This window comes from Panulirus ornatus, chromosome 29, assembly GCF_036320965.1.
Source record: "Panulirus ornatus isolate Po-2019 chromosome 29, ASM3632096v1, whole genome shotgun sequence".
Taxonomy (NCBI): domain Eukaryota; kingdom Metazoa; phylum Arthropoda; class Malacostraca; order Decapoda; family Palinuridae; genus Panulirus; species Panulirus ornatus.
Window position 1 is genome coordinate 84,330 of NC_092252.1, and position 1,082,500 is coordinate 1,166,829.

At 42.1% G+C, this 1,082,500-nt stretch overlaps 12 protein-coding genes, 2 long non-coding RNA genes and 1 pseudogene across 31 annotated transcripts in view; 8 read left to right on the top strand and 7 right to left on the bottom strand.

Moving 5' to 3' along the window:
* The first annotated feature begins 28,769 nt into the window (after positions 1-28,769).
* Positions 28,770-29,267, top strand: LOC139757978 (uncharacterized). Its single transcript, XM_071678915.1, has one exon. It carries the CDS (start codon positions 28,770-28,772, stop codon positions 29,265-29,267), a length of 498 nt encoding a protein of 165 aa, XP_071535016.1.
* A 13,816-nt stretch (positions 29,268-43,083) lies between these two features.
* Positions 43,084-171,065, top strand: bdg (sodium-dependent transporter bedraggled). Its single transcript, XM_071678933.1, has 18 exons — positions 43,084-45,519; positions 70,619-71,391; positions 78,865-79,023; positions 91,030-91,160; positions 96,560-96,695; positions 101,611-101,677; positions 103,503-103,627; positions 110,923-111,074; positions 119,665-119,747; positions 120,157-120,296; positions 131,291-131,467; positions 134,768-134,928; positions 144,054-144,185; positions 144,341-144,418; positions 154,305-154,496; positions 154,858-155,007; positions 157,876-158,087; positions 165,049-171,065. The coding sequence occupies exons 1-18, from the start codon at positions 43,181-43,183 to the stop codon at positions 165,656-165,658; spliced, it is 5,817 nt and encodes a 1,938-aa protein (XP_071535034.1). The 5' UTR covers positions 43,084-43,180; the 3' UTR covers positions 165,659-171,065.
* On the bottom strand, positions 168,361-209,096 carry LOC139757988 (COX assembly mitochondrial protein homolog). 2 transcript variants are annotated; one of them, XM_071678931.1, is made up of 4 exons: positions 208,966-209,096; positions 193,522-193,626; positions 177,980-178,092; positions 168,361-173,769 (listed from the first exon to the last, which is right to left on the bottom strand). In XM_071678931.1, exons 1-4 carry the CDS (start codon positions 209,018-209,020, stop codon positions 173,668-173,670), a joined length of 375 nt encoding a protein of 124 aa, XP_071535032.1. In that variant the 5' UTR covers positions 209,021-209,096; the 3' UTR covers positions 168,361-173,667. The 2 variants fall into 2 exon arrangements, with proteins under 2 accessions (XP_071535032.1, XP_071535033.1); XM_071678932.1 differs by lacking the exon at positions 208,966-209,096 and adding an exon at positions 198,664-198,981.
* A 6,483-nt stretch (positions 209,097-215,579) lies between these two features.
* Reg-5 (Rhythmically expressed gene 5) lies at positions 215,580-233,641 on the top strand. Its single transcript, XM_071678920.1, has 4 exons — positions 215,580-215,849; positions 216,063-216,129; positions 231,438-231,623; positions 231,820-233,641. The coding sequence occupies exons 1-4, from the start codon at positions 215,754-215,756 to the stop codon at positions 232,197-232,199; spliced, it is 729 nt and encodes a 242-aa protein (XP_071535021.1). The 5' UTR covers positions 215,580-215,753; the 3' UTR covers positions 232,200-233,641.
* A 21,767-nt stretch (positions 233,642-255,408) lies between these two features.
* LOC139757985 (acid phosphatase type 7) lies at positions 255,409-341,350 on the bottom strand. Of its 4 annotated transcripts, none has more exons than XM_071678922.1 (11): positions 341,220-341,346; positions 330,647-330,794; positions 319,117-319,311; positions 311,587-311,719; positions 303,117-303,192; positions 302,312-302,409; positions 297,636-297,819; positions 272,265-272,407; positions 269,444-269,584; positions 262,432-262,600; positions 255,409-257,006 (listed from the first exon to the last, which is right to left on the bottom strand). In XM_071678922.1, the coding sequence occupies exons 1-11, from the start codon at positions 341,268-341,270 to the stop codon at positions 256,917-256,919; spliced, it is 1,428 nt and encodes a 475-aa protein (XP_071535023.1). In that variant the 5' UTR covers positions 341,271-341,346; the 3' UTR covers positions 255,409-256,916. The 4 variants fall into 4 exon arrangements, with proteins under 4 accessions (XP_071535023.1, XP_071535025.1, XP_071535026.1 ...); XM_071678924.1 differs by lacking the exon at positions 341,220-341,346 and adding an exon at positions 332,274-332,426; XM_071678925.1 differs by lacking the exon at positions 341,220-341,346 and adding an exon at positions 330,990-331,763.
* LOC139757987 (uncharacterized) lies at positions 279,898-293,612 on the top strand. 2 transcript variants are annotated; one of them, XM_071678928.1, is made up of 6 exons: positions 279,927-280,379; positions 283,062-283,355; positions 284,027-284,133; positions 286,828-286,911; positions 290,675-290,852; positions 293,405-293,612. In XM_071678928.1, the coding sequence occupies exons 1-6, from the start codon at positions 280,218-280,220 to the stop codon at positions 293,549-293,551; spliced, it is 972 nt and encodes a 323-aa protein (XP_071535029.1). In that variant the 5' UTR covers positions 279,927-280,217; the 3' UTR covers positions 293,552-293,612. The 2 variants fall into 2 exon arrangements, with proteins under 2 accessions (XP_071535030.1, XP_071535029.1); XM_071678929.1 differs by lacking the exon at positions 286,828-286,911 and having other exon boundaries at positions 279,898-280,379.
* Positions 341,351-341,623: 273 nt separating the features above from the next.
* Positions 341,624-422,457, top strand: LOC139757986 (activator of 90 kDa heat shock protein ATPase homolog 1). 2 transcript variants are annotated; one of them, XM_071678926.1, is made up of 9 exons: positions 341,624-341,843; positions 350,872-350,954; positions 370,891-371,090; positions 372,278-372,398; positions 389,363-389,466; positions 393,343-393,471; positions 405,787-405,888; positions 418,464-418,600; positions 421,908-422,457. In XM_071678926.1, the coding sequence occupies exons 1-9, from the start codon at positions 341,764-341,766 to the stop codon at positions 421,993-421,995; spliced, it is 1,044 nt and encodes a 347-aa protein (XP_071535027.1). In that variant the 5' UTR covers positions 341,624-341,763; the 3' UTR covers positions 421,996-422,457. The 2 variants fall into 2 exon arrangements, with proteins under 2 accessions (XP_071535027.1, XP_071535028.1); XM_071678927.1 differs by lacking the exon at positions 405,787-405,888.
* Positions 422,458-427,489: 5,032 nt separating this feature from the next.
* LOC139757992 (uncharacterized) lies at positions 427,490-445,731 on the bottom strand. Its single transcript, XR_011714747.1, has 2 exons — positions 445,536-445,731; positions 427,490-428,030 (listed from the first exon to the last, which is right to left on the bottom strand). It is a non-coding gene; the product is annotated as an uncharacterized lncRNA (long non-coding RNA).
* A 14-nt stretch (positions 445,732-445,745) lies between these two features.
* On the top strand, positions 445,746-611,439 carry Klp61F (Kinesin-like protein at 61F). Its single transcript, XM_071678934.1, has 21 exons — positions 445,746-445,945; positions 455,642-455,789; positions 455,940-456,089; positions 464,857-465,014; positions 473,416-473,638; positions 492,933-493,096; positions 504,229-504,421; positions 504,922-505,104; positions 505,242-505,387; positions 515,290-515,415; positions 519,906-520,045; positions 531,111-531,226; positions 550,636-550,821; positions 553,523-553,690; positions 557,442-557,702; positions 574,301-574,480; positions 575,267-575,489; positions 576,548-576,693; positions 585,886-586,002; positions 599,955-600,059; positions 605,816-611,439. Exons 1-21 carry the CDS (start codon positions 445,866-445,868, stop codon positions 605,966-605,968), a joined length of 3,366 nt encoding a protein of 1,121 aa, XP_071535035.1. The 5' UTR covers positions 445,746-445,865; the 3' UTR covers positions 605,969-611,439.
* On the top strand, positions 537,818-543,490 carry LOC139758209 (uncharacterized; annotated as a pseudogene).
* A 4,049-nt stretch (positions 611,440-615,488) lies between the features above and the next one.
* On the top strand, positions 615,489-743,699 carry LOC139757993 (armadillo repeat-containing protein 2). 8 transcript variants are annotated; one of them, XM_071678935.1, is made up of 20 exons: positions 615,489-616,022; positions 616,158-616,399; positions 638,961-639,420; positions 640,660-640,777; positions 646,930-647,005; positions 647,586-647,689; positions 649,382-649,477; positions 651,850-652,071; positions 653,567-653,744; positions 661,784-661,912; positions 667,053-667,231; positions 670,344-670,619; positions 677,551-677,747; positions 679,066-679,234; positions 679,430-679,570; positions 711,203-711,419; positions 714,572-714,685; positions 715,674-715,806; positions 719,102-719,262; positions 742,687-743,699. In XM_071678935.1, exons 3-20 carry the CDS (start codon positions 639,134-639,136, stop codon positions 742,848-742,850), a joined length of 2,961 nt encoding a protein of 986 aa, XP_071535036.1. In that variant the 5' UTR covers positions 615,489-616,022; positions 616,158-616,399; positions 638,961-639,133; the 3' UTR covers positions 742,851-743,699. The 8 variants fall into 8 exon arrangements, with proteins under 8 accessions (XP_071535036.1, XP_071535038.1, XP_071535041.1 ...); XM_071678937.1 differs by having other exon boundaries at positions 667,056-667,231; XM_071678940.1 differs by having other exon boundaries at positions 653,570-653,744.
* An 87-nt stretch (positions 743,700-743,786) lies between these two features.
* LOC139757994 (uncharacterized) lies at positions 743,787-812,868 on the bottom strand. 3 transcript variants are annotated; one of them, XM_071678946.1, is made up of 7 exons: positions 812,520-812,868; positions 776,871-777,621; positions 775,822-775,980; positions 764,946-765,099; positions 759,340-759,444; positions 753,274-753,463; positions 743,787-746,191 (listed from the first exon to the last, which is right to left on the bottom strand). In XM_071678946.1, exons 2-7 carry the CDS (start codon positions 777,617-777,619, stop codon positions 745,980-745,982), a joined length of 1,569 nt encoding a protein of 522 aa, XP_071535047.1. In that variant the 5' UTR covers positions 777,620-777,621; positions 812,520-812,868; the 3' UTR covers positions 743,787-745,979. The 3 variants fall into 3 exon arrangements, with proteins under 3 accessions (XP_071535047.1, XP_071535045.1, XP_071535046.1); XM_071678944.1 differs by lacking the exon at positions 743,787-746,191 and having other exon boundaries at positions 753,212-753,463; positions 812,525-812,868; XM_071678945.1 differs by lacking the exons at positions 743,787-746,191; positions 759,340-759,444 and having other exon boundaries at positions 753,212-753,463.
* LOC139757995 (uncharacterized) lies at positions 746,249-750,370 on the bottom strand. Its single transcript, XR_011714748.1, has 2 exons — positions 750,234-750,370; positions 746,249-749,943 (listed from the first exon to the last, which is right to left on the bottom strand). It is a non-coding gene; the product is annotated as an uncharacterized lncRNA (long non-coding RNA).
* A 6,350-nt stretch (positions 812,869-819,218) lies between the features above and the next one.
* On the bottom strand, positions 819,219-847,390 carry LOC139757979 (transmembrane protein 179). Its single transcript, XM_071678916.1, has 5 exons — positions 847,180-847,390; positions 839,170-839,346; positions 837,246-837,376; positions 831,129-831,278; positions 819,219-822,787 (listed from the first exon to the last, which is right to left on the bottom strand). The coding sequence occupies exons 1-5, from the start codon at positions 847,287-847,289 to the stop codon at positions 822,627-822,629; spliced, it is 729 nt and encodes a 242-aa protein (XP_071535017.1). The 5' UTR covers positions 847,290-847,390; the 3' UTR covers positions 819,219-822,626.
* A 41,929-nt stretch (positions 847,391-889,319) lies between these two features.
* The window catches only part of LOC139757996 (terminal nucleotidyltransferase 5C), a 268,910-nt gene continuing 75,729 nt past the window's right edge, over positions 889,320-1,082,500 (bottom strand). Inside the window, exons 2-5 of one of the 3 annotated variants that reach the window (XM_071678949.1) lie at positions 1,008,592-1,008,630; positions 963,360-965,768; positions 922,263-922,302; positions 889,320-895,706 (exon numbers count right to left, since the gene is read on the bottom strand). In XM_071678949.1, coding sequence (XP_071535050.1) covers positions 964,485-965,768; positions 1,008,592-1,008,630 — 1,323 coding nt within the window. In that variant the 3' untranslated portion in view covers positions 889,320-895,706; positions 922,263-922,302; positions 963,360-964,484. The remainder of the gene's footprint in view (positions 895,707-922,262; positions 922,303-963,359; positions 965,769-1,008,591; positions 1,008,631-1,082,500) is intronic. The other 2 variants (XM_071678948.1, XM_071678950.1) reach the window with 2 other exon arrangements.

Below are 1,082,500 nucleotides of genomic sequence, written 5' to 3' on the forward strand. Positions count from 1 at the left end.
GGAAACGGTTCCCGCTATTCACCCATCTGCTCACCTGAGGCACAGCGGCAGATGGAGCGAGAGCTGCACCGTCGACGGTGCTGACCAGGTTGGCCCTCCATACCTGCTGGCGTTCGGATTTACTACCCGCCTGTCGACCAGCAATGCATGCGGGTCCAGACCAGCGCTGCAGCTTGCTCAACACTGCAGGCTCCCGGACAGCCGCCTGAATCACTGGGTCGGTCGAACCGCGCTTGTTTATTTAGCCGGACGGTTGAAACAAAGTCTGGTATACCCAGCCCACCATCTCCAGTTGCCGAGTGGAAGAATGCACAGGGCACGTCATGGGCTAGGCGCAGCCAACGGCGGACCGCCACTCGCACTTGCCTGTCCATGCGTGCTCTGGTGATGTTTCGTAGCCCCTCTTCTAGCAAAGCCCCGTATGACTTACGCCGACCCCCGGCCCTGACAAGAATCCCGAGGTACTTGTATTCGTCCTCAGCACTCATGGATCCGACAGCGCTCTCCAAGACTTGGAACGCCCTGTTCTTATTGACGTACCAAGTCTTGCGCTTGTCGTCGACCTCCATGCTGAGGGTACGACACTTCCCTGGGTTGACGTGAAGCCCATGCCCCCGCGAGGGTCGCAGCCATCACGTCCATTGCCTTCTGCAAGCCAGTGGGCGTCTGCGCAACCAGAACCAAATCATCGGCAAAAGCCAATGCTGACACTGTTTTGTCCCCCAACTTAACCCCTACACCGGTCTCCTTCACCCTTGCGATTCCCTCGTCAGAGTCATAGTTACTCCTGCCGTTTACCCGCGCTTGGTTGAATCTCTTCACTTTGACATTCAGAGCACTGGGCAGAAATCACATTGCGTCAACATCCATTACAACCATCGCAATGCTTTGTTTTAATTACAGTCGGATTCCCCTTGTCCGTGCCAGTTCTGAGCTGATTGCTTGATGCCAGCCGAGGTGGGACTAAAGTGAACCCAAAAGGCAACTGTTATAGTCCATCAACCCACAATCAACCGGGTTCCTGTACAGGTATGTCACGACTGCAGCCGCAACAAAATTATCAACGGCATTCCCATGCACGCTGCTGCCATAAACTCCAACTCCCCCTCCTCCTTCTACTAATCCTGCTAATGTTGTTGCTGCTGGTGGTGATGATGCAAGAAGCAAGCATTCAGAGACAGACAGTCGTACAACGGACACAAGACGTAGAAGTATTAAGAAGAAGAGGAGCAAGGCAGTCAGACCATGTTACATCGAGAAGCTTTTCGATGCTGCCACAGTCACCTGTTTGGTGTCCGGGGCCAGGTTGCGGAATTATAACCGTATTCCCTTTCGCTACTGAACCCATCTAGCAACACCCGGTGGGGTATCAAGGAACTAATGTCAACAAAAAATGGGTCTCGTAATAACAGCAGCAATATCATGATTACTGTTACTACTAAGGCCGGTGTCAACACGTCATTCCATGACAATTCGCAACCGCTCACCTTTGCGGGAAAAAGACGAAGAGGCCACGGCAGCAGCAGCAGCTCTGAGCTGTAAAGCTTCAAAAACTACGACTACTACTACTACCAACCAACCAACCCCTCCACTTTCTCGCTTGTGGTCGTTGCCTCTAACGTGGGATCAGGCTCTCGCCTTGGGCTTAGGATCGACTAACCCATGTCCAACTGATGTTCACATGGAACCCTTCTCCGCCTCGGCCTTCGAGGAGAGTCTCTCTTGATGATTTGCTACTACCACCAAGATCTGCACCAGTGGCGGCTCCAGGCCGGCCCACGCCGTACCCTTCAACGCACACCACAGCGACCCTCCTACTCACCGGGGCTTCGAGGCCCGACCACATACGTGTCGGACCATTAGTGCCCCGGCGGTCGAGTATCGGGAGAATGCTAGTTGCTTCGGCAGGTGAGTTGTTACACACTCCTTAGCGGATTCCAACTTCCATAGCCACCGTCCTGCTGTCTATAGCAACCAACACCTTTTGATGGGATCAAAACAGGCATTCATTTAGGCCCCTTAACTCGAAGTTTTGGTCCGTGTTCTGCTAACTAGTCATAATAATGATAAACACTTGGCCGGCGGCGGCTGCTGCTGCTCCGGTGTAAGACGCTAGAGGATATGATGCAAAACAACCAACCTCTCACGGCGTAAGTACACCCACAACTACATCACTACGCCGCACTCACAACAATGCATGCATGCCATCAGATTCTTTAGTGTTCTCACTGAAGAGGAGTCAGGAGGAGGAGGAAGTTGCACTGAAGGAGGCTGCTGCAGAATTAGGGGAAGATCACTGTTACTACAATTCGAATGCGCAAGGCCAAGCCATCGATGTTATACTTGCCGAGGTGCCGAGGTAGAAACTCGGCTCACTCACCCCCTGTACTTGCACAACACAACAACCTTCTTAAGCAAACGACCGACCGACCAACTAACCAACCAATCTCACCTCGCCTCAAACAAATGAGACATTCTTATTTCTCTTTCTGTCCATCATCAACTTCGATGCCTCTATGGTAACAGAAGTCAACTTTACTTACATTGCTTCTGCACACACACGTGCCAAGCAACGCCCTTTAACATCATTCTTGGAGAACACAAACATTTCATTTGCTGCTCCATCATAATACTCCTTTCCGTTACGGTTGTCGCTCAAGAGAGGCATTTGCTCTTGCCGCAACGGAGTCACAAACCAGCCGGGTCAGGATGAGAGAGGAAAAAATATAAGGTTTTCCTTTCTTTAGCACAAGACTAATAAGAAAGTTTCCTGATAGATCAAGAAAAAAGAGCGTTGACTTGAAGGCGACGGAGGAAGGCAGGCCGCGCTTACACCAGGAAGAAAGACACTTACGAAAAGTACTTATTACTTCCACGGTGAGGCGTCGTCTCCCCCGTGCCGCAGCATATGCCGTGACGGTTCCATATAATGGAGGAAGAAGATAGTAGTAGTAGTAATAGTACGTCTTCGAAAAGACACACCAACGATATCATTTCTTCTCATTCATAAGGAGGAGGACGTTGCATTGAAGGAGGCTCCTGTGGTTTTGGGGCAGATCACTGTTACTACGATTCGCACGCGCACGGCCAAGCGACATGGTGTAGCATGTACCTGCCCAGGCGCCGAGGTAGAAACTTAGGTCTCCCCGTACCGTCGTCTCACAAACCAACAACAGTTATTACCTTATCTTAAGCAAAACACCTCACAAACATAGGGGCCATGCTTTTTTCTAATTTTCTCTTTCTCCATCATCAACTCCCCACGGTTGTACCAGTAATAACACAGACCGTGGGTAGAGATGTTTGTCCCAGTCCTCCTCCTCAGATACATTTGGCACCTGTAGTCCTGGTGAGGCAGCAGCCAAAAGCAGTCGGAGGAGCTTCATATTATCTCTCTCTTGGTTAGCGCGCACAGAGTGTCGGAGCGCAAAAATGCCACCAGAAGCGCTCCGTAAATTTGCGCTCCTTACCTCTCAGGTTAGCGCGCACAGAGTGTCGGAGGGCAAAAATGGTCCCGGATGCGCTCCGTCACCTTCCGTTCCCTACCTCTCAGGTTAGCGCGCACAGAAGGTTGGAGCGCAAAAATACCACCAGAGGCGATCCGTAAATTTGCACTCCTTACCCCTCAGGTTAGCGCGCACAGAGTATCGGAGGGCAAAAATGGCCTTGGATACGCTACGTCACTTTCCGCTCTTTACCTCTCAGGTTAGCGCGCACAGAGTATCGGAGGGCAAAAATGGTCCCAGAGACGCTCCGTTACTTTTCGCTCCTTACTACTCAGGTTACCGCGCACAGAGTGTCGGAGGGCAAAAATGGTGCCGGAGACGCTCCGTTACTTTTCGCTCCTTACCTCTTAGGTTAGCGCCCACAGAGTGTCGGAATGCAAAAATGCCGCCAGAGGCGATCCGTAAATTTGCACTCCTTACCCCTCAGGTTAGCGCGCACAGAGTATCGGAGGGCAAAAATGGTGCCGGAGACGCTCCGTTACTTTTCGCTCCTTACTACTCAGGTTACCGCGCACAGAGTGTCGGAGGGCAAAAATGGTGCCGGAGACGCTCCGTTACTTTTCGCTCCTTACTTTTCGGCCTATCACGCACATAGTGTCGGAGGGCAAAAATGATCCCGGAGACGCTCAGTTACTTTTCGCTCCTTACCTCTTAGGTTAGCGCCCACAGAGTGTCGGAATGCAAAAATGCCGCCAGAGGCGATCCGTAAATTTGCGCTCCTTACCTCTCAGGTTAGCGCGCACAGAGTATCGGAGGGCAAAATTGGTCCCGGAGACGCTCCGTTACTTTTCGCTCCTTACTTCTCAGGTTACCGCGCACAGAGTGTTGGAGGGCAAAAATGGTGACGGAGACGCTCCGTTACTTTTCGCTCCTTACCTCTCGGCCTATCACGCACATAGTGTCGGAGGGCAAAAATGGTCCCGGAGACGCTCCGTTACTTTTCGCTCCTTACCTCTCAGGTTAGCGCGCACAGAGTGTAGGAGGGCAAAAATGGCCTCGGATGCGCTCCGTCACCTTCCGTTCCCTACTTCTCAGGTTAGCGCGCACAGAGTGTCGGAGCGCAAAAATGCCACCAGAGGCGCTCCGTAAATTTGCGCTCCTTACCTCTCAGGTTAGCGCGCACAGAGTATCGGAGGGCAAAAATGGCCTTGGATACGCTCCGTCACTTCGCGCTCCTTACTTCTCAGGTTAGCGCGCACAGAGTGTCGGAGGGCAAAAAATGGTCCCGGAGACGCTCCGTTACTTTTCGCTCCTTACCTCTCAGGTTACCGCGCACAGAGTGTCGGAGGGCAAAAATGCCCGGAGAGAGCTCCGTTACTTTTCGCTCCTTACTCTCAGGTTAGCAGCGCACAGAGTGTCGGGAGGGCAAAAATGGCCGGAGACGCTCCTCACTTCGCGCTCCTTACCTTCTCAGGTTAGCGCGCACATAGTGTCGGAGGGCAAAAATGGTCCCGGAGACGCTCGTTACTTTTCGCTCCTTACCTCTCAGGTTAGCGCGCACAGAGTGTCGGAGGGCAAAAAATGGCCTCGGAGACGCTCCGTCACTTCCGCTCCTTAACTCTCAGGTTAGCGCGCACAGAGTATCGGAGGGCAATAATGGCCTTGGATACGCTCCGTCACTTCGCGCTCCTTACTTCTCAGGTTAGCGCGCACAGAGTGCCGGAGGGCAAAAATGGTCCCGGAGACGCTCCGTTACTTTTCGCCCCTTACCTTTCAGGTTAGCCCGCACAGAGCGTAGGAGGGCAAAAATGGCCTCGGATGCGCTCCGTCACCTTCCGTTCCCTACCTCTCAGGTTAGCGCGCACAGAGTATCGGAGGGCAAAAATGGCCTTGGATACGCTCCGTCACTTTCCGCTCCTTACCTCTCAGGTTAGCGCGCACAGAGTGTCGTAGTGCAAAAATGGTCCCGGAGACGCTCCGTAAATTTGCGCTCCTTACCTCTCAGGTTAGCGCGCACAGAGTATCGGAGGGCAATAATGGCCTTGGATACGCTCCGTCACTTCGCGCTCCTTACTTCTCAGGTTAGCGCGCACAGAGTGCCGGAGGGCAAAAATGGTCCCGGAGACGCTCCGTTACTTTTCGCTCCTTACCTCTCGGCCTAACACGCACATAGTGTCGGAGGGCAAAAATGGTCCCAGAGACGCTCCGTTACTTTTCGCTCCTTACTACTCAGGTTATCGCGCACAGAGTGTCGGAGGGCAAAAATGGTGCCGGAGACGCTCCGTTACTTTTCGCTCCTTACTTCTCGGCCTATCACGCACATAGTGTCGGAGGGCAAAAATGGTCCCGGAGACGCTCCGTTACTTTTTGCTCCTTACCTCTCGGCCTATCACGCACATAGTGTCGGAGGGCAAAAATGGTCCCGGAGACGCTCCGTTACTTTTCGCTCCTTACTTCTCAGGTTACCACGCACACAGTATCGGAGGGCAAAAATGGTCCCGGAGACTCTCCGTTACTTTTCACTCCTTACCTCTCGGCCTATCACTCACAGAGTGTCGGAGGGCAAAAATGGTCCCGGAGACGCTCCGTCACCTTGCTCTCCTTGTCTCTCAGCCTATGGGACATTGAGGGTCGGAGCTGAAAAACATGACAAAGGTGCTCAGCTAACCATTGCTGCTGCTGCACCCTCCTCCTCCTTGCATGGAAGGTAAGGGGGAAACATCACCTCACAATTATCGACGCCAGTAGCGTCCGCAGCGAGTTTCCTTACCTGAGAACATTATACGAGTCACAAGGGGAGGGAAACCACTTTTAATGCCTGGTGGCGTGTCTGATCAATAGTTCCTCTTATAGCAGAGGTAAGGGACGATATTTTTGGGGCGACATTCTCACCTAGAGCAATGAACCCACATCTGTGATGTGAGGAGGAGGTACGGAAAGGAGCGACTGATGGAGTGACCCAACAGGAGGATACAGGGAAATTTTCAGACGAAAAATTTCCCCAAGTTTTTCCTCCGTTAACCAAGGGCTCTCTCTCTCCATACGTATGGTGGTGAACATCATCATTAGTGGACCTCTCTGAGGTGAGGAGGTACGTAAGGGAGCGATCGGCTGGCTGACATTTTTGCTCCCTCCCCGAGCGCGCATACATACCCACCACACACACACACACACACACACACACAATCCTCACTGTCTCTCTCATCATCAGTTTCGAGTACCTGCCTGTCGTTGAAAATAGCTCGAGTGTGTTTTATATCTATATATGTAGGATGTTGCCATCGATTGGCGTGACAAATCCCCTAACCTTTTTGGGGTTAAACCTTAGCGGATCGCACCTAACCTAACCTAAGCGAGAGAGCGGCGGCGGCCGATCCCCCTCCCTCCAGCGCGCATACCACACACACACACACACCGAGCCAGCCAGCCACCACCTCCTCACTCTCGCTTTCGATGACGCGCGGCCGACCCACCTCCCTCCCTTCCTCACCCACGGTGGTGAACATCAGTGGCCCATTATCGATCGACCCACATTGCATCCGAGGAGTTTGACATCACTCACTAGATTGGCGGTTGTTTTAGTAACGTATTCGTACGCGAGCGAGAGAGCGGGAGGTGGCGGGGGCGGAGGAGGAGGAGGAGGAGGACCGCCACCCCCCCCCCCCCCAACCTCCACACCCCGCGCGGTCTCGCATTCCATACCACACACACCCAGCCAGCCACCCCCTCCTCACTCTCAATGCCGGCGTAGGGGGTCCACTTACGTTAGGTTAGTTGTACATTTACATACGTACAATGCTATTGACTTGTACGATTACTTACGGTGGCGAAATACACATGTCGATGGCATATAAATAAAACGTAAGTAAATGTACGGGCGCATACCACACATACACCGAGCCAACCAGCCAGCACGCCACCTCCTCACTCTCGCTTTCGATGACGCTCGGCCGACCCACCTCCCTCCCTTCCTTACACACGTTGGTGGTGGTGGTGACCATCAGTGAACCATTGTCGATCGTCCCACATTGCATCCGTGGAATCTGACATCACTCACTAGATTGGCGGTTGTTTTAATAACATTGTCGTACGTGAGCGAGGGAGCAGGCCGGTGGCGGCGGAGGAGGAGGAGGGCGGCAAACCCCCCCCCACCCCCCACCCAAGCGCCTCCCTTTCCCCCACCGCCCGCGCGCTCTCACATTCCGTACCACACACACCCAGCCAGCCTCCTCCTACGCCGGCATTGAAAGTGAGGGCCAGAGGGAGGTCCAGTTACGGTGGCGAAATACACAACTCATCTTAATCCATATGTCTACTATGCAGGGGCTTTTGCCATCGATTGGCGTGACAAATCCCCTAACCTTTTTCCGGGTTAAACCTTAGTGGATCGCAGTGAGGAGACTGCTCTGCCACTCACGGCACCCAGGCTGATACGCAAGTCGTATGCAAACGGTTCGGTACAGCACATCAGGTTTTGGTTGATCCGTATTTGGGATGGGATAAAGCAGCAACTGTAGCTCTCAACTCTACCCAATTTCCTCCCTTTGCTGCTGCTGGGGCATTGGTGTACAACACTAAGACCTACGATTCGCAAGCGCACGGTCAAGCGACATGATGCATGTACTTGCCGAGGCAGAAGCTCTGGTCTAATCATCACCGTCTAATCATCATCATAACAATTGGCTGGAGAGGGTGCCACCACAACATCCCGCACCTTTTTAAAACAAGGAGAAAATCCCATCTTGTGGAATTCTCAGGAAATGTGCTGCATTGAAGCGTCGGGGGAAGGTAGGCAACTCTCACAATAGGAAAAAGTCATAAACGGCAAGGCGTCGTCTCCCCCGTGCTGCAGCGGGGGCCATGACGGTTCCATACGGAGAAGAATGTCTTCGAAAAGACAGACCAAGGATATAATTAGACTGGGTCTAATGGAATTGAAGAGGGATACTACTAATGCAGCTGCCGCTGATGTTGTTGCGGCGACGGCATTGGGGTCGAACACTAATACTACGATTCGCACGCGCATGGCCGAGCGACAGGATGCATGTACTTGCCGAGGCAGAAACTTAGACGACAGGTACAGGGAGACCTAACAAACCAACAACAAAAAGGAGAATCAAGCTCCTACGACCAAGGAACTCCACAGGCATTCGTACAAGTATGACAAGACTCTTATGGTTTTCGTGCCTAACCTAACCTAACCCAACCGCCCCAGGCGCATACCACACACAAACCGAGCCAGCCAGCCAGCCACCACCTCCTCCTCCTCACTCTCGCTTTCGATGACGCGCGGCCGACCATCCCTTCCTCACACACGGTGATGGTGGTGAACATCAGTGAACCATTATCGATCGACAAGTAAATGTACAAGTCGATGGCATGTACATTTACTTACGTTTTATGTATGTTATCGACTTGTACATTCACTTACGTTTTATCTTTATGTCATCGACTTGTACAAGTTGATGGGTAATAAATAAAAGGCAAATGTACGATTTGCTGGCATATAAATGAAACGTAAGTAAATGTATAAGTCGATGGCATATATATAAAACGTAAGTATATGTACAAGTCGATGGCATACATATAAAACATAAGTAATTGTACAAGTCGATATATATAGAGTAACGTATCCCAACACCTTAAACCCTAAAAAATTTTTACCATTTTCTGTGATTATCATGTCAAGCCTAACGTAACCTAACCTGTCGATGGCATATAAATAAAACGTAAATAAATGTAGAAGTCGATGACATATAAACAAAACGTAATGTTCGAGTCGCTGGCAAATAAATAAAACGTAATTAATTGTGTAAGTCGATTGCATATAAATAAAACGTAAGTATATATACAAGTCGATGGCATATATATAAAAGATATGTAATTGTAAAAGTCGATATATGCAGAGTAACGTATCCCAACTTCTTACACCTAAAAAATCCAACATGTTTGTAGAAAAAGGTAAAATTTTTAGGGGTAACAAAGACCAATTTTTACCATTTTCTATTATTATCATTTCAAGCTTAACGTAACCTAAAATGTGGTTGGCATATAAATAAAATAAGTAAATATACGAGTCGCTGGCATAAAAATGAAACGTAAGTAAATATATAATCTAATGGCATATAAATAAAACGTAAATAAATGTACAAGTCGATCGCTTATAAGTCAAACGTAAACAACGTACAAGTGAATGGTATATAAATAAAACGAAAGTAAATGTACAAGTCGATATATATATAGAGTAACGTATTCCAACTTCTTAAACCACCCAAAAATTCATAACGTGTTTGTAGGAAATGGTAAACTTTTTTTGGCGTAACAATGACTAATTTTTACCATTTTCTGTGATTATCATTTCAAGATTAACGTAACCTAACCCGTCAATGGCACGTAAATTAAACGTAAGTAAATGTACATTTCCTTACGTTTTATTTATATGCCAGCGACTCGTACAAGTCGATGGCTTATAAATAGAAAGCAAGTTAATATACAATTCGATGGCATATAAATAAACCGTAAGTACATAAGTTGATGGCATATAAATATAACGTAAGTAAATGTAGAAGACGATAGCTTATAAATAAATAGTAAGTAAATGTACATGTCGATGGCATATAAATAAAACGAAAGTAACTGTACCAGTCGATGTCATATGAATAAAACGTAAGTAAATGTAGAGTCGCTGGCATATAAATGAAACGTACGTAAATATACAAGTCGATGGCATACAAATAAAACGAAAGTAAATGTACAAATCGATTGCATATAAATAAAACGTAAGTATATGTACGAGTCGCTGGCATATAAACAAAACGTAAGAAAATGTACATTTACTTACTATTTATATGCCATCTAGTTATACAAGTCAATGGCTTATATATAAAATGCAAGTAAATGTACGAGTAGATGGCATATAAATAAAACGTAAGTAAATGTACAAGGCAATGTATGTAGAGTAACGTATCCCAACTTCTTAAACCCTAAAGAATTCCTAACATTTGTTTCTTACCCTTAAAAATTTTACCATTTTCTACAATGACTGATTTTTACCATTTTCTGTGATCATTTCAAGCCTAACGTAACCTAACCTGTCGATGGCATATAAATAAAATGTAAGTAAAATTACAATTCGTTGTCATATAAATAAATCGTAAGTAAATGTACAGGTCGATGGCTTATAAATAGATTTTAAGTAAATGTACATGTCGACGGTATGTTAATAAAATGTAAGTAAATGTAAAAGTCGATATATATATATATATTATATTTTTTTATGTGTCGGAGGTGGAGGGAACGAGGAGAAGAGGGAGACCAAATTGGAGGTGGAAAGATGGAGTGAAAAAGATTTTGTGTGATCGGGGCCTGAACATGCAGGAGGGTGAAAGGAGGGCAAGGAATAGAGTGAATTGGAGCGATGTGGTATACCGGGGTTGACGTGCTGTCAGTGGATTGAATCAAGGCATGTGAAGCGTCTGGGGTAAACCATGGAAAGCTGTGTAAGTATGTATATTTGCGTGTGTGGACGTATGTATTTACATGTGTATGGGAGGGGTTGGGCCATTTCTTTCGTCTGTTTCCTTGCGCTACCTCGCAAACGCGGGAGACAGCGACAAAGTATAATAATAAATATAATATATATATATATATATATATATATATATATATATATATATATATATATAGTAACGTACTTCTTAAACACTAAAAAATTCCTAACATGTGTTTGTTAACCCTTAAAAGTTTACCATTGTATACACTGAATAACTTACCATTTTCTGTGATTATGATTTCAAGCCCAACGTCACCTAGACTATCGATCGCACATGAATAAAATGTAAGTAAATGTAAGAGTCGCTGGTATAAAAATAAAACGTAAGTGAATGTATAATTCGATGGCATATAAATAAAACTTATGGAAATTTACAAGTCGATGCCTTATAAAAACGAAAGTGAATGTACAAGTATATATATATATATATATATAGAGTAGCGTATCCCAACTTCTTAAACCCTAAAAAATTCACATGTTTCTTACCACTAAAAATTTTAGCATTTTCAACAATTACTATTTTCTACCATTTTCTGTGATTATCAATTCAAACCTAACGTAACCTAACCTGTCGATGGCATGTAAATAAAACGTATGTACAAGACATATGTATAGAGTAACGTATTCCAACTTCTTAAACACTAGATAACGTGTTTGTAGAAAATGGTAAACTTTTTAGGTGTAACAAGGAATAATTTCTACCATTTTATGTGATTATTATTTCAAGCCTAACATATCCTAACCTGTCGATGGCAAATAAATCAAACATAAGTAAATGTACAAGTCGATGGTATAAAAATAAAACGTAAGTGAATGTATAATTCGATGGCATATAAAAAAACCTAAGTAAATTAACAAGACGATTGTTTATAGATAAAACGTAAGTAAATGTACAAGTCGATGGCAAATAAATCAAACGTAAATAAATGTAAAAGTCAATATATATATATATATATATATATATATATATATAGAGAGAGAGAGAGAGAGAGAGAGAGAGAGAGAGAGAGAGAGAGAGAGAGAGAGAGAGAGAGAGAGAGAGAGAGAGAGAAACGTATCCCAACTTTTTAAACCCTAAAAAATTCATAACATGTATCTGTTACCCCTAAAATGTTTACCATTTTCTACAAGGACTAATTTTCACCATTTTCTATGATTATCATTCAAGCCTTACATAACCTAACCTGTCGATGGCATATAAGTAGAACGTAAGTAAATGTACAAGTCGATGACGTATATAAAACATTTATATGTAAAAGTCGATGGCATATAAATAAAACGTAAGTAAATGTACAAGTCGAAATATATAGAGTAACGTATCCCAAACATAGCACATGACATCAAAACCTAGTTATTGTCAAGTTCTATCAGAGACACTGGGCGTGTATTTTGCAACCGTATCGCCAAATCCCTTACCTTATAAGAACACTCAAATCGTTGCACGGTAATTACAAAGTAGACCCAGTCACTTTTACCCAGATCAAATGATACACTTACTGGTAACTATTACGTTCAACGGTGTCTAATTTCTCCTAAAATTTCAATTTCTGACATTCCTGATAACACCATTAAATGTATTACCGCGCTCTTCACACCACAAGACAACTAAAGGCAAGCTAAAGAAGTTTGTCGCACCCAGACTTAAGGTAAAAAAGTTCTTAGCAGCCAGACATTTTAATGAAAGAGTTGTAACATATGACGTTGGACACCACAGGAGCTATTCACCAAGAGTCGTTCAAAGTGGTGGAACCATCTGATGAGTTGTCAATGCTTATTGCCAAAGCAAAGAAGGCTCGCTTTATTGAAGACTTGAAATCATTCTTGTAGAGTCATGCAAATATTGTGCTTAGCGGCGCAGAGCCACAAAAAGTTACCCAAGATTTCACTTTTTGGTAACACATTGAAGCGTTGCGTTGATGAACTTTTAGACATTACAAAACGAATCATGATACAGATAATCCCACTGTTTTGGAACACAGTACGATGAAACCACTGATGCTGATCAAAGCTTTCAACTGCTTGTTTATCCTCGATTAGAGGATGGAGTTGCGAAATACGAAATGATTTTCTCGAAAGCACTGGAAACCACATGAAAAGCTTTCGGTGTCAATGAAAGTCTTTTTTTCAAGAGAATTACATTTCATGGGAAACGATTGTCGGAGTCTCCAATGACTGTGCACTAACGATGCTTATGTCTCGCTCGGATTCATAGAATTGTTCAAAGAAATGAATGGATCCGTAACTGGGACTCTTGCATCATCCACAGAGGAGCACTTGCTGCCAAGACTCTACAGAAAACATAAGTAATTCAACTTCCTAATGACCTACGCAATTTGCTGAATTTGGCAATAAAAGTTGTTTATTTTGTAAAGAGCTCTTTATATTCTTTGCATCTCTGCACAGATGTTGGACCTCATCACAAAGCTCTCCCGTTTCCACATGGATGTCATCTGACCTTCAAAATGATATATGCAGGGTCGGCTCTATGAACGCCAAGATAGAGAGCAATTCTTTTCAATAAAGCCATAAACAAGTAGAACTGTAAGACGCATTTACAGGAGAAAAGTTTTAGTTTTCACGAGCGTACCTTGTGCACATTTCTGGGTATCAACAACCTCAATCTACAAGTTAGAAACGCAATTACCATAGCGTATTATGCAATCAAAAGTTTCAAGGAGAAAACTGCTTCGGAAACATCTGGACCTTTTCATAGTCTCAAGAAACTCCAAACAAATTTCAATGACTTCCTCACGCTTCAAACAAAAATGCATGTAGGTTTTTTAAAATCCATTTTCCTGAGCAAAGAGGTTACGTAGTTTTTTTTTTTTTTTTTTACTTACAACAAACAACAACCTACCAACTTTAAAGACTCCTGAACTTGTTGCTTCCCTTTCCAACAACCACTCACTCCCCACTAAAAATCTTACCAATCATCCTGACATCCCCGCTTCCCTAAGCTCTATCACAAATCCAACGTCCCAGGCCACCACCAGCACTACTGCAAAGCTTTCCTCAATTTCCCTAAAATTCTACATTCTTTACCACGACTCCCATCACCTCCCAGACCATCACTTACTCCAGGTCCCCACTTATCAATTCCTCTCCTCCTTCCTCCCCCACACTGAACCTGGTCTTCCCGGAGGACCTCCAGAATCAGACCGTTAACTCATCCGATAACTTCTCCATCAATACACTTTCCAACATTGAAATTCAATACCTCGACGAAGACACTTCCCCGTCAAACCCCAGACCGTCCTCGACCCATGACCAGACAACTCGTCAAAAATAATCACAATCGAATGAAATTGGGTTATCTAGGCAAACTTAAATCATTTGACTTCTTCCAAAAATAAAATACCTAAAATATTGCAATCCAACGTGTTCGGCTACTACAATAACCACCGCCTGACCGCTACTCTCCTTGAACACGTAAAAGCAGACCAGACATTGTCTTCAGCAGTGGGGCAGCAATTACCTTCAGCATTTCTATCTCCCAGGTCTCTATGGGGTTCCGATTACATTCCCTTCTACCTTCAACTCTCATCTAATAACCTCATTATCATTACAAGAAGTCCCATTGGGACACTTTCAGAAACTCACTAATCACACATACGCGAAAAATTGCCATTATCAATCCGTCACATTCACAGACACAGAGATAGGGTCATACATCAGCAAATCATATGCAGCTGTCAACAGTCTCTAAATCACACTCTCCCCAAGATACTACTCCTTCCCTGCTACCAAAACCAAGTCTTCTCTGGTGCTACCGTCGATGATGTGACCAAAACTGACACCGATTAGGCCTAACACACTGGGATCTCACTACCCTAAGCAGCCACATAATGAACAACCTCAGAGCAACCACATAATGAACAGCCTTAGACAGAGCCTAAGAATTCAGTAATCACCACAGCAGAGAAAAAAACACAATCTCAAGACTTTTAGAAGCAAATCCATTAATTTAAAAGTACACCCAAAACAGACGTCAACAGGCTAAAAAATAGCACTTAACATCAAACCCTCAAGACACTCAACATCTTTTAGAAACATTGGAAGGGTATTTATCAACCACATCCCCAACACTCAGATAGTTGCACAGCACATACAAAGTAGACCCAGCCACTTTGACCCAGTCAAGTCATACACTTATCCTTCCTCACAGAAGACCACTTATTCCCAACTATTACGTTTACCGATGTCAAATTTCTCCTACTTAAAAATCCCTTTAACTAGCCCAGGTTGTCTCGAGCATTGGTTATCAATTCCTCACACATATTCCTGACAACAATACTAAAGTCATTACCGCGAAATTCAAACCACAAAGCAACCAAAGGTCAGCTAAAGAAGTTCTTTGGAGCCAGACAGAATTGAAACATGACTGTGGACACCACGGGAGCTTTTCACCAGGAATCGTTCAAAGTGGTGGAAGCATCTTACGAGTTGCTCACTGCTTATTGCCAAAGCAAAGGCGGCTCACTATTGAAGAGATTAATGAAATCATGCTCGAGACCTACAAATATTGTGCTTGGCGCAGATCCACAAAAAGTTATCCAAGATGTCACTTTCTGGTAACACTGAAGCGTCGCGTTGATGAACTTCTAGATGACAAAGTACAAATTATACAAATGAGAATCCCAGCGCTTTGGAACAGTACAACAAAACCACTGATGCTGACCAAAGCTTTCAACTGCTTGTTTATCCTACATTAGAGGATGAAGGAGTTGTGAAAGAATCTTTCTCTGGAAAGCACTGGAGACCACGTGAAAAGCCTCTAGTGTCTTTGAAAGTTCCCCAAGAAAATTATCTTCCATGGGAAACGCATGTCGGAGTGTCCAATGACTGTGCCCTAACAATGCTTGTCTCTCGTTGGGGATTCATAGAATTGGTCAAAGAAAAGAATGGAGCCATAACTGGGACTCTTGCCTCATCCACAGATGAGCACTTGCTGGTAAAACCCTTTAAGAAAACATGTAATTCATCTTTCAAGATGACCTACGCAATTCATTGAATTGGTTAATAGAAGTTGATTATTTTGTGAACATCTTTATATTCTGGCCTCTTTGCAGCTCTCTGCACAGATTTAGTTGCTGATCATAAAATTCTCCTGCTTCCACATGGAAGCCCGCTGGCCTTGAAAAGGAATCGTGTCGAGTCGGCTCTATGAACGTGGCAAATATGAAGAGCAACTCTTCCCAATAAAGCCAGAAACAAGATCTGTATGACGCATTTACAAGCGAAAAGATTTAGTTTTCACTAGCGTACCTTGTACATATTTCAGAGACCATCAACAAACTCGATTTACAATTACAAGGCATTGTGCATTATGATGTAATCAGAGGTCTCAAGGAGGAGAAAACTCGGTTTTGGAAACGGCAGAACATTTTCATAGTCTCATCTCAAGGAACTCCATGCTGACAGGAAAGATCATGATCAGTATGGTCTGGACACAAAGAAAAAATCTATCCCATCTGGATTCCGTTTCCAAGGAATCTATGCGCCATTTTCCATCTCTTTGTGTTGGAAATTGGCGTGGTATCCATTTAACATTGATGTAGGGTAGTTAACGAATCCTGTGCAAGAAGCAGCCATCGAATTTATGCGCGACGCGAGTGCAAATGATAAGTTTGAAACCATGAGTATGGAAGAGCTCTGGGTAAAATAACTCCCAGTCTACCCAAAACTTGGCGAGGGAGCACTTCGTTTCAGGATTTTCTCTTCTATTTATCTCTGCCAAGTTGGCTTTTCAACTCTCATTGTACTGGACACAAAACAGCGTAATCTAACGAATCCTAGAAAACTACTTGCGTAGTGCTCTTTTATCCCGGAAACCTATAATTTCTGAAAGAATGGCAGCAGCATCCACCTCGCTGAATGCACAAGATTCAAATCATCCTTTAATTCCAGTATGGTAATAGTTGAATATTAGATTCGACAGTTTTAATTCGTTTGCATATAATTTGTTTGTTCTAATGGGTTTACAAGATTTAACGTGTTTTTGGTTTCTATGATATTGGGTGTAATTTGGCTTTGGCTCACCTAAGTGTTGGCCAAAATGAATACTTATACACTTGATACATGTTATGTTTTGACATTATTTCTATCTAATTTGTCTTCATCCATGCTCACGAGATACAAGGCTACATAAATGAACTAGCTGATCCTCAATACTAAAGCACAACACAAAATGTCAAATTCTTCAAAAGAAATGGGGGGGGGGGTGAGCGAGTATTTCGTGAAAGCCAACAGGCGAGAGTCATGAAAGCTTGAGAAACACTGATCCAAGTGTATCAGACGATAAAACTAAACTTATCCAAGAAAAAAAAATCGCCAAGGAAACCTGCAACGAAAATTTCGTTCATTTACTGTAACAACTGCCCGGCAGCTATGACCGAACTCTGAAAATCTTCACTATTTGTTAATGGACCGAATACGTAAACGCCTATAGGTAGAGCATTAGGAGAAAATAATATTTATCAGAGTCAGTCATGCAAACCAACAATACAGAACTTACTAACACTTATGCCTATTACGTCCTGCTTTGTAAATCTAACTTCTGAAATGCAGATATGTTAAGGATGAGCAGAGATAATACACTAATTCAATTTACGATGAACAAGGAATATTATGATCCGAGTTACCCAACGTGAACTTGCCGTAGCCCGGGAGGATGGTACCACCTGCTACATTACTACGCAATCCTCGTCTTGCACTATATATAAGAGTCAAGTGGCAGATTACCTCTAGGACGACTACTAGTATCATCCTAATACCTAAACAACCAACTACCCTTCATATCTACGAGATGTTATGCTAAACCTTTTGAGAGTATGGTCCTCTGTCGTCATTTAGAGAACGAGAGATCCATTCTACAATGAACCTTTAACCATCCAAGACACCATAAAAATTAATGTAAACACTAGATAATAGTAAAAACTGTTACATCTAGCTGGATATCATGGCGGCTATATAAACATTATACCATCACAAGGACTTTTCCGAGGTTAGTTAAAAGAAAAAAAATATGGCAGAAAGGAAAATAACAGTACTATAATGTAAACCATCGGGTGGATGTCCTGTCTATGGAAAAACCCGCAGTCGGATATCTGGCAGTCTTTGTATCATTTTCAGGACGAGTTACCGATTCAATCAATTCCTCCTCCATGTTGCATAATTCACAATAAGTTTGTTAGTGGTTCCTTCGTTATGGGTAGGAAATTGTTACAATAGGTTTGATAATCGTTAATATTCTTACTAACGGTAATCTTTAGGTTACGCTTGGCTAACGTTAGACTTCGTAACGTTGACTAAATTGTGTTTGGTCTTGTTATGGGTCGTTAGGCTTCGTAATGTTAAGTTAGGCTGGGATTGATTACGTTTCCAGTTAGGTTAAGGTAGGACGGTGGTGTGTCAGTTTATATATTTGTAATCCAGTATTCCCCTCTTTCTAAAGCCCAACCATCCCACCCACTGTGTGGAACTCAAAGGTCTTGTACACTTTTTTTTTCACGTCATTTCCGTATTTAAACAAGACGAACTGCTCCGGATTATAATACTGCGATGTTTCTCCCAGAAATAACGATGACAATAATAGTTAAAAAAAAAAAATAGCATAAACGAAGTTCCTACATACAATTTTAACAAGACATCAAAAATGAAAAATAAAGAAACAACGCAACTCAAATACTTAATACGTCCTGCGCTTTATGACAACTGAAACAGCAGCGCTGTGGCGCTTCCCTCATGCAGTGTTGTGGCAGCGAGGAGGTAATGGAACAGCAAAGCAGGATTTTGTTACTGTGCATGAAAGCCGATGTGTTGTGTTCAATGGTTTGCTATATCTTATCGCGCTTACTGTTACTTTCACTTTCAGAACGAAAAAGGCTTCCAAGCTCTTACATCAATGGACAGGACAATTTCTGCTGTGTAAATGGAGTTTTTACGCCTAAATCACAAACAAGACAAATATCACACCAAGTGAAAATCTTCTACTAATTGTATTTTGGTGTGAAGATGGGAGACCAAGATGGGCACCGCACGTTGTTAGGTTACATTATCTGTGAATAACTATGAATATAATGCGTTCATGGATAACTGCATTATTTTTCTTTGGTCGTTACATAAATCTATATATTAGAAAATGGTAACGTTTCCAGTCAACTTATGCACTGCATAAAATAATGACGTCCTACGTGACTTTGAAAGCCAGATCTGAATGCAGCAAGTCTGGATCGATCAGAAATTTTTTAGAAAAACATTAGCATAAATACCCAAATGACCAGACAACCAGCTACAGAAAGACTAGTGGAGGAAATCAACACCGAAACACTAAAATCAAGTAAAAATATAATCAACTCCTTCATGGATAAGCGGAAAAAAATAAACGTTTCCCAGAATACATGAAGGATCTCACCTGGACGTGGGCGAAATTCTAGCATGATGAATCAACAGAAATGTTCGAGTATTACGGACGACCCTCACACGAAAATATTATACACAAAACATACCTGAAAAATGAGAGAAAAATATATCAGAATTAAGAAAAATATACAATTTCTTGTTTAGTTGTATTGTAAAGGTTCAAGAAAACCCTGTGAAACTTTATAAGGAAACCAAGTTATGATAATGGCGTTAATGTTAACCTACTTGCTGAAATAGGCATCTTCAAAATTATGAAACTAGATAATCCCATACACATATAACCCTTAAATACCTTTTGGATGTGGTGGTACAAAGACACGGGTAACATTCCATTATACGACCGAACGTTAACAATTCTTACTTAAAAATCGTAACATATTCGTCCAACTCCGAGTGGCACGTATGAACGATCATTATAGTAATATTCCTCACACCATATAAACTCAGAACTTATCTAAATATTTACCACAGTGTACATGACATTTACGTAGATAGTTCGAGCCCAACGTGTCCACACATAACTGACCTGCCACATCCTGCAACGAACACGAGTCCTGGTACTGGCAGATGTAATACCAGCACAAACATTACTCTCACTTAGGCTGTTGTCAGTACATATTCTCTGCACACTTCCACACGATCAGGTGTTTCCCACAGCAGCCCAGTTTGAATATACTTCTCGACAAACACAGAGATCAACACGCACCGCGACCCGCTCGTCCAGCTGACGTTTACCCTACTTCTATCTGGAGCACCGGCAGCGGTGGTGGCATTATGGGAGACTTCAGCTGCACCAATCATCGGCCACAATGCTTTGTTTACATTTGCTGGGCGACAACGACTGCTCTTAACTACCTCTTATCGTCAAGGTACAATTACACGGTAGTGGGTCAAACTTTTCTTTTTATTCATAAATGAGATAACCTAAAGAGCACAATTAACAAACGACAGTTCTCCAGGACTCAGGTAAGTAAGACAATCTTCCATCAGTACAATATTGATGACGCCTGAACTAGCCCGCCCACCGCGTGTTGACTGGTGCTTCGATACGGAGGATGAACCAATAGCAAGACCTTACAATAACGTATCTCTTATTTGTACAGTTCATTATTGGCGAATCCATCTGTATGATTACAGCATCACATGCAGTTGTGAAATTAAGAGAAACTGAACTTTGTTGTTTTTACGAGGTTACATATTCCTTGTAGTAGTAAATTCTGACGTTAGCCTTTTTTTTTTTTTTTTTTGCCAATGTCCAGCTGTGAAACCCGGCCTGACAGTGTCGTCGGGTTCGCACCGACAACATTTCAACAACGACGAGTCATTAACCCAGGTGCAATCCGCGCTTCGGGTTCACTGCTGGACCCAGCTAATAATTTTGCTTAAGGTTTATCCAAGATCCCATTATGAACCTTACTTCAGGTTCACTAATGAACCTTGCTGCGAACTTTACTTCAGCTTCACCCAAGATCCCACCATGAACCTTCAGATTCACTAAAGAACCTTGCTTCGAACTTTGCTTTAGGTTCACCCTAGATCGTGCCATGAACCTCGTTTCAGATGCACTGAATAATAACAAAGAATTTCTAAGTAAAGTCAAGACTCATGAGCCCTGTATCTGATCCTCATAGTTCCTCATATTCCTCTCTATGCGAAGATAACCATATATCAGGTTACACCGTCCCTGTCCTTAAGAAAGGACCAGACACATGGACCATGACAGATCACAAGCAGCAGAGACGATACCCCTCAAGGTGATGCTCAGACAACAAGGAGCGACATAACTACGAACACAGTAATGACATAAGTAATCACGTTACCAAGGTTACTGGGAGGAATGGAAAGTGATAAAGCTGAAGGTGTGGTGTGGGCACTATGAACAGACACCGCACTCTACTACCACACTCAGCACTGACATGGAGAGTGTCCAGGGGAATATCTATCAGAAGTAACCGAAAAAGATAAGAGAGCGAGACACATTCGCATGGGAAACTGCAGAAGTTGGTGTCAGAGTTTGGGAGAGTGTATGAAAGGAGAAACGTGAGAGTAAATGTGGATAAAAGCATGGTTATTCAGGTTTAGCAGTACAAAGAGACAGGTTACCTGAAGTGCGAGTTTCAATTGCAAAAAAAGGAGAAAGTGGGGTGTTTTAGATACCTGGGACAGCGAATGGAACCTTGGAAGTGGAGATGAGTCACAAGGTGTGTGAGTGGGTGAATGTTCTGGGAACACCGAGCAAAGTGTGGAAAGCGAAGCGACCTTTGAGAAGGTGAAAATGGGTATCCTTGAAGGTATAGTACCTCCCAATGCCTAAAAACAGATGATAGGAAAGCTATAAAGGACCTTTAATGCTAACTGGAACCTCAGAGTACGATATTGCTGCGTAATGAATGTAGGTGGTGTTGGCTGGCGCGTAAGTTTTCGTTTGCACGTGTACAAAGTACACGTTTTAGAAATACAGTTTTGCCATGACCATAACTCGTCTTTCATAATTTTACTCTGTAACCCAAAAAAATAACTTTATAACTTGTGAAACACCATCATGTACATACATATATACATTTCATTCAGGATATATACCAATGAACTGATCCGCAAAAAGGGACTACAGTTGTATATTTTTCAAAAATAATGCGAGACGAAATGGCTTTTTCTCATGTACACCTCAATCTGAAAGCAAGAAAACATGGTCGGACGTTCTCACTGCTGTGTTGTGAGCAGAATATCCACACACACACACACACACACACACACACACACAATATATGAAAGAAAGCGATCGGTAAGTGCTATTGTTTACTCTTAACGTGCGCTTATTGACCAATAACCCAGGAGTAACAATCTAGAATAGGCCTAACCGGTAGCTGTGAATATGTGATACCATGGGAATTTTCGTTTATTCATATTTGTTAACCTCTTAATTGGGAAGAATTCCCGATTGCGGTAATTGTTTCTGCAGGTGATTCGTGTGGCAGTATGCTGTCTGTGTGCCTTATATTATGAATGTGAAAGCAGAAAAGTTGCACAGAAGCTACAGGGTTTGCGGTCATCATTTTCTATCAAAGAAATTACGTGAATGGACAGACATCCTTCAAACTGAAACACGACGCTTCCTGGTTTGTTGGGCGTTCAGTAAGTGCATGCTTTTGAATTTTACAGAGTAGGTCTATGCCTGCAGTCCTTACTGTAATGCTATATCAAACATCAAAGCCAATCTTTGTTATCCATAATTCATGTGGTATGCAGGTGGTTATTGAAATCCTATTTATGTAGTGGTGATTGGTAAGGTCTGTGTGCTTAACATGCTGTTAATTGCAGTACACTGTGTGACTTGTTGATTTCATTATTCATGATATATCAAATAATTGGGGAAAATTTGGAGAGAAATGAAATTAGGAGAAGACAGAGAAAAATATCCAATACAGAGATTGCGGATGAGGGATAAATAATCATAATCATATGACTGATCAACAACATACAGGATAATACACGCAGACAGTAGTGATCAAAATATGTTACATAACAAGGTTAAAGAAAATGCATATACTGCTAACAGATAAATGATAAAGCAGACTGGAAGAAAAGCAAATAAGTTAGATTTCCAATACGTCAACTGAATGATGGGAACTATAAAAGCCTGTACTCCTGTCATTGACCATATATGTACTGGGAGAAGATATCAAGGAGAAACTTCGCACCTACCTAACACCAGGATGAGTGAAACAATATACTGCCGTTAATGTGTATTAATGATTAATACTTGTTGCCCAAGAAGAATAAGGATATGCGTAACGACCATAGTGGGCAGGAGAGGTGGCCACAGTTGCCAATACGTACTTTGATTATCCATTTTTCTATTGGTTGCAGCAGTCACTTTCCTATCATCGTTTGTATAGTCATTGGTAGCGCCAACGATGCTGTATGAGAACACACGAAAAAGGGTGGATGTTTGGAAATGTTTCAGGACAACTTGTGGTGTGAGAAGGGTTGATACGGTAAGAAAGAGGTGTGGTACTAGAGGAGTGTGGTTGAGAGTGCTGAAGAGGGTGTGCTGAAAGACTTTGGATATGTAGAGAGAATAAGCGAGGAAAGGTTGACATACAGGATATATGTGGCAAAAGTGGAGAGGACAAGAGAAGGGAGATCAAAGTGAAGATGTAAGGTTGGAGCGAAAAAAGATTTTGAGTGAGCGGAGCCAGAATATGGAGGATGGTGAAAAGGCGTGCACAGGATACAGTGCATGGGAAATATGTGGTATACAGGTGACGACGTGGTGTCCATGGACTGAACTAAGGCATATGAAGCAGAAGGAGAAACCGCGTAAAGGTCTGTGGGGCCTGGCTGTGGACATGGGGCCATGGTTTCGGTGCATTACGCACGAAAGTTTAAGGATGTATGTGAGGGAATGAGGTCTTTCCTTCATCATTCCTGGCACAATCTCCCTATCGCGGGGCATCAGTAAACAAGTCTGAAAGATAAGCAAGAGAGAGAAATATAACAGACACAAAACTTTCCTTATGTCAGGTTTAAAACGGAGACGAGCATGTCGTAACTATACGAGTACCTCCAGTGTGTGCACAGGCTACACTTATTGTAGTGAGTGAGTACGGTTATTCAAGTGAAGTTACAAGTTACAAGTCTGTCTATTTAAAGAACACTAATATCTTATTTCTTATGTAACACAAAGGATTGGGAAGTGTTTATGTGCAGCTCATGACAATTTTTGGACAAGTTCACCAATGGCCATCAGAATTATATATAAAAAGTTTCATTTCAATCTATAAGTAATTGTAAGAGGAACTGACTACACCAAACAGATAGATACTGTGCAACGTAATATAGCTGGAAAAAGTATCATGGAAGTTTCTGCAAGTCCTTTCTAATGCCACTATAACTTCACATGCATGTTTAATATACATATGATGCACTTAAGAAAATTTCTGCTGAATCCTAGTAAGAATACCTGTGTGGGAAGGCGGGTACACATAACAGGTACCGTACTCACTAACACGGGTAAACGCGTAAGCAAAATCATTATATATCTCCGTTTATGATTTCCATGTCACAAATCAGTATAGTTCCATTTTATTCAACTGACAATCGTAATCGTAAGCGAGAGCGTTGATTATACAAATTATAACACCCTCACTCGGGAGGAACACAGACAGACAGGTGTAATAAAGCAATATACCCTCTAATTACTTCGTAGCGGGCGCATGATAACTTGGGCCATGAGAAAACAATCATCCACCAGTACTGAATAATAAGCCAGTCAGATGAGCTTGACGTGCTTACCACAACGTCACAGTGGCCCGGGGCGCGACCAACGCACCAACCAGTTCAGTATCTCTGGGAGACGTACGAGATTAATCATGTTCTCAGATACAAGAGTTTGTGTGTTATTTAATACAAGAATGATGGCGTCCCCTTGATTAACGATAGAGTCTGAGAGAAAATTATCGCCAAAGTGAATAAGAATATCTCCTGGAAAGCTAGGATCTTTCCTGAGTTTCATACCAGAAAAAAAAATTACATCAGGATATCTTTTCAGCACGTTATGATTTGAAAGTAAACAAACCTGCATAAACGCATAAACAATATTGGAGAAAAACTATTGACAGAAAAATATAAAGCTAGTAAACGGAACCATGCAGAATAAATGCCAGGACAATAATAAAGTCCCGAATTAAGCACATCTCTCCCAATTTGTTAATGTGCCTAAGTCGAATTAAGTAGACCAACGAGGTGACTATTACAGATTACACAACAGCCTTGCGCGTCGGCATGGCGATCTTGGGAATAAAATATGAGGCGGGTACATAATTACCAAAGGAAAATAACAAAGGACCTCATCTCAATCTCAGTAGGACCGGCGTTATTCATGCTAGTGAGATGCATCACCCTAGGGGAATGGAGACATAGTCGCTCCCACAGTTTTGCATCCTTCAGTAATGTTTTGATGCAAGACATGAAAATTATCGTACATTTGTAAAGTGCTTCAAAACATATCATAAAATGATGCGAGTATGCTTCGAATTACGCCTAATATACCATTAATACGTGTTTCTGGTGCCACACGGATTTTCAGACGCTCGCAAACACATCTGTATACATTAATGCATGCATGCATATTGACAGGTAAACAAACACAAATATCATTCACAGTAAAAAAACACACTGATAAACAAGAACACAAATACAGGCACACAAATATGAACGCAATCTGATGAACATACTACCTAAAAACTCACATGCATATGACATTATATTTGAGATCACAAACCCAAAAATACGTCCAAGATATCTGAAGAATTAGTAGCTTAATAAGAGGATGATTACACTGTGGCTCCTTACCCTGGACATGGTCGTCTTCATAAGCCTTCAGCACGACCAGCCAATACCTCGGCATTGCCACCCTGGCCTGCAATTTATAGGTCACTTGGTCTCGACATAATTTCGTGTATTTACCACAAAACTAAGTCACTTATACTCTCTAACACTTGATATAACTCATGTACACACACACACACACACGCATACACACACACACACACACACACACACACACACACACACACACATACACATATATATATATTATTATTTTGCTTTGTCGCTGTCTCCCGCGTTTGCGAGGTAGCGCAAGGAAACAGACGAAAGAAATGGCCCAACCCACCCCCATACACATGTATATACATACACGTCCACACACGCAAATATACATACCCATACATCTCAATGTACACATATATATACACACACAGACACATACATATATACACATGCACACAATTCACACTGTCTGCCTTGATTCATTCCCATCTACACCTCGCCACACATGGAATAACATCCCCCTCCCCCCCTCATGTGTGCGAGGTAGCGCTAGGAAAAGACAACAAAGGCCCCATTCGTTCAAACTCAGTCTCTAGCTGTCATGCAATAATGCCCGAAACCACAGCTCCCTTTCCACATCCCGGCCCTACACAACTTTCCATGGTTTACCCCAGACGCTTCACATGCCCTGATTCAATCCATTGACAGCACGTCGACCCCGGTTTACCACATCGATCCAATTCACTCTATTCCTTGCCCGCCTTTCACCTTCCTGCATGTTCAGGCCCCAATCACTCAAAATCTTTTTCACTCCATCTTTCCACCTCCAATTTGGTCTCCCACTTCTCCTTATTCCCTCCACCTCCGACACATATATCCTCTTGGTCAATCTTTCCTCACATTCTTTCCATGTGCCCAAACCATTTCAAAACACCCTCTTCCGCTCTCTCAACCACGCTCTTTTTATTTCCACACATCTCTCTTACCCTTACATTACTTACTCGATCAAACCACCTCACACCACATATTGTCCTCAAACATCTCATTTCCAGCACATCCACCCTCCTGCGTACAACTCTATCCATAGCCCACGCCTCGCAACCATACAACATTGCTGGAACCACTATTCCTTCAAACATAGCCATTTTTGCTTTCCGAGATAATGTTCTCGACTTCCACACATTCTTCAGGGCTCCCAGGATTTTCGTCCCCCTCCCCCACCATATGATTCACTTCCGCTTCCATGGTTCCATCCGCTGCCAGATCCACTCCCAGGTATCTAAAACACTTCACTTCCTCCAGTTTTTCTCCATTCAAAGTTACCTCCCAGTTGACTAGTCCCTCAACCCTACTGTACCTAATAACCTTGCTCTTATTCATATTTACTCTCAGCTTTCTTCTTTCACACACTTTACCAAACTCAGTCACCAGCTTCTGCAGTTTCTCACATGAATCAGCCACCACGCTGTATCATCAGCGAACAACTGACTCACTTCCCAAGCTCTCTCATCCACAACAGACTGCATACTTGCCCCTCTTTCCAAAACTCTTGCATTCACCTCCCTAACAACCTCATCCATAAACAAATTAAACAACCATGGAGACATCACACAACCCTGCCGCAAACCTACATTCACTGAGAACCAATCACTTTCCTCTCTTCCTACACGTACACATGCCTTACATGCTCGATAAAAACTTTTCTCTGCTTCTAACAACTTGCCTCCCACACCATATGTTCTTAATACCTTCCACAGAGCATCTCTATCAACTCTGTCATATACCTTCTCCAGATCCATAAATGCTACATAAAAATCCATTTGCTTTTCCAAGTATTTCTCACATACATTCTTCAAAGCAAACACCTGATCCACACATCCTCTACCACTTCTGAAACCACACTGCTCTTCCCCAATCTGAAGCTCTGTACATGCCTTCGCCCTCTAAATTAATACCCTCCCATATAATTTCCCAGGAATATTCAGCAAACTTATACCTCTGTAATTTGAGCACTCACTTTTATCCCCCTTGCCTTTGTACAATGGCACTATGCAAGCATTCCGCCAATCCTCAGGCACCTCACCATGAATCATACATACATTAAATAGCCTTACCAACCAGTCAACAATACAGTCACCCCCTTTTTTAATAAATTCCACTGCAATACCATCCAAAATCCGCCGCCTTGCTGGCTTTCATCTTCCGCAAAGCTTTTACTACCTCTTCTATGTTTACCAAATCATTCTCCCTAACCCTCTCACTTGGCACACCACCTCGACCTAACCTAACCTAACCTGACAACAAGCCAGAGCGGAGGCAACGGCGGCGGCCAACCCTCCTCCCTCACCGCGCGCATACCACACACACCGAGCCAGCCAGACAGACAGTCACCTTCTCACTCTCGCTTTCGATGACGCGCGGCCGACCCACCTCCCTCCCTTCACGGTGGTGGTGGTGGTGGTGGTGAACATCAGTGGCCTTTTATCGATCGACTCACATTGCGTCCGCGGAGTTTGACATCACTCACTAGATTGCCGGTTGTTGTTTTAGTAAGTAATGCGCGAACGAGGGAACGGGCGGGTGGCGGTGGAGGAGGAAAAGGCCGGACGACCCCCCCCCCCCCCTCCCGCGCGCTCTCGCATTCCATACTACACACAAACACACACCCAGCCAGCCTTCTCCTCCTCCTCCTCCTCCTCCTCCTCCTCACTCTCACTTTCGATGCCGGCGTAGGAGGTCCAGTTACAGTGGCGAAATACACAACTCTTAATCTACATGTCGACTATGTTGGGGCTTTTGCCATCAATAGGCGTGACAAATCCCCTAACCTTTCTCCGAGTTAAACCTAACCTAAGGCCTGATTCACACTAGCGGTTTGACCCGCGGCGGATTCGCGGCGGTTCCAACCGCTAATGTGAACGGAGGAGGCAGTTTCACCAGGCGGGAGCCGCGACACTGATCAGCTGGGCAGGAGTCCTGCCACTGTATAGTATCAACATGGACGTAGAGGAGGCAGCATGTCTCTGGCTCTTGCATCGGCGACAAGAACGTCGCAGAAAGAGAAGACAGCACTGGATTCACCCTGTTATAGAGGACAGGCTGTCCCATGGGATGTACGTAACATTGTACCAGCAGTATTCCATAATTCAATGCTTTACAAGAAACTTATGGAAAATACTATGAACCTACCAGATGCAAAGCCTATTTTCAGCAACAACACAACATGCTTACCACATGTTATTGTTGGAGATGAGGCCTTTGGAATAATGAAGCACATCATGAGGCCCTATAGTGGAAAGCATCTGACATACAAGAAAAAGATCTTCAATTACAGATTGTCAAGAGCACGTCAGTATATCGAATGCACGTTCGGTATACTGGCCAACAAGTGGCGTATATTCCATAGGCCCCTCAATGTTGAAATGCTTTTCGCTGAAAATATAATAAAGGCATGCTGCATATTGCACAATTATGTCAGGGAACGAGATGGATATAAGTTTGAAGACACTGTTTGAAGCACCAATGGCAGACCTGACAGAAGGAAATGCAACAAGAGGAAGCGTATCTGCAAATCAAGCTAGAGATATGTATGCAGACTACTTCGTCACTGAAGGCAGATGTGCATGGCAGGATAAAATGATCTAGTGTTGAGAGAGAGAGAGAGAGAGAGAAAGAGAGAGAGAGAGAGAGAGAGAGAGAGAGAATAAAATTATCTAGTGTTGAGAGAGAGAGAGAGAGAGAGAGAGAGAGAGAGAGAGAGAGAGAGAGAGAGAGAGAGAATAAAATTATCTAGTGTTGAGAGAGAGAGAGAGAGAGAGAGAGAGAGAGAGAGAGAGAGAGAGAGAGAGAGAATTGAGAGAGAGAGAGAGAGAGAGAGGGAGAGAGAGGTACTATAGCAATGTAACAAAACGGAAAGAAAATAAAACTTGTTCAGCTACACAGATTTTTACTAACACATCAATTGTAACGAAAATAGATACTTAAATATTGGCCATATCACTTACTAGCATTTTCCTTATCCTCTGACTCCGCAGAACTGCAGAAAACCTCCACTATCTCCTCCCAGGAACGCTTCTTTGCTCCCCTGTCCTTATAAACACTTGAACTCATGTCCCATATTGCTGGACGCTTTTCCACTTCATCAATCAACAGGTCCGTGTCGAAGCGGTCACACTCCATGCCGGTAGACTTCTAGTGGTATACTGCCCAGATACCAATAAAAAATAAATAAAAGTCAACTTGCACTTCCGTAGGTGTTGCCATACATCAGGAGCATACTCCACGTGGATATCTGTGCTGGTTGTCATGACAACAGACCAGCGTTCTTCTGATTGGCTAGAAGCACGGGGTAAGCTAGCCAATGGAAAGCCATTCTGGCCTTCAAACCGCCTTGAAACCGTCAAGTGTGTACGCTCCCATTGGAACACATGTAAATCGACCCGCCGCGGATCCGCAGCGGGTGACTATAGATCTCGACCCGCCGCGGTTCCGCCGCGGGACGCGGTTGTGTGTGAACAACTCCATTGAGTTACATAGAAATATACCCGCCGCGGTTCGAACCGCGGCGGGTCAAACCGCTAGTGTGAACAGGCCCTAAGAGAGAGGGCGGCGGCCGACCCTCCTCCCTCCCCGCGCGTATACCACACACACCGAGCCAGCCAGCCAGCCAGCCACCTCCTCCTCACTCTCGCTTTCGATGACGCGCGGCCGACCCACCTCCCTCCCTTCCTCACACACGGTGGTGGTGGTGAACATCAGTGGACCATTATCGATCGACCCACATTGCGTTCGCGGAGTTTGACATCACTCACTAGATTGCCGGTTGTTTTGATAACGTCGTACGCGAGCGAGGGAGCGGGAGGGTGACGGCGGAGGAGGAGGAGGAAGGCTGATCCCCCTACCTCCCGCGCGCTCTCGCATTCCATACCACACACAAACACACACAACCAGCCAGCCTCCTCCCCCTCACTCTCACTTTCGATGCCGGCGTAGGAGGTCCAGTTACGGTGGCGAAATACACAATTCTTAATCTACCTCCCGCGCTCTCTTGCATTCCATACCACACACAAACACACTCCCAGCCAGCCGCCTCCTCCTCCTCCTCCTCACTCTCACTTTCGATGCCGGCGTAGGAGGTCCAGTTACGGTGACGAAATACACAGCTCTTAATCTATATGTCTACTATGTAGGGCCTTTTGCCATCGATTGGCGTGACAAATCCCCTAACCTTTTTCCAGGTTAAACCTTAGTGGATCGCAGTGAGGAATCTGCTCTGCCACTCACGGCACCCAGGCTGGTACGTAAGTCGTATGCAAACGGTTCGATACAGCACATCAGGGTTTGGTTGATCCGTATTTGGGATGGGATAGAGCAGCAACTGTAGCTCTCAACTCTACCCAATTTCCCCCCTTTGCTGCTGCTGCGGCATTGGGGTAGAACACTAAGACCTACGGTCAAGCGACATGAAGCATGTACTTGCCGAGGAGCCGAGGTAGAAGCTTAGGTCCCCCCCTTACCGTCTCATCATCATCATCATAACAATTGACTGGGGCAGGTGCCACCACAACATCCCGCCCCTTTTAAAACAAGGAGAAAATCCCATCTTGTGAAATTCTCAGGAAATGTGCTGCATTGAAGGCGTCGGAGGAAGGCAGGCAACACTAACAATAGGAAAAAGCCATAAACGGTGAGGCGTCGTCTCCCCCGTGCCGCAGCTGGTGCCATGACGGTTACATATGAAGAAGACTGTCTTCGAAAAGACAGACCAAGGATATCATTAGACTGGGTCTAATGGCACTGAAGAAGGATACTACTGATTCTGCTGCTGGTGGTGTTGTTGTTGCGGCGGCGGCATTGGGGTCGAACACTAATACTACGATTCGCACGCGCACGGCCAAGCGACATGATACATGTACTTGCCGAGGTGCCTAAGTAGAAACTTAGGTCTCCCCGTACCGTCGTCTAACAAACCAACAAAAAAGAGGAGAACCAAGGCGCCTACGACCAAGGAACTCCACAGGCATTCGTACAAGTATGACAAGACTCTTATGGTTTTCATGCCTAACTTAACGTAACCTAACCTAACCTAACCTAACTTAATTTATAATGTCGATGGCATATAAATAAAACGTAAGTAAATGTACAAGTCGATATATATAGAGTAACGTATCCCAGTTTCTTAAACCCTATAGAATACATAACGTTTTTTACCCCTAAAATGTTTACCATTTTCTACAATGACTAATTTCTACCATTTTCTATGTTTATCATTTCAAAGCAAACGTCCACAGTCGATCTTTGTTGTAATTTCTATATACGTGAGTTTAAGCTTATTTTGGCAAGATCCATGTACACTGGAGATTTATTTACATATATTTTACTGAAAATAGGACATAAATATATAGCCGTGTGTATGTGTAAAGATTAGCTTTGGAACTGTAGAGCTAAACAAACGAAATTCTAACACCAGTAATGCCGTTGATATTTGCATTCACTGTGAATGAGTATAATGATTAGCCCATATATATGACTACAAATCTGAAAATATTTTCCCACTGCCAAATGAAAGACACATGCACATGAGATGATACAATGCACCATACCTAACCTAACCTAATCATTTTTAATCATAGTAATTAACTACAAGCATGTAGATGGCATGTAAATAAAACGTAAGTGAATGTACAAGTCGATATATATAGAGTAACGTATCCTAACTTCTTAAACCCTTAAAAATACATAACGTGTTTGTTACCCCTAAAAAGTTTACCATTTTCTACAATGACTAATCTTTACCATTTTCTATGATAATCATTTCAAGCCAAACGTCCATAGTGGATCTTTGTTGTATTTTCTATATACGTGAGTTTAAGCTTATTTTGGCAAGATCCATGTACACTGTAGATTGACATATATTTTACTGAAAATAGGACATAGATGTATAGCCGTGTGTATGTGTAAAGATTAGATTTGTAACTGTAGAGCTAAACAAAAGAAATTCTAACACCAGTAATGCCTTTGATATTTGCATTCACTGTTATTGAGTATAATGATTATCCCAGATATATGACTGCAAAACTAAAAATGATATTTTCCCACTGCCAAATGAAGGACACATGCACATGATATGATACAAATGCACCATCTGATACTTGTGCTGGAAATCATATAAATTCTCTTATAGCCTCCTCATCTATGGAATTTTGCAAATTATGAGTATTTAAGCGATCTCTCTTGTCTATAGAAAAAGATGAGTCAAACCTACGAGTTCCGCTATGAGCCATGATTTGAACGTCGCTCGTTTTGTTAAAAGGTGTAGACGACGCCTAAAGCAATACCTTTGCTAGTCCTGCCATCTATCAATATACTACTTAATTAAAGTGATTCCAATGATTATTCTCCTATTGCTGCTATATGTCGCCATTGTCGTCACGCGAAGAGTTAGATGAGTTACGCTTCTTTCTCAGCCTTAATCTTATTTATAAACAGTGATTGAGTGTGATGGACCGAGTGGCTTGATAAACACTCTTGTGTCAGCTTCCAAATTCTGTTTTCAGGCCCATCGGAAGTCTGAGAGGCTTACCTACTTGTGTATAAGGATTTATGGATAAGGTAAGTACCACTGAACATCTTTCGTGCTGGGAATCTAACTATTTGTTTGTGGTAGGTCGCGTGTGCCTAAGTCTCCAGGGAGCGGGCTGCCTGGGTCCACCACAATGTGTTTGAGGCGGGTGCGGGGGGGGGGGGGTTAGTCCTTTTCTTGTCTATAATTATTTCTAGCTTAATTAGTCAATTACATCGTCGGCCATGTACAGAAAGAGGCTGATCGTTAACAATCGCTACGACCGTTGCCTGTTGTTCGGGTCCTTTTCAGCAAAGTGTCGTCATGGTGTTTGGTAGAAGGGTAATTTGAAATGGTTGATTAAACGTATAGTTTAATCTACATGACTTGTATTGAACTGTTGACCCCAATTATCGACACATTTGAATTGTAGCGTTCCATTCCGTGGTCCACTGGACAGATAAGATTCTGGAATGGACTAGTTCAGGCGAGTATCACATACCTAAAATGGTTCTCAACCTGACCTAACCTAAAATAACCCTCATAAGAGAGGGTTTCTGAGTTGGCTGGCCTTCCAATGTTATGCGGGCCGTGGGTTTGGTTTGGCTGGGCGGGTTGTGGGGAGCATTTTTCGCAGATCTGCTTTCAAACAGTAATTCATAAGCTCGGTTGCGGTGCTGGCCTGGATACCCAAGGTGACGTCACGAGTGGGCGGAGTCTGGTGCCAGTTGTCGGGGCTGAGGGGAAGGGCCATTGGAAGCGAGTTCCACAGATCTGGTTTAAAACAGTGTTTCATAAGAGAACTCTGGCAATCCAAGGTGACGTCATGAGTAGGTGGAGTTACGCCGTGATAGTCGTTATTGTTGTTCAGAGCACCGCCTACCGGTGACGTCACCAGGGAGATGAAGTAGCAACCCATACATATGATTTACTGTTCAAAAATCCTCCCTCATCTTCCTGACCGCATAATTCACACAACAGAATCGCTGTTTTCTGTAGTGACGTCGATAAATTATAATAGTTCATAAAAGATAATGAAAAAAATGTATATGTTCATCTCAATTCCTTATGTAAGGCTCTTAGATGTTGATGCTAAATTTTTTTCGGCTTGTGATGTTCATCGTTTACCTTGGATGATGGGGCTAATTTTTTATGTTTAATGTTATTTTAATAGGAAAAACTCGCCTTTGACCGATTCCTCCGAATAGACGAGAAGAGCGGCACATGTAGTAGTAAATATCTTTCAATATATATCATAACATATATCATTAATAGTGGTTCCAACAATGTTGTATGGTTGCGAGGCGTGGGCTTTGGATAGAGTTGTGCGCAGGAGGATGGATGTGCTGGAAATGAGATGTTTGAGGACAATGTGTGGTGTGAGGTGGTTTGATCGAGTAAGTAACGTAAGGGTAAGAGAGATGTGTGGAAATAAAAAGAGCGTGGTTGAGAGAGCAGAAGAGGGTGTTTTGAAATGGTTTGGGCACATGGAGAGAATGAGTGAGGAAAGATTGACCAAGAGGATATATGTGTCGGAGGTGGAGGGAACGAGGAGAAGAGGGAGACCAAATTGGAGGTGGAAAGATGGAGTGAAAAAGATTTTGTGTGATCGGGGCCTGAACATGCAGGAGGGTGAAAGGAGGGCAAGGAATAGAGTGAATTGGAGCGATGTGGTATACCGGGGTTGACGTGCTGTCAGTGGATTGAATCAAGGCATGTGAAGCGTCTGGGGTAAACCATGGAAAGCTGTGTAGGTATGTATATTTGCGTGTGTGGACGTATGTATATACATGTGTATGGGGGTGGGTTGGGCCATTTCTTTCGTCTGTTTCCTTGCGCTACCTCGCAAACGCGGGAGACAGCGACAAAGCAAAAAAAAAAAAAAAAAATCATTAAATTTTAGGGAGAATAAAAAGTTCTGGAAGGAGGTAAAGTGCGTAAGCCAAGGGAGCAAATGGGTACTTCAGTGAAGGGGGCTAATGGGGAGTTGATAACAAGTAGTGGTGATGTGAGAAGGAGATGGAGTCAGTATTTTGAAGGTTGGTTGAATGTGTTTGATGATAGAGTGGCAGATATAGGGCGTTTTGGTCGAGGTGGTGTGCAAAGTGAGAGGGTTAAGGGAAAGGCTTTGGTAAACAGAGAAGAGGTAGTAAAAGCTTTGCGGATGATGAAAGCCGGCAAGGCAGCAGGTTTGGATGGTATTACAGTGGAATTTATTAAAAAAGGGGGTGACTGTATTGTTGACTAGTTGGTAAGGTTATTTAATGTATGTATGATTCATGGTGAGGTGCCTGAGGATTGGCGGAATGCGTGCATAGTGCCATTGTACAAACGCAAAGGGGATAAGAGTGAGTGCTCAAATTACAGAGGTATAAGTTTGTTGAGTATTCCTGATGAATTATATGGGAGGGTATTGATTGAGAGGGTGAAGGCATGTACAGAGCATCAGAATGGGGAAGAGCAGTGTGGTTTCAGAAGTGGTAGAGGATGTGTGGATCAGGTTTTTGCTTTGAAGAATTTATGTGAGAAATACTTAGAAAAGCAAATGGATTTGTATGTAGCATTTATGGATCTGGAGAAGGCATATGATAGAGTTGATAGAGATGCTCTGTGGAAGGTATTAAGAATATATGGTGTGGGAGGCAAGTTGTTAGAAGCAGAGAAAAGTTTTTATCGAGCATGTAAGGCATGTGTACGTGTAGGAAGAGAGGAAAGTGATTGGTTCTCAGTGAATGTAGGTTTGCGGCAGAGGTGTGTGATGTCTCCATGGTTGTTTAATTTGTTTATGGATGGGGTTGTTAGGGAGGTGAATGCAAGTTTTGGAAAGAGGGGCAAGTATGAAGTCTGTTGGGGATGAGAGAGCTTGGGAAGTGAGTCAGTTGTTGTTCGCTGATGATACAGCGCTGGTGGCTGATTCATGTGAGAAACTGCAGAAGCTGGTGACTGAGTTTGGTAAAGTGTGTGAAAGAAGAAAGTTAAGAGTAAATGTAAATAAGAGCAAGGTTATTAGGTATAGTAGGGTTGAGGGTCAAGTCAACTGGGAGGTAAGTTTGAATGGAGAAAAACTGGAGGAAGTAAAGTGTTTTAGATATCTGGGAGTGGATCTGGCAGCGGATGGAACCATGGAAGCGGAAGTGAATCATAGGGTGGGGGAGAGGAAATGAGATGTTTGAGGGCAATATGTGGTGTGAGGTGGTTTGATCGAGTAAGTAATAATAGGGTAAGAGAGATGTGTGGGAATAAAAAGAGTGTGGTTGAGACAGCAAAAGGGGTGTTTTGAAATGGTTTGGGCACATGGAGAGAATGAGTGAGGAAAGATTGACCAAAAGGATATATGTGTCGGAGGTGGAGGGAACTAGGAGAAGTGGGAGACCAAATTGGAGGTGGAAACATGGAGTGAAAAAGATTTTGAGTGATCGGGGCCTGAACATGCAGGAGAGTGAAAGGCGGGTAAGGAATAGAGTGAATTGGATCGATGTGGTATACCGGGGTCGACGTGCTGTCAATGGATTGAATCAGGGCATGTGAAGTGTCTGGGGTAAACCATGGAAAGTTCTGTGGGGCCTGAATGTGGAAAGGGAGCTGTGGTTTCGGGCATTATAGCATGACAGCTAGAGACTGAGTGTGAGCGAATGGGGCCTTTGTTGTCTTTTCCTAGCGCTACCTCGCACACATGAGGGGGTGAGGGGGATGTTATTCCATGTGTGGCGATGGGAATGAATCAAGGCAGACAGTGTATATATGTATGTGTATAAATGTATGTGTCTGTGTGTGTATATATATGTGTACATTAAGATGTGTGGGTATGTATAATTGCGTGTGTGGACGTGTATGTATATGCATGTGTATGGGGGTGGGTTGGGCCATTTCTTTCGTCTGTTTCCTTGCGCTACCTCGCAAACGCGGGAGACAGCGACAAAGCAAAATAAAAAAAAAATATATATATATATATATATATATATATATATATATATATATCCTCCCTGGGGATAGGGGAGAAAGAATACTTCCCACGTATTCCCTGCGTGTCGTAGAAGGCGACTAAAAGGGGAGGGAGCGGGGGGCTGGAAATCCTCCCCTTTCATTATTTTTTTTTTTTTTTCCAAAAGAAGGAACAGAGAAGGGGGCCAAGTGAGGATATTCCCTCAAAGGCCCAGTTCTCTGTTCTTAACGCTACCTCGCTAACGCGGGAAATGGCGAATAGTTTGAAAGAAAAAAGAAATATATATATATATATATATATATATATATATATATATATATATATATATATATATATATATATATATATATTGTTACATTACCGTCTGTATCCTGGCAAGGTCGCCAATCGTTACGTTACGATTCCTATCCAGGCAGTGTCGCCAATTCTTGTTACAAGAATCATTCTGGTGGTCCGTCAATCATATTTACTATGCGCACTGGGTAACACTATATTAACACTATGGGATTAAAGCAAACACCAGGGTTAAAGGTACACATGATACAAGAAATAAGAATACAAGATGACAAACACATTAATCGGGTACAAACACTTTCGTTAACACTTAACATTCAATATTCCACATTCTACATTCCAGGTAAGATTTCAGACCAGGAGATCTCCTTCCTTTATGACAAGTTGACTATAAAAGCATGACACAAGCCACTTATTCGTTGGCAATTCTATGACACGTTTTCATACATCGTTACACTTAGACCTGACGTGACACAGTATAACATCTTACAATCTAGGGCAGCGGTGGTTACGGGCTCGAGACAGGGAAAGCCTACTTTACCTTACTGGGCACGGGACTGCCGAAGGAATCGGCTCGCAGATTGTTGTTGTTGTTGTTATTGTTAAGATCGTCGGACCTGTTGGTGCGACACGGGCCTTTGCCTGTTGGCGGCCTGTTCCCTAGTTTCTACTAGTCTTGATTTATTCTCATTTGGGAGGTGGGCATTCCCTTATGGTCTGTAATAGGTGTCCCATGGCTCCCAGACGATCGTCTGAGCCTTTCATCTGGAGGAGCAATAAGGCAGGAACAGCTAGTGTTGCCAAATTAACAATAAACTTCCGGTAGTACCCAACCATACCCATAAAACGTCTCAGTTTTCTTCTAGATCGGGAGGCACCCATCTGGGATAAAGCTTGGACTTTTGCAGTCGGTGGGGCTAGTTAAATTTGCCCGATCACATAGCCCAAATATTTTGCACCTTTGCCTTCACAAATTCGCATTTCTCCCAATTGAGTGAGAACCGGGTTAGCCTCATTCAAGACCGTCAGAACGTTGTCAAGTCTCTGTAGATAAATATCCGTCCCAACTCTGACTGTATGTATATCATATTATCATCCAGGTAGACGACACAACCAGGCAGGTCTCTGATGAGGATGTCCATAAGTCGTTCAAATGTGGCAGGGGTATTCTTCATACCAAAAGGCATCACTTTACACTTATAAGTCCGTCCTAACACTACAAAGGTGCTAATGTCTTGTGCTTTCTCCATCAATCTAATCTGCCAATACGCTTTTGTTACGAAAGTGTGCGCGTGTGCCCACATGTTCGTGTATATAACGTGTGTGTGTCCTTGTGTATGGTGATGTAATCCTGTTTTGAAGCAAGATGGCCATTTGTCCTTGAGTTGTCAATTAGTTACGGAATATTTCACCACCGTACGGGACATGTCATCGCTGCAGGTTTAAACAGGAGGACCAAAGGAGGGTAATCTACGCAGATTGTACGCTAGGATACTCCAACCAATCACAAGTGCTCTTAGTCCCATAGCCAATCAAGGGTAGCGTTATATCTAGCAGGGCGGGGACGCCCTGTAAGGCGCTCCATGTTGGTGTTTCCCTCTTGATGTTCATATAGGGAGGGACTCATGAAGTACGCAATCGATGCTAAATGTATTAGGTATGTTTTCTTCCTGCTTGGCGAAGGTGGAAGTCTACTCTAACAATTTAATGTGAACAGACACACCTCAAGAATAATGATTACTTCCCTGATAAATATACTCAAATATGCATTAGAAACCTAAGAATGGCGTTCCTACTAAAAAAGATATTATGAGGCTCTGAACGGGACCCATATGATACTGAAAGGCTTGATTGAATTATTTAAAGAGTAACATTCATACATTTCTATACGTTCCCGAATTCGATTATTGCTGTGATCTGGTTAATAATGAAATTTACGGAACAAACCTCGACAATATCATGAATGATGGAAAGAAGGATAATATGAAGTAAATAAAACAGCAGAATAAAGAGGAGGATTCGTGTATGGTGCAAAAGCCTTTCCATGTCTTATATTCCTTCAATTTGATTTCCAGAATAGTATTAGGAATACATATACAATTATGATTTTGATGTTTCCTCATTTTTCACAAACGTTCCAGTTGATGACCTTTTAGAATATCTATTTGATGTTTTGAATGATATTCATTTACCTGTTTCAAAGTCTGTTTTCACTGAACTGATAAAATTGTATATAAAAGACTGTATTTCAATTCAATGGAGATTATTATGCTCAAAAATTTGGTATGGCAATAGGTAACCCACTTTCACCTGTACTAAGTAAACTTTATATGGATTTTGTTTAAACGAAATCGCTAAAGGATATCTTACCTTCTAATGCAGTTTGTTTAGGTATGTAGATGATGTTCTTTGTATTTGGCCAACAAATGAAAATTTACAAACATTTCTCCCCTCACTAAACAATTTAGTGCCTTTCATCAAATTTACTGTAGAAAATGAAAATAATGGTGTGTTACCATTTTTAGATTGCATGATCCATAGGCAAGGAAACCTAGAGAAAACCTACCAATGTATGCTCATATATCCATTATTACTCATCTCAACATGACAGAGTTAAACCATGATCATTTCAATCTATGTTCCTTAGGGCATTACGTATTTGCAGTCCAGAGTATATTGATGATGAGTTTGAGAAGATATATTCTATTGGATCTAAGTTAAAGTACCCTAGATCTTTCATTGATAAATCCCTTAAGTTAGCAAAGAAATCATATTATATAGTTGAGCCCAAACTACCCATTGACACCAAGAATCTTTTAGTTTTCCATTTTAATGATGATCTTACTTTACTTCCCATGTTGCTTAAATCCTTTTTGTAAATATTGCCTTCAGTAACAATAATATTATAGAGAATATCTTAACCAGGAACTCGCCAGAAGATTCTCCTGGGTGCATTCATAAAGTGCCATGTAGAAATTGTGATAAGTTTCATATTGGGCAGACTGGTAAGAATCTTTCTGTTAGACTTAAGCAACATAAGTATAGTATAAGAACGGAACAAGAATCAAATGCCTTGTTTAATCACGTTAAAAACTATGATCATTGTATTGACTGGAGTAATGCCACCCCAGTTATTAACTCTATTTCCAGTACCACGAGAAACATCATTGACTCTTCTATTATTAAATACACAAAGAATTATAATCTTAATATTAGTGATGGTCTATATAAATTGGATAACTTTATTGTTGATAAAATTTGTAAACAATTCACCATGTCCACATAATAAGTTTATGATACGCTCGTTGTCTGTCTTAGACAATCGCATGTTTACCAAATGGCGTCCTACTACGTCTCTTCGTTGTATATCAACTGACTGTTATATTTCTCTCTGTCTCCCCTGATGTGATTATTACACGAAAGTACACTTGGGAACTTATCGTGTTTCATTTTCCCCGTGGACTCATACGAATATATATATATATGTATATATATATATATATATATATATATATATATATATATATATATATATATATATATATATATATATATATTTTTGCCGCTGTCTCCCGCGTTTGCGAGGTAGCGCAAGGAAACAGACTAAAGAAATGGCCCAACCCACCCCCATACACATGTATATACATACACGTCCACACACGCAAATATACATACCTACACAGCTTTCCATGGTTTACCCCAGACGCTTCACATGCCCTGATTCAATCCACTGACAGCACGTCAATCCCGGTAAACCACATCGATCCAATTCACTTTATTCCTTGCCCGCCTTTCACCCTCCTGCATGTTCAGGCCCCGATCACTCAAAATCTTTTTCATTCCATCTTTCCACCTCCAATTTGGTCTCCCACTTCTCCTCGTTCCCTCCACCTCCGACACATATATCCTCTTGGTCAATCTTTCCTCACTCATTCTCTCCATGTGCCCAAACCATTTCAAAACACCCTCTTCTGCTCTCTCAACCACGCTCTTTTTATTTCCACACATCTCTCTTACCCTTACATTACTTACTCGATCAAACCACCTCACACCACACATTGTCCTCAAACATCTCATTTCCAGCACATCCACCCTCCTGCGCACAACTCTATCCATAGCCCACGCCTCGCAACCATACAACATTTTTGGAACCACTATTCCTTCAAACATACCCATTTTTGCTTTCCGAGATAATGTTCTCGACTTCCACACATTCTTCAAGGCTCCCAGGATTTTCGCCCCCATCCCCCACCCTATGATTCACTTCCGCTTCCATGGTTCCATCCGCTGCCAGATCCACTCCCAGATATCTAAAACACTTCACTTCCTCCAGTTTTCCTCCAAACTTACCTCCCAATTGACTTGACCCTCAACCCTACTGTACCTAATAACCTTGCTCTTATTTACATTTACTCTTAACTTTCTTCTTTCACACACTTTACCAAACTCAGTCACCAGCTTCTGCATTTCTCACATGAATCAGCCACCAGCGCTGTATCATCAGCGAACAACAACTGACTCACTTCCCAAGCTCTCATCCACAACAGACTTCATTCTCGCCCCTCTTTCCAAAACTCTTGCATTTACCTCCCTAACAACCCCATCCTTAAACAAATTAAACAACCATGGAGACATCACACACCCCTGCCGCAAACCTACATTCACTGAGAATCAATCGCTTTCCTCTCTTCCTACACGTACACATGCCTTACATCCTCGATAAAAACTTTTCACTGCTTCCAACTTGCCACCCACACCATATATTCTTAATACCTTCCACAGAGCATCTCTATCAACTCTATCATATATATATATATATATATATATATATATATATATATATATATATATATATATATATATATATATATATATATGTCACCTTTTAGAGACGGGTCACTAGCGCCGAAAATTCTTCGCACGATGTATTCGAACCTTACATTTTGATCTTCAAGAAATCTTAATGACGTAAAGGTTGTAAAACATATATCATAATTAGAAACTCATCACATTAACAAACATTACATATGGTTTATTCTCTTGGAATGCGTATTGACGGGAAGCGTTTGTTTCGTTCTGTTGTCATGTGCTGGTCGTTGCCCGGGGCAACCAATGGGCTCAACCTAGCTTATTATTTTCCGTTCTTATATCAAAATGCAGCCACATATATGCTTTTATTCATTCTACTTTCATTTGATTATGTTAGTGAAGTACAAATAGAAGAAACGATACGTTTGCATGAAAAGTTGAACTAATTAACGGAGGAAGAATTGCAGGTCATGGCAATGAGCAGATTAACGCTGAAATCGGTCAGATGTTTGACAGACGTACGATACACATGGTCGTCAATCCTTACTTGTAGCATTTTGTTTTATTTTCAAACATTTACTCAAAGAAATTTTATCAAATATTCAAGGAAACAAATAATACAAATCAAAACAAAATCAATTTACTGAAAAAGCCATTAAACCTAAACGTAAACATACTTATATGTACGATATCAGCGCCCACGCTACGTTCCATCGACAGGTATACGGTCACACGTTGCTAACGGCAGTCGTGGTTGTGTGAGAGTTAAGTAAGGTTGTTGAAGTTCATGTACATGTCACCTTAGGATACCTTTGAGCACTATGGCTAGTGCCGTAGGTGTACTGGTGGATGAGGTGATGTTAGGTTGTGCTGTAGATGATTGCTTCTCTTTCATCAATGAGGAAAGGGATGCTGACGCTTTAAGTGGTGAGAGCGTGGCTAACTCCGCGGTAAGTTGTTCCTTCGTGGAAAGTCCTATCATTCCTAACTATCTAAGCAATCCTGTAAACCAACATATCCGCCAGGAACAAGACCAGATGGATGCCTCCGAAGTATTGTCAACCGAAGGGCTTACACCCGATGTGAGCACTACTTACAGCAGCGGAGGGGTTGATTTAACTCGTGCAGGAAACAGTGCCATGGGTACACATTTTCAGACTTCAGTGCATTATATGGAAAATCTAAATGTCGAAGGTACGGCAACAGTTGAACCCTCTTTGAAAAAGTTTAAGAAAGGAAATCCAGTTAGGAATGGGTGTGATAATGGCACAGTCCCATTATCGCTGGGCTTCCTGAACACTTTTCCTGCAGAACCCGTGAAGGGTACGGACGACACCATCGCCCACCCCATGCCCATGATAAGCTCTCAAATAAGCAGCGATTTGAAGCCCAAACAATATTCGAACACTAATACCAACATTCAGCAGAGCCTCCAAAGCGACTACGAAATGGAACCAATACACGAGCCGTCAGTGGTCACCTTGCCCGCCCATTCCATGGTTACTGAACCGGAAGTCAGGAAGCCAGATCCCGAGGCCAGCACCGTTACGCCAATCTCGGAGGATAACGCGCAGTCCATTTATGTGAATGGCGATGCCCAGCAACGGGGCTTGAAGGCTACCTCGGTTTATTTAAATGCAGAAGGGAATAGAGTGGATAATTATGTTCCTCCTTATGATAGGTCGGCTCCAGTTACCATCAAAATTTCCCCAAGTCCCAGCATTTCTGATCATTTTTCAAAGTTGGACTGTATATCACTGAACAACAATTTCGAAAGGTCCACAGAAGTGCATAAAACTTTAAGGACTGATGATTGTGATAACAGTGGTGGTGCTAGAGTGCAGTGCGTAGATGAAATACAGAAACCTTTTGCGAATAGTGGCTTCGGCAAACTTGAGAGTGACTGTGATGGTGAGAGACGCGGTAGTGTGAATGCGTGTGATGATGAGTCGGTGCTCCACGTTGGAGATATACACTGTGATATTTTGGATGAACTGTTTGACGACATAATGAAGAACGAAGCTAAAATGATGCAGCAACTAATAGACTCAGAAGGGATTTCATTAGGTAGCAAGACAATGGAGGACGTTGCTGACCAAGACGAGGAAAAGAATGACGTGAACATGGATGAATGCAGAGATGTGTGTGGTCATTCTAAGCAGGATTTTCAGGATGGTATTGCGAGTAAGCGGACACTGAGAAGTTCAAAGCCAATGTATAGTGCCTCTGAAACAGAAAAATCCTTGAACTTTGTCGTGCCGACGAGGACACTTACAACTCGGACATTGGAATGTGCCATCCCAGGCGAGACTTGTGAGGAATCGCTTGTGGAGTGTGCAGCGTGGGGCAGCCCCAGCCCTCGGGGTGACGGTTGGGAGGAGGGCGGGACGTGGGGTGAGGGACCTGTTGCTCCACACGCTGTTATCGGGAGTGATGACCGGAGTCTGGCATGTAATTTAGATCACGAGAACGCAGAGAGAGGATGTGCAGACCATTGTATCAAAAAATGGGGTGCTGAGGAGAGTACAGGAGCACAGGAAACACCCCACGATCAAGCACACAAGCCAGATTCAAGCCAAAACATCGAAACCGACACGGATGATGTGATCGGATATAATTTCACTGCATCTGCTCCTGCCGGCGTGATGAACGAATCCTTAAACCTTCCAGCATTGACCTCGTCTCCATCTGTGTGCGGTGACAGTGAGGATCGTTCACGGCATGAGACTGGGCTGATGGGGGACCCAGATGGATGGCGTGATCATGCAGATTCACCCAACATCACGCAGACCATCCGTGGCAATGATTTCGATGCTGACTGTGAATCCAGTGAAGACAACAGGACTGGGCTGGCTGCGGCTGTGTCGAGAGTAGTTCGGCAGAGTATGCGACGCATGGGGCGCATGCGTCTATCCGGTCGCCGATCACCTCGCCGCATCTGCCGTGGGAATAACGAGGTGGGTGGCAACGCTGGAATGAGCGAGGAGACTGAGGTGCGGCGCGATCTGCCGGTAGCTCCTGTCAGGGGGCTATCCACCGTACGCTCTCCCGCTGCGGCCTCGATCATCGTAACCTCCTTGATGGCCGCCCTAGCTCCACCTCCCCTCCACGCCCCAAGGGAAGTGCTCGATCCCCCGCCAATAAATACTTCAATACGCAGGTAAGCCCTTGCGTACGTTATAATTATAGAGAGGAGTTTGCTTTCTGGACCATCCTAGAAAAGTTTTGTGTGGTGTCGCACAGCTTGCCAAACAAGATAAAACATTTAGTCTACAGACTTTTTTCTTCAAATATGTTCTTGTAATTCTTGCTGTTCGTTTTTTTTTACATGATAATATATGGTTATAGTATGCAGAAACACCTCTAGGGAAACACGAGAATCCTGAGAGCTTTCGTGTATTACCACATCTTAGCTATTTACAGAGGAGATACAATGCAGGCCATATATGCGGTACAGGAGGAAACATGGAATGGGGTCAAGTGACCATGTAATTACTGAGAGGCGAAGTTGGCAGAAGGTCCTGTGTGACCTACCCTCAACATGACCTTTAGTTGACAACTTCTGGATGCCCTACATAAGTAAAACCGTAGACAGGGTTCACTTAGATAATGTAACCTATATCCAAGTAAGTGGTAAACTTAGAATTTATTCTAAAGTTACTGGATCTGATTTGTTTTTGCCTTGACTGATATTCAGTAATTATCCTCATTGTGTTTAATTATGCTAGATTCTGTTATATTTCTTCGTCCTTATCCCCACATTTAACAATGACCTTGGCATTTTTCCATTCGACTGAGTGATTATTTATGCTAAGATGCATAAATAATGCATGTTACATTCCTGGCCAGTACGTATACTTTATATATGCTGTTTTGTTCTAGAATCCCTTTTTCACCTATGTAGGGAAGGGGTTGGAGCGGTCAGTGGTCAAGTAGGGTGATAGGTAAATGGTTTGAAATTGTCAGTGTTTAGGCGGTAAGTAGTGTTGTGGTATGGAAGGGGGTTGGGGCAGTCAATGGTGAACTGAGGTGGTAGGTAAGGGGGTTGGATTGGTCAGTGTAAGAGTGTGATAGTAAGTAAAGTTATCAGTTGTAGGTTTGGCTGGTTGGAGAGTTCATGATTGTAGTTGGTAAGATGGTCGCTGTAGATGGAGATACCTGAACTCGGCCTGGGTCAGTGAACGTTTTATAACATTTGTAACTCAAGGTCAGTGAACGTAGTCAACATCTGTAACTTAGGGTAAGTGAACTTAACATCTGTGCTACTGCTCAACTGGCGTTTGTCGTATTACGGTTAATTTTCAGTTTATTTCGTTTCTTGATGTTTGTCGTCCTATGGCTACTGGTTAGACCTTCTGTCATTCTGTGGCTGCTGGTTGGTTAGAATGTCTGTCATCCTGTGGCTACTGGTTAGACTGTCTCATCCTGTGGCTGCTGGTTGGTTAGACTGTTTCATTCTGTAGATCCTGGTTAGACTGTCACATCCTGTGGCTGCTGGTTGGTTAGACCGTTTGTCGTCCTGTGACTGCTGGTTGGTTAGACTGTCTGTCATCCTGTGGCTACTGGTTAGACTGTCTCATCCTGTGGCTGCTGGTTGGTTAGACTGTGTCATTCTGTAGATCCTGGTTAGACTGTCACATCCTGTGGCTGCTGGTTGGTTAGACCGTATGTCGTCTTGTGACTGCTGGTTGGTTAGACTGTCTGTCATCCTGTGGCTGCTGATTGGTTAGACTGTCTTTCATCCTGTGGCTACTGGTTAGACTGTCTCATCCTGTGGCTGCTGGTTAGTTAGACAGACTGTCATCCTGTGGCTACTGGTAGACAGTCTATTTCTTTGGCTTCTGGTTGGTTAGACTGTATTTCTGTGGCTACTGGTTAGACAGTCTTTATGCCTGTGGCTACTGGTTTGACTGTATATTTCTGTGGGTACTGATTAGACATTGTGTATTCCTGCTGCTACTGGCTGGTTGGACATTGTGTATTCCTGTGGCTACTGGTTTGTTAGACTGTGTGTATTTCTGTGGCTACTGGTTGGTTGGACAGTGTGTATTTCTGTGACTACTGGTTGATTGGACAGTGTGTATTCCTGTGGCTACTGGCTGGTTGGACAGTGTGTATTCCTGTGGCTACTGGTTGGTTGGAAAGTGTGTATTCCTCTGGCTACTGGCTGGTTGGAAAGTAAGTATTCCTGTGGCTACAGGCTGTTTGGACTGTGAGTATTTCTGTGACTATTGGCTGGTTGGACATTGTGTATTCCTGTGGCTACTTGTTGGTTGGACAGTGTTTATTCCTGTGGCTACTGGCTGGTTGGGCAGTGTTTATTCCTGTGAATACTGGCTGGTTGGACAGTGTGTATTCCTGTGGCTACTGGTTGGTTAGACAGTGTTTATTCCTGTGGCTACTGGTTGGTTAGACAGTGTTTATTCCTGTGGCTACTGGTTGGTTGGACAGTGTGTATTCCTGTGGCTACTGGCTGGTTGGACAGTGTGTATTTCTGTGGCTACTGGTTGGTTGGACAGTATGCATTCCTGTGGCTACTGGTTGGTTCGACAGTGTGCATTCCTGTGACCACTGGCTGGTTGGTCAGTGTGTATTCCTGTGGCTACTGGTTGGTTGAACATTGTGTATTCCTGTGGCTACTGGTTGGTTGGACAGTGTGTATTTCTGTGGCTACCGGCCAGGAAGTAGGTATCTTTCTATCCCTTGTTTTTATCCAGGTTAATGCCGTTTTAGTTTTTCGTGTGTGGTTAACAGACGTTGAATATATTACTTTTATAGTTAAGATTATTATATCAAGATAAGAGACGGTAAGATCATTATATTATTCTTTAAAGTAAGGGGCTGCAATATCATTACTTGCTGTTTTGTTTTTAGTTTTTTTTTCTTAAAGTTACAAGAGGGTAAGATCTATTTGGTATTGTTGAAGATACGAAACTTGGAGATCATTATATTAGATGCACTAGTGTTCGCTCCGGACACTTTCCATGTACATTTCAACATACAAGACAAACAATGGTAATCGTGTTTTTAAATGTACATTAAACCAATGAACTTTAGTGTATTATGGATATAGTATCCTGTGTCTTTCTAATTGTGAATGTGTCATGCATGTCATGTATTACGCATCTTACTGTAGCAGTAGTGTGGCCCGACATTATACCTGTAGGAGGTTATGTCTGTTATCTCTTGCCCTGTTCCTGCAGTGGGCGTACGTGTAGGAGGTTGTTCCCGTTATGTGCGAGTGTATGTTGTCTGTTACTGCGGTAGGCGCCACAGTTCGTGTGGGAGGTTGTGCCCGTTATTCGTAAGCATATCTGTCGTATGTTGCACTGTTGCTGTACTAGGCGCCACTGTACCAGTAGGAAGTTGTTCCCGTTATATGTGAGTGTAGGTTGTGTTGAGTGGTATATCAAATCTGGCCTGAGTAGTGTAATCGGTGTGGTATACCAAGTCTGGAGGAATAGTATTCCAGGTCTGGTTTGGATTTTTATATCAGGCTTAGTCGAAGATTTGTACTAGAGCTAATGGGAGTGGTATACCAGGTCTGGCCGGTGTGGTATACCAGGTCTGGTTGGAGTGTTACACCAGGTCTGGCTGGTGTGGTATACCAGGTCTGGTCAAAGTTTTATACCTGATCTGGTCGGAGTGGTAAACCACGTCTGGTCGGAGTTTTATGCTAGGTCTAGTAGGAATGTTATACCAGGTTTGGTCGGTATGGTGTAGCAGGTCTCATCAGAGTGGTATGCCAGGTCTGTTCGTAGTTGTATGCCAGGTTTGGTCAAAGTGTTATACCAGGTCTGGTCGGAGTGGTATACCACGTGTGGTCGGGGTGCTGTACTAGGTCTAGTCGGAGTTTTATACCAGATTTGGTCGGTGTGATGTACCAGTTCTCGTCGGAGTGGTGTACCAAGTCTGGTCGGAGTGGTATACCAGGTCTGGTCGGAATGTTATACCAGGTCTGGTCGAAGTAGTACACCATGTCTGGTTAGTGATATACCAAGTCTGGTCAGAGTATTATACTTGGTATTATACTCGGTTTGGTTGGAATTGTATACCAGGGCTTAACAGAGATATAGCAGGTCTGGTTGGATTGGTGTACCAGGTCTTGTGGGAATGTTATACTAGACCAGGTCGGAGTGGTATACCATGTCTGGTCGGAATGATGTACCAGGTCTGGTCGTTATATAGGTTCTGGTCAGAGTGGTTATTGATGGCAAATTTTGCACAGGCCACTGACGTAACTACTTGCTGTGTTAGATGGTTCCAGCAACTGCACTACGTAGTTACAAACGGGATTAAGTAGGAAGCAACTGTATCGAGCAGTTAGCAGAAATACTGGTCATTTAGAAACCATCAATTACTTAGCAGCTATTCCAAATAGCTACTGTACAGAGTACTTACTTACTGCACAAAGGAGTTAGCAGCTTTATCAAGCAGTTAGCTGCTGTACCTAGCACCTAGCTGTTGCACCAAACAATTAGCAGCCGCACCAAGTATTTTGTTAGTCTCAAACGGTTAGCAGCTGTAAATAGTAACTACACCAGGCAGATAGCAGTTGTACCAAGCAGTTAGCAGCTGCATCGAGAGGTTGAATACTGTATGGAGCATTTAAAGTTAGCAACTGTTCTAAACTGTTAGAACCAAGCCGTTAGTTAACAACTTTACCAAGCAATTAGAAGCCGTACCAAGCTGTTTGCAGATACACCAAGCAGTTTACAGTCCTATCAAACTGAGTTACTTTACCAAGTAGTAGCAGATGTACCAGACATTTATCGAAGGACCTTATTGAGTAGTTAGCTGCTGTACCAAACAGCTGACAGTTTCACCAGGAATTTAGCAGCTACACTAAGCTCTTAGCAGCTGCACCAAGTATTTAGCATCAGCACCAATCATTTAGTTATATCCTGTACCAAGCAGATAACATCGCCACCAGACAGTTGGCAACATCACCAATCATTTAGTAAGTTGCTGTAACAAGCAGTCAACATCATCACCACCAGGTAGTTGGCAACAGCACCAATGATTTAGTTATCTCTTGTGCCAAGCAGATAACATCACCAACAGACAGTTGGCTACAGCACCAATCATGTAGTAAACTGCTGTGCCAATCATTTATCATCAACAGCAGCACCAGGCTGTTAGCAACTGATTCAAGACGTTAGGTGCAGCACCAAGAGCTTAACAGTTGCATGAAAGTGCTGCCTCAGTTTACAGGTGCACTTAGTAGTCAGTCAGCAAGTGTGCCAAGAGGTTAACAGCTGCAACAAGGAGTTACTTAACAGCTGTATCAGTCATTTAGCAGTATCACCTGTCAGTTAACAGTTGCACCATGGAGTGAATATTTATGCAGTGCACTTAGTTAGCAGTTGTACCAAGCAGTTAGCAGCTGCACCAGTCAGTTAATGGCGTCACTGTACAGTTTACATTTATACAATAAGGCAATTAGCAGCTGTACCAAGCATTTAGGTGTTGCACTAAGCAGATAGCAGCTGCACCATGCATTTAGCGTGTGCACCAACCATTTAATTAGCTACAGTATAGTTAGTAGCAGCAGGAATTAGCAATTGATCTTAGCAGTTAGTTACAAACTGTATAAAGCATTTAGCAGCTGCACCAATCAGTTGGCAGGTGGATCGATTAGTTGTCAACTGTATCAAGCAGTAAGCAGCTGCGCTAGGCAATTAGCAGCTATAACAAGCACTTACAGCAGCATCAAGTAGGTAGCAACTGTATCAAGAAGTTAACCGCTGTACTAAGCTGTTAGCAGCTACAGTAAGCCGGTAGCAATTGTACTAAGTAGTTAGGGGCAGTATTAATCGTTTATCAGCTGCACCAGTTAGATAGCAGACATACCCCGTGTACTGACGTGTCTGTACTGTAATGTATCTGAAGGGTAACCCAGGTTCTGATGTGTCTGTACTGTAATGTATCTGAGGGGTAACCCAGGTATTGACGTGTCTGTACTTTAATGTACCTGAAGGGTACCCCAGGTAATGACGTTTTTGTACTGTTATGTACCTGAAGGGTACTCAGGTACTGACGTGTCTGCAGTGTATCTAAAGGGTAAGCCAGGTACTGACCTTTCTGTACTGTTATGCACCTGAAGGGTACCACAGGTACTGACGTGGCTGTACTGTAATGTATCTGAAGGGTAACCCAGGTACTGACCTTTCTATACTGTTATGTACCTAAAGGGTACCCCAGGTACTGACGTGTCTGTACTGTAATGTATCTGAAGGGTAACCCAGGTACTGACCTTTCTTTACTGTTATGTACCTGAAGGGTACCCCAGGTACTGACGTGTCTGTACTGTAATGTATCTATAGGGTAACCCCGATACTGACGTGTCTGTACTGTAATGTATCTGAAGGGTACCCCAGGTACTGACGTGTCTGTACTGTAATGTATCTATAGGGTAACCCAGGTACTGACGTGTCTACTGTAATGTACCTGAAGGGTAACCCAAGTACTGAAGTATCTTTTCTGTTATGTACCTGAAGGGTAACCCAGGTACTGACGTGTCTACTGTTATGTACCTGAAGGGTAACCCAGGTACTGACGTGTCTGTACTGTAATGTATCTATAGGGTAACCCAGGTACTGACGTGTCTACTGCAATGTACCTGAAGGGTAACCCAGGTACTGAAGTGTCTTTACTGTTATGTACCTGAAGGGTACCCTAGGTACTGACGTGTCTACTGTAATGCACCTGAAGGGTACCCCAGGTACTGAAGTGTCTTTACTGTTATGTACCTGAAGGGTACCCCATGTACTGACGTGTATACTCTTATTTACCTTAAGAATTTCCGAGGTTCATGTGTGTCTTTACCCCTAACGTCGTTAGACGCTACGTCAGACAGTGACGTGTTAGTACCATTATGAAGTGTTCCCCTGGTAGTAGCGTGTTTCTACCAATATGTTGTTGAAGGTTACTCCATGTACTGACGTGCCTGTGCCTTTATGTTAGTGAAGGGTTCCCCAGGTACTAGCGTGTTTGCATGGTACCCTAGGTACTGACGTGTCTTCTAGTCTCTTGTTACTAGTTTTTATAGAACATCATTCATGCAATCTTCTACACAAAACTGTCTATGGTTGCCGTAGGCTAATCCATACGAAGGATGAGTTTTACTATGTTATCAGATGATAGATCCATTTGAGGTCAACTTAGGGACCAGTTTATGGCCACGATGTATGAAACCCTCTAAGACAGGGTCAATTATTCCATCTATACTTAATCTTCGTCACTTCCTGATTTCCGCTAAGTGTGGATCCGGCCTCGTTCCAGGGGCAACTAGCAGGAAGAACCCAAGGTAATGATTGTCAGCTTTTTGTCTTCTACCATGTCGTCCTTTGTCTTTACTTCCAGTGATCGTAACGTTCTCATTTCCAGCGATCGTCCTTCATGTTACTGTACAGCGATCGTCACTATCGTTTTCATCCCAAGCGATCATCCTGTGTTTTCATATGGTGATCGTCATAGTATTATCATGATTTGTAACTTATGTACACACGGAGAGGCGATGTATTAGATATGGAGGTGATGGCCCTATATTGATTTTTATGCTGATGTAATCACCCTATAGTATTGTTTGCACCTGAGGTGCTAGTCTTATAGTGTTGTTTACAGCTGAGATGATGGTTCCATAGTATTTTTCAACAGCTGAGGTATTGGTCCTCTAGTATTGTTTAACAGCTGAGGTGTTAGTTTTATAGAAATGTTTGCGACAATAAATGAGGAATGTGCAGATGACATGACCACTTTGGTACTTCAAGCATGCAACATACATATCCCAGCGAGAAAGAAGCAGAAGAGGTTTAGATTAGAACGAGGAAGACGATCACTTTACAGGAGGCGGGAAAAAGAATTAGACCTTGTCAAGGAGCCACAACACACCAGCAGAGGAAAGACACTCGATTATCAGTACATTATCGACCATAAACTAAAAATACCGTATGAAACACAGGAAAAAGAAGAAAAAAACAATATCGAAATAAGACGTAACCCAAAATACTTTTACACAAAGGTAAAATGCAAACTTAGGACCACAAACTCCATTGACCCAGTTAGAACAGAATTATGTATTTTTATATACGACTGCCAGGAGATGAGTGAGATTTACAAAAGGCAATATGAATCGTATTCAGTGAGCCAAAAACCACATTAAAGATAAATGACCCCACAGACTTCTTCTTCAACAGTAATTCCCCAAGTTTACACATAACAGGTATACCTTGCTCAATGCAGTCAGCCTCAGGCGTGGACTAATGGAACTTCAGTCTTCATAAAGAAGTCCAGGACACCTTTAGCAAGTGCACTAGATATCCTATGCAGAAAAGGTCAGATTCTGATATTCCGAAGAGTCTGAAATTGACCCATATCGTCCTACTCCACAAAGATGGAAGCAAAGCAGTCCTAAAAAAAAACTGTCGACCTATAGCATTAACTCTGCACTACATTAAAGTCTTCTAAAGAGTCCTAAGATGCAAGCTGACTGAAATTATGGAAGTGAACAGTCTACATAACCCAGGACAACATGATTTCAGGGCAAAAAGATCGTGCTTCTCTGTTCCTTGACCACTGTGTATTTAATGATAGAAGATTCAATATTTCTCGTGGTAATAGAGTTGGAGTAAACAGAGAAGAGGTAGTAAAAGCTTTGCGGAAGATGAAAGCCAGCAAGGCTGCAGGTTTGGATGGTATTGCAGTGGAATTTATTAAAAAAAAGGAGGGTGACTGTATTGTTGACTTGTTGTTAAGGTTATTTAATGTATGTATGATTCATGGTGAGGTGCCTGAGGATTGGCGGAATGCGTGCATAGTGCCATCGTACAAAGGCAAAGGGGATAAGAGTGAGTGCTCAAATTACAGAGGTATAAGTTTGTTGAGTATTCCTGGTAAATTATATGGGAGGGTATTGATTGAGAGGGTGAAGGCATGTACAAAGCATCAGATTGGGGAAGAGCAGTGTGGTTTCAGAAGTGGCAGAGGATGTGTGGATCAGGTGTTTGCTTTGAAGAATGTATGTGAGAAATACTTAGAAAAGCAAATGGATTTGTATGTAGCATTTATGGATCTGGAGAAGGCATATGATAGAGTTGATAGAGATGCTCTGTGGAAGGTACTATGGTGTGGGAGGCAAGTTGTTAGAAGCAGTGAAAAGATTTTATCGAGGATGTAAGGCATGTGTACGTGTAGGAAGAAAGGAAAGTGATTGGTTCTCAGTGAATGTAGATTTGCGGCAGAGGTGTGTGATGTCTCCATGGTTGTTCAATTTGTTTATGGATGGGGTTGTTAGGGAGGTGAATGCAAGTGTTTTGGAAAGAGGGGCAAATATGAAGTCTGTTGTGGTATGAGAGAGCTTGGGAAATGAGTCAGTTGTTGTTCGCTGATGATACAACTCTGGTGGCTGATTCATGTGAGAAACTGCAGAAGCTGGTGACTGAGTTTGATAAAGTGTGTGAAAGAAGAAAGTTAAGAGTAAATGTGAATAAGAGCAAGGTTATTAGGTACAGTAGGGTTGAGGGTCAAGTCAATTGGGAGGTAAGTTTGAATGGAGAAAAACTGGAGGAAGTAAAGTGTTTTAGATATCTGGGAGTGGATCTGGCAGCGGATGGAACCATGGAAGCGGAAGTGAATCATAGGGTAGGGGAGGGGGCGAAAATTCTGGGAGCCTTGAAGAATGTGTGGAAGTCGAGAACATTGTCTCGGAAAGCAAAAATGGGTATGTTTGAAGGAATAGTGGTTCCAACAATGTTGTATGGTTGCGAGGCGTGGGCTATGGATAGAGTTGTGCGCAGGAGGGTGGATGTGCTGGAAATGAGATGTTTGAGGACAGTATGTGGTGTGAGGTGGTTTGATCGAGTAAGTAATAATAGGGTAAGAGAGATGTGTGGAGCCTAGGAGCCTTGAAGAATGTGTGGAAGTCGAGAACATTATCTCGGAAAGCAAAAATGGCTATGTTTGAAGGAATAGTGGTTCCAACAATGTTGTATGGTTGCGAGGCGTGGGCTATGGATAGAGTTGTGCGCAGGAGGGTGGATGTGCTGGAAATGAGATGTTTGAGGACAATATGTGGTGTGAGGTGGTTTGATCGAGTAAGTAATAATAGGGTAAGAGAGATGTGTGGAAATAAAAAGAGCGTGGTTGAGAGAGCAGAAGAGGGTGTTTTGAAATGGTTTGGGCATATGGAGAGAATGAGTGAGGAAAGATGACCAAGAGGATATATGTATCGGAGGTGGAGGGAACGATAAGAAGTGGGAGGCCAAATTGGAGGTGGAAAGATGGAGTGAAAAAGATTTTGAGTGACCGGTGCCTGAACATGCAGGAAGGTGAAAGGCGGGCAAGGAATAGATAGAGTGAATTGGATCGATGTGGTAAACCGGGGTCGACGTGCTGTCAATGGATTGAATCAGTGCATGTGAAGCGTCTGGGGTAAACCATGGAAAGTTGTGTGGGGCCGGGATGTGGAAAGGGAGCTGTGGTTTCGGGCATTATTGCATGACAGCTAGAGACTGTGTGAACGAATGGGGCCTTTGTTGTCTTTTCCTAGCGCTACCTCGCACACATGAGGGGGGAGGGGGATGTTATTCCATGTGTGACGAGGTGGCGATGGGAATAAAGGCAGTGTGAATTGTGTGCATGTGTATATAAGTATGTGTCTGTGTGTGTATATATATGTGTACATTGAGATGTGTGGGTATGTATATTTGCGTGTGTGGACGTGTATGTATATACATGTGTATGGGGGTGGGTTGGGCCATTTCCTTCGTCTGTTTCCCTGCGCTACCTCGCAAACGCGGGAGACAGCGACAAAGCAAAATGAATATAGATAAATATATATATATATATATATATATATATATATATATATATATATATATATATATATATATATGCTACCTTGCTGACAGGAAATGGGAATCAAGTATCAAATACATGTTTGAGGACAATATGTGGTGTGAGGTGGTTTGATCAAGTAATGGAGGGGTAAGAGAGAGACATATGCGTGCGTGGGCGTTTATGTATATACATGTGTATGTTGGTGGGTTGGGCCATTCTTTCGTGTTTCCTTGCGCTTCCTCGCAAACCCGGGAGACAGCGACAAAGTGTGATGAGAGAGAGAGAGAGAGAGAGAGAGAGAGAGAGAGAGAGAGAGAGAGAGAGAGAGAGAGAGAGAGAGAGAGAGAGTTACTGAACTCCGCCTGCTTTTGGTTACACGGCAAGTTAAAAGTTACCTTTGGCGAAGCTGTAATCGGTAGTTAACGAAACAGAACATAGACTTGTCAAAGAATTTCTCGCTTCTTAGGAGGCCATTTTGTCCTTACTTCTGAGTATAGCGCAGCTGCAATAGTCTCTGGTTCACTGTGAAGGGGGTCATGGGATTGTACAATAATGATATTCTTACCTACCTTCCTACCCCAGAAGTCCTTCTTGTGTGTCTGGGAGAATGTGGAACAGTTGTACGTGGGAAGGATAGATGATATGGGATCTAATGATTTATAACGAGGTTGTATGTGAAAAGAAATATCTTACTGTAGTTACAGAAACAGGATAACAAAGCACAATGCATCTCTCCCTCAGGCTCAACTGTAGGCAGGAGAAAGATGAGAAAGTAATGCCATGCAGTTCAGTAGTCAGATACTGCCATAGAAATTGAATATGTCCATCTATGCAACTGTTTAACATATATAAGGTAACGTTTCTGGTTGCACTTGTGGTTATAGTTACACAAACTCGCGAGCAAACAATTTACTTGGAATAAGGCAAAATTTTCCACCTTCTACGAAATTGTTAACTTAGGGTAATGAGAGTAAGTAAGAGCAGCAACATACCTATGTATGTTTGTAAACAGACTTAACAAGTATTTCATCAGTGTCTGTTTCTGTTAGAGCTCTTCCAAACTTACTGTTTCATATTCATTGTTGTTAGTAAGCTGTCGTCGTGATCCATTTCTTCGATATTACTTGTGAAGTCTGTAAAGTCACTCCGTCCTGTTAATTTCCTATTGTTTGGTCGGTGTCCAGACAACACAGCAATGTTTCATTTTTAATCATCACATTGAGTGTCTTCATCGACAGCTTTATTTATCTAAGTAAAAATTATTTTCATGATACAGAAAACTGACGAGAAAAATGTTAAGTATGTACAGAGAGAGAGAGAGAGAGAGAGAGAGGTGAGTGTGCGTCAGGTGTTATCATGTGTAGGCGGTCCCGTTCTTCCAGACTTGAACTAAACCTTCCACATTTGACATCCTGTTCTTGCTGTAGCAAATAGAATCAAACAGTAATTTTAGTGAATTTAGTAAGCACATCGTCATAAAGATTGGTAAAACTTATTACCAAGGTAAGACGCGACCCAAAATGTTTGTAAAGAGAACAATGGTGGTGGTCGGCAATGAGCCATAACGGGAACCAAAGCCAGGCTGCCTCCCGCTTGGCCTTAGTTGAGGCGGCAGTAGGTGGCGGGTATGATGGGCTAGGGGCCATGAACGGGTTGCTAGGTCCCTGGGCGGGATGTGCTTCGGAAGGGTCCATGGGTAGAGTGAGCTGGGGTACGCCGTGACCATGGGTGGGGTGTGCTGGGGCAGGGACCGTCGGCGAGGTGTACTGAAGTAGGGACCATGGAAGGGGTGCGTTGGTGCCTATAGGTACCATGGTCAGGGTGTTCTTGGGTAAGGACCGTGCGAGGTGGACTGGGATATGGACCATGGGTTAGATCTGCTGGTGTAGGGACCGTGGGTGGAGTGTTTGGGGTATGAACCATGGGCGGGATGTTTTGGTGTAGGGACCATGGACGGGGTGTGCTTAGGTAGGGGCCATGAGCGAGATATGCTGAGTAGCGACCATGGGCGACATTGGGTAGGACCTTGGGCGGGGTGTGCTGGAGTTGGGACCATGAGCGGGTTGTGCTGGAATAGGTGCCATGGGCGGGAAGTGCTGTGGTTGGGACCATTGGCTGGGTCTATTGGGGTAGGGATCATGGGCATGGTATGTTGGGATAAGGACCATAGGCGAGGTAGATTGGATTAGGGACCATGAGTGAGATATGGTGTGGTAGGGACCTTTGGCGAAGTATGTAGGCTCTAACCTCACAACATTACAAGGTTGTTGTGAGTGTATGACACAGCAGGCTCTGACCTCACAACATTATAAGGTTGTGAGTGTATGATACAGCAGGTTCTGACCCCACAACATTATAAGGTTGTTGTGAGTGTATGGCACGGCAGATTCTGACCCCACAACATTATAAGGTTGTTGTGAGTGTATGGCACGGCAGACTCTGACCCCACAACATTATAAGGTTGTTGTGAGTGTATGACAGCAGACTCAGACCCCACAACATTATAAGGTTGTTGTGAGTGTATGGCACGGCAGACTCTGACCCCACAACATTATAAGGTTATTGTGAGTGTATGGTACGGCAGACTCTGACTCCACAACATTATAAGGTTGTTGTGAGTGTATAACAGCAAACTCAGACCCCACTTCATAATATGACTGTTGTGGGTGTATGGCACAGCAGACTGTTGTAAATAGTATTTGTTGTATTACCTCATGAGAAGTCTAAGATTACGGCTGATGACAATGAATATGAGAGAGAGAGAGAGAGAGAGAGAGAGAGAGAGAGAGAGAGAGAGCAAAACGTAAAGAGTGAATTAAGAACAATATCTGTATCAAAACGTTTTCTGAATAGTTAATATATGAATGTGTAAAGGCTGCTTTGACCTTGCTGACCCTTCTTGGAGGAAGGAGGGGAATAATCAGGAGTTTATGGGAAAGAGGTTATCTACTGGAGGACAGTAAAAGTTATGATGCCGTTTGTGGAAGAGACATGATCTTAAAGCAGAAGTCGCTCCCTCTGGCATGGAAATCTTATGTAACGTGTGCTGTCATGGAATTCTGTATAGCATTGGGAGTGTATTATTACCATGAGCGGACTTCTCGCCCAGCAGGCATACATGATTTATCAGAAAAAGATATTGGTTGAATTTTAAAACTTTTTGATGTTTTCATCTGAAGGGTCATATTTGATTATAATAGATATCACTGAGATATTTGTCTAACCTTGATTTAAAGGTATTTTTAGGTTTCATAGAACATCTCTTAATCATTTTTCCAAAGTTTTACAACTCTACAACGGAAAAAATCACCTTTTGAAAATATACAGTTATTTCTCGTTATCAAATCTCTCTGATGAGAAGGGAGGAGTGGAAGTATAGGTAGGCAGGAGTATGGGAAGGAGGAAGAAGTGTAGGAGAGAGGGGGATGAGGGAAGAGAGTAGAAAGGAAGTGCTGTACATAGGAAGAAAGAATGCAAGGAGGAGAGAGGAGTTGGGGTAAGATTAGTGTAGGGGAGAAGAAGGATTTTAGGTAGGAAGAAAGCGTTTAGGGAGTAAAGAGGAGTGTGGGAGGGAGAAACTTTGCAGGAAGGAGGAAGGATTGTGGGTAAGAGGAGTATAGGGTTGAGGAAGGAGTGTGGGTAGGAGTATAGGGTGGAGAAAGGAGTGTGGGTAGGAGGAGCATAGGGGGAGGAAGGAGTGAGGGTAGGAGGAGTATAGGGTGGAGGAAGGAGTTTGGGTAGGAGGAGTATAGGGTGGAGGAAGAATTGTGGGTAGGAGGAGTATAGGGTGGAGGAAGGAGTGTGAGTAGGAGGAGTATAGGGTGGAGGAAGAATTGTGGGTAGGAGGAGTATAGGGTGGAGGAAGAATTGTGGGTAGGAGGAGCATAGGGTGGAGGAAGAATTGTGGGTAAGAGGAGTATAGGGTTGAGGAAGAATTGTGGGTAGGAGGAGTATAGGGTTGAGGTAGGAGTTTGGGTAGGAGGAGTATAGGGTGGAGGAAGAATTGTGGGTAGGAGGAGCATAGGGTGGAGGAAGGAGTGTGAGTAGGAGGAGTATAGGGTGGAGGAAGAATTGTGGGTAAGAGGAGTATAGGGTTGAGGAAGGAGTTTGGGTAGGAGTATAGGGTGGAGGAAGAATTGTGGGTAGGAGGAGCATAGGGGGAGGAAGGAGTGTGGGTAGGAGGAGTATAGGGTGGAGGAAGGAGTTTGGGTAGGAGGAGTATAGGGTGGAGGAAGAATTGTGGGTAGGAGGAGTATAGGGTGGAGGAAGGAGTGTGGGTAGGAGGAGCATAGGGTGGAGAAAGGAGTGTTGGTAGGAGGAGCATAGGGGGAGGAAGGAGTGAGGGTAGGAGGAGTATAGGGTGGAGGAAGGAGTTTGGGTAGGAGGAGTATAGGGTGGAGAAAGGAGTGTGGGTAGGAGGAGTATAGGGTGGAGAAAGGAGTGTTGGTAGGAGGAGCATAGGGGGAGGAAGGAGTGAGGGTAGGAGGAGTATAGGGTGGAGGAAGGAGTTTGGGTAGGAGGAGTATAGGGTGGAGAAAGGAGTGTGGGTAGGAGGAGTATAGGGTGGAGGAAGAATTGTGGGTAGGAGGAGCATAGGGTGGAGGAAGAATTGTGGGTAAGAGGAGTATAGGGTTGAGGAAGAATTGTGGGTAGGAGGAGCATAGGGTGGAGGAAGAATTGTGGGTAGGAGGAGCATAGGGTGGAGGAAGGAGTGTGGGTAGGAGGAGTATAGGGTGGAGGAAGAATTGTGGGTAGGAGGAGCATAGGGTGGAGGAAGAATTGTGGGTAGGAGGAGTATAGGGTGGAGGAGGAATTGTGGGTAAGAGGAGTATAGGGTTGAGGAAGGAGTTTGGGTAGGAGGAGTATAGGGTGGAGGAAGAATTGTGGGTAGGAGGAGCATAGGGTGGAGGAAGGAGTGTGGGTAGGAGGAGTAAAGGGTGGAGGAAGAATTGTGGGTAGGAGGAGCATAGGGTGGAGGAAGAATTGTGGGTAGGAGGAGTATAGGGTTGAGGAAGAATTGTGGGTAGGAGGAGTATAGGGTGGAGGAAGAATTGTGGGTAAGAGGAGTATAGGGTTGAGGAAGGAGTTTGGGTAGGAGGAGTATAGGGTGGAGGAAGAATTGTGGGTAGAAGTATAGGGTGGAGGAAGGAGTGTGGGTAGGAGGAGTATAGGGTGGAGGAAGAATTGTGGGTAGGAGGAGTATATGGTGGAGGAAGAATTGTGGGTAGGAGGAGTATAGGGTGGAGGAAGAATTGTGGGTAGGAGGAGTATAGAGTGGAGGAAGGAGTTTGGGTAGGAGGAGTATAGGGTGGAATGTGGGTAGGAAGAGAGAGTAAAGGGAGGAGCACAGAGTGTATCTTCAGTAGCGGGTCTTGTCACAATAACATAGATACTTCCCTATGTAATAATATTACACGTTGCTTCTTGTCTGTGACACAGTCCCTCTCTACAGTTCCTACACCCTAAGCTTGAATATTATTAGCAACATTTTGTGTTGAACTTTGTCGGAAAACTTTTGGAAGTACAAGCATCAAATGGTATTTTGGAATCCCATTTCTTATGTGTATGACTAAAGAATTTTAATCATTCTTAATATTTCATATTTCAGATCCCTAAATGTTCCCTAAACTGAAGTAAGGGCGAGAGTACAGTAGTTCGAGGTGCATTTCCTGTGACCGTTTTTGAAAATTGGAGTGAGAGAGGGAAGTATAAGGGAGAGGAAAGGAAGTGTGGAGAGGGAGGGATATGGGAGAGTGTGCCGGGGATGAACCTCCTCTTCCGGACTATTGTTTAATTAAACAAGGGAAGTCTTTGTTGATACTGTTATGTAACACCGTTTTCAGCACTACGACCTCTTGTTTCCTGCATCCTGTATGGCTCGCAGTTTTACAGGCTGTGAGAAGCCTTCCGTCCTGTACACCTGCTGGGTCCTGTAGACTGTGTGAGGCCTTCAATCTTGCATACTTCGTGCAGGATATGTGACGTCTGCCCTCCTGCATACCTGCAAGCTGTGTGAGGCCAACCGTCCTGTGCACCTGCTGGGTCCTGCAAGCTGTGTGAGGCCTGCCGTTCTGCATACCTGCTGGGTCTTGCAAGCTGTGCGAGGCCTGCCGTTGTGCATACCTGCTGGGTCCTGCAAGCTGTGTGAGGCCTGCCGTTGTGCATACCTGCTGGGTCCTGCAAGCTGTGTAAAGCCTTCCGTCCATCACACCTGCTGGGTCCTGCAAGCTGCGTGAGGCCTGCCGCTCTACGCATCTGCTCGGTCCAGCAAGCTGTGTAAGACCTGCCGTCCTGCGTTCCTGCTGGATCCTGCAAGCTGTGTGAGGCCTGACGTCTTGCGCATCTTCTGGGTCCTGCACACCTGCTGAGTCCAGCAAGCTGTGTGAGTCCTGCCGTCCTGCACACCTGTTGGGTTGAGCAAGCTGTGTGAGGCCTGCCCTCCTGCACACCTGTTGGGTCCAGCAAGCTGTGTGAGGCCTGCCGTCGTGCACTCATGTTGGGTCCAGCAAGCTGTGTAAGGCTTGCCGTTGTGCACTCCTGTTGGGTCCAGCAAGCTGTGTAAGGCTTGCCGTCGTGCACTCCTGTTGGGTCCAGCAAGCTGTGTAAGGCTTGCCGTCGTGCACTCCTGTTGGGTCCAGCAAGCTGTGTGAGGCCTGCTGTCTTGCACACCTGTTGGGTCCAGCAAGCTGTGTGAGGCCTGCCGTCTTGCACACCTGTTGGGTCCAGCAAGCTGTGTGAGGCCTGTCGTCCTGCACTCCTGTTGGATCCAGCAAGCTGTGTGAGGCCTGCCGTCCTACACACCTGTTGGGTTCAGCAAGCTGTGTGAGGCCTGCCGTCCTGCACACCTGTTGGGTTCAGCAAGCTGTGTGAGGCCTGCCGTCCTGCACTCCTGTTGGGTTCAGCAAGCTGTGTGAGGCCTGCCGTCCTGCACACCTGTTGGGTCCAGCAAGCTGTGTGAGGCCTGTCGTCCTGCACATATGCTGGGTCCAGCAAGCTGTGTGAGGCCTGCCGTCGTGCACACCTGTTGGGTCCAGCAAGCTGTGTGAGGCCTGCTGTCCCGCACACCTGTTGGGTTCAGCAAGCTGTGTGAGGCCTGCCGTCCCGCACTCCTGTTGGATCCAGCAAGCTGTGTGAGGCCTGCCGTCCTACACACCTGTTGGGTTCAGCAAGCTGTGTGAGGCCTGCCATTCTGCACACCTGTTTGGTCCAGCAAGCTGTGTGAGGCCTGCCGTCCTGCACATATGCTGGGTCCAGCAAGCTGCGTGAGGCCTGCCGTCCTGCACACCTGTTGGGTCCAGCAAGCTGTGTGAGGCCTGCTGTCCTGCACATATGCTGGGTCCAGCAAACTGTGTGAGGCCTGCTGTCTTGCACACCTGTTTGGTCCAGCAAGCTGTGTGAGGCCTGCCGTCGTGCACCGTTGGTCCAGCAAGCTGTTTGAGGCCTGCTGTCTTGCACACCTGTTTGGTCCAGCAAGCTGTGTGAGGCCTGCCGTCCCACACACCTGTTGGGTCCAGCAATCTGTGTGAGGCCTGCTGTCCCGCACACCTGTTTGGTCCAGCAAGCTGTGTGAGGCCTGTCGTCTTACACACCTATTGGGTTCAGCAAGCTGTGTGAGGCCTGCCGTCCTGCACACCTGTTGGGTCCAGCAATCTGTGTGAGGCCTGCCGTCCTGCACATATGCTGGGTCCAGCAAGCTGTGTGAGGCCTGCCGTCGTGCACACCTGTTGGGTCCAGCAAACTGTGTGAGGCCTGCCGTCCTGCACACCTGTTGGTTTCAGCAAGCTGTGTGAGGCCTGCTGTCCTGCATTCCTGTTAGGTCCAGCAAGCTGTGTGAGGCCTGCTGCCTTGCACACCTGTTTGGTCCAGCAAGCTGTGAGAGGCCTTCCGTCCTGCACACCTATTGGGTCCAGAAAGCTGTGTGAGGCCTTCCGCCCTGTGCATCTGATAGGCCCTGCAAGCTGTGTGAGGCCTACTGTAATGCAAACCTGCTGGGTCCCGCAACCTGTGTGAGGCCTGCCGCTGGGTCCTGTAGACTGTGTGAGGTCTTCCTGTCCTGCACACATGCTAGGTCTAGCAAGCTGTGTGAGGTCTCCTGTCTTGCACATCTGCTGGGTCCTGCAAGCTGTGTGAGGCCTGCCATCCTGCAAAACTGTTGGGTCTTGCAAGCTGTGTGAGGCCTGCCACCTTGCCCTCCTGCTGGGTCCTGCAGACTATGTGAGTTTTGCCGTCCTGCACATATGCTGGGTTCAGCAAGCTGTGTGAGGTCTGCCGTCCTACACATATGCTGGGTCCAGCAAGCTGTGTGAGTCCTGCTGTCTTGCTCACCTGCTGGGTCCTGCAAGCTGTGTGAGGGCTGCCATCCTGCATACTGCTAGGTTCTGCAATCTGTGTGATGCCTGCTGTCCTGTACACATGCTGGGTCCAGCAACATGTGTGAGGCCAGCCATCCTGCACACCTGCTAAGTCTTGCAGACTGTGTGAGACCTGCTGTCCTGTGCATCTGCTGGGTCCTGCAGAATGTGTGACACCTGCCCTCCTGCACATCTGCTAGGTCCTGCAAGCTGTGTGAGGCCTGTTATCTTTCGCATCTGCTGGGTCCTGCAAGTGGTGTGAGTCCTGCCATCCTGCAGACCTTTTGGGTCTAGCAAACTGTGTGAGGCCTGCCATCCTGCACACCTGGGTCCAGCAAGTTGTGTGAGGCCTGCCATCCTGCACATCTGCTGGATCCTGCAAGCTTTATGACCCCTGCCATAGTACACACCTTCTGGGTCCAGCAGGCTGTGTAAGGCCTGCCATCTTGTGCAGCTGCTAGGTCATGGAGACTCTGTGAGACCTGCCATCCTGCACACCTTCTGGGTCCAGCATGCTGTGTAAGGCCTCCCGTCTTGCACTCCTGCTGGTTCCTGCAGGCTGTGTGAGGCCTGTTGTCCTGCACACTAGCTGGATCCTACAAGCTGTGTGAGGCCTACCTTCTTGCATACCTGCTTGGTCCTGCAGGCTGTGAGGCCTACCATCTTGCAAACCTGCTGGTTCCTGAAGGCTATGTGATGCCTGCTGTCCTGCTGGTTCCTGCAGGCTGTGTGAGGTCTTCCATCGAGCACACCTGCTGGGTCCTGCAAGCTATGTGAGGTCTGCCATCCTGCGCACCTGTTGGTTTGTGCAGGCTGCATGAAGCCTGCCATCCTGCAAACCTGCTGGATCCTTCAGGCTATGTGAGGCCTACCATCCTTTGTACCTGCTGGGTCCTGCAGGCTGTGTGAGGCCTGCCTTCCTGCATACCTGCTGGGTCCTGCAGGAGGCCTGCTGTTCTGCATACCTGCTGGGTCCTGTAGACTACAAGTCTGCACCGTACCATGATAGAGTGTATGTCCTCACATAGCATGATGATATGTACATCCTTGCCATAGCAAGGTACACTGTACACATCCTTAGCATAGCATGGTAGTGTTTGCATCTATGCCATAGCATGATGGACTTTACAAGTCCTTACCATAGCATCGTAATGTGTGCGTCCATGCCATAGCATGGTAGGCTGTACAAGTCCTTACCATAGCATGGTTGTGTGTATATCCTTGCCATAGCATGGTAGTTGTATGTCCTTATCATAGCATGGTAGTATGTATTTCCTGACCATAGCATGGTAGACTGAACAAGTCTTTGCCATAGTATGGTAGTGTGTTTTTTCTTGCTATCATAGCATGGTAGGCTGTACAGTGCCATACCATAGCATGGTAGTGTGTAAGTCCTTGCCATAGGATGGTAGACTGTACAAATCCTTACCATAGTATGCTAGTGTGTACATCCTAACCATAGCGTGGTATGCTGTACAAGTCTATGCTCGAGCTAGTTCACCAAATCATTCCATTGTGTTGCATATTATCAAGATTTTTATCATAAGATTCCCTTTATTTACTGTTTGAAGGGACTTCTGCCTGTCAGTAGCTCTTGAAACTTTAGGTTATGTCTGATTAGCAGAATCCTCTCTTCCTTTACTCTTCTTTCCTTCCTTTCTACCTATTATGTATTCCATGGGGAATGCATAATGTAAGCCTCCTTCATGTTCAGCTTTATCTCAGCATTACCTGTAATATATGATCTGACTGTATCCCATCATTACCTGTAACATATGATTTGACTTTATCATAGTTGTACCTGTAATATAGGGTTTAACTTTATCCCAACAGTACTTGTGATATAGGATTTCACTTTTTCCCAGCAATATCTGCAGTATATGGTTTGACTTTATCTCAGCAATACCTGCACTGTATACTGTGACAATATCCCAGCAATACCTGTAATATATGGTTTTGATTTATCCCAGCAATATCTGTAATATATGGTTTGACTTTATACCAGCAATACCTGTAACTTATGGTTTTGACTTTATCCCAGCAATACCTCTGATATATAGTCTGACTTTAGCCCAGCAATACCCATAATATATGCTAACTTTATACAAGCAATAGCTGTTGTATATGGTTTGACTTTATCCCAGCAATACCTGTGATATATAGTCTGACTATCCCAGCAGTACCCATAATATATGGGTTGGCTTTATACCAGCAGTACCTATTGTATATGGTTTGACTTTATCTCAGCAATACTTGTAATATATGGTTTGCCTTTATCTTGGCAAACCTATAATGTATGGTTTGGATTTACCAAAACAATACTTGTAATATATGGTTGACTTTCCTTGTGTCATGCCTAAATTGCTGTTGTTGGCAATTATTACTGATCCAGTAAGACAGATGAGAACCACTCTTCTTTTCTGCTACTGGTCCATCATCTTCATCTCTTATGGACAAATGTCTCAATCTCCCCTCTCCTGCCACTGGTCTACCATCCTCATCCCTTATTGGACATATGTCTACCACTTTCTTCTCTCTTGCCAGTGGCCTACCATCCCCATCCATTATTGGACAAGTGTCTACCACTTTCTCCTCTCTTGCCACTGGTCCATCATCGTCATCCCTTATTGGACAAATATCTACCACTTTTTCCTCTCTTGCCACTGGTCCATTGTCCTCATCCATTATTGGACAAATGTCTACCACATTCTCCTTTCATGCAATAGTTCCCTCATCTCAACCCTTATTGGACATATGTCTACCACTTTCTCCTCTCTTACCAGTGGCCTACCATCCTCATCCATTATTGGACAAGTGTCTACCACTTTCTCCTCTCTTGCCACTGGTCCATCATCGTCATCCCTTATTTGACAAATATCTACCACTTTTTCCTCTCTTGCCACTGGTCCATCATCCTCATCCATTATTGGACAAATGTCTACCACATTCTCCTTTCATGCAATAGTTCCCTCATCTCAACCCTTATTTGACAAATATCTACCACTTTCTCCTCTCTTGCCACTGGTCCATCATTCTTATCCCTTATGGACAAATGTCTATCAATCTCTCCTCTCCTGTTGCTGGCTTATCATCTTCATCCCTTATTGGACAGATGTCTACCATTTTCTCCTTTCTTGCCACTGATCCATCATCCTCAGCCTCTATTGGACAAATGTCTACCACTTTCTCCTTGCCATTGGTCCATTATCCTCATCCCTTATTGGACAAATGTCTGCCTCTCTCTCTCTTCTCTTGCCATTGGTCCATCATCCTCATCCCATATTACACAAATGTCTACCTTTTTCTTCTATCATGCCATTGGTCCGTCATCCTTATCCTTTATTGGACAAATGTCTACCACTTTCTCCTCTCCTGCCTCTGATCCATCATCCTCATCCCTTATTGGATAAATGTCTACCACTCTCTCTTCTCCTGCCACTGGTCCATCACCCTCATTCCTTATTTGACAAATTCCTCCCACTTTCACCTCGTCTTCCACTGTCCATCATCATTATCCCTTATTAGTCATATATCCACCATTTTATCTTCTGCTATTCGTCCATTATTCTTATCCCATATTTGACAAATGTCTGCCATTCTTTCCTCGCCTGCCACTGGTCCATCATCCTCATCCCCTATTGGATAAATATCTACCACATTCTCCTCTTTTGTCACTGGTCCATCATCCTCATCCCTTATTGGACAAATGTCTACCACTTTCTCCTTTCCTGTCACTGGTCCATCATTGTCATCCCTTATTGGACAAATGTATACCACTTTCTAATCTCCTGTAACTGGTCCATCATCCTCATCCATTATTAGGCTATTGTGATCAGGTTTTGTTGCTCAGTGTTTCATCTGTTTGCTTTTTTGATGGTTTTCACTTCCTTTTTCATCTTCTTGGATGATCTTTGGTTGATAAGATTTCAGTGACTTTATATTATTATCATTGTTGTAGTAGTGTCAAGTGTTTCTGCTTCGTTATTTCAAAACCTTTACAGATATTATATACCCATCATTTTATAATTATGTTAACCTCTGTTGTTTCATTCATCCTCCAAGACTGTTTACGTCTCCATTCCATCTCATTGATGTGCGGGGTATAGTGTCTTCCAGTACAAAAACAGACTTGTACTTAATATATAATAATCATCTTCTACATCCCTAAGCCTGATTAAGTGTTCTTTAACTGAAAATTAACTCCTGATAATTGTATTGATGTCTAAGCCTGATTAAGTATTCTTTAACTGAAAATTAACTCCTGTTAATTGTATTGTATTTGAGAGTGTGAAGGCATGTACAGAGCATCAGATTGGGGAAGAGCAGTGTGGTTTCAGAAGTGGTAGAGGATGTGTGGATCAGGTGTTTGCTTTGAAGAATGCATGTGAGAAATACTTAGAAAAGCAAATGGATTTGTATGTAGCATTTATGGATATGGAGAAGGCGTATGGTAGAGTTGATAGAGATGCTCTGTGGAAGGTATTAAGAATATATGGTGTGGGAGGCAAGTTGTTAGAAGCTGTGAAAAGTTTTTATCGAGGATGTAAGGCATGTGTACGTGTAGGAAGAGAGGAAAGTGATTGGTTCTCAGTGAATGTAGGTTTGCGGCAGGGGTGTGTGATGTCTCCATGGTTGTTTAATTTGTTTATGGATGGGGTTGTTAGGGAGGTGAATGCAGGAGTTTTGGAAAGAGGGGCAAGTATGAAGTCTGTTGTGGATGAGAGAGATTGGGAAGTGAGTCAGTTGTTGTTCGCTGATGATACAGTGCTGGTGGCTGATTCATGTGAGAAACTGCAGAAGCTGGTGACTGAATTTGGTAAAGTGTGTGAAAGAAGAAAATTAAGAGTAAATGTGAATAAGAGCAAGGTTATTAGGTACAGTAGGGTTGAGGGTCAAGTCAATTGGGAGGTAAGTTTGAATGGAGAAAAACTGGAGGAAGTAAAGTGTTTTAGATATGTGGGAGTGGATCTGGCAGCGGATGGAACCATGGAAGCGGAAGTGGATCAGAGGGTGGGGGAGGGGACGAAAATCCTGGGAGCCTTAAAGAATGTGTGGAAGTCGAGAACATTATCTCGGAAAGCAAAAATGGGTATGTTTGAAGGAATGGTGGTTCCAACAATGTTGTATGGTTGCGAGGCGTGGGCTATGGATAGAGTTGTGCGCAGGAGGGTGGATGTGCTGGAAATGAGATGTTTGAGGACAATGTGTGGTGTGAGGTGGTTTGATCGAGTAAGTAATGTAAGGGTAAGAGAGATGTGTGGAAATAAAAAGAGCGTGGTTGAGAGAGCAGAAGAGGGTGTTTTGAAATGGTTTGGGCACATGGAGAGAATGAGTGAGGAAAGATTGACCAAGAGGATATATGTGTCGGAGGTGGAGGGAACGAGGAGAAGTGGGAGACCAAATTGGAGGTGGAAAGATGGAGTGAAAAAGATTTTGTGTGATCGGGGCCTGAACATGCAGGAGAGTGAAAGGAGGGCAAGGAATAGAGTGAATTGGATTGATGTGGTATACCGGGGTTGACGTGCTGTCAGTGGATTGAATCAGGGCATGTGAAGCGTCTGGGGTAAACCATGGAAAGTTGTGTGGGGCCTGGATGTGGAAAGGGAGCTGTGGTTTCGGGCATTATTGCAGGACAGCTAGAGACTGAGTGTAAACGAATGGGGCCTTTGTTGTCTTTTCTTAGTGCTACCTCGCACACATGAGGGGGGAGGGGGATGGTATTCCATGTGTGGCGAGGTGGCGATGGGAATGAATAAAGGCAGACAGTGTGAATTGTGTGCATGGGTATATATGTATGTGTCTGTGTGTGTATATATATGTGTACATTGAGATGTATAGGTATGTATATTTGCGTGTGTGGATGTGTATGTATATACATTGTGTATGGGGGTGGGTTGGGCCATTTCTTTCGTCTGTTTCCTTGCGCTACTCGCAAATGCGGGAGTCAGTGACAAAGCAAAATAAAAATAATAAAAAAATAATTGTATTGATGTGTGTGTTTCACCAGAATTTTAATTTCAGTGGTGATGTATCAGAATTAACCTAACTAACATTTTACATCTTCCTCAGTCAAGGAGGCCGTCGTCGTCCATCAAGGCACTATCGAAACTCATCTGTGGAGCATTATGACCCTCCTACTGAGCCCTCAGCACCCTTAAGTCTGGAGGTGGAGGTGGGCGGGTACCTTCCCATTAGTCCAGTGAACCTAGATTCCGAGCTTTATACACTCAGTTCCCCACCTAGTTTGGTGACGGAGGGGACAGAGGGGACATGGGAAGTGGCAGCTGCAATTCCTCGTCCCAGCTTCACGTCCTCTGCCCACGTCCAGCGCCTCAGTTCCAGTCACCATGCACACAGTATCACTGCTTCACCAGGAGGAGAAGGAGAAAGTTCTGAGGCATCTAGGGATGCAGCAGAGATAAGAAGGGCTCATAGAAGATCTGATCATGTATCAGGTGATACTAATAGTAATAGTAATAACAGCAACAGTAGTGATAGTAGCAATGTGCCCAGCACCAGTTCATCCAGTAGTGGTAGAGTGAACAGCACCATTACCAATGAGGCACACCACAGAAGTAGTAACAACACCCTTGAGGGCACCAGAAGGAGCAGCCACATCAGCCAGGGAGGTAACACAAATATCACTGAAAGAAGTAGCAGAAGTAATGAAGAGAATACTAGAAATACCAACAGTAGTGAGAGAAACAACAGAAGTAACAGCAACAGAGATAACAGAAGTAACAGGAACAGAGACAACAGAAATAGCAGCAGCAGAGACAGTGGAAGTAGCAACAGCAGAGACAACAGTGAGCAACAGAACCCCAGGAGGAATGCTTACACAGGTTGGTGTTTTGTGGTATTTTTTCCTGTATATCTTTTCTGTGATGGTTATAACAGTTTTTTGCTACTACATTTCCATTCCATAACTATCCTAGGAATTATAACTTTCTCCATTCCTGTTTACATTATTATTATCATTATTATTATTACCATAGGGTAATATCATAGGGTGGGGGAGGGGGCGAAAATCCTAGGAGCCTTGAAGAATGTGTGGAAGACGAGAACATTATCTCGGAAAGCAAAAATGGGTATGTTTGAAGGAATAGTGGTTCCAACAATGTTGTATGGTTGCGAGGCGTGGGCTATGGATAGAGTTGTGTGCAGGAGGGTGGATGTGCTGGAAATGAGATGTTTGAGGACAATGTGTGGTGTGAGGTGGTTTGATCGAGTAAGTAATGTAATGGTAAGAGAGATGTGTGGAAATAAAAAGAGCGTGGTTGAGAGAGCAGAAGAGGGTGTTTTGAAATGGTTTGGGCACATGGAGAGAATGAGTGAGGAAAGATTGACCAAGAGGATATATGTGTCGGAGGTGGAGGGAACGAGGAGAAGTGGGAGACCAAATTGGGGGTGGAAAGATGGAGTGAAAAAGATTTTGTGTGATCGGGGCCTGAACATGCAGGAGGGTGAAAGGAGGGCAAGGAATAGAGTGAATTGGATCGAGGTGGTATATCGGGGTTGACGTGCTGTCAGTGGATTGAATCAGGGCATGTGAAGTGTCTGGGGTAAACCATGGAAAGTTGTGTGGGGCCTGGATGTGGAAAGGGAGCTGTGGTTTTCGGGCATTATTGCATGACAGCTAGAGACTGAGTGTGAACGAATGGGGCCTTTGTTGTCTTTTCCTTGTGCTACCTCGCACACATGAGGGGGGAGGGGGATGGTATTCCATGTGTGGCGAGGTGGCGATGGGAATGAATAAAGGCAGACAGTGTGAATTGTGTGCATGGGTATATATTTATGTGTCTGTGTGTGTATATATATGTGTACATTGAGATGTATAGGTATGTATATTTGCATGTGTGGACGTGTATGTATACACATTGTGTATGGGGGTGGGTTGGGCCATTTTCTTTCGTCTGTTTCCTTGCGCTAGCTAGACTTTGTTAGAATTTCTTTGTGTACTGCAGGATGTTTGTGTATTATCTGTGTCCCTATTGACATTCCTGTCCTGCATCTGTGATGTGTCCCTCCTGCAGTGACAGTCGTCTCCTTCATCAGCACCCCTGTCCAGTATCAAAAAGTCCTCCTGTTTGGCATCAACACTGTTAACTGTAGTCAACTCCCTGTCCTGCTTCACTTGTTGACGGGCCTTCTGCCCTATGATGAGACTCCTCTTCATTCTCAATGTTTCTTCTCTCTTGAGTCAGTACCCCTATCTCGTATCAACATTTTCTCGACACTTTGGGTCAATACCCTAGTTCATTTGAAAACCCTCTTGACACTTCTGTCTTGAGTCAGTACCACTATCTTGTGTCAAAACTTTCTCAGCATTCCTCCCGTCTTCAGTCAGTACCAATGTCTCATGTCAACACTTTCTCAACACTCTTGTCTTGAGTCAGCTTCTTTATCTCGTGTCAACACTTTCTTGACACTCCTCTTGTCTTAAGTAAGTACCCCTATCTTGTGTGAACAATGTGAGTCAGTAATGCTATCTCTTGTCAGCACTTTCTTGACACTTCTGTCTTGAGTCAGTACCATTATCTTGTGTCAACTCTTTCTCGATACTACTTCTGTCTTAAGTCAGTACTCCTGTCTTGTGTCAACACTCTCCTTGGCTTGAGTCAGTACCACTATCTCATGCCAACATTTTTTCAACACTTCTCCTGTTTTGAGACATTACCCCATCTCATGTCAACACTTTCTCATCTCTCCATCTGTATTGAGTCAGTACCACTATCTTGTGTCAACACTTTCTGTAAACTCTCATGCCAACACTCTCTTGACACTCCTGTCTTGAGTTAGTGCCACTATCTCGTGTCAACACTTTTTCGATACTCCTGTCTTGAGTCAGTACCACTGTCTTGTGCCAACACTTTCTTGTCACTTCTCCTGTCTCAAGTCGGTACTCCTGTCTCTTGTCAACTTTTTTCAACATTCCTTCTGCCTTGAGTTAGTACCACTGTCTCCTGTCAACACTCTTTTGACACTCTTCTTGTCATGTTCTTGACCATGACACATTCATGGGACCCCCATGGTCAAGTTCATTAGTTTGAATCTTGGTTGCAGCAGTTGGTCCACAGTCAACCCAGCTGTTGCGCCACCTAAAGAGGTTGGTCAGAAAATGAGTACCTGGCTCAGGCTCAGGTATGAATATATACAGCCTTGATTAGGACCTCAGTTGCCTGTGCCATCTCAGCTAACTTCAAGAAATGCATAATTTTGTTGAGTGATTCATTATGTAAGGGAATCAGAGAACAGAGAGTTCTTCAGTAGCACCAGATGAATCAAACAGTAGAGAATTCTTCAGTGATACCATATGAATCAAACAGTAGAGAGTTCTTCTGTATCACCAGATGAATCAAACAGTAGAGAATTCTTCAATAGTACCCGATGAATCAAACAGTAGAGAATTCTTTAGTAGCACCAGATGAATTTAACAGTAGAGAATTCTTCAGTAGCACCAGATGCATCAAACAGTTATGAGTTCTTCAGTGGCACCAGATGAATCATGCAGTAGAGAGACCTTCAGTAGCACCAGATGAATTAAACAGTTGAGAGTTCTTTTGCAGCACCAGATGAATCAGACCATACACAGTTCTTCAATAGCATTAGATGAATCAAACAGTAAAGAGTTTTTCGGAAGTAGATCAAAGATTCATTAAAACAAGCTGGCCAGATGTGCATATGATTAAAACATTATGTATTTATGCCACCACTACAATAGTGTTAGTGGTACATTATGTATGTGACACTACTAAAAAGGTGCAGTGGGACATTGATAAAGTGCCACCACTTCAAGAGTATGATTGAACATTATATATGCGTCATCACTACAAAAATGAAGTTGAACATAGTTTGTGCCATCAATACAAAAGTGTGCTGGAACATTATATTTGTGCTACCACTGCAAATGAGTAGTGGAACATTATGTATGTGCCACCATCATAAAAGTGTTGCGGAATGTTATGCATGTGCCACTTCTTCAAAAGCATGTTGGAATATCATATTTGTGCTACCACTACAAAAGAGTAGTGGAACATTATGTATGTGCCACCATTACAAAGATGTAGTGAGATGTTATGTATGTGCCACCACTACAAAAGTTTAGTGTCACATTATGTATATGCCACCAAAGCAAAGGTGCTGTGGGATATTATGTATGTGCCCCCACTACAAAAGTTTAATGGAACATTATGTATGTACCACTACTTCAAAAGTGTTGTGGAACATAAGGTATGTGCCACCACTACAAAATAGTAGTGGGACAGTATGTATTTACCACCACTACAAAAGTGCAGTGGAACATGTATGTGCCACCACTTCAAAAGTGTAGCAGGACAATATGTATGTTGCACCATTACAAAAGTGGAGTTAAACATTATGTATGTGCCACCTCTTCAGAAGTGTAGTGGGACAATATGCATGTTGCATCATTACAAAAATGGAGTTGAACATTGTGTGTGTGCCACCACTATGAAAGTATAGTGGAACATTATGTATGTGCCACTATCATAAAAGTGTTGAGACATTAGGTAGGTGCCACCACGACAAAAGTGTAGGGGGCATTATGTGAGGGCCACCACTACAGAAGTGTAGTGGGTCATTATGTGAGTGCCACTGCCACAAAAGTGTAGTGGAACATTATGCATGTGCCACCACTACAAGAGTGTTGTGGAACATTAGGTATGTGCCACCACTACAAAAAGTAGTGGGACATTATGTATTTGCCACCACTGCAAAAGTGTAGAGTAACATTATGTATGTGCCACCATTACAAAAGTGTAGTGGGACGTTATGTATGTTACACCACTACAAAAGTGTTGTAGGATATTATGTATGTGCCACCACTATAAAAGTGCAGTGGGATATTATTTATGTGCCACCATTACAAAAATGCAGTGGGATATTATGTATGTTGCACCACTACAAAAGATTAGTGGGACATTATGTATATGCCACCATTACAAAAGTGCAATGGGTTGTTATGTATGTGTCACCACTACAAAAGTGAAGTGGGACTTTATGTATATTGCATCATAAAAGTGTTGTGGGATATTATGTATGTGCCACCACTTCAAAAATACAATGGGATATTATGTATGTTCCACCAATACAGAAGTGCAGTGGGATATTATGTATGTTGCATCCCTACAAATGTGTAGTGGGACATTATGTATATGCCACCATTACTAAAGTTTATTGGGACATTATGTATCTGCCACCACTACAAAAGTGTAGTGGGACATTATGTATGTTGCACCACTACAAAAGTGTTGTGGGATATTATGTAAGTTGTACCACTACAAAAGTGTCGTGGGATATTGTGTTTGTGCCACCACTACAAAAGTGCAGTGGAATATTATGTATGTTGCACCACTACAAAAGTGTAGTGGGACATTATGTATGTGCCACCATTACAAAAGTGTAGTGGGACATAGTATGTGCCACCACTACAAAAGTGTAGTGGAACATCATGTATGTAACACCACAACAAAAGTGTAGTGGAACAATATGCTTGTTGCACTATTACAAAAGTGTAGTGGAATATTATATATGTGCCACTGCTACAAAAGTGTTGTGAGACATTATGTTTGTGCCATTACTACAAAAGTATAGTGGTGATGTCATTATGTATGTGCCTTCACTAAAAAAGTGCTGTGGGACATTATGTATGTGTCACCACTGCAAAAGTTTAGTGGGACTTTATGTGTGGCCACCATTCTAAAAGTGTAGTGGAACATTTGTATATGCCACCACTAAGAAAGCGTAGTGGGACATTATGTATGTGCTACCCTTACTAAAGTGTAGTGGAACATTATGAATGTGCCTCTACTTCAAAAGTGTAGTAGAACATTATGGATGTGCCACCTTTACAAAAGTGCAGTGGGACATTATATATAGGCTTCTACAGAATTGTAGTACCACCACTACAAAAATGCAGTGGAACAATATGTATGTGCCACCATTATGAAAGTGTAATGTAACATCATGTATGTGCTACCACTACAAAAGTGTAGTGTTATATTATGTATAAGCTACTACTACAAAAGTGTAGTGGAGCATTATGTGTATGCCACCACTACAAAAGTGTAGTGGAACATTATGTATGTGCCAATATTATGTCGTCACTCCTGAGTCAGTGTCTGTAGAATTGTTCTTTTTGGCATGATAACAAGAATGTTACATAACACCCTTGGTACCTCTGTGTAAGTAAACAGCTAATGTTCTTTGGGATATGAAAATTTGCATGTCCAATTATTTCTTCAGTTGTTATGATTTAGGAGCACTGAATTATGGGAATTTCAAAGTTATAAGCATATAGGACTGAGGCAGATATCGAGGCATTTATATTTTGACAAATTTTCACTTTTGGGAGCACATTAAGTATCTCTTATTTACTTGATACTATATTGAACATTTGAGGCAATTACTATTCCTCAGAAATATGAATGATGTTAATGATTCTGACATTAAAATGTTTATACAAAAAAATGGCCATAATGTCTGTGGGTAGCATTATCTCAAATGCAGACCACATTCATAAAGTAATAGTTGATGTGTCTCACAGGAACCAGTCATCCCAGCTCACATCAACCCCCCATTTGCTATCGTCCCAGGCAACTAAACAGGAAATTCCATTCAAGTCTACTACTCATATTTGCTACAATGAAAACTGGATGTCCAGAACATCTTACTTTCATGAGAAAATCAGTGTCATTATACTGGACATGACAGTGATGTTCCATAATGCTCCTTCACAGATTACAGTACTGCCTTACCGTCCCTCATGCTCACTAATGCTACTCCACAAGTTACAGTACTGCCTTACCTTCCTTCATGCTCAGTAATATTTCTCCACAGGTTACAGTACTGCCTTACCTTCCCTCATTCTCCATAATGCTACTTCACTGGTTGCAGTACTGCCTTATCTTGCCTCATGCTCAGTAATGCTAATCCACAGGTTACATTACTGTCTTACCTTTCCCTGTGCTCAGTAATATTACTCCACAGATTACAGTACTGCTTTACCATCCCTCATGCTCATTAATTCTTCTCCACAGATTACAGTGCTGCCTTACCTTTTCCCATACTCAGTAATGTTACTCCACAGATTACAGTACTCCCTTACCATCCGTCATGCTCATTAATGCTACTCCACAGGTTACAGTGCTGCCTTACCATGCCATATGCTCAGTAATGCTACTCCACAGATTACAGTACTGCCTTACCTTCCCTCATGCTCATTAATGTCACTCCACAAGTTATAGTACTGCACCTTCCCTCATGCTCATTAATGTCACTCCACAAGTTATAGTACTGCCTTTCCTTTCCTCATGCTCAGTAGTGCTACTCCAAGGTTATAGTACTCCCTTACCTTCTCTCATTATTGCTCAGTAATGGTACTTCACAGGTTACAGTACTGCTTTACCTTCCCTCATGATCAGTAATGCTACTCCACAGGTTATAGTTCTACCTTACCTTCCTTCATGCTGAGTAATGCTTCTTCACAGGTTACAGTACTGCCTTACCTTCCCTAAAGCTTAATAATGTTGCCTTACAGGTTACAAAACTTCCTTGCCTTCCCTTATGTTGATGCACATGACAGCTAGGGACTTTTTCATATAGTCTGTAATCAGAGATTGTGTACTAGGTAGTAGTTGATAGGCAGCCAACGAACAGGGGGGAATGTTACCTGTACTACCCGCCTGGGCATCAGGAGGGTTAGTGAAATCTGCTTAGTGAGCCAGCACTTTAGCGGTTGTCAAGTTACATGCCTTTGACCCTGTTAGCTGTCTTTTCTTTCAGCCTTACTAACATGCAGACTACTGGCATTCTTTCCTCAAACATACAATCTCTCTGTCTTACGTAACACTAGACAGCACTTAACTCACGCAGCTTATTCTTTGTAATTCTAGGTTTTCCTATGGTGAGTACTATGTGCTAGCCCTGCCTTTTGGCAAAATTATGAGCAGTAGATAGAAGAAGTAGGTAGGAATATTTAGGCAGGAGCATTAGGTATTAGTAGTTAGGAGCATCAGATAGAAGTAGTCATTAGGAACATTAGATAAGAGCCTCTGCTAGACTTGCCCTCTACCAGTGGCCTGTTAAGGATGAGGCACTAAAGGCTAAAAAGTAGCACTGGAGTTCTTTAGTTATGGATACTCTGTTGCTATGGCCACCCCTTAGGAAGTTCCAACTGGAACAGGCATCAGAGATATAGATAGATAGACATAGATTGTGAATATTATTGTGTCTGTTGAGGACATTAGTGAAGCATTTGATTTATTAATTAAAGATGTTTCTCTCGCCGGGGAAAGTGGCTGCATCAGGAGTTGGCGTGGAGGTAGCAGAGCAGACGGGGCAGCTGGCAGGCACCACATGGGGACACTCCCACTCGGGGCTCCTTGCCTCCCTTGCTGTCACTGTCACAACCTTCAACATCTCCAGATTCGCCATCCTGGGTGCCAGATTTGGATGTAAGTCCTTGCCAAGTTTTGTTGATAGGATCCCCAGGAATGAGCATATGGGTATGGTGTGTGTAAGGGGTTCCTACATGTGTGTGTAATTACTTGTTTGTACTGTGCATTTGTGAGGCCCCATCTTTTGAACCTTCTCCTTTATCACAACTTTTTAAACATATGTATGGTATGTATGCTGTCTGCATCGTGTCCTAAGTAATTTTATTCCAATCACCTACTGCTCATGCTTTAAAAACACTTCTTTACTTTCTTTTGTTTTTAGCTTAATCTCTTGTCGTGTCCTCTGGTTGTTCTATCCCTACATCTCTCACGTAATTGTTCACTATCCATTTGTCGATCAGTTTTAAAGATTTAAAGGTTATGATCAGGTTACCCCTCGTGCTTATTTCCTGCTAGATGATAACCATATTGAGGGCTTCTTACACTTTGTCCCATCCTCATTACTTTACATTTGCTCAGGCTGAATCTCATCAGCCTATATATATATATGAAACCAAGTTTGGAATCTGTGTAGGGCACCTTCTAAGTCAATGCAATCATCCTCACTTTCTGCTTTCCTTATGACCTTTGCATCATCTGCAAACATATTTAGGTTGGAGTCAACACTTTCTAGCAAGTCATTTACATAGATTCAAAAGAATAATGGTCCCAGAACATAACCCTGTGGTACACCAATGATTACTTCAACCCCACTTTGGAGAAGGCTCTTCTAACATGCATCCTCTCTTGTCTAATGCTTAGGTAATCTATCCATTGAGAGATTTCCCCTTATTTCTGTCTGGAGATCCAACTTCCTGACCAGCCTCCCTTGCAGAACTGTGTCAAATTTTTCTGGCAGTCCACTTAAATTTGACAGAGTTCTGGAAGTTCAGTTGCAAGCAACCACCAGTCCTCCCCTTTAGTTTGAGACAGAGCTCTCTTTCTATCAAAAATGTTTGTTACACATGATTTCTTCTCCCTTAAGTCATGCTGTCTCTCACTTAGGTTATTTTTCCCCTGTAGAAAGTCATCCATTTCCATTCTTTTTTCCAGAATCTTACAGACCATGTTTGTGTTTGTTCATGGCCTCCTTTTCTAGCAGATAGTTATGATGATTCTCTTTTACATTCCCATGGCACTCTGTTTCTCTCCACTGACATCTTGAACTGTATTTCAAGAGGGTTATCTAGCAAATCTGCACACATCCTCAGCATATATGATGAAATTTCTTCAAGACAATGATCCTTGCATTGGTCAAGACCTTCTAGTTTTCTGTTAAAAGTCTTTTCTATATATCTGAATGCTTTTTAGAATCTCTTTCCTATTCCATCTCACTTGTTTTGGAGCTAAAGTGTCTTCCATTTTGAAACCACTGTTGAACTTGTTAATCAGTTCCTCACATATCTTCCTATCATCCTCTGCAGTTCGTTCCTCTGAATTCATTATCCTGATTAGCTGCTCTTTAGCTTTCCCCTTAACATTCTTTGCAAAGTTTTTTGTTCCTCCTGTGTTATCATGGTAAACTCATTCTTTGCTCTTTATCAAATGTTGGCTGACTGGAGTGTGATCTGTATCTTCGCCACAGCACGCCATGAAGCTCTTGCTTTTTGACACTTTAGACATCTTTTTTACCATTCTTTTCACTTTCTTACCATTTCCTCTATTTTGAGGGTTAAGGTATCCATGTGCCTACTACATCATTGTTAACTGCACAGAACCTTTCACTACAAAGCTCTGTTTCTTGGTTACTAAACATTTCCTAATCTAAGTTACCAGAGAAATGGTTGAGGTGTGTGTATATTCCACCATTATATCTGCTCCGTATACCTTATCTCAAATCTGCTCTTTTAATGACTTCATATATCATAGTCAAACCAGCATTACATGATCACTTCTCCATTTGGTGTATCATATTCAATATTCTCATTCTAACAGTATGTATGAAGAGAATACCTAGCAATGATGTGTATCCATCCCTCTCATTCTAGTTTGCTCTCTGACACGTTGGTATTGGAAATTTTCCCATATACAATTAAAAAAACATGTCGTTGTGACTTTCCATCTCCTTGATAATCCAAATTTTCCTAGTCTGTCTCTCTGAAACTGAACTTCTGCATTATGAGTACTTTGCCTTCTAAGAAAAGTGAGTGTTTACACATTTAGATACCATCTTCATTATTCCATCAATGTTATCATTGTAAGTTTGGTTTAGATCGTTGCAATATTTTTTGAAACTTTTTTTTTTTTTTTTTTTTTTTTTTTTTTTTTTTTTTTTGCTGTCTCCCGCGTTTGCGAGGTAGCGCAAGGAAACAGACGAAAGAAATGGCCCAACCCACCCCCATACACATGTATATACATACGTCCACACACGCAAATATACATACCTACACAGCTTTCCATGGTTTACCCCAGACGCTTCACATGCCTTGATTCAATCCACTGACAGCACGTCAACCCCGGTATACCACATCGCTCCAATTCACTCTATTCCTTGCCCTCCTTTCACCCTCCTGCATGTTCAAGCCCCGATCACACAAAATCTTTTTCACTCCATCTTTCCACCTCCAATTTGGTCTCCCTCTTCTCCTCGTTCCCTCCACCTCCGACACATATATCCTCTTGGTCAATCTTTCCTCACTCATTCTCTCCATGTGCCCAAACCATTTCAAAACACCCTCTTCTGCTCTCTCAACCATGCTCTTTTTATTTCCACACATCTCTCTTACCCTTACGTTACTTACTCGATCAAACCACCTCACACCACACATTGTCCTCAAACATCTCATTTCCAGCACATCCATCCTCCTGCGCACAACTCTATCCATAGCCCACGCCTCGCAACCATACAACATTGTTGGAACCACTATTCCTTCAAACATACCCATTTTTGCTTTCCGAGATAATGTTCTCGACTTCCACACATTCTTCAAGGCTCCCAGAATTTTCGCTCCCTCCCCCACCCTATGATCCACTTCCGCTTCCATGGTTCCATCCGCTGCCAGATCCACTCCCAGATATCTAAAACACTTCACTTCCTCCAGTTTTTCTCCATTCAAACTCACCTCCCAATTGACTTGACCCTCAACCCTACTGTACCTAATAACCTTGCTCTGATTCACATTTACTCTTAACTTTCTTCTTTCACACACTTTACCAAACTCCCTAACTATATGATATTAATATTTCAGTGGAAATGGATTACAAGAGATGAGTTATTATTAATGCTTATGCACCTGGCCATGGGAAGAAAAATGAAGAAAGGCAAGTGTTTTAGAAGCAGCTGAGTGAGTGTGTCAGCTGTTTTCTTGCAGGTAATAGTAATGGGTGATTCAGATGCAAAAGGGAGTAATATGGCAGTTGAGGTTATAATTGGAGGCATTCAGTAAGGTGAAAGGAAATGGTAAACAGCTTGTAAAAGGACTGGTGACTGGGAATACCTTGTTAAAGATGAGGCACACACAATATAGGTGGGTGAGTAGGAAAGATGGTAAGTAGGCAGTAGTGAATTACATGGTAATTGATAGGTGTGCAAAGGAGAGACTCCTGGATGTGAATATGCTGAGAAGGGCAGCTGATGGGATGTCTGATCATTACTTGGTCAAGGCAAGAGAGAAAATTTGTTAAAGCTTTCAGGGAAGAGGAAATGATATGTGTTAGAAGAGGATGGTGAAAGTAAGTGAGCTTGGAAGAGAGACTTGTATGGAGAAATACTAGGAGAGATTGAGTGTAGGATGGCAAAAGGCAGTGGTAAATGAAACTACAGGAATGCATGAGGAACTTGAGGTATTTAAGAAATTAGTGCTGTCATGAGCAAGAGAAGGTTGTGGCATGTGGAAGGTGGGAGATGGGAAGGTGAGGAGGGGTAGTGAATGGTGAGATGACTTAAGTAAGGTTGCTATTGAGAAAAGTTTAAAGATGGTTCTTTTTTGGTATGAGTGCAAGTGATGAGATGTACAAGAGAAAGCAGGAGGAAGTCAAGAACAAGGTGTAAGGACTGAAAAAGGCCGAATGAGAGTTGGCTTGAGTAACAACAAACTTAGGGAGAATAAGATATCCTGGAAGGAGGTTAATAGTATGAAAAAACAAGAGAACAAAGCAATCATTATTGAAGGAAGCAACTGAGGAAGTGGTAACAGGTAGTGATGAGGTGAAAAGAAGACGTGAGTATTTTGAGTGTTTGTTGAATGTGTTTCATCATTTGGTGGCAGATGTAGTGTGATTGGCCCAAGGAGGTAAGTGAAGTCAGTGTCCTGGACAGTTGTTTAGTGAGAAGAGAAAGGGTGGTGAAAGCCTTGAATAAGATGAAATGTGGCAGGAGTGGTTGGTATTGCAGTTTAATTTCCTAAGAAAGGGGATGACTGTTGTTGATTGGTTTGGTAGGATTTTCAGTGTATGTATGGGTCATGGTGATGCGACTGAAGACTGGCAGGAGGCATTTATAGTGCCATTGTGTTAATGCCAGGGGGACAAAGGTGTGCTCAAATTATATAGATATTAGTCTTTTGAGTGTAACTGGTAAGCTGTATGAACAGGTGTTGATTGAGAAGGTAGTTGCATGCGCAGAGCATCAGACTGGGAAGGAACAATGTGGTTTCAGGAGTGGTAGAGATGTGGATCAGGTGTTTGTATGCTTCGAAGAATATGTGCAAGAAATACTTTAGGAAACAGAAGGATTTGGAGAAAGCATATGATAGGGTTGAACAGGATATTATGTGGAAGATGTTATGAATTTATGATATAGGAGGAAAGCTATATGAAGCAATGAGGAGTTTTTTATCAAGAATGTAAGGTGTGGACAGAAAGGAGGGTGAGAGGTTCCAGGTGAAGATGGGTCTGTGGCAGGGCTGTGTGGTGTCACCATGGCAGTTTAACTTCTTCATGAGGGGGTGAATGCAAGGGTCTTGGAGAGAGGAGTATTAATAAAGTCTGCACCTGGAGGGGAGAGAGAGAGAGAGGTAAGTCAGTTGTTTTCTGATTATACCGCAATTATGGCAGATTCGAATGTGCAGGTATAGAGGCTGATGTCTGAGTTTGGGAGAGTGTGTGTATGGAGAAAGTTGAGAGTAAATGTGAATAAAAGCAAGGTTTTTATGTTTAGCAGTGAAAAGAAACAGGTTATTTGTTTACGCAACATGTGAAATATACACATGCACTTTTCCTTATACAGTCCTTGAATTCCAGCTCTTTATCATTGACTGTTAATCCATAAACATGTGAATACATTTCTGTGAGTTTGACATTACCATCTCCTGACCTACTCAGGTGTTACTGATGGGGCTGTCCTTCTCTCACCTCAGTTGGCATCGCCTTTTTTTTTTATGTATTCTTTGCTTCTCTTCCTTCTCTTTTCTTCCTGCATGATGAATACCCAACTAGATTCTGCCTTGTCTATGTTTCTTAGTTTGCCTGAATACCTCATGGCTAAATGACTCGAAGTTGAGCATAACCAGACTGATTGCTCCATTACCTCCCACCACAAAGCCCTGGTTCCTGCCTGCTGAACATTGCCCAATATTTTACCATGAAAATTATTGAGATTTTGGTATATTTGATGATTATACATCCTATTAAGTCTAGCCTACTCTTTTCATGTTCTCATTTACCATGTAATCAAACCAGCTTTACATGATCACTTTTTACAGTTGGTGTAATAGTATATGATACTCAATATCTGGGCCAGTATGTATGGAGATAGGATCAAGCAATGATGGCATATCAGTCCCTCAAGCAAGTGTGCTCACTGACATATTGGTAAAGGTAATTTTCCTGTATACTCTCTTAAAACTTGTGTCTCCATGACTTCCCATCACCACAAGAATCCCAATTTTCGTGGTCTGTCTGTTTACTTTGAGATTCCCCATTATCAGTACTTTACCATCTCTGAGAAGTTAGTGTTGTACTGCTTCATGTTATATCCTGATTTTCTGTCAGCTGTGTTTACAGAATACCTTGTTAAAACTGTAATATGTTTTATGTTGGGAAGACTGGTAACGATCTTTATCTTGTACTTAAGCAACAAATATAGTAAAAGAACAGACAATCAAATGCTCTGTTTAATCACGTTAGAAATGATGACCATTGTATTGACTGGATTAACAGTAATTCAGTTGTTGACTGTAACTTCTTTACTATGAGAAATACCATTGAATCCCCTATTATCAAATACATGAAGAATTGTATTATTGATATTAGTGAAGGTCTATACAAACTGCATAGTTTTGTCCTGGGCAAAATTTGTGAGCAGTTCCCTTTCCTGTCCACATAATAAGGATTTTATGACAGGCATATTGCCAGACCCGAACACCACCAACCCAAACTCCACCATCCGGTAACACTTGTTTACCAGTGGTATCTGAGCTACGTCTCTTCCTTGTATATCAGTTGTCTGTTCTTTGTCTTCTATCTCATTCTTGTATTTCCCCTGACAATGTGATCATTACACGAAAATTCACTTTTGAACATTGTATTTCATTTTCCTCATGTTTTATGCATATACTAGATCACAGTTGTCTATTGATGTTTTCACTGGTCCCTTTTTCGTATTTGATTGTAACCTCTACTCATGATTCCAGTTCATGGGTGGTGTTCGTGCTTATTCCAACATAAACACACCTTTTGCATGCCTCAAGGACCTTGAGTCTCCAAAATTTGATGTTATGTGGCTCAAAGTCTGTCTTCCTACTATCACATTTGTCCTGTGTTTCACCTATTGCTCTCCTAATGCTACAAGTTTTATATCTTTCTTCAACTATCTAAACTCCTGCTATGAGACTGTGATATCCTCTCACCCATAGGCTGAGATCTATCTCTTTGGTTGTTGATGGATCAGCCTTAACCCTTCTCTACATCAACAGCATTGTCCCTCAAGTTTCTGTCCTGTCTCTTACACTTTTTCTCCTCTTTTTCAATGATTTCCTCTCCACAAAAATCCAGTGCACTCATAGGCTGATGACTCAACACTGCATTCATCCACATCCTTCAATTCTGCTCCTCTTCTCTCACTTGATTTGCATCTTATCTTGACACAGCTTTCTCTCAGGAAATTCAGACTTGGACAGGATATCTCAGTAGGGGTACACAAAATCTTGTTAAGTTTAATTCCTCCAAAACCCAATTTCTATCATCTCTATATTGAAAACTCCTCACAACTCTCTTCTCTTCTTTGATGGTTCTGTAATTCCACCTTTTGACTCAATGAACATACTTGGTATTACTGTAACATCCACTCTTTCTTGGAAACCCCCACATTACAGGAATAGCTAAGTCTGCCTCTAAGAAACTGGGTGTCCTGTTTAGATGTCAAAACTTCTCTTCTGAGCAGTAGCTCCATTTATACAAGGGATTGATTCATCCGTATGGATTACTGCTCTAACATTTTGGGTGGTTCTAGCTCTGTATCCTTACTTGACAGAGTTGTTTTGAAAGCAATCCAACTTATAAACTGCCCCAGGCTAACTTCCAGTCTTGACCATCCTTGCCCTATGCCACTATGTTGGTTCACTTTCCCTCTTCTGTAAGTATTACTTTGGTTTGTGCTCCCGAGAACTGGCTCTTGGTGTGACTCCCACCACTAGCTAGATCATGTAATACTTGGCAGGTTGCTGTGTCACATGATTATTGTGTGGCCATCAGCAACTCAAGGGTGTGCTGTTTTGATACGTGCTTCATCCCGTACACATCAAAGCTTTGGAACTCTCAACTTTCTCATGTCGTTCCCAATAACTATGACCTGTCACATTTCAAAAGACAGGTCTTTTACTTTCTCAGAAATTCATAAATACTTTCTCAGAAATTCGTAAATACTCTCTTGTCTTTTCTTTTTCCGTTTCATAATTCTGTTTATATTTCAATTAAGGTCTGGCCTTGATATGGACTTTTGTCTGTGTCTGGGGCCCTCAACATAAAAAAATAATCATTGCTGATCACTAAACCACCATTGTTTCATATTTTCAGCCTTTGGCAGTTGCAAGGTCAATAAACTATTAATTGATACTATTCATTATTATGATGTCGTAATGTTTCCCCAAAGATTGTCATGCCAGTGATGTCAAAATGTGCCCTTAATGTAGTTCATGATAATATCATAAGTTCCTCTGGGTATTTGTGATGTTTTTGACATCATAAGTTCCTGGGGATAGGGGGGAAAGAATACTTCACACGCATTCCTCACGTGTTGTAGAAGGTGACTAAATGGGATGGGAGCAGGAAGCTAGAAACCCTCCCCTCCTTGTATTTTAACTTTCTAAGAAAAAGGAGTCGCGGGGAGTACTCATCCTCCTCGAAGGCTCAGATTGGTGTGTCTAAATGTGTGTGGATGTAACCAAGATGAGAAAAAGGAGAGATAGGTAGTATGTTTGAGGAAAAGAACCTGGATGTTTTGGCTCTGAGTGAAACGAAGCTCAAGTGTAAAAGGGAAGAGTGGTTTAGGAATGTTTTGTGAGTAAAGTCAGGGGTTAGTGATAGGACAAGAGCAAGGGAAGGAGTAGCACTACTCTGAAATAGGAGTGGTGAGAATATGTGGTAGAGTGTAAGAAAGTAAACTAGATTGATATGGGTAGAACTGAAAGTGGATGGAGAGAGATGGGTGATTATTGGTGCATATGCACCTGGGCATGAGAAGAAAGATCATGAGAGGCAAGTGTTTTGGGAGCAGCTGAGTGAGTGTGTTCATAGTTTTGATGCATGAGACCAGGTTATAGTGATGGGTGATTTGAATGCCAAGATGAGTAATGTGGCAGTTGAGGGAATAATTGATGTACATGGGATGTTCAGTGTTGTAAATGGAAATGGTGAAGGGCTTGTAGATTTGTGTGCTGAAAAAGGACTGGTGATTGGGAATACCTAGTTTAAAGAGAGAGAGATTTTTTTTTTTTTTTTTTTTTTTCTCGCTGTCTCCCGCGTTTGCGAGGTAGCGAGTTTAAAGAGAGAGATATACATAAGTATATGTATGTAAGTAGGAGAGATGGCCAGAGAGCATTATTGGATTATGTGTTAATTGATAGGTGCATGAAAGAGAGACTTTTGGATGTTAATGTGGTGAGAGGTGCAGCTGGAGGGATGTCTGATCATTATCTTGTGGAGGTGAAGGTGAAGATTTGTAGAGGTTTTCAGAAAAGAAGAATGTTGGGGCAAAGAGAGTGGTGAGAGTAAGAGAGCTTGGGAAGGAGACTTGTGTGAGGAAGTACCAGGAGAGACTGAGTGCAGAATGGAAAAAGGTGAGAGCAAAGGACATAAGGGGAGTGGGGGAGGAATGGGATGTATTTAGTGAAGCAGTGATGGCTTGCGCAAAAGATGCTTGTGGCATGAGAAGCGTGGGAGTTGGCAGATTAGAAAGGGTAATGAGTAGTGGAATGAAGAAGTAAGATTATTAGTGAAAGAGAAGAGAGAGGCATTTGGACGAGTTTTGCAGGGAAATAGTGCAAATGACTGAGAGCTTTTAAAAGAAAGAGGCAGGAGGTCAAGAGAAAGGTGCAAGAGGTGAAAAAGAGGGCAAATGAGAGTTGGGGTGAGAGAGTATCATTAAATTTTAGGAAGAAGAAAAAGATGTTTTGAAAGGAGGTAAATAAAGTGCATAAGACAAGAGAACAAATGGGAACATAGGTGAAGGGGGCTAATAGGGAGGTGATAACAAGTAGTGGTGATGTGAGGAGATGGAATGAGTATTTAGAAGGTTTGTTGAATGTGTTAGATGATAGATTGGCAGATATAGGGTGTTTTGGTCGAGGTGGTGTGCAAAGTGAGAGGGTTAGGGAGAATGATTTGGTAAACAGAGAAGAGGTAGTAAAAGCTTTGCGGAAGATGAAAGCCGGCAAGGCAGCTTCTTTGGATGGTATTGCTGTGGAATTTATCAAAAAAAGGGGGTGACTGTGTTGTTGACTGGTTGGTGAGGATATTTAATGTATGTATGACTCATGGTGAGGTGCCTGAGGATTGGCAGAATGCATGCATAGTGCCATTGTGCAAAGGCAAAGGGGATAAAGGTGAGTGCTCAAATTACAGAGGTATAAATTTGTTGAGTATTCCTAGGAAATTATAAGGGAGGATATTGATTGAGAGGGTTAAGGGATGTACACAGCATCAGATTGGGGAAAAGCAGTGTGGTTTCAGAAGTGGTAGAGGATATGTGGATCAGGTGTTTGCTTTGAAGAATGTATGTGAGAAATACTTATTAAAGCAAATGGATTTGTAAGTAGCATTTATGGATCTGGAGAAGGTATATGATAGAGTTGATAGAGATGCCCTGTGGAAGGTGTTAAGAATATATAGTGTGGGAGGCAAGTTGTTGGAAGCAGTGAAAAGTTTTTATCGAGGATATAAGGCATGTGTATGGGTGGGAAGAAAGGAAAGTGATTGGTTCTCAGTGAATGTCGGTTTGCGGCAGGGGTGCATGATGTCTCCATGGTTGTTTAATTTGTTTATGGATGGGGTCGTTAGGGAGGTGAATGCAAGAGTTTTGGAAAGAGGGGCAAGTATCAGTCTGTTGTGGATGAGAGAGCTTGGGATGTGAGTCAGTTGTTGCCCTCTGATGATACAGCGCTGGTGGCTAATTCAGGTGAGAAACTGCAGAAGCTGTTGACTGAGTTTGGTAAAGTGTGTGAAAGAAGAAAGCTGAAAGTAAATGTGGATAAGAGCAAGGTTATTAGGTACAGTAGGGTTGAGGGACAAGTCAATTGGGAGGTAAGTTTGAATGGAGAAAAACTGGAGGAAGTGCAGTGTTTTAGATATCTGGGAGTGGATTTGGCAGCAGATGGAACCATGGAAGCGGAAGTGAGTCACAGGGTGTGGGAGGGGGCGAAAGCTCTAGGAGTGTTGAAAAATGTGTGGAAGGTGAGAAGATTATCTCGGAAAGCAAAAATGGGTATGTTTGAAGGAATAGTGGTTCCAACAGTGTTATATGGTTGCAAGGCGTGGGTTACAGATAGAGTTGTGCGAAGGAGGGTGGATGTGCTGGAAATGAGATGTTTGAGGACAATATGTGGTGTGAGGTGGTTTGATTGAGTAAGTAATGAAAGGGTAAGAGAGATGTGTGGTGATAAAAAGAGTGTGGTTGAGAGAGCAGAAGAGGGTGTTTTGAAATGGTTTGGTCTCGTGGAGAGAATGAGTGAGGAGAGATTGACAAAGAGGATATATGTGTCAGAGGTGGAGGGAATGAGGAGAAGTGGGAGACCAAATTGGAGGTGGAAAGATGGAGTGAAAAAGATTAAAACGATCGAGGCCTGAGCATGCAGGAGGGTGAAAGGCGTGCAAGGAATAGAGAGAATTGGAACGATGTGGTATACTGGGGTCAACATGCTGTCATTGGATTGAACCAGGGCATGTGAAGCATTTGGGGTAAATCATGGAAAGTTTTGTGGGGCCTGGATGTGGAAAGGGAGCTGTGGTTTCGTTGAATTAAAAATGACAGCTAGAGACCGAGTGTGAACGAATGTGGTCTTCGTTGTCTTTTCTTAGCGCTACCTTGCGCGCATGCAGGGGGAAGGGGTTGTCATTTCATGTGTGGAGGGGTGGCAACGGGAATGAATAAAGGCAGCAAGTATGAATTATGTACATGTGTATATATGTATATGTGTGTTGGAAAGGATCACAATTTTGCACGTGATCAAGATATTCCTATGAGTCCACGGGGAAAATGAAATTAAAATATCACGTTTACCAAATGGCGTCCTAGCTTCGTCTCTTCGATGTATATCAACTGACTGTTATATTCCTCTCTTGTGTCTCCCCTGATGATGTGATTATCACACGAAAGTGCACTTGGGAACTTTTGGTGTTTCATTTTCCCCGTGGACTCATAGGAATGTATATGTGTATGTATATATATGTATATGTTGAAATGTATAGATATGTATAGGTGCTTGTATGGACGTGTATGTATATACATGTGTATGTGGGTGGGTTGGGCCATCCTTTCATCTGTTTCCTTGTGCTGCCTCGCTAATGCGGGAGACAGCGACAAAGTATAATAAAATAAGAAATAAATTCCTTGGCCATTCTTAGTGCTAATGAGGTTATAATTTTTCCCAGGGCCATTCGTGGTGCAATGGTTGGTTGTATCGGCAGTGCTTGGACTTCCGCTCATGACCTTCCATGCCACTGTGGGCCAGTACCTAGGAGCTGGCGTCGTTGACATGTGGAAGATCTCACCCATCTTCCAGGTAAGTGAGAGGCTTAAGTTAGTGTTTCACGTGAAGAGGGAAATATTTCTCCTTATATTTTGAGATTTTAAGTCCCTTATGGTCTCACAAACCACCATCCATATCTCTTTGACTGGAAACACAAACCACCAGCCTTGCCCCCATTTTTTGAAACAAACTACCAGCCTGGATCCCATGCCTGGCTAAAACAAACCACCAACCTTGCCCCTGTGCATGTAAACAAACTACTAGGCTCACTCAAATGCTTGGAAACACAAATCACCAGCCTCACCCATGTCTGGCAAAAACAAATCAACCACCTCACTCCTGTGCCTGGAAATACAAACCACCAGCCTTTCCTCCATGCCTGGAAACACAAATCACCAGCCTTTCCTCCATTCCTGGAAACACAAACCACCAGCCTCATCCCATGCCTGAAAACACAAACTACCAGCCTCTTCCCCATGTCTGGAAATACATACCACAAGCCTCACCCCCATGCTTGCAAGGACAGATCACAAGCCTTGCCCCCACACCTGGTAAAAGCAAACCACCAGCCTTGCCTCCATGCCTAGAAACACAAACTACCAGTCTCACCCTTGTACCTGGAAACACAGACCACCAGCTTTGCCTCTATGCTTATAGACACAAACCATAGCGCCCCCCCCCAAAACAAAAACAAAAAACAAAAAAACAGCCTCGCTCTAGTGCTTAGAAATGAAAACCACCTACCTCATCCCCATGCCTCAAAACACAAACCACCAGCCTTAACCAGCCCCATGCCTGGAAACACTAACCTCCACCCATGCCCACCTTGCCTGGAGACAAATTACTAAACACTTTTTTTTTTTGCCACGAAACATTTAGCCACCGGCCTAGCCCCCTTGCCTAGCAACACTAGTCCCTAATGCTGGGAAATGCAAACCACTAGCCTCACCCTGAAGCCAGAAAACACAAACCACCAGCCTTACCCATGTCTTGGGAAACACATGCCAATAGCATCTGAGACTTTAGCTGCCGACCTTTAAGATGGGCAACCATCTCCTGACCATGCATGAAGGTTAGTTATGGAGTGGTTTAGGTTGGAGGGGTTGCACAGCTTTGGGTGCTGAGCATATTAAGGGGGGGTTGTATTGGAGGGATCTTTCATTCAGTGTGCATGTCTGAAGCCCCTTCCCAGGTATCCCATAATTCTTTTGAGTGCTCAAATTTTTATGGTTAACATCTTTGTTATTTTTCTTTTATTGGGTTGAAAGACCACACATGTGAGATGTAGTTTAAAACAGAGCAGATAAATTGTTTGTAGAGGATGCTAAGGGATTATTTTTCTTGTCCATTTCTGGTACCAGTTAGTGTTCTTATGGCATTTAGTTTGTGTTGATTTTGTGATGATGTTACTGGTGTGGGAATTAATGTAATGTATTTGTCTTTTATGCTGGTTGTGTTTGGTAAAGTGGGAGGGATTAAGTGACTAAGGTGGTGTTAGCTCAGTTCATGTGTCTGGGGTTAAGATAGGTACTGAAGACTTTTGTGGAGATTTAGGCATTCTGTTCTGAGTGAGCCATTATACCAGTTGTGTAAAATGGTGCTGCATGTTTGTTGTTGATGCCGTGATGTCAGGGTGTTGTGATGTAGCTGTGGGGTTGTCTGCTTATGAAAGGATCATGTTGTGGTTTCTTGGAGGTAATAGGAGGCCAAGCTCAAAGAAGGCTTCAGACAGAAATGCTCCTTTGGGAACTCCACTGTAGACTTGCATGTTTTAGAGATGAATCTATTGTGACTCTGACATGGTGGCTGGCTATGAAATTGGCCAACCACTTTTTGTCATTGTTGTGGAGAGTAGTGTCAAGTGTCTTTAGTGAAAGGATATGTCAAGGACAATGTCAAATTCTTTGTTGATGCTTTTATGCCATTAGTAATGTGCAGGACAGGGGTTAAGGTTAGTTGAAGATGCAAGGATATGTTGTGTAATGTCAGTGGAGTTGTTGGGTTTGAAGCAATGTTGTGTTGGTGAGATTGGGATATTTTGCTTGATTCTGTAGTGGATCAGTTTTTTAGAGTTTGGATACTGAAGACAATTACTAATATATGATGGTTAAAGGAGAAGACTTAGGTTGTTTGGAGAGCTTTTGACTGGTATTACATCAGTAAGTTTCCAAATGTTAGGGATTTTGTTGTGTAGCCAGGAGTGGTCGAAGATGTCTGTAAGTTCTTGTATTGCCATTGGGCCAAAGTGTTGTATGTGAAAGTTAGATATGTTGTTAGGGCCTGTTGCAAGAGAGTTCTTTGTTTTAATTGCATTACATGTATCATTTGGGGTGAAGGGCAGGAGAGCAGTTGTTTCTGGATGGATTTTGAGCTTTTGATATGGATTTCCTGTTTATGGGTAAGGTTGATTTGGGGATGATTTTTTTTAGTAGTGTCTCAGAAATATGTTCTGTGTATTTTTTAAAAGGAATATCATTGGTATGAATCAGAAGTGCTTCATGAGCAGCAGCTCTATTAGTGCAGAAAGTGCAGATATTCTTTAACATTTGCAAGAGTTGGCTACTTCATGTGTTTGTTTTATGGTTCTAAAGGGATACTAGTTTGCAGTTTCCCTTTCTGTGAATTGTGTGGTAATTGTGTTATTTAGATATTGGATATGTAATCTGATTTTGATTGATAGTAAGTGGTTGTCTGAGGTGGTTTCTTTGTTTTATGAGTTGTGTAACATGTGGGGAGAAGTTTGGGTTATATTTCTTTCTATGTCCTTGTAATTACCTGTTTCTGCTGTACGGGAGGCATTTTACAGTTTTGGGACCCCATGTCTTGAACATTTTCTATCATACAACTTATCATATGTGTCCCCAGTCATTCTCTTCCATTTATCCATCACTGTTACTCAATAAAGGTACTTCTTTACATCTATTTCAGAAAGAAACCTTCATAATTTCATGTTATGTCCTTTGGTTGCTCTATCCCCATATCTTTTGAGGAACTGCTCACTGTAGGAGCATATCCAGGTGGGGGATGGGTGCTTTCCTCACTTGAGCTATAAGATATACAATAAATTTTCTCATCAAGAGGAATGATTAAAACATTCTTACAGTTATTCTGATCCATTTAGTCCTTTAAAAGGAAAAAGTATATTTAACTTTCATTCTATAGATATCAGACTTTTACTGACTTATATTAGTGACCAATGAAACAACCTTGTAAGTTTAACCACCTTCCCATAACACTGACAAGTTTATGATAATGAAATTTTTTGTCCCTACAAATGCATATTAATTTTTTCAAATTAAACCCCCTTTATTATTCCTAGCAGCCATTATGTTATCAAATATCATAGATTATCTTCATTCAAAACTAGTTGCCAGTCTTGTGAAAAGTTTATTGCATTTCAACAGGTTTATTCAGATTTATGTAAATTTGATCAATATTAGTAATTGAATTTAACATCCAAGGAAACCAAAAACACCAAGGCCTTCAAGATACAATGAGTTCTTTTATATCACTTATGCTTGTAGCATGCTGGGTTTCCTGGGATCATCCCACATTGTCTTAGCAATTTCATAATTTGCCCCCTACCCCCACCCTTGACTAAACCCTGAATACACACTTGGTTCATTGTCCACATCATCAACTTGTTTTAAACACTTTAAAGTTAGTGATCAGGTCACACATCACTCTTCTCTCTCTCCTAAGGTAGGCAAATCTAAATCTTTGGCCTTTTCCTATAGGTCAGCACTCTTAATTCTATTCATTGTGATGTGTGCTTTTTGCTGACTTGGTTGGAAATGTTAATGAAGTGTGAGACTGAATGATTTAGGGATGAGAAATCATCTATACTGTGTGAAGCTGGCTATTCTGCTTTCCTGTAGTTTGTTGTAAGTCTTTTTGATGGTTACCTGGGTTGGACGAGCCAGATAGTGATTTTAAGATTGGGCAAGTGGTCAGAAGATATTTTGTTTAATATGCTGCAATTGTTCCTTGTGTATAGTGGTGGTGAGCAGGTGATGTCTGGTGAGGTCGGCAGCTGGAAATGGTGGGTTAGGAGTCTGGTTTGCAGGTGGCGTAGGTTGAAGTTCTTAAGAGGTTGCAGTTGGTTTATGAGTAGTTCAGCTCAAGGTTATAGAGTGTGTTGAGCCAACAGTTGGTTTATGAGTAGTTCAGCTCAAGGTTATAGAGTGTGTTGAGCCAAGTTAGATGGTGGGCACTGAAATTTTCAAAGGGATAGATCTTGAGTTTGCTGGTCAGATTTTGCAGTTGGGGAGTATATCTGGGGTACTATGTGAAATGGGAATGTATGTAGGTGTTGATGATGGTGTTAGTGCTGTGAAGTTCTTTATTTTGCATTTCTAGGGTGATGTCATTATTTGAGTTGTTTTGTAATGTCATTGGTGTTGAAGAATTATATGGTTTGATGGCATATTCATAACCATTTTCTCAGTGACAGTGTATCCATCATTCTAATCCATTCTCTTTCAAAAAATGTGAGCCACCTTGAACCTGTTTTGTTAGTGTTTGTTTGTTTTCCAAGCATAATTATCTTTCAGTACATTTATCACATATTCTCACCCTTCCATGCAACCACTCCCCCACACTTACCTTTTTTTCCAGTCGTACTGTAACAGATCACAGTTTCCTGTTTCCCCTGTTCCTGACATGTTTATCTTAATAATTTGTGGTCTACAATAATGTAATCTTCACTCTGTTTTATTTCTTCACTGCAAAAGTGTTTTTAAGCCTTTATGATATATGATGATCATGTGAGTTAATTTTCTTTTTCTTGAAGATTAAGGAGTCTTGAGTTTGAAAGGTAAATGGTTATGAATGCTTAATTGCCACAAGACAACTGGTCCTGACCACCAATTTTTTTTACATTAACACTAAATGTTAATTTTCCCAGTGAGTCATCAACAACAGCATCATGGTCTGCATCCTTGGCATTGCCTTAGTTATTATATCTCTTTAGCACAGTATTCTTTATACTGTATCCTTTTTCAGTGTATCCTTGTGTCATCCTGTTTGTCACAATGCCCACTGCTGTGTCTTGGGTCATAGTATCCCTTCATTGCAATACTGTGCATCTTTTTACACTTCATCCTTTCATTGTATTTTACTGTATCCTTTTTCACTGTATTCTTGTCTGTGTTGCTTTTTTCTTATATCACTATGTTTCAGCCTCAGTGTTGTGTTATCCATGTATCCATGAATTCCAGCCAGTCTATGATTATATATCTTATTTTCTTTTTATTCCTGTCCAAATTTATTTTTGTACCTGGTATGCTGATGGAGTTCTTTTGATACATAACTGTAGCCCAGTATCACTCTGTCCTTGTATCCTTGATTTTTCACAAAGTGACAGCATCATTATGGTACAAGTCACTGGGGCTCTGATACTGTGTGCTTCAGGCATTTTATCTTCTATACAGGGCGTTGGCTACAGTATCCTGGTGGCACAGACACTAGTAGGTCTCTATTGCTGTGTACCCATTGCCTGGCTCTTCATCTTCTTCAGAGATTCATTCATCACCCACAACAACATGTTCAGATGGGCTGACTGTCGCTGTGAGTACTACCGCCTGTGAACCACTCATTGTTATAGTTTGTATTACAAGCCATAATACTATTTATCTTTGAGGGATTTAAATGTCTATCCTTTAGAGGAATATTTGAGGAATTTCTTTACTTTTTTCTCATACAGTATAAATGAATATGAAGTTTTGTGTGTTTGTGAATGGGCTTTGTCTGTCTAATATGCATCTATGATTAGGTTGTGTGTTTCTGGTGAGATCTGCCCAAGTCTTTGAGAAAGTTGTACACATCTACATCTTGGCAAATGTTCAAGCAGGAATTGTCATTATCTAATATGAGAAGTGTCTGTGTATGTAAAAATGTCATTTGTCTCTATGTGTGAGTTTTCATTATCCATGATAATGAACATGTTGTTTACTGATAAAGGTGCACTTGTCTTAAATGAGTCTGTATTGGTTAGAAGCATTTTGGTTTAGGAAGCTGATTGACTTTTTCTGTTACTTTCTTTCTAAGAAGAGAATTGTATATTTTTGAAGTGGTTGTCTGTGCCAAAGAGTTGCCTGTCAGTGTCTTCTTGTAGGTATCTTTTTGTAGGTAACCTGTCTCTGGGAGTTGTTTTTGTTTATGAAGGGATTGCATATATCTTAAAGAAGGCTCAGTATATCTGTGAATGGGGTGATTTTTTTTTTCTTCGAAAAAGGATGTATCTGTCAGTGAAGGGGTTGTTTGTTTCTTTGGAGTTGGCTCTATGTATGAGAAATAAAGCAAATCAGAGTAAACATAATGTATTCAGACCATCAAAGGGAAGTTTTGTGTTATGTTAGGGAGGCTGCATGTCTTGGTGAAGGAGGTTTTCTTTATGAGGGATGGGATGTCATTGCAGATTTATGTTAGTGAGGAAGGTTGCTTGTATCAGTGAAAAAAAAGATGTGTTTATCTGTAAAATGGTTTCCTTGTGGCTGACAGATAATTATTGATTCAAAGGAGAAGAATTGGCTGTCTTCTTGAAAAGATGCATGTCACTGAAGGGATTACTTACAGTAGTCAGTGAGGAAATAACCTTTCTGTAAGGAATGGTTTTTTCCATGAGGGGATTTTTCTGCATCAGAGAGCACTGTCTGTGTTAATTGTTCATGTCACTCTGGGCCATTTCTATGTCAGTAAGGGAGATTATTCTAACTGAGAGAGTTAAACGTGCTATTGAGTGGAGTAATTTGTACTAACAAGGGGATTATTATCATTTATTAGGGAGATTTTTTATTCCATATGAGAATGGAAATTGTGCGTTACGTTTGAAGCACATTTTGCAATGTGTATGGGAGGTTATATTGGCTGTGAAAAGTCATTGTTTGGTTGTGTATGCATTGGCTCTGTATGTATCTTTGAATAGAAGATGCCAATCTTTGAGCAGGTTGTCTCTATCTGTGGGGGATCAGTATAATGCCCCTAACAATTATTTTTGTGTCTTCATTGAATACAATAACAACTGCAAGGGATTATCTGAATAATCAGTAAGACTACTACTTCATTGGTGATTGATGTAACCCTTGATAACCCCATGACATTAGGTAGATCTCCAGTTCAGAAACAACTGAAATGCTAATGCTCATTAATTATTATATCTCGCTAAATATGTATGAATCTCTGAAGGTTGCTGCTATGTTTTCCTTGCACTACTGAAGCCCACATCACCATTTCATCATTGTTTTCCCACTCAGAATTTGAGGTTGTAGTGACCCAAGTTTTTTCACCTAATTCAATGGTTTTTGCACTTATTTTGGTCATATAATGGTGTTCAACAAGCATCCAAGCAATACAGGTAGTACTGGATGTATTGATGTGAAGAGGAAACAAGTTACAGTATGCTCTTCATTATGTAACAGACCACTTATATTACAGAATCAAAGATGAATTTTTGGTAAGTACAATAAGTAAGGGTTTGATGTGGTATATATTCACATGTATTACATGCAGATAACATTTAAAAGCTATATCTGATGTAACATTTAAAAGCTATATCTGATGTAAGGGGAGTGGGGGAGGAATGGGATGTAAATAGGGAAGCAGTGATGGCTTGCGCAAAAGATGCTTGTGGCATGTGAAACGTGGGAGGTGGGCTGATTAGAAAGGGTAGTGAGTATTGGGATGAAGAAGTAAGATTATTAGTGAAAGAGAAGAGAGAGGCATTTGGACGATTTTTGCAGGAAAAAAATGTAAATGAGTGGGAGATGTATAAAAGAAAGAGGCAGGAGGTCAAGAGAAAGGTGCAAGAGGTGAAAAAGAGGGCAAATGAGACTTGAGGTGAGAGAGTATCATTAAATTTTAGGGAGAATAAAAAGATGTTCTGGAAGGAGGTAAATAAAGTGCGTAAGACAAGGGAGCAAATTGGAACTTCAGTGAAGGTGGCTAATGGGGAGGTGATAACAAGAATTGATGATGTGAGAAGGAGATGGAGTGAGTATTTTGAAGGTTTGTTGAATGTGTTTGATGATAGAGTGGCAGATATAGGGTGTTTTGGTCGAGGTGGTGTGCAAAGTGAGAGGGTTAGGAAAAATGATTTGGTAAACAGAGAAGAGGTAGTAAAAGCTTTGCGGAAGATGAAAGCCGGCAAGGCAGCAGGTTTGGATGGTATTGCAGTGGAATTTATTAAAAAAGGGGGTGACTGTATTGTTGACTGGTTGGTAAGGTTATTTGATGTATGTATGATTCATGGTGAGGTGCCTGAGGATTGGCGGAATGCTTGCATAGTGCCATTGTACAAAGGCAAAGGGGATAAGAGTGAGTGCTCAAATTACAGAGGTATAAGTTTGTTGAGTATTTCTGGTAAATTATATGGGAGGGTATTGATTGAGAGGATGAAGGCATGTACAGAGCATCAGATTGGGGAAGAGCAGTGTGGTTTCAGGAGTGGTAGAGGATGTGTGGATCAGGTGTTTGCTTTGAAGAATGTATGTGAGAAATACTTAGAAAAGCAAATGGATTTGTATGTAGCTTTTATGGATCTGGAGAAGGCATATGATAGAGTTGATAGAGATGCTCTGTGGAAGGTACTAAGAATATATGGTGTGGGAGAGAAGCAGTGAAAAGTTTTTATCGAGGATGTAAGGCATGTGTACCAGTAAGAAGAGAGGAAAGTGATTGGTTCTCACTGAATGTAGGTTTGTGGCAGGGGTGTGTGATATCTCCATGGTTGTTTAATTTGTTTATGGATGGGGTTGTTAGGAAGGTGAATGCAAGAGTTTTGGAAAGAGGGGCATGTATGCAGTCTATTGGGGATGAGAGAGCTTGGGAAGTGAGTCAGTTGTTGTTCGCTGATGATACAGCGCTCGTGGCTGATTCATGTGAGAAACTGCAGAAGCTGGTGACTGAGTTTGGTAAAGTGTGTGAAAGAAGAAAGTTAAGGGTAAATGTGAAAAAGAGCAAGGTTATTAGGTACAGTAGGGTTGAGGGTCAAGTCAATTGGGAGGTAAGTTTGAATGGAGAAAAACTGGAGGAATTAAAGTGTTTTAGATATCTGGGAGTGGATCTGGCAGCGGATAGAACCATGGAAGCGGAAGTGAATCATAGGGTGGGGGAGGGGGTGAAAATTCTGGGAGCCTTGAAGAATGTGTGGAAGTCGAGAATTATCTCGGAAAGCAAAAATGGGTATGTTTGAAGGAATAGTGGTTCCAACAATGTTGTATGGTTGCGAGGCGTGGGCTATGGATAGAGTTGTGCGCAGGAGGGTGGATGTGCTGGAAATGAGATGTTTGAGGACAATATGTGGTGTGAGGTGGTTTGATCGAGTAAGTAATGTAAGGGTAAGAGAGATGTGTGGAAATAAAAAGAATGTGGTTGAGAGAGCAGAAGAGGGTGTTTTGAAATGGTTTGGGCACATGGAGAGAATGAGTGAAGAAAGATTGACCAAGAAGATATGTGTCGGAAGTGGAGGGAACGAGGAGAAGTGGGAGACCAAATTGGAGGTGGAAAGATGGAGTGAAAAAGATTTTGAGTGATCAGGGCCTGAACATGCAGGAGGGTGAAAGGCAGGCAAGGAATAGAGTTAATTGGATCATTGTGGTATACCAGGGTCGATGTGCTGTCAATGGATTGGATCAGGGCATGTAAAGCGTCTGGGGTAAACCATGGAAAGTTGTGTGGGGCCTGGATGTGGAAAGGGAGCTGTGGTTTCAGGCATTATTACATGACAGCTAGAGACTGAGTGTGAACGAATGGGGCCTTTGTTGTCTTTTCCTAGCACTACCTTGCACACATGAGGGGGAGGGGGATGTTATTCCATGTGTGGCGAGGTGACAATGGGAATAAATAAAGGCAGACTATGAATTATGTACATGTGTATATATGTATATGTCTGTGTGTGTATATGTGTACATTGAGATGTATAGGTATGTATGTTTGAGTGTGTGGACATATATGTATATATATTGTGTATGTGGGTGGGTTGGGCCATTTCTTTCGTCTGTTTCCTTGCGCTACCTCGCAAACGCGGGAGACAGCGACAAAGCAAGATAATAAAAAAAAAAATCTGATGTACAAAAACAGTAAAAGATACAAACTAAATGGACTTCTGTCTGGGCCCATCAGAAAGATTGATAGCTGTGTTGAGGAAAAACAATTATTTTAATATACTTTGTCCCCAAGAATTCTGGTTGGATATTCTCTAACCATTACTTCTGTTTTGGATTGCACTTTATTTATGCAACACACCAGATGAATACCAGAAAATTGATTCATGAGCCTTACTACTCTAGGCAAAGAACGGGAATGCAGCTACAGAAGTAGTATGAACTCTAACAAAAGTAACAGTAGCACCCAGTATAAAGAGAAAATCAGATTTCTGGCAAGGATCTCAGTCAGTCATAAGAGTAAGAGTACAGGTAACAAAATTGATAGTGATAGATATGATTACAGATTTCCTTAGTACTTAAAGCCATACTCTTCTTTACAGTAGTGAATTGTTCTGTGTTCAACAACTTCAGCACTATCATCATAGAAGGAGTCCCCAAGTATTTCAAGTAAGTTGATAGTATAATGAATCTTGAGAACTTCATATAGTCTTAAGCTAGCTTAATAATTATTAATTTTTTAATGAGCACCCTGAGAGAGAAAATAAGGATCTCTCCCATGCAATGATTAAGTTTTCCAAAAGATTTATCTGCAGAAAACAAAACAAAAATTCTTTCTCTTGCAAGAATTAGCTTGCTGTAAATGTGATTTGATATATTTCTATGATTATATTATTGTTACTTTACCCCTTTTTCAGAAATTATTTTTGGCCTAATTAAGAAGTGGATAAAGCAACTCACCATTACAGTACAAAGATTTATTTGATTCAAAATGATGAGTAAGGCTTTTACAGAATCCCTTGCATTTGTGGGAAAGATATGCATTAGATTTTGTGATCATCTACAACTACACAACCATTCCATGAAGTAGGAATTTTTTGGCATAAGGATGTTTTTTCTTTACAGAAAGTGGTTTTGTGAGGAATTTTAATCAAAGTTTAAATATAGTTTTTTGTGAGCATTAATCTGACTTATCCTTATTAACACTTCTTTTCTATTATTCAAATAACTAACAACTTGTGCTGAAATTTAATGATTTTTTTTATGAAGATATCATAGTTGTATCATTATGAATATTTTGAAGAGTGTAGAAGTTTTGATATATTTTTTACCAGTTATTATCAGATACCTCTATTGTATAGCCAGTAATTGTTTTAAATCCCATTTATATATGTAAATCTGAATTTTATGAAGTTCCTGTCCATTTTTTTACTAGTTTTACATTCTAAAAGGCATCAGTTAGTGAACAAGGGAAATTAAAGAACCCTGCCATGTTTAGTAATAATACAGTATTTTTTTTTCTTACTGTAATCCGGTAATATCCCCCTAAAGTCCTTTGGATAAACCCACCATCTGCACCTAAGGACAGGATCACCTTGCATGATCCAAAACTCACGACCATCTCCTCAATACAAGTAGGCTGACATCACAGGTCCAAAGCTGGAATATATGCAAATGAGCACAGTCATCTCATTTCTTGCTCTGGGCTCACATAAGCAACACCCCATGAATTATACTTTCATTTTAGGCCCTTTTTTCATATATGGCCACACATATCAAATATATCTTGGAAGGCCTATTGTGTCTCAAATGACAGAGCCCTTGATATCAGAAAAGTGGCTTTCTCTCTAGCCTTTCTGATGAACCTCTCACTCGAGGATATTCTTAATAGAAAACCATGGAGCTCATCCAGCAATTTTGTTTGGATCTACCAGGTCCTTTTTCTAACAGATACTTACTGTTTGATTTTTACCCTACTTGATTTCAAGAGTTTGCCACAAACCTCCTTTTGGCTTACATTTTCCTTGCAAATTGGCTGACTCCTATTAGGAAGGAAGTGATTTTTGAACTCCTGAAAAGCAGTTTCTTTTAACAGAAAAGACTAATATGAAAGCCCCTTTTCTTTTTTTACTCCCTCTCTCCTCTTTAACCTTTATCATTTCCTTTATTGTACTTTCGGCTTTTGTAGGAACTAATTGATTATGTGCATTTGTGTATAGCCCTACATTAGACATGTGGCATCAATCATCTTCTGTTTAGGAGATAGTGTCTTTTGTAGTTTGTGCACAATGATCCTATTCCTAGGGGCAGTTTGTGTGTTTCCCTACAGGATTTTTTTTTTGGATATTATATTATTCCCATAGAGTGGATCATTCTCATTTTCCCTGCTAACTTGCCTACTCAGTAGGAAGAAATAGCTTTTCACAAGCTTAAAACTCACTATTTAGCCTTTTATTCATTTCCCTTGATCACTATATGCATGTTATATTTTTAGTTCTCAAGTCCTTCAACGGGGAGATGGAGAATCTACATGGCTTCAGGAGTTAGGCTCACTGAAGTTTGACATGGCCTTCAACATTGCTCTTATTTGGCTCATTACCCTCACTGCACTCAGTAGAGGTGATTCAGTCTGTTAATGTATATAGAATGCATATAGATTATGATTACTCGAAAAAGTATTACCATATTCTTATTCACATTCATATATGTCATGACAGTATGCTTTTACAGTATTCTTCTACATTTTGTAAATGTTTAACGATAGTCTGTATTTTTGTGTGCTACTTTTAGTGTATGACAAATATATTTAAACATGAAATATCGCATGACTATTCATAGATTAGATAAATAGTAACTCCTTCATGTATGATTTGATTCCTTAAGTCATTTTGAGATTAGTGCTTTAACTTGCATCATCACTCATAACTAAGATTGTTCAGGTGGTAAAAGTCTTAGCTACAAAACATGTGAAAAGAGTGCATGCATGAAATAGCCTGTAATATGCATTCCTCTCTATATATGTATGTCTCTGTTATCCATTCCTTCTGGGAACTCCTGTCAAGGGCTGTCCATGGCAAAAGAGTCTCCACTTATCCATGTCCTTACATGCCTCCCTTGCATACACTATTTTACTCATTCTTCCATTTCTCTCCCTCAAATATTCTTGCACAGTATATGCTCTTGTCACAGTTGTCTTCCCCTCACACTTACCCCTTTGATTGTACTATCATACATTCTCCTTGTAAACTCCCAGTCTTGCACTCTTTCCACATGCACAAACCACTTTGAAGTATTATGAATTATGGAATGGTACTCCATAATTCATTCCCCTTTTGCAGTACCTGCCATACCACATCTTTTGAACAACTTTTCATTTCTTTCTTCATTCCATCTAGTCACACCGCATGCTTTTCTCAACTAGCTCATTTCCACAGCATGGATTCTTGACCTCAGTGACTCAATACATGTCCTCTCTTTACTTCTACCCACTATGCTGTCCCTTAATCCTCTCTTAACTTCTGTACTTACATCTCTACCCTTCCTTATTCTAATAAGGGACCCAATGACTCTTCTACCTTATACTGCTCTCTCCCATATCTCTCCTTCCATATCACCAAACTTACCCAAGACAGCTCCTAAATACTTAAATTCTCTCCCCTCTTCCAGTCTTTCTCTCCCCATTTCCAAACCACAGTTTAGTACACTTTCTTCTTTCACTTTATTTGGTTTTACAAAATCTATATTTTCACTCTGTTTCCATTCATGCACCATTACTTTACTTTTACTTCCATTTACCATCAATCACTTATGCTTACACACACCATAAAACACATTTACAACCTTCTGCAACTCCTCTTCACATCACAGCAAAAACACAGTATGATCTGCAAACAGGCTTGCCACTATCCACCACATCTCACCACCACACTCCATCTCTGCATCCTTTTTCTCAATTTTTGCTTTCATCTCTCTTACCACTCTATCCTTTGTTGTCTTTTCCTAGCACTACCTCGCACACATGCGTGAGGGGGGGTTGCAATTTCATGTGTGGCGGGGTGGCAGTGGGAATGGATGAAGGCAGCATATATGAATATGTACATGTGTATATATATGTATATGTCTGTGTATGTATATATTGAAATGTATTTTTTTTTTTTTTTTCAATTTTGCTTTGTCGCTGTCTCCCGCATTTGCGAGGTAGCGCAAGGAAACAGACGAAAGAAATGGCCCAACCCACCCCCATACACAATGTATACACACACACGTCCACACACGCAAATATACATACCTATACATCTCAATGTACACATATATATACATACACAGACACATACATATATACCCATGCACACAATTCACACTGTCTGCCCCCATTCACTCCCATTGCCACCTCGCCACACATGGAATACCTTCCCCCTCCCCCCTCATGTGTGTGAGGTAACACTAGGAAAAGACAACAAAGGCCCCATTCGTTCACACTCAGTCACTAGCTGCCACGCAATAATGCCCAAAACCAGAGCTCCCTTTCCACATCCAGGCCCCACACAACTTTCCATGGTTTACCCCAGATGCTTCACGTGCCCTGGTTCAGTACACTGACAGCACGTCAACCCCAGTATACCACATCGATCCAATTCACTCTATTCCTTTCCCTCCTTTTACCCTCCTGCATGTTCAGGCCCCGATCACACACAATCTTTTTCACTCCATCTTTCCACCTCCAATTTGGTCTCCCACTTCTCGTTCCCTCCACCTCCGACACATATAGCCTCTTGGTCAATCTTTCCTCACTCATTCTCTCCATGTGCCCAAACCATTTCAAAACACCCTCTTCTTGTCTCTCAACCACGCTCTTTTTATTACCACACATCTCTCTTACCCTTACATTACTTACTCGATCAAACTACCTCACACCACACATTGTCCTCAAACATCTCATTTCCAGCACATCCACCCTCCTGCACACAACTCTATCCATAGCCCACGCCTCGCAACCATACAACATTGTTGGAACCACTATTCCTTCAAACATAGCCATTTTTGCTTTCCGAGATAATGTTCTCGACTTCCACACATTCTTCAAGGCTCCCATGATTTTCGCCCCCTCCCCCACCCTATGATTCACTTCCGCTTCCAATGAACAATGAACACATATATATACACACACAGACACATACATATATACACATGCACACAATTCACACTGTCTGCCTTTATTCATTCCCATCGCCACCTCACCACACATGGAAATAACATCCCCCTCCCCCCTCATGTGAGCGAGGTAAGGTCGACCCCGGTATACCACATCGATCCAATTCACTCTATTCCTTGCCCGCCTTTCACCCTCCTGCATGTTCAGGCGCCAATCACTCAAAATCTTTTTCACTCCATCTTTCCACCTCCAATTTTCTCTCCCACTTCTCCTCGTTCCCTCCACCTCCGACACATATATCCTCTTGGTCAAACTTTCCTCACTCATTCTCTCCATGTGCCCAAACCATTTCAAAACACCCTCTTCTGCTCTCTCAACCATGCTCTTTTTATTTCCACACATCTCTCTTACCCTTACATTACTTACTTGATCAAACCACCTCACACCACATATTGTCCTCAAACATCTCATTTCCAGCACATCCAACCTCCTGTGCACAACTCTATCCATAGCCCACGCCTCGCAACCATACAACATTGTTGGAACCTCTATTCCTTCAAACATAGACATTTTCGCTTTCGGAGATAATGTTCTCGACTTCCACACATTCTTCAAGGCTCCCAGGATTTTCGCTATGGCAGGTAGCGCTAGGAAAAGACAACAAAGGCCCCATTCGTTCACACTCAGTCTCTAGCTGTCATGCAATATTGCCTGAAACCACAGCTCCCTTTCCACATCCAGGCCCAACAGAACTTTCCATGGTTTACCCCAGACACTTCACATGCCCTGATTCAATCCATTGACAGCACGTCGACCCCGGTATACCACATCGATCCAATTCACTCTATTCCTTGCCCGCCTTTCACCCTCCTGCATGTTCAGGCGCCAATCACTCAAAATCTTTTTCACTCCATCTTTCCACCTCCAATTTTCTCTCCCACTTCTCCTCGTTCCCTCCACCTCCGACACATATATCCTCTTGGTCAAACTTTCCTCACTCATTCTCTCCATGTGCCCAAACCATTTCAAAACACCCTCTTCTGCTCTCTCAACCATGCTCTTTTTATTTCCACACATCTCTCTTACCCTTACATTACTTACTTGATCAAACCACCTCACACCACATATTGTCCTCAAACATCTCATTTCCAGCACATCCAACCTCCTGTGCACAACTCTATCCATAGCCCACGCCTCGCAACCATACAACATTGTGGAACCTCTATTCCTTCAAACATAGACATTTTCGCTTTCGGAGATAATGTTCTCGACTTCCACACATTCTTCAAGGCTCCCAGGATTTTCGCCCCCTCCCCCACCCTATGATTCACTTCCGCTTCCATGGTTCCATCCGCTGCCAGATCCACTCCCAGATATTTAAAAGACTATACTTCCTCCAGTTTTTCTCTATTCAAACTTACCTCCCAATTGACTTGACCCTCAACCCTACTGTACCTAATAACCTTGCTCTTATTCACATTTACTCTTAACTTTCTTCTTTCACACACTTTACCAAACTCAGTCACCAGCTTCTGCAGTTTCTCACATGAATCAGCCACCAGCGCTGTATCATCAGCGAACAACAACTGACTCACTTCTCAAGCTCTCTCGTCCCCAACAGACTTCATACTTGCCCCTCTTTCCAAAACTCTTGCATTCACCTCCCTAACAACCCCATCCATAAACAAATTAAACAACCATGGAGACATCACACACCCCTGCCACAAACCTACATTCACCGAGAACCAATCACTTTCCTCTCTTCCTACACGTACACATGCCTTACATCCTCGATAAAAACTTTTCACTGCTTCTAACAACTTGCCTCCCACACCATATATTCTTAGTACCTTCCACAGAGCATCTCTATCAACTCTATCATATGCCTTCTCCAGATCCATAAATGCTACATACAAATCCATTTGCTTTTCTAAGTATTTCTCACATACATTCTTCAAAGCAAGTACCTGATCCACACATCCTCTACCACTTCTGAAACCTCACTGCTCTTCCCCAATCTGATGCTCTGTACATGCCTTCACCCTCTCAATCAATACCCTCCCATATAATTTACCAGGAATACTCGACAAACATACCTCTGTGATTTGAGCACTCACTCTCATCCCCTTTGCCTTTGTACGATGGCACTATGCAAGCATTCCGCCAATCCTCAGGCACCTCACCATGAATCATACATACATTGAATAACCTTACCAACCAGTCAACAATACAGTCACCCCCTTTTTTAATAAATTCCACTGCAATACCATCCAAACCTGCTGCCTTGCCGGCTTTCATCTTCCGCAAAGCTTTTACTACCTCTTCTCTGTTTACCAAATCATTTTCCCTAACCCTCTCACTTTGCACACCACCTCGACCTAAACACCCTATATCTGCCACTATATCATCAAACACATTCAACAAACCTTCAAAATACTCACTCCATCTCCTTCTCACATCACCACTACTTGTTATCACCTCCCCATTAGCCCCCTTCACTGAAGTTCCCATTTGCTCCCTTGTCTTACGCACTTTATTTACCTCCTTCCAAAACATCTTTTTATTCTCCCTAAAATTTAATGATACTCTCTCACCCCAACTCTCATTTGCCCTCTTTTTCACCTCTTGCACCTTTCTCTTGACCTCCTGCCTCTTTCTTTTATACATCTCCCACTCATTTGCATTTTTTTCCCTGCAAAAATCGTCCAAATGCCTCGCTCTTCTCTTTCACTAATAATCTTACATCTTCATCCCACCATTCACTACCCTTTCTAATCAACCCACTTCCCACGTTTCACATGCCACAAGTATCTTTTGCGCAAGCCATCACTGCTTCCCCAAATACATCCCATTCCTCCCCCACTCCCCTTACGTCCTTTGTTCTCACCTTTTTCCATTCTGTACTCAGTCTCTCCTGGTACTTCCTCACACAAGTCTCCTTCCCAAGCTCACTTACTCTCACCACTCTCTTCACCCCAACATTCTCTCTTCTTTTCTGAAAACTCCTACAAATTTTCACCTTCGCCTCCACAAGATAATGATCAGACATCCCTCCAGTTGCACCTCTCAGCACATTAACATCCAAAAGTCTCTCTTTCGCGCGCCTATCAATTAACACGTAATCCAATAATGCTTTCTGGCCATCTCTCCTACTTTACGTATACTTATGTATATCTCGCTTTTTAAACCAGGTATTCCCAATCACCAGTCCTTTTTCAGCACATAAATCTACAAGCTCTTCACCATTTCCATTAACAACACTGAACACCCCACTTATACCAATTATTCCCTCAACTGCCACATTACTCACCTTTGCATTCAAATCACCCATCGCTATAACCCGATCTTGTGCATCAAAACCACAAACACACTCATTCAGCTGCTCCCAAAACACTTGCCTCTCATGATCTTTCTTCTCATGCCCAGGTGCATATGCACCAATAATCACCCATCTCTCTCCATCAACTTTCAGTTTTACCCATATCAATCTAGAATTTACTTTCTTACACTCTATCACATACTCCCACAACTCATGTTTCAGGAGTAGTGCTACTCCTTCCCTTGCTCTTGTCCTCTCACTAACCCCTGACTTCACTCCCAAGACATTCCCAAACCACTCTTCCCCTTTACCCTTGAGCTTCGTTTCACTCAGAGCCAAAACATCCAGGTTCCTTTCCTCAAACATACTACCTATCTCTCCTTTTTTCTCATCTTGATTATATCCACACACATTTAGGCACCCCAATCTGAGCCTTCGAGGAGGATGAGCACTCCCCGCGTGACTCCTTCTTCTGTTTCCCCTTTTAGAAAGTTAATATACAAGGAGGGGAGGGTTTCTGGCCCCCGCTCCCGTCCCCTTTAGTTGCCTTCTATGACACGTGAGGAATGCGTGGGAAGTATTCTTTCTCCCCTATCCCCAGGGATAAAATGATGATATAATATTTTTTTTCTTTTTTTTTATAAATATGAAAATATAACATATTTTTTTTGTTTACTGTCACTGTCTCCCGCGTTAGCAAGGTAGTGCAAGGAAACAGAGGAAAGAATTGCCCAACCCCCCACATACACATGTATGTACATAAACACCTACACATGCACATATACATACCTATACATTTCAATGTAAAATGCAGATACATACACAGACATATACATATATACAGATGTACATATTCATACTTGCCTTCATCCATTCCCATCACCACCCCGCCACATATGAAGTAGCATCCCTCCTGAGGGAACACTAGGAATAGACAAAATAAGGCCATGACACACACACACACACACACACACACACACACACACACATGCGCACACATATTCTTTTATCTGTGAAGTAATATTATATTGCATTTTCTACTACTTTTATCTGCTCAATTTTTCACAAGATAGCCATTTGCAAAGCAGAGATAATTAAGCATACATTATTTTTTTTCATTGTAAATTAGGTAAGATATTTAGCATTTTATTTTTTGGTTATTCTGAATATTTTCAAATTCTTAATTGAATGTATATATCAAACTATGTTTATATTGAAGTTCCATCACTTTTCATAATTTTTATTAATAGATTTTGAAAAGACTGTGTTTTGTATAGTGGAATTCACCATCTTTAATGCATTCCTTTATTCTCAAGTAGACTGCACATATGATGTCAATAAATGTTATATAAAATTATACTCATTAATGTCATTGGTTAGATTTTCTTAAGAATTTGCAATGCTGTTATAGGTAACAAGAAATTCATTTTTATATTCTAACAGGTAACCAAACGTATGGAAAGGTGTGCTACATAGTATTCCTTCTTCCGTTACTGTGCTACTTGGTTGTGTGCCTTTATTTGGCATCATGGACCAAAGATGATCTTTACATCAACGATGTTACAAAATTTAATGAATTGTTCATGAATAGTCGTGTGAGTACTAATTGTAGAGAAATTGTTAGTTCAAGTTCAGGTGGTAGTTAGTCATAAATGAATTGCAAGGTTCTTTATTTCCTGATTTTCTTTGAAAAGTTATCATACAGCACAATAATTAATAGGTCAAACTCTTTTCCAGTCTTTTTTCCACTTCCTACATAATACATATTTAATGGTAGAGTATTCAAAAGTACACCATTCATGTATCTTTACCTCCTCTTAGGTGTGGTAATCTCAGATGATGTAATGCCAAGTCAGCAGTGTATGAAAGCATTATAAAAGGCAAACAGATTCATGGATTCATTGATGGGGCATTTAGATGTAAGTGTTAGATACTAATCCTCACTCTTTACAATGCATTGGTGTGTCCCCACCTTGAATACTATATTAAAAGACAAAGACAGAATAGAGAAATTACAATGGCAAGCTACATAGATGATTCCCAGACTGAAAAAACAGACTGTATGAGCCAGTGAAATTACTTAAATATTTCGCTTAAGAAAGAAGATAAATGGGGATTTGATACAGATATTCACTCAAACCATTGCATACAAACTCATGGGAAAATGTTTTCCTTTAACGAGTTACAGCACCTTTCTTTTCAACATGATTATCATAAAGTTTCATTTACCATTTATGGTTGTTGAAGATGGCATCTTAGATATGTTTAAGAATAGACAATAGATATTTTGCTTCAAGTCCATGACTAACATGATTTGTGCCTCTTTAGTTACATGTAATGCCTACAGGTATTTCTCTTTAACCCAGTGACTGCAAGTACTTTAGATATCCAGTGTTCTCTCAGATGGCACTTTTTGAAAAAAAGAAAATTAATATTTTTTGTTTTTTCTATTTGATGAAGTTATTTTTTCTAAAACAAATGATATGATAACAAAAACACTTACTTTATTTTCACAATTCAATAACCTTTACTGACAGATCCCTGACTACACACTGATAAAACATGTACACACCGAAATGACCCAACAGCAACTGAACAGCCACCCATCCAACTCAGTATTAGGTGCAGTCCCACCAGACAGAGATATGCCAGTGTGAAACCACAATTTCTTGGGATGTATGAATTACACTTTCTTGTCTGCACTCTGGACACCACCTATCCCTAAACCATTATAAACAGTGATGTAGCATGTCTCAAGACCCTTCATTCCCATGATGCACATACCACAATGAAAACACAGAACACTTAATATGCTCATTTACCCCTCACTTTCCTCCAATAGACACAGATGCAACATTACTAGATTTGCTGACCTAAGAAGAGAGAAGAATGATGAGTGGTTGGTTCACAACCTCGTAAGTTTTTCAAACAGATTGATGATGTAGACAATGAAAAGTTTTTCAAGAGATGTGGGGATGGATCAACCAGAGGATATAACTTGAGAATTAAGCTAGAAACTTATTAGAATAGAGGTAAAGAAGTACAGTTATATTATAAGAGTGGTGGATGAGTGGAATAGAATGGCTGAGGATATGCTTAATGCAGACAGTTTAGAAATTGTATGATAGTAGAAAATTCTCAGTAGTTAGGGCCTCTCAAGTCTAAAACTTGCATCTTATATAGTACAGATAGGTAATTACTATCTTGCGCTACCTCGCAAACGCGGGAGACAGCGACAAAGTATATAAAAAAAAAAAAAAAAAAAAAAAAGGTAATTACTGATCTTTATGATTTGTGGTCCTTCCTGGTGGACTTTGCTGACTTCCTGATCACTGTGAGAGCTCCATAAGGTTAGAAGGAGATCCTGAGGCTGGAAGGTAGGGTAAGGTAAGGTGGTAAAACTTTGACTACAAATTTGGCGTACATCCTAAATGAATAAGTGTTCATGCTGCAACTCTACCAGCTGTTTAATTTAAGCCATCCTTGTGTGACATTGTAAGTGTATATTATATTATTTATTTATTTATTTATTTATTATACTTGATCACTGTTTCCCGCATCAGCAAGGTGGCACCAGGAAACAGACAAAGAACAACCCATCCACTCATAAATACATATGTATACATAAATGCCCATATATACATACATATACATATCAACATATACACTTATATGTACGTGCACATTCACAGACATATACATATAAACACGTGCATACTCTTGCTTGCCTTCAATCCATTCCCAGCACCATCCCACCCCACAGGAAACAGCATTGCTGCCCCCCACTTCAGTGAGGTAGTGCCAGGAAAACAGACAAAAAAGGCCACATTTGTTCACACTTAGTCTCTAGCTGCCATGTGTAATGCACCAAAACCACAGCTCCCTTTCCACATCCAGGCCCAACAAAACTTTCCATGGTTTACCCCAGACACTTCACATGCCCTGGTTCAATCCATTGACAGCACGTCTACCCCAGTATACCTCATCGCTCCAATTCACTCTATTCCTTGCACACCTTTCACCCTCCTGTATGTTCAGGCCCCGATCGTTCAAAATCTTTTTCACTCCATCCTTCCACCTCCAATTTGGTCTCCCACTTCTCCTCGTTCCCTCCACCTCAGACACATATATCCTCTAGGTCAATCTTTCCTCACTCATTCTCTCCATGTGACCAAACCATTTCAATACACCTTTTTCTGCTCTCTCAACCACACTCTTTTTATAACCTCACATCTCTCTTACCCTTTCATTACTTACTCAGTCAAACCACCTCACACCACATATTGTCCTCAAACATCTCATTTCCATGACAAAGCAAAATAAATAAATATATTTATTTATTTATTTATTTTGCTTTGTCGCTGTCTCCCGCGTTAGCGAGGTAGCGCAAGGAAACAGACGAAAGAATGGCCCAACCCACCCACATACACATGTATATACATACATGTCCACAAACGCACAATATACATACCTATACATCTCAATGTACACATATATATACACACACAGACATATACATATATACACATGTACATAATTCATACTGTCTGCCTTTATTTGTTCCCATCGCCACCTCGCCACACATGGGATAACAACCCCCTCCCCCCTCATGTGTGGGAGGTAGCGCCAGGAAAAACACCAAAGGCCCCATTCGTTCACACTCAGTCTCTAGCTGTCATGTAATAATGCACCGAAACCACAGTTCCCTTTCCACATCCAGGCCCCACACACTTTGCATGGTTTACCCCAGACGCTTCACATGCCCTGGTTCAATCCAGTGACAGCACGTCAACCCTGGTATACCACATCGTTCCAATTCACTCTATTCCTTGCACGCCTTTCACCCTCCTGCATGTTCAGGCCCCGATCACTCAAAATCTTTTTCACTCCATCTTTCCACCTCCAATTTGGTCTCCCACTTCTCCTCGTTCCCTCCACCTCTGACACATATATCCTCTTGGTCAATCTTTCCCCACTCATTCTCTCCATGTGACCAAATCATTTCAAAACACCCTCTTCTGCTCTCTCAACCACACTCTTTTTATTTCCACACATCTCTCTTACCCTTACGTTACTTACTCGATCAAACCACCTCACACCACATATTGTCCTCAAACATCTCATTTCCAGCACATCCACCCTCCTGCGCACAACTCTATCCATAGCCCACGCCTCGCAACCATACAACATTGTTGGAACCACTATTCCTTCAAACATACCCATTTTTGCTTTCCGAGATAATGTTCTCGACTTCCAAACATTCTTCAAGGCTCCCAGAATTTTCGCCCCCTCCCCCACCCTATGATTCACTTTCGCTTCCATGGTTCCATCCGCTGCCAGATCCACTCCCAGATATATAAAACACTTCACTTCCTCCAGTTTTTCTCCATTCAAACTTACCTCCCAATTGACTTGACCCTCAACCCTACTGCACCTAATAACCTTGCTCTTATTCACATTTACTCTTAAATTTCTTCTTTCACACACTTTACCAAACTCAGTCACCAGCTTGTGCAGTTTCTTACATGAATCAGCCACCAGCGCTGTATCATCAGCGAACAACAACTGACTCACTTCCCAAGCTCTTTCATCCACAACAGACTGCATACTTGCCCCTCTTTCCAAAACTCTTGCATTCACCTTCCTAACAACCCCATCCATAAACAAATTAAACAACCATGGAGACATCACACACCCCTGCCGCAAACCTACATTGACTGAAAACCAATCACTTTCCTCTCTTCCTACACGTACACATGCCTTACATCCTTGATAAAAACTTTTCACTGCTTCTAACAACTTGCCTCCCACACCATATATTCTTAAAACCTTCCACAGAGCATCTCTATCAACTCTATCATACGCCTTCTCCAGATCCATAAATGCTACATACAAATCCATTTGTTTTTCTAAGTACTTCTCGCATACATTCTTCAAAGCAAACACCTGATCCACACATCCTCTACCACTTTTGAAACCAATTTGCTCTTCCCCAATCTGATGCTCTGTACATGCCTTCACCCTCTCAATTAATACCCTCCCATATAATTTACCAGGAATACTCAACAAACTTATACCTCTGTAATTTGAGCACTCACGCTTATCCCCTTTGCCTTTGTACAATGGCACTATGCACGCATTCCACCAATATATATATGACTCATATATATATATATATATATATATATATATATATATATATATATATATATATATATATATGATATATATGATAGAGATGCTCTGTGGAAGGTATTAAGAATATATGGTGTGGGAGGCAAGTTGTTAGAAGCAGTGAAAAGTTTTTATCAAGGATGTAAGGCATGTGTACGTGTAGGAAGAGAGGAAAGTGATTGGTTCTCAGTCAATGTAGGTTTGCGGCAGGGGTGTGTGATGTCTCCATGGTTGTTTAATTTGTTTATGGATGGGGTTGTTAGGGAGGTGAATGCAAGAGTTTTGGAAAGAGGGGCAAGTATGAAGTCTGTTGGGGATGAGAGAGCTTGGGAAGTGAGTCAGTTGTTGTTCGCTGATGATACAGAGCTGGTGGCTGATTCATGTGAGAAACTGCAGAAGCTGGTGACTGAGTTTGGTAAAGTGTGTGAAAGAAGAAAGTTAAGAGTAAATGTGAATAAGAGCAAGGTTATTAGGTACAGTAGGGTTGAGGGTCAATTCAATTGGGAGGTGAGTTTGAATGGAGAAAAACTGGAAGAAGTGAAGTGTTTTAGATATCTGGGAGTGGATCTGGCAGCGGATGGAACCATGGAAGCGGAAGTGGATCATAGGGTGGGGGAGGGGGCGAAAATTCTGGGAGCCTTGAAGAATGTGTGGAAGTCGAGAACATTATCTCGGAAAGCAAAAATGGGTATGTTTGAAGGAATAGTGGTTCCAACAATGTTGTATGGTTGCGAGGCGTGGACTATGGATAGAGTTGTGCGCAGGAGGATGGATGTGCTGGAAATGAGATGTTTGAGGACAATGTGTGGTGTGAGGTGGTTTGATCGAGTAAGTAACGTAAGGGTAAAAGAGATGTGTGGAAATAAAAAGAGCGTGGTTGAGAGAGCAGAAGAGGGTGTTTTGAAATGGTTTGGTCACATGGAGAGAATGAGTGAGGAAAGATTGACCAAGAGGATATATGTGTCGGAGGTGTAGGGAACGAGGAGAAGAGGGAGACCAAATTGGAGGTGGAAAGATGGAGTGAAAAAGATTTTGTGTGATCGGGGCCTGAACATGCAGGAGGGTAAAAGGAGGGCAAAGAATAGAGTGAATTGGAGCGATGTGGTATACCGGGGTTGACGTGCTGTCAGTGGATTGAATCAAGGGATGTGTATGGAGGTGGGTTGGGCCATTTCTTTCGTCTGTTTCCTTGCGCTACCTCGCAAACGCGGGAGACAGCGACAAAGCAAAATAAAAAAAAAAATAATAATATATATGAATGTAGGTTTGCGGCAGGGGTGTGTGATGTCTCCATGGTTGTTTAATTTGTTTATGGATGGGGTTGTTAGGGAGGTGAATGCAAGAGTTTTGGAAAGAGGGGCAAGTATGAAGTCTGTTGGGGATGAGAGAGCTTGGGAAGTGAGTCAGTTGTTGTTCGCTGATGATACAGCGCTGGTGGCTGATTCATGTGAGAAACTGCAGAAGCTGGTGACTGAGTTTGGTAAAGTGTGTGAAAGAAGAAAGTTAAGAGTAAATGTGAATAAGAGCAAGGTTATTAGGTACAGTAGGGTTGAGGGTCAATTCAATTGGGAGGTGAGTTTGAATGGAGAAAAACTGGAGGAAGTGAAGTGTTTTAGATATCTGGGAGTGGATCTGGCAGCGGATGGAACCATGGAAGCGGAAGTGGATCATAGGGTGGGGGAGGGGGCGAAAATTCTGGGAGCCTTGAAGAATGTGTGGAAGTCGAGAACATTATCTCGGAAAGCAAAAATGGGTATGTTTGAAGGAATAGTGGTTCCAACAATGTTGTATGGTTGCGAGGCGTGGGCTAAGGATAGAGTTGTGCGCAGGAGGATGGATGTGCTGGAAATGAGATGTTTGAGGACAATGTATGGTGTGAGGTGGTTTGATCGAGTGAGTAACGTAAGGGTAAGAGAGATGTGTGGAAATAAAAAGAGCGTGGTTGAGAGAGCAGAAGAGGGTGTTTTGAAGTGGTTTGGGCACATGGAGAGAATGAGCGAGGAAAGATTGACCAAGAGGATATATGTGTCGGAGGTGGAGGGAACGAGGAGAGGAGGGAGACCAAATTGGAGGTGGAAAGATGGAGTGAAAAAGATTTTGTGTGATCGGGGCCTGAACATGCAGGAGGGTGAAAGGAGGGCAAGGAATAGAGTGAATTGGAGCGATGTGGTATACCGGGGTTGACGTGCTGTCAGTGGATTGAATCAAGGCATGTGAAGCGTCTGGGGTAAACCATGGAAAGCTGTGTAGGTATGTATATTTGCGTGTGTGGACGTATGTATATACATGTGTATGGGGGGGGTTGGGCCATTTCTTTCGTCTGTTTCCTTGCGCTACCTCGCAAACGCGGGAGACAGCGACAAAGTATAATAAAATAAAAATAAAAATATATATTACATGATAGCTAGAGACTGAGTTTGAACGAATGGGGCCTTTGTTGTCATTTCCTAGCTCTACCTCACATACATGAGAAGGGAGGGGGTTGTTATTTCATGTGTGGCAAGATGGCGATGGGAATGAATAAAGGCAGACTATGAATTATGTACATGTGTATATATGTATATTTCAGTGTGTGTATATATATGTATACGATGAGATGTATAGGTATGTATATTTGCGTGTGTAGACGTGTATGTATATACATGTGTATGTGGGTGGGTTGGGCCATTCTTTCGTCTGTTTCCTTGCGCTACCTCGCTAACATGGGAGACAGCGACAAAGCAAAATAAATAAATAAATGGCAGAATGCTTGCATAGTGCCATTTTACAAAGGCAAAGGGGATAAAAGTGAGTGTTCAAATTACAGAGGTACAAGTTTGTTGAGTACTCCTGGGAAATTATATAGGAGGGTATTGAATGAGAGGGTTAAGGCATGTACAGAACATCAGATTGGGGAAGAGCAGCGTGGCTTCAGAAGTGGTAGAGGATGTGTGGATCAGGTGTTTGCTTTGAAGAATGTTTGTGAGAAATACTTAGAAAAGCAAATGGATTTATATGTAGCATTTATGGATCTGGAGAAGGCATATGATAGAGTTGATAGAGATGCTCTGTGGAAGGTATTAAGAATATATGGTGTGGGAGGCAGGTTGTTAGAAGCTGTGAAAAGTTTTTATCGAGGATGTAAGGAATGTGTACGTGTAGGAAGAGAGGAAAGTGATTGGTTCTCAGTGAATGTAGGTTTGCGGCAGGGGTGTGTAATGTCTCCATGGTTGTTTGATTTGTTTATGGATGAGGTTGTTAGGGAGGTGAATGCAAGAGTTTTGGAAAGAGGGGCAAGTATGAAGTCTGTTGTGGATGAGAGAGCTTGGGAAGTGAGTCAGTTGTTGTTCGCTGATGATACAGCGCTGGTGGCTGATTCATGTAAGAAACTGCAGAAGCTGATGACTGAGTTTGGTAAAGTGTGTGAAAGAAGAAAGTTGAGAGTAAATGTGAATAAGAGCAAGGTTATTGGGTACATTAGGGTTGAGGGTCAAGTTAATTGGGAGGTAAGTTTGAATGGAGAAAAACTGGAGGAAGTAAAGTGTTTTAGATATCTGGGAGTGGATCTGGCAGTGGATGGAACCTTGGAAGCGGAAGTGTATCATAGGGTGGGGGAGGGGGCGAAAATTCTGGGAGCCTTGAAGAATGTGTGGAAGTCGAGAACATTATCTCGGAAAGCAAAAATGGGCATGTTTGAAGGAATTGTGGTTCCAACAATGTTGTATGGTTGCGAGGCGTGGGCTATGAATAGAGTTGTGCGCAGGAGGGTGGATGTGCTGGAAATGAGATGTTTGAGGACAATATGTGGTGTGAGCTGGTTTGATCGAGTAAGTAATGTAAGGGTAAGAGAGATGTGTGGAAATAAAAAGAGTGTGGTTGTTGGATCCAAATGGTCTTACAGTACCCTGTAACTCTTATCATGTGAAATATAGGAATATATTCAAACTGATGGTTTAGTTCCATTTTAAAAGGTAATGAACCAAGGGTTTTACCTGACACTTGATTAAGGCTTTTTTTCTCCATCTTTTTCAGTCATGGATGGCAGCTAGTCGAGAAGTTTTCTTAGTGTGGGGTTTCCATGGAGCTGTTCTTCAGCAGATGGCAGCTCATAATAAGTATGTCAATAATTATCTTGATTTGCCTTCTCACATTTTATTGTATTGTAGCTTATGCTTGCATATATCATAGTTTTAGAAGTCTATAATCATCAAATTCAGGTAATTTGTTTTAATATTGACTTTTATTTGAACCTTTTACCATTATAACAGGCTGATGACCTGCTTAATTGTTAAATTATTTTGAAAGTTTTTCATGCATTAGAATGAGAATAGAATGAAAGAGTTCCTGTGACATAACCACAGACATTGAAGAAACTATTGAAAAATAGGAATGTACAAGGTACTTTGTATATTTTTTATTTTACCTTAAGTATCATCACAGTTGATTACACACATAGAAAGATTCTTTATATACTATAGAAGTGAATGCCAGTACTGAAGTCAATAAATATTTTTCCACCATCAGGAGAGGACATGCTTTGTACAGAGACACAACAATATTGTCGGTGGTCACAGCTCTGGTCCTAGTGCTTGCAGCTGTCACTGGTTCCTCCTGTGTATCAGGATTGCATCAGAATAACTTGCACTACAAACCATCCTCTTTTGGTGAGATGTGTTTTGGAATATGAGATTCATTTTTTCATCATGTAAGAAAAAAATTGAGAGCAATCTCAGAAATACTCCTTGTTTTGAACCAGTTCCCTCCCTTGCCCTCCTTCATATATTTCTCCCTACAGAGCTGTCTAATTTAGATAGCGAGGTGAGCGGTTGTATGACTAATAATACTGCCTTCACATAAAGTGCACACAAAAAGAATAATTATATAGTGTTGGAGGCTGCCAACACAGTAGTGCTTTACTCCAGGATGAAGCCTCTCATGATCACCACATAGATTGGAGTAACACTTCTGCCATCATGAATCAAAAATATGTTCGGAAAAGAAATATTATGGATTTCTGTTTAATTGCTTATAAATTTAGAAAAAAGTAATGTATGATTTGGATATTTTAGTTCAGTTGATCCTGATTTTCGAAAGATATTTACTAGGTCAGATATGGTTGCCCAGGTTACTTGAGACCACCTTACCATGGCATCTGTGTGTTCTTTGCATATGGATTGTCTGACATACATAATTTCTCTCTTTAAATATGTAATACACAAAAGGTCTCACAAAATTTTTCTTTGCTCATGTTATTATTGGTACGTAATTTATACCAAGAACTGTGTTTTTATCATGGATGTAGGCAAGCAAGTATGAATATGTTCTTGTTGATATAAAAATATGAATATGTACATGTGCATATATGTATATGGCTATGTATGTGTATGTATAGGTATGTATATTTGTATATTTGTATATGGGGACAGGGGAGAAAGAATACTTCCCACGTATTCCCTGCGTGTCGTAGAAGGCGACTAAAAGGGGAGGGAGCGGGGGGCTGGAAATCCTCCCCTCCCGTTTTTTTTAATTTTCCAAAAGAAGGAACAGAGAATTGGGCCAGGTGAGGGTATTCCCTCAAAGGCCCAGGCCTCTGTTCTTAACGCTACCTCGCTAATGCGGGAAATGGCGAATAGTTTGAAAGAAAAAGAAAAAGATGTATATGTATGTGTGTGTGCTGGAAATCCTCCCCTCTCGTTTTTTAATTTTCCAAAAGAGGAACAGAGAAGGGGGCCAAGTGAGAATATTCCCTCAAAGGCTCGGTCCTCTTTTCTTAACGCTTCCTCGCTAATACGGGAAATGGCTAATAGTATGAAAAAAAGAGAGAAAAAGAATATATATATATATATATATATATATATATATATATATATATATATATCTTTTTATCGAGGATGTAAGGCATGTGTACGTGTAGGAAGAGAGGAAAGTGATTGGTTCTCAGTGAATGTAGGTTTGCGGCAGGGGTGTGTGATGTCTCCATGGTTGTTTAATTTTGTTTATGGATGGGGTTGTTAGGGAGGTAAATGCAAGAGTTTTGGAAAGAGGGGCAAGTATGAAGTCTGTTGGGGATGAGAGAGCTTGGGAAGTGAGTCAGTTGTTGTTCGCTGATGATACAGCGCTGGTGGCTGATTCATGTGAGAAACTGCAGAAGCTGGTGACTGAGTTTGGTAAAGTGTGTGGAAGAAGAAAGTTAAGAGTAAATGTGAATAAGAGCAAGGTTATTAGGTACAGTAGGATTGAGGGTCAAGTCAATAGGGAGGTGAGTTTGAATGGAGAAAAACTGGAGGAAGTGAAGTGTTTTAGATATCTGGGAGTGGATCTGGCAGCGGATGAAACCGTGGAAGTGGAAGTGGATCATAGGGTGGGGGAGGGGGCGAAAATTCTGGGGGCCTTGAAGAATGTGTGGAAGTCGAGAACATTATCTCGGAAAGCAAAAATGGGTATGTTTGAAGGAATAGTGGTTCCAACAATGTTGTATGGTTGCGAGGCGTGGGCTATGGATAGAGTTGTGCGCAGGAGGATGGATGTGCTGGAAATGAGATGTTTGAGGACAATGTGTGGTGTGAGGTGGTTTGATCGAGTGAGTAACGTAAGGGTAAGAGAGATGTGTGGAAATAAAAAGAGCGTGGTTGAGAGAGCAGAAGAGGGTGTTTTGAAGTGGTTTGGGCACATGGAGAGAATGAGTGAGGAAAGATTGACCAAGAGGATATATGTGTCGGAGGTGGAGGGAACGAGGAGAAGAGGGAGACCAAATTGGAGGTGGAAAGATGGAGTGAAAAAGATTTTGTGTGATCGGGGCCTGAACATGCAGGAGGATGAAAGGAGGGCAAAGAATAGAGTGAATTGGAGCGATGTGGTATACCGGGGTTGACGTGCTGTCAGTGGATTGAATCAAGGCATGTGTATGGAGGTGGGTTGGGCCATTTCTTTCGTCTGTTTCCTTGCGCTACCTCGCAAACGCGGGAGACAGCGACAAAGCAAAATAAAAAAAAAATAATAATATATATGAATGTAGGTTTGCGGCAGGGGTGTGTGATGTCTCCATGGTTGTTTAATTTGTTTATGGATGGGGTTGTTAGGGAGGTGAATGCAAGAGTTTTGGAAAGAGGGGCAAGTATGAAGTCTGTTGGGGATGAGAGAGCTTGGGAAGTGAGTCAGTTGTTGTTCGCTGATGATACAGCGCTGGTGGCTGATTCATGTGAGAAACTGCAGAAGCTGGTGACTGAGTTTGGTAAAGTGTGTGAAAGAAGAAAGTTAAGAGTAAATGTGAATAAGAGCAAGGTTATTAGGTACAGTAGGGTTGAGGGTCAATTCAATTGGGAGGTGAGTTTGAATGGAGAAAAACTGGAGGAAGTGAAGTGTTTTAGATATCTGGGAGTGGATCTGGCAGCGGATGGAACCATGGAAGCGGAAGTGGATCATAGGGTGGGGGAGGGGGCGAAAATTCTGGGAGCCTTGAAGAATGTGTGGAAGTCGAGAACATTATCTCGGAAAGCAAAAATGGGTATGTTTGAAGGAATAGTGGTTCCAACAATGTTGTATGGTTGCGAGGCGTGGGCTAAGGATAGAGTTGTGCGCAGGAGGATGGATGTGCTGGAAATGAGATGTTTGAGGACAATGTATGGTGTGAGGTGGTTTGATCGAGTGAGTAACGTAAGGGTAAGAGAGATGTGTGGAAATAAAAAGAGCGTGGTTGAGAGAGCAGAAGAGGGTGTTTTGAAGTGGTTTGGGCACATGGAGAGAATGAGCGAGGAAAGATTGACCAAGAGGATATATGTGTCGGAGGTGGAGGGAACGAGGAGAGGAGGGAGACCAAATTGGAGGTGGAAAGATGGAGTGAAAAAGATTTTGTGTGATCGGGGCCTGAACATGCAGGAGGGTGAAAGGAGGGCAAGGAATAGAGTGAATTGGAGCGATGTGGTATACCGGGGTTGACGTGCTGTCAGTGGATTGAATCAAGGCATGTGAAGCGTCTGGGGTAAACCATGGAAAGCTGTGTAGGTATGTATATTTGCGTGTGTGGACGTATGTATATACATGTGTATGGGGGGGGTTGGGCCATTTCTTTCGTCTGTTTCCTTGCGCTACCTCGCAAACGCGGGAGACAGCGACAAAGTATAATAAAATAAAAATAAAAATATATATTACATGATAGCTAGAGACTGAGTTTGAACGAATGGGGCCTTTGTTGTCATTTCCTAGCTCTACCTCACATACATGAGAAGGGAGGGGGTTGTTATTTCATGTGTGGCAAGATGGCGATGGGAATGAATAAAGGCAGACTATGAATTATGTACATGTGTATATATGCATATTTCAGTGTGTGTATATATATGTATATGATGAGATGTATAGGTATGTATATTTGCGTGTGTAGACATGTATGTATATACATGTGTATGTGGGTGGGTTGGGCCATTCTTTCGTCTGTTTCCTTGCGCTACCTCGCTAACATGGGAGACAGCGACAAAGCAAAATAAATAAATAAATGGCAGAATGCTTGCATAGTGCCATTTTACAAAGGCAAAGGGGATAAAAGTGAGTGTTCAAATTACAGAGGTACAAGTTTGTTGAGTACTCCTGGGAAATTATATAGGAGGGTATTGAATGAGAGGGTTAAGGCATGTACAGAACATCAGATTGGGGAAGAGCAGCGTGGCTTCAGAAGTGGTAGAGGATGTGTGGATCAGGTGTTTGCTTTGAAGAATGTTTGTGAGAAATACTTAGAAAAGCAAATGGATTTATATGTAGCATTTATGGATCTGGAGAAGGCATATGATAGAGTTGATAGAGATGCTCTGTGGAAGGTATTAAGAATATATGGTGTGGGAGGCAGGTTGTTAGAAGCTGTGAAAAGTTTTTATCGAGGATGTAAGGAATGTGTACGTGTAGGAAGAGAGGAAAGTGATTGGTTCTCAGTGAATGTAGGTTTGCGGCAGGGGTGTGTAATGTCTCCATGGTTGTTTAATTTGTTTATGGATGGGGTTGTTAGGGAGGTGAATGCAAGAGTTTTGGAAAGAGGGGCAAGTATGAAGTCTGTTGTGGATGAGAGAGCTTGGGAAGTGAGTCAGTTGTTGTTCGCTGATGATACAGCGCTGGTGGCTGATTCATGTAAGAAACTGCAGAAGCTGATGACTGAGTTTGGTAAAGTGTGTGAAAGAAGAAAGTTGAGAGTAAATGTGAATAAGAGCAAGGTTATTGGGTACATTAGGGTTGAGGGTCAAGTTAATTGGGAGGTAAGTTTGAATGGAGAAAAACTGGAGGAAGTAAAGTGTTTTAGATATCTGGGAGTGGATCTGGCAGTGGATGGAACCTTGGAAGCGGAAGTGTATCATAGGGTGGGGGAGGGGGCGAAAATTCTGGGAGCCTTGAAGAATGTGTGGAAGTCGAGAACATTATCTCGGAAAGCAAAAATGGGCATGTTTGAAGGAATTGTGGTTCCAACAATGTTGTATGGTTGCGAGGCGTGGGCTATGAATAGAGTTGTGCGCAGGAGGGTGGATGTGCTGGAAATGAGATGTTTGAGGACAATATGTGGTGTGAGGTGGTTTGATCGAGTAAGTAATGTAAGGGTAAGAGAGATGTGTGGAAATATAAAGAGTGTGGTTGTTGGATCCAAATGGTCTTACAGTACCCTGTAACTCTTATCATGTGAAATATAGGAATATATTCAAACTGATGGTTTAGTTCCATTTTAAAAGGTAATGAACCAAGGGTTTTACCTGACACTTGATTAAGGCTTTTTTTCTCCATCTTTTTCAGTCATGGATGGCAGCTAGTCGAGAAGTTTTCTTAGTGTGGGGTTTCCATGGAGCTGTTCTTCAGCAGATGGCAGCTCATAATAAGTATGTCAATAATTATCTTGATTTGCCTTCTCACATTTTATTGTATTGTAGCTTATGCTTGCATATATCATAGTTTTAGAAGTCTATAATCATCAAATTCAGGTAATTTGTTTTAATATTGACTTTTATTTGAACCTTTTACCATTATAACAGGCTGATGACCTGCTTAATTGTTAAATTATTTTGAAAGTTTTTCATGCATTAGAATGAGAATAGAATGAAAGAGTTCCTGTGACATAACCACAGACATTGAAGAAACTATTGAAAAATAGGAATGTACAAGGTACTTTGTATATTTTTTATTTTACCTTAAGTATCATCACAGTTGATTACACACATAGAAAGATTCTTTATATACTATAGAAGTGAATGCCAGTACTGAAGTCAATAAATATTTTTCCACCATCAGGAGAGGACATGCTTTGTACAGAGACACAACAATATTGTCGGTGGTCACAGCTCTGGTCCTAGTGCTTGCAGCTGTCACTGGTTCCTCCTGTGTATCAGGATTGCATCAGAATAACTTGCACTACAAACCATCCTCTTTTGGTGAGATGTGTTTTGGAATATGAGATTCATTTTTTCATCATGTAAGAAAAAAATTGAGAGCAATCTCAGAAATACTCCTTGTTTTGAACCAGTTCCCTCCCTTGCCCTCCTTCATATATTTCTCCCTACAGAGCTGTCTAATTTAGATAGCGAGGTGAGCGGTTGTATGACTAATAATACTGCCTTCACATAAAGTGCACACAAAAAGAATAATTATATAGTGTTGGAGGCTGCCAACACAGTAGTGCTTTACTCCAGGATGAAGCCTCTCATGATCACCACATAGATTGGAGTAACACTTCTGCCATCATGAATCAAAAATATGTTCGGAAAAGAAATATTATGGATTTCTGTTTAATTGCTTATAAATTTAGAAAAAAGTAATGTATGATTTGGATATTTTAGTTCAGTTGATCCTGATTTTCGAAAGATATTTACTAGGTCAGATATGGTTGCCCAGGTTACTTGAGACCACCTTACCATGGCATCTGTGTGTTCTTTGCATATGGATTGTCTGACATACATAATTTCTCTCTTTAAATATGTAATACACAAAAGGTCTCACAAAATTTTTCTTTGCTCATGTTATTATTGGTACGTAATTTATACCAAGAACTGTGTTTTTATCATGGATGTAGGCAAGCAAGTATGAATATGTTCTTGTTGATATAAAAATATGAATATGTACATGTGCATATATGTATATGGCTATGTATGTGTATGTATAGGTATGTATATTTGTATATTTGTATATGGGGACAGGGGAGAAAGAATACTTCCCACGTATTCCCTGCGTGTCGTAGAAGGCGACTAAAAGGGGAGGGAGCGGGGGGCTGGAAATCCTCCCCTCCCGTTTTTTTTAATTTTCCAAAAGAAGGAACAGAGAATTGGGCCAGGTGAGGGTATTCCCTCAAAGGCCCAGGCCTCTGTTCTTAACGCTACCTCGCTAATGCGGGAAATGGCGAATAGTTTGAAAGAAAAAGAAAAAGATGTATATGTATGTGTGTGTGCTGGAAATCCTCCCCTCTCGTTTTTTAATTTTCCAAAAGAGGAACAGAGAAGGGGGCCAAGTGAGAATATTCCCTCAAAGGCTCGGTCCTCTTTTCTTAACGCTTCCTCGCTAATACGGGAAATGGCAAATAGTATGAAAAAAAGAGAGAAAAAGAATATATATATATATATATATATATATATATATATATATATATATATATATATATCTTTTTATCGAGGATGTAAGGCATGTGTACGTGTAGGAAGAGAGGAAAGTGATTGGTTCTCAGTGAATGTAGGTTTGCGGCAGGGGTGTGTGATGTCTCCATGGTTGTTTAATTTTGTTTATGGATGGGGTTGTTAGGGAGGTAAATGCAAGAGTTTTGGAAAGAGGGGCAAGTATGAAGTCTGTTGGGGATGAGAGAGCTTGGGAAGTGAGTCAGTTGTTGTTCGCTGATGATACAGCGCTGGTGGCTGATTCATGTGAGAAACTGCAGAAGCTGGTGACTGAGTTTGGTAAAGTGTGTGGAAGAAGAAAGTTAAGAGTAAATGTGAATAAGAGCAAGGTTATTAGGTACAGTAGGGTTGAGGGTCAAGTCAATAGGGAGGTGAGTTTGAATGGAGAAAAACTGGAGGAAGTGAAGTGTTTTAGATATCTGGGAGTGGATCTGGCAGCGGATGGAACCATGGAAGTGGAAGTGGATCATAGGGTGGGGGAGGGGGCGAAAATTCTGGGGGCCTTGAAGAATGTGTGGAAGTCGAGAACATTATCTCGGAAAGCAAAAATGGGTATGTTTGAAGGAATAGTGGTTCCAACAATGTTGTATGGTTGCGAGGCGTGGGCTATGGATAGAGTTGTGCGCAGGAGGATGGATGTGCTGGAAATGAGATGTTTGAGGACAATGTGTGGTGTGAGGTGGTTTGATCGAGTGAGTAACGTAAGGGTAAGAGAGATGTGTGGAAATAAAAAGAGCGTGGTTGAGAGAGCAGAAGAGGGTGTTTTGAAGTGGTTTGGGCACATGGAGAGAATGTGTGAGGAAAGATTGACCAAGAGGATATATGTGTCGGAGGTGGAGGGAACGAGGAGAAGAGGGAGACCAAATTGGAGGTGGAAAGATGGAGTGAAAAAGATTTTGTGTGATCGGGGCCTGAACATGCAGGAGGGTGAAAGGAGGGCAAGGAATAGAGTGAATTGGAGCGATGTGGTATACCGGGGTTGACGTGCTGTCAGTGGATTGAATCAAGGCATGTGAAGCGTCTGGGGTAAACCATGGAAAGCTGTGTAGGTATGTATATTTGCGTGTGTGGACGTATGTATATACATGTGTATGGGGGTGGGTTGGGCCATTTCTTTCGTCTGTTTCCTTGCGCTACCTTGCAAACGTGGGAGACCGACAAAGCAAAAAAAAAAATATATATATATATATATATATATATTTAGAAAAGCAAATGGATTTGTATGAAGCATTTATGGATCTGGTGAAGGCATATGATAGAGTTGATAGAGATGCTCTGTGGAAGGTATTAAGAAAATATGGTGTGGGAGGCAAGTTGTTAGAAGCAGTGAAAAGTTTTTATCAAGGATGTAAGGCATGTGTACATGCATGAAGAGAGGAAAGTGATAGGTTCTCAGTGAATGTAGGTTTGCAGCAGGGGTGTGTGATGTCTCCATGGTTGTTTAATTTGCTTATGGATGGGGTTGTTAGGGAGGTGAATGCAAGAGTTTTGTAAAGAGGGGCAAGTATGAAGTCTGTTGTGGATGAGAGAGCTTGGGAAGTGAGTCAGTTGTTGTTCGCTGATGATACAGCGCTGGTGGCTGATTCATGTGAGAAACTGCAGAAGCTTGGTAAAGTGTGTGAAAGAAGAAAGTTAAGAGTAAATGTGAATAAGAGCAAGGTTATTAGGTACAGTAGGGTTGAGGGTCAAGTCAATTGGGAGGTAAGTTTGAATGGAGAAAAACTGGAGGAAGTAAAGTGTTTTAGATATCTGGGAGTGGATCTGGCAGCAGATGGAACCATGGAAGCGGAAGTGAATCATAGGGTGGGGAAGGGGGCGAAAATCCTGGGAGCCTTGAAGAATGTGTGGAAGTCGAGAACATTAGCTCGGAAAGCAAAAATGGGTATGTTTGAAGGAATAGTGGTTCCAACAATGTTGTATGGTTGCGAGGCGTGGGCTATGGATAGAGTTGTGCGCAGGAGGGTGGATGTGCTGGAAATGAGATGTTTGAGGACAATGTGTGGTGTGAGGTGGTTTGATCGAGTAAGTAATGTAAGGGTAAGAGAGATGTTAGGAAATAAAAAGAGCGTGGTAGAGAGAGCAGAAGAGGGTGTTTTGAAATGGTTTGGGCACATGGAGAGAATGAGTGAGGAAAGATTGACCAAGAGGATATATGTGTCGGAGGTGGAGGGAACGAGGAGAAGTGGGAGACCAAATTGGAGGTGGAAAGATGGAGTGAAAAAGATTTTGTGTGATCGGGGCCTGAACATGCAGGAGGGTGAAAGGAGGGCAAGGAATAGCGTGAATTGGATCGATGTGGTATACCGGGGTTGACGTGCTGTCAGTGGATTGAATCAGGGCATGTGAAGCGTCTGGGGTAAACCATGGAAAGTTGTGTGGGGCCTGGATGTGGAAAGGGAGCTGTGGTTTCGGGCATTATTGCATGACAGCTAGAGACTGAGTGTGAACGAATGGGGCCTTTGTTGTCTTTTTCCTAGTGCTACCTCGCACACATGAGGGGGGATGGGGATGGTATTCCATGTGTGGCGAGGTGGCGATGGGAATGAATAAAGGCAGACAGTGTGAATTGTGTGCATGGGTATAAATGTATGTGTCTGTGTGTGTATATATATGTGTACATTGAGATGTATAGGTATGTATATTTGCGTGTGTGGACGTGTATGTATATACATTGTGTATGGGGGTGGGTTGGGCCATTTCTTTCGTCTGTTTCCTTGCGCTACCTCGCAAACGCGGGAGACAGCGACAAAGCAAGATAAATAAATATATATATATGTGTGTGTGTGTGTGTGTGTATATATATAAGTGGATGGGTCATACCTCATTTGTTTCCTGGCGCTACCTAACTCACGTGAGAAATGGCAATCAAGTATAATGAATAAATGTATGTTTATTTATTTTATTGAAAATATATCCCAAACGCCTCACATGCCCTGTTTCAGTCCATTGACAGCATGCCAACCCTGGTATACCACATCGTTCCAATTCACTCTATTCCTTTCATGCCTCTCGCCCTCCTGTATGTTCAGGCCCCAATCGCTCAGTCTTTTTCACTTCATCCTTCCTCCTCCAGTTTTGGTCTCCCACTTCTTCTTGTTCCCTTCCCCTCTGACACATATATCCTTTTTGTCATTCTTTCCTCACTCATTCTTTCCATATGTTCAACCCATTTCAACACACCCTCTTCTGCTTACTCAACCACACTCTTTTTATCTCCACACATCTTCCTTACCTTTCATTACTTACTAGATCAAACCACCTCCTATCACGTATTGTCATCAGACATTTCATTTCCAACACATCTACCCTCCTCCATACAACCCTAGCTATAGCCCATGCCTCACAACCATATAACATTGTTGGAACTACTATTCCTTCAAACATACCCATTTTTGCTCTCTGAGATAATGTTCTTCTTCCACACATTCTTCATTGCTTCCAGAACCTCCCCCCCACCCACCCACCCACCGTGTGACTCACTTCTGCTTCCATGGTTCCATCCTCTGCTAAGTCCATTCCTAGGGCATATGAAACAACTAGGGAAAACCATAAAAAAGGTCTGTGGGACCTGGTTGTAGATAGGGGGCTTTGGTTTCAGTGTATAGTACATGACACCTAGAGAATGGATGTGAGCAGATGAGGCTTTTTCTCTTTCTGTTCCTGACACTACATTGCTAACACAGGAAACAGCAAACAGGTTTAGAAAAAATTAACCCAGGACCTTTCCATCTTCCTAAGAAAGAGTCCTGTGTTACCAAGGCTATCTATGTAGAAGATTCTGCATCCCAAGGCTGCACTAACTCCAGTTGCAGGGAAATATGTTATTAAACATATTATAATCAGACGTTAACATATTTATGGGTATAATGGTTTTAGTCTGTAATAACAAAGAAAGGAGAGATAAATCTCCAAAGGTTTATTGGTACCCATGTTGTCTCAAATATGGTATGTGATTTGGTCATAACTTTTTAGAGCTACACAACTTTGGCAATGGTCAAAAATAGTTTATTAATGCAAATCATGATGTATTGCAGAGAATGCAGAGAATGCTCAGTTCCTGTTAGAGTCTAAGGTCCAGCACAAGAAAATGTTTGAGACATTACTTAAACATTTCCACATGGGAAATTTACCTCCTCACTTTCTTGCTGAGTACATGTACCACGATAACTTTTATGCTGGTATTAGAATACGGCCACCAAAGATAGGAAACGGTATGATGTCATTCACTTGTAGTTTTAACTTATTTATTTCCTTGCAAAGTGAAGTAACCCTTTGATTAAAAGTAGAGCACTCAAAAATAGTACAGCATTAATGTATGTTTGTATTTTCTGATGAATTTTTATTGACATTTTACTTCCCCTTGCAATATGTTATGTAATTCAGTCATTTACTAAATTTATAACTTTTATCTGTCTGTGTATATATGTATATATCTATGTAATTATCTAATTTTCTTTATATCTATCTATCTTTCTATCTGTCTGTTGATCTGTTTATCTATCTTATTATTATTATATTTTGCTTTGTCGCTGTCTCCCGCGTTAGCGAGGTAGCGCAAGGAAACAGATGAAAGAATGGCCCAACCCCATCCACATACACATGTATATACATACACGTCCACACATGCAAATATACATACCTATACATCTCAACGTATACATATATATACACACACAGACATATACATATATACACATGTACATAATTCATACTGTCTGCCTTTATTCATTCCCATCGCTACCTCGCCACACATGTAATAACAACCTCCTCCCCCTCATGTGTGCAAGGTAGTGCGAGGATAAGACAACAAAGGCCCCATTTGTTCACACTCAGTCTCTAGCTGTCATGTATTAATGCACCGAAACCACAGCTCCCTTTCCACATCCAGGCCCCACAGAACTTTCCATGGTTTACCCCAGGCGCTTCACATGCCCTGGTTCAATCCATTGACAGCACATCGACCCTGGTATACCACATCGTTCCAATTCACTCTATTCCTTGCATGCCTTTCACCCTCCTGCATGTTCAGGCCCAGATCACTCAAAATCTTTTTCACTCCATCTTTCCACCTCTGATTTGGTCTCCCACTTCTCCTCGTTCCCTCCACCTCTGACACATATATCCTCTTGGTCAATCTTTCCTCACTCATTCTCTCAATGTGACCAAACCATTTCAAAACACCCTCTTCTGCTCTCTCAACCACACTCTTTTTATTACCACACATCTCTCTTACCCTATTATTACTTACTCGATCAAACCACCTCACACCACATATTGTCCTCAAACATCTCATTTCCAGCACATCCACACTTTTCGGCACAACTCTATCCATAGCCCACGCCTCACAACAATACAACATTGTTGGAACCACTATTCCTTCAAACATACCCAATTTTGATTTCCGAGATAATGTTCTCGACTTCCACACACTCTTCAACGCTCCCAGAATTTTCACCCCCTCCCCCACCCTATGATTCACTTCCGCTTATCTGCTGCCAAATCCACTTCCAGATATCTAAAATGCTTTACTTCCTCCAGTTTTTCTCCATTCAAACTTACCTCCCAATTGACATCAGCGAACAACAACTGCCTCACTTCCCAAGGTCTCTCATCCACAACAGACTGCATACTTGCCCCTCTTTCCAAAACTCTTGCATTGACCTCCCTAACAACCCCATCCATAAACAAATTAAACAACCATGGAGACATCACACACCCCTGCCACAAACCTACATTCACTGAGAACCAATCACTTTCCTCTCTTCCTACACGTACACATTCCTTACATCCCCGATAAAAACTTTTCACTGCTTCTAACAACTTGCCCTCCACACCATATATTCTTAATACCTTCCACAGAGCATCTCTATCAACTCTTATCATATGCCTTCTCCAGATCCATAAATGCTACATACAAATCTATCTATCTCACATCTATCTAATCAGTATTACTATTATGATTACCCAAGGGCCAATTTCTGTGAAAGAAATCTTGATGTTACCCAGGACCCTTCTAAAGGCTCCTGCAGCCCAAGACTGCACTACTTCTAGTAGCAGGGAAATGTAGACTCCATTAAAATGAGAATATCTTTGATGAAAGTGTACTCCCAGTGGCACAGCCTCTCCAAAGATGTTTTTTCACTCATAGTGTAACCTTGAGCAGATAGATTCTAGTAACACCTGTCTGTACATTTTATTGATTTATAATTACATGGAACAAATTTCTGTGAACAAGTCCGAGTGCTACCTAGGGACTTTCTGTTGGTTATTGCAGCCCAAGGCTGTGCTACTTTCAGTATGTCATATGCTTATACTCACAGTAAACCTCAGACATGTATAGCCTTTGAAAATATGTGGGTGGTGAACAATGTATTTTGTGGACACTGTGTATACATACATTTACTCTACACTAATTATCTGTACATGTGTGAATAATTAGCTGTACAGAATGTTGACCATCATACAGATGCATGTAATGACATACACTAGTACACCAGAGAATCATGTTAAAGTCACATATTTATTACCATTTATATTTGAATATGTCTATAAGAATATTTGTTTTTTACCACTGAAATTAATAAGTGACTCAAAATTTATCTAAAGATGCACCTTTTTAGGAGCTCTATAAGCATTAGAATCATCTTCATGAGCATGCTTGGGATCCATAATCACTGAAATTTTAACTCCTTAGAATATAAAGCACTGTGGTTATAGATGTACACACTTTTAAAACTCCCTCCCTATACAGTACAGATAGATAATTAAGGACTGACCTCAGAAGACATAGGACTGTCAGATTGCAGGTAACAGTGCCTTACCATATTCTTTTGGTATCTGCTACTCACCTTGATTGATCTAGACTTCATATGCAGTATACAGGCTTACCATTCATGCATACTTTTCTCTTCCTATTCTCATTCCATAGTGTATGGTTCAAGTTCTTTCTATCTTTTATGATGGTTTATATGTTTTGAGTATGAAATATTGTTCACGTTTCCTTACAATTTTTGTTTCATCTTGCATGGTTTACTGTATTTATGATTATTGTTTTGCTCTTACTTATGATTAATGGTTTACCTCACAGGAAACTTTTACATTTAAATTTGTTCACAAATATTGTGCCTTTAATTGCCTGTTGTTGTGCACTTGAGCTCCCCCTTCTGCATGGAAAATGACTAAATGATGATAAATCACCATTTTCATTTATCATAGCTCTCTTTTGTATGACTTTGTTCTACTTTTTTCCTTTCTGCATATAGGCTGCATTGCTTTTACTGTTATGTTTCAGAGTATATGTATATGTTTTGTTGTTTTGTGCCCTCTGAAACACAAAGCCAGCTCTCCTTACATATATATCACAGCTAGTTCTGTCACTGAATATGTTGATACTATGCTATGTCTGTTTTTGGTTAAAAAGGAGAAATTTTTCCCTTCTGTATACATATAAATTTTGGAGAAAAATTCCTTCAGCTACAGAATTCTTCATGAAGTTAATATCAAACTTTCAGTGAAAAGAACAGAAGCTGATGACCAAAGTGGTTATCAGAGTCTGCGTTTGGCCACAGAACTGTTCCCAGCACTTCTGGCTGTCAATGGGGCACAGCATATCTCACCATTCTGGTCATCTTTATTCTACTTGAGCTTACTTCTGTTTGGAATTGCTCAGCAGGTAAGCTGTTGTGTGTATTTTTGATAGAATTTTTAAGAATGATAATAATTTTGGAGTTTTTTTTACCTAAATATTTAACATATAGTCAGATAGTACCAGGAACAAACAAAGAATGGCATCATTTGCTCACATCCACTCTCTAGCTGTCATGTATTTTGCACCATGATTAGGGCCCCCTATCCACAGCCATGCCTCACAGACCTGTTTGTTGTTTCCCCTGGCCATTTTACATGCCCTTTTTCAGCCCACTGACAACACATCATCCCTTTATACCACATCACTCCAATTTGCTATATCACATATGTATCTCACCCTCCTGTATGTTTATTCCCTGATAACTCAAAGCATCTTTCACTCCATCTTTCCATCTCCTCATCCTCTCTTCTCCCTCCAATTTTGACATAAATATCCTCTTAGTCAGTCTAGCATCACTCATATCCACATGTCCACATCTTTTCAACACACCCTGTTCAGCTCTCTCAGTCATACTTGCCTTACTACCACACTTTTGTCTTACACTATCATTCCTTATCCAATCAACCCTCTTCACACCACATATTATCCTTTAATATTTCATGTCTAACACATTTGGCAGAGTATTAGATGAGAACATTAGGCCTTTTTTTTTGAATGAGATAAACTACTCAGGAGAGCAAATTATAGTCAAGCCAATGAAGGAACTAGGAGAATGGGGGAAGGTGAGGGGGTAGCTGTGGGAGGTAGGTCAGTGCAAGGGAAGTATGATTGTGAAAGGGATCTGAGGAATAAGGCGTCCAGTTTGACCAATGTAAGGGTAGCAGTAGAGGATGGATGGGACTGTCTGATGTCGTATATATAAAGTGCCAAAGGGCTTTCGATAAAGTACCTCATAAGAGACTTTTACATAAACTCAAAGCACACAGAATCGGTGAGGAAGTCTTATGTGGATCAGAGGCTGGCTTACCAGAAGAAGTCAGCATGTAATATTAAACAGCGAGGCCTCAGATTGGCAAGACGTAATGAGTGGTATGCCACAGGGGTCAGTCCTAGGCCCAATTCTTCTTGTGATATACATTATTGACCTAGAACTCAGTCTCATATCTAAGATCTAACTTTGCTGATGGTACTAAACTAGGAGGTAAAGCTTTAAACAGGTGGGACTGTGAAATGATTCAGAGATATCAGCTTACTAGCAGAGTGGTCAGACAGATGGCAAATGAATAGTAAATGAAGAAAAGGACATTGGAGTTGTCATCAGCAACAATCTGAAGTAAACTAAACAGTGTCAAACAGCAAGTAAAAAGGCAACCAAGTGTTAGGTTTCATAGCCAGGAACATAGATTACAAGACACCAGAAACAATTCTTCTTTCATACTATTCGCCCTTTCCCGCATTAGCGAGGTTGCGTTAAGAACAGAGGACTGGGCCTTTGAGGGAATATCTTCACCTTGGCCCCCTTCTCTGTTCCTTCTTTTGGAAAATTAAGAAAAAGAAAAAAAACAAGAGGGGAGGATTTCCAGCCACCCGCTCCCTTCCCTTTTATTCGTCTTCTACGACACACAGGGAATATGTGGGAAGTGTTCTTTCTCCCCTATCCCCAGGGATAATATACATATATATATATATATATATATATATATATATATATATATATATATATATATATATATATATATATATATATCATCAGCGAACAACCACTGACTCACTTCCCAAGCTCTCTCATCCCCAACAGACTTCATACTTGCCCCTCTTTCCAAAACTCTTGCATTCACCTCCCTAACAACCCCATCCATAAACAAATTAAACAACCATGGAGACATCACACACCCCTGCCGCAAACCTACATTCACTGAGAACCAATCACTTTCCTCTCTTCCTACACGTACACATGCCTTACATCCTCGATAAAAACTTTTCACTGCTTCTAACAACTTGCCTCCCACACCATATATTCTTAATACCTTCCACAGAGCATCTCTATCAACTCTATCATATGCCTTCTCCAGATCCATAAATGCTACATACAAATCCATTTGCTTTTCTAAGTATTTCTCACATACATTCTTCAAAGCAAACACCTGATCCACACATCCTCTACCACTTCTGAAACCACACTGCTCTTCCCCAATCTGATGCTCTGTACATGCCTTCACCCTCTCAATCAGTATCCTCCCATATAATTTACCAGGAATACTCAACAAACTTATACCTCTGTAATTTGAGCACTCAACTCTTATCCCCTTTGCCTTTGTACAATGGCATTATGCACGCATTCCGCCAATCCTCAGGCACCTCACCATGAGTCATACATACATTAAATAACCTTACCAACCAGTCAACAATACAGTCACCCCCTTTTTTAATAAATTCCACTGCAATACCATCCAAACCTGCTGCCTTGCCGGCTTTCATCTTCCGCAAAGCTTTTACTACCTCTTCTCTGTTTACCAAATCATTTTCCCTAACCCTCTCACTTTGCACACCACCTCGACCAAAACACCCTATATCTGCCACTCTATCATCAAACACATTCAACAAACCTTCAAAATACTCACTCCATCTCCTTCTCACATCACCACTACTTGTTATCACCTCCCCATTTGCGCCCTTCACTGAAGTGAGAAACTGCAGAAGCTGGTGACTGAGTTTGGTAAAGTGTGTGAAAGAAGAAAGTTAAGAGTAAATGTGAATAAGAGCAAGGTTATTAGGTACAGTAGGGTTGAGGGTCAAGTCAATTGGGAGGTGAGTTTGAATGGAGAAAAACTGGAGGAAGTAAAGTGTTTTAGATATCTGGGAGTGGATCTGGCAGCGGATGGAACCATGGAAGCGGAAGTGGATCATAGGATGAGGGAGGGGGCGAAAATTCTGGGAGCCTTGAAGAATGTGTGGAAGTCGAGAACATTATCTCGGAAAGCAAAAATGGGTATGTTTGAAGGAATAGTGGTTCCAACAATGTTGTATGGTTGCGAGGCGTGGGCTATGAATAGAGTTGTACGCAGGAGGATGGATGTGCTGGAAATGAGATGTTTGAGGACAATGTGTGGTGTGAGGTGGTTTGATCGAGTAAGTAACGTAAGGGTAAGAGAGATATGTGGAAATAAAAAGAGCGTGGTTGAGAGAGCAGAAGAGGGTGTTTTGAAATGGTTTGGGCACATGGAGAGAATGAGTGAGGAAAGATTGACCAAGAGGATATATGTGTCGGAGGTGGAGGGAACGAGGAGAAGAGGGAGACCAAATTGGAGGTGGAAAGATGGAGTGAAAAAGATTTTGTGTGATCAGGGCCTGAACATGCAGGAGGGTGAAAGGAGGGCAAGGAATAGAGTGAATTGGAGCGATGTGGTATACCGGGGTTGACGTGCTGTCAGTGGATTGAATCAGGGCATGTGAAGCGTCTGGGGTAAACCATGGAAAGCTGTGTAGGTATGTATATTTGCGTGTGTGGACGTATGTATATACATGTGTATGGGGGTGGGTTGGGCCATTTCTTTCGTCTGTTTCCTTGCGCTACCTCGCAAACGCGGGAGACAGCGACAAAGCAAAAAAAATATTTATATATATATATATATTTTTTTTTTTTTTTTTTTTTTTTTTTTTTTTTATATACTTTGTCGCTGTCTCCCGCGTTTGCGAGGTAGAGTGAATTGAAGCGATGTGGTATACCGGGGTTGACGTGCTGTCAGTGGATTGAATCAAGGCATGTGAAGCGTCTGGGGTAAACCATGGAAAGCTGTGTAGGTATGTATATTTGCGTGTGTGGACGTATGTATATACATGTGTATGGGGGTGGGTTGGGCCATTTCTTTCGTCTGTTTCCTTGCGCTACCTCGCAAACGCGGGAGACAGCGACAAAGCAAAAAAAAATATATATATATATATATATATTTTTTTTTTTTTTTTTTTTTTTTTTTATACTTTGTCGCTGTCTCCCGCGTTTGCGAGGTAGCGCAAGGAAACAGACGAAAGAAATGGCCCAACCCCCCCCATACACATGTATATACATACGTCCACACACGCAAATATATATTTTTTTTTTTTTTTTTTTATACTTATATATATATATATATATATATATATATATATATATATATATATATATATTTTTTTTTTTTTTTTTTTTTTTTCATACTATTCGCCATTTCCCGCGTTAGCAAGGTATCGTTAAGAACAGAGGACTGGACCTTTGAGGGAACATCCTCACCTGGCCCCCTTCTCTGTTCCTGCTTTTGGAAAATTAAAAAAAAAAAAACTGAGAGGGGAGGATTTCCAGCCCCCCGCTCCCTTCCCTTTTAGTCGCCTTTTACGACACGCAGGAAATACGTGGGAAGTATTCTTTCTCCCCTATCCCCAGGGAATAATATATATATATATATATATATATATATATATATATATATATATATATATATATATATATATATATATATATATATATATATATACATACATACATACATACATACATACATACATTCTTTCTTTCTTTCAAACTATTCGCCATTTCCCGCATAACTGAGGTAGTGTTAAGAACAGAGGACTGGGCCTTTGTGGAATATCCTCACCTGGCCCCACTCTCTTCCTTCTTTAAGAAAATTAAAAAAAAAAAAATGAGAGGGGAGGATATCCAGCCCCCACTCCCTTCCCTTTTAGTCGCCTTCTACGACACGCAGGGAATACGTGGGAAGTATTCTTAATCCCTTATCCCCAGGGATAATACAATTCTTACACTTTATAATTCTTTAGTAAGACCACACCTTGAATATGCAGTTCAGTTTTGGTCCCCAGACTATAAAATAAGACAAGGAAAAATTAGAGCAAGTACAAAGACATGCAACAAAATTGATCCCATCCCTTAGAAATGTGGCATATGAAGAGAGGCTAAAACAATTGAATCTTTTCTCCCATAAAAAATGTAGACCGCAGCGACTTAATCCAAATGTTCAAAATTCTGAACAAGTTCGATTAAGTGAATCAAGAACATCTTTTTGAAATACAAGAAAATACAGTTATCAGGACAATTGGTTTAAAACTCAAAGCTAAAAGATGTAGTAAGGTCGTGGGAAGACGCTTTTCCTATAGGTGTGTTGAGCACTGGAATAAGTTACTGTCAGATAGTGAATGCTAAGACTATAAATACCATCAAAAGTTGTTTAGACATATATTTTATAAACTCAGGTATACTCTGGGAAGAATGTAGGAAAAACTATAAACAACAGCAGTAACAGGGACACCAGAAGGCTAATATGTGCAGCAGCAGGGAGTCAGTGGTAGCTTAAAAACTGCTGAGCTGATTTTTTTTTTTTTTTTTTTTTTACCAGACAACCCAGTCATGGGCCAGTTAGGCCTCCTGTTGTCTGTCTTTCTCATGTAAACTCATGTACTATACTATACTGTCAGACTTGCATGTTTGGCCTTACAGACAGTGGCCTCTTCCTTCCATACACCCCTCAGTGCATTTGGTTTGGGTTGGGGATGTATGCAAAGTGAATAATGGAAAGAGGTTTGGTGAAGAGAGAAGGGGTAGCAAAAGCCTTCAGTTAGATGAAAAGTGGCAAGATGAATGGATGGTATTGCAGTTGAATTTCATTAGAAAAGGGGTGACTGTGTTGTTGATCACTTAGGATTTTCAGTGAAGATATGGATCATGGTGAGGTGTCTGAGGGATTTCGGAATGCATGTATAGTGCCATTGTATTAAGGCAAGGGGAACAAAGGTAAGTATTCAGACTACGGAGTTATAAGTTTCTTGAGTGTATCTGGCAAGTTGGTAGTTCCCAGAGGGGACAAGTTTGAGTGTGGCAATGAGGTATGGTGGCTAGTGACAAGTATGTTTGTGGATGTTAAGTTGTTTTTTGCTGAGAGTGGAGTTGCAGAAGGTTGTAAATGTATTTATTGATGTGTATAACCATAGACAATTGAAGGTGAATGCTAGTAAATGTAAAATAATGGTGTATGAAAGGAAACAGTGAAAGTATAGATTTTCCAAAATCTTGTAGAGTGAAAGAAATTGTACTAAAGTGTGTTATAGATGTAAGGGGAGAAAGACTGGAAAAGGTGAAAGAATTCAAGTATTCAAAACCTATCTAAAGTATAGATTTTCCAAAATCCTATAGAGTGAAAGAAATTGTACTAAAGTATGTTATAGATATAGGGGGAGAAAGACTGGAAGAGGTGAGAGAATTCAAGTATTTAAAACCTATCTTGGGTAAGTTTGGTTATATAGAAGGAAAATTAAGAGAGAGAGCTGTACAGGGTAGAAGAGTCATTGGATTCCTTAATAGAATAATGAAGGGTAGTGATGTAAGTATAGCAGTGAGGAACAGAATAAGGGATGGCACAGTCTTCCCAACCCTGACACATGCAGCCAATACACGGACATAGAATGAGTCAAAGAGGTCAAGAATCCAGGCTGTAGAAATGAACTATTTGAGAGAAGCATATGGTATGACTAGATGGAATAAAGAAAAAAAAATTGGGTGTATGAAAGATTTGGTATGGCAGAAAATACAAAGGAAATGAATTGTGGAGGGGTAGAGTGGATGAAATGTAATACTTTGAGGTGGTTTGGGCATGTGGAAAGAATGTAAGAAGAGGAGTTTGCAAGGAGAGTGTGTGATAGTACAAGTAAATGGGTTGGTGTAACAGGGAAACCAATCGTGACATGGGGAAATAGAAGGAAAGAATAGTGGAGGAAAAGAAATGGTGAAAGAATAAGTGGAACAGTGTATGCGAGGAAGGCACGTAAGGATAGGGATAAGTGGAGATTCTTTTGCTATGGCCACCCCCCTTGATGACAATTCCTGGAGGGAATGGGCATCAGAGATATAGATAAGTAGATAGAATGTTATTAGGTTACGTAGGGCAGAGAAACAGGTTGGAAGAAATGTGAGTTTAGAGATATAGATAAGTAGATAGAATGTTATTAGGTTACGTAGGGCAGAGAAACAGGTTGGAAGAAATGTGAGTTTGAATGGAGAAAATGTAGAAGTGAAATTTTTTAGATACCTGGAAGTGGACACAGCACCAAATGGAACCATGGAAGCAGAAGTGAGTCATAGGATGGGTAGGTAAAAGAGGTGCAGGTTCTTGGGACATTGAGGAATGTGGAGGAGAGGTCGTTATCTGAGAATGCAGAAATGGGTGTTTATGAAGGTATAGTAGTCCCAGTTATGTTGTTTGGGTGTAAGGCATGGATTGTAGATAAGGATGTGCAGAAAGTTGTTGGAAATGAAATGTTCAAGGACAATATGTAGTATAAGGTGGTTTCATCAAGTAAGTAATAATAGGGTAGAATAGAGGCTTGGTTATAAGAGTGTGGTTGCGAGAGTTGAGGAGGACGTGCTGAAATGGTGTAGATATAATGAGTGCATGGGTGAGGACAGGTTAACAAAGAGGATATATGTGTCAGAAGTGGAGGGGACAAAGAGAGAGAAGATGACCAAATTGGAGATGGAGAGATGGAAAAAAAATTTTTTTGAATGACCAGTGCCTGAACATGCAGTAGGGTGAAAGTCATGCTTGGGTTGAGTGAATTGGAATGATGTGGCATACAGGGGGCAATGTCCTGTCAATTGACTGAACCAGGGCATGTGAAACAGCTGGGGGAAGGAAAGGTCTGTAGGGCCTGGGTTTGGATTTGGGGTTGTGGTTTCAGTACATTGCATATAACAGCAAGAGCATGGATGTGAGCAAATGCAGCTTTTCTTATCTGTTCCTGGCACTACCTTGCTGCTGCAGTACATGGTTGACAGATATAAAAAATAAAGAAAAATATGTACATTATGTACATATACATATATATATTTTCATACTTTATCACCATTTCTTGCAGTAGCAAGTTAGCACCAGGAACAAATGAAGAACAGGCCATATCCACTCGCGTCCATTCTCCAAGTGTGTGTAGTGCACCAAAACCATAGCTCCCTGTTCACAACTAGGCCCCATTGACTTTTCCATGGTTTACCCTGGATGCTTCACATGCCCTGTTTCAGTCCATTGGCAGCATGTCAACCTCAGTATACCACATCTTTCGAATTCATTTTATCATCTTCTTGCATTACAGGCCCCGATCATTCAAAATCTTTTTCACCCCATCCTTCCATCTCCAATTTGGTCTTCCCATTCTCCTTGTTCCCTTCACTTCTGACACATATATCCTCTTTGCCAACCTTTCCTCACTCATTATTTCCATGTGTCCAAACCATTTTAGCATAGCCCCATCAGCTGTCTCTACCACACTCTTTTTATTACCACACATCTTTCTTACCCTTTCATTACTTAGTCTACCTATTCTTTCAAACCACCTCACACCACATATTGTCCTCCCCCACCCCCCCACCATTTGCATGCCACATGCATTTCTTGCACATGCCAACACTGCTTCCTAAATACTTTCCATTCCTCAAGCACTCCCCTAGCTTCATTTGTTCTCACCCTTTTCCATTCTACACTCAATCTCTTCTGCTATTTATTCACATAACTTGTGTTTCCAAGCTCATTTACTTTCACCATTCTTCTCACTGACACTGTTTCAGTGTTTCCTCGTTTCTTAAAACTTCTATAAATCTTCATCCTCACATCCACAAAATAATGATCAGATATCCCATCAACTGCCCCTTTCAGCTCATTTACATCCAGAAGTCTCTCTTTTACATGTCTATCAGTTAACATTTAATCCAATAGTGCCTGCTGACCATCCCTCCTACTTACATACATTTAGTTGGGGTTGAGAGGTATGTATAGGTTAGATCAGACTGGAACATTGTAGTATATGAGTGGTAACATGCTGTCATTGGTCTGAACCAGGTCACATTAAGCAGATGGGAAAAAACAGAATATGTCAGTCGGCCTTGACTGTGCATGATAGGCTCTTGTTCTTTATACATGATAGTTAGAGAGAGGATTTGAGCAAATGAGGCTTTTATTTCATCTGCTCCTGGTACTAACTACCCTGTAAAGTGGAAAATGGCAAACATGTATAAAAGATAAGGAAGATGTTAAGTTGCTCTTGTACTGATATTTTTGCTATGGTACACCATTTTACTGAAATCATTTAGAGACTAGAATGACATATATTCTTCAGTGTAAACTGTAAATATAATACTTCTAACTTTATAAAAAGAAATTCATATATACCCCTTCCAATAGTTGGCAGTATGGCGCACAATTGTAGAAGCTGTAATACGTATAAACCAAGAACGATTACAGGCTTGGGAGACGTTCATCACATTCCTTTGTTGTCTCTTTGGTTTTTCAGCAGCACTACCAATGGCCACAGGAGTAAGTTTTCATGTTATGCTTTTCAGAATTAATGATTGCTGATATTTTTATATTCTAAAGTGCATAATTTCTGAAATTTGCATAAAGGTGCTGAAAAAATCAAATGCATTCCATTGTTTTCAGCAGTAATATAACATGTGATTACATCATTGCAGGCTGGCATTCACATTCTATACTTCTTTGACTATGTAGTGAGCTGTGGCTGGTGGCTCATGATTATACAACTTGTTCAGGTAAGTTTCAGTATTTATGTAAGCCCAAGAAGCCCATCAACTGGTAATTTAATGAGCAAAACTTTAATCATCAACTTAAACCCTATACATGATATTGTGTTAAAAAGTAGGATAAACCCTATACATGTTATTGTGTTAAAAAGTACGACAAGCCCTGTACATGTTATTATGTTAAAAAGTAGGATGGGCTCCACGTGCTGTGTGTGATCTTTGTACAATTCTCCTCATATGTCACTCAGTCATATTTTGGAAACTTTGATGCAAAACTAAGAGAAAATAATCTGTTTCACATACCAGACATCAAATGCAACACTGTAGCATTTCATATCCAGCATCTTTGACTTTCCTTTCTGTTAAAAGTTTATAACTACCAGTGTTCAAAGTTTATTTATGAGTAATTGTCTTTAAGATTATATATCTGTCTGTCCTTCTGTCTACTTATCTGTCTGTCTGTATATTTATCTGTCTTTGTGTGTCTGTCTTTCATCCATATTTATCTGTATTTGTAATGAATCTTTGTCATCCATATTTATCCATATTTCTAATGAATCTGTTTATATATCTGTCTGTCTATCTATTGTATATTTGTGTATGTAGCCATTTGTCTTTGTATATATTTATCTATGTATCTGTCTGTTAGTTTACCTATCTATTTGTTTTATTAGTGTAACCACTCCAAGTTCCAACTCAAAATCCACAAACATCTGGAAACAAGTCAAAATAGTACCCATCGTGTAACACTCTGAACCCCCACCCCTGCTTTCTCCCACAACAACTGCTGTCATCAGTATCTAAACCCTTCAAAAAACAAAACAAACAAACAAAAAAAAGATAACTGAAATAACAGAGTCAGCCAGATATCCCATTTTCACCCACAGAGCACACAGCTTCAGACCTATCACTCCACAACCACAGTGCAAACAAACTGTGCACAACAGATCCTGGATGGTTTCAACCAGATATAACCACCTTCCTGCACAATGCCAGCAGCAACAGACATTAGCAAAGCATTTTGGACCCTTTTCTGACGTAACCTTATAGACAGGTTTCTTGACACCACCTTCCAGAAAAAGAACAGAATATGGATATTCATCTTCATGACTGGCCACCAAATTTGAATCATCCACAAAGGCTTTGATATATATATACTCAAGCTCTACAGCAGAGTACCCTAGAAAGTAGTTCATTCCCCAACCCTTTTCAGTTTCTTTTTACACTGCCCTTTACACATCTCAATGTGAAGGTCCTTTGATATGAAAATGTCTTTATGTTGAAGGCTTTCGTCACAAACAAAAGTCCACATCAAGGCTGTGCCTTAATTGAGTCACATACAAAAGTCCACATCAAGGCCAGGCCTTAAGTGAAATATAGAGAATAATGAAAGGGAAAAAGAAAAGACAAGGGAAAGTATTTACAAATTTTGGAGGAAGTGAAAAACCTGTCTTTTAGAATGGGAAAGACATGAGAAGATAGAGAGTTCCACAGCTCTGACATGTAGGGAAAGAAGCAGTTGTGAAAACGGCCCACCCCTGAGTTGCCAATGGCCACACAGTAATCACATGATGCAGCAGCTTGCCAAGTATTGCATGGTCTACCATTGTTGGGAACACACAAGTAGCCATCTCTTAGGAGTGGGAAACAACATTGTGGCATGGGCCAAGAGTGTCAAGCTTGGAAGTTAGCCTGAGACAGTTATAAGTCCGACTGCTTTCAACTCAACTCTCAAGTAAAGATGCACAGCTAGAACTACCCCAGATGTCAGAGCAGCACTCCATGCAAGGATGAATCATTCCTTTGTGTAAACTGAGTAACTGACTAGAAGAAAATAAGTTTCATCATCTAAACAGGACACCCAGTTTTTTAGAGGCAGGCTTAGATATTCCCACAATATGGGGTTGCCAAGAAAGAGTGGATATTAAAATAGTACCAAATATGTTCATTGAGTCAAGAGGTGGAATTACAGAACCATCAAAGGAGAAGCAAGAGGTGTGAGGAGTTTTTGATAGAAAGATGGGTAGAAACTAGGTCTTAGAGACATTAGATTTCACTAGATTTCCTATTCCCCACTGAGATACCATGTCCAAGTGTGAGTTTATTGATGCTGTTAAGAAGAGATGCAGATCCAGTGAGAGAAGAAGGAGCAGAATTGAAGGATATGGATGAATACAGTATTGAGGTATCAGCATATGAGTGCAGTTGATTGTTTGTGAAGGAGAGAAAATTGCTGAAAAAGAGAAAAAGTATAGGGTGTTAGGACAGAACCTTGAGGGACAAGACACACCACTGTTGATGGAGAAAAAGGGTAGTAGATTGACTGTAGAGGAAGCTAGATATGAAGGAGCAAAGTGAGGGAGGGAAGGCAAAACAGCAGGGGAACTTAGAGGCAAGACCCCAATCCCATACCTTTTGGATATGTCAAGGACAACTACATGATTCCCAAAAATCTTTCGAGAATGGTGACTAGACATTAGTAAGTTTGCCACAATGTTCCTCTGCAATCATACTGTATACAGTAAGCACTTGTAAACTGTGCATTTCATTTACAAGTCCCACGGGCAGCACCATGTCATGCTTCTTAGAGGAAGGAAATGTTTGGATCTCTTCACAGGCAAAATAGGTTAGCAAGTATTAGAGCTAGCTCATAGGCACATTCACTAAGGACAAGAGTAGGTATGCCATCAAGGCCATGCACTTTGTCTACCCAGAGCTAGGAGAGTACTTTGAAGACCTTGCACATATATGATCTTTCTGTTTGTGATTTTCAACTCCTTTCCCATTTCCATGGGTTGGATCAAATGCATATGGCCTGTCATTGTACGAACACATGTTCTCAACCCATGTTGAGTGTGCTAAAGTGAATCATAGAATTTCATACATTATTTTTTCATACTTGATTACCGACAGCCATATCCTGCATTAGTAAGGTAGTGCCAGGAACAGATGAAGAAAGACCGTATTTGCTCACATTCATTCTCTAGGTGTTAGGTATAATGCACTGAAACTACAGCTTTATACATATATGTGTTTTAAGCTTCTTATTTGAGTAACTTGTTCTGATTTGTCAGGTGAAGATGAAATCCATTCACACTACCTTCACACAAAAATTGACTCCATTGCACACAGTCAGTTATCATTCCTTCTGCATTTTCTTCTGAAATACATCTTGCTGTAATCATTTCACTCACTGGATCTGTCCAATTCTGCTTATTCCTTTAACTTTACTACCATATGTCATTTAGACTATCTCATAATTTGCTCTGTGTTCTACATGACCATATCATCTTAATCACTCTCATCCTTGTCTTTTTTTTTTTATTATTTCTTCACATCACATGTCCATTTTCCCTTTACTTGATTTCCCTATTTTCCATTCACTATAGCCTTTGGTATACCGTAGGTTTACAGTGCCTGAATATATTCCTAGCTTCACCTTTCCATTTATATCCTTACTGGTTATCTTTCCTGAACTTTATCATATGTACTGGTATGAAAATTATATTGGGGCAGAAGTCCCTACTAAGCCTATTCTGTTCTACACCAGCACATATGTTTCATTAATCAATGATTTATTCCCTCTGGTTACTAACTTATTATTATTATTATTATTTATTCTATTTATATTCTATTATACTTTGACGCTGTCTCCCGCTTTAGCGAGGTAGCCTAAGGAAACAGACGAAAGAATGGCCCATCCCACCCACATACACATGTATATACATACACATCCACACACACACATATACTTACCTATACATTTCAACATATACACACATATACATACAGATATACACATGTACATAATTCATACTTGCTGCCTTTATTCATTCCCGTCGCCATCCCGCCACACATGAAATGACAATCCCCTCCCACCCGCACAAGTACGAGGTAGCACTAGGAAAAGACAACAAAGGCCACATTCATTCACACTCATTCCCTAGCTGTCATGTATAATGCACTGAAACCACAGGTCCCTTTCCACATCCAGGCCTCACAAAACTTTCCATGGTTTACCCCAGATGCTTTGCATGCCCTGGTTCAATCCATTGACAGCACGTCGACCCCAGTACACCACATTGTTCCAATTTACTCTATTCCTTGCATGCTTTTCACCCTCCTGCATGTTCAGGCCCCAGTCGCTCAAAATCTTTTTCACTTTATCCTTCCACCTCCAATTCGGTCTCCCACTTCTCCTCATTCCCTCCACCTCTGACACATATATTCTCTTTGTCATTCTTTCCTCACTCATTCTCTCCATGTAACCAAACCATTTCAGTACACCCTCTTCTGCTCTCTCAACCACACTCTCTCTTACCGTTCCATTACTTACTCGATCAAAACCACACCACACCACATATTTTCCTCAAACATCTCATTTCCATCACATTCACCTTCCTCCGCACAACCCTATCTATAGCCCACACCGTGCAACCATCTAACATTGTTGGAACCACTATTCCTTCAAACATACCCATTTTTGCTTTCTGAGATAATGTTCTCACCCTCCACACATTTTTTAACACTGCCAGACCTTTCGCCCCCACCCCCACCCTGTGACTCACATCTACTTCCATGGTTCCATCTGCTGCCAAATTCACTCCCAGATATCAAAAACACTTCACTTCCTCCAGTTTTTCTCCATTCAAACTTACCTCCCAATTGACTTGTCCCTCAACCCTACTGTACCTAATAACCTTGCTCTTATTCACAATTACTCTCAGCTTTCTTCTTTCACGCACTTAACCAAACTCAGTCACCAGCTTCTGCAGTTTTTCACCCGAATCAGCCAACTGCTGTATCATCAGCATACAACAACTGATTCACTTCCCAAGCCTTCTCATCCACAGCAGACTGCATACTTGCCCCTCTCCAAAACTCTTGCATTCACCTCCTTAACAACCCCATCCATAAACAAATTGAACAACCGTGGAGACATCATGTACCCGTGCCGCAAACTGACATTCTTTGAGAACCAATCAATTTCCTCTCTTCCTACTCATACACATACCTTACGTCATTGATAAAAACTTTTCACTGCTTCTAGCAACTTGCCTCTCACACCATATACTCTTAATACCTTCCACAGAGCATCTCTATCAACTCTGTCATATGCCTTTTCCAGATCCATAAATGCTATGTACAAATCCATCTGTCTTTCTAAGTATTTCTCACATACATTCTTCAAAGCAAACACCTGATCCACACATCCTCTACCACTTCTAAAACCACACTGCTCCTCCTCAATCTGATGCTCTGTACATGCCTTGACCCTCTCAGTCAATACCCCCACATATAATTTCCCAAGAATACTCAACAAACTTATACCTCTGTAATTTGAACACTCACCTTTATCCCCTTTGCCTTTGTACAGTGGCACTATGCATGCATTCTACCAATCCTCAGGCACTTCACCATGAGCCATACATACATTGAGTATCCTCAACAACACAGTCACCCCCTTTTATATTAAATTCCACTGCAATACCATCCAAACCCGCCGCCTTGCCGGCTTTCATTTTCCGCAAAGCTTTCAATACCTCTTCTCTGTTTACCAAATCATTCTCCCTGACTCTCTCACTTCACACACCACCTCGACAAAAACACCCTATATCTGCCACTCTATCATCTAATACATTCAACAAACCCTCAAAACACTCATTCCATCTCCTTCTCACATTACCACTACTTGTTATTACCTCCCCATTAGCCCCCTGTACCAATGTTCACATTTGTTCTGTTGTCTTACGCACTTTATTTAGCTCCTTCCAAAACATTTTATTCTCCCTATAATTTAATGATATTCTCACACCCCAACTCTCATTTGCCCTCTTTTTCACCTCTTCCATCTTTGTCTTGACCTCCTGCCTCTTTCTTTTATACGTCTCCCAGTCATTTGCACTATTTCCCTGCAAAAATCGTCCAAATGCCTCTCTCTTCTCTTTCATTTACAATCATACTTCTTCATCCCACCACTCACTACCCTTTCTAATTTGCCCACCTCTGACGTTTCTCATACCACAAGTATCTTTTGTGCAAGCCATCACTGCTTCCCCAAATACATCCCATTCCTCCCCCACTCCCCTTACTTCTTTTACTCTCAGCTTTTTCCATTCTGCACTCAGTCTCTCCTGGTATTTCCTAACACAAGTCTCCTTCCCAAGCTCACATACTCTCACCACTCTCTTCACCCCAACATATGCACTATTTCCATGCAAAAATCGTCCAAATGCCTCTCTCTTCTCTTTCACTAATAATCTTACTTCTTCATCCCACCACTCACTACCCTTTCTAATTTGCCTACTTCCGACACTTTTCATACCACAAGCATCTTTTGTGCAAGCCATCACTGCTTCCCTGAATACATCCCATTCCTCCCCCATTCCTCTTACATCCTTTGCTCTCACCTTTTTCCATTCTGCACTCAGTCTCTCCTGGTACTTCCTCACACAAGTCTCCTTCCCAAGCTCACTTACTCTCACCTTTTTCTTCACTCCAACATTCTCTCTTCTTTTCTGAAAACCTCTACAAATCTTCACCTTCGCCTCCACAAGATAATGATCAGACATCCCTCCAGTTGCACCTCTCAGCACATTAACATCCAAAAGTCTCTCTTTCATGCGCCTATCAATTAACATGTAATCCAATAACACTCTCTGGCCATCTCTCCTACTTACATACGTATACTTATGTATATCTCTCTTGTTAAACCAGGTATTCCCAACCACCAGTACTTTTTCAGCATAGGGAGGATAGGGGAGAAACAATACTTCCCACACATTCCCTACATGTCGTAGAAGGCGACTAAAGGGGACGGGAGAGGGGGCTAAAAGCCCTCTCCTCCTTGTATTTTAACTTTCTAAAATAGAAGGAGTCATGTGGGAAGTGCTCATCCTCCTCAAAGGCTCACATTGGGGTGTCCAAATGTGCGTGGTTCTAACCAAGATGAGAAAAAAGGAGAGATAGGTAGTATGTTTGAGGAAAGGAACCTGGATGTCTTGGTTCTGAGTGAAATGAAGCTCAAGGGTAAAGGGGAACTGTGGTTTGGCAATGTTTTGGGAGTAAAGTCAGGGGTTGGTGAGAGGACAGCGGCAAGGGAAGGAGTAGCACTGCTCCTGAAACAGAGTTGTGGGAGTATGTGACAGAGTTTGAGAAAGTGAGCTCTAGATTGATATGGGTAAAACTAAAAGTGGATGGAGAGAGAGATAGTGATCATTGGTGTCTATGCACCTGGGCATGAGAAGAAAGATCATGAGAAGCAAGTGTTTTGGGAGCAGCTGAGTGAGTGTGTTAGCAGTTTTGATGCACGAGACCGGGTTATCGTGATGGGTGATTTGAATACAAAGGTGAGTAATGTGGCAGTTGAGGGAATGATTGGTGTACATGGGGTGTTCATTGTTTTAAATGGAAATGGTGAAGAGCTTGTAGATTTGTTTAATTTGTTTATCGATGGGGTTGTTAGGGAGGTGAATGCAAGAGTTTTGGAAAGAGGGGCAAGTATGCAGTCTGTTGTGGATGAAAGAGCTTGGGAAGTGAGTCAGTTGTTGTTCGCTGATGATACAGCGCTGGTGACTGATTCATGTGAGAAACTGCAGAAGCTGGTGACTGAGTTTGCTAAAGTGTGTGAAAGAAGAAAGCTGAGAATAAATGTGAATAAGAGCAAGGTTATTAGGTACAGTAGGGTTGAGTGACAAGTCAAGTGGGAGGTAAGTTTGAATGAAGAAAAACTGGAGGAAGTGAAGTGTTTTAGATATCTGGGAGTGGATTTGGCAGCGGAAGTGAATCATAGGGTGGGGGAGGGGGCGAAAGTTCTGGGAGCGTTGAAGAATGTGTGGAAGTCGAGAACATTATCTCGGAAAGCAAAAATGGGTATGTTTGAAGGAATAGTGGTTCCAACAGTGTTATGTGGTTGTGAGGCGTGGGCTATGGATAGAGTTGTGCGCAGGAGGGTGGATGTGCTGGAAATGAGATGTTTGAGGACAATATGTGATGTGAGATGGTTTGATCGAGTAAGTAATAATAGGGTAAGAGAGATGTGTGGAAATAAAAAGAGTGTGGTTGAGAGAGCAGAAGAGGGTGTTTTGAAATGGTTTGGTCACATGGAGAGAATGAGTGAGGAAAGATTGTCCAAGAGAATATATGTGTCAGAGGTGGAGGGAACAAGGAGAAGTGGGAGACCAAATTGGAGGAGGAAAGATGGAGTGAAAAAGATTTTGAGTGATCGGGGCCTGAACATGCAGGAGGGTGAAAGGCGTGCAAGGAATAGAGTTAATTGGAAAGATTTGGGATACCGGGGTCGACATGCTGTCAATGGATTGAACCAGGGCATGTGAAGCGTATGGGGTATACCATGGAAAGTTCTGTGGGGCCTGGATGTGGAAAGGGAGCTGTGGTTTCGGTGCATTATTACATGACAGCTAGAGACTGAGTGTGAATGAATGGGGCCTTTGTTGTCTTTTCTTAGTGCTACCTCGTGCACATGAGGGGGAAGGGGGTTGTTATTTCATGTGTGGCAGGGTGGCGATGGGAATGAGTAAAGGCAGACAGTATGAATTATGTACATGTGTATATATGTATATGTCTGTGTGTGTATATATATGTATACGTTGAGATGTATAGGTATGTATATGTGCGTGTGTGGATGTGTATGTATGTACATGTGTATGTGGGTTGGTTGGGCCATTCTTTTGTCAGTTTCCTTGCGCTACCTCACTAACGCAGGAGACAGCGACAAAGCAAAATAAATATAAATATATATTTATATTCTCCCTGGGGATAGGGGAGAAAGAATACTTCCCACGTATTCCCTGCGTGTCGTAGAAGGCGACTAAAAGGGGAGGGAGCGGGGGGCTGGAAATCCTCCCCTCTCTTTTTTTTTTTTCCAAAAGAAGGAACAGAGAAGGGAGCCAGGTGAGGATATTCCCTCAAAGGCCCAGTCCTCTGTTCTTAACACTACCTCGCTAATGCGGGAAATGGCGAATAGTATAAAAAAAAAAAAAAAAAATAAATAAATATTGGAGGTGGAAAGATGGAGTGAAAAAGATTTTGTGTGATCAGGGCCTGAACATGCAGGAGGGTGAAAGGAGGGCAAGGAATAGAGTGAATTGGATCGATGTGGTATACCGGGGTTGACGTGCTGTCAGTGGATTGAATCAAGGCATGTGAAGCGTCTGGGGTAAACCATGGAAAGCTGTGCAGGTATGTATATTTGCGTGTGTGGACGTATGTATATACATGTGTATGGGGGTGGGTTGGGCCATTTCTTTCGTCTGTTTCCTTGCGCTACCTCGCAAACGCGGGAGACAGCGACAAAGTATAATAATAAAAAAAAAAAAAAAAAAATATATATATATATATATATATATATATATATATATATATATATATATATATATATATATATATATATATATATATATCCCTGGGGATAGGGGAGAAAGAATACTTCCCACGTATTCCCTGCATGTCGTAGAAGGCAACCAAAAGGGAAGGGAGCGGGGGGCTGGAAATCCTCCCCTCTCAATTTTTTTTTCTTTCTTATTTTCCAAAAGAAGGAACAGAGAAGGGGGCCTGGTGAGGATATTCCCTAAAAGGCCCAGTCCTCTGTTCTTAACGCTACCTCGCTAATGCGGGAAATGGCGAATAGTATGAAAGAAATATATATATATATATATATATATATATATATATATATATATATATATATATATATATTATTATTATTATTATTGTTGTTGTTTTTATTACTTTTTCCAGTATAATTCTTTTTTCAGGAAGTGCTTTTTGGTATATTATTATGAACCAGCCTTTTCTCTTGAGTGTCCCAATCCCAGGAAATTTATCTGACATGGTTTACTATGATAAACTGTTAGATATGTACATTTTATTCCAGATTTTTGCGCTACTGTTTGTAAGAGGAAAACCTTACAGTGGACAAGACATAGTCAGTGAACTGATGGGCAAAAATGAACAGTGCCGCTCCCTGTGGCTTGGTCCGCTCACCTCCTTTGCTTGGAACATTATTGTACCTGTGGGCCTTTTAGTTCTTTCTATATCATCCTTCAAGTCAGGGCAATACAGAGATGTGAGTCTGGATTATTTTAAAAGAATGATAATCATGTATATTGGTCCTGTTAGATATATTCCCAATCAGTCAAGATTTGAATGAATAATTAAAATACAGATATCCATATGCAGCCTTGGTGCTTGTTTGCCTTTCCAGCTGCAAACTTTAAAAAACAGTATGCAACAAGTTAGTAGAAATTATAGAACAATGTACTTTTGGTCCAGATAATTATGTTTCCAGTCATTCTAAATTTGAATTAATAAATGAAATACAGATATCCATATGCACCCTTAGTGATTGTTTGCTTTTCAGCAGTAAATTGTATAAAACAGTATGCAACAGATTGATAGAAATTATAATAAGATGTCACATGATTCAGGTGTTTGCATGGGGAAGTGACAGCTACTGGCCTGTGTGGGTGTGTCAGCTAGCTTCAGCACTCCAGTTGTTCCCCATTCTTCTAGTTCCTCTAATAGGACTCATTCAGACATGCCGATACCTTGCTGCAACAGATGATGATCTGTTTGAGGTTTGTTTACACATTGCTCTACTAACTGATTTTGAATGTAGATTTTACATCTCCTACAAAGTTTACTTGTTACTTTGCTAAGCAGTGTAATCCTTAAATGGTAAATACTACCTGTTATGTTTTTTAGAGAGCCAGTTTGATTTTCCATTTTTTTTTTTTTTTTATAATGACCGATATGTTATAGGCTTATCATACCCAGTCATGGCCAACTCAGGTGATAGGAATATAGGGTAAGAAAATGAATGAAGACATTACTGAGAAATCCTCTGGTGTTTGTAGACTCAACACCTAAAGGTAGAAAGGTAATAGAATGAGAGTAAGATGAAAGGAGAAAGAGTTTCATAGCTTCACTATTTAAAGGAAGAATGAGATATCATAATGGTCACTCCTTGTATGACTTATCTCCACACAGAAACTATGAGAACCAGCAACCAGATGTGAGTCATAAGTCCAAGCCCAGGTGGCAAGGACACATGCAAACAGATAATAAGAGCAGAGGTCATAATAGCACCTGCAGATACGGAGAGGGCAGTAACATCAAGGCAGAGTGTGGTGGTTGGAGAGGTGATTCCAGGTGAATTAATGAGATAAAAGACTTTTGATTTTACTTTGGGTAATAAAAAGGTGAAGGAAGAACCACTCCAAATATGTGAGCCATTCTCAATACTGAGTCAAATAAGAACTCAGCAGATATGAAATAGTTGATCGTAAAAGAATTGATTATGGACCTATACAAAACCCCCCAACTTTTAGAAAGTATATTTGCAATGTTGATATATGGGACTTCCAGGACAGGGGGGAAAGATATGATTATGCATTACATGTTTATGGTATCGCAAGGATAAACTGTTGTATTTTGAAGGTCAACAGAGAGAAACATGTTTCATTAAGGAGAAATAGTTAGTAATTGAATTTTCACATTATCAATTTTTAACCTAGATATTGCCCAGGTCTGAATAAAGGGAGATGTGCTTAGTATGAGAAAGAAAACAGGGAGGAAAAATTAGTTGAAGGATATGTAAAGTTGAGTCATCAGCATAAGTCAGTATTGTTTAATGTTAAAAATCAGATATTTATGGAGAAAAAATAGTGTTAATGATAGGACATACCTCATAGGGACACCATTGTTGACAATGAGAACGGAATACGTCACTTTATCAATGACAGCTGCAATGGATTGGAGAAGGATGAATAGAGATAAGTCACATAGGAGTGATCACCGGTAGACCTTGCACTGCAAAAGCCATATTGGTGATCTGAAAGAAGGGAAGGGATTCTAATTCTAAAGTGTTTGAAAAAGTGAGAGCAGTAGAGTTACAGTAAGAAGAGTTAGAATGGTCCTCTTCTTTAGAAATGGGCTGTACTAAAACTTGCTTCCTCGAAGAAGGATGATTTTGGGTTTTGAAACAATTGAAAGAGGGAGATAAGGATCAGGGCTAGCTCAGAGGCACTCTTCCTAGGATTTGAGATGGTATGCCACCTTATTCACTTGAATCTGGTAAGGTAATCAGAAGACCTGGCTCAAGGAAAGTATAGTAGAGAACATAGGTTCAGCAGGAAAGGTGGACTAGATACAGAATCTTCTAAAGGAGAATTATAGGATTTCATCAGCTAGAGATTAGCTGTAGATTGATCAGGTTAGAAGAGAGGAGGAAAGGTTGAGTTATAGAAGTTACAGGAGATACATTTAGTCAAGGACCAGAAAGATTCTGATTTGACTTCTAATGGAGTCAGATTGGGAAAAAAAAAATTATGAAGGTTCACTTTACAAAGAACTGCTTTGCAGTAATTCAAGTTAGAAATTAAATAATAGTGGGATTCAGGGGAAGGGAAGAGTTTCATGCCCCAGTACACACTATCCCTAATGTACATGGCATCAGAACAGGAGTAATTGAGCCATGATTTGGGGGAGAAAGACATTGTACAATAAGGGATATATGACTCTATCCCAGAAAAGATAACCTCTATCACACCATTAACTCAGCTAGAAGCATCTTGGCTAGCAAGGCAGTACCTGTAGCAGGGAGTCAGTAAAGAACTTGTGATCCTACCCAATGTTCCTACTGACTACTTTTATCAAATGCTAGTACCAAGTACTTCTACCTAATATTTCTAGCCAGTGCTCCTGCCTAAATGTTCCTACCTACTACTACTATCTACTGCTCCACCATTTTGCCAAAAGGCAGGGCTAGCACTTACTGCTCACCACAGGAAAAACTAGTTATGAAGAATGAGCTGTGCGAGTTAAGTGTTAAGTGTTACATATGACAAGAAGAGATTGTACATTTGTGGACAGAATACCAGTTGTCCACATATTGGTGAGCAAGAAAGAAAAGACAGCTACCTGGGTCAGAGGAGTGCAACCTGATAACCACTGAAGTGCTGGCCCATTAAGCTGGTGTCACTAACCCTCCCGACACCCAGATGGGCAGTACTGGTAATATACCTCCCTGGTCGTTGGCTGCCTACCAACCATATGTCAAGACATTCATAGTTAGTGTTGCCCACAGATGGCAGCACACACAGAGATATGGCAGGGCTTTCAGTGATGAGGGTGTTTCCCTATGCCGCAGTTACAGAAAAAGTTTTCGTGAGGCTGTGGGGTAAACCTACTCCCTGCATAAAGTGGTTATGAATGTCAAAGCAGTCAAGCATCAAAAGGGTTAAGCTGCTTTATTATTACATGTAATTGATTTTTCTAATCAACTGAGATTCTGAATCTGTTTCATTTACAGTAGATAATTGGGGGAATATTTCAGTCTTGCTGGAACACCTCTAAAACTGTCATGGAGTATAGACTCTATAGTTCTTATTCATCACAGTTTCTTCTGAGCTGAAGAAGTTATAATGAATTGCTTTACATTGCAGAGAATACAGCTGTTATATAGACCATCATTAAGGCAGCACACCAATGGAAATGACAGCTTCCTTTCTGTCACAGAAGAATCAGAGTTAGATGGACTTGGAGGTGCCAGGGACGGCCAACAGGAATCAGGAACAACCCTTACTCCTCGGCCATTCAGTGACCCACCACCAAAGTACACACCTCCACCTTCTTACTCTACAGCTACTGGAGTTAGGTTAGATATCTTTGTATCATTTGATAACAGATAAATTGAGATTGATTAGATAGGTAACAGTAGACCTATTGGCCTTCACTAAGGATTTTTGTCAAGTAACTGAAGATGTTTTTGTTTGGTCAGTGATAACTAGCATACGAAAAATAATCTAGTCTCTCTTGAATGAGTCTTTGTAAAGAAATATATCCCAGTATTAGTGTTAGTTTTCTTATCTTCAAGCCAAACCCCATTATTTCTTTTACAAGGTCCCATTGTACTTTGAATACTTTATTGTTGGTGTAATTTTTTTTAACCTTGGAAACTTATGTTACCATGGCTCTTTAGCTTCTGTACAGTGAATGGTTGAATTTCCTTTAATCATGCTTCAAATGGCTTGTTTGCTTGTTTTATTCTTGATACTCTTTTAAGGAATTCTCCAAATCTTTTTGATAGTGTGAAACCCAGCTTTGTACCTCATACTCAGTATGTGATCTTATTAGAAGTCAACAGTATTTATAGCAATTCACAGAACTTAAGCCTTTCATCCATTTTGTTTAATGCTTCTGACTTGTTACAACTTTCAATCAGCATAAGAAGTTCCTGTATGCATCTAGACCAGAAAAAAGTTTATTGCATGGCTTTTTATAGTTTAGGTAGTAATTTTCACTTCCTGCATCTTGAATGGAACAAATAGTTTAAAGGACTTTACCCAGACTGTGGGAGCATCCCAACTTTCTCCATTGTAGCTTACCCAGACTGTGGGAACTTCCCACCTTTCCCCAGTGTAGCTCCATTCTGCCCTTTGAACTTGTGATGAAGACAGAGTACATGTTGAAATTTGGACCAGAGAAACTGTTAAGGGTGCCAAGTAAAAAGTAAACATACCCCCTCTGGCATGTTGAGAATGAACTTGATCAGTGGGAACAAACCATTGCATCTCATAGCTTGAGTAAGATGAGCCCCTGAGTCCTCAAGCCATGCAGGTTAAGGTGAGGGTTATGAGTGCAGGTGGAATGGTCAGCACTGCGCATGGTAATGAGGTGTTTCCCAGGCTGGAGGTTGAGCTTTTCTGGAATCTCCTCCCCCCAGGATCTAGAGCTCCTCCCCACCCACCAACACCCTTACCAAACTCATCAAGAGGAAAATTTGTAGGCCAAAAGTCATTTCCAGTAGGAAAATATGGTCAGAATTACCATACTCAAAAGTTTCCTTCAAAGAATTATAGCACTCTGCGTTTTGAGTGGCAGACACACTGTTTTAAGTAATTGCCACACTTTTCTTAGTAGGTCTCATCATAATTGGGTACTGTACTATGTTTTAGTGCATTGCCATCATATGATGTCTTATGTAAGTACCAACTTTCCCTTACCCAAAATAAAAAACATTGATTAGTTTTACAATAATGAAACAATTACTATAGTGTTAATGCTTATATTTTGGTGATTAGAAAACTTTACGTACTTGTATTTAAGTAACTTCAGTTTTGCCAGTGTAAATAATAAGTTATACATGTGTGTGTAGTGTTCTTCGCATATATAGTGTGAAACCACACTTGGCGAGAAAATATGGTCTTTAATGTGCTTAGTGTATTACTGTGAAATTACACCAGGTAAAAAAATTATACTAACATACACAAAATATCCATTATCAATATAGGTAGAGAGGGTGTGTTGAAATGCTTTGGTTACAGGGAGGGAATGATTGAGGAAAGATTGACAAAGAGGATATATGTGTCTAGAGGTGGAGGGAATGAGAAGTGGGAGACCAAACTGGAGGTGGAAGGATGGAGTGAAAAAGATTTTGAACAATCGGGGCCTGAATGTACAGGAGGGTGAAAGAGGTGCAAGGAATCGAGTGAATTGGAATGATGTGGTATACTGGGGGTCGACGTGCTGTCAATGGATTGAACCAGGGCGTGTGAAGCGTTTTGGATAAACCATGGAAAGTTTTGTGGGGCCTGGATGTGGAAAGGGAGCTGTGGTTTCAGTGTATTACACAAGACAGCTAGAGACTTGAATGTGAATGAATGTGGCCTTTGTTGTCTTTTTCTAGTGCTAACTTGCACACACGGGGGGAGGGGAGTGCTGTTTGATGTGTGGCGGGGTGGCGATAGGAATGGATGAAGGCAGCAAGTATGAATATGTATATGTCTGTATGTTTATGTATGTATACGTTGAAATGTATAAGTATGTATATGTGCGTGTGTGGGCTTTTATGTATATGCATGAGTATGTGGGTGGGTTTGGCCATTCTTTCCTGTTTCCTTGCACTACCTTTCTAACGTGGGAGACAGTGACTAAGTATAATAATTAAAAAAAAAAAAAATATATATATATATATATATATATATATATATATATATATATATATATATATATATATATATATATATATATATATATATATATTCATTTTGCTTTGTCGCTGTCTCCCGCATTTGCAAGGTAGCGCAAGGAAACAGACGAAAGAAATGGCCCAACCCACCCCCATACACATGTATATACATACACGTCCACACACGCAAATATACATACCTATACATCTAAATGTACACATATATATACACACAGACATATACATATATACACATGTACATAATTCATACTGTCTGCCTTTATTTATTCCCATCGCCACCTTGCCACACATGAAATAACATCCCCTTCCCCCATCATGTGTGCGAGGTAGCACTAGGAAAAGACAACAAAGGCCCCATTCATTCACACTCAGTCTCTAGCTGTCATGTAATAATGCCAGGAACCACACCTCCCTTTCCACATCCAGGCCCCACAGAACTTTCCATGGTTTACCCCAGACGCTTCACATGCCCTGATTCAATCCATTGACAGCACGTCGACCCCAGTATACCACATCGATCCAATTCACTCTATTCCTTGCCCACCTTTCACCCTCCTGCATGTTCAGGCCCCGATTACTCAAAATCTTTTTCACTCCATCTTTCCACCTCCAATTTGGTCTCCCACTTCTCCTCGTTCCCTCCACCTCCGACACATATATCCTCTTGGTCAATCTTTCCTCACTCATTCTCTCCATGTGCCCAAACCATTTCGAAACACGCTCTTCTGCTCTCTAAACCATGCTCTTTTTATTTCCACACATCTCTCTTACCCGTACATTACTTACTCGATCAAACCACCTCACACCACATATTGTCCTCAAACATCTCATTTCCAGCACATCCACCCTCCTGTGCACAACTCTATCCATAGCCCGCGCCTCGCAACCATACAACATTGTTGGAACCACTGTTCCTTCAAACATACCCATTTTTGCTTTCCGAGATAATGTTCTCGACTTCCAAACATTCTTCAAGGCTCCCAGGATTTTCGCCCCCTCCCCCACCCTATAATTCACTTCCGCTTCCATGGTTCCATCTGCTGCCAGATCCACTCCCATATATCTAAAACACTTTACTTCCTCCAGTTTTTCTCCATTCAAACTTGCCTCCCAATTGACTTGACCCTCAAACCTACTGTACCTAATAACCTTGCTCTTATTCATATTTACTCTTAACTTTCTTCTCTCACACACTTTACCAAACTCAGTCACCAGCTTGTGCAGTTTCTCACATGTGAGGTGGTTTGATCGAGTAAGTAATGTAAGGGTAAGAGAGATGTGTGGAAATAAAAAGAGCGTGGTTGAGAGAGCAGAAGAGGGTGTTTTGAAATGGTTTGGGCACATGGAGAGAATGAGTGAGGAAAGATTGACCAAGAGGATATATTTGTCAGAGGTGGAGGGAACGAGGAGAAGTGGGAGACCAGATTAGAGGTGGAAAGATGGAGTGAAAAAGATTTTGAGTGATCGGGGCCTGAACATGCAGGAGGGTGAAAGGTGGGCAAGGAATAGAGTGAATTGGATCGATGTGGTATACCGGGGTTGATGTGCTGTCAGTGGATTGAATCAAGGCATGTGAAGCGTCTGGGGTAAACCATGGAAAGCTGTGTAGGTATGTATATTTGCGTGTGTGGACGTATGTATATACATGTGTATGGGGGGGGTTGGGCCATTTCTTTCTTTCGTCTGTTTCCTTGCGCTACCTCGCAAACGCGGGAGACAGCGACAAAGTATAAAAAAAAAAAAAAAAAAAAAAAAAATATATATATATATATATATATATATATATATATATATATATATATATATATATATATATATATATATATATATATGTGTGTGTGTGTGTGTGTGAGAAATACTTAGAAAAGCAAATGGATTTGTATGTAGTATTTATGGATCTGGAGAAGGCATATGATAGAGTTGATAGAGATGCTCTGTGGAAGGTATTAAGAATATATGGTGTGGGAGGCAAGTTGTCAGAAGCAGTGAAAAGTTTTTATCGAGGATGTAAGGCATGTGTACGTGTAGGAAGAGAGGAAAGTGATTGGTTCTCAGTGAATGTAGGTTTGCGGCAGGGGTGTGTGATGTCTCCATGGTTGTTTAATTTGTTTATGGATGGGGTTGTTAGGGAGGTGAATGCAAGAGTTTTGGAAAGAGGGGCAAGTATGAAGTCTGTTGGGGATGAGAGAGCTTGGGAAGTGAGTCAGTTGTTGTTCGCTGATGATACAGCGCTGGTGGCTGATTCATGTGAGAAACTGCAGAAGCTGGTGACTGAGTTTGGTAAAGTGTGTGAAAGAAGAAAGTTAAGGGTAAATGTGAATAAGAGCAAGGTTATTAGGTACAGTAGGGTTGAGGGTCAAGTCAATTGGGAGGTGAGTTTGAATGGAGAAAAACTGGAGGAAGTGAAGTGTTTTAGATATCTGGGAGTGGATCTGGCAGCGGATGGAACCATGGAAGCGGAAGTGGATCATAGGGCGGGGGAGGGGGCGAAAATTCTGGGAGCCTTGAAGAATGTGTGGAAGTCGAGAACAGTATCTCGGAAAGCAAAAATGGGTATGTTTGAAGGAATAGTGGTTCCAACAATGTTGTATGGTTGCGAGGCGTGGGCTATGGATAGAGTTGTGCGCAGGAGGATGGATGTGCTGGAAATGAGATGTTTGAGGACAATGTGTGGTGTGAGGTGGTTTGATCGAGTAAGTAACGTAAGGGTAAGAGAGATGTGTGGAAATAAAAAGAGCATGGTTGAGAGAGCAGAGGAGGGTGTTTTGAAATGGTTTGGGCACATGGAGAGAATGAGTGAGGAAAGATTGACCAAGAGAATATATGTGTCGGAGGTGGAGGGAACGAGGAGAAGAGGGAGACCAAATTGGAGGTGGAAAGATGGAGTGAAAAAGATTTTGTGTGATCGGGGCCTGAACATGCAGGAGGGTGAAAGGAGGGCAAGGAATAGAGTGAATTGGAGCGATGTGGTATACCGGGGTTGACGTGCTGTCAGTGGATTGAATCAAGGCATGTGAAGCGTCTGGGGTAAACCATGGAAAGCTGTGTAGGTATGTATATTTGCGTGTGTGGACGTATGTATATACATGTGTATGGGGGTGGGTTGGGCCATTTCTTTCGTCTGTTTCCTTGCGCTACCTCGCAAACGCGGTAGACAGCGACAAAGCAAAAAAAAATATATATATATACATACATATATATATATATATATATATATATATATATATATATATATATATATATATATATATATATATATATATATATTATCCCTGGGGATAGGGGATTAAGAATACTTCCCACGTATTCCCTGCGTGTTGTAGAAGGCGACTAAAAGGGGAGGGAGCGGGGGGCTGGAAATCCTCCCCTCTCTTTTTTTTTTTTTAATTTTCCAAAAGAAGGAACAGAGGGGGCCAGGTGAGGATATTCCAAAAAAGGCCCAATCCTCTGTTCTTAATGCTACCTCGCTAATGCGGGAAATGGCGAATAGTTTGAAAGAAAAGAAAGATATATATATATATATATATATATATATATATATATATATATATATATATATACATATATATATATATATATATATATATATATATATATATATATATATATATATTATTATTATTATTATTATTATTATTATTATTTTGCTTTGTCGCTGTCTCCTGTGTTAGTGAGGTAGTGCAAGGAAACAAACGAAAGAATGGCCCAACCCACCCACATACACATGTATATACATACATGTCCACACACGCAAATATACATACCTATACATCTCAATATATACATATATATACACACACAGACATATACATATATACACATGTACATAATTCATACTGTCTGCCTTTATTCATTCCCATCGCCACCCTGCCACACATGTAATAACAACTCCCTCCCCCCTCATGTGCGCAAGGTAGCGCTAGGAAGACAACAAAGGCCCCATTCGTTCACACTCATCTCTAGATGTTATGTAATAATGCACCAAAACCACAGCTCCCTTTCCACATCCAGACCCCACAGAACTTTCCATGGTTTATCCCAGACGCTTCACATGCCCTGGTTCAATCCATTGACAGCATGTTGACCCCTGGTATACCACATTGTTCCAATTCACTCTATTCCTTGCCCGCCTTTCACCCTCCTGCATGTTCAGGCCCCGATCACTCAAAATCTATTTCACACCATCTTTCCACCTCCAATTTGGTCTCCCACTTCTCCTCGTTCCTTCCACCTCTTGACACATGTATCCTCTTGGTCAATCTTTCCTCACTCATTCTCTCCATGTGACCAAACCATTTCAAAACATCCTCTTCTGCTCTCTCAACCGCACTTTTTATTACCACACATCTCTCTTACCCTATTATTACTTACTCGATCCAACCACCTCACATCACATATTGTCCTCAAACATCTCATTTCCAACACATCCACCCTCCTCCGCACAATTCTCTTCATAGCCCATGCCTCACAAGCATATAACATTGTTGGAACCATTCATTTTAGACTTTGCTTACTTTATGCTTATAACAAGGTGACTAATGTAGTATCTCACGCAGCACAACTACCAGAATATCATTTTTTTATATTTAAGCCTGGTAATCTGGATACATATTTTACTCAATTACAGATTTGCAAAACTTCTGAATCGTAGTCTGCGTGAGAGTATTAGACGTCTTCGTGGTACTGTACGTCATGGCACAGAGATTAATACAAACACAGATGCTGAAGGAACTCCACAAGCAGATGAATGTGGTGAGCCCAGCACAACAGCTGCTCGGATAGCCACTCCATACATCCCTCCACCTGACTATGTAACAGCTGTGACTGAGTGTGGGACAGACAGAAATCAAAGTTCCACGTCGTATGATTCACCTCCACAATATTCTACTCTAGATCCTTTACGAAGACAACAAGCTCTGGCAGCTTTGGCTAATCCTGCTTCTTCTGGTAGGTGTGCTAAAACAGACGGTGAGACAGAACTTCCATTACCCACATCAGTACTTCACAGAAATAATAGCTTACGTAGGTCAGGGCTAAGACGTAGCATAGCCTCAGGAGTGAGGCGGAGTGCTCGGCGTCTAGCAGTGACACTTGGTATGGGAGGAGGTGAGGATGGAGCCACATTAGTAAACAGTGAGACTCCAGTAGGTCAGGATAGTCATATGGGCCGAGAAGCTGGCCAGCCACATCCATTTGCTTATACCAATTTTGAACTGGTCTCTCACTCAGATGCATGAAGTTGATTTTTAATGTTCCAAAAATGAAAATAAGGCATTAGTATGTATAGAACCAAAAATATGTAAATGTTAATTTTTTTTTTTTTTTTCGCTGTCTCCCGCGTTTGCGAGGTAGCGCAAGGAAACAGACGAAAGAAATGGCCCAACCCACCCCCATACACATGTATATACATACATCCACACACGCAAAATATACATACCTACACAGCTTTCCATGGTTTACCCCAGACGCTTCACATGCCCTGATTTAATCCACTGACAGCACGTCAACCCCGGTATACCACATCGCTCCAATTCACTCTATTCCTTGCCCTCCTTTCACCCTCCTGCATGTTCAGGCCCCGATCACTCAAAATCTTTTTCACTCCATCTTTCCACCTCCAATTTGGTCTCCCTCTTCTCCTCGTTCCCTCCACCTCCGACACATATATCCTCTTGGTCAATCTTTCCTCACTCATTATCTCCATGTGCCCAAACCATTTCAAAACACCCTCTTCTGCTCTCTCAACCACGCTCTTTTTATTTCCACACATCTCTCTTACCCTTACGTTACTTACTCGATCAAACCACCTCACACCACACATTGTCCTCAAACATCTCATTTCCAGCACATCCATCCTCCTGCGCACAACTCTATCCATAGCCCACGCCTCGCAACCATACAACATTGTTGGAACCACTATTCCTTCAAACATACTCATTTTTGCTTTCCGAGATAATGTTCTCGACTTCCACACATTCTTCAAGGCTCCCAGAATTTTCGCCCCCTCCCCCACCCTATGATCCACTTCCGCTTCCATGGTTCCATCTGCTGCCAGATCCACTCCCAGATATCTAAAACACTTCACTTCCTCCAGTTTTTCTCCATTCAAACTCACCTCCCAATTGACTTGACCCTCAACCCTACTGTACCTAATAATTAACCTTGCTCTTATTCACATTTACTCTTAACTTTCTTCTTTCACACACTTTACCAAACTCAGTCACCAGCTTCTGCAGTTTCTCACATGAATCAGCCACCAGCGCTGTATCATCAGCGAACAACAACTGACTCACTTCCCAAGCTCTCTCATCCCCAACAGACTTCATACTTGCCCCTCTTTCCAAAACTCTTGCATTCACCTCCCTAACAACCCCATCCATAAACAAATTAAACATCCATGGAGACATCACACACCCCTGCCGCAAACCTACGTTCACTGAGAACCAATCACTTTCCTCTCTTCCTACACGTACACATGCCTTACATCCTCGATAAAAACTTTTCACTGCTTCTAACAACTTGCCTCCCACACCATATATTCTTAATACCTTCCACAGAGCATCTCTATCAACTCTATCATATGCCTTCTCCAGATCCATAAATGCTACATACAAATCCATTTGCTTTTCTAAGTATTTCTCACATACATTCTTCAAAGCAAACATCTGATCCACACATCCTCTACCACTTCTGAAACCACACTGCTCTTCCCCAATCTGACGCTCTGTACATGCTTTCACCCTCTCAATCAATACCCTCCCATATAATTTACCAGGAATATATATGAAATACTTTATACTTTATTTTTCATTACCATTATTAAAGTACTGAAGCACAGAAAAATAAGATGCTTCATTACAAAATGAACTCCCATTTTTATATATAAATGGCTGAAAATGTAACCTATTATTATTATTATTATTATTATTATTATTTTTGTTACTGTTATATAACCCCAAGACCCCTTCTCCTGGGGCTTCTGGAGCTTCAAGGCTGTGCTACAGTCTGTAGCAGGAAAATTATTGACCCCAGTGGAGCGAGTTCTTAACAAGGTTGTATTCTGATAACTGATAAATCACTATGGAAAAGTTAGATCTAGTTTTTAGTTTGTAGAATTTGGAATATAATCATTTTGTTATTTTTTCCATCTGATAGTATTTATCATAAATTACTAGCTCCTTGCATTTGTAGTGTCAACTGACAAAATATGAGAGAACTGAAGTTTCATATGAAAGCTTCCTTAATGTGTAAAGGTAGTTATGGGAAATTATTTCTTAGCTGATCTTGCTTAATATTTATCACATGGTGTTTCAACTAGAACCATTTGCAAATTTATGTAAAAGGTACTCTTTCTTGTGATTCCACTAGTTTTTGCATTGGTTCATAAACGTTTTTAGAGGTGAAAATTATCCTTGCTCAAATAATGTAATGGGGATATTGTATGTAGAGCATTTTAAGTTAAACCTACCTTTTACCTAATGGAGTATGATACAGCCACAGAAACAAATCATATATTTTAAAACTTCATTTTCCAACATGTTTGAAAACTGGCTCCTTATTTTTTATAAGTTGGGGCTAGTATCCTTATAATCATCTCTAGTCACTTCTACTTTCCAGTATGAGTCATTTAATATATTACTGGCTGTTTTGGGCCATGTTTTTCAGAACCAGTAGGAGACCAGAACCCAAAATTTTGGACTTAGCTTGGATTTTGACAGAAGCATTATTTTCCTGAACTGTGCAGACAACTGATTAATGGAAATTAAGTTTAAACATAAAAACAAATTGCTTAACAGACAATGGCAACATGCCATATAACAATATGATGAACATAATTTTGATATTGTCTTAAACATCAGAAGATTTGGTAATTGGAAACTTAGCTTAGAACACTGATTACAAACAAAAGACAATAGGTTAGAAAACTGAAACACTGATACGAACAAAAGACAATAACATTTTTCAACCAAGATGATGACAGACTACAGCAACATTGCCATTACATAATACACCTGCAGTTTTTTTGCTGCCATATAAGAATTCATGCTTGGTAATTCCCATATGTTCAGATTCAGAAATTATGATCTAATGGTTACTCAGTTCATACCACAAGGAAAATGTTTCTAAAACGGAAATGAAGTATCAATAATGACCATATGACATATTTACACTGAAATGATTTTACAAGCTGCACATCCTGATTCTGGTCCTAGAATAATTCAGGTGTCATGAGGCTTTCCATTTTTCACGTACGTATAAAAAAAAATTAAAAATTTATTTTCATATAGGTTTGAATGTAATTCATCAGTTTGAAAAAACATTTTGCTCAATCTATGCTCTAATTACTAGCATGTACCTAAGCATTTATTTGTGGTTTTGATAAATATATGCCAAATGTAATTCCTTATGCATTGTTCCCACCAGAATTTGAAACTGGTCAACCTGGCCCCCCCCTTTTTTTTTTTAACTCTGATGGACTTTATAAAACATGAGACCCTCCATGTTGCATCTGCATCACTTTTTAAACCTCCTTTTTGAATAATACCAACTGACCATTTCTGGCTGCCTTTCATTATCATCTTTGATGATGCAGATGTGGCTTTTCTCAAAGACATATTGAAACTGGTACTACTGTTTTACAGGATTCATTAGTGTTGTCATGCACCATGCAGTTTTACTTTGACAAGTAAATTAATGCTCAAGAAGTCAGCCACATCCATAAACCATTGGCTAGGACAGTGGATTATGAACAGTGGTGATGTGTCTATCTGGGTAGAGTAGGTGCTGAGTTGCATTTGAGCAAGTGGCATCCTATATTTTGGAATGATGTTTGTTATGCTGAAAAAATGGGTATTCTCCATAGGACAGACATGCTAGTGTGACAGTTTTATCGTATGAGTGCAGTTTCATATGGGTGTGTGACTGATGAAATGGAATCCAAGATTGAGTTGGAGGACAGTTGTTTTATATTTGTCGGATCATTTAAATGTGTTGGAGTGTGTTTTGTAAGTGTGGTGTTTGCTGGGGGTATTCTGTTCGTACAGGTGGCTGAAGTATGAGGGTGGGACAAGCTTTTTATCTTTGTTTGAATGTTGGTGGGAGCTTATGAAGTGGCTTGGATGGGAAAGGGCCAATGCTGTTGCACAAATCTGGGCGCCAAGCTTGTTAAAGTCACGTATTATCTTTGTTTCGCTGTACAAGTGTTAAATTTTATTGGCTATTATGCAGATGATTGTCCTGAATGACCTGACAGGAAGAGCATAGTTTAGAGTAGTGCAAATATATTGTTGACAGAGGATACAGTGCTTAGGGATTCCATGATTGGTACTAGTGAGTGTTCTAAGGGAATTTATTTTGTATGTGGATTGCACACTGATGTCTGTGATGTGGAAGGTAAAGGTCGCAAGTGTTTTTAGTTTCTTGTTTTGTATGAACAACCATGTGTTGGTGATGTTCCTCTTTTTTTATACTTAGATGAATATCCCACCTTAATAACATAGGGGATAGGGGAGAAAGAATACTTCCCACGTATTCCCTGCGTGTCGTAGAAGGCGACTAAAAGGGGAGAGAGCGGGGGGCTGGAAATCCTCCCCTCTTGTTTTTTTTTAATTTTCCAAAAGAAGGAACAGAGAAGAGGGCCAGTTGAGGATATTCCCTCAGAGGCCCAGTCCTCTGTTCTTAACGCTACCTTGCTAACGCAGGAAATGGCGAACAGTTTGAAAAAAAAAAAAAATCAAATGAACAATATCTTCATTTGTATGAAATGTTCTGAAACCAAAGCCAAGCCCAACAGACTATTCCATGTACCTAAAATTAATTTTGACTTTTGAAAAGAACAGAGCAAAGAATTCAAGTCTCAGACAGGTGACAGACTTCATATAACAGCTACCATTTAATTCACTATTCATCTCTCCTAAATCTTTTAACAATCTAAGAAATAACACCAATATACTGTTTACTTGAAAGCAGGATGGCAGCTGAACAGCCATAAAAATTACTTCACATTTAAGATTATAACTTGAAGAAATAATTTGTCACCAAATTTTCTTAAGACTGCTTTCTTGATTGCCATTTATTGTAAACTTCTACTTTCATAAATCAGCCTCTTCATTATTGTTTATTGCTGCCCTTAATATTCATGTAATGAAATAAATGGGTTCCTGATCCATTTTGAAGCTAAAAGATTTTTATCTTTTCATGATTGTTTAACAATTATGAGTATCTTCCAGCATTTGAATTTATACTGTCATCAGCAACGTTAAACTGTAAAAGAGGGTTACGTGGAACAGATCCTATTCATCAATCATGTAACTACCAAGCAGAACTGCCAAAGGGGAAAGTTTTAAATATGTGTAATTTCCTATAACTGTTTTATGTCAACAGTTGGCTAGCTCTATCCATTTGAGTCACAGGATAAACTCATTTGGATAATGCTAATGGTATAGGGTGTTCCCTAACTAGTTCACAGTAAGTGCCTACACATATTGCATATGGACCGTTGATAAATGTATTGTAGTCTCTTAATAATCTAGCCAGATAAAGGATAAGCCAAAGTTTACTATGTAGTATAAAGCTGCTATGTTAAATGTTTCATGCCGTCCAATATTCCTGTGTACTTATTTATTAATAAAACTGGTAAAGACATAGTAATTTTTCATGATGATATGCCTTCAGAGACTATCTGCTTACCCACATATCTATTTATTGCCTTCACTTCATTCCCAAATTAATGGGGTGGTTCAAGTAAATGCTGCCTCTGCAACATCACTTGCATACATCTTCAACCAATGCCCTGTGTTAAATGAAACATGTACTTCTACATTTACAAAATTGCTTGTTGCTTTTTCACATTATACACTGAGCTGACTTATCAAGCAAGACCTCCATTCATACTATCTCCATACACAAAATGCTTCCAATTCAATCTATCCCCATTTATTTCTCTAGTATATTCAGTGAAAATATCCCTTACTCTTATCAACTTTCTCACTACTTTATCAATCTTTTGCACACTACCTCTGAGATCAACATGCTGATACTGACAGGGAAATTATGGAGCAGTAGAGTAAATGCAAATAATACAAGTAATACAAAGCATGGAACATAATGCAAAAGTTGTGTTCAAACACACACACTTATATATATGTATTTATATATTTTTTTTTATTGGAGGTGGAAAGATGGAGTGAAAAAGATTTTGTGTGATCGGGGCCTGAACATGCAGGAGGGTGAAAGGAGGGCAAGGAATAGAGTGAATTGGAGCGATGTGGTATACCGGGGTTGACGTGCTGTCAGTGGATTGAATCAAGGCATGTGAAGCGTCTGGGGTAAACCATGGAAAGCTGTGTAGGTATGTATATTTGCATGTGTGGACGTATGTATATACATGTGTATGGGGGGGGGGCGCATTTCTTTCGTTTGTTTCCTTGCGCTACCTCGCAAATGCGGGAGACAGCGACAAAGTATAATAATAATAATAATAATAATATTTTTTTTTATATTTAGTTGCCATCTCCCGTGTTAGTGAGGTTGTGCTAGGAAACAGATGAAAGAATGGCCCAACCCGACACACATGAAATGGCAACCCCCTCCCCACCGCGTGTGCACAAGGTAGTGCTAGGAAAAGACAACAAAGGCCACATACGTTCACACTCGGTCTCTAGCTGTCATGTGTAATGCACTGAAATCACAGCTCCTTTTCCACATCCAGGCCCCACAAAGCTTTCCATGGTTTACCTCAGACTCTTCACATGCCCTGGTTCAATTCATTGACAGCACATCAACCCCGGTATAACACATCGTTCTAATTCACTCTATTCCTTGCACACCTTTCACCCTCCTGTATGTTCAAGCCCCAATCACTCAAAATCTTTTTCACCATCCTTCCACCTCCAATTTGGTCTCCCACTTTTCGTTCCCTCCACCTCTGACACATATATCCTCTTTGTCAATCTTTCCTCACTCATTCTCTCCATGTGACCGAACCACGACTCTCACTTTACATACCACCCTGACCCAAACACCTTAAATCTTGAGAAATGTTAAATGTATATTCCTTATATGCAGTCTCCAAGTCTGGAAAGACCCAAGATAATGAGGCCTCTTTTTTATTAGTGACTGACACAGACAAAACATGCACCAATCAAGGCCATCTTGGATGAAAAGAAAAAAATAAGAGAAAAAATTAAAAACTTACTCAAGGCCCTTAAAGGTAAAGAGGTCATACAAAGAGGGGAAAAAAGGAAACAAATTGCACAGCTTCAGCACCTAAGGAAGAAGGAAGAGTCACACAACTTCAGCATCTGAGGACAGGAGGAATAAAAACAGTCATCCCTCATGAGGACAGTCTCAACACTAAAACTATGGGAAGCAGCACCCAGACATATGCCTTGGGTCTAAGCTTTGGTAGCAAGGACAGAGAAAGTGGAAGCTTGTGAAATATAAACCTTTTATAATGATATGCATGGTTGACTGAGGCATGTAATATTTTTTCAGCTATGGTAGGAGAATGCTCATGACTTGTACAGAAAAGAGGTGGAATCAAATATTAGTTGGGAATTCATATGATTATGGGAACCACTAAATTGTCAGCTGAAAATAGCATTGAACCATGTATCATCAACTGAAGATTATAATAGTCTGTGGGTTAAGATTACTTTTAGAAGTCAGTGTTCTTTCTTCGACCCTTCATTATTAGAGAGCTTACTCAATTCATCTAAAGCAATTGCTGACTATAATTCCAAGGACCTCTTTCTAACCAAAGCTCACCTAGTTACTTCTACGATATGTCAGTTTCTTATTGGCCTAAATCTGGCTAAACTTTCCTTGTTGCTGATGAAAAAATGAAAATGAAAAGTTATTTCTTTCTACAAGGAAGACCTAGGAGCAAAACTTTTTTCTCCCATCCTTTCTTCTCCTTTTTACTCCCTCATATTACCTGTTTGAGACTGCAGCAATGACTGATTCATTTGTGTTATTGAGATCTGGCTTATGATTCCAAAAGAGAGCTTGGTTCTCTCATTTCTTTTGATCACTGGCCTCTTTTGTAAAAGAATCAGCTTTTTGTGAGTTGATACTCAGATTTTACTCAAGAACATTTCATCTTCAAATCAATGTAACAAGCTAGAATAGTACACAATATATTGAGAAAAAAAATAGGGCACAATTTCCAAACCTACAATCATAATCTCAAGTACCTGTCCCTGATTTGTATACATAATGTACAATGTTATGAGTTCTAAATATTTCATATACCCTTTGCAGAAGATGGCTTATTCCTCTCTTTCTTAGTCAGACCTGTTCTTCGGTACTCACTTCGTTCTTCAAGATATTCTCTGGTGCAATGTTTCTATAAATAAAGAAAAATATATATATACACACACATGCCATATACTTATCAACGAATACTACTTACACATTTGCATGATGCAAAAGATGATTAAGTGGGATGGGAGCAAGGTGAAAATTCAACAACTTCTGTATTACCACTTTCTAACAGGAAACAGAAAAAGTTGGGCAAGGATTTTTACTTAAAAGCCCATTTCATTCATACTTAATTCTACCTTACAGAGGTGGGACATGGTAAAGTCACTAAAAAATAATGCATATGTTGAATAACAAAAATTTTCTCTACATACAAATCCAAGGGGCAACTGGAGGGATGTCTGATCATTATCTTGTGGAGGCGAAGGTGAAGATATGTAGAGGTCTTCAGAAAAGAAGAGAGAATGTTGGGGTAAAGAGAGTGGTGAGAGTAAGTGAGCTTGGAAAGAGACTTGTGTGAGGAAGTACCAGGAGAGATTGAATACAGAATGGGAAAAGGTGAGAACAAAGGAGTTAAGGGGAGTGGGGGAGGAATGGGATATATCTAGGGAAGCAGTGAGGGCTTGCACAAAAGATGCTTGTGGCATGAGAAAGGTGGGGGGTGGGAAGATTAGAGAGGGTAGTGAGTGGTGGGAGAAGAAGTAAGATTATTAGTGAAAGAGAAGAGGGAGGCATTTGGATGATTTTTGCAGGGAAAATAGTGCAAATGACAGGGAGATGTATAAAAGAAAGAGGCAGGAGGTCAAGAGAAAGGTGCAAGAGGTGAAAAAGAGGGCAAATGAGAGTTGGGGTGAGAGAGTATCATTAAATCTTAGGGAGAATAAAAAGATGTTTTGGAAGGAGGTAAATAAAGTGCGTAAGACAAGGGAACAAATGGGAACTTCAGTGAAGGGGGCTAATGGGGAGGTGATAACAAGTAGTGGTGATGTGAGAAGGAGATGGAGTGAGTATTTTGAAGGTTTGTTGAATGTGTTTGATGATAGAGTGGCAGATATAGGGTGTTTTGTTCGAGGTGGTGTGCAAAGTGAGAGGGTTAGGGAAAATGATTTGGTAAACAGAAAAGAGGTAGTAAAAGTTTTGCGGAAGATGAAAGCCGGCACGGCAGCGGGTTTGGATGGTATTGCAGTGGAATTTATTAAAAAAGGGGGTGACTGTATTGTTGACTGGTTGGTAAGGTTATTTAATGTATGCATGATTCATGGTGAGGTGCCTGAGGATTGGCGGAATGCTTGCATAGTGCCACTGTACAAAGGCAAAGGGGATGAGAGTGAGTGCTCAAATTACAGAGGTATAAGTTTGTTGAGTATTCCTGGTAAATTATATGGGAGGGTATTGATTGAGAGGGTGGAGGCATGTACAGAACATCAGATTGGGGAAGAGCAGTGTGGTTTCAGAAGTGGTAGAGGATGTGTGGATCAGGTGTTTGCTTTGAAGAATGTATATGAGAAATACTCAGAAAAGCAAATGTATTTGTATGTAGCATTTATGGATCTGGAGAAGGCATATGATAGAGTTGATAGAGATACTCTGTGGAAGGTATTAAGAATATATGGTGTGGGAGGCAAGTTGTTAGAAGCAGTGAAAAGTTTTTATCGAGGATGTAAGGCATGTGTACATGTAGGAAGAGAGGAAAGTGATTGGTTCTCAGTGAATGTTGGTTTGCGACAGGGTTGTGTGATGTCTCCAAGGTTGTTTAATTTGTATATGGTTGGGGGTGTTAGGGAGGCGAATGCAAGAGTTTTAGAAAGGGGCAAGTATGCAGTCTGTTGCGGATGAGAGAGCTTGGGAAGTGAGTCAGATGTTGTTCGCTGATGATACAGCACTGGTGGCTGATTCGGGTGAGAAACTGCAGAAGCTGGTGACTGAGTTTGGTAAAGTGTGTGAAAGAAAGCTGAGAGTAAATGTGAATAAGAGCAAGGTTATTAGGTTCAGTAGGGTTGAGGGATAAGTAAACTGAGATGTGAGTTTGAATGGAGAAAAACGGAGTGGATTTGGCAGCGGATGGAACCATGGAAGCGGAAGTGAGTCACAGGGTGGGGGAGAGGGCAAAGGTTCTGGGAGCAATGAAGAATGTGTGGAAGGTGAGAATATTATCTTGGAGAGCAAAAATGGGTATGTTTGAAGGAATAGTGGTTCCAACAATGTTACATGGTTGTGAGGCATGGGCTATAGATAGGATTGTGTGGAGGAGGGTGGATGTGTTGGAAAGGAGATGTTTGAGGATAATATGTGGTGTGAGGTGGTTTGATTAAGTAATGTAAGGGTGGGAGAGATGTGTGGTAATAAAAAGAGTGTGGCTGAGAGAGCAGAAGAGAGTGTATTGAAATGGTTTGGTCACATGGAGAGAATGAGTGAGAAAAGATTGACAAAGAGGATATATGTGTCAAAGGTGGAGGGAACGAGGAGAAGTGGGAGACCAAATTGCAGGTGGAAGGATGGAGTGAAAAAGATCTTGAATGATTGGGCCTGAACATACAGGAGGGTGAAAGGCGCATAAGGAATAGAATGAATTGGAATGATGTGGTATACCAGGGTTGACGTGCTGTCAGTGGATTGAACCAAGGCATGTGAAGCATCTGGGGTAAACCATGGAAAGTCTTGTGGGGCCTGGATGTGGAAAGAGAGCCGTAGTTTTGGTGCATTACACATGACAGCTAGAGACAGTGTGAACAAATGTGGCCTTTTGTCCTTTCCTAGCACTACCTCCGGGGGGAAGGGGGGATGCTATTTCATGTGTGGCAGGGTGGCGATGGAAATCAATAAAGGCAGCAAGTATGAATTATGTACATGTCTGTGTATGTGTATACATGTATACGTTAAAATGTGTATGTATATGTACGTGTGTGGACGTGTATGTATATGCATGTGTATGTGGGTGGGTTGGGCCATTCTTTCATCTGTTTCCTTGCACTACCTCGCTAACGTGGGAGACAGCAACAAAGTATAACAACAGAAAATAAAAACAAATCAAAATGGATTTTGGAGTGAGAGGGTCTTGGAAAAGACAGTACTCCTTTTTACCTAATGATAATGATACAACCTTACCAAAGGTCTAAATAATCTTAGCACACCCTCTCCAGATCTATCAAGCATACTCTTCTTACTACCACACCTCTCTCTTGCTCTCTCAATTCTTCCTCGATCAACCCTCCTCACAACACATTTTGTCCTCAAGGATTTAATTTCCAACACATCCACACTTTTCCAAATACAACACAATTGGGACTACTATACCATCAAACATACCTATCTTTGGTCCTCACTAACAATGACCTCTCCACACACTCTTCAACATACCAATCTCTGAGCACCCCCTCAACCACCCAATGGCTTACTTTAATTCCTACAGTTTCATCTGCTGCCTTGTCCATTCCCAGGTATCTAGAACACTCCATTTCCTCCAGATTTTCTTCATTCAAACTCATACTCCACCCAAAGTCTGTCACCCATGCTAAACTTAATAACCTTACTTTTGTTCACATTAACTCTACCCATTTTTCCAAACTCAGACACCAGCTTCTGCAGTTTCTCACTTGAATCTGCCGTCATAGATGTGTCATCAGCAAACAGCAATTTTCTTATCTCCCCCCAATAGACTGCAAATCTACCCCTTTCTCCAAGATCCTCACGAGTTCAGGAGCTAAGGTGATATTAATCACCACTGCCATGGATCCACCTTCACCTACACCCACTTACCCACTTCTCTTCCTGCATGGATGGAATGGGTCAAGAATAGTGTGGGTGAAAGACTGGAATTGTGAGGTAAGGTACATGTATATGCACCTTTGAATGTGAAGACTGAGGATGAAAGGAAGTGTTTCTGGAGAAATTTAAAAGACTGTATACATGGTTTTGAGAATGAAAGGTGGTTGTATTAGGTAACATGAAGAAATCTGGTTTCCTAAATATCTTTTACTATTTTATGGCTGAAAAACTACAATTAACATTCAAAACATCTGCTAAAGAATTCTGATGCTGTTCCCAATTCTATAAGGTGGATCAGGCAGATACAACCTCTCAAATCAATTAAACACACTTTAACAGAATTCCCAGTATATTAACAGTGATAACAGAAGTGTAACACACTAATCTTATCTCTTAACATTTTTGTGCTGATCCACTAACAAATGACAAAGCAGCATTTGCAATAAATTTTCCAAACACAACAGTACTGACATTATCTCCATATTCCCATAAATGTACGATGATACATCATTTAAAACACACACACTTACCTTGAACTCTTCATCATAGAACCATTTAGTGACACAGTCCCAAAGAGCCGTGTTCTCTGGCCTACACTTAACTGACATTGCAAGGCTCGAAGTCTTACAGCACTGTGTAAATTCTGCAGGAAAAAGTAATAACAGAAAAAAAATATTTCTTCTGTAACTTGACTAATAATCAAAATATGTCTGAATCTTATATTAATAAATGATTCCAAATATATGAGAGATTTGTATGAGACTTGGTATGGCAGGCAATGCAAGGAAGATGAATTTTGGGGAGGCAGAGTGGGTGAAACCTAATACTTTGAGGTGGTTTGGGCATGTGGAAAGAATGAAAAATAGGGAGATTATATGGAAAATGTATGATGTACAATTAAAGGGGTTGGTGAGAGAGGAAGACCAATTGTAATATGAGGAATACAGAAAGGAAGAGTACTGGAGGGAAAGAAATGATGGAAGAATGCAAATGATGTATGCAGGTGTGTGTGTGTGTGTGTGTGTGTGTGTGTGTGTGTCCATAAATGCTACATACAAATCCATCCGTTTTTCGAAGTATTTCTCACACACAAAATTCTCCAAAGCAAACACATGATCCACACATCTTCTACCACTTATGGAACCACACTGCTCTTCCCCAATCTGATGCTCTGTACATGCCTTCACCCTCTCAATCAAAACCCTCCCATATAATTTCCCAGGAAGACTAAAAAAAACTTATGCCTCTGTAGTTTGAACACTCACCTTTATCCCCTCTGCCTTTGGACAATGGCACAATGCACGCATTCTGCCAATCCTCAGGCAATTCACCATAGTCAATACACACAGCGAATATCCTTACCAACCAATCAACAACACACGTCACCCCCTTTTGTAATAAATTCTACTGCATTATCATCCAAACCCGCAGCCTTGCCAGATTTCATCTTCCGCAATGCTTTCACTACCTCTTCTCTCTTAACCAAACCATTCTCCCCAACCCTCTCACTTTGCACTCCACTCCAATCAAAACACCCTATTCCTGCCACTCTATCATCAAACGTATTCAACAAACCAAAATACTCACTCCATCTCCTTCTCACTGCATCACTACTTGTTATACTTTCCCACTTTCCCCCTTCACCAATGTTCCATTTGTTCTCTTGTCTAATACACATTATTTACCACCTTCCAAAACATCTGTCTATTCTCCCTAAAGTTTAATGGTACTCTCTCACCTCAACTCTCATTTGCCCTCTTTTTCAACCCTTATACTTTTCTCTTGACCTCCTCCCACATTCTTTTATACATCTCCGAGTCATTCGCACTCCTTCCTTGCAAATGTTGTCCAAACACCTCTCTTTATTATTTATTAACAACTATAATTCTTCAACCCACCACTCACTACCCTTTCTAATCTCCCCACCTCCCACCTTTCTCATGCTACATGCATCTTTTGCACAAGCCATCACTGCTTCCCGAAATACATCCCATTCCTCACCCATTCCCCACATGTCTTTTGCTCTCACCTTTTGCCATTCTACACTCAATCTCTCCTGGTACGCCCTTCCACAAGTCTTCTTTCCAAGCTCACTTACCCTCTCCACTCTCTTCTCCCCAATATTCTCTCTTCTTTTTTGAAAACCTCTATAAATCTTCACCTTCACTTCCACAAGATAGTGATCAGACATTCCTCCAAATGCCCCTCTCTGCACATTAACATCCAAAAGTCTCTCTTTTAAATGCCTATCAATTAACACATAATCCAATAAGGCCCTTTGACCATCTCACCAACTCACATACGTATACTTATGTATGTCTCTCTTTTTAAACCAGGTATTCCCATTCATCAGTCTTTTTTCAGCACACTAATCCACAAGCTCTTAACTTTTTCCATCCACAACACTGAATACCCCATGTACACCAATTATACCTCCCACTGCCACATTACTCAACTTTGCATTTAAATCATGCTTCACTAAAACCCGGTCTCATGCATCAGAGCTGCTGACATGCACTCAACTGCCCCTAAAATACTTGTCTCTCATGATCTTTCTTTTCATGACTAGGTGCATATGCACCAATAATCACCCATCTCTCTTCATCCACTTTCAGTTTTACCCACATCAATCAAGAGTATACTTTCTTACACTCTATCACATACTCCCACAACTCCTGCTTCAGGAGTAGTGCTACTCCTTCCTTAGCTCTTATCCTCTAACCAACACCTGACTCTACCCCCCAAGACTTTCCCAAACCACTCTTCCCCTTTACCCTTGAGCTTCATTTCACTCAGAGCCAGAACATCCAGGTTTCTTTCCTCAAACATACTACCTATCTCTCCTTTCTTCTCATCTTGGTTACATCCACACACATTCAGACATCCGTCTGAGCCTTCAAGGAGGATGAGCACTCCCTGCTTGACTTCTTCTGTTTCCCCTTTTAGAAATTGAAATACAAGGAGGGGAGGGTTTCTAGTCCCCCGTTCCCGTCCCCTTTAGTTGCCTTCTACGACATGCAGAGAATACATGGGAAGTATTCTTTCTCCCCTATCCTCAGGAATAAGAATAGTAAGGAAGTGGAATGATAGAATGAAAAAGATTTTGAGCGGAACAGGGCCTGAACATACAGGAGGGTGAGAGGCAGGCAAGGAATAGAGTGAATTGGAACGATGCATTATACTGGGCTCGATGTGCTGTCAATGGTCTGAACCAGGGCATGTGAAATGTCTGGGGCAAACCACGGAAAGGTCTGTGGGGCCTGAATGTGGATAGGGAGCTGTGGTTTTGGTGCTTTACCCATGACAGCTAGAGACTGAGTGTGAACAAATGAGGCCTTATTTTGTTTGTTTTCCTGGCGCTACCTCGCTGAAGCAGGGGGGTAGCAATGCTGTTTCCTCTGGGGCGGAGTGATGCCAAGAATGGATGAAGGCAAGCAAGTATGAAAATGTAAACGTGTATATATGTATATGTGTGTATGTTGATATGTATATGTATGCATATGTGTGTGTATGGGCATTTATGTATATATATGAGTGTATGAGTGGATGGGCCGTTCTTCATCTGTTTCCTGGCACTACCGCGCCGATGCGGGAAATAGCAATTAAGTATAAATGCATAATTTCTCTACACTTAAATTTAAATTGAATCAAATAATTTTGTTCACTCTTTTCACTACTTGTGTTACTCACTTGGTTTTACACCACCAGAAATTAAAATAAAAAATGGGAGAGGAGGATTTCCAGCCCCTTGCTCCCTCCGTTTTTAGTCGCCTTCTACGACACACAGGGAATACGTGGGAAGTATTCTTTCTCCCCTATCCCCAAGAATAATACTAGTAAGATGTTTTTACCAATACACTCCCACAACTAATATCTTTTGCTTCCCTCTAGGTAAGCATAAGGCCATATCACTTGTTTCATTATTTCATTATTCTTATATTCTTATATGTTTTTCATCTTATAAGAGAAATATTTTACTACTATACTATTTTGGAGTTAAAGATGTATTTTCTCCCTTTTGCACACCTATCAATTAGTATGTAATCCAATAATATTCATTGACCATCTTTCCTATTCACATAAATATACTTCTGTATACCCCTCTTTTTATACCAGGCATTTCCAATCACAGTCCTCTTTCCACATACGCAACTCTACAAGCTGTTCACCATTTCTATTCATAATACTGAATACTCCATGCCCCCAATTCATACCCTCAACATCAACATCCCTAATCTTCACATTTAAATCACCCATCATTAATAATCAATAGCAAGTCTCTTACATAAAAACACTTTTTTTTTTATACTTGATTGCCATTTTATATGTCAGCTGAGCCAGGAACAAATGAAGAAAGGCTGCATCCACTTATATCCATTCTCTGGCTGTAATGTATAATGAACTAAAACCACAGCTTCCTATCCACAACCAGGCCCCACAGACCTTTCTATGGTTTATGCTAGCCACTTCACATCCCCAAGTTCAGTCCACTGACCCCTGTATACTATACCGCATTGTTCCAATTCACTCTATCCTATGCTCGCCTTTTACCCTAGTTCATGTTCAGTTTGGTCTTTCCATTCTCCTTGTTCCCTTCACTTCTAATGCATATACAGGTTGTTCCTCTTTAATCCAGCAACCTTGGGATGTGGCCATTGCCAGACCACAGAAAATGCCAGAAAACAGAAACTGACCCCTAAGTCATACACAGTTGATGATCCAATCTCATATTACTCACACAAAGCCTTTACAGAAGTTCCTTTATCTAATTTTTCAGTAAAACCACCTTTTCCGCCATGGATAATGTGTTATGCTTATGCTTATTAGCATTAGCACCATCTTCTGCACCTCTTGGTCTCTTGGATGTCATCCTGAGGGGCTAAAATACAGCTGAATATAAGAAATTAACAGGACTGTTAATTAGCTCGGCTGCAGTGTAAACAAATTTTGGTGCCTTATCACTGCTCAAAGTGCCACCCTGGTGGCAGATACACAAACTAATAACTAATGGAAGCAGATTCAAAATGTGCCAGACCACAGAGCACAGGACTAGAGAGGTACAACCTGTACCCTTTGGTAACCTTTCCTCACTCATTCTTTATCTTCTTCAGCTCTCTCAAGCACACCCTTTTTATTACCACACCTCTCTCTTACCCTTTCATTACTTACTCAATAAAAATATTTCAAACCACATACTGTCATCAAACATTTCATTTCCATTATGTCCACCCTACTCTGCACAGCCTTATCTATAGCCCTTGCCTTGCATCCAGATACTATTGTTAGAGCTAATATACCAAAAATACCCTTTTTTGCCCTCCCAGATAATGATCACTCTTTCCACACATTCTTCAGTGCTCCTAGAAACTTCACTCCCTCACCCAACCTATGATACAATTCCACTTCCATGATTCTCTTCACTGCCATGTCCACTCCCAGATATCTATAACTCTTCACTTCCTCCAATTCTTCTCCATTCAAACTCACATCCCAACTAACCTGTCTTTTATTCACGTTACAGAGCTATATCATCAGTAATCAACAAGTGACTCACTTCCTAGGCCCTCTCATCCCCTACAAACTGCATATGTATCCTTCTCTCCAAGACTCTCACATTAACCTCTCTCATCACCCCATCCATAAATAAATAATAATAAAAAAAACACCCCTGCTGTAGTTCAACCTTCACTTGGAACCATTCACTCTTCTTTCTTCTTATTCGTACACATGCCTTACACCCATGATGAAAACTTTTCTGCTTCTAGCAGCTTTTCTTCCACTCCATATTTTCTTAAGACCTTCAATAAGGCATCTCTATCAACCCTATCATATGCTTTCTCCAGATCCATAAATTCCACATGCCAGCCTATCTCTTTCTCTAGGTATTTCTTTCACACATCCTGTAAAGCAAACACCTAGTCCACAGATCCTCTACCACTTCTGAAACCAATTTGCTCCTCCCCAGTCTGATGCTCCATACATGCCTTCACTCTTACAGTCACTATTTTCCCATATAACTTACCAGGTACACTCAACAAACCTATACCTCTGTAATTTGAACACTCAGCTTTATCCCCCTTGCCCTTGTGCAATAGCACTATACATACATTCTCTCAACCCTCAGGCACCTCACCATTATCTATACATGGTGAAAATCTTAACTAACCAATCAATAACAGTCATCCACTTTCTTAATAAATTCATCTGCAGTACCATCTATTCCAGCTACCTTGCCTCATTTCATCCTATGTAAGGCTTTCAGAACCTCTTCCCTCTTCACCAAACCATTCTCCATGACTCTCACTTTGCATACCACCCCAAGTCAAACACCTTACATCTGCCACCCTATCATCAAACACATTCAGCAGTCATTAAAAATACTCACTCCATCTCACTTCATCACTACCTGTTACCACTTCCCCATTTGCCAACTTCACTGTTCCTATTTGTTCTCTTGTTTTTATCACAATATCAACCTTCTTCCTATCCATCTTTTTATTCATCCCATAATTTACTGATACTTACCCACCCCAACTCTTTTTCCAGTCCCTACATCTTCCTCTTTACATTACTGCTACTTTCTTTTACATCCTCCAATCATTTGCAGTCTTTCCCTATAAGTATCACCCAAATGCCTCTCTTTTTTCATTCACTTGCAACTTTACTTCTTCATCCCACTAGCACTAATGAGAGTTGGGGGGTTTATCAGCAAACTTAAGGAACAATAAGAAAATGTTTTGACAGTATGAGAAAACAAGAGAACGTATGGGAACACTGGTGAAGGAGGCAAATGGGGAAGTAGTGACAGTTAGTGATGAGGTGAAGAGATGAGATAGATACTTTGAAGAATTGTTGAATATGTTTGATAATAAGAGTGGCAGCTGTAGGGTGTTTGGGTCATGGAATCATGCTAAGTGAGAGAGAGTAATGGCAGGGGTTTTACTGAAAAGAGAATGGATGGTAAAAGCCTTGTGTATGATGAAATGTGGCAAGGCAGCAAAAGTGAATGGTACTTTAGATGAATCTCTAAAGATGACTGTGTTGTTGACTGGTTACTTAGGATTTTTCATGTACATATATGGATCATGGTGAGGTGCCTGAGGCTTGGTGGAATGCATGTACAGCACCAGTATATATAAAGGCAAAAGGGACAAAAGTGATTTTCAAATTAAAGAAGTATAAGTTTGTAGAGTTTGATGCACAAGACCGGGTTATAGTGATGGGTGATTTGAATGCAAAGGTGAGTAATGTGGCAGTTGAGGGAATAATTGGTATACATGGGGTGTTCAGTGTTGTAAATGGAAATGGTGAAGAGCTTGTAGATTTATGTGCTGAAAAAGGACTGGTGACTGGGAATACCTGGTTAAAAAGCGAGATATACATAAGTATACGTATGTAAGTAGGAGAGATGGCCAGAGAGCGTTACTGGATTACGTGTTAATTGATAAGCGCGCGAAAGAGAGACTTTAGGATGTTAATGTGCTGAGAGGTGCAACTGGAGGGATGTCTGATCATTATCTTGTGGAGGCTAAGGTGAAGATTTGTAGGGGTTTTCAGAAAAGAAGAGAATGCTGGGGTGAAGAGAGTGGTGAGAGTAAGTGAGCTTGGGAAGGAGACTTGTGTGAGGAAGTACCAGGAGAGACTGAGTACAGAATGGAAAAAGGTGAGAACAAAGAAGGTAAGGGGAGTGGGGGAGGAATGGGATGTATTTAGGGAAGCAGTGATGGCTTGCGCAAGAGATGCTTGTGGCATGAGAAGCGTGGGAGGTCGGTTGATTAGAAAGGGTAGTGAGTGGCGGAATGAAGAAGTAAGATCATTAGTGAAAGTGAAGAGAGAGGCATTTGGACGATTTTTGCAGGGAAAAAATGCAAATGAGTGGGAGATGTATAAGAGAAAGAGGCAAGAGGTCAAGAGAAAGGTGCAAGAGGTGAAAAAGAGGGCAAATGAGAGTTGGGGTGAGAGAGTATCATTAAATTTTAGGGAGAATAAAAAGATGTTCTGGAAAGAGGTAAATAGAGTGCATAAGACAAGGGAGCAAATGGGAACTTCAGTGAAGGGGGCTAATGGGGAGGTGATAACAAGTAGTGGTGATGTGAGGAGATGGAGTGAGTATTTTGAAGGTTTGTTGAATGTGTTTGATGATAGAGTGGCAGATATAGGGTGTTTTGGTCGAGGTGGTGTGCAAAGTGAGAGGGTTAGGGAAAATGATTTGGTAAACAGAGAAGAGGTAGTAAAAGCTTTGCGGAAGATGAAAGCCGGCAAGGCAGCAGGTTTGGATGGTATTGCAGTGGAATTTATTAAAAAAGGGGGTGACTGTATTGTTGACTGGTTGGTAAGGTTATTTAATGTATGTATGATTCATGGCGAGGTGCCTGAGGATTGGCAGAATGCTTGCATAGCGCCATTGTAAAAAGGCAAAGGGGATAAGAGTGAGTGCTCAAATTACAGAGGTATAAGTTTGTTGAGTATTCCTTGTAAATTATATGGGAGGGTGGCGGATTCATGTGAGAAACTGCAGAAGCTGGTGACGGAGTTTGGTAAAGTGTGTGGAAGAAGAAAGTTAAGAGTAAATGTCAATAAGAGCAAGGTTATTAGGTACAGTAGGGTTGAGGGTCAAGTCAATTGGGAGGTGAGTTTGAATGGTGAGAGGCTGGAGGAAGTGAAGTGTTTTAGATATCTGGGAGTGGATCTGTCAGCGGATGGAACCATGGAAGCGGAAGTGGATCATAGGGTGGGGGAGGGGGCGAAAATTTTGGGAGCCTTGAAAAATGTGTGGAAGTCGAGAACATTATCCCGGAAAGCAAAAATGGGTATGTTTGAAGGAATAGTAGTTCCAACAATGTTGTATGGTTGCGAGGCGTGGGCTATGGATAGAGTTGTGCGCAGGAGGATGGATGTGCTGGAAATGAGATGTTTGAGGACAATGTGTGGTGTGAGGTGGTTTGATCGAGTAAGCAACGTAAGGGTAAGAGAGATGTGTGGAAATAAAAAGAGCGTGGTTGAGAGAGCAGAAGAGGGTGTTTTGAAATGGTTTGGGCACATGGAGAGAATGAGTGAGGAAAGATTGACCAAGAGGATATATGTGTCGGAGGTGGAGGGAACGAGGAGAAGAGGGAGACCAAATTGGAGGTGGAAAGATGGAGTGAAAAGGATTTTGTGTGATCGGGGCCTGAACATGCAGGAGGGTGAAAGGAGGGCAAGGAATAGAGTGAATTGGAGCGATGTGGTATACAGGGGTTGACGTGCTGTCAGTGGATTGAATCAAGGCATGTGAAGCGTCTGGGGTAAACCATGGAAGGCTGTGTAGGTATGTATATTTGCGTGTGTGGACGTGTGTATGTACATGTGTATGGGGGGGGTTGGGCCATTTCTTTCGTCTGTTTCCTTGCGCTACCTCGCAAACGCGGGAGACAGCGACAAAGTATAAAAAAAAAAAAAAAAAAAAAAAAAATTGATTGAAAGGGTGAAGGCATGTACAGAGCATCAGATTGGGGAAGAGCAGTGTGGTTTTAGAAGTGGTAGAGTATGTGTGGATCAGGTGTTTGCTTTGAAGAATGTTTGTGAGAAATACTTAGAAAAGCAAATGGATTTGTATGTAGCATTTATGGATCTGGAGAAGGCTTATGATAGAGTTGATAGAGATGATCTGTGGAAGGTATTAAGAATATATGGTGTGGGAGGCAAGTTGTTAGAAGCAGTGAAAAGTTTTTATCGAGGATGTAAGGCATGTGTACGTGTAGGAAGAGAGGAAAGTGATTGGTTCTCAGTGAATGTAGGTTTGCGGCAGGGGTGTGTGATGTCTCCATGGTTGTTTAATTTGTTTATGGATGGGGTTGTTAGGGAGGTAAATGCAAGAGTTTTGGAAAGAGGGGCAGTATGCAGTCTGTTGTGAATGAGAGAGCTTGGGAAGTGAGTCAGTTGTTGTTCGCTGATGATACTGCGCTGGTGGCTGATTCATGTGAGAAACTGCAGAAGCTTGTGACTGAGTTTGGTAAAGTGTGTGAAAGAAGAAAGTTAAGAGTAAATGTGAATAAGAGCAAGGTTATTAGGTAAAGTAGGGTTGAGGGTCAAGTCAATTGGGAGGTAAGTTTGAATGGAGAAAAACTGGAGGAAGTAAAGTGTTTTAGATATCTGGGAGTGGATCTGACAGCGGATGGAACCATGGAAGCGGAAGTGAATCATACGGTGGGGGAGGGGGGCGAAAATTCTGGGAGCCTTGAAGAATGTTTGGAAGTCGAAAACATTATCTCGGAAAGCAAAAATGGGTATGTTCGAAGGAATAGTGGTTCCAACAATGTTGTATGGTTGCGAGGCGTGGGCTATGGATAGAGTTGTGCGCAGGAGGGTGGATGTGCTGGAAATGAGATGTTTAAGGACAATATGTGGTGTGAGGTGGTTTGATCGAGTAAGTAATGTAAGGGTATGAGAGATGTGTGGAAATAAAAAGAGTGTGGTTGAGAGAGCAGAAGAGGGTGTTTTGAAATGGTTTGGTCACATGGAGAGAATGAGTGAGGAAAGATTGACCAAGAGGATATATGTGTCAGAGGTGGAGGGAACGAGAAGTGGGAGACCAAATCAGAGGTGGAAAGATGGAGTGAAAAAGATTTTGAGTGATCGGGGCCTGAACATGCAGGAGGGTGAAAGGCGTGCAAGGAATAGAGTGAATTGGAACGATGTGGTATACCGGGGTCGATGTGCTGTCAATGGATTGAACCAGGGCATGTGAAGCGTCTGGGGTAAACCATGGAAAGTTCTGTGGGGCCTGGATGTGGAAAGGGAGCTGTGGTTTCAGTGCATTGTTACATGACAGCTAGAGACTGAGTGTGAACGAATGGGGCCTTTGTTGTCTTTCCCTAGCGTTACCTCACACACATGAGGGGGAGGGGGTTGTTATTCCATGTGTGGCCAGGGGGCGATGGGAATAAATGAAGGCAGACAGTATGAATTATGTACATGTGTATACATGTATATGTCTGTGTGTGCATATATATGTGTACATGGAGATGTATAGGTATGTATATTTGCGTGTGTGGACGTGTATGTATGTGTATGTGGGTGGGTTTGGCCATTCTTTCGTCTGTTTCCTTGCGCTACCTCGCAAACGCAGGAGACAGCAAAAAAAAAAAAAAAAGTTTGTTGAGTGTAGCTGGTAAGTTGTATGGACAACTGGTGATTGACTGGGTGGTGGCATGCACAAGCATCTGACTGGAGAGAAACAACATGTTTTCAGAAGTGGTAGAGGATGTGAATCAGCTGTATTCTTTATTGAATACTTGAAAAAAATACTTAAGAAAATGGACATGCATGTTGCACTTATGGATCTGGAGAAAGCATATAATTGGGTTGACACAGATTTTCTGCATAAGGCTCTATGAATATATGGTGTGAGAGTTAAGCTATCAAAAATTATGAGATTTTATAAAGAGAGTAAGGTGTATGTGTGTGAGTAGGGATAGAGGTTGAGCAGCAAGCTTTGGAACCTTTTGGATCATTGCTTTTCACTTAGGTTCATAGATTTCAGTCTTGATGAGGACCTAATCAGAAATTTACATCCTGCTCATGGTTTGATGCCAAAAAAGCCAGGCATTCTATTTACTTCAGTAGTATTTTATTTATTTTGCTTTGTCACTGTCTCCCGCGTTGCAAGGTAGCGCAAGGAAACAGACGAAAGAAATGGCCCAACCCACCCACATACACATGTATATACATACACGTCCACACACGCAAATATACCTACCTATACATCTCAATGTACACATATACATACACACACAGACATATACATATATACACATGTACATAATTCATACTGTCTGCCTTTATTTATTCCCATCGCCACCTCGCCACACATGGAATAACATCCCCCTCTCCCCTCATGTGTGTGAGGTAGCACAAGGAAAAGACAACAAAGGACCCATTCATTCACACTCGGTCTCTAGCTGTCATGTAATAATGCCAGGAACCACAGCTCCCTTTCCACAACCAGGCCCCACAGAACTTTCCATGGTTTACCCCAGACACTTCACATGCCCTGATTCAATTCATTGACAGCACGTCGACCCCGGTATACCACATTGATCCAATTCACTCTATTCCTTGCCCGCCTTTCACCCTCCTGCATGTTCAGGCCCCGATCACTCAAAATCTTTTTCATTCCATCTTTCCACCTCTGATTTGGTCTCCCACTTCTCCTCGTTCCCTCCACCTCCGACACATATATCCTCTTGGTCAATCTTTCCTCACTCATTCTCTCCATGTGCCCAAACCATTTCAAAACACCCTCTTCTGCTCTCTCAACCACACTCTTTTTATTTCCACACATCTCTCTTACCCTTACATTACTTACTCGATCAAACCACCTCACTCCACATATTGTCCTCAAACATCTCATTTCCAGCACATCCACCCTCCTGCGCACAACTCTATCCATAGCCCACGCCTCGCAACCATACAACATTGTTGGAACCACTATTCCTTCAAACACACCCATTTTTGCTTTCGGAGATATGTTCTCGATTTCCACACATTCTTCAAGGCTCCCAGGATTTTCGCCCCCTCCCCCACCCTATGATTCACTTCCACTTCCATGGTTCCATCTGCTGCCAGATCCACTCCCAGATATCTAAAACAGTTTACATCCTCCAGTTTTTCTCCATTCAAACTTACCTCCCAATTGACTTGACCCTCAACCCTACTGTACCTAATAACATAAACTAAAATTAAGAAAACAAGAGATATTTATTCATTTTGCTTTGTCGCTGTCTCCCGCTTTTGCGAGGTAGTGCAAGGAAACAGACGAAAGAAATGGCACAACCCACCCCCATACACAATGTACACACACACATGCCCACACACGCAAATATACATACCTATACATCTCAATGTACACATATATATACACACACAGACACATACATATATACCCATGCACACAATTCACACTGTCTGCCCCTATTCATTCCCATCACCACCTCGCCACACATGGAATACCATCCCCCTCCCCCTCATGTGTGCGAGGTAGCACAAGGAAAAGACAACAAAGGCCCCATTCGTTCACACTCAGTCTCCAGCTGTCATGCAATAATGCCCGAAACCATAGCTCCCTTTCCACATCCAGGCCCCACACAACTTTCCATGGTTTACCCCAGATGCTTCACATGCCTTGATTCAATCCAATGACAGCACGTCAACCCTGGTATACCACATCGATCCAATTCACTTTATTCCTTGCCCTCCTTTCACCCTCCTGCATGTTCAGGCCCCAATCACACAAAATCTTTTTCACTCCATCTTTCCACCTCCAATTTGGTCTCCCACTTCTCCTCGTTCCCTCCACCTCCGACACATATATCCTCTTGGTCAATCTTTCCTCACTCATTCTCTCCATGTGCCCAAACCATTTCAAAACACCCTCTTCTGCTCTCTCAACCACGCTCTTTTTATTTCCACACATCTCTCTTACCCTTACATTACTTACTCGATCAAACCACCTCACACTACACATTGTCCTCAAACATCTCATTTCCAGCACATCCACCCTCCTGCGCACAACTCTATCCATAGCCCACACCTTGCAACCATACAACATTGTTGGAACCACTATTCCTTCAAACATACCCATTTTTGCTTTCCGAGATAATGTTCTCGACTTCCACACATTCTTCAAGGCTCCCAGGATTTTCGCCCCCTCCCCCACCCTATGATTCACTTCCACTTCCATGGTTCCATCCGCTGCCAGATCCACTCCCAGATATCCAAAACACTTTACTTCCTCCAGTTTTTCTCCATTCAAACTTACCTCCCAATTGACTTGACCCTCAACCCTACTGTACCTAATAACCTTGCTCTTATTCACATTTACTCTTAACTTTCCCTTTACCTATCCCCTTTACTATTTTTCTTTGTGGGGGGTTAGGGCATAACCTGAGTATTTATGTAAATCCTTGAAGTAGAGAAGTATCTGGGATCTTGAGAATAAACACATCTGGCAAACTGATATATAAGTATCTGGGATCTTGAGAGTAAACACATCAGGCGAATTGATGTATAAAGAAGATTTTCTGAATTTTGTTGAAATTTAAGTCTTTCATTTTGTAACAGAATATTTCCTTTATCAGTTGTGGTAACAAATATGATATTATCAGCTACATTATTTATGGATAAAACTGTGGGATAAAAGTTCATGTCCTTTAAAACATTGGCACACTTCAGAAGGGATACAAGTACTTTAATACACTAAAAACACCAGGTAAATTAAAAAACTAGCAACATAACTCAAGCAATCCCTATCAAACTGCATGAAGTCAACACAAAAAATAATTCTAAAAACGCAAGTCTAGTCTTTTTTGTAAGGTCCAATTACTTTGGTGGAAGTCCGATTCAATATCAACAGAAATCTTTCCTCTGTGGATGCAAATTCGTCAGTAAATGTTAATACATGGGAACTTATAAATGCAATTGCAAAAACCTATTTATTTCAGTACAAGTGCTCCCCATGAAATGTAATGAATGAAAGTTAAGGGTGCAGAACACTGTATAGAGCTTTCTTTCTTTTTCTTTTTTTTCGCTGTCTCCCGCGTTTGCGAGGTAGCGCAAGGAAACAGACGAAAGAAATGGCCCAACCCACCCCCATACACATGTATATACATACGTCCACACATGCAAATATACATACCTACACAGCTTTCCATGGTTTACCCCAGACGCTTCACATGCCTTGATTCAATCCACTGACAGCACGTCAACCCCGGTATACCACATCGCTCCAATTCACTCTATTCCTTGCCCTCCTTTCACCCTCCTGCATGTTCAGGCCCCGATCACACAAAATCTTTTTCACTCCATCTTTCCACCTCCAATTTGGTCTCCCTCTTCTCCTCGTTCCCTCCACCTCTGACACATATATCCTCTTGGTCAATCTTTCCTCACTCATTCTCTCCATGTGACCAAACCATTTCAAAACACCCTCTTCTGCTCTCTCAACCACGCTCTTTTTATTTCCACACATCTCTCTTACCCTTACATTACTTACTCGATCAAACCACCTCACACCACACATTGTCCTCAAACATCTCATTTCCAGCACATCCATCCTCCTGCGCACAACTCTATCCATAGCCCACGCCTCACAACCATACAACACTGTTGGAACCACTATTCCTTCAAACATACCCATTTTTGCTTTCCGAGATAATGTTCTCGACTTCCACACATTCTTCAAGGCTCCCAGAATTTTCGCCCCCTCCCCCACCCTATGATCCACTTCCGCTTCCATGGTTCCATCCGCTGCCAGATCCACTCCCAGATATCTAAAACACTTCACTTCCTCCAGTTTTTCTCCATTCAAACTCACCTCCCAATTGACTTGACCCTCAACCCTACTGTACCTAATAACCTTGCTCTTATTCACATTTACTCTTAACTTTCTTCTTTCACACACTTTACCAAACTCAGTCACCAGCTTCTGCAGTTTCTCACATGAATCAGCCACCAGCGCTGTATCATCAGCGAACAACAACTGACTCACTTCCCAAGCTCTCTCATCCCCAACAGACTTCATACTTGCCCCTCTTTCCAAAACTCTTGCATTCACCTCCCTAACAACCCCATCCATAAACAAATTAAACAACCATGGAGACATCACACACCCCTGCCGCAAACCTACATTCACTGAGAACCAATCACTTTCCTCTCTTCCTACACGTACACATGCCTTACATCCTCGATAAAAACTTTTCACTGCTTCTTTATAGCAGCATTTAACCAAATAGTTAAAATCTCTCCAATGAAAAATATCAAATACATCATAAAGTGTCATGTGTCATGCCTGCAAAAAGGTAATTATTCCTTCTATAAATTCCAAATACTGCTGTGAGTTAGTTATCTCTAAAAAATTACTTATGATAATGACTAAGGGCCAGCTACCCAAGTTTTCAGCTATTCAGCAAATCAAAACTGGAAAGTCTCAAAGAAACAATTTCAGTACTTGGAATGTACAGCCATTAGATAAACAAATGACCTTTAACAACTCTACTTAAATGTATGCACCATGAAAAGGAAGATAAATTCATACCTTCCACCTCCTTTGTGCATTTTTCCATACGAGCAATTTCACGCATCTTTTTTGGTATGTAAACCTCAGTTTCCACTTTCCGTAGTGACTTATCATCAGGATCACCTGTTAAAATACAATTTTTTTAAAAATGATTCACTGTCCCTAATTCTCAACTTAACAAAAACTTACAATCATACAGCAAAATAAAACTTCCCGAATTTAGGCAACATATATTGCAAGGTCTAAATTATCTACCAATTCTAAATCATCATGTGAATTACTTGCCAATTTGTTTTCCCTAACATCAAGCAAATTTAACAGGATCTTCAAGATTACTTACGACCATCATGAAACATACACATCTGACAAATAGTCTTGATCTGCATAAAGGAAGATACTATTTTATTTATATTCATTTTGCTTTGTCGCTGTCTCCCGCGTTTGCGAGGTAGCGCAAGGAAACAGACGAAAGAAATGGCCCAACCCACCCCCATACACATGTATATACATACACGTCCACACACACAAATATACATACCTATCAATCTCAATGTACACATATATATACACACACAGACACATACATATATACACTGTCTGCCTTGATTCATTCCCATCGCCACCCATGGAATATCATCCCCCATGTGTGCGAGGTAGCGCTAGGAAAAGACAACAAAGGCCCCATTCGTTCACACTCAGTCTCTAGCTGTCATGCAATAATGCCCGAAACCACAGCTCCCTTTCCACATCCAGGCCCCACACAACTTTCCGTGGTTTACCCAAGACGCTTCACATGTCCTGATTCAATCCACTGACACCACGTCTACCCCAGTATACCACATCGATCCAATTCACTCTATTCCTTACCCGCCTTTCACCCTCCTGCATGTTCAGGCCCCGATCACTCAAAATCTTTTTCACTCCATCTTTCCACCTCTGATTTGGTCTCCCACTTCTCGTTCCCTCCACCTCCGACACATATATCCTCTTGGTCAATCCTTCCTCACTCATTCTCTCCATGTGCCCAAACCATTTCAAAACACCCTCTTCTGCTCTCTCAACCACGCTCTTTTTATTTCCACACATCTCTCTTACCCTTACATTACTTAATCAATCAAACCACCTTACACCACACATTGTCCTCAAACATCTCATTTCCAGCACATCCACCCTCCTGCGCACAACTCTATCCATAGCCCATGCCTCGCAAACATATAACATTGTTGGAACCACTATTCCTTCAAACATACCCATTTTTGCTTTCCGAGATAATGTTCTCAACTTCCACACATTCTTCAAGACTCCCAGGATTTTCGCCCCCTCCCCCACCCTATGATACAGATACAGTAAAAGTGTACAATGTGAAAAATGTATGCAGAGCACTTTGCACCTGCAGATGTGAATTTCAGATTTTCGAGATGATGTTTCTCTTTTTGGCTCAGTGTTCACAGTTAATGTAATTAAATAAGCATTATCTGAATCACAGTTTGGTTTACAAAATTTTGATTAATTAGTGTTATCCAAACCATGAGCCTATTATCAAAAATATTTACAAAGTTGGAAAGGGAGTAGGGCAGTAAAAGAAGAGAGCAAAATGGAAAAAGAAGAGTGAATAAGGAGGAGGAATGAAGAGATAAAAAGAGGAAGAAACAAGACAAGAATGCTCATCATAAATTATATAAGTGACCTCTTTTACAAGCCTGAAATTTGCCTGAGGAGAACTCTCTTACAACCAAAAAGCAAAAGATTCCCAAGGGAGATGTACTGAAGCCTAAAAGAAACCTATCTGGGTAACCAGGAATCAAGCTGAACTCTCTTTCAATTTAGTACCTTTACCTACAAATAGGAGTTACATGTAACCTTATCTGAGAAACTCAGTCAGGTCTTAGAGCATTAAGGATGCTGTTACTTTTGACTGACATGCAGGACAAAGGTTCACATATGAGGAGATGTTTTTACAAATTACAGTTTTGATGAGTGTAAACAAGCAAACTAAAGATAAACTGTTAGCATGTGTTTAAGAATGCTTGTATCGATGAAGAAATCAATCCTCGAAACTTTCCTCTTGCCTCTGACGGTTCTGTAAATCCACCTCGACTAAATGAACATACATGGTATTACTGTAATATCCACTCTATTTAGGAACCCCCACCCTCCTCATTATGGAAATATCTAAGTCTGCCTCTAAGAAACTGGAAGTCCTGTTTAGATGTCAAAATTTGTTTTCCTCCAAACAGTTGCTCTGTTTATACAAAGGAATGATCTGTCTTGTATAGAGTACTGCTCTCACATCTGGGGTGGTTCAAGCTCTGCATCCTTACTTGACAGAGATGAATCAAAAGCGGTCCAGTATATAAATTCTCTCAGGCTAACTTCAAAACTTGACCCACTTACCCTGCATCACAATGCTGGCTCACTTTCCTTCTATGGGTATTAGTTTGGTTTTTGCTCCTGAGAGCATGCTGCTTGTATCCCCCCACCACTGGCTAGACCATGCAAAAACTTGGCAAACTGCTGCATCACATGATTGCTTTGCAGCCATTGGCAACTCAAGGGTGGGTCATTTTGATAATCATTTCTTTCCCCATCTCGAAGCTTTGGAACTCTCTACCCTTTCATGTCTTGCCCAATGACTATGACCTGGCGACATTTTAGAATACAAGTTTATATAGCCCTACAATACTCCAGCTACACCTCTTCCCATCTTGTGTTTAACATTTGCACCACACTGCCCCTGCATATGTAGGGGAGCTTTTCTTTTTTTCTCAGATATTTCTATCTACTTGTTCCTCACACTATGAGGCTCATGAGCTGAAGCTCCAGTTATTCTCAACTGTAGTCATGCACTGGTCTCTCTATACAGAAAATTTCATTAAAACAGAAAGTCAACTTTAAACCTCCTTTACTTAAAAAAGTACTCGCATCTGAATTTTAACTCCATAAAATTTTGTCATAAGATAGTTCACTACATCATTTACTAAGACTGTCATTTTCAATTCTACAGTATGACTTTTTTTAACTGTATAATGATTTTTTCACAGACTGCTTTTTATCGGCCTGTTGTTTTATTAAATAACATAAAGAAGCATAAAGAGAAAAGGCAGGTATACAGGCAAGACTAAAGGGAAGGAGTGCAAATGACTGAGGTGTATGAGACGACTAGGAGATTATAAGAGAAAGTGGCAGGAGGTCATGAGGAAAATGCAGGGGCTGAAAATGAGGGCAAATGAGATTTGGGGTGAGTATCAATACAATTCAGAAATATACGATGTTCTAGAAGAGGATAATAGCGTGAGAAAAAGAAGAGAACAAATGGGAAATCTGGTGAAGGGGGCAGATAAAGAAATGGTAACAGGTAGTGATGAGGTGAGGAGAAAATGGAGTATTTTGAAGGACTGTTGAATGTTTTTGATGATAGGGTGACAGGTGTAGGGTGTTTGGGTCAGTGAGGTATGCAGAAAGAGAGAGACATGGAGAGTAGTTTGGTGAAAAGGGAAGTGGTGAAAGCCTTTCATATGATGAAATGTGGCAAGTTGGCAGGAGTGGATGGTATTGCAGTTGAACTTCTTTAGAAAGGGGGTAACTGTGTTGTTGACTGGCTAGTTAAGATTTTCAGTGTTTGTATGGATCATGGCGAGGTGCTAGATTGGCAGAATGCATGTAAAGTGCCATTGTACAAACGCACAGGGGACAGAGAAGACTGTTCAAAATACAAAGGTATAAGTTCATTGAACATCCGGAAATTGGATGTAAGAGTGGTGACTGAAAGGGTGAAGGCATGCATAGGGCATCAGATTGGGGAGGAACAATGTGGTTTCAGAGGTGGTAGAGGATAAATGTCATTACTTCCATCATTTCTGATTGCTCAAAGATGCCTTAAAGTATTCTGACTTACTGACTACAAGTGCCTTATAATATTCTGGTTTATGGTGCAATTTTATGAAGTTTTGTTGACATCCAGCACCAAGTTGGTATTGTATTGTTATGAGCGTGGTAATCATCATCAATTAAAATGATAAAAATTAACATAAACCTCGACTGCTAAGGAGTTTAAGTGGGATTTTATAACTTCTGTTACTTTTTAAAAGAGTATTACCTGCATTTACTTAAAGTAACCCATTTTCTCAGAAATAATGCTGCTCTGGAGACTTCATAAGTACCAATCACATGAAGGGTAAAAGTCTAGAAAAGAGATGCCACTGTTATAGCTTTTATATCTTAGTTCTCCTCTTATCAAATCTTTGTTGCTACTGTAAGGAATAATATAAGAATGTGGGATTTTGCTTTACTACCCTTATAAACAATCTTTCGATATTAACTGGTTACTAGTAGGGTCATGAGAGATGTAGGATATGTGGTGTTATATATCATAAAATGTTGAAATCATATCATATGCACTTTAAACATTCAAAAAGTGCATCTGAGAAGAACTCCTCAATATCATTATGTACTATCACAAAAAAAAAGGTACTGTACTCCACTTTTCTCTAGCATGTTCTTTGGTTCACAATGCAAACTGGGAGTTCAAATGTCTCAAGATGTATAAGAAACTGACCCTGTATGGGAAAGAGCTCATTCTTACAGCATTATTTGCTTTTCCATCGACATACAAACAAAATACAGGCTTACAGAATCCGAACAAATATTAGATGAATGTTTTTGGTCAGTCATCCGCAAGATGTTCACTTTTCCATTAAAAAAATTATGGCCCCCATAGGCGTCCCTCCCGTCCCTTTACTACTTGCAAGATTTTAATGAGTTACAACAGTGCTAAATTTGAGTAATTTGGCCCATAATTTCGTTCTATTTCAAAGCCCTGCCCACCATGTGAAAACTTAAAACATAGCATTACAGGTGCTACATCAAAAATCCCAGACTAATATCACTTCTACACAAAACAGCGATATATTCCTAAAAATTTTGTTGATTTCTATCAGCAATAGAGGAGGCGTCCATGAACTAAGAAAATCTTAAACATAAGAAGCCATTTCCCAGAGGTAGTTTCGATGCAGAGCTACGACAGACTATACGCAAAAAAAATCATTCCTAATCGAAGTGTGTTTTGGCCAAAGGTGATTTTCATTACTAAATTACTTGTCTACATATAAAAGGCAGTTTAAAATACATATATTCTGCTACATCTATTCCATGGCATCTTACCTAAACCATAAGGTCCTCCCGTGTTCTTAAAAGCTTTCATTATGATGAAATGTCTTGTTTTTTATCCTATTATAAGCACTTTAATACCATCAGATTACAGCATACTACGTTGATCATCATCACTTGGTTCAAGATAGTTCTCCTGGTTCACAAATGAATCACTGGCTCTCATCAGCTGAGCTGCAGTCCCAATACTGCTGTATAAAATCTTCACACACCCCAATTTTCCGTGGTACATTTATCTATATTTATTTGTTTATTTGACTACATTTTTATTGGACATAAGAACTAAGTTTCAGCTTCTTACTGACAAGCAAATAAACCTTAATCCAAGCTGACGTATGTTTATAGTTCAGTCCCCTTAAATCAACTAAAGTATGACCGTTACTACACATTCATTGTTACGTATCGGTTTCATTAATTCAAGTTAGGGTACTTATATCGTCTAGTCTCCTTAACCCAAACTGAGGTATATATATAGTAAAGTCTCCCTACTCCAAGGGAGGGTACCTAATGACAATTTTCGCTAAAACTAAGTGTTGTGCCCAATATCCCAGGCCGAAAATTAGACCATCTTACTAAGCTTCTTTACCTCAATTCAAGAAAGTTTTGCCTTTTTCCTAATCTACCTAATTTTCTTGATCAATCATTAATTACTTAGCTCTGCAAAGCAAATTAAGAAAATTTGATAGGGTGGCCTAGCCCGGCCTCCATAAATGTTTTATGTACGAATACATTCTTTGGCCAAGCTGCCTCACCAAACTTACGTAACCAAGGATGACGGAGCTAACTTAATTAGCTTACCTAATCCAACCTTTCTGGTAATCATATTCCTCAGCCTCCCTAACCCATGCTTGCACATGTTACCTAATATGTTGCAGCAGTCACCCAAACTATACAATACAATGTCCTGTTTTCACAATTGGGAAGACCATATCTTTGTCTCCCAATATTTACTTTAAAAAATGAACGTAAAATTTCTAACTTTCCAACTACCCCAGTCACATTTCAGAGCTTGACCCAGTTGTCTTGCGTCAAAATACAGGTTCTGAAGGATTGCTAAGCCTATTTACATTGTTGGGACGGAGCTAGTGTACCTGCGTACCTGCATTTTGAGTTCCTCAAAGCCTACTCGAACGGAGAGAAATGGGAACCCCTATGACTATATAGTACTTCTTGAAGCAAGCGTATGTTATTCGTAGCTTCCTTGCCGAATGAAAGGATTAAAGAGACTACTACATGAAGTGCATCAGTCATCCCTCATTCCGTTTTCTGTATTTGCATCCTGCGATCGAGGACCGTCCTCAAAATTCCAGCGTAAGTGACCTAATGCACAGTAACACAGAGGGGAAAGAAGTGGACGGGCAACAGTGGTATATTAGCTCCGCCCCAGCATCAGATATAGACTTCAATCCTTCAAAGCCTGAATTTTAGGGGCTGGGACGTTCACTGGTGTACCTCCGCTGAATGACAAGTGAAGGACCGCAGAAAGCAACAAGATCAACATCATAGCAAGGCCCCTTTCCTACAGTCTTTATTCATAGTAAAGTCAGTGACCTAATCGGCTCGCTGAAGAAACCCCGCTAGGTAGGATAAAAACTCAGCTCATTCATGCCTGAACGAAAATATAGAAGTAACAAAAAATAACATAGCTAATGCCAACATCCGTCAACAGTGAGCTACCTATACCCTAAAGTACTCACATTCAGTTCAAAATGGTGAAGTGCCATAGCCACAAGCCGTGTGTCGTCTAAGTCACACTGCTAGGGACCTCTTGCAGAAAGAAACTGTGGAATGCCACTGTCCCACTTCCATCACTTGTCCCTGTGATTTTGTGCGTAGTAATGCACGGGTGGACACAATCCGTTCAACTTCATGTGCCACTGGCAGTTTCCCAGGATCGGCCGTCTCAATACATTTCCGTATAATGAGTGTAATTGGACTAGGTATTCCTAATTACCACCCCTTTTTCAGCACACAACTTCACAAGCTGTTTCTCGTTACCATTCAATTCAGAATATCTCATGTCCCCCAACTATACCCTAAACAGCCACATTGCTCACTCTCGTATTTAAATCACCCACCTTTACTCCCTGATCTCTTGCATCAAAACTGGTGACACACTCACTCACCTGTTCCCAAAACATTTGCCTTTCATGGCCAGGCCCATAAGCACTACTAATCTCTCGCAATTCAATTCCATTTTTTACCTCCATCAGTCTCGATCTCACTGCCTTACACTCACATTCCAACATAACTCCTTCTGTAGTAGTACTACCCCTTTCTTAGCACTTCCCTCATATTTTTCTTTAATGTTGAGGCTCCAGTCACGGACGAAAGTCCACACCAAGGATCTGTAGTCTGGAGGGGATGTTGGTGGCAAGTTCTAAACTCGAGTGTGAATGGAGAAAGCAGAGAGTAAATATGAATAAAAGCAAGGTATATTCAGCACTGGAGAGACAGATTTGTTTGTGTGTGTCTAAATTGAGAAAGCTGTGAAGAAGGAGAGTGTTTCAGATACCTGGGAGTGGACATCGCAGTTAATAGAACTGTGGGAGCTAAAGGGAGTCGTTGGGTGGGGGAGGGGACAAAGGTTCGAGGATCCTGCATTGAGGAATTTGCTGAAAAAGAGGTCATTCAAGAAAGGGCAAATATGGAAAGTTTGTAGGTATGGTAGTCTTGACGGTGTCGTATGGAAAGGATGGGCTATACATAAATGAGGTAGTACGGAAAAGTGTGAATGTGTTGAACATAAAGCGATATGTCACCAGCTAGCAATAGCTGACTCACCTCCTAATCACCAACATCCCCTCCAGACTACAGATCCTTGGTGTGGACTTTCGTCCGTGACTGGAGCCTCAACATTAAAGAAAAATATGAGGGAAGTGCTAAGAAAGGGGTAGTACTACTACAGAAGGAGTTATGTTGGAATGTGAGTGTAAGGCAGTGAGATCGAGACTGATGGAGGTAAAAAATGGAATTGAATTGCGAGAGATTAGTAGTGCTTATGGGCCTGGCCATGAAAGGCAAATGTTTTGGGAACAGGTGAGTGAGTGTGTCACCAGTTTTGATGCAAGAGATCAGGGAGTAAAGGTGGGTGATTTAAATACGAGAGTGAGCAATGTGGCTGTTTAGGGTATAGTTGGGGGACATGAGATATTCTGAATTGAATGGTAATGGGCAATATGCGGTGTGAGGAAGGTTGATCGAGTAAGAAATGATAGGGTGAGAGTGACGCATAGTAATAAGAAGAGATCAGAAAAAGGTGCGCCGAGATGGTTTGGAAATAAGGTGAGAATGAGTGAAAAAATGCTGGGAAAGGATATAGTGACGGAAGTGGAGACAACAAGATGAGGAAGATCGAAGTGTTAATAGGATGGAGTGGGAAAGGTTTTTAGCCGAAAGAAACTCTGAAAAGGTCCGTGGTGCCTGGATGTGATTTCGATCCATTAAACATTACGGGTAGATAATGGATGGGAGAATGAGGCTCTTTCTTCTGTTCCTGGAGCTACCTTGCTCCTGTGGGAAACAAGTAGTGGTGATGTGAGAAGGAGATGGAGTGAGTATTTTGAAGGTTTGTTGAATGTGTTTGATGATAGAGTGGCAGATATAGGGTGTTTTGGTCGAGGTGGTGTGCAAAGCGAGAGGGTTAGGGAAAATGATTTGGTAAACAGAGAAGAGGTAGTAAAAGCTTTGCGGAAGATGAAAGCCGGCAAGGCAGCAGGTTTGGATGATATTGCAGTGGAATTTATTAAAAAAGGGGGTGACTGTATTGTTGACTGGTTGGTAAGGTTATCTAATGTATGTATGACTCATGGTGAGGTGCCTGAGGATTGGCGGAATGCGTGCATAGTGCCATTGTACAAAGGCAAAGGGGATAAGAGTGAGTGCTCAAATTACAGAGGTATTATAAGTTTGTTGAGTATTCCTGGTAAATTATATGGGAGGGTATTAATTGAGAGGGTGAAGGCATGTACAGAGCATCAGATTGGGGAAGAGCAGTGTGGTTTCAGAAGTGGTAGAGGATGTGTGGATCAGGTGTTTGCTTTGAAGAATGTATGTGAAAAATACTTAGAAAAGCAAATGGATTTGTATGTAGCATTTATGGATCTGGAGAAGGCATATGATAGAGTTGATAGAGATGCTCTGTGGAAGGTATTAAGAATATATGGTGTGGGAGGCAAGTTGTTAGAAGCAGTGAAAAGTTTTTATCGAGGATGTAAGGCATGTGTACGTGTAGGAAGAGAGGAAAGTGATTGGTTCTCAGTGAATGTAGGTTTGCGGCAGGGGTGTGTGATGTCTCCATGGTTGTTTAATTTGTTTATGGATGGGGTTGTTAGGGAGGTAAATGCAAGAGTTTTGGAAAGAGGGGCAAGTATGAAGTCTGTTGGGGATGAGAGAGCTTGGGAAGTGAGTCAGTTGTTGTTCGCTGATGATACAGCGCTGGTGGCTGATTCATGTGAGAAACTGCAGAAGCTGGTGACTGAGTTTGGTAAAGTGTGTGAAAGAAGAAAGTTAAGAGTAAATGTGAATAAGAGCAAGGTTATTAGGTACAGTAGGGTTGAGGGTCAAGTCAATTGGGAGGTGAGTTTGAATGGAGAAAAACTGGAGGAAGTAAAGTGTTTTAGATATCTGGGAGTGGATCTGGCAGTGGATGGAACCATGGAAGCGGAAGTGGATCATAGGATGGGGGAGGGGGCGAAAATTCTGGGAGCCTTGAAGAATGTGTGGAAGTCGAGAACATTATCTCGGAAAGCAAAAATGGGTATGTTTGAAGGAATAGTGGTTCCAACAATGTTGTATGGTTGCGAGGCGTGGGCTATGGATAGTGGTGCGCAGGAGGATGGATGTGCTGGAAATGAGATGTTTGAGGACAATGTGTGGTGTGAGGTGGTTTGATCGAGTAAGTAACGTAAGGGTAAGAGAGATGTGTGGAAATAAAAAGAGCGTGGTTGAGAGAGCAGAAGAGGGTGTTTTGAAATGGTTTGGGCACATGGAGAGAATGAGTGAGGAAAGATTGACCAAGAGGATATATGTGTCGGAGGTGGAGGGAACGAGGAGAAGAGGGAGACCAAATTGGAGGTGGAAAGATGGAGTGAAAAAGAATTTGTGTGATCGGGGCCTGAACATGCAGGAGGGTGAAAGGAGGGCAAGGAATAGAGTGAATTGGAGCGATGTGGTATACCGGGGTTGACGTGCTGTCAGTGGATTGAATCAGGGCAGGTGAAGCGTCTGGGGTAAACCATGGAAAGCTGTGTAGGTATGTATATTTGCGTGTGTGGACGTATGTATATACATGGGTATGGGGGTGGGTTGGGCCATTTCTTTCGTCTGTTTCCTTGCGCTACCTCGCAAACGCGGGAGACAGCGACAAAGCAAAAAAAAAAAAAAAAAATATATATATATATATATATATATATATATATATATATATATATATATATATATATATATATATATATATATATATATATATATAAGGAAGAAAAAAGGATGACAACTTAAGTGTGGCCAGGAGTTGCCCGCCCTTCAGGGAAGAGAAATAAATAATGGTGAGCTTCATGACCAATCTCACGTGGCCAGATGACACGAAGTGAGCTAACCTTCCGCTGCCTCTACAATGTACCCCCACCGGCTGCCCCAGGCAGGAAAATCCCGACACATGAAGCGAGTACAGAGCCTCTTCAGATAAGACAAAAAGAAAATAAATACTATGAGAGAGAGAGAGAGAGAGAGAGAGAGAGAGAGAGAGAGAGAGAGAGAGAGAGAGAGAGAGAGAGAGAGAGAGAGAGAGAGAGAGAGAGAGAGAGGCAAGCAAAGATGGTTTAAGAAATTAGCTTAAAGAGAGAGATAGGAAAGAAGTTGCAGTAAACGTGAGAAACCGTTGAAATAACGCTGGTATGGTGGAGAGGCCGGGAAGAGGAGGGGAAGGGAGGACGCGGAAAACCCCGGCTAGTTGGTCGTCGGACATTTGGATTCCAACCAAAGATCGTGGCGGCCGACCTTGCGGCGCCAGTCTGTCGGCCGCCACGATGACGCGAGCTGACTTTTCCTGCGAATCTAGATTGGAATTTTGTGGTTTCGTTTCCAGTTTCAATAAACATAAATATTTCAATAAAGTTCATAAGAGAAAATGTAAAATAAAGAACCATACTTTTGTATATGCCTAAATTTCTCTTAGCAACATACTGCTTATTCAAAATGACTGAAGGTTTCAATAGGAATTTCAAATATTATATGCTATCTGTCACCACCTGGGATGATCCTTAGGTTTGGTCTGATAGAGAAGTCTTAAGATACTTGCCTGACCACACCACATGCTATATGTCAAGTAAGGGAATTTAGCAGTTGTATCAATGTGAACAGCATGCTCCTCAGAAAACATGGCTGCATCGGGTCACAGATGGTGATGTGTGAGGAGCCTCACCTGATATAAGTTCCCAGATGGTGATGTGTGAGGAGCCTCACCTAATATAAGGTCCAAGATGGTGATGTGTGAGGAGCCTCACCTAATATAAGGTCCAAGATGGTGATGTCTGAGGAGCCTCACCTGATATAAGGTCCCAGATGGTGATGTGTGAGGAGCCTCACCTAATATAAGGTCCCAGATGGTGATGTGTGAGGAGCCTCACCTAATATAAGGTCCAAGATGGTGATGTGTGAGGAGCCTCACCTAATATAAGGTCCAAGATGGTGATGTCTGAGGAGCCTCACCTAATATAAGGTCCAAGATGGTGATGTGTGAGGAGCCTCACCTAATATAAGGTCCAAGATGGTGATGTGTGAGGAGCCTCACCTAATATAAGGTCCAAGATGGTGATGTGTGAGGAGCCTCACCTAATATAAGGTCCAAGATGGTGATGTGTGAGGAGCCTAACCTAATATAAGGTCCAAGATGGTGATGTGTGAGGAGCCTCACCTAATATAAGGTCCAAGATGGTGATGTGTGAGGAGCCTCACCCGAGTTGGGTTCTAGATGTTGACAATCCACACCCGATATACAGTCACCTGTGAAGAGGCTCCCCTGACAACTTCACAGATGGTGACCTGGGAGGAGCCTAACCCGACAAATTCATAAAAAAGAAAAAATCTTGACAAGAGGCGGAACCCATCAGGACATCTCCCATTAAGTCACGCTCTCCAAGGGCGTCAAGTTTCTTTTTTTCTTCTTTAATGTGGAGGTTGGAGTAGGCTCCAACTGTCCTACCATACACAACTGTCGCACAGGATAACGCCTCAACCAGGAACCAGCCAGGACAGGTTTCTTCCCGTGTTAAAGATGTAGGACTTAGGACGAGTTCGAACACAATAAACATATCAACCCTTTCCTCATTGCGTTTGACTCTTTTGTTATATCACTCACCTACTATATCACGAAACTACTGCATCATGCACCTACTGCATCATGCAACTACTACATCACTCACCTACTGCATCAATAAAATACTGCATTATTCACCTACTGCATCACTCACCTACTGCATCACTCACCTACTGATTTACTCACCTACTGCATCACTCACCTATTGCATCATTCACCTACTGCATCACTCACCTACTGCATCATTCACCACTACATCACTCACCCACTACATCACTCACCTACTACATCACTCACCTACTGCATCACTCACCTACTACATCACTCACCTACTACATCATTCACCTACTGCATCTCTCACCTACTGCATCATTCACCTACTACATCACTCACTCACCTACTGCATCACTCACCAACTACATCACTCACCTACTGCATCACTCATCTACTACATCCCTCACCTACTACATCACTCACCTACTGCATCTCTCACCTACAGCATCAATCACCTACTGCATCACCCATCTACTGCATCATTCACATACTGCATCATTCACCTACTGCATCATTCACCTACTGCATCACTCACCTACTGCATCAATCACCTACTACATCACTCGCTTACTGCATCATTCACCTACTACATCACTCACCTACTGCATCATTCACCTACTACATCACTCACCTACTGCATCATTCACCTACTACATCACTCACCTATTGCATCATTCACCTACTATATCACTAACCTACTGTATCATTCACCTACTACATCACTCACCTACTACATCAATCACCTACTACATCACTCATCTACAGGCATCATTCACCTACTGCATCACTCACCTACTACATCATTCACCTACTGCATATTTCACCTACTACATCATTCACCTACTGCATCATTCACCTACTGCATCACTCACCCACTACATCACTCACCTACTACATCACTCACCTACTACATCACTCACCTACTACATCATTCACCCAATGCATCTCTCACATACTGCATCATTCACCTACTACATCACTCACTCACCTACTGCATCACTTACCTACTACATCACTCACCTACTGCATCACTCACCTACTATATCTCTCACCTACTACATCACTCACCAACTGCATCTCTCACCTACTGCATCATTCACCTACTGCATCACTCACCTACTATATCATTCACCTACTGCATCATTCACCTACATCACTCATCTACTGCATCATTCACCTACTATATCACTCACCTACTGCATCTCTCACCTACTACATCACTCATCTATTACATCACTCACCTACTGCATCATTCACCTACTACATCACTCACTTACCTACTGCATCACTCATCTATTACATCACTCACCTACTGCATCATTCACCTCTACATCAGTCACCTACTACATCACTCACCTGCATCATGAATTCACCTACCACATCACTCACTGCATCATTTACCCACTACATCACTCACCTACTGCATCATTCACCTAGTACATCACTCACCTACTGCATCATTCACTTACTACATCACTCACCTACTGCATCATTCACCTACTACATCACTCACCTACTGCATCATTCACCTACTACATCACTCACCTACATCACTCACCTACTACATCACTCACCTACTACATCACTCACCTACTACATCACTCACCTAGTACCTCACTCACCTATTACATCACTCACCTACTGCATGATTCACCTACTACATCATTCACCTACTGCATCATTCTATATCACTCACCTATTACATCCTCTCCTACATCACTCACGTACTACAATATTCACCTACTACATCACATTACTTAACTACTACATCACTCACCTACTACATCATTCACCTACTACATCACTCAATTACTACATCACTCACCTACTATATCATTCACCTAATACATCACTCGCTTACCACGTCATCCACCTACTACATCACTCACCTACTGCATCATTCACCTACTACATCACTATCCTACAGCATCATTCACTGCCTACATCACTCAGCTACTACATCACTCACTGCATCATTCACCTACTACATCACTCACTCACCTACTGCATCACTCATCTATTACATCACTCACCTACTGCATCATTCACTTACTACATCACTCACCTACTGCATCATTCACCTACTACATCACTCACCTACTGCATCATTCACCTACTACATCACTCACCTACATCACTCGCCTACTACATCACTCACCTACTACATCACTCACCTACTACCTCACTCACCTATTACATCACTCACCTACTGCATGATTCACCTACTACATCATTCACCTACTGCATCATTCACCTACTACATCATTCACCTATCGCCTCACTCACCTACTACATCACCCACCTAGTACATCACTCACCTACTACATCATTCACCTACGACATCACTCACTACCTCACTCACCTATTACATACTCACCTACAGCATCATTCACCTACTACATCACTCACCCATTACCTCACTCACCTCCTGCATCATTCACTTACGATATCACTCACCCATTACCTCTCACCTACTATATCTCTCACCTACTGCATCACTCACCTACATCATTCACCTACTACATCACTCACCTACATCATTCACCTACTACATCACTCACCTACTACACCACTCACCTACTACATCACTCACCTACTGCATCACTCACCTACTACATCATTCACCTTCTACATCATTCACCTACTACATTACTCACCTACTACATCACTCACCTACTACATCATTCACCTACTACACCACTCAGCTACTGTATCATTCACCTACTACATCACTCACCTACTACATCACTCACCTACTACATCACTCACCTTATACATCACTCTGCCTCATTCACCTACTACATCACTCACTGCATCATTCACTTACTACATCACTCACCTATTACCTCACTCACCAATTACCTCACTCACCTATTACCTCACTCACCAATTATCTCACTCACCTATTACCTCACTCAACTACTTACATGAAGGGTTAATGAAGTTTAGCAGAAATATCGACAGGTGGGTGCACGAGGCCATGGTTCTCCCACAGCTCGCAGGAGAGGAGGCGAGCGGGTGTACGGTATGTGGGAGGTAAGCAACCTGGGTATTCCCAGACCAGCAGGTGTCTGAACCCCCCCCCCCCCCCCCTGTCACCACACACACACACACACACACTGGCGGCCTCGACCTTAACCCCAACACCCTCCCTCCCCGCTACCCACATTCTCTATGACAAATATTGTTAACCAGGAAACCACATATTCTCTGACCACGTGTTCTACTTCTGTCTCATGAAGCTTACTTCAAATGTGCTACTGTTCTACATGTGCTACTGCTTCAAATGTGCTACTGTTCTACATGTGCTACTGCTTCAAATGTGCTACTGTTCTACATGTGCTACTGCTTCAAATGTGCTACTGTTCTACATGTGCTACTGCTTCAAATGTGCTACTGTTCTACATGTGCTACTGCTTCAAATGTGCTACTGTTCTACATGTGCTACTGCTTCAAATGTGCTACTGTTCTACATGTGCTACTGCTTCAAATGTGCTACTGTTCTACATGTGCTACTGCTTCAAATGTGCTACTGTTCTACATGTGCTACTGCTTCAAATGTGCTACTGTTCTACATGTGCTACTGCTTCAAATGTGCTACTGTTCTACATGTGCTACTGCTTCAAATGTGCTACTGTTCTACATGTGCTACTGCTTCAGATGTGCTACTGTTCTACATGTGCTACAGCTCCAGATGTGCTACTGTTCTACATGTGATACTCCTTTAAATGTGCTACTGTCCTATATATGCCTGGGATGATCATATATCCCACCCTCCCAGTTTCCTGGGATGATCATATATCCCACTTGTCTGGGATGATCAAGTACATTATTCATGTCCATAACATGTCGACAGTCATGTCTTCTCTACCTCTTCTTCTTGTACTTTCTTGAGTCGTGTTTTACATGCCGAGCAGCTTAGCAATAGCCATAAGGTCGACATGTATATATCGTAATGAAAGACTTTCGTCCATGCACATTTCTAATGACTTCTTCCCGCCATATAATCTTCTCACATCTTCATTATTTCTCTTCTATTTCCAACCATATTACCCATGTGTAGCGCTCTTATGCTGAGCCATGTACTCTTGACTCTCATGGACCACAGCTTTCAGTACATCCCAATAATTTTCCCTTGCATGACTTTACTTTGTAATGTCTCTTTCCCACTATAATCCTAAATAGACTTTACAGCCAAATATTCAGTTCTTTACCAGGCAAAGTGATACCTTCTTTTTCATTACCTTCCGTCTTTTATATGCATTAACTTTCTGCATTCTCCTCCTCCTACATACATCATCGAACTGGCTCACCATTTTATCCAATTCTTCCTCTAGTTTAGCTACCAACACAGCGTCATCTGCATATAACTTCAGCAACTCATGGTTATGTATCACAAGTAAATCAGCTCATTATAACCAAGGTGACATACGCATTCCTCACGTATTCCAACATTCATATCACACCGTTCATTCATAATCCTAATCTCAAAGATGCCATATTTCCATAATAAAATGCGTTCTCCTGCACACTACACAGGACTAAAAATTCCCAAAATGCCTACCTATTTACATCATAATGTGGGACCGGAAGGAAAAGTAGAAAGGATAGGAATTCCAGGTAGGGTTAGTGAGGTCTGAGTGGGGAAGCCACGTCGGCTGCCGACCACCTCACAGGGAATCCCAACAAGTACAGCCAGCCAGTCCTGGCCAAACATCAAAGCTTAAATATATTTTGAATGTTCTCTCGGTAAAGTGGTTAGTAATTCTGCATTATTATCTTTATTACCATTATCATCATTATTATTAATATTATTATCATTATCATTATTATTATCATTATCATTATTATTATCATTATTATCATTATTATTATTATTATTATTATTATTATTATTATTATTATTATTATCATTATTACTATGTGGCAATAATGTATCATTAATATTTTCTTTGATTTGTTTTTTAAGTATATACTCATCTACATTTGTTTATTGAAAGTGAGGCTGCAGGCAACCTAAGGTGTACCGTCCTGCCTGTTGGAGACCAGAGGATGAGTAACGTCCCCCACTTACCTGGGGATGAGAATGCAGCAGTATCCTCCACTCACCAGGAGAAGAGAGGGCAGCAGTGTCCCCAACTCACCTCCGGATGAGAGGACAGCGGTGTCCCCCAACTCACCCGGGGATGAGAGGGCAACAGTGTCCCCAACTCACCTGGGTATGAGAGGGCAGCAGTGTCCCCCAACTCACCCGGGGATGAGAGGGCAAGTGTTCCCCACTCACCTGGGTATGAGAGGTTAGATTTACTTTGACTATTCAAGGAAGTGTTCTGTGTATGGCAGTGTGGCTGAGACCGGCAAGATAAAGAGTGGTTTAACACTGATACTATACAGAGCCAGCAAACTTGGCCGACAAAGTAATTCGTGTACCTTGACTATCGTTAAATCAATAAATATACTGAAAATCCTTCCTAAAATTTCAAGAAACGTGTAAACATTTTATCCAGAACATTTGTTATGTAACTTGTTTTATGATACAGTTTTTGTGGCTCATCTTTTTCTTCGTAAACACTATGTATTGTTGACCAACGCTTGTATATAATTTTCTTAGCATGTAGCCTTGCAATGTAACTCGTTGAATGAGTCATTCATTGTTACAGTGGTCCCTAACTTGGAATAATCATAATGGTCATCACAGCGGTCCGCACCTAGTTGGCATCATAACATAAAGGTCATCACAGTGGTGGCCACCTTGGAAGAATCATAACATAATGGTCATCACATTGGTCCCCAACTTGGGAGCATCATATCGTACAGCGCTTTTTTTTCCAGTTACTTGGCACTTTGCCTTTCTCCAGCGACATACTGAACGGTTGAGTTGTGTAGTGTATTTGTACACATCTTTAGTACATGGTGAAATTTCATAAAGACCATGTACTTACCAGAAGTGATATCATAACCGTAGGTTTTCTGTAATCTGTCCTTCCTGAGTACACTAGCTAGCTAGAATGGAACCTTAAAAACCTAGCTGTAACACCCAGCAGCCACGATGGAATTTCAGGAGACCAGCTCTAACAAACATTGGCTCCGAAACTCAGCAGTCCAGCTTTAACATTCAACAGGGAGGCTGGAACAAGCCTAGCCATAGCCTATATTTGACCCGGAACCTCAAGACCCTAGGATACCATAAATCGGCCCTGGAACATTAGAAATCACGTTCTGACATACATAGGGCAGACTGGAACTTTCAACGTATCCTTAGATAATAATCTTATGCGTCGAGTAAGCTTGCTGCTGGTCATCATAAACTCCCTCTTTGACTGGTATAGACCTTCTTCATACTGAATCTTGAGACCCTTGCAGTCTCATCAATAATCTCCTTGGTAGAATTCGGTTCAATTTTGGGCTATACTTAAAGGATTTAACCTGGACAGTCAATGATGTCTGAATTTAGAGGCGCAGTTATCGGTCTGAATTTGAATAAACATTGATCAGTTGGAACTCTGAAGCATTTTTCAGATTCAAACTGAGGAAACATTCATCAGCCCCATCCCACCGTCCTGCCCAGCCACGTCCCACCGTCCTGCCCAGCCACGTCCCACCGTCCTGCCCAGCCACGTCCCACCGTCCTGCCCAGCCCCGTCCCACCGTCCTGCCCAGCCACGTCCCACCGTCCTGCCCAGCCACGTCCCACCGTCCTGCCCAGCCCCGTCTCACCGTCCTGCCCAGCCCCGTCTCACCGTCCTGCCCAGCCCCGTCTCACCGTCCTGCCCAGCCCAGCCTCACCGTCCTGCCCAGCCCAGTCTCACCGTCCTGCCCAGCCCCGTCCCACCGTAATTCCCAGCCCCGTCTCACCGTCCTGCCCAGCCCTGTCTTCTATGGGTGGAGGAAGTTCAGTGATCTACAAATGAATCAAGGTCAATACTCTCCCAGTGATGAAGCAAATGTAACGATATTTTACGGATGAAGCATGTTTAATGGTCACCAAGTGGTAAAGCAAGTTTAAAGATATCCTACTTGTGAAACAAGTTCAATGATTCCCTACCAATGAAGCATATTCAACGATCTCCAATTAGTGAAGCAAATTCAGCGATCTGTCGGTAGTGAAGTATGTTCAACTATCTTCTTTTGGTGAAGCAAGTTCAATGATCTACTGGTCAAGTAAGTTTAACGGTCTCCTAGCAATGGAGCAAGTTCAACAATCTCCTACAAGTGAAGCAGGTTCAGAGATCTACTAGTGAAACAAGTGCAACCTCTCTTACTAGGGAAATAAGTTTACTGGTCTTCTACTACTTAAGCAAGTTCAACGACCTTTTACCGGTGAAGCAACTTCAACAACATTCTACTAGTGAAGCAAGTTCAACGATATCCTATTAGTAAAGAACGTTCAACGATCTTCCACAAGTAAGTTTAACGATCTACGCTTGCAACAAGTTTAACTGTCTCCTAATGGTTAAACGAGCTAATTGGTCTTCTACAAGTGAAGCAAGTTCACTAGGTTCCTATTTGTGAAGCAACTTAGCGTTTTTCTACTAGTAAAGCAGATTGAACGATATTTTACAGCTGAAGGATGTTCAACGATCTACTTGTGAAGCAAATTCAACGATCTGCCGGTGAAGCAAGTTATATCACTTTCCTGGTGGGCTTCAGTCATGTCACTATCCTGGTGGGCTTCAGTCATGTCACTTTCCTGGTGGGCTTCAGCCATGTCACTTCCTGGTGGGCTGCAATTACATCAGTTTCCTGTTGGGCTTAAGTTACGTCTCTTTACTGGTGGATTTCAGTTATATCACTTTCTTGATGGACATCAGATAGGTCACTATCCTGGTGGGCTTGTTATATCACTTTCCTGGTGGACTTGTTGTATCCCTTTACTGGTGGACTTGAACTATGTCACTTTCCTGGTGGACTTCAACTGTGTCACTTTCCTGATGGGCTTGTTGTATCACTTTCCTGGTGGACTTCAGTTATATCACTTTCCTGGTGCGCCTTTTGTATTACTTTCCTGGTGGACTTCAGCTGTCACTTTCCTGGTGGACGTCAGCTTGTCACTTTCCTGATGGGCTTCTGGTGGACTTCAGCTATGTCACTTTCCTGGTGCGGTTGTTGTATCACTTTCCTGGTGGGCTTCAGTTATGTCACTTTTCTAATTAGCTTCAGATATTTCACTCTTGGTGGACTTCAGTTATACCACTTTCATGGTAGGCTTCAGGTATGTTGTTTTTCAGAGTGCTTCAGTTGTGTCACTTTGGTAGTAGCTTCAGATAAGGCACTTTCGTGGTAGGTTTCAGTTATATCACTTTCCTGCTGGACGTCAGTAATATCACATTCCTGTTGGGCTTCAGTAATAACACTTTCCTGGCGGACTTCAGTTATCTCACTTTCGTATTGGACTTCAGTTATGTCACTTTCCTGATAGGCTTCAGTTATCATTCTGTAAGGACGACGCACCTGTAGAACTCTAGGAGTTCCTCGATCTCGTTTTAACATTCCAAAGACTTCAAAGTTTCCATCCAAGATGTTTTACTAAGAGAGAATAGTTACCTTGTTCCAAGTTATCATTTACTTCTGTAAAGAAATCAGTTGCCTTATACAGGAAATTTGGTTATCTTAAAACATATTCAGTTATTTCACACAAGACATTCGGTTATCTATTACACAAAGGTTGCGTTTGTGTCATTTATTTGGCTCACCTACTAAAGTCATTTCCACAGGGATTTGGCTCACGACGCTGGAAAGAATCATCATCATCATTATCATTATCATCATTAAATATACCGTTCAGAGGTTTATCTAGCACTAATGGGGTTCACATGTTATAGCACTTAATAGTTCAATTGTTTATGCACTTGAGGGCTCATTTGTTGTAACACTTTCAGGGGCTAGTTATAGCATTTAAAGGGTGTAATTCTTATAGCACTTAAAGAGTTTAGTTTTTATATTACTTGATGGGTTCAGTTGGCATAGAATTTCAAGATTTCAATTGTTATAGCTATAAAGATTCAGTCGTTAAGGCACTTAAAGGGTTCACGTATCATGTATAGCAGGCACTATGGTACCAACCTTCATGGAGGCAGAGTCGCTCCTCACGACATTGAGTCAAGGGACGAACCATCATAGATGGGATGCAGGGTCGTTCATCACGACGGTGAGTCACTTTCTCGTGTTGGCGCCAGTCAGGCGACACGAGGGAAGGCTTGGTGGGAGCGTTGGTTTGTTTGGGTCGTGTGGAATGGCAGCTATGTTGTCCTCCGGCCCCCTCCCCCTCCTCATCCTTTCCACCGCTACCCAGCCGGCCTCCGTCTGACGCTTGCGCTAAATGTACTGGAACTGTGATATGTAATTTGACTTTTTCGTAAGAAAACTATAGATTTATAATGTATAATGAAATGATATAAGAGCTATGTACATGATTGATGTATGTTTTTCATAGTGTTTGAATACTGCTTATGACATAGGCAAGGCCATTGTAGATGTGGCACAGATGGAGGGCGGGCGGGAGGACATATAGCTCCCGCATGCCGTCAGCCAGTAACAGTTTCTTGCTAGCTTTCGTTCTAGTAAGTTGTACCATTAAGTTCCACACCAGGTGTGAGACCTGCAACCGCGTTTACAGAACTTTGTACTGCGGCATCCTCTACAAGAACCTGTATATCGAAACTTGCCGCTTGTTCCTCAACGTCATCATAACATCGGCAAGGCGCTCAACCTAAAGATGTTGGCACTGAACACGTTGGTGGTGGTGTCACTGGCCACCTCAGTATCCTCGTCAGCCATTCCCATCTGGGAACTTCTCACTCGGCAAGAAAAGGTAAGTTCGGAATCAGTTTCTCAGAAACAAAAGTCAAGAAGTAAAATTTTCTTAGTATTTACATACAAAAAGAAACATTTATTGTTTTATGATAAAATATGAACAAAAATAACTGACTAAAACAGAGACACGTGACAACGAAGTTCAGAGCCCGTCTGAAGCGTGCACATCTGACCATAACAAGTCGTTAACGTGTTTGTGTTTTGTTTTCAGATGGGACGCCTGATGTACGTGTTCATCCATCTGGTGGAGCAATACTGCAAGGAATCCACAATCCCCGGTAAGCTGTAAGCCACAGTACTTAGGATAAATTACCTGTAGGTGTCAACACTTATCAACCGGCACATTAAAAACACTGCTGTACCTTATATCAGATGTCAAGGGAGTATCATGGAAGTTTCACAGCACCTCAGAAGCAGAACACACTCTCCTCACCCGTCTTGACACCAACTGATCAAAGAGCACATCACGGGTCTTACTGTTTGTAGGAAATACGTCTTCTCATTCTACCTCGTAATTGATTGATTATTTAACGATTTATTTACCTTTCCAACCGTCTGGTTACCCATCCACTGAACCTTCTACCCATACACCAACACATATAACCTAACCCAACCCAACCGAATCTTTTACTGTTTGTCAAACTGTGGCAGCCGACGTTCATAACCCCCGCCCCAACGCGACTCCAGCCGCTACACGTCCCAACCTTGGCAGCCGACGTGCATGACCCCCTTCCCCCATCCCAACGGCGGCTCATACTGCTAAACGACCCTCAAGTCAATAAATCGACGGTGCTAATGATAGTCACCTACCAAATGGCAGCAGTACCAGGGATGGTCATCTACCTAAAGTCAACAGTACCACGTATGGTCATATAGTACAAGACAACAGTCCCAGGTATGGCCATCTCCCATAAGACAGAATTATCTATCACTATCCAACGGTACCAGGGATGGTCAATAACCACAAATCAACCTCAGTTCAACAGTACCAGGAATGGTCATCAAGCACCAGTCAGCAGTAACAGGAATAGTCATCTACCACAAGTCAACAGTACCAGGATTGATCACCCACCACACATCAACGGTACCAGGGTTGGTTATTTACCTCAAGTAAACAGCACTAGGGATAGTCATCTACTGCAAGTCGACAGTACAAGGGATGGGCATTTACAAGTTAACACTACCGGGAATGGTCACCTGCCACATAATAACAGTACAAGGGATGGTCATCTACAACAAGCAAAGTGTACCAGGAATGGTTATGCACCAAAGCTAAACACTACCAGGAATTGACATCTTCCATGTCTCCACAAGTCAACTGTGCTACAAATGGTCCTGCACTAGGTCAACATTACATGGGATGATCATCAACCACAAGTCAACAGTACTACGGATGGTCCTGTACTAGGTCAACAGTACTACGGATGATCATCAACCACAAGTCAACAGTATCAAAGAAGCTCATGTACTACAACTCAACACTACCAAGGATGGTCATTTATCACAGTTCAACAGTACCAGATATGGTCATCTGCCACAAGCCAGCAGTACCAGGGATGGTCATCTATCACAAGCCAGCAGTACCAGGGATGGTCATCTATCACAAGCCAGCAGTACCAGGGAAGGTCATCTACCACAAGCCAGCAGTACCAGGGATGGTCATCTACCACAAGCCAGCAGTACCAGATATGGTCATCTACCACAAGCCAGCAGTACCAGATATGGTCATCTACCACAAGCCAGCAGTACTAGGGATGGCCATCTTCCACAAGCCAGCAGTACTAGGGATGGCCATCTTCCACAAGCCAGCAGTACTAGGGATGGCCATCTTCCACAAGCCAGCAGTACTAGGGATGGCCATCTTCCACAAGCCAGCAGTACTAGGGATGGCCATCTTCCACAAGCCAGCAGTACTAGGGATGGCCATCTTCCACAAGCCAGCAGTACTAGGGATGGCCATCTTCCACAAGCCAGCAGTACCAGGGATGGTCATCAACCACAAGCATTGCAAACATATTCTAAACAATATGATTTTCTTTAGAACTTTATCTTCGATTGACGACAAGTATTATTTTTCCATACCTTTCCTTCCTCATACCATCACACACACACACACACACACACACACACACACACACACACACACACACTGAAGTTGGTCTGAAACATTGTTGAAGACGTTCAACCTGAGGAAATATAAAGTAGCGAAGACTTGGCAAGCTGAAAGAAAGCCTCAATATTATTGAATTTCTAGCAGGAAATAAGCTTCATAACTTTGTGTGCGAGAATTTGGGAGTCAGCATCATCCCTAGCCTCTCTAGTCTCGCATTAGGAGTGATAGTAAAGGAGACAAACTGTTTTTAAGCAAATATCAGAATAGCTTTCAAGTATGTGGGTAACAAAATATTTAGCAAGCTTTTCATATCTTACATAAGGCCAAAGCTAGAACATGCTTTTCATGTTAGGGTCACTACACATAAAGACGCAAAAGAGCTAAGAGAGAAGGTCGAGAGAATGGCAACAAAGATGAAACCAGAATTGGGAGAAATAAGTTATGGGGAAAGATTTGAGGCTTGAATTTACCCACCTCGGAAGAGAGATGAGTGAGGGGTAACCTGATCATAAACTATAATGTTTTAAAACATATCGATGTAGTGGATAGTCTCGCAAGTCCTTCGAGAGATGCAATGATAGAGCAACCAGAGGATGTCATAACACGAAGTTAAGCAATACATTTCTAAAAAGGATACAAAGAAATGCTATGTTAGTATTAGAGTGATGGATGAATACAAGAGAATGACTGAGGGCATGGATAATGCAGACATAGTTCATAGAATTTCAGAGGTATGACAGTGGAAAATGTACAAGAAATTGGGGACCACGATTGTAAAACTTCCTCCTGTACAATGCATGCATGTAATTACCTAATTATCATTTTTGTTCACGACAATCCCCCAATATATATATATATATATATATATATATATATATATATATATATATATATATATATTTTTTTTATTTTGCTTTGTCGCTGTCTCCCGCATTTGCGAGGTAGCGCAAGGAAACAGAAGAAAGAAATGGCCCAACCCACCCCCATACACATGTATATACACACACGTCCACACACGCAAACCTACACACCCATACATCTCAATGTACACATATATATACACACACAGATACATACATATATGCCGATGCACACAAACCACACTGCCTGCCTTTATTCATTCCCATCGCCACCTCGCCACCCATGGAATACCATCCCCCTCCCCCTCATGTGTGCGAGGTAGCGCTAGGAAAAGATAACAAAGGCCCCATTCGTTCACACTCAGTCTCCAGCTGTCATGCAATAATGCCCGATACCACAGCTCCCTTTCCACATCCCGGCCCCACACAACTTTCCATGGTTTACCCCAGACGCTTCACATGCCCTGATTCAATCCACTGACAGCACGTCAACCCCGGTATACCACATCGATCCAATTCACTCTATTCCTTGCCCGCCTTTCACCCTCCTGCATGTTCAGGCCCCGATCACTCAAAATCTTTTTCACTCTATCTTTCCACCTCCAATTTGGTCTCCCACTTCTCCTCGTTCCCTCCACCTCCGACACATATATCCTCTTGGTCAATCTTTCCTCACTCATTCTCTCCATGTGCCCAAACCATTTCAAAACACCCTCTTCTGCTCTCTCAACCACGCTCTTTTTATTTCCACACATCTTTCTTACCCTTACATTACTTACTCGATCAAACCACCTCACACCACACATTGTCCTCAAACATCTCATTTCCAGCACATCCACCCTCCTGCGCACAACTCTATCCATAGCCCACGCCTCGCAACCATACAACATTGTTGGAACCACTATTCCTTCAAACATACCCATTTTTGCTTTCCGAGATAATGTTCTCGACTTCCACACATTCTTCAAGGCTCCCAGGATTTTCGCCCCCTCCCCCACCCTATGATTCACTTCCGCTTCCATGGTTCCATCCGCTGCCAGATCCACTCCCAGATATGTAAAACACTTTGCTTCCTCCAGTTTTTCTCCATTCAAACTTACCTCCCCAATTGACTTGACCCTCAACCCTACTGTACCTAATAACCTTGCTCTTATTCACATTTACTCTTAACTTTCTTCTTTCACACACTTTACCAAACTCAGTCACCAGCTTCTGCAGTTTCTCACATGAATCAGCCACCAGCGCTGTATCATCAGCGAACAACATCTGACTCACTTCCCAAGCTTTCTCATCCACAACAGACTTCATTCTTGCCCCTCTTTCCAAAACTCTTGCATTCACCTCCCTAACATACCCATCCATAAACAAATTAAACAACCATGGAGACATCACACACCCCTGCCGCAAACCTACATTCACTGAAAACCAATCACTTTCCTCTCTTCCTACACGTATACATGCCTTACATCCTCGATTGGGGAAGAGCAGTGTGGTTTCAGAAGTGGTAGAGGATGTGTGGATCAGGTGTTTGCTTTGAAGTTTTGAAAAATGTATGTGAGAAATACTTAGAAAAGCAAATGGATTTGTATGTAGCATTTATGGATCTGGAGAAGGCATATGATAGAGTTGATAGAGATGCTCTGTGGAAGGTATTAAGAATATATGGTGTGGGTGGCAAGTTGTTAGAAGCAGTGAAAATATATATATATATTTTGGTCACATGGAGAGAATGAGTGAGGAAAGATTGACCAAGAAGATATATGTGTCGGAGGTGGAGGGAACGAGGAGAAGAGGGAGACCAAATTGGAGGTGGAAAGATGGAGTGAAAAAGATTTTGAGTGATCGGGGCCTGAACATGCAGGAGGGTGAAAGGAGGGCAAAGAATAGAGTGAATTGGAGCGATGTGGTATACCGGGGTTGACGTGCTGTCAGTGGATTGAATCAAGGCATGTGTATGGGGGTGGGTTGGGCCATTTCTTTCGTCTGTTTCCTTGCGCTACCTCGCAAACGCGGGAGACAGCGACAAAGCAAAAAAAAAAAAAAAAAAAATATATATATATATATATATATATATATATATATATATATATATATATATATATATATATATATATATATATATTATCCCTGGGGATAGGGGAGCAAGAATACTTCCCACGTATTCCCTGCGTGTCGTAGAAGGCGACTAAAAGGGGAGGGAGCGGGGGGCTGGAAATCCTCCCCTCTCATTTTTTTTTTTAATTTTCCAAAAGAAGGAACAGAGAATTGGGCCAGGTGAGGGTAGTCCCTCAAAGGCCCAGTCATCTGTTCTTAACGCTACCTCGCTAATGCGGGAAATGGCGAATAGTTTGAAAGAAAGAAATATATATATATATATATATATATATATATATATATATATATATATATATATATATATATATATATATAGGGAACTTATCGTGTTTCATTTTCCCCGCGGACTCATAGGAATATATATATATATATATATATATATATATATATATATATATATATATATATATATATATATATATATATATATATATATCATTCTTTCATACTATTCGCCATTTCCCGCGTTAGCGAGGTAGCAATAAGAACAGAGGACTGGGCCTTCGAGGGAATATCCTCACCTGGCCCCCAATCTCTGTTCCTTCTTTTGGAAAATTGAAAAAAAAAATCAAATGAGAGGGGAGGATTTCCAGCCACCCGCTCCCTCCCCTTTTAGTCGCCTTCTACGACACGCAGGGAATACGTGGGAGGTATTCTTTCTCCCCTATCCCCAGGGATATATATATATATATATATATATATATATATATATATATATATATATATATATATATATATATATATATATATATTTTTTTTTTTTTTTTTTTTTTTTTGCCGCTGTCTCCCGCGTTTGCGAGGTAGCGCAAGGAAACAGACAAAAGAAATGGCCCAACCCACCCCCATACACATGTATATACATACGTCCACACACGCAAATATACATACCTACACAGCTTTACATGGTTTACCCCAGACGCTTCACATGCCCTGATTCAATCCACTGACAGCACGTCAACCCCGGTATACCACATCGATCCAATTCACTCTATTCCTTGCCCTCCTTTCACCCTCCTGCATGTTCAGGCCCCGATCACACAAAATCTTTTTCACTCCATCTTTACACCTCCAATTTGGTCTCCCACTTCTCCTCGTTCCCTCCACCTCCGACACATATATCCTCTTGGTCAATCTTTCCTCACTCATTCTCTCCATGTGCCCAAACCATTTCAAAACACCCTCTTCTGCTCTCTCAACCACGCTCTTTTTATTTCCACACATCTCTCTTACCCTTACGTTACTTACTCGATCAAACCACCTCACACCACACATTGTCCTCAAACATCTCATTTCCAGCACATCCATCCTCCTGCGCACAACTCTATCCATAGCCCACGCCTCGCAACCATACAACATTGTTGGAACCACTATTCCTTCAAACATACCCATTTTTGCTTTCCGAGATAATGTTCTCGACTTCCACACATTCTTCAAGGCTCCCAGAATTTTCGCCCCCTCCCCCACCCTATGATCCACTTCCGCTTCCATGGTTCCATCCGCTGCCAGATCCACTCCCAGATATCTAAAACACTTTACTTCCTCCAGTTTTTCTCCATTCAAACTTACCTCCCAATTGACTTGACCCTCAACCCTACTGTACCTAATAACCTTGCTCTTATTCACATTTACTCTTAACTTTCTTCTTTCACACACTTTACCAAACTCAGTCACCAGCTTCTGCAGTTTCTCACATGAATCAGCCACCAGCGCTGTATCATCAGCGAACAACAACTGACTCACTTCCCAAGCTCTCTCATCCCCAACAGACTTCATACTTGCCCCTCTTTCCAAAACTCTTGAATTCACCTCCTCAACAACCCCATCCATAAACAAATTAAACAACCATGGAGACATCACACACCCCTGCCGCAAACCTACATTCACTGAGAACCAATCACTTTCCTCTCTTCCTACACGTACACATGCCTTACATCCTCGATTGGGGAAGAGCAGTGTGGTTTCAGAAGTGGTAGAGGATGTGTGGATCAGGTGTTTGCTTTGAAGTTTTGAAAAATGTATGTGAGAAATACTTAGAAAAGCAAATGGATTTGTATGTAGCATTTATGGATCTGGAGAAGGCATATGATAGAGTTGATAGAGATGCTCTGTGGAAGGTATTAAGAATATATGGTGTGGGTGGCAAGTTGTTAGAAGCAGTGAAAATATATATATATATTTTGGTCACATGGAGAGAATGAGTGAGGAAAGATTGACCAAGAAGATATATGTGTCGGAGGTGGAGGGAACGAGGAGAAGAGGGAGACCAAATTGGAGGTGGAAAGATGGAGTGAAAAAGATTTTGAGTGATCGGGGCCTGAACATGCAGGAGGGTGAAAGGAGGGCAAAGAATAGAGTGAATTGGAGCGATGTGGTATACCGGGGTTGACGTGCTGTCAGTGGATTGAATCAAGGCATGTGTATGGGGGTGGGTTGGGCCATTTCTTTCGTCTGTTTCCTTGCGCTACCTCGCAAACGCGGGAGACAGCGACAAAGCAAAAAAAAAAAAAAAAAAAATATATATATATATATATATATATATATATATATATATATATATATATATATATATATATATATATATATATATATTATCCCTGGGGATAGGGGAGCAAGAATACTTCCCACGTATTCCCTGCGTGTCGTAGAAGGCGACTAAAAGGGGAGGGAGCGGGGGGCTGGAAATCCTCCCCTCTCATTTTTTTTTTTAATTTTCCAAAAGAAGGAACAGAGAATTGGGCCAGGTGAGGGTAGTCCCTCAAAGGCCCAGTCATCTGTTCTTAACGCTACCTCGCTAATGCGGGAAATGGCGAATAGTTTGAAAGAAAGAAATATATATATATATATATATATATATATATATATATATATATATATATATATATATATATATATATATAGGGAACTTATCGTGTTTCATTTTCCCCGCGGACTCATAGGAATATATATATATATATATATATATATATATATATATATATATATATATATATATATATATATATATATATATATATCATTCTTTCATACTATTCGCCATTTCCCGCGTTAGCGAGGTAGCAATAAGAACAGAGGACTGGGCCTTCGAGGGAATATCCTCACCTGGCCCCCAATCTCTGTTCCTTCTTTGGAAAATTGAAAAAAAAAATCAAATGAGAGGGGAGGATTTCCAGCCACCCGCTCCCTCCCCTTTTAGTCGCCTTCTACGACACGCAGGGAATACGTGGGAGGTATTCTTTCTCCCCTATCCCCAGGGATATATATATATATATATATATATATATATATATATATATATATATATATATATATATATATATATATATATATTTTTTTTTTTTTTTTTTTTTTTGCCGCTGTCTCCCGCGTTTGCGAGGTAGCGCAAGGAAACAGACAAAAGAAATGGCCCAACCCACCCCCATACACATGTATATACATACGTCCACACACGCAAATATACATACCTACACAGCTTTACATGGTTTACCCCAGACGCTTCACATGCCCTGATTCAATCCACTGACAGCACGTCAACCCCGGTATACCACATCGATCCAATTCACTCTATTCCTTGCCCTCCTTTCACCCTCCTGCATGTTCAGGCCCCGATCACACAAAATCTTTTTCACTCCATCTTTACACCTCCAATTTGGTCTCCCACTTCTCCTCGTTCCCTCCACCTCCGACACATATATCCTCTTGGTCAATCTTTCCTCACTCATTCTCTCCATGTGCCCAAACCATTTCAAAACACCCTCTTCTGCTCTCTCAACCACGCTCTTTTTATTTCCACACATCTCTCTTACCCTTACGTTACTTACTCGATCAAACCACCTCACACCACACATTGTCCTCAAACATCTCATTTCCAGCACATCCATCCTCCTGCGCACAACTCTATCCATAGCCCACGCCTCGCAACCATACAACATTGTTGGAACCACTATTCCTTCAAACATACCCATTTTTGCTTTCCGAGATAATGTTCTCGACTTCCACACATTCTTCAAGGCTCCCAGAATTTTCGCCCCCTCCCCCACCCTATGATCCACTTCCGCTTCCATGGTTCCATCCGCTGCCAGATCCACTCCCAGATATCTAAAACACTTTACTTCCTCCAGTTTTTCTCCATTCAAACTTACCTCCCAATTGACTTGACCCTCAACCCTACTGTACCTAATAACCTTGCTCTTATTCACATTTACTCTTAACTTTCTTCTTTCACACACTTTACCAAACTCAGTCACCAGCTTCTGCAGTTTCTCACATGAATCAGCCACCAGCGCTGTATCATCAGCGAACAACAACTGACTCACTTCCCAAGCTCTCTCATCCCCAACAGACTTCATACTTGCCCCTCTTTCCAAAACTCTTGAATTCACCTCCTCAACAACCCCATCCATAAACAAATTAAACAACCATGGAGACATCACACACCCCTGCCGCAAACCTACATTCACTGAGAACCAATCACTTTCCTCTCTTCCTACACGTACACATGCCTTACATCCTCGATAAAAACTTTTCACTGCTTCTAACAACTTGCCTCCCACACCATATATTCTTAATACCTTCCACAGAGCATCTCTATCAACTCTATCATATGCCTTCTCCAGATCCATAAATGCTACATACAAATCCATTTGCTTTTCTAAGTATTTCTCACACACATTCTTCAAAGCAAACACCTGATCCACACATCCTCTACCACTTCTGAAACCACACTGCTCTTCCCCAATCTGATGCTCTGTACTTGCCTTCACCCTCTCAATCAATACCCTCCCATATAATTTACCAGGAATACTCAACAAACTTATACCTCTGTAATTTGAGCACTCACTCTTATCCCCTTTGCCTTTGTACAATGGCACTATGCACGCATTCCACCAATCCTCAGGCACCTCACCATGAGTCATACATACATTAAATAACCTTACCAACCAGTCAATAATACAGTCACCCCCTTTTTTGATAAATTCCACTGCAATACCATCCAAACCTGCTGCCTTGCCGGCTTTCATCTTCCGCAAAGCTTTTACTACCTCTTCTCTGTTTACCAAATCATTTTCCCTAACCCTCTCACTTTGCACACCACCTCGACCAAAACACCCTATATCTGCCACTCTATCATCAAACACATTCAACAAACCTTCAAAATACTCACTCCATCTCCTTCTCACATCACCACTACTTGTTATCACCTCCCCATTTGTGCCCTTCACTGAAGTTCCCATTTGCTCCCTTGTCTTACGCACTTTATTTACCTCCTCCCAGAACATCTTTTTATTCTCCCTAAAATTTAATGATACTCTCTCACCCCAACTCTCATTTGCCCTCTTTTTCACCTCTTGCACCTTTCTCTTGACCTCCTGTCTCTTTCTTTTATACATCTCCCACTCATTGCATTTTTTCCCTGCAAAAATCGTCCAAATGCCTCTCTCTTCTCTTTCACTAATAATCTTACTTCTTCATCCCACCACTCACTACCCTTTCTAATCAACCCACCTCCCACTCTTCTCATGCCACAAGCATCTTTTGCGCAATCCATCACTGATTCCCTAAATGCATCCCATTCCTCCCCCACTCCCCTTACTTCCATTGTTCTCACCTTTTTCCATTTGGTACTCAGTCTCTCCTGGTACTTCCTCAAACAAGTCTCCTTCCCAAGCTCAATTACTCTCACCACCCTCTTCACCCCAACATTCACTCTTCTTTTCTGAAAACCCATACAAATCTTCACCTTAGCCTCCACAAGATAATGATCAGACATCCCTCCAGTTGCACCTCTCAGCACATTAACATCCAAAAGTCTCTCTTTCGCGCGCCTGTCAATTAACACGTAATCCAATAACGCTCTCTGGCCATCTCACCTACTTACATACGTATACTTATGTATATCTCGCTTTTTAAACCAGGTATTCCCAATCACCAGTCCTTTTTCAGCACATAAATCTACAAGCTCTACACCATTTCCATTTACAACACTGAACACCCCATGTATACCAATTATTCCCTCAACTGTCACATTACTCATATATATATATATATATATATATATATATATATATATATATATATATATATATATATATATATACCTCAATTGCCACATTACCCACTCTCACATTCAAATCACCCATCACAAATGCATGATCTCTCGCATCAAAATTGCTGACACACTCACTCATCTAATCCCAAACTCTCATTGGTTTTTCTTGTTATTCCTCACATTTCCAAGTGTTTAAGCAATAATAATCACCCACGCAGTCCAGCTTCATTTTTGACCCACAACAGTCTGGGGCTCACTACCTTACATTTACACGTCACATCAGTTAGACTAGTTTAGATAAGGTTGGACTAGCTTACATAATGCTGAATTAAGTCACAATAAACCAAATACCGCTCTCCTTGACCTTCCCGCCCACCGGTCAGTTCTTCCCCTCCACCTGAATTTTCCACCCACCTGGCACTATTTTCTCTGACCTCGCTCACCAGCCACTGTTTTCACTGACATTTCTATCCACCAAATGTTGCAGTATCCTCACCTTCCCGCCCACCAGGCACCGTACGATGCAACTTGACCGTTCCACCCAGCAGACAATATAGTTCCTTGACCCTTTCACCTACCAGACAATATAACTCCTCACTCACCAGACACTATAACTCCCTAACCTTCCTGCCCAACAGACACTGTACCTACATGACCGTGTCATCCGCTAGCCACTGTATCACTTTGACACTTTTACCCATTAAACACTGTGACACCCTGACCTTCCCGCCCACTAAACACTGTATCTCCCTGACCTCATCCCCTAGACGATATATTTCCCTGATCTTCCCGCCAACCTAACATTACCTTCCAGACTTTCCCACCCACCAGACCTTTCCACAATTACACAGTATATCACCCTGACCTTCTTGCCCACTGGACAGTTTATCTCCCTGACCTTCCCATTCATTAGAGATTGTATTTCCCTGACCTTCCGCCCACCTGACACTGTCTCCCTGACCTTTCCACCCACCAGACACTGTCTAGCTGTTCTTCCCACCAATTAGATACTATCTGACTTTCCCGCCCTCGAGATACCGTACCACCCTGACCTTCCCGCCCACCAGGCACTAGATTTCCCCTGACCTTCCCGCCCACCAGACACTCTATCTCCCTGGCCTTCCCTCTCACTAGACATTGTATTTCTGACCTTTCCACCCTCTAGACAGTGCATCTCCCTGATCTTCCTGCTCATTAGAAATAGGACCTCCCTGACCTTGTCCATCACACACGGTATCTCCCTGACCTTCCCGTCCCCAAGACACTATTTCTTTGACCTTCCCGCTCAGTGGAAACTATCTTCATGACTATCTTGCACACTCTACACTACCTTCTTGACCTTTCCCCCCAGTATACATCAGATCTCCCTGATCTTCCCCCCCCCCCCTCAGTATACATCAGATCTCCCTGATCTTCCCCCCAGTATACATCAGATCTCCCTGATCTTCCCGCCCAGTATACATCAGATCTCCCTGATCTTCCCCCCAGTATACATCAGATCTCCCTGATCTTCCCCCCCCCCCCCCCAGTATACATCAGATCTCCCTGATCTTCCCGCCCACTACAAGTTGTATCTCCTTGACCTGCCCGCTCAACAGATATTCTATCTCCCTGGCCTTCCCGTTCACCAGACCTTCCCACCCACTGGAACTTGTATCTCACTGACCATCTCGTCCATTAGATTTTACACCTCCCTGACCTTACCGCCCACTGAACACTATTTCCCTGATCTTCTCGCTCACGTGACTCTGTATCTTCCAGAATTTCCGGCCTACCAGACATTGAATGTCCCTGACCTTCCCGCCCACTAGACACTGAACTTCCCTGACCTTCCCGCTTACCAGACATTGTATCTCCCTAACCTTCCCGCCTACTAGATACTGGATCCGTCGGCCAGTCTCTTTCTTGGAAGGGCACGTGCAAAAAAATTCCCAAACAGCCAAGAGGTTCGAGTGGCCGGGAAATAAAGGGGTAATTTATATGTTGAGGTCTGGCCTCAGAGACCTTTTTGAGCTTTATGTAAAACTTCAGGTGGGAAAACCCAGTGTATCTCCTCTGTAGTTTGTCCTTAAAATGTTAGAAACACTTAAATGTTAGCAGCATCAAGGGTTCTAAACCGCCTACAGAATCTTCAGCTAATACTTCAAGCATGATGGAAAGCGTGGAGGATACCTTACTGGGTCGTTCAGGAAATTTAAGCATACCCCAGCACGTGAAACTTCCTGAGCCAGAGCCGGGGTCGTAGATGGTGGGTATTCCCAGCTGTTCGGGTCGGATAACGCCTGCCCAACATTCCTTGTCCTTCAGGCCACATCTTGTAGTTTCTTCGTGTTAGTCTTTGAACGGTTGACGGGAGAACTGCACGCCCTACAGGCGACAGTTGAAGAAGACCCACCGTCAACGGACCTGGCTTGAGAAGACCTCATCTCAGTGGGCATGACTGTAGAAGACCTCACTCTAGTGGGTGTCACTGGGAAAGATCTTGCCCAGCAGATGTGACTAGGGAATACCTTGTCGTGTGGGCGTAACTGGGGAAGACCTCACCCCATTAGGTGTGAATCATCTTAACGCAGCCTGTTATGAAAGAATATCTCTTCCACCTCTTTTTCCTCCCTCACTTCCCCGTCTATCTTTCTCGTCCTGACCTCCACATTTTACCCGCCAATTAGCTGGGTATTTCCTAGTGTCAAAATGACCATCGGTATTTATCGCCTTTCAAATACTTCCTTGTCCACTCTGGACCTTAGAATCTTACCCTCAAAAGAAACGAAGACAAGGTTTAAACTAGATGGGATGACGCAACTTGAAAGAAGCGAGATAATTATCGTAAAATATATATAACAGAATTACCACCCGATTCCGTAGGTTGGAATCTTTCGTTTATTTCTGGACATCCTAACTACTTAAAGGGTTCTAGGTCGTGTTGCGGATGTTGCAGTAGCATGAAGTGGTTCCAAAGACTGGTATGTAGTTGTGGTTCCAGGGGATGGTAAATATATCTGGTTCCAGAAGCTGGTGTACCGTTGTGCTTCCAGGGACTGGTATATGATTATGGTTCCAGGAATGCTATATAGTTATGATTCCAGAGGCTGGTGTATAGTTGTTCCAGAGGCTGGTATACAGCTATGATTCCAGAGGCTGGTATACAGTTGTGGTTCCAGGGACTGGTGTACAGTTATGATTCCAGAGGTTGGTATATAGTTGTGGTTCCAGAAGCAGGTATATAGTTATGGTTCCAGAGGCTGGTATATCGTTATGGTCCCAGAGGCTGGTAAATAGTTATGATTCCAGAGGCTGTTGTACAGTTGTGGCTCCTGGGACTGGTATATAGTTATGGTTCCAGGGGCTGGTACATGGTTATGGTTCGAGGCTGGTATATGATTGTGGTTCCAGAGGCTGGTATACGATTGTGGTTTCAGGGGCTGGTATATGATTGTGGTTCCAGAGGATGGTATACAGATGTGTTTCCAGAGGATGGTATATTGTTATGGTTCAGAGGCTGGTACATAGTTGTGGTTCCTGAGACTGGTATATTGTTATGCTTCCAGAGGATGGTAAATGATTATGGTTACAGAGGTTGGTATTCCATTGTGGTTCCAGAGGCAGATATAAAGTTGTAGTTCCAGACACTGATGTGAAGTTCAACAGGACGATAAATAGGTTAGGACTAATCTTTTTTTTGTATGCTTAGATATGCCTAGCGCTATACAGTTAATAGTTTCATGCTAATTAACATCAGTTTTCTACTTTATGGAATAGAATTTCATCCAGCCGACTTATCCCCATCAGAAAAAAATAAAATGTTACTGAAGGAGCAGATTAAATTTGATAGAGAAGATTTTATCAACATTATTCTGTCACTTTTCGAAATTAATGATCTCAGACGTGCATGGCATCCTGTTGAGATATTGGAAGACGTGAGTGGCAGCCAGTTGGATTATTTATATACCTTCGACACCTCCTCCCTCCGAAAGGCGACTCCTCTTTTTGAGGAAGGTTATTGGAAAGGATGTATCTTGGAGAGATCATCTATATGACTTCCTTCAGAGTGTCCTAGTAACACCAGACTATCCTTGTAACATCAGCCTTTGAGTAACACCAAATAGTCCCAGTAATACCAAATTGCCCCAATAATACCACTCTATCCCAGTGACGCAAGACTGAGTAATACCAGGTTTTCCGTGTAAAACCAGCTGTCCTATTAACACCAGACTGTCCAAGCCAAACCAGACTGTCTGAGGATACGTTGCTGTCCCACTAAAACCAGACTACTATTACTGTCATCCAGCAAATAATCTCTATACACCGTAAAGTCTTATGTTATCTGGTCTACACAATGTATCTCAGTGATATTAGGTAATCCCAGTAACATCAGGGTATCCCACCAACACCAGACCAAGTACGAAACTGTCCTAGTACGACCAGTAAGACCAACTCCCCTCTTTGTTGCAGACTGTCAGAAGGTGTTGACGCTGTACGGAATGTCCAATCTGGTAAACGAAGAAGAAGATTCTCTCGATCACATGGATCCCTACCAGAGGAATGCCCGCAGCATCATCTGGGAGAAAGTCATGAAGGGCAGTTTTAAATTGCCTTCCTCTAAGAATTTTTACCTTGAAGACTCCATTAGTAATGAAGGTATGTGTTTCACAGCTAGGTTATATGCTTTAATTATAGTCATATATTACATTTATAGCAATCAGAAATGCAGATTTGTTCTATGTGGAAGAATATATGAAATATAGCTTTGTCAGTAAGGAAGATAGAGCACCGGATTCACAGTGGCCCTCTATACTTTCTCACATCATTCATTACTCAATTTTCTTTATCACAGATTATGACCTGGTGAACGAAGTTCAGGACGACCCTTACCCCCCATCTGGCCTCAGCCAACACAAGGCCTTCAGTGATCCTCACCCTTACTCCGTCCGTGTCCCTGCTCCTACTAAGATCGCCGCAGCCCATACCTCCAGCAGCCACCCATATGCTGTTCGAGTGGCTCCTGAGGTTACCACCGAGGCCCCTTTACCCGTAGGTATCAAGGCCAGTGCTGACTTCGAGCCAATGATGACCGAGAGTCGAACATCATTGTCTGCTGTCCAACGCCTTCTTCCTAGTCTTTCTGCTCCGCGCCTGGTACGCTCAAGACGCGCTTCTAATGTATTCCCCGAAGAAGAGATGAAGGAACTTCTTTCTCGCATCTTTAGAAAATGAAAATTTTGAACTTATTCTCTCCAGCAGTACATTTTATGTCTGCAACATTACAATAAGAGGACGCTTATTGTGCATGTGGTCAGTCCCAGCTGTTTCTTCAGGAGCTTCTGGAAACCTCTCACCACTGTACTAATGCTTTATGACTCGTAGTCAAGGACGCTTCCAGACGAACCAGTGTTCCAGTTCTAAGAGGCTTTTAGACTTTAATGCTTTATTCATATCTAAAAGGCAAGTCTGCCATTGTAAATAACAATGTAAATAGTATTTATGACTTGTGTATATCTAGTCAAGAGGACCAATGATGTTCCCTTAGACGGACTGCGACGTGGTTCCTCGTCGGCTCTTGAAGGCCATCGCAAGGGGTCCATCATTAACAATAATGCGCAATGAAACTTTATGACAGTTTCTAGATCATAAGGTTTGAAAAGCCCCCTAAAGCTTTCAACTCTGAGTAACTCTCAAGGTAAACCAATACCTGAGTAATAATTGATGGAGTAGTTGGTGACATCTTGGCAACACCACCACCTTCTCTTCAGTGGATGCAAACATCACCTCGCTATATCTTATCACCACCGTCTTTAATACCATCAAGATGTAGAGTACAGTCTCACTGAGCAACACCTTCACTTACCACTGTTATTGTCTTTATAAACCACCATCTGTCATATGACAGAGGTACCATGATTCCTTTTGCTTGGTAGCCAGTAATACGGCAACTTTTCCAAATTGTTCCCAAAACATTCACTGGACAGATATTTCCAGATCATCATCAAAACCTTTCATGTTTATGGAGAGGAGAGATACGCCAAGTTACTCCTGCGTCAAGTTGGAAGAAAATAGTCATTTCCCCCGTGGGCTTCGACTGCAACAGCTGCCAGTGAAGATCTTTGCGTTGCAAGAAATGAAGCCACTTGACGCCAAGTCTAGTAGAATGTAAGTATTTTATCATGTAATTCCTGATACAAGAAATATGGATAATAGGTCATATACCTCCAGGCAATTTGTGGCTACTGTGGCGCTGCTAAAATAGTTTCCTCTCCCATAACAGAAAAGTTAAAGGTCTGAAATACTGAATGTCGAGAACCTCAATTACAATGTTTGTATACTTTAACAACCAACGGTCAGATTTTTTAATTAGATTTTGGGAATGAACTGTTCCTTCAGTATGGTTGAAGAATCCTTCATTAAAACTGAAGAATCTTTCGTAGGGCCGAAAAAGCTCTCAAGAGAGCTGAAGAATCCTTCAGTAAGGCTGAAAAAATCATTTGTAGATAGGATGTGCGGTTACAAGTTGCCAAATGTTATATACTCCGATCTGTCAAGTCGGATCTACATATGTTGTTATCATTTCAGTTCTATTATGTCGTCATTGTTAACTGTGTGATGATCATTTACTGAAATGTTACTTTTGTAAATATTGTATAAATAAAGATATGTTATTACTTGAAAGAACTATATACCACACCCCCTTAACGAACTTGATCACCAGACAACCAGGTAAATCCCCAACGAGGGCTGGCGAAGACATTCGACATATTTAGCTCGCAATAAAAGAAAATATGAATAATTATCACCAATCAGGTTGAAGTATTCATATAACTTGAGCATGAGTGTATACTCTCCTGATACCCCGGACATTCTACCACTAACTTAGAACTCTTAACAAAGATTAAACTTTGGAGATGTTTCTTCAAATATTCAAATGCTAGAATACGAGACTTGAATCCCAGTGTTACAATACGAGACTTAAAGTCCGAGCGTCAGAGTCCGACACTTGAAGCTTTGAAAACAGCGTCAGGATCTGTTTCTGCTTCTGCTGATCTAGATATGATAGCAGATGATCTTTTGATTCTGCTGATTTAGATGTGGTAGCAGAGTCTCTGCTTCTGCTGATCTATATACGTTAGCAGATGAGCCCCAGCTTCTGCAGATTTGGATATGCTAGCAGATGACCCTCCGCTTCTGCTGATGTAGATATGTTCGATGAATCTCTGCTTCTGCTAATCTAGATATGTTATCAGATGATCCTCTGCTTCTGCTGATGTAGATACGTTAGCAGATGAATCTCTGCTTCTGCTGATTTAGATATGTTATCAGATGATCCTCCGCTTCTGCTAATGTAGATACGTTAGCAGATGAATCTCTGCTTCTGCTGATCTAGATATGTTATCAGATGATCCTCCGCTTCTGCTGATGTAGATACGTTAGCAGATGAATCTCTGCCTCTGCTGATGTAGATATGTTATCAGATGATCCTCCGCTTCTGCTGATGTAGATACGTTAGCAGATGAATCTCTGCCTCTGCTGATGTAGATATGTTATCAGATGATCCTCCGCTTCTGCTGATGTAGATACGTTAGCAGATGAATCTCTGTTTCTGCTGATCTAGATATGTTAGCAGATGATTCTCCGCTTCTGCTGATGTAGATATGTTCGCAGATAAGCCTTTCTGCGGATGTAGATATGTTAGCAATTGAGTCTCCTCTTTGCTGATCTAAATATGTTATCAGATAAGCCTCCGCTTCTGCTGATGTAGAAGCTAAAAAAAAAGTAAGCTGTCAAGGGAGATGAATTATATGTACAATAAAAGAATAAAGAAATATAAAATACTTAAAGATGGGGCCACAGGACAATGATACCCCCCTCCCCACAATACGCACACACACACACACACACACACACACACACAGTGCACAACATACAGGATGAATGCTTGTGAGCAAAAAGAGAATATACATGGAAAGCCAATGGCACAGCAGATGAAACTCAGCTGATGGATTCAGCTAGAAAGTGGGTGGCAAGTAAATTAGAAAGATCATTAACCAGCAGCTCGTTATACGTAAATCTTTGTTATTTTTGGACTGAATGAAGAACATACACCAGATAAAGAAGATAGGGGAAAGAGAGAAGAAATGTTCACCATAGAGATTACTAAAAGTAATAGAATAACCAGATGCAATCTCACTGTGATAAGGGAAAGATAAATTGGTGGTTTGGATCCAGTCATGAAAGGGCGACCATTTATAGTTACGTTTGATTTTGAGTCTTCTAGCCAGGAGGCACTTAGAAAGGCTAAAACAAAATGGAAAAACAGGGTAGAAATCAATGGAGTAATAAAATGTGACAGACCAATGAAGGAGAGGGAAAAAACAAAAAATACAGTTAAAGGCAAAGTAGAGAATACTCCAAACGAGGAAATGGGACAGACCAGCCACGTCAGCATTGCAGAGAGGTCTGGAATGGTAGTGTTACACTGAAAGTATGTATACAATGCTGATGCATCAATAGTTTATGGTAGAAAGCTGGAATGTAAGGATCATATATGGGAAAACGCACATGATACTGTTGGACCTGTGGAATATAAGCTTACCAAAGAGATTAGATCTCATCTGTCCTGTCTAGAGGGGTATATGACAGTAAGATAAAGTAGCTGGAGGACTAGCCCTCCTAATGAGCTTCAGGAAACGGTAGTAGATGTCCTGTTCAGACAAAGCATAATGTGAAGGGTAACTATAGGAAAGCAGTGCATTGTGTTGTTGAAATATAATCCTCCAGAGAATTTTAACGATCCAGGACAAATATACAATAACTACAACCAAAGAACAATCAGGATGGTACACTAAAACATGCACTTCTCAGAGAGGGTAAAGCACCGACAGTAGGGAATTTCAATTAAAACTAGACAGAATGGCAAAATCTGAATTCTCATGATGACAGGGAATTGTAGAAACATAAGTTCCTGAGTGTGCACAAAAAATATGCAAAATCAGCATGTCAGTGAACACACTAGGATGAGGGACTGATACATAATCAATATTAGATCTTATATTTAACTGAATAGGCATAGATATTCAAAATATCACATATAGTACAATTGCAAAAAAGTGACTGTCATGCTTAAGTATAATCATATCGTAAACGAAGTTAACTGAGAAGTGATGAAACAGGACTTGAAGAGGAGGTATAATCACGGAAACCGCACACAGCTCAACAATTTCTGTGGTAACACAGATTAAGAAATGGAGTTCAGCAGTTACGAACCACGCAGTACAGTGAAAAGTCAATTGAAATTCACAATGGAGTCGAACGTTGTGTACCTCTAGCCTCAAATACAGAGGGAAGAATTGTCTAATGAAAACTATCTGAAAGCAAGGGAGCTTCGAGATATTCAGTGGTGGATATATAAGCAACACTTCAGCCAGCCAGCAAGGTAAGAAAAAAAGAGTAGGGAATGAGGATGGCAGGACAAGAAAGAACAAAGAAACTTTTAAAAGGATATTGAGGACAAGGCAGATGAAATTCCAAAACTTTCTCATAAATTCACCATGAGTAGATTGTCAGTTAAAGAGCAGGAAATCAGGCAAAGGGATTCAGAGTGAAGAATAGTTGAGGACGAAGTACGGATAATTGAGGAACTGAATAACAAGTTCAAGTGTTTCGCTATAGCCCCAGCACTAGTGAGGTGGAATGGGTAGGAGGATTTAAAAAGTACTGAGATACCTAAAGAGACGTTAACATAAAACTAAAAGGACCTGACTCACACAAAGATCATAGTCCTGGTGAAATATCACCTTATGTGCTGAGAATGTGTGCACATACACTTGACAGATCTCTTAAAATACTGCTCAAGTTGTCGCTGGAGAAATGCAGTCAAGGAAGTGGAAAAGAACAAACGTTATATCCATCTATAAGTAAGGGGACCGAGAAGAAGCGGTGAACTACAGACCAGTCTCTCAGATGAATGTGGTTTGCAAGCTGATAGATCAAAGAATATATCTGAGTAGCAACACGGTTTTAGGAAAAGGAGGTCATGTGTAACGAACTTATCAGATTTCCGCTAGAGTGAGATCTGTCTTAGATTTAAGGGAAGGCCGAGTGAACATTTTGTATCTTGACTGCCAGAAAGCATTTGACACTGTCCTGCACGAGAGGCTAATCAAAAAGTTGTATCATCAAGCAGGAAAATTGGGGAGACTCTTCCGACGGACAGAAAATTATTCAATTGGAAGGGAGCATAGCACGCACGTTAGACAACCGTTCTCCAAATGGGTGGAGGTCAACAGTAGAGAGCCTCAGGGTTCTGTTTTGGGACCGTTACTTTTCTTGACCTATGTAAATGTTTGCAGATGATGCAAATGTAGTCGTGAGGATGGAACAAAGTGAAAGAAGGCCTTAGCATAATTATCGTATAGCATCGAATAAGCATCAGGATTCGCTGGAATGGACTTGGGAGTTGACATATCCCTAACCTGTCGTCAGTACCCATATCAAAAGAATAGTAAAGCAGACTGTCTGCTGGCAAATTTTGGAACAATTCTCAAGTATATGGATAAGGAATTATCTTGCAAGCTGTACATATCCTACGTAAGGCCACCAGAGAAGGGTGGCCTGATCACAGTCTTTAAACCATGGTGTAACGGTTAGCGTTCCTGCCCGTGATTTTCACGGGCGGTCCAGGGTCGAGCGCATAGGTGTGAATCCTGGTTGCGTCAGTAAATCCACAGTCAACCCAGCTGTTCATCCATCTCTAGGTGTTGGTCGATAAAATGGGTACCTGGCTCAGGCTTGATTTGGGCCTCAGCTGCCCGTTCTGTCTCAGCTAACAAAAAAAAAAAAAGTTCTTAGAGAGATGTAGGAATAGAATAACCAGAGGATATCACATGAAGTTAAACGAAAATAAAATGAAAAATTGTGACGTACTTTCAAAACGGCGGATGAACGGAATAAGATGCCTCAGGACATGGTTTATACAGACAGCATATGTAAATATAAAAAGTTGTTTGATAGTGTTAAAAATTATGGGGACCCGCGTGTAAAAACTACCTTCCCTTGTATTAATATTAGTAAAAATGCACGAAGTAAAACACACTCGTTACCCCTACAACAGATAACATACTTGAAAGGTACTGATACCACCAGCATCATAACAAGAATCAGGTAATCGACATGCAGTAACAACAAAATTAATGTGACAAACCCAAGCAAGAGTAGGCGGCTACACCAGCACCAAGGGTCATCTGGCATGACCTTGAGACCATGTCTTGCCCTCAGGCTCCTTTCTTCCCCCGCCCAGAACGTTCTAACGGTCAGCTTTTGCGTCTCAGACACCGAGTTATTCATCCAGCCGTAGATATTGTAGGTTCATAGTATCAGGCTATGACTACAGCCTGAATATGATGTTTTGGCCATGACTATCGAAAGCAGAGGGTGTCCATCTGCGCCTTATCACAGATAAGGGGTGCCTATCTGTGCCTGTCATTGGTAAAGGGTGTCCATCAGCGACTATCGCAGATACAGGGTGTCCATCTGTGACTGGCACAGATAGAAGGTGTCCATCAGAGACTAACGTAGGTAGAGGGTATCTATCTGTGACTATTGTCACTAGAGGGGTGTCTATCTATGACCATAGTAGGTAGAGGATGTCCATCTCTGACTATCGCAAGTATAGGGTGTCCATCTGTGACCCCCAAGGGGAACCGGGGTTTTAGGTAGGGGAAATCAGAGGAAGAAGTGATTTGCGATAAATATGAAGTTAAGAACCGTCTAGACATGAAAGCCACCGAAAAAACAATATCAATCAAATCAGGCCTTACACAACCAAGGCCTAACGTACATCAAGCACAGGTGTGCTTACCTTAATCAAACTCAGATTTAGAACTGGGGTCGTCGTAGGCTCCTCGTCTACATGTCGCACTGGCCGCTGCTTCTCCAACTGCGGGGATAAGAGCTTGCTGCCAGTGACAGAACTTCACCCACTCAATAATGTCCCTCCATAACTGATTGATATTCTGCGTGTGGATATCAGAGTCACGGGAATCAAAATTCTCGGAGTGGTTGATCACAAGGTGGTATATCCGTGGCTCTCTAGGCGGTTGTAGGCAACCCACTTGTCGCTCACAACTGTTGTCCCTGCTTGATAAGAAGAATCACTGAAGCAGCGTCGTGTTTGAGGACAACTGGCTCTACCAGAGGAATGACGTGAAATTTCTTGCACTGCTTCTTAATGTCGCCAAACACTCAGATGTCACTCAGAACATGGCATCTCTCATATTTCCTCTTTCCAAATTACGACCCGTCAATTTTCACAGTAGTACTAGGACCTGCCTCTGCCTGTTGATGGTCAAACCAGTATTCCGACACTTTCGAAGAGAAACTGCACCAGGCAACACTCGTACTGCAAGACACTTGGCGGCATGATGATCCCAGACCTTACCGAGCCAATTATTGATAAATGAAATCAGTTCCTACAACTCTAGATTTGCACCATCGACAAATGTTCCTTTAGAATGTGACAATTGATAATTACACTTCTTCCTCTCCTTCCAATACTGTCACAAAACCAAATGCTTGTCAGCTCGATAACTGCAAGAATGTTACTCTTTACGCAGTTCACTCAAGTAGGGAGGATACCTTGTTCTTGAAATTTCCATGCTTCGCCTATATCGAGCTGTGACTGGTCGATGCAAATTTATACCGACAAATGCACATGCGTACTGCAGCCTCATACCCTGTACGAACACACAGGAGCTCTGTCGGACACTCATCACGTTGGAAATGGACTGAAAAAATACTATGATATTCCAACACACGTATCGTATCCTAGGAAGTAATCATTTGCGGGAGAAATGGTAAAGAAGGAAAGGGTCTTGAAATTACCTAAACTACTGATTCCAAGACTTCTGAAAATCCCAAAATTCGCCGGATGTCCGAAACGGTAATAACACCGTAACAGTTTATTACGCTGGAAGCATTAAAGTAGGAGGATAAGATGGATAAGATGTAACAGGGATAGGCTGGAAGCATCGGTGTGTCAGTAGAGGGGGAAGATGTAACCGTTTACTGGAAGGAAGATGTAACCGTTTACTGGAAGGAAGATGTAACCGTTTACTAAGGGAAAATGTAACAGTTTACTAGGAGGAGATGTAACAGTCACTAGGCAGGAAGCATCGGCGTTACAGTAGGGGTGGAAGATGTAACACTTAACTAAGCTGGAAGCATAAATGTTACAGTAGGAGGGGGAACGTAACAGCTAACTACGCTGGAAGCAATAGTGTAACAAAAGGAGAGGAAGATGTAATGTTGACTACGCTTGAAGCATCACTGTTATAGTAAGAGGGAAAGACATAACAGTTTATTAAGTGGCTGGGAGGATCAGTATTACAATAGGAGAGGAAGATGTTAACAGGACTAGGCTGGAGGGATCAGTGTCACAAGAGGAGGGGAAGCTGTAAGTTGAGTAGGCTGGATTTTTCAATGTTACAGCTGGAGAGGAAGAAGAATTAACAACTGACAAGGCTGAAAGCATCATTGTTACTGTTGGAGAGGAAGATATAACAGTTGACTCGGTTGGAAGCATCAGTATTACAATAGAAGGGGAAGATGTAACAGCTTACTAGGCTGAAAACATCAGTGTTACAGTAGGAGAGGAAGTTGTACCATACTATGTTGGAAGATTCATTGTTACAGTAGGAGGGGAAGATATAACAACTACCTAAACTGAATGGATCAGTGTTAAATTAAGAGAGGAAGATGTAATAGTTAACTAGGCTGGAAGGATCAGTGTTACAGTAGGAGAGGAAGATGTAAAAGTTGATTAATTTGAAAGAATCGGTGTTATAGTACAAGAGGGAGTTGTAACACTGTTCTCGGCTTACGGATGTAACGTTACCCGTGACACACATCGCTACCATTCACCACTGACACCAGAGCCAATATCACAGACGTACCGTGTGAGTTATACTTTAAGATACATTTGTTTCAACCCTTACTTTTTGATGTCTTAATTGAAATCACACGTATTACTAAAATCTCAAATGGTGTGACACTAGAGGTGAAACTGATCTTGACAATGGACAACTGGTTTTGACAATGGTGGTGAACTGGTGCGGACATTAGTAAAATTGGTGTTGACACCGAAGGTGAAATTGATGTTGACATTGAAGGTGAAACTGTTGTTGATAAAGGAGGTGCAACTAATATTTTGACACTAAAAGTAAAATTGGTGTTGACACTGAAGGTGAAACTGTTGATAAAGGAGGTGCAACTGATGTGACACTAGAGATGAAACTGGTGTTGATACTGGAGGTGCAACTGGTGTTGGCATTGGATGTAAAAATGGTGTTGGTAATGGAGGTGCAACTGATGTGATACTAGAGGTAAAACTTGTTAACAATGGAGGTGTAACTGATATTGTGACAACAGATTAAACTGGAGTTGACACGAAGCGCAACTGGTGTTAACACTAAAAGTGAAACGTGTTGAAACTGGAGGTGCATCTAATATTGACACTAGGTAAAACTGGTGTTGACACTAAAGGTGAAACGACCACAAAGGAGGTGCAGTTAACGATGACACTAGATATTTAACTGGTGTTCACAAGAAGGGCAACTGTATCAACAATGAAGGAAACTGGTGTTGAAATTGTAGGTGCATATAATATTGACACTCCAGGTAAAATTGGTGTTGACACTAGTGGTGCAACTGGTGTTGACACTGGAGGTGCACCTGGTGTAAACATGGTGCAACTGGTATTGACACTGTAAATGAAACTGGCGTTGACAATGGTGGCGCAACTGATGTCGTGACACTAAACGTGAAACGTGTTGATACTGTACATGAAACTGCTGACAATAAAGATGCAACTGACGTGACATCATAGGTGAAATTAGTGCCGAAATTGGAAGTGCAACTGGCATTGACACCAGAGGTGAAATTGGTATTGACACTTGAAGTGAAATTGATATTGACACTGGAAGTGCAACTAGTAGTGACACTACAGGTTAAACTGGTGTTGATACTGAAAGTGAACCTGGTGTTGAAATTGGAGGTGCAACTATACTCTTACAATATAGGTAGAATTGGTATTGACACTGGTGAAAATGGCGTTGAAACTGATGTTGTGACACGAGAAAAACTGATGTTGGCATTGGAGGTGAAACTGGTGTTGACAGTGGAGGTACAACTGGTGATGACACGAGGTAAAACTGATGTTGACACTAGACATGCAACTGGAGTTGACACTGAGTGCATTTGGTGTTGACACTGGAGGTGCAACTGGTATTAACGCTGAAGGTGAAATTGGGGGATTGAAATTGCGGTGCAACTAATATTGTGACATTATATGGTAAAGTTGGTGTTGACACTGGAGGTGAAACTGGTGTTGATGATGGAGGTGCAACTGATTTTGATGATGGAGGTGCAACTGATGTTGTGACACGAGGGGAAACTTGTATTAACATTGGAAGTGCAACTGGTGTTGACAGTGAATGTGTAACTGGTGTTTGACACTGGAAGTGAAACTGGTGTTAACACTGAAAATGAAATTTGTGTTGAAATTGACATTATATGGCAAAATTGGTGTTGGCGCTAGAGGTGAAACGTGTTGATAATGGAAGTGCAACTGAAGTTGCGACACGAATGAAACGGCTGTTAACATTGTAGGTGAAACTGGTGCTGATAATGGAAGTGCAACTGATGTGACACGAACGAAACTGCTGTTAACACTGGAGGTGCAACTGGTATTTGACACTGGAAGTGAAACTGGCGTTGACACTAGAAGTGCAACTGATATTGACACGTGAAACTTGTTGACAGTGGAGCTGCAACTGGCACTGACACTAGATGAAACGTGTTCACTGGTGAAACTAGTGCTGACACTAGAAATTAAACCTGTGTCGACAGTGGAAGAACAACTGATATGACACTAGTGAAATTGGTGTTGAAACTGGAAGTCCAAATGGTGTTTCACGAGGTGACTCTGGTGTTCAGGCTAGATATGAAATGGTGTTGACTTTGGAGATAAAACTGGTCTTTGACAATGGAGGTGCAACTAAAGTGACATTCGGTGAAACCGATGTTGATAATGCAGGTGAAACTGGCGTTGACACTTGAGGAGCAACAGGTGTTAGCACTGTTGGTGCGACTGGTGTTGACAATGGGATCAAAGTTGTGCTGAAAAGCAGATGAAACTAGCGTTGACACTGCAGGTGAAACTGGTGGCCCACTGTACGTGAAACTGATGTTAATGTGAGATATGAAACTGGTACTGACACAGGTGGAACCGTTGTGACACAGGACGCGCAAATGCTGTTGACAGTGCAGGTAATACTTGAGTTGACACTGTAAGTGAAACTGGTGTTGATGCTATTGGTGAAACTGGATGTTGACAATAGAGGTGAAGTACTGTTGACGCTGAAGGTAAAATAAGTGTTAACACTGAAGATGATACTGGAGGTGAAACTGGTATTGATAATAAAGACAAAATTGTTGTTGATGGTTCCGGCCATGAATATCTAGTAAACAACACTGTGCATAAAGTTTTTCCGGACGCAGGAAAAATTCAACAGCCAAATACTAACTCCATCAACCTTAAAACATGGGCATTAATGTAAAGAGGCATCTAACAACATCTACTGGTTTATTTTAGAATCATGAAACATCTGAAATATTTTTGGTGTTCTCAGAAAAATAGAATAATACCAAGCGAGGAGCAGGATGTGGTTGGTTGTGATGTGCGGGCGTGAGGCTGGTGTAGGTCGTCTGGCCTGGCCTGGGGCCACACACACTACTGCGCCAGGGTCGTCCAAGGACGTTGCTCATCTCTACACCGCCACCCACAGCTAACCCGACACAACCCACCAACCTCCCTCTATATCCTCTCTAATATATATATATATATATATATATATATATATATATATATATATATATATATATATATATATATATATATATATTTTATCCCTGGGGATAGGGGATTAAGAATACTTCTCACGTATTCCCTGCGTGTCGTAGAAGGCGACTAAAAGGGGAGGGAGCGGGGGGCTGGAAATCCTCACCTCTCGTTTTTTTTTTTTTTTAATTTTCCAAAAGAAGGAACAGAGGGGGCCATGTGAGGATATTCCAAAAAAGGCCCAGTCCTCTGTTCTTAACGCTACCTCGCTAACGCGGGAAATGGCGAATAGTTTAAAAGAAAGAAAAAAAAGAAATATATATATATATATATATATATATATATATATATATATATATATATATATATATATATATATATATATATGTATATATATATATATATATATATATATATATATATATATATATATATATATATATATATATATGTATATATATATATATATATATATATATATATTATCCCTGGGGATAGGGGAGAAAGAATACTTCCCACGTATTCCCTGCGTGTCGTAGAAGGCGACTAAAAGGGGAGGGAGCGGGTGGCTGGAAATCCTCCCCTCTCATTTTTTTTTTTTTTAATTTTCCAAAAGAGGGAACAGAGAAGGGGGCCGGGTGAGGATTTTCCCTCTAAGGCCCAGTCCTCTGTTCTTAACGCTACCTCGCAAATGCGGGAAATTGCGAATAGTATGAAAAAAAAAAAAAAAAAAAATTATACATATATATATATATATATATATATATATATATATATATATATATATATATATATATATATATATATATATATACACACACACACACACAAAGACGTATACATAAATACACGTACATAATTCATACTTGCTGCCTTTATTCATTTCCCTACCCAACCCGCCACACATGAAATGACCCACCCCCCCTGCCCCGCACGCGCGCGAGGTAGCGCTAAGAGAAATTAAAGGCCACATTCGTTCACACTGTCTCTAGCTGTCATGTATAATGCACCGAAACCACAGCTTCCTTTCCACATCCAGGCCCCACAAAACGTTCCATGGTTTACCCTACACGCTTCACATACCCTGGTTCAATCCATTGACAGCATTGACATCGACCCCGGTATACCACATCGTCCCAGTTCACTCTATTCCTTGCATGCCTTTCACCCTCCTGCATGTTTAGGCCCCGATCGCCCAAAATCCTTTTTCACTCCATCCTTCCACCTCCAATTCGTTCTCCCACTTCTCGTTCCCTCCACCTCTGATACATATATCCTCTTGGTCAATCTTTCCTCACTCATTCTCTCCATGTGACCAAACCATTTCAATACACCCTCTTCTGCTCTCTCAACCACACTCTTTTCATTACCACACATCTCTCTTACCCTTTCATTACTTACTTGACCAAACCACCTCACACCAAATACCGTCCTCAAACATCTCATTTCCAACACATCCACCCTCCTCCGCACAACCCTATCTATTGCCCACGCCTCGCAACCATATAACATTGCTGGAACTACTGTTCCTTCAAACAAACCCATTTTTGCTTTCCGAAATAATTTTTTCGCCTTCCAAACATTCTTCAACGTTCCCAGAACCTTCGCCCCCTCACCACCCTGTGACTCACTTCCGCTTCCATGGTTCCATCGGCAGCCAAATCCACTCCCAGACATTCAAAACACTTCACTTCCTCGTTTTTCTCCAAACTTACCTCCCATTCTGTACCTAACAACCTTGCTCTTATTCACATTTACTCTCAGCTTTCTTCTTTCACACTTTTTATATATCCCTGGGAGAAGGGGAGAAAGAATACTTCCCACGTATTCCCTGCATGTCGCAGAAGGCGAATAAAAGGCGAGGGAGCGGGGGGCTGGAAATCCTCCCCACTCTTTATTAATTTTCCAAAAGAGGGAACAGACAAGGGGCCAAGTGAGGATACTCCCTCAAAGGCTCACGCGGGAAATGGCGAATAGTATAAAAAAAAAATGGGGATAGGGGAGAAACAATACTTCCTACGCATTCCCTGCGTGTCGTAGGTGACTAAAAGGGGAGGGAGCGGGTGGCTGGAAATCCTCCCCTCTCGCTTTCTTTTTTCTTTTAATTTTCCAAAAGAGGGAACTGAGAAGGGGGCCAGGTGAGGATATTCCCTCAAAGGCCCAGTCCTCTGTTCTTAACGCTACCTCGCTAACGCGGGAAATGGCGAATAGTATGACATATATATATATATATATATATATATATATATATATATATATATATATATATATATATATATATATATATATATATTAGGTATAGTAGGATTGAGGGACAAGTCAATTGGGAGGTAAGTTTGAATGGAGAAATACTGGAGGAAGTGAAGAGTTTTAGATATCTGGGAGTGGATTTGGCAGAAGATGGAACCATGGAAGCGGATGTGAGTCACAGGCTGGGGTAGGGGGCGAAAGTTGTGGGAGCGTTGAAAAATGTGTAGAAGGCGATAACATTATCTTGGAAAGCAAAAATGGGTATGTCTGAAGGAATAGTGGTTCCAACAATGTTATATAGTTGCGAGGCGTGGGCTGTAGATAGAGTTGTGTGGAGGAGGGTGGATGTGTTGGAAATGAAATGTTTGAGGACGGTATGTGGTGTGAGGTGGTTTGATCGAGAAAGTAATGAAAGGGTAAGAGAGATGTGTGGTAAAAAAAGAGTGTGGCTGAGAGAGCACAAGAGAGTGTGGCTGAGAGAGCACAAGAGAGTGTTTTGAAATGGTTTGGTCACATGGAGAGAATGAGTGAGGAAAGATTGACAAAGAGGATATATGAGTCAGAGGTCGAGGGAACGAGAAGTGGGAGAAAAATTGGAGGTGGAATGATGGAGTGAAAAAGATTTTCAGCGATCGGGGTCTGAACATGCAGGAGGGTGAAAGGTGTGCAAGGAATAGAATGAATTGGAACCATGGGGTATACCAGGGTCGACGTGCTGTCAATGGATTGAACCAGGGTATGCAAAGCGTCTAGGATACAATCATGGAAAGTTTTGTGGAGCCTGGATGTGGAAAGGGAGCTGTGGTTTCGGTGCACTATACATGACAGCTAGAGACTGAGCGTGAACTAATGTGGCCTTTGTTGTCTTTTCCTAGCGATACCTCGCTCGCATGCGGGGGGAAGGGGTTGTCTTTTCATGTGTGGCGGGATGGCGACAGGAATGAATAAAGGCAGCAAGTATGAATTATGTACATGTGTATATATGTATATGTCTGTGTATGTATATATATGTATACGTTGAAATGTATAGGTACATATATGTGCGTGTGTGGACGTGTATGTTTATACATGTGTATGTGGGTGGGTTGAGCCATTCATTCGTCTGTTTCCTTGCGCTACCTCGCTAACGCAGGAGACAGCGACAAAGCATAATAAATATAACTATATATCTTTCCTTCTTTCATACTATTCGCCATTTCTAGAACAGGTCACTCAACCTTAGCGTGAAAACTCTCCTGGCCCCATTCTCTGTTTCTTCTTTTGGAAAAGTAAAACTGAAGGGGAGAATTTCCAGCTCCCACTCCTGCCCCTTAAGTCGCGTTCTACGACACGCGGAGAATGCGTGGGAAGTATTCTTTCTCTTCCATTCCCAACACATATATACATAAACGCCCATACACGTACATATACACACACATACATGTACATATCAACATATACACATATACATATAAACATAAGTACATATTCATACTTGCTTGCCTCCAGTCCATTTCCGGCGACACCCCGCCCCACAGGAAACAGCATCGCTATTCCCCGCTTCAGCGAGGTAGCGCCAGGAAAACAGACAAAAAAGGCCACATTCGTTCACACTCAGTCTCTAGCTGTCATGTGTAATGCACCAAAAAAACACAACTCCCTATCCACATCCAGGCCCCACAGACCTTTCCATGGTTTACCCCAGACGTTTCACATGGCCTGGTTCAGTCCATTGACAGCACGTCAACCCCGATATATCACATCGTTCCAATTCACTCTATCTCTTGCACGTCCATCAACCTCCGGTATGTTCAGGCCCCGATCGCTCAATGTCTTTTTCACTCCATCCTTCCACTTCAATTTAGTATCCCGCTTCTCCTTGTTTCCACCAACTCTTGACACATATATCCTCTTTGTCAACCTTTCCTCACTCATTCTCTCCATATGTCCATGTGACCAAACCATTTCAACACACCCTCTTCTGCACTCAACCACACTCTTTTTATTACCGCACATCTCCCTTAACCTTTCATTACTTAAACCACCTCACACCACTTATTGTACTCAAACATTTCAACACACCCACCCATCTCCGTACAACCCTATCTATAGCCCACGCCTCGCAACCATATAACATTGCTGGAACTACTATTCCTTCAAACACACCCATTTTTGCTCTCTGAGATAACGTTCTCTCCTTCCACACATTCTTCCACGACAGTGGTGACGGATTCAAGTGAGAAACTGCAAAAGTTGATGGCTGAGTTTGGAAAAGTGTGTGAAAGGAGAAAGTCAAGAGTAAATGTGAATTAGATCAAGGGTATTAGGTTCAGTGGGGTTGAGGGACAAGTTAATTGGGATGTAAGTTTGTATGGAGAAAGTTTGGAGGAAGTGAAGTGTTTCTGATATCTGGGAGTGGACTTAGCAGCAAATGGAACCATGGAAGCGGAAGGGAGTCACAGGCTGGGGGAGGGGGCGAAGGTTTTGGGAGCGATGAAGAATGTGAGGAAGGAGAGAACGTTATCTTGGGGAGCAAAAATGGGTATGCTTGAAGTAATAGTAGTTCCAACCATATCATATGGATGCAAGACATTGGCTATGGATAGGGTTGTGCGGAGGAGGGTGGATGTATTGGAGATGAAATGTGTGAGGACAATATGTGGCGTGACGCGGTTTGATCGAGTAAGTAATGAAAGGGTAAGAGAGATGCGAGGAAATAAAAAGAGTGTGGTTGAGAGAGAAGAGTGTTGAAATGATTCGGACATATGGAGAGAATGAGTGAGGAAAGATTGACAAAGAAGATGTACGTGTCAGAGGTGGAGGGAACAAGAAGTGGAAGGCCAAACTAGAGGTGGAAGGATGGAGTGAAAAAGATTTTGAGCGATCGGGGCCTAATCATGCAGGAGGGTGAGATGCGTGCAAGGAACAGAGTGAACTGGAACGGTGTGATACACCGGGGTAGACGTACTGTCGATGAACTGTACCAATGCATGTGAAACATCTGGGGTAAAGTATGGAAAGGTCTGAGAGCCTAGACATGGATGTTTAATTTGTTTATGGATAGGGTGATTGAAATGATTTAGACACATGGAGAGAATGAGGGAGGAAAGATTGACAAAGAGGATATATGTGTTAGAGGTGGAGGGAACAAGAAGCGGGAGACCATATTGGAAGTGGAAGGATGGAGTGAAAAAGATTTTGAGGGATCAGGACCTGAGCATACAGGAGAATGAAAGGTGGTCAAGGAATAGAGTGAATTGGAACGATGTGTTATATCGGGGTCGACGTACTGTCAATGGATTGAACCAGGGCATGTGAAGCGTCTGGGGTAAACCATGGAAAGGTGTGTGGGGCCTGGTTGTGGAAAGGGAACTGTGGTTTCGGTGTATTACACATGACAGCTAGAGACTGAGTGTGAATGAATGTGGCCTTTGTTGTCTGTTCCTGTTCCTGTTGTTCTGTTCTCGCTGGGGAGGGGGATGCTATTTCGTGTGTGGCGGGGTAGCGACGAGAATGGGCTAAGGCAGCAAGTATAAATATGTACATGTGTATATATGTATACGTCTGTATATGTATATGTGCGTTTATGTATATACATATGTATGTGGGTTGGTTGGGCCATTGACTGTGGCAACTGACTGTACTGGTCTTGGCTGTTGCTACTGACTTTCACAAGTTAGTGGCTGTGGCCACCGACTGTACTGGTCTTGGCTGTGCCCACTGACTGTACTGCTCTGGGTTGTAGCCACTGACCATTTATCTTGGCTGTGGTCACTTACTGTATTTTTTAATATTCTTAGCTGATAACCCAATATTGTGTTCAACATCGTCTTTATCTGTTGCACTTGGATAAAGTACCAACTTTACTACGCTCTCGCAGACCCACACGAGTGAAAATCCATTACAGAACCAAAACCACACTAGCCAGCTCCATTAAAACATAAAGCAGCCATACCCAAACCTGAAAATCCTTAGTCACTATCGGTCAAATAGAAAAACTAACTTAGGTAGGAGAATACATGATCCTTTAATAAACGAATACTCATTTTCTAAATAATCTTCAAGCACCACTCTCAAAATCTTTAGAAAAATAGAAAGCACTAAGCCATTCAGTCGCCAGCAAAACTAAATAAAACATTAAACCAAAAGTTTTTGAGGCAATATCTGTATCATAAGCTACTACATAGGAAGATGGAGGGAAGGTTCAGTAGCTGACCAAGGTAATCGGACACAGGGTACGGACATTCCATAGCCGGACGACTCCACAAGGTCGATACAAGAGACATTTCGCTCCCGGGGATGTAGTAGCTTCTTCCTTATTTTCTCTATAACTCATTCACTGCCATAATGTTGTTTGGTAAAATTGTAAAGGTTCGAGCAGTATGTGTCTGTTTGATTAGATATTTGTTTGTATGTTAGGTTTACATTTGTGGGAAGCCATAACCTTCTACTGTCATACATTTCACCACTTTTTACACTGCAAGTTGTATCCTTTTCTCTGGACACTAAACTCCTCCCGGGGAGTGATCCTTCATTTAAGTTTATAAGTTTTTTTTTTTTTCAAGGTTATCACTAATAATGAACAACCCACGTGAAATTTCTTGTTTAGGAGGACAGCGGTATCTTACATAGTGTTCTCGAGATATCTAAAGTGATTGTTTAAAAAAGAAGAGGCTTCCATGTTCAAAATGTTTGACAGAGATTGATCCTTTGACTTTAGTGACCTCATAACCCTTACAGCTCAGTCTAGTTGCCTGTTATTGGTATGGTTGTCGCTTCCTGCAAGTTCGTTTTTTTTTTTTTTTTTTGTTACCGCACTGATAATTCAAATATTTTCTGTTTCTGGCGTTGCCAACAATTTTTGTATTTATCTAATTTATCCCTCTCTTACCCAGTTCAGCGATCCTTTGTACGGCAATCTCGTAAACTCCTTTCAAGTAACAACAAATACAGTTTGACAAGCAAAAGGTCTGTATTATAAGGGAAAAATAAGTTAAATGTCCGTTAATAATATGAAACTAAAACTTACCATCGAGACATCAAAGAATGTATTTTTTTTTTTTTTTTTTTTTTAATAAAACTGGACTGCTCCGCGCGGTAAACTTTGTCCAAGCATTATGGCACTTTCGTGAGAAACGATGGTAGTGGTCAACTTTCAATCATAATTTTTCCCTACTTCCCACACTCTTCTCTTGCGCTTGCATATAGCTAAGCCGAAACACTTTATAAAATCTAAAAAGCTCTCTTCAGATCCTTAAAAAGAATGTAATCTGGATCAGGCCATTGGCATATGAAAAAAGGAAAAAGCAGGTGGAAGTGGACATACCAGAGGCGTGGCCTCGTCTGGGTTAGGCGCCAGCATGGCGGCTGCCGACCCAAAAGTACCCTAACCTTTTTCAGGGTATCGTCTGTGTCACCAGGGATCGTACCATTCTCTCTCTCTTCTTCGTATGTTAGGGTATGCAGGTTGTACGTTTCTTATGTTAGCAAGCGACAAATGTAATGCCGAGTTGCAGGAGTCTGGAGGTTTCAAGTTTGGTAGCTAATTAAATTACAAAAAATACAATAACTTGTTTCCTTATCATGATAATCGACTTCTGTTTATTCTTAATACTTACACAATATTCTGAGTAAGATACAACAATGGCTCGCCTAGTTATGAAGAATTAATTTATTCGTAGGCGAAGTTGGGGTCTTTATCAGCAAGCTCAGAAAGCAGCATTGTAGTCGAAGCGAGGTTCAGCCGCATTATTTTATTGCATAAGTAAGCAAAGTTCTGTGCGCATGTTAGCATACATAACGTAGTGCAAACTTTTCTTTGTTGATCTGAACCTGTATGAGCGTTAACTTTGCTGTTCTTGACGGCTATGAACTATTTTAGTTATTCTATCTATCTATATCTCTAACGCCTGTTCCAAAAGGAACTCCCGTAACGGCATGGCCACAGCAAGTCGCCATAACAAGTGTACGTAAGTGCCACTTCTTAGCCTTTATGCCTCAACCGTAACAGGCCATCGGCAAAGGGCAACTCTACCTCAATATTTGCAAAGGCTCCTATCTCATGTTCCTACTTACTACTTCTACATAAAGTTCCTTCCTACTATTACTTCTACTTAATGTTTCTCCCTAATGCCCCTTCCTAAACGTTCCTACCTACTACATCAATCTACTGTTCCTACCGTTTTACCAAAAGGGATTGCGCTTAGTTATGAAGAATGAGATGTGTGAATAGTGTTGTGAAGTGTTATGTATGACGGAGAGATTTTATGTTTGTGGACAGAATGCCAGAAGTCCACGTGTGAGTGAGGCAGAAAGAAATGACAGCTACCTGGGTTAGAGGAGTGCAACTTGATTTTTGCATAATTAACAAACCATGAACTCATGTGGACGTCCGTCAGTTATGGTCCTGAGGGGGACACACAGCATGCTTAAGGCCATCAAAAGCAATCAATAAAATTCAAGTGAACTAAAAAACATCCAAATGTTACAAACCTTTATCACATTTACGTTTCTGCACTTTTGATGATAGAATTTTCCACAATTCTAGCACATGATGGAGTAAACTTAAAATCATAGCCCTTTCAGTAGTTTTCCCTGACCACCTCACATCCCCTGGTTCAGCCCAGTGACAGCACATTACCCACTTGTATACTCCACGCCAATTAGCCAATTCGCTCTATCCCTTGCATGACTCCTCCTCCTCCTCCAAGTTCTGGCCCTGATATCCTATAGCCTCTTTCATTCCATCCTTCCATCTCCAACTCAGTCTCCCCCTCCTCCTTGCTTCCTCCACTTCTGACCCATACAGTATATCCATTGAATCAGTATCCCTTAACTCATCCTCTCCATATTCATCAGACCACTTCAGTACACCCCTTTCAGCTTTCTTGGTCATATTCAGTTTACTATCACACCTCTCTTTTACACAATCATTCCATGCATAACCACTTCACATTACACACTTTCTTCAAACATATCATTTTCAACATATCCACTCTCTTCTGTTCTACTGTATTTTGGGGTACAGTTACACCCACACAGCACTGTCAGAACAATTATATCACAAAGTTTCATGTTTGCACACTTGTATCTTATGTAACTGGATGCTGGCCGATTCATATACCTGGATAAAAGCACTGACCTGGTACATACTCTTAAATACAATATTCCCTTTGGTGCAAGACAGGCCATACCATCATTTACATAGTTCTCAGATCTTGTTTTTCAGCAAGTTAAAAACAACAAATCCAAGTATGAAAAGGTGTAGCAACTACATTTTAAGGAGTTGGGCATCCATGCCCTTTGTTTGCCTGCAGGGTTATGCTCAGGCATTCTAGATCTGCAAACTTCATTCCCACAAGAGGTGCATACTATACCTATATGCAGTTGATTCAGCCCATGTGAATGGGAGTGAATTCCATGAGAATGGACAGATAGCGAGACCAGTTTTGTGTAAACAAAAATATTTCTGAATAGCTTGACTATCTATATCTCTGATGAATGTTCCCAACTGGAACTTCCTCATAGGAATGGTCACAACAATAGTCTCCATAACTAATTAACTCCTTTGCCTCTTCTTAGCCTTTAGTGCCTCACCCTTAACAGGCCACTGGCAGAGGGCAACTCTAGTGCACTGTTTTCAGAGGCTAATACCTAATGTCTCTAGTGAGTACTTCTACTCATGCCTACTAATCCTACCAACTACTTCTACCTACTGCTCCTGCCTAAATGTTCCTACCTACCTCTTCTATCTACTGCTTCTACCATTTTGCCAAAAGGCAGCACTAGCACATAGTGCTCGCCACAGGAAAATCTCGAGTTATGAAGAATGAGCTGTGTGAATTACATGTTGTCAAGTGTTATGTACAACAATGAGAGATTGTATGTTTGTCAAAAGGATGCCAAAGTCCACAAGTGGGTGAGGGAGAAAGAAATGACAACTACTTGGGTCAGAGGAGTGCAACTAGACAACAACTGAAGTGCTGGCTCACTACGCAGCCATCACTAACCCTCCCAATAACCTGGTGGATAGTACTGTTAATATACCTCCCTGGTTGTTGGCTATGATTTTTCCTATAATATTAAATGAACATATATATATTCTGGAATTTTTTTACTATGAACTACAAACAGTTTGATTATTGAAAATGTTAAACCATAAATATCTAACATCCATAACATCTTGTAAAAAAATTATCATTGGACTGAGGCCATAAGGCAAATATGAGCATCCAATAATTTTGATACAATATAAAACTTCAAACCCACTGTAAATCACTACTAACAGGTAAGAGCTTTCTTGAATAAATGTACCAACATCCTCAATGCTGTCTCCCCCTTTTGTAAGCAAGAAAATTCTGCTATTCCAAGGACATAGTTGAGTGACACTGTCCTGCCAATGCTGCTGAGTCACAAGCTCAATCCCACATCCTAAGGACTGTGAACTGAGAGCATTACCTATCAGTTTACCTATATCTCTGCCACCAGTTTCCTTTGAGAACTCCCTAAAAGGGATGGCCACAGCAAAAGTACCCATAACAGGTGAAATCCAGTGTTACTTCTTAGCCTTATGTGCCTCACCCTTATCAGGCCACTGCCAGAGAGCAACTCTAGTGCAGTATTTTCAGAAGCTCCTACCTAATATTCCCACCAGCTACTATTACCTACTGTGTCTAACTAATGTTCCTGCCTACTACTTCTACCAAATGCTCCAAGCTAAATGTTCCTACCTACTATTTCTACCTAAATGTATCTACCCTAATGCTCCTGTCTAATGTCCCCACTTACTGCTTCTATCTATTGTTCCTACCACTCTGCCAAAATGCAGGGCTAGTGCACAGCACTCACTGCAAAAAAAATCTAGAGTTCGGAGAAATGAGTTGAGTGAGTTCAGTGTTTATCAAGTGTTAAGTGTGACTAGAAGAGATAGTATGTTTGTGGGGAGAATGCAAGCAATCCCCATGTGGTTGAGGCAGAAAGATAAGACAGCTACCTGGGTCAAAGGATTGCAACTTGACAACCACTGATGTTGGCTCACTATGCAGCCATAACTGACCCTCCCAATACCCAGGCAGGCAGTACTAGTAATATACCTACTTAGATGGTGGCAGCCTATCTCCATAGCATCAAATCAAGAAATTAGCTCAGAATACTTAAAAATTACCTTATACAATAGTTTACAGAGCAAAATGTTTTCATATATGAAGTAATAAAATTCAAAGTGGATATTCCCCATACTAAAATTAAAAACATGTACTAAATATGATTTGCAATAATAACTAACAAACTAGAAAACAATAGAAAATGACATTGAATGCAGATAAAGATACTTTACTATGATGACAACCTTACAAGAATAAACTGTACTTCTGATACTATCACACATTTTCTACTTCTCTTCTGTGTCTTCTGTTGTATCTTTTTTGCTTAGTCGAAGTCATATAATGCTGCAGGGATAATATACCAGCGGAGTAACAATAGATTAAAAAAAAATTATCTTCTGTTCTGATTATTTACCATGATCAGTGAGCACTAACTTTCAGAGTATGCGAAAAACTAGCCATTTTCACATTCAGATGCTACAAATCAGCCACAGTTTCTTGTGTATTTCTTTACTCAGTATCATATCAAAAGAAAAATGTCATTTTTTTATACAAAACATCATGTGTGAGAAACTTTTGCACAAAGATCAAATAATGCAGACATAATACTTATGATATAACTAAGGCAACACTATTTTCAACTATGCTGTTTTGATTAAATACATCACTTAATACTGAGCATGTCCAGTATATACTAAACAATACTGTATTTCGGACATTACTCCAACTGGTATATATTTCCACAATATTTCTGAATTCTAAGAAACAGATATAAAATCTCCAGTAAATGCGTTTCCCTCAACCATTAATGTCTGTATGTTTCATATGAATCAGTCAATTATTTCTATAAAATACACATCCTGCAGAGATAAGTCACACATGGCATTCACTCGCCACACCAAGAACATAAACACAAAAGTAACACATACACTTAATGCCTTCAGAGCACTAACTGGCATCAGATTTGGACAAGAAAAAATCCCTTAACATCTTAAACAAACATTTCATCCACTCTACTTTAATCTATGCCTCACCTGCCTGGTCTTCCACCCTCTCAAAAACAAATATAACAAAGCTGCAAACCACACAAAATGCACTCTAAACAATAAATGGCTACCTAGCAACCACAAACATTCTACACCACAATGAAACAACAATCTTCCCAATACAGACCCACCTCAACAAGGTCAGCGCCTAATCTTATGAAACAGCCCACTCACCAAAACCACTCTATAACTAAAAACCAACCTTCAAACAAAAATAAAAAGCCTCCCCCTTCCTCACACTTCCGTAACCTCTGCTTACAAACCCCACCACCCCCAACAAATATGGCCAAGACAAAGCACATACAAGCTAAAATAGCATACCAAGCACTAAACAGCCGACCTCCCAATTCAGTTTTAAAACTCCAACCCATCAGAAATACACCCATTAGAAACCAAAGGACTATGGTACCAAACATCAGTATTAACTACTGGGTTTGACGATACCTATAGCAAAAGAAAAGAATGAATCAAATCATGATACTGGTAATAACTTCATAATCAAGGTCATCCTTATGATCCAAATTATACATAGAATCACTACTTCTCAATCAAAGTACACCTTATGTTGCCAGTGGTAACAGAAGTAGCTTTAGCCTAAAGGAAACCATAACAATAAAGATAGAGGCAAGGGAATTACAGATATCTCTCCTCAAATGGTTGAAGATGTGAGCTACAGTGTCTCAATGTCCTCCTGGCGGATCTTCTTATATGAGATATGCCTGTTCCGCACTAGCCACACACTGTCAATTACTTTTCCATTCTGAAAAGGCAAGGAATCATATCAAAATAGCCCTTAGCACTCATATAGGTATTGAATAACAAAAGGATTATATTAGATTAATCTCAGACACCATAACCTCAGGCAAGAATGTGTATGAGAGTTTGAAATGTATAGCCTGTGCCTTCAAGGAGGATGAACACTCCATGTTTGACTCTTTCTTCTTTTCCATCTTTTAGAAATTGAAATACAAGAAAAGAAGGGTTTCCAATCACCCTGCTCCCATCCCCTGTAGTCACATTTCACAACAAGCAGGAAATACAGGGGTAGAATTCTTTCTCCTCTATCCAAAAGACTGTGAAAATACATCAGCACTGCTGGATGGCATATTTATGCAGCAACTACTGTCGATGATTTTACAGTAAAAGAAACAATATTCCGTGTATTCTTGTTTGTATACTTTTATGATCATTAAGTTCTTTTCTATTAATTAATATTTTGCCTGTGTAAATGGTATGTAAACATGTAAAAAAAAAAAGAAAAAACTCTCATCATGCTTGATTACTGTTTCCTGCAATAGGAAGGTAGTACCAGGAACAGACAAAGAAAGGCTGCATTTGCTCACATCCATTCCCTAGTTGTCATATATGGTGCAGTGAAACCATAACAGGGAAAATCTAAAAAATGCATAATATATATATATATATATATATATATATATATATTTTTTTTTTTTCATACTATTCGCTATTTCCCGCAATAGCGAGGTAGCGTTAAGGACAGAGGACTGGGCCTTTGAGGGAATATCCTCACCTGGACCTCTCCTCTGTTCCTTCTTTTGGAAAAAAAAAAAAAACGAGAGGGGAGGATTTCCAGCCCCCCGCTCCCTTCCCTTTTAGTCGCCTTCTACGACACGCAGGGAATACGTGGGAAGTATTCTTTCTCCCCTATCCCCAGGGAAATATATATATATATATATATATATATATATATATATATATATATATATATATATATATATATATATATATATTTTCTTTTTCTTTCAAACTATTCGCCATTTCCCGCATTAGCGAGGTAGCGTTAAGAACAGAGGACTGGGCCTTTGAGGGAATACCCTCACCTGGCCCAATTCTCTGTTCCTTCTTTTGGAAAATTAAAAAAAAAAAAACGAGAGGGAAGGATTTCCAGCCTCCCGCTCCCTCCCCTTTTAGTCGCCTTCTACGACACGCAGGGAATACGTGGGAAGTATTCTTTCTCCCCTATCCCCAGGGATATATATATATATATATATATACATATATATATATATATATATATATATATATATATATATATATATATATATATATATATATCCCCGTGTAGGAAGAGAGGAAAGTGACCGGCTCCCAGCGAATATATTTATATATATATATATATATATATATATATATATATATATATATATATATATATATATATTTTTTTTTTATACTTTGTCGCTGTCTCCCGCATTAGCGAGGTAGCATTAAGAACAGAGGATGAGGACTGGGCCTTTGAGGGAATATCCTCACCTGGCCCCATTCTCTGTTTCTTCTTTTGGAAAAAAAAAAAAAAAAAGAAGAAAAAAAAAAAAAAAAAAAAACTGCAGAAGCTGGTGACTGAGTTTGGTAAAGTGTGTGAAAGAAGAAAGTTGAGAGTAAATGTAAATAAGAGCAAGGTTATTAGGTACAGTAGGGTTGAGGGTCAAGTCAATGGGAAGGTAAGTTTGAATGGAGAAAAACTGGAGGATGTGAAGTGTTTTAGATATCTGGGAGTGGATTTGGCAGCGGATGGAACCATGGAAGCGGAAGTGAATCATAGGGTGGGGGAGGGGGCGAAAGTTCTGGGAGCCTTGAAGAATGTGTGGAAATCGAGAACATTATCTCAGAAAGCAAAAATGGGTATGTTTGAAGAAATAATGGTTCCAACAATGTTGTATGGTTGCGAGGCGTGGGCTATGGATAGAGTTGTGCGCAGGAGGGTGGATGTGCTGGAAATGAGATGTTTGAGGACAATATGTGGTGTGAGGTGGTTTGATCGAGTAAGTAAGAGAGTAAGCAAGTAAGAGAGATGTGTGGTAATAAAAAGAGTGTGGTTGAGAGAGCAGAAGAGGATGTTTTGAAATGGTTTGGGAACATGGAGAGAATGAGTGAGGAAAGATTGACAAAGAGGATATATGTGTCAGAGGTGGAGGGAACAAGGAGAACTGGGAGACCAAATTGGAGGTGGAAAGATAGAGTGAAAAAGATTTTGAGTGATCGGGGCCTGAACATGCAAGAGGGTGAAAGGTGTGCAAGGAATAGAGTGAATTGGAACGATGTGGCATACCAGGGTCGACGTGCTGTCAATGGATTGAACCAGGGCATGTGAAGCATCTGGGGTAAACCATGGAAAGTTCCGTGGGGCCTGGATATGGAAAGAGAGCTGTGGTTTCGGTGCATTATTACCTGGCAGCTAGAGACTGAGTGTGAATGAATGGGGCCTTTGTTGTCTTCTAGCGCTAGTGCACATGAGGGGCGAGGGGGTTGTTATTTCATGTGCGGCAGGGTGGCGATGGGAATGAATAAAGGCAGCTAGCATGAATTATGTACATGTGTATATATATGTATATGTCTGTGCGTATATATATGTATACGTTGAGATGTATAGGTATGTATATTTGCATGTGTGGATGTGTATGTATATACATGTGTATGTGGTGGGTTGGGCCATTCTTTCGTCTGTTTCCTTGTGCTACCTCGCTAACGCGGGAGACAGCGACAAAGCAAAACAAATAAATAAATAAATGTAAATGAATTTGTAAACCATGCCTGGTAAAAAATATAAATTGTGTATATTCTTACGATGTATGTAGAATGAAATTACACCTAAAATAATAATCATCATACAATTATATAAATGAGGAGGATCTGTGCTGCCATCAGTGGTCCCCACACCAAACACTTAACACCCTCCCATACCAATATAGAGAAAAGTGTACAGGCTTTGGGGATATTTTTCTTAATTAAATATAATATAGAGACATTTGCAAGAGGGAAATTATTTTCATGCACATGGGTTAAGCACCTTAGCTGATGAAATATACAATGAAACTTAAAGGAATCATCCTCAATACATGAAATGATATGAATAATGTATCTACATCCCTATTTGTAATATAAACATCATCTCCCACAATTAAATCAGGGTAGTGCATACAAAGTAATCCATAAATCTTTCTAATATTAATAACAGCCCATGAAGGAACACTGAACAAAAATTATCACAGAGCACTTACAAAATTAGCTTATTATTACTTAATGATGATCATAATGTATCAACCTGAGGAACTCATCAAAATCTTTCTTATAATTTTATGAAATAGACAGTCTCAACATCATACACCACAGAATTACAAAGCATTATTCTCATGAGTTCAACATCTTTTATCACTGATCACTGATCATCATAAAACAACATGCAGCTCCCTCAGGAGCTGGGATCTTGCCCTTCTTTGGGAAGACATCTTTACATCTTTGGCAACGTCTGTGGACCAGCATGACCATCATCAACAAAGCCAAATCATAATAGTGGCATGGCCAACTTCCTATAGGCAGAACAGGGGAGAAGAAGTGGCACTGGCTCACTTAAGGACAAACTGCACTGTAGTCACAAATCTTAAACCATTCAGTAGTAAATGTCTTCCTCCAAGCTGCCCTAGCTGCAATCACATTACAACAATAGAACACATTATCAACAGATGTCAAATGCAACCAAAGGACTTAACATGAAATCAAGCTAAAACTTTTTCAAAAAGACATAAAGAAGTACTTTTATAGCATAAGTGAGGTGGATGTATGGAGTAGATGGCTAAAAATAAAGTTTATGCAGACAGCACACATAAATCTAAAAGTGTGATAAAGAATGTTCAAGAGTTGGGGCCCCCACAACTGTAAATGTCCTCCCATACAATACATTACCTAATTACACACACATTAGAGACTCAAAATCATCATTGTAACAAATAACAAATAAACCACTAAAAAACAAACCATCTGATAGCACTGATTCAATAAAGAAACTGATACTCTTCAAAGAAACCGAAATAATCAAGATGACATAAAGTTGCATACTGTAGTGGTTCTGCTCTGTAATGGAGCCAGATTCAGAGAAAGAATGTTTATGTTTTGGATTGGATGTGTGGAGAGTGACCATATCAACTTGTTAAGACTACTAGTCTGAAACAAACATGGTACATCTTCAGAGCGAGTCTCACTGTGGTGTGGGATTGGTGGACAGCTGATATATAAATACTGTTTACCAGAATGAGTTCTATATCCCATGTTAAAGTGAAGACCTGTGTTTAATCTATCCTGTCCTTTCATAGAGGAAGATGTTGTACCAACTGGGTGGTTTTTGCCATCATGTTGGTGGAATGTCCACCTTTATCTTTTATTCCCTTTTTTTTTCTAAAGAATGAAAAATATAAAAGTAAACATGAAATAAAAATATAACTATATATGTAAATTCACTATTCTTTTTATGTGGTCAGAATTCATTACTATGGAGGTGATTGACTGTGGCAGAAAGTGCATCAAACCTTCAACAAGGGATGATTGGTGGAGTAAGCTTTGGTCCTAGGTGGAATGTACCAAGTTCCTGCCAGCAGGTCATTTTTGCAGTTACCACTGTTGTATGTGAATCTGTGCTTATCTGTGATTTGGATATTCCTGTTATTGTGATTTTCCTGCAACCTGCTAGGCCTGTGTTTGTTAATATAGCATCCAAACGTCCAGCAACATCGACTCCTACTCCAGAACCATCAGTTAAATGGAAGAGACACCTCTATGACCTTAGAAACACAGCTAAAAAAATCTCACAATGCACTAATGCTAATGAGGAAGGATCAGCACCTGCATGTGATTACCTCCTGGGTGAGTCTACAATCCACAATACAAAAAATTATTTATTCCTAATGTACTACTATGATGAAAATCTGGTAAAAATACATTTGGGACATTATACTTCACTCTGTTGCACACATCCCATTATTCTCTGTATGTATGTCTATTAATCTTCTATAAGTGTCTTCTATTTACGTGAGGTTTTCACAGATCAAAATCCCTGCATACAGCAAGGAATGAGTGCACAGGATATAAAATCAAAAAGGGTTGCAGGGCTAATGGCCATCCTTGTTAGTCCCTTGCCAGTAATCTCATCAAACAACATATACTCGTAAAGTCATAATTCAAAATAATACTGCTATCATGCTGTACTATGACTATAAGATCATGCAACTATTCTTAAATGATCATGAGCCATTATACCAAAATTATTACTTGCAGTACCATAAGTTACTATAACCATATCCCAACTAAAGATCAACATATTTCAAAGATCATCATTCAGAGACCACCAAAGATACAAAAAAGTTACATCTAAAAGAGCATAATATTTCACCAACCTGATCATCAGAGACCTGCTCCCAGTACATGTGGGTGGTGTTGTAGACTTTTAGGCGTGTATAACCATAATCAATGGAACGGATGGCAGACCAATATGGTTTTTCTGGCATAAAATGGTCGTGGATCTCATCACAGCCTGCTGATCCTGTAGTAAAGTGTACTGGAGCCCTAAAAACAAAATTTACATGTATTATAAAAGTTACAATTGAAATGAGGCACTGACAAGTGCTGTACATACATACTACATGAACTTCATCAGCAGTTCAGTGCCTTGAAAAAGAAAAGAAACATACACAACAACAATTGGTTACTAAACCAACTTTGATCCACTACCTGCAAGTGCATTATAAATGCATAAGAACTCCATTCCACCAGACATACAGTCCTCTAAAAATACTTTCCCTACACATATACAAATTAAATTTCCTCGGCTACACTCTGGACACCACACCACCAATCTCTTCAACATTATAAACTGATTCAACGTGTTGTATGACCCCTCATGCATTAGATACAACCTCCAAACTGCAGATGCAGAACACCCTGCTACAGACTCTCTTAACCTTCCTCTACTCCTACTTGCCCATATAGCTTATACTCTAGATAAAAACTCTTTACTTCTAACAGTTTTCCTCCTACACCACATATTCATAACACTTTCCACACAGCATCTCTATCAACACTATCATACATATTCTCCATACCCATAACCTTTACATACAAGTCCTTTTTCACTCATTCTCCAAATCAAACATCTGATCTACACAACCTTTACCAATCATGAAGCTACATGGCTCCTCTCCAGTCTGAAACTCTGCCTACCACCATCCTCTCAATTACTCTTCTCCCATACATATTACTAGGTACTCTCAATAAACTTACATCTCTGTAACTTGAACATTAACTTCTGCCCCTTTGCTTTCCTACAATGGCACTATATGGGCATTCCACTAATCCTTCGGCACCTTGCCTTGAGCCATACATATAGTGAAAATCCTAACAAATCACCAACACAAACATCCCTTTTCTTAATAAATTCAACAAAAATCCCATCTACTAAAGCTGCTTTGCCAAAAGTCACCTTATGCAAGGCTCCACCACCTCTTTCCTTTTCACCAAACCACTTTCCATTTCTCTCTCACTTTTCATACTTACATGTGCAAAACATCCTGCATTTTCTACCCTATCACTGAACATATTCAACAATCCTTTAAGGCACTCACACCATTTCCTCTCAACTTTATTTCTGTCTGTTACCACTTACCCATTTGCATCCTTCACCAAAATTCTTATCTTGTTCTCTTGTTTTTCTCACACTATTGAACCCCTTCCAAAATATTTACTTAATCTCCTTGAATTTCCTGATTCTCACTCACCACAACTCTTATATACCCTCTTTTTCAAGCACTGCACCTTCCTTATGACCTACTGCAATATTTTCTTATTCATCTCCAAATTACTTGCACTCGTTATCAACAAATAATGCCCATACACCTCTCTTTTGTCTTTCAAGAGAAACTAAGATTTCTCATCCCATTACTCATTACTCTTTTTCACCTGTCCAACTCTCACCTTTCATATGCCACAACTTCTCTCGCTGTTTTCTGGTGCTATCTCGATGATGCGGGAAACAGTGACCAAGTATAATAATAGTAACAGATTGATGTGGGTAAAACTGAAAGTGGATGGTGAGAGATGGGTGATTATTGGTGTTTATGCAACTGGTCATGAAAAGAAAAATCTTGAGAGGCAAGTGTTTTGGGAGCAGAGTGAGTGTGTATTTTCTTGTATTTCAAAAAGATGTTTGTGATTAACTTTATCAAATTTATTCAGAATTTTGAACACTTGTATTAAGTCATGGCAAAGTCACAGGGTATTAGTGATGGGTGCTTTACATAAGAAGGTGAGTAATGCGGTAGTTGAGGGTATAATTGGTGTACATGGGGTATCTAGTGCTGTGAGTGGAAATGAAGAGCTTGTGAATTTGTGTTCAGAAAAAAAAAATAGTAATTAGGAATACCTGGTATAAAAGGAAAGATAAACACAAGCATATGTATGTGAGTAGAAGAGATAGTCAAAGGGCATTATCAGATTACATGTTAATTGATAAGCATGAAAAAGAGAGACGTTTGGATGTTCATGTGCTCAAAGGGGCATCTGGTGGGATGTATGATCACTATCTTGGGGAAGTGAAGGTGAAGATTTACAGAGGTTTTCAAAAAAGATGAGAGAATGTCAGAGAGAAGAGGGTGGTGGGAGTAAGTGAGCTTGGAAAGGGAGCTTGTGTGAGGAAGTACCAGGTGAGACTGAGTGCAGAATGGCAAAAGGTGAGAGCAAATGATGTAAGGAGAGTGGGTGAGGAATGGGATGTATTTAGAGAAGCAGTGATGGCATGTGGCATGAGAAAGGTGGGAGGAGGGAAGATAAGAATGGGTGGTGAGCGACGAGATGAAGAAGTAAAGTTGCTGGTGAAAGAGAAAAGAGAGCTGTTTGGATGATACGAGCAGGAAAGGAGTGCAAATGACCAGAATATGTATAAGTGAAAGCGGCAGGAGGTTAAGAGGTAAGAGCAAGAGTTGAAAAAGGGGACAAATGAGTTAGGGTGAGAGTGTATCATCGAAATTTAGGCAGAAAAAAAAGTTGTTTTGGAAGGAGGCAAATAATGTACGTACGATATGAGAACAAATGGGAACATCAGTGAAGGGGGAAAGGGGGGAAGTGATAACAGGTAGTGATGAAGTGAGGAAGAAATGCAGTAAGTATCTCAAAGGTCTGTTGAATGTGTTTGATAACAGAACAGCAGGGACGGTATGCAGAAAAATTCTTAGATTTCTGCTATTTTTATGCTTAGCTGAGCAAGTGACTAAAGTGTCACACAGAAAAGGACTAAGCACGATGCTTAGCAAAACTCAAGTATAATATTTAAGAAGTATGAAATGCAGTTTGGGTCAAAATATTTGTCGTCTGCTAAGCAAATACTTAAGCGTAAGGCAGCTTTCAGAAACATGCTTAGCAAAATTCTTAGTTAAGTAAAATTCTTTGGGTTTAAGCATACTTAAGCATTCTAAGAAGTTTTCTGCATACGGCCCCAGATGTAGTGTGTTTTGGTAGGGGTGGTGTGCAGAGTGAGATAACCAGGAGAGTGGTTTGGTGAAGAGAGAAGAGGTGGTGAAGGCTATATTTATATTAAAAGATTTAAGCAACCTAGGAAGTAATGTAAAATTATCACTAAAAGGGAGAAGTTAAAGATTCTTGGTATCAAGGGGAGGTTTGGGTTTAACTCTATAAAATGATTTCTTTGCCAACTTAAGGGATTCATCAATAAAAGATCTAGGATACTTTAACTTGGATCCAACAAAATATATCCTCTCAAACTCATCATCAATAAATTCCAGACTGCATATACAAACTGTCCTAAGGAAATTCAACTGGAATTATGATAATTCAACTGTCATGTAGAGCTGAGTAATAAAGAATATTTGAAAAAAACATTGGTGGGTTTTCTTATACTAAACTTGAATATGTTTCTATCCCTATGGATCATGCAGTCTAAAAATGGTAAGACAATTATTTTCCACTTCTACAGTAAAGTTAATAGAAGGCACTAAATTGTTAAGTAAAGAGAGAAATGTTTGTAAATTTTCATTTGTTGGCCAAACTGAAAGAACATCATCAATATAGCTACACCAAATTGCTTTAGAGGGGAAGGTATCCCTTAGTAATTTTGTTTCACAGACTTTCATGTAAAGATTACTTAGTACTAGAGAAAGAGGGTGATGATGGAATAGGTTCAGCTATTATGCTGCTATATGTTGATGGCTGGTTCTCCACATGAGTGTCCTTTTTCTTCAAAAAAAAAAAAAAAAAAACCTAGTATTATCTGTTTTGCCTTCATCATCTCAAGGTGGATTTCTTTAATACTAGAGAAGAGGGTAATGATGAAATGGGTTCAGTTATTATGCTGCTAAATGTCGATGGCTGGTTCTCCTCATGAGTGTCCTTTTTCTTTAAAAAATAAACCTAGTATTATCTGTTTTGCCTTCATCTGTTTTGCCTTCATCATCATCTCAAGGTGGATTTCTTTATAGTACCTGATGTCAGCTAAGACATTTTGGGTCACACTTGAACTGTGTCTTGGTCATCCTCGTCAAATATACCAAGAGTAATATTAATGTGGTGAAACTCTTCAGCTAACCTCTTCCAAGAGAGAGAGAATGCAATCCTAGCCACACCTCCACATCGCCCTCCTCATTTCCATAATGTGTGCACATTCTTGATACATCATTGTTGACATCCAAACCCTGGAATCCATAAACATACAAAGGGAAAAGCTTCTGCCACACACTGTTCATACATACACCGATACTTTCCTTCCAAGCTTCACCAATGATCCTGATGGCATCTCCGATGGTAATGGACTTACAATATTCCTTCACAGTCATATGGTCTTTCTCTGTAGCCTTCATGAGCTTCGCAAATGTTCTCCGTAAGTAGCAGGCCTTGAAATTTGACATTACCCCCTAGTCCAATGGTTGAATTAAAGATGTATTTAGAATGGAAGAAAGATTACTTTGATGTTCCCACTAAGGTCCTGTACTGAAGGTGGATGGCCTGGGGGATTATCAATGAGAAGGAGAATCTTAAAACTTACATTCTCCTTCACAGAAAGAACTTTGCAACAAAATGATCACAGAAAACTTTGCTTGTTATCCACTCCCTCAGATTATAGTAATAAGTCAGGTATAAATTGTTTCAGGTATCCCTTAAGAGCTCTGGGATTTTCGGAATGGTAGAATGGTTTATGCTTGCAATCTACCTATCCATCTATATCTCTGAAGCCTGTTCCAACTGCAACTACTTCAAAGGGGTAGCAACAGCAATAGAGTCACCATAACAAGTGAACTCCATTTCTTAGCCTTTAGTGCTTCACCCCTAACAGGCCACTGGCAGAGGGCAACTCTAGCACAGTGTTTGCTGAGGCTCCTACCTAATATCCCTACTGACTATTTCTGCACAGTGTTTGCTGAGGCTCCTCCCTATTGTTCCTACTGACTATTTTTACCTAATGCTCTTACCAATTACTTCTACCTGATATTTCTACCTAATGCTCCTGCCTAAATGTTCCTACCAACAACTACTATCTGCTGCTCCTACAATTTTGCCAAAAGGCAAGGCTAGTGCATAGTGCTCACGGCATGAAAAACTAGATTTATGAAGAAAGAGCTGTGTGAGTTCAGTGCTGTCAAGTGTTACACATGACAAGGAGAGGTTGTATGTTTGTGGACAGAATGCCAGTAGTTCAGGTGTGAGTGAAGCAGAAAGAAAGCACAGTTACCTGGGTAAGAGGAGTGCAACTTGACAACCACTGAAGTGCTGACTCATTAACCAGATGTCACTAAATCTCATGATACCCAGGCGTGTAGTACTAGTAACATACCTCACGGATTGTTGGCTGCGTACGATCTACTACCTACCGGCTTACAATCACCTTTGGTGATGCATCCTCCACTCCTTGGTAGTATGAACATAATCTCGGCAGCATTGCATCCAGCACATTCTTTAAGGTAACCTCTTCCAAAATAATAAGATCTCGTCTACATTAACAATCTGCTTTGGAGAACGAACAGCTTCCTTGATAATGGTATTGAGGGTCCCTAGGAAATTTTTGGCAGCAACATCAGCAGATGCAACCTTTCCAGTCATCTTGATGTTGTGGTAATCGTAGTTTCCTAAAATGCTCAAAACAACATGAACTTCCTTTAAATATCTTCACTGCACCTTCTTCCACTGCCAAGTCATCACATATACTCCAGGCCTTTGCTTGTATCACACACATCTTGACAGAAACATTTTCAAGAGTTTGGTGTTCAATCCTTGAGCTCAATATTTGATCCATTCTCTCCAGGAGGGGACTTCAGGAATACGAGTTCTTATATGCAATGATAGATGTTCCACTCTAAGCACTGTCCTTGGTTTTCTCTTCACTATCACAAATGGTCCATACAGCAGACTTACTTAGTCTCTCTCTCTCTCTCTCTCTCTCTCTCTCTCTCTCTCTCTCTCTCTCTCTCTCTCTCTCTCTTACATTGGAGGCTCCTGTCACAGAGAAAAAAAAAATCCACATCAAGGCCTGGCCTTAAATGAAATACAGAGAGGTCAATGAAAAGGTAAAACAAAAAAGAGACAAGGGAAAGTATTTATGAATTGTGGAGGAACTTAAAAACATGTCTTTTAAAATGTGCCAGATTATAGTTTTTGGGAAAGACATGAGAGAGTAGAGAGTTCCATAGCTTTGAGGTGTAGGGAAAGAAACAGATATCCAAATGGCCCATCCTCTAGTTGCCAAAGACCACACAGTAATCATGTGATGCAGATGCTTCCCAAGTATTGTGTAGTCTAGTTAGTGGTGAGGACAACATGACCAGCCAGTTCTTGGAACAAAACCCCAAGTAGCACCTATCGCAGGGGAAAAGTGAACCAAAATTGTAGTATATGTTATGTGGGTCAAGTTCTGAAGTCAGCCTTGGAGAGTTGATAAACTGGCCTGCTTTTGACTCAGCTCTGCCAGGAAGCATACAGAGATAAAACCAACCAAGACATGATAGCAGTACTCTACACTACACAGAAGATGGAAGAAATTGCAATTCTGACTTAAAGTTTTCTACATTAATCCTGCTAGAATGAATGTCTCTGAGCTGGGTGTAAATGTCACAATGAGACCACTTTTATAATGATTCACGTAGGTATGTCCAACAACATAACATTCTAGACAATGGTATCTATTCTTTTCTATAGTTTATTCATCATCTATCAATTAAGCTGAAAATACTGTCTATACACCTGAATTTATTGTCCAATTTGTGTAAGTCCCATGAACTGAAAAAAAAAAAGCCTAGCATATTAACTGGATGAAATGCCTAGCTCAAATTTTCAGCCACTCAAAACAATTCACAGATTCAATCATATGACATTCTAGACACTTAACATAATAACACATCCCATGTAACTTACTTTGGGTTGGTGTAAGGCTCAGAAGTTGAACCATTCATAACAGTATAGTTGAACATTGGCCATAATCTCTCATAAGAATGCTCATGTGCCCAGACAGCCAAATCCACTCCATATTTGTCAAGAAGTTCTTCCATTGCATATCTGTGGAATATTATGACAGAAATTACAAAAGGAATACAATGAAATACAAAGGAATTCAAATAGCAATAAATCACTGGGTCTTTTTGAGGCTCTTTGTGATAGGCAAAGATATCAGAAGCTCAAAGATTACTCCAGTAAAGGCTGGAGGGCATGCAGATAATTCAGAATGAAAAACCTGCAAATTGTCAATGTAACCAAGGAAGAGCAAATAACTGAAGTCATGGACTTAAAATATTCATCATCTAAAATTAAACATATCTATAGTACTACTTTCAACTATTCTAACTGGAAAAGCATGCCATGTGTTACAAATCCCCTTGAAGAAAAAGTACTTTGTCTCATTTGAGGTAACATGTTTGCCTGAGTGCATATCCATTACTTTGAGTATAATCAGACAAATTACATCAAATCAAGCAGCTTCTTAGATCAAGATTATACAAGACTTTCATAAATCTTTTAATGCTTGAATTAGATCACCTCTCAATCTGCTCTTTTCTAAGCTAACCAGATTCAAGTCATTTAGTCAGCTTTCACAGAATTTGTTCTTCACTCTAGGAATCATCTTGGTGGCTTAACACTGCACTCTCTCGATTTTGCCTACATCTTTTTTGAAGCAGGGTGACCAAACTTGAATACAATATTCAAGACTGAGACAAAGTAATGAACTGTACAGAGAAGGATGATTCCCGAGACTTAAATTCAAAAGCCATACCTATGAATCCAAAAATGTTTTTTCTTCACTGTACCCATGTATTGCTTACTTGGTTTTACATCACCAGTGATATTACACAAAACTTTTTCCTTTTTACCTTTTGCAGTTTAACATTATACATACTGCAGCTTATCTTTTCATTTTTACTACTGATGTGTAAATCTTTCCACTTAACAATATCAAAATTCATTTGCCACCTATAAGCCCAGTATATAAGTCTGCCTGTCAGTTTGAAGCTGCAAATGTTCAAGTTCATTTGTAGATTCATTTTCCAGTTCAGAATCCTCTTAAAATTTTGATATCTTGCAGTGCAGCCCATGATCAATGTCATCAATATATATGAGACTGGTAATCTGTCCCAAGAATGATCCTTGTGGCAAACCATTTGTTGCGTTTAACCATTTCGAGGCTTGACCATTAACCACAACTCTTTTTTGAAGGTCGGCCAACTAATTTTCTATCCACTGAAGTATAATGGTATCAATTCTGCATGATAATTTTTGTTGGTAACCTTTAATGCAGAACCACATCAAATGCCTTTTGAAAATATAGATAGGTGACATTAACTGCTTCATTTTCATCATGCATGTTAATTACATCATACATCAAGCAGATTTGTCATACATGAGCAATTTCATCAAAGACCATGCTGAGAATCATTTATTAAATGGTGGTCCTCTAAATGGTTTACAATTCTGTCTTGGATAATCCTTTCCAAAGTTTTCCAACTACAGAAGTTATGCTAATTGGATGATAATTTCTTGGCACTGGCTTATTACCTTTCTTGAATATTGGTATTACACTGGCAAACTTCTATTCACCTGGAACTTTTCCTATAACAAGTAACTTATTCAAAAGAGCAGTCATGGGTTTTTGTATTTCATTTTTCACCTCTCATTGTCCTTCGATAAAACTTAACAGGACTTCCCATTTCATCTATTTTCATTCCATCTATTGCTGGCTGTATTGAGCATTTATGTCAATTTGTTGCAGGCTGTCCTCATCTCCTATCTATGGAACTGGTTTCAGGGTAAAAGTTCAAAAGTCAATTATGATTCTTGCCATGGTTTTGTTGTCTTAAACCAAGTCTCCAATTTCCATAATTAATGGACCAATGGACTGGGTAATGACTCTTGCTTCAAACATAACTATAAAACTCTTTGAGATTTCTTTTGCTATTCTTGGCAATATACACTTCATATTAATGTTTACTCTATTATATAAGTCTCATAGACTCTCTATGCAAATTTACATAAATTACTATCATACTGGTTACTGGTTGCTTTGGGTTTCTTATGAGCTACTTTCTTACACACTAGTCACTTCTTTATTTCACCATTCCACCATCTTGGCTTTGTTTTAGAAAGACCATCTACTATGCATCGGCACATACATTCTCTCTCCTGCTTTGAAGATTTTGCTGAAGGTTTTCCAAGCTATATTCATGTTGTTTTCATTGACATTATCATCCCAGAACTGCCAGTAAAGAGCAATGCAATGATCATTAAAATCTGCAAGTATAAAATCAGACATTTTTTGCATGGAACTCAAATGACGTCACTTATTCAACAAGCAGCACCTTTCTTTTGAATACTTTACAAAAGCAACAATCAACAGGAAATTTATGAAAAGAATTCCTGCATTATAAAAATCCCAAGATATACTAAAAAAACAGTCATATACAACATACAAGCCACAATCAGTGATTCAGTTGATATAAGAGTTTTTACACGATAAAGCCAATAATATATCATTCACAAAAGCTTCAGCAAAGAAAAGAGCAATTAACAAAGTGTTGGTGTCATTATATGTAGCTATATCTATTATTCATATCCATAAAATTGTGGAATAGCCAACCCTACCATTTATAGGTTCTAGTATGTTAAAATATGTGAAACATGCCATACTGTGACTAACAAGGTCAACACATAAAAGAATCTCTGTCAAATACTTATCTCTATGACTTACGTGTGTATCAGTGGCAGACCAACACGAGTGAGGCAGTTTACCCTGGTACAGTCATCATGATCATTATTGGAGCAATACATAGGTCGGTGGCCAAACAAGATAATCCATGGATGCTCAGCACGAACTTCAGGTTTTGTTGCTTCCTGTAATAAAAATTCATATAAAGCACACATTATTCATACTACAATGTTTGATGTATTCCTCTCTGATTTCTAAATTTTTCAAACAACATTCTAGACTTCCATTAGGAAAAAATTACACAGCAGATAACCTGTAATAGTCAGGTGTGAAAGTTTTCTATTCATACAAGTTTGCCATTTTCTGTATTAGCGAGGCAGCACCAGAAACAGACTAAGGAAGGTCAAACTTGTCTACATCCATTCTCTTTCCATCATTTGTAATGCACTACAACCAAAACCCTCTATCAATAACAAGGCCCCACACACACCTTTTCATAGTTTTCCCCAGCTGCTTCATATACCCTGGTTCAGTCTACTGAAAGCAGGTCGCCCCATATGTATGACATAGCTTCAATTATTTCTTTCCCATGCACACCTCTCCTGCATGTTCTGGCCGTGCGCACTCCAAATCTATTTTTCACTCCATCCTTCCATTTCAGTCTGGTCTCACCCTTCTCCTTGTTCCCTCTACTTCTGTCAAATATATCCTCGTTGTCAATCTCTTCTCACTCACTTTCTCTCATGTCCAAACCATTTTGGCACTCCCTCTTCAGCTTTCTCAACAATATTCTTCTTATCACCACACCTCTCACTTATCTGTTCATTACTTACTCAACCAAGCTACCTCACGCTACATATTGTCCTCAAACATATCACTTCTTGCATCCATATAACAGCACTGGGACTGCTATACCTGTGAACAAGAAAACAAATGGAAACATCGGTGAAGGGGGTTAATGGGGAGGTAATAACAAGTAGTGGTGATGTGAGAAGGAGATGGAGTGAGTATTTTGAAGGTTTGTTGAATGTGTTAGATGATAGAGTGGCATATATAGGGTGTTTTGGTCGAGGTGGTGTGCGAAGCGAGAGGGATAGGGGGAATGATTTGGTAAACAGAGAAGAGGTAGTAAAAGATTTGCGGAAGATGAAAGGTGGCAAGGCAGCTGGTTTGGATGGTATTGCATTGGAATTATTTAAAAAAGGGGGTGACTGTGTTGTTGACTGGTTGGTAAGGATATTTAATGTATATATGATTCATGGTGAGGTGTCTGAGGATTGGCGGAATGCATGCACAGTGCCACTGTACAAAGGCGAAGGGGATAAAGGTGAGTGCTCAAATTACAGAGGTATAAGTTTGTTGAGTATTCCTGGGAAATTATATGGGAGGGTATTGATTGAGAGGGTGAAGGCATGTACAGAGCATCAGATTGGGGAAGAGCAGTGTGATTTCAGAAGTGGTAGAGGATGTGTGGATCAGGTGTTTGCTTTGAAGCTTTGAAAAATGTATGTGGCAAATACTTAGAAAAGCAAATGGATTTGTATGTAGCATTTATGGGACTGAAAAAAAGGCATATGATAGAGTTGATAGAGATGCTCTGTGGAAGGTATTAAGAATATATGGTGTGGGAGGCAAGTTGTTAGAAGCAGTGAAAAGTTTTTATCGAGAATGTAAGGCATGTGTACGAGTACTAGGAGAGGAAAGTGATTGGTTCTCGGTAAATGTCGGTTTGCGGCAGGGGTGCGTGATGTCTCCATGGTTGTTTAATTTGTTTATGGATGGGGTTGTTAGGGAGGTGAATGCAAGAGTTTTGGAAAGAGGGGCAAACATGCAGTCTGACGTGGATGAGAGGGCTTGGGAAGTGAGTCAGTTGTTGTTCGCTGATGATAAAGCGCTGGTGGCTGGTTCATGTAAGAAACTGCAGAAGCTGGTGACTGAGTTTGGTAAAGTGTGTGAAAGAAGAAAGCTGAGAGTAAATGTGGATAAGAGCAAGGTTATTAGGTACAGTAGGGTTGAGGGACAAGTCAACTGGGAGGTAAGTTTGAATGGAGAAAAACTGGAGGAAGTGAAGTGTTTTAGATATCTGGGAGTCGATTTAGCAGTGGATGGAACCATGGAAGCAGAAGTGAGTCACAGGATAGGGGAGACGGCGAAAGTTCTGGGAGCATTGAAGAATGTGTGGAAGGTGAGAACATTATTTCAGAAAGCAAAAATGGGTATGTTTGAAGGAATAGTGGTTCCAACAATCTTATATGGTTGCGAGGCGTGGGCTTTAGATAGAGTTGTGCGGAGGAGGGTGGATGTGCTGGAAATGAGTTGTTTGAGGACAATATGTGGTGTGAGGTGGTTTGATCGAGTAAGTAATGAAAGGGTAAGAGAGATGTGTGATAATATAAAGAGTGTGGTTGAGAGAGCAGAAGAGGGTGTTTTGAAATGGTTTGGTCACATGGAGAGAATGAGTGAGGAAAGATTGACCAAGAGGATATATGTGTTAGAGGTGGAGGAAACGAGGAGAAGTGGGAGACCAAATTGGAGGTGGAAGGATGGAGTAAAAAAAGATTTTAAGCGATTGGGGCCTGAACATGCAGGAGGGTGAAAGGCATGCAAGGAAAAGAGTGAAATGGAACGATGTGGTATACCGGGGTTGATGTGCTGTCAATGGATTGAACAAGGGCATGTGAAGCGTCTGGGGTAAACCATGGAAAGTTTTGTGGGGTGTGCTGTCAATGGATTGAACAAGGGCATGTGAAGCATCTGGGGTAAACCATGGAAAGTTCTGTGGGGCCTGGATGTGAAAAGGGAGCTGTGGTTTCGGTGCATTATACATAACAGCTAAAGACCGAGTGTGAATGAATGTGGCCTTTGTTGTCTTTTCCTAGTGCTACCTCGCGCACATGAGGGGGGAGGGGGTTGTCATTTCATGTGTGGCGGTGTGGCGACGAGAATGAATGAAGGCAGCAAGTATGAATTATGTACATGTGTATATATGCATATTTCTTTGTCTTTATATGTATGTATACATTGAAATGTATGTATGGATATGTGCGTGTGTGGACGTGTATGTATATGCATGTGTATGTGGGTGGGTTGGGCCATTCTTTCATCCATTTCCTTGCGCTACCTCACTAACACGGAAAACAGTGACAAAGTATAATAGAAAAAAAAATATATATATATATATATATATATATATATATATATATATATATATATATATATTCTTTTTTTTTTTTTTTTTTTCTATACTTTGTCGCTGTCTCCCGCGTATTGCGAGGTAGCGCAAGGAAACAGACGAAAGAAATGGCCCAACCCCCCCCATACACATGTACATACACACGTCCACACACACAAATATACATACCTACACAGCTTTCCATGGTTTACCCCGGACGCTTCACATGCCTTGATTCAATCCACTGACAGCACGTCAACCCCTGTATACCACATCGCTCCAATTCACTCTATTCCTTGCCCTCCTTTCACCCTCCTGCATGTTCAGGCCCCGATCACACAAAATCTTTTTCACTCCATCTTTCCACCTCCAATTTGGTCTCCCTCTTCTCCTCGTTCCCTCCACCTCCGACACATATATCCTCTTGGTCAATCTTTCCTCACTCATTCTCTCCATGTGCCCAAACCATTTTAAAACACTCTCTCCTGCTCTCTCAACCACGCTCTTTTTATTTCCACACATCTCTCTTACCCTTACGTTACTTACTCGATCAAACCACCTCACACCACACATTGTCCTCAAACATCTCATTTCCAGCACATCCACCCTCCTGCGCACAACTCTATCCATAGCCCACGCCTCGCAACCATACAACATTGTTGGAACCACTATTCCTTCAAACATAACCATTTTTGCTTTCCGAGATAATGTTCTCGACTTCCACACATTCTTCAAGGCTCCCAGGATTTTCGCCCCCTCCCAAACCCTATGATCCACTTCCGCTTCCATGGTTCCATCCGCTGCCAGATCCACTCCCAGATATCTAAAACACTTTACTTCCTCCAGTTTTTCTCCATTCAAACTTACCACCCAATTGACTTGACCCTCAACCCTACTGTACCTAATAACCTTGCTCTTATTCACATTTACTCTTAACTTTCTTCTTTCACACACTTTACCAAACTCAGTCACCAGCTTCTGCAGTTTCTCACATGAATCAGCCACCAGAGCTGTATATATATATATATATATATATATATATATATATATATATATATATATATATATATATATATGAAGTCAGTTGGGGATGAGAGAGCTTGGGAAGTGAGTCAGTTGTTGTTCGCTGATGATACAGCGCTGGTGGCTGATTCATGTGAGAAACTGCAGAAGCCGGTGACTGAGTCTGGTAAAGTGTGTGAAAGAAGAAAGTTAAGAGTAAATGTGAATAAGAGCAAGGTTATTAGGTACAGTAGGGTTGAGGGTCAAGTCAATTGGGAGGTGAGTTTGAATGGAGAAAAACTGGAGGAAGTGAAGTGTTTTAGATATCTGGGAGTGGATCTGGCAGCGGATGGAACCATGGAAGCGGAAGTGGATCATTGGGTGGGGGAGGGGGCGAAAATTCTGGGAGCCTTGAAGAATGTGTGGAAGTCGAGAACATTGTCTCGGAAAGCAAAAATGGGTATGTTTGAAGGAATAGTGGTTCCAACAATGTTGTATGGTTGCGAGGCGTGGGCTATGGATAGAGTTGTGCGCAGGAGGATGGATGTGCTGGAAATGAGATGTTTGAGGACAATGTGTGGTGTGAGGTGGTTTGATCGAGTAAGTAACGTAAGGGTAAGAGAGATGTGTGGAAATAAAAAGAGCGTGGTTGAGAGAGCAGAAGAGGGTGTTTTGAAATGGTTTGGGCACATGGAGAGAATGAGTGAGGAAAGATTGACCAAGAGGATATATGTGTCGGAGGTGGAGGGAACGAGAAGAGGGAGACCAAATTGGAGGTAGAAAGATGGAGTGAAAAAGATTTTGTGTGATCGGGGCCTGAACATGCAGGAGGGTGAAAGGAGGGCAAGGAATAGAGTGAATTGGAGCGATGTGGTATACCGGGGTTGACGCGCTGTCAGTGGATTGAATCAAGGCATGTGAAGCGTCTGGGGTAAACCATGGAAAGCTGTGTAGGTATTATATTTGCGTGTGTGGACGTATGTATATACATGTGTGTGGGGGTGGGTTGGGCCATTTCTTTCGTCTGTTTCCTTGCGCTACCTCGCAGACGCGGGAGACAGCGACAAAGCAAAAAAAAAAAAAAATATATATATATATATATATATATATATATATATATATATATATATATATTCTATCCCTGGGGATAGGGAAGAAAGAATATTTACCACGCATTCCTCACGTGTAGAAGGCGACTTAAGGGAACGGGTGCTGGAGGCTGGTAACCCTCCCCTCCTTGTATTTTGACTTTCTAAAAGGGGAAACAGAAGGAGTCACGCAGGGAGTGCTCATCCTCCTCGAAGGCTCAGATTGGGGTGTCTAACTGTGTGTGGATGTAACCAAGATGAGAAAAAAGGCGAGATGGGTAGTATGTTTGAGGAAAGGAACCTGGATGTTTTGGCTCCGAGTGAAACGAAGCTCAAGGGTAAAGGGGAAGAGTGGTTTGGGAATGTCTTGGGAATAAAGTTAGGGGTTAGTGAGAGGACAAGAGCAAGGGAAGGAGTATATATATATATATATATATATATATATATATATATATATATATATATATATATATATATATATATATATATTTTTTTTTTTTATACTTTGTCGCTGTCTCCCGCGTTTGCGAGGTAGCGCAAGGAAACAGACGAAAGAAATGGCCCAACCCCCCCCCATACACATGTATATACACATGTCCACACACGCAAATATACATACCTACACAGCTTTCCATGGTTTACCCCAGACGCTTCACCTGCCTTGATTCAATCCACTGACAGCACGTCAGCCCCGGTATACCACATCGCTCCAATTCACTCTATTCCTTGCCCTCCTTTCACCCTCCTGCATGTTCAGGCCCCGATCACACAAAATCTTTTTCACTCCATCTTTCCACCTCCAATTTGGTCTCCCTCTTCTCCTTGTTCCCTCCACCTCCTACACATATATCCTCTTGGTCAATCTTTCCTCACTCATCCTCTCCATGTGCCCAAACCACTTCAAAACACCCTCTTCTGCTCTCTCAACCACGCTCTTTTTATTTCCACACATCTCTCTTACCCTTACGTTACTCACTCGATCAAACCACCTCACACCACACATTGTCCTCAAACATCTCATTTCCAGCACATCCATCCTCCTGCGCACAACTCTATCCATAGCCCACGCCTCGCAACCATACAACATTGTTGGAACCACTATTCCTTCAAACATACCCATTATATATATATATATATATATATATATATATATATATATATATATATATATATATATATATATATATATTTTTTTTTTCTTTGTCGGTCTCCCGCATTTGCGAGGTAGCAACATATATATATATATATATATATATATATATATATATATATATATATATATATATATATCCCTGGGGATAGGGGACTAAGAATACTTCCCACGTATTCCCTGTGTGTCGTAGAAGGCGACTAAAAGGGGAGGGAGGAAGCGGGGGGCTGGAAATCCTCCCCTCTTTTTTTTTTTTATTTTTCCAAAAGAAGGAACAGAGGGGGCCAGGTGAGGATATTCCAAAAAAGGCCCAGTCCTCTGTTCTTAACGCTACCTCGCTAACGCGGGAAATGGCGAATAGTTTAAAAGAAAAGAAAAAAGATATATATATATATATATATATATATATATATATATATATATATATATATATATATATATATATATATATATATAATATATATATATACATATATATATATATATATATATATATATATATATATATATATATATATATATATATATATATATTGCGCTACCTCGCAAACGCGGGAGACAGCGACAAAGTATAAAAAAAAAAAAAAAAAAAAAAAAAAAAATATATATATATATATATATATGTTTTAGTTAAATTCCTGACAGCTTTGTACTTACGAGCAGTTGGCTCAGCTGTTCATCCTCCCCTAGGGTTGGTCATTGATAAAGGTATCTGGTTTTATATATTTTTTTTTTTTTTTTTTGCTTTGTCGCTGTCTTGCGCTACCTCGCAAACGCGGGAGACAGCGACAAAGCAAAAAAAAAAATATATATATATAAAACCAGATACCTTTATCAATGACCAACCCTAGGGGAGGATGAACAGCTGAGCCAACTGCTCGTAAGTACAAAGCTGTCAGGAATTTAACTAAAACATCACATGATTGGATGACTAGATCTGCCAACATCACCAGAATGGTTACATCCAAGTAGTAACCTTGCATTTCTTTTTACTTATTCATTTTTAAATGTGTTCATTATCAAATGTTACATTTTAAACATAAACACCTCATAGAATGTTCATGGTAGCTAATTCCACATGCTACTTAATTTCGATAAAAAAAATCGTGTAAATACTGTTCACTGTCATCATCCTGACCGGAATGATACGGCCACACGAAGTAATACAATAAGATAACTAGTATTACTATGTGCTTGATATTCTTTTACTTCATGAATTTCATGAAAGTTTAACTAAATATAATCTTGAAAAAAACATTCTACGTTTTATTCCCGGTGTTCTAAAAATTATTCCCAAGAGAACCAATGCGTACGCATCAAATGTAAATATAACACTTGATCCTCAATTTAAATTAAATTACCTGTGTATCTGACAAAACCCGCCGAACCCAGCTGACAGTGCACATAATCTAGCTGTCCCAGGGCACCCATCCCGACCGTCAAGACACGAACCTTTTAATATATATTACGTATTCTATAACCCCTTACCAAGTACAACAAACAACAGGGAAACGTCTGATAACTGAAGGAAACAGCACAACAGATCACTACAAAACAGACTCCAACAGAAAATTGTGGTAGGAATGGAGAAAGATTTGGACAAGAAAAAATCCATCCTGAAAATTGGCGTTGAAAAAAAAGGCAGTAAACGACTTACATTTGCCTCTGCTCATCACCAAACAATGGACAGCCCTATTGTAGGAACTCGACGCTCCATTAACGAAATTGTGTCAACCAATATGAAGGTTAGAGATGTTCCTGCCTTTTTCTAAGGTTTTGAGCCGTGGTTATTTCTTCTGGTAAACGACATCGTAGGTCAGATATTTAGTACCCAGATTGATTAATATGAGACTGAGGTCATTGCATAATTATATTTAAAGGTAAGAAAACTTGTACTTCAGCATTCCCATTTGTCTGGAATACCTACTGATATGCATTGGCAGTGTAGTGAATATATTACCAGTTTAGCTACGCATCTGAACAAGTTTTAAATACTAAGTGATTTTGTATTGCATTGGTAGAGTTGTGTTTAAAGAACACTTTTTTATGCTGAACATTATTTTATTTCTTACATTTATTAAATGAGAAAGAGGTAAGGGTTATGAGTACAAGGAGGCAGATTCGAGTTAGAAATGCAAAAGAATGTCTAAGGGTGAGAGTGTGAATGAAGAAATGTGAGAATAAATGTGAATAATAAAAAGGCAGTTAGATTTAGCTATGCAAAGAGACAGGTTAGCTGGGGTGTGTGTTTGATATAAGAGTGGGATTTTAAACTGTCGATATTAACTGGCTTGTTAGTGGTAGGGTCAAGAGGGCTAGAGAAAATTTAATGCTTAAAGGCTGCATTTGTGAATTTCTCAATATCATATATTTCTATGAAAAATGCTCTCTCTCTCTCTCTCTATGTAAACAGTGAGTTCAGATGTCTAGAGATATAAGAACCTGACTCTATGTGGGATATATCTCATAGGCATTAACATGAGCCCTAAATTTGCATATTTGCAAAACTTAAAGTCGAATTCATACATCACTTAGCATGGCAACATTCACTGATATGTATGGATAATAATAAAGGACAATAAAAATTTCTCCACTCCACAGGCAAGTTTTTAGTTTTATTACAGCAGCATTTGCTTTGTATGTTGACATATGAACTGAATTAAGCTCTATAGAATCCTAACAAGTGCCAGATGAATGTTTTCGGTCAGCTGTCTACAGGATGGTCACTTTCCTAATGTCCTTACACTATGTGAAAGAAAAACGCCACAAAAGTTCTTCCTTTTCATTTACTGTTTGCAAGATTTCGACAAAATTTATATAAATGCATCACTTAAACTGTCCACTTTTGATTTTGAGTGTTTTTGCCTCACACTTTCCCTCTACTTCATAGCCCTGCCCACTTTATGAAAACTTAAAACTGGTAGAGTTACAGGTGCTATACCTAAAATCCCACATCCTATATCACTTTTACACACTGTAAAGGAGCATTGGTAAATATTAAGTACATTACAACCACCTACTACAGTAACATGTTTTCTAGAACACTATCAACAATGTGATATGTTTTAGATAAAATTTCAGTTTATGGAAATGCATGTTCTGGCTGTCAAAATTTGATAAAAACAGTCCCAAGGGATTCCTTACCATTTCTAGAGTTGGTATAGAGTGGGATTTTAGGTGCAGTACCTCCTACTCCACCTCCTACTCCCATCAATTTTCAGTTCTTGTAAATTGGGCAAGGCTTTATTGAAGTAGTGAGAAATTTGGGTTAAAAACACTTTATATCAATGGCTGAGTGTGTAACAAATGTATTGGTAATGAAATCATCATAACCTAGCCAGTAGGAAGCAAACAGGAGGGATGCTACAGCATCCCAACACCATTGCCTATTGTACTTGTGCTACACATGAGGGCAATAGAAAAGTGACCATCCAGCTGACAGAAAACCACCTGGTGCTTGTTTAAATTATATAGAGCTTTATTTGGTTTGTAAGTCAACATACAAACAAAAAAAAGCTTTACTGCAACAATAAAACCTGCCTGTACAATCTAGAAATACCCAATTTCCTTTTTTATTAATGCAATCCATTGACTTCTACCAAGCATCATTGTGTCTGAAGCTAACAATCAAAGTTTTCCAAATATGTTACGCAAGTTCAGATACCTATAAAGATATAGGGATCAGATTAATGCTAATAAGGTATCTACCACATGGTCAGATTCCAATATCTATAGACATCTGAACTCACTGTTTACCTTACAAATGAAAAGATTCATGAAGCGATCGATTGGGCCATTAATTACAAAAAAATGGTGACTTGCTTCAAGCCACTGCAAAAATTTTAAATGATTTTTATGCATCAGTAATTTCATTTGAAGATACAACTCATCTCACAAATCCATTCCACTGCTTAGAGGGGACACTGTTTTGCGACATTTTGTACTAAAAGATGAAGATGTACCATGTGGTAAACAGAATGAAAATCATTGTTACTGCAGGCCCAAATAAGTACTTTTGTATTGGTGTGACATCCTAAGATAAACTTACTCAGTGAACAGCCAGTTAGATTTTTAAATGTAAATTTATATTTCTTTATTTACTATACTTTGTCGCTGTCTCCCGAGCAAGCGGGGTAGCACAAGGAAATAGACGAAAGAATTGCCCAACCCACCCACATACACATGTATATACATACACACCCACACACGCACATATAAATACTTAAACATTTCAACGTATACATACATATAGACAAATACATATATACAAATGTACATATTCATACATATACAGAAAAGTAATAAATCTACTAGCTCTGTGTAGGCTCCATGAATTCTCTTTTTTTAAGCTGTACCAGGTACTGTACATCCAATAATGGATTCTCAATGACAGTTGATTAAAAAATATATATTATTTACCAACACAGGACAAGTTAAAAGATCTTGAAGTCACCCCACAGAAGAAAAAGGAAGAGCAAAAATTAATTGGATCCATAGTTTCTGAAAACCAGTCAGATTTTTTGGACATCACTTCCACTGCTACACCTACCAGTGAGTGCATTAAGCGAACTCCCATGGGCTTATGTTATGTTCCAGAGAAAATATCTGGACAGTCAAAGACTCACTACCAGGAGACTGCCCACATGAAAAATAATAAAAGAAATAATTTTGGGGCTGTGCTGAAAAGTATATCTACGACTGGTCCTACAGCAAATGTTTTGGTAAGAAATTTCAGTGTTTCCACTAAATTGTATGTGATTTGTGGTTGACCAAATAATGCATAAAGAATTCACTCTTTTGAAATGTCTAAGGCATAAAGTCAGGGGTGAGTGTGAGGGCAAGATCTATGGAAGCAGTTGCACTGCTGCAAAAGGAGGAGTTGTGGGAATGTGTGAAAAAGTGTATAAGATGAGCCCCAAAATGATGTGGGTGGAAATGAAAGTGGATTACAAGAGGTGAGAGATTAGTGCTTATGCACCAAGAAATGAGAGGACTAAAGAAGAGACCAAAGTTTTGTGAGGAGCTGAGGGAGGGTGTCAGCAGTTTTGCTGCAGGAGGCTGAGTATTAAAGATGGGTGATTTGAATGTGAGAGTGGGTAATGCTGCAACTGAGGGTATAATTGGGGTAGCATGGGATAAGTGGTGTTGTGAATTAAAATGATGAACAGCATATGAAGCTGTGTTGTGAGAAAGCCCTGTTGATGGGGAATGACTGGTTTAAAAAGACGGATATAAATAAGTATACATGGACGAGTAGAAAAGATGGTAAGGGGGCATTATATAAAATCTAAATATCATTAGATTTAAGATGTTTGCATCTTATTTATGTAAAATTATCTATTACATAAAATGCACAATAAATTTATCTTAATTTTATTTTTCCTACTTTCAGATCATTGGAGATAAAATTCGTAGTGAGAAGCTCAAAACAAATTTATTGAATGTTCAAAGTCTACAGCTTACACCAAGGAGCCTTGGCTGTAACATCATCCTAAATATGTAGGTTGATTTACTTACAGTATTTGTGAACACTTAGTGGTAGCACTTAAAGAAATTCTTAAGTAAAGACAATTTACAAAAAAAATCAGAGGATAGGGGAGAAAGAAAACTTCCTATGTATTTCCTTGTGTGAAGAAGTACCAGGAGAGATTGAGTGTAGGATGGCAAAAGGTGAGAGTAAATGAAGTAAGGGGACTGGGTAAGGAATGGAAGTTTAGGGATGCAGTGATGACATGTGCAAGAGATGTGACATTCAAAAGGTGGGAGGTGGGCAGATTAAAAGGTAGTGAGTGGTTGGATGAAGAAGTAAGTTTGCTAGTGAAACAATAAAAGAGGCATTTGGGTAGTACTTATGAGGAAGGAATGCAAATGATTGGGAGATGTATAAAAGAAAGAATGGCAGGTGAAGAGGAAGGCATGGGTTGAAAAAGAGGGCAAATTAGAGTTAGGGTGAGCAACTATCAGTAAACTTACGGTAGAATAAAATGATGTTTAGGAAGGAGATAAATAATGTGCAAAGACAAGAGAATAAATGAGAATAATGGTGAAGGGGGCAAAAGAGGAAGTGATAACAGGTAATGAAGGAGTGAGGAGATGGAATCAGCATTCTGAAGGACGGATAAGTGTGTTTGATGACTAGAGTGGCAGAAATAGTGGGTTTTGGTCGGGGTGGTATACAAAATAAGAGAGTCATGGAGAGTGGTTTGGTGAAGAGAGAAAAGGTGGTAAAAGCCGTGTGCAAGATGAAATTTGGCAAGGCAGCTTGAGTGGATGGTATTGCTATTGAATTTATTAAGAAACAGGGTGTCTGTGTAGCTGATTGGTTGGTAAGGATATTAACAGTACGTATGGATCATGGTGAGGTGTCTGAGGATTGGCAGAATGCATGTATAGTAAGATGGTATAAAAGCAGGGGGATAAAGGAAAGTGTTCAGATTACAGAGGTATTTGTTTGTTGAGCATACCTGCTAAATTATATGGGAGGGTACCAAGTAAGATGGTGAAGGCATGTACAGAGCATTAGAATGGGAAGGAGCAGTGTGGTTTCAGAAGTGGTAGAGGATGTGTGGATCAGGGGTTTGTTTAAAGAATGTGTGAAAGAAATATTGAAGAGAATTAGATAGATTTGTAAGTGGCATTTTTGGATATGGAGAAGGCAAATGATAGGATTGATAATGATGTGTGGAAGATATTAAGAATATACTGTTAGAAGCAATGTGAATTTCTTATCAAGGGTGTAAGGCTTGTGTATGAGCAGAAAGAAAGGATAGTTAATGGTTCCCAGTGAAGGTTGGCCTGCAGCAGGGGTGTGTGATGTACCATGGTTGTTTAATTTGTTTATGGATGGGGTTGGTGAGGGAGGTAAATGTGAAAGTCTTGGAGAGAAAGGCGAGTATGCAGTTTCTGGGGGATGAGAGGGTCTGGGAAGTGAGTTAATTGTTGTTAGCTCTTGATACCGCACTAGTGTCAGATTCAAGTGAGAAAATGCAGAAGAGTGTGTGAAAGGAGAAAGCCAAGATTGAATGTGAATAGAAGCAAGGTTATTAGGTTCAGCAGTGTCAAGGGACAAGTTAGTTGGGGTGTATGTTTGAATGGAGAAAAATTGGAAGAAATGAGGTATTTTAGATATATGGGAGTGGACACAGCAGCGAATGGAACCATGGAAGTGATGAGTCAAAGAGTGGGGAAGGGGGCAAAGGTTTTGGGAGCTATAAAGGATGTGTGGAAAGTGAAAATGTTATTTGCAAGGGCAAAAATGGGTATGTATGAAGGAATGGTAGTCCCAACACCATCATAAGGATGCAAGGTATGGGCTATAGATAGGGTTGTATGGAGGAGAGTGGATGTGTTGGAAAAGAAATGTTTGAGGACAATATGTCGTGTGAGGTAATTCAATTGAGTAAGTAATGAAAGGGTAAGAGAGATGTGTGATTGAGAGAGCAGAAGAGGGTATCCTGAAGTGGTTTGAACATATGGAGGGAATAAGTGAAGAAAGATTGACAAAGAGGATATATTTGCTAGAAGTGGAGGGAACAAGGAGAATGGGGAGACAAGACTGGAGATTGGAGGATTGAGTGAAAAAGATTTTGAGCAATCAGGACAGTGAAAAGTGTGCAGGGAATCAAGTGAATTAGAGCAATGTGGTATAATGAGATTGACGTGTTGTCAGTGACAGCTGGGTTAACTGTGGACAGACTTCTGCAGTCAGGATTTGAACCTTTGTACTTGGCCCTGAGCAGCTACACTAACCACTACACAAAGGAGGTCCCAGTCACTCACACTCCCCCTTTTATTAGTACTGCCCATACCCCTGCCTTTTCTGTTTCACCAAAAACAATACTTTGTCATCCCACCTCTCACTACCCTTTCTCACCTACCAACCCACCTCCATCCTTCAGTGTGCTGCACACTTTTCTCAGACATGTCAGCACTGCTTCCCTAAATACCCACTATTTTTCACCCATTCTCATAGTTTCATTTACTATCAACTTTTTGTTATTGTACAGTCATTCTTATGGTATAACTTCACACAAGTCCTGTTGGAAAAATAAAATGATTTTTGCTCATACTGTGGTAGTCAGGTCTAACTATAACAGCAGTTCAAGGGTTAAAATGGGATCACCTGCAGAATCCTTTGCTCGTGGCAAATTATTTTGAAACCTATTTAATTTACTTACCTCAATCTATTTCCAGAATATGTGAAGAGAGTCTATCCCCAAACACTGTGCCAGATGTCAGCTTTTTTATATTTCTCATTAGCCTAGATAAACTTGAAAGGTAAGCACAATATGAACTTTATACTAAATAAAACCCTTCATAAGCACAATAGAAACTTAAATGTTAAATTAAACCCTTCATATGTGGGAAAGTTATAAAACACTGGAATGAGAATGTTTCTCTACAATTGAGGCTGTGCACACCATGATGCACTTGCAAACTGAGGCACATAAAATGTATGACCTACAGTATTCTGATCTACATAAACCATTTGAATAAGAAACACTTGTACTGACCATAAACCAAGTATATATTGATGACTGACTGTAATCAAATATTTTTGGATCCTTAGATGATACTGCTAGGTCATGTAGATATACCTACAATATTCTGATTTACATAAATCATTTGAATCAGCAGAACAACTGTAAGGGCCTTGAGCCAAATATGCAGAGTGATAACTGACAGTGATATCATATTTTTAGACTTTTATATTACTAGGTCATGACGATATACCTAATTCTTTCTTTTTGTGCTGGGTGAAATCTTTGTTTATTTACTTTCTTGCCCCAGCATTTATTTCTGAAGGACTCCCTTGATCTGTCTTTGTTTAAATGTTATCATTATTATTATAATAACCAGAGGAATCCCTTCTGCAGGAGTTCCTGCAGTTTTAAGGGTGTGCTACAGTCAATAGCAGGGTAAGGATGGGCTCCTTTGGAGTAAAAATGTTCTTCAGCGAGATTCTACTCTGATGATACAAGCTCACCAAGGTGACCTCTTATTCACATTGTAACCAAAAATGAGTCCAGCAATGCCTAGACCACAGATCATAATATTCAGTGATATGTTTGTCTATGTGGGAAGACCACTCCCACCACTCACTACCCTTTCTAATCTGCCCACCTCCCACGCTTCTCATGCCATAAGCATCTTTTGCGCAAGCCATCACGGCTTCCCTAAATACATCCCATTCCTCCCCCACTCCCCTTACATCCTTTGTTCTCACCTTTTTCCATTCTGTACTCAGTCTCTCCTGGTACTTCCTAACACAAGTCCCCTTCCCAAGCTCACTTACTCTCACCACTCTCTTCACCCCAACGTTCTCTCTTCTTTTCTGAAAACCTCTACAAATCTTCACCTTCGCCTCCTCAAGATAATGATCAGACATCCCTCCAGTTGCACCTCTCAGTACATTAACATCCAGAAGTCTCTCTTTCGCACGCCTATCAATTAACACGTAATCCAATAACGCTCTCTGGCCATCTCTCCTACTTACATACGTATACTTATGTATATCTCTCTTTTTAAACCAGGTATTCCCAATCACCAGTCCTTTTTCAGCACATAAATCTACAAGCTCTTCATTTCCATTTACAACATTGGACACCCCATGCATTCCAATTATTCCCTCAACTGCCACATTACTCACCTTTAAATTCAAATCACCCATCACTATAACCTGGTCTCATGCATCAAAACCACTAACACACTCATTCAGCTGCTCCCAAAACACTTGCCTCTCATGATCTTTCTTCTCATGCCCAGGTGCATATGCACCAATGAGCACCCATCTCTCTCCATCACTTTCAGTTTTACCCATATCAATCTAGAGTTTACTTTCTTACACTCTATCACATACTCCCACCACTCCTGTTTCAGGAGTAGTGCTACTCCTTCCCTTGCTCTTGTCCTCTCACAAACCCCTCACTTAACTCCCAAGACATTCCCAAACCACTCTTCCCCTTTACCCTCGAGCTTTGTTTCACTCAGAGCCAAAACATCCAGGTTCCTTTCCTCAAACATACTACCTATCTCTCCTTTTTTCTCATCTTGGTTACATCCACACACAGTTAGACACCCCAATCTGAGCCTTCGAGGAGGATGAGCACTCCCCACGTGACTCCTTCTGTTTCCCCTTTTAGAAAGTTTAAATACAAGGAGGGGAGGGTTTCTAGCCCCCCACTCCCGTCTCCTTTAGTTGCCTTATACGACACGTGAGGAATGCGTGGGAAGTATTCTTTCTCCCCATCCCTTAAAATATTTATATATATTTATTTATTTATTATACTTTGTCGCTGTCTCCTGCGTTTGCGAGGTAGCGCAAGGAAACAGACGAAAGAAATGGCCCAACCCCCCCATACACATGTATATACATACGTCCACACACGCAAATATACATACCTACACAGCTTTCCATAGCTTACCCCAGACGCTTCACATGCCTTGATTCAATCCACTGACAGCACGTCAACCCCGGTATACCACATCGCTCCAATTCACTCTATTCCTTGCCCTCCTTTCACCCTCCTGCATGTTCAGGCCCCGATCACACAAAATCTTTTTCACTCCATCTTTCCACCTCCAATTTGGTCTCCCTCTTCTCCTTGTTCCCTCCACCTCCGACACATATATCCTCTTGGTCAATCTTTCCTCACTCATCCTCTCCATGTGCCCAAACCACTTCAAAACACCCTCTTCTGCTCTCTCAACCACGCTCTTTTTATTTCCACACATCTCTCTTACCCTTACGTTACTCACTCGATCAAACCACCTCACACCACACATTGTCCTCAAACATCTCATTTCCAGCACATCCATCCTCCTGCACACAACTCTATCCATAGCCCACGCCTCGCAACCATACAACATTGTTGGAACCACTATTCCTTCAAACATACCCATTTTTGCTTTCCGAGATAATGTTCTTGACTTCCACACATTCTTCAAGGCCCCCAGAATTTTCGCCCCCTCCCCCACCCTATGATCCACTTCCGCTTCCATGGTTCCATCCGCTGCCAGCTCCACTCCCAGATATCTAAAACACTTCACTTCCTCCAGTTTTTCTCCATTCAAACTCACCTCCCAATTGACTTGACCCTCAACCCTACTGTACCTAATAACCTTGCTCTTATTCACATTTACTCTTAACTTTCTTCTTCCACACACTTTACCAAACTCAGTCACCAGCTTCTGCAGTTTCTCACATGAATCAGCCACCAGCGCTGTATCATCAGCGAACAACAACTGACTCACTTCCCAAGCTCTCTCATCCCCAACAGACTTCATACTTGCCCCTCTTTCCAAAACTCTTGCATTTACCTCCCTAACAACCCCATCCATAAACAAATTAAACAACCATGGAGACATCACACACCCCTGCCGCAAACCTACATTCACTGAGAACCAATCACTTTCCTCTCTTCCTACACGTACACATGCCTTACATCCTGGATAAAAACTTTTCACTGCTTCTAACAACTTTCCTCCCACACCATATATTCTTAATACCTTCCACAGAGCATCTCTATCAACTCTATCATATGCCTTCTCCAGATCCATAAATGCTACATACAAATCCATTTGCTTTTCTAAGTATTTCTCACATACATTCTTCAAAGCAAACACCTGATCCACACATCCTCTACCACTTCTGAAACCACACTGCTCTTCCCCAATCTCATGCTCTGTACATGCCTTCACCCTCTCAATCAATACTCTCCCATATAATTTACCAGGAATACTCAACAAACTTATACCTCTGTAATTTGAGCACTCACTCTTATCCCCTTTGCCTTTGTACAATGGCACTATGCACGCATTCCGCCAATCCTCAGGCACCTCACCATGAGTCATACATACATTAAATAACCTTACCAACCAGTCAACAATACAGTCACCCCCTTTAAATATATTAGCGTTAAATGCTGTTTTCTAAGAATGCAACCCTTATGTAAGGTGAGGAAGGCCTGTACTAACAGTTTCCTCATATAGTCAAGTTTAATTGTTCAATGCCTTAAAATGTTTTTTCTTTTTTTTGCAGTCTGGTACAACTCTCAAATATCTTCATGAAAATTAATAATGTAGGTATACCTAGTACACGCAAACTAGTTCTGTCTGTATCTTCTGCACAAGGATTTCACAAAAATGTCATCGGCCAAGAGGAATATGAAATCTTCCTCGACTGTCACCAACTTGTATGCCTTCCATGGGAAGAACAGGTTTGTGAATGCCTCATGGTAGAATATTGAAAATCCATAGTCCTTGGAACTATGCAATGCTCTGATTTTGGAATTTTATGATTTTAGAAATACATGGGCCACAGACTGTGATCTGAACATACTATAACTATAATCTCTCATTCCTCAGCTTCATCTATTTTTGTATTCCATCCAGTTTTTTTTTTTTTTCAAAAAAAAAAAAAAATACTCTTTAAATTAACAAATTTAAAAGATGTAAAACATCAATAGAAAGTAAAAACAAAACTTCATCACTATAATAAGAGTCCTGACAGCTGTGAAATTTGAGGATGAGTGATTACTGCTGTTGTTATATGTACCATATAGCTCATGGCTGCTCCCCTTTACCCTTGAGCTTCGTTTCACTCAGAGCCAAAACATCCAGGTTCCTTTCCTCAAACATACTACCTATCTCTCCTTTTTTCTCATCTTGGTTACAGCCACACATATTTAGACACCCCAATCTGAGCCTTCGAGGAGGATGAGCACTCCCCGCATGACTCCTTCTTCTGTTTCCCCTTTTAGAAAGTCAAAATACAAGCAGGGTAGGGTTTCTGGCCCCCTGCTCCCATCCCCTTTAGTCGCCTTCTACGACACGTGAGGAATGAGTGGGAAGTATTCTTTCTCCCCTATCCCCAGGGATAAATATATATAAATATATATATATAATCTTTCTTTCTTTCAAACTATTCGCCATTTCCCGCATTAGCGAGGTAACGTTAAGAACAGATGACTGGGCCTTTGAGGGACTACCCTCACCTGGCCCAATTCTCTGTTCCTTCTTTTGGAAAATTAAAAAAAAAAATGAGAGGGGAGGATTTCCAGCCCCCCGCTCCCTCCCCTTTTAGTCGCCTTCTACGACACGCAGGGAATACGTGGGAAGTATTCTTGCTCCCCTATCCCCAGGGATAATATATAATATATATAATATAATCTATTTATATTTATAATCTATATATATTTATATATAATCTATTTATTATTATACTTAATCGCTGTTTCCCGTGTCAGCAAGGTAGCACCAGGAAACAGACAAAGAATGGCCCATCCACTCATATATACACACACACATATACATAAATGTCCATACACACACATATACATATATACATATTCATAGTTACTTGACTTCATCCATTCCTGTTGCTACCCTGCCCCACAGAAAAAAGCATTGCTACCTCTTGCTTCAGGAAGGTAGCGCCAGGAAAAACAGACATAAAAGGCCACATTCATTCACACTCAGTCTCTAGCTGTCATATGTAATGCACAGAAACCACAGCTCCCTATCTACATCCAGGCCTCACAGACCTTTCCATGGTTTACCCCAGACATTTCCCATGCCCTGGTTCAGTCCATTGACAGCATATCGACCTCAGGATACCACATCATTCCAATTCACTCTATTCTTTGCACGCCTCTCACTCTCCTGCATATTCAGGCCCCAATTGCTCAAAATCTTTTTCACTCCATCTTTATTTATTATACTTGATCGCCATTTCCCACATCAGTGAGGTAGTGCCAGGAAACAGATGAAGAATGGCTCATCCACTCATATACACATTTATATACATAAACACCCATACATGCACATATACATACATATAAAAACATGTACATATTCATACATGCTTGCCTTCATCCATTCCTGGTGCTTCCCTGCCCCACAGGGAACAGCAGTGCTACCTCCTGCCTTACATATAAAAACATGTACATATTCATACATGCTTGCCTTCATCCATTCCCGGTGCTACCCTACCTCACAGGGAACAGCAGTGCTACCTCCTGCCTGAGCCAGGTACCCATTTTATCAACCAACCCCTAGGGGTGGAAGAACACTGGGTTGACTGTGGAATGACTGCCACAACGAGGATTCGAACCTATGCACTTGACCCTGAGCAGCTTGTAAATGTGTCATGTTCAGGAACGGTAACCACTGCACCACATATTATGCCAGACCCAAACACCCCCATCTGGTAATGCTAGTTTACCAATGGTGTCTTAGCTATGTCTCTTTCTTGTATATCAACTGACCATTCCACGTCTTCTACCTCATTCTTGTTTCTCCCCGATGATGTGATCATCTCACTAAAGTGCACTTGGGAACATCGTGTTTCAATTTCCTAGTGGTTTTGTGCACATACTAAATCACGCGCATCACTGAGACCTATTGCATACATGTAAATATTCATACTTACTCGCGTTCCCCCATTCCCGGGGCCACCCCACCCCTTTTAACTTGTCCTTTACTTTTACATCCTTCATCTTGCAGTGTTTAACATAATTTGAAGACCTTATTTTCTTGTTCATATTGCAAAATGAACTTTCTGAAAGTTTTCCATCGCTTAAGGTGCTAATAGCACTTTACTGATTGACAGGAAGCCAACTTTGTGAGTTGTAAGCCATTAAACATGGAATTTCATTCAGGGCAGGGCTGCTTGATGGATTAGTCTTTCATCTTTTGTAAATTTTGATTTCAGCATGAGACTGTTTACTTAAAGCTTTCCTCTTGATGACTGACTGATTATTTTTTTTAGGGTAGGCCTGATGACCAGCAAATGATAAAGCTGTTGATCCTCATCTACAGCAGTGTGGGGTACTACAGAGGGTCATCATTGTTAATGAAGTATGTAATGCAGCAAGGCATCAAAGAATACCCTGAAGACAATACCATGTTCTACTGAGGATTTACAATTGTGCCTTTCACATTCATTGATTGCAGATAGTATTAAAAATATGAAAAGATCCTTTGTTATCAATCCGATTCCAAAAGAATACACAAATGACTCTCAAGAGAACATTAAAGTCTAACAGAATGAATCACTATGTCAAATTTTCATTTGAAAATCAAAATGTATTCATTTCTGTATTAAAAGTTTAAAGGCAGTAGTATGCTTTATCAGCCTGAATAATCTGTACTTTAGTTGTTTTTCATACTTAATTGCCATTTCATGCATCAGCAAGGAAATGCCAAGTACAGATAAAGAAAGGCTGCATCCACTCATGTCCATTCTCTAGCTGTCATGTGCAATGCAACAAAATCACAGCAACCTATCCACAACCAATTTATCCCATGCACACCTTTCACCCTCCTACATGTTCAGGCCCCATGTGCTCAATATCTTTTTCACTCCATCCTTCCATCCCCAATTTGGTCCCCCATTCTCCTTGTTCCCTTTCACTTCCAACAAATATATATCTTCTTTGTCAACCTTTCCTCACATTTTCTCTCCATATGTCCAAGCCATTTCAGCACACCATCTTCAGCTCTCTCAACCACACTCTTTTTATTACCACACCTCTCTCATACCCTTTCATTACTTACTCTATCAAACCATCTTGTACCACATATTGTCCTCAAACATTTCATTTCCAACATCCCACCCTCCTCTGCATAATCTTATCTACTGTCCATGCCCCACATCCATATAACAATGCTGGGACTTCTTTCACTCCAAACATATCCATTTTTGCCATAACAGAAAACAATCTCTTTTCACTCACTCTTCAGTGCTCACAGAACCTTCACCCTCTCACCCACCCTATGACTCACTTCCACTTTCATGGTTCCATTCACTGACATGTCGATTCCTAGGTATGTAAAACAATTCATTTCCTCCAATTTTTCTCCATTCAAACACACACCTCAACTAACCTGTTCCTTCAACACTGCTAAACCTAATAACCTTGCTTTTCACATTTATTCTCATCTCCGTCCTTTCACACACACTTCCAAACTCAGTCACCAACTTTCGCAGTTTTTCTCTCGAATCTGCCACTGATATTGTATAAACATTAAAAAACAACTGACACTTCTCAGGCCCTCTCATCTCTCACAGACTGCATGCTCTCCCCTCTCTCCAATCATTTAGCCAAGAAACAGGGCTGGCACATAAATGCTAACTGAAGGAAAATATAGTTACAAAGAATGAGCTGGTTAGCTAAGTGATGTCAAGTGTTGTGTGTGACAAAGAGAGATTGAATTTTTTGGGCAGAATACCAGTAGTCCACATAGGAAAGATGGAAAGAAAAGACAGCTACCTGGGTCAAAGGAATGCACCCTCACAACCACTGAAGTGCTGGCTCACTACACAGCTGTCACTAACCCCTGTGATACCCTGGCAGATTAATACTGTTGATATACCTCCCTGGTCATTGGCAGCCTACCAACCACTATCCAGTATTGCAGTAGAATTTACCAAAAATGGGAGTGACGGTGTTGTTGACTTGTTGGTAAGGATATTCAGTGTATGTATGGATCATGGTGAAGTGCCTGAGGATTGTAGGAATGCATACATTGTGTCAATGCATAAAGGCAAAGGGGATAAAGCTGGATGTTCAAACTACAGAGACATAATTTTGTTAAGTATGCTTGGGAAATTATATGGAAGGGTATTGATTGAGAGGGTGAAGGCATGTACAGAGAATCAGATTAGGGAGGAGCAGTGTGGTTTCAATCGTGGTAGAGGATGTGTGTATCAGGTGTTTGCTTTGAAGAATGTATGTGAGAAATACTTACAAAAACAAAGGGGTTTGTATGTAGCATTTATGGCTCTGGAGAAGGCATATGATAAGGTTGATAGACATGCTTTGTGGAAAGTCTTAAGAGTATATGGTGTGGGAGGTAAGTTGCTAGAAGAAGTGAAAAGTTTTTACCAAGGATATAAGGCATGTGTACAAGTAGGAAGAGAGGAGAGTGATTGGTTCCCAGTGAATCTCAGTCTGCGGCAAGGGTGTGTGTGATGTCCCCATGGTTGTTAATTTGTTTATTGAGTGATCATTCAGGGGTGACAATTAGTAAGTATGATTTCCAAGGCTATATGCACCATAAGCACCTGGATGTGTATGACTTTTCTACCAAGGATGCAAGGCATGTGTACGAGTAGGAAGAGAAGAGTGATTGGTTCCCGGTGAATGTCGGTCTGTGGCAAGGGGTGTGATGTCCCCATGGTTGTTTAATTTGTTTATTGGGTGATAATTCAGGGTTGACAATTTGTAAGTATGATTTCCAAGGCTATATGCACCATAAGCACCTGGATGTGTATGACTCCAGAGACTGTATGTACTTGATCCAGCCTATGAAAATTCTTAATATTGTTAATGATGACTGATTGATAGACAGACTGGTAGAAGAAAATTTGTATAAGTTATTCAGCTAAAAAATAGATAAATTCTGGATAAGTTATTCTGCTGAATAATGAAAGACAAAAAATTAGGTATACAGTATATAAAGGGACGAATGATATGGGCGAAGGTATTTTTGAGCAGTCTAAATACAGTAGGATGAGTAACCGAGTGAATGTCTGGGTTAAACAAGTCTTGGGCTGGAGGATGCCAGTTATCAAGAAAACATGCAGTTTTCTGTCAGACAGTTTTACTTTTCATGTTAAGCTTCCCAGATTTCTTCATTGCTATCAAAAACCAGAGTAAAATCAACTTAGAACTTTCATCAGAGAAAAGTTATTTGTAATGTTCACTGGGACTTGATATCTATAGATGTGGGGAAGCAAGTCAGTTGTTGTTCGCTGAAGATACAGCGCTGACAGCTGATTTGGGTGAGAAACAGCAGAAGTTGGTGACTGAGTTTAGTAAAGTGTGTGAAAGAAGAAAGCTGAGAGTAAATGTGAATAAGAGCAAGGTTATTAGGTACAGTAGGGTTGAGGGACAAGTTAATTGGGAAGTAAGTTTGAATGAAGAAAAACTGGAGGAAGTGAAGTGTTTTAGATGTCTGGGAGTGGATTTAGCAGGGGATGGAACCATGGAAGCGGAAGTGAGTCACAGGGTGGGAGAGGGGGCTAAGGTTCTGGGAGCATTGAAGAATGTGTGGAAGGCGAGAACATTATCTCGGAGCAAAAATGGGTATGTTTGAAGGAATAGTGGTTCCAACAATGTTATGTGGTTGCGAGGCATGGGTTATAGATAGGGTTGTACAGAGGAGGGTGGATGTGTTGGATATGAAACGTTTGAGGACAATATGTGGTGGGAGGGGGTTTGATCAAGTAATGAAGGGGTAAGAGAAATGTGTGGTAATAAAAAGTGTGGTTGAGAAGGCAGAAGAGGCTGTATTGAAATGGTTTGCTCACATGGAGAGAATGAGTGAGGAAAGATTGACAAAGAGGATATATGTGTCAGAGATGGAAGGAACGAGGAGAAGTGGGAGACCAAATTGGAGGTTGAAGGATGGAGTGAAAAAGATTTTGAGCGATAGGGGCCTGAACATACAAGAAATGGAGTGAATTGGAACAATGTGGTATACCAGGGTCAACGTGCTGTCAATGGATTAAACCAGAGCATGTAAAGCGTCTGGGGTAAACCATGGAAAGTTTTGTGGGGCCTGGATGTGGAAAGGGAGCTGTGGTTTCGGTGCATTACACTTGACAGCTAGAGACTGAATGTGAACGAATGTGGCCTTTGTTGTCTTTTCCTGGCACTACCTCGCATGCGTGCAGGGGAAGGGGAGTGCTGTTTCATGTGTGGTGGGGTGGCGACGGGAATGGATGAAGGCAGCAAGTATGAATATGTACATATGTATATGTCTGTGTATGTATATGTATGTTTACGTTGAAATGTATAGGTATCTGTGTATGTATATGAATGTTTACGTTGAAATGTATAGATATGTACATGTGCGTGCATGGGTGTTTATGTATATGTATGTGGGTGGGATGGGCCATTCTTTCGTCTGTTTCCTTGCGCTACCTTGCTAATGCGGGAGACAGCAACTAAGTATAAAAAATGAAATAAATTAATAAAAAACTAGCTACTTACTTCCAAGTCATTGATGAGCCACTCATACTGCCGAGAAAGAGGCTTAAGTCCAAACTCCAAGAAGTAGTAGGCCTCAGTATTGACAGCTATAAAATGTACAGGACCCATATTCCAGCTAAAGAAGAAACTCTCTGTGTCCTCATAGTTTGGCATGCTAAACCTTGCTCGGTAGTTGCTGAAATTGCTGTAAGAATAAGAGTAATGTATGAAATTTTTTGTGCAAAACTAAATTGAATGTGAGAAATAAAGCTAAAAATATACTTATATCTATTCATCATTGATTATACTTAATGGCTGTTTCTTGTGTCAGCGAGGCAACACCACGAAATAGACGAAGAATGGCTCATCCACTCATATACACACCTGGGCATGAGAAGAAAGATCATGAGGCAAGTGTTTTCGGAGCAGCTGAACGAGTGTGTTGGTGGTTTTGATGCACGAGACCGGGTTACAGTGATGGGTGATTTGAATGCAAAGGTGAGTAATGTGGCAGTTGAAGGAATAATTGGTATACATAGGGTGTTCAGTGTTGTAAATGAAAATGGTGAAGAGCTTGTAGATTTATGTGCTGAAAAAGGACTGGTGATTGGGAATACCTGGTTGAAAAAGAGATATACATAAGTATACGTATGTAAGTAGGAGAGATGGCCAGAGAGCGTTACTGGATTACGTGTTAATTGACAGGTGCGCGAAAGAGAGACTTTTGGATGTTAATGTGCTGAGAGGTGCAACTGGAGGGATGTCTGATCATTATCTTGTGGAGGCTAAGGTGAAGAATTGTAGAGGTTTTCAGAAAAGAAGAGAGAATGCTGGGGTGAAGAGAGTGGTGAGAGTAAGTGAGCTTGGGAAGGAGACTTTTGTGAGGAAGTACCAGGAGAGACTGAATACAGAATGGAAAAAGGTGAGAACAAAGGAGGTAAGGGGAGTGGGGGAGGAATGAGATGTATTTAGGGAAGCAGTGATGGCTTACGCAAAAGATGCTTGTGGCATGAGAAGTGTGGGAGGTGGGCAGATTAGAAAGGGTAGTGAGTGGTGGGATGAAGAAGTAAGATTATTAGTGAAAGAGAAGAGAGAGGTATTTGGACGATTTTTGCAGGGAAATAATGCAAATGAGTGGGGGATGTATAAAAGAAAGAGGCAGGAGGTCAAGAGAAAGGTTCAAGAGGTGAAAAAGGGCAAATGAGACTTGGGGTGAGAGAGTATCATTAAATTTTAGAGAGAATACAAAAATGTTTTGGAAGGAGGTAAATAAAGTGCATAAGACAAGGGAACAAATGGGAACTTCAGTGAAGGGGGCTAATGGGGAGGTGATAACAAGTAGTGGTGATGCGAGGAGATGGAGTGAGTATTTTGAAGGTTTGTTGAATGTGTTTGATGATAGAGTTGCAGATATAGGGTGTTTTGGTCGAGGTGGTGTGCAAAGTGAAAGGGTTAGGGAAAATGATTTGGTAAACAGAGAAGAGGTAGTAAAAGCTTTGCGAAAGATGAAAGCCGGCAAGGCAATGGGTTTGGATGGTATTGCAGAGGAGTTTATTAAAAAAGGGGGTGACTGTATTGTTGACTGGTTGGTAAGGTTATTTAATGTATGTATGACTCATGGTGAGGTACCTGAGGAATGGCAGAATGCTTGCATAGTGTCATTGTACAAAGGCAAAGGGGATAAGAGTGAGTGCTCAAATTACAGAGGTATATGCTTGTTGAGTATTCCTGGTAAATTATATGGGAGGGTATTGATTGAGAGGGTGAAGGCATGTACAGAGCATCGGATTGGGGAAGAGCAGTGTGGTTTCAGAAGTGGTAGAGGATGTGTGGATCAGGTGTTTGCTTTGAAGAATGTATGTGAGAAATACTTAGAAAGGCAAATGGATTTGTATGTAGCATTTATGGATCTGGAGAAGACATGTGATAGAGTTGATAGAGATGCTCTGTGGAAGGTATTAAGAATGTATGGTGTGGGAGGCAAGTTGTTAGAAGCAGTGAAAAGTTTTTATCGAGAATGTAAGGCATATGTACGTGTAGGAAGAGAGGAAAGTGATTGGTTCTCAGTGAATGTAGGTTTGCGGCAGGGGTGTGTGATGTCTCCACGGTTGTTTAATTTGTTTATGGATGGGGTCGTTAAGGAGGTGAATGCAAGAGTTTTGGAAAGAGGGGCAAGTATGCAGTCTGTTGTGGATGAGAGAGCTTGGGAAGCGAGTCAGTTGTTGTTTGCTGATGATACAACGCTGGTGGCTGATTCATGTGAGAAACTGCAGAAGCTGGTGACTGAGTTTAGTAAAGTGTGTGAAAGAAGAAATCTGAGAGTAAATGTGAATAAGAGTAAGGTTATTAGGTACAGTAGGGCCCAGTTTAAGTCCAGTGACAGCATGTCAACCCTGGTATACCACATCGTTCCAATTCACTCAATTATTTGCATGCCTCTCACCCTCCTGTATGTTCAGGCCCCAATCACTCAAAATCTTTTTCACTACATCCTTCCACCTCCAATTTGGTCTCCCGCTTCTTGTTCCCTCCACCTCTGACATATATATATATATATATATCCTCTTTGTCAATCTTTCCTCACTCATTCTCCATATGTCCAAACTATTTCAACACACCCTCTTCTGCTCTCTCAACCATACTCTTTTTATTTCCACACATCTCTCTTACCCTTACATTACTTACTCGATCGAACCACCTTACACCACATAACGTCCACAAACACTTCATTTCCAACACATCCACCCTCCTCTATACAACCCTTTCTATAGCCCATGCCTTGCAACCATATAACATTGTTGGAACTACTACTCCTACAAACATACCCATTTTTGCTCTCTGCGATGACATTTTCTCCTTCCACACATTCTTCATCGCTCCCAGAACCTTCAGAATAAAATCCATATCCTCTTCCACTTCTGAAACCACACTGCTCCTCCCCAATCTGATGCTCTATACATGCTTTCACCCTTTCAATCAATACCCTTCCATACAGTTTCCCAGGAATACTCAAGAAATTTGTGCCTTTGTAGTTTGAACACTCAACTTTATCCCCTTTGCCTTTGTACAATGGCACTATGCATGCATTCCATCAATCCTCAGGCACTTAACCATGATCCATACATACAGTGAATGTCCTTGCCAACCAATCATCAACACAGTCACCCCATTCCTTAATAAATTCTACTGCAATACCATCCCAACCCACCACCTGGCTGGATTTCATCTTCCACAAAGCTTTTACTACCCCTTCTCTCTTAACCAAACCACTCTCCCTGACCCTCTCACTTTGCACACAACCCAGACCAAAACACTAACTCTGAAACTCCATCACTAAAGACACTTAACAAACCTTCAAAATATTCATTTGATCATTCCCAGTTATTACTCCTCCCCCCATTACTACACTTGATTGCTGTTCCCACGTCAATGAAGTAGCACCAGGAAACAGACAAAGACCCATCCACTCATACATAAATATACATATCAACATATACACATATACATACACAAACATACACATGTATACACATGTACATATTCGTATTTGCCTGCCTTCATCCATTCAAGGCGCTACCCTGCACTACAATAAACAGCATTACCACTCTCTGCTTCAGTGAGGTAGTGCCAGGAAAAAAGACAAAAAAAGGCCACATTCATTCACACTCAGCTTCTAGCTGTCACACGTATTGTATCAAAACCACAACTCCCTATTCATATCCAGGCCCCACATGCCTTGGTCCAGTCCATCAACAGCACTTTGACCCCTGTATACTACATCATTCCCATTCACTTTATTCCTTGCGCACCTCTCACCCTCCAGGCCCCAATCGCTCAAAATCTTTTTCACTCTATCCTTTAACCTTCATTTTGGTCTCTCGCTTCTCCTTGTTTCCTCCACCTCTGACATATATATATATCCTCTATGTCAACCTTTCCTCACTCATTCTCTTTATATGTCAAAACCATTTCAACACATCCTCTTCTGCTCTCTCAACCACACTCGATTTATTACCACACATCTCTCTTTCCTTTTCATTACTTACTTGATCAAACCACCCACACCACATACTGTCCTCAAACATTTCATTTCCAACACATTCATCCTCCTCCATACAACCCTATCTATAGCCCATGCATCACAACCATATAATATTGTTGGAACTACTATTCCCTCAAACATATCCATCTATGCTCTCCAAAATAACATTCTCTCTTTCCACACATTCTTCATTGCTACCAAAACCTTCGCCCCCTCCCCTGACTGTAGCTACAACTCACTTCCACTTCCATGGTTACATTCAATGCTAAGTCCACTCAGATACCTAAAACACTTCACTTCCTCCAATTTTTCTCCATTTAAACTCACATCCCAACTAACTTGTCCCTCAACCCTGCTAAAACTAATAACCTTGCTCTTATTCACATTTACTCTCATCTTTCTCCTTACACATGCTTTTCCAAACTGAATGTATGACAGAATGAAGGCTGCCTAATTAGCAGACACTAAAAAGAAGGTAGAAGCGATGAAGCAGGTCACAGAAATAAACTAGCTTTTATATAAATTTCTGGTAAAAGGATCTTGAAGTTTTTATTGAACAATCCAGAGTGAATGATTTCTGGTTTCATAAAATTCATAAGATCAAATTTAGGAAGGTAATATAAAAAGTGCCTTCTAGACTTAAAACTGAACTTACTATGCATATTCATGGTTACCCGGGCAAGTCATGTATGGAACATACGCAGCGATCGGTTGAATCTGTCGCATGAACTCATCACCAACACGAGCATTGTCCTAGTAATAAAAGCCACATTAGATCATACATTAAATATTATATGGATACAATATTCAGATAACATTATATGTTACAAGATAATGAAAATACCAGAAGCAGTATTAAACAATATTAAATGATATGTTAATTAGCTGCCCATTTCCATCTCCCACACTAAGTATTAGATCATACATTAAATATTATATGGATACAATGTTCAGATAACATTATATGTTACAAGATAATGAAAATACCTGAAGCAGTATCAAATGATATTAAATAATATGTTAATCAGCTGCCCATTTCCATCTCTCACACTTAGTATTGCAATGTATTCTAAGTAAACAGAGTTTGATTATGACCATTTGTCCTATATTGTGTATTGTTGATACTTTACTGCCATGCAATTTTTTCTTTTTAATCAGTTTATCTTATACCTGTTTACAATTTCCCCTCTCAGCAAAGTAGAATAAGGAACAGATAACTAAGTCTTAGGGGAGAAATCCTCATTTGGTTCATTCCTCTTTTCCTTTGTTTGGAAAGTAATAACATAAGAGGCCAGAATTTCCAGCACCCTATTCGTGCCCTCAATTGCTTTTTATGACATGCAAGAGGCACGTGGATAGTACTATCCATGACTGGAGCATTAAAAAGGAAAAAAATATCCCCAGGGATGTTTTATTAGTACTGTATATTAAACTAATATAACAGCATCAAAAATACTTACAGAATCCATATCATATGCAAAGTCGCCCACGTGAATCACAGCATGATACATTCCATTCTGTGTCTCCTTCTGTAGCCTGAAAATATCACCGATTACAGATACATTATGAAATTAAATCCAGCTGTTCTCCTTTGGCCATATCATATGATGGAAAGTATCTTTTTATCATCATTAACTTCATCCCAATTTTCATGGTTTGGATCAGATATATACAGCCTCTGAAAATCACTCACATATATCCTCAAATCTACACTCAGTATGTTAAAGTAGAAAATACTACATTTTTAATTTACAGACTTAAGTGAATTGTTAAATAAAACCAATATAAACACCACCTCCATGTACAAAATGCTTCCATAGCATCTGATCCCCAGTCATTCCTCTAACATCTTCACCTGAAATATATTTTCTGTACATCTATCCATCTCTTCCACAGCCTACCTCTCCTTGTACCTTCTACAGTAAAACATAAAGACATCCTTTAACAGTAGTTAACAACTCCATCTGTAAGTGGTGAGAATTCACCTTTGGAAAGGCTGTACTATCATCCACAGATGGAAAGAAGCATAATCTTGCTAAGAATCTCCTTGTTCCACAAGAATGTTCTATTTCCCTGTTCTTAAGTGGTTTGAAGCCTGAAAGCTACAGAATCCCAATAAAAGAGGCCCTAAGGTTGTATTATGATGATATCAGTCTTTCCCAATCTATCATCTACAACACATAATTATCTTTATTAACTTATCATTTGTAATATATTCATAATAACTATACCATCTCAAAAAGCCCTTCATCCATACACCTTTCATATTATTTCTTTACGTCATCCATCCATCTCAAATCTTCACTCCAGTCTACCTCTCCTCCTAATTGCAACTATATTGTACAAAAATCATCTATCTCTCCTGCTGTTATTGTTACCTGCCCTAATTTATATCAATATGGGTGTCATATCCATATATGAGGAATGAGACAATTACTCCACGCAAGCTTCTTTCACATCCTCTAATTAAACTTTTCAATTCACCACATCTTTCAGTGCATCTCTAATTTTTCTCCCTTGCATGAATCCACTCTTAACTTTAGCTTTCCTACTACCATCCTTTCTAAACTTTACTCCTAAATATCTAAATTCATTAGGCTGGCAGAATCTATTTTCATCAAATATATAATTTTAAAGTGGCTTTTGGTGCCCAAGAAGTAAATGCTTAGAATCATATAAAGTTTAAAATATTTATGCCATGCCTGATCTCAACAAATGTGATTTTAAATGACTCAGTACTCTTTTTTTATTATTTTTTTCTGCTCATCCTTAGGAGACACCATGACCCATTAAAAATGGATTGATATCCCATGAAACACTGATACTATGATAAATCCCCTGGGTGGTCTTAAAGTTATCAGAGAGATATTGAAGTTTTATCTATATTGTTTCTAACAACTTGCCTCCCACACCATATATTCTTAATACCTTCCACAGAGCATCTCTATCAACTCTATCATATGCCTTCTCCAGATCCATAAATGCTACATACAAATCCATTTGCTTTTCTAAGTATTTCTCACATACATTCTTCAAAGCAAACACCTGATCCACACATCCTCTACCACTTCTGAAACCACACTGCTCTTCCCCAATCTGATGCTCTGTACATGCCTTCACCCTCTCAATCAATACCCTCCCATATAATTTACCAGGAATACTCAACAAACTTATACCTCTGTAATTTGAGCACTCACTCTTATCCCCTTTGCCTTTGTACAATGGCACTATGCACGCATTCCGTCAATCCTCAGGCACCTCACCATGAGTCATACATACATTAAATAACCTTACCAACCAGTCAACAAAAGTTTTTATTGAGGATGTAAGGCATGTGTACGTGTAGGAAGAGAGGAAAGTGATTGGTTCTCAGTGAATGTAGGTTTGCGGCAGGGGTGTGTGATGTCTCCATGGTTGTTTAATTTGTTTATGGATGGGGTTGTTAGGGAGGTGAATGCAAGAGTTTTGGAAAGAGGGGCAAGTATGAAGTCTGTTGGGGATGAGAGAGCATGAGAAGTGAGTCGGTTGTTGTTCGCTGATGATACAGCGCTGGTGGCTGATTCATGTGAGAAACTGCAGAAGCTGGTGACTGAGTTTGGTAAAGTGTGTGAAAGAAGAAAGTTAAGAGTAAATGTGAATAAGAGCAAGGTTATTAGGTACAGTAGGGTTGAGGGTCAAGTCAATTGGGAGGTGAGTTTGAATGGAGAAAAACTGGAGGAAGTGAAGTGTTTTAGATATCTGGGAGTGGATCTGGCAGCGGATGGAACCATGGAAGTGGAAGTGGATCATAGGGTGGGGGAGGGGGCGAAAATTCTGGGAGCCTTGAAGAATGTGTGGAAGTCGAGAACATTATCTCGGAAAGCAAAAATGGGTATGTTTGAAGGAATAGTGGTTCCAACAATGTTGTATGGTTGCGAGGCGTGGGCTATGGATAGAGTTGTGCGCAGGAGGATGGATGTGCTGGAAATGAGATGTTTGAGGACAATGTGTGGTGTGAGGTGGTTTGATCGAGTAAGTAACGTAAGGGTAAGAGAGATGTGTGGAAATAAAAAGAGCGTGGTTGAGAGAGCAGAAGAGGGTGTTTTGAAATGGTTTGGGCATATGGAGAGAATAAGTGAGGAAAGATTGACCAAGAGGATATATGTGTCGGAGGTGGAGGGAACGAGGAGAAGAGGGAGACCAAATTGGAGGTGGAAAGATGGAGTGAAAAAGATTTTGTGTGATTGGGGCCTGAACATGCAGGAGGGTGAAAGGAGGGCAAGGAATAGAGTGAATTGGAGCGATGTGGTATACCGGGGTTGACGTGCTGTCAGTGGATTGAAGCAAGGCATGTGAAGCGTCTGGGGTAAACCATGGAAAGCTGTGTAGGTATGTATATTTGCGTGTGTTGACGTATGTATATACATGTGTATGGGGGTGGGTTGGGCAATTTCTTTCGTCTGTTTCCTTGCGCTACCTCGCAAACGCGGGAGACAGCGACAAAGCAAAAAAAAAAAAAAAAAAAAAATCTATATAGTGCTAATAATAGTGTGTCAATCATAGAGTCAGTTGGGCTCATAACTTTGGAATGTCAGCATAAGGTAGTTGCAACTTTGATTCAACAGATAAGAGGATTTAATATTTTTCTGCCACTAATGAAGTGCTGCATCATATTTCTCATAATAGTTGTTCATTCATAAAGTCAGCCGGGCTCATAACTTTGGAATGTCAGCATAAGGTAGTTGCAACTTTGATTCAGCAAATAGGAGGATTTAATATTTTTTCTGCCACTGATCATATTTCCCTGCGTGTCTTAGAAGGCGACTAAAAGGGAAGGGAGCTCCTCCCCTCTCAGTTTCTTTTTAATTTTCCAAAAGAAGGAACAGAGAAGGGGGCCAGGTGAGGATATTCCACAAAGGCCCAGTCCTCCACAAAGGCCCAGTCCTCTGTTCTTAACGCTACCTCGCTAACGCGGGAAATGGCGAATGGTTTAAAAGAAAGAAAGAATATAATTTTCTCATCAAGATCAATACAAATTGTGTTCTTACAAATTGTGTTCTTCCTAAAACAGTTACCTGTTAGAACATTTAGACATATTAGGTAAAAGTAGTTGGTGGGATCAATAGGTAGGAGCCTCTGAAAGCATTGCGCTAGAGTTACCCTCCGCCAGAGGTCTGTTAAGGGTGAGGCACTAAAGGCTATGAAGCAGCACTGGAGTTCACCACTTATGGAGACTCTTTCGCTGTGGCCACCCATTTAAGGGATTTCCCAAGGGAACAGGCATCAGAGATATAGATAGATAGCTAGTCATTTACTTGATCTATTGCCAAGAAGTAGTTCTCTGCCATGGCATCACTAGACTTAGTCCAGTTCCTTCTGACATAGCAATTAATACCTATTGTTTATTATCTTCAGATTTACTTTCATGAATATGTAATTTTGAACTGTGTACCTGTTATCACTCTCATCTATTTCTCTGGCATTCAAGGTTCACTGAATCTCCTGTTTATATGAACCAAACTATTTTCATAATTTTATTCATTCTGCTCTTATTTTCATTGTGTCCCTATTTTTCTCCTTTTCCATTCTTTTCATGTACATTTTATACATCTCTTTACTATTCATAAGTAATTATCAGACACTTACACTCCTCAACATTGACAATTTTTACAGCATATTTTCAAACAGAAATTGGTCTCACTTCATGAATCAGCCTAGCATATAAAGTGAAAATGTAAGAAGCTATTCTATTAATGTCCATGTTTCAATGTTCAAAACCTGATGTGTGAGAATCAGATTAAGAAATGAAAACAAGCTGACACTGTTATTTCTACATATTTCTATAGTCTTTTTTTGCCAATATGAGATCAGATATTACCCTGGATTTGGTTTTGATCCTTATTTTGAGTAACCAAACTGAGCATCAATTTCAAACTTCAAAAATATCATTCAAGTAAAAGTATACCCCTACATTTCTAAAGCCACAAATAATAATCTTAATAGGTCAACTTTTTCATGGGTGTACATGGCAGATGGTTGCATGAAGGCAGAGGGACAGATGGTTAGGGATCAGACACACATTGGCTGATGAAACTGGCATGCTGACATGGGAAGGATCAGACATACATACATACTCTGATTAATATCTAGCATGAAATAAACTTCCATATTCTGTGTGTGACAAGGACTTTAGAATCACCACCATCCCTATTGTCATAGTCTCACATTAGGAAAACACTGTTTTTCTATCAAATATCAGAATAGTTTTCAAGTATATGAATAAGGAAATAATTAGCAAGATGTTCATGTCCTACATACATACTATATGCTTCTCAAGTTTGGTTGCTGCATTTAAACACATAAAACTAATAGAGAAGGTCCAAATGAAGGGAACAAAGATTATAACAAAATCAAGAAAGCTAAGACACAGGTAAAGGCTAAAGGTTTTAAATTTGCCCATCTTGGAAGATACAAGAGAGGGGTAACCCAATCACAATCGCTCTGATCTTTAAAACAGCATGATATTGTAGAAGGGAACAGTTCTTTAAGAAAGGTAGGGATAGAAGAACCAGAGGATATAACATGAAATTAAGCAAGAAACTTGTTAAAAAAGATGTAAAGAGGTAATTCTATAGTAAAAGAATGGCAAATGGATGGAACAATGACAGGAGATGTCGCTACTGCAGACAGCATTCGTAAATTTAATAGCTATATGATAGTAAGAGAATGCTCAAGAAAAGGGGCCCCATGACTGTAAAACTCCCTCCCTACATAGTACAAATAGGTAACTTCATATGGTCAATTACAAAATCCAGAAAAATATGCAAGAGGAAGGGATAAAAAATGTAGAACCAAAGAACACAGGTTTGGAGTTGTTGGTTGAAATAGTAAAAAAAACAGGATCAGAGGTTAATGAAACTGAAGATGGAAGTTAAAAAACTAAAAAATTCAAAGATTGTGAAGTTGTCATGAAGTGAAAGAGGAACTCAGGGGATTAAAAATTAAGATAAATGATCAAAAGCACAGATTAGCATCAGCTAAGGGGGTTGATAAAACATGTATCCAGAATAATGAACATGAATAATTAAAGAGCAGAAGTCAGAAGGGCCTCTTTTAGAGGTCCTAGAGGCTGCCGAACAGGAGGAAATGCCCATAATGCTAAATACAGATAAATCTTGAAAATAGAGGAGAAAAAATTCAGTTTCTGGCTGAGCAACAGACTTGGAGCATATTGATTGATGCAGCAGGATAGGAACCTGGGGACACTGAAATTGGGACACCTGGGCACTGAGTGAGGCTGCAGACAGAATAACATGTACTGTTAGAGAGAGAAAAATTAGCAAAATTTATGGTCCAGTAGACAAAATTTTCTTAAAAGTGTAGAGCACAGAGAGTTTATTAGCAAAGAGGAAGATTTAGAGAAAGCCTGAGACAGAGGTTGATGAAAAACAACTGTTGGACGAGCTGCAAGGTGTGTGGCACCTAAATTTGAAAGATTATTTAACAAGGAACTTGACAGATGCAAATCTTTGATTATTTTTGAGCTGGATGAAGAACATAACCAAATACAGAGGAAAGGGGAAAAGAGTGAGCTCTGTCTAAGACAAAGATGAAAGCTGGGTAGATTGCTTATATCTAGACTGCCAGACACCAGTACCACGTGGAAGGCTGATTAAGAAGCAAGAATACCAGGCAGGAATAAGGGGCAGACTAATCTGATGAATAGATTATCTTTGAGGAGTTTAAAAAAGGACACTTGTCAGAGAAGCCATCTCCAAATGGGTGGAGATCATTAGGAGAAAGCTGTGGGATTCTGTGTTGGTACCATTACTCTCCTCTATGTGAATGACTTGCCTGAAGGTATGGACTCCTACCTAAAAATGTTTGCAGATGATGCAAAAGTCACAAGGGAAGTGAAAAAATAAGGATTACATCAGCTTATATGTGGAACTAAACAGACCCTAAAATTGGTCTGATACATGGAAGATGAAATTCAACACCACCAAAACATAGTGTAATGAAAGGTCTTAATATGATTATTATCTAAGAGAATGCTTTAGAATTATGCGTGTGCTAGAGTCCCACATTACAAGAATAATAAGACAAACTGTCTTCTGGTAAGTATCAGAATAGTTTTCAAGGACATGCACAAGGAAATATTCAGCTAGCTGTTCATATCCTAAGTAAGGCCAAAACTAGAAATGCTTCTTTGGTTTGGTCATCGCACCTAAGGAAGCACATAGGGCCAATAAAGAAGTCCCTGAGGAGGGCAACAAAAATGGTACCAGAATTAAGAAAGCTAAATTACATGGAAAGAGTAAAAGCTTTTAATTTGCCCATCTTGGAAGAAAGAAGAGTGAGGGGGTGACCTATCACAACCTTTAAGTTTTTAAACAAGATCAATGACATGGACAGCAAACAGCTTTTAAAGTTATTTAGGGATAGAGCAACCACAGGATATAACAGAAAGCAAGAAACCTGTTAAAAAAAGACGTAAAGTTCTTCTATCAGTATAAGACTGGTAGATGAATGGAACAGAATGACTGAGGATACAGTTTATGCAGACAGCATTCATAAATTCAAAAAGCTGTATGATAGTAGAGAATGTTCAAGTGATAGGGCTCCACTAGTGTAAATCTCTCTTAGAATTCACTGCAAATATTTAATTATACACACACACACACACACACACACACACACACACACTGATGATAATACAGGGCAGGGAAGTTTAGAAGGAGCAATTTCTGCATTTGATCAACAGAGTGTGAAGAGTGAAAAAGATTATAGACCATGGATGAGACAAACTGAGGTACTAAGGAAATCAAGTGAAGTGGTTGAAATAATATGTACTGTTAAGAGATGAAGCAATCAAGGAAGTCTATGGGCTAGTTGATGGAAAGCTTAGAAAAGTACAGAGCATACAGGACCAGTACTTGCCAGCTACAAGAGAAATTACAAAGAAACTTAGGGATACAAAGGTTGACACTTCCACACTGAAAAATCTAGATGAAAAGTTGGTGGTACCAAAATCAGAAAGATCAGTAAAGCAGGAGGCCGAGACATAAATCCCTGAGATAAGATCTCACTTTCTGCCCAGACCATTACTTGATAGAGAGGTGAAAAGAGGACAAAGGAGGACAACTGATTCTTCTAACAGGATATAGCCATAAGTTTCAGGAAAAAAAGGAGCAGACAATACCTCTTGCAATGAAAATGGACCACCCTGGACATGCTCTAACACGCATCCTCCTACTCCTCACTCAACACTTTACCAAAGGATTTTACATCGTATTTTTGTGTATTTCTTTATTCCTGCATGCTAATCTAACAATTAACAAAAAAAAATTTTCTTCCATTTGTGAGTACTTTATAGACTTAAGCCACAGGTATGTGTAACAAGAATCTTCCTTGCCTCCTGAATTTTGTCATGAGGCTCCTTTAAGCTGCTGTTATTAAATGTACAAGTAAGTTCCTGATTGGCCAATGCTTTAAGTTATATCTTGACTGATCAATATTCTGTTTAATGAGGTCATATTTGTTAGTAACAGGGCAAAACAAGTTAGAAAAGCATAGCCTACGCCAATGAAGTGTATCTCTCGTGAAAATGTAGCTTTATTCATACCAAACCAGCTATCTTGCTTTGTTTGTCTTTAATGGTATGCATTTGATTAATAACCATTTATTCAAGAGATTCTTGACATGGTGGACTCATGAATCATGCATCTTTATGTATTCATAAGGCCTGCTGGAATTTTATGGCCTGCTGGAATTTTATATTTGCTTTTTCATTCTTCAGTCAAATATAAAGAAGAAACCAGACTCAGCACTTCATACTGAATCTAATCTAGATATGATACTAGTCAACATAGAAACTAACTAGGATGATTGCATTGGTGCATCACCAATACTAAACTATACCGATTAACAGAAAAAGCATCACTAACACACCTTGAGAGTGACTGTGCATTGACAGCTCCCATGTCCCCATACATGGCAACAGAGACAGGCCAGTCAGTGCCATTTTTCCAGGTCTTGAAGACAAAAACCTCAGACCAACCAAGAGGACTTCCACAGTGGTAAACTGCAATTAGAAAAATGGTTTAATAAGAGTTTTTTGAAATTCAATGAATGGGAACCTGCAATCAAAGAACTTTTATCATGCTTAATAGCATGAGAGGTTGGACAAACATAAAATAACTGATATACTATTACTGCAACTAGTGCTAAAGTGATCATTATCTATCTTATCATGAATGTTGATAATTCTTTATTATATGGAGAAAAGAAATTTGTTCCAATCAGACTTCTTTATTTTACATCTAACTGCTTTTCCCAACTTAGTCGGGTAACATGAGGCACAAACAAACAATGGCCTCACCTACACGCATGAATCACTAGCCTTTACGTTTAATGCGCTGAAACCAGATTCCATCATCCACTGACATGCCCCAGAGACCACTCCATGGTTTATCTTCACTTAATCTGCTCTAGTTCATTCTACTAACAGCAAATCACCCCCTCCCCCCATATGCACCACTGGTAAAATTATTCCTATCTAATCCAAACCTCTTATCCACCTGAATGGTCAGGCTCCATAACCCAAAACCTTCCCATCTCAGTTTTCCATTTCCCCTTGCTCCCTCCAATCTTTCTTCATTCATCCTCTCCATCTTCCCAAATCCTTTCAATAATTTCTGGTTTGCTGTCTAAATCAGAGTGTGTCCACTATCACACCTCTCTGACACTGTCATTCCTTAAAAGGTCAATCCATCTCACATAACAGATTATCCTTAGGTATTTCATTTCCAACACATCCATCCTCTTCCTTTACCTAGCATTCAAGACTTAAGGCTCAACCATAAAACACTGTAGGGACCACTTTACCTTTAACATACTCACCTTTGCCCTTAGAGACAGCAATCTATCCTTCCATACACTCCTAAAAGCACCCATGTTCTTAGCCCCTTTTTTCAACCTAACAATCACTACAGCCCCCATGGTTCTATTCACTACCAGGTCCATTCCCAGGTATCTAAAACACTTCACTTACTACAGGTCCCCCCCAATATAAAGTTAAACTCAAACCATTTCGTCTCTATTTCTCTACAAAAGACAGAAACTCATTGATGAAAATGTTTAATGTACTTATGATAAGAAGCAAAACTGAATACTCCTGTGATGTATGGTTACCAGCAAACCGATTAAGAAAAAGAATTCAGAAGCACTTTACAAGCAAAATCAAGGGGATGGAACATATGACTACTACAAAATGCTCAAAGAACTGCAACATTGCAATAAATTGAAGGTATAAAAGATATGTGTTAAACCTTAAAGCCTCTCAAAAGGGAAGATACAATTGTTAAGTACTATGAAACAACCCCCAAATATACATTAGACAAAAATGTGAATCATAGGGTGGGGGAGGGAGCGAAAATCCTGGGAGCCTTGAAGAATGTTTGGAAGTCGAGAACATTATCTCGGAAAGCAAAAATGGGTATGTTTGAAGGAATAATGGTTCCAACAATATTGTATGGTTGCGAGGCATGGGCTATGGATAGAGTTGTGCGCAGGAGGGTGGATGTGTTGGAAATGAGATGTTTGAGGACAATATGTGGTGTGAGGTGGTTTGATTGAGTAAGTAATGTAAGGGTAAGAGAGATGTGTGGAAATAAAAAGAGCGTGGTTGAGAGAGCAGAAGAGGGTGTTTTGAAATGGTTTGGGCACATGGAGAGAATGAGTGAGGAAAGATTGACAAAGAGGATATATGTGTCAGAGGTGGAGGGAACGAGGAGAAGTGGGAGACCAAATTGGAGGTGGAAAGATGGAGTGAAAAAGATTTTGAGCGATCGGCACCTGAACATGCAAGAGGGTAAAAGGCAGGCAAGGAATAGAGGGAATTGGATCAATGTGGTATACCAGGGTCGACGTGCTGTCAATGGATTGAATCAGGGCATGTGAAGCGTCTGGGGTAAACCATGGAAAGTTGTGTGGGGCCTGGATGTGGAAAGGGAGCTGTGGTTTTGGGCATTATTACATGACAGCTAGAGACTGAGTGTGAACGAATGGGGCCTTTGTTGTCTTTTCCTAGCGCTACCTCGTACACATGAGGGGGGAGGGGAATGTTATTCCATGTGTGGCAAGGTGGCGATGGGAATAAATAAAGGCAGACAGTATGAATTATGTACATGTGTATACATGTATATGTGTGTGTGTATATATATATGTGTACATTGAGATGTATAGGTACGTATATTTGCGTGTGTGGACGTGTATGTATTTACATGTGTATGGGGGTGGGTTGGGCCATTTCTTTCATCTGTTTCCTTGCGCTACCTCGCAAACGCGGGAGACAGCGACAAAGCAAAATAAATAAATAAATATAAATAAATATAAAAAATGCTTTGAAGAATGCATGTGAGAAATACTTAGAAAAGCAAATGGATTTGTATGTAGCATTTATGGATCTGGAGAAGGCATATGATAGAGATGCTCTGTGGAAGGTATTAAGAATATATGGTGTGGGAGGCAAGTTGTTAGAAGCAGTGAAAAGTTTTTATCAAGGATGTAAGGCATGTGTACATGTAGGAAGAGAGGAAAGTGATTGGTTCTCAGTGAATGTAGGTTTGTGGCAGGGGTGTATGATGTCTCCATGGTTGTTTAATTTGTTTATGGATGGGGTTGTTAGGGAGGTGAATGCAAGAGTTTTGGAAAGAGGGGCAAGTATGAAGTCTGTTGGAGATGAGAGAGCTTGGGAAGTGAGTCAGTTGTTGTTCGCTGATGATACAGCGCTGGTGGCTGATTCATGCGAGAAACTGCAGAAGCTGGTGACTGAGTTTGGTAAAGTGTGTGAAAGAAGAAAGTTAAGAGTAAATGTGAATAAGAGCAAGGTTATTAGGTACAGTAGGGTTGAGGGTCAAGTCAATTGGGAGGTAAGTTTGAATGGAGAAAAACTGGAGGAAGTAAAGTGTTTTAGAGTGGATCTGGCAGAGGATGGAACCATGGAAGCGGAAGTGAATCATAGGGTGGGGGAGGGGGCAAAAATCCTGGGAGCCTTGAAGAATGTGTGGAAGTCGAGAACATTATCTCGGAAAGCAAAAATGGGTATGTTTGAAGGAATAGTGGTTCCAACAATGTTGTATGGTTGCGAGGCATGGGCTATGGATAGAGTTGTGCGCAGGAGGATGGATGTGCTGGAAATGAGATGTTTGAGGACAATGTGTGGTGTGAGGTTGTTTGATCGAGTAAGTAACGTAAGGGTAAGAGAGATGTGTGGAAATAAAAAGAGCGTGGTTGAGAGAGCAGAAGAGGGTGTTTTGAAATGGTTTGGGCACATGGAGAGAATGAGTGAGGAAAGATTGACCAAGAGGATATATGTGTCGGAGGTGGAGGGAACGAGGAAAAGTGGGAGATCAAATTGGAGGTGGAAAGATGGAGTGAAAAAGATTTTGTGTGATCGGGGCCTGAACATGCAGGAGGGTGAAAGGAGGGCAAGGAATAGAGTGAATTGGATCGATGTGGTATACCGGGGTTGACGTGCTGTCAGTGGATTGAATCAGGGCATGTGAAGCATCTGGGGTAAACCATGGAAAGCTGTGTAGGTATGTATATTTGCGTGTGTGGACGTATGTATATACATGTGTATGAGGGTGGGTTGGGCCATTTCTTTCGTCTGTTCCCTTGCGCTACCTCGCAAACGCGGGAGACCGGCAAAAAAAAAAAAAAAAAATGTATGACAGACCAACCAGGAAACTTACAGGGATTATTCAGTGTACTGCCAGGAGAAAGAAGAAACATGCATGGAACAATTAAAGAAACATCTAAAAGAACACTTGACAAATGGTTGAAATCACTTCCAGATGAAAAAATTATGAACTATGTAAGTAGGTATGTACTCTCTGTCACAGTACTGCTTTGTCCCTGGTAAAAGCATGCACACACAACCAATAGCCCATTATAATGACATTTACAAAAGTTTAAAGGTAAAGAAAAGAATGGACACTTTTTTCTTGATTTTACGATAGCATATGATAAGCTACTGAGTGTTACCTTCATACTTTATGGCCATTTCCCATGCTAGTGAGGTAGTGCTAAGAACAGACAAGGAAAGGACACATTTACTCACATCCAACCTCTCCTCACTCACTCTCTCCCTATGTCCAAACCATTTTAGTAAACCCTCCTCTGCTCTCTGAAGCACGCTCTTTCTATTACCACACATCTCTCTTCTCCTTTTATTAATTACATGAGCAAATATCTCACACCACACAGCGTTCTTCAACAATATATTTCCAATACCTTTCCTCTTGTCCACACACCCTCATCTACAGCCCATGCCTCACATCCATATAATACTGTTAGAACTAATATATCTTCAAACATACCTATATATGCCCCCCAAAAACAATGACTTCACTTTATACATTTCATAATGCTCCCACAACCTTTACCCCCACTCATCCACCCTAAGACTCATTTCCATTTCCATGTTTCCACTCGCTGCCATGTTAACTCCAAGGTATTTAAAACACTTCACTTCCTTCAATTTTTCTCCAGTAAAGAAAAACCTAAAGAAAGTGGTAAGTCAAAATATGAGCAAAAATAAGAAAATATATATCAAAAAATTTTAAACCAACAAAAAATTTAATGAAGTTGCAAACAGAAACATATCTGGCCACAATACTCTCTGTTATCATGAGCTCAGACAAATGTTTTGCAGATAACACAAGACTAAGTTAAGCAATAAAGAGTGTTGAAAATACGGAAAAGTTTCGAAGAAATCACGATACTATCTAAAGATGAGCTGATGAAAAGAAACATGAATGAAACAACTACATAGATACTATCTACAGATGAGTTGATGAAGAGAAATATGCATGAAACAACTATAGAGACATTTAAGAGAAAACATGACACATGGCTGAAATTAGTCCCAGATGAACCAAGAATCAATAACCATGTAATGCATGTGGCAGCTGAGAAGGATAATCTTACGTATTAAGCGAGACATGTGGTGAGCGCTTTGCACTAGCCTAGCTATTTTGTTTAGATCAAGCAAGATGTGTGGTAAGCACTTCTTGCTAGCCCTGCTATGGTGTTTAAAGCTTGTTGTAGTTATTTGTATGTTGGTAGGTTTTCACTCTCTCATCATGGGTTTAGTTCCTGGTAAAAGCACACATATACAAGTAATAACCCTTTATAACAACAGACTAAAGTTTGAAGGTAAGAAAAAGACTAGACACAGTTTTTTCTCAGTTTTGCAAAGACATTTGATAAAGTAAACTAAGGAGTGTTAATAAAGGAAGTGGTAAGTCAAAACATAAAAGCAAAAATTGGAAAATAGATTAATGGATTTTTAACCAACAAAGAAATTCAAAGCAAATCCAAATGAAAACATATCTGAGGAAGATGTATTGTTTGGGTATCGCAAGGAACAGTTCTCACTGAAATACTCTTTGTAGTCATTATCTCATACAGATATGTCAGCAAGAGAGAGTGTAGTCAGACGTTTCACAGAAGACATGAGAGTAAGTTAAGCAATAGAGTGTAGAAAATCAAGAAAATCTTCAAAGAGATCTAGATAATACCCACAGACGGGTTGATGAAAAAAAACATGACATATGGTTGAAAGTAGTCCTAGAACAGCCCTTCACACTAGCCACACCATTTTGGCTAAATCTCATTGTATGTACTTGTAGGTTGGTACTCTCTCTCCCTTATACTTACGGCAAACCAAAAAAACAGGTAAAAAGAGATTGGACTATTTAAGGTAGGAGGTAGACCTGAAAATGACTTCAAGGAAATGTAAATTGGTATTCAGTTCAAATGTTCAATGTGGAACAACTTGTACCCTCCCAATCAAATCAGCCTAGAAACAGCCACCCATTCACACTTATGCCAATGAAACCACTGGTATAAAGCTTGATCTACATCAAAGATCTTTCCTCAATGTAAATTTTTTGCTTATACACTTGGGCACATCACAGCCTACAGAAAAATTTTCAAATTCTTATTTTCTGTTTCTGGAGATCAAAAATTGTTTAAGTATCAATATCATAATCATCACTGAGCCTCTTCAAGGATATACCTTTCCCATTTTTCTTTAATTACTCAACTTTCTTTCATAAGTTTGATCACACTGTTTGTGCATCACAGACACACTGAGCACTATTTCACACTTTCTTTGAAGACACTGTTTTTGTATATGAGAAGCAAGATAATGAAAAAATTATCACATGCCTCAAAAGGATGGAATATGCCTCAGTAAACAATGAAGTCCAAAGTACCAATGAATTTGTGGCTACTTCTTATACTATCACTCCCACTTTTTTTCCAATTATCTCATAGATTTCATCAGCAAAAAATTGCTAGTTTTCTTGTGAAATGCTGGTTTTCTTAAGAAACTAGTTTTGAATAAGATATTTGTTAAAATGTTCCTGCTCATTCAGCAGGGATGATAAAATGGGAGCTAATACTCAAAAGACACTTCTGAAAACCAAACAAATCACAGATTCTTGGATAGAACAATGACAGCCTAAAATGTGAGCCATCAGAAATAGCAAGGGCTACAGAATGAATGGTGCAAGCCACACTTTCACAAGCTAGTAAAATGACGGTACGTGGAATAACTACAACACTGTAAGCAAGTGATATAAATTTTCTGAAAAAACACATAAAGAGGAAAATGCATAAAGTGGTAGAAGTATTCATTAGGAACATTGGGTACAAGCCTCTGCAAAAACTGCACTAGAGTTGCCCTCTGCCAATGGCCTATTAAGGGTGAGGCACCAAAGGCTAAGAAGTGGCACTGGAGTTCACTAGTTATGGAGACTATTGCCATGGCCACACCCTTGAACGAGTTCCAGTTGGGAACAGGCATCAGAGACAGGTGGATAGACAGAAGCATAAAGTGGATGTCACTACGATAAAAAAAAGGAAATATTACATTTTGGTTGTTGCTCACAAAGTAAAAGACAGTGCTCTAATAGTCTGCAAACATGAAGAGAAAGGTTGAGAGGATGCACTTGTAAACGGTGAGTGTGAACAGACTTAAGGGTTAATGTGGCAAGTGTGAACATGAGCAAAGGAAGACCAAAGGTAGGACAGAAGGATAAGGATGAAAGAAAAACATGCTGAGGAAGGGTGCTCTGATGAGGAAATCAAATGAAATGTGCAAGGAAAAGGGTGTATAAGGAAGCCTCCACATGAACCATCACATTACGTTGTGAGAGAAATCATAAAGTAGAGAGAGAATACATGGCATACATATAAGTACCATATATCCAATACAATTCTTTTATGTATGCTGTAACCTCTACTCACAGTACTAAGAATCTGATACAACTATATGTCAGAAAAAATCTTACATTGTATCATGTGTCTTGTGCAATTTTCTTACAGCAGTACATATACATTACAAGTATACTAAGGTGTCATATACCTGACATACTTTTATTTACAACATCATGTATGTGTACTTACAATATCGAGTATCCGGAAGTAGGTCCTTCAGAGTCACTCTATGTATCCACATCTTGCGGTGTTCAGAGCCACCGTCAGTAAAACTCAGGGCAATACCATGTGCAGAATCATTCAAACTTTCTCTTCCAAATTCAACTACAGATAATGATGTCTCACTTGGTGTTGTCCATGTGATTACCATATCTTGTGCTGATTCTAATTATAAAAAGTAAACAAAGTGTTAAAGGAGATAAAAACTGCAATATTCTTACAAAAAGATGGCAATTATCTTTAACTTTTCTGTACAACAGCAGCTGTTACAAGCAACATTATGACACATCTGGAAAAAAATACTTTTAAAGAGTGTTATCATGCAAGCACTATCCATAATGTTAAAACAAATGCTTAATATACCATATCTATTGATGGTATTTTGGAGAAATTATGGGCAGAAGTTCAGACAGAGGTTTACAATTATCATATGGGGATGATATAGTTATGATGACAAAACAGCACTGGAGCCACAATCATTGGTTTAGGTATTTAGACGAGTGTTACAAAGGAGAGCAATGTGCATATACATAAATGGTTTGTTGTGTATGTGTTACTGAATGAGCAACAGTTTGATACTTCCAACAAATATGATGATAGGGATGTTCAGGTAATCACACTGTATTTCAATATGCAAACAAAACTGTACGAATTTTTGGGAATACGTTGAATGGAGAAAGTTTTGAGACACCATGTGTGGAAAAGTTTGCAAGAACAAAAGATTCTAATAATTCTGTAATTAAAAAATGGGAGAAAAGTGAAAATAGCAAGGAAGGATTCCACTGTATGAACTTCAGGATTGGAAAATAGACTAAAGAATGAGAGGAAAGGATAGGAGATATAATAAAGGATACTAATTTGGTATAACATGTGAAGAGGATGGAAAGGGAAAGAACAACTATACCTGAGTGAGGTAATTAAGGAAATATTTACATAAGAAAATTCAATGTTGGACAAAATGACAAAGATACAAGTCAAAGGCAAGATCATCGTCATGGGAAAATGATCAAAGACAATGGTACCAAGAAGAGCTTATGCATGAATCACTGATATACAATGAAATATGGTTCATAGAACACTGAAAGAATAAATGATAATACACTTTTGTGTACTGAGGCACCATGGCAGGATCAGTAAAGCTAAAACTCAAGTATAAAATTCAGACACAAGTTTTATTACAGGATGGAAGTGTGACCTTAAGCAGTAAATGTACAGTGTAGCAGCTGGCACCCACTGCTTCTGCTATTCTATACTAATACTAGTAAAATGGCAGCCAACTACTGGCAGGAATGTACTACTGCCTGGGAGGAATAGTAGCCGCAGTACAGTGAACTAGCACTGTGGCATTTGTTTTGCACCCCCGTTCAGGCCCAGATTGCTGTCTTTTTTTCTTTGCCTCAACCATATGTGGGTTGCTGACATCCAACCCCATTGCCACACACTTTTTTCACATACACAACACTTAACAACACACGACCCACACACACATCTATCTCTTTTCAAATTTTTTTCTTGCTTTGCAAACTATAATTCACAGCAGTACAATCATCACAGAACTCTCAATCACGAACTGGAGTGGTGTTACCAGCTGAGAGAGGTTGGGGGGATCCTAAGGCCCATCTTGACCACCATCTGGTAACAGGTATCCATCCCACTTCCACAATTACAGCTCCTAGACATATTCATATTTGCTGCCTTCATCTATTCCTGACCACCCCGTCACACATGAAACAGCACCCCCTCCCCCCATGGATGCACAAGGCGGCACTAGGAAAAGACAACAAAAGGCCACATTTGTTCACACTCAGTCCTGGCTCTTTTCCTATCCATTTGTGCAACATTCCAAGTCTTACTTCTAACATTCCCTCTGTTGAACACCTGATTACCTCCTCCCTGATCTTTAGCTTCTCACTGATATCCAGCTACCCAAGGATGCTTCTGCTCTATAATATCAGATCTCCATCTCTAATCTCTATCATCATTTCCACTTCAAGGTGGAGTTTATGCCCACTGTAATACAAAAACACCCAATGCTTACCTCATGGATCTTGAGTCTCCTAACTTTGATGTCATTTGGATCAAAATCTTTCTACTTTTATTATTCTGCTTTTATTTTTCTTTATATCCACCATAATTCCTCCAATGCTGTAGAACTTTTCAACATTTAACCTCTTACCATGAAGCTCTACTCTCTTCTCATCCACACTTTGAGATCCTCTATGCAAGAAATTCCAATGTACAACATCTGTAATGGTTAGGCTCTGACCAGGATGATCCTGGTGGAGCCAAGGCCTTTTCTTTTTCGCTCCCTAATGATCCGGAATATTCAATCAGATACCCCACCCAAATTCATGGCGATTCTTTTAACACACTTGACCTTTTTATTACCTTAGAAACCTCCCAACAAACATAAGCCATTTCTGTCCCCTTAAGGGTTCTTTTACTAGAATCTTATTTCTATTACTTCTAATTGGGCATTCCTATCCTCTATACCCCCCTCGAAACACTAACTCTGGCACTTTGGGAAAGCTCATTGGTTATCCCTATGTAGTTTCTTTATTGACCTTCCCTTCCCTGGAATGGGTACTACTTCTCTGGTTTCATGTTGTGCAAACACATAGCAGAGGTTATCCTGACTGGGATGGAGGCCTACATCCCATCTTCTTCTAAATCTTTTTCTCCTCAATTGTGGTGTGATCGCATCTGCTCTGATGCTTGTCACATCAGGGACAGTGCATATCTGACCATAAAACTCATTCCTTCCCTAAAAACCCAATCTTCTTTCATTTCTGCTCAGAATCATTGTGAAGCTATTCTTCGAAGTGTCAAGCACACATTCATAAAAAGAAAATGTGATGACTTGACTTCTTCTTCTACTGACAAATCATTTTGGTCCATAACCAAAAACATTTCCAACAACTTTTGCTATTCAACCTGATCAATCTACTGTTAACTATCCTATGGATAAAGCTGTTCTTTTTGGCACCTTTTTTTCCCCTAACTCAACTCTGGATGATTCAAATTCTAATCCTCCAGCCCCATCTCCTCTCTCTAGACTATGTCATCTATATTTTCCTTGTGCAGGGTCTTCCACGTCTTCTCCAAGATCCAGGTGGACAAGGCATGTGGCTCATATGGCATGCCTCCCCTTGTTCAGAGTAAATGTGCCTCTGAGCTAGTACCAGTCCTTGCTCACCTGTTCCACATCTGTCTAAAACCAAGACTTTCCTTTCTGCTTGAAAGAACACCTGGTCCAGTTAATTCATAAGAAAGGAGACTGCTCTAACCCCTCCAATCATTACTCCACTGTTCTCACTTCTACTATCATCATAGTCTTTGAAGCCCTCCTAAACTCTCACTTTCTCAGAAACTTAGAATCCAATCCCCTCCTCTCAGATCACAGATATGGATTTTGTTGTGACTCACCTCTGGTCTTCCTTTCTCAAGGATTTTGGAGAAAATTTTGCTGTAGCCCTCAACATCTCAAAAGCATTTGCCAAGGTGCAGTATTAGTCTTTGCATTCTGGACTCCCTTCCTCTGGTTTCCCTGCCTCGCTCTGTTCTCTAATGCACAGTTCCCTCTCAGGCCATCCATTGCAGTAGACATCAACAGAGTGACTTACTCCTCCTATCTTATCAATAGCAGTGCTCTTCAGGGTTCAGTCCTATCACCTACTCTCTTCCTTCTCTCAATAAATGATCCTCTCTCTTCTACTTCTAACCCTATTCACTCTTATACTAATGGCTCCACTTTACAAACTTCAATACTTTTCTTCTCCTCCTCCCTTAATGCTCATTCTCTGTCTTGTACTGATCATATTTCCTTTTTCAGTTCGGATCTGTGCAGCATTTTGGAAAGGGAAGCAGCAACCTTGTAAAAATTTAAGGGTGCTAAAATGCAATTTCTCCAAATATCTCTTTCTAAGAGTCATTTGGTTCCCTATATTCTATTTCAAAATGCCTTTATCTTAGACTCCCCACATAATCAACATCACAGTCTGCTTCCTAAAAGCTGGGAGTGTTGTATACATCAGAATTATCTTTCTTGTGAGCAGCTGTTTCACATCTACATGGGTTTTATTCGCCCACATATGGAACAGTGCTTACACATCTGGGAAGGATCATCCTCTACCAGTATCAGCTAGAGTGGAATCAAAAGCTGTCCATCTCATCAATTATTGCAGCATCACCTATATTCAACCTTACCTTTCTGAACTTCATGATGTTGCCGCTCTCTCTATCTCTGTTCTTTAGGTATTACTTTTGCCATGAACTGTCAGCATGTCTCAATCCCCAATGTTTGGATCCATGGCACACATTTGGCTGCTGCTTCCCACAACTTCTGTGTGGACACCAGCCACTTAAGGATTGGCAGTTATTATGCCTCCTTTTTCCCTTAAACTTGATACCTCCTTCTTCCCTCTTACAGCTAAGCTGTGAAATTCTCTTCCTTCTTTTGTCTTTCTCTCTTCATACAACCTTTTTCTCCATTAAGAATCAGATCTATCAATACTTATAGAGCCCTGACTGATTTCTTCTTTCTTTATCTATACCATTTATCTTTCACCCAAGATGGCCTGACATCTGTTAACATGTTACTTGCTCATGCCATGCCAGTCTCTAGAGAATAAATCTTTCACTGTGGCTGGGACATAAATACTCCAGTAATTTTATTTTCTCTTTACTGCTGCTGAAACATATATACCAAAGTACTTTTTTTCTGTTTACTACAGCTGAGGTGTTATAAACAGCCATTATTGGTTGTAATGTATCCTATGCACTGTTTCCAGACACTACAGTCTATTTTCTATCAATGGTCAATAGAGGTGGAAATGCCAAGGAAGGTTGTATGTGATCTGCATCCACACATCATGTAATAGTTTTCAAAGCTGTGTCACTCTTACAAGATAATATATATTAAGGATGAAAACTGTTAGTAAACATATCTGCTTGTGACAAAAAACACTTCCAAAAATACAATGCAACTCATTTTGTATGTTTGAAAATACTCCTGAAGTACCTCATATGCTAGACAGTATAACAGTGTAAGTGAAAAGCTGTAAACTACATGCAAATAATACCTCATCAGGCTGAGTCATATCATTTCATTCATGAAATCTTATTCTAATCAAAAGGTCATAACAAACTTGATATATTTCTTTAGAATAATTGAGAATATCATATACACACAGTGAAAGGGTCAAATGGGGTTATGACATTATGATACAGGATTGTTCAAAGATACACAAAGCATGCACAAGAGTGAGTGACAAAACTCTGGTTATGGTATTAAATTTCACAAAGAAAATAAAAGGGATTCTTTTAATTGATATAAGGTACAAGGAAATGTTCCACTTAGGGGTAAAATGAAGAATATTCAAATAAGGACATGATAACAATAATATTCTTCAAAAGGATCTATTGTAAACAACCCAAACATGATAGAAACAAATCAAATGCTTTTTCTGCCATCATATTAGAAAGAGCAGTTATACATTAAAACTTGTGGTTTAGTTACCCAATTATTCACCTGTGGACAAGCCCTACAAGCATAATAACTTGCTTGGAGGGAAGTTAAAACACCATTTCACCCTATGAAATATATAGATGTATCCATAAGGATTCACTCTCCTCAATCTCCATAATATTTGTGAGGCCAGCAGATCCTTATCAACAGAGACCCTACCTGCTCAGGTATCTGTCGGTATGGCACAGTGCTGATGTGGTAACTAACAACTACCTAACCACACCTAATCAAATGTTCCCCATTTATGCAGTGGCTTATTAAGAATTTGGAAGCCCTGAGGTCAAAATATTCTTGCCCTTCCTTGGCAAATCTTTAAAAAGTGTAATGACTCCAAATATGAGATATAAAGTATATATTTTTTTTTTTTTTTCATACTTTGTCGCTGTCTCCCGCGTTTGCGAGGTAGCGCAAGGAAACAGATGAAAGAAATGGTCCAACCCCCCCCCCCATACACATGTATATATATACGTCCACACATGCAAATATACAGCTTTCCATGGTTTACCCCAGATGCTTCACATGCCTTGATCCAATCCACTGACAGCACGTCAACTCCGGTATACCACATCGCTCCAATTCACTCTATACCTTGCCCTCCTTTCACCCTCCTGCATGTTCAGGCCCCGATCACACAAAATCTTTTTCACTCCATCTTTCCACCTCCAATTTGGTCTCCCTCTTCTCCTTGTTCCCTCCACCTCCAACACATATATATATCCTCTTGGTCAATCTTTCCTCACTCATCCTCTCCATGTGCCCAAACCACTTCAAAACACCCTCTTCTGCTCTCTCAACCACGCTCTTTTTATTTCCACACATCTCCCTTACCCTTACGTTACTCACTCGATCAAACCACCTCACACCACACATTGTCCTCAAACATCTCATTTCCAGCACATCCATCCTCCTGCGCACAACTCTATCCATAGCCCACGCCTCGCAACCATACAACATTGTTGGAACCACTATTCCTTCAAACATACCCATTTTTGCTTTCCGAGATAATGTTCTCGACTTCCACACATTCTTCAAGGCCCCCAGAATTTTCGCCCCCTCCCCCACCCTATGATCCACTTCCGCTTCCATGGTTCCATCCGCTGCCAGATCCACTCCCAGATATCTAAAACACTTCACTTCCTCCAGTTTTTCTCCATTCAAACTCACCTCCCAATTGACTTGACCCTCAACCCTACTGTACCTAATAACCTTGCTCTTATTCACATTTACTCTTAACTTTCTTCTTCCACACACTTTACCAAACTCAGTCACCAGCTTCTGCAGTTTCTCGCATGAATCAGCCACCAGCGCTGTATCATCAGCGAACAACAACTGACTCACTTCCCAAGCTCTCTCATCCCCAACAGACTTCATACTTGCCCCTCTTTCCAAAACTCTTGCATTTACCTCCCTAACAACCCCATCCATAAACAAATTAAACAACCATGGAGACATCACACACCCCTGCCGCAAACCTACATTCACTGAGAACCAATCACTTTCCTCTCTTCCTACACGTACACATGCCTTACATCCTCGATAAAAACTTTTCACTGCTTCTAACAACTTTCCTCCCACACCATATATTCTTAATACCTTCCACAGAGCATCTCTATCAACTCTATCATATGCCTTCTCCAGATCCATAAATGCTACATATGTCAGAATAAAACTAAACGAGCAGTCAATTTCTGGTAAACACTTCTGATCACATACATTCTAAAGAAGTGCTAGGGTAAAAGGAGAAATACTAGGCATCAGACCCCAACCATTTGTAAGTTTATCACAATCAAACAGGCTAGATGACAATTCACAAGCTTGACAGGGTCGGAAACTATTAAAGCACCTATAATTTAAAGAAAGTCAGACCTTATTGTTTTCTGGACCCCTTCAATAGCCCTGGGATAATTAAGGAGAGTTGGATCTTCTCATTTTCAGCACCCACAAAGTGTCAGCCCTAGAAAGTCGAATCCTCTCATTTTTAGCCCTTACTCCTAGGATACTGAGCCTCGGGACGATATTAGAAAAACTGGATGATCTCATTCTCAGGACACCCATAAACTGTCAACCCCTGAGGCTTGTCCCTCACCCATAGTATACCACTGCACTCATGCAATATAGGATTGTTAACTACTGTTTTATGTCTGTTTTCACTTTTGCACCTGGCCCTCAGAGATGTTGGATTTGTATCTATTTCTCAAGGACCAAATCATAAGTATTTTGTGATCCGTATCTATTTCTCAAAACCAAACATAACTATTTTGTCATTTCATGAGAGTTAAAGCACCTGCAGACAACATCACTGTCTGCCATCATATTATGGCACAAATAAAAGACTTTTGTTTTGGTTGAGGAGTTAGCCTGCTCATTACTTTGTTTTTCAAAGTTTTAAATTGTTTTTTCCAAATATATGTTTTCCATTATCTTTTGAACCCTCAAATGACAGTGACTTCCAAAATGTTGACCAAAAAATCAAAAGGAAAAATTTTAAATTTTCCATTTTCCATCGTAATATGAATAAAATGCATGTAACATTTTTTTTTAAACTCAATCCCCACTTCCCATGTTAGCACCAAGAACAGACAAAGAAAGGCCACATCCTCTCACATAGATTCTCTAGCTGTCATGTGTAATGCAAAGAACCCACAGTTCCCTATCCACATCCAGGACCCACAGACCTTTCCATGGTTTACCCCAGACACTTCACAAGCCCTGGTTCTGTCCAATGACAGAACATGGACCCTAGGATACCACATCATTCCAATTCACTCTATCCCATGCCCGCCTTTCACCCTCCCGCATATTCTGACCACAACCGTTCAAAAACTTATTCACTCCATCCTTCCATCTCCAATTAGGTCTTCCTGTTCTCATTGTTCCCTCTACTTTTGACACATATATCCTATTTTTCAACCTTTCGTTACTCATTCTCTTCACATGTCCAAATCATCTCAGCACACCCATCTCCTGCTCTCTCAACCACTCTCTTTTCAATACCGCACATCTCTCTTACCCTTTCATTTCTTACTTGATCAAACCTGCTCACACCACACACTGTCCCCAAACATTTCATTTCCAACACATCCACCATCCTCCACACAGCATTATGTAGAGCCCATGCCTCACATCTCCTGCTCTCTCAACCACACTCTTTTCAATACCACCAATCTCTCTTACCCTTTCATTCCTTACTTGATCAAACCCCCTTACACCACACACTGTCCCCAAACATTTCATTTCCAACACATTCACCATCCTCCCCACAACCTTATGTACAGCCCATGCCTCACATCTGCTCTCTCAACCAAACTCTTTTCGATACCACACATCTCTCTTACCCTTTCATTTCTTACTTGATCAAACCCCTACACACCACACCACCACACACTGTCCCTAACCATTTAACTTCCAACACATCCACCATCCTCCCCACAGCCTTATGTAGAGCCCATGCCTCGCATCCATATAATATTGTTGGGACTCCTACTCTTTCAAACATACCCAATACTACTCTCCCAGATATGTATTCACTTTCCACACATTTTTCAGTGCTCCCAGAACTTTCGCCCCTCCTAACCCTATGACTCACTTCTGCTTTTATGGTTCCATTAACTGCCATGTCCACTCCCAGATATCTAAAATACTTCAATTCCTCCAATTTTTCTCCTTTCAAACTCACACCACAACCAACCCATCCATCAACCCTGCTGAACCTAACAACCTTACTTTTATTCATATTCACTCTCAACTTTTTCCTTTCAAATACTTTCACCCCTCCCCTACCCTAAGACTCACTTCTACTTTTATGGTTCCATTCGCTGCCATGTCCACTCCCAGATATCTAAAATACTTCAATTCCTCCAATTTTTCTCCTTTCAAACTCACACCACATCGAACCCATCCATCAACCCTGCTGAACCTAACAACCTTGTTTTTATTCATATTCACTCTCAACTTTTTCCTTTCACATACTATTCCAAACTCAGTCACCAACTTCTGCAGTTTCTCACTCAAATCTTCCTCCACTGTTATATCATTAGCAAACAACAACTCATTCACTTCCCAGGCCTCTCATCCCCCAACAACTGCATACTCACACCTCTCTCCATGACTCTCACATTTACTTCCCTCACCATCTCATCAATAAAGAAACTGAACAATCATGGTGACATCACACACACCTGCCATACACCAACCTTCACTTGGAACCCTCACTCTCTACTCTTCCCCACTAGTTCACAAGCCCTACACCCTTCATAAAAAATCTTCACTGCTTGAAGCAGCTTTCCTTCCACACTGAATATTCTTAAGATCTTCCAAGCAGCATCTCTGTCATCCCTATCATATGACTTCTTCAGACATAAATTTCTCAAACATATTCTTTAAAGAAAACACCTGACCCACACATCCCCTAACACTCCTGAAACCATACTGCTCCTCCCTCAATCTGATGCTGTGTACATGGCTTCACCCTCTCAATAAATACCCTTCCATACAACTTACCACGCATACTCAACAAACTTATCTCTGTAGTCTGAACACTCACCTTTATCCCCTTTGCCTTTATACAATGGCACTATACATGCAATCTGCCAATCCTCAGGCACTTCACCATGATCCATACTTTCACTGAATATACTTACCAACCAGTCAACAACAGAGTCACCCTCTTCCTTGAGAAAATCAACAGCAATACCACCCACTCTTGCCATCTCGCTGCAACTCATCTTACACACTGCTTTCACCAAACAACTCTCCATGACTCTCATTTCGTATACCACCCTGACCAAAACAACCTACATCTGTCACTCTATCATCAAATACGTTTGTGTGTAAAAAGTCAAACCCCATCTTACAAATCCAAAAGATGCTAACCAAAGGTTAAGAACATACGATAGGGTACTTGTGCTGTTAAAAAACTAGAGCCTTGTTTGCTGAGAGATGAAGCAAACCTGCTAAGGAGTAATGACTGACCCCAAACAAAGTGAACTTCTTATCCATAACAAGCAGTTTTTTCAATATCAAGTGGAGACCTGCTCTCAAAAACACACAACTATGATGAAGTGACTTACTTTGACCGATACTGTATATCCTTCTTCTAAACCTGCTACAACCAATGATATCAGTCTGGTTAAAGGATCTGACCTTGTTAAAAATCTGAAGTGCTTTACTTCACATGAAAGTCATCACTCCAAATCATCAAGCTTTCTTGCATATGTAGGCTAGTTCTTAAGATCTTCCCAATCATTGGATAAATTTACATATAACAGTAAGCATCTGCTCTTGCTGTTAGATTCACTTAATCTCCTGGCAAGAGCCACCAATCACAATGATGGTCAGTTTAGAGAGCAATAACCATCCTTCTAATCTAGACCTGGTCCAAACAGTAGATAAAACACTCATTGTTATATATGCCTTTTCATAATAAAAAAAGATGCAATCACTCTAAAATGAAAAGAAAGAATGAAAAACATGAACAAAAAGTAGTGGTTTGGGCAAACATATCAATACAGTCTAAGTTGCTTTTTTACTGTGGCAAGTGATACAAGTCCTCATGATCTAAATAAAATATCTATAGTTCATGTAATGAAAAGCCCCATATAAAGGTTGGTCATATCCACCAATAATGAAAGTGCAGACAATGCAGGCAAACATCATACAACAAATAGTAGGTCTATATTATCAGCAAGGATGCTTAAGTGTGGATGAAAAGTCACTAGTCCTATCTGAACTACAGGCCTGGAGATTTGGTTTTATTTTCACCGAGTCCTGTGAACAAGTATTTCACAGCCTAAAATGTTTTTGATGGTCAAAAGGGGTGAATCCTCATGAATGAACCTCATTTTGTAGAGTATAACTTCTTCAAGCCCCTACCTAACACTTCAAACCCCTATCTGACAAGTACTCTCTCTCATGCTCATAAAGCTTTGTCTGTAGATGAGAAACTATTTCAGACTTTAAAAAATACTTCCATACCTCCAATGGCAATGTGAATCTGCTGAGGTTGAAAATCATCCGTCCTTACTTCACCGATGTCAAACATAAATGGTAGAGAGGCCAGCACTTGGCTCAGCATAGCTGGCACCATTAAAATGCAACCCAATGCTTTCATCTCTCCAAATACCTGAAGGTATATCAAGAAAGTTTTAAGAGTCTAATATCTTCACCCTATCTATATAATTTTGGAAAGACTTATTACAACCAATTCTCTGTTCATTTCACCTCTCAAATAAATCAGAACATCCAGGAGACAAATCATCATTATATATTTTCATTCTTCACAAAAGTCATAATTATGTTTACAAAAATTGGTACCTACCTAGTGAGGCTATTAAATACTATAACATGGTGGCAGATACATTATCATAATATCTACTGATAGTAAGTGACTACTGACGAGAACCAGCAAATACCAAATTTATATTTCTACCATGCTTTCTCTGACTGGAGAGCATGATTATGAGCATTTCTTTGTTACCATTACTGTCTCAGACATCCAGCAACTTTCGTTAGGTTAAGTTTGGTGTGGTTGAAAATGTTTCCCTAATGGTTTCTTGATGTCTTTTACATGATTATAACCCTTGCTATTAAACATTCAGGCTGATGTTAAAAACAGTAATTTTTACCTTTTTTTTCAATTTCAGAAAAAAAGAAAATCAATTAGCAATAAAGGCTATGATAAAGGAAAATGTAAAAGCACCATATGTGAACCATACATCAAAATAACCTACAAAAACCTCACTCAGCTTAACCTAACATCCAAAATATACTTTATTTTCATTGTATCTAAAATGAAAATATTTCTTTTTGTCTTTTTATTTTATTGCTGGGAGTTTTGAGTGATGTTTGAGGCTACATCTAGAAAAAGCTGTCCCAGAATTCGCACAGAAGTCCATGGAAGGTTCTTCACTATGTGGTGGCAGAGTAAAGATAGCAAAATGGATGACATATTTTGACTATAATACCGCATGTTACAGTAAATCTTGTTTGCTATGAAATGCCAGGTGAAGTTGTCACAGGTCCTGTTGATTTCTACAATTATTTTACTTATTCTAAAGTTAATCAATCACAGCATCCCTGATCTTAACAGCCTTCCCCACTGCTGACTTTAATCTGGAGTCGAATAATAAGTTTCCAAAAAATTATCATGATCATGCTTTCCCGTCTTAACTTCCATAATAAATCCCACTGTTTCATCAGAAATACTATTAGACTCCACAGTTAATAAAGTGGCAAGACTATGGTTAAATATCATCTAAGTTAAGGCTCCACCCTCTTTGTTGAGGAGTGTAGATAAACTTTTCCTGATTAATACAGTTTTCTCAAAATCTTAGATATGCTGTGATTTCCAGTTAGTGGTAGGTTATTCATTTAAATACCATAATAAGAAAACTGTCAATTATATGAAGCAATACTACAATCAAAAATACATAAACAAATCCAAGGAGTTATATATGTAACTGCGCCTTGATGGTATTTAGTAAATGACATCACTCAATAATATTAAAACAAGTTTCTCAACACAATTATCAAAACAGTTTTACGCTTGCTTACATCATTCTGTTTACCACTTATATTAATATGGGACAAGCAAAAAGCTTACCTAGAAATTTTTAAAATATCACAAAATGGTTGGATTTCAAGTGACTGACTTCCTACACTTAAACGTGTAAGTTAGTGACACTTAAGAACGACATCCACGGCTTTATAAACAACTGCTCACGTGATGACTGTTGTCATAGTAACCAAGATATGGTGGCAGAATATATATATATATATATATATATATATATATATATATATATATATATATATATATATATATATTACTGGCTTTGGAGGGCGTGTGAATGTGTGGGTATAAATACATGGGAATAAAGACCGGATACATAAATTCAAGGCCGCAGGGCCCGAGATGAATTTTTTTTCGGAACCCCTTCCCTTCTCCATTGTCATCCTGTTTTTATCCACTATGGTTTCATGTCATGAGCTGTAAGGCCAAAAGGGCATGGAAGATGAGAGGGGTGGAAGTGAGCGCTCTGTAGATTTTCTGAGATCCCAACGAATTTCCGAGGCCTCTTTTGGTCACCGAGACTAGATCCAATGTACTCGGCAACACACCTCAGAGGCCTTCTGCTACTTACAAGGGTAAGTCTAGGAAACGCGACAACACGAGTGAAAAATTGTGCCATCAGCGTCTACATACGCGGTTTTATGTTTTAGGGGCGTAGTTTCCTTACACTGTAAAACTGAAGTTTAAGAAGTTCGTAAACACGGACACTGTTCTACAGGCGAATACAGGAAAATATCAAACGGGGCCAGCTGCTTCTACAGATGTAGGAGTACGAGGAATAGTTTTTTTTTCTTTTTTAAGGAAAGTAATTGCCTACGTAAACACAGAGAAGGAAGACCACCTGTCCAGTGGTACCTACGACGAGATATTTACATGATGGCAGGGCTAACGCGTAGCTTCTTTGTTGAATTTGTTGTTTAAGCCTGCGTGTCTTGGTTGTTGGAGTGGTAAAACTGAAAAACACGCAAACACGTTAAACGACGATAACAACAATGCTCTAATGGCTAAGGTACATAAGGTGCAATAACTGAAAAAAGACTGGTGACTGGAATACATGGTATAAGAGGGAGGGGTGTCGACAAGAATAAGTAAGATAGATGTACCGAGTGATAGCGCGTCATCCCTGTATATCATATCACGCCTTCCCATGCATGCCTTCCATCATCTTGAGTGTTCAGGTCCCAATAACAAGGCCTCTATCACTCGACAGTTAGAACTGTCAGCTATAAAACGGAGACAATACTCACTTTTCATAGTGCCTTGGTGATACCTCGTTTCGAATACACCATTCAGTTCTGGTCAGCAAACTTGGAGAAATGTGAAAAAGTTTAGAACGAAATGAAGTAAGATCAACGGCGTTAGCTGCATCACTCAGAAGTAAGCCCCATAAAGAAATACAAAGAAATCTAAAATGAATCATCCTCAGAAAAAAAAGATATCTGAAGAATCTTTCAGAATACGAAACTATTTCGAAAAACGAGATACGAAAAATTCAAGTCATGTGGAATGTGACCAAAATAAACGTTATTAAATCAAAAGGATATACAATATCAACGCTGAGCAAAGGTTCATTCATCTGTAGAGTTAACAGAACATTGGAATCAACTACCACCATGTGTAGTGAATGTGAAGATTATCAATTACCATAAATCGAAACTAAAGTTGATAACTTTAGGTATGCATGTTTCCAGTAAAAAGTACTGTATCAAGATGCAATCTTTTCTGAGACGATGTTTCTGAAATTGAACTGTTTCAGAGTTTAGCAAAAGCCCACTGTAGTTGGAATTGGGAACTTTTCCCGTTCATACTTTTCAATATGGTTTTCATGGCGGTTCTCTGTAGTATATGGTCCTTCTGTTCAGACTTTACTCCTGTCGTCTGTTGAGCTGGGGGAAATTGTTGATAGGGATATGCCTCCTGCTTTACTATCCTGTTTCTACAGCAGATAACCGTCTTGAACTATCATGTCTTGATATATATCATTTCCGAGAAATACCGTAACACCCAATCATCTTACTTCCACAGCAACATCCAGCATCCCTCCTATAGTAACAACCAGTAACCTTTTGTCTCATGGAACACCAAGTCACCTTCCTTCCCATGGTAACAACTTGAACTTTTCCCTCTCCGCACTCGGCAGGTGACAGCACGACGCGATGCGGTGGCTTGCGGCCCTGAGAACAGCCCCACATGTGCATATCCACACACTCATCTTCCCCACATCACTTGACTCACACGGGTTTTTCAGTATTCTCTGGTAAACAATACTGGGACGGCAAGGTCACCAGTGGTTGGGTACGGGACTGTGCGCAGGTTCGAAATGAGAAAAGAATTATGTTCAGCCCCAGATCAGCGCGAGTATTAGGAGGAAGAAAATGAGACTACGGGTGTAATTTAGAATCCTCAGCATAAGAATGAATTGGGCTGAATCAAAAGAGATAATTTTTGGTGAGAAAAGAGTAAGTGATACATAGCTGTTGGTAGAATAGAAGGGGAAAGTCGCTCTATCAGGGAACACCCACAGAAGAAACTATACATTAGGAAACAGAAAAGCATGAAAGCCAAAGGGAGTTTAAAAATCAAAAATATAAAAACAGCTATATTCTGTCAGATGCTTTGGAGATATCGAGAGATACGAAGACATCAAAATTCCTTGAGGGGGTGGGCATCAGAAGAAAGGCATTAGAAAAAGAATATTGTCGACAAGGCAGGCAAAAATCCAAAATCTTTCCATAAATTCGTCAGGAGTAGGTTGTCAGGTGCAGAACAGCTAGTCAGGCTGAGAAATTCAAAAGGAAAATAGCTAAAGATGACGTTAAAAATATGAGGGACTGACTAAAAAGTTCTGTGTTTTCACTGTGGAAGAAGACACTATTAAGATGTTATGGTGTTATGGTGAAGAGGCTTTAGAAAACATTGATATCTAGAATGGAATACCAAAATATACTTGACCCATTCAATGATTATGATCCTGAGAAAATTTCACGATTTGTGTTGAAGGTGTGTGCAGATACACTAGACAGACCCCTTGAAATGCTGTTCAGATTGTTTGCAAAGGATTCAAAAGTCATGAGGGAAATCAAAAGCGAGCAAGATTGGATACACTTATAAGGGGACCTAGACAGACTCCAAAGTTGGTCTGAAACATGATTGATGAAATTTAGTTAGAGCAAATGTAAGGTAATGAGGATGGGCCTCAATATAATCATCATGTGGCAGTAAATAATCTTCAGGAACTTGTGTGTAAGAAGGAATTGGAAGTCAGCATCATCCCTAACTTACCGCCATAGTCTGACTTTAGCAGCACAGATAAGAGAAAAATGGTCTTATGACAAATTCTATAATAGCTTCAGAGTCTATGGATAAAGAAATATCTACCAAGATGTTCAAATCCTGAAGAATGCCAAAGGTAGAATATGTTGCTCGGATTTGGCAATAAAACCTAAAGAATGAATGATGGCGAATATATATATATATATATATATATATATATATATATATATATATATATATATATATATATATATATATATATACAATGTTGTATGGTTGCGAGGCGTGGGCTATGGATAGAGATGTGCGCAGGAGGATGGATGTGCTGGAAATGAGATGTTTGAGGACAATGTGTGGTGTGAGGTGGTTTGATCGAGTAAGTAACGTAAGGGTAAGAGAGATGTGTGGAAATAAAAAGAGCGTGGTTGAGAGAGCAGAAGAGGGTGTTTTGAAATGGTTTGGGCACATGGAGAGAATGAGTGAGGAGAGATTGACCAAGAGGATATATGTGTCGGAGGTGGAGGGAACGAGGAGAAGAGGGAGACCAAATTGGAGGTGGAAAGATGGAGTGAAAAAGATTTTGTGTGATCGGGGCCTGAACATGCAGGAGGGTGAAAGGAGGGCAAGAAATAGAGTGAATTGGAGTCATGTGGTATACAGGGGTTGACGTGCTGTCAGTGGATTGAAGCAAGGCATGTGAAGCGTCTGGGGTAAACCATGGAAAGCTGTGTAGGTATGTATATTTGCGTGTGTGGACGTGTGTATGTACATGTGTATGGGGGGGGGGGGGGTTGGGCCATTTCTTTCGTCTGTTTCCTTGCGCTACCTCGCAAACGCGGGAGACAGCGACAAAGTATAAAAAAAAAAAAAAAAAAAAATATATATATATATATATATATATATATATATATATATATATATATATATATATATATATATATACACACACATATATATATATATATATATATATATATATGTGTGTGTGTGTGTGTGTGTGTGTGTGTGTGTATTTATTCATTTGTTGTACTTTGTCGCAGTCTCCCGCGTTAGCGAGGTAGCACACCAGGAAATAGACGAATGGCCCAACCCACCCCATATATACATACATACACGTCCACACACGCAAATATACATACCTATACAATATACATACCTATACATCTCAACGTATACATATATATACACACATAGACATATACATATATACACACGTACATAATTCATAGTCTGCCTTTATTCATTCCATCGCCACCCCTCCACACATGAAATAACAACTCTCTCCCCCCTCATGTGCGCGAGATAGCACTAGGAAAAGACAATATAAATATATAAATATATATGTATATATGTATATATATATATATATATATATATATATATATATATATATATATATATATATATATATATATATATATATATATTGTCCCTGGGGATGGGGGAGAAAGAATACTTCCCACGTATTCCCTGCGTGTCGTAGAAGGCGACTAAAAGGGAAGGGAGCGGGGGGCTGGAAATCCTCCCCTCTCGTTTTTTTTTTTTTTTTAATTTTCCAAAAAAGGGAACAGAGAAGAGGGCCAGGTGAGGATATTCCCTCAAAGGCCCAGTCCTCGGTTCTTAACGCTACCTCGCTATCGCGGGAAATGGCGAATAGTTTGAAAAAAAAAATATATATATATATATATATATAAATTATATGGGAGGGTATTGATTGAGAGGGTGAAGGCATGTACAGAGCATCAGATTGGGGAAGAGCAGTGTGGTTTCAGAAGTGGTAGAGGATGTGTGGATCAGGTGTTTGCTTTGAAGAATGTATGTGAGAAATACTTAGAAAAGCAAATGGATTTGTATGTAGCATTTATGGATCTGGAGAAGGCATATGATAGAGTTGATAGAGATGCTCTGTGGAAGGTATTAAGAATATATGGTGTGGGAGGCAAGTTGTTAGAAGCAGTGAAAAGTTTTTATCGAGGATGTAAGGCATGTCTACGTGTAGGAAGAGAGGAAAGTGATTGGTTCTCAGTGAATGTAGGTTTGCGGCAGGGGTGTGTGATGTCTCCATGGTTGTTTAATTTGTTTATGGATGGGGTTGTTAGGGAGGTAAATGCAAGAGTTTTGGAAAGAGGGGCAAGTATGAAGTCTGTTGGGGATGAGAGAGCTTGGGAAGTGAGTCAGTTGTTGTTCGCTGATGATACAGCGCTGGTGGCTGATTCATGTGAGAAACTGCAGAAGCTGGTGACTGAGTTTGGTAAAGTGTGTGGAAGAAGAAAGTTAAGAGTAAATGTGAATAAGAGCAAGGTTATTAGGTACAGTAGGGTTGAGGGTCAAGTCAATTGGGAGGTGAGTTTGAATGAAGAAAAACTGGAGGAAGTGAAGTGTTTTAGATATCTGGGAGTGGATCTGGCAGTGGATGGAACCATGGAAGCGAAAGTGGATCATAGGGTGGGGGAGGGGGCGAAAATCCTGGGAGCCTTGAAGAATGTGTGGAAGTCGAGAACATTATCTGGGAAAGCAAAAATGGGTATGTTTGAAGGAATAGTGGTTCCAACAATGTTGTATGGTTGCGAGGCGTGGGCTATGGATAGAGTTGTGCGCAGGAGGATGGATGTGCTGGAAATGAGATGTTTGAGGACAATGTGTGGGGTGAGGTGGTTTGATCGAGTAAGTAACGTAAGGGTAAGAGAGATGTGTGGAAATAAAAAGAGCGTGGTTGAGAGAGCAGAAGAGGGTGTTTTGAAATGGTTTGGGCACATGGAGAGAATGAGTGAGGAAAGATTGACCAAGAGGATATATGTGTCGGAGGTGGAGGGAACGAGGAGAAGAGGGAGACCAAATTGGAGGTGGAAAGATGGAGTGAAAAAGATTTTGTGATCGGGGCCTGAACATGCAGGAGGGTGAAAGGAGGGCAAGGAATAGAGTGAATTGGAGCGATGTGGTATACCGGGGTTGACGTGCTGTCAGTGGATTGAATCAAGGCATGTGAAGCGTCTGGGGTAAACCATGGAAAGCTGTGTAGGTATGTATATTTGCGTGTGTGGACGTATGTATATACATGTGTATGGGGGGGGTTAGGCCATTTCTTTCGTCTGTTTCCTTGCGCTATATATATATATATATATATATATATATATATATATATATATATATATATATATATATATATATATATATATATATGATCCCTGGGGATAGGGGATTAAGAATACTTCCCACGTATTCCCTGCGTGTCGTAGAAGGCGACTAAAAGGGGAGGGAACGGGGGGATGGAAATCCTCCCCTCTCTTTTTTTTTTTTTTTTTTTTTCCAAAAGAAGGAACAGAGAATTGGGCCAGGTGAGGGTATTCCCTCAAAGGCCCAGTCCTCTGTTCTTAACGCTACCTCGCTAATGCGGGAAATGGCGAATAGTTTGAAAGAAAAAGAAAAGATATATATATATATATATATATATATATATATATATATATATATATATATATATATATTTTATTTTTTTATTATACATTGTCGCCGTCTCCCGCGTTTGCGAGGTAGCGCAAGGAAACAGACGAAAGAAATGCCCCCCCCCCCATACACATGTATATACATACGTCCACACACGCAAATATACATACCTACACAGCTTTCCATGGTTTACCCCAGACGCTTCACATGCCCTGCTTCAATCCACTGACAGCACGTCAACCCCGGTATACCACATCGCTCCAATTCACTGTATTCCTTGCCCTCCTTTCACCCTCCTGCATGTTCAGGCCCCGATCACACAAAATCTTTTTCACTCCATCTTTCCACCTCCAATTTGGTCTCCCTCTTCTCCTTGTTCCCTCCACCTCCGACACATATATCCTCTTGGTCAATCTTTCCTCACTCATCCTCTCCATGTGCCCAAACCACTTCAAAACACCCTCTTCTGCTCTCTCAACCACGCTCTTTTTATTTCCACACATCTCTCTTACCCTTACGTTACTCACTCGATCAAACCACCTCACACCACACATTGTCCTCAAACATCTCATTTCCAGCACATCCATCCTCCTGCGCACAACTCTATCCATAGCCCACGCCTCGCAACCATACAACATTGTTGGAACCACTATTCCTTCAAACATACCCATTTTTGCTTTCCGAGATAATGTTCTCGACTTCCACACATTCTTCAAGGCCCCCAGGATTTTCGCCCCCTCCCCCACCCTATGATCCACTTCCGCTTCCATGTTTCCATCCGCTGCCAGATCCACTCCCAGATATCTAAAACACTTCACTTCCTCCAGTTTTTCTCCATTCAAACTTACCTCCCAATTGACTTGACCCTCAACCCTACTGTACCTAATAACCTTGCTCTTATTCACATTTACTCTTAACTTTCTTCTTCCACACACTTTTCCAAACTCAGTCACCAGCTTCTGCAGTTTCTCACATGAATCAGCCACCAGCGCTGTATCATCAGCGAACAACAACTGACTCACTTCCCAAGCTCTCTCATCCCCAACAGACTTCATACTTGCCCCTCTTTCCAAAACTCTTGCATTTACCTCCCTAACAACCCCATCCATAAACAAATTAAACAACCATGGAGACATCACACACCCCTGCCGCAAACCTACATTCACTGAGAACCAATCACTTTCCTCTCTTCCTACACGTACACATGCCTTACATCCTCGATAAAAACTTTTCACTGCTTCTAACAACTTGCCTCCCACACCATATATTCTTAATACCTTCCACAGAGCATCTCTATCAACTCTGTCATATGCCTTCTCCAGATCCATAAATGCTACATACAAATCCATTTGCTTTTCTAAGTATTTCTCACATACATTCTTCAAAGCAAACACCTGATCCACACATCCTCTACCACTTCTGAAACCACACTGCTCTTCCCCAATCTGATGCTCTGTACATGCCTTCACCCTCTCAATCAATACCCTCCCATATAATTTACCAGGAATACTCAACAAACTTATACCTCTGTAACTTGAGCACTATATATATATATATATATATATATATATATATATATATATATATATATATATATATATATATATATATATATATGGTTTCAGAAGTGGTAGAGGATGTGTGGATCAGGTATTTGCTTTGAAAAATGTATGTGAGAAATACTTAGAAAAACAAATGGATTTGTATGTAGCATTTATGGATCTGGAGAAGGCTTATGATAGAGTTGATAGAGATGCTCTGTGGAAGGTATTAAGAATATATGGTGTGAAAGGCAAGTTGTTAGAAGCAGTATATATATATATATATATTTATATATATATATATATATATATATATATATATATATATATATATATATATATATATATATATATATATATATGCTTGGCACTCAATTCTGTGCGACAGCATTAGACTCTCCCACTTAAGTCATTCTATAACAAACTACCACTAACTCCCAAGTAGAAGTAAGAACCTTACCCCAGCCTCACACCTTTTCTCATGGAAATAACCTGACAAGCCCCAAACAACCGACCTTCTTACTCATCCTTAAGCTCCATCCCACCTGACATATACCCATCAGAAACCAAACTCCCCAATTAATCATGAGTCACACTTTCCTGTGTAAGCTCTAGACCTCATCCATTACAACAATAGTTCAAACATCATTTCAACATATCCCAAGGCCTTTCATGCACCATGATGCAACTACCAAAAAGAAATCGCAGGAACACTTACTATTAAGATGTCCTGCACTCTTTGCATGAAGACACAAGCCCAACAGAACATCACTTCATAACTTGTGGTCCTGACTGGTGAACTTGGCGCAATTCCTAACTGCTACAGAATAGAAAAGACGTCTGGGGAAGTATATATATATATATATATATATATATATATATATATATATATATATATATATATATATATATATATATATATATATATATACAATGTGTGTGTGTAATAATGATACTAGTAGTTTTAGTGAATGAAATCTCTTAGCGGATAATATTTTTTCCATAATCTACGATGCTTATATTTCTACTTTAAAGAGATATCTTTTCTGAATCGAAATTAACACATATTATGAGTATCTTCATTTTTAGAATTATCTTCGAGAACTTAGTGTTTGGTGGTATATTCTGGAATATTCTCGTTGTGTCGTCAGCTGGTTGAAGTAAACATTGGGCGACCGGCCACAGTCGCACACTTTAGGTTAAACTTCTGTTGACACGGGTTAATTGTGGCTCATCTAAGGTGATATTTTTAGTATTTCAGAATGGCCAAATGGGGGGAAGGTGACCCTAGATGGATCGTGGAGGAGCGACCGGACGCTACTAACGTTAATAACTGGCACTGGTGAGTGTAATGACCCACTTAACGGCATAAGATGGAAATTTTAAGTATTATGAAATTATGCATTGAATAACCTCAGAAATTTGGTAAATCTAGAGCCATAAGGCTCCTAATTTACCCACTTTATGTTCACTGTGTAAGTTATTAAGGTAATAAATTTGTTTACTTTAGTTGGCAAGGTGTATGGTCATCGGAGATTTTTCTCATGACACGTACTTGTCAACCTCATGAGCGGGATTGTTACGATGACAGTTTGACCCAAACCGCAAGTCGTCATAGATCATGCTCAAGGTTCATACCGTCATGTGTGAGATCCTGAATGGAAATGGGGAAGTGTACTTCAGAAGTTAAAAACCGAAATTGGATAAAGTCCCAGTTTAGAGGCACAAGAAAACCACCGTAGAAAGAAACTCATATTGGTAGACCCTCGATAACTTTTAGAAGTGGTTTGTGCCGGGGAGCTTTAGTAAGATGATATTTTTTATTGGTAATTATGGTTTAGCTCTGCATCGCTATTAGCTATGAATTTCGAGTGATTTTCTTCAAGGAATATTGTGTAGTTGGTGGATACTGTAATAGTTGAGATGGAATTTGAGCATTATATTTTATTGAACCATATTAGATAAATTAGTAGTAATATATCAGAAAATTTGAATTGATAAATTTAAGGTAGAGGTAATCTGTAGAATAGCTTAACTCTGAGGATTAACTGTGTTCTTTAGGGTTGGCCAACACTTCCCTACATTGGTTTCGGTTAGATCTGGTTTGGTGTAATAAGGTATTGTGTAGATAGGTTAAGTTTGTTTCAGACTTCATCAGGTAAATTACATTTTGTTTTGTTTTGTAGGGGTACATTATGCAAGGTTTACGTAAGTTACATTAGGTTAGGTTTATCTAAGTGTCTTAATATAAGGGGAAGAACTTTCTATAGATGCTGAAGTTTCAATAGATATTAGATGAACTGTTAATAGAAGTGTCTCATGTCATCTTTGAGGTTTTATTGTTTAGTGAATCCAGGAATGGTTGTGAAGTATGATTTGGAGCATTCATTTTATTGAATGATATTAGATAAGTCATCAAGGATGATGTATATCAGGGGGAATGTTGGGTTGATGAATGTAAAAGTAGGTTCAGTAATTAATTTGTGAAATATTATTAGAATCTGCAAAAATCTCACCAAGTAACTGAAATGATATTGGCAAGAAATGTATTAACATTATATGCATCTCTTGTGAAGTGCCTAGGGTAAACCATGGAAAGTTTTGTGGGGCCTGGATGTGGAAAGGGAGCTGTGGTTTCGGTGCATTATACGTGACCGCTAGAGACTGAGTGTGAACGAATGTGGCCTTTGTTGTCTTTTCCTAGTGCTACCTTGTGCACATGTGGGGGGGTGGGGGTTGTCATTTCATGTGTGGTAGGATGGCGACGGGAATGAATAAGGGCAGACAGTATGAATTATGTACATGTGTATATATGTATATGCCTGTGTATATATATGTATATGTCTGTGTGTATATATATGTATATGTTGAGATGTATAGGTATGTGTATGTGCTGTGTGTGGATGTGTATCTTTGTACATGTGTATGTGGGTGGGTTGGGCTATTCTTTCGTCTGTGTCCTTGCGCTACTTCGCTAACGTGGGTGACAGCGACAAAGTATAATAATGAAAATATATTGTTTGGGACTGCATGACCACATACTCTGTCAGCTGTTTCTTTATATCTAACTGGCCCCAGGCAGCTCATGAATGCGACATGGTTAGTTACACTAATCGCTACACCATGAAAGTCCATCATTATCACAGGACCTCTTTCTCAGAAAGAATCCGGGTGTTATTCAGGACCTCTTTCCAGGGGCTCCTGGAAGCTTGCATGTATTTTAAAGTATTAATGAACTGTGCATTATTCTATATATGACATAAACCACATATGCATAAATCAAGGAGTGTCAGAAGTGGAGGGAACATGGAGAATGGGGACACCAAATTGGAAATGGAAGGATGGAGCGAAAAGATTTTGCTTGATCAGGGCCTGAACAAGCACTGGGGTGAAAGGTGTGCATGGGATAGAGTGAATAGGAACAGTGCGATATACTGGGGTCAGTGTGCTGTCGCTGGACAGAACCAGGGCATGTGAAGTGTCTGGGGTAAACCAAGGAAAGCTTTTTTGGGCCTGGTTGTAAATAGGAGCTGTGGATTTGGTGCATGACACAGGCAGTTAGAGATGGATGTGAGTAGATGTGGCCTTTCTTCATCTGTTCCTGGTTTTACCTTACTAACATGATAAACAGCAATCAAGGATGAAATATATATATATATATATATATATATATATATATATATATATATATATATATATATATATATGGGGGAGAAAGAATACTTCCCACATATTCCCTGCATGTAGTAGAAGGGGACTGAGAGGGGAGGGAATGGGGGGCTGGAGATCCTCCCCTTTCGTTTTTAATTTTCCCAAAGAAGGAACAGAGAAGGGGGCCAAGTGAGGATATTTACTCTGAGGCTCAGTCCTCTGTTCTTAACGCTACCTTGCTAACATGGGAAATGGCGAATATGTATAAAATAAATATTTATTTTAGTTAGCATACTTTGTCGCTGTCTCCCACGTTAGCGAGGTAGCGCAAGGAAACAGGCGAAAGAATGGCCCAACCCACCCACATACACATGTATATACATACACGTCCACACATGCACATATACATACCTATACATTTCAACAGATACATATATACATAGACAGACATATACATATATACACATATGTACATAATAATGATAAATAATGCATATGTACATATATACATGTATGTACATAATTCATACTTGCTGCCTTTATTCATTCCCGTTGCCACCCTGCCACACAGGAAATGACACCCCCCCTCCCCCCACAAGTGCGCGAGGTAGCACTAGGAAAAGGCAACAAATGCCACATTCGTTCACACTCAGTCTCTAGCTGTCATGTATAATGCACCGAAACCGCAGCTCCCTTTCCACATCCAGACCCCTCAAGACTTTCCTTGGTTTACTCCAGAAGCTTCACATGCTCTGGTTCAGTCCATTGACAGCACGTCGACCCTGGTATACCACATTGTTCCAATTCTCTATATTCCTTAGATGCTTACCTTCCTGCTATGTTCAGGCCCCAATCGCCCAAAATCTTTTTCATTCCATCCTTCCACCTCCAGTTTGGTCTCCCACTTCTCCTTGTTCCCTCCACCTCTGACACATATATCCTCTTTGTCAATCTTTCCTCACTCATTCTCTCCATGTGACCAAACTATTTCAATACACCCTCTTCTGCTCTCTCAACCACACTCTTTTTATTACCACACATCTCTCTTACCCTTTCGTTACTTAGTCAATCAAACAACCTCACACCACATATTGTCCTCAAACATCTCATTTCCAGCACATCCACCCTCCTCTGCACAACTCTATGTGTTATTATACTTAATCGCCGTCTCCTGTGTCAGTGAGATAGCACAAGGAAACAGACAAGGAATGGCCTAACCCACCCACATACACATGTATATACATAAACACTCTTACATGCACATATACATACATATACATTTCAACATATACCTACATATACATTTCAACATATACCTACATATACATACGCAGAAGTATACATATATGCACATGTACATATTCATACTTGCTGCCCTCATCCATTCCCATTGCCACCCAGCCACACATGAAAATAGCATCCCCCCCAAGTGAGGTAGCACCAGGAAAAGACAAAAAAAAGGCCACATTTGTTCACACACAGTCTCTAGCTATCATGTGTAATGCAACAAAACCAGAGCTCCCTTTCCACATCCAAGCCCCACAGACCTTTCTATGGTCCACCCACCCCCAGCAAGGTAGCACCAAGAAAAGACAAAAAAGGCCACATTCATTCACACACAGTTTCTAGTTGTCATGCATAATGCACTGAAACTACAGCTCCCTTTCCACATCCAGGCCCCACAGATCTTTCTGGGGTTTACCCAAGATGCTTCACATGCCCTGGTTCAATCCATTGACAGCAGGTCAACCCAGGTATACCACATCATTCCAATTCAATATATTCCTTGCATGCCTTTCACCCTTCTGTATGTTCAGGCCCCGATTGCTCAAAATCCTTTTCACTCCATCCTTCCACCTCCAATTTTGGTCTCCCGCTTCTCCTTGTTCCCCCCACCTCTTACACATATATCCTTTTTGTCAATTTATCCTCACTCATTCTCTCCATATGTTCAAACCATTTCAACACACCCTCTTCTGCTATCTCAACCACACTCTTTTGATACCACACATCTCTCTTACCTGTTCATTACTTACTTGATCAAACCACCTTGCACCACATATTGCTCTCAAACATTTCATTTCCAACACATCCACCCACCTCTGTACAACCCAATCTATAGCCCATGCCTCACATCCATATAATGTTGGCACTACTATTCTTTCAAACATACCCATTTTTGACCTCCGACTTAATGTTCTCTATTTCCACACATATTTCATCACTCCCAAAACTTTTGACCCCTCCCCCACTGTATGACACTTCCCCTTATGGTTCCATTCACAGATATTTCATCACTCCCAGAACCTTTGCCACCTGCCCCACTGTATGACTCACTTCCTCTTCCATGGTTCCATTAGCTGCTAAGTCCAATTCCAGATAACTAAAATACTTCACTTCCTTCAACTTTTCTCCATTCAAACTCACATCCCAACTAACTTGTCCCTTAACCTTGCTGAACCTAATAACCTTGATCTTATTCACATTTACTCTCAACTTTTTCCTTTCACACACTTTTCTAAACTCAGTCACCAACTTCTGCAGTTTCTAATTCAAATCAGCAGCCAGTGCTATATCATTGGCAAACAAGAACTGACTTACTTCCCAGGCCCTCTTATCCCCAACAGACTGCATACTTGCCCCTCTCTCCAAAATTCCTGCATTTACCTCCCTAACCACCCCATCCATAAACAAATTGAAACCCATGGGGACATCACACACCCTTGCCACAGACCAACCTTCACTCATAACCAATCACTCTCTTCCTACTCGTACACATGTCTTACACCCTTGATGAAAACTCACTGCTTCTAGCAGCTTACTTCCCACACCGTATACTCTTAAGACCTTCCACAAAGCTTCTATCCACCCTATCATATTCCTTCTCCAGATCCATAAGTGCTAAATACATATCCATCTGTTTCTCTTAAGTATTTCTCACACACATTTTTCAAAGCAAACACCTAATCCACACATCCTCTCCCACTTCTGAAACCACACTGCTCCTCCCAATCTGATGCTCTGTACATGCCCTCCCCCTCACAATCGGTACCCTCCAATACAATTTTCCAAGAATACTCAACAGACTTATTCCTCTGTTGTTTGATCACTCACCTTTCTCCCCTTTGCCTTTGCACAGTGGCTAGGTTATGGTTCTGGAGAAAGCTTTTGATATGGTTGATAGATATACTTTGTAGAAGGACTTAAGATCCATGGTCCATACATACATTGAATAACCTTACCAACCAATCAGCAGTCACCCCCTTTCTTAATACATTCTGCAATACCATCCAAACCTGCTGCCTTGCCGGATTTCTTCTTCTGCAAGGCTTTCACCACCTCTTCTCTCTCCACCAAACTACTCTTCCTGACTCTCACTTTGCACACCGCCCCAACCAAAACAGTCCATTTCCTCTTCACCTCATTATCACCTGTTGTCACTTCCCCCTTGCCTCCTTCATTGATGCACCCATTTGTTCTCTTGTCTTATGCACGTTATTTACCTCCTTCCAAAACTACTTTTATTCTCCCTAAAGTTAATGATACTCTCTCACCCCAACTTTCATTTGCCCTCTTTTTCAACTCTTGCACCCTCTTATTGACCTCCTGCTGCTTTCTCTTATATATCTCCCTCATTTGCACTCCTCCCTTGCAAGTATCATCCAAATGCCTCTTTTTTCTTCTCTCTTCACCAAACCATTCTCCATGACTCTCTCACTTCACACACTACTCTTACCAAAACACCCTGTATCTCCCCTCAATCATCAAACACATTCAGCAAACCTTCAAAGTACTCACTCCATTTCCTCCTCACCTCATTACCACTGTTATCACTTCCCCCCTTGCCTCTTTCATTGATGCACCCATTGTTTTCTTGTCTTATGCACGTTATTTACCTCCTTCCAAAACAACTTTTATTCTCCCTAATGTTTAATGATACTCTTTCACCCCAACTCTCATTTACCCTCTTTTTCAACTCTTGCACCCTCCTATTGACCTCCTGCTGCTTCCTCTTATATATTTCCCAGTCATTTGCGCGCCTTCCTTACAAGTATCATCCATACACCTCTTTTTTCTTTCACTAGCAACTTTACTTCTTCATCCCACCAATCTCTGTCCTTTCTAATCTGCCCACCTCCCACCTTTCTCATGCCACATGCATCTCTTGCACATGCCATCACAGCTTCCCTAATTACATCCCATGCCTCACCCATTCCTCTCATGTCATTTGCTCTCACCTTTTGCCATTCTACACTCAATCTCTCCTGATACTTCCTCACACTCGTCTCCTTTTCAAGCTCACTCACTCTCATCTCCTTGACATTCTCTCACTGTCAGCACATTGACATCCAAAGGTCTCTCTTTTCCACCCCTATCAATTAAACACGTAATGTAATAATGCTCTTTGACGATCTCTTCTACTCACATACATACACGTGTATATCTCTTTTTAAACCATTTATTTCCCGTCACCTGTGTGTTCAGCACACAAATCTACAAGCTCTTCACCTTTTCCATTCACAGCATTGAATACCCAATGTACACCAGTTATACCCTCAACTGCTACTTTACTCATCTTCACATTTAAATCAACCATCACTAGTACCTGATCTTGTGTACCAAAATTGCTGACACTCACTCAGCTGCTCCCAAAAAACTTGCCTCTCATGATCTTTCTTCTCATGGCCAGGTGCATAAGCACCAATAATCACCCATCTCTCCATCCACTTTCAGTTTTACCCACATCAGTCTAGGATTTACTTCCTTACAATGTATCACACACTCCCTCAACTCCTGCTTCAGGAGTAGTGCTACTCCATCCTTAGCTCTTGTCCTCTCACCAACCCCTGACTTTACTCCCAAGATGTTTCTGAACTGTTCTTCTGCTGTACCTTTGAGCTCCGTTTCACTTGTTGCAAGAGCATCAAAGTTTCTTTCCTCAAACGTACTCTCTTTTTCTTCTCATCTTGGTTACATCCACACACATTAAGACACCTCAATCTGAGCCTTCAAGGAGGAGGATGAGCACTCCCAGCTTGATTCATTCTTTTGTTTCCTTGTTTAGAAATTTAAATACTAGAAGGGGAGGGTTTCCAGTCCCCAGCTTCTAGCCCCTTTAGTCACCTTCTACGACATATGGGAGAATATGTGGGAAGTATTCTTCGATATCCACTTGTTCCAATTTACTGATGGACTCTGCAGGTACATTTTTTGCATGTATAGGGAGGTCAGACATCATTTTTTTTCTCACTTGATATATGGAGCTGAGAATAAGCAAAAAACACTGAGTAATGCACATAGGGCTGGCAGTGATGATAGTTTGTAATAAACTGGTGCCAAGTGTCAGAGCCCAGCATGGGCAAGTGAGGTTAGGTGTGGTATTTTCCACTTGTAATGTCATGTTGCCACTCAAAACATTTTGCATTTTGGAGCATTTCAGATTTCAGATTTTTTGGATTAGGGATGCTCAACCTATATTTATTTGAAGTAGTCTCAGTGTTATAATTGTATTTTAGTTGACTTTTGTTCCTTTCTCTTTTTTTTTTTTGAACTCCTACATATACACACACAGTAGTGAAAGAATAAGCTATTATGAAATGTTTGGGAGAAAATTCATTTGATATAATGAATTTTGTGATGTTGTACTAGTTGTCCACGTTTCCCTTCCCTAGCTGCTGTGAACATGAGTAAGTCAATTGCCATGCTAGCAATAGCTTTCAGTACAACACTGGTAGCATTATGACTGTTTTAACTAATCTTTCTCAATAAATTACCATTTCTATAATTTCCCAGTGAAGCATTTGAAAGAGTATCATTTGTGAAGTCATCAGCCCTTTCATCTTCAAGGTATCATATTTTGCTGGATTCCCTCTTTTGGACCTGTCCACACTCTTAAGCTTTTGGTGTGAGGTTAGCCATATATTACTTTTCTATTTGCAACACCCAAGGGAGCTTATGACTGAAAGCTTGATTTGCATCACATAATTCTTATATATTTATTTATTTATTTTGCTTTGTCGCTGTCTCCCGCGCCTTCGAGGTAGCGCAAGGAAACTGACGAAAGAAATGGCCCAACCCACCCCCACACACATGCACACACGTCCACACACGCAAACATACACACTCACACATCCCAACGTACACACATATGTACACACACAGACACACACATATACACGCACACAATTCACACTGCCCCTACTCACCCCCATCGCCACCCCGCCACACATGGAATAACATCCCCCTCCCCCCTCATGTGCGCGAGGCAGCGCCAGGAAAAGACAACAAAGGCCCCATTCGCTCACACTCAGTCTCCAGCTGTCATGCAATAATGCCCGAAACCACAGCTCCCTTTCCACACTCAGGCCCCACAGAACTTTCCTCCCCTCCTTGTATTTCAACTTTCTAAAATGGGAAACATAATTCTTACCTTCACAGAAGTGCAAAGTTTGTCAGGCTCCCCAACCAAGTTTGAAGATTATATTTTCAGGCTAAGCTCATCTGATGGTTCATTTTTCATTTTTTTTTTTTTTTTTTAACATTTTTTTTTGTAGTACCACTGTTGCAAAATGTTCCAATTTGTGATGTGCTGAGGGGTGTAATGGTGAGGCTGCTGTACATGCATATTTATGTTATGTGAAGAACATGCAGAAATAGAGAAAGATTATTGCACTGCTATATGATTTATTGTAATGTGTTTTCTGTTTGTCTTTCTGAAGGTCAGAGAAAAATGCCAGTGGTTGGAGTAAAGAGAAACTTAAGTCACTTTTTGAGGACATGACTCTTGAAGAACCTGGATTAGGTAAGTTACATCATATAGTCTGGTTATTTGTTGTTAAGGGACTCTGCTTATAGGAGAGTGTGCCCAGTAAAGTATAATAATGTAAGGAATGATTCACCAGGAAATTGTAATGGTTTTAACATATTATCCCTAAAATGGCAGGTTTGGCTGGAAATTCCATCACCATGTGCACCATTGAATAGAAATTTTTCACATGAATTGATAGATTGGCCTGTGAATGTAAAAGAAAATACAGAAAAATTATATTACAGGTTGAGCATTCCTAATCTGAAATCCGAAACTTTTTGAGTGGTGACATGATGTCACAAGTGGAAAATACCACACCTGACCTCACTTGCCCATGCTGGACTCTGATGATGTTCTGTTGGTGCTAGTTTGCTATAAACCCATCGTCACTGCTGGACCTATGTGCATTAGTTTGTTTTTTCTTTTCTTATTCTCTGCTCTGCTTCAAAGAAATTGTTGAACATGTCATAAAGGCCTGTAGATAATGAGGCTCCAGTTGTTCATTCACTGACTGATAGTGCCATAACTGAATTAGTTTTAAATCAAAGTGGTCGTTATAAGAGATGTTGAAGACGACTTTGTTAGCACTGAAGAAAAAGTGCCTATAGATGACATGGTAAAAATGTGTGATGGACTTACTGAAGGACTAGAGCAGTGTGCATTCATAGCAGGACAAGAAATCATGTTAGTTGATAAAATCAGAGAGAGACTTCTAAGACAAATACCAGATAACTCTGGAGGAAGCATTTAAAAAAGCTAAGGTTGTGACACCTTAGTTTTCTGATGGTTCATTGTTACACAAACATTGTTTCATGTGCAAAATTCTTAAGAATATTGTATGAATTACCTTCAGGCTGTGTGTATAAGGTGTGTATGAAACATGAATGGATTTTGTGTTTAGACTTGAGTCCCATCCCCAAGATATCTCATTATCTATTATCCTTCATGACAGATATGGAAAATAGAATGGTATGGAAACAAATAGGTTAGAGCTGAGGCATACCTCAACGTTTCAACTGTTCAGCAGCATTCCTTAGGAGATACTGATTCCAGCATTCAGCAAGTGATGGTCACCCAGTCGGATGTCTTGTTGTGTCACTTTCTGATTGGATCGCTTTTCCTGCACGAGGGCCTAAGTAAATAAATATGAAATACATTAGAAATGGCTTACATCACTACCAAAGACAACGTTAACACAAGGCCTGGGTTCATCTGTTGGCCATGTCAGGCAGCAGAGATTGCTGTGAATGAGTGGAGGTAGCAGGACAAGTGACCCAATCAGAGAGCAACATGCCAAGGTGTCTTGACTGAGTGACCATCCTTGCTGGGGAATACGGCCCTGCTGAATGCTGGAATCAGCATCTCCTGAGGAACTCCGTTGCATGGTCAAAATGTTGAGGTATGTCTCAGCTCCAACCCTTTGTTTCCATACCATTTCCCATAACATATTATGTATATATAAATACTCCAAAAGCTGAAACACTTCTGGTCCCAGGCATTTTGGATAAGGGATACTCAACCTGTACTGCCTTTGAGCTAGCCTGGTGGAGTGCTGAGTAAGTAGGAGGAAGGATGGGGTTGACACTTCTGACAACATGAGTGCTCTTATTTTTTACACAGGCACAGCATTTGTGGTGAATAACATGAATATATGTGGAAATATTACACTTGCATACCAAGAATGCAAGAGTTTTGGAAAGAGGGGCAAGTATGCAGTTTGTTGTGGATGTGAGAGCTTGGGAAGTGAGTCAATTGTTGTTCGCTGATGATACAGCGCTGGTGGCTGATTCATGTGAGAAACGGCAGAAGCTGGTGACTGAGTTTGGTAAAGTGTGTGAAAGAAGAAAGTTAAGAGTTAATGTGAATAAGAGCAAGGTTATTAGGTACAGTAGGGTTGAGGGTCAAGTCAGTTGGCAGTAGGGTTGAGGGTCAAGTCAATTGGGAGGTAAAGTTGAATGGAAAAAAACTGGAGGAAGTAAAGTGTTTTAGATATCTGGGAGTGGATCTGGCAGCAGATGGAACCATGGAAGCGGAAGTGAATCATAGGGTGGGGAAGGGGGCGAAAATTCTGGGAGCCTTGAAGAATGTTTGGAAGTCGAGAACATTATCTCGGAAAGCAAAAATGGGTATGTTTGAAGGAATAGTGGTTCCAACAGTGTTGTATGGTTGCGAGGCGTGGGCTATGGATAGAGTTGTGCGTAGGAGGGTGGATGTGCTGGAAATGAGATGTTTGAAGACAGTATGTGGTGTGAGGTGGTTTGATCGAGTAAGTAATGTAAGGGTAAGAGAGATGTGTGGAAATAAAAAGAGTATGGTTGAGAGAGCAGAAGAGGGTGTTTTGAAATAGTTTGGTCACATGGAGAGAATGAGTGAGGAAAGATTGACCTAGAGGATATATGTGTCTGAGGTGGAGGGAATGATGGGAAAGATGGAGTGAAAAAGATTTTGAGTGATTGGGGCCTGAACATGCAGGAGGGTGAAAGGCGTGCAAGGAATGGAGTGAATTGGAATGATGTGGTATACCGGGGCCGACATGCTGTCAATGGATTGAACCAGGGCATGTGAAGTGTCTGGGGTAAATCATGGAAAGTTGTGTGGGGCCTGGATGTGGAAAGGGAGCTGTGGTTTCGGTGCATTATTTCATGACAGCTAGAGACTGAGTGTGAACGAATGGGGCCTTTGTTGTCTTTTCCTAGTGCTACCTCGCACACATGAGGGGGGAGGGGGTTGTTATTCCATGGGTGGCGAGGTGGCGATGGGAATAAAGGCAGACAATGAATTATGTACATGTGTATATATGTATATGTCTGTGTGTGTATATATATGTATACACTGAGTTGTATAGGTATATATATTTGCGTGTATGGACGTGTATGTATATACATGTGTATGTGGGTGGGTTGGGCCATTCTTTCTTCTGTTTCCTTGCGCTACCTCGCTAACGCGGGAGACAGCGACAAAGTAAAATAAATCAATAAAAACCATAAAAACCAAGAATAAGTGAGAGGAAGGGGTATGGCTGGCAGGAGTAGGCTGATCCAGAGGGAAGGACAAGAAGAGTATGTTTGTTTGTATTGTACTTCACCCATATTTCTTTTTTAGGTATAGCATTGCTGGTGAATAATATGAGTATAAGTGGAAATGTTACACCTTGCACTGTAAAAATGAGTGGGATGAGTTATTGCCAGTATTTTCAGTCTAGTACTTTCTCACCTTGAGTTAAGAATGAACATGGAGATCCTGTTTATTTGTATCAAACTCTATTCTTATTTCTTACAGAGGCTCAGCAGTAGTGGTGAATTACAAGATCATTTTTATTTTCTTTCCCCAGGAACCCCCTTTTGTGAATTGATACCAATATATGGAGAAATTTTACACAAAAAAATTATACTGTAGTAGTAGATATCAACAAAGCATTTGACAATGTACCAACATATCCTCATATAAAAGATACTTGATAAACTTCACCCTTCACAAAAACAACATGAAGGATTAACCAGTTTCATAGATGGCCAACAAACATTTAAAGAGGCTTCACCTTCAGAACCCGTAAACTCTACTGTGGAGTTCCTTAAGGAGCACATCTTTCTCCAACCTTCTCCAGTTTCTTCCTACAAGACCTCTCTACTTCTCCCACAGGCCACAATGTGAAAGACCTAACATGTGCAATTACATTTTGACACCCAGACACTACTCATGCTAGAACATACATGTGCACCTTTATATCGGACAGTTAGAACATTGGTTCATCAGAATAAAATGTCTGCATCCCCACAGTAATCCATTATTTCCCTCAACCCCAGACAAACACAAATACAACTTGCACCTTCCCAAAACCCAGAATGATCAGTCATTTCCATGCCACAGAACTCCATCCTTGGTATCACATATGACACTTGATATATACACCCCACTCAACAAATATCAGCAAATGCCTTCTGCACATTTGCTGGCACCCGTTTTGGACAAGGAAAAGAATCCCACATGTTCCACGTTATCCATATTATCAAAATAAACACCAGAATTGCAAACCACTCAAAACAATGGCTGGCTGGATGGCAACCACAAGCACTTGCCACAGTGAAACAAATGTGCTTCCCATATAGTCTTGCCTCAGTATGCTCTGCACCCATTTTTTGCAGTGGTCCTAGTCCTTTCCCTTGCCAACCAAACCATAACTAACCACTGACCCCTAAAGTAGAAACAGAAAACTTGTACTTTGTTCACACTTGTACTAATCTGTGCTCACAGATTACCCCCTCCCCCAAAAAAAAGAACATTGACATGCTCACAGTAATGATTGATAAAGCACTAAATAACTGCCCTCCTTACCTAACTTGCACCTTCCCAAAACCCAGAATGGTCAGTCATTTCCATGAAACAGAACTCCAGCCATTCTTGGTATCACATATGACACACATGATATATACACCACACTCGACAAATATAAACAAATGCCCTCTGAAGATTTGCTGGCACCCATTTTGGACAAGGAAAAGAATCCCACATGAAACCACTCAAAACAATGATTAACAGGATGGCAACCAGAAGAACTCACGACAGTGAAATGAATATGCTTCCCATATAGTTTCGCTTCAATGTGCTCTGCACCCATTTTTTGTGATGGTCCTAGTCCTTTCCCTTGCCAACCAAAGCATAGCTAACCACTGACCCCCAAAGTAAAAACAGAATACTTATGCCTACTTCACACTTGTACTAATCAGTCCTCATAGATTCCCCCCTTCCACCAAACAAACATGACCTTGACATGCTCACAGTAATGACTGAAGAAGCACGAATTAACTGCCCTCCTGACCAAGTCTTGAATCCCCATGCTCACACACACACATGCATCTACCCATCTTAAACTATACTACTCAGGCATGTGTAAGTGATTCTTTCTCCATCTGTGTTCTGAAAGCATCTTTTCTCAACACTATTGCTAACACAGATTCAGTGCATCACAACCCTTCATACTGGTGATGTGACTTTCATTCTGAAGACATTAAGTACTTACATCTTAATCATCCTACATTCACTTCACACATAAAACTACATATCCCTATACATCTTGAACTTTGCTCTTGTCTGGTGGACATGGCCAGGTTCCTATATATTGTGAGAGGTCCATAGAAGGGATTTCTGGGGCACAAAAATAAGTATTACACTACACATACCAAACTACACTGTGCACTACAGTACTTCATAAAATGGTTCTTTGCAGTCAAAATATACCTGGGAACATTCAAGCTATTAACTATCATCTTTTACTAAAGTTCTCCATCACTCTAGGATTATTATATATTTTATTATACTTTGTCGCTGTCTCCCGCGTTAGTGAGGCAGCGCAAGGAAACAGACGAAAGAATGGCCCAACCCACCCACATACACATGTATATACATAAATGCCCACACACGCACATATACATACCTGTACACTTCAATGTATACATTCATATACATATATACACATGTACATGTTCATACTTGCTGCCTTCATCCATTCCCGTCGCCACCCCGTCACACATGAAATGGCACTCCCCTCCCCCCACGTGTGTGCAAGGTAGTGCTAGGAAAAGACAGCAAAGGCCACATTCATTCACACTCAGTCTCTAGCTGTCATGTGTAATGCACTGAAACCACAGCTCCCTTTTCACATCCAGGCTCCACAAAACTTTCCGTGGTTTACCCCAGACACTTCACATACCCTGGTTCAATCCAATGACGGCACATCGACCCTGGTATAACACATCGTTCTAATTCACTCTATTCCTTTCATGCCTTTCACCCTTCTGTATGTTCAGGCCTTGATCGCTCAAAATCTTTTTCACTCCATCCTTCCACCTTCAATTTGGTCTCCCACTTCTGGTTCCCTCCATCTCTGACACATATATCCTCTTTGCCAGTCTTTCCTCACTTATTCTTTCTATGTGACCAAACCATTTCAAAACACCCTCTTCTGCTCTCTCAACCACACTCTTTTTATTACCACACATCTCTCTTACCCTTTCATTACTTACTCGATCAAGCCACCTCACACCACATATTGTCCTCAAACATCTCATTTCTAACACATCCACCCTCCCCCACACAACCCTATCTATAGCCCATGCCTTGCAACCATATAACATTGTTGGAACTACTTTTCCTTCAAACATATCCATTTTTGCTCTCCAAGATAACATTCTCACCTTCCACACATTCTTCAACGCTCTTAGATCCTTTGCCCCTTCCCCCACCCTGTAATTCACTTCTGCTTCCATGGTTTCATCTGCTGCTAAATTCACTCCCAGATATCTAAAACACCACTTCCTCCAGTTTTTCTCTGTTCAAACTTACCTCCCAATTAACTTGTCCCTCAACCCATCTGAGCCTAATAACCTTGCTCTTATTCACATTTACTCTTAGCTTTCTTCTTTCACCCTAGGATTACATGAAGGAAAATCAAGGGTAGTTGTCTCATAACCTCTGAGTATGAGGGTGCTGGGGTCCTATGCTGTCCTCCATCCTCTTTACTCCTAATATAACTCTCTGAATCACTTATTTCTTCAAATTTCACCTGTTATTCATCTTCACTTTCCTTAGCTATTGATCAGTATTATTAAGTGTTCCTCCCCATCTCTTCAGGTATCCAAAAGTCCACATATTTTTTTCGGGGTCAGAAGTTGATAGGCATGCACCTACGGGGTTGAGTGTAGGGTTACTGAGAGCAGTTTTTTTCTGTGATTACATAGTGATAGATGTAGAACTTTCTAGGCCTCTAATGTGAATGTAAATCAGCTGGATACTTAAACGGGTGGACAAGTAAAATTGTCATGCTACGATTGCTGCCATCCATGGTCAGATCATCAGTTGATGGTAGCCATCATATATTCATTTTTTTATCTATTTATTTTTTTTTAAGGAGTATAAAAAGATGTTTTGGAAGGAGGTAAATAAAGTGCATAAGACAAGGGAACAAATGGGAACTTCAGTGAAGGGGGAAAATGGGGAGGTGATAACAAGTAGTGGTGATGTGAGAAGGAGATGGAGTGAGCATTTTGAAGGTTTGTTGAATGTGTTTGATGATAGAGTGGCAGATATAGGGTGTTTTGGTCGAGATGGTGTGCAAAGTGTAAGGGTTAGGGAAAATGATTTGGTAAATAGAGAAGAGGTAGTAAAAGCTTTGCGGAAGATGAAAGCCAGCAAGGCAGCGGGTTTGGATGACATTGCAGTGGAATTTATTAAAAAAAGGGGGTGACTGCATTGTTGACTGGTTGGTAAGGTTATTTAATGTATGTAATGTAATGTATGTATGGAAAAAGGTGAGAACAATGGAAGTAAGGGGAGTGGGGGAGGAATGGGATGTATTTAGGGAATCAGTGATGGATTGCACAAAAGATGCTTGTGGCATGAGAAGAGTGGGAGGTGGGTTGATTAGAAAGGGTAATGAGTGGTGGGGTGAAGAAGTAAGATTATTAATGAAAGAGAAGAGAGAGGCATTTGGACGATTTTTGCAGGGAAAAAATGCAATTGAGTGGGAGATGTATAAAAGAAAGAGACAGGAGGTCGAGAGAAAGGTGCAAGAGGTGAAAAAGAGGGCAAATGAGAGTTGGGGTGAGAGAGTATCATTAAATTTTAGGGAGAATAAAAAGATGTTCTGGAAGGAGGTAAATAAAGTGCGTAAGACAAGGGAGGAAATGGGAACTTCAGTGAAGGGCGCAAATGGGGAGGTGATAACAAGTAGTGGTGATGTGAGAAGGAGATGGAGTGAGTATTTTGAAGGTTTGTTGAATGTGTTTGATGATAGAGTGGCAGATATAGGGTGTTTTGGTCGAGGTGGTGTGCAAAGTGAGAGGGTTAGGGAAAATGATTTGGTAAACAGAGAAGAGGTAGTAAAAGCTTTGCGGAAGATGAAAGCCGGCAAGGCAGCAGGTTTGGATGGTATTGCAGTGGAATTTATTAAAAAATGGGGTGATTGTATTATTGACTGGTTGGTAAGGTTATTTAATGTATGTATGACTCATGGTGAGGTGCCTGAGGATTGGCGGAATGCGTGCATAGTGCCAATGTACAAAGGCAAAGGGGATAAGAGTGAGTGCTCAAATTACAGACGTATAAGTTTGTTGAGTATTCCTGGTAAATTATATGGGAGGGTATTAATTGAGAGGGTGAAGGCATGTACAAGAGCATCAGATTGGGGAAGAGCAGTGTGGCTTCAGAAGTGGTAGAGGATGTGTGGATCAGGTGTTTGCTTTGAAGAATGTACGTGAGAAATACTTAGAAAAGGAAATGGATTTGTATGTAGCATTTATGGATCTGGAGAAGGCATATGATAGAGTTGATAGAGATGCTCTGTGGAAGGTATTAAGAATATATGGTGTGGGAGGCAAGTTGTTAGAAGCGGTGAAAAGTTTTTATTGAGGATGTAAGGCATGTGTACGTGTAGGAAGAGAGGAAAGTGATTGGTTCTCAGTGAATGTAGGTTTGCGGCAGGGGTGTGTGATGTCTCCATGGTTGTTTAATTTGTTTATGGATGGGGTTGTTAGGGAGGTAAATGCAAGAGTTTTGGAAAGAGGGGCAAGTATGAAGTCTGTTGTGGATGAGAGAGCTTGGGAAGTGGGTCAGTTGTTGTTCGCTGATGATACAGCGCTGGTGGCTGATTCATGTGAGAAACTGCAGAAGCTGGTGACTGAGTTTGGTAAAGTGTGTGAAAGAAGAAAGTTAAGAGTAAATGTGAATAAGAGCAAGGTTATTAGGTACAGTAGGGTTGAGGGTCAAGTCAATTGGGAGGTAAGTTTGAATGGAGAAAAACTGGAGGAAGTAAAGTGTTTTAGATATCTGGGAGTGGATCTGGCAGTGGATGGAACCATGGAAGCAGAAGTGGATCATAGGGTGGGGGAGGGGGGCGAAAATTCTGGGAGCCTTGAAGAATGTGTGGAAGTCGAGAACATTATCTCGGAAAGCAAAAATGGGTATGTTTGAAGGAATAGTGGTTCCAACATTGTTGTATGGTTGTGAGGCGTGGGCTATGGATAGAGTTGTGCGCAGGAGGATGGATGTGCTGGAAATGAGATGTTTGAGGACAATGTGTAGTGTGAGGTGGTTTGATCGAGTAAGTAACGTAAGGGTAAGAGAGATGTGTGGAAATAAAAAGAGCGTGGTTGAGAGAGCAGAAGAGGGTGTTTTGAAATGGTTTGGGCACATGGAGAGAATGAGTGAGGAAAGATTGACCAAGAGGATATATGTGTCAGAGGTGGAGGGAACGAGGAGAAGTGGGAGACCAAATTGAAGGTGGAAAGATGGAGTGAAAAAGATTTTGTGTGATTGGGGCCTGAACATGCAGGAGGGTGAAAGGCGGGTAAGGAATAGAGTGAATTGAATCGATGTTGTATACCGAGGTTGACGTGCTGTCAGTGGATTGAATCAGGGCATGTGAAGCGTCTGGGGTAAACCATGGAAAGCTGAGTAGGTATGTATATTTGCGTGTGTGGACGTATGTATATACATGTGTATGGGGGTGTTTTGGGCCATTTCTTTCGTCTGTTTCCTCGCGCTACCTCGCAAACGCGGGAGACAGCGACAAAGGAAAAAAAAAAGACTCATGGTAAGGTGCCTGAGGATTGGCAGAATGCTTGCATAGTGCCACTGTACAAAGGCAAAGGGGATAAAAGTGACTGCTCAAATTACAGAGGTATAAGTTTGTTGAGTATTCCTGGTAAATTATATGGGAGGGTATTGATTGAGAGGGTGAAGGCATGTACAGAGCATCAGATTGGGGAAGAGCAGTGTGGTTTCAGAAGTGGTAGAGGATGTGTGGATCAGGTGTTTGCTTTGAAGAATGTGAGAAATACTTAGAAAAGCAAATGGATTTGTATGTAGCATTTATGGATCTGGAGAAGCCATATGATAGAGTTGATAGAGATGCTCTGTGGAAGGTATTAAGAATATATGGTGTGGGAGGCAAGTTGTTAGAAGCAGTGAAAAGTTTTTATCGAGGAAGTAAGGCATGTGTGTGTAGGAAGAGAGGAAAGTGATTGGTTCTCAGTGAATGTGGGTTTGTGGCAGGAGTGTGTGATGTCTCCATGGTTGTTTAATTTGTCTATGGATGGGGTTGTTAGGGAGGTGAATGCAAGAGTTTTGGAAAGAGGGGCAAGAATGCAGTCTGTTGTGGATGAGAGAGAGCTTGGGAAGTGGGTCAGTTGTTGTTCGTTGATGTTACAGCGCTGGTGTCTGATTCATGTGAGAAACTGCAGAAGCTGGTGATGAATTTGGTAAAGTGTGTGAAAGAAGAAAGCTGAGAGTGAATGTGAATAAGAGCAAGGTTATTAGGTACAGTAGGGTTGAGGGACAAGTCAATTGGGTGGGAAGTTTGAATGGATAAAAACTGGAGGAAGTGAAGTGTTTTAGATATCTGGGAGTGGATCTGGCAGTAGATGGAACCATGGAAGTGGAAGTGAATCATAGGGTGGGGGAGGGGGCGAAAGTTCTGGGAGCGTTGAAGAATGTGTGGAAGTCGAGAACAGTATCTCAGAAAGCAAAAATGGGTATGTTTGAAGGAATAGTGGTTCCAACAATGTTATATGGTTGCGAGGCGTGGGCTATAGATAGAGTTGTGCGGAGGAGGGTAGATGTGCTGGAAATGAGATGTTTGATGACAATAAGTGGTGTGAGGTGGTTTGATCGAGTAAGTAATAATAGGGTAAGAGAAATATGTGGTAATAAAAAGAGCATGGTTGAGAGAGCAGAAGAGGGTGTTTTGAAATGGTTTGGTCACATGGAGAGAATAAGTGAGGAAGGATTGACAAAGAGGATATATGTGTCAGAGGTGGAGGAAACGAGGAGAAGTTGGAGACCAAATTGGAGGTGGAAAGATGGAGTGAAAAAGATTTTGAGTGATCGGGGCCTGAACATGCAGGAGGGTGAAAGGCGTGCAAGGAATAGAGTGAATTGGAACGATGTGGTATACCGGGGTCGACGTGCTGTCAATGGATTGAACCAGGGCATGTGAAGCGTCTGGGGTAAACCAAGGAAAGTTGTGTGGGGCCTGGATATGGAAAGGGAGCTGTGGTTTCGGTGCATTATTACATGGCAACTAGAGACAGTGTGAGCGAATGGGGCCTTTGTTGTCTTTTCCTAGCGCTACCTTGCGCACATGAGGGGGGAGGGGTTTGTTATTTCATGTGTGGAGGGTTGGCGATGGGAATGAATAGAGGCAGACCGTATGAATTATGTACATGTGTATATATGTATATGTCTGTATGTGTATATATATGTATACATTGAGATGTATAGGTATGTATATTTGCGTGTGTGGACGTGTATGTATATACATGTGTATGTGGGTGGGTTGGGCCATTCTCTCGTCTGTTTCCTTGCGCTGCCTCGCTAACACGGGAGACAGCGACAAAGCAAAATAAATAAAAATAAAATATTTTTTTCCTGAACTCAGAACACAAAAGAATTTGGAAATATCCACATTTATAATATGGATTTCTCTACTGTTGTTATGCATTTGATGCATTGATGTCTTCACTTGAATTGAAGATTAATCAGATTGGAATTTTATGCATATGATATAGTGACTACTTATGAAATATTGTGAACAGTAACTGTTTTCTATATCAGAATAAAGCATAGATTGGAAAATGCCTTTGGCATCAATTTTTTAACTACAATTGAAATATTGTATGTAAAGTGTAGCCATTTCATCTACCATACTTTCTCATCTTTGTTTTCTCATTAATACTACCTCATTACCAATATCTAAGAGAGTCCTCTTGTTACCCAGGATCTTTTTTCAGAGGGTCAAGCAACCCAAGGCAGCACTACTTCAGTTTCAGGGAAATATGCTTTGTGGTGAGAAGTTTTTTGATGAGACTGGACTCTCAGTGTTACAGCCTCACCAAATTGACTCTTCACTCTCAGTGTATCCTTGTGCAGGCAGAGTTGAGTAACATCTCCCTGTCTTTGTATATCCATATGTTTCTTGGACAACTTTTGTTATGTGCTTCCTCATTCTTTTATTTCATGTTGCATTGTTTCTCCGTGCTTTCTCATTCTCTGACTTCTTATATACTATTTTATTTCCATGATGTTTTGGAAGGAGGTAAATAAAGTGCGTAAGACGAGAGAACAAATGGGAACACCAGTGAAGGGGGCAAATGGGGAGGTAATAACAAGTAGTGGTCAAGCGAGAGGGAGATGGAGTGAATATTTTAATGGTTTGTTGAATGTGTTTGATGATAGAGTGGCAGACATAGGGTGTTTTGGTTGAGGTGGTGTGCGAAGTGAGAGGGTCAGAGAGAATGATTTGTTGAGCAGAGAAGAGGTATTGAAAGCTTTGCGGAAGATGAAATCTAGCAAGGCGGCGGGTTTGGGTGGTATTGCTGTGGAATTTATTAAAAAAGGGGAGACTGTGTTTTTGATTGGTTGGTGAGGATAGTCATTGTATGTATGGTTCATGGTGAAATGCCTGAGGATTGGCAGAATGCATGCATAGTGCCATTGTACAAGGGAAAGGGGATGAAAGTGAGTGTTCAACTTACAGAGGTATAAGTTTGTTGAGTATTCCTGGGAAAGTATATGGGAGGGTATTGATTGAGAGGGTGAAGGCATTTACAGAGCATCTAGATTGGGGAAGAGCAGTGTGGTTTTAGAAGTGGTAGAGGATGTGTGGGATCAGGTGTTTGCTTTGAAGAATGTATATGAGAAATACTCAGAAAAACAGATGGATTTGTGTGTAGCATTTATGGATCTGGAGAAGGCATATGATAGAGTTGATAGAGATGCTGTGTGGAAGGTATTAAGAGTATATGTTGTGGGAGGTAAGTTGCTAGAAGCAGTAAAAAGTTTTTATCGAGGATATGAGGCATGTGTACCAGTAGGAAGAGAGGAAAGTGATTGGTTCCCAGTGAATATCGGTTTGCGGCATGGATGTGTGATATCTCCATGGTTATTTAATATGTTTATGGATTGGGTTATTAGGGAGGTGAATGCAAGAGTTTTGGAGAGAGGGGCAAGTATTCAGTCTGTTGTGGATGAGAGGACTTGGGAAATGAGTGAGTGTTCACTGCTGATACAGCGCTGGGAAATGAGTGAGTGTTCACTGCTGATACAGCGCTGATGACTGATTCGAGTGAGAAACTGCAGAAGCTGGTGACTGAGTTTGGTAAAGTGTTTGAAAGAAGAAAGCTGAAAGTAAATGTGAATAAGAGCAAGGTTATTAGGTTCTGTAGGGTTGAGGGACAAGTCATTTGGGAGGTAAGTTTGAATGGAGAAAAATTGGAGGAAGTGAAGTGTTTTAGATATCTAGGAGTGGATTTGGCAGCAGATGGAACCATGGAAGCGGATGTGAGTCACAGGTTGGGGGAGGGGGCAAAGTTTCTGGGAGCATTGAATAATGTGTGGAAGGTGAGAACGTTATCTTGGAGAGCAAAATGGGTATGTTTGAAGGAATAGTGGTTCCAACAATGTTATATGGTTGTGAGGCATGGGCTATAGATACGGTTGTGCGGGGAAAGGTGGATGTGTTGGAAATATATGTTTCAGGACAATATGTGGTGTGAGGTGGTTTGATGGAGTAAGTAATGAGAGGGTAAGAGAGATGTGTGGTAATAAAAAGAGTGTGGTTGAGAGAGCAGAGGAGGGTGTGTTGAAATGGTTTGGTCACATGGAGAGATTGAGAGAGGAAAGATTGACAAAGAAGATATATGTGTCGAAGGTGGAGGGAACGAGGAGAAGTGGAAGACCAAATTGGAGATGGAAAGATGGAGTGAAAAAGATTTTGAGCGATTGGGGCCTGAACATACAGAAGGGTGAAAGGTGTGCAAGGAGCAGAGTGAATTGGAATTATGTGGTATACCGGGGTCGACGTGCTGTCAATGGATTGAACCAGGGCATGTGAAGCGTGTAGGGTAAACCAAGGAAAGTTTTGTGGGGCCTGGATGTGGAAAGGGAGCTGTGGTTTTGGTGCATTATACATGACAGCTAGAGACTGAGTGTGAACGAATGTGGCCTTTGTTGTCTTTCCCTAGTGCTAACTTGCACCCATGCTGGGGGGAGGGGAGTGCCATTTCATGTGTGGTGGGGTGGTGGTGGGAATGGATGAAGGTAGCATGTATGAATATGTACAGGTGTATATATGTAAATGTCTGTGTATGTATATGATTGTATATGTTGAAATGTATAGGTATGTGTATATGCATGTGTGGGCATTTATGTATATGCATGTGTATGTGGGTGGGTTTGGCCATTCTTTCATGTGTTTCCTTGCACTACCTTGCTAACGCGGGAGACCGACAAAGTAAATGAATAAATATGACAGGTAGAGACTGAGCATGAACGAATGTGGCCTTTGTTGTCTTTTCCTAGCGCTACCTCACGCACATGCGGGGGGAGGTGGTTGTTATTTCATGTGTGGCAGGGTGGCAACGGGAATGAATAAGGGCAGACAGTATGAATTATGTTTTTTTTTTTTTTTTTTTTTTTTTTCGCTGTCTCCTGCGTTTGCGAGGTAGCGCAAGGAAACAGACGAAAGAAATGGCCCAAAACACCCCCATACACATGTATATACATACATCCACACGCAAATATACATACCTACACAGCTTTCCATGGTTTACCCCAGACGCTTCACATGCCCTGATTCAATCCACTGACAGCACGTCAACCCCGGTATACCACATCGATCCAATTCACTCTATTCCTTGCCCTCCTTTCACCCTCCTGCATGTTCAGACCCCGATCACACAAAATCTTTTTCACTCCATCTTTCCACCTCCAATTTGGTCTCCCACTTCTCCTCGTTCCCTCCACCTCCGACACATATATCCTCTTGGTCAATCTTTCCTCGCTCATTCTCTCCATGTGCCCAAACCATTTCAAAACACCCTCTTCTGCTCTCTCAGCCATGCTCTTTTTATTTCCACACATCTCTCTTACCCTTACGTTACTTACTCGATCAAACCACCTCACACCACACATTGTCCTCAAACATCTCATTTCCAGCACATCCATCCTCCTGCACACAACTCTATCCATAGCCCACGCTTCGCAACCATACAACATTATTGGAACCAATATTCCTTCAAACATACCCATTTTTGCTTTCCGAGATAATGTTCTCGACTTCCACACATTCTTCAAGGCTCCCTGGATTTTCGCCCCCTCCCCCACCCTATGATCCACTTCCGCTTCCATGGTTCCATCCACTGCCAGATTTACTCCCAGATATCTAAAACACTACTTCCTCCAGTTTTTCTCCATTCAAACTTACCTCCCAATTGACTTGACCCTCAACCCTACTGTACCTAATAACCTTGCTCTTATTCACATTTACTCTTAACTTTCTTCTTTCACACACTTTACCAAACTCAGTCAATAGCTTCTGCAGTTTCTCACATGAATCAGCCACCCGCGCTGTATCATCAGCGAACAACTGACTCATATAATTTTTTTTTTTTTTTCCGCTGTCTCCCGCGTTTGCAAGGTAGCGTAAGGAAACAGACAAAAGAAATGGCCCAACCCACCCCCATACACATGTATATACATACGTCCACACACGCAAAATATACATACCTACACAGCTTTCCATGGTTTACCCCAGACGCTTCACATGCCCCGATTCAATCCACTGACAGCACGTCAACCCCGGTATACCACATCGCTCCAATTCACTCTATTCCTTGCCCTCCGTTCACCCTCCTGCATGTTCAGGCCCCGATCACACAAAATCTTTTTCACTCCATCTTTCCACCTCCAATTTGGTCTCCCTCTTCTCCTCGTTCCCTCCACCTCCGACACATATATCCTCTTGGTCAATCTTTCCTCACTCATTCTCTCCATGTGCCCAAACCATTTCAAAACACCCTCTTACTGTCCTCAAACATCTCATTTCCAGCACATCCATCCTCCTGCGCACAACTCTATCCATAGCCCATGCCTCGCAACCATACAACATTGTTGGAACCACTATTCCTTCAAACATACTCATTTTTGCTTTCCGAGATAATGTTCTCGACTTCCACACATTCTTCAAGGCTCCCAGAATTTTCGCCCCCTCCCCCACTCTATGATCCACTTCCGCTTCCATGGTTCCATCCGCTGCCAGATCCACTCCCAGATATCTAAAACACTTCACTTCCTCCAGTTTTTCTCCATTCAAACTCACCTCCCAATTGACTTGACCCTCAACCCTACTGTACCTAATAACCTTGCTCTTATTCACATTTACTCTTAACTTTCTTCTTTCACACACTTTACCAAACTCAGTCACCAGCTTCTGCAGTTTCTCACATGAATCAGCCACCAGCGCTGTATCATCAGCGAACAACAACTGACTCACTTCCCAAGCTCTCTCATCCCCAACAGACTTCATACTTGCCCCTCTTTCCAAAACTCTTGCATTCACCTCCCTAACAACCCCATCCATAAACAAATTAAACAACCATGGAGACATCACACACCCCTGCCGCAAACCTACATTCACTGAGAACCAATCACTTTCCTCTCTTCCTACACGTACACATGCCTTACATCCTCGATAAAAACTTTTCACTGCTTCTAACAACTTTCCTCCCACACCATATATTCTTAATACCTTCCACAGAGCATCTCTATCAACTCTGTCATATGCCTTCTCCAGATCCATAAATGCTACATACAAATCCATTTGCTTTTCTAAGTATTTCTCACATACATTCTTCAAAGCAAACACCTGATCCACACATCCTCTACCACTTCTGAAACCACACTGCTCTTCCCCAATCTGATGCTCTGTACATGCTTTCACCCTCTCAATCAATACTTTCCCATATAATTTACCAGGAATACTCAAGAAACTTATACCTCTGTAATTTGAGCACTCACTCTTATCCCCTTTGCCTTTGTACAATGGCACTATGCACGCATTCCGCCAATCCTCAGGCACCTCACCGTGATTCATACATACATTAAATAACCTTACCAACCAGTCAACAATACAGTCACCCCCTTTTTTAATAAATTCCACTGCAATACCATCCAAACCTGCTGCCTTGCCGGCTTTCATCTTCCACAAAGCTTTTACTACCTCTTCTCTGTTTACCAAATCATTTTCCCTAACCCTCTCACTTTGCACACCACCTCGACCAAAACACCCTATATCTGCCACTCTATGATCAAACACATTCAACAAACCTTCAAAATACTCACTCCATCTCCTTCTTACATCACCACTACTTGTTATCACCTCCCCATTTGCGCCCTTCACTGAAGTTCCCATTTGCTCCCTTGTCTTACGCAGTTTATTTACCTCCTTCCAGAACATCTTTTTTTTTTTTTTTTTTTTTTTTTATACTTTGTCGCTGTCTCCCGCGTTTGCGAGGTAGCGCAAGGAAACAGACGAAAGAAATGGCCCAACCCCCCCCCCCCCATACACATGTATATACATACGTCCACACACGCAAATATACATACCTACACAGCTTTCCATGGTTTTCCCCAGACGCTTCACATGCCCTGATTCAATCCACTGCCAGCACGTTAACCCCGGTATACCACATCGCTCCAATTCACTCTATTCCTTGCCCTCCTTTCACCCTCCTGCATGTTCAGGCCCCGATCACACAAAATCTTTTTCACTCCATCTTTCCACCTCCAATTTGGTCTCCCTCTTCTCCTCGTTCCCTCCACCTCCGACACATATATCCTCTTGGTCAATCTTTCCTCACTCATTCTCTCCATGTGCCCAAACCACTTCAAAACACCCTCCTCTGCTCTCTCAACCACGCTCTTTTTATTTCCACACATTTCTCTTACCCTTACGTTACTCACTCGATCAAACCACCTCACACCACACATTGTCCTCAAACATCTCATTTCCAGCACATCCATCCTCCTGCGCACAACTCTATCCATAGCCCACGCCTCGCAACCATACAACATTGTTGGAACCACTATTCCTTCAAACATACCCATTTTTGCTTTCCGAGATAATGTTCTCGACTTCCACACATTCTTCAAGGCCCCCAGAATTTTCGCCCCCTCCCCCACCCTATGATCCACTTCCGCTTCCATGGTTCCATCCGCTGCCAGATCCACTCCCAGATATCTAAAACACTTCACTTCCTCCAGTTTTTCTCCATTCAAACTCACCTCCCAATTGACTTGACCCTCAACCCTACTGTACCTAATAACCTTGCTCTTATTCACATTTACTCTTAACTTTCTTCTTCCACACACTTTACCAAACTCAGTCACCAGCTTCTGCAGTTTCTCACATGAATCAGCCACCAGCGCTGTATCATCAGCGAACAACAACTGACTCACTTCCCAAGCTCTCTCATCCCCAACAGACTTCATACTTGCCCCTCTTTCCAAAACTCTTGCATTTACCTCCCTAACAACCCCATCCATAAACAAATTAAACAACCATGGAGACATCACACACCCCTGCCGCAAACCTACATTCACTGAGAACCAATCATCTTTTTATTCTCCCTAAAATTTAATGATACTCTCTCACCCCAACTCTTATTTGCCCTCTTTTTCACCTCTTGCACCTTTCTCTTGACCTCCTGTCTCTTTCTTTTATACATCTCCCACTCAATTGCATTTTTTTTTTTTAAAAAATCGTCCAAATGCCTCTCTCTTCTCTTTCACTAATAATCTTACTTCTTCATCCCACCACTCACTACCCTTTCTAATCAATCCACCTCCCACTCTTCTCATGCCACAAGCATCTTTTGCGCACTCCATCACTGATTCCCTAAATACATCCCATTCCTCCCCCACTCCCCTTACTTCCATTGTTCTCACCTTTTTCCATTCTGTACTCAGTCTCTCCTGGTACTTCTTCACCCAAGTCTCTTTCCCAAGCTCACTTACTCTCACCGCCCTCCTCACCCCAACATTCACTCTTCTTTTCAGAAAACCCATACAAATCTTCACCTTAGCCTCCACAAGATAATGATCAGACATCCCTCCAGTTGCACCTCTCAGCACATTAACATCCAAAAGTCTCTCTTTCGCGCGCCTGTCAATTAACACATAATCTAATAACGCTCTCAGGCCATCTCTCCTACTTACATACGTATACTTATGTATATCTCTCTTTTTAAACCAGGTATTCCCAATCACCAGTCCTTTTTCAGCACCTAAATCTACAAGCTCTTCACCATTTCCATTTACTACACTGAACACCCCATGTATACCAACTATTCCCTCAACTGCCACATTACTCACCTTTGCGTTCAAATCACCCATCACTATAACCTGGTCTTGTGCATCAAAACCACTAACACACTCATTCAGCTGCTCCCAAAACACTTGTATATGTTGAGATGTATAGGTATGTATATGTGCATGTGTGGACGTGTATGTATACACATGTGTATGTGGGTGGGTTGGGCCACTCTTTCTTCTGTTTCCTTGTGCTACCTCGCTAATGCGTGAAACAGCGACAAAGTATAATAATAGTATGATATGAACAGTTCCATTTCAACTGGGTAGCAAGGCAGCAAGTTGTTTCCTGGGAATTGGGCATTCTTGCCCCTTTTGCGTGATATAGGGTTGGAAATGCCAGTTCTGCAAAACAAATACCCAATTAGAAATGGAATTGAAGATATTAGAAAATTCCCACATTATTCATGCTGCTTGCTCTAAGCATTTCAGCTCAGTACTTTTTCAATCTTTACTTCCCTATGTTTCGTCCCTTTACCTTACATTCATTGTTTTACTTTTCTCGCAACCTTCCTTGTCTCTTACTCATACCTTTTTAGAATTTGATTTGACAGTGGAAAAAGATGTAAACACAAATAAGCTTTGGTACAAAGAGCTGTTTGTCAGTATATTGTAATAAAAATGTGATTCACAGTAATTTTCTTTTGTACTTTTTTTTGGTACAAAGAGCTGTTTGTCAGTATATTGTAATAAAAGTGTGATTCACAGTAATTTTCTTTTGTACTTTCAGCTACAGTAACAATAAAAGAAATATCAAAATGTGAGGGAGAAGCCACTGCTAGCAACCGCAAAGGAAAGCTTATATTCTTCTATGAGTGGGTGTTGAAGATGGACTGGATAGCCATACTACATGAAGATCCCCAGAAGGATGTCAAGGGTTCCATTGAAATACCAAACTTATCTGAGGAGAATGACCCAGAAGAGATTGAGGTAAGTAACTAAAATACAGTATTTGTTTTCAGTTCACATATTAAAGGGGTTATAGAAAAGAATGAGGAAATCACAAATGATGCAGTAAGAGATGAAAATTTTCTTAGAAGGATTATATTTTTTCTTCACAATATTAAAGGAATCTCAGAAGATTAGAGGAGGAAGATAGCATTAGGAAATTTTGAATAGAGTTTGTTATAATCACTTGCGAACAGTTTTTAGAAAGTGTATGGGAACAAGAAAGAGTTGCCAAATTTACTTAAACTACAGTTGAACTTTTTGGTTAAGAGGGGCATGTCAGCAGACTTAGAAGGGTAGAACAAACATTTTTAAGTTAATGGGTTTGGAGGGACTGAATTTTGTTGGAGATTTTATAGCTTGAGAAAGGTTAAGGTGATGTCTATTGATTTATAGTTAAAACAGAAGGACCAAACATTTGAGGAATACTTGTACTGATATGTTTCCAAGAGTAGGGGTGAGGAGCAAAAATATGTGAATCTGTGAAGGATTAAACTAATTTTAAGGCCCATTGTATCAGAATCATAGGAAGACTGCAGTTATAGAAGGGGTTAATTGGAATATGGGTGTTGGAAGCTGACAAAACTGTCCGTATGCAAAATTTAGTGTTTGGCTTAGGAGAGGATTGGCAGGCAGGTTTGGCTAATTAGGGACATGAATGCCATTTACTTCTCTTTATCAAGAATCAAGGATCTGTGCCATATCTTGAGACACAAGTTCCAGCATTGAGATGATGAGTGTGGTTGTGCCATTTGCTGGATCATCAACCTCATCCCTAAAACTATGGTAAAGAAACACAGAAGCTTGTAACTGTTGAATTGGGCATGAAGACTTTCAGGCATAGAAACTGATTTTGAAAAGAATTTATGGTGTTTTATGTTTCATGCTCTTATTTATGCATTGTTTCCTGTGTTTCCATAGCTTACGGGCATTTTATGGTCATCTAACAAGACAGATGAACTAAGGAGGAGTGGCAGGTTTTCTGGTACAAACGATTTGATGAGCTGTCAAACAAAGCCATGGATAATAGTTTCAGTTGCAAATTAGTTACCTGTGCTTGACCATAAAACCTACTTATCCAGAACACCTAGCTGCATCCAAACAGATTACCAGTTATAATATTAATCCAATTGATTTCCTTAATAGTTAGATATGATTTGATATTTCAGGTATCTGTATTGGTTTCTTCTGGAGGGTCAGCAGGGGACAAAGTGAAGGAATTCCTCAGAAAAAAAGGCATTCTTGATATTCAGGGAAAAATTAGGGAATATATTGACACGCTAAAGAAAGGTCAGTGTTTGATTCTTTCTGAGAGACTGATGTGTTGACCCCTCATTTTTTATATGACTTTTCACATAAAGCCTGTTAGGAATATGGTTAGTTTGACTGTAAGCTTTGCTTGTTGTTTTAGGAAATGTATTACTGCATGTTTACTGTAGGTGAGATTAGTAAGGTGTTAGATTCACACAGTACTAACCTTTTAGTGCGGTAGATGTATTTTCAGTTTTTAGGCAAAAGCTCAAAGAAAACTGCCTGTCACTTTTCTCAGTTGGAGTGCTTTATTCCAATAGCTTGAAATATATTACTTCATTGTGTGTATTAGTATGGAAGGCTACCTTCCTTACATTCTTGTTGTGCAGGCTTAGATTTCCTAGTCCTTATTCACTTTATCTTTGATTTGTTTGTTGTACTACTCTTGCTGAAGAAATGTTTCGCACGTCCCTCCTGAGGCTTTTCTTGCCCAGTTTTCTGTTATATTATTTGGTTGTAACTTCTGATTCAAAGAACTGGTTGTGATAACATCATCTTACCCCAGAGATATGAGTTGGTATACATGTCTTCCTCAGTCCTCTTTTTCCTCCAACTTAAGTAGATTAAGGACCTTCCTTTTCTCCTCATAACACTGTTCACTTAATTGTAGCAGAGCTGCATTATTGCATGTTGAGATGCAGATGAGATAAAGATGTGTTATATGTACAAAGTTGCACCCTCTAAATGCAGTAGATGAATTTCTAGTTATACGGCTAATGATTGTGAAGAAAACTGCCCTTCTCTTCTCTCTCTTTATCATAATGAATTGGTTGTAACAGCTTAGAATATATTGCTTTCCTTGATGTATGTGTGTGGGGCATTTGTCATCTTTACATTTCAGTTTCATGGAAGCGGAAGTGAATCATAGAGTGGGGGAGGGGGCGAAAATCCTGGGAGCCTTGAAGAATGTTTGGAAGTCGAGAACATTATCTTGGAAAGCAAAAATGGGTATGTTTGAAGGAATAGTGGTTCCAACAATGTTGTAAGGTTGCAAGGCGTGGGCTATGGATAGAGTTGTGCGCAGGAGGGTGGATGTGCTGGAAATGAGATGTTTGAGGACAATGTGTGGTGTGAGGTGGTTTGACCGAGTAAGTAATGTAAGGGTAAGAGAGATGTGTGGAAATAAAAAGAGTATGGCTGAGAGAGCAGAAGAGGGTGTTTTGAAATGGTTTGGGCACATGGAGAGAATGAGTGAGGAAAGATTGACCAAGAGGATATATGTGTCGGAGGTGGAGGGAACGAGGAGAAGTGGGAGACCAAATTGGAGGTGGAAAGATGGAGTGAAAAAGATTTTGAGTGATCAGGGCCTGAAAATGCAGGAGGGTGAAAGGCGGGCAAGGAATAGAGTAAATTGGATCGATCTGGTATACCAGGGTCGACGTGCTGTCAATGGATTGAATCAGGGCATGTGAAGCGTCTGGGGTAAACCATGGAAAGTTGTGTGGGGCCTGGATGTGGAAAGGGAGCTGTGGTTTCGGGCATTATTACATGACAGCTAGAGACTGAGTGTGAACGAATGTGGCCTTTGTTGTCTTTTCCAAGCGCTACCTCGCACACATGAGGGGGGAGGGGGATGTTATTCAATGTGTGGTGAGGTGGCGATGGGAATAAATAAAGGCAAGACAGTATGAATTATGTACATGTGTATATATGTATATGTCTGTGTGTGTATATATATGTGTACATTGAGATGTATAGGTATGTATATTTGCGTGTGTGGACGTGTATGTATATACATGTGTATGGGGGTGGGTTGGGCCATTTCTTTCGTCTGTTTCCTTGCGCTACCTCGCAAACGCGGGAGACAGCGACAAAGCAAAATAAACATTTCAGTTGTACAGATTTCATTTTTTTAGTCCAGGAGTGATCATATATGAGAAACTTGAATTCAAGGGGAACATAGGTATCATGTTACTACAAGCCACGTAATGGTTGGTATGGTAACGAGGACTTTCATAATGAGAGACAGAAAAGTAAAAATGAAAATATTTAATGTATACAAAAGTAAGATTGACCTGCATATCATGGTCACCAGTCCAACTTATGAAAATAAGTTAAAGGGAAATAGAATTGTTAGTCTTGAGCATATGAACTATTTCAAGATTTTGATAAGTTGAAAGATCTCAGTTTTCAAAAAGAAGAAGAAAAAATACATGATAATCTATTCATTTTTTTTTTTTTTTTTTAACTATTCGCCATTTCCCGCGTTAGCGAGGTAGCGCCAAGAACAGAGGACTGGGCCTTTTTTGGAATATCCTCACCTGGCCCCCTCTGTTCCTTCTTTTGGAAAATTTAAAAAAAAAAAAAAAATATTCATATCAACAAATTAAGAGCATCAAGGTGAATGTACTAGGTTTAAAGGCATGTCAGCAAGGAAGATACAGAGTTAACAGGTTTGTAATGATATGTGGGAATATGCCTGAAAGATCTTACTTGTTTTTTGTTTTCCATGTTATCAAAGTAGTACCAGGAACAGATGAAGAAACATCACTCAGTTGCTCACATCCACTCTCCAGCCGTTCTGTATAATGCACCAAAACCAGAGATTGCCTAATCCACGGCTAAGCCCCACAGACCTTTCTGTAGCTTTCCTTACCACTTCATATGCCTTGGTTCAGCCCATTGGCAGTACATAACTCCATGTGCACCACATAGCTCCAAAGTCTCCAATTTGCCATATCTCTTGTGTAACTCACACCCTCCTACATGTTCAGGTTTTGGTAACTCAAAGCAGGTTTCACTCTATCTTTACATATCCATGGTATATATGAAAAAATGAATAATGTATATATGAAAAAATGAATAATGTATATAAGAAAATGAAATAAAAAGTTTCAAAAACTGTGAATAGTCATAATGGATTGTTTGCTCTCCAAACAATCATTATCTTGTGGAAGCATCCAGCAAATTGGATACTGTATGTTTTCCATGAAAAGATACATAAGTTAGTGTAAGGTCTATGAGAAAAAGTATCACTCTCCTTGGGTTCGATGGAATCCAAATTAAGCAGTGTTTTATCAGTTGTCTTTATAAGTAGTCCCTTTCTCTTTCTTTATTCTTTGATTTGAATCTATGAAGTATTTTTTTCATACTCTTTTGCCATTTTTACCATTTGCAAGGTAGCATTAGGAGCAGATGAAGAAAAGCTTTATTTGCTTTCATACATTCTCTACCCATCATGTGTAGTGCATTGAAACCACAGTCTCTTGTCCATAACTAGGCCCTACAGACCTTTCCATTGTTATCCCTTGGCTGCTTAATATGCCTTTTGAAATATCATTAGATATATGTTGGCTCTAAGTGAAACGAAGCTCAAAGGTAAAGGGGAAGAGTGGTTTAGGAATGTCTTGGGAGTAGAGTCAGGGGTTGGTGAGAGGACAAGAGCAAATGAAGAAGTAGCACTCCTGAAGCAGGAGTTATGGGAATATGTGATAGAGTGTAAGAAAGTACATTCTTGATTGATATGGGTAAAACTGAAAGTGGATGAGGAGAGATGGGAGTGCACCTGGCCATGAGAAGAAAGATCATGAGAGGCAAGTGTTTTGGGAGCAGCTCAGTGAGTGTATTAGCAGATTTGATGCACGAGACCAGGTTATAGTGATGGGTGATTTGAATGCAAAGGTGAATAATGTGGTAGTTGAGGGAACAAGTGGTGTACATGGGGTGTTTAGTGTTGAAAATGGAAATGGTGAAGAGCTTTTGGATTTGTGTGCTGAAAAAGGACTGGTGATTAGGAATACCTGGTTTAAAAAGAGAGATATGTATAAGTATGTGAGAAGGAGAGATGGCCAGAGGGCATTATTGGGTTACTTGTTGATTGATAGGTGTGTGAAAGAAAGACTTTTGGATCTTAATGTGCTGAGAGGGGCAGCTGGAGGGATGTCTGATTACTATTTTGTGGAGGCAAAGGTGAAGATTTGTAGAGGTTTTCAGAAAAGAAGAGAGAATGTTGGGGAGAAAAGGGTGAGAGTAAGTGAACTTGGAAAGGAGACTTGTGTGAGGAAGTACCAGGAGAGATTTAGGGCAGAATGGCAAAAGGTGAGAGCAAATGACATAAAGGGAGTGGGGAGGAATGAGATGTATTTAGGGAAGCAGTGATGACTTGTGCAAGGGATGCTTGTGGCATGAAAAAGGTGGGAGGTGGACAGATTAGAAAGGGTAGTGAGTGGTGAGATGAAGAAGTAAGATTATAAGTGAAAGAAAAGAGAGAGGCATTTAGACACTTTTTGCAGGGAAGTATTGCAGATGACTGGGATATGTATAATAGAAAGTGTCAGGAGTTCAAGAGAAAGGTATGGGAGATGAAAAAGAGGGCAAATGAGAGTTGGGTTGAGAGAGTATCATTAGCTTTTAGGGAGAATAAAAAGATGTTTTGGAAGGAGGTAAATAAAGTGCTTAAGACGAGAGAACAAATGGGAACATTGATGAAGGGGGCTAATGGGGAGGTAGTAACAAGTACTGATGATGTGAGAAGGAGATGGAGCGAGTATTTTGAAGGTTTGTTGAATGTGTTTGATGATAGAGTGGCAGGTATAGGGTGTTTTGGTCAGGATGGTGTGCGAAGTGAGAGGGTCAGGGAGAATTGTTTGATAAACGGAGAAGAGGTAGTGAAAGCTTTGTGGAAGATGAAAGCTGGCAAGGTGGCAGGTTTGGGTGGTATTGCAGTGGAATAGATTGAAAAAGGAGGTGACTGTGTTATTGATTAGTTGGTAAGGATATTCAGTGTATGTATGGATCATGGTGAAGTGCCTGAGGATTGGCAGAATGCATACATAGTACCATTGTACAAGGCAAAGAGGGTAAAGGTGAGTGTTCAGATTACAGAGGCCTAGGTTTGTTGAGTATTCTTGGGAAATTGTATGGGAGGGTGTTGATTGAGAGGGTAAAGGCATGTACAGAGCATCAGATTGGGGAAGAGCAGTGTGGTTTCAGAAGTGGTAGAAGATGTGTGGATCAGGTGTTTGCTTTTTAAGAATGTATGCGAGAAATACTTAAAAAGTCAGTTGGAATTGTATGTAGCATTTATGGATTCGGAGAAGGCATATGACAGGGTTGATAGAGTTGCTTTCAGGAAGATCTGAAGAGTATATGGTGTGGAAGGTATGCTGCTAGAAGTAGTGAAAAGTTCTTGTGGATGAGAGGGCTTGGAAAGTGAGTGTGTTGTTGTTTGCTATGTTCGCTGATCGCTGATGATACAGCGCTGGTGGCTGGTTAGGGTGAGAAACCGGAAAAGTTGGTGGCTGAGTTTGGTAAAGTGTGTGAAAGAAGAAAGCTGAGATTAAATGTGAATAAGAGCAAGGTTATTAGGTTCAGTAAGGTTGAGAGACAAGTTAATTGGGAGGTAACTTTGAATGGAGAAAAACTGGAGGAAGTGAAGTGTTTTAGATATCTGGGAGTGGACTTAGCAGCAGTTGGAACCATGGAAGCAGAAGTGAGTCACAGAATGGGGGAGGGGGTGAAGGTTTTAGGAGCATTGTAGAATGAGTGGAAGGCAAGAACATTTTCTTGGAGAACAAAAATGGGTATGTATGAAGGAATAGTGGTTCCAACAATGTTATATGGTTGCGAGGCATGGGCTATAGATTGGGTTGTGTGGAGGAGGGTGGATGTGTTGGAAATGAAATGTTTGAGGACAATATGTGGTGTGGGGTGGTTTGATTAAGTAATGAAAGGGTAAGAGAGATGTGTCGAAATAAAAAGAGTGTGGTTGGTAGAGCAGAAGAGGTTGTGTTGAAATGGTTTGGTCACATGGACAGAATGAGTGAGGAAAATTGACAAAGAGGATATGTGTGTCAGAGGTGGAGGGAACATGGAGAAGCAGGAGACCAAATTGGAGGTGGAAGGATGGAGTGAAAAAGATTTTGAGAGATCGAGGCCTGAACATATAGGAGGGTGAAAGGCGTGCAAGGAATAGAGTGAATTGGAACGATGTGGTATACCAGGGTCGACGTTCTGTCAGTTGGTTGAACTAGGGCATGTGAAGCATCTGGGGTATACGATAGAAAGGTCTGTGGGGCCTGGATGTGGAAAGGGAGCTGTGGTTTCAGTGCATTACACGTGACAGCTGGAGACTGAGGGTTAACAAATGTGGCTTTTTTTTTTCTTTTTTTTTTTTAGCACTACCTTGCTGGAGGATGGGGGGTGGATGATATTTCATGTATGGAAGGGTTTAGCTGGGAATGGATGAAGGCAGCAAGTATGAATATGTACATGTGTATATATGCATATGTCTGTTTATGTATATGTTTGTATACATTGAAATGTATATGTGCATGGTGGATGTTTATGTATATACATGTGTATGTGGGTGGGTTGGGCCATTCCTTATTTGTTTCCTTGCACTACCTTGCTAATGCAGGAGACAGCAATTAAGTATGATAATATAATGCAAAGTGAGAGGGTTAGGGAAAATTATTTGGTAAACAGAGAAGAGGTAGTAAAAGCTTTGCGGAAGATGAAAGCCAGCAAGGCAGCAGGTTTGGATGGTATTGCAGTGGAATTTATTAAAAAAGGGGGGTGACTGTATTGTTGACTGGTTGGTAAGGTTATTTAATGTATGTATGACTCATGATGAGGTGCCTGAGGATTGGCGGAATGCTTGCATAGTGCCACTGTACAAAGGCAAAGGGGATAAAAGTGAGTGCTGAAATTACAGAGGTATAAGTTTGTTGAGCACTCCTGGGAAAGTATATGGGAGGGTATTGATTAAGAGGGTCAAGGCATTTACAGAGCATCAGATTGGGGAAGAGCAGTGTGGTTTCAGAAGTGGTAGAGGATGTGTGGGATCAGGTGTTTGCTTTGAAGAATGTATATGAGAAATACTCAGAAAAACAGATGGATTTGTGTGTAGCATTTATGGATCTGGAGAAGGCATATGATAGAGTTGATAGAGATGCTGTGTGGAAGGTATTAAGAGTATATGGTGTGGGAGGTAAGTTGCTAGAAGCAATGAAAAGTTTTTATCGAGGATGTAAGGCATATGTACCAGTAGGAAGAGAGGAAAGTGATTGGTTCCCAGTGAATATCGGTTTGCGGCATGGATGTGTGATATCTCCATGGTTATTTAATTTGTTTATGGATTGTGTTATTAGGGAGGTGAATGCAAGAGTTTTGGAGAGAGGGGCAAGTATGCAGTCTGTTGTGGATGAGAGAGCTTGGGAAGTGAGTCAGTTGTTGTTCACTGACGATACAGCGCTGGAGGCTGATTCATGTGAGAAACTGCAGAAGCTGGTGACTGAGTTTGGTAAGTGTGTGAAAGAAGAAAGCTGAGAGTAAATGTGAATAAGAGCTAGGTTATTAGGTACAGCAGGGTTGAGGGACAAGTCATTTGGGAGGTAAATTTGAATGGAGAAAAACTGGAGAGAGGTAAGTTTGAATGGAGAAAAACTGGAGGAAGTGAAGTGTTTTAGATATCTGGGAGTGGATTTGGCAGTGGATTGAACCATGGAAGCGGAAGTGAATCATAGGGTGGGGGAGGGGGCGAAAGTTCTGGGAGCATTGAAGAATGTGTGGAAGTCGAGAACGTTATCTCGGAAAGCAAAAATGGGTATGTTTGAAGTAATAGTGGTTCCAACAATGTTGTATGGTTGCGAGGCGTGGGCTATGGATAGAGGTGTGCGGAGGAGGGTGAATGTGCTGGAGATGAGATGTTTGAGGACAATATCTGGTGTGAAGTGGTTTGATCGAGTAAGTAATGAAAGGGTAAGAGAAATGTGTGGTAATAAAAAGAGTGTGGTTGAGAGAGCAGAAGAGGGTGTTTTGAAATGGTTTGGTCACATGGAGAGAATGAGTGACGAAAGATTGACTAAGAGGATACATGTATCAGAGGTGGAGGGAACGAGGAGAAGTTGGAGACCAAATTGGAGGTGGAAGGATGGAGTGAAAAAGATTTTGAGTGATCTTGGTCTGCACATGCAGGAGGTTGAAAGGCGTGCAAGGAATAGAGTGAAATGGAACGATGTGGTATACCGGGTCGACGTACTGTCAATGGATTGAACCAGGGCATGTGAAGTGTATGGGGTAAACCATGGAAAGTTCTGTAGGGCCTGGATGTTGAAAAGGAGCTGTGGTTTCGGTGCATTATTACATGACAGCTAGAGACTGAGTGTGAACGAATGTGGCCATTTGTTGTCTTTTCCTAGCGCTACCTCGCGCACATGAGGGGGGAAGGGGTTGTTATTTCATGTGTGGCAGGGTGGCGATGGGAATGAATAAAGGCAGACAGTATGAATTATGTACATGTGTGTATATATATATATATATATATATATGTCTGTGTGTATATATATATATGTATACGTTGAGATGTATAGGTATGTATATTTGCGTGTGTGGATGTGTATGTATATACATTTGTATGTGTGTGGGTTGGGCTATTCTTTCGTTTGTTTCCTTGCGCTACCTTGCTGACGCGGGAGACAGCGACAAAGCAAAATAAATGATAAATAAATTTTTTTTTCTCATACTATTCGCCATTTCCCGCGTTTGCGAGGTAGCGTTAAGAACAGAGGACTGGGCCTTAGAGGGAATATCCTCACCTGATGTTGATATTAAGTGTGATTGGAAGTAAGGTTATCAGGTTTAGCAGAGCAGAACAGGTTGGATGAGAAGAATTTTAATGGAGAAAATGGAAAGAAATGGAGTGTTTTGAAAACTGGGAGTGGAAATGGCATTGAATGGAACTGCTAAAGTGAAAGTGTGTCATAGCGTGGGTTAGGGGACAAAGGTTTTGGGAACACAGAGGAATATGTGGAAAGAAAGGTTATCTTTGAGTGCAAAAATGGGTATGTTTGAAGTTATGGTAGCCCCAGTGACATTGTTTGGATGCCAGACATGGGCAGTAGATAAATACATGGTGAAGTCTTCAGGGGTCTTCACTGTTTGGATGCCATACATGAGCAGTGGATAAATACATGGTGAAGTCTTCAGGGGTCTTCACCCCCCAGCCCATGCTGTTGGACTGGGTCATTGATCAGCTAAAGCTGTTGACCAAGCATATACTCCCAAACAGATGAAGTAGATTTTAGTATGTAGCATAATCATAAACCCTAATTACAAAAGATAAAACAAATAAACCCCAGATACTTGGGATGATCCAAATATACCTAAGAATTTGCAATATATTAAAGACTTTGTGGTTATTGTTAGATTTCAGAGCATTTTATGCAGTTTTGGAGCACTTGCACTAACATGAAAGGGATTCTTTTTGTTGGGAACAGTCATTTGGACGATTAGACGATCCACTTAGTGTAACATTTTGTTTCCCTCAAAGTCTTGCAGGGCTATTCAGTATCCTGATGTAGTTTATACAACTCCTCTTAAAGTCAGGATGTTCTCATTCTTGTGCTTGAGAGTTTGCTGGATCTTCTCTTTATGTTTTTGGTGAATGAAATAATTGCTTATTGCTTGCTAAGCTTGTCTACCTCCTCCTTTGGTATAGAGCTCTGTTCAAAGAGGCTAGCTTTATTAGCTTTATGAGCTTCCAGCTGTTCTTTGAATGGCTAAATGATTTTTTCAAGATATTGGAACTTGTTTTTTTTTTGGAGTTGACCTCCTCAAGTAATGCTGTTTTAGTGTTTTTCTAATCCTTGTTATTAACCTCAAACATCTAAGTAGTGTGGAACACTTTTACAGGCTTTTCCTCATTATATGTGGCCTCTAATCTGGACAGGTAGTTTTTTGGTAAAACAAGGGTGGTTAGAGATTGTGAGCCATGCTGCTTCTTTCTGCTTGACTATTTTTTCCTCATTTTCTTCCAGTTTTAGCAGACAACTTTCATATTCAGTTACTGTTGCATGTTTTTCTTCAGGGCTCTTGTAAAGAAATTCCATCTCACTATTTTCATACTGTAGCATTGAGAGACTCCAACATAACTCCTTTAGATTTTGAGTATTTATTTCAATCTGTTAACACAAGCTTCCAAGATTTTCATTTCCTCTAAACATAAGCTTCCAAGGTTTTCATTTCCTTTCTGTTGGATTCAGGTGTTCTGCTTGGAGTTATATACCTTTTCTGGAAGTCCTTTGCCTCTGTCTTTTTTTATTTTCAAACAGAGATCTGTTTATTTTCCATTTTATCTTCATATCCAAAATACTTTTTCTTTACCTCCTCCACCTTAGTGGAAACTTTTGTCAGTGAGAATAACTTCTTTTCCAGCTGTTTTTCACATGACTTGGTAAGCTTCAGCTTATCTCTTCAAGGCCTGATACCTTATCCCCTACCTCATGTAAGTTTTCTCTACAGTGGACTGAAGTGTTGCATACTCTTCCTCCATTTCTCTCTTTAGTTTTGAAATTTGAAAGTGTAGCTGAGCAATTGTCTCCACTTTAGTTTATATCCATTTTGCTAGGTTGTTCATAAGGTAGTTAGGTGCACTTTTTCTTCATATAGTGTCTCAATACACTGCTGCATTTCTTCAATAGCATGAGTTTTTCCTCATGTCAATCTTCAGTTGTGTTATCTGTGTACAAAATCCTGCATTTAAAGTTTGCAAACTGGAAAGCTGGTTTTGTGTATCATCCTCAGCTAAGTGCAACTCTCTCTCCAATATATCTTCAAGGTGGAGGTGTTGGAAATGAAATGTTTAAGGACAATATGTGATGTGAGGTGGTTTTCAAGAAAGTTATAAAGGAAAGAGAGAGGTGAGGTTAAAAGAGGTTATGTTGAAATGGTTGGGACTTACAGAGAGAATAAATGAGGAGAGTTTGACAAAGACAATCTGTTGTCAGAAGTTGTAGGGACAAGGAGAAAGGGGAAACCAAATTGGAGGTAGGAGAATGGAGTGAAAGAAATTTTGTACAACCAGGGGACTGAGTATGCTGGAAGGTGAAGGGCATGCATGGGATAAAGTGAATTGGAATGATGTGGTATATGGATCACCATGCTGTCAGTGGACTGCCCTAGGGTTTGTAAAGCTGCTGGGGCCTGGTTGTGAATAGGGGATGTAGTTTTGACACATTGCACTTAACAACCAGAAAATATATGTGAATGAATGTGGTCTTCTTGTTTTCCAAGTGCTACCTCACTCATGCGCGACTTGTTTTCCAAGTGCTACCTCACTCATGCGCGAAAAGGCGGACATATATGAAAAAAGGATGAAGATTATTTTTTTATTGAAATAGGACGAAGATGTAGAATACACTACTTTGGTGATACTCATTTTAAGAATTTTTTTACACCATATTGTAGTAAGCAAAGAACATTGGGAAACTAAAGGGATGAGCTGCTAGTTACCATATTCTGCATGATGTGGGTATGAAAGAAAACAGAAGTAAAAGGGGTTGACTAAAATCTTTTTTGACCTTTGATTGTTTTGCTGAGCAAAAAATGTGGGCAGGTAGACAAAGATATATTGATTACAAGGAAGTTGTTATTTGCTTGTTGGAGAATTATCCAACCAGTGCATGATAATTTTTCTTTGATTAGTGGATTCTGAATCTGAAGCTTGAATGATAAATGACCACAGGTGCTCAAAACACAAATCTTGATTCAAAACACGAGAATTGAATCAGACTCTAAGTTTTATGTGGCATCTGTGGCCATTCTTTTCATCACCAAACAATGAGAATGAAATGCGGAAATAATTTGGCATCAAATGAAATGCAAATGGAATACGTTGAAGTATAACCACTATTTTTGTTTTGAAACATTATTTTTAGAATTCTGCCAGGTTCTTTGAATATTCTTATGTTGTTATATCTTTCAATTTAAGTTAATCATTTATTTCTTGTTTTTTTGTAATAATGTTTGAGTATGTAGGCATATTGTACGAACAAACTCAAGAATATTTTTAAGAGATAGCAGACTGTAGGAATATAAAGTATCTGGTTATTCCAGCGAAAGAAGCTCCTTCACGTTTCCAGTCTACAATTGCATGCTTTCCTATGTTGGTGGTGTCATCATCAGTTGAAAAGAGCAGAAGTATTAGTACGTGATGACACCCAGGAGAATATCAGAACTCTTTATCCTGTGTTTACAAAATTAAAGCATGGCAAGTGCTTTTTTTTTTTTTTACCACATAAAACGACAAAAAAGAAGTTAGAGTTTTGAAAACTTTGTATGCCAAGAATGAGCGGTCATTCAATAGCAAATGCTGGCGTCCACCAAGGCAAACAGTCTGATTACGTGACTATACGATGGTGATACAATGTACATTCTTAAGTTGTAATTTTGTGTATAACCTCCTCAGACCCCCTACAACTAAGAGTGGAAAGCACCCAACTGAGTCATGTGCTTCTGGGAAGAATAGCAGCTGGAAGAACATTAGCTTAGAGGTAAACATCTTCAGGTGTTTTGATGTTGGTCAAGGTGGTTTTGATATTGAAAAAGCTCTTGGCTAGTCTGCTACATCTGAGAGAACAGTTCATGAGTATGCAGATAAGATCAGTATTTTAAGCTGCAAATTTTGTTCAAATAATTATGTTGATGATATACTATTATTATAATATTATCATACTCAGTCGTTGTTTCCCGCATAAGCAAGGTAGGGCCAGGAAACAGAAGAAGAATGCCCCATCCACTCATATACACATATATATACATAAACGCCCATACACGCACATATACATACATAGTTATATCAACTTATACACATATACATACACAAACATATACGTATGCACACATGTACATATTCATACTTGCTTGCCTTCATCCATTTCTGGTGCTACCCTGCCCTACAGGAAACAGCATCACTTCCCACTGCTTCAGCAAGGTAGCTGTCATGTGTAATGCACCAAAATCACAGCTCCCTGTCCACATCCAGGCCACACAGACCTTTCTATGGTTTACCCCAGATGTTTCACATGTCCTGGTTCAGTCCTCTGACAGCATGTTGACTCTGGTATACCACATCGTTCCAGTTCACTCTATACTTTGCATGCCTCTCACCCTCCTGTATGTTCAGGTCCTGATCGCTCAAAATCTTTTTCACTCCATCCTTCCACCTCCAATTTGGTCTCCTACTTCTTGTTCCCTCCACCTCTGTCCACACATCCTCTTTGTCAATCTTTCCTCACTCATTCTCTCCATAAGTCCAAACCATTTCAACACACTTTCTGCTGTCTCAGACAGACTGTGCTCACCACCACATACTCCTCCCATGCTGTCATTCCTTACTTGATCAACCTTCACCATATCACACACTGCATCTTGTCATCCCATCTACACCACATCCACCCTCCTCTGCTCCCCTACAGTTAAGACTGAAGACCTACATCTACACAAAACACTGTCAGGACCACTAAACCTCCAAGCATACTCAACCCTGCCTCAGCATATAACAGTCCCACCTTCCACATCTGCTCTGTTCACCCAAGACCTCAGCTCCCTCTCCCATCCTATCCCTCATGGCTCCATCGCTGTCTTGTGTGCTTCCAGGTATTCAAAACACCCCCTTCCCCAGGTCGTCCCCATTTGAAAATCATATTCAGATCCTTCTGTCTTGTCCCCCTGTTGCACTTCAACACCACACTTTTCCTCATGCTCACTCTCAAATTTTTTGCATGCCACTTAGACCCTGCCACAAGCCTGTGAAAATTCTCTTTGGAACCTACCACTCGATCAGTTTCACCCACAGCCAGCAACCTCCCATTCCTCCTAGTCCCTTGCATGCCTCAGACCTGCCCTTTGCTTCAAGACCCCACATTTATCTTATTCACAAACAGATTAATCATGGTGATGTTTCATATGCCCCTCATTTTGTCAGCTCTCTCAGCCATACTGTTCTTATTACCACACCTCTGTCTTACCTTCTTGTTTCAAGATTGATCAACCCTCCTCATGCCACAAATTGTTCTCAGAATATTTAATTTTCTACACATTCTCACCTAGAGCCCATGCCTTACATCCATAAAATGTCATTGGGACTGCATACCTTCAAGCATGCCCATCTTTGCCGTCCCAGAGAGAAACCTCTCTTTCCCCACATTGCTCCCAGGACCTTCACCTTGTCACCTACCCAATGACTCACACCTGTTCCCATGGTTCAATTTGCTGCCATATCCACTTCCAGGTATCTAAAACACTTCAGTGTCTCCAATTTTTCTCCTTTCCACCTCTCAACCCAACTATCCTGTCTTTCCTCTGCTAAACCTAATAGCCTTGGTTTTATTTACATTTACTTGTAACATTTTCCCTTCACACTGTCCCAGACTTGGAGAGAAGTTTCCATTGTTTCACACTTGAAGTTGCCACCAGTGCTGTCATCAGTAAAGAAAAGCAGACTTTCCTCCAAAGATCTCCATCCCAGTCAGACTACTGACCTGCCCCTCTCCCCATAACTCATTCATTTGTTTTCCTCACTATGTCATCCATAAACAGACTGAACAGACATTGTGACATCACATACCCTTGTCAAAGACCCACTTCACTCATCTTCCTCTTTCGTTACTTGCACACATACCTTAATCTTTTAATTTATCCTCTGCTTCTTGCATCTTTTCTCCCACATCATATGTTCGTAACACCTTCCAGAAGGCATCTCTATCAGCCCTGTAATATTCTTTCTCCAGATCTATGAATGTCACACATATATCCTTCTGTTTTTCTGAGTATCTTTCACACAATTCTTTAAAGCAGACACCTGATCCACACATCTCTGCCACATCATAAACCACATTTTCCTCCCCAATCTGATGCTGTATGCATGACACCACCCACTCAAATGACCACTCCTCCCTACAGTGTAACAGGTATACTCAATGAACTTGTACCTTTATAATTTGAACATTCACCTTTATCCCCCTTGCCTGTATATTGTAGCACTAAACAGGTTCTCTGCCAATCCTTAGATACCCTACTATGATTCATACATTTACTGAAAATCCTAACCAACCAGTTAACAACACAGTCACCCCATTTCTTAGGAAATTTAACTGCAGTACCATCCATTCCAGCTGTCTTGCCACATTTTATCTTGGACAAGGCTTTCACCATTGCTGCTCTTTTTACCGAACCATTTGCTGTGATTCTCACTTTGCATACCTCCCTAACCCAAATACCCCACATCTCACTCCATCTCCTCTTTACCTCTTCTCTTCCTGTTACCAGTTGCCCATTTGTCCCCTTTACCAATGCTCCCATTTGTACTGTTGTATTCTTTACACCATCAACCTCCTTCCAAAGCATTTTCATATTTTCTCTAAGTTGCTGGTACTCCCTCACCCCAACTCTCATTCACCCTCTCTTTCAGCCCCTGCACCTCACTCTATACCTCTTGTTACTCTTGTACATCTCGCAATCACTTGCACTCCATCACTGTGAGTGACACTACATCTTTTTTTCTTTTTCTTTCTTTCACGAGCAGTTTAACTTTGTCATCGAAACACTTACTACCCTTTCTCACATGCCCATCTCCTACTTTTTGCTTGCTGCACATTTCCCTCAGACATATCATTGCTGCTTCCCTAAATACCTCCCATTCCTTACCCACTCCCCTATCATTATTTACTCTCAACATTTGCCATTCTACACTCAGTCTCTTAAGGTATCTCTTCACATAACCCTCTCTTCATAGCTCACTTACTTTTACCACCCTTTTGTAACCCATGTCATTTTCTCTTTTCCAAAAGCCTCTACAAGTCCTCACCTTTACCTCCATTACCTCCACCATGTAATGATTGGATATCCCACCGGCTAACCCTCATATTACATTCACATCAAAGAGTATATTTTGCACACATGTCACTTAACACTTAATCCATTAATTCCCACTTATGGTTTTTCCTACTCAACTACATATTGTTATAGATGTCTCTCTTTTGAAGTTAGACACAATATGAATGGCTGACTGTTAAGGTTTAAGGATGAAGTTAAGGAATGAGTCAAGTTAGGATGAAGAATTAAGAACTGAAAGAATAGAATTAGAATATTGTATTTTCATGAAGGAGTTCTTGTCCCTATTTTGATGCATTGATGTGAAACACAACTTTGAATCAGGCTAGGGTAAAAGTACTGTAGATGTGCAGAACTTACAAAGTACAGCCAGAATCAGGAAGAGAGAGAAAGAATCAAGGTGTGAGATGGATGTGTAATGTGAAGATATCTTTCGGAAAATGCAGGTATGAAAGTCCTTTTTAGTATGGTATGATCATGGAAAACTTACTGCAGTTGAATTTGGTCAAGAAGTTATGTAGGAGAGTAGGTGAAGGTTTGTGGAGAAAATATTGACAGTGGTGGAAAGTTGGATTGATAAGGTGAGACAGTTGATTTCGATAAGATATTTCAAATGAAGAAGCATAAATGTTGTGTGAACGAAGACTGGTCTCACTTGACAAGTCAGTTTGGTGTGCATAAGGAAAAATTAAAAAGTTATTATCAGTATGTTAGCATAAAAGTCTATGTTTTGCTGTGGGGTATGTTGAATAAAATGAAAGGGTAAATACTAGAATCACCTTGAATTGGGAACAGAATTAACAAAAATAATTACAGTAGATTGATTGTCATCGTGGCATGTTGTTGGGCTTGGAAATTTTTTTTTACAGTATCTGGACGAATTTTATTTTAAGCACAGGATGAAAAACATATGTCATCCATCCATCCTTACACTATTTCTCTGAGACACCTAATTGCTTGAAATGCATTAGATAAGCTTATGCCATTATTAGCCAGAATAGTGAACTTGGTAATGGTTTGTGTATATAGTGCATTGTTGACTAACCACCAGTCATTAACATCAGGGGGAACACAGTAAATTATTGATTGTAATGTTTTTTTTCATTTGATGTGCTTTAAAGAAATAACGCTGATAGAGGCTGAGAACCTGTTGAGTCTTCAGCTTAATTTATGTAAATGGAGAATAAATCCAATTTTCCTAGTTTACCTGGGTAAAGGTGCAGTAGAAGTGGTATCATCATATGTTGTAAGGGGGAGATTGAATATATGGAAAGATTATGGGTACTTACTACCTTATTTAAGATATTTCATTTTATCATGATTTATTTCAGAATATGCATTAGATCTCATCAAACCAACAAAGGGCCAGGCTGTGACCAAGCAAAGTAAAACCCACATCACCACGGTACAGACAGATAACTCTTTTAATGCTAATGTAAGTTTTTGAGTTATCACTTGTTTTAATGTAGTTAAAAAAAGATATTGTGAGACAGCAAGTAAAGTGATATGTCACAAATTTTATTAGTTGTTATATGGTGTCTTTTTAGCCATGGAAATTTTGGAATCATGATTGGAGGCTTTCTTGGAATAAATCATTACCTTTCCCTCTAGACCTGTTTTACCAAGTGGGATAAGTTTTATACTCTTCCATTCCCAGTTTTTCTCATGGATGCTTTACAGATATTTTATTGATACATGATTTGATCCGAAAATTGTAGGGATTATTGTAATACACATACAGATAGTTTCTTTTAATTCTTTGTTCCCATGTTTCCCTTTACATATTGTTGCCAGATTTGCCAGATATTATCTTGAAATATCAAGCAGAAATACTAAGATTGTAGTTACAATTTTCATAACATTTTGCTGAACTTTATCCATATCTTTGTGGCCCATTCCCTCTAGGAACTCCCATCAAGGGGATGGCATGGTAAAAGTCTCCACTTATCCCCATCCCTACATGCCTCCTATGCATACACCATTTTTCCCTATTTCATCCCTCTCAAGGACTCCTTCTCTCATTTTTTGTAGGTACTTGGATGGAGAGGTAACTCATGTACTGTCATATTTTGTCGTGGTTTTCAGTAACCTTGTCCAAAATAATGGATATCATTTTGTCAATTAGTTTTGAGTATTCTCTCCCAAGATAATGGTACCGTTTTACCAATTGTGACAAAATTTTGAGTATCTGCAGTATTTTTCCACCTATTGGGTGAGCATTATGGTGGCGAGGGGCTACCTCTAGCCAAACTTGGCAGAATTCAGCACAGTTGAGGAATGAAGATGTGGAAAGTGAGATAACCACATCACTGAAGCATTGTCACTTGTGCTCAGGCTGCATAGTTCTATAGTACTGTAACTTGCTGATTGAGGTATTCCGTAAGTAATTTTGATGTATCACAAACTTTTGGTAGTTCTTTTTTTATTTTACTGTGTGCTTTGTTATGACCTCACCCCTTCCTTTAAGTGTGTATAATTAGCCCATTAAGACAGAACTCTAGAATAATGGCTTCTGTTAACAGAGAGATTTGGAATAGACATAGATTCCCTTACCATCTTGGCTAGCATCTGACCGCTGTTGGCCGCTTTATATGTATACACTTGTCTTACTTCCAGCACTGGTCAAATAACAAACACAGTGGTAAAAAAGTTAAGAAAATATTTTTATTCATTTATATTTATTTTGCTTTGTTGCTGTCTCCCGCGTTTGCAAGGTAGCACAAGGAAACAGACGAAAGAAATGGCCCAACCCGCGCACATACACATGTATATACATACATGTCCACACGCGCAAATATACATACCTATACATCTCAATGTACACATATATATACACACACAGACACATACATATATACCCATGCACACAATTCACACTGTCTGCCTCTATTTATTCCCATCGCCACCTCGCCACACATGGAATACCATCCCCCTCCCCCCTCATGTGTGCGAGGTAGCGCTAGGAAAAGACAACAAAGGCCCCATTCGTTCACACTCAGTCTCTAGCTGTCATGCAATAATGCCCGAAACCACAGCTCCCTTTCCACATCCAGGCCCCACACAACTTTCCATGGTTTACCCCAGACGCTTCACATGCCCTGGTTCAATCCATTGACAGCACGTCGACCCCGGTATACCACATCGTTCCAGTTCACTCTATTCCTTGCACGCCTTTCACCCTCCTGCATGTTCAGGCCCCGATCACTCAAAATCATTTTCACTCCATCTTTCCACCTCCAATTTGGTCTCCCACTTCTCCTCGTTCTCTCCACCTCTGACACATACATCCTCTTGGTCAATCTTTCCTCACTCATTCTCTCCATGTGACCAAACCATTTCAAAACACCCTCTTCTGCTCTCTCAACCACACTCTTTTTATTTCAACACATCTGTCTTACCCTTACATTACTCACTCGATCAAACCACTTCACACCACATATTGTCCTCAAACATCTCATTTCCAGCACATCCACCCTCCTGCACACAACTCTATCCATAGCCCACGCCTCGCAACCATACAACATTGTTGGAACCACTATTCCTTCAAACATAGCCATTTTTGCTTTCCGAGATAATGTTCTCGACTTCCAAACATTCTTCAAGGCTCCCAGAAGCTTCGCCCCCTCCCCCACCCTATGATTCACTTCTGCTTCCATGGTTCCATCCACTGCCAGATCCACTCCCAGATATCTAAAACACTTTACTTCCTCCAGTTTTTCTCCATTCAAACTTACCTCCCAATTGACTTGACCCTCAACCCTGCTGTACCTAATAACCTTGCTCTTATTCACATTTACTCTTAACTTTCTTCTTTCACACACTTTACCAAACTCAGTCACTAGCTTCTGCAGTTTCTTACATGAATCAGCCACCAGCGCTGTATCATCAGCGAACAACAACTGACTCACTTCCCAAGCTCTCTCATCCACAACAGACTGCATGCTTGCCCCTCTTTCCAAAACTCTTGCATTCACCTCCCTAACAACCCCATCCATAAACAAATTAAACAACCATGGAGACATCACACACCCCTGCCGCAAACCCACATTCACTGAGAACCAATCACTTTCCTCTCTTCCTACACGTACACATGCCTTACATCCTCGATAAAAACTTTTCACTGCTTCTAACAACTTGCCTCCCACACCATGTATTCTTAAAACCTTCCACAGATCATCTCTATCAACTCTGTCATATTCCTTCTCCAGATCCATACCATTTTGTTTTTCTTAAGTATTTCTCACATACATTCTTCAAAGCAAACACCTGATCCACACATCCTCTACCACTTCTGAAACCACACTGCTCTTCCCCAATCTGATGCTCTGTACATGCCTTCACCCTCTCAATCAATACCCTCCCATATAATTTACCAGGAATACTCAACAAACTTATACCTCTGTAATTTGAGCACTCACTCTTATCCCCTTTGCCTTTGTACAATGGCACTGTGCAAGCATTCCGCCAATCCTCAGGCACCTCACCGTGAATCATACATACATTAAATAACCTTACCAACCAGTCAACAATTATGGAAATATACTTCAAAATTTTTCAAAAGGTAAAATGCAAATGTAATGCTATGTGTGCATGTATATGTATAGGTAGGTGTGTGCATATATGTTTATATTTGTATGTGAGGAGATGTGCCTTTCTTTGTCTGTTTTCTGGTGCTACTTCCCCAACACAGAAAAAGTGATCAAGTATGGTAAATATGATAATGATAATTCAGTGAATTATACATGACAGCTAGAGAAAGGATGTGAGTGGATGTGGCCTTACTTCATGTGTTCCAGGCACTACCTTGGTAACACAGGAAATGTCAATCAAGTATGAAAAAATAGAAATGATGATTATAATAGAAACACTAATGAAATTGTATTTTTGTATCTGTATGTGTGAAATACTCCCTGGGGATAGGGGATTAAGAATACTTCCCACGTATTCCCTGCGTGTCGTAGAAGGCGACTAAAAGGGGAGGGAGCGGGGGGCTGGAAATCCTCCCCTCTCGTTTTTTTTTTTTTTTTTTTTTTTTTTTTTTTCCAAAAGAAGGAACAGAGGGGGCCGGGTGACGATATTCCAAAAAAGGCCCAGTCCTCTGTTCTTAACGCTACCTCGCTAGCGCGGGAAATGGCGAATAGTTTAAAAAAAAAAAAAATGTGTGAAATACTGTGAAGGTATGTAGGTTCATTAGAAAGCTCATTAATTAGTGAGAAAATTAGGATGTGACTTATAAAAGGAATGGATAGAAAGAACTGCTATATATTTTGGCTGAAAGCATGAGTAGTAAATCGAGATTTTATTCTTTCAGGTAATAAATACTACCAATAATATTGAGAAGATGGAGCTTGGCTGCAGGATACATACCTGCAAAATTAATCTTAATCAGACTTTTAAGTGTACTGCAGATGAATTGTACAGAGCACTCACACAGCGGGAGGTGAGTAATGATAATTGATGTATGTGCATACCCCTTGCCCAGTTGTTCTCCACTTTGTGCCATGACTTAATTGTAATTTACTGAATATTTTTAGTCTTTCAGTCTGACTGTTATCATTACCCTCATTCCCAGTACTATAGGATGGGTCAGGCATATACAGCCTCTGAAATCACTCATACACAACCTTATGCCATCCTCAGTTTGTTGAACATGAACTGCCACATCAATAAAAGTGCTTTTCACTTTTTCACTGTGCACTGTTGATTTCGTAAGTGAGATTAAGGTTTCCATTTACACTTCCAGAGTATATTACATAAAGTGTTTCCAGTCCCCGGTCACTCCAAGAGCATCTTCATCTGAAATATTCCTACTAGTAGTCTTTTTGTCTAAACATCTATCCATTTCTAATGCAGACTACCTTTCCTTTTATATTTGATTGTAATACCATTTCATCCTTATTCCTGGCAGATGATCCATCTTTTTCATCAGCCTCCCAGGCAGTATAGTGTAAAATGGTTTCTGGCAGTCCAGATACGACGGTCTACCCCACATTCCCTTTTGTTCAGGACTGGGTTCACTCACGTAGAACTCTGAGAGATTAGTTATACATGACTTCCTTTCCCTAAAACCATGATATCCCTCTGTTGATTACTCCTTTGTAGAAAGTTATCCACTTCCTTTCTAATTTTTTTTTCCATATCAGCTAGTGAGATTAGTTGGTGGTTTAATGCCTGTTCTTGGTCTCCTTTTTTATATATAGGTGTGACATTTACCCTTTTCCATTCCCTTGGCACTTTGCTTCTCCCCTGTGACATCTTGAACAGTAAATCAATGTGGTTTATGCAGTGTATTTACTCACACCTTAAGCACAAATGGTTGAATTTCATCAGGACTATAATTCATGTGTGGTTCATGTCCTTTTAGTGCTCAGTTAATATCTTTTTCAGATATCTCAAATGTTTCCAAACCTGTTCCCTATTCCATCTTCCTGGTGTTGGGATGTCGTGTCTTCCACTTTGAAAATACTTTTGAACTTTCGATTCAGTACCTCGCTTATCCTTACATCATTGAAAAGAATTTTCCCTCTGAATTCTTTAGCCTGAGTAGCTGTTTCTGAACTGACAACTCACCTCTGATGACTGTATGGGAAAGTTTTGTACTTTTACCTGCCTTGTCCACAAAGCTCTTTTCAAGTTTCTTTGTTCCTCCTCTCTTTTCGTGCTACACTCGTTCCCTTCTCTCTTATACCTTTCAAGTGCTGGCTGGTATAAGTGCTATCTATATCATTACCACTGCACATCTCGGAGCTCCTTTGATTTTTACATCTTTTATTAAACCTTTCCTGCCTCTTTCTGAACATTTCCTTACATATGAGACTTGAGGTACCCATGCCTCGACACCATTATTGTAAATTTCACTAAACCTTTCACCACAAGGCCCTGGTTCCTGTTTACTAAAATCTATTCCCCATATTACATTAGAAATTATTGAGTTTTCTGTATTGTCTTTGATTCTATCTTGTCTTTATGTCCTATAGCACTAAAGACAGGGAAAATATTTATGAATTTTTGAGAAAGTGAAAGACCTGTCTTTTGAAATATGCCAGGTCATAGTCATTGGGAAAGACATGAGAAGGTAGAGTTCCTAAGCTTTGACATGTAGGGAAAGAAGCAGGTATTAGAATGGCCCACCCTTGAGTTGCTGATGACTGCACATTAGTCATGTGACACAGCAGCTTGCTGAGTATTGTTTGGTCTATCTAGTGGTGTGGGCACACAAACAGTCAGCTCCCAGGAGCAGAAACCCAAGTAATACCAACAGAAGAGGGAAAGTGAACCAACACTGTGGCGTAGGGTTGCGGTTAAGTTTGGAAGTTAGCCTGGGACATGATAAGGAAGACCACTTTTGACTAGATTTTGTCAAGTAAGGGTACAGAGCTAGAACCACTCCACATGTGAGAGCAGAACTCCATACAAGGATGAATCAATCCCTTATGTAAGCAGAGCATGTGTTCAGAAGAGAAGATTGTTTTATAATATTTTAAACACCAAGAAAATTTGATGAAATGGATTTTTTGTGAATTTTTAAAGGTCTTGATAATGTATTTGTCATGCTTTTGAAGGACAATGGATACTGCATAACTTGTCTTGGCCAGCCTCCAAACCACCATGTGCACACACACACTCACTACTTATAAAGAAAATGGGAAAAATATTGCACATTGTTTAAACCATCAGAAAAGAGTGGGTGAAAAATGGATTTATTATGAATTTTTGAAGGTAGTGATGATGTATTCATTATCTGATCATTTATATGTTCTGGAGGATGTAAGTATTGTAATAATTTTTTCAGTGTTAGTGCACCTAATACCTTAGCCACCTCTCCTACCCTATGACTCACTTCAGCCTCCATGGTTCAGTCAGCTGCCATGTTCACTCCCAGCTACCTAAAGCACTCCACTTCCTCCAGGGCTTCCCCTTTCATAAGTACACTCAAATTATCTTGGTTCATCCACCTGCTTCATCTTAGTATCTTACTTTTGTTTTCATTTACTCTTAACTTCCTGCTTTCACTTATACTCGAAAACACTCATTAGCTTCTGGAGTTTTTATCTTGTCTGTCACCAGAACTTTCCATATGCAAACAGTAAGAGATACCATGGAAAACTGAGAGGAAGAAGTAATGATTTATTAAGCTCATCTAAGACAAAGACATCTTCAGGAGAATTATGATAAATCATGACAGTTACCACTCCCCTTCTTAAAATTTTCCAGTCACATTGGACTGTTATGCTGCTGCATTAGCCTATGCAAAGTCCTTTGCTGTTCTTTCTGTCAATGGCAGTATGTGTTGCTTCCAGTTCTTTCCTTGATGTAAAACCTTTGCACAAGTCCATCTTTAAGATGTTTTTTTTTTTTTTGTCGCTGTCTCCCGCGTTTGCGAGGTAGCGCAAGGAAACAGACGAAAGAAATGGCCCAACCCACCCCCATACACATGTATATACATACGTCCACACACGCAAATATACATACCTACACAGCTTTCCATGGTTTACCCCAGACGCTTCACATGCCTTGATTCAATCCACTGACAGCACGTCAACCCCGGTATACCACATCGCTCCAATTCACTCTATTCCTTGCCCTCCTTTCACCCTCCTGCATGTTCAGGCCCCGATCACACAAAATCTTTTTCACTCCATCTTTCCACCTCCAATTTGGTCTCCCTCTTCTCCTCGTTCCCTCCACCTCCGACACATATATCCTCTTGGTCAATCTTTCCTCACTCATTCTCTCCATGTACCCAAACCATTTCAAAACACCCTCTTCTGCTCTCTCAACCACGCTCTTTTTATTTCCACACATCTCTCTTACCCTTATGTTACTTACTTGATCAAACCACCTCACACCACACATTGTCCTCAAACATCTCATTTTCAGCACATCCATCCTCCTGCGCACAACTCTATCCATAGCCCACGCCTCGCAACCATACAACATTGTTGGAACCACTATTCCTTCAAACATACCCATTTTTGCTTTCCGAGATAATGTTCTCGACTTCCACACATTCTTCAAGGCTCCCAGAATTTTCGCCCCCTCCCCCACCCTATGATCCACTTCCGCTTCCATGGTTCCATCCGCTGCCAGATCCACTCCCAGATATCTAAAACACTTCACTTCTTCCAGTTTTTCTCCATTCAAACTCACCTCCCAATTGACTTGACCCTCAACCCTACTGTACCTAATAACCTTGCTCTTATTATCAGAATAGTGAGTGATTGAATAAAGTGATGAAATTCTGAATGCTGACAGTACACAAAAGTTTACAAAGCAGTATGATAGTAAAGAAATTTTGAGAGAAGGGACCCCACATGTATATAACCTTCACCTTGTATTTGACGAGTAAGTAATAGCAAATTTTCTGATTGACTCTTGTGGCTAACTTCTGTTGCATGATATTCTTGGGACCTTTGGAAATTCCTTGGTGTTTATTAAGTTTGTTGGGATTTAATGATTACATATGTTATTTTGTGGTTTCAGTGCATTATACATGATAGCTAGAGACTGAGTGTGAACGAATGTGGCCTTTGTTGTTCTTTCTTAGCGCTACCTTGCGCACATGCTGGGGGGAGGGGGTTTTCATTTTCATGTGTGGCGGGGTGGCGATGGGAATGAATAAGGGCAGACTATGAATTATTTACATGTGTATATATGTATATGTGGTTTCAGAAGTGGTAGAGGATGTGTGGATCAGGTGTTTGCTTTGAAGAATGTATGTGAGAAATACTTAGAAAAGCAAATGGATTTGTATGTAGCATTTATGGATCTGGAGAAGGCATATAATAGAGTTGATAGAGATGCTCTGTGGAAGGTATTAAGAATATATGGTGTGGGAGGCAAGTTGTTAGAAGCAGTGAAAAGTTTTTATCGAGGATGTAAGGCATGTGTACATATAGGAAGAGAGGAAAGTGATTGGTTCTCAGTGAATGTAGATTTGTGGCAGGGGTGTGTGATGTCTCCATGGTTGTTTAATTTGTTTATGGATGGGGTTGTTAGGGAGGTGAATGCAAGAGTTTTGGAAAGAGGGGCAAGAATGCAGTCTGTTGTGGATGAGAGAGCTTAGGAAGTGAGTCAGTTGTTGTTCGCTGATGATACAGCGCTGGTGGCTGATTCATGTGAGAAACTGCAGAAGCTGGTGACTGAGTTTGGTAAAGTGTGTGAAAGAAGAAAGTTAAGAGTAAATATGAATAAGAGCAAAGTTATTAGGTACAGTAGGGTTGAGGGTCAAGTCAATTGGGAGGTAAGTTTGAATGGAGAAAAACTGGAGGAAGTAAAGTGTTTTAGATATCTGGGAGTGGATCTGGCAGCGGATGGAACCATGGAAGCAGAAGTGAATCATTGGGTGGGGGAGGGGGTGAAAATTTTGGGAGCCTTGAAGAATGTGTGGAAGTCGAGAACATTATCTCGGAAAGCGAAAATGGGTATGTTTGAAGGAATAGTGGTTCCAACAATGTTGTATGGTTGCGAGGCGTGGGCTATGGATAGAGTTGTGCGCAGGAGGGTGGATGTGCTGGAAATGAGGTGTTTGAGGACAATATGTGGTGTGAGGTGGTTTGATCGAGTAAGTAATGTAAGGGTAAGAGAGATGTGTGGAAATAAAAAGAGTGTGGTTGAGAGAGCAGAAGAGGGTGTTTTGAAATGGTTTGGTCACATGGAGAGAATGAGTGAGGAAAGATTGACTAAGAGGATATATGTGTCAGAGGTGGAGGGAACGAGGAGAAGTGGGAGACCAAATTGGAGGTGGAAAGATGGAGTGAAAAAGATTTTGTGTGATCGGGGCCTGAACATGCAGGAGGGTGAAAGGTGTGCAAGGAATAGAGTGAATTGGAACGATGTGGTATACTGGGGTCGACGTGCTGTCAATGGATTGAACCAGGGCATGTGAAGCGTCTGGGGTAAACCATGGAAAGTTGTGTGGGGCCTGGATGTGGAAAGGGAGCTGTGTTTTTGGTGCATTATTACATGACAGCTAGAGACTGAGTGTGAACGAATGGGGCCTTTGTTGTCTTTTCCTAGCGCTACCTCGCACACATGAGGGGAGAGGGGGTTGTTATTCCATGTGTGGCGAGGTGGCGATGGGAACAAATAAAGGCAGACAGTATGAATTATGTACATGTGTATATATGTATATGTCTGTGTGTGTATATATATGTGTACATTGAGATGTATAGGTATGTATATTTGCGTGTGTGGACGTGTATGTATATACATGTGTATGTGGGCGGGTTGGGCCATTCTTTCGTCTGTTTCCTTGCGCTATCTTGCTAATGTGGGAGACAGCGACAAAGCAAAATGAATAAATGAAATAAATAGTGTATATATATGTATACGTTGAGATGTATAGATATGTATATGTGCTGTGTGTGGACGTGTATGTATATACATGTGTATGTGGGTGGGTTGGGCCATCCTTTCATCTGTTTCCTTGCACTACCTCACTAACGTGGGAGACAGCAACAAAGTATAGTAATTATAATAATGTTATTTTGTTGCTGGGATCGTTGGTTGTTACCATATAGCCTGATAGTTTTGATTTTAAGTATTTCCCACAGTAGTTTTGTCCACTGCTGTTGAGCATTAACACAGCATAGAATTAATTTCTTCCACTGCTGTTGAGCATTAACACTGCATAGAATTAATTCCTGATATAGATGTCATTGTTTGATAAGTTTTTTGTTCATCTCTGGATTGACATGTGATCAAATTAGGAAATCCTGTAAAAGACACACTTCTTTATTGCCGTAGGTGTAGTCAGAGGAGAAATGAATTCCTTGATAACCTCTAAAAGCAATTTTTCTCCTCCACACTTTCAATGCAAACCTAACAAAACTACAAGCCACACAAATCAGAGCACTCAATACAAACAGTGGTTGCGTAGCAATCAAATTGCATCTATTACCTGCATAGAATACCACTTAGAACACATCATGACTGGCCATCATCCCTTAAACTGAAAACTTCAGCTGCCTGCACTCTTAACACCCCCCTTTCCCTTTTTTTTTTTTTTAGGTTCTGGTCATAAACTAAAGTCCACATCAAGGATAGGCCTCAATCAAAATATGGATAGGTTTATGGAAGGGAAAAAGAAAAGGAATGGGAAAGTATTCATAAATTTTGGAGGAAGTCTTTTGATATGTGTTTGTTCATAGTTATTGGGAAAGACTTGAGAGGGTAGAGTGTTCCAAAGCATTGAGGTATAGTAGAAGAAACAGTTATCACATTCTAACAACTTAAAAAGCACTAAAGAAATCACATTCTAACAACTTACAAAACACTAAAGAACACCTCTCCTCTAACACATTCTTAACTTCTACTCCACCAAACATATACCAATCTGAAAATATACTCCCCAGAATTACATTCTAGCCTTATCCCATCTCTCCAACATTGCAAACATTCATTCAGCAACTACCACTCTGAAGACACTTGATACTTGCTTTTCTGTTGTCCTGCATTCACCTCACAAAGATAAACATAAAATTCCCTGACCATTTTACTCATGGAAAGTTTTGTGGGGCCTGGATGTGGAAAGGGAGCTGAGGTTTCAGTGCATTACACATGACAGCTAAAGACTGAGTGTGAACAAATGTGGCCTTTGTTGTCTTTTCCTAGCGCTACCTTACGTGCACGCTGGGGGAGGGCGGTGCCATTTCATGCCTGGCAGGAATAGATGAAGGCATCATGTATGAATATGTACATGTGTATATGTCTGTGTATGTATATGTATGTATGCATTGAAATGTATAGGTATGTATATGTGCGTGTGTGGGCTTGTATGTATTTAAATGTGTATGTGGGTGGGTTGGGCCATTCTTTCATCTGTTTCCTTGCCCTACCTCGCTAACGTGGGAGACAACAACAATGTATAATTATTATTTATTTATTTTATTTTATTTTGCTTTGTCGCTGTCTCCCGCGTTAGCGAGGTAGCACAAGGAAACAGATGAAAGAATGGCCCAACCCACCCACATACACATGTATGTATATACATACACGTCCACACACGCAAATATACATACCTATACATCTCAATGTATACATGTGTATACACACACAGACATACATATATACACATGTAAATAATTCATACTGTCTGCCTTTATTTATTTCCATCGCCACCTCGCCACACATGAAATAACAACCCCCTCCCCCCCCTCATGTGTGTGAGGTAGTGCTAGGAAAAGACAACAAAGGCCCCATTCGTTCACACTCAGTCTCTAGCTGTCATGTAATAATGCACCAAAACCACAGCTCCCTTTCCACACCCAGGCCCCACAGAACTTTCCATGGTTTACCCCAGACGCTTCACATGCCCTGGTTCAATCCATTGACAGCACATTGACCATGGTATACCACATCATTCCAATTCACTCTATTCCTTGCACGCCTTTCACCCTCCTGCATGTTCAGGCCCCGATCACTCAGAATCTTTTTCAGTCCATCTTTCCACCTCCAATTTGGTCTCCCACTTCTCCTCATTCCCTCCACCAATGACACATATATCCTCTTGGTCAATCTTTCCTCACTCATTCTCTCCATGTGACCAAACCATTTCAAAACACCCTCTTCTGCTCTCTCAACCACACTTTTTATTACCACACATCTCTCTTAGCTTATTATTACTTATTCGATCAAACCACCTCACACCACATATTGTCCTCAAACATCTCATTTCCATTACATCCACCCTCCTGTGCACAACTCTATCCATAGCCCATGCCTCGCAACCATACAACATTGTTGGAACCACTGTTCCTTCAAGCATAGCCATTTTTGCTTTCTGAGATAATGTTCTCGACTTCCACACATTCTTCAAGGCTCCCAGAATTTTCACCCCCTCCCCCACCCTATGATTCACCTCCGCTTCCATGGTTCCATCTGCTGCCAAATACACCCCCAGATGTCTAAAACACTTCATTTCCTCCAGTTTTTCTCCATTCAAACTTACCTCCCAATTGACTTGACCCTCAACTATACTGTACCTAATAACCTTGCTCTTATTCACATTTACTCTCAACTTTCTTCTTTCACACACTTTACCAAACTCAGTCACCAGCTTCTGCAGTTTCTCACATGAATCAGCCACCAGCGCTGTATCATCAGCGAACAACAACTGACTCACTTCCCAAGCTCTCTCATCCACAACAGACTTCATACTTGCCCCTCTTTCCAAAACTCTTGCATTCACCTCCCTAACAACCTCATCCATTAACAAATTAAACAACCATGGAGACATCATGCACCCCTGCCGCAAACCTACATTTACTGAGAACCAATCACTTTCCTCTCTTCCTACATGTACACATGCCTTACATCCTCGATAAAAACTTTTCAATGCTTCTAACAACTTTCCCCCTATGCCATATATTCTTAATACCTTCCACAGAGCATCTCTACCAACTCTATTATATGCCTTCTCCAGATCCATAAATGCTACATACAAATCCATTTGCTTTTCTAAGTATTTCTCACATACATTCTTCAAAGCAAACACCTGATTCACACATCCTCAACCACTTCTGAAACCACATTGCTCTTCCCCAATCTGATGCTCTGTACATGCCTTCACCCTCTCAATCAATACCCTCCCATATAATTTCCCAGGAATACTCAACAAACTTATACCTCTGTAATTTGAGCACTCACCTTTGTCCCCTTTGCCTTTGCACAATGGCACTATGCAAGCATTCTGCCAATCTTCAGGCACCTCACCATGAATCATACATACATTAAATAACCTTACCAACCAATCAACAATACAGTCACCTCCTTTTTTAATAAATTTTCCACTGCAATACCATCCAAACCCGCTGCCTTGCCAGCTTTCATCTTCTGCAAAGCTTTTACTACCTCTTCTCTGTTTACCAAATCATTTTCCCTAACCCTCTCACTTTGCACACCACCTCGACCAAAACACCCTATATCTGCCACTCTTATCATTAAACACATTCAACAAACCTTCAGAATACTCACTCCATCTCCTTCTCACATCACCACTACTTGTAATCACCTCCCCATTAGCCCCCTTCACTGAAGCTCCCATTTGTTCCCTTGTCTTACGCACTTTATTTACCTCCTTCCAAAACATCTTTTTATTCTCCCTAAAATTTAATGATACTCTCTCACCTCAACTCTCATTTGCCCTCTTTTTCACCTCTTGCACCTTTCTCTTGACCTCCTGCCTCTTTCTTTTATACATCTCCCACTCATTTGCATTATTTATTTCCCTGCAAAAATCATCCAAATGCCTCGCTCTTCTCTTTCACTAATAATCTTACTTCTTCATCCCACCACTCACTACCCTTTCTAATCTGCCCTCCTCCCATGCTTCTCATGGCACAAGCATCTTTTGCGCAGACCATCACTGCTTCCCTAGATACATTCAATTCCTCCCCCACTCCCCATACCTCCTTTGTTCTCACCTTTTTCCATTCTGTACTCAGTCTCTCCTGGTACTTCCTCACACAAGTCTCTTTCCCAAGCTCACTTACTCTCACCACTCTCTTCACCCCAACATTCTCTCTTCTTTTCTGAAAACCTCTACAAATCTTCACCTTCGCCCCCACAAGATAATGATCAGACATCCCTCCAGTTGCACCTCTCAGCACGTTAACATCCAAAAGTCTCTCTTTTGCGTGCCTATCAATTAACATGTAATCCAATGACGCTCTCTGGCCATCTCTCCTACTTACATACATGTACTTATGTATATCTCTCTTTTTAAACCAGGTACTCCCAATCACCAGTCCTTTTTCAGCACATAAATCTACAAGCTCTTCACCATTTCCATTTACAACACTGAACACCCCATCTATTCCAATTATTCACTCTACTGCCACATTACTCACCTTTGCATTCAAATCACCCATCACTATAAGCTGGTCTTGTGTATCAAAACCACTAACACACTCATTCAGCTGCTCCCAAAACACTTGCCTCTCATGATCTTTCTTCTCATGCCCAGGTGCATATGCACCAATAATCAACCATCTCTCTCCATCAACTTTCAGTTTTACCCATATCAATCTAGAGTTTACTCTATCACATACTCCCACCACTCCTGTTTCAGGAGTAGTACTACTCTTTCCCTTGCTCTTGTCCTCTCACTAACCCCTGACTTTACTCCCAAGACATTCCCAAACCAGTCTTCCCCTTTACCCTTGAGCTTCGTTTCACTCAGAGCCAAAACATCCAGGTTCCTTTCCTCAAACATACTACCTATCTCTCCTTTTTTCTCATCTTGGTTACATCCACACACATTTAGACACCCCAATCTGAGCCTTCGAGGTGATGAGCACTCCCCGCGTGACTCCTTCTTCTGTTTCCCCTTTTAGAAAGTTAAAATACAAGGAGGGGAGGGTTCCTAGCCCGCCCGCTCCCGTCCCCTTTAGTCGCCTTCTGTGACACGTGAGAAATGCGTGGGAAGTATTCTTTCTCCCCATCCCCAGGGATACAAAGTATAATGAAAAATATAATAAAATATAGTTTTACTCATGTTCCTGTCTGGTGGTCATGTTCCTGTCTGGTGGTCATTCCTTGTTAGAAGGGAAGCATGAGGTAGGATGTTAAGCTAAATTAGGATGTAGTCATGAGCTATGCAGCTAATCAGTGTTAAATGGTCATTGCTTAACTCTTACAGGCTTTTCCTTGCAGATTTCATATGATTCCATTGTTGTATTTAAGTGTCCCTATTATCAACAAAAGACAGCATTTATCAGAGCTTTGTAGCATTTCATGTCTTGTTTACAGATTTCCGTCATTCTCTTTGAAGAGTTTGCATTACACATTTGTAGGATTTATACTAGAGCAGATGCTGTGAATATTATCTTCTATTATAATGTACCTTGGTAAAGGATCACATTTTAACATCATGAGCTTGATTGCAATAGATCGGAAAAGGACAGGGATAGATTAATTCCAACACCTTTCCTTAGGGATAAGGTTGGGCATCTAGTTTACATATTCATAACTAGTGCGCGTTTTTCATTTTGTTCTTTTGCCATTTATTGCAAATCTTTTTTTTTTTTCTTTTGCCATTTATTGCAAGTTATGAGTTATTATTATAGTGCTTACTGCCTTAATGATTCTAAAGGAATTCATCTTATTAGATATGTAATGAGAACTGTTTTATAAGGTTAAAACAGTCATTACACTAGGTGTCTAGTGGGTACTGATTTACCAGATGTCAATATTTGATAGATTGTAAGTGATTTTCATTGCAACAGACATGAGGGGACTGGTTTATTGGCTATTGTTATGGTAGTTTCTGATGCAAGAGGAAATGCATATGTTGTGTTCAGTCACAGTTTAATGACACACATGGCATCAGCTGTTGATTTTTTCACTGTATTGCCAATAACACGTGATATTTTACATATGATGCTGAACTGTGATTATTCAGTATTCATTGTTACTTTTGTTTTTGCCGTCTCTCCTTGTAGATGTAACATATTTTCCCTAATTTTGTATATTGATAACATTTGCAGGCTATTTCAGTTGGTTTTAGTGCTTTGAAGGGATGTATAGATCAGAAATATCTGGTTAGTTGATAATAAGCAGCAGAGATGGGCATTTTGAATGCATGGTGTGGGTTCAAGGGTAATGAATTAAGTAACTAGGATGTGTATGATAGGTAGAGGTGTGATGAAATGAAAGAAAGCTGGGTTGATTATAACCACCTGAGAATGAATGATAGGATATATACCATATAAGTGGATTGAAAGTACTCTTATGTAAATGAATATTTTTTCAGATGGTTGTTGCATTTACAAGAGGTGAAGTTAAATTGGAAGTTGAGAAAGGAGGCAGATTTGAATTCTTCGGTGGTAATATATGTGGGGAATTTGAATCAATAGTAAGTGCTTTGTCTTTTGTCATGTTTAAAGATTTCCTGTGAAATGTCATACAATGTGTATGTCAAATTATTGTATACATACTTTTGGTATTTTGATTTTTGGGTTTTTGTTGTGTTGCATTAACATATAAATGCCTGACATTTATCAAGAAACTGTAAATGTAATGAATTAGTTAAACATGTATATTCACTGTAAGAGGTATCACTACACTTGCATTGCTTTACATTTTGAAGCACAGGATGAGTAGTTTTGATATATTCTTCTAAGTGTTGTTTTGTATTTTTATGTCAGCTCTCCTTATTTGGCAACCACACTGAGATAGGAAAGTAAACAGTTGGAGGTGCAAAGGAATATATCAGGAGGCCTCATTTTACAACATGGATATGTTCTTGGACTCTTGTCACAACTTGAAGCCATTATAAGTCAAACCAATGAAATCCATGCAATAATGGAGGTTACGTTCCTGCATAGAATTTTCCCTGTTTAACTCATAGCTCTATTACAATACTGGTATACTGTACCAGAAACAGTTCAGCATATCAGCTATATCCCTGGGTAAGGGGAGAAAGAATTCTACCTATATATTCCCTGCATGTTGTAGAAGGCTACTAAGAGGGATGGGAGGCTGGAAACCCCATCCCTTTCTTTTATTTCATCTTCCAAAAGACAGAACAGAAGAAGCAGCGAAGTGAGGAGTGCTCATTCTCCTTGAACACTTAGGGTGTGGTGTCTAAATGGGTGTGTATGTAACCAAGATGAGAAGAAAGGAGAGATGGAATATTTGAGGAAAGGTTTCTGGATGTTCTGGTTCTGAGTTAAACAAAGCTTAAGGGTAAAGGTTAGGAATCATTTGGGAACGTTCTGTCTTAGGGTTAAAGACAGGATGGTGTGAGGGCAAGAACTAAGGAAGGGATAGTGCTTCTGATTAATCAGGAATTGTAGGAATGTGTAAAAGAGTAGGAAAATTAACTCCAGACTGATATGGGTAAAAATAAAAGTGGGCTGCGAGAGGTGAGTGATTAATAGTGTTTATGCACTTGACCTTTAAAAGGAGGGTGGAAAGAGGCAAGATTTTTTGGGAGCAGCTGAGTGAGTGTATCTGCAGTTATGATGCTAGAGATTGGGTATTAGTCATGGGTGATTTGAATGCAAGGTAGAGTAATAAGGAAAATAAGGGTATAACAGGGAAACACAGGGTATTATTCTTTGAGGTGAATAAGAATGGTGAACAGCTTGTGGATTTGTTGGTTGACAAAGTACTGGTGATTGAAATACCTGGATTAAAAGAGGAACATTTATGTGTATACATGGGCAAGTAGAAAAGATGGTAAAGGGGTATTGTTAGATTATGTATTAAATAGGGATAGACAACCTACAGCTCAAGGGCCAGATATGGCCCACAAAGGGTTTTTGACCAGCCTGCAAGCAAATATTGGGATACTATGCTTATCTGGCCTAAAAACAGTTTTTCCTTATTCTGAACATTTCATGTGACCACACTGATGGATCGTGCATGGCGTCTTGTTACACTGGCCCTAGGTTCCGTTTTATTTCAATCCATACACCAAAAGTGATGGAAACACTGGTGTATATACGAATGACAGGAAGGTGGACCACCTTATTGATATGTATTAAAAATTAGATACTCTCCTTGCGCGCAGGTTTTCAGGTGGGATTGTTTAAATTTGTAAACAGAAACAGTGTCACTGTTTTAACAAGAAATCCACACTAAATATCTGCTCGAAGAAGAAAATATAGTTCATTCTGTGAAGGTATGTATTTTGTCACCTCTTTTATGGTTTTATACAGTGGATAGTCAAGTGATTTGTAAGGAATATTTTGGACTAATCACCCCTTTTCTACCACTGCCATGGAGTGATGCCCCCTTAGATTTGGTAGTTAAAAGGCATGTTAGGGTGAGGGTGACAGTTCACATGTCACACAACTTCTCGAACCCTTGCAGCAACAGGATATCACATGAATCACATATTACATGTTACAAATTTGACAAAAATAATGACATTTTAATTTCATGAAGTGTCTGCTGCACTGATACTGATATTGATTATACAACAATCATCCTCAGTATAACTTAAATCTGAAGATAAACTGAATTTAAAGCTTCACTTGGCAGTGAAAAAACATAGCAAAGTTCCTAACAGAAGAGGTGTTGAGATAAAAACGTGTTACAATCTGTGAAAATAGTGGCGCCAGATAAAAAGCCCAGAAAACAAAAACAGTGTTACACATCAAAACGAAAGGGTTAAATTAACATGAAAAGGTTGCTTGTTAAGAGACTGTTTTTCTATATCGATATAAATAGCTTTTTAATCTTAAGTTGATACGAAGATGGGGTGGAGTCCAGAATTGTCAGACAATCCTCTGAGCAAGCGTTTTCACACAATTGTGAACACTGAAGCTGTTTAAAAGCATGAGAGTTCCTGTCCGGCAACAAGTGCTCTTGAAAGCGTGTTGGGATGTCAGCAGATTTCACCGACATAACTGGCACTACAGCCTGTGCAGGAAAACTTGTAAACGAAATGTGAATGAAGTTTCTTTGGGATAGGTTTCTTCACGCTAAACATATTATATATGCTACAGTACTTGTTGAACGACTTGCGTTTCAAGATGAAACTGAAGAAAAAATACCAATGGCAGTGAATGTAAAATGCAGGAAGGTAAACGCTGAGTGCTGAAATTCCTAAGACACTTAGACACTAGATTACTTCTCCATCGAACACGCTGGGAAACCAGTTTGTCTCATTTGACTTGAAAAATGTTGCTGTGAAGAAAATAGCAAATTATATATTCATTCATACTTAGTTACTGTTTCCCACATCAGCAAGGTAGCACATGGAAACAGACGAGGAATGGCCCAACCACCCACATACACGCATATATCCCTGGGGATAGGGGAGAAAGAATACTTCCCACATATTCCCTGCGTGTTGTAGAAGGCGACTGAAGATGGTGGGAACGGGGGGCTGGAAACCCTGCACCTTGTATTTAAATTTCTAAAAGGGGAAACAGAAGATGGCAAATATCAGGCGATATTATAAGACCTGCCGTTGTGGAAATTTTAACAAGTTCTATGGGCAAGCGAAGAAAGATGAAGTTGAGTGACTGAAGGCTAGTTTTGGATGACAAACATCATTCTTTGCCAGGGAAAGTAGTGAAAATGAAGGAAATACTTGTGCCAGCTATGAAGTCGCAAAAGGTATTGCAGAAAAGATGAAGCTTTTTACAGATGGAGAGTTTGTCAAAGAATGTTTACTGACAGTGGTGGATATTGTTTTTCCTTAAAGGAAAACTTTATTTGCAGCTATCAGCCTGTCTAGAAGAGCGATCTCTTGGTGAGTGGAAGAAATGTCAGTATATGTTAAAAGTTGTTTAAAGGATGTCTGCAATGAATTGCAGTTTTTTCAATTGCGCTTGATGAGAGCACAGACTTGAGAGACACTGCTCAACTTGCAGTATTTGTGCCAGGAGTGACCTCAACTTTTCACATTTTTGAAGAGTTTATTCAGTTAATTCCTATGAGGGACTTGGTTACTGGAGCAGACATTTTTGAAGCTTTGTTGAAATTCATGTCAGAAATGAAACTTAATGTGTCGAAGTTAATTGGCTTCACAAATGATGGGGCACCGGCAGTGGTGGAGGGAAAAAAAAAGGCATCATTGCATTGCTACAGGGACAAATGGAAGACCTTGGAATTGAACAGAAACTGCATAAAGTTCATTATACATTGAGGGGCATTATGTGCCAAGTCTTTGAAATTAAAAGATGTTATTGACATAGTTGTTAAGACAGTGAATCTGATCCTATCTCGTGGTGTGAATCACTGCCAGTTTCAACAGTTTTTGTTGGATTCAGAGGCAGAATATGGGGACCTGGCTTATTTCTGCAATATACACTGGCTCAGCCGAGGGTCAATGCTGGAAAGAGTATTTGTATTGTATGAAGAGGTGGCAATATTCCTTGAGAGCAAAAATGAGGATGCTTCACATTTTCGTGATCCTGATTTGGCTTGCAACCTTGGCATTTCTTGTAGACATTGCATATCATTTGAATAACTTAAATTTACAACTTCAAGGAAAAAATCAGCTGATACATGAGATGTATGGTCATATGGTGGCCTTTGAAAAAACTACAAATGTGGCAATACCAGCTTTGAAAAGGAAATTGTGCACATTTTCCCACTTTTCAAAAAAATAAAGTGCAAGATCCAGGCATTTTTGTGAAGATTGTCCAAGAGTTGAGAAAAGAGTTTTCATCACTTTTTGCTGATTTTCACTTATATACAAATGAGTTCAAGCTGTTTGCTACTCCATTGGTGTGAAGTGGACACTGCATCAGAAATTTCTTAAATGGAATTGGTTGAGATGAAGTAGGATCAAAATTTCATTCTGAAGATATGTCAGTGCTTGAATTCTATAGAAAATATATTCATCCAAATGGAAAGTATCCTAACTTAGTAGACCATGCAAAAAAGATGGCATCATTGTTTGGAAGCAATTATCTGTGTGAGCAATTATTTTCAAAAATGAAACACACCAAGAACTGTTTGAGAACAAGATTGACTGGTACCCATATGGATAATGTCTTGGTCTTGGCATTAACAAGTCTGACACCCAATACAGTAAATCCTCAGTTTAATGGAGCCCAGTATAATTGGTTTAAGATTTAACAGACTGGGCAAATAATAATAAATTACTTAATAATGATTTTAGAAAATTTTAGAAATTAAAAAATCCCAAATGCAGCACTATGCACATTTCATATCTTGCTTCTTTTTGGTAGCATAGTGTATACTTGCTTTGTTTTGGTCTCAGTCTGCCCTAAGGTATCATGCAGGTAGGTTGTATACAGAGAATTGACTTTTTTTTATTTTTTTATTATTATACTTTGTCGCTGTCTCCCATGTTAGCGAGGTAGTGCAAGGAAACAGACAAAAGAATGGCCCAACCCACCCACATATGCATGTATATACATACACGCCCTTACATGCACATGTACATGCCTATACATTTCAACGTATACATACATATACATACATCGACATACATATATAGGCATGTATATATTCATACATGCTGCCCTCAGCCATTCACGTCCCCACCCTGCCACACATGAAATGGCACCCCCCTCCTCGTGCTTGCGCGCAAAGTAGCGCTAGGAAAAGACAAACAAAGGCCACATTCATTCACACTCAGTCTCTAGCTGTCATGTGTAATGCACCAAAACTACAGCTCCCTTTCCCCACAAAACTGTATAAGGTTTATCCCAGACACTTCAGATGCCCTGCTTCAATCCAGTGTGACTTTATTTATTAAATAATTCTGCAATCCTTACAACTCAAAATGGCATCAAGTGGTAGAGGAGTCAAAAGAAAGTGTGTGAACTGTATTGCTGCATATTGTATATTGTATTAAAAATGGCCTCGTCCCCCATTCTCCATCTTGTCTTGACACAACTTCCTCAATAGACTCCTTGGACCTGATATGTTGTTGAGTTTGACAAAATATGGTTAGATGTAATGCCTTCAAGATCCAATTTCTACCCATATCTCTATCAGAAAATCCTTAGAACTTTTATCTTTCCTTTGATAGTTTTGTAATTCCACCTCTTGACTCAATGAACATACTTGTTATTACTGTAACATCAGCTCTGTCTTTGAAACCTCACATGACAGAAATAGCAAAGGCTGCCTTTGAGAAACTGTGAGTCTAGTTTATATGTCAAAATTTATTTTCTTTTGAATAGTTGGTCACATATGGGATGGATCTAGCTCTGCCCCATATTTGACTAGAGTTGAGTTGAAAGCAGTCAGACTTATGAATTCTCCCAGGTTAACCTCAAAACTTAACCCACTTGCCTTACGCTGCAATGTTGGATCACATCCCCTCTTCTATGAGTATTACTTTGGTTTTAGCTGCTGAGAGCTGGCTGCTTGTGTCCCATCACCACCAGCTAGACCATGCAATACTTGGCAAGCTGCTGCATCACATGATTAGTGTGCGGCTGTTTGCAACTCGAGGATGGGCCTATTTGATAACTGTTGCTTTCCCTACACCTCAGAGCCATGGAACTCTCTACCCTCTTATGTGTTTACCAATAACTATGACCTGGCTATTTTAAAAGAGGTTTTTCACTTTCTCCAAAATAATTCCATTGTCTTTCCTTTTACCATTTCCTTAACTTCTATGTATATCTCATAGGGCCTGGCCATTATGTGAACTTCTTTGCATGACTGGAGCTTCCAATGTAAGAAAGAAAATAAATGTGCAAGAGAAGTGTGTGGTATGCAGAAAATGGGATGAAGGCAGGTGAGAAGGGGTATTGAATGGTGGGATGATGAAGTAAAGTTGCTAGTGAAAGAGAGACGAGAGGTGTATGGGTGGTACTTACAGGGAAGGAGAGTAGATGACTGGAGGATGTAAAAGAGAAAGCAGGAGGAGGTCAGGAAGGTGCAGGGGTTGAAAAAGAGGTCCAGTGAGTTATGATGAGCATTTATTGGTAAACTTCAGGGAGAATAAAAGGATATTTTGGAAAGAGGTTAATAGTGTGAGGGAAATGAGAAGGTACTGGAACATCAGTGAAAGAGGTAGTACTGAGGTAGTACTGAGGTTAGGAGGTGGAGTAAGTATTTTGAAGGATAGTTGAATGTGGTTGATGATTGGATGGCACTTAGATGTGTGGATTGGGGATGTATGCAAAGGGAAACAGTAATGAAAAGTGGTTTGTTGAAGAGAGAAGAGGTGATGAAAGGCTTGCATAAAATGTGGCAAGGTAGCTGGAGTGGATGGTATTGCAGCTGAATTCCTGAAGAAAGTGGGTTACAATGTTGTTGATTGGTTAGTTAAGATTTTCACTGTATATATGAATCATGGTGAGTTCCTTGAGGATTTGCCAAATGCATGTATAGTGTCACTGATAAAGGCAAGGAGGACAAGGGTGAGGGTACAAACTACAGAAATATAGTTTGTTTAGATTACCAGGTAAGTTTTATGGGAAAGTGGTGATTGAGAGGTTGAGGGCATGTACAGAGCATTAGGCTGAGAAGGAACAGTGTGATTTCAAGAGTGGTAGAGGATATATGAATCAAGTGTATGCCGTGAAGAGTATGTCAAAAAATACTTTGAGAAACTGTAGAATTTGTTTGTGGTATTTATGGATCTTAAAGAAACATAGGTTTGATTGTGATGTGTGGAAGATCTCATTAATATATGGTGGAGGATTGTGTGGAAGATCTCATCAATATATGGTGGAGGAGGAAAGCTACCAGAAGCAATGATAAGTCTTTATGAAAAGAGTAAAATGTACCCTGTCATCAGACAAACTCAACATTCCTTCAGAATACTCAGTCTGTCTCCTCTTCATCTCATTTTTGCCTGTTACTTCCCCATTAGCTTCTTTTACCAGTATACCAATTTGTTTTTTGTTTTTCCCATGCTGTTAATCTCATTCCAAAACATTACATATTCTCCATGAAGCTTGCTAATTCTTGCTCACGCCAACTGTCTTTTGTCTGCTTTTTCAACTCCTGCACTTTCCTCTTGACCTTGTGCCACATTCTTTTCTGCACCTCCCTATTACTTGCTCTTCTTCCCAGTAAATGATTCCCATAGGACTCTTTTCTTTCTCCCTAGGAACTTGTGCATCCCAACACTCACTACCCTTTCTCACTTCTCCTTGCACAAGCCACACACTTCTCTCACACATATAAGCAGTGCTTACCTAAATACCTCCATTCCTCGTCCATTCCCCTAGCTTCATTTACTTTCACCTCTTGTCCTTTTACACTCAACCTCTTGTGGTATCTCTTTAAAGCTCACTCTTTTTCACAACCTTTTTCCCCACCCATATAATTCCTTTATTTTCTAGAGCTTCTACAAACCTTCACTATCACCTCCACCAGGTTATGATCAGACATCCCACCAGCTGGCCCTCTCAGCATATTCATATCGAAGAGTCTCTCCTTTGCATGTCTGTCAGTTAGTATATAATCCAATAATACCCACTTTCCATCACCCCTGCTGACCCACACATACTTACATATGCCCCTCTTTTTAAGCCAGGTATTCCCAGTCACCAGTCCTTTTTCTGTACACAACTCCACAAGCCGTTCACCATTTTCATTCACAAACCCATGCCTTGTAATTGTACCCTCAGTTGCCATATTACCCAGTCTCACATTCAAACCACCCCACAAACACCAGATTTCTTGCACCAAAATTACAGACATACTCAGCTGTCTTTCGAAATATTCGCCTCTCTTCTTTCTTAGTTCTCGTTTCCATGTGCAAAAGTCCTGTTATTCACCCACCTCTCAGAATTTACTTTCACTTTAATCCACATTTCCTTTGGGCTCACTTCTTCCCCACATCTTCTTCAGCAGGATAGCTACCCTTTCCTTAGCTCTCACCTTCACATAAACCCCTGATTTGACCCATAAGACATTCCTGAATCATTCTTTCCTCTTCTCTCTTAGATTTGTTTCACTCGTACCTAAATCATCCAGGTTCCTCTCCTTAAGTATACACCTTTTCTTTCCCTTCCTCTCATCTTGGTTACATCTCCTCTCTTGGCTCCTTCTGTTTCAACTTTTACTTTCTCCCTTATGTATTGCCAAAGTCAAGGGGTATAATACTGACTTCAAGTTACAGAGGTATAAGGTTGTTCTTACCAGTCAAGCTGTGTTAGAGAGTGGTGATTGATAGTTGGAGTTGGTAGCATATACAGAGAATCAGACTGGGGATGAACATTGTGGCTTCAAGAGTGATAGAGGATGTGTGGATCAGGTATTTGCTTTGAAGAATTTTGTGGGAAATAGTTACAGAAACATTTGTGGACCTGGAGAGTGTATCATAGGGCTTGTGGACCTGGAGAAAGTGTTTCTTAGGGCTTGTGGACCTGGAGAAAGTGTATTATAGCATTGATAAACATGCTTTGTTGAAGGGGTTATAAATGTATGATGTCGATAGAAAACTGTTAGAAGCACTGAAGTTTCTATTAAGAAGGTGTGGGTGTGAATAGGAAGAGAGGAGAGTGAAGGGTTCTAGCTGAAGATGAATCTGTGGCAAAGGTGTGTTGTCACATTGGCTGTTTAATCTGCTGTATGTATGGGTTGCTGAGGGAGAGTAATGCAAGAGTCTTGGAGAGAGGGTCAGGTCTGCAGTCTGTTAGGGGTTGGGTGGCCTGTGAGGTGAGTTGTTTGCTGCTGACAAGGTGCTGATGGTAGGCATATATGAGAAACTGCAGAAGCAGGTTTTTGAGTTTGGGAGTGTGTGTGAAAGGTTGTTGAGTGTAAATGTGAATGAAATCAAGGTTATTAGGTTTAGCAATTGAAAGACAAGGTAGTTAAACTGTGTGATTGAAAGTAGAGAACCAGGAGGAGGTAGGGTGTTTTAGATAACTGGGAGTGGACATGGCAGTGAATGGGACCATGGGCACTGAAGTGAGTTACAGGGTGGGTGAGAGGACATTGGTGCTAAGTGCATTGAGGAGTATTTGGAAGGACAGGTCACTGGCTGTGAAGGTAAAAATGGGTATGTTGCTTAGTTCTGATGTAGTGTGAATGCAAAGCTTGGGCTCTAGATAAAAAAGTATCGAATGATCTATCTATCAATCCATATCTCTGATGCCTATTCCCTCTGGGAACTATCATTAAGGGGTGGCCATGGCAAAAGAGTCTCCACTTATCCCTGTCCTTACATGCCTCTGTAGCATACACCATTTCATGCATTTTTCCTCAGTTTCTCTCCCTCCAGTATTCTTCCACCCTATTTGCCTATGTCACAGGTGGTCTTCCACTCACACCAACCCGTTTAATTGTTCTATCATACACTCTCCTTGTAAACTTCCAGTCTAGCATTCTTTTCACATGCCCAAACCACCTCAAAGTATTACATTTCACCCATACTGTCCATCCACAATTCATTCTTTTTGCATTCCTTGCCATACCACATCTCTCATACACCCTTTCATTTCTTTTTTCATTCCATTTAGTCACACCACATGCTCTTATCACATAGCTCATTTCCACAGCCTGGGTTCTCGACCTCTGTTCCTCATTTCACATCCATGTTTCGGCTACATAGGTCAGGGTTGGGAGGACTATGCTGTCCCTTATTCCTCTTTTCACTTCCATACTTACACCTCTACTCTTCATTATTCTATTAAGGGACTCAGTGACTCTTCTTCCCTGTACTGCTGTCTCCCTTATCTCTCCTTCTATATTACCACACTTACCTAAGACATCTCCCAGATAATTAGATTCCCTCACTTCTTCCAGTCTTTTCCCCCCTTACCCACAGCACAACTTAGTACACTTTCTTCTTTCACTCTATATGGTTTTACAGAATCTATACTTTCACTCCATTTCCTTTCAAACACCATTTCTTTACTTTTACTTGCATTTACCTTCAATCTCCTACACTTATGCACATCATAAAATGCACTTACAATCTTCTGCAACTCCTCTTCACTCTCTGCAAACAACATGGTATCATCCGCGAACAGGCCTGCCACTAGCCACCATATCTCACTGCTACACTTGCACCCCTTTTCCCTAGTTTTGCTTTCATCTCCCTAATCACTCCATCCACATATATATATATATATTAAAAAGCCACAGTGACAACACAGAGCCCTGCTTCACACCTACATGTATCTCAGAACATTTGCTCAGCTCTCCATCCGCTCTTACACATGCATTTGCTTCTCCATAGAACACTTTTACACCATCCAACAGTTGTCTCCCTGTACCATATATCTTTAATACATTCCACAAAGCATTCCACTTAACCCTTTCATACGCTTTCTCCAGATCCATAAAAGATGCATGCAACTTTTACCTTTCACTGAATACTTTTCCATGGTCATCTTTATTACAGAAATGTGATCCACATCCCCTACCTTTCCTAAAACCCCCTTGCTCTTCACTTATTCTGCATGCAGCCTCTTCCATCGCTCTGTCAGTTAATATTCTTGTATACACTTTTCCTGGTATACTTAAACTCATTCCCCTATAATTGCTACATACATCCTTAGCACCTTTTCCTTTGAATAAAGGAACAGTAATAGCTTCCATCCAATCCTCAGGCACAACTTTTGTTTCCATGCTGAATTACATATAAAATGCATACACTCTATCACACTTTCTCCTCCATACTTCAGCATTTCAGCCATAATCCCATCCACTCCAGGTGCCTTTACTACCTCCAGCCTCATTATTGCCCTTCTTACCTACCTTTTTGCTATAGGCCCCTGCACTTGTGTCCTCTTCCTTCCCTCCTCCATACCCATGCATGTAACAACTGCTGCCTCCCCTTCTCCCACATTCATCATTTCTTCAAAATACTCTTCCCAGCTTCCTTTAACTTCCTCCTTTTAGATTCAGCAGTTCCCCTTCCTTACTTCTCAAATGATCATTTCCATTCTTACATCCACTTCTTTTCTTTTTTTCACCTCCTTCCAGTATAGTTTCTTATTATCCTGAAACTTTTCATGTAACTTTCTACGAAAGTTTTGATAAACTATTTCTTTGCTCTCCTCTCTCAGCTTCTTAACATTCTGCTGACATATTGTGTATTCTTTCCTCCTCCTTTGCTGAACTTCCACTGGTACATTCCTATTGAGCAATCTCCCATATGCTTTTTTCTTCTCTTCCACAGCATTTCCAATCTCTTCCAGCCACCATGCATTGCCCTTTTTATCCTGTATCTCTTCCTTGTCTCCAACTACTGATTCTATGACCTTTCCCAGTATTTCTTTAAACATTTTAAACACCTCATTCACACATGATTGCATTCTTACATTCACAGAACATGGTGAATATGTTGGAAATTGGGTGAGGATAATTTGTGATATGAGGAGGATTGTTTGAATATGAAATGATATTGATAAGAGAGAGGTGTGGTAGGAAGAAGAGTAAGTGTGAGAGCTTAAGAGGGCATGCTGAAATGGTCTGGGCATATGGAGAGGATGGGTGAGGAGAGGAAGACAAAGAAGGTACATGTGTCAGAAATGGAGGGAACATGGAAAAGGAGAAAATGGAGGAGGAGTTGGAAGGATGGAGTGAAAGAGGCTTTCAGTATTCGGGGCCTGAACATGCAGCAAGGTTTTAGGTTTGTATGGGATGGAGCTTATTGGAGTAATGTGATATAAAGATGATGATGTGTTGTCAGTGGATAGACCATGACTTTTTACACCTACTGCTGTTATTTAGGCCATGTGATACTCAGAAAGCCACTCCTTTACACAATTACTGTATAGTTCTTGGCATCATAGTGGTTGGATGACAACAGTGGCAGCTCAACTTTTGATATATATAGTCGTTTCTTGGGCGATGAAAGATTCTCAAACAACATGTGGCATGAGAATGAGTTAGTTACTATGTTGAGTTGCAGTCATTTGATGGTTGTTCTCTGACAAAGATGATAAGTTTTTAAGGACATACAGGTATTGACTTTACAATGATTACATTTAATTACTGTCTGGTGAAAAAGCATATTCTTCAAGCCATTTTTTCTCTGAATGTAAACAAATTAATTAATTAATGCATATTTTTTAGGTGCCAAACAAGCAAATTGTACAGAAGTGGAGGTTTAAATCATGGCCTAAGGGTCATTTTTCAACTGTCACAATTGAGATTGAACAGAAAGAAGACTGCACAGAACTTCGACTTTCTCAGTCAGGAGTCCCATCCAAGTGAGAAATACGCTTTTTTTCTTCATGTATTTTGAATCTTGCATGTTTTATTGGGTAGGAAAGATCTTTAGCATGATACAGTTAGATCTCCAGTCTGAATTGCTTAAGACTGAGCATCGTTAGGATTTATGATGAACGGTATTCATCTTTCCAATGGACTTCTCTGATTGTAAAGTGTTATTTATTGGCAACATGCAATTTCTGTGTGAGATATTCTTTCCTGTTATTGCAAGGTAGCATCAGGAACACCAAAAATAACTAATGTTGACTGCAGGGTGTAGCTATGGCAACATCTTTTTGGATTTCACACCTGAGGTATTGGTGAGAAGAAAAAAAAATTGATGACTTAAGAAATGGCAACACATGAAAATGTTGCTAGATAATGAGCCTATTGTTGTTGAATATGGAGGTCAGTAGGTTAGAATTTCGGAGGAGAGAGGTTGATATCCACTTGCTGCTGGACTGTCTTTGGCGCCTGCTGGTCCATCTAAATCCCGGGTTGTAGATATTGTAAGAATTGTGGATATTCAGGAAGCAATAGAGTTTTATAAACTCAGTGAGCCAGAAAGTGAAGAAGAAAGAGAGAAAAGTGAAACGAGACAGTGGCAGTTTTATGTGTGAGAATGACATCTTCTCTAACCTGTCACCAGGGTTCCACCTTAGGATGATAGTCAAAGAGACAAGCTGTCTGTCATTTAGCAAATATTAAAGTTGCATTCAAGTTTGCAGATAAGGAAATATTCAGTACACTTTTTGCAGCTTAAAAAAAGCCCAAAAGTAGAACATGCTTCTCAGGTTTGGTTACTAGACCCAAAGAAACACAAAGAGCTTTTAGAGAAAGTCCAGAGGGAGCAACAAAGATGGTACCAGAATTAAGAGAGTTAGGTTACAGGGAAAGGTTAGAGACCTTTAATTTTCACACTGTGGAAGAGAGAAGTGTAAGGGGGTGACTTGATCAGTATCTTTAAATTGTTAGAATAGTTTGACATAGACAATGAATAGTTCTTCAAAAGATGGAGGGATAGAACAGCATGGTGACATGCCATGAAATTAAGTAAAAATTCTGAAAGATGTAAGAAAATACTTTTATAGTGCAAGAGTCATGGATGAATAGAATAAAATGACTCATGATATGATTAATACTGACTGCATACATAAATTAAAAAAGTTGTATGATAGTACCTCTTGGATTTTGGGAGGTATAGTGGCAGCAGTACAGTGAGCCAGCACTGTGGCATTTATGTACCCCTTTTCAGGCCCAGAGTTCTATCTTTTCCCCTTGCCTCAACTACATGTGGGTTATTGATATTCATCCCCAATCCTACACCCTCATTTTCTCATACACAACACTTGACAATAATTATTAACTCATTTTTCATACTTTATGCCGTTTCTCATGATAGCGAGGTAGTGACAAGAACAGATGAAGATAAGCTGCATCTGCTCACATCCATTTTCTCTGTCATGTTTAACCATATTTTTATGTCAACAACAAGGCTCTGTAGACCTTTCCATGGTTTACCCAGAGCACTGTACATGCCCTACTTTGGTCCATTGAGAACACATTGACCCCTGTATACCACATTTTTCAAGGTCACTCTATCCTGTGCATGCCTTTAACCCTCCTGTACGTTCAGGCCCTGATTGTTAAAATCTTTTTCAGTCCATCCTTCCACCTTAAATTTGTTCTTGTTCCTTCCACTTCTGATGCATATATCCTCTTTGTCAACTTTTCCTCACTCATTCTATCCATATGTCCAAAATATTTTAGCACAATCTCATCAGATGTCTCAACCACACTCTTTTTATTACTACACCTCTCTCTTACCCCTATCATTACTTAGTTGATTAAATCATCTAACTCCACATATATTTCAACACATCCATCCTCCTCCATATAGCCTTTTCCGTAGCCCATACCTCGCATCCATATAATACTGTTCGGACTACTATACCTTCAAACATACCCATTTTTGTCCTTCCAGATAATGATATCTTTTTCCACATATTCTTCAGCACTCCCAGAACCCTCACTCTTCAGTCACCCTGTGACTGAATTCCACTTCCATGGTTCCATTGGCTGCCATTTCCACTCCCAGTTATCTAAAAAGCTTCACTTCCTCCAATTTTTCTCCATTAAAAATTCACAACCCTACTAAACCTAGTAACCTTGCTTTTATTCACATGTACTCTTAACTTCCTCCTTTCATACACTCTTCCAAACTTAGTCACCAACTTCAGCAAACATATAGTATTTTTTCTGTTTTTTCTAATGTACTTTTTCAAAATTATGGTGGTACATCACATATTAATTCTCTGGTGCCATTTCAGAGTGGTACCATTGGTAAAGTTGGATTAACAGATCCCAGGGCCCACTTGACTGCCATCATGCAATTGGGATCCACCTCACTTCCAAAGCTACAGATCATATACCTGGCAGATCTTTTTCTATCCATTTCTACAACATTCACAGTCTTAATTCTCGCCTCACCTCTGTTGAACACCACCTGATTACCTCCTCACCTGTTCTTTTTTGTCACTCTGAAACCCAACTGTCCAAGACTGCGTCTCCTTTTCAATATAAGTTCTCTAACTCTAATCTGTCATATTTTCCACTTCATGGTTGTAATTTTTGCGCATGTTGTGTACCTTGAGGCTCCTCATTTTGATACCATATGGCTGAAAATTTCTATTCTCCAATGCATTGCTTTTGTGTTTTGTTAACCCCCATCCATTTCTGTCTTTATTCAGTTCTTTGATCATTGACTTCCACCAAAAGGTTTGCTTTTCACATGAACACAGTGAGATCCTATATGTAGGGGATATCAATGTATACCACAATGATTGGTTAGGCTCTAACTGGGATGATATAGGTGGAGCCACAGCCTTGTTTTTTGTCTCTCTCTTTCCTTAATGATCTGGAAGAATTAATCAAAAACACAGTCCAAGTTCCTGTTTGTTACAGTCACTCTCCCAACATCCCTGACTCCTTTTTTGTCTATGATATGAGGACAAGATTCTTTCTCTTGTATCCCCAGATATTGTTGATTGATTTTTGTTTATTTTAACTGGATATTATGAATCTATATTTACAGTGTCAAAGCATTTCTTGGCATTAATGATGCAGACTAGGGTGACACCTGAAATTGTGATTGGTGATAAAAAAAAAAAATGGTTGTATTTCTCAGGTACTTTGGAATTTTGAGCTGCTGACATATATTGTTTTGATTAAATACTTACAGAGTATTATCAGTGAAAGATCATTTGCCAGTTTTCTGTACTGTGAATTCATTCATTCTTTTTGCAGTGAAGTTGATAGAACAAAAGAAGGATGGCAGAACTATTATTGGGAGAGTATCAAGAGAACTTTTGGGTTTGGAGCAACTCTCATGTGAACCATTCTTCACACCAGAAGCAGATGTCAAATGTTTACTTTTTGTGTACATTTATTAGGATGTTGCAGAGATGTTAAATACTGAATTTGGACCATCCTCAGATTATACTTCATCTCCTTTGTTGCATCCTAAGTCACCAATAATCTGCATAGGCGTGGTAATATTTCAAATTCACATGTCAAGCTGAACTTGCTCTCAGGTAGTTTTGCAAGTTGTTTTACTTTTTTAATTGATGCAGTCATCAGAACCATCATCAGCATTGTTTATTAGAATAGAAACAGGATTTTCTGTTTATGGCAGTTCAATAAGAAATGAATGTCATTACTTTTTCAGCACTTAAGGAAGGTATGAAGTCTAAATGCCCTAGTAGATATGTAATTATAATAAATTATTAAATATTTGATAACCTGCATGTTATTTACGTTTGCTGATGCTGATGAAAAATTATAATCACTACATCAAGTAAGGCCTTTTTCTATCCTAGCACATTTGAATCTTCTCAGCATGAATATACTTTTAGTCGCAGTTCATTATTACACACTCATAATGAAAACGGTAATACATCTATGCAGGTCTATACCTCGCACACCTGTGTTAAAGATACAGTAAATATGTTGTAGACCTTTTTTACTATATTATTATTTCTCTCTCCTTCAGAACTTGAAGAATACCCACTTATTACAAAGCAAGTACCCACAGTGAGATTTTGTCATCTGGAGCAGTCTTTATATTAATTTATCCAGCCTAATTTTAGCCCTTGAATGGTGGAACTCCCTCAAATGCGTGGCCATGACAACAGTCTCCATAACTAAAGAACTCCAGTGCCGCTTCTTAGCCTTTCGTGCCTCACCCTTAACAGGCCACTGGCAGATGGCAAGTCTAGTGCAGTGTTTGCAGAAGTTCCTATCTAATGTATCTAATGTCTGCCTCTGTCTAATGCTTCTACCTGATGTGTTTATTAAATAATCCCACCTAAATGTTCGTACCTACCACTACTATCTACTGCTCCTATCATTTTGTCAAAAGAGAGGGCTAACACATAGTGTTCACCGCAGGAAAATATAGAGTTACGAAGAATGAGCTTCGTGAGTTAAATGTTGTCGTGTTACATATGACACGGAGAGATTTTATGTTTCTGGACAGAATGCCAGTAATCCAGATGTTAGTGAGGCAGTTCAACAACATTCATACTGTACTTGCCTTTTCGTTTTTTTTTTTTTTTGCTGTCTCCCGCGTTTGCGAGGTAGCGCAAGGAAACAGACGAAAGAAATGGCCCAACCCACCCCCATACACAATGTATATACATACATGTCCACACACGCAAATATACATACCTATACATCTCAATGGACACATATATATACACACACACAGACACATACATATATACCCATGCACACAATTCACACTGTCTGCCTTTATTCATTCCCATTGCCACCTCGCCACACATGGAATACCATCCCCCTCCCCCCTCATGTGTGCGAGGTACCACTAGGAAAAGACAACAAAGGCCCCATTTGTTCACACTCAGTCTCTAGCTGTCATGCAATAATGCCCGAAACCACAGCTCCCTTTCCACATCCAGGCCCCACACAACTTTCCATGGTTTACCCCAGACGCTTCACATGCCCTGATTCGTTTTTATTACTATGTAAAACTTTGCCACCTATGAGCCCAGTCCATCAATCTGTCTATGTTAGTTTGAAGCTATAGATGTTCAAGTTCATTTGTAGATTTATTTCCCATTTCCATTTCGATATTGAATTTTGATATCTTACAGTGCAACCCATAATTAGTATCAATATAAATGAAGGAGAGAACCAGTCCTAAGACTGATCCTTCTGGCACTTCACATGTTAAACTATTCTGAGGCTTGACCATTAATGACAACTCTTTGTTTACGGCCAGTCGATCAGTTTCCTAACCACCAAAGCATAACCCCATTAATGCCATGTGACTTAATTTTTGGTAGTAACCTTTAATGTGGCACCTTATTGAGTGCTTTTTGAAAATATAGATAGCTGACATCAACTGCTTTACTTTTATCATCAAAGAAATCAAGCTGATTTGTCAGTTATGGGCAATTTCATCGACAACCAAGCCGAGCATAGTTTATTATGAGATGGTACTCTACATGAACCTCCATGGTGTAACAGTTAGTGTACCTGACTATGATGCATTCACAGGCCACCCAGGGTTGAGCCATGGGTTTGAATCCTGGTTGCAGCAGTCGGTCTACAGTCAACCCACCTGTTCATCCACTGCTAGGGGTTGTTTGATAAACTGGGTACATGGCTCAGGCTTGGGTATATGTTTATGTATCATTAAATTTTAGGGAGAATAAAAAGATGTTCTGGAAGGAGGTAAATAAAGTGCGTAAGACAAGGGAGCAAATGGGAACTTCAGTGAAGGGCGCAAATGGGGAGGTGATAACAAGTAGTGGTGATGTGAGAAGGAGATGGAGTGAGTATTTTGATGGTTTGTTGAATGTGTTTGATGATAGAGTGGCAGATATAGGGTGTTTTGGTCGAGGTGGTGTGCAAAATGAGAGGGTTAGGGAAAATGATTTGGTAAACAGAGAAGAGGTAGTGAAAGCTTTGCGGAAGATGAAAGCCGGCAAGGCAGCAGGTTTGGATGGTATTGCAGTGGAATTTATTAAAAAAGGGGGTGACTGTATTGTTGACTGGTTGGTAAGGTTATTTAATGTATGTATGACTCATGGTGAGGTGCCTGAGGATTGGCGGAATGCGTGCATAGTGCCATTGTACAAAGGCAAAGGGGATAAGAGTGAGTGCTCAAATTACAGAGGTATAAGTAATAGGGGATAGGGGATTAAGAATACTTCTCACGTATTCCCTGCGTGTCGTAGAAGGCGACTAAAAGGGGAGGGAGCGGGGGGCTGGAAATCCTCCCCTCTCGTTTTTTTTTTTTTTTTTTTTTTTTTTTTTTTTTTCCCAAAAGAAGGAACAGAGGGAGCCAGGTGAGGATATTCCAAAAAAGGCCCAGTTCTCTGTTCCTAACGCTACCTCGCTAACGCGGGAAATGGCGAATAGTTTAAAAGAAAAAAAAAAGTTTGTTGAGTATTCCTGGTAAATTATATGGGAGGGTATTGATTGAGAGGGTGAAGGCATGTACAGAGCATCAGATTGGGGAAGAGCAGTGTGGTTTCAGAAGTGGTAGAGGATGTGTGGATCAGGTGTTTGCTTTGAAGAATGTATGTGAGAAATACTTAGAAAAGCAAATGGATTTGTATGTAGCATTTATGGATCTGGAGAAGGCATATGATAGAGTTGATAAAGATGCTCTGTGGAAGGTATTAAGAATATATGGTGTGGGAGGAAAGTTGTTAGAAGCAGTGAAAAGTTTTTATCGAGGATGTAAGGCATGTGTACGTGTAGGAAGAGAGGAAAGTGATTGGTTCTCAGTGAATGTAGGTTTGCGGCAGGGGTGTGTGATGTCTCCATGGTTGTTTAATTTGTTTATGGATGGGGTTGTTAGGGAGGTAAATGCAAGAGTTTTGGAAAGAGGGGCAAGTATGAAGTCTGTTGGGGATGAGAGAACTTGGGAAGTGAGTCAGTTGTTGTTCGCTGATGATACAGCGCTGGTGGCTGATTCATGTGAGAAACTGCAGAAGCTGGTGACTGAGTTTGGTAAAGTGTGTGGAAGAAGAAAGTTAAGAGTAAATGTGAATAAGAGCAAGGTTATTAGGTACAGTAGGGTTGAGGGTCAAGTCAATTGGGAGGTGAGTTTGAATGGAGAAAAACTGGAGGAAGTGAAGTGTTTTAGATATCTGGAAGTGGATCTGGCAGCGGATGGAACCATGGAAGCGGAAGTGGATCATAGGGTGGGGGAGGGGGCGAAAATTCTGGGGGCCTTGAAGAATGTGTGGAAGTCGAGAATATTATCTCGGAAAGCAAAAATGGGTATGTTTGAAGGAATAGTGGTTCCAACAATGTTGTATGGTTGCGAGGCATGGGCTATGGATAGAGTTGTGCGCAGGAGGATGGATGTGCTGGAAATGAGATGTTTGAGGACAATGTGTGGTGTGAGGTGGTTTGATCGAGTGAGTAACGTAAGGGTAAGAGAGATGTGTGGAAATAAAAAGAGCGTGGTTGAGAGAGCAGAAGAGGGTGTTTTGAAGTGGTTTGGGCACATGGAGAGAATGAGTGAGGAAAGATTGACCAAGAGGATATATGTGTCGGAGGTGGAGGGAACGAGGAGAAGAGGGAGACCAAATTGGAGGTGGAAAGATGGAGTGAAAAAGATTTTGTGTGATCGGGGCCTGAACATGCAGGAGGGTGAAAGGAGGGCAAGGAATAGAGTGAATTGGAGCGATGTGGTATACCGGGGTTGACGTGCTGTCAGTGGATTGAATCAAGGCATGTGAAGCGTCTGGGGTAAACCATGGAAAGCTGTGTAGGTATGTATATTTGCGTGTGTGGACGTATGTATATACATGTGTATGTGGGGGGTTGGGCCATTTCTTTCGTCTGTTTCCTTGCGCTACCTCGCAAACGCGGGAGACAGCGACAAAGTATAATAAAAAAAAATAATACATATGTATATATAGTTGCGAGGCGTGGACTATAGATAGAGTTGTGCGGAAGACGGAGGATGTGTTGGAAATGAGATGTTTGAGGACAATATGTGGTGTGAGGTGGTTTGATCGAGTAAGTAATGAAAGGCTGAGAGAGATGTGTGGTAATAAAAAGAGTGTGGTTGAGAGAGCAGAAGAGGGTGTATTGAAATGGTTTGGTCACATGGAGAGAATGAGTGAGGAAAGATTGACCAAGAGGATATATGTGTCAGAGGTGGAGGGAACGAGGAGAAGTGTGAGACCAAATTGGAGGTGGGAGGATGAAGTGAAAAAGATTTTGAGCGATCGGGCCCTGAACATGCAGGAGGGTGAAATGCGTGCAAGGAATAGGGTGAATTGGAACAATGTGGTATACCGGGGTCGACGTGGTGTCAATGGATTGAACCAGGGCATGTGAAGCGTCTGGGGTAAACCATGGAAAGTTTTGTGGGGCCTGGATGTGGAAAGGGAGCTATGTTTCGGTGTGTTATACATGATAGCCAGAGATTGAGTGTGAATGAATGTGCCCTTTGTTGTCTTTTCCTAGCACTACCTCACGCGCATGCGGGGAGTTGTCATTTCATGTGTGACGAGGTGGCAACGGGAATGGATGAAGGCAGCAAGTATGAATTATGTACATGTGTATATGTCTGTGTATGTGTATATATATATGTGTATACTTTGAAATTTATAGGTATGTATATGTGCGTGTGTGGACATGTATGTGGGTGGGTTGGGCCATTCTTTCTTCTGTTTCCTTGAGCTAACTCGCTAACGTGGGAGACCGACAAAGTATAATAATAAAAAAAAATATGTATATACATGTGTATGTGGGTGGGTTGGGCCATTCTTTCATCTGTTTCCTTGCGCTACCTTGCTAACACGGGAGACAGCGACTAAGTATAATAAAAAAAAATATATGTAACATAGCACTAATGAGATGGTTTTTATTAGAGCCTCAGTTGGCTGTCCTGTATCAGATAACATAAAGTATAAGTTTGCAATTGTATCTCAAATAATGGTTTTCCATAAGTTTTTCAGCTACAGATGTAAGACAAATTGGATTGTATTTTCTGGACAGTGACATTACCATTTTCGTACTTTGGTGATGGTAAACTTCCATTCTTCTGGAATTTTGTCCATAGCAAGTGACTCATTCAACAGGGCAGGAAAGGGCTTGACCATTTCATTTATCTCTTCTTTAACTGTCCTTGGATAAAACTTATCAGGGCCTGCTATTCTGTTTATCTTCATTCCGTTTATTGCAGATATCATGTCTTCACCTTCTATGTCAACTTGTTGAAGAACATTCTCCTTTTTTATCAAAGAAACTGGATTTGGGACATGGGGTTTTCTTTATTTGTAAAATTGGATGCAAGATATGATACCAATACCTTTGTATTGGCCTGGTCCAATGCTAAGTGGCAGAGGAGGTTGTGGTGGACATATTTGATAACTCCTGAAAAAAAAATGTAAGGCATTAATGCAGCAACAGACTAGTGGGTCCTTTTGAGGTTGTTTGTAATAGTGGAAAATGTCAGAAAGTTGCAGATTAGTGGAGTAAGAATAGAAAGGAATACAGATGTTTCAAAGATATGAACATGACAATTTTTTATGTAAATAAAGAGGCACAAATGTCATTCATGGACTTGAATGAAACATTTATTGTCTTTTCTTTAAGGTTTGTATGGTAATGTTTTCAACCACTCTAATTGGTAAATCATTCCATATGCTAATGATCCTGTTGAAGAAAAAGTACTTTGCCTCATTCAAGGTAAAATGTTTGCCCAAGAGTTTGTATTTACTACTAAGAGTGAACTCAGATGAATCAAGCCTCAAGCAGCTGCTAAGATAAAGATTATCGAAGCCTTTGGTATTTTTGACATCTGGGAGTGGACATAGCAACAAATGGAATAATGGAAGCAGAAATGACTCATAGGGTGGGTAAGGGGGTGAAGATTCTGGGAGCCCAGAAGAATGTGTGGAATGAGAGGTTATAATCTTGAAGGGTAAAAAGTGTGTATTTTTGAGGGTATAGTGATTCAAACAATGTTTTATGGATGCAAGGCATGGGCTGTAGATGAGGATGTGTAGAGGAGGGTAGATGTGTTGGAAATGAAATGTTTGAGTAAGTAACACAAGGTAGGAGAGATGTGTGGTAATATAAAGAGTGTAATTGAGAGAGATGAAGGTGTGCTGAAGTAGTCCGGACATATGGAGAGAATGAATGAGGATGGAAGGATGGAGTAACAATAGTTTTTATTGATCAGGTCCCGTATTATGCAGGAAGGTGAAAGTCGTGTATCACGGTTTTGAGTAAATTGGAGCAATGTGGTATACAGGGGTAGATGTGCTGTCAATGGAGTGAACTAGGGTATGGAAAGCAGCTGAGGGAAACCATGGAAAGGGCTGTGGGACCTAATTGTGGATACTGAGCTGTGGTTTTGGTGCATGGCAATGGACAGTTAATGAATGTGAGTGTATGTGGCTTTTCTTCGTTTGTTCCTGGTGTTACCTCACAAGTGCAAAAAACAGTGATCAGATATGAAAAGATTATTTATTTATTTATTTATTTTTTTTTTTGTCGCTGTCTCCCGCGTTTGCGAGGTAGCGCAAGGAAACAGACGAAAGAAATGGCCCAACCCACCCCCATACACATGTATATACATACACGTCCACACAAGCAAATATACATACCTACACAGCTTTCCATGGTTTACCCCAGACGCTTCATATGCCCTGATTCAATCCACTGACAGCACGTCAACCGCGGTTTACCACATCGCTCCAATTCACTCTATTCCTTGCCCTCCTTTCACCCTCCTGCATGTTCAGGCCCCGATCACACAAAATCTTTTTCACTCCATCTTTCCACCTCCAATTTGGTCTCCCTCTTCTCCTCGTTCCCTCCACCTCCGACACATATATCCTCTTGGTCAATCTTTCCTCACTCATTCTCTCCATGTGCCCAAACCATTTCAAAACACCCTCTTCTGCTCTCTCAACCACGCTCTTTTTATTTCCACACATCTCTCTCACCCTTACGTTACTTACTCGATCAAACCACCTCACACCACACATTGTCCTCAAACATCTCATTTCCAGCACATCCATCCTCCTGCGCACAACTCTATCCATAGCCCACGCCTCGCAACCATACAACATTGTTGGAACCACTATTCCTTCAAACATACCCATTTTTGCTTTCCGAGATAATGTTCTCGACTTCCACACATTCTTCAAGGCTCCCAGAATTTTCGCCCCCTCCCCCACCCTATGATCCACTTCCGCTTCCATGGTTCCATCCGCTGCCAGATCCACTCCCAGATATCTAAAACACTTCACTTCCTCCAGTTTTTCTCCATTCAAACTCACCTCCCAATTGACTTGACCCTCAACCCTACTGTACCTAATAACCTTGCTCTTATTCACATTTACTCTTAACTTTCTTATTTCACACACTTTACCAAACTCAGTCACCAGCTTCTGCAGTTTCTCACATGAATCAGCCACCAGCGCTGTATCATCAGCGAACAACAACTGACTCACTTCCCAAGCTCTCTCATCCCCAACAGACTTCATACTTGCCCCTCTTTCCAAAACTCTTGCATTCACCTCCCTAACAACCCCATCCATAAACAAATTAAACAACCATGGAGACATCACACACCCCTGCCGCAAACCTACATTCACTGAGAACCAATCACTTTCCTCTCTTCCTACACGTACACATGCCTTACATCCTCGATAAAAACTTTTCACTGCTTCTAACAACTTGCCTCCCACACCATATATTCTTAATACCTTCCACAGAGCATCTCTATCAACTCTATCATATGCCTTCTCCAGATCCATAAATGCTACATACAAATCCATTTGCTTTTCTAAGTATTTCTCACATATATTCTTCAAAGCAAACACCTGATCCACACATCCTCTACCACTTCTGAAACCACACTGCTCTTCCCCAATCTGATGCTCTGTACATGCCTTCACCCTCTCAATCAATATCCTCCCATATAATTTACCAGGAATACTCAACAAACTTATACCTCTGTAATTTGAGCACTCACTCTTATCCCCTTTGCCTTTGTACAATGGCACTATGCACGCATTCCGCCAATCCTCAGGCACCTCACCATGAGTCATACATACATTAAATAACCTTACCAACCAGTCAACAATACAGTCACCCCCTTTTTTAATAAATTCCACTGCAGTACCATCCAAACCTGCTGCCTTGCCGGCTTTCATCTTCCGCAAAGCTTTTACTACCTCTTCTCTGTTTACCAAATCATTTTCCCTAACCCTCTCACTTTGCACACCACCTCGACCAAAACACCCTATATCTGCCACTCTATCATCAAACACATTCAACAAACCTTCAAAATACTCACTCCATCTCCTTCTCACATCACCACTACTTGTTATCACCTCCCCATTTGCGCCCTTCACTGAAGTTCCCATTTGCTCCCTTGTCTTACGCACTTTATTTACCTCCTTCCAGAACATCTTTTTATTCTCCCTAAAATTTAATGATACTCTCTCACCCCAACTCTCATTTGCCCTTTTTTTCACCTCTTGCACCTTTCTCTTGACCTCCTGTCTCTTTCTTTTATACATCTCCCACCCAATTGCATTTTTTCCTTGCAAAAATCGTCCAAATGCCTCTCTCTTCTCTTTCACTAATACTCTTACTTCTTCATCCCACCACTCACTACCCTTTCTAATCAACCCACCTCCCACTCTTCTCATGCCACAAGCATCTTTTGCGCAATCCATCACTGATTCCCTAAATACATCCCATTCCTCCCCCACTCCCCTTACTTCCATTGTTCTCACCTTTTTCCATTCTGTACTCAGTCTCTCCTGGTACTTCCTCACACAAGTCTCCTTCCCAAGCTCACTTACTCTCACCACCCTCTTCACCCCAACATTCACTCTTCTTTTCTGAAAACCCATACAAATCTTCACCTTAGCCTCCACAAGATAATGATCAGACATCCCTCCAGTTGCACCTCTCAGCACATTAACATCCAAAAGTCTCTCTTTCGCTCGCTTGTCAATTAACACGTAATCCAATAACACTCTCTGGCCATCTCTCCTACTTATTTATTTCTTTATTTTGCTTTGTCGCTGTCTCCCACGTTTGCGAGGTAGCGCAAGGAAACAGACGAAAGAAATGGCCCAACCCACCCCCATACACATGTATATACATACACGTCCACACACGCAAATATACATACCTATACATCTCAATGTACACATATATATACACACACAGACACATACATATATACCCATGCACACAATTCACACTGTCTGCCTTTATTCATTCCCATCGCCACCTCACCACACATGGAATACCATCCCCCTCCCCCCTTATGTGTGCGAGGTAGCGCTAGGAAAAGACAACAAAGGCCCCATTCGTTCACACTCAGTCTCTAGCTGTCATGCAATAATGCCCGAAACCACAACTCCCTTTCCACATCCAGGCCCCACACAACTTTCCATGGTTTACCCCAGATGCTTCACATGCCCTGATTCAATCCACTGACAACACGTTGACCCCGGTATACCACATCGATCCAATTCACTCTACTCCTTGCCCGCCTTTCACCCTCCTGCATGTTCAGGCCCCGATCACTCAAAATCTTTTTCACTCCATCTTTCCACCTCCAATTTGGTCTCCCACATCTCCTTGTTCCCTCCACCTCTGACACATATATCCTCTTGGTCAATCTTTTCTCACTCATTCTCTCCATGTGACCAAACCATTTCAAAACACCCTCTTCCGCTCTCTCAACCATGCTCTTTTTATTTCCACACATCTCCCTTACCCTTACATTACTTACATTACTTACATTACTTACAAACCACCTCACACCACAGATTGTCCTCAAACATCTCCTTTCCAGCACATCCACCCTCTTGTGCACAACTCTATCCATAGCCCACGCCATGCTTGCATAGTGCCATTGTACAAAGGGAAAGGGGATAAGAGTGAGTGCTCAAATTACAGAGGTATAAGTTTGTTGAGTATTCCTGGTATATTATATGGGAGGGTATTGATTAAGAGGGTGAAGGCATGTACAGAGCATCAGATTGGGGAAGAGCGGTGTGGTTTCAGAAGTGGTAGAGGATGTGTGGATCAGGTGTTTGCTTTGAAGAATGTATGTAAGAAATACTTAGAAAAGCAAATGGATTTGTATGTAGCATTTATGGATCTGGAGAAGGCATTTGATAGAGTTGATAGAGCTCTGTGGAAGGTATTAAGAATATATGGTGTGGGAGGCAAGTTGTTAGAAGCAGTGAAAAGTTTTTATCGAGGATGTAAGGCATGTATACGTGTAGGAAGGGAGGAAAGTGATTGGTTCTCGGTGAGTGTAGGTTTGCGGCAGGGGTGTGCGATGTCTCCATGGTTGTTTAATTTGTTTATGGATGGAGTTGTTAGGGAGGTGAATGCAAGAGTTTTGGAAAGAGGGGCAAGTATGAAGTCTGTTGGGGATGAGAGAGCTTGGGAAGAGAGTCAGTTGTTGTTCACTGATGATACAGCGCTGGTGGCTGATTCATGTGAGAAACTGGAGAAGCTGGTGAGTGAGTTTGGTAAAGTGTGTGAAAGAAGAAAGTTGAGAGTAAATGTGAATAAGAGCAAGGTTATTAGGTACAGTAGGGTTGAGGGTCAAGTCAATTGGGAGGTAAGTTTGAATGGAGAAAAACGAGGAAGTAAAGTGTTTTAGATATCTGGGAGTGTATCTTGCAGCGGATGGAACCATGGAAGCGGAAGTGAATCATAGGGTGGGGGAGGGGGCGAAAATCCTGGGAGCCTTGAAGAATGTGTGGAAGTCGAAAACATTATCTCGGAAAGCAAAAATGGGTATGTTTGAAGGAATAGTGGTTCCAATAATGTTGTATGGTTGCGAGGCATGGGCTATGGATAGAGTTGTGCGCAGGAGGGTGGATGTGCTGGAAATGAGATGTTTGAGGACAATATGTGGTGTGAGGTGGTTTGATCGAGTAAGTAATGTAAGGGTAAGAGAGATGTGTGGAAATAAGAAGAGTGTGGTTGAGAGAGCAGAAGAGGGTGTTTTGAAATGGTTTGGTCACATGGAGAAAATGAGTGAGGAAAGATTGACCAAGAGGATATGTGTGTCGGAGGTGGAGGGAACGAGGAGAAGTGGGAGACCAAATTGGAGGTGGAAAGATGGAGTGAAAAAGATTTTGAGTGATCGGGGCCTGAACATGCAGGAGGGTGAAAGGCGGGCAAGGAATAGAGAGAATTGGATCGATGTGGTATGCCGGGGTCGACATGCTGTCAGTGGATTGAATCAGGGCATGTGAAGCGTCTGGGGTAAACCATGGAAAGTTCTGTGGGCCTTGGATGTGGAAAGGGAGCTGTGGTTTCGGGCATTATTGCATGACAGCTAGAGACTGAGTGGGAACAAATGGGGCCTTTGTTGTCTTTTCCTAGCGCTACCTCGCGCACATGAGGGGGAAGGGGGATGTTATTCCATGTGTGGCGAGGTGGCGATGGGAATGAATAAAGGCAGACAGTGTGAATTGTGTGCATGTGTATATATGTATGTGTCTGTGTGTGTATATATATGTGTACATTGAAATGTATGGGTATGTATATTTGCGTGTGTGGATGTGTATGTATATACATATGTAGGGGGGTGGGTTAGGCCATTTCTTTCGTCTGTTTCCTTGCACTACCTCACAATTGCGGGAGACAGCGACAAAGCAAAATAATAAAAAAATATATATATTATTATTATTAACATAATTTTTTATTCATATTTATTATACTCGACCTCTGTTTCCTGCATCAGCGAGGTAGCACAATGAAACAGATGAAGAATAGCCCAACCTCTTAATACACATATATGTACATAAACGCCCATGCATGCACATATCCATACATATACATTTCAATGTATACATACATATATACACATGCATATACTTTTTACTTGCTGCTTTTACCCATTCCTGTCGCCATCCCACCACACATGAAATAGCACACATACACACACACACACCCCAGCGAGGTAGCGCCAGGAAAAGACAAAAAGGCCACTTTCGTTCACCCTCAGTCTCTAGCTGTCATGTGTAATGAACCCAAACCACAGCTCCCTTTCCACATCCAGGCCCCACAGACCTTTCCATGGTTTACCCCAGACGCTTCACATGCTCTGGTTCAATCCATTGACAGCACATCAACGCCAGTACACCACATCGTTCCAATTCACTCTATTCCTTGCACGCCTTTCACCATCCTGTATGTTCAGGCCCTGATCGCTCAAAATATTTTTCACTCCATCCTTCCACCTCCAATTTGGTCTCCCGCTTCTCCTTGTTCCCTCCACCTTTGAAACATATATCCTCTTTATCAATCTTTCTTCACTCATTCTCTCTTAAGTGTCCAAACCATTTCAACAGACCCTCTTCTGCTCTCTCAACCACACCCACACCATCTCTCTCACCCTTTCATTACTTACTCGATCAAACCACCTCACACCACATATTGTCCTCAAACATTTCATTTCCAACAACTCCATACAACCCTATCTATAGCCCATGCCTCGCAACCATATAACATTGTTGGGACCACTATTCCTTCAAACATACCTGTTTTTGCTCTCCGAGATAATGTTCTTGCCTTCCGCACATTCTTCAATGCTCCCAGAACCTTTGCTCCCTCCCCCAACCCTATGACTCACTTCCACTTCCATGGTTCCATCTGCAGTTAAGTACACTCCCAGATATCTAAAACACTTCACTTCCTCCAGTTTTTCTCTATTCAAACTTACCTCCCAATTAACTTGTCCCTCAACCCTACTGAGCCTAATAACCTTGCTCTTATTCACATTTACTCTCAACTTTCTTCTTTCACACACTTTACCAAACTCAGTCACCAACCTCCATTTTCTCACCCGAATCCATCACCAGCGCTGTATCATCAGCGAAGAACAACTGACTCACTTCCCAAGCCGTCTCATCCAAAACAGACCGCATACTTGCCCCCTCTCCAAAACTCCATAAACAAATTAAACACCCATGGAGACATCACACACCCCTGCTGCAAACTGACATTCACTGGGAACCAGTCACCCTCCTCTCTTCCTACTCATACACATGCCTTACATTTTTGGTAAAAACTTTTCACTGCTTCTAGCAACTTACCCTCTACATCATATACTGATTATTATTATTATTATTTATTATTATTATTATTTTGGTTTGTCGCTGTCTCCCGCATTTGCGAGGTAGCGCAAGGAAACAGATGAAAGAAATGGCTCAACCCACCCCCATACACATGTATATACACACACGTCCACACACGCAAATATACATACCTATACATCTCAATGTACAAATGTATATACACACACAGACACATACATATATACCCATGCACACAATTCACACTGTCTGCCTTTATTCATTTCCATCGCCACCTCGCCACACATGGAATACCATCCCCCTCCCCCCTCATGTGTGCGGGGTAGCGCTAGGAAAAGACAACAAAGGCCTCATTCGTTCACACTCAGTCTCTAGCTGTCATGCAATAATGCCTGAAACCACAGCTCCCTTTCCACATCCAGGCCCCACACAACTTTCCATGGTTTACCCCAGACGCTTCACATGCCCTGATTCAATCCACTGACAGCACGTCAACCCCGGTATACCACATCGATCCAATTCACTCTATTCCTTGCCCACCTTTCACCCTCCTACATGTTCAGGCCCCGATCACTCAAAATCTTTTTCACTCCATCTTTCCACCTCCAATTTGGTCTCCCACTTCTCCTCGTTCTCTCCACCTCCGACACATATATCCTCTTGGTCAATCTTTCCTCACTCATTCTCTCCATGTGCCCAAACCATTTCAAAACACCCTCTTCTGCTCTCTCAACCACGCTCTTTTTATTTCCACACATCTCTCTTACCCTTACATTACTTACTCGATCAAATTACCTCACACCACACATTGTCCTCAGACATCTCATTTCCAGCACATCCACCCTCCTGCGCACAACTCTATCCATAGCCCACGCCTCGCAACCATACAACATTGTTGGAACCACTATTCCTTCAAACATACCCATTTTTGCTTTCCGAGATAATGTTCTCGACTTCCACACATTCTTCAAGGCTCCCAGGATTTTTGCCCCCTCCCCCACCCTATGATTCACTTCCGCTTCCATGGTTCCATCCACTGCCAGATCCACTCCCAGATATCTAAAACACTTTACTTCCTCCAGTTTTTCTCCATTCAAACTTACCTCCCAATTGACTTGACCCTCAACCCTACTGTACCTAATAACCTTGCTCTTATTCACATTTACTCTTAACTTTCTTCTTTCACACACTTTACCAAACTCAGTCACCAGCTTCTGCAGTTTCTCACATGAATCCGCCACCAGCGCTGTATCATCAGCGAACAACAACTGACTCACTTCCCAAGCTCTCTCATCCACAACAGACTTCATTTTTGCCCCTCTTTCCAAAACTCTTGCATTCACCTCCCTAACAACCCCATCCATATACAAATTAAACAACCATGGAGACATCACACACCCCTGCCGCAAACCTATATTCACTGAGAACCAATCACTTTCCTCTCTTCCTACATGTACACATGCCTTACATCCTCGATAAAAACTTTTCACTGCTTCTAACAACTTGCCACCCACACCATATATTCTTAATACCTTCCACAGAGCATCTCTATCTATTATTATTATTATTATTATTATTATTATTATTAATATTATTATTATTAGAAATGAAATGTTTGAGGAAAATATGTGGTGTGAGGTGCTTCGATTAAGGTACTTATTTTTTTTTCATTATTATTAAACCTGATAGCCATTTTCCGCATCAGCGAGGTAGCGACTGGAAACAGATGAAGGATGACCCTTCCACTCATATACACATATCTATATAAAAATGCACATACATGTGCTATGATTAATTAAGGATAGAATGCAATAGGCTACAAGTGTCACTAAACTGTAAGTTGGACCATCTTATTGAAAACAGCGACTGGACCAAGAACACAAACCCATCTTTTGTGGTAAACCTGTCTAATAAACTACTAGATAAAGATTCCTTGTGTGCATTAGGCTATGGTTTAAGTTTTGTGTGCCCTAACAGGGAAGCCAGCTGTGTTGATGTCACAAAGTCTTTTTGTAATTTAGAAAAATACATTAATTTAAGTAATGATGAAATTAATATCTGTAAAGGTTTAGTGTATGCCAGTTTGTCAAAACCAGTGGAAGCTAATTGCCCTAAAAGATTCATAAGAGCTATTAACACCTTAAAAAAAGACAAGGATATACATATTACTAAAGCAGATAAGTCTAACTCTGTTGTGATTTTAGACAAAAGTAACTATTTATCTAAAATGAATGAACTTCTAAATGATGACACAACATATTCTAAACTTAGTAAAAATCTCTTAGAAGCAGTTAATTCTCATTTCAATAAAGAAATGAAGTTGTTGAAAGGTAACATTTCTCTTATCAAAAGTTTGTCATCTTTGTCCCCTTCATTGCCATATATGTATGGACTTATCAAAACACATAAACAGAATTTTCCAGCAAGACCTATAGTGAGTTCAGTAGGCTCCATCACATATAAATTGTCAAAATGGTTAGTTTCTTTATCAAGCCCTTTAGTGGGCAAGGTATCAAATTCTAATATGAACAATGTAGATTTAGTCAACAAGCTAAACAATATCAATGTTGATTTTGATTTTAAACTAGTTAGCTTTGATGTTTCCTCACTTTTCACTAAAGTTCCAGTTGATGACCTTTTAGAATATTTATTTGATGTCTTGGATGATATTCATTTACCTGTTTTAAAGTCTAATTTCATTGAACTGATAAAATTGTGGCAATGGGTAACCCTCTTTCACCTTTACTAAGTAATCTTTATATGGAATTTTTTGAAACAAAATTACTAAAGGATATCTTACCTTCTAATGCAATTTGGTTTAGGTATGTAGATGATGTTCTTTGTGTTTGGCCAACAAATGAAAATTTACAAATGTTTCTCCCCTTACTTAACAATTTAGTACCTTCCATCAAATTTACTGTAGAAAATGAAAATAATGGTATGTTACCATTTTTAGATTGCATGATCCATAGACAAGGACACAAGTTTAAGTTTAGCATATACAGAAAACCCACCAATGTATGCTCATATATTCATTATTACTCATCTCAACATGACAGAGTTAAATTATCATTTCAATCTATGTTCCTTAGGGCATTACGTATTTGCAGTCCAGAGTTTATTGATGATGAGTTTGAGAAGATATATTTTATTGGATCGAAGTTAAAGTACCCCAGATCTTTCATTGATAAATCCCTCAAGTTAGCAAAGAAATCATTTTATATAGAGTTGAGCCCAAACCTCCCATTGACACCAAGAATCTTTTAGTTCTCCCTTTTAATAATAATTTCACTGTGCTTCCCATGTTGCTTAAATCCTTTAATGTACATGTTGCCTTTAGCAACAATAATACTATAAAGAATATCTTAATCAGGAATTCACCAGAAAATTCTCTTGGATGCATCTATAAAATGCCTTGTGGATAATGTGATAAATTTTATGTTGGTCAGACTGGTAAGGATCTCTCTGTTAGACTTAAGCAACATAAATGTAGTATAAGAACGGGTCAAGAATCAAATGCCTTGTTTAATCACGTTAAAAACTATGATCATTGCATTGACCGGAGTAACGCCATCTCAGTTATTAGCTCTAACTCTATTACCAAGAGAAATATCATTGAATCTTCTATTATTAAATACACAAAGAATTATAATCTTAATATTAGTGATGGTTTATACAAATTAGATAACTTTCTTGTTGATAAAATTTGTAAAATGATAAGTTTATGAACGCTCATTGTATGTTTTGGACAATCACATGTTTACCAAATGGCGTCTTAGCTTCATCTCTTCGATTAATATCAACTAACTTATATTTCTCTCTTGTGTCTCCCCTGATGATGTGATTATTACACGAAAGTGCACTTGGGAACTTATCATGTTTCATTATCCCCGTGGACTCATAGGAATACATGTACATATACATACATGAACATACACATATACACATATGCATACATATACATGCACATACACAGATATATAAACACATGTACATATTCATGCTTGCTTTCATCCATTTCCAGCACCACCCCACCCCATAAGAAACAGCATTGCCACCCCTTGCATCAGCAAGGTAGCACCAGGAAACAGACAGAAAAGACCCCATCCTTTCACACTCAGTCTCCAGCTGTCATGTGTACTGCACCAAAACAACAGCTCCATATCCACATCCAGACCCCACAGACCTTTCCATGGTTTATCCTAGACATTTTAAAGGCACTGGTTCAGTCCATTGACAGCACATCGACCCCAGTATACCACATCGTTTCAATTCACTCTATTACTTCCATGTCTCTTACCCTTGTATGTTAGGCCCCAATCACTCAAAATCTTTTTCACTCCTTCCATCCACCTCCAACTTGGACTTCTGCTTCTTGTTCCTTCCACCTCTGACACATATATCCTCTTTGTCAACCTTTCCTCACTCATTCGTTCCATATGTCCAAGCCATTTCAACACACCCTCTTCTGCTCTCTCAACTACACTCTTTTTATTACCACACATCTCTCTTACCCTTTCATTACTTACTCAATCAAACCACATCTCTCTTACCCTTTCATTACTTAATCAAACCACCTTACACATATTGTCCTCAAACATTTCAGTTCCAACACATCCACCCTCCTCTGTACAACCCTATCTATAGCCCATGCCTTGCAACCATATAATATTGTTGGAACTACTATTCCTTGAAACATCAGCCAATTATGCTCTCTGAGATAACTTTCTTTCCACACATTCTTCATCGCTCCCAGAACCTTTGCCCCCTTTCGCACCCTATGACTCCTAAGTCCACTTCCAGATATCTAAAAGAGTTTACTTCCTGCATTTTTCTCCATTCAAACTTACATCCTAATTAACTTGTCCCTCAACCCTATTGAACCTAATAACCTTGCTCTTATGCACGTTTACTCTCAACTTTCTCCTTTCACACACTTTTCCAAAGTCAGTCACCAACTTCTGCAGTTTCTGACTGGATTCAGCCACCAGTGAACAACAACTGGCACTTTCCATGCTCTCTCATCCCCTACAGACTGCATACTCGTCCCTCTCTCCAAAACTCTTGCATTTACCTCCCTAACCACCCCATCCATAAACAGAGTAAACAACCATGGAGATATCACACACCCCTGCCACAGACTGACTTTCAGTGGGGACTTATCACTCTCTTTTCTTCCTACTTGTACACATGCCTTACACCCTAGATAAATACTTCATCACCGCTCCTAGCAGCGTACCTTCGACACCATATATATTCTTAATACCTTCCACAAAGCATCTCTATCAACCCTATTATATGCCTTCTCTGGATCCATAAATGCTACATACAAATCCATCTGTTTTTCTAAGTATTTCAAATATATTCTTCAAAGTAAATACCTGATCCAGACATCCTCTACCACTTCAAAAACCACACTGCTCCTCCCCAATCTGATGCTCTGTACCTGCTTTCACTCTCTCAATCTAAACCCTCCAGGAATACTTAACAGACTTTTGCCTCTGTAGTTTGAAGACTTACCTTTATCCCTTTTGCCTTTGTACAATGGCACTGTACATGCATTCTGCCACTCCTCTGGCACTTCATCATGGTCCATACATACACTGAATATCCTTACTGGCCAATCAACTCAGTCAACCACCTTTCGTATTAAATGTTCCCATCTGTTCTCTAGTCTTACGCATGTTATCTATATCCTTCCAAAACATCTATTTATTTTCCCTTAAGTTTAATGACACTCCTCAGACCACAACTCTCATTTGCCCTCTTTTTCAACCCTTGCACCTTCGTCTTGACTTTCTGTCACTTTCTCTTATACATCTCCCAGGCATTTGCACTCTTTCCTTGCAAAGTATTGACCAAAAGTCTCTCTCTTCTCTTTCACTAATAACTTTACTTCTTCATCCCACCACTCACTACCCTTTCTAATCTGCTCACTTCCACCTTTTTCATGCCACATGCATCTCTTGCACATGCCATCACTGCTTCCCAAGATACATCCCATTCCTTACCCATTCCCCACACTTCATTTACTCTCACTTTTTGCCATTCTACACTCAATCTCTCCTGGTACTTCCTAACACAAGTCTCCTTTCCAAGCTGACTTACTTTCACCATTCTCTTCTCCTCAACATTTTCCCTTCTTTTTTGAAAACATCTACAAATCTTTACCTTTGCTGCCTCAAGACACTGATCAGACATCTCACCAGCTGCCCTTCTCAGCACATTAATACCCAAAAGTCTCTCTTTTCCATGCCTATTAATTAACACACAATCAAATAATGCCCTTTGACCTCTCCTATGCACATACTTATACTTTTGTATATCTCTTTTTAAACCAGGTATTCCAAATCACAAGTCTTTTTTCAACATACAGATCAATTTCCATTTACAATACTGAATACCCCATGTATACCAATTACACCCCCAACTGCCACATTACTCGCCCTTACATTTAAATCACCCATCGCTAATACCTGAGTCTCATGCTTCAAAACTGCTGACAAACTCACTCAGCTGCTCCCAAAACATTTGCCTCTCATGATCTTTCTTCTCATGACCAGGTGTACAATGGAAATAATCACCAATAATCACCCTTCTCTCTCCATGCACTTTCAGTTTTACCCACATCAGTGAAGAATTTACTTCTTTACACTCTATCACACACTTCCACAGGTCCTGCTTCAGTAGTGCTACTCCATCCTTAGCTCTTGTCCTCTCACCAACCCCTGACTTTATTCCCAAGACGTTTCCAAACCATTCTTCCCCTTTACCCTTGGGCTTCATTTCACTCAGAGCCAGAACATCCAGGTTTCTCTTCTCAATCATACTACCTACTTCTTTCTTCTCATCTTGGTTACATTCAGACACCCAATCTGAACTTTGGAGGAGGATGAGCACTCCCTGCTTAACTGCTTCCTCTTTTACTCCTTTTTGAAATTGACATAACAAGAAGGGGAGGGTTTCCAGCTCTGCTCCCGCCTCCTTTAGTCACCTTCTATGACATGGGAATATGTGGGTAGTATTCTTTCTCCCCTATGAGTGGAAGGGTGGAGTGATGAAACACACGATTGTGAAACACTATTTTTTAACATTTCATGAGCTTCCTCAGAAAGAATAACATAAACATTAAAAAGCAAGCTCTATGTATACACCAGAGGTTTCTCACCCGATTCGTTGACTGCAATCAATCATGGAGAGGGGATGTTTCAGACAGCCAATCAAGTGGTGGTGGTAATAGGTAACCTCTGGTGTTTGTGTATATGAACAGTTTGTTTTCCATTAGTGATGAAGAAACAGAGTAAAAGTAAAGATTTTGCAAAATCCTATAAAGTGAAAGGGGAAAGTATAATAAACTGTGTTAAAGATATGGGAGAAGAAAGACTGGAAGAGGTGAGAAAATTTAAGTTTTTATGAGCAATCTTCTTTCAATTTGGTGATGTGGAAGGAGAGATAGGGAGAGAGCAGAACAGGGTAGATGAGTCATCAGGTCCCTTAATAGAAAAAGGCTGTGGAAAAGAGCTATCTGAGAGGAGCATGCTGTATGACTAGGTAGAATGAGCAAAGAAATGAGGGGGTGTATGAGAGATGCAGTATGGGAGATAATACAAAGGCAATAAATTGTCAAGTGGTAGAATGGGTGAAATGTAATACTTTGAGGTGGTTTGGGCATGTGGAAAGAATGCAGGATAGCAAGATAGGGAGTTTACATGGAGAGTGTATGATAGCATGGGATAGCATGGAAAGAGGAAAAGTTGACAAAGAGGGTATATGTGTCAAAAGTGAAGGGAGCAAGAACAAGAAGACCAAAATGGATATGGAAAGATGGAGAGAAGGATTTTTAGCAATTGGGGCCTGAACAAACAGGAGAGTGAAAGGCATGCATGGGACAAAACGAACTGGAATGCTGTTGTATGTAGGGGTTTAATAAAAGATGTCAATGCAAATGAGCTATGAGATGTGCAGTAGTTAAATGACAACTTTAGCTGGATAGCATTTGCAAGGTATGACAGAGCAAGCACAGATAGAGTAAAGCAGGTTAAGAAACTTTGAAAAGAATATTGTGAACTACGCAGGTGAAAATCAAAATTTTTTTTATTTCATTATGATTCAGTTGTCAGTCAAGGAGCAGCTAGGAGATTCAGAAAGAAATATTGTAGAGGATGATGGAAGGGTATGTGAAGAACTAAATTACAGGTTCAAAAGTGTTTTTACACAGGAAGAAATGGCGTGGAGAGGAGATTTTGGAAATCCTTGAGATATTTAGAAGTTAACATAATATAAAAAGGACTTGACCCATACAAGGTTCATGGTCCTGATGAAATTTCACCATATGTGCTAAAGATGTGTGCAGATCCCCTGGAGAAACCAATTGAATTACTGTCCAATATATCACTTGAGAGAGGTAATATGCAAAGGGAATGGAAAAAGGCAAATGTCATACCTATTTACAAGAAAGAAGAGCCGGAACAGGTATTGAATTACAGACCATTTTCACTAAGGAATGTGGTGTGTGAGGTTCAGAAGAAAGACTATTAGAAAGCAAGTGGATGGCTTTCAATGGATAAGAAATTTTTCTAAGTGAGAGACATCAATGGTTTTAGGGAAAGCAGGTCATGTGTAACTAACCTTAAAGAGTTCTGTGAAATAGTCAGCTTGCTCCTGATCAAAAGGGAAAGCTGGGTGGACTGTTTGTATCTAGAATATCAGAAAGCATTTGATACTGTATCACATAAGAGGCAGATTAAGAAGCTGGATCACCTGGCTGGAATAATGGTAAAACTCCTATGATTGGAAGGAACAAGGAATCATGTTAGAGGAATCTTTTCCACATGAAATGAGATGACTAACTAGTGCCACAGAGTTCAGTTCTAGGACTATTACTCTCCTCAGTCTATATCAATGATTTAACCTCAAGGTATGGAATCCTTTGTAAATATTTTTAATGATACAAAAATCATGAGGGAAGGTTAAAAAGCAAGAAGCGTTGCATCAGTTTACATGGGGACCTATACAGATCCCAGAGTTTGTTTGAAACATGGTTCATGAAATTCAGCCTGAAATGAAGAAGGGTGAAAACAATGGATTGCCTCAATATGACAATATGAGTACCACCTGGCAGGGAATAAGCTTCTAGATTCGCCTGGGTGAGGATTTGGGAGCTGATATCATATCACCCCTAACTGTCTGCTATCAAATATCAGAAAAGCTTTCAATAATATGGAGGAAATATTTGACGATCTATTTATATTCTAAAGGCCAAAACTTGAAAAAGCTTCTCAGGTTTGGTACTACACTTAAAGAAGCACAAAGTCCTTAAAGGTCTTAATGAGGGCAACATAAATGTGACCAGATATAAAAGAGCTAAATTACAGGGAAAGGCTGGAAGCTTTAATTTTCCCCACTTTAGAAAAGTGAAGAGTGAGAGGTGATCTGTTCACAACCTTTTAAGATTTTGAGATTGATGGTATGGACACTGAACAGTTCTTCGAGAGATGTTGGGATTTAGCACCCAGAGGACACACCATGAAATTAACTAGAAACTTGTTAATAATAATGTAAAGAAATACTTTTATTCTGCGAGAGTGGTGAATGAATGGAACGGTGACTGTCATAGTTAATGCAGATAGCATTAATGAATATAATAAACTCTATAATGAAAGAATGTTCTAGAAATGAGGCACCATAAGTGCAAATCTCTCCTCGTACAGTACAAATATATAATTACGGACTAGGATCCCTTTCCTTCCACAACAGAATAACCTGATATTGAACCTACTGGCTACTGTGTGCATGCTTATGCATTTGTTTGACGTATGGGTGTAATATCACGAGATCGTGTAAGCCTAAACTTTTGAAACTACTACTAACTACAGATTAAAAAATATATATATTATTGACGACAATGACATTTAATAGGCTAGTATTCTCTTGTAATAGATTTTTGCACCAATCAGGGACGAGAAACCGCTGAGCTGCTCGCTGATTGGAGAACTCAAAAGAGAGACGTCAACAACAACCTTGTGTTTAAACTGTTGAGGTGGTGGCTGTGTACATCCCCTGAGTAATTTCTTTTTCCTAATAATATTTCCAGGTATTTCTTACCATAATGGCAAGCCCGGCGTTACCCAGGAAGAACGTAAGGAAGGGCAACAGTGGCCAGAACATCCGAGTTTTTGTTCGATGCAGGTAAATGGTGGGGTTAATTTCATCTACACTAGCTGAATCTCACATGATAATTACTTTCTCAATGCATAGAAATAATTAAAGACGAAAGTGAAATGATCGAAGTATGTTGGTACATATGAGACCAACTCTGGTAACACACTGCAGTGTTTTTGCCATCTCGTGATTTGTTAGTAAATGCAGCTTTAAGCATTTATTGACATGACAATAAGTTCGCCAAAGTATCGGAACAGTATTTCTTCCATCATCAGTAGGCTAGAGATATTGTTCAATCTTGCTTCATAGTTATACATTGATATATTTAGATCATAAAGTAAGGGCATCTGTACAGTTTTCAGTTTTGATTTATGGAAATTGATGACTAGCATGCAGTTCTGTGCTAAAGTATCTTATCTGCGTATGCAGTTATTTAACGAAGTTGTTATGCCGACTGGGAATCAGTACTTCAGACGCTATTTTGCTGACTAGTTAATATAACGTTTGACTAAGCATCAGTTTCAAACACTATATGGCCGACCAGTCGCACCGATGGGTCAAGCGCTATTTTGCCGGCTAGGTATAAGTGGATCAAATGTTTTGTCGATTATTGCATACACTTATGCTTTGTCATCACTTTTATGGAAGCTGAACAGGGTACTCTGATTTGCCGAAGTTGATGGTATTTGTTCATGCCACACCAGGGAATGGAATGCCGATATTCTCAACATAACATACTGCCAACTCTTCTGCAAATCATGTTATATCCACTTAAGCTCAGAAATGAGTGATAACAACTCTAGTGTATGCATTAGTTGTTTTAATGAATTTTTTGCCTACCAGTGCCGACTAGTCAGTCAGAATAGTGTTTAACTAAATGATGCCAAATGGGCACTGGTGGGTCGAAAAAACCTTGCCGACTAGTCTGCATAGTCACCACTACCATTATTCCACCCCAAGGGATTACATTTGTACTGTCTGTTGTATAGGGACTAACTATACTTGCATGGGTTGCCTCTTCCTGCCATCATTTAGACTATAAGGCATGCTTTATCAGTATGCAGAGGTGCCATTTGTCTCAAGCAAATATGATAAGGGCTGGGAAAAACCAGTATATCCTTTTTCCTCAAAAGCACAAAGATTGATATATCTGACTGCATGGGGGCCTTGGCAGTACGTGTACAGATTGACTTTCCCTGCTGTCACTTAGATTGGAAACTTTGCTTTATTGGTATGCAGATTCTGACTTTCCCTGCTGTCACTTAAATTGAAAGTTGTGCTTTATTGATATGCTGATTCGCCTTATGTCCCAGCAACTACAATTATTACTGGCAGAGAAACTTTGTGTATTGATTATCCATGTAACACAGTGAGGAGGTTATGAGTTTGGTGTGTGCACCAAATTTAAATGTCTATAGCAATGAATATAATGTACAAAAAAAGATTTTTCCTTTTATCTTGTTATTCCTTACTAATTGATGACAGAAATGTTTTGTTTGATATCTTGTAACTTCCCTCCTAGAGACACTCATAGTTTTCAAGCGTTTGTTCTTTAAGGTTCAAAAGAGTTTCTTGTCTGAGAAGTAAAGATATATTTTTCAGATGTGTAATTCTTAGTTGAATAATTTCATACATTATTTTCCTTTTTTCATTGTTAGCCATTACCTACGCTAGCAATTTAGCGCCAGGAACAAACAAAGAAAGGCCACATTTATTTACATTCCTCCCCAGCTGTCATATGCAGTACTCCCAAACCACAGCTCTGTGTCCACAACCATGTCCCACAGACCTTTTATAATTTACCCTGATTGCTTCACATTCTGTGGTTCAGTCCATTCTATCCACGCACATCATTACCCTCCTGTGTGTTCAGGTCGTGATTCCTCATAATCTTTCTTCCACTCATTTTCATATTGGTTTCCCTCTTCTCTTTGTAACTTCCACTTCTAACTCGCATATCCTCTTAATCTTTTGTTACTCATTCTCTCCGTGTCCAGACTGTTTGAACACACCCTTTTCAGCTTTCTGAACTACACTCTTTTAATTAGCAAATGTCTCTGCTACCTCTTTTTATTACTTGATCAAACCACCTCACCACATATTGTTCCCATATATAAATTTTCCATCCACCACTGCACATCAATCTCTGTAGCCCATACAATTTTGTTGGTATTACTATACATTTAAACATACCCATTTTTGCCCTCCCAGATAACAGTCTCTTTCCACACATTTTTCAGTGCTTCCAGAACCTTTGTCCCCTCACTGACATGGTTTCATTTGGTGCCATGTCCATTCCCAGGTACCTAACACACTTCACACTTTGCTTCCTCCAGTTTTTATCCACTCAAACACACACCAGCTAACTTGACTCTCAACCCTGCTAAACCTACTAACCTTACTTTTATTCACACTTACTCTCATTTCTCTCCTTTCACATATGCCTCAAAACTCAGTCACCAACTTCTGCAGTTTCTCACTCGAATTGGCCACTAGTGCTGTACCAACTGCAAAAAATAACTGATTCTTCCAAGGCCCTGTCATCTCTGGCATGACTTCATATTTGACCCTGTCTTCAAGATTTTTGCATTTACCTTTCTCACCACCCCATCCATAAACAAATTGAACAGATGGTGACATCATTATTGTGAGTATTACATTGTTTAGTGTAGATAATTAAGTATTTATTTTATTTATTTTGTTTTGTCGCTGTCTCCTGTGTTTGCGAGGTAGCGCAAGGAAACAGACGAAAGAAATGGCCCAACCCACCCCCATACACATGTATATACATACACGTCCACACACGCAAATATACATACCTATACATCTCAATGCACACATATATATACACACACAGACACATACATATATACCCATGCACACAATTCACACTGTCTGCCTTTATTCATTCCCATCGCCACCTCGCCACACATGGAATACCATCCCCCTCCCCCCTCATGTGTGCGAGGTAGCGCCAGGAAAAGACAACAAAGGCCTCATTCGTTCACACTCAGTCTCTAGCTGTCATGCAATAATGCCCGAAACCACAGCTCCCTTTCCACATCCAGGCCCCACACAACTTTCCATGGTTTACCCCAGACGCTTCACATGCCCTGATTCAATCCACTGACAGCACGTCAACCCCGGTATACCACATCAATCCAATTCACTCTATTCCTTGCACGCCTTTCACCCTCCTGCATGTTCAGGCCCCGATCACTCAAAATCTTTTTCACTCCATCTTTCCACCTCCAATTTGGTCTCCCACTTCTCCTCGTTCCCTCCACCTCCGACACATATATCCTCTTGGTCAATCTTTCCTCACTCATTCTCTCCATGTGCCCAAACCATTTCAAAACACCCTCTTCTGCTCTCTCAACCACGCTCTTTTTATTTCCACACATCTCTCTTACCCTTACATTACTTACTCGATCAAACCACCTCACACCACACATTGTCCTCAAACATCTCATTTCCAGCACATCCATCCTCCTGCGCACAACTCTATCCATAGCCCACGCCTCGCAACCATACAACATTGTTGGAACCACTATTCCTTCAAACATACCCATTTTTGCTTTCTGAGATAATGTTCTCGACTTCCACACATTCTTCAAGGCTCCCAGGATTTTTGCCCCCTCCCCCACCCTATGATTCACTTCCACTTCCATGGTTCCATCCGCTGCCAGATCCACTCCCAGATATCTAAAGCACTTTAATTCCTCCAGTTTTTCTCCATTCAAACCTACCTCCCAATTGACTTGACCCTCAACCCTACTGTACCTAATAACCTTGCTCTTATTCACATTTACTCTCAACTTTCTTCTTTCACCCACTTTACCAAACTCAGTCACCAGCTTCTGCAGTTTCTTACATGAATCAGCCACCAGCGCTGTATCATCAGCGAACAACAACTGACTGACTTCCCAAGCTCTCTCATCCACAACAGACTTCATACTTGCCCCTCTTTCCAAAACTCTTGCATTGACCTCCCTAACAACCCCATCCATAAACAAATTAAACAACCATGGAGACATCACACACTCCTGCCGCAAACCTACATTCACTGAGAACCAATCACTTTCCTCTCTTCCTATACGTACACATACTTTACATCCTCGATAAAAACTTTTCACTGCTTCTAACAACTTGCCTCCCACACCATATATTCTTAATACCTTCCACAGAGCATCTCTATCTCTATTAAGTATATTGTATATAATTGCATGTAGACTTTCATCTGTATTTTCATTACATATTGAAGATGTAATGCAATGTAATTGTATGATACATCAATTTACCTTTGCATCAAAACTAGCTTTTGGAACTGGCTACTTATATTTAAGGTGCTTTATACAGTTTGTTGTGATTACAGAAATACTTTTACTGACTGATATTAAGTACAGTATTCTATTCTTGAGAATGTTAGCATCTTGAAGAGCTTCATCATTGGTTTCTCTTTACTTTTTGTGAAAGTCATGCAGACCCAGCCTACCATTATTTTATAAGGGTAACTGCTGTCTTGCTTTGTTTGCTGAAGGTAAGGTTGTGAGACATTACTACTTTCAGGCCTTTTATACTGTTTGATATTAATATGGTGGTATGCATGTATCTGTCCAGTATTTGGTAGTGTATGTATCTATTCACCTTCCCCATATCAGTGGAGTTGGATCTTATGCCAATTTAAAAGCATGTTGTTTTAGTTGCCATTGGGAGACTTTATGTCAGTCTTTAGGAAATATTTTTTCTCCCCTATCCCCTGGGATATTGGAAGGATGTAGATAATGTCTTAAGACAAGAGAACAAATGGGAACATCAGTGAAGCTGTTAAAGAGATTTTCAATGTGGTATTATCTGCAGATGATATTAAAGTTTGACTTGTGTTTGCATCAGTGTCAGAATGAATAACATGAGTGTGAGTACATCCTTTGAGGGATTGATCCTTTCTCTGTGGAAGCAGTGGAAATAATCTGATTTACATATGAGATATTACTTAAAAAGTTATATATCCATCCTTCAATAATTAGTGGTTATTTCCTAAGGCATTTATTGTGCTATAACACTGTAGTCATATTTATCAAATGCTTTTGCTGAGTGTTTATATCATATCAATATATTATTTGTTCCCCAGTACCTTTATATGTATTTTCATTGCAGTGTCCAAGGAACTAAGCAAGGCAAAATCTTCCTGCCTTGTAGGCACATTGTTGTTACTTATTTGATCCCATGAACTAGGTCATTATCAATCTTATAACTTTCTCAAACATTTGAATGATGCACAGTGTCAGTACTGTTGGTTGGTAGTTTTTTGGAATTACTTCATGAGTCAGTTTCAAGTTCTCAGGCATGATATCAGAGTCCAGTCTTTTAGTCCAGAGAATGTTTAGTGCTTGTGTAAGTGGTGTTTTGCATTGCATTGCTTTATAAAGGCATAGTTCTATGTTTTCAGTGACCCTCTTAAAATCCTTTGGCAAGGTGATGAGATATGCTGTGTATTATGGGGGGATTAGTGTTCAGGCAGAAGTCAGTTGAATCATTAACTTGATGATGCTTTTTTTGCTTTCTGAGCTGTGATGCATATTGCTTTTTTAGTATCTCACTCTTCTGACAATCATCTGTCTTTGTGCCCTCTTGTTGCAACAATGGATTTGATGGTTCTCAGTTTGCATTTTGTATATGAAAAGTATTTTTTCTTTTATTGTTGGCTTTTTTTGTGTGGGTCTCATATGGCCAGTTAATGATCTGTGTTTCTAAGTTCATTTAACAGTTTTTCATTACTGGATGAGCTTTGGCATGTTTTAAGGCCTGCAATTTGTTTTTGCTTTCTGTAGAGTGAGCATCCTCCTTGATCTACTCTAGATCTTTTGCACTTCCTTTTCAGGTCACCCATCACTCTTCAGACAAAATATTTATGTAAGAGTAATAGTCTTAGAAGAGAACCCCTGTGGCACTCCTTTGGTCACTTTAACCCATTAGGAGAAGGCTGCTCTGACATTCATTCTTTGCTCTCTTATGTTCACTGATATTTTCTCTCCATCAGAGGAGTGTCTCCCTTATTTCTTCCGTGATATCCAGCTTAATCATCCTCCTTTGTGGTATAGTTTCAGGTGCTTTCTGGCAGTCCTGGTCCAAGCATTCCATTCAGCCTTCCCTTTTGTCTAAGACAGAGCTCACTCTTTTGTAGCAAGCAAAAATGTTTGTTACACATGATCTTTCCCCTAAATAAAACTGTGCTGCCTCTCGCTTAGATAATCTTTCCCCAGAAAGTCATGTCAGTAGGATTGGTCTATAGTTTAATGCTTGTTCCTGGTCTCCTTCTATAGACAGGTATGATGTTTCCCCATTTCCATTCCCATGGCACTACCATTCTCCTGTGATGTCTTGAAGTGCATTTCAAAGGTTTATCTTGTGTATCTGTACACATCTGCAGCACATGATGAAATTTCTTTAGGACCACAAGCCTTGTAGAGGACAAGACTTTGTTGTATTCTGTTAATGTATTTTCTGGATTTGTCAATGTTTTCTAAACCCTCCTCACCATTTCATCTTACTGAAGTTGGGGCTATAATGTCATTCATAGTGAAAACACTTGAACTAATTACAGGTGTACCTCTTTAATCCGGCACTCTGTGATGCATCGTGTTTTGAATGCCGCCTTTAGTTATTGGTTTGTGTATTTGCCACCAGGGCGATGCTGTTAGCAACACTAAGGCACCAAAATCTGTCGACAATGCAGCTGAGCTAATTAACAGTCCTGTTAATTTCTTATATTTAGCTGTATTTTGGCCCTTCAGGATGTCATCCAAGAGACCAAGAGGTGCAGATGGTGCTAGTGCTAATAAGCATAAACCATTATCTATGCTTGAAAAGGTGGAGTTACTGAAAAAATTAGATAAAGGAACTTCTGTAGACTTTGTGTGAGTACTATGAGACTGGATCGTCAACTGTGTTTGACTTAGGGGTCAATTTCTGTTTTCCAGCAATAGCCAGATCTCAATGTTGCTGGATTAAAGAGATGCAGCTTGTATTTAGTCCTTTACATACCTTATCATCCTCTACAATTTTCCCTCTGAATCTTTAAAAGCCTGATTATCTGCTCTTTAATTGACAATCTGTTCCTGATGAATTTATGGAAAAGCTTAGGATTTCTCCTGGCATGTCAACAATATTCTTTTCAGAGTTTGTTTGTTCCTTCTTCCTTATTCTTATTTGCTCATTCTTGCTCACTTATACCTTGCAAATGCTGGCTAGCTGGAGAGCTGTCTTTTGTCTTTGTCATTGCACTTCTCATGCTCCTTTCCTTTTTAACATCTTTTATTAAACCATTCTGTCCTCTTTCTTACCATTCCCTCTGTATTTGGGGTTAAAGGTACCCATGTTTCTTCTTTATTGATTATTTCACAAGACCTCTCACAACAGCTCTGGTTCGGAGACACTGCACTCCATTTCCCAACCTGTTATCTGTGTCCATGATTATTTCTCCTCTTTATGTCATATCTCATACTTGTTTGCTGTTTCCCATGTTAGTGAAGTAGTACCTGGAATAAATGGAAAAAGGCTGCACTCGCTCACATCCATTCTCTAGCTGTTATGTAGCACACCGAAGTCAATTTGTATATTACGATATATTCTCAATATGCATGTTAGTATGTTTGGGGATAAGTTCTAGCAATGATAGTGTATCGGTTCCTCTCATCTAAGTGTGCTTATTCTTATGTTGGTGATGGAAATTTTCTTGTGTTTAGATGAAAAAATTTCATCTTCATGGCTTCCTATCCCAATGAGAGTCCAAATTCCCCCTGTTTTTCTCTCTAGTTTGAAATCCCACATTATCAATACTTTACTTTTTGAGAAATGAGTATTCCATACTGCATCCAGTGGTGATTTTCAGCTACAATGTTGTTTCCTGCTTTTTTCCAAGTGTGGTTCCCATGTCATTTCTTTTTTTGCTTCATAATTCTCTCTATTTCAATTGAGGCCTGGTCTTGATGTGGACTTTTGTCCGTGACTGGAGCCTTCAGCATAAAGAAAGTCTCTTAGGAGAATCATGTCTGAAACTGGGGTTTTCAAGGTCAAGGTAGGTTTTTATATTTATGTAACTTCTTGTGACTTTGCATCTGGTGGCTTACAGATTAATGCAGTAACAGGGTTTTGCTTTCCAACCTTGCCAAAAAGCATATTTCTTACATGATTTTAGGTATATAGTAGTTTCTGGTGGCTTATACATTAATGCAGTGACCAGGTTTTGTGATTAATCTTGACAACAAGCACCTCTGCAAAATCATTTTAGTTATTTAGTGGCTTAGTTGTCATTAGAGAATCTTGTACATACAGTCCAAGTCCTCCACTTGTTCTTCCAGTCCTGTTACATCTCAGTAGGTTTTGATTTAAGATCTAAACCTTACAGTCCATTGATGTAAGTTTCTGTGAAGGCTGCAGATATTGCCTTTGGCTTGTTCAAAAAGCCACCTATGAAAGGGATTTTGTTTGAGATTCAACTCCCTGTATGTTGGTATATTTGGAGGATGTTACATTTCTTTTTTTTTTGGGGGGGGGGGTTGTCGTGGAAGGTTAGTATGCCCTGTTCTGTTGAACTCGGTAAAGTGCTTCCAGTACTTTTATAAGTTTTTAGAGTGAGGGTATTGTCATTTTTTTCTGTGGCAGGTTTCCTCACTTGTTGACTGCAGTGGCTTGTATTTTGATAATTTTATAACTGAATTCATAAAGCAACCAACTGCTGGATTCTAACAAGATTGTTTGTGGTTGTGGATGAGAACAAACATGTGGATTGATATATAGAAATGGGAAGACAGATTTTTCAGTGAGGAAGACTTGTAAATTTGAAATACAGCAAAGGGGATGCAAATTATATCACTCGTGGATTTGAAATGGATTGTTTATCAAGTCTGTGCATAAATGTATCTGTAGCATTGCTTTCAACTGCATGTGAACAATCCTGTTGAAGAAAAAGTATTTAGCCTCATTTAAGGTAAAACATTTGCCCATGAGTTTGTATCCATTAGTGTGAGTGAAAATAGACTAATCTATTCTTAAGTAGCTTGTTAGATTGAGATTATCGAAGCTATTTATTATTTTGAATATCTATATTAGATAACCTCTTGACTTTCTCTTTTCTAAGCTAAATGATCTTAATTCATATCGTTGAGTCTCATAGGGTTTGTTTCTCAAGTCAGTGCATTTGTTAAAGAAAGTATGATTTGTAGGTTATACCTGAAGGTATTATCTTTTCTGAATGCATTTTTGATTACTTTTATTTTGTTAGAGTTTATATCTGCACTAAGAAAATGGAATTCTGTTGAAACATGTGTTGTGATTGTACATCAAGTTTTTAAGCTGAATCACAGTTCATAATAGCCTAGGACCAGCTTAGGCTGGGGGGGTAGAAGAACTCTGAAGATTTTGCCTGGTATTCATGAACCATTGAGAGTCTTTGCAGAATGTTGATTCCTAACTCCTGAAACCATGAACAGTAAACCTGCAAAAGGCAAGGGAAACCTGTATCAAGGAGGCAAAATGCAAATTTGATTAATACAACACTCAAAGTAAGTCAGAAAGTACTTGTTAATGATGTGAGGGTAGTGTTTTTTTGCACTAACTTTGATGAGATGATTAAGAAGTATGAACATTTTAATAATTCTTTTTTACCATATATGCTTGTTTAATTTAGGAAACCCACTTCTCACTTAAATCTTTTATTGACAGGCCTATGAATGCTTCTGAGAGGAGTAGTAAGTCATCTAGTCTCGTAGACTGCCAAAATAACAAAGAAATAGTTATACGGGAAAGACCAACAGACAAATTTGCAAAGACCTTCACCTTTGATCGAGTTTTTGGGCCAGAATCAAAGCAGGTTTGTTTGACATATGTATATTTAGATCTAGTTTAAGTTCTTTTTGGATTATTTTTTTTTTTCAATCTGAAGGGGTGTTCAATGTCCAGTTTTTAGGATAATTAAGCTAAGTAGTTGAAGTACTTATTAAATTATATTTATTTGCGACAGATTGATGTATACAAGTCAGTAGCCAAAAACTGTGTGGAGGAAGTTCTCTGTGGCTTTAACTGCACAATCTTTGCTTATGGGCAAACAGGCACTGGGAAAACATTCACAATGGAAGGAGAGCACACACCTGATAATACATCCTGGGATGAGGTAAGTGCATGTGCTTAGTTAGAACTTTGGTTTTAAGACACTTTTTCTCTATATATAACTGTCCTTCCTGCATGCACAAGGTAACATCAAGAACAAGTAGACAACAGCCATTTTTTCCCACATTTAGTATGTTGCTGTCTTGTATAATGTACCAGAACCATCGTCTCTGTAGTATACTTTGACTTCTTCATATACCTTAGCTCAGATTTTTAACAGCATGTCAACTCTTCATGTGCAGTACCAGTCTACTCCAGTTCTTTCTATCCAGCACACACTTCTTGGCTTTGTGGATGTTTAGTTACTCCATCCTCACCTCTCTCCCAAGAAATTATTACACCTAAGTCTGTAGAATCAGGCATAGTTCATAAGCAATGGAGGACAGCAAATGTTGTTCCCATCTTTAAAGTAGGGGATGGATCCATTGCCTCTAATTATCGTCCTATCATCTGTTATGGGAAAATTTCTTGAATCAATTATGGCGGATAAAATATGGTAACACTTGGAGAATCATGATCTCATTAGGGATTCTCAACATGGGTTTACAAAAGGAAAATCATGTCTTAGTAACCTTCTCTCATTCTTTGATAAAGTATTTGAAACTGTTGATCTGGGTAAGAGTTATGATATTGTATACTTAGACTTAAGTAGAGCTGTCGACAGAGTACCTCATGAGCGTCTGCCTAGAAAAATAGTGGCACATAGCATTGGGGATGTGTATTTGATTGGATTAGGGGGTGGCTCTGACAGAAAACAGGATATGCATCACTGGAGTTACATTGGGCCGGTGCAACGTAGCCAATGGTGTTTCTCAGGGGTCAGTCTTGGGACTGCTCTTGTTCAGTGTATATATTAACGATTTGGATATGGAAATAACCAGCGACTTCAGTAAATTTGCCGATGATACACATATAGGGGCTGTAATTGACTTGAATGAAAGTTCTGTGAATTTGCAGAGGGACTTAAAGAGATTATCAGAATGGGCAGGTAATGGAAAATGGAATTCAACATAGATAAACGCACAACATTTAGTGTGGGTAAAGACAGGAACACTGATTACAAACTGGACAATATTATTAGTGGTAAAACAGAATGTGAAAGAGATTTAGGGGTACTGGTGAGCAAGGATCTTAAGCTGCAGCAACATATTGTCCTCAAGTATTTCATTTCCAACACATTCACCCTTCTCCATACAACCCTGTCTATAGCCCATGTCTTGCAACTATGTAACATAGTTGGAACTACTAATCCTTCAAACATACCCATTTTTGCTCTCAAAGATAATGTTCTCTCCTTCCACACATTCTTCATCGCTCCCAGAACCTTCACACCCTCCCCCACCCTGTGATTCACTTCTGCTTCCATGGTTCCATCTGCTGCTAAGTCACTCCCAGGTATCCAAAACACATATGTTGATATGTATATGTATGTGTATGAGCATGTATATATATATATGTATATATGAATGGATGGGTCTTTCTTCGTCTGTTTCCTGGCACTACCTTGCTGATGCAGAAAATGGTGATCATGTGTAATAAATAAATGAGTACAAAATAGGGGCTGTAATTGATTCATGAAAATTCAGTGAATTTGCAGAGGGATTTAGATTATCAGAATGAGTGGGTACATGGAAAATGTAGTTCAGTATAGATAAATGCACAACACTAAGTGAGGGTTAAGACAGGAATGCTTATTACAAATTGGACAACATTACTGTTGGTAAAACAGAATGTGAAAGAGATTTAGGAGTACTGGTGAGCAAGGGTCTTAAGGCATGGAAACAATGTATTAAATATGTTATAAGGCTGATTGGACATTATGGTTCATTAAGACTGTTGGCGTTAAGACTTGTAGAGTATTATTGCAACTTTGCTTTACGTTGGTGAGACTACATTTGGATTATGTGGTTCAGTTTTGGGCTCCGTACTGTGCAGTTGATATAGATTGTTTAGAGAGAGTACAAAAGGTGAATGACAAAAAGGATCTGTGGGATTAGAAACCTCACTTATGAAGAAAGGTTAAAAGACTCGATTTACATTCACTTAAGAGGAGGAGGGCTAGAGTGGATATGACTGAAGTTTTTAATGGGTAAAGGGGATTAATAAAGGTAACATGAATAAAGTTGTTAGGTTGGCACCACTGGATAGAACAAGAAATAATGGATTTAAATTAGAAAAAAAAATAGCTTCAAGTTGGGTGTAGGTAGATAGTGGATCAGGAATAGGGTAGTAGATTTATGGAACAAGCTTCCAAGTACAGTAGTGGAAGCTAGTTCATTAGGTAGCATTAAACAAAGATTGGATGTGTTCATGGGTTCAGGCTGTTGGTTGTGGGTAGGACAGACTGAGGACTTGCCTAGCATGGACCAATAGGCCTCTTGCAGCGTCCTCACTTCTTATGTTCTTATATATTTATTTTATTTATGGAACAAGCTTCCAAGTACAGTAGTGGAAGCTAGTTCATTAGGTAGCATTAAATAAAGATTGGATGTGTTCATGGGTTCAGGCTGTTGGTTGTGGGTAGGACAGACTGAGGACTTGCCTAGCATGGACCAATAGGCCTCTTGCAGCGTCCTCACTTCTTATGTTCTTATATATTTATTTTATTTATTATACTTTGTCGCTGTCTCCCGCGTTTGCGAGGTAGCGCAAGGAAACAGACGAAAGAAATGGCCCCCCCCCCATACACATGTATATACATACGTCCACACACGCAAATATACATACCTACACAGCTTTCCATGGTTTACCCCAGACGCTTCACATGCCCCGATTCAATCCACTGACAGCACGTCAACCCCGGTATACCACATCGCTCCAATTCACTCTATTCCTATATATATATATATATATATATATATATATATATATATATATATATATATATATATATATATATATATATATATTTTTTTTTTTATACTTTGTCGCTGTCTCCCGCGTTTGCGAGGTAGCGCAAGGAAACAGACGAAAGAAATGGCCCCCCCCCATACACATGTATATACATACGTCCACACACGCAAATATACATACCTACACAGCTTTCCATGGTTTACCCCAGACGCCTCACACGCCCTGATTCAATCCACTGACAGCACGTCAACCCCGGTATACCACATCGCTCCAATTCACCCTATTCCTTGCCCTCCTTTCACCCTCCTGCATGTTCAGGCCCCGATCACACAAAATCTTTTTCACTCCATATTTCCACCTCCAATTTGGTCTCCCTCTTCTCCTCGTTCCCTCCACCTCCGACACATATATCCTCTTGGTCAATCTTTCCTCACTCATTCTCTCCATGTGCCCAAACCACTTCAAAACATCCTCTTCTGCTCTCTCAACCACGCTCTTTTTATTTCCACACATCTCTCTTACCCTTACGTTACTCACTCGATCAAACCACCTCACACCACACATTGTCCTCAAACATCTCATTTCCAGCACATCCATCCTCCTGCGCACAACTCTATCCATAGCCCACGCCTCGCAACCATACAACATTGTTGGAACCACTATTCCTTCAAACATACCCATTTTTGCTTTCCGAGATAATGTTCTCGACTTCCACACATTCTTCAAGGCCCCCAGAATTTTCGCCCCCTCCCCCACCCTATGATCCACTTCCGCTTCCATGGTTCCATCCGCTGCCAGATCCACTCCCAGATATCTAAAACACTTCACTTCCTCCAGTTTTTCTCCATTCAAACTCACCTCCCAATTGACTTGACCCTCAACCCTACTGTACCTAATAACCTTGCTCTTATTCACATTTACTCTTATGTTCTTAAGTATGTAAAAAAGTTCAGTAATACCAGTCTATCCTATCTATCTATCTATCTCTGATGGCTGTTCCCTTTGAGCACTTCCATCAGTGGGGTTCCCACAACAAAAGGCTCTCCTCTTGTCCCTTTCTTTATATGCCTTCCACACATTCTTCCACTATTTCTCTCCTCCCAGTAGTCTTCCACTCTATTTCTTTATGTCACAGATGCTCTTCCTCTCACACCAACACCTTTAATTGTACTGTTACACACACTGCTTTTAAACGCCCTTTCTTGTATCCTTTCCATAAGTGCAAACCACTTAGAATTATATTATTTGACGGACTCTTTAGTAATACCTTGGAAAGCAAACGAAAATGTATTAGAGCTCATGAAGGAAGATAGAAATATACCATGTGAAATAAAAAGTCTTCTCATGGTACATACAGAAAGATTCAAAAGAAGCCTTGATAATTGGCTAAAAGCAGTTTCAGGTGAGCTCAAGTTTAATGATTGTACAATGTGAATGGCAGCAAAGAAAAACAGTATTTTTCATTCAGTGTATGTGGTTAGCGCTTCATTGCAAAATCAAATCGTAGGTACTGTGGATGTTTAGAGAGTTAGCTCCTTATGCCTATTCTCTGCTGTTGCAGAACTTTGATCTCTGTGCTAGTTATTAATGGTTCAGCAGAGCTCTGACAAAGCTTTTAACCCTTTATTTGGTCTTTAGTTGTATGAGTGAGAACCACAAGATTATTATTTAACTTACAGATAATGGAGTTCACTAATTTTAGAGACTCTATTACTGTGGAGGACTCCTTGATGGAGTTCCGGAAGGGAACAAGTGTCTGAGATACAAGTAGATAGACTTACAAGTATTGTCCATATCCTTAAAAATGAAGGGTTTGGATGTTTGAGGATAAAGTACATTTCCAGATAGAAACTTGGTACCAGCTGACCCTAAGAGTAGGGAATTTATATCCTTAAAGATCTTAATATATTTATTATATTTTGCTTTGTCGCTGTCTCCTGCGTTAGCGAGGTAGCGCAGGGAAACAGACGAAAGAATGGCCCAACCCACACACACACACATGTATATACATACACGTCCACACACGCAAATATACATACCTGTACATCTCAACGTATACATATATATACGCACACAGACATATACATATATACACATGTACATAATTCATACTGTCTGCCTTTATTCATTCCCATTGCTACCTCGCCACACATGAAATAATAACCCCCTCCCCCCGCATGTGCACGAGATAGCACCAGGAAGAGACAATAAAGGCCATTTTCGTTCACACTCAGTCTCTAGCTGTCATGTAATGCACCGAAACCACAGCTCCCTTTCCACATCCAGGCCCCACAGAACTTTCCATGGTTCACCCCAGACGCTTCACATGCCCTGGTTCGATCCATTGACAGCATGTCAGCCCCGGTATACCACATCGTTCCAATTCAGTCTATTCCTTGCACGCCTTTCACCCTCCTGTATGTTCAGGCCCAGATCACTCAAAATCTTTTTCACTCCATCTTTCCACCTCCAATTTGGTTTACCACTTCTCCTCGTTCCCTCCACCTCTGACACATATATCCTCTTTGTCAATCTTTCCTCACTCATTCTCTCCATGTGACCAAACCATTTCAAAACCCTCTTCTGCTCTCTCAACCACACTTTTTATTACCACACATCTCTCTTACCCTATTATTACTTACTCGATCAAACCCCCTCACACCACATATTGTCCTCAAACATCTCATTTCCAGCACATCCACCCTCCTGCGCACAACTCTATCCATAGCCCACGCCTCGAAACCATATAACATTGTTGGAACCACCATTCCTTCAAACATACCCATTTTTGCTTTCCGAGATAATGTTCTCGACTTCCAAACATTCTTCAACACTCCCAGAACTTTTGCCCCCTCCCCCAACCTATGAATCACTTCCGCTTCCATGGTTCCATTCGCTGCCAAGTCCACTTGCAGATATATAAAACACTTCACTTCCTCCAGTTTTTCTCCATTCAAACTTACCTCCCAAATGACTTGTCCCTCAACCCTACTGTACCTAATAACCTTGCTCTTATTCACATTTACTCTCAGCTTTCTTCTTTCACACACTTTACCAAACTCAGTCACCAGCTTCTGCAGTTTCTCACACGAATCAGCCACTAGAGCTGTATCATCAGCGAACAACAACTGACTCTTCCCAAGCTCTCTCATCCACAACAGACTGCATACTTGCCCCCTTTTCCAAAACTCTTGCATTCACCTCCCTAACAACCCCATCCATAAACAAATTAAACAACCATGGAGACATCACACACCCCTGTCGCAAACCAACATTCACTGAGAACCAATCACTTTCCTCTCTTCCTACACGTACACATGCCTTACATCCTAAATAAAAACTTTTCACTGCTTCTAACAACTTGCCTCCCACACCATATATTCTTAATACCTTCCACAGAGCATCTCTATCAAGTCTATCATATGCCTTCTCCAGATCCATAAATGCTACATACAAATCCATTTGCTTTTCTAAGTATTTCTCACATACATTCTTCAAAGCAAACATCTGATCCACACATCCTCTACCACTTCTGAAACCACACTGCTCTTCCCCAGTCTGATGCTCTGTATATGCCTTCACCCTCTCAATCAATACCCTCCCATATAATTTCCCTGGAATACTCAACAAACTTATACCTCTGTAATTTGAGCACTCACCTTTATCCTCTTTGCCTTTGTACAATGGCACCATGCAAGCATTCCGCCAATCCTCAGGCACCTCACCATGAGTCATATTATTTATATATTTATTTTGCTTTGTCGCTGTCTCCCGCGTTTGCGAGGTAGCGCAAGGAGACAGATGAAAGAAATGGCCCAACCCCCCCCCATACACAATGTATATACATACACGTCCACACACGCAAATATACATACCTATACATCTCAATGTACACATATATATACACACACAGACACATACATATATACCCATGCACACAATTCACACTGTCTGCCTTTATTCATTCCCACCGCCACCTCGCCACACATGGAGTCATACATACATTAAATAACCTTACCAACTAGTCAACAACACAGTCACCCCCTTTTTTAATAAATTCCACTGCAATACCATCCAAACCCGCTGCCTTGCCGGCTTTCATCTTCTGCAAAGCCTTTACTACCTCTTCCCTGTTTACCAAATCATTTTCCCTAACCCTCTCACTTTGCACGCCACCTCGACCAAAACACCCTATATCTGCCACTCTATCATCAAACACATTCAACAAACCTTCAAAATACTCACTCCATCTCCTCACATCACCACTACTTGTTATCACCTCCCCATTAGCCCCCTTCACTGAAGTTCCCATTTGCTCCCTTGTCTTACGCACTTTATTTACCTCCTTCCAAAACATCTTTTTATTCTCCCTAAAATTTAATGATGCTCTCTTACCCCAACTCTCATTTGCCCTCTTTTTCACCTCTTGCACCTTTCTCTTGACCTCCTGTCTCTTTCTTTTATACATCTCCCACTCATTTGCATTATTTCCCTGCAAAAATCGTCCAAATGCCTCGCTCTTCTCTTTCTCTAATAATCTTACTTCTTCATCCCACCACTCACTACCCTTTCTAATCTGCCCACCTCCCACGCTTCCCATGCTACAAGCACCTCTTGCGCAAGCCACCACTGCTTTTTTAAATACATCCCATTCCTCCCCCACTCCCCTTACTTCCATTGTTCTCACCTTTTTCCATTCTGTACTCAGTCTCTCCTGGCACTTCCTCACACAAGTCTCCTTCCCAAGCTAACTTACTCTCAACACTCTCTTCACCCCAACTTTCTCTCTTCTTTTCTGAAAACCTCTACAAATCTTCACCTTAGCCTCCACAAGATAATGATCAGACATCTCTCCAGTTGCACCTCTCAGCACATTAACATCCAGAAGTCTCTCTTTCGCGTGCCTATCAATTAACACATAATCCAATAATGCTCTCTGGCTATCTCTCCTACTTACATACGTATACTTATGTTTATCTCTCTTTTTAAACCAGGTACTCCCAATCACCAGTCCTTTTTCAGCACATAAATCTACAAGCTATTCACCATTTCCATTTACAACACTGAACACCCCATGTACACCAATTATTCCCTCAACTGCCACATTACTCACCTTTGCATTCAAATCACCCATCACTATAACCCGGTCTCAAGCATCAAAACTACCAACACACTCACTCAGCTGCTCCCAAAACACTTGCCCCTCATGATCTTTCTTCTCATGCCCAGGTGCATATGCACCAATAGTCACCCATCTCTCTCCATCTACTTTCAGTTTTACCCTCTTCAATCTAGAGTTTACTTTCTTACACTCTATCACATACTCCCACCACTTCTGTTTCAGGAGTAGTGCTACTCCTTCCCTTGCTCTTGTCCTCCACTAACCCCTGACTTTACCCCCAAGACATTCCCAAACCACTCTTCCCCTTTACCCTTGAGCTTCGTTTCACTCAGAGCCAAAACATCCAGGTTCCTTTCCTCAAACATACTACCTATCTCTCCTTTTTTCTCATCTTGGTTACATCCACACACATTTAGACACCCCAATCTGGGCCGTCGAGGAGGATGAGCACTCCCTGCGTGACTCCTTCTGTTTCCCCTTTTAGAAAGTTAGAATACAAGATCTTAACAGGTGATAGTATTATAATAGTTTGATTTGAGGTTAAAAACATGGGATCCATGGCTTTATGTCATTTCCAGCTGTAATCATCACTCACCTGTCAAGAACTTTAAACTTACCTTCAGTAGTATGGAACCTTATCTTAGTTTTGTTGGGAGTGTATAGATGGATTTGTAAATAATCAGACTGTTGTTTGATGATTATTTGGTTGAATTCCAGTTTTTTCTATTTTTTTAAGTTCACATATAGCCTTGTAGTTGTGTAAATTGTGCTAATGAATTTCAATTAAATTTTTCAGGACCCCATGGCAGGCATCATACCTCGTTGTGTCAACCATTTGTTTGATGAGTTACGCATGCAGAAGCTGGAGTTCACTATGCGTGTGTCTTTCCTTGAGCTTTACAATGAGGAATTGTTTGACTTGCTATCTGCTCATGATGACATGTCAAAACTCAGGTAAAGTATTTTCTCCTTGTGGAGAATGGTTGCTTCAAAGATTGTGTAAGAGTCCAACCATTTGGGTGATCATTTGCATTTCCCATTGCCTTTGGTGAGATTATATTGGAAAAGTTTTGTTTTGTTGTACCAGCATTGAATGTTTGTATTTGATAGGCAGCCAGCGATTGATCTTAGTTCTCTGATTTGTTAGGTTTGTAACTATTATATTTACTTTTGACAGGGTGGATGACCAGGCAGGTGTATTGTAGTTTAGGGTGGAGCAAATTAATTCTCTATCTTTCTTGTCCAAACCTGGTAACTGTAAGTGTTCCAGGGCATTTAACTTGTTTATGGCCGTTGTGTTAATGTTTGTGGGTGGGGAGCAAATATCACGTGTTGTATGTGATTCCCAATATAATTGGAGTTTTCGCTTCATCCTTCTACTTTCTTGGTGGTCCTCCTTTTCCTTGTTCCCCCATATCTGACATATATACCATATTTGTCATCTTTTCTTCTCTCGTCCCTTTCATATGTCTGAACTATTTCAGCACAACCTCTTACGCTCTCTCATACATACTCCTTTTACTACCATGCCTCCCTCTTATCCAGTCATTACTTATTTGATGCACCCACCTTACCCCACATATTATCCTCAGACATATATTTTCTAACACTTTTGCCCTATCCTTTACATTTTTGTGGAAGGACCATGCCTTAGAGAGGTAGGTCTTAGAGAGGTAGGTAGTACCTAGTAGGCAGCCAGAGACCAGGGAGGTATATTACCAGTACTAGCTGCCTGGGTATTTATAGGATTAGTGATGGCTGCAGAGTGAACCATCACTTCATGGGTTGTTGAGTTGCACCCATCTGACTTTGTTAGCTGCCTTTATTTTTCTGCTTCACTCATGTGGACTACTGGCATTGTGTCCACAAACTTACAATCTCTCCTCATGACACACACACATAGGATGGGGGAGGGGTCAAAGGTTCTGGGAGTGTTGAGGAATGTATGGAAAGAGAGAACGTTATCTTGGAGAGCAAAAATGAGCATGTTTGAAGGAATAATAATTCCAGCAATATTATATGGTTGCGAGGCACGGGCTACTGATAGGGTTATATGGAGGAGGGTAGATTTGTTGGAAATGAAATGTTTAAGGACAAGAATGAGATAGAAGATGCAGAACAGTCATTTGATATACATGGAAGAGACACACCTAAGATGCCATTGGTACACAAGCATAACCGGATGGTCAAAGTGCACTTGGGAACTTATCAAGTTTCATTTTCCAGTATTTTATGCATATACACACATGTACATATTCTTACTTGCTTGCCTTCATCCATTCCCGGCACCACCCTGCCCCACAGGAAACCCCTGGCAACAGCGACGTAATACCAGGGAACGGACAATAAAGGCCACATTTGCCCACTCAGTCTTTAGCTTTCAGGTGTAATGGACTAAAACCACAGCTCCCTATCCACATCCATGCCCCTCAGCCCTTTCCATGGTTTACCCCAGACATTTCATATGCCCTGATTCAGTCCATTGACAGCACATGGACCCCAGTATACCACATCGTTCCAATTCACTCTCTTCCTTGCATGCCTTTCACCATTCTGTATGTTCAGGCCCTGATCACTCAAAATCCTTTTCACTCCATCCTTCCACTTCCAATTTGGTCTCCAGCTTCTCCTTGTTCCCTCCGCCTCTGACACATATCCTCTTTGTCAACCTTTCCTTGTTCATTCTCTCCATATGTCCAAACCATTTCAACACACCCCATTCTGCTCTTTCAACCACGCTCTTTTTATTTCCATACATCTCTCTTACCCTTTCCATACTTACTCGATCAAACCACCTTACACCACATATTGTCCTCAAACATTTCATTTCCAACACATCTACCCTCCTCTGTACATCCCTATCTATAGCTCATGTCTCACAACCATATAACATTGTTGGAATTACTATTCCTTCAAACATACCCATTTTGCTCACTGAGATAACGTTCTCTCCTTCCATACATTCTTCAACACTCTCAGAACATTTGACCCCTCCCCCTCCTTATGTGTTGTGTGTGATGAAGATACATTGTATGTTTGTGGACATAATGCCAGTAGTCCACATGTGGGTGAAGCAGAAAAAAAAGGTAGCTAACTAGGTCAGAGGAGTGCAGCTTGACAACCACTGAATTGATGGTTCACTTTGCAGCCATCACTAATCCTGTGACTTACTTCTGCTTCCATGGTTCCATTTGCTGCTAAGTCCACTCCCAAATATCTAAAACTCTCCGCTTCCAGTTTTTCTCCATTCAAACTTACATCCCAGTTAACTTGTCCCTCAACCCTACTGAACCTAATAACCTTGCTCATATTCACATTTACTCTTAACTTTCTCATTTCACACACTTTTCCAAACTCAGTCACCAACTTCTGAAGTTTCTCACTCGAATCAGCCAGCAGAGCTTTAATATCGGCGAACAGCAACTGACTCACTTCCCATGCCATCTCATCTCCAACAGTCTGCATACTTGCCCCTCTTTCCAAAACTCTTGCATTTACCTCCCTAACCACACCATCCATAGACAAATTAAACAACCATGGGGACATCACAGACCTCTGCTGTAGACGGACCTTCACTGGTTACCAGGCTCTCTCCTCTCTTCCTACTTGTACACATGCCTCACATCCTTGGGAGAAACTTTTCACTGCTTCTAGCAGCTTACCTCCCACACCATATACTCTTAAGACCTTCCACAAAGCATCTCTATCAATCCTATCATGCCTTCTCCAGATCCATAAATGCTACATACAAATCCAGCTTTTTTTTAAGTATTTCTCACACACATTCTTCAAAGCAATCACCTGATCCACACATCCTTTACCACTTCTGAAACTACACTGCTCTTCTCCAATTTGATGCTCTGTACATGCTTTCACCCTCTCAATCAATACCCTCCCATATGATTTCCCAGGAATACCTAAGAAAATTATGCCTCTGTAGTTTGAACATTCACCTTTATCCCCTTTGCACTTGTACATTGGCACTATGCATGCATCCTGCCAGTCCTCAGGCACTTCACATTGATCCATACATACATTGAATATTCTTACCAACCAGTCAGCAACGCAGTCACCTCCTTTCTTAAGAGATTTACTGTTAATTGATAAGAGTGTAAATGAGAGACTTTTGGATGTTAATGTGCTGAGATAAATAGCTTGAGGGATGTCTGATAGTAATCAGAGGTGTAGAGGTGGAGATGAAGATTTGTAGAGGTTTTCAAAAAAGAAGAGGGAATGTTGGGGAGAAGAGAGTGGTGAAAGTAAGTGAGATTGGAAAGGACACGTGTGAGGAAGTAACAGGAGAGATTGAGTGTCGAATGGCAAAAAGTGAGAGCAAATGACGTGAGGGGAGTGGGTGAGGATGGGGATGTATTTAGAGAGCAGTGATGGCATGTGCAAAAGATGCATGTGGCATGAGAAAGGTGGAAGGTGGCCAGATTAGAAAGGGGTAATGAGTGGCGGGATGAAGAAAGAAAGTTGTTAGTGAAAGAGAAAAGAGAGGTGTTTGGATGATATAAGGAAATAGTGCAAATGACTGGGAGATGTATAAAAGGAATCAGGAGGAGGTCAAGAGAAAGGTGTAAGGGCTGAAGAAGAGGACAAATGAGAGGTATAGTGAGAGAGTATCATTAGATTTTAGGGAGAATAAAAAGTTGTTTTGGAAGGAGGGAATAATGTTCGTAAGACAAGAGAACAAATGCGAACATTGGTGAAGGGGGCAAGGGGGTAAGTAATGACAGAGAGTGTGAAGTGAAAAGGTGATGGAGTGAGTATTTTGAAAGTTTGTTGAATGTTTTTGATGGTAGAGTGGTAGATGTAGATTGTTTTGGCCGGGATGGTGTGCAAAGGGAGAGGGTCAGGGAGAATGGTTTGGTTAAGAGAGAAGAGGTTGTGAAAGCTTTGCAGAATATGAAACCTGTAATTTTGGTGCATTACACAAGACAGCTAGAGACTGAGTGTGAATGAATGTGGTCTTTTTTTCTATGTGTGCATGTATATATATGTTAGTGGATATATCTTTCTTCGTCTGTTTCCTGGCACTACTCGCTAATATGGGAAATGGCAGTCAATTATAAAAAAGAACAAATTGTTGGGTTTTCTGCAGATGCTTTCTTAAACATGTTTCCAACCCTTTGGATCATGCAGTGTAAAAATGGTAGCTTACAATCATTTTCCACTTTCATGGTAAATTTGATAGAAAGTACTAAATTGTTAAGTAATAGGAGAAATGCTTGTAAATTTTCACTTGTTGGCCAAATACAGAACATCATCTACATGCCTAAACCAGATTACCATATAGGGTAAGATATCTCTCAGTAATTTTGTTTCAAAGAAGTCACTGTATAGATTACTTAATACTGGTGAAAGAGGGTTATGCTTATGAGGAACTAGATGTTGTGAATGAGAATGGTGAACAATTTGGTATGTGGTGAAAAAGGTCTGGTGATTGGGAATGCTTGATTTAAAAAGTGAGTAGGACAGATGGGTAGAGGGCATGATTGGATTACATACTAATTGACAGACATGCAAGAGAGAGACTGTGATATGAATGTGCTAAAAGGGGCACATGTTGGGATGTCTGAACAGTATCTGGTGGAGGCAAGGGTGAAGATTTGTAGAGCTTTTAGGAAAAGAGGAAATGATGGGAGTGAGAAGTAGGAAGGCACATTGGGTGGGAGCATGAGTTAGAAGTAGTAGGTAGGAACATTAGCTACCCACATTAGATAGTAGAAGTCAGTAGGAACATTAGATAGGAGCCTCTGAAAACATTGTGGTAGAGTTGCCTGTTGCCAGTGGCCTGCTAAGGGTGAGGAACTAAAGGCTAAGAAGTGGTGCTGGATTTCACCTGTTATGGAAACTCTCTTGTTGTGGCCATCATCCTGAGGGAGTACACAAAGGGAATGGATTTCAGAAATATAGAGAGATGAAGAGGGTGGTGGTGAAAGTAAGTGACCTTAGAAAAGTTACATGTGTGAAGAAATGCCTGGGGAGATTGAGTGTAGAACAGCCAGAGGTGAAAGTAAATGAGAAGCCACTTACTTTTTCACTTTGCACACTTCCAGGTACAAAATGTATCCAGTGCATGCAATTTCTAATAATTTCTCTGTTATTATGTGTAAGCCATTATTCACTTTTGCACATTGGACAAAGTTTGCGGAAACTATATATGAGATAGCTGACAGGCAATAGTTACTTCATCCATTCAACCCACTGGTCATTGCATTGAAGTTAACAAGATGATAGATATATTTATTATATATTTTATTTTGCTTTGCTGCTGTCTCCCGCATTAGCGAGGTAGTGCAAGGAAACAGACGAAAGAATGGCCCAACCCGCCCACATACACATGTATATACATACATGTCCACCCACGCAAATATACATACCTATACATCTCAATGTACACATATATATACACACACAGACATACACATATATACACATATATACACATATACATAATTCATACTGTCTGCCTTTATTTGTTCCCATCGCCACCCCGCCACACATGGAATAACCCCCCCTCCCCCCTCATGTGTGCGAGGTAGCGCTAGGAAAAGACACCAAAGGCCCCATTCATTCACACTCAGTCTCTAGCTGTCATGTAATAATGCACCGAAACCACAGCTCCCTTTCCATATCCAGGCCCCACAGAACTTTCCATGGTTTACCCCAGACACTTCACATGCCCTGGTTCAATCCATTGACAGCACGTCGACCCCGGTATACCACATCGTTCCAATTCACTCTATTCCTTGCACGCCTTTCACCCTCCTGCATGTTTAGGCCCCGATCACTCAAAATCTTTTTCACTCCATCTTTCCACCTCCAATTTGGTCTCCCACTTCTCCTCGTTCCCTCCACCTCTGACACATATGTCCTCTTTGTCAATCTTTCCTCACTCATTCTCTCCATGTGACCAAACCATTTCAAAACACCCTCTTCTGCTCTCTCAACCACACTCTTTTTATTTCCACACATCTCTCTTACCCTATTATTACTTACTCGATCAAACCACCTCACATCACACATTGTCCTCAAACATCTCATTTCCAGCACGTCCACCCTCCACAGCACAACTCTATCCATAGCCCACGCCTCGCAACCGTACAACATTGTTGGAACCACTATTCCTTCAAACATACCCATTTTTGCTTTCCGAGATAATGTTCTCGACTTCCAAACACTCTTCAATGCTCCCAGAATTTTTGCCCCCTCCCCCACCCTATGATTCACTTCCGCTTCCATGGTTCCATCCGCTGCCAGATCCACTCCCAGATATCTAAAACACTTTACTTCCTCCAGTTTTTCTCCATTCAAACTTACCTCCCAATTGACTTGACCCTCAACCGTACTGTACCTAATAACCTTGCTCTTATTCACATTTACTCTTAACTTTCTTCTTTCACACACTTTACCAAACTCAGTCACCAGCTTCTGCAGTTTCTTACATGAATCAGCCACCAGCGCTATAGAATCATCGAACAACAACTGACACACTTCCCAAGCTCTCTCATCCACAACAGACTGCATACTTGCCCCTCTTTCCAAAACTCTTGCATTCACCTCCTTAACAACTCCATCCATAAACAAATTAAACAACCATGGAGACATCACACACCCCTGCCGCAAACCTACATTCACTGAGAACCAATCACTTTCCTCTCTTCCTACACGTACACATGCCTTACATCCTCGATAAAAACTTTTCACTGCTTCTAACAACTTGCCTCCCACACCATATATTCTTAAAACCTTCCACAGAGCATCTCTATCAACTCTATCATATGCCTTCTCCAGATCCATAAATGCTACATACAAATCCATTTGTATTTCTCACATACATTCTTCAAAGCAAACACCTGATCCACACATCCTCTACCACTTCTGAAACCACACTGCTCTTCCCCAATCTGATGCTCTGTACATGCCTTCACCCTCTCAATCAATACCCTCCCATATAATTTCCCTGGAATACTCAACAAACTTATACCCCTGTAATTTGAGCACTCACTCTTATCCCCTTTGCCTTTGTACAATGGCACTATGCACGCATTCCGCCAATCCTCAGGCACCTCACCATGAGTCATACATACATTAAATAACCTTACCAACCAGTCAACAATACAGTCACCCCCTTTTTTAATAGATTCCACTGCAATACCATCCAAACCTGCCGCCTTGCCGGCTTTCATGTTCCGCAAAGCTTTTACTACCTCTTCTCTGTTTACCAAATCATTTCCCCTAACCCTCTCACTTTGCACACCACCTCGACCAAAACACCCTATATCTGCCACTCTGTCATCAAACACATTCAACAAACCTTCAAAATACTCACTCCATCTCCTTCTCACATCACCACTACTTGTTATCACCTCCCCACTTGCGCCCTTCACCGAAGTTCCCATTTGCTCCCTTGTCTTACGCACTTTATTTACCTCCTTCCAGAACATCTTTTTATTCTCCCTAAAATTTAATGATACTCTCTCACCCCAACTCTCATTTGCCCTTTTTTTTCCACCTCTTGCACCTTTCTCTTGACCTCCTGTCTCTTTCTTTTATACATCTCCCACTCAATTGCATTTTTTCCCCTGCAAAAATCGTCCAGATGGCCAGAGAGCGTTATTGGATTACGTGTTAATTGACAGGCGTGCGAAAGAGAGACTTTTGGATGTTAATGTGCTGAGAGGTGCAACTGGAGGGATGTCTGATCATTATCTTGTGGTGGCTAAGGTGAAGATTTGTATGGGTTTTCAGAAAAGAAGAGTGAATGTTGGGGTGAAGAGGGTGGTGAGAGTAAGTGAGCTTGAGAAGGAGACCTGTGTGAGGAAGTACCAGGAGAGACAGAGTACAGAATGGAAAAAGGTGAGAACAATGGAAGTAAGGGGAGTGGGGGGAGGAATGGGATGTATTTAGGGAATCAGTGATGGATTGCGCAAAAGATGCTTGTGGCATGAGAAGAGTGGGAGGTGGGTTGATTAGAAAGGGTAGTGAGTGGTGGGATGAAGAAGTAAGAGTATTAGTGAAAGATATATATATATATATATATATCATAGATATATTTTATCCCTGGGGATAGGGGAGAAAGAATACTTTCCACGTATTCCCTGCGTGTCGTAGAAGGCGACTAAAAGGGAAGGGAGCGGAGGGCTGGAAATCCTCCCCTCTCGTTTTTTTTTTTAATTTTCCAAAAGAAGGAACAGAGAAGGGGGCCAGGTGAGGATATTCCCTCAAAGGCCCAGTCCTCTGTTCTTAACGCTACCTTGCTATCGCGGGAAATGGCGAATAGTATGAAAAAAAAAAAAAGATATATTGCGATATTTATTGTGCCTAAGTTATTTTTTCTAAATTCCAGGATGTATGAGGATGCAACCCGAAAGGGTTCCTGCATTATTCAAGGGCTTGAAGAGGTGCTAGTACGTAACAAGTCAGATGTATACAATGTGATGGAAAAGGGATCAGCTAAGCGTCAGACTGCAGCTACCCTCATGAATGCACATTCTAGTCGTTCCCATACAGTGTTTACAGTTACCATTCATATTAAAGAAAACACATTAGATGGTGATGAACTTCTTAAGGTAAAGTATAGACATTTGGTAATTCTCTTTAGATCTGGTGATTTAAATCCTGAGTTATTTTATGTGAATTATGTTTTAAAATTGTTTAGCTTTTATCCAAAGATTTCAGATCTGTACATAACCTCTGTATTGGAACTAGTGGCTTTTTTGTAGGTTTCAGTGTAGGAACTATTGTGGCAAATAATGTAGATTGTATTTTATGAACTACATTTTTTTTTTTAGCTGTGTATGATGTAGAAAAAGTAATTACTTTTAAACAATTGATGCAAGTGAATATGCTATTTTGAAATTCAAGATATTTATTTCAAATTGAATATTAAAGGCTAGTTTTCCTGTAGTTTATTACCAGAAATGGGCCAGTTTGGACACACAAGTTTTTAAGATAATGTATACTGACAGTCAGTGGAAGGAAGTTATTGTTAATTAGGACAAAATAGAATCCAATATAGACTTTATGAGCAGTTCAGATAAATCTATTTATTTTATTATACTTTGTTGCTCTCTCCCGCGTTAGCGAGGTAGCACATAGAAACAGATGAAAGAATGGCCCAACCCACCCACATACACATGCATATACATACACGTTCACATACACACATATACATACCTATACATTTCAACGTATACATATATACACACACAGACCGACATGTACATATATACACATGTACATGATTCATACTTGCTGCCTTTATTCATTCCTGTCGCCACCCCACCACACATGAAATGACAACCCCTTCCCCCAGCACATGCGCAAGATAGCGCTAGGAAAAGAATACAAAGGCGACATTCGTTCACACTCAGTCTCTAGCTGTCATGTATAATGTGCCAAATCCACAGCTCCCTTTCAACATCCAGGCCCCACAGAACTTTCCATGGTTTACCCCAGATGCTTCTTATGCCCTGGTTCAATCCATTGACAGCACGTCGACCCCAGTATACCACATCGTTCCATTTAACTTTATTCCTTGCACGCCTTTCACCCTCCTGCATGTTCAGGCCCTGATCGCTCAAAATCCTTTTCACTCCATTCTTCCACCTCCAATTTGGTCTCCCACTTCTCCTTGTTCCCTCCACCTCTGACACATATATCCTCTTTGTCAATCTTTCCTCACCCATTCTCTCCATGTGGCCAAACCATTTCAAAACACCCTCTTCTGCTCTCTCAACCACACTCTTTTTATTACCACACATCTCTCTTACCGTATTATTACTTACTCGATCAAACCACCTCACACGTCATATTGTACTCAAACATCTCATTTCCAACATATCCACCCTCCTTCGCACAACCCTATCTACAGCCCAAGTCTCGCAACCATATAACATTGTTGGAACCACTATTCCTTCAAACATACCCATTTTTGCTTTCCGAGATAATGTTCTTGCCTTCCACACATTCTTCAACGCTCCCAGAACTTTCACTCATCCTCCTCGAAGGCTCAGATTGGGGTGTCTGAATGTGTGTGGATGTAACCAAGGTGAGAAAAAAGGAGAGATAGGTAGTATGTTTGAGGAAAGGAACCTGTCTATGAGTGAAAGCATGTACAGAGCATCAGATTGGGGAAGAGCAGTGTGGTTTCAGAAGTGGTAGAGGATGTGTGGATCAGGTGTTTGCTTTGAAGAATGTATATGAAAAATACTTAGAAAAACAAATGGATTTGTGTGTAGCATTTATGGATCTGGAGAAGGCATATGATAGAGTTGATAGAGATGCTCTGTGGAAGGTATTAAGAATAAATGGTGTGGGAGGCAAGTTGTTTGAAGCAGTGAAAAGTTTTTATCGAGGATGTAAGGCATGTGTACGTGTAGGAAGAGAGGAAAGTGATTGGTTCTCAGTGAATGTAGGTTTGCGGCAGGGGTGTGTGATGTCTCCATGGTTGTTTAATTTGTTTATGGATGGGGTTGTTAGGGAGGTGAATGCAAGAGTTTTGGAAAGAGGAGCAAGTATGCAGTCTGTTGTGGATGAGAGAGCTTGGGAAGTGAGTCAGTTGTTGTACGCTGATGATACAGGGCTGGTGGTTGATTCATGTGAGAAACTGCAGAAGCTGGTGACTGAGTTTGGTAAAGTGTGTGAAAGAAGAAAGTTAAGAGTAAATGTGAATAAGAGCAAGGTTATTAGGTACAGTAGGGTTGAGGGTCAAGTCAATTGGGAGGTAAGTTTGAATGGAGAAAAACTGGAGGAAGTAAAGTGTTTTAGATATCTGGGAGTGGATTTGGCAGTGGATGGAACCATGGAAGCGGAAGTGAATCATAGGGTGGGGGAGGGGGTGAAAATCCTGGGAGCCTTGAAGAATGTGTGGAAGTCAAGAACATTATCTCGGAAAGCAAAAATGGGTATGTTTGATCCACTTCCGCTTCCATGGTTCCATCCGCTGCCAGATCCACTCCCAGATATCTAAACCACTTTACTTCCTCCAGTTTTTCTCCTTCAAACTTACCTCCCAATTGACTTAAAGATTGGTTAAAAACTTAAAGAAGCATAAAAAGCTAATAGAGAAGGTCCAGCAAGGGGCAAGAATGATGTTTTCAGAATTAAGAAAATTGTGGAACAGGGATAGGTTATAGACTGTAAATTTGTCCACCATGGACAAGAAAAGAGTAAGGGATGACTTGATCACTATCTTTAAGTTTTCAAACTGTTTGATAATATCAAAAAGCTCAAGAGGTAGGGCCCTGTGAATGTAGAACTCTATCCCTGCACCATACATATTGGCAATTATGCACATACACAAATAATGCTCTGTTAGAGATGGAGCAATCAAGGATGTCTATGGTCAAGTTGATGAAAGGTTTAGACGATTATAGAGCATACATAACTTGTGCTTGTTAGCTAAAAGAAAAGTTTTAGAGTAAGGCTAAGACAGAGGTTGACGGTTCATTACTGTAGGATCTAGCTGAAGGGTGGGTGGCACTAGAATTAGAAAGATCAGTAAAGCAGGAGGTCAATAGATGTTTATTTTTTATTTATTCATTTATTTATATACACATATATATATATAAGTATACTTATGTAAGTAGGAGAGATGGCCAGAGAGCGTTATTGGATTACGTGTTAATTGACAGGCGTGCGAAAGAGAGACTTTTGGATGTTAATGTGCTGAGAGGTGCAACTGGAGGGATGTCTGATCATTATCTTGTGGAGGCTAAGGTGAAGATTTGTATGGGTTTTCAGAAAAGAAGAGTGAATGTTGGGGTGAAGAGGGTGGTGAGAGTAAGTGAGCTTGAGAAGGAGACCTGTGTGAGGAAGTACCAGGAGAGACTGAGTACAGAATGGAAAAAGGTGAGAACAATGGAAGTAAGGGGAGTGGGGGAGGAATGGGATGTATTTAGGGAATCAGTGATGGATTGCGCAAAAGATGCTTGTGGCATGAGAAGAGTGGGAGGTGGGTTGATTAGAAAGGGTAGTGAGTGGTGGGATGAAGAAGTAAGAGTATTAGTGAAAGAGAAGAGAGAGGCATTTGGACGATTTTTGCAGGGAAAAAATGCAATTGAGTGGGAGATGTATAAAAGAAAGAGACAGGAGGTCAAGAGAAAGGTGCAAGAGGTGAAAAAAAGGGCAAATGAGAAATGGGGTGAGAGAGTATCATTAAATTTTAGGGAGAATAAAAAGATGTTCTGGAAGGAGGTAAATAAAGTGCGTAAGACAAGGGAGCAAATGGGAACTTCAGTGAAGGGCGCAAATGGGGAGGTGATAACAAGTAGTGGTGATGTGAGAAGGAGATGGAGTGAGTATTTTGAAGGTTTGTTGAATGTGTTTGATGATAGAGTGGCAGATATAGGGTGTTTTGGTCGAGGTGGTGTGCAAAGTGAGAGGGTTAGGGAAAATGATTTGGTAAACAGAGAAGAGGTAGTGAAAGCTTTGCGGAAGATGAAAGCCGGCAAGGCAGCAGGTTTGGATGGTATTGCAGTGGAATTTATTAAAAAGGGGGTGACTGTATTGTTGACTGGTTGGTAAGGTTATTTAATGTATGTATGACTCATGGTGAGGTGCCTGAGGATTGGCGGAATGCGTGCATAGTGCCATTGTACAAAGGCAAAGGGGATAAGAGTGAGTGCTCAAATTACAGAGGTATAAGTTTGTTGAGTATTCCTGGTAAATTATATGGGAGGGTATTAATTGAGAGGGTGAAGGCATGTACAGAGCATCAGATTGGGGAAGAGCAGTGTGGTTTCAGAAGTGGTAGAGGATGTGTGGATCAGGTGTTTGCTTTGAAGAATGTATGTAAGAAATACTTAGAAAAGCAAATGGATTTGTATGTAGCATTTATGGATCTGGAGAAGGCATATGATAGAGTTGATAGAGATGCTCTGTGGAAGGTATTAAGAATATATGGTGTGGGAGGAAAGTTGTTAGAAGCAGTGAAAAGTTTTTATCGAGGATGTAAGGCATGTGTACGTGTAGGAAGAGAGGAAAGTGATTGGTTCTCAGTGAATGTAGGTTTGCGGCAGGGGTGTGTGATGTCTCCATGGTTGTTTAATTTGTTTATGGATGGGGTTGTTAGGGAGGTAAATGCAAGAGTCCTGGAAAGAGGGGCAAGTATGAAGTCTGTTGTGGATGAGAGAGCTTGGGAAGTGAGTCAGTTGTTGTTCGCTGATGACACAGCGCTGGTGGCTGATTCATGTGTGAAACTGCAGAAGCTAGTGACTGAGTTTGGTAAAGTGTGTGGAAGAAGAAAGTTAAGAGTAAATGTGAATAAGAGCAAGGTTATTAGGTACAGTAGGGTTGAGGGTCAAGTCAATTGGGAGGTGAGTTTGAATGGAGAAAAACTGGAGGAAGTGAAATGTTTTAGATATCTGGGAGTGGATCTGGCAGCGGATGGAACCATGGAAGCGGAAGTGGATCATAGGGTGGGGGAGGGGGCGAAAATTCTGGGGGCCTTGAAGAATGTGTGGAAGTCGAGAACATTATCTCGGAAAGCAAAAATGGGTATGTTTGAAGGAATAGTGGTTCCAACAATGTTGTATGGTTGCGAGGCGTGGGCTATGGATAGAGTTGTGCGCAGGAGGATGGATGTGCTGGAAATGAGATGTTTGAGGACAATGTGTGGTGTGAGGTGGTTTGATCGAGTAAGTAACGTAAGGGTAAGAGAGATGTGTGGAAATAAAAAGAGCGTGGTTGAGAGAGCAGAAGAGGGTGTTTTGAAGTGGTTTGGGCACATGGAGAGGATGAGTGAGGAAAGATTGACCAAGAGGATATATGTGTCGGAGGTGGAGGGAACGAGGAGAAGAGGGAGACCAAATTGGAGGTGGAAAGATGGAGTGAAAAAGATTTTGTGTGATCGGGGCCTGAACATGCAGGGCCTTGAAGAATGTGTGGAAGTCGAGAACATTATCTCGGAAAGCAAAAATGGGTATGTTTGAAGGAATAGTGGTTCCAACAATGTTGTATGGTTGCGAGGCGTGGGCTATGGATAGAGTTGTGCACAGGAGGATGGATGTGCTGGAAATGAGATGTTTGAGGACAATGTGTGGTGTGAGGTGGTTTGATCGAGTGAGTAACGTAAGGGTAAGAGAGATGTGTGGAAATAAAAAGAGCGTGGTTGAGAGAGCAGAAAAGGGTGTTTTGAAGTGGTTTGGGCACATGGAGAGGATGAGTGAGGAAAGATTGACCAAGAGGATATATGTGTCGGAGGTGGAGGGAGCAAGGAGAAGAGGGAGACCAAATTGGAGGTGGAAAGATGGAGTGAAAAAGATTTTGTGTGATCGGGGCCTGAACATGCAGGAGGGTGAAAGGAGGGCAAGGAATAGAGTGAATTGGAGCGATGTGGTATACCGGGGTTGACGTGCTGTCAGTGGATTGAATCAAGGCATGTGAAGCGTCTGGGGTAAACCATGGAAAGCTGTGTAGGTATGTATATTTGCGTGTGTGGACGTACGTATATACATGTGTATGGGGGGGGGTTGGGCCATTTCTTTTGTCTGTTTCCTTGCGCTACCTCGCAAACGCGGGAGACAGCGACAAAGTAAAAAAAAAAAGCAAACACCTGATCCACACATCCTCTACCACTTCTGAAACCACACTGCTCTTCCCCAATCTGATGCTCTGTACATGCCTTCACCCTCTCAATCAATACCCTCCCATATAATTTGCCAGGAATACTCAACAAACTTATACCTCTGTAATTTGAGCACTCACTCTTATCCCCTTTGCCTTTGTACAATGGCACTATGCACGCATTCCGCCAATCCTCAGTCACCTCACCATGAGTCATACATACATTAAATAACCTTACCAACCAGTCAACAATACAGTCACTCCCTTTTTTAATAAATTCCACTGCAATACCATTCAAACCTGCTGCCTTGCCGGCTTTCATCTTCCGCAAAGCTTTTACTACCTCTTCTCTGTTTACCAACTCATTTTCCCTAACCCTCGCACTTTGCACACCACCTCGACCAAAACACCCTATATCTGCCACTCTATCATCAAACACATTCAACAAACCTTCAAAATACCCACTCCCCTTCTCACATCACCACTTCTTGTTATCACCTCCCCATTTGCGCCCTTCACTGAAGTTCCCATTTGCTCCCTTGTCTTACGCACTTTATTTACCTCCTTCCAGAACATCTTTTTATTCTCCCTAAAATTTAATGATACTCTCTCACCCCAACTCTCATTTGCCCTTTTTTTCACCTCTTGCACCTTTCTCTTGACCTCCTGTCTCTTTCTTTTATACGTCTCCCACTCAATTTCATTTTTTCCCTGCAAAAATCGTCCAAATGCCTCTCTCCTCTCTTTCACTAATACTCTTACTTCTTCATCCCACCACTCACTACCCTTTCTAATCAACCCACCTCCCACTCTTCTCATGCCACAAGCATCTTTTGCGCAATCCATCACTGATTCCCTAAATACATCCCATTCCTCCCCCACTCCCCTTACTTCCATTGTTCTCACCTTTTTCCATTCTGTACTCAGTCTCTCCTGGTACTTCCTCACACAAGTCTCCTTCCCAAGCTCACTTACTCTCACCACCCTCTTCACCCCAACATTCACTCTTCTTTTCTGAAAACCCATACAAATCTTCACCTTAGCCTCCACAAGATAATGATCAGACATCCCTCCAGTTGCACCTCTCAGCACATTAACATCCAAAAGTCTTTCTTTCGCGCGCCTGTCAATTAACACGTAATCCAATAACGCTCTCTGGCCATCTCTCCTACTTACATAAGTATACTTATGTATATCTTGCTTTTTAAACCAGGTATTCCCAATCATCAGTCCTTTTTCAGCACATAAATCTACAAGCTCTTCACCATTTCCATGGATTTGTATGTAGCATTTATGGATCTGGAGAAGGCATATGATAGAGTTGATAGAGATGCTCTGGAAGGTATTAAGAATATATGGTGAGGGAGGCAAGTTGTTAGAAGCAGTGAAAAGTTTTTATCGAGGATGTAAGGCATGTGTACGTGTAGGAAGAGAGGAAAGTGATTGGTTCTCAGTGAATGTAGGTTTGCGGCAGGGGTGTGTGATGTCTCCATGGTGTTTAATTTGTTTATGGATGGGGTTGTTAGGGAGGTGAATGCAAGAGTTTTGGAAAGAGGGGTAAGTATGAAGTCTGTTGGGGATGAGAGAGCTTGGGAGGTGAGTCAGTTGTTGTTCGCTGATGATACAGCGCTGGTGGCTGATTCATGTGAGAAACTGCAGAAGCTGGTGACTGAGTTTGGTAAAGTGTGTGAAAGAAGAAAGTTAAGAGTAAATGTGAATAAGAGCAAGGTTATTAGGTACAGTAGGGTTGAGGGTCAATTCAATTGGGAGGTGAGTTTGAATGGAGAAAAACTGGAGGAAGTGAAGTGTTTTAGATATCTGGGAGTGGATCTGTCAGCGGATGGAACCATGGAAGCGGAAGTGGATCATAGGGTGGGGGAGGGGGCGAAAATTTTGGGAGCCTTGAAAAATGTGTGGAAGTCGAGAACATTATCTCGGAAAGCAAAAATGGGTATGTTTGAAGGAATAGTGGTTCCAACAATGTTGTATGGTTGCGAGGCGTGGGCTATGGATAGAGATGTGCGCAGGAGGATGGATGTGCTGGAAATGAGATGTTTGAGGAAAATGTGTGGTGTGAGGTGGTTTGATCGAGTAAGTAACGTAAGGGTAAGAGAGATGTGTGGAAATAAAAAGAGCGTGGTTGAGAGAGCAGAAGAGGGTGTTTTGAAATGGTTTGGGCACATGGAGAGAATGAGTGAGGAAAGATTGACCAAGAGGATATATGTGTCGGAGGTGGAGGGAACGAGGAGAAGAGGGAGACCAAGTTGGAGGTGGAAAGATGGAGTGAAAAAGATTTTGTGTGATCGGGGCCTGAACATGCAGGAGGGTGAAAGGAGGGCAAGGAATAGAGTGAATTGGAGCGATGTGGTATACAGGGGTTGACGTGCTGTCAGTGGATTGAATCAAGGCATGTGAAGCGTCTGGGGTAAACCATGGAAAGCTGTGTAGGTATGTATATTTGCGTGTGTGGACGTGTGTATGTACATGTGTATGGGGGGGGGCATTTCTTTCGTCTGTTTCCTTGCGCTACCTCGCAAACGCGGGAGACAGCGACAAAGTATAAAAAAAAAAAAAGAATATATATATATATATATCCCTGGGGATAGGGGAGAAAGAATACTTCCCACGTATTCCTTGCGTGTCGTAGAAGGCAACCAAAAGGGAAGGGAGCGGGGAGGCTGGAAATCCTCCCCTCTTTTTTTTTTTTTTTTTCTCCAAAAGAAGGAACAGAGAAGGGGGCCAGGTGAGGATATTCCCTCAAAGGCCCAGTCCTCTGTTCTTAACGCTACCTCGCTATCGCGGGAAATGGCGAATAGTATGAAAGAAATGAAAAGATATATATATATATATATATATATATATATATATATATATATATATATATATATAATTTTTTTTTTTTTTTTTTTTTTTTTTTTTTGCTTTGTCGCTGTCTCCCGCGTTTGCGAGGTAGCGCAAGGAAACAGACGAAAGAAATGGCCCAACCCACCCCCATACACATGTATATACATACGTCCACACACGCAAATATACATACCCACACAGCTTTCCATACCTACATAAGTATACGTATGTAAGTAGGAGAGATGGCCAGAGAGCGTAATTGGATTACGTGTTAATTGATAGGCGTGTGATAGAGAGACTTTCGGATGTTAATGAGCTGAGAGGTGCAACTGGAGGGATGTCTGATCATTATCTTGTGGAGGCGAAGGTGAAGATTTGTAGAGGTTTTCAGAAAAGAAGAGAGAATGTTGGGGTGAAGAGAGTGGTGAGAGTAAGTGAGCTTGGGAAGGAGACTTGTGTGAAGAAGTAGCAGGAGAGACTGAGTACAGAATGGAGAAAGGAGAGAACAAAGGAGGTAAGGGGAGTGGGGGAGGAATGGGATGTATTTAGGGAAGCAGTGATAGCTTGCGCAAAAGATGCTTGTGGCATGAGAAGAATGGGAGGTGGATTGATTAGAAAGGGTAGTGAGTGGTGGGATGAAGAATTAAGATTATTTGTGAAAGAGAAGAGCGAGGCATTTGGACAATTTTTGCAGGGAAATAATGCATATGACTGGGAGATGTATAAAAGAAAGAGGCAGGAGGTCAAGAGAAAGGTGCAAGAGGTGAAAAAGAGGGCAAATGAGAGTTGGGGTGAGAGAGTATCATTAAATTTTAGGAAGAATAAAAATATGTTACGAAAGGAGGTAAATAAAGTGTGTAAGACAAGGGAACAAATGGGAACATCAGTGAAAGGGGCAAATGGGGAGGTGATAACAAGTAGTGGTGATGTGAGGAGATGGAGTGAGTATTTTGAAGGTTTTTTGAATGTGTTTGATGATAGAGTGGCAGATATAGGGTGTTTTGGTCGAGGTGGTGTGCAAAGTAAGAGGGTTAGGGAAAATGATTTGGTAAACAGAGAAGAGGTAGTAAAAGCTTTGCAGAAGATGAAAGCCGGCAATGCAGCGGGTTTGGATGGTATGGCATTGGAATTTATTAAAAAAGGGGGCGACTGGATTGTTGACTGGTTGATAAGGTTATTCAATGTATGTATGACTCATGGTGAGGTGCCTGAGGATTGGCAGAATGCTTGCTTAGTGCCATTGTACAAAGGCAAAGGGGATAAAAGTGAGTGCTCAGGAGGACGTGTATGAATATATATGTATATGTGGGTGGGTTAGGCCATTCTTTCGTCGGTTTCATTGCGCTATGTCGTTAACGCGGGAGACAGCGACAAAGTATTAAAAAATATATATATATATATATATATATATATATTATATATAGATTTTTTTTTTTTTCCGCTGTCTCCCGCGTTTGCGAGGTAGCGCAAGGAAACAGACGAAAGAAATGGCCCAACCCACCCCCATACACATGTATATACATACGTCCACACACGCAAAATATACATACCTACACAGCTTTCCATGGTTTACCCCAGACGCTTCACATGCCCCGATTTAATCCACTGACAGCACGTCAACCCCGGTATACCACATCGCTCCAATTCACTCTATTCCTTGCCCTCCTTTCACCCTCCTGCATGTTCAGGCCCCGATCACACAAAATCTTTTTCACTCCATCTTTCCACCTCCAATTTGGTCTCCCTCTTCTCCTCGTTCCCTCCACCTCCGACACATATATCCTCTTGGTCAATCTTTCCTCACTCATTCTCTCCATGTGCCCAAACCATTTCAAAACACCCTCTTCTGCTCTCTCAACCACGCTCTTTTTATTTCCACACATCTCTCTTACCCTTACGTTACTTACTCGATCAAACCACCTCACACCACACATTGTCCTCAAACATCTCATTTCCAGCACATCCATCCTCCTGCGCACCACTCTATCCATAGCCCACGCCTCGCAACCATACAACATTGTTGGAACCACTATTCCTTCAAACATACCCATTTTTGCTTTCCGAGATAATGTTCTCGACTTCCACACATTCTTCAAGGCTCCCAGAATTTTCGCCCCCTCCCCCACCTTATGATTCATTTCCTCTTCCATGGTTCCATCCACAGCCAAATCCACTCCCAGATATCTAAAACACTTCACTTCCTCCAGTTTTTATCCATTCAAACTTACCTCCCAATTGACTTGACCCTCAACCCCACTGTACCTAATAACCTTGCTCTTATTCACATTCACTCTCAAGTTTCTCTTTTCACACACTTTACCAAACTCAGTCACCAGCTTCTGCAGTTTCTCACATGAATCAGCCACCAGCGCTGTATCATCAGCGAACAACAACTGACTCACTTCCCAAGCTCTCTCATCCCCAACAGACTGCATACTTGCCCCTCTTTCCAAGATTCTTGCATTCACCTCCCTAACAACCCCATCCATAAACAAATTAAACAACCATGGAGACATCACACACCCCTGCCGCAAACCTACATTCACTGAGAACCAATCACTTTCCTCTCTTCCTACACGTACACATGCCTTATATCCTCGATAAAAACTTTTCACTGCTTGTAACACCTTGCCTCCCACACCATATATTCTTAATACCTTCCACAGAGCATCTCTGTCAACTCTGCCATATGCCTTCTCCAGATCCATAAATGCTACATACAAATCCATTTGCTTTTCTAAGTATTTCTCACATACATTCTTCAAAGCATACACCTGATCCACACATCCTCTACCACTCCTGAAACCACACTGCTCTTCCCCAATCCGATGCTCTGTACATGCCTTCACCTTCTCAATCAATTCCCTCCCATATAATTTCCCAGGAATACTCAACAAACCTATACCTCTGTAATTTGAGCACTCACCTTCATCCCCTTTGCCTTTGTACAATGTCACTAAGCAAGCATTCTGCCAATCCTCAGGCACCTCACCATGAATCATACATGCATTAAATAACCTTACCAACCGGTCAACAATACAGTCACCCCCATTTTTAATAAACACTGCAATACCATCCAAACACCGCTGCCTTGCTGGCTTTCATCCTCCGCATAGCTTTTACTACCTCTTCTCTGTTTACCAAATAATTTTCCGTAACCCTCTCATTTTGCCCACCACCTCGACCAAGACACCCTATATCTGCCACTATATCATCAAACACATTCAACAAACCTTCAAAATACTCACTCCATCTCCTTCTCACATCACCACTACTTGTTATCACCTCCCCATTAGTCCCCTTTACTGAAGTTCCCATTTGTTCCCTTGTCTTACGCTTTTTATATACCTCCTTCCAAAACATCTTTTTATTCTCCCTGAAATTTGATGATACTCTCTTACCCCAACTCTCATTTGCCCTCTTTTTCACCTCTTGCACCTTTCTCTTGACCTCCTGCCTCTTTCTTTTATACATCTTCCACTCATTTGCATTATTTCCCTGCAAAAATCGTCCAAATGCCTCTCTTTTCTCTTTCACTAATAATCTTACTTCTTCATCCCACCACTCACTACCCTTTCTAATCTGCTCATCTCCCACGCTTCTCATGCCACAAGCATCTTTTGCGCAAGCCATCACTGCTTCCCTAAATACATCCCATTCCTCCCCCACTCCCCTTACGTCCTTTGTTCTCACCTTTTTCCATTCTGTACTCAGTCTCTCCTGTTACTTCCTCACACAAGTCTCCTTCCCAAGCTCACTTACTCTCACCACTCTCTTCACCCCAACATTCTCTCTTCTTTTCTGAAAACCTCTACACACCTTCACCTTTGCCTCCACAAGATAATGATCAGACATCCCTCCAGTTGCACCTCTCAGCACATTAACATCCAAAAGTCTCTCTTTCGCACGCCTATCAATTAACACATAATCCAATAACGCTCTCTGACCATCTCTCCTACTTACGTTCGTATACTTATGTATATATCTCTTTTTAAACCAGGTATTCCCAATCACCAGTCCTTTTTCAGCACATAAATCTACAAGCTCTTTACCATTTCCATTTACAACACTGTACACCCCATGTACACCAATTAGTCCCTCAACCGCCACATTACTCGCCTTTGCATTCAAATCACCCATCACTATAACCCGTTCTTGTGCATCAAAACCACTAACACACTCATTCAGTTGCTCCCAAAACTTGCCTCTCATGATCTTTCTTCTCATGCCCAGGTGCATATGCACCAATAATCACCCATCTCTCTCCATCCACTTTCAGTTTTACCCATATCAATCTAGAGTTTACTTTCTTGCACTCTATCACATACTTCCACCACTCTTGTTTCAGGATTAGTGCTACACCTTTCCTTGCTCTTGTCCTCTTACTAACCCCTGACTTTACTCTCAAGACATTCCCAAACCACTCTTCCCCTTTACCCTTGAGCTTCGTTTCACTCAGAGTCAAAACATCCAGGATCCTTTCCTCAAACATACTACCTATCTCTCCTTTTTTTCTCATCTTGGTTACATCCACACACATTTAATCACCCCAATCTGAGACTTCGAGTCCCCGCGTGACTCCTTCTTCTGTTTCCCCTTTTAGAAAGTTAAAATACAAGGAGGGAGGGTTTCTAGCCCCTCGCTCCCATCCCCTTTAGTCGCCTTCTACAACACGTGAGGAATGTGTGGGAAGTATTCTTTCTCCCCTATCCCCAGGGATGATATTATAAAATGCCACATGAAAAATATAATTTTAGGTGAGGATAGATTTGTGTACAAAGGATGACCATTATGTTAAAATATTAAAAGAAGCTACAGGGAACTGGAGCTTTGTGTGTCATGTAGTGACTTATGAAGGATATACAAAATATAACTATTCAAAGGTAAGATTTAGCCGAAAGAAACTGAAGTCACTGGCTAAGTAGGAAGCTATCATAATAGAGAAGTACAAATTGACATGATCCAAAACATCTTTTTATTCTCCCTAAAATTTAATGATGCTCTCCCCAACTCTCATTTCCTCTTTTTTTCTACCTTTGGAACTTTATCTTGACCTCTTGCCGCTTTCTTTTATACATCTCCCAGTCATTTGCACTACTTCCCTGCAAGTATCATCCAAATGCCTTTCTTTTCTCTTTAACAACCTTACTTCTCCATCCCACCACTCACTTCCTCTCCTAATCAGCCCATCTCCCATTTTTCTCATGCCACATGCATCTTTTGTACAAGTCATAACTGCTTCTCTAAATACATCTCATTCCTCACCCACTCCCCTAACATTATTTTCTCTCACCTTTTGCCATTCTACATTCAATCTCTCCTGGTATATGTATGTGTATATAGATGTTTGGTAAAGTGTGTGAAAGAAGAAAGCTGAGAGTAAATGTGAATAAGAGCAAGGTTATTAGATACGGTAGGGTTGAGGGACAAGTCAATTGGGAGGTAAGTTTGAATGGAGAAAAACTGTAGGAAGTGAAGTGTTTTAGATATCTGGGAGTGGATTTGGCAGCGGATGGAACCATGGAAGCGGAAGTGAATCGTAGGGTGGGGGAGGGGGCGAAAGTTCTGGGAGCGTTAAAAAATGTGTGGAAGTAGAGAACATTATCTTGGAAAGCAAAAATGGGTATGTTTGAAGGAATAGTGGTTCCAACAATGTTATATGGTTGCGAGGCATGGGCTATGGATAGAGTTGTGTGCAAGAGGGTGGATGTGCTGGAAATGAGATGTTTGAGGACAATATGTGGTGTGAGGGGGTTTGATCGAGTAAGTAATAATAGGGTAAGAGAGATGTGTCATTATAAAAAGAGTGTGGATGAGAGAGCAGAAGAGGGTGTTTTGAAATGGTTTGGTCACATGGAGAGAATGAGTGAGGAAAGATTGACCTCGAGGATATATGTGTCAGAGGTGGAGGGAACGAGGAGAAGTGGGAGACCAAATTGGAGGTGGAAAGATAGAGTGAAAAATGATTTTGAGTGATCGGGGCCTGAACATGCAGGAGGGTGAAAGGTGTGCAAGGAATAGAGTGAATTGGAATGATGTTGTATACATGGGTCGACGTGCTGTCAGTGGATTGAACCAGGGCATGTGAAGCATCTGGGGTAAACCATGGAAAGTTGTGTGGGGCCTGGATGTGGAAAGGGAGCTGTGGTTTCGGTGCATTATTACATGACAGCTAGAGACTGAATGTGAACGAAAGTGGCCTTTGTTGTCTTTTCCTAGCACTACCTTGCGCACATTTTGGGGGGAAGGGGTGGTTATTTCATGTGTGGTGGGATGGCGATGGGAATGAATAAAGGCATACAGTATGAATATGTGTATATATGTATATGTCTGTGTGTATATATATATATGTATACGTTGAGATGTATAGGTATGTATATTTGCGTGTGTGGATGTGTATGTATATACATGTGTATGTGGGTGGGTTGGGCTATTCTTTCGTCTGTTTCCTTGTGCTACCTCGCTAACGCGGGAGACAGCGACAAAGCAAAATAAAAATAAAAAATATAGATGTGAGTGGATGTGTCTTTCTTTGTCCTGGTACTACCTTACTAACATGGGAAATGGCGCTCAAGTATGAAAAGATATATTCATTTTTTTTTTTTTATATGTATTCACCATTTCCTATGATAGTGAAGTCGCGTAAGGAATAGATAACTGAGCCTTTGAGGGAAAAATATCCTCACTTGGCTGCCCTCTCTGTTCCTCTTGGAAAAGTAATACTGGGGGAGAATTTCTAGCCCCCTGCTTCCACTCCTTTTAGTGGACACGGGAAAAGAGTCTCCAGTCAAACATCCGTACATACCTTTGTCACTTACTCCATTTCACATGTTCTTCCACAATTTCTCTCACTCCAATATTCTTCCACTTTATATCCCTTGTCACTGGTGTTCCTGTCACACCAACTCCTTTAATTGTGCTATCTTACACTCTTCTTGTAAGATACCAGTCTTGCATTCTCTCCATATGCCCAGACCACCTCAAAGTATTACATTTCATGTGCTCTACCACTCCACAAATCATTCCCTGCCATACCACGTCCCTCTTATACCCCTTCATTTGTTTCATATTTCCATCTTGTCGTGCCATATTCTCCTCTAACATGGCTCATTTCCACAGCCTGGATTCTTGACCTGTATGACTCATTCCATCTCAGTATTTTGGCTGCATAGGTCAAGGTTGGGAGGACTATGTTGTTCCTTAATTCTCTCTTCACTTTCATACTTATACCTCTACCCTTCATTATTCTATTAAGGGACCCAGTAACTCTACCCTGTACTGCTCTCTCCCATATCTCTCCTTCTTTATCATCAAACTTACCCAAGACAGCTCCTAGGTATTTAGATTTCTCATCTTCCAGTGATTCTCCCCTGATATTCAAAACATAGTACACTTTCTTCTTTCACTCACTCATTATGGTTTTGCTAAATCTATACTTTCACTTTGTTTCATTTCAAACACCATTACTATTTTTACTTGTATTTACCTTCAATTGTCTATGCTTAAACACACAATGAAATACACGTACAATCACTGAAGACTACTACAGATGAGCATTGAATGCAGTGTTATTGAGAGATTACATCATGCATCGAGGTATGGCAGGCTTTTCAAAGATGTACATAGTACTTCTGCTTGTTGTTTTAGAGAGAAATATGTTTTTCTGAAGCTGTGGGTTATGTCTGTTTTTTGTTCATGGGTTAAATGTGAGAGTGGTTATATCTACTTTTAGTAGGAAAAAGGTTCTTTGTTAAAGCTTTGTAGATGTTATGCAATATGCAGACAATACACTCCTTTAGATGATAAAGGTTTGTTATGCTTCCATGCAATGTAGAGTGCTGCTGATTTCAAGAACCATGTCCAAAGAGACATATTTGTTTTTAAGTAAAAGGTAAGTACCTTTACAATACCCTTAAGCTATTGATATCATTATATCTTAACTGTTATCTCCTCTGTTGTCTGTCCATTGAGCATGAGATATACTTAATGGTTAATATATAAATCAGGATCTTCTAACTTAGATGATTTTCCGTGAGGAAGAACCAGCCTTCACTTATGGACCAGCCAGATGTGGTTGCAGCTGCTTGCTTATTCAAAAGCCAACCTTTGACCAGTCAGCAACCATCACAAAGCTGATGTCATTGACCTTCCTCTGTCCCAGCCTGCTATTGTTTGTTGCTTTCCTCCGACACCGTATATTCTGAAGACCTTCCACAAAGCATCTCTATTAGCCCTGTCATATGCCCCATACAGAGCCCTCTGTTGCTGTAAGTACTTCTCACACATATTCTTTAAAGGAAACACCTGATCCACACACTACTTCTGAAACCACACAGCTTCTCCCCATTCTAATTCTCTGTACTTGCCTTCATTTTCTCAATCAAAACCATCCCATGCAACTTATCAGGTATACTCAACAAACTCATACATCTGTAGTTTGACACCTTTATCCCCCATACCTTTATACAGTGGCACTATACATCCTAAGGCATTTCATCATGATCCATACATACATTGAAAATCCTTACCAACAGATCAACTGCACAGTCACCCCCTTTCTTGATAAAGTCAACAGCAATACCATCCACTCCTGCTACCTTGCCACATTTCATCTTATGCAAGGCATTCACCACCTCCTGTGTTTCTGGCAAACCACTCTCCATGACTTTCTCACTTTGCATACCACCTAACCAAAACACCCCACATGTGCCACTCTATCATCAAGCACATTTACTATCCTTCAAAGTACTAACTCCATCTCCTATTCACTTTATCATTACCTGTCATCACTTCTCTTTTTACCACTTCACCAATGTTCCCATCTGTTTTCTTGTCTTTTGCATACTATTTACCTCCTTCCAAGCCAATTTTTTTATCCTCCCTAAAGTTTACTGATACTCACTCACCACAATTCTCATTTGCCCTCTTTTTCAACACATGCACCTTCCTCTTGACCTCCTGCCACTTTCATACATTTTCCAATCATTTTCACTCTTATCCTGCAAGTACTGCCCAAACACCTCTCTTTTCTCTTTCACAGGCAACTTTGCTTCATCATCCCACCCCTCATTATCTTTTCTAACCTGCCAACCTCTCATCTTTCACATGCCTCATACATCTCTTGCACATGCCATCACTGCTTCCCTAAATACCTCCCATTCTTCACCCGTTCCCCTTTCTTCATTTGCTCTCACCTTTTGCTACTCAACATTGAATCTCTCCTGTTATTTCTTCACACAAGTCTCCTTTCCAAGCTCACTTACTACTCTCTTCTCCCTAACATTTTGCATCTTTTTCAAAAACCTTTACAGATCTTCACTCTCGCCTCCACAAGATTGTGATCAAACATCCCACCAGCTACCCCTCTCAGCACATTTACTTAGCAAAAGTCTCAGTTTTGCATGTCTATCAATTGATGTGTAATATAATAATGCCTGTTGAGTATCTCTTACTCTCAGATATCTACTTGTGTATATCCCTCATTTTAAGCCAAGTAATCTCAGTCACCAGTCTTTTTTTCAGCACACAACTCCACAAGCTCTTCACCATTTCCATTCATAACACTGAGTATCCCATGCATCACAATTATATTCTCAACTGCCACATTACTTACCTTTGCATTTAGATAACCTATCACTTATACCCAGTCTCATTAGTCATAACTGCTGATACAGTCACTCACCTACTCCCAAAACTCTTGCCTCTCATGATCTCTCTTCTCATGGTCAAGTGTGTAAGCACCAATAATCACCCACTCTTATCTCGCTATCCAGTTTCAGTTTTACCCCCATCAATCTAAAATTTACTTTCTTTCACCCTTATGCTTCTTAGCCTTCCACACCTGTAACAGGCCACTGGCAGAAGGCTTCTTTCTAATGTTCCTACTGACTGCTTTTACTAATGCTCCTGCCAAATGTTCCTTCCTATTACTTCAACTTCATGAGTCTTCCTAATGCTCTTGCTTAAATGTTCCTACCTTCTGCCTTTAAATTCTCCTACTTGTGGATATGCTTCCATGCTTGTGGGATAGACTGCGTACGGAGAGAAATGAAGGTGTTGAAAACTGAAAAGCCTTTTCTTTCCATGGTGGTGTCCTGCAAGCATTTGTATCTGGTTTCTCATCTTGCCCTATCATCCCCTCTCTTTGTTTCAAGAAGCCTTTTCTCTGCACCTTTTTTGATTGCCTTTGGGTTGGCAACCATGATCTGCAAACTCTGAGCTCTAATAGGCTGGAATTGATTGGCTGAGGATGGACCTTAAAGAAGCATATAGCTGTGATCTCAGGTGGTTTCCAAAGGATGAATGAAGGTGGACTCCTCTGAACTGAAAGTTGTGAAGGTTAGAAAGTCCTGACCCATATATCCCCTGGGGGTACATTTCATGCTTGTGGAACACCATCTCAGAGAGAAATGGGTTTTTTAAATTTTCAAAACCTACATTTATCACTGACAGACAGGTAAATTGCATTTAGTTGATTTGGCTGGATCGGAGAATATTGGTCGCTCAGGTGCAGTCGATAAGCGTGCTCGTGAGGCTGGAAACATAAATATGTCTCTTCTTACTCTTGGCCGAGTCATCACTTCACTTGTTGAAAAGGCACCTCATGTACCATACAGGTCAGTGATTGAAGAGAATTTTATTTTCTTAGTTATTGTAGTTTGTTTTCGATAGATTGACTCCCCTTATTTATAAGAAACTTTAGGTTATTGCTCTTTTTCTTATATGAGAAAAGCAATGTTTTGTAGGTAGTAGTTGATTGGTAGCCAACGATGAGGTTGGTATATTACCAGTATTACTTGCATGGGTGCTGGGAGGCTAAGTGATAACTACATAGTGAGCCATCACTTCATAGGTTGTCAGGTTGCACTCCTCTGACCCAGGTAGCTGTCTTTTCTTTTTGCCTCACCCACATGTGGACTTCTTGTATTCTGTCCACAAACGTACAGTCTCCCTTTGTCATGCATGACACTAGACAACACTTAACTCACACAGCTCATTCTTCGTAAGCTACGTTTTCCTGCAGTGAGCACTGTGTTCTGCTTTTTGGCAAAATGGTATGAGCAATAGATAGACAAAGTTGGTAGGAACATTTAGGCAGGAGCATTAGCTAGAAGTATTAGGTAGGAACATTTGGCAGAAGCAATAGGTAGAAGTAGTCAGCAGGAACATTAGGTAGGTGCCTCTGCAAACACTGCACTAGGGTTGCCATCTGCCAGTGGCCTGTTAAGGATGAGGCACCAAAGGCTAAGAAATGGCACTGGATTCCAATAATTATGGATTCTTTTTTTTCTTGTTGTTGAAGGCTCCAGTTGTGGACAAAAGTCCACATCATGGCTAGGCTTTGATTGAAATATAGAGAGAATATAAAGTGGGAAAAGAAAGACAATGGAAAATATTTATGAATTTTGGAGGAAGTGAAAGACCTGTCTTGAAATATGCCAGGTCATAGTTATTGGGAAAACGTGAGAAGGTGTAGAGTTCCAAAGCTTCAATGTGTACGGAAAGAAGCAGGTATGAAAATGGCCCACCCTGGAGTTGCCCATGGCCACACATTACTCATGTGATGCAGCAGCTTGCTGAGTATTACATGGTCTAAGGGAGAAAGAATACTTCCCACACATTCCTCACTTGTCGTAGAAGGCGACTAAAGGGGATGGGAGCAGGGGCTGGAAACCCTCCCCTCCTTGTATTTTAACTTTCTAAAAGGGGAAACAGAAGAAGGAGTCATGCGGGGAGTGCTCATCCTCCTCGAAGGCTCAGATTGGGGTGTCAAAATGTGTGTGGATGTAACCAAGACGAGAAAAAAGGAGAGATAGGTAGTATGTTTGAAGAAAGGAACCTGGATGTTTTGGCTCTGAGTGAAACGAAGCTCAAGGGTAAAGGGGAAGAGTGGTCTGGGAATGTCTTGGGAGTAAAGTCAGGGGTTAGTGAGAGGACAAGAGCAAGGGAAGGAGTAGCTCTACTCCTGAAACAGGAGTGGTGGAAGTATGTGATAAAGTGTAAGAAAGTAAACTTTAGATTGATATGGGTAAAACTGAAAGTGGATGGAGAGAGATGGGTGATTATTGGTGCATATGCACCTGGGCATGAGAAGAAAGATCATGAGAGGCAAGTGTTTTGGGAGCAGCTGAATGAGTGTCTTAGTGGTTTTGATGCTTGAGACCGGGTTATAGTGATGGGTGATTTGAATGCAAAGGTGAGTAATGTGGCAGTTGAGGGACTAATTGGTGTACATGGGGTGTTCAGTGTTGTAAATGGAAATGATGAAGAGCTTGTAGATTTATGTGCTGAAAAAGGACTGGTGATTGGGAATACCTGGTTTAAAAAGAGAGATATACTTAAGCATACATATGTAAGTAGGAGAGATGGCCAGAGAGCGTTATTGGATTATGTGTTAATTGATAGGCGCGCGAAAGAGAGACTTCTGGATGTTAATGTGCTGAGAGGTGCAACAGGAGGGATGTCTGATCTTTATCTTGTGGAGGCAAAGGTGAAGATTTGTAGAGGTTTTCAGAAAAGAAGAGAGAATGTTGGGTTGAAGAGAGTGGTGAGAGTAAGTGAGCTTGAGAAGGAGACTTGTGAGGAAGTGCCAGGAGAGACTGAGTACAGAATGGAAAAAGGTGAGAACAAAGGACGTAAAGGGAATGGGGGAGGAATGGGATGTATTTAGGGAAGCAGTGATGGCTTGTGCAAAAGATGTTTGTGTCATGAGAAGCATGGGAGGTGGGCAGATAAGAAAGGTTAGTGAGTGGTGGGATGAAGAAGTAAGATTATCAGTGAAAGAGAAGAGAGAGGCATTTGGACAGTTTTTGCAGGGAAATAATGCAAATGAGTGGTAGATGTATAAAAGAAAGAGGCAGGAGGTCAAGAGAAAGGTGCAAGAAGTGAAAAAGAGGGCAAATGAGAGTTAGGGTGAGAGAGTATCATTAAATTCTAGGGAGAATAAAAAGATGTTTTGGAAGAAGGTAAATAAAGTGCGTAAGACAAGGGAACAAGAGGGAACTCCAGCGAAGGGGGCTAATGGGGAGGTGATAACAAGTAGTGGTGATGTGAGGAGATGGAGTGAGTATTTTGAAGGTTTGTTGGATGTGTTTGATGATAGAGTGGCAGATATAGGGTGTTTTGGTCGAGGTGGTGTGGAAAGTGAAAGGGTTAGGGAGAATGATTTGGTAAACAGAGAGGAGGTAGTAAAAGCTTTGCAGAAGATGAAAGCTGGCAAGGCAGCAGGTTTGGATGGTTTTGCATTGGAATTTATTAAAAAAGGGGGTGACTGTATTGTTGACTGGTTGGTAAGGTTATTTAATGTATGTATGACTCATGGTGAGGTGCTTGAGGACTGGCGGAATGTTTGCATAGTGCCATTGTACAAAGGCAGAGGGGATAAAAGTGAGTGCTCAAATTACAGAGGTATAAGTTTATTGAGTATTCCTGGGAAATTATATGGGAGGGTATTGATTGAGAGGGTGAAGGCATGTACAGAGCATCAGATTGGGGAAGAGCAGTGTGGTTTCAGAAGTGGTAGAGGATGTGTGGATCAGGTGTTTGCTTTGAAGAATGTATGTGAGAAATACTTAGAAAAGCATATGGATTTGTATGTAGCATTTATGGATCTGGAGAAGGCATATGATAGAGTTGATAGAGATGCTTTGTGGAAGGTATTAAGAATATATGGTGTGGGGGGGCAAGTTGTTAGAAGCAGTGAGAAGTTTTTATCGAGGATGTAAGGCATGTGTATGTGCAGGAAGAGAGGAAAGTGATAGGTTCTCAGTGAATGTAGGTTTGCGGCAGGGGTGTGTGATGTCTCCATGGTTGTTTAATTTGTTTATGGATGGGGTTGTTAGGGAGGTGAATGCAAGAGTTTTTGAGAGGGGCAAGTATGCAGTCTGTTGTGGATGAGAGGGCTCGGGAAGTGAGTCAGTTGTTGTTCACTGATGATACAATGCTGGTCGCTGATTCATGTGAAAAACTGCAGAAGCTGGTGACTGAGTTTGGTAAAGTGTGTGAAAGAAGAAAGCTGAGAGTAAATGTGAATAAGAGCAAGGTTATTAGATACAGTAGGGTTGAGGGACAAGTCATTTGGGAGGTAAGTTTGAATGGAGAAAAACTGGAGGAAGTGAAGTGTTTTAGATATCTGTGAGTGGATTTGGCAGTGGATGGAACCATGGAAGCGGAAGTGAATCATAGGGTGGGGGAGGGGGCGAAAGTTCTGGGAGCGTTGAAAAATGTGTGGAAATTGAGTACGTTATCTTGGAAAGCAAAAATGGGTATGTTTGAAGGAATAGTGGTCCCAACAATGTTATATGGTTGCGAGGCGTGGGCTATAGATAGAGTTGTGCGCAGGATGGTGGATGTGCTGGGAATGAGATGTTTTAGGACAATATGTGGTGTGAGGTGGTTTGATCGAGTAAGTAATAATAGGGTAAGAGAGATGTGTGGTAATAAAAAGAGTGGTTGAGAGAGCAGAAGAGGGTGTTTTGAAATGGTTTGGTCACATGGAGAGAATGAATGAGGAAAGATTGACCTAGAGGATATATGTGTCAGAGGTGGAGGGGACGAGGAGAAGTAGGAGACCGAATTGGAGGTGGAAAGATGGAGTGAAAAAGATTTTGAGTGATCGGGGCATGAACATGCAGGAGGGTGATCGGCGTGCAAGGAACAGATTGAATTGAAACGATGTGATATACCAGGGTCGACGTGCTTTCAATGGATTGAACCAGGGCATGTGAAGCGTCTGGGGTAAACCATGGAAAGTTTTGTGGGGCCTGGATGTGGCAATGGAGTTGTGGTTTCAGTGCATTATACATGACAGCTAGAGACTGAGTGTGAACGAAAGTGGCCTTTGTGTCTTTTCTTAGCACTACCACGCACACATTTGGGGGGCAAAGGTTATTTCATGTGTGGCGAGGTGGCAATGGGAATGAATAAAGGCAGAGAGTATGAATTATATTCATGTGTATATATGTATATGTCTGTGTATGTATATATATGTATGCGTTGAGATGTAGGTATGTATATTTGCATGTGTTGACGTGTATGTATATACATGTGTGTGTGGGTGGGTTGGACCTTTCTTTTGTCTGTTTCCTTGCGCTGCCTCGCTAACGCGGGAGACAGCGACAAAGCAAATAAAAAAAAAAGCTAGTGGTGGGAGCACACAAGCAGCCAGCTCTTGGGAGCAAAACCCTAAGTAATATCTATAGAAGAGGGAAAGTGAACCAACATAATTGTATAATTACATAAGGATCCTTGCTGCTACTTACACAAAGATAGATGAAAGTATGTAATTATTTTTGGGTATGTTTTTCAACAATGTATGATATAGGGATATCAGTAAGGTTTTTTTTACACAGGGAAATACACTGAATAGAAATCCATCACAGTAAAAGTTTAATGGTGATAGGGCACTTATCACACCACATACATGTCCAGTTGGAAAAGGAATTAGCAAAAAAGTGGCTTTCTAAGGTATTGATGCCACTTATATACAGTTTCCTTCAGAAAGTTCTTAACTTATTCTTTAGAAAATATGGGAGATAATCATGACTCAAATGCATAAGTATTGCTCATAATTTTTTTTTTTTTTTTTTTTTTTTTTTTTGCTTTGTCGCTGTCTCCCGCGTTTGCGAGGTAGCGCAAGGAAACAGACGAAAGAAATGGCCCAGTCCGCCTCCATACACATGTATATACATACGTCCACACACGCAAAATATACATACCTACACGGCTTTCCATGGTTTACCCCAGACGCTTCACATGCCCTGATTCAATCCACTGACAGCACGTCAACCCCGGTATACCACATCGCTCCAATTCACTCTATTCCTTGCCCTCCTTTCACCCTCCTGCATGTTCAGGCCCCGATCACACAAAATCTTTTTCACTCCATCTTTCCACCTCCAATTTGGTCTCCCTCTTCTCCTCGTTCCCTCCACCTCCGACACATATATCCTCTTGGTCAATCTTTCCTCACTCATTCTCTCCATGTGCCCAAACCATTTCAAAACACCCTCTTCTGCTCTCTCAACCACGCTCTTTTTATTTCCACACCTCTCTTACCCTTACGTTACTTACTCGATCAAAGCACCTCACACCACACATTGTCCTCAAACATCTCATTTCCAGCACATCCACCCTCCTGCGCACAACTCTATCCATAGCCCACGCCTCTCAACCATACAACATTGTTGGAACCACTATTCCTTCAAACATACCCATTTTTGCTTTCCGAGATAATGTTCTCGACTTCCACACATTCTTCAAGGCTCCCAGAATTTTCGCCCCCTCCCCCACCCTATGATCCACTTCCGCTTCCATGGTTCCATCCGCTGCCAGATCCACTCCCAGATATCTAAAACACTTCACTTCCTCCAGTTTTTCTCCATTCAAACTCACCTCCCAATTGACTTGACCCTCAACCCTACTGTACCTAATAACCTTGCTCTTATTCACATTTACTCTTAACTTTCTTCTTTCACACACTTTACCAAACTCAGTCACCAGCTTCTGCAGTTTCTCACATGAATCAGCCACCAGCGCTGTATCATCAGCGAACAACAACTGACTCACTTCCCAAGCTCTCTCATCCCCAACAGACTTCATACTTGCCCCTCTTTCCAAAACTCTTGCATTCACCTCCCTAACAACCCCATCCATAAACAAATTAAACAACCATGGAGACATCACACACCCCTGCCGCAAACCTACATTCACTGAGAACCAATCACTTTCCTCTCTTCCTACACGTACACATGCCTTACATCCTCGATAAAAACTTTTCACTGCTTCTAACAACTTGCCTCCCACACCATATATTCTTAATACCTTCCACAGAGCATCTCTATCAACTCTATCATATGCCTTCTCCAGATCCATAAGTGCTACATACAAATCCATTTGCTTTTCTAATTACAATGGTATTAAGTTATTTTGGTGCATTTACCATTTATTTTCATCTCATGAGAAGCGTGGGAGGTAGGCAGATTAGAAAGGGTAGTGAGTGGTGGGATGAAGAGATAAGATTATTAGTGAAAGAGAAGAGAGAGGCATTTGGATGATTTTTGCAGGGACATAATGCAAATGACTGGTAGATGTGAAAAAGAAAGAGGCAGGAGGTCAAGAGAAAGGTGCAATAGGTGAAAAAGAGGGCAAATGAGAGTTGGGGTGAGAGAGTATCATTAAATTTTAGGGAGAATAAAAGATGTTTTGGAAGGAGGTAAATAAAGTGCGTAAGACAAAGGAACAAACGGGAAGATCAGTGAAGGGCAAATGGGAGGTGATAACAAGTAGTGGTGATGTAAGAAGGAGATGGATTGTGTATTTTGAAGGTTTGTTGAATGTGTTTGATGATAGAGTGGCAGATATAGGGTGTTTTGGTCGAGGTGGTGTGCAAAGTGAGAGGGTTAGGGAGAATGATTTGGTAAACAGAGAAGAGGTAGTAAAAGCTTTGCGGAAGATGAAAGCCGGCAAGGCAGCGGGTTTGGATGGTATTGCAGTGGAATTTATATAAAAAGGGGGTGACTGTATTGTTGACTGGTTGGTAAGGTTATTTAATGTATGTATGACTCATGGTGAGGTGCCTGAGCATTGGCGGAATACTTGCATAGTACAAGGGCAAAGGGGGTAAAAGTGAGTGCTCAAATTACAGAGGTATAAGTTTGTTGAGTATTCCTGGGAAATTATATGGGAGGGAATTGATTGAGAGGGTGAAGGCATGTACAGAGCATCAGATTGGGGAAGAGCAGTGTGGTTTCAGTAGTGGTAGAGGATATGTGGATCAGGTGTTTGCTTTGAAGAATGTATGTGAGAAATACTTAGAAAAACAAATGGATTTGTATGTAGCATTTATGGATCTGGAGAAGGCACATGATAGAGTTGATATAGATGCTGTGTGGAAGGTATTAAGAATATATGGTGTGGGAGGCAAGTAGTTAGAAGCAGTGAGAAGTTTTTATCGAGGATGTAAGGCATGTGTATGAGGAGTAAGAGACGTTGGTTTGCGGCAGGGGTGTGTGATGTCTCCATGGTTGTTTGATTTGTTTATGGATGGGGATGTTAGGGAGGTTAATGCAAGAGTTTTTGAGAGAGGGGCAAGTATGCAGTCTGTTATTGATGAGAGAGCCTGGGAAGTGAGTCAGTTGTTGTTTGCTGATGATACAGCCCTGGTGGCTGATTCGTGTGAGAGACTGCAGAAGCTGATGACTGAGCTTGGTAAAGTGTGTGAAAGAAGAGAGCTGAGAGTAAATGTAAATAAGAGCTAGGTTATTAGTTACAGTAGGGTTGAAGGACAAGTCAATTAGGAGGTAAGTTTGAATGGAGAAAAACTGGAGGGAGTGAAGTGTTTTAGAGATATGTCAGTGGATTTGGCAGCGGATGGAAGCGGAAGTAAATCATAGGGTGGGGGAGGGGGCGAAAGTTCTGGGAGCGTTGAAAAATGTGTGGAAATTGAGAACATTATCTCGGAAAGCAAAAATGGGTATGTTTGAAGGAATAGTGGTTCCAACAATGTTATATGTTTGCGAGGCGTGGGCTATAGATGGAGTTGTGCACAGGAGGGTGGATGTGCTGGAAATGAGATGTTTGAGGACAATGTGTGGTGTGAGGTGCTTTGATCGAGTAAGCAATGAAAGGGTAAGAGAGATGTGTGGTAATAAAAAGAGTGTGGTTGAGGGAGCAGAAGAGGGTGTTTTGAAGTGGTTTGGTCACATAGAGAGAATGAGTGAGGAAAGATTGACCAAGAGGATATATGTGTCAGAGGTGGAGGGAACGAGGAGAAGTGGGAGACCAAATTGGAGATGGAAAGATGGAGTGAATATGATTTTGAGTGATCGGGGCCTGAACATGCTGGAGGGTGAAAGGCGTGCAAGGAATAGAGTGAATTGGAACGATGTGGTATACCGCGGTCGATGTGCTGTCAATAGATTGAACCAGGGCATGTGAAGCGTCTGGGGTAAACCATGGAAAGTTGTGTGGGGCCTGGATGTGGAAAGGGAGGTGTGCTTTCAGTGCATTATACATGACAGCTAGAGACTGAGTATGAATGGATGTGGCCTTTGTTGTCTTTTTCTAGCGCTATCTCGCACGTGTGCGGGGGAGGTGGTTGTCATTTCATGTGTAGTGGGATGGCGACGGGAATGAATAAAGGCAGACAGTATGAATTATGTACATGTGCATGTATGTATATGTCTGTGTATGTATGTTTATATATGTATACGTTGAAATGTATAGGTTGTATACTTGCATGTGTGAACGTTTATGTATATACATGTGTATGTGGGTGGATTGGGCCATTTTTTCCTCTGTTTCCTTGCGCTGATGTGTGAGACAGCGACAAAGTATAATGAATAATATATAATAAGATTGGGGGGTGGGGGCTGGTTTGCATTCCTGGACTTGGGTCTTAGGGTACTTCAGTCAGTTTTTCTTACTTGTAATTACTTTTATATATGTCTATTAAACAACTACCTCTATAAGATATATCTTTTTATACTTGTTTGCTAGCGTATAACAAGGTAATGCTAGGAATAGATGAAGAATAGTCTCATTTGCTCATATCCATTTCATAGCATCCTTGTGTAATGCATCAGAACTAGAGCTGTGAATTTGTGTTACACAAGCATAGATTTTTTTTCTTACCATACTGTGCCTTCCTCTTTCTCATTTTGGAAAACCATTCTTGATATTCACTGTGACTGCCTTTCGATTGATGATTGTGATCTGTGAGTTTTAGCTCTTAAGTGGCTGGAAATGATTTGGTCATTGATGTCATCTCTGTGGAATTCTATGATTTGGAAAGGCCAGGCCTGAAATGAGTGTACTATTGCAAATGTGATTGAGTAACTGGTTAGAGAAGTATGAGGAAGGACTGCTTCCCAACCAGAAATACTGAGGGTTGGATGCTTCTAATCCAGATTTTCCTAGATATCCTATGCAATGTTTCTTATGCTTGAGGGACACTGCTGCACAGAGAAAAGTTTTACAGTTTTCAAAACTTACACTTTTTGCTCCATAGTACAAAAGTATTCCTTTGGATGATAAAAGGGAAGCTTTTTCCTTTGCTTTTTTAGAGTTCACTTGTAAATTTGTTTACAATGCCATAAGCCAAATTTTTTTCTGTGTTGTGTATGTTTTCTTGTCTGTTTTATATACCTTTTTTTTTTTTTTTTTCTTTGTCGCTGTCTCCCGCGTTTGCGAGGTAGCGCAAGGAAACAGACGAAAGAAATGGCCCAACCCACCCCCATACACATGTATATACATACGTCCACACACGCAAATATACATACCTACACAGCTTTCCATGGTTTACCCCAGACGCTTCACATGCCTTGATTCAATCCACTGACAGCACGTCAACCCCGGTATACCACATCGCTCCAATTCACTCTATTCCTTGCCCTCCTTTCACCCTCCTGCATGTTCAGGCCCTGATGACACAAAATCTTTTTCACTCCATCTTTCCACCTCCAATTTGGTCTCCCTCTTCTCCTCGTTCCCTCCACCTCCGACACATATATCCTCTTGGTCAATCTTTCCTCACTCATTCTCTCCATGTGACCAAACCATTTCAAAACACCCTCTTCTGCTCTCTCAACCACGCTCTTTTTATTTCCACACATCTCTCTTACCCTTACGTTACTTACTCGATCAAACCACCTCACACCACACATTGTCCTCAGACATCTCATTTCCAGCACATCCATCCTCCTGCGCACAACTCTATCCATAGTCCATGCCTCGCAACCATACAACATTGTTGGAACCACTATTCCTTCAAACATACCCATTTTTGCTTTCCGAGATAATGTTCTCGACTTCCACACATTCTTCAAGGCTCCCAGAATTTTCGCCCCCTCCCCCACCCTATGATCCACTTCCGCTTCCATGTTTCCATCTGCTGCCAGATCCACTCCCAGATATCTAAAACACTTCACTTCACTTCCTCCACTTTAGTGTGGTAGCTCTAGGAACGGATGAAGAAAAGCCCTTATTTGCCTGCATCCATTCTCTAGCTGTAGTGTGTAATGCACCGAAACCACAGCCCCCTGTCCACAACCAGACCCCACTGACAATTACATTTTTCTGTTTGCTGCTTCACATGCCCAGGATGAATTCATTGACATTACCCCCCGTATATCATATAGCACCAGTTCACTCTGTTCCATGCATGCCCTTCACCCTTCTTGCATTATACAAAAAATCTAGAGGGGAGATATATGCAGGTAAGGCCATTGATCATCTTTTCCTGATGCTAGTGACCATGCTAAGATGTTGAAGTAGTCTTCATTATAAGATAAAGATATGTAAAATGGTGAATCATGTATAACATCTTTGGACAGTAGTCATTATACTTCTAAGCACAGTTTTTCCACTAACCATAATTATTAACATATTTCCCTGTTTTATTTGCTGTGTCCAAGGTATTTTTCAGTGTTAACTTGCATATGTGTAAATCAGATTAGTTTGTTTTGTCATTTTCTTCATGGTCACACATGTCATGTCCATTAATTTTTGGTATTCCAGATTTTACTTACCTCTGTCTTATGACAGTAGTCCTGAACTCCCTTATTTATTCCCACATAACTTATCATCTAAAGAAATCCATCTGTGTTAAATTTGAATAATGTATTACTAGAAACCAGTGAAAGGTATCACAGTTAATACTGAAAGATTCTTGAATTAGACCTGTGTGCTCAAAAAATACATATCAGAGTGCCACAGGTGTTGTACTGTGGGTGTTTCTTGTTGATCACAGAGAATCCAAGTTAACCCGGCTCTTGCAAGATGCACTCGGTGGCCGTACAAAGACTTCTGTTATAGCTACAATCTCTCCAGCCTCCATTAACCTAGAAGAAACACTTTCAACACTGGATTATGCTCACAGGGCCAAGAACATCCAGAACAAGCCTGAGGTCAACCAGAAACTAAATAAGAAAGAACTCATTGGGGTTAGTTTGACTTAAGTTTCTCTTTGTTTTTGGCTTACATGCAGTGGTTAGGAATCGAGTCCTAGGATGAAAGAGGGTTCTAAGGTCCTGGGTGCTTTTAGGAGTGTGTGACAGTGGAGGTCAGTCTTTGTTAGGGAGTAGATGGCTTATCTTGAAGGGAGTTTGATTACATGTGTCATTGTTACTGCTTATCATGCTGTATAGTTTGATGTTTAGTTGGAATGATATGCAAGCAGAGAAGCTTGGTATATATCTTTCATACGTGTTCGCTATTTCCCATGTTAGTGAGGTAATATCAAGAACAGACAAATGATTAACCTCATTTGGTCACATTCACTCTTTAGCTGCAATTCATGTTGCACCACAGTCAAAGACCCATTCTCACAGTCAAGCTCTGCATGTATTTCTATTTGTATGTATGTAATATTTTGGTGGAATACTAAACTGTTATTCATTACATTATGTAATTTGGTTGGTAGTAAACTGAATATTATTTTTAGGAGTACACAGTGGAAATTGAACGTTTGCGTCGTGATCTGATGGCAATGCGTGAAAAAAATGGAGTTTATCTTGCTCATGAAAACTATCAAGATATGATTAATACAATGGAGTCACAGGCTCAGGAGATAACAGAAAGAATTGGTCATATCCGGGCACTTGAAGAAGAAATAGAGAAAAAGACGGTAAGGCTATTGTTTGTTTGGGTTATTCTGCACCAATGGTATGATTTAGTTTGAAACTTTTTTTTTAAGTAGTGCATGGCTTGTCATCTGTTCATATTGGCTTTGAGTCTGTGATTGATATGTCTTTAATTTGACAGGAAATGTTTTTGGTTACTAATCGTCAACTTGAGGATACTTCTGAGAAACTAAAGGAAGCAAAGAGCAGTTTGGACAGCACTCACAACACTCTCATCTGCACACAGAAACTTTTGCATGATACAGCTCAGGAACGTGATGAACAAAAGTACGTCATAGAATATTACAGTCGTATTTGTAAGATTGTTTTGCTTTTCCACATCAATAGTGTGATGAACTTAACTGAAATTGATTGTTACTTGTAAGAATGTCATGCCCCTTTAAATCCATGTCTATTTTAACTATTCACCTCAAATGGGATGAATTAAATGCATTCCATTTAATGTCTGGCGCTTTTTTTATGTTGAAGGCTCCGGTCATGGACAAAAGTCCATGTCAAGGCCAGGTCTTAATTGAAATATAGAGAATTATGCAATGGAAAAAGGAGAGACAAGAGAAAGTATTTATGAGTGTTTGAGAAAGTGAAAAACCTGTCTTTTGAAATGTGCTAGGTCATAGTTATTGGGAAAGACATTATGATTGGAAAAGATTTCCTCCATATTGCATTGCCTTTGACTTAGTCTGTGTCTACATTATCATAAATGTTCTTTCCATATGCTTGATCATTCACATACAGGTATGCATATCATTTTTCTTTTTTCTTTCATTTATGTTTGTCATTGCCTGGGTTAGTGAGGTAGCACCAGGAACAATCACTTACATCCATTCTCTAGCTGTCATGTGTGATGCACCAAAACCAGAATCTCCTATCCACAACTAGGCACCAAAACCAGAACCTCCTATCCACAACTAGGCCCCAAGGAGCTCTCTGTGGTTTCTGCCCAACCACTTCATATGCCCTGGTTCAGACCATTTACAGCATGGTGTCCCCTGTAAACCAAATCCAGTTTGCATCATCCCTTGCATGCCTTGCACCCTCCTGCTTGATAGGGCCCCAAGCCTCCAAAGCATCTTTCTCTCTATCCTTCCAAATCTTCCTTGGTTTTCCCATTTTCCTTGTTCCTTCCCCTTCTTAGATGTAAACTCTCTTAGGTATCCTTTACTCAGCTGACACTATTAAGCTTTCTCATGCATACACCTTTTACAACCACATCTCTCTTTCCCTGATATTTCTTATTTGATCAACCCTCCTTACTCTACATATTGTCCTCAAACATTTCATATCCCACACATTTACCCTATCCTATACATTTATGTCTTAAGGCCCCATGCATCACATCCATACTACAGTTTTGACACCACTAATATCAAACATACCCATCTTTGCCCTAAAGACATCTCTTTCTACACATTCCTGTGTACCCAAGAGCTTATCCGTCTCTCACTCTGTGGGTCATTTTAGCTTTCATGGTTCCATTTACTGCCATATCTACTCCCAGGTTTTGAATATCCACTCCCAAATATCAAAAACACTCCACTTCCTCCAAGTTCTCTCTCTTTTTAAAATCATATTTCAAATATCCTGTCTTTTCACTGCCTAATACACTAATAACTATGCTTTTATTCATATTTACTCTCAACTTTCTCCTTTCACACACTGTCCCAAACTCAGAAGCCACCTTTTGCAGTTTCTTACCAGAGTCTGCCATCAGCACCATATCCTAAGCAAGCAACAACAACTGACTCACCCCCCCCCAGGCAAACCCCACCCCAAGCAGACTGCATGCCTGCTTGTCTCAAGACCTTAGTATTAACCTCCCTCTCTACCCCATCCATAAACATTAAACAGTCATGATGACATCACATACCCTTGGTGCAGACCTGCCATCACTGGAACCACTCACTCTCCTCTCTGCCTACTCACAAACATGCCTTACTTTCTTAGTAAAAACTTACTGCTTCTAATAGCTTTGCTCCCACACCATATATTCATAACACCTTCCACACAGCATATCTAGTGACCCTTTCATATTTTTTCTCCACCTGCATAAACAGTACATATAAATCATATTGTTTAAGTAATTTTCACACATTCTTCAAAGCAAACACTTGATTCACACATTTCTTGAAACCCCATTGTGCTTATTTAGTCTGATGTTCTGTGCATCCTACCACCCTCTCAAACACCACTCTTGCATACAACTTACCAGTTATCCCCAACAAACTTATACCTCTTTAATTTGAACAGTTATGTGGGTCTTTCTAGTAGGTAGTAGTTGGTAGATATCTACCGACCTGGTAGATACGTTACCAGTACTACTCACCTGGTTATTGGGAAGGTTAGTGATGGCTGAATGGTGAGTCAGCACTTCAGTAGTTGTCAAGTTGCATTCTTTTGACCCAGTTACCTGTCTTTTCTTTCTTCCTCACCCACATGTAAACTGCTTTCAGTCTGTCCACAAACATAGTCTCTCCTTGTCACACATAACACTAAGAAACACTTAACACTCACGACTCATTCTTCTTAAATCTAGATTTCCTGCATTGAGTGCTATGTGCTAGCCCTGTTTTTTGGCAAAATTGTAGGAGCAATGAATAGATGTAGTAGGTAGTGACGTTAGACAGGAGCACTAGGTATAAATATTTGGTAGAAGTAGTAGGTAGAAGCATTAGCTGGAAGCATTAGGTAGAAGTAGTAGGCTGGAACACTTTAGATAGAGGTAGTTGGTAGAAACATTAGTTATGAGCCTCCGAAAACACTGCACCAGAGTTGCCCTCTGCCATTGGTCTGTAAAGGGTGAGGCATAAATGGCTAATGTGCTGCAGTGGAGTTCCCCAGGTATGGAGACTTTTACCATGGTCACTCCCTTGGGAGGGTTCTCAAAGGGAACAGGCATCAGAGATATAAACTAATTTTTTCTTTGACCCCCTTGCTTTTATACAACATCTCTATACAGGCATTCTGTCAATCCTCAGTCACCTCACTATGATCCATACACATGCTGAAAATCCTGCCTAACCAATCAACAACTGCAACATCATTCATTCCAGCCACTTTGCCACATTTTTTCTTACACAAGGTGATCATCACCTCTTCTCTTTTCACCACACCATGCCACTTGCTGTGACTCTATCAGTTAACATACCTCCCCAACCCAAACACCCTACATCTGCCATCCTGTCACTAAGCACATTCAGCAGTCCTTCAAAGTGCTCACCCATCTCCCCTTCACCTCATCTCTACTAGTTACCACTTTCCTATTCACACTCTAGTTCTCAGTTTTTTGCATGATTGAATTCCCCAGGGGAGATATCCCTGAGGATAGGGGAGAAAGAACACTTCCCACACATTCCTCACGTGTTGTAGAAGGCGACTAAAGGGGATGGGAACGGGGGGCTGGAAACCCTCCCCTCCTTGTATTTTAACTTTCTAAAAGGGGAAACAGAAGAAGGAATCATGAGGGGAGTGCTCATCCTCCTTGAAGGCTCAGATTGGGGTTTCTAAATGTGTGTGGATGTAACCAAGATGAGAAAAAAGGAGAGATAGGTTATATGTTGGAGGAAAGGAACGTGGATGTTTTGGCTCTGAGTGAAATGAAGCTCAAGGGTAAAGGGGAAGAGTGGTTTGGGAATGTCTTGGGAGTAAAGTCAGGGGTTAGTGAGAGGACAAGAGCAAGGGAAGGAGAAGCACCACTCCTGAAACAGGAGTGGTGGGAGTATGTGATAGAGTGTAAGAAAGTAAACTCTGGATTGATATGGGTAAAACTGAATGTGGATGGAGAGAGATGGGTGATTATTGGTGCATATGCACCTGGGCATGAGAAGAAAGATCATGAGAGGCAAGTGTTTTGGGAGCAGCTGAGTGAGTGTGTTGGTAGTTTTGATGCGCGAGACCGGGTTATAGTGATGGGTGATTTGAATGCAAAGGTGAGTAATGTGGCAGTTGAGGGACTAATTGGTGTACATGGGGTGTTCAGTGTTGTAAATGGAAATGGTGAAGAGCTTGTAGATTTATGTGCTGAAAAAGGACTGGTGATTGGGAATACCTGGTTTAAAAAGAGAGATATACATAGGTATATGTATGTAAGTAGGAGAGATGGCCAGAGAGCGTTATTGGATTACGTGTTAATTGATAGGCGCGTGAAAGAGAGACTTTTGGATGTTAATGTGCTGAGAGGTGCAACAGGAGGGATGTCTGATCATTATCTTGTGGAGGCGAAGGTGAAGATTTGTTGAGGTTTTCAGAAAAGAAGAATGTTAGAGTGAAGAGAGTGGTGAGAGTAAGTGAGCTTGGGAAGGAGACTTGTGTGAGGAAGTAGCAGGAGAGACTGAGTACAGAATGGATAAAGGTGAGAACAAAGGAGGTAAGGGGAGTGGGGGAGGATTGGGATGTATTTAGGGAAGCAGTGATGGCTTGCGCAAAAGATGCTTGTGGCATGAGAAGTGTGGGAGGTGGGCAGATTAGAAAGGGTAGTGAGTAGTGGGATGAAGAGGTAAGATTATTAGTGAAAGAGAAGAGAGAGGCATTTGGACGATTATTGCAGGGAAATAATGCAAATGAGTGGGAGATGTATAAAAGAAAGAGGCAGGAGGTCAAGAGAAAGGTGCAAGAGGTGAAAAAGAGGAAAAATAAGGGTTGGGGTGAGAGAGTATCATTAAATTTTAGGGAGAAAAAAAAGATGTTTTGGAAGGAGGTAAATAGAGTGCGTAAGATAAGGGAACAAATGGGAACTTCAGTAAAGGGGGCAAATGGGAAGGTGATAACAAGTAGTGGTGATGTGAGAAGGAGATGGAGTGAGTATTTTGAAGGTTTGTTGAATGTGTTTGATGATAGAGTTGCAGATATAGGATGTTTTGGTCGAGGTGGTGTGCAAAGTGAGAGGGTTAGGGAGAATGATTTGGTAAACAGAGAAGAGGTAGTAAAAGCTTTGTGGAAGATGAAAGCTGGCAAGGCAGCCAGTTTGGATGGTATTGCATTGGAGTTTATTAAAAAAGGGGATGACTGTATTATTGACTGGTTGGTAAGGTTATGTAATATATGTATGACTCATGGTGAGATGCCTGAGGATTGGCAGAATGCTTGCATAGTGCTATTTTACAAAGGCAAAGGGGATAAAAGTGAGTGCTCATATTACAGAGGTATAAGTTTGTTGAGTATTCCTAGGAAATTATATGGGAGGGTATTGATTGAGAGGGTGAAAGCATGTACAGAGCATCAGATTGTGGAAGAGCAATGTGGTTTCAGAAGTGGTAGAGGTTGTGTGGATCAGGTGTTTGCTTTGAAGAATGCATGTGAGAAATACTTAGAAAAGCAAATGGATTTGTATGTAGCATTTATGGATCTGGAGAAGGCATATGATAAAGTTGATAGAGATGCTTTGTGGAAGGTATTAAGAATATATGGTGTGGGAGGCAAGTTGTTAGAAGCAGTGAAAAGTTTTTATCGAGGATGTAAGGCATGTGTATGCGTAGGAAGAGAGGAAAGTGATTGGTTCTCAGTGAATGTAGGTTTGCGGCAGGGGTGTGTGATGTCTCCATGGTTGTTTAATTTGTTTATGGATGGGGTTGTTAGGGAGGTGAATGCAAGACTTTCGGAAAGAGGGGCAAGTATGCAGTCTGTTGCGGATGAGAGAGCTTGGGAAGTGAGTCAGTTGTTGTTCGCTGATGATACAGCGCTGGTGGCTGATTCGTGTGAGAAACTGCAGAAGCTGGTGACTGAGTTTGGTAAAGTGTGTGAAAAAAGAAAGCTGAGAGTATATGTGAATAAGAGCAAGGTTATTAGGTACAGTAGGGTTGAGAGACAAGTCAATTGGGGGGTAAGTTTGAATGGAGAAAAACTGGAGGAAGTAAAGTGTTTTAGATATCTGGGAGTGGATTTGGCAGCGGATGGAACCATGGAAGCGGAAGTGAATCATAGGGTGGGGGAGGGGGTGAAAATTCTGGGAGCCTTAAAGAATGTGTGGAAATTGAGAACATTATCTCAGAATGCAAGAATTGGTATGTTTGAAGGAATAGTGGTTCCAACAATGTTATATGGTTGCGAGGCATGGGCTATAGATAGAGTTGTGTGCAGGAGGGTGGATGTGCTGGAAATGAGATGTTTGAGGACAGTATGTGGTGTGAGGTGGTTTGATTAAGTAATGAAAGGGTAAGAGAGATGTGTGGTAATAAAAAGAGTGTGGTTGAGAGAGCAGAAGAGTGTTTTGAAATGGTTTGGTCACGTGGAGAGAATGAGTGAGGAAAGACCCAAGAGGATATATGTGTCAGAGTTGAAGGGAACGAGGAGAAGTGGGAGACCAAATTGGAGGTGGAAAGATGGTGGTGAAAAAGATTTTGAGTGATCAAGGCCTGAACATGCAGGAGGGTGAAAGGCGTGCAAGGAATAGAGTGAATTGGAACGATGGGGTATACTGGGGTCGATGTGCTGTCAATGGATTGAACCAGGGCATGTGAAGCGTCTGGGGTAAACCATGGAAAGTTCTGTGGGGCCTGGATGTGGAGAGGTTGCTGTGGTTTCGGTGCATTATACATGACAGCTAGAGACTGAGTGTGAACGAAAGTGGCCTTTGTTGTCTTTTCCTAGTGCTACCTCTCGCACATGCGGGGGGAGGGGGTTGTTATTTCATGTGTGGTCGGGGGATGGCAATGGGAATGAATAAAGGCAGACAGTATGAATTATGTACATGTGTATATATGTATATGTCTGTATGTGTGTGTGTGTATATATGTATACGTTAAGATGTATAGGTATGTATATTTGCGTGTGTGGACGTGTATGTATATACATGTGTATGTTGTTGGGTTGGGCCATTCTTTCGTCTGTTTTCTTGCGCTACCTTGCTAATGCGGGAGACAGCGACAAAGTAAAATATAAGATTAATAAATAAATAAATAAATAAATTCCCAAAACATTTTTTTATTTTCCCTGAAATTTGTGAAACTCACTCAACCCAACTCTATTTTGCCCTCTTTTTCAGCCCCTGCACCTTCCTCTTGACTTCTTTGCTGTTTTCTCTCGTGCATCTGATAACTTGCACTCCTCTGCAGATAATGCCCATACACCGTTTCTCTTTCACTAGTAAAGTAACTTCTTTCCACCACTTTCTACCCTTTCTCATCTGTCTATCTCCCACCTTTTGCATGTGACACACTTCTCTCGCATGTTTAAGCAATGCTCCCCTAAACACCTCTAGTTCCTCACCCACTCGCCTATCTTTGTTTACTCTCACCTTTTGCCATTCTACACTTACCCCTTTTGGTATTTCTTCTCACAGGTTTCTTTTGCAGACTCATTCACTTTCAAAGTCCTCTTCCCACCCATATCATTTCCTTCCTGAGGAAAAAGCTTATCCAAACATTTACCCTCCACCTCCACCAATTAATGATCAGACATCCCACCAGCTTGCCCCTCTCAGAACATTCACATCCAAGAGCCTCTCTTTTGCACATGTATCATTCGATACATAATCATCTTACTCTCTTTCCTACTCATCTATATAAATTTTTTTCTCCCATATTTCATTCACAACCAGGCTCCACAGACGTTTCCATGGTATACCCTGGATGCTTAACATACCCAGGTTCAGTCCATTGACAGCATGTCAACCTTAGTAAATGACATTATTCCGATTCACTCTATTCCATGCGTGCCTTTCACCCTCCTGCTTGTTCAGGCCCCAGTCACTGGAAATCATTTTCATTTCATCCTACCATCTCCAGTTTGGTCTCCCTGCTCTCCATGTTCCCTCCACTTCTGACATATATTCTGTTTGTCAGTTACTCCTCTGTCTTACCCTTTCATTACGTACTCAGTAAATCCACCTCGCACCACATATTGTGTGTTCTCAAAACATTTCTTTGCCAACATGTCCACCCTCCTCTGTACATCCATATTTATAGCCCATGCCTCACATCCATATAATATTGTTAGGAATACTATACCATCAAAGATGCCCATTTTTGCCCTTTCTCCACACATTCTTCAGTGCTTCCAGAACCTTTGTCACATCATTGACCCTGTGACTCACTGCTGCTTCTATGGATCCATTCACTGCCTTGTCCACTCAGATATCTAGAATACTTCACTTGGGATAATGATTGCTGCCTAGTGAGTCAGCCCTAAAGTGGTTGTTAAGTTGCACTCCTCTGCTCTTACCCACGTAGCTGTCTTTTGTTTCTGCTTTACCCACACTAGGACTGTTGGCATTTTGCCCATAAATGTACAATCTCTCCCTGTCACACAAAATACTTGTGAACATGTAACTCACACTGTTCATTCTTTGTAACTCTAGATTTTCCTGCACTGAGCACTCTATGGTAGCCCTGTCTTGGCAAAATGGTAAGAGCAGTAGATAGAAGTAATAAGTAGGAACTTTAAACAGGAGCATTAGGTAAAAGTAGTAGGTAGGAACTTTAAGTGTGAGTTTTAGGTAGAAGTAGTCGGTTGGAATATTAGGTAGACACATAGGTAGAAGCAAATGGTAGGAACATTAGGTAAGAGCCTCTGAAAACACTGTGCCAGAGTTTTCTTCTGCCATTTCCCTGTTAAGGGTGAGGCCCTAAAGTCTACGAAACATCTTTGGAATTCATCAAGTATGGAGACTTTTATTGTGGGAGTTCCTGAGGGGAATGGGTATTAGAGATAAGGATAGATAGATTCACTTCCTTCAAGTTGTTTCCATTCAAGCTCACACCCCAACCAACCTGTCCCTCAACCCTGCTGAACCTAATAATATTGCTTTTATTTACATTTACTCTCAACTTCCTCCTCTCTTACATTCTTCTTAACTCAGACACCAGCTTCTGCAGTGTCTCACTTAAATTTGCCACCATTGCTGTATCATCAGCAAATAACAACTGGCTCACTTCCCAGGTTCTCTCATTCCCCTTTCTTCAAGACTCTTGTATTTATCTCCCTCTACATAAACAGAATGAACAACCATGGTAACATCATACACCCCTGATGGATACCATCCTTCACTTGGAACCATTCAATTTCCCCTTCCTACTCTTACACATGCCTTACACCCTTGATAAAGACTTCCTGCTGCTAGTAGCTTGCCTTCTACACCATATATTCTTAAGATCTTTCACAAGGCATCACTGTCAACCCATCATATGCTTTCTCTAGATCCATAAAAGCCACATACAAATCCATCTATTTTTCTAAGTATTTCATACATATATTCTTCAAAGCAGGCTCCTGACCTGCACATCCTCTACCACTTCTGAAACCACACTGCTCCTCTTCAGTCTGATGCTCTGTACATACCTTCACCCCTTTCAAACGGTACTTTCCCATACAGTTAACCAGGCATGCTCAACAAATTTGTACCTTTGTAGTTTGAACACATCTATATCTGCTAATCCTCAGGTTTCTTACTATGATCCATACATATGTGGAAGATCCCAGTTAACCAAATACCAGAACAGTCACCCCTTTCTAATTAGATTCAACTACAATATCATCCATTCCAGCCACCTTGCCACATTTTATTGTACATAGGGCTTTCACCACCTTTTTCTTCTTCAAACCACGCTTCATGACTCTCACTTTACATACCACCCCAACTCAACACCCTAGATTTGCTGACCCATCATCAAACAGTTAACAGTCCTTCAAATTCCTCATTCCATCTCCTCAAATCATCACTCCCCGTTACTACTTTCCCCTTTGCCCCCTTCACTGATGTTCCCCTTTGGTTCTCTTTTTTCTTCACGTTATTACCCTTCAACAACATATTTTCCTAAAGTTTACTTATGCTCATTTTCATCCCTTGTACCTTCCTCTTGACACTCCACTCCAACCGCTTCCTCTTATACATCTCCCAGTCATTTGCACTTTTTCCTGTTTATCTTTCTCTCACTTACACCTCCCTCTAATTAGATTTTTTTCATACTTGGTTGCCATTTCCTGCCTAGGGAGATAGTGCCACAAGTATTTGAAAAATAAGCTGCATTTGCTCACCTCCATTGTGTAACTGTCATGTGGAGTGCACTGAAACCATAGCCCCTCTCCGCAACCATGCCCTATATTACTTCTCATACACTGCTCTTTTCCCTTTCACTAGCAACTTGACTTTTTCATCCCTTTTTCATCCCCCCACTCACTATCCTTTCAGTTGCCCACCTTTCTTGTCCCTGGCTTGTGTTAATTGTTTTTTCTTTCAGATATCTTGTCTCTGCACATGAGAAGACAGAAGAAAAGCTCAAGACACAAGGCAGAGTTCTAGTTGATTTAGCTGAGACCACGACTGGGGACCTCTCAAAACTGTTTGATAAGCTGGACCGGAAAAAGTATGCATAACGTTGGAATCTCTCCCATTTCATGAATACTTTGAAAAACTGAATTTAAAAGTATTTATTGATTGACTGATAGAGTTTCAAGTTTGGGTTTGAAGGGCTAGCATTAGCCATATAAGGACACTATTAAGTTGGGAAGTTTCAGTGTTTCAAGAATGGTATATCTGGGAGGGGAAGGATGACAGATTAAGTGAACTGATTATTATATATACTTTTATCTCTGATGATAGGGTGAAAAGAATTTTACCTATGTATTCTATGTGTGTTATGGATTGGGGCTAAAATGGAACACGAGCCAAGCAATGAGTGCTCATCCTCCTTGAAGGCTGAGGAAGGGGTGTCTGAATGTTTGTGAATGAGACAAGATGAGAGGAAAGGAGATATAGGTAGTATGTTTTAGGAAATAATGTGGATGTTTTATCTCTGAATGAAAGAAAGCTCAAGGGTACGGACCTAGAATGGTTTGGGATAAAGATGGGTTAGTGTGAGGGCAAGAGCTAAGGAAGAGTAGCACTGCCACTGAGCAGTTGTGTGAATGTGCGTAAAAGTGTAAAGAAGTGAGCAACAGACTGATGTGAGTAGGAATGAAAGTGGATTACGAGATGAATGATTAGTAGTGCTTATGCATTTGGTCATGAGAACATGGAATGAAGAGAGATAAGTGTTTAGGGAGTAGCTGAGTGAGTGTGTTAGCAGTTTTGATGCAAGAGACTGGGTATTAGTGATAGGTGATTTAGGTGTGAAAGTGAGTATTATGGCAGTTAAGGGTATAATTAAGGGACACTGGGTATTCAGTAAGGTGAATAGAAAGAGTGAACAGCCTGTGGAGTTGCTGAAAAGTGACTGGTGATTGGGAATACCACGTTTAGTAAGAGGGACAGACACAAAAATACTTGGATGAGCAGGAAAAATGGTAAGGGAGCTTTTCTTGATTACGTCCTAATTGATAGGTGTACAACAGAGAGACTCCTGGATGTGAATATGCTGAGAGGGCAGCTAGTGGGATGTCTAATCATTATCTGTGGAGGGAAAGGTGAAGATTTGTAGAGGTTTTCAGAAAAAAGGAAATGATATGGGGTAAGAAGAGGGTGATGGAAGTATGTGTGTGTAGTAGAGACTTATGTAAAGAAATAATGAAAAAAAAAAGATCAAGTGTTGAATGGCAAAAGGTGAGAGAAAATGAAGTGGATGAGGAATGGGAGGTATTTAGGAAAGCAGTATTGGCTTGTGTGAGAAGTATGTGGTATGTGGAAGGTGAAAGCATGGCAGGGGAGAAATGGTAGTAAGCACGGGGATGACAAACTAGAATTGCTTGTGTAAATTTTTTTCTTTATCTCACTATTAACTTCCTGCCAAAACATTTTCTTATTCCTGAAATATCCTTATACTTACTCCAACTTTCGTTTCCCCCCTTTTTATCCCCTTCACCTTTCTCTTGACCTGCCATTTTATGTTGTACATCTCCCAATCACTTACACTCCTTCCCTGCAGATATCTCCCATACATCTCTCTTTTCTGTTTCACTAGCAGTGTAACTTCATCATCCCACTGCTCACTAGCTTTTCTCATGCCCACCTTCCCCTTCCCCATGCTACACACTTATTTTGCACATCAGCACTACTTCACTAAATACCTATCATTCTTTACCCACTCACTGTAATTTATTTGCTTTCTTCTTTTGCCATTCTACACTCAGTATCTGTTGGTATCTCTTCAATCAAGCTTCTTTTACAAATTCACTCACTTTCACTACGCTTTGTTCTCCAGTATCATTTTGTCTTCCTAAAACCTTTGCAAACCTTCACCATATCCTCAATGAATGTTCAGACATCCCACTGGCTGCCCTTCTCACTACTTTCACATCAAAGGGTCTCTCTTTTGTACACATATCAGGAGGGTGGATGTGTGGGAAATGAATTGTTTGAGGACAGTATGTGGTGTGAGGTGGTTTGATCAGGTAAGTAATGTAAGGGTAAGAGAGATTGTGGAAATAAAGAGTTTGGTTGAGAGAGCAGAAGAGGGTGTATTTAAATGATTTGGTTAATGGAGAGAATGAGCGAGGAAAGATTGTCAAAGAGGATATATATGTCATAGGTGAAGGGAACAAGAAGTGGAAGACCATATTGGAGGTGGAAGGATGGAGTGAAAAAGATTTTGAGCAATTGGGGCCTGAACATATAGGAGGGTGAAAGGTTTGGAAAGAATAGAGTGCATTGGAATGATGTGGTATACCTGGGTTGACATGCTGTCAGTGGATTGAACCAGGGCATGTGAAGCATCTGGGGTAAACCATGGAAAGTTTTGTGGGGCATGGATGTGGAAAGAGAGCTGTGATTTCGGTGCATTACACATGACAGCTAGAGACTGAGTGTGAACGGATGTGGCCTTTGTTGTCGTTTCTAGTTCCACCTCGCGCGCACGCAGTGGGGGATGGGGGTGCTATTTCAGGTGTGGCAGGGTGGCAACAGGAATGGATGAAGGCAGGAAGTATGTGTATGTATATGTATTTATACGTTGAAATGTATGGGTATGTATATGTGCATGTGTGGGTGTCTATGTATATACATGCGTATGTTGGTGGATTGGGCCATTCTTTTGTCTGTTTTCTTGCACTACCTCGCTAATGCGGGAGACAGTGACAAAGTATGATGAATATGAAAAATAAATAGATATGAATATTGCATGACAGCTGGAGACTGAGTGTAAATGAATGGGGCCTTTGTTGTCTTTTCCTAGCGCTACCTCGCACACGAGTGGGGAGGGGGATGTTATTCCATGTGTGGCGAGGTGGTGATGGGAATGAATAAAGGCAGACAGTGTGAATTGTGTGCATGTGTTTATATGTATGTGTCTGTGTGTATATATATGTGTACATTGAGATGTATGGGTATGTATATTTGCGTGTGTGGATGTGTATGTATATACATGTGTATGGGGGTGGGTTGGGCCATTTCTTTCGTCTGTTTCCTTGCGCTACCTCGCAAACGCGGGAGACAGCGACGAGGCAAAATAAATATAAATAAATATGAATATGTTGATATATATATATGTATGTATATATGCGTATGTGGGTGTTTATGTATATATATATGTGTATTTGAGAAAAACTGGAGGAAGTGAAGTGTTTTAGATATCTGGGAGTGGATTTAGCAGCAGTTGGAACCATGGAAGCAGAAGTGAATCATAGGGTGGGGGAGGGGGTGAAAGTTCTGGGAGCGTTGAAGAATGTGTGGAAGTCGAGAACATTATCTCGAAAAGCAAAAATGGGTATGTTTGAAGGAATAGTGGTTCTAACAATGTTATATGGCCGCAAGGCATAAGCTATAGATAGAGTTGTGCGGAGGAAGGTGGATATGCTGAAAATGAGATGTTTGAGGACAATATGTGGTGTGAGGGGGTTTGATCAAGTAAGTAATGAAAGGGTAAGAGAGATGTTTGGTAATAAAAAGAGTGTGGTTGAGAGAGCAGAAGAGGGTTTTTTTGAATGGTTTGGTCACATGGAGAGAATGAGTGAGGAAAGATTGACCAAGAGGATATATGTGTCGTAGGTGAATGGAACGAGAAGTGGGAGACCAAATTGGAGGTGGAAAGATGGAATGAAAAAGATTTTAAGTGATCGGGGCCTGAACATGCAGGAGGGTGAAAGGCATGCAAGGAATAGAGTGAATTGGAACGATGTGGTATACCGGGGTTGACGTGCTGTCAATGGATTGAACCAGGGCATGCGAAGGGTCTGGGGTAAACCATGGAAAGTTCTGTGGGGCTTGGATGTGGAAAGGGAGCTTTGGTTTCGGTGCATTATTACATGACAGCTAGAGACTTGAGTGTGAATGAATGTGGCCTTTGTTGTCTTTTCCTAGTGCTACCTCACACACATGCATGGGGAGGGGTTGTTTTTTCAAGTGTGGTGAGGTGGCGATGGAAATGAATAAGGGCAGACAGTATGAATTATGTACATGTGTATATATGTATATGTCTGTGTGTGTATATATATATGTATACGTTGAGATGTATAGGTATGTATATGTGCTGTGTGTGGACGTGTATGTATATACATGTTTATGTGGTTGGGTTGGGCCATTCTTTTGACTATTTCCTTGCGCTACCTCGCTAATGCGGGAGACAGTGACAAGGTAAATTAGATAAATGAATAAATAAATGTGTATTTGAGTGGATGGGCCATTCTTCGTCTGTTTCTTGGTGCTACCTCACTTATGCAGGAAACAGCGAATATGTATAATGAATAATGAATAACAATTGTAACAAGTGTAATAAGTTTCTTGTAAGAAGAATGTTCAATACTGGACAGAGATTATGATATTGGGATAATATGAGTTGTATAACATGAGAAATTTTTTAGTTATAGAATGCTGTATTTGTTATAAGAAAATGAAAATATTAGGATTTCTTACTATTGATACAAAGAGGAAATACAGGATATAAAGGTTAGCTGTTTTTACTTATATAATATCTTTTTCTCCTAGGAAAGTGGAAAACAAAAATGTGGAAGTTAGTCGTGAGTTCGAACTGGCTTACATAACGAGTATGGATGCCATGAAAGCTGACTTGATGTTGACTGTTACTGAGCAAAGTGATGCTGTTCGTACTATCTCCTCCCAGTTTGGTGAGATATCAAAGGCATTTGACAAGATTTATTTTTTATATATATGAAGCATGTCAGCTGCATGGAATAGCTATGATTTTATCATGGAGTGTAAGGGAGTGAAACACTGTCTAGTTAGCATCATGTTATTTGTATTTAGATCATAATATGTGCTTGAGAAATTATGTTTGTAATTACCTAATTGTACTGTATGGAAAGGTAATTTTACATTCCACCTGTTTTTTTCTTTCTTTCATACTTGATTGCCATTTCCCATGTAAGTAAGATAGAGCCAGGAACTGACAAAGAAAGGCCGCAACTGCTCACATCCATTCTATAGCTGTCATGTTTAAAGTGCCTAAACCTCTGCTCCCTATCGTATAGCCTATGTTTTGCATCTATATAATATTAGGACTACTGTACCTTCAAACATACCCATTTTTGCCTTTTCAGATAGCGATCTCTTTCAGTACATTCTTCAGGTTCCCAGAACCTTTGCCCCCTCAACCACCCTATGACTCACTTTCACTTTCTTAGTTCCATTTGCTGCCATGTCCACTCCCAGGTATCAAAAGTACTTCTTTTCCTCCGGTTTTTCTCCTTTCAGACTTACACCACAACTAAACTCCCCCATCCTCCAGTTTTTCTCCTTACAGACTTACACCACAACTAAACTCCCCCACTCTGCTGAACCTGTCAGTCTTGCTTTTATTCACATTTACTCTCAATTTCCTCTTCTAACACTTTTCCAAGCTCAGTCACCAACTTATGTAGTTTCACACTCAGATGTGCCACTAGTGCTATATCGTCAGCAAATAATTGACTTACTTCCCAGGCCCTCTTATCTCCTGCAAACTGCATACTTGTCTCTCTTTCCAAGACTCTTGCATTTACCTCCCTCCCCACCCATCCATAAACATGTTAAACAACCATGGTGACATCACTCACCCCTGCTGCAGATCAACATTCACTTGGAACCATTCACTCATCTTTTTCTGCTCATGCACATGCTTTACACCCTTGATGAAAACTTCTCATTGTTTCAAGCAGCTTTCTTCTCATATGCCATGTATGCTTAATACCTTCCACATAGTATCTCTCTCCGCTCTATCATATTCTTTTTCCAGATCCACATTTGCTCTCGCTTTGATGTGGTTCTAGACCTGCACCCTTTTTGACAGAGTTTAGTTAAAAGCAGTCTGCCCTATAAACTGTCCCATGCTAACTTCCAGACTTGATCCTCATGCTCTATACTACAATGTTGGCTCACTTTCCCTCTCCTATAGTCATTACCTTGGTTTTTGCTCCCGAGAGCTGGCTGCTTGTGTGCCTACACCACTCGCTCAACCATGCAATACTCAGCAAGCTGCAACATCACATGATTGTGTGGCTATCAGCAACTCAAGGGTCAGCCTTTTTTGATACCTGCTTCTATCCCTTCATAATATTCTCTCTCTATTTCAATTAAGGTCTCACATCAAGGACTTTTTTCTGTGACTGGAGCCTTCAAAAAAATACAAATCCATATTTTTTAAGTATTTCTCACACACATTCTTCAGAGCAAACACTTAATCTTCACATCCTCTACTACTTTTGAAACTACACTTGTCATTACCTGTATATTTGTGCATGTGGGGAGGAGAGTTTTACACTTATGAGGTATCAGTTCTTGAGCATTCTCTCCTATCAGACAACTTCTTAAATTGATGTATGCTGTCTGCATTAATCCTCCTTAGTCACCTCATTCCATTCATTCACCACTCTTATGGTATGAAAGTACTTTCCTTACATCTCTTGTTAACAAGGTTCTTGCATGTTTTATGTTATGCACTCTGATAACTCTCTCCCTACATCTCTAGAAGAACTGCACATTGTCTTTATCATTGATCTGTGATTAGGTCACCCCTCAGTCTTTCTTTCAAGGTGGCATTTTTAAAGCTTGTGATTAGTATCTCTCTCTCTCTCTCTCTCTCTCTCTCTCTCTCTCTCTCTCTCTCTCTCTATCTCTCTCTCTCTCTCTCTCTCTCTCTCTCTCTCTCTCTCTCTCTCTCTCTCTCTCTCTCGTGGTGATCAAACGTGAGAAGCACATTGTGCTTTTGTCCTTGTGTAGGATATGAATAGCTTGCTGTTTCATATTTGTTTAGAGACAGTTTGTGTCCTTAAATATTCTCATATTGTGGTACTTTTGTGACAGGAATGAAATGGACTCCCAAGTACTTCTTACACAAAGAATCCTGAAGTTTTATCCTGCTAGATGATAATCATACTGAGGCCTTCTTATATTTTGTCCCATCTTCATTACCAGCAGTGTATCTAACCAATTAGGAAGTCTGTTTAGGTCACCTTGTAGGTTGATGTGATCCTCTCACTTTTCACTACCTCCATAACCCCTTTTGCATCATCTGCAGACATATTCAGGTATAAGACCATCTCTCCACATGAGTCACTTACATAGATCCAAAAGAGTAATAGTCCCAGAACAGAATTCTGTGTCACTGTGCTGATCATCTTGACTCATTTGGAGATTGCTTCTCTTACTTGTATCCTTTGTTCCCTTCTGCTGAGGAAATCTATTCCTCAAAGGAATTTGCCACTTATTCCTGCCACATGTTCCAACTTCTTAATCATACCCCCAACCCTTATGCAGTAGAGTGTCAAATGCCTTTTAGCTGTCCAGAAACAATCCAACCAGCCTTCCCTTTTTGCTTAAGACTGAGCTTACACACTTTTAGAGCTCTGAGAGTTCATCAGTTTACTTTCTATTTATCATTTCCAGAACCTTGTATGCCTCAGTTGTTTGTAAGACTGGTCTATAGTTCTGTGCCTATTTCGGGTCTCCTTTCTCATTGGGGATGGCATTGGTGGCAGATTTGAGTAAGAAACTGGAAAGTTTGTGTCTGAGTATGTGAAAGGAGAATGTTGAGAGTAAATATGAATAAAAGCAAGGTTATGAGGTTTAGCAGTGCAAAGAGACAGGTTGGTTTAGGTTTAAGTTTGAATGGAGAAACTGGAGTAAGTAAAGTGTTTTTGATACCTGGGAGTGGACATGGCAGTGAATGGAACAATGGAAGTGGAGTTGAGTCATAAGGTGGGTGAGGAGGCGAAGGTTCTGGCAACACTGAGTAACTTATTTGATGAGGGGTCACAATTTGGGAGAGTAGAAATGGGAATGTTTGAAAGTGTAATAGTCCCAACATTGCTGTATTGATGAGACAGGTTACAGATGAGAATGTATGGAAGAGTGTGGGTGTGTTGGAAGTTAAATGTTCGAGGACAACATACATGTGAGGAGGGTTTATCAAGTAAGTAACAATAGGATAAGATGGTGGTATGGTAATAAGTAAATATGTTTGAGAGAGCTGAAGAGAGTGTCCTGGAATGGATTGGACATCTGGAGAGAATGAATGAAAGTCAGCAGAGAGGATGTGTGTCAGAATTGGAGGGGACTGGTAGAAGGGACTGAACAAATTGGAGATGGAAGAATGGAGAGAAAAAGATAAGTGACTGCTTGAGGCCTGAAAATGCAGAAGTATGAAAGGCATGCAAGGGATGGAGTTCATTGAGATGATGTGGTATACAGGGGAAGACATGCTGTCAGTTGACTGAAGCAACTTGGGAAAACCACGAAATGGTCTTTGGGGCCTGGCTGTGGATAGGGAGCTGTGGTTATGGTGCAGTACACATGACAATTAGAATATGGATGTGAATGAGTGAGGCATTCTTTGTTCCAAGTGTTGCTTTGCTAATGTGGGAAATGGCGAACAGTTATGAAAGTAAAGAATATCCACGTAAGTATATGTGAAGATAAGACCTAGTAACAATGATGCATCAGTTTCTCTTATCCTCGTGAGCTCATTAACATGGTATATGAAATTTTCTTGTTTATGCTTCAAAGACTTGTTTCTCCATGAGTCCTTTTCAGCATGAGAATCCAAATTTCATGTTTTTGTCTAAATTAAAGAAATAAGTGATTTACCATCTCCAAGAAGTGAGTGTTTTACTGCTTAATGTACCATCCTCATTGTTCCTTCTTTGATATTATATATATTTGTTTGAGAGTGTTGCAGTTCTCTGGAAGATTATATAGTATTAACAGCACTGGGGGTAGAGAAATGAAGAAAGAATGTGTAAATGGTGTATGAAAGGGAAGCATGTAAGGACAGGGATAAATGGAGACTTTTCCTTTGGCCACCCCCGTAATGGGAATTTCTGGAGGGAACTGGCATCAGACAAGTAGATAAATTGATTGATAGATAAAGAACAGCACAATACATTTCTTTCCTACATTTATTCTTCCCATTATGTATTGTCTGAATGAATCATCATCCACTGTTTATTGAAACTTAAGACCATCTTTTATTAAGAGGACCATTCCTCCCCTTCCTTTGCCTTTTCTTTCCCTCCTGTCATTTATCCCTCTGTGTAAGATGTGAGATGTTATCTCTTTAGTAAGTTTTGTGTCTATGGCTCCAATAGTATTAGATGCATTTTGCTTTATATAATTCTTGAATTATAGTTCTTTACCGTTTCATTTAATTCAATTTAATTTGATTTAATTTAATTCAATTTATCAGCATATGAGTACATTACATTCACTCTTGCATTAGTCTCTCCTAATGTTCCTGCCCTTATAGAGTTGATAGAGGAGAAAGTATGCAATGTGGTAGTGAGAAACAAATTTTTTTTTTTTTTTTTTTTTTTTTTTTTTTTTTTTTTTTTTTTGCCGCTGTCTCCCGCGTTTGCAAGGTAGCGCAAGGAAACAGACGAAAGAAATGGCCCAACCCACCCCCATACACATGTATATACATACGTCCACACACGCAAATACACATACCTACACAGCTTTCCATGGTTTACCCCAGTCGCTTCACATGCCTTGATTCAATCCACTGACAGCACGTCAACCCCGGTATACCACATCGCTCCAATTCACTCTATTCCTTGCCCTCCTTTCACCCTCCTGCATGTTCAGGCCCTGATCACACAAAATCTTTTTCACTCCATCTTTCCACCTCCAATTTGGTCTCCCTCTTCTCCTCGTTCCCTCCACCTCCGACACATATATTCTCTTGGTCAATCTTTCCTCACTCATTCTCTCCATGTGCCCGAACCATTTCAAAACACCCTCTTCTGCTCTCTCAACCACGCTCTTTTTATTTCCACACATCTCTCTTACCCTTATGTTACTTACTCGATCAAACCACCTCACACCACACATTGTCCTCAAACATCTCATTTCCAGCACATCTATCCTCCTGCGCACAACTCTATCCATAGCCCACGCCTCGCAACCATACAACATTGTTGGAACCACTATTCCTTCAAACATACCCGTTTTTGCTTTCCGAGATAATGTTCTCGACTTCCACACATTCTTCAAGGCTCCCAGAATTTTTGCCCCCTCCCCCACCCTATGATCCACTTCCGCTTCCATGGTTCCATCCGCTGCCAGATCCACTCCCAGATATCTGAAACACTTCACTTCCTCCAGTTTTTCTGCATTCAAACTCACCTCCCAATTGACTTGACCCTCAACCCTACTGTACCTAATAACCTTGCTCTTATTCACATTTACTCTTAACTTTCTTCTTTCACACACTTTACCAAACTCAGTCACCAGCTTCTGCAGTTTCTCACATGAATCAGCCACCAGTGCTGTATCATCAGCGAACAACAACTGACTCACTTCCCAAGCTCTCTCATCCCCAACAGACTTCATACTTGCCCCTCTTTCCAAAACTCTTGCATTCACCTCCCTAACAACCCCATCCATAAACAAATTAAACAACCATGGAGACATCACACACCCCTGCCGCAAACCTACATTCACTGAGAACCAATCACTTTCCTCTCTTCCTACACGTACACATGCCTTACATCCTCGATAAAAACTTTTCACTGCTTCTAACAACTTTCCTCCCACACCATATATTTTTAATACCTTGCACAGAGCATCTCTATCAACTCTATCATATGCCTTCTCCAGATCCATAAATGCTACATACAAATCCATTTGCTTTTCTAAGTATTTCTCACATACATTCTTCAAAGCAAACACCTGATCCACACATCCTCTACCACTTCTGAAACCACACTGCTCTTCCCCAATCTGATGCTCTGTACATGCCTTCACCCTCTCAATCAATATCCTCCCATATAATTTACCAGGAATACTCAACAAACTTGTACCTCTGTAATTTGAGCACTCACTCTTATCCCCTTTGCCTTTGTACTGGAACTGTATCACAAGAAGACTGAAACATTATCAGTATGCATATTAGCAATAAAAACACTTAATGTAGTAACAGACCACCCTGAAGTAAAATGGATGAGTTTAGTAGGCCACCAACAAAAGTTGAAGAAATACTAATGGTCATTAACAAGCCAGAATTGACAAAAATTTTGTTACGATATTTCAGAAAAAGACAGGAGGGCAAGAGAAAGGTGCAAGAGGTGAAAAAGAGGGCAAATGAGAGTTGGGGTGAGAGAGTATCATTAAATTTTAGGTATGTATATTTGCGTGTGTGGACGTATGTATATACATGTGTATGGGGGGGCCCATTTCTTTCGTCTGTTTCCTTGCGCTACCTCGCAAACGCGGGAGACAGCGACAAAGTATAATAAAAATATAAAAAAGATGTTCTGGAAGGAGGTAAATCAAGTGCGTAAGACAAGGGAGCAAATGGGAAGTTCAGTGAAGGGCGCAAATGGGGAAGTGATAACAAGTAGTGGTGATGTGAGAAGGAGATGGAGTGAGTATTTTGAAGGTTTGTTGAATGTGTTTGATGATAGAGTGGCAGATATAGGGTGTTTTGGTCGAGGTGGTGTGCAAAGTGAGAGGGTTAGGGAAAATGATTTGGTAAACAGAGAAGAGGTAGTAAAAGCTTTTCGGAAGATGAAAGCCAGCAAGGCAGCGGGTTTGGATGGTATTGCAGTGGAATTTATTAAAAAAGGAGGTGACTGTATTTTTGACTGGTTGGTAAGGTTATTTAATGTATGTATGATTCATGGTGAGGTGCCTGAGGATTGGCGGAATGCGTGCATAGTGCCATTGTATAAAGGCAAAGGGGATAAGAGTGAGTGCTCAAATTACAGAGGTATAAGTTTGTTGAGTATTCCTGGTAAATTATATGGGAGGGTATTGATTGAGAGGGTGAAGGCATGTACAGAGCCTCAGATTGGGGAAGAGCAGTGTGGTTTCAGAAGTGGTAGAGGATGTGTGGATCAGGTGTTTGCTTTGAAGAATGTATGTGAGAAATACTTAGAAAAGCAAATGGATTTGTATGTAGCATTTGTGGATCTGGAGAAGGCATATGATAGAGTTGATAGAGATGCTCTGTGCAAGGTACTAAGAATATATGGTGTGGGAGGCAAGTTGTTAGAAGCAGTGAAAAGTTTTATCGAGGATGTAAGGCATGTGTACGTGTAGGAAGAGAGGAAAGTGATTGGTTCTCAGTGAATGTAGGTTTGTGGCAGGGGTGTGTGATGTCTCATGGTTGTTTAATTTGTTTATGGATGGGGTTGTTAGGGAGGTGAATGCAAGAGTTTTGGAAAGAGGGGCAAGTATGCAGTCTGTTGTGGATGAGAGAGCTTGGGAAGTGAGTCAGTTGTTGTTCGCTGATGATACAACGCTGGTGGCTGATTCATGTGAGAAACTGCAGAAGCTGGTGACTGAGTTTGGTAAAGTGTGTGAAAGAAGAAAGTTAAGAGTAAATGTGAATAAGAGCAAGGTTATTAGGTACAGTAGGGTTGAGGGTCAAGTCAATTGGGAGGTAAGTTTGAAATGAGAAAACTGGAGGAAGTGAAGTGTTTTAGATATCTGGGAGTGGATCTGGCAGCGGATGGAACCATGGAAGCGAAAGTGAATCATAGGGTGTGGGAGGGGACGAAAATCCTGGGAGCCTTGAAGAATGTGTGGAAGTCGAGAACATTATCTCGGAAAGCAAAAATGGGTATGTTTGAAGGAAAAGTGGTTCCAACAATGTTGTATGGTTGCGAGGCATGGGCTATGGATAGAGTTGTGCGCAGGAGGGTGGATGTGCTGGAAATGAGATGTTTGAGGACAATATGTGGTGTGAGGTGGTTTGATCGAGTAAGTAATGTAAGGGTAAGAGAGATGTGTGGAAATAAAAAGAGTGTGGTTGAGAGAGCAGAAGAGGGTGTTTTGAAATGGTTTTGGCACATGGAGAGAATGAGTGAGGAATGATTGACCAAGAGGATATATGTGTCGGAGGTGGAGGGAACGAGGAGAAGTGGGAGACCAAATTGGAGGTGGAAAGATGGAGTGAAAAAGATTTTGAGTGATCGGGGCCTGAACATGCAGGAGGGTGAAAGGCGGGCAAGGAATAGAGTGAATTGGAACGATTTGGTATACCAGGGTTGACGTGATGTCAATGGATTGAATCAGGGCATGTGAAGCGTCTGGGGTAAACCATGGAAAGTTGTGTGGGGCCTGGATGTGGAAAGGGAGCTGTGGTTTTGGGCATTATTGCATGACAGCTAGAGACTGAGTGTGAATGAATGGGGCCTTTGTTGTCTTTTCCTAGCGCTACCTCACACACATGATGGGGGAGGGGGATGTTATTCCATGTGCGGCGAGGTGGCGATGGGAATGAATAAAGGCAGACAGTGTGAATTGTGTGCATTTGTATATATGTATATGTCTGTGTGTGTATATATATATGTGTCCATTGAGATGTATGGGTATGTATATTTGCGTGTAGGGACGTGTATGTATATACATGTGTATGGGGGTGGGTTGGGCCATTTCTTTCGTCTGTTTCCTTGCGCTACCTCACAAACGCGGGAGACAGCAGCAAAAAAAAAAAAAAAAATGTTATAATTCTGATCAGTGGGAAAGTATGAATTGTAATACAAATATGATTATCGGGGCAAAATAGAGAACAGTGCTGTTGCTGGTGAAAGAGCAATTAAACAGGTTAAGTAATGTATATGAAACCAGTAACCAAACTTGAATTTTAGCATATCAACAAGAAATGATAACACAGTTGATCTAGTTTTTACAAGTGACATGGTTTTAAATTACAGACATAGAGGTCACAAAAACAAGCATCTTTGACCATAATATGATTGAAGTGTGTATTAACTATAGCAATGAAATGGACACAAGTAGAGAAAATGTAATAAAAGATGTTTGTCAGGAAACTTCAACTACTACTCTGGAAAAATAGAATGGAGCTAAGTAAACAAGGGATGATGACCGGACTGTAGTAACAGAGAAAAGAATATCAGTAGTGAATCTTGCCTTGTGGAAGTTATCCTTATCAGAGAGAAGACTGAAATTCAAGATGTCTGAGGAAATGGGATTCAAAGACCTTGGAAATGGTAGATTTCAAAGCAAAAGGACAATAGTTAAAGGGATTAGAACAACCACCCTTAGGGATGGGATGTGCCAACATGCTTCCAAGGGGAAGGAAAAATTTTGGTTTTTAAACAAAAATGTATCAGATGAACAAGCACAGGTGCAAGTTCAGAGGCACACTCTTTCAGTACGAGGGGATCGATGCCATCAGCACCATTAGCCTTGCCTGTGTCTAGAGAGAGAGAGTGAGAGAAAGAAGCACTTTTTGGACATTTCAAAAAGAGATTATGGGAAGGGACTAAGGAATAGTAAGAGGAGCATCAGGGTGTGAAGGGATGCTAAAGTCATCCAAAGTAGTGTTAGAGTTAGAGGAAAAACAGTAACCAAAGAGAGTTGCTATGTCTTCAGGAGAGACAGTTAAAGTGTTTTCAGAATGGAAACAACTCTTGCAATTACCTCCCTCACCACTCTGTCCACGGTGACACCACACACCCCTGCTGCAGACCAGCTTTCACTTGGAACCATTCACTCTGCTCTCCTACTCATACACACCCTTGATAGAAGCTTGTCATTGCCTCTGGCAGCTTTCCCTCCACACTATATATTCTTAAGACATTCCACAGAGCATCTCTATCAACCCAGTCATATGCTTTCTCCAGATCCTAAACCACACTGTTCCTCACCAGTCTAAATCTCTGTACATGCATTCACTTTCTCATTCACTACCCTCCCATTCAACTTATCAGTTACACTCATGACACCTTGTATGGAGTACTGCTCTCACATCAGGGGTGGTTGTTGTAGCTCTGCATCCTTACTTGAGAGAGTTGAAATGAAAGCAGTTGGACTTATAAACTTTCCAAGGCTAACTTCAAAACTTGACCCTATGCCAAAATGTTGGTTCACTTTCCTTCTATTTTAGGTATTACTATGGTTTTTGCTCCTGAGAACTGGCTCCTTGTATTTCCCTCACCACTAGTTAGGCCATGCAATACTCAGCAAGCTATAACCTGGCACATTTTTAAAGACAAGTTTTTCACCTTCAAAATTTGTAAACACTTTTCATTGTCTCTTCTTGTTCTCTTTTATAATGCTCTCCATAGTTCAGTTAAGGTCTGCCTTAATGTGGAGTTTTGTCCATGGCTGGAGCATTTCTAAAAGAAAAAAACTGAAAATCCTCACTAGCCAATTAACAACGAAGTCACCTGTCATAAATTCAACAGCATCTCCATCGACTCCAGCTGCCTAGCCTCATTTCCTCTTATAGAAGGCTTTCACCTACTCTTCAGTCTTCAAGAAACCACTTTCCATGACTTGTACTTTGCATACTACCCTGACCCAAGCACCCTACATCTGCCACCCTCTCATCAAACACATTCAACAGTCCTTGAGAATTCTCACTCCATCTCCTTCTCACTTCATCACTACCTGTTACCACTTTCCCTTTTGCCCAATTCTCCCGTGTTCCTATTTGTTCTCTTGTTTTTTGCTCATATTAAATGGATGAGGCTTAATCTAGCAAGGTATATACAAAGGATCAAAATTGAGATGGATGATAATAGGAAAATTGAAGGTAAGGAAGATAGAGAAATGTAAAGAAGATAATCCCTTTTCATCTAATTGTTATTCTGAAAGCTGTTAGTGAAAGATGCCATCCAATGTGTAGAAGTCTTTATATTTAGGTGTTATGAATAATGGAAATGGGGTACATGATGATTTTGAGGCTCATTAAGCCTGTTTATGGTCAATTTCTTTTTTAACTAGGTGATTGTGTGAAGCAGTGCAAAAAAGAGGTGTCAGATATAAGTGACCAGTTAACACTTCTTGGACAGAATCAAGGCAACCTCATCAATACTTTCCTATCTGTTTACAAGAATACTGTAAGTATTGTATTTGGTTCTGATGCAGTATTGCCACTGACTTCATTGAAATATATGACTCATTCATCTCAGCTTCATTGGTATTGCATGATGATTTGTAATATGATATATTTTCAGCTCAAATATTGTTATTTAGATTCCACTTCCATTTATATTCAGTGGATTAAGGCTAATAGTTTCTCATTTCACTAACATATTAAGTTATGTAAAAGAAGCTGAAGTAAACAGAACAGCTGTTTTACAGTCAGTCTTTATGTTCCTCCTCCTCTTTGGAGTTGGTTGATAGATGTGTATCTGACATAAGCAAGGGCACATAACACTGCATTAGAGTTGCCCTCTGCCAGTGGCCAGTTAAGAGTGAGAAGTTAAAGGCTAAGAAGTGGCACTTTAGTTCACTAGTTATGGAGACTTGTTGTGAACACGCTGTCAAGGGAGTTCCCAAATGGAACAGGCATCAGAAATATAGATAGATAGATAGTTTTTTTTTTTTTTTTTCTCTCCCCAAGGAAGGAACAGAGAAGGGGGCCGGGTGAGGATATTCCCTCAGAGGCCCAATCCTCTGTTCTTAACACTACCTCGCAGAGGCGGGAAATGGCGAATAGTATGAAAGAAAGAAAGAAGGTAGATAGATTTATTATTTATTTTTGTTTTTCAGTATACTTCAGTATACTCGTTAGCGAGGTAGCGCAAGGAAATAGACGAAAGAATGGCCCAACCCACCCACATACACGTCCGCACACGCACATATACATACCTATACATCTCAACGTATACATATATATACACACACAGACATATACATATATACACAAGTACATAATTCATACTGTCTGCCCTTATTCATTCCCATCCCCACCCGCCACACATGAAATGAAAACCCCTCCCCCGCATGTGCGTGAGGTAGCGCTAGGAAAAGACAACAAAGGCCACATTCTTTCACACTCAATCTCTAGCTGTCATGTATAATGCACCGAAACCACAGCTCCCTTTCCACATCCAGGCCCCACAAAACTTTCCATTGTTTACCCCAGACGCTTCACATGCCCTGGTTCAATCCATTGACAGCACATCAACCCTGGTATACCACATCGTTCCTATTCACTCTATTCCTTTCATGCCTTTCACCCTCTTGCATGTTCAGGCCCCGATCACTCAAAATCTTTTTCACTCCATCTTTCCACCTCCAGTTTGGTCTTCCACTTCTCCTCGTTCCCTCCACCTCTGACACATATATCCTCTTTGTCAATCTTTCCTCACTCATTCTCTCCATGTGACCAAACCATTTCAAAACACACTCTTGTGCTCTCTCAACCACACTCTTTTTATTACCACACATGTCTCTTACCCTTTCAGTACTTACTCGATCAAACCACCTCACACCACATATTGTCCTCAAGCATCTCATTTCCAGCACATCCACCCTCCTCCGCACAACTCTATCTATAGCCCATGCCTCGCAACCATATAACTTTGTTGGAACTGCTATTCCTTCAAACATACCCATTTTTGCTTTCCAAGATATTGTTCTTGAGTTCCACACATCTTTCAACGCTCCCAGAACTTTCGCCCCCTCCCCCACCCTATGATTCACTTCCGCTTCCATGGTTCCATCCACTGCCAAATCCACTCCCAGATATCTAAAACACATCACTTCCTCCAGTTTTTCTCCATTCAAACTTACCTCCCAGTTGACTTGTCCCTCAACCTTACTGTACCTAATAACCTTGCTCTTATTCACATTTACTCTCAGCTTTCTTCTTTTACACACTTTACCAAACTCAGTCACCAGCTCCTGCAGTTTCTTCTCGAATCAGCCATCAGCACTGTATCATCAGTGAACAACAACTGACTCGCTTCCCAAGCTCTCTCATCCACAACAGACTGCATACTTGCCCCTCTTTCCAAAACTCTTGCATTCACCTCCCTAACAACCCCATCCATAAACAAATTAAACAACCATGGAGACATCACGCACCCCTGCCACAAACCAAGACTCACTGAGAACCAATCACTTTCCTCTCTTCCTACACATACACATGCCTTACATCCTTGATAAAAACTTTTCACTGCTTCTAACAACTTGCCTCCCACACCATATATTCTAATACCTTCCACAGAGCATATCTATCAACTCTATCATATACCTTCTCCAGATCCATAAATGCTACATACAAATCCATGTAATTACATATTTGTGCAATACAGAGGGAATTCTGCATATATAGAGCTCCATCTCATAAACTTTCTTTTATATTATTGTCCTTTAAACATATCTGATCTCTTTGCATTTAGTTTTATCCTGTGCTCCTATGTATCCACATACCTTGTTACTGTAGGGCATATCCTCACATCCTTTGTGACTTATTGCCTATTTAGTATCCTCTTACGCAGTCTTGATGGCTTAACAGATCCACCTTTAAGGAACTCCTTAACATTCTTCTTTTGATTTCTGCTATGAAACTTGTAGTTACCGATTTATATCATATGGGGAGGGGAGGGAATTTTACACTCATGGGTTATCTCTTTAACCTATTATGCAGCTTTTTAAACTTTTCTATGCTGTTTTCATTTACTATTACTGAATTCAGTTTATTCTGTTCATCCATGACTTATACTGTGAAAGTGCTTGCTGACATCTTTATTGATAAGGTTATTTATTTTTTATATTTTATTTTGCTTTATCAATGTCTCCCATGTTAGCGAGGTAGTGCAAGGAAACAGACGAAAGAATGGCCCAGTCCACCCACATACACATGTATATACATACACGTCCACACCCACAAATATACATACCTATACATCTCAACGTATACATATATATACACACACAGACATATACATATATACCCATGTACATAATTCATACTGTCTGCCTTTATTTATTTCCATCGCCACCCCGCCACACATGAAATAACAACCCCCTCCCCCCGCATGTGCGCGAGGTAGGGCTAGCTGTCATGTATAATGCACTGAAACCACAGCTTCCTTTCCACATCCAGGCCCCACAAGACTTTCCGTGGTTTACCCCAGACGCTTCACTCACCCTGGTTCAATCCATTGACAGCACGTCGACCCCAGTGTACCACATCGTTCCAATTTACTCTATTCCTTGCATGCCTTTCACCCTCCTGCATGTTCAGGCCCCAATCACTCAAAATCTTTTTCACTCCATCTTTCCACCTCTAGTTTGGTCTCCCACTTCTCCTCGTTCCCTCCACCTATGACACATAAATGATCTTGGTTAATCTCTCCTTACTCATTCTCTCCATGTGACCAAACCATTTCAAGACACCCTCTTCTGCTCTCTCAACCACACTCTTTTTATCGCCACACATCTCTCTTACCCTTTTATTACTTACTCGATCAAACTCCCTCACACCACATATTGTCCTCAAACATCTCATTTCCAGCACATCCACCCTCCTCCGCACAACTCTATCTATAGTTCATGCCTCGCAACCTTATAACATTGTTGGAACCACTATTCCTTCAAACATACCCATTTTTGCTTTCCGAGATAATGTTCTCGACTTCCACACATTCTTCAACGCTCTCAGAACTTTCGCCCCCTCCCCCACCCTATGATTCACTTCCGCTTCCATGGTTCCAACTGCTGCCAAATCCACTCCCAGATATCTGAAACACTTCACTTCCTCCAGTTTTTCTCCATTCAAACTTACCTCCCAGTTGACTTGATCCTCAACCCTACTGTACCTAATAACCTTGCTCTTATTCACATTTACTATCAGCTTTCTTCTTTCACACACTTTACTCTCAGCTTTCTTCTTTCAAACACTTTACCAAACTCAGTCACCAGCTTCTGCAGTTTCTCACATGAATCAGCCACCAGCATTGTATCATCAGTGAACAACAACTGACTCACCTCCCAAGCTCTCTCATCCACAACAGACTGTATTCTTGCCCCTCTTTCTAAAAGTCTTGCATTCACCTCCCTAACAACCCCATCCGTAAACAAATTAAACAATCATGGAGACATCACACACCCCTGCCGCAAACCAACATTCACTGAGAACCAGTCACTTTCCTCTCTTCCTACATGTACTCATGCCTTACATCCTCGATAAAAACTTTTCACTGCTTCTAAAAACTTGCCTCCACATCATATATTCTTAATACCTTCCACAGAGCATCTCTATCAACTCTATCATAAGCCTTCTCTAGATCCATAAGTGCTACATACAAATCTATTTCCTTTTCTAAGTATTTCTCACATACATTCTTCATTCTTTCTAAAAGGGGAAACAGAAGAAGGAGTCACACAGGGAGTGTTCATCCTCCTTGAAGGCTCAGAGGTGGAAAGATGGAGTGAAAAAGATTTTGAGTGATCGGGGCCTGAACATCCAGGAGGGTGAAAGGTGTGCAAGGAATAGAGTGAATTGGAATGATGTGGTATACCGGGATTGACGTGCCGACAGTGGATTGAACCAGGGCATGTGAAGCGTCTGGGGTAAACCATGGAAAGTTCTGTGAGGCCTGGATGTGAAAAGGGAGCTGTGGTTTCGGTGCATTATTACATGACAGCTAGAGACTGAGTGTGAACGAATGGGGCCTTTGTTGTCTTCCTAGCGCCACCTCGCACACATGAGGCGGGAGGGGGTTGTTATTTCATGTGTGGCAGGGTGGGGATGGGAATAAATAAAGGCAGACAGTATGAATTATGTACATGTGTATATATGTATGTCTGTGTATGTATATATATGTATATGTTGAGATGTATAGGTATGTATATTTGTGTGTGTGGACATGTATGTATATACATGTGTATGTGTGTGGGTTGGGCCATTCTTTCGTCTGTTTCCTTGCGCTACCTCGCTAATGCGGAGACAGAGACAAAGCAAAATAAATAAATAAATAGATATATTCTTCAAAGGAAACACCTGATCCACACATCCTCTACCACTTCTGAAACCACACTGCTCTTCCCCAATCTGATGCTCTGTACATGCCTTCACCCTCTCTCAATCATTACCCTTAATTTTGTCAGTTTTCTTTTAATGTTAGCTGAAACGGTATGAGTAACTGAATTTTCTAATGAAATCCATTTCCTTGTCTTTTCCTGGCACTATCTTGCTGATGCAAGAAATGGGAAACAGGTATGAAAGAAAGGATAAAGATATTTATTTATAGCTACCCCATTTGTTTATTGATATTCATCCCTGAGATAGGTGATAAAGAATTCTACCTGCTCATTCACTGTGTGTCATAGAAGGTGACTAAAGGGGGCAGGTGCAGAGGAAACAGAAGGAGCCAGGCAGGGAGTGCTCATCCTCAAAGGTTCAGATTGGGATATGTAAATATGTGTGAATGTAATCAAGATGAGAAGAAAGAAGAGATAGGTTGTTTGTTTGAAGAAGGAAACCTTGATATTCTTGCTATGAATGAAACAAAGCTCAAGGGTGAAGGGGAGGAAAGGTTTGGAAATGTCTTGAAAGTCATGGGTTTGTAAGATAGAAAGAGGAAATGAAGGTGTAGCACTACTCCTGAAGCAGTTGTGGTAGTGTGGGGTAGAATGCAAAGAAGTAAATTCTAGATTGATATGGGATGGAGAGAGATGGGTAATTATTGGTTCTTATGCAGTTGGCCATGAGAAGAATGATAATGAGAGGCAAATTTTTTGGGTGCAGTCGAGTGAGTGTGTCAGCAGTTTTGATGGAAGTGATTGATGATTTTGATGCGAAGGTAAGCGGTGTGACAGTTGAGGATATAATTAGGTTGCACAGGTTATTCAGTTTTATGAATGGAAATAGTGAAGAACTTGTAGGGTTGTATGCTGAAAAAAGACTGGCAATTGGAAATACCTGGTTTAGAAAGAGAGATATACACAGGTATACATATGAATAGGAGAGATGGTCAGTGGGCATAATATTAGATTGCATATTAATTGATAGGCCCGTAAAATAGAGACTTTTGGATGTAAAAGTGCTGAGAGGGGTAGGTGTTGGGATGTCTGATCTCAGTTTTGTAGAAGTGAGGGTGAATATTTGTGGAGGCTTTCGAAAAAAAAATGAGGAAAAAAATTGTCGGGGAGAAAAGAGAGGTGAGAGTAAATGAGCTTCAAAAGAAGACTTGTATGAAGAAATACCAGGAGAGGTTGAGTGTAGAATGGCAAAGATGAGAGTAAATGAAGCAAGGAGAGTGGGTGAGGAATGGGAGGTATTTAGGGATGCAGTGGTGGCACATGCAAGAGATGCATGTGACATGCAAAAGATGGGAGGTGGACAGATTAAAAAGGGTAATGAATAATGGGATGAAGAAATAAAGTTGCTAGTGAAAGAGAAAAGAGAGGTGTATGGGTGGTACTTACAGGGATAGAGTGCTGATGATTGGGAGATGTATAAGGCCTGCTACACATACTCAGTTTTTTCTTCAGTTTAATCACAGTTTAAGTGGAGTATGTGGATGAAGAATTATCTGTGCAGTTTTATCTGAACAGGCCAATATCTTGGCCTGAGTGATATCTGTCAACAATAGAAAAGTTAACTGTACAGTTATGAACTGTGCAGTTAAACTAGAGCAAGGAGGCAAATCTAAAACTTTGCTTAGTCTGCACCATGTGGCTGTGGTGCCAAGATGTCGGACATGTAGATTTTTTCAAGGGTGTTTGTCAAGGAATTCATTGAAATTTACTGAAGCCATGAATGCCTTTGGAAAATGAAAAGCAAATGGTACTTGGAGCAATCAGCTTATGAAAAACTTATTGAAAAGATGAGAGAAGTGGATGCAGAGGCAAAACGAGATGAAGTTGTGAAGAAAATAAACAATCTGAGAACTGCGCAAGGAAAAAACTGAAGAAAGTGTCAGATTCAACGAAGTCTGTGTTAGATACTGACAGCATATATACTCCCAAGCTGTGGTATTTCAACATCCTGAGTTTTTTAATGGACCGAGATACCCCACGGACATCAACTTCTAACCTGGACAGATTTGAAGATCAGGAGTCTGAAGTAAGTTAGACATTTCATTGGTTGTTAATTTGTGTTTTATTCAGTGATGATTAGGAGTAATATTACATATTGTAAATTTGCAGATAGCTACTAAATACTGTTCATAGCTTATGTTGTCCCACTCAATACATTCTTAGCCTAAGTAGTAAAAGATAGGCAATATGTTTTGATAAAAAACATAACTTCCTATACTGCATAACAGAGATTAAGAAATAAACACATCAGGTAATATTGAAAAAGATTTTTGAGCGATCGAGAGGGTGAGAGGCATGCAAGGAATAGAGTGAATTAGAACGATGTGGTATTCTGGGGTTGACATGCTGACAATGGACTGAACCAGGGCATGTGAAATGCTTATGATAAACCATGGAAAGGCCTGTGGGGCCTGGATGTGGATAGGGAGCTTTGGTTTTGGTGCATTTCACATGATAGCTAGAGACTGAATGTGAATGAATGTGGCCTTTTTTGTATATTTTCCTGGTGCTACCTTGCGATGTTTATGTGTAGGAAGAGAGGAAAGTGATTGGATCTCAGTGAATGTTGGTTTGCGGCAGGGGTGCATGATGTCTCCATGGTTGTTTAACTTGTTTATGGATGGGGTTGTTAGGGAGGTGAATGTAAGAGTTTTGGAAAGAGGGGCAAGTATGGAGTCTGTTGTGAATAAGAGAGCTTGGGAAGTGAGTCATTTGTTGTTCGCTGATGATACAGTGCTGGTGGCTGATTCATGTGGGAAACTGCAGAAACTGGTGACTGAGTTTGGTAAAGTGTGTGAAAGAAGAAAGCTGAGAGTAAATGTGAATAAGAGCAAGGTTATTAGGTACAGTAGGGTTGTGGGACAAGTCAATTGGGAGGTAAGTTTGAATGGAGAAAAACTGGAGGAAGTGAAGTGTTTCAGATATCTGGGAGTGGATTTGACAGCGGATGGAACCATGGAAGCAGAAGTGAATCATAGGGTAGGGGAGGGGGTCGAAAGTTCTGGGAGCGTTGAAAAATGTGTGGAAGTCGAGTACGTTATCTTGGAAAGCAAAAATGGGTATGTTTGAAGGAATAGTGGTTCCAACAATGATATATGGTTGTGAGGCATGGGCTATAGAGTTGTGCGCAGGAGGGTGGATGTGCTAGAAATCAGATGTTTAAGGACAATATGTGGTGTGAGGTGGTTTGATCAAATAAGTAATGAAAGGGTAAGAGAGATGTGTGGTAATAAAAAGAGTGTGGTTGAGAGAGCAGAAGATGGTGTTTTGAAATGGTTTGGTCACATAGAGAGAATGAGTGAGGAAAGATTGACAAAGAGGATATATGTGTCAGAGATGGAGGGAACAAGGAGAAGTGGGAGACCAAATTGGAGATGGAAAGATGGAGTGAAAAAAAATTTGAGTGATCGGGGCCTGAACATGCAGGAAGGTGAAAGGCGGGCAAGGAATAGAGTGAATTGGAACGATATGGTATACCAGGGTCGATGTGCTGTCAGTGGATTGAACCAGGGCATGTGAAGCATCTGGGGTAAACCATGGAAAGTTCTGTGGGACCTGGGTATGGAAAGGGAGCTGTGGTTTTGGTGCAATATACATGACAGCTAGAGACTGAGTGTGGATGAATGTGGTCTTTGTTGTCTTTTCTAGTGCTACCTCGCACACATGAGGGGAGAGGGGGATGTTATTCCATGTGTGGCGAGGTGGCGATGGGAATAAATAAAGGCAGACAATATGAATTATGTACATGTGTATATATGTACATGTCTGTGTGTGTATATATATGCGTACATTGAGATGTATAGGTATGTATATTTGCGTGTGTGGACGTGTATGTATATACATGTGTATGGGGGTGGGTTGGGGCCATTTCTTTCGTCTGTTTCCTTGCGCTACCTCGCAAACGTGGGAGACAGCAACAAAGCAAAATAAATAAATAATAAAATATATATTTTCATTATTATACTTTGTAGCTGTCTGCCACGTTAGCGAGGCAGTGCAAGGAAACAGACGAAAGAATGGCCCAACCCACCCACATACACATATATATACATACACGTCCACACACGCAAATATACATACCTATACATCTCAACATATAGATATATATACACACACAGACATATACATATATACACATGTACATAATTCATACTGTCTGCCTTTGTTCATTCCCATCGCCACCCCGCCACATATGAAATAACAACCCCCTCCCCCTGCATGTGCACGAGGTAGCACTAGGAAAAGACAACAAAGGCCACATTCGTTCACACTCAGTCTCTAGCTGTCACGTATAATGCACCAAAACCACAACTCCCTTTCCTCATCCAGGCCTCACAAAACTTTCCATGGTTTACTCCAGATGCTTCACATGCCCTGGTTCAATCCATTGACAGCACGTCGACCCCGGTGTACCACATTGTTCCAATTCACTCTATTCCTTGCACGTCTTTCACCCTTCTGCATGTTCAGGCCCTGATCACTCAAAATCTTTTTCACTCCATCTTTTCACCTCCAATTTTGTCTCCCACTTCTCCTTGTTCCCTCCACCTCTGACACTTATATCCTCTTTGTCATTCTTTCCTCACTCATTCTCTCCATGTGATCAAACCATTTCAAAACACCCTCTTCTGCTCCCTCAACCACACTTTTTTATTACCACACATCTCTCTTACCCTAATATCACTTACTCGATCAAACCACCTCACACCACATATTGTCCTCAAACATCTCATTTCCAGCACATCCACCCTCCTGCGCACAACTCTATCTATAGCCCACACCTCGCAACCATATAACATTGTTGGAACCACTATTCCTTCAAACATACCCATTTTTGCTTTCCGAGATAATGTTCTCGACTTCCACACATTCTTCAAGGCTCCCAGAACTTTCGCTCCCCTCCCCCACCCTATGATTCACTTCCGCTTCTATGGTTCCATCCGCTGCCAAATCCACTCCCAGATATCTAAAATACTTCACTTCCTCCAGTTTTTCTCTGTTCAAACTTACCTCCCAATTGACTTGTCCCTCAACCCTACTGTACCTAATAACCTTGCTCTTTTTCACATTTACTCTCAGCTTTCTTCTTTCACACACTTTACCAAACTCAGTCACCAGCTTCTGCAGTTTCTCGCACGAATCAGCCACCAGCGCTGTATCATCAGCGAACAACAACTGACTCACTTCCCAAGCTCTCTCATCCATAACAGACTGCATACTTGCCCCTCTTTCCAAAACTCTTGCATTCACCTCCCTAACAACCCCATCCATAAACAAATTAAACAACCATGGAGACATCACACACCCCTGACGCAAACCAGCATTCACTGAGAACTAATCACTTTCTTCTCTTCGTACTTGTACACATGCCTTACATCCTCGATAAAAACTTTTCACTGCTTCTAAAAACTTGCCTTCCACACCATATATTCTTAATACCTTCCACAGAGTGTCTTTATCAACTCTATCATATGCCTTCTCCAGATCCATAAATGCTACATACAAATCCATTTGCTTTTCTAAGTATTTCTCACATATATTCTTCAAAGCAAACACCTGATCCACACATCCTTTACCACTTCTGAAACCACACTGCTCTTCCCCAATCTGATGCTCTGTACATGCTTTCATCCTCTCAATCAATACCCTCCCATATAATTTCCCAGGAATACTCAACAAACTTATACCTCTGTAATTTGAGCACTCACTCTTATCCCCTTTGCCTTTGTACAATGGCACTATATATGTGTGTGTGTGTATATGAGAGAATGGGCCATTCTTTGTCTGTTTCCTGGCACTACCCCGCTGACATGGGAAACAGTGATCAAATATAATGATGATAAGAACATAAAACATTTTTAAGTACTATTTTTGATGTTATCATAGTCTTCTTGATCTAACCTCTAGTGGAGTATAATGATAAGGAGACGTTTTCTCAAGAAATTATGCAAGATGCAGCATGCCATAGCAGTATCGGTAACATTGATGGGTTTGGTTTTATTTTTTTATGAAATAGTACAATTATTGTTGTCAAAATAACAAATATGCTGTCAGTCATTCTATGAGCCCCAGATAGCCTGTAATTGAAAAGTCTTTGCTCATCAGTGAAGTCTCCTTTGGCTATTTAGTTTGATATGATCTGTATGTAAAGCAAAAGCTTAGTCACTAATGAACACATGTAGAAACTCAACATTAGTATTGCTAATGTTATCAGCAGGTGAAGGTTTTAAACAACAGTTGACACGTTTGTCATAGAATTTGGTATGATCTATTATTCTTCTTGGTATGATCTAGTATTCCACCATCAGAGACATGTCCGTTTGTGTTAGAATCACACAAAATAAATTCATGATTTGCATTTGCCAATACCTCAAGAGCCATGCTATGATAACCCTTGTAAATGTAATAGAAGGATCTGCTCCCTGCTGGAGGAAAGATCTGCATATGCTTGCCAAGTAGAGCCCCTAAACAGTGGGGAAGTTCAATTTCTCTTCAGGCTGCTTGGAAATATCTCTCCATTCTTGTTCAGGTGCTGGAAACTGAAATAGATATGTAAATCATGAATAGTTGATTTTTAGGCATATAGATAGAAACATGCAAAGTTATGTATGCAGTGTGTTTGTTAAAAAAAAAAGATATATGTTAACGCCATGCATTATATTTATATTTCTAGGAGTCTATAGAACTGGATCTCCTTCAAGATCAGGAATTACAAGAACAGCCAGAAGAGGAGCAATCAAGACTGCCTTTGGTACAGTCCGTGCAGTCATCCAACACATCAGGATAAACAAGGCCATGGAAAAGGCAAAAGGAGAATCCTATCTCTCTCATAATGAGCTTGGTGGCTGAACATCCACAATCTAACAAGACTGAAGATGATTTTGACATCACAAGAAAGAATGTAGCTTCAAAACTTGGAATGCTTTTCCAGGATCAATGAATATATGCAGAAAGATTTATTACTGAGGTACTGTTTGAAGCTCAATTGGGTAATCTCAATAGAGAATGCAAATTAACTATTCAGAACAGCCAAACTATTGCTCAAAATCCCACCACTCTACAACCAATGTCAGCAATTTATTATTTTTGCTACTTCATTTCTGAGTAAGAATCTGTAGATTATCCTTGATGAGTCATGCTGTATAATCATATTATTTTCAAGTTGTGCCGAGAGGGCTAAACACAGTATTATTAGGAAAGGTTGTTAGATTACGTTCTTTCACTATATTACACCTGTGACATATTCATTTACAGGAAGAGAGATTTTATGTTTATTACTATATAGATTTGAAAAGGTGATGTTTCAAATAAATACTTACACTGAAGTATGTGTTTTAATACTCCAAGAATAACTTTGTGAGTCTCTGATATAACTTCACTCAGTGCCTGCGGTGACATCACTGTTGTGCACTGCAGATCAACGGAAGATCATCCCATTGCCAGAAACCTGAGAGTAGCACTCAGACATTTGTCAGGAGTAATGGCTTTCTGCATGCATGTGTCCTTTCATTCAATCAAAGGAGCATTCAAGGATAAAAGATACAAATAGGTTTCCTCTGTCATACGAAGGTAATTGTACCAGTCATCACTTTCTAGCTTCAGTTCTTCCAATAGATTCATGTAAGAGAATTGCTTCCTCTTCTACAGCCAATTATTACACTAGATCTTCTTGCCTTTCCTCTTTTTTCTCATATTCTTAATGGTGCACCCAAGCGCAACAATAGCCAGAAGCAGGTCTTCATCTCATCCAACCATGTCGTCTACTGGATAATACAGACCAAAAACTGCACTGTGTGGATACACTGGTGAAATTCCATTTTAACTGTGCAGTTTTTGCCTGTGAAATTAAACCAGAGCGAAAAATTGAGCATGTGTAGCAGGCATAAGAGAAATTGTTAGGAAGTCAAGAGGGGTTGAAAAGAGGGCAAATGAGAGTATGTGTGAGTAATCATCAGTTAACTAGGGATAATGATATGTTTTGGAAGGAGGAAAGTAATGTGTGAAAGAAAGGAGAATAAGTGTGAATAGCATGTGAAGAGGGCTAAAGGAAAAGATATGATAGGTTATGATGAAGTGTGGAGGGGATGGAGTGAGTATTTTGAAGGGTTGTTAAATGTTCTATGATAGAGTGGCAGATGTAAGGTGTTTTGGTCAGGGCAGTATGTGGAGTGCGACAGTCATAGAGAGTGGTTTGGTGAAGAGAGAAAAGATGGTGAAAGCCATGAGGAAGGTGAATTGCATCAAGATAGCTGAAGTGGATTGTATTGCAGTTGAATTTATTAAGAAATGGGGTAACTGTGTTGTTGGTTGGTTGGTTAGGATATTCATTGTATGTATAGACCATGGTGAGGTGCCTAAGGATTGGCAGAATGCATGTATAGTACCATTGCATAAAGGCAAGGGGGATAATGGTGTGTTCATACTACAGAGGTATAAGTTTCTTGAGTATAACTGGTAAGTTATATGGGAAAGTATGGATGAGAATGAAGTCATGTACAGAGCATCAGATTGGGAGAAGTATTTTGGTTTCAGAAGTGGTATAGGATGTGTGGATTAGGTGTTTACTTTAAAGAATGCATGAGAAAAATATTTGGAGATACAGAGGATGTGTATGTGGCATTTATGTATCTGGAGAAGGCATTTGATACGGTTGACAGAGATGCTGTGTGGATGGTCTTAAAAATGTAGTGTGGGTGGTAAGCTGCTGGAAGCAGTGAGAAGTTTTTATTAAGAGTGTAAGGCCTCTATATGAGTAGGAAGAGAGGAGAGTGAATTGCTCCAAGTGAAGGCTGGTCTGCATGATGGGTGTGTGATATCACATGATTGTTTAATTTGTTATGGATAGGGTAGTTAGGAAGATAAATGCAAGAGTTTTGGAGAAATTGCTAGGATGTAGCATGTGGGGGATGAGAGGTCCTGGGAAGTGAGTCAATTGTTGTTTGCTGATTATACATCACTGGTGGCAGATTTGAGTGAGAAACAGCATAAGTTGGTGATTAAGTTTGGAAGAGTGTTTGAAAGGAGAAAGTTGAGAGTTTTTGTCAATAAAAGCAAGGTTGTTAGGTTCAAAAGGATTGAGGGACAATTTAGTTGGGATGTAAGTTTGAAAGGAAAAAATTGGAGGGAGTGGACATTGCACTGAGTGGCATCATGAAAGCGGAAGTAAGTCATAGATTTGGGGAGGGGGTAAAGGTTCTGATAGTGCTGAAGATGTGTGGAAAGAGAACATTATCTGGGAGAGCAAACATGGTTATGTTTGAAGGAACAGTAGTCCCAACAGTATTATATGGTTGCAAGGCATGGGCTATAGATAGGGTTATGCAGAGGAGGGTGGTTGTGTTGGAAGTAAAATGTTTGAAGACAGTTTGTGGTGTGGGGAAGTTCGATCAGATAAGTAATGAAAGGGTAAGAGATTTTTTTTTTTTTTTCCCCCCCCCGCTGTCTCCCGCGTTTGCGAGGTAGCGCAAGGAAACAGACGAAAGAAATGGCCCAACCCACCCCCATACACATGTATATACATACGTCCACACACGCAAATATACATACCTACACAGCTTTCCATGGTTTACCCCAGACGCTTCACATGCCCTGATTCAGTCCACTGACAGCACGTCAACCCCGGTATACCACATCGCTCCAATTCACTCTATTCCTTGCCCTCCTTTCATCCTCCTGCATGTTCAGGCCCCGATCACACAAAATCTTTTTCACTCCATCTTTCCACCTCCAGTTTGGTCTCCCACTTCTCCTCGTTCCTTCCACCTCCGACACATATATCCTCTTGGTCAATCTTTCCTCACTCATTCTCTCCATGCGCCCAAACCATTTCAAAACACCCTCTTCTGCTCTCTCAACCACGCTCTTTTTATTTCCACACATCTCTCTTACCCTTACGTTACTTACTCGATCAAACCACCTCACACCACACATTGTCCTCAAACATCTCATTTCCAGCACATCCATCCTCTTGCGCACAACTCTATCCATAGCCCACACCTCGCAACCATACAACATTGTTGGAACCACTATTCCTTCAAACATACCCATTTTTGCTTTCCGAGATAATGTTCTCGACTTCCACACATTCTTCAAGGCTCCCAGGATTTTCGCCCCCTCCCCCACCCTATGATCTACTTCCGCTTCCATGGTTCCATCCGCTGCCAGATCCACTCCCAGATATCTAAAACACTTTACTTCCTCCAGTTTTTCTCCATTCAAACTTACCTTCCAATTGACTTGACCCTCAACCCTACTGTACCTAATTACCTTGCTCTTATTCACATTTACTCTTAACTTTCTTCTTTCACACACTTTACCAAACTCAGTCACCAGCTTCTGCAGTTTCTCACATGAATCAGCCACCAACGCTGTATCATCAGCGAACAACAACTGACTCACTTCCCAAGCTCTCTCATCCCCAACAGACTTCATACTTGCCCCTCTTTCCAAAACTCTTGCATTCACCTCCCTAACAACCCCATCCATAAACAAATTAAACAACCATGGAGACATCACACACCCCTGCCGCAAACCTACATTCACTGAGAACCAATCACTTTCCTCTCTTCCTACACGTACACATGCCTTACATCCTCGATAAAAACTTTTCACTGCTTTTAACAACTTGCCACCCACACCATATATTCTTAATACCTTCCACAGAGCATCTCTATCAACTCTATCATATGCCCTCTCCAGATCCATAAATGCTACATACAAATCCATTTGCTTTTCTAAGTATTTCTCACATACATTCTTCAAAGCAAACACCTGATCCACACATCCTCTACCACTTCTGAAACCACGCTGCTCTTCCCCAATCTGATGCTCTGTACATGCCTTCACCCTCTCAATCAATACCCTCCCATATAATTTACCAGGAATACTCAACAAACTTATACCTGAGGTTTGTGGCAGGGGTGTGTGATGTCTCCATGGCTGTTTAATTTGTTTATGGATAGGGTTGTTAGGGAGGTGAATGCAAGAGTTTTGGAAAGAGGGGCAAGTATGAAGTCTGTTGGGGATGAGAGAGCTTGGGAAGTGAGTCAGTTGTTGTTCGCTGATGATACAGCGCTGGTGGCTGATTCATGTGAGAAACTGCAGAAGCTGGTGACTGAGTTTGGTAAAGTGTGTGAAAGAAGAAAGTTAAGAGTAAATGTGAATAAGAGCAAGGTTATTAGGTACAGTAGGGTTGAGGGTCAAGTCAATTGGGAGGTGAGTTTGAATGGAGAAAAACTGGAGGAAATGAAGTGTTTTAGATATCTGGGAGTGGATCTGGCAGCGGATGGAACCATGGAAGCGGAAGTGGGTCATAGGGTGGGGGAGGGGGCAAAAATTCTGGGAGCCTTGAAGAATGTGTGGAAGTCGAGAACATTATCTTGGAAAGCAAAAATGGGTATGTTTGAAGGAATAGTGGTTCCAACAATGTTGTATGGTTGCGAGGCGTGGACTATGGATAGAGTTGTGCGCAGGAGGATGGATGTGCTGGAAATGAGATGTTTGAGGACAATGTGTGGTGTGAGGTGGTTTGATCGAGTAAGTAACGTAAGGGTAAGAGAGATGTGTGGAAATAAAAAGAGCGTGGTTGAGAGAGCAGAAGAGGGTGTTTTGAAATGGTTTGGGCACATGGAGAGAATGAGTGAGGAAAGATTGACCAAGAGGATATATGTGTCAGAGGTGGAGGGAACGAGGAGAAGAGGGAGACCAAATTGGAGGTGGAAAGATGGAGTGAAAAAGATTTTGTGTGATCGGGGCCTGAACATGCAGGAGGGTGAAAGGAGGGCAAGGAATAGAGTGAATTGGATCGATGTGGTATACCGGGGTTGACGTGCTGTCAGTGGATTGAATCAAGGCATGTGAAGCGTCTGGGGTAAACCATGGAAAGCTGTGTAGGTATGTATATTTGCGTGTGTGGACGTATGTATATACATGTGTATGGGGGTGGGTTGGGCCATTTCTTTCGTCTGTTTCCTTGCGCTACCTCGCAAACGCGGGAGACAGCGACAAAGCAAAAAAAAAAATATATATATATATATATATATATATATATATATATATATATATATATATATATATATATATATATTTTTTTTTTTTTTTTTTTTTTTTTTTTTATACTTTTATACTTTTATACTTTTATACTTTTTTTATACTTTTATATATATGGTAGATTATTAGCAAAAGAGAAGAGAGAGGCATTTGGATGATTTTTGCAGGGAAAAAATGAAATTGAGTGGGAGATGTATAAAAGAAAGAGACAGGAGGTCAAGAGAAAGGTGCAAGAGGTGAAAAAGAGGGCAAATGAGAGTTGGGGTGAGAAAGTATCATTAGATTTTAGGGAAAATAAAAAGATGTTCTGGAAGGAGGTAAATAAAGTGCGTAAGACAAGGGAGCAAATGGGAACTTCAGTGAAGGGCACTAATGGGGAGGTGATAACAAGTAGTGGAGATGTGAGGAGATGGAGTGAGTATTTTGAAGGTTTGTTGAATGTGTTTGATAATAAAGTGGCAGATATAGGGTGTCTTGGTTGAGGTGGTGTGCAAAGTGAGAGGGTTGGGGAAAATGATTTGGTAAACAGAGAAGAGGTAGTAAAAGCTTTGCGGAAGATGAAAGCCGGCAAGGCAGCAGGTTTGGATGGTATTGCAGTGGAATTTATTAAAAAAGGGGGTGACTGTATTGTTGACTGGTTGGTAAGGTTATTTAATGTATGTATGACTCATGGTGAGGTGCCTGAGGATTGGCGGAATGCGTGCATAGTGCCATTGTACAAAGGCATAGGGGATAAGAGTGAGTGCTCAAATTACAGAGGTATAAGTTTGTTGAGTATTCCTGGTAAATTATATGGGAGGGTATTGATTGAGAGGGTGAAGGCATGTACAGAGCATCAGATTGGGGAAGAGCAGTGTGGTTTCAGAAGTGGTAGAGGATGTGTGGATCAGGTGTTTGCTTTGAAGAATGTATGTGAGAAATACTTAGAAAAGCAAATGGATTTGTATGTAGCATTTATGGATCTGGAGAAGGCATATGATAGAGTTGATAGAGATGCTTTGTGGAAGGTATTAAGAATATATGGTGTGGGTGGCAAGTTGTTAAAAGCAGTGAAAAGTTTTTATCGAGGATGTAAGGTATGTGTACATGTAGGAAGAGAGGAAAGTGATTGTTTCTCAGTGAATGTAGGTTTGCGGCAGGGGTGTGTGATGTCTCCATGGTTGTTTAATTTGTTTATGGATGGGGTTGTTAGGGAGGTGAATGCAAGAGTTTTGGAAAGAGGGGCAAGAATGAAGTCTGTTGTGGATGAGAGAGCTTGGGAAGTGAGTCAGTTGTTGTTTGCTGATGATACAGCACTGGTGGCTGATTCATGTGAGGAACTTCAGAAGCTGGTGACTGAGTTTGGTAAAGTGTGTGAAAGAAGAAAGTTAAGAGTAAATATGAATAAGAGCAAGGTTATTAGGTACAGTAGGGTTGAGGGTCAAGTCAATTGGGAGGTAAGTTTGAATGGAGGAAGTAAAGTGTTTTAGATATCTGGGAGTGGATCTGGCAGCAGATGGAACCATGGAAGCGGAAGTGGATCAAGAAAAAAAAAAAATGAGCAAGGTTATTAGCTTCACTAGGGTTGAGGGACAAGTTAGTTGGGATGCAAGTTTGAATGAAGAAAAATTGGAGGAAGTGAAGTGTTTTAGATATGTGGGAGTGGACTTAGTACTGAATGGAACTATATAATTGGAAGTGAGTCATAGGACAGGAGAGGGGGCGAAAGCTCTGGGAATGATGAAGAATGTGTAAAAAGGGAGAACGCAATCTTGAAGAGCGAAAATGGGTATGTTTGAAGGAATAATAGTTCCAACAGTATTATATGGTTGCAAGGCATGGGCTACAGATAGGGTTGTATGGAGGAGGGTGGGTGTGTTGGGCATGAAATGTTTGAGGACAACTGCAACATTGTTGCAGTTGTGGGAAAAGTAATTAGATTTTAAAGTCATTTTTAGGATAGTTAATTATTGTAATCTTGACATCTTGTTCTCAAGATTTTTTACATGAATGGATTGAAGTGTATGTAGCCTCCAGGTTCACTCATTGTACATACCTGTAGTAAGTTAAGATTAGCAAATGCATGCTTATATGCTTTGGCATGCCTTGACTTTACTTTTTACTTTATATTGATATGTTGAGTAAGATAAACATATACAATCATATTTTCCCCTTACACATAAAGGTCTTCCTGTGTACATTACCATTTATCATCTTACATTCTCATTTGATTTAATTCCAGCCTCCTGAGGATCACTTTGGCCTGCGTTTATTTCTCGCATGATTTACCACTTGTCCCTCTACCTTCAGAGATGGTCTTCACTAACCTGGCATCTGGAATTGACAGATGTCAAATTAATTTCATACAGAAAATGCAAAAAGCTTTTGCTGTGTTATGAGAATGATTTGTTTTATGTTTTCACTAACATCAAAAAAATTTCAGGTCGAGTCTCAGGTAGCTTCTTCAAAAGCAATGAATGATCGTGTTTGCCAGGATTGCACACAACAACAAATGTTTGTTCAGACCTTCCAGAAGAGTGAAGCCTTACCCATCCTGGATAAACTAGCATCTCTGATATCATCCAATGCTTCTACCATAACAAAACTTCCTTCTTCCCTGGACAGCAAAGTAAGATGGAGTGTTTTTTCATGCCCCTTTTTTTTTTTTTTTTTTTAGGATTGATATAGGAAGAAAACACTAAGAAAGAGTTGAAGATTTAGGAAGAAAGTTGAGTGAAAAGTCTAGGTAAAATAAGAAATGTACTAGGAGGAGGTGAAAAAGGAGGTAATTGGATGGAAGAGTGGAAATGTGAATGTGAGAAGTAAGGAAGGGAAGTGAAAGGAAGCCAGAAAGAGTATTTCAAAGAACTGATGAATGAGAAAAGGTGAGGCAGTAGTTTTAACATGCATGTGTATGGGGATGGAAGGAAAGAATGCAAGTGCAGGGGCTTATAGCAAGAAGAGAGGTAAAAAAGGCAATAATGAGGTTGAAGGTAGGAAAGGCACCTGGAGTGGATGGGATTATGACTGAAATGTTGAAGTAAGAGTGAATGCATATGATAGTTGATTTAGCATAAAAAATGAAGGTTGTGCTGAAGATTGGGTGGAAGCTATTATTGTTCCTGTATTCAAAGGAAAAGGTGTTCAGGATGTACATAGCACTTACAGTTGAATAAGTCTGTTAAGTATACCAGGAAAAGTATATGCGAAAATGTCGAATGATAGAGTGATGGCAATGACTAAATACAGAATTTGTGATGAGCAAAGGGACTTTAGGAAAGGTAGGCAATATGTGGAAGATTGGGTGGAAGCTATTATTGTTCCTGTATTCAAAGGAAAAGGTGTTCAGGATGTACTTAGCACTTACAGTTGAATAAGTCTGTTAAGTATACCAGGAAAAGTATATGCGAAAATGTCGACTGATAGAGTGATGGCAGTGACTAAATACAGAATTTGTGATGAGCAAAGGGACTTTAGGAAAGGTAGGCAATATGTGGATTGGATTTTTGTGGTGATTGACTTTGGAAAAGTATCTAGCAAAAAGTAAGAAGCTGTATGCAGCTTTTATGGATCAGGAGTATGGCAGTTGAGTGGAATGCTTTATGGGATAGAGGGACAATTGGATGGTGCAAAAGCCTTTGATATAAGTAGTGAATGTATGTGCAAGAGTGGATGAAGAGTCTAGAGAAAGTTCCGGTGTACATGTAGGTGTGAGGTAAGGCTGTATGATGTTAATGTGGCTTTTAAAATATACATATGTGTATGGATTGATAAGAGAGAGAAAAACAAATATAGGGAAGGCAGGAGCCAATGCAAACACTGTGCTAGAGTTGCCCTCTGGTAGTGGCCTAAAGGTGAGGCACTAAAGGCTAAAAAGCAGCATAGGAATTCACTAGTTATGGGGACATGGTACTCTATAAATGCAGCACACAGAACTTTCTTGCGAGTTCTTGATTGAGATATTCTTTATGATATTGTTGCTGAAGGAATGTAAAAATTTTGATATGTTTTATGTTGGGCAGACTTGTAAGAATCTTTTTGTTAGACTTAAGCAACGTAAATATAGTATAAGAACAGGACAAGAATCAAGTGCCTTGTTTAATTATGTTAAAGATTATGATCATTGTGTTGAGTAATGCCAATTCATTGATTAACTCTGACTCTTTTACCAAGAGAAATATCATTGAATCTTCTATTATTGAATACACAAAGAATTGTAACATTAATACCAGTGAAGGTCTATGCAAATTAGATGGCTTTATTTTAGATAAGATTTGTAAATAGTTCTATTTCTTGTCCACATGATGAAATTTTATGACACGCATGTTGCTAGACTCAAATGCACCAACCCAAACACCACCTTTCAGGTAATGCTTGTATACCAATGGTGTCTTAGCTACATCTTTTCCTTGTATGTCAACTGACTGTTATGTCTCTTTCTTGTATCTCCCCTGATGGTGTGTTTATTACACAAAAGTGCACTTGGAAACTTATTGTTTTCCATTTTCCTGTGGATTTTAAGCGTATACACCTATGTACATATTCATACTTGCTCGCCTTTATCCATTCTTGTCACCACTCCTCCCCACCGGAAACAGCATTGCCACCCCGTGTTAGGGGATCATATCAGGGGATAGAGGAAAAATATATGCTACCCATATGTCTCCAGGATGTTACAGAAGTTGATTTAGATGGGTGAGAACAGGAAACTGAAATTTACCCATCCTGTACAGTTAAGATTATTATTACCTTAAGAATAGGAGCAGGAGTAGAAGCCAAGTAAGGGTTCATTTTTCTCCTAACACTTCCCTGCACAGGTGGGGAAAGGTAAACACCTATAGGAAAGAAAAAACAAAAATGAATGAAGGTACTAAACAAACAGGCCACACTTACATGGAGAATGGCCTTCATGTCATCGTTGATGTAGAACTTGTGATATATTGTCAAGGAGAAATAAAAGGCAGTGTTGATAGATAAGTACCTATACAACGTGTAAATTGCACAGGTACATAGTGCCTACATACTTGCCCCATTTCTTAGCCAACTCTTGAATGGACATGGTTTTTATTTCTAGTAGGGCATGCAGGGCTTAAAGGCTAGTTGACTGTTTGTAGAGTAGGCTTCAAATAGTGTACTTAGGTTTAGCAAGTACTTTGGAATGGTAGTTTTTGAAGGAAATGACCACTTGTATAGCTTTTAAGACTTTCTTTTTAGTAGAATCTGTCCTGCTTGTTGGCAAGATAAGTCACAGGAATGTCTTTACTGTTCTCTCTTCATACAGGCATGGACAGAAGTCTCCTTAACCTCAAAATTGCTTTTATAATTCACAGTTAAGTGCCATAGATAGAGAATGTGAAAAATTCCACCAGCAGCAGTCCAAACTCATCTTTCAGTTGGAAGAAGAACTAAACACTCATTTGGAGGCTCATACTAGTTACATTAAAACTAATCTTGATGCTGTGAATAGCTTGATAGCATCTGCAGAAACTCATTCTCAGGTAAGTAAAAAATGTTTAATTTATCACAGTTTACTGTTATTTCAGTTTCTTCTACAAATGTAGTGAAAAATGCTCGTGAGCAAAAAGGGTTAACTTAATCCATTCTGTCCTCCTAAACTTGGTCTGATTTTGCATACTATCCAGCTTAAGGTTTCTCCAAAAAAATTTAGAAAATTAGAAAAATGTGGTTGCATGTGCGAGAGATGCATGTGGCATGCAAAAGGTGGGAGGCGGGCAGATTAAAAAGGGCAGCGAATGGTGGGATGAAGAAGTAAAGTTACAGGTAAAGAGAAAAAAGAAAAAGAGGCATTTGGATGATACTTGCGCAGCAGGAGTGCAAATTATTGGGAAGTTTATAAGAGAAATTGACTGGAGGTCAAGAGGAAAGTGCACGGGTTGAAAAAGAAGGCAAATGATAGTTGGGTGAGCGAGTATCAGTAAACTTAGGGAGAATTAGATGTTTTGGAAGGAGGTTAATAGTATGCAAAAAATAAGAGAACAAATGGGAGTATTGGTTGAGGGGCCAAAGGGGAAAGTGGTAATAGGTAGTGATGAAGTGAGAAGGAGACAGAGTAAATATTTTGAAGGACTTGAGTGTGTTTGATGATAGGGTGGCAGATATTGGTTTTTGGGTCAGGCCAGTAAGTGAAGTGAGAAAGTCATGGAGAGCAGTTTGGTAAAGAGAGGAGAGGTGGTGAAAGCCTTATGTAAGATTAAATGTGGCAAGGTGGCTGTAGTGGATGGTATTGCAGTTGAATTTTGTAAGAAAGGGGGATGACTGTGTTGTTGATTGGCTAGTTAAGATTTTCATTTTATGTATGGATCATGGTGAGGTGTTTGAGGATTGGCAAGATGCATGTTCTAGTGCCATTGTATAAAGGGAAGAGAGATAAAGGTGGGTGTTCAAATTACAGAGGTATAAGTTGTATAGGAGAGTGGTGATTGAGAGAGTGAAGGTATGCAGAGAGCATCAGATTGGGGATGAGCAGTGTGGTTTCAGAAGCGGTAAAGGATGTGTGGATCAGGTGCTTGCTTTAAGAATGTATGAGAAATGTTTAGAGAAACGGATGGACTAGTAGGTGACATTTGTGGATCTGGAGAAAACGTATGATAGGGTTGATAGAAGTGCCTTGTGGAAGGACTTATAAATATATGGTGTGGGAGAAAAGCTACTAGAAGTAGTGAGTCGTTTTTATCAAGGATGTAAGGCATGCGTACAAATAGATAGAGAGGAGAGTTGTTCCAAGTGGTGAACGTTGGTCTGTAGCAGGGGTATGTGATGTCACCATGGCTGTTTAATTGGTTTGTGGATGTGGTGGTAAGGGATGTAAATGCAAGTCTTGGAGAGAGAGGTGAATATGCAGTCTGTAAGGGATGAAAGGGCTTGGGAATTGAGTCAGTTGTTGTTTACTAATAGTACAGCACTGGTGGTAGATTTGAATGAGGAACTGCAGAAGTTAGTTACTGAGTTTGGAAGAGTGTTTGAATTTGAGAGTAGATATGAATAAAAACAAGGTTGTTAGGCTTAGCAGGATTGAGGGGCAAGTTATTTGGGGTGTGAGTTTAACTGGTGAAAGATTGGAGGAAGTGAAGTGTTTTAGATACCTGAAAGTGGACATGGAAGCAGAAGTGAGTCATATGGTAGGTGAAAGGACAAAGGTTGTTAGAGCACTGAAGAATGTTTGGAAAGAGAGGTCATTATCTGGGTAGGCAAAAATGGGTGGTTGAAGGTATAGTAGTCCCAACAATATTGTCTAGGTGTGAGGCATGGGCTATAGATATGGCTGTGCAGAGGAGGGTAGATATATTAGAAATGAAATGTTTGAGGACAACATGTGGTGTGAGATGGTTTGAGTAAGTATTGAAAGGTAAAGAGAGATGTATGGTTGATAGAGCTGAAGAGTGTGTTGAAATGGCTTGGACATGTGGAGAGAATGAGTGAGGAAGGTTGATATAGAAGGTATATGTGTCAGAAGTTTAGGGAACAAGGAGAATAGGGAGACCAAACTGGAAATGGAAGGATGGAGGAAAAAAGATTTTGAGTGATTGTGGCCTGAACATACAAGAGAGTGAAAGACATGAACACGATAGAGTGAATTGGAATAATGTGGTATACTGGGGTCAACTTGCTATCAGTGGACTGAATCAGGGCATGTGAAGCATCCAGGATAAACCATGGAAAGATTTATGGAACCAGGTAGTGGATTGGGAGTAGTGGTTTTGCTGCATTTACACATGACAGAATGAATGTGGCCTTTGTGTGTTCCTGGTGCTACCTTGGTAATGTGGGAAAGAGCAATCGAGTATGAAGATTATCTTTTTTTTTTTACTTAATTTTTATGTACTGCATTAGTAAGGTAGCACCAGGAACAGATGGTGAAAGGCTGCATTCACTGGCAGCGACACACTATCTGTCCTATACAAAGCACTGAAACCACATCCCACTATCCACAACCAGGCCCCACTGGCCTTTCCATGGCTTCCTTGGCTGCTTCACAATACCTGGTTTAGTCCATTGACCACATCGACCCCTGTATACCACTTTGTTCCATTTCAGTTTATCTCATGTGTGCCTGTCACCCCCATGCATTTTCAGACCCTTGTCACTCAAAATCTTTTTCACTCCATCATTTCAGCTCCAGTTTGTTCTTTCTTCCCCCTTTCCTTGTCCCCTCCACCTCTGACACATAAATCCTCTTTATTGACCTTTCTTCACCCTTTCCCTCTATATGTCCAAACCATTTCATAATACCCTCTTCAGCTCTCTCAACTACACTCTTTTTATTGCCACATCTCTCTTGTATCCTTTTATTACTTCTTGATGAAACCACTTTACACCACACATTGTCCTCAAGCATTTCATTTTCAACACATTCACCTTCCTCTGCACATCCTCATCTGTAGGCTATGCTTCACACCCATACAACATTGCTGGGACTGCTATGCCTTTAAACATGCTCTATTCATTTTTGTCCACCCAGAGAATGACTTCTCTTTCCACATGTTCTTCAGTGCTTCCAGTACCTTCACCCACTTACCCATCCTGTGACTCACTTCAACTTCCATGGATTCATTTGCTGCCATGCCCACTCCCAAGTATCTAAAACTATTTACTTCTTCCAAATTTTCTCTATTTACTTCTCAACTGCCTATCACATTTACTTCCAACTTCTTCCTTTCACATTATATTCACATAAACATAGACTATGTTTGGCCTTTGCCCGTATCATGTAATTGTAAAGGTGGTTGAGCAAATGGCTTTTATTTTACAATTTGATCTAATAATGTAGTTATCCCGTAAGTTCTTTTGCTTGTCGTGATGTTTAGAAAAATATATCACTATGAATACATTACTGATATTAAGAGCAAAATTGTCTGTACTGAGAAAGGCATTGAAATTCTTTTCTGTCCATAGGAACTTTAGCTTAAGATGGAGCAGACAAGGGATACATTACCACTCATCTTGCTCAACATTGTCCTAGATTTTGAGGCTGAGGTCAAATTGACCATGATTGACATGAAGTTAGGTTGGCACCATTGTAATGGTTGTTGTGTTTGACCACTTTTATTATTAGAATATATGATTTTTTTTTCTCCAGCTGGGCCTGAATGTACAGTATGTTAACAGCTGATAAATTAGGTAACCCCCATCATGTGCTTAGAAAGTTTGTTTCATAGATAGAGGAAATTTCTTTACTTAACAGAAAACACTGAGATATGCTTTCTGTAGGTTAACAGAAATTTTTTTCAGCATGTGTATTCTTCAATCAGCACTATAGTGGACAACTTGGCAGAAGTACAGCGTGACATTCAAGCATTCAATTCCACTCGAAGTGAAGGCTTGACAGGCATACATTCAAATCTCTGTTCTGTACAAGAAAACACAAAGAATGCCAGCAGCAGCATGAGGTCACTTGTTAAGAACATAAGAGATGAAAATGCTGGCCATCTTTTAACTACATATGATCTAAAGAGTGAGGCACAAGTCACCATGAATGAATTGTTTAACCAGGTTAGTTTGGAGTTGGTAGATGCCACATGACAGTAAATTATATTGAATATAACTGTAGTTATGGTGCATAGAAAAGCAAACCAGTTACTGGTTGATTAACAGTTCTCTGTATTTTTTTGTGTAAAGCCTTTGAATTCTCACATTTGATACATGATATTACTGGGGTAAGGGAAACAGAATTGTACTATATTCCTTGCTTTGAATTCTCACATTTGATACATGATATTACTGGGGTAGGGGAGACAGAATTGTACTGTATTCCTTGCTTTGAATTCTCCCATTTGATACATGATATTACTGGGGTAGGAGAGACAGAATTGTACTATATTCCTTGCATGTTGTAGAAGGTGACTAAAGGGGATGGGAGTGGAGGGCTAAAAACCCTCCCCTTTTATGTATTTCAAAAGACGGCACAGAAGGATCCGAGCAGGGGGTGCTAATCTTCCTTGAAGGCTTAGGCTGAAAAGGTCTATATGTGTGTGGATGTAATCAAAATAAGAGAGGAGAGATGGCTAGTGTGTTTGAGGCAAGAAACCTGGGTGTTCAGGCCTTGTTTGAAACAAAGCTCAAGGGTAAATGGAAATGATGGTTTGGAAATGTTATAGGAGTAAAGTCATGGGTTCGTGAGAAGACGAGCTGAGGAAAGAGTAACACTACCACTGAAGCAGGAGTTGTAGGGGTGTGTGAAAGAGTAAGGAAGTTTATTATAGAATGACAGTAAAAGGGAAAGTGGATGGCAAGAGATGAGTGATTATTAGTGCTTATGCACCTGACAATGAATAGAAAGATTGTGAGAGGCAAGGTTTTGGGAGCAGCAGAGTGAGTGTGTCAGTAGTTTTGATTCAAGAGACTTAGTGATGGATTATTTGAATTCAAAGGTGAATGAGGTTGCAGTTGAGGGTATAACTTGTCAGCATAAGTATTCAGTATTATGATTGGAAATGGTGAAGAGCTTATGGAGTTGTGCTGAGAAAGGACTGGTCATTGGGAATTGATGGTTTAAAGAGAGGAACATACACAAGTATACCTATATGAGTAGGAAAGTGGTCAGCGGGCAGTATTGGAGTACACATTAATTGATAGCCGAGTGAAAGAGAGACTGATGGATATATATGTGCTGATGGGAAGTCTGATCACTGTCTTGTGGAGATGAGGGTGAAGATTCGTACAGGTTTTCAAAAAAGAGGAAACAGTATTGGTGAAGAGAGCAGTGAGAGTTGGCTAACTTGGAAAGAAGAATTGTGTGAGGAAGTACCAGGAGAATGAATGTAAAATGGCAAAAGGTGAAAGTGAATGAATCAAGAGGAGTGGATGAGGAAAGGGAGGTATTAAGGGAAATAGTGCTGGCATGTGCGAGAGATGCATGTGGCATGCAAAAGGTGGGAGGTGGGCATATTAGAAAGGAAAGTGCTTGTGAAAGAGAAAAAAAGAGGCATTTGGGTGGTACTTAATGAGTGAAAATGATTGGGGGATGTGTAAAGGAAAGTGGCAGGTGGTCAAGAAGAAGGTGCATGGGTTGAAGAAGAGGGCAAATGAGAGTTAGGGTGAAAGAGTATCAGTAAACTTTAGGGAGGATGAGAAGGTGTTTTGGAAGGAGGTTGGTATGCAAAAAACAAGAGAACAAATCGGGATATCAGTGAAGGGTGCAAAAGGGTAATTTTAAACAGATAGTGATGAATTGAGGAAATGGGGAGAGTATCTTGAAGAACTGTTGAATGGAAGGTGGTGGTTTATATGCAGCTAATGACTAGGGAGGTATATTACCAATGCTACCTACCATGGCATTGAGAGGGATAGTGACGGCTGCTCAGTGAGCTGGCACTTTAGTGGTTGTTTGGTTGCACTCTTCTGACCCTGGTAGCTGTCTTTTGTTTCTGCCTTTCGTGCATATTAACTACTGGCATTCCATTCCCAGGCATAAGATCTCGCTTTGTCACACATAACACTTGACACATTAATTCACACAGCTCACTCTTTGTAACTGTAGATTTTTTTGTGGTAGCACTGTTTGGTAGCCCTGCCTTTTGGCTGAGTGGTAGGAGCAATAGATCATAGTAGTAGTAGGCAGGAACATTTAGGCTGGAGCATTAGGTAGAAACATTAGGTAGAAGTAGTAGGTAGGAACATTAGGTGTGAGCATTTAAGTGTAAATAATAGGTGGAACATTAGGTAGAAGTAGTTAGTAGGAACATTAGGTAGGAGTCTTTACAGACACTGCACTATAGTTGTCCTCTGCCAGTGGCCTGTTTTTGTGGCAGTAAAGTCTAAGAAGCACCACTGGAGTTCACTGGTTATAGAGACTCTATGGCCATGGCCACCCCCATGAGGCAGTTCCAGACGGAAACAGCCATCAGAAATATAGATAGATAGACTGTACATGTGTATATATGTATATGTCTGTGTGTATATATATGTATACTTTGAGATGTATAGGTATGTATATTTGTGTGTGTGGACGTGTATGTATATACATGTGTATGTGGGTGGGTTGGGCCATTCTTTTGTGTTTCCTTGCGCTACCTCGCTAACGCGGGAGACAGCAACAAAGCAAAATAAATAAATAAATAGACTGTTTTATGTTTTTAGTGATTGGATAGCAAATGTAGGGTGAGTTGGGATGGTATGCAGAGTGAGAGGGTATTGGAGAATAGTTTTGCGAAGAGAGAATAGTGAAAGCTTAATGGAAGATGAAATGTGGCAGCTGGAGTGAATGGTATTGCAATTGAATTCATTAAGACTGGGGTGACTGTATTGTTGATTGGTTTGTTAGGATTTTCAGTGCATGTATGGTGAGGTGCCAGAGGATTGGCAGAATGCATGTATATTACCATTGTATATAGAAAGAGTGATAGCAGTGAGTGTTCAAGCTAGAGAGTGTACCTGGTAAGTTATATGGGAGGGTCTTGATTTAGAGGGTGAAGGCATGTACAGAGTATCAGATTGAGGAGGAGCAGTGTGGTCTTAGAAGTGGCAGGGGATGTGTGGATCAAGTGTTTACTTTAAACAGTGTGTGTGAGGACATGCATTTGTATTTTGCATATGATAGGGTTTATAGAGATGTGTGTGAGGACATGGATTTGTATGTTGCATATGATAGGGTTTATAGAGATCATTCTGGAAAGTCTTTAGAATGTACAGTGTGAGAAGAACTGCTAGAAGTAGTGAGTAGTTTTTATCAAGAGTGTAAGGCATGTATATGAGAAGGAAGAGAGGAGAGTGAAGGTTTGTCTGTGGCAGGGGTGTGTGATATAACCTTGGCTGTTTCATCTGTTTATATATGAAGTGATGATGGAGATGAATGCAAGAATCCTTGACAGGGGGTGATTTTGGAGTCTGTATGGGATGAGAGGGCCTGGGAAATGTAATTTGTAGTTTGCTTATAATACAGCACTAATGACAGATTTAAGTGAAAAGTTGTTGACTGGGTTTGGAAGACCAGGTGAAAGGGAAAACTCGAGAGTTAATGAATTAAAGCAGGATTATTAGGTTTAGCAAGATCAAGGTACAGGTTATTTGGAGTGTGAGTTTGAATGGAAAAATTTGGAGGAAGTGAAGTGATTTAGATACCTGGGAGTGGACATGGCAGTGAGTGGAACCATGGGAGCAGAAATGAGTCATTGGGTGGGTGAGGGGGTGAAGATTCTGGGAGGGCTGAAAAATATATGAAAAGAGGGATCATTATCTGTGAGAGCAAAATCAATTATAAGTGTTTGAAGGTATAGTAGTTCCAACAATACTATTTGGATGTGAGGCATGGGCTTTAGATAAGGCTGTGTGGAGTAGGGCATATGTGTTGGAAATGAAAAGTTTGAGGACAATATGTAGTGTGAACATTGATGAAGGGGGCTAATGGGGAGGTAATAACAAGTAGTGGTGATGTGAGAAGATGGAGTGAGTATTTTGAAGGTTTGTTGAATGTGTTAGATGATAGAGTGGCAGATATAGGTTGTTTTGGTCGAGGTGGTGTGCAAAGTGACAGGGTTAGGGAGAATGATTTGGTAAACAGAGAAGAGGTAGTAAAAGCTTTGCGGAAGATGAAAGCCAGCAAGGCAGAGGGTTTGGATGGTATTGCAGTGGAATTTAATACAAAAAGGGGTGACTGCATTGTTGACTGCTTGGTACGGATATTCAATGTATGTATGACTCATGGTGAGGTGCCTGAGGATTGGCAGAATGTACAGTGCCATTGTACAAAGGCAAAGGGGTTAAAGATGAGTGCTCAAATTACAGAGGTCTAAGTTTTGTTGAGTGTTCCTGGGAAAGTATATGGGAGGGTGTTGATTGAGAGAGTGAAAGCATGTACAGAGCATCAGATTGGGGAAGAGCAGTGTGGTTTCAGAATTGGTAGAGGATGTGTGGATCAGGTGTTTGCTTTGAAGAATATATGTGAGAAATACTTAGAAAAGCAAATGGATTTGTATGTAGCATTTATGGATCTGGAGAAGGCATATGATAGAGTTGATAGAGATGTTCTGTGGAAGGTATTAAGAATATACGGTGTGGGAGGCAAGTTGCTGGAAGCAGTGAAAAGTTCTTATCGAGGATGTAAGGCATGTGTATGAGTAGGAAGAGAGGAAAGTGATTGGCTCTCAATGAATGTTGGTTTGCGGCAGGGGTGTGTGATGTCTCCATGGTTGTTTAATTTGTTTATGGATGGAGTTGTTAGAGAGTTGAATGCAAGGGTTTTGGAAAGAGGGGCAAGTATGCTGTCTGTTGTGGATGAGAGGGCTTGGGAAGTGAGTCAGTTGTTGTTTGCTGATAATACAGCACTTTTGGCTGATTCATGTGAGAAACTGCAGAAGCTGGTGACTGAGTTTGGTAAAGTGTGTGAAAGGAAAAAGCTGAGAGTAAATGTGAATAAGCGCAAGGTTATTAGGTACAGTAGGGTTGAGGGACAAGTCAACTGGGAGGTAAGTTTGAATGGAGAAAAACTGGAGGAAGTGAAGTGTTTTAGATATCTGGGAGTGGATTTGGCAGCGGATGGAACCATGGAAGTGGAAGTGAGTCACAGGGTGAGGGAGTGGGCAAAAGTTCTGGGAACGTTGAAAAATGTGTGGAAGGCGAGAACATTATCTTGGAAAGCAAAAATGGGTGTGTTTGAAGGAATAGTGGTTCCAACAATGTTATTTAGTTGCGAGGCATGGGCTTTAGATAGAGTTGTGCGGAGGAGGTAGGATGTGTTGGAAATGAGATGTTTGAGGACAATATGTGGTGTAAGGTGGTTTGATCGAATAAATAATGAAAGGGTAAGAGAAATGTGTGGTAATAAAAAAAAAGTGGTTGAGAGAGCAGAAGAGGATGTTTTGAAATGTTTTGGTCTCTTGGAGTGAATGAGTGAGGAAAGATTGACCAAGAGGATATATGTGTAAGAGGTGGAGGGAAAGAGGAGAAGTGGGAGACCAAATTGGAGGTGGAAAGTATTTATTTATATATTTATTATACTTTGTTGCTGTCTCCTGTGTTAGCAAGGTAGCGCAAGGAAACAGACGAAAGAATAGCCCAACACACCAACATACAGATGTATATACATATACGTCCACACACGCACATATACATACCTATACATCTCAACGTATACATATATATACACACACAGACATATACAAATATACACGTGTACATAATTCGTACTGTCTTCCCTTATTCATTCCCGTCGCCACCCCGCCACACATGAAATGAAAACTCCCTCCCCCACATGTGTGCGAGGTAGCACTAGGAAAAGACTACAAAAGCCAATTTTGTTCACACTCAGTCTTTAGCTGCCATGTTTGATGCACCGAAACCACAGCTCCCTTTCCACATCCAGGCCCCACACAACTTTCCATGGTTTACCCCAGACGCTTCACATGCCCTGGTTCAATCCATTGACCACATCGACCCCTGTATACCACTTTGTTCCATTTCAGTTTATCTCATGTGTGCCTGTCACCCCCATGCATTTTCAGACCCTTGTCACTCAAAATCTTTTTCACTCCATCATTTCAGCTCCAGTTTGTTCTTTCTTCCCCCTTTCCTTGTCCCCTCCACCTCTGACACATAAATCCTCTTATTGACCTTTCTTCACCCTTTCCCTCTATATGTCCAAACCATTTCATAATACCCTCTTCAGCTCTCTCAACTACACTCTTTTTATTGCCACATCTCTCTTGTATCCTTTTATTACTTCTTGATGAAACCACTTTACACCACACATTGTCCTCAAGCATTTCATTTTCAACACATTCACCTTCCTCTGCACATCCTCATCTGTAGGCTATGCTTCACACCCATACAACATTGCTGGGACTGCTATGCCTTTAAACATGCTCTATTCATTTTTGTCCACCCAGAGAATGACTTCTCTTTCCACATGTTCTTCAGTGCTTCCAGTACCTTCACCCACTTACCCATCCTGTGACTCACTTCAACTTCCATGGATTCATTTGCTGCCATGCCCACTCCCAAGTATCTAAAACTATTTACTTCTTCCAAATTTTCTCTATTTACTTCTCAACTGCCTATCACATTTACTTCCAACTTCTTCCTTTCACATTATATTCACATAAACATAGACTATGTTTGGCCTTTGCCCGTATCATGTAATTGTAAAGGTGGTTGAGCAAATGGCTTTTATTTTACAATTTGATCTAATAATGTAGTTATCCCGTAAGTTCTTTTGCTTGTCGTGATGTTTAGAAAAATATATCACTATGAATACATTACTGATATTAAGAGCAAAATTGTCTGTACTGAGAAAGGCATTGAAATTCTTTTCTGTCCATAGGAACTTTAGCTTAAGATGGAGCAGACAAGGGATACATTACCACTCATCTTGCTCAACATTGTCCTAGATTTTGAGGCTGAGGTCAAATTGACCATGATTGACATGAAGTTAGGTTGGCACCATTGTAATGGTTGTTGTGTTTGACCACTTTTATTATTAGAATATATGATTTTTTTTTCTCCAGCTGGGCCTGAATGTACAGTATGTTAACAGCTGATAAATTAGGTAACCCCCATCATGTGCTTAGAAAGTTTGTTTCATAGATAGAGGAAATTTCTTTACTTAACAGAAAACACTGAGATATGCTTTCTGTAGGTTAACAGAAATTTTTTTCAGCATGTGTATTCTTCAATCAGCACTATAGTGGACAACTTGGCAGAAGTACAGCGTGACATTCAAGCATTCAATTCCACTCGAAGTGAAGGCTTGACAGGCATACATTCAAATCTCTGTTCTGTACAAGAAAACACAAAGAATGCCAGCAGCAGCATGAGGTCACTTGTTAAGAACATAAGAGATGAAAATGCTGGCCATCTTTTAACTACATATGATCTAAAGAGTGAGGCACAAGTCACCATGAATGAATTGTTTAACCAGGTTAGTTTGGAGTTGGTAGATGCCACATGACAGTAAATTATATTGAATATAACTGTAGTTATGGTGCATAGAAAAGCAAACCAGTTACTGGTTGATTAACAGTTCTCTGTATTTTTTTGTGTAAAGCCTTTGAATTCTCACATTTGATACATGATATTACTGGGGTAAGGGAAACAGAATTGTACTATATTCCTTGCTTTGAATTCTCACATTTGATACATGATATTACTGGGGTAGGGGAGACAGAATTGTACTGTATTCCTTGCTTTGAATTCTCCCATTTGATACATGATATTACTGGGGTAGGAGAGACAGAATTGTACTATATTCCTTGCATGTTGTAGAAGGTGACTAAAGGGGATGGGAGTGGAGGGCTAAAAACCCTCCCCTTTTATGTATTTCAAAAGACGGCACAGAAGGATCCGAGCAGGGGGTGCTAATCTTCCTTGAAGGCTTAGGCTGAAAAGGTCTATATGTGTGTGGATGTAATCAAAATAAGAGAGGAGAGATGGCTAGTGTGTTTGAGGCAAGAAACCTGGGTGTTCAGGCCTTGTTTGAAACAAAGCTCAAGGGTAAATGGAAATGATGGTTTGGAAATGTTATAGGAGTAAAGTCATGGGTTCGTGAGAAGACGAGCTGAGGAAAGAGTAACACTACCACTGAAGCAGGAGTTGTAGGGGTGTGTGAAAGAGTAAGGAAGTTTATTATAGAATGACAGTAAAAGGGAAAGTGGATGGCAAGAGATGAGTGATTATTAGTGCTTATGCACCTGACAATGAATAGAAAGATTGTGAGAGGCAAGGTTTTGGGAGCAGCAGAGTGAGTGTGTCAGTAGTTTTGATTCAAGAGACTTAGTGATGGATTATTTGAATTCAAAGGTGAATGAGGTTGCAGTTGAGGGTATAACTTGTCAGCATAAGTATTCAGTATTATGATTGGAAATGGTGAAGAGCTTATGGAGTTGTGCTGAGAAAGGACTGGTCATTGGGAATTGATGGTTTAAAGAGAGGAACATACACAAGTATACCTATATGAGTAGGAAAGTGGTCAGCGGGCAGTATTGGAGTACACATTAATTGATAGCCGAGTGAAAGAGAGACTGATGGATATATATGTGCTGATGGGAAGTCTGATCACTGTCTTGTGGAGATGAGGGTGAAGATTCGTACAGGTTTTCAAAAAAGAGGAAACAGTATTGGTGAAGAGAGCAGTGAGAGTTGGCTAACTTGGAAAGAAGAATTGTGTGAGGAAGTACCAGGAGAATGAATGTAAAATGGCAAAAGGTGAAAGTGAATGAATCAAGAGGAGTGGATGAGGAAAGGGAGGTATTAAGGGAAATAGTGCTGGCATGTGCGAGAGATGCATGTGGCATGCAAAAGGTGGGAGGTGGGCATATTAGAAAGGAAAGTGCTTGTGAAAGAGAAAAAAAGAGGCATTTGGGTGGTACTTAATGAGTGAAAATGATTGGGGGATGTGTAAAGGAAAGTGGCAGGTGGTCAAGAAGAAGGTGCATGGGTTGAAGAAGAGGGCAAATGAGAGTTAGGGTGAAAGAGTATCAGTAAACTTTAGGGAGGATGAGAAGGTGTTTTGGAAGGAGGTTGGTATGCAAAAAACAAGAGAACAAATCGGGATATCAGTGAAGGGTGCAAAAGGGTAATTTTAAACAGATAGTGATGAATTGAGGAAATGGGGAGAGTATCTTGAAGAACTGTTGAATGGAAGGTGGTGGTTTATATGCAGCTAATGACTAGGGAGGTATATTACCAATGCTACCTACCATGGCATTGAGAGGGATAGTGACGGCTGCTCAGTGAGCTGGCACTTTAGTGGTTGTTTGGTTGCACTCTTCTGACCCTGGTAGCTGTCTTTTGTTTCTGCCTTTCGTGCATATTAACTACTGGCATTCCATTCCCAGGCATAAGATCTCGCTTTGTCACACATAACACTTGACACATTAATTCACACAGCTCACTCTTTGTAACTGTAGATTTTTTTTGTGGTAGCACTGTTTGGTAGCCCTGCCTTTTGGCTGAGTGGTAGGAGCAATAGATCATAGTAGTAGTAGGCAGGAACATTTAGGCTGGAGCATTAGGTAGAAACATTAGGTAGAAGTAGTAGGTAGGAACATTAGGTGTGAGCATTTAAGTGTAAATAATAGGTGGAACATTAGGTAGAAGTAGTTAGTAGGAACATTAGGTAGGAGTCTTTACAGACACTGCACTATAGTTGTCCTCTGCCAGTGGCCTGTTTTTGTGGCAGTAAAGTCTAAGAAGCACCACTGGAGTTCACTGGTTATAGAGACTCTATGGCCATGGCCACCCCCATGAGGCAGTTCCAGACGGAAACAGCCATCAGAAATATAGATAGATAGACTGTACATGTGTATATATGTATATGTCTGTGTGTATATATATGTATACTTTGAGATGTATAGGTATGTATATTTGTGTGTGTGGACGTGTATGTATATACATGTGTATGTGGGTGGGTTGGGCCATTCTTTTGTGTTTCCTTGCGCTACCTCGCTAACGCGGGAGACAGCAACAAAGCAAAATAAATAAATAAATAGACTGTTTTATGTTTTTAGTGATTGGATAGCAAATGTAGGGTGAGTTGGGATGGTATGCAGAGTGAGAGGGTATTGGAGAATAGTTTTGCGAAGAGAGAATAGTGAAAGCTTAATGGAAGATGAAATGTGGCAGCTGGAGTGAATGGTATTGCAATTGAATTCATTAAGACTGGGGTGACTGTATTGTTGATTGGTTTGTTAGGATTTTCAGTGCATGTATGGTGAGGTGCCAGAGGATTGGCAGAATGCATGTATATTACCATTGTATATAGAAAGAGTGATAGCAGTGAGTGTTCAAGCTAGAGAGTGTACCTGGTAAGTTATATGGGAGGGTCTTGATTTAGAGGGTGAAGGCATGTACAGAGTATCAGATTGAGGAGGAGCAGTGTGGTCTTAGAAGTGGCAGGGGATGTGTGGATCAAGTGTTTACTTTAAACAGTGTGTGTGAGGACATGCATTTGTATTTTGCATATGATAGGGTTTATAGAGATGTGTGTGAGGACATGGATTTGTATGTTGCATATGATAGGGTTTATAGAGATCATTCTGGAAAGTCTTTAGAATGTACAGTGTGAGAAGAACTGCTAGAAGTAGTGAGTAGTTTTTATCAAGAGTGTAAGGCATGTATATGAGAAGGAAGAGAGGAGAGTGAAGGTTTGTCTGTGGCAGGGGTGTGTGATATAACCTTGGCTGTTTCATCTGTTTATATATGAAGTGATGATGGAGATGAATGCAAGAATCCTTGACAGGGGGTGATTTTGGAGTCTGTATGGGATGAGAGGGCCTGGGAAATGTAATTTGTAGTTTGCTTATAATACAGCACTAATGACAGATTTAAGTGAAAAGTTGTTGACTGGGTTTGGAAGACCAGGTGAAAGGGAAAACTCGAGAGTTAATGAATTAAAGCAGGATTATTAGGTTTAGCAAGATCAAGGTACAGGTTATTTGGAGTGTGAGTTTGAATGGAAAAATTTGGAGGAAGTGAAGTGATTTAGATACCTGGGAGTGGACATGGCAGTGAGTGGAACCATGGGAGCAGAAATGAGTCATTGGGTGGGTGAGGGGGTGAAGATTCTGGGAGGGCTGAAAAATATATGAAAAGAGGGATCATTATCTGTGAGAGCAAAATCAATTATAAGTGTTTGAAGGTATAGTAGTTCCAACAATACTATTTGGATGTGAGGCATGGGCTTTAGATAAGGCTGTGTGGAGTAGGGCATATGTGTTGGAAATGAAAAGTTTGAGGACAATATGTAGTGTGAACATTGATGAAGGGGGCTAATGGGGAGGTAATAACAAGTAGTGGTGATGTGAGAAGATGGAGTGAGTATTTTGAAGGTTTGTTGAATGTGTTAGATGATAGAGTGGCAGATATAGGTTGTTTTGGTCGAGGTGGTGTGCAAAGTGACAGGGTTAGGGAGAATGATTTGGTAAACAGAGAAGAGGTAGTAAAAGCTTTGCGGAAGATGAAAGCCAGCAAGGCAGAGGGTTTGGATGGTATTGCAGTGGAATTTAATACAAAAAGGGGTGACTGCATTGTTGACTGCTTGGTACGGATATTCAATGTATGTATGACTCATGGTGAGGTGCCTGAGGATTGGCAGAATGTACAGTGCCATTGTACAAAGGCAAAGGGGTTAAAGATGAGTGCTCAAATTACAGAGGTCTAAGTTTTGTTGAGTGTTCCTGGGAAAGTATATGGGAGGGTGTTGATTGAGAGAGTGAAAGCATGTACAGAGCATCAGATTGGGGAAGAGCAGTGTGGTTTCAGAATTGGTAGAGGATGTGTGGATCAGGTGTTTGCTTTGAAGAATATATGTGAGAAATACTTAGAAAAGCAAATGGATTTGTATGTAGCATTTATGGATCTGGAGAAGGCATATGATAGAGTTGATAGAGATGTTCTGTGGAAGGTATTAAGAATATACGGTGTGGGAGGCAAGTTGCTGGAAGCAGTGAAAAGTTCTTATCGAGGATGTAAGGCATGTGTATGAGTAGGAAGAGAGGAAAGTGATTGGCTCTCAATGAATGTTGGTTTGCGGCAGGGGTGTGTGATGTCTCCATGGTTGTTTAATTTGTTTATGGATGGAGTTGTTAGAGAGTTGAATGCAAGGGTTTTGGAAAGAGGGGCAAGTATGCTGTCTGTTGTGGATGAGAGGGCTTGGGAAGTGAGTCAGTTGTTGTTTGCTGATAATACAGCACTTTTGGCTGATTCATGTGAGAAACTGCAGAAGCTGGTGACTGAGTTTGGTAAAGTGTGTGAAAGGAAAAAGCTGAGAGTAAATGTGAATAAGCGCAAGGTTATTAGGTACAGTAGGGTTGAGGGACAAGTCAACTGGGAGGTAAGTTTGAATGGAGAAAAACTGGAGGAAGTGAAGTGTTTTAGATATCTGGGAGTGGATTTGGCAGCGGATGGAACCATGGAAGTGGAAGTGAGTCACAGGGTGAGGGAGTGGGCAAAAGTTCTGGGAACGTTGAAAAATGTGTGGAAGGCGAGAACATTATCTTGGAAAGCAAAAATGGGTGTGTTTGAAGGAATAGTGGTTCCAACAATGTTATTTAGTTGCGAGGCATGGGCTTTAGATAGAGTTGTGCGGAGGAGGTAGGATGTGTTGGAAATGAGATGTTTGAGGACAATATGTGGTGTAAGGTGGTTTGATCGAATAAATAATGAAAGGGTAAGAGAAATGTGTGGTAATAAAAAAAAAGTGGTTGAGAGAGCAGAAGAGGATGTTTTGAAATGTTTTGGTCTCTTGGAGTGAATGAGTGAGGAAAGATTGACCAAGAGGATATATGTGTAAGAGGTGGAGGGAAAGAGGAGAAGTGGGAGACCAAATTGGAGGTGGAAAGTATTTATTTATATATTTATTATACTTTGTTGCTGTCTCCTGTGTTAGCAAGGTAGCGCAAGGAAACAGACGAAAGAATAGCCCAACACACCAACATACAGATGTATATACATATACGTCCACACACGCACATATACATACCTATACATCTCAACGTATACATATATATACACACACAGACATATACAAATATACACGTGTACATAATTCGTACTGTCTTCCCTTATTCATTCCCGTCGCCACCCCGCCACACATGAAATGAAAACTCCCTCCCCCACATGTGTGCGAGGTAGCACTAGGAAAAGACTACAAAAGCCAATTTTGTTCACACTCAGTCTTTAGCTGCCATGTTTGATGCACCGAAACCACAGCTCCCTTTCCACATCCAGGCCCCACACAACTTTCCATGGTTTACCCCAGACGCTTCACATGCCCTGGTTCAATCCATTGACAGCATGTCGACCCCGGTATACCACATCGTTCCAATTCACTCTATTCCTTGCACGCCTTTCACCCTCCTGTATGTTTAGGCCCCGATCACTCATAATCTTTTTCACTCCATCTTTCCACCTCCAATTTGGCCTCCCACTTCTCCTTGTTCCCTCCACCTCTGACACATATATCCTCTTTGTCAATCTTTCCTCACTCATTCTCTCCATGTGACCAAACCATTTCAAAACACCCTCTTCTGCTCTCTGATCCACACTCATTTTATTACCACACATCTCTCTAACCCTTTCATTACTTACTCGATCAAACCACCTCACACCACATATTGTCCTCAAACATCTCATTTCCAGCACATCCACCCTCCTCCGCACAACTCTATATATAGCCCACGCCTCGCAACTATATAACATTGTTGGAACCACTATTCCTTCAAACATACCCATTTTTGCTTTTCAAGATAACATTCTCAACTTCCACACATTTTTCAATGCTCCCAGAACGTTCACCCCCTTCCCCACCCTATGACTCACTTCTGCTTCCATGGTTCCATCCACTGCCAAATCCACACCCAGATATCTAAAACACTTCACTTCCTCCAGTTTTTCTCCATTCAAACTTACCTCCCATTTGGCTTGTCCCTCAACCCTACTGTACCTAATAACTTTGCTCTTATTCACATTTACTCTCAGCTTTCGTCTTTCACACACTTTACCAAACTCAGTCGCCAGCTTCTGCAGTTTCTCACACGAATCAGCCACCAGCTCTGTATCATCAGTGAACAACAACTGACTCACTTCCCAAGCTCTCTCATCCACAACAGACTGCATACTTGCCCTTCTCTCCAAAACTCTTGCATTCACCTCCCTAATAACCCAATCCATAAACAAATTAAATAACCACGGAGATATCACACATCCATGCCGCAAACCGACATTCACTGGGAACCAATCACTTTCCTCTCTTCCTACTGGTACACATGCCTTACATCCTCGATAAAAATTTTTCACTGCTTCTAGCAACTTACTTCCCACACCATATACTCTTAATACCTTCCACACAGCATCTCTATCATCTCTATCATATGCCTTCTCCAGACCCATAAATGCTACACACAAATCCATCTGTTTTTCTGAGTATTTCTCACATACATTCTTCAAAGCAAACACCTGATCCCACACATCCTCTACCACTTCTGAAACCACACTACTCTTCCCCAATCTGATGCTCTGTAAATGCCTTGACCCTCTTAATCAATACCCTCCCATATACTTTCCCAGGAATACTCAACAAACTTATACCTCTGTAATTTGAGCACTCACTTTTATCCCCTTTGCCTTTGTACAGTGCACTATGCAAGCATTCTGCCAATCCTCAGGCACCTCACCATGAGTCATACATGCATTAAATAACCTTACCAACCAGTCAACAATACAGTCACCCCCTTTTTTGATAAATCCCAGTGCAATACCATCCACACCCGGTGCCTTGCCGGCTTTCATCTTCCGCAAACTTTTACTACCTCTTCTCTGTTTACCAAATCATTCTCCCTAACCCTCTCACTTTGCACACCACCTCGACCAAAACACCGTATATCTGCCGCTGTATCATCTAACACATTCAACAAATCTTCAGAATACTCACTCCATCTCCTTCTCACATCACCACAAATTGTTATCACCTCCCCATTACCCCCCTTCACTGATGTTCCCATTTGTTCCCTTGTCTTATGCACTTTATATATCTCCTTCCAAAACATCGTTTTATTCTCCCTAAAATTTAATGATACTCTCTCACCCCAACTCTCATTTGCCCTCTTTTTCACCTCTTGCACCTTTCTCTTGACCTCCTGCCTCTTTCTTTTACATCTCCCACTCATTTGCATTATTTCCCTGCAAAAATCATCCAAATGCCTCTCTCTTCTCTTTCACTAATCATCTTACTTCTTCATCCCACCACTCACTATCCTTTCTAATTTGCCCACCTCCCACGCTTCTCATGCCACAAGCATCTTTTGTGCAAGCCATCACTGCTTCCCTAAATACATCCCATTCCTCCCCCACTCCCCTTATGTCCTTTGTTCTCACCTTTTTCCATTCTGTACTTAGTCTCTCCTGTTACTTCCTCACACAAGTCTCCTTCCCAAGCTCACTTACTCTCACCACTCTCTTTACCCGAACATTCTCTCTTCTTTTCTGAAAACCTCTTTCACCTTTACGTCCACAAGATAATGATCAGACATCCCTCCAGTTGCACCTCTCAGCGCATTAACATCCAAAAGTCTCTCTTTCGCACGCCTATCAATTAACACGTAATCCAATAACACTCTCTGGCCATTTCTCCTACTTACATACGTATACTTGTGTATATCTCTCTTTTTAAACCAGATATTCCCAATCACCAGTCCTTTTTCAGCACATAAATCTACAAGCTCTTCACCATTTCCATTTACAACACTGAAAACCCCATGTACGCCAATTATTCCCTCAACTGCCACATTACTCACATTTGCATTCAAATCACCCATCACTATAACCCAGTCTTTTGCATCAAAACTACTAATGCACTCAGCTGCTCCCAAAACACTTGCCTCTCATGATCTTTCTTCTCATGCCCAGGTGCATATGTATCAATAATCACCCATCTCTCTCCATCCACTTTCAGTTTTACCCATATCAATCTAGAGTTTACTTTGTTACACTCTTTCACATACTCGCACCACTCCTGTTTCAGGAGTAGTGCTACTCCTTCCCTTGCTCTTGTCCTCTCACTAACCCCTGACTTTGCTCCCAAGACATTCCCAAACCACTCTTCCCCTTTACCCTTGAGCTTCGTTTCAATCAGAGCCAAAACATCCAGGTTCCTTTCCTCAAGCATACTACCCATCTCTCCTTTTTTCTCATCTTGGTTACATCCACACACACATTTAGACACCCCAATTTGAGCCTTCGAGGAGGATGAGCACTCCCCTCGTGATTCCTTCTTCTGTTTCCCCTTTTAGAAAGCTAAAGTACAAGGAGGGGAGGGTTTCTAGCCTCCTGCTCCCGTCCCCTTTAGTCGCCTTGTACGACTAATTTACTGAAATCCCCCTACACATAGGAGTATCTTATAACTTCAGTGGGATGCACTGAATGGATTAAGGGTTAATGTTATTGACAGGTAGGATGCTTGTTAGTTTGACTGACATGAGTGATTGTTATTATGCCAACATGCAGAATTCTTCACAAATGTGTCAGTGATTGTTGTTAAGTTTGTATGATTTTGAACTTTGAATTTGGTGGTAAGTAAGTGTTTTTGTATGATTATGCATGCACCACGTTGCTTGTATGTAGGAGACGTGACACAGATATTGATGTTTTTCAATTATATACAGCTTGAGAGTGATGTTCAGCATATGGGAGAGGAGCGGTGTGGTTTAGAATCGGCAATTGACTGTTATGCTAACAGGACTTGTCAAGCCATGTCTACTGCACATGCTACAGCACAGGACCATAGCAAAGAGATGGAAACCAAGGGAACAGAACACATCAAGAGCACTACGTTGGAAATGGAGGTTGTTTTTTACTTTTTTCATAACTGCATGATATTTTTCTCAGTATTATTGATAGTTGAAGTGATAGTAGTAACATAAGATTGTATTAAAAGATGATAAGTGGTAGCTTTCAGTGCTGAACTGCAATTTACTCTTTTGGATTTCAAAACATTTGCACTTGATAAATGTTTGTGATGTACAGAAAGCAAGGTTTGTGAGGGTCTGGAATAGTTGAGATAAGTCTGAGTTTTGCATTGATAAAGAACTAAAACAATTTTGAAAAATTGCTTTTAACTTACCGAAAGGTTTGAATTTCAACCAGAAGGCCTGAGAAGTCACTCTGAAAGGTAAAGGTTTTGGTGAACATTCATTTTTCTTCTGAGGCATCTTTCTATATAAATATTTGCAATTTCAAGTTGATAATGTGACTAGAATTATAGTTTTTTGAGCTGATAATGAAGTCATTCTTTGTGAAAGTTAACATTACAAAAATTAGCCTTAGGTAGTAGTCGGTAAGAGCATTAGGTAGGAGCATGTGAAAACACTGCGCTAGAGTTGCTTTCTGATGGTGACCTGTTAAGGGTGAGATACTAAAGCCTAAGAAGCAGCGTTAGAGTTCAAGAGTTATGGAGACTTCTGCTGTGGCCATTCCCTAGGGGCAGTTCCTGAAGGGAAAGTGCATCAGAGATGTAGATGAATATTGTTGAATTTTTACCTTGTAATAGTGGACTGAAAAACCCAGAGAGGAGCATGGTAAACCCTGATATGTTCTTTTATAATGTTTGTGAATTTTTCATATCTTTGCAGAAAGCAGTCTTGGATCAGTCACAGGACCTGAAAATGAAGAATATGTCCTTAGAAACAGAAATCTCAAAGTTAGAACTTGAGAGCATTCGTTTTGAGAAAGAGTGTGAAATTGTATGTGACAATCTGCAGAAGTGGTCTCATAAACATCATGAGGAGCTTCATGTTCAAGAGGCTGAAGTTTTGGAACTATTCTCTGAAAAGATAGCTGAAGACATGCCTACTGGTAAGAGAGCACATCTTTGTTTATAAGAGGGCCACCACACCCTACATTGCCACCATTCTTTTCTTCAATTTACAGAATTTGTTTTTCATAACTAAATTTTCCTGAGGTGAGCACTATGGAGTTAAGTACTCAGAACTAAGTACTATCAAGTATTCACTGGATACCACACCCTCCCTCATCACCTCTACTGCTCTCTCTCTCCCTCTTTGGCCATCACACCCTCCCTCACTGCCACCACTCCCTCTCCCTGGCCACTGCTCCTTGAGCAGGAGAATTACATTATTCAGTGGTATGAACACTCACCCCTGTCATTTTCCATCTTCATACCTTGCATATTGCCACCACAACCTTCCCACTCAGCAGTAAGAGATTTTCCCAAAAATATGTCATCCAAGCAGCTGGCAGCTTCTGTCCTGTCAAGGAAATGGATGAATTATTGACAGCTGTGTATGGTGGTTAGTTGTCATGTGCCAGGCAACTTTTTTGATGTGTGTGTACAGACAGAAGACAGGACTACCATTTTATGGTACAGAAGAATATTATAGGTAGTGTGCATGGTCTGTGAGAGGGCTAGCTAAGAACTTGTCCACTGTTTGAGAAGGTTATGGTTTAGAAATGCGAATGAAAAAAAGGATAAAAATGACAAAGTTGTGGAAACTGTAAGACTTCACTTACAAGAAAACTTTGATAAGAAGCTAGCTAGATATGCAGTAATGATGAAGAGTACATGGTGAAATTGATGAGGTACAGAGACATTTTTATATATCTTGCTAGGTATCAACTTCATTTCCTTCCACAATGAGCTCATCAATGATTACAGACATGTATCTTTTTTGAGCATTGATTTAGCAAAACATCAGGAATTGAGCTTATTAAGTATCCTTGCTTTGAACTATATTCTTTTCTTACTCCGTGGAAGGCGTTAATTAAGGATAGGCGGATCAGCCTTCACCTCCAACTCTTTTTCTAGTCCTCATCTGCAAGTAGTACTTTGTCCAACTGTTCTTAAAGGAATTCTTTTTTTTTATATTTGATTTATTTAGATTTTTCCCCCCCAGGAGAAACTCCAGTGCGGCGAGAGTACCCATTCTCGAAACTTTTGTCTTCCACATCTCCTCACAGCAGAATCCTTGAGAGGTATCGATCTAGGACTTCATCGACACTGTCAAAGATTCCTCTCCCTAGCTTTGGAGATGATACTGAGGTATGCATGTTTCCCATCTGAAGAAAAGTAGATATGAGTATTGGGTAACTGAATTTTTCTCACACAGCATCAAAAACATACAAAAACTGACCTCGTTTGCATTCATACAATGTTAGTCATGTATGATTTACTGAAACCAGAGTCTACCATCTATGGCCATGTCCCACACACTACACAGGTGTACCTTGATCACTTCATATGCTGTGGTTCAGTCCATTGATAGCATATTACTCCCCTGTCTACTTCATTTATCCAGTATATCTTATGCAATGCAAGATTGAATTTCTGAATGTACAGGTCCTCTTACCCAAATCCTTCTTCACACTATCCTTTCATCTCCTCCTTGGTTTTCCCCTCCTCTTTGCTCCTTCCATATCCGACACAGATTCTCTTTTCCAGTCTTTCTGCATTTATGTTGTCTATATCCCCAAACCATTTCATCTCACTTTGTTGATCTTTTCAGTCAGATTTTACTTATCAGCACACCTCTCTCTGGCACTGGCATTCCCTGTGATAACCCTCTTCATGCCATATATTGTCCTCAGGCATTTCGTTTCCAGTTGATTCATCCTCTTCCTCCATTTTACAGTCAAGGACCAAGACTTGCATCTATACAGTGCTGTAAGGACTTCTATATATTGAAACATAACCATGATTGTATAGCCTATGTAACGTGACAGCCACTTAGGGATAATTTTAACTATCACCAGTTAGGGAGTAGTTTGAAGGCAGCCAACGACCAGGGACATATGTTACCAGTACTACTTGCCTAGGGATCGATAGGGTTAGTGACGGGTTGTGTAGTGAGCCAGCTCTTCAGTGGTTGTCAAATTGCACTCCTCTGACTTAGGTAGTTGTCTTTTCTTTCTGCCTCACCCACACGTGGACTACTGGCACTTTGTCCACAATCATACAATGTCTCCTTGTCATACATAACATTTGACAACACTTTATATATCTCACACAACTAATTCTTTGTAACTTTAGATTTTCCTGTGGTGAGCACTAAGTGTTATCCCTGTCTTTTGGCAAAATGATAGGAACATTAAGGCAGGAGCATTAGGAAGGAGTAGTCGGTAGGAACTTTAGGCAGTAGCATTGGGTAGAAGTAGTCAGTAGGAACATTAGGTAGGAGTCTCTGCAAACACTGCATCAGAGTTGCCCTCTGCCAGTGGCCTGGTAAGGGTGAGGCACTAAAGGCTAAGAAGTGGCAGTGGAGTTCATAAATTATAGAGACTCTATTGAGGGAGTTCTCGTTAGGAACAGATTAACTGTCGTCATGATTGTCCATTTGTTGCCCATCCATCAATCACCAATCTATTTGTAGTTGGGTTACACCCTTTTGTACTGAAGATTCATTTAACCTTACTTGTAAGAGTTTACTGTATAAAAAATTTTCCAGCATTTAAGAAAATAAAAGGGGTAATGCCCCCAACCCTTATTTGGGTTTTTTTACAGGTATGCTTTTTATAAAATGTTTGCCCAGGAAATTGACTTGGCTAAAAAGTTCATGAAATTGGTTGGTTAGAATTTTCAGTGCATGTATGGATCATGGTGAGGTGCCTGAGGACTGACAGAATGCATGAATATTTCCATTATGTAAAAACAAGGGGAACAAAGATAAGTGTTTGAACTACAGAGGTATAATATTTTTGTGTAACTGGTATCTTGAATGAGAGAGAGGTGACTGAGAGGGTGAAGGCATATACAGAGAATCAGATTTGGAGGGAAATTTTGGTTTCAGGAGTGATAAAAGATGTATAGATCAGGTGTTTGCTTTAAAGAATATGTATGAGAAATACCTAGAGAAGCAGAAGGATTTGTATGAAGCATTTATGGAAATGCTGGTGAAAGCATGTGATAAGATTGATAGAGATGCCTTGTGGAAGGTCTTAAGAATATATGGAGTGGGAGGAAAGCTGCTAGCAGCAAAAATATTTTATGATGAGTGTAAGGCATGTGCGCATGGTGTTAGAGCAGAAGTTGAGTGGTTCCAGGTAAAGGTTGGTCTGTGGCAGAGGTGGATGATATGACCATGGCTATTTGATTTGTTTCTTGATAGGGTGGTGAGGGAGGTAATTGTAAGGGTCTCAGAGAAAGGGGTGAGTATGTAGTCTATAGGGGATGAAGGGGGACCTGGGAAGTGAGTCAGTTGTGTTTTGCTGATGACACAGCATTTGTGGCAGATTCAAGTGAAAAACAGCAGAAGTTGATGTCTTAGTTTTGGAGATCATATGAAAGGAGGAAGTTGAGAGTAATTACAAACAAAAGCAAGGTTATACGGTTTATCATGGCAATGAGACTGGTAAGTTGAGGTGTGAGTTTGAAAGGAAAAAATTTGAAAGAAGTGAAGTGTTTTAGATACCTAGGGGTGGACATAGCAGCAAACTGAAACATGGAAGTGGAAGAGAGTCATTGGGTAGTTGAGGGGATGGAGATTCGTAAGGTATTGAGGAATGTATGGAAATATAGGTTATTATTTGGGAAGGTGAAAATGGTATGTTTGAAGGTATAGTAGTCCCAGCATTGTTGTATGGATGCAAGGCATAGGCCATAGATGAAAATGTTTGGAGAGGAGTGGATTTAGTAGAAATTAAATTTTTTTTATGCTTAATTGTTGTTTCCATGTTTGCGAGGTACACCAGAAACAAATGAAGAAAGACCACATTCACTCACATCCATTCTCCAGCTGTCATGTGTAATGCACTGAAACCACAGCTTGCTTTCTACAACCAGGCCCCACAGACCTTTCCTTGGTTTACCCCAGACTTTTCACATGTCCTTTTTCGGTCCATTGACAGTATGTTGATCCCAGTATGCCATGTCATTCTAATTCACTCTATCCCTTGCACACGTTTCATCCTTCTGCATGTTCAGGCCCCAATCGCTCAAAATGTTTTTCACTTCATCCTTCCCTCTCCATATTGGTCTTGCTGTTCTCCTTGCTTCCTCCACTTCTGATACATATCCTTTTTGTCAACTATTCCTCTCTCATTCTCTGTATAGGTCCAGACCATTTGAGCACCCTTTTTATCCCTCTCAACTACAATCATTTTATTACCAAACATCTCTTACCCTTTCATTACTTACTCAATCAAACCACCTGACAAAACATGTTGTCCTCAAATATTTCATTTCTAACACCCACCCTTCTCTGCAGTCTTATCTATAGCCTATGCCTCTCTTCCTGTGATAATGTTGGGACAACTACACCGATGCTACTTATAGGAACATTTAGGAAGGAGCATTAAGTAGAAACTTTATGTAGAAGTAATAGATAGGAACATTAGGCAGGAGCATTAGGTAGAGTTAGTCAGTAGGAACATTGGTTAGGAGCCTCTGCAAACACTCTGTTAGAGTTGCCCTCTGCCAATATTCTGTTAAGGGTGAGGCACTAGAGGCTAGGAAGTGGCATTAGAGTTTGCTAGTTATAATATGGAGTCCCTGTTGCTAAGGCCACTTCCCCGAGGGAGTTTCAGGTAAGTACAGGCCTCAGAGATATGAATAGATAGAACTATACCTTCAAACATACCATTTTTTCCCTCCCAGGTAACAATCACTCTTCCACACATTCTTCAGTGCTTCCAGTACCTTCACTCCCTCATTCACCCTATGACTCACTTCTGCTTCCATGGTTCCATTTGCTCTCATGTCCACTCCCAGGTATCTAAAACATTTCACTTCCTCTAATTTTACTCCACTGAAACTCGCACCGCAACTAACCTGTCCCTCAAACCTGTTTAACCTAATAACTTTCTTATTATTCACATTTGCTCTCAGTTTTCTCTTTCACACACCTTCAAACTCATTCTCCAACTTCTGTAGTTTCTCATTTGAAATCTCCACCAATGATGATCTGTATCATCAGCAAACAACAACTGACTCCCTTCCCAGGCCTTATCATCCCCCACAGACTGCATACTTACCCCTCTTTCTAAGACTCTTGCATTCACCTCCCTCATGCCCCATCCATAATCAAATTAGCCATAGTGACATCACGCACACCTGCTGCAGACCGCCTTCACTTGGAACCATTCACTCTCCTTTGTTCCTACACGTACACGTGCCCTACACCCTTGATAAAATCTTTGCAGAAGTAAGTTAAATGTTTGAAGATAATATATGGTGTGAGATGCTTTGATCGAGTAGATAATAAAAGGATAAGAGAGGTACGTGCTAATAAAATGAATTAGGTTTAGAGAGCTGGAGAAGGTGTACTGAAATGGTTAGGACAAGATAGAATGAGAGACGAGAGGTTGACAGATATGATACATTTGTCAAAAGTGAAGTGAAAATGGAGAAGGGAGTGATGAAATTGGAGATGGAAAGATGGAGTGAAAAAGATTTAGAATGCTTAGGGACTGAACTTTCAGGGGGGGTGAAAGGCATGCAAAGGATAGAGTGCATTGGGACATTCTGGTACAACAGGGGGTGACATGCTGACAGTGGACTGAACCATGGCATATGAAGCAGCCATGGGTAACCAAGGAAAGGTCTTTGGGGCCTTGTTGTGGATAGGGGGCTGTGGTTTTGGTGCATTACACATGACAACTCAAGAATGGGTGGGAGTGAATGAAGCGTTTTCTTAATCTACTCATGTTGCTTCTTCACTATTATTGGAAATGGAGAATGATTATGAAAAAAATATGCAGTACAAATAAAGATCTTTGTTTATTGTGATTGAGGGTGAAAATAAAGGTATAATGTGTGATGTCCTGTTAGGAGATGTTTGGGTTCTGTGGGTGGCATGTTCATGTTTGATGTTACTGTTGTTACTTATAGATAGCAATATATATGAGCTTGTTCCTGGAGCAGGGGAAAGTGATTGAACATTAGTGTATTAAGGCATTTTTTGACAATTGTAGATGACAGTCAGACTCTGCACTTTTAACCAATGATAGTTTTATCGATTGTAATCAAACTTTGCAGCAAGAGGGGTAAAGGCTGAAGACTAGTATCCAAGACAGACACTTCTTAACTCTTCTTGCTGTGTAATTATTTATTCCACACTACTTGTTGAAATAGTTATGTTAGTTGTTATACTGTGATGTGAACTGCAAGCATTGTATATTACATAGTGAAGTTGAAATGGGAAGGACAGATAACAGGAGACTTGATATCTGTAATGAAGTTATCTGTTGTGGTGTCCTAAAAATAGTGTTAGAAACAGGATAGCAAAGTAAAGGGCACTTCCCCAACTCTTTCTTCCTCTGGCTAAACAGCCAGCAGGAAAAGGTGAGAAAAATTACCATGCAGCACAAGTGGAAGACACTACCATAGAGATTTTATAGGATTGTGTGGACTGGGAAAAGTTCCCAATCAATGTAGCAACATCTGCTGTGCAGCTGGATTCAGAAAAAGAGATTGATTAGTGGTAACCTGGATTTTGTATTAACAATATTTTTTTATTTTATTATACTTTGTCGCTGTCTCCCGAGTTTGCGAGGTAGCGCAAGGAAACAGACGAAAGAAATGCCCCCCCCCCCCATACACATGTATATACATACGTCCACACACGCAAATATACATACCTACACAGCTTTCCATGGTTTACCCCAGACGCTTCACATGCCTTGATTCAATCCACTGACTGCACGTCAACCCCGGTATACCACATCGCTCCAATTCACTCTATTCCTTGCCCTCCTTTCACCCTCCTGCATGTTCAGGCCCCGATCACACAAAATCTTTTTCACTCCATCTTTCCACCTCCAATTTGGTCTCCCTCTTCTCGTTCCCTCCACCTCCGACACATATATCCTCTTGGTCAATCTTTCCTCACTCATTCTCTCCATGTGACCAAACCACTTCAAAACACCCTCTTCTGCTCTCTCAACCACGCTCTTTTTATTTCCACACATCTCTCTTACCCTTACGTTACTCACTCGATCAAACCACCTCACACCACACATTGTCCTCAAACATCTCATTTCCAGCACATCCATCCTCCTGCGCACAACTCTATCCATAGCCCACGCCTCGCAACCATACAACATTGTTGGAACCACTATTCCTTCAAACATACCCATTTTTGCTTTCCGAGATAATGTTCTCGACTTCCACACATTCTTCAAGGCCCCCAGAATTTTCGCCCCCTCCCCCACCCTATGATCCACTTCCGCTTCCATGGTTCCATCCGCTGCCAGATCCACTCCCAGATATCTAAAACACTTCACTTCCTCCAGTTTTTCTCCATTCAAACTCACCTCCCAATTGACTTGACTCTCAACCCTACTGTACCTAATAACCTTGCTCTTATTCACATTTACTCTTAACTTTCTTCTTCCACACCCTTTACCAAACTCACGTCACCAGCTTCTGCAGTTTCTCACATGAATCAGCCACCAGCGCTGTATCATCAGCGAACAACAACTGACTCACTTCCCAAGCTCTCTCATCCCCAACAGACTTCATACTTGCCCCTCTTTCCAAAACTCTTGCATTGACCTCCCTAACAACCCCATCCATAAACAAATTAAACAACCATGGAGACATCACACACCCCTGCCGCAAACCTACATTCACTGAGAACCAATCACTTTCCTCTCTTCCTACAAATATTGGTAAATTTCTCTAGCTTTGCTTTGAATTTATTTATAGACTTTGCATTGAGGACATTGGGAGGCAGTTTATTCCAATGCTAAACCACTCTACTGTGAAGAAACTTATTCCTTTACATCCTCTTCCTTTTATCATGATACCATTATATCTAGTTATTGGTTCAGTGTCTAAAGTGAAGAAATTTTCATATATTATGTTGCTGAAATTAACTAGTGTTTTAAGGACCTAATCAGACTTTGGAGTTTCCACATTTTTGGAGAGAGAACTTTTAGTCTTTGAGAGTCTCATATGACTTATTTTTTGCATGAAAAGATTAATTGGTTGTTCTTATCTGGTTTGGTGATTAGAATTTATTACGATATTTCAAAAGAGGTCAAATCCCTTTTTTTTTGTATATATTTTTCCCTGCATGTTGTAGAAAGTGACTAAAGGGGGCAGGAGTGGGGGGCTGGAACCCCCCTCCCTGTATTCAAATTTCTAAAAAGGGAAACAGAAGGAGTCAAGCAGGGAGTGCTCATCCTCCTCAAAGGCTCAAATTAGGGTGTCTGAATGTGTGTGGATGTAACCAAGATGAGAAGAAAGGAGAGATAGGTAGTATTTTTGAGGAAAGAAACATGGATGTTCTGGCTCTGAGTGAAGTGAAGCTCAAGGGTAAAGGGGAAAAGTGGTTTGGGAAAGTCTTGGGAGTAAAATCAGGGGTTGGTAAGAGGACCAGAGCTAAGGAAGGAGCAGCAATACTCCTGAAGCAGGAGTTGTGGGAGTTTGTGATAGAGTGTAAGAGTGTAATTTCTAGATTGTTTTGGGTAAAACTGAAAGTAGATGGAGAGAGATGGGTGATTATTGGTGTCTATGCACCATGTCATGAGAAGAAAGATCATGAGAGGCATGTGTCTTGGGAGCAGTTGAGTGAGTGTGTTAGCAGCTTTGATTCACGAGACTGGGTCATAGTGATGAGCGATGTAAATGCGAAGGTGAGCAATGTGGCAATGTGGCAGTTGAGAGTATAATTGGTGTACATGGGGTGTTCAGTGTTGTAAATGGAAATGGTGAAGAGCTTGTGAATTTATGTGCTGAAAAAAGACTGGTGATTGGGAATACCTGGTTTAAAAAGAGATATACATAAGTATATATATGTAAGTAGGAGAGATGGTCAAAGGGCATTATTGGACTACATGTTAATTGATAGGTGTGTAAAAGAGAGACTTTTGGATGTTAATGTGCTGAGAGGGGCAGCTGGAGGGATGTCTGATCACTGTCTTCTGGAGGCGAGAGTGGAGACTTGTAGAGGTTTTCAAGAAAGAAGAGAACGTTAGGGAGAAGAAAGTGGTGAGAGTAAGTGAGCTTGGAAAGGAGACCTGTGTGAGGAGGTACCAGGAGAGATTGAGTGTAGAATGGCAAAAGGTGAGAGAGAATGACATGAGGGGAGTGGATGACAAATTGGATATATTTAAGGAAGCAGTGATGGCATGAGCAAAAGATGCATGTGGCATGAGAAAGGTGGGAGGTGGGCTGATTAGAGAGGGTAGTGAGTGGTGAAATGAAGAAGTAAAGTTATTAGTGAAAGAGAAAAGAGAGGCATTTGGATGATACTTACAAGGAAGGAGTGCAAATTACTTGGAGATGTATAAGAAAAAGTGGCAGGAAGTCAAGAAGAAGGTGGGGTTGAAAAAGAAGGCAAATGAGAGTTGGGGTGAGAGAGTATCATTGAACTTTAGGGAGAATAAAAAGATATTTAGGAAGGAGATAAATAATGTGCGAGAAGAAAACAAATGGAAACATTGATGAAGGGGCAAGGGGGAGGTGATAACAGGTAATGATGAAGTGAGGAGATGGAGTGAGTATTTTGAATGTTTGTTGAATGTGTTTGATGATAGAGTGGCAGATGTAGGGTGTTTTAGTTGGGATGATGTGCAAAGTGAGAGGGTCAGGGAGAATGGTTTGGTTTAGAGAGGAGGTGGTGAAAGCTTTGTGAAAGATGATAATACCTCACTATGGGAAGAAAAGCAAATTGGTAAAGAAGTTTTTTTTAATCTAATGGAATATTTTAATTACTGCAATGAAATTATAGACCAAAGTTAGGCATTATAAGTATATTTATGGAGTACGGTGAGTTTGATTCACTGTTCTGTAAGAAAATGATGTACCGGATAATCATAGAAAAAAATGATATATATTATGTAAGAGAAGAGTATTACTATTAAGTGCAAGAAATTGTAAAGAGTTCCTGTAATGAAATGTTAGCAGTTTTGTATTATGATTACAGAGTTGGAGGTTATCATGGTGGGAATAATGTTTAAGTTTAAGACAGGTAGAGTTATTGGTATTGACGGAAGTAAGTCAAAGTACTTTTCAGTGTTTGATTGAAATAGGAACCAAATCTCGTGTGTTCTGAAAAGCACATAGAGGAAACCATGTCAGGAACTAGTACCCAACATTCATTAATATTTGATTGGAACTTTCCCCAGAGTGTTTATCATAATTTGGGAAACAAAAGAGTATATTCAAATGACCATTAAGATTTACATCATTGGTTTGACTAGATAATAAATATTTCATGGTGATAGATTTTTCTTGTCAAAGAAATGTGATGGTATGATGCAATCATGTTGATTCTTTGTGTCATGCTTATAGGATGAAGTGGGTCCATCATCACCTGAGAGTTCGCAGCTTTCATCATCTGAATGCTCACAGCTTGAGGATGAGTTTGGAGAAACAAGATCACAAACAGGACCTGTTTCTTCTTCTAAGGTAGATTTTATGGAGCACACTTTGAGACTTGATACTTTAGGGGCCACTTGATTACAATCCAGTTCTCATGAAATTAAGTGTGCAGTTAGCGACTCTGCAGTTGCTTGTTTTTCTGTACAATTTTAGTCACATGAACAAATCAACACAACTGACTTAAAGTAGATGTATCTAACTACTATGTTTAAACAATACACTTATCAGTATATTCCACCACTGGCATAGTAATTGTTTGAGGTTGTAGGTACAGGCTTATGTTAGGGGGTTGTCTCCACTAATTTGGGGTTATCAAACTTAGGCAGAACTTTTTTCCAATACTTGATCAGTGTTTCCCACATTAGTGAGGTAGCATCAGGAACAGATGAAGAAAGGCTGCATCTGCTTCCATCCATTCTCTAGCTGTCATATGTAATGCACTGAAACCACAGCTCCCTGTCCAAAACCAGGCCCGATAGACCTTTCTATGGTTTGCCCCAGACACTTCACATGCCGTGGTACAGTCCGTTGACAGCACATCAATCCTAGTATGCTACATCATTGCACTTCACTCTGTCTTATGCATGCCTTATACCCTCCTGTATATTCAGTCCCTGATTGCTTAAAACCTCTTTCACTCCATCCTTCCATCGCCAATTTGTCTCCCAGTTTCCTTGTTCCCTCCACTTCTGATGCAAATATCCACTTTGTCAACCTTTCCTCATTCATTCTTGTCATATGTCCAAACCATTTTAGCACCCTCTTCAGCTCTCTCACCCCCTCTCCTTTTATTACCACACCTCTCTCTTGCCCTTTCATTACTTATTCGATCAAGCCACTTCATACCACATATTGTCCTCAAATGTTATGTTTTCAACACATCCACACTCCACACAGCTATATCTATAGTCCATGCCTTGCATCCATGTAATGTTGTTGGGACTACTATACTGCCACACATATCCATTTTTGTCTTCCCAGATAATGTTCTATCTTTCCATACATTCTTCACTGCTCCCAGAACCATTGCCCCTTCACCCACCTTATGACTCTTTCACTTTCATGGCTCCATTTGCTGCCATATTCACTTCCAGGTATATAAAACACTTTACTTGCATCAGCTTTTATCTATTCAAGGTAGTCATCAAACACCCCTCCAGCTGCATCAGAAAGTCTCTCTTTTACATACTTAACATTAATATGAAATTGAATAATCCCCACTGATTGTCTCCTCACATACATATACTTGTGTATGTCCATCTTTTTAAGCCTTGTATTCTCAGTCACCAGTTCTTTTTCAGTACACACCTCCAAAAGCTGTTCACCATTCCAGTTCCTAATACTAAATACTCATGTCCCTTAATTATACTCTTAGCTGCCACACTAGTCACCTTCACATTCAAATTGCCCATCACTAACACCCAGCCTTTTTCATCAAAACTGCTGACACTATTCATCTGCTCCCAAAACACTTGTTTCCCATACATACATACATATATATATATATATATATATATATATATATATATATATATACATACATACATACAGAGAGAAAGAGAGAGAGAGGGAAAGAGAGAGAGAGAGAGAGAGAGAGAGAGAGAGAGAGAGAGAGAGAGAGAGAGAGAGAGAGAGAGAGAGAGAGAGAGAGAGAGAGAGAGGGAAAGAGAGAGAGAGGGGGGGAAAGAGAGAGAGAGGGAGAGAGAGAGAGAGGGGGGGGGGGAAGAGAGGGAAAGAGAGAGAGAGAGGGAAAGAGAGAGAGAGAGGGGGAAAGAGAGAGAGAGAGAGGGAAAGAGAGAGAGGGAGAGAGAGAGAGAGACTTTGGTTACAGTTGACAAAGAGCTTCTGTATCCATTAGTAGTGTGGATGTCTTTCAATGAGAATGTATGCATCAGGGGTGATCACTGAACTTGTTGAAGAAGAGATCTATTTGAGGTGAAACCCTCACTCAGAGAATCCACCAGAAGGCTGGGTGTTTTATAGTTGCTTTTGCAGAGTGACATGGACAAGACAATGTTCACCCATTCTCTGCAAGAACCCTGAAGGTATTTGGCTTTTAATATGAGACTGAGATTCTTGCATCCAGAGGAGGTTTGCATATTCTATGGATAGCATTGCACTGGAATTCTGTCTTGTTATCTTAGATAAAACTTGCCTTCCATGCAATGTGACAGGTGTATGAAGAATTATCATTGTACAATTAGTTTTTTCCAGTTGATAAGAATGGGATTAGTACCAGAGTCCTTATCCTTTGTCAGAGGCATCCATCCAAATGGGAAGGTCTTGGGGTGAGTAGTACAGGGGATGAGTGGATTTTAGAATGACCTAACGCATTCACCGTAGGAACTACTTTCTTAGTACCCCTGGCACTTGATTTGCTTTATATGTGATTCTGCCAAAGGCTTATTGTACTGATAAAAGTCAGTTTTTCTTTAATCCTCTCAAAATGTTGTCTTAAGGCTCATTTGAGAACACTGAAGAAGTTTAGTTTTTAGGGAAAATTAGTATTATCTTGTGGGAGGCCAACTTGACCCAGGCATTTCCCATTAGAGGCCTAGCATCTCAAACCTTGGAGCTGGTATGAGATGTAACTTTGGTTCACTGGAAAACCACATGTCTAAAGGGACAGGGGTATTGTGTCTTGATGATGCTTGCATTAATCCTTTGACAGGTTAGCTAAAACGTTGGCCATTCATTTCTGTTACCTCCAGAGTCTCAGAAACTCTCATTACCTCTTACCTTCTCAAATACTTTCAATATCATACCCTTCTCTCTGCTTGCTAGTAAAGCCTTTACAGTGCAAGGTCAGCTATTGATCATCTCTTATTGACCCACCTCTGGGCCCTCTTTTTAAGATTTCGGTGAAGATTTTGTTGTGGCCTAATGACATCTCCAAAGCATTTGACATGGTATGGCATAAGTATTTGCTTTCTAATCCTCCTTCCTTTGCTTTTCTGCTTCTCTGGCATAAATATATGCTTTCTAATTTTCCTTTCTTTGCTTTTCTGCTTATAATTGTTCTCAGGTGCATAGCTTCTCTAGTTGATCCATTGCAGTAGTTGTTGATGGACTGCCTTCACTGTCTCATCCTGTCAGCAGTGGTCTTCTTTAGGCTTCTGTTCTGATGCCTTCTCTCTGTTTATCTTTCTATTTATATATTTTATTTTTTATTATTATACTTAGTTGCTGTCTCCCGCATTAGCGAGGAAGCACAAGGAAACAGATGAAAGAATGGCCCAACCCACCACATTCACACGCATATACATAAACGCCCACACATGCACATATACATACCTATACATTTCAACACATACATACATATACATACACAGACATATACACATATACACGTGTACATGTTCATAATTGCTGCCTTCATCCATTCCCGTCGCCCCCGCCACTCATGGAACAGCACCCCTCTCCCCCTGCGTGTGCACAAGGTAGGGCTAGGAAAAGACAACAAAGGCCACATTCGTTCACACTCAGTCTCTAGCTGTCATGTATAATGCACTGAAACCAAAGCTCCCTTTCCACATCCAGGCCCCACAAAACTTTCCATGGTTTACCCCAGGCACTTCACATGCCCTGGTTCAATCCATTGACAGCACATCAACCCGGGTATACCATATCGTTCCAGTTCACTCTATTCCTTGCACTTTTTTCACCCTTCTGCATGTTCAAGCCCCAATCGCTCAAAATCTTTTTCACTCCATCCTTCCACCTCCAATTTGGTCTCCCACTTCTCCTCGTTCCCTCCAACTCTGACACATATATCCTCTTTGTCAATCTTTCCTCACTCATTCTCTCTATGTGACCAAACCATTTCAATGCACCCTCTTCTGCTCTCTCAACCCTACTCTTTTTATTCCCACATGTCTCTTACCCTTTCATTACTTACCTGATCAAACACATTTCATTTCCAACACATCCACCCTCCTCTGCACAACCTTATCCATAGCCCATGCCTCACAACCATATGACATTGTTCGAACCACTATTCCTTCAAACATACCCATTTTTGCTCCGAGATAACGATCTCGCCTTCCACACACTCCTCAATGCTTCCAGAACCTTCGCCCCCTCCCCCACCCTGTGATTTACTTCCGCTTCCATGGTTCCATCGGCTGCTAAATCCACTCCCAGATATCTAAAACACTTCATTTCCTTCAGTTTTTCTCCATTCAAACTAACCCTCCAATTAACTTGTCCCTCAACCCTACTGAACCTAATAACCTTGCTCTTATTCACATTTACTCTCAGCTTTCTTCTTTTACACACTTAACCAAACTCAGTCACCAGCTTCTGTAGTTTCTCACCCAAATCAACCACCAGCGCTGTATCATCAGCAAACAACAACTGACTCACTTCCCAAGTCTTCTCAACCACAACAGACTGCATACTTGCCCCTCTCTCCAAAAGTCTTACATTCACCTCCCTAACAACCCTCATCAATAAACAAATTAAACAACCATGGAGACATCACGCACCCCTGCTGCAAACCGACTTTCACTGGTTTCAGAAGTGGAAGATGATGTGTGGATCTGGTGTTTGCTTTAATGAATTTATGAGAAATATTTAGAAAAACAGATGGATTTGTATGTAGCATTTATGTATCTGGAGAAAGCGTATGATAAAGTTGATAGATATGCTTTGTGGAAAGTATTACGAGTATATGGTGTGGGAAGTAAGTTGCTAGAAACTGTGAAAAGTTTTTATCAAGGATGTAAGGCAAGTGTACGAGTAGGAAGAGAGGAAAGTGATTGGTTCCCGTGAATGTCGGTTTCTCTATCTATTTCTATTATGTTTAATCGTTGCTTCCTGTGTCAGCAAGTTAAGGACCAGGAAGCAGATGAAGAATGGCCCAATACACACACACACACACACACACACACACACACACACACACACACACACATATATATATATATATATATTTATATATATATATATATATATATATATATATATATATATATATATATATATATATATATATATAGTTGATAGAGATGCTCTGTGGAAGGTATTAAGAATATATGGTGTGGGAGGAAAGTTGTTAGAAGCAGTGAAAAGTTTTTATCGAGGATGTAAGGCATGTGTACGTGTAGGAAGAGAGGAAAGTGATTGGTTCTCAGTGAATGTAGGTTTGCGGCAGGGGTGTGTGATGTCTCCATGGTTGTTTAATTTGTTTATGGATGGGGTTGTTAGGGAGGTAAATGCAAGAGTTTTGGAAAGAGGGGCAAGTATGAAGTCTGTTGGGGATGAGAGAGCTTGGGAAGTGAGTCAGTTGTTGTTCGCTGATGATACAGTGCTGGTGGCTGATTCATGTGAGAAACTGCAGAAACTGGTGACTGAGTTTGGTAAAGTGTGTGGAAGAAGAAACTTAAGAGTAAATGTGAATAAGAGCAAGGTTATTAGGTACAGTAGGGTAGAGGGTCAAGTCAATTGGGAGGTGAGTTTGAATGGAGAAAAACTGGAGGAAGTGAAGTGTTTTAGATATCTGGGAGTGGATCTGGCAGCGGATGGAACCATGGAAGCGGAAGTGGATCATAGGGTGGGGGAGGGGGCGAAAATTCTGGGGGCCTTGAAGAATGTGTGGAATTCGAGAACATTATCTCGGAAAGCAAAAATGGGTATGTTTGAAGGAATAGTGGTTCCAACAATGTTGTATGGTTGCGAGGCGTGGGCTATGGATAGAGTTGTGCGCAGGAGGATGGATGTGCTGGAAATGAGATGTTTGAGGACAATGTGTGGTGTGAGGTGGTTTGATCGAGTGAGTAACGTAAGGGTAAGAGAGATGTGTGGAAATAAAAAGAGCGTGGTTGAGAGAGCAGAAGAGGGTGTTTTGAAGTGGTTTGGGCACATGGAGAGAATGAGTGAGGAAAGATTGACCAAGAGGATATATGTGTCGGAGGTGGAGGGAACAAGGAGAAGAGGGAGACCAAATTGGAGGTGGAAAGATGGAGTGAAAAAGATTTTGTGTGATCGGGGCCTGAACATGCAGGAGGGTGAAAGGAGGGCAAGGAATAGAGTGAATTGGAGCGATGTGGTATACCGGGGTTGACTTGCTGTCAGTGGATTGAATCAAGGCATGTGAAGCGTCTGGGGTAAACCATGGAAAGCTGTGTAGGTATGTATATTTGCGTGTGTGGACGTATGTATATACATGTGTATGGGGGGGGTTGGGCCATTTCTTTCGTCTGTTTCCTTGCGCTACCTCGCAAACGCGGGAGACAGCGACAAAGTATAATAAAAATATATAATAATATATATATGGTTCTCAGTGAATGTAGGTTTGCGGCAGGGGTGTGTGATGTCTCCATGGTTGTTTAATTTGTTTATGGATGGGGTTGTTAGGGAGGTGAATGCAAGAGTTTTGGAAAGAGGGGCAAGGATGAAGTCTGTTGGGGATGAGAGAGCTTGGGAAGTGAGTCAGTTGTTGTTCGCTGATGATACAGCGCTGGTGGCTGATTCATGTGAGAAACTGCAGAAGCTGGTGACTGAGTTTGGTAAAGTGTGTGAAAGAAGAAAGTTAAGAGTAAATGTGAATAAGAGCAAGGTTATTAGGTACAGTAGGGTTGAGGGTCAAGTCAATTGGGAGGTGAGTTTGAATGGAGAAAAACTGGAGGAAGTGAAGTGTTTTAGATATCTGGGAGTGGATCTGGCAGCGGATGGAACCATGGAAGCGGAAGTGGATCATAGGGTGGGGGAGGGGGCGAAAATCCTGGGAGCCTTGAAGAATGTGTGGAAGTCGAGAACATTATCTCGGAAAGCAAAAATGGGTATGTTTGAAGGAATAGTGGTTCCAACAATGTTGTATGGTTGCGAGGCGTGGGCTATGGATAGAGTTGTGCGCAGGAGGATGGATGTGCTGGAAATGAGATGTTTGAGGACAATGTGTGGTGTGAGGTGGTTTGATCGAGTAAGTAACGTAAGGGTAAGAGAGATGTGTGGAAATAAAAAGAGCGTGGTTGAGAGAGGAGAAGAGGGTGTTTTGAAATGGTTTGGGCACATGGAGAGAATGAGTGAGGAAAGATTGACCAAGAGGATATATGTGTCGGAGGTGGAGGGAACGAGGAGAAGAGGGAGACCAAATTGGAGGTGGAAAGATGGAGTGAAAAAGATTTTGTGTGATCGGGGCCTGAACATGCAGGAGGGTGAAAGGAGGGCAAGGAATAGAGTGAATTGGAGCGATGTGGTATACCGGGCTTGACGTGCTGTCAGTGGATTGAATCAAGGCATGTGAAGCGTCTGGGGTAAACCATGGAAAGCTGTGTAGGTATGTATATTTGCGTGTGTGGACGTATGTATATACATGTGTATGGGGGTGGGTTGGGCCATTTCTTTCGTCTGTTTCCTTGTGCTACCTCGCAAACGCGGGAGACAGCGACAAAGCAAAAAAAAATATATATATATATATATATATATATATATATATATATATATATAAATATAAATTTTTTTTTTTTTTTTTTTTTTTTTTTTTTTTTTTTCCAAAAGAAGGAACAGAGAATTGGGCCAGGTGAGGGTATTCCCTCAAAGGCCCAGTCCTCTGTTCTTAACGCTACCTCGCTAATGCGGGAAATGGCGAATAGTTTGAAAGAAAAGAAAAAATATAAATTCTCGATTAATATGGGTAAAACTGAAAGTTGATGGAGAGAGATGGGTGATTATTGGTGCATATGCACCTGGGCATGAGAAGAAAGATCATGAGAGGCAAGTGTTTTGGGAGCAGCTGAATGAGTGTGTTAGTGGTTTTGATGCACAAGACCGGGTTATAGTGATGGGTGATTTGAATGCAAAGGTGAGTAATGTGGCAGTTGAGGGAATAATTGGTATACATGGGGTGTTCAGTGTTGTAAATGGAAATGGTGAAGAGCTTGTAGATTTATGTGCTGAAAAAGGACTGGTAATTGGGAATACCTGGTTTAAAATGCGAGATATACATAAGTATACGTATGTAAGTAGGAGAGATGGCCAGAGAGCGTTATTGGATTACGTGTTAATTGACAGGCTTGCGAAAGAGAGACTTTTGGATGTTACTGTGCTGAGAGGTGCAACTGGAGGGATGTCTGATCGTAATCTTGTGGAGGTTATGGTAAAGATTTGTAGATGTTTTCAGAAAAGAAGAGTGAATGTTGGGGTGAAGAGGGTGGTGAGAGTAAGTGAGCTTGGGAAGGAGACTTGTGTGAGGAAGTACCAGGAGAGACTGAGTACAGAATGGAAAAAGGTGAGAACAATGGGAGTAAGGGGAAAGGGGGAAGAATGGGATGTATTTAGGGAATCAGTGATGGATTGTGCAAAAGATGCTAGTGGCATGAGAAGCGTGGGAGGTGGGTTGATTAGAAAGGGTAGTGAGTGGTGGGATGAAGAAGTAAGATTATTAGTGAAAGAGAAGAGCGGGGCATTTGGACGATTTTTGCAGGGAAAAAATGCAATTGAGTGGGAGATGTATAAAAGAAAGAGACAGGAGGTAAAGAGAAAGGTGCAAGAGGTGAAAAAGAGGGCAAATGAGAGTTGGGGTGAGAGAGTATCATTAAATTTTAGGGAGAATAAAAAGATGTTCTGGAAGGAGGCAAATAAAGTGCGTAAGACAAGGGAGCAAATGGGAACTTCAGTGAAGGGGGCTAATGGGGAGGTGATAACAAGTAGTGGTGATGTGAGAAGGAGATGGAGTGAGTATTTTGAAGGTTTGTTGAATGTGTTTGATGATAGAGTGGCAGATATAGGGTGTTTAGGTCGAGGAGGGGTGCAAAGTGAGAGGGTTAGGGAGAATGATTTGGTAAACAGAGAAGAGGTAGTAAAAGCTTTGCGGAAGATGAAAGCCGGCAAGGCAGCGGGTTTGGATGGTATTGCAGTGGAATCTATTAAAAAAGGGGGTGACTGTATTGTTGACTGGTTGGTAAGGTTATTTAATGTATGTATGATTCATGGTAAGGTGCCTGAGGATTGGCGGAATGCTTGCATAGTGCCATTGTACAAAGGCAAAGGGGATAAGAGTGAGTGCTCAAATTACTGAGGTATAAGTTTGTTGAGTATTCCTGGTAAATTATATGGGAGGGTATTGATTAAGAGGGTGAAGGCATGTATAGAGCATCAGATTGGGTAAGAGCAGTGTGGTTTCAGAAGTGGTAGAGGATGTGTGGATCAGGTGTTTGCTTTGAAGAATGTATGTGAGAAATACTTAGAAAAGCAAATGGATTTGTATGTAGCATTTATGGATCTGGAGAAGGCATATGATAGGGTTGATAGAGATGCTCTGTGGAAGGTATTAAGAATATATGGTGTGGGAGGCAAGTTGTTAGAAGCAGTGAAAAGTTTTTATCGAGGATGTAAGGCATGTGTACGTGTAGGAAGAGAGGAAAGTGATTGGTTCTCAGTGAATGTAGGTTTGCGGCAGGGGTGTGTGATGTCTCCATGGTTGTTTAATTTGTTTATGGATGGGGTTGTTAGGGAGGTGAATGCAAGAGTTTGGAAAGAGGGGCAAGTATGAAGTCAGTTGTGGATGAGAGAGCTTGGGAAGTGAGTCAGTTGTTGTTCGCTGATGATACAGCGCTGGTGGCTGATTCATGTGAGAAACTGCAGAAGCTGGTGACCGAGTTTGGTAAAGTGTGTGAAAGAAGAAAGTTAAGAGTAAATGTGAATAAGAGCAAGGTTATTAGGTACAGTAGGGTTGAGGGTCAAGTCAATTGGGAGGTAAGTTTGAATGGAGAAAAACTGGAGGAAGTACAGTGTTTTAGATATCTGGGAGTGGATCTGGCAGCGGATGGAACCATGGAAGTGGAAGTGAATCATAGGGTGGGGGAGGGGGCGAAAATCCTGGGAGCCTTGAAGAATGTGTGGAAGTCGAGAACATTATCTCGGAAAGCAAAAATGGGTATGTTTGAAGGAATAGTGGTTCCAACAATGTTGTATGGTTGCGAGGCGTGGGCTACGGATAGAGTTGTGCGCAGGAGGATGGATGTGCTGGAAATGAGATGTTTGAGGACAATATGTGGTGTGAGGTGGTTTGATCGAGTAAGTTATGTAAGGTTAAGAGAGATGTGTGGAAATAAAAAGAGCGTGGTTGAGAGAGGAGAAGAGGGTGTTTTGAAATGGTTTGGGCACATGGAGAGAATGAGTGAGGAACGATTGACCAAGAGGATATATGTGTCGGAGGTGGAGGGAATGAGGAGAAGTGGGAGACCAAATTGGAGGTGGAAAGATGGAGTGAAAAAGATTTTGAGTGATCGGGGCCTGAACATGCAGGAGGGTGAAAGGCGGGCAAGGAATAGAGTGAATTGGATCGATGTGGTATACCGGGGTTGATGTGCTGTCGGTGGATTGAATCAGGGCATATGAAGCGCCAGGGGTAAACCATGGAAAGTTGTGTGGGGCCTGAATGTGGAAAGGGAGCTGTGGTTTCGGGCATTATTGCATGACAGCTAGAGACTGAGTGTGAACGAATGGGGTCTTTGTTGTCTTTTCCTAGCGCTACCTCGCACACATGAGGGGGGAGGGGGATGTTATTCCATGTGTGGCAAGGTGGCGATGGGAATGAATAAAGGCAGACAGTGTGAATTGTGTGCATGGGTATATATGTATGTGTCTGTGTGTGTATATGTATGTGTACATTGAGATGTATAGGTATGTATATTTGCATGTGTGGACGTGTATGTATATACATGTGTATGGGGGTGGGTTGGGCCATTTCTTTTGTCTGTTTCCTTGCGCTACCTCGCAAACGCGGGAGACAGCAACAAAGCAAAATGAATATATAAATAAATATATATATGTATTATTTATTTTATATTATTTTATTTTGCTTTGTCGCTGTCTCCCGCGTTTGCGAGGTAGCGCAAGGAAACAGATGAAAGAAATGGCCCAACCCACCCCCATACACATGTATATACATACATGTCCACACACACAAATATACATATCCATACATCTCAATGTATACATATATATACACACACAGACACCTACATATATACACATGCACACAATTCACACTGTCTGCCTTTATTCATTCCCATCGCCACCTCGCCACACATGGAATACCATGCCCCTCCCCCCTCATGTGTGCGAGGTAGCGCTAGGAAAAGACAACAAAGGCCCTATTTGTTCACACTCAGTCTTTAGCTGTCATGCAATAACGCCCGAAACCACAGCTCCCTTTCCGCATCCAGGCCCCACAGAACTTTCCATGGTTTACCTCAGATGCTTGACATGCCCTGATTCAATCCATTGACAGCACGTCGACCCTGGTATACCACATCGATCCAATTCACTCTATTCATTGCCCGCCTTTCACCCTCCTGCATGTTCAGGCCCCGATCACTCAAAATCTTTTTCACTCCATCTTTCCACCTCTCTCTCTCTCTCTCTCTCTCTCTCTCTCTCTCTCTCTCTCTCTCTCTCTCGTGTGTGTGTCATACTATTCGCCATTTCCCACATTAGCAAGGTAGCATTAAGAACAGAGGACTAAGCCTTTGAGGGAATATCCTCACTTGGCTCCCTCCTCTGTTTCTTGATTCGGAAAACTAAAAACGAGATGGGAGGATTTCCCTGGGGATAGGATAGAAAGGAATACTTCCCACGCATTCCCTGTGTGTTGTAGAAGGTGACTAAAAGGGGAGTGAGCGGGGAGCTGGAAATCCTCCCCTCTTTTATTTTTTTTTTTTTTTTTTTTTTTTTTTTTTTTTTTTTTTTTTTTTTCTCCAAAAGAAGGAATGGAGAAGGGGACCAGGTGAGGATGTTCCCTGAAAGGACCAGTCCTCTGTTCTTAACACTACCTCGCTAATGCGGGAAATGGCGAATAGTATGAAATAGGAGACTAAGTGTGAACAAATGTGGCCTTTGTTGTCTTTCCTAGCGCTACCTGACACACATTTGGGGGAGGGGGGTTTTCGGGGTGACGACGGGAATGAATAAGGGCAGACAGTATGAATTATGTACATGTGTATATATGTATATGTCTGTGTGTGTATATATATGTATACGTTGAGATGAATAGGTATGTATATGTGCGTGTGTGGACGTGTATGTATATACATGTGTATGTGGGTGGGTGGGTTGGGCCATTCTTTCGTCTGTTTCCTTGCGCTACCTCGCTAACGTGGGAGACAGCGACAAAGTATGATAAATAAAATAGATATAAAGAGAGAATGTTGAGGTGAAGATAGTGGTGAGAGTAACTGAGCTTGGAAAGGAGACTTGTGGGAGGAAGTACCAGGAGAGACTGAGTACAGAATGGAAAAAGGTGAGAACAAAGGACGTAAAGGGAGTGGGGGAGAAATAGGATGTATTTAGGGAAGCAGTGATGGCTTGCGCAAAAGATGCTTGTGGCATGAGAAGCGTGGGAGGTGGGCAGATTGGAAAGGGTAGTGAGTGGTGGGAGGAAGAAGTAAGATTGTTAGTGAAAGAGAAGAGAGAGGCATTTGGACGATTTTTGCAGGAAATAATGCAAATGACTGGGAGATGTATGGAAGAAAGAGGCAGGAGGTCAAGAGAAAGGTGCAAGAGGTGAAAAAGAGGGCAAATGAGAGTTGGCGTGAGAGAGTATCATTAAATTTTAGGGAGAATAAAAAGATGTTCTGGAAGGAGGTAAATAAAGTGTGTAAGACAAGGGAACATATGGGAATGTCAGTGAAGGGGGCTAATGGGGAGGTGATAACAAGTAGTGGTGATGTGAGATGGAGTGAGTATTTTGAAGGTTTGTTTAATGTGTTTGATGATAGAGTGGCAGATATAGGGTGTTTTGGTTGAGGTGGTGTGCAAAGTGAGAGGGTTTGGGAGAATGATTTGGTAAACAGAGAAGAGGTAGTAAAAGCTTTGCGGAAGATGAAAGCTGGCAAGGCAGCGGGTTTGGATGGCATTGCAGTAGAATTTGTTAAGAAAGGGGGTGACTGTATTGTTGACTGGTTGGTAAGGTTATTTAATGTATGTATGACTCATGGTGAGGTGCCTGAGGATTGGCGGAATGCTTGCATAGTGCCATTGTACAAAGGCACAATGTTTCATCATCCTCTGTATTTCTGACTTAATCTTTAATCTTACTCTTCACTAAGAAGTGCTAATCCTGTATGTTCTGCACTTTTCTGAAATTCTCATCTACCAAACCATAAATTTTGCTGATCGTTTCTGACGACATATTTTATGTACACCTTTACGCAGTGCCCTGGGCAGATTCCTGACATAGTACATTAGTCTTCATGCTTTGAGTCTGTTGCGTAGGCCCAAAAATGGCACATCCCTCCCCTCTGTATTCATCAATATAAGTACTCAGTGTTAGAGGCATTTCTTCTTAATGAATAGGCTCTAGGATGGCCCCTTCATGATCTCTCCTGCTTTTCAACCATTTTACTTTCATTTCTTTGGTTATGTGCTTTATTAACCTTCCTTAAATGATGACGATCTGTGCTCATGATCATTTATCTTAATTTTCAATTTCGTGAGTGCCTCTTTCATTTCATAACACCTCTCAGTGACTTGAAATTTAGTTTTCAGCTTCTGTACTTCCATCTCTAATTGCAGTAATCTTTGATAGTTCATATGCTAGTGCATGCATACTGATGATTGCTTCAGCATCATAGCAAAAGTAGGTTGCTTTAACCTATATTTTGTGACCCAGAGGGGAAATTTGCTATTTGAAATTACCATACCTAAGTTATTTGTAAAGTCAGGTGACAAATGCCTTCCACAATACTGTTGAGTGACTGTTTCTGAATCTTTTCAAAATATTGTGGTCCATTGCTTTCCATATTCCTCCTAAAAATAACTTTGACATCTATGATCTCATACTATGACATCAGTATTGTATTTGGTCTTTCCCCCTTTACTAAAAACAAGCACTTCTGTTTTTCCTCCTATGCCATATCTCCATGTCATAAAATCAATTCATGTAGGCCATTTTGAACTGGATTGATATTTTTTGATAAGATTTTTATGTAAAAATCTTATGTACAATAAAGTTTGATTAATTATTTTTATTTCAGGGAGAAGCCAGAACATTCTTAGTCCCCAATCCTCCCCTGGAGCGGGAAGATTCTGGTATTCCTCTCTCCCGTTCTTCATCATCTTCATCACTTGGTGACTTGAAAGTAAGAAAAAAGTTATTTGAATTGTGTTATTGGAGGTGGATATATGTGGGGAATTTAGAGCCTGTTGATGAAAATTATACATGCTTGCAATGGAGGGAGCTGATCAGCTTGAAATTCATATAATGGCTTAGGGCTTGGACATACTACCACTTTTTCTGTTGATCTTTACTAGTGCTGGCAGCTTCTATTGTATTTGAAAGCCATTTATGTAAGAAGAAACAAAATCCCAGAATTTTGAAAATCAATTGAAATTTTGTATGGACATCTATTCTTTTTGTTTATGTTTACATAGATCAGCAAAGAGTTGATACAGGTATATTTTAGAAAAATTTCACGTTGAATTTATTCATTCATCAGTGGGCTACATTCATGGCGCGCCTATATGTTCTTATACCCTCAGGCATGGTAGATTGATAAAAGACAGTAGTTAGATGTCTGTCTGTCTGTTTTATCTTTGTCTTTGATGTTTATTCCCTTCAGAAACTCCCATTAAGGGGCAGCCATGTCAAAAGATTCTCCACTTATCCGTGTCCTTACATGCCTCCCTTGCATGCGCCATTCCACATACTTCCACCATTTCTCTCCCTCCAGAACTCTTCAACTCTGTTTCCCCATGTCACAGGTGGTCTTCCTCCTACAACAACCCTTTAATTGTACTGTCATACACTCTGCTTGTAAGCTTCCCATCTTGCATTTTTTCCATATGCCCAAAACATCTCCAAGTATTACATTTCACCCTTTCTACCACACCACAATTCATTCCCTTTGCATTCCCTGCCATACCAGTTGCTCATTTACCCCTTCATTACTTTCTTCATACCATGCAGTCACCACATGCTCCTCTCACATAACTCATTTCTTCAACCTGTATTCTGAAATGTTTGCGAGACCAGTATTTTCAATTATGTTTGAGGATGTATGAATCAGTTATAGGGAAACAAGTCTGTTAAGTATACCAGGAAAAGTGTATGCAAGAATGTTGATTGATATTGTGATGGGAGTGACTGAATGCAGAATAAGTAACTTTATTCTTTCACACACTTTACCAAACTCAGTCACCAGCTTCTGCAGTTTCTCACATGAATCAGCCACCAGCACTGTATCATCAGCAAACAACAACTGACTCACTTCCCAAGCTCTCTCATCCCCAACAGACTTCATACTTGCCCCTCTTTCCAAAACTCTTGCATTCACCTCCCTAACAACCCCATCCATAAACAAATTAAACAGCCATGGAGACATCACACACCCCTGCCGCAAACCTACATTCACTGAGAACCAATCACTTTCCTCTCTTCCTACACATACACATGCCTTACATCCTCGATAAAAACTTTTCACTGCTTCTCACAACTTGCCTCCCACACCATATATTCTTAATACCTTCCACAGAGCATCTCTATCAACTCTATCATATGCCTTCTCCAGATCCATAAATATTTTTTTTTTTTTTTCCTTTGTCGCTGTCTCCCGCGTTTGCGAAGTAGCGCAAGGAAACAGACGAAAGAAATGGCCCAACCCACCCCCATACACATGTATATACATACGTCCACACATGTAAATATACATACCTACACAGCTTTCCATGGTTTACACCAGATGCTTCACATGCCCTGATTCAATCCACCGACAGCACGTCAACCCCGGTATACCACATCGTTCCAATTCACTCTATTCCTTGCCCTCCTTTCACCCTCCTGCATGTTCAGGCCCCGATCACACAAAATCTTTTTCACTCCATCTTTCCACCTCCAATTTGGTCTCCCTCTTCTCCTCGTTCCCTCCACCTCCGACACATATATCCTCTTGGTCAATCTTTCCTCACTCATTCTTTCCATGTGCCCAAACCATTTCAAAACACCCTCTTCTGCTCTCTCAACCACGCTCTTTTTATTTCCACACATCTCTCTTACCCTTACGTTACTTACTCGATCAAACCACCTCACACCACACATTGTCCTCAAACATCTCATTTCCAGCACATCCATCCTCCTGCGCACCACTCTATCCATAGCCCACGCCTCGCAACCATACAACATTGTTGGAATCACTATTCCTTCAAACATACCCATTTTTGCTTTCCGAGATAATGTTCTCGACTTCCACACATTCTTCAAGGCTCCCAGAATTTTCGCCCCCTCCCCCACCCTATGATCCACTTCCGCTTCCATGGTTCCATCCGCTGCCAGATCCACTCCCAGATATCTAAAACACTTCACTTCCTCCAGTTTTTCTCCATTCAAACTCACCTCCCAATTCCCTTACTGTACCTAATAACCTTGCCACATACAAATCCATTTGCTTTTCTAAGTATTTCTCACATACATTCTTCAAAGCAAACACCTGATCCACACATCCTCTACCACTTCTGAAACCACACTGCTCTTCCCCAATCTGATGCTCTGTACATGCCTTCACCCTGTCAATCAATACCCTCCCATATAATTTACCAGGAATACTCAACAAACTTATACCTCTGTAATTTGAGCACTCACTTTTATCCCCTTTGCCTTTGTACAATGGCACTATGCACGCATTCCGCCAATCCTCAGGCACCTCACCATGAGTCATACATACATTAAATAACCTTACCAACCAGTCAATAATACAGTCACCCCCTTTTTTAATAAATTCCACTGCAATACCATCCAAACCTGCTGCCTTGCCGGCTTTCATCTTCCGCAAAGCTTTTACTACCTCTTCTCTGTTTTCCAAATCATTTTCCCTAACCCTCTCACTTTGCACACCACCTCGACCAAAACACCCTATATCTGCCTCTCTATCATCAAACACATTCAACAAACCTTCAAAATACTCACTCCATCTCCTTCTCACATCACCACTACTTGTTATCACTTCCCCATTTGCGCCCTTCACTGAAGTTCCCATTTGCTCCCTTGTCTTACGCACTTTATTTACCTCCTCCCAGAACATCTTTTTATTCTCCCTAAAATTTAATGATACTCTCTCACCCCAACTCTCATTTGCCCTCTTTTCCACCTCTTGCACCTTTCTCTTGACCTCCTGTCTCTTTCTTTTATACATCTCCCACTCAATTGCATTTTTTCCCTGCAAAAATCGTCCAAATGCCTCTCTCTTCTCTTTCACTAATAATCTTACTTCTTCATCCCACCACTCACTACCCTTTCTAATCAACCCACCTTCCACGCTTCTCATGCCACAAGCATCTTTTGCGCAAGCCATCACTGATTCCCTAAATACATCCCATTCCTCCCTCACTCCCCTTACTTCCATTGTTCTCACCTTTTTCCATTCTATACTCAGTCTCTCCTGGTACTTCCTCACACAAGTCTCCTTCTCAAGCTCACTTACTCTCACCACCCTCTTCACCCCAACATTCACTCTTCTTTTCTGAAAACCCATACAAATCTTCACCTTAGCCTCCACAAGATAATGATCAGACATCCCTCCAGTTGCACCTCTCAGCACATTAACATCCAAAAGTCTCTCTTTCGCGCGCCTGTCAATTAACACGTAATCCAATAATGCTCTCTGGCCATCTCTTATTCATATACCTTTATAATGATATAGTATCATTAAATTTTAGGGAGAATAAAAAGATGTTCTGGAATGAGGTAAATAAAGTGCGTAAGACAAGGAAGCAAATGGGAACTTCAGTGAAGGGCGCAAATGGGGAGGTGATAACAAGTAGTGGTGATGTGAGAAGGAGATGGAGTGAGTATTTTGAAGGTTTGTTGAATGTGTTTGATGATAGAGTGGCAGATATAGGGTGTTTTGGTCGAGGTGGTGTGCAAAGTGCGAGGGTTAGGGAAAATGATTTGGTAAACAGAGAAGAGGTAGTAAAAGCTTTGCGGAAGATGAAAGCCGGCAAGGCAGCAGGTTTGGATGGTATTGCAACGGAATTTATTAAAAAAGGGGGTGACTGTATTGTTGACTGGTTGGTAAGGTTATTTAATGTATGTATGACTCATGGTGAGGTGCCTGAGGATTGGCGGAATGCGTGCATAGTGCCATTGTACAAAGGCAAATGGGATAAGAGTGAGTGCTCAAATTACAGAGGTATAAGTTTGTTGAGTATTCCTGGCAAATTGTATGGGAGGGTATTGATTGAGAGGGTGAAGGCATGTACAGAGCATCAGATTGGGGAAGAGCAGTGTGGTTTCAGAAGTGGTAGAGGATGTGTGGATCAGGTGTTTGCTTTGAAGAATGTATGTGAGAAATACTTAGAAAAGCAAATGGATTTGTATGTAGCATTTATGGATCTGGAGAAGGCATATGATAGAGTTGATAGAGATGCTCTGTGGAAGGTATTAAGAATATATGGTGTGGGAGGCAAGTTGTTAGAAGTAGTGAAAAGTTTTTATCCAGGATGTAAGGCATGTGTACGTGTAGGAAGAGAGGAAAGTGATTGGTTCTCAGTGAATGTAGGTTTGCGGCAGGGGTGTGTGATGTCTCCATGGTTGTTTAATTTGTTTATGGATGGGGTTGTTAGGGAGGTGAATGCAAGAGTTTTGGAAAGAGGGGCAAGGATGAAGTCTGTTGGGGATGAGAGAGCTTGGGAAGTGAGTCAGTTGTTGTTCGCTGATGATACAGCGCTGGTGGCTGATTCATGTGAGAAACTGCAGAAGCTGGTGACTGAGTTTGGTAAAGTGTGTGAAAGAAGAAAGTTAAGAGTTAATGTGAATAAGAGCAAGGTTATTAGGTACAGTAGGGTTGAGGGTCAAGTCAATTGGGAGGTGAGTTTGAATGGAGAAAAACTGGAGGAAGTGAAGTGTTTTAGATATCTGGGAGTGGATCTGGCAGCGGATGGAAACATGGAAGCGGAAGTGGATCATAGGGTGGGGGAGGGGGCGAAAATTCTGGGAGCCTTGAAGAATGTGTGGAAGTCGAGAACATTATCTCGGAAAGCAAAAATGGGTATGTTTGAAGGAATAGTGGTTCCAACAATGTTGTATGGTTGCGAGGCGTGGACTATGGATAGAGTTGTGCGCAGGAGGATGGATGTGCTGGAAATGAGATGTTTGAGGACAATGTGTGGTGTGAGGTGGTTTGATCGAGTAAGTAACGTAAGGGTAAGAGAGATGTGTGGAAATAAAAAGAGCATGGTTGAGAGAGCAGAAGAGGGTGTTTTGAAATGGTTTGGGCACATGGAGAGAATGAGTGAGGAAAGATTGACCAAGAGGATATATGTGTCGGAGGTGGAGGGAACGAGGAGAAGAGGGAGACCAAATTGGAGGTGGAAAGATGGAGTGAAAAAGATTTTGTGTGATCGGGGCCTGAACATGCAGGAGGGTGAAAGGAGGGCAAGGAATAGAGTGAATTGGAGCGATGTGGTATACCGGGGTTGACGTGCTGTCAGTGGATTGAATCAAGGCATGTGAAGCGTCTGGGGTAAACCATGGAAAGCTGTGTAGGTATGCATATTTGCGTGTGTGGACGTGTGTATGGGGGTGGGTTGGGCCATTTCTTTCGTCTGTTTCCTTGCGCTACCTCGCAAACGCGGGAGACAGCGACAAAGCAAAAAAAAATAAAATAAAATAAATGAATAAATAATATTGATAAAGACTATGTAATTCATAATTGAAATTCCTCTTTAATGCTAGTTTACCTTCTCAGAGAAGAGCATACTTTTACTGCTTCATGCACAGTCTTGATGTTGCTTCTTGATTTTCATTGTATGATGTATATTTGTATGCTCGTCAGTGCATGCCCATACATATAGGGAGTTATATACACTTATGCATGTACTTACCTGTATCATTTTTTCCTTAAAGGAGAACAAAGAGAACATCAAATTGATACGTTTAGGAAGCACAAAGAAGCGGGAACTGAAGCAGCCTAACCTTTACCCAAGCACAAGCATGGAGAAGTTGGCTGCATCTGAGACTGTGACACGACCCAGAAGAATACTGGGCATGCAGAACTAGAACTCAGTAAATAAACAATTTAGGAGTTGTATCTAGTTAAGGTTCATAGTCATCACTTTGGTTAGAATTTTCCCATTTATACAAAACTTCATTTTGATGCAAAATGTAAATGTTTTAGATAAATGTAAATGTTTTAGATATCTGGGAGTGGATTTGGCAGCGGATGGAACCATGGAAGCGGAAGTGAATCATAGGGTGGGGGAGGTGGTGAAAATTCTGGGAGCCTTGAAGAATGTGTGGAAGTCAAGAACATTATCTCGGAAAGCAAAAATGGGTATGTTTGAAGGAATAGTGGTTCCAACAATGTTGTATGGTTGCGAGGCGTGGGCTATGGATAGAGTTGTGTGCAGGAGGGTGGATGTTCTGGAAATGAGATGTTTGAGGACAATGTGTGGTGTGAGGTGGTTTGATCGAGTAAGTAATAATAGGGTAATAGAGATATATATTATATATTATATTTTGCTTTGTCGCTGTCTCCCGCGTTAGCGAGGTAGCACAAGGAAACAGATGAAAGAATGGCCCAACCCACCCTCATACACATGTATATACATACACGTCCACACACACAAATATACATACCTATACATCTCAATGTACACATATGTATACACACACAGACATATACATATATACACATGTACATAATTCATACTGTCTGCCTTTATTTATTCCCATTGCCACCCCGCCACACATGGAATAACAACCCCCTCTCCCCGCATGTATGCGAGGTAGCACTAGGAAAAGACAACAAAGGCCATATTTGTTCACACTCAGTCTCTAGCTGTCATGTATAATGCACCGAAAACACAGCTCCCTTTCCACATCCAGGCCCCACAGAACTTTTCATGGTTTACCCTAGATGCTTCACATGCCCTGGCTCAATCCATTGACAGCACATCTACCCCGGTATACCACATCGTTCCAATTCACTCTATTCCTTGCACGCCTTCATCCTCCTGCATGTTCAGGCCCTGATCACTCAAAATCTTTTTCACTCCATCTTTCCACCTCCAATTTGGTCTCTCACTTCTCGCTCCCTCCACCCCTGACACATATATCCTCTTTGTCAATCTTTCCTCACTCATTCTGTCCATGTAACCAAACCATTTCAAGACACCCTCTTCTGCTCTCTCAACCACACTCTTTTTATTACCACACATCTCATACCCTTTCATTACTTACTCGATCAAACCGCCTCACACCACATATTGTCCTCAAACATCTCATTTCCAACACATCCACCCTCCTCCGCACAACTATTTATAGGCCATGCCTCACAACCATATAACATTGTCGGAATCACTATTCCTTCAAAAATACCCATTTTTGCTTTCTGAGATAACATTCTCACCTTCCACACATTTTTCAACGCTCCCAGAAGTTTTGCCCCCTCCCCCAGCCTATGACTGACTTCCACTTCCACGGTTCCATCTGCTGCCAAATCCACTCTCAGATATCTAAAACACTTCACTTCCTCCAGTTTTTCTCCATTCAAACATACTTCCCAAGTTACTTGTCCCTCAACCCTACTGTACCTAATAACCTTGCTATTATTCACATTTACTCTCAACTTTCCTCTTTCACACACTTTACCAAACTCAGCCACCAGTTTCTGCAGATTCTCACCCGAATCAGCCACCAGTGCTGTATCATCAGTGAACAACTGACTCACTTCCCAAGCTCTCACATCCACAACAGACTTCATACTTGTCCCTCTCTCCAAAACTCTTGCATTCACCTCCCTAACTACCCCATCCATAAACAAATTAAACAACCTTGGAGACATCAGGGGACATCACACACCCCTGCCGCAAACCGCCATTCACTGAGAACCAATCACTTACCTCTCTTCCTACTCGTACACATGCCTTACATGTGGTATTTGAATTCATATCATCTGTTAGAAGGTCAAGAGAAAGGTTGAAAAAGAGGGCAAATGAGAGTTGGGATGATCGGTTATCGGTAAACTTCAGAGAAAATAAGATATTTTGGAAGGAAGTTAGCAGTGTGAGAAAGACAAGAAAACAAATGGGAACATCAGTGAAGAGGGCAAATGGGAAGTGATAAAAGGTAGTGATGAGGTAAGAAGGAGATAGAGTATTTTGAAGGACAATTGAATGAGTCTGATGATAAGACGGCAGATTTAGGGTGTTTGGGTTGATGAGGTATGTGAAGTGAGTCATGGTGTGGTGAAGAAAGAGGTGGTGATGAAAGCCTGGCACATGATGGAATGTGTCAAGGCAGCTGGAGTGGAAGGTATTGCAATTGACCTTAAGATAGGGGGTGACTGTGTTTTCAATTGGTTGGTTAGGGTTTTCAATGTATGTATGGATCATGGTGAGGTCCCTGAGGATTGGTGGAATGCATATATGGTACCACTGTCCAAAGACAAGATAGACAAAGGTGAGTGTTTGAATTACAGAGGTATGGGTGTCTTGAGTGTACCTCATGAGTTACAGGAGAGTGGTGATACGGAAGGTAGAGGTATGTGCTGAGCATCAGACTAAGGAGGAGCAGTGTGGTCTCAAGAGTAGTAGAGGACATGTGGATCAGATGTTTGCTTTGAAAAATGTTTGTGAGAAATGCTTAGATAAACAGAAGGATTTGCGTGTGGCATTTGTGGTTCTGAAGAAAACATATGTTGGGTTTGACAGAGATTTTTTGTGGAAGGTCTTCAAAATTTGTCGCATGGGAGGAGAACCACTAGAAGTAGTGAGTTTTTATTGAGTGTGGGGTGTGTGTGCAGGTGAGAAAAGAGAATAGCGAGTGGTTCTTGGTGAAGGTGCATCTGCAAAAGGTGTGTAGTGTCTCCATGGTTGTTTGATTTGCTTGTGGGTGGGATGGTGGGGGACGAGGGTGCAGAGGTCTTGGAGAATTGGGCAAGTATGTGTTCCATGGCAGATGGGGCTGAGTAGTGAGTCAGCTGTTGTTTGCTGATGACACAACACTGGTGGTAGATTTGAGAGGGAAGCTGTAGAGGTTGGTGTCTAAGTTTAGAAGAGTGTTTGGAAGAAGGAAGCTGAGATGGAATGTGGATGGAAACAGGGTTATTGGGTTTAGCAGGGAAGAGGAACAAGTTAGCTGGGATGGGAGTTTGAATGGCAAAAATTTGGAACACGTGCAGTGTTCTGACACCTGGGAGTAGACATATCAGTGAATGAAACAATTGAAGCAGAAGTAAGTCATAGGGTGAATGAGGGGGTGGAGGAATGTTTGGAAAGAGAGATCATTTCTCTGTGCAGGCAAAAATGGGTATGTTTGAAGGTATAGTAATTCTAACAATGTATGGGGGTGAGGCATGGTCTGTAGATGAGGATGTGCGAAGGAGGATGGATGTGTTGGAAATGAAGTGTTTGAGGACAGTATATGGTGTGAGGTGGGTTGATCAAGTAAGTAATAAAAGGGTAGGAGAAAGGTGTTATTATAAGAAGAATGTGGTTGAGAGAGCTGAGGAAGGTGAGCTAAAATGGTTTGGACATATGAAGAGAATGATTGAGGAGAGGTCGACGAGAAGGGTATATGCGACAGAAGTGGATGGGAAAAGGAAAAGAGGGAGACCAAATTGGCAATTGAAGGATGGAGTGAAAAAAGATTTTGTGCTTGGGGCTTGAATATGCAGTAGGGTGTAAGGCATGTACAGGATAGAGCAAATTGGAATAATGGGGCATACGGGTTGATTGTCTATCAGTGGACTGAACCAGGGCATATGAACCAGTTGGGGAAAACCACAGAAACGTCTGTAAAGCCTTGTTGTAGATAGGGGGTTGGAGGTCATAAGAATTTCTGTGCTGGCTATCCATCATCTGTGTAGTGGAAAGTAATGTGTTGGATATAGGTAAACAGATGTGTGGTCCCTTCACATTTTTATAGTTAGACATGAAATGTATGTTTTCCCAAGGTATAGGGGAGAAAGAATACTGCCTATGCATTCCCTGCATGTTGTAGAAGGTGATTAAGAGGGGTGGAAGTGGATGGCTGAAATCCTCCCTTCCTGTATTACTTTCCAAAAGAAGGAACAGAGCAAGGAGTCACTTGAGGAATTTTCCCTCAAAGGCTCTGTCATATGTTCTTGACATTACTCTGCTCACATGGGAAATGGCGAGCAAGTATGAAAAAAAAATGAAATGTTTGAACCCAACAATAAAAAGTTAATGATTAGTTCTGAAATGATACGAGTATTTGATGGAATTATGTACCAACTGTGGTGTATGGGAAGGGTATATGGACTCTTGTGCATTAAGTAAGGAAACAGTCACATCTGAAATTATTATTCTATTATTATTATTATAGATCCTTAGGACCCTTTTCTGCAGTCACAAGGCTGCACTACAGTCAGTAGAAGGAAAGGATGGACTTATTTGGAGAGAGAAGTTCTTCAATGACATTGTATTCTGGTGGCTCAGCCTCACAGAAGGTGACTCATCACTCCTGGCATAACCACAGACAGGCAGAGTTTGGTAATGCCTTATATATGATAAAGAGTTTTGACTAAAGAAACATCTTGCTACTGATGATGTATAAGTTCTGGCCAAAGTTTTTGTTGTGAAGAGAAACCAACAGATTGTTTAATAAATTTGTACAGATTAGGGAGTGATAATGAGAACTATAAGCAAGATGGTATGGATTGATTATTTTGTAAGCAGAATGGAAAAATATTGTCATTATTTTGAAATAAACAAATACATTGCCACTGATAATTTGTAATGTAAATGCTTTAGTTATTTTGATGTCAAATTTTTTTCTTTCATTAATATTCTGTATGAGTTATGTTTTATCCTGTGATTAATGTATGGTTGATATTTGCAAGATCAAAAGACAAACTTTTGACTTGGAAAGTTAAGTGTACATAAGAAATGCTTAATTCTCTATGGCAGAAGTTTTGTAAGGAAGCACACAAAGATGGTTTTATTGATACTGAATGCACATATGTCTATTGTAATGAGCTATTTATGTAATATAGAATTTTCTTTTTTTTAATGACATGCCTATTTTTCATAGATTATCTTTGTCATTTCACTTGAGATTTTACTTTTTTTTTATTGTGAGCATGATAGAATATGTTTAACTTTCACAGTAAAAATTTCATGAGTTTTGTACACATGTTCAGAGTATGTTTTTCTGTAAAAGTTGTAGTGCAGAATTCTGACTAAAGTATAGAGGAATTTTGTTTATTTTACCTTGTGATGCAAGGGCTTACTCATTATAGCAGCCTTTTTTTCCGCATGGTGTCATTTTATGTTATACGTGATGAATTGTCCAGGGATGAAGCCTGAGCAAAGTGCATAGTTCAAATATCTTGCATAATGGATAATTTTAAGGTTACTTTTAGAGTCTTATGAATGTATCAAATTGTTTTCGTGGTGGTTTTAGGATATCTTTCAATTATATGTGTGTACTTTATCCTTAGAATGTATTTCTTCTTTCATTAGGTATGTGAAAGTAATTATGTATAAAATAAAAGTAGTAAGAAAGAGGGCTTTTTATTATTATGAAAACACAGAACATGTTACTGTTTAGAGGGTATCCATCCTTCTTTGACTTCTAGGGAAGTATGTATATAAAATAGGTTAAAGGCAATCAAGACACTTTTTCTACATAGGACTGGAGATTAGATTATAAGAAATGGATAAGTACAGAGGGTATATAAAAGGGTCCTGGCTGTGGATAAGGAAATGTGGTTTCTATACATAGTATATGACTGCTAGAGAATTGGATTAGAGCAGATGTGGCCTTTCTTCATCTGTTCCCGGTGCTACCTTGCAAAGGCAGGAAACGGCTATCAAGTATTAAAAGTTATGGCAATATGGGCAGGATAAACTTTGATCACTTTTGAATATATGAACTGTGTGTGAAGCATGCCACGGTGGAGGAATATGCATCAATAAACTCTTAGGTATGTAGATGATGTTCTTTGCTTTTGGCCAACAAATGAAAATTTACAAATATTTCTCCCTTTAACAATTTAGTACCTGCCATCAAATTTACTGTAGAAAATGAAAATAATGGTATGTTACCATTTTTAGATTGCATGATCCATAGGCAAGTAAACAAGTTTAAGTTTAGCATATACAGAAAACCCACTAATGTATGCCCATATATCCATTATTACTCATCTCAACATGACAGAGTTAAATTGTCATCTCAATCTATGCTCTTTAGGGCATTACGTATTTGCAGTCCAGAGTTTATTGACGATGAGTTCGAGAAGATATATTCTATTGGATCTAAGTTAAAGTACCCTAGATCTTTCATTGATAAATCCCTTAAGTTAGCAAAGAAATAGTTTTATAGAGTTGAGCCCAAACTTCCCATTGACACCAAAAATCTGTTAGATCTCCCTTTTAATAATAATTTTACTTTACTTCCCATGTTGCTTAAATCCTTTAATGTAAATGTTACCTTTAGCAACAATAATACTATAGAGAATATCTTAATCAGGAATTCACCAGAAAATTCTCTTGGATGCATCTATAAAGTTGAGTATTCCTGGTAAATTATATGGGAGGGTATTGATTGAGAGGGTGAAGGCATGTACAGAGCATCAGATTGGGGAAGAGCAGTGCGGTTTCAGAAGTGGTAGAGGATGTGTGGATCAGGTGTTTGCTTTGAAGAATGTATGTGAGAAATACTTAGAAAAGCAAATGGATTTGTATGTAGCATTTATGGATCTGGAGAAGGCATATGATAGAGTTGATAGAGATGCTCTGTGGAAGGTATTAAGAATATATGGTGTGGGAGGCAAGTTGTTAGAAGCAGTGAAAAGTTTTTATCGAGGATGTAAGGCATGTGTACGTGTAGGAAGAGAGGAAAGTGATTGGTTCTCAGTGAATGTAGGTTTGCGGCAGGGGTGTGTGATGTCTCCATGGTTGTTTAATTTGTTTATGGATGGGGTTGTAAGGGAGGTAAATGCAAGAGTCCTGGAAAGAGGGGCAAGTATGAAGTCTGTTGGGGATGAGAGAGCTTGGGAAGTGAGTCAGTTGTTGTTCGCTGATGATACAGCGCTGGTGGCTGATTCATGTGAGAAACTGCAGAAGCTGGTGACTGAGTTTGGTAAAGTGTGTGGAAGAAGAAAGTTGAGAGTAAATGTGGATAAGAGCAAGGTTATTAGGTACAGTAGGGGTGAGGGTCAAGTCAATTGGGAGGTGAGTTTGAATGGAGAAAAACTGGAGGAAGTGAAGTGTTTTAGATATCTGGGAGTGGATCTGTCAGCGGATGGAACCATGGAAGCGGAAGTGGATCATAGGGTGGGGGAGGGGGCGAAAATTTTGGGAGCCTTGAAAAATGTGTGGAAGTCGAGAACATTATCTCGGAAAGCAAAAATGGGTATGTTTGAGGGAATAGTGGTTCCAACAATGTTGTATGGTTGCGAGGCGTGGGCTATGGATAGAGATGTGCGCAGGAGGATGGATGTGCTGGAAATGAGATGTTTGAGGACAATGTGTGGTGTGAGGTGGTTTGATCGAGTAAGTAACGTAAGGGTAAGAGAGATGTGTGGAAATAAAAAGAGCGTGGTTGAGAGAGCAGAAGAGGGTGTTTTGAAATGGTTTGGTCACATGGAGAGAATGAGTGAGGAGAGATTGACCAAGAGGATATATGTGTCGGAGGTGGAGGGAACGAGGAGAAGAGGGAGACCAAATTGGAGGTGGAAAGATGGAGTGAAAAAGATTTTGTGTGATCGGGGCCTGAACATGCAGGAGGGTGAAAGGAGGGCAAGAAATAGAGTGAATTGGAGTCATGTGGTATACAGGGGTTGACGTGCTGTCAGTGGATTGAAGCAAGGCATGTGAAGCGTCTGGGGTAAACCATGGAAAGCTGTGTAGGTATGTATATTTGCGTGTGTGGACGTGTGTATGTACATGTGTATGGGGGGGGGGGGTTGGGCCATTTCTTTCGTCTGTTTCCTTGCGCTACCTCGCAAACGCGGGAGACAGCGACAAAGTATAAAAAAAAAAAAAAAAAAAAAAAAAGCATCTATAAAGTGACTTGTGGAAATTTGGTAAATTTTATGTTGGTCAGACTGGTAAGGATCTTTCTGTTAGACTTAAGCAACATAAATATAGTATAAGAACGGGACAAGAATCAAATGCCTTGTTTAATCACGTTAAAAACTATGATAATTGTATTGACTGGAGTAATGCCACCTCAGTTATTAACTCTTAACTCTATTACCAAGAGAAATATCATTGAATCTTCTATTATTGAATACACAAAGAATTATAATCTTAATATTAGTGATGGTCTATACAAATTAGATGACTATTGTTGATAGAATTTGTAAATGATAAGTTTATGAACGCTCGTTGTATGTTTTGGACAATTACATGTTTACCAAATGGTGTCCTAGATTCGTCTCTTCCATGTATATCAACTGACTTACATTTCTCTCTTGTGTCTCCCCTGATGATGTGATTATTACACGAAAGTGCACTTGGGAACTTACCGTGTTTCATTTTCCCCGTGGACTCATAGGAATATATACACAAGTATTTATTCATACTTGCTTGCCTTTATTACATTTCTGGCACCACCCTACCCCACAGGAAACAGCATCATCCCCCCCCCCCCTTCAGCGAGGTAGCACCAGGAAAACAGACAAAACAGGCTACATTTGTTCAGTCTCTAGCTGTCATGTGTAATATACAGGCCTTAAAGTCCTAAAGAGAAGTAATTATTCCCTATCCTTAAACTGAATTCAATTTCTACGCATATCTGGTTAAGGAAAGTAAAATACTAAGGAAATTATGAAATTCCGTCAGATAATTTCAATATCAAAATTTATCATCTCCATTTCGTCTCGGGTAGGGTTTGAATTTTCTGTTGCATTTATCCAACATTCATCTTTTGAATACTGAAACAGAGTCGAACATGGACACATCGTAGGTCCCAGTGCCACTCTCCTATTTACACCAAAATAATGATAATATGATAATGACGGTGATACAACTACCAGTACCAATTATGCTACCCGTATTACTAATTCAACTCTCCTCCTACAAGTACGGTAACTAATACTGATATATTAACAATATGATATTATCTTAGTAACTGTCATAGATATCATTTTTATGCAATGATATATTAAGATTCCACAAAGGGTGAATGTAGACTATACCCCATATGGAGGAGTTAGGAAACCCCTTGGTAGGGGAAGGGGACCGTTACCAAGGCAACCCAACGTATACAAATACCGGTTACTAAACGCTTCCTGACACGTTCCATTTTACTTTTATGTAGTTTTTCTATGACATCCAAATGCATAATTAGGTTATATTACATTCGTTAGAATTTGTCACAGTGCTAACACCCGAAAATTATAACAGTTAATCTCTGATCGTATTGTTTTATTCAACTATCCTCTTGAACCCGCAAGAAAAATGGTCATATTTGAAACAGTTTGATATTTTCGTGAAGAAACTTTGTCAGAAATTCACTAGAATCCATATGTATTTAGAACTGTTAACACCAATGAGCATAGTCTGCGCAGGATGGTGCGTGCCGGACGACTCCTGGTCACGTTCCAGTCAGCATAACAAGGCGACCGACGCCTTTGCTCCTCAGTATTTCTTGAACAACCCTGATACTCCAGAAAATGTGTCTGTGATTTGTCTAATTTATTCGTATGAATAATAAGCAGTTGAAGGCCGTATTGTTCCTTTGAAAGTGATCATGAAGCGAAGGAAATTGATATATACTGGCAGAAATTATTGGCGGTGCAAACTACCCTAGTACATTGGTTCTGGGTTGACGTTTAAACTCCATAGTTTGTGATTCCATCAGGAAGATGAAATAGTTTACAGGTGAGACATTTCATGTGCATCCATACATTCATGATGTGATGAGTGATGACCAAGTAAACCAAAGTTTACCAAACAAACCTAACAACCCAAAGTTGTTCCTAAGCCAAATACAAAACTCTGCATTCAAGTGTAACATTAAAAATCCAAGTGGCCTTGATAAGTGGAGGAAGTACTGCATGATAAGACATGAGCTGTGAGGAAGTACTGCATGATAAGACATGAGCTGTGAGGAAGTACTGCATGATAAGACATGAGCTGTAAGCATTTTAAGACTTTTCTTGTTGATTTGTTTAACTAATAGTCTTGGATCATTTGGCATTTTCGTGTTTGAATACGTGACTCATTCCTGAACATTTGAGTTAATTTCTTACACCATTGTACCTCTCGAGCAGACACGTCCATCAATCGTCTTCCCTCAAAGACAAGAATTATGACTTCCAACGGCCTGTGATTCTGGAGCTACAGTCATTATAGTTCAGCCATGCCAAGTGGTGCAGCGAGGCAAGGTTTACCGCGAGGGCGTGCAGACGACCCCTAAGACTGGAATATCAGCTAAAAACAGAACATCAGGTGTTATCCTGCACCCCAACCTGCTAGTCCTGTCTTGAGTATCTTCTGTCAGTCACTCTATCAGGTACGCTCACTATCTTGTATATCCTTAGTGTCTTCAATGGCGAGGTTACTCAGTCTCATCTCTAAATTTGTAAGATGTGGAATAACAATACGATACACTTATTGAGTATATCTGTGGAAAGGTAGCAGAACCTCTTATCGTTAAATTCACTTGGTATCTGCACAGGCTCATGCTGGCTAAGTTGTCAATACAACATATCTCATAATTATGTAAGGTTATGAACGTTAGGTTAAGTAAGGGACGTAAGATTAGGAACGTTAGATTAGGTAAGGAACGTTGTAGAATATGTAACGTTCATTGCTATGAAGTTTAAGTAACAATATCACTTCGTTTTCCGTTCAATAAGTAAGCTAACTATTAGAGTACATATAATGCCTTTTTATCAACTGCAGTAACTTGAAGCATAACAGCGTTGTTCCAATGTTGCCAAGACTATTAGTATGATCGATTAGATTCTTTAAAGTAGGTAAGGTATTTGACCCAGTGGACGAGGCAACGTGCCGCAACGTTGCTTGTCATTGTATGGATATATTTTGTTAGTACAAGTCAACACAAATTTTTCATGGCAGACATATATCACTCCATCTTAATTACAAATTCCCATCGTTAGTTAACTTGGATTATAACCACGTATTCATTGCTCAGAGTGCGCTTCACCTGCCAGAACATCATAGTGCACAGGAATAACGTAGGTAAAGACCTGTGATTGTTTTTTATAAGTAAATCATGCATACTAGGATGAACTCTATGAAACATGAAAAGAATAAGGGAGATCAGTGTATCAAAGGTATCAATGTAAGAATGTAAATATGATAGATATAGATAGAATAAAGAGAACCCAAATATACACGTCTTTAGATGTTTTAAAGAATGAAGAATGTAAGATACAAAAGTGTGAATAAAAGATGCTTTCATATCAGATGAGAAAAAGTGTAAATGAACTGAGAAGCTGATTGAATGTCCATGCTTGGCCAAAGCGGCTTGGGCTTCATTAATATGATTTTGAATGAAAAGGGTCTCTTCAGTTGAATCCCCACAGCCTCTTAATTCTAACTTCAGTAGAAGATCCAGTATCATGCTACTTTGTTTATGGAGGTAATAGATTTCATTTGCAAAATTTGTTCTTAGAAAAATGATACAGAAAATAAAACTTACACAAGATTCCCGTTTTAGAGGCGTCCGGTGATCTGAAACATGAATTGTCTTTTTCACGTGTAAAGTTGAGATTCTGACCTATGCAGACCTAGGTTAAAGTGAATCAGATCTGGTTCAGTAGGACTATCCTGGCAGAGGTTGATAACATCTTTGCTCTGGAATAAAGAAAGTAAAAACGACCCCACATGGTACTCGTAGTCTGGTGCATGATTTCTGCTTTTGTTTTGCGTCATACGTTAAGCGAGCAGATTTTTAGCAATATTTAAATAATTGAAAATAAGTATTATAAGCCAATCAAACAACTCCAGCTAAATGATTAGAGCAACATAAACATTAAAAAAATTGGTGTATTGTTAAGGCCTTTTAAACCCTAGTGTGCCAGTCATTATTGTCCCCACGTCCAAACACCGACGTCTCACCAGTTCATCAGGACTGGCACTAGACGTACACTGAATGTCGAATTTTTCTGATGATTGATGCTCAAATCTCTGGCGAAGAAAATCAAATTAACAATTCCGTGTGCTAGGTGTCAATCGATATATGATTCACGATGCATAGATTTACCAGAGCAAGCAAGAACTTGTGTTGTATGAATGTTAAAACTATCACAAACGTAAATTCTTAGATACTACGGACGTGCAACTGTGTGTGCGTCGTGGCCTTTGGTGATTATCAAGGACATCAGCGCTGATTGATCGCTGACTCACTCATGCTGACGCCTTGCGAATCCTAAGGTGCTGATTGGCTCGCAACTTTCAGACTTTTTAAGGATTCCTTCCAGCGAACAGTTTCTGTCATATTAAGCTGTTGAGATCCGAGTACAAAATATGAACGATTGAATATAACTTATGGTTGTTTCCGAAGTGTGATCAGAAATTTAAATGAGATCTTTTTTTTCTTTCAAACTATTCGCCATTTCCCGCATTAGTGAGGTAGCGTTAAGAACAGAGGACTGGGCCTTTGAGGGAACACCCTCACCTGGCCCAATTCTCTGTTCCTTCTTTTGGAAAATTAAAAAAAAAAAAAAAAACGAGAGGGGAGGATTTCCAGCCCCCCGCTCCCTCCCCTTTTAGTCGCCTTTTACGACACGCAGGGAATACGTGGGAAGTACTCTTAATCCCCTATCCCCAGGGATAAATGAGATATATTTATTATTTATTTATACTTTGTCACTGTCTCCCGCGTTAGCGAGGTAGCGCAAGGAAACACGAAAGAATGACCCAGCCCACCCACATTCACATGTATATAAATACACGTCCACACACATTTTAACGTATACGTACATATACATATATACACATGTACATAACTCATACTTGTCGCCTTTATTCATTCCCGTCGCCACCCCACCACACATGAAATATTTACTAAACACGTTTGGTAGTGTGACCAGCAGTGATTAATAATTTGATTGAACCGCATGAATGTGGCACACTCGAGCCTGGGATTTTGGTGACTCGATAGCCAATATGATCAGAGTCCAGGGGAACCTGGCTGGCCAGGTTTAGGGAACGCCAGCCAGCCGGCCTGATCCAAGGGTCGCTTGGCCGACCTGATCCAGGGAGCGCTGGCCAGAACTAGACTACTTTGTAGCCAGGGAAGCTTTTAACACGGTAGTAGTGCAGTTCTACCATACGCCCTTCCTTCGCCCCCAGTTAAGTAATTAAGAGAAAAATCCATTTTTTTTTCTCTAGAAATTAAGTCCCTTGAGGCCCTTTTTGCTATAACAGCTACGTGAACTGCAATATTCCGTGTGAACTTTCTGTCATCACGAGTTTTCCTCAGCTTCACATAGTCCCCTGTGATTATATGGAGTAAAGGAAGGATTAAGATTCTCGGCTTAAAGCTACATGAAGGTTGTGCTTGTGTGTCAACTCTGATGTGCTTGTGGCAGAGAAATTCAGATGTTACTCATACGAATATGTGTGTGTGTGTGTGACAAACACAGCCATGAATTTTGTAAGAATCATGTCTCGTGGAGCAAAGACATGTTCTTTGTAACTCTCATGCTGTCTGTAACACAGCCATGCTCTTTGAACCAACATCATGTGTTTGTACCACAGCTATGTTGTTTAGCAAAGCTTTTTTGTTTGTACCAAAGCTATGTTGTTTAGCAAAGCTTTTTTGTTTGTACCACAGCTATGTTGTTTAGCAAAGCTGTGTTGTCTGGACCACAGCAATTCTTTTACAGTCATATCCATTGTACAACAGCTATGCTGTTTGCACCACATCCATGCTGTTGTACCACAGAGATATTGTTTGTACCACTGACGTGTTTGTACCACAGCCATGTTGTTAAGTACACAACCATGTTCTTTGTACCATATCTGTGTTGTTTGTACCACAGTAATATTGTTTGTCACACAACCATGTAGTTTTTAATACAACTATGTTGTTTGTTGCACAGCGATGGTATTTGTTCTGCAGCCATATTTTTTGTAACTGCCAAATTGTTTGAACCAAAGCCATGTTGGCTGTACCACAGTCTTGTTATTTGGACCACTGCCTTGTTTGTAACACATTCATTATGTCTGTAACAGACATGATGTTTGTAACATGTGTACTTCTGCTATTGTCATCCACCTGTGTACAGCATCTGCCTCTGAGTCATCCACGATGTACATGGTCTGTCAATGAGTCATCCACCAGTGTGCATGGTCTGCCAATGAGTCATGCACCCATGTACATGATCTCCGTTACCTCTACTGGTCAGATGTAGCGTTTCCTCCGGTGAATTACGTCACGACTTAACTTGCCACCGGCGATTCCACCCCCCCCCCCCCACACACACACACAGACACGCGCACACACAGACACGCGCACACACACACACACACACACACACACACACACACACACACACACACACACCTGCATTCCACTAACCTGGTCAATACTGCCCGGAGTACAGTGTAGTGCAGGCAGGAGTGGTACAGTATGAGGGAGACGAAATGGTATAGTATGAGGGGGACGAGATTTGAGCAGTAAGAGAGGATGAAAATGTTACAGTATGAGGGCTCCGGGAATGGTACAATATGAGGGAGACGGGATGTTACGGTATGAGGGAGACGGGAATGGTACAGTATGAGGGCGCCGGGAATGGTATAGTATGAGGGAGACGGGAATGGTACAGTATAAGGGAGACGAATATACAGTATGAGGGAGGTGGGAGTGGCACAGTATAAGGGAGGCGGGAATGGTACAGTATGAGGGCGCTGGCAGTGGTACGGTATGAGGGAGACGGGAATGGTACAGTATGAGGGAGATGGGAGTGGCACAGTATGAGGGAGACGGGAGTGGCACATTATGAGGGAGGCGGGAGTGGCACAGTATGAGAGATGGGAGTGGCACAGTGTGAGGGAGACAGGAGTGGCACAGTATGAGGGAGGCGGGAGTGGCACAGTATGAGGGAGATGGGAGTGGCACAGCATGAGGGTGACGGGAATGGCACAGTATGAGGGAGATGGGAGTGGCACAGTGTGAAGGAGACAGGAGTGGCACAGTATGAGGGAGGCGGGAGTGGCACAGTATGAGGGAGATGGGAGTGACACAGTATGAGGGTGACGGGAGTGGCACAGTATGAGGGAGATGGGAGTGGCACAGTGTGAAGGAGACAGGAGTAGCACAGTATGAGGGAGGCGGGAGTGGCGCAGTATGAGGGAGACAGGAGTGGCACAGTATGAGGGTGACGGGAGTGGCACAGTATGAGGGAGATGGGAGTGGCACAGTATGAGAGGAACGGAAGTGTCACAGTATGGGAGGAACGAGAGTGGCACAATATGAAGGAGACAGGAGTGGCACAGTATGAGGGAGATGGGAGTGGCACAGTATGAGGGAGATGGGAGTGGCACAGTATGAGAGGAACGGAAGTGTCACAGTATGAGAGGAACGAGAGTGGCACAGTATGAAGGAGACAGGAGTGGCACAGTATGAGGGAGGCGGGAGTGGCACAGTATGAGGGAGACAGGAGTGACACAGTATGAGGGTGACGGGAGTGGCACAGTATGAGGGAGATGGGAGTGGCACAGTATGAGAGGAACGGAAGTGTCACAGTATGGGAGGAACGAGAGTGGCACAATATGAAGGAGACGGGAGTAGTGCAGTGTTAGGGGAAGGGGACGGGAGCGGTACACAGTGAGGTACACTGTAGTACAGTGTAAGGCTGACAGGATTGGTATAGTCTAAGGGGAGCGGGAGTGGTACAGAATAGGGGCAAGAGTGGTATAGCGTGAGGAAGTGTGTGTGGTACAATGTTACTGAGACGGGAGTGGTAAAGTGTAATTGGGGCGAGAATGTTACAGTGTGAGGGTATGAGGGGACAGGATTGGTGTGGTGGGGGGTGGGGGAGTGGAACAGTGTGAGGGGGCGAGTGTTGTACAGTGTGAAGGGGCGGATGTGGTGCACTGTAAGAGGGTGGGAGTGATAGGTGTGAGGGGACAGGAGTAGAACGCAATTAGGGGGGCAGGAGTGGTACAGTATGAGGGTGCGGAAGTTTACAGTGTAGGAGTGAACGGTGTGAGGGTAAAGGGAATGAGAGTGGTACAGTGTGAGAGAGCAGGAGTGGTACATTGTGAGAGTCCAGAGTGAAATAGTATCAGGGGGACGGGAGTGGTTTAATGTGAGGGGTTAGTGGGAGGGCTACTGTGTAAAGGAGGAAGGAGTGGTACAGTCTGCGGGGGGCAGGAGTGATACAGTGTGAGGGGTAGGAGTGGTACAGTCTGAGAGAGGAGGGGGGGGGGGTAAGAGTGTTACAGTGTGAGGGGTAGGAGAAATACAGTGTGAAGAGGCAGGAGTTCGGATACGGAAATAGTACAGTCTGAGGGGCTGAGATTGGTACAATTTGAAGATGGAAGGAGTGGTACAGTTTGAGGGAGGGGGGAGTGGTACAGTATGAGGGGGGGGGGGAGCGGCGCGGTACATTGTGAGGAGCAGGAGTGGTACACTTTGAGGATGTTAGGAGAGGTGCAGTGTGAGGGGGCAGGAGTGGTAAAGTGTAAAGTTGAGCAGGAGAGATACAATGTGAGGGGGTGGGGGTGATACAGTGTGAGAGGCAGGAGAAGTGCAGCTTGAGGAGGTGGGGGTAGTAAAGTGTGAGGAGATAGGAGTGGTACATTGTGATGAGAAGGGAGTAGGGTAGGATAGTATAAGGAGGCAGAAGTGGTACAGTGTGAGGAGGGTGGGAGTGGTATAGTGTGAGGAGGGTGGGAGTGGTACAGTGTGAGGGGAGCAGGAGTGGTACAGGGTGAGGAGGGTGGGAGTGGTATAGTGTGAGGAGGGTGGGAGTGGTACAATGTGAGGGGAGCAGGAGTGGTACAGGGTGAGGAGGGTGGGAGTGGTATAGTGTGAGGAGGGTGGGAGTGGTACAATGTGAGGGGAGTAGGAGTGGTACAGGGTGGGAGTGGTATAGTGTTAGGGGAGTAGGAGTGGAGCAGGGTGTGGAGGGTGGGAGTAGTACAGTGTGAGGAAGGTGGGAGTGGTACAGTTTGAGGGGAGTGGGAGTGGTAGAGAGTGTGGAGGGTGAGAGTGGTACAGTGTGAGGTGGGTGTGAGCGGTACAGGGTGAGGAGGGTGGGAGTGGTACAATGTGAGGGGAGTAGGAGTGGCATAGAGTGTGGAGGGTGGCAGTGGTACAGTGTGAGGAGGGTGTGAGTGGTACAGTGTGAGGTGGGTGTGAGTGGTAGTGTGGGGAGGGTGATAGCGATACAGTGTGAGGAGGGTGTGAGTGGTAAAGTGTGAGGAGTGTGGGAACGGTATGTGGCCCTGGTGGTCACAGAGATAACCTACTGGAAGTGGGTCAGTCATCGACCAGCAGACATACCTCCGCTCTGCCTTCCTTCCTTACCTTACATTTTCATTTTTGTCCCTTCTTTCCTTCACATCCTACCTGCCCTCCTCAGGTCTTTATCTACTTCCTTTACGTCCTTCCCTGCTTTCTTCACATCCTTCCCTGCTCCTTTCACGTCCTTCCCTGCAATCTTCCCGTCTTCTTTGGGTTTTTTCATATCTCTTACTTTCTTTATGCCTTACCTTTGATTTTTGTTCGTCTCGTGTGTACTTGTCGATCCCTTTCCTACCACCTAAAATCACTGCCACACAAATTTAAGTTATCGTTGAGGATCGTCTTAGATTTCTTTTCCCTATGATGGTTTCTAGTTAAGGGAAAGCTAGGTGTCTGGCGAGGCCACTTTCCTGCAACATACGGTCCTGTAGTCTCTCAGTGATAGGAAACACAAATGCTTATGAACATCCGTGGAGTAACGGTTAGCGTTCCTAACCACGACGCATTCCCGAGCCGCCTGGTGGCGAACGCATAGGCTCCAGTCCACAGTCAACCCCGCCGTTCAACTACCCCTACGGGGTGAGTCGATAAAATGGATACCTGTCTCAGGTTAGGATATATATATATATATATATATATATATATATATATATATATATATATATATATATATATATATATATATATATATATATATATATATATATATATATTAACTTTCTAAAATGGGAAACAGAAGAAGGAGTCACGCGGGGAGTGATCATCCTCCTCGAAGGCTCAGAGTGGGGTGCCTAAATGTGTGTGGATGTAACCAAGATGTGAAAAAAGGAGAGATAGGTAGTATGTTTGAGGAAAGGAACCTGGATGTTTTGGCTCTGAGTGAAACGAAGCTCAAGGGTAAAGGGGAAGAGTGGTTTGGAAATGTCTGGGGAGTGAAGTCAGGGGTTAGTGAGAGGACAAGAGCAAGGGAAGGAGTAGCACTACTCCTGAAACAGGAGTTGTGGGAGTATGTGATAGAATGTAAGAAAGTAAATTCTCGATTAATATGGGTAAAATTGAAAGTTGATGGAGAGAGGTGGGTGATTATTGGTGCATATGCACCTGGGCATGAGAAGAAAGATCATGAGAGGCAAGTGTTTTGGGAGCAGCTGAATGAGTGTGTTAGCGGTTTTGATGCACGAGACCGGGTTATAGTGATGGGTGATTTGAATGCAAAGGTGAGTAATGTGGCAGTTGAGGGAATAATTGGTATGCATGGGGTGTTCAGTGTTGTAAATGGAAATGGTGAAGAGCTTGTAGATTTATGTGCTGAAAAAGGACTGATGATTGGGAATACCTGGTTTAAAAAGCGAGATATACATAAGTATACTTATGTAAGTAGGAGAGATGGCCAGAGAGCGTTATTGGATTACGTGTTAATTGACAGGCGTGCGAAAGAGAGACTTTTGGATGTTAATGTGCTGAGAGGTGCAACTGGAGGGATGTCTGATCATTATCTTGTGGAGGCTAAGGTGAAGATTAGTATGGGTTTTCAGAAAAGAGGAGTGAATGTTGGGGTGAAGAAGGTGGTGAGAGTAAGTGAGCTTGGGAAGGAGACCTGTGTGGGGAAGTACCAGGAGAGACTGTGTACAGAATGGAAAAAGGTGAGAACAATGGAAGTAAGGGGAGTGGGGGAGGAATGGGATGTATTTAGGGAATCAGTGATGGATTGCGCAAAAGATGCTTGTGGCATGAGAAGAGTGGGAGGTGGGCTGTTTAGAAAGGGTAGTGAGTGGTGGGATGAAGAAGTAAGAGTATTAGTGAAAGAGAAGAGAGAGGCATTTGGACGATTTTTGCAGGGAAAAAATGCAATTGAGTGGGAGAAGTATAAAAGAAAGAGACAGGAGGTCAAGAGAAAGGTGCAAGAGGTGAAAAAAAGGGCAAATGAGAGTTGGGGTGAGAGACTATCAGTAAATTTTAGGGAGAATAAAAAGATGTTCTGGAAGGAGGTAAATAGGGTGCGTAAGACAAGGGAGCAAATGGGAACTTCAGTGAAGGGCGTAAATGGGGAGGTGATAACAAGTAGCGGTGATGTGAGAAGGAGATGGAATGAGTATTTTGAAGGTTTGTTGAATGTGTCTGATGACAGAGTGGCAGATATAGGGTGTTTTGGTCGAGGTGGTGTGCAAAGTGAGAGGGTTAGGGAAAATGATTTGGTAAACAGAGAAGAGGTAGTAAAAGCTTTGCGGAAGATGAAAGCCGGCAAGGCAGCAGGTTTGGATGGTATTGCAGTGGAATTTATTAAAAAAGGGGGTGACTGTATTGTTGACTGGTTGGTAAGGTTATTTAATGTATGTATGACTCATGGTGAGGTGCCTGAGGATTGGCGGAATGCGTGCATAGTGCCATTGTACAAAGGCAAAGGGGATAAGAGTGAGTGCTCAAATTACAGAGGTATAAGTTTGTTGAGTATTCCTGGTAAATTATATGGGAGGGTATTGATTGAGAGGGTGAAGGCATGTACAGAGCATCAGATTGGGGAAGAGCAGTGCGGTTTCAGAAGTGGTAGAGGATGTGTGGATCAGGTGTTTGCTTTGAAGAATGTATGTGAGAAATACTTAGAAAAGCAAATGGATTTGTATGTAGCATTTATGGATCTGGAGAAGGCATATGATAGAGTTGATAGAGATGCTCTGTGGAAGGTATTAAGAATATATGGTGTGGGAGGCAAGTTGTTAGAAGCAGTGAAAAGTTTTTATCGAGGATGTAAGGCATGTGTACGTGTAGGAAGAGAGGAAAGTGATTGGTTCTCAGTGAATGTAGGTTTGCGGCAGGGGTGTGTGATGTCTCCATGGTTGTTTAATTTGTTTATGGATGGGGTTGTTAGGGAGGTAAATGCAAGAGTTTTGGAAAGAGGGGCAAGTATGAAGTCTGTTGGGGATGAGAGAGCTTGGGAAGTGAGTCAGTTGTTGTTCGCTGATGATACAGCGCTGGTGGCTGATTCATGTGAGAAACTGCAGAAGCTGGTGACTGAGTTTGGTAAAGTGTGTGGAAGAAGAAAGTTAAGAGTAAATGTGAATAAGAGCAAGGTTATTAGGTACAGTAGGGGTGAGGGTCAAGTCAATTGGGAGGTGAGTTTGAATGGAGAAAAACTGGAGGAAGTGAAGTGTTTTAGATATCTGGGAGTGGATCTGTCAGCGGATGGAACCATGGAAGCGGAAGTGGATCATAGGGTGGGGGAGGGGGCGAAAATTTTGGGAGTCTTGAAAAATGTGTGGAAGTCGAGAACATTATCTCGGAAAGCAAAAATGGGTATGTTTGAAGGAATAGTGGTTCCAACAATGTTGTATGGTTGCGAGGCGTGGGCTATGGATAGAGATGTGCGCAGGAGGATGGATGTGCTGGAAATGAGATGTTTGAGGAAAATGTGTGGTGTGAGGTGGTTTGATCGAGTAAGTAACGTAAGGGTAAGAGAGATGTGTGGAAATAAAAAGAGCGTGGTTGAGAGAGCAGAAGAGGGTGTTTTGAAATGGTTTGGGCACATGGAGAGAATGAGTGAGGAAAGATTGACCAAGAGGATATATGTGTCGGAGGTGGAGGGAACGAGGAAAAGAGGGAGACCAAATTGGAGGTGGAAAGATGGAGTGAAAAAGATTTTGTGTGATCGGGGCCTGAACATGCAGGAGGGTGAAAGGAGGGCAAGGAATAGAGTGAATTGGAGCGATGTGGTATACAGGGGTTGACGTGCTGTCAGTGGATTGAATCAAGGCATGTGAAGCGTCTGGGGTAAACCATGGAAAGCTGTGTAGGTATGTATATTTGCGTGTGTGGACGTGTGTATGTACATGTGTATGGGGGGGGGGTTGGGCCATTTCTTTCGTCTGTTTCCTTGCGCTACCTCGCAAACGCGGGAGACAGCGACAAAGTATAAAAAAAAAAAAAAGAAAAAATATATATATATATATATATATATATATATATATATATATATATATATATATATATATATATATATATTATTATTATTATTATTATTATTATTATTATTATTATTATTATTATTATTTTGCTTTGTCGCTGTCTCCTGCGTTTGCGAGGTAGGGCAAGGAAACAGACGAAAGAAATGGCCCAACCCATCCCCATACACATGTATATACATACACGTCCACACACGTTAATAAACATATCCATACATCTCAATGTGCACATATATATACACACACAGACACACATATATACACATGCAAACAATTCACACTGTCTGCCTTTATTCATTCTCATCGCCACCTCGCCACACATGGAATAACATCCCCCTCCCCCCTCATGTGTGCGAGGTAGCGCTAGGAAAAGACAACAAAGGCCCCATTCGTTCACACTCAGTCTCTAGCTGTCATACAATAATGCCCGAAACCACAGCTCCCTTTCCACATCAAGGCCCCACAGAACTTTCCATAGTTTACCCCAGACGCTTCACATGCCCTGATTCAATCCATTGACAGCACGTCGACCCCGGTAACCACATCGATCCAATTCACTATTCCTTGCCCGCCTTTCACCCTCCTGCATGTTCAGGCCCCGATCACTCAAAATCTTTTTCACTCCATCTTTCCACCTCCAATTTGGTCTCCCACTTCCCCTCGTTCCCTCCACCTCCGAGACATATATCCTCTTGGTCAATCTTTCCTCACTCATTCTCTCCATGTGACCAAACCATTTCAAAACACCCTCTTCTGCTCTCTCAACCACACTCTTTTTATTTCCACACATCTCCCTTACCCTTACATTACTTACTCGGTCAAACCACCTCACACCACATATTGTCCTCAAACATCTCATTTCCAGCACATCCACCCTCCTGCGCACAACTCTATCCATAGCCCACGCCTCGCAACCATACAGCATTGTTGGAACCACTATTCCTTCAAACATACCCATTTTTGCTTTCCGAGATAATGTTCTCGACTTCCACACATTCTTCAAGGCTCCCAGGATTTTCGCCCCCTCCCCCACCCTATGATTCACTTCCGCTTCCATGGTTCCATCCGCTGCCAGATCCACTCCCAGATATCTAAAAGACTTTACTTCCTCCAGTTTTTCTCCATTCAAACTTACCTCCCAATTGACTTGACCCTCAACCCTAAACATGTTTTGGACAATCACATGTTTACTAAATGGCGTCCTAGCTTCGTCTCTTCGATTTATATCAACTGACTGTTATATTTCTCTCTTGTGTCTCCCCTGATGATGTGATTATTACACGAAAGTGCACTTGGGAACTTTTCGTGTTTCATTTTCCCCGTGGACTCATAGGAATATTTTGATCACACGCAAAGTTGTGATCCTTTCCAATATATATATATATATATATATATATATATATATATATATATATATATATATATATATATATATATATATATATTTTATTATTTTTTTATTATACTTTGTCGCTGTCTCCCGCGTTTGCGAGGTAGCGCAAGGAAACAGACGAAAGAAATGGCCCAACCCCCCATACACATGTATATACATACGTTCACACACGCAAATATACATACCTACACAGCTTTCCATGGTTTACCCCAGATGCTTCACATGCCTTGATTCAATCCACTGACAGCACGTCAACCCCGGTATACCACATCGCTCCAATTCACTCTATTCCTTGCCCTCCTTTCACCCTCCTGCATGTTCAGGCCCCGATCACACAAAATCTTTTTCACTCCATCTTTCCACCTCCAATTTGGTCTCCCTCTTCTCCCCGTTCCCTTCACCTCCGACACATATATCCTCTTGGTCAATCTTTCCTCACTCATTCTCTCCATGTGCCCAAACCACTTCAAAACACCCTCTTCTGCTCTCTCAACCACGCTCTTTTTATTTCCACACATCTCTCTTACCCTTACGTTACTCACTCGATCAAACCACCTCACACCACACATTGTCCTCAAACATCTCATTTCCAGCACATCCATCCTCCTGCGCACAACTCTATCCATAGCCCACGCCTCGCAACCATACAACATTGTTGGAACCACTATTCCTTCAAACATACCCATTTTTGCTTTCCGAGATAATGTTCTCGACTTCCACACATTCTTCAAGGCCCCCAGAATTTTCGCCCCCTCCCCCACTCTATGATCCGCTTCCGCTTCCATGGTTCCATCCGCTGCCAGATCCACTCCCAGATATCTAAAACACTTCACTTCCTCCAGTTTTTCTCCATTCAAACTCACCTCCCAATTGACTTGACCCTCAACCCTACTGTACCCAATAACCTTGCTCTTATTCACATTTACTCTTAACTTTCTTCTTCTACACACTTTACCAAACTCAGTCACCAGCTTCTGCAGTTTCTCACATGAATCAGCCACCAGCGCTGTATCATCAGTGAACAACAACTGACTCACTTCCCAAGCTCTCTCATCCCCAACAGACTTCATACTTGCCCCTCTTTCCAAAACTCTTGCATTTACCTCCCTAACAACCCCATCCATAAACAATTAAACAACCATGGAGACATCACACACCCCTGCCGCAAACCTACATTCACTGAGAACCAATCACTTTCCTCTCTTCCTACACGTACACATGCCTTACATCCTCGATAAAAACTTTTCACTGCTTCTAACAACTTCTGGAAAAAGACGAAAGAAATGGCCCCAACCCCCCCCCCCCATAAACCCTTTTATATAATAGTCCACACACGCAAAATTAATACTAACAGCTTTCCCTGGTTTACCCAAGCTTCACATGCCTTGATTCAAAACCACTGGACAGGGACGTCAACCCCGGTATACCACATCGCTCCAATTCACTCTATTCCTTGCCTCCTTTCACCTCCGCATGTTCAGGCCCGATCACACAAAATCTTTTTCACTCCATCTTTCCACCCCCAATTTTTTGGTTTTCCTCTTTCCTGTTCCCTCCCTCCGACACATATATTCCTCTTGGTCAATCTTTCCCCACTCATTCTCTCATGTGCCCAACCACTTCCAAAAAACCCTCTTCTGTCTCTTAACCCCGCTCTTTTTATTTTTTTCACTCTCTCTTACCCTTACGTTACTCACTGATCAAACCACTCACACCCACACATTGTCTCAAACATTCTTTTTCCCGCAATCCCTCCCCCTGCGCACAACTTATCCATAGTCCACGCTCGCAACCATACAACATTGTTGGAAAACCCCTTTCCTTCAACATACCCATTTTTGCTTTCCCAGATAATGTTCTCGACTTCCACACATTCTTCAAGGCCCCAGAATTTTCGCCCCTCCCCCACCTATGATCCACTTCGATTCCATGGTTCCATCCGCTGCCAGATCCCCTCCCAGATATCTAAAACACTTCACTTCCTCCAGTTTTTCTCCATTCAAACTCACCCCCCAAATTTATTGACCCTCAACCCTACTGTACTAATAACCCTTTTTCTTATTCACATTTACTCTTAACTTTCTTCTTCACACACTTTACCAAACTCAGTCACCAGCTTCTGCAGTTTCTACATTTAATCAGCCCCCAGGTGTATCATCGCGAACAACAACTGACTCACTTCCAAGCTCTCTCATCCCAACAGACTTCATATTGCCTCTTTCCAAAACTCTTGCATTTACTCCCCAACAACCCATCCATAAACAATCCTAACAACTTTCCTCCCACACCATATATTCTTAATACCTTCCACAGAGGATCTCTATCAACTCTATCATATGCCTTCTCCAGATCCATAAATGCTACATACAAATCCATTTGCTTTTCTAAGTATTTCTCACATACATTCTTCAAAGCAAACACCTGATCCACACATCCTCCACCACTTCTGAAACCACACTGCTCTTCCCCAATCTGATGCTCTGTACATGCCTTCACCCTCTCAATCAATCAATATATATATATATATATATATATATATATATATATATATATATATATATATATATATATATATTTTATTTTTTTTATTATACTTTGTCGCTGTCTCCCGCGTTTGCGAGGTAGCGCAAGGAAACAGACGAAAGAAATGGCCCAACCCCCCCCCCCCCCCCATACACATGTATATACATACGTCCACACACGCAAATATACATACCTACACAGCTTTCCATGGTTTACCCCAGACGCTTCACATGCCTTGATTCAATCCACTGACAGCACGTCAACCCCGGTATACCACATCGCTCCAATTCACTCTATTCCTTGCCCTCCTTTCACCCTCCTGCATGTTCAGGCCCCGATCACACAAAATCTTTTTCACTCCATCTTTCCACCTCCAATTTGGTCTCCCTCTTCTCCTCGTTCCCTCCAACTCCGACACATATATCCTCTTGGTCAATCTTTCCTCACTCATTCTCTCCATGTGCCCAAACCACTTCAAAACACCCTCTTCTGCTCTCTTAACCACGCTCTTTTTATTTTCTCACATCTCTCTTACCCTTACGTTACTCACTCGATCAAACCACCTCACACCACACATTGTCCTCAAACATCTCATTTCCAGCACATCCATCCTCCTGCGCACAACTCTATCCATAGTCCACGCCTCGCAACCATACAACATTGTTGGAACCACTATTCCTTCAAACATACCCATTTTTGCTTTCCGAGATAATGTTCTCGACTTCCACACATTCTTCAAGGCCCCCAGAATTTTCGCCCCCTCCCCCACCCTATGATCCACTTCCGATTCCATGGTTCCATCCGCTGCCAGATCCACTCCCAGATATCTAAAACACTTCACTTCCTCCAGTTTTTCTCCATTCAAACTCACCTCCCAATTGACTTGACCCTCAACCCTACTGTACCTAATAACCTTGTTCTTATTCACATTTACTCTTAACTTTCTTCTTCCACACACTTTACCAAACTCAGTCACCAGCTTCTGCAGTTTCTCACATGAATCAGCCACCAGCGCTGTATCATCAGCGAACAACAACTGACTCACTTCCCAAGCTCTCTCATCCCCAACAGACTTCATACTTGCCCCTCTTTCCAAAACTCTTGCATTTACCTCCCTAACAACCCCATCCATAAACAAATTAAACAACCATGGAGACATCACACACCCCTGCCGCAAACCAACATTCACTGAGAACCAATCACTTTCCTCTCTTCCGACACGTACACATGCCTTACATCCTCGATAAAAACTTTTCACTGCTTCTAACAACTTTCCTCCCACACCATATATTCTTAATACCTTCCACAGAGCATCTCTATCAACTCTGTCATATGCCTTCTCCAGATCCATAAATGCTACATACAAATCCATTTGCTTTTCTAAGTATTTCTCACATACATTCTTCAAAGCAAACACCTGATCCACACATCCTCTACCACTTCTGAAACCACACCGCTCTTCCCCAATCTGATGCTCTGTACATGCCTTCACCCTCTCAATCAATACCCTCCCATATAATTTACCAGGAATACTCAACAAACTTATACCTCTGTAATTTGAGCACTCACTCTTATCCCCTTTGCCTTTGTACAATGGCACTATGCACGCATTCCGCCAATCCTCAGGCACCTCACCATGAGTCATACATACATTAAATAACCTTACCAACCAGTCAACAATACAGTCACCCCCTTTTTTAATAAATTCCACTGCAATACCATCCAAACCTGCTGCCTTGCCGGCTTTCATCTTCCGCAAAGCTTTCACTACCTCTTCTCTGTTTACCAAATCATTTTCCCTAACCTATATATATATATATATATATATATATATATATATATATATATATATATATATATATATATATATATATATATATTACAGAGGTATAAGTTTGTTGAGTATTCCTGGTAGATTATATGGGAGGGTATTGATTGAGAGGGTGAAGGCATGTACAGAGCATCAGATTGGGGAAGAGCAGTGTGGTTTCAGAAGTGGTGGAGGATGTGTGGATCAGGTGTTTGCTTTGAAGAATGTATGTGAGAAATACTTAGAAAAGCAAATGGATTTGTATGTAGCATTTATGGATCTGGAGAAGGCATATGATAGAGTTGATAGAGATGCTCTGTTGAAGGTATTAAGAATATATGGTGTGGGAGGCAAGTTGTTAGAAGCAGTGAAAAGTTTTTATCGAGAATGTAAGGCATGTGTACGTGTAGGAAGAGAGGAAAGTGATTGGTTCTCAGTGAATGTAGGTTTGCGGCAGGGGTGTGTGATGTCTCCATGGTTGTTTAATTTGTTTATGGATGGGGTTGTTAGGGAGGTGAATGCAAGAGTTTTGGAAAGAGGGGCAAGTATGAAGTCTGTTGTGGATGAGAGAGCTTGGGAAGTGAGTCAGTTGTTGTTCGCTGATGATACAACGCTGGTGGCTGATTCATGTGAGAAACTGCAGAAGCTGGTGACTGAGTTTGGTAAAGTGTGTGAAAGAAGAAAGTTAAGAGTAAATGTGAATAAGAGCAAGGTAATTAGGTACAGTAGGGTTGAGGGTCAAGTCAATTGGGAGGTAAGTTTGAATGGAGAAAAACTGGAGGAAGTAAAGTGTTTTAGATATCTGGGAGTGGATCTGGCAGCAGATGGAACCATGGAAGCGGAAGTGGATCATAGGGTAGGGGAGGGGGCGAAAATCCTGGGAGCCTTGATGAATGTGTGGAAGTCGAGAACATTATCTCGGAAAGCAAAAATGGGTATGTTTGAAGGAATAGTGGTTCCAACAATGTTGTATGGTTGCGAGGCGTGGGCTATGGATAGAGTTGTGCGCAGGAGGATGGATGTGCTGGAAATGAGATGTTTGAGGACAATGTGTGGTGTGAGGTGGTTTGATCGAGTAAGTAACGTAAGGGTAAGAGAGATGTGTGGAAATAAAAAGAGCGTGGTTGAGAGAGCAGAAGAGGGTGTTTTGAAATGGTTTGGGCTTATGGAGAGAATGAGTGAGGAAAGATTGACCAAGAAGATATATGTGTCGGAGGTGGAGGGAACGAGGAGAAGTGGGAGACCAAATTGGAGGTGGAAAGATGGAGTGAAAAAGATTTTGTGTGATCGGGGCCTGAACATGCAGGAGGGTGAAAGGAGGGCAAGGAATAGAGTGAATTGGATCGATGTGGTATACCGGGGTTGACGTGCTGTCAGTGGATTGAATCAGGGCATGTGAAGCGTCTGGGGTAAACCATGGAAAGCTGTGTAGGTATGTATATTTGCGTGTGTGGACGTATGTATATACATGTGTATGGGGGTGGGTTGGGCCATTTCTTTCGTCTGTTTCCTTGCGCTACCTCGCAAACGCGGGAGACAGCGACAAAGCAAAAAAAAGAAATATATATATATATATATATATATATATATATATATATATATATATATATATATATATATATATATATATATATATATATATATATATATATTTTCCCTAGGGATAGGGGAGAAAGAATACTTCCCACGTATTCCCTGCGTGTCGTAGAAGGCGACTAAAAGGGAAGGGAGCGGGGGCTGGAAATCCTCCCCTCTCAGTTTTTTTTTTAATTTTCCAAAAGAAGGAACAGAGAAGGGGGCCAGGTGAGGATGTTCCCTCAAAGGTCCAGTCCTTTGTTCTAAACGCTACCTTGCTAACGCGGGAAATGTCGAATAGTATGAAAAATATATATATATATATATATATATATATATATATATATATATATATATATATATATATATATATATATATATATATATATATATATATATATATATATTTTTTTTTACCCCTGGGGATAGGGGAGAAAGAATACTTCCCACGTATTCCCTGCGTGTCGTAGAAGGCGACTAAAAGGGAAGGGAGCGGGTGGCTGGAAATCCTCCCCTCTCGTTTTTTTTTTTTAATTTTCCAAAAGAAGGAACAGAGAAGGGGGCCAGGTGAGGATATTCCCTCTAAGGCCCAGTCCTCTGTTGATAACGCTACCTCGCTAATGCGGGAAATGGCGAATAGTACGAAAGAAAAATAATGAGATGGCATTGATTAGGGCTCCAGTTGCCAGTGCCGCCTTAGCTAACATAAAAAAAACTACTGGCTGACACACCCCTGACACTGTGCACCAGACACTATGCCCCTAATACACCTGACACTATGCCCCTGACACACCTGACACTGTGCCCCTAACATACCTGACACTATGCCAATGACACACTTGACACTGCCACAAACACACCTGACACTATGCCCATGACACACCTGACATTGTCCCCCGACACACCTGACACTGTGCCCCTGACACATCCGACATTTTGCCGCTGACTCACGTGATACTATGCCTTGACAAACCTGACATGTCATGTATTCACGGCCTTTTGTTTGAGTGTAAACAACTGATATTCAGAAACGTCTGAAGGTTGTTGCTCAAGACTGAAGACTATGTCCTCAACACTGGAGGTTATATGCTCAAGACTGAAGGTTATGTGCTCAATACTGGATGTTATATGCTCAGTACTGAAGGTTATGTGCTCAAGACTAAAGGTTATGTGCTTAATACTTGAGGTTATATGCTCAAGACTGAAGGTTATGTGCTCAATACTAAATGTTATATGCTCAGTACTGAAGGTTATGTGCTCAAGACTAAAGGTTATGTGCTTAATACTTGAGGTTATATGCTCAAGACTGAAGGTTATGTGCTCAGTACTGAAGGTTATGTGCTCAAGACTGGATGTTATATGCTCAGTACTGAAGGTTATGTGCTCAAGACTAAGGGTTATGTGCTTAATACTTGAGGTTATATGCTCAAGACTGAAGGTTATGTGCTCAAGACTGGATGTTATATGCTCAATACTTAAGGTTATGTGCTCGAGACTAAATGTTATGTGCTTAATACTTGAGGTTATATGCTCAAGACTGAAGGTTATGTGCTCAATACTGAAGGTTATATGCTCAAGACTGAAGGTTATGTGCTCAAGACTTGAGGTTATATGCTCAAGACTGAAGGTTATGTGCTTAATACTTGAGGTTATATGCTCAAGACTGAAGGTTATGTGCTCAAAACTGGATGTTATATGCTCAAGACTGAAGGTTATGTGCTCAGTACCTGAGGTTATATGCTCAAGACTGAAGGTTATGTGCTCAATATTTGAGGTTATATGCTCAAGACTGAAGGTTATGTGCTCAAGACTGAAGGTTATGTGCTCAATACTTGAGGTTATATGCTCAAGACTGAAGGTTATGTGCTCAATACTTGAGGTTATATGCTCAAGACTGAAGGTTATGTGCTCAATACTTTAGGTTATATGCTCAAGACTGAAGGTTATGTGCTCAATACTTGAGGTTATATGCTCAATACTGGATGTTATATGCTCAAGACTGAAGGTTATGTGCTCAGTACCTGAGGTTATATGCTCAAGACAGAAGGTTATGTGCTCAGTACTTGAGGTTATATGCTCAAGACTGAAGGTTATGTGCTCAAGACTGAAGGTTATGTTCTCAATACTTGAGGTTACATGCTGAAGACTGAAGGTTATGTGCTCAATACTTGAGGTTATATGCTCAAGACTGAAGGTTATGTGCTCAATACTTGAGGTTATATGCTCAAGACTGAAGGTTATGTGCTCAATACTTGAGGTTATATGCTCAAGACTGAAGGTTATGTGCTCAAGACTGAAGGTTATGTGCTCAATACTTTAGGTTATATGCTCAAGACTGAAGGTTATGTGCTCAATACTTGAGGTTATATGCTCAATACTGGATGTTATATGCCCAAGACTGAAGGTTATGTGCTCAGTACTTGAGGTTATATGCTCAAGACAGAAGGTTATGTGCTCAGTACTTGAGGTTATATGCTCAAGACTGAAGGTTATGTGCTCAAGACTGAAGGTTATGTTCTCAATACTTGAGGTTATATGCTCAAGACTGAAGGTTATGTGCTCAATACTTGAGGTTATATGCTCAAGACTGAAGGTTATGTGCTCAGTACTTGAGGTTATATGCTCAAGACTGAAGGTTATGTGCTCAGTACTTGAGGTTATATGCTCAAGACTGAAGGTTATGTGCTGAATACTGAAGGTTATGTGCTGAATACTTGAGGTTATATGCTCAAGACTTAAGGTTATGTGCTCAATACTTGAGTTTATATGCTCAAGACTGAAAGTTATGTGCTCAGTACTTGAGGTTATATGCTCAAGACAGAAGGTTATGTGCTCAGTACTTGAGGTTATATGCTCAAGACTGAAGGTTATGTGCTCAAGACTGAAGGTTATGTTCTCAATACTTGAGGTTATATGCTCAAGACTGAAGGTTATGTGCTCAATACTTGAGGTTATATGCTCAAGACTGAAGGTTATGTGCTCAGTACTTGAGGTTATATGCTCAAGACTGAAGGTTATGTGCTCAGTACTTGAGGTTATATGCTCAAGACTGAAGGTTATGTGCTGAATACTGAAGGTTATGTGCTGAATACTTGAGGTTATATGCTCAAGACTTAAGGTTATGTGCTCAATACTTGAGTTTATATGCTCAAGACTGAAAGTTATGTGCTCAGTACTTGAGGTTATATGCTCTAGACTGAAGGTTATGTGCTCAGTACTTGAGGTTATATGCTCTAGACTGAAGGTTATGTGCTCAATACTTGAGGTTATATGCTCAAGACTTAAGGTTATGTGCTCAATACTTGAGTTTATATGCTCAAGACTGAAGGTTATGTGCTCAGTACTTGAGGTTATATGCTCTAGACTGAAGGTTATGTGCTCAGTACTTGAGGTTATATGCTCTAGACTGAAGGTTATATGTTATTTTTTCTTTTAGTTTTAAAATCTTGAATTGTCTAGATCTGCCGAGAGCAAGCATGTCTGTGATAGTATGGATGAATGGGGACATGGCTAGGGTAGGTGAAGGCAAGTATAGCATGTGCAGCTGGTGCAGTATATTAACATGGTAAGTGGGCCCAGGGATCCAGCAGGACATATTCCTGTCAAAGAGGAAGGCAAGTTTGGGGTATGTTAAGTACATGATACACAATCACAGGATACTAAGTGATATTGACTAACAAAAGTAACGAAAAAAAGAAATCATTTAAAGCAAGTTGAAATAGGACACACACACACACACACACACACACACACACACACACACACACACACACACACACACACACATATACATACAGTATCAAGTAATTCATATTTTCTACATAAAGGTCTGCCCCTCTACTCTGAGCTGTTAACGTCACCCTGAGCAACATCCTCTTTCTTTTACAACAACACCCTGCGTCCTTAAACCTAATCCTATCAGCTACATTTCATCATATCTTAACATTTCTTTTTTTGCTGAAGACACACCTGCACTGTTAATCCTTGCCTGAGCTCTGTATACAACCCTTACTCCTAACCCATATCAGATACTTTCGCTCAACGACCCTTGCCCCTGATCCATACCTTTACCCTCGATCCACATCCCTTACCTTCACTCTACGCCCCAAACCCTCATTCTACGCCCCCAACCCTCAAACTACTCCCCTAACCCTCAATCTACGCCCTTAACCCTCCATTCACGCTATATACTTTTAGGAAAAGCCTTATTCTTAATCCTTGCCCTTATCTTAAGGCCACTCTCCTGAAAACCTGGCACACGTTCGTTACCTGAAACAGTGCCCTTCAGTCCTAAACAACGCCCTTTATATCCTGAGCAGCGCCCATCATACCCATAAACAATAATTGTTCCGCCGTCCGTATTTCCTGCAGCACCACCACTCACATCGTGAACCAGCCACATCCCTAAACGGACTCACCATTAACCCAGCCTCACCCCTACATTCACCTCGCACTGGTAAGCCGGCCTTTCAGCGATAAACAATGCAGTAAACCAGCCTGAGAGCGGGCGGTCCTTGTGCTAGTGAGGGGTGAAGACGGCAGGGATGAGTAGGCAGGCGGTGGAACGGCGTGCGGCTGCGGCCACGACAGGCGGGGAGGTGTTGGCCCCGTTCTACGCACCGCCACCTCGAAAGACCTCGGCCCAAATCATCCGCGAGGCTCGCGCCTCCCTGGGCGCGGGCCTCCTAGGTGGCGCGAGCGTGCAGCGAGCAGGTGTGCGTACCGTGCATACGAAGCGGCCCTTCACACCCAGGGAGCGCGAACGGACACTCTTCAGCAGTGGTGGCAGCAGCAGCGGCGGCCGGGGAGAGCGGCCTCCCAGCTCCTTCACGTGAGTACAGTCAGAGCACCTGAGAGAGAGAGAGAGAGAGAGAGAGAGAGAGAGAGAGAGAGAGAGAGAGAGAGAGAGAGAGAGAGAGAGAGAGAGAGAGAGAGAGAGAGAGCTATTTTGGGTGATAAGAGAGTATAAAGTAAGGATGATTTTGAGTTTCTTAGGTGTTACTCACCTGACGCTTAAGGGTTAGAAACTCGGAAGAGAATTCCAGACTCGTTCTACGAGGAAAGTGTCACAATGGTCAGTCATCGTATATGTGGTTTCATTATAGAAACTATAGGAAACCAGCCGGATTCGTGTAGCAGGTTCAGGTCATAGGTGCTAGGATACCCACACAGCTTACGAGCGCAGTTGCCTATAGAATATTTGCATAAGAGAGAGAGGAGATAAGTACTACACCTAATAGGGATGCTTAAAGAGAGCTGATGGCAGGGGAGTTGACGAGGCCAAAGGTGGACGAAGGCCCACCCAAGATATGCAAGCAGTACTCAGCACTGGGGTTGATGTGGCCCCTGTACGTGGAACAGCTGTTTGCAAAGATGATTGTGTAACCTATCATACATATCAAGCTTTTGGTAAACAGTGTATATTGTGGTCAGTATGTAGGGTTTCTAAACCAGAGTAGATGCGGTCATGCCCAACACGTTCACGCTGATTCAGAGATGAAGTGAAATTTTTTGGAAAGTGAGTGGAATTATCCTTGTGAGATTCAGAAAGAGATTTAGGTCAGTATTAAGAGAAGATACTCGTTCAGAGGCAGGGGGGAAATCGAGCATCAAAATGAAGGGTGAGGTGAAGTGTGAATCTTGGGCGTTAACGTAGCTATGGGTCAAGTTTGGAGAAAGATCACGCACGAAGAGAAGGAAGAAGGAAGGGACGGTAAAAAAACCCCGAAGGCCTATGCTGTTGACCTGATGAGAGGCAGGTGTTGCTGCTGTATCAGTATTTACCGCCACGAGACAGCCACAAGAGACACTGTCCGCTGGAGGACCGAGAAAAGTAGTTCGGTATGAAGATTGTAGGTTGACCTAAATGGTCAGGCTGAGCTGATAGCTCGGGTCAAGGTCAAGGTCATCAAAGTCGGGCTTACTCAGTTCCAGAGCTGGTGGTCAGCTGCTGTCGGAATTAAGCTAAAGCGAAACCTGCGCACGTCTCATGGTGTTCAGGTTACACTTCCCACCACAAGATATCGGCAGGTTTGCTCCATAAACATGAGCCGTGTGGTCTCTCCCACAGACTCTCGCCACTACACTTCGACAGTAACGAGACTGGCGGAAGGAGCTCGGCCTCGCCATCCAGTGCAAGGCTTCAGCCGCTGGCCACGGCCACCCTCGTCTCAGAGGACCCCGACCACGTGAGTATACCATCCTAACTACGTAAATTGCAAGTAGATCTTCCTATGTATCGTGTAAGTACACTGTCCTACCAACCATATAATTATACCATCTTGCTACCACGTGTGTGCACCTTCCATGTATCATGTAAGTACACTTTCCTACCTACCACATAAGAATACCTGGTGTATTGGTAAGGTAACTGACCGTCACGCATGCACGGGCCTTTTGGAATCAAACCCACATAAGTTCGAATTCTGGTCGCGGCAGGCGGTCCCGTCCACCCAGCTGTTCATCCTCTCCTAGGGGCTGGTCGATAGAATGGGTACCTGGTATAGGCTAGGATGTGTGTGTGTGTGTGTGTGTGTGTGTGTGTGTGTGCATAGGAGAGACATTGTATATATATATATATATATATATATATATATATATATATATATATATATATATATATATATATATATATATATATATATATATACACACACACACACACACAAGGTCAAGAGAAGAGGCATCACAAGCGTAAAACTCTTCTCGTAAAACGCAAATAGTATTCACAAATAGTAATGAAACTGATAAAGTGAAGCATAGGCTTCCTCACTATGCAAGTGATTCATACTTTTCCACTTTACACTACAAGTTGATCGGTCTAACGAGGCCTACGCCACTACCACCTGACACCATCTGCTAAAACATACATCCCCCAGAGCTCTTAGTTCAACCTCTTTTTCTCCCTTGCATAACTATACTTTCAGCTTCAACCATTTCACTACTTTCATTACAAAATTTACTACCAGCTCATCTTATGACTTAACTAACGACACAGCGTCATGTACATACAGTAACTGCGGCAACTTTCGTGTTTCCTGTCACTCACTCACCCGACCTGGTTCCCATAATGCCCCATACATAAAGATATTTGATAACCATGGTGCATCACACTGACACAATTCCATATATGGATCGTATCACACATTCATACCACCACGTACTCTCGCACATGCCGTACTTCAACGTTCACCACAAAAATCAGAATTTCCCTAGAGTACTTCCGTGTTCATTATCATATACCGTTTCTGAATCCATAAATGTTGCATTCAACTTTTTTTCTCCGTTACTTGTGTAAGTGTAAATATCTGATGTCTACACACTCTTCCCTTCCTAAACCCATATTGTTCTTAACCTTTCAACACGATCAGTCACCGTCCTACCATATAGCATACCAAATGTACTGTGCTTAGGAATTTTATCCTTCTGTAAGTCTTACAGCCACGATAACTCTCGTACTTGTAAGCAGTAGAATACTGACCTCCCTCTACCTGTCATTAGGATCCATATCATCATATGCTAGGATAACACTACGGATCCATTCTACAGCAGTTTCGTCTCCACTCTCCACCTTTACGCTCACCACTCCATCTTTGCATCTAGCCCTTCCGTTCTTTAAGCAATTACATGAGTTTATATCCTCCTTTAATTATCTTTCGCTTCCATACATCTAAACTTCTGTTTTCATACTTCTAATCCTACTGTAGCGATAGGTACATCTCTCTCACCATCATTTCCAATCATTTCTTCAGATTTTTTCTCCATCTCTGATAAATTTCATCCTTTATCCCTCTTTTTATCATTTGCTTTCTCTCAGCCTTGCCTCCTACTCTCTCGCTCTTTACACATAACTCCCCTCTACTTCTAGTTATGTCCTTCTAGGATAGTTTATTATGTTTCAAATTAGAAAATTTTCGCCAAGACCCTCATTTGTTATCACAGTATTCATACAATACATTCTTCATCACTCGCGAAATGCACTAACTCCTCCCCATAAACATTACTTTTATTGTGTAAAAAGTACGGCATTTTCAGGTAAATTAGATTATCTTTTACTGAAATTGTGTAGATGAGTGACACTATAATATAATATCCTTCTACATATATTTCATTATCATTAACAATACATGATTGACCCATACATTACTTTATATAGTATGTTATTGCATACTTCTCTATGACTGTCAACGTTGCGTATTTTGTATCTACAGACACTTATGTACGGAGGAAGGTGTGTAGGTAACAGTACATTGCTGTATGTATATACCAGTATGTAGGGAGGAAGGTGTGTATGTAACAGTACATTGCAGTATGTATATACCAGTATGTAGGGAGGAAAGTGTGTAGGTAACAGTATATTGCGGTATGTATATACCAGTATGTAGGGAGGAAGGTGTGTATGTAACAGTACATTGCAGTATGTATATACCAGTATGTAGGGAGGAAAGTGTGTAGGTAACTGTATATTGCAGTATGTATATACCAGTATGTAGGGAGGAAGGTGTGTAGGTAACAGTACATTGCAGTATGTTTATACCAGTATGTAGGGAGGAAAGTGTGTAGGTAACAGTATATTGCAGTATGTATATACCAGTATGTAGGGAGGAAGGTGTGTAGGTAACAGTACATTGCAGTATGTATATACCAGTATGTAGGGAGGAAGGTGTGTAGGTAACAGTACATTGCAGTATGTATATACCAGTATTTTAGTTGTCATGTTCAAGACTATACTCGACGATCTATAACTCTCTGTTCATCCTTATTTTCCAGCCTTCATACACTATGTTGTACTTGTGTTCCTACAACCTGTGCAGTGTGCCACACACTTTGGCAGTCTCCGGTAAAGCGGCCACCTTATCCTCACCATGCACTGTCCGGGGTCCTCCACATCTTTCAATTCAACTTCTGAAGGATCAAGTTTCACACTCTCATTCCTCAACTTTTCTACCTTTATGCATCTTGTAAACAAACTACAATCAACGGATATATTTTCCAAAACAAATTTACATGCATGATAAAGCTCAGAAAAGGCAGGAAAAAAGGTCAACATTAAGAGATTGATCTTTTAAACTTTCATTGTTGATTGAAGTTGTGGGGAAACTAGATCTGTGTAACTTGTGCAGTTGTGGGGAAGTTAGATCTGTGTAACTTGTCTTAATGTGCAGTTGTGAGGAAGTTAGATCGTTTTACTAGTCTTAGTATGCAGAAATTCACATTTTTCCCCCATTTTTCCCATTAGATTCTCTGTTGGTCTGACAGTGTGCTTCTGTCTTGTCCTGTGTAAGGATTTCAAATAATTAGCTTTTTATAATTCATTTTACAAAATGTGTCTCTTATGCGTCTCAAGATGATTAAAACTGTTGATTTAATATCTTATATTCCTTATACTTTTGGCTGATAATTGTATGACAGTAATATGTTCAAATACTGAGTTAATGGAACATCTTACATTGGTTTTACGTAGTGACAGCAACATCTGTGTTAGTCAAGGTTAGGTTTTTGATATTTCTTTTGACTCATTCAGATATGATCAGCCCATGTCAGTGTGAGCCAAGTCTCTTACCATATAGGTGTTGTAATATTTCTCTTACCTTGATTCGCAATCATCACGTGTTATTCAGCTCTATCCAAGTTCAGCTTAACTCATCAGAAACAGTAGTATTGATCACCATAACTGAGCAATTCACCTATTGATTTTTAAACCGAGATGACGACACAGATTTTTTGAATAAGTAAGATTCTGAACTGACTATGTTCCATAGGAAAATTACTGTATAAGTTTGGAAGAGCCAAAAATCCTTCATTAATTCCTGTTGTACGGTAACCAGTGAAAGATAGGTTGAGAGCAGGCACTAGAGCAGGGAGCAAGTACTGCAACAGGGAGCAGGTATTACAGCAGGGAGCAGACGCTACAGCAGGGAGCAGGCACTACAACAGGGAGCAGGCACTACATCAGGGAGCAGACACTACAGCAGGGAGCAGGCACTACAACAGGGAGCAGGCACTACAGCAGGGAGCAGGCACTACAACAGGGAGCAGGCACTACATCAGGGATCAGACACTACAGCAGGGAGCAGACACTACAACAGGGAGCAGGCACTACATCAGGGAGCAGACACTACTGCAAGGAGCAGGGACTACAGCAGGGAGCAGACACTACAGCAGGGAGCAGGCACTGCAACAAGGAGCAGGCACTACAACAGGGATCAGACACTACAGCAGGGAGCAGACACTACAGCAGGGAGCAGGCACTACATCAGGGATCAGACACTACAGCAGGGAGCAGACACTACAGCAGGGAGCAGGCACTACAACAAGGAGCAGGCACTACAACAGGGATCAGACACTACAGCAGGGAGCAGGCACTACAACAGGGAGCAGGCACTACATCAGGGAGCAGACACTACAACAGGGAGCAGGCACTACATCAGGAAGCAGACACTACAGCAGGGAGCAGGCACTACAACAGGGATCAGACACTACAGCAGGCAGCAGGCACTACAACAGGGAGCAGGCACTACAACAGGGAGCAGGCACTACAACAGGGAGCAGGCACTACAACAAGGAGCAGACACTACAACAGGGATCAGACACTACAGCAGGGAGCAGGCACTACAACAGGGAGCAGGCACTATAGCAGGGAACAGGCACTACAGCAGGCAGCAGACACTACAACAGGGAGCAGGCACTACAACAGGGAGCAGGCACTACAACAGGGATCAGACACTACAGCAGGGAGCAGGCACTACAACAGGGAGCAGGCACTATAGCAGGGAACAGGCACTACAGCAGGGAGCAGGCACTACAACAGGGAGCAGGCACTATAGCAGGGAACAGGCACTACTGCAGGGAGCAGGCACTACAACAGGGAGCAGACACTACAGCAGGGAGCAGACACTACAGCAGGGAGCAGGCACTACAACAGGGAGCAGGCACTACAACAGGGATCAGACACTACAGCAGGGAGCAGGCACTACAACAGGGAGCAGACACTACAGCAGGGAGCAGACACTACAGCAGGCAGCAGGCACTACAACAGGGATCAGACACTACAGCAGGGAGCAGGCACTACAACAGGGAGCAGGCACTACAGCAGGGAGCAGACACTACAGCAGGGAGCAGGCACTACAACAGGGATCAGACACTACAGCAGGGAGCAGGCACTACAACAGGGAGCAGACACTACAGCAGGGAGCAGACTCTACAACAGGGAGCAGGCACTACAACAGGGAGCAGGCACTATAGCAGGGAACATGCACTACAGCAGGGAGCAGACACTACAGCAGGCAGCAGGCACTACAGCAGGGATCAGACACTACAGCAGGGAGCAGGCACTACAACAGGGAGCAGACACTACAGCAGGGAGCAGGCACTACAGCAGGGAGCAGGCACTACAACAGGGAGCAGGCACTACAGCAGGGAGCAGACACTACAACAGGGAGCAGGCACTACAACAGGGAGCAGACACTACAACAGGGAACAGGCACTACAGCAGGGAGCAGGCACTATAACAGGGAGCAGACACTACAGCAGGGAGCAGGCACTACAACAGGGAGCAGGCACTATAGCAGGGAACAGGCACTACTGCAGGGAGCAGGCACTACAACAGGGAGCAGACACTACAGCAGGGAGCAGACACTACAGCAGGGAGCAGGCACTACAACAGGGAGCAGGCACTATAGCAGGGAACAGGCACTACAGCAGGGAGCAGGCACTACAACAGGGAGCAGGCACTATAGCAGGGAACATGCACTACAGCAGGGAGCAGGCACTACAACAGGGAGCAGGCACTATAGCAGGGAACAGGCACTAGAGCAGGGAGCAGGCAGTAAAATATTTAACACAGACAACTGCACCAGTCCTTCAGTATATACATAACGGTATGAGCCAATCATGCTGTATGTACATTGAGAGTAGGACGTGCTTGGGTCATATCATATGGTAGTAGGTACATCATTATTGTGGTCTAATATCTGATGTAATAATTTCCAAACTTTGTGCTGATTTATCCTACACGTCTTTTTTTTTTTTTTTTTCTTTAAAGTTGCAAGGTGAAGGACACAGGACAGCATGGGTGAGCCTTGATGACTTGCAGTTCAGTAGCAAATTGTGTATGTAAATTTTGTGCCTGAAAATTAAATGTGCATTTTTGTATGTTTTATGAAAGCTTATACGTAATGTCGTGAATTTCCTCGCATCTTTCAATATAATTCCCTATCTCCTCTCCCTTTCCCGCTCCTTCCCTTCCTAGCCCTTTCTTTCCTTTCTCCCTCGTGATCCCTCCCTCTCTATTGCCTGCTCCCTCTGTCTCTCCAACTCACTCTCAACCTTGGTGTCTCAGCAGAACAAGCTTCCCGCCCTGGTGTCGTCCAGACGGGTCCAGAGGCACCAGTTCCGCGCCCTTTCCCTCTGTGACCGTAAGTACCGCCTTCACAGGTCCTGTAAGTCCAGGCGAATGGTCTGTAGGCGGAAGCTGGGGGTCTCTAAGACTCCTGTAATCAGGGATGGTTTTTTCTAAGGCCGTAGTGGGCTGATTTTTTTTTTCTTTTTTCTGTGTTCTTCAAAAAGAAATTTTCTCTCGTTCTTTAGGTAGAGGCAGACATTTTAAAAGTATTTTGTAGAGAGATTGTTATTGTAGGGCCCTTTAAGCAAAGAAGAGGACTGTAAACAGGTTATAGAGGGATCTTTAGCTAAACAGTTCTCAAAGGTTCTCATGGTGAATTCCGATTTCTCTGAGGGTTTTGCGAGTAACCTCATCAGGGTCCTGGACAGGTAGGGTTACAGAGAAAGTTTTGTGGCAGTTCTTTAACGATAGACATCATCCCCGGGAGCTTTATGCTCACGACTGATAAGATGGAGGAATTATTCTTTTTTAGAGATTTTAGAAATAGAGATTTTACCTTTAAGTTTCCCGACTGAATATTACAATTCCGTGTATAGGTTGTATAAGTAAGTTTACGTCACTAGTGTGACACTGATCTATCACGCCTCTCACAGTACCTGAAGAGACGGAGGAGGGCGAAGATGGTAGTCGTACCCCCAGGAAGGGTCTGGGTCCACCTCCCAGGAGTTCCACCGTGACAACACTGCATAGTTTGTCTGTAAGTCTCTCTCTCTCTCTCTCTCTCTCTCTCTCTCTCTCTCTCTCTCTCTCTCTCTCTCTCTCTCTCTCTCTCTCTCTCTCTCTCTCTCTCTCTCTCTCTCTCTCTCTCTCTCTCTCTCTCTCTCTCTCTCTCTCTCTCTCTCTCTCTCTCTCTCTCTCTCTCTCTCTCTCTCTCTCTCTCTCTCTCTCTCTCTCTCTCTCTCTCTCTCTCTCTCTCTCTCTCTCTCTCTCTCTCTCTCTCTCTCTCTCTCTCTCTCTCTCTCTCTCTCTCTCTCTCTCTCTCTCTCTCTCTCTCTCTCTCTCTCTCTCTCTCTCTCTCTCTCTCTCTCTCTCTCTCTCTCTCTCTCTCTCTCTCTCTCTCTCTCTCTCTCTCTCTCTCTCTCTCTCTCTCTCTCTCTCTCTCTCTCTCTCTCTCTCTCTCTCTCTCTCTCTCTCTCTCTCTCTCTCTCTCTCTCTCTCTCTCTCTCTCTCTCTCTCTCTCTCTCTCTCTCTCTCTCTCTCTCTCTCTCTCTCTCTCTCTCTCTCTCTCTCTCTCTCTCTCTCTCTCTCTCTCTCTCTCTCTCTCTCTCTCTCTCTCTCTCTCTCTCTCTCTCTCTCTCTCTCTCTCTCTCTCTCTCTCTCTCTCTCTCTCTCTCTCTCTCTCTCTCTCTCTCTCTCTCTCTCTCTCTCTCTCTCTCTCTCTCTCTCTCTCTCTCTCTCTCTCTCTCTCTCTCTCTCTCTCTCTCTCTCTCTCTCTCTCTCATTTCTTGCATCTTTGAATGAGATTTTTCTTTCAAATCTTATGTCTTATTCAACTTTTACTGACAGTGCTTTTTCATCATTTTATTCTAAAAATGTTTCGACGAAAACTCACGATATCGTACATATCTTGTAAAGTATAAGTATGTCATACTTCAAACTTAATACAGTAGATGATGCTAACCCCGCTGCTGGTCTACGGTGATGACTGCTGAGACAACTGACACGGAAGGAAAACAAAGTCGTTCTACTCGTCATTGTAATAATGATAATGATAAGAAAATGTTGATATAAGTCACTACTGATAGACCCAATCCTGGGTCACCTTGGTCAATCCTAGATGGCCTTTTGACAATTTTGGTTGACTCGCTCGATCTTGAATTGGGATCCTGGGGAGGAAGGGTCACTATAGTTGCCCTTTACTAACCTTGTTTACCACTGGATGATTTAGCGTGATCTTAATTGAATGTAACATTGTCTGCCCCTGGTTGATCTGTGGTCATCCGAGTTGATTTGATGACCCTGGTTGACTTTGGTTTGCTTGGATTGACTGGTTTGCTTGGGCTGACTTTGGGTTGATACGGTTGGTTATGGTTTTGTTGCCGTTTGGTAACATTTGTTAGCCTTTGTTAAACTTGAGTCACTGTTAGTCACATTGGTTCACCCGAGTAAGTTTCTTAGCTTAACTACAGGTGGAGTGATGTTACCTGGTGCAACTTTGGATGAGTGTAATGAACCCTGAGTGATTTTGTCAATATAGTTTACCTTTGTTAACTGTCATGGTGATTATAGTTAGTGCTTTTGCTTGACCTTGGACATTCTTGCTTGACTCACACTGCTCTGGGCTAACCCTAGACATCTTTGGTTGATTCTCACTGACCTTGGTTGACTCTAGACAATCTAATATGACTCTCATTGACCTTGATGAACAATGAACGACTTTTCTTTTAAGGCTGAGGCGACGGAGGATGGTAGGGATGGAGAGGAAATCATTGTGTCCCACAACTCGAGCCCCAGCCCGGAATCCCGACCTGATGACATCAAAAAGGTATGGCCACTCGCACTCTATCCTCCACACGCACACACACACACACACACACACACACACACACACACACACACACACACACATGAGTGTACCCACACAAACACAATGATATGAAACTTAACAATTTCTGTCCACACAAACACACACATGTAAATAGAGTTTAAGAGATGAGTCCTCACGAGGTAATGACATTGTAGCTCATTCACGTCTCTATGCACACACAGATATATAGTCAGTAACGTATTTGTTTTCTGTTTTTATCTCTATATTGATGGATGATGAAAACCATTGACACCTTCATATGATGATGTTGGTAGTTTTTCTTAGTGGGGCATGGGAGATTAAGGTGTCATTCAGGTAAACTATCATGTAGAGACACGGTTATTCTCTCATCGTTCATGACAATATAGATTTAATCTTTATCTAATTCAGGAGAATGTCAGGATGACCAAGATGAGGCTGGAGGCGTCTCACAAGATGAAACCTACTTTGTGTTCTGACCGCCACACACACACACACACACACACACACACACACACACACACACACACACACACACACACCGAAGAGATCGATGCGGCACCAGGATTGGTGGAGTTGTCATAGACTGACTTAACGTGAGCAGATTATAAAGATGTCTGAGTGACTACTGAACGAGATGGTGATGATGATGATGATGGAAAATTTTTAACATAATCTTGTACCAGACCATAGTGTACAGTTGCACAGAAATGATAACATAATCTTGTACCAGACCATAGTGTACAGTTGCACATAAATGATAATTACATCTCCACCTTTGGATAAGTTGGCAAACATAAGAAAATGACCCAGTAATCATTACGTAGACAAGAGGAAATTATTTAAGAATATGGTTAATTTCACCAAACTAAAAATTTAGGTCTGACCTGGATGTATCAGAGCAACATACACTTCCGTAATGGCAAAGACTGAGAGAGTACGTACAGATCGGCCAGCAAAACAAGACTGTATCAAAGAGAAAGAGAGCAAAAACTATTTCATTAGGGAAGTGTATCTCAGGGACAAACTGCCACGAATGGTGCAGGACAAGGAACGTAGGTGAGGCAGGAGTCCCGTGGTGCTACTACTGGAGAGGTGAGTCGTTGCCAGGTGCCATGGGTGTGGTACAGGTGCTGCTGATATTACTTAGTTCCCTTAGCACCGTTGCTGAAGGAGTAAGGCAATGAAGAGGTCTTACGGGGTTCCTGTCGGAGGTGGAAAACCAATCACATACTGTTGCTGCTGCTGAGGGTGAATAGTGCTGGAGCCCCGTCGGTGGCTGGAGAGCCTCAGGCTACTCCATGTGGCTGACACATGTCTTAACTGATCCCAAAGCAGCTTTGCTTGGCTTCCACGGACCACCTGCATCTTGTACCCTGGGGTGTGGATTATCCTTCCATTCGAAATAGGACGATGAGCCTATCCATTTCTGAGGTATGAGGTAAAAGCTGGAGTCTGGAAGGATGTCAGGTTGTATAAGGTATTCAAATCCCATGTCATTTGAAGTGTTAATTGTAAGGACAAAATGAACCTGAGAGGAACATGACAAGCGTGGTTTCGCAGGGACATGTCCTTAGCAGGAGGTCACGTGGACCAGGAGTTTTGTAGAATCATGAAGCACGATCGCTGTAGCTTCCACACTCACGGAGCCTTATCTCTTCAACTTATTTTGCTGTCAAACAACATTGAAAACTTCTGTATACCGATAACTTGATAGCATTTTCATTTAACTTATATAAAACCCGAACACTAGACAAGTTCTTCGATTATTGCTTAACATATTTCACCGTAGTTTCTCATCATAACTTATGATGCTCTCTCTCTCTCTCTCTCTCTCTCTCTCTCTCTCTCTCTCTCTCTCTCTCTCTCTCTCTCTCTCTCTCTCTCTCTCTCTCTCTCTCTCTCTCTCTCTTTCCAAGAACTGATCACTGATATGGATTTAGAAATTTAAAACAGCCGCTTTTTGCATGAAATTTTCTTAACTCCGCAAGACTGTGATTTGACTTATTGTCTTTCTTACATTCTATTTATGATTTACCCTTGTAGCACATTATTATCCTTACTGTATTTGAACCCTACAAACAAAACAGTTTTGTTTTTGCTTATTGTTTTTGTCTAATACAACATACAGTACTCTCATGTAGCCTACTATACTACTAAACACACATAGTAGTTTCATTCAACATGATTATTTTGCCATCCAGATGTATGCCCTGGCGTCACACCTTATAACTCTTGTTTGTCTCATCGTTACCATGTGTTACTGGCAGACATATAATGGTTGAGATCTAACTACACGTGACACGTTGCTTGATGTTATCCAAAGTGAAGCTTGACTGTGCTACCTGCAGGTGCGCCTGGCAGGCCAGCCTGAGTCCATCACCTCGACGCCACTGTTCCAGCAGCTGTTGAATAACACTGACCTGGAGGTGAGTGACCTGGAGTCTTCACTCACGCTCAAGAGAGAGTTCCAGCCAGCGGGGTTGCCTCAGAAACAACCTGGAACGCAGCCACTCTCCAGACCTTCCATAGATTCCACATCTTTCTCCGAGTCCAGACCTTCAAACCTTCAGGTAGCCTTGGTAACACGCCTCTCTCGTGAACCTTTCACAGTGAGATACCAGTGTACGATGACTTGTCTTCATGCGTGATGACTTATCCCAATTTATGATTACTTATCCCTCTGTATGATGACTTAGCCCCATCCATGATGACTTGGTCCCATCTATGATGACTTGGTCTCATGTGTGATGACTTGATCCCATTTATGATTACTTGGACCCATGTATGATGACTTGGTCTCATGTATGATGACTTGATCCCATTTATGATGACTTGCTACCACTATGTATACAGTATCTCAGTCTTGTTGATACTGATTCATTCCTTGTCTACGGTGATCTGGCTCTTTGCATGAAATGATTTATTTTCTAGTATGAATCGATTCACTTGATTCTGTACAGTAATTCTCAAGTACTAATTACATATATGTGAGAATTCGGTCCTTTGTGTAATATGATTTTATGTATTAAGTAAAATGAATCTGTTCCTGATGTAGAAAGATTTATTTTAGTGATTCCTGTGAACAATGATTCAGATTCGTGTATAATGATTTAATTCGTCATATACACATCATGTTCATTTTGTGCAATGATCCAGTTACTCTTGTACAGTAATTAAGCTCCATAAGTACAACTGGTAACTTTTTAAAGCACGATGACGTCATGCATACAGTTAAGCAAGTTATCATGACAGGAGTTGGATGACCCCCTTGTAGCTCAGTGGTTCAATGCCGTTGAGTAAGATGAGTCAGTGTGTTGAAAATCGTAGCTCAAGATTGCCAAGAGGACGACGTATTTTACAAGAGCAATAATTGGTTATCATAGACATTGATCTTTAGGTATGGTTACATAACACTAGGAGTCTTCCAACGTGTAATTTTATCCCAAAACATTAATTTTTACCATAGACATCAGAGATATGTATAGTTGTTTGTCTTTAATTGTAGTTGGTAATTGTCGTAGTTTTTCTTTAGAAATGTAAAGAATACACCCGATTCTTTCCTCATCATTTCCTGAAATACTTTCCAACTACCCAACTCTGGCTTCCCTTACAAACCTACTCTGACGTCCTTTGAGATTATTTTTCCGTTAATTCTTTGAACGTACTTCGTCATCTCGTGACTTATCCTGACCTCTTAGACTTGGTCTCATAACCCCATTACTTGATTTGTAACTTTGTCCTTTAGATGTTTTATAATGAACATTTTCCATTAACCTTATGCATGCTAAACATCCTTGATTATCTTTTGTTTTTGTTTTACAAATCCGATTTCTTTCTGCAACCCGTCGCATCTTACCTTTTATGAAATTGCGCATTTCCCTAACTTTGCTCTGCATAATTCTGACTTTCCTCAACATATTTCAAGACGTCTTCTTCCTCACTCCTTCCCTTTTAATCTGGCTTATTTTCCTTATTTTGTTGAATTAACAACTTGATCTCTGACGTTTTCCCAACCATTTCCATATTTATCTGGCTTTAACTTTTTCTGACGTCTTTTAATCTCAGCAGGGGGTCGTGAGTCAGCTAGATGACCTACATCCAACCACAAAAATGGGGATGAAGATAGCTGCCAGAGCCAAGAAGTCAGAGAGGAAGAAGAGCATCTCCAAGCGTCCTGGGGTGGACAGGGATTGGCGCCACGCGGTAGAGACGCGTTCGCTAAACCAGGCTTCTGAAGCTGCTGGTAAGTTCTTGTTAATCATTACCTCTGTGAACCCAGTCCTTAAACTTTTAATTATACGACGCTAGCAATGATTGTAACAACCTCATAATGAACTGGTATATACATAACTCTGCTTATATCATCGCAAAGCTGTTAACGGAAATTGGTAACTATGTATGTAAGTTTTTGAAATATTTGCTGAAATTACCACTTTTGATTGGGTCCGTATATTTCATTGATCATTTTGGATCAAAGCTCCCAACTGAAGTAAATATATACTATTCTTATAGACCACTATAAACCTTTAGTAATGAATATCAAAGATGATGGGAGCCATCAGATGGAGCAACATGATACTTTTATTCCGTAAACTAACAATTGTGTTCAGTGATGCTAATCTTAAAGTTCTCTCATTAATTATTGCCTTACCCTGCCTGGTGGACGTCTTAAGTACCTGCTTCTGTTTGCCATGTGTTGAATGTAAAATGAATCGGGGAAAGTTGGGAGTACCCAGTCTGCCTGTCTGACCTGGAATATCTATATCCTTCACAGTACCGAGATCTGATAAATCATTCTGGTAAATCTCTAATGTTATCCAGCATCATCACGATGTTTACCATAAACCACAATCCATCATTGTTTACTTATATTTGATGAGGGAGGGCTCTGGCAGTAGTAATAATGGCCCCTTCCACGACCCTTCCCTCTCTGTTAACAAACCTTCCTCTTTTTCTACTCACTATATCAACATTCGTGGTCTCTCTAGTAACCTCTCCTCAGATGAGCATCATCTGTCTAGTACCTCTCCTAATATCTTACTTCTCTCTGAGACACAGTTGTCTAATGATATTCTCTCTAATCCCTTGTTCATACCTAACTATAACCTCCACTCACGAGTCCGGTTCAGAGGTGATGTTTGTGCTTATTCTAACATCAACACACCTGGTGCACGCCTCAAGACCGGCGAGTCTCCAAACTTTGATGTTATGTGGCTCAAGGTTTGGCTCCGTACTTCCACACTTGTCCTCTGTTTCGCCTGTTGCTCCCCTCATTCTACAAATTCTATATCCTTCGACTATCTAAACTCCAGCCATGAGACTGTGACATCCTCTAACCCGCAAGCCGAGATCCTCTTCTTCGGGGATTTCAACGTTCACCACAGGGAATGGTTGAATTCCCACCACATAGATGGTGGGGGGATCGAAACCCTCATGTTCTCCATTCTTAATGATTTAGAGCAAATTATTTCCTACCCTCCTCATATACCTGACCGCTGTGACCATTCTCCTAATATTCTGGATTTGTTTATCACCTTTAGTCCATCTAGCTGTAAATACACAATCTTCCCTGAATTGGTTCATCTGATCACACTCTCATAAATGTATCTATTCTAACGGCACCTTCTCCTCCAGCAACCCCTTCTAAGGGTAAATACTGGCACCTGAACAAAGCTGACTGGAATAGCTTGCGGAACTTCTTTTCTGACTTTCCTTGGGTAAATTACTGTCTCTTATGTGAAGATGCTTCTGTCTCCCCCAAACGCATGACAAAGGTTATTCTTGCGGGACCGGAAGCATTTATCCCCTCTTCCTACAAGACTACTACGTCATCCAATCCATGGTTCAACCGTTCCTATTCTGAGACCATTCAGACAAGGGATCAGGCACATCGGGCTTGAAAAAACTCTGCTTCCTCTGTCTCCCATTCAACTTTTACCACTGCCCGCAATCGTTGCAAGCACGTTATCCGTGAGGCGAAGCGTTCCTTTATTCAACGGAAGTGCGATAACCTCGCCTCGTCATCCACTGATAGGTCTCTCTGGTCTTTTGCTAAGGACATCTCTAACAAGTTCTGTCGCTCTACCTTTCCCTCACTTTTCCGTTCTGACGGCACTATAGCTGTCTCTCCCTTTGACAAAGCAACTCTCTTTAGTTCCGTTTCTCTCTAACTCCACCTTCGATGACTAACATTCCTTTACGCTCTGATGCTCCTCTTACTAATCCTATGCCTCTTCTCGTAATTTTTTTTTTCGGACTGTCCGAGAAGTGCTTTTTTCTCTGGACACAAGCAAGGTTTATGGTCCTGATGGCATCCATCCCCATGTATTGAAAGAGTGTGCCTCTGAACTTGCACATGTGCCTGCTCGTCTGTTCCGTTTCTGTTAAAAGAAAAAAATCCCTCTTCGAAGCGTGCATTTATACATCCCATCACTAAGAAGGATGATCATTTTGACCCCTATAACTATCGTCCTATTGCTTTGACATCTACCACTTCCAAAGTCTTTGAATACCTCCTCATCTCCCATATCCTTAAACACCGAAAATCTTTGATCACTAGTATGGCTTCCGTAAGGCGAGATCCACTGGTGATATTCTTTCATATCTCGCTAATGTCTGGTCATCATCCCTGGAATATTTTTGGGGAGACGTGTGTAGTTAACCTTGACATATCTAAGGCTGTTGGCGGTGTGACATCGGGTTCTCATTTCTAAGCTCCCCTCTTTTGGCTAAGGCCTTTGACTGGGTGTGGCATCGGGGTCTCTCATCTCTAAGCTCCCCTCTTTTACCTTCCCTCCCTCACTCTGCTCCTTCATATCTAACTTCCTCTCCCGCTGATCTATCTCTGTGGTTGTCGATGGATCAACCTTCCTCCCTGCCCCACCTTTTCTCCATCAACAGTGGTGTCCCTCAAGGTTCTCTCCTGTCCCCTACACTTTTTCTCCTTTTTTTTTCAACGATTTTCTCTCCACAAATAATCCAGTGCACTCATACGCTGACCAACCCACACTGCATTCATCCACATCCTTCAGTTCTGCTCGCTCTTCTCTCACTCGATCTGTATTTCGTCTTGACACAGCTTCCAATAAACTCAAACTTGGACAGGAGATCTCAGTAGGGTACACAAAATCTTGTCAAGTTTAATGCCTCTAAGACTCAATTTTTACCTAACTCTCTATCGGAAACTCATAACTCACGTCTCTCCTTTGGCGGTTCTATAATTCCACCTCTTCCCTCAACGAACATACTCTTTCTTGGAAACCCCACATTACGGGAATAGCTAAGTCTGCCTCAGAGAAACTGGGTGTCCCGTTTAGATGTCGCAACTTCTTTTTTAAACAGTTGCTCCGTTTATAAAAGAGATTGATTCGTCCTTGTATGTAGTACTGCTCTCACATTTGGGGTGGTTGTAGCTCTGTATCCGTACCTGACAGAATTGAGTCGAAAATGGTGCGACTTATAGACTGTCCCAGGTTAACTTCCAAACTTGACACCCTTGCCCCTACGCCGCAATGGTGGTTCACTTTCCCTCTATACGTATTATTTTGGTTTTTGCTCCCGATAGCTGGCTGCTTGTGTGCCCACACCGCTAGACAGACCACACAGCACTTGGCAAGCTGCTGCGTCACATGATTATTGTGTGGTCGTCGGTAAGTCAATGGTGAGCCTTTTTGATACCTGCCTCGTCGAAGCTTTGAAACTCTACCTTCTCCTGTCGTCCCCAATAACTATGACTTGCCGTACATTTCAAAAGACAGGTTTTTCACTTTCTCAAAAATTCGTAAATACTTTCCCTTGTCTGTTCGTTTTCCGTTTCATAATTCTCTCTATATTTCAATTAAGGCCCGGCCTTGATGTGGACTTTTGTCCCTGACTGGAGCCTTCATCATTAAAACAAAATTCAAATTATCCATTTATTGATTAATTGTTCTCGTAGATCTTATGTGCCAGGTAAAATTTGTTTGAAACAAAAACCTCTGGCTCTAATTCTCCCTTTAACTGTATGATATCATCACTATTTAAGGAAGTCAAATCCTGGATGTGATTTGTGTTACATTTGCAGCTCCGGCCAGATCCGGATGGGTCTCTGAGCGAACACTTGCTGGGAGTTTAAGTAAAGGAGTCCCATTCTACCACTAAGAAATGAGGTGCCTTAATCAAGTTACCGTCTATGACCATTATAAAACACATGTGACCGGGTGATGCCCGTCAACTGGATGTAACTGCTATAAAGCACCTATCAAGGCCTATGACGTCACTGGCGGGAGTGAGGCAACTCCCAACAAGCTCTCAGTTCTCACTTGTGTTCATGTTATGGATGTGATTGGAGCTTCCTGATGTCGTCTTGCCGTGTCTCCACTTTCACTCCTGATCTTCAGTAGGTCGGATATGTATCGTTGTCTTCTGTCGTGGGTCATCCTCAACACAGCTTAGCCACCCTGGTGACCGGCATAAAGCCGTTGCAGAATGAGAGTGACTAGATTTTTTTATGATCAGCTTATCACTAGTGTTTGCATTGTTTATCACTAGTGTTTGCATTGTTTATCACTAGTGTTTGCATTGTTTATCACTAGTGTTTGCATTGTTTATCACTAGTGTTTGCATTGTTTATCACTAGTGTTTGCATTGTTTATCACTAGTGTTTGCATTGTTTATCACTAGTGTTTGCATTGTTTATCACTAGTGTTTGCAGTGTTTATCACTAGTGTTTGCATTGTTTATCACTAGTGTTTGCATTGTTTATCACTAGTGTTTGCAGTGTTTATCACTAGTGTTTGCATTGTTTATCACTAGTGTTTGCATTGTTTATCACTAGTGTTTGCATTGTTTATCACTAGTGTTTGCATTGTTTATCACTAGTGTTTGCATTGTTTATCACTAGTGTTTGCAGTGTTTATCACTAGTGTTTGCAGTGTTTATCACTAGTGTTTGCAGTGTTTATCACTAGTGTTTGCATTGTTTATCACTAGTGTTTGCAGTGTTTATCACTAGTGTTTGCATTGTTTATCACTAGTGTTTGCATTGTGTATCACTAGTGTTTGCATTGTTTATCACTAGTGTTTGCATTGTTTATCACTAGTGTTTGCATTGTTTATCACTAGTGTTTGCATTGTTTATCACTAGTGTTTGCAGTGTTGATCACTAGTGTTTGCAGTGTTTATCACTAGTGTTTGCATTGTTTATCACTAGTGTTTGCAGTGTTTATCACTAGTGTTTGCATTGTTTATCACTAGTGTTTGCATTGTGTATCACTAGTGTTTGCATTGTTTATCACTTGTGTTTGCATTGTTTATCACTAGTGTTTGCATTGTTTATCACTAGTGTTTGCATTGTTTATCACTAGTGTTTGCATTGTTTATCACTAGTGTTTGCATTGTTAATCACTAGTGTTTGCATTGTTTATCACCAGTGTTTGCATTGTTAATCACTAGTGTTTGCATTGTTTATCGGAATGGTTTAGGTGTGATTCTAACAAGGATTATAACAGGTATAAGATAATAGTCTGATTAAGATCGGCATCTCTTAGTTCTTAGTAGAATTTATTTCAAGTAGTAATATAGTGTAGTGTAGAAATACATTGAGTTGCAGGGCGAGATTTGGAGCTTCATAATTTTTCAGCGATAGTAGATAATGCGATGTTGAAGTTATAAAGAAAAGGGAAAATGTATTTATCGTAAAAGTAGGTGAACCACTTTCATAGACTAAAAAACAAAAAAACAATGAAAACATTATAGTACCTCTCGTACCTGCGAGGATTTATCTAAATTTCCATTATTAAAGTCGAGATAAACGAGACAACCATGACAGCAATCGCCAGCTCCCGAAAAAGGTCAACAATCAGACACGACAATGTGCGACCGTTCGAGCCACTGGCCAAACCTCTCCCCCTGGTCATCCTAGGTGGTGCTCAGCGGCAGACCATATTACGGGTGGTTTATTTCTTTAAATCTAGACTGGTATGGGAGGTTAGTCCAAGTGTTCAAAGGTTCCCTTGATTTTTCTTTTCAGTTATTTAAATCGCTTTTACGTTCACCCACACTTTTTCTGGTTTTCATGACAGGCCACGATCCTTTTTTTGACATCATTGGATATAATGAACGCCTGAGGTCAAGCTCCTGAGAACAGACCACTTCATGTTGATGTATTTCTTCTCTAGATATTGGTCCTAAAGGGTGGTAGGCCAGATCTCCATAGATTCCGTTAATCTTTAGAATTGTGTTACTTGTGCATTAATGAATCTCATTTTCCCAGATCTTCAGACCTCATTCTGTTGCGTTATTTGATATCACAGAAAGTATAATAGTCCTCCAGTTCTCGCTCCTCGGCTATCATTGAATTCACTAAACACTATACTGCCATTGGGGAAAAGGATTACTCATTATCTAAAGCTTATTTCGATGGGTAAATAGACTAATGAATTATCGTCAGTTTAATAGCAATTTACGAGTCCATAATCAACAACGTTAGCAAGACATTATGGTCATGTGTCGGCTCCAGTGTATGTGACTAACAATTGCTGATGTGTGAAGCAAGTTACAGGGTTCCCGACGAGTAGTGTTGGCAGGGAGGGACCTTTACATTTCGACGATGCCGCTGGTAATGTTTAGTGCCACAGAATTTTACTCTTTGTCACATACATTTAATCTCGAAAGAAGATTTCTTCGAAATACGAAATATCTCTGATTATGCTATCCTAATGCTTGATTGGTGCTCCCTAACAGTTCGCCTTTCCACTAAGCGGACAAATCGTAACTTTCTTACAGTATAAGTATGAACCTGTACTACTACAGAACACCTTTGTTTGGCTTCGTGAATCTTAAGCCTTCTGATTCTGTCTGATGCATTCTAACTTAGTATTTCCGTACCCTCATAAACTGTGCACGTCTGCCTCCACCTCTATTCCCCTCATTAAATGCCAGTTTTGGCACTTAAGGAAGGCTCGATGGCCTTCCTTGCCCAGCTTTTACACCGGCTTTCCTTGGGGTCATTGCTGCTTCGCAGGCTGGTGGTGTCAGTAGGTATGCCAGTTGTATAGAGGATGTCATTGTGTTAGGGATGCATTCCTATCATCCTTCTGCTGAACATTGATATCTGCTCACTCATGGTTTCATCGTTCTGATGCTTGTTGATACATGTTGCATTAGGGACATAATGTGCCATGCTGTTAAATTCTTCAAGGTCTCATTTCTCTTCGATTTGTTGCAAAGCTATTATTCAAGGTCAAACACGCTCTCATACAGAGAAACTGTTGATTTTACCTTTTCAGCTGGTAAATAGATATGACCCCTAACCAGAAGCATCTATCATCCAACCTGTCCTTTTTCGAACCTGATCGATCTTCATCTCTAATTAAGTTGATCTTTTCGACAATCTAATTTCCTCCAACTCCACTTTGGTTGATTTCAGATTAAGTGCCCCCACCCAAGACCTCTTACTCAACTTATGCCCTTCCCCATATTTACCCTGGGCAGGATCTTTAAAATTCTCTCCCACCTGCTGATGGGCAAAGCTTATGGACTAGATTGTTAACCTTCTTGTGTCCGAAAGAAGTGTGCTTCTAAGCTAGCTCTGGTCCTTGCTCTCCTGTTTCATGTCTCTAAAAACTCAGATCTTCTCTCCTTGGAATTATGCCTTAGTCCAGCCCATTCCTAAGAAAGGAGACCGTTCTAAATCTTCTTCCTGTCACCTCATTGTTCACATTTCTGTTTTCAAAGTCTTTTTCCTTAGTATTTAAAATTATTTTTTTTGAAGTGGATCCTTTCTATATTCTTTTGATCATATTACTTTTCAAATCAGATGACCACGAGTATTATCATGTTACTGTTGCTATTGACGTAGGAAAGGAGTAATGATAGATAGATTATGATAGCCCAGCAAAGGGTGCTAGAAGCTACTGCCCATGTACTAGATGTCTCACCTCCATGTCCTCCATGTTGATGACTGGCCGAATCATCAACAGGGAGGACGATCCAGAATGAAACTGGAGTTGTCGATGTTTTTTGTTTGGGTTTTGTTTTGGTATATGTTGAAAGGCATTTCGAGAGAGGCCAACAGATGATCGTTTACGTTACGTATGTTTACTTAGTACCAGTGTTACCTCGTCCTATACAAGCAGTGCTCTTGTGCAGTTCTTATAACCATGTCAGCTTAATCTGGTCAAGCCTGTTTAATACATATATCACGTTAGTTAAATATAGACCCATATGATATTGATGAGAACATGAGATTGATGAGAATATGATATTGATGAGAATATGATATTGATGAGAATATATATTTCAGAGACTGCAGAGATTGCATCAAGATCGTCAGAAGTCAATGTCCCGCGTGAGGCCGCAGTGGATCAGACTGTCTACTATGAAGAGAAGATCGCCCCAATCCTGGACGAGATCAACCGGGCAGTTGGTTGTGGTGAGAGATCGTCCGGGACGGTGCTGGATGGAGAGCGAGTGGGAATGTGATTGGGATGGGAATGGTCTTATACCGATCTGTGTTAACTCGTGGGTTCCATACGGTTGTGAGGCCGAAATGCAACTCGTAGCTGAGGTATCTCGGGTGGCAGAGGGTGAAAATTGCGAGAACGGTGTTGTAGCTTTTTCCTGGATTGTCATATAAGTCACAGAGATGGTTGGAGCGATTTAGCAAGGTGTGTGTGTGTGTGTGTGATTATTGCTTATTTGTTCAAACGTGCAGGGAGCTCTGCACTCCTGGGACTCCTGCCTCTCATCCTTGCATTCTTATATCACAGGCGTGTTTGGAATTTTCCAGTGTTACTTAGCTAATATAATGCCCCTGTCGTTAGCTTATTCCAGGTGTACAGAACTGTTGCTGAAGAAATGATTTCTTACAACACAACACACTTCCTTCCAGCTGTACCTTCATGTTTTGGATCCTCTTCTAACTTTGAAAAACTGTTCTTTGTTGATATTGTCTTGGTGTCTTAGTAATGTTCATGTTGTCTCGGTGTCTTAGTAATGTTCATGTTGTCTTGTTAACTTGGTAATGCTCATGTTGTCTTGGTGTGTTAGTAATGTTCATGTTGTCTTGTTAACTTGGTAGTGCTCATGTTGTCGTGATGTGTTAGTAGTGTTCATGTTGATGTGTTAGTAATGTTCATGTTTTGGTGTCTTAGTAATGTTCATGTTGTATTGGTGCCTTAGTAATGCTCATGTTGTCCAGTTTCACATCTTGGTATATTTTTTACATCCACAACTTCCGTAGCAATAATTTCTTGCTACCGTTTGTCATCGCATTTATCAAAGAACTGTTCACTGTCATTATTGTCACTTTCACTTAGAACTTTAAAGTTTGTAATATTCTCTATTTTCTTTTTTTTTTTTTCCTCTCTCATGGTGGGCCTATGTCCCGCCTCAAACCTCTCTGTGAAACTCTGCTTCCTTGTATCAGGTATTATCTTGGTTGGCATCCTTTGGACCTTCTGCACTAAATCTTTGTTTCTTTGTTTGGTTACCAAACTTAAAATGTATATTCAGTTTACGTCTAATATAAGGTGTAAGTAAGATATCAAACATTTTCATATCCAAGCCATGAATAACAGCGGCCCAAAACAGAGACATTGCGGCACGTTACTGATATTGTGAGAGTCGTAACGTACTTATAATGACCTAATTCAAGTATTACTCTTGTAGCGACATATATCTTGAACTTTTATTGCCATCTTACTATTCTTTAAACTAGTGTATCCTTTTTACAATCTTAGCTTCATCACTTAACATACTCCATGCCTCCACAATTTTGATACTATAAAAGTATCTATTTACATCTTTTCAAACAAGTTTTTTTTTGTTTAGTTCATTGCTAGGACCTGGGGTTGCTCTTTACATGTCAAATGATTGTCCGCTGTCTACAGTGTGATACTGATTTAGAAACTTTAAGGTGATAATCATGTCCCCTTATTTTTCTTTGTTCCACTGCATGCAAATTTATAGCCTGTAACCTCACTCAGTAACTCATCTTTCTCATTTCAGATACCATCTTTGCTCCCTTCCTTTGCACCTTCTTAATATATCTTTGTTTCTTGTAAGTGTTGTGACCAAACTTGATATGCATATTCTAATCCAGGTATGAGGTAAGTTGTTTGTAAGTAGTTTATTGAGCTTTTCCTTTTCTATTTACTTAAATGCTATTCTGATGTTAACCAGAAGGTGATTTGCCATCATAATTATCATTTCTTGTTGTTACTATGATTTACCCTAGAGTCTCTTTTTCACACAGATTCCAGTAGTTTGTTTCCCTACCAGATTATAACCACAACTTTCTTTTATTGTGCTCCTCCTTTATTTACTTTACTGGGCTTGAACCTCATTCCATGAATGATAATTGTAACCGACGCTGGAGCTTGCCCAAGTGATTTTGCAAGGTGAAACAATCCTAGTAATTTCTTAATTTTGTCATAACTTCACCAAGACCGTAAGCATATTCAGTTATACAATTGTTCACGGCATGTCATTAATATAGACCAGAATAACAACAGCCTCAAGACAGAGCCTTCCAGCACGCCACATGTAATCCCAGCCCACTTTAGGATACGTTCTTTTAACATGTCATTTCTTTGCTTCTGAGATCCATTGAAGGAGTCTTTCTCATAAGACTGGCTCAAAATTCAACCTCTTTACCAAATTCCTGTGTGGGAAAGTGTATAATGCCTTCAGGCAATTCATAAACACAGTCCACCCATCCACGTCTTGTCTAACAGAAAGCTTTCTCTTTCTTATAAATCAGTAAGGTTTGTCATGCATACCTTTCTCTGAAGCCATGTTCCTTCTTCCGTTCTTTCTCCTTAACAACTGGTCATCCATTTGCTTTCTGATTATCTTTTCTAATTTCTTTACAAACACACTTATGATTGCTACTGGTTGTAGTCGAGAGCAACTTCTATGCCTCCTTTCTTAAACACAGGCACGTCATTTGCTGTCCTCCACTCCCTTGACAATACACCCTTTTCCCAGAGATTTTTTTTTAACATTGCAAACATTGCAAGTGTTAGAAAGCTCACATGGGAAACTAATAAGGTTCCCGTGCTTTATGCTTTATATGGATCAATAGACTACTTACGTCTTTCCTAACAAGTTCAGTCATTTTCAATTTATCCTTCCCATTCCACTGCATATCTGTTTGTTTGGTTTTTCTTTATTTTTTCGCTTGAATTTGTTGTTTGTAGTTTGTGTTTGCTTATTTGTATAGTTTGCCTTTATATATAGATTTATTTGGTTTGTTTGTTTTCATTGCTTTTGTTTAAGGTATTATGTGCAATATATGCATTGATACATTAAGACCTAAACTTAGACTGGGATGTGTGTGCGTGTGTGTGTGTTTTATGGAGAGAGAGTTTTGAGTCATGTTGCCCAGCTCTTAGATCATATATATATATATATATATATATATATATATATATATATATATATATATATATATATATATATATATATATATATATATGGAGTCCATCATGAGGCACTGCTTCGTGGAGTCCATCATGAGGCACTGCTTCGTGGAGTCCATCATGAGGCACTGCTTCGTGGAGTCCATCATGAGGCACTGCTTCGTGGAGTCCATCATGAGGCACTGCTTCGTGGAGTCCATCATGAGGCACTACTTCGTGGAGTCCGTCATGAGGCACTGCTTCGTGGAGTCCATCATGGGGCACTGCTTCGTGGAGTCCGTCATGAGGCACTGCTTCGTGGAGTCCATCATGAGGCACTGCTTCGTGGAGTCCATCATGGGGCACTACTTCGTGGAGTCCGTCATGAGGCACTGCTTCGTGGAGTTCATGAGGCACTGCTTCGTGGAGTCCATAGTGAGGCACTGCTTCGTGGAGTCCATCATGAGGCACTGCTTCGTCGAGCCCCTAATGAGGCTTACCTTCAAGGCAATGAGGGGTTCTTTAATGAGGTCATTTAGTGAAATCCAAGTCCCACGATGAGGTGCTGTTGTTATTAAGCGAAGTCCATTATGAGGTAGTGAAGAACTCCCTCGGTGAACGAAGTCCGTAATGAGGTCAACCATCGTGAGTGAAGTCCAGAATGAGGGAGACTCATTATGAGGTTCTTCGTCGTAGCAGACTTAAGGAAATATTGACTCCCGTAAAAGAAGAGAGAAATGAAAACACGATTGAGAACCAAACCAAACGGAGAAAGCACAAAAAAATCCCGTGGATTATATATATATATATATATATATATATATATATATATATATATATATATATATATATATATATATATATATATATATATATGTATATGTATGTCTATATATATATATATATATATATATATATATATATATATATATATATATATATATATATATATATATGTATATATATATATATATATATATATATATATATATATATATATATATATATATATATATATATATATATATATATATATATATATATATATATTTCCCTGGGGATAGGGGAGAAAGAATACTTCCCACGTATTCCCTGCGTGTCGTAGAAGGCGACTAAAAGGGAAGGGAGCGGGGGGCTGGAAATCCTCCCCTCTCGGTTTTTTTTTTTTTTTTTTTTTTCCAAAAGAAGGAACAGAGAAGAGGTCCAGGTGAGGATATTCCCTCAAAGGCCCAGTCCTCTGTTCTTAACGCTACCTCGCTATCGCGGGAAATAGCGAATAGTATGAAAAAAAAAAAAAAAAAAAAATATATATATATATATATATATATATATATATATATATATATATAAATATATATATATATATATATATATATATATATATATATATATATATATATATATATATATATACATATATTTATATATATATATATATATATATATATATATATATATATATATATATATATATATATATATATATATATATATATATATATATACCGTGTCTGTACACACACACACACACACACACACACATTCCAGCCTAAGCCTAGTACTAGTTTATGATAATCATGCAGTATTCGCATGAATGTAAGCCATAAACATCAAGTCTCTTATACATTATCAGTTATTCTTAACCACAAGCACTTTACTTTGTCCACAGTTTCTTACTTGTACTGCTCTGTATCTGCACTGTCTCACACCTGCCTCAGACATACACGGCCTTACGCCAGCACCATCTCACACCCGCTCTAGCGAATATGGTCATTTCATTGCACTTGCACCACAACACATTTGCATTTCCTCACAATGATACTTCTCCATAATTTCTGTGTCGCATACAGTATCATGTGCTTGTATTACTTTAAACCTACTCCGCCTCACACTTGCTTAACCTTGTCTTTGCATTACCTGACGCGCTGTGTCACACTTGTGTTGCCCTACACCCAACGTTCCACCCACTCTGCTTCACACTTACACTGCTGCACACTTGCCACTCTCTTTGGCAGGCATGGGGGTAAGAGGACATAGTTGGTGAGCTGGTGGTCAAGTTACACTGCCTCACCTGCATAACTTTCCTGTCCTCTCCAGCACTGAGGGGAGACGTGTGCTAGGGAGCTGCTAGTCAAGTGCGCATCACATTAACATTGCTTCGGTCCCCAGCAGGCGTTGGGGAGGACGTGCTGGGGGAGCTGTTGGCCAAGCTGTATAGCTGCCTGGAGGCTGGGGGTCTGCTGGGCCGACACTTCCGGTATAGATCCCAGGTGCTCCGTGCTGTATTCCGGCTGGTGGACCGAGAGCATGGACCGCTACTGGCAAACATCGCTAAAGTCATGTTGGCGGTGGGTTCCTGAGGCTTTGTAACATCATCAATAATATGGAAATGTTGCAACACTTATACCTTCATTAGGAGGCCACCACAGGTTGTATGACATCTTCATGCATTCCCAAGTGTCACCACAAAATCATGAAGGTTCTTAAGTGTGTTTGTAGGATCATCATAGTTTCGTGTGGTCTTGAGACATAGTGTAGGATAATTATGAATTATGTAGGGTAACCGTTTATGTAGGGGTCATGTAGGGTCACGGTTTTAATGAGTCGTGTATGGTCACCATGGGTTGTGTAGGGTCGTAATGAGTTAGAGTTAGGGTTCGTATAGATTGTATAGGATCATAATGAGTCATATAGGATTGCCAAGAATTGTTATAGGATCGTCCTGAGTCATGTAGGGCCACCTTTGGTTGTAAATGGTCTTAAATCATAAAGCAGCAGAATCTGTATGATTATTATGAGTCATACAAGGTCATTATCATTCATTAAGGGTCACTGTGGATCACAATGGGTAACGCACTATCGCCAGTGCTTGTGTGGTCTCATTACAGATAAGCAGGGATTATAACAATAGTAGTTATCAGGGTTTAATGACAATCCATCAAAAGGAAATATCTCAATCCTGGTCCATCCTGTCCCTGTTACTGGTTGTAATGCAGCCTTGGAGCTGCAGTACCTCTTGGAGAAGGGGTCCTGGGGTTACATAATGAGAATCATAGTATCATTACAGTTTAAGAAAATAATGCGAACAGTTAAAAGACAAATAAAGATTATGAACAATATGAGCAAGATTCGTGTTGCTACCTGGTACATAGATTCTTCAGGAAAGGCACAAAGTATGGTTTGATCACCGTCATTGTAACTAGTTCCTGGTATCTTCCTTAGTAAGTCTTTCAGTCTTATCGGTAAGTTGCGACGATGTATGTTTTGACATGATGTATGGTGTGACATGATGTATGGTGTGACATGATGTATGGTGTGACATGATGTATGGTGTGACATGATGTATGGTGTGACATGATGTATGTTATGACATGATGTATGGTGTGACATGATGTATGGTGTGACATGATGTATGGTGACATGATGTATGTTATGACATGATGTATGGTGTGACATGATGTATGGTGTGACATGATGTATAGTGTGACATTATATATAGTGTGACATGATGTATGGTGTGACATGATGTATGGTGTGACATGATGTATAGTGTGACATTATATATAGTGTGACATGATGTATGGTGTGACATGATGTATGGTGTGACATGATGTATGGTGTGACATGATGTATGGTGTGACATGATGTATAGTGTGACATTATATATAGTGTGACATGATGTATGGTGTGACATGATGTATTGCGTGACATGATGTATGGTATGACATGATGTATGTTGTGAAATGATGTATGGTGTGACATGATGTATGGTGTGACATAATGGATGGTGTGACATGATGTATGGTGTGACATGATGTATGGTGTGACATGATGTATGGTGTAACATGATGTATGGTGTAACATGATGTATGGTGTGACATGATGTATGATGTAACATGATGTATATTGTGACATGGTGTATGGTGTGACATGATGTATGGTGTAACATGATGTATGGTACGACATGATGTATGGTGTGACATGATGTATGGTGTGACATGATGTATGATGTAACATGATGTATGGTATGACATGATGTATGGTGTGACATGATGTATAGTGTGCCATGATGCATGGTGTGATATGATGTATGGTGTGACATGATGTATGGTGTAACATAATGTATAGTGTGACATGTATGGCACGATGTATGGTGTGCCATGATGCATGGTATGACACAATGTATGGTGTGACATGATGTATGGTGTGACTTGATGTATAGTGTGACATGTATGGCACGATGTATGGTGTGACATGATGTATGGGGCGACATGATGTATGGTGTGACATGATGTATGGTGTGACATGATTTATGGCACGACATGATGTATGGTGTGACATGATGTATAGTGTGACATGATGTATGGTGTGACTCGATTTATGGTATGACATGATGTATAATGTGACATGTTGTATGGTGTGACATGATGTATAGTGTGACATGTATGGCACGATGTATGGTGTGACATGATGTATGGGGCGACATGATGTATGGTGTGACATGATGTATGGTGTGACATGATTTATGGCACGACATGATGTATGGTGTGACATGATGTATAGTGTGACATGATGTATGGTGTGACTCGATTTATGGTATGACATGATGTATAATGTGACATGTTGTATGGTGTGACATGATGTATAGTGTGACATGTATGGTACGATGTATGGTGTGACATGATGTATGGGGCGACATGATGTATGGTGTGACATGATATATGGTGTGACAAGATGTTTGGTGTGACAGGACGTATGGTATGACACAAAGTATGGTGCGATATAATGTATGGTGCGACATGTATGTCTTCACAAGATAGAAGGTACTTTACGATGTATGGTGCAACACGTTGTTTCGTGTGATAAGATGTAAAGAGGTACACGATGTTTAGTTTGACAAGATGTGTAGTGCGACACGATGTATGATGCAACACGTATGGTGCAACGAGATGAATGGTGCGATATGATATATGGTGCAACATGTATGGTGCAACGAGATGAATGGTGCGACATGATGTATGGTGCAACACGTATGGTGCAACGAGATGAATGGTGCGACATGATGTATGGTGCAACACGTATGGTGCAACGAGATGAATGGTGCGAAACGATATATGGTGCAACATGTATGGTGCAACGAGATGAATGGTGCGACATGATGTATGGGACGACACGTTTTGGCTCCACAAGATGGATGGTACAACACGTTGTTTGGAGCGACAAGCTGTATAGTACGATACGATGTATGACGCGACACGTTGTTTGATGTGACAAAATGTATGGTACGACACATGGTTTGATGCGACATGATTTATTGGTACAACATAATGTATGATGTGACGCATTGTTTGGTGCTACAAGAGATATGGTGCTACACAATGCTTGGTGCAACACGTTGTTTAGTGTGCAAGATCTATGGTGCTACACAACTCTGATAATTCGCTTTGTTTCTTATGGCAGCTAAAGGTGTCTGGCAGCAATTTGACGTCCGTGTGTAAGTTGGTGTTCAAGGTGACACGACACGATGCCAATGACTCCCTCTTCTTGGAGGGGAACCTACTGGACCTGCTGTTGGAAGCGGTTGCGTGTGTGCCACCCCTGGAGCAACCAGAGGCCTGTGTCTACGGCTACGGTGCCCTCAAGTTCCTGACCATGAACTCCCAGCTGGTATCGAGGCTCTTAAACCGAGGTGTCCTAGAGCTCTTGGTCCTCCACATGAAGCTCATTGTCAACCATGTGAGTCAGGCAAGGGGCAGGGAAAAAAGAAATTTTAATTGAACGGTACGAGGAGGGAGTTCTACAGTCATGGTGCCTCATATCTTGAACTTTTCTATTATAAAACTTTTCCTTTTCTATATATACTGTGTTAACAGTCGTCACTTTTTTCACCACCGCCTGAGACTATAAAAGGACATTCGTCTTTACAGTCTTCTAACAAGTTTCTGGTTGTGACTTCGTATTACTCTTACTCTTTCACAGAAGTGCTCACTATCGACATTGTCATTCTGATTCATTAACTTTGTTTTATTCATTTTCCTCTATTCCATGTCCGACATATTTATGACCTCCGAGAATCTGACCACTCCCTGTAACTCTGCTAGATTTCAGGTGCCATCTTTGTTGCCTCCTCAAGCCTATTTTCTTTTTGTTTTGTTCTGTTTAGTGTGATGATTGAACATGAGATACATATTATAATTCAGGTGCAGTATGATTGAATGATTTATTGAACATTTCTTTTCACGAATTAGTTTACTGAACATTTCGTAAGACCTCAAATGCACTTTTAACATCAACAAGCAAATAATTTACCATGTCAGGCCCTCCTAACTTAGTGTAGTGTTCTGTAGTGTCAACTCCCTTTCAAACAAAGATTCTTGTAGGTCTCCTGCCAGATTATAGTTACATCTATGTACTCTTTACAGTCTTCACTACCAAGTATATATCTGTTCTGGACTTTAACAGTTATGTATTTGACCAGGTCTGGAGTTTGGTTTAAGTCCTTTTGCAAGATGACCCCATCCTGGTCGCTAATTCTTCTCATACTTTTAGTATCATTTAATGATTCATCAACATAAATAAGAATCACAACGGCCCTAAGACTAAGCCTTGCTGCATACCACTGGTGACCCAAGCCCACATAGAAAAGGAAGCGTTGACATACTTCCTCTGTTCCTTCCCACAGAGTCTGTCCTCTCTGTCTGCCAGAAAATTCCCTCTTTACTGACTCCTTGTATGGGACTAAGTCCAAAAGATTTGTATAACATGACTCCTCCCTCTGAACCTGCGGTGCCCCTTACTAAGTGGTGTACAAGTGATTTTCCATTCGCTTTCTGATTATGTTTTGTTTTAAAGATTACACTTACCAGAAGTTGAATTATGGTTCAGTACAATTTCCCAATTTTCCTTCTAAGAGAAACGAGCGTCATTTGCTTTCTTCAACCCTGTTGATACTAAACTCCTTTGCAAGATTCTCGTAACTTATTCTACAGCCTGTTAAGTGTTTCTGATCATTGTCTAGGTAGCACATATCGGAACATCCTCAGGTCTAGGGGTCCCTTAGGACTTGGGCTGAAAATCCTTTAATACTTTTCTTGTCTTTTGTATTTTAGTTTTATTCAAGTTGTGCGTATATGTATCTATCTATCTATATCTATATATATCTATATATATGGTGAAGAGCTTGCAGATTTATGTGCTGAAATAGGACTGGTGATTGGGAATACCTGGTTTAAAAAGAGAGATATACAAAAGTATACGCATGTAAGTAGGAGAGATGGCCAGAGAGCGTTATTGAACTACGTGTTAATTGATAGGCGCACGAAAGAGAGTCTTTTGGATGCTAATGTGCTGAGAGGTGCAACTGGAGGGATGTCTGATCATTATCTTGTGGAGGTGAAGGTGAAGATTTGTAGAGGTTTTCAGAAAAGAAGAGAGAATGTTTGGGTGAAGAGAGTGGTGAGAGTAGGTGACCTTGGGAAGGAGACTAGTGTGAGGAAGTACTAGGAGAGACTGAATACAGAATGGAAAAAGGTGAGAACAAACGACGTAAGGGGAGTGGAGGAGGAATGGGATGTATTTAGGGAAGCAGTGATGGCTTGCGCAAAAGATGCTTGTGGCATGAGAAGCGTGGGAGGTGGGCAGATTAGAAAGGGTAGGGAGTGGTGGAATGAAGAAGTAAGATTATTAGTGAAAGAGAAGAGAGAAGCATTTGGACGATTTTTGCAGAGAAATAATGCAAATGAGTGGGAGATGTATAAAAGAAAGAGACAGGAGGTCAAGAGAAAGGTGCAAGAGGTGAATAAGAGGGCAAAGGAGAGTTGGGGTGAGAGAGTATCATTAAATTTTAGGGAGAATAAAAAGATGTTTTGGAAGGAGGTATATAAAGTGTGTAAGACAAGGGAACAAATGGGAACATCAGTGAAGGGGGCTAATAGGGAGGTGACAACAAGTAGTGGTGATGTGAGAAAGTGATGGATTAAGTATTTTGAAGGTTTGTTTAATGTGTTTGATGATAGAGTGGCAGATATAGGGTGTTTTGGTCGAGGTGGTGTGCAAAGTGAGAGGGTTAGGGAGAAAGATTTGGTTAACAGAAGAGGTAGTAAAAGCTTTTCGGAAGATGAAAGCTGGCAAGACAGCAGGTTTGGATGGTATTGCAGTGGAATTTATTAAAAAAGGGGGTGACTGTATTGTTGACTGGTTGGTAAGGTTATTTAATGTATGTATGACTCATGGTGAGCTGCCTGAGGATTGGCGGAATGCTTGCATAGTGCCATTGTACAAAGGCAAAGGGGATAAAAGTGAGTGCTCAAATTACAGAGGTATGTTTGTTGAGTATTCCTGGGAAATCATATGGAAGAGTAGTGATTGAGAGGGTGAAGGTATGTACAGAGCATCAGATTGGGGAAGAGCAGTGTGGTTTCAGAATGGTAGAGGATGTGTGGATCAGGTGTTTGCGTTGAAGAATGTATGTGAGAAATACTTTAGAAAAGCAAATGGATTTGTTTGTAGCATTTATGGATCTGGAGAAGGCATATGATAGAGTTAATAGAGACGCTCTGTGGAAGGAATTAAGAATATATGGTGTGGGAGGCAAGTTGTTAGAAGCAGTGAAAAGTTTTTATCGAGGATGTAAGGCATATGTACTAGTAGGAAGAGAGGAAAGTGATTGGTTCTCAGTGAATGTTGGTTTGCAGCAGGGGTGCGTGATGTCTCCATGGTTGTTTGACTTGTTTATGGATGGGGTTGTTAGGGGGATGAATGCAATTGTTTTGGAAAGAGGGGCAAATATGCAGTCTGTTGTGGATGAGAGAGCCTGGGAAGTGAGTCAGTTGTTGTTCGCCGATGATACAACGCTGGTGGCTGATTTGTGTGGGAAACTGCAGAAGCTGGTGACTGAGTTTGGTAAAGTGTGTGAAAGGAAAAAGCTGAGAGTAAATGTGAATAAGAGCAAGGTTATTAGGTACATTAAGGATGAGGGACAAGTCAATCGGGAGGTAAGTTTGAATGGAGAAAAACTGGAGGAAGTGAAGTGTTTTAGATATCTGGGAGTGGATTTGGCAGTGGATGGAACCATGGAAGCGGAAGTGAATCATCGGGTGGGGGAGGGGACGAAAGTTCTGGGAGCGTTGAAAAATGTGTGGAAGGAGAGAGCATTATCTTGGAAAGCAAAAATGGGTATGTTTGAAGGAATAGAGGTTCCAACAATGTTATATGGTTGCGAGTTGTGGGCTATAGATGGAGTTGTGCGGAGGAGGGTGGATGTGCTGGAAATGAGATGTTTGAGGACAATATGTGGTGTGAGGTGGTTTGATCGAGTAAGTAATGAAAGGGTAAGAGAGATGTGTGGTAATAAAAAGAGTGTGGTTGAGAGAGCAGAAGAGGGTGTTTTGAAATGGTTTGGTCTCTTGGAGAGAATGAGTGAGGAAAGATTGACCAAGAGGATATATGTGTCAGAGGTGGAGGGAACGAGAAGTGGGAAACCAAATTGGAGATGGAAAGATGGAGTGAAAAAGATTTTGAGTGATCGGGGCCTGAACATGCAAAAGGGTGAAAGGCGTGCAAGGAATAGAGTGAATTGGAACGATGTGGTATGCCGGGGTCGACGTGCAGTCAGTTGATTGAACCAGGGTATGTGAAGCGTTTGGGGTAAACCATGGAAAGTTTTGTGGGGCCTGGATGTGGAAAGGGAGCTGTGGTTTCGGTGCATTATACATGACAGCTAGAAACTGAGTGTGAACGAATGAGGCCTTTGTTTTTCCTAGCGGTACCTCGCGCACATGGGGGGGGGGTGTTATTTCATGTGTGGCAGGGTGGCGACGGGAATGAATAAGTGCAGACAGTATGAAATATGTACATATGTATATATGTATATGTCTGTGTGTGTGTATAATATATATATATATATATATATATATATATATATATATATATATATATATATATATATATATATATATATATATATTTTTTTTTTTATACTTTGTCGCTGTCTCCCGCGTTTGCGAGGTAGCGCAAGGAAACAGACGAAAGAAATGGCCCAACCCCCCCCCATACACATGCATATACACACGTCCACACACGCAAATACACATACCTACACAGCTTTCCATGGTTTACCCCAGACGCTTCACATGCCTTGATTCAATCCACTGACAGCACGTCAACCCCGGTATACCACATCGCTCCAATATATATATATATATATATATATATATATATATATATATATATATATATATATATATATATATATGTTGAGATGTATAGGTATGTATATGTGCGTGTGTGGACGTGTATGTATATGCATGAGTATGTGGGAGGGTTGGGCCATTCTTTCGTCTGTTTCCTTGCACTACCTCGCTAACGCGGGAGACAGCGACAAAGTATATATATCCCTGGGGATAGGGGAGAAAGAATACTTCCCACGTATTCCCTGCGTGTCGTAGAAGGCAACTAAAAGGGAAGGGAGCGGGGGGCTGGAAATCCTCCCCTCTCATCTTTTTTTTTTTTTTAATTTTCCAAAAGAAGGAACTGAGAAGGGGGCAAGGTGAGGGTATTCCCTCAAAGGTCCAGTCCTCTGTTCTTAACGCTACCTCGCTAACGCGGGAAATGGGGAATAGTATGAAAGAAAAGAAAAAAAAAAATATATATATATATATATATATATTTATATATATATATATACATATTATCCCTGGGGATAGGGGAGAAAGAATACTTCCCACGTATTCCCTGCGTGTCGTAGAAGGCGACTAAAAGGGGAGGGAGCGGGTGGCTGGAAATCCTCCCCTCTCGTTTTTTTTTAATTTTCCAAAAGAAGGAACAGAGAAGGGGGCCAGGTGAGGATTTTCCCTCTAAGGCCCAGTCCTCTGTTCTTAACGCTACCTCGCAAATGCGGGAAATGGCGAATCGTATGAAAAAAAAAAAATATATATATATATATATATATATATATATATATATATATATATATATATATATATATATATATATATATATATATATATATATATATATATATATATATATATATATATATATATATATATATATATATATATATATATATATATATATTATATATATATATATATATATATATTTTTTTTTTTTTTTTTTTTTATACTTTGTCGCTGTCTCCCGCGTTTGCGAGGTAGCGCAAGGAAACAGACGAAAGAAATGGCCCAACCCCCCCCCCCCCCATACACATGTACATACACACGTCCACACACGCAAATATACATACCTACACAGCTTTCCATGGTTTACCCCAGACGCTTCACATGCCTTGCTTCAATCCACTGACAGCACGTCAACCCCTGTATACCACATGACTCCAATTCACTCTATTTCTTGCCCTCCTTTCACCCTCCTGCATGTTCAGGCCCCGATCACACAAAATCTTTTTCACTCCATCTTTCCACCTCCAATTTGGTCTCCCTCTTCTTGTTCCCTCCACCTCCGACACATATATCCTCTTGGTCAATCTCTCCTCACTCATTCTCTCCATGTGCCCAAACCATTTCAAAACACCCTCTTCTGCTCTCTCAACCACGCTCTTTTTATTTTCACACATCTCTCTTACCCTTACGTTACTTACTCGATCAAACCACCTCACACCACACATTGTCCTCAAACATCTCATTTCCAGCACATCCATCCTCCTGCGCACATCTCTATCCATAGCCCACGCCTCGCAACCATACAACATTGTTGGAACCACTATTCCCTCAAACATACCCATTTTTGCTTTCCGAGATAATGTTCTCGACTTCCACACATTTTTCAAGGCTCCCAGGATTTTCGCCCCCTCCCCCACCCTATGATCCACTTCCGCTTCCATGGTTCCATCCGCTGACAGATCCACTCCCAGATATCTAAAACACTTCACTTCCTCCAGTTTTTCTCCATTCAAACTCACCTCCCAATTGACTTGACCCTCACCCCTACTGTACCTAATAACCTTGCTCTTATTCACATTTACTCTCAACTTTCTTCTTCCACACACTTTACCAAACTCAGTCACCAGCTTCTGCAGTTTCTCACATGAATCAGCCACCAGCGCTGTATCATCAGCGAACAACAACTGACTCACTTCCCAAGCTCTCTCATCCCCAACAGACTTCATATATATATATATATATGTGTGTGTGTGTGTGTGTTTACGTGTACTATATATACGATATATATCGTGCATTATGATTTCCATGTGATAATTCAGATACTAAGGCAACACTTTAGGCAGGAGAGACCGTCACTGAAGAACAGTCATTATCGTATGAATAATGAATGTAGTGACCCACAGTCACCCTAATGTACCCACTGAATAGTTTATGTCAAGTGTTCGTCAGCAAAATGACGTTAAGAATACTGATTTAAAATGAGTCTTCTGAGTTACTTTAAAACTTTATATTCAACTCCTTTCACTATATTCCTTCCGTTTTCATGCTTATTGATGGTAACGTATTCTAAACAATTTTCCAAGTGTTGCCATGTCTCATCGCCACTTTATTACTTGTGATTCAGTTTTTATCTGCTTTTGCTTGTACTGCTACATTTGATGGTACGGCTGCTGTTACCTCTGCTACCACCCTGCTGTTACATATACCACTACTCCTGCTGATATCTCCAAAGCATATGTTACAACGGTTACTCTTACATTCAACAGCAGCAAGAGAGCGGAAGTGTGCCGGAACAAACACACTATGCACTGGTGCAGCTGACTGGGACGTTGCGTCACGTGAGCAGCTGCGAGAGAACCTTCCCACTTCTGCTAGTGACGGGAGCTGTGCCACAGGTCTGTGCTCTTCTCCAGCACTTTGCTCACGACCACGACGTCACGGCCAACGTTGTTAGGATCCTGAGGTAAGTTATTAAAGTTCTGTAGTGTATTTTCCTGATCTTTAGGTATGTTCTTTTATTGAAAGTGCATTCTAAGCCACTCTTAGAAATTCCACATGTTGAATCAAGATTCGAAAATGCATTTTTATTGTCTACATAACGTCAGATTTCCATACTAAGCTTCCCAAGGTGGGATACTAGGGCTAGAGGATTCAGAAATAGTGGACCATTATGATGCTGAGCTGTAATGATAGGATCCAGGGTTCTCCCATGTACTTATCGATAGCCTAGGAACAGTGTCAGGTGCCTTGGAAAGAAACCTAAGGTACGTGATTATTAGTTTCTGTGATAATTACCTTTACACGTGAGATGTGTAGACTGAACGGGACTGTTGAAATCTCAAGCTATGGTTAAAATCTACGTGAGATTGTGGGAAACAACGATGAAGTCATGAACAACTACAATGGTTGTTAAAATCTTCAAGTAGGCGTTGGTGTACACCCTGACGCTACAGTTTGGTTGTCAGTCTACAGTATGGTTGTCAGAATCTACAACGAAGCTGGAATCGTTCTCCGATGGTGTTATCGTAATATACAGTGGGTGTCATAATTTAGAGTTGTCAGGATCTACAATAGGGGTTGTCAGAATTGTCACATTCTTTGGTTGATTGTTCGAAGCTACGTAACCTAACCAAAATGATCCCTACGCAAGTTGACCTGAGCTAGAGTAGGTTGTGGTAGGTTCTTAAAGTTAGTGTGTTTAAGTGACCTTATTAGAGTGTAAGAAGGATAACAGAGCAACAACCTTAGGGAGGAAATAGCGTCAAACTGGGAAAGTAGTAAAAGTATGATCAGAAATAGTAGCCATCCAAGTTGTGGGTGAAATAGAATATTTCTGTGTCGTGTTTGGTAATGTTTAGTTACTGTGACACTCTTTATGTATTCTTGTTAGATATGATCAAATTACCCTTATTTTTTAATGAATTTACTCTATATTTATGAAGAAAATCTTTCATTTTAAGTTTGAAATTAACACCACAAATTCATTAAATCATGAGTTGATAATCCAGGAGGTTAACACCAGAGTCGTAAATTAAAGTAAATTAGGCAGTAAAAGAATGACTACCATAGGGAAATGATCATCTGTCCTGGTAAGATGAAAAATCTGTTTAACGAGTAGATGCAGTAGACCTGATACACAAGACCATCGGACAACACACTAGGGTCGTTACAATTTGTAACAAAAGACTGCCAGATGGGGCTGTAAGAGACCTGGTAACAAGAGACTTAGACTGGGCAATAAAAGGATGATAATCGGTAAGGAGAGGATCCCTTCCCTTCAGCATCATCTCAACACATGAGGAGTGTTGTGCTGCGGCTGCTGCCCATCCCGCCACCCTTCCTGCAGCCGTGGCCGCCCTCCGCCGCCACGCCTCCTCACCTGCCATTGTTGTCAGGCTGGCCTACGCCCTCGGCAACATGATGGCCAACTCCGATGACGCCCGTTGGAAGGTACTGGAGAGGGAGAGGGGATGGGTTTTCGAGTGAATGGTTCTCACGGACAGCTAAGTGTGAGAGAGAAATATCCATATATTTTTATAACATCATTTGTCGGATACTGTGCTCATATCATTCTGTTCAGATATTCATATGCAAAGCGCCACCTTGATGCATCACTTGGTACAACTGATAATGTGACACACACAGCTGTTTAGTGAGGAAGGGTTTACGGAGACGCTGTTGGAGCTACTGACGGAGTACCTTCGTCGTGATCGTCATCACCAGGCAGAGGAAATGGTGGACCCGCTCACCCCAGCCAGCGGGACGCCTGAAGATGTCATGGTTAAGGTATGGATGACACAGAACACATTGTTTGTACAGCTTACCTCAAACAACCTTCAACATGCTTTTAGTTAATGTTTGAGTCTTAAGTGTGATACTCTGAACATGATTTATTACGTTACACAGAAAACACTTCTCATCTGTGTTACACACTGGAAATCTCTTCCTAACATATGAGACCCACATGTTGCTGTTAACCACCGCAAACATTTTTTTCTCCTACGTGTGACCTCACAGTAAATACTTCTAGTGTCCTCACATCATTAACGATCCCAACGAAGTTTATTTTATATACAAGGATCATGACAGACTATCAAACCAGTACTTCTACGGGCTGCATCACATTACTCATCTCCATCATGTATGGCTATATCTCGCCTCATACCACAACCATCATAAACTTCCATGTAATACCAGCTCTATATTATGGATATCATCATGTAATGATATATTTTTTGTTCATAGTTGTTCGCCGTTTCTTGCTTTAGAAGAAAATGCCTCATTCGCTTACATCCATTCCCTACTTACCATGTGTAATGCTTCGAAACCACAGCCACCTATCCACATTCAGGTCCCACTGACCTTCCCCTGGTTTCCCTGGCTGCTTCAAGCGCCCTGGTTCAGTCTATCAACAGCACTTCACCCTCTGTATACTACATGGCCCCAATTCACTCAATCCCGTGCGTGAATGTTCAACTCCTGGGTACTCAAGTTCTTTTTCATTTTATCTCTCACTCTCTAATTTGGTCTTCCCCATCTTGTCCGCTCCACTTCTGACACATATGTCCTCTCTGTCAACATCTCCTCACTCATTCTCTCCGCGTGTCCACAACATTTCAGCACATCATCTTCAGCTCTCTTAGTCATACACTTCTTATTACCACACCTCTCTTTTACCCTATCATAACTTTCTTGATTACCCTTCCTCACACCACATGTTAGCCTCAAACATTTCATTTCCGACACATTCACCCTCTTCTGTACCTCCGCATCATGCCTCGCATCCAAACATCACTGGGACTACTATACCCTCAAACATTACCATTTCCGCCCTTCCGGATAGTGACCTCTCCTTCCGCACATGTTAATACTCATAGAACCTTTGCTCCCTCACCCACCCTGTGACTCATCTCTGCTCCCATAGTTCCATTCTCTGCCATGTCCACCTCTAGGTATCTGAAGCACTTCACTGCCTCTAAATATTCTCTATTCAAACACATACTGTCTAGCCTATCTCTCTACTCTGCATAGTCTAATAATCTTGCTGTTATTCATATTTACTCTCAACTTTTTCCTTTCGCACACTTTCCAAAGCTCAGACACCGACTTATGCAGTTTCTTTCTTGAATCTGCTAATAGTGTCATGTCATCAGCAAACACCTGACACTTCCCAGGCCCTTTCACCTCCTACAGACAGCATAGTTGTCCCTTTCTTTGAGACCCTTTGCCTTTACTTCCCGCACCACCCCATCCGTATACAAATCAAACAACTATGGTGACATCACACAACCCTGCTGCAGACCCACCTTCACTTGGAACCAGTCACCCTCCTTTCTACCCAGTCACATACGCCTTTCTCTCTTGATAAAAACTCACTACTTCTAATAACTCCCCCCCCCCCCCAACACACACACACACACACACACACACACACACACACACACACACGTTATTTTGTAACACCTTTCACAGTGCGTCTTTTATCAACCTTATCATAAGCTTTATCCAGATCCATGAATGCTACATACAAATCCTTCTGTTTTCTTGCACACATTTTAAAGCAAACGCCTGATCCACACATCCTCTACCACTTCCTCCCCAGTCTGATGCTCTGTGTACGACATCAACCTCTCAATTAACACTTATTCAAAGGACGTATCAGGTAACTCAAACGCTCATCTTTGTCGCCCTTGCCTTTATAAAATGGCAGCATACGTACTTTATGCCAAACCTCAGGCACCTCATCATGATCCACACATGCACTGAAAATCCTAATTAACTAGTCAACAACACAGTCACCCCCCTTTCTTAAGAAAGTCCACTGCAATACCATCCACTACAGTCACCTCGTCACATTTCATCTTACTCAAGGGTTTCACCACTTGTTTCCTTTTCACCAAACACCTTACCTTGCTCTCTTACTTCGCATACCTTCCCGACCCAAACACCTTACATGTGCATTAAACACATTCAACAGTCCTTCATAGTACTTGCTCCATGTCTGTTGCCCCTCATCACTGCCTGTTACCATTACCCTATTGGCCCCCTTCACCAGTGTTCTGATTTGTTCTCACATTATTAACCTCCTTCCAAACATCGTTCTCTCTAAAGTTTGTTGATATTCAATTAACCCATCTCTCGTTTGCCCTCTTTTTTTCAGTCCCTGCACCTTCCTCTTGGCTACCTTTTATATCTTCCAGTCACTCGCATTCCTTCCTAGTGAATACTGCTCATAAACCTCTCTTTTCTTGTTTACTAGCAACTTTACCTTGTCATCCGAGGACTCACTACCCTTTCTCCTGCCTATTTTCCACTTTTCACACACTTTACTCACATATGCCAGCACTACTTCGTTAAACATTTTCCATTCCTCACCCACTGGCTTCATTACTCTAAGCTTAGGCCAGTCTTCACTAAATTTTTCCTGGTATCTCTTCACACAAGCCCCTTTTCAAGCTCTCATACTTTCACCACCCTCTTTCACTCACATTATTTTTTTCCTTTCCAAAAACATCTCTACAAATCTTCTCCCTAATTATCACCAGGTAATGATCAGCCCACCAGCAGCTCCTCTTAGCTCTTGCACGTTCAAGAGTCTGTCTTTTGCACGCTTGTCAACGAATATTTAATCCAGTAATGCCCTCTCACCATCTCTCCTACTCGCCCATCTTTTTAAACCAGGCATTCCCAGTCACCAGTCATTTTTCAGCATACATCTCCACAAGCTTTTCACCATTCTTACTCACAATTATGCGCTCCAATTATACCCTGAGCTGCCACGTTACTCAATTTTGTATTTAAATCACCCATCACATATACCTAGTCTCTTGCATCAAAACTGCTGACACATGCACTCAGCTGCTCCCAAACCACTCTCTTTTCTTCATCATCCTTCTCATGGACAGATGCATAAGCTCTGATAAAAAAAAATAATTAACAATCTCTCGTATCTACATTAATTTTTACCAGTCAGTAGCTCTCTTCCTTACACTCTTGAACACATCCCTACAACTCCTGCTTCAGTAGTAATGCTACCCCTTCCTTAGTTCTCACCCTCGCAACAAACCCTGATTTTACCACAATGACATTCCCAAACCATTTTATAGAGTTTTGTTTCACCAAAGTTAAAAACAGAAATACAAGAAGGGAAAGGCTTCCCACCCACCCCTCTCAGTCCCCGTCTATAACATGCAAGGAAACAGACGAAAGAATGGCCCAACCCACCCACATACACATGTATATACATACACATCCACACACTCACACATATACATACCTATACATTTCAACTTATACATATATATACACAGACATATACATACATACACATGTACATAATTCATACTTGCTGCCTTTATTCATTCTCGTCGCCACACCGCCACACATGAAATGACAACCCCCTCCCCCCGCATGCGCATGAGGTAGCGCTAGGAAAAGGCAACAAAGGCCACATTCGTTCACACTCAGTCTCTAGCTGTCATGTATACTGCACCGAAACCACAGCTCCCTTTCCACATCCAGGCCCCACAAAACTTTACATTGGTTTACCCCAGACACTTCACATACCCTGGTTCATTCTATTGACAGCACGTCGAACCCGGTATACCACATCGTTCCATTTCACTCTATTCCTTGCACGCCTTTCACCCTCCTTCATATTGAGGCCCCGATCGCCCAAAATCTTTTTCACTCCATCCTTTCACCTCCAATTCGGTCTACCACTTCTCGTTCCCTCCACCTCTGACACATATATCCTCTTTGTCAATCTTTCCACACTCATTCTCTCTATGTGATTAAACCATTTCAAAACACCCTCTTCTGATAAAGTCACACTCTTTTTATTACCACACATCTCTCTTATCCTTTCATTACTTACTCGAAAAAACCACCTCACACCACATATTGTAGTCAAACATCTCATTTCTAACACATTTACTCTCCTCCGCATAACTTTATCTATAGCCCATGCCTCGCAAACACATAACATTGTTGGAACCACTATTCCTTCAAACATACCCATTTTTGCTTTATGAGATAATGTTCTCGCCTTCCACACATTTTTCAACGCTCCCAAAACTTTCACCCCCTCTCCCACCCTGTGACTCACTTCCGCTTCCATGGTTCCATCCTCTGCCAAATCCACTCCCAGATATCTAAAACACTTCACTTCCTCCAGTTTTTCTTCATTCAAACTTACCTTCCAATTGACTTGTCCCTCAACCCTACTGTACCTAATAACCTTGCTCTTACTCGCATTTACTCTCAGCTTTCTTCTTTCACACACTTTACCAAACTCAGTCACCAGCTTCTGCAGTTTCTCACATGAATCAGCCACCCGCGCTGTATCATCAGCGAACAACAACTGACTCACTTCCCAAGCTCTCTCATCCACAACAGACTGCATACTCGCTCCTCTCTCCAAAACTGTTTCATTCACCTCCCTAACTACCCCATCCATAAACAAATTAAACAACCATGGAGACATCACGCACCCCTGCCGCAAACCGACATTCACTGAGAACCAATCACTTTCCTCTCTTCCTACACGTACACATGCCTTACGTCCTCGATAAAAGCTTTTCAGTGCTTCTAGCAACTTGCCTCCCACACCATATATTCTTAATAGCTTCCACAGAGCATCTCTATCAACTCTATTATATGCTTTCTCCAGATCCATAAATGCTACATACAAATCCATTTGCTTTTCTAAGTATTTCTCACATACATTCTTCAAAACAAACATCTGATCGACACATCCTCTACCACTTCTGAAACCACACTGCTCTTCCCCAATCTGATGTTATGTACATTCCTTGACCCTCTCAATCAATACCCTCCCATATAATTTCCCAGGAATGCTCAACAAACTTTTACCTCTGTAATTTGAGCACTAACATTTGTCCCCTTTGCCTTTGTACAATGGCACTATGTATGCATTCCGTCAATCCTCAGGCACCTCACCATGAGTCATACATACATTAAATAACCTTACCAACCAGTCATCAATACAGTCGCCCCTCTTTTTTAGTAAATTCCACTGCAATACCATCCAAACCCGCTGCCTTGTCGGCTCTCATATTCCGCAAAGCTTTTACTGCCTCTTCTCTGTTTACCAAATCTCTCTCCCTAACCCTCTCACTTCGCACCACCTCGACCAAAACACCCTATATCTATCTGCCACTCTATCATCTAACAATTTCAACAAACCTTCAAAATACTCACTTCATCTCCTCACATCACCACTACTTGTTATTACCTCCACATTAGCCCCCATATATATATATATATATATATATATATATATATATATATATATATATATATATATATATATATATATATATATATATGGGAAGTGAGTCAGTTGTTGTTCGCTGATGATACAGCGCTGGTGGCTGATTCATGTGAGAAACTGCAGAAGCTGGTGACTGAGTTTGGTAAAGTGTGTGAAAGAAGAAAGTTAAGAGTAAATGTGAATAAGAGCAAGGTTATTAGGTACAGTAGGGTTGAGGGTCAAGTCAATTGGGAGGTGAGTTTGAATGGAGAAAAACTGGAGGAAGTGAAGTGTTTTAGATATCTGGGAGTGGATCTGTCAGCGGATGGAACCATGGAAGCGGAGGTGGATCATAGGGTGGGGGAGGGGGCGAAAATTCTGGGAGCCTTGAAGAATGTGTGGAAGTCGAGAACATTATCTCGGAAAGCAAAAATGGCTATGTTTGAAGGAATAGTGGTTCCAACAATGTTGTATGGTTGCGAGGCGTGGGCTATGGATAGAGTTGTGCGCAGGAGGATGGATGTGCTGGAAATGAGATGTTTGAGGACAATGTGTGGTGTGAGGTGGTTTGATCGAGTAAGTAACGTAAGGGTAAGAGAGATGTGTGGAAATAAAAAGAGCGTGGTTGAGAGAGCAGAAGAGGGTGTTATGAAATGGTTTGGGCACATGGAGAGAATGAGTGAGGAAAGATTGACCAAGAGGATATATGTGTCGGAGGTGGAGGGAACGAGGAGAAGAGGGAGACCAAATTGGAGGTGGAAAGATGGAGTGAAAAAGATTTTGTGTGATCGGGGCCTGAACATGCAGGAGGGTGAAAGGAGGGCAAGGAATAGAGTGAATTGGATCGATGTGGTATACCGGGGTTGACGTGAATCAAGGCATGTGAAGCGTCTGGGGTAAACCATGGAAAGCTGTGTAGGTATGTATATTTGCGTGTGTGGACGTATGTATATACAAGTGTATGGGGGTGGGTTGGGCCATTTCTTTCGTCTGTTTCCTTGCGCTACCTCGCAAACGCGGGAGACAGCGACAAAGTATAATAAAAAAAAAAAATATATATATATATATATATATATATATATATATATATATATATATATATATATATATGTTATTATTTTTTATTTTTATTTTGCTTTGTCGCAGTCTCCCGCGTTTGCGAGGTAGCGCAAGGAAACAGACGAAAGAAATGGCCCAACCCACCCCCATACACATGTATATATATACACGTCCACACACGCAAATATACATACCTATACATCTCAATGTACACATATATATACACACACAGACACATACATATATACCCATGCACACAATTCACAGTCTGCCTTTATTCATTCCCATCGCCACATCGCCGCACATGGAATAGCATCCCCCTCCCCCCTCATGTGTGCGAGGTAGCGTTAGGAAAAGACAACAAAGGCCCCATTCGTTCACACTCAGTCTCTAGCTGTCATGCAATAATGCCCGAAACCACAGCTCCCTTTCCACATCCAGGCCCCACACAACTTTCCATGGTTTACCCCAGACGCTTCACATGCCCTGATTCAATCCACTGACAGCACGTCAACCCCGGTATACCACATCGATCCAATTCACTCTATTCCTTGCCCGCCTTTCACCCTCCTGCATGTTCAGGCCCCGATCACTCAAAATCTTTTTCACTCCATCTTTCCACCTCCAATTTGGTCTCCCACTTCTCCTCGTTCCCTCCACCTCCGACATATATCCTCTTGGTCAATCTTTCCTCACTCATTTTCTCCATGTGCCCAAACCATTTCAAAACACCCTCTTCTGCTCTCTCAACCAAGCTCTTTTTATTTCCACACATCTCTCTTACCCTTACATTACTTACTCGATCAAACCACCTCACACCACACATTGTCTTCAAACATCTCATTTCCAGCACATCCACCCTCCTGCGCACAACTCTATCCATAGCCCACGCCTCGCAGCCATACAACATTGTTGGAACCACTATTCCTTCAAACATAGCCATTTTTGCTTTCCGAGATAATGTTCTCGACTTCCACACATTCTTCAAGGCTCCCAGGATTTTCGCCCCCTCCCCACCCTATGATTCACTTCCGCTTCCATGGTTCCATCCGCTGCCAGATCCACTCCCAGATATCTAAAACACTTTACTTCCTCCAGTTTTTCTCCATTCAAATTTACCTCCCAATTGACTTGACCCTCAACCCTACTGTACCTAATAACCTTGCTCTTATTCACATTTACTCTTAACTTTCTTCTTTCACACACTTTACCAAACTCACTCACCAGTTTCTGCAGTTTCTCACATGAATCAGCCACCAGCGCTGTATCATCAGCGAACAACAACTGACTCACTTCCCAAGCTCTCTCATCCACAACAAACTTCATACTTGCCCCTCTTTTCAAAACTCTTGCATTCACCTCCCTAACAACCCCATCCATAAACAAATTAAACAACCATGGAGACATCACACACCCCTGCCGCAAACCTACATTCACTGAGAACCAATCACTTTCCTCTCTTCCTACACGTACACACACACATACACACACACACACACATATATATATATATATATATATATATATATATATATATATATATATATATATATATATACCGGGTTCGACGTGTTGTCAATGGACTGAACTAGGGCATGTGAAATGTCTGGGATAAACCATGGAAAGGTCTGTGGGGCCTGGATATGGATAGGGAGCTGCAGTTTCGGTGGATTACACATGACAGTTAGAGACTAAGTGTGAGTGAATGTGGTCTTTTTTTTTTTTTTCCTTGCGCTACATTGCTGACGAAGGGGGTGGCAATGCTGTTTCCTTGTGAGGTGGCACGGCGCGCAAAGAAGAAGGAAGTGCTTCCATATACCTCCGCGTTGTACAGTTAGGTTTGGTAGAATGCTATATGCTGGCTGTGTGAGCCTGATGGGAAATGACCGGTGTAGACCCCGTTGCTCACCAGCTTCAGACGAAGGGTATTCCAGTACCTAGTATTCGAATAGTTATTTCCTATTAGCCAGGCCCATACCCTAGCGGTAGCATTCCAGGATGTTACTCAGGGGTCCCGGGTTCGATCCTGGCTGTTGAACGTTTGTATGTTCTATGAAGGTGCACGTTCCTAAGCACTTTGTTCGTATATATATATATATATATATATATATATATATATATATATATATATATAGGAAAGGATCACAATTTTGCGCGTGATCAAGATATTCCTATGAGTCCACGGGGAAAATGAAACACGAAAAGTTCCCAAGTGCACTTTCGTGTAATAATCACATCATCAGGGGAGACACAAGAGAGAAATGTAACGGTCAGTTGATGTACATCGAAGAGACGAAGCTAGGACGCCATTTGGACAATCACATAATATATATATATATATATATATATATATATATATATATATATATATATATATATATATATATATATATATATTATTATCATTATTATTATTATTATTATTATTATTATTATTATTATTTTGCTTTGTCGCTGTCTCCCGCGTTTGCGAGGTAGCGCAAGGAAACAGACGAAAGAAATGGCCCAACCTTCCCCCATACACATGTATATACATACACGTCCACACACGCAAATATACATACCTATACATTTCAATGTACACATATATATACACACACAGACATATACATATATACACGTACATAATTCATACTGTATGCCTTTATTTATTCCCATCGCCACCTCACCACACATGGAATAACATCCCCCTCCCCCCTGATGTGTGCGAGGTAGCGCTAGGAAAAGACAACAAAGGCCCCATTCGTTCACACTCAGTCTCTAGCTGTCATGTAATAATGCCCGAAACCACAGCTCCCTTTCCACATCCAGGCCCCACAAAACTTTCCATGGTTTACCCCAGACCCTTCATATGCCCTGATTCAATCCATTGACAGCACGTCGACCCCGGTATACCACATCGATCCAGTTCACTCCTTGCCCGCCTTTCACCCTCCAGCATGTTCAGGCCCCTATCACTCAAAATCTTTTTCACTCCATCTTTCCACCTCCAATTTGGTCTCCCACTTCTCCTCGTTCCCTCCACCTTCGACACATATATCCTCTTGGTCAATCTTTCTTCACTTATTCTCTCCATATGCCCAAACCATTTCAAAACACCCTCGTCTCTCTCAACCACGCGCCAAATATCCTTTCCAATATATATATATATATATATATATATATATATATATATATATATATATATATATATATATATATATATATATATATATATATATATATATGTTCTGTGGAGGTGCGCGTTCATATACACTTTATTCGTATATATATATATATATATATATATATATATATATATATATATATATATATGTATTTCTTTTTCTTCTTTCATACTATTCGCCATTTCCCGCCTCAGCGAGGTAGCGTTAAGAACAGAGGACTGGGCCTCTGAGGGAATATCCTCACCCGGCCCCATTCTGTGTTCCTTCCTTGCCGACTTTCATCTTCCGCAAAGCTTTTACTACCTCTTCTCTGTTTACCAAATCATTTTCCCTAACCCTCTCACTTTGCACACCACCTCGACCAAAACACCCTATATCTGCCACTCTATCATCAAACACATTCAACAAACCTTCAAGATACTCACTCCATCTCCTTCTCACATCACCACTACTTGTTATCACCTCCCCATTTGCGCCCTTCACTGAAGTTCCCATTTGCTCCCTTGTCTTACGCACTTTATTTACCTCCTTCTAGAACATCTTTTTATTCTCCCTAAAATTTAATGATACTCTCTCACCTCAGCTCTCATTTGCCCTCTTTTTCACCTCTTGCACCTTTCTCTTGACCTCCTGTCTCTTTCTTTTATACATCTCCCACTCATATGCATTATTTCCCTGCAAAAATCGTCCAAATGCCTCTCTCTTCTCTTTCACTAATAATCTTACTTCTTCATCCCACCACTCACTACCCTTTCTAATCAACCCACCTCCCACGCTTCTCATGCCACAAGCATCTTTTGCGCAATCCATCACTGCTTCCCTAAATACATCCCATTCCTCCCCTACTCCCCTTACTTCCATTGTTCTCACCTTTTTCCATTCTGTACTCAGTCTCTCCTGGTACTTCCTCACACAAGTCTCCTTCCCAAGCTCACTTACTCTCACCACCCTCTTCACCCCAACATTCACTCTTCTTTTCTGAAAACCCATACAAATCTTCACCTTCGCCTCCACAAGATAATGATCAGACATCCCTCCAGTTGCACCTCTCAGCACATTAACATCCAAAAGTCTCTCTTTCGCGCGCCTGTCAATTAACACGTAATCCAATAACGCTCTCTGGCCATCTCTCCTACTTACATACGTATACTTATGTATATCTCACTTTTTAAACCAGGTATTCCCAATCACCAGGTGCCTGAGGATTGGCGGAATGCGTGCATAGTGCCATTGTACAAAGGCAAAGGGGATAAGAGTGAGTGCTCAAATTACAGAGGTATAAGTTTGTTGAGTATTGCTGGTAAATTATATGGGAGGGTATTGATTGAGAGGGTGAAGGCATGTACAGAGCATCAGATTGGGGAAGAGCAGTGTGGTTTCAGAAGTGGTAGAGGATGTGTGGATCAGGTGTTTGCTTTGAAGAATGTATGTGAGAAATACTTAGAAAAGCAAATGGATTTGTATGTAGCATTTATGGATCTGGAGAAGGCGTATGATAGAGTTGATAGAGATGCTCTGTGGAAGGTATTAAGAATATATGGTGTGGGAGGAAAGTTGTTAGAAGCAGTGAAAAGTTTTTATCGAGGATGTAAGGCATGTTTACGTGTAGGAAGAGAGGAAAGTGATTGGTTCTCAGTGAATGTAGGTTTGCGGCAGGGGTGTGTGATGTCTCCATGGTTGTTTAATTTGTTTATGGATGGGGTTGTTAGGGAGGTGAATGCAAGAGTTTTGGAAAGAGGGGCAAGTATGAAGTCTGTTGTGGGTGAGAGAGCTTGGGAAGTGAGTCCGTTGTTGTTCGCTGATGATACAGCGCTGGTGGCTGATTCATGTGAGAAACTGCAGAAGCTGGTGACTGAGTTTGGTAAAGTGTGTTAAAGAAGAAAGTTAAGAGTAAATGTGAATAAGAGCAAGGTTATTAGGTTCAGTAGGGTTGAGGGTCAAGTCAGTTGGGAGGTAAGTTTGAATGGAGAAAAACTGGAGGAAGTGAAGTGTTTTAGATATCTGGGAGTGGATCTGGCAGCGGATGGAACCATGGAAGCGGAAGTAAATCATAGGGTGGGGTAGGGGGCGAAAATCCTGGGAGCCTTGAAGAATGTGTGGAAGTCGAGAACATTATCTCGGAAAGCAAAAATGGGTATGTTTGAAGGAATAGTGGTTCCAACAGTGTTGTATGGTTGCGAGACGTGGGTTATGGATAGAGTTGTGCGCAGGAGGATGGATGTGCTGGAAATGAGATGTTTGAGGACAATGTATGGTGTGAGGTGGTTTGATCGAGTAAGTAATGTAAGGGTAAGAGAGATGTGTGGAAGTAAAAAGAGTGTGGTTGAGAGAGCAGAAGAGGGTGTTTTGAAATGGTTTGGGCACACGGAGAGAATGAGTGAGGAAAGATTGACCAAGAGGATATATGTGTCGGAGGTGGAGGGAACGAGGAGAAGTGGGAGACCAAATTGGAGGTGGAAAGATGGAGTGAAAAAGATTTTGTGTGATCGGGGCCTGAACATGCAGGAGGGTGAAAGGCGGGCAAGGAATAGAGTGAATTGAATCGATGTGGTATACCGGGGTTGACGTGCTGTCAGTGGATTGAATCAGGGCATGTGAAGCGTCTGGGGTAAACCATGGAAAGTTGTGTGGGGCCTGGATGTGGAAAGGGAGCTGTGGTTTCGGGCATTATTGCATGACAGCTAGAGACTGAGTGTGAACGAACGGGGCCTTTGTTGTCTTTTCCTAGTGCTACCTCGCACACATAAGGGGGGAGGGGGATGGTATTCCATGCGTGGCGAGGTGGCGATGGGAATGAATAAAGGCAGACAGTGTGAGTTGTGTGCATCGGTATATATGTATGTTTCTGTGTGTGTATATATATGTGTACATTGAGATGTATAGGTATGTATATTTGCGTGTGTGGACGTGTATGTATATACATTGTGTATGGGGGTGGGTTGTGCCATTTCTTTCGTCTGTTTCCTTGCGCTACCTCGCAAACGCGGGAGACAGCGACAAAGCAAAATAAAAAGAAATAAAAATAAAATATATATATATATATATATATATATATATATATATATATATATATATATATATATATATATATATATTTCAAACTATTCGCCGTTTCCCGCGCTAGCGAGGTAGCGTTAAGAACAGAGGACTGGGCCTTTGAGGGAATATCCTCACCTGGCCCCCTTCTCTGCTCCTTCTTTTGGAAAATTAAAAAAAAAAAAAAAAATGAAACACGATAAGTTCCCAAGTGCACTTTCGTGTAATAATCACATCATCGGGGAGATACAAGAAAGAAATAAAAGTCAGTTGATATACAACGAAGAGACGTACGTAGGACGCCATTTGGTAAACATTGGATTGTCCAAGACATACAACGAGCGTATCATAGACTTACTTGGATCAGAATGGGCATTGTTTACAAATTCTATCAACAATAAAGCTGTCCAATTTGTATAGGCCTTCACTAATTTAAGGTTATAATACTTTGTGTATTCAATAATAGATTATTTTTCGTGGTACTGGAGTTGGAGTCAATAACTGACAGCATTACTCCAGTCAATACAAATTTTCAGTTTTTATCGTGATTAGATGGGATTTGATTCTTGTCCTGTTCTCATACTATATTTATTTTGCTTAAGTCTAACAGAAAGATCCTTACCAGTCTGCCCAACAAAAAACTTATCAATTTCTACATGACACTTTACAGATGCATCCAAGAGAGTTTTCTAGTGAGTTCCTGATTAAGATATTCTTTTCAGTATTATTGTTGCTGAAGGCAACATTTACATTAAAGGATTTAACAAGGGGAAGTAAATTAGAATTATTATTACAAGGGAGAACTAAAAGATTCTTGGTGTCAATTGGAGATTTGGGTTCAACTCTATAAAATGAATTTGCTGACTTAAGGGATTTATCAATGAAAGATCTATGGTACTTTAACTTAGATCCAATAGAATATATCTTCTCAAACTCATCAGTAAACTCTAGACTGCAAATAATGTCCTAAGGAACATAGATTGAATTGATTATAATTTAACTGTCGAGATGAGTAATAATGGATATATGAAAATACATTGGTAGGTTTTCTGTATGTACTAAACTTAAACTTGTCTCCTTGCCTAGTTTAATCACGTTAAAATCTATGTTCATTGTATTGACTGGGGTAATGCCATCTCAGTTATTAACCAAGTCCAGTATCACGAGAAATATCATTGAATCTTCTATTATTGAATACACAAAGAATTATAACCTTAATATTAGTGAAGGTCTATACGAATTGGATAGCTTTATTGTTGATAAAATTTGTAAACAATTCCCCTTCTGGTCCAAATAATAAGTTTATGATACGCTCGTTGTCTGTCTTGGACAATCCCTTGTTTACCAAATGACGTCCTAGGTATGTCTCTTCGTTGTGTATCAACTGACATATTTCTTTCTTGATATATATATATATATATATATATATATATATATATATATATATATATATATATATATATATATATATCATTTCCCATTAGGCTCACACAGCCAGCAGATTGCATTTTACCGAACGTAACTGGACAACGCGGAGGTATATAGATACGAACAAAGTGCATATGAATGCGTACTTTCATAGAACATACAGACCTCCAACAGCCAAGATCGAACCCGGGACCCCTGTGCAACAGGCGGGAGTGCTATCGCAAGGCTATGATCGCCCTTAATAGGGAAATGACTGTTCGAATCCTGTGTACTCGAATACCCTTCGTCTCACGTTGGTCTACACCATCATTTCCCATCAGGCTTACACAACCAGCAGATAGCGTTTTACCGAACCTAACTGTACAACGCGGAGGTACATGAATACGAACAAAGTGCATATGAACGTGCACCTTCATAGAATATATATATATATATATATATATATATATATATATATATATATATATATATAAAGAAAGTTGAGTAAATGTGAATAAGAGTAAGGTTATTAGGTACAGTAGGGTTGAGGGTCAAGTCAATTGGGAGGTGAGTTTGAATGGAGAAAAACTGGAGGAAGTGAAGTGTTTTAGATATCTGGGAGTGGATCTGGCAGCGGATGGAACCATGGAAGCGGAAGTGGATCATAGGGTGGGGGAGGGGGCGAAAATCCTGGGGGCCTTGAAGAATGTGTGGAAGTCGAGAACATTATCTCGGAAAGCAAAAATGGGTATGTTTGAAGGAATAGTGGTTCCAACAATGTTGTATGGTTGCGAGGCGTGGGCTATGGATAGAGTTGTGCGCAGGAGGATGGATGTGCTGGAAATGAGATGTTTGAGGACAATGTGTGGTGTGAGGTGGTTTGATCGAGTGAGTAACGTAAGGGTAAGAGAGATGTGTGGAAATAAAAAGAGCGTGGTTCAGAGAGCAGAAGAGGGTGTTTTGAAGTGGTTTGGGCACATGGAGAGAATGAGTGAGGAAAGATTGACCAAGAGGATATATGTGTCGGAGGTGGAGGGAACGAGGAGAAGAGGGAGACCAAATTGGAGGTGGAAAGATGGAGTGAAAAAGATTTTGTGTGATCGGGGCCTGAACATGCAGGAGGGTGAAAGGAGGGCAAGGAATAGAGTGAATTGGAGCGATGTGGTATACCGGGGTTGACGTGCTGTCAGTGGATTGAAGCAGGGCATGTGAAGCGTCTGGGGTAAACCATGGAAAGCTGTGTAGGTATGTATATTTGCGTGTGTGGACGTATGTATATACATGTGTATTGGGGGGGGTTGGGCAATTTCTTTCGTCTGTTTCCTTGCGCTACCTCGCAAAAGCGGGAGACAGCAACAGAGTATAATAATAAAAAAAAAATATATATATATATATATATATATATATATATATTTTTTTTTTATACTTTGTCGCTGTCTCCCGCGATTGCGAGGTAGCGCAAGGAAACAGACGAAAGAAATGGCCCAACCCCCCCCTACACATGTATATACATACGTCCACACACGCAAATATACATACCTACACAGCTTTCCATGGTTTACCCCAGACGCTTCACATGCCTTGATTCAATCCACTGACAGCACGTCAACCCCGGTATACCACATCGCTCCAATTCACTCTATTCCTTGCCCTCCTTTCACCCTCCTGCATGTTCAGGCCCCGATCACACAAAATCTTTTTCACTCCATCTTTCCACCTCCAATTTGGTCTCCCTCTTCTCCTCGTTCCCTCCACCTCCGACACATATATCCTCTTGGTCAATCTTTCCTCACTCATTCTCTCCATGTGCCCAAACCACTTCAAAACACCCTCTTCTGCTCTCTGAACCACGCTCTTTTTATTTCCACACATCTCTCTTACCCTTACGTTACTCACTCGATCAAACCACCTCACACCACACATTGTCCTCAAACATCTCATTTCCAGCACATCCATCCTCCTGCGCACAACTCTATCCATAGCCCACGCCTCGCAACCATACAACATTGTTGGAACCACTATTCCTTCAAACATACCCATTTTTGCTTTCCGAGATAATGTTCTCGACTTCCACACATTCTTCAAGGCCCCCAGAATTTTCGCCCCCTCCCCCACCCTATGATCCACTTCCGCTTCCATGGTTCCATCCGCTGCCAGATCCACTCCCAGATATCTAAAACACTTCACTTCCTCCAGTTTTTCTCCATTCAAACTCACCTCCCAATTGACTTGACCCTCAACCCTACTGTACCTAATAACCTTGCTCTTATTCACATTTACTCTTAACTTTCTTCTTCCACACACTTTACCAAACTTAGTCACCAGCTTCTGCAGTTTCTCACATGAATCAGCCACCAGCGCTGTATCATCAGCGAACAACAACTGACTCACTTCCCAAGCTCTCTCATCCCCAACAGACTTCATACTTGCTCCTCTTTCCAAAACTCTTGCATTTACCTCCCTAACAACCCCATCCATAAACAAATTAAACAACCATGGAGACATCACACACCCCTGCCGCAAACCTACATTCACTGAGAACCAATCACTTTCCTCTCTTCCTACACGTACACATGCCTTACATCCTCGATAAAAACTTTTCACTGCTTCTAACAACTTTCCTCCCACACCATATATTCTTAATACCTTCCACAGAGCATCTCTATCAACTCTATCATATGCCTTCTCCAGATCCATAAATGCTACATACAAATCCATTTGCTTTTCTAAGTATTTCTCACATACATTCTTCAAAGCAAGCACCTGATCCACACATCCTCTACCACTTCTGAAACCACACTGCTCTTCCCCAATCTGATGCTCTGTACATGCCTTCACCCTCTCAATCAATACCCTCCCATATAATTTACCAGGAATACTCAACAAACTTATACCTCTGTAATTTGAGCACTCACTCTTATCCCCTTTGCCTTTGTACAATGGCACTATGCACGCATTCCGCCAATCCTCAGGCACCTCACCATGAGTCATACATACATTAAATAACCTTACCAACCAGTCAACAATACAGTCACCCCTTTTTTTAATAAATTCCACTGCAATACCATCCAAACCTGCTGCCTTGCCGGCTTTCATCTTCCGCAAAGCTTTCACTACCTCTTCTCTGTTTACCAAATCATTTTCCCTAACCCTCTCACTTTGCACACCACCTCGACCAAAACACCCTATATCTGCCACTCTATCATCAAACACATTCAACAAACCTTCAAAATACTCACTCCATCTCCTTCTCACATCACCACTACTTGTTATCACCTCCCCATTTGCGCCCTTCACTGAAGTTCCCATTTGCTCCCTTGTCTTACGCACTTTATTTACCTCCTTCCAGAACATCTTTTTATTCTCCCTAAAATTTAATGATACTCTCTCACCCCAACTCTCATTTGCCCTTTTTTCACCTCTTGCACCTTTCTCTTGACCTCCTGTCTCTTTCTTTTATACATCTCCCACTCAATTGCATTTTTTCCCTGCAAAAATCGTCCAAATGCCTCTCTCTTCTCTTTCACTAATACTCTTACTTCTTCATCCCACCACTCACTACCCTTTCTAATCAACCCACCTCCCACTCTTCTCATACCACAAGCATCTTTTGCGCAATCCATCACTGATTCCCTAAATACATCCCATTCCTCCCCCACTCCCCTTCCATTGTTCTCACCTTTTTCCATTCTGTACTCAGTCTCTCCTGGTACTTCCTCACACAAGTCTCCTTCCCAAGCTCACTTACTCTCACCACCCTCTTCACCCCAACATTCACTCTTCTTTTCTGAAAACCCATGCAAATCTTCACCTTCGCCTCCACAAGATAATGATCAGACATCCCTCCAGTTGCACCTCTCAGCACATTAACATCCAAAAGTCTCTTTCGCGCGCCTGTCAATTAACACGTAATCCAATAACGCTCTCTGGCCATCTCTCCTACTTACATATATATATATATATATATATATATATGGAAAGAGGGGCAAGTATGAAGTCTGTTGGGGATGAGAGAGCTTGGGAAGTGAGTCAGTTGTTGTTCGCTGATGATACAGCGCTGGTGGCTGATTCATGTGAGAAACTGCAGAAGCTGGTGACTGAGTTTGGTAAAGTGTGTGGAAGAAGAAAGTTGAGAGTAAATGTGAATAAGAGCAAGGTTATTAGGTACAGTAGGGGTGAGGGTCAAGTCAATTGGGAGGTGAGTTTGAATGGAGAAAAACTGGAGGAAGTGAAGTGTTTTAGATATCTGGGAGTGGATCTGTCAGCGGATGGAACCATGGAAGCGGAAGTGGATCATAGGGTGGGGGAGGGGGCGAAAATTTTGGGAGCCTTGAAAAATGTGTGGAAGTCGAGAACATTATCTCGGAAAGCAAAAATGGGTATGTTTGAGGGAATAGTGGTTCCAACAATGCTGTATGGTTGCGAGGCGTGGGCTATGGATAGAGATGTGCGCAGGAGGATGGATGTGCTGGAAATGAGATGTTTGAGGACAATGTGTGGTGTGAGGTGGTTTGATCGAGTAAGTAACGTAAGGGTAAGAGAGATGTGTGGAAATAAAAAGAGCGTGGTCGAGAGAGCAGAAGAGGGTGTTTTGAAATGGTTTGGGCACATGGAGAGAATGAGTGAGGAGAGATTGACCAAGAGGATATATGTGTCGGAGGTGGAGGGAACGAGGAGAAGAGGGAGACCAAATTGGAGGTGGAAAGATGGAGTGAAAAAGATTTTGTGTGATCGGGGCCTGAACATGCAGGAGGGTGAAAGGAGGGCAAGAAATAGAGTGAATTGGAGTCATGTGGTATACAGGGGTTGACGTGCTGTCAGTGGATTGAAGCAAGGCATGTGAAGCGTCTGGGGTAAACCATGGAAAGCTGTGTAGGTATGTATATTTGCGTGTATGTACATGTGTATGGGGGGGGGGGTTGGGCCATTTCTTTCGTCTGTTTCCTTGCGCTACCTCGCAAACGCGGGAGACAGCGACAAAGTATAAAAAAAAAAAAAAAAAAAAAAAAAAAAAAAAAAAATTATTATTATTATTATTATTTTGCTTTGTCGCTGTCTCCCGCGTTTGCGAGGTAGCGCAAGGAAACAGACGATAGAAATGGCCCAACCCACCCCCATACACATGTATATACACACGTCCACACACGCAAATATACATACCTATACATCACAATGTACACATATATATACACATACCGACACATACATATATACCCATGCACACAATTCACACTGTCTGCCTTTATTCATTCCCATCGCCACCTCGCCACACATGGAATACCATCCCCCTCCCCCCTCATGTGTGCGGGGTAGCGCTAGGAAAAGACAACAAAGGCCTCATTCGTTCACACTCAGTCTCTAGCTGTCATGCAATAATGCCCGAAACCACAGCTCCCTTTCCACATCCAGGCCTCACACAGCTTTCCATGGTTTACCCCAGACGCTTCACATGCCCTGATTCAATCCACTGACAGCACGTCAACCCCGGTATACCACATCGATCCAATTCACTCTATTCCTTGCCCTCCTTTCACCCTCCTGCATGTTCAGGCCCCGATCACTCAAAATCTTTTTCACTCCATCTTTCCTCCTCCAATTTGGTCTCCCACTTCTCCACGTTCCCTCCGCCTCCGATACGTATATCCTCTTGGTCAATCTTTCCTCATTCATTCTCTCCATGTGCCCAAACCATTTCAAAACACCCTCTTCTGCTCTCTCAACCACGCTCTTTTTATTTCCACGCATCTCTCTTACCCTTACATTACTTACTCGATTAAACCACCTCACACCACACATTGTCCTCAAACATCTCATTTCCAGCACATCCACCCTCCTGTGCACAACTCTATATATTATTTTATTATTTATTTATTATACTTTGTCGCTGTCTCCCGCGTTTGCGAGGTAGCGCAAGGAAACAGACGAAAGAAATGGCCCAACCCCCCCCCCATACACATGTATATACATACGTCCACACACGCAAATATACATACCTACACAGCTTTCCATGGTTTACCCCAGACGCTTCACATGCCCTGCTTCAATCCACTGACAGCACGTCAACCCCGGTATACCACATCGCTCCAATTCACTCTATTCCTTGCCCTCCTTTCACCCTCCTGCATGTTCAGGCCCCGATCACACAAAATCTTTTTCACTCCATCTTTCCACCTCCAATTTGGTCTCCCTCTTCTCCTTGTTCCCTCCACCTCCGACACATATATCCAATTGGTCAATCTTTCCTCACTCATCCTCTCCATGTGCCCAAACCACTTCAAAACACCCTCTTCTGCTCTCTCAACCACGTTCTTTTTATTTCCACACATCTCTCTTACCCTTACGTTACTCACTCGATTAAACCACCTCACACCACACATTGTCCTCAAACATCTGATTTCCAGCACATCCATCCTCCTGCACACAACTCTATCCATAGCCCACGCCTCGCAACCATACAACATTGTTGGAACCACTATTCCTTCAAACATACCCATTTTTGCTTTCCGAGATAATGTTCTCGACTTCCACACATTCTTCAAGGCCCCCAGGATTTTCGCCCCCTCCCCCACCCTATGATCCACTTCCGCTTCCATGGTTCCATCCGCTGCCAGATCCACTCCCAGATATCTAAAACACTTCACTTCCTCCAGTTTTTCTCCATTCAAACACCTCCCAATTGACTTGACCCTCAACCCTACTGTACCTAATAACCTTGCTCTTATTCACATTTACTCTTAACTTTCTTCTTCCACACACTTTACCAAACTCAGTCACCACCTTCTGCAGTTTCTCACATGAATCAGCCACCAGCACTGTATCATCAGCGAACAACAACTGACTCACTTCCCAAGCTCTCTCATCCCCAACAGACTTCATACTTGCCCCTCTTTCCAAAACTCTTGCATTTACCTCCCTAACAACCCCATCCATAAACAAATTAAACAACCATGGAGACATTACACACCCCTGCCGCAAACCTACATTCACTGAGAACCAATCACTTTCCTCTCTTCCTACACGTACACATGCCTTACATCCTCGATAAAAACTTTTCACTGCTTCTAACAACTTTCCTCCCACACCATATATTCTTAATACCTTCCACAGAGCATCTCTATCAGCTCTATCATATGCCTTCTCCAGATCCATAAATGCAAGTAGTGGTGATGTGAGAAGGAGATGGAGTGAGTATTTTGAAGGTTTGTTGAATGTGTTTGATGATAGAGTGGCAGATATAGGGTGTTTTGGTCGAGGTGGTGTGCAAAGTGAGAGGGTTAGGGAAAATGATTTGGTAAACAGAGAAGAGGTAGTAAAAGCTTTGCGGAAGATGAAACCGGCAGGGCAGCAGGTTTGGATGGTATTGCAGTGGAATTTATTAAAAAAGGGGGTGATTGTATTATTGACTGGTTGGTAAGGTTATTTAATGTATGTATGACTCATGGTGAGGTGCCTGAGGATTGGCGGAATGCGTGCATAGCGCCATTGTACAAAGGCAAAGGGGATAAGAGTGAGTGCTCAAATTACAGAGGTATAAGTTTGTTAAGTATTCCTGGGAAATTATATGGGAGGGTATTGATTGAGAGGGTGAAGGCATGTACAGAGCATCAGATTGGGGAAGAGCAGTGTGGTTTCAGAAGTGGTAGAGGATGTGTGGATCAGGTGTTTGCTTTGAAGAATGTATGTGAGAAATACTTAGAAAAGCAAATGGATTTGTATGTAGCATTTATGGATCTGGAGAAGGCATATGATAGAGTTGATAGAGATGCTCTGTGGAAGGTATTAAGAATATTTGGTGTGGGAGGCAAGCTGTTAGAAGCAGTGAAAAGTTTTTATCGAGGATGTAAGGCATGTTTACGTGTAGGAAGAGAGGAAAGTGATTGGTTCTCAGTGAATGTAGGTTTGCGGCAGGGGTGTGTGATGTCTCCATGGTTGTTTAATTTGTTTATGGATGGGGTTATTAGGGAGGTGAATGCAAGAGTTTTGGAAAGAGGGGCAAGTGTGAAGTCTGTTGGGGATGAGAGAGCTTGGGAAGTGAGTCAGTTGTTGTTCGCTGATGATACAGTGCTGGTGGCTGATTCATGTGAGAAACTGCAGAAGCTGGTGACTGAGTTTGGTAAAGTGTGTGAAAGAAGAAAGTTAAGAGTAAATGTGAACAAGAGCAAGGTTATTAGGTACAGTAGGGTCGAGGGTCAAGTCAATTGGGAGGTAAGTTTCAATGGAGAAAAACTGGAGGAAGTAAAGTGTTTTAGATATCTGGGAGTGGATCTGGCAGCGGATGGAACCATGGAAGCGGAAGTGGATCATAGGGTGGGAGAGGGGGCGAAAATGCTGGGAGCCTTGAAGAATGTGTGGAAGTCGAGAACATTATCTCGGAAAGCAAAAATGGGTATGTTTGAAGGAATAGTGGTTCCAACAATGTTGTATGGTTGCGAGGCGTGGGCTATGGATAGAGTTGTGCGCAGGAGAATGAATGTGCTGGAAATGAGATGTTTTAGGACAATGTGTGGTGTGAGGTAGTTTGATCGAGTAAGTAACGTAAGGGTGAGAGAGATGTATGGAAATAAAAAGAGCATGGTTGAGAGAGGAGAAGAGGGTGTTTTGAAATGGTTTGGGCACATGGAGAGAATGAGTGAGGAAAGATTGACCAAGAGGATATATGTGTCGGAGGTGGAGGGAACGAGGAGAAGTGGTAAACCAAATTGGAGGTGGAAAGATGGAGTGAAAAAGATTTTGTGTGATCGGGGCCTGAACATGCAGGAGGGTGAATGGAGGGCAAAGAATGGAGTGAATTGGATCGATGTGGTGTACCGGGGTTGACGTGCTGTCAGTGGATTGAATCAGGGCATGTGAAGAGTCTGGGGTAAACCATGGAAAGCTGTGTAGGTATGTATATTTGCGTGTGTGGACATATGTATATACATGTGTAAGGGGGTGGGTTGGGCCATTTCTTTCGTCTGTTTCCTTGCGCTACCTCGCAAACGCGGGAGAAAGCGACAAAGCAAAAAAAAAAAATTTTTTTTTTTTTTTTTTTTTTTTTTTTATCAACTCTATCATATGCCTTCTCCAGATCCATAAATGCTACATACAAATCCATTTGCTTTTCTAAGTATTTCTCACATACATTCTTCAAAGCAAACACCTGATCCACACATCCTCTACCACTTCTGAAACCATATATATATATATATATATATATATATATATATATATATATATATATATATATATATATTTTTTTTTTTTTTTTTTTCATACTATTTGCCATTTCCCGCGTTAGCGAGGTAGCGTTAAGAACAGAGAACTGGGCCTTAGAGGGAATATCCTCACCTGACCCCCTTCTCTGTTTCTTCTTTTGGAAAATTAAAAAAAAAACAAGAAAGGGGAGGATTTCCAGCCACCCGCTCCCTCCCCTTTTAGTCGCCTTCTACGACACGCAGGGAATACGTGGGAAGTATTCTTTCTCCCCTATCCCCAGGGATATATATATATATATATTTTTTTTTCTTCTTTCAAACTATTCGCCATTTCCCGCATTAGCGAGGTAGCGTTAAGAACAGAGGACTGGGCCTTTGAGGGAATACCCTCACCTGGCCCAATTCTCTGTTCCTTCTTTTGAAAAAAAAAAAAAAAAAAAAAAAAAAAAAAAGAGAGAGAGGGGAGGATTTCCAGCCGCCCGCTCCCTCCCCTTTTAGTCGCCTTCTACGACACGCAGGGAATACGTGGGAAGTATTCTTAATCCCCTATCCCCAGGGATAATATATATATATATATATATATATATATATATATATATATATATATATATATATATATATATATATATATGTACATATATATATATATATATATATATATATATATATATATATATATATATATATATATATATATATTTTTCATACGATTCGCCATTTCCCGCATTTGCGAGGTAGCGTTAAGAACAGAGGACTGGGCCTTAGAGGGAAAATCCTCACCTGGCCCCCTTCTCTGTTCCTTCTTTTGGAAAATTAAAAAAAAACGAGAGGGGAGGATTTCCAGCCACCCGCTCCCTCCCCTTTTAGTCGCCTTCTACGACACGCAGGGAATACGTGGGAAGTATTCTTTCTCCCCTATCCCCAGGGATAATATATATATATATATATATATATATATACATATATATACATATATATACATATATATATATATACATATATACACATATATATACACATATACTTCTTCTTCTTCCTCACACCATTTGCCACCTCCCGCATCAGCGAGGCAGCGCCAAGAACAGAGGACCGGGCCCTAGAGGGAACATCCCCACCCGGCCCCCCCCCTCTGAGTCCATGGGGAAAATGAAACACAATAACAACAACTAACTCACTTCCTAAGCCTTTTCATCCAGAACAGATAGTATACTTGCCCCTCTTCAAAACCCTTGCATACCTCCCTAACCACCCTACCCATAAACACATTAAACAACCATTGAGACATCACACACCCCTGCCACAAACTGACATTCACTGGGAACCAATCACTTTCCCCTTTTCCTACTTGTACACATGCCTTACATCCTTTGTAAAAACTTTTCACTGCTACTAGCAACTTGCATCCCACCCCATACACTCTTAAAACCTTCCACAAAGCATTTATATACACCCTACTATATGCCATCTCCAGATCTATAAATGCTACATACAAATCCATCTGTTTTTCTAAGTATTTCTCACTTACATTCTTCAAAGCAAACATCTGATCCAGACATCCTCTACCACTTCAGAAACCACTCTGCTCTTCCCCAATCTGATGCCCCCAATCTGATGCTCTGCATATGTCTTTACCCTCTCAATCAATACCATCCCATATATTTTCCCAGGAATACTCAACAAACTTATGCCACTGTAATTTGAACACAAACATTTATCCCCTTTCCCTTTGTACAATGGCACTATGCATGGATTCTGCCAATCCTCAGGCACTTCACCATGATCCATACGTACATTGAATATCCTTACCAACCAATCAACAACACAGTCAACTCCTTTTTTTTTTATAAATTCCTCTGCAATACCATCCAAATCCGCTGTCGCCTTGCAGGCTTTCATCTTCCGCAAAGCTTTCACTATCTCTTCTCTGTTCACCAAATCATTCTCCCTAACCCTCTCACTTCTCTCACCACCCTGACCAAAACACCCTATATCTGCCACTCTTTCATGAAACACATTCAACAAACCATCAGTTTTTGTTTAATGATGACACAGCGCTGGTGGCTGATTTTCGTGAGAAACTGCAGAAGTTGGTGACTGAGTTTGGTGAAGTTTGTGAAAGATAGAAGTTGAGAGTAAATGTGAATAAGACTAAGGTTATTAGGTTCAGTAGTGTTGAGGGACAAGTTAATTGGGAGGTGAATTTAAATGGAGAAAAACTGAAGTGAAGTGTTTTAGATATCTGGGGGTGGACTTAGCAGCAGTTGGAAATGTAGAAATAGAAGTGAATCACAGGATGGGGGAGGGAGTGAAGGTTCTGGAAGCTTTGAAGAATGTGTAGAAGGCAAGAACATTATCTTGGAGAACAAAAATGGGGATGTTTGAAGGAATGGTTTCTCCAACATTGTTATATGGTTGTGAGGCATGGGCTATAGATAGGGTTATGTGGAGGAGGGTGGATGTGTTGGAAATTAAATGTTTGAGGGCAATATATGGTATGAGGTGGTTTGGTCAAGTAAGTAATGAAAGGGTTAGAGAGATGTGTGTTAATAAATAGAGTGTGGTTTAGAGAGCAGAAGAGGGTGTTGAAATAGTTTGGACACACAGAAAGAATGAGTGAGGAAAGATAGACAAAGAGGATATATGTTTTAGAGGTGAAGGGAATGACAAGTGGGAGACCAAATTGGAGGTGGAAAGATGGAGTGAAAAGGACTTTGAGTGAGGGTGAAAGGCGTGCAAGGAATTGAGTGAATTGGAACGATGTGGTATACCGGGGTCGATGTGCTGTCAATGGATTGAACCAGGGCATGTGAAGCGTCTGGGGTAAACCATGGAAAGTTCTGTGGGGCCTGGATGTGGAAAGGGAGCTGTGGTTTCGGTGCATTATTACATAACAGCTAGAGACTGAGTGTGAACGAATGTGGCCTTTGTTGTCTTTTCCTAGCGCTACCTCACATGTGTGGCCAGGTGGCGATGGGAATGAACAAGGGCAGATAGTATGAATTATGTACATTTGTATATATGTATATGTCTGTGTGTGTATATATATGTATACATTGAGATGTATAGGTATGTATATTTGCGTGTGTGGACGTGTATGTATATAAATGTGCATGTGGGTGGGTTGGGCCATTCTTTCGTCTGTTTCCTTGCATGACTTCGCTAACGCGGGAGACAGCGACAAAGCAAAATAATAAAAAAATGATAAATTTATTTATTTATTTATGTATATGTATATCTAAATGTCTGTGTATGTATACATTGAAATTTAATGGCATTTATATGTGCATGTGTGGGCATTTATGTAGATGCATATGTATGTGGGTGGGTTGGGCCATTCTTTCATCTGTTTCCTTGCGCTACCTTGCAAACACGGGAGACAGCAACAAAGTATAATAAAATAAAAGAGAGATACTCATAAGTATACGTATGTAAATAGGAGAGATGGCCAGAGAGCGTTATTGGATCATGTGTTAATTGATAGGCGTGCGAAAGAGACTTTTGTATGTTAATGTGCTGAGAGGTGCAACTGGAGGAATGTCTGATCATTATCTCGTGGAGGCGAAGTTAAAGACTTGTAGAGGTTTTCAGAAAAGAAGAGAGAATGTTGGGGTGAAGAGAGTGGTGAGAGTAAGTGAGCTTGGGAAGGAGACTTGTGTGAGGAAGTACCAGGAGAGACTGAGTGCAGAATGGAAAAAGGTGAGAGCAAAGGACGTAAGAGGAGTGGGGGAGGAATGGGATGTATTTAAGGAAGCAGTGATGGCTTGTGCAAAAGATGCTTGTGGCGTGAGAAGCATGGGAGAAGGGCAGATTAGAAAGGGTAGTGAGTGGTGGAATGAAGAAGTAAGATTATTGGTGAAAGAGAAGAGAGAGGCATTTGAAGGGGTTTTGCAGGGAAATAGTGCAAATGACTGGGAGATGTATAAAAGAAAGAGGCAGGAGGTCAAGAGAAAGGTGCAAGAGATGAAAAAGAGGGCAAATGAGAGTTAGGGTGAGAGAGTATCATTAAATTTTAGGGAGAATAAAAAGATGTTTTGGAAGGGGGTAAATAAAGTGCGTAAGACGAGAACAAATGGGAAAATCGGTGAGGGGGGCTAATGGAGAGGTGACAACAAGTAGTGGTGATGTGAGGAGATGGAGTGAGTATTTTAAAGGTTTGTTGAATGTGTTAGATGATAGAGTGGCAGATATAGAGTTTTTTGGTCGAGGTGCTGTGCAAAGTGAGAGGGTTAGGGCGAATGATTTGGTAAATAGAGAAGAGTTAGTAAAAGCTTTGCAGAAGATGAAAGCTGGCAAGGCAGCAGGTTTGGATGGTATTGCAGTGGAATTTATCAAAAAAAAGGGGGTGACTGTGTTGTTGACTGGTTGGTAAGGATATTTAATGTATGTATGACTCATGGTGAGGTGCCTGAGGATTGGCGGAATGCATACATAGTGCCATTGTGCAAAGGCAAAGGGGATAAAGGTGAGTGCTCAAATTACAGAGGTATAAGTTTGTTAAGTATTCCTGGGAAATTATATGGGAGGGTATTGATTGAGAGGGTGAAGGCATGTACAGAGCATCAGGTTGGGGAAGAGCAGTGTGGTTTCAGAAATGGTAGAGGATGTGTGGATCAGGTGTTTGCTTTGAAGAATGTATATGAGAAATACTTAGAAAAGCAAATGAATTTGTATCTTATTTATTATTATTTATTTTATTATACTTTGTCGCTGTCTCCCGCGTTTGCGAGGTAGCGCAAGGAAACAGACGAAAGAAATGGCCCAACCCCCCCCCATACACATGTATATACATACGTCCACACACGCAAATATACATACCTACACAGCTTTCCATGGTTTACCCCAGACGCCTCACATGCCCTGATTCAATCCACTGACAGCACGTCAACCCCGGTATACCACATCGCTCCAGTTCACTCTATTCCTTGCCCTCCTTTCACCCTCCTGCATGTTCAGGCCCCGATCACACAAAATCTTTTTCACTCCATCTTTCCACCTCCAATTTGGTCTCCCTCTTCTCCTTGTTCCCTCCACCTCCGACACATATATCCTCTTGGTCAATCTTTCCTCACTCATCCTCTCCATGTGCCCAAACCACTTCAAAACACCCTCTTCTGCTCTCTCAACCACGCTCTTTTTATTTCCACACATCTCTCTTACCCTTACGTTACTCACTCGATCAAACCACCTCACACCACACATTGTCCTCAAACATCTCATTTCCAGCACATCCATCCTCCTGCGCACAACTCTATCCATAGTCCCACGCCTCGCAACCATACAACATTGTTGGAACCACTATTCCTTCAAACATACCCATTTTTGCTTTCCGAGATAATGTTCTCGACTTCCACACATTCTTCAAGGCCCCCAGGATTTTCGCCCCCTCCCCCACCCTATGATCCACTTCCGCTTCCATGGTTCCATCCGCTGCCAGATCCACTCCCAGATATCTAAAACACTTCACTTCCTCCAGTTTTTCTCCATTCAAACTCACCTCCCAATTGACTTGACCCTCAACCCTACTGTACCTAATAACCTTGCTCTTATTCACATTTACTCTTAACTTTCTTCTTCCACACACTTTTCCAAACTCAGTCACCAGCTTCTGCAGTTTCTCACATGAATCAGCCACCAGCGCTGTATCGTCAGCGAACAACAACTGACTCACTTCCCAAGCTCTCTCATCCCCAACAGACTTCATACTTGCCCCTCTTTCCAAAACTCTTGCATTTACCTCCCTAACAACCCCATCCATATTTATTTTGCTTTGTCACTGTTTCCCGCGTTAGCGAGGTAGCACAAGGAAACAGACAAAAGAATGGCCCAACCCACCCACATACACATGTATATACATACACGTCCAACGCAACATCTCAACATATACATATATATATATATACACACAGACATATACATATATACACATGTACATAATTCATACTGTCTGCCTTTATTCATTCCCATTGCCACCTCGCCACACATGAAATAACAACCCCCTCCCCCCTCATGTGTGAGGTAGCACTAGGAAAAGACAACAAAGGCCCCATTCGTTCACACTGAGTCTCTAGCTGTCATGTAATAATGCAATGGATTTGTATGTAGCATTTATGGATCTGAAGAAGGCATATGATAGAGTTGATAGAGATGCTCTGTGGAAGGTATTAAGAATATATGGTGTGGGAGGCAAGTTGTTAGAAGTGGTGAAAAGCTTTTATTGAGGATGTAAGGCATGTGTACGAGTAGAAAGAGAGGAATGTGATTGGTTCTCGGTGAATGTCGGATTGCGGCAGGGGTGCGTGATGTCTCCATGGTTGTTTTATTTGTTTATGGATGGGGTTGTTAGGGAGGTGAATGCAAGAGTTTTGGAGAGAGGGGGACGTATGCAGTCTGTTGTGGATGAGAGGGCTTGGGAAGTGAGTCAGTTGTTGTTCGCTGATGATACAGCGCTGGTGGCTGATTCGGGTGAGAAACTGCAGAAGCTGGTGACTGAGTTTGGTAAGGTGTGTGAAAGAAGAAAGCTGAGGGTAAATGTGAAGAAGAGCAAGATTATTAGGTACAGTAGCGTTGAGGGCCAAGTCAATTGGGAGGTATGTTTGAATAGGGAAAAATTGGAGGAAGTGAAGTGTTTTAGATATCTGGGAGTGGATTTGGCACCGGATGGAACCATGGAAGCGGAAGTGACTCACAGGGTGGGGGAGGGGGTGAAAGTTCTGGGAGCGTTGAAAAATGTTTGGAAGGCGAGAATATTATCTCAGAAAGAAAAGATGGGTATATTTGAAGGAATAGTGGTTCCAACAATGTTATATGGTTGTAAGGCATGGGCTATAGATAGAGTTGTGTGGAGGAGGGTGGATATGTTGGAAATGAGATGTTTGAGGACAATATGTAGTGTGAGGTGGTTTGATTAAGTAATGAAAGGGTAAGAGAGATGTGTGGCAATAAAAAAAATAAGAGTATGTGGTGTAAGGTGGTTTGATCGAATAAGTAATGAAAGGGTAAGAGAGATGTTTGGCAATAAAAAGAGTATGGTTGAGAGAGCAGAAGAGGGTATTTTGAAATGGTTTGTTCGCATGGAGAGAATGAGTGAGGAAATATTGACAAAGAGGATATATGTGTCAGAGGTGGAGGGAACGAGGAGAAGTGGGAGACCAAATTGGAGGTGGAAAGATGGAGTGAAAAAGATTTTGAGCGATCGGGGCCTGAACATGTGGGAGGGTGAAAGGTGTGCAAGGAATAGAGTGAATTGGAACGATGTGGTATACTGGGTTCAACATGCTGTCAGTGGATTGAACCAGGGCATGTGAAGTGTCTGTGGTAAACCATGGAAAATTTTGTGGGGCCTGGATGTAGAAAGGAAGCTGTGGTTTCGGTGCATTATACATGACAGCTAAAGACTGAGTGTGAGCGAATGTGGCCTTTGTTGTCTTTTCCTAGCGATACCTTGCACACATGCGGGTGGAGGGGGTTGTTATTTCATGTGTGGCGGGGTGGCGACGGGAATGAATAAAGGCAGAGAGTATGAATTATGTACATGTGTATATATGTATATGTCTGTGTGTATATATATATGTATACGTTGAGATGCATAGGTATGTATATTTGAGTGTGTGGACGTGTATGTATATACATGTGTATGTGGGTGGGTTGGGCCATTCGTTCGTCTGTTTCCTTGCACTACTTCGCTGACACGGGAGACAGCAACAAAGTATAAGAAAGAAAAAAAAATATATATTGTTTATTTATTTTGCTTTGTTGCTGTCTCCCGCGTTAGTGAGGTAGCGCAAGGAAACAGACGAAAGAATGGCCCAACCCACCTACATACACGTCCACACATGCAAATATACATACCTATACATCTCAACGTATACATATATATACACACACAGACATATACATACATGTACATAATTCATACTGTCTGCCTTTATTCATTCCCATCGCCACCCCGCCACACATGAAATTACAACCCCCTCCTCCCTCATATGCGCGAGGTAGCACTAGGAAAAGACAACAAAGGCCACATTCGCTCACACTCAGTCTCTGGCTGTCATGTATAATGCACCGAAACCACAGCTCCCTTTCCACATCTAGGCCCCACAGAACTTTCCATGGTTTACCCCAGATGCTTTAGAGAGAGAGAGAGAGAGAGAGAGAGAGAGAGAGAGAGAGAGAGAGAGAGAGAGAGAGAGAGTTAAGAATGAGAATGAGGTTCTCAGTCATGTTGGATTATGTTCCTTGTTTTAGTAGTAAATCTATCAATACATTAACTTGTACTTCACAGTTGATTCGAGTGTTGGCTAATGTGTCTGTACACGCGCGTGTGGGGCCGGTACTAGCACGGTCTCGCACATGTCTCTCCTTGCTGATCTCAGTACTACAACACAAGGCTGTGGACGAGAGTGAGGAGCTGGTGTTGTCAGCCTTGGCCACACTGAATAACCTGACCTTCTACACCCGTGACCAACCCATCTCTGCTCTACACACACAGCTGGCAGAATGTAAGGCTTAGGAGTGTATGGATGAGGGTTGTTAGAAAATGCAAGTAGTAACACACACACACACACACACACACACATACACTAGCTTGGAAAGTGAGAATATCATATGTAATACATCATTAAGAAAAAGTGTTAAAGTAATGTTCATGTTTGATTATATGGTAAATGAAGATGTTAAAAGAGCAAGGATGAGTGAAGAGGGGATTTCATTGCCAGAAAGACACAGAACTTAATTTCTAAATTAGGAAATAATGTTCAGGAGCCAGGAACCAGGGCATTGTGGCGAAAGGTTATGTGATATTCGAAGTTGGGGGAAGGTAGTTACTTATAACCTCAAATACAAAAGGAATATTGAGAAAGACACAGTTCAATAAACGATGTCCATAAGCAAAGGAGCTTTGAGATGTTCATCGGAGATGATACAGGCAACACTCCATCCAGCCAGCATTTGCATGGTATAAGAGAGAAGGAATGAGTATAGCAAGATGAAAGAGTAGGAACAAAGAAACTCAAAAAATTTCATTAGGGACAAGGCAGGAGAAAGTCTAAAATTTTTCAGTAAATTCATGAGTCATCACTTAAAGAGCAGCTAATCAGGCTAAGGGAAGAGTTGTAGAGGATGATGTGAGGGTATGTGAAGAACTGAATGACAAGTTCAAAAGTATTTTCACAGTGGAAGACACAAAGGCCCCAAGCAAGATGGTATAGGGAGGAGGTCTAAAAAAGCATTGTAATATTAAGAAATGACATTAACAAAATACTAAAGGGTTTTGACTCATACATGGCTCATGGTTTAGATGAAACTTCACCCTGTGTGCTAAATAGAGTGCAAATAAGCTTGATAAACCATTTGAAACAATGTCAAGGCTCATGGTTTAGATGAAACTTCACTATATGTGCCAAATAATGTGCAAATAAACTTGATAAACCATTTGAACTGATGTTCAAAAAGTCACTAGAGAAAGGCAAAGTGCTAAAGGATTGGAAAAAGGGCAAATATTTTATCAGAAAAGTTATCAGGAAAAGGCAATGAACTACAGACTGTTCTCTGTGATGGACATGATATTTTAAAGTACTGGAAATATAATAATCTGAAGGCATATGGGTGAGGTCTGGCACAGGAGAAACTACCTAAATGAGAGAGGCCATGGTTTCAGGGAAAGATCATGCAAAACGGACCTCTTAGATTGAATAAGTCTCTTATAGACAGAGGAGAAGGTGGGGTGGGTGGTTAGTCTGTATTTACACTGCCTGAAATCATTTGAGACTGTCATGTAGGAGGTTTGGAAAGGAGCTGGATCTTAAGGCAAAAATACTTTGGAGGCTCCTCTGATGGAATATAGTTTTATTGGAAGAGAAGGACTCATGTCAGAGGAGCCTTCTGGAAATGGGTTGATATCACCAATGTCTTAACTACATGAATGACTTTCTGAAATGATTGGACTCCTACCTTAATGTTTTGATATAATGCCAAAGTCATAAGGGAGGTGTAAAGTGAGGAGGACAATAATGCCAAAGTCATAAGGGAGGTGTAAAGTGAGGAGGACAGCATGAACCGAAAAGGGAACCTAAACAAGCCCTAAACTGGAGTGATACATAATCATTGAAATTCATCCTGAGTAAATGTAAAGGAATTAGAGTGGGACATAGAGAAAGAGGGTATCAATATGAATATTATCTAGCAAAAAATAAGCTCCAGGAGTCTGTGTGAAAGTATCATGGGAGTAGAAACCGCCCCTAACCCGTTACCTAAGAATAATTACAAGATGAGCTATCTGCTGACAAATATTGGAAAAGCATTCAAGTGTATGGATAAGGAGACATTCAGCAAGCTGTTCATATCTTACATTAGGCCAAAACTTGATTGAGCTTCTCAAGTTTTGTCATCACACCTAAAAAGCATAGAAAACAAATGAGAAAATCCAAAGGAGGGCAACAAAGATGGTACCAGAGTTAAGAGAGCTGAGTTATAGGGAAAAGTTAGAGGCCTTGAATTTGTCAACCACAATAGACAGAAGAGTAAGAAGTGATGTTAATTTTTTAACCACAATACAAGATTAGAACAACCAGAGGACAAACCATGAAATTAAGATAAAAACTTGTTAATGAAGATGTAAAGAATTATTTTTACAGTGCAAGGGAAGTGAATGAATTGAATAAACTGAGTATGAAATTGTAGATGTGAATAGCATACTAAACTTTTTCAAAGTTATATGATAACATTTAAAAGATAGGACCTCATGAGTGTAGAATTCCTCCCCGTACAGCACAAATAGGTAATTAAGCACAGGTGGTCAAAAGAGCGAAGAGTGAGAGATTTACTAGAGAACTGGTGACTGAATTCACTGAAGGATATTATAGAAGAAGGAAACATAGCTTCCTGAACATGCAAAGAATGTGGAAAGGACTGGAGTGAGTTATGATGATTAAAGCCACAGAAAGGAAACTGAACAACTGTGAAGTGATGTCTTCTTCTCAGAATGTAATTGCTGGTTGTGAGGTTGTAACTGAGATTGATGAGACTAGCAAGTATGGCTTGTGCTGTCTGACCTATGGTCTTTAAATTGATCTGGGAACACAGAATTAGCTATAAACTGATGACTGGTCAGTTACCCATGATCTGTTAACTTGTGAGGCGTGCGGTAACATTAGCCTTACACTAAATGTATAAGTAGTAACCTAATACTAAATGTGTAAGTAGTTACCTTACACTGAATGTGACACTAAATGCGACAAGTTCAATGACTGAAGAACAGTTACAGCACACTGTTATCCATACAAAACTTTCAAAAATACACACACATTTTCTATCAGTATATGCACATATGACCTGTGAAGTTTATCCAATCTGCAGCCAGTGCATTGACAGGTGACCTATATGCTAACATGTAATCTTTGCACTAACCTATGACCTTTTGCTAACCTATGACTTGCTCATTGTCTTGTAACCTGTACCTGTGTACTACCTTTTGAATTTTACTGTGACTTGTGACTAGTATAATGACTTGTGACGTACACTAATGTTTGATGTGTGTATTAGACTACTAATTTATGATGTGTTGCTTGTAATCTTTTATCTTTAACCTTATGATACGATCTTTCATCTTTATGTTGACTTGTGTGTAACTCGTTTGTCACCCTTTTCACTGCAGGTCTTTGTGACATGCTGCCCATGGACCATGTTGAGGGACTCGTGGAGACCATCAGAGTCTTTGGGAACTTGACGCACTTCAAGGATATCCGTGACATACTCACCAAGAGAGCTGGTTGGTTTACTCTTGTTGTGACCCTCCTTTAGTTTTTCCCTGTCATTGCTCATTTCTTCACCCTCACAACTACAACTTGCTAGCCAATACACCCTTTTTTTTTCCATCTTTGCTTCACTATTAACCTGAACCAAGAATCTGTAACTCCTTCCTGTATTATACCAGATGTATACTTAGTTTTCATATCTTTCCTCTACTGAAGGAAAGGACAGCAAATCCTCAATTTAATGGACTAATAGGGGGAAGGGGTGTTCGTTAAATCAAGAGTAACTTAGTTGAAGTGTAGTTGAAGAAGAAAAGTTTTTAGAGAAAAAGAGGCATTTGGGCAGTACTTACAAGGAAGGAGTGCAAATGATTGGGATATGTTTAAGAGAAAGTAGCAGGAGATCGAGAGGAAGGTGCCGGGGTTGAAAAAGAGGGCAAATGAGAGTTAAACCTGAAATCTGTTATATCGAGGTTTATTAAATCAAGGATTTAGTAAGTTTTTTTGTTTTTTTTCTATCAAGACTAATAATCTGCTTGTTTCAAGTTATAGAAGATTTCATGCTCTGAAAATGGGATGCTGCATTTGTCTTGAGACTGCAATCATAATACCAATTCATTTTAAAGACGAGAAACCCTTATATGAACATTGCTGTTGGGATTGTCCTGCAGTGCAACATGATTGTTATCAGTTCTTGCCCAAGTTATTAACAAATTTGCTTACATTAGATATCTGATTTTAATGACTGTATTTCTTATTAATGGTTGTTCACAGGGATTGTATTTCTTATTAATGGTTGTTCACAGGGATTTGATATGGAAATAACAAGCCTTTTATATTCCTCTGTGCTTGATAGTTGGAGCAGTAGTGAGTAATGTAAAACTGCCTTTCACTACAGATGTATTGATATTATTTTATAGGTAATTGTGATGACTTTTTCACTTTCTCGTAATTGAAGTTTTCCTGGATTTGATAATACAATTCATGCCTTTCTTCTTCCTGCAGTGTTGGAGATTTTGGTTGAGATGCTTGACTGTGACTCCCGAGAGCTGGTTTATGTGTGTGCTGGAGTTCTTGTTAACCTAATGTCTGATGCATCCAGAAGATCAATATTCAAAACTGAAAATGGTGTTCTCAGGTATGATGGATCACTTCATATGTACCCATGATTTCATAATGAATTAGACAACTAAACATTCTCATAATAAAATAATTTCTGAAATTTTACATGATTGAAATCATGTAGTTTTGATAACTAGGGTGTCTTGAAATGATTGGGCCATATGAGAGGATGAGTGAAGAGAATGACACAGTGGATCTACTTGTTAGAAGTGGAAAGAAGGTGGTGAAAGGGAGACCAAAAAAGAGCTGGAAGAATAGAGTGAAATAGGCTTTGGGGTATCAGGGCATGAACATTCTAGAATATGAGAGTTGTACATTGGATAGAATGAGTTGGAGCAATGTAGTATATGGATTGGGGGATGATTTTTCAGTTGGCTGAACCAGAGCATATGAAGCAATGAAAATAAATAGTGGGGTAGTATTTGGGGCTTGGCTGTGGATGGTAGGTGCTGCATTTTTGTACACTGGATGTAACAGCTTATGATTGTATGAGTGTGAGTCAGGTCATTGTTTGTGTCTCTGACACTAACTAGCTCAGGAAGGAGAGGACTTGGGTATGTACAGGGTTCATTAAGGGAGTTTTTATTCTTGAAGAAAGAAATATTAATGAAACATTGTTTTTATATGCTATTGTTAGTAATCAGAAAATTCATAAGTTCACTTGGCTGAGTTTAATGTTGACATTGGTACTGCCAGTGGGTTTTGTATCCTTTGTATGTTTCCACTAAAACGTTTGTAACAAATTACTGGTGTGACTTGACTCTGTCTATAAGTGGTTACAACATGAGTGATCACTCATCTTCGGTTAGGCTGTATTATTTTCAATGGACTGAAAGGAGCACAGTCTCATTAAGGACCTTTTTGCTCCAAAGAATTCCTCAATTTCCCTGATCTTGTGTGGAACGCAACCTGGGAGCTTCAGGATCCCCATGACATAGGCCTTGGGATTGCATGATGATAATAGGTAGTACTAAATGACCAACAAACCGTATTTCATTCAGAAAAGCACATATCATTGCCTTTAGACATTAACATGGTAGATCTGATGTTAATGTGAGCCCACAAGTAAGAACTGTAGTTTCACTACTGTTATTATTGTACCTCAAAAATAAGCAGTGTCATCATAGAAAAAAAATAACTTCATTAACACAACAGTAAGCCAAATCGCAGAAGAGATAACTTAATCATAAATAAATCAGAGTGAATCTTCCAGTATCCTCAGTGACTCGGTGATAGAGACAGACAATGTAACACAGCTCAGGTAGAGGACTAGCGCACCATTACTTCATGGGGTGGGCATAGTTGTAACCCTTTAACAGATGTTCATACTTGTGTTCTTGATTAGTTTTCTCACACACCCTCAGGACAGTTATTTTTGCATGTATTAAACACAACTAGGGTATTTTTTGTCATGTGTTTGCCTGTCTTACTCAGGCTAGTTTTATAGTGTTGACTGTTCAGAACTAAATGAGTGAAAGACTAGGGAAGGGTTGGCTTAAGAAACAGTAATATCTAAGTTCAAGAAGAGAATGAATACCATAAAAACAAGAAGATATGGCTGTCTTTGTAGGTAACTGTTAAGCCTGTGGAATATAGTACTGCAAACTTTTAATGAAGATTGAAAGTAGGAGCCTCTGCAAATACAGCACTAAAGGCTAAGAAGCAGCACTAGAGTTCTCTAGTTATGGAGATTCTGTTGCTGTTGCTATTCCCTTGTGGGAGTTCCAATTGAACAGGCATCAAAAATGTAGATAGATAGAAACAAATATTTATAAAACATGCTAATGTAAACATAAAGAAATTGCAGCCTTAGGGAGTACTGATAGGACAGTACCGTACTATATACCAAGTTTTACAGTTAGCAACATTATACTTGATCGCCATTTCCCGTGTCAGTGAGGTAGTACCCGGAAACAAATGAAGAAAGACCCATTCACTCATATACACATTCTTACATGTACATATACATACAAATACATATACATATCAACATATACATACATATACTTACCCATACACAACCATATACATGTATACACATGTACATATTCATACTAGCTCACCTTCATTAATGCCAGCACCACCCTGCCCCACAGGAAACAGCACCACCACCCCCTGCCTGAGCGAGGTAGCACCACAAAAAAAAAAAAAAAAAAAAAAAAAAAAAAAAAAAAAAAAAAAGGCCACATTCGTTCACACTCAGTCTCTAGCTGTCAGGTGTAGTGCACCGAAACCACAGCTTCCTATCCACATGTAGGTCCCACAGACCTTTCCATGGTTTACCCCAGACGTTTCACATGCCCTGCAGATAACACCACTGGCGAAATGAGTGTGTAGCTGCGAGATCTTTTGTTTAAAAAATATATATTACTTCCATTCTTGTTTGCTGTTTCCCATATCAGTGTAGTAGCATCATAAATAGCAGCAAAGGCCTCATTTGCTCACATACATTCTCTAGCTGTCCTTTGAAATGCACCAAACCTACAGCCTCCTGCGCACAACCAGACCCCACAGACCTTTCCCCCAACTAGTTTAAACGCCCTGGTTCAGTTATGTCAGTACATTGCTCCTGTATACCACATCACTCCAGTGCCCTGTATGCATGCGTTATGCAGTATAAAAATTGATTAGTGTTTTTGTGGAATCAGCTTTAGAACTGCTGTGAAAATTCTCATATTTTGACACTAGTAATGATTAGATATTTGAAGATTCTGCATGAACTACCATGCTTAAATGTGTTGGTAAAATCATATTTGGCAGGGTGAAGGGAAATTGTATGGGGATGACAGGTGTTACCTTGAATATGAATATAGTGATGTGTGAAGATTGTGAGAGGATCACTGTTGAATTATGGAATATACTGAACAAACACAAGTCATAGGTGATACAATATAAAAGGGGATGGTGAAGAAAGAATACTATTTGTGTTTGTTTAGGAGTCATAGAAGGCAACTAAACTGGGCAGGAAGGGGTGGGGGTTCTGGCTGGAAATCCTCACTTCTTTTATGATCATTGTCTAAAGCATAAGTAGGAGCAACTAGGTAAGGATTGCCCTTAAAGATTTGGTTATCTCTTCCTCATGCTACCTTGCTAAGGTGGGAGAAGCAAACAAGTTGAAAATGAAAATTGAATACCATGGCATCTTATATCTTTTCACATAATCCATTTTGAAATTAATTTACCCATACTTGAACTTCAAATCTTGCATTTAATTTCCTCTGTGGCTCAGTCTTATAATTCAAAACATACCATATCAACAGTTGCCATATTAGAAGAATTTGTTACATGTAAATTTTCCTCCCTGATTACAGAATGATTGATGTGCTTCAGTATTTTGGGTATGGAGACTGGCAGCTGTGCAGCCTGGCATGTCAGGTGTTATGGAACTACTGTGCCTCAGCCGCTGATGTTGAGGAAGCACTTGGCCACAAAGAAACAGAAAAACTCATCTATGTGTTGGAGGAATTTTTAGGTAAGGAACTTCTGGAGTGTGAAATTTGTAGATGGCAAAGTTTGTTTGTGTAAGAGTTTCAGCAATTTCGACAGTTATTTGTCAGCAGAAGTCGGAGAAAGAAACTTGTTTTTGTAGTTGACAAATATTTAGAAAATTAAGCTGAATGTCTCCTTGTTAATCACAGTTTGTCTCCCTGTTAATCACAATTCTTAAATCCAAAAGCCGTTAGTAAAAGACTGACGTGTTGCCACTGTTGTAGTGAAATACAGCATCATCACATCCTAAAAATATTAACAGTGTATGAAGTTCAGTGGCTACTCATAATAATGGTGTATGAAAGATTTGGTATGGCAGGGAATGCAAAGGGAATGAACTGTGGAGAGGTAGAGTGGGTGAAACGTAATACTTTGAGGTGGTTTGAGCATGTGGAAAGAATGCAAGACAGGGAGTTTACTTGGAGAGTGTATGATAGTACAATTAAAGGGGTTGATGCGAGAGGAAACCACTTGTGACAGGAAAAAAGAGTGGAAGAGCACTGGAAGGAAGGAGAGAAATGGGGGAAATGCATGAATTGATGTATGCAAGGGAGGCATGCAAGGACTGGGGTAAGTGGAGACTCCTTTGGCAAGGCTAGCTCCTTGATGGGAGTTCCCAGAGGGAATGGACATCAGAGATGTAGATATAAAGATTCAGTTATGACTGCCCACTTTAACATTAAAGGGTTACTCCTCTACAGTCAGTTAACAGAGGAAGCACCATCTTAGACACTGATATTATACAACATAAGGAAGCTGTCTCCTAAAAACTGCTAATTTACATTTTAGATGTTCTATAAACATCTCAAATGACTGGGAGATGTATAAAAGAAAGAGACAGGAGGTCAAGAGAAAGGTGCAAGAGGTGGAAAGGAGGGCAAATGAGAGTTGGGGTGAGAGAGTATCATTAATTTTAGGGAGGATAAAAAGACGTTTTGGAAGGAGATAAATAAAGTGCGTAAGGCAAGGGAACAAATGGGAACTTCAGTGAAGGGCTAGTGGGGAGGTGATAACAAGTAGTGGTGATGTGAAAAGGAGATGGAGTGAGTATTTTGAAGGTTTGTTGAATGTGTTTGATGATTGAGTGGCAGATATAGGATGTTTTGGTCGAGATGGTGTGCAAAGCGAGAGGGTTAGGGAAAATGATTTGGTAAACAGAGAAGAGGTAGTAAAAGCTTTGCGGAAGATGAAAGCCGGCAAGGCAGCGGGTTCGGATGGTATTGCAGTGGAATTTATTAAAAAAGGGGGTGACTGTATTGTTGACTGGTTGGTAAGGTTATTTAATGTATGTATGTATTTAATGTATGAGGTGCCTGAGGATTGGCAGAATGCTTGCATAGTGCTATTGTACAAAGGCAAAGGGGATAAAAGTGAGTGCTCAAATTACAGAGGTATAAGTTTGTTGAGTATTCCTGGGAAATTATATGGGAGGGTATTGATTGAGAGGGTGAAGGCATGTACAGAGCATCAGATTGGGGAAGAGCAGTGTGGTTTCAGAAGTGGTAGAGGATGTGTGGATCAGGTGTTTGCTTTGAAGAATGTATGTGAGAAATACTTAGGAAAGCAAATGGATTTGTATTTAGCATTTATGGATCCGGAGAAGGCATATGATAGAGTTGATAGAGGTGCTTTGTGGAAGGTATTAAGAATATATGGTGTGGGAGGCAAGTTGTTAGAAGCAGTGAAAAGTTTTTATCGAGGATGTAAGGCATGTGTATGTGTAGGAAGAGAGGAAAGTGATTGGTTCTCAGTGAATGTAGGTTTGCGGTAGGAGTGTGTAATGTCTCCATAGTTGTTTAATTTGTTTGTGGATGGGGTTGTTAGGGAGGTGAATGCAAGAGTTTTGGAAAGAGGGGCAAGTATGCAGTCTGTTGGGGATGAGAGAGCTTGGGAAGTGAGTCAGTTGTTGTTCGCTGATGATACAGCGCTGGTGGCTGATTCATGTGAGAAACTGCAGAAGGTGGTGACTGAGTTTGGTAAAGTGTGTGAAAGAAGAAAGCTGAGAGTAAATGTGAATAAGAGCAAGGTTATTAGGTACAGTAGGGTTGAGGGTCAAGTCAACTGGGAGGTAAGTTTGAATGGAGAAAAACTGGAGGAAGTGAAGTGTTTTAGATATCTGGGAGTGGATTTAGCAGCGGATGGAACCATGGAAGCGGAAGTGAATCATAGGGTGGGGGAGGGGGCGAAAATTCTGGGAGCCTTGAAGAATGTGTGGAAGTTGAGAACATTATCTCGGAAAGCAAAAATGGGTATGTTTGAAGGAATAGTGGTTCCAACAATGTTATATGGTTGTGAGGCGTGGGCTATGGGTAGAGTTGTGCGCAGGAGGGTGGATGTGCTGGAAATGAGATGTTTGAGGACAATATGTGGTGTGAGGTGGTTTGATCGAGTGAAGTATTATATAATAGGGTAAGAGAGATGTGTGGTAATAAAAAGAGTGTGGTTGAGAGAGCAGAAGAGGGTGTTTTGAAATGGTTTGTTCACATGGAGAGAATGAGTGAGGAAAGATTGACCAAGAGGATATATGTGTCAGAGGTGGAGGGAACGAGGAGAAGTGGTAAACCAAATTGGAGGTGGAAAGATGGAGTGAAAAAGATTTTGAGTGATCGGGGCCTGAACATGCAGGAGGGTGAAAGGCGTGCAAGGAATAGAGTAAATTGGAACGATGTGGTATATCGGGGTCGACGTGCTGTCAGGGGATTGAACCAGGGCATGTGAAGCGTCTGGGGTAAACCATGGAAAGTTGTGTGGGGCCTGGATGTGGAAAGAGAGGTGGTTTCAGTGCATTATTACATGACAGCTAGAGACTGAGTGTGAATGAATGTGGCCTTTGTTGTCTTTTCCTAGCACTACCTCGCACACATGAGGGGGGATGGGGTTGTTATTTCATATGTGGCGAGGTGGCGATGGGAATGAATAAAGGCAGACAGTATAAATTATGCACATGTGTATATATGTATATGTCTATGTGTGTATATATATGTATACGTTGAGATGTATAGGTATGGATGTTTGCGTGTGTGGACGTGTATGTGGGTGGGTTTGGCCATTATTTCGTCTGTTTCCTTGCGCTACCTCGCTAATGCGGGGGACAGTGACAAAGCAAAATAAATAAAAAAAGATAAACATCATGGTTATTACTAAGGCTGTCTTATATATAATTTTAGAATGCAGCAGTAGGGTTCATCATTTCAACAGCTGCTATACTGTATAAATTCTGGTCCTCTAAATATTATAGTGACTGGAATGCATTTTTAAGGGGTACCTTCAGCATAGTTATATATATCATATCCTCCAAACATTTTGAGCATCAAATGACCTTAGATGTCAAACCTTAAATATCACTAGAATTTAAGGAAATCTTTCTTGTATATATAACCTGAGAATGACATTCAGAAAAGCTTTAGTCACATGAGTACCAACTATAGTTATGAGTTAGCCATTATCTTTTTTTTTCAGTACTTGTTCACTGCTTCCTGTATAGTGAGCATGTGCTAGGAATAGATGAAGTATGGCCTCTTGCTTGCATCCATTCTCTCGCTTTTAGGTATAATGCACCAAAAGTAGAGCCCCCATTGATCACAGCCAAGCCCAGTAGACTTTCCTTGGGTTTCCTGGACTGCTTCACATGCCCTGGTTCACCCCATGTATGGTATGTTGCCCCTTGTACAGTATATGACATTGTTCCAGGGTGTTTTATCCCATGCATGCCTCATACCCTCCTACTTATCCAGGTACCAATCACTTTAATCATCTTTCACTTCATCCATCCACCTACTTGATTCTCCCTTCTCGTTCCTTCCACTTCTGACATGTGTACCTTCTTATTTAGCCTTTCTTCATTTATCTCCTCCAAATGTCTAAATCATTTCAGCATACCCTACTAAGCCATCTAAAGCATACTCTTCTTTCCATAACAACTCTCACTTACCCAATTATTTCTTATTTAATTGACCCTCCTCAAACTATAAATTGTCCTCAGACATTTCATTTTCAACACATCAACCTTATCCATACATACTAATCTAAGGCCCATGCTTCACATCCATACATCATTATTGGGACTACTGTTCTATCAAACATTTTTTTTTTATTATTATTATTTTGCTTTGTCATTGTCTCCCGCGTTAGCGAGGTAGCGCAAGGAAACAGACGAAAGAATGACCCAACCCACCCACATACACATGTATTTACATACACGTCCACACACGCAAATATACATACCTATACATCTCAATGTACACATATATATACACACACAGACATATACATATTTACACATGTACACAATTCATACAGTATGCCTTTATTTATTCCCATCGCCACACATGGAATAACAACCCCCTTCCCCCTCATGTGTGCGAGGTAGCACTAGGAAAAGACAACAAAGGCCCCATTCGTTCACACTCAGTCTCTAGCTGTCATGTAATAATGCACCGAAACCACAGCTCCCTTTCCACATCCAGGCCACACAGAACTTTCCATGGTTTACCCCAGACACTTCACATGCCCTGTTTCAAACCACTGACAGCACGTTGACCCCGGTATACCACATCGTTCCAATTCACTCTATTCCTTGCACGCCTTTCACCCTCCTGCATGTTCAGGCCCCGATCACTCAAAATCTTTTTCACTCCATCTTTCCACCTCCAATTTGGTCTCCCACTTCTCGTTCCCTCCACCTCTGACACATACATCCTCTTGGTCAATCTTTCCTCGCTCATTTTCTCCATGTGACCAAACCATTTCAAAACACCCTCTTCTGCTCTCTCAACCACACTCTTTTTATTTCCACACATCTCTATTACCCTATTATTACTTACTCGATCAAACCACCTCACACCACATATTGTCCTCAAACATCTCATTTCCAGCACATCCACCCTCCTGCGCACAACTCTATCCATAGCCCACACCTCGCAGCTATCAAACATACTAATGTTTATTATCTCAGATAGTGTCCTCTCTTTCCTCATATTTCTTAGTGCGCCAAAGACCTTTGTTCCTTCATCCACCCTGTGGTTTACTTCTTTTCCCATAGTTCCATCTGCTGCTGTATCTATTCCCAGGTATCTAAAACACTTCACCTCCACCAGCTTCTCTCAGTTCAAACACCTGTCATGTCCCTACCTAGGCATTACAGAGCTCTCCCTACCTGTGGATATGTAGCAAATGAAAAGTCATATTCAGCAAGGCTGTATGATTTTCTGTTGATGAAAAGAGTGTAGTCCTATCGAGGAACTTCTCACACCAAAGGACTTCATCATTTCCCTGCTATTGGAGGTAGCACAGCCTTGAGGTTGCAGGGGCCCTTTCAGAGAATGGGGTCCTAGGGTTGTATTTTTTTTTTTTTTTTTCTTTGTCGCTGTCTCCCGCGTTTGCGTGGTAGCGCAAGGAAACAGACGAAAGAAATGGCCCAACCCACCCCCATACACATGTATATACATACACGTCCACACACGCAAATATACATACCTACACAGCTTTCCATGGTTTACCCCAGACGCTTCACATGCCCTGATTCAATCCACTGACAGCACGTCAACCCCGGTATACCACATCGATCCAATTCACTCTATTCCTTGCCCTCCTTTCACCCTCCTGCATGTTCAGGCCCCGATCACACAAAATCTTTTTTCACTCCATCTTTCCACCTCCAATTTGGTCTCCCACTTCTCCTCGTTCCCTCCACCTCCGACACATATATCCTCTTGGTCAATCTTTCCTCACAAAGGGTTGTATTATTATTATTATTATTATTATTTTTTTTTTTTGCTTTGTCGCTGTCTCCCGCGTTTGCGAGGTAACGCAAGGAAACAGACGAAAGAAATGGCCCAACCCACCCCCATACACATGTATATACATACGTCCACACACGCAAATACACATACCTACACAGCTTTCCATGGTTTACCCCAGACGCTTCACAGGCCCTGATTCAATCCACTGACAGCACGTCAACCCCGGTATACCACATCGATCCAATTCACTCTATTCCTTGCCCTCCTTTCACCCTCCTGCATGTTCAGGCCCCAATCACACAAAATCTTTTTCACTCCATCTTTCCACCTCCAATTTGGTCTCCCACTTCTCCTCGTTCCCTCCACCTCCGACACATATATCCTCATGGTCAATCTTTCCTCACTCATTCTCTCCATGTGCCCAAACCATTTCAAAACACCCTCTTCTGCTCTCTCAACCACGCTCTTTTTATTTCCACACATCTCTCTTACCCTTACGTTACTTACTCGATCAAACCACCTCACACCACACATTGTCCTCAAACATCTCATTTCCAGCACATCCATCCTCCTGCGCACAACTCTATCCATAACCCACGTCTCGCAACCATACAACATTGTTGGAACCACTATTCCTTCAAACATACCCATTTTTGCTTTCTGAGATAATGTTCTTGACTTCCACACATTCTTCAAGGCTCCCAGAATTTTCGTCTGCTTCCATGGTTCCATCCGCTGCCAGATCCACTCCCAGATATCAAAAATACTTTACTTCCTCCAGTTTTTCTCCATTCAAACTTACCTCCCAATTGACTTGACCCTCAACCCTACTGTACCTAATAACCTTGCTCTTATTCACATTTACTCTTAACTTTCTTCTTTCACACACTTTACCAAACTCAGTCACCAGCTTCTGCAGTTTCTCACATGAATCAGCCACAAGCGCTGTATCATCAGCGAACAACAACTGACTCACTTCCCAAGCTCTCTCATCCCCAACAGACTTCATACTTGCCTCTCTTTCCAAAACTCTTGCATTTACCTCCCTAACAACCCCATCCATAAACAAATTAAACAACCATGGAGACATCACACACCCCTGCCGCAAACCTACATTCACAGAGAACCAATCACTTTCCTCTCTTCCTACACTTACACATGCCTTACATCCTCGATAAAAACTTTTCACTGCTTCTAACACTTGCCTCCCACACCATATATTCTTAATACCTTCCACAGAGCATCTCTATCAACTCTATCATATGCCTTCTCCAGATCCATAAATGCTACATACAAATCCATTTGCTTTTCTAAGTATTTCTCACATACATTCTTCAAAGCAAACACCTGATCCACACATCCTCTACCACTTCTGAAACCACACTGCTCTTCCCCAATCTGATGCTCTGTATATGCCTTCACCCTCTCAATCAATACCCTCCCATATAATTTACCAGGAATACTCAACAAACTTATACCTCTGTAATTTGAGCACTCACTCTTATCCCCTTTGCCTTTGTACAATGGCACTGTACATTCTGCCAATCCTCAGGCACCTCACCATGAGTCATACATTTCATTAAATAACCTTACCAACCAGTCAGTAATACAGTCACCCCCTTTTTTAATAAATTCCACTGCAATACCATCCAAACCTGCTGCCTTGCCGGCTTTCATCTTCCGCAAAGCTTTTACTACCTCTTCTCTGTTTACCAAATCATTTTCCCTAACCCTCTCACTTTGCACACCACCTCGACCAAAACACCCTATATCTGCCACTCTGTCATCAAACATTCAACAAACCTTCAAAATACTCACGCCATCTCCTTCTCACATCACCACTACTTGTTATCACCTCCCCATTTGCACCCTTCACTGAAGTTCCCATTTGCTCCCTTGTCTTACGCACTTTATTTACCTCCTTCCAGAACATCTTTTTATTCTCCCTAAAATTTAATGACACTCTCTCACCCCAACTCTCATTTGCCCTCTTTTTCACCTCTTGCACCTTTCTCTTGACCTCCTGTCTCTTTCTTTTATACATCTTCCACTCAATTGCATTTTTTCCCTGCAAAAATCGTCCAAATGCCTCTCTCTTCTCTTTCACTAATAATCTTACTTCTTCATCCCACCACTCACTACCCTTTCTAATCAACCCACCTCCCACTCTTCTCATGCCACAAGCATCTTTTGCGCAAGCCATCACTGATTCCCTAAATACATCCCATTCCTCCCCCACTCCCCTTACCTCCTTTGTTCTCACCTTTTTCCATTCTGTACTCAGTCTCTCCTGGTACTTCCTCACACAAGTCTTCCCAAGCTCACTTACTCTCACCACCCTCTTCACCCCAACATTCACTCTTCTTTTCTGAAAACCCATACAAATCTTCACCTTAGCGTCCACAAGATAATGATCAGACATCCCTCCAGTTGCACCTCTCAGCACATTAACATCCAAAAGTCTCTCTTTCATGCGCCTGTCAATTAACACGTAATCCAATAACGCTCTCTGGCCATCTCTCCTACTTACATACGCATACTTATGTATATCTCACTTTTTAAACCAGGTATTCCCAATCACCAGTCCTTTTTCCGCACATAAATCTACAAGCTCTTCACCATTTCCATTTACAACACTGAACACCCCATGTATACCAATTATTCCCTCAACTGCCACATTACTCACCTTTGCATTCAAATCACCCATCACTATAACCCGGTCTCGTGCATCAAAACCACTAACACACTCATTCAGCTGCTCCCAAAACACTTGCCTCTCATGATCTTTCTTCTCATGCCCAGGTGCATATGCACCAATAATCACCCATCTCTCTCCATCAACTTTCAGTTTATCCCTAGGGATAGGGGTGAAAGAATACTTCCCACGCATTCCTCGTGTGTCGTAGAAGGCGACTAGAGGGGATGGGAGCGGGGGGCCAGAAATCCTCCCCTCCTTGTATTTTTTTAACTTTCTAAAATGGGAAACAGAAGGAGTCACGCGGGGAGTGCTCATCCTCCTCGAAGGCTCAGACTGGGGTGTCTAAATGTGTGTGGATGTAACCAAGATGTGAAAAAAGGAGAGATAGGTAGTATGTTTGAGGAAAGGAACCTGGATGTTTTGGGTCTGAGTGAAACGAAGCTCAAGGGTAAAGGGGAAGAGTGGTTTGGGAATGTCTTGGGAGTAAAGTCAGGGGTTAGTGAGAGGACAAGAGCAAGGGGAGTAGCAGTACTCCTGAAACAGGAGTTGTGGGAGTATGTGATAGAATGTAAGAAAGTAAATTCTCGATTAATATTAATATGGTGACTGAGTTTGGTAAAGTGTGTGGAAGAAGAAAGTTAAGAGTAAATGTGAATAAGAGCAAGGTTATTAGGTACAGTAGGGTTGAGGGTCAAGTCAATTGGGAGGTGAGTTTGAATGGAGAAAAACTGGAGGAAGTGAAGTGTTTTAGATATCTGGGAGTGGATCTGGCAGCGGATGGAACCATGGAAGCGGAAGTGGATCATAGGGTGGGGGAGGGGGCGAAAATTCTGGGGGCCTTGAAGGATGTATGGAAGTCGAGAACATTATCTCGGAAAGCAAAAATGGGTATGTTTGAAGGAATAGTGGTTCCAACAATGTTGTATGGTTGCGAGGCGTGGGCTATGGATAGAGTTGTGCGCAGGAGGATGGATGTGCTGGAAATGAGATGTTTGAGGACAATGTGTGGTGTGAGGTGGTTTGATCGAGTGAGTAACGTAAGGGTAAGAGAGATGTGTGGAAATAAAAAGAGCGTGGTTGAGAGAGCAGAAGAGGGTGTTTTGAAGTGGTTTGGGCACATGGAGAGAATGAGTGAGGAAAGATTGACCAAGAGGATATATGTGTCGGAGGTGGAGGGAACGAGGAGAAGAGGGAGACCAAATTGGAGGTGGAAAGATGGAGTGAAAAAGATTTTGTGTGATCGGGGCCTGAACATGCAGGAGGGTGAAAGGAGGGCAAGGAATAGAGTGAATTGGAGCGATGTGGTATACCGGGGTTGACGTGCTGTCAGTGGATTGAATCAAGGCATGTGAAGCGTCTGGGGTAAACCATGGAAAGCTGTGTAGGTATGTATATTTGCATGTGTGGACGTATGTATATACATGTGTATGGGGGGGGGGGGGTTGGGCCATTTCTTTCGTCTGTTTCCTTGCGCTACCTCGCAAACGCGGGAGACAGCGACAAAGTATAATAAATATATAAATATTATTATTATTGATGGGAGGTAATGACAAGTAGTGATGTAGTGTGGAGGAGATGGAGTGAATATTTTGAAGGTTTGCTAAATGTGTTTGACAATAGAGTGGCAGATATGGGGTATTTTGCTCGAGGTGGTGTGCGAAATGAGAGGGTCATGGATAATGGTTTGGTGAACAGAGAAGAGGCAGGAAAAGCTTTGCGGAAGATGAAAGCCAGCAAGGCGACAGGTTTGGATGGTATTGCAATGGAATTTATAAAAAAAAAAACAAGGGTTGACTGTGTTGTTGATTGGTTGATAAGGATATTCATTGTATGTATGGATCATGATGAAGTGCCTGAGGATTGGCGGAATGCATGCTTAGTACCATCATGCAAAGGGAAAGGGATAAATGTGAGTGTTCAAATTACAGAGGCGTAAGTTTGTTGAGTATTCCTGGGAAATTATATGGGAGGGTATTGATTGAGAGGGTAGAGGCATGTACAGAGCATCAGATTGAGGAAGAGCAGTGTGGTTTCAGAAGTGGTAGAGGGTGTGTGGACCAGGTTTTTGCTTTGAAGAATGTGTGAGAAATCCTTAGAAAAACAGATGGATTCTTATGTAGCATTAATGGATCTGGAGAAGGCATATGATAAGGTGTATAGAAATCCTTTGAGGAAGGTTTTAAGAGTATATAGTGTGGGATGCAAGTTTCTAGTAGCAGTGAAAAGTTTTTACAAAGGGTTTAAGACATGTGTGAGTAGGAAGAGAGGAATGTGATTGGTTCCCAGTGAATCTCAGTTTGCAGCAGGGGTGCGTGATGTCACCATGGTTGTTTAATTTGTTTATGGGTAGAGTGGTTAGGGAGATGAATGCAAGAGTTTTGGAGAGAGGGGCAAATATGCAGGGTGTGGATGAGAGGGCTTTGGAGGTTAGTCAGTTGTTGTTTGCTGATGATAGAACGGTGGCTGATTCGGGCGAGAAACTGCAGAAGTTGGTGGCTGAGTTTGGTAAAGTGTGTGAAAGAAGAAAGTTGAGAGTAAATGTGAATAAGAGCAAGGTTATTAGGTTTAGTAGGGTTGAGGGACAAATTAATTGGGAGGTAAGTTTGAATGGAGAAAAATGGAGGAAGTGAAGTGCTATAGATATCTGGGAGTGGACTTAGCAGTGGATGGAACCATGGAAGTGGAAGTGAGCTACAGGGTGGGAGAGAGCCAAGGTTCTGGAAGCGTTGAAAAATGTGTGGAAGGTGAGAATGTTTTCTTGGAGAACAAAAATGGGTATGTTTGAAGGAATAGTGGTTCCAACAATGATATGTGGTTGCGAGGCACGGGCTATAGATTGGGTTGTGCAGAGGAGGGCGGATGTGTTGGAAATGAAATGTTTGAGGACAGTATGTGGTGTGAGGTGGTTTGATGGAGTAATAATTAAATGGTAAGAGAGATGTGTGGAAATAAAAAGAGTGTGGTTAAGAGAGCAGATGAGGGTGTGTTGAAATGGTTTGGACACATGGAGAGAATGAGTGAGGAAAGATTGACAAAGAGGATATATGTGTCAGAGGTGGAGGGAAGTAGAAGCGGGAGACCAAATTGGAGGTGAAAGGATGGAGTGAAAAAGATTTTGAGTGATCTGGGCCTGAACATACAGGAGGGTGAAAGGCATGCAAGGAATAGAGTGAATTGGAACGAAGTGATATACCGGGGTCGACGTGCTGTCAGTGGAATGAACCAGGGCATGTGAAGTGTCTGGGGTAAACCATGGAAAGTTTTGTGGGGCCTAGATGTGGAAAGGGAACTGTGGTTTCGGTGCATTACACATGACAGCTAGAGACTGAGTGTGAACAGATGTGGCCTTTTTTGTCTGTTCCTTGTGCTGCCTAGCTGGGGGGGGGGGATGCTATTTCATGTGTGGCGGGGTGGTGACGGAAATGGATGAAGGCAGCATGTATGAATATGTACATGTGTATATATGTATATGTCTGTGTATGTATATGTTGAAATGTATGTGTATGTATAAGTATGTATACTTTGAAATGTATAGTTATGTATATGTGTGTGTGTGTGTGGGCATTTATGTATATACATGTGTATGTGGGTGGGTAGGGCTATTCTTTCGTCTGTTTCCTTGCGCTACCTCGCTAAAGTTGGAGACACTGATTAAGTATAATAAATAATAATAATAATTTCTCCCCTATCCCTGGGGATAGGGGAGAAAGAATACTTCCCACGCATTCCTCACGTGTCGTAGAAGCCGACTAAAGGGGACGGGAACAGGGGGGTTAGAAACCCTCCCCTCCTTGTATTTTAATTTTCTAAAAGGGGAAACAGAAGAAGGAGTCACGCGGGGAGTGCTCATCCTCCTCGAAGGCTCAGATTGGGGTGTCTAAATATGTGTGGATGTAACCAAGATGAGAAAATAGGAGAGATAGGTAGTATGTTTGAGGAAAGGAACCTGGATGTTTTGGCTCCGAGTGAAACGAAGCTCAAGGGTAAAGGGGAAGAGTGGTTTGTTTGGGAATGTCTTGGGAGTAAAGTCAGGAGTTAGTGAGAGGACAAGAGCAAGGGAAGGAGTAGCACTACTCCTGAAACAGGAGTGGTGGGAGTATGTGACAGAGTGTAAGAAAGTAAACTCTAGATTGATATGGGTAAAACTGAAAGTTGATGGAGAGAGATGGGTGATTATTGGTGCATATGCACCTGGGCATGAGAAAAAAGATCATGAGAGGCAAGTGTTTTGGGAGCAGCTGAATGAGTGTGTTAGTGGTTTTGATGCATGAGACCGGGTTATAGTGATGGGTGATTTGAATGCAAATGTGAGTAATGTGGCAGTTGAGGGAATAATTGGTATACATGGGGTGTTCAGTGTTGTAAATGGAAATGGTGAGGAGCTTGTAGATTTATGTGCTGAAAAAGGACTGGTGATTGGGAATACCTGCTTTAAAAAGAGAGATATACATAAGTATACGTATGTAAGTAGGAGAGATGGCCAGAGAGCGTTATTGGATTACGTGTTAATTGATAGGCGCGCAAAAGAGAGACTTTTGGATGTTAATGTGTTGAGAGGTGCAACTGGAGGGATGTCTGATCATTATCTTGTGGAGGCAAAGGTGAAGATTTGTAGGGGTTTTCAGAAAAGAAGAGAGATGTTGGAGTGAAGAGAGTGGTGAGAGTAAGTGAGCTTGGGAAGGAGACTTGTGTGAGGAAGTACCAGGAGAGACTGAGTACAGAATGGAAAAAGGTGAGAACAAAGGAGGTAAGGGGAGTGGGGGAGGAATGGGATGCATTTAGGGAAACAGTGATGGCTTGTGCAAAAGATGCTTGTGGCATGAGAAGCGTGGGAGGTGGGCAAATTAGAAAGGGTAGTGAGTGGTGGGATGAAGAAGTAAGATTATTAGTGAAAGAGAAGAGTGAGGCATTTGGACGATTTTTGCAGAGAAGTAATGCAAGTGAGTGGGAGATGTATAAAAGAAAGAGGCAGGAGGTTAAGAGAAAGGTGCAAGAGGTGAAAAAGAGGGCAAATGAGAGTTGGGGTGAGAGAGTATCATTAAATTTTAGGGAGAGAAAAAGATGTTTTGGAAGGAGGTAAATAAAGTGCATAAGACAAGGGAACAAATGGGAACTTCAGTGAAGGGGGCTGATGGGGAGGTGATAACAAGTAGTGGTGATGTGAGAAGGAGGTGGAGGGAGTATTTTGAAGTTTTGTTGAATGTGTTTGATGATTGAGTGGCAGATATAGGGTGTTTTGGTCGAGGTGGTGTGCAAAGTGAGAGGGTTAGGGAAAATGATTTGGTAAACAGAGAAGAGGTAGTAAAAGCTTTGCAGAAGATGAAAGCCGGCAAGGCAGCGGGTTTGGATGGTATTGCAGTGGAATTTATAAAAAAAGGGGGTGACTTTGTTGACTAGTTGATAAGGTTATTTAATGTATGTATGATTCATGGTGAGGTGCCTGAGGATTGGCGGAATGCTTGTATAGTGCCATTGTACAAAGGCAAAGGGGACAAAGGTGAGTGCTCAAATTACAGAGGTATAAGTTTGTTGAGTATTCCTGGTAAATTATATGGGAGGGTATTGATTGAGAGGGTGAAGGCATATACAGAGCATCAGATTGGGGAAGAGCAGTGTGGTTTCAGAAGTGGTAGAGGATGTGTGGATCAGGTGTTTGCTTTGAAGAATGTATGTGAGAAATACTTAGAAAAGCAAATGGATTTGTATGTAGCATTTATGGATCTGGAGAAGGCATATGATAGAGTTGATAGAGATGCTCTGTGGAAGGTATTAAGTATATATGGTGTGGGAGGCAAGTTGTTAGAAGCAGTGAAAAGTTTTTATCGAGGATGTAAGGCATGTGTACGTGTAAGAAGAGAGGAAAGTGATTGGTTCTCAGTGAATGTAGGTTTGTGGCAGGGGTGTGTGATGTGTCCATGTTGTTTAATTTGTTTATGGATGGGGTTGTTAGGGAGGTGAATGCAAGAGTTTTGGAAAGAGGGGCAAGTATGCAGTTTGTTGTGGATGAGAGAGCTTGGGAAGTGAGGCAGTTGTTGTTTGCTGATGATGCAGCACTGGTGGCTGATTCATGTGAGAAACTGCAGAAGCTGGTGACTGAGTTTGGTAAAGTGTGTGAAAGAAGGAAGTTGAGAGTATATGTGAGTAAGAGTAAGGTTATTAGGTACAGTAGGGTTGTGGGTCAAGTCAATTGGGAGGTAAGTTTGAATGGAGAAAAACTGGAGGAAGTGAAGTGTTTTAGATATCTGGGAGTGGATTTGGCAGCAGATGGAACCATGGAAGCGGGAGTGAATCATAGGGTGGGGGAGGGGGCAAAAATTCTGGGAGCCTTGAAGAATGTGTGGAAATCGAGAACATTATCTCGGAAAGCAAAAATGGGTTTGTTTGAAGGAATAGTGGTTCCAACAATGTTGTATGGTTGCAAGGTGTGGGCTATGGATAGAGTTGTGCGCAGGAGGGTGGATGTGCTGGAAATGAGATGTTTGAGGACAATATGTGGTGTGAGATGGTTTGATCGAGTAAGTAATAATAGGGTAAGAGAGATGTGTGGTAATAAAAAGAGTGTGGTTGAGAGAGCAGAAGAGGGTGTTTTGAAATGGTTTGGTCACATGGAGAGAATGAGTGAGGAAAGATTGACCAAGAGGATATATGTCAGAGGTGGAGGGAACGAGAAGTGGGAGACCAAATTGGAGGTGGAAAGATGGAGTGAAAAAGATTTTGAGTGATCGGGGCCTGAACATGCAGGAGGGTGATAGGCGTGCAAGGAATAGAGTGAATTGGAACGATGTGGTATACCGGGGGTCAACGTGCTGTTAGTGGATTGAACCAGGGCATGTGAAGTGTCTGGGGCAAACCATGGAAAGTTCTGTGGGGCCTGGATGTGGAAAGGGAGCTGTGGTTTCAGTGCATTATTACATGACAGCTAGAGACTGAGTGTGAACGAATGGGGCCTTTGTTGTCTTTTCCTAGCGCTACCCCGCACACATGAGGGGGAGGGTGTTGTTATTCCATGTGTGGCGGGGTGGCGATGGGAATGAATAAAGGCAGACAGTATGAATTATGTACATGGGTATATATGTATATGTCTGTGTGGGTATATATATATATATATATATATATATATATATAAAGTGTGTGGAAGAAGAAAGTTAAGAGTAAATGTCAATAAGAGCAAGGTTATTAGGTACAGTAGGGTTGAGGGTCAAGTCAATTGGGAGGTGAGTTTGAATGGTGAGAGGCTGGAGGAAGTGAAGTGTTTTAGATATCTGGGAGTGGATCTGTCAGCGGATGGAACCATGGAAGCGGAAGTGGATCATAGGGTGGGGGAGGGGGCGAAAATTTTGGGAGCCTTGAAAAATGTGTGGAAGTCGAGAACATTATCCCGGAAAGCAAAAATGGGTATGTTTGAAGGAATAGTAGTTCCAACAATGTTGTATGGTTGCGAGGCGTGGGCTATGGATAGAGTTGTGCGTAGGAGGATGGATGTGCTGGAAATGAGATGTTTGAGGACAATGTGTGGTGTGAGGTGGTTTGATCGAGTAAGTAACGTAAGGGTAAGAGAGATGTGTGGAAATAAAAAGAGCGTGGTTGAGAGAGCAGAAGAGGGTGTTTTGAAATGGTTTGGGCACATGGAGAGAATGAGTGAGGAAAGATTGACCAAGAGGATATATGTGTCAGAGGTGGAGGGAAGTAGAAGCGGGAGACCAAATTGGAGGTGAAAGGATGGAGTGAAAAAGATTTTGAGTGATCTGGGCCTGAACATACAGGAGGGTGAAAGGCATGCAAGGAATAGAGTGAATTGGAACGAAGTGATATACCGGGGTCGACGTGCTGTCAGTGGAATGAACCAGGGCATGTGAAGTGTCTGGGGTAAACCATGGAAAGTTTGTGGGGCCTAGATGTGGAAAGGGAACTGTGGTTTCGGTGCATTACACATGACAGCTAGAGACTGAGTGTGAACAGATGTGGCCTTTTTTGTCTGTTCCTTGTGCTGCCTAGCTGGGGGGGGGGGATGCTATTTCATGTGTGGCGGGGGTGGTGACGGAAATGGATGAAGGCAGCATGTATGAATATGTACATGTGTATATATGTATATGTCTGTGTATGTATATGTTGAAATGTATGTGTATGTATAAGTATGTATACTTTGAAATGTATAGTTATGTATATGTGTGTGTGTGTGTGGGCATTTATGTATATACATGTGTATGTGGGTGGGTAGGGCTATTCTTTCGTCTGTTTCCTTGCGCTACCTCGCTAAAGTTGGAGACACTGATTAAGTATAATAAATAATAATAATAATTTCTCCCCTATCCCTGGGGATAGGGGAGAAAGAATACTTCCCACGCATTCCTCACGTGTCGTAGAAGCCGACTAAAGGGGACGGGAACAGGGGGGTTAGAAACCCTCCCCTCCTTGTATTTTAATTTTCTAAAAGGGGAAACAGAAGAAGGAGTCACGCGGGGAGTGCTCATCCTCCTCGAAGGCTCAGATTGGGGTGTCTAAATATGTGTGGATGTAACCAAGATGAGAAAATAGGAGAGATAGGTAGTATGTTTGAGGAAAGGAACCTGGATGTTTTGGCTCCGAGTGAAACGAAGCTCAAGGGTAAAGGGGAAGAGTGGTTTGTTTGGGAATGTCTTGGGAGTAAAGTCAGGAGTTAGTGAGAGGACAAGAGCAAGGGAAGGAGTAGCACTACTCCTGAAACAGGAGTGGTGGGAGTATGTGACAGAGTGTAAGAAAGTAAACTCTAGATTGATATGGGTAAAACTGAAAGTTGATGGAGAGAGATGGGTGATTATTGGTGCATATGCACCTGGGCATGAGAAAAAAGATCATGAGAGGCAAGTGTTTTGGGAGCAGCTGAATGAGTGTGTTAGTGGTTTTGATGCATGAGACCGGGTTATAGTGATGGGTGATTTGAATGCAAATGTGAGTAATGTGGCAGTTGAGGGAATAATTGGTATACATGGGGTGTTCAGTGTTGTAAATGGAAATGGTGAGGAGCTTGTAGATTTATGTGCTGAAAAAGGACTGGTGATTGGGAATACCTGCTTTAAAAAGAGAGATATACATAAGTATACGTATGTAAGTAGGAGAGATGGCCAGAGAGCGTTATTGGATTACGTGTTAATTGATAGGCGCGCAAAAGAGAGACTTTTGGATGTTAATGTGTTGAGAGGTGCAACTGGAGGGATGTCTGATCATTATCTTGTGGAGGCAAAGGTGAAGATTTGTAGGGGTTTTCAGAAAAGAAGAGAGATGTTGGAGTGAAGAGAGTGGTGAGAGTAAGTGAGCTTGGGAAGGAGACTTGTGTGAGGAAGTACCAGGAGAGACTGAGTACAGAATGGAAAAAGGTGAGAACAAAGGAGGTAAGGGGAGTGGGGGAGGAATGGGATGCATTTAGGGAAACAGTGATGGCTTGTGCAAAAGATGCTTGTGGCATGAGAAGCGTGGGAGGTGGGCAAATTAGAAAGGGTAGTGAGTGGTGGGATGAAGAAGTAAGATTATTAGTGAAAGAGAAGAGTGAGGCATTTGGACGATTTTTGCAGAGAAATAATGCAAGTGAGTGGGAGATGTATAAAAGAAAGAGGCAGGAGGTTAAGAGAAAGGTGCAAGAGGTGAAAAAGAGGGCAAATGAGAGTTGGGGTGAGAGAGTATCATTAAATTTTAGGGAGAGAAAAAGATGTTTTGGAAGGAGGTAAATAAAGTGCATAAGACAAGGGAACAAATGGGAACTTCAGTGAAGGGGGCTGATGGGGAGGTGATAACAAGTAGTGGTGATGTGAGAAGGAGGTGGAGGGAGTATTTTGAAGTTTTGTTGAATGTGTTTGATGATTGAGTGGCAGATATAGGGTGTTTTGGTCGAGGTGGTGTGCAAAGTGAGAGGGTTAGGGAAAATGATTTGGTAAACAGAGAAGAGGTAGTAAAAGCTTTGCAGAAGATGAAAGCCGGCAAGGCAGCGGGTTTGGATGGTATTGCAGTGGAATTTATAAAAAAAGGGGGTGACTTTGTTGACTAGTTGATAAGGTTATTTAATGTATGTATGATTCATGGTGAGGTGCCTGAGGATTGGCGGAATGCTTGTATAGTGCCATTGTACAAAGGCAAAGGGGACAAAGGTGAGTGCTCAAATTACAGAGGTATAAGTTTGTTGAGTATTCCTGGTAAATTATATGGGAGGGTATTGATTGAGAGGGTGAAGGCATATACAGAGCATCAGATTGGGGAAGAGCAGTGTGGTTTCAGAAGTGGTAGAGGATGTGTGGATCAGGTGTTTGCTTTGAAGAATGTATGTGAGAAATACTTAGAAAAGCAAATGGATTTGTATGTAGCATTTATGGATCTGGAGAAGGCATATGATAGAGTTGATAGAGATGCTCTGTGGAAGGTATTAAGTATATATGGTGTGGGAGGCAAGTTGTTAGAAGCAGTGAAAAGTTTTTATCGAGGATGTAAGGCATGTGTACGTGTAAGAAGAGAGGAAAGTGATTGGTTCTCAGTGAATGTAGGTTTGTGGCAGGGGTGTGTGATGTGTCCATGTTGTTTAATTTGTTTATGGATGGGGTTGTTAGGGAGGTGAATGCAAGAGTTTTGGAAAGAGGGGCAAGTATGCAGTTTGTTGTGGATGAGAGAGCTTGGGAAGTGAGGCAGTTGTTGTTTGCTGATGATGCAGCACTGGTGGCTGATTCATGTGAGAAACTGCAGAAGCTGGTGACTGAGTTTGGTAAAGTGTGTGAAAGAAGGAAGTTGAGAGTATATGTGAGTAAGAGTAAGGTTATTAGGTACAGTAGGGTTGTGGGTCAAGTCAATTGGGAGGTAAGTTTGAATGGAGAAAAACTGGAGGAAGTGAAGTGTTTTAGATATCTGGGAGTGGATTTGGCAGCAGATGGAACCATGGAAGCGGGAGTGAATCATAGGGTGGGGGAGGGGGCAAAAATTCTGGGAGCCTTGAAGAATGTGTGGAAATCGAGAACATTATCTCGGAAAGCAAAAATGGGTTTGTTTGAAGGAATAGTGGTTCCAACAATGTTGTATGGTTGCAAGGTGTGGGCTATGGATAGAGTTGTGCGCAGGAGGGTGGATGTGCTGGAAATGAGATGTTTGAGGACAATATGTGGTGTGAGATGGTTTGATCGAGTAAGTAATAATAGGGTAAGAGAGATGTGTGGTAATAAAAAGAGTGTGGTTGAGAGAGCAGAAGAGGGTGTTTTGAAATGGTTTGGTCACATGGAGAGAATGAGTGAGGAAAGATTGACCAAGAGGATATATGTCAGAGGTGGAGGGAACGAGAAGTGGGAGACCAAATTGGAGGTGGAAAGATGGAGTGAAAAAGATTTTGAGTGATCGGGGCCTGAACATGCAGGAGGGTGATAGGCGTGCAAGGAATAGAGTGAATTGGAACGATGTGGTATACCGGGGTCAACGTGCTGTTAGTGGATTGAACCAGGGCATGTGAAGTGTCTGGGGCAAACCATGGAAAGTTCTGTGGGGCCTGGATGTGGAAAGGGAGCTGTGGTTTCAGTGCATTATTACATGACAGCTAGAGACTGAGTGTGAACGAATGGGGCCTTTGTTGTCTTTTCCTAGCGCTACCCCGCACACATGAGGGGGAGGGTGTTGTTATTCCATGTGTGGCGGGGTGGCGATGGGAATGAATAAAGGCAGACAGTATGAATTATGTACATGGGTATATATGTATATGTCTGTGTGGGTATATATATATATATATATATATATATATATATATATATATATATATATATATATATATATATATATATATGTATGTATACATTGAGATGTATAGGTATGTATATTTGCGGGTGTGGACATGTATGTATATACATGTTTATGTGGGTGGTTTGGGCCATTCTTTCGTCTGTTTCCTTGCGCTACCTCGCAAACGCAGGAGACAGCGACAAAGCAAAATAAATAAATAAGAATAAAATAATAATAATAATAATAATAATAATAATAATAATAATGATAACAATACACCTATCTTTGTGCTAGGAGCAGTGTGAAAGTCCTTTCATATGAAGATGACTTCACAGTCACATCACTGCACCTTTACATCATCCAAGCAACACTACACAACTAGACATCTGAAAACAGATTATGTTCATCCCCACATAATCTAGGGTCAATCTCTTAACCTTTAATAGACACAAATCAAACTTACATCCTCCTATCACCCTGAATGGCCAATCACTCTTCTTAGTAAAATTCTATATATACTAGAAATCTATCCGTTCTACCTATCTACTTTTTTAGTGCCTGTTCCCTCTAGGAACTCCTGTCATAGGAATGGCTGTAGTAAAAGGCTCCACATATCCCTGTCCTTACCTTCCTCCCTGGCATGCACCGTTCCATGCATTCTTCCAGCATTTTTCTTCCTCCAGTATTCTTCCACTCTTATTTTGCCATGTCACAGGTGGTCTTCCTCTTACATTAACCCCTTTAATTGTACTATCACACACTCTCCTTGTAAATTTCCCATCTTGCATTCTTTCCACATGCCCAAAACACTTTACTGTATTATGTTTCACTCTACCACACCACAATTCATTCCCTTTGCATTTCCTGCCATACCAAATCTCATACACCCAATCATTTCTTTCTTCATTCCATCTTGTTATACCACATGCTCCTTGGAAGTAGCTCTTTTTCACAGTCTGGATTCTTGACCTCTGTGATTCATTCCATGTCCATGTTTCAGCTGCACAGGTCAGGGATAGGAGGACTTCATTGTTTTTTATCCTTTCTTCACTTCCATACTTACACCTTAATCCTTTATTATTCTGATAAGGGACTCAGTCCAGTGACTCTTCTACCCTTCTCTCTCCTTCCATATCACTAAACTTACCCAAAACAGCTCCAAAATACTTAAATTCTCTTGCCTCATCCAATGTTTCTCCCTCCATATTCAAAACACAGTTTAGTGCACTTTCTTCTTTCACTTTATATGGATTTACAAAATCTATAACTCCATTTTTTTTTCAAACGCCAATACTTAACTTCTACTTCTACTTCAATTTCCTGGGCTTACACACATCATAAAACACATTTACAACCTTTTGAAACTCCTCCTCATTCTCAGCAAACAACACAGTACCACCTACAAACAGGCTTGCCACTTGCCACCATACCTCACTGCCACACTCTTTCCTTATATTTGTTTTCATCTCTTTTATCACTCCATCCATATTTATGATAAGAAAGTACAGTGACATCACACATCCCTACCTTACATCATCATGTAAATTGAAACTTTTGCTCAACTCTTCATCCACCTGTACAGATGCATTTGCTCCTCTACAGAAGGCTTTCACACCATCCAACATTTGGCCCTAACCCAATTTATCCTGAACACATCCAATAAAGCATTCCACTTGACTGTCATAAGCTTTCTCCAGATCCATAAAAGCTGCATACAACTTCTTATCTTTCATTGATTACTTTTACACAGTCATCTTTACCACAAAATTCTGATCCAAACATCCCCTACCTTTCCTAAAATCCTCTTGCTCCTCACTTATGTTGTGTTCAGTCACTTTCATCACTCTAGCAATCAACATGACATTCACTTTCCACTCCACATACATCAACAGAAAGGCCACAAACAAACTAAACTGGAGCCAGATTTATGCATGCAAAAGAATTCCTTAGTATCCTGAACTCTACTTCACCTGCCTGGTCATCCATCCCTGCCAAAAGCAAATATAACAGAATCACAAACCATAGAACTCTACTTCACCTGCCTGGTCATCCATCCCTGCCAAAAGCAAATATAACAGAATCACAAACCATACAAAAAAAGCACTAAGTCTCTGGCTGCCTAACAACTACAATGACTCAACACCTGCATAATGAAATAAAAATACTTCCATTACAATCTCACCTCAATATATATTAGGACCCATTTGTTTGCAATGGCTTTAAATCCTTATCGTCCAAATCCCTCAACAGCCAACAATCAACTTCCAAGTAGATATAAAAAACTGAACCCTGCCTCAAAATGAACTGTTGGGCTTGCTGTTAGGTTGCCTGGTTGGAACCCAAATACTCACCCTTGTATTTGTAAAGTTATTGTAGCCACTGCTCTAATAATTTTCAACCAAAGTGCCACAGGGTTTCATGAGGGTTGACTTGGTGGAAGCAAAAAACAAACAAACAAAAAGAGTGAGGAGCCCCTTTGACTCAAAAGAGATTTATAATGGGAATCTGTTTTTGTTAGAACTGCATGACAAAATGCTAGAATTGTCGTAATAAAGATTTCAAGTATTTTGTGAAGTACAGTTGGGAAAAATTTGATTAAAAATGGATAGAATGGAGGAATACCAAGAACTAGCTGAGAAGGCATTTCAGATGCCAGTCTCCTCTTCCTCCTACCTTTGTGGGAAAGGCTTTTCAGCATTGTTATGAAATCCAAAAAGAAAAACTATCTTAATTTGGATTACACTTTCCAAAACCAAAGTTTTTTGTGATTTTTTCAAACATCCTCCACAGAAATGCTATTGAGTCATGGACTGAAATAAGCAATGCAATTCATTGCTGTGTCAACACTGTTGCAGTGTAAAATGGTTTTTATATAATGCTTCTTATAATCCATCTGCTTCTGATAAGAATGAGCAAAAAAGTGCTTTTGTTTTCCTAATCGAGGATTACTAAAATTATTTATCTGAGGGTTGATACAAGATGATGTCTAAGCCTAAGGAGGTATTGCAGTGTATTAAAAGGTTGAAAATCAAAGTAATACATTATGTAAGGTGGAAAAATCAAAAATTGTGAAAATCAGCACTTTTGTCATTTTCTCCTGCTTTCATTGACTTTCATCCTATGCATCACAGATTAATCTAGCCTAAAGCTGTGAAATTGTGAAATGAGTAATTATATTTTTGTTCATTACAACCCTCTTTATGGATGTATAACTTCTTTAATAGTACTGGATACAATTACTACCCAACAGATGATGATTCGTACTTCAACAACCCTGAGGTATTTGGTGAGTGTGATCCAGAAACAAAGGATATTGTTTACCAGCTATGGGAGGACTTCGCTCATGTTGCCACAAAACTCCTAGATCGTATAGAAGAAAATACTTCTTCACTCCCTATTGTTGCAGCTTCATGAACTCCAATGCTCTTTTCCTTGTTAAATATTTGTAAATACACAAACTAGGACTTTCTTCATTGTAAAAATTAATATGACTGTTCAGTGTAATGTACGCATATTGCTGTGATTGTATATAATAAATGCATTATTTATTTTCAACCATGAATAAGAGGAAAGTTAGATTTTGTACACTTAAAGCATCTTAACTCTGAGTAAAGAGTTTAGCTCTCATACTTTGTACTAATATGGCACAACAGTGCTCTTCATCTTGATGTCATCAGAAGGCACCATTTTTGTTTTATGTAGTGGATAATTATCACAGTATGATTAAGTGCTCCTTCCCTTAAAAGATTCTTTTACATGCTATATTAAACTCCATTCCCAATTCCCTGAGGTGGATCAGGTGCATACGAGCATATTTTTTGGATGGTATTAACTTTGCCAAACTAATGTATCCATCCCCAACCTCACAGCCTAGCAAAAGTGTCCCATTTCTTATAAGGGTACTAAATTTGATGCACTGAAGTGTACCTCAAGCACTGTTGTCCTTCTTTAACTTGAAGTACAGTATGAAGTAACACATTAGGCCAAACATTGTTCATATTATAATTTACTTTGTGATGAGGTCACTTATTGTTGTATGCCATGTATATATTTAGCATAGGCTTATGCAATATTATAAACTTAAACTTCCATGATCAACAGTAGTATTTTAGCAAAATATGTAATTGCACCAACTAACAGTTTTCAGTATGCTGTTTCTTGATAAGCAGATGCAATGTTTAAAAGACTCTATATAAGTTCTACAAGTTAGTTTGCCATTTAAATATGTGTAACTACCCTCCGAGTGAATAAACAAGAAGCACTGCATTTAAGGTATAATAAGAAAGAGGATGTCTCCAAAGTACTTGCATAAAGAAAAACCGAGGCAATAGCAGAAAAGAGAGAAAAAAAAACCAGCTATTTTTTTATTCCATCTTACCGTAGTCTTGGCCAAATAATCTTTGTAATCAAGGATTCTATCAGATAATCTAAGATTGTGAATTTGTGACAATATACAAGATCCACATGTGAAGGACAGTGCAAGAAAGTGCATGTATGAGATGAAAGCAAACATGGTGTAAGATTTAACTAGGTCTATGTCAGATTTTGTACAGGAAACGAAGTATCACTATACTTGGGTTTGATGGAATTTGAAAAGAGCATTTACTCCAGTTCATTCAAGGCTAAGTATTTTTTGGCACAAAGGTAAAACTGATTTTAGTTCCATAGTCGATAACTGCTTGCCATGTTAGCGAGGTAGCACCAGGAATAGTTGAAGAAATGCCACATCCACTTGCATCCATTCTCCAGTTGTCGTGTGTAATTCACCAACGTAAAACTGATATGCATAAGATTCCTAATTTCGAAAACTTATCTGTTGAATTATTTCATTCCAGGCTGAAGAGGATGTACATAGCTAAAATGTATACTTACATGTAAGATGGTCATGCACTATGACATACTAAACAAAAAAATGAAATACATACATTACAAAATGTTAACACAGACAGTGCTCCTATCCATAATCCAGTTTTAGTGTGTATGGTATGGACAACATTCTCACCAATGGTCTTAGTTAATCAACTGGACAAGAATATAAATACTTTGTTGTTGACTAAATGAAGCAAGCATAATATTGACAAATGTACACATATTGAGTTGGTTGTGTAGCTTATTTAACCAAGCCTGGACCAAATTCATCAGGGCCTACTATAGTTGCTGTCAAACGTTTTACTATAAAGGCATGCATAAAGGAAAAAAATAAAAAACTAATCACTTATATGGCAAACTGGTTGCTCCAAAAATAAATTACCAAACCAAGGAATAGAGTGAACTGGAACAATGTGATATACTGGGGTTGACATCCTGTCAATGGACTGAACCAGGACATGTGAAACTTCTGTGGTAAACCTGTGGGCCTGTATGTGGAAAGGTAGCTGTGGTTTTGGTGCATTTTACACATGACAGCTAGAGACCGAGTGTGAATGAATGTGGCCTTTTTTGTTTGTTTTCCTAGCGCTATCTTGCTGAAGTAGGGCATAGCAATGCTGTTTCCTGTGGGGTAGGGTAATGCTAGGAATGGATGAAGACAAGCAAGTATGACTATGTATATGTATATATGTATGTATATTTATATATGTATGTAAACCTGTATATGTAGCACTAGGAAAAGACAACAAAGGCCACATTCATTCACACAGTCTCTAGCTGTCATGTATAATGCACCGAAACCACAGCTCCCTTTCCACATCCAGGCCCCACAGAACTTTCCATGGTTTACCCCAGACGCTTCACATGCCCTGGTTCAAAACACTGACAGCACGTCGACGCCGGTATACCACATCGTTCCAATGCACTCTATTCCTTGCACACCTTTCACCCTCCTGCATGTTCAGGCCCCAATCACTCAGAATCTTTTTCACTCCATCTTTCCACCTCCAATTTGGTCTCCCACTTCTCCTTGTTCCCTCCACCTCTGACACATATATCCTCTTTGTCAATCTTTCTTCACTCATTCTCTCCATGTGACCAAATCATTTCAAAACACCCTCTTCAGTTCTATCAACCACACTCTTTTTATTACTGCACATCTCTCTTACCCTTTCATTACTGCACCACATTGTCCTCAAACATCTCATTTCTAGCACATCCACCCTCCTCCGCACAACTCTATCTACAGCCCACGCCTCACAACCATATACCATTGTTGGAACCACTATTCCTCGACTTCCTCACATTTTTCAACACTCCCAGAACTTTTGCCCCCTCCCCCACCCTATGATTCACTTCTGCTTCCATTGTTCCATCTGCTGCCATATCCACTCCCAGATAGCTAAACCACTTCACTTCCTCCAGTTTTTCTCCATTCAAACTTACCTCCCAACTGACTCGTCCCTCAAACCTACCCGCTCCCTTCCTTTTAGTTGCCTTCTAAGACACGCAGGGAATATGTGGGAAGTATTCTTTCTCCCCTATCCCCAGGGATATACATATATATTTTTTTTTCATACTATTACACACACACTTATCAAGTTAAAGAAATGAGGCAATGTGACAAGTATTAGAGCACATAAAGGAAAAATTCATACAATATATAATTAATTCTCAAAATCTGTATCTAAAGTTATGTGGTTGCTGCTTTGATGGCTTCGCTGAAGGAGGACCATATTTCAAGGCAAGGATATATAATGGAGCTGGACGTTGGTGGTGATTTAGTAAGGCCAGAAATCTCTGCACTGCTGCTGGTGTTAATCGGACTCCAACATGCTGTGCAAATATTATGGTTTCATCTGCTCCATTTAGGTCTCCTGTATCACCTATTTTGGAATAAAGATTATTGTAATTTAAGTTGTTGCCATTCTAAGCTTTCATAGTGACTGCTAAAGGATGATTTATTTCTTTTACGTTTACAAAATTATATCATCTTTTCAAGGATTGTTAACTATACATATTAACATTCAGGTTTCTTAAAACCTGTAAATCATATAAATGATTAAATTCTAATCGACTTTCAAATTTTTTTACTATGGCTAAAGGTATTCATTCAGACCAAAGGTGAGGCCTTGAAGTTACAAACATTGTTAAAGAGACACAGGTTGTGCCTCTTTAACCCAACAACCTTGGGACCTAGCTAATGCAGGACCAAGAAAACACAGAAAAACAGAAATTGACCCCAAAGTCACACACAGTTGATGATCCGATCTCATAGTGCTAACATAAAGTTTTTACAGAAGTTCCTTTATTTAATTTTTTCAGTAACTTCACCTTTTCAAGCAGAGAGCAATTTATGGTTATGCTTATTAGCATTAGCACCATCTTCTGCACCTCTTGCTCTCTTGGATGACATCCTGAAGGGCTAAATACAGCTGAATATAAAAAATTAACAGGACAGGTAATTAGCTTAGCTGCAGTGTAAACAGATTTTCGTGCCTTAGTGCTGGTAAGAGTGCCACCTTGGTGGCAGATTCAAAACATGCTGGACCACAAAGTGCCGAATTAGAGAGGTACAATATTATTTCTATATTTATTATACTTGGTCGCTGTCACCTGCATTAGCGAGGTAGCACAAGGAAACAGACGAATGGCCCAACCCACCTTATACACATGTATATACATAAATGCCCATACATGCACATATACATACCTATACATTTCAACATATACATACATACACATACACAGACATATACATATATACACATGTACATACCCATACTTGCTGCCTTCATCCATTTCCATCGCCACCCTGCCACACATGAAATGGCACCCCCCTCCCTCTGTATGTGTGTGAGGTAGTGCTACGGAAAGACAACAAAGGCCACATTCACTCAGTCTCTAGCTGTCATGTGTAATGCACCGAAACCACAGCTCCCTTTCCACATCCAGGTCCCACAGACCTTTTCATGGTTTACCACAGATGCTTCATATGCCCTGGTTCAATCCAATGACAGCACATCAACCCCAGTATACAACATCGTTCCAATTCACTCTATTCCTTGCATGCCTTTCACCCTCCTGTGTGTTCAGGCCCTGAGTGCTCAAAATCCCACCTCCAATTTGGTCTCCGACTTCTCCTTCTTCCCTCCACCTCTGGGACATATATATCCTCCATGTCAATCTTTCCTCACTCAAACTCGCCATATATCAAAACCATTTCAACACCACCTCTTCTGCTCTCTGAACTATACTCTTTTTATTTCCACATATCTCTCTTACCCTTATACATTACTTACTCGATCAAACCACCTATATATAGTCTTTTTTTTCTTTTGCAAAGCAGGAATAGGAGAATCTTTTTCTATGCTTTTTTTCTAGTTTCTGATGAATATATTTCATGAACAAAATTATCAGAGATAAAGCCATGACTAAAGACAAAGTGGGAAGAAAGAAAAGCAGATATGTAGGCACTGACACTGGTTCAAAACCTTAGAACAAGTAACTCTGCTTCCAATGTAGACTATAAAGTATTAAAAATAGAGAGGTAGACAGAGCTACAAAGATTTATAAACACATGGAATTATAAACTTATGAACATGAACTCTAGTTGGAATGTTTTATCAAGTATAAGTCAAATACCTTTCAACTTATGAATTCTCTGAATACTTCCTACATATCAAGAGCTTTATATCTTTCATAGGTTTTGGAATTCAAACCTATCACTTAAAAAAACAGCATCCTTTTTGTCATCTCAAAATTTCATCACCGAGACCCATGGTAAGAAATTTTTGTGGCGAATGCAAGGCTTTGATGTAAAATGAGAGACTGCCTTTATGGACATTCTGTTGCCTTGTGATAATATAACAACAATAGCAACAAGAATCAAGCAAAGCCAACTATCAGCCTATGGTCGTTTGTTACATTATCTATTCATCACAAAGCTGCAACGAAGTTTGAGGATGAATTTGCACAATTAGTGGCAGTGGAAAACTTAGTCCCAGAACAAGTGTATGAAGCTGACGAATCTGCCCTGTACTGATGTTGTAAGCCACAAAAACCCTTGTCAAAGATATTGCAGTCTCCATTTGGGGTTACTTCTGATATAATCTGATGTAATGGGGAAGCAATGCTGTTTCCTGTGGGGCAGGGTAGCGCCAGGAATAGATGAAGGCAAGCAACTATGAAGATGTACATGTGTATATATGCACGTGTATATGTTATGTATATGTATATGTCTGTGTATGGGCATTTATGCATATATATGTGTGTAGTGGATGGGCCATTCTCCGTCCATTTCCTGGCACTACCTTGCTGATGCAGGAAACAGTGATTAAGTATAATTTAATGTAATTTTTTTTCATACATATTTGCCATTTCCCACATTAGCAAGGTAGCATTAAGAAGAGAGGACTGAGCCTTAGAAGGAATATCCTCACTTGGCCCCTTCTCTGTTCCTCCTTTTGGAAAATTAAAAACGAGAGGGGAGGATTTCCAGCTCCCAGCTCCCTCCTCTTTTAGTTGCCTTTTACGACATGCAGGGAATACATGGGAAGTATTCTTTCTCCCCAATTCCCAGGGATAATATAAAGTAATATAAAGTCAATTGGGAGGTAAGTTTGAATGGAGAAAAACTGGAGGAAGTAAAGTGTTTTAGATATCTGGGAGTGGATCTGGCAGCGGATGGAACCATGGAAGCGGAAGTGGATCATAGGGTGGCGGAGGGGGCGAAAATCCTGGGAGCCTTGAAGAATGTGTGGAAGTCGAGAACATTATCTCGGAAAGCAAAAATGGGTATGTTTGAAGGAATAGTGGTTCCAACAATGTTGTATGGTTGCGAGGCGTGGGCTATGGATAGAGTTGTGCGCAGGAGGATGGATGTGCTGGAAATGAGATGTTTGAGGACAATGTGTGGTGTGAGGAGGTTTGATCGAGTAAGTAACGTAAGGGTAAGAGAGATGTGTGGAAATAAAAAGCGTGGTTGAGAGAGCAGAAGAGGGTGTTTTGAAATGGTTTGGGGACATGGAGAGAATGAGTGAGGAAAGATTGACCAAGAGGATATATGTGTCAGAGGTGGAGGGAACGAGGAGAAGTGGGAGACCAAATTGGAGGTGGAAAGATGGAGTGAAAAAGATTTTGTGTGATTGGGGCCTGAACATGCAGGAGGGTGAAAGGAGGGCAAGGAATAGAGTGAATTGGATCAATGTGGTATACCGGGGTTGACGTGCTGTCAGTGGATTGAATCAGGGCATGTGAAGCGTCTGGGGTAAACCATGGAAAGCTGTGTAGGTATGTATATTTGCGTGTGTGGACGTATGTATATACATGTGTATGGGGGTGGGTTGGGCCATTTCTTTCGTCTGTTTCCTTGCGCTACCTCGCAAACGCGGGAGACAGCGGCAAAAAAAAAAAAAAAAAAAAAAAATATACAAGTGAAAAACCTTGTTATTTCCTGTTTCGAGCTTTGGTCTACCTTTGATAACAGCAATATGTATGTGGAATAAGCCTGGCAAGACTAGGTGTCAAGCACATATTTACATAGGGTGTTCCCTTAGGGGTCAATTTCTGTTTTCCAGCATTTTCTGTGATCCGGTAATGGTCAGCTCCCAATGTTACCAGATTAAAGAGGTTCAACCTGTAATGATATAAAAAAAAAAATTACAGCGTGGTCCTTGTGTTGCTGTTATGTCAAATAACCTTGGAATTACACATATCTACAGAAAATCTTTTGTTACTATCAAATTTCTATGGGGTTACCATAGTTGATTTTACATAAGATTTTATTCTTACACATAACCATGCAAAAAGATACTTGCACTCTCTTAATGTGCACATGCTGATGATTTTTATCAATGTAGAGTAAAAATAAGTTAACATTCTAGGAATAATAACAGAACAAAATTATGAAAATAAATAAAAACTTACACTGTAGTTGCAGAAGAGAACTGGTAACAGCAACATAATGTTCACTGAGTTGGTAATGGAGAAGCAGCTGTAAAATCTGATACAGGAGCTCAGCATTACCATCCCAAACAGCCCTTTCCACCATACTTTTAAGCTTAAGCTTTAACTTTCCAATGAGGGAAGGATGCCTCTTGAGCAACTGTTTAGCCACCTGAAATAAGGCCTTTCACTGAGAATGAAATTTTGTAAATAATTTAGCAATATCATCTCCGGGGTTTAATATATAAGTTTAATATATAAGAATTATTGCAAAAAAAAATCATAAATAAGCACATAGTTTGAATAAGTGCACAATAAAATGTCCAACTGAATAGAAGGGAGTAACAGGAAGGAAAAAAAGAGCACTGGGTCTGAATGACAGTGGTGAGATATTGTATGTGATGTGTAATTACTTTTTTTCAGTTCAGGAAGAGAGTTCTAAACTCTTGTGGCCCCAAATCTTGAACTTTCCATGACATGAAGTGGCCTTTTAAACATGTATACTGCCAGCATTTACAACCATCCACAGATCTGACACTAAAACAATATTTCTTTCATTTCTTTCCAGCAATCTTGCCAAGCTTTTTAGCAAGACCTATAGTTGATTTGACGTTGTATCTCATGAAGATCTATTCACTGTTATCATCCAATGAATTTAGAAACCTGAATGCTGCAATTAGGTTACATCTCCCATTGTGGCCCAGCTCTCTTAATTCAGGTACTCTAATACCCTGTTTAATACTCCAGATATACTCCTAGAAAACGCAGCATTAAGCGAAACAGCTCTACATGGGTCATTACATCACTCTATATATGGAGATGCATTCCTGATGATTTTTTTTTTTACCTATGAGATAAATACAGTATTGCAAATGAGGGTTACAGGTGTTAATAAATGCAGATTATTACAGTAACACATCTTCACTAATTAATGAATGAGAAATACATAATGTACAATACTGTATCATGAATGACACTCATTTGATGAATAGTAACAACTGCTGTGGAATGAGAGAAAGAGCCAGCATGTTGATGAGACAGTGGATGGGAGGGAGGCAGAAGGTAGTGGATATCATACAACTTTGCTTTAGATGAAGCTAATCAATCTCTGCATCTCTGAAATAATGATATATGTAATGATAATACATGTAACAGTGATGATGGGGGTGGTGATGATGGTGTTGAGAGACTGTGGTAAGTGGTGAAATGTCAATCAGTTTCTTTAGTAACACTGGTTGCAGCACTGCCAGATGATACTCAAAATTGATATTAAGAATAAATGAGCAACAATGTATCCCTTCAACATTACCTTTTAAAATATGGAATGAGAAAGCAGAGAGATGTGGTAATGTGAATGGGTATGTTGCCAAATGCACCTCAACAGCTGATGGTTAACCCACTACAACATCAGCCACATAGCCTAACTTTGCTTAGCCTACCTTCCATTTTTCCTAACAAACTGCTCCTTGAATGAGTCAACTTCAAGTTCATTATAGCTGAAGCTTTTATCTCTTCTGCATTCTTAATTATGGTTCTAACCATCGATGTGCCCAATTTGAAAACATCACTGACATTGACCTGGTGATACTCACCAACTTTCAACCACCACAACACTTGTCATTTTACATTCAAGGTGAGGGTTTTCCTAAGCACTTTAAATACACTAAGAGCACTAGAACTTGCAGGATGTCTTTCAGATTTGATGGGTAAAATAAAGCTACAATAACATTGAAAACCAGCAAGTCAGCAAGAATGTATGCACAGTGTACATACATCTATATTGTACTAACAGAAGAGAGCACTCAGCACTGACTGGATGCAAGTCTGTGTGTATGGTAAAACCAGAGCTCCAAGAGTGCTATATGAAAAAGAGCTCTACTTGGTTGCACTTACTGAGGAATTAGTGTTTAATCTTGTTTGCTATTCTCTAGGTCTTCTCAAGTGAATTCTTCTACTTACTTACTTACTCGATCAAACCACCTCACACCACACAGTGAGATGTTTGAGGACAAAGTGTGGTGTGAGGTGGTTTGATCGAGTAAGTAACGTAAGGGTAAGAGAGATGTGTGGAAATAAAAAGAGCGTGGTTGAGAGAGCAGAAGAGGGTGTTTTGAAATGGTTTGGGCACATAGAGAGAATGAGTGAGGAAAGATTGACCAAGAGGATATATGTGTCGGAGGTGGAGGGAACGAGGAGAAGTGGGAGACCAAATTGGAGGTGGAAAGATGGAGTGAAAAAGATTTTGTGTGATCGGGGCCTGAACATGCAGGAGGGTGAAAGGAGGGCAAGGAATAGAGTGAATTGGATCAATGTGGTATACCGGGGTTGACGTGCTGTCAGTGGATTGAATCAGGGCATGTGAAGCGTCTGGGGTAAACCATGAAAGCTGTGTAGGTATGTATATTTGCGTGTGTGGACGTATGTATATACATGTGTATGGGGGTGGGTTGGGCATTTCTTTCGTCTGTTTCCTTGCGCTACCTCGCAAACGCGGGAGACAGCGGCAAAAAAAAAAAAAAAAAAAATATACAAGTGAAAAACCTTGTTATTTCCTGTTTCGAGCTTTGGTCTACCTTTGATAACAGCAATATGTATGTGGAATAAGCTGGCAAGACTAGGTGTCAAGCACATATTTACATAGGGTGTTCCCTTAGGGGTCAATTCTGTTTTTCCAGCATTTTCTGTATCCGGTAATGGTCAGCTCCCAATGTTACCAGATTAAAGAGGTTAACCTGTAATGATATAAAAAAAAAATTACAGCGTGGTCCTTGTGTTGCTGTTATGTCAAATAACCTTGGAATTACACATATCTACAGAAAATCTTTTGTTACTATCAAATTTCTATGGGGTTACCATAGTTGATTTTACATAAAGATTTTATTCTTACACATAACCATGCAAAAAGATACTTGCACTCTCTTAATGTGCACATGCTGATGATTTTTATCAATGTAGAGTAAAAATAAGTTAACATTCTAGGAATAATAACAGAACAAAATTATGAAAATAAATAAAAACTTACACTGTAGTTGCAGAAGAGAACTGGTAACAGCAACATAATGTTCACTGAGTTGGTAATGGAGAAGCAGCTGTAAAATCTGATACAGGAGCTCAGCATTACCATCCCAAACAGCCCTTTCCACCATACTTTTAAGCTTAAGCTTTAACTTTCCAATGAGGGAAGGATGCCTCTTGAGCAACTGTTTAGCCACCTGAAATAAGGCCTTTCACTGAGAATGAAATTTTGTAAATAATTTAGCAATATCATCTCCGGGGTTTAATATATAAGTTTAATATATAAGAATTATTGCAAAAAAAAAATCATAAAATAAGCACATAGTTTGAATAAGTGCACAATAAAATGTCCAACTGAATAGAAGGGAGTAACAGGAAGGAAAAAAAGAGCACTGGTCTGAATGACAGTGGTGAGATATTGTATGTATGTGTAATTACTTTTTTTCAGTTCAGGAAGAGAGTTCTAAACTCTTGTGGCCCCAAATCTTGAACTTTCCATGACATGAAGTGGCCTTTTAAACATGTATACTGCCGCATTTACAAACCCTCCACAGATCTGACACTAAAACAAAATTTTTTTCATTTCTTTCCAGCAATCTTGCCAAGCTTTTTAGCAAGACCTATATTATTTGACTTGTATCTCATGAAAATCTATTCACTGTTATCATCAAAGAATTTAGAAACCTGAATGCGCAATTAGGTTACATCTCCCATTGTGGCCCGCTTCTTAATTCAGGTACCTAATACCCCGTTTAATACTCCAGATAACTCCTAGAAAACGCAGATTAAGCGAAAAAGCTCTACATGGGTCATTACATCCCTATATATGGGGATGCATTCCTGAGATTTTTTTTTTTACCTATGAGATAAATACAGTATTGCAAATGAGGGTTCAGGTGTTAATAAATGCAGATTATACAGTAAACTCTTCACTAATTTAAAGAAGAAATACTAATGTACAATACTGATCATGAATGACCCATTTGATGAATATAACAACTGCTGTGAAAGAGAGAAAGAGCCAGCATGTTGATGAGACAGGGATGGGGGGGAGGCAGAAAGGTAGTGGATTCAAAAAACTTTGCTTTAGATGAAGCTAATCATCTCTGCTCTCTAAATAATGATTATGTAATGATAATACATGTAACAGTGATGATGGGGGTGGTGATGGGTGGGTTGAGAGACTGTGGTAAGTGGTGAAATTCAATCGTTTCTTTTGAACACTGGGTTGCAGCACTGCCAGATGATACTCAAAATTGTTTAAGAATAAATGAGCAACAATGTATCCCTTAACATTACCTTTTAAAAAATGGAATGAGAAAGCAGAGAGATGTGGTAATGTAATGGGGATGTTGCCAAATGCACCTCAACAGCTGATGGTTTAAACCCCCTACAACATCACCACATAGCCTAACTTTGCTTAGCCCACCTTTCCCTTTTTCCCAACAAACTGCTCCTTGAATGAGTCAATTCAAGTTCATATAGTGAAACTTTTATCTCTTCTGCATTCTTAATTATGGTTTTAAAACCCTCGAGTGCCCCAAATTTTAAAACATCACTGACATTTACCTGGTTTATACTCACCAACTTTCAACCACCAAACACTTTCATTTTAATTCAAGGTGAGGGTTTTCCTAACACTTTAAATACACTAAGGCACTAGAACTTGCAGGATGTCTTTCAGATTTGATGGGTAAAAAAAGCTACAATAACATTGAAAACCAGCAAGTCAGAAAGAATGTATAAAAGTGTCATACACTAATTGTACTAACAGAGAGAGCACTCCATGACTGGATGAAAGTCTGTGGGGTATGGTAAAACCAGAGCTCCAAGTGCTTAGGGAAAAAGAGCTCTATTTGGGTTGCACTTACTGGGGGAAATTGGGTTTTTAAATCTTGTTTCTATTCTCGGGTCTTCTCAATGAATTCTTCTACTTACTTACTTACTCGATAAAACCCCCTCACACCAACAGTGGATTTTTGAGGACAAAGTGTGGTGTAGGGGGTTGATCGAGTAAGTAACGTAAGGGGAAAGAGAGTGTGTGGAAAAAAAAAGAGGGGGTTGAGAGAGAGAAGAGGGGTTTTGAAATGGTTTGGGCACATAGAGAAATGATGAGGAAAGTTGACCAAGAGGATATATGTGTCGGGGGGGGGGAAACGAGGAAAATGGGGCCCAAAATTTGGAGGGGGAAAGAGGGAGTAAAAAAGTTTTTGTGTGATGGGGGCCTGAACATGCAGGAGGGTAAAGGAGGGCAAGGAATAGAGTGAATTGGATCGATGTGGTATCCCCGGGGTTGAATGCTGTCAGGGGATTAAATAGGGATGTGAACTTGGGGGTAAACCAGGGAAAAGCGTGTGGTTGTATATTTACGTGTGTGGACGTAGTATAACATGTGTAGGGGGGGTGGGTTGGGCCATTTCTTTCATCTGTTTCCTTGCGCTACCTCGCAAACGCGGGAGAAAAAAAAAAAAAAAAAAAAAAAAAAAAAAAAAAACAATATGGTGATAAAACTTCAGGGGCTAATTAGTTCTACGTATTTTTTTTATGATCACAAAACATTTCCTCTTCCATATACTTAAATATAATCTTAATATTTGCCTACAGATTTTCCTAATGTGGAGCTCTAGCAAGTCTGACAAAATGTCAACCTCTCAGTTATGTACATACAAAGATTCCCACAATTTATTTCCCACCAGGTAATACGCATACCAAGGTCTTCTTTCACTGTGTCCTGTCCTCATTACTGTGTACTTTTTTGGACTTAATTTCACTTACTGTTTACTGGACCAACTCTACAGTCCTTACTGGCCCCTGTGTAAGATGATGCCATCTTCATTATTGTTTACTTCTCTCATGGTCGTAGCATCATTTACATGCCCTGGTTCAGTCCATTGACAGCACGTTGACCCCGGTGTACCACATCATTCCAATTCACTCTATTCCTTGCATGCCTCTCACCCTCCTGTATGTTCAGGCCCAAATCGCTCAAAATATTTTTCAAACCAGACTTCCACCTCCAATTTGGTCTCCCGCTTCTCCTTGTTCCCTGCACCTATGACACATATATTCTCTTTGTCAATCTTTCCTCATTCTCCCCATATGCCCAAACCATTTCAACACACCCTCTTCTGCTCTCTCAACCACACTCTTTATTTCCACACATCTCTCTTACCCCTTCATTACTTAGTTGATCAAACCACCTCACACCATATATTGTCCTCAAACATTTCATTTCCAACACATCCAGCCTTCTCCAAACAACCCTATCTATAGCACATGCCTCACAACCATAAAATATTGTTGGAACTACTATTCCTACATTTTTGCTCTCTGAGATAATGTTCTCTCCTTCCACACATTCTTAATTGCTCCCAGAACCTTTGCCCCTCCCCCTCCATGTGACTCGCTTCCACTTCCACAGTTCTATTATCTACCAAGTCCACTCCCAGATATCTAAAATGCTTTACTTCCTCCAATTTTTCTCCATTCAAACTTACATCCCAATCAACTCGTCCCTCAACCCTTGCGAACCTACTAACCTTGCTCTTATTCAAATTTACCTTCAACCTTCTTTCACAAACTTTCCCAAACTCAGTCACCAACTTCTGCAGTTTCTTACTCGAATCAGCCACCACAGCTGTATCAATGGTGAACAACAACTGACTCACTTTCCAGTCCCTCTCATCTACAATAGACTGCATACTCACCCCTCTTTCCAAAACTCTTGCATTCACCTCCCTAACCATCTCATCCATAAACATATTAAACGACCAGGGGGACCTCACACACCCCTGCCACAAACTGACCTTCACTGGGAACCAATCACTCCCCTCTCTTCCTATTCGTACACATGCCTTACATCCTTGGTAAAAACTTTTCACTGCTTCTAGCAGCTTACCTCCCACACCATACACTCTTAAGACCTTCCACAAAGCATCTCTATCAACCCTGTCATATGCCTTCTCCAGATCCATAAATGCCACATATAAATCCATCTGTTTTTCTAAGTATTTCTCACACACATTCTTCAAAGCAAACACCTGATCCACACATGCTCTACCACTTCTGAAACCACACTGCTCTCCCCCAATATGATGCTCTGTACATGCCTTCACCCTCGCAATCAATACCCTCCCATATAATTTCCGTAAGGGATGCTATTTCATGTTTGGTGGGGTGGCGACAGGAATGGATGGGGCAGTAAGTATGAGTGTGTACATGTGTATATATGTATATGTCTGTGTATGCATATGTATGTATATGTTGAAATGTATAGTATGTATATGTGCATGTGTAGGCGCAAGGAAACAGACAAAAGAATGGTCCAACCCACCTACATACACATGTATATACATAAATGGCTACACAGGCACATATATATACCTATACACCTATACATTTCAACATAAACATACATATGTATACATACACAGACACATATATATATATATATATATATATATATATATATATATACACATGTACACATTCATACTTGCTGCCCCCATCCATTCCTGTCGCCATCCCACCACACATGAAACGGCACCCCCCTCCCCCCGCACCTGTGCGAAGTAGCACCAGGAAAAGACAAAAAAGGCCACATTCGTTCATACTCAGTCTCTAGCTGTCATGTGTAATGCACTGAAACCACAGCTCCCTTTCCACATCCAGGCCCCACAAAACTTTCCATAGTTTACCCTAGACGCTTCACATGCCCTAGTGCAATCCATTGACAGCACATCGACCCTGGTATACCTCATCATTCCAATTCCCTCTATTCCTTGCACGTCTTTCACCCTCCTGTATGTTCAGGCCCCAACTGCTCAAAATCTTTTTCACTCCATCCTTCCACCTCCAGTTTGGTCTCCCACTTCTCCTCATTCCCTCCACCTCCGACACATATATCCTCTGTCAATCTTTCCTCACTCATTCTCTCCATGTGACCAAACCATTTCAATACACCCTCTTCTGCTCTCTCAACCACACTCTTTTTTATTACCACACATCTCTCTTACCCTTTCATTACTTACTTGATCAAACCACCTCAAACCACATACTGTCCTCAAACATTTCATTTCCAACACATCCACCATCCTCTGCACAACCCTATCTATAGCCCATGCCTCACAACCACATAACATTATTGGAACCAGTAATCCTTCAAACATACCCGTTTTTGCTCTCCGAGACAACGCTCGCACCTTCCACACATTCTTTAATGCTCCCAGAACTTTCGCCCCCTCCCCCATCCTATGATTCACTTCTGCTTCCATGGTTCCATCCGCTGCCAAATCCACTCCCAGATAACTAAAACACTTCACTTCCTCCAGTTTTTCTCAATTCAAACTTACCTCCCAGTTAACTACTCCCTCAACCCTACTGAATCTAATAACCTTGCTCTTATTCACATTCACTCTCAGCTTTCTTCTTTCACAACTTTACCAAACTCAGTCACAAACTTCTGAAGTTTCTCATCCAAATCAGCCACCAGTGCTGTATCATCAGCGAACAACAACTGACTCACTTCCCAAGCCCTCTCATCCCCAACATACTGCATACATGCCCCTCTTGCATTCACCCCCCTAACAACCCCATCCATAAACAAATTAAACAACCATGGAGACATCACACACCCCTGCCGCAAACTGACATTCACTGGGAACCAATCACTTTCCTCTCTTCCTACTCGTACACATGCCTTAAATCCTTGATAAAAACTTTTCACTGCTTCTAGCAACTTACCTCCCACACCATGTACTCTTAATACTCTATCTACTCTATCATATGCCTTCTCCAGGTCCATAAATGCTACATACGAATCTATCCGTTTTTCTAAGTATTTCTCACATACATTCTTCAAAGCAAACACCTGATCCACACATTCTCTACCAATAATCAATGTTCTACACAAAAGCAATGTGAGCAAAAAAACATTTAACTCCCAGCACCCCAGCACTTTACATGCATGTATCAAACTATTAATCAAATTACCCAATGAAGCCTGTGAAGGCACAAATCAACTGACAATTATGAGACAAAAATCTTATATTCTGAGTAAAGAGGTGACACTAACCATCTGATGTCGGTAGAGTGAGCTGGAGAAACTGATGCTCCACAGGGTCAAAGCAGGGCTTAAATGTTCCAGTTCTAAGGCTATGTTGTTAACAAAGTTGAAGACCTATAAGACACAAGACTCTTTCAGTAAATTTTTTTTTTTTTTTATACTTTGTCGCTGTCTCCCGCGTTTGCGAGGTAGCGCAAGGAAACAGACGAAAGAAATGGCCCAACCCCCCCCCATACACATGTATATACTTACGTCCACACACGCAAATATACATACCTACACAGCTTTCCATGGTTTACCCAAGACGCTTCACATGCCTTGATTCAATCCACTGACAGCACGTCAGCCCCGGTATACCACATCGCTCCAATTCACTCTATTCCTTGCCCTCCTTTCACCCTCCTGCATGCTCAGGCCCCGATCACACAAAATCTTTTTCACTCCATCTTTCCACCTCCAATTTGGTCTCCCTCTTCTCCTTGTTCCCTCCACCTCCGCCACATATATCCTCTTGGTCAATCTTTCCTCACTCATCCTCTCCATGTGCCCAAACCACTTCAAAACACCCTCTTCTGCTCTCTCAACCACGCTCTTTTTATTTCCACACATCTCTCTTACCCTTACGTTACTCACTCGATCAAACCACCTCACACCACACATTGTCCTCAAACATCTCATTTCCAGCACATCCATCCTCCTGCGCACAACTCTATCCATAGCCCACGCCTCGCAACCATACAACATTGTTGGAACCACTATTCCTTCAAACATACCCATTTTTGCTTTCCGAGATAATGTTCTCGACTTCCACACATTCTTCAAGGCCCCCAGAATTTTCGCCCCCTCCCCCACCCTATGATCCACTTCCGCTTCCATGGTTCCATCCGCTGCCAGATCCACTCCCAGATATCTAAAACACTTTACTTCCTCCAGTTTTTCTCCATTCAAACTCACCTCCCAATTGACTTGACCCTCAACCCTACTGTACCTAATAACCTTGCTCTTATTCACATTTACTCTTAACTTTCTTCTTCCACACACTTTACCAAACTCAGTCACCAGCTTCTGCAGTTTCTCACATGAATCAGCCACCAGCGCTGTGTCATCAGCGAACAACAACTGACTCACTTCCCAAGCTCTCTCATCCCCAACAGACTTCATACTTGCCCCTCTTTCCAAAACTCTTGCATTTACCTCCCTAACAACCCCATCCATAAACAAATTAAACAACCATGGAGACATCACACACCCCTGCCGCAAACCTACATTCACTGAGAACCAATCACTTTCCTCTCTTCCTACACGTACACATGCCTTACATCCTCGATAAAAACTTTTCACTGCTTCTAACAACTTTCCTCCCACACCATATATTCTTAATACCTTCCACAGAGCATCTCTATCAACTCTATCATATGCCTTCTCCAGATCCATAAATGCTACATACAAATCCATTTGCTTTTCTAAGTATTTCTCACATACATTCTTCAAAGCAAACACCTGATCCACACATCCTCTACCACTTCTGAAACCACACTGCTCTTCCCCAATCTGATGCTCTGTACATGCCTTCACCCTCTCAATCAATACCCTCCCATATAATTTACCAGGAATACTCAACAAACTTATACCTCTGTAATTTGAGCACTCACTCTTATCCCCTTTGCCTTTGTACAATGGCACTATGCACGCATTCCGCCAATCCTCAGGCACCTCACCATGAGTCATACATACATTAAATAACCTTACCAACCAGTCAACAATACAGTCACCCCCTTTTTTAATAAATTCCACTGCAATACCATCCAAACCTGCTGCCTTGCCGGCTTTCATCTTCTTCCCTTCTTCAGTAAATTATGGTCATATTATTTAAACAAACAGAATGACTCCAGAGATTCCAGAAATTTCAATAAATTCATATAGCTATCTACCATCAGTGCTCTATTCCCAGTTAAATGGGATGGATCAGACACAGTCTTCACAACTTCATACACACATATTCTCAACCCATGCTCAATGTGTTACACAGAAAAACAGACTTCTACACTTATGGCGATGCTTCTTCCCTTTACACTTTACATGCTAAGTTCATCTGTCATGTGGCACCAATGTCTCCAGTAAACTAACTTCACACAAAATGTTTCCATTGCATCCAACCCCAAACCATTCCTCCAGTAACCTCATCTGAAACATTCTCATGCCTAATCAATTCTCTCTATATCAATCCATCTCTTTCATGGCCAATCTCCTCTCCTTTTACCTTATTCTGTACTGTTATATTTTCTTAACCAATCTATAATATGCAATACATTCCATATGACCAAACCACCCTAAAATAGTTTTATCCATGCATCTTTCTTATGAATGCACACAACATAATCTTCAGAAGGAAGTAGTTGGTAGGCAGCCAATGACCAGGGAGGTATATTACCTGTACCACCCATGTAGGTATCAGGAGGGTTAGTAACAGCTGCACAGTGAGCCAGGTAGCTGTCTTTCTGCCTCACCCACACACGTGGACTACTGGCATTCTGTCTGCAAACATACAATCTTCCATCTATCTATCTATATCTCTGAAGCCTATTCCCTTCAGAATTCCCTCAAGGGGGTGTCCATGGCGAGAGTCTCCATAACCAGTGAACTGTAGTGCTGCTTCTAAGCCTTTAATGCCTCACCCTTAACAGGCCACTGGGAGAAGGCCAGTCTAGCACAGTGTTTGCAGAGGCTCCTACCCAATGTTCCTACTGACTACTTTTACCTAATGTTCTTACCTAATACTTCTACCTGATAGTCCTACCTAAATGTTCCCACCTACTTCTATCTATTGCTCCTACCATTTTCCAAAAGGCAGGGTTCGCACACAGTACTCACCACAGGAAATCTGGAGCTATAAGAAAGAGCTGTGTGAGTTAATTGTTGTCATGTGTTGTGTGTGACAGGAAAGAGATTCTGTATGTTTGTGGACAGAATGCCAACAGTCTATATGGAGTTGACACAGAAAGAAAAGACAGCTATCTGGGTCAAAGGAATGCAACCTGATAGCCATTGAAGTTCTGGCTCACTATGCAGCTACCCTCCAGATATACAGGCGGGTAGTCTTGGTAAACATACACCTTTCTTGTCATACATAACATTTGATAACACTAAACTCACACAGCTCATTCTTCATAACACTAGATTTTCCTGTGGTGAGCAATATGCGATAGCCCTACCTTTTGGCAAAATGGTAGGAGCAATAGATAGAAGTGGTAGGTAGGGAACATTTAAGCAGGAGCATTAGGTAGAAACATCACATAGAGGTAGAAGGTAGGAACATTAGGCATGAGCATTAAGTAGTAGCAGTCAGTAAGGAAATTAGGTAGGAGCCTCTGCAAACAATGCATTAGAGCTGCCCTCTGCCAGTGGCCATTTAAGGATGTACTAAAGGCTAAGAAGTGGTACCGGAATTCAATGGTCATGGAGACTCTATTGCTGTAGACACCCCTTTGAGGGAGGTGCAGGTGGGAGAGGCATCAGAAACATAGATAGATAGACAAACTGATAACATAATAGTCTTGCATCTTCATTCTATCTATCCTCCTAATTCAGATTATACCATATACGTCACCCACATCTAAGCCTCTTATTTTTGTCATATCCTCATGTACATACACTTAGGTTTCACACCCATAAATAACTGTGGGGACAATACTCCTTCAGCAAGCTCCCTGCAGCCTCTACACTTAATTTTTTTCCATTCTCCAGAAAAAGAGGACAGTAAAAATCTTCATTAACTTTACTGCCTCTGTACTTATGATCAAAGACGCAACCCATGTCCTGAATCCAGTTTCAATGAGAGGAGAACAATCTTCAATACATTGACATAAATTCTGAAGATATACTATCAGCACTAAAAGAAATAAAAATACATAAAACCAGGCCCTGATAAGTTTTATACAAGGAAAATGAAAGGCAAGAAAACAGATAGTTAAGCCCTTGAGTGCCCCTTTCAATAAGCCATTTGCTACAGGAAAAGTTGCAACTCTGCCATTCAAAAGAGTCTGTGGTTGGAAAAACTTATGGAAACCATCATTTGAGACAGAACTGTACAGCATTTGGAGGACCACTACTTACTAAATTGAAATCTCACAAATTTGCTTGATTTCTTTTGTGATATAATCAACATGCATAACAAAAATAACGCAGTTGACATCATCTATCTAGATTTTCAAAAACCATTCAATAAGGTTCTGTGCCAAAGGTTACTCACAAAAAATGAAGTCATATGGCAATGATGGGGCTGTATTTCAGTGGATTGGAAACTGGTTAACTTGCCATAAACAAAGAGCTGTGATTCTTGGTCACGCCTCAGAAGATTTAGACATAACAAGTGGTATGCCCCAAGGATCAATCTTGGAACAGGCTCTCTCTCTCAAATATGTTAATGATACTGATAATAGGCTGCATTGCAAAATATAAAAATTTGCTGATGATACAAAAGTGGGAAATAAATTTATAAATGAACTTGAACACCTAGAGCTTCAAGTTAACATAAACTAACTAATGGACTGAGCTCATAGGAGGCATATGAATCTTAATATCAATGAGTGCAAAATTTTTCATATCAATAGCTAAAATTAAAAGGGAAGCTATAATAAGGATTCTGTTGAACTGCAAAAGGTAAATGTGGGAAAAGACTTGAGCATAATAATTTGTGGTGTTCTAAAAACAAACAGGCAGTGCACAGAAGCAGTGAAAAGAGCAAACAAAATTCTTGGATTCATAAGAAGGGCCTTTGAATTTAAGTCTAGGGAAATCATCCTTACTCTTCATAATTCGCTGGTGTGTCCCTATCTTGAATATCAACGTCAGTTTTGATCACCTAACTAAAAAAGATGTAGACAGAAAGGAGAGAATACAGTGTCGAGCTGCTGAGATGGTTCCCAGGATAATAAGCAAATCCTAAGAGCTGACTGACCAACTTGAATCTATTTAGCTTAGAAAGGAGAGGGTTAAGAGATAATTTCATACATGTATTCAAAATCATCAAAGGCTTTCATAATCTTGGTCTATCAAGCTACTTAAAACTTGATTCATCTGATTTCATTCACAGTAATGGATACATTCTAGGTGGCAAATGTTTTACCTTGAATGAGATGAAGCACTTTTCTTTAAAAGGACTGTTAACATATGAAATGATTTGCCAATTACAGTGGCTGAAAGCAGTAGAATAGATACCTGTTAAAACAAACAATAAGTATTTTGCTTCAAGTCTTAGACTTACATCATTTGCACCTCCTTAGTCACACTAACAATTTGCAGGTTATTCCATCTGAATTATCTGTATGCCTTCTAACTTTTATCACAGCAATCTAAGTTTCTGATATCTTCCACTATCTCCAAAAGCATCAAAAGGACCCAGTGGTCTGTTGCTGTTTGAATTCCCTTGAATACCTTTGCAATCAACCCACTTCACACCACACATTGTCCCCAGGCATTTCCAATCCAACATATTCCCTTCTATAAACACAAGAAAAAGAATTTCATCCACACAAATCATACCTCAAATATTTGGGATTATTGTACAACTAAAATAACAGGCAACAATACCTAAACTTTTAAAAAAAGGTAATTACCATTTGTTCTCGTTCTTCATCTTCAGAATTAAGCACATGATGAATAATGAAGGTGGTAGTATCCTTAATTTTCTTGTGTCCCTGTGGATAGTCACGGTACAACTGAGTAAGTTCCTCCAAGCATTCTTGAACATCACCTCCATAACACAAAGCACTGTGGAAAACTAGTTGATTAGCCTAGTTTATATTCACTAATTATTGATACATTCCTTTAAAACATAGGAAGAGACAACAAACTGTAACCAGTATGACAGTCTGCAGCAGTACAAGGGACATTCAATATTCTGACTAGCAATATACAATGTGGTATCTTGCAACCACTTCATTAAGTCTACTCTACAATCCAAGATCTTTATGCAATTATCAGAAGTTACATATTTACAATAAGTGTAGCTGAAATTATGCATGAGTTACCATTTCAAATATTACATGAGCAAGAGGAGACTGGTAATCAACATGAACTAGAATTTTGGGGAGGGAGCAGTGAAATCTGAAATGTTGAAGGGCAAGCAGATTTCAAGGATTTAGAGATTAAAATAAAACAATTTTAACAATACTGTGTTGTGAGATTTGCATAAAACATGTGTGCTTGTGAAGCAATGGTATGTAAAAAGTAGAATAACTATTATCTTAACTTTTTTTCCATACCTGATCGCTGTTTACATACACAATTCATAAGCAATCAATATTCATTACTTAAGAAATACAGATACTTCATAACTGATCAATTCTGAGAGAGAGAGAGAGAGAGAGAGAGAGAGAGAGAGAGAGAGAGAGAGAGAGAGAGAGAGAGAGAGAGAGAGAGAGAGAGAGAGAGAGAGAGAGAGAGAGAGAGAGAGAGAGAGAGAGAGAGAGAGAGAGAGAGAGAGAGAGAGAGAGAGAGAGAGAGAGAGAGAGAGAGAGAGAGAGAGAGAGAGAGAGAGAGAGAGAGAGAGAGAGAGAGAGAGAGAGAGAGAGAGAGAGAGAGAGAGAGAGAGAGAGAGAGAGAGAGAGAGAGAGAGAGAGAGAGAGAGAGAGAGAGAGAGAGAGAGAGAGAGAGAGAGAGAGAGAGAGAGAGAGAGAGAGAGAGAGAGAGAGAGAGAGAGAGAGAGAGAGAGAGAGAGAGAGAGAGAGAGAGAGAGAGAGAGAGAGAGAGAGAGAGAGAGAGAGAGAGAGAGAGAGAGAGAGAGAGAGAGAGAGAGAGAGAGAGAGAGAGAGAGAGAGAGAGAGAATGTTACAAGATAAGTAAATTCAACAAGCACATAGCAGGCATCTGAAAATAGCAAAAATCATGGCCTAAGCCAGGGAAGGTACAGGTCCAGAATCTGTCACATAAACAGTTCAGGAACAAAGGGCTTCATTTTTGTGGATAATTACATAAAATGGATACTATCAAGAATGACTGTCCATGGAAGGCATATAAGAATCCAGACAGCTTGCATGAGTATGCCTGTATTAGTATTTTCTGCAAAAAAACTATACTGTAATCATCAATTCATGCATTTGGTAAGAATCTACAGAGGAGATTTGAGGAATAAATAAATACAACATACAATTTACTGCATCATTCACTGATGATACGTTGAATGCAATGAATATAATTACTCTCCCTCAGACTATTTGTATGTTATGTAGCACTCCCATTCTTCCCTTTCATATTTACCATAATTTTTTTCTGAATATGCAGATTATCACTGAATCACGAGTTAGGTGAAACCCTACTGAAAAGAACTGTAAACAAAAATATGTACAAAATAAGATATAGTATACTGTATCATATACTGAGAGTAATCAGGGGCAAAAGACACTCTACAGTATTTCTAGAAATTCATAAGAGCACTCTATCGGTTAAAGAACAGCTAATCAGTCTTAGGGACAAGTAAAGACCCTCGGTGGAGATGAAGAAATTATATATATTCACTATACTTTGTCACTGTCTCCCATGTTAGCGAGGTAGCACAAGGAAACAGATGAAAGAATGGCCCAACCCACCCACATACATGTGTATATACATTAACGTCCACACACGCACATATACATACATATATATTTCAATGTATACATACAAATACATATAAACATGCACATATTCATACATGCTGCCTTCATCCATTCCCACAGCCACCCCATCACACATGAAATGGCACCCCACTCCCCCCACATACGCACGAGGTAGCACTAGAAAAAGACAACAAGGCCACATTTGTTCACATTCAGTCTAGCTGTCATGGGTAATGCACCAAAACCACAGCTCCTTTTCCACATCCAGGTCCCCACAAAACTTTCCATGGTTTACCCCAGACACTTCACATGTCTTGGTTCAATCTAATGACAGCACGTTGACCCCAGTATACTGCATTGTTCCAATTCACTCTATTCCTTGCACGCCTTTCACCCTCCTGTATGTTCAGGCCCCGATTGTTCAAAATCTTTTTCACTCCATCCTTCCACCTCCAATTTGGTCTCTCACTTCTCCTCGTTCCCTCCACCTCTGACACATATATCCTCTTTGTCAATCTTTCCTCACTCATTCTCTCCATGTGACCAAACCATTTCAATACACCCTCTTCTGCTCTCTCAACCACACTCTTTTTATTACCACACATCTCTCTTACCCTTTCATTACTTATTCGATCAAACCATCTCACACCACATATTGTCCTCAAACATCTCATTTCCACACATCCATCCTCCTCACAACCCTATCTATAGGCCATGCCTCACAACCATATAACATTGTTGGAACCACTATTCCTTCAAATATGTAACTAAATGAAAAATCTAAAGTATTTTCACAGTGGAGGATAATACTTAATCACTTGTGCGTAAAAATTAAAATGGATTACAAAGGGTGAGTATTTATCAGTGTTCATGCAAATAGCCATGAGAAGAATGATGGAGAGAGGCAAACATTTTGGGAGCAGCACTTTTGATGTGGGTATTAGTAATGGGTGATTTGAATGTGAAAGCTAGTGATGTGCCACTCAGCATACGGCATAAGTTGCAGGCATGGGGTATTTAGTGAGGTGAACAGAAATGGTGAACAGCATGTGGATTTGTCTGCTGAAAAAGGACTGGTGATAAGGAAAACCTGATTTAAAAAGAGAGACTTACATAAGTATACATGGATTAGGAAAGATGGAAAGAATATATCATGGGATTATGTGCTAACTGATAAGAGTGCAAACATAAGACTCCCAGATGAGAATGTGTTGAGAAGTGCAGCTGGTGGGACATCTGATCATTACCTGATGGAGGTTAAGGTGAAAATTTGCAGTGGTTTAGGAAAAGAGGATATGAAATGGAAGAGAAGAGGGCAGTGAGAGTGAGCACACTTGGAATAGAGGCTTGTGTGAAGAGATACCAGGGAAGACTGAGCATAAAGTGGAAAAAGGTAATGAAAAACAAAGCTATGAGAAAGAAGATGGAATGGGAGGGTTTTAGAGAAGCAGTGTTATCATATGTGAAAGAAGTGTGTAGCATGCAAAAGGTGGGAGATACGCAAACGAGAAAGGGTAGCAAGTGGTGGGATGAAAATGCTAGACTGCCACTGAAAGAGAAAAGAGAGGTGTATGTATAATACCAGAGAAAAAGTGTGAGGGATTGGGAAATGTACAAGAAAACCTGGCAGGTCAACAGGAAGGTGCAGGGGCTCAAAAGAAAGTAAATGAGTGTTGGGTTGAGCTAGTATCAGCAAACTTTAAGAGGATTACGAAAATGCTTTAAAGGAGGTTGAAAGTGATAGAAAACCAAGAGAACAAATGGAAACATCAGAGAAGAAACAGTTCAAATAGATGAGGCCCTGTGCATGTAAAACTCCCTTCCCTTGGAGTACAAAAGGGTAGTTACACACAAAAGTATGTCAATATACCTTTGCTCTTTCCATATGACTATTCTTAATACTTAAATAAACAAATTCACCGTTTCAATTCAATTTTCATACTTGATCGCTGTATAATGCTTTAGTGAGGTAGCACCAGGATCAGACGAAGATGAAGAAAGGCCATATCCATTCATCTATTCCCTAGCTGTCAAGTGTAATGCACCGAAACCAGAAGTCTCTATCCACAACCACGTCCCACACATCTTTCCAAGGTTTACCCTAGATGCTTCACATTGACAGTACATCAACCCGGTATACCACATTGTTCCGATTCACTCTATTCCATGCACGACTTGACCCTCCTTCATGTTCAGGCCCCACTCCCCCAAAACCTAATTTACTCCAACCTTCCATCTTCAAGTTGGTCTACTTGTTCTCCTTGCTCTCTTCACTTCTGACAGATATATCCCCTCTGTCAACCTTTCCCCATTCATTCTTTCCATATATCCAAATCAGTTCAGCACACCCTCTTCAGTTCTCTCAAACGTACTTCTTCATTACCATACCTCTAACCATGCTTGCTCACGCAGCCTTATCTATAGCCCATGCCTCACATCCATATAATATCAAAGGGACTACTATACCTTCAAACATGCCCAATTTTGTCCTCCCAGATAACATTCTTTCCACACATTCTTCAGTGCTCCAATAACCTAAGCCCCCTTACCCATCCTATGACTCACTTCTGCTTCCACAGTTCCATTTGCTGCTACGTACATTCCCAGGTACCTAAAACACTTCATTTCGTCCATGATTTCTCCATTTAAACCCACACCCCAAGTAACATGTCCCTAAATCCTGCTAAACCTAATAACCTTGCTTTTATTTACATTCAATCTCAACTTCCTGCTTTCATATACTCTTTCAAACTCAGTCACCAACTTCTGCAGTTTCTCGCTTGAATCTGCCATCAGTGCTGCATTGTCAGCAAACAACAACAGACTCACTTCCCAGGCCCTTTCATCCCCCCAACAGATTGCTTCTCTACCTATCTCTAAGACTCTTGCATTTACCTCTCCCACCATCCCATCCATAAGCAAATCAAACAACTATGGTGACATCAAACACCCTTGGTGCAGATCAACCTTCACCTGGAAACATTCACTCTCCTCTCTTCCAACTTGTAAACATGACTTACATCCTTAATAAAAACTTCTCACTCCTTCTAGTAGCTTACCTCCCACACTGTATATTATTACGTCCTTTCATGAGCCATCTCTATCTACCCAATCTTATGCTTTCTCCAGATCTATAAATGCCATCTACAAATCCATCTGTTTCTCTAAGTACTTCTCACCCACATTCTTTAAAGCAAACACTTGATCCAAATATGCTCTACCACTTCTGAAACCACACTGTTCCTCCCCAGTCTGATGCTCTGTACATGCCTTTACTCTTCTAATCAATACCTAACCATACAACTCACCAGGTATACTCAACAAACTTATATCTCTGTAGTTTGACACTAACCTTTATCATCCTTGCCCTTATACAATGACACAATACATGCATTCTGCAAATCCTCATGCACCTCACCATGATCCATACATCAAATAAGAATCCTTACCAACCAATCAACAAAACAGTCACCTCCTTTCTTAATAAATTCAAATGCGATGCCATCCACTCCAGCCACCTAGCCACATTTCACCTTACATAAAGGCTTTCACCATCTCTCATCTCTTCACTAAACCCTCTCCATGGCTCTCTCTCACCTCATATACCACCCTGCCCAAAACATTCTACATCTGCCAACCTTTCATCAAACACATTCAACAGTCCCTCAAAATACTCACTCCATTTCCTCATCACTTCATTGCTACCTGTTACCACCTACCCTTTTGCCCCTTTCACCAATGTTCCTACTTGTTCTTATCATTCTTCATACATTAACCTCCTTCCAAAATATATCATTCTCCCAAAAGTTTACTGATACCCACTCTTCCCAACTCTCATTTGCCCTCTTTTTCAACCCCTGTACCATCCTCGGCCACTTTCTCTCATACGTCCATCAAGCATTTGCACCCTTTCCCAGTAAATACCACCCAAATGCCACTCTTTTCTCTTTCATATTCCTTCCTACTATATATATAAAAAGGGAAACAGAAGAAGGAGTCAAGCGGGGAGTGCTCCTCCTCCTCGAAGGCTCAGACTGGGGTGTCTGAATGTATGTGGATGTAACCAAGATGAGAAGAAAGGAGAGACAGGTAGTATATTTGAGGAAAGAAACCTGGATGTTCTGGCTCTGAGTGAAATGAAGCTCAAGGGTAAAGGGGAAAACTGGTTTGGGAAAGTCTTGGGAGTAAAGTCAGGGGTTGGGGAGAGGACAAGAGCTAAGGAAGGAGTAGGACTACTGAAACAGGAGTTGTGGGAGTATGTGACAGAGTGTAAGAACGTAAATTCTGGATTGATGTGGTAAAACTAATGTGGACGGAAAGGGTGATTATTGGTGCTTATGCACCGTCATAAGAAGAAAAATCATGAAAGGCAAGTGTTCTGGGAGCAGCTAAGCGAGTGTGTCAGCAGCTTTGATGCATGAGACAGGGTTTTAGTGATGGTTGATTTAAATGCAAAGGTGAGTAATGTGGCAGTTGAAGGTATAATTGGTGTACATGAGGTATTCAGTGTCATGAATGGAAATGGTGAAGAGCTTGTGGATTTGTGTTCTGAAAAAAGACTGGTGACTGGGAATACCTGATTCAAAAAGAGAGATATACATAAGTGAGTAGGAGATATTGTCAAAAGGCATTATTGGATTACGTGCTAATTGATAAGTGTGTAAAAGAGAGACTTTTGGATGTTAATAAGCTGAGAGGGGCAGATGGAGGGATGTCTGATCACTATCTTGTGGAGGCATCTTGTGGAGGCAAAGGTGAAAATTTGTAGAGGTTTTCAAAAAAGAAGAGAAAATCTTGGGGAGAAGAGAGTGGTGAGAGTGAGTGACCAGAAAGGAAAATTATGTGATGAATTACCAGAAAAGATTGTGTGTAGAGTGGCAAAAGGTGAGAGCAAATGACATGAGGGGAGTGAGTGAGGAATGGGATGCATTTAGGGAAGCAGTGATGGCTTGTGCAAAAGATGCATGTGACATGAGAAAGGTGGGAGGTGGGCAGATTAGAAAGGGTAGTAAGTGGAGGGATGAACAAGTAAAGTTGTTAGTGAAAGAGAAAAGGGAGGCCTTTAGATGATACTTGCAAAAAGGAGAGAAAAATGACTGGGAGATATATAAAAGAAAGTGGCAGAAGGTCAAGAGAATGGTGCAGAGGTTGAAAAAGAGGGCAAATGAGAGTTGAGGTGAGAGAGTATCATTAAGCTTTAGGGAAAATAAAAAGATGTTTGGAAGGAGGTACATAACGTGCTTAAGACGAGAAAAAATGGGAACATCGGTGAAAGGGGCAAGTGGGGAAGCAATTACAGGTAGTGATGAAGTGAGATGGAGTGAGTATTTTGAAGGTTTGTTGAATGTGTTTGATCATAAGAGTGGAAGATATAGGTCGTTTTGGTTGGGGTGGTGTGTGAAGTAAGAGAATTAGGGAGAATGATTTGGTTAAGAGAGAAGAGGTAGTGAAAGCTTTGCAGAAGACGAAATCCGGCAGGAGGCGGGTTTGGATGGTACTGCAGTAGAATTGATTAAGAAAGGGGGTGACTGTGTTGTTGATTGGTTGGTAAGGATATTCAATGTATGTATGGATCATGGTGAAGAGCCTGAGGATTGGTGGAATACATGCATGGTGCCACTGTACAAAGGCAAACGGGATAAAGGTGAGTGTTCAAACTACAGAGGCATAGGTTTGTTAAGTATTCCTCGGAAATTATATCGGAGGGTATTGACTGAAAGGGGAAGGCATGTACAGAGCATCAGACTGGGGAAGAGCAGTGTGGTTTCAGAAGTGATAGAGAATGTGTGGATCAGGTGTCAGCTTTGAAGAATATGTAAGAGGTAAGTTTGAATGGAGAAAAACTGGAGGAAGTAAAGTGTTTTAGATATCTGGGAGTGGATCTGGCAGCGGGTGGAACCATGGAAGCGGAAGTGAACCATAGGGTGGGGGAGGGGGCAAAAATCCTGGGAGCCTTGAAGAATGTGTGGAAGTCGAGAACATTATCTCGGAAAGCAAAAATGGGTATGTTTGAAGGAATAGTGGTTCCAACAATGTTGTATGGTTGCGAGGCGTGGGCTATGGATAGAGTTTTGCGCAGGAGGAGGGATGTGCTGGAAATGAGATGTTTGAGGACAATATGTGGTGTGAGGTGGTTTGATCGAGTAAGTAATGTAAGGGTAAGAGAGATGTGTGGAAATAAAAAGAGTGTGGTTGAGAGAGCAGAAGAGGGTGTTTTGAAATGGTTTGGGCACATGGAGAGAATGAGTGAGGAAAGATTGACCAAGAGGATATATGTGTCGGAGGTGGAGGGAACGAGGAGAAGTGGGAGACCAAATTGGAGGCGGAAAGATGGAGTGAAAAAGATTTTGAGTGATCGGGGCCTGAACATGCAGGAGGGTGAAAGGCGGGCAAGGAATAGAGTGAATTGGATCGATGTGGTATACCGGGGTCGACGTGCTGTCAATGGATTAAATCAGGGCATGTGAAGCGTCTGGGGTAAACCATGGAGTGTTCTGTGAGGCCTGGATGCGGAAAGGGAGCTGTGGTTTCGGGCGTTATTGCATGACAGCTAGAGGCTGAGTGTGAACGAATGGGGCCGTTGTTGTCTTTTCCTAGCGCTACCTCGCACACATGAGGGGGATGTTATTCCATGTGTGGCGAGGTGGCAATGGGAATGAATAAAGGCAGACAGTGTGAATTGTGTGCATGTGTATATATGTTGGTGTCTGTATGTGTATATATATATATATATGTGTGTACATTGAGATGTATAGGTATGTATATTTGCGTGTGTGGACGTGTATGTATATACATGTGTATGGGGGTGGGTTGGGCCATTTCTTTCGTCTGTTTCCTTGCGCTACCTCGCAAATGCGGGAGACAGCATATGATAGGATTGACAGAGATGTGTTTTGGAAGGTCTTAAGAGTATATGATGTGTGAGGTAAGTTGCTAGAAGCAGTGAAAAGTTTTTACCAAGGATGTAAAGCATGTGTATGAGTAGGAAGAGAGGAGAGTGACTGGTTCCCAGAGAAGGTTAGTTTGTGGCAGGGGAGTGTGCTGTCCCAATAGTTGTTTAATTTGTTTACGGATGGGGTGGTTAGGGAGGTAAATGCAAGAGTTATGGAGAGAGGGGCGAGTATGCTGTCTGTTGGGATGAGAGAGCCTGGGAAGTAAGTCAGTTATTGTTTGCCGATGATACAACTCTGGTGGCTGATTCAAGTGTCAAACTGCAAAGGTTTGTGACCAAGAATGGAAAAGCATGTGAAAGGAGAAAGTTTAGAGTACATGTGAATAGAAGCAAGGTTATTAGGTTCGGTATGGTTGAAGGACATGTTAACTGGGCTGTACGTTTGAATGGAGAAAATTTGGAGGAAGTGAAGTGTCTTAGATATCTGGGAGTGGACTTGGCAGCGAATGGAACCAGGGAAGCAGAAGTGAGTCACAGGGTGGGGGAGGGGGTGAAGGTTCTAGGAGCGATGAAGACTGTCTGGGAGGAGAGAATGTTATCTTGGAGAGCAAAAATGGGTATGTTTGAAGGAATAGTAGTTCTAACAATGCTATATGGTTGCAAGGCATGGGATATAGACTGGGTTGTATGGAGGAGGGTGGATGTGTTGGAAATGAAATGTTTGAAGACAATATGTGGTGTGAGGTGGTTTGATCAAGTAGGTAATGAAACGGTACGAGAAATGTGTGGAAATAAAAAGTGTGTGGTTGAGAGAGGAGAGGAGGGTGTGTTGAAATGGTCTGGACATATGGAGAGAATGAGTGAGGAAAGGTTGACAAAGCGGATATATGTGTCTGAGATGGAGGGAACAATGAGAAGCAGGAGATCCAATTGAAGGTGTAAAGAGGGAGTGAAAAAGATTTTAAGCGATCAGGGCCCGAACATACAGGAGGGTGAAAGGCATGCAAGTAATAGAGTGAATTCGAACGATGTGGTATACCGGGGCGACCTGCTGTCAATGGACTGAACTAAGGAATGTGAAGTGCCTGGGGTAAACCAAGGAAAGGTCTGTGGGGCCTGGATGTGCATAGGGAGCTGTGGTTTCGGTGCATTACACATGACAGTCTCTAGTTACACATGACAGCTAGAGACTGAGTGTGAACGAAAGTGGCCCTTTTTTGTCTTTTTTTCCTGGTGATACCTCGCTGAAGCAAGGGGTATCGATACTGTTTCTTGTGGGACTGGGTAATGCCAGGAATGGATGAAGGCAAGCAAGTATGAACATGTACATGTGCATATATGTATATGTCTGCTTATGTGTATGTATATGTATATGTTGATATGTATGTATATGTGCATTGTATGGGCCACTCTTTCTTCGTCTGTTCCCTGGTGCTACCTAACTGACATGGGAAATGGCAATCAAGAATGATAAAAAATTATCATATACACATCCAAACTGTCTTTTATTTTCCCTTCCCAACATAACCCAAAACCTGAGTTAAATATCTTGCCATCCAAATGTTCATATTCGGGGCTCCCAGTACAAAGACAATATAAAGCTATTGTTAAGAATAATTACAAATAAAAACTCTCTACCTAAGGTGTGTACTGATCATGGTGACATGAGACAGGTTTCCTACAACCCTATGATTGGAAGAAATTACTTCTGGTCAGAGGGGATGGAGAGTACTGCCACAACATCTTGCATTCTACTTACATTGTCTTTCACCAAAGCATTCTACCAACACATTAACTGTTGTATTCTATGAGAAGAAACTGCTACCTACTATACAACAAAAGTAGGATACTTTTGTTGTACAGTAAGTATACAACAAAAGTATCCTACTTGAATTCTGATTCTTATAGTTATCATGAGGTTGTGAAGGTAAATAAGTACAGTGAACATGCTTACATGACCCCTCTCAACTTCCCAAAACAAGGCTCTAAAAATGTTCTTCTTACCTTGCAAGATAATACCTGAATCCCAAATGCTGTCGGAATTCATCAGGATACATCAGCTGTATTAATTTCTGCAGTTTACGAATCATACCCACCTGACTGGATTTACTGCCCCATGCACATAATCGTCGAAGGACAGGAAAAGGTGGCTGCATATTCTGCCTAAAAGAAAATCTTCTAGTGTTCAAGTGAAAATACACTAGGAAAAATTTCTTGACAAAATTAATTAGACATAGTTAAAACATTTACAGTACAATGATGATTCTACACTGACAAAGACAAGCCAATCTTTCAGAAAGCAATTTATCACAATGTGATCTATGTTGCTGGCCTGCGAGATTATTAATAAATGTTTATATATACTCAGGTTCTTAATAAGCGGAGCAAGAATTTGCATGAGTGCACTGCAATATCAGCTACAATATTCAAAATATGGATTATATGTACACTTACTCATGGCATAAAGATATCTACCTTGCTGTGCATATAACAAATAGAAAAAAAATCTGATTGCAATATAAGCAGTCTTAGCTCAGAGTACTGACTTTAACTTTTATCAGTTACATACAGCATAAAATAATATATATATGGCAGTAACTATATTATTCTTTCCATGTTCCAATCATTTTTCTTTTACAAAAACTTATATCAATAATAAAATTTACTATTACTGCACTATCATTATCTTCAAAAAAGGTTAATACTGTATTTCAATTCATCTTTACAAGTGCTTCATAAAAATCAAGTTTGGTGCATGTCAGAAACTCCTCGGTGTTATATATGCCTTCCCCTCACTACAGGACAATGGTGTTAATCTCACATTTTCATTACATTCTTTTTCATAACCAACTTTACATATACCTAAACTTTTCATTAAATTTGCAGCTGCCTTTCTTCCTTGGTTACTGTCCCCTTTAGTTTAATTAGCAAAAAATTACTATGTTATATCTTGGTATTTGTCTCCTCAAGCTATTAATTCAAATGTTTTGAATCATTGAGAAATAATTCCTGAAACATTAACATGTATTTCAATGAAAGATCATCATCCTTACCTCACATAATCCTCTACTTCTGCCAGTTCTTTGGGTTTTTGCACACAGTCCACAAGCTCAAGCAGGATGGATTGTTCTTCATGATTAGGCTTCTCTGGTTGATCCCCTTCTCCAGCATGGTGGTATATATTTTTCAATACTCTATTCAACTTAGGAATATGCAAACTAGTTTCCACACTTTCAGTAACTGCTGGAGTGAGAAGATTAGTTTTCATCTCATAAAACTGCATATTTTTCACATCATTTTCTTTACTAGTAAGCATACATTTTTGTTCTTTTTGTGAGCTTCCCTGCATTAATTCCTTTCCATACTGATCGCATTTGGAGGAATGTACAGATCTGATGTATCGATCAGTGCAATTGTTAATAACTGTAGGAGTAACTTCCCTGTTCTTTTCTTTGTTTCTGGGAAGTTTGTCAACAGAGTGCTGTTCATCTTTAAACTGACAGGTATCTGGCTGTACAACAGTATGATGGTCCCATGAAGAATGAAGCCCTTTTTTTCTGCTCTTAACTTTCAAAAATGTCTTCTGTAACTGATAGACGATGGAATCTAATTTCTTGCTCCGTTTTAGTTCATTCGCTTCTACTTCAATACTTGACTTCCCATTGTATACACCAGCAAAGACCGTGAATGCTGCAGAGGCGTGTTTGGAATTTAACACAAAACTGTCGAGAACTGCTGCATAATTGCTGCTGTTCCACAAATGCATCAGCTTGTGAGTCCGCAACAAAGAGCTATGCTGCATCCCTATGAAAAGAATATATTTTAATAATTTTCAGTATATCCATAAACTGTAAATATGTTTACTGTGTTAGTCTAAAGGTAAAAAAAACATGGCATACTATAAATCTTTATCTTGTCTCCATTTTCCATTAAACAGCATGACAACCCCTTGCATAAGCTTTTTCAAGGAATTGAAATAACCCATATCCAGTGTTAAAAAGAAATGTGGACTTTTACACTTATAAAAGTGTCTCTTACTTTTTCACTTCATATATTGAGTTCATTCATCAACTGAGACCAGTGACTCCATTAATACCAACTCTAAATACAAAATACTTCCATTGAATCTGAATCACAATAATTTCTCTAGCACCTTCATCAACTGAACAATCTCTAGTCCCAATATCATCTCACTAAATCTATTCATCTCCTCCCGATGCTCCTTGCACCTTACCTTACCTTCCTAACCTAGGAATTCCCTTCTATCTTCTATGGAATTCCAGCACCACTCAGAATCCCAGCTACATCCACAAGGTGAGACCACAGGTCATGAGATGCAGTGATGTTGTCTGTGTTGAAGTGGGGAGTGTGCAGGGCTACTGTGAAGTAAGTGTTCAGCCTTGCTGTGGTAGTTGCATCCTGGGCAACAAGGGTCTTGATATACATTGAATCTGTGTTTGTAATGTTGTAGGGATGGGAGGTATTCACAGCAAATTCACATGTCTGGGAAATGTAGTTTCAGATGGGTACATGGCTGGAAGGGTGGTGTTAAAGCATGAGGGAGGAAGGTATGTGTTGTCAGCATTGTGTCTTTTGGGGGTGGAAGGCTTTGTGAGAAAAGATTTACAGGTTGCTGAAGTGTAGCACTGGGGTAAGCTTTTTAATTCATCTTGGGGTTTGGTGGTTAGTTATGGAAAGGTGTGGATGGGAAGGCTCTAGTGTTGTTGCACAGAACTGAGTGCTGAGCATATTGAGATGGATTGTATTTGGAGAATCTTTGTTTCAATGTGTAGGTGGTGAACATTTGTGGAAGTAGCTTTGTTTTATTTGCCTGTGATAGGGTTAATGACCACGATGGTGAAATGTAGTTTATGGTGGAGTAGACGAATTGTTTGCAGAGGATACTGGTTCTTATGTCCAAATCTGGTACCAATCAGTGTTCTGGGGGCATTAACTTTGCATGTTGCTGTTATGCTGATGTCTGTGATGTGGGAAAAGAAATTCAAGTGTGTTTCACAAGTGATACCTAGGACAGATGGTGTTTTGCTCAATAGAAATGATCAAACCTTTAAGGTTACGGAAGGGTGCTAGTTTGATACATGTCTGTCAGGATCAAAAGAGTGACTGTGGAGATGTAGACATTTTGTCATGGGTAAGCCACTGTTCCAATTGCATAATGTAATGCTTCTTGTTGCTTCTGTAGTGACAGGGTGCTGTGATGTGATTATAAGGTCATATGCTAATGAGAGAACCTACATACTACATCCTCAGGCACCTCATCAAAATCCATAAATACACTGAAAATCCTTACCAACCAATCAACAACACAGTCAGCTCCTTTCTTGATAAATTAACTGCAATACCATTCACTCCAGCTGCCTTGCCACGTTCCATTTTGCAAAAGGCTTCTACTACTTCTCTCTGCATCACACCAATCTCCAGACCCTCTCACTTTACAGATCATCTCACCTACAACTACCATCCTATCATCTGACATTGAACGGTTCTACAAAATACTCACTTCATCACTACCTGTTACCACTTCCCCTTTTGCTCCCTTCATCAACGTTCCTATTTGTTCTCTTAATTTCACACTGTATTTATATACAATGTCCTGCCAATGAAGTAGGGGCGACAGAGGTGTGGCACAACTATCAAGAATAACCATGAAAAAAACATGAAAACTGCATATTCACTTCCAAATAGTCCTTCATTGTTTCCCTTTCCTCATTATACACTCCTTTCAAGAAATGACCAGGAACTGAATCAGCAAAGTTCTGAAGTCATTCAAGGTCCATCTTTGCTAAATTTCAAGAATGGCCACTTCCAGCTTAGGTAGCCACAAAGTATCCCTGTTACGTAATTTCAATTTCATGAGCATTCACAAGCTTTCTATTGGATCCAAATCCAGTGAATTCCTTGGCCAGTCACTGAAAAACTCCACTGCTAAGTCCTTAAGCCAATCAGTGACTAGTTTGGCATGAAGCCCCATCATGCATGAACACTTTAGCCTTGCACTATTTGAACAAATCTGGAAGATGGTCATACCATAGCTCAGGGTTACTATGTCTGTTCATAGGTTCATTCTTTGGCAACTCTTACAAAGCTGCAATATCATAGTAACTGAAACAATTCCATATCATAAGTGAAGCACAGAACATTACAATGCTTGCAATGTACTTGGGTCAAATAGATCACAGCCTGATCAACTATACACATCCCTGCCATGGCCACCTATTACAGAATAGGTGGATTCATCACTCCACAAGATACTTCTATAATAGCCAAATCCCACTGTACATATTTCTCGCAAGAGTAGACTCTTTTCTGTTGGTGCATATGGGTTACGAGCAGTTTGGGATGCAGCTTGCAGCCCCAGTACTTAGGTCCTCAAGGAAGTGGCAATGCATTTTCCTTACAGACACATCACTGAGTAGTCTAGGTTTTTTTTATTTCTTTTGCAGTCAAGAGTGGATCCGCATCGATTTGAGTAGTCTAGGTTTTTTAATTCTTTTGCAGTCAAGTGTGGATCCACATCGATTTAACATTTAAAAACATTCAGAGTATGTGAAGAAGTTTTTCTTGCTTTTCCATGGCAGTTCTCAAGGGTTGGTGTACTGGTGCCACCACTTTCATTAAAATTCTTCACCCATCATTGTACACTGACCTCAAGCTCACACCAGTCATGTTACATATTTCCTAAAGTGGTTTAGGTTTATTTCCCTTGTAAAGTGAACTCATGGAAGCTCTTTTGTCACTTGTATGGTGAGTATTTGCAATCATAGTAGGTGGTAGAGGTACAAAAAGCGTAAAAACAATGAAAATCTATGGCATAAATGGAGAACACAACACAGCATTCCCATCTCTTACAACAGATAAACTGCTACTGAAGCGGGTTTATGAGGTATGTCAGCTAGAGAGCGCTAACTTCACCGATGGATATCATAACTATTTTAGGTGGGTTAAAATGATTTGCATCAATATGAATTGCCACAGGCCTGCTTGTGCCTACTTAATTGGCAGGCAATGTTTATATGTATCTAGTCCTCTAAAGATGTGGTAACACATAAAAGCGCTCATGATTCTCGTGTTTCCTTTTCCTAGTGGAGTTTCTACACACAAACACATGTATTCCCAGCATGTTGTAAAAGGCAACTAAAAGGGGAGGGACCAGGAGGCTGGAAAACCTCGCCTCCAATTTTTACACTCCCAAAAGAAGGAACAGAGAAGGGGGCCAGGTGGGATTTTCCCTCTTAGGCTCAGTCTTCTGTACTCAACACTACCTCTCTAATGTGGAAAATGGCGAATACATATGAAAAAAAGTATATACATACATATATAAATATATATATATATATATATATATATATATATATATATATATATATATATATATATATATATATATAAAATATTTTTTTTTTTTTGCTTTGTCGGTTTCCCGCGTTTGCGAGGTAGTGCAAGGAAACAGACGAAAGAAATGGCCCAACCCACCCCCATACACATGTATATACATACGTCCACACACGCAAATATACATACCTACACAGCTTTCCACGGTTTACCCCAGTCGCTTCACATGCCCTGATTCAATCCACTGACAGCACGTCAACCCCGGTATACCACATCGATCCAACGCACTCTATTCCTTGCCCGCCTTTCATCCTCCTGCATGTTCAGGCCCCGATCACACAAAATCTTTTTCACTCCATCTTTCCACCTCCAATTTGGTCTCCCACTTCTCCTCGTTCCCTCCACCTCTGACACATATATCCTCTTGGTCAATCTTTCCTCACTCATTCTCTCCATGTGAACAAACCATTTCAAAACACCCTCTTCTGCTCTCTCAACCACGCTCTTTTTATTTCCACACATCTCTCTTACCCTTACATTACTTACTCGATCAAACCACCTCACACCACACATTGTCCTCAAACATCTCATTTCCAGCACATCCATCCTCCTGCGCACAACTCTATCCATAGCCCACGCCTCGCAACCATACAACATTGTTGGAACCACTATTCCTTCAAACATACCCATTTTTGCGTTCCGAGATAATGTTCTCGACTTCCACACATTCTTCAAGGCTCCCAGGATTTTCGCCCCCTCCCCCACCCTATGATCCACTTCCGCTTCCATGGTTCCATCCGCTGCCAGATCCACTCCCAGATATCTAAAACACTTTACTTCCTCCAGTTTTTCTCCATTCGATCTTACCTCCCAATTGACTTAACCCTCAACCCTACTGTACCTAATAACCTTGCTCTTATTTACATTTACTCTTAACTTTCTTCTTTCATACACTTTACCAAACTCAGTCACCAGCTTCTGCAGTTTCTCACATGAATCAGCCACCAGCGCTGTATCATCAGCGAACAACAACTGACTCACTTCCCAAGCTCTCTCATCCACAACAGACTTCATACTTGCCCCTCTTTCCAAAACTCTTGCATTCACCTCCCTAACAACCCCATCCATAAACAAATTAAACAACCATGGAGACATCACACACCCCTGCCGCAAACCTACATTCACTGAGAACCAATCACTTTCCTCTTTTCCTACACGTAAACATGCCTTACATCCTCGATAAAAACTTTTCACTGCTTCTAACAACTTGCCTCCCACACCATATATTCCTTCAAACTTATATATATATATATATATATATATATATATATATATATATATATATATATATATATATATATATATATGGTTAAATTGATGAGAACTGCTATTGACGTTTGTGTAAATAAATTATACATTTCCTTTTTTCCATAGCCAGAGGTTGAACCATTATGTGACATTCATTTTTTTTTCATTCATTTCAAGCTAGAAGTTTCAGTTTTCTAAATTGTTTCTTACATTTTTCATATGTATATGTATGTATGTGTGTGTGTGTGTATATGTGCTTATGTATGTGTATGTGTGTGTATGTGTATATGTATATATATATGTATATTATCCCTGGGGATAGGGGTGAAAGAATACTTCCCACGTATTCCTCGCGTGTCGTAGAAAGCGACTAGAGGGGACGGGAGCGGGGGGCCAGAAATCCTCCCCTCCTTGTATTAACTTTCTAAAATGGGAAACAGAAGAAGGAGTCACGCGGGGAGTGCTCATCCTCCTCGAAGGCTCAGAGTGGGGTGCCTAAATGTGTGTGGATGTAACCAAGATGTGAAAAAAGGAGAGATAGGTAGTATGTTTGAGGAAAGGAACCTGGATGTTTTGGCTCTGAGTGAAACGAAGCTCAAGGGTAAAGGGGAAGAGTGGTTTGGGAATGTCTGGGGAGTAAAGTCAGGGGTTAGTGAGAGGACAAGAGCAAGGGAAGGAGTAGCAATACTCCTGAAACAGGAGTTGTGGGAGTATGTGATAGAGTGTAAGAAAGTAAATTCTCGATTAATATGGGTAAAACTGAAAGTTGATGGAGAGAGGTGGGTGATTATTGGTGCATATGCACCTGGGCATGAGAAGAAAGATCAAGAGAGGCAAGTGTTTTGGGAGCAGCTGAATGAGTGTGTTAGTGGTTTTGATGCACGAGACCGGGTTATAGTGATGGGTGATTTGAATGCAAAGGTGAGTAATGTGGCAGTTGAGGGAATAATTGGTATACATGGGGTGTTCAGTGTTGTAAATGGAAATGGTGAAGAGCTTGTAGATTTATGTGCTGAAAAAGGACTGATGATTGGGAATACCTGGTTTAAAAAGCAAGATATACATAAGTATACTTATGTAAGTAGGAGAGATGGCCAGAGAGCATTATTGGATTACGTGTTAATTGACAGGCGTGCGAAAGAGAGACTTTTGGATGTTAATGTGCTGAGAGGTGCAACTGGAGGGATGTCTGATCATTATCTTGTGGAGGCTAAGGTGAAGATTTGTATGGGTTTTCAGAAAAGAAGAGTGAATGTTGGGGTGAAGAGGGTGGTGAGAGTAAGTGAGCTTGAGAAGGAGACCTGTGTGAGGAAGTACCAGGAGAGACTGAGTACAGAATGGAAAAAGGTGAGAACAATGGAAGTAAGGGGAGTGGGGGAGGAATGGGATGTATTTAGGGAATCAGTGATGGATTGCGCAAAAGATGCTTGTGGCATGAGAAGAGTGGGAGGTGGGTTGATTAGAAAGGGTAGTGAGTGGTGGGATGAAGAAGTAAGAGTATTAGTGAAAGAGAAGAGAGAGGCATTTGGACGATTTTTGCAGGGAAAAAATGCAATTGAGTGGGAGATGTATAAAAGAAAGAGACAGGAGGTCAAGAGAAAGGTGCAAGAGGTGAAAAAAAGGGCAAATGAGAGTTGGGGTGAGAGAGTATCATTAAATTTTAGGGAGAATAAAAAGATGTTCTGGAAGGAGGTAAATAAAGTGCGTAAGACAAGGGAGCAAATGGGAACTTCAGTGAAGGGCGCAAATGGGGAGGTGATAACAAGTAGTGGTGATGTGAGAAGGAGATGGAGTGAGTATTTTGAAGGTTTGTTGAATGTGTTTGATGATAGAGTGGCAGATATAGGGTGTTTTGGTCGGGGTGGTGTGCAAAGTGCGAGGGTTAGGGAAAATGATTTGGTAAACAGAGAAGAGGTAGTGAAAGCTTTGCGGAAGATGAAAGCCGGCAAGGCAGCAGGTTTGGATGGTATTGCAGTGGAATTTATTAAAAAAGGGGGTGACTGTATTGTTGACTGGTTGGTAAGGTTATTTAATGTATGTATGACTCATGGTGAGGTGCCTGAGGATTGGCGGAATGCGTGCATAGTGCCATTGTACAAAGGCAAAGGGGATAAGAGTGAGTGCTCAAATTACAGAGGTATAAGTTTGTTGAGTATTCCTGGTAAATTATATGGGAGGGTATTGATTGAGAGGGTGAAGGCATGTACAGAGCATCAGATTGGGGAAGAGCAGTGTGGTGTCAGAAGTGGTAGAGGATGTGTGGATCAGGTGTTTGCTTTGAAGAATGTATGTGAGAAATACTTAGAAAAGCAAATGGATTTGTATGTAGCATTTATGGATCTGGAGAAGGCATATGATAAAGTTGATAGAGATGCTCTGTGGAAGGTATTAAGAATATATGGTGTGGGAGGAAAGTTGTTAGAAGCAGTGAAAAGTTTTTATCGAGGATGTAAGGCATGTGTACGTGTAGGAAGAGAGGAAAGTGATTGGTTCTCAGTGAATGTAGGTTTGCGGCAGGGGTGTGTGATGTCTCCATGGTTGTTTAATTTGTTTATGGATGGGGTTGTTAGGGAGGTAAATGCAAGAGTTTTGGAAAGAGGGGCAAGTATGAAGTCTGTTGGGGATGAGAGAGCTTGGGAAGTGAGTCAGTTGTTGTTCGCTGATGATACAGCGCTGGTGGCTGATTCATGTGAGAAACTGCAGAAGCTGGTGACTGAGTTTGGTAAAGTGTGTGGAAGAAGAAAGTTAAGAGTAAATGTGAATAAGAGCAAGGTTATTAGGTACAGTAGGGTTGAGGGTCAATTCAATTGGGAGGTGAGTTTGAATGGAGAAAAACCGGAGGAAGTGAAGTGTTTTAGATATCTGGGAGTGGATCTGGCAGCGGATGGAACCATGGAAGCGGAAGTGGATCATAGGGTGGGGGAGGGGGCGAAAATTCTGGGGGCCTTGAAGAATGTGTGGAAGTCGAGAACATTATCTCGGCAAGCAAAAATGGGTATGTTTGAAGGAATAGTGGTTCCAACAATGTTGTATGGTTGCGAGGCGTGGGCTATGGATAGAGTTGTGCGCAGGAGGATGGATGTGCTGGAAATGAGATGTTTGAGGACAATGTGTGGTGTGAGGTGGTTTGATCGAGTGAGTAACGTAAGGGTAAGAGAGATGTGTGGAAATAAAAAGAGCGTGGTTGAGAGAGCAGAAGAGGGTGTTTTGAAGTGGTTTGGGCACATGGAGAGGATGAGTGAGGAAAGATTGACCAAGAGGATATATGTGTCGGAGGTGGAGGGAGCAAGGAGAAGAGGGAGACCAAATTGGAGGTGGAAAGATGGAGTGAAAAAGATTTTGTGTGATCGGGGCCTGAACATGCAGGAGGGTGAAAGGAGGGCAAGGAATAGAGTGAATTGGAGCGATGTGGTATACCGGGGTTGACGTGCTGTTAGTGGATTGAATCAAGGCATGTGAAGCGTCTGGGGTAAACCATGGAAAGCTGTGTAGGTATGTATATTTGCGTGTGTGGACGTATGTATATACATGTGTATGGGGGGGGGTTGGGCCATTTCTTTCGTCTGTTTCCTTGCGCTACCTCACAAACGCGGGAGACAGCGACAAAGTATAAAAAGAAAAAAAAAAAAAAAAAAATATATATATATATATATATATATATATTTTTTTTTTTAAACTATTCGCCATTTCCCGCGTTAGCGAGGTAGCGTTAAGAACAGAGGAATGGGCCTTTGAGGGAATATCCTTACCTGGCCCCCTTCTCTGTTCCTTTTGGGAAATTGAAAAAAAATAATGAGAAGGGAGGATTTCCAGCCCCCCGCTCCCTCACCTTTTAGTCGCCTTCTACGACACGCAGGGAATACGTGGGAAGTATTCTTTCTCCCCTATCCCCAGGGATAATATATATATATATATATATATATATATATATATATATATATATATATATATAATATGGTTTTTGTAACATTTTGTTACAATAAATTAACATTCATTAATGAAAATTTTTTTAAAATATCATTCACCATAAATCATCAAATACTGACTGACACTGTTAGCGGCAACACAACATGGTGCATAGGTGACATATGATGGGTGGCACCCTGCTTGTCCTGTTTCTTTATCTCTAATATGTACATGAATCAGTCAAACTCTCTCCAGCCTTCATGTTATTCTTCAGATCATAAGTGATAATCATAAAAGTGAATAGTATTTAGCCTCATACAGCACAAAATCCATCTCAACAATAAATGATTTCTTTCACTCTTAGTTGCTGGGACTGATGTCTATTGAGTTGACAAATGTTTTCACAATTATAAATATTAGTCACTTATCAAATAAATACACTACCCACAGTATGTGGTATCTCAAAATAATAAAGAAAATATGGTCTACATAAAGATATTTTCCATGCACAAGTGTGTGGTGATGGTACATTTAATTCAGGTTAACCCCTAAGCAGGCATTTGAAACTGAGCTTATTGAACAATGGATGTCACTGAGCAACACATTTAAATGAGATCTGATTACAAGATTAAAAAACTACATCAGGATTCCTGGACGATAATGCCATGTGACAGGTACTTTTGTGACATTTCTGTGTATAAACTTTAACTTCTTCATTTTTCACAGTATTTTTTCAAAAAAAAAAAATCAGTGATTATACTTGCTGTAAATATCCACATCTATGCCAATTTCAGATACTATCCATTAACATATGCACACAATTGTATGTTCAAAGACTTGTGAAACATATATATGTTGGTCCACAGAAGAAAGAAGTGCAAATTCTGCACACAGGTAGGCTAAAAAGACAGTGGGAAGTTATAAAGTAGACATTGCCAAACGAGTTGCTGCTGTTGTGTCCAACTTCATGATACGAACTTTAGTTCGGGGAAGGTGACGTTTCACTATAGCTTCTAGAGTTTGTAGCACCCACATGTTATATATATAAGACAAGGGAGCAAATGGGAACTTCAGTGAAGGGTGCAAATGGGGAGGTGATAACAAGTAGTGGGGATGTGAGAAGGAGATGGAGTGAGTATTTTGAAGGTTTGTTGAATGTGTTTGATGATAGAGTGGCAGATATAGGGTGTCTTGGTCGACGTGGTGTGCAAAGTGAGAGGGTTAGGGAAAATGATTTGGTAAACAGAGAAGAGGTAGTAAAAGCTTTGCGGAAGATGAAAGCCGGCAAGGCAGCAGGTTTGGATGGTATTGCAGTGGAATTTATTAAAAAAGGGGGTGACTGTATTATTGACTGGTTGGTAAGGTTATTTAATGTATGTATGACTCATGGTGAGGTGCCTGAGGATTGGCGGAATGCGTGCATAGTGCCATTGTACAAAGGCAAAGGGGATAAGAGTGAGTGCTCAAATTACAGAGGTATAAGTTTGTTGAGTATTCCTGGTAAATTATATGGGAGGGTATTGATTGAAAGGGTGAAGGCATGTACTGAGCATCAGATTGGGGAAGAGCAGTGTGGTTTCAGAAGTGGTAGAGGATGTGTGGATCAGGTGTTTGCTTTGAAGAATGTATGTGAGAAATACTTAGAAAAGCAAATGGATCTGTATGTAGCATTTATGGATCTGGAGAAGGCATATGATAGAGCTGATAGAGATGCTATGTGGAAGGTATTAAGAATATATGGTGTGGGTGGCAAGTTGTTAGAAGCAGTGAAAAGTTTTTATCAAGGATGTAAGGCATGTGTACGTGTAGGAAGAGAGGAAAGTGATTGGTTCTCAGTGAATGTAGGTTTGCGGCAGGGGTGTGTGATGTCTCCATGGTTGTTTAATTTGTTTATGGGTGGGGTTGTTAGGGAGGTAAATGTAAGAGTTTTGGAAAGAGGGGCAAGTATGAAGTCTGTTGGGGATGAGAGAGCTTGGGAAGTGAGTCAGTTGTTGTTCGCTGATATACATACCTACACAGCTTTCCATGGTTTACCCCAGACGCTTCACATGCCCTGATTCAATCCACTGACAGCACGTCAACCCCGGTATACCACATCGATCCAATTCACTCTATTCCTTGCCCTCCTTTCACCCTCCTGCATGTTCAGGCCCCGATCACACAAAATCTTTTTCACTCCATCTTTCCACCTCCAATTTGGTCTCCCTCTTCTCCTTGTTCCCTCCACCTCCGACACATATATCCTCTTGGTCAATCTTTCCTCACTCATCCTCTCCATGTGCCCAAACCACTTCAAAACACCCTCTTCTGCTCTCTCAACCACGCTCTTTTTATTTCCACACATCTCTCTTACCCTTACGTTACTCACTCGATCAAACCACCTCACACCACACGTTGTCCTCGAACATCTCATTTCCAGCACATCCATCCTCCTGCGCACAACTCTATCCATAGCCCACGCCTCGCAACCATACAACATTGTTGGAACCACTATTTCTTCAAACATACCCATTTTTGCTTTCCGAGATAATGTTCTCGACTTCCACACATTCTTCAAGGCCCCCAGAATTTTCGCCCCCTCCCCCACCCTATGATCCACTTCCGCTTCCATGGTTCCGTCCGCTGCCAGATCCACTCCCAGATATCTAAAACACTTCACTTCCTCCAGTTTTTCTCCATTCAAACTCACCTCCCAATTGACTTGACCCTCAACCCTACTGTACCTAATAACCTTGCTCTTATTCACATTTACTCTTAACTTTCTTCTTCCACACACTTTACCAAACTCAGTCACCAGCTTCTGCAGTTTCTCACATGAATCAGCCACCAGCGCTGTATCATCAGCGAACAACAACTGACTCACTTCCCAAGCTCTCTCATCCCCAACAGACTTCATACTTGCTCCTCTTTCCAAAACTCTTGCATTTACCTCCCTAACAACCCCATCCATAAACAAATTAAACAACCATGGAGACATCACACACCCCTGCCGCAAACCTACATTCACTGAGAACCAATCACTTTCCTCTCTTCCTACACGTACACATGCCTTACATCCTCGATAAAAACTTTTCACTGCTTCTAACAACTTTCCTCCCACACCATATATTCTTAATACCTTCCACAGAGCATCTCTATCAACTCTATCATATGCCTTCTCCAGATCCATAAATGCTACATACAAATCCATTTGCTTTTCTAAGTATTTCTCACATACATTCTTCAAAGCAAACACCTGATCCACACATCCTCTACCACTCTGAAACCACACTGCTCTTCCCCCAATCTGATGCTCTGTACATGCCTTCACCCTCTCAATCAATACCCTCCCATATAATCTACCAGGAATACTCAACAAACTTATACCTCTGTAATTTGAGCACTCACTCTTATCCCCTTTGCCTTTGTACAATGGCACTATGCACGCATTCCGCCAATCCTCAGGCACCTCACCATGAGTCATACATACATTAAATAACCTTACCAACCAGTCAACAATACAGTCACCCCCTTTTTTAATAAATTCCACTGCAATACCATCCAAACCTGCTGCCTTGCCGGCTTTCATCTTCCACAAAGCTTTCACTACTTCTTCTCTGTTTACCAAATCATTTTCCCTATCCCTCTCACTTTGCACACCACCTCGACCAAAACACCCTATATCTGCCACTCTATCATCAAACACATTCAACAAACCTTCAAAATACTCACTCCATCTCCTTCTCACATCACCACTACTTGTTATCACCTCCCCATTTGCGCCCTTCACTGAAGTTCCCATTTGCTCCCTTGTCTTACGCACTTTATTTACCTCCTTCCAGAACATCTTTTTATTCTCCCTAAAATTTAATGATACTCTCTCACCCCAACTCTCATTTGCCCTTTTTTTCACCTCTTCTCTTTCACTAATACTCTTACTTCTTCATCCCACCACTCACTACCCTTTCTAATCAACCCACCTCCCACTCTTCTCATGCCACAAGCATCTTTTGCGCAATCCATCACTGATTCCCTAAATACATCCCATTCCTCCCCCACTCCCCTTACTTCCATTGTTCTCACCTTTTTCCATTCTGTACTCAGTCTCTCCTGGTACTTCCTCACACAGGTCTCCTTCTCAAGCTCACTTACTTTCACCACCCTCTTCACCCCAACATTCACTCTTCTTTTCTGAAAACCCATACAAATCTTCACCTTAGCCTCCACAAGATAATGATCAGACATCCCTCCAGTTGCACCTCTCAGCACATTAACATCCAAAAGTCTCTCTTTCGCACGCCTGTCAATTAACACGTCATCCAATAACGCTCTCTGGCCATCTCTCCTACTTACATAAGTATATTTATGTATATCTCGCTTTTTAAACCAGGTATTCCCAATCATCAGTCCTTTTTCAGCACATAAATCTACAAGCTCTTCACCATTTCCATTTACAACACTGAACACCCCATGTATACCAATTATTCCCTCAACTGCCACATTACTCACCTTTGCATTCAAATCACCCATCACTATAACTCGGTCTCGTGCATCAAAACCACTAACACACTCATTCAGCTGCTCCCAAAACAGTGCCTCTCATGATCTTTCTTCTCATGCCTCAGGTGCATATGCACCAAAATCACCCACATCTCTCATCAACTTTCAGTTTTACCCATATTAATCGAGAATTTACTTTCTTACATTCTATCACATACTCCCACAACTCCTGTTTCAGGAGTATTGCTACTCCTTCATATATATATTATATTTTTTTTTTTTTTTTTTTTTTTTTTATACTTTGTCGCTGTCTCCCGCGTTTGCGAGGTAGCGCAAGGAAAACAGACGAAAGAAATGGCCCAACCCCCCCCCCCATACACATGTACATACACACGTCCACACACGCAAATATACATACTACACAGCTTTCCATGGTTTACCCCAGACGCTTCACATGCCTTGATTCAATCCACTGACAGCACGTCAAACCCTGTATACCACATCGATCCAATTCACTCTATTCCTTGCCCTCCTTTCACCCTCCTGCATGTTCAGGCCCCGATCACACAAAATCTTTTTCACTCCATCTTTCTACCTCCATGTTGGTCTCCCACTTCTCCTCGTTCCCTCCACCTCCGACACATATATCCTCTTGGTCAAATATATATATATTTTTTTATTTGCTTTGTCGCTGTCTCCCACAATTTGCAAGGGTAGCGCAAAGAAACAGACGAAAGAATGGCCCAACCCACCCACATTACACATGTATATACATACACGTCCTACACATGCACATATACATACCTATATATCTCAATGTATAGATATATATACAAACACAGAATATACATATATACACATGTACATAATTCATACTGTCTGCCTTTATTTCATTCCATTGCCATCCCTCCACACATGAAATACAACCCTCTCCCCCCACATGTGCATGAGGTAGCGCTAGAAAAGACAACGAAGGCCACATTCATTCACACCCAGTCTCTAGCTGTCATGTATAATGCACGAAAAAACCACAGCTCCCTTTCCACATCCAGGCCCCACAGAACTTTCCATGGTTTACCCAGATGCTTCACATGCCTGGTTCAATCCAATGGAAGCACATCGACCCCAGTATACCACATCGTTCCAATTCAATCTATTCCTTGATGCCTTTCACCCTCCTGCATGTCCGGGCCCCGTCCTCAAAATCTTTTTCACTCATAAGTATATATATGTACCTTATTTATTACACTCTGTCGCTGTCTCCCGCGTTGGCGAGGAAGCGCAAGGAAACAGACAAGAAAGAATGGCCCCAACTCACCCACATACACATGTATATACATACACATCTACACATGCACATATACATATATACACATGTATATACATACACATCTACACATGCACATATACATATTACCCAATACGAAAAATCATACTTGTCCTGCCTTTATTCATTCCCATCCGCCAACCATCCCACACATGAAATAACAACCCCCTCCCCCCGCATGTGCGCAGATACTCTAGGAAAAGACAACAAAGACTACCATTCGTTCACACTCATGTCTCTAGCAGTCATGTATAATCACTGAAACCACAGCTCAAAGCTGTTTGTTTTATATATAATACGGGCTATGAATATAGTTGTTGGCGCAATGATGCGTATGTGCTGGAAATGAGATTTTTGAGGACGAATATGTTGGTGTAGAGGTGGTTTGATCGAGTAAGTAATGTAAGGGAAAAAAAGATAGATGTTGGAAAATAAAAAAGCGTGGTTGAAGAGCAAAGAGGGTGTTTTTGAAAGGTTTTTGGGACACAATAGAGAATGTGTGAGGAAAGATTGACCAAAGATATATGTGTCGGAGGTGGAAGGGAACGAGGAGAATGGAGACCAAATTGGATGGTGGACAGATGGAGTGTAAAAGATATTGAGTGATCGGGGCCTGACATGCAGGAGGTGTAAGGCGGTCAAGGAATAGAGTAATTGATCGATTTGGTATACCGGGGTCGACGTGCTGTCAATGGATTGGAACCAGGCATTGAAGCGTCCGGGGTACCCAACGAAATTCTTTGGGGCCATGAATTGGAAAGGGAGCGGTGGATTCGCATTAATAACTAACAGCTTAGAGACAGAGTTGTGAATGAATGGTGCCTTGTTGTCTTTTCCTAGCGCTAACCAACTCGCACCCATGAAGGGGTAGGGGGGAGGTATTCCATTGTGGCGAGTTGCGATGGGAATAAATAAAGCAGACAGTAGAATTGTACATGTAAATATGTATATGACTAGTGTGAGTATATATATGTGTACATTGAATGTATAGGTATGTATATTTGCGTGTTGTGGACGTTATGTAATATTGTTATAGGGGAGGGGTGTGGGCCATTTCTTTCGTCTGTTTCCTGTGCGCTACCTCGCAAACACAGAGACAGCAACTAAAGCAAAATAAAATCAATTTTTTTTTTTTTTTTTTTTTATTTTATACATTTGGTTCTGTATCCCGCGTATGCGAGTAGTCCCAAGGAAACAGACAAAGAAATGCCCAACCCCCCCCATACACATGTACAACACACGTCCACACACGCAAATATACATACCTACACAGCTTTCCATGGTTTAACCCCGGACGCTTCCACATGCCTTGATCAACCACTACAGCAACGTCAACCCCTTATACCACATCGCCCAATTCACTCAATTCCTTGCCCACCTTCCCCCTCCTGCCATGAATCAAGTGCCCCGATCACACAAAATCCTTTTTTCACTCCATCTTCCCCCTTCCAATTTGTCCTCCCTCTTTCTCCTCTTTCCCTCCACCATCCGACACATAAATTCCTCTGGTCAATCTTTCCTCACTCATTCTCCCATGTGCCCCAAACATTTTTCAAAACACCCTCTTCTTCTATCTCAACCACGCTCTTTATTTCCACACATCTCTCTTACCCTTTACTTTACTTACTCGAATCAAACCACCTAACATCACACATTGTCCTCAAACATCACCATTTCCAGCACATCCATCCTCCTGCGCACAACTCTATCCATAGCCCACGCCTCGCAACCATACAACATTGTTGGAACCACTATTCCTTCAAACATACCCATTTTTGCTTTCCGAGATAATTTCTCGACTTCCACACATTCTTCAAGGCTCCCAGAATTTTCGCCCCCTCCCCCACCCTATGATCCACTTCCGCTTCCATGGTTCAGTCCGCTGCCAGATCCACTCCCAGATATCTAAAACACTTCACTTCCTCCAGTTTTTCTCCATTCAAACTCACCTCCCAATTGACTTGACCCTCAACCCTACTGTACCTAATAACCTTGCTCTTATTCACATTTACTCTTAACTTTCTTCTTCCACACACTTTACCAAACTCAGTCACCAGCTTCTGCAGTTTCTCACATGAATCAGCCACCAGCGCTGTATCATCAGCGAACAACAACTGACTCACTTCCCAAGCTCTCTCATCCCCAACAGACTTCATACTTGCCCTCTTTCCAAAACTCTTGCATTTACCTCCCTAACAACCCCATCCATAAACAAATTAAACAACCATGGAGACATCACACACCCCTGCCGCAAACCTACATTCACTGAGAACCAATCACTTTCCTCTCTTCCTACACGTACACATGCCTTACATCCTCGATAAAAACTTTTCACTGCTTCTAACAACTTGCCTCCCACACCATATATTCTTAATACCTTCCACAGAGCATCTCTATCAACTCTATCATATGCCTTCTCCAGATCCATAAATGCTACATACAAATCCATTTGCTTTTCTAAGTATTTCTCACATACATTCTTCAAAGCAAACACCTGATCCACACATCCTCTACCACTTCTGAAACCACACTGCTCTTCCCCAATCTGATGCTCTGTACATGCCTTCACCCTCTCAATCAATACCCTCCCATATAATTTACCAGGAATACTCAACAAACTTATACCTCTGTAATTTGAGCACTCACTCTTATCCCCTTTGCCTATTGAACAATGGCACTATGCACGCATTTCCCGCCAATCCACAGGGCACCTCACACCATGATCATACATACAATTAAAAAACCTACCAACCATCACAATACAGTCACCCCCTTTTAATAAATTCCACTGCAATACCATCCAACCTGCAGCCTTGCCGCTTTCATCTTCATCAAAAGCTTTCCACTACTTCTTCTCTGTTATTAACCCAAATCATTTCCCTAACCCCCTCAACTTTCACACCACCACACTCGACCAAAACACCCTAAATCACCACTCAATCATCAAACACATTCAACAAACCTTCAAAATCACTCACTAAAACCATCTCCTTCTCACATCACCACTACTATTTTATCACTCCCCAATTAGCGCCCTTACACTTGAAGTACCCATTTGCTCCCTGTCTTACTCACTTATTTTCCTCCTTCCAGAACATCTTTTTAAATTCTCTACCCTAAAATTTAATATTACCCTCTCACCCCAACTCTCAATTGCCCTTTGTTTCACCTCATTCTCTTTCACTTAATACTCTACTTCTTCATCCACACTCCTACCTTTTAATCAACCCAACCTCCCACTTCTTCTCATGCCACAAGCATCTATTTGTGCCAAATCCATCATGATTCCCTAAATACCATCCCATTCCACCCCCCACGCCCCTAACTTCCATTGTTTCTCACCTTTCCCATTCTTACTCAGTCTCTCCTGGAACTCCTCCTCACACAGGTTCTCCTTCTCAAACTCACTTTCTTTCACCACCCTCATTCACCCCAACAATCACTCTTCTTTTCACTGAAACCCAACAAATCTTCACCTTAGCTCTCCACAAGATAATATCAGACATCCCTCCAGTTGCACCTCTCAGCACATTAACATCCAAAAGTCTCTCTTCTCGCAAACGCCTGTTCAATTACACGTCACATCCAATAACGCTCACCTGCCACTCACCTTACTTACTACAAGTATAGTTTATTAATATCTCGCTTTTTAAAAAACCAGTATTCCCAATCATCAGTCCTTTTTCAGCACATATATCTACAAGCTCATCACCATTTCCATTTACAACACTGAACATACCCATGTATAACCAATTATTCCCCAACAGCCACATTACTCACCTTTGCATTCCCAATCACCCCATCACAATAACACGTCACCAGAAGCAACAAAAACCACTAACACACTCATTCAGCAGCTCCAAAACATTTGCCTCTCATGATCTTATCTTCTCATCCCAGAGCATAACCACCAATAATCACCCACATCTCTCCAACAACTTTCAGTTTTAACCCATATAATCGAGTATTTACTTTCTAACATTCTATCAATACTCCCCCACTCCTGTCAGGAGTATTGCTACTCCTTCTTATATAATATATATTTTATTTTTTTTTTTTTTTTTTTTTATATCTTTGTCTCTGTCTCCCGCGTTGCAGGTAGCGCAATGAAAACAGACTAAAGAAATGGCCCAAACCTCCCCCCCCAAACACATTACAATTACTCACGTTCCACCCACCAAATAAACATACCTACACAGCTTTCCATGGATTAACCCCAGACGCTTCACATGCCTTGATTCAATCCACTGAAAGCACGTTCAACCCCTTATACCACCATCGCTCCAATTCACTCTATTCTTGCCCTCCTTTGCACCCTCTGCATGTTCAGGCCCCGATCACACAAAATCCTTTTCACTCCTTCTTTCCACCTCCAATTTGGTCTCCCTCTTCTCCTCGTTCCCTCCACCTCCGACACATATATCCTCTTGGTCAATCTTTCCTCACTCATTCCTCTCCATGTTGCCCACACCATTTCAAAAACCAACCTATTCTGCTCTCCTCAACCACGCTCTGTTATTACCCACACATCTCTCTTACTTACGTTACGTTACTCATCTAAACCACCTCACCACCACACATTGTCCTCAAATCATCTCATTATCCAGCACATCCTCTCCATGCGCACATCTCTATCCATAGCCCACGCCTCGCAACCATACAACCATGTTGGAACATTATATTCCTTCAAAACATTACCATTTTTGCTTTCCGGGATAATGTTTCGACTTCCACACATTTTTCAAGGCATGTATGTGAGAAATACTTAGAAAAGCAAATGGATTTGTATGTAGCATTTATGGATCTGGAGAAGGCATATGATAAAGTTGATAGAGATGCTCTGTGGAAGGTATTAAGAATATATGGTGTGGGAGGAAAGTTGTTAGAAGCAGTGAAAAGTTTTTATCGAGGATGTAAGGCATGTGTACGTGTAGGAAGAGAGGAAAGTGATTGGTTCTCAGTGAATGTAGGTTTGCGGCAGGGGTGTGTGATGTCTCCATGGTTGTTTAATTTGTTTATGGATGGGGTTGTTAGGGAGGTAAATGCAAGAGTTTTGGAAAGAGGGGCAAGTATGAAGTCTGTTGGGGATGAGAGAGCTTGGGAAGTGAGTCAGTTGTTGTTCGCTGATGATACAGCGCTGGTGGCTGATTCATGTGAGAAACTGCAGAAGCTGGTGACTGAGTTTGGTAAAGTGTGTGGAAGAAGAAAGTTAAGAGTAAATGTGAATAAGAGCAAGGTTATTAGGTACAGTAGGGTTGAGGGTCAATTCAATTGGGAGGTGAGTTTGAATGGAGAAAAACCGGAGGAAGTGAAGTGTTTTAGATATCTGGGAGTGGATCTGGCAGCGGATGGAACCATGGAAGCGGAAGTGGATCATAGGGTGGGGGAGGGGGCGAAAATTCTGGGGGCCTTGAAGAATGTGTGGAAGTCGAGAACATTATCTCGGAAAGCAAAAATGGGTATGTTTGAAGGAATAGTGGTTCCAACAATGTTGTATGGTTGCGAGGCGTGGGCTATGGATAGAGTTGTGCGCAGGAGGATGGATGTGCTGGAAATGAGATGTTTGAGGACAATGTGTGGTGTGAGGTGGTTTGATCGAGTGAGTAACGTAAGGGTAAGAGAGATGTGTGGAAATAAAAAGAGCGTGGTTGAGAGAGCAGAAGAGGGTGTTTTGAAGTGGTTTGGGCACATGGAGAGGATGAGTGAGGAAAGATTGACCAAGAGGATATATGTGTCGGAGGTGGAGGGAGCAAGGAGAAGAGGGAGACCAAATTGGAGGTGGAAAGATGGAGTGAAAAAGATTTTGTGTGATCGGGGCCTGAACATGCAGGAGGGTGAAAGGAGGGCAAGGAATAGAGTGAATTGGAGCGATGTGGTATACCGGGGTTGACGTGCTGTTAGTGGATTGAATCAAGGCATGTGAAGCGTCTGGGGTAAACCATGGAAAGCTGTGTAGGTATGTATATTTGCGTGTGTGGACGTATGTATATACATGTGTATGGGGGGGGGTTGGGCCATTTCTTTCGTCTGTTTCCTTGCGCTACCTCACAAACGCGGGAGACAGCGACAAAGTATAAAAAGAAAAAAAAAAAAAAAATATATATATATATATATATATATATATATTTTTTTTTTTTAAACTATTCGCCATTTCCCGCGTTAGCGAGGTAGCGTTAAGAACAGAGGAATGGGCCTTTGAGGGAATATCCTCACCTGGCCCCCTTCTCTGTTCCTTTTGGGAAATTGAAAAAAAATAATGAGAAGGGAGGATTTCCAGCCCCCCGCTCCCTCACCTTTTAGTCGCCTTCTACGACACGCAGGGAATACGTGGGAAGTATTCTTTCTCCCCTATCCCCAGGGATAATATATATATATATATATATATATATATATATATATATATATATATATATATATATATATATATATATAATATGGTTTTTGTAACATTTTGTTACAATAAATTAACATTCATTAATGAAAATTTTTTTAAAATATCATTCACCATAAATCATCAAATACTGACTGACACTGTTAGCGGCAACACAACATGGTGCATAGGTGACATATGATGGGTGGCACCCTGCTTGTCCTGTTTCTTTATCTCTAATATGTACATGAATCAGTCAAACTCTCTCCAGCCTTCATGTTATTCTTCAGATCATAAGTGATAATCATAAAAGTGAATAGTATTTAGCCTCATACAGCACAAAATCCATCTCAACAATAAATGATTTCTTTCACTCTTAGTTGCTGGGACTGATGTCTATTGAGTTGACAAATGTTTTCACAATTATAAATATTAGTCACTTATCAAATAAATACACTACCCACAGTATGTGGTATCTCAAAATAATAAAGAAAATATGGTCTACATAAAGATATTTTCCATGCACAAGTGTGTGGTGATGGTACATTTAATTCAGGTTAACCCCTAAGCAGGCATTTGAAACTGAGCTTATTGAACAATGGATGTCACTGAGCAACACATTTAAATGAGATCTGATTACAAGATTAAAAAACTACATCAGGATTCCTGGACGATAATGCCATGTGACAGGTACTTTTGTGACATTTCTGTGTATAAACTTTAACTTCTTCATTTTTCACAGCATTTTTTCAAAAAAAAAAAATCAGTGATTATACTTGCTGTAAATATCCACATCTATGCCAATTTCAGATACTATCCATTAACATATGCACACAATTGTATGTTCAAAGACTTGTGAAACATATATATGTTGGTCCACAGAAGAAAGAAGTGCAAATTCTGCACACAGGTAGGCTAAAAAGACAGTGGGAAGTTATAAAGTAGACATTGCCAAACGAGTTGCTGCTGTTGTGTCCAACTTCATGATACGAACTTTAGTTCGGGGAAGGTGACGTTTCACTATAGCTTCTAGAGTTTGTAGCACCCACATGTTATATATATAAGACAAGGGAGCAAATGGGAACTTCAGTGAAGGGTGCAAATGGGGAGGTGATAACAAGTAGTGGGGATGTGAGAAGGAGATGGAGTGAGTATTTTGAAGGTTTGTTGAATGTGTTTGATGATAGAGTGGCAGATATAGGGTGTCTTGGTCGACGTGGTGTGCAAAGTGAGAGGGTTAGGGAAAATGATTTGGTAAACAGAGAAGAGGTAGTAAAAGCTTTGCGGAAGATGAAAGCCGGCAAGGCAGCAGGTTTGGATGGTATTGCAGTGGAATTTATTAAAAAAGGGGGTGACTGTATTATTGACTGGTTGGTAAGGTTATTTAATGTATGTATGACTCATGGTGAGGTGCCTGAGGATTGGCGGAATGCGTGCATAGTGCCATTGTACAAAGGCAAAGGGGATAAGAGTGAGTGCTCAAATTACAGAGGTATAAGTTTGTTGAGTATTCCTGGTAAATTATATGGGAGGGTATTGATTGAAAGGGTGAAGGCATGTACTGAGCATCAGATTGGGGAAGAGCAGTGTGGTTTCAGAAGTGGTAGAGGATGTGTGGATCAGGTGTTTGCTTTGAAGAATGTATGTGAGAAATACTTAGAAAAGCAAATGGATCTGTATGTAGCATTTATGGATCTGGAGAAGGCATATGATAGAGCTGATAGAGATGCTATGTGGAAGGTATTAAGAATATATGGTGTGGGTGGCAAGTTGTTAGAAGCAGTGAAAAGTTTTTATCAAGGATGTAAGGCATGTGTACGTGTAGGAAGAGAGGAAAGTGATTGGTTCTCAGTGAATGTAGGTTTGCGGCAGGGGTGTGTGATGTCTCCATGGTTGTTTAATTTGTTTATGGGTGGGGTTGTTAGGGAGGTAAATGTAAGAGTTTTGGAAAGAGGGGCAAGTATGAAGTCTGTTGGGGATGAGAGAGCTTGGGAAGTGAGTCAGTTGTTGTTCGCTGATATACATACCTACACAGCTTTCCATGGTTTACCCCAGACGCTTCACATGCCCTGATTCAATCCACTGACAGCACGTCAACCCCGGTATACCACATCGATCCAATTCACTCTATTCCTTGCCCTCCTTTCACCCTCCTGCATGTTCAGGCCCCGATCACACAAAATCTTTTTCACTCCATCTTTCCACCTCCAATTTGGTCTCCCTCTTCTCCTTGTTCCCTCCACCTCCGACACATATATCCTCTTGGTCAATCTTTCCTCACTCATCCTCTCCATGTGCCCAAACCACTTCAAAACACTCTCTTCTGCTCTCTCAACCACGCTCTTTTTATTTCCACACATCTCTCTTACCCTTACGTTACTCACTCGATCAAACCACCTCACACCACACGTTGTCCTCAAACATCTCATTTCCAGCACATCCATCCTCCTGCGCACAACTCTATCCATAGCCCACGCCTCGCAACCATACAACATTGTTGGAACCACTATTTCTTCAAACATACCCATTTTTGCTTTCCGAGATAATGTTCTCGACTTCCACACATTCTTCAAGGCCCCCAGAATTTTCGCCCCCTCCCCCACCCTATGATCCACTTCCGCTTCCATGGTTCCGTCCGCTGCCAGATCCACTCCCAGATATCTAAAACACTTCACTTCCTCCAGTTTTTCTCCATTCAAACTCACCTCCCAATTGACTTGACCCTCAACCCTACTGTACCTAATAACCTTGCTCTTATTCACATTTACTCTTAACTTTCTTCTTCCACACACTTTACCAAACTCAGTCACCAGCTTCTGCAGTTTCTCACATGAATCAGCCACCAGCGCTGTATCATCAGCGAACAACAACTGACTCACTTCCCAAGCTCTCTCATCCCCAACAGACTTCATACTTGCCCCTCTTTCCAAAACTCTTGCATTTACCTCCCTAACAACCCCATCCATAAACAAATTAAACAACCATGGAGACATCACACACCCCTGCCGCAAACCTACATTCACTGAGAACCAATCACTTTCCTCTCTTCCTACACGTACACATGCCTTACATCCTCGATAAAAACTTTTCACTGCTTCTAACAACTTTCCTCCCACACCATATATTCTTAATACCTTCCACAGAGCATCTCTATCAACTCTATCATATGCCTTCTCCAGATCCATAAATGCTACATACAAATCCATTTGCTTTTCTAAGTATTTCTCACATACATTCTTCAAAGCAAACACCTGATCCACACATCCTCTACCACTTCTGAAACCACACTGCTCTTCCCCAATCTGATGCTCTGTACATGCCTTCACCCTCTCAATCCATACCCTCCCATATAATCTACCAGGAATACTCAACAAACTTATACCTCTGTAATTTGAGCACTCACTCTTATCCCCTTTGCCTTTGTACAATGGCACTATGCACGCATTCCGCCAATCCTCAGGCACCTCACCATGAGTCATACATACATTAAATAACCTTACCAACCAGTCAACAATACAGTCACCCCCTTTTTTAATAAATTCCACTGCAATACCATCCAAACCTGCTGCCTTGCCGGCTTTCATCTTCCACAAAGCTTTCACTACTTCTTCTCTGTTTACCAAATCATTTTCCCTATCCCTCTCACTTTGCACACCACCTCGACCAAAACACCCTATATCTGCCACTCTATCATCAAACACATTCAACAAACCTTCAAAATACTCACTCCATCTCCTTCTCACATCACCACTACTTGTTATCACCTCCCCATTTGCGCCCTTCACTGAAGTTCCCATTTGCTCCCTTGTCTTACGCACTTTATTTACCTCCTTCCAGAACATCTTTTTATTCTCCCTAAAATTTAATGATACTCTCTCACCCCAACTCTCATTTGCCCTTTTTTTCACCTCTTCTCTTTCACTAATACTCTTACTTCTTCATCCCACCACTCACTACCCTTTCTAATCAACCCACCTCCCACTCTTCTCATGCCACAAGCATCTTTTGCGCAATCCATCACTGATTCCCTAAATACATCCCATTCCTCCCCCACTCCCCTTACTTCCATTGTTCTCACCTTTTTCCATTCTGTACTCAGTCTCTCCTGGTACTTCCTCACACAGGTCTCCTTCTCAAGCTCACTTACTTTCACCACCCTCTTCACCCCAACATTCACTCTTCTTTTCTGAAAACCCATACAAATCTTCACCTTAGCCTCCACAAGATAATGATCAGACATCCCTCCAGTTGCACCTCTCAGCACATTAACATCCAAAAGTCTCTCTTTCGCACGCCTGTCAATTAACACGTCATCCAATAACGCTCTCTGGCCATCTCTCCTACTTACATAAGTATATTTATGTATATCTCGCTTTTTAAACCAGGTATTCCCAATCATCAGTCCTTTTTCAGCACATAAATCTACAAGCTCTTCACCATTTCCATTTACAACACTGAACACCCCATGTATACCAATTATTCCCTCAACTGCCACATTACTCACCTTTGCATTCAAATCACCCATCACTATAACTCGGTCTCGTGCATCAAAACCACTAACACACTCATTCAGCAGCTCCCAAAACATTTGCCTCTCATGATCTTTCTTCTCATGCCAAGGTGCATATGCACCAATAATCACCCACATCTCTCCATCAACTTTCAGTTTTACCCATATTAATCGAGAATTTACTTTCTTACATTCTATCACATACTCCCACAACTCCTGTTTCAGGAGTATTGCTACTCCTTCATATATATATATATATATATATATATATATATATATATATATATATATATATTTTTGCTTTGTCGCTCTCTCCCGCGTTTGCGAGGTAGCGCAAGGAAACAGACGAAAGAAATGGCCCAACCCACCCCCATACACATGTATATACATACACGTCCACACACGCAAATATACATACCTACACAGCTTTCCATGGTTTACCCCAGACGCTTCACATGCCCTGATTCAATCCACTGACAGCACGTCAACCCCCTTTATACCACATCGATCCAATTCACTCTATTCCTTGCCCTCCTTTCACCCTCCTGCATGTTCAGGCCCCGATCACACAAAATCTTTTTCACTCCATCTTTCTACCTCCCATTTGGTCTCCCACTTCTCCTCGTTCCCTCCACCTCCGACACATATATCCTCTTGGTCAAATATATATATATTTTTTTATTTTGCTTTGTCGCTGTCTCCCACATTTGCAAGGTAGCGCAAAGAAACAGACGAAAGAATGGCCCAACCCACCCACATACACATGTATATACATACACGTCCACACATGCACATATACATACCTATATATCTCAATGTATAGATATATATACAAACACAGACATATACATATATACACATGTACATAATTCATACTGTCTGCCTTTATTCATTCCCATTGCCATCCCTCCACACATGAAATAACAACCCTCTCCCCCCACATGTGCATGAGGTAGCGCTAGGAAAAGACAACGAAGGCCACATTCATTCACACCCAGTCTCTAGCTGTCATGTAATAATGCACCGAAACCACAGCTCCCTTTCCACATCCAGGCCCCACAGAACTTTCCATGGTTTACCCCAGATGCTTCACATGCCCTGGTTCAATCCATTGACAGCACATCGACCCCAGTATACCACATCGTTCCAATTCAATCTATTCCTTGCATGCCTTTCACCCTCCTGCATGTCCGGGCCCCGATCCCTCAAAATCTTTTTCACTCCATAAGTATATATATGTACTTATTTATTACACTCTGTCGCTGTCTCCCGCGTTGGCGAGGAAGCGCAAGGAAACAGACGAAAGAATGGCCCAACTCACCCACATACACATGTATATACATACACATCTACACATGCACATATACATATATACACATGTATATACATACACATCTACACATGCACATATACATATATACACATGTACATAATTCATACTGTCTGCCTTTATTCATTCCCATCGCCAACCTGCCACACATGAAATAACAACCCCCTCCCCCCGCATGTGCGCGAGATAGCGCTAGGAAAAGACAACAAAGACTCCATTCGTTCACACTCAAGTCTCTAGCTGTCATGTATAATGCACTGAAACCACAGCTCAAAGCTGTGGTTATATATATAGCGTGGGCTATGGATAGAGTTGTGCGCAGGAGGGCGGATGTGCTGGAAATGAGATGTTTGAGGACAATATGTGGTGTGAGGTGGTTTGATCGAGTAAGTAATGTAAGGGTAAGAGAGATGTGTGGAAATAAAAAGAGCGTGGTTGAGAGAGCAGAAGAGGGTGTTTTGAAATGGTTTGGTCACATGGAGAGAATGAGTGAGGAAAGATTGACCAAGAGGATATATGTGTCGGAGGTGGAGGGAACGAGGAGAAGTGGGAGACCAAATTGGAGGTGGACAGATGGAGTGTAAAAGATTTTGAGTGATCGGGGCCTGAACATGCAGGAGGGTGAAAGGCGGGCAAGGAATAGAGTGAATTGGATCGATGTGGTATACCGGGGTCGACGTGCTGTCAATGGATTGAACCAGGGCATGTGAAGCGTCTGGGGTAAACCATGGAAAGTTCTGTGGGGCCTGGATGTGGAAAGGGAGCTGTGGTTTCGGGCATTATTAAATGACAGCTAGAGACTGAGTGTGAATGAATGGGGCCTTTGTTGTCTTTTCCTAGCGCTACCTCGCACACATGAGGGGGGAGGGGGAGGTTATTCCATGTGTGGCGAGGTGGCGATGGGAATAAATAAAGGCAGACAGTATGAATTGTGTACATGTGTATATATGTATATGTCTGTGTGTGTATATATATGTGTACATTGAGATGTATAGGTATGTATATTTGCGTGTGTGGACGTGTATGTATATACTTGTGTATAGGGGTGGGTTGGGCCATTTCTTTCGTCTGTTTCCTTGCGCTACCTCGCAAACACAGGAGACAGCAACAAAGCAAAATAAAATAAATTTTTTTTTTTTTTTTTTTTTTTTTTTTTATACTTTGTCGCTGTCTCCCGCGTTTGCGAGGTAGCGCAAGGAAACAGACGAAAGAAATGGCCCAACCCCCCCCATACACATGTACATACACACGTCCACACACGCAAATATACATACCTACACAGCTTTCCATGGTTTACCCCGGACGCTTCACATGCCTTGATTCAATCCACTGACAGCACGTCAACCCCTGTATACCACATCGCTCCAATTCACTCTATTCCTTGCCCTCCTTTCACCCTCCTGCATGTTCAGGCCCCGATCACACAAAATCCTTTTCACTCCATCTTTCCACCTCCAATTTGGTCTCCCTCTTCTCCTCGTTCCCTCCACCTCCGACACATATATCCTCTTGGTCAATCTTTCCTCACTCATTCTCTCCATGTGCCCAAACCATTTCAAAACACCCTCTTCTGCTCTCTCAACCACGCTCTTTTTATTTCCACACATCTCTCTTACCCTTACGTTACTTACTCGATCAAACCACCTCACACCACACATTGTCCTCAAACATCTCATTTCCAGCACATCCATCCTCCTGCGCACAACTCTATCCATAGCCCACGCCTCGCAACCATACAACATTGTTGGAACTACTATTCCTTCAAACATACCCATTTTTGCTTTCCGGGATAATGTTCTCGACTTCCACACATTTTTCAAGGCTCCCAAAATTTTCGCCCCCTCCCCCACCCTATGATCCACTTCTGCTTCCATGGTTCCATCCGCTGACAGATCCACTCCCAGATATCTAAAACACTTCACTTCCTCCAGTTTTTCTCCATTCAAGAATGTATGTGAGAAATACTTAGAAAAGCTAATGGATTTGTATGTAGCATTTATAGATCTGGAGAAGGCATATAACAGAGTTGATAGAGATGCTCTGTGGAAGGTACTAAGAATATATGGTATGGGTGGCAAGTTGTTAGAAGCAGTGAAAAGTTTTTATCGAGGATGTAAGGCATGTGTACGTGTAGGAAGAGAGGAAAGTGATTGGTTCTCAGTGAATGTAGGTTTGCGGCAGGGGTGTGTGATGTCTCCATGGTTGTTTAATTTGTTTATGGATGGGGTTGTTAGGGAGGTGAATGCAAGAGTTTTGGAAAGAGGGGCAAGTATGCAGTCTGTTGGGGATGAGAAAGCTTGGGAAGTGAGTCAGGTGTTGTTTGCTGATGATGCAGCGCTGGTGGCTGATTCATGTGAGAAACTGCAGAAGCTGGTGACTGAGTTTGGTAAAGTGTGTGAAAGAAGAAAGTTAAGAGTAAATGTGAATAAGAACAAGGTTATTAGGTACAGTAGGGTTGAGGGTCAAGTCAACTGGGGAGGTAAGTTTAAATGGAGAAAAACTGGAGGAAGTAAAGTGTTTTAGATATCTGGGAGTGGATCTGGCAGCGGATGGAACCATGGAAGAGGAAGTGGATCATAGGGTGGGGGAGGGGACGAAAATCCTGGGAGCCTTGAATAATGTGTGGAAGTCGAGAAGATTATCTCGGAAAGCAAAAATGGGTATGTTTGAAGGAATAGTGGTTCTAACAATGTTGTATGGTTGCGAGGCATGGGCTATGGATAGAGTTGTGTGCAGCAGGGTGGATGTGCTGGAAATGAGATGTTTGAGGACAATATGTGGTGTGAGGTGGTTTGATTGAGTAAGTAATGTAAGGGTAAGAGAGATGTGTGGAAATAAAAAGAGCATGGTTGAGAGAGCAGAAGAGGGTGTTTTGAAATGGTTTGGGCACATGGAGAGAATGAGTGAAGAAAGATTGACCAAGAGGATATATGTGTCGGAGGTGGAGGGAACAAGGAGAAGTGGAAGACCAAATTGGAGGTGGATAGATGGAGTGAAAAAGATTTTGAGTGATTGGGGCCCGAACATGCAGGAGGGTGAAAGGTGGGCAAGGAATAGAGCGAATTGGATCGATGTGGTATACCAGGGTCGACATGCTGTCAATGGATGGGATCAGGGCATGTGAAGTGTCTGGGGTAAACCATGGAAAGTTCTGTTGGGCCTGGAAGTGGAAAGGGAGCTGTGGTTTCAGGCATTATTGCATGACAGCTGGAGACTGAGTGTGAGCGAATGGGGCCTTTGTTGTCTTTTCCTGGCGCTGCCTCGCGCACATGAAGGGGGAGGGGGATGTTATTCCGTGTGTGGCGGGGTGGCGATGGGGGTGAGTAGGGGCAGAAAGTGTGAATTGTGTGCATGTGTGTATATGTGTGTGTCTGTGTGTGTATATATGTGTGTACCTTGGGATGTGTGGGTGTGTATGTTTGCGTGTGTGGACGTGTGTGTGTGTGTGTGCATGTGTGTGGGGGTGGGTTGGGCCATTTCTTTCGTCTGTTTCCTTGCGCTACCTTGCAGGAGCGGGAGACAGCGACAAAGGGGGTGACTGTATTGTTGACTGGTTGGTAAGGTTATTTAATGTATGTATGACTCATGGTGAGGTGCATGAGGATTGGCGGAATGCGTGGATAGTTCCACTGTACAAAGGCAAAGGGGATAAGAGTGAGTGCTCAAATCACAGAGGTATAAGTTTGTTGAGTATTCCTGGCAAATTGTATGGGAGGGTATTGATTGAGAGGGTGAAGGCATGTACAGAGCATCAGATTGGGGAAGAGCAGTGTGGTGTCAGAAGTGGTAGAGGATGTGTGGATCAGGTGTTTGCTTTTAAGAATGTATGTGAGAAATACTTAGAAAAGCAAATGGATTTGTATGTAGCATTTATGGATCTGGAGAAGGCATATGATAGAGTTGATAGAGATGCTCTGTGGAAGGTATTAAGAATATATGGTGTGGGAGGCAAGTTGTTAGAAGCAGTGAAAAGTTTTTATCGAGGATGTAAGGCATGTGTACGTGTAGGAAGAGAGGAAAGTGATTGGTTCTCAGTGAATGTAGGTTTGCGGCAGGGGTGTGTGATGTCTCCATGGTTGTTTAATTTGTTTATGGATGGGGTTGTTAGGGAGGTGAATGCAAGAGTTTTGGAAAGAGGGGCAAGGATGAAGTCTGTTGGGGATGAGAGAGCTTGGGAAGTGAGTCAGTTGTTGTTCGCTGATGATACAGCGCTGGTGGCTGATTCATGTGAGAAACTGCAGAAGCTGGTGACTGAGTTTGGTAAAGTGTGTGAAAGAAGAAAGTTAAGAGTAAATGTGAATAAGAGCAAGGTTATATATATATATATATATATATATATATATATATATAACTGGAGGAAGTAAAGTGTTTTAGATATCTGGGAGTGGATGTGGCAGCGGATGGAACCATGGAAGCGGAAGTGAATTATAGGGTGGGGGAGGGGGCGAAAATCCTGGGAGCCTTGAAGAATGTGTGGAAGTCGAGAACATTATCTCGGAAAGCAAAAATGGGTATGTTTGAAGGAATAGTGGTTCCAACAATGTTGTATGGTTGCGAGGCGTGGGCTATGGATAGAGTTGTGCGCAGGAGGGTGGATGTGCTGGAAATGAGATGTTTAAGGACAATGTGTGGTGTGAGGTGGTTTGATCGAGTAAGTAATGTAAGGGTTAAGAGAGATGTGTGGAAATAAAAAGAGCGTGGTTGAGAGGGCAGAAGAGGGTGTTTTGAAATGGTTTGGGCACATGGAGAGAATGAGTGAGGAAAGATTGACCAAGAGGATATATGTGTCAGAGGTGGAGGGAACGAGGAGAAGTGGGAGACCAAATTGGAGGTGGAAAGATGGAGTGAAAAAGATTTTGTGTGATCAGGGCCTGAACATGCAGAAGGGTGAAAGGAGGGCAAGGAATAGAGTGAATTGGATCGATGTGGTATACCGGGGTTGACGTACTGTCAGTGGATTGAATCGGGGCATGTGAAGCGTCTGGGATAAACCATGGAAAGTTGTGTGGGGCGTGGATGTGGAAAGGGAGCTGTGGTTTTGGGCATTATTGCATGACAGCTAGAGACTGAGTGTGAACGAATGGGGCCTTTGTTGTCTTTTCCTAGTGCTACCTCGCACACATGAGGGGGGAGGGGGATGGTATTCCATGTGTGGCTAGATGGCGATGGGAATGAATAAAGGCAGACAGTGTGAATTGTGTGCATGGGTATATATGTATGTGTCTGTGTGTGTATATATATGTGTACATTGAGATGTATAGGTACATATATTTGCGTGTGTGGACGTGTATGTATATACATTGTGTATGGGGGTGGGTTGGGCCATTTCTTTCGTCTGTTTCCTTGCGCTACCTCGCAAACGTGGGAGACAGTGACAAAGCAAAATAAATAATAAAATATAAAATATATATATATGTTATACCTGGGGATAGGGGAGAGAGCGGGGGGCTGGAAATCCTCCCCTCTCGTTTTTTTTTAATTTTCCAAAAGAAGGAACAGAGAAGGGGGCCAAGTGAGGATATTCCCTCTAAGGCCCAGTCCTCTGTTCTTAACGCTACCTCGCTTACGTGGGAAATGGCGAATAGTATGAAAGAAAAAAGATATATATATGTGCTGGAAATGAGATGTTTGAGGACAATATGTGGTGTGAGGTGGTTTGATCGAGTAAGTAATAATAGGGTAAGAGAGATGTGTGGTAATAAAAAGAGTGTGGTTAAGAGAGTAGAAGAGAGTGTTTTGACATGGTTTGGTCACATGGAAAGAATGAGTAAGGAAAGATTGACCAAGAGGATATATGTGTCAGAGGTGGAGGGAACGAGGAGAAGGAGGAGACCATATTGGAGGTGGAAAGGTGTGCAAGGAATAGAGTGAATTGGAACGATGTGGTATACCGGGGTCGACGTGCTGTCACTGGATTGAACCAGGGCATGTGAAGCGTCTGAGGTAAACCATGGAAAGTTCTGTGGGGCCTGGATGTGGAAAGGGAGCTGTGGTTTCGGTACATTATTACATGACAGCTAGAGACTGAGTGTGAATGACTGTGGCCTTTGTTGTCTTTTCCTAGCACTACATCGCACACATGAGGGGGGGAGGGATTGTTATTTCATGTGTGGCGGGGTGGCAATGGGAATGAATAAAGGCAGACTGCATGAATTATGCACATGTGTATATATGTATATATGTATATATGTGTATATATGTTTTATCCCTGGGGATAGGGGAGAAAGAATACTTCCCACGTATTCCCTGCGTGTCGTAGAAGGCGACTAAAAGGGAAGGGAGCGGGGGGCTGGAAATCCTCCCCTCTCATTTTTTTATTTTAATTTTCCAAAAGAAGGAACAGAGAAGGGGGCCAGGTGAGGGTATTCCCTCAAAGGCCCAGTCCTCTCTTCTTAACGCTACCTCGCTATCGCGGGAAATGGCGAATAGTATGAAAAAAAAAAGAAAAAAGTATATATGTTTATGTCTGTGTGTGTATATATATGTATACGCTGAGATGTATAGGTATGTATATTTGCGTGTGTGGACGTGTATGTATATACATGTGTATATACATGTATATACATGTATATATCATTATCATATTTGTTATTATACTTGATTATACTTGATTCCAGTTTCCTCTGTAGCCTTCCTTTAGCACCCCTATCATCTGGGACATAGTCAAGTAATGCCCACTTGTCTTCATCCAAATACATGGATGTATGTCACTGGACGATGTGGTATACAAGGGTCAATGTGCTGTCAATGGACTGCTCTAGGGCAAGTGAAGCATCTTGGGTAAAGCATGGAAAGGTCTGTGGGTCCTGGTTCTGGATAGGGAACTGTTATTTCAGTGCATTACTCATGACAACCAGAGAGTGGATGTGGCCTTTTCTTCGTCTGTTCCTGGTGCTAGCTATCTTACGGGGGAAAAAGCAATAAAGTACATATAAGAATGAAATATTCCTCAAACCTTTCCTCTCTGCTTTGATGGCTCTATAATTCAACCTCTTGATTTAATTAACATATTTGGAATAACTGCAATGTCCACTCTACCTTGGAAACCATCCATTACAGAAATACCTAAGTATGCCTATAAGGTGCAAGAAGTCCTGTACAGAAGTCAAAATTTCTTTTCTTGCAAACAGTGACTCTATTTCTTCAAAGGACTGATCTGTCCTTGTATAAAGCACTGCTCTCACATCTGGTATGGTTCTGGCTTTGCATCCTTACTTGACAGAGTTGAGTCGAAAGCAGTTTGACTTTTAAACTCTCCATGGCTAACTTCTAAACTTGTCCCACTTGCCCTATGCCACAATGATGGTTCACTTTCTCTCTTCTATAGGTATGACTTTGATTATTGCTCCCAAGAGGTGGCTGCTTCTGTGGCCCAACCACTAAGTAGACAATGCAATGCTCAGCAAGCTGCTGCATCACGTGATTACTGTGTGGCCATCAGCAATTCATGGATGGGCCATATTGATAATTATTTCTTACCCTGTAGCTTTGGAACTCTCTACCCCTTCACATCTTTCCCAACAACTATGATCTGGCACATTTTAAATGATAGGTTTTCCACTTCCAAAATTTGTGGTATTTCACTAGTCTCTTCTATATCCCTTTCTTTAACCTCCTATATTTCAATTAAGGCCCAGTCATGATATTGACTTTTGTCTGTGACTGGAGCCTCCAGCATAAAAAGGATATATTGTCGCCTTGTACGACACGCAGGGAATACGTGGGAAGTATTCATTCTCCCCTATCCCAAGGGATAATATATATATTTCTTTCTTTTCTTTCAAACTATTCGCCATTTCCCGCGTTAGCAAGGTAGCGTTAAGAACAGAGGACTGGACCTTAGAGGGAATATCCTCACCTGGCCCCCTTCTCCGTTCCTTCTTTTGGAAAATTAAAAAAAAAACGAGAGGGGAGGATTTCCAGCCTCCCGCTCCCTCCCCTTTAAGTCGCCTTCTACGACACGCAAGGAATACGTGGGAAGTATTCTTTCTCCCCTACCCCCAGGGATATATATATATATATATATATATATATATATATATATATATATATATATATATATATATATATATATATTAGCGTGCTTCTGAAAAGGATCCATAGAACTTCTAACACTCACCTTACTTTTTAGACTATGTAGAGGACATCATTTCTCTCGTAGTGGTATGTTATGATGACCAGTGGACAATACTAACACTTGTAGCGGTCTTTGGTGGTAGGCGGTACGTCTGAATGTTATTAAACTTGCTGGCTACAAAGAACTTACCCTCCACTCTGTACCAAAAGTCAAATAATAAAAATCCCGAAAAGTGGTCCGCTGTTAATATAACTACTTCGTTTCACTTTATACTACAAACATATCTGTACAGTTCCTGAGGTTACGTCAAATGCACAATATAAATTAGTCTGTAAAGGTGTTGACGAAGCACCACTGTAAGCCTCGAGCCAACAAAATGTAAACAAATCCAATTCCGTAGCATTCAAATCTAACAATAATAAATCTATTTGGAATTTTTCATGTAACAACATGCATTTTCTGCATGGAAATGCAATGATTTGGCAAATAATATTGCTTTTATCTAAAAAATAATCCTAATTTTCACTTTTTGATATTTTGTGGTACTTTTTTGTGGCAATTTTATCATTTTCATTTTATAATTCTTATCCTTTTTAACCTTGAATTAAGCTTCTGGCCATAATTTCATTTTGTATCATGCATGCAATTTGACAATAAAGACATCTTAATGTTTGGCGACATTCTGGTTAGGATAGCGAGATTCCGGCACTCAGACAGCAACAACCTGATAATCAATGTTGTCTAAATAGTTCCCTCGACAACTACTGTAAGGTAATGGCCACAGGGGAACTATGCATTAGATAACAGAGAAAGCAAAGGAGGGAAATGTAGAAAATTCCGATTTGTACTACATCCTGCCAAATGCTTTGGACATTGGAGGGATGCAACTGAAGTTTCACCTATTTACCTGAGAAGAGGACCAGAGGTGTCAAATGGTATAGATCTCCAGTAGACCGAGCCATACGTAATCAGTACTGGTGATCAGAAAGAATGTTTTGAGATTCTAAAGTATCTGCATAAGCGAGTCAAAAACTTAGGCGGTAGCAGAAAACAATAGGGCGATAATTGAATGAATTAGAGCGGTCTCCTGCCTTGGGTATACCGAGGCATGTCTAAACTCTGGGTTTTAGAGAAAAGCGAGGAAGGATCGGAGCTGGCTCACACGCTCACTCCTTTAGGACTCAAGGAGGTGTCATCTGAATCATTGTCGTTGTCCACCTTAAAACTGGAATTAGAAATTACTAAGACCGCGTGGGAGAATGGACAAAGCACAAGTTCAGTGGGTGGAGATGAGCCGTTGATTAGTAGCAAGGTTAGAGGAAAATAGGGTATAAAAAAGAGCGGCTTTATCAGTTGGAGGGTTTGCAATAGACTCATCAAGTGGAAAAGGGTTTATGATAGTTTGTTCAAATGGAAAGAGAGGAAGAGAGATTGAATTACATTAGTTGGAAAAAATTTGGGTTTGTAAAGATATAAGCAGAAGTCAGCACACCTACTGCTCCTGTAGTGCATGATAGACAGCCACCAACCAGGTAGGTGCTAGGTCTATGGGTACTACCACTTGGGTTTTAAGAGGGCAGTGTCATGTAATCAGTTACACCATGGATCTATTGGAAGTAAAATGGTGTATGGTTATTTTCTCAGTGATGACATGAGGGTGAGGTATTCAGTTAAAAAATTCATTGTAATTCCACTGATAATTAAAGATATAACAATGATGGAGGTAACATATCAGACTGAATACCTGTGGTAGGACAAGGTAAGAAAATACTCAGTAATTATACACAAGCCTCTGCTGACAGCTGATCCTCAATATGAGAAACTTGAACTGAATCAGAAGATTGAAAAAAAAATTAAAATAATAATGTTTTAGTGCATTAGGAATGACAGCTAAAGAATGGATGTGAGCAAATGAGGTCTTTTCTTCAGTTCCAGGCACTACCACACAAATGTGGGAAATGGACAATATAAGGGAGAAGAAAAAAATATATGATGAAGTTCTTAAAAACCAATATATTTTGATATACAAATTTTAAAATAAGCAACTGACTACTTATATGAAGAACTGTTCACTTTCATGATACATTCATCAAAGTGCACGAGTTTTGGTTGATATTTCTAGAACTGTGCAACAGTCATTCTTTTTTGCATGCAACAAAAGCAATATGTAGGTAATTATGTATGTATGTATGTATGTATCTATTTATCTATATCTATTTTTTTTTTTTTTTTTTTTGCTTTGTCACTGTCTCCCGCGTTTGCGAGGTAGCGCAAGGAAACAGACGAAAGAAATGGCCCAACCCACCCCCATACACACGTATATACATACGTCCACACACGCAAATATGCATACCTACATAGCTTTCCATGGTTTACCCTAGACGCTTCACATGCCCTGATTCAATCCACTGACAGCACGTCAACCCTGGTATACCACATCGATCCAATTCACTCTATTCCTTGCCCTCCTTTCACCCTCCTGCATGTTCAGGCCCCAATCACACAAAATCTTTTTCACTCCAACTTTCCACTTCCAATTTGGTCTCCCACTTCTCGTTCCCTCCACCTCCGACACATATATCCTCTTGGTCAATCTTTCCTCACTCATTCTCTCCATGTGCCCAAACCATTTCAAAACACCCTCTTCTGCTCTCTCAACCACGCTCTTTTTATTTCCACACATCTCTCTTACCCTTACGTTACTTACTCGATCAAACCACCTCACACCACACATTGTCCTCAAACATCTCATTTCCAGCACATCCATCCTCCTGCGCACAACTCTATCCATAGCCCACGCCTCGCAACCATACAACATTGTTGGAACCACTATTTCTTCAAACATACCCATTTTTGCTTTCCGAGATAATGTTCTCGACACATTCTTCAAGGCTCCCAGGATTTTCGCCCCCTCCCCCACCCTATGATCCACTTCCGCTTCCATGGTTCCATCCGCTGCCAGATCCACTCCCAGATATCTAAAACACTTTACTTCCTCCAGTTTTTCTCCATTCAAACTTACCTCCCAATTGACTTGACCCTCAACCCTACTGTACCTAATAACCTTGTTCTTATTCACATTTACTCTTAACTTTCTTCTTTCACACACTTTACCAAACTCAGTCACCAGCTTCTGCAGTTTCTCACATGAATCAGCCACCAGCGCTGCATCATCAGCAAACAACAACTGACTCACTTCCCAAGCTCTCTCATCCCCAACAGACTTCATACTTGCCCCTCTTTCCAAAACTCTTGCATTCACCTCCCTAACAACCCCATCCATAAACAAATTAAACAACCATGGAGACATCACACACCCCTGCCGCAAACCTACATTCACTGAGAACCAATCACTTTCCTCTCTTCCTACACGTACACATGCCTTACATCCTCGATAAAAACTTTTCACTGCTTCTAACAACTTGCCTCCCACACCATATATTCGTAATACCTTCCACAGAGTATCTCTATCAACTCTATCATATGCCTTCTCCAGATCCATAAATGCTACATACAAATCCATTTGCTTTTCTAAGTATTTCTCACATACATACATATATATATATATTTATATTTTATTTATTTATTTTGCTTTGTCGCTGTCTCCCACGTTATCGAGGTAGCGCAAGGAAACAGACGAAAGAATGGCCCAACCCACCCACATACACATGTATATACATATACATCCACACACGCAAATATACATACCTATACATCTCTATGTATACATATATATACGCACACAGACATATACATATATACACATATGCATGATTCATACTGTCTGCCTTTATTCATTCCCATCGCCACCTCGCCACACATGGAATAACAACCCCCTCCCCCCTCATGTGTGCGAGGTAGCGCTAGGAAAAGACAACAAAGGCCCCATTCGTTCACACTCGGTCTCTAGCTGTCATGTAATAATGCACCGAAACCACAGCTCCCTTTCCACATCCAGGCCCCACAGAACTTTCCATGGTTTACCCCAGACACTTCACATGCCCTGGTTCAATCCATTGACAGCACATTGACCCCGGTATACCACATCGTTCCAATTCACTCTATTCCTTGCACGCCTTTCACCCTCAGGCCCCGATCACTCAAAATCTCTTTCACTCCATCTTTCCACCTCCAATTTGGTCTCCTACTTCACCTCGTTCCATCCACCTCTTATATCAATAAAATTTCTATATCAATAAAATTTCTAAAGAGTTTCATAGTTACATTAGCCCTTAAATTTTCACATTTTGTAAAGAATTTTTTTTTCCCATAATGCACTAAACATAAAAGATTACTACAAATATACTGCACAAGAAAGGTATTCAAATTTATTCAGAGTGATTAGCATTTATAAGAACAAATTTTATCTATTTTGTTAACTAGTTCACTGCAATAAAAAGTTTCTAGGAATGAACTCCTAACCTTTTTCATAACAATATCACACAAAATCTGACAACTGCAGTCACCCCTCGTAAGAAGAGGATTGTGAACATTTTCAGGGACATTTCCAGGTGCCTTGGAAAGCTGTGACTCATCGTTCTGAATCCATATGTTTGGTGCTTTTTATATTTTTTAGAGTAACATTGTGAATCCTTTCCTCTACCTTAAGGAGCACTTGAATGCTCATAAGACACTTACTGACACTATGTATGATATTGAGATGTACTCTGTCTAACAACTGACAGTTTTAGGTATCACAAGTACAGAGCTAAGGTGTCAGGGGACCATTGTGGTTTACTCCATGTCACCTATCTCTCTGTAGCAAATACACCATCTACATTTGCAGCTGGAGAGCTCAAAAATGTTCTCTAGTTATCCAAGAAACCACATGTCTATAATTTCTTTATCATAAGCATCGTAGTACACTACTGAGTGAGGTGCTACCATTCTGTCTCTTAGAAGCAACTGCTTAGTTTGAGGAAGATTCTGTTCTTTTTCATTGAAATAATTCTGAAAAAATTCTGGGAGCCTTGAAGAATGTGTGGAAGTCGAGAACATTATCTCGGAAAGCAAAAATGGGTATGTTTGAAGGAATAGTGGTTCCAACAATGTTGTATGGTTGCGAGGCGTGGGCTATGGATAGAGTTGTGCGCAGGAGGATGGATGTGCTGGAAATGAGATGTTTGAGGACAATGTGTGGTGTGAGGTGGTTTGATCGAGTAAGTAACGTAAGGGTAAGAGAGATGTGTGGAAATAAAAAGAGCGTGGTTGAGAGAGCAGAAGAGGGTGTTTTGAAATGGTTTGGGCACATGGAGAGAATGAGTGAGGAAAGATTGACCAAGAGGATATATGTGTCGGAGGTGGAGGGAACGAGGAGAAGAGGGAGACCAAATTGGAGGTGGAAAGATGGAGTGAAAAAGATTTTGTGTGATCAGGGCCTGAACATGCAGGAGGGTGAAAGGAGGGCAAGGAATAGAGTGAATTGGAGCGATGTGGTATACCGGGGTTGACGTGCTGTCAGTGGATTGAATCAAGGCATGTGAAGCGTCTGGGGTAAACCATGGAAAGCTGTGTAGGTATGTATATTTGCATGTGTGGACGTATGTATATACATGTGTATGGGGGTGGGTTGGGCCATTTCTTTCGTCTGTTTCCTTGCGCTACCTCGCAAACACGGGAGACAGCGACAAAGCAAAAAAAAAAAAAAAAAAAAATGGCATCTCTATGTTACTAGCTACTACCATGGTCACTAATTTTTGACATCCATTAACAAGGGTGTAACTGGCCTTGCACAATATTTACTATGAATTTTGTTTAATCCATTCTTGAATCCTCATCTTCAAGTCAAGAGCAAATCTTTATATACTGGCAACAATCAATGCTTATATTAGATTCCTTAACCTTAAAACAAATACTATTTGGAGGATTATGCAATATCCAATTTTAATATCTCAAATCATATTATCCATATTACAAGAGAAATTTATACATTGTGTAGATACATGGGTTATGCACTCAGATACCTCCTAACATGGCAGTTTTCTAAATATCTTATTTTTTTTATGTCAGAAAAGGGGCTTAGAAAGTGTTTTTGCTTCGAGTTGCACTAGGACAGATTCATAGGTCGAGAGCTGTAGAATGAGTGTTATAAAGCACTTCCAAGACATGTATTCCCATTCTGAATGCTACTTAACCAACAGAAAAAGTTTAACTTCTCAAAGCTTTGTACAGTTATGGTGAGTGGCTACAAAAAATTGACATCTTTAATATAAAAGTATCTTGAATAAATTTAGTAGTGTACATTGATAATTTTTTTCACCTTGCATGTTTACCTATTTGTTCTGAACTGTCCGACTGATGGGATTTTGCCCTAATACTGTCTCAGCAAAAATAACATAAAACTCAACTGGTACTTGAAGCCATACAATATACACGTCTCATTACACTCTAAAATAATTGAAGAGCAAACAAACCACAGCCAATAACAGAATTCAGCATCCATCCTTAAGGTCATTTCAACATTTACATTGAATCTATTATTCTTCCAAGTACATTATATAATTTCCAGGCAACTATAACATAAACTTATAAAGCATATTAAACAGGGTGGCTTGTGCAGACTCTCGTATACACAACTGTGAAATCCAATTTCTGAGTAATTTACTTTGAAATGCCACAGCATTAACTTACAATCCTTCCCAAACGCTAACTACCAGCTGGCACAACATCACATGCAAATCATACAAATATTATTCTTTAAAAAATACCAATAAAGAAAGAACAGAAAATAAGTCTGCCTTATTTTTTTTTGTTTTAGTACTTTTATTTTCAATCACCTATATAACACTAAAATGTACATGTCTTCATTCAACAACGTTATCCCATATCAACTAATACTCTCTAACCCATCAAAAATGTAACAACCCTTGCCAATACTCCTCCAAACTCATGATGGGGATCCACAAACAAAGCAATGATTGTAGGCTTTTAGCTTCTACAAAAATTAATAACCCCAAGGACAGGGAAGAAACAATATTACTCAGGTATCTCTCATGACTTGTACATGGCCACTAAATGGGGCAGGAGTGGCTAGGTTAGGAATTCTTCACTCCTGTATTATCACTTTCTGGTAGGAATTAAAGAAGAGAGCCAAGCGAGGATTTTGCTTCAAAGGTTTAGTTGTCTGATCCTGACACTACTTCATGAAGCAAAGAAAATAATAAAGGAAAAACACATATTCATTTTGCACATGTGCATTCATGATTACATATACATACACAGGCACACAACAAACAGAAAAAACAAAAACGTAACATAAAGACAAGCACACATTTAAATAATGCATATCAATGCAAGCATGTATGCAAACACATGCATAACAAATACAAATACACTCATGTGAATCCATACAAACACAAACATTCACCTACACAGCACACAAGTAAGAGGATATCAAACATCATGGCTCTGGGTGCCATCAGTGCACTATAACATATATCCATGAGATGAAAAGACTTCATGCAAATAACTTCAGATGCATAATAGGACACAGGTAGAGCAATGGTTCAATATTTCAAGCACAAAGAATTCAAATTCCATTAGGCCATAATGTTTGATATATCAGTATTCACAATATGGCAGATGCCGACCAGGTATTCCAATTCTACCCATCTGGGTATGAGGAGGGTTAGTGACGGATGTGTAATGAGCCAGCACTTGTGATGTCAAGTTGCACTCTTATAACCCAGGAAGCTGTCTTTTCTTTCTGCCTCACCCACATGTGGACTGCTGGTGGACTGCTGGCATTCTGTCTACCAACATGCAATCTCACCATGTCACACATAATACCTGATAACAACACACACAACTCATTCTTCGTGACTCAAGATTTTCCTGCAAAGCAATATGCTATAGCCTGCCTTTTGGTGAAATGGTAGATGCAACAGATAAAAGTAGTAGGTAGGGACATTAGGCAGGACTATTAAGTGGAAATAGTAGGTGGACACATTAGGAAGAATGAGTTGGTGGGAAAATTAGGACGGAGCCTCTGGAATCACTGAACCAGAGTTGCCTTCTGCCAGTGGCTTGTTAAGGGTGAGACACTAAAGGCTATTAAGAGACACAGGAGTTATCAGTTATGGATACTCTTTTGCTGCTGTGGTCACCACCTTGAGGGAGTTCCTGGCAGGAATGGGCATCAGAGATATAGATAGATAGAAGAGACATGAGCCTCATAAGTGTAGAACCAAATCTCTGTAATGAACAAATGGGTAAGAAGACACACACACACACAAACAAATCCTTTAATGCCTACATGAATGCTGACACAGAAGCACACACACACAAACAAACATATGCATAAATGCAGAGACATATAAACATGCATATTACAGGCATACACATAAACATAAGTGCTGAAGATGTGTGCAGATATGGTAAATAAACCACTCAAACTAATTTTCAAGCTGTTACAATAAAGAGACAAAATGCCAAGAGAATGGAAAAGGGCAGTCATACCTATCCATAAGAAAGGAGACCAGAAATGGATGCAGAACTATAGGCCCCTTACACTGATAAGTATGGAGTATAAGGTTATGGAAAAGGTAATCAGAAAGCAAGTACAAGACTTTCTACAGAGGGCAATTACCTGAGACAGAGCATGGTTTTAGAGGAAGGTCATGCAAATCAAACCTCTAGAGTTCTATGGAGTGTGAGCTTAGTCTTAAACAAAAGGGGAAAGCTGGGTGGTCTGTTCACATCTGAACTGCCAGAGAGCACTTGACAGTGTAATGCATGAGAGGCTAATTAAGAAGCTGGACCATCAGGCAGAAATAAGAGAATAATTCCTTTAATGAACAGAACATTATCTAAGTGGAAGGAAAAAGAGGAGCAGTCTCCAAATGGGCTGAAGTAACCAGTGGAGTGCTACAGGGTTTTGTTCTGGAACCATTATTCTTCTTAATCTATGTAAATGACTTGCCTAACTCCTATCTGAATATGTCTACAGATGATGCAAATATCAAGAGGGAAATGAAAAATGAGGAATATTGCATCAATTTACAACTAGTCTGATAAATCTGATGAAATTCAACCCACGCAAAGTAAGAAGTATTTAGGAATTACCCTAGCCTGTCACCTGAGTCCCATATTACGAGAAAGTCTGGGAGACAAACTATCTGTGCCAAATATTAGAACAGCTTTCAAAGAGCTCATACATAAGGGTCAAAAAAGGCTAACAAAGTTAGTACAAGAAGTATGAGAGTTTGAGTTTCAGGGAAAGGCTAGGGGCTTTAAATTTGCGTACTTTGAAATCGAGAAGATTGAGGAATGACCTGGCCAAAAACATTAAGTTTTTAGACCAGAACGATGATGCAGACAGTGAACTGTTCTTTGAGAGCTGTTGGGATAGAACAACCACAAGAGATAACATGAAATTAAGCAAAAAGCCTGTTAAAAAGGATGTAAAAAAGTGCATTTCTAGTATAAGAGTAGCGGATGAATGGCATAAGATGACTGAGGGCATGGTTAATAATGTAAAGAAGTGCATTTCTAGTATAAGAGTAGCAGATGAATGGCATAAGATGACTGAGGGCATGGTTAATACAGAGAGCAATCATAAATTTAAGAAGCTGTATCATAGAAGATAATTTTCAAAAGATGAGGCCCACGAGTGTAAAACTCCCTCCCTGTACAGTACAAATAGGTAGTCACACAAACATATAAATGCCAACACAAATACAAATTTACACAAAGTCAATTTAAGTCCCTACCATCTAATAAAAATATCAAAAAACTTGTAAAGGAATTTCAGCACTGGAACTTCACACACACACCACAGAATAATGACAAGGACCTCAAGATATTCTGAGAAATTATGATATTCTTAGAAAAAATATCTTGATTGTAAAATTGGTTGTCACTACCTTCAAGGAAAATATGAATGTTCGTCAACAAAAAATTGGTGGGTGATGAACAGCTCTGTGCATACCAAACCAGGTTACACCAAATATATGAATATGGAATACATTGAGGCTTAAGTAAATTTTCTGTTGATTTTATAAACATAAACCATTCTTCAAGCAAAATTAACAATAGATTAATAAAGGAATATACTTAATCTATAAAGTCTACAAGACAACTACTAAATGGCTCATCTTTTTACATTGTGGTATAACATAAGAATTCTAAACAAGTTCAATAAACTTGGGATTAATCCCGGAGAGGTGAATACCGATCTCTGACAACTCTGGCACGTTCCCGAGCCATGGACACACGTATGTTTTCCTGCTGGTGATACTTGCAAAGCTTCAAAAAGGAGAACATTGAAAGTCCAACCCAGCACACCCATGATGTCCATGCTCCAAACTGAAAGTTATAAACAATTCATATTACTTCAAGTCACTGGAGAGTCGGAGAAAAGTCTTATTTAAGGTCAATATAGTCACAGAAAAGACTGGTGCAATCAAATACAGTCTGTTACAATGCGAAGTAAAAATGGACAGAGATTTGAAAACCTCAGGATACTAATTGAAAATCAGATTTTAATTGCCATTACGGGATGAAGAATTTCAGTGCCATCAGTGGTTATACCACCGTCAACAATGGTTGTTCTGAGGTTAAACCGTAGCAAAGCATCAATGTACTTATACCAACATTCCCACCATGTGGTGCTGTCCCACTTTATATGCCTCCTAACCTGTTGATTTCTAGTTTCACAACTTCAAAGCCAGTCAGAGTTAGTGGATGGTATTTAATCCTATCTATCTATCTACCTATCGGTATCTCTGATGCCTGTTCTCACCTTAAACCTCAGGAAGGTGGCAACAGTCTCCATAAATAGTGAACTTCAGTGCTGCTTCCTATGCTTTATGCCTCACCCTTAACAGGCCACTGGCAAAGGGCAACTCTAGCACAGTGTTTGCAGAGGCTCCTGCCTAAAGTTCCTCCTAAATACTTCTACCTAATGCTCCTACCTACTCCTTCTATCTAGTGGTCCTGCCGTTTTGCCAAAAGGCAGGGCTAATGCACAGTGCTCACTGCAGGATAATAAGTTAATTGATCATAGATCTTCATGCTTTTGAGATGTTAGAGGCAAGTATTGCTTTCCTCAACCTTAGCTGAGGTCTAACAGCAGTATAGATCCATGTTTTCAAAACTAAATTGAAAATCCTTTCAAAGAATGAGCTGTGAGAGTTAAGTGTTGTCAAGTGTTATGTATGACAAGGAGAGATGGTATTTTTGAGGATAAAATGCCAGTAGTCCACATATGGGTGAGACAGGAAGAAAAGACATCTAAGTGGGTCTGAGGAGTGCAGCTTGACAATCAATAAAGTGCTGGCTCACTACACAGCCATCACCAACCCTCCTGATACCCAGGCGGGTGGTACAGCTAATATGCCTCTCTGGTCGTTGGTTAAATATGACTCAAACTTTTTATGTCAGTCTAATGGCAAGCTAAAAACTATGGGACAGTTACATGATATACTATTAGAGGTTACTGTCAATGATGAAAAGTCTCAACAATAACAGTTAGATAATCATAATGTGGACTAACTTTTTTACCCAATAAAGGCAATCCTAGAAAAAAGTTGAATAAGGCAGTAGATCATATTTCAATTCAAGAATTACATGTAATTTACCAAAGATAGATATGGCTAAAAGTTGATGATACTTTACATTAAAAGTTTAGAAAACTGAGTAGAGACGAAATATTGACCTAAAATTTTAATGAAATACTGCAAATGGCAGTGTATGCTATGTAAACACTAAATATGCTTTTGTTGGGATACAGATCTAAATTCAATTTGGCACTAGTCATGGGATATAAATTTCAAATCATTTTGCTCTGCCATCACTAAAAAAATGCACAACTAAAAATTCCTCAAAATACCATGTGCCATTGGTGGACTGAAGGGGCATGTGGAATGAATGGGGCAGGCCAAAGTATAAGGTCTGTAGGACCTGGGTGTGGATGGGGGCTGTGGTCCCGATATTCTGCACATAACAGCTTGGGAGTGGAAGTGAGCAAATGAGGCCACTTCTTAATCTGTTCCTGGCACTATCTTAGTAATGTAAGGAAATGGCAAACAAGAGCAAAAAATATATACATTTACTAATATAAGGTATTAAGAATATATGGTGTGGGAGGAAAGTTGTTAGAAGCAGTGAAAAGTTTTTATCAAGGATGTAAGGCATGTGTACGTGTAGGAAGAGAGGAAAGTGATTGGTTCTCAGTGAATGTAGGTTTGCGGCAGGGGTGTGTGATGTCTCCATGGTTGTTTAATTTGTTTATGGATGGGGTTGTTAGGGAGGTAAATGCAAGAGTTTTGGAAAGAGGGGCAAGTATGAAGTCTGTTGGGGATGAGAGAGCTTGGGAAGTGAGTCAGTTGTTGTTCGCTGATGATACAGCGCTGGTGGCTGATTCATGTGAGAAACTGCAGAAGCTGGTGACTGAGTTTGGAAAAGTGTGTGGAAGAAGAAAGTTAAGAGTAAATGTGAATAAGAGCAAGGTTATTAGGTACAGTAGGGTTGAGGGTCAAGTCAATTGGGAGGTGAGTTTGAATGGAGAAAAACTGGAGGAAGTGAAGTGTTTTAGATATCTGGGAGTGGATCTGGCAGCGGATGGAACCATGGAAGCGGAAGTGGATCATAGGGTGGGGGAGGGGGCGAAAATCCTGGGGGCCTTGAAGAATGTGTGGAAGTCGAGAACATTATCTCGGAAAGCAAAAATGGGTATGTTTGAAGGAATAGTGGTTCCAACAATGTTGTATGGTTGCGAGGCGTGGGCTATGGATAGAGTTGTGCGCAGGAGGATGGATGTGCTGGAAATGAGATGTTTGAGGACAATGTGTGGTGTGAGGTGGTTTGATCGAGTGAGTAACGTAAGGGTAAGAGAGATGTGTGGAAATAAAAAGAGCGTGGTTGAGAGAGCAGAAGAGGGTGTTTTGAAGTGGTTTGGGCACATGGAGAGGATGAGTGAGGAAAGATTGACCAAGAGGATATATGTGTCGGAGGTGGAGGGAACAAGGAGAAGAGGGAGACCAAATTGGAGGTGGAAAGATGGAGTGAAAAAGATTTTGTGTGATCGGGGCCTGAACATGCAGGAGGGTGAAAGGAGGGCAAGGAATAGAGTAAATTGGAGCGATGTGGTATACCGGGGTTGACGTGCTGTCAGTGGATTGAAGCAGGGCATGTGAAGCGTCTGGGGTAAACCATGGAAAGCTGTGTAGGTATGTATATTTGCGTGTGTGGACGTATGTATATACATGTGTATGGGGGGGGGTTGGGCCATTTCTTTCGTCTGTTTCCTTGCGCTACCTCGCAAACGCGGGAGACAGCGACAAAGTATAATAATAAATAAAAATAAAATATTACTAATATCTTATTATATTCATTTATCTATTTATTTTACTTTGTCGCTGTCTCCCGCGTGAGCGAGGTAGTGCAAGGAAACAGACGAAAGAATGGCCAAACCCACCCACATACACAAGTATATACATACATGTCCGCACACACAAATATACATACCTATACATCTCAACGTATACATATATATACACATACAGACATATACATATATACACATGTACATAATCCATACTGTCTGCCTTTAATCATTCCCATCACCACCCTGCCAAACATGAAATAACAACCCCTTTCCCCCACATGTGCATGAGGTAGCACTAGGAAAAGACAACTAAGGCCACATTCATTCACACTCAGTCTCTAGCTGTCACGTATAATGCACCGAAACCACAGCTCCCTCTCCAGGCCACACATAACTTTCCATGGTTTACCCCAGACGCTTTACATGCCCTAGTTCAATCCATTGATAGCATGTCGACCCCGGTATACCACATCGTTCCAATTCACTCTATTCCTTGCACGCCTTTCACCCTCCTGCATGTTCAGGCCCCGATCACTCAAAATCTTTTTCACTCCATCTTTCCACCTCCAATATGTTTTCCCACTTCTCATTCCCTCCACCTCTGACACATATATCCTCTTGGTCAATCTTTCTTCACTCATTCTCTCCATGTGACCAAACCATTTCAAAACACCCTCTTCTGCTCTCTCAACCACACTCTTTTTATTACCACACATCTCTCTTACCCTATTATTACTTACTCGATCAAACCACCTCACACCACATATTGTCCTCAAACATCTCATTTCCAGCATATCCACCCTCCTCTGCACAACTCTATCTATAGCCCACACCTCGCAACCATATAACATTGTTGGAACCACTATTCCTTCAAACATACCCATTTTTGCTTTCCGAGATAATGTTCTCGACTTACACACATTCTTCAACGCTCCCGGAACTTTCGCCCCCCTCCCCCACCCTATATTCACTTCCGCTTCCATGGTTCCATACACTACCAAATCCACTCCCAGATATCTAAAACACGTCACTTCCTCCAGTTTTTCTCCATTCAAACTTTCCTCCCAATTGACTTATTATTTACGGAAAAGAATAACAGTAAATCAAAATAAATGAAAAACAAAACAAACCAATTTCATATTCCCATTATTCATTTCCTTTAATAATATATTAAATAAAGAAGTTATTTAAATTTCCTTTTGTTCTCCATGAATTTCATAATGGTACAGGAAAATAATTCAATATTTGTATCCTAATACCAAGAAAGTTCCATGGCTTGCAAACAGAATCATGTTTTTCAGTACTCCACAATGGTACATGTTACATTGCTTCAATTACAGTGAAGAAGGAAATTTAGCCATTCTAGTATGTGATGATAATATTTCCTGGGATATTATCTGGTAGGGCAAAAATAGGTATATTTGAAGGTATAGTAGTCCCAATATTACATGGATGCGAGGTATGGGCTCTAGATAAGGCTGTGCAGAGGAGGGTGGAAGTATTGGCAATGAAACGTTTGAGGACAACACGTGGTGTTTGTGGTTTGATTAAACAATGAGAGTGAGAGAAATGTGTAGTAATAATAATAATAAAAAAGTGTCTTTACATGAGTTTACATGAGAAAGGCAGACAGTAAGAGGCCTGGTTGGCCCACAGCTGGGTTGTCAGGTAAAAAAAAAAAGTTTAACTTGACAAGAAAATGTAACTAAGCTCAGCAGTTTTTTAAGCTATCACCGACCCCTAGCTGCTGCACATTAGCCTTCTACTGTCCCCATTACCCCTGTCATTTATACAGTTAATTTTGGCATTTTTCTCCGAGTATACCTGAATTTATAAAATACTCGTCTAAACTACTTTTGAAGGTATCTATAGTCTTGGCATTTACAAAGTCTGACAGTAACTTATTCCAGTGCTCAGCACATCAATAGGAAAAGAAGCTTTTTTCCCTGCATCTGTGCTACATCTTTTAGCTTTAAGTTTTATTCCACTTGTCCAAGTAACAGTATTTCCTTGTATTTTGAAAAGATGTTCATGATTCATGTTATCAAACTTGTTCAGAATTTTGAACAATTGGGTTAAGTTTCTGTGAAGTCTATGTTTCTTAAGGGAGAAGAGATCCAATCGTTTTAGCCTCTGTGTTTGCCAGATTTCTAAGGGATGGGATCAGTTTTGTCAGGTGTCTTTGTACTTGTTCTAATTTTCCCTCGTCATTTTTATAGTTCGGGGACCAAAACTGGACTGCAAATTCAAGGTGTGGTCTTACTAGAGAATTATAATGTGTGAAAATTGTTTCTGGTGTTTTATATGTTCCTGGCTATGAAACCTAACATTTAATTGCCTTTTTTGCTTCTTGGTTGACAATATTTAGTGCACTTCAGAATGTTGCTAATGACAACGCCAAGGTCTTTTTATTTATTTGTTCAGTTGGAGAGTTTCCGAATAATCTGTAGTCAAAACAAATATTCTTGTCTCCAAAGTGCATAACTTTACACTTATATACATTAAACTTGATTAGTTATCTGTCTTACCACTCTGCTAGTAAGTTAAGATCTCTTTGAATCATTTCGTGGACCCGCCTGTTTACACCTCTACCATTTGGTTTAGTATTGTCAGCAAATTTGGAGATTTTAAATATGATACGAAGTTCTAGGCCATTAATGTATATTATGAAAAGTATTGGGCCTAGGACTGACCCCTGTCGCAAACCACTTGTTACATCTAGCCAATCTGAGGCTTCCCCATTTAATACAACACGCTGCTTTCTTCCAGCAAGCCAGTCTCTGGTCCATGTACAGAGTTCTTCACTGATTCTGTGGGCTTTGAGTTTATGTAAAGGTCTCTCGTGAGGTATTTTATCGAAAGCCTTTTGGAAATCTAAATAGACTACAACAGATTTTTTCATCCCAGTTCTGATAAATAACACTAAAATATTCCAGCAAATTTGTCAGGCAGAATCTCCTATTGCAGAAACCATGTTGGTTGTCTGACATAATTTTGTGATCTAGAAAAGTGATGATTTTATCTCGTATCATTTTCTCCATCGCTGAACCTAACAATGACATAAGACTAATTGGGCGGTAGTTCAAGGCACACTTTTTGTCTCTTTAATTGTATACAAGGGTAACATTTGCTAGTTTCCAGTCAGATGGCACCTGACCATCCGATAGAGATTTGTTGAATACTTTTTGATATGTGGTATATCAGCTGTCTCCTGACCTCTTCCAAAAATCTTGGAGCCAAGTTATTTGGGCCACTGGATTTGTTAGGGTTTAATTGGTCCAGGTATTTAAGTACTTCAGAGCTCTTTACTTCTCTAACCAACACCTCTTCTTCATCAGATCCTTGAAACTGTTTCATGGGCTATGATATTCGAGATGCTTCTTCAATTGTGAATGCGGAGTTAACAGAATAATTTAGTGGGGTAGTCATTTCCTTGGCATCAGTAGTTAGCGTGTCATGTTCATTTCATAATGGTCCATTTCCTTCCTTTAACTTCTTCCTTTGTCTTGTATATCTGAAGAATTTCTTATGATTATTCTTAACTTTCCAGGAAATACTTTTTTCTTCCTCACATTTACTCTATCTTATGACCTTTTCACACTTTCTTTGGATTTTGAATAATTCCTGGCAATTTTCATTGGTACCCATTGATCTGAACTTATATATTTTCTTCTATTGGCAAATAAGTCTATCTATTCTCTATTCATACATGATGATTCTGAAATATTGCAAGTTCTCTTTGTAACTCGAGGAATATGTTTATTTTCAATCTTGAGTAGTATGTTTTTTAGAATTATTCCACATTTCCTCTACTGTGTGAACGTCAAGAAGTTTTGTCCAATGGTACTGCGAATTTCATGTCTAATGTTTTGTTAATTTGCTCAGTTGTAATCCAGGATCAAGAGATTGTTGTCATTCATTTCATAATCTAAATTTATCTTATCAAACTGTGATCCCTGTATGACAGACTCTAACCTACTATGCAAGAGCTGAATAAGTTTGTGTCACTGGTGAGGACAAGATCAAGAATGTTTTTCCCTCTAGTTGTTTTTAATCAAATGTTTTAGAAATGAATAAGTGAAGAAAGGTTGACAAAGAGGATATATGTGTCAGAAGTGGAAGGAAAAAGAACAGGAAGATCAAATTGGAGATGGAAGGAGGAAGTGGAAAGATTTAAGTGATCGGGCCTTAAACATACAGGAGGGTCTGATCTACCTGTAAAAACATTCGCTGGATCTACAGAGGATGTCATGGAGGCTGAGGACAAGATCAAGAACGTTTTTACCTCAAGTTGTTTATTTAATCAACTGTTATAGAAAAGCATCTTCAATCAGTTCCATTAGTCTCACTCTCTCTTGGTCACCTGTCAATGTGTTCAAATTTATGTCTGGACTGTTGAAGTCTCCTACTATTATAACCTCTTTACTGTTTACTAAAATGGTTTGGACATATGGCCGAGAATGAAAGAAGAAAGGTTGACAAAGAGGATATATGTGTCAGAAGTGGAAGGAAAAAGAACAGGAATACCCAATAGGAGATGGAAGGACAGAGTGGAAAAGATTTTGAGTGATTGGGGCCTAAACATAAATGAGGGTCTGGCCTACCTGTAAAAACTTTCAGTGGATCTACAGAGGATGTCATGGAGGCTGAAGTGAGTCAAAGTGTGACAGGGACTAAGGCTCGGGTGCATTAAAAGGAGAATGTAAAAGGAAAGGTCACTGTCTGTAAGGGAAAGATGGGTATGTCTGAAAGTATAATAGTCCCAAGAGCTTTGGGTGGATATAGGTTTAGGGCTCAGAATGCAAAGAAAAGGAATAGTGAAGATGTGTTGGAAATGAGATACCTGACGATGATAAGTGGTGAAATGGACATGTAATGTATGAAAGTGTCAGCAAGAAGGGTAGCAGGAAGCACAGTATGACAGAATGCTGACCAGTACATGCTGAAATGGCTCAGACATATGGAAAGGATAAGTGAAGAAAGACTAAGAAGATATCGGTGTCAAAAGTGGAAGGAACAAGGGGAAAGCAGAAACCAAGTACAAGATGGATGGAATTAAGGAGACTTTCAGGTATTGGGGCCCACTCATTCACAAAGGTGAGAAGTAAACCCTGAAGAAAATGAACTGGATCGGTATGGTATGGGGAAGGGAGTTTGTGCTATTTATGGCTGCACCAGACAAGATGAAAGGGTGAAGATAAACTAAAGAATGGTCTATAATGGCTTGATTGTGAATCAAGGGCTCTGGTTTTGGTGGATTATACATAACAGTTTGACGCTGATGTGTGCTAGTGAGGCCACTGTTTATTTGCTACTGACACTACCTTGTTCAAGAAGGTAATTAGCTACACAAAATAATCTGTTAAAGTCTGAGTAAAACTTGGGCATGGAAGTATTTTTGGATTTAGGAATTACCTCCATCTTCAAATCTATGCTGAAGATCAGTAAAAACCGAATTTCATCAAGCTTTAGATCTGAGATAAATATCAATAAAATGAGTCATCACATCAAGCCTAACAGGACTTAGCATGGCCAAAAACTGTGATTCAAAGTAATCTAAACACACACATATGGTGATTTGGTTCACTATTAATTCCATCTTTGAACCTGATCATATCTTATATTTATTCATATTTTATTGCTTAGTTTGCTTTGTCGCTGTCTCCCGCGTTAGCGAGGTAGTGCAAGGAAACAGACGAAAGAACGGCCCAACCCACCAACATACACATGTATATACATACACGTCCACACACGCAAATATACATACCTATACATCTCAATGTATACATATATATATACACACACAGACATATACATATATACACATGTACATAATTCATACTGTCTGCCTTTATTCATTCCCATCGCCATCTCACCACACATGTAATAACAACCCCCTCCCCCCTCACGTGTGTGAGGTAGTGCTAGGAAAAGACAACAAAGGCCCCATTCGTTCACACTCAGTCTCTAGCTGTCATTTAATAATGCACCGAAACCACAGCTCTCTTTCCACATCCAGGCCCCACAGAACTTTCCATGGTTTACCCTAGACGCTTCACATGCCCTGGTTCAATCCATTGACAGCATGTCGGCCCCGGTATACCACATCGTTCCAATTCACTCTATTCCTTGCACGCCTTTCACCCTCCAATCACTCAAAATCTTTTTCACTCCATCTTTCCACCTCCAATTTGGTCTCCCGCTTCTCCTTGTTCCCTCCACCTCTGACATATATATCTTCTCCGTCAATCTTTCCTCACATTTACTCTCCATGTGACTAAACCATTTCAAAACACCCTCTTCTGCTCTCTCAACCACACTCTTTTTATTACCACACATCTCTCTCATCCTTTCATTGCTTACTCGATCAAACCACCTCACACCACATATTATCCTCAAACATCTCATTTCCAGCACATCCACCCTCCTCCACACAACTCTATTTATAGAGTTGTGCACATCTGTGGTGTGCCCACCCACATCACAGATGTGCCCATGCCTCGCAACCATATAACATTGTTGGAACCGCTATTCCTTCAAACATGCCCATTTTTGCTTTCCAAGATAACTTTCTCGACTTCCACACCTTCCCTGTCGGGCTGGTCTCCTCAAAGAAACTATGGGAAGCAATATACAGACATAAGTCAAGGGTTGAGGCCTTGGTGGCAGGGAAACAAGCAGACAGCATACAAGAACAGTGGATAAAATGGTAGCAACATCTTGTTGGCAGAGAGGGATGGTTGGAGGCAGACAGCATACAACAACAGTGGATAAAATGGTAGCAACATCTTGTTGGCAGAGAGGGATGGTTGGAGGCAGACAGCATACAAGAACAGTGGATAAAATGGTAGCAACATCTTGTTGGCAGAGAGGGATGGTTGGAGGCAGACAGCATACAAGAACAGTGGATAAAATGGTAGCAACATCTTGTTGGCAGAGAGGGATGGTTGGAGGCAGACAGCATACAAGAACAGTGGATAAAATGGTAGCAACATCTTGTTGGCAGAGAGGGATGGTTGGAGGCAGACAGCATACAAGAACAGTGGATAAAATGGTAGCAACATCTTGTTGGCAGAGAGGGATGGTTGGAGGCAGACAGCATACAAGAACAGTGGATAAAATGGTAGCAACATCTTGTTGGCAGAGAGGGATGGTTGGAGGCAGACAGCATACAAGAACAGTGGATAAAATGGTAGCAACATCTTGTTGGCAGAGAGGGATGGTTGGAGGCAGACAGCATACAACAACAGTGGATAAAATGGTAGCAACATCTTGTTGGCAGAGAGGGATGGTTGGAGGCAGACAGCATACAAGAACAGTGGATAAAATGGTAGCAACATCTTGTTGGCAGAGAGGGATGGTTGGAGGCAGACAGCATACAACAACAGTGGATAAAATGGTAGCAACATCTTGTTGGCAGAGAGGGATGGTTGGAGGCAGACAGCATACAAGAACAGTGGATAAAATGGTAGCAACATCTTGTTGGCAGAGAGGGATGGTTGGAGGCAGACAGCATACAACAACAGTGGATAAAATGGTAGCAACATCTTGTTGGCAGAGAGGGATGGTTGGAGGCAGACAGCATACAAGAACAGTGGATAAAATGGTAGCAACATCTTGTTGGCAGAGAGGGATGGTTGGAGGCAGACAGCATACAAGAACAGTGGATAAAATGGTAGCAACATCTTGTTGGCAGAGAGGGATGGTTGGAGGCAGACAGCATACAAGAACAGTGGATAAAATGGTAGCAACATCTTGTTGGCAGAGAGGGATGGTTGGAGGCAGACAGCATACAAGAACAGTGGATAAAATGGTAGCAACATCTTGTTGGCAGAGAGGGATGGTTGGAGGCAGACAGCATACAACAACAGTGGATAAAATGGTAGCAACATCTTGTTGGCAGAGAGGGATGGTTGGAGGCAGACAGCATACAAGAACAGTGGATAAAATGGTAGCAACATCTTGTTGGCAGAGAGGGATGGTTGGAGGCAGACAGCATACAAGAACAGTGGATAAAATGGTAGCAACATCTTGTTGGCAGAGAGGGATGGTTGGAGGCAGACAGCATACAAGAACAGTGGATAAAATGGTAGCAACATCTTGTTGGCAGAGAGGGATGGTTGGAGGCAGACAGCATACAACAACAGTGGATAAAATGGTAGCAACATCTTGTTGGCAGAGAGGGATGGTTGGAGGCAGACAGCATACAACAACAGTGGATAAAATGGTAGCAACATCTTGTTGGCAGAGAGGGATGGTTGGAGGCAGACAGCATACAACAACAGTGGATAAAATGGTAGCAACATCTTGTTGGCAGAGAGGGATGGTTGGAGGCAGACAGCATACAAGAACAGTGGATAAAATGGTAGCAACATCTTGTTGGCAGAGAGGGATGGTTGGAGGCAGACAGCATACAAGAACAGTGGATAAAATGGTAGCAACATCTTGTTGGCAGAGAGGGATGGTTGGAGGCAGACAGCATACAAGAACAGTGGATAAAATGGTAGCAACATCTTGTTGGCAGAGAGGGATGGTTGGAGGCAGACAGCATACAAGAACAGTGGATAAAATGGTAGCAACATCTTGTTGGCAGAGAGGGATGGTTGGAGGCAGACAGCATACAAGAACAGTGGATAAAATGGTAGCAACATCTTGTTGGCAGAGAGGATGGTTGGAGGCAGACAGCATACAACAACAGTGGATAAAATGGTAGCAACATCTTGTTGGCAGAGAGGGATGGTTGGAGGCAGACAGCATACAACAACAGTGGATAAAATGGTAGCAACATCTTGTTGGCAGAGAGGGATGGTTGGAGGCAGGTGTGCCTCAAGAATTAATGAGACAGAAGGCTTTTGATTTCTCTTTGGGTAAAAAGAGGTACAAAAGAGCCATTCCAAATACATGATCAATACTCCATTCTGGGAGTAATAAGGTCCCTAAGGACATGAAATGCCTGCTCATACAAGAAATAATTGCAGCACCAGTAAAAAAAAAAAAAACTCAACTTTTGGGAAAGAGATGTTGATCTTTTAATAATGTGGGGCTTTCAGGACAGAATTGGGGATATGGAGGGAACAGGCATCACAGATATAGATAGATAGAAAGGAGGATATGGTTATGTCGACCATGTTTACATTGCTGCAGGGATGAATAGTGGTGTTTTGAAAGTCTGTTGGGGATGAGAGAGCTTGGGAAGTGAGTCAGTTGTTGTTCGCTGATGATACAGCGCTGGTGGCTGATTCATGTGAGAAACTGCAGAAGCTGGTGACTGAGTTTGGTAAAGTGTATGAAAGAAGAAAGTTAAGAGTAAATGTGAATAAGAGCAAGGTTATTAGGTACAGTAGGGTTGAGGGTCAAGTCAATTGGGAGGTGAGTTTGAATGGAGAAAAACTGGAGGAAGTGAAGTGTTTTAGATATCTGGGAGTGGATCTGGCAGCGGATGGAAACATGGAAGCGGAAGTGGATCATAGCGTGGGGGAGGGGGCGAAAATTCTGGGAGCCTTGAAGAATGTGTGGAAGTCGAGAACATTATCTCCGAAAGCAAAAATGGGTATGTTTGAAGGAATAGTGGTTCCAACAATGTTGTATGGTTGCGAGGCGTGGACTATGGATAGAGTTGTGCGCAGGAGGATGGATGTGCTGGAAATGAGATGTTTGAGGACAATGTGTGGTGTGAGGTGGTTTGATCGAGTAAGTAACGTAAGGGTAAGAGAGATGTGTGGAAATAAAAAGAGCGTGGTTGAGAGAGCAGAAGAGGGTGTTTTGAAATGGTTTGGTCACATGGAGAGAATGAGTGAGGAAAGATTGACCAAGAGGATATATGTGTCGGAGGTGGAGGGAACGAAGAGAAGAGGGAGACCAAATTGGAGGTGGAAAGATGGAGTGAAAAAGATTTTGTGTGATCGGGGCCTGAACATGCAGGAGGGTGAAAGGAGGGCAAGGAAGAGAGTGAATTGGAGCGATGTGGTATACCGGGGTTGACGTGCTGTCAGTGGATTGAATCATGGGGTAAACCATGGAAAGCTGTGTAGGTATGTATATTTGCGTGTGTGGACATATGTATATACATGTGTATGGGGGTGGGTTGGGCCATTTCTTTCGTCTGTTTCCTTGCGCTACCTCGCAAACGCGGGAGACAGCGGCAAAAAAAAAAAAAAAAAAAAAAAAAAATAATTGACAATTAGAAAGACATAGTACTGCCATATAACACTACAGAACTTAACTAGGATATATTTCCTCGCATCCAATATACAGTAATGGTCTGAATAAAGAAAGACAATGTTTTCAGTATCAGAAAGAAAATGAGCATTAGACTATAAAAAAAAAGACCGAGGAGGGAAGTAAAAATGAGTTGAAGTACATAAAGTCAATTCATCAGCATACCATTGAAGACATCTAATGTTGAAAAAGAAATCACTCATGTGGAGAAGAAAGAGAGTAGGCAATAGAACAGGCCCCATAAAGACATCACTCTTACCAGAATAAGAGGGGAGGTTGCTTCATCAGTGAATACTACAATGGACTGACGAGAGAGGAAGCTATGTATCAGGGAACAAAGAGAAGAGGAAAAGCCAAAGGAAGAATTTATAGAATGCAAAGACACGCTACATCCTATCAAATGCTTTGGAGAGGTTGAGGACCAAGATGAAAGACTCGCCGAAATCCCAGAGAAAGGAGGACCAGAGATGAGATAGCTGGTAGACACTGGACTGCAAAAGTCATAATGGTTATCATAAAGGAGGGATTGGGTATCTTAGTGTTAAAGGAAGCAAAAGTCAAAGAGAGTATCAAAAGCAGAAGTGAGAGCAATGAGGCAACAGCTGGAAGGGTTAGAATAGTCTCCCTTCTTTGGGATGGGCTGCCCTAAGGCACACTTCTATGAAGAAGATAAGGTTTAGATTGTAAGACAGAGACAAAACAGGCAAGCAAGGGTCAGGGCTTCCTCAAAGGCATACTCCATTGTGATTTGCTAAGATACATCATCTGGGACTCTTGTCGTGCCAACTTGAAGTTGGGAATGTATTTAGAAAACCATGTGCAAGAAAATATGGGAGGAGGAAAAGACTCATTGGCAGATGGGAAGGAGGACTAGATGCACAACCATCCACAGTAGAATATGAAAGAATTAGGTACTGAAAAGAGCAACTTTATCAGCTGGAGAGTTAGCAATGAACTGATCAGGTTGGAAGCCATGAGTAAAGGGTGATTTGTAGAAGTTGTTAAAGATGCTTTTGTTTATGGACCTGAAAGATTTACCAGAAGTCGTCACCACATTTTTTTCATGAATGTACATTTGACTATAAAAAAAGCCTTGCAGTGTTTCTGAAAAGAGATGAAAGAGTGAGTTTCTGGGGAATGGGAGAGTTCCATGGTCTGATATGCCCTTTATGTAAACCTAAACCTTAATTGTTCTATAACGGATAAAACAAGAAACACAACTTACGCTTCAAAACGCAACATGATAGCATTGCACCAAATCTGGTAACCAACTGTGATGATTAGCGCACCAGCAAGGGCTGCTATTGACATAAATATGCTCAGCACCACATCAAAGAATGCACTCAGAAAGGTGCTGCAAGAAAAATATATGGTTATCACATATGTACATACTAAACTTATAATGAAGTACACCAAGCAGGCCATATCAGATGAATGTCACAATATAATAACTACTTCCACAATTTGGTTAAGCATACATATCATTTATATGCTAAAGATCACCTGATTATCATATACAATAAATAATCTAGATGATTCTGAAATAAAAAGAAGCAGGTGATGTGTGTATGTATATGCAAGATGTAACCAGACTCTTCCTGCAAGAGGTTACACCAAGAGTGAAAAGTCAGCTCTGGAAAGGCTGTATCACTGGGAGTACAGTCTCATCAGAGAACCTCTCACTCCAAAGGACTCCACTGTTTCCCTGATACAGGAGGTAGCATAGCCTTGAAGTTCCTGGAAAAGGGATCCTTGGGGAAACTACAGAACTTTTTCAAGAAATGGGTCCGTGTACTGTGCAAATAGGTAATGACATGAGAGTAGTCAGGAACCAGGGCACTGTGGTGAGAGGTTCTGTGAAATTTACAATGAAAGAGGATGAACAAAGGGTAAGGTCAGGATAGAGGAAAGAATGGTTTAATAAAAGATTTTAAAAGCAAAGGAGCTCCAAGATGTGCAAAGACAAACATACAGGCAATGCTTCACCCAGCCAGTATTTGCAAGGTATAAAAGAGAATGGAATGAATATAGCAGGTTAAGAAAGGTGGAACAAAGAAACTTTGAAATGAATATTGTGGCCAGAGTAAATGTCTTCCAAACATACACCACCAACAAAGCCTGCTTTTTAGAAATAAAATCATCTAGTATCTAATAAATAAAAGCATGATGATGTAATAAATGCAGCATTTCCCAACATCATCATCAAAATTATGGCACTGACTTTGACAAAGGAATAACACTGTAAATTTTCTGAAAGGTTCTCATCATTATAAAGGGTTTTCTTTAACATATATGATGTATTAACATATTTGATGTATCAATTAATATTAATAATACAGGAGTCACATTTACATATCTCTTAAAATGAAAATTTAAAACCAAGTTGTTTGTCACAGTGGAAAAACAAAGAATATAGCAAATTCTGATCTAGTTAAAAGTTACACTTACATAAATTCTATCATGTGTCCATCAATAAAATGCTACACATTGTATTACTAAAATATGCACTTTCTAGATCATTCTGCTGGACCATGATATATGAAAAACCAAAGGTTATGTGGACGTCAAAGACAAACTTGAAATCCCTAAATAGCTCACTGGTAGGGTTGCTGCCTCCATGAATTTACTATATGCACAATCAGTGAAAATTAAAAGTGCCATGGTTGTGAAACACTCAATACTATGAATACAGAAAAATATAAGATATCTTTTAACTGGTTAAATGGAAAGAAATGTCAGTGACCTGGGTAAAAAATATAATACTGAAACAGTTGCTCTTTAAGCTGACTGATGCTCTGTTCCAAGGCTGTATATGTAAATCATCACTACTAATTAGCAGGTATACACTTTTTCCTTGGCAGTAATGAAAAAAAAAGATACATCCCTATTTTTCCCATTTACTATCAGGTTCACTAAGGCAAACTTTTCCACGAAGACTCCCCCATCTACTGTGGGAGAGGCTTATATGTATGTAGTAAAGACCTTATGCAAATTGCAGCTTTCTGTTAACTGATGGAAATTATAGTGAACTAAACAAATTCATATCATAAGTATACAGCAATCATGAACAATCATATGGGATACAACACATAAACAACTGTTACATGTTAGGATAAGAACACATCTGAAAATTTATAAATAGCTTACCTTTCAGTTCCACGACAAATCTGTGAAATAAATCTGTAGGACTGGATGAGGGCAATTAAAAGAGACACACCAGCCCAGCTGAGATTGTAAGTGCAGAAGCCTTGTGATGCCCAAGACACCATAAACTGACCATCAGATTCACGCCAGGTCCCATTACTGAACAGCAAGCAGTGGCCCCTGAAATATAATCATTGTATATATCTGGTACAAAGATTTTCTAAAGGGTGTCAATAAGAGATATACATGAAAAAATCTATGTAATTCAAGAGAATGAAGAGTGAATACATGTCATTAACAGTGAATAACGTAGAAAAGAGCATGCTGTAATCTCAAGAACGAATGACACTATGTACAGAATCCTGTCTTTGCATGCTGTAATCTCAAGAACGAATGACACTATGTACAGAATCCTGTCTTTCCATACTATAACACACACACTTTTTAAAAGACATCCAAAATAGGGTACATAATGGATGCCTGGGTAAGCTTGGTGATGTTTTTGTAGATTTTGATGATTCATTGATGTTACCACAACTTTTTCTTTTTTGTAAAAGTCAGGTTTAAATCTGTATAGTTATAACCTTTGGATACTGAGTGACTTTTTTCCGCAATGGTAGTGTCGTGTTTCAGGAACAGAATAAAAGTGGCAGAGCAAGAAGTGAAGAATGTTTTCATTTTAGATTATTATGATGACAATGATCAGGGAAAACATGTGATTAATATAAAAGTTGGGATAAACTTAGTCAACTAAACCTAAGAAAACCTTATCTAATCTTCCAAATCAAGTGATATTTACATGAGTTTTCAATATGCTTATCACACATAACAGACATCTTTTCATTACATATTGTGCCAACTATCCGCAACTGTAAATAAACACAAGACACACCAAGCGGCTGTTAATGCCACCACCCAACCTCCTTAAAAATATCCACTCCAAGACATCCCCAGCATCAAAGCTAATAAATGTTGGAAAATTTCTTCCTTAAATCTAGGATGTACAGGGAGGTTGGGTGAGCTTTTCATTGGCTATGTGAAAAGTTTTACAGGTATTTCACTCACTTTGTATCATTTTACCCTATAATTTCCCAGACTCTCATCGCTCTCACCATCATTGTCCTATTCACCATTACAGAACAAAATATAAAGCTCCAAATCATGGTCTGCTAGTGTTGGTGTAGTGTTCAGAGAATACAATAACCTTTGCAGAACATGATGCAGAACATTATATCTTACAGAATAATATTAAAGGTGACAGTTTTGAGAATTATGGATATCCAATAAAAATGGCATCAATCAACACAGAAGTCTGGGAGGCAATATAATTGTAAAATATCAAAAGAACCCATAGAAACCTTACTTAACATCAACTAGCAGCTGCAATGATAATATATGATTTAATTTTGTGGAGTCTGTAAAGCACTAGAACCTTATCATTATTCAATGCTTTTTTTGTCTGAAAAAGATAACTACAAACTTAAAACTATTCATATACAATTACATATAAATACAGAGTCCTTTCAATACACACATTTCCAAACAGCAATCCCCTCTAAATAATGAAAGCCTCCACTGGAGGAAATACTTTACACTCATTAGTCAGAGAAATATTTAATAATGTTGTAAATAACCAAAGGAAATAATGACAGTTGTTGTTAATCCGAGATAATGTTCCATACATAAACATGCCTCAGCAGCACTGACTCGTTATCATCACTGGCCTGAAATGTGACAAGCTGGTGTCACAGTCTCATCTGTGCAGCTTCTAACTGTTTTCCAACACCTTTCATTTCACCCATTACTTTTCACTGAGTTATGGATGGTATGCTGTGTACAACTTGTATTGTACTGTGGTTAATATCTTGCTGTTGTGTAGTACATTCTGTACCTGTACAGCAAAAAGAGCTTACTGTGTTTACCAGGAACTGTACTGTACTGTGATTAAGCTCTCCTATCACATACACCTTATACAATTCTATCCTATGCATTTACCCTGTATTGGTTTTGTTCTGGAGTGTACTGCACCACTGTGAAAATGCTGAGAAAGGGTTCTAAGAAAGAGACACTCAAACAATAAATGATATTTGAGATTTGACTGCCAAATCAATAGCAAAGGTTATTAACAACCTTAGACAACAAATACAGTAATCATCCTTCGTCCTGTTATAGATGTGGAAGAAATTATGGAAAGACCTTCATTCTTCCTAAACCTTTATCTAATTTGTGATACCAAAATTGCAAGGTAAAGTAATATCACTTTGTTTTATATTTTCACGAACAGCATTTTAATGGACATAAAAGTATCCTGGGCCATCTTTTACAGTACTCTTTATTTTTTATTTACTTTATGCAAAATTAAGATGTATATGCTCCTCAGCTACCGTAGATTAGGCCCATATATGTACTATATATTTCATATGATGAAAAGTGTAACACCATGTGCTCTATATTTAGAGGGAAATGGTATTTGATATTCCAAGGAAAACTGAGAAGGCAGTTGGTAATCAAAGGTATTGATGAGCATACCAATCTCTCTCAATAATATCACTGTGGCTAAATACTGATGCATGAAGGTAGAAAGGCATGACAAAATATTTTTGTAAGTATTGCAAATATTCAATGGCAGCCAAATCAAGTGACACTGAAAGGCACAAAAATACCACACAGCACAAAAAAGTTGAAAAGCATTCAGTACACAAAAACAAAACTTCAATTTGAAAAACTAAGCAATAATGTATTAGAAACAGAGGGAATTAAGTTTTTAATCACAGCTGAACATTGTTCGTCACAAGTAGTTGACTATTTAAGTGAACTCTACAAAGAACATTTGCCAACAGTAAAGAATGTAAGAACTATACACTCAGGAAGTCATGGTGTAGTGCAGTTGTTGCCAAAGTACTTGCACCATATTTTACAGCTGACTTGAAAGCTGATACTGAAAATAGTAAATTTAGCTTATTGCTTGAAGAAAGTAATTACATATCTGTAACTAAGCCACTGGGCATAATTATGAGCTATTATTCCATGAAAAAGAAGTAAATTGCGGTTATTCAATTAGATTTGGTTGAACTGTGTGACTGCAACGCTGATGTAATATGCAATGCTTTAAAGGAATTCTTGGAAAGTAATGGCCTTGAACTGCAAAGACTCCATTCACTTGGCACCTGCACTGACTATCCTTCTGTTATGACTGATGCAAACAATGGAGGGCACGCAAAATCAATATCTAAAGCTCCTCATCTGATACAAGCTATAAATCTGTGCGTCGTTCCCTTCAAATTGCTGTCTCTCGTGCTGCTGCTGAGCATCTGCCTAAAAACTTAAAACTTTCTGATCAGAGAAACATAACTGGTTTTCCTATTCTTCAGTTTGCCACACCAGGTACAAGGAGTTTTTTGCTTTAATTATTGATGGATATGCTCCCAAAGAAGATGGATGTTTACTGAATCTGCCACTGTAAGAATATTGAAGCAGTGGGTTGAGCTCAAAACTTACACAGCTGAACTTCTAACAAACTACTGTGTGCTTCTCACAGTTCAGAAGCATATTCATGGAGAAGCTCATAGCATTTTAATAAGAAATTTGAAGCAGAAGTACAGGATGCAACTAAGTTCCTGAGTAACATTGTCCATCTCTTTGATACCATCAGTTCAAAGATTGTTATCCCTGAAAAAAAGACAGAGGAAGGTGATGCATTTCAAGACTACTTAGATCCTCAATGAATTTGAAAATGAAATGTCAGACTGCAACTGTGTTTGCCATATGATGTTCGAGGACTGCAGTCAATGTCATGGGTGAATGGAAGGGAATGCCTACATCCAATAAAGCCTTGTATATTGGATCTTCAAAGTTTTTGTTGAATATTCTGCAACTCTAACCAACATTGGATGATTTGGACAATTTTTGCAAGGAAATAATGCAAATGAGTGAGAGATGTATAAAATAAAGAGACAGGAGGTCAAGAGAAAGGTGCAAGAGGTGAAAAAGAGGGCAAATGAGAGTTGGGGTGAGAGAGTATCATTAAATTTTAGGGAGGATAAAAAGATGTTTTGGAAGGAGGTAAATAAAGTGCATAAGACAAGGGAACAAATGGGAACTTCGGTGAAGGGGGCTAATGGGGAGGTGATAGCAAGTAGTGGTGATGTGAGAAGGAGATGGAGTGAGTATTTTGAAGGTTTGCTGAATGTGTTTGATGATAGAGTGGCAGATATAGGGTGTTTTGGTCGAGGTGGTGTGCAAAGTGAGAGGGTTAGGGAAAATGAGGCAAATGAGTGGGAGATGTATAAAAGAAAGAGGCAGGAGGTCAAGAGAAAGGTGCAAGAGGTGAAAAAGAGGGCAAATGAGAGTTGGGGTGAGAGAGTATCATTAAATTTTAGGGAGGATAAAAAGATGTTTTGGAAGGAGGTAAATAAAGTGCGTAAGACAAGGGAACAAATGGGAACTTCAGTGAAGGGGGATAATGGGGAGGTGATAAGTAGTGGTGATGTGAGAAGGAGATGGAGTGAGTATTTTGAAGGTTTGTTGAATGTGTTTGATGATAGAGTGGCAGATATAGGGTGTTTTGGTCGAGGTGGTGTGCGAAGTGAGAGGGTTAGGGAAAATGATTTGGTAAACAGAGAAGAGGTAGTAAAAGCTTGGCGGAAGATGAAAGCCAGCAAGGCAGCGGGTTTGGATGGTATTGCAGTGGAACTTACTTAAAAAGGGGGTGACTGTGTTGTTGACTGGTTGGTAAGGTTATTTAATGTATGTATGATTCATGGTGAAGTGCCTGAGGATTGGCAGAATGCGTGCATAGTGCCATTGTACAAAGGCAAAGGGGACAAAGGTGAGTTCTCAAATTACAGAGGTATAAGTTTGTTGAGTGTTCCTGGGAAGTTATATGGGATGGTATTGATTGAGAGGGTGAGGGCATGTACAGAGCATCAGATTGGGGAAGAGCAGTTTGGTTTCAGAAGTGGTAGAGGATGTGTGGATCAGGTATTTGCTTTGAAGAATGTATGTGAGAAATACTTAGAAAAGCAAATGGATTTGTATGTAGCATTTATGGATCTGGAAAAGGCATATAATAGGGTTGATAGAGATGCTCTGTGGAAGGTATTAAGAATATATGATGTGGGAGAAAAGTTGTTAGAAGCAGTGAAAGGTTTTTATTGAGGATGTGGGGCATGTGTACGTGTAGGAAGAGAGGAAAGTGATTGGCTCTCAGTGAATGTGGGTTTGTGGCAGGGGTGTGTGATGTCTCCATGGTTGTTTGATTTGTTTATGGATGGGGTTGTTGGGGAGGTGAATGCAAGAGTTTTTTTTTTTTTGGGGGGGGGGGCAAGTGTGCAGTCTGTTGTGGATGAGAGAGCTGGGGAAGTGAGTCAGTTGTTGTTCACTGATGATACAGCACTGGTGGCTGATTCATGTGAGAAACTGCAGAAGCTGGTGACTGAGTTTGGTAAGGGTGTGAAAGAAGAAAGTTGAAAGTGAATGTGAATAAGAGCAAGGTTATTAGGTACAGTAGGGTTGAGGGTCAAGTCAATTGGGAGGTAAGTTTGAATGGAGAAAAACTGGAGGAAGTGAAGTATTTTAGACATGTGGGAGTGGATTTGGCAACAGATGGAACCATGGAGGCAGAAATGAGTCATATGGTGGGGGAGGGGGCGAAAATTCTGGGTGCCTTGAAGAATGTGTGGAGGTCGAACACATTGTCTCGGGGAGCAGAAATGGGTGTGTTTGAGGGAATAGTGGTTCCAACGGTGTTGTATGGTTGCGAGGCATGGGCTATGGATGGAGTTGTGCGCGGGAGGGCGGATGTGCTGGAAATGAGATATTTGAGGACAATATGTGGTGTGAGGTGGTTTGATCGAGTGGGTAATGATGGGGTAGGGGGGATGTGTGGTAATAAAAGTGTGGTTGAGAAAGCAGAGGAGGGTGTCTTGAAGTGGTTTGGTCACATGGAGAGAATGAGTGAGGAAAGATTGACCAAGAGGATATATGTGTCAGAGGCGGAGGGAACGAGAAGTGGGAGACCAAATTGGAGGTGGAAAGATGGAGTGAAAAAGATTTTGAGTGATCGGGGCCTGAACATGCAGGAGGGTGAAAGGTGTGAAAGGAATGGAGTGAATTGGAACGATGTGGCATACCGGGGTCGACATGCTGTCAATGGATTATACCAGGGCATGTGGAGCGTTTGGGGTGGACCATGGAAAGTTCTGTGGGGCCTGGATGTGGAAAGGGAGCTGTGGTTTCGGTGCATTACTGCATGACAGCTGGAGCTGAGTGTGAGCGAATGGGGCCTTTGTTGTCTTTTCCTAGTGATACCTCGCACACATGAGGGGGGAGGGGGCTGTTATTTCATGTGGGGTGAGGTGGCGATGGGAATGAATAAAGGCAGACAGTATGAATTATGTAGATGTGTATATATGTATATGTCTGTGTGTGTATATATATGTATACGTGGAGATGTATAGGTATGTACATTTGCGTGTGTGGACATATATGTATATACATGTGTATGTGGGTGGGTTGGGCCACTCTTTCGTCTGTTTCCTTGTGCTACTTCATTAACGCAGGAGACAGCGACAAAGCAAAATAAATAAATGAATATCTAACCAACATTTTGTTTCAGTGGAAGACACTTCACAAACAGTGGGCATTGGACTCTGACAAAGCTTTGTCTGCAGGTAGAAATAGCTTTGCAGAGGAATGCAACGGGAAAAAGTTCTAAGATCTCTCTGATTTAGCTTTAACAGTGCTCACTTTACCTTATTCTAAGGCTGATGTGTAACATGTGTTCAGTCAAATGAGCAATGTTCAGTCAAAGCTACATAACTGGCTGAGTATCAAGTGTTTGAAAGCTGTTTTGACAATAAAATACGGGCTGTGAAGGCATGGTAAATGTTGCTATGTTTACAAACTCCTTAAGGAAGTTGTGCATCCAATATCAAAGGGACAATCACAGCAAGAAACAGCTACACACATTGAGGGAAAGATGGCTGATTGGGATTTAGCAGATCTAGAATAAGTGCCTATACACTTGCGAGTATGAGCAACGCCCTAATAAGCTATTTTTGAAACATTTGTAAACAATAGTCTTTGCATCTCTTTTATCTTTTCCCACAAAAGTTTAGTGCTTCTTAAAGACAAGTCTAGAGCCAGTTGAAAATTTCAGGTGGCAATTCTGAGAACATTCATAAATCATTTAGAAACACTGAAGGCATTTCTCTTGTACTAGTTCATAGATGGAGGAGAGTGGAACCAATCAATTCCTTACAACCTGAAAAATTGGTTCATAGTAGTTTTCTCTCTAATTTGAAGCCCTGCCCACTATGAGAAGGATTCATTCCATGGTCGTAGGAGGTGCAGCAGGAACACACACTTACCTTCTAAACCACACCTCTATTTTGAACCCTAGTGTAGCTCCCTGTAACCTCCCATTCTAATCCAGCCATATCATGAACTCTGTTGTCTCCCCTGCTGAACTAGAAATCTACTGTGAATCCTGGGATCATTCTCTGAGGCCTCCCTTATTGAACAAAGTCATCATGCACCTTGTGGCATCCCCACGTATTCCCTGCATGTCGTAGAAGGCGACTAATAGGGGAGGAGCGGGTGGCTGGAAATCCTCCCCTCTCTTTTTCCAATTGATTTTCCAAAAGAAGGAACAGAGAAGGGGGCCAGGTGAGGATATTCCCTCAAAAGCCCAGTCCTCTGATCTTAACGCTACCTCGCTAATGCAGGAAATGGTGAATGGTATGGAGGGGAGGGATATATATATATATATATATATATATATATATATATATATATATATATATAACAAAGCTAGCATACGTACATAAAAACACAGTATATGAAAACGATTTAAATTGCTAAAAACAATTCATTTTGATATTGACTAACCGTAGGTCTGATAATCAGACTATATCGTCATCTTTCCCTACTGAAAAAGAAATATCCCATGAAACCTGTGGTCACCCTATCTTTCCCTGCATAATCTGAATTGTACCGAGAATCTGAGCTCACCTGAAGTCACTAAGGTGAAAGGAAATGGGGATAATGATGCAGAGGGCCAGCAGGAGTGCCAGGATATAGGTGGTCACCTGGGACAGCACAAGCACATTGCTTAGTCCCATGGTTACTTCACAATGAATATATACATGGATATCTCTTACGTAAGTACGTCACTAAAGTACGCTTGGCAGTCACTTGATCTAGACAATAGACGTAACAACAACAAGGATCCATGACCTCCAGGCACATTTCTCTATACCAGCAACAGGATCAGAATATATTTTCTAGTACTCTTATTGTAGAAAACTGACTTCTTTCGTTTATTCATAATCATAATGGTGATAATAATATGAATAACAATAACAATCCCCCTATCCCTGGGGATAGGGGATTAAGAATACTTCCCACGTATTCCCTGCGTGTCGTAGAAGGCGACTAAAAGGGGAGGGAGCGGGGGCTGGAATTCCTCCCCCTCTCGTTTTTTTTAAGTTTCCAAAAGAAGGAACAGAGTGGGGCCAGGTGAGGATATGCCAAAAAAGGCCCAGTCCTCTGTTCTTAACGCTACCTCGCTAACGTGGGAAATGGCGAATAGTTTAAAAGAAAGAAACAATAACACAGGTAATATTATGTACAATATTATGTACAATATTATGTACAATATTAAGCCGCCCACACACGATCAATTTTTTCGTCAATTAATTGATATCAATTTATTGACGTCAATGAATTGATGGAAAAATTGACTGTGTGGCGGACATTGATATCAATTTAATTGAAACAATTTCATTGAATCAATTCATTGAGAGATCAAAACTCCTTTGATATTTATTGATGGGTCTTCAATAAAATTGAGCGTGTGTGGGCAAAGCGTCAATATATTGATCAATAATTTAGTGTTTTCCCAGCAGTGAAAGAGTCGTCATCGTAAACATGGCTGAAAAGAAGAAAGTGAGCGTAAAAGGATGAGGGAGATAATCGACGTTTATAGATCCTTACCGGCCTTGTGGAAAATAAAATCCGACGAGTACAGTGACCGGGAGAAAAAGGCGACGCATATAAAATATTGTATGCAAAATACAAAGAACATTATCCAAATGCTACACTGGAAGAAATGGCTTCTCGCATGGTAGTATTTTGTTTGACTATCATTGGCATCACTAAATTTAGAAGTTCCTCGTAAGATTCGGCGTCCATTCTGAGGAAATTCCTATAATCCTCTGGCTAGTCGTCCCTTAATTCCCTCAGCAATCGTGTATGTCCTAGTTCCCTTCGACCGAGATACCATTTCTTTGCCCACTTACTCCTCTTCTTTCGCTTTGGAGTGTCCAGAGCAAGCACTATTCCTAGAGCCACATATGCTTTCATCTCGAAATTAAGAATCAAACTGAAAATTGAAGTAAAATCATTAACCGTGTGTGGGCACAGTGATTTCCTCAATTTTATTGACGTCAATAAATTGATATCAATTAATTGACGAAAAAATTGATAGTGTATGGGCGGCTTTAAAGACTAATGGTTTAATGAAAAAAGACTAAGGTAATTATCATTTGGTGTCAGGGGCGCATCTAGGAGAAATAGCGCCAATAGCAAGCACTGAAATTGCGCCCGTGGCTCGATTAAAAATGTGCATATAGTGGATGTATATGAAAATACATACAGTGTAATTATAACTGTTGAACAGTTAGGCCAAACTTAAATCTATATAAACTCTTAAAGACTTAAAGACCTATCTGATCAAAATTGTAACGTAAAAGCGGTAATGCAACTGATAATAGCAAAATATTACTATACCTGAAAAGTACGCGAGTTTCTTTATCATCTCACAAAACCAAATCATTAAAAATGTCAATCGGGAAGCATATGTCAAAAGACATACCTGTTGAGTGACTCCCAGGGCACCTGACCTACCTGCCAACCCTAGATACGCCACTGTCACTGTTACCTTCAATCTTTCATTTTTCACAGAGAATAAGACTTCCTTCAAGAAAAGTATTTTTCATGCTGAAAACAAATCTGGTGTTAAAATATCGTTTAGTCGTCTTTATAATATTCAATTCAGCTGTTAAATGAAGTCAATCTTAAAATATTTTCTAATACTTTGCATCGTATTTACTGGGTATGAATTGGTAATTGAAAGGATTATATGTTCCATAATTATTTCAAGTATAGAAATGTTCGAATATCTTGTCTTTAAATTTTAAAACAAAGTTCTTGGAGCTAAAATTCGCCTCAATTATTACTTTCAATTTTTGGTATTTTTCTCAGAAAAACGGGTTCCTTTAAAGATTCAATATAAGAAGTATTTTTCCTACTAAATACAAATCCGGTGTTAGAACAGCGTTTAGTCGTCTTTATGACATTCAGTTAAGCTGTTAAATTAAGTCACCCTCCTGCATGTTCAGGCCCCGATCACACAAAATCTTTTTCACTCCATCTTTCCACCTCCAATTTGGTCTCCCACTTCTCCTCGTTCCCTCCACCTCCGACACATATATCCTCTTGGTCAATCTTTCCTCACTCATTCTCTCCATGTGCCCAAACCATTTCAAAACACCCTCTTCTGCTCTCTCAACCACGCTCTTTTTATTTCCACACATCTCTCTTACCCTTACGTTACATACTCGATCAAACCACCTCACACCACACATTGTCCTCAAACATCTCATTTCCAGCACATCCATCCTCCTGCGCACAACTCTATCCATAGCCCACGCCTCGCAACCATACAACATTGTTGGAACCACTATTCCTTCAAACATACCCATTTTTGCTTTCCGAGATAATGTTCTCGACTTCCACACATTCTTCAAGGCTCCCAGAATTTTCGCCCCCTCCCCCACCCTATGATCCACTTCCGCTTCCATGGTTCCATCCGCTGCCAGATCCACTCCCAGATATCTAAAACACTTTACTTCCTCCAGTTTTTCTCCATTCAAACTTACCTCCCAATTGACTTGACCCTCAACCCTACTGTACCTAATAACCTTGCTCTTATTCACATTAATCTTCTTTCACACACTTTACCAAACTCAGTCACCAGCTTCTGCAGTTTCTCACATGAATCAGCCACCAGCGCTGTATCATCAGCGAACAACAACTGACTCACTTCCCAAGCTCTCTCATCCCCAACAGACTTCATACTTGCCCCTCTTTCCAAAACTCTTGCATTCACCTCCCTAACAACCCCATCCATAAACAAATCAAACAACCATGGATACATCACACACCCCTGCCGCAAACCTACATTCACTGAGAACCAATCACTTTCCTCTCTTCGTACACGTACACATGCCTTACATCCTCGATAAAAACTTTTCACTGCTTCTAACAACTTGCCTCCCACACCATATATTCTTAATACCTTCCACAGAGCATCTCTATCAACTCTATCATATGCCTTCTCCAGATCCATAAATGCTACATACAAATCCATTTGCTTTTCTAAGTATTTCTCACATACATTCTTCAAAGCAAACACCTGATCCACACATCCTCTACCACTTCTGAAACTACACTGCTCTTCCCTAATTTGATGCTCTGTACATGCCTTCACCCTCTCAATCAATACCCTCCCATATAATTTCCCAGGAATACTCAACAAACTTATACCTCTGTAATTTGAGCACTCACTCTTATCCCCTTTGCCTTTGTACAATGGCACTATGCACGCATTCCGCCAATCCTCAGGCACCTCACCATGAGTCATACATACATTAAATAACCTTACCAACCAGTCAATAATAGTCACCCCCTTTTTTAATAAATTCCACTGCAATACCATCCAAACCTGCTGCCTTGCCGGCTTTCATCTTCCGCAAAGCTTTTACTACCTCTTCTCTGTTTACCAAATCATTTTCCCTAAACCTCTCACTATATATGCATATGTATAAAAACGCCCATACACGTACATATACATACATATGCATATACATATCAACATATACATATATACACTTCTACATATTCATGCTTGCCCTCATCCATTAATAGCGACAGCCTGCCCCACAGGAAACAGCATCGCTACCCCCGATTCATCGAGGTAGCTTTCATTGTTCCATTCGGTGCTTAGTCCACTTCCAGATATCTAAAACACTTCACTTCTTCCAATTTTTCTCAATTCAAACTTACATCCCTACCAACTTGTCCCTCAACCCTACTGAACCTAATAACTTTGCTCTTATTACTTTTACTCTCAACTCCCTCCTTTCACATATTTTTCTAAACTAATTCACCAACTTCTGCAGTTTCTCACTTGAATCAGCCACTAGTGCTGTATCATCGGCGAACAACTGACTCACTTCTTAGGGCATTTGTATTATTGCTGCCATGTTATTGCTGCCATGTTATTTGGTGACGGTTTATGAGTAGGCTTGACAGTGCCGCCATCACCAATGTCGATATTACTTGCAGTTTCTTGGCGAGTTGCATTATGAGAATCCATGGTGGGTTCCCGAACTAAAGTTATTGAATAACTTGTTAAGGCAGGTTCAAAGCTGGTCTGCTGTGAGTCTTAAACTTTGTGTGGGTCATTTTGTTTTCAATGAAACTATATTCACTACACCCTCATCTTCACAATACTATTATCTTCACTAAGCTAGGTGCAGGGTTCTTTATTACACCCTCTTCTTCACTGCAAAAAACATATGTCCACTATTTCCTTAAGCTCAGATGCATCCGGCCTTGAAACTAGCTTTGACAATTTTATGTTTACTATATTCTTCACCATAGCCTCATATTCACTGCACCCTTATCGTGCCAAGCTAGTTTCATACATCCTCATCTTCACATACCCTTGAAATTTGCTAAGCTATAGGCTTAAGGCAGGTCTTCAGCCTTCCTTGAGCCTAATAATGGATCATTTGTGTTCACTGTACTCTTCTTCACTACACTCCCCTTCACTGCAAAGGTCATCGTCACTATCCTACACCACCATCTACGATGATGTGTCATCACTATACCCCCCATCAGTACATCCTCGATATCACTGATCTATGATCTAATAAGTGAAGGTGAAACTATTTTTTTCAACATATAAAGACATACAAACAAACAGACACGAAATACCATTATTGATAGATATATATGATAATACCACCGATATCATTATCATCACAGTCATTACGATTTCCATAATCACTATCACTATTATCTTAATCAGGTGATCATACTTTACGACAGGTGGCTGACCTCTCCACTCAACACATTTATGATCATTACACGACAAAGCTTTTACCCCCACCATGGTGTACCTCAGTCAGGGGTACGCAACCTTAGTTTCCCTCAGTAGTGTTACCCCAACAAAATATGCCTCAATGTTTACCTCCCTTATGCGTAGAAGTTCAGTATGGTGGATGGCATTCCCACTGAAATATGTACCTATATATCCCAAACACACAACTATCGTATCCCCACACATTCCTATGCACATCCTCCACACACTAACTCAACATACCCAAAAACCTACTATACTTGCCTTGCATACCATTCACACGCACCCAAACAGCCACACACACTCTCCAGTGTTACATTTAACTTACAGTTACACACACTCTAAGTATACGATCTAATTCACATTTCCACCACCATCTGAAAGCCGTACATCCCTGCTCCACACACACCATACACGCACACATTACACTCCCACACTGACACAGAAGTATCTATCAGATACACACATTACCTCCCTGCTGTGGCTAGAGATAAACTTTTAAATGCCTGAAAGGAGGTGGTGTGTCCAGCTCGTGTGTCCCATGTTTATAGTTCAGTAGAACGAAATCAATATAATGATAAGTTGGAGTAAATGAACACCTAAATGAGCAAGAAGTGATGGTCCGGGCCGGTTCATTGGTTCAGATCTGGTGGTTCGAATCGGTTCACTGGTGAAGAAATGATGGGTTCACCGGTTCAGAAACCCTGCAACTATTTCTATGAGAGCATTTGCTTTGTTTTTCTGGTCAAATGGTTTAAATTTCTAGTCTGTTGTTTTATTTGTAGGAATTATCATCAAAGGAGAGAGAGAGAGAGAGAGAGAGAGAGAGAGAGAGAGAGAGAGAGAGAGAGAGAGAGAGAGAGAGAGAGAGAGAGAGAGAGAGAGAGAATGTAAAAGTAGAAGAGGAAGGGTGAGAGCAAGGGAATGTGGGAGAGACCATGTGAGAGAGAGCTTGCGAGAGAAGAGAGGGGTGTGTAGGTCACCCCCCTTCCACAGGTCACTGACCCTCACTAACAGGAAAGTCTGGTCAAAAACTTTTCAGTGAGCACTGGGTGGATGTGCCCCTCTGGCTCCAACGGCTCTGGGTTTGCCCCTCTTGGGTTTACATTTACATCTGACTTTACTAGTTCCTTGAACTCTCGCTGTGGCCCTCACAACTTCTGCTAATGTATATTTGGTCTTCACAGTTCTGGACTGCATAAGTCCCTTCCACTTCCTCTAACTCTGTATTTGTCACCCAAAGTTCTCGTGACTCTGTCTCTGGCTCCCTGCTCTTTAGACCTATGCTTGGACAGGTTGAGTGTGGAGGAGGCTAGGACGTGTGGACCTCTAAAACTCCAGCGGTCAGCAGGAGAAGGTAGGAGGGAGTGGGGACGTTAGGAGGGAAGAGTAGGGGATTGGGGTGGGGGTAGTGAAATGAGAGAGTAGGGAGGGGGTAGACTTTTCCAATAAAATTCCTTAGCGGAAGTGGAGTAGTCTCCGTCCAACAGAGAAGTGATACTGAAGTGGGATTAATAAACAAGCTGTATTTTACCTTCCCTAACAATTCAAAGACTGCGACATTGAATTCAATCTTTTTTTTTCTTTACTATTTTCTGAATGAATATTTTGGTTGGAAGCCTCTCTGTTTCTTCATTCACTTTTTGTTCTGCATATTGTTTTGATACCTTTTCGAAATTCTTAACTGTCTTTACGTCTTTCAGTTCAATCACTGAATATTCTAATTTCAATATATTTTTCAAATGTTTACATTCGCTTGATGTTTGCTGTTACTTTATAGAAATGTTGAGCGGATATCAGTAACAGTAGGTAGTGTTGTAACACAGCAAAGCTGAGGTCAATGCAGAATTTGCCTCGTGCGTTGGCACTGCAACGTAAAATGGCTCTTCCAGAATTTATACTTCAGTAAGGTTTTCCTTTAACTCAACAGATGATTCCCTGTAAAGGTTATTTACACAGAGTTTTACCTGCAGACTCTCGGAACCGACTAAATGGATTTAAAAGAACGAATATTCCAGCAGCTGCTTTGTGGGTAATATTCCAGCAGCTGCTTTATGGTCAGTATTGCAGCAGCTGCTTTATGGTCAATATTCCAGCAGCTGCTTTATGGTTAATATTCCAGCAGCTGCTTTCTGGTCAATATTCCAGCAGCTGCTTTGTGATCAATATTCCAGCAGCTGCTTTATGGTCAGTATTCCAGCAGTTGCTTTATGGTCAATATTCCAGCAGCTGCTTTATGGTCAATATTCCAGCAGCTACTTTATGGTCAATATTCCAGCAGCTGCTTTATGGTCAATATTCCAGCAGCTGCTTTATGGTCAATATTGCAGCAGCTGCTTTATGGTCAATATTCCAGCAGCTGCTTTATGGTCAATATTCCAGCAGCTGCTTTATGGTCAATATTCCAGCAGCTGCTTTATGGTCAATATTTCAGCAGCTACTTTATGGTCAATATTGCAGCAGCTGCTTTATGGTCAATATTCCAGCAGCTGCTTTATGGTCAATATTCCAGCAGCTGCTTTATGGTCAATATTCCAGCAGCTGCTTTATGGTCAATATTGCAGCAGCTGCTTTATGGTCAATATTCCAGCAGCTGCTTTATGGTCAATATTCCAGCAGCTGCTTTATGGTTAATATTCCAGCAGCTGCTTTATGGTCAATATTCCAGCAGCTGCTTTATGGTCAATATTCCAGCAGCTGCTTTATGGTCAATATTCCAGCAGCTGCTTTATGGTCAATATTCCAGCAGCTGCTTTATGGTTAATATTCCAGCAGCTGCTTTATGGTCAATATTCCAACAGCTGCTTTATGGTCAATATTCCAGCAGCTGCTTTATGGTTAATATTCCAGCAGCTGCTTTATGGTCAATATTCCAGCAGCTGCTTTATGGTCAATATTCCAGCAGCTGCTTTATGGTCAATATTCCAGCAGCTGCTTTATGGTTAATATTCCAGCAGCTGCTTTATGGTTAATATTCCAGCAGCTGCTTTATGGTTAATAGAATTGATTTCCAGGAAGGGGACGTCGCAGCCAGAGTGGAACGAGTCAAGACGTTCCTGGTACGGCTGACGACGGAATCCCGACGACTTATACCTCCTACCTGCACAGATTCCTACTTATACCTCCTACGTGTGCAGACCTACTTATACCTCCTACCTGCACAGATTCCTACTTATACCTCCTACCTGCACAGATTCCTACTTATACCTCCTACGTGTACAGACCTACTTGTACCTCCTACCTGCACAGATTCCTACTTATACCTCCTACTTGTACAGATTCGTACTAGACTCGCAAGAGGCTATGTTCCGGACGTCTTAGAAGCTGCGCATCACAATAACGACAAGGTCGGTAATCGTACTTCGTCACAAGTATGTTTCGCCCAATTGAGTGGGATTCTTCTTGAGTCCTTGTGTCCCAGACAAGGCAGACCATCGGAGACAGTACCGCTACGCCCCTGCAGCTGACCCGACCTGGAGGTAAGAACTAATGCACCCGAGGCCCTCCTGTCCGCCGAGTACGAAGCATTCCTCAGCGACGAATAAACAGACTTTCTACATCTTAATACAGTGACTCCTTGTCGTTTCATATAAAAGCTGCTGGTCCGTCATACACAAGGACTTTTGCTAGCTAGAAACGGGGAACTCTTGGTGTATTTTTCGTTCGAAACCTTGCTCTCTCATCACTTGGTCAAAATTTTTATTAGTATTTTTTTTTAGTCAAAAGCGATGTCTTTTCATCCGTTAAAAACTAGACATTTATCATCCGTCGGGAAAGAGGTTCTTCTCCCCCCCAGAACGTGATCTCACCCGTCGGAAACTGGGCTCTTTTCTTCATCAATAACGGGACCCTCTCATCCGTCAGGGGAGGAACGTTGGGTTGCCTTTGTCAACAATATATCCCTTCTCGCTCATGAAGCGTCGGATCCCATCCTCCTTGAGTTTCTGAGTTCTCTCTATACTGGTCAATACAAGATCTTGGCTTGTTCTCCACCAACTTCCTTCTAATGGCGCCGCCAGCTTTTGCGATTTTGCGGTCTTTCTAGGAACGTTCCAGTTTATGTCACGTACTTACCTCTCACTCTGAGCTTCAGTCTGGGAGCTGTAAACGACCTTATGAAATGCCGCGTCTTCGTATCTATGTATACTTGGCTGTCGCAGTGGCAGCAGCAGCAGGAATGAAGAAGTGAAAAATTAATCTTTTTTTGACCACATATCCGACCGTCCACACACCAGGCCTTCCACATAGCCGACCCTCCAAAGTCATTGCCTCCAGGGGTCATGAGAGACGGAGTGAGTCTGTGAGTGTGGAAGAGTCGGGGAGGGGAGGGGAGGGAGGGGAGGGGGCTGAATACGACACACGACCTGCTTGTTTGACCTGACCTGAAGACAACCGGTACCAGCTTACCAGACCCTTATCCCAAGGGGTGTAACACTAGAATGTAAACATAGCCAGACGTTTGCTTGTTATAATGTCTGGTTATTACTGACTTTGTCCATTGTTTCGGTCTCGGAATCGTTCAGGGGGAAGGTTAAATTAAATTTTTTGGTGCACCTGACGGCGGTGTGAACAAGGAAGTGCTCTCCGTCCCTCAGTCTCCTCACCATTCATACACCAGTCAGCTGCTCGAGGTTCATGGTGTTTGCTAGAGTTTTTCACTGTTCAAAATGGCGGACGATTGGCACAGTGCGGCCGCCGAGAGACGCTGACTCCTCATATTTGTCTCATAATTTCACGAAATTCAATCTTGAGCAAAATTTAAAAATTCTAACATCGAAAATAGAGATACTGATTATGTAAATATGTGAACTTAATATGCTTCATAGATCGATCGTGTCTACATGTGAACCTGCACCGTGTCCTGCCCACCAGCCCACGGCGGGGAGAATACCCACCTACGACGAGATAGTGCAGAGAGAGAGAGAGAGAGAGAGAGAGAGAGAGAGAGAGAGAGAGAGAGAGAGAGAGAGAGAGAGAGAGAGAGAGAGAGAGAGAGTATTAAAACACTAAGAACAAGATGCTGCAAAGATATGGGGTAATGGAAAGTTCCTACGAATGATAAGAAATATTTGTCGGGAGAATAAAGCGTGTGTGTGTGTGTGTGTGTGTGTGTGTGTGTGTGTGTGTGTGTGTGTGCAAGTAGGAAGGGAGATGAGCGGGTGGTTCCTGGTGAAGGTGGTTAAGCGTCAAGGTTGTGTGATGTCACCTTGGCTGTTTAATTATATATTGCCAGTGTCCGTGTCCTGCCTCTTCTTCTAAGCCAGCTCTAGATGCCCTCAGTCCATTACATTCTAGGACGTCCCGCAGAACTTCCCTCAGCGGCACTGAAATACTTCTTGGCACATCTCGTGCCGTCCATGCTTTGTACATGGAGGTATTCAAAGGTCTGCCCCTTAGGTACACGAAACGTACATACAGTCACTAGATTATTGTTCCGAAGACACTTCGGCAGAACACAGGACGACGACAGTCCCCCTCCCCCCCCTCTCTCTCTCTCTCTCCGTGTTCTCATGTGCCCACGTGTTTGTGACATGTAAAGTATATATATATATATATATATATATATATATATATATATATATATATATATATATATATATATATATATATACATATATATATATATATATATATATATATATATATATATATTTTTTTTTTTTTTTTTTTTTTTTTGCCTGATGCGACCATTAAACAAGTGTTTCTGAGGACATTACTGACTGTATACTGAGTCTCCATCGACCAGGCTGAGGCCAGGAGGCTGAGGGCGGGAGGCTCAGAACGGGAGGCTCACGGCAGGAGGCTCAGGGCGAGGTACATAGAGCGGGAGACAGGCGAGGTGGCCCAGAGCGGGAGGTTCGAAGCGAGACTCAGGATGAGACACTCAGGGTAGGAGGTTCAGGGCGGAAGACTCAGGGTAGGAAGTTCAGGGCGAGACACACAGGACGGGAGACTTAGTGCAGGAGACTCAGGGCGGGAGGCTCAGGGAGGAAGACCCAGTGTTGGAGGCTAAGGACACAAGGGTTAAGAAGGGAGGCTCAGGGCTTAAGACTCAGGGTAAGAGGTTCAGGACAGTAAGTTCAGGGTGGAAGGCTCAAGGTGGGAGACTCAAGGCATGATGCTCATGGCGGGGGGCTTAGGGCGGGAGACTCAGGGTGGAAGACATTGTGGGGCAGGAGACTCGGGGAAGGAGGCTCAGGGAGTGAGACAGAGGGAATGAAGTTTATGGCAAGAGGCTCAAGATGTGAGACTCAGGACGGGAAGCTCACCCAGACTACCCTGGCGGATCCGACGAGAGAAACTGCCCCCTCGGCGACTTGTACATACGTGGAGTGGGGGAAGTTGACTGCAGATCTGGGGCAGTAGGTGAGTTACCCCACACCCTACCCCTCTCTCACGGGGCATGTGGGTATGGATATTCGATCCCAGAGAGTTAGGGGTCAGGGCCGAAGAGGGGGTGGGGCGAAAAAAGAAGCGTGATGCTGCGCCTGCTACCAGTGTTGTTAGATATGTGATGCTGCGCCTGCCATCAGTGTTGTCAGAGTGTTGTACTATTTCGAACATAAACAGCCGAGGATGGCAGGGTGAGCTTGAGGGAGGTACTACGCAGCCACTCATATGGATTAGTCTTGTTTATGGCTACTGACACTGATGAGTCTTGTGTGCGGCTACTCATACCGTCGGGTCTTCTATGTGGCCACTCACATTGCTGGGTCTCGTCCGTGGACAGTCACTCCAACACTTACTTGGTGTAAGACAAGGCACACCTCCAGCACAACTCACACATCTACCCAAAACATCCCAATGGACTCACAGTTGTATACGGACCGACCTGTGCCAGTAATGGCATCCACAGAACTCACGCCCGAACTGTGCCCGTAAAAGCACTCAAAGAATTGGTTGTCGTTGTTAAGAACCAGCACACACACACACACACACACACACACACACACACACACACACACACACACACACACACACACACACACATACAAACAGCACCAGTAATTATGTCAGCCATGGTGAGCCAACCCACCAATCTGTATCCTTCTAGGCCTGCCAGACCTGTCGGTAGGAGCAAATGTTCTCACTGGCAACACTGATGCCACCCTCCAACCAGTGCAGTGTCTAGTGGCGATACTGGACACCCACAGCAACATCTTCAGTACACCCACAACATCCTCCGTACACCCACATCCTGCGTACACCCAAAACATCCTGCGTACTCCCACAGCAACATCCTCCGTATACCCACAACAACATCCTCCGTACATCCACAAGAACATCCTCCGTGCACCCACAACAACATACTCTGTACACCCACAGCAACATCCTCCGTACACCCACAACATCATCCTGCGTACTCCCACAACATCCTCCGTACACCCACAGCAACACCCTCCGTACACCCACAATATCCTCAGTACACCCCCAGCAACATCCTCCGTTGCCCACGGCAACATCCTCCGTACATCCACAGCAACATCCTTCGTACACCCACAATATCCACCGTGCACCCACAGCAACATCCTCCGTACACCCAGAGCAACATCCTCCGTACACCCACAGCAACATCCTCCGTACACCCAGAGCAACATCCTACGTACACCCACAACATCCTCCGTACACCCACAACATCCTACGTACACCCACAACATCCTCCGCACACCCACAGAAACATCCTCTGTACACCAACAACAACATCCTCCGTACACCCACAGCAACATCCTCCGTACACCTCCAGCAACATCCTCCGTAGCCCACAGCAACATCCTCCGTACACCCACAGCAACATCCTTCGTACACCCACAATATCCTCCGTACACCCACAGCAATATCCTCCGTACACCCAGAGCAACATCCTCCGTACACCCACAACAATATCCTCCGTACACCCACAGCAACATCCTCCGTACACCCACAGCAACAGCCACCGTTACATATGGTCAGGATATCTCTGTTCACAGCACTCATTCACGGTGTAAATGAGTGACAGACAAGTTTGTTCCCCACAATAAGCATAGGCCTAGGAGGAAGGGAAGGAGAAGGAGGTCTGCGATACATCGAAATACTTGGCTCTGGAAAGTGGCGGAATGAAGAGTTTATGTTGCTTCTGTCGTCAGGACTGACCTGCTCTCATACCCGTCCAGTAGCTGATGTCTAGGTCAGACAAATTTCCCAGTTAAAGAAAATTTGATTTTGATTTTCCTTGTTCAAGTTGTAGGTCCAGAACTCCAACCCAGAGCCAGCTTAAGACGTTCATCCGCGCTAGGCATATTTTTCTCACCTGGAGGCAGTTAGTATACCTTAACAGTAACCATATTCCGTAAATTTACTTTGTACAAGTATCCAAAACTAAGAAGTTTTTATGGTATCTTAAGAGAGGTATTCCCAGTGCCTGTAACTACATGACGTTATCGGGAAAAATATTCTCTACAGTCTCCGGGTATAATAGCATGGCAGTGGATATACCTCTGCAGTATCAGTGTGTAGTAGGGCTAGGTAGGATAACTGTATGTACCAACAGTGTAAGTGAGTTTCTCGTGTCCAACAGCTGTTGGCACATGACACAGTCATTACACATTCAACATCCTCAAGAGTCTTAATGTTTGTGTAGTGCAGCCGGCAAGAGGCAATGTAGACAGGGAAATACACTGTGGCCAGCAAGGTACAGTGTAGCCAGCAAGATACAATGTGGCCAGTAGGGTACAGTGTAGCCAGAAAGGTATAGATAAAGTTACTATAGTAACGCTAGAAAAAATAAAACCCGAGATAACCATAGAAGGTAACATGACAGCTGCACATGCTGGGTCACACACTGACTTCAAAAGGCCTGATAACATATCATATCAACAAGAGATCCGCACCAGGAAAAGCTGCCTTGACCAGGTCAGTCTCTAGATTCTGGCACCTTCCAGAGAACCAGAAAATACACCTAGTCATGGCTATGATACTATCTGTCCTAACTCACTTACAAACTGTCCTAACTCACTCATTAACTGTCCTAACTCACTTACTACGTGTTCTAACTTACTATCTGTTCTAACTCACCTACTACCTGTCCTAACTCATTTATTACCTGTTCTAACTCACTCATTAAAAGTCCTAACTCACTAACTGTCCTAACTCACTCGCTGCCTGTCTCAACTCACTAACTGTCCTAACTCACTTACTAACTGTTCTAACTCTTACTAACTGTCCTAACTCGCCATACTCACTAACTCCAAAGCTTCTAGCATCCTAATCACACATACTGAATTTACAGAGGATACAAAATAAGGCTTTACGATTCGTCACAAAAGAAAAATACCCCTACACTGAACACACTGTAAACACCATGATCGATTAAAGACCGAAATCAGTCGGTTTATACCTGAGAGAAGCAGCCCAAAAATATGGCAGACTTGAAGACAACAATCATATAAACTAGACACAAATCGTAGACTTCTTCGACAGTAGTACAAGCGTGGAACATCCCTGGTTCCCCGAGGCTTCAAAGCACCGAGGAAGGCTCCAATCATCCCTCGATGTACACAGTGAACAATGTTTAGCTAAGCCTAGTGAATCTCCTTCAACAAACCAAAGATATACCATTGAAACATACACAGACAGCCCCAGTCTGCCGGAGGTATGAATAAGGCACTAAAAACACGCTTCCAGGATATCAGCCACATGCATCAAAAACTTACACTTGAACACGCTTCAGTCTTTTCTTCTACTTCAAACCATCCCTTCCCCAACCCTACCTCTCCTTCCTATCAAAAAAATAATAGAATACAGTAGTGAACGTCACACAACCAGACAACACTTGATAGGATGTATTACGTCACAAACCATTATATGCCAGCAACACAACTTGGCAACATACTGAAGCATCATGCAGAGCAACACACCCTAGCAACATCACGAAGCATTATACACCATTAACACATCCCGACTACCGAAGAAACACTAAGCAGACCTTGCAACACATAAACAGCTGTTGACATGAGTAGCACTTCACTGTCAGGCTTGCATGCAACACAGGGAAGTACCTGATGGTGATACAACGTAAAGAAGGACGTAATGGCGATACAACGCAAGGAAACATCTAATAATGATGCAACATGGACAACACCTGACCCCAGTGCAACACAGCAACAGTAAGGGAAGGCGACCGCACACCAGACAACATGAGCAACACAAGCAGCAGCAGCACGTTACTGATCTAGATATACTTGAACACATCATTATGTCAACAAAAGGTTGTATGACGGGATACACGTTTAGGGGAAGCAGCAGCAACTGTGTCTAACACCTGCCTACCATATGGTAAGGAAGGTACACCCTTCCTCCCTCCCGGTCAGCCTTGCACCTCCCCCTCCTCTCTCTCTCTCTCTCTCTCTCTCTCTCTCTCTCTCTCTCTCTCTCTCTCTCTCTCTCTCTCTCTCTCTCTCTCTCTCTCTCTCTCTCTCTCTCTCTCTCTCTCTCTCTCTCTCTCTCTCTCTCTCTCTCTCTCTCTCTCTCTCTCTCTCTCTCTCTCTCTCTCAATGACGATGGTCGGGAGGTCCTTACCTCACACTGCCGGGGGTTGGTAAGGTTCACCCCTCACACTGCCGGGGGTTGGGAGGAGCGTAATATGTGAGCCAGGGCAGGTGACGCCTCCCACACCTTCCCGTCCACTCCGGGTTCTACTGGCTATCCTCACGTACACCCCGGGTCCTACTGGCTACCATCACGTCCACCCCGGGTCCTACTAGCTATCCTCACGTCCATCCCGAGTCCTACTGGCTATCCTCACGTCCACCCCGGGTCCTACTAGCTATCCTCACGTCCACCCCGGGTCCTACTAGCTATCCTCACGTCCATCCCGAGTCCTACTGGCTAACCTCACGTCCACTCCGGGTCCTGCTAGCTATCCTCATGTCCACCCTAGGTCGTGCTGGCCGTCCTTACGGGCCCCAGGGTCCTGCAAAGGACAGGATGATCCTGGGAGGGAGTCGAGGTTGGGAGAGGACGCTCGCTACGCCAGCCACAGACGCGCACACCATATTGATCTGGTGTGGTAGTGAGCGTACACACGGCCCCCTCCACCACACACACACACACACACACACACACACACACACACACACACACACACACACACACACACACATCGCACACACATCACAAACACACATAACCAATGATACATCAGAAAAAAAAAATATACTGCTAGAGAGCAGACAGTGGAGTACCTGAGTGGCACAACCTACAAGGATTGGGAGGGATAAGATCTTGCGTAACGAATCTGCTGGATTTCTATGCGAGTAAAATCCTGTAGAAAAAAAGATAAAAGATGACTGGGAGATGTATATTTCTGTACTGTTAGACATATGATACTATTTCCCACACACGACTGACTATGACGCTAAGCATCCTATTTGGGGTCCGAGGAGCGCCGCTCAAATGCACTGACCCCAGTCTAACTGGGAGGAAACCAAAAACACATGCCACGGTAACCTTCACAGGCCGAGCAATAAAGAAAGCTGGGGTACCTCAGGGATCAGTTCTGGGACCACTACAATGGTGTTTCTGTTTAATGTATATAATTTCCCAAACGAGGCAAACTCATCCCTGAATATTCAATGTTTCCTGATGACGCTATAATGGGAAAAGGAGTGCAAAGTAACGGAGCTGCAAAATATTGGAATGGTCAGTCAAATGATTTAATATCATGTATAACTCTGCAAGATGGAAGTCAACGACGATGATTCAGCAGGGCGAGCCCCATTTTCACATTGAAGGAAATACAAGAGTTGTGTTGTGACGAAACCTGTGAGTTGACACTACACCAAACTTGTCAGCATAACATCATGAGACAGGGATTGTGAAGGCAAACTAGTTACATTCTCTCCAGTGTAAAACCTCCTTCAGGTACATAAACTGAGACGTACCCTCGGCCTAAGCTGGAATATACCACAACATTCTTGTCTGAACGCAAAGAACCACAGGGAACTACTGGAAGGAGTCTACAGGAGAGCAAGAACAATGGTACCAAACGTGAGATGTCGCCGTCCTTACCGGAAAATCTTCCTCCATTACTATTTCGGGGTAACTTTACCATTCATACTTTCTTGTAAGATTTTCATGGCAGTATGTTCCCTACATACTACATGGTCCTCCTTCTTAGCTATTTTCCTACCGGCTGTTATGATAGAGGGAGTGTTGAGTGGGGAGACAAATTCTGTTTTGCTACTCTGTTAGTCTCACAAGGAACCTAAGACTCTATGGCTGTTCAACAGATAACCTTTTTTTTTTCATGTTGGAGGCGTCAGTCATCGAAAAAGTCCATAACCAAGCCAGGCCACAAGTTAAATGTGAAGAGGGTTAATTAGAGAGAAAACTAAAGAGAGACGAACGTTAGTGTTAGAATTTCGGAGGAAATGGAAAACCTGTCTTTTTAAAAGGTGTTGGGAAAGACACAGTTGTCAAAACGGCCTACTCTTGAGTTGCCACTGGCCTTAAAGTAATCATATGACGCAGAAGTTTGTTGGGTAATACATGGTCCAGCTAATGGCGGACGCACTCAAGCTAGTTTTCGGCGGCAAAAAACAAGATACGTAGAGAAGAGAAAAAGTGAACCAACAATACGACGTAGGGCAAGTGGGCCGACTTGTGAGATTAGTCTTGGATGGTTGGTAGGTCAAACTGCTTTAGGGCTAACTGTGTTTAGTAAGAGTGCTGAATTAGAACCTCGCCAGAAGTGAGAGCAACACTCCATATAGGATGGATCAACCCCATATATATAAAAAGGAGCAAATGTTCAGAAAAGAATAATTTACGGCAGCTAAATAGGGATTCTATATACGTAAAGCCAGGTCTTAAACCATATCTGCTATCATATGATGTCCACAATTTCATAACTAATTCTACTCCATTCATCCACAACCCTAATACGGTAAAAATACTTCTTTACATTACTTATAACAAGTTCCTTACTTAATTTTCACGTTACGTCCTATGGTTACTCAATCCCTGTATCTCTCGAAGAAATGTCCAGTCTACGTCATCAAGTTGGTTTACAAACTAATGTTGGGATTAGGTACCTCCTACTCTTTACTCCCATGGTAGGCATATTCAGTGCATCTAGCCGTTCCCTATAAATCAGCTCTCTTAATTCCGATACCTCCTTTGTTGCCCTTCTCTATTTGTTCTTTATGCTTCTTAAGTATAGCGACCAAACCAGCAAGGTATATTCTGGTTTTGGCCTTACGTAGGATGTGATCAGCGTGCTGAACATCTCTTTATCTAAACAGATCACCACGCCCAGGATTCAGTATAACAATCCTATATTGATATGCCCCAGCTTGACAAGAAGGATATCTATGCCACCGTTACACAAGGAGCATATCTATACCACTGCTTGACAAGAAGGCTATCTATACCATCTTTAACAAGGAGCCTTTCTATGCCACTGTTTCACAAGGAGCCTGTCTATGTCACCGCTTCTATAAACCAGGGAGAATCTGCTCATGCTTTGAAATTTTTAAGAGAAAGTACGGGTATGAACACAGAAGTGTGAACTTGAGTGAATGTTGTGACTGTGATAACATATGAGTGTCGTAATTGCGGTTACTGTTGATACCAAGACTGACATGAATGGCTACGGTCACGGATAAATCTGAAACGAACATATATAATGTCTTGAGTGACGACTACAGACATCATTGTACGAACTTTAAAAGTGTTGCAGTAGTAGGCAATAATGGTAGGTCTATTGCCCGTAACACAAGGACCCTGTGATGAGGATGATAGTGGTGTACAACTTATAGGCTAGGTGACCCTTACTGACAATGACGGCAGACGACACATACTACTTATGGCCAAGAAAACAGTATTTTTCGTCCACAACTTGAACATTACATCCAGCAGTGGGTGTTTACAGCCTTCCCCACCTACTGCTGTGTACAGACAAAGGCGTAGCAGACCTGAGGGAAGGTCTGGAATGCATTAAATAATACATTTCAAAGCTTGCTGGCATTCAAAGGTCACCTGGACTAGACTTTAGATACTTTTCCCACCGAACCCTCTAAAAGTACAACGAAAAACGCATACACACACACACATATATATATATATATATATATATATATATATATATATATATATATATATATATATATATATATATATACATATATATATATATATATATATATATATATATATATATATATATATATATATATATATATATATATATATATATATATAATTCATTATGAAAATCAGACGGAGTGAAATGGTGAATAAAGATAAGGAAGAGTTCTAGAGGTTCGCGTAAAGTCTTCCTCAGAAAGAATGAGTTAAAAATAAAGACGCCAGACTATATATCCTTGCAGGGTGACTCTCTTATCCTGCTGGACGCTGCACCATCTTCCTCCCTTGTCATCTAAATTTCCACCCACCCAAAGACCAGTGCTTCTTCCAACCATATTCTGTTACCGCGATCTTCGTATCCGGCCTTCCCCAGCGGAAGACACTCGGATTTTGGTCACTTCTGAGTACGAGGACCACTTGTAATGTTTTTCGCATTTGTTTGTTCAATTGTTTATTTATTACTTCAATATCCTAGCATCTTGATAGATATCAAAAAGACAAACATCAATGAAAACACATTGCATGCTAGCAAATATTGTAGTTAGGTTAGGTAAAATGCTATCTGCTGGCTATGTGCGCTTGTTGGGAAATGACCGGTGTAGACCCCGTTGCTCACCAATGTGAGAGGAAGGGTATTCGAGTACATAGTATTCGAATAGTTTTTTCCTATTAGCCAGGTCCACAGCCTAGCGGTAGCATTTCCGCCTGTGGCACAGGGGTCCCGGGTTCGATCCTGGCTGTTGGAGGTTTGTATGTTCTATGAAGGTGCGCGTTCCTATGCACTTCGTTCGTATATATATATATATATATATATACATATATATATATATATATATATTATCCCTGGGGATAGGGGATTAAGAATACTTCCCACGTATTCCCTGCGTGTCGTAGAAGGCGACTAAAAGGGGAGGGAGCGGGGGGCTGGAAATCCTCCCCTCTCGTTTTTTTTTTTTTTCTCCAAAAGAAGGAAGAGGGGGGCCAGGTGAGGATATTTCACAAACGCCCAGTCCTCTGTTCTCAACGCTACCTCACTAACGCGGGAAATGGCGAATAGTTTGAAAGAACGATCTTTTTCTTTCTTTCAAACTATTCGCCATTTCCCGCGTTAGCGAGGTAGCGTTAAGAACAGAGAACTAGGCCTTTAAGGGAATATCCTCACCTGGCCTCCTTCTCTATTCCTTCTTTTGGAAAATTAAAAAAAAATAATGAGGGGGGGGGGGGGAGGGAGGATTTCCAGCCCCCCGCTCCCTCCCCTTTTAGTCGCCTTCTACGACACGCAGGGAATACGTGGGAAGTATTCTTTCTCCCCTATCCCCAGGGATGTGAACCTAGGACCTTAAATATAAAAGAAATGAAGAGCATAGACATGTCGAAAATGAAATATATATATATATATATATATATATATATATATATATATATATATATATATATATATATATATATATATATATATATATATACATATAGGGTGTTTTGGTCGAGGTGGTGTGCAAAGTGCGAGGGTTAGGGAAAATGATTTGGTAAACAGAAGAGGTAGTAAAAGCTTTGCGGAAGATGAAAGCCGGCAAGGCAGCAGGTTTGGATGGTATTGCAGTGGAATTTATTAAAAAAGGGGGTGACTGTATTGTTGACTGGTTGGTAAGGTTATTTAATGTATGTATGACTCATGGTGAGGTGCCTGAGGATTGGCGGAGTGCGTGCATAGTGCCATTGTACAAAGGCAAAGGGGGTAAGAGTGAGTGCTCAAATTACAGAGGTATAAGTTTGTTGAGTATTCCTGGGAAATTATATGGGAGGGTATTGATTGAGAGGGTGAAGGCATGTACAGAGCATCAGATTGGGGAAGAGCAGTGTGGTTTCAGAAGTGGTAGAGGATGTGTGGATCAGGTGTTTGCTTTGAAGAATGTATGTGAGAAATACTTAGAAAAGCAAATGGATTTGTATGTAGCATTTATGGATCTGGAGAAGGCATATGATAGAGTTGATAGAGATGCTCTGTGGAAGGTATTAAGAATATATGGTGTCGGAGGCAAGTTGTTAGAAGCAGTGAAAAGTTTTTATCGAGGATGTAAGGCATGTGTACGTGTAGGAAGAGAGGAAAGTGATTGGTTCTCAGTGAATGTAGGTTTGCGGCAGGGGTGTGTGATGTCTCCATGGTTGTTTAATTTGTTTATGGATGGGGTTGTTAGGGAGGTAAATGCAAGAGTTTTGGAAAGAGGGGCAAGTATGAAGTCTGTTGGGGATGAGAGAGCTTGGGAAGAGAGTCAGTTGTTCGCTGATGATACAGCGCTGGTGGCTGATTCATGTGAGAAACTGCAGAAGCTGGTGACTGAGTTTGGTAAAGTGTGTGAAAGAAGAAAGTTAAGAGTAAATGTGAATAAGAGCAAGGTTATTAGGTACAGTAGGGTTGAGGGTCAAGTCAATTGGGAGGTGAGTTTGAATGGAGAAAAACCGGAGGAAGTGAAGTGTTTTAGATATCTGGCAGTGGATCTGGCAGCGGATGGAACCATGGAAGCGGAAGTGGATCATAGGGTGGGGGAGGGGGCGAAAATTCTGGGAGCCTTGAAGAATGTGTGGAAGTCGAGAACATTATCTCGGAAAGCAAAAATGGGTATGTTTGAAGGAATAGTGGTTCCAACAATGTTGTATGGTTGCGAGGCGTGGACTATGGTAGAGTTGTGCGCAGGAGGATGGATGTGCTGGAAATGAGATGTTTGAGGACAATGTGTGGTGTGAGGTGGTTTGATCGAGTAAGTAACGTAAGGGTAAGAGAGATGTGTGGAAATAAAAAGAGCGTGGTTGAGAGAGCAGAAGAGGGTGTTTTGAAATGGTTTGGTCACATGGAGAGAATGAGTGAGGAAAGATTGACCAAGAGGATATATGTGTCGGAGGTGGAGGGAACGAGGAGAAGAGGGAGACCAAATTGGAGGTGGAAAGATGGAGTGAAAAAGATTTTGTGTGATCGGGGCCTGAACATGCAGGAGGGTGAAAGGAGGGCAAGGAATAGAGTGAATTGGAGCGATGTGGTATACCGGGGTTGACGTGCTGTCAGTGGATTGAATCAAGGCATGTGAAGCGTCTGGGGTAAACCATGGAAAGCTGTGTAGGTATGTATATTTGCGTGAGTGGACGTATGTATATACATGTGTATGGGGATGGGTTGGGCCATTTCTTTCGTCTGTTTCCTTGCGCTACCTCGCAAACGCGGGAGACAGCGACAAAGCAAAAAAAAAAAAAAAAAAAAAAAAAAAAATATATATATATATATATATATATATATATATATATATATATATATATATATATATATATATATATATATATCCCTCTCCCCAACTCTTGGGAGGGAAGGACTCTACTGCCTTTAATTACAAATGACAGGATGAGCATGGGGTGCACAATAAATCTGCCGGGGTTACCGGCACAAATAAAATAATTATTAGAGAACAACAACGGCGCGATAGGTCGAGGACAAGCTGTCATCTTCCAGTGCTGATGGTAATATGAGAAAACTTACAGGATGACACATCAATCCTATTACTGTTCTCTTTGTTCACGCCAGCAAGATAATGTAAGCATCACATGCCAACGAGGTTAATGTGGTGGATAACTTAGTGAGCCAATCATGTGCACCAGATCACGGCCAATACAATTATCAGAATGAATCGCAATACAGGCCAAGCTCAAAACTAGCAGGAAATCAGTCACAAAAAGCGGGGTACACACAACGTTTACACACTTGAATTACAATGTCTCGTCTTCCATTACTTACATATTTCTATCGATACGATAATATTGGACATTTTCAAATCTCTTCGACGACTTCGTCCTTCCTTCAAAATATAAGCGCCAAGATATGATATTCGATACACAACAGCAACCTGCAAAGTCGTGCCCAAGTTTTTATGCTTTCACCAGAAACATATACCGATGATAATCGCTTAAAATCGACATAGCGACAACACATGGCGTAAAATCACATCAGGGTAAGATCCTAATTCTGGCCATTTATATATGTATACAGTTTGCTGAATAATTCCTTATCCATTAACGTGAATGCAAATAAAGCACTCAGCTATATCTGGACTTTCCATCACAAAATTGCGATACAAATATTTAACTTACAATCTATGACACTTAGGGCTACAATTTTGGGTATGTCTCCGAACTGGTAAGTCCCGATTTCTTCAGCGTCTGGATCTGGTTGAGTTGGATTCGCGAGGTCTTTATCAGTGACTGAATCACTGACGCTCATGTTCTAGCTGCAAGATTCCGACGAATAAGCTATCAGTAGATTCCTGACGTCTGTAGCTGAATCCCTCCCCCCCCCCCATTTTTTTTTACCAATAGCTCCTCCTAGTCCCTCAAGGCGAAATCCCCTCAAACTGAGAAAGGCATTCAAGGAAAATTGCGGAGGAAAACATTACTGTACGGCGTAAATCAATTGGTACCACATTCATCAAAATCCATATTTGCACGGGGACAGGATAAATGCTTACGGCATCCAGGAAATTAATTTCCTTTGGCAAGCAAATTTCTGGTCCCGCAAACGGCGAACAAACAAGCACCTAGTGTTATAGTCTGATTCTATAACGCTATATTTTGTTCGTGGAGTTCAACAAAACGAAAGGTGTTTGTTTTCAGCCGGCAGGTACATACAATGTAACATGCAAAAAAAAAAAAAATAAAGAATTGCAAAAATTTTGAAAAATTACTGTCAGCTGCAGAACTTCTTATACTGATGCCGAGGCGGTGAAACCGTTCCTTTTGCTGAAAATATCCCCTTTTCAGCGAAGACTCCGGTAAACACGTACCGAAATTCCGATACTCCAGCTATACTTTGGGTGCTGCGTCCTGCATATCACGCATCACGCCACACACGTTCAACGCTGTAAGACACGAGATCAATCATTGATATTCTAAAACGATTGTTGATAAAGACTGTCTGAAATAATTAATCATCATTAACAAAAAGCCTCGCTTTCTTTCCCTAGAAACAGACTCCAAATCCTACTATTCTGTTCGAACCTTAATAAAAAAACTTGTTATTGCATGTGTCAGAGCACAAAACAGCAGCAACTAAAGGTGTCACCAACCCTGAAAGATAACGAAATATATTCATAGTGATGTCGACTAAACTTTTGCAAAGCGCCAGTTACTTGTCTTCCCCTTTTGTTTTCTATTCAAACCTTATACTGTACGGCGCCATATACTGGAGACGTAAACTAAGGTGGTTGTTCACCAAAACGACAGAGATTATCTATTATATAGAATGCACATTACATGGCTAGAGCACTAATGTGAAAATTGTATTTTCAAATATTCTGCTATACTTATTAACCACACATTTTTTCCTTCCTTTATGACCTTCCTCGCTATCAGGTTATACATCAAAAAATAAGAAATAACATAAAATAAAAAACTCACAAATGCAAGTCATTGTTTAAACAAAATAAAAAAAAACTAGGGGGGAAGAACGACTATTCCAAAGTTTAGCAAAACACATACGTCTGATAAATTACCCTTTGTTCCGCAGAAAGCACCTCGCTGCTAATAAATATGATATGGATGGTCTGAAATACTATCAAACAATATTTCTATAAAAAATTGTACGAAAATAAATCAAACATAGTAAAAGTATATCGATTTGCATAAATGGGGGTGGGGTGGATTCGGTAGTGTAAGGAAAGCAATTAAATAGAAATGAGAAAATTGTTCTGCTACCTGCACTTTCCTTGATCAGTCACCTCCCGCTTGGTACATAACTAGAAAAAGTAAAAATTAGACATTAAGTTGGCTCTGATAATAATCTAACTCCTCCTAGCCATAATTCTTTTCATATCCTCTTTCATTAAGTTTTCGAGGGCACCAAAGTACATCAGAGTGGCAGATCTTAACGATTTGCTAGGTACACTGTACTCACAAGCCGACCCAACTCCAACTTGTATTGGATTCATATCATAATCTTTGTCTCTATTACTCTTTAACCTTAAAGCAGGTGTCCAAACCTTTTTCTGCGGTATTTAAAAAAAAAACAATGGTACTTGAAATTAGCACACTGACCGAAAAAGAATGTTAATAACGAGTTCTTCTGTACAACAAAATGTCAACAAACATAAGAACGCATGCGCAAGTCCAAAGTTTTGGCATCGAATTTCGTAGCTTAAAGGGTGAGAGGTAAGTCTTTATAAATACGGTGCAGTGGAACTATAGAAATAATGAAGCCCCAGGCTGATCTTAATTACCCTCTAATATATCTAAGCAAAACGAATTCAGAGAAATGACAAGAAGGTGACTGCCCTTTCCCGCAGGGGTGTGGCCTCGGGGATGGCTCCAAGATATATCACCTCACGTAGGTGTCTACCCATGAGTATGCCCACGTATTAAACATGAACATTCGTATAAAACTAATTCCTCGCCTTGTTTTATTATCATTATTATCAGTGTTATTATTATAATTATTGTTATTATTATTATTATTATTATTATTATTATTATTATTATTATTATTATTATTATTACTATCATTATCATTATTATTACTATTATTGATATTGGACGGTCACGTCATTCTTCCTTTAATTGATCCAGTCTGATTTGATTAGCACTCACTCTATTTCATCTATCCCCCCCCCCCCACACACACACAGTTACATCCATGCATCAATTTCATTCCTGTTGCTAATTCCTCCTTTCGTCATTCTCCACTCAGACACTCCGTATCGTTGATGCATCTTTCTTGTCCTGTATCTTTCTTATCCAGTCATCTTTAATCTGTTTTCAATTTTTTCGTCCACTTTCTTCAGCCATTTTATTGATACCAATCCACCCCTTCATCTATTATGCCACCTGAAAGTTGATCTCCACATCCTCATTTATCCTCTTTCATTCATATTTACTCTCCCTATTCCTATTACTCATCTACCTTCATACCCCTACTTTCCAGTGCAGTCTTTTCATCCAGTCCCGTCATCCGTCTTCTGATTTATTCATCCTTTTCCGGGCCCGTACCTCTAACCCCCCACCCCACCCCCGAATAATGAGCCCCCACACGCACCCCCACCATGACCCACAAATTTTGACCCTGGTGCTGCCCGGTACCAAACACCGACACTGCCGGTGCAACCTTGTACCGACCCTGAAACTCCCTGGTGCTGCCTTGTACCGACCACCGACGCTCCTAGTGCTACATTTTACCGATTACCGATACTGCCTGGAATCAACCAATGACACTACCTGGTGCTGCCTGGTGTCACCCAGCGACACTACCTGGTGCTGCCTAGTGTCAACCAACGACATTGCCTGGTGCTGCTTGGTGTCAACCAACGACACTGACTTTTTCAATATTTTTTTGATTTGTCCTTTGGCTTGTGTCAGGCGCGTTTCTGTCGTGAGGTGACTCAAGAAGCTGAGAAGCCACTGAACTCAGTTTTTTTGTATATATATATATATATATATATATATATATATATATATATATACGAATAAAGTGTATATGAACGCGCACCTCCATAGAACATACAAAGCTCCATCAGCCAGCATCGAACCTGGGACCCCTTGTGCAAGAGGCAGGCATGTAACCGCTAGGCTAAGGGACTGTATAATAGGAAACAACTATTCGAAATACTAATTACTCGAATACCCTTCGTCTCACTATGGTGAGCAACGGGGTCTATCGGTTGTTTCCGAACAGAACACATAGCCAGCTGATAGCGTTTTACCGAACCTGACTGTACAACGCGGAGTTATATGAATACGAATAAAGTGTATATGAACGCGCACCTCCATAGAACATACAAAGCTCCATCAGCCAGGATCGAACCTGGGACCCCTTGTGCAAGAGGCAGGCATGCTAACAGCTAGGCTAAGGGACTGTATAATAGGAAACAACTATTCGAAATACTAAGTACTCGAATACCCTTCGTCTCACTATGGTGAGCAACGGGGTCTATCGGTTGTTTCCGAACAGAACACATAGCCAGCTGATAGCGTTTTACCGAACCTGACTGTACAACGCGGAGTTATATGAATACGAATAAAGTGTATATGAACGCGCACCTCCATGAACGTACAAAGCTCCATCAGCCAGGATCGAACCTGGGACCCCTTGTGCAAGAGGCAGGCATGCCAACCGCTAGGCTAAGGGACTGTATAATAGGAAACAACTATTCGAAATACTAAGTACTCGAATACCCTTCGTCTCACTATGGTGAGCAACGGGGTCTATCGGTTGTTTCCGAACAGAACACATAGCCAGCTGATAGCGTTTTACCGAACCTGACTGTACAACGCGGAGTTATATGAATACGAATAAAGTGTATATGAACGCGCACCTCCATAGAACATACAAAGCTCCATCAGCCAGGATCGAACCTGGGACCCCTTGTGCAAGAGGCAGGCATGCTAACCGCTAGGCTAAGGGACTGTATAATAGGAAACAACTATTCGAAATACTAAGTACTCGAATACCCTTCGTCTCACTATGGTGTGCAATGGGGTCTATCGGTTGTTTCCGAACAGAACACATAGCCAGCTGATAGCGTTTTTACCGAACCTGACTGTACAACGCGGAGTTATATGAATACGAATAAAGTGTATATGAACGCGCACCTCCATAGAACATACAAAGCTCCATCAGCCAGGATCGAACCTGGGACCCCTTGTGCAAGAGGCAGGCATGCTATCCGCTAGGCTAAGGGACTGTATAATAGAAAACAACTATTCGAAATACTAAGTACTCGAATACCCTTCGTCTCACTATGGTGAACAACGGGGTCTATCGGTTGTTTCCGAACAGAACACATAGCCAGCTGATAGCGTTTTACCGAACCTGACTGTACAACGCGGAGTTATATGAATACGAATAAAGTGTATATGAACGCGCACCTCCACCCACATACACATGTATATACATACACGTCCACACACGCAAATCTACATACCAATACATCTCGAATACCCTTCGTCTCACTATGGTGAACAACGGGGTCTATCGGTTGTTTCCGAACAGAACACATAGCCAGCTGATAGCGTTTTACCGAACCTGACTGTACAACGCGGAGTTATATGAATTTGAATAAAGTGTATATGAACGCGCACCTCCACCCACATACACATGTATATACATACACGTCCACACACGCAAATATACATACCAATACATCTCAACGTATACATATATATACACACACAGACATATACATATATCCACATGTACATAATTCACACTGTCTGCCTTTATTCATTCCCATCGCCACCTCGCCACACATGAAATAACAACCCCCTCCCCCCTCATGTGTGCGAGGTAGCGCTAGGAAAAGACAACAAAGGCCACATTCGTTCACACTCAGTCTCTAACTGTCATGTCATGATGCAACGAAACCACAGCTCCCTTTTCACATCCAGGCCCCACAGAACTTTCCATGGTTTACCCCAGACGCTTCACATGCCCTGGTTCAATCCATTGATAGCACGTCGACCCCGGTATACCACATCGTTCCAATTCACTCTGTTCCTTGCCCGCCTTTAACCCTCCTGCATGTTCAGGCCCCGATCACACAAAATCTTTTTCACTCCATCTTTCCACCTCCAATTTGTTTTCCCACTTCTCGTTCCCTCCACCTCTGACCCATATATCCTCTTGGTCAATCTTTCCTCACTCATTCTCTCCATGTGACCAAACCATTTCAAAACACCCTCTTCTACTCTCTCAACCACACTCTTTTTATTACCACACATCTCTCTTACCCTTTCATTACCTACTCAATCAAACCACTTCACACCACATATTGTCCTCAAACATCTCATTTCCAGCACATCCACCCTCCTGCGCACAACTCTATCCATAGCCCACGCCTCGCAACCGTACAACATTGTTGGAACCACTATTCCTTCAAACATACCCATTTTTGCTTTCCGAGATAATGTTCTCGACTTCCACACATTCTTCAACGCTCCCACAACTTTCGCCCCCTCCCCCACCCTATGATTCACTTCCGCTTCCATGGTTCCATCCGCTGCCAAATCCACTCCCAGATATCTGAAACACTTCACTTCTTCCAGTTTTTCTCCATTCAAACTTACCTCCCAATTGACTTGACCCTCAACCCTACTGTACCTAATAACCTTGCTCTTATTCACATTTACTCTCAACTTTCTTCTTTCACACACTTTACCAAACTCAGTCACCAGCTTCTGCAGTTTCTCACATGAATCAGCCACCAGCGCTGCATCATCAGCGAACAACAACTGACTTACTTCCCAAGCTCTTTCATCCACAACAGACTGCATACTTGCCTCTCTTTCCAAAACTCTTGCATTCACCTCCCTAACAACCCCATCCATAAACAAATTAAACAACCATGGAGACATTACACAACCCTGCCGCAAACTTACATTTACTGAGAACCAATCACTTTCCTCTCTTCCTACACGTACACATGCCTTACATCCTCGATAAAATCTTTTCACTGCTTCTAACAACTTGCCTCCCACACCATATATTCTTAATACCTTCCACAGAGCATCTCTATCAACTTTATCATATGCCTTCTCCAGATCCATAAATGCTACATACAAATCCATTTGCTTTTTTAAGTATTTTTTACATACATTCTTCAAAGCAAACACCTGATCCACACATCCTCTACCACTTCTGAAACCACACTGCTCTTCCCCAATCTGATGCTCTGTACATGCCTTCACCCTCTCAATCAATACCATCCCATATAATATCCCAGGAATACTCAACAAACTTATACCTCTGTAATTTGAGCACTCAATCTTATCCCCTTTGCCTTTGTACAATGGTTCTATGCAAGCATTCCGCCAATCCTCGGGCACCCCAGCATGAATCATACATACTCTAAATAACCTTACCAACCAGTCAACAATACAATCACCCCCTTTTTTAATAGATTCCACTGCAATACCATCCAAACCTGCTGCCTTGCCGGCTTTCATCTTCCGCAAAGCTTTTACTACTTCTCTGTTTACCAAATCATTTTCCCTAACCCTTTCACTTTGCATACCACCTCGACCAAAACACCCTATATCTGCCACCCTATCATCAAACACATTCAACAAACCTTCAAAATACTCACTCCATCTTCTCACATCACCACTACTTGTTATCACCTCCCCATTAGCCCCCTTCACTGAAGTTCCCATTTGTTCCCTTGTCTTACACACTTTATTTACCTCCTTCCAAAACATCTTTTTATTTTCCCTAAAATTTAATGATACTCTCTCACCCAAACTCTCATTTGCTCTCTTTTTCACCTCTTGCACGTTTCTCTTGACCTCCTGCCTCTTTCTTTTATACATCTCCCACTCATTTGCATCATTTCCCTGCAAAAAATCGTCCAAATGCCTCTCTCTTCTCTTTCACTAATAATCTTACTTTTTCATCCCACCACTCACTACCCTTTCTAATCTGCCCACCTTCCACGCTTCTCATGCCACAAGCATCTTTTGCGCAAGCCATCATTGTTTCCCTAAATACATCCTATTTCTCCCCCACTCCCCTTACCTCCTTTGTTCTCACCTTTTTCCATTCTGTGCTCAGTCTCTCTTGGTACTTCCTCACACAAGTCTCCTTCCCAAGCTCACTTACTCTCACCACTCTCTTCACCTCAACATTCTCTCTTCTTTTCTGAAAACCTCTACAAATCTTCACCTTCGCCTCCACAAGATAATGATCAGACATCCCTCCAGTTGCACCTCTCAGCACATTAACATCCAAAAGTCTCTCTTTCGCGCGCCTATCAATTAACACGTAACCCAATAACGCTCTCTGGCCATTTAGCCATATATATATATATATATATATATATATATATATATATATATATATATATATATATATATATATATTATCCCTGGGGATAGGGGAGAAAGAATACTTCCCACGTATTTCCTGCGTGTCGTAGAAGGCGACTAAAAGGGGAGGGAGCGGGGGGCTGGAAATCCTCCCCTCTCACTTTTTTTTTTTTTCCAAAAGAGGGAACAGAGAAGGGGCCCAGGTGAGGATATTCCCTCAAGGGCCCAGTCCTCTGTTCTCAACGCTACCTCGCTAATGCGGGAAATGGCGTATAGTATGAAAAAAAGAAAAAAGATATATATATATATATATATATATATATATATATATATATATATATATATATATATATATACATATATATATATATATATATATATATATATATATATATATATATATATATATATATATATATATATATACATATATATCTGTGTGTGTGTGTGTGTGTGTGTGTGTATTCTAGGTGTTTTTTTGATAGGAAGGAGAGGTAAGGTTGGGGAAGGGATGGTTTGAAGTAGAAGAAAAGACTGAAGCGTGTTCAAGTGTAAGTTTTTGATGCATGTGGCTGATATCCTGGAAGCGTGTTTTTAGTGCCTTATTCATACCTCCGGCAGACTGGGGTTGTCTGTGTATGTTTCAATGGTATATCTTTGGTTTGTTGAAGGAGATTCACTAGGCTTAGCTAAACATTGTTCACTGTGTACATCGAGGGATGATTGGAGCCTTCCTCGGTGCTTTGAAGCCTCGGGGAACCAGGGATGTTCCACGCTTGTACTACTGTCGAAGAAGTCTACGATTTGTGTCTAGTTTATATGATTGTTGTCTCAGTTGTGGGATCACCTGGAAGAGGTGGATGTCATTATTAAGAAAGAAAGTAATAGTCGGTGTAACAGCCTTATGTACACACACACACACACACACACACACACACACACACACACATTCCCGGGTCTTCGTGTTGTGGGTAAAGTTACTGATCATGAGTCTGCTCGGGCCAGCCCGGGGTCGGGCCCGCATGGGTTCGAATACTGGGTGTGGCAGTCGGCCTACACTCAACCCAGGTATTTATTCTTCGTTGAGGCTGGTCGATATGTTGGTTTCTGGCTTAAGATAGGGTGTGTGTGTGTGTGTGTGTGTGTGTGTGTGTGTGTGTAAAGACAATTGCATTAACATCTGATAAAGAGACGGGGCAGCACGAGTGTAAAATCGTCTTACAACACTCAGATATTATTTACTCACACAACCAGAAGACAACATGATAACAAGCAAGAAAGTTATAAAAGACGTAAAGAAAGGCTTCCATAACTCTTAAGTGGTGGATGAATGGTATGAGATAATCAATTGAGGCTATATTTAATGCTGACACCGTATATAAATGTGAGATGTAAACCCCATTCCTCGTACTATACAAACGTACTATACAAATAGGTAATTACAATTACGCACACCTACTCACTGAGAAACACCCACATACATGCATACAGATGTAAAAGAATAAAATCACACATGCACAAACTCGTATGTGGTTGACTTGCCGGAATTGTTTTACTTTTATCCTAATATTTTGGCAGATGATGCAAGGGTTAAGTACAGAGTCGGGGCCGGCAAAAGTGAGGGGGGGATCACATCTACCTACTTCAACATACTCCACAGTTGGTCTGATCTAAAGTTGATGAAATTCATCACGACTGAATGTAAAGTAATGAGGGTGGACCACAGTGGACGAAGGCCTTATTATGAATATCATTTAGTAGGAAATAAACTGCAGGAATCTGTGTGTGAGAGGACATGGGAGTCGACATTGTACCGTGCCTGTCTCGAAAATTCCTCCAGTTGACAAATATTAAATCGCATTTACTACATAGATAAGAAAATATTTACCAGACCTGTCATATTGTACTTACTTAGGTCCAGAGGAGGGCAACAAGGATTACCAGAATTAAGAGAGCTGAGCTAGTGAGACAGATTCTAGTTCATGTAATGCATCCGTAAATGCTGACTATATACAAACGTTTAATGTTGCGAGAGAGAGAGAGAGAGAGAGAGAGAGAGAGAGAGAGAGAGAGAGAGAGAGAGAGAGAGAGAGAGAGAGAGAGAGAGAGAGCACAACTGAGGATGAGCAGCGGACTCACACAGTCTTATCTCAGTGTTACGCAAGGTGCTCAGTTCGGGGGGAACAATTGGGGTGCAGGAGGAGGGACATATGTGGTGCAGCATCAGGTGATACAGCAGCAGGTTGTGCAACAGCAGGTGGTATAGCAGCAGTTGGTGTAGCAGCAAGCGATGCAGCAACAGGTAATGCAGCAGCAGGCGGTGCAGCAGCAGATGGTGCAACAGTAAGCCGTACAGCAGCAGGTGGTGCAACAGCATGCGGCTAGCAGCAGGCGGTACAGCAGTAGCTGGTAATGGTGGGTATCATGGGACCTATGAGACTGCTGTAAACATTAAGACAAGATTGTCAACAGTCACATAGTTGGAAGAATCATTTTGTACCGAACGCTATTTCCTGTTTGTGTGTGTGTGTGTGTGTGCGTGTGCTTGAGTGTGTTTTGAGAGGTAAAGGCGAATCCATTTCTCTGAAGGAGGGAAGGGGGCGGGGTTCAGAAATACTGTAAATGTCCCATCATGTTCAGTATATCAGAACACATAATCTTACACGTGTTCGCAAAATATTCATGACTTGTAGGCACACGATTTCCTCTATGAATTCACACTATAAAAAGTTACCATGAAATGTGTAGTTGGTTTGTGGTTTGTATAGTATACCGTGATCTAGAGAAAGGTATACTCTGTCTGTACTTAGGGAAGTGATTACAGGGTCGTTTAGTATATGACATCTAAATTGCTTCAGCAGGCTCAGCTGTAGGAATACAAATCAACAATGACAGTAGATATACAGCTTTCCTCCTCAAGTCTTGATGTGTTTCCTGCAGACCGACGTGTGTATTCTGAGCTCTCAAGTGCATATAATTTATTGGCATCGGAGGGCTGTACACCCTGATGTTATTGACATACGTGGCACTGGCTCTCCCACTCTGACCCTACACGTGACAGTGGCTCTGCCACTCTGACCCTGCACATGACACTGGGCCTCTCACTCTGACCCTGCACATGACACTGGGCCTCCCACTCTGACCTTGCATGTGGCATTGGGCCTCTCACTCTGATCCTGCACGTGACACAGGGCCTCTCACTCTGACCCTACACGTGACACTGGGCCTCCCACTCTGACCCTACACATGGCAGTTGGTCTCGCACCCTGACTCTGCACGTGACAGTAGTACTTCACCATAAATGTCACGCTAGGCAGACTGGAACAGATGACGGTTCTACAGTATTTCTGCTGCTGGAACTAGTTAGCAAACACGATGGTCATCCCAACCGAACCAGACCATCTCTGCCCAGGTGTCACACACACACACACACACACACACACACGTTCTGATGTAGTCTTGTTCCTGTCCAGCTGTGTGAGCTGTGTTGTAGTTTCTCGTAGACAGTGACCGTGCACGTTATTACCATAGAAACAATTAAAACTTTCTCATGTGACAGTTAGGGTGAAATATTATATGATTCATTTGTTGGTGTGTGTGTGTGTGTGTGTGTGTGTGTGTAGGGTGGAGGGGGGGCGGCATGTTGGATGTGGGTGCCAGCTGTTGAGTGTGGGCAGTGGCGTATCTAGGGTATGGCAGGTAGGGTAGGTACCCTGGGCGCCACTTGAAGGGGGTCTCCACTCAACAGGTTTGTTTTTTTGACATATGCTTCCCGATTGACATTTTTAACGGTTTGGTTTTGTGAGATAAAAAAGAAACTCGCCTACTTTTCAACTATAGTAATATTTTGCTACTATCGGTTGCATTACCGCTTCTACGTTACATTTTGATCAAATAGGTCTTTAAGTCTTTGAGTTTATATAAATCTAATTTTGGCCGAACTCTTCAATACTTTATAATTATACTGTATATATTCTTTTATACATCCACTGTATGTACATTTTTAATCAAGCCAGGGTCGCAATTTCAGTGCTTGCTATAGGCGCTATTTCCTCTGATGAGTGTGGGTGGCAGCTGTTGGGATCGTCAGGTTTCACACTTTACTTCATGGCACGGTCTTTCCCGCCCCCACCCTTTTGCATGGCATTTTTTTGTAACATTAAACTGTGGTATGACATCTTTTGTCTTATGGCGTTGTCTGTAACATGACAATGTTTGTCATATCGCATTGTTTGTCGCATGCTACTGTGTGCATGTTAAAGGCTTTCTAAATGGTTTGTCTTGCTGGTTATGTCTTGAAATTGTCAAGTGGTACTGGCACCCCCCCCCCCCCATACATTAATGGCAAGAGCAACAGTGCACCAACAGGACACTTTGAAGGATCCTGCAGTTACTTCAGGACCCCTTTTCCAAAAGTTCCTACCGTCCAAGTCTGCACTATTTCCTGTAGCAGGGAAATCATGAACTCCTTTAGAGTGAAGAGTTCTTTAACGAGACTGGCTGATAATTTCTGGCATTTGAGAGTATTTGAATGTATTTCCCCTTCCCAATAAAGGTGCTACCTTACAAGATTTTATTGCCGGCCAATAAAGTTTTGAAAAGAATAAAAGCACAAAGGTGTTCATTTACTTCTTCGGGAATGCACCCGTTTGAGTGGCTGTTGAACATTTACCAGATTCATTTATAAAATACCTTGTTAGTAAGAAAATATTTTTAAGATTATTTCTATGTGCAGATCTTAAGGTTTATGTTACCCAAACAGGAAGAATCACAAAACTACTTTTATTTCTTTTTGTAGTATCGACTAATATACCAAATACATCTTTTGGGTCTCAGAATGTGTTCATGAATTGAACTAACTTTTATCAGGTGACTGTCCTAAGTCTTATCAAAAAAAATTTCCTGTAAAGAACTTAATGGACTGTTAAATTTTTTTCTATGATTCTTTGCTAGGGAATATCAGTTTTACTTGTTAATGTGCAAGTTTATATGGAGACTATAATTCTGTGATTCTTTAACTTGTCCATTTGTAGAAGTTAAATGATTATAGAATTTTCCTCAAGTTACCTTGGTTTTTCTCCTTCTACATTGAATACCATCATTTATCTCTGTAGTTCACTCTTTGTTAAGCTGAACATTTTTCTGATATAATTCTTTTTTTCAAAATCTGTTTATCACTGTTTTAGATAGGACTCTGTTTTCTTTTAGTATTCACACAGGAGCTAACTTATTAAGTGAAAATTCATAAAAAAAAGATTTATACTTTATTCTTGCTAATTGTTTCAATTATATTAACTTTATTTTTTTTTTTTATTATACTTTGTCGCTGTCTCCTGCGCTTGCATGTTCATAGCCCTTTCTCTACACACATACGTTTGAACTTTTTTTTTTTCAAAGCCCTTATTTCCATATTCTCTTCTTTACACTGTTATTGAGGAAAACCTTATGGCTTAGATTCTGACACTTCTCAAAATCTTTTATCAGATAGTCACAAACATGCTTGGCTGGTAATCCTCTACTTTTCATATATCTCTTAAGACTATAATCTCTCTTATCATTAACTCTGTTTCAGTTCGTATGAACCTGCATCAACAGCAAACAGCCTCTCAACTTGCTTATATACATTCTTAATTCACTTTCAGTGTGTTGAACATGGGTTTTCATAGTAATAAAAGCACTTTTTGATTTTTCATGAAGACCACTCAAGTAACATTAACATCTTCACCTGCAGACACAATTTTATTCTGTGATCATGATAAAAATACAGGCCTTTAGCATCATCTGAAATTAACCTAACAAGTTATCTTTCAATTTAAGACATTCCTTAAATTCTAAAATTTTCACAACTTTTTAACAGTCAACCATCATCAACCCCATTCTCAAACCTGTGGGTGAATCAATGTGTACAGCCTCTGATATCACAGTACACTTTCTCAACCAATGTTTAGTTTTTTTTCATACTATTCGCCATTTCCCGCGATAGCGAGGTAGCGTTAAGAACAGAGGACTGGGCCTTTGAGGGAATATCCTCACCTGGCCCTCTTCTCTGTTCCTTCTTTTGGAAAATTAAAAAAAAAAAATGTTTAGTGTAATGAAGTAAAACATGGACTTCCGTACTTAAAAAATATTTACTTTTTAACTTTGCATACACAAACTGATTGGAAAAATGAGAGGCCATCATCTCCATTCACACCTTTGCAAACAATATGCTTCTATTTTATCTGACCTCTTCATTCCTCTGCATTGTCTGAAAAATCCTTAACCTTATTCATTGCTCTCAATGCATCTATCCACCTATTCTGTGGTCTACTTCTCCTTGTATCTTTGACTGTCCTAATGTACATCTTCTGAACCAGCCTATCTTCACCTACAAATTCTACACAACTATACTATTTTGACTCTTATCATTTACCTGCCTAATATCTTTACACTACTCATATCTCCATTCTGTCTTTTCTAATTCCAAAGATTCTAAACAAGGAACCCATCTCTGCTGATCTTACTCTTTACCAGTCCTGACCTTATAAACTTGGGTTTCACATCTATACTTCAGTATTTGGACAGGTACTTCATTATAAATGCTTTGCTTAGGTTTTTACATTAACCAGAGCTGTTGGTGCACCTCCAATTTTTTCTTCCATGCCTGATTCTGATCTCATCTTTGATTTTCCCAATACAAATTTTACTGTTCTTTACTTCCAAATATCAAAATTTATCCAATACTTCATCATGCAGACTGATGGTACTCTGTTATTTCCCATCCTTTTCAAAATGTAGAATTTTGCTTTACTCATACTCTCAGCATCCTTCTCCTACATACATCATTGAAGTGGCCTACCATGCTACTCAGGTTTTCCTGATTTATTTAAAACAGAATGGCATCATCACATACAATGAAAGTGGCAACTTCAGTTCTGTTACTTAAAACAGAATGGCATCATTGAATACAATGAAAATGGCAACTTCAGTTCTGTGTTTCCTTGATTAACTGTTACACAGCTTTCACCCCAGATAGCTCTCATCTTACTTCATACCGATCCAAAAAGATATTGAATAACTTCCACAATTATTTCAAATCACTCACATATACCACAATTTTCTCTCTCAGTCACCATTAGGAAAAGTTCTCAACCATATTCAAAAGTCTTCCTTGTATATCACAGAGTCAGAATTTCCCTGGGAGTTTTACACATTACCATATGACTTCTAAATCCATATTGTCTACAAAGTTTTTTCTTTTTCTCTACTACTGACAACAAAATAATTCAATATTCTACCATGCACTTTAATGGTCACTTAGTCCTCTTTGGTTTATAGCAACCTGACTGTTTCTCATGCTTGCACCCACACTTTCCAGATCTAGTCAATAGCAGTTCCACCTTCATGCCAGCTACCTATTTAACTATATCTCTGACATCCATTCCCTCCGGGAACTCCCTTCAAGGGGTGGCTGTGGCAAAAGTGTCTCCACTTATCCCTGCCCTTACATACACCATTCTATGCATTCTTCCACTATTTCTCTCTCTCCAGTATTCCTCCACCCTATTTGCCCATGTCAGAGGTGGTCTTCCATTCAAACCAAACCCTTTAATTGTACTATCATATATACTCCTTGTAATCTCCCGATCTTGCATTCTTTCCACATGCCCAAACCACCTCAAAGTATTCTGTTTCACCCTCTCTACCACTCCACAATTCATTCCCTTTGCATTCCCTGCCATATCACATCTCTCATACACGCCTTCATTTCTTTTTTCATTCCGTCCAGTCACACAACATGCTCTTCTCAAACAGCTCATTTCCACAGCCTGGATTCATTACCTCTGTGAATCATTCCATGTCCATGTTTCAGATGAATAGGTCAGGCTTGGGAGGACTATGCTGTCCCTTAATCCTCTCTTCACTTCCATACTTACACCTCTACCTTTCATTATTGTATTAAGTGACCCAATAACTCTTCTAGCCTGTACTGCTCTCTCTCTTATCTCTCCTCCCATATCACCACACTTACCCAAGACAGTTCCTAGGTACTTAAATTCTCTCACTTTTCCAGTCTTTCTCCCCTTATATCCAAAGCACAATTTAGTACACTTTCTTCTTTCACTCTATATGGTTTTACAAATCTATACTTTCACTCCGTTTCCTTTCAAACACTATTATTTTACTTTTACTTGCATTTACCTTCAATTGCCTTTGCTTACACACATCATGAAACACACTTATAGCCTTCTGGAACTCCTCTTCACTCTCATAAAACAACACTATCATCTGCAAACAGGCTTGCCACTAGCCACCATATCTGCCACATTCCATCTCTGCACCCCTTTTCCTTAGTTTTGCTGTCATCTCTCCATCCACATATATATCAAAAGGCCACAGTCACACAACCCTGCCTCACACCTACATGTATCCCAAAACGTTCGCTCAACTCTCCAACCACTCTTTCACATGCATTTGCTCCTGTATAGGCTTTCACACCATCCAATAGTTGTCCCCCATACCACATATTCTTAACACATCCCATAATGCAATCCACTCAACTCTGTCATATGCTTTCTCTAGATCCATAAAAGCTGCATGCAACTTCTTACCTTCTGCCAAACACTTTTCCACATTGATCTTTACTAAAAATATCTGATCCACACATCCCCTATCTTTCCTAAACCCCCTTGGTCTTCACTTATTCTGCATTTAGTCACTTCCATAATTAATATTCTTGCATACATTTTTCCTGAAAAAGAAAATAATAATATATATATATATATATATATATATATATTTTCCCTGGGGATAGGGGAGAAAGAATACTTCCCACGTATTCCCTGCGTGTCGTAGAAGGCGACTAAAAGGGGAGGGAGCGGGGGGCTGGAAATCCTCCCCTCTCGTTTTTTTTTTAATTTTCCAAAAGAGGGAACAGAGAATTGCGCCAGGTGAGGGTATTCCCTCAAAGGCCCAGTCCTCTGTTCTTAACGCTACCTCGCTAATGCGGGAAATGGCGAATAGTTTGAAAGAAGAAAGAAAACTTAACAGATGTATTCCCCTATAATTGCTACATACATCCTTAGAAACTTTTTCTCATAAAGGAACGATAATAGCTTTCACCCAATCCTATGTTTCCAAACTAAACTGTAAGATGCGTGTAAGATGCATCCACTCTATCACACTTTCTCCTTCATACTTCAGCATTTCAGCCATACTTCTATCCTCTCCATATGCCTTTCCTACCTTCAGCTTCATCATTGCCCTTCCTACCTCTTTTTTTTTTTTCTATAGGCCCTTGCACTTGTATCTTCCTTCCATCTTCTATACCCATGCATGTAACAACTGCTGCCTCCCCTTCTCCCATATTCATCAATTCTTCAATATACTCTCAGTCTTCCTTTCACTTCCTCCTTTTCATTCCATAACTCACTATCTTTACTTCTCAAAGTAACATTTCTACTCTTAAATCCACTTCTTTCCTTTTTCACCTCCTTTCATACAGTTTCTTATTATCCAAAAACTTTTCACTTCACGTCCTTCCAAAATCTTCAAGCCATCATCTTGCACAATACCCCCAATCTATAGTAAATCTCTAGGAAAAGCAGATTTTTTTACGTAACAAAATTTCAAGAGTCAAAATGTCTTTATTGGATAATATCTGCATAATACCCTAGGTTCTTAATACCATTTCTCCCTTTCTAATAGTACATATTTCTTGTGGGACTGTGGGTTCTCATGACCTACTTTTCACTGTCCTATGTTTATGTATTGTACCCATTGTATGCTCTGTACTTTCCACTATCTACCCCTAAATATGTAACTTTCATCCATGATATTAATATGCTTTATCTGTATATGATTAGACAATAGAGTTCAAAAATGAAAAAATCAGAATCAGTGAAATTTTTTTAAGACCTGAAAATTTAAATGATTGTTCAGGTTTTTGCATCTTAAATTTGCACTTAGTGTGAAGCTGGAATAAATAATTTAAGATACATCAAAACAGTGTTGATGAATGGACTAGCAAGATAATGAGAAAGTTCTCTAAATGAAAAAGACTATTTGTAGTTTGAGGAAATATGGATGGAATAAATGAGTTTATAGGCATAATTGCATCTTTTGGAAGATATAATTCAACGTTTCATTTGGGTATGCAGTAAAGAGAATAGCAAAGAAAGTGTAGCTAGTAGAGTTGTAGTTTTTTAATACCAATTGAAAATAAGGAACATGTACAGTGAAGAATTAAGATATATTGAAAAGAGTTCTTGACATAGGGATGGATGAGTTCTGAGACTATTGGAATGTAGAAAGGAGGAGTGCATGGAGAGAATAACTTTGCACATTGATCTGAGGATGTAATTGCTTAGTGAAAGAGAATATGAAGACAGGTGAGCATGATGGGTTTTACAAGTGGAGACTGCATAAGGGTGCAGGGATTTAAGTGTATGGGAGACTGTATGGGCCACGTTACTGGGTAGTAGGAAGTTATGAATTTGATACATGACATATTTTGCATATTATGTACTCACTTTTGTAGATTAACTGTTTGTACTAAGTTTTTGTCAGTAAAGGTATCAAACTGGTCAAATAAAACATTATATGTTTTCAATTTTGTTGTTTTTATTAGATCTTTGTATTTTGTGTTAAGTTACAGTAAGGACTGCCAGTTGTCACTTATATATATAAGAATGGATTGACTGTTTTCTTACACACATGGATTTTCTGCAACAATCCACTAATATATTATATATATATATATATATATATATATATATATATATATATATATATATATATATATATATATATGGTATTGAATCCCTTAAAATGGGGATTAAAGGAATTCTGTAACTCAAAACACAGGGTAATACACAACCCTGTGGATTTATGAGCATGAACTAACACAACCTTTTTGAAACAGTGAATCACAGTGATTGATTTCAAAACTTCCCCATAACACCCCTCTGACAGTCCTGTTTGTTTGTTTACAATTCCTGTCAAACATACAGGATTTCTAACCCCTATATGCCCGCAACTGTAAAGCAAAAATATATGAATTGTGGACATTCTACTTTTTATTATTTATAACTTTTAAGCTTTTTTTTTTTTTTACATATGATACTAACATTTTTACACAGCATTTTTATCCAGAATATAAGATGGTTATCATACATAAATCTGACATCCTGAGTCGACCATACACAGACGTATATGTCCATGGCCATACATAATGTGTACAGCCTTGGCCATACATAATGTGTATAGCCGTGACCATACATGTTTAGGTATATGTATGGCAATAGGTCATCACATCCAGGCAAAAAAGAAAAAAAAATATATATTGGTCAGTAAAGTGAGGACAGAGACATCAGTCAAGCTGCATGACAGCAGGTCAGTAGTGCAACTTCTCTGGGTTACAGACACTTATCCACTCATTACAAAGACATGTAGTGGCATAGTACTTCAGCTTGTGAAAGACAGACATGGCCATGGTATGCAGTGGTACAGTCATAGTACTGTAACTTGAGAGAAGACTTGCTTATCTGTGGTATATTATGGCACAGTCAGTGTAATGTAGCTTGAGGAGGAAAGAACAGTGATCTAGCTATGTTTCACAGTGGTACAGTCATAGTGCTGCAGCTTATGGGGGAAAGAGAGACTTAGTCATGAATTATTATTGTAGTCGTGAAGCTACAGCTTGTGGAGGATAGAGATCAAACAAGTCACAGTACACAATGATACTCATGGTATTTTAGCATTTGTAGGCTACAGGAAACCTAGTCATTGTACTCTGGGGTAGTTAATGCTGATGTAACCACTCACAGCACTGTGGTGGACTTATCACCATGATACAAGAGCTGATTGGTAAGTGCTAAAACTTTTTGTATGTCTTCTTATCATACACACAAGCACTTCAAACCTCTCCCTCTTTCCCTATCATATTCAGTCTTACCTTTAATCAACTGCAGCTCTGTCCTCTACATACATGACCAAAAAAAAAAAAAAAAAAAATTGCCAAATGTCTGACAAAAAACAAATAAATAATATATGATTAAAAAGGGATTTGCAGCCTATCTTTTGGTCCCCATTTCAATAAAAGGTAATATGCATCATCTCTGCACTCAAAAAAGGCATTTTGTATATAAAGTTCTGAAAAAGCTTATGAACTGTGAGCAAACCAGAACAAATAAATAGTACACCCTACCCTATGAGCAAATCCCTAGAATACACACCAAGATAATGGCATTTTTTTAATCCTAGGAAAAAGCTACTTTCACATATATATTTGAATAAAAAAAAGTGTGGAGGGGGAGGGGGGAGGCTTAGAAGGAAAACGATGGGATTATCTAACTTACAAGGGTCATCAACTCCTAACTTGTATGCCTTAAACTCCCCTTAAACTCTGTTCACCTTGATCAACCATATTCACAAACAGACATGTCCCATACAGACGTGTCTCACAAGTTAAGATCAATCCCAAGTGGAGTGAATTCTGCTGAGAGTCATTTGCTGTCATTTCCTTGAAGTTTTCAGGCGGCATGTTGTGAACATGGAACAAATCTGCAAAGAACAACTGCCTAAAGACATTCACGCTCCAATATAACTCACAACCAGGAAATCAAGCACTTCAAATGACCATACACTGCAACATTCCCTTTGTGGATCACTTTTACTTTAAAGTCAAGCACAAACATCAGCTTCTGTGCCATTTCTATTACTGTATCCTCCCAGTACACTTCAGACTTTATCAAACAAATTAATATGATACTGAAACCAACAAATTAAAAAAAGTGTGCCATAAAGTTCAAACATTTTGAGTGGTTCCAGGACTGAAGGGTTCAGACAAGAGTGTTAAAACTTTAGGAGCCTTTGTTCTTTTCTGTGGGCTTCTGATCAAACTCTGTAGTTTCTTATCTTTATTGTAGTGCACTTCCACTGATTCAGAGGTTCATAACTTCCTCTGACAGTCTACTGCTCTGGAGGAGAAACAGACTATACTCATACTTAATACCACTTCCTCAGTTACTACTCTCAATACAGACATGGCCCCATATTTACACTAAGCTCAAGGAATAGAAGTGAAAATACTTGTCAGAAACAGAATTCACTCTAATACTGGGATTAGTGAACATTGGAAATTGGGGGTTGGCATTACAAGATGATGGGGCCATCTACTGGCAATACAACTCTACTTCTGTGCATTTTCAGTTTATCACCTCGTTTCAGGTTAAGGTGAAAACCTTTTCAGTTGAGTCTAGACACTTTGTTAAGAGGAGAACAGTCAGACTACAGCTAAAATTTGCTTGTTGTGGCAATGTAACCCTTGGGCCTTTTTTTTTTTTTTTTACTTTATACAGAAGGCTGCGATAAAACTCAAAAAAAGTATACATAACTTATGCAACACAAGATACTAGTACCTATTCAATATCTCTCATTTACTTACTAAGAAAATGTGATAGAGAGGAAATGGATGAAATAAATGGGATTACCAGGACTACCCTAAAAGACCTGATCAAATGCTTCTGCAAAACCTTCGGTCTCAGGCACCAAATAATCCATTTAGAAATAAAAAATAAATGAAAACCATCATTGGCAGGTATTTTCCGCATTATTGTGGAACTTGATAATGTTCAAATTTATATTATTTCTGCACTAAAATGAAAATGAGTGATGATTATTTGTTTTTCCATGATAGATGATGATCCCATTAATAGCCAAGTATGCCCCTCTTTTGCTTACTGTCTGAGATCTGCAACAAAGGTTGAGAGGAATAACCACCGGAAAGAAAACTTGACATTCTGCAGCTGTGGCACAAGACTGTGAATATAATTCTTTCATAGTTATGATGTATGGCAGTGATGTTATAGATGACAAGGCTCTTAGGTTCATCCAAAGTTGAGGGTCAAACAATTTCAATTCAAGAGGATGTCATGTGCATACTGGTGGCATCTGACGATTGTGTCAAAACAAACTGTGCAGATGTATGACACTAAATGTGTCGAAAATGAGTCTCACAATGTTTCTGGAAACTTTTAGAAAATAAAGGAGGGTAGAAAAAGATGACCGAGAAGGACCCAAATTACACCTGAAACAAGTTTGTAGAAGCAAGAATTTAACTTCAAATGGAAATGGTGTTCCTGTATATAGGGTAGCCTCCTTTATACTCGAGATCCATATATATATATATATATATATATATATATATATATATATATATATATATATATATATATATATATATATATATATTCCTGTCCTCTGACTGTTGTACTACAGTTATCACTGTCTCCTGAATGGTCAGCTATGGATCCTAGTTGGCAACTTATAAAGGAAAGAAAGAAAGAAAAAAAAAACCTCAGCCCAATTTGACAACAATAAGTTTATGCAAGCATTTGAGCGGCTGAAATGCAGAGTACGTGTACAGCTTAGTAGAGTACAAGTATGCATTTAGAATACATGTATGAATTTACAGATTAAAAGTACTGGCCGTCCTGAAAAGTCGGGGTACATCATTTAATTTACTGAACTACTCAAACATCTGCTTAACCACTCAAGTATTTACCCAAACACTCAAGTATTTACTTAAAAATAAGTATTTACTTGATCACATTAATTTAAACACTTAGATAACTACATAAACACTCAAGAATTCATTTAAACACTTAAGTAATTATTTAACCACTCAAGTATTCATTAACCACTCAAGTACTCATTTAACCTGCCACTTGGCTGTTCTTGATAGGACCTGGTTTGTCTGTGGTAAACAATGTGTCCAGGATCCAGCTGTACCAAGTTCCTGAAAATTTATGCAAGTCTAAGTGAGAAAGTGCTTAAAAATATTGGTGTTAGTATGAGACACAAGGACGGAGTGGGAGGGAGGAAGTAATGATCAAATGAAGAGAAATCAAGTCTAGAGAGAGAAGAAGCAAGGAGATGGAGGGAAGTTAGATGGGTGAAGGTGAATAAAGAATATGCAAGAAAGGAAGAAAGGATGAAGGCAGAGAAACAGGAGGAAACAGAGAAACAAAATGGCAAGAACCTTTACTTTCTGATCTCATTCACATGTAGGAGACAGATGAAGTGAGTCACATTGACAAGTGCTCCTGCCACATAACCACTGCAGTTCTAAACTAACGCCAGCATTAGTATTATTTACACATCCCTCCTACGGCTACAGTAAATCTGGTGCAAGGAAGTACCTTGAATATATAACACCTTTGGGTAATGAGTCATTTCACAAGATACGTTGCTCGATCATTTGTATCACCAAAAAACACTCCAATGAGTTTAGTGTAAGGTGGTACGAACTATGGGGCCGTGTTTCCTTTTGTCTGGTGAAGCTATGCCATGGTCACTGTAGCACTAACCGTGCTGCCCTTCTCCTTGGTCACTCCATAGTGTGAGATTGATTGCCTAAGTGATTTGCGAGGGCTGTAGTCCACGGCTCAGTGTGTGTAGGGGCGAAGGGCCGGCATTCTAAAACTAATATTCACGACTGTTTTTAGGACTCGATCATTGAATACACTGGGTCATACCGGAAAGTAAATCTTTCCAAAACTGGAATGGGTTTCACTGAGGTGAACAGTTCCAGAAAGCAGGCCCCAACAAGCTATCACAGAAATGGTGCAACACTTAAATCACAGTACTTATGGTATGTGAGGTGATACCTCTCCAAGCCGACTTCTAATATCAGCAGGGAAGATATTCAACTCTGTTAATCAAGATAATCACAATAAAGGGACAATGTTTCTGTAACATGAATTATTATATTCGCAATGAGGAGACGATGTTGATATGCAACTTAGAATGCCACTACCTTCACATAAATCTAGAATTTTCAATACTTTAAAAAATTTACAGAGGATAAAGCTGCACACACGAGCCGTGATATGTCCTGCCCACTGATTTGTGCTTCTAGAAAAATACTTCAGAAAGAAAGACACTGCTTTCCAAAATAGCATTTCGTATAATCTTCAGAATAATATCACCAGACGAGCTAAACAACCCCAGCCGCCGTCTGTTTAACTCAACAAGAGCCTTGCCTCTTTATTTCCTTCACCACGAGTTTCAACACAATATAATAATCATGCAATAAGAACTTTTGGGTTACTGATGAGCAGCTAACCCTCAGCCACATATGAAGTCATTTTGTATCACATTTAGAGAAATAACTGCAATCACCATAATATCTCACACCCACCATTCACAACTATTACACATTTACCCTAAAGTTTATACATCGCATGAATTAAACTAATCTTCATTAGTGGATGGCGAAATTATATATATATATATATATATATATATATATATATAAACAGTTTGCAGAAGACTCATTCACTCACTCATTAAGAACTTTGTACCATGATAAAAATGGGCTTGCATGGCCCGTGGACTTCCCAACCACATGACATGTTCCTACCTAGAGATATACAGAAATGGAACTATAAGGGTAGCTTGAGGGCCGCCGCTTTTTTTGTGACTGCTTTTCTCGCCAGGTGAACACGGGACAAGTAAACCGTGGCTCAGGTAAACTGGAGGTAAACTGTGGCAAGGGTAAACCAGCCCTAGTAAACAGTAGGCAAACCAGGTGCAGCCTAAGAACAACTCAGGAAACTGGTGTTACACTGGCTGTAAACCCCGGCTCACCTGACCCGTTGCTGAAGTAAACCATAACTGGTACACCCAAGCCGTTAATATCTTGACATTTCTATTTTGAGAAATCAACTTTAGCATCTTATTTATCTTGAACCACTAACATCATGTACTTGACGCAATAATTTTTTTTCGTGATTACATGTCAGTATGTATCTATCGATAAAAATTATCATTTTGACACTTCTTAGCTAACAGAGTTAAAACCCTTTCACAAGAAGCGCACATTTTATAAACATAAAGAGTTATTAATAAGCACCAAGAAATGAAACTGCTTTCTTGTCTTGAGCATGATCTAAATACGAAAACCCGAGAGCATTAGTTACACTTTCTGCTCGCAGATGGCGTTGGTGGACGCAGGTGGCGTCCCTCGGTTCCGGGTCGCAGTGTGCGTCCACCAACTTCCTCCAACCCGCCTCCTTTACCACTGTTGTACACACTGTGGCAAGCCCTCCAGAAGGGAGGATGGATGCAAGGATGTCAAGCTCCAGCTCCGTTGTGCTTGTGGTCATGGGTTGAAGATATGGGTGGAGACGTTCCCAGTGATCAGTTGCTGGTATCATGACGTTATATGACTGAAGACGTCAGATGCTAGCAGTTCTATCACTGCAGAACCGCAGCGTCGATTCCTAATGTTGTTATCATTCACGAAGTCGCGACTTGACCCAAGATGACCTGGCCTGACTTTTGCTCGATTGGTCAGTGCCACGGGGAGGCTCCTAGAGGTCAACTCAAACTTGACCTGCAAAACAAAAATATGCATAAGAACATTGTTAGAGTTAATATGATCACACAGAGGCATACTTTAGGCACATGAAATCTTAAAAGGTAAAGACATACGTTCGTTCACAATGATCGATCACGATGTGACGAAGAGTCACCAGGAAGTCACAAGGTTTACCTGAGGTTCGAGACCACAGCTGCGCATGGTTATAATGACAACCTGGGTCCAGTGTGGGGTGAGTGGGTAGAAGACTTGCCAACACAACTCCAGATATGTACCGTGTCAAGTTCAGGTAGTCACTCTTGTAGAGCCTCCTCAGGGTATCGCTATACCCCCAACACACACTGGTACATGTTACCGTTGTGTAAACCACACGTGTTAGAGGCCCTGCCAGACCTCTGCCAGGCGCTGCCGGACTCCAACGCTGACCACCGGTGGCGGCGTTACCCGCGGCTGCTGTGACGATGACCTCTGATCCCGTCACACCCACCCTGACTGACTACACCGTTAACCCTAGACGTACTGTTTCGAACCCTTTAAGCTATTGTCCCACAAACTCTCGAGCCATTGTCCTGTGAACCCTTGAAACCTGGAGCCACTTCATTAAAACTCTGGAGCCACCTTCCCTTGAGCCCTGGAACCAATGCCCCCGTGAACCTAGAAGCGGGGAGGTTCCGGCGCTCCACTGCTACGCTGGAGTCAGACAAGCGTCCTCTGATGGTGGTCGTATCACATGTTTTGAGAGAGAGAGAGAGAGAGAGAGAGAGAGAGAGAGAGAGAGAAATGCCTGCTTTAGGAGGTTCCCTGTGGCCCAGAAAGCTGGAACTTGGTATAGATGCGTTAAGGCACTGGTCCACCAGGCAGGGGTAATTTCATGCCCCAAGGTTAAAACGTTTAAAGTCTTGAGCTCAAAGAAATCGTTTGAAAGGATGGGATGAAATAATTTAGGATACCACAGACGTGCACATATGTACTTTTTGTTTGCATATTTTTAGGAATCAAACGTAATCGTCTTCTATGTACTACGATAAGGTTACGTCTCAAAAATTTTCAAAGGCGTCGTTATGAGTTTATCTTGTAAATTCCTGGTAGTGTTGGACAGTCGACCGTGCACGTGCCTCATAGTTTGAAATACAAACAAAAGTTGACTGGTGCAGCTCCAACGCCTGGGGACAGGACGGGAGGAACTCATCACATCAAGATGAGGCTCATCTGGTCCAGCCATGTGAATGCTGTCACCTGCCACAAGAACATTCGACACCGTAGGACACGTAAGGCAAGTCCAAGGTGTAGTGGCTGACATCAGCTGGGTATAGTAAGGTTATCTCCGCTCGCGGGTCAGGCGAGAACCATCATGTAAATGGGTAAGACGTTGTTAGAGATGGGTCTAGTGGGGCACCCACACCACGGTGTTGGAACGAACCTAGCCGGGCAGATGGGTCTAGTGGGGCACCCACACCACGGTGTTGGAACGAACCTAGCCGGGCAGATGGACACACTGTGGCAGATGGCGCCGCTGACGCCAGAGCAGCAGATGGCCACTTTCTCTGTCTCGTCAGCTGGGGCGCCACGATCTTCAAACAGTTGTAACACTGTGTAAAGACAACGAACTTTTATTTGTCTTTAGCGCCGCTCACTCCAAAAACATATGACTAAAACTACAAAACTATATTTCTATCTTTAAAAGTAACAATTATCAAAAAAGTACATCAGTGTAACAAGTAGTGTAACAAGTACATTAGTGTAACAAGTAGTGCAACAAGTACAGTGGTGTTACAAGTACAGTATTGTCAAGTAGTGAAAAAAAATCATTCATTCGTTTTCCAAATATTTCAACATTCATAACACAAATATTTGACCATGTTGAACTGTCACTACTGGCCCCTTGAATTGTAACCCTGACCATGCTGAGAGACTAACAGTGACCCCCGACCATGTTCGGTGACGGGTACTGACCACCTGACCATGCTGAACGATGGGCACCGATCCCCTTACCATGCTGAGTGACTGGTACTGGCCTCTTGACCATGCTGACTGACGGGCACTGACCCCCGGACCATGCCGAGTGACGGGTACTGATCCCCTGACCATGCTGAGAGGCTGGTATTGGCACCAAGACTATGCTGAGCGGCTGTTATTGGCATCATCACTGTGCTGTGCGGCATGTACTGGCCTCATAAGGTGAGCAGTGCCAGTCATCGTGAAGGTCATGTAACTGGGAGGTAACTGTGGTGTGCGGGAGTCCCACGCCCCAGCAAGGTCACCTCAAGCTGCCTCGGGCCACGGAGAAACTTCGCCATCCACCTTGCAGGGTCACTTCTCCCACCAATAAGGTCGCTCGCATACGGATCAGTCCCACAAATATCGCCCCTCCCGTAAGGTCAGACATTGAGGTCAGCGCCGCCTCCTCTGGCCCACTAAGGTCACTGCCTCTTCTCCCCAGACGGCGGTCGTCTCCCTCATTGGCCAGGTGGGGGCACCTCTCCCCAACCCCCAGTAAGGTTATGCTTTCTCTTTGAGAGGTCACACTCCAGCCACTCTCCCAACTCTCCTGGCTAAGGTCAGGCCTCCACAGATATGATCAATAACGTCATCTTTAAAATGCATTAATGAGGTTATTAAAGTCTGGGGATAACGGTCATATGCAAATCATCAATGATTAAAGCCGACAAGTATGAGGACAGTTGTAGAGGTTAGTGTTGCAAGACAGGCAGTACCTCACCCATCGACCAGGGTGGCGCACCTTCCCTACAAAATAAACATTGTAATATGAAATCTGTCTTCCCCTTCCCACAGGTGAGACCACGCATCTTGCCCGTCTCCAGCTTACCCCTCCCATGACAGTTATAACCCCCTACCCTAGGATGATCATGCCCCCCACCTCCCGCCCTAGGATGGTCATGCCCCCACCTCCTGCCCTAGGTTGGCCATGCCCTCAACTCCTGCCCCAGGATGGTCATGCCCCCCTCCTGCTCTAGGATGGCCTTGGCCCCCACCCCCACCTCCTACACTAAGATGGTCATGCTTCCACCTCCTGACCCAAGATGGTCATGCCCCCCGACCACCGAAGAAATCAACAACTCTGCAACGTCACCAAAGTTCCCTCTACTAGGCGGGGAACCCCAGGGCAGCGTCCTGTCACCAACACTATTCGCAACTTACACAACTGACATTCACTGGTGCACACATTACTCCCCTCCCTCCCTCCCTCCCTCTCGGTGTACAGGGTGGTTGGTGCCCTCCCCTCCACATAGTGGGAGGCAGGCATTCTACCTTTCCAACATACACTGCTCAATACTTTAATTTACTATAATAATAATAATAATAATAATAATAATAATAATAATAATAATAACAATAATAATAATAATGATAATAATCATAATAATAAATAATAATACTACTACTACTACTAATAATAATAATACTAATAAAAACAATAATAATACTGATCATAATAAAAATAATAATAATAAAAATGATAATAATAATAATAATAATATTATTATTATTATTATTATTATTATTATTATTATTTCACTGGGGAGGTGAAGGATCAACAATACCATGAACAAAATATAACATTAGTACTAGAGGAGGGACTTGTGAACCTGGCGAAGTGGCAATAACATCCATCAGGCCGTTTGGCTGAATGACGTAGCCTTAGGTTCCACGTTGGCGAGTCGCCGCCTCTTCCTGGGCCAGGAGGAATGAGGAAGAAGATAAATACAAGAACAAGCACCGCACTGCAGTACTGCTACCGTTAGCCTGAAGGCGTTCCCTCAAGGAAGAACCTTCTTCACACTGAAGCAGCAGCAGCTACTCAGTTTGGACCCCTCGAAAGGTGGAGCCTTACCTGCCCACCGCTCCCCCCCCCGTCAGGATAGTTATGGCGGGGCGGCCCCCTGCCTCACTGGTGACGTATCAGCAAGCGTGTGTGGTCCAGGCGCCGGAGCCGGGCTCTGGCGTCCAGTCTCTCCTCCTGGTTACAAAGTTGGCCTCACCGTCCAGCATGCACTCTGCCCATCCTCCCTCTCATCTCTTGTCTAGCCTTCGTCCCTTCCATAACTTGGACAGACATTTGCCAGTCTTTCCCATCGCATCTCTTCCCCAAGTCCCTTTCCCCAGTCTTTCTCTCCCTTACGTTATCATCTCAGTGCCAGCCTCCTCCCCCAATCCAACCCCAACCACCCTTCACGCTCCCATATATATCTCCCATTATCCCCCGCCCTAGTCCCACTCATCCCTTGCCCTGGCACCCAATAACCCCCATTCCACCTTTGCCCTCCTGCCTGTTAGGCTTTAAACTGCCCCAACCTCATCCACCGTGTCGGCTGGACAAGCCAGAGGCCTGTGCCACCTCAGCTGGATAACACAAAGGCGTCTCGCCTGTGTATGACTCTCTCTCTCTCTCTCTCTCTCTCTCTCTCTCTCTCTCTCTCTCTCTCTCTCTCTCTCTCTCGACTGATATGGTTTATATTAAAGAGAGCCGTCTTTACCCCCTCCTCCTACGAGTGTCACAATAATTCAGAAAAAGACTTTGGTTCCCTCTAGTTTTGTGCGCGGCTACCAGACTGGCCAGCACACGGTCAGGGAGGCACACTTGGCAAGCGAGTGATAGGAAGAGGAAGCGAGGCACTTCCAGGATTACGAGCCCAAATGTAGTGCAACAGTCGGGAGGAGAACCATGGACGGGACCAGAAACGACGGTGGAGGGAACAGAAGGATGATGACAGGGGAAATGAAAGTATTAGAGAGAGAAGAGTAAAGACAGGACTAAATGAGCGGAGATGGATGAGAGGGTGCGCCATGTGGTACAAAGAAACCAGAGCGTAACAGGAGTGAGGCCGTCGTCTGGCCACGGCTAACTCAGCCGTTCTTCCGCCAACCCACAAACATAACCCACATGCAGTACTTTCATCATGACACACCAACCACTGCCAACCTTCCAACACGCCAGCACTGCCCTCATCCTCTACCTACCTTCCAATACACCAGAAAATCGTCCACATTACCTACAATTTCCAAGCAATTCACAGATTTTGTCTAAACACTAAGTTAGCGTACCGGGCGAGTCATTCTTCCCAATGCGCTAACCATTTTTTCAGACACTTTGCTTCAATCTAAACGAATCTTCGTATACCACAGTCTAATGAATCTTCGTATACCACAGTCTAATGAATCTTCGTACACCACAGTCTAATGAATCTTCGTATACCACAGTCTAATGAATCTTCGTATACCACAGTCTAATGAATCTTCGTACACCACAGTCTAATGAATCTTCGTATACCACAGTCTAATGAATCTTCGTATACCACAGTCTAATGAATCTTCGTACACCACAGTCTAATGAATCTTCGGACAGCACAGTCTAATCAGAACAATTAATTTTCAAAGTGACGTCTTCGCTCAATTTCCAAAATTCAGATTTTTTTTCTTTTCCCGCGCCTTTTTCCTTCCTTTCCTCCCTCCATCCTGCATCAGGACGAGGCATTGGTGGCAGTTCCGCAGTCTGTCTCCCTTACAATTCTTTAACAGACAGAAAATTCGTCTCAATAAACACCCGCATTACAACTTCTCCCAGTTCAGATATAACTGTGCCTGCAGGTCTACAACTATGCTCACAGGTCAACCCACAGCATACTAGAGTTTCCAGCTTGGAGATCAAACTAACGCACACACCAATCTCCACCGGCCAAACTTGACAGTTGAGGAAAGGTTTTCAAATACCAGCAAGTAACCAAGACTTGAGAACGATAACCTGATGCCTCGAATACAGTGACATAACTTTGGAGTACGGCAAGTTAGCCTACTGAGTCCGGTACGGGGATCCTCTCCTGCCCTGCAGGTATGAACAAAACTCACATTCGCTCTACCATTTATTGGGACCCACGTACAGCTGACATAACCATCGACAGTGTCTCACTTGGTCAGCAAGGTGGGAGGATGAGTTCCTCAGTGACAGGTAGACAGTCAAGTCAGAATAATATATGGGGAGGAAAGACAACAGGAGATTTGATGGTCCATGCTGACTATACCTCACTTACGGGCCGCCCGTGGTCGAGTCAGCATCGGTTCAAATCTGGTAGCAGCAGCCGGTCCACAGTCAACCCTGCTGTTCATATTTCCCTAACGACTGGTAGATAAATTAGTTCCCAGACTCTGACACACTTTCTCCAAAATTCGTAAATACTTTCCCTTGTCTTTTTTTTTCGTTTCATGATATATATATATATATATATATATATATATATATATATATATATATATATATATATATATATTATGAAACCTTGAAATAAATATTTTGGACTAGACAGGAAATCCTTTTAAAACTTTTCCGTAAATTCATCAAGAATAAATTGTCAGAGAGCTACTAATCAGGCTAAGGGACTCGGAACGGAAAGATGTAGAGGTGATATTCAAAGGGGTGACAGAAGAGATAGATGAGTAAATTTCGTGTATCTAACTAGATTGCCAGAAGGCAGACTTCTTCGATGGATAGATCACCTCAGTGGAAAGGAATGCAGGAATCATGGCAGAATATCCCTATCGTAATGGGGTGAGGTCACCAGTACTTTGTAATAGGAATCAGTCCTAGAACCATTTATCTTCTTGATCTGTGTAGACGATGCCAAGAAAATGTGGAAAGTGATAACTGCCTAAACGTACAAGGGGACCGAGACAAACTCCAGAATTGGTTTGATACGTCTCTCATGAAATGCAAAGTTATGATGGGACTTGGTGAAAGATGACTTCGATGTGAATACTATCTTGAAGAATAAGCTGCAGGAATCTGTATGTGATGGAACTGGGTGTCAATACTGATCATAATCTGTTGACAAAGTCCCTTCCAGAAGAAATGTACAAGGAGAGAAACAGTCAATGGCTGAATTGACTGGGATCACATTTAAGTGCTGTACATGTGCAAAAGAATATCTCAAGTTTGGTCACTGCCTTTGAAGCAAGAAGTATTAACAGAGAAGGTCCAAAGGAAGGCAATAAAGATGGTATCATAACTAAAACACCAGTGGCCATATATTTGTCCATCATGGGGGAGACTAAGTTTTTAAACCATTTCGATGTCAGTAGGGCCGGTACATCAAAAGATGCAAGGATTGAACAACCAGAGGCCATAACGTGGAATTCAACAAGAATTTTGTGTACAAGATACAGAGGTATTTTTTTTCCATTATAGGTATTGGATGAATGGAATAATGGAATGATGAAAGTGAATGTGGACAGAATGCAGATGTTTGAAAAGTTGTAAGATTGTAGAGAAAGTTCAAGAGATGGGGCCCCATGATTGTAGACTCCCTCCTCGTACTGTACAAGTAGTAATTGTAGAGGATGCCACACATCATGGATGTGACAATTAGGTTAACACACCCAGAGTGTGGCCCTGGTAGCCATACACTCAACGTATGACACAGAAGCCTCCACACCCCGGGTGTGATATTGAGTTTGCCGCAATACACCCCAGGTGTGACAAAAAGGTTACCATACCCAGGGTGTGACACAGAAGTTACCACATACCGGGTGTGACAAAAAGATTGCCATATCCCGGGTGTGACACAGGTTGCCACATCCCAGGGGCAGCAACTCCGCTCATCTCTGGCTTATCGTTGTGTAACAATTTTCTTTTAACGATGAACAGGAAATATTTTATTCAATTTTTAAATGTACTGCAACAGGGATACACAACATACAATTACTCTCTCTCATTACTCTGTGTGTGTGTATATATATATATATATATATATATATATATATATATATATATATATATATATATATATATATATATACACACTATTTGTTATTACCTTCCCATTAGCCCCCTTCACCGATGTTCCCTTTTGTTCTCTCGTCTTATGCATATATATATATATATATATATATATATATATATATATATATATATATATATATATATCCCTGGGGATGGGGATTAAGAATACTTCCCACGTATTCCCTGCGTGTCGTAGAAGGCGACTAAAAGGGGAGGGAGCAGGAGGCCGGAAATCCTCCCCTCTCATTTTTTTTTAATTTTCCAAAAGAAGGAACAGAGGGGGGCCAGGTGTGGATATTCCACAAAGGCCCAGTCCTCTGTTCTTAACGCTACCTCGCTAATGCGGGAAATGGCGAATAGTTTAAAAGAAATATATATATATATATATATATATATATATATATATATATATATATATATATATATATATATATATATACGAGCGTATATATATATATATATATATATATACACGAGCGTTTCCCGCATCAGCGAGGTAGTCCCAAAACCAGACGAAGGCCACATTCGCTCACATCCATTCTCTCGCTGTTATGGATAATGCGCCGAAACCGCATCTCCCTAAACACATCCAGGCCCCAAAGAGCTTTTCATGCCCCCCCCCCCCCCCCCCCCCCCCCCCCGTTTCACATGCCCTGGTTTAGTCCATTAACAGCACGTCGACCCCTGTATACCACATCATTCCACTTCATTGTATCCGGTGTATGTTCAGGCCCCGATCACTCAAAATCTTTTTCACTCAATCCATCCATTTCAAATTTGGTCTCCCGCTTCTCCTTGTTCCCTTCACTTCTGATGCAAATATCCTATTTGTCAACCTCTCCTCACTCATTTTCTCCAAATGTTTAAATCATTTCAGCACACCCTTTTAAGATCTCTTAAACACACTTTTTATCACCACATCTCTAACTTACACTTTTATCACTTATCAGATCAAACCATCTCACACCACATATTGTCCTCAAATGTTCCATTTGCAACACATCCACCCTCCTCCGCATATCTTCATCCATAGCCCATGGCTCGCATCCATATAACATTGTTGGAACTACTATACCTTCCAACATACCCATTTTTGCCCTCTTAGATAATACTCTCTCATTCCACGCATTCTTCAGTGCTTACAAAATTTCGCCCTCTCACCCACCCTGCCCTGAGACTCGTTTCCGCTTCCATGGTTCCATTTGCTGCCATTTCCACCCCCAGAATAATTGATCGAGGAAAGAATAATATTGTGAGACAGTTTGATGGAAAGTGGAGCTTGTTTGATAGCTGGAGAGGTGTGCTGAAATTATGTGGGCCTGTGGGGAGGATAAGTGGGAGAGAGTATATGTGTCACAAGTGGAGGGAACTTAGAGGACGGGGAGATCGATCATGAGATGGATAGATCGAGTCATCAAGACCTAAATACACAAGATGTGATGCTCACACAATAGAACGAACTGGAGCGATTTGGCATACAAGGAGCGACACGGTGTCAGTGGGCTGAACCAAGGACTATGAAATGATTAGGGAAAACCACGGAAACGTGTGTGAGGCTTAGCTGTGGATAGAGGCTCTGTTTTCAGTGCTTTATACATGACGGGTAGAAAGTGGAAGCAAGAATGCAAGTGCCGTGTTTTCGTCTGTTTATGGCGCTAACTCGCTGAAGAGGGAAATCGCGAACATGTATTTTATATATATATATATATATATATATATATATATATATATATATATATATATATATATATATATATATATATATAACGCGTGTTACCGGATTCCGCCAATAAGAGGTTACACTGCACGTGAAGTCACCTTTGGCGAGTCTGTGTCATTGGAATTAAAGTCGTGAAAGAACTCATTTTAAAGGATTCTTAATTCTCCTGCTACTGGAAGGAGATTAGTCTTAAGGCTGCAGGATCCTTTAGCAAGAGGTGGTGGGTGCACCCGGGCTCTACCGTACAAACTATTCCTGGGACAGATATAAATGAAAAAAAATGTCACAAGAATCTTTCCACGTAGAAAGTCAGCACGAACGTTTGCTGTAACCTGTATGGCATAGATATGATCGGACACAGCTCAAGCTTGTTTCTCGCCAGCTATTTAAGCGTCAGGTTTACCTCTACACCTGGCGAACACGCAGAACCAGTCGTCAGTGGGTGTGGACCCGTACCACAGCATCATATTCAACTCAAAACTTTTGATTTCTTTGACTGTGTGTATCATCAAAAATGGCTGAAGTAGAGGTAAATGTCAATATCTCCATTTTATTTGCATAAACGATGATTCATAATGATGAGGTCAATACTTGTGTACGCGGGGCCCCACGCACCAGCCAGCCATATCAACCTGCGGAAGGCCAGCAGTTCTCCCAACCTCCTGCACTAGTTCTGAGTGGTCCTTGTGTCACAAAGCCGTCCTTAGGTGACCTGCATCACCAGCATGTAACCACAAACCCGCCCACGGGTCACCTCACCACCCACACACAACACCAATAGAAAAAAGAGTATGTTGACTTACTGGATCGCGATGTTACAAAGTGACCCCTCCCACATACACAGTACGACCCCAAAACACCTCGTACATACTTACCGACATTCTCTCTCGCAACATCCACCATCGCAAGCAACACGAGAGAGAGAGAGAGAGAGAGAGAGAGAGAGAGAGAGAGAGAGAGAGAGTCAGGCGGGCTGACAACTCGCTGTTACCAGCCAAGGAGATCTGGTCCTCATTCTCCCTCATCCACCCACCTAGTACCCATCTACATTCCCAACTTACAAACCACCTTCACTCCCACCCACCCAATCGCAGCCATTGTCAGTGCTGCTGTACTGTACTCCCCACAGCTCAGACTGGACACATACATCATTATAAACACGTGGAATATCCTGGAAGGATTTTCCCAATTTCTACTGAAAGTATTTCCCTTGTGCCACGAGAAACAGGGAACATTGTAAAATAATACCCCAGAAATCAAGAGGTACAACAAGTACAATAAGGGAATAGAGCAAAAACCTGGCCTACAGCCACGCTATGTACACTGGAGGACCTTTTAAAGGTTCGACAGAAGTGCTAACGTGTAGCAGACCCGGTAGGATGTGGTGGTAAGGTATGGCTATAGGCACGACCTCCACAGCATGACTGAGTACAGTGGTAGCATGGCAGCTTGGTCTTAGTCTGATTTATTGAAAGATCAACGAAACCATCGTAAGATTTACGGAAGATAAGGTAAATCATCATAAGGTATACGGAAGATAAGGTAAACCATCTTAAGGTATACGGAAAGTGAACCATTGTAAGGTATAGAGAAGGCAAGGTCAACCGTCGTTAGGTATATGGAAGGTAAATTATCCAAAGGTATACGGAAAGAAAACCATCGTAAGGTATATGTAAGGCAAGATAACCCGTCGTATGGTATACGTAAGGTAAGATAGGCCATCGTAAGGTAAGGGAGACCATCGGAAGGTAAGGTAAACTATCGGAAGATATGAAAAAATAACGTAAACCGTAGTAAACCCCCTCCAACCTACCATTCCTAAGACGCATACTCCACCTATATGCGTTATAACGTATCCCTCTCACCTATCCCGTCCACGATCACGCCTGCCTGTCTCGTCCACTATCCCGCCTGCTTATCCTGTGTAGCCCGCTAAACAATACTTTCTCATTCACTCTTAAACGGGCATACATAAATACACATACACACATATACAGTGGGGCGTGTATGGTGTGTACATCTGTCTAGTGTTGTATGACTGGCCACGTCAGAGGTCAGTACAAGAGCCCCTACATGACTTACCGAGCCCTAGCCTCCCTGCTACAAGGCCATATCCTACACAGCAACCCCCCCCCCTGGATGGTGGGATATGGGATCAGGAAAAGTTCTAGTAGTGGGGTTCAATAAACCTCCCAGGTTCCCCCATGACACTGCTGACCACCATGCCAGAATCTCCCATGGCACTGCTGACCACCATGACCGACACGTTGCGTTTGTGTCTGTGAACCTGCCTACACTGGTGAGCCCCATCTCTTGTGCTGTATGGGGGTGGGGGCACATATCTTGTGCTGTACGGGGGTGGGGGCCCATATCTTGTGCTGTACGGGGGAGGGAGATCTACACTAGTGGGGGCCCATGTCTTGTGCTGTACGGGGAGGGAGCTGTACACTGATGAGGGCCCAAATCTCTGAAAGGATTATGAAAATGTGTGTGTGTGTGTGTGTGTGTGTGTGTGTGTGTGTGTGTGTGTGTGTGTGTGTGTGTGTGTGTGTGTGTGTGTGTGCGCGCGCGCGCGCACCCGGCCAGCAGGGTGTCACGTTATATTACGCTACCCAAATCAAAGTCAGTCTGGAGTCCTGGAGGACGACGCTGGTGTAGGGAGGGGCGGGAGTCCTGCCTGAGGCTGGTGTCGTAGGGTGGGTGGGGCTTCAGCTGGTAGCATACTGCCCGTTCTCTACCGAGTCGGTAATATTCGGTAAATCATAAGTTTTTTCACGTGTTTCGCCAACTCCCTCACAAAATTATCGAAGTAAAATGAATTCAGTGAGAGACGAATTTATCTGGGAGGGGCGTCAAGTGACAAGAATAAACATGAAGGAGGACGAGTATACGGCCGGCTAGGAGGGAGAGGTGCAGCAAAACTAAGGTGAAGGAGAGGGGCAACTGGAGGGGGTTGAGTGGGAGAGGTAGCAGGGGGGGGGGGGGTTAAAGTAGAGGAGTATGAGGAGGGGTGAAGGTGAGAGGCAGCAGAAAGGGGTGATGGGGAGAGGCAGCAGGAGGGGTACAGGAGAGGGGCAGCAGGTGGAAGAAGGTGTGAGGGAGAGGTAACAAGAGGGGCATTACAGGATGAGAGGGAGAGGCAACAGGAGGTGCGGCGGGAAGAGCCCTTCCGTCAAACAGCGGTGGGAGGTTCCGCTGTAAACCAGTGGCTGGACAACCCGACAATTAACAATATGAAAATATAACGAAGAAAATCTTGGACGAACACAAAGACGCACTCGACCAAGCTATGACACCAGTCAGCCTCAGCCTTCAATAATTAGTGTCTGGTAATTAATGTAAACAGTGAACTCAGTTTTCGGCTCTGAACAGATGAAGAATTATTCTTCAAGCTTAATATAGACTCCAACCTCTAGTCCTAGCGAACACCTCAGTCCTTGAACCTGGGGAACACCCCAACCTCTGGCCTAAGGAACACCACAGTCTCAGGGAGGGGAAAACCACAGTCTCTGGCCCTCGGGAGCACCACAGTGTCAGGGTCTGGAGAACTTTACAGTTTCTAACCTTGGGGAACACCATAGTCTTACTGCCTGGGGAACACCACAGTCTCTGGTCTCACTACCTACTTTAGTCTTTAGCCACATAACAGACCACAGTAAGTCTTGTATATGTACGTAATATCTGGTCCTTATGAAGACGACAATTTCTGGCTTTCATCGAGACCATAATAACGTCTTAATATAGACACGAGTACCTGGCTGACCAGACCCCAGTTGGTGTCGGATGCCCAGGGATGGTACCACAATCATCAGCCCCCCTCCCCCCCCCCCCCAAAAAAAAAAAAAAAGATACAAGCCTAGGGTCACACCTACACCTTTTGAATCCCAGGATACAACGTTGAGATATGATGGTTTGATCTTTGCCCTATCTTTTAAGGTACGGTCAAAGGTTAGGTCATCATATCCGATGGTTGTACCGTTCTGCTCAATATGGTATTGTACTGTACACTAAGATTCAGGATAATGCCAGACTTGGTACACTACTCCAAGTATGCCAAACTGGTCCCGAACCAGAACTGATCAAAGATTTGGATTGATGCAAGACTAAGACCTGCACTACTGCTCAGCCAAGCCCAGGCTATAAATTAGGTCTTTCAAGCTAGAGAAAATGACCGTGACCCGGATGAGGCTTAGGTATAAAGATGCAGAAAGTCAACACAACGGTGTCTGCTCCACGACACCACACACCACGTGGCTCTCTCTCTCTCTCTCTCTCTCTCTCTCTCTCTCTCTCTCTCTCTCTCTCTCTCTCACACACACACACACCGCCGCAGCCGCCACCTCCCTTAAGCTATTATGTACGTCTTGATAATTTGTTGCCTGTGTATGATGCTGTGCTTTCTTATTACCTCAGACTTGGCAGTTGTATAACCACATCAGAGTTGGTGGTTTGTTGTACATGTACTTCGTTCTCGTGAAGTTTTTGCTCCTAAATCGTAAAAAATTCTACCTTCAAATTTCGTGAATTTCTTGATATCGGTCACGCCGCCGCCAGACTCCTATCTCGTCAACGTTTGCCCTCAGCCAACTTGTTATACTTCCTCGCCTCGCAGGTCAGACACCCTCCTAACAAGCACGAGCTTCCCACCAAGGCTCACCTGCAGCAGGGCGGCACCAACGACCTACCATGGACTACCTGCAGAACCCCGGGCGTCATGACCAGCTACATGGATGGCAGGATTAGCTGAGCGGTAGAACCAGCTGGGTAGCGGAACCAGCTGCGAGGTGGAGCAAGCTGGGTGGCGGGGCCAGCTGGGTGGTGAGGCCAGCTGGGCGGCGGGTCCAGCTGGGTAGCGGGGCCGGGCGGGTCAGAGTTTCTTGTGGAAAGTGAAAACGCGGCCAGGCAGGAGGGCCGGGCCGTGTCAAGGGTAACGTTCCTGCCTCGCACCCCTGCCCCTACGCCCATACCGTAGTCTTTACGCCCACACACTCGCTTGCACGCCCTTATCGCCGCCTGCACGCCAATATCCCCTCCCACATGCTTACATGCACGCCCACGACCATCACATATACTCCTATACAAACTTTTAAAGTCGTTCAAATGTTCATAGTTTGTTCTCAGTTCATCACGCCCCGCAACACCCCTTTACCGCCCATGAGCAGGTAGTTTTTAGGGGGGGGTTAGGAGGTGGAAGTAGCATTTGGTGAAGGGAGGCAACGTCAGCTGGACCTGGCCATCCCCACAACAAACATCCTATTTTCCTAGTACAGAGCACACCTCTCCACACACCTACAACATCCTAGACTCGCTGACAACACTAACGAAGCCTCACAAACCACTACCTGGAGCCGCCCTGATTCCCTACCCTCCCTGGTCAGTGTTGCTCATTCACTACCCTCTCTGGTCAGCCCAACCTGTGCATGCCTTTCACCCTCCTGCATGTTCAGGCCCCAATATCTCATAATCTATTTCACACTTCACCCTCGCTACCTCGCTAACGCGGAAGACAGCGAAAAAAAAAAAAAAAAAAAAAAAAAAAAAAAAAAAAAAAGGGATTTTATATATATATATATATATATATATATATATATATATATATATATATATATATATATATATATATATATATTATTATTATTATTATACTTTGTCGCTGTCTCCCGCGTTTGCGAGGTAGCGCAAGGGAACAGACGAAAGAAATGGCCCAACCCACCCCCATACACTTGTATATACATACGTCCACACACGCAAATACACATACCTACACAGCTTTCCATGGTTTACCCCAGACGCTTCACATGCCTAGATTCCATCCACTGACAGCACGTCAACCCCGGTATACCACATCGCTCCAATTCACTCTATTCCTTGCCCTCCTTTCACCCTCCTGCATGTTCAGGCCCCGATCACACAAAATCTTTTTCACTCCATCTTTCCACCTCCAATTTGGTCTCCCTCTTCTCCTCGTTCCCTCCACCTCCGACACATATATCCTCTTGGTCAATCTTTCCTCACTCATTCTCTCCATGTGCCCAAACCATTTCAAAACACCCTCTTCTGCTCTCTCAACCACGCTCTTTTTATTTCCACACATCTCTCTTACCCTTACGTTACTTACTCGATCAAACCACCTCACACCACACATTGTCCTCAAACATCTCATTTCCAGCACATCCATCCTCCTGCGCACAACTCTATCCATAGCCCACGCCTCGCAACCATACAACATTGTTGGAACCACTATTCCTTCAAACATACCCATTTTTGCTTTCCGAGATAATGTTCTCGACTTCCACACATTCTTCAAGGCTCCCAGAATTTTCGCCCCCTCCCCCACCCTATGATCCACTTCCGCTTCCATGGTTCCATCCGCTGCCAGATCCACTGCCAGATATCTAAAACACTTCACTTCCTCCAGTTTTTCTCCATTCAAACTCACCTCCCAATTGACTTGACCCTCAACCCTACTGTACCTAATAACCTTGCTCTTATTCACATTTACTCTTAACTTTCTTCTTCCACACACTTTACCAAACTCCGTCACCAGCTTCTGCAGTTTCTCACATGAATCAGCCACCAGCGCTGTATCATCAGCGAACAACAACTGACTCACTTCCCAAGCTCTCTCATCCCCAACAGACTTCATACTTGCCCCTCTTTCCAAAACTCTTGCATTCACCTCCCTAACAACCCCATCCATATATTCTCCGACAACTATTCGTCTACGACCATAATAGTGATATAATTGTTTGATCGCAGGTAATCAAATATCCTTCTTATACGCACAACAATCGACGTCTCGTTGATAATTTCCTATCAGGAACACATTAACATCTTGCTCACGTTGTACCGAAACCCACTGTCCAACGCTGCGGGTGGCGGCGATTGAATCCTTGTTGTCAGAGAATATTATGGAAGTGCGCGCTTCATTGCATTATATTCACTGTCTATATATATATATATATATATATATATATATATATATATATATAATATTATTCAGTTTTACATTTGGAAATGGTTAACAGCTTGTACAGATGTATGCTGAAAAAGTACTGGTGTTTGGGAATACTAAGTTAAAAAGAGGGACATACACAAGTATACGTATGTGAGCAGGAAAGATGGTCATTGGACATTACTGGATTATATATTAATAGGTAAACGTGTGACGGACAGACTTTGGGATGTGAATGTGCTAATAAGAGGGGCAGCTGCTGGGATGTTTGACCACTATCTTGTGGAGGTGAGGGTAACAACACAGAAGTTTTCAAAAAAGAGGAAACAATATCAGGTGGAAAGAAAGTGGCGAGCTAGCATGTGCGAGAGATGCGTGTGGCATGCAAAAGTTGGGAGGTGGGCAGATTAGAAAAGGTAGTGAGCGGTGGGATGAAGTAAAGTTGCTAGAAAGGAGTGCAAATGATTGGGGGATGTAAAAGAGAAAGCGGCAGGAGGTCCAGAGGAAGATGCAGGGACTGAAAAGATGGTAAATGAAAGCTTGGGTGAGAGAGTAAATTTTAGGGACTACGAAAAACAAAAGAATAAATAGGAATATCGGCGAAGGGGGAAAAAGGGGAAGTGGTAACAAGTAGTGATGAAATGAGTATCTTGAAGGACTGTTGAATGTGTTTGATGATAGCGTGCCAGATGTAGGGTGTTTGGGTCGGGGTGGTTTGCAAAGTGAGAGTGTCATGGAGAGGGTTTAGCGAGGACAGAAATGGCAAAAGCCTTACCTAAGATGAAATGTAGGAAGGCTGCTGCAGTGGATGGTGTTACAGTCGAATTTCTCAAGAAAGGGGGTGACTGTATTGTTGACTGGATCAAGGTGGTGGGCCTGAGGATTGGTGGAATGCATGTATAGTGCCACTGTATAAAGGCAAGGAGGATAAAGATGAGTATTCAAACTACAGGGGTACAAGTTTGTGGAGCACACCTCAAGTTGTATGGAAATGTATTGATTGAGAGGGTGAAGGCATGTACAGAGCATCGGACTGGGGAAGAACAACATGGTTTCAGTAGTAGTAACGGATGTGTGGGTCAGGTGTTTGTTTTAAAGATTGTGGGTGAGGAATACTTACAGAAACGGTTGGATTTGAATGTGGCATTTATGGATCTGTAGAAGGCATGCCAGAATTGATAAAGATGCCTTGTGGAAGGTCTTACGAACATACGGTGTGGGAAGAAAGCTGCTAGAAGCCGTGTTTTTTTTCTATCATGAATGTAAAGCATGTATACGAGTAGGGAAAGAGGAGAGTGAATGGTTTCAAGTGAAAGTTAGTCTGTAGCAGGCGTGTGTGATGTTACAATGGTTGTTTAATTTGTTTATGGATATGGTGGTGAGGGAATAATTGCGAAAGTCTTGGAGGAGCGAGTGTGCAGTCTATAGGGGATGAGAGGGCATGGGAAGTGAATCAGTTGTTATTTGCTGATGTAGTAGATACAGCATTAGAGCAGATTCGAGTGAGAAACTGCAGAAGTCAGTAACTGAGTTTGGAAGAGTGCGTGAAAGGAGAAAGTTGAGTAAATGTCAATAAAAGCAAGGTTATTAGGTGTAGTAGGATTGAGGTACAGGTTATTGGGGTTTGACTTTGAATGGAGGCAACTTTGAGGAAGTGAAGTGTTATAGATACCTGGGAATGGATATGGCTGGGAATGGAACCATGGAAGCGGATGAGAGTCGTAGGGTGGGTGAGAAGCCGAAGGTTCTGGGAAGGTTCTGAAGGATATGTGTAAAGAGAGATCGTTAAGTAGGAAGGTAAAAATGGGTATGCTTGAAGGTATATTTTCCCAAACAATATTATATGGATTCAAAGCATGGGCCATAGATGAATGCTGTGTGGAGGAAGGTGAATATTTTGGAAATGAAATGTCCGAGGACAATATGTGGTATGAGATGGTTTGATCGAGTAAGTAAAAAAAGGTACAAAAGAGGCGTGGAAATAAAAAGTGTGATTCAGAGAGCTGAAGAGGGTGCACTGAACTCGTTAGGACATACGGAGATAAAGAGTTAAGAAAGGTTGACAAAGAGGATATGTGTGTCAAAAGTGGAAGAAACAAGGAGAACCGGGAGAACAAAGTGGAGATGGAAGGATAGAGTGAAAAAGATTTTGAGTCATCGGGGCCTGAACATGCTGGAGGGTGAAAAGTGTGCACGGAATAGAGTGAATTGGAATGATGTGGTATATCGGGGTCGACGTGCTGTCAGTGGTCTGATCCAGGGCATGTGAAACGTCTGGAGTAAACAATGGAAAGGTCTGTGAGGTCTGGATGTGGATAGGGAGCTGTGATTTCGGTGTATTACACATGATAGCTAGAGAATGGATGAGCGGACACAACCTTTCTTCATCCGTTCAAAGCACTACCTCGCTAGCGCGGGAAACTGCGATAAAGTATATATATATATATATATATATATATATATATATATATATATATATATATATATATATATATATATATATATATTGCAGGACTCCGTCTAGTCAAGGGTATACCGCGAGATGTCACATATGGTGATCGTGTATACCTGGGAATAGTCTCGCCAAAGTAGTTTTCACTGCACATGAGGCTACATTTCTCTGTTAGTGGAAGAAGCGCAACTCTTGGGCTGTAGGAGCCCTTAGAAAGGTCCTTAATAACACCATGATTCTTTCATAGAAATTGGTCCTAACCACATGGCACCATGAGGTTCACAATGGTAAGTACAGGAGTGTTCCTACATCTGTCTGTACGAGTTCTGACTGGAACAGTCGAGTGTGGTGACGAACGGCGGAGGGTTGCCTCTGTGACTGCGGTGTGTCAACAGTTTATTGCCAAACTGCCGTGTGAGCTGCCGGTGTTGGTTGGAGATGGTGGATGGGTTCAGCGAGATGAGGGCCTCTTGGTGTGTGTGTGTGTGTGTGTGTGTGTGTGTGTGTGTGTGTCTAGGGAGAAGTGTTGGACGAGTGTCTGTACTCTTTTCCTTCCTCTGACTATTATACAACCTCGCGGAAGGTGTCTCTCGCTCGCGATGTAGTGATCCAGCAATACGGCTGTTGTCATATTCCCTCCCCCCCTAACCTAACCTAACCTACCTTACCCTACCCTAACCTAACCTCACCTCACCTACACTCACCTAAGCTACCCTACCCTACCTTTAGTTGCTGTCTTCTAATCAGCGCCACATACACCTGGGTGGCTGGTATTCTATCGACAAAAACTTAATCTCTCCATCTTGCGTGTAACACCAGACTCTGTGTAACACTAGACTCCGTGTAACACTAGACTCTGTGTAACACTAGATTCCGTGTAACACTAGGCTCCGTGTAACTGATATAACTCAACTCTATATCTTACTGAGGAGAGTTGTACGCGCTCGCCCTGCCTATAGGTAAAGAAAGTTCAAGTTTATATTACTATCAACAGTACATTACTCTCCATACTGTAATAAGAGAATGACAAAAAATCTCACACACACACACACACACACACACACACACACACACACCAAAGTTATCTAATCTCAGCTGGGTGTAATGTTTTTTATGAGGTTAAATATACAGAGGACACACGTACTACATTGATATACATTCATACATCCAGATGTATATTGTTTATCACAAGGTGAGGCAAAAGTCGGGACCTGTAGGATCAACCTAGGAGGCACAGGTCGGGACCTGTAGGATCAACTTAGGAGGCACAGGTCGGGACCTGTAGGATCAACCTAGGAGGCACAGGTCGGGACCTGTAGATTCAACCTAGGAGGCACAGGTCGGGATCTGTAGGATCAACCTAGGAGGCACAGGTCGGGACCTGTAGATTCAACCTAGGAGGCACAGGTCGGGACCTGTAGGATCAACCTAGGAGGCACAGGTCGGGACCTGTAGGATCAACCTAGGAGGCACAGGTCGGGACCTGTAGTATCAACCTAGGAGGCACAGGTCGGGACCTGTAGGATCAACCTAGGAGGCACAGGTCGGGACCTGTAGATTCAACCTAAATTCCAGGCAGGAAGGGGGAGGAGGTGAGGAGGGGGAGGGAGGGTTGCGTAAGGAGGGAGACCTTGTACAGGATCCAGGCCAACACGGCGGCCACAGCAGAGGTTGCTGCCTCCATCGTCTTGCCCAACACTCGCCTACCGCCACCCACATCCGTACGACTCGTCACCACCCACACTGACCGTCACTACCCACACTGACCGTCACCATCTATGACAGCTATCACTATCCACGTGGCACACCGAGATCCACATGGGGCGATATTATCCACTTAGGGCACCAAGACCCGTGTGAGGCACCAAGACCCGTGTGAGGCACCAAGACCCGTGTGAGGCACCAAGACAAGTGTGAGGCACCAAGACCAGTGTGAGGCACCAAGACCCGTGTGAGGCACCAAGACCCGTGTGTGGCACCAAGACCAGTGTGAGGCACCAAGACCCGCGTGAGGCACCAAGACCAGTGTGAGGCACCAAGACCCGTGTGAGGCACCAAGACCCGTGTGAGGCACCAAGACCAGTGTGAGGCACCAAGAACCGTATAGTAGCACAATATGTACACGAGAGCAAGATTCCCGTGTAACAGGTCACAAGCGTCAGCAGCGTCAAGCCACCTTCATCAAGGTGCCAGGTTTCCTGTGTGCCGTGCGGTAGCAAGAACAGCAGACACAAGTGATAAGGAGGAATAATAAACCTTCAGTAACCACAACAAAACTTGGTAGCAGTAACGGCGGATGTGGTAGTTGGGATGTACAGGGCAGGAGAATCACGTGTGTTACACGATGGTCAGAGCTGACGGGAGGGGGGGGGGGGAGGTTGTGAGGATCCCACGCCTCTAGAAAGGGATACACGCCCACGGGTGGGGATCCCACGCCTCTGGGAAGGGATTCCAGTCCTCCTGTAGGATGATAACACGCCTCCCAGGAAGAGGATCCCATGCCCCCAAGAGTGAAATGCGTCTACAGAAGTAGAGGCTGGAAGAGAATGCTTCAGAATAGTTAATGAAAGTGATCCTGTGCTACAGCATTGAGCAAATTTGTACATATACGTCCATCTGTGTGAGAGAAAACGTTTGTCCTCCTAGCACAGGGATAATGTGAATCCCATGTTACATTCACATATCTCCTACACACTCGTCACTTGCCCCAGGATAACCCTATAGTTTGCTGCACGTGTAGTACAGTACGACGGTACGACGATAAGCCCTAACATCCGGCCAGTACCAACCCACCAGCCCCCTCTGGATCCCAAGCTTCAGCATCGAACATTTGGGATGGGTTGAAGGCACCTCGGTCACCGTTACCACTGTCAGCGTTTGACGTCATCACATGACCTGCTCAACCTGATTGGTAGTGTTTCTTACTATCATCAACGACGCAGTTCAACACCAGACATACCGTTTAGCATCACCAGACATACTGTCTAACACAAAACTACTAACACCACCAGACATACTGCCTAACACCACCAAACACACTGTCTAACACCACCGGACGTATTATCTACGACAATTAGAAAATTTTGAACACCAGTAACAATAACAGCAGGCACACTAGGTAAGACTCAGCCCCACTATCGTTAACCTTGATACACTGTGTAGTACGACTCTCCATACTGAGTCATGTTCGTCTGCAAGAATTTTTCATGGTAGGGGCAGCGAGGAAGGGAAAAGAGGAGCGGCAAAGCCAAAAGAGATGTGGCCGGAGGAAAGGGATGTGGGAAGCTGCCCATAGTGGGAGTGGATGGACTTAAGTTTGTGGAGGTTTGCTTAGGACTTACTGCAGGATGGCAGCTTCACAATTTAAAAGGAGGAGGGAAGAGGCAAAAGCCCCCCTTGCCACCGCTGCAGACGCCCATAGTAATCTCTGAAGCTATAATAAATCCTCTGTTTGACTTACTAATCCCATTAGTTATACACTTTCATACAGGATACACCAAGAAAACTGGCTACACCCAACAGGTACCATCTACTACCATGGTGACTCAGGGCCCACACGCCACTTCCTCACACACGATCATCATCACAATGTTCAAACAACAGGGATGATCCCAGTTGCTGTGGGTGAGGATGGCAGGGGGGGGGGTAGGTGTTGATGTGGCAGTGACGATGGTTTTAATCAAAATGGTGGTGAAGCGAATTGTGATAGGGAGCTTCGGGTGTGTGTGTGTGTGTGTGTGTGTGTGTGTGTGTGTGTGTGTGCGTGTGTGTGTGTGTGTGCGTGCGTGTGTGGGGAAGAGGGGTGGGGGGGGGAGGAGCTGGGCAGTGGGTTAGTGGTGGCGTGATGTGGGAGAGAATGAGGGGGGTGGGGAGGGGGAATTGCTGGGTAGGAGGATGGTGGAGGAGGAGGAGGGGATAGGGCCACTTTTCCCGGCCAGACCTGTTACTCAGTTACTCCAAGGTCGGCCAGTTCACCACTCTCCACCCCCCCTCACACCACCGAGGAGTGTCTAACCCCGTTAGCACTGACCACAACCCCAACCCAGGCTCTGTTTTAGCTGCCCCAAGACCCCACATGGTGGCCCTAGTCCCAAAAACTTCAACGGAAAGACGATGATCAAAACAGCTCTACGGCCCACAGTAAGTCAAATGCCCTACCAGAGGGTGTTGCGGCTAGCGTCCACAGCCTAAGAGCGGGAGGGATGAGCAACCGTTTCGTGAATGGCCAAGACGGCGTAAACCACGGCTGGCTAGAATACAGACCGAGACTTAATAAAGTCTTATCATAAGGGTGGTTATTCCGCCGAGAAAACCCGGGTTACGAGGCTCGACGGCTGGAGTTTCAAAGACCCGTTTCTGCTGCTCAAAAGTGGACCTTGCAGCAAGAAGGGTAAACTCAACTAAATCCACTTGCTGTACACTGCAGTGATCCAGGACGCACGTACCACAGGTGAGGTACCGTACTACAGGTAATATACCGTATGCATTTGGTACCAACACAATATTATGGTACAAGATGTTGAAGTATGACAAAAATAAGCATTACTTCTGTGCATTATATCGAGTAACGCCACACAAACAAACTGCAATTTCCTAATCGAGGAAACTGCCGGAATACAAGATCGTAAGCAAAAGGAAACATACACAGTTAGTGCCTCAAGCCAGTTAAGTAAGTTGGATAAATATAGTCAAATTAATGATGCTTTCCGTTAAAGTAAGACAGACAAAGGAAGCCAAACCAAACCAGCCTGAAGACTCCAGTCCAAGTCTTCAAGGGAAGCCATATGACTGGTCAATCAATCATAATCACAACTTCATCAAATGAGTAAAATAAAATAAATGACCAAATAAAATCATTCATGTTAGGACAATAATTCCAAGAAAGCCAGGCCCTGCTACCCGGATAAAACCAAACGAAGTTTGCCAAGTAATCAAAAGGCAAAGCAAACCAGGTAAAACATGACGTCAAATTAACCAAATCAACTCAGATCAAACAACACATAGGGAGGCTAAGCCAGAAGTTGTCTTGATGAAACAAACGAAATAGGGGACAAATAAGCCAAGGCAAGTTAACACAAAAAAAGTAAAGTAAACTTGGTCAAAGTCTCCAGACAAGCCAACCTAGTTAAGCAAATCACATCAGGTCAAACCAAGTCAAGCACTTGACATTACGTCAAGCCATTACAAGCTATACCAAAGAGCCTAGAGACAGGAACAGTACATACATAAAAGATAATGTAAAAAGCCAAGCAAACCTGGAGGTCAATACGCCAAGAAGAAAAACAAGCAGAGCCAGTAATCCCCTTCAGCACGACGGTACGACCCTTAATACCGTGCTTTGACCACTGGGCAATATGGTGCGACCACTAAACACTACAGTACAACCACTGAACACGACGGTACCACTCTTGGGCATGACGGAGGTTAGGTTCGGTTAGGTCGATGGTCAGGTCATGATAACCCAAGGTCGTACTGTCGTACTTCAAGGATCAAGCTAGCAGGTGAAGCCAAGCTATAGCAACAGGCTGCCCCCTCACCTCCCGCCACCACAGGATCAAGCCAGCAGGTGAGGGGGTGTTAGGGGGGTATAAGGGAGGGGTTGGACATGGCAGTTCACCTGAGAGAGGAAGATAGTCGCTTAGTGTACAGATGGCTGGCTGGCGTGGGTGGTACTGGTGTGTGGCTGGTCTATATGGAACGGTGCCTTATTCATGTACCACTGGTGTGTGTGTGTGTGTGTGTGTGTGTGTGTGTGTGTGTGTGTGTGTGTGTGTGTGTGTGTGTTCGTTTAAGGAGGAGATTAGCTAAGAGTTATGTTCACAGAGGCTAGCTGGCCCGGGGCAACTTGCTGCCGCTCTCCCCTCCGCCTCCACAAGAAACAAGGCAGCGTTGGGGGTGGACCCGCTGACACATAATCTTGGCTCAACCCACACCTTCACTTACATAACATTTGCACGCACTTAAACTACTTAACACCAGTTTTCACTTACCATTCTGGCCTTATTTAACACCTTCACTATACCCTTAGCGATAACTGACGTTCATCAATACGTGGCTCATCACCTGTTACACTTCACATGTTTCCCAACCTGACAAGTCTCCACCGAGACTGTCTTTTTTAACAGCCAACTTCACGTCTTAATGAACCACATCATCCATATACTAAACAGAGTTCTTGAACCATGTCCTTGATTGTTTACCTGACCCCTTCTACGAACAACTAACTTGACCACATCTATAACAAGACATATGCCTCATAACCTGCCTGATGTGTCCTCAGGAAGCTGTCTTATGTGTCCTTAACAACCTGCCTAGGTTTCCCACTACTGCCAACTTCCTCAGTTCATCCCTGATCCTACTGTCGTCCAACTGCTAAAACATCTTTTCCCCCACAAACTTTCGGTTGACTGGACTTGTTTGTGCCCAAGTCAGACCGAATACACACACACACAATATATATATATATATATATATATATATATATATATATATATATATATATATATATATATATATCTTTCTTTCAAACTATTCGCCATTTCCCGCATTAACAAGGTAGCGTTAAGAACAGAGGACTAGGCCTCTGAGGGAATATCCTCACCTGGCCCCCTTCTCTGTTCCTTCTTTTGGAAAATTAAAAAAAAAAAAAACAAGAGGGGAGGATTACCATCCCCCCGCTCCCTCCCCTTTTAGTCGCCTTCTACGACACGCAGGGAATACGTGGGAAGTATTCTTTCTCCCTTATCCCCAGGGTTATATATATATATATATATATATATATATATATATATATATATATATATATATATATATATAACAGAACAGGAACAGAGAATTGGGCCAGGTGAGGGTAGTCCCTCAAAGGCCCAGTCCTCTGTTCTTAACGCTACCTCGCTAATGCGGGAAATGGCGAATAGTTTGAAAGATATATATATATATATATATATATATATATATATATATATATATATATATATATATATTGCATATAAAATTTCCTGGCCACAAGTGCGGAAGTCAATTCTAACAAGAAGACTTCAATACTCACGGCTGACGATCGCCACGCATCTCTGGAATCATTATTCATCGTGAAATCCCAGAGTGAAGCGTTCATTATATAATAAGTAGTGAACAACGATATGTGCGCGACGACGTATAGTCTTACTCTAAAGTGTACAACATATTGATAACAACATACTTACTGATAACATATTGATGACTACATATTGATGACTACATACTGATGACAACATACTGATGACTACATACTGATGACTACATATTGATGACTACATACTGATGACTACATACTGATGACTATATATTGATGACTACATACTGATGACTACATACTGATGACTACATATTGATAACATACATATTGATGACAACAGTGATACCAGGACGGGGGTAGGAGGACTGATATGGGGAAAAGGAAATGTGAGGTGGGAGAGATTACAGTTGGAGAGACAGAAGAGGAAGAGTTGAAGAGGAGAGGGGAGGGGAGGGAAGGTGAGGTGAAACGAGGTGAAGTGAGGTGAGGTGAGGTGAGGTGAGGGGTGGGGTGAGGTTTAGAAAATTTGGGCAGGGGTGAAAGGTTTGGGGTGGTGGAGGCAGGCGAGGGTGGGGAGGGGGAGGACCGGTTGTCTTACCCTCTGCAGGACGGACGACGCTTCGGTAATCACACTTTACCTGCAACAAGAAGGATGGTCTAGTTAACACTGGAGAAAACTTACATCACACTAATAACGGTAGTTAAGTTTAATGACAAATAAATATAGGAAGGACATTAATTCCCCCTCCCCTCCCCCCACAATACATATATATATATATATATATATATATATATATATATATATATATATATATATATATATATATATATATATATATTTTTTTTTTTTTTTGTCGCTGTCTCCCGCGTTTGCGAGGTAGCGCAAGGAAACAGACGAAAGAAATGGCCCAACCCACCCCCATACACATGTATATACATACGTCCACACACGCAAATATACATACCTACACAGCTTTCCATGGTTTACCCCAGACGCTTCACCTGCCCTGATTCAATCCACTGACAGCACGTCAACCCCGGCACACCACATCGCTCCAAATCACTCCACTCCCCGCCCTCCCGCACGTTCAGGCCCCGATCACACAAAATCCCCTTCACTCCATCCCTCCACCTCCAATCCGGTCTCCCTCCTCTCCTCGTTCCCCCCACCTCCGACACACACACTCTCCCGGTCAATCTCTCCTCACTCACCCTCTCCATGTGCCCGAACCACCTCAAAACACCCTCCTCCGCTCCCCCAACCACGCTCTCCCTATTTCCACACATCTCTCTTACCCTCACGTTACTTACTCGATCAAACCACCTCACACCACACACCGTCCCCAAACATCTCACCTCCAGCACATCCATCCTCCCGCGCACATATATATATATATATATATATATATATATATATATATATATATATATATATATATATATATATATATATATATATATATTAATTTTTTTTTTTCCAAAAGAAGGAACAGAGAGGGGGGCCAGGTGAGGATATTCCCCCAAAGGCCCAGTCCTCTGTTCTTAACGCTACCTCGCTAACGCGGGAAATGGCGAATAGTTTAAAAGAAAGAAAAGAATATATATATATATATATATATATATATATATATATATATATATATTTTTTTTTTTTTTTTTTTTTATACTTTGTCGCTGTCTCCCGCGTTTGCGAGGTAGCGCAAGGAAACAGACGAAAGAAATGGCCCAACCCCCCCCCCATACACATGTACATACACACGTCCACACACGCAAATATACATACCTACACAGCTTTCCATGGTTTACCCCAGACGCTTCACATGCCTTGCTTCAATCCACTGACAGCACGTCAACCCCTGTATACCACATGACTCCAATTCACTCTATTTCTTGCCCTCCTTTCACCCTCCTGCATGTTCAGGCCCCGATCACACAAAATCTTTTTCACTCCATCTTTCCACCTCCAATTTGGTCTCCCTCTTCTCCTCGTTCCCTCCACCTCCGACACATATATCCTCTTGGTCAATCTCTCCTCACTCATTCTCTCCATGTGCCCAAACCATTTCAAAACACCCTCTTCTGCTCTCTCAACCACGCTCTTTTTATTTCCACACATCTCTCTTACCCTTACGTTACTTACTCGATCAAACCACCTCACACCACACATTGTCCTCAAACATCTCATTTCCAGCACATCCATCCTCCTGCGCACATCTCTATCCATAGCCCACGCCTCGCAACCATACAGCATTGTTGGAACCACTATTCCCTCAAACATACCCATTTTTGCTTTCCGAGATAATGTTCTCGACTTCCACACATTTTTCAAGGCTCCCAAAATTTTCGCCCCCTCCCCCACCCTATGATCCACTTCCGCTTCCATGGTTCCATCCGCTGACAGATCCACTCCCAGATATCTAAAACACTTCACTTCCTCCAGTTTTTCTCCATTCAAACTCACCTCCCAATTGACTTGACCCTCACCCCTACTGTACCTAATAACCTTGCTCTTATTCACATTTACTCTCAACTTTCTTCTTCCACACACTTTACCAAACTCAGTCACCAGCTTCTGCAGTTTCTCACATGAATCAGCCACCAGCGCTGTATCATCAGCGAACAACAACTGACTCACTTCCCAAGCTCTCTCATCCCCAACAGACTTCATACTTGCCCCTCTTTCCAAAACTCTTGCATTTACCTTCCTAACAACCCCATCCATAAACAAATTAAACAACCATGGAGACATCACACACCCCTGCCGCAAACCTACATTCACTGAGAACCAATCACTTTCCTCTCTTCCTACACGTACACATGCCTTACATCCTCGATAAAAACTTTTCACTGCTTCTAACAACTTTCCTCCCACACCATATATTCTTAATACCTTCCACAGAGCATCTCTATCAACTCTATCATATGCCTTCTCCAGATCCATAAATGCTACATACAAATCCATTTGCTTTTCTAAGTATTTCTCACGTACATTCTTCAAAGCAAACACCTGATCCACACATCCTCTACCACTTCTGAAACCACACTGCTCTTCCCCAATCTGATGCTTTGTACATGCCTTCACCCTCTCAATCAATACCCTCCCATACAATTTGCCAGGAATACTCAACAAACTTATACCTCTGTAATTTGAGCACTCACTCTTATATATATATATATATATATATATATATATATATATATATATATATATATATATATATATATATATGATAAGCACATACCACAATGTGAGCGTGCGTGTGAGAGGGACACATGAGAGGCTACTGCCCTGGCTGTGTTGTACTATAACATTTAACATGTACCAGGAGGTGGTCCCTCACATGCTACTAGGCTAAAATTTGGATTCACACAAACCATCCCGTGGCCAGCTGGGCGGGTCTACCCACGTCCGCTCACTTGAGCATATTGCTAACACTTTATTTGTTGACCCTGGCGGCAGACTACCACACTGTCATACCACTATACTGACTGATTAACTTTACTAACAACTGAAATATGCATGTTTTATTGATCAATAAAACTATAAATCGTGTTTATAACTTCTTTTTACCTGTCGAATGTTTATCCTTTTTTATGTTTCCTCTGTCCCCACTTTCCTGTGTCTGTCCCCTTGCTTGTGTCCCCACCCCTACCTGTTAAGTCTCCATTACTGTGTACCCCCCCGCGCCTGTGTGTCCCCCCCCCCCCGCCTGTGTGTCTCCCCTTCGCCGGTGTCCCCCCCCCCCCCACTTCCTTGTGCCACCCGCCAATGTTCCTCCCTTCCTGTGTCTCCCTACCTGTGTAGCCCCCTTCCTGTGTTCACCTTGCCTGTTTGTCTCCATTACTGTGTTACCCCCTCCCCGTGTCCATCTTGCCTGTGTCTCCCCCTACCTTTCCCACACAAAGGCGACAAAACTATATAAAAAACGCTCTCGAGGGCGGGTGTGTTGGCGGTGGCGGTGGACGGAGGACCCAGGGAGGTCTGGCGCGACGCAGCTGATACGTTAATGACGGCCACGGCAGGACTGCCACGGCACCTGCAGCAGGAGAGGGTAGTTGCCCGCGTGACCCTGTTGTGTAAGATGCTTGGAAGGATACACATCATGACCTCCTGAAGATGGCTCAGGCAGCGAGATAGTCAAACCCCAGCCAGCCAGCCAAGGTAGGCACTGTACTGCAGTAGGGCTGTAGTGAGGCGTTAATCAATCCGTGGAAAAGTTACAGTCTTCGATAATACAGCTGTAACGGAGTAGAAGAAGCGTGTGTCAAGGTGCCGGGGAGCTGAGAGAGAAACAAGGATAATCTGGATATAAAGACACGGGAACAGTGAGTGAAACATGAGAGGCTGGAAGTGGAGAGGGCCGGTGAGGGAGGAAGGGATCACACCCACCGCTAAGCAGGTCCTACAACAAGACTGTAGTAACAGTTCCCCTGAAATTCATGTTCTCGAGTAATACCGAACAACTTTTTGGAATACTTTTAATCTTTGCTTAAGAGTCGAGCATGGGGAGTGAGACCCTACCTGGGATAAGGCTGCAATACCCACACCTGGTACCCCGGGTCTACTACTGGAAGCAAAAATCACGCCTGGTACCTGGTACTGAAGCAACAAGAACTATTCATGGTACTCCAGATACAACGCTAGTGCCTGGGGCTTCCTAGCAACGTTCCTCATTCCCGGTATCGACGACTACCGAGCAACGTTCCTCAACCCTGGATCCTAGATTTAACTAGCAACGTTCATGACCTCTGCTACCTGGGAGTACCTGGGGATGACCCGTGATGCCTGGGAGTACCTGGTAAGGTTGGCCTAGTGATGTTGTAACACTAACGGTGTTGGGTGGTGCTGGCAAGCTCGGCCTTGGCTTCACTCTTTCTCTGAAGTATCTTGTCTGCTGTTACTCCTGTCTCCCCCCCCCCCCCCCCCACTGCTGCTGTGTTCTCCTCTCCACTGCCGCCCGACCCACCATTGCTACTGCTCCTATTCACACCCCACGGCTGCTGCTGCCGCTAACGACCCATTGGTCACTACCGTACGATCGCATCGTCGTACGGTAAACATGCGACTGTCCAAGACAATCGCATGTTTACCAAATGGCGTCCTAGCTACGTCTCTTCGTTGTATATCAACTGACTGTTATATTTCTCTCTTCCCCTGATGATGTGATTATTACACGAAAGTGCACTTGGGAACTTATCGTGTTTCATTTTCCCCGTGGACTCACAGGAATATACTTGATCACGCGCAAAACTGTGATCCTTTCCAATATATATATATATATATATATATATATATATATATATATATATATATATATATATATATATATATATATATGTGTGTGTGTGTGTGTGTGTGTGTGTGTGTGTAAAACTTGGATGCTGTTGTTTGTAATGTATGTCTCAGTAGACCATCTTGTCCATCTCGGGTAATGAGTAAATCTGTCACTCTGATCATAATGAAAGTAAGGATATCATCAGCTCATCTGCCTCTCTCACGTCAGCCCTCCCCGCCTCTCCTCTCACGTCAGCTCTCCCCGCCTCTCCACTTACAACTTCAGTTCTCACCCTCCCTTGGCCCCTCCACTCAGGGGTCAACGACCCAGCCAACGCACGAAGGCTCCTCTCAGCCGAGGATCTAGGGGACGCCTCTCACTCAGGGAACACGAGAAGGCGCTTCTCACCAAGGGAGATCTAGAGGGTTCCTCTCACCCAGGGATCTAGAGGGTTCCTCTCACCCAGGGATCTAGAGGGTTCCTCTCACCCAGGGATCTAGAGGGTTCCTCTCACCCAGGGATCTAGAGGGTTCCTCTCACCCAGGGATCTAGAGGGTTCCTCTCACCCAGGGATCTAGAGGGTTCCTCTCACCCAGGGATCTAGAGGGGTTCCTCTCACCCAGGGATCTAGAGGGGTTCCTCTCACCCAGGGATCTAGAGGGCACTTATCACCCACGACACACAAGAAGGCGCCTCTCACCCAGGTAGCAAGAGAGAACGGCTCTTATCACTTTCATTCTTCTCAGTCTTGACCCAAGCCTGAGACAGACTTGAGAGGAGGCGGGTTGAACTGAGGACACAATAAAGTTCATGACGATGATGGAGGAGAGAGAGAGAGAGAGAGAGAGAGAGAGAGAGAGAGAGAGAGAGAGAGAGAGAGAGAGAGAGAGAGACTGGGTATGTGCATGTAAACATAAGGTTGTGAGGAAAGAAGACAACACAGTGGCCGCCCTCTGCACCCAGACACTGGCCAGACGTCAACAAACAAGAGAGGTGGCACTGACTCAGGCGGCAGGAAACGGAGACACGAGAGTATAGACGTTGGCAGTTAGGTGGGCGGGAGGGTGGATAAAAGGGCGGGAGGACTGGTAGTTGGGCGGAAGGGTGGCTTGTTGGGTATGTGGGCAACAAAGTGGGCAGGGTGTGGGCAGTGGTAGGCAGTTTGGTAAGAGGGTGGACAGCGGCGGAGGTGGGCGGGGCGGGGCGGCACACAGGCTGCTTGTACCGTAACGATGTCAAGGGCAGAGCCAGGGGGGGGGGGGTGTCACTACCCTCTCCACCCCCCAGCCCCACTGTCCCTCTCATGGTGCAACCTTGTCACACTAGCACGTAGAGACTACTGCTGCTGCTGTCCGTCTTCCTTGCATGAGGGAGTCTCGTTGTGCGGGTCATGGATGAAAGTCTGGCGAAAGAAGGCTGGTGGAGGCGACATCCCAGGGAGATGGTGGAGGCGACATCCCAAGGAGGGTGGTGGAGGGAGGACCTCAGGGAGGGGTGGAAGTGAGGGAGGGATAACGCTAAGGGGAAGTTAATATCAAATCAGTAAACAAACACAATAGACGTAGGAAATATGTGAAGAAAATGTTTAAGGAAAATAGTGTCAACGGTAAGCAAATAGTGTCAACGGTAAGGTAAGTAAATAATACATAAACGTAAAATTAAGAGAAAATAAGTAATGAGAGTAATGGTGGCGCTGACCTTGACATCTGACCTCTCCAAGTTTGGACCCAAAAGGCACACCTGCATCGTATCAGAAGAGAGTTTAACGAATCACATTTCATGATGGTATGTCAAGAGTTGGGGCAGTTGGCTCACCACGATCATGTTCAACACAGACTTGCAGACAGACATACTTACAAACACGTAAACAGAACAACAGACATTGTCAGAAAGATCTATGTAGGCGGAGAGAGTAGAGGGAGGGAGGGGCTCCTTCACAACACACGGTCAGGCGTGTCACTTACCTTGACGGACTTTGCTCCTGCTACTGTACTATAACAACGCACCGACCGACACACACACCAGGCGCCTTCTACTACGTCGGACCGGCCGACGTGCGCGGTGCAAGCCTCAAGAATCACATGTCGCATTGCATAACAGCTAGAACTGATCTGACTGGACGTGGATGATGACATCAGCGCTTCTCAGTGGAGCTTCGTGCTCAGTAAAGGACCCGTGGAGATTAATATCTCCCTGTATATACTCGTGACGTGGCCTCATGCCTCTCTGGAAGTGTGTGTGTGTGTGTGTGTGTGTGTGTGCGTATCTTACGTTGGTAACGGAGGTCGTCTCTTATCCCAACAGCTGTGTGGACGACCAACCTTCCCTTGTTTGGGCTTTTTATTGGGCTGTTTGGTGCTGCAGATGCATGGTGCAAGCTGATTCGTCTGATACCTTGTACGAATGTATCCTGACTATCGCTTGTTACAGTATCTTCTTCAGAGGCTTCATAATTTGCACAATTAGATCAGTCTGGCACTTTAGGAAGGACTGGGTGTCGTGTGTACCTGCTGCTACCCAGTCCTGCGTCATCAGGAGCCTGGCGGGGTGTGTCGGATTCGTCCGGGAGGTTGACGGGAAAAATCACGGTCTTAACACTAACTTCTCGAACACACAGCTCACAGCCACACACGGGTCACAGCCACACACGGGTCACAGCCACACACGGGTCACAGCCACACACGGGTCACAGCCACACACGGGTCACAGCCATACACGGATCACAGCCACACAAGGGTCACAGCCACACACGGGTCACAGCCATACACGGGTCACAGCCACACACGGGTCACAGCCACACACGGGTCACAGCCATACACGGGTCACAGCCATACACGGGTCACAGCCACACACGGGTCACAGCCACACAAGGGTCACAGCCACACACGGGTCACAGCCATACACGGGTCACAGCCACACACGGGTCACAGCCACACACGGGTCACAGCCACACATGGGTCACAGCCACACACGGGTCACAGCCACACACGGGTCACAGCCACACACTGGTCACAGCCAAACACTGGTCACAGCCACACACGGGTCACAGCCACACACGGGTCACAGCCACACACGGGTCACAGCCAAACACGGGTCACAGCCACACACGGGTGTGGCCTCCTGCCTCCTGAGGTGGGCCTGAAGAACAGTAGAAAAAGAAATATTTTCAGGCTCAAAAATCAGGGCTGACATGCAATGACCCCCTTCCCTGCATGATGCAACCTCCCATGACAACACAGGATGCTGGGAGGCGACACTTTCGCTCTCCAACATGCGACTGTCGTCATACAGACACATTTTTTGGAGGAAAAAATTAATCTTCAGTTATGAAGGAGGGCGAGAGGCGGGGAGGAGGGGTTACTTGCCCCAACATTATGACCATACTTGCCCCATCATCATTACCATACTTGCCCCAACATCATCATGACCATACGTGCCCCATCATCATCATGACCATACTTGCCCCAACATCATCATGACCATACTTGCCCCAACATCATCATGACCATACTTGCCCCATCATCATCATGACCATACTTGCCCCAACATCATCATGACCATACGTGCCCCAACATCATCATGACCATACTTGCCCCAACATCATCATGACCATACTTGCCCCATCATCATCATGACCATACGTGCCCCAACATCATCATGACCATACTTGCCCCAACATCATCATGACCATAATTGCCCCAACATTTTCATCCTTGTCTTCTGATGATCTGAACCATCATCGTAACCGTCCCCACCTCCACCTTGTGAGTAATTAATGAGAGGCCGACTCACGCGGAGGTGATGACTGGCTGGGGCACCTCGGCCACGACCTTCACTACGACGATAGAACCTTTGCGCATTATGAAGTGACCTTGTAACAGATCCCTAAATGTCAGGTCAAAGGTCGCACCATCATAGTGGAAGGTCGTGGCATCGTACTGTGGTAGTTAGGTTGCAGAATTATTATGATCCTGTACTGGTCCTTGTTATGGTTCTGTACTGGTCCTTGTTATGGTTCTGTACTGGTCCTTGTTATGTTGGCATGACGCAGCGGCCGCTGTGCCGGGGGGGGGGGGGGGGGGTTGCTTCCCTCTTGATACACTTTAGCGGCCGAAGGTGCCGTCTCTCTGTCACCTGTCGCTCCCGAGAGAATGTCTTCCGCGCCCTGTGCACGCATGCACACACGTAAGCACACACACACACACACACACACACACGCGCGCGCGCGCACAGCGAACTGAGCTCTATATGCCCTCCCTCCATCGACAAGGCTGTTAAATATGGTAAACAAACTACCAAGAGATCAGATGAAACACACCAGAGGAACACATAAGTTGCAGCAGTAATGATCCATCTTGGGGACTGTGTTCCTGCTCATCAACAACACGCACACACAAAATATATCGCAACAGAATAAGTTCAGCCTCCTTCACCTCTACAACAAAAGTAAAGCAAGATAAAATTCAACGTTATGCTTGCACCGCACCAGCACACACCACACCAGCACATACGAGGCAGTCAGAAGAGCCGGCAACCTTACCACAACACACACACATACTCCAAAATAAACGTGTTGAGGGCGGAAGACGCCGCCACTACCCACACTTCCTGTACAAGCTTCTGTTTTGGTTGGCTTCCCTGACGTCATAGTGAGAGGTCACACACACCACACCTCCTTATCCCAGGACGAACTGAACGATAATCAGCGGCGTCGTTTTCTTCGAGAAATCGATCTTTTCTTGAAGGACTCTGTAAAGGATGTAGAGTTTCAGATATCAGGAAAGAAAAGCATCCTCTCGCATGAAACGTCACGCCTTCTGTAGACTTCCTCCGAGTGCAAGGCTGCACCTCACGTGGGAGCAGGGTAGTGTGGGTTCCCTTGGGGCGAGAAGGTCCAATGAGGATGACTTCTTGCTCGCGGTGTTACAGTTTCTGGGTGGAGCCCGGTAGCATCTTTCAATATAAATTTCATTTTTCTCGTGATATCAGCAACTGCTACATCGCGCGCACCACCGACCTATTGCTATATATATATATATATATATATATATATATATATATATATATATATATATATATTCATTTATTATACTTTGTCGTTATATATATAATGGAAGTCTGGTAAGACAAATATGGGTAATACACTAATGTCTTCCCCCAAGAATGAAAACTAAAAGTAACACATTTGTACACTGGATCAACAACAACTTTGGTTATGTCCGGGAGAAGAGATTGCTCCAGGACGGTGTGTCCTCCTACAGGACGACCCATCACCTCCTGCAGGAGGAGGATGGCCAGGGATAACGCGCTCCGGCAGGAGTTTGTTTTTGTTTCTCGAGTGTTGGACAGGATGGGTCAGACTGGCCATTGCCGGGGTCAAGGCAAGGTAAAAATCACGAGGAGGACATACCAGAGGTTAAGGCAATGTTTACCTAACAGGAAAGATACACACACCAAACCTGACACGTGTTCGATACATTACCGGCAGACGAAAAACTCTTGATAACACCTATTTAGCCGTTACCATTATGCCTAGTTGATAACGAGTGACGTCACTCTGTGATCGGGATGTATATATTATGGTGTTGGGGCTGGGGTTGAGGGTGGGGGGGTCCCTTGTTGAAGGCCTCTCTGACACCTGCCTGCTGCCTCTACCTCCCTGCCTCGCCTCGGTGTTCATCAAGCAGTTATCATTTTTCGCGTGGGTGTGAGTTGGGGGAGCGACGTTGTGGCGATGATGTTATACCTCCATCAACCAGTAAGTGTATTTCCTTGCAAATGACGTCACTGAAGCCGTTTCAGCGCTCATGGCCGTACCTGTAACACAGTCATGTGGAATGACGTCATCAGTTGCACCATCAGGTTTATGCCAGACTTGCAGTTTATATATATATATATATATATATATATATATATATATATATATATATATATATATATATATATATCGGACCTGTATTTCGAGAGGCTACAAGCCCGGAGTGATCCTCTGGTCTTCTGAGAGTTTGTAAATCTCCCGAATTCTGATAAATTTGTGACACGTTCTGGGCTAACCCACACAATCATAGGGCCAAAAGGCTTGCTAGTATTATTGTCTGCTGGTTGTAAACAAAGTTACCATGTTGATTACTGCTAGTGAACATAGTCGCATGTTGTCAGATACAAATATGATTGAATTTCTCACAATGTAGTTGTTATGTCTTCTGAGGTTAATGTTCCCACACCGGAAGTAATGCTCTTAAACATTTCACAGTGAAAAGTTACGTTGATTTCACGAAGCAAGTAACGTCCCTGATGTTACGTAGAGAGTAGGTGGTGCAGGGTAGGCTGGTGGCTCGCAGGTGTTGTACCCTATCACCATTATCCCTCCCTCCCTAACATAGTGATGTTGGCTGTGCTTTTCCTGCTGACCACATGTCACGTGATCTTAGGCGCTCCCCTTCCCTGGCTCTGGCACTCCCCTTCCCTGGCTCTGGCACTCCCCCTCCCTCACACTACGATCTGACACATTCCGTTGTGTTGACACTCGTGTCTTCCTACCATCAATTGTTTTACCCCATCCTACCATGACCCTCGCCACCCCATTTTTACTTCAGTAGGGTAGTTAGAGAAGATGACCATTCGGTTGCAACTTTAAAGTGGAATTTTTAACAATTAAGTCCTGATGATATTGATACAAGTGCCAGAATCTAGTATGAAATAAACAAGGTGCCAATGTTTCATGTTCCTACTGGATTTAACAAATGTTTAATGTGATGTAAATGTGTTACGTCCGAGGTAGCAGGCTAGTGTAGTGAGGCAACGACCAGTCCGGTGCAGGGGAGGCTGCTGCCCGGTAGAGTAGCAGTGAAGAATGTGGCGTTCGTCGTGACCTGTGACTAACTGACCTGCCAAGAGAAAGAACGCTTTACCGTCATCACTCGGGGACTGGATGGTTACTTCCTGCGAGCTGCTGCGGGCTAACCTGTTAAGGGTGCCCAGCCAGCAGGCCCGCACCACCTGGGATTGAGGGGTCAGTCACTTCCCAGCAACAGTCGTCCTCTCACCTGGCCATCCAGATGCTCACCCCTTATAACAAGAACAGCAGCAGGGTGCCGGTAAGTTCCTCCTGCCAGTATAACAATACTGGTCTTTCTGCACACTACCCCCGGATCATCCCTCTAGTCAGACGTCGCAGCCCTCATCAAAGTATCCCTGCTGCTGCTGTTATCAGAATTAATACTCTGGAACGACCCCTACCCGGGTTAGCCCAATACCAACCTGGCAACGCTGTCATCACCCACAGGTACTGAGTCACCGTCAGGAGGGCCGCTCGCCCCCACAAGGAAGCCCGCACTGGAACAGATCGACCAGTAAAGGAATGAAAGCTACAGCGGATGGTATACCTCTCATGCCATATTTATGTTACAAGAATTTTAAACTGCATCAAACTACTCTAGCTAGAAAGGATATCAAACTGTCGTTACTTAACTCGTTAACAAAGAACAAACGAAACACAGTAGCTTGTTGTATCGTTAACTACCGTGTTCAACACAGGAAAATCCACTGTGTGCAGATAATAACTATATACACAGCTCTACCACATCCTCACACGGTCCCACAGTAGCAGCAGCGTTGGGCTGAGGCTCGGCCGTAAGCTGCAGTACTCCGCGTCATCAGCACCGATACAACTTCCGCCTCGTCGGCTTCCCCTTAACTTTCCCCTTAACTTTCCCTTTAATCTTCCCCTTAACCTTTCAGATAAACTATCAAATTTGTTCTAAAGCAAATTGCCTAAGGTCAAGCAAGGTCATGCTAAGGCAGTGGACAGTAAAACAGACGTCAAATGAGGTCATATCAAAGCACATATTCATAAATGAACTCAAGAGAAAAGTAAGAACCCAGTATGGCTCCTGCACCCTTCAGACAACGTTAGCTAAAGTCACTGCACACCAGCTAAGGTTATTCCAGACTACAGTAGATCGAGGTAAGTCAAATATGATCAATTTACGTCGAGAAAGGACAATGTAGGTAGTAGGGGTCAGGCGAGGCCATAACAAGTCAGACAAGGTCATAACAGGTGATCTTGCCAGGTGGCGGTCTGGAAGCCCCGCACAGCTGGTCGTCCATACAGGGAAGATAAGGTTTCACTAGGTTTATTAGGAGGACACTAGGTCGTTACTTGTGTGGCAAAAGGAGGAACTACACACGTCTCAACCACCACAGAAACGAACACGAAAATACGTCGGAATAAAACATCTAAACCAACATTGAAATATATAAAAGAACTTCACCGGACACACTGCGGCCGTTCAGAACTCCGGCGTTCAACCAGGCAGCTCTGGTTCCTTAAAACTCAACACAAGATATACAGAAACAAACAATTATATATTCCCCCAAAATTCTTAAATACTTTCCTTTGCCTTTCCATTTTCCCTGTAATTAACCTCTATATTACAGTTAAGACCAGGTCTTGATGTGGAATTTGTCCGTGACTGGAGCCTCCATCGTCCAATATGAAGTCCTGGGGTCATATAGGATAAGGTTCTGCGAGGATGGGCAGGAGGAAGACAACGTTGTACGAGGCCACATACAAGATGAAAAGTTGTGCGTCAGCTATATAAGAAAAGGTTCGACACGGGTCATACAGGAGAGGATTCTAGAACGCTATACAGGAGAGAGTTCTACAAGTAAGCGCAAACTGAGTGAGCATTTAGAGCCTTGTGAACTACAGGAGTGAAGGGTAACCCTAGAACCTCACACCATCCACAGTAAATAATGGACATTAGTGTTGAATCTCCAGGTTCAAATTGACCTACACTTACTGCATGGATTCCATTTCGCGATGACAAACCAATTAATGTAATGATTATATGTAACAAATGATCAGGAAGACAATAATGATTCAAGTCAATAAAGTGTAAAAATCACTATATACTACAGAGTACCACAGCCACATACACAATCTAGAAACAAAACAAAACAAAAGAAATAATTGGACTCACCACCGGCATAGACACTGTATACAACAACAACATCCCTTCATAACTGCAAATTGTCATTACTCCATGGTGACGCATGCCTCACTATCACTACTCCATGGTGACGCATGCCTCACTATCACTACTCCATGGTGACGCATGCCACACTATCACTACTCCATGATGACGCATGCCACACTATCACTACTCCATGGTGACGCATGCCACACTATCACTACTCCATGGTGACGCATGCCACACTATCACTACTCCATGGTGACGCATGCCACACTATCACTACTCCATGGTGGCGCATGCATCACTATCACTACTCCATGGTGACGCATGCATCACTATCACTACTCCATGGTGACGCATGACACACTATCACTACTCCATGGTGACGCATGACACACTATCACTACTCCATGGTGACGCATGACACACTATCACTACTCCATGGTGACGCATGACACACTATCACTACTCCATGGTGACGCATGCCACACTATCACTACTCCATGGTGACGCATGCCACACTATCACTACTCCATGGTGGCGCATGCCACACTATCACTACTCCATGGTGACGCATGACGCACTATTACACAGTAAGTTTCATTAATGCATAATAAATACAAGTATTGTCCAAAGCAATTAACATGCAGCTGACGCCCCAAACAATCATAATTTCAACTTTACCAAAAATTAACAATTAGGTTAAGTTCGGTTAGGTATACCGTTTAATCACGAAATTACATCCTCTACCTAAACCAAAGATAAGAACGAGGAACCCGAGTGTCAACCCCCCTCCCCCCCCTCTTCTCCTCCCCCGGTACTTGGGGGGTGAAGCCCTTCACAACCCTCACCCCTCCTCCACCAACACATACCCCCTCCCTTCCCCCACATAAGCCTTAACTCTTCCTACTGCCTCTAGTGTGTTCTGCTTTGTTTACCTGAATGGGTGGGAGAGTGGAGGGAGAGCTGGAAGAGCTATCCCCCTCTTCACTCTCTTTTTTTCTCTAATATAAATATGAAATGATTTGGACATCTAGAGAGAATGAGTGAGGAATAGTTGACAAAGAGTAAATATGTGTCAGAAGTAGAGGGAACAAGGAAAACGTTGAGACCACATGCAGGAAGGTGAAAGGCATGCACGAGATAGGGTGAATTGGAACCATTTCGTATGTTGAGGTCGGCGTTGTTGATTATCTGGACCAGGGCATGTGAAACATCGAGGTGTACACTATGGAAAGGTTTGTGATGCCTGGTGGTGGATATGGAACTGTGGTTTAAGCGTTTTACATGTGGCAGCTTGAGAATGGATGTGAATGAATATGGTCTTTCTCCGTCTATTCTTGGCGCTACCTCGCTAGCGCGGAAAACTGCGATAAAAATGAAATTATATATATATATATATATATATATATATATATATATATATATATATATATATATATATATATATATATATATATATATATATTTATATTCATACTATTCGCCATTTCCCGCAATAGCGACGTAGCGTTAAGAACAGAGGACTGGGCCTTTGAGGGAATATCCTCACCTGGCCCCCTTCTCTGTTCCTTCTTTTGGAAAATTAAAAAAAACCCAGAGGGGAGGATTTCCAGCCCTCCGCTCCCTTCCCTTTTAGTCGCCTTCTACGACACGCAGGGAATACGTGGGAAGTATTCTTTCTCCCCTATCCCCAGGGATAATATATATATATATATATATATATATATATATATATATATATATATATATATATATATATATATATATATATATCAGTTCTTGTAAACATATTCTATTCAACTAAATAACCTTTTTTTTCTTCATTCTGAATTTTTCAAGTTGTTTAATATCTCCCTTAATATGGATGGTGAGGTTGTATGCTTTACTTCCTGGGATTGTCTCATCGTTTCAATTTTAATCCATCAGATCATCTTCAGGAGTGTGTGGAGAGGTCGGTGGAGCAGTTGGGAATGACTGTGGGTATCTGGGTAAGGCTGGGTTATACCAGATAGCGGACGTGCATGTAGAGCTGCTCTCTTATTGGCCATAACTCGATTCTGGGGCGTGTGGCTGGTGGTTCTTCTTTGACAATATAATAAGTGCTCCGACGATGAGTAGCGCCTTGTGTCCTGTGCACGGCGAAGATCCTGGCTGCTCTCGTGTGAGGGAAGTGTCGCGCTTCTTGGTGAAACGTTGTGCGACAGCTTCCTGCTGGTGTAGTGTACAGGTTGTGCTGCCCACACACTCACGTTAGTAAGGATCTTGTAATCTACTTGCTGACAAGTGAATTCATAAACTACGTTTCATTCTTGTAATGATACACACACACACACATATATATATATATATATATATATATATATATATATATATATATATATATATATATATATATATATAATGAAAACCACGTGTTCACGCTCATCACTGTGATCTCACTGCAATATAACACAGCAGAGAGGGTTGTGTGCAACACTCTACTAGCTACAAATGCAGCAACAATACCGGGACACCTGCTATTCACCTGTGCCACACGACACCAACTGCTAAACAAAGGGTAAACCCTAGATCATAAGGTCTCGTGCCAGGTCATGCTTAACAATAATCTCTCACCAGTGACCTCCTCACCCACGGCAGTAGTGTCTGCTGGCATGATTAATAACTGATAAGATGTTTGAGAGATGGTGAAGTGTAGTGTGTCTCCCTTTCTGGAAAAGCAACACCTATCTGCTTGCGGGATATAGAGGGGATCTTGCAGCACCTGCAGATTGTGACCGTCCCGTCAAGCACAGGTGCCGCCATACGTTTAGGGACGACTTTCCTCACTCGCAACATGAAGTTACATGTCTTAAAACATCCAGTTCAAAGTTCGATCGTCTAACGAGTCTGTTGTTCCTCTACTACAGAGTAAAATCCCATTCACATTAACACCAATGGTGGCTCCTGCAGACTGGTCGAGCTGGTGTATCAATCATCAAGTTATAACTATCCCTTTTCAACAATACAATATCAAATCATATATTTCAACTTTTTCTTTACAGATCTGTAGCTGAAGCACCGTCACTACTGGCCAGTGTGTCGGGCGGCCGAGGGAAGACCCGGTTATACAGTTCCCGTATTAGTCTACTGTCTCTCAACATGACTGATGGTCCTTCATAGGTATTTACCTGGTGTCTGGTGTGCCGCAGGGAGAGGTAGAAGGGAACCTTCTATTTCATCATCTTGCCTCAATCTCTCTATGTTAGGAATTTAGGTTAATATTGTCCTCCCGCAGATGGTATCGTCACAAACCATCAAGGTCTTCTGTATCCGTCCTTCCTCATACGCCATCACGCTAATACTCACACACGCACCTTGCCCCCACCCCAACACACACACACACACACACACACACACACACACACCTTATCCTCTCAAGTTCAGTGAGGACAAGACTGGATCAAAACCATGGCAGTCTGAGGCAAGAGCGTGTCTACCTTTCCATAACATATTCGAAAATCTCTAAACATTCTATCGGAAAGTAAACAAAATGTACTAAAATTATTCTTAGTACCTCATCACAACCGCACCCAGATAATCGGTAAGGTTAAATTTCCATTGAAAACTAAAAGAAATTCACCCAGGTGACATACAAGCAATTAACACAGCACACATGATGGCTAACGCTCGATGGAACAGTATCGCTAATATCAGATTCCCATCCAGTGTTGCCAACAACAGCAACCACTGAAAACTTCAGGAAAGTGCTGATTAGCCAACTAATGAACACTTCAGGTGCAAGCTGAACACCTCAGGCAAGTGCTGAACACTTCAAGCAAGTGATGAAAAACTTCCAGTGTTTCGGACTCTTCCAGCAAGTGCCGGAAACTTTGAGAAAGTTTAAAACATTACAACAACACACTTAACTCTGAGAAAGATAACAGTCCAGACTCGGCGGGTGTGTGTGTTAGTAGACAAGACAACTGTCGCTTCCAAGACTAGCCAGCGGTGAGAGGCGTGGCTGCAGTACACGACCCTCGAGTTACACAGACTATAGGTCTAAGCGAGACGGTCTGGTCTTAACACTACAGCACAATGGTACGACCCTTGAACACGACGACGGTACGACCCTTAGGTATGTGATACCATCTGTCAATTGTTGTTACGGCAAAAGAAGTAAGTGTGACGATAAGAGAGGCGTGAGGTCGTGACAGAACAAGACACAAGAGGGATTATAAGACAGGTATGTTCGTGAGACAATACGACATGCGGGGATCCTGGCCAGCCTCTTGCCTCGACACATACCTTGCTACTAATTACATGGAGAAACGTAAATCTTGTCAGACAAGGGAGGAATGGATTGCCATGCATCCAGCCCACTGCATGGGATGACCCCACTCACTCATGACACAGCCACAAGTGCCAGGATAGACCACAGCTGAGAGTATGTACAACCAAATTGTGAGTTAATGATAATCGGGTCAACTTTTTGACGACGTAGGGACGTCTGAGTATGACCACAACCAGGCCAACCCTTCCTTGTCCCCGGTCCACTGAATGAGTTAATGACAGACCCCCCCCCCCTTCTCTCTCCTCCCCCAAGAAAAAAAGAAAAATAGTGGTTTTCTCCTTCAACTTGTGAAACATCATCATCTAACACAGTCTACTGGAGTAGGGTAGTCCAGCTTCCTTGTAGGTAATGCACCTGTCAGGAAGGTATCGTGGGTCAGATGCAGCAGTATACCTGCTAGAGGCAGGACCTTTCGTACAGGACCACCCTAGCGTGCTAGAGCATAGTTGAGCCGCAGGAAAGGTAACCTTACTTCTACAAGGAAACATGGGTCGCCTGGGTCACGACAAGGAAGTGTACGAGGCTTGAGGGGTTTTATCCTTGCTAAAATACTGACCCAATGGCCATTAGCTACAGGTGACGAAAATCACATTTTACCGCACTTTACAGCTTCCCCGTCAGCCATACGAGTGTCCAGGTTGTAGTGGATGATAACAACAAGATGACCGGACTTAAGAAAGGGGAGCCTGTGTAAAAGAGGTTCGAGGGTAGAAAGTTGGAAAAGTGCGACACGCCAGACACCCGAGGAGAACTTTTGCTAAAGATGAAGGAATTTTTGCCGAAGTCCCAAAGTGTGGCGAAAGGTGGTGAGTGTGGTGGTGCAAGAACCTGGGGTTGCTTCAGGGGAGGGTGCAAAACACTATACCCGGAAGAGAGGAACATGTGATCGTACGGAGTCTTTGGGTGAGTGCATAAGCTAGAGATGGCTCCAGTGAAGAATGAATATTGGTGAGAAAAACATAGGAGACAAACTACTGATGACACTACAGTGAGATATGGAAGAGAGAAATGTGTCTGTAACGAGGTGTGGCTACTGTTGGGGGAGGGTGACACACCGGCACCAGACTGTTACCTTATTGGGCAGGGGTAGGAGACACTCGAGCTTCATTCTGATAAAGGGATATACAAGCTGATGAGGATTGGTACACCGGTCCCAAACACAAAGACTGCTCCCCAACACCAACCTAGGCAGGCTGGCCGACAACGAGCACACCCGCAACACGGACCCAGGCAAGCTGGCCAGCCAGAGACACGCCCAAAAGACGGAACATTCAAGGTCGGGCCCCGCTGACCCTGCTTCCACCCCATACTTTCGTAAAGGTCAAGAGTGACCTACGGACACTGGTCTGACCACAGTATTGGCCTCCAGGCTCCCATACTAACAAAAACCCAGAACCAAACCTGCGGGATTATGTAAGGTGTTGCTATATGCTGGTGAACCCCCGCTGCTGCCACACGCCTACATGGCCTGGTCCCTAGACTGACTACTTAGCCTTCCCCACTCTACTACAGTCGTGTCCATACACCTTATACCCACCTACTCTTTCCTCACTAGCCCTGCCACAGAGTACATCCCCACTAGTCCTACTACAGGTAACACCCCACTAGTCCTGCTAAAGGTAACACCCCACTAGTCCTGCTACAGGTAACACATCACTAGTCCAGCTACAGGTAACACCCCACTAGTCCAGCTACAGGTAACACCCCACTAGTCCTGCTACAGGTAACACCCCACTAGTCCTGCTACAGGTAACACCCCACTAGTCCTGCTACAGGTAACACCCCACTAGTCCTGCTACAGGTAACACCCCAATACCCTGAAACAAGTTACACCCCACTAGTCCTGCTACAGGTAACACCCCACTAGTCTTGCTACAGGTAACACCCCACTAGTCCTGCTACAGGTAACACCCCACTAGTCCTGCTACAGGTAACACCCCACTAGTCTTGCTACAGGTAACACCCCACTAGTCCTGCTACAGGTAACACCCCACTAATCCTGTTACTAGTAACATCACATCCTAGTCCTTCTATTGGCTAAATCTACCCCAACTCTGAAGCATTACTGATGACCACACGACGCCTCCTCCCTAACTTCTACATCTTCCTTTCATTTATAATTGTTTGCAGTTTCCCACCCTAACGAGGTAGCGACAAGATTTGATGACGGAGCCTTTGAGGAAATATCTTCACGGGCTTTATTTTCTGTTCCTTTGGATAGCAGTGATACAGGATGATAAGGTTTCCAACACTACGCTCCCGCCCCTTTTATTCGCTTTCTACGACACGCAGGAGATAGGCAATATTCTTTTTCCATTATCCACAGGGATAACTAGAATATGGCGAATTCCTTATAAGTATTTACCGGTTGGAAATGCATCAATGATAACTGATGAACACAGTGTTCAGCAGACACAAGACGATCAAGAGCTACGTAGCACCTACATACTTCCCTTCCTACGAGAACCTACCACGAGATGGAACAGTTAGCCAGGGCTGGAGCTTAGCACTCACTGCACGAAAATCTACAGTGAAGAGTAACGTGCGTACATTACGTGTGTGTATGTTTGTGGACGAAGGCAGCAGCTCATACGTGGGTGAGGCAGAGAACAACATGAGGCAAATAGGAGAGTTTGACAGTTACTGAAGAGCTGTCTCACTTGGTCTCCGTTAATATCCCTCCCGATAACCAGGAGATATAACTCCTTGGAGAGAGAGAGAGAGAGAGAGAGAGAGAGAGAGAGAGAGAGAGAGAGAGAGAGAGAGAGAGAGAGAGAGAGATCAAAGTTAAACTCCGATAATGACTACAGCCGTGCGTAGCGGCCTGGGCGGCGGCAGGGTTGCGACAGAGTGGAAGCAACGCTGCGTTGACTGGGAGTGAGGCGCGGGGGGAGGGGGGGGGGTGTAGAAGGTCAGCTGGAGGAGATACAACTAGCACACCGGAACTTGGAGGCCAGTACAACGCTCCACGCACCTGCACACCTATATGTTCAACGCCTCATGCACTCTGGCCATCTTCAGGTTGTGCTCCACGCACTCTTCACAACTATAAAAAATGAAAGAAGTGGAGTTCGTCGTCGCCTTCTCTGGAGAAGGAATGGCCAAAGAAGACAGGCCGTCCAGAAATATAATAGTACATGTCTCTTACAGTAATGGGTCCACTGCCTCTCCACCATCGGTCAGGTCGTTCAGCAGCTTGACACATCTGAAGACCTCAATGACAAGCTTGTACACTACCTGGGTCAGTATGTGAGGTCCGTCGTCACCAGACGTACAGCCAGCGTTACTCCAGGAATGTGAGCGTCACGATGGCTGCCAACCCAGGGATCAACGTCACGCACTTTCACTCTCTCCCTTAACCTCATGACCAAATAATCACAACCAATCATCTATAATTACAGCTAATGCTCTATAACTTCAACCACTTCTCGTCATCACAACCAACCTTCATCATCACCATCAACCTTCAGTCATCACAACCTACCCACAGTCATTACAATCAACCGTTAGTCATCACAACCAACCCTCTGTCACCACAACTAACCCTTTAAACTCACAACAATCCTCTGTAGCCAGTAACTCTCTATATAATCCCATATCAATATGATGATAATTTTTCTTTTCACACATCAGTCGACACTTTATATTAAAAACTTTTATTTTTTTCTAAAATATGACTTTCCATGTCATTACTGACTATTATCGTGACAAACGTAGTTATTATACTCTTCTTCCTTAACCGGTACAAGCACAGATTAACAAGCTAGAGTCAACTTTTTTCACTTATCAGAATAGAATTCTATTCCCTACAACAGGTAGACAAGTTCTCTTACTACAGTAAAATGATAATATTCTTCATCTAAAACAGTAACAGTTGAAATCATTCTACTCTTATGGGGGAAATTTACACATGAGTGAACAACTTAGTGACATACCTCTTGCCACCAACCTCATTACTGTCGTACTAGTGTTATCTAGAGAGACGACTATATGTTCTAAAAATCATGTATAATTCAGAATGTTTTATGATGGATTAAGATTCGTTATTACAGCCTCAGGATCAGTCTGAGTGGCTGGTCTCATAAGAAGTTAATTGGATCGAGGGAAGCAGCCCTGGGAGTATTGGAACGTGTCAGGCAGAGGGGCGGTGGGCGGTGCGCCCGGCTCTTGGTGAAGTCATCAGCCGCCCAGCTGGCCACACACCCGTCCTCCAGCCCACCCACTACACACTTACGTACCCAACTGAACACTAGTGTGCCCACCTAACCAGTGACGTACCCACCTAAACAGTCAACCTATCAGTTCCTGAAAGTGGTAACACAAGTATGGTGGCAATGGTATGAGGGACAGTGCGAATCAGCCAAGTCCAGCCTCATCGCCAAACACATCCTGAGAATAAATGTCATCCTTATGGCTGAATGGCCAATATATATATATATATATATATATATATATATATATATATATATATATATATATATATATATATATATATATATATATATATATATTTTTTTTTTTTTTTTTTTCCAAAAGAAGAAACAGAGAAAGGGGCCACGTGAGGATATTCCCTCAAAGGCCCAGTCCTCATCCTCTGTTCTTAACGCTACCTCGCTAATGCGGGAAATGGCGATTAGTATAAATATATATATATATATATATATATATATATATATATATATATATATATATATATACATATATATATATATATATATTTTTTTTTTTTTTCTTTTTTTTTTGTCGCTGTCTCCCGCGTTTGCGAGGTAGCGCAAGGAAACAGACGAAAGAAATGGCCCAACCCACCCCCATACACATGTATATACATACGTCCACACACGCAATTATACATACCTACACAGCTTTCCATGGTTTACCCCAGACGCTTCACATGCCTTGATTCAATCCACTGACAGCACGTCAACCCCGGTATACCACATCGATCCAATTCACTCTATTCCTTGCCCTCCTTTCACCCCTCCTGCATGTTCAGGCCCCGATCACACAAAATCTTTTTCACTCCATCTTTCCACCTCCAATTTGGTCTCCCTCTTCTCCTCGTTCCCTCCACCTCCGACACATACATCCTCTTGGTCAATCTTTCCTCACTCATTCTCTCCATGTGCCCAAACCATTTCAAAACACCCTTTTCTGCTCTCTCAACCACGCTCTTTTATATTTCCACACATCTCTCTTACCCTTACGTTACTTACTCGATCAAACCACCTCACACCACACATTGTCCTCAAACATCTCATTTCCAGCACATCCATCCTCCTGCGCACAACTCTATCCATAGCCCACGCCTCGCAACCATACAACATTGTTGGAACCACTATTCCTTCAAACATACCCATTTTTGCTTTCCGAGATAATATTCTCGACTTCCACACATTCTTCAAGGCTCCCAGAATTTTCGCCCCCTCCCCCACCCTATGATCCACTTCCGCTTCCCTGGTTCCATCCGCTGCCAGATCCACTCCCAGATATCTAAAACACTTCACTTCCTCCAGTTTTTCTCCATTCAAACTCACCTCCCAATTGACTTGACCCTCAACCCTACTGTACCTAATAACCTTGCTCTTATTCACATTTACTCTTAACTTTCTTCTTTCACACACTTTACCAAACTCAGTCACCAGCTTCTGCAGTTTCTCACATGAATCAGCCACCAGCGCTGTATCATCAGCGAACAACAACTGACTCACTTCCCAAGCTCTCTCATCCCCAACAGACTTCATACTTGCCCCTCTTTCCAAAACTCTTGCATTCACCTCCCTCACAACCCCATCCATACACAAATTAAACAACCATGGATACATCACACACCCCTGTCGCAAACCTACATTCACTGAGAACCAATCACTTTCCTCTCTTCCTACACGTACACAATATATATATATATATATATATATATATATATATATATATATATATATATATATATATATATATATAGTGTAATGAAGCGCACACTTCCATATCCATAAGATATTCTTCAATGATTCATCAAATTCAGAAAAAACTGTATAAAATATGAATCGCGTAAACAATGTAAATTATCATATATATCAACCTTTTTCTTCTAAATTTCAAAACCGTTTTGTTCAATATTCCTCACAACAAGTATTGGTTTCTTCAGAAGTAATGTTTGCTGTTTCCCTGCCACATATGTAGCGCCAAACCTGTAACCTGTTGGATATATTTCTGGAGCAGGTGGCAACCATGTGAACCATGTACACCTTGCATCACATGGTCAGCCCTAAGTCGATTGCTACCAACAACCAATCAATCACAAGAAAAATCAACAACAACAACCAACAGATCCATCAGATCAACTATAATGTAACTCATCCTCAAGAACATTCACAGAACATCTTGAGAATAAGAGGAAGCGTCTGTGTGATCCGAGACGCTGTATCTCACAACCAGACCAGAGGGTCTTCCGACCCCCCCCCCCCCCCCACACACACACACACTACACACATACACACTACACACACATCAGTCAAAACAAACACTAGGGGATCAGTACATATATGTACACAGACATACACAAAGAACTATAATACAGAACAATGTTACAAAAGGTTCTATAAATGTTATAATGAGGAGGTTACTATAAGGGTACCTTTGGTAGCGAGTAGAGAGAACTTACAGAGGCAGAGATATAGTTTCTGATGTCAAAAACGTAAAGAACGAAGTGAGACAGTAAGAAGATAGAAACAGCACAACAACTAGCCAGCCTTTTAAAACACGAGAGGAAGAAATTAGTTTACAATGATAATGAAGGAGAAACCGAAAGACTTTATGGAAAATATTCAATACAAATCAAGTGAGAATACAAAACTACTCCATAACTCTAGCTAGAGTACACTGTCAGTTAAACAGTAGCTGATCAGGCGGAGGCATTCGAAAGGAAGAGTTGTTGAAGAGGAAAAAGTTATGAAAGACTGAATCATATGTTCTTAGGTGTATTCACAATGGAGGTGTTTAACCCTTGAGATAAGATGGGAAAGAGGACTTTGAAAGCATCATATATAAGATGGTTACCGAAGGATCTTAATCCATACAAGGTGCTTGGTCTTGAGTAAGTTTCCAGATGCAACCTAGGAGTGTGCTCATACATTTGACAGCCCACTTGAAATGCTCAGAAAGTAGTTGGAAGAGTGTAAACGTCCTGGCTTTTTCTAGGAAAAGATATCGGGAAACTACACTGAACAACAGACCAGTGTCTCTCAAAAATGTTGTCTGTAAAACCCTAGAAAGAAAAGCAAAAAGGAAATGAATCGTTACCCTAAAATATAAGCTTATTAAGTGAGAGTCAACATGGGTTCAGAGGGAAATGAACATTCGCGATGAATTTTCCCGACTTCTATGACTGGATGAACTGTCATAAAGAGATGGACGACTGAATGCTGTATATTTGGCCTGCCAGAATAAAAGTAGATTGCTTTGGTGGATGGAAAAACATTTCGGTGGAGGCAGCGCTAATGCACCTCAGTGTTTTCTTTCAGTGACGTGCCACAGAGCTTGGTCTTAGGCCCGCTGTTTTTCTTGATTTGTGTAAACCCGAGTTCTGGGAGGGACTGGATCCCTACCTAAATTTGTTCACAGACAATGAATGACTGGGATTGCATCAGCTACCTAAGGGAAGCAGACAAGATCTCGAGTTGGTCATCAACTGGACCTCATCCGACAGTAGTAGGGGAGGCCACTACACCCTCTTAGCCATCGTCACCGCCTACCATCCACATCCCTCCTCCCAATTTACAGTTCGGCACCAGACCAGCAACGAGCCCAGACAAGGTTGTCCTGACCGCTACAAAAACCTGTCAACCAGTTGGAACATTTTATTGCCCATCAAGTCTGTAAGACACGCTGTTCCTCGTTACAGACCCACTGTCACGACACAAATAAAAGGCATCTTAATATATTTTCGGCTCTTGGGATGCGTGCACTGCTCAAGATACTATATCATCATTATCATCATACAGAGGAAAAGAAAATGTTCAGTATACGTTTGACAACGTTATTAAGCTTAAACTAGAATAAGTACTCTACTTGGGTCACTGTACATAAGGATGCACAAAGAACCAATAGAGAAGGTCAAGAGGAGGACAACTAAGATGGTACCAGAATAAAAAAGACTCGATTTACAGTGAGATGTTAGAGGCCATAAACTTTCCCATGGAAGAGAGAAGAAAATGGGGTTATTTGAATTTAACTTTCAAATATTCAAACCAGTTTGATGATGTCGAGAGTGACAGGGCCATAAAGAAATTAAGAAAGAAATATATGAGAATAATGAAACTGTGAATATTAACTAATGTTTACAGTAATATTAACTAATGCTAGCAATAATGTTGACAGTAATGCTAACAATGATGTTAACAGTAATACGAACAGTAATGTTAACAGGATGCTAACAATGTTAACACCATTACTAACGGTTTATACTAGTTTAATAAGCTATGTATAGCAGAGAAAGTAAAAAAGAAACTGGTATTCAAACAAACACACAAAGATAACTAGGAGCACAGCAGAACATCCAGCCTTGCCCAGGCCACAAACAACGTGGATCAAGACCAAGACACAAGATCCATCCGATGTAAACATGTCCATCTGGTGTGTTCTGAAGGAGGGAGGTACTCCAACCTCTGACGGGTCAGATCAACTCCACCACCTCTGACGAACCAGATCAACACCACCTCTGACGGGTCAGGTCAACCCCACCACCTCGGACGGGTCGGGTCAACCCCACCACCTCGGACGGGTCGGGTCAACCCCACCACCTTGGACGGGCCAGGTCACTTTCATTATTTCACCTAAATTTCAGATTTTCCTTGTCTGGCCCGAAGGTAAGACGGGGTGGGTGGAGGAAGCACCAGCTGGCCATTATCCCCACAGGTCTGCCTCCCCTCACGCCCTTGCCCCCTTACAGGCCTGCCTCTCTCCCTCCCTGACCCTAGCCCTCGTCCCCTACAAGCTTGTTAATCCACCCCACTAACCGTGGCCCTAGCCCCATACAGGCCTACTTTTTCTCACCCCAGGCCCAGGTCTTTGCTCCCCACAGGCCTGCCTCCCCACCTCTGGCCCCGGCCCTTGCCTCTAAACAATCGGCTGGTATGTAATGTCTTCGCCAGACTCCGGTGACCATAAAAGGCGCACCTCCCATGCAAGTTCTTCAGCGATGACGAGCACCCACGTCCGCAGCCCAGCCCTGTCTAAAGCCAGACCCAGGGCCTAGAGCCAGCACCTACAGCCAAAGCATAGGGCACAGAACCACATCCTTGGATCCGGAGTCCCACCCTAAGATCCAGAGCCAAACCCCAGGACCCAGAGTCACACCCTGGGGCCTAGAGCCATACATTAGTCTCGCCTCGAGCCGCACCCTCGGGCCCAGAGCCACACCCAAGGGCCTAGAGCCACATGTCTGCGCTCAGAACCACAATGCACGGCTCAGAGCCACACATCAGGACCTAAGGCTGCGGAAGCTACCTTCAAGAAGAAATCTTAAGTTCATGGGAGAAGAAAAAATAGTTCCCAGAGCGGTGTGTGTGTGTGTGTGTGTGTGTGTGTGTGTGTGTGTGTGTGTGTGTGTGTGTGTGTGTGTGTGTCGGGTGAGAGTGGAAGCAGCAGCAGATAACCAAGGCCGGTGTTGGCTCAACCAGTGCTCAAGTACCAGTGGGTCCGTCCTCTGGCCCAGCCCACTGATACTCCCTTATACTGCCTTCCTCACATTAATACTGCTTTCATACTCCCTGATATTGCCCTTCTGCAGCGTCATGCTGTCCTCAACTCACTCGTGTTTTGCCTTCATACAACGATGTACTACACATAATGCCTCACACCCCATAGTATACAAACACACATACGGGAGAGTGATGCAATTCCTCACAGTTAAGGTGACATACAAGACACTCAAAACAACAAAGAAACTGCTGGTCAGTGTTGCACAGCTCCCCACTCCCACACCGGTCAGTGTTGCACAGCTCCCCACTCCCACACCGGTCAGTGTTGCACAGCTCCCCACTCCCACACCCGTCAGTGTTGCACAGCTCCCCACTCCCACACCGGTCAGTGTTGCACAGCTCCCCACTCCCACACCGGTCAGTGTTGCACAGCTCCCCACTCCCACACCGGTCAGTGTTGCATAGCTACCTACCCCCACACCTGTCAGTGTTGCATAGCTCCCCGCCTCCACACCGGTCAGTGTTGCACAGCTCCCCACACCGGTCAGTGTTGCACAGCTCCCCACACCACCTGCACCTACATCCCCACAAACAAGCAAAAACCACACAGCTATTACTGCGTTATCACTTCAGAAACTTTCCTAACATTTTGGGGATGCGAAGTATGGCGCTCAGGATGTGGCTAGCCTCGCCACTTGACCAAGAAACCAGTTGTAGCAGATGCGGCTCTTGTTACAATCCACCATAGTTGAGGAGGTGCACCACAGATGGCGTTCACCACCATGGCTGCTCGTCTAGCTCTCATTACCACATGGTGACTATCGGGGCTCCAATCCTACCTCCTCTGCTACACTAGCTTGAATGACAGCTGATTTATCAATATGTTTGATCTTGTAGATTGCATCAACTGACCCCGACCTAGTTTATCTGGATCAGTTTGATGGAACTTGACCAGCTACGTCTCGAACCCTGGGACACGTCTGCGTCTGTTGCTGCTGGTGTCAGCCGCCAACACTGACTGACTTTCTGGCGTGTCTTTCGTTACCATATGAAATTATTTCCGGAAGGTCAAGGATCACAACTTCCACTTTTCCCTTGACGGAAACTAACGTAACACGTCAGCCAAGCGATACTGTTGACTCGTGAAGTTATAGTTTAAAATCCTGCTCGATGACGCTCACTGGAACACACAATTTCCACGAATTATATCCACTTTAAACAAAAAGTAAAAGTCACAACGTTATTATGACTGAGAATAGGTGATAGGCGCCGGTCATAACCCAGATATTTTCACACACTCAAGATTAACAGATAATAGAGCGGATACTTCACTATAGTCATGAACTCCAACCGCTAAAATCACACATACAGAAGGTGCTCATGATTGGGAGTCAACATCATAATCTTTAAACGTTCCCAGACTTGGCCAGGAGGTAGGGGTCGTGGCCTGCAGGATGCGAATGTGTGGATACAGTGCATCTGGAAACTGCCAGCGGCCAGGTGTGGCAGTCATACTTTATGTTTTACATAAATACGTAAGTAACTATATAGATATACAGACAGATGGAAGTAAAGATATACGCAGATAGACCGAGAAGAAAAGCAGATTTATTAATCACCCAGACAAAGGACTTGGGAAGACACGGGGCCAGCAGGTGTGCCAGTATTGTTACCCCAGCAGGCAGCTTGGAACCGATCAGCTTGTACGGGTTCCACGTGGCTAATTTCCCCCCTAACTCACTAACACTGAACCTGTCAGATTAGGTCAGGTCAGGTCAGTGCTGTTCACCCGTAGTTTTCGGGAACCACTTTAATTCCACCCTTGAGAGAGAGGCGAGTCGATCTTAGCTGACGGTGGTGATCCTGGTGTAGGCAGACACCACACGAGACTTCCTGGTGTAGCGACTCGCAAGACTAGTTCTGCAACTGTAGAGATGGTCCTTCCTGCTGGACCCACGACAGTATGGCTGACCACTCGAACTACCTCAACCAAGGGTCATCCTATAGAACTACCTCAACCAAGGGTCATCCTATAGAACTACCTCAACCAAGGGTCATCCTGTAGTACTGGCTCAACCAAGGGTCATCCTATAGAACTACCTCAACCAAGGATCATCCTGTAGTACTGGCTCAACCAAGGGTCATCCTGTAGTACTGGCTCAACCAAGGGTCATCCTGTAGTACTGGCTAAACCAAGGGTCATCCTGTAGTACTGGCTCAGCCAAGGGTCATCCTGTAGTATTGGTTCAGCCAAGGGTCATCCTGTAGTATTGGTTCAGCCAAGGGTCATCCTGTAGTATTGGTTCAGCCAAGGGTCATCCTGTAGTACTGGCTCAGCCAAGGGTCATCCTGTAGTACTGGCTCAACCAAGGGTCATCCTGTAGTACTGGCTCAGCCAAGGGTCATCCTGTAGTATTGGTTCAGCCAAGGGTCATCCTGTAGTATTGGTTCAGCCAAGGGTCATCCTGTAGTATTGGTTCAGCCAAGGGTTATCCTGTAGTACTGGCTCAGCCAAGGGTCATCCTGTAGTACTGGCTCAGCCAAGGGTTATCCTGTAGTATTGGTTCAGCCAAGGGTCATCCTGTAGTATTGGTTCAGCCAAGGGTTATCCTGTAGTATTGGTTCAGCCAAGGGTCATCCTGTAGTATTGGTTCAGCCAAGGGTCATCCTGTAGTATTGGTTCAGCCAAGGGTCATCCTGTAGTATTGGTTCAGCCAAGGGTCATCCTGTAGTATTGGTTCAGCCAAGGGTCATCCTGTAGTATTGGTTCAGCCAAGGGTCATCCTGTAGTATTGGTTCAGCCAAGGGTTATCCTGTAGTATTGGTTCAGCCAAGGGTTATCCTGTAGTATTGGTTCAGCCAAGGGTCATCCTGTAGTAATGGTTCAGCCAAGGGTCATCCTGTAGTATTGGTTCAGCCAAGGGTTATCCTGTAGTATTGGTTCAGCCAAGGGTTATCCTGTAGTATTGGTTCAGCCAAGGGTCATCCTGTAGTATTGGTTCAGGCAGGAGCAGTGTGTCGTGGTGGTGTTGTCCTGGTGGCCGTCTCCTGTACCTACCGCGCCAGTGTTCTACATGTATGTGATCCAAACAGGCCACATCGTCACCCTAGGATCTACCCATCTTCTAGCCATGGTACAGCCATCATCTAGGCAGGTTCAAGCCAAGGAGCAGCAGTAAATAGCCAGCCAAGAGCAGGTGGGTGGAGCTGGGAGTGCAGGCATCACGAGATGAGGGCTCAGCTCTAACCATCCCCCACCCACCCCCCCAACACAGCAGGTACACCACCGCTACACTTGAAAAATCATGGCAGGCCAGCTTCCCGACCAATCAATTATAATTCCCTACTGGTAGGACAGGTATGGACGACACTGTAAAATGTTGCCCCTAAACTCAAAAGCGCGATAGGAAGAAAATACCTTGATGATCCAGGCCCCAAGACTGACCAACATACTGGCTGCAGCCACCAGAAACAGTTTGGGACGCATAGCGGAGAATTTTACGGAATGTATCAGACCAGCCAGGCTTTGGTCTGCGGGCCGCGGCTCCCAACAGTTTGGTTGACCATCGACCCATCTCACCAGCCTGGACTCAGATCGAGCTCTGGGGACTCGAGATCGACGAGAACGTAAGGTAAAATCCCCTCACCGACTCCACTACCACTAGAGCACCAGTGCCACCCTCCTCACCACAGCACCCTTCCCACCGCAGAACGAGTGCCACCCTCCTCACCGCAGCACCCTCCCCACCACAGAACGAGTGCCGCCCTTCTCACCACAGCACCGTCCCCACCACAGAACGCGTGCCGCCCTTCTCACCACAGCACCGTCCCCACCACAGAACGAGTGCTACCTTCCTCACCACAGCACCCTCCTCACCACAGAACGAGTGCTATCCTCCTCACCACAGAACGAGTGCCACCCTCTCACCACAACAGCACTGCAACCCTTACCACAGCACCATTGCCATCCTCAAAGAAGGTATCACTAGCCATTATCTTTCCACATCCGTCGGTCGCCTCACACCTGTCCTCCTGCTTCTAAAGTAACTACAGTACTTTTGTCTGACTGCAGGCTACACTACACTACATCAACCTTACTACAAACGACATGTACATCTAGTCATAATACCTTGCTGGCGAAGGTGGTGTGACATGGGGCTTGACAGAGGTACGATACACTGGAAAGCAAGCCTGAGGCTGAGTATGGCAACGGATGGGGCCACTAGGGACTGTGGTTCACCACCAGCTGAGGAAGGTGAGGGGTTGAGGGTCATCAATCAGGCGTCAATGACCTTGTTAGTACTCTAAGCGGGCTAAGTACAATGACCTTGTTAGTACTCTGAGCGGGCTAAGTACATTGACCTACAAAAGCAACACGAAGAAGCTCCGGTAAGGGAGGTGGTATGAGGGGGATCCCAGTCATCGTCTTCAGAGTCTTGCCTCCGGCACCTGGACCCACGTTCTCCCTGGCCACACCGACTGTCTCAGGACTGCACATAGTGTGTGCTTGAGTGTATTTGTGCAAACATACATAAGAAGAAAGACATAGTACATATACACGAGGTTGAGAGACCAAGCAACACAAGTGTAAAACTCTCTGCTCGTAACACATACACAGTAGTAATAATAAAACGCACACACACTTATAGGGCAACTTTCTCTCCTTCAGCCCCTAACAACTCCTCCGTATAACTAGTACACACCTCCCCACAACCCCAGTGCACATCCCCACAACCAGTCCATATACCTTCCCATACTTTTCAGGAGCACTGCATACCCACTCGCGCCTTGCCCTCCCGGTACATCGTCATAAACCAGTTGATTACTGTGAGACTTCGGAGTGATGATAGCTGGGAACAACAAAACAAGGAGTGCCTCCTGCAGGTGGATGTCGGACTGGATACTGCGGACTTTCTAGACAAGGAAGAAAAACTAATCATATCATCTAAGGTGCTCATTTTGGCCAATTCTTTCACAAGTTGAATATCTCTGTGTTCTGTTATTGCCCTACGGGCCTACAGGGCAAGTTGAAATGCAGAATCAGATAGAGATCTTTCACAGCCTTTATCAATGTGGTCAAGGAACTAAATTACTGGGAATAGCTTTAATCTCCGATGCTATAATCCCTGGAGCACTGACATGGAAGTTATATTATCATCACCTGCAAAGTCGTTAAAGGTACGGTTCCCTACTTACACTCGGAAATACCGTCCGACTGGCACGACAGCCATGGAGGAGTTTTTGAAATAGAGCACAGTAAACATTCAGGGCCCAAGACTCATCAGCACCTTGCCTGCTGCCATCAGAAACGGCATGGGATGCACGGCAAAAATGTCCCGGATAAGTGATTACAATGTGTACCAGACCAGTCATACTGTGGGGTCTAACAGGACCTGCGAGCTGAGAGTCCCAACAGTTTAATCAACCAACAATGCAACCCAACAACCTGTGTCCAGTCCGGGCTGTGGGATAGAAGATCCTCAAATACTTCAAGTATTCACCTGCCCAGAACACAGGTTGAGTGCTCGACCTCTGGTGCACTGTGTCTTATCTGTGGATCCATCAAGAGCATCAGTGGCTCACTCAGGAACATATACACGTGACTCATCACTCAACTGTATAGAGTCATCCATAAGACAACTATACGAGCAAAATCAACCAACAGAGAACAACAACAACAACAGCGAGGTAATGTCTTGCTTCCATTGTTGACAGCTCGACCGGATTTATGAATGATAAGTGGAAACCTAGACAACAGGCGGGCCAGAGGCTACCGTCTCACGACGCATCCTGGCCTCTTGATGACCGATAGCCCCGCCTTGGGTAGCTGACCAGCGGTGCCCATCCTGGCCAACGAACGGTGCCATTCCCGTCCGGCCTCAAGTATCTATCCACTGGTGCCAATCCCGGCCAGGAGTAGCGAACGACTTTAGACGATCTACTCATTAAGTACCTGTGCATTGTTGCTGATCCCGGTTTCGAGCAGCTGAACAGTGTTAACAACCCTGGCCTCAAGTATATCTGACCAGTGGTGCCAATCCTGGTCGAGAGTATCTATTTACGTTGCCAATCAATCACACCTGGACTGGAGCAACACCTGTGGAAACGTCTCCTGTGTAACTCAATAACATAAAAAAATATCCAAATGAATTTTCTAGTTTGGAGTGTTCTGTACAAGGGTTGGAGTCTCGGGCACACAAACACTTGGGTAGTAACTGCACAGCTCCTGAAGGACGCGACCTCTCCACACAAATAACTTTTAAACTACTCAATGAACGAGTTGGGCAGAGGAGGTCCACCGAGCATCACTCACGTACACCTGAATAATTCCTTTGGCGTTCGCGATCTGCTCCTATGCCGGGAGAGATAGATAGATAGATAGATAGATAGATAGAGAGAGAGAGAGAGAGAGAGAGAGAGAGAGAGAGAGAGAGAGAGAGAGAGAGAGAGAGAGAGAGAAATTAAGAAATATACCGAGACACCAATATGAACTGAGAGACATCATACAGAAGAAAAAGGACCCAAAGGCAACAGAGTGGAACCCAAGAATCACCGTTACAGACAACGAATGCACACCAACCAACCCCCCCTCCCCATTATCTGGGGGAGAGGCCTCTCCACAATACCGGGGGTGACCTTGAAGGACGAACGGGCGATGAAAGACCGGGGGAGTGGGGTAATGGTAAGGGAGGGGAAGGTGGGGAGGGGAGTTGAGAGTTGGGGAGAGGGTCAATCAATATTTCCCCGTAAGGTGGTGATGGTCCGCGCCCCTACTGGGGTTATCACACACACCCCTTGCAGAGTAAGGGGGGGGGGATGGTAGGTGGTGGTGGGGGGGGGGGGATGAGGGCCAGGAATTTGGTCAAGGGAGTAACGGAACCTGGTGTCATGACGGACACGTGTGCTGGGCGGCTGTAATTCAACAGTTGTTGTCGAGGCATCTGCACATCACACCACACAACCACTCTCGCAGCCGGCCACACACACACACACACACACACACACACACACACACACACACACACACACACCATCCATACCGACACATGCATCTACTAACACCAGGAGAGAGAGAGAGAGAGAGAGAGAGAGAGAGAGAGAGAGAGAGAGAGAGAATGATCTCAGTCATCTTTACAGCATCACATTACAGACACCACACTGTAACGGTGACTCCCATTACAGGAACAACATAGTGTGGCATTACAGAAAGACCATACAGTGACTCATTACAGTAACAACATAGCGTAGTACCGAGTCACTGCAAAGCAGTGACTCATACAACAGTTGTGACCAAGTATAACATTAAAAAGACGCATCACAAAAGTGATCTATAGCATAATACAGTGACCCTATACAAGAGTACAGCAACCCCACTTTACAGCACAGCGCTGCCACATAACAGTCTGGTAACCCCACATTACAGGACGGTGACACAATATGACAAACAACCTCGCATCACAGTGCCTCCACCCCCCTCCCTCCACATCATAGTACAATGATGCACAGTACAAAACACTGATGTCACGGTACAGAGTTACAACGCATTAAAATACTGAGTACAATACATCACCGACCTTTGGTGCAATGACCTTACATCACATTGAACCTACAGTGATCCACAACACAACACAGTACAGTGATCCACAACACAACACAGTACAGTGATCCACAATACAATACAGTACAGTGATCCACAACACAACACAGTACAGTGATCCACAATACAATACAGGACAGTGATTCACAACACAACACAGTACAGTGATCCACAATACAATACAGTACAGTGATTCACAACAACACAGTACAGTGATCCACAATACAGTACAGTGATCCACAACACAACACAGTACAGTGATCCACAATACAATACTGTACAGTGATCCACAATACAATACAGTACAGTGATCCACAATACAACACAGTACAGTGATCCACAATACAATACTGTACAGTGATCCACAATACAATACAGTACAGTGATCCACAATACAATACAGTGATCCACAATACAATACAGTACAGTGATCCACAATACAACACAGTACAGTGATCCATAATACAATATAGTGATCCACAATACAGTACAGTGATCCACAATACAATACAGTACAGTGATTCACAACAACACAGTACAGTGATCCACAATACAATACAGTGATCCACAATACAACACAGTACAGTGATCCATAATACAATACAGTACAGTGATCCACAATACAACACAGTACAGTGATCCATAATACAATACAGTACAGTGATCCACAATACAATAGTGTACAGTGATCCATAATACAACACAGTACAGTAATCCACAATACATCACAGTACAGTGATCCACAATACAATACAGTACAGTGATCCACAATACAATACAGCACAGTGATCCACAATACAATACAGCACAGTGATCCACAATACAGCACAGTACAGTGATCCATAATACAATACAGTACAGTGATCCACAATACAATACAGTACAGTGATCCACAATACAACACAGTACAGTGATCCATAATACAATACAGTACAGTGATCCACAGTACAATAGTGTACAGTGATCCACAATACAATACAGTACAGTGATCCACAATACAATACAGTACAGTGATCCACAATACAATACAGTACAGTGATCCACAATACAATACAGTACAGTGATTCACAATACAACAGTACAGTGATCCACAATACAACAGTACAGTGATCCACAATACAACAGTACAGTGATCCACAATACAACACAGTACAGTGATCCACAATACAATACAGTACAGTAATCCACAATACAATACAGTACAGTGATCCACAATACAACAAAGTACAGTGATCCATAATACAATACAGTACAGTGATCCACAATACAATACAGTACAGTGATCCACAATACAATACAGTACAGTGATCCATAATACAACACAGTACAGTGATCCACAATACAATACAGTACAGTGATCCACAATACAACAGTACAGTGATCCACAATACAATACAGTACAGTGATCCATAATACAACACAGTACAGTGATCCACAATACAATACAGTACAGTGATCCATAATACAATACAGTACAGTGATCCACAATACAATACAGTACAGTGATCCATAATACAACAGTACAGTGATCCATAATACAATACAGTACAGTGATCCACAATACAATACAGTACAGTGATCCATAATACAACACAGTACAGTGATCCATAATACAATACAGTACAGTGATCCACAATACAACACAGTACAGTGATCCATAATACAATACAGTACAGTGATCCACAATACAATACAGTACAGTGATTCACAATACAATACAGTACAGTGATCCATAACACAATACAGTAGTGATCCATAATACAACACAGTATAGTGATCCATAATACAACACAGTACAGTGATCCATAATACAATACAGTACAGTGATCCACAATACAATACAGTACAGTGATCCATAATACAACACAGTACAGTGATCCATAATACAATACAGTACAGTGATCCACAATACAATAATGATCCTACATTACAGTGCCATGATTCCATCTCGCAGTTGGTCTCATGTAATGACCCTACATGTCAACAGTGACACCGTAATAAAGGCCCTGTACGACAGTACATTAACTTCACATTACAGTTCAATGACCTACATCACAGTAATGACCCTACATTACAGTACAATGACCCAGTACTACAGTAATTACCCTTCATAATAGTACGCTCACTCTACACTGCAGCATACTGTTCCTACGTTACAGTACACTGACCTTGCAATACAGTATATTTGCCAAATATTACAGTACAATATCCCTACATTACAGTGTAATGACCCCTATAACAGAATAGTCGAATCGCATTACAGGACATTAAGCTTGATTTAGATTGATGACCACATGACATTACAATACAGTACTCTACAATGACCCCACATTACTATATAATGATCATTACACAATGACTATATCTAACATCATACTACAGTAAAGTGACCCATCATTACAGTAATTATCACATTTACCAGTACAGTGACCCCAAACTACATTACTATGATCCCACATTATAATACTCTGCATTACATTATAATGACCAAATCACATAAATGGCTACATGCAACAATACAGTGACCCTATATTACAGCAATGACCTCATATCACATTGACATTACAATGGACTACACACTACAGTACAATGACCCTACGCTATGGTAATGACCTAACAGAGCAGTAAAATGACCCCAGATTATAATACATTGACCCCACATTATATTACGATGACATTTTAGTAATGAACCTCAGTCACAATACAATGACGACATATCTTACAGCAATTTCATATTACAGTATAATGACGTCACATCACACTAGAATATTCTCTCAAAGAGTACAGACCACGATAGAATAACCTCGTTTTACTTTCCAGTAAACTCATTATACAGCACAATGACCTGATATTACAATAGTGATTTCACAGTCACAATGACCTCATATCACATTAGTGACCTCAGCACAGTATGATGACCTCACATTGCAGTACGTCATCATGGGATCATTGCTAACTACTCAAAGTCAAGTTTCAGTTACAGTGGCAGGAGCCAGGCTGGGCGGCCGGCACCTTACATACAGCCACACATAAGAGTCTCCTGACCTCTAAATCCCAGCCGGGGTCGATGGCGCCCCGACCTTGCCAACCCTTCCACTGCAGCTTTAACTCAGGATGGTCGCCAGAAATACAATACCTGAGTCTGGCGATAATGAGGGGGGTGGGGTGGGGGGTTGACCCATGGTGGGCCAGCAGCAGTAGACATCTTCCAATATGGTCATGAGCTGAGCTGGTAATGGTCAGGTGACAGTGACTGATGACCTAACTCAGCTCACCTGTCGCTGCGAACACCTGTTATCAATATTCGTCTTAAACTTGTGCTTCATTCACATCCATCTATCTCTGTTTATATCTAGCTATGTCTTATACTTACCTATCTGTCTTTTATCTATCGGTCTTTATATATATATATATATATATATATATATATATATATATATATATATATATATATATATATATATATATCAAATCTATTCATCTGTAATATCTATTTATCTGTCTTATATGTACTTTTCTGTCTTATATCAATGTCATATTTTTCTGTTATATCTATACATCTACCTTATATCTAACAATGTCTTATATTTGTCTGTCTCATATCTATCTAGCTACCTTACATATAACAATCTACCTTATATTTGTCTGTCTAATATCTGCCTTAAATCTAACAATGTCTTATATTCGTCTATCTCATATCTATCTATCCGTCTTCTATATCGCATTTCTGTCTCTTCATGTATGGATGTTCCTGTCTGGCGATGTTCATCCCACGGATATTATTGTTGTATTTTGGCTGACCCGTTGTCCTGCCTCACCTGACGCTCTTGTGATAACACAAAAGTAAACACTTAACATTTTCCAACTTACTGTATACATTACATCCATTTGTTATTGTCCATGTTCAACACATTCCTGGCCGTCATGATGGCAACACTTAGTTTAACACGATATTTAACACAGCAGTTATGTTTAATGTCCACCTGAACAATACATGGTATCATTTTCCTTCATTTCTCTACATCTGTACCGATTTTATTGAATTATCTAAATAACCAACTACCACAGTTTCTTATAACCCACCTTCTGTAGCACAGCTTGTTACAACCTACCTTGTGCACCATAGCCTGATACAACCCACCTCGTGTACCTGAGTGTAGCACAGCTTGTTACCGTAGTACTACCTCAGTTACAAACACAACTACCACCATGTGCACAACTATCATAAAGCTTCTTACCATGGTTAATACTATCTTAACCCTTGTTACTGCTACCACCACCACCACCACCACCTTACTATAATAAGGCTCTTTAAATATTGTGGCGTGCGGTCAGGTATTGGCTAGTGTCACCTGGTATGTATGGATGGTCACGTATGGTTTCATGGCTCCGCATAACTACATCAGCGTTACAGCTCTCTGTACCTTGACATAATTGTGTATAGTGAGGCAACTTGTATGTCATGCATGTGGACTGTATATGGCAGTGTCATGGATACACAGCATGCTATACGGCAGACACAGCGAGACGGTCACGCTTAGACAATTCACATTTACTGTGTCTGGCCAGAACAGTGTGAGCATCGCACCTGCCCTCACGTGTCTGCCTCCAGGGACGACCCGTTCACCTGTTTCCTTCCCTAACATTCACCTGCAACTGCCGCATTCCTTCTTAAATCTAGAAAGGCATCTTCCTCCACCTGCATCTCTCCAGGTGGATGAGCATCAAGTACCTACCTGCACCTGTCTTGGTGGAAGACATTTTCACAAGGTGAACATTTGTTTACCAATATCATCTGACAGACTCCAGCAGACACGCGTTTCAACACGACCACAAACGTTCAACAATGCTCTCTGGCTTCATCCTGAGATGCTTAAGAGCAGTCTTATTCATGTATATCCACCCAAATAACCTATCCACCACTCTGTCTACAATCCTGATCTACAAATGAATTTGTCTCATTTCACAAAGTCTTTCCACGACCTACAGGAGGCAGCTGTTGCCCTCCCCTCCTACCGGTAGTGCGCTACCTCACCAGATGTGTGTGTGTGTGTGTGGGGGGGGGGGGGGGGTGCTAGCTTCTATCTGGAAACTACAAGGAAGTTATTCTTCACGGTTCGGTATGCAGGTGGGGCGGGGGTGGGTGGGAGGGAAGGGGTGTAAAAAAGGAAAAAATGGAGGGCGGTGGGGGGGGGGGGGTTCCCATGTATACATGAAGGTGTCTCATGAACGGGCGTGTGGTGTGTTTCTTGTGGGTATTACTACCAGTGTACAGTCACCACAAAACTCGCCAGGGCGGCCGCAGACACTCATCATTATCACCTTCATATATCGATAAGCACACTTAAGTTCCAGACGGGCATGGTACAAGTTCACCTCCCGATAGACTATAGTATGTGAGTGGCGGGGGTGCAGCAGACCTCACCAACACTACACAGCAGACCTCACCAACACTACCCAGCAGACCTCACCAACACTACACAGCAGACCTCGCCAACACTACACAGCAGACCTCGCCAACACTACACAGCGGACCTCACCAACATTACACAGTAGTACAATAAGAAACTTGGTCAATATTATTACTACACCACAACTACTGTATTGTAATGGCTACACCTGATACTGTATTGCAAAACCTACATCACATCTAATGTATTGCAAAGGCAACAGTTGTATCATTCATTAGCAAAATCAAAACATTCCTACAATGAAGAGCTGGAGTGCATGTAAAACAGTGTCACGAGTCGTACACTATCATGACCGACCATAATGCTGGCAAGGGCCTAAAGAGACGTAAACAGTTATGTACTCACCTTATGATGGGAGATATACGTCCGTCGTCCACCTTGCTGTGACCCCAGATTGACCCCATTTGACCCTTGTCCTGGCACCGTGCCCAGGCTGGGGGTGCCGTAGGCAGGTAGTGGGTCGCAGGGGGTGAGGTGGAGGGGGCGCTGGTCAGAGGAGGTTAAGAATCATCCTGTAGACGGCGCTGCAGGGAACCACCTCCTTTGGGGGTTCACCCGGGGTCCTGGTGGAGCAGGGGACCTCACAGCACACTTTCGTGGACCATTGAGGGCCACCCCAGAGGATGGTGGGAAAGAGAAGGTGGAAAAGGGCCTCCTCCTCCTCGAAGCTACTGACGGAGGTGCGGACGGAGGCAAGAGGGTCGGGGCCGGCTTTGCACACACGACTGGTGACCTCAGGTCGGTCATTAACGGGAACGGTGCCTCGTTAACAAAGACACCTCATCTTTCTACAACTTTGTGTCTATCATTCAGTGTTTGACTGTCTGTCTCTCTCTCGTGGTCATACCTCTCGTGTCACCTGATGTTCACCTGTTCCGTGGCCACCTGGCGGGTTCAGAGGAATGGTCTAGCGTCTGGCTGTGATGGACCTCTTCCATCAACACAGGACAGTCCAGAATTGACCGGGAATTGAAATACTAATACTCCTTTGGCTAACATAACGACACAGGTCTGTGGCTTATGGACACGTACTGAACTATATACACACTCTCATGTACATATCACAATGGGGGATGACGCTGCGGTTAGCACAGCAGCAGCAGCAGCAGCAAGGGTGAGCCTGGCTTGCTGCTGGGCCGCCTTCTGCTGGCACTGCTGCTGCTATCCTGGGGGAGGGGGTTTGGCTCCGCATTCACCACATACACTGGGAAGGTTCAAGGTGCAGGCTGGAACACTGGCAGCCTGCTTGTGTCCTGGTGGTGCACTCATCCCTGTCCTTAGAGTGTGGCGGCCAACCCTTTGTCCTGGGGGTATAGCGGCCAACCCTATGTTCTAGGGGTGTTTGGGCCAGCACTTTGTGTCCTGGGGTGCTGCAGCCGCCCCACCAACCACAGCGTCACCAGTGTTTACTCTTGGCACTAACGGGCCTGGCCGGGCTGGTGGCCCGTCGAGCCCGGGCACGCGCGTGCATTAAGCACACTGCAACCACCCGCACGTGCAGGTGTACGACTGCGGCGGCGCAGGCGCGGGCACGATGGGGGCGTAGTAGTAGCCGTTGCTGTAGATGACGGGCGGAGGGGGGGCTATGTGAACGTCGAAGCTGCTACTACTGCTGCTGCTGCTGCTGCTACTGCTACTGCTGTCGCTACAGTGTTGTTGCTTGGCGTACAGCCGCTGCTGCTCCGTGTAGAACACCTGGCAGGCGAGCTCGTCGATGAGGTTGAGGGTCTGCCGTCTCTCGTGGCCCATAAGGCACACGGTTGACTCGTCTACGACTCTATGTAGCACCATCAGGTACTCGTAGCGGAGCGCCTCGTCTGGCCCGACGAAGTGGTTCCACAGGTAGGCCTCCAGCTTAGATTGCTGCTGGTTCACGTCGGGGAAGTCGATAAAGAACCGGGAACACATGTATCGCTCTAGGGTCTTGATCTCCTCGGGTCGAGCTGGTTCGTAGTCCTTCACCAAAAGGTTACAATACTTCAAGAGGCCGCCGCCCCGTATCTCCTCGGGGTTCTTGGTGGCTATCAGCTTCTTCTGCAGGTGGTAGAGAGCCTCAGTAAAGTCGCCGTACACGCTCTCTCCCATCACCGTCGGGTAAAAGCTCTCGCTGATGGGCATCTCCGCGCACTCGTAGAAGAGCAACAGTGAGTCCAGAACTATCTGGAAAGAGTCGACCGAGAACTCGAACTGCCGCTTCATGCTGTCCACGAACTTGAGCTCTACGTTCCTGCCGCCGTTGTTGGAGAGGGAGATCAGGGACCAGCGGTCTGTGTCGTTCACTTTGACCATCTTGTTCACATACCCTTCCTTCATAGAGCAGGACGACATGCGTTTCTTGCTCACACCCTCCGGCAGGAAGTCCAGAAGCACTTCTAACACAGCGTTCTTCACCCTATCGTAGTTCCTGGGGGTGCTGAGGTCGACGGCGAAGATGAGGTCGAGGTCGTTGTAGGCCTGGTCGCTCTCGGTGGCCAGGATGTGGGAGGCAGCGCCTCCGTTGATTCGTATGTCGCGGACCGTCATGGAGTCCGCCTCCAGCTTCGTCCTTACCATCGACACAAGATCACGTAACCGGATCTCCAGCGTGGGGAAGTTGCCGCGGCCGTGGATGGGGACGACTTCGTGCAAGACGTCGTTGAGCTGTCGCACTTGGTCGTAACTGAGCACAGCGAACCTCTGGTCGTCCATATTGATGTTAACAAGCCCTTCCATCTTGAGGCGGAGTCGCTCCTGAGCCGGGCCCAGACTGCCGCTCTGTGAGGGAGGCAGAAGGCGAGGGTGAGAGGAGGTGAGTGTAAAGCACAGAGCTGTAGAGCGAGTGGTCGTGTGTGCGTGCGTGCGTGCTGGCCCAGCCGTGTCCTCACACCACCACAGACACTCGTCAACTGACAAGAGGGTTGGCGGGCCGAAGCTGGTGAGGCCAGCAGGTGGAGGGCGTGTGGCGACTATGACGTCACGCCCCCACGAACGCACACACGGACACACCGAGCCAATCCACCACTCAGAAAAGCCGTACAGTCACCTAGCAATCTGGGTCTTAGCTACACCACAGAGGATACACCAGCTCCCGGGCACGTTACACACTACACCGTACATGCACACACATGCTAACGTTCATCATCACTAGAATAAAAAGAAATCTTCCACGGGCGGACTCTGGGAGTATGGCATTCGTGTGTCTGACCTACTTACTGACGTAGTCAGTATTGCCACTCTCACAATACTTACACTAGCAGCAAGTACCTACACTACCTATCAACACGTACCTAACCTATATATGCAGTCACTTAAGCCATGCAAATAAGCAGCAGTTGATACATACAATACATACAGTACTGACAATACCGTTAATACCAGCATGCACACTGATGCATAACTGTTCTCTCAGACGAAATTTTCGCACAAGCTGATGCAATATATTACTGCAATACCAACGTAATTAATATCAATATTCTTTCTCTCATAATGGTTTGCCGTTTCCATCGTTAGCAAGGCAGCGCAAGGAACAAAGAAAGGCCTCATTCGCTAACATCCATCTTTGTCATATGTAATGCACTAAAAACACAGCCCCCTACTCACAACTATGTCCCACAGACGTTTCTATGGTTTCAGTTTACTGATAGCACGTCTTCCCCAGTATATCACACTGCTTCACTTGACTCTATCCGGTGCACGCCTTTCACCTTTTATCAAATGTACGACATATCTCTCCTATCTTCTCATCTTTTCATGCAGAGACATTCAGGCACCTCAGCCTGGGCATTCAATGAGGATGAGCACTTCTCTCTTGGCTCTTTTTTCTGTTCAGTTTTTTGTGATAAGTTGAAATACAAGTAGGAGAGGGTTTCAGCTCCTCTAAGTCTTCTGCTAAGAGAGGCAGGGAAGACAAAGAATTCTACTTTCCTTTATTACAGGGATATCATTATTATTATTATCATTATTATTATTATCATTATTAGTTATTTTCATCATTGTTGTTATTGCTACTAATCACTGACACATAATTGCAGCATATACATAAACATGACATTAAATACTATTTTATTTGAGTTGTGATGAGGTCACACAGAGTGCCCCTATGTCAAGCAGACTGCCTCTGGTGGTTTACTATGGGTACGACGTGATGAACACGAAAAAAATTTATTTTCAACTTTAATTCTCTCGTAAAAAAAATGATTCAGTAACACCAAGAAAGCTTAGCTTCGACCATGACGGGAGGCAAGGGTTGGTGAGGTGCTTGGGTAAACACACAGCTGCTAGGCTGTAAACACCCCCCCCCCCCCTTCCGTCAAGTGGGGTCTAATCACAACCCTTCTGCTCCTGCTGGTTTGATGATGTACAAGTTCAGGTGACGTGTGTAGAGCCTTGGTCGAGTCTTACAGTACCGGGAGTTGGATTTCTGACGTGGAATAATGGGTCTTGAAGAAAGAAATGTGGTGGAGTGAGGGGTGAAGTGTACTGAATACATGAGCTGCGCGCTATGAATGAGGCTTTGAAGAAATAAATCATGAATACATCATAGTAATTAGTGACTCTCGATAATCTTATAAAAGATGACACCACAATGAAGATGTAATCACGAAGACATTGAGATGCTTGAACAATTTAAAAGCTACAAATCATGTTTCATTTAGGTGCCTGCACACATTGTACTCGGGGGCAATAATGTGGTAAAAATGGATGTAAGGTAGATTTTCCTGTACCTAAACATATAGAACAACTAAAAAGTTTTGTCTAAAGGAGGTTTCAAGAGAAAGAACTTTTGGAAAGAGAAAATATTAATGAAAAATTTATTAGTATAAAGCGGTTTGATCAGATGTCGAGATAATGGATGCAGTACTTATGGAAATATTAGCCGTTAGGATATTACAGTTAATGGATGAGAGCAAGAGTAAACAAGTAGACGGAATATGGAGTAAGTTGTGAGGATGATAAGAAATGCAAGATGTATTGTATGGAGGAGAGAGCAACACTTCAGCATCACTGTCCACACTGCAACATATTGACTAATTTTAGGAAAAGACGCTGTGAAGAATCCGTTAGACAGACAGACAGACAGACAGACAGACAGAAGGCATTAATCTTGAGTTCAACTCTGAAAACGATGTAGACGTAAATTTGTTAACCGAGGTCATATAGTAATACAGCCACCACACCACCATGCTGTAAACTGAGCCCGTTCTTCTAAATTCTCATACTACCACTGTCATCGTAGCAGCTCAAATGTTAAAGACTTAGTGTGATTGGCTGAAGGTAGTAAAGTGTTGCTATCTGTGTGGGTATCACAATGATAAGTGGGCTATGGTCAACTTAGTTCCGCAGGTCACATGAACCCAAGCTAAGCCTTCTTAACCCAAGGTGGCTTGAGGTCATATCTGGTTCATCAAGCAGGAAATAAAAGCTGAGAAGTTCCTAGGAGGCGCCACACAGGCACACACTCATCACATACTGTCGTGTGTCTTTACAGGAAACATTACGACCCTAACACACGGTGCGACCCTTGAACATGTCGTTATAGTTCAGGGGTTATGATGAGTTGTGTTTGTCCTGACCATGAAAGGTCAACAAGAGTTGTAACATCGTGATCAAGGGTCGCACCATCCTACTTAAGAGGTTAAGGAAATTGCATATTTTAGGAACGACGGAATTTGATCGTTACTGTCATGATATATATATTGTAAGAAACGCGTCGGTTTTATGGCACAACGCTAAGATGATTTTCATGACAACAAATTTGGTAGTTCGGCAGGAAAAGCGAATATTAAACAGGCTATTAGTCGACGAAACAATAAGAAATGAAACAAAAACTAACGAAGAAATATCAACAAATGAAATATAAATGAAATATAGATTAGCACAGTGAAAATGGTCTTAACGTTCAAACGTCCGCCAGCTCTGGGATTTGTATATGATGACGTCATTAGTGATATAACTTCGTATGGTCACTAGTGTCTGCCACACAGGTCATGATCAGTCCCGCCTGGTCATCACTTGGTGGTCAGGTAGGACCAGTCGAACTATCGCTGCTTCAATACTCATTAGTCGCTAAGAGTTTTTCAGCCCTAAGATTCCTTTTGAAACTGAGGCGTTACTTTATTAAGGCTTTACTTTACTGAGGCGTTACTTTACTGAGGCATTACTTTATTAAGGCGTTACTTTACCGAGGCGTTACGTTATTAAGGTGTTACTTTACTGAGGCGTTACGTTATTAAGGCGTTACTTTACTGAAGCGTTACGTTATTAAGGCGTTACTTTACTGAGGCGTTACTTTATTATCTAACTTGATCCATCCGAACTAGCATTAACAATCAATAACGATTGCCATATCATAACTGACTCTTTATTGTCATAAACACTTTGTGAAGGAGATTGTGTTAATCTACAGTCCACACTTCTCTCACTCAATACAGTCTGTGTGGCGGCAGGCAGTGTGGTGTGGGCCACGTGCTTTGGTGATGAACAGACATAGCTGTATCCCTGTCTCATGCACCTGCCTCAGCTACTGTGGCCATGTGTATGTACCTGACCCAGAATCTGTACCTTAAGCAACGCTTATTACTGTTATGTTTTTTTAGTACATAAACGTACCAATAGGCATTGTACGTTCTCTGTATGATGACTGGCATTGTACGTTCTCTGTATGATGACTGGCATTGTACGTTCTCTATATGTTGACTGGCATTGTACGTTCTCTATATGATGACTGGCATTGTACGTTCTCTATATGATGACTGGCATTGTACGTTCTCTATATGATGACTGGCATTGTACGTTCTCTATATGATGACTGGCATTGTACGTTCTCTATATGATGACTGGCATTGTACGTTCTCTATATGATGACTGGCATTGTACGTTCTCTATATGATGACTGGCATTGTACGCTCTCTATATGATGACTGGCATTGTACGTTCTCTATATGATGACTGGCATTGTACGTTCTCTATATGATGACTGGCATTGTACGTTCTCTATATGATGACTGGCATTGTACGTTCTCTATATGATGACTGGCATTGTACGTTCTCTATATGATGACTGGCATTGTACGTTCTCTATATGATGACTGGCATTGTACGTTCTCTATATGATGACTGGCATTGTACGTTCTCTATATGATGACTGGCATTGTACGTTCTCTATATGATGACTGGCATTGTACGTTCTCTATATGATGACTGGCATTGTACGTTCTCTATATGATGACTGGCATTGTACGCTCTCTATATGATGACTGGCATTGTACGTTCTCTATATGATGACTGGCATTGTACGTTCTCTATATGATGACTGGCATTGTACGTTCTCTATATGATGACTGGCATTGTACGTTCTCGATATGATGACTGGCATTGTACGTTCTCTATATGATGACTGGCATTGTACGTTCTCTATATGATGACTGGCATTGTACGCTCTCTATATGATGACTGGCATTGTACGTTCTCTATATGATGACTGGCATTGTACGTTCTCTATATGATGACTGGCATTGTACGTTCTCTATATGATGACTGGCATTGTACGCTCTCTATATGATGACTGGCATTGTACGTTCTCTATATGATGACTGGCATTGTACGTTCTCTATATGATGACTGGCATTGTACGTTCTCTATATGATGACTGGCATTGTACGTTCTCTATATGATGACTGGCATTGTACGTTCTCTATATGATGACTGGCATTGTACGTTCTCTATATGATGACTGGCATTGTACGTTCTCTATATGATGACTGGCATTGTACGTTCTCTATATGATGACTGGCATTGTACGTTCTCTATATGATGATGACAAAATTATTTCTGAATGTAAGAGGAAGGAAGGGGGAAGGGGGGCAGGAGTGGTACCATCCTACCCACACACACACTGGGGTAGCGCCAGGCGCCCTCCAAGCTGCCCCAGGTTCCAGAAGTCCTTAACACGGACGAGAGCTGGTCGGAGCCTGGTCAACACACACGACAACTTAACCAGGAGATCACGCACGACAGCTGGTAATAGCAGGACCATTATGGACGACACCTCACATCACTACGGACAACAGCTGGTAACAGTGGGATTATCAAGAATGACAGTTGGTAACAGAGTGATCATCACGGACGATATCTGAGAAAAACGGGATCATCACGGACCACAGGTGGGAAAAACGGGATCATCACGGACCACAGGTGGGAAAAGCGGGATCATCAGGGACCTCAGCTGGTAACAGCGAGGGGTAATTTTTCGAGCCAGTTATGAGAAGCAAGAACCCCCAGGTGACTCCCAGGTAGGGAAGCAAGTGCCCGAGGGCAGGTCACCTGCTGGGTGGGAGGCAGGTGGCCAGGGCAGGTCACCTACCCATTTCACTAATATCACCGAGTTCACAAGAGGAGTCGGGGAGGCCCAGACTTCGCCAGCCAGAGAGTGAGGGTCTGGCCAGGTTCCTGTCTGACAAGATGGAACCTTCCACTGTAGATCTCCGTCTACCTCCACAAGTCTACCTGGGACCAAGTTCTGTCTACCACCACAGGTCGCTCTAGGACCAACTCTTGTCCGCCTCTTCAGGGTCTGGGACGGCGGTATAACCGTGTCCTGAACAGTCAAGCTATTTGGTGCTGCGGCTGGTAGCCTACATCGCCACTCGGCTCAGCTTATCTGACACACTTGGCCAAACTTTCACACCCACGCCACTCTGCTGCTATACCACACCGACACCTCGCTCACTCGTACTAAGACACATGTTTTAGATCTGGAAAACTCTCGTGCTACAGCACGACCTCTGTCATATCACTCACTATCGCACCAGCAGTTATTAACGTTCCCTCTCTCCCTGGGAGTACCTTAACCTGTCACACCGGCAGTTATCATTCTCGTCTCCCACGCTGTACCCTCACCTGTAACATCTTATGCCTCATATTTTGACGTATCATATGTACCGTTATCACATACCGCCTGACCCTACGAGCCAGGCATGCCACAGCCTGACCCCTCCATGTGTTTCCCATTGAAAGTAAACTGTCTGATGAAGAGAAATGAACGAAATCATCATATAAACTCAAAAGGAACACGATGGAGGCTATGAATAGGTAGTGTCAGGCAACTCGTGCCGTCCTGGAGGTGGTATATGGTGGGCCACGTGAGAAACATCAACACAATATGCTGCAAGCTAGGCAAGAATACCTACACTTCCTCTTACCATACAGGCTTTCGTATGAGAGTAGTAGCAGGATACAGAGGAACTAACAGGTGTGTGTGTGTGTGTGTGTGTGTGTGTGTGTGTGTGTGTGTGTGTGTGTGTATGTCTGTGTGTGTGTAAGGGGTGTGCTGTGCCCCTTAACACCCACATACCCATCCTCCCCGATACAATCCCACTCTTCTCCCAGTAACTCCCCCATACAGCTCACACTTTCCTGGCTCTGGACCTCCTCCCCCTCACTCATGTGATCTTCCTCTTATACTGACCCTTCCATACCCCTCACACTCACCCTCGCTCAAGATTCGTCACCCTTTCCCTCCCCAACCCAAATCTCTCCCCACCCCACAGTAAGGTCATACAGCCTCTAGAAACCTCACCCAGCCGACCAGCCTATACGACCAAGGCTGGCTGTATCAAAAACGCCATTGTGGTGGGGGAAAGTTGAGGTGAATATCGCTAACCAGGTCACAAAGTAAGATCAAAGAAGAAGACAATGTCCGACATAAAAGTGAACACAAAGAAACTAGTAAAAAAATGAAAAAACTAAATAAATGATTCATGAAAAGATAATCATTATCAAGATGACAACTTGTACCACCTGAGGAAGATATGAGGGATCATACAGGGCCTGCAGTGTATGAGGGAACATACAGGGCCTGCATTGTATGAGGGAGCATACAGGGCCTGCAGTGCATGAGGGAACATACAGGGCCTGCTGTGTATGAGGGAGCATACAGGGCCTGCTGTGTATGAGGGAACATACAGGGCCTGCAGTGTATGAGGGAGCATACAGGGCCTGCAGTGTATCAGGGAACATACAGGGCCTGCAGTGTATGAGGGAACATACAGGGCCTGCTGTGTATGAGGGAGCATACGGGGCCTGCAGTGTATGAGGGAGCATACAGGGCCTACAGTGTATGAGGGAACATACAGGGCCTGCAGTGTATGAGGGAGCATACAGGGCCTGCTGTGTATGAGGGAGCATACAGGGCCTGCAGTGTATGAGGGAGCATACAGGGCCTGCTGTGTATGAGGGAGCATACAGGGCCTGCTGTGTATGAGGGAGCATACAGGGCCTGCTGTGTATGAGGGAGCATACAGGGCCTGCTGCATATGAGGGAGCATACAGGGCCTGCAGTGTATGAGGGAACATACAGGGCCTGCTGTGTATGAGGGAACATACAGGGCCTGCTGTGTATGAGGGAACATACAGGGCCTGCTGTGTATGAGGGAGCATACAGGGCCTGCAGTGTATGAGGGAACATACAGGGCCTGCAGTGTATGAGGGAACATACAGGGCCTGCCGTGTATGAGGGAACATACAGGGCCTGCAGTGTATGAGGGAGCATACAGGGCCTGCAGTGTATGAGGGAACATACAGGGCCTGCTGTGTATGACGGAGCATACAGGGCCTGCAGTGTATGACGGAGCATACAGGGCCTGCTGTGTATGAGGGAGCATACAGGGCCTGCAGTGTATGAGGGAGCATACAGGGCCTGCAGTGTATGAGGGAGCATACAGGGCCTGCTGTGTATGAGGGAGCATACAGGGCCTGCTGCGTATGAGGGAGCAAAGAGGGCCTGCTGTGTATGAGGGAACATACAGGGCCTGCTGTGTATGAGGGAACATACAGAGCCTGCTGTGTATGAGGGAGCATACAGGGCCTGCTGTGTATGAGGGAACATACAGGGCCTGCTGTGTATGAGGGAGCATACAGGGCCTGCTGTGTATGAGGGAACATACAGGGCCTGCAGTGTATGAGGAAACATACAGGGCCTGCTGTGTATGAGGGAACATACAGGGCCTGCTGTGTATGAGGGAGCATACAGAGCCTGCTGTGTATGAGGGAACATACAGGGCCTGCAGTGTATGAGGGAGCATACAGGGCCTGCTTTGTATGAGGGAGCATACGTAGGTTACAAAATAGGTTGCAGAATGAGAAATGAGGGCGAGAATATTACGTAACAAGAAAACTTTGGAGGACGTATGTCAGGAAGGAGGGTACAGGTGGAGGGACAGATTGACACACCGGCCACCATCAGACACAAGATCTCCATAATAGTGACGAAACATTGACTTGTTCCCTGAAATATGTAACAAGATCTCCAGACCGATCACACCAACTATCAACACAAATTATGATAATAATAATAGAAGTAGCAGTAGTAACAGCAATAGTAGTAGTAGTAGTAAAGATAATGATAAAAATAATGATGATGATAATGATAATAGAAGTAGCAGTAGTAACAGGAACAGTAGTAGTAGTAATGATGATAAAAATAATGATAATAATAATAATACTAATGATAATAATAATAATAATAATAATAATAATAATAATAATAATAATAATAATAATAATAATAGTAACAATGATAATAATGATAATAATAATAATAATAATAATAATAATAATAATAATAATAATAATAATAGTAATAACAATAATAATAATAATAATAATAATAATAATAATGATAATAATTTTCATTATTATTCTTATTATCTTTATTGTCATTATTATTATTATTTTTTTTTTTTTTTTTTTTTATACTTTGTCGCTGTCTCCCGCGTTTGCGAGGTAGCGCAAGGAAACAGACGAAAGAAATGGCCCAACCCCCCCCATACACATGTATATACATACGTCCACACACGCAAATATACATACCTACACAGCTTTCCATGGTTTACCCCAGACGCTTCACATGTCTTGATTCAATCCACTGACAGCACGTCAACCCCGGTATACCACATTGCTCCAATTCACTCTATTCCTTGCCCTCCTTTCACCCTCCTGCAAGTTCAGGCCCCGATCACACAAAATCTTTTTCACTCCATCTTTCCACCTCCAATTTGGTCTCCCTCTTCTCCTCGTTCCCTCCACCTCCGACACATATATCCTCTTGGTCAACCTTTCCTCACTCATTCTCTCCATGTGCCCAAACCATTTCAAAACACCCTCTTCTGCTCTCTCAACCACGCTCTTTTTATTTCCACACATCTCTCTCACCCTTACGTTACTTACTCGATCAAACCACCTCACACCACACATTGTCCTCAGACATCTCATTTCCAGCACATCCATCCTCCTGCGCACAACTCTATCCATAGCCCACGCCTCGCAACCATACAACATTGTTGGAACCACTATTCCTTCAAACATACCCATTTTTGCTTTCCGAGATAATGTTCTCGACTTCCACACATTCTTCAAGGCTCCCAGAATTTTCGCCCCCTCCCCCACCCTATGGTCCACTTCTGCTTCCATGGTTCCATCCGCTGCCAGATCCACTCCCAGATATCTAAAACACTTCACTTCCTCCAGTTTTTCTCCATTCAAACTCACCTCCCAATTTACTTGACCCTCAACCCTACTGTACCTAATAACCTTGCTCTTATTCACATTTACTCTTAACTTTCTTCTTCCACACACTTTATCAAACTCCGTCACCAGCTTCTGCAGTTTCTCACATGAATCAGCCACCAGCGCTGTATCATCAGCGAACAACAACTGACTCACTTCCCAAGCTCTCTCATCCCCAACAGACTTCATACTTGCCCCCCTTTCCAAAACTCTTGCCTTTACCTCCCTAACAACCCCATCCATAAACAAATTAAACAACCATGGAGACATCACACACCCCTGCCGCAAACCTACATTCACTGAGAACCAATCACTTTCCTCTCTTCCTACACGTACACATACCTTACATCCTCGATAAAAACTTTTCACTGCTTCTAACAACTTGCCTCCCACACCATATATTCTTAATACCTTCCACAGAGCATCTCTATCAACTCTATCATATGCCTTCTCCAGATCCATAAATGCTACATACAAATCCATTTGCTTTTCTAAGTATTTCTCACATACATTCTTCAAAGCAAACACCTGATCCACACATCCTCTACCACTTCTGAAACCACACTGCTCTTCCCCAATCTGATGCTCTGTACATGCCTTCACCCTCTCAATCAATACCCTCCCATACAATTTCCCAGGAATACTCAACAAACTTATACCTCTGTAATTTGAGCACTCACTCTTATCCCCTTTTCCTTTGTACAATGGCACTATGCACGCATTCCTCCAATCCTCAGGCACCTCACCATGAGTCATACATACATTAAATAACCTTACCAACCAGTCAACAATACAGTCACCCCCTTTTTTAATAAATTCCACTGCAATACCATCCAAACCTGCTGCCTTGCCGGCTTTCATCTTCCGCAAAGCTTTCACTACCTCTTCTCTGTTTACCAAATCGTTTTCCCTAACCCTCTCACTTTGCACACCACCTCGACCAAAACACCCTATATCTGCCACTCTATCATCAGACACATTCAACAAACCTTCAAAATACTCACTCCATCTCCTTCTCACATCACCACTACTTGTTATCACCTCCCCATTTGCGCCCTTCACTAAAGTTCCCATTTGCTCCCTTGTCTTACGCACTTTATTTACCTCCTTCCAGAACATCTTTTTATTTTCCCTAAAATTTAATGACACTCTCTCACCCCAACTCTCATTTGCCCTTTTTTTCACCTCTTGCACCTTTCTCTTGACCTCCTGTCTCTTTCTTTTATACATCTCCCACTCAATTGCATTTTTTCCCTGCAAAAATCGTCCAAATGCCTCTCTCTTCTCTTTCACTAATACTCTTACTTCTTCATCCCACCACTCACTACCCTTTCTAATCAACCCACCTCCCACTCTTCTCATGCCACAAGCATCTTTTGCGCAATCCATCACTGATTCCCTAAATACATCCCATTCCTCCCCCACTCCCCTTACTTCCATTGTTCTCACCTTTTTCCATTCTGTACGTACAGTCTCTCCTGGTACTTCCTCACACAGGTCTCCTTCCCAAGCTCACTTACTCTCACCACCTTCTTCACCCCAACATTCACTCTTCTTTTCTGAAAACCCATACAAATCTTCACCTTAGCCTCCACAAGATAATGATCAGACATCCCTCCAGTTGCACCTCTCAGCACATTAACATCCAAAAGTCTCTCTTTCGCACGCCTGTCAATTAACACGTAATCCAATAACGCTCTCTGGCCATCTCTCCTACTTACATAAGTGTACTTATGTATATCTCGCTTTTTAAACCAGGTATTCCCAATCATCAGTCCTTTTTCAGCACATAAATCTACAAGCTCTTCACCATTTCCATTTACAACACTGAACACCCCATGTATACCAATTATTCCCTCAACTGCCACATTACTCACCTTTGCATTCAAATCACCCATCACTATAACCCGGTCTCGTGCATCAAAACCACTAACACACTCATTCAGCTGCTCCCAAAACACTTGCCTCTCATGATCTTTCTTCATTTCAAGCTAAAAGTTTGTTTTCTAAACTGTTTCTTACTTTTTTCATATGTATATATATGTATGTGTGTGTGTGTGTGTGTATGTGCGTATGTATGTGTATGTGTGTATATGTGTATGTGTATATATATATGTATATTATCCCTGGGGATAGGGGTGAAAGAATACTTCCCACGTATTCCTCGCGTGTCGTAGAAAGCGACTAGAGGGGACGGGAGCGGGGGGCCAGAAATCCTCCCCTCCTTGTATTAACTTTCTAAAATGGGAAACAGAAGAAGGAGTCACGCGGGGAGTGCTCATCCTCCTCGAAGGCTCAGAGTGGGGTGCCTAAATGTGTGTGGATGTAACCAAGATGTGAAAAAAGGAGAGATAGGTAGTATGTTTGAGGAAAGGAACCTGGATGTTTTGGCTCTGAGTGAAACGAAGCTCAAGGGTAAAGGAGAAGAGTGGTTTGGGAATGTCTGGGGAGTAAAGTCAGGGGTTAGTGAGAGGACAAGAGCAAGGGAAGGAGTAGCAATACTCCTGAAACAGGAGTTGTGGGAGTATGTGATAGAATGTAAGAAAGTAAATTCTCGAATAATATGGGTAAAACTGAAAGTTGATGGAGAGAGGTGGGTGATTATTGGTGCATATGCACCTGGGCATGAGAAGAAAGATCATGAGAGGCAAGTGTTTTGGGAGCAGCTGAATTATTATTATTATTGTCATTATTATCATTATCATGATTTCTACAGTAGCAATTATAACTGATGATAATAATAATAATAATAATAGTAATAATAATGATAATAATAATGATAATGATAATAATAATAATAATAATAATAATAATAATAATAATAATGATAATAATAATACCAATAATAATAATAATAATAATAATAATAATAATAATAATAATGATAATAATAATAACACTTGATCGCCGTTTCTCACGTTAGCGAGGTAGCGCCAGAAAACACAAATACACACATATTTGCATACATGCACGTACACGTACATACATATACATAGACACATACATATATAAATACATATACATAGACACATATACATAAACACACACATGCACATATGTATTCTCTCGCTCGCCTTCATCCATTCCGAGGCCACCCCATCCCATAGGAAACAGCATCGCCACCCCCTGCGTCAGCGAGGTAGCGGTAGGAAACAGACGAAGAAAGGTCACATTCGTTCAAACTCCGTCTCTTACTGTCATGTATAATGTACCGAAACCACGGTTCCCTATCCACATCCGGATCCCACATACCTTTCCATTGTTTGCCCCGGACGTTTCACATGCCTTGGTTCAGTCAATTGACAGCACGTCGACCCAGGTATACCACATCGTTCCAATTCACACTATTCCTTGCACCCTCCTGTATATTCGGGCTTCGATCGCTCAAAATCTTTTTCACTCCATCTCTCCACTTCCAATTTGGTCTCCCGCTTCTTGTTCCCTTCAATTCTGACATGTATCCTCTTTGTCAGCCTTTCCTCACTCATTCTTTCCATTTTAACATACCCTCTTCTGCTCTCTTACCTTTTCATTACTTACCCGATCAAACCAACTCACACCCCATACTGTCCTCAAACATTTCATTTCCAACGCATCCACCCTCCTCCGCAAAGCCCTATCCATAGCCCACGCCTAGCAACCATATGATATTGTTGGAACTACTAATCCTTCAAACGTACCCATTTTTGCTCCCCGAGAAGACGTTCTCTCTTTCAACACATTCTTCATCGCTCCCAGAACCTTCGCCCCCTCCACACCCTATGATTCGTTTCCACTTCCATGCTTCCATTCGCCGCCAAATCCATTCCTAAATATCTAAGACACTTCCCTTCCTCAAATTTTTCCCCATTCAAACTTACATCCCAACTAACTTGTCCCTCAACCCTACTGAACCTTGCTTTTATTCACATTTACCCTTAACTTTCTCCTTTCATACAATTTTCCAAACTCAGTCACAAACTTCTGCAGTTACTCACTCGAATTAGCCAACAGTGCTGTATCATCGGCGAACAACAACTGACTCACTTTTCAGGCCCTCACATTCCCAAAAGACTGCATACTCGCCCATCTCTCCAAAACTCTTACATTTACCTCCCTAACCACTCCATCCACAAACAAATTAAGCAATCAGGGGAACATCACACACCCCTGCCGCAGACCGACCTTCACTGGGAACCAATCACTCTCTTCTCCTCCTACTCGTACACATACCTTAGACCCTTAATAAAAACTTCTCACTGCTTCTAGCAACTTATCTCCCACACCATGTTTTCTTATACCTTTTACAAAGTATCTCTATCAATCCTATCATATGCCTTCTCCAGATTCATAAATGCCACATGCAAATCCATCTATTTTTCAAAATTTCTCACACACATTTGTTAATGCAAACACCTGATCCACGCATCCTCTACCACTCTGAAACCACACTGCTCCTCCCCTACATCTGCCGCACTATCATCAAACACATTCAATAATCCTTCGAAATAGTCACTCCATCTCCTCCTCACTCCATCAGTACCTGCTATCACTTCCCCCTTTCCCCCTTTACCGATGTTCCCATTTGTTCTCTTGTCTTTCGCGCGTTATTTTCTTTTTCCAAGACATCTTTTTATTCTCTCGAAAGTTTAATGATACTCTCTGACGCCAAACCCTCATTTGCCTGCTTTTTCAACCCCTGCACCTTCCTCTTGACCTCCTTCCGCTTTCTCTTATACATCTCCCAGTCATTTGCATCTCTTCCTTGCATGTACCGTCCAAACGCCTCTCTTTTCTCTTTCACAAGCAACTTTACTTCTTCATCCCACCACTTACTACCTTTTCTAATGTGCCCACCTTCCTCATACCACACAATTTTTCATACTTTAATGACTTTCCCAACTTCGCTAAGTGGCGTCAGTCATAAACAAACAATGACCTCATTTGCACGTATCAGTCTCTGGTTGTTACATACACTGTACTGACACCAGAGGTTTCCATCTAGAGCCAACCTCACACACTACTCCACAGTGTGCCTTGACAGCTGTATATGCGCTGGTGCAGCCCAGGAACAACACATCACCCCCTTCACTGCATTGCACACAGAACATCTTTCTAGGTCTCTCTTCAGTCATGCTCGCCATATTGCCAAACAATTCCGTCTGTTTGCCAGAAATAGAAGAAGGAAGAGAGAGAGAGAGAGAGAGAGAGAGAGAGAGAGAGAGAGAGAGAGAGAGAGAGAGAGAGAGAGAGAGAGAGAGAGAGAGAGAGAGAGACCGAGATGGAAGGACAGAGTGAGAGAGGTTGTGGGTTACTGGGGTCTGAACACTGGATAGAATTCAATCGAGGTGTTATATGGAGGGGGACGTGCAATCAGTGAACTGAACCAAGGCATATGTAACGGTGAAGGTAATCATGGAGCAATATGCAGAGCTAGGTTGTTGGTGGTACACTATGGTTTCGGTACATCATACGTCATACTAGAGACAGGGTCTGTAAATGAAGCCATGATTCGTCTGTTAGTGCCGCAATCACGCCAACGCAGGAAAGACAATTACGCACAAAAAATACTTTGGCATTATAGGAAAATTTAGAATACTAGAATTTGAAATAATTTTCAAATTGATTCTTGTAGATGTTACAGATATGTATGTAAACCATGATTTACCTTTGTCAAAGATCCAGTACCATCACCCTGGGTTGAGCACGACAGCCGCAGCTATGCTGCAGCAGACCAATGGAACAGCACACGACAAGCGTCGAGTGCATGGCAGGAATGTCTGAGCGAGGCTGTGACGAAATTCCTGTATGCACAAGCACACATTCCCTCCCTCCGCACAAAAGAGTGACTTCCTGCACCTCTGTAAGTGTGCTTGCATGTGCACAAACGCATGTGCGCATTTCCCCCGGCCATACACATCCCCACTCCCGTACCCACATTGGGAACCAGTCACGATTCACATAACGACGATGAAAGATAACCTGGCTAAGAAAAACGGCCTAAGGTCCTGAGTTTGGACGGGGTACCTACTGTTACTGTTGTCGGGTGGACCTGTGGTGTTAGATGGACCGGTGTTGTCCAGGAAATTGGTGTTGTCGGATGTACCGGTGGTGTTGTTGGGTGTGGTTGAAGGGGGAGGGGAGGGGAAGGGGATGGGGGTGATGGCGGGCTGCTGGAACGGAGCAAATCACACAAGGCCGGAGTCAAGGGTGAAGCGGTGGCGAGTTAAACGTCCAGAGGTACGGCCATTGTGTTGGTTGACGGTGGGGGTGGCTCCCTGGGCTGTGGGAGAGGGGTCACAACACTCTCACTGGAGAAAAGATATCAACGCAGGAGCCACACTGGAGTGGGAGAGGTCGCGTGGTTGGTGGCGGAGGAGGGGTATGCAGGAGAAGGAAGGGATGGGAAGAAGTAGCAGTAGAGACTACTTGGAGAGCGAAAGCCAGAAATGTGAGGAGACACACCAGTATGGGAAAGAAAGACCGGTGTGTAAGACATCCCAGCAGAGGAGAGATCTTAGGAGAGACACGGAGTTTTATACCCTAGTGTAGAGAGAGACGGGGAGAGACTGGAGGAGGCCGCCCTTTTACCTGGGCTGTCGCCTCCGTGGGTTGGACAAAAACAAGACCCGGAGTCTGGATGGCTGGGTCTTCTTCCCTGGGAAGGTCGGGACCCATCCTCCCGCTGTGGGAGGAGAGGACGACCCATCCTCTAGCTGGGGACGGAGTCACCCAGCGTCCCGCTAGGGTACGAGGAGGCGATATGTCCTCCTGCTGGGGGAGGAGAGGGCGGCCCATCCTCCTGTTGGGAGAGGAAAGGGCAATCCATTGTCCTGTTAGGGAGAAGGAGGCGACCCATTCTCTTTCTGGATGAGGAGACGACCCATCTTCCTGCTGGGGGAGTAGAGTACGACCCGGGGCGACCTATTTTCCGCCTGGGGGAGGGAACCAAATATCCTCATGCTGGGGAAGGAGGCAAAGCATCCTCCTGTTGGGGAAAGAGGCAAGTTATCCGGATTCTTGCGGGGAAGGAGGCAACCCATCCTCTTGCTGAGGGAGGGGGCTAACTGTCCTCTTGCTGGGGAAGGAGGTAACCCATCCATCCGCTGGGGAGGAGGCAACCCATCCTCCTGCTTGGGGTTAGGGATTGGGGGGACTGGTAAAGGGGGAGGGGGAACAAGAGAGGCCTCGGATGAGGGATGAGAGAAGTGAGGTAGGGGGAAGATATTAGCGGGCAAGGCTCCTTGGTGGGGTAGATCACCACTTTGCTACCAGAAGCCTGAGACCCGCTCAGTGAGACCAGACCAGACTGGAGGCCATGAGGTCCTCAAGAGGCCAGGGTGGAGGCCACGAGGTACTCGCGAGGCCAGGCTGGAGGCCACGAGGTCCTCACGAGGCCAGGCTGAAGGCCACGAGGTCCTCACAAGGCCAGGCTGGAGGCCACGAGGTAAGGTCAAGAGGTCGAAAAAGGCAAAGCCTTAACGCATCCCTGACATAAATCAGGGGGCACCTGTTGGCCTAACGTACAGTAATGAAGGCCTACGCACTCTTCCTCGTTGAACCATAAGGATACTCCTAACTTTCTTCTGCAACTCAACCATCCTTCCCCCATTATCCCCGACAACAGAGCACGACACCAGGGACCCCCGCAGTCTGTGGTAAAATAGGTTTGTCTGAGCAAACATACTAAATTCCCAGATCAAGATTTAACAATTCAATGTTCTTTTAAGGAAGCAAGATAAGGTCAACAACAGTGCAAGGGTCAACAACAGAACAAGATAAGGGTCAAGAAAAGAGCAAGATAAGGTAAACAACACAGCAAGATAAGGTCAACAACAGAACAAGAAAAGTTCAACAACAGAGAAAGATAACAGACGAAAACGAAACAAGATAAGGTCAAGAACAGAACAAGATAAGGTCAGCAGCAAAAAGATGAGGGAGAACAACACAGCAAGATAGGGGACAACATCAAAGCAAGATAAGGTCAACAACAGAGCAAAGCAAGGGTCAAACAACAGGACAAGATAAAGGAAAACAGCAAAGCAAGATATGGAACAACAAAAGAGCAAGATTAGGCCATTAAAAGAGCAAGATAGGTCAACAACAAATCTATATACTGGTATAACTGTATAACCAGCATCATTCAGCAGCAATAACACAGCAGCCAACAACATAGCAAGTGTAGCCAACAACACAGCAGCTAGCAACAAAGCAACATAGCGGACACCATGGAGACCAGGGCAGGTTGTACTGGGTTAAAAAACTTGGACTGCCTGAGGGAGACTTGTGGGCGTCCACACGGCTCCCCGTCACCCTCCTGCCGCCCAGCATGTCCCACTGTCGCCCAGCACAGCCCACCTGCCGCCAATCATAAGCTAGTGCCGCCCATCACCGGGTTACTCTTCAAGACAAACAACTCTTAGTTTCAAAACATGTCAGCGTAAGTATGGCTAACTTGTATGGATCCAACACTCTTACTGCTAGACCTGCGACCGAAGCTCAGGAGAGATCGAGACTTGAAGACCAACAGTTACCAAAAATATATTGAATGTTTTCTTAACGCTCAAGTCTTGAAGATAGTTAATGATTGATAGTTACCTCTTGAAGTCTTTGTTAGTGGTGGGTCCACCGTTGTTAATGGTGGGTCGACTGCTTTCAGGTAGTGGTGGGTCGTGAGCGACTTCCCCCCACCCCTCCATATCACCCTGCCACACCTATGGTCACCACAGAACACACCACCGGGTCGGTAAGGTTCAGGTGTGGGTGAGAGCGTAAGATCACAGCAACAGCCGCACCGCAGACATGAAAACCGTGTGCCTCACACAGGTCCTCCCTGGAGAGGGATGGGGGTTGCAGAAGCTGCTTCCCGAGTACCACATACTATGTGTGTAACGTGACCCTGCTCCTGCTATCTTCCTCCATCCTGTCACGCCTGATCCTGCCACCATCTTGTTCCCATCAGGAACTATGCCCATCTGGGTGTTCCCATCAGAAACATTCCCTGATCAAGCTACGAAAATATCTGACAAACAACAACCACATGAGCACTGAAGCCATTTTTCGGAAACAATGTTTTACAGTTTCGGGACAGTCGCTCCAGGTTAATGAACTGCATTTGCTTTATTTTATATAAGATTATACTTTAAAACCTTATGAAAAACAATTACAGATCATTATAAATTTTTCTATCAGATTTTCCACATTAAAGACATCAGAGCAGAGAATGATGCGCTGCAAATCCACTAAAATATCACACACAAGTTTTAAGATGTAGAAAGTCAAATGTCCGGAGGACAGGAAATACCGTGAAAGACTGAGATATTCTTTCAGTAAGTCTAAAGAAATCCTTTAGAAAGTATGATACAGTTATCAAAGAATCTCACATAGCAAAACTATCAAATGAATCTTCCATATTTACTGGAGAACAATATGGTCTTCAGGCTTATATTAATCAAAATATCCCCTTAACGAAATTTTAGAATCTATTTCAATTGCCACAGTGGACTCTCAGCCACAGCACACTATGCAAGCTATACGTCAAGAAGTCGAAGACTGGATTGTAAGAGTAAAATTCTGTTGGTTTTCCGAATATGGTCGTGTCAGCAGTTTGTGACTCCTGCCACTGAAATATTACCTTGGAACTTGTACTAATGGAATGCCATAGATTTACGAGTCTCAGAGACAAATGTAAATCATGTCATAACAAGAGGAAATAACAATATTGGAGAAAATTCAGGCTATAATGTTCATGTAAACAAACTCTCATGACTTTGTTCGGCATAACTATCGTCAGTTGTAGGCCTTCCACATCCCACCTTGACAACCATGAGCCTACAACTCATCAAGACTGACACTCATTGATGCTATCAGTCTCCAGTACCGTCAGTCACCAGTACTTTCAGTTATGTAATGATCAAAGGAAACCGTAAGTATAATATGTACTATACAGCACTGCAGTACCAGGGTCCCCAAGCTGACACTGTTTTTCGAACACACTCATGGTTGACATTCTCCTGATCCGTGTCACATACACTCAGCGGACATTCACTCGCCAAGTGTCAAGCGAACTCGTGGCTGACATTCTCGAGTATGTGTCAGACTGACTCGTGTTGAAACCTCTTGAGTACAAGTCAGACGAACACGTGGCTGACACTCTCCAAAGTGTGTCAGAGCTGACGTTAGCCAATGACTGATGCCTTGTATCGTTGACTGTGAGGCACGAACGAGGCTGTTCTCCACTAATTATGGTGCTTTTTGAGCGGCCATCGAAGGACCTCTGCCTGACCGATTAAACACAAACCCCACCAGGGTCACCAGTTTGAGGTGTGACCTTGCCAGTGTAAGATGTGACCTCATCAGGGTCATCAGTGTAAGGTGTGACCTCACTAGGGTCAAAGAGCCTCACCTGTGTAAGATGTGACCTCACCAGGGTCACATAGCCTCACCTGTGTAAGATGTGACGTTAGACATTGGTCACTAGCGACCCAAACGACACCAGACTTGCCAACATAGGTGTGGTGCTGTTGAACTTAGACACAATTACGCCACTAACACGTCCATCTCACGGATGACCGTGGCTGCCCCACATACCTACCTACCTGGACATCACCAGAGGCAATACAGACAGGCGGTCCTGGCTCAGACACGCAGGTGCTCACTCAGCAGCTCAGACACACAGGTGCTCACTCAGCAGCTCAGACACACGGGTGCTCACTCAGCAGCTCAGACACAGGTGCCCACTCAGCAGCTCAGACACGCACGTGCTCACTCAGCAGCTCAGACACACAGGTGCTCACTCAGCAGCTCAGACGCAGGTGCCCACTCAGCAGCTCAGACACACAGGTGCTCACTCAGCAGCTCAGACACAGGTGCTCACTCAGCAGCTCAGACACAGGTGCTCACTCAGCAGCTCAGACACAGGTGCTCACTCAGCAGCTCAGACACACAGGTGCTCACTCAGCAGCTCAGACGCAGGTGCCCACTCAGCAGCTCAGACGCAGGTGCCCACTCAGCAGCTCATGACCGTCTTCTGTCATGATACTTTGACTCAAAGAACACTTGGGGTTGAGGGGGGTTCCTCCTGTACCATGAGCAGAAGCTGCTATGTGACTTCTGATTTATAACGTCATATCTCCTGTATTACCATGATACTTCCGTCATGTATCATCATGATGCCTCCGTCATGTATTACCATGTACCCCCGTCATGTATTACCATGGTACCTCCGTCATCTTCCATCTCCTTCCTTCTCCGGCACCATCTGTAGCACCTTACCATACTACTGTAACGCTCAGCAGGCAGGCACACCCCGTGCGGCTGCACACACACACGAAGCCAATCATCAGGTCACCTGAACACCTGCTAAAATGTATTATATTTACAAATCTTAATTTACGTAAGTTGTTCACTGAATTGTTTCTTTCATATTTAGATAACGATTCAAAGTACTTCAGTTTCATGTGACGATGATGATAATGATGATAATGATTTTTTTCTATTTTCTTTATCATACTTTGTCGCTGTCTCCCGCGTTAGCGAGGTAGCGTAAGGAAACAGAAGAAAGAATGGCCCAACCCGCCCATATATACATGTATATGCATACACGTCCACACACGCACATATACATAACTATATATTTCAACGTATACACACACACACACACACACACATATATATATATATATATATATATATATATATATATATATATATCATACTTGCTGCCTTTATTCATTCCCGTCGCCACCCCGCCACACATGAAATGACAACCCCCTCACCCCGCACGCACGCGAGGTATCGCCAGGTAAAAAACAACAAAGGTCACTTTCGTTCACACTCAGTCTCTAGCTGTCATGTATAATGCACCGAAACCACAGCTCCCTTTGCACATCCAGGCCCCACAAAACTTTCCATGGTTTACCCCAGACGCTTCACATGTCCTGGTTCAATCCATTGACAGCACGTCGACCCCGGTATACCACATTGTTCCAATTCACTCTATTACTTGCACGCCTTTCACCTTTCTGCATGTTCAGGCCCCGACCGCTCAAAATCTTTATCCCTCCATCCTTCCACCTCCAATTTGGTCTTCCACTTCTCGTTCCCTCCACCTCTGACACATATATCCTCTTTGTCAATCTTTCCTCACTCATTCTCTCCATGAGACCAAACCATTTCAATACACCCTCTTCTGCTCTCTCAACCACACTCTTTTTATTACCACACATCTCTCTCACCCTTTCATTATTTACTCGATCAAACCACCTCACACCACATATTGTCCTCAGACATCTCATTTCCAACACATCCACCCTCCTCCGCACAACGCTATCTACAGCCCACGCCTCGTAACCATATAACATTGTTGGAACCACTATTCCTTCAAACATACGCATTTTTGCTTTCCGAGATAATGTTCTCGCCTTGCACTCATTTTTCAACGCTCCCAGAACTTTCGCCCCCTCCCCCACCCTGTGACTCACTTCCGCTTCCATGGTTCCATCCGCTGCCAAATCCACTCCCCGATATCTAAAACACTTCACTTCCTCTAATTTTTCTCCAGTCAAATTTACCTCCCAACTGACTCGTCCCTCAACCCTACTGTACCAAATAACCTTGCTTTTATTCACATAATGATAATGGTAATGATAATAATAATAATGATGATGATGATAATGATAATAATAATGATAATAATAATAATAATAATAATAATAATAATAAATAATAATGAATAATAATAATGATAATAATGATAATAATGATAGTAATAAACAACTATTTTCTCAGTTATGGTCTAGTGCAGGAGAGTCGTGTGCAACATGATGGTGCAAACATGCCAAGTCCTCAGATTGTACCAACATATAATACACACCGGCTACAGTGACCGCACTGTACTGTACATACCATGAACAGTGACCACAGTGTACTGTACATACCGTGTATAGTGACCACACTGTACTGTACATACCTCTACGAAGTACACTGCAAAGAATGTTGAAGACTAGGTGATACAGTGTAGTACAGTGAGCAATAATGACGTACAAGACGAAATATGTGGTACAGGTCGTCATCTCGAGTGTTTACCTGGTACAGTCTTGTATTTACTGAGTTATATGTTCAGTAAAGATCATCTGCTCATCAACAAGTTCTCCTGCTACAGTGTAGCTACTACTGCTGCCATCTGTACACCATCCCTCCGTTAACGACTGTGGCCGGGCCTGGCGGTGCGCGTTGCGCTCCTTATGTAATGAGCGAAGCACAGTTAGTTACCGCCACGGCCGCCAGAGGCGCACTCCTGCGTACGGTGTGTGTGTGTGTGGGGGGGGGGGGTTACCCGAGCTTGGTGCTCCCACCTCAAGGTCGTCTGGTTAACGGCAGAGTAAGAGAGAGAGAGAGAGAGAGAGAGAGAGAGAGAGAGAGAGAGAGAGAGAGAGAGAGAGAGAGACTTAGGAGTATTTACATCGAAATTTTGCCACAAGGCAGTGTTAGCGCGTAACGCTTACCGTAGGAAAATCTAGGGTTACGAAGAACAACTCGTGTGAGTTAAGTGGTGTCACGTTTTGTGTTAGATGAAGAGCGTATGTTGGCGGCCGCAGCCCACGTGTGGTTGAGGCAGAAAGATAAGCCAACCAACTACCTGCGCTACAGCAGTGTTGGCTCACTGCGCAGCCCAATATCCAGGCGCATAGTACCGGTAATATACCTTCTGGGTCGGTGTGTGTGTGTGACCTAAGACACAACGTACAAGTCATGGGTCAGTAGAAACAAAAAACCTGCTATAAATCCCAGAGCAAAAGAATGAGCGGCTTGTGTGGCAGGTGGCGGCCTGAGGCGGGCCATCACCGTAACCCCAGAGTACTGTGCCCCAGGCCACTGTTACACTCCCACCATCACCACCACAACTGCTATCACCATCACCACCACTACCACCATCACCACCACTACTGCTATCACCATCACCACCACTACTGTTATCACCATTACCACCACCCCTACCATCACCATCATCACCATTACTGCTATAAAGACCTACAGGCACCTTCTCACCATCTTATTACACCCTTGTTTTCCCCTCCATCCACCACATCCACTTCAGTACCACTCCTCTCATCCACCACATCCACTTCGGTACCACTCCTCTCATCCATCCAACTGACTACATAAAGTGGCCGGCAGGACACGAGCCTCGCAGCCCCGGTCGATGATGAGGTGAAGCAGATGGTGCAGGAGTGACAGTGTACTACGTCGTAACAATAACTGAGCTGGTCTTCTGTGTGTACAACTGGTTGTCATACATTATTGTGAGAGGAAATGTCATACAACGGAAAAGATGTCTAAAGATTCGCCTAACGAGGAAAGAAGGTGGTATTACGATGGTCAAGCCTCGTGTAACTAGTCTAGCTACAGAAATTATTGGAAGCAGCAGTTTGTCACTTGCCGTGGGGCCAGGTCGTGAGGGACGGGACAGACTCAGAGAACTCACGAGGGCAGCGGCAGAGGATCATGGCGGATGGAATGGAATGGTTGAGGAGAGGTGACGCCAGGGTAGTAATGAGGTGGAAGGCTTTCCATTGCTCTCTGGTTAGGACAGAGGAGGCGGAGGAGGACCCACGGCAGACATGCCAGAACTGGTTCATAATGGGGCGAACGAGTACCCTGTACGGCTCGAACAACTGCTCTCAACAATAACTGCGACACCTTAGCAACATTCCCAGCTTTTAGGAAGCAGGCTTTGCCTTACACTTTCTCTACATTAGCTATATACCTATGACACACACACACACACACACACACACACACACACACACACACCAGCCTAATTCAGGTACTTATCTATCCATCAGCCCCAGGGTAGAATGAAGGTTTGGGTTGGGTGTGGGCCTGCTTGTATGTATGCATGTATGTATGTATGTATCCTCCCACCCCTTAGGCCAGACAGCCCTGCATCTCACAGTCTAGACCTATCAGGTGTGACCCTCCCACACAAAGTCCGTATAGTGCAGGTGTCCTCAGTCTAGCGCAAGGGTTCACAGTCTACAGCAGGTGTTCCCAGTCTAGCGCAGGGGTTCACAGTCTAGCGCAGGTGTTCCCAGTCTAGAGCAGGGGTTCACAGTCTAGCGCAGGGGTTCACAGTCTAGCGCAGGGGTTCTTGATCTTTTGTTTCTTCAGTACTCTGCAGGTTCGCCCACTTGGTCGGTGGAGCCAGGTACGGGGTGCAGGCACACTTACTAAATCGTTTAATAACGTGAGTACGACATAACTTGCCAGGTTAGTAGTGTTAGAGACAGAACCCGAGGCGTCAGGATAATGACTAACGACATTTTATTTCTTGTTCCTTAACAGATGCGAGACGCTACTATAGTGGCACTCTCCACACTGATGCACCTGGGGTAATGTGAATGGCCTGAAGCAGGAAGTCCTGAGGACCTGGGAACAGAAGGTAATAGTATTCAGTCAACGGGAGACGTGACTGTGTTTGCCACCTGAGTTGGAACAGTGGGGAAGGTTGGCCGATGGACGACTGTGTGATGGATGTTTGTCTTGGCTTCTCTGTAAACTGACTAAAGAGCGGTTCATGGACCGCTGGCGGACCGCGGTCCACAGGTTAAAGAGTCCTGGTCTTGGGTCAAGACGCAAGTGTAACTCCACCACTAACCCTTGAGCTGTGACGCTCGTGAGGTAAAGTCAACAATTTCACTTCGTCGTGACCAAAAACGACAGCCATCTTGGGACGTACGATGGTCATGGACTCGCGGGTCGTAACAGATGAACGACCTGATTACCAGTAACAAGTCAGTCAGATGAGAGACCTCGTGAACTGTGACCTTATGCGGCGCATTATTTTTTTGTTGTTACCAGACCTGTCCGGCCGTGTGGCCTCCATGTATACCTTAATATGTGTCACATGGCAGTCATACACTATGCTCATACACAATCACTCATACAAATCCGTCACACACACACACACACACACACACACACACCTCTGTGAGGGACGAACTAGAAATGCCAGCCCATATACCACTCATACAAAGCTGGAGCACTATATATATATATATATATATATATATATATATATATATATATATATATATATATATATATATATACTCGTCTGCTATATAGACGTTCCAAACACACACACATAAGGTGCTATACATAAGGCAACATCCTTCACAACGCACGTGCGCGCCACAACAGCTGGTACAACACAAGTCAACTTTCTCCTCAACACAATGGTAGAACGAATGTAGTCATGTTCCGGCGTGATCTGGGGTGCTTGAGACAGACATACATACACACAGAAACAAACAGACAGAGCCCACATACAGGATCATCATTGCCTGTGGTTAGCATACGGGAATATGAGTGAGCCCTTCCTGCTGCCTATGTGCTTAACCCTAGATGCTGCCTCTCTGAATGCTGCCACTTAAGTGCTGCTCCCTGGGTGCAGTTCCTGTGGGTGCTGTTCCCTGGGTGCTTCCCCCTAGGTGCTGCTTCCTGTATGCTTGGGCATTTCTGGTCTAGGAGGAGGTTCGGGGCTCGGGTTTCCGGGATAGTGAGTGCGACAGGAGCAAATCATAATGTCTCACAACACAGACAACCTCAGCAGCAACATAGTAATCTGCAATACAGACATTCACCAGAAATACAATCAGAAGCAACATTAAACCTCATAGGGAACACATACATCCTCGTCAACACCACAAAAAGCTTTTTTTCAGTAGTATAATAAGCTTAACTGGGAAGCAATACAGCTTATCTGGGAACACCGATCCTACCGTTGCCAACACTGAGGGGTGACGCCAGCGAAATGGTCCCCTCCCCCAGTCCTAGATTATTTCGGTTGGACGACAAGACTGCTGGTCCTGCAGTGTAAAGCTGTGGGGACCTGGGTGTGAGGGTGTGTACCCAGGGTGTTGGGTCTAGGGTGTGGGTGTATAGGGTCCAGGATATGGGCATGTAGGGTTCAGGCTCCGGGTGTGTTGGGGCCAGGGTCCGGGTGTGTTGGGGCCAGGGTCCGGGTGTGTTGGGGCTAGGTTATGGGGGCCAGGTTTCGGAGGAAAGTAGTTGTGGAATAGATAGCAATAAAAGAAAAGGAAAAAAATCAGTTAAATGGGAATAAAAAGAAATGAGATAAGACTATATGCACATATATATATATATATATATATATATATATATATATATATATATATATATATATATATATATATATATATATATATATAAAAGTGAAAGTGAGATGGCGTAAGGGAAGGGAAGGATTAGATGGTGAGGTGCAAGGAAGAGGGAAGGGGGGGGGGGGGTGTTGGGATCCATGTGGCCGTGGGATGAGATGGGGGACGCCTGGGCATGTGCCGTCTCTCTCCCCCCATCCCTGCAGGTCGTCCACTCATCTTGCCTGCTCTCAGGTGGTCATCTTTACGACCCTTGACCCGTGAGGTTGGGTGACTACCTCAGAGCTTCAGGTTCCACATCTCGGTCAGCCACAATCCGGGACTCCCTCATGTATGAGGTCCACCTCCTGTATAACTACCCAACCCTCCCGCCCGCCCCTCCCAACCATCTATGCCATAATATTATAGACATTAAATATTGACTGATGATGTTTAGTGATTGGATGAAGTTTTCTTGTAGCGGTTTGTACCTGATGCGATGGGCTTTATGCGGGTTGTGGTGCCGAAGTGCAACTCAGGGACGAGGGATCTCTGTTGGCAGGAGGTGACGGTGGCGCTGACAGCACAGCAGCTTCCTCGAAAGTTGGCTGATGCGGTCTAGGTGAATTTTGAAGGTGTGTGTGTGTGTGTGTGTGTGTGTGGCTACTCTTACAACTTCCCCACGTTTGCACCACACTAAACGACCCCCTCCCCTTCCTCACACCCCAGAGCTAAGCCCAGCACATCCAGGACGCAGGCGGGGATGGTTGAGGTGGGGGAGAGGCTGGCCTTGGGGGGCAGTAGTCCCGCCGGCTCCTGCAGGTCCTCGTCACCAGCCTGCCTCCTACCCCACACCCACCACAACTCCCTCCCACACGAGGATACTGCCCCTGCTATGTTATGACGTCATATGTATGCTGTCTCTAGAGACAGCATAACCTCACTGGTATGTGCTGTGAGGAGTATGCTGGCTGTGCTATACTCTGAGGGGAATAAACTGGCTGCCAGTAGTATGTCCTGATGCCAGTACGCGGCAGCTTACTGGCATCACAGTTAAGCTGTGATCTTCACTAGGGGGACTGACTAGTAGTGTGCTTGTTGCTGTGGGCTCTTCCCTGGTTCCCTGAAGTATGTTGAGGCGTGCTATACCTCTGGTATGTCCCATGTCTGGTATGTTAGGGTTGACATTCTTCCTGAAATACCTGCCTAAATAATCCATGTATTTCAGATCCAATATGCCTAGCATATCCGGTCCATTATTGCTAGTATATCTGGTACACCGTTCGTAGCGTGCCTGGTTCAATATTCCTCGTATACTTCGTTCAATATTCCTTGTGTACCTAGCTCAGTATTCCAAGTATACCTGGTTCAGTATTCCAAGTATACCTAGTTCAGTATACCTAGTATATCTGGTTCAGTAATCCTAGTATACCTGGGTTTAGTATAGATACAAGAGAACAAACAAAGACGACAACATCAGATGTTTAATAAAAATATTCAAATTGCGTCTCGACTGATGATTTTATACTACAAGAATCATGAACCGTGAAGTTCTCTTTGTAACATTAAGTACTTCAGTTCACACAAGTGCCTCAGGTCTCACAAGTGCTTCAGCTCACACAAGTGCCTCAGGTCTCACAAGTACTTCAGTTCACACAAGTGCCTCAGGTCTCACAAGTGCTTCAGCTCACACAAGTGCCTCAGCTCACACCATGTTCTTCACGTCACACTATGTACATCAGGTCATGCTAAATCCCTACCACCAACTACAACTTCGTAAATAACTGTTCCGTACATTAGTACATATAATATTCAGTACATTAGTACATATAACATTTAGTACATTAGTACACATAATATTTGGTAAACATATATGTGTGGAAGTTTTCAACATCTGATGCAGTAAAGTAACTAATTCAACGGGAACTGTTGAATTAGTTTACAAGTGATTAATGAGTTAATTACACAGTCTACACAACCATATGTACCCAGTAGCTACATATATGAATACATATACATGACTAATAGCAATAATTTCAAAAGTATTTATGCAGTATCTACACGTAGGCACATACAATGATAGTCATATTAAATGTTACAGGTGAACAGTAGCTACCCTGCATACAACGCTCGACTGCAAGTTCATTATGTACCAGTGTGAAGGTATCATATTGAGATACAAGGATAACATACATGTAAATATAACTCATGGATATCAGGAAACATTCATCTTATACGCATATTTATGAATACCAGCGGTCATACATGTCACACTTACACAGAGATTACTCAAACACACACACACACACACACACACACACACTAGTGAGCGTCCTGCTTGGAAAGATATACACAAAAAAGGCACACATTCCTGACTGCAAATGTACCCATAGGCACACACACACACACACACACACACAGGTTATTATGAAAATCAATTTATCTGTACATCACATATTCGTACATTTGATCTGATCGTTCTGGGTGTTCAAATAAGCCTAGTGTGTGAACGTTTCTCGTACGTTCACATGTGAACATAAGGACCCCATCAAAGTCCAGGACAATGAAAAAAAAACTCAAACGCGAATTGAGTCTTCCAAGTGAAGGTAAAGAGAACGTGAATCATTGATGTGAACGGCTGTGATGCAGACAATACATGTCCAGAAACGCTCAGTATTATGTTCACACGACCACACTGGAAGGCACAGAGGAACACATACATAAGAAAGCACATGGAACAATACACAAGAACGTCCACATGGGTATGTGCACATAGCAAGGTTCAAATGAAAGTTCATTAAGGCCTGTACACAACACATTGTATGTTGTGGTAGCTGCATACAGAACATACACACAGAAAACATACACACAGAAAACATATATACAGAGAACATACACACAATAAGTGGCCATAGAACGTCCCTAGAACAATATACACAAAGTACAAAGCAAACGTGGCCAAGAACGTAGACGGGAACATAACAAGAAACGTGAAGGGAGGAACTTAGGACGAGGAATATGGAAACACTGTTCAAGAGAACATGAAGATATGAACATACACAAGAGTTCATACAGAGAACATACACACAGGAACATAGAGAACAACGTACACGCAGGAACGTGAGGAGGAGAACGTACACACAGGAACATAGAGAACAACGTACACGCAGGAACGTGAGGAGGAGAACGTACACACAGGAACATAGAGAACAACGTACACGCAGGAACGTGAGGAGGAGAACGTACACACAGGAACATAGAGAACAACGTACACGCAGGAACGTGAGGAGGAGAACGTACACACAGGAACGCGCAGCAGGTACCGTTAGTCAAGGTCGCCTAGTTCCCCCCCCCCCCCCTCCATGGGGGTGGCCTCCCTACCTGGCGGGGAAAGTTGCCGCGGCCCTGCCTGCTGCTGCCCTGCCTGCTGCTGCCCTGCCTGCTGCTGCCCTGCCTGCTGCTGCTGCCCTACCTCCTGCTGCTGCCCTACCTCCTGCTGCTGCCCTGCCTGCTGCTGCCCTGCCTGCTGCTGCTGCCCTGCCTGCTGCTGCTGCCCTACCTCCTGCTGCTGCCCTGCCTGCTGCTGACCTGCCTGCTGCTGCTGCCCTACCTCCTGCTGCTGCCCTGCCTGCTGCTGCCCTACCTCATGCTGCTGCCCTGCCTGCTGCTGCTGCCCTACCTCCTGCTGCTGCCCTGCCTGCTGCTGCTGCCCTACCTCCTGCTGCTGCCCTACCTCCTGCTGCTGCCCTGCCTGCTGCTGCCCTGCCTGCTGCTGCTGCCCTACCTCCTGCTGCTGCCCTGCCTGCTGCTGCTGCCCTACCTCCTGCTGCTGCCCTACCCCCTGCTGCTGCCCTACCTCCTGCTGCTGCCCTGCCTGCTGCTGCTGCCCTACCTCCTGCTGCTGCCCTGCCTGCTGCTGCCCTGCCTGCTGCTGCTGCCCTACCTCCTGCTGCTGCCCTGCCTGCTGCTGCCCTACCTCCTGCTGCTGCCCTGCCTGCTGCTGCTGCCCTACCTCCTGCTGCTGCCCTGCCTGCTGCTGCTGCCCTACCTCCTGCTGCTGCCCTACCTCCTGCTGCCCTGCCTGCTGCTGCTGCCCTACCTCCTGCTGCTGCCCTGCCCTTGCTGCTGCTGCCCTACCCTCCTGCTGCTGCCCTACTCCTGCTGATTGCCCTGCCTGCTGCTGCCCTGACTGCTGCTGCTGCCCTACTCCTGCTGCTGCCCTACCTCCTGCGCTGCCTGCTGCTGCATGCCCTACCTTCATGCTGCTGCCCTGCCTGCTGCTGCTGCCCTGACTGCTGCTGCTGCGCCTACCTTCCTTGCTGCTCCCCTGCTGCTGCTGGCTGACCTACCTCCTGCTGCTGCCCTGCCTGCTGCTGTGCCTACCTCTGCTTGCTGACCTGCCTGTTGCTGCTGCCCTACCTCCTGTGCCTGCCCTAACTCCTGCTGCTGCCCCTGACATGCTGCTGCCCTGCCTGCTGCTGTGCCCTACCACTGCTGTTGCCTGCTGCTGCCCTGCCTACCTCTGCTGCTGCCCTACCTACCTGTGCTGCCCTGGCCTGCTGCTGCTGGCACCTACCTCCTGCTGCGGCCCTGCCTGCTGCTGCTGCCCTACCCCTGCCTGCTGCCCTACCTCCTGCTGACTGCTCTGCACTGCTGCTGTCCTACCTCCTGACTGCTGCCCTGCCTGCTTGCATGCCCTGCCTGCTGCTGCTGCCCTACCTCCTGCTGCTGCCCTGCACTGTGCTGCTGCATACCTCCTGCTGCTGCCCTGCCTGCTGCTGCCCTCCTGCCTTGCTGCCCTGCGTGCTGCTGCCATACCTCCATTCTGGCTGCCTACCTCCTGCTGCTGCCTGCCTGCTTGCTGCTGCCCTACCTCCTGCTGCTGCCCTGCCTGCTGCTGCTGCCCTACCTCCTGCTGCTGCCCTGCCTGCTGCTGCCCTGCCTGCTGCTGCCCTACCTCCTGCTGCTGCCCTACCTCCTGCTGCTGCCCTGCCTGCTGCTCCTGCCCTACCACCTGCTGCTGCCCTGCCTGCTGCTGCCCTACCTCCTGCTGCTGCCCTACCTCCTGCTGCTGCCCTACCTCCTGCTGCTGCCCTACCTCCTGCTGCTGCCCTGCCTCCTGCTGCTGCCCCGCCTGCTACTGCCGTACCTCCTGCTGCTACCCCTGCCTGCTGGTATCCTGCCTCCTGCTGCTGCCCTGCCTGCTGCTGCCCTACCTCCTGCTGCTGCCCTACCTCCTGCTGCTGCCCTGCCTGCTGCTGCCCTGCCTGCTGCTGCTGCCCTACCACCTGCTGCTGCCCTGCCTGCTGCTGCCCTACCTCCTGCTGCTGCCCTACCTCCTGCTGCTGCCCTACCTCCTGCTGCTGCCCTGCCTCCTGCTGCTGCCCCGCCTGCTACTGCCGTACCTCCTGCTGCTACCCCTGCCTGCTGGTATCCTGCCTCCTGCTGTTGCCCTGCCTGCTGCTGCCCTACCTCCTATTGCTGACCTGCCTCCTGCTGCAGCAGCAGCAGCAGAACTTCAATAGTGAACACCAGTTTCATCACCGTCTCCATCATCCACCCCACCACCCTCACCAGGATCAGAACATGACAGCATTTGCGGCGTGAGAGGCGATGAATGTAAAGGGCTGCATCACGATCCACAGAACGGGGGGTAGTCAACCCTCAGTTTACATCAGTTACCACAGTATGGGGGGAGGGTGCAGCAACTTGGCCAATCACATTCTATTACAGGCGTGAGGGTCTGTGGGTCAGTATGAAGAGAACATCATCTAAAGTGATATGGGAACTGAGGACCAGGAAACCATCACACAGACACGGAGAGAGACTGGAAGTGAGACACAGAGAGAACAAGGATACTACATGAAGGGAACTCGTATGTTTGGCAAGACTCACCGGTGTATCGTGCTAAGGAAAATGTAAATTTCAACACTGCACAAAATGTGTAATCTTGCTTAAGAAAGGCAAATCATTCTGGTGCGGGATTCAGATCTTACCCCTATAGAGGTGCACATCATTGCTATGGGAAAGGATCTAGTTAAACCCATACCGTCAAGATCAGTACGTGGTAGGCCAGTGAGGCCGGATGAACATGCCTAACACACCATGTAAACAAAATGAGGCCAGACTTTGTTTTGTTAGACTCAGATCATCCAGGAGATCAGGGTGTCACTGAGGGAAGGTCTTGTTTCTCCCAGTTCCTCCGCCACTATGATAAGGCTGCAGAGGCACCGGAGAACAAACAATATGTTGATGTGATGTACAATAGTCTTTGCAAAAGCCTTTCGTGAAAGCTATGTGTCACAGTACATGAAATAAATACAATTTAATACAATTAGTTTTTTAACTAACATATCACAAGTCGCTATCAATCAGGCTGAATTTTGCGCCTACACTATCTATAAAAGGCTCAGGCCCTCAGAAGACTGTCCTCGTGATGCGTCTGTTCATGATTCTTATACCTGACATCAGCGCAAACACGAGTCGTTGTTTCATGTCCTTTGCAGATGATGCTAGAATGAATAAGAGGATCTCGCCAGAAGTAGTCCTTGAGAAACTACAGAATGATATGGTCTTCCACAGGGCCATCGTAAACAACATGCTCCTCCGGTAGGGGCAGAGAGGAGAAATTAAAAGGAGTACAAAGAACCGGAGGGACGGAGACACCGCAATATCAGGAGTGAACAACGTGAAGCAACTCAGAATGATAATGTCTGACAACCTTACCTTTAACATACAAAACGAGGCAACAGTTACCTGTTCCAAAAAGATAATGAGTTGGATCTTGCGGATCTTCAAGATAAGTGAGGAAGAAACAAAGTTAACTCTGCTCGAGGAGCTCATGCACTCAACTGACATCTTTGGTAGAGACTGCTGTGTATTGCACATCCGGTAGAGACTACAGAGTTAGAAAGTGTGCAAAGATCTTCCACGCCACGCAGTATTGACACAGTAACGGAATTGAACTACTAGGAACGACCGAATTCTCTGTATTCTCTGGAGCGTAGACAGAATATGTGTTTCATTAGTCGCACTAGAAGGATGGCATGCATGTTTCTGCTGCCACCAGAAACAGTTTGGGATGCACAGAGGAGAAAATTTAGGTCGTGGATAAGTATTTACGGAATGTATCAGACCAGCCAGGCTTTGGTCTGCGGGCCGCGGCTTCCAACAGTTTGGTTGACCATCGACCCATCTTACCAGCCTGGACTTCAGGTATACTCAAACCACAACAGAGGTGAGGGAAGCACCGTCAACAGCGTCAACCAACTGTGATAAATTCTATGTTGGTCAGGCTGGTAAGGATCTTTCTCTTGACTTAAGCAACATAAATATAGTATAAGAACGGGACAAGAATCAAATGCCTTGTTTAATCATGTTAAAAACTATGATCATTGTATTGACTGGAGTAACGCCATCTCAGTTGTTAACTCTAACTCTATTACCAAGAGAAATATCATTGAATCTTCTATTATTAAATACACAAAGAATTATAATCTTAATATTAGTGATGGTCTGTACAAATTAGATAACTTTATTGTTGATAAGATTTGTAAAATGCTAAGTTTATGAACGCTCGTTGTATGTTTTGGACAATCACATGTTTACCAAATGGCGTCCTAGTTTCGTCTCTTCGATGTATATCAACTGACTGTTATATTCCTCTCTTGTGTCTCCCCTGATGATGTGATTATCACACGAAAGAGCACTTGGGAACTTTTCGTGTTTCGTTTTCCCCGTGGACTCATAGGAATATATATATATATATATATATATATATATATATATATATATATATATATATATATATATATATATATATATATATATTTATTTATTTATTTTATTCATTTTGCTTTGTCGCTGTCTCCCGCGTTTGCGAGGTAGCGCAAGGAAACAGACGAAAGAAATGGCCCTACTCTCCCCCATACACAAATGTATACACACACACGTCCACACGTCAACCCCGGTATACCACATCGATCCAATTCACTCTATTCCTTGCCCTCCTTTCACCCTCCTGCATGTTCAGGCCCCGATCACGCAAAATCTTTTTCACTCCATCTTTCCACCTCCAAATTGTTCTCCCACTTCTCCTCGTTCCCTCCACCTCCGACACATATATCCTCTTGGTCAATCTTTCGTCACTCATTCTCTCCATGTGCCCAAACCATTTCAAAACACCCTCTTCTGCTCTCTCAACCACGCTCTTTTTATTTCCACACATCTCTCTTACCCTTACATTACTTACTCGATCAAACCACCTCACACCACACATTGCCCTCAAACATCTCATTTCCAGCACATCCACCCTCCTGCGCACAACTCTATCCATAGCCCACGCCTCGCAACCGGTTGGTAAGGTTATTTAATGTATGTATGACTCATGGTGAGGTGCCTGAGGATTGGCGGAATGCGTGCATAGTGCCATTGCACAAAGGCAAAGGGGATAAGAGTGAGTGCTCAAATTACAGAGGTATAAGTTTGTTGAGTATTCCTGGTAAATTATATGAGAGGGTATTGATTGAGAGGGTGAAGGCATGTACAGAGCATCAGATTGGGGAAGAGCAGTGTGGTTTCAGAAGTGGTAGAGGATGTGTGGATCAGGTGTTTGCTTTGAAGAATGTATGTGAGAAATACTTAGAAAAGCAAATGGATTCGTATGTAGCATTTATGGATCTGGAGAAGGCATATGATAGAGATGCTCTGTGGAAGGTATTAAGAATATATGGTGTGGGAGGCAAGTTGTTAGAAGCAGTGAAAAGTTTTTATCGAGGATGTAAGGCATGTGTACATGTAGGAAGAGAGGAAAGTGATTGGTTCTCAGTGAATGTAGGTTTGCGGCAGGGGTGTGTGATGTCTCCATGGTTGTTTAATTTGTTTATGGATGGGGTTGTTAGGGAGGTGAATGTAAGAGTTTTGGAAAGAGGGCCAAGTATGAAGTCTGTTGTGGATGAGAGAGCTTGGGAAGTGAGTCAGTTGTTGTTTGCTGATGATACAGCGCTGGTGGCTGATTCATGTGAGAAACTGCAGAAGCTGGTGACTGAGTTTGGTAAAGTGTGTGAAAGAAGAAAGTTAAGAGTAAATGTGAATAAGAGCAAGGTTATTAGGTACAGTAGGGCTGAGGGTCAAGTCAATTGGGAGGTAAGTTTGAATGGAGAAAAACTGGAGGAAGTAAAGTGTTTTAGATATCTGGGAGTGGATCTGGCAGCGGATGGAACCATGGAAGCGGAAGTGGATCATAGGGTGGGGGAGGGGGCGAAAATTCTGGGAGCCTTGAAGAATGTGTGGAAGTCGAGAACATTATCTCGGAAAGCAAAAATTGGTATGTTTGAAGGAATAGTGGTTCCAACAATGTTGTATGGTTGCGAGGCGTGGACTATGGATAGAGTTGTGCGCAGGAGGATGGATGTGCTGGAAATGAGATGTTTGAGGACAATGTGTGGTGTGAGGTGATTTGATCGAGTAAGTAACGTAAGGGTAAGAGAGATGTGTGGAAATAAAAAGAGCGTGGTTGAGAGAGCAGAAGAGGGTGTTTTGAAATGGTTTGGTCACATGGAGAGAATGAGTGAGGAAAGATTGACCAAGAGGATATATGTGTCGGAGGTGGAGGGAACGAGGAGAAGAGGGAGACCAAATTGGAGGTGGAAAGATGGAGTGAAAAAGATTTTGTGTGATCGGGGCCTGAACATGCAGGAGGGTGAAAGGAGGGCAAGGAATAGAGTGAATTGGAGCGATGTGGTATACCGGGGTTGACGTGCTGTCAGTGGATTGAATCAAGGCATGTGAAGCGTCTGGGGTAAACCATGGAAAGCTGTGTAGGTATGTATATTTGCGTGTGTGGACGTGTATGTATATACATGTGTATGGGGGGGGGGGGGTTGGGCCATTTCTTTCGTCTGTTTCCTTGCGCTACCTCGCAAACGCGGGAGACAGCGACAAAGTATAATAATAATAAATATATATATATATATATATATATATATATATATATATATATATATATATATATATATATATCGTTCATCAGGTGAGCGTGATAAGGGCATTAATTCATCTTTTATGCCATGACAAACAGCTATTGTTATTTCTGCTCCAGGTCAGTCACCTCGCACCACAGCTTGACCCACGTGATCCTCGCAAGAAATATTGACGTCTTTAAGACACAGGGTTACTATATGGTCCATCATGGTGGTACACAGACCTATGGGTACCAGGGTACAGTGGGCGGAGGTTACCAGGGTACAGTGGACGGAGGTTACCAGGGTACAGTGGACGGAGGTTACCAGGGTACAGTGGGCGGAGGTTACCAGGGTACAGTGGGCGGAGGTTACCAGGGTACAGTGGGCGGAGGTTACCAGGGTACAGTGGGCGGAGGTTACCAGGGTACAGTGGGCGGAGGTTACCAGGGTACAGTGGGCGGAGGTTACCAGGGTACAGTGGGCGGAGGTTACCAGGGTACAGTGGACGGAGGTTACCAGGGTACAGTGGACGGAGGGTAAAATGACTTTCATTCACCCTCACAATGGTCGTCTTTGTTCCCACATAATACCTGGAACTTTCCCTCAGACTAACTGCCCCCCCCCTCTCCCTCCCCCCACATACACGTTAGGGGTGGGGTACCAGCACCCCGGTACACGTTAGAAGTGGGGTACCAGCACCCCGGTACACGTTAGGGGTGGGGTACCAGCAATCCTCACGAACAACAACAATGAAAACATCAAACAGGGGAAAAAATAAAGTCAGTGTCTGAGTAACAGCTGAGAGGAGACCAACCATAACAGCTAGATTAATGTCAGATACAAGAGCCAGAGCCAGGCCAGCTACAACACTGGCTAGCTCCAACATCTTCAGGTGCTCATCCTGGAAAGGAAAAGACCAGCAGTTTGGTGAAGCAAACCTGTTGCTTGGCTTGTTGACCTGTCTGGCCTTCCAGTCAGGACTGTAGTGGTCGTTGTATAATTACCTGTTTGTGTTTTAGGTGGAGGGAGTTCTACTCTCGTGACACTCCATCTCTTCTACTATACGGGGAAGACGTTCTACCTTCGTAAGGCCACATTACTTAATGTTTATCATACAAACTTCTGTATGCTTTCCACATTCACAATTTTCTGTCAGTTTATTTCATTCACCCACCATTCACCCACCATTCACCTACCATTCACCTACCATTCACCTACCATTCACCCACCATTCACCCACCATTCACCCACCATTCACCCACCATTCATCCACCATTCACCCACCATTCACCCACCATTCATATGCTGAAGGGGATTTCTTTACATCTCTTCTAACAAATTTTTTGCTTAATTTCATGTTATGGTTTTGGTTGTTCTGTCACTGCATCTTGCGAAGACCTGTTCACTGTTTACTGTATAGTTCTGGTTTAAAAGTAAAAGGTTGTGATCAGGTCACCCCTTACTCTTCTTTCTTCCTTGATGAGCAAATTTAAGGCCTCTAATCTTTTCCTGTAACTCCGTCTCTTACTTCTGGTATCATGTTTGTTGCTCTGCTCTGGACCTTCTTTGATAGTTCTTTGTGCTTCTTAAGGTGTGGCGACCAATCCTGAGATGCATATTCTACGTCAACATAATATAGGATGTCAACAGCTTGCTGAATATTTCCTTATCCACGTACCTTATTGATGTTCTAATACTTGCAGACACACACTTTGTCTTCTTTACTAACCTCCAGAAGTAGAACTTTGGCGACGGGTCAACTCTCAAAAGTCCCTCACACAGATTTCTGCGCCTTCTTTTCTGCTGGATGATATTCATATCGAGGTTCTGTTCAACTTTTCAGTTCTTATTACTATACATCTACCTGGCCTGAATTTCATCACCCATGTATCAGATCAACTTTGAGTCTGTTAAGGGCTCCTTGTAAGTTGATGAAATTATTCTTGTATTTTCCTTCCTTCATGACTTCATCATCTGCTGCAAACACATCAAGATGAAAAGTCATTCATTTACGTACTCAAGCAGAGCTATAATCTCAGACAAGGACGCTGCGGGACGCCACTCATGACCTCAACCCATATCAAGAAGACTTCCATCATACCGGTAGTTTGACCCAGTCCGCCAAGATGAGCGTTTATTGGTTGTGAGTGTGCACGTTATTCCTGCTGGCAGATCCGGGGTCTTTCCTGCTGGCAGATCCGGGGTCTTTCCGAACTTACTGTATGTTACGGTGTTAAATGCTTTCTGGCAGTCCACATACAGACATCATTGCGTCCATCTTCTCGTTTGTGTAAACTAGATCTTACAAAACGTTTGTTGTACGTGAGACTTACCTTCCCTAAGTTCGTGTTGGGTCTCACTTGAGTAGCTTCTCCTCTGGACGTAATGTAATCGTTCATTTGCTTTGTCATTATCTTTTCCTGCACTTTACATGCCACATGTCGTTCAGCGTATATTTCTGCGCTCCTTTCTTAAAGATACATACGGTATGTGTGTGTGTGTGTGTGTGTGTGTGTGTGAATGTTGTACCTATTCCCTTTTCCAAGTTCCCCCACACCACACCCACACCTGCCACCCACCAATGCAAACACGACACAGAGAAGAACCTCCCGTTTGGGCTGGCAAGACCTGCTGTACCGTACATCAAGACCTGTTACACCGCACATCAAGACCTGCTGTACCGTACATCAAGACCTGATACACCGCACATCAAGACCTGCTGTACCGTACATCAAGACCTGTTACACCGCACATCAAGACCTGCTGTACCGTACATCAAGACCTGTTACACCGCACATCAAGACCTGCTGTACCGTACATCAAGACCTGCTGTACCGTACATCAAGACTTGCTGTACCGTACATCAAGACCTGCTGTACCGTACATCAAGACCTGCTGTACCGTACATCAAGACCTGCTGTACCGTACATCAAGACCTGTTGTACCGTACATCTGGACGGTGTACGGTACTTCAAGACTATCTACTATACAGGAAGCTGGAGGTGAGGTTTAATTTCGGTCAACACCAGGAAGTACTGGGCAGCCCTCAACCTCCTCCACCACCCCCAACCCAGCCCCAGCCTCAGTCCCCCGCCTATGACGGTGTCCACATTAGTCATGGCTACTATCACTCCTCCTTCAAAATTCTTTCCCTTCATCGACCCTTTCATGGTTCCCCTTTCTCTCAACTCCATTACCACCATCACTCATCCTTCTCCTCCACTCTATCCTTCCACCCTCCGCTACCATCTCCCCGCCCACGCCAGCCTGTGGCTGGGAGGAGGACCATCAACCAAGTCAGACTGGCTGGGTGACACTGGATCCCTAGCTGGCGGGTTACGTCACACTGACTGGCCACGGCAGCACCAGCCCCCACGAGAGAGAGAGAGAGAGAGAGAGAGAGAGAGAGAGAGAGAGAGAGAGAGAGAGAGAGAGAGAGAGAGAGAGAGAGAGAGAGAGAGAGTGTATCTACATACGATAAAATCTTGCCACTAGGCAGGGCTCACACTGATAGCCCTCCCATCTTGCTTGGTTAATAATACATTTTGTTTCCTGCCACACACATTACGTGATCACACACCACAGTTGTTCATCAGAAGCTGTTCTTCGCCATCTTACTGCAGTTTTCTGTAGTTCTCTGTACCTCCTCTGTACCACCATTTCTTTTGTTGACTTTTCCATAACAATATTTGATGTTTTTTGATACATTTCCAGGCATAATCTTAGGCTTTCTCACTTTGTTTCTTCATTGGTGATAATATTTTAGGGTCAACACATTATTCTTGAGATCTTCAGGTTATTTTGAGAGACATTATCACGTTTCATTATATTCTTCCCATTTAAGTACACTTAAGATTCTTCCAACGTTTCATGATACTTCATATGTTTCACAACCTTGACTTTGCTTGTTTGATGTTTCTAGATTCTTTGGTTTGCTTGCTTTCGCTTGCCTGGCTGGTGACCATAGGACGCAGCTTTGCCTCATATGACTGACGTACATAATGAATATCTTCCACATCAAATTTTTCTGTCGTTTTGAAATTTCTCCTGATGGTGTCTCTCGTTACTTGGCTGGGTAGTGCCATCTTATCAATGTGCATTTTAGATTCAAGGTTTTCATTACTGGTGTTTGCTTCACTCTCAGACCTATGCACAACATCGCACATATATCTATAATCGCTCTGTGACCTCTCATTCTTTTTCTTTATTAACTTCCATGTTTTATGTTTCTGCCCATTTCAAATTACATTTTGACGCTTTTTGATTTCTTCGTCTTCTTACTCTGTTATTTTAACTAATACTGTGCAACTACCAGAATCTCTTATCTTACTTTCTTTTATATGTTGATATCCGATCTGAGTTTGTGTGTTTTTATCTGACATAAATCTGTTAGAGAGAGAGAGAGAGAGAGAGAGAGAGAGAGAGAGAGAGAGAGAGAGAGAGAGAGAGAGAGAGAGAGAGAGAGAGAGAGAGAGAGAAAGAAGCGCTAGGGGTGTAACTGACCAGCTGAGTACGGCTGACAGTTGGCGACCACACGCTGTAATACTCCTAGGCTATGAGACAGCCAGCCACACAAGACAGCCAACAAGCCACACAAGGCAGCCAGGCAGCCACACACGACAACCAGTCTGCCACACAAGACAGTCAGCCAGTCACACACGACAACCAGTCTGCCACACAAGACAGTCAGCCAGTCACACACGACAACCAGTCTGCCACACAAGACAGTCAGCCAGTCACACACGACAGCCAGCCAGCCACACAAGACAGTCAGCCAGCCACACAAGACAGCCAACAAGCCACACAAGACAGCCAGCCAGCCACACACGACAACCAGTCTGCCACACAAGACAGTCAGCCAGCCACACAAGACAGCCAACCAGCCACACAAGACAGCCAGCCAGCCACACACGACAACCAGTCTGCCACACAAGACAGTCAGCCAACCACACAAGACAGCCAGCCAGTCACACAAGACAGCCAGCCAGCCACACACGACAACCAGTCTGCCACACAAGACAGTCAGCCAACCACACAAGACAGCCAGCCAGCCACACAAGACAGCCAGCCAGCCACACACGACAACCAGTCTGCCACACAAGACAGTCAGCCAACCACACAAGACAGCCAGCCAGTCACACAAGACAGCCAGCCAACCACACATGACAGCCAGACAGCCACACAAGACAGTCAGCCAGCCACACATGACAGCCAGCCAGCCACACAAGACAGCCAGCCAGCCACACACGACAGCCAGTCTGCCACACAAGACAGTCAGCCAGTCACACACGACAGCCAGCCAGCCACACAAGACAGCCAGCCAGCCACACACGACAACCAGTCTGCCACACAAGACAGTCAGCCAACCACACAAGACAGCCAACCAGCCACACAAGACAGCCAGCCAACCACACACGACAACCAGTCTGCCACACAAGACAGTCAGCCAGCCACACAAGACAGTCAGCCAGCCACACAAGACAGTCAGCCAGCCACACAAGACAGCCAGCCAGCCACACACGACAGCCAGCCAGCCACACAAGACAGTCAGCCAGCCACACACAGCAGTGAGACAGACAGGTCCACAAGAACCCCACCTCCCTTCCGCCACTTTCAGACCACTCCTTGTGTGTCTGACGCCCACCCCACCCACACGCCCACCCCCTCCATCCACACGCCCATCCGCCCCACCCACACGCTTATCCGCCCCACCCACACGTCCGCCTGCCCATCCCACCCACTTCTACCCCATCCATGCGGACAACACGTTCACACACGCCCAACTCATCCAAAAACACTAACACCGCCCACAAACACATGCATACCACCCGCACACCTGTAAGCGTCAATATGCTCTCTCTCTGTCTGTCTCTCTCTCTCTCTCTCTCTCTCTCTCTCTCTCTCTCTCTCTCTCTCTCTCTCTCGCCTTACCAGTAAGGCGATGTGCTCATCCATCTGCGCCATTTTCACCTGGTAAAGGAAAAAAATATAAATTCAAACACCGAGTAATATCAAACGCTAAAATGCTTAAGATATAGAATATTTCACATAAGAATATTAAAAGAACCCAGTTACCAAGAAATACCGACTAAAAAAGAACAGAAAACATTAGCAAAAATTTTTGAAGTTAAATATCAAGAAGATAACACGTTTATGAATATAAATGTGTACATCTCACTATTCATGTCTTATAAAAGAGATGAAAATAAAATTCATCTGAAACATTTCAGGAAAGTATATTAGACTAATGCTCAGATGTGATTACCAAACATGTTACATGACATTACATATCTGAAAGAAATGAACATTTATTCGTTAATGATGGTCGAGTGTCACCAGCCACGGTGTGTTGCACCTCAAGCAGGGGAACAGTCACCTCCGCTGTATGGTTGCCCCACACCTGCACGTGTCCACTATGTACTCGTTTCTACCTACTACAGTCAACATGCTCCTCTCCCATACTATCACAGAAACACTTGGTCTTTGTATGTCTACACAAATGAAGTCCCTAGGATACAACAACTGATAAATGGGTCCAGCACCAGTGGGCTGCTTATGATAATGTGGAACATTCTCTCTTTTTCCATGTAAATATGAATAAAAGAAACGAAGTAATTCCATAACTAAAAGTGAATAATGTTATCGAACATATAAAGAAAGTAAGTTATATGAACAAAGAATTATAGACCAGTATGATGGTTGTACAATATAGGTCAGGCTGTACTCTATGCTGTGCCACATCCCGTCTACTGTACCCTATGCTGTACCACACCTCGTCTGCTGCACCATATGCTGTGTCACACCCCGTCTGCTGCACCCTAAGCTGTGCCACACCCTGTCTGCTGCACAACCAATCCTAGTCTCACAACAATGTGGTAGCCGGGCTCCTCCTGGCCTCACACTGGCATCCTCGAGTCACCAGCCAAACTGGAAACAAATCCTGAAGGCAAGTCTCTCGTCGGGATGGCTACAGACGAAACCCATAAGTTCTTAACTCCGTGTAATACTTCCCTCCTCTGCTCTTGTTACTCATTGTCTTATAAAAGTTACATGACTTATCATGTTATCGGTTGGATTTGGTTATTACTCTTGGTGGAGTTCACCCGGCCATGCCTGTACAATACACCTTTATCTCCTGGTTCATGATATTTAACGTTATATCAAAATTATCGCTTCTTATCACACTCGAGTTTGTAACGTTCTTTGTTCACTGCTGGACTTGTCTTCATCTTCTGTCGTACAAGTTTTACTTTCACTTTCAGTGGCAATATACGATTCAGGTCTAGTTCACTATCATCATCTTACCTTTGTGAGATAAGATCGAGCAGACGGTGTATGTACTGGTGTTTTATCTCGGCTGATGGCGGGTAGGTCATGACCTTGAGCAACTCGCTAACGACCAACAACCTATTCGCATAAGACGACTAGGAGAGGTCGCAATGGTTTGGTTCCAGTCGTGACATAAAAGCGTTGGGTTCAGACCGTCTTGAAGACAGTCACAACTCGCATCCTGCATGCTTTCATGCATGCGACCAACAAACACCGATCACAGGCAAATTACACGCCGCTGGAAGGTCACTTAGCTGAACACGCTACGAGAAGTGGGTTACCTCCTTACGAAGTACACATCAGGTTTGTCCAGGGAGAGTGAAGAGGGCTGTCGAGCCTCATCCAGCGACTAAGAGGTCATGAGATATCCATGATGCCACACACGCCACCGTTTTTTGAACAAATCTATCACCAGAGCCATAATGGCAAAAAACCGTTACAGCCGTTAAAACCGTTAGCCTTCGTTTTTGTTGGGGCGAGTTTGGCGTCCTCGACCACAGCGGGTCTTGCGAGCGCCAGTCCTGGGAACAGTGCCACGCAATGAGAGAGAGAGAGAGAGAGAGAGAGAGAGAGAGAGAGAGAGAGAGAGAGAGAGAGAGAGAGAGAGAGAGAGAGAGAGAGAGAGAGAGAGAGAGAGAGAGAGAGAGAGAACACGTTGTCCGGGGGGAAAGCGAGAGGGAAAAAGAGGAAAGATGGATCATCCAGTCCTCCCACGCAACCTACTGTCGCGGGTCGTTTCGATATTTTTTCACCTATCTTTTGTGGGTGGGTGGGGGAGGGGAAGGGGGATGAGGGAGGGTGTTGTGGGAGCGTGGTCTCGGTGACCCAGCTCAACAGTGTTTTGACCATGGGAGGAGGTTACCTTACAGTACTACAGTCGTGCAGGTGGGTGGGTGGCTCCCGGTGTTGCCCCCTGGTGGTGGTGTAGCTTCCTTCTACATTAGGTTTACCTTCAGACCATCTCCCTGGTGAAGGAATTAGCTCTGTCCCTCCTGAAGGTCGATGTCTTCTAAAGATACTCAGTTTCTTCTGGTTCTGTAGATATTCAGTCAATTTCTTGTCCGTGAAGACGTTCAGTTAAATTCTAGCGGTACATACAGATATTCAGTCAGGTCTTACTGGTCTATTCATCCGGTCCCACAACACTGCCTCACACCAGCAGTTCTTTGTTCATTACGCAGAAGAACAACCCACACCAATGGCAATTTACCCGTCAACTTTATCACCCGTAAACTTGGCTGGTGACTGTGTTTGACTGGTGACTGTGTGCGACTGATGACTGTGTGCGATTGGTGACTGTGTGCAACTGGAGAAGAGAAAAGTATTGAACCTCTACATGACTGAGCCTAAGTATGCGGTTGACCTACATAGTAACTAATTCTCTCAACGGCTTTGTGTTGTGTTGGGGAGATGCGGAGGTGACTTGTGAGAGGGAAGGAGAGGACAGGAGACACAGACTCGTACAGAAATAAAAGACAAAGACGCCGGAAGGAAGATTAGAGACACACGAGGTGTAGAAAACATACAGACTGACACATGAAAGGCAATGTGTGGAGAGGCAACATGCCTCTGAACAGACGGACAGCAGGCAAACCTGATGCCACTGCAGAGCACACAGAGAGTGACGGGCACGAGACTGACGAAGACCTGGCCAGACATATGCTAAGCTCTCAAGCACAGGCGATAACAGGTAACCAAACAAAACTGACCAACAAAAAAGTAAGATGATTAAAGCAAGGGCGGTACGAACATCGGGGTGTAAGCAAGTCGGTATGCACGTCAGGAGTGGTGCAAACAAGGTATGTGGTACATAATCCTTACAGAGGACACTAAACTCAGTCCATGGGAAGGGGTTACAAACGAGGGAATCAAGCAGGGAAACAAGCAAAGGCCGTGAACAAACAAGCAGAGAAGAAAGCAGACAGGTTAGTGAAAGGAGAAACATGTAGAATGAAGGGTAACCAGACGAGTCAGCAGGCCCAGCACCAACCCCGTCCCCCATCCTACTGGCCAGGGGGAGGGGGCACCGACCCAGGCAACACCACCCTGCCCCAGGGGGAGGGGGCACCGACCCAGGCAACACCACCCTTGCCCCAGGGGGAGGGGGCACCGACCCAGGCAACACCACCTTGCCCCAGGGGGAGGGGGCACCGACCCAGGCAACACCACCCTGCCCCAGGGGGAGGGGGCACCGACCCAGGCAACACCACCTTGCCCCAGGGGGAGGGGGCGCCGACCCAGGCAACACCACCCTGCCCCAGGGGGAGGGGGCACCGACCCAGGCAACACCACCCTGCCCCAGGGGGAGGGGGCACCGACCCAGGCAACACCACCTTGCCCCAGGGGGAGGGGGCGCCGACCCAGGCAACACCACCCTTGCCCCAGGGGGAGGGGAGGCCGACCCAGGCAACACCACCCTGCCCCAGGGGGAGGGGGCACCGACCCAGGCAACACCACCCTGCCCCAGGGGGAGGGGGCACCGACCCAGGCAACACCACCTTGCCCCAGGGGGAGGGGGCGCCGACCCAGGCAACACCACCTTGCCCCAGGGGGAGGGGAGGCCGACCCAGGCAACACCACCCTGCCCCAGGGGGAGGGGGCACCGACCCAGGCAACACCACCCTGCCCCAGGGGGAGGGGGCGCCGACCCAGGCAACACCACCTTGCCCCAGGGGGAGGGGAGGCCGACCCAGGCAACACCACCCTGCCCCAGGGGGAGGGGGCACCGACCCAGGCAACACCACCCTGCCCCAGGGGGAGGGGGCGCCGACCCAGGCAACACCACCATGCCCCAGGGGGAGGGGAGGCCGACCCAGGCAACACCACCCTGCCCCAGGGGGAGGGGGCACCGACCCAGGCAACACCACCCTGCCCCAGGGGGAGGGGGCACCGACCCAGGCAACACCACCCTGCCCCAGGGGGAGGGGGCACCGACCCAGGCAACACCACCCTGCCCCAGGGGGAGGGGGCACCGACCCAGGCAACACCACCCTGCCCCAGGGGGAGGGGGCACCGACCCAGGCAACACCACCTTGCCCCAGGGGGAGGGGGCACCGACCCAGGCAACACCACCCTGCCCCAGGGGGAGGGGGCACCGACCCAGGCAACACCACCTTGCCCCAGGGGGAGGGGGCGCCGACCCAGGCAACACCACCTTGCCCCAGGGGGAGGGGGCGCCGACCCAGGCAACACCACCCTGCCCCAGGGGGAGGGGGCACCGACCCAGGCAACACCACCTTGCCCCAGGGGGTGGGGGCACCGACCCAGGCAACACCACCTTGCCCCAGGGGGAGGGGGCGCCGACCCAGGCAACACCACCATGCCCCAGGGGGAGGGGGCACCGACCCAGGCAACACCACCCTGCCCCAGGGGGAGGGGGCACCGACCCAGGCAACACCACCCTGCCCCAGGGGGAGGGGGCACCGACCCAGGCAACACCACCCTGCCCCAGGGGGAGGGGGCACCGACCCAGGCAACACCACCTTGCCCCAGGGGGAGGGGGCACCGACCCAGGCAACACCACCTTGCCCCAGGGGGAGGGGGCACCGACCCAGGCAACACCACCCTGCCCCAGGGGGAGGGGGCACCGACCCAGGCAACACCACCCTGCCCCAGGGGGAGGGGAGGCCGACCCAGGCAACACCACCATGCTCCAGGGGGAGGGGAAGCCGACCCAGGCAACACCACCCTGCCCCAGGGGGAGGGGAGGCCGACCAAGGCAACACCACCCTGCCCCAGGGGGAGGGGAGGCCGACCAAGGCAACACCACCCTGCCCCAGGGGGAGGGGGCACCGACCCAGGCAACACCACCCTGCCCCAGGGGGAGGGGGCGCCGACCCAGGCAACACCACCCTGCCCCAGGGGGAGGGGGCACCGACCCAGGCAACACCACCATGCCCCAGGGGGAGGGGGCGCCGACCTAGGCAACACCACCCTGCCCCAGGGGGAGGGGAGGCCGACCAAGGCAACACCACCATGCCCCAGGGGGAGGGGAGGCCGACCCAGGCAACACCACCCTGCCCCAGGGGGAGGGAGCACCGACCCAGGCAACACCACCCTGCCCCAGGGGGAGGGGGCACCGACCCAGGCAACACCACCATGCCCCAGGGGGATGGGGCACCGACCCAGGCAACACCACCCTGCCCCAGGGGGAGGGGGCGCCGACCCAGGCAACACCACCATGCCCCAGGGGGGAGGGGAGGCCGACCCAGGCAACACCACCCTGCCCCAGGGGGAGGGGGCACCGACCCAGGCAACACCACCCTGCCCCAGGGGGTGGGGAGGCCGACCCAGGCAACACCACCATGCCCCAGGGGGAGGGGGCGCCGACCCAGGCAACACCACCCTGCCCCAGGGGGAGGGGCGCCGACCCAGGCAACACCACCCTGCCCCAGGGGGAGGGGAGGCCGACCCAGGCAACACCACCTTGCCCCAGGGGGAGGGGAGGCCGACCCAGGCAACACCACCATGCCCCAGGGGGAGGGGGCGCCGACCCAGGCAACACCACCCTGCCCCAGGGGGAGGGGGCGCCGACCCAGGCAACACCACCCTGCCCCAGGGGGAGGGGAGGCCGACCCAGGCAACACCACCCTGCCCCAGGGGGAGGGGGCGCCGACCCAGGCAACACCACCATGCCCCAGGGGGAGGGGGCGTCGACCCAGGCAACACCACCTTGCCCCAGGGGGAGGGGGCGCCGACCCAGGCAACACCACCTTGCCCCAGGGGGAGGGGGCGTCGACCCAGGCAACACCACCTTGCCCCAGGGGGAGGGGGCGCCGACCCAGGCAACACCACCCTGCCCCAGGGGGAGGGGGCGTCGACCCAGGCAACACCACCCTGCCCCAGGGGGAGGGGGCGCCGACCCAGGCAACACCACCCTGCCCCAGGGGGAGGGGAGGCCGACCCAGGCAACACCACCCTGCCCCAGGGGGAGGGGGCGCCGACCCAGGCAACACCACCCTGCCCCAGGGGGAGGGGGCGTCGACCCAGGCAACACCACCTTGCCCCAGGGGGAGGGGGCGCCGACCCAGGCAACACCACCTTGCCCCAGGGGGAGGGGGCGCCGACCCAGGCAACACCACCTTGCCCCAGGGGGAGGGGGCGCCGACCCAGGCAACACCACCCTGCCCCAGGGGGAGGGGGCGTCGACCCAGGCAACACCACCTTGCCCCAGGGGGAGGGGGCGCAGATCCACACGTAAGGGTAACAAGAGAAGCCATGAGTGACTCCAGATGACCAGCAATGAACGATTAAGAGCGAGCCTTGAGTATCTGGTGGTGACCCATTGTGACTCTGTCCAGCAAAATGACCCAGAATGACCTACCATGATCAACGGAGAAAAACTCCAGACAACTAGACAAGACCTGGCACCAGGCAGGTGGACCCACAGTTATTTACAATGACCGAAACAATAAACCGGTATAACCTTAGGTGACCTGGAGTGACACTGAAAGACAAGACAATCCATAACAATCACGTGACGAAGAGTTACCAAGTATGATCTACTTCGTCTCGCATGACCTAGTGGGATCTAGAGTTGAACAAAACGACCCAATTTGCCTCAGGATGACCTTCGTGACCCAAAGTAATTCACATTGATTTTAGATTATCCAAGTTGACCCTAAATACCCCTAAACGGACTCGGAATTTTCCTGAATGACCAAAGACAAAGCTTCCAAGGTCCCATAATAGCCTTAGTGTGAATATTTTGACTAGAGGCTGGTATTACAGAGACTCTCAGTGAACCGTGTCATTAGAATCAACAAATCAGCTTCACTGTCAGTCAGCTGACGCTGATAATCGTAGCTCTTATAAGGCTAACACTCCGCCAGGGCGTCAGCAACTGAATTGGAGGGTTCAGAAGCGTTAGCAGTTTGTGTGTTGTTCTCATGGCCAGACTCAGGCCCGCTGCCACACACACTAACGGAGGTTCGTACGGAAATGCTTCACAAGTTTCCGCGAAGCGTCACTCAAGGAATCGTGTCTCGTTGGCTACAGGACACGAAGCACGTCTGATGGACATGTCTTGTGGAATCTTGGTCAAGTCTTGTCTGGATCATGGCCATATCTTGTCTACATTCTGTATGTTTTCATGGATTTTCATCATGAATATCTAGAACAATCTGTCAATAATATAGTACTACTGACACGAGTGTGATATGGCGTGGTATGACCCAAGGTGACCCAGGATCCAGGACAAGGATCTAATCCTTCACCTGTTGCATGACCTGGAGTGATCCAGGAGCTAGGATCTAATTTCTAATCCGTTGCATGACCTGGGGTGACCCAGGAACCAGTATTCAATCTTTCATCTGTTGCATGACCTGGGAGCAACTCAGGACCCCGATTTCAGCTGTTACGTCACTTGAGGTGACCCAGGTAAACAGATGTCAGCCACTGCCGGACTTGGAGTGACCCACCCGGGGGTCAAGACTTCAGCTGCCGTATCACAGATGGTCAGTTCCAGGCTCTACAAATCTTGAGTTACTCCCAATGTTCACAAGAGACTAACTTTAACCAAGGTATATGAAGCATCGGGAGAAATCATGTAAAGATGTATGGTGCTGGTTGTGGTTCATCTGATCAGCATCCTTTCTTTCCTTCCACAATGATCTTTATCCATCAATGAACTTTTTTCTTTACTGTTGCCTTAAGACACAACTTCTTTGTCAGCCTCTGATTTGGTACGGACGGTGTCAAATGCTTTCTGGTAGTTCTCGTATAGACGGCGCATCTCTATCGTTCAAATATTCATTCCCTCATAAGTCAGAAAGGTTCATCACACATGGCTTTCTTCTCCGAATCCTTCCTGTCTTTCACTCAGGAAGTTCCTCATTAGAAACTCTCGTCCGTTTGATTATATACATCGGTACCTTAGTAACCTTTCACCAGAGAGACCTATCTGGAAATGAGCACAACTTCATGGTCTCCTTACTTAAAGACAGGTATGACATTTTCTCTCTTTTCATTACCTTCCTCATGCGACATCTTGAGTAAACCTTCGAGTGGCTCCTCACGTGTATCTACACCAATAGCACATCAGAGAAACTTTAACAGAATCACAAGCTTGATATGGGTCAAGACTTTTTAGTCTGTGTGTGTGTGTATATATATATATATATATATATATATATATATATATATATATATATATATATATATATATATATATATATTTCCCATTTTAGAAAGTTAAGAAAAAAAAAATACAGCGCTGGTGGCTGATTCATGTGAGGAACTGCAGAAGCTGGTGACTGAGTTTGGTAAAGTGTGTGAAAGAAGAAAGTTAAGAGTAAATGTGAATAAGAGCAAGGTTATTAGGTACAGTAGGGTTGAGGGTCAAGTCAATTGGGAGGTAAGTTTGAATGGAGAAAAACCGGAGGAAGTAAAGTGTTTTAGATATCTGGGAGTGGATCTGGCAGCGGATGGAACCATGGAAGCGGAAGTGGATCATACGGTGGGGGAGGGGGCGAAAATTCTTGGAGCCTTGAAGAATGTGTGGAAGTCGAGAACATTATCTCGGAAAGCAAAAATGGGTATGTTTGAAGGAATAGTGGTTCCAACAATGTTGTATGGTTGCGAGGCGTGGGCTATGGATAGAGTTGTGCGCAGGAGGATGGATGTGCTGGAAATGAGATGTTTGAGGACAATGTGTGGTGTGAGGTGGTTTGATCGAGTAAGTAACGTAAGGGTAAGAGAGATGTGTGGAAATGAAAAGAGCGTGGTTGAGAGAGCAGAAGAGGGTGTTTTGAAATGGTTTGGGCACATGGAGAGAATGAGTGAGGAAAGATTGACCAAGAGGATATATGTGTCGGAGGTGGAGGGAACGAGGAGAAGTGGGAGACCAAATTGGAGGTGGAAAGATGGAGTTAAAAAGATTTTGTGTGATCGGGGCCTGAACATGCAGGAGGGTGAAAGGGGGGCAAGGAATAGAGTGAATTGGATCGATGTGGTATACTGGGGTTGACGTGCTGTCAGTGGATTGAATCAGGGCATGTGAAGCGTCTGGGGTCAACCATGGAAAGCTGTGTAGGTATGTATATTTGCGTGTGTGGACGTATGTATATACATGTGTATGGGGGTGGGTTGGGCCATTTCTTTCGTCTGTTTCCTTGCGCTACCTCGCAAACGCGGGAGACAGCGACAAAGCAAAAAAAAAAAAAAAAATATATGTATATATACATATATATATATATATATATATATATATATATATATATATATATATATATATATATATACATATATCTTTGTTGTTTCTGTTTTCCAAGACCCTTTCATTGCATATCACTGATATTCAGGTTAAAGCGTCTTCTACTGTGAATATTCCTTTCAACTTGCCGATTAGTTCTCGTGTATCTTTACAACATTATCCCTAACTTCCCTCGATGCCCCTTCGTCTGATTAGCTGCTCTTTAAATGATGGTTTACACTTGATGAATTTTTGGCAAAGTTTTAGATGATCTGTCTTGTCTACTTTCAAAGTTTCTCTGTTTCTTCTCTCAACCTACTGTGCTCATTTCTTGCTCTCTTATACCTTTCAAATGTCAGCTGGCTGGTGCGTCTTCTGTATCTTTCATCCACAAAACTACATCTCTAAGTTCACTTGTTTCATTGACATCTTTTATTTCACCACATACCACTATTCTAAGTTTTCATCTTATTTGAAGCTGAAGGTACTAGTGTTCCTCCTCCTTTCACGTAAATCTTACAGAACCTGCCACAAGAATGACCTGGATCATGTCTACTGAACTTGTCTTACAATCTATATTGCCAGAAAATATCTTGACTCCTGTGGAGTTACCATGAGGACATGGTTCATGCAGACAGCATTCTTAAATTTTAGAAGCTGCATGGTAGCAGATGTTCAAGTGATGGAGCCCGACTAGTGTAGAACTTCCTCCTCGTACAGTACAAACAGGTAATTACAAATTAGTAATCAAACACACACACACACACACACACACACACTTGTAATACAGGTACGCAACAGTGGCTGACGTCGTTGCCATTTTAAAACAAAATGTATAAAAGGATGACACTAACCCAGGCGGACTACACCTCATCCAACACCATAACCCAGGCGGACTACACCTCATCCAACACCATAATCCAGGCGGACTACACCTCATCCAACACCATAACCCAGCGGCGGCGGACCATCATATCCTTAGTATCATTTCAGTATCGGAATTAATCATTGCTGACACGACTGACAGTTTACGCTAGCGTCAGCCCCGAGTGGCCTAGTAATTTGAAGAGGATGACACTAAAGACAGCTGCTGACGACGAGGCTGCTCGGGCAAGGGGCGGGGAGTGGAGTGGAGGAGTGAAAAGGGAGGGATGATATGGAAGGGGATTGGGGAGCGGAAGGGGAGGATACCTGGTGAAGTCTTCTGGGGTCTTCACCTCCACAGCCCGGGCTGGGCTCAGGCTGCTGGAATGGGTCATTGGTCGAACAAATTGTTGGAAGCCGCAGCCCTTCGGCCTACTCCGCCCCCACAACCTTGCTGGTCTGGTACACCTTAAAGGTACTCGCTTAGTGCACTCTTCAACTTCTTTACCGTGCATCCCAGGCTGTTTCTGATGATAGATGGCAAAGTTCTGAAGAGTCTTGGGCCCAGCAAGTTTAAGGTGCTCTTCTTTTTTGTGCATATTGTACCTTTAGATTTCAGAAGTAGTATTTTACATAGTTCTTTTATGCCTGCCATACTAGTAGGATATTTATATCCGAACCGTAAGTTGGGAATCAAACCTTCTTAAATCTTCCAGGTGCAGATCATGTATGCCTTTCCCGTCTGCGCTCCAGGGAGTATAGCCTCAGAGATATCAGTCGTTCCCAGTAATTTAGTTCCTTAACAACAATGATATGGGCTGTGAAAGATTTGTGGACACTTTCTAAACCCGCAATTTCGCCCATATTGTGGGGTAATGGTAGAACGCAACAATATTCAGTTCTTGAAAAAATTAGTGACGCAAATGATATCTCCATTGGTTTTTCTTTCCTTGTCTTGAAGGTCCGCAAGATCCAGCTCGCTATTCTTCTGCTTATGGCAATCGTTGTTTTGTTGCGTTCCACGAGTGTTAGGTCGTTAGACATTGTGAGAGATAATGTGAGAGATAACTCCGAGGTCTCTCACATTATTCATCTGGTTTATGAGAATGTCTGTGTCTGTCCGGTATCCTTTCTTGTTTTTGATTTAATTTTTCGTTTTTCCTATACTGGAGTTGAAATTTATCTGCACTGAAAATGATGTTCCCGTTTGCCCAGTTAAAAGCTTCGTTTATGTTTCTTTGTAGCCTTTCGGCATCTTTTGATGTGATTCTAATACTCATTCCTGTATCATCTGCAGGATGACGTGAAGCTGTGGCTCGTGTTTGCGTCTGTGTCAGATATAAGAAAGAGGAACAGGAGGGTTGCAAGTACACTTCCTGGGGACTGAGCTTTTCATTGTGGAGGCACTGGAGATGGTATGGTTTACAAATGCACGCTGTGAGCTGTTTGTAAATCCTTCTTCCAATGTTTCCAGTTAGATCCATTTTTCGCATTCTGTGTGCTATGACAACATGGTCACATTTGTCAAATGCTTTTGAAAAGTCTGTGTAAATCACATCAACAATTGTTCTTTGTTTTCCAGATATTAAACAATCCTTTCACAGTGTTTCATGTGTTCTGATTAGGCGGTTTAGCATCCAAGCTTGCTTTTACTTCAATTAAGTTGCGATCAGAATTTAAGCTGGTTAAGATGGTTATACCACATATTAGCACCACATTCTCTGTGAATACTAAGTCTAGAATATTATCTTCTCTGGTTGGTTTTGTTATCTGTTGTCTGAGGGAGAACTTTTCTCATAGTCTGATACTTCTCGCGACTGATTATCACCAGTCAACTGTTCATTGATATTCCTACGAGTCCACCGTACTGAGAGAGAGTCCGTACCCACACAATGAACGCCACCGACGTGGCCCATCCAACTTGCATCATTACATAACCGGAGACCACTGCCTGCAGTCAGTTAGTCTGTGACCACTGCAGTCAGTTAGTCTGTGACCACTGCAGTCAGTTAGTCTGTGACCACTGCAGGCAGTTAGTCTGTGACCACTGCAGGCAGTTAGTCTGTGACCACTGCAGGCAGTTAGTCTGTGACCACTGCAGGCAGTTAGTCTGTGACCACTGCAGGCAGTTAGTCTGTGACCACTGCAGGCAGTTAGTCTGTGACCACTGCAGTCAGTTAGTCTGTGACCACTGCAGGCAGTTAGTCTGTGACCACTGCAGTCAGTTAGTCTGTGACCACTGCAGGCAGTTAGTCTGTGACCACTGCAGGCAGTTAGTCTGTGACCACTGCAGTCAGTTAGTCTGTGACCACTGCAGGCAGTTAGTCTGTGACCACTGCAGGCAGTTAGTCTGTGACCACTGCAGTCAGTGAAACAATCAGTTTGCCTGTGACCACAAGCGCGCACCTCTGGCGCTTATACATATCTTCATCTTGTGACTCCAGCTTGATTTCCTGCAGGAACGCATGAGGTGTCTCTACTAACAGTTCCCTGTGTGACTCTGACCAAGACACATCATGATTACATCCACTAAAATGCTCCACGACCAATTATACGTCTGTTTATTAAATTGGGTCCAGATAAGGCATGTGTATCAGGAGAAGGGATAGAGGATAGGGTAAGAAGGGTAGGAGGGGGTCATGGGGAGGGAAGGTGGGAGGTATGCGATAAATCGGGGTAACACGTGGTCAGGAAGGCAGGGGTGGTCTGACAGGGAAAGGCAGGATGGGGAGGATGAGAGAATAGACTAAGGTGAAGAATGATGGAGAGTTGGGGGGCAAGTCACACCGTGATCAGTGACCCGTGTCCTCCGACCCCCGCCCCTCGGATCATCCTCAGACGCTGCCCTATGCACTCTGACGCTCGACCTACCCAGCTTGACGAGTCCCTTTTCTCTTTGCAATGAACTGTTGAAATCTGACTCTAGGTCGAGGACCAACCCAGTAAATGGTCATCCCTCCAGGTGCAGGAGAGCAAACGCCTGACCCCACTCCACACACAAGGCACATACAATGGTAGGTCTTCTGACACATAGTGAGGCAAGAAAATTATTACTATCTTATCACTTATGAGGGAGAACCTGGAAAATCTGATAGTTTATCAGATAACCTGAGAGGCAGCTGGGTACGACCTCACCGAGGCTTATCAGAAGAAAGATGGGAGGCAGCTGGGTAAGACCATACCCAGTCTTATCAGAGGGAAAATGGGAGGCAGCTGGTTACGACCATACCCAGGCTCATCAGAGGGTAATGGGAGGCAGCTGGTTACGACCATACTCACGATTCCAAGTTCTGATACCAAACAGGAATCCATGTGGCCTCTGGTAGGTAGAGGGATAATGAACCATACAGTTCTCAGACAGACCTCAACAACGTCTTGAAGGAAATTACAAGAAAGGTTCACGTTCTTTGCTGCCACCAGCACCTGTGGTGCACGGGAGAGTACCTGCGGTGCCACCATCACCTGTGGTGCAGGGGATAACACCACAAACACCACCTCCCACGTGGCGATCAACCGCCACAACACGACACGTCACTTCTCTATCCAGTCTGACGATTCATTCCAATCCAGACAGCGACACTCCAGGCCTGGCAGTGACACTCCAGGCCTGGCAGTGACACTCCAGGCCTGGCAGTGACACTCCAGGCCTGGCAGTGACACTCCAGGCCTGGCAGTGACACTCCAGGCCTGGCAGTGACACTCCAGGCCTGGCAGCGTCACTCCAGGCCTGGCAGTGACATTGCAGTCTAGGCAATGACATTCCAATCCAGACAGCAACATGATATACTTTTTTTATTAACTGAAAAATGATAACTAAAGCACAGCAATGAGTGATCATTTACTTTGATAATAAGTGAAACCCTCTTCATTACCACGAGGGAAGGAACACCTCGGTTACCCCCCCCCCACCCCTAAATATGACCACAGGGGAAGGGAACGCCTCAGTTACTCCCTCCCTTCTCCCTGCACATCACCACGGGGAAGGGAGCACCTTGGGTACTGCTCGCACGTTACCAGGAGGAGGAGGAGGAGGAGGAGGAGGGAACAACATAGTCACCTCCCTCTGCGTTTTCCTCCCTCAGGGTGCAGAAGAGGCAGGGGGGTTACGTCATATGATGATAAACAATAATAAGGTAATTAGTGAAGACAAACCACAAGAGGTGTGCAGTCAGACCTCCCCAGCCCTATTTCCTTCATGTCCTCCCCTCCTTTATGTCACATCCCAACCCATCTCCACCATCTCCCAGCCTAGCAGTTGAACAGGAATTAAGCTCACAACTTACCGACAAACGCCAGTAGACTTAAAACTCAAGTTCCTGAACAGGAAACTATATTCCTACACTTAACAAGGTGACCGACTTTGACCTTTGACCCCAGGATTGACAAGGGTCGCCCGTGTCCGACGAGGAAGCCAGCAGGAATCTTTCATGACCGTTGAGGTAGGACGCTGCCTGCCTGCTTAGCAGACCTGCTGCTCTGACGGACGGACGGACACACACACACACACACACACTAGGACGACATACTACCGTTGGTCAGGGCTAGCACGTAGCGCACACAGCGAAGATAGAGTTATGAAGCGGTGTACATTAGTGTGCTCTACTGTCAAGGAGATAGATAGATAGATAGATAAGAGAGAGAGAGAGAGAGAGAGAGAGAGAGAGAGAGAGAGAGAGAAGAGAGAGAGAGAGAGAGAGAGAGAGAAGAGAGAGAGAGAGAGAGAGAGAGCTATAATCTCCCTCCCCCCCAACAGAACTGTAACTGGCCAGTGAGGAAACAAAATAAAAGATATATAACATAATAGTCAACCATAGAAGCCGCACGAGACGATGCCACAACATCAGCGTGAGGCAGAGGCCAACATGCAACATGGTCAGTATGGTAAACCCGCATGAAAAAAACTAGGTGGAGCGGAGGGGAGTTTTAAGCCTGGGGCCCAACTGGCGAGGTGGGGAGGGGGGGAGGGGACAGAATGACGTCACTGGGAGGTAGTGAAGGCTCAGTGCGTCAGAACACGTCAGCAGCAAGATAACACCGTCTCTATGATAACATGGTGTACAGACGTAAACAATGTGAACAGCTGAACAAGATTACCTTCACCGTGAAAATAATGATGCAAGTGTGTGCACTTGAGGACAGTATGATGATCACCTGTGCTTAATACAGACGATGAAACTGATCACAGAGGATGACATGATGGAAAATCATGAAAAAATGAAAAAGTAAAATTACTTAAGGAATGGAAAATGAATATTCATTTGGGGTCTATTGACCCAACAGTAATTATGTGAGAAAATACGTGTCCCTCGCTCTTGCCACGTGAACATAACCTGAACTTTCAGCTGATCGGCCTGCGAGGTTTGGCCAAGCAAGGAACAAAGATAAGGATGAGAAGAACTGGCGAAAGTCTTGAAGAAAGCTGGAATGGGAGAGGTACATGGGTATACATGAGAAAGATGGAGAACAGAAAACGTGTTAGTCCATGATAAATTATGTACTGTTGGCCAGTGTCCCATATCACGTATCTCTGTACATGGAGACCATGATAAAGCTAAGGTTTCTCAGTACCCACCACTCCCTCCGGCACATCAGTACCCACCACTCCCTCCGGCACATCAGTACCCACCGCTCCCTCCGGCACATCAGTACCCACCACTCCCTCCGGCACATCAGTACCCACCACTCCCTCCGGCACATCAGTACCCACCACTCCCTCCGGCACATCAGTACCCACCACTCCCTCCGGCACATCAGTACCCACCACTCCCTCCGGCACATCAGTACCCACCACTCCCTCCGGCACATCAGTACCCACCACTCCCTCCGGCACATCAGTACCCACCGCTCCCTCCGGCACATCAGTACCCACCGCTCCCTCCGGCACATCAGCTGGCACGAACACCATGTTGCGCTGATATGGAAACCTAACTGAAAATTGAAAATGGAAAACACGTTCTGATCTACGTGGTTTCAGCCGCTGGACACTGGCACGAGCATGAACTGTGAAAAGTTAATCCCCTACATGTACATTATCATGCCCCTCCTGAATATGCCGATTCGCCTATGATAATATCATTAGAGTATTTGTGAAGCTGTAGAGCAAATGTATTGATGGTACTCGCATGACATCTGTTGCCCAGTCATCCTAGTGTCCTATAACTTTGCAGCTAAAAAATATATCACATTTACTTTCTTTTTAACTTCATTACTTTTTTATGATATTGTCTCAGACTCAGTCTGTGAATAAACTGTCATGAGTTCTGCTGTGGAAACTATTCATTCTGAAATCTTGTATAAAGTCTCCTCGGAATTCCCACTTTTTTCATAAAAAAATAATCTTATATCTCTGAGCCTTCCTTCAAGATTTCTGCTATCTTCTCTGTGGGATAGAATTAGCTTTGATGCTTTTCTTTGAAAGTGTTATAGTTCTTCCTCGTATTTGATTTCCGTTTAGTGAAGATAACGGAACATCATACTCGAAATGTTGTCTAACTTGGTGGGTCGGTAAAGAAAGTATGTCTTTTCAGTTTACAGCTCATATTTCTAGCTATGTTCATGGTTGTTAATAACGATAATTTCAACCACTTTTTTACTTGGTATTTTTCAACAGTGAAATACACTTGACTTGTCTGCATTGCATCAATTTACCCAGATCTAGTTGCCTCATTAAACTGTCTTCCTTTACTTGCGTTTCATTTAATAATTTCGCGTCATCAAAAATTTTAGATAATTAAGTTTCTTTTCATACAACTGACTTCTGACTGATGTGGAGGATGAAAAAAGTGGGTCGTAGGATTGAGCCTTGTGGCACCTCACGTATTATATCCATCCAGTCAGGTGCCTCCCAGATCAGTACCACTATTGGTTTTCTATCTGAGGATGAGGGTGGGAAGGAAAGAATGGTACGAGAGAGAGAGAGAGAGAGAGAGAGAGAGAGAGAGAGAGAGAGAGAGAGAGAGAGAGAGAGAGAGAGCGGGTGGTTTCGCAGTTATAATCTGTTTCGACATTCATAAGGTTCGAGACCGTCGGCAGACACTGGTGGTATCAGCATTCCCCGGGAAGACATCCTCCTGTCCTCGGCCGATGTGGCCAGCCTCATACGGTGGGCTCTTGAGGGTGGTCGCTGAGCGGCCATTGGGCTACAAGGTTCACGTGACCACATTAACAAGTCCATCAGTCGCCACTACTTATGTACTAACACCAGACGGGAGTCTCCCCGCCAGGTGCACTTATGTGAGTGGTCTTCTCATCACCATCACCTCCACCACACCACCTAGTACTGCCATCACCATTGCCTCCTACCTTGACGCCAACTTCCAGCTTACCAGACCCATGTTACGATCCCTGAACCACAGGGCCGTTGCGTCCCCTGAACCAGTGTCCGGTCACGGCCCCCTGAATCAAAGACCCATGAAGTACCCCTGAACTAATGCGCTGTCACAATCCCTGAACCAGAACCCTGTCACAAACTATGGTCACATAACTCTAATCATCCTTCATTCGTCTCCACGCAACACTCGTAACGTGACTAGTTAATAGGCGTCAGCTGTAAACCAATCAAGTATTCCGTGTGTCTCCCGGGCTCATTTCCCACGAAGATCATCCAATCAAGAGAGGGGCTCCGGCCTAGGTAGACTGTCATGCCTGGTGGCAGGAGAGTGACACAAAACCATCAGCTTCACGTTACGTCAATCCCCAGGTCTGCAGCGTCACCATAGTGGCAACTGGCCCACATTCTCCGGGAAAAAGTTTTATTTTTCATTTAGATCGCAAGTCATCGTGACGAAGGCAGGAAAGAGACTAAATTCAGGTAGGTATCGGGTGCAGCGTTCGGCATGGTTCCCTCGAAGCTGGAGGAACAAGCCAACGAGAAGGAAAGCTTTGTCTTTATGGCTGCCAGGCTTTAGAAAACCTTCTGACACAACAGCGGTCACCACAATGGCTGCCTCTTTTGAGCTCCGCGCGGCAGCCACATTGACGCACACCGTCAGATAATATCCACCAAGAGTGCTTAGGTCTGTCAAGAATCAGGGCTGAGGGCTCGTCAAAAATCAGGGCTCAAGGCTCGGCTGGGAAAATGCTGCTGGAAGGCGGCTACGATCCTCTGGTGTGACTGAATCACCTGCAGCTGCCAGGTCTGTAGAGAACCAAGTTCATCAAGAAGTTGGTTTTACGGAAGACTGGAGTTGACCTGGGTTGGATGAAGACTACGTCCTGGAAATGATAACCTGGGTTGGTGCAGCATATAGTAGGATGGTGCAGCATATGGTAGGGTGATGCAGCATATGAAGCCTGGTATGGTGGTCTGCCTCGCTAGGTGGGAGTAAGGTAAGGCAGTGGTAGGTTAGCCACGCCCAGGAAGGTTTGATCCCTCTAGCGTCTTAACAGTAAGAGATCTGCTCTTCTTCCACCAAGTGTATTAACGTCATCAGACCTAAATAATCCGTTCAGCTGACAACTTTACAAGTCTAAGTTTCTCAAGACAAAATTCATCCAACTCAGTTTCAGAAGATGCAACTAAAGTACACCAGACAGCTAGTGAATAATAAAAGTTCATCTTAAGGTATGACAAGCTGGGCCCCGGTCTGCTTATTCTTATACTGCATGAAGAACACGAACGGTAGAGGCTGGTGATGTTGATCCTGCGGGAAAACAAGCATGAGTGTCAAGAATCGTACTGTTAGATACACAAGGACTGGTGCACTGTTCCTCCTGGAACAAATAAGCAAAAAACTGCTGCTGGAATACAGGCGATGTTCATCCTGGAGAAACAGGCAAAAGGTGGCGGCCTTGCCACATTCCAGCGAAGGTGAGGCGGAGCTGGTGGGGGGTTAAGACGGAGTGTGGTGAGGGGCGAAGTGAGGGGTGGAGTAGGGATGAGGTGCGCAGTGAGGAGCGAGGGGCTAAGAGAGAGGTAAGGGGTGGAGCGAAGGGCGAGGAGCGGAGTGAGGAGTTAGTGATCAGGAGAGGTTTAGGGGGTGGAGTCAAAGGTGAGGAGCGGAGTGAGGCGTGAGGGGGTGGACTGAGGGGTGAGGGGTGGAGTGAGGATGGAGAGGTGCAGATAGGAGTGGGAGGTGAGGTGTGGGATTGTGTGTGACGGTTGTAGGTAAAGGACACAGTGAGATGAGGGCTGAGAGACGGAGTGGGGTGAAGGACGTACTGGGGTGAGGGGGAGGATGTGACTGTCGCTACCGCCCCCTGCTCAGTCTCCCCCTCCCCCCAGCAACCAGCGGAGGGGAAGGAGGGGCGGGGGTTTCCAGTGGGCTGGGGAAAGGCAACTCTTGAAATCCAAGGTTGGAAAGTCCCTAAAGGAGGAGGGAGGGTCCAGGAGGGGAGGGGATCATCTAATGGGAATGGGAGGGGGAGGAATGGTACTACCTGAGGGTGCAGATGGCAGGGAGAAAAAGTACTATGTGGGGGGCGGGGGATAGGGAAGTATACATGTTATCCAGAACCTGGATAACTTGGAAGCAGGGATGTGCACGAGAACCAAGTGGTACTGGTGATATAAGTGCCACCCGTCTGTACGCATAAGGCAAGTCACTATGTACTTACGGTATCTCCTCACCTGACCCTGGGTAAGTACACAAACAATCCTGCTTCGCTAACTTATAGTTGTAAATGTCAAACACTTGGTATTACGATATACGGAAATCATCAAGTTCTACTTAGTGAGACGTAACATGGCAACTTCCAAAACTTTATATGAATAACACAACACAAGGTAAGCAAGGCGGAAGGATATATACTCGTCAGTTATTGTGATAATTTTATCCAATTTAACCGTTATGAAACGAGAAGCACAAACTGTTATATTACTTAATGATCTGTCTATTCATATGTCAGCGAGAGTGAGAAGAGACTATATATTGAAGTACAGTACAACCGTACATCAGATAATGCCCGCTCGATACATGTGTAATGTGGTAAAAAGATGGAATACAGCAAACTGGAGAACCTTGAGGTCACACAGGTCACAGCAGCTGACTTCCTGTCTACCACAACTTGACCTTTGACTTCTTAATATAGGAATGTCTTGGATGCCTACCTGGTTCCTTCATTGGTTGTTCCTGGCATTATACCTTCCTGGTCTTCACCAAGAGCTTCCTGCTCCTCGTTTTCCTTCATCACTAGTCACAATATTGTAATCCACACAACAATAGTCCATTACCCTACATATATCCCCTTTCACCTGAAGTGTGGACGCATGGTAAGCGGCTGGCTGCTGCGTCCCATAGTTTCTGTGAGCAAAACAGCCACGCGAGGGTTGACCACAATGATACCTCATTTCCTAGAACAGCGAAGACGTAACATTATCTCATGTCTTCCGTCTTTCCTCCTATAACTTTTCGACCTTTAACAGTCAGGTACATAAGCACTAAACATGTGAGGAGCTCTATGCAATTTCTTCCATGTCCTTTTTCTTATATTCTTTATTTTTCCTTTCATTACAGGTGGCCATGAATGGGCAGGTTTTTCTTCTCCTTTACCTCGTCCTGCAACATAAAAAGATCCTATTTCCAAGTATTTCCCGCAGTTTTTACTTCCATGTCCATCTGACTTCCTCAGACATGGGTCTATAGCTGCTGATTCCTTCAGACTTCGGTTCCAGTCCTTCACACTACTTTCCCTTCAGTTCCAGTCCTCCACTTTACCCTCCCTTCAGCTTCAGCCCTCCACACACCTCCACTTTAGTTCTAGTGGCCACTAACTCCTTCCCACTTGGTTGCAGGAGACCTGAGGATTTTACCGTTAGATTGAGAGACCGTGATTCCCCTCACCCTCGAGCTGGACTGTTAACATTTTACTGCAAATTTTACTTTCATCAGCTTCGTCAACCTTGGTTTCAGGACTCGCTTCACATCGTTCTACAACTGCCGTATATTTCTTCAGTTCTCAGACGCTTTCTTCCTTAATCTTAATTCTAAGAACCTAACCTAACCATCTGTCCCTCAGCTTCATCAGTGTGTGGCTGGCCAGGGGAACACGACAGCCACCGACCGTCCACCAACTCCAGGAGCGGATCTTCGTCACGCAAATCGTAGGTCTGGACACCTGCCCACAGCGGCCTGGGGAGCGTCATGGTAGCCAAGATCACGCCCCTCACCCCACATCTGTTAGTAGCCAAGGTCGCCGGGGTACCCACACCCCCCTCCTCCCCCTCCAACTACCCCAGCCTCACCCGACATCTGTCTGTGGCCAAGGTCGCCGGGGTAGTCCCTCCCCCCCACCAATCCCAGTCTCACTTCAACCCCTCCCTTGGTCAGCAACCACCAACATCCCTCCTTCCTCGCTTCTCTATATAAGGTCGTCTACGAAATATCGTCACTTGGTTTACACGCTCCACTCTAAGTCGACCATAAGCACTTGCACTCCATGTGTGCCGCCAGTACTTGGCTTTTTTATGGTCTTCCCTCCATATATCGCCAGCACTTACCCATACGGATTACCCTCTATATATATTTTCAGCAGTAACCCTCAAGGACTCCCCTTAGATATAGCCAGGATTCACTGCTAACTCTCCCTGATATCCTCCTTGTTAACCGTGGAAGTCTGAAAATGCGTTTTGCCTCCTCTCCGGACAACATTCTTTAACTTTTCCTCTCCCACTTTCTGTCTCACATTCATCTCCCTCTCTCCCATCTTATTCACTCATTATATAAGCATCAGTACATGGAGCCACATTATGACATACATTATCTCTCCTCCTATTTTCCTCTAATCTTATGTGTCGACTCCGTTCTCTCCCTAGTTCCCGCTACTTCCTCCAGGTCTTCCTGCTTTGCCTTATTCTACTATGTTCCTCTCCCTTTTCTCAGTTTACGGGAAAAGAAACAGAAAATGTGCTTCGACCTACCGTCTCATCAACTTCACTTCGGGTCTAACAAAATTGTCAGAAATAACATGAGAAAATCGTTGGAATATTGATAACCGATTATGAAAATGTTTCGCTATAACAGACAATACTTAACAACTCAAACAGAATTCTTTAGCCATATTTATGATAATTGTAATCCCAAAATACCCTGAGATGTTATATACCAAGATTTTTAAAAAGCTTACGATAAAGTACCACTTAACTCATTGGTGCAAACTATTACAGTTCCCAGCACAGGAAATCGAATCAGCGCGTGGAAAGTGGATTGACTCAGAGGAAAGTGGGTATTGCATGGCGAAGTGTCTGACTGGCTTCACGTGACAAGGAGGGTGCCACAAGCCTCAGTCCTGGGACCCAGACTTTTCATCATCTACATTAGCAATCTGTGGTCAGGACTCATCATCGGCAGAATTGAAGATTTTTTCAGTGATAAAATTTGGAAATAAATGCCAGTCACACGAGTTGTGGATTAAACCTGATCTGGACAGAGGGAGTAGTCAGACATTGCGAATAGATTGCAGTATATGTAAGAGTAGTCATGTATTTTCCTCAGAAAGATATCATTTTTCTATTACAGTGGTAGACAAGGCACGGCCAAAAAATGTCTCAGTCATAGATATCTTGAGTAAAAAGAAAAAGTAAGAGGAAAAATATCTAGAGCTCCTCATGTGCTTGCAGACTTTAAAGGCAGGATGATTACAGGAGGAGGGAAAGACATGAGAAGAAAAATGTCACACAACTTTGCTGCACAAGAAAGTATAAGGTACCGTATAGTTCAGTCCTCATGTGACAGGTCTCCTCAAAATTCACTATGGGAAGCTACAGCCAGACGCGTACCTCGGGAACAAGTCTTGGATGCAAAGAGCTTTCGAAAGTAGTGGCCATAATACTATCTGTAAACAGGTAGAGGGCAGCACCATCACGGCGAACAGAAAGGTATGGTTGGAGAGACGTGATGCATACTCTCCTTCCTCATCCACCTTCTTCCCCTCGCCGCTCTCCTCCATCCACTCCAATCCACCTCGGCACAGCTTGGTAACTAGTCAGATTGTGTAACCTGCTGCTACACATCCCACTTTTTGTCTCACACCAACCGAAGTTTTAGGATAAGCTGTCTCGACCCACCTACCCACGACTTAGTCCCCGCCCTCTTCGGAATGAAGGCCCCGCCCACCACGTACCACACTGCAACAATAAACATGGCTGCGCCTTCATCATACGGCTCTGGCCTCTAATTATTGATAATAACAAAGCTTTAAAGGACATATGGCAACAGAACAGTTTATTTCAGTTTAATGAATAGAGTAATTGATCAGAAGCACCAAGAGCGTCCTGAAGACTGAACAACGGGTGGTAGCAACAGAGAGAGAGAGAGGGGTAGCATCATAAGGACGAACACCACTGGTGATGTAGAGGAAATCACGACCGTATCTTAAAGGTGTGTCTGTTGGGGGAGAGGGGGGAGGGGGGACATCATCAACTCGGCCGACTAATTATGACAACAACACTGATAACCCATTACCATAGGAACCTGACATGGTTTTTACTGATCATATTGAAGACCATCAATATGCCACCACACATCAGAGACCGTACCGTTGCTCAGTGTATTCATGAGTACGACGACTCAACCTCCTGACCCACCTGGGAGTCACATGTACAAGTTACTGTACCCGGGCTCGTCCCTGAGCTATCATGATCAGTGTCTTCCTTCATCAGTCAAGACTTCCTCTTGATCTAAACATTGTACGTCCCCCAGTCAACAAGTCCTGTCCATGAGTTATAACCAAAGCCTTCGGCCCAGTCAACCAAAACCATAAAGCGTAGTGAAAAGCATCCTTGGTCGCTCTAACACCAGCCATCAAGAGGCGCTAAGCACACTGGTCTTCATAACTCTCTTCATCCATCCCCTGGATCTCACCTGAAAGGACTGGAGGAAGCTATTACACCATCCTCGCCAACTGTACCTTCTTCTAGCAGAGATCCCTCGTCCCATAATGGCAGTCAAGCACCACCACCACCGAGCTCGTACTGACTGCTACAAACCATCGTCATTATGATCATTATTGACGGATGAAGTCCGTCAACTGCCACCCTAATGTGTGCATAAATATTTTGTTCACATTCGCCTGTTGTTGTAACCCCGATGTGTTTATTGTATATTTCTATTTAGAATTCAGCCTTTCGTTGCAATTATTTCAATAATCAATTAATTATCATTATTACTACCATCGTTATTACTATTATTATTATTATCATTATTATCATTATTGACTATAATCAACCCAGTAAACTGCTCGAGACTTATGAGTACGACTCAAGTTCTAGAGTGATGAGTGGGACACCATCCCCGGAGGCAGGGACTCAGGCCCCACAGCAGGACAACTGACTGATTCCTGACCAGGATGGCTTGCACCAGCTGGAAGGTTTAGTCAGCCTAGTGAGCACCTCCAGATCCCTCCTTCCTCCATAGCACAGGTCGGTCCGCAGGACGACTCGACTTCCTACAGGAAACTTACCGGAAAGAAAAAGGAAAAGCACCTCAGGTATGGAAGGGAGAAGGTATAATGGCAGGATGTGGTAGGGTGTGTGGCAGAAGTGTGATGGGTGTGTGCGGCCGGATGTAGAGATAAGCCTAGCTTCTGGGGTTCTCCATATGAGGTAGATTCTTCGACAGACGAGGAAGGAGAGCCATTTAGGGAGGGTGATAGGCGGAGAGACACCTTGAGTGCCACACGGGAAGAAGTGCCATCATTGGTATATAATGGCCTCACCTTCCCACATTAGCGTTTCTCGCTAAACACATTGAAAAAATACCCTCATAAAACGCCAACATTTGTTGACACAAATTTACTTGCCAACAATCACTGACCGAAAATTACACACACAAAATTACGGGGCAAAATTTCTCGACCCACAATTTGGTTTCCATAACTAATGACCAAGAATTCAATACACAGATAGAAAGCCCCAGTTTTACACGCGAAGTATTGTAAATATGACAAATTGAGACCACACAATTCCTGGTAATACCCAACCAGTTCCAGCCAGACTTCTCTGGTTCCAGAGATACGTCCTGTACCTCTTTCAGGTAGGCTTCCGAGCTTCCAGCCGAACACCAGTAGCATTAAATATCATTCCTGTGCAGGAAATTCCAGAATATCCTGGATACGAAAGAATTAAATCTTAGAATTCCCTCGTCACAATGGACGAGTTAATGAAGCCTGAGGTACAAGTGACTAATGCTGTACAGTGGAAAAACCTGACATGTCTTACTATGCCAGCCCGAGATAGAGAAGTCTGAAGAAGTTGGTGTTGAGGAGAATGTGGGTTGGGGAGACGACTGGATTCTTGGGAGACTGCTCAGTGCTGGGAGGTTACCGGGTGCTGGGAGACGGCCAGTAACTAGAACTTGAGGCTGAAGGAAAACGGTTCTTCTCTCTGTATAACGAATATCTGGGCTGACCAGAGGAACCATTCTGGTCACCGGCGACCAGGGTAGATGTGGCGGGGATTTATACAGGCTAGAACAACAATCCCTACCACCACACAGACTAGAGGAACCATCCCTACCACTACACCACAGTGCCAATCATATCCTATATCTGCAGTGATAAAAGAGCCATAGGTTCCACAACAGTCACAACCACAGAAGTGTACTGCGACTGCACCAGGTTGATGATCGACCATACAAGAACCAGACGACTATAATCTACCCTAAGAGCACCAAAAATCCTCAGAACCATGGTCACCGGACAAGGACGCCGCTAATCAACTCACAATCTCGTTATTATGTGTCAAAATCAACCACCACACTAGCCAACCGACTATTTTTTTTTTTTCACCACATTAGGCGTACCGCCAACCACACACACAACCTGCCTACCATGACCCCGTTACTAGATACACCACCAAAAAGGCATCACGAGTTCCCCTTCCTGCCAGTCTGGCTACCACGAGTGAAGATGGTACTACCATGGAAGGACGCGGGGAAGGACAGGTTCACGGGTGAGGGGGAGGAGGAGACGGTGTTCACCACTATCCTGCACACCCAAGGATAGCCGGTCCTCCCTAGCCTGCCCCAGGTGGCAGGAGAAGGAGGGGGGTTGAAAGGAAGATGGGGTCGAGGAGTTGTGAGATGGTTGTGGGCAGGGTGTTGGGCCATATGATATGGTTGTGTGGTTGTGGCTAGGATGGTGGATCATGCGTTATGGGTGTGGCCAGAGCGGTGGGCTACGTGTCAGTATAGTCTTGACTAAATGAGACCCATGATAGATGGGGGAATACTGCGGATGGGAAGCGTCCAGACGGGGAACGTCCAGGTGGTGAGCGTCCAGATGGGGAACGTCCAGTTGGGAAGCGTTCAGATGGGGAACGTCCAGGTGGGGAGCGTCCAGATGGGGAACGTCCAGTTGGGAAGCGTTCAGATGGGGAACGTCCAGGTGGGGAGCGTCCAGATGGGGAAAGTGAAGTTAGAGAACGTCCAGACGGGAGAGATGCGGTGTGGTGAGCGTGTCAACGGATGAGGATGGTAGTAACACAAGTGACGGGGACGACTGGACAGAGGGGACCTAACAATCAAGTGGGAGGGAGTCATGCAGACGTGGAGGGAATCATGTAGATTGGAGGGAGTTATGCCGACGTGGAGGGCGTGTAGATAAGAGAGAACAGACAAAAAGGAGGAGGAGAGGTCACACAGACTGGGAGAGGGCTTGGAGGCAGGGCTGGAGGGGGATAGGAAGACAGCAAGTACCGTGTGGAGGAGTGACCGTTAGACACCTTGTACCCGACGGAGGACCCAGCAACAGACGGAGATCCAGCAACAGACGGAGGATCCAGCAACAGACGGAGGATCCAGCAACAGACGGAGGATCCTGCAACAGACGGAGGATCCAGCAAAAGACAAATCGGAAACAAGCAACCTTTCCCGCTGTCAAAGTTCAAATGCCCGACCGTTCGAACCTGATGTTCTCCACTGTTCAAACCTCATATTCTCCACCGTTCGAATCTCATGTTCCTCATTGTTCAAACCTCATGTTCTCTATCGTTCAAACCTTATGTTCCCCACCGTTAAAAGCTCATGTTTACTGTTCAAACCTCATATTCTCTATCGTTCAAACCTCATGTTCTCTACCTTTTAAATCTTATGTTCTCCACTGTCTAAGTGTTCTATGATGTTCAAAGGTAATAATCATTGGTGTTCCATGTTCAACTGTTCCACAATTCAAAGCTCTCTCATGTTCCTCACTCATCTGGTCCAATGTTCAAAGTTTCTAAGTTCCATCGTTTAAAGCTAAACTGCTCCAAGATTCAAAGTTCAGTGGTTGTGCAGCTGAACGGTTAGCTGTTGCGTGGTTCAGAGATTAACTGGTCCTTGAGGTTCAAATGTGATGCGAGGAAGTAAGAGGAAAGGAAAGCATTACAGCTCAAAGAAAATGTGTATCATCTGTACTTGAGAGAGAGAGAGAGAGAGAGAGAGAGAGAGAGAGAGAGAGAGAGAGAGAGAGAGAGAGAGAGAGAGAGAGAGAGGATAATCATTTGAATAAGTGTGAATAACTTGATAATGATAAAGTAAGAATTAGGATCAGGATTAAATTGGCAGGTCGACGTAACTGGAGCAATGATGAGAGAAGCAAGAGACAGTAATGAGAAGTAACGTTACGTAATACTGACTAACAAGAAACACACGGCAAAGTAACAAGACTTCAGCACTGTCATCATCATCATCATCATCTCTGTCATCATCAAAACCATCATCATCATCATCATCGTCACCATCATACACCAAAACTGTTATAAATTTCCTTACCATCCCTCTTATTGTCAATAACACCATCACCATCACCAACATCACCACCATCACTACAACCATCACCACCATCACACCACCACCATCATCACCATAACTACAACCACCCCCAGCAGGACGAGGAGAGAGAGGGTTGGCCGGTGGTGGTGGAGAGCTAGTAGCACGAGGCCTGTTATCCTGCAAGGCCAGCCGGTGGCTCATCTCCACCACCACCACCCTTCACCTCACCTGTCCTACTGTTACCTCAGCACCGTAACGTATCCCCTGCCTGTCCTACTGTTACCTCAGCACCGTAACGTATCCCCTGCCGTTACCTGAACCCCCCCCCCCCAACCCGTCCTACTGTTACCTCAGCACCGTAACGTATCCCCTGCCGTTACCTGACCCCCCCCCACCCCAACCCGTCCTACTGTTACCTCAGCACCGTAACGTATCCCCTGCCGTTACCTGACCCCCCCCCCACCCCTACCCATCCTACTGTTACCTGTCCCTTCCCATCACCAGTCTTCTGCCACCTGACCCCTTCACCTGTCCCCTCCCATCACCAGTCTCCTGCCACCTGACTCCTTCACCTGTCCCCTCCCATCACTAGTCTCATTCTACCTGATACCTCCACCTGTCTCCTCCCGCTATCTGTCATCCTCCACCTGACTCCTTCACCTGTCCTTCAAATGGCCCTACTTTCTTACTCATCAAACCTAAGCTAGCAGGATTATATTTCCATCTCTCTACACGCAATATACACATATTCTATTGGTTTTTTTCCTCTAATTCTTAAGTTCACTTTTGTAATCCTTCTTTCCAGACCATCAGTCACACATGCGTTCCCGCAACTACCACTTGCCCCTTTGTACAAAGCAGGTTTTCCTCTTCTTGCATATCCCAAATTATTTTTCTTCTTTTCTCCTTTCCTCTTAAGGCTTCTATTTGAGGACGACTTTTGTCTATGTCTGTAAACTTCAACATCATAAGTACAAGTGGCATCAAATTCATCTTAACGTGATGCTTCACGACCCAAACAGATTTCCTTACAGCCATTTCATTCCTAGTGACCGACAGGACACAAGCACACATAGCCTAACCATGGCCATCTCGAGTGTTTTAATTATAAGAAATTGCTTAGAGATCCTAAGGTGTGTGTGTGGAGCTGACTTTTATAAATAGTAAGGCTATTGGGAGAGAGAGAAAGACGAAATCAGGAAGAGAATTCCACAGCTTGACTGTTCGACATGAGATGGCACCATAACGGTCAATCCTCGTGTGGTTGGTCTCCACACAGAAACTATGCATATCATCAGCCAGAAACATGTCTTCAGTCCATGCCTTGGTGGAAGGAATACATGAAGACAGGTCATTATTATCAACAGTGAATACCAGGGGTAGTTTTCGGGGTCTTTTACCCAACCCGGGAAGGACCAGACTGCCGGGTTGGGTCGTTCGTCGGGCAAGCTATTGGAAGCCAGCCACACTTGATGTACACCACTGAGCATGCCATGGTCTGTGTGATAACTGCAGGGAATTACGGTGGTGAAGAATCTCAAGACCAGAATGTTTAACGTGTTCTCTCTTTTTTGAGCATATCGCACCTTTGGATTTCATAGACAGTATTTTACAGTCTTTCATACCAGTTGTGGTAGTGGGAAATGATTTCACTGTAATACTATTATTACTATTATTATTATTTTTATTATCATTATTATTATTATTATTATTATTATCATCATCAGTATTACTATAATCATGACTATGATTATTATTCTCGGCCGGCCTTGAAGCTACCTAGGTTTATTTTGGGGGTCAGGTAAAAAGTCATCTGTACTGCACTGTTGTTCACTAACATAAATCTTCATTATACCCTCATGTTCACTACAAACTCATTTTCACAACACCATTATCCTCACTACACCTTCATCGTTATCTCTTCACTACATCCTTGTCTTCATGATATCCTATCTTTACGATACCCTTATTTTGCGTCCTGCCTTGAACCCTGATTGGATCATTTGTGTTCACTATGCTCTTCATTACACTCTCACCTTCAATGTAAAGGTTAACATTATTCCAGCACAACTACGCCTCAGATCCCGGCAGAGGACCTACCAGACCCCTTACCAGTCCCAGATGGGTACTCGTCCCCATATATCCCGACAAGGGACCCAACAGACCCTTGAGGCCCCTCACGCCCCGGCAAGGGACCCAGCAGACCCCTGAGGCACCTCACTCCCCGGCAAGGAACCCAGCACCCCCTGCACCAGGAAGTCGGCACGGTGGTCTGGGTGTCGGGTGACCGTCCGACTCCAGTAACAACATTAAATGAGGATTTTTTCCACTTGGTAACAACAGTTGGCCGGACCCAGCCGCCGCCTCCCTTCTCCCGGGACACTTGCCCCTGGAAACCTGATGAAACTTCTCAGTAGCTGCCTGGCTACACGTTAGAAACCTGATGAAACCTAACAGTACCTTCCTGGCTACACGTTAGAAACCTGATGAAACCTCTCAGTACCTGCCTGGTCACACTCTGGAAGCCTTGTAAAACCTCTGGGGATCTAGATAGAGAACATCATCAACAGTGCACAAATGTACACACCACTGCACATGTAATGTGTACAAAAAGGAACGGATACTGAAACGCTATAAGTTGTATGAACACAGGAAAAGGTAAATTCAATTACGCTGGAATTAACGAAATGGAAGAAACGTCAGCTTCTGGTTTGGGTTACGTTCGTACACACACCACCACAAATTAACACTATACACATACCACCACAGGTGTAGGAAGTGTACACCAGGTACACCCGGTGCAGGCAGACCATAACCCCCCCCGCAAGTCCGACACCCCAGCCCAGCGTCACACTACCCGAATTTGCTCGCACGTTCGTAGAGCGAACATGTACATGCCTGTGGCTGGGGACACGCCATGTGGGGGTATGGCTGGGTACGCACCACGTGGGGGTATGGCTGGGGACATATCATGTGGGGGTATGGCTGGGGACACACCATGTGGGGGTATGGCTGGGGACACACCATGTGGGGGTATGGCTGGGGACACACCATGTGGGGGTATGGCTGGGGACACACCATGTGGGGGTATGGCTCTGCAATATAGTAAGCAGTAGGGTAGCCTTGGAGGGAGTCCTGCCCACTAGTCATCCTTGGGTCGTTCCTGTATCATTAATAAGGCAGTTATAGCCCTGCTCCCCTCCATCCCCTCCGCTCCCCAACCCCACTCTGCTCGCTCCCCTCCCCAATCCCACACTGCTCGCTCCCCTCCCCAACTCCCCACTGCTCTTCCATTTAGCTGACCTTCATTTCTTTCACTTCCTTCTTTTCACAGTTTTCGTTCTTGTGTCATCATGTCATCACATCCATTGTGTTCACACCAACCCCAACTTTCACATTTTCCCGATCTCTAAGACCAGCTTCTGGAGTTCCTCTCTGGAGTTAGCCACAGGCGCCATACCTTCTGCAAACAACAACCGATTCATCTCCTCAGCACCCCGCCCCTAAGCATCCTGGGGCCCTGCCCTTCTCTCCCTACCTCACTCACCACCTCGGTCATTAACAAATAACCATGGTGACATTACACAACCTTGATGCAGCAGACCCATCTTAACCAGGAACCACACACTCTCCTCCCTGCCTGCTGAACCACATGCCTTACTCTCCCGGTAAAAACTTCACACTACATTTAGTAGTTTTCCTCCAACACCAGATACCCACATCACCTCTCACCAACTCACACCACCTCTCACCATCTCTTAAAAGCTACTTTTCTCATCTTTCATATTCATTTTTTCTTTTCACACCATAAATGCCACTAACCACTTTCTTTCTCAAGACATTTTCTTTATAAGATTTCTCCATTATATAATTCCCCCCCCCCCCCCCCTACCATACTAGATCGCTGTTTTCCGTGTTAGCGCGGTGGCGCCAGGAACAGAGGAAGGAAAGCCACATCCCTTCACATCCATTCTTTAGCTGTCATGTGTAATGCACCAAAATCACAGCTCCCTATCCACATCCAGGCCCCCACAGACCTTTTCATGGTTGAGCCTAGACGTTTCACATACCCTGGTTCAGTCCACTGACAGCACGTCGACCCCACCATACCACTTGTTCCAATTCACTCTATCCCATACACGCCTTTCGCCCTCCTGCATGTTCCGGCCCCGATGGCTCAAAATCTCTTTGCCTCCATCCCTCCAGCTCCAGTGTGGTCTCCCCGATCTCCTTGTTCCTTTCACTTCTAACACATGTATCCTTTTTGTCACATGATCTTTCTTCTCGTAGTCAGGTACATAAGCACTAATAAACACACATCTCTCACCATCCACTTTCATATAAGTCTAGAATTCGCTTCCTTACATTCTATCATACTCTCACAACTTTGCTTCAGTAGTACTGCTACTCATTCCTTAGACTTAGTCCTGTCACGAACCCTTGCCTTTACTCCTGTAAATGAGACGAGGTGGCATGTGGACTACATGTGTAAATGGTTTGGTGTGGAAAGAGAGGAGGAGGGGGAAGAGAAAGTTCAGTTGACAGACTTTACTTAAACAAAAGACATCTGCACAGCAACATGACGTGGGTTAAGTCAAGCAAGAATCCTGAGCGTCCTGGACGTAAAGATATATCTTAGTACGTACCCATCATATCCCCTGCTGACACTAATCAGTGATCATGAATCTTTATCTTTACTGTCACATTAAAGCCATGTCATCATCATTATCATCATCATCACGGTGACCTGGTGCAGCACACCACTCCTAGTGCTGCTCTTGGCATTACCCAATGCCACTTGTGATATCCACCATCCCGGCAGCTTTAATACTGTTTTTGTGTCATTAAGAAACTGAAAGCTCACCTATTCTAACCTCAAAATGAACTGGGAGACCACTCTACCGAGAGCTGAGAGCCAGCCAACCTGGTCCTTCACGACAGGAGGAGCTACTTGCGACATGAACGACAATACTTTCGTCTCTCCAGCCAATTCAAGGGTTTATACTACTCCCAAGAGCAGCCTCCGTGACCTGAACTGGCAGCCCTCATATACCCAGGCATCACCGAATACAAGTCAATCAGTTAGTCTCTGGCTCAGACACAGTTAAGAGATTGTTGAACAGACCTGCCTTCCGTGATGCCCGGGTATATGAGGGACGGCCAGATCAAGTCACGAAGACGGTCTCTGGGAGATGTAAATATCTCTAGACTGGCTGGAGAGACGGGTGGAGGCAGATACATAATCGCTGATTGGCTTGAGACGACAAGTAAGAGAGAACTGTCGTTGAGGTTGAAAGTGGCTTCCTTTGTCTTTAAGGTCAAAGGTGGCTGTCGCTGAGCTCTAACCTTAATAGTCATCAAGTTCATTCTGAGGTCAGTGTGAGGCAAAGTGTCAGTTGATTAATGCGATGATTTCGATGGCCAGGAGCGGCGAGTGTGAGTCAACCATCTAAGACTCGAGAATTGTAGCATCACTTGAAACAGCGTCGTGGCTGAAGACACTACCCATTCATAATTCCCTCAGTATACCGTCATCTGGGACCCCCCTTTAGCGTACCATTCAGTCAGTGTACCATCCCGGGACCTCCTCGTACCGTCCAGTGGTAACAGAGTCTGGCCATGTCTGTAGAGGCCAACAATACAACTTCCAGCTTAACGTCAATAAAAAGGTTATTGTCAGTGAAAAGAACAAGAGCACTCTCTCTCTCCCTCCCTCTCACTTTCTTCCCTTCCCTCTTACTCTCCCTCCCTTCCTCTTAACATTGTTCCCTATCTCTCACTGCCGCTCCCTCCCTCTCACTTATCCCTTCTTCCGCTCACTCTCCCTCACTTCCTCTCCTGATGATCCTCTATTGCCTGCCTCCTGCTTTACTATCATGTCACCATCACAAATCCTATCATAACCTTAGGACACTAGCGCTGTTCTTCATCTGATCTCCTGTTAACTTTCTTTCCCATACACACTCCCTCCATCTCACTCTCCCAATACTAATTCTCTCCTTTCCATCTCTTCCTCCCTCTCACTATCCCTACCGATGCATGATAATTCATTTTGGCAGTGAAAAATATGAATTTCGAAAACAGAATGCTTGGAAAGCCCCCATTAAAAATATAGCGAGAAAAAGACCTTGAGGGATAATTAGTTATGACCTTAGATATGCAGAGCAACTCCTGGCTGAATACACTGGAAGAATGTGTGGCCTCATAGCCATATATATTGTGTGGCCTCATAGCCATATATGATGTGCGGCCTCATGGCCATATATATCGTATGGCCTCATAGCCATATATGATGTGTGGCCTCATAGCCATATATGATGTGTTGCCTCATAGCCATATGTAATGTGTGGCCTTATAGCCATATATGATGTGTGGCCTCATAGCCATATGTAATGTGTGGCCTTATAGCCATATATAATGTGTGACCTCACAGCCAGATACAGTACAAATTATAAGAGGAAGGATGCAATCCTCACTCTCTATAACACTTTAGTCAGACCTCACTTACAATGCACTATTCGTTTCTGGTCACAATTATTCACTCTAAAAACCTGTAGACTCTGAGGACATCAAATAAAAGTTTTGAGAATACTAAATTTCAACATGACACATGATGATTTTTCATATCATAAATACATTGCCCGACCAGCAATAACGTTATGAAATGAAAAGGAAGATGTCATAGGAACGTGAGGCGAAGGTTCTGCAGCCCTGGTGTTGCGCACCACCACACGGTATGGTGTGTGGACCTCCACACACGGTATGGTGTGTGGACCTCCACACACGGTATGGTGTGTGGACCTCCACATTATTCAAGAATTCCGTGGGAAAAGTAAAGAGCAACAGACCACTAGGTCTTCTCGAGGGTGTTTGAGACTCTAGAAGAGATTATTGTGGCAACGATACATGAACGAAAGAGAGATACATGTAAACATTTTATGCAAGTAAGAAGGCGCAGGGGTTCTCGGTCGTGGGCCTCAAGCAAAGTATTTGGTTAGTATAGTTCAAACGTATCACATTGGCTACTGCTTTCCACTACTGTAATCGTTAAATCATATCCATCCATATGTCAGGAATCCTGTTAAAGAAAAAATACTTCGCCTCATTCCCAGTAAAATATTAGCCTCTGGTTTGTATCCAATATTACGAGTGAAATCAGACAAATCTTATCTGAAATACCTGTTGCGGTCAAGTGTCTCAATATCTTTGATGATTCTGGATACCTTTATAAAGTCAGCTCTTAACCATGTCTTTCCTGAGCAACATAACTTTACACGGGACTCACAGGATTTGTTTCTCAGTCCGGCGCTCAATGTAACTAATCTAACTTTTCTCTTCACATCTTCCTCTCAACCTTCCTGGTGCCATTCCCGTTTTACTGTAAACTTTCCATGTTAGCAACTCCACCTACATACTACATGGTGTTCATTAGCTATCTTACATCTGGTTGTCCAGCCTGAGAGGGTGGTGGTGGGTTGGGAGGTGCTGTCTGCAGGACTATTTTCTCAGAGTCTGTAAACTAGGAGGAACTCAGGACAACTTTACCGTCCTCCACCAGATAACTTCATCATGGACCATCAAGTTTCCTGTTATTTGTCCTTCCCACGTACTCTCTCTCTCTCTCTCTCTCTCTCTCTCTCTCTCTCTCTCTCTCTCTCTCTCTCTCTCTCTCTCTCTCTCTCTACCCTTTCCTCCGATCCCTCCATCCCAGTACATTCCCTCCCTCCATTCGTTTGAATGAACTCGATATCACCAGGGAACACCTGTACACCAGCCAACACTTGTACAACAACCAACACCTGTACACTGGCATACACCTACTATAGGTGCCAATAAAGTGGGGTTGGGACCCCCCCCCTCCTCATATCTCTCTATGTCGACGGCAGTCTACCTACAAATTTACTGGTCTTCTAGGCTTAGGTTTACCTTCCTGCTGGTCTCCGGGGCTGGGGTTTACCTTCTTGCTGGTCTCCGGGGCTGGGGTTTACCATCTTACTGGTCTCAGGGCTGGGGTTTACCTTCCTACTGGTCTCCGGGGCTGGGGTTTACCTTCCTGCTGGTCTCCGGGGCTGGGGTTTACCTTCCTGCTGGTCTCCGGGGCTGGGGTTTACCTTCCTGCTGGTCTCCGGGGCTGGGGTTTGCCTTCCTGCTGGTCTCGGGGCTGGGGTTTACCTTCTTGCTGGTCTTGGGGCTGGGGTTTACCTTCTTGCTGGTCTTGGGGCTGGGGTTTACCTTCCTGCTGGTCTCCGGGGCTGGGGTTCACCTTCCTGCTGGTCTCCGGGGCTGGGGTTTACCTTCTTGCTGGTCTTGGGGCTGGGGTTTACCTTCCTGCTGGTCTCCGGGGCTGGGGTTTACCTTCCTGCTGGTCTCCGGGGCTGGGGTTTACCTTCTTGCTGGTCTTGGGGCTGGGGTTTACCTTCCTGCTGGTCTCCGGGGCTGGGGTTTACCTTCCTGCTGGTCTCGGGGCTGGGGTTTACCTTTTTGCTGGTCTTGGGGCTGGGGTTTAACTTTCTGCTGGTCTCCGGGGTTAAGGTTATCCAGTTAGTATATTCAAGGATAGAATTAGCGAATCTTTCTCTTATGATCATTATAACTGTCCTACGGTACTTATGTCTGACAGACAGACAGACAGACAGAAAGGCAGGCAGAAAGACAGACAGACAGACACAGAGGCAACGATGTAACCGTCAACTAAGGGAGGGCGCACGACCTACACTGCTGCCGGTGTGTGTTATATGTACAGGTGGTGGTGCAGGTGGTGGTACAGGTGGTGGTACTAGTGGTGGGAGTGGTACAGGTGGTGGTACAGGTGGTGGTAAAAGTGGTGGTACAAGTGGTGGTACAGGTGGTGGGAGTGGTACAGGTGGTGGTACTAGTGGTGGGAGTGGTACAGGTGGTAGTACAGGTGGTGGTAAAAGTGGTGGTACAAGTGGTGGTACAGGTGGTGGGAGTGGTACAGGTGGTGGTACAGGTGGTGGTAAAAGTGGTGGTACAGGTGGTGGTACAGGTGGTGGGAGTGGTACAGGTGGTGGTTCAGGTGGTGGTACAAGTGGTGGTACAGGTGGTGGGAGTGGTACAGGTGGTGGTACAGGTGGTGGTACAAGTGGTGGTGCAGGTGGTGGTGCTGGTGGTGGGAGTGGTACAGGTGGTGGTACAGGTGGTGGGAGTGGTACAGGTGGTGGTACTGGTGGTGGGAGTGGTACAGGTGGTGGGAGTGGTACAGGTGGTGGTATTGGTGGTGGGAGTGGTACAGGTGGTGGGAGTGGTACAGGTGGTGGTATTGGTGGTGGGAGTGGTATAGGTGGTGGGAGTGGTACAGGTGGTGGTACTGGTGGTGGGGGTGGTACAGGTGGTGGTATTGGTGGTGGGAGTGGTACAGGTGGTGGTACTGGTGGTGGGAGTGGTACAGGTGGTGGGAGTGGTACAGGTGGTGGTACTGGTGATGGGAGTGGTAGGTGGTGGAGTGGTACAGGTGGTGGTATTGGTGGTGGGAGTGGTACAGGTGGTGGGAGTGGTACAGGTGGTGGTATTGGTGGTGGGAGTGGTATAGGTGGTGGGAGTGGTACAGGTGGTGGTACTGGTGGTGGGAGTGGTACAGGTGGTGGGAGTGGTACAGGTGGTGGTATTGGTGGTGGGAGTGGTACAGGTGGTGGGAGTGGTACAGGTGGTGGTACTGGTGATGGGAGTGCTACAGGTGGTGGTACAGGTGGTGGGAGTGGTACAGGTGGTGGTACTGGTGGTGGGAGTGGTACAGGTGGTGGTACAGGTGGTGGGAGTGGTACAGGTGGCGGGAGTGGTACAGGTGGTGGTATTGGTGGTGGGAGTGGTACAGGTGGTGGTACTGGTGATGGGAGTGGTACAGGTGGTGGTACAGGTGGTGGTACTGGTGGTGGGAGTGGTACAGGTGGTGGTACTGGTGGTGGGAGTGGTACAGGTGGTGGGAGTGGTACAGGTGGTGGTACTGGTGGTGGGAGTGGTACAGGTGGTGGGAGTGGTACAGGTGGTGGTACTGGTGGTGGGAGTGGTACAGGTGGTGGTACAGGTGGTGGGAGTGGTAAAGGTGGTGGTACTGGTGATGGGAGTGGTACAGGTGGTGGTACAGGTGGTGGGAGTGGTAAAGGTGGTGGTACTGGTGATGGGAGTGGTACAGGTGGTGGTACAGGTGGTGGGAGTGGTACAGGTGGTGGTACTGGTGATGGGAGTGGTACAGGTGGTGGTACAGGTGGTGGGAGTGGTAAAGGTGGTGGTACTGGTGGTGGGAGTGGTACAGGTGGTGGGAGTGGTACAGGTGGTGGTACTGGTGGTGGGAGTGGTACAGGTGGTGGTACAGGTGGTGGGAGTGGTACAGGTGGTGGTGGTAGTGTGTGTGGTAGGGAGTGAGTGTTGGGTCAGTCTGGACTGGTGTTATCGAAGCCAAGATGATGGGATTTACAGGGAGAGAGAGAGAGAGAGAGAGAGAGAGAGAGAGAGAGAGAGAGAGAGAGAGAGAGAGAGAGAGAGAGAGAGAGAGAGAGAGAGAGAGGAGACCGTTGTCATTCACTACGGCAAGTTCTACAGTACATAGTAACTCTAATCAATAACTTCAGTTTGTGGCTGGAACCCTGGCAGATTCCTGGAGCATTCCTTGAAGTTCCTCCAGTCTGGCCTTTCAGCTTCCTGGACACACCATTCACGGAGAACATTCCAGAAATCCAGCACTAAGCTTGTGGTAGTTAGTATAACAGCAACATTTTGGGGTCCACTATACAGTTTCTCACATGATATCATCAATAACTGTCGTCACAATAATCCACAACCAAACATAACCCAGAAACCGAGACATCAAAGTAGACCACAACTATAAGAAAACAACAAAAAAGCAACACATAACAAAAAGAGCCAGAAGCACAAAGGAATGACACTCCTACAAAATGTAATTCGGAAAACCGCCAAAATACACAATGTCATTCAAACAAAAGCATCGTTACCACAAAAGCCTAAATTACGACAAAAGACATACAAAAATGTTGGCTGGAAGACTTGGGCCCACAAAGACTTGGGCCCACGAAGACTTGGGCCCACAGGTCCCGGACATAACAGCTTTGTCACACGATGCACAAAACAAAAGCTCCAGTTACACAAAAACTTTTATTGTATAAAAGTTAACAAACTGAAATTACGAATGAGCCAAAGCAAGATAAAGATATGAAATTAACGGTTGTTCAATGCAAGAAAGTCACACACAAGTCAACGATGAAAAGATAATTACACACAAAAATGATTTGTTGTTCTGTGACGACAGAACCAGCTGCAGTAGCCTCAGCTGGGGTAACTGGCAGATCACCGCTGTCTGCCGTACATAAAACCACACGAGAGCCGGTCGTCGGCTGTTTTGTATTTACCTGTCATATGCTAAATTTGATTACCTGTAGCATGTGAACAGCTGCTGAACATTTCCTTATCCATATACCGAGTGTTATTCTAATATTTGCCAGCAGACAGTTTCTCTCCACTATCCTCCTAACGTGGGGTTAGGTTGTGTCGCCTCCAAGCGTGTGTTTGTGTGTATGAGAGAGAGAGAGAGAGAGAGAGAGAGAGAGAGAGAGAGAGAGAGAGAGAGAGAGAGAGAGAGAGAGAGAGAGAGAAGCACCGTGGTCATCTCAGCGTTGCTTGCCCTGTTCCGTCGTCTGCCAGGAGCCAGACGTCTCTGGTCTGGCCCATCCAGGCTCAAGGTCCCTCAGGGACCAGCAAAGGTGTGTGACCAAAGAAAGTGTGAAGGTCAGCTCCGAACTCCTCTTTATGTCTATAAAGGGTAAGCCAAGGTCTATTGTCTGCAGCAGCCACAGGTCGAGGACACTGCTCTTCAGGAAGGTCATCTGACCATGACCTCACAGGCACGGTATGACGAAGACGGTGAGCCAGAGGAGAATCTTTTGTTTCGTCCAGTTTACGTGGCTGGATCTAATGACGAACGACCCCAGAGTGACACAAGGTCAATCCGGTGGTACCTAAGGTCAGGGTCAAATCATTCTTTTGCCTCGGCTCTTATGTCGATTCTTGAACACTTAGGAAAATATCAGACGGAAAAAATACAAACAAGATGTACACCAGACAGATGACACAGACGTCGTCAGGAGCGGGCTATCAGGAGGCATTTTATTTACTACAGGCAGACGTCAAGGTCGTCCGGCGTACAGTTTTCACAGACAGTCGTAAACAGTTAGAGCTTCAAACCTGAGCCACCGAGTGAGAACTTAAGCCACCGACCGAGGACTTGAGCCACGGACCGAGGACATGAGCCACGGACCGAGGACATGAGCCACGGACCGAGGACATGAGCCACGTACAAGTACCCAACCTGCAGGACGCAACCTGTAAACAACACTACCCTGGAGGAGGCCACAGTTGAAGTATTTGATTGACGACCATCCTTCCTTGGGCCCTGGAGGTCATCATCACCCGTCCAGGAACTGGTCGTTCGATGGAGATGAGGTATCAGACTGTTCAGTGAACAACTGTACATCTAACTGTCGTACAAGAGAAGTTATTCTGGTTACAATCTATCCAGGGACCAAGTCCCCAGAGTCGCTAGGTCACCCAGCCTGAGGGCCCGCCCCCTACTACGGTCCACACTCACATTCAAGACAAACACATGAAAGTAACTCACATCAAACACGGAAAACATTCTTCAAGCACCAAGAACGCTCTGGAAACACTGAGAACGTTCTGGAAATACTGATATCGGTCCGGAAGTACTGGAAACGTTGCAGATTAATGTGGAAAAATCCGAAGCGGCCCCTCTACCCCCTCCTCTCCCGTACTGGCCTTGTTCGGAATGCTTAAAATCTCTCGACCTTTTGTGTCATGTAATATTTAGCATGAGCAAGAAGGAGCTCTCTCTCTCTCTCTCTCTCTCTCTCTCTCTCTCTCTCTCTCTCTCTCTCTCTCTCTCTCTCTCTCTCTCTCGCTCTCTCTAATCTAAAGACGTAAACAAATTTATTTTGATCGTAAACAGTTGTGCTACGTTTTAAGGTGTTAAGTTCTGTTGTCTCCCTCGCGTCCTGGCGTCAGTGTCTACTATCATTGGACGATTTTCCCGCGTCCATAGCTCACAAGGATATTACTGCGTCTATAATTCTAAGAGACGTTCAAGTGTTTGCAGTCAAATAGTGGTGTACACTTGACTATAATCAAACAGTGGTTTACATTTGGCTATGAGAACTCGCCCATGCGACCATGTGTGTAATAGCAGAAGGAATATCGTTTTTTTTTTTTTTTGGTTTCCTTAATCACTTGGTCCATTTGCTTTTTACCCATCTTCTCTTCCAGGTAAGGTCAGGAGTCATCTTCACCAGGCAAGGGTAAAGGACATTTCATCTATCAGGAAAGGTAAGAGGTCATCTAAACCAGGCGAGATCGAAAGTCAGTTTCTCGAAGAGGAGACCTAAGTTCTAATATATGAACTTAAGAGTTCAGTTTAGTACAGAGTTTAGTTCACTTTAAAGGGGTCGACATTTCATTGATAAACTTCATGATTTTACCAGAATGTTGTGAGAGATGATGTGCTGAAAGGTACGTGTGATCCTACCCTGCGCCTCCACAGAAAAAAATCCTACGTCTGAGAAAGTTTTGCCCGTGTTGGGTCTGCCAGGAGCAGGTTGGGAGATGTGTGTAAACATAGGATAAAACTTGGTCAAACAACTGTGTCGTCAGCCACGGGAAACGTGAACCTCAGCATCACTTACCAAACACTATGTGTATAATTCTTCATCTTAAATTCAGTCAAACATCAACAAACTAAGCTTAGTACAGTCTCCCTGAAGTCGAGGAAATCCATCCAAGATTACCAAGATTATCTCATCTATCCACCAGAGGAGGACCTCAACTAACATCCAACGAGATTCTCATTTACCCATCACATTAGAACCTGAACTACTGGTGAGAACTGACTGTAGGCCAAAACTACACCAACATGAGGAACCAGGGTTTAAAACTAAACTACAACAAGGGTTACCAAAACCCTTAGAAATGACCCACACTGATTTAATGACCAATCGAAGGGAAGACACACAGCAAATTGCTTACCCAATACCTTCTGCAAACACTCCTACCTCGCAAGACTATCTAGTGAAGGGAATATACATAAAGAAAAAACTTCAAGAGACAAAGACTCTACATACCACCTCGATATACTCCCCACATCCTGAGAGACCAACCTCCAGCATTAGCTCAGGCAATCATTACGAGGCAGACCATCTCTAATGTTTACTAATACCGTTTCAACTGATGGCAATTACGGGTCCGACGAGGCGAGGCACTGGACAGTGGCTTCATGAAGCAAGAAATTAGCCAGTGGTTAGTACAACGGTACACCGGTGTATGGTACACTGGTTATTAAGTTATATTACAGTACTTCCCAGCCCACATGTTGAGGCAGGGACTGTAAAGTTACTCGACAAACTTACGTTAGTTTGTAGCAACGCTGACGATCCTGAGGCAAGTGAAGCACGTAAACCGAAGGCTCCAGCGGGCCAGGGTATATATAGGATGGAGGAGCACATGATGCATGTAGGATGGAGGAGCACATGATGCATGTAGGATGGAGGAGCACATGATGCACGTAGGATGGAGGAGAACATAATGCATGTAGGATGGAGGAGCACATGATGCATGTAGGATGGAGGAGCACATGATGCATGTAGGATGGAGGAGAACATGATGCATGTAGGGTGGAGGAGAACATGATGCATGTAGGGTGGAGGAGTACATGATGCATGTAGGATGGAGGAGCACATGATGCATGTAGGATGGAGGAGCACATGATGCATGTAGGATGGAGGAGCACATGATGCATGTAGGATGGAGGAGCACATGATGCATGTAGGATGGAGGAGCACATGATGCATGTAGGATGGAGGAGCACATGATGCATGTAGGATGGAGGAGAACATGATGCATGTAGGGTGGAGGAGTACATGATGCATGTAGGGTGGAGGAGTACATGATGCACGTAGGGTGGAGGAGTACATGATGCATGTAGGGTGGAGGAGTACATGATGCATGTAGGATGGAGGAGCACATGATGCATGTAGGATGGAGGAGCACATGATGCATGTAGGGTGGAGGAGCACATGATGCATGTAGGGTGGAGGAGTACATGATGCATGTAGGATGGAGGAGTACATGATGCATGTAGGATGGAGGAGCACATGATGCATGTAGGATGGAGGAGCACATGATGCATGTAGGATGGAGGAGCACATGATGCATGTAGGATGGAGGAGTACATGATGCATGTAGGATGGAGGAGTACATGATGCACGTAGGATGGAGGAGCACATGATGCATGTAGGGTGGAGGAGCACATGATGCATGTAGGATGGAGGAGTACATGATGCACGTAGGATGGAGGAGTACATGATGCACGTAGGGTGGAGGAGTACATGATGCATGTAGGGTGGAGGAGCACATGATGCATGTAGGATGGAGGAGAACATGATGCATGTAGGATGGAGGAGCACATGATGCACGTAGGATGGAGGAGTACATGATGCATGTAGGATGGAGGAGCACATGATGCACGTAGGATGGAGGAGCACATGATGCACGTAGGATGGAGGAGAACATGATGCATGTAGGATGGAGGAGCACATGATGCACGTAGGATGGAGGAGCACATGATGCACGTAGGATGGAGGAGCACATGATGCATGTAGGATGGAGGAGCACATGATGCATGTAGGATGGAGGAGTACATGATGCACGTAGGATGGAGGAGCACATGATGCACGTAGGATGGAGGAGCACATGATGCATGTAGGATGGAGGAGCACATGATGCATGTAGGATGGAGGAGTACATGATGCACGTAGGATGGAGGAGCACATGATGCACGTAGGATGGAGGAGCACATGATGCACGTAGGATGGAGGAGCACATGATGCATGTAGGATGGAGGAGCACATGATGCATGTAGGATGGAGGAGTACATGATGCACGTAGGATGGAGGAGCACATGATGCACGTAGGATGGAGGAGCACATGATGCATGTAGGATGGAGGAGCACATGATGCATGTAGGATGGAGGAGTACATGATGCACGTAGGATGGAGGAGCACATGATGCACGTAGGATGGAGGAGCACATGATGCATGTAGGATGGAGGAGCACATGATGCATGTAGGATGGAGGAGCACATAATGCATGTAGGATGGAGGAGAACATGATGCATGTAGGATGGAGGAGTACATGATGCATGTAGGATGGAGGAGTACATGATGCATGTAGGATGGAGGAGTACATGATGCATGTAGGATGGAGGAGTACATGATGCATGTAGGGTGGAGGAGCACATGATGCATGTAGGATGGAGGAGTACATGATGCACGTAGGATGGAGGAGCACATGATGCACGTAGGATGGAGGAGCACATGATGCATGTAGGATGGAGGAGCACATGATGCATGTAGGATGGAGGAGCACATGATGCACGTAGGATGGAGGAGTACATGATGCACGTAGGATGGAGGAGCACATGATGCATGTAGGATGGAGGAGCACATGATGCATGTAGGATGGAGGAGCACATAATGCATGTAGGATGGAGGAGAACATGATGCATGTAGGATGGAGGAGTACATGATGCATGTAGGATGGAGGAGTACATGATGCATGTAGGATGGAGGAGTACATGATGCATGTAGGGTGGAGGAGTACATGATGCATGTAGGGTGGAGGAGTACATGATGCATGTAGGATGGAGGTGATCATGATGCATGTAGGATGGAGGAGCACATGATGCATGTAGGATGGAGGAGCACATGATGCATGTAGGATGGAGGAGTACATGATGCATGTAGGATGGAGGAGCACATGATGCATGTAGGATGGAGGAGCACATGATGCATGTAGGATGGAGGAGCACATGATGCATGTAGGATGGAGGAGTACATGATGCATGTAGGATGGAGGAGTACATGATGCATGTAGGATGGAGGAGTACATGATGCATGTAGGATGGAGGAGCACATGATGCATGTAGGATGGAGGAGCACATAATGCATGTAGGATGGAGGAGCACATGATGTATGTAGGATGGAGGAGCACATGATGCATGTAGGATGGAGGAGTACATGATGCATGTAGGATGGAGGAGTACATGATGCATGTAGGATGGAGGAGCACATGATGCATGTAGGATGGAGGAGCACATGATGCATGTAGGATGGAGGAGTACATGATGCATGTAGGATGGAGGAGCACATGATGCATGTAGGATGGAGGAGCACATGATGCATGTAGGATGGAGGAGCACATGATGCACGTAGGATGGAGGAGTACATGATGCATGTAGGATGGAGGAGCACATGATGCACGTAGGATGGAGGAGTACATGATGCATGTAGGATGGAGGAGTACATGATGCATGTAGGATGGAGGAGCACATGATGCATGTAGGATGGAGGAGCACATGATGCATGTAGGATGGAGGAGAACATGATGCATGTAGATGGAGGAGAACATGATGCATGTAGGATGGAGGAGAACATGATGCATGAAGGATGAGAGGGAGACATGATGCATGTAGGATGGAGGAGAACATGATGCATGTAGGATGGAGGAGTACATGATGCATGTAGGATGGAGGAGAACATGATGCATGTAGGATGGAGGAGTACATGATGCATGTAGGATGGAGGAGAACATGATGCATGTAGGATGGAGGAGAACATGATGCATGTAGGATGAGGAGAACATGATGCATGTAGGATGGAGGAGAACATGATGCATGTAGGATGGAGGAGAACATGATGCTTGTAGGATGGAGGAGAACATGATGCATGTAGGATGGAGGAGAACATGATGCATGTAGGATGGAGGAGAACATGATGCATGTAGGATGGAGGAGAACATGATGCATGTAGGATGGAGGAGAACATGATGCATGTAGGATGGAGGAGAACATGATGCATGTAGGATGGAGGAGTACATGATGCATGTAGGATGGAGGAGAACATGATGCATGTAGGATGGAGGAGAACATGATGCATGTAGGATGGAGGAGTACATGATGCATGTAGGATGGAGGAGAACATGATGCATGTAGGATGGAGGAGAACATGATGCATGTAGGATGGAGGAGAACATGATGCATGTAGGATGGAGGAGAACATGATGCATGTAGGATGGAGGAGAACATGATGCATGTAGGATGGAGGAGAACATGATGCATGTAGGATGGAGGAGAACATGATGCATGTAGGATGGAGGAGAACATGATGCATGTAGGATGGAGGAGAACATGATGCATGTAGGATGGAGGAGAACATGATGCATGTAGGATGGAGGAGAACATGATGCATGTAGGATGGAGGAGCACATGATGCATGTAGGATGGAGGAGAACATGATGCATGTAGGATGGAGGAGAACATGATGCATGTAGGATGGAGAGAACATGATGCATGTAGATGGAGGAGAACATGATGCATGTAGGATGGAGGAGAACATGATGCATGTAGGATGGAGGAGAACATGATGCATGTAGGATGGAGGAGAACATACAATGATGCATGTAAAAAAAAAAAAATTTGTTTTGGGGGTTTGGGGCCCCAGGCCCAAAAATTTAAAAAGGGGCCCGGGGGGGGCCTTGGGGGGGGGGGGGGTTTTTTTAAAAGGGGAAAAGGGGGGGTTGGGAAAAAATTTTTGGGGGGGGGCCCCGGTTAAAAAGGGGGGGGGGGGGGTTTTAAAAAAGGGGGGAAAGGAAGGGGGGGGAAAAGGGGGGGGGGCCCCGGGGGGGGGGGGAAAAAAAAAAAAGGGTTGGGGGGGGTTTAAAAAAAAAATTTTTAAAAAGGGGGGGGGGGGGAAAAAAAACCCCTTTGTTTTTTAAAAAAAAAAAAAAATTTGAAAATTTTTGGGGCCCCCGGGGGGGAAAAAAAAAAAAAGGGGGGGTTTAAGGGGTTTTTTTTTTTCCCCGGGGGGGATTTTTTTTTTTAAAAAAAAAAAAATTTTTGGGGAAAAAAACAAAAAAGGGGGGGGGCCCCTAAAAAAAAAAAGGGGGAAAAAAAAAGGTTTTTTTAAAAATTTCCTTTTTAAAAGGGGTTTTCCCCAAAAAAGGGGGCCCAAAAAATTTTTTTTTTTTAAAAAAAGGGGGAAAAATTTCTTGGGTTTTTTTATAAAAAAAAAGGGGGTTTTTTTTTGGGGGGGGAAATTTTGCCCGGGGGGGAAAAATTTTTGGTTGGGGGGGGAAAAATTGGTTTTTAAAGGGGAAAATTTTTTGGGGAAAAGTTTTTTTAAAGGGGGTTTTGATTTTTTTTTGGGGGGGAAATTTTTCTTTTTTTGGGGAAAAATTTTTTAAAAAAAAAAATTTTTTTTTAAAAAAAGGGTTTTTTTAAAAAAAAATTTTTTGGGGTTTTTGGGGGGTTTTTTGTAAAACCCCCTTTTTAAAGGGGGGGGGGGGGGCCCCAAAAAAAAATTTTCCTTTTGGGGGGGGGGTTTTTTTTGGGGGGGGGAAAAATTTCCCAGGGGGGGGGAAAAAAATTTTGGGTTTTAAAAGGGGGGGGGGTTTTTTTTTGGGGGGGGGGCCGGGTTTTTTTTGGGGGGGGGAAAAAGGGGGTTTTAAAATCCCCCCGGGGGGGTGGGGGGGGGTTTTTTTTTAAAAAGGGGGGGGGGAAAGGAAAAACCCCCTTTTTAAAGAAGGGATGGATGATCTCAAATTATGAGAGAGTGTGGGCTCTGGTGGCAATGTTGTGTAGAACTTCATAGTGGAAGAACCTCGCCCTTTTCACAGGGAAGGTACCAGCACCCCGGGGGAGGTTCTTACATCCCGAAACGGGTTGTGGAGGCAGGAAGCAGCGTGAGGAAGAGCGCAGTATCCCTCAACCGCTACACAGGGAAGACACCGCACATCGTTAGAGGTTCCCACACCCCGAAACAGATACTGGTGGCACAAAGCGACAGAAAATGAATGGTTGGCATCAACTTTAATACCTGGATGGTCGACCGCTTCCATAAGAAGATGAATGAGTTGCAAGTCTAAAAGCCAGTTTCACTTCTCCTTGATAGGCGACCCAGTCATGTCTCGACGTTTACAACTGCTAGCCATAGAGACGGCGTTGCCATATACCGCATCCTGGGGCGTCCTTCCCGCTCTCGCTGCGCACCTGATGCTCCCAGCTGAAGACCTTGAAGAGGAGCAGATATGAGGAAGCAATCAGCCTCCCAAGAAAGTACTTACGGCGACTTTCCAAGGCTTTACTTCCTAGGTTTGTCTGAAGGCCTCAACCTCGTGTCCATACGACGCCGTCCACACCTGCCGATGACCAGGGAATCTTGCGCCTCCTTCACCTGGGGGAACTTTCCTGGTGGTGGGGTGAGGGGATGAGGGGAAGGGGTTTTGGGGTGAGGAGGACATCAGGAAGAATGAGCGGCGTAAGATGAAGCGACTGTCAGTTGCTGATGGTGTTCAGAAATCCATAACTTTTATAGAACGTCCGAGAGTGGCTGAGTACCTGAAACTGGCCCCGCTGACCGTCAGACTTGCCAAACAATGTGGGAGTACCACTGCCTGACACACCGTCAGCGGAGGCAGCTGACACCCCCACACATGACCTGACGTGATCAGTTCCCAGACATCATGGTTGTTATCCCCGATATGTTAGTAGATTAATTTTCATTAACAAATTACTTCAGTGTGATCCAGTCTTTTCTGGAGAGCCTCTATCTACAACCTTGTACAAATAACTTGCAGCCTCTCATGCCTGTCAATAATTCGTTAAGTCTACATTCTGATATATACAAATCAACGAATTATTGCAAACTTAATAAACTCAAGCCTAACCTAACCTTAGTACAGACGAGGCTTTGTCTAGCATATGAGGCAAGAGGACGTCAGTTCACTATGATGTAACCTCCTCACTCACTGGGAGGCAGAACATCACCGAGGCCCACACGGAGGAGCTACAAGTTGACTGACTTATCTTATTAATAACTTTATCTTGTTGATAACTTTATCTTGTTAATAACTTTATCTTGTTAATAACTTTATCTTGTTGATAACTTTATCTTGTTAATAACTTCATCTTGTTAATAACTTTATCTTGTTAATAACTTTATCTTGCTAATAACTTTATCTTGTTAATAACTTTATCTTGTTAATAACTTTATCTTGTTAATAACTTTATCTTGTTAATCACTTTATCTTGTTAATCACTTTATCTTGTTGATAACTTTATCTTGTTAATAACTTCATCTTGTTAACTTTATCTCTCTTACATACACCAAACCCAAGCATTTATCAATTACTAACCTATTGTACTAACACTACACTACTGTCTTAATCACCTATTAACACGACATACATTACTTTCTCCTGCACCGTCTGACACTATACATATCTGATCTAACGACTAACACTACACTACTGTCTTATTACCTGTCACCACCTTACTACTGTCTTGTCTACCTACCAATATCACACTATTGTCTTTTTCACCTGCTAACACGACACACCTATGATCTACCTGCTAACACAACTCTACTTTCTTCTTCATCTACATACACAATAAACTTCTGATCTACCCTCTAACACTATACATTTCTCCCATCAACCCTCAACTCACACTGGTGGAGTTCTCCATGAGTAGATCACTCACAACACCTCATTCCCCCAACAACAGCCAGAAGGTGTCAACAACCAGGACACAACCAATACAACCTATACAATGTCTTAAGACACTCAGCTGCTCGCTACATCTCATAACTTACTAAGTACATCCACCCTGAAGGCATACAGTCCATCCTGGTACCTGATCAAGTCCCTCATTATAAACCTAAGTCCTTCATTATAAATCCACGTCCATGATTGTAAACCAGCAGTAAGTAGAGAGCAGATAGTCACTACCAAGAATTAAACATCTCAACACAACAGTTGATAACCTAACCTAACCTAATCTAACCTAAACTAACCCAACCAAATCTAATCTAACCTAACCTAACCTAATCTAATCTAAACTAACCTAACCTAATCTAATCTCAACTAACCTAACCTAATCTAATCTAATCTAACCTAAACTAACTTAAACTAGACTAACCTAACCTAATCTAAACTAAACTAACCTAACCCAACCTAACCTAACCTAATCTAACCTAACCTAACCTAAACTAACCTAACATACCAGTTGCAACATTTACAATGATAAAAATAATACACTTTTTGTGGTAATGTTGACAAGAATATGTTATCATTAATATAACATTATAATTTGTACGCCTGAAATTAGTTAACTTCCTGGTTGTACTACCTGAGCCTAGTTATGAGTTGTGTTGATTATCTTCCTCGTACACACAGCTGTTAGTCTGGCATTGAAAAAAAGCAATGTCCGTTTACTTTATTGATGTTTTCATCTATGATTTTATAACAACTATATAGTTGTAAATCCCTGTATTTGTTTATGTTTATCAACAAAGTAATTTTGATTTAATTCACCCATGCAAATGTACGTAACATCCCATTGGTGACAGTCATCAATACAACCAATCTATGATTATTAGTATCATATTTATTATCCACTGTGCAATAATCATTTCCTCAATTACATTTATAACTACAAATCTTTTTACCACGAAGTGAAAAGAATTTGTTCTGTCAACCTCTAACGTAGACTGAGTGACATCATCTAAAACCAGGCCATAACATGACCTTATACCAGGCCATAACATGACCTAAAGTAGGCCATAATATGACCTTATACCAGGCCATAACGTGACCTTATACCAGGCCATAACATGACCTAAACCAGACCATAACATGACCTTATACCAGGCCATAACATGACCTTATACCAGGCCATAACATGACCTTATACCAGGCCATAACATGACCTTATACCAGGCCATAACATGACCTTATACCAGGCCAGAACATGACCTTATACCAGGCCATAACATGACCTTATACCAGGCCATAACATGACCTTATACCAGGCCATAACATGACCTTATACCAGGCCATAACATGACCTAAACCAGGCCATAACATGACCTTATACCAGGCCTTAACATGACCTAAACTAGGCCATAATATGACCTAAACCAGGCCATAACATGACCTTATAGCAGTCCATAACATGACCTTATACCAGGCCATAACATGACTTAAACTAGGCCATAACATGACCTTATACCAAGCCATAACATGACCCTATACCAGGCCATGATATGACCTTATACCAGGCCATGACCTTATACCAGGCCATGACCTTATACCAGACAATAACATAACCTTATACCAGGCCATAATGTGACCTTATACCAGGCCATAACCTTATACAAGGCCATAATACGACCTTATACCAGGCCATCAATCTTGGTCATGACACGTTACTGTACCTAATGTACATGACGCACAGGTGCAGCATGTCATCACATGTACAGGTACAACGTGTGGAATGACTGCCACGTGCACAGCGGGTGCCTGAAACTGTATTTCAGTAACAGGAAGGATTGCTGACGTCATACAGTTGAGGGAGGCAAGGGAGAGAGGAGGTGAACATGATGTGTCCATAATCATGAGGATGTTGGTACACTTCTGACCAGGAAAGTGTATAAAACATCACTATTGGCACAACTGGAACCTTGGAAGACGGATCAACATCTCTGGTGAATAATGCAACGCTAATATATCACTTCCACTCCGCTAATATGTCACTTCCAGTCCGCTAATATGTCACTTCCAGTCCGCTAATATATCACTTCCAGTCCACTAATATATCACTTCCAGTCCGCTAATATATCACTTCCAGTCCGCTAACATATCACTTCCAGTCCGCTAATATATCACTTCCAGTCCGCTAACAGATCACTTCCAGTCCACTAATATATCACTTACAGTCCGCTAATATATCACTTCCAGTCCGCTAATTTATCACTTCCAGTCCGCTAATTTATCACTTCCAGTCCGCTAATATATCACTTCCAGTCCGCTAATATATCACCTTCAATCTAAAGTTATATGTGGTTCAGCTTCTTCAGTGGTCCATCGTCCACGTGTAACCAAACACTGATGATGAACACATGACTTTTATTCTTTTTATGTCATGAAGACATCAGTCATGGGCACTGTCGGCCACATCCAGGCTGGGCTTGGATATATATATATATATATATATATATATATATATATATATATATATATATATATATATATATATATATATATATATATATATATATATATATATCATCAGCGAACAACAACTGACTCACTTCCCAAGCTCTCTCATCCCCAACAGACTTCATACTTGCCCCTCATCCCAAAACTCTTGCATTCACCTCCCTAACAACCCCATCCATAAACAAATTAAACAACCATGGAGACATCACACACCCCTGCCGCAAACCTACATTCACTGAGAACCAATCACTTTCCTCTCTTCCTACACGTACACATGCCTTACATCCTCGATAAAAACTTTTCACTGCTTCTAACAACTTGCCTCCCACACCATATATTCTTAATACCTTCCACAGAGCATCTCTATCAACTCTATCATATGCCTTCTCCAGACCCATAAATGCTACATACAAATCCATTTGCTTTTCTAAGTATTTCTCACATACACTCTTCAGTTGTTGTTCGCTGATGATACAGCGTTGGTGGCTGATTCATGTGAGAAACTGCAGAAGCTGGTGACTGAGTTTGGTAAAGTGTGTGAAAGAAGAAAGGTAAGAGTAAATGTGAATAAGAGCAAGGTTATTAGGTACAGTAGGGTTGAGGGTCAAGTCAATTGGGAGGTAAGTTTGAATGGAGAAAAACTGGAGGAAGTAAAGTGTTTTAGATATCTGGGAGTGGATCTGGCAGCGGATGGAACCATGGAAGCGGAAGTGGATCATAGGGTGGGGGAGGGGGCGAAAATCCTGGGAGCCTTGAAGAATGTGTCGAGAACATTATCTCGGAAAGCAAAAATGGGTATGTTTGAAGGAATAGTGGTTCCAACAATGTTGTATGGTTGCGAGGCGTGGGCTATGGATAGAGTTGTGCGCAGGAGGATGGATGTGCTGGAAATGGGATGTTTGAGGACAATGTGTGGTGTGAGGTGGTTTGATCGAGTAAGTAACGTAAGGGTAAGAGAGATGTGTGGAAATAAAAAGAGCGTGGTTGAGAGAGCAGAAGAGGGTGTTTTGAAATGGTTTGGGCACATGGAGAGAATGAGTGAGGAAAGATTGACCAAGAGGATATACGTGTCGGAGGTGGAGGGAACGAGGAGAAGTGGGAGACCAAATTGGAGGTGGAAAGATGGAGTGAAAAAGATTTTGTGTGATCGGGGCTTGAACATGCAGGAGGGTGAAAGGAGGGCAAGGAATAGAGTGAATTGGATCGATGTGGTATACCGGGGTTGACGTGCTGTCAGTGGATTGAATCAGGGCATGTGAAGCGTCTGGGGTAAACCATGGAAAGCTGTGTAGGTATGTATATTTGCGTGTGTGGACGTATGTATATACATGTGTATGGGGGTGGGTTGGGCCATTTCTTTCGTCTGTTTCCTTGCGCTACCTCGCAAACGCGGGAGACAGCGACAAAGCAAAAAAAAAAAAAAAAGAAAAAAAAAAAAAAATATATATATATATATACATATATATATATTTTCTTTCTTTCATACTATTCGCCATTTCCCGCGTCAGCGAGGTAGCGTTAAGAACAGAGGACTGGGCCTCTGAGGGAACATCCTCACCCGGCCCCCTTCTCTGTTCGTTCCTTCGGAAAATTAAAAAAAAAAAAAAGAAAATGAAAACACGGGGAAAATGAAACACGAAAAGTTCCCAAGTGCACTTTCGTGTAATAATTACATCATCAGGGGAGACACAAGAGAGAAATATAACAGGAATATCTTGATCACGCGCAAAAATGGGATCCTTTCCAACATATATATATATATATATATATATATATATATATATATATATATATATATATATATATATATATATATATATATATATATATATATATATATATATATATTTTTCTTTTTCTTTTAAACTATTCGCCATTTCCCGCATTAGCGAGGTAGCGTTAGGAACAGAGGACTGGGCCTTTTTTGGAATATCCTCACCTGGCCCCCTCTGTTCCTTCTTTTGGAAAAAAAAAAAAAAAAAAAAAAAAAAAAAAACGAGAGGGGAGGATTTCCAGCCCCCCGCTCCAGATATATATATATATATATATATATATATATATATATATATATATATATATATATATATATATATATATTATATACTATTCGCCATTTCTCGCGTTAGCGAGGTAGCGCTAAGAACAGTGGACCGAGCCTCTCAGGGATCATCGTCACTTGGCCCCCTTCTCCGTTCCTTCTTTTGGAAAATTGAAAATGAAAATGAGATGGGAGGATATCCAGCCCCCCGCTCCCTTCCCTTTTAGTCGCCTTGTACGACACGCAGGGAATGCGTGGGAAGTATTTTTTCTCCCCTATCCCCGGGATAGGATATATATATATATATATATATATATATATATATATATATATATATATATATATATATATATATATATATATGATGGAGACCTGAACATGCAGGAAAGCGTGCTGTCTATGGACTGAACCAGGGCATGTGACTCGGCCGGGGAAGACCACAGATCAGTGTGTAGGGCTTACTTCTGGATAGGGAGCTGTGGTGTGGGTGCATAACACTTGACAGCTTGAGAATGGTTGTGTGCGAATGCAGTTCGTTTTCGTTTGTTTTTGGCGTCACTACGCAACGCAGGACACGACGAGTGAGCATGATTTGTATATCAAGCGGGAACATTCAATATACCGTTCGCTAAAGACCACTGCATATTGAACAGTAATTAGCTTTCACTTTTTTCTATCTCACCACATGTTTTCCTTCAGAAGATTGTGTGAATCATATGTCCTATATTAACAGTAATTTCATTCTCGTATATTCGAGATGTTTCCAATCCACGAACACTGGGGGCTCAGCATTTGTTATATTGCTTAGAAATGATGCCGCAGAAAATATGAATCTCAAAACAGAAATTGTTCACATCTTGTAGTGTTCCAGGTGAGGAGGGTCATATCTTGACCTAACGATCAGGTTTCCTGGACGTACGTGTGTGTGTGTGTGTGTCTGTGTGTGTGTGTGTCTGTGTGTGTGTGTGTGCGTGTGTGCTCGGGGGGGAGGGAGGGGGTCACCCACGGTGGGTGAACCAGTTTGTGGTGGGGTCTGCCTCAGAAGTCTGCAATCGAGTACGTCGTCGCCTGGAGGGAGATTTGGCTACTCTTGCTTAAAACTGACATACAAAAACTGCCATTTCTGAAAACAATGGTTCAACGGAACCAGTGGGTGGCGTTCAGGTTGTGAATGTGGTCAACGTCTAGATCAGACGATAATGAGTGAAGTTGTGGCACACTAGCGCTTGCATGACGCTCTTAACCAACTCATGAAATCATGAATATCAAATGATTGAGAACGTTGTTATGTTTACCTGTGTGACGACCTCTGGAGAGGACTTGATGGCATTATGACCTTGTATTGTAACAACAGGTACACTGGGACCATTAAAGTACAGGCCATCACAGGCCCTGATGACGTCGTGTTCAGAGGTTGTATCTTTGTGTTTAAGGATCGTATGATTGTGCTGAATCACATTTAGTGTCTTCAACCTCCTCATATAAAATCACGCTCTAGTAACTATGCGAATCAACTCGAAATTTAAGACAACGTTCACAATGTCGGCGTTTTAAAAACGACGCATTTCGAGTCGACCTCCTGACGTGACTTGCAGTCTTCCTGGCCACCAACCACCCACAGTGCCTCAAACATGACTGAAAAACTATGAATTTCGGTCAGTCATGACGGAACAGTTAATCCATAAATATCGAAGCCTCGTAAAGGAACGACTCCCGTCCACAACACCTGCCTCCGTCTGCAAGTAAGGAAATTCTGACTTTTTTTCTTCATATTTACGAACCATTTCCTTGACTGCAAACGTACGGTATCGACTTCCAGACACGGAATTCCTGTTTGACTTTAAAATGACAAGGTCGTACGTTTTTAAATGCTGTTATATGATCGACAACACAATTTCTATGAAGTATTATCATTTTCTTACCTCACTGAGCAAAAGATCGATTTTTATTTAAATATAGATTGACATTCAGGTGTATAGCGTCAGACGTATAAGTTATGGACCGTATATGCAGAAGTGAAGATTTTTATACTTGATATTACAGGGTCGTAGATTTCAGGATTACAGAAGGACACCTTACAACTTGCTAAATGGTAATTCTGAATCAAAGATTTTCAGACATAATTGGACAAATTTCACTCTTCCACATGCAGAAGTTCACACTTACAAGGGTAGAGTGTCAGACTTTTAGACACTACGAGCAAGACTCACAAACATCAAGTATGACCTTAGGACGAGACGCTGAATACCTGACCTTCTCCTGACCGCAGTAAACATACATCACAACACTCCTATCACACACACACTCCCCTCACACACTTGCTATACAATCCCCTCACACACTTGCTATACAATCCCCTCACACACCTGCTATACAATCCCCTCACACACTTGCTATACAATCTCCTCACACACTTGCTATACAATCCCCTCACACACTCGCTATACAATCCCCTCACACACTTGCTATACAATCCCCCTCACACACTTACTGTACTATCCCTTCGTACGTTCACTATACACTCCAATCACACATTCACTACACACTCCCCTAAAACTCACCATGACATACACTCCCCTTCTGCACACTAACCACACCCCCCTCTCACACTCACCACATACTCCCTTCACACACTTACCATGCATATTCTTGATGTCTTGCCATTAATCTACAGGCGTGATGGGCAAGACATATCTGGGTGTAAACAAACAATGGATAACACGTTAGCTGGATATCCTTCTTCAAGATGCACTCACCTCACTACATAACAGTACAATCATGCACTCACCTCACTACATAACAGTACAATCATGCACTCACCTCACTACATAACAGTACAATCATGCACTCACCTCACTACATAACAGTACTGTCTTAACTAAGACAAGTGACACAGTCATTAAGCGGTAGTCAGTGGGGATCGGAAAGAACAAAGAAAACACAATGCAGGCAGACTATTGTTTGTCCTGGGATAACGAAAGTAAACACTGGGTGGGAGGTGCTAAGTGGGAGGGGCGGTGTTGGGGAGGGGTCGTTGGAGGGATAAAGGAAGATATGGGGAGAGGGATTGGAGGGGAGGGCTCAGGATCGGCACAAGCTGCAGCTTAAGCTTTACTTATTAACAATATCAGCTGGACCCTGACTCAGCACCATTCCAGACCGCTGACATTTACAACAAAAACATGACAAACAGATAAACACATCCTGAAAAACAGTCATATCATGAGAGAGCGAGGCAGTAAGTACTGATGATTCGTTCTTGTTACTTGTTTGGTTCAGCACAAACTGTAACGGAAGGCAAGACGTACTACAGTGAACTGACTCACTGTTGGCACTGCCCCTGACGCTAACCCAGATCCTGGAAACGATCAAACACTGACTAGGGTGAGCAGGGCGACCACCAGCCCTGGCGACCAACAGCCCTCCTTCAGGTGGTGGCGTGCGTCGGGCCCTGACTCCCGGTGAACAACTGAGAAACAACCTAAAAACAACGCAATATTTTGCTATTGTTACAATAACAAACATTGTGAGGGTATACACGTCTGCCTGACCTGCCCATACACTCCAAGGATGAACACTATGAACATCTAAGTAATATACAGTACGGGGGAGGGGCAGTACGGGGGTACAGTTCTTAACTCTGGGGCCGCATCTCCTCCGTACTCTACTGTGATCCAGCTTTTGAAATTTTTGTGTGACGTCTGACGCAGCCGCGGCCGACGGTTACCACGCCTCTACACAACATACAAACAAAATATGAGGTCGGTCCTGTCCAACCCACGTGGATTATACAGCGTTAACTGGCACGACTGTGTGTGTGGTGTGTGGTGTGTGTGTGTGCGTGTGGTGTGTGTGTGGTGTGTGGTGTGTGTGTGTGCGTGTGGTGTGTGTGTGTGTGCGTGGTGTGTGTGGTGTGTGTGTGTGTGTGTGGTGTGTGTGTGTGTGTGTGTGGTGTTTGTGTGCGTGTGTGTGTGTGTGTGTGTGTGTGTGTGTGTGTGTGTTTGTGTGCGTGTGTGTGTGTGCGCGCCAGGGCAAAACACAGAACATAAATGAAAGTACTCCATGAGGATCTGGCTGTAAGTGTACCAGGAAGCGACACACCTGGTTCCCAGTACAACGGTGGCCCAGTTTACTGAGTCCCACTACAGAGATAACCCATTGTACTCGGAAAACCAACACACCGGGGACCCAGCACACTAGGAAACCAGTACACCGGGGACCCAGCACACTAGGAAACCAGTACACCGGGGACCCAGCACACTAGGAAACCAGTACACCGGGGACCCAGCACACTAGGAAACCAGTACACCGGGGACCCAGCACACTAGGAAACCAGTACACCGGGGACCCAGCACACTAGGAAACCAGTACACCGGGGACCCAGCACACTAGGAAACAGTACACCGGGGACCCAGCACACTAGGAAACCAGTACACGGGGACCCAGCACACTAGGAAACCAGTACACGGGGACCCAGCACACTAGGAAACAGTACACCGGGGACCCAGCACACTAGGAAACCAGTACAACCGGGGACCCAGCACACTAGGAAACAGTACACCGGGGACCCAGCACACTAGGAAACCAGTACACGGGGACCCAGCACACTAGGAAACCAGTACACCGGGGACCCAGCACACTAGGAAACCAGTACACGGGGACCCAGCACACTAGGAAACCAGTACACGGGGACCCAGCACACTAGGAAACAGTACACCGGGGACCAGCACACTAGGAAACAGTACACCGGGGACCAGCACACTAGGAAACCAGTACACCGGGGACCCAGCACACTAGGAAACAGTACACCGGGGACCCAGCACACTAGGAAACCAGTACAACCGGGGACCCAGCACACTAGGAAACCAGTACACCGGGGACCCAGCACACTAGGAAACCAGTACACCGGGGACCCAGCACACTAGGAAACAGTACACCGGGGACCCAGCACACTAGGAAACCAGTACACGGGGACCCAGCACACTAGGAAACCAGTACACCGGGGACCCAGCACACTAGGAAACCAGTACAACCGGGGACCCAGCACACTAGGAAACCAGTACAACCGGGGACCCAGCACACTAGGAAACCAGTACACGGGGACCCAGCACACTAGGAAACAGTACACCGGGGACCCAGCACACTAGGAAACCAGTACACGGGGACCCAGCACACTAGGAAACAGTACACCGGGGACCCAGCACACTAGGAAACAGTACACCGGGGACCCAGCACACTAGGAAACCAGTACACCGGGGACCCAGCACACTAGGAAACCAGTACACCGGGGACCCAGCACACTAGGAAACCAGTACACCGGGGACCCAGCACACTAGGAAACCAGTACAACCGGGGACCCAGCACACTAGGAAACCAGTACACGGGGACCCAGCACACTAGGAAACAGTACACCGGGGACCCAGCACACTAGGAAACCAGTACACCGGGGACCCAGCACACTAGGAAACCAGTACACGGGGACCCAGCACACTAGGAAACCAGTACACCGGGGACCCAGCACACTAGGAAACAGTACACCGGGGACCAGCACACTAGGAAACCAGTACACCGGGGACCCAGCACACTAGGAAACAGTACACCGGGGACCCAGCACACTAGGAAACAGTACACCGGGGACCCAGCACACTAGGAAACCAGTACAACCGGGGACCCAGCACACTAGGAAACAGTACACCGGGGACCCAGCACACTAGGAAACCAGTACACCGGGGACCCAGCACACTAGGAAACAGTACACCGGGGACCAGCACACTAGGAAACCAGTACACGGGGACCCAGCACACTAGGAAACCAGTACACCGGGGACCCAGCACACTAGGAAACCAGTACACCGGGGACCCAGCACACTAGGAAACAGTACACCGGGGACCCAGCACACTAGGAAACCAGTACACGGGGACCCAGCACACTAGGAAACCAGTACACGGGGACCCAGCACACTAGGAAACCAGTACACCGGGGACCCAGCACACTAGGAAACCAGTACACCGGGGACCCAGCACACTAGGAAACCAGTACACGGGGACCCAGCACACTAGGAAACCAGTACACGGGGACCCAGCACACTAGGAAACCAGTACAACCGGGGACCCAGCACACTAGGAAACAGTACACCGGGGACCCAGCACACTAGGAAACCAGTACAACCGGGGACCCAGCACACTAGGAAACAGTACACCGGGGACCCAGCACACTAGGAAACCAGTACACCGGGGACCCAGCACACTAGGAAACCAGTACACCGGGGACCCAGCACACTAGGAAACAGTACACCGGGGACCCAGCACACTAGGAAACCAGTACACCGGGGACCCAGCACACTAGGAAACCAGTACACGGGGACCCAGCACACTAGGAAACCAGTACACGGGGACCCAGCACACTAGGAAACCAGTACACCGGGGACCAGCACACTAGGAAACCAGTACACGGGGACCCAGCACACTAGGAAACCAGTACACGGGGACCCAGCACACTAGGAAACAGTACACCGGGGACCCAGCACACTAGGAAACAGTACACCGGGGACCCAGCACACTAGGAAACCAGTACACCGGGGACCCAGCACACTAGGAAACCAGTACACCGGGGACCCAGCACACTAGGAAACCAGTACACCGGGGACCCAGCACACTAGGAAACCAGTACACCGGGGACCCAGCACACTAGGAAACCAGTACACCGGGGACCCAGCACACTAGGAAACAGTACACCGGGGACCCAGCACACTAGGAAACCAGTACACGGGGACCCAGCACACTAGGAAACCAGTACACCGGGGACCCAGCACACTAGGAAACCAGTACACCGGGGACCCAGCACACTAGGAAACCAGTACAACCGGGGACCCAGCACACTAGGAAACCAGTACACCGGGGACCCAGCACACTAGGAAACCAGTACACCGGGGACCCAGCACACTAGGAAACCAGTACACCGGGGACCCAGCACACTAGGAAACCAGTACACGGGGACCCAGCACACTAGGAAACCAGTACACCGGGGACCCAGCACACTAGGAAACCAGTACACCGGGGACCAGCACACTAGGAAACCAGTACACCGGGGACCCAGCACACTAGGAAACCAGTACACGGGGACCCAGCACACTAGGAAACCAGTACACCGGGGACCCAGCACACTAGGAAACCAGTACACCGGGGACCCAGCACACTAGGAAACAGTACACCGGGGACCCAGCACACTAGGAAACCAGTACACGGGGACCCAGCACACTAGGAAACCAGTACACCGGGGACCCAGCACACTAGGAAACCAGTACACGGGGACCCAGCACACTAGGAAACCAGTACACCGGGGACCCAGCACACTAGGAAACCAGTACACCGGGGACCCAGCACACTAGGAAACCAGTACACGGGGACCCAGCACACTAGGAAACCAGTACAACCGGGGACCCAGCACACTAGGAAACCAGTACACCGGGGACCCAGCACACTAGGAAACAGTACACCGGGGACCCAGCACACTAGGAAACCAGTACACCGGGGACCCAGCACACTAGGAAACCAGTACACGGGGACCCAGCACACTAGGAAACCAGTACACCGGGGACCCAGCACACTAGGAAACCAGTACACCGGGGACCCAGCACACTAGGAAACCAGTACACCGGGGACCCAGCACACTAGGAAACCAGTACACGGGGACCCAGCACACTAGGAAACCAGTACACCGGGGACCCAGCACACTAGGAAACCAGTACACCGGGGACCCAGCACACTAGGAAACCAGTACACCGGGGACCCAGCACACTAGGAAACAGTACACCGGGGACCCAGCACACTAGGAAACAGTACACCGGGGACCCAGCACACTAGGAAACAGTACACCGGGGACCCAGCACACTAGGAAACCAGTACAACCGGGGACCCAGCACACTAGGAAACCAGTACAACCGGGGACCCAGCACACTAGGAAACCAGTACAACCGGGGACCCAGCACACTAGGAAACCAGTACAACCGGGGACCCAGCACACTAGGAAACCAGTACAACCGGGGACCCAGCACACTAGGAAACCAGTACACCGGGGACCCAGCACACTAGGAAACCAGTACAACCGGGGACCCAGCACACTAGGAAACAGTACACCGGGGACCCAGCACACTAGGAAACCAGTACACCGGGGACCCAGCACACTAGGAAACAGTACACCGGGGACCCAGCACACTAGGAAACAGTACACCGGGGACCCAGCACACTAGGAAACAGTACACCGGGGACCCAGCACACTAGGAAACAGTACACCGGGGACCCAGCACACTAGGAAACAGTACACCGGGGACCAGCACACTAGGAAACAGTACACCGGGGACCCAGCACACTAGGAAACCAGTACACGGGGACCCAGCACACTAGGAAACCAGTACAACCGGGGACCCAGCACACTAGGAAAACCAGCATATCATCTTTTTACTTTGTCTCTGGATGTTTACACACCTGGAAATTTTGGAAAAGAAAAAATAGGTTGAACTTTACCATAGGGTAATACAACTGTTACCTTGACGCTCTTCTTGAGTTACAGGTCAGGGTGTAGCGTTATCCTGACATCCTGCCTGTGTGACAGCTTAGTGTAGCGTCACCCTAATTCCCTGCATGTGTTACAGGTCAGGGTGTAGTGTCACTAACATCCTGATTGTGTTACAGCTCAGAGTATACTGTCACTCCAACACCCTACCTGTGTTACAGGTGAATGTGTAGCGTCACCCTGACAGTCTGCCTGTGTTACAGGTCAGGGTGTAGTGTTACCCTAATATCCTGGTCCAGTACCATGACTCAGATACTGTCGGTCCATCGCAAACACAGTCAGGCCCTCCACACTCATGACCTCCGAGCAATGATGAATATTCCTGCCAGACTTCGCCAACTACCTATGATTCGCCAAGCTGTTGGAGGCTGCAGGCTTACTTCCCCCCTTACAACTTGTCCGTCAGGCACATCTTTCGGTGCTTACCTTTGTCTAATATTTAGGGGAAGATGAGTGAGGGGTAGCTAGCAACCCCACCCCAACCTCGTCACCATCCATCCACACTGCACCCTTCCAGGGACGTACAACCCCCTAAAATACTCAATACATGATCATGTCTGTAACACAATGTTATGACCTGTGTCTGATGAAGGCTTGCATCTCTACCTTCTCCTCCCGTCATTACTTTTAACTGTCCCTCACTTCTTCATATCAGGAATAGAATACAAATGCTTTCGATTATTCTGCTGACTTTCAATGGTAATAATAATCATAACTAAGTTGTATAGTTAGCTTATAAACCATTGACTATTGGCCATAATGCAACAGGCAGAACCTACTGGCTGTATGCTACTAGTTGTGAATTGCTGGATGTAAACTACTGGATGTAAACTCAAACAAAATAAGTAAGGAAAGTGAGCCTTTCCATTTCCTCTTCCCCACACTCCTGTCCCTCTCTCTTTTACCTACACCCCACTCATCATTCATCCATCCTCCTCTCCCAGTTACCCACCCCTCTAAAACTTCTACCAAATCACCCCATCCCTCTCCTATCCTTCTCTTCCGCCATAGCCTCACCCCTTCCACGACCCCATCACCCAAGTATTTGACCTACCCCCTCCCCTTCCTCTCCCTCCTACAGTGGGAGGGGACGGCCCGCAGGTGTTAATGTGGTGTGTCAGGGGAGCTGCCCTTACCCCTCTCCTCGACACACCTGCTCGTGTCAGGTGTGTGCTCCCACCCACTTCATGCTAGACGATTACACCTGATAAACAGGTAACGAGCCACACAAACATGACGACTTTTAGGAGTTTACGTTGGTAGGTAAACTTAAATGAAACTGGTCGGTAAACTGTTACATGAATTTCAGTTTACGTTGGTAGGTAAACTGTTGAATGAAACTGGTGAGTAAACTTTTATGTAAATGAATTGGGTAAATTGTCTTATAAAGTTGGTGGATAAAATGTTTTATAAGGTTGGTGGGAGAAGTGTTATATAAAGATACAGACAGACAAACAGACCGATGGATGATAGGGTAGTTGGACAGGTAGACTAACCTCAAGATGTGGACGAGTAACTGACACATGTTTTAAAAGCTGTTATTAACGACCCAAACCTTCCTCCTTAACCCGCACGCATCAAGAGACCTTATCATGACCCCAACATACGTTATCTGTACATCACGACATTTATCAGCGGTACATCATAACACACATCAGCTCCACCGTATATCAGTTGAACATCAGGATACACATCACTCCTCTACATCACAACATACATCAGCTGTATCTCACAACATACATCAGTTCTCTGTACATGTATACATACATAATACTTGAGCCGTACATATATACATACATGATACTTAATCTGTACATATACCCATACACAATGCTTAAGCTGTACATATATACATACATGATACTTAATCTGTACATATACCCATACACAATACTTAAGCTGTACATATATACACACATTCCCTTAAGCTGTACATTTATACATACATAATACGTAAGCTGTGCATACATACATATATGATACTTAAGCTGTACATATATACCTACATGATACTTAAGCTGTACAATATACATACATAATACTTAGGTTGTACATATATACACACATGATACTTAATCTGTACATATATACATTTATAATACTTAAACTGTACATGCATACATACATATCATTACAGAAGAAATAAGCTTCATCTATAAGGACTCGGAGATCTAAAATAATTGCCTCTACGGAAGATTCCAAAATAATAAGTAGTTTTGACAACATAAAAAAACGTTGCATTAAACTTCAGTTTACACTTTAGATAACGATATAAATTCAAAAGGAATGAGAGCAATAACAACGTGGGCATTCTTCTTAGGTGTAAATACGTCTGTTTTAAGAATGTAAAACAAAGAAACAACACAACAACACACACAACTTAGCTGCAAGTAAACTTTTCCTGATTTACACTTTCCTATAGAATTTCCACGACAGCATATTCTTTCTCCGTGCTACAAGGTGTGCCGGAGGGAGCGGTGGGTGGGAAGATGCCTTCTGCCTTACTATCCTGTCTCTACAACAAACAAGATCATGACTCGAGGACGCTACTTTTGTCCTCCAGCAGATAACGACCATCAGGACACTCATGTACCTCTTACCCACCAAACGACTTTACCATTAACCCCAGCCTCTCCCCATTACCGAGCTCCGTTACCAGCGCTAACCATTAACCCACAAAACCATAGCCATAAACCACTGTCACCATCATCCATTAAGCTTGATTCTCCACCTGATGGGTGACCTTCAGCTTATTACTCCATTATTTACTACGACTCCAAGCGCTTCATTCATTATCCACGGTTGACCTTTCATTCAGAGCCCGGCGGCCACAACGCTAGGAAGTCCATTCCTGGCACCCTTCCTCCTGCTGCCAAACCCTTTACTACGAACAAAACTAGCGTATATCTTGACCTAGAGGCGCCCCCCTAACTAATGGGTTCTTCCAGGATAGTACGGTGCCCTCCAACCTTATGGGGCCATCCTAGCAGGATGAGGCTCTCCTAGCTAATACGAACCCTTCTGAAAGTACACAGACGCAATTCTAGCAAATGGAGGCCATTCTAGAAAGCTGACGCCCTTTAAGCAAACTGGGGCCCATCTGGTAACGAAGGTTCCTCGAGTAAATAAAAGACCGTTCTAGATAACAGGGGCCCTCTGAAGGATATGATACCTCTAGCAAACAGAGGCCTTCCCAGCAGACAGGGACCTTCTAGAAAGTGGGGACCATTCCAGCAAACCGGGTTGCTTCTAGAAAACAGGAACCCTTATAAGGGTCAAGGACCCTACTAACAGACTAGGGCTCTTCTATCATAAAGGGATCCTTCTAGTAGAACTAGGAACTTGTAGCAAACAGAGGCACTCTATGAAACGAATCAACACAGTGCAACGTAGATATGACATGAAAACTAATTAGATCATTAAAGAAAATGTTCACGTCAGAGCCGAGTCAAAGTAAAGCTGGTCGTTGATGTTGGCCTGAGTATGAAGCTTTCGCGTTGTAAGCTTTAATTTAGCCTCTCTGACAGCTTGATAATGAAAGGTTAAGCTGGTAGTCACAATAAATATCGCTTTGAAACACACGTTTGACGTTCGGATCTTAGATAATCAGATAATGATCTCTGGCCATTTATAGCAAGAGTGAAACTTCTTGATAATGATTATGATAATGATGATAATAATAATGATTATGATGATGATAATAATAATAATAATAATGATAATAATAATAATAATAATAATAATAATAATAATAATAATGATAATAATAATAATAATAATAATAATAATAATAATGGCCCCTATTCGGGTGGTCACTGTATCGGGCAGCAAGCATGACTTCATCACTTGTCTTGGCCAGTGTTGTCAATCTCATACACGTGTCACTTGTCTTGGCCAGTGTTGTCAATCTCATACACGTGTCACCTTCCATATTGGTCAACACCTCAATATCTTATTCATCACAAAGTTTATAATATGAATATTTCATTGTTCAAACTCCAAAATCTCTAATTCTGCTTCTAACACGTCTAATCACATTTCACGAGCATTTCATCCGTGAACTTCAAACGCTGGCCAGGAATGTGGCTCAACTTCTGTGTTAATTCCGTTTTCGTCGGGTCAGCGGAAGCTGTTCTTCCCTTACCGGAATTACTCAACACACTGTTATCTTCGGCCGCTCCCAGAGGGTCCAGAGACTCCAGAAATTATTGAAGAGCTCGAGTGTTTCCAGGAGATCCAGAATAGGTCATGGTATTCAGAGCGTGACTCATCCGCATTCCAGCCCTTCCAGCACGTGCCCGTCCAGTAAGCTGGGCTGTAGCATCCCACTGGAGTCGATGTCGGGCCGAAAGCTTCCACAGTCCCTCGCTCTGAGGAGAACGTACGACCCAGACCCTCACCAGCATCCTACGGTGTCCTGTGAGGATAAGATAGAACGGCTCGGGAACCCACAAAGGCTCCTCCCAAGTGGTCGATGATGCTGATATTCTAATCCAGTCTCTCTCTCTCTCTCTCTCTCTCTCTCTCTCTCTCTCTCTCTCTCTCTCTCTCTCTCTCTCTCTCTCTCCCCGAACACACACACACACACACACACGCACACACACAGTCTGGTTTCTTCCGGCTGGATGACATCAGGTCGATTTCCTGTAGAGGGATTTGAAGAAATTATGACAAGATCTTGATGAGATTATTGAAAGACTTGCGGACGTGTGCAGAACTGCTGAAAAGTCACTTTAATGGAAGAGTAATTCATATACGTCCTTGTTGCTTCCAGTCCGCTCCAGGAGGACAGTAGGCTCTGTAAAGCCTCCGAGGATACTACGTGCAGCACAAGAGACCCAGACATGACGTAGCAACAAAGTCCTACTGGAAGTAAAGTGTTCCAGCGCTGAGTGATTCATACCTCACCAAGTTTTATTACAGTTAACTACCCGCCCCTTCACATAAGACTTACCGACGCAATATAAAGAAGTTCTGGAGGTCACGTACCAACCCTCAGGTCTCCAGGTCACCACGGGATCCACATGAGCATTCCTTCTTGAGGCAAGCGACACGTAATTCCTTAGGAGAGCAGTGGACCACAACCTGAGTCTTACATGAATGTTGTTACAACCTTTGCAGTGATGCACGTCAGCAGCACGGAGGCTCCTGTGTGTGTGTGTGTGTGTGTATTAGATTTTTTCTTTCCACATATCCGTAAAGTGACTAAATATCATGCTTATTGTTTAGAAGACTCGTCGTAAATAAAGCCGAAAGTGAAACAATTTGCATGATTATGTTTGAAATGAGGTGCTTGTGGTGACCAAGGCTCCCTCACCACCAGACGTGCCAGTGTCACCTCACCTCACTATAGGAGGCGGTGCCAACCTTCTCAGGATCAGGTATCTCCTCACCCTCAGGAGTTGCTCTTGCTTCTCCCTGACACCTGATGGCTGCCCTTCTAACAGCTGGTCATGCCGGTCATGAAGAGTAAGTCCTTATCCTTTCTCAGCTGGCCCCTTCCCACCCTGGTAGCTGGTCGTATACCACTCACCCCAATCCCCTGACGTCACAGTCCTTCCTGACCCCCCCCCCCCTCTCCTCCTCCCCGACTCATCCTCCCTGCTCTGTCGTTGGGGGGGAGGGGGGGGGGCTTCATCCCTGGTGAGGAGCGGTGGATAACTGCCGCGCCTCTGCCAGCTAGCCATCGTTACCTTCTGAAAGGACAGCATCTCATGTCACCTCCTCCCCTCACCCTTTGTTTCTCTATACTCTCCCATCTCTCCCGTGTCCCACCTCTTGCTCTCCCTTCCTTATTACACTCTTTCCCTCCTTCTCTCCTTCCCTCTGTTTGCTGTCTCACTCTCCCTCCCATTCTCTGCCTCCCCTTTCGCTCGCTTTTTATGTTAGTAAACCCCTCTTCCATTCCCCGTTTATTTCCCCATTCATCCCTCAGGCACAGTAGAGGAGAGGCCTTCCCTCAGGTCTGGCCTTCCCATCACCATCAGTTGGTCTGACAACAAGAACCAAATATATATCTGGAAAAAAGAAATATTGTAACCGCATGGAAGTTTATTTCCAGCATGACAAGTGTCAAGAGAGTTTCTGTGTGTCATCCGACTTAGCACTCCTGAGGAAATGTGTAGTTGATAGCCCTGGCACCCTCAGGGTTTCCTATACACCCTGGTACCCTTAAGACATCCCTGGCACTCTCAGAGCCTCCCTGGCACTCACCCAAAGTGCATCTCACTCTGAATGACGCTGGTTGGCTACATCTGGCACCTGCGGCCATGAGAGCAACGTTTCATCTGTCTCCCTCTGGCACCATCTGACACTTGGCATCTCCCACTGACCCCTAGCACCACCTGACACGTGTTGCTTCCGACTGACCAGTGGCACCACCTGACATCTGGCACCTCCCACAGACCTGTGGCACCATCTGACATATACTGACCCCACATGAAACTGACCCTACTGTCCGAATGCCTCACCAGATCCTCATACACACACTCGTCTGCAGGTCGGTCGAAGGTCTCACCCGAGTGTGACACACTCACCTGGGTCGCGTGCCTCATCAGTCTTACACACTCACTTGCTGGTCGAGTGCATTGGCAGATTCTCAAACCCTCACACTCACCTGGAAAGAGGACAAATTTGAACATTATTATTCGGTCTTCACAAAGCTCACAAAATACGATTCAAAAACGAAGAAAAAGGAACGTTCGGAAACTTAACAATTCTATGACATCTAAAATTCGCATCGAATTGTGAAATATAGTTATGACAGAAGAACTACGAAGAGAATGTTAAATGAATCTTTCAGATTTGTATGTGTGATGAGTGTGAAGACTTTACTGTGGTGGCCACCCCCGGCAGGCCGGCAGGTCACTGACGAATGCTAAATTCAGAAGCGGCTGCCAGCAAACACCTGGGCTGGCCTGTACCTCCTACCTGTACTGGACACATGCATCCCAGGCTGGTCCGGTACGTCCCACACCTACCCCAGTACACCTCTAGTTTACCGAAGCCTGCCCAACTACATGCACACCTGCCTTGGTTCATCCTCGGTACAGCCAACACCTACCCCAGTACACCCCATAACTGACCCATTACACTCTAGTACACCCCAAAACTGCCCCGGGACACCCTTGACCTACTCTGGGACACCCGACACCTACCTCGATACACCCTACACCTACCGTAGTACACCCTACACCTGTAAACCAGCCACCAGTGCTATAATCTCCCGTCACCGACATCCGGTCAGCAGGTTACTACACTACGAAAATTCTTGATCACCAGCTGTATCATCCTACGGTGCTCAGGTGTCCCGCATTCTGAATTATAACCGAAAATCAACATAGTTCAATGCTGTAACCCAGTGGCTCTGTCACAGTTAGCCATTACTATGTCTCCAAATCATCATACTCAAGAAGCTGGTCCATCTGCAGGCCTTCCGTGCATAAGGATACAGACACGTCCTACGTCCGATAACGCCGGCTCATGGACGGTGCCGGCCCCTGGAAAACTGTTGTACCAGATTCCTCGAATGTGAAAGTAATTCATTCTTCAGTCAAACCAAAAGTGAATTTCTTTTAAACAAAATTTCCCGAGCATAGACAGACAGACAGAGAGATTGACCTGTGTGACAGACACTATACTTCCCGGCGAGGACGACAAATCCATGTAAGATAGGTAAACAACAACATTTTCTGTTGAAAGTAGTCCAGACCAAACGTGGGCAAACAAGACCATGCTATGAACACCAACACCAGGTAAACAATGCAACATATATGCACTGATGATCTAACATAAACACTACACAACACAAAATGACAAAGATAACTCCTTCCCAAGATCACTACTGAAGAACTTGAGCCACGACCGCCATCACATTCATTGTCTCACGATAAAAAAAAAAAAAAAAAGATTGACCTTGTGAAATGACGACCCATTTACTCTGTCAACCAGAGCATTATCAACCCCCCCCCCCCGCCCGGGACCAAGGTCCTCATTTACACCCCCATTGATAAAGGCCTCCATTTCCACCGCCATCAACCCCTGGTCACACCCCAGCAATTCACTCATGAAGCGACGTTCTCATATGTTTACAACAAAGCGACACCAGTACTTTACAGATATTAATCATCTTGATACCGCTGTCTGCCTGTCATGAATGACAGTATATACAGGTCTGGTTATGAATGACAGTATATACAGGTCTGGTTATGAATGACAGTATATACAGGTCTGGTCATGAATGACAGTATATACAGGTCTGGTCATATATGTTTCTGGTCTGATGAGCGACTGAGACACGGCCTCCTGCAGTACACTGCGCCGGGGATGCCCTGTAAAGTTTGCATATGTTCTCCACACCACGTAATGCTCCTTCTTAGATATTTCCCTGCCCATCGTCGTGTGGGTGGGCTGGCTGGTCGCTCTATTGTCTTCACGTATAAGAATTAGGAACTTCGGATGAAGCTACTGTCTTCTAGCAGATAACATCTTCATGGACTATTAGGTTTTGCTTTATCTGGTTATCCATAGGCTGCTCTTAACACCCCAGCAATCTACAAATACACATGACCTATTTATGTTATATTTACTAAGCAGAATCAGAGTCCATCCACACTCCACAAACCCAGCCCCTGCCTGGCCCCAGCACCACCCCAGGCCTCACCAACCTTGGGTTACCTTCCCCAGGCCAGCCAGTCATGTCGTCACACCAAATTCCTGTCAGGTTTCCCTTCCCATTATTAATGTATCTGGCGAGCCCCGGAGCCTCCTGCAGGCCCTGGGAACTGCTCGTATGGGAAACGACCTTAAGATATCTGGCAGTGGATCACCAGCTGATGATTCCGTTCATCACAGGGGACGGGAAGCTAGACGGGGAGTGTGTGGACAGGGGTTTCTTTCGCCCTCACACACATCCCTGTATACATGTAGTACTTTCCTGTACAGTCGTGTTACCTGTATAAAGGTAATAATACTTGTGGAGCGTGATCGAGGTCCTGGTGGTCTGGGGAGTTTGGGGAAGGGTTCCTGGTGAGAGGGCTGGGGCGGGGACATGGGGAAAAGGTTGGAAGGACGCCTTAGGGGAAGATTGGGGTATAGAGGCTTACACAAGGGGGCTAGGGAGGGTGCTTGGTGAGAGGGCTAAGGAAGGGACTAATGAGAACGCCTTAAGGAAGGGGCTATGTGATGTGGCTGGAGAAGGGAGCCCGGAGGAGGACTGGGGGGGGGGGGGGGGCATGGAGAGGGGGTTGGGCAAGAGAAAGTGAGGTAGGACAAAGACTGGAGAGAAACAATGGTAACAGAGGTCTGGTGGCCACCAGAACTCCGTCACGCCTCCAGTGATCACCCCAGGATCCGTACTAATGGAGGACACTCCAGACTCCGTAATGCTGGAGGACTCCAGGTGCTTCCTGTTGGATGAGGACAACCCAGGAGACAGCAGGGTGCTCTCCACTAGTGGTAGTTCTTGGATATCACAGGATCCTTACTACTGGAGGACGTCCTTAAGGCTGGCCACAGGAGGAGGAGGGAAGGGGGGGGGGGGGGGTAAATGAAGAAGTAATGGAAGGGGAGGAGGGAGAGGGACAAAGAAGAGTAGGAAAAGGATAAGGGAAACAAGCTGGTGGAGGGAAAGGGCGTGTGATATCAACCATAACAGTATACCACAAAAACAGACACGATGATGAAAAAGAACAGTGTCTTCCATGGTCGCAACCTCCCCCTCCTTTGCATCCCCTCCCCCTCCTTAGCTCCCCCTCTCCTGCACCCCCTCTCTGTCTGCCTCTCTCCCCCTCCCCTCAGTCACGGGAGCGCCACCACAAACCACAACACTTCACAGAATGACACAGCGAAGCAGACAACTGTTATCCCGTTTTCTGTGGCTAAGTTGCAACCTCATATTGTGTCATTATTGCTCGATAGGAACGTCAGGGACCACCCTCATGGTCTCTGCATCACTGCCACTCCTGCCTCTGCTATGACAATGAATTTTTAGTTCCATCAATTCCATGCATCCTATTCATTACCACACATCCCATCCTCACACCAAGTTCCAGACACCCCATCCTCCCTAACATAACCCAGAACCATGCATGAGCTTTCTGCGGTAGAGTTTATGAGCTCCGGAATGAAAAACGTACAGGTGTTGCCAAGAAGCAAACCATCAACAATATTCACGTCACGGCTTAACAAATAAGTTAAAGATATCAGCCATCAGGTAACAAGCCTCTTCAAGAAGAACAAAAGTATATGCAAGTACTTCAGCATTTTTTTCCATCATACTGAAGCTTCTAATACTCCTGCCAGAGTATCTTGTGCATGAAGTTGTATCATAATGTTTCCCATTTGTCTTTTCCTTTAAGATTTCTATGGCGGTGTACTCTTTCTCTACTAAGTGAAGCTTTATAACTAGTTTTGTGGCGTCTGATGTGCTGATGGGAGTGATGGGTGGGGAGGAACCTTCCGTTTTCCCATCCTGTTCCCAGTTAGGAACGTAAGATGATGTTTCTGTCCACTAGCAGATACTTTCACTGAAGACCATGAGGTCTTCTGTATCTGTCCTTCCCATGTACTACCCTGTACACCTACCATCATACTTCCCTGGCCCACCATGGATGCCTCTCTCTCATTATGTCTACGGCAACCATGCATGTATTCGCTGCCACCATATCCTTTGTTGGTCACTTCTATGCATCTTTTCTCAGATGCTATCACTTTACCAACCATTACAGGAGTACAGCAACCCCACCTTCTCCATTGTCATTACCATCTACCACCACTATACAGGGTGCCCATTGCTCTACTACCATGCACCCCATCAATCACTACCATGCACCCCATCAATCACTACCATGCACCCCATCAATCACTACCATGAACCCCATCAATCACTACCATGCACTCCATCAATCACTACCATGAACCCCATCAATCACTACCATGCACCCCATCAATCACTACCATGCACCCCATCAATCACTACCATGCACCCCATCAATCACTACCATGAACCC

What these genes read in the sequence shown, in the direction of transcription:
- LOC139757978 (XM_071678915.1), top strand. Translation starts at nt 28,770, where the DNA reads ATGTCTCTGGCTCTTGCATCGGCGACAAGAACGTCGCAGAAAGAGAAG.
- bdg (XM_071678933.1), top strand. Translation starts at nt 43,181, where the DNA reads ATGGCTAGTGCCGTAGGTGTACTGGTGGATGAGGTGATGTTAGGTTGT. An exon ending in CAGATGGCAGCTCATAATAA is followed by an intron (nt 119,748 to 120,156) that starts GTATGTCAATAA and finishes TTCCACCATCAG; the next exon opens with GAGAGGACATGCTTTGTACA. An exon ending in GCCACCAAAGATAGGAAACG is followed by an intron (nt 131,468 to 134,767) that starts GTATGATGTCAT and finishes TCAAACTTTCAG; the next exon opens with TGAAAAGAACAGAAGCTGAT.
- LOC139757988 (XM_071678931.1), bottom strand. Translation starts at nt 209,020, where the DNA reads ATGGCCTCGTGCACCCACCTGTCGATATTTCTGCTAAACTTCATTAAC. An exon ending in AAACTTCATTAACCCTTCAT is followed by an intron (nt 193,627 to 208,965) that starts GTAAGTAGTTGA and finishes GTATTTTAACAG; the next exon opens with GTGATCCTGATGATAAGTCA. An exon ending in TCTATGATGAAGAGTTCAAG is followed by an intron (nt 173,770 to 177,979) that starts GTAAGTGTGTGT and finishes CTTTATTTATAG; the next exon opens with AAACATTGCACCAGAGAATA.
- Reg-5 (XM_071678920.1), top strand. Translation starts at nt 215,754, where the DNA reads ATGTTGGCACTGAACACGTTGGTGGTGGTGTCACTGGCCACCTCAGTA. An exon ending in TTCTCACTCGGCAAGAAAAG is followed by an intron (nt 215,850 to 216,062) that starts GTAAGTTCGGAA and finishes TTTTGTTTTCAG; the next exon opens with ATGGGACGCCTGATGTACGT. An exon ending in CAAGGAATCCACAATCCCCG is followed by an intron (nt 216,130 to 231,437) that starts GTAAGCTGTAAG and finishes TCTTTGTTGCAG; the next exon opens with ACTGTCAGAAGGTGTTGACG.
- LOC139757987 (XM_071678928.1), top strand. Translation starts at nt 280,218, where the DNA reads ATGGAGAAAGATTTGGACAAGAAAAAATCCATCCTGAAAATTGGCGTT. An exon ending in GTCCTACAGCAAATGTTTTG is followed by an intron (nt 283,356 to 284,026) that starts GTAAGAAATTTC and finishes TCCTACTTTCAG; the next exon opens with ATCATTGGAGATAAAATTCG. An exon ending in AGCCTAGATAAACTTGAAAG is followed by an intron (nt 286,912 to 290,674) that starts GTAAGCACAATA and finishes TTTTTTTTGCAG; the next exon opens with TCTGGTACAACTCTCAAATA.
- LOC139757985 (XM_071678922.1), bottom strand. Translation starts at nt 341,270, where the DNA reads ATGTTCTGTTGGGCTTGTGTCTTCATGCAAAGAGTGCAGGACATCTTA. An exon ending in ACTTCCGGATACTCGATATT is followed by an intron (nt 311,720 to 319,116) that starts GTAAGTACACAT and finishes TTCTAATTGCAG; the next exon opens with TTTACCACTGTGGAAGTCCT. An exon ending in AGCAGGTCTCTGATGATCAG is followed by an intron (nt 257,007 to 262,431) that starts GTTGGTGAAATA and finishes TTGCCTTTTCAG; the next exon opens with AATGGAAAAGTAATTGACAG.
- LOC139757986 (XM_071678926.1), top strand. Translation starts at nt 341,764, where the DNA reads ATGGCCAAATGGGGGGAAGGTGACCCTAGATGGATCGTGGAGGAGCGA. An exon ending in ATAACTCTTTTAATGCTAAT is followed by an intron (nt 389,467 to 393,342) that starts GTAAGTTTTTGA and finishes TTATTCTTTCAG; the next exon opens with GTAATAAATACTACCAATAA. An exon ending in GAGCACTCACACAGCGGGAG is followed by an intron (nt 393,472 to 405,786) that starts GTGAGTAATGAT and finishes ATATTTTTTCAG; the next exon opens with ATGGTTGTTGCATTTACAAG.
- Klp61F (XM_071678934.1), top strand. Translation starts at nt 445,866, where the DNA reads ATGGCAAGCCCGGCGTTACCCAGGAAGAACGTAAGGAAGGGCAACAGT. An exon ending in ATAAGAAAGAACTCATTGGG is followed by an intron (nt 504,422 to 504,921) that starts GTTAGTTTGACT and finishes TATTATTTTTAG; the next exon opens with GAGTACACAGTGGAAATTGA. An exon ending in AGCTGAAGACATGCCTACTG is followed by an intron (nt 575,490 to 576,547) that starts GTAAGAGAGCAC and finishes TTTCCCCCCCAG; the next exon opens with GAGAAACTCCAGTGCGGCGA.
- LOC139757993 (XM_071678935.1), top strand. Translation starts at nt 639,134, where the DNA reads ATGAGTAGGCAGGCGGTGGAACGGCGTGCGGCTGCGGCCACGACAGGC. An exon ending in CAACCGGGCAGTTGGTTGTG is followed by an intron (nt 661,913 to 667,052) that starts GTGAGAGATCGT and finishes TTCGGTCCCCAG; the next exon opens with CAGGCGTTGGGGAGGACGTG. An exon ending in TGTGTTGGAGGAATTTTTAG is followed by an intron (nt 719,263 to 742,686) that starts GTAAGGAACTTC and finishes ACTACCCAACAG; the next exon opens with ATGATGATTCGTACTTCAAC.
- LOC139757994 (XM_071678946.1), bottom strand. Translation starts at nt 777,619, where the DNA reads ATGCAGCATAGCTCTTTGTTGCGGACTCACAAGCTGATGCATTTGTGG. An exon ending in GAAGTAGAGGATTATGTGAG is followed by an intron (nt 775,981 to 776,870) that starts GTAAGGATGATG and finishes ATTTTCTTTTAG; the next exon opens with GCAGAATATGCAGCCACCTT. An exon ending in CACTCTACCGACATCAGATG is followed by an intron (nt 753,464 to 759,339) that starts GTTAGTGTCACC and finishes GCCTTATTTCAG; the next exon opens with GTGGCTAAACAGTTGCTCAA.
- LOC139757979 (XM_071678916.1), bottom strand. Translation starts at nt 847,289, where the DNA reads ATGGGACTAAGCAATGTGCTTGTGCTGTCCCAGGTGACCACCTATATC. An exon ending in TTTCACCTTAGTGACTTCAG is followed by an intron (nt 839,347 to 847,179) that starts GTGAGCTCAGAT and finishes ATTATATTTCAG; the next exon opens with GGGCCACTGCTTGCTGTTCA. An exon ending in ATTTGTCGTGGAACTGAAAG is followed by an intron (nt 837,377 to 839,169) that starts GTAAGCTATTTA and finishes TTTTTCTTGCAG; the next exon opens with CACCTTTCTGAGTGCATTCT.